The sequence below is a fragment of the Cavia porcellus genome, unplaced genomic scaffold (assembly GCF_034190915.1).
Source record: "Cavia porcellus strain 051 isolate PalLab524CR breed Dunkin Hartley unplaced genomic scaffold, mCavPor4.1 scaffold_6, whole genome shotgun sequence".
Classification (NCBI taxonomy): domain Eukaryota; kingdom Metazoa; phylum Chordata; class Mammalia; order Rodentia; family Caviidae; genus Cavia; species Cavia porcellus.
The window spans coordinates 18,427,494-19,580,926 of record NW_026947489.1 but is presented as its reverse complement, the minus strand read 5'-3'; the positions used below and the strand labels follow the sequence as shown (position 1 = coordinate 19,580,926).

General features: G+C 37.5%; 1 protein-coding gene across 3 annotated transcripts; it reads right to left on the bottom strand.

The window, feature by feature from the left end:
* Window positions 1–342,505: 342,505 nt before the first annotated feature.
* On the bottom strand, window positions 342,506–1,118,280 carry Agbl1 (AGBL carboxypeptidase 1). Of its 3 annotated transcripts, none has more exons than XM_063250014.1 (23): window positions 1,118,196–1,118,280; window positions 1,065,322–1,065,385; window positions 1,063,589–1,063,735; window positions 1,059,428–1,059,559; window positions 1,055,773–1,055,866; window positions 1,001,087–1,001,124; window positions 980,854–981,062; window positions 972,755–972,920; window positions 971,730–971,797; window positions 966,085–966,201; window positions 964,525–965,096; window positions 962,945–963,028; window positions 962,649–962,735; window positions 960,140–960,288; window positions 958,828–958,915; window positions 950,213–950,357; window positions 930,098–930,251; window positions 819,336–819,516; window positions 701,011–701,140; window positions 686,407–686,538; window positions 677,388–677,564; window positions 559,677–559,840; window positions 342,506–343,163 (listed from the first exon to the last, which is right to left on the bottom strand). In XM_063250014.1, the coding sequence occupies exons 3-23, from the start codon at window positions 1,063,710–1,063,712 to the stop codon at window positions 342,968–342,970; spliced, it is 3,207 nt and encodes a 1,068-aa protein (XP_063106084.1). In that variant the 5' UTR covers window positions 1,063,713–1,063,735; window positions 1,065,322–1,065,385; window positions 1,118,196–1,118,280; the 3' UTR covers window positions 342,506–342,967. The 3 variants fall into 3 exon arrangements, with proteins under 3 accessions (XP_063106084.1, XP_063106083.1, XP_063106085.1); XM_063250013.1 differs by lacking the exon at window positions 1,118,196–1,118,280 and adding an exon at window positions 1,117,869–1,118,185; XM_063250015.1 differs by lacking the exons at window positions 342,506–343,163; window positions 559,677–559,840; window positions 677,388–677,564; window positions 686,407–686,538; window positions 1,118,196–1,118,280 and adding exons at window positions 784,496–784,684; window positions 1,117,869–1,118,185.
* Window positions 1,118,281–1,153,433: the final 35,153 nt, after the last annotated feature.

The following is a 1,153,433-nucleotide window of genomic DNA, read 5'->3' as shown; positions in this document are numbered from 1 at the left end:
ATCATCTACTTTCTGTTTGTCCTCTAATCAATAGCCCATAATTCAGAAGAATTTTTTAGAGGTTTGTTATTCATATCATCTTTTAAAAATTATTTATAGTTTTATTTGTTTACTTAGTAAACAATAATTAAATTATTAAAATTGAGAGAACTGATTGTTTTCAATTCTTTATATGTTTTAGATACAAGTCCTTTGTCTGAGGTACAACTTGATAACATTTTTTTTCCCATTTTATCAATTGACTTTTCCCTCGTTGGTGATTTCTTTTGCTGTACAGAAACTTTTTAATAGGATGAGATTCCACTTATTGATTTTTGGTACTGTTTCCTATGCAATTTGTGTTTTGTTCATAAAATCCTTGTCTGTATCTATGTCTTCAAGTGTTCTTTCTATTTACACTTTAATGTTTCTGTTTTAATATTTGAATCTTTGATCCATTTTGATTTTAGTTTAGCGAATGGTGATAGACATGTGTCTAATTTTAGACTAGTAATCCAAAATTTTTCCAGAATCATTTATTAAAGAGGCTATCATTCTTCCAGTGAAGATGTTTAGCTCCTTTGTGAAAGGAGCTAAAAGGTGGCTGAGTCTATTTGGAGTCTATTCTACATCTTCCAGTCTGTTTCACTTATCCTCAAAATTGGGCATCTGAGATGAATTCACACTTCTCAGATGAAGAAACACTAATTACAAATAGATATATGAAAAATGATCAACATTCTCACTGGTCATTCAACAAAAGATGCAAATTAAAACAATGCTGAAATTCCATTTCACTCTAGAAAGAATGGCTATCATCAAGAATAAACCAATAACAAACACTAGAGGGGCTATGGGGCTAAAGAAACTCTTCTTCACTGTTGGTGGGACTGTAGATAGGTGAAACCACTGTGGAAATCAGTGTGGAGAGTCCTAAAAAAGGGCTAGAGTTCCCAGTTATACTATACTTTTGGATAACTTCCCAAAAGAATAAAAAAACCACATACCACAGTGATATATGTGTACTCATGTTCACCGCTGTGCAGTTTGTAATAGTCAAATCTTGGAAACAACCCAAGTGTCCTTCAACAAATGAATGGATTAAAAAAGATACGATTTTTCTATATAATGGAGCACTACTCAGTCATAAAGAAACAAAAATTTGATACATTTCTAGATAAATGGATGCAATTTGAGAACACAATCTCATGTGAAATAAATCAGACTCACAAGTATAAACATCACATTATCTGTCTGTTACAAGAAAATGAAAGCATAAATGAACAAATATACAATGGATGTTGTGAAATGGGAAGAAATTGTTCAAGAAGAAAGAGGAACTAGGGAAGGAGGAAGGGGAAAGGAAGGAAGGGAAAAGGGTAAAAAGACAGTAGAAAAGGATAAAATGGAAACAAAGCTTTGTAATAGGGAAAGGCAAAACACTGGAAAGGAGGAGAGGGAATAGGAAAAAAAAAAGAAGAATCAAAATATATCATGTACACGTACAAATTTCCTATGGTGAGTTTGATTATTATGTGTACCTAAAATGTACCAATAAACTTAATAGAAAAAATATTGAGTAAGAAAGCTTGGTTGTAAATCAGATGTACACAGAATGTAACTATGAAATTTTGACACAACACTGTATGTTTATTTTATTACAATGATTATTGCATAGTCATTAAACAAATTAATGCATCTCATCATGGCTTTTCCATGTGCCCTTATAAAAGTGTAGCATGCTCTGATTATACCACCTTTCCTGCTGCCCCTGTTTACCTTCCATTTCCTCCCTCACCCTTCCCTTTCTTCTCTTCCCCTTAGATCTCCTACTTATATGTTATCTTAGTTTTTCTAGATTGAACATGAGAAAAACTGAGATTGGCTTATTTCTTTTACCATGATGATCTCTACTTCCATCCCTTTTCCTGAAAATGACATGATTTTGTTTTTCCTTATGACTGTAAGTAGTTCATTGTCTATAAATCTCATATTCTCTTTATCCATTCATCCATTTTCAGGCATCTAGGTTGATTCTGTTATTGACCACTGTGAAAAGAGTCATGGTGAACAGGAATGCACTAGGCTATCTTTGGTTTTCTGGCTTTGATCTTTTCTGTGAACACCAAGGGAATGTATTGCTGGATTTTATTCATTTCTAATGAACATAATTCAGCCCTTATATGAACAGGTCATAAAAGAATTCCTCAGGTCAAACATTCATTCCCTAATTTCTTGCAAGAAACAGACTCTATAGGTAAAACTTCTCAACTTTGGGTATTTGAAGGAAGCAGGGATAGAGATCATTGCTGGAAAGCAGTTATTAGAGTTATTCCTTAGTATCTGCTGAAGCCTGGTTCTAGGGCTTACCTCCTTCCTACATGATGTTTAGACCTGAAGGTTCTCAAAATTCTTATACTTCAAATTATCTCTAGATTACTTTTAACGCTGAATATAACAGTAAAGATTTCCATACTATATTATTTAGGTAATAACAGCAAGAAAAGTTATGTTTAATACAGGAACAGTTTAAAAATGCATTAGTATATGTATGCAATGCATAATGAATTTGTTTGAGGAATTGTTCTATATGTCATATCTTGACCATTTTTGAAAAGTCTTATAATATTTTCCATCTGTGTTTGGCTGAATCTGCAACCTGTAGATAGAGAAGTCAGCTGTACAATGCTTTTCAAACTTCAGGGTGCAGAAGAGTCTGGTAAGTCTGTCCTCTGGTCACATTCCGAGTTTCTGATTTAATGGTTGTGAATTGGGGTTGAGAACTTGGATCTCTTAGAAGCTCTCGGGAGACATTGGCTGTTTCTGGATGACCATGTTTTCAATGTTATTGGTTATGTTAACCTATTTGCAGCACAAACATTACCCTTCTGGGTTGTTCTCAATTTACTGTGCACCAATTTGTCTGGTCCCCTGGACCAACTTGTCCAATTTCAGGTACAGATTAGTGTTTCCTCACAAAATTCAAGACATTTCATTACATTAAATTTCCATAATATACAGTAACAAAATTACTTATTTATCTAAAATCCAAGCTCAACCAGTTGTACTATGTTTTTATTCACTAAACCTGATGACTCCAGGAGGCATTATTGAGCTCAGTGGTTACAAATCTTTAATGAGAATCAGAATCTTTCATCAGACTAAAACAGACTGAAATATCTAATACTGTTAGTCTCTGATTCAGTTTGTTTTTGATGAGTCTCTAGGGTTTGAGTTTCTCACAATTTTCCAAATAATGCTGATGCTGCTGGTCTGGTCCCAAATTATGAGAATGATTAGCTTATCCCAAAGCAATGTTTGATGATAAGCAAGAGAAATCTTATTTCTTGTCTTCCATTAAAGCCAGAGATTTTTTTCCTTTTTTGTGTCTTCTATACACCTCTTGGATTCTTCAATACATGTTTTGGGATACATAGCCAAAAGTTGTGATACTTCAGTGTCTTGGTAGGAACTGTTACCATATCTACAGTGCTTTTTTTCATAACCTGCCTTGAGAAAAATGGATTCCGGCTGATCAGCATCAAGATTTTCTAAAAAGTGTATACATTACTTTATGTAAGTCAACCAGGAATAACTACATCACAGGAACAGCATAATTGAGAGGCATATTTAAATGCCTGGAATTGGTGCGTGGTATGTATTTGCAGTTTTTGTTGGGTGTCTCCCCTTCAGTTTTCCTTTCTTCTATGTCCTGCTGTGGGTACAGAAATTTATCTCTATGTGATAAGTTTCATTTGCTCTCTGGCTTCTGATGTTTTCATACAGGAAGAAAGAAAAAAAGGAAAGGAAAGGAGAGGAGAGGGGAGGAGAGGAGAGGAGAGCAGAGGAGAGGAGAGGAGAAGAGAGGAGAGCAGAGGAGAGGAGAGCAGAGGAGAGGAGAGCAGAGGAGAGGGGAAGAGAGGAGAGCAGAGGAGAGGAGAGGAGAAGAGAGGAGAGCAGAGGAGAGGAGAGGAGAGCAGAGGAGAGGAGAGGAGAGGAGAGCAGAGCAGAGGAGAGGAGAGGAGAGCAGAGCAGAGGAGAGGAGAGGAGAGCAGAGGAGAGGAGAGGAGAGCAGAGGAGAGGAGAGCAGAGCAGAGGAGAGGAGAGGAGAGCAGAGGAGAGGAGAGCAGAGGAGAGGAGAGGAGAGGAGAAGAGAGGAGAGCAGAGGAGAGGAGAGGAGAGCAGAGGAGAGGAGAGCAGAGGAGAGGAGAGGAGAAGAGAGGAGAGCAGAGGAGAGGAGAGCAGATGAGAGGAGAGGAGAAGAGAGGAGAGCAGAGGAGAGGAGAGGAGAAGAGAGGAGAGGAGAGGAGAGGAGAGGAGAGCAGAGGAGAGGAGAGGAGAAGAGAGGAGAGCAGAGGAGAGGAGAAGAGAGGAGAGCAGAGGAGAGGAGAGGAGAGCAGAGGAGAGGAGAGCAGAGGAGAGGAGAGGAGAAGAGAGGAGAGCAGAGGAGAGGAGAGGAGAGGAGAAGAGAGGAGAGCAGAGGAGAGGAGAGGAGAGGAGAAGAGAGGAGAGCAGAGGAGAGGAGAGGAGAGCAGAGGAGAGGAGAGGAGAAGAGAGGAGAGCAGAGGAGAGGAGAGGAGAGCAGAGGAGAGGAGAGCAGAGGAGAGGAGAGGAGAGCAGAGGAGAGGAGATGAGAGGAGAGGAGAGCAGAGGAGAGGAGAGGAGAGGAGAGGAGAGCAGAGGAGAGGAGAGGAGAGGAGAGGAGAGGAGAAGAGAGGAGAGCAGAGGAGAGGAGAGGAGAGCAGAGGAGAGGAGAGGAGAGGAGAGGAGAAGAGAGGAGAGCAGAGGAGAGGAGAGCAGAGGAGAGGAGAGGAGAGCAGAAGAGAGGAGAGGAGAGGAGAGCAGAGGAGAGGAGAGGAGAGGAGAGGAGAGCAGAGGAGAGGAGAGGAGAAGAGAGGAGAGCAGAGGAGAGGAGAGTAGAGGAGAGGAGAGGAGAGCAGAGGAGAGGAGAGGAGAGGAGAGCAGAGGAGAGGAGAGGAGAGGAGAAGAGAGTAGAGCAGAGGAGAGGAGAGGAGAGCAGAGGAGAGGAGAGCAGAGGAGAGGAGAGGAGAAGAGAGGAGAGCAGAGGAGAGGAGAGGAGAGGAGAAGAGAGGAGAGCAGAGGAGAGGAGAGGAGAGCAGAGGAGAGGAGAGGAGAAGAGAGGAGAGCAGAGGAGAGGAGAGGAGAGCAGAGGAGAGGAGAGGAGAAGAGAGGAGAGCAGAGGAGAGGAGAGCAGAGGAGAGGAGAGGAGAGCAGAGGAGAGGAGATGAGAGGAGAGGAGAGCAGAGGAGAGGAGAGGAGAGGAGAGGAGAGCAGAGGAGAGGAGAGGAGAGGAGAGGAGAGGAGAAGAGAGGAGAGCAGAGGAGAGGAGAGGAGAGCAGAGGAGAGGAGAGGAGAGGAGAGGAGAAGAGAGGAGAGCAGAGGAGAGGAGAGCAGAGGAGAGGAGAGGAGAGCAGAGGAGAGGAGAGGAGAGGAGAGCAGAGGAGAGGAGAGGAGAGGAGAGGAGAGCAGAGGAGAGGAGAGGAGAGGAGAAGAGAGGAGAGCAGAGGAGAGGAGAGCAGAGGAGAGGAGAGGAGAGCAGAGGAGAGGAGAGGAGAGGAGAGCAGAGGAGAGGAGAGGAGAGGAGAAGAGAGGAGAGCAGAGGAGAGGAGAGGAGAGCAGAGGAGAGGAGAGCAGAGGAGAGGAGAGGAGAATAGAGCAGAGGAGAGGAGAGCAGAGGAGAGGAGAGGAGAGGAGAGCAGAGGAGAGGAGAGGAGAGGAGAGGAGAGGAGAGGAGAGGAGAGCAGAGGAGAGGAGAGGAGAGGAGAGCAGAGCAGAGGAGAGGAGAGGAGAGCAGAGGAGAGGAGAGCAGAGGAGAGGAGAGGAGAGGAGAGGAGAAGAGAGGAGAGCAGAGGAGAGGAGAGGAGAGCAGAGGAGAGGAGAGCAGAGGAGAGGAGAGGAGAAGAGAGGAGAGCAGAGGAGAGGAGAGCAGAGGAGAGGAGAGGAGAAGAGAGGAGAGCAGAGGAGAGGAGAGCAGAGGAGAGGAGAGGAGAGCAGAGGAGAGGAGAGGAGAGGAGAGGAGAGCAGAGGAGAGGAGACGAGAGGAGAGGAGAGCAGAGGAGAGGAGAGGAGAGGAGAGGAGAGGAGAAGAGAGGAGAGCAGAGGAGAGGAGAGGAGAGGAGAGGAGAGGAGAGCAGAGGAGAGGAGAGGAGAGGAGAGCAGAGGAGAGGAGAGGAGAGGAGAGCAGAGGAGAGGAGAGGAGAGGAGAGGAGAGCAGAGGAGAGGAGAGGAGAGGAGAGCAGAGGAGAGGAGAGGAGAGGAGAGCAGAGCAGAGGAGAGGAGAGGAGAGCAGAGGAGAGGATAGCAGAGGAGAGGAGAGGAGAGCAGAGGAGAGGAGAGGAGAGGAGAGGAGAGCAGAGGAGAGGAGAGGAGAGGAGAAGAGAGGAGAGCAGAGGAGAGGAGAGGAGAGCAGAGGAGAGGAGAGCAGAGGAGAGGAGAGGAGAGGAGAGGAGAGCAGAGGAGAGGAAAGGAGAGCAGAGGAGAGGAGAGGAGAGGAGAGCAGAGGAGAGGAGAGGAGAGGAGAGGAGAGGAGAGCAGAGGAGAGGAGAGGAGAGGAGAGCAGAGGAGAGGAGAGGAGAGCAGAGCAGAGGAGAGGAGAGGAGAGCAGAGGAGAGGAGAGGAGAGGAGAGCAGAGGAGAGCAGAGGAGAGGAGAGGAGAGGAGAGCAGAGGAGAGGAGAGGAGAGGAGAAGAGAGGAGAGCAGAGGAGAGGAGAGGAGAGCAGAGGAGAGGAGAGCAGAGGAGAGGAGAGGAGAGGAGAGCAGAGGAGAGGAGAGGAGAGCAGAGGAGAGGAGAGCAGAGGAGAGGAGAGGAGAGGAGAGCAGAGAAGAGGAGAGGAGAGGAGAGCAGAGGAGAGGAGAGGAGAGGAGAGGAGAGCAGAGCAGAGGAGAGGAGAATAGAGCAGAGGAGAGGAGAGCAGAGGAGAGGAGAGGAGAGGAGAGCAGAGGAGAGGAGAGGAGAGGAGAGGAGAGCAGAGGAGAGGAGAGGATAGGAGAGCAGAGCAGAGGAGAGGAGAGGAGAGCAGAGGAGAGGAGAGCAGAGGAGAGGAGAGGAGAGGAGAGGAGAGGAGAGGAGAAGAGAGGAGAGCAGAGGAGAGGAGAGGAGAGCAGAGGAGAGGAGAGCAGAGGAGAGGAGAGGAGAGGAGAGCAGAGGAGAGGAGAGGAGAGGAGAGCAGAGGAGAGGAGAGGAGAGCAGAGCAGAGGAGAGGAGAGGAGAGCAGAGGAGAGGAGAGCAGAGGAGAGGAGAGGAGAGGAGAGGAGAAGAGAGGAGAGCAGAGGAGAGGAGAGGAGAGGAGAAGAGAGGAGAGCAGAGGAGAGGAGAGGAGAGCAGAGGAGAGCAGAGGAGAGGAGAGGAGAGCAGAGGAGAGGAGAGGAGAGCAGAGGAGAGGAGAGGAGAAGAGAGGAGAGCAGAGGAGAGGAGAGCAGAGGAGAGGAGAGGAGAGCAGAGGAGAGGAGAGGAGAGGAGAGGAGAGCAGAGGAGAGGAGAGGAGAGGAGAGCAGAGGAGAGGAGAGGAGAGGAGAGCAGAGGAGAGGAGAGGAGAGCAGAGGAGAGGAGAGGAGAGGGGAGGGGAGGGGAGGGGAGGGAAGGAAAAGAAAGGAAAGGAAAGGAAAGGAAAGGAAAGGAAAGGAAAGGAAAGGAGGAAAGGTCACCAGGATACATAACTGAGCTTCTGACCACTTGGTTAAAAGTGACATCATTTGCTAATGTTGCCCTCTTGATACAGCAGTTCTGCTCCCAGATTCTAGTTACCTTATTCACCTTATCTCTCTTTGGGTTTAGAGGCAGTAGTTGCATTGATGACTCTCATCCCAGGATAGTCTATTCTTAGTGGCCTGGTAGCAGGGTCTGTGGAGGAAAGTGTTCATGTCGTGGTGGCCCAGAAGCATAGAGGGAAATATTCAGCCAGGGAGACAGTGATACTTTTACAGGTCATGTACTCAGTGATACCAGGCTTTGACCAATCTCCACCTCCAAACAGCAAATTCAAAAACTTGTTTAAATTTTACAGTAAGTCTCCAAGATTGGTGAATTGATAGATGTCAAAAAAAAATCATACTTGGAAAATAACTGTATACTCTGATAGTTAGCCCATGAAAGATCTGTGATCTTGTTTTATCTGCTTACAGTATGAGTTAGTTTAGATGGCTGTGAAGGAGGATAGTTGTGCTTCAGTGAACCCTGTGCAGGTAGTTTGAGCTGTGGTGCATAATGCGTGCAAACTGAAATTCTTGGTTATCCAGGATGCAAGTGGAAGACAAGGAAAGGAATGTGCAAAAATTTGACTGTGTCAGAATTTGTATTATTTCAATTCAGCTGAGTAAAACACTTTTAGATTATCTCCATTTATTTGAGAAATTTCTATTTATTTTATGTTTTGAGAGAGTTAAAATGATAAATAATCATTAATTTTACAAAGCAATATACCCATTGGACATTATATATTAGAAAGCTATGCTTGACTCAACTAATTCCCATTTTAGAAGTACTGATATCCATTTATTTTATTATGACTCAAGTCCTGTGGAGTGCCCACTGAAATTTTAGACAAAAACTTAACAAGAATTAATAGCTATACTTTAGTACTCTAGCCTCCAGAATTCAGTAAATACTCCTAAGATACAAAATATGATCCTAGAGAGAAAGGTGCTAGAAGAAATACTGGAAATTCATTTATTTCCATTTATTTGTAATATCATCATTTATAATTTTTATTTCTGGTTTCATTCCATAACATCAAAAATATTGGTAAAAATGATAGCAACAGTATGACTTTATATATTAATATATCTATACATGGGAGGTGTATACTCTCACATTTTTTATTTAATGCAATAGACACTGAAATAATTTCAGAGATGATGGCTCTAAAGCATTGCTTCGCTAACTAGGACCTGCCAGCCCACCAGCTCCAGCATCTCCTGAATCTGAAATGCAGAATCTCAGGCTCAAATCTGGATGCACAGTATCAGATTGTGCCTTTTAAACTGATCTTTAATTGATTACTTTGCCCAGTAAAGTTTGAAAAGCTCAGAGATCTGACATTTTATATCTTTTCAAATTAAACCCTAGAGATCTCTTAAAAGAAAGAGTGTATTGAAGCTCTTTATTGCTCTATTAGGAGAGTAGAAGTGTTTCTTTTTCCTCTCCTAACTTTTAGTGTGGAACAGCCAAAGGCGAAGGGTGGTCTGTTTTCCCTGCACATGGCACTTTCCCCCATATTTTTGTTTTGTTTACTTATTATTTTTATTTGGGGTTAAATTATTTCTTTAAATTAAGATTCCCTGTGGACATACAACTCTACTCAGGAATATTTTTCTGTAGTGAACACAGGGAGACATCCACTTGCTTTCCTGAGATCTGCTTCGACTCCTGACTCCAAAATCAGAATAGGTTTCTTTTCTTCCTTCCTCCTATGTGCTCTCTATAACATAATTAGCTGCCTTTCTAAAATTAGACTTCAAATTATTTCTTTAGTTGAATTTTAAAGAAACAATTGCCCAGTAAAATTTGGAAAGCTCAGAGTCATATTTTTCAACTATATTGCCATTAAACATTATTGCTCTGATTTACTCATGTATCTCACTATTATATTTTTATATTAATACTATGAAATATGTGCATGAATTAAAATATACAATAATTAATATGTTACTGAGCTGTTTAATAATTTATCATATAAAATCATGTGAGTAGTGTTAGATGAGTAGTTTTTTAATATATTCTGCTAATCACGCTGAATTTGCAGCTTTATTAACTGAGAGCTTATCACAAAATTTATGCCTTGGACAAACAATAGTAAATGTCCGATCACTTTCTGGATTATTTCAAGTCTTTTCACTTGTCAGAACTGATTGCACTGCTATTATTTCTTGTTTCAGTGCTACCAGAAAGTTAAGAAAAAATGTCAGCTTTGCTATTTTTGAGCTCCTCACTTTTGTTTGCATGACCAGTATCATCTTTATTCTGTGTCTCTTGGAGAAAAAAATGTTTGAAGACCAGTCATCTATTTTATGATAGTTTAAAATCAAACAATTTAATACACAAATCCATTCATGCTGGCCCACAGAAACTGCTAGTGCAGTGCACTAGAAGTAAACAGAGAACACCTGCCCCTTTCCTGGACCCCTGGGATCTCCACACAGTGACCTTCCACAACCAGTGACACTTGGAACCAGGTTTCCCATGACCAAATGATCGGTCCAGTGACAGACTGTGTAGAAATACCAGGAAAGCTCATGTTCTTATTTTATTAGCTTAACATTATAAGTAGAAATTTTAATAATTTTCCTCTGTCTCTCCATGAGTTGTTGTGTACCCTGAAAAGATACTGGCCTTGACAAAAAAATTCAAGTTCTTCTGCCATGTGTATTAGATTAGACCACTCAGGATTACATAAACTTTCTTGACTGGAAAAAGATTCATTCACTTCCTCAACCACAAATCTTTATTTAGAATTTTCCAATTTGCTTAATAGCAATAATGCAATGATGCATTTTTATTTTTGTCAAAAGGACCTAAATTCGTTTTACTGATTTCAAGAATCTTGAAATCATATTAAATAATTTTCTTAATTCAAGCATTAGTCATACATTTATTTGCACATTATCATGTTACAGAGCAGGAAAGAGGTCTTCAATAGGGTGAATCACTGAGAATTCAGTAATCATTTACTTATTTATTACCATTTAATAACCTATAAACTCTTCCCAGACTTATAAAGTTATGGAGGTTTATGGGTTTCCTCCATCTATAATATCAATCGCTTACGTACTTACTTTTTTTCCTTATTTCCAATAAAAATAATTTGTGATCTGCAGAAAAATAATTTCGCTGGATATGAGATCATTGCACAATCCCACCAGGAGAGAAAGGATTTCCTCTCCTCATTCTGTCAGATGTGCTTGCAATTTCTCTGATAAATGAGTGGTAAGTGAACAAAATTCTGAATTCCAGACTAATTCTTACAATCTTCCTCTGGAAGGAAACTGAGTTAAGACGGAGATTGCCAATAGCTCTTTGGACCATCTGTGAGTTTGGCTTAGAGTTCTGTGGTTGTAGAAGGAAATCCTACACTGAAAACTGAAGGGCTCTACCTTTGAATAGGCACAAGCACAAAGCCTTAATCCAACTCTCCTCGGAATTGAATGTGTGGTTTCCTGATGCCTGCAGAAGACGTACCTCATATATAAATTCCTAAACTAGACCCTTAGGCATAGTTCTTTGCCTAAGCGCTCCTACAGTGCTGTGCTGAAGACAGTGCTGTTACTAACCTGTCTTTTGAAGGAGTTTCTCTGACTAAAATAACCTTTTAATTTCATGTTTACTCCTTTATTTTCTCTCTCTGTCTCTGTCTCTGTCTCTATTTACCCTTCTCTCCCTTCTTTTTGCCTACTTCACTTCTTCCTATCTCTTATTTGTTTCTCTCTCACCTTCCCCTTTTTCTCTGTTCCTTTCTGCCTCCTCTTTAACTAAAAGAAAAAACATTCATGCAGGTACCCACTCAACACACGCATATGCACACATGCATTTTTGTCCTTTAGCTTCTATATTGCGTCATTCACAAACTATGAAAATGACTTCAATACTTGAATAATTAGGGTGGGGATATAGCTGAGTGGCACAGAACCAGCCTGGCAAGTACAAGGTCCTGAGCTCAATCCCAGTACCAAACAAACAAACAACAACAACAAAATTAATGTTTGGCAATTAATACATTATTCTATAGATAAATGATCTGAAGTTTAGACCAAATACAAGTCAGTTTTATGTTCTTCAGAATAAAGTTCCATTTCCCACAGTAGGTAGTGAGTAATATTTATTGAGAGCATTCTGAATGCCAAACCGTAGTAGGTACTGGAGATGTCAACATCTAACGTCATCTATGCCTTCTGAGATGTTCACAGACTAATTTGAGACACAAATCTATGAGTAGATAAATTTTAGTACAATGTTTTTCTGGAACAATATTCATTCATTTTTTAAAAAATTCTTTTTGGCTTTCTAGCCTAGGTGCTTTGCATTTTGTTTTCATATGATTTTTCTCTTTCTTTCTTTCTTTCTTTCTTTCTTTCTTTCTTCCTTCCTTCCTTCCTTCCTTCCTTCCTTCCTTCCATCCTTTCTTTCTTTAAATTTTATTAAATTTGTAGGTACAATTTACATATTCACAATGATCAAATTCATTGTAGGAATTTGTACCTGTGCAAGATATTCCTTGATTTGCCCTTTTTTCTCCCCATTCCCTCCTTTCCCTTCAAATTTCCCTTTATTTACAAAGCTTTGTTTCCCTTTTACCCTTTTTTTCTTTTTCTGTCATTTCTTTCCCCCTCCTTCCTCCCTAGTTCATTTCCTTTTGTCCTTTGAGAATCTTTCGAATGATTTCTTTGGGCTCTGTCCAGATTTACCATCAGAACAATTTCTTTTGGTAGACTCTTTTACTTCTGTTTCTCTGCATATATTTTTTTCTTTCTTTTTCTTTTTTTCTCTTTTTTTGACTGGACATTTGAATGTTATAACATGATAACTTGGTTATTCTGGAAATCAGCTTATTCCCTATCTCTAGATTTTGATGTTTTTAGTTTTTGTCTTTTGGTCATTGTAGGATGTCTCTGTGCCACACATCAGCCTGAAGTATACACTTCTCAAAACTTTCTGATCTTGCACCTGTACCTAACACTGGACACACACAGTGTGTCCAACTTTCCTTTCTACATGCAATTGATTTTCATTAAAGTGGCTTTTAATATCTGGATCCCAAAGTGGGAAAAGATGAACAGTCAGGGATGTGAGTTGTGCCTTACAATGCCCTGTAAGTCACACCAGCCAGAAGGACATGGATTTGCAACACTGGGGGAAGAAAATTAAAACCATGATGGCCATCCACCTCTTTGTCTGCACCTCTGTTGTCAGAAATGGTAACTTATGCTGGTATATGGATCCCCAGTACTTGGAAAACAGGGTCCCTTTCCCCCATCCTGTCTTCTGGAGGCTTTGCACAGCTCCAAAGACACAGATACAACTGCCTGTTGGTGAATAGGAGAAAGGAACCTACTGCTAAGCTAAAATCTAACAAGGACTAAAGTTAACCGTAATTTACCGTTTGTGATTTCCTGTGGAAACTTCAAACCTTCACTAAACTGCAGAGTTCTAGTTGTGTCAGAACTATTTTGCCACTGCAATCATTCTTGATGTGGGAAGGCAGATTCCTGGTGCATCCCAGGATCTTCTTTCATGTGTAACTTCTGTAGCCTTCAAAGTTTTGCATAATTTTAGTTAAACACCTGCTTTTAAGAACCTATTTATGCTACCAAACACCTTTCCATCATTGTGTGAGTGTCATATCTTCCTAACTTCCTTTATCTCTCTGATCTGTTAAAATGACAGCTTTAGGTTCAATTTACTGCCTTCGGTTTTATACCAAATTATACTTCTTGTTGACTTTGACAAAAAAAAGTAAGCATGTACACCAATAACATATTTGGTTTTTCAGATTTGCTGCAGGTATTTGGTCCATAGTAAATTGTGGTGACAGAGAGTGACTACCTCTCAGAATACTGCTGATCATTACTGTGTTGGCCTGCTCAGCTTCCCTCCCTCATTTGGCTTCTTTAAGTTCTCCTTTCATTTGTAGGTTCATTGTTTCAATTTGTGACCTACCTCATGGCCAGAGCCACTTCAAAAAGGCAGTCTGGATCCCAAATTAGTTTTCTATTTCCATTACAAAGAATTATTACAAATTTGGAGACTTACACAGCACAAGTACAGTATTCTATTGTTCTGTAAGTTGTATGTTAGACATAGTTTTGGGGGTAGCTAAAATCAAGGTATCAGCAGCCAACATTCTGTAGTTACTAGTTGAATATTCATTTTCCTGATATTTTCAGTTTAACATGTTTATTATAGATAGATAGATATGATCCGGCCCGCAGATCAATCCGTGGGGTGTACCTGGAGGGGGAACGGGGATGAAATAGAAACAGGGGGGAGACAAAGAGGGATGGAAGCAAGTTGAGGAGTCCAATCAAGCCTCATTTATTCAGGAAGTGATCACATCTTTTATAGGCAAGGGCAGGCTGGTGGGACAGGAAGAGGCTACGGGGATGAATACAACAGGGTCATCATCATGTCTGGGTATGTGACGTAAGCAGGAGAGGATTATGGTTAATGTAGGGAGGTGCATCATATGCCCATAGGAGAGAGGCGGGGAGGCAGCAATGGGGCGGTCATGCCGCTCCCTACATAGATAGATAGATAGATAGATAGATAGATAGATAGATAATTTTTAAATGTACTTTTTTTGTCATTCATTGGTGGATGAGCATTTGGGTAGTTTCCAAAATTTAGCTATTACAAATTGTAGCACTATAAGCATGGGTGCACATATACTGCTTTGATATGATGATTTCAATTCTTTTGGGGAAACACCAAAATTAGGAATAACTGGGTCAAATGGGATCTCTGGTCCCAATTTTTTGAGGAATTTCTACACTGATTTCCACAGTGGTTGCAGCAATCTTACTCACACCAACATTGGAGAAATGTTCGTTTTCCACACAGCCCTACCAACATTTGTTATTGATTTGTATTTCGGGAGTAACCATTCTTTCTAGAGTGAGATGGAGTCTCAGCATTGTTTTAATTTACATCTTTCGAATGATCAGTGATGTAGAACATTGAAATTATAAAGATCAAAGCAGAAATTAATGCAGCTGAAGCTAAGAAAACAATTAAAAGAATCAATGAATCAAAGAGTTGTTCTTTGAAAGAGTAAATAAAATTGATAAACCATTAGCCAATCTTATCAAAAAGTGAAAGAAAAGATTCAAATTCATGCAATTAAGAATGAAAAGAGTGAAATCATTATGGATCCTATAGCAGCTGAGAAGGTCATCAATACCTATTTTAAGAATCTTTAACAACATGGAAAATACACAAAAAATGGACACATTTCTATATGTCTGCAAATTTACAAAATTGAATCAAGAAGATACAAAAATTCTAAATTAACCCAAAATCAGTTAATGAAATTGAAAATGTAGTTAAAAACTTACCAACAGACAAAAAAAAAAAATCAAAAAAGGGGCTGGGAATTTAGCTCAGCGGCATAAGTGCCTGCCTTGCAAGCAAGCAGTCGTGAGTTGGATCCCTGGTACCGATAAAAAGGAAAAAGACAAAACAAAACAAAACAAAACAAACAAACAAAAAAACTTACCAACAAAGAAAATCCCAGGTTCTGATGGATTCTGTTTTTCATATTTAAGGTCCATTTGAATCTACCCAAATAATTCAAGTTAGCTTCCCTATTTGAAAGTCATCTTATTATAAGCAAATTTCACTTCTATGAAACCTTATTTCCATATCATTATATAGCAATATGTTAATAATTTCCAGATATTAAGAAAGTGATAATTTTGAGGCATGAAGTCCTACCTCATCATTATTTTTATTAAATCCATATGCTCTAATTATGTGATACTTTCTTTTACCTTGGGATTTTAAATCTTCTTGGAGGGTCCACTCTATAAATAAATAAACTGTTTTGAGCCCTGTCACAATGTGCGAGTTTCATTTCATTCTCAGGAGATCTGAAAATGCTTTAGAGACTTAGGCTCTCTCACTTTCCTATCACATTGAGTTTTTCTCTCTTCATCTCACATAGCCCTTCTGTTCCCATTCTGCCAAACTCTAGTACTCTAATGTGGCATGACTGATCCACCGTGATGTGTGATTTTTATTTGGTTTGGTTTTGCTTTGTTGTGTTTTTGTATTCCCACAAGCATTGCTACCAATACATTAGTATTGAGATAACCGTGCAATAGATGCTATGGTGGCCCCAGGTCCTTTTTTTACAAAGAAAGGACCACTCCCTGGTGATGAGAGGGATCATATAGGATGGCAGCTGTGATGATCTCAGTTAAGCAACACTCATCTCACCCAGGAAGCAAATTTCATCGGGTGACCTACAAGAATGGGTTACATAAGGCTGCCACACTTTTCCCAATTTGGGACAACTTTAAGGGTCCTTTCAGGTTCCAGAATCTCCTGTAGGTTGGCTGGAACCTTTGTTGAGATTACAGCACTGTTCACCATTTCCTTATGTCTAATTTTCTTTTTCTCCTCCATCCGATAGGTGTTATTTATGTAATCGCTCTATACATGGATTCCTACCTCAGAGATGGCATCTCCAGGAACCCAAATTGTGACAGGTGAATTGCATTTGAACATCTCTCTTAAAGCCAATAATTTGGGGTTTGAAACATCACAGAAAATCTCCAGTGAGATTTTTATAAGTTTTATAAGAAAATCTCCAGTGAGATTTTTATAAGTTTTATAAGATTTTTATACATACTTTTTTCTCCCTTGATTATATTTGAAGGTTTCCAAAATTTTATATCCTTACTTGGGTGGAAAGATTAAAATATTGTTTCCTTTTTTATGATTTTAAACACATTTTAAATAGATTTACATGAGAGTTTCAAAACTAACACAAGATTCTTGTACATCCTTTACTAATATTTCGCTAACAAAAGCATCTTATATAATCATTGTATTTTTAATCAAAATCAACAAATTGAATGACCTTATTCATCCTACAAGTTTTCTCACTAGTGTTCTTTTTTCTTTTCAGGATCCCACACTGCATTTGTTTGGCATGTTTCATTACTCTCCAAAAAGCTCTGAAAGTTTCACTACTTTTCCCCATCTCACATGGCCCTAAAGAATCCAACCTAGGTGTTTTGTAGGCTGTCTCTCAATTTGGGTTTGTCTGAACTTTTATCATGGCTGAGTTAAGGCTTTTGAGTTTTGAGAAGAATACCAGCAAGGGGACGTGACTTTCACAGCATGTCCTACCCAGGGTACATGAATCAATATGTCTTATTAGTAGTGACATGATTGATTTCTTACTTAATATGGTTTCTGCCAGGTTTCTGCACTGTGAAGTTATTATACTTCCCTTTGCAATTGATAAATGTTTGAGGAATATAGTTTGATTTATTACTGCCATGTTTTGCATTTATTATTTGGAAGGGAGATCTGCCCATTTTCCCCACTTATTTACTTATTGTATCATTTACTATATATTATGGATTTGTGGAAGTTTATCTAATACTTTGATTTATGATCCAACACTATTGTTATTTACTTTTGTTTCTTCAGATTGTCCCATCTTTGGGAGGTCCTGAAGACTGACTCCTGTGTTCCTCGGATGCACCCTACTTTTATGTAATTAAATTTTAAGCAACTCTACTTTCTGGCATCACAATATGCTCTCGAGTCTTTTTTTTTTTTTTTTTTTTTTTTCTGTATCAGCCCTGAAATCACCAACTCTCCAAACAGCCCTATGCCCATCGCTTGCTTGCTTGATTGACTGAAGAAGAATTCTTAGCAACTAAGTTATGGGCAATATGTGTGCACATTGCCACTGAGGAGTCACCACTTCCAACCCCACTCTTCAGGCAGAACTGGGAACTGTGTTTTTATATATGAATTCATACATTATGTGTATGCACGTATCATAGTTATGTCTGCATGGATTTCTCTTTATTGATGTATCTATAAAATGATTTCATATAGTTTCTTTTTCTGATACTGGGAATGAAACCAAGGCCTTCACACTGAACTACCTACCCAGTCTTTTTTTAAGTTATATTTTGAGACAAAATCTCACTAAGTAGCTAAATTGGCCAAACTGAACTCTAGCTTGTAGTCTTCCTGCTATGCCAGGATTGTAAGTATGAACCACCATGTGTGGCTCATATTGGTAGTTTTGATTCTAAATCAACCCTCAAACTATCCATGCTAGCATTCTCCAATTATTTGTAATTTCTGTTCTCCAGTGGTAAAAGTTCACTGTCTATAATATACTCTTTTATTTGTTAAACTGAGGTCACTGGGAAAATAGTTTCAGAATTACGAATTCAGTACCATTTCAAAAAATTTATAAACTAGGAACATTTCATTTGCTTTTCTATAAGCAGGTTTGGAATCTGAATGAAAGTGCAGCTAGATTAAATACTTTTACTTTTCCACTCACTTGGTTTTTCTTATTCCTAATCAAAGGAGCTGGGAACTGGTCATGTACGATGTTGTCTGAGATATAATCTACTCAATTCTTCCAGTAGCACACAGTTCTGTGCTTAAAACCAAGATACACATCTACTCCCATTTAGTGCCCAAAATGAAAGCTTTCAGACTAATTTTGATACTGACTTGAAGTGAATTTCATGCATTTATAGGCAACAAAATGTTTTTCTCGAATAAGTGTTGAGATTTTGCAGATGGTTTATTTGTATTTTCTTTTGCAATAGCAAATTTTGAGGTTCAGAATTTTTCTCTGAAATGATTTACCGAAGTTATCTCCTTTTGTTAAACAGAAAATTTATCTTTCTGCTTCTTAGAGATAACTTACATGAGCACCAAAAAGGCCAAATATAAGTCTTTATTTCCTGAGATTTAACTATGAAGCCTGAACAATTTCTTTTATCTTTTTTAACCTTCTTTTTTTAATTAGGTACATAATGTCAATTTTTAGAAACCCTTGACTTGACAGTATTTGGTAAATAATAAAAGAACAAATAATTAATTTATAAGGTTTCTCTGTATATAGTACAGGTGAATTATTTTTTATTGGAAACCATCTATAAACATTTAGTATATACTATTATAGAGATATGATAAGATATAGGTCCATACAAGAAATATAATCATGGTACAATGAATCACTAATGCTGAATAATTAAGCTCAAGCCACTATAACTAACTTGTGCTACCATATTATAACTTACCAATGTAGTATAAATTTTAGCTTTCCCATGACTGGAGCATAATAATTGATACCTACAATGTAAAGAAAGAGACAATTACTTGGCTTATGTCAGAGGGTGCCAACACAGACCTGAGACTCATGCTTACCATGTTTTCAATGACATCTCTAAACTGACCTCAGGCAGGTGACTTAGTCTCTTCTTGACTCTTAGTTTCCTTAGCTTCAAAATGAGGTAATAACATTTGCATTCTGAAGTTACTATAGAACTCGAAAGAGCTGAAGTTCATGGAGAATGTTGCATATTTCCCAGGCCATAATAAAAACCCAAAGACAAGTATTATTTTAATATTTTTCCAAGTATTTGCTGAAAATTTCACAGGTAAAAATTCTGTACATTACAAAAATAATATTTTTTCTATTTGCTTAATACCCTACATAATGAGTAAATCAGTGTAATTCCAATACAGGATGTTTGACCTCAAGGTATTCTTTTTTAAATTTTTTTGTACCCAGGATCAAACTCATGACCTTGTGCTTGCCAGAAAGGCACTTATGCCACTGAGCTATATCCCCTGTCATGACCTCAGGGTACTGTTGTAACTTTCATGTTACAATATAAATGTTTTGCAAAGGAGGGGACCAAGAGTTGAAGGGAGGAAGGGGAGGGGAAGAAGAAGGCAAAATAAACAAAATAAAAATGTGATTTGCACATGCACCAACTCTCCATGACAAATGTGATCATTATGTACTACAAACATGTACTAATTTAATTTTAAAAAAATCTAAAGAAAAAAGTAGCCTTTTTCCTCTTCCTTCTCGTCCTCCCCCAGCTTTCACATTCTGCTCCAAATTTTCTCCACCTGCTCTTTCTCCACTTCACTTCCCCTCTCCTTTTCCTTCTTCCTCTTTCATTCCCCCTCATCTTCCTTTCTCATATTGCTATATCTCGTCCTTTTTTCCCTTCTCTTCGCCTCTTTTTTTCTTTGTCTTCCTTTTGTTCCTTTGATTTTATGTCTTAGTTACCCAGAAACCTGATTCCTTCATTTATGCTCCAATAAGCACTGCTGTATTTAAAATAGAAGAAGAACACTGGACAGGAGTAACATAAATTAACTGTTAGATAAGCTGCACCAACGCTAACAAATTTATATTGGGGACCCCTGCAGGGAATCCCCAATTTATTGCGAGGTGTCACAGCATACAGTGGAAAGAAAGAACAAGAGAAAAATGACAAAGCAACAAGGATTTTGGGAGTGACCAGTGACCAGTTGTTCATGGGGAACAAAAGGCCACAGGGCAGCCAGAATCTTGATAATTACCGATCAGATTTACATCAAAGATGATGGTGAGGGGATTTTCCCATGACTCAGAAGGTGGTGTTGGTCTAATCGAATGAGGATCTTATGTTAGATGAGGACAGTGTGGAGAGATGGCAGGTTAATAAAAAGTTTGTCATCTTCCCAAGGTGAAACCCTTTATTTTAAATTATTATCCAACTCTCAAGGAACCAGGATGCCTTCAGCTGTTGCAAATTTGCCGAGAGCATAACAGCATCACTGGTCTACTGAGACCTCATCCGTGATCAGAGTCATATGGAGTTGTTTCCACATATCATAGCCAGCTGGCTTAGCAAGATCCTAGGCCTGGAAGAAGCCCCAGTTGTGAAATGATTTTCCCCAAAATTATATAGAATAGCCCTCAAAAATTAAATATACACATTTTTAAAAAATATATCCATGCAGACTAATATTACTGTACTTGTTCTCATTGAAATTCTCACCTAGCCAGAGATCTTTGACATGTACAAAGAAAAAAAGGAACTTTTCCCATTTATTATCCATGAGGTTGAAAAAAAAATTTCCATTTTTAAAGAAATAAATGATGTTCTATTAGCTTTTTTGTTGTGTGTGACAGAAAGAACTTTCTTTGGCAGATGAGATCAGTGGAAATTATAGGACAACAATAGCATAGACACCAACTAACACTAGTGCTGTTTACTGGATCTCTGTGTTTTATTTGATGGATTTAGTGAAACAAACAAAATCATCCAGACACAAAGAAAAGAGTGGCATTCATTTCATATGGCTAAAGTCTCGATAAAGCTGTTGAAGACGAATTTTATTTCTCATACTTGATCTCCAGTTCTTGGGAGTAAAGCAGTAAATAAGAGACCTCAGGCCACAGCGTGTCTCCCATTGTCCACAACTGATAACCATGGTTGAGCTCTCCATGCTATGCCCAGGAAGAGACCAATTTCTTAGTCTGCTGGTATGCCCCGTGTTCACAAAGTATTTTCTTCCACTTACTCTTCAGGATGGAAATATACAGAGTGAATATAGCACCTACTTAGATTCGCTTGTGTTAGCAGCAAAGCCCTATGCTCCTATCACATATAAAGAGCCATGCATTTGGAGCTGGCAAGAACATACAGATATGACTTTCGACTCTTTTTTTTTTTTTTTTTTTTTTTCTTTTTCCTTTTTATCAGTACCAGGGATCGAACTCACGACTGCCTGCTTGCAAGGCAGGCACTTACGCCACTGAGCTAAATCCTCAGCCCCATCGACTCATTTTTTTTTTTAAAGACATAGATTCAAAGTTAGATAATGAGAAAGATCTGCATAATCTCAACCAAGGAATGTTGGAGTTAGACAGAAGTCCCCATTTTCTTGCTCCTAGGTGTGAGCTTGCTCTAAAAGGCCACTGCTGGCCTCTGCTTGGGTCAAAGGCAAGGGTGCAGCTGGAGCAGAGTGTGGCTGACTGAGGTCAGAGTCCTAATGTCAATGGGATTTCTTTGAATGACAACCCTTAACTTACCTAGCTCTGCTGAAGGTGTCTCGTCTCTGTTTTCTTATCTGATCTTTCTCCTGCTTTGCAAGAGTAAATATAATTATTTCTTTCTTGTTTTTTTTTTTTATTTTTGATGAAGCACTCGATGTTCAATTACTTTCTCAAGTATTTTGCAGGATTGGTACATTTTTTATTTTTTATTTTTTCTGAGTTTTAGAAGATAAGTAAAAACTTTTATTTGATATGTTAGTAAGATTCATTATAGTACATACAGAGAGGCTTAATTAAATTCTAAATCTTATTTAGATTATTCCATGCTAAAACCATAACAGGGATGTCCTGAGCCCAAATTTACAGGAAAAATTCCTGCAGAGCTTTGTGGATTTTCATTAGAAACATCTATTCTAACACTCAATAAACATGCGATTCTAGCTTCAGTGTATTTCTGCTAACATCCCTCAGGCCTAGAATTTTAAAAAGATTGTGCTTAGATCTCATTTTCCATTCTGACACTCAAGGGAGTGATTGCTACAGAAAACAAGAAGGACCACGACCACTCATTTCATTTGTACTCATTAAAAAGACTGGAAAACTAAATGGGAAACTATGAACCATAGGCACTGAATTTAAAAGATGCTGTAAAGAAAAATAAAGTCTCTTAAAATCAAATTCTAAATAGTTTTAATGCACTCGTCACACACTGTGGCTTGAAAGTCAGCAACTATATTGTTGTGCCCCAAGTGTGCTACATTGTGTGTTCTGCTAATCAAATAAGTGTGAGGCCCCTATTATGTACCAGGCACCAGTGTGAATTCTAAAGAAATGGCAGTGAGTTAAACATAGTCTTGCTCTTAGTTGAATATTAATTCTTTCTGACATCTGTGGTTATTAAGCAAGTGAAATGATCATACAATTTCACATACAATTTAGTTTGAATGCTAGAAATAAAAAATGTGTAGTGATGAGTGCAGAGAAGGTGGAAATGAAGATTATTCCAGAAGGTGGCATCTAAACAGAAAGCATCTGATATAAGTATCCTGAATTCAGAACCTTTTGAGGAACAGAATCTGGGAGATTGAATCAGGAGCTATAAAAATCCACAGGGAAGAAGGAGCTGGTATTGTTGGAAGTATGCTAGGACCCAAGCCATGTACGGACAACATCGTAGATGCAGCTGAAGGGTTTTGATTTTGTTCAAAATCAGGTTTGGAGATGGGTGTGGGATGAGGAGAAGATGGAAGGGAGGCAGATGAGGGAAAGAGATTGAAAAGGAGCAAGACAGATATACACATGTGCCAATCCCCCAAATGAATGCAACTATTATGGGCTGTAAATATACACAATGAAGCAATATATTTATTTTAAAAATCCCAGTAAGAGGATTTTTAAAGGTGATCTGATTTCCTCTTTGGACAGAGCTTTATGGCTGCTTCATTTGGATAAGCCATTGTGAAGAGTGCACACTGATGTATGACAAGCCCAAAAGCAAAGAACTCAGAGATCTTTGTGACAGTCTAGGAGAGAAATGATTAGGATTGACGATAAGCTATCAGAAGAGGTGGTAAGAATTGATTAAGTTCACAGTGCAGTAGAGCTCTAATATAGCGTTGACAGGACTTGCTAAATGAGTTACATAAGGGATATTAGAGTGATTAGGAATTGACTTAGGTGCCTAGACTTTTGGATTGAGCAACTGGGTGAAGGGCAATGCCGCTTAACTAGATGGAGAAGTTCTGGGCTGAAAAGACTGGGCTGGAAGAGAGAATTCAAGAATTTTATTTTAGCTGTGTTTAATTTTGGAAGTCTGTAGTATATTTAAGTGTAGTTGGTAGTTAAATACATTACTCAGGGGCTCCAGTAAAGAGGCTGAGTGTGCAAAACACACACTGAGAAAGCACCAGTACAGAGAAGTGAAGGAAGATAAAGACTGCACCCCAAGAATTGGACTTTTTGAGGTACATCCTCCACTTCTGTCTTCTGTTTCTCCCATCTATGGCATTAGCTCAGCCACCCCAGAAATGAAACCCTCACTGATATACAAGCCACCAACCCGTAGGCCAAAGCAAAGGAAAAGGGATACATTTGGGGTGTTGTGCCTGAATTATTATTTCTTGTTCTTTTCTCACTATTCTGTACTGTGTGGTTTCAACATCGCTACTAGGTTTTCATGGAAAGAGGTCGACTCCCGCCTTCACAGGTACCTGAGGCCTGTCCATGTACTCACAGAGGACATTGCCTGGCTATTCACAGCTTCAGGTGCACTGGTCAGACTCTGTTTCAAGTTCACATCCATGTCACAAAAATTACCTAGGAAACAATGGGTTTGGGAGGCAGTGAAATTACATGGAAGACAAATTGCAGAAACAAAATGGGTACCTGCTTTTTGCTTCTGGGGAAACTGTATCATTTGGTAATTTCAAGGTTTGTCATATCTCAGAATTTCTCTTCATGGCCAAATGGGAGTTTACTGAAGCTACCTCCTGACAACAGAGGAGGCCTGAGTGAATGGGGGCATTAAATTCTCATTCAATACAAACTGGCTTTTGAGAACTTTATAAACCCAGTGCCATGAATGTAGGCAGTTGTCTATTTTTAAATCTTAGTAGTGAGGCAATTATTTCCAGCCAGATTCAAAGGGAGACTGGCAGGTGACAAATAAAGATGGACACGCTTGGGACAAGTGAGGTTATCTAGCATGAAGTATTATGCTGTGACTCACATAAATTAATTTTATGCATTTAAATGCACAAACATGGATAGTCAGTGTGCTCATACATCAAAACAAAATACACAGCTCAGAGTATGTTTATGTATAATAGCATGTTGTATAAATCAGTAATGAAAGGCATATTCTTCTGGGCAAATAAAAATGTTGAAAATGACCGTGACAAAGAAAGACTGACCAGGGACTTGGAACTTTTAAAGAAAAATGGCCAAAGATCATCATCATATCATGAAGCCTAAAGTAACCACTTTTAAAAACCCAATAATTCAAGTCCAAAGTCAACTGTGTTTGGGGCGTAAGATACAGTGTCTTTAAAGCATGTTGCCATATAACAAAATGTGCTGCCTTGTACTCCCTTATTTTGCTTTATATCTAACTGGCCTAACGATGCCCCAAAGCAGGCATAAAATGAACTCCTTTATGCAGGTGTTTGTAGGAGTCGTGTTCTTAGAACCCTATTATCTCAGTGTTATTTGGGCGCATATAAGCATTTCTTCTCCTATGAGCAGTACTTAGAATTTTACTTTCCTGTCCAAAATAAAACCTTGTTATTCCATAGATTTAAAATATTTAAGTATGTCATTCAGGACTGTTTATTATTATAGTAGTAGCAGATACTTTTATAAAGCTATAAAATTAAACCATACACTTTTAGCATGAAGATACTATTTCCATTCCCTCTGATTCCCACCCTTCCAATGTTATTTTACCAACTATTCATCCCTTCACCTCTCAACAACCCAGTTTCTCAGTCCATTTCTTTTCCCTACATTTTCTCATGCTTCCCTACCTCAGTGAGTCCTCTTCCTTCTGAGTGAGAAATGTTTCCTGCTCGAACAACTTATGGACGTGTGAAACCTCCTCAGTAAGTGTTCAGCATGATGAATCCGTGAGTAAGGATATGAACAAAGGCTGTTTCTGGCTCGAATTCCTGCCTACTTACTGAAACGTAATTTGTCTTCAAAGACCACGTAAAATGATGTCACCTCATGAATTTTCTCTTGATTGTGTGATTTAAATTAAATTTATCTCCATGTTTTTCTTTCTGCCTAAAGCTCTGTAGTTTAATTACAGGGCTTTCCACCCTCCTCATTACATTTAAGAGTTATGTGTTCCAATAGTGCTTTACAAACTTCTCGAGGTCAAAATTTTTTCTTCTTCTTTTCATAGGATTGACAGTGATGACCTCAATTCTTAGCATACAGTAGGTCAAGATCCATGTGCATCTCAAGGGTGCATATTATCTTTAGAATTCTATATACAGGATGATTTTAACTAATTCTCAAAGAGTTCATCCCTACATGAACTAGACATATTTTGTATTTTCCATCATATATATATATATATATATATATATATATATATATTTCCATACTCCAGTAACTATATATAGTTATATATATAATTACTTGAGTATGGTATTATATAATCATTATATACTAATATATAATTATATGGTAACATTATATATTTATTACGTATAGTAATTTTATAGTAATATTACATAAATACTGTATTATATATACAATTACTAGAGCATGGAAATTGGCAAGCAATATTAAAAAAAAAACTCATTCAAAAGCAAAAATTAAAATGCTGTATTTTTAATATATGATACTTAATTGCACTAATATGAAAATTTCCACATAAAATTAATGAATTGAAGTTTTTTTTGAGGAAAAACTAACAGAGGTATTTTCTCAGGGTCCTTAGCTCCAGAGTTTTTGAAGCTAGAATATTCATTCACGAGTCCAGGTCGGCAGAAATGGAACATGCTAACAGATTTGTGATTTATATTTCTGTCATTCTAGTGTTGACTGGTGTTTCATGGGCCAAATTTAGTTTGAAATTTTGAGAGCTCTATTTTTTTGAAGCAAACCCTTTTCATTAGAAAACTCACTATCTACCTACTGTTTCTGTTTCACTTTATAAGAATTTCCTTTGGAAAAAATAAATTATGTTTATTTTTCAATGAGTAGAAAATGCGGCCATTGGTTCTATGGAAACTGTTCTGAGTTCAAAGAAGAGCAAGCTCTTGAGGTGTTGATGGACAGCAGGCTGTGGCACAGCAGGTTCAGCAGGGAAAGCAGGTGATTGGGCCATGGCGAGTGAGGAGAAGTTGAAGGTAAGCAGGTCACAGAAGCAGTGAAGTTTTTGTGTGATCTGAAAGGTCAACATAAAGAGTTTTCATTTATGTTTGCAAAATGGAAAAACACTGATGGATTTTGAAAGAGTCAAAATATGATATAACTTGAATTTTGAAAAGATAGTATTGGATGTTTTTGTTAGAAATTCACTTAAGGTGAGCAAAATTGAGAGCATAAAACCCTTAAGAGAATATGGTTATTATTCAGGGAGGAGATGAGGGCGTGTTGATCACGGGTATAGTGTGGATGTACTGGTAAGTGCTGGCCTCTGGTTATGTTTAGAAAATAGAGCTAGCAGGCTTTGCTGGTAGATAGTGTGTGCAGTATGAAAAATGGAAAAAAGAATCAAAGATTAACCTCAGTGTTTTGGTTAGAAGCAAACAGAACTGTAAAGTACACTTAAGTAAGATGAGAAAAAATATAGGATGATCAGGAAAGAGAAAAAATCAGACATTTAGTTTTAGGCATAGTAAGTATAAAATATGTATTAGTTACCCATAAGGAGATTTAAGTATGTACTTGTATATCAGAGCCTGGACATCAGGGGATATGAGTATCTTATATCTAGGTCGAGATATGAATCTTATAGCTTTCAGTGAGAAATGGAATTTGAAGGCATAAGATTAGATGAAGTCATGTTAGAACTCATTAAAGATATATAGAAGTGCAAATACTGAGGCTAACAGAAAGGGAGAAATCATCAACTGAGACCCTAAGGGTGTGAGCAATGCAGCATTTGGAAATGAGTGTGTTGTTCCAGCAACTAGAGGCAGGAAGTGTTTCAAACTCAAATCTATCAATGTTTTCAACAAAAATAACCTCTCTCCTCCTTTTGGTTCAGTAAAGAAGTAAGTGAGACTATAATGTACCATGGCAGATGTTAAGCAAAATTGAGACTTTTAAGATAATCTCTTTCAAAATAAACCCTTGAGGAGGTTAAGTACTTGTAAAAATAATATTTCTGTTATTCAAGTCATATGCAGAACATTGTTTTGGGGAACCACCATAATTTGCTCTCGGATATACAATGGGAGCACAAAATTATCTTCTGAAAGATGATTTTGTTTGAGGATTAGGATTAGATTTGAGGGCTCTCAGGTCAGACACTGCTATCCTTGGTCCTAGAAATATGTAAATATAAGGAACAAGATTGATTTGCCCCTCTACAAACTTTTCTAAAGTAATATTTGCCTTTTTATTTGAGAGGTCATATATGTCCAGTAATTTCAAATTAATAACTAGAAAATATGCAGACAGGATAAAAGAACACCTGCAATCTTACTTTTAATTTGCAAATATTTTGCATCATTTAAAAAATTTACTTGCTTCTAATTTCACTTATTGAGCATAAGAGTTCTTATGAAACTCCCAGAATGACCTTTAAATTGGCTCTCAAAATAAGAGGTACATATGGTTTCAGAAAGACACCCAGGGACTCTCCATGCGATATAAAATATAAATGCACAGACAGAACTTCAGGCTATGTGTTTTGTCTCCTCTGTTTTATTTTTTCCCACTTCATACCTTGCTTTTCCCTTTCAACTTCCAATTGGTCAACTGATGATTTAAAAACAAATCATGGAATCTGGAGTCAGGCGGACTTGGATTTTTACATTGCTGTTCTATGACTGGGAAGTTATTTATTCTGTCTGAGCCTCATTTCCTTCATAAATAAAATGATACTGTTAACAGCAAATTTTCCTTAATTAATTAAAAACATGTATAATGCATAATGTACTTAGCAACTCATAGGTACCCATCAAAATTTAATGGAAATGAAAATACATGGGTTTAATACTCTGAAAAATAATGTTTAAATTTTTTAATCTCTATATGAATACTGCATCTTTCACATTTTTTTAATAAAGATTAAGCAAAATCATGCGTATAGCATGCAGCACAGAGGCTAGAATTTATAGGGGTCCCCTGTGTGTTTCATGGTTTATACCTGTTCCAATGTTTTGCATATAGCAAGGTAAAGAATGATTTCTTCAAAAATTAAAATGAATGTCAATGCGTTATATTCGCATATTTTCACTTCTTGTGCTCCAGTGATATGTGCTATACTATTTTGCTTGAAAATATGCAGGAAATCCTTGGGGTGCTCTTTTCAATAGGAGGAAGACTAATAGAGTAAATAAGTAAACAGACATTAATCAGAAGGAAAATTTAAAACACTGATGAGAACAAAGTAGCATTCTAAATACATTAATGGAGATCCTGTGATTCTTTTCTAACTGTATTTTTCTCTAAAATCGAAAGAGATGAAACAGTGTTGTCCATTTCAGTTGAAAGCACCAACAGTCACAGTGGAATGGCAGCTCAAGTTCTCTGAGGTTCACTCTCCATGGAATCTCTTGTATACATATATAACCTTGCAATTGAGAATGTACAATTCTGTTTCTTACCTCTGTAGCTGGGGCTTTTTGAAACCACTTAAGCCATCCTCTACTCCTATACCCATGCCCATGGCTGTGATTCTTCAAGTAAGCTTCCTTTTATACCACTTTTGTTTACCTCTAGTGGAAATACTTAATAATAGCCCATTAGTGCTATGAAAGTTTCATTTCAGATGCTCTGGTCCATCACAACTGTACTGTAATATATTCTATACTGTAATATATGTTTGGGATAAAATCTTCCCTGAGAGAATAAAATACGTGACAAACAAGCTTTATTATGTTTCTCACCCTACCTTCCCTTTTCCCCTCCCCTCATTCCATAGTGTCACAAAACTATAGCGATATGAAAAAGCCAATCATCATACATGAAATCTCAAGTAGACAGTAATTTCAGTGTTCCATCCAGTGGATGGTGTGATGGCTAGATCTTTACTTAGATAATTTGTCTCACAAACACACCTCTTATGCCTTCTCTTTCTGTATCGATCTCTGTTTCTGTGTCTGTCTCTTCTTTTTAACTCTTAAGACCACCTGTTGCCTTACTACTCATCCCCTTTATTGTCAAGAAAAGTGTGTAGCTATCAGAAACTACAATCTAGACAATTTTAGCATATATACCTATGCTCAAACAAACAACTTTCCCAAGGTGAAGGGTAAATTCTGGGAAGATGTGGTACATGGACAAGGTTTTGTTCATGATTGTAGACTGTATGTCAATTCCATCTGTTTATACACAGATGACATTCAACTGATGAAAATCTTTATTCCACATCACAGATGAGACCTGGAGGTTTGTAGATCCATGTTGTGCAGCCCCAGTGATATCCTAATGTCACCCTGGAACTTCTTTAAAATGCCAGCACCACACTTTACCCTAATTGTACTTTTGTTAGTGTGAGACCCTCAGGACTTTGACAAGCTTAAGTGACTTAAAAATGTCCCATAAAAGCGAGCCACTGATTCCTCTGTCCTTTTGAATTTCCTCGCCACCATAAGGATGCCTCCATTTGCTCCTAGAAGACCAGAGTACCTTTAGCAAAAGGATCTAGAGGGAAGAGAAAATTCTGAAATTCTTAGAGAAAACAGAAAATCAAACTCTAAAAAGAAAATAATCTATTGAAAGAAAGCGCTAGATAAAATATATTGAGCTGAAAATATAAGATAAAATTTTAAAAACATAGTAAGTAGATGAAACAGAATGGAAGACAGTTGGAGAACAAAGCAGACCATGGATATTAGCCAGGACTGGACTGTTTACTTGCTTGTGTCTATTTCAAATTAGCTTAGAGACACCTTACTTGGTCAAGAAATTTCCAATGACTTAAAACACATGCTTCCATTTGTGAGTACAAAGAACGTAGCCTCGCTAAGAGTGTCTGCCTATATTCCAGTCACAGCAGCCATGTCACGGTCTCTCCATGCATAGGAAAAAGAAAAATCCAAATGCTGATGCTCTCTGGGTCTGGCTGGAAGTGACAACTGACATTAACAGTTGACAGTGTCTGCCTTTGTTTCACTGAAGTCTGCCTCCCTCATTTTTTTATGCAGTACACTGTGTCCTCAGGTGAGATTGTGGCAAATAACTCTCCTGCTCCTGTGATTACGAAGTCCTAGAGCCAGAAAATTTCTGCCACTGATGAAGTTCTTCACCATGAATAATCACAGATGAGGCAGGCAATCATTTCTATCATGGTTCATCGGCCCATCAGAGGGAAACAAAGACATTTTTCATTCCCTTGCGTCCACCATATGTACTATTAAAATGGCTTTGTAGATTACTGTGAATAATTCAAATGTTTATTAAAAGCTCTGTAGGAAGATCAAGAAATCATAGATAATAAGACAGACTACTATCCAATTTATTTTTTATATGGCATTCTCCATCTATCTTATCACAAAGTGCTTAAAGGGAAAAGAGAAGAGGAGACAGATATTTAGGCAACACTCAAAGAGGAAGTCATTGCCAATGATCTCAGAAGTGTTAACAAAATATTGCTCTGCTTTACAGGGCTTTGGTTTTCTTGTGGTATCAAGCCATTTTCTAATTTAACTCCAATATTTAGTTATTTTAACTGTTATTCCAGTGGATAAAGTTGATTTATAATAAGAATTAAAGGAAAGCATATTGTCCAACCTCTGCAAGTAGCTTGTCTTCTGTGTCCTGTTTTGTTTGTTTGTATTGTTTTGTTTTTATATGTACAAAGGGAAAAGATGCAAAGGGCCTGAAGCCTACCTTAAGGCAGGGCTTTGAGGGTCAGAAGCCCTGTCACACTACATGCAGCTGCCAAGCTGGTCCAGTGAGAGATTCAGTATTGGAGCCCAGTCATAGTTGGCATCCTCACCTGAGTGCTGATGTTCTTTGTTGACTGTGGTGAACGCCCTCAGCCCAAGTGATCCTTTAAATTACTAATAGTAACGCATTATGGTTTAGATCCAAAATATACCCCAGAAGTTTCAGAAGTGTGGAAGATGATTGGATCATGGCAACCTGTACTCATCGGTGTATTCATTGACTGATGAGTTTATTGCTGATTTTTCTGTGAAGAAGCAGAGCCCAGTTGGAAGTGAGTTACTTACAGGTGTGACCAGGAAGGCTGTACCCTTGATCCTGGCTCCTCCTTCTTTCTGTCCTTTTTGGTTGCCATGGATATATTTCCTCTCCCCTGCCCCTTTACAATGCTGTTTCTGCCTTGGATTTAGTCCTCTAAAAACCAAAATAAAAACCAAAACAGACCTTTTCTTTTTTAAGTGATAAGTATTAGGTGTTTTGTCCTAGTATGGGAAAATTGAGTGACATCAGGTAATAATATGTAGGATTCATTAGTCCTTGTTATGTGCTATGTCCTACATTAGGCGGCCTTTAACTCAATGAGGATGATATTATTTTAATGATGACTAAATTGTTGACTTGGAAGTCAGATTGCAGAGTTTGGGGCAGTGACATCAAACTGACTAATTCAATGATGCAAGCAAGTTTTGTACTTTCTCCAAGTCTTAGATTCTGCACCTATAAAATGCAAAAAAACATCTGCAACATTCCATATGAAGAAGCATTAGCTCATGAATCACTCTGCAAGTACTCAAGAAAAGTTACTGATTATTAAACTCACTTAATTCTTAATATTAGTACCTAATGTGCCATATTGAAGAATGACTCCAATATAATAAATATCTCTAACATTACAATAATATTATTATCTCCATTTTACAGAAAAGGACAGTGAAGATACGAGATTTTAATAGCTTATGTATGATCTATCTGACATTTGAGTCTAAGCTTATGAGAGTCCATGGCTTATTTCAACTGCAGTCATCAAAACTGCTTCTCTTTACTTACCATACAAATAGAATTTTATAACTATACATACTTACTTTGGAAAATATAACAAAACCTTAGCATTAAAAACTGGATACCCAAGGAACTCTGTATTATTTTTTGTTCTTTGGTTTCTGCAGGAATCTGACTTTTGAAAGTTTGTTTGTACATTTGTGGTATGGTAATCCCATCTAAGGATGCCCAAATAATCCACAAAGTCATTGATTACAACAAAGAGGTGGATTTGGTCTAATTATGCCAGTCAGGGTCCTGTTATCTTCTCCAGGTACTTTGAACAGAGAGAATTTAATTTAATTTAAGAAATCAGTTATAATGGATTTGAGAGACTACAAGAGTCAGAAGGGGATCACTATGACTGAGAGAATGAAATGAATACTAATCAGAGACTGGAAGCTGCTTGTGTTCTGGGTACATCCATGAGAAGGCACTTGCCTGAAAGGTTGATGCACTCACTGTTCATTGTTCTTCTGTGGCCACTTCCACTGAAGATATGCCACCTGGAGGGCTGGAACTTACAAAAATGCGTTTCCCCTGCTTGGACTGCTAGAGTCTGAAGCCTCCTCATCTCTGTTACCCTTAAATCAAACGCCAAACTGCCAGACCTGGAGCAGGAAAAGTCTCCCTTCTCTTGCTGTTGGTTTTCCATTGCAGTAACACATTATCTAAGATGAACACTTATAAAGAGGAAATTTTTTTTTTGGTTCATGGTTTCAGAGGTTTTAGTACAGGCACACTTTGGTCTTGTGGTGAGACAGAGCATCATGACCAGGAGTGTGTGATGGAATAAATTTCCTCACCTCATGGTAGCCAGGAAGTACGAGAGAAGGGGCTGGGGTTCTAATATTCTATTCAAGGATACAGCCCAAATGACCTAGGTTCCGTATATTAGACCCCACTTTTTAAAAGTTTGACGACTTCCCAACAGTATATAAGCTTTTGGGGGATTTTTAACATCCAACCCAAAACATCTGCCTTCTGATTTCCCATCAGAAAGACAGATAAATCAGGAGGGTGTAAAGTACTTCACTCTGCAAATTTCCGGCCCTAGTAGTGCAGTGCTAGTCTAGAAGGGGCGATGTGTAACTGAAAGACAACGGACAAATACAGGGTACAGTAAATGACAATCTAATCCAACCCCATCCTTTTGGTCTGAAATTCTATTTCAGTGCATAGCATCGTGGTTTTGCCCATAACAAGCAATTGCTAGATTTACACTATTGTTAAAAGGATTGCCATATGTTCTTTTAATGGGAATGAACTGCAAGGGAAAATTATTCTCTGATAAGAATAAATCATTGAATCATGTGAGATATTTTTGAAATTTTCCCAGAGCTACGGGGAATGAAATGTCAGTAATCTCCAAGTGAATTCAGTTATTCAGGCAACCAACTCTATATAATTTAATGATTTCAAACATTTAAGACTCAAAAAAGTCTTCTATTATTTTCTTTTACATATTTCAATTTGTCTTGGATCATGTAAATTTTGGATGCAACTATGGACATGGCAAAGTGACCCCTGTTTCTTTTAATGCATCCATGTGATACAAAGAATTATTGTGAATGCAATACATGAGCCAGTAGCAAAATAAGAAAACACCATCAGTACCGAGCTTGTGGATGGGCAGATGTGTTTCTATTTCCCACACTCTGCAATTGGTCGAGGTCACGGGGCTACATGGACTGTGAGCACATTCAGGCCATGGAAATATCACGCATGACATCCAAACTCCTCCTTCACACTGGTGACAACACAGGTGGAAAAGGCCTCTCTTGGTTTGTATGAGAGCAGAATAGGCCTCAGCTTAGTGAACATTTCCTGTCAGACAAATGTTTTTGTGATTTTCACTTTTCCAATTGATGCTTTTATTATTTGCAGTAGGTAAAACATTCCTTACAATGTACATTCAAACTTTTCAGATCTTATATGTCTGTTTGTTTTTTTCTGAGACAGAGTCTCACTATGAATTCAGGAATTTTTTTTTTTATTGTGGTAGGAATCAAACTCGTAATCTCATGCTTGCTTGGCAGGCATTGTGCCACTGAGCTGTGTCTCCAGCGTTCAGGCTGGACTTGAAGGCACCCAATAGCCAAGACTCATGGAGACCCTCCTACCTAAGCCCTCTGAGTACGAGGATTACAGACGTATCACCCTGCACCCACCTGCAGTCATTTTTAAACCTTTATTTTAACTCACTGTGTACTGTCACTTTTGTAATCGTGTTCTTTGTCCACTCTAGCTCTCCTGTCTACTTCTATATACTTCGGACCCTGGGCTTGTCGACAATTACCCAGACAACTTGAATAGCCTTCTAAATAGCTCCTTGACTCAGAACTTTTCTGCTTCAGTATCTAAACATAATATTTATCCTCAAAGTCCTGTCCCTTACAGAGCAATTTCTGATGGCTTTCCAGTGCTGAAACAATGAAGTGTATATGTTTTAGCCTGTCAATCTTCATTTGCCCTGCTCTGGCCAGGGCACTGATACCTTCCTAAGCCTATGTTTTGTGACTATTGGAAATGCAGTGTAGAAATTCATATGTGGCCCTCCCCTTTTTTCAGTTCTAGCTACATATACTTCTGTTAGTCAGGCCCCTGATAAAGCAAAAAAGGAGATATGGTTAATGTAGGCTTGACTTGGCTGTGATAAACAATAAGCCCAAGATCTCAGTGGAATATGTTATGGTTTCATTCAGAAATGCTCAAAAAAGTTTGCTCCATATTGAAATGTTTCCAAACCTCTCTAAATCCTGTTTAGTGATGCAGTGACCGAATATGCATTGCTCTTATGAATGCATTGCTTCTGCACTCACCATGAAGGGGAAGAAATGGGTGGAAGGTTAGGAAGAAATTTTCCTTGCCTGGCCTAGGAGGTATAGTAATCACTCTCGCTTATAATCTTTTAAACAAATAGTGAAAGGGCCATGATATAGCCAAGTGGTCCTCCAAGGGACTAGGAATTGAAATACGTTTATGCGTCACATAACACCAATGATATACTCTGAAAAATGTATCACTGGGGGATTTTGTGAGCATTGTAGAGTTAGATTCAAAAGCCTAGATAGCACGCCCATCACTCCACTTGCTTTTTTGATACAATCAATAGACGCAACAATCACGGAATACACCAAGCTGCCATTGGCATATTAGGGGATAATGTTTCAAGATGCATTTGCTTTATTTTGTTTTGCAGTGCAGGTGACTGAGCCCAACCCATTCTTACTCTTTTTATCACTTAGTCACAAAATTGCCAAGGCTGACCTTGAAACTGCAATCATCCTGTCTCAGCCACCTACAGTGCTGAGTTTATAGATATGCCCCATTTGTATGAGTCACATTTTTATAGAAATAAAAAGGCAGGATGCCTGTTTACATCAGCATTACCACAAATGCATGAGTATACATTGTAAGACAATGTTAACAGAGGGTACTTATGGAACCATTATGATATATGCAGCTTTTCATTGCCAAAAAATGTTATTTTATGCCCAAGAAATCTTGTAAAACTTTCTCACTACCCACAAAATAAAAGAGACACAAATATGGGTAGCAATAGTAATGTCTATTTCTCTCATTTTCCTCGATAATCTGCTGTTCGTTGCTATGATAAAATAGATACTTTTATAATAAAATTGATATATCATACAAAAGAATATATTTTATTAATATAAAAATTAAGAAGATTTGAAAGGAATTCTGCTTTGTGGCAATTACTGTAAATCCATGCCCTCAAACTCTGCCATAATTATTTTACTTTCCTCACTGTTGAAGAGGATTTAAGAAGCGCTGCATATACAATTATTCATGCTATGCAATTTCATTGATCCCATAACTTTGTACTCACATTTCTATTGTTATCTTATGTTGTACTGACAATCTCTTGCTTTGGCCATCTCATACATGACTTTGTCTTATATAATCTTAAAATATATACAAGGTTTTAATATTAAAAGTTTGGATGAAGAATTTGTAGCACGTATTATTATATTATTGTAAGGTCTCTGCAGAGGGCAATTCAAGAACTCCAGCTTCAATCATAATGTTACATCTCCCAAGCCAATGACAACACAGTCAGATGTTCAGAGAAAGTTGATAGAAGGATCTTATAGTTAAGTGTTATAATTGTCTTTTAGACTGGTCGATTTTACCTTCATCCCCACCTCAACTTGAGGAATACTGGCCTTACTCTGTTTCCTTCAAAAGAATCACACCTTATTTCATTTAGTTTCTTAATCCATGTAAGGATCCAAGAAAAGGGATGCCTTGACTAACTCAAACATAGGGAAGTTGAGAATAGAAAGAGAAAATTGGAAGGGCAAACTCAGATCCATAAATTCTTGAAAATGTTTCATTTGATGATATTTACCTGTTAATTAGGATCAAAGGAGAAAATTCATATGATATGGTTCATAAAAGCATGAGGGCTGAATATTAATGAATTCAGTGATGGGCTTCTGTATCTAGGCAACCAAACATTCCCCGGGAGTATCAATGTTGGTTGTAAAATAACACCAGGCCAAAGTGCTTATGATTATTGAATAATAGCTTATGATCCTCCAGGTCGAGTTCCCACTCTCCCTGGCTTGCAGATTATGATTGCTTCAAAGACCTCTCTTCTTGTTGTCTCTGTCATATCTGACCCCAACAGGAGCTCTACATACCAAATTCAATGGTGATCTGGTCAAATATAGATTTTAGCATCTCTAACAGATATAGTGAACTGAGAGACTGTCTACATAGTATCAAGGAACATAGCAAAAGAAATTCACATTTTAATCCTCACTTTATAACGAGTGGGTTGCCGTTTATGATTTTTTCCAAACCATCTACCCAAAGAAGTGAGACCAAGAGGTCAAGCAAGGACAGAATGGCGGGGGGGGGGGGGGAGGAAGAAAGAAAGAAAAAGAAAGAGGAGAGAGAGAGAAAGAAAGTTAGTGGGCTAGTTAAGACTGTTACAGTTTTGGAAATCTGTGATATTTTCTGTTTCCTGTGATTAAAAAGGATAAAAAGAAACATTACTCAAATTCACATAGGGGTATTAGTTGAGACAACTCAGAAATAAGCCAGCATTTTGCAAAGATGCATTTGAGTTCAAAGTCAAGGTCGGATAAACCACAGCTCAAGCTTAAGTTCAGAGAATGCAAGTGGAGGTCATCAGTTGTGGATGATGGTCCATCTCTAGACTTCACTGGGCCCAGCATCCACCCCTCCCCACCCCAAGTCACAACTGCACCTCAGTTCTCTCCTGACAAAATCAGGTTACAGAGCACAAATGGTGCTCTCACCAGCAGCAATCTTCCCATCCGATCTATGCAGCACAGCAGTCAGAAGAGTTAGTCCACAGAGAGTTGGCATCTCTGTCGGTCTCTGTCTCTGTCTGTGTCTGTTTGTCTGTCTGTCTCTTTCTTCTCTCCCTCTCCCTGTTCAGCAGCAATCAGTTTAAAATGAGACTATAGTTTCTTTTTGTTTGTTTGTTTTTCTTTTTTGTTTTTTATTGGTACCAGGGATCGAACTCACAACTGCCTGCTTGCAAAGCAGGCGCTTATGCTGCTGAGCTAAATCCCCAGCCCCTTAAAATAAAACTATACTTTATACTCTGTGAACAGGAGTACTGGACAGATTTCACACTGTATCTACACATTCAGCACCACAGATCAGTTCCAGAGCAATGGCTAGGTTGCTTTGTCTGTTCTGAGCTAGAAAATTCCTACATTGGCAAGAGTGTGTCTTCATTTGCTGAACCATTACAGGCAGCCGCCAGATTGTACATTATTTTCACTTTGTATCTTACACTGCTCCTTTCACATTAAAAGTATATTTCATATTTTATAGCCTAAACTGGAAAAAGGCTTTCCCCAACAGAAACCGGTCCTGTGATTTCCCAGAAGGAAAACTAACATGAGAAAAGGGGCAGTGGTTATGAACAATGAGTCAGGCAAACCTTCCTGCGCTGACAGCTCAGCCTCTTTAAAGAACTGTGAACTCAGGACCAGTTTCTTGAGTTCCCTGAGCTTGTTTGTCTTTGACATATGGATGGTATTGAGTATTACACAGGTTGTTTGGTAAATTAAATTAGTTCCTCTTAAAACATCTTACACTCGCTCCAGCAATTTCCATCACTCAATAAATGACAGCTATTATGATGATGATCATCATCCCCATGATCATGGTCATTATTATGGAAATACGCAAAGAGCAAACATCTTCAATTTGAGATGGCTACAACTAGTTCCAGAAGGAAAAACATCATAAAAGTGATGAAAATTGGTTATTGAAAATCGCTCTTGATTTTGTAGAAAATAGGATTTGAAAGAAAAAAATAAATAAAAATCTAGAACTTTTAAAAAATCTGCAGAGTGAAGCCATTCTAGCAGTGTGCTTCCTTCTGAAACAGGGCATAGATAAATTACTTAAAACATTTAATTACTAATCATTTTTGCATGTAACACAGAGTTTGTATTATTAGTGGCACTGGGCTATGGGATAGCCCAGTGCCACTAATAATACAATAGGCATTATTAATACTAATAATACAATAATACAATAGGCATTATTAATACTAATAATAAGGCATAAGAAATGTGAACTATTTGATACATTGTGAAATGTTATATTGAAAGATGATGCTGTCTTTGAACATTACCTTCTGCCTCTTCTTTTTCTTCACTAATTATGAGTTACAACACCTCCCTTTATTGGCCTGAGTTAGTGCCCTTTATATGAGACTCCTTGTGTAGACAACCTTGCAACATTAAATACTCTGCATTTGTGTCAGGTGCTCTCTGTTCAGTTCTCTCTTCTCACCTGCAGACAAATAGTGCTCCTCAGGGAGATTCGCACTTCAAAGTCAGTCTACATTGATGGACTCAACATTTCTTCCTAATAAAATATAAAATTCCAAATTCAAAACAGATAGTATTACAGGTAGTTGTTGCTGGGCTTTCATGTCCATGTAATCCTGGGAGAATTATAGAACAATACAATCACATTCTCATTTACTCACTTCTAAGAACCTTTATTTTAGAAAAACATTACAGATCTCTCTGGGAAATTCTGTGAGCAGGAATGTCAGATCGAAGCTGGAATAGTGTGTGCGTGTGTGTGTGTGTGTGTGTGTGTGTGTGTGTGTGTGTGTGTGTCTGTATGTGTGTAGGGTTAGAGAAAAGCCCTAACCTCACAACGTAAGGTACTGCCTAACTTCCCCAGGGGTGTATCTATGCCTCTTTCTGCTGAATTATAGCACCAGGCTATGCCTTCCTTCCAATCTCTTGATTAATCAGTTTGCTGAGACCACCCTAAAATAAAATTGGGGTCCATTTTATTTCAGCTACTTCGACAATCTGTATCTTTTTCTCCCAACCTCCGATAAATATACCTCTTCTTCCTCTGCCTTTCTTTGTCAAGAAGGTGTTATGTATTATGTCTAGATGTTCTCCTAAAACCTCACATAGCTATAGGTGGAATTTTTCCATAGGTGACTGGATCTAGAGTGTGTGATGCTGGAACTGATTCATGTTGCAATGCTAGGATCAAGGATACTAGGATTAAGGGTGTGAGTGCTATCTACCCTAAGTAGCCTGGATAAGATATAAGGGATAGAGAGAGCTGTGGTCATCCCTTGTTACTTTGTTATCTTCTGCCTGCCATGAACTCTTTCTCCTCTGTGATGTCTATCTGCTGTGCCCAGTGACTCTGAGCCAGCTATGAACAGAAACCTCTACAAATTGTGAGCTAAATAAACTTTTGCTTCCTTAATTTGCAGAGTATTTTGTCTCAGCAATGGGAAAGTAATTAAGAAAACAGTACTGTGCGATCTACAGATCATCTGTTCCCAGAAATGTATCCTGAAACGCTTAGGCAAAGTTAACTTTTTTTTTTTTCTTTCCCATGATTCATTGCACTTTTAAGAAGCAGATTGAGATTATCATTTGCTTACTTCCCCTTTCATGAGACTGAATTCTTGGATGACACTGATGGTACTTTATGCATTTCAGTACCCACAGAGTCTCTAGATCTACAAGTATGCGCTAGTCTACCCTGGGTGTTCTTTGCATAACAATTTCTCTTGTCTTTGCTCAATGGGAAAACTGAGTATGGATCTCTCCACTCCACCATTCCTGGAGCCTCCTTCCTTTCCATTCCTGTACTAAGTGGCATTTGGAAGTCTGGAGTCAAAATCAAGGCTGAGTGGAGAAGTTAGGAGTGGAGTAAAAATTAAAGAGCCTCTATGTTCAGATGTTTTATTATTATTCGCTTGGGCCGCAGAGAAGAATAAGAAGGTTGAAGTTTTCTTTTAAAAAGATTAACATTTCTGCTAGCACCAAGAAGCTCATGAAAATTAAAACACAAGTGATCACAGATGTCAAATATAGATCATGTCTGAACAAAAAGAAAAGAGCACTGTTTTTTTTTTTTTTTTTCTTTGTGACAATGGCAGTCACCCTTAGATTAATTAGTGATCATCTTTGAAGGACATCTCTAGTCCCCTGAGGGCCTATTTATTTATGCATTTTTAGATGACAGTCCTGAATCTCTGCCTCTATCCTATTTGCCTAAGGGATCCCCAAACCCTGCTCACCTTTCTGTTATGACTACTGACAAAGCATTGTGATTGTCTCCCCTGATGTAAATAGATAATGTCAAGACCTTGAGGACAGGATTCATGGCTCTGATTTAATAGTGCTAATGAGGTAAAGTAGTACCCTCTCCTAATTGAGAGAGAGGGTGAAACCCACTGCATGGGTCTGTTCTCGCATATACACTGTAAGGGAGCAAAGATTGCTTTCAAATCTGATTGTCAGAAGCCCCCATTATGGAGAAAAAGGGGCCTGGCTTGTAATTCTTGGCTTTCATTTTCTTTCTGAAAGAGAAATAATGGTGATCACTTAGATTCCTGGCTTGAGCTTGATGGTTGGACCAAATGAACAGTCCACATCTGTCCAAAAAGAAATTCTCTCATTTATTTGGGTCCAACAATAAGCGCCAAGACATTTTCCAATTGTTTGGTATGTGTTTTTCCCCCACACTGTTTACAATATAATGAGCATGGATGGATGCATCTCAGGAACTTCAGAGGTCTGGTTAGGACCAGAGTTTTAAAATCCAGATGGCTAGATGCTTATCAGAATCTTTTGTGTAGCATCCAAACTTGTCGCACGTGAGGAACTGAAGAGACCACTTTCCTCGTGGGCTTTCAAGCATTTCCAGTCAGACCCTGACTAACATGAGAAGTTTTTCTCTGAGTTTTGGCTCTTATCCACCAAAACTTTGTAACACCTGCCTATAAAGACATCTTCCACAAACCCTATACGCAATTTATTTCCATAGGCCTTGGGAGAGGATATGTCTCAAATCTCCATGTTCAGACAAAGAAGTCGACCATGTAATGAAAGACAGAATTGTGATCTCTGGTGTGGTTAATAACTAAGGTGATACGTTTTTTCTTTATCTTCTCTCTTCATCCTTTGTGATAAATATTGATGTCACACTGTGGACTTGGGTTTTAAGATTAAGATATTTTATTTTGCATCTTTATTTCTGTCTTAAAAAAACATAGTTTTTATAATTTATATGACTCCTGTTATTTTTTTTTCTGCATACCTAATATTAAGCTTGTTCTGCTCAATTAAATGACAAGATTTCTAGGAAAACTGACATTTGAAAATTGTAACATAAATGCTCTAGAATAAGCTAATGAAGTAACATTGAATAAAAACATATGCAGTACAATTGCACACTAAATCTATATTAGACATTTACTAGTTACCGACTGACATGTACTAAAAGATTCAACTTACAGCAATGCATAAATAAATGAAAACACATATAACAAGAAAGATTTTTCTTCATGCAACTGTAATTATAGACTATCACTACCTAATCAAATATTTTTGCATGATGAATAAAATTAAATATCACTTTATGTGTTTACTCTTATTCATAAGGTTAGAAAGAGAAAGTTCAGAACTACTCACAAGGCCATTACCAAAATGAAGATAATTAATAAAGACTTCAGTTTCATTTTTGTTTCATAGTCACAGTATTGGATTAAGACTTCTAGAGTCATATTTATTCATTTTTGCGGTTCTTTTTCATATGTAAGATAACCCCTTTTATTTTAAAAACTGTTTTAAACTTAAAAAAGTTATTGTGAAGATTGCAGACATTTGTCTTATAGCCCCACCATTCCCCTTATTATTGTCAGCTTACAAAACTATGGCACATTCACTATTACGTTGCAATGGTGAATTATGAAATAAATTCTGTGCTGTATTTGAGTTTCTTCAGCATTTCCTGATGTCCTTCTTCCTGTTCCAGGACTCTGTCCAGCTTGTCACATTGCATTCGATAGTCGCGACTGCTTAGACTCAGCTGTGACAGTTTCCTCATTCATTTTGCAAAATGTTCAGTATATTTGACAGTGTTTTAGGTTTAAAACTAGGTAAGGTTAGGCAAACAAGTTATGTTAGATAAAAGGTTGCATTAAATCTGTGCTGTGAATCTGCATCTCTGTCTTATAGAGTAGGAACATGTACTAGGGGAGATGCCTTCGCCTTGAGGAACATGGAACATAGCACTGTACAGGCCCACTTGTTGATTTCCTCCACCATAACTAAGACAGAGGTGAAGCAGAAATGATCATCCTTCACTTTCAGGATATATTTAGGAGGCTAATACCATACAAGCATAAAATTTCAACAACAATCATAACATCTCATTTATTCATCTGAATATCCACTGGGCTGGGCTCTAAGATAAAGGATAAAGATAAAACCAAACATGAATTCTAGACCATAATGAAGGATTGAAATATGAACTATGAACAATGATATTTCCAGAAAAAGAGATTGTACAGGAAAAAAATCATTGTGGAATGATAGGCAAGAAGTTTGTACATACAGGTGTGACTGTGTTTTTTTAAAATTATATGGTCTAGACATAGAATTATGGTAAGTCAGAAAGAAAGAAATGGGCATTGAACCTTAGCTGGTCACATTAGCAATAGGGGCCAAGTTGAACACCACTAATCTGAAAATCTGAATTCTGAAGTTTTTGGAACACTGAAATGGTGACCCAAAAGGGAAAAGTCTACACCTAAACTCATGTGATGGGTCACAATCAAAATACAGATACACTCAAAGAAATGTATAAAAGTAACTTCAGCCCATGTGCATAAAATACATCAGAAACAAATTAATTTTGTGCTTTGACTTGGATCCCATCCTCAGATCTGCTCTATCTAATTCACAAATATTCCAAAATGTGAAAAAATTCAAAATATAAACTATTTGGTGTTCTATGAATTGCAGACATAGACCATTCATCTGCTATATTTGAATTTTAAAGGCATGAGGACAAGGATATACTATTTGGCAAAAAACCCAAATATTTTAATAATTTGGTCCTTCTTTGCCCTCTTAAATATTAAGTCAGTACTTACCTACCATTACTATGTGAATGGCCAATATATGAATTTTCAGGTCTTGGTGTGATCATTAGTTTGGTGCCAATAATTAATGCATTGATAGTATCTTTAAGCTAAGCATAAGTTTGTCATATGTTTCTGTCTTATTCAAAGTATAATAGTCTTCAAAACTGCTTTGTGAGTGCAACTTGTAGGTTCAATTTTATGACTTCAAAGTCACACTGTGGTGCTCTCTCTGGGAATGCCAAGTGAGAAAGTAGGGGAAGAAAATTAATATATTCACAGAAGTAACTCTGTGCCAGGCTCTAGGCTAGCTGCTTTTCAAACATATCTTGCTTATCCTCATAATGATTTGCCAAAGCATGTTGCAAACTTGAAATATTACCAGAGAAAAACTCATGCATATTTTGTGCCTCCTTTTTAGTAATTCCAGAAAGATTTAGGATGTTGGATGCTTCAACAATCTGATTTGTACAATAGAGTGCTATATTAGAGATAAAAAATATCTCTCAAAGATGTCCATACTCTAATCCCTTGATCCTGTAAATAGGTTACTATACAAGGTAAAAAAAAGTTCTCTGCAGATAAAATGAAGGTTACTGGTCTTAAAATAGACAGATTATCCTGGATTATCTGAGTGGGTTCAAGCCAAAAACATGGGCTTCTGATTGGAGACTACAAAGAGAAGAGACATTGCCAAAGGGAAAACAGGGCAGACAGGATGATCAGAGAGATTTGAAGCACCAGAAGTATTTGGCCATACGTTGCTGGCTGGGAGATAAATAGGGGGCAGTTAACTAGGAAATCAGGCCAACTCCAGGACCTGAGGATAACTCCTGACAAGTATCTAGTAAGGAACAAGAGCTGTAGATCTATAACCACATGGAACTGAACCCTCTACCAACAAGCTTAATGAATCTGGAAGCATTCATTCCCATATTCTCCAATAAGGAGAACAGCTATGCTGATGCTTCATTTTGGCCTAGTGAGTCACCTTTTGCTCTCTAACACTATCGTAGAGCCATAGAATAATAAGCAAGTGCTAGTTTACACTACTAAAATGTATGGTAATTCATTGCAGCACATGGAAATATAACACAGGGTCCCGCTACTAATGCATGTGAAGCAGAAGCTATATAGAGTAAGGCCCTGACTAGAAGAAAGGAACATATCATTGCAAGGCAAAATCAGGTGAGAGCAATTGGAAAGTGTTAGCAAGGTACAACTAGTGCAGAAACTATTGAAAAGCAGGGCTGGTTTCCATATGAATAATGCTATGAGTGTCATCTCCCAAACTATAGCCAACCAGCGTTCACAGTGTTCAAGCACACTTTATCAATGAGCATCCCTGAGTTAGCTGAAGATTTTCTTAGGCCGCTTCACCTCACACAGGGCAACAGGAGGCACTGGCCTCTGTCAGTTTCCTATCACTGGGACAAAATATCTGACACCAACACTTAAAGATGTAGAAGTCTGGTTTCTCTCCTGATTTCAGTCCAAGGTGCGAACTGTGATAGAAATGTCTGGGTGGATGACAGATGCTCAAAGTATGATGGCAAGAAAGCAGGATGAGAAAGGAGAAAATGGGGGAAAGAGCACACACTTTAAGGCTACACCCCAGTGACCTACCTCCAACCAAGCCCGAACTTCCAACCACATATAAACTATGAACTCATTAATGGATAAACCAGCTTATGAGGACAGTATCCCATGATCTAGTCACCTTACACACACACAAAACTTTTGCAAGACATTTAACAAATAATAATTTATTAGTACACATTTGCAGTGGACTGTTTACATTTGTCTTGGAGAGTAGGCACGGGTACATAACACAGCTCTTTTCCTTTTTAAATCTGTTTCCCACTAATCTCCTTCCCTGTCTCTAAATTTCTTTTCCCCATTTTCATTCTTTTCGTTATTTATATTGTTAGCACCTGTTTATGACATATAATGCTTAAACCATAACAGTATTTTTCCTCATAATACAGGGTTGAGCAGAAACACACCCAAGTCTGCATTTTTCTCTTTCCTAGTTGTAAAGACAGTGTGCAGGAAACCGTATAACTGAGGAAAAACAAAGCTCTCACTCGGGCTCTGATGGATTCCTTGCTATATGAAGGATGAAGCACAGGCATTACTGGACAATCTGAAGCAACAAAAGAGACACACATAAAAGGGAAATATTTTCCCTATTATTCATGTGCCTGTGTCTGTTCCTATTCAGCGCTCTGTTTGCTCAAAACTTCCACCATAATGCTTCCTAACCCTCTAACATGTCCATTAACCTCTTGCCTCTTGCTTTTCTGCATCAGAGACATTAGTGCACTACAGAATAATTATGCTTCTATACTCTACCTAGCTAATCCAGAGTGGCTAGAGACAATTCTTGACTATCAGTACATCCCAGCTTCTTAAGCTTTGTTTGACACATCATACCACAACTGTTCCTACCTACTTTGTAATTAATTTTTTTCTTATTTAGGTTGTAATTTTTTTGCAATTTAGTAGTGAAATGAACCCAAAGTCCTCACCTTGGGCTATATCACAGGCCTTTTTTTATTTTGGGGGGATAAAATGTATTAGCTTACTTAAGCTAAGCATGAACTTGCAATCCTCATGCCTCAACCTCCCAGAGTGCTGGAATTACAGAAACATGCCACTGTCCCCAGCTGTGATGCGATCTTGACCATCAGATTTTCCAGTTATAGGAGCAGACTATTGGTGAAACTACCATATAAGCATTCCAGGTCAGTTTAGATCTGGTTCAGTTTTCAGAGGCTATAGAGTCTAGGTTGGATTTTGTAACTATCACTTTTTATGTTAAAGTAAACAGGTTAACTTGGAAAGCAAGTGAATATATTACTGTTAGGGGAAATAAAAATCTAAACTTGTGCAATGATATTTACTCCAAAAACCATAAAGAACACAGATTATAGAGACAAGGCAGCTCATGTTAACATATATCCATAATTTGTATGTTATTTGCTTAGCTGTGTGCTTCATGTACCCTTCCACCTGAATTAGCAGCTGAAAATACCTAATATATGTGACTCTAAGCTCTTGTTCCTATGTCATCTACTTGACAATGATATAATCAAGCCCTTGAGTGTGAAACCAGGTATCAGCGATCACTTAGCATTCTGGAACTCTGGGCTCCTCTATTTCTACAGCACTGGTACCAGCTCTGCACTAATTGTTCACTATGAATAGAGAATGTATGGACACTAAATGCTGAGGTTGAAAATATGTTTTTCCTTTCATTTCAAGGCTTTTCCTTAAAATTGGAGGGATTCTAAATATTGCTTCCTTTCTTAAGGAAAAAAATACATGAGGAGAAAAGTCCAACATGCTAGGAGATGGAACAGTAAAGCAAAACAAAATAGATGTCCTTCTTACCTGGTGCTTTTAATTGTGTATTCATTGAAAGGCACAGTGAGCTAGAAGCTGGCTCCAGGGCACACGAAAGAAAAATAAATATCAATTTATTTTCCAAAATATGGAGGGGGAAAACTCCATTTTCCAGTGATTGCAGCCAAGAAATGCACCAATTAGTTGGAGCTAAAAGAAGAGAGGGGCAGAGAGGTACTCTTTTCTGATTCAAAGCCCCAGTCTGACAACATGTGTTTTTGCACAAGTGTAACTCATAGCTGAGCTTGAAGCTGAGATCTGGTGCCTCCCTTTCTCTCCATTGCCACTCAGCAGCAAGAGATGTACAATAAGAAGTCACCTCTATCTCTGCAGCAGATTAAAGCGGAAATGGATACAAATGAATCTTGAGTTTATTTTCTTGCACCACAGGTTGTGCAGAACCCACTGCACACAAATGTCAGATGCCTAGGACATTGACAGAACGTCCTCTTTTTGGATAAATCACTTTAAAATACCACCACTGTCTTGGTACTTAAGGGAAGATAAAATTTAAAGATAGAGAAGAAAATCCATTAAGAGCATTTCTCTGAAGCTATATGAACTCCAGTACAGCTTAGGGGTCAAGAGAAACTATGTGAATGGTCAGACAGGACCTTTTAAGAAAAGTTACTGGTTTTTGTGCTGAAATCCAGAAAACTCATACAATTCTGTTGAGCACCACTGTAATATATATGAAAATTCCCTCCAAGGTTCTGTCCTTCTGAAATCTCACCCCTGTGAAAATAAGAAAAGCAACCCAGGTAAAATCGATGGCTTCCCTGGTTTTCTCAAGACTGGCACTCTTGGTGCTAAATTTTCCTCTAAGTCTTCAATAGTGACGAATTCTGTTCTCATTTTGTCTTTGTCCATATCATCCTGAGGCCGCTAAACTGGATCTTAATCTGGTGAAAGGTTCACAAAATCTATTTACTGTTTTGCATGGATCAGTGGGACAGAAACATACATCCTTAAGCATTGATGCGATATTCAGTACGTTCCTCACTGAAAGCGAGAAGAATTAGTTGGTTGTGGTTACTGTTTAACTGGCCATAAAATTCCTGGGACTAGTAGAAACTAAATAAATATGTGTTGCATTATGGAATCTGTTTGTCATCTAATGCTGTGTAAAAATTATTCCAAAATATGATGGCCTGAAACAACAATTTATGTCACACAGACTTTAGAGAGCAGCTCAGTTGGGTGATTTGGCTATAGGTCTCTCATAAAGCTCCAGGTAAGAAGTTGACCTTTGTTGTCCCATCAGACTGCTGTCCTGTTCTGTGAGATCCTTTCAAACCCCCATGAAGCTGTTGTCAGGAAGCCTGACTTTCTCTCCTCTCTGGATATTTCCTGGAGGCCTCAGGTCCTTGTGATGGAGGTTACTCCACAGTGCAGTTCATGGCATGGCAACGGGTTTCCTTTCAAACAAATGATGAAGAAAGGACACACACACACACACACACACACACACACACACACACACACTCAAAACATGTACAAACAGAGATATAACAGAGAGAGAGAAACTATAGGTCTTTTCTACCTTAGCCTGGGAAGTGAATACCATCCCTCCTTCACGTTCTGTTAGGCATACAGACTAACCATGGTACAATGTGGGAGGGCTCACACAAGGGTACCTCAGAAATTTCTGAGGCCATCTTGGAGACTACCTGCCATAGGATTGACTTATAAAAACAATCAATCAAAATAGAGTCAGACATTGCTTTGTAATAGGAATACTTTTAGAGAAATGCAATCTTTTTTATTGTGGTAACATCAGCAAGTGCACTTATGTAAACTAGATGGTCCAGCCTGCTGTATAGCTATGTAATATGCCATTGGCTGTTGCTCCTAGCAATTGTAACACAATGCATGGGAATATTTAAGCGCATGTAATATGAAAAATTACAGTAAACATAGTAAAAGGTAAAGTTTAGAAGAGTTATGATGTTATGAGACCACAGGATTCATTGTTGAATGAAACAGTGTAATAGGACTCATGATTATAATTTCAATAAAAGTAATACGACCTAGAAGGGGTGAGGAATGTGATCTTATGATGTCCTCACTCCTGAGTTTGGTCCCCAGCACTGAAAAAGAAAGTTGTTGCAGTTGTTAATGGTCTTCTGTCTGTCTGTGTCTTGGCAGGTATACAATAAAGACACATCTTCAAGAAAGAAAGAAGTGACAAGCCAAAGTTACCCTGAAGCCAGCTTCAAACAGAAGTAGAGAGACATATCCTACAACTTAGAGCCACTGAGTAATTTAGACAGCTGACAAAATCAGAACTTATAGTAAAATATTGAAGCAAATGTTTCTGTAGCTTTGTAAATGAAAGTCATGTGAAGCCTTTAATATTAATCCTTGACATTTTCCTGAAGCTCTTAGGTTTGCTTCCCAGTCCCATGCTCTAAAGCCCCACCCACCCTGCTTCATCTGATTGGTCTTTTGGTACAAAGGGGTTTTATCTGTTTGTAGTTCTCACTATATTTTCCCAATCTCAGGCTAGCATGGGAAAAATTCCATGAAGTATATGGTTAAGAACATTATGAAATATATTTCCTTATCAGAAGCATTAGTAGATTCAACTCAGAGACCCAGGACTCAGTGAGAATACAGGAGGTATAGTCAAATTAAAATCCCAGATACTAGTGAGACTCAGTGGACTTTTCAGACTATGGTGCAAAACCGAGTCTTCTCTTTTGGCATATATACATTGTTTTATCATAAATTGAGGAAAAATTTCCACCTCTATCTGGGCTGTTCAACATTAGGAACTGGATGAAGTGACTAATCTAGTACTGGGCATATGTAAGTATATGGAACAGACTCATCTAATTACTTCAATATCTGTTTTCTCACAGACAATTGGAAGCCTCTGGAAAATATACAGCAGAAAGTATCAACTGTATCAATCAGAAGTTCAAACATCTATGACCTAGAGGCAACTTCTGTGCCCTTCTACAGTTAGTGACCTCCGGTTTCTGCTGTCAGAAAGAACAATATCTGGCTGATGGCCTTCGTTGGGCAGGATCAGAGACAATATCCTTCCTACTAATATGTTGTATAAATTTTTTGGTTTTATTTTTGTATCTAGGACATTGAGATGAAGAAAAAGTTGATACAGACAATCTAGTGAGTCTTTGGTCTAATGGGGAAGTGAGTATAGGTTTTTAATGGATTATTATCTTTCGGAGCTGCAAAAGTCTCATGCAGGGAGGCAAGTGTGTCATACTAAGATCTCTCTCCCTAGGTAGAGGATATTGCACAAATTACACATTCTCCTTTGACACTCTCTAGACAGTTGGTGTTGAAGAAAAATAATAACATTTGTTCTATGATTTTTTTTTGTCTACTATTAGCTGATTTTCATGCTGCAGCTTGGGTAAAAATTGAGGTTGAATACCTAAGAATGAGGCAAAAGAGTGCAACACAGAGGCAGGATGGAGACCATTTTCCTGCACCTGCAAGAAGGTCAGTTGCATCTGTGTTCGGTGGTGTAGGACTCAATCTTGGAGGTTTTAAGGTTCTTAAAGTCTGGGTCTAGGCGTCACAGCCAAGGAAACAATGAGCTTGAATGAACAATTCTTCCACTGCAGTGATTATTTTCAAACTCACAAATGACTTCTTCACTATATTTCAAGGAAGCAATCCATATTTCTTCTCCATTTCTATGTCTACATTTATATGAATACATGTTTATGTCTATTTCTCACTCTATTTATGTATATGTGTGTGTGCGTGTTATATGTCTATCTATAAGTATATGGATGTAAGTGTATATATATATATATATATATATATATATGTGTGTATACATGTGTATAAGTTTGGATTAGTGTTGGACTAAAATAATGGTTATTTTAATAGTACAAAAGTTTACTTCTTCATGTAGAATGATTCTGTAGAAGACAGGAAACATTCTAGACACTGCCTAGCTTTCCAGGGTTTTCCCTCCTCACCTCACTCACTATGAGCTTTATCCTAATGCCCTAAGAAGGTGGAGAGCTACAAGCATTGTATCTACATTCTAGATAATAGAATAAAGAAGGCTGACAAAGGGAATTTCCTCACTTAATGAGAATTGTTGGAAGTTCCGAACTCTTCCTTTACGTATCTTAGTTTAGTTTACCCCAGAATCAGATCCTGAAGCAAGGGCCCAAGTGTTTCTAATAGTTTATTTGGAAAGTGTGGGTAAAGAAATTGCATTAAAAGCATAAAGTAGTCAAAAGATGGTTTCCCAGACATTGAAGTGAAGAATGGAGACTTAATTGGTAAAGGACTTCCAAGCAAAGGCATAAAATATGCAGTATTACATTACCCCAACCAAAGGGCAAGAAAGTAAGAGCATTTGTACACCAATGCCAGTGAGGTACTGACTAAGAGTTGTTTTGAATGTTTTAAATGATTCATTTTGCCACATGCAGGAAACAGCCATTCACACTTACAGGCAAAAATGTCCCAGGTACAGTGAGGCAAATCCTTGATTATGAAACCATTGAAGAGTTCAAATGAATGTGGAGGAGCACTGCCAGCTGTGACTAAATATATTGGCTTACATGTACCTGTAAATGGTTGGGAAATTTGGTCTTTACGTGGTTTCATCACTCCCATCAAATAGGAAGTTCTGCCTTTATAGCAGACAGTGAAAATGGATTTGTATTTGGCAACTTGCACTCTGTAAAAAGTTGATTTAGAAAACCATTTCTTGATTGCACTTTCTAAAATCTATTAGTGAATTAATTAGATTTGCATTTCAGAGTAGATTGAATTTATCAAAGTTTCCTTCTTATATCTAGGAATAAAAACATTCTACCTTTGCCATAGGAATATCTATGATCAATGGACAAGATAGCTATTCCTTCAATGAATATTAACCTCTTGATTTGGAGTTTAACATTTAAGTACTATAATTGTTAGCATTTTTTATATCTAGGACCGACACATATTGCTGAGCCTGTCTTGCTTGTGATTCCTGTGATTTACGAGAAATTCCTCTGATTTCTTGAGTGTGATTCCCAAAGGACTGCTATATCAATCAGGACCCAGTTCCTATTTTCACAGGTTTTGGGGAGGAATTCAGATGTAACCCTTACAAAAGAACATAAATTATGAAGAGACAAAAATGGTCCATTCTGGCTGTGATTGATTAACAACGATGAGAAGTAATGTCAGGTAGCCGAGGAAATAGGGTGTAAATTGACTCAGATAGATGTAGATTGTATCTCATAGCAAGAAAGTAGGAACTAGCTAAGACTAGGATACAGGTTTAGCCATCAAATGAGGAGAAACCAGCCAGAATTAAAAGAGTATATCTTTCCAGAGAGGATACAGCAGCTCAAATCACTTTGTCTCTGGAAGTACAAGATGAATTCTATTAATCTAGGCCAGAGTTGACACCTAATAGCATTTAGCTGAAAATATAGGGCAGGTTGTGATAATGGGATAATCATAGATCAAGAAGAATCATGAGCAAGTGAAATTTCTTACACATTTTTTAATCGCTAATGTCTTACATAGGACTTAGCATAGAAATCGATAAATATCTGTTGAAGAACAAATGAATGAATGCTGAATTTCTCTCTTGTGGCTCACGGTCTGGGAAGCCCTGTTTGGAAAGTGACCAGGTAAAGGTAGGCACAAAGCCATGTTTTACCTGGGGTTTTTCTTCATACAAATGTTAATTAAAAGATAAAAATAAATGTAACAAAACCAAAACTTCCAAATACCCTTCAAAGTTTTCTCCTTGTGATAGGCATTAGTATAATTCATTCAAAATTTTTATCTCTCCTCCTGCAGGCATATGGGAAGAAAAATGTCTCTCAGATTTTCTGAAATCAGATGGGACCCCGTGAGCAGGTGCAGCCAGTAGGCTTGGTACAGAAGGAGCATTTGACTCTGACCTGGACAGTGTGAAGCCCTCTGGAGCTTTCTTTCCTCTCTGCCACAGCTACACACAGCCTTGCAAAGTAGCTGTGCTCTTGTTGACCTTGGTCTTGAGTAAAGTTTGTGTAGATCATGGGCCCCAGCCAACACATGAAGCTTAATAACACAGCAGAAAATAAATGTTGTTTTAAGCCATACTATTTTAGAGTTGTTTGTTAGTCCAGAATTATCTAACTTGTCCTGACCAATTCCACCCTGGGGACTGTTTATCAAACTCTCAACATACATTCTCTGTGGTTCTCTGCAAATTCCATTTATTTTTCCCACAACCGTTTGGTTTCTTTGGCTTCTTTTTAAATAAGTAATTCCTTTATTTCTATAAGGAAAACCTTTATTTGTATATGAAAACTTTTTCTCTGACAATACCACCAGAAAAAAATCTTACCCAGGATACTGATCTTTCTTTAAATTTCCTGAGATAAGAAAAAAGGCTTCTAGCAGAGATAAAAGCACCTGTGTCAATTTCTTTTCTTTTCTTCTTTTTTTTTTTTTTTTTTTTTTTTTTTTTTTTTTTTTTTTTTTTTTTTGTTCTTCCTGACCGCCAACAGGTAGATTGATTAAAGTCAGGTGGAAACTTCATCTAACTACTAGGACCTATTCCTACCTGTATGTGTAGATCACATAAACCCAGGAAAACTACAAAAGGATGTTTCTGTCTGTGCTAGGAGGGAGGTAAGGTTCATCTTCCTTGCCACCAAAGGGTTTATAACAATGAGGTCAACAATCACAATTATAACCAACAAATTACATAGGATGGCATAGAGTCACGGAGTGGAACGGTGGTTTAGAAAATGAGAGATGAATCTTTAACAAGGCTGCACAGAAGAAATGCCATGTATCATAACTAGTCCTGCTGAAAGTTAAGATAGTATTGGAAATATAGCTGTGTGGGATTAGACAGATGGATACTGCCCAGGCCACTTCAGAGTTTGACTTGCACGATAAGATCCTGATCCCCTGGTACTTGAGAGGATGTAAAGGGCCGTGACTGATGGAAGGACAGGGATTCCTGCCTTTCGGGCAGAACCTTCAATACTGCTTCACAAGCACTTGGCACTGTGCCCAGCCAGGTTTTAAACACTGCAAGAGACAGATTTTCCTAGCAGCAAGCTTGCTTTCAGCTTTAGTTTAATTCTATTTCAGCACTGACGTGACTGTACGCTTATAGGTGAAGAGACGGAAAGAAGCTCCCTGTGCCCAACACATTGTACCGTCTCTGCTTTCTGTAGCTGGCTCTTCCCTGCTTCTACCTTCTTGCTGTATTTCAAACCTTCCTTACCACCCAGAACCCAAAATTACTGGGGAAAGTTTTCTTCTCTCCACCTTACTAAACTCAGTGTATTGTTGAGCTTATGTAAATGTTTTTTTTTTTTTCTTGTTGATATTTTCCAAACTGCATTTTGAGAGTTTTATTATTATTTCTTTTTATACTCTAATGTGGTTCCTGGGACACAATGAAATGATATTGCCAGAAAAATTGATGGGTTTGAGGATGAGGTTGCCATGGAAACCACTTAGGTTTGATGATGGATATGATGGCGCATCTTCTAGAAAGAACTTGAAACTGTAAGGACACTTGATCTGTTTTCATGGCAGAAATAGCAAAGAGCCTGGAATTGAATTTCCAAACAGAGGACAATGGGACAACCTCTTATACTTCTTTTTTGCAATATGCCCACACTTACCTTTTCTTAAAGAAGCAGAGACTCTTCCATATTACCACATAGAAGTGTAGTGCTTACGAACACTAGTGGTTGAAAGAAATGAAAAATTTCCAAAACTTGATCTAAGAGCTAAGGAGGTTGTAAATAGGGTAAATTTAGATGATAAAAGATTGTTTTATGCCTCATTCTCTCTCCCTCTTTGATCAGTCACTGTTACGGAACAATAAGCTAGCTTTTTGTTCAAGTAAAAATAAACAAAGAAATGACCAGTGGTTGAAAAAATAAAGGAACTAATCTTACACGATTCTCACAAAAGCAGTGTGGTACTTCCTTATTTCTTATGCTTTTTTTGGAGTAGTGCTTGAAAAACAAAAATAGTTTATTCTTGCACAAAAGGTCTTGAAGTTTCATAAGACTTGCTAGATATATATAATGACTGAATATTAGAAGTTGTAACAGAAATTGAGTCTTTTTCCTTGACTCTGACATTAAATTGTTTGACTTTGGATAAAGCATCTCACCTTCAGGGTTTCAAAAGATCCTAAATGAACTGAAATTACAGACATTTTTTTTTTCAAAGGAATAAGCTTATAAAATAAAACTCAGTTTTGTAAATTATGCTTGTAAACTGTGTGTAACACTTTCATTAAACTAATTCTTGGGTTATATTTTCCTCCTTTTTAGTCATCCCACTGGTGATTTTCAACAAAGACTAGCTCCTTTTTGGCTCTGCATAGGTAATCATGTAGAAAATCAATCAATGAGAAACACTAATTGTTTGAGAGCTGAAAACACACCAGAGTGAAATTTTGTTTAAAAGATTTACAGAGATATTTAGACCAGCCGGACCATCACAAAATGAGAAACTGACTCCTAGGATTGAGGTATAGATCCCCAAAATGGCTTAGTTTCTTATTGTCTGCCTTATAAAAAAACTGAGACATTCTGGTTGATTATTTTGCTTTTGCTAGCTTTAAGGAACTTTTTGCCACATTTGGCTGGTTGAGACACCTGCAGGTATACAAAATCTTCCCCGGAGTGGCATTATCTCACCCCATATACAGCAATACAACTGATCTAGTCATAAGAAAGATTGACATGTATTTAGTGCAGGCTGCCACACAGCCAGTCCTATAGTTTTTCATTGCTATTATTCCTAAGTAGAGTCAGTTTTGCTGTGACACGTATTTTGAGAATGTGAATTTCTTCCAATGCAATCAGTGTATTAGTGAGCAACTTTAACAGAGTTTGAATTTGACATTTGCTTGTGTATGAACATGGAAAAACAGGCACCTAAGAATAACTAACACGCACACACACACACACACACACACACACACACACAATCATGCTTTAGACATATATCAGGGGCCTAAATTCATTTGTTTTAGGAGCTATATTCATTCACATTTGTTGCTAAAATTTCTTGTCAGATTCCAGAATACCTTCTTCCAGCCATTACATATAATGAATGAGCTAGAAACCTTCTAGTTCTCATTTCCACAAGCTAACTTCAGGACCTTTTCCAGGTAAAGGGCTGTGTTTATTACAACATTTGTGCAGACCTTACTTGTTTTGCCTGTGTGAAGCCATGCTATCACTTTTGTTGGATTTATTCTTGTCTCATTATATATGTCACAATCAAGTTTTATTGTGCTTTGTTCTTAATCCTTATAGCTTTAGTGTAACCTTTGTGCACTGGAATGTACTATTTTTCTATTGCTGCTGTAATAATTTCAAACCTGCTGCTTGATATAATATAAATTCATCTCACAGTTCCTGTGAGGCAAATGTTTATTCACAAGGAGGCTCAGCTTGGTTCTTTGCTTAAAGTCTCACAAAGCCAAAATGTATCACTGGGTCATATTGAGGTCTTAACTGGGAGACAGTCTGCTTCTAGGATAACTATGCTATTAGAATTAAGTTCTGAGTGATTATGAGTCTGTGGTTTCTCTTTCCTGTGATATCATCCATAAGTTCACCTTAGTCTTTAATGACCACCTTTGGCTTTGGTTCACAGTTCCATTCATCTGTAAAGTCAGCCAGAATAAACAAAATCCTTCTTTGCTTTGACTATCTCTGCCTCTATCTCTGATATATCTCCTGGACTTCTGTGCTGATCATGGAGAAAGTTTAAGAGCCATATGAGTACATTGGGTCCTACTAGAAAACTAAGAGAATTTCCCTATTTTGAAGTTAACTGATTGATAATCTAAATTGCATTTGCAAAATCCTGTTTACCATGTATCACAATATGTGTAATTCAGAGGATCGAATCATGAAGGACCCATTTCTGCCTGTCTTACACAATGATGTGTCTCATACAGCTCATGGTTTCAGAGGTCTCAGTCCATGGTTACATTGCTCCATTGTTTTTGAACCTGTGACAGACAGTGACATCATGGTGAAATAGTGCGGTAAATGAAAGCTTCTGGCTTCAGGACTGCCAGGAACCAGAGTAATGGAGGAAGTATCAAATGAGAAGGGCTTGGAGAATATAGTCCTTGCAATCACACTCCCATGATCCACTGTCTTAACTAGGGCCCACCTCCAGTTTCCATCATATCTCAATAATATCATAAAATTATGATCTCATCAATGAGTTAATCCACTAATGAACTTAAAATCCTCATGAGCTCCTCATCTTCTAAACATCTTGCTTACAAACACAGGAGCTTTAGCAAGGACATTTTAAATCTAAACCATAGCACCGTTTTCCCATTTCCATCTGCAATAAATAAAACTTGTTCTAATGCTTTTCTCTACCTTTAAAAATATTTTCTCAATCATCAGACATTTGCTACTAACTGACTCCTATGGCAAACTTCTATGTAGCCTAAAACAAACAGAGATTATGTCTGTATTTTGAGAAGTTTCTCAGGTCATGTCATGGAGAAGCACCAGTGCCCTATATTTTTAAAATATCCCTATTAAAATCTGCCTACCATGGCACCTACTCATGACATTGTAGTTACTTGTATTTATCAGAAACCTGATACCAAGCAAGTATTTTCACTAATAAAAAGTCAATTGTTTGATTATCATGGCTTCATTCTGTTTTAGATCATTGTCTAAAATATGGTGTGAGCTTAGTAAATGCCTGTTAATTGTAACTGAATTGAGTTATATTAAAGTAGTAACTGAGGAAGTTTGAGATTCGAATGGGAAATATTTGATTTTTTGTCAGTAAGTGGATCTTCACATACCATTCTAATTAAAAGTATGAGACAGAAAAACTAAAACTAGATTGATTAATAGATTTAATCTAATTTAGGGAATGAACTTTCATTCTAAATGAAGTTTTCTAACTAAATAGCTTGATATTTGTGTCATCCTGGGAGGAAAATAGAATCCTCTAGTTCTCTGCCAATTTCAAAGAGCTGGCTTGTTTTCTTTATTGATATTCTATAGCAGTTAATGTGAATATGGGGAACCAGTGAGCCAAGCTAGTGGGCATAATACTGAGCACACATTGTATCACCTTTGCAGATGGTTCTAATTTTCTAAGGGTCAATGTGATGTCATTGCTGTCTCTAATATTTTATTTTTGTCTCATAAACTTAACTCAATTTGAAACTTTAAATAGGGACCTACAAAACTGTCTCCCTGTCCTTTAAAAGTGGAAAGTATTTGAATATCACTCCAGTGTTACGACAGATGATGCCTACAGCCCAAATCAGGTCTACTATCTCCCTAACACCAAAGAATGTGTGCAATTCAATGCCAGAAACAAACATTTTCAAAACAGTACTGTGCTTTTACAAGTATTGGATACTTTAATCTACTTTGTCAGTACTCAAAATAATATAAATAAGAGCAGATTTGTAGATTTTTTTATTATTTTTCTTTTATGCTGAACTGGAAATTAAACTCAAGGGTATTTCAGTACTGAGGATACCCACAGCCTTTTTTCAATTTTGAATTTGTTTGTTTGTTTGTCTGAGACAAGATCTCTCAGGCTGACCTCAAACCATGATTCTCCTGCTTCAGTCTCACAAAAGCTGGAATTACAGGCATGCATCATCAAAGCCACTGGTGTTTGTTTTGTTTTGCTGTTTTGTCTTTTTTGAGTTAGGGTCTCCAGACATTTCTCTGGATTCCAACTTATGGTCTTCCTGCCTCAGACTCTATATGCTGAGTCTGGTGTGCACCACTATCCCAGCTAAAAGATGATTTTCGTGCTTTCCATTTCTAGGGGAAATTTTTTTAATTTTTTATTTTGAAAAGACTGAGATAAAAGAGCACATAACAAAGCAGAACAGAAGAAAGTATATCAAAACAAAGCAGAACAATTAAACAATTGCTCTGATCAATTTAAGTAACAACTTAAGTAACATAGTATTTCACCACAAGACAACCCAATATAACAGTAGCTACCATAATGTCTCTTTCCTTGAAATAGTTGAGCATACCTTCATAGACAATATTATCAAACAAGACAGTATAAAAACATTAAAGAGAATGAAAATATTAGAGGACATTCAGAACCCAATAACACATAACAAACAATGGTTACTATATTATCTCATTGTCCATAAAAATATGTTTATACTACCACAGATAATAAAATCCAATAAGATACAATATGATAGAACCAATGGAAACAGAGGAACAGAAGCATGGTAGGACTTCAAAACAAGATGATATTAAATCAGCACTGGCTATTATATTTTGTTTTCTTCAAAACAGCTGTTCATACCATCACAGACAAAATCAAACAACTCAGCATAAAATCATTCCAACTAATAAATGGAAACATAAGGCTTCAAAGCAATGTAATGGGGAAACATGATTACCATAAATTTTATGTACTCTTACCATTTCTTACACTAGGGAGACTATACAGTATTTATATGTGTGAGTTTGATTTATTTTGCTTATGAGTATAGGCTCAAGTTGCATCCATTTATTTATAAATATCTCAATCTGATCATTCTTTGAAGCTGAGTAGTACTCCACTGTATAAAAATACAATTTTTTAAATCTATTCCTCAGTTGATGGACACTTAGGTTCTTTCCAAGATCTTGCTATTACAAGTTGTGCTACTATAAATGTGGATACAAATATATTACTGTGGTATGATGTTTTCAGTTCTTCTGGGAATATGCCTAGAAGTGGAATAGCTGGATTAAATGGGACTTCCAATCCCAGCTTTTGAGAAATCTCCAGACTGACCTTCACAATGGTTGCACCAGTCTACACTCCCACCAACAGTGTAGGATAATTCCTTTTTCCCCAGTCTCTCCAGCATTTGTTGTTGGTAGTTTTCTTAATCCTGGCCATTCTTTCAGGAATGAAATGGAATCTCAGTATGGTTTTAATTTGCATTTCTCTAATGACTAATGATGCTGAACATTTTTTCATGTATTTAGTTACCATTTGTATTTCTTTATCTGAAAACTGTGTATTCATCTCAGATACCCATTTTTGGTTTGGGTCTTTGTAATTCAGGGGGCTAATTTTTTTCAATTCTTTATATGTTTTAGACAGAAGTCCTCTGTCTGAGGGACAGTTCACTAAGATTTTTCCCATTTTGTGGGTTTCCTTTTTCACTATGATGTAGATTTCTTTTGACATGCAGAAACTCTTTAATAAGAAGTGATCCCAGTTATTGATTCTGGGAAGTATTTCCCATGTGATTTGATTCCTGTTCATGAATTCTCTACCTACCCCTATGTCTTCAACATTTTTATCTAATTTGTCTTCCAACAAATTTAGTGCTCCTGTTTTAATACTCAGAATTTTTATCCATTTAGATTTTAATTTAGTACATAGTGATAAGTGTGGGTCTAGTTTTAGTTTTCAGCATATGGAGAGCCAGTCTTTCCAGCACCATTTATTAAAGAAACATTCTTCCAGTCAACATGTTTGGCCCCTTTATCAAAGATAAGGTAGTTGAGTGTGTTTGTAGCTGTGCTTGTATCATCTAATCTATTTCATTCATTTTCAGATATTTTTATTCCTACTATAATAAAATCATGTTGATTTGTAGTATAACTTCATATCAGGGATTGGCGATGCCTCCTGCCTTGCTTTTGCTGCTCAGAATTGCCATTGATCTTCTACATCTCTTCTGGTTCAGATGAAATTTAGGATTGATTTCTCTAGATCTATGAGGTATGTTGATGTTATTTTCATTGGGATTGCATTGAATCTGTATAACAGTTTTGGGAGACTGGCCATTTTCACAATATTTATTCTTCCTATTCATGAACAAGGGATGTTTTTCCATTTTCTGAGATTGTCTTCAATTTCTTTTTTCAGTGTATTATAATTTTCCCTGTATAGATATTTTACTTCTTTCATGAGACTAATTCCTAAATATTTCATTTTTTTGAAGCTAGTGTGAAGGGTGTGGCTTCTCTTATTTCTCTTTCAGTGGTTGTGTTGTTAGTTTATAGGAATGCTATTGATTTTTGAGTATTTATTTTGTATCCAGCTATATTCCTCAATTTATTTACTATATCTAGGAGACTTTCAATGGCATTTTGGGTGTCTTCTATATAGAGTACCATATCATCTGCTAATAAGATAATTTAACTTCATCGTTTCCTATCTTTACCCCTTTTATTTTTCTCTCTTGTCTAATTGCTCTGGCTAGTATTTCCAGTACTGTGTTGAATAGCAGTGGTGATAAGGGGCATCCTTGTCTTGTGCCTGATTTTAAGGTAAAGGTCTTCGGTTTTTGGCCAGTTAGTATGATACTGGCTGTTGGTTTGTCATAGATGGCCTTTATCATATAGAGGTAAAGACCATCTATTCCAATTTTCTTTAAGTTTTTTTTTTATCATGAATGAATGTTGGACCTTATCAAAAGCTTCTTCTACATCTATAGAAATGAGCATGTGATTCTTTTGGCTTTATTGATATGGTGGATTACATTTATTGATTTACATATGTTGAACCATCCCTGCGTGCCAAGGATGAATGCCTTGGTCATGGTGTATAATCTTGATGATTTGCTGCCTCCTATTTGCCAATATTTTATTGACGATGTTTGCTTTTGTGTTCATTAGGGAGTTTGGCATGTTCTCTTTTTTAGTTGGCTCTTTCTCAGGTTTTGGTACTAGAGTAATCTTTGATTCCAGGAATGACTTAGGTAGGATTGCTTCCCTTTCAGTTTCATTGAAGAATTTGAATATTTTCAGCATTAAATCTTCTTTGTATTTCTTGTAGAATTCCACAGTGAATCCTTCTGGGCCTGGGCTCTTTTTATAGGTATTTACATTTTCAATTCTTTTTCTTTTTTATCAGTACTTGGGGTTGAACTCACAACCACACACTTGCAAGACAAGTGTTTATGCTGATGAGCCTAAACCCCAGTCCCTTCAATTCCATTAATAGTTTTACATCTTCTTGTCCTAGCTTTTGTACTTCATGTGTTTCTAGGAATCTATTTCTTCTCTGTTATCAAACTTATAAGAGTAGAGGTTTTCAAAATAGGTGTTTATGACCTTCTGTATTTTACAGAGTCTGTAATGATTGCACCTTTTTCATTCATTATTGTATGAATTTGAGCTTTTTCTTCCCTTTTTTAATAAGGTTGGTTAGGGGATTATCAATTTCATTTATTCTTTCAAAGAACCAACTCTTTGATTCACTGATTCTTTCGATTGTTTTCTTAGTCTCTGTTACATTAATTTCTGCTCTGATTTTTATAATTTCCTCCCTTCCTTTGGCTTTGGGCTTGACTTGCTCTTCTTTTTCTAGATGTTTAAGGTGTAGCATTTGGTTATTTATTTGTATGCATTTAGTTTTCCAGATGTGGGAACTCAGTGCAGTAAATTTTCCTGTGAAAACAACTTTCACAGCATTCCACAGATTCTGTTAAGTTGTATTTGTATTTTCATTTGCTTGTAGGTATTGTTTAATTTCTTTTTTAATTTCCTCTGTGTCACACTGATTGCTCAAGAGTGTGTTATTCAATTTCAATGTGTTTGTCAAGTTTTTGCAGTTTCTTTTATCATTAATTTCTAGTTTCATGGTGCTATGATCTGATAACATGCATGGGATAATTTCAACTCTTTTGAATTTATTTAAATATGTTCTGTGGGCTAGTATATGGTCTGTTTTAGAGAATGTTCCATGTACTGCAGAGAAGAATGTGCATTCTGATGTTGTTCAATGGAACATTCTGTTTATGTCTATCAAGTCCATTTGTTCACAGGTGTGATTCAGTTCTGTTATTTCTTTGCTAATTTTCTGTCTGGTTGATTTGTCCCTTGGTGTCAACAGTATGTTATGGTCTCCTGTTATAATTGTGTTATTGCCTATTTGATTTTTCATTTCTATTAATGCTTGCTTTGTATATATGGGTGCTCTGGAATTTGGTGCATATATATTTAAGACTGTTATCTCATATTCTTGAAATTTTCCCCTAACCAGTATGTAATGACCTTCTCTGTTTCTTCTGATCATTCTTGGTTTGAAGGTTACATTGTCTGCAAACAGAATAGCTACCCCCACTTTTTGGGGGGGTTCCTGTTCCATGAAGTATTGTTTTCCATCCTTTGACTTTCAGTCTGTAAGTATTCTTTTGGTTTAGATGGGTTTCCTGTAAACAGCATGTGGTTGGATGTTGTTTCTTGATCCATTTTGCCAGTCTCTTTTAATTGATGAATTAAGAACATTTACAATAATGGTTATAACTGTATTGGCTATGTATTGGTTTATTGTTGACATGTTATCTTTCTGCTGTTGTATCTTTATCTTTCCATTCTGTTTAACTGTCTGCTTTGCTTAGTGGTTTTTTCCTAAGTATATCTAAACTGGCTTCAGTATTCCTTGCAGAGTTGACTTGGTGATCATGAAGTTCTTCAGCTGTTCTTTGTGTTGAAAGTATTTTATTTGTCCATCAATTTTGAAGGAGAGTTTTGCAGGGTACATCAGTCTAGATTGGAAATCATTTTCCTTTAGTATCTGAAATGCTTCACTCCATGAATTTTTGACTTTATTGTTTGTGCTGTGAAGTGTGCTGTGATTCTGATAGGTTTTCCTTTATGGATGATCTGTCTTTTCTCTCTGACAGCTTTTAATACTGTATTCTTATGTTGGATTTCTGGGATGTTGATTATTATATGTCTGAGTGTAGTTTTATTTTGTTTATGTCTATTTGGAGTTCTATATGCTTCACTGATCCTGATGTTAGTTTCCATTATCATGTTTGGGAAATATTCAATTATTACTTCTCCAAATATCCTCCTGACATCCTTTATATTGTCCCCTTCTTTTTCATTTATCCCTATCAATCATATGTTGTTTTCTTTGCATAATCTTGCAGCTGTTTATTTCCTGATGCCTTATTATTTTAAAAGATCTTTCCTGTTCACTAGCTGCAATCTTGTCTTCAAGGTCTGAAATTCTATCTTCACTTTAATTGAGGTGATTTTGACAACTTTCAATGTAATTTCTCATTTTCTGTATATCTCTTTGAATCTGCTTCATGTATTCTGTTTGTTTCTTCTATTGTTCATCCAGAGAGTCTATCTTTTTGTTTTGTTCCTGTAATTTTTTAACTGTGTTTTTTTAGATGTGTTCAGCATCTCTTTCATTTCTTTTATCATTTCTTCATTTATCTTGGAGAGTATTTCTAGTTTGATTTCCTTTAAAGCTTAGCAGAGTTACTTCTTTATTTTAGTTGCTATTATCTCAGGTATTTCAGGTGTATGGCATATATTTTCTTCTATGTACATAGCTCTTAAGGTTCCTTAGGATGTGCTGGAGGTTTGAGATAGTATTTTGCTTTTTCGTTTTGACAATTTCCTATATTTCCATGTTTCAAGTTTTATTTCAAGGCTTCCCCAGGGCCTTTTGGAAATCATCTTCTATGCCCTCAGCTCCTGGCACTCTGGCTGTACAGTTCCCAAATTGAGAGAGAGTCACTGTGAGTGGAGCAGGCAGGCCCCAGACCTGAGAGTGTGGCAGGAAGCTGTGAGGTTCCTTGGCCAGTAGGAGCAATGATCTTAAACTCCCAGGGCTTGGAATGGTGTGGGAACACCCACCTCCATCTGACCAGTTTCCAAAACTGAAGGCGCAAGCAGGCCCAAGATCCCCAGAGCTGGCCGAGCATGGTAGTAAGCTGGAATATATTGTCTTCTATGTATGTAGCTCCTAGGCTTTTTTGGGATGGGCTGGAGGTTTAAGATTGCATTTTGATCTTTCATATTTGTCATTTTCGTATATTTCCATGTTTTAAGTGTTGTTCCAAGGCTTCACCTGGGTGTATTGGAAATCATCTCCTGTGCTGTAGGTTCCTAGGACTGAATGGAAGTTGCTGAGCTTGGTCCAATCAGGCCCACAGGACCTCCTGTGCTACCTCCAGTATTCCAGGAATTTGGACAGGCACCTAACCACTGTGGATGATAATCCAAACCTCTCCCTAGGCAAGGACCAATGTGTTAGAACTCACTTCAAGTTTCCTCAACTCCCCTGACTGAAGAAGGTAGCTGGGCATAATCTAGTTGAGCTGCAAAACCTCCCAAGCCTAGTCTAGTGTGGCTGGAACCTGGGAAGGTCCTTGGCCACTGGGAGTGATGATCTTAGACTCCCCTAGGGCTCAGGATAGTATGCAGGAACTCACTTCTTCTGGCATCCCAGGTCCCTGGATTGAAAGAAGGTCACTGAGTATGGCCCAGGCAGGCCTGAAACCTGCAGAGCCCAGTCTAGTGTGGCTGGAAGATGGGTGGGTCCTTGACCAACGGAGCAATGATCTTAGACTCTCCTGGGGCTTGGGATGGTGTGAAGGAACTAATCTCTGGCAGCCAAATTCCCTGGATTGAAAGAAGGTCACTGTGTGTGGCCCAGGCAGGCTTGAAACCTGGAGAGCCCAGTCTAGTGTGGCTGCAAGCTGGGAAGGTCCTTGACTCCTGAGAGTGATGGTCTTAAACTCTCCTGGGGTTTGTGAGATGAGCAGGAACTCCTAGGGGAAAAAATTAATTCAGTGAGTTAATGAGTAACTTACCTAGGTACCATCACTGGATAATTTGAACCTGGGCCTGTCTTATCCAAAGTTCTTGTTAATTTGGTTTATGCTCAGTGCTGAACAAGACAATTAGAATTCTGAAGCCAGTGAGTTTGCTGGTGGATTCAGGATCCATCTGCTCCATATCCCCTGCAGTTTCTGTGGGAGTAGCTTCACATGTGAACAAGGAGATATCCATCTGGGACTCCAGAATTGGGTATTTTCCGATTTTCCCTATTGAACTGATGAAGGTTTGGGCAGATGGTGATTTTTGTGCCTCTGCTATAGGTAATTGCATGACCATGTGCTCTCACAGAGCTTTGCCAAACAGACACCAGGCTGTAACCATATGCAGAGTCTGGTATGCAGAGTCTGGATCTTTAGCTCAGTGCTCATTAACTTCTTTCTCCAAAGAGCCATTTGGAGGACAAACCCAGAGAGGATGTTGGAGCTCCAAATAAATGCACTGCAGTTACAGGTCTATCTTCCACCTGTGAGTTTGCATTCAGACAAGGAGATCATATGATTAGGTGAATTGGGAATTTTCAAGCTTCACTCACCTTCTCTATTTCCACATTACAGACAGGTCTAGCAAATCCTGGTAACCAGCAAAGCACATGTAGAGTGAACCATTTAATCCCCCAGGTGCCATTTAACTTCTCAGATTGAAAGTTTAATCCTCAATTTCTCCTCACTGGTTAAATCAGCATAAATCTCTTTTGATGTGTGCCCTCTGCTGACCTAGGGAAAATCTCCTTCAAATCCCCTATTATTAGCATTGATCTTGTATGATCCAGGTCTTTCATTAATTCTTAGGGTGACAGATGCAAGTCACTCAGTCTCTAAGAATACACACCAAAGTCCAGAAAGAAAATAAGGAAATATATGAAGTATTTAGACAAGGAAGTCCAATCTTTTGAGGTTCTCAAAGAAGGGGAATTCTCTTATTTTCTCAAACATGAGTCTTAGCACTGCCTTCAAATCCAGAATGCAATTTAGGATGCACCTTATCCATTAGGACAACAAAAAAGTTAAAAATCATTGCACCAATGTTTAAGCAGTCATGAGGGCATCATCAGCATGCCACAGATATTGACTCTGCTGGAAAGCAGAAAGAAAATATAGAAAGAGAGACCAGGGTCCGGTAGGTGAGGTATACCCCTGACCTCTGAGTAGATTCTATTTCCTAAAGGTTTCAAAACTTCCACACAGTCTGGCCTCATGTTACAGTAGCAAGATGGCTGCTGGCAGTGACAGACTTCTACTATTCCCCAACCCCAACGCTTCTCACCTTAGCCATTCTTTGAATCTGAATGTGTTGGATTAGTTAGTCCATCTGTGAACAAATACCAAAAAAAAAACATTAGGCTCTAATTGGCCACAAGAAGCTGGTGGGCCACGTTTTTACCCATGAGATAGTGAAACTAGAACAACAAAGTAGGGAAACTGATCACTGTCTCCCCGAAGAGAATTAGGAAATGGGTATAAATAGAAGGATAAATAGAAGCTGGAAAAGCAGTGGGGCTGCCTAACACATACATTTTGCTCTATATTATCTATTTAAGACATGGTAGATCCCAGGTGGGTTATACCAATAAAAAGAATACTCAGCCAAAAAAAGGAGTAAAAGAAGAGAGAGAGCATGAGATTTCTCTTTAGAGTGTGTCTCTATGTTCTTTTAGTTAATATTTTTAAACCAAAAGGTTAGAGTTACTAGATCTGGAAGGGAAGGAATCAGATCAAGGATCCACCATGAATAGTGTTTGAAATACAACAATATTCTACTTTTATTCCATCATAACATGAACTACACCCCTAGGACAATCGTGTGTCTGGCAGAGTTCTAGATATTTTATACACACACTATTAATCTTGATAGTCGCTAAGAATATATCTTCGATATATTAGGATACTGAATAATATGACCTTCAAAAAAGTTAATTAAATCCAAGGTCACTTAATTCCTATGTAAAAGAATCAGTAATTGAACTTCCAGACTGGTACTTTTGTTACTTATTAGGCTATTTCTAGAGTACTTTTGTTTATTCTAAGAGTGAGATATTTTGTTTGTCTGCATTTGGTTGGAAATGATAGAAAAAATCTCCTAGAATATCTTTGTAGCACACAGTACTCTTATTCCTGGCCTAAGGTTTTACCAACAAAGGGAAAAAAAAAAACTTATCTCCCAAATAAGCAGTGATCTTACTAGATTGGTTTTATTGAGGCATGATTTTGCTAGACAGCATCATATTAAGTTAATATGATAGACATGCTGCTTTTGTAGGCCTTGCTGTGGCAGAAACAGGGGCCAGCACATTCTGAAATTTTCCACGGAAGATAATTTCTCCATGCTGTATCTGACTTCCTGGAAAAACGTTGGTGCAAATTTAATCTGCTTTAGAAATCTTAGTAAAAATTTCTGGTTTTCTGTGGCATTTTATGTTTTATTCAGCAAATTTAAATGGATTAGTGTAGTATTAAAAGAGATTTGGAGAAAGGAGGGAGTCAGTCTTTATGTTTCCAAGCAATTCTAGCAAGAAATAATTTAAAACTACTATAGTGAACCTGAAGAAATAACACGACTTCTAGTCTTGCGTGCAGCAATAGTTGTTCTCAGGTCCTATCACCTGCCCAACTCAGGGATGGGATGCCATTATCCTGGCAGAGATATTTTAATGAAGGGCTCACCAGTCTGCAGCATAGGACCCTTCCATGGCAAAGAGGCAGACTAATTCACTGATGGAGTCCACAGTCAATCCTTCTGGAGAAACAAACTTTCACAGTGGAAATGAGCATTGAAGGTGTTAGTGTCTGAATAACAAGGCAACATGAGGGCCATTAACTGTGCAATAGAAGAGATGACTTGGGGTTGGGGATGGTGGTGAGCGGTGCACTCCTCTGGGGAACTTTGAAGGTCATATGAAGACAGCATCGCTTGAAAGACTGTACTTTCCCGTAAAGCAGATTTAAAATCATCTTCTCGAAAATGCTCACCTGCTACATCTCCAGGGAACTGTGTGAGGTGTGATACTACAGAGTGGATATGTGAGGGTCGAGAGAGGGGCAGAAAACCCTTCCACCTTACTCCTTTCAACAGCCAAGTCCCACGGGGACAGATGCCTTGAATCTTAACTAAGGAACTTTTATTTCAACTTTTAATACATGATTGTGAGTTAATCTGTGATTGTCAGATTAAGCAGAATATCCATAAAACTAGACTCCCCCCTACAAAAAAGAGAGACTAACATAGTCAGTAGGAAACAGATGATTTCATCTAATGTGTTGTAGTGAACACTGGGAGGAGAAATAAGCTAAGTATGGATATTTCTACTTAAATCAGGTCTCTTAATGCATTTTTATTGGCACTTATATCTTTTCTCTTTACAATGATGCTAATCAGAATGCTCTGAGAGCTGTTCAAGGAATTTCTCATGAATAATAATGAAAAATAGAGTCAACACAGTCAAGGAAGATTTTATGCTCTGTCTCGATTTGTTTCTCTTCTCATGTCAAAGTTTACTTTCTGGTCATGGATACATTAGGATTTGAGAAGAGAATGGCCCATGGCCATCAGGCTTACCTGTAAAACTTATGAAAAAAATCCATATAGTAGACTACAAAGATAAGATTAGTTTGTTTAAATCATGCAAATTACATACAAGACTGTAATAAAAGAAAAAGGTATGTAAAGGGACTGTGGATGTAACTCCCCAGTAACATGGGTGGTTAGCATATGTCTTACCTTCCCAATCCTGGGATGAAACAGTTGACACTCATAATTTACACGTCTCAGAGGATTCCTTCCATGATTGGCTAGCTCTAAGACAGAAACAACATAGCAGAAGGACATGGTGGAGAATACGGGAAAGGAGGAGCTGGATCTAAACTATAACTTTCCATGTCATGCCACCAGGGCTCTACTTCCTCCAAAGACGCTCCATTTCCCCAAAACACATTAATTCACTGATAAGTACAGGAGCCCTGTATCTAATCATCTTCCAAAAAACCAACCGCTGGACACACAAGACTTTTCACAGACAATTTAAATTTAAATCTAAACCATAACAGTATAATGTGAGGCACTGGCTTTAGTCCCTAGTTCCAAGAAAGAAAGACAGACACACCAACATACACCTATCATACAATGCCAAAAGTTAATCCTAATACCAACTATGGATTTTGGTGACAATTACACGTCACCAGATACTCATGGATTGTAAAATATACCAGCATGAGAGCACACCTCTATAATCCCAGCATTTAGAGGGCTGAGATAGGATTGTCACACCCTTAAGGCCATTCTAGGCTATGTAGAGAGCTCAAGCTAGCCTGAACTACATAGGGAGACTCTGTTTTGAAGAAAGTGTCAAAAAATGTACCACCTGAGACTGAGATATGCATAAAGGGGTCAAGAGATTCTACATGTGGAGGACTCATAGAGAACTTAGAGGATTTTGATCCTTTTGTTCAGTTTTGTCTAAATGTAAACAACATTCAGCTAATTTTTAATTTATTAGACATACATAGGAAAGCAAGATCTACAACTGTTAAAAATTAAGAGTGTAACAACAAAACCATTACATATTAAAATGTGCAGGATGGGCTAGGGATTGAGCTCATGGCTCAAGCACTGGCCTGATAAGTGCAATGCCATAAGTTAGCTCCCTGGTACCAAAATAAAATAAAATAAAATAAAATAAAATAAAATAAAATAAACAGGATTCAATTAGCTCACATATATAGGTAGATTTATAGCTTCGCAGATTTTATATTATTATATAGTGACTTAACTTAAATCATTTCTACATATTCAAATTAGAAAAATAAAAGATACCCAAAGAGTTGATTAAAAAATTCAGACAGATAGAAAATCAGTGAAATAGAAAAGGAAAAGTAATGCAAATAATTAATAAATATTTCCTTTACTAATATAAATTAGAACCAATAAAGTACTACACCACTGAGTTGATATTTCTGGTTCATTTCATAGCTGACTGATGTACTTCCAATGGAAAATATTTTCAGTATAAACTACTTTCTGGTCCCATACATATCTGAAAAATAACTTGTAATTATGAATAATAAATAGTTGAATAGAGAATTCTTGTGTAGCAGCAACTGTATTCCTAGGTTTTAGTAGAAATTTATTAGTAATTGACAATGCTATAAACAAGAAAACAAATAATAGTTTTGTTTTCCTCTGATTAAAATTACATTGACTTATTTTATTTTTACAGGTTTTTAATTAATGTATTAAATTTTCTTATTTTGTTAGTAGGCTGGGTTAGGAAAGTTTACTTTTTAAAATTTAAGAATGTTTTCTTCTGGCATATTTTTAATGATTATTTTTTTCTTATTATTTTGGACCTCTCCTAGTGAGATCATTTACTGATATATGAATTTTCATTTTCTGTTTTTCTTAATAGTCCTTAAAAATGAGTGATTAAGTGCTAAACTAACAACAGTGAACAACACATAAATAGCCCTTAGTATATAAAGCTTATAATTTAAGAGTAAAAACATCTGAATAAATTAAATAAAATATATACCCATTTGTTCTTTATCAACTTATTTTCTCATATATTTTTAGCTTGTAACCTTTTCTCCATTCAGTCTTCAATCTTTACTTTACCATTAACATGATTGCTTTAATATTCTACTGTGTTAATTTTATACTTACTGTTTCTATACTATTGTTGTCAGTTTAATTATATCACAAATTTTCCTCACTACTTAAAATCTCTCTATATACTTTTTACTCACTGCAGATTGTATCTTAACCAAATTCACTTCATCTCTAACATACAATCCATGATTTTTGGCTTTAATTACAGGCACCAATGAACATATTCTAAAGCAACCCAGCAGAAACTCCTTTTATTTGCTCATGATTTCTTTTAATGCACTTACTTATACTTTACATTTTTCACAGCATGAGTTTTCATGCTATTAAAGAATAAATGCCTAAATTTCATTTGGTTCAATTTACTTGTTCTTCATTGAGGAGAGTTCTTTTTTATTCATTGGGATCCATTTATTCCTGTCAATCAAGGGATGCCTTCATATACATGAAGAGGGAAAAATGGAGGTCACCAAAACACACATCCAGATTCTCATAAATACTGATTTAATGCAGTTTTACAGGAGCAAGGAAGGACTATTTGAAGCCTCTTGCATCAGATTTTTTATAAGAAAAGGTGTATAAAATTATATCCCTGAACTGCCACTCCAGTTCTGCCTTCTTCTTTTCTGACACATTCAGACTAATGCACCTTGAATGGGGTGCACACGCTGCACCCTTCATATCCCCTGGATTCAGAGGTAGACGTGATAATGGTACTAATGTACAGAGTCCTATGATGTGACCCTCAGAGACCTTTTTTTAAAAAAAATATTTATTTAAAGAAAGACAAAACAAAACAGAAAATGGGTAGAAATTGTACATACTTTCAAAGGGAAAAAAAGTAATAAATCACTAATTGATGTTTACATATTGTCCTTTTACAAACAATTGTTCAAGATACAAAAGTGGAACATACAAATGGGAATTCAAACAGGGAGACTGCTAATAGTTCTGTTCAACTATCCAACAAAAACTTGGTAATATGGTTATCAATCTTATACACTTAAACATACACACATTTATCCATATCTTCATTTATGTTGAGATTAAACAAACCAAAGCAGACTAAAATTACTCTGAACAAAGAATAATAATATTGCTGGATTTCACATCATGACACTCCGGAATCAGCATTGGGTATTGTAGTGCATTTTTTCCTTCAAAGTATTTGTTCATTTCATCATGTGTCATAAGATCAGTTCTTGTAAACTCTTTATAGTTTTTATGCAAGTATGAAACTTAGCATGTATTTCTATCTTTTCTGTGTTAGAGGAGAAACAGAATAAAGCAGGACAGAACAAAGTATATTAATATAGACACATAAAACTAAAAAGAAATATAAAACTGCTGTACAAGAAGTTCTACCATAGTTACTGTGTTGTTTGTTTCTTGTTATCATCAATAGAATTGTCTATATCATCAGATAACGTATAATCGAATACATCAGTACATAACAGTATTAATAGAAATACAATTTTGTATATAGCGTAGAACTACAAAAACAGGTAGTAATCAAACCAGAATGGGTATCATAGAGAATCATTCTCATTTTCAGTATAGTTGTATATACTCTCTGACTTCATACTATCAACCTTAACAGTTTTGAATAAAACCTGTCAGTAACAAACAGCAATGAAACAAATCAGATTTAACTAAGTTCAGTCATGTTTTAACAGTATAAGTTATACAGAGATAGAGATTAAGTTAATAGGAAATTAAAGATGATTACTGTGCTATATTCTGATATTATTGGGATAGCTGTCTGTGTCCTCACAGAGAGTAATATGGGTTTTAATTCCTAATACACTATTAACAATATCTTCTGCTGTATTTTTTAAGACTATTCCTCTCCTTTCACTTCCCAGAGTATACTGTGCATTTTTGAGTCTCCTTAGCACCCTCGGTTATATACTGGAGGGGCAACCTACTATTTACCTAAGTGTTTCTGAACTTTCTCACTCTTGGGCTTGAACTCTAGTTGTATTTCTTTATCTATTAAAGCCTGTCTTTCCAACCTATCCCTAAATACTGGTCCAGTTGCCCCTATTACTCTCTGGTTCCCTATCACATAGAGCTCTATTTTCTTATATTTAATTTTCGGTCCTTATACCCTTCTTCAGGTTAATTATATTTCCTATAAAGAGCATCTCGGTGGACCCTACCTCTTGATACACTCTGCCTGCGATTCTCTTTTTTTCCTGAATTTATTGTATCTAGGCCATCTGTATTAGAAATTGTATCCAACCTTCTCTGCCTCATTTCTGTTGTGTTCTTTCCATCACTAGCTGTCTGTTTGTCTTCTTTGTTTCAGTTTTTGCTCCATTCATGGGGGCCTCTTTGCCACTGATCCTGAAAGCCTGGTGCTTTTCTCTCTCTTGAGAATGTCCTGTAGTATTCTCTGTAAAGTTGGATTGGTGGTTGCGAATTCCCCCAATTCTTCTTTATCTTGGAAGCATCTTTTTTCTCCATTAATTTATAGGGACAATTTTTCAGGATACATCAATCTGGGCTGGCGGTTATTTTCTTTCAGGGCTTGGAACACTTTGCTCCATGCTCTTCTCAATTTGATGGTTTGTGCCAAGAAGACTGCCATAATTCTCATGGGCTTTCCCTTGTAAGTAATCTGTTTCTTGTCTCAAACAGCTTTTACTATTCTGTTCTTATATTGGATTTCTGGGATCTTGATTATTTTATGCCTGGGTGTAGTTCTGTTTTGGTTGTACGTGGCTGGCGTTCTGTATGCCTCATACATCTGGATATCTTTTCTTTTTCCTATGTTTGGGAATTAATTATTTCTGTGAATAGCCTTTTTACTTCCTTTGTTTGTACCTGTTTCTTCATTCACATTCTTTATTCTTAAGTTATAGATTGTCTTGTCATCTTCTAGCCTTTGCTACTGCTTATTTCCTTGTTATTTTTAAGAAATTTTTCCTTTCATGATGCCACATTGCAATCCTGTCCTCCAGTTCAGGTAATCTATCCTTAGTTTCTTTCAAGCAGTTTTGATAGCTTTCAATGAAGTTTTTAATTTCCTGGTAATCTCTTTGAACCTGCTTCATGTATTCTATATTTTCTCTATTTTCACCATCAAACAATTCTCCCCCTTTTTTATGTTCTTCCATTCTTTTTTTTCTTGAGAGGTGCTTATCATTTCTTTTATTATTTTATTTATATCTTGCTTTACTTCATTAAATACTTCACTTTGAACTCATCTATGAGGTCTTGAAGATATTACTTTATGTCCACTGGTGCCGTGTCTGATATTGCATGTTTGCCATCCTCAATCTCCTTTGCATTTACCTTTCCTGTATCAATGTTCTCAGGGTTGGCAGCTAGGGACCCTTTCTTGCTGCTTCCTCTTCTCATATTTTTTGTTCCTTCCATACAGGTGTATATAGGAGGCCCCAGTTTCTTTCTTTGTTGGTAACAGTTCATCTGAAGTGTGCTGGCTAGGTGCCCTGCCAACTGCAGTGTACTATGGAGGTACAGACTGGGACAGCCTATGCTGGGCCTCCCCTCTGGATCAGTCAACCTGCTGAGGGCTTCACTGCATTAGGGTGCACTGCCAAGCATAGGGACATAGTTTGGACTAGCCTATTGAGTCTCAGCCCAGGGCATGACCCAGGTTGAGGACTCCCCATCAATCCTGTTTGAGATGGAAGCAGCTGACTGAAGTCACTACAGCTCCTTGTTCTCGCCAGTATGCCTGGTCCCAGAATGTTGTCTGTTGGAGCCGCTTTTCCTACAGAAGGGTTTCATTCCTGTCACTCAATGCAGGTCGATGCACGCTCCCCACCAGCTCAGCTCCCCGTTCAGTTCACCGACTTCTGTCCTCAGTGTGAGTGCCTCTCCAGTGAGTTGAAGCAGCAGCGGGCTTTCAGTAAGTCTTGGATGCACGAGTTCAAGTGTTGCAGCAGGAGCACCGAGACTTTACCTGTTCCAATAGTAGCCCCAGGACTCTATATTTAATTGGTTTTTCTCAGCTTAGTTTGTTCCTGGGTTGGGAGGACCTATCTCCCTCTGTTTGGGACTCCCCATGCTGTATTATTTTTGGAATATAAATTGACTATCTCAGGAAGCCTTTGTAGCCTGCTGTTATCTATTTGACATCTTTTCTCTGTCTCCAACCCTCAGGGTTTTTGTTTGGTGGTCCACACACCAAGTATCTGATACTAAAATAGTGAAAACCTAGGCTTCCCTCCTGTCTTACTGGCACTGTTGTTTCTTAAGTGACTGAATTTTTAAGTGGCCTGAGTGAGCAGAAGTGTCTTTTAACCAATACATTTTCTGATAGATAGACAAGACAATTTCTCTTGTAGGTTGGCAAAAGTGCTGATTCGCTATCTGCCTTAGTTCTGGCTGTTGGGACCACATGTTTAACTTTACTGATTTTGAAGGGAAGGTAAGAAGAAACAAACTCTATGCCATAATGAGCATCTAAATACTAGACTTTTAAAGATATTTTTCTTACATGCTCTATTTTCAAATTCTTGATGATTTCTTTTATTTGTCATTCATCTTGGATACTTGAGGAGAAGTATTTGCCACACATGAACTAAATGCCTTATGGTGATCTCAAGGACTGTGCTCTCTTTACAACTGTGGTTAACAAATGGAACAATGATACGTAATAAGACTCTGAAAACCAATAAGCATTACTGAGGAATTGTCAGGGATGCTACCACATAAGATATAAATGTACAGATACACCTTAGAGTGGAGGGTTCCTATGGGGAGCAACTTCAGTATTTTTAGAGAATTGTTAGAAAAATACTCTAGCCCTGTCCAGATCTAAGGAACTAGATCTTCTCGGCCAACATCTAGAAGTTTGCTTTTACGAGTATTCCAGGTGATTCTGCTTCATGCTAAAGCTTGCGAGTCACTGTCTTTGTTGAATAAATCAGGTCAGTGCTCCATGAGTATGAAATGTGCATGTAGCATTTATTTCACTGCCACAGAAATTGAGTTGACAAAAAATTAAAATAATATGTAGTTTCATCGTTTATTTAGTCATTTGTTCTACTTGTGTGTCCAGTTAAATAAACACATTCTGTACCAGAAAAAGAACAAAACATCTTCATTTGGTGATAGATGGAAATATATAAAGACTCCTAAATTACAATGCATTTTGATAAGCATGGACAATGAAACAGAGTCATGAGAACAGTTAAACTGACTATGAGGAAATATGAAAGACCTCTTAAGAAAATATTTGGGAAAGGAGATATTTGTTTTAAAAAATTTCAAGGGTTACGCATGTTAAGATGAAGTGAAAAACATATGAAGTTAAATGAAATTTCCAGGAAAATATGAAAAGCTGATACAAGTGCCAAGAAATATCACATTACTATGATCAATAGGGCTGAGAGTCAAGGAGTGGGGCTGGATTGCATCCAAAGTGAAGGGTGAGTCATGTGCTCCCATTGGGTACAGAGAATGAGCCAGGTCAGCAGTCCTGACAGGTGGTTCCAGTACAATCAGCACATGTCATGTGCTCTTCAAATGACAGTGATGAGCTACTGTCTATAACATCATATAAGAACCCATCACAAGATTTCATTCCATGTATTCTTACCCAACTCTGAAGTGCCCCAAAGGAGAAATCTTCTCTAGAAACGGAGAAGTTATGAACAATTGCAACCAAATTGGTAATATAAACCATACCCTCCCTACATTTGATATAATGTGTCCTTGGATATTCTAAAGTAGGAAATTAGAGATCAAACTATTCTGGATAAAAGGGTCTTGCAGAGCTTGAAGTGTAGATTAACCATTTCCCTATGCCAAAACCCTTAGAGCTCTTTGAGTAATAGACTTGAACTTGTGATACACATTGTGATTTTTTTTTTGCATATGGGTATCTAGGATTCAAGGAAATGAAAGCTCCATATCTGAAGTTTTGGACCAGAAGAGAGTTTCCAGGTGTTTTTGTGGCTCTAGAAAATCAAATATAACAACTGAGAAATATCAGGAGACAGTAAATCTGTCTTGAATGCCAGCATTATTCCGGAAATTTTCCATCAGCCAGGCCATTTAACATTCGCTCAACAAGTACCATCACCACATCCAGACAAGCAAATGAATGCTCAAAAAGATTTGGTAAAGTATCCAAAATCTCACATGGCTAACAGGTGGCAGAATCAGGTTTAAAACTGAGAAACACAATGTCAGTGGCTGCCTCATGTAAACCACCCAAACCAAGCCCCATGACTCCAGTCTGCTGAAGAATCCCTATGTGTCCTTCTTGATGTGGTTTAGAAACCAGAGAAGCAGCCTTCAGCAGTTTCACGAAATACATTTGGATCAGGTTTCAGTGATGCAGTGAGGCCAGATTTGCAGTTACAAAACATTAAATCCTTCCTTCCTTGGGATTCAGAAAGAAGAGAAACTTTCTTACTGCCAACCAAAAAACAAAGTGTTTTCTCATTTCTCCAAGGCTGCATTTGGAAGCTCAGGTTTATAAGCTATAGCAAACATAGACAAGCAAAATTTCAAAGTCCTCACCCTATGGTGAGAACAAACTCAACAGGCATCCAGGGTCCAACTCACTGGGAATGGGGCATTTCCCAGGCACTTTGTGTCATCTGAAATTTGACACATGGGCTCAGGAAAGGGCCTTATCAGGGGAAGGGGCATTTGTTCAATCATGTTGCTGGTTCATTCAACCCATATTTATTTGTCAGTTTAGTAAAGGAGACCTAAAAGCAGCCAAATTCTGTTCTCTTGCAAGTTCAGAAGTTCCATAAAGGTGCGCAGGGGCTAACACCAAACGACTGATGATATGTGTAGGTTTAGGTGGATGAAAAGGGGAGTAGGTCAGTAGGAAGGAAAGTCTGTCCAGCCAGCTGCAAGGATTCAGAAGCTGATAGAGGACTGCAGGGGAATCAGGACTACCATTAAGCCACCATGATCAAGGGCAGAATGACGCACATAGTGCTGAAGAACAAAGGTAAGGGAGGTCTGCACTGAGCTAGTTGATTATGTATTTCCAGTTCTGGGCCCACATGATTCTTAGCATAGACGGAAATCAGACCCCATACATGAAGACAAAAACATTGCCTGAAAGAAGCTGAGTTGGGAAGAGGTGATAAAAGCAGTCAGTTTGGGTAGCTCTGATTTGAATTTCAGAAGGGGTGAACTTATTGTTCTGTGACAGAGCAATGCAGATTTACTATCTCACAGCATCTGAACACTCCAGAGTTTTGTAAAATCTGACCTAATTCACACTAAGCACATATGAAGAGTAACTATTTTGTGCTGCACGAAGTAACACAGAACAGTCATGTACGCTAGCATAACCTGACATAAGCACTGCCTGCTTCCTGAAAAGGTAAATTAAAATGAGGGAGCACTGTCCATTTTTCTAAATGACAAAATGTTGGAAGTTCAAAGTAAACCAAACCTTGAACATTTGTCTTTGAAACATTCCAGTCTAGCATCACTTTTTCTTTCTTTCTTTCTTTTTTTTTTTTTTTTTTTTTTTTTTTTTTTTTGGTACCGGGGATCAAACTTATGACCTAGCTCTCACCAGGCTGGTGCTTATTCCGCTGAGCTAAATCCTCAGCTAGAATCACCATTTTAAGGAGGAACACTAGGACATTTTTTCCTTACAGTTTATAATTTAAAAATTTTACCATGTTCTAAGTTTTACAAAAAAGAGTTTCAGACTTAACACAGGTAAATGAATAGAAGTACGTAACTCTTCAAAGTGAGATAATTGGGGTGGGAGCTGCTTCTGCAGTTGCTTGAATAGAACTGATCAAGGGGGAAACCATGAGATATATGGCTCAGGCAAACTTTAGTTGATATCAATGACTCACCAATACTGAATACCCACCATGAGCCCCATGGAGTATTATGCCTGCATACGTTTAAGCCTTCCTTCCTCTCCGTCTTCATTTCCTTTGGTTTCCTTTCCACCTCCCTTCTCTGATTAAGATGCTTTTAAATATACTCATTTATATTTATATATAAGAGGTTTCTATCCCCAGCCAAACCTTCCTGGCCTCTTCTATCTCACAACACATACTTTCAGGCCATGTTCAAAAAAGTGTATTAAAGGAGCTCAGAGGAGTCAGGTTCAGGGCTCCGTGGGAATCAGAGTCTTACAATTCTTAGTGCTGCAGAAGCCAATTTGTTCAGCACGCACTCAGCAACAATTGAACATGACAAGATGATGCTTCACACAATATCTACCATTTGTCTGGCTCTCCTGTCCCTGTCTGTCCAAGCACCTGGGGATACCCCACCATGAGCAGATCCTATTTCGAAGCCTTCTCTCCCAGTGCCTTTCTAATTCCCCCATCTCCTGGGACAGAAACAAGTCCAGAAAACAGTGACATAGAAGTTACAATAAGGATTCACTCTCATCACTGATTGCCTGCTTTCTGGCTCGAGCCTCATCTAGTGCTTAGGAGAACACAGATTGCTGAGTCACCTGGTAAATTGTTTCAAATGAGTCTTTCTTTGCTTTTAATGTACCACAGAAGAAGGATGTGGCTAGGGAAACGCTGTTGAGCAGAGCTAGGGCTGGGAGGAAAGGGCTCAAGGGACCTGGAGGGAGGGAGGATAAATGGATCAGATTTAGATGCCTGCTTGGTCACAGCAATCAATTTCAGCCATAATAATAAAATAACACAGAGGAAGAAAAAGCAGACGTGACAGCAGTGATAAAATGGCAATGAATCCTCATTATTTTGCTGATGAGAAGGCCACAGCTGCTCCACCTCTGATCATATGGTAGGGGGCCTCTCATCCCAGAGTTGGTCATGTGGGTCCCAGAGCAGAAGCAAAAAAAGAGAAATGCGCACTGTATGGGTCCAAAGGATAAAGCAAGAAAAGAGAAATGTGCACCGTAGTGTTGAGCTGCAGAACAGTGACAAACAGCTATGTGCTAATGACAGGGGACATCAGAAACACTGAAGAGTCACTTCTTCCCCCACTCATCTTCCCAAGCCCCCAATTCTAAAGATAGGGAAGAGTACCTGGACCACTCAAGCAAATCACATGAGCCCTCGGAGTTTCCCTGGGCTTCCGGATTTCTAGCAGTTTCCACATAACCCTCAAAATCCCCAGGTTATATGCATGCTGTTAGGGTGCTGCAGGCAATGGACAATTCAGAAAACTTGCTACACAGTGATGCTATATCTGGAATGATGTGGCAAATTGGAAGGCTCCTTCATGTCTCACAGACCTCATTGCCCAGCAGGGTTTAGGGCAGCAAGGTTTGGCACTGACACTCATTAGCTTGTCCTTCAAATCTCTCCATTAACTGGTCCCAACCAGTTGCATTGACTTGATTACCTTCTCTTTATTGAGACTCTGGTTTTGTCTGACTACCAAACAATCTAGCAATATGTTTTGTACTTCCTCCAAGTCTGGGTTTCCACATATTCTCCAGTCTATTATGCCCATTTTTCTAACTTTAGTTGTCCAAATGTTATCATCCTCAGAAGTACGTGGCCAGTGTTAGGAACGACTTCTCCCCTATATAAGTCTCTTTTATAGCTTCTCTCTATTGTTTTATTAACTGTATTACTTTACATCATGAACCATATTTACTGTACAGCTATCGTTTACTGAGCCATAGGACTTTGGAGACCCAAGCATAGTGTGATGGCTCACAAAAAGCTATCCATGCAGAAGGTGCTCAATAGCTTGTTTTCTTTTATTTGGTGTTAATAAATAAACGCAAAGAGGAAAGAGAGAGGTTAATGTTTTTTTTTTCTCTCTTTTTCTTTTTTTGTAGCCAGTGGGTGGGTGAGTTTCTCATCATCTAACTCCAACTCTCTGTGAATTCTTGGAATTTTAGCTGTTGTTGATCCCAGGTCTGATGACAGACTCAGTCTGAGATCTTTCTAGTTCCAGCTGGTGCTTCTTTCTAAGGTGTCCTGACTGCAGCACGCACTGGTGGGGCATTTTGTTGTCCTGACATTCAAAATCATATCTTAAGCCAGACAATAAACTGCTTGCATGTATTTTTGAGCAGGTGAGTCTCTTTAGAGCAGACCCACTCTCCTGCTGACAATGACCTCTAGAAGTATCCATACTGACAGATAAGGCTTCTCCCCTGCCCACAACATTTCCTCCGCTTTTAGCAGAACCACCTCCTATGTGAATCTGGGACAAAAAATGGAATAAAATCTATGCCTAAAATGCCATCCCTACTTTTTGGAATATGTGATGCAGAATAAATATCCAGCAATTTTCAAGGTCTTTTGGGATGGAGATGTGACAACGACAATTTTATCTCAGAAGCAGAAATTGGACTAGTGAATAGACAAGGGAGCTATTACATACTGAATGTGTCTCCATCAAAATCCATACATTAAAACTCCGTTCCCCCATTTCAGGTGTGGGGTTCCTTTGAATGTAACAATGTCATTGGTTGGAAGCCTCATGAAAAGGGTTAGTGTTTGAATAAAAACAGACATCATAGGTCTTTCCTGATTATACTAATATGAGGGTACAGCAATAAGAAGGCTACCTATAAGCCACAAATGCAGCCATCCTCAGAATCCAGGGATGCTAATATGATTACCCTTGACTTCTCAGCCTTCAGAACTCTGTGAAGTAGGTGGCTATTAACTCACCTTGGCTATTTTGTTATGAGATCCTGGACTAAGATAGCCTAATTCCCTCTGTACATCATAGCATAACACCATATGTCTTTTTAAATATGTATGTCATATAAAGCGTCCAGAACTTTAGTTTTAGATGATGCCTTTATAGCAAATTAAATACCACTGAATCACACACAAAAATGACTTTCCTTTTAGTGACCTCTAGTCTTTGTTATTGTAACAAAGAGAAAGATTCTATTTGATGCTGGTTTTTAATCAGTCTTGGAAATTCACCAATATTTCCTTCTAACAACGAAAACAGTAACCTGAGATCTGTACCCTTCATGGTCAGAAGGCTACTTTGCCAAAATTTAATGAGAATGGCTATTTTCATAATACTGACCCACACAGTTACTTTTGGTTTCTAGATGATGCTTTCAGTTTTCTACTTATTATTAGGGTAGGTAACAGTTGTTGAATGTTTATTCTGTAAAGGGCACTGTTGCATTTTCCATGTTTTAATCTAGTCTCTATGGTAACCATGTCAGTTGAGTGCTTCTATTATTCTTTTTATAGTTGACAAAACTGAGTCAAAGAGAGGTAAAGTCAATTATCAGGGATCACACAGTTAACAAGTGGCAGAAATGGGATTTGAACTAACTGTGTGTTCTTAATAATCACATAAATAAAATAAGTAATATTTTGCTACTGTTACTGTTAATAATATAAAATGCCTTTGAGGAATAAACATTTAAAAATTTAAAATTAAGTGCTGAAAGTGATGAATAATTGTGAAGTTGGGACATAAATATCTTAAAAAGCAAGAATTACTCATTCCCTTATGGTCTGCATGGTGCTTCTCTGGCATCCAAAAACCCAGATAATGGAAAGAGTTGAGTAGAGATTGGGTAAGCAGTTTTCTAGACCACTGTTATAAAGCAGTATGACATAGAAGGCTTTTCTGAGCTCCATCTAGGGTGGTAGAAACTTACAGGCTTTGAAATAAACCAAACTTGAATATAAACCCCAGTTTTTCATTGTTGTTATTGTTGTGTGTTTGTTTTTACCTTGGATTTGTGCAAGGTGTTTTTACCTTGGATTTCATTTTGATATTCTGCAAGTCTGAAAAAAAGCTATTCACATCAGAAGGCTGGTGTGATAGATGAGGAGATACATATAAAACCACTAGGAAAAGGTTTGACATAAACTACATATCTAACAAAGATCTTTTTCCTCTAATGTCAGACTTTTTATTGTGACAGATGGTGAAATATTGCTCAGAGATACTGGTTTGTCTGGATACAGAGAGTAAAAAAATATTTCTGAGAAGAACCTAAAGGGGGATAGCTGAATCAAATGGAATTTCTATTTTTAATTTATTGAGGAATTTCCACACTGATTTCCCTAGTGATTGTACTAGCTTGTATTCCTACCAACAATGGAGACACATTTCCTTTTTGTAAACATTCTCACCAACATTTGTCACTACTCAATTTTATAACGATGGCCAGTCTTGCTGAGGTAACATACTGTTTTGGTTGCTTTTCTCTCCTTGTTGAGACAAGATATCTGACATTCAACATTAATGGGTGAAAAGTTTATTTAACTCACAGTTTGTGAGGTTTTCAGTCCGTAATTGGCTGGCTCCAAGGCAACGTGGCAGAAGACAGCAAAAGGGGCAACAGTTCAAAGGGGCAGAAGACAACAAAAACAAGAACAACAAGGGGAGAGAGTCAGACTCTTTCCTTCTCTTATGTTGTAAGCAGATTTCGACACCCAGGATGAATATAGCACTCACATCATCTCCCTGCGCTTCTCTTGCATATGATGAGGATGTTTACAAAGAGAGGACCCGAGACCCCTGCTAGTTCCTCAATTAAACTTCTAGAACTCTCAAGTTGAAATAATGCATCAACCATTACAATCCATCCCATGTCAACTTGGCAACCAAACACATTTCTTTAAACTTGGTTCCAGATATAAAGACATGCTTATTCTAATCATTTCACAACTTGAACATTATAACATAGGTTTAACAATCCTTCAGACTATTGTTGTCTATCAATATTCTATTACATTAGAGCCACAACAATTCATCCTTGGGCCCCACAGAACTCAAGTGCATCCCTTTATGCAAAATGCATTTAGTCAATCTCCAAGAGTTACAAAGTCCTAACAGTTTCAACACTGCTGAAAAGTCTAAGTCCCGAGTCTCCTCCAAGATGTAAGGCAAACTCTTAGCTGTTAAGCCCTGTACAAATGAAAAATTATATACTTCCAACATTAAATGGCATGAAATAAGCATTTTCATTCTGAAAGTTACAAACAGAGGAAGACAAAGGATTAGGAACAAAGCAAGTTCAAAATATAGCAGGGCAAGCATTAAGTCCTGTATTTTCATGTCCAGCAGATGAAGAATTCTGTGGCAAAGTATGCCATTCAAAGTGTTCAAGTGACTGGATTTCTTCAAGATCCTTTGTGATTTCATTGTTTCTATTCATAATTGCCTTGATTTCAGTCTTTTCTTTCCTATTACATATAAGGTTGACTAGGGATTTGTCAGTTTCATCTAATCATTCAAAGAAACAGCTTTTCATTCATTAATTCTTTGTGTTGTTTTGTTAATCTGTCGTAGTTTTTTCATTGCTGAGACAAAATACTCTACACCCAAAGTTAAAGACAGAAATATTTATATAGCTCATAATTTACAGAGGCTTCAGTCCATAATCAGCTGACTCCAAGGCAGAATGACACATGGCAAAAGGGTAACAGTTCATGTTGGTGAAAGACAAAAAAAAGGGGGGGGGGAATAAGCCTATTCCTGCCCTTTATATCTTATCCAGACTTCTGGGACTAGAGTGGTGCCATCCAATCAGCGGAGTGATCCAACAATCACACAATCTTAATCCCAGCACCTTTAATCCCAACACTGAACTATGAATTAGTCACAAAATCTTTATTTGCCTGCCTCCAGAAGAATCTACCCCACATGACTGCATGAGGGACTGTTGGACATTTAGACATAAACCATAACAATCCATTGTATTAATTTCTGCTCTGATCTTTATAATTGCCTCCCTTGTACAAACTTTGGGTTTGGTTCCCTCATATTTTTTAGAAACTTGGGATTCAACATTAAGTTGTTTACCTGAGCTCACTCTGTTTTCTTGATATAGTTATTTACTGCTATGTATTTCCCTCATAGGACGGATTTCATTGTGTCACATAAGTACTGGTATGTTGTATGACATTAATATTTAATTATATAAACTGTCTAAATTCTGTAATTTCATCTCTGACCCATTGGTTGTTGAAGGGTGTGTTATTTAATTTCAATGTAGAGTATTATGTTATCTGCCAATAATGATAATTTAACTTCCTTCTTGATCATTATTCCTTTCATTTATTTCTCTTGTCTAATTGCTCTGAACTATACAGAATAAGAGTTGTGACAGAATTATATTGTATAAAAGTTTGACAGTGGAAATCCTTGTCTTGCTCCTGATTTTAGAGTAAAAGATTTCAGCTTTTGCCCATTTAGTTGTTGGTTTGTCATAGATGGCTTTTATCAGACTGAGATAAAGAACATAATTCCAATTTTCTGTAGGGTTTTTATTATGAATGGCTTTTGGACTTTGTTAAACACTTTTTCTGCATTTGTTGAAACAATCATAAAATTTTTGTTCTTAGCTCTGTTCCTTAAGTGTATTATATTTATTGTTTAATTATTATATTTGTTTAATCATACTTGGTCATAGAGTATAGTCTTCTTCATGATATGCTGCTTTCTGTTTGTATATTATTGAGTATTTTAATTGAGAATTTCCTCATCTATGTTCACTTGGGAGATTGGCCTGTAGTTCTCTTTTTTGGTTGGGTCTTTCTGTGGTTTTACTATCAGGGTAAATACTTGACCTCAGGAATGATTTAGGGAGCATTGCTTCCCTTTCCATTTCATTAAGGAGTTTGAGTAATTTTTCTCTAAATTTCTTGTAAATTTCAGCAGCGAATCCTTGAGGTCCTGGACTTTTATCTGTTGGCAAGAATTTTTAATCCTCTTTTTTCTTAATCTCTTTAAAATAAAAAAAAAGATTTTTAAATTTTCTTTTCAATTTCATTCATTGATATTGGGTTATTTAGAATTGTTATGCATTTGTGATTCAGCTTTGGTCATTCATATGTATTGAGGAATCTATCCATTTCTTCTGTATTTTTTGTCCTATGAGAACAAGGATTCTCTTACTTTGTTTTCAAAGAACAACGTAAGTATTGATGATTTTCTGAATTTCCACAGGATATCTAGTGATTTCACTCTTTTCACCACTAATTGCATAAATTTCAATCTTTTCTTTCGTGTGATAAGATTGACTAAGGATTTATTAATTTTATTTCATCTTTCAAAGAATCAACTCTTTGCCACACATGGTGCTGCATATCTGTAATTCCAGCACTCTGGAGGCTGAGGTGAAGAGGATCACCATGGTTCAAGGCTACCTGAGCTACATAAGTAAATTCAAGGCCAGTTTGGACTACATGGTGATACCTCATCTCAAAATAAAATTCCTTGACTGATTGATTCATTCATTTTTTGTATTGTTTTCTCAGACTCAATTGCATTAATTTGGGCTTTATAATTTCCTCCTTTTAAGGGGCTTTGGGTTTGACTTGCTCTCCTTTTTCTAGAACTTCAGGTGTAATATTTGGTTATTTATTTAAGCTCATTTTGTTTTACTGGTGTGAGAATTTACTGCTATAAATTTCTCCCTTAGGACTGTTTCACCACATTCCACAGATTCCAATATGTTTTACTGGAATTTTTTTAAATTGTAAATATTGTTTACTTTTTTCTTTAATTTAATCTGTGATACACTTGTTGATGCTGGTGCTATTTAATTTCCATGTGTTTATGAAGTTTTTGTGGTTTCTTTTGCCTACTGATTTCCAGTTTCATTGCATTATGTTTAATTCATATGCATGGGATAATTTCAGTTCCTTTGCATTTACATAAGCATGCTCTATGCACTAGTTTATAGTCTACTTTAGAGATCATCTTATGTGACACTGAGAAAAAATTTTATTCTGGTATTGTTTTGTGAAACACTCTGGAAACATCTACTAAATTCATTTGTTCACCGATTTGGTTAAGTTCTAACTTTTTGCTGATGTTTTGTCTGATTGATCTATGTATTTGTGACAGTAGGGTATTAAGGTCCCCAACTACAACTGTGTTAGTATTTATTTGATTTTCACATTCATTAATATTTGTTTTATATAGTTGAGTACTCGCATATTTATGATTGTTATGTCTTATTCTTGAAGTTTCCCCTAAAAAGTATGTAGGGACATTATTTATTTCTTTTGATAATTTTTGGTTTGAAATTCACATTATCTGGAATCAGAACAGCTACTCTTGCTTTGCTATGGGCTCCTGTTGCATGGAGTATTGTTTTCATCCCTTGACTTTCAGTCTATGAATTTCCTTCTGAGTTACATATGTTTCTTGTGTATGGCATATTGCTGGATCTTGTTTCTTGATTCTTCCTGCTAGTTTGTTTCTTTTGATTGGAGAATTTAGATCATTTAGATTGGTGGTTATAATTGATATGTATTTTTAAATCCTTGTCATGTAATTTTTCTGCTGTTGATTTACTCCATTTCTCCTCTGCTTAATCCCTTGTCTTTACTTATGGCTTCTTTATACTGGTGTTCTCAGAATCATCGTCATTTTTATCTGTGTCTAGACCATCTTTCAGTATTCTTTGTAGTGTTGGGTTGGTGGTTATGAATTTCTTTAGTTGTTCTTTGCCATGGGAGTATCTTGTTTCTTCCTTGATTTTGAAAGATGATTTTTCCATGTATATCAATGTGGGAGAGAAGTTGTTTACTTCCAGGACTTGAAATACTTCACTCCAAGGTCTTTTTGACTCCAGCATTTGTGTGGAGAAGTCTGCCATGATTCTGATGGCCTTTCCTTTATAGGTGATGTCTTTCTTTTCTCACACAATTTTAATATTTTGTTCTTCTGTTGAATTTTAGGGGTCTTGATTATTATGTGTCTGAGTGTAGATTAATTCTGTTTATGGTTGTTTGAAGTCCTACATGCTTCACTTAACTGTATGTCAGATTCTTTTTCCACAGTTGTGAAATTTTCTGCCATTACTTCTGCAAATACTTTATCTTATTTTTGTTACTCCTGCTTTTTTTCATTGATGCCAATCAATATTATATTGTTTTTCTTTGCATTTTTTTGTAGCTGATGAAGTTTTTTTTTTTCCAGTCTCTTGCTATTTTTAAGAGCTCTTTCTTTTCATGATTGGTAGCCATGATCTTGTGTTGTTCATATGGTTTTATAAGGTTTCAATGGAATTTTTAATTTCCTAGATATCTGTTTGAGTACGTTCCATGAATTCTATTTCTTTTTTATCTTGGGGATTTGTAGTTTCCATAATTTTCCTATGCTCCTCTGTTTTTGTTGGCTTGTTTGCATTTTTTCTTTTCTTTCTTTATTTTGTGTGTGTGTGTGTGTGTGTGTGTGTGTGTGTGTGTGTGTGTATGTGTGTGTATGCGTGTGTGTTTGAGACAGGGTCTCACTATGAAGTTCAGGCTGGCCTTGAACTCACTTAGTAGCTCAGGCTGGTCTCAAGCTTGCAGTGATCCTCCTGCCTCAGCCTCCCAAGTGCTGGAATTACAGGTATGTGTCATCACACCCAGCTTTGCTCCTCTATTTTTACATTTAAGTCTATTCTAATTGCTGCTCATTTTCCTCATTATAACCATCATTTCTTTTACCTGAGAGGTTACTTTTGATCTGATTTCCTCTATGGCATCATGGATGTGTTTCTTTACTACAATGTCAGAAGTTTTTCATGTGCGTCTTCCATTTTCCTCTCTTTCATTTCTCCTGGACTTGTTTTTGGTGACACAGAAGCCTGATATTGAACTTTGTTTCTGTGTCTTGTCTTCTTCTATTTTACAATTTTTTATTTTGTTTTCTGTGTTGATTCTTGCAAGTTTTTACAGTAGGTAGCTTTATCACTAATATCAGGCCTCCCTAGAAAATGTCTGTTTTTCAAGGGTATCTTCTGCATGCAGGAGGTGCTTGCTTTTCAGTCTGTCCCAATATTCTACATTCCCAATCTATTGAGGATGAGATATTGGTATCTATTTGACTCATTTGCTAGTTCTTTGGTGCTGGGCTGTAGTGAGGTTATTACCCTGAAACTTCCCGGTGCTGTTACAGAAGGAGGAACAAATGATTACAACAAATGTGACATTCTAGCTGAAGTAGTACAATTAACAATAACAATAAAGTCAAACACAGCTTAAAAATTTTTAAAACTTTTGTAAATTCTAATTTGGTACCTTTGACCATAGGAGCAATATCTACAGTAATGTAATAGAACCCATAATAAATTAGGAGCTTCTGTGTAATGTGTTTATTTTTGGTAGAGTTTTTTCACCATGTGGTAGAGAAATTTAAGAGGGACAGTAGATAAGACAGAGATAACTGAAGAGATACATAGGAGAAGCAAGGCTGGAGGACAAAGATGGTCACTCAAGCTTTGGGAGCTATTGAAGAGTGCAGAAGATATTGAATGAAGCAGTAAGCAAGGAATTATCAAAATCAACCAGCAAGATTACAGAGAATATTCACTCATATGAAAATAAGATTAAATCAGAAGCGATAATTAGGGAAAGGGAGAAAGATGAATAGATTAAAACAAAATTATAAATAAAAATACTAGAAGAAGAGGAAGAGAAGAAGAAGAAGAAGAAGAAGAAGAAGAAGAAGAAGAAGAAGAAGAAGAAGAAGAAGAGAAGACAATCAAATAAAGACAGAAGAAAAATAAATAATAAAAAACAAAATTTCTCTGGTGACTACTGAGGGCCCAAAATTACCAGGGAACTCTGCTGAGATTGCAGTAGAGTTTGTGCTAGATGTGTGGCTGCACTTGGCTTCCAGGTGTGGGGGCCTGGGTCCAGAGTCTTTCAGCCTGTACTTTCTGTATGTCCCTTAGTGGCTTGCCCACTCCTCACACTGTTTGTCTCTGTGTCTCTCTCCCAGTTTCTGTGATACACTCAGAGAGAGACAAGGGGACTTCTCCCAGTCCCATGTATAGTTGGGTTTTCCTGTTCCTTGCCCAATTCCCTTCCACTGGCAAGTCTATGTCCTCGCAATTCATTTGTTCCTGGGTGGGAACTGTGATGTGGTTCTCACAGTCTCCTCCTGCAGGTAATATCAAAGGCTTTTCAGTCTCAATTTTCACTTGTCTTCTGAGGGAGGAGTGCTAACCTCACACTTGTTGCTTCATGAGGTCCATTGCCACTACCAACCCCTCTGCTGTAGCCTGCAGATTCTTTTTGTCTGGCAAGGTGGGGTGGAGTGCTGTGGAACACTCTTCTAATCCTGCCCTTGGCATGGGAGAGCTCTGGGCTGCTCAGTCCCTCAGCACAAAGTTATTTAATTCCCACGTGTCTTTAGCCACATGTCAGGGGGAGGGATTAGCTGTTCCATTAACTATGTGTCCTGTAATCTTTAATTGTGTCCCCAGAGGTTCCAGTTATTTCTCTGGTACACAGAAGGGAAGAAAAGAAAAACAAAAAGGAAAGAAAGAAAACTAGCCAATCATCAGTTCACTCACTCCTGCACGTACCAACAGAATTTACTGCTGGTCTTTTGCCTTCCTCTATTTGAAGGAAGGCAAAGGAGAAAGGGACATTACATCCCAAGTCCATCCTGTGTAGCTTGATTTAGCTACAATATTTTAGTCTATCCATTTTTCCTTTTCTTGTTTAAAGCTTCCTTGTATAATGGACCCTCATCTGTTATCTGGCAACCTGTCAGCAGCTGAGTGGGCTAGCTGACCATTTTGTTAAGTCCTATGTCTATGTTTTGCTTTATCTACAAGTCTTTTGTTTCAGGTTGATCTTAGTTTCATGATGTACATCTCTCTCCTTTCTGCCAGTCACCTGTATTTTTAGTTGAATTTCTCTGAGTAACTCTAAAAGAGGTTCTCTTCTGTTCAGCCATCTTGAATCTCTGTATTTTGTTTTTAATCTAGTCTGATCCATTCTTTTGACTGGTGAATGTAGTCCACTAACACTGATGGTTATAAATGACATTTATTTAATTACCCTGGTCATGATATTTTCCTATTGTTGGCTCCTTTTACTTCCTCCTCTGTTTATGTGTTTGCCTTGACTGTTGGATTCATTAATCTGGGGTTCATGGCTTACAGTCCTTGTTATTTCCTTATAGAATGTCTTCACTACATTTTTTTAAAGAGAATAAAACAAAACAAAGCAAGACAAAACAAATCAGAACAAAGTAGAGCAGAGTAAAACCATGCAAATAACACAGGATTTCAGAAAAAGACAGCAGGAAATCAACAGTGGCTATTATAATATCTCTTGTTTTCTTCAACATCACAGTATTTTGTAGTGCTGGTTTGGAATCCTATGAATTTACTCAGATGTTCTGTCAATAAAATACCATATTTCTCCATCAATTTTGAAAGAGTATTCTGTGGGGGCACATCAATCTGGGTTCGAGGATTTTTCTTTTCACGCTTGTAATAACCCACTCCCAACTCTCCTTGACTTGAGGGATTGTGTCAGAAGTGAGCTGCAAGTCTGTTGGGCTTCTCTTTGTGCTTTGTTTCTTTTTAACACCTGTTAATACTCTGTTCTTGTGTTGAGTTTCTGGAATCCTGATTATTATATGCGTTGCTGTAGTTTTTGTTTGTTTTTTTTAAATCCTGGCTAATTAGAGTTCTATATGCGGTACTTATGTGTATGATAAATTCTTTTTCATTGCTAAGGAAATTTTTCTGCCCTGAGTCTGTAAACAGGTTTTTGTATCATTTGTGCCATTTCCTGCTTTTTTATTTCATAAATCTTATGTTAACTTTCTTTGTGTCATGATGAAGCTGCTGGATTATCTCTCATGGTCCCTTGTTATTTTTAAGAAGATTTTCTTTTCATAATCACTAACTGGAAGCCTATTTTCTGTATCTGAGATCCTGTCCTCACATTGGTTTATTCTGCTGTGAACACTTGCAATGAAAGTTTTAGGCTTCTGGATATCTTATTTAACCTGTTTAATGGATTGCATTTCTTTTCTATGTTGGACATTCATAGTTTCCATCATTTTCTTAAGCTTCTGTATTTTTTTAAATCTATCTTTAGAGTCACTAAGCATGTTTTTCCATTGTGGTATCCAGCTCCATAGATGACAAATTATTTTTTTCTTGATATTTTCTATTGTTTATTTGCTTTGTTGTTACCACTTCAACGAATCCATGTGGGTGGCTTTTGGATTGTCCCACTTCATTGGCTTCTAGGTTTACCTTTGATGAACTGGATGACTACGGATGCATCTTATTTGAGTTCTCATTTTCTTCTTTGTCTTCCTTTTTTTTTTTTTTTTTTAGTTTAATTCTTGGGTTCCTGCTTATAAATTGCCTACAATGAGCAGCTTTATTGATGGTATTTAGAATCCTTAGTAGATACACACTTCTCAGAGGTGTCTTCCAGGTGTAGTTGGCTTGTGGGTTTTGAGTCCATTGCAAGATCCTACTTTTTCAATTTGTTGGGAATGAGAAGTTCCTGTCTGCTTTGCCCAGCCTCTGGTTCTTTGGTACTGGCCTATAGTATTTTCTATGGACCTCAGACAATCTCAGTCTTGGTATACCAGGAAGAACAACAGGTTAGAAGAATTGTATCACTTTGGTTAGGGAAGTATAGCCAGTAATAATAATAACAACATGAAGCACAGCCTAAAAAATGACCACCTGAGGTAATGACCAACTTGCTATCTTTAATTGTATGAATGAGATGATTGTATAACAAATTCTAAAATAAACCAGAAAATTGTATGCAGTAAGTAAGCCTGCAGTATGCCAATTTTATGCTTCAGGGCAAAAAAAAAACATGTAAAAGGGGTTGGGGTGGGGGGAACACAGAAAAAGAGGTAGAAATTACAAGCAAGTGAGGAAAAAGAAGAATCACACAAATTTGGGAAACTGGTGCAGAAGACAGTAGGGAAATAAAGAAGGAAGAAATGAAGAAAGGAACAAAACAGCAACCATAAAAAAAAAAAAAAAACTAGAAACTATGTTCAGACCCATATAAAAATATCAAACAATTACAAACAAAAAGAAAAAAGAAGGGGATGAGAGGGGGGAAAAGTCTACTTCAAGGTGGACTCAAGGTCTTGAGTCCAGATCCATGTTTTTCTCAGCAAGCTGCGGTAGCTTTACCAGGTGCGGGTGGGAGGCAGTGGATAATCTCAGTGAGACTGCACCTTTGTTTACCCTGAAGTTCAGGCTGGCTTATGGCCATGAAACCAGGACCAGACCCATTCAGCCTGCAGCAGTCAGCACAGCTTCTGTGGGCTTGAACTCAGCTGGGGGCTCCTCAATGGTGTCAACAGTTGTTTTGAGTTCTCAACTCAGTTGGTCCCTCTCCAAAATAGATACCTGTCAATCACCCTCTCCCACAGGACCACCAAACCTGTTCCACTCGTCAGTCAGTGAAGTCCACAGCAGCCACTCCTCTGCTGCACTGCTGCATCTCCCAGTGGAAGCCTCTGCCAGCAACCCTCCATGTGACCGCAGGTTTGAACCTTCCCCCTGCCTAGTGAGTCCTGACTCAGACACAAGGTGCTGCTCTCCACCTTCTTCTTTGTTGAAATTTTTCTTGTTGCTTTACCCATGGGCTTTGATTCTCGCTTCAGATCTTTCCTGGGTCCAGGGGCCTATTTCTTTCCTCTTCCTTGCATTGCTATATTCCTGTGTCTGGACAGCAAATCTCAGAAAGGCTCTTTCTCTTTTGCTTTCAGGAAGTCAAATGTTTATGTTTTAACATTTACACTTTTGACCTGTATTGATTTAGTATGTGGTGAATTTTGTTTAGTATGAGACATATGGGTCTAGACTCAATCTTCTGCATGTTGATGTAGAATTTTTCCAGCACCATTTATTAAAGAGGCTATATTTTTTCCAATGTGTGCCTTTTGCTCTTTTGTCAAAATCCAATATCTGAATGTGCCTGGGGTTGTTTCTGCTTCCTCTACTCTGTTTCACTGGTCCACATGCCTGTTAGTGTCATCATATTACAGAGATGTGTGCGTACCCCTGTTTATAGCAGCACAATTTATGACAGCTAAATCCTGGAAAGAACGTATATGTCTATCAACAGATGAATGGATAAAGAAAATGTAGTTTTTATACACAATGGCATGTGAGTACTATTCTGCCATCAGGAAACATAAATTTTAGATGTTTATAGGCAAATAGATACTTGAGAGCATAATGTTATGTGAAGTCAGTATTTCTTTCTTTCTCTTTAGAAATTGTGTCTCAATGTATATAATGTATACACAGAGAGACAGAAAGAGACAGAGAGAGAGACATAGAGAGAGAGAGAGAGAGAGAGAGAGAGAGAGAGAGAGAGATCAGAGATGAGAGAGTTTTCAGTAGAAAGTTAATAAATAGGAAACAGGGAATACAAATAACTCTTCATCTATTTTGATGTTCCCAAAATATCTCAAGATAAAAGCCAGTCTGTTTTACTTTTACTGCTAGTTTCTTTCATGCATTGAAAAGAACATTTTGTCCTTTTGTTTGTTATTTGTTAAAGAAAATCTTTTTATTTATGACTTGTACTCTGAGTGACATACTGGCTATTCTTTTAAGATCATGATAAGCAGTATATTAACTATTCATAATCCCTAATTATTTTATTATAGTCTTTTTTTAGATAAGTAAGAATTTTATTTTTTTTGTATTTTCTTTATTATTATCTGTTAGTATTGCATTAAAATAAAAAGGAAATATTTCTTAACTGAGAATTTAAAATGCATATGAATATTCTTATTCGCAACTGTAAACTTCAAATGAAGTCCCGGATTCTACCCAACACACACTATTTCTCATGGCAGACTAAACATATTTGGCAGGAAGATTTGGGCAGAAGCCTACATATTAGACATATACAGAAGTTATATTCCTTGTAGTAGAGCACTAGCAATGGCTTGCCTACCTTAGGAGCAAGATCCCCTGAAGGTTCAATGATCATCAAAGACATATTCTTTCACTACCTTGAGAGTGTTATAGCTTGGCATAACTGATGCTATCTTGTGCCCTGTATTCAATCTAGAAGAGGGAAAAATTACTCAAGGTACAATTCCCATGAGAAAAGCAGAATGAGCTGCACCCACAAGAAAAAATTAACCTGCTCAATAAATAAGCAGGATATAGGTGTCAACAAAAATTAATGTAAGATTGTAGCTAAATTTTCCCTAAAAGGATGTCTTGCTTTGCAGTTTTCTGCTTTAAAAGCTCTGTAACCCTCCAGTTCAGGGCCACTTTATCTGACTCTAAAACAGGGATCTTTGCAGGTGGTTGCTGAGATCAGCTAATAAAATCCCAAAATTTGTCAATTTGGCTACTTGGAGTCCTATATTGATCTTCACAGAACTTATTTGTTTTGTCTTCTAACAAAACCAGTTTGTTAGAATTGATCTTACACTTTTTCAGTAAATATTGAATGATAAAAATAATATTTTATTGTTGTAAAAACAGAAACAGACTCTGTTCTCCAGAAATTTTCTTTAGCTGGGGAGGAAGAAAAACAAACACATAATGAGTCAATTTAATGGAGAAAAGATTAGGGTCCTATTGTTAAATGCTCATCACTATCCATGCTGTATAGTGGAAACATAGTATTTACTGACTGAATGAATGAACCTTAAATTTAAACGATTCACTTCTTACTGGAATGTAAGTATCAGTCTTTTTCTCCTAATTGCTGTTTTGTGTTTCTTTAGTGTGCTATACTTTAGCCATTCAGTGTGCTAACAAGGTTTTCCCCCCAATGCATTGAAGGCCTCTTCAAAAGGAACACATTTATAATGTTTGTACTCTCAGAGTCTAGCAGAAAATAAACACAATAAAGTTTAAATGCATTTTGAGATGAGCCTCATTTCCTGGGGTAACATTTTTTCTAAATCTGCTACACGTCACATTAGAAACATGGGGTGTAACTCCTTCATGCTCACAGAGGCTATAGAAGTGGCTATTTGTCCAGCATAGATATCAGATAAAATGATAGAGGTCACTTTAATAAAACTTCAATTTTATCCTCTGGTCATTTTGCAACCAGGTCTTATGGTTACATTATTCATTATCAATTTGTAAATCAGTTTCAGGAAGTTCATAAATTTTGTATTATGTGGCCCAAGAATTTGGTCTTGCTTTGAAAACCCTGGCTTTGCTGATTAAAACCCATGTAAGGGTTCCTGCCAAGTTTGAACCCATCTTTCTTATGACATTCTTAGTTTTGTATGATTTTTTTAAAAAAATTAAACAATGCTTCTTATAAAGGAATCATGGATTTACACTCAACCAAATTTGTACCTGAGGAATAAAATCTGATATTCTGATCTTATTATCATCTTGTAGAAATACACCCACGAAGAAGGAAAATAGGAAAAGATGAAAGCCAACTACAGGAAATGAACCTGAGTTCTGTCTGTATGTCTCTGGTGGGGGCTTTATGTATGTTGAAGCTTAATATCTTGAAGCTATGAGGCCTGTGTTAGTGACGCTTTTCTTACATGAGAAAATTGTGTTTCAAAATAGATTTAGATCAGCTCAGGTTATACAAAAACCATAGTGTGCAGGATTTAAGAATACTGCAGAATTTTTAAAGCTAAAGGTCTTCTTTCCACAGGGAAAAGAAGAAAAACAGTTGAGAGAATCACACTGATTTGGCTGTCTCTGTAGCAAATGGATTATGAAGAGAATATTTTCCAGGACTAGCCATGGAAATAACTGTCGTTATTATGGGACCCCACTGGGTATGTCAGTCTTCATCAGTGTACTGTGATGAGGTCACGGAATGGTCTGAAATGAAGCCTCAAACTGGTTATGGTGTTCACAGTGTAGCTGAAGACAGGCAGTTTATTATTGTTCAATTTGGCTAGCCTGAAGGAATTTTGATTTTAAAAAAGGATATAAAAATCAACAGAAATGAAAGGAAAGGGAAAAAAAAGGAAAAATGGAAACAAAGCTTTTAAAATGATGGGAAGAGGGGTTGAAGGGAGGATACAGGTACGGAAAAAAAATCAGGTTGTTTCATGTACTGGAACAAATTCTTTACGATGAATGTGAACATTATGTATACCTAAAATGTAGCAATAAACATAATTAACTAAAAAGGAGAAGACAAGAAAAGCATGAGTTAACTTTACAGAAACACATATACTCATTTTTCAATGCCCAGGGATTTAGAAATAAGCACAAATTCCTTATTGTTCTTGTTTTCATTGATTTGAAACAGGGTCTTGCTGTAGAGTTCAGGCTGACCTTAAACTCACTCTGTAGCCAAAGTGACTTGTAACTCACAGTGATCCTCTACCTCGGTCTCCCAGTTCTGAGATTACAGGCGTTCACCACCATGTTCAGCTCAGGGTAAGCACAAATTCTTCCTTAGAGCCTAGGAGGCCTTTTTTTTTTTTTTCTGGCCCCAGTTCGTTTTGAACTCTTCTCTGCAACCCATTAGCATGGTCTACACTGCTGCCATCCTGAAGAGAAGGGCTTCAGTCATACAATTTGCATTCCCTCCAATCAGCTTTGTTGAGGTATAACTTACCTCAAATTATTCAATAAAGTATAACTACTTAGAATTGCAGAATATGTGATTTGATACATTTTCATATAAGTATAACCCTCTGAAACTATCACAAGTAGGGAACACATGCATTATTTTGAAAAGTTTTCTCTTGCTCTTTGTTGTTAGCTCCTGACCACTTTTTCAGGTGCACATTGAGAAACTATTTCTCTCCTTTTTGTCCCCAAAGAATGGTTTGAATTTTCCAGAGTTTTATATAAATGCTGCATTTACAGTTTGTGCTTTTTGCTGGACTCTTTTCACTCAGTGTAGTTACTTATTATTTCATGCATGTGGTTGTATATATGAGTATTTCACTCCATTTTTTATTACTGACATTATTTGATTGTTGGAATACACCATAATTTTACATTAATTCCTTGGTTGTTTCTAATTTTCTATATTAACAATTAAACTGTGAAAATTTGTTTGGAAATTTTTGGACAGATGATCTTACTTCTCTTGGTTTAACAATTGTAAGTGGAATGACTGGATCCTACATCAGCTGTTTATTGACTTTATGTTCAATACTTTTTTGGTACTGAACAACATAAATGTAGTATCATAGTTCTGGAAACCAGAAGTTTGAAGATCAAGAATGATAAATCCCTTCTGAAGACCCTGAAAGAGAATCTGTTCCACACTTTTCTTCCAGTTCTGGAGGTTTGCTGGGAACTTTTGGATATTATCACCATTATCTTTGATTTCATCTTTCCATTGCATACCCAAATATGTGTGCAAGATAATGTTTTTGTACCAAGGCACCATTCCCATTCACCCTACTTCAATAGGATCTCATTTTATGTACTCGATATTTATTTTCTAATTTATTTGTTTTTTTTTTTTTTTTTTTTTTTTTGAGATAGGGTCTCATAATACAGTCCAAGATGGTTTTGAATTCATGGTGATCCTCTTATCTCAGACTCCCAGGATCACAGAAATGCATCACCATGCCCAGCTTGTGTTCAACTTTTAAATAATGTAGCAAGCTGTTTTCTGAAGTGGTTGAACCATTTTACATTCTCATCACCAATGTAAGAGTTCCAGTTCCTCCACATCCTTGCCCATTAACATTTGATATAGCCAATATTTTAAATTTTACATCTTCTAATGGCAGTGTGGATCTCATTTGAATTTTCCTAACAATGAAATATTTGAGCATCTTATATATTTTATTTGCCATATCATATCTTTTCTCTGTGAAATATCTTTTCAAATATCTTGTCTATTTTTCATTGTTATTTCTCTTATTGAGTAGTAAGAATTCTTAATATGGTGCTCTATATACTTCTTTATCATTGTTATGGATTAAAAACTGGTGGTCAACACCAGCTGAATTAAATCAGCATGGTGCTGAGCATAGATGTTCTACCTGAGAAAAGTTATCAGCATAAATAGAGACCTGGAGAAGAAGAGCAAAGTATTATGGGTTTTTCTAAGTTTTGCTGTTTTGAGCTGTTGGTTCTCCTGGAGGAGCTCATCATAACTAGCTTCTGCAGTATGAGTTGAACCATTGTTATCAGAGGAGCTCGGGACCTTGTTGATGAGAGCAGCTGTGGTTCATTTTGGGGGAGCTCTGGTCCTTACATCAAGCATCACTTCCTGGCTCAGGAGGGGAAGATGTGTTCTATTTAACCTCCAGAAGAAACTTGTCATGTTGGATTTCTGGCATGTGCTCAACTGTGCTTATTGTTGGAGGAGCTTTGGACATCCATGTAGCTGAGGATGACTGTGGTACTTTTCAGGGCAGCCCTGGTTCTTATTTCCGTACTGCTCAGTTCCAGCAGAGAACGCTCAACCTACAAGCACAGCTCCTTCACCCTACTGGCATAGAGTTTCTAGCTTCCACCACTGATTTATAGGCCTTCCCAGCATGGGTAAGTGTAGCAGACTGGTGTGAGTCCTTGTGGACTCTAGACTTCCAGTTGGATTTGTAGGAGGCATTGTCTTGGGCTCTAGGTTTTCATTTGAACTCACCCAGAACATTGCTGTGGAATCCAGGCCTTTGGCTGAATATTCTGAGTCTTCAGTGTTGTGATCAAATTTATTGCAATGTTTTGTGTTTCACTCTGGGTGACCATCATAAAATAGTATTATAAATGCTGTGGCCTGATTATAATTGTTCTTCTCACAACCCCTGACTACAACAATCATATATGTGATCAGATTAAATTTTCTGATTTTATGATAAGTCATTCATTTCATTAACTGAGGTTTTGTGAGGAGCAGAAATTGTTAATTTTGATAAAGTTCAATTTATCCATTATTTTGGTCTGTTTGGACTGCTGTTATTAAGAGTTCCAGATTGAGTGGCTGATACACATTTGTTTTCTCATAGATTTGGAGATTGGAAGTTCAGGTTCAAGGTGGTGCCACCAGGTTTGGTATCTGGTGAGGGCCTTCCTCTTGAGTTTACTTATTGGCTGGTCACATGGTTTGTCCCTAATAAGTACATTCAGTCGGGAGAGAGAGAGCAGGTACTCTCTCCCGTCTCTTCCTATCAGGACACTGATTTTATTGGATCAGGACTTTATTCTTACAGTCTCATTTAGCTATAATTACTAGTTCATTGCTGTTTAACCACAGAAGTTCCTTCTGCCAATACAATTCTTTTGGCGTTTAAGGATTCAGCATGTGAATTTTGGGGTGATACAAACTTTCACTTCATAACACAGATTATTTAAATTTTATGGATTATAGTTATGATGTCCTATTTAAGAAATCATTGATGACAATTCTGATTCACCACTATTATATATGAGAATTACTATAGTTGGAAAATAACTAGTGTTCCCAAATTTCCAAATGTTAGCCTAGAATGGTACGCACCTTTAAAAGGTGGGATTTACTGAGAGGTGCTTAAGTCACTGGGGGCATGCCCTAGAAAGGGATTGTGAAGGCAAGGTTTTTCAGTCTTTACTTTTGGGTTTAAGATGTGGGAGCTTTGGGGCTGGGGATTTAGCTCAGCGACATAAGCGCCTGCCTTGCAAGCAGGCAGTCGTGAGTTCGATCCCTGGTACCGATAAAAAGGAAAAAAAAAAGACAAAAAAAAAAAAAAAAAGAAAAAGATGTGGGAGCTTCCCTGGTACAGGCTTGTTACCTTGCCATCCAGCAGCACCCTCACCAAAAGCACAGACAAAATGTTTTTGGATCATTGAACACAGCTGTTTGCAGTCTCTCTGTTTGAATGTCTACTTTGTATTCTTTGATACTGTGATTTGAGTAACTATTTCCAAGATGATAATATGTAATCTATTAACAGGTGATTTCTTACTGTTATGTTTTTTTTTTTTTTGTAGTTCTGTATTATGTGTAACCTTACACTGCTTTGTTTTGTTTTGTGTTTTTCTCTTTTTCCTCTTAAATTAAAAAAAAAAAAAAAAAAAAAGCACAGACAATAACTGATTGCCTGGTATTGGATTTGAATGTTTTCATATCTGGGTTAAATAAATATTTCCTCCTTATAAATTCATTACCTTGAATATTTCATTGTAGTAAATTGAAGTCAACTAATAGTGAACTAAGATATTCTTTTAATTTCCCTCAGCAAGATCTCGCAATTTTAGTTTTATAGATTTTTAGCATTTTGGTCAGATTCATCCCTGAGTATGCCATGTTTTCAGTATATTGCAGTATTTTTAAAATTACAAGTTCATATTTTTTGTTTTATATCAAAACAATTGACTGATGCATATTGTTTTTTTACCATTCAAACTTCCCAAGCCAAAAATGATTTATAATAGTGATTTTGAAGATGCTGCCAGATTTTCTGCAGAGACAAACATTATCTCTGAATGAAATAATATATTTTTTACTTTCCCATCTTGACACTTTTATTTTTCTTAGTTATTGTCCTATTATTATGTCTAATAAAATGCTGTGTAGAAAGGGGAAGGACAGTCTTGACTTGTTCCTGATCTCAGGAGAAACAATCCAGTCTTTCACTAATTTAAGTGATGTTAGTTGTAGGCACTGTTTGTTTGATAAATTTCCATAATCAGACTGAGACAGTTTTCTTCTACTAATGATTTTCTAAGAGGTGTGTTATGTTTAAATGTTTTTAAAATCAGAAATGTGTTGATTTTGTTGAAATGTTTTTTTCTTCTAGGTTTACAGAGATGATCATTTGTTTTCCTTTTCTAATTCATCAATATAACATATAACAATATTTTTTTATTGAGAGTCTTACTTTCCTAGAAATTAAATCCACTTGGTCATGGTATTATAATTTGTGTATCGTATTGCTTTAGTTGCTTAAATTTTACTTAGAAAACTTCTTTGGTATATATGAGAAACATTGATCTCTCTTATTTTCTCTTGTAATGTCTTTGATTAATTTGCGTATAATAACAGTAATGCTGGCCTCACAAAAATAGTTATCAATGATTCCTTTCTGTTTGGTTTATTGAAGAGATTGTGCAGCCTGAGTAACATTTCACCTTTAAATATTCATTAAATTTACCACTGATGCCAAAGAAATTCAGGGTGCTCTTTTCAGGTGGTAAAGAAGGAAGACACTAGATATTTACCTACACATTGAATTTCTTTAAATAATATGGTGCTATTCATGTTTTCCATTTCTTTTCAAGGGTGCCTAGGTAGATTGTACTTTTTCAGCAATTTCTTAATGACATCCAAGTTATCAAATGCATTTTTATTTGCATTATTGCATTATATAATATTTGCATTATATAATTTGCATTATATAATATTATAAAGTACTGCTTCAATATTATTTTGATAACTGTAGAGACTGTAGTGAGACTGTCCTTCTCATTCATAATACTGATATGAGCTGTTGCTAATAAGTAGGGCTACAATTGTATCAATTTATTTACCTATCCCTTTTTATTTTTGATTCTATATGAATTTTGTTTTCTATTTCACTCATATTCTCTTTTTCTATTGCTTCATTTCTTGTCTTTTTTTGAAATTAATTTGATCTTATATTTCTTATTTATTTATAAAGGCTTGAACTTCTTTTGTTTTTTCCTGATGAAGTCAGAAATGTTTTCCAAGTAGTACTGTGTTTTTAGTTTTATTCAGATGAAAATATTCTTCTTTTTATTATTTTGCTATCTTTAAGCTAACAGTTATTCAGGAGTATTTTATTCAATTTCTATAAATTTTAAGATTTCTCAGAAAGCTTTTTATTAGTTGTGCCTCAATAAATTCCATTGTGTTTTTGCAAATTAAATTCTCTTATAGGTATTGAGACTTGTTTTGCAGCACAGAATATGTTTTATGTTTATAAATACTCTGTTTGTTTCAAAAAACATATTTTGCTGTTTATAAAGTGTTCTACAAATGTTGATTAAATTAATTAGTTGACAGTGTTATTTGAATGTTTAATAAGCTTACTGAGTTTTCTGTCAATTGTTCTACTAATTATTGAGAGGTGCTGAAATTTGTCACTGTAGCAGTAGATTTGCCTATTTTTCCTTCATGTTCTAAAAATACTTAGGATGGTTATGCCCTCTTGATGAACTGACAATCTTATCTTTATTAAATTACTGACCGTTAAGGTCTGTGGGCATTTCCTTTCTATGAAATCCTTTAGACCTGTTATTATTATAAAAGTTCTACTTTTCTTAGCATAGAATTATTTATCATTTTCATCCTTTCATTTATTTGTAAGTTTATATTTAAAATGATTTTTTCTACAGAACATTTCTAAGGTACAAATAAGTTTTAAAATTCATTATGTTTAATAAATTCAGATAATTCCCACCTTTTGTTTGAGGAGCTTTCTGGATTAAAGCGTAATCTTCTTATTGATAAAATCAGATTTAAATTTTACCATTTTGCAGTTTTTATGCCACTTATCCCACATGTTCCTTGTTATATTTTTGACTTTTGATATTGGCTTTTTCATTATTATTTTTACTTCTTTGGTTCATTTATTGGCTATACTACTTTTATTTTAACTAGTATTTTAGGGTTGAAGTAACTTCAATTTGTGGCTATCTAATTTTAAGTGGTATTATGCCACCTAATGCCCAGCAAAATCACTTCATAAGAGTTCATCTTAATTTTTTGCTTCCTGAAATTGAGGCATTATTTTCACACATTTTAAGCACACACATACACAATTCCCCCACTACATTGCAATTTTTATTTAAACCTTCAGTTTTCTTTTAAAATATTGCATTATTTAAAACCACATGTGTATCTACCATTTGAGAAATTTTCACTAATTTTATTCAAACATTTTTCTCTTTACCTCAGTGATTACATATATATGTATTTTACAAATATTTGTAATATATTTGTTATATATTATATATAATATGTCTAACATATATATAATATATAACATATAATATAATAACATATATGTTACAAATATATTACAAATATTTGTTATATATATTTGTTAAATAAATATATATTTGCAATATATATATTATGTAGTATATATTATATATTATATATAATATATTATATAATTATATATACAATATACAATTGCATATTACAACTGTAATATATATATAATTATATAACATAATATATATTACAAATATATATATATATATATTGCAAATATATATTTTACTAATATATATTTTACAAATATGTATATATTTTACAAATATATATATATATATATATATTTCAAATATATATATTTTACACACACACACACACATATATATATATATATATATATATATATATATATATATATATAAACCTGGAGTCTAATAATCTCTTCTATGAAATTTTATCTTGTGTCTGCTACTGATATTAGCCAAAATATTTTTTATTCAATTTAGTTTTCATGCAAGGAGTTTGATTTGGGCCCTTTATAAAACTATCTTTCATTTGCATTTTCAATTTTAGAAACTTGGATCATATGGGCTACAGCTATCTAAACGCATTGTTCTAACCCTAACAATTGTGCTTGTTCTGCATCAGATTCAGCTGGTTGGTTTTTCTCCCTGATATGAGTCATGTTTTTCTGAATTGTGCTTGGTTAATATTTTATTGGATACATGATATTTTGAACTTTGTCAAATTGGTTTTGTGATATGCTTTATGGTTCTATAATTTTTTAAACACTTTTTGTGGAATGCAGTATAGTTACCTAGACAGTTTTACCTTTTAACATATTATTTTTATCATGTTAGGAGTGATGATAGTGGGATTTATTGTAGAGCTTGTTATTTTCCATGACTGAATATATTGGATAATGTGTATTCTAGTGAATGCCCCAGGAAAAATCATTCTTTTCCATTTGTCTTTTGGGAACCAGTAAAATGTATCACCTTGGATGAGTTCTGGACATGATTCCCTCATGTATCATTATCCCTTAGTATTCCAGCGCATATCTAGGACCTCATAGTACTCATGCGATTTCAGGGGACACTAAAAGGAAATCTCCAATCCGTTGTTTAGACAGAGGTAGTGTTACAGTTTGTGTATAGATGCCCTCCAACAGCCTCATGCAGTTGCACATAGGGATTTTTCAGGCGTAGCTGGATCTAGAGTATGTGACACTGGCATTGATTCATGGTGCAATGCAAGGCTCCAGAGCACTAAGTTTAAGCACTAAGTTTAAGTATAAGTGCTACCAGCCATAAGCAGATAAAAATAAAAGGTCCAGAAAGGTGCTGTTAAAGTCCTTTGTTGCTTTTGCAACCTTCTGGTTACCAGAAATTGTTCTTCTCTTTTAGGACCTTTCAGCATACCCCACTCTGCCTTGGAGACACCCGATGATAGACTCAAAACTCTAAAAAAGCTAAATACATCTTTCCTCCTCTAGCTTCATATCTTCAACGAGAGAAAAGTAATTAAGACAAGCTGTATTTACATATAACCAAACACATCTTCCTGTAGATTATAAATACTCTTGAAATTATTTTAAATGCATATAATAATATAAATTATGTAAATATTTATACTGCATTATCTTTTGAGTGACGACAAAGGAAAAGTCTGTACGTATGCAGCACTGATGCAATTTATTTTTAATGTTTTTCATGCATAGTTTATTAAATTCACAGTTGTGGAACCTGGAAAAATAAATGGATAGATATATTCAAAACAGTTTTCTCTTCATTGTTTTGCTGTTTCTGTTGTCTGTTTTGTATTAAGGCATGTTCTGTTTTGTTTCATTTTTCGTTGTTTAGTTTTCTTCTGACTAACTAGTTTCTTCATCACTATACTAACCAGTGCTGCATATTTAAGAAAAACTGTCTATTTCTCTAAAATTTCCCCTCCTCGGGTCTCCTTGGAATTAGACTCTCCCATTGAATTTACTCATATCATTTGCTCTAGATTTATCTCTTTTCTTAACCTATATTATATTTCTCTCTACATTTTTCTGTATTATTTTGTTGACATTCTTTTCAGGTCATAAGCTGGGGCTGTTTCTCATGGGTTATTGCCCTCTGCTTCTTGAGATCCAATGATTTGGAAACTTGAATTTCTCATTTCCAGGCTTTGGGATTGTTTCAGGTTCGAAGGTAAATCCAGCACCTTGTGAGATATAGAATTATCTAATTCTTTCTAATTCCATATTTTTACAAAATCTATTGACTTTGCCTATATTATTCTTTCCTTACTTGCTTGGAATTTTTACATACATTTTGGATCTTTATTTAGTCATTTTTTTCTTGTGAGTAACCTCTCTGACAGATTTACTATATTATCCCTAGAACACCTCAGGCTTAAAGTTGGTTGACGCTTATAAAACTGTATATGATGGTCTCTCCTGTTTATCTTCCATTCTCCTAGAGTAGGAACATCTTAAAAGCATCATAGCAACAAGAGTTGCTTTCTGCTCCTTATTGCACCCCTTGGTCCTTGTATGTATTCTTCAGTATCTTTTAAAGTGAAAATGAGAGGGCTCGGGATATAGCTCAGTGGCATAGCACCTGCCTGGCAAGTGTGAGGTTGTGAGTTTGATTCCTGGTACCAAATGAAAAAATAAAGAAAGTGAAAATGAATAAATAGACCAAAGTTTGACTGATTTAAACACAAATAGGCAGGTAGATTGGAAAATAAAGGAAGTATATTTTGTCAAGGCTATTTTATTCATAAAAATTTAGATAAACATTAAAATATTTGTATTGTTAGCATAATCATGCAATTGATCCTTGATATCCATTGAGAATTGGTTCCAGAGTCTCCTCATGGAAACCAAAAATCTATAGATGCTCAAGTCTCTTATGCAAAATAGTGTAGTTTCACACAACCTAAAAATATCTTCCTGTATAACTTCTAACACAATTTAAATGCTGCATATATGTTTGTTACATTGTTTTGGATACAATAGCAAGAAAAACTTAGGCACATATTAAATAGATTCCATTTTTCTAAATATTTTTAGTCTGTTACAAGGTAAATCTGTATGAGCAAAAACCAACACTACAGGAAACCTTCTCTCTAGCATATTTCCCTACCTTCCAAGGCCACATCAAAGTACAAGAATCAGTGTGTGCTCAAGAGATTGCCTCCTACATTGATGAAAGCAGTAGAAACTCAAGGATTCTATAGAGAGCTCTTTAGAAGAATGGACTGGTCCATTGTTGGCTGTAGTACTTTTGCATAATCACAGAAATCAGCAAATCATAAAACCAGCACAATGCCCATCAGAAATTGTGAGGAACTCTGCCAGTTTGCCCTTGCTTTGTTCCTTGACAAGATGACAAATAGAATAAGGGATGTGGGAAGACACAGCCTGAAAGATACTAAAGACAAGAAAAAAAGGAAGCATGAAAATATAATGGAGATGTCACTTGCATCAAAATGAATTGAATGTAATTCTTACTGAGATCTCAGGTATTAAGGGTTGATATAGCACCATTGACAAACAAAAGGTTTCACAAGGACCAAGGATTATAACTTTACTCCAAGATAAGGTGGGAGATTTGGTATTAATGCCTCTAGAGAACACACAAATCATTACGGTTTATTACCTACATAATACAGATTACCTCCAAAATACCTGTAGATAATAACCAGTAATACCTATAATGATACTTAGTTGATGGTTCCCTGGAAATGAGGAACTTGTATACTCAAATTAAGTATATTCCTAATCTGAGAAGTTGTTATTAAACAGATCCAAGAACTCATTTCTCTATAATTTCCAACTATGGGTACTCTATGTTTGCTGCTTTCTTTAAATGCCTAATTTCTGTGTTATACTAGTGTCAGCTTACACACATGTGCATGCACCAGTATTCCCAGAGCTGTTTTCAATTCTTTTGTATTAGTAACTTGCAATTATCTATAATGGGATTATTTATATTAAAGAAAGAACTTCTCTCCAAAGGTTCCAGTTGTTAAAAATCTGCCAATACACCATTGGTTACACTTTCAATGATTGTAAGCAGTGACATTGACCTTACAATGGGCTGTCCATATTGAGCCTAGCTTTGTTACAGGCAGCTGATCGTTGGGCTTATTGCTTTCTAGGCTTGTATGACTCTAGGTTCTGTCCTGGTTTGGCATTTGTAGGCACTGAGGAGAAGTTGGACATGGGTTGAAAGAAAAAGGTCAGGATCCTTCCCTCTCAGCTACATTAGGTCTCTTGCCGTGGTTGTAGCTAATTTTGTTTTTGGCTTTGGTTTTGGTTTTGGTTTCACCAAATATCACAAAGTTCTGCCATGTGTCGGATTCTGGAAGATGCTCGCAGTCTTTAAGCTGTCATCTCTCGCTTTGTCCTGTCTGTTCATAGAGCAGAGCTTATTGCTGTTGGTGCTGTCTATGTTGCTGATTAGCCTCTGAGTCTCCTAATCCCTCTTCTCAGCTGTGCATATCTGGAATTAAATTTCTTTGGCTTAAATACTCACATAGTGTTTGAATGCCAGTTAGATCCTGACTGATACAGTGTTTAGTAACTGACCAAGTCTCTCACAGTAATTAGTCAAGCTTGGATTTGAATGCTTATGTCAGAGTGTGGGAACTATGTCATATCCCATATTCTAACACTTCTTTCACATCTTCCAGTTTTCAAATCTTTATTTGGGACGCTCCTCATGACCCACTTAGAAGGTGTAACTCCCAACGTCAGGTCATGTCAGTACGGGAAACCCTAAAGAAATCTCTTCACTGCTCCCTAAATGGAAAGCTGCTGCCTGTGCATGGGGCTTGGGACTGAAAAATGAAGTAGATGTGATAAGCTTTTCAGTATTATTTTGCTGGAAAAGTGTATGATCCTGCTTTGATAAGGGCAGTGCTATTTCATACTTTCAGATATCATGGAGACTTACTGTGGCCTAACCATCAAATAATACTTGACCCATTAAAGGCCCACACTCTGCATTTGAACTTGGCATATCATTACACAGAGATTAGGAAAAGATTGCAGCGCACACATTTGGTCTTTATTACCTCGTGTGGTGTTAGAGTGGATCAGTACCTTGACTGTCTTTGGAAATTTACTTCTAGGGGATAGGTAGAGCACTTTCCCGGGGCGGGGGGGACTGGGTAGATACTAGAGTTATGAGGTTAGGGTGTTTGTGTGGTCCTTTATTCTCTCTTCTTTGGCACTGTTATTCTACCCAGCTTCCTGCTGCCAGGAACTAAGCATCTTTGGTTCACCTCAGCTTTCCATGATTATGTTCCTCCCTTGAAGCCAACTGTTCGTGGTCTGAATTCCCAGAGGCCATCAACCAAATTAAGTCTCACCTCCCTTAATTTGTGAATGGTGCTATTTTGTTCCAGAGTTGAGAAAGTTGACTAATATCCGCCAATTTTTGATCCTTTTAATGGACCATTCATAACTTTTTCTAATACAATGTTACTCACATTTTGCCTCCTTATCTAGCTTGTTCATACACGCAGAATCTGTCACTGTTCCCTAATATACACAGTCTGTGGCATTTATTGTTTTTGCCTTTGTCTCATTCTTTCTAGTGCTCAGATGATTAACATAAAAATAACCCCAACAGCAACCAGAGCTTAAAATTCTTGTACAGTACTCCAGTGCTTATCACTGAGATCAGGTATGGTTTATTGAAACATACCTTTGATCTATGATGTTTCATTTGAAGCATCCTTTGGTCTGGGGCTTTTCTAAGCTTGATAAAGTATTGCTGCAGATGATCCAGTGAGGTTAATGACCATGTCTCATAGTTCTCCATGAGCAGATAACTTAATCTACCATTACAACAATATCATTGATCACATAAATGTCATACTTCAAAATTTCAACTCTCAGAGAGGCAAGAAGACACGAGTCTAACTCAATTGTGTTGAGTTGTGTCTCTTATAGTGTTCCAGCTGTTTAATACTTGGCTCACCACTAACACATCTGTCTTACTCCACCTATGTGTTGGAAGGTTTCATAGATAAAACAGATTGATATTATTTTCTCTTTCACAATACTTGCCAAAGAGTCAGTCTTTTAGACATATTAAATTTGTTTTTTCTCTCCTTCCACAGTGTAAACTCCAGAAGATCAGAGCTTCTTTTTTCTACTTCTGTACACAGAAAAAGTTCTAGCATAGAGGGAAGGCCAAAAATATTTGCTGCCTGAAAACAGTCAAATTCATGAGTGGGGTGGATAGATGGCTGCGTGACCAACAATATATAGCTCAGCCTCTTCTCTGGTAACTCTTGGATCTTTCTCCTGTCCTCAGACAAGAGTGAGGAGCCCAGTCAGTCCAGACTGTAATTTAACCATAACTTAATCTCTGTCACATTGAGACATATTGTTTCTGACTTTCCTTCTTAAAAGATTATGACCTATGGATAAAACTAAGTCTGGTGAAAGAAAATTGCCTCTATGTTTTAGAGGTAGAACAAACCAAAAGAAAAAAAAAACATATTTTATTTGAAATAAGTATCACCATCATCACCACTGCTAGCCTGGATTTAAATCAGTCATCACCACTGAAGGTCTAAAAAGCTCCTTTAAGTAGCTGAGTTCGCTAAGGAAAGATACTGAGCTTCTCTGAATTCCAACTCATTTTGTCATGTAAATGAGGAAGAATCATTATAAAAGCATCAGTAATCTGTAAAATGTTAGTAACGATTGTACCTTTTTTTACTGTTTCATGAACTGTTGAGAGATTTGCAGATCATGTTCTCAGGCAGTGTTCTTGTTCCCAAGTGAGCTCCTTTTTCACCACTCTTTTTTCTTTTCCAATTCTTCAATACTTTGCTCTTATCCAAATTTCATGAAGAAATTCTCTCAAGTATCATCAGTCCTAAGAATGATGAGAATGACTGATAATTGATTAATGCACTTTTCAGAATAATTGATTGATTAATTGACTTAGATTGAGACGAACTCTCACTCAGTTGTCAAGGTTGTTCTCAGACTGCTGAGTTCAAGCAATCCTCTTGTCTCAGTCTCCTGGGTAGCTGGAGAAACAGACTCATGTCATCTCTGATGGGAACTTGTATTTTCTAGTATGATATTTCTCTGGTCAAAGAAATTTAACTTCTAATGATAGAAATTCAGGCTGAGTTATACATTTATTGGGAAGGTATTTGGTTTCAAGGACAATTCTTAACATCTCTCAAAATTAAAGCACAAATAACTGCCTCTCTCATCTACACTTAAAACTAGGTCTACTCAGTTCATCAACCTGTGGATATTTTATATGTTAACACTCATCAGGATTACCACTAGTACAGTCTGATGTACATTGAAAATGTTTCCCAGAGTGAAAAGTAGAGCACATATCAGTGTTCATTAGACAGTAAACCTCCCTGGCCTTCATGGGACAGAGTCTGGCTGCTAGAGAAGGTGAAAAAAGTTGTAACCAATGAGTAGAGAAAAGTAATCTAAGTTTGGATCCTGGGCCTCAGATCCCATCTAAAAGCAGAACTGTTCCCGGAAAGGATTTTTTCATGAATTAATAGTACTTTGCAAATTCTCACTGTGATATCTCAGATCATTTATTTAGGTTCATATTCTTCAAGGCCTAGAAAGATCTTTATCAATTGTCTTCATTGTAGTTTAGATTTTGTCACAGGATCACATTTTTCTTACCTTAATAAGTTATATGTATTACCATGCTTTATTGGTGTTGGATTGGCAAAGTCTCTGTTCAATGCAGACACCTAGACACATACACTAAACTTTGCTTTTAGTGACAGGTGTCACTTGTGTTGATGTATTTCCAAAATTAATTATATGGCTTTGTCTAAGTACAAGGGATGGGAAGCAGTCCAGTATTTGGAAAGAGAGTTGAGACAGCTGTCTATTGTAATAGCCACCATAAATATCATCTATCCAGTGGTTCTTAACATATTTTGGATCATGAACTCACCAAAGGTCTAATGAAAATCAGACTAGCCACCTTGTACAACCGGTATGGTTATATATTGAATTTTTACACTCAGTTACATAGCTTAATATATACTACATACTTCACACAGGTGGCACCTACAAGAAGTATGCTGGAACTGGCTTGTAGGTACAGCACAAGTGCCAGCAAGAGTATAATTTCTACTTTCCTAAAACAATGCTTTTATTATTCTGATGGACATATTAAGGCCTAATGAGACGGAGTAAAATGTTTTGCTTAAATTTGAATAATATTCCCAGTAACTCTGAATTCCTATAGTGTCCAACCATGTCTCTGATTGCGGACCAAATTAGCAAGTATCTATGAGTGCCTAACCCAGGCATATACCACTCAGCAGACAGTGATTCAGGGTGGTTACAGCTCGCTTCTGATTTCATCATTTTGGCTTTTGAAGGCCATAATTCTTCTGTGGATGTGCTCTTTCAGTAGTATCATGGAGTGAGAGGCCTTGAGGCAAACCTTATTCCTGTGTTTGATATAATCCAGGGCATCTGACATCTTCTTTGGTAGTGGAAATTCAACATAGATATCAAAGCATAAAGTTAGAGTCTCCTTTGAATTAGTGAACCCCTGTTGACATCATCCTTTCTTAGCATTCACCAACAAACTAGCTGCTACTCTTTTTATCACTTGTAAAATACTACATCAATTAAGTAACTTAACCTTGATTGCATATACTTTCTCCTGCACATTTAAAAACCCTACACAACGAGATTAAAAGCATAAGAAGAAAATATGTTACAGAGCTGGTTAAGGCATTAGACAGTATGTGGCTAGTAGATGGTCCAAAATGAAGCAATTGTGAAACTTTCTAGGGAATAGCACCATGATTCCAAAAGTAGTTAACTCACCAGTAGACATAAGCCCATCATAAGGTGGATGCAATTATGTCAACTGTTCTGGAGGGCCAACTTGTTATGCTCCCAATTGATCAGTGATCACCAGAATATGTAATAAAGAGTCAAAAAAGCTTGGTTGCAATGTTTAGTAGTGCTTAGTGATAAAGGCTGACGGACTGTCAAAATATTACTGTTTGAAAACATGGAAACCAGGATCTCCCTTCCAGCATCTCATAATCAGTGGATGATATTTCTTGTTTTATGAGCAAAGCGATGTGTAGATCATGCTCTTTTCTTGAGCTCAGAATTATTATCAGACTCTCTGCAGAAGATAACTTCATGTCCTAGACAAAGACGGTCTTGTTTTCCCTGTTATTTTACATACTAAAGTTGAAAGACAAGGAAAACTTAAGGGATGATCTAGAAAAATCATATCCACAGCAATGTGAACTGTCAAGGACGAATACACTTTAAAAAAAAAAAAACAATATAAGGACCCAGTGATAATTTCTAGTCCAGTGTGCTAATCAGTAGCATTTTAAATAAGTTGAAATCTTTCAAAGTATTATTCAAAAATGGCACAATTATGTCAAGTTTTATACTACTCAGTTACAATCAAATAATCACCTTGTTTACAAGAAGTAATTTTTCCTGATTATTTCTAGTTTTTTTTTTTTTTTAACTGATCTGGATTTCTGTTTCTGACTTGGCTGCTGTCTTCCTTAATAATCTGGTTTCTATAGTCATCACTATGGGAGAAATTAGGACAGAGACTGAAAAAAATAATTAACTGCAAGCATATATTTATGCATATGGTGTGTTTATTTAAAAAAAAATTCCCCTTTCATTACTAGTTCATTCTCAAAGCAACTTTGTGAGGGAAATTGATCTGACCTGTTTCAGGATTGATTTACCCTGGCAAAGGAAAGCTAAGTAATAGTCATGACACCACATAAGCATTTAGTGACATCTGAGGACTAGGATTGGTTTTGATGACTTGTAGTCTGATGTTCTCTCCTGAATATTAAAGTAAAGAATCATGTCCAGTGTGTTATATACAACTAACAGGCTGTCACTGAAGGTTTAAATGCCCTTAAAAGTCAGTAAAAGTGCCCTCATCATCATCATTATCATCATCATCATCATCATCATCATCATCACTATTTAATAATATCCTTAGGTTATTTAAACATATCATTTTATCTCAACATGATTTGCCGCTTACTTGGAAATCTGCTAACTTTGGACTGTAAAGCAAACACGAAAAAATACATATTACACTATTTCTTTAAAAATCATATTTATTTAGTCACAGAATTTTCTCTCAAGATATCAGCCATTAATAAAAAGCTAGAAAAAATTTGTACACAATTCCAATCAATTGTCCAAGCTAGAGCAGATTAGAAGAATTTGAATGGAGAAGGAGATTGGGTAGGGAATGGAACACCATGATTACATCACTAAAGTTACTTCAGGATGACAAATGAAACCAAGCATGTGACACTGTTAGTTCGATATTCCATCACTGGGACATGATACCTGATACACACAGTTTAAATGAGACGTTTAATTTTGCTCATCACTTTGGTGATTGGGTTTGTGATCGACTGGCTCCAAGGCAGGAACAACATGGTGAACAGACATGGCAGAAGAAACCTGCTGTCTACATGGCTGTCAGGAAACTGAAAGAAAAAAAAAAGTGGAGGAACCAAGGAGGGAAAGGCACAACTCAGTGACATGGCTTTTATAGCAGAGCCACACCTCTAAATAGCACATTTAACCATGAACTCATCAATGGTCTGATCCACTGATGATTACATCACCTTCATGACTCAGTCTCCTTCCAAGAGCTGCACCCTGCAACACAGGAGACTTTTGGGAGATTTGTAGATCTGAACTACAAGGAAGACAGTAAAATTGGAGAACCAAAAGAAACAAAGTAATAAGTAGATTTTTCTCTCCAACTACCCAGTATCCTGGATTCCTATTTACCTTGTAGTAAAGCTTCTAATGTTAAAGACAGTCCTGTACCATTGAGAGTAATTTAACTTTTTAGTATTGGAAAGGTAAGGAGGCAGATTGCCTCTGTTTATAGGAGTGTTTCTGTCTCACATGGTTGTAGGTAAATCATCACATGCGCACATGTAGGTGCGCGCACACACACACAAACATACACACCTTATAGGGTGTAAACAGTTAACTAAGCATGTGTTTTGCTGTTATTATGGCATTGTTGGCATTTAAGCAAAATGTTAATTTTCTGTTACCAGGAAAAGTCCCACATGAAAAATGCACAATGCCTGAAATAACATGAATAAGCATTAAGATTTCTTCTCTTCTGGAATCTCAAATACCAACTCAGCTGAAAAGATCTGAGAAGGAATCGGAGTTCCTGGGAACTCTCCCCATGTGTCAGAACTGAACTGTCCACTGTCACAGCCACATCTGATGCACTAGTGATGCCTGTGATTTCTCAGGGCAATTAATATCTGTAGCAGCTGGCATTGAAGGAGTACAGTGATAGGAGCTAGGTGTATGCAAAAAGTCACTGCCTGCCAGCACAGACCCTTTGGAAGCTGGCAGCTCTGGGAACAATTCAAATATTACCATCCTAAGGCTGTCACAGATCCTACTTTTCTTCGTGGCCTTGCTCAAAAAAGAACTGGCTGGGTATTTTTGTTATTCTAATTACCAGTTATGGTTCCATCAGTCTGAGTATGTCCGTCTGCAGCATTCATGTCCCTGGGAGAATTAACTGCCTCAGCTGAGTCCAACCATTTTGGGCAACTATATAAATCTCAATCACTGAAGATTTTGGCACAAGTGTTTTTCTTGGCCTTCCAGGTTGAGGTCCTACATCATTTCTCAAAGGGCTGAGCCAGAAGATACCCCTCATACTGGCTCTGTCTCTGCCCTACTCAATGTCATGAGGACTTGAAGTCTTATTTGGAAACTTTCATAATATCATCTGGAGTTATCTTATTGCTTGTGCATTTGTTTTCTGTTCCTCTTTTCTTGGTCGTACTGTTCTTTGCATTTTATTATTAGAACAGTCACTGTTACAAGGGTGAGTATTTAATAAACACTATGAATAATGGATAGATGTATAAATGGGTATATTAGGTTTAGTCGCCTTTACTCATGAAGTTTCTTTTAAATTAATACAAATTATGAAGTGCTATGCTGGATTTTCACAATGGTGTCATTGATGTAGTGAAATAAGTACCAGTCTAAGTCTCAGGGAATCTGAAGGATTCTCAGGCCTTATAGCTCCATTGCTATGAGTGGTTCCTTTTGGGGAACACAAAAGCAACTCATACGTAGAGTAAGTTCTGATAACTTCAGTGACATACAAGAGCAACTCCTGCCACAGTGAACATTCTTTATATTTTACCACCTAGACACAGGTTTTGGATGAGAATGACAGAAAGGCCAGGGTTTTGTCTGACTGATCAAAGGGTCTGAGCAATCCAGAACTCATCTTTAGATCTCACCTGCATGAACAACAAGAGAAGAACAAAATGTAAGAAGTCAGCTCTACTGACCCGAAGGATCATCTGACTCTGAAAGCTGGATCTCTAAGCATACTGGAATCACCTGCTACATTAAGGAACAGGATAAGGTGTCCAAAATGTAGATTTCATCTATTCCCTTAGACTTTCTTTCAGTTATTCTTATAACTGAAGCCAAAATCACTTTTCTTCTTGTAATTGTAGGTGCCTACATCAGTCATAATAAAATCTAAATTTTCTTCCATTATTTCAGTGATCCCATGGCATCTCCCTGATTCTATACCTTCTGAATCATCTCTTTCTATGTCAGATAGCTTTCCCATCACTAGGTACCTGACACCTGCAAGGTAAAAGAGGAAGATAAGGCTTAATTTACATACTGTTTTAGTCAAAGATTTGTGGCACTAAGGCAGAGACATCGTGGCACAAGAATGTTTCAGAACAAAGCTGTTTAGTTCATACTGGCTAGGAAACAGAACATAAGGAGGTTGCCAGAGAGAACTGGATGAGGAACCAAATGTAGGACTTAAGGCCACAACTCCATGGCCCGCACAACACACACAGGAGTGTGCTTTACTAATTGGCAGGCATTTCTTAATCCAACAAAGTTGACATATCAGAATTAACAATCACATTTGTCCTTTTATTTCACTCGAATTTTGTTCTAACCTTCTGATTCTTTTGACAAAACAGTGCTGCTTCCTGAGAGCTGCCTGATTAGCTTCTTCTCTTGTTTCTCATTTTGCTCAAATATTATCTTATCAGAGAGGGGAACCTACTGCAATTTGTGCTAATTTTCTGTGTCAACTTGACTTAGCAAAGGAAGGCCCAGAGAGCTGGTAACACCTGACTTCTGAGTTTTTCTGGGAGAGTGATTCTAGAAGACACTGAATAGACACAGCAGGCATCATCCCATCTGTTGAGGGTCCAAAAGAACAAAAACAAGGAGGAAAGGCGAATTTTGTCTCTCCTGTTCAAGTAAGACATCTCTCCCTTCTCAGCAGTTTTCACAAAGGTAGTCCCGCTCCTATTATAGGGACTGATAAGATTTACAGCCATGATCCAAACTGGGATATAAATATAATTTTGGTGGCTAGGTTTCATTTCAATCAAAAAAGAGCAATCTGATGCTATATCTCATTCAAAATAAATCCAGGTAACAAATTCCTTACAATCTGGGAAATAAGAAAGGAGCAGAAATATACCAGACTCTAAAAGACTCGATTACTTGGAGTTGAGAGCTAAGTATAAAGTAGGGTTGTTGTCCTGTCTCCATCAGCCTGATATTTGATCCTTTTGGGTTCTAAATGGATTGAGATGGATTCACTTGAATCAGTGGCCACCTTTGGTTTTTCCCTTATATCTATAACATTAGTGTGATTAACTATGACAGAAAACTAATCTACAATCGATGGTATATTTGTCCCATCTTCATGCTCAGCAGAAAAATCTGGGATACTTCAGTCTATCTCCTTCCATCTCATTGAGATAAGACTTGAACTTTATTTGAGGGCTTCCATCACCACAGAAGGTATTCAAGACCGACTTTGCTTTTCTGTGTGAGTGCAAGTAAGTCTCAATCGTCCATACTGTTGTACTTTTGACTGTCTATGGAAGAAGAGTTGTTGGCAGTAGCAGCTAGCTACATTCTATGGGTCACAGGTGAACATCATTTCAACAAGGACATATTATGAGTAATAAGCTGTATGATGGTGGCTGATCCCCTTCCAGGGAATTGTTGGAGATGGGGGATGAGTATCTGCATAGAGGCAATGTTTTGGTTCTTGTCACCTTTCCCCTCAAGATGGAGGTTTAATTTGTGCTCATAATGTTTTCCATTCAGTCACTCAGAATATATGTGTCCTTCCTTGACAGCTATCATTTATGGGTCTCTGCAAACAGGGATCTGAGTCTTACTATCTAAAACCATTTTCAGCATATTTCTCATTGTTTTTGGGGTGATTCACTGTCTATAGTCTATTCCAAGAAAAGGAGGAATGGACCCTCAGGGTGTAACTGCACCTATTTAGTAGGAGTGAGCAGGAGATGAACCATTTGGTTCTAGAAAACACTATCCTATCTTTATAGATAATTCCAGTGGGGGGAGATTGTTTTGTATTTTCAGAATTAAAATTAGATTGCCATGGTAGGGTCTTGCGAGCATGACAAAATGACACTAGCATGAAGGCCTGTCCAGAGGGGTAAGGTCTGGTATAACGCTTAATACCTGGGAAACTCTCAACAGATTCACTTGAGGGCAGCACATCAGTTGGCCAACCCAAGGAGAACATCATCTGAAGAATCACTGTTTGCTTATAATTCTTTCTGTTAGGAGAGATGACTTAAAAAGATAGAAGGAAACCAGTTGTCTGGAGGAAAGGAGACTTTAGCACTCTTTGGAATTTTTCTCTGTACATTCATCCTCCCAGCTACCTCTCATCCTCAGCGATGCTATCCTCTCTTGTGGAAATGTCTAAAGAAAGGAAGTTCAACAATCGCCCCTGTGGGAGAATGCTAGGATGCTGGATTTGGAGGAAATGATAGTACACAGACTGTGCCATGTTTAGGTGACCACAGGAGGCTGGTTGTTTGTCACCCGCAAGTGAGAAATTGCTGAGGTTATGTAAAACAGAAATGTTGTGGGACTGCTCATTGGTCTCCTGACCAAGTAGTAAGATGTGCTTCTCAAAGAGATTGTAACAGGTATTATGTCGAGGAATCTTGCTGGGTTTTACCTACAATCTTCTGTTCCAAGGGCTATAGGGAAGCGGAATGCTGATATTATACTGGCAACCATCAAATCACCAGCAGAAAGTAAACTGAGCAAGACTAAAAAATCTTTGCAATGGCCTTCTCCATTCACCATCTCTAGTGCTAGAAGACAGAAATCTGTAATGGCAAAAGAAATGACTATAACTCAGCCATAAAACTTTGTGTTAGATTTTATACATCCTCACTCAGCTAAGGAAATTTCTACAACTAGGAGCCCAGCTAATGTGTCAACATGCAGGGGTAAGTATGGCAAGCACAAATGTGGGTCAAAACCTTGATACTGAGATTACAAAATGATAGCAACCATGATATTTCTAACTCCAGTGATCTTTGACTTAATTAGACTGTGCTGCATTTATATCAAATGGAGAAAGAAAAAAAGCACAAAGAAATCACAATATATTGTTTCAGTGTCACACAAAGTAGGCATACAAGCCCAAGAGCAACATAATTATATGTTTGTATGTACAGGTTTGAATACAAACCCCTCATGAAACCATCAAGGGACATGATGGTGTTGAACTCCTTCAACACCCCTTATCCAGTGTTACAGAGAAGATCAGGGGAATCAACTTCATTTTCACCTCAGGGAAATCATTTCCTTGAGGGAGATGCACACATGTTCATTTTGATAATAAATTGGAAGATTTCATTTCCTCCTGGGAAGACAAGAGATTTCAAACGTATCTTACTATATTAAAATGCAGACTATTTCTTAATTAATTATACAACAAGGTCAGATAATTTTAACAGAATCACATTATTTTTTCCAACAGTGACAATGCAAATTTTATAAAGTTTCGAGAAAACCGTGCTTCATGAATTGTGGAAGCACTGACCACATGCAAAGTGCTGTGTGTATTAGGGTTGGCACAAGTGGAAAGATTATTAAGAGTGAGACAACTTTATTCTTTGAATATGAGAGAAACAGAAAAAAGCTACTAAGAGTGAGAAATGAGGAAAAGAATTTTACCTCACAAGGGAAATTCAACGACTGAAGCATTGTGCCCTAAGCGACAGAAAAGTTAGCTCTTGAGGCTGAGGTGATGGAAAATTTATGTATTTCAGATTCAGAGATAAAGTGGACATGGACAGAGACCAAGCCCCTATGAATTTTGAGCTAACAGACACTACTGCAAAGAATTGGTATATCAGAAAAAAATTCCTTCATTGACAGTAATGTTCTGAATAGATGCAGAGACTCAGAATCCTTCAAGGGGAAGAGGAACCAATAACAGCTTGGTTAGGTCTGGTGAATCCTAAATATAGGGTGCACATCCCAAAGATCAAATGAGTGCCTACAACAAACCATGAACTCTCCCATTACTTGTTCCAAATGTTTCTGTGACTTGGGAACAGGGCTTTTGGCTTCTTTCCTGATAAATGAACCTAGTAGTTTCAGCGACAGAGCAGAGCAAATTGGAATTATCAGATTGTCTAAGAATTATTAAAGAATTGTTAAAGATTAGGAGGTGAGGAACTTGGGGAAAGCCATGATCTCTTAAGGAGTTTGCAGATAGTGGAGATGAGCCATTGCAATTACCCAGCTTGACCTGTAAGCAAACAGTAGACAGATGCCCTCAGGTGGAGAAAGAATGCAACAGAGAACTCAAAGTGAGATATGTGAGGATAAAAGACAGCAGCAGAGCCTCCAGAGCCTCTAATATGAGGCGCATGAAGTTGACAGGAAAGGTGATCATCAAGAAACAGTGGATTGTCCCTGTTCCTACTTTCCTATAACATCCCTCTTGGCGTCTACATGATTTTACTTCTTATTGAAGCCAGTGACTGTTGGGAGCTGCTGAGGCCTGTGGGAAAGAGCGAAGCCTGAGCTAAATTACCCCTCCCATCGAGTGAGCCAAGATGGCGCCTGCTTCCTGCCCCCTGATTGCCCTGGCGACGTAAACAACCCGCTCTGTAAGATAGTCTGCCTAGCAACAACTGATGTTAGCCAATCAGCCCGCATCGCGCGCTTTGAACTGATTGGCCACTGTTACCCTATAAAAGTAAATGCCTCTCCCGCCACAAGAGAGAAGCACGAGAGAGATAGAGAAAGTCCACCGGCAAGAAAGGGCTGGGGCAGAGCAGAGGCCTCGCGGGGCCCACACGGAGACAAATAAAGACAAGGTTGCACACCGTCAGAATCTGTCGTGTGTTTTTCCTGCCGGCCGGGAGCGACACCGACAAGTGACCAGGTAAAAAGTTCACCACATGGAATGAATGAATGAATGAATGAATGAATGCAATCATGAAGAGTGTAAGAGACTGTGATAATAAAGGTCACAGAAGCCCCCAAACTGCATGCTTCATCTGAGAAAAGACTATTCTCCTGCGAAAGTCGTCTTTTGACTCTAGATTTAGGAGAGTCTTCACTGTGGATTGCTAAATCACTAAATTAACTAGCAAAGCTGAACTTTATGTTCTTCTTGCCTGAGCCTCCCAAGGTGCTGAAGTCACAGACCTGTGCCATCATGCACAGCTAACACAGTACATCAATCTAAGGTACATCATTACCTTAGATTATTAAAAATTCATACACCTAATCTATCCCTTCTGAAAAACATTTACAGCCATCAATAAAGAAAGCCTTGTGACTTAAAAGTAAAGAAAATGATCTATGATGCAAGGTGTTAAAGGGTAAGAAATCGAAAAGGTAATTAAATCCTTACCTACAGAGAAGAGTCCAGGCCCAGACGGATTCACTGCAGAATTCTACAAGAAATACAAAGAAGACCTAATGCCAACACTCCTCAAACTATTCAATGAAATTGAAAGGGAAGTAATCCTTCCTAAGTCATTGCTGGAAGCAAATATTACTCTAGTACCAAAACCTGAGAAAGACCCAACTAAAAAAGAGAACTACAGACCAATCTCCCTAATGAACACAGATGCAAAAATCCTCAATAAAATATTGGCAAATAGGATGCAGCAAATCATCAAGAAGATCATGCACCATGACCAAGCGGGATTCATCCCAGGCATGCAGGGATGGTTCAATATACATAAATCAATAAATGTAATACACCATATCAATAGAGCCAAAAGTAAGAACCACATGATCATTTCCATAGATGCAGAAAAAGCTTTTGATAAGGTCCAACATTCATTCATGATAAGAACCCTGCAGAAAATCAGAATAGATGGTCTTTACCTCAATATAATAAAGGCCATCTATGACAAACCAACAGCCAATATCATACTAAATGGCCAAAAATTGAAGGCCTTTACTTTAAAATCAGGCACAAGACAAGAATGTCCCTTATCACCACTCCTATTTAATATAGTACTGGAAATACTAGCCGGAGCAATTAGACAAGAGAGAGAAATAAAAGGAATAAAGATAGGAAAAGAAGAAGTTAAGCTATCATTATTTGCAGATGACATGATACTCTATATAGAAGATCCCAAAACTCCATTGAAAGACTGCTAGATATAATAAATAAATTTAGTAATGTAGCTGGCTATAAAATCAATATTCAAAAATCAATAGCATTCCTATACACTAACAACAAAGTCACAGAAAAAGAAATGAGAGAAGCCACACCCTTCACACTAGCAACCAAAAAAAATGAAATATCTATGAATTACTCTCACGAAAGAAGTGAAAGACCTGTACAGGGAAAATTATATTACACTGAAAAATGAAATTGAAGATGATCTCAGAAAATGTAAAAACATCCTTTGCTCATGCATAGGGAGAATAAATATTGTGAAAATGGCCATTCTCCCAAAACTTTTATATAGATTCGATGCAATCCCGATAAAAATACCATCAATATACCTCATAGAACTCGAGAAATCACTCCTAAAATTCATCCGGAGTGAGAAGAGACCTAGAATAGCAAGGACAGTTCTAAGCAGCAAAGGCAAGGCAGGAGGTATCACAATCCCTGAGTTGAAACTATACTACAAAGCAACCGTAGTAAAATCAACATGGTACTAGAACCAAAACAGAGCTGAAGATCAGTGGAATAGATTAGAAGATACAATCACAACTGCAAACACACTCAACCACCTTATCTTTGATAAAGGGGCCAACCAGGTTCACTGGGAGTATGACAGTCTCTTTAATAAATGGTGCTGGAAAAACTGGCTCTCCATATGTTGAAAGCTAAAACTAGACCCATGCCTATCACCATGTACTAAAATAAAATCTAAATGGATCAAAGATCTGAGTATTAAAAGAGAAACACTAAATCTATTGGAAGACAAATTGGGTAAAAACTTAAAGATATAGGAGTAGGTAGAGAATTCATGAACAGGATTCAAACCGCATGGGAAATACTTCCCAGAATCAATAACTGGGATCACCTCTTATTAAAAAGTTTCTACACATCAAAAGAAGTCTCCAATGTGGTGAGAAGAAAACCCAAAAACTGGGAAAAAATCTTAGTGAACTGTACCTCAGACAAAGGACTTCTGTCTAAAACATATAAAGAATTAAAAAAAAAAAAATCAGACCCCCAAAATTCAAAGACCCAATCCAAAAATGGGCATCTGAGATGAATAAACAATTCTCAGATGAAGAAATACAAGTGGCAAATAAATATATGAAAAAATGTTCATCATCATTGGTCATTAGAGAAATGCAAATCAAAACCACACTAGTAACTCCTGAAAGAATGGCCAAGATCAAGAAAACCAACAACAACAAACACTGGAGAGGCTGTGGAGAAAAAGGAACTCTTCTGCACTGTTGGGAGTGTAGACTAGTGCAACCATTGTGGAGGTCAGTCTGGAGATTTCTCAGAAAACGAGAACTGGAAACCCCATATGACCCAGCTATACCACTTCTAGGCATATTCCCAGAAGAACTGAAAGCATCATACCACAGTGATATATGTGCACCCATGTTTATAGCAGCACAATTTGTAATAGCCAGATCTTGGAAACAACCTAAATGTCCATCAGCTGAAGAATGGATTAAAAAGTTGTGGTATTTTTATACAATGGAGTACTACTCAGCTATAAAGAATGACCGCATTGAGATATTTATAAATAAATGGACACAGCTTGAGACCATACACATAAGTGAAATAAATCAAACTCACATGTATAAATACCGAATAGTTTCCCTAGTGTAAGAAATGATAAGAATACATAGAAGTATGTGGTAATCATGATTCCCAATCATATTGGTTTGAAGCCATATAATGTTTTCACTCATTAACTACAATGATTTTAACCTAGGTTGTTCAATTTTAGTATCTATGATAGAACAAATAGCTATTTTGAAGAAAGCAACACAACATAAAAGCTAGTACTGATTTAATATCGTCTTGTTTTAAAGTCCCATCAAGCTGTTGTAGATCTGTTTCCACTGGTTTTAACATGTTGTATCTTACTATATTTCACTATATGCTATAGTATAAACAAAATTCTTTATAGGCAAAGAGATAATATAGAAACCATTGTTTGTTTTCTATTAGCAGGTTCTAAATACCCTGTAATTCTTGCATTCTCTTGAAAGGCTTCACACTGCCTAGATACGCTTGATATTATAGCACGCAAAGTTACACTCAAATAATTTAAGGAAAGAAGCACTATGGTGACTACTATTATGTTAGATTATCTGGGAATGAAACACAGTGATGCTTGAATTGCTCGGTTCTGCCCTGCATTGTTCTATTACAATATCCTCTCTTATTTCAATATTCCCCCTATTTTTAAATTAATCTACTTTCTCTCATTTTTTAATTAAGGGAAAACTAAATTAAAGAATAGCAGGACATATTATAGTAACTTTTTTGTTGTCCTATTAACCTGAGTTGAACCCCAGTATTGCTCTCCCCATCTTGTTCTGTCTGATTATTATATATTATATTTTGTTTGATAGTATCAAGTTTGAGGGTATAGGCAATCACTTTGAAGGCAATAAGATATACTATGATGCCCAATATGGATTGACTATCATCCTTTTTTTTTTTTTTTTGATGTCCTGTAAGGTCCTCAGTGTAGATTTTATTGGTTTTGTTCCGTATTGTTTTGATCAATTCTATTATACTTGATGATATAGACAACTCAGTTTGAAAATAGCAAGAGGCACAATGGTAACCACTTTTGATCACCTGGTATTCAATTTTTGCATCACGTGCTATGCCCACCCTTCTGTTCTAACCGACTCTGTTTTGCTTAGTCACATTTGTTTTTAGTCTCTTCAAAAAAGTAATAAGAACTGTGAGAGTAATAAAACCCTAAAAGTCTGTTACCGTAAAAAAGAGAGGAAAATAAGGTTGACTAAGGGATATAACCACAGGAATGTTCCAGAGTGTAGGACTGAAAACCATAAAACTGAGCTTTTGTTGGATCATTGAACGGAACTGTCTCCAATTCCACTGTATGAATGTTCACTTTATATGCTTTAATTTAGTGATATGGACAACTGTTTCTGGGAAGATAATGTGTAGCCTGTTAACTGGTGATTTCGTACTGTATATATTTTTTTCTAGAAATTCTGTATTATTTGTAACCTTTTACTGCATTGTTTTTTTTATGTCCTTTCTTTTTTCTTCTTCTTCTCTCTTTAAATAAATAAAAAAGGGTATCTACCTGTCTTTGTTAGCAAATTTCAAAACCTCTCTATAATGAATGCTATTAAGCTATATTCTTTTTTAATGTCATGATATTTGTCTATATTATTTGTTGATTTATAGCACAGTTTGGCAGATCTTTCTCATTACTATTTTTAACTTTTGGGAAGTGAGGCTTTGATGATGATGGAGACACTGCTTTTTTCATTAGTAATATTTCCTGTCCCATGACAGTCCTATCTTCCCCCTCATCCCAGTGGAGCACCAATCCTGCCTGTGGACTTTTATTATGAACCACCACTAGGCTGCATCTTTAAATTGTTTCTTTCCTTTTATGCTAGCAGTTGGTAGGTCAAGAGGGTTTTGAAGCACAGCTTTGGAGAAGCACAAATATTATGGTAAGGGAAAAGTTCATAAATGTTGAGCTCGTAGAAGCTATCAGAAGTGGAAGAGTTAAGTAACATACAGGTCTACAAGGAAAATAGCATCCGTATTGTAAACAATGAACTCAATGGAAAATTGGAAGAGTTTGAAGGTGGCAGCCCTGTTAGAGGGCTGTGGTCCAGGTAAGATGATGAAATATTACCTATGCTGTTGACATTGCAGTGGAAAGAAGAGTACGTCACAGAATCTCTAGTTCATCACAACCTCAACATTAATACTGTAAGAAATAGTCAGACTCTCTACACCACCGCTGGCAGTATAACTAATTGTGTTATCATTAATCAAAATAATACCTAGAAATATCCAAGTTCTTACTATGCATCTGACAGTATACACCATGCTTTTCATTCATGAACTCATGTACTGGCTACATTGACTGTTCAAATCAGACCTGTTATCATCCTGTTTTTGTGTGTCAGGATATGGGTCCTTCAAGATGCTAAGGGACTTGCTCAAGTTCTTGCAGAACACTTGGAGAAAAGCTAGAATCTGAACCCAAATGCCATTGACTCTGTAGCCCATGTGCTTTATAAAGTGTTGCCCCTCCTCTGCTGTGTGAGGTACTCATTGGTTGTCTGGGAAAATGATAGGAAGTGTGCTTATTCCAGTGCTACAACTGATGTTCACTTGGGGGAAGGGGAAGTAAAAATGAGATTTTAGGTGTGAATTAGGCTTGTAACAGGGAAAAACAGAAAAATTACCTGTTCAGACAGAAACAAAAATCTTAACTTCTGCGTGGTGAAAATGAGAATGAAAATGGGCAATGCTTGCTGTGATGAAGGAATATCTGTGTCAAAGGGAGAAATATTAAAGGGAGAAACACAAGAACTTCAAAACCAGCTTTTCAGTGTACTGTTTTTTGAATCATAATGTAAGGAACACAGTTTTATCAAAGTAGTCACGATAGCCAAATGAGATGGCTGGGTTTCTAAAGCTTGTGCATCAGAATGTTTTGATACGGACACAGGACAAGAGACTGACATCAAGTATGAGGGATTTGCCAACTGATAAGAAGAACGGTTCAAAAGTGATGTTTCAGGGTAGAACTAGATGTTTGGACAGTTAAATGCAAATGGTGGCTTCACTAGCTGATTTTACTAAATTGAAGTGTTTTAAAAGTGCCCCAATAACAGGCTTCTATGTAAACAAAACAGTGACCAGCTGGGGTCAGTTCAGGTTGGTGTCTACAGTTGGGTGACCTGCTTTCTGGATCACAGAACTCTTTGGAAGATGGGAATGAAGACCCTGGAGTTTTTGATGAGGGATGTCTCATATTAAGTGCACACTTGAAAATTCCTCCTTTGCCTAGAAGATGATTTGTGATGCGTATTTCCTTACAGGAATTAGGAATTATTCACCAGAAGTTTGCTATGAATAGGAGCTTTTATTATATCGAGGTTCGTCCTTTTCAGAGTAAAACTGCTCACTGCAGTGCATGAAATTGAATTCAAAGCATCCTCATTAACACAGCCAATCTGGTAAATAATGTCTCTTAGGGAAATTGTCTTATTAATTAATAATTAGGGCATTTGCTCAACAGAATGTTGGACTCTTGATTTCATAAATGAGACCCTCCCTGACATCTATTCTTTTATTTATTTCTCTGTTTGCTTGTAAACTAGCACCATGAGAGATTAAAAATGAACTTCAGGGTGAATTGAGCTCTTCTCTGTCCTGAGCTGTCCTCTAGTGTCATCTCCAGGGTTTGAGTTGCTTCAATGACATAGAAAAGCCAAAGCTTCTTCTATTATTTTCCGTACTGCTAGAGACCCATGGTTTCTTTTAGATAACATGATTTTAGATACTATTTAATTCAGCTTCCCATTGATGCAAGTCTACATATACATCTCAAATTCACAACCATGAAATTTCTAGTTGCTTGAATTCCTTATGCCCCTGTCATAATATTGTGTTGTTTGGGGGGATGGAAAACTGGTCAGATAACAGAGAATCCCTCCTAATTTTGTGCTCTAATCAGGCCCCTAAATTCTAACTAATGATTACAAATGCACATTTGAATTAATTTCTGTGTTATATTACCCTTTGCTTCCCATCATGGTTTACCACACAATTCTAGGACACTGCTGTGGTCCTTTAGTCCAGCTTAAATTTACCCACTTGCCTTGTTCATTCTTTACAGAATTCATTTTCAAACATACTTGCTCTGAGCACATCCATGTGATGGGTCCAAGGAGAAGCAAAGTAACCAGATTCTTTCTCTCATCCTTCTATTATTAGTGGAAATTAGAAATTTTTCCAATTCAACTTTTCCATGCAAAATGCAGAAGGCAAAATATTATAGTTAAAAGGGGCAGAAGGCATACTTGTACTAAAGAGAAATGGCATAAATGTAGTTAAATGTCTGGGGTCAATTGTGTTCTCCTCGTGACCAATTATGTCTGTTTTGCATTCCTCCTAAAAATGATGCTTAGAACCTTAGAACTCAATGCAGTGGATTAGGCTTCCTCTGCAGACTGCAGACGGCTCTGTGTTGCTATCACACAGACCTTCGTTTGATGACCTTCAACAACGTTGATCTCCTGGCAGCTCTGACTCCTAGAATTCACAGGAGGAATCACCTCTGAGTCAGCTGCATTCAGAAAATCAATCTCTTGCAGTGTAAACATAAGAATTCTTACATTTTAAAACTTATCCATATTTTGGGGGTTGACCATTATAAGGCATTTTGAATTTTATTTTTGTAATGATAAACTTTTGAACATACTTACATGCTTCTGTCCAGCTCTTAGATGAAAATGGTGATCAAAATATGGCTGAAGATTCAGCCCACATCTGTCCTTCAGAACCTTTCTTTCTTCCATATTCACAACCAGTCAGTATGCTTTAATAGGGATGCTTGATTAATTTTATTTTCAGAAAAATATTGCTAGGTCTCAGTCTTCACTATTTTTGTGAATATGTCATGAGAGATTGTTTCCAGTGCATTCATCCAATTGAGATAAAATGGCTTTAGCGTTCTTTTTAAATTTTTTCTACATACCACAATAAACTCAAAGGAAGAAAGAAAAAGGAAGGGAGGAAGAAAGGGAAAAGGAAAGAGGCATGAAGATAGGAAAGGAGGGAAGAATAAAGGAGGGAAAAATGGAAGAAAAGGAAGAATTTAGCATAGCTTTTTTTCAAGATACCTGTATTGTTTTTCTACAATCTTTTTTCAATGCTCCCACCTACTTCATAGAACACTGCAGAATTTTGATTTAGCTGACTTTGATTTGCCTGTGTATGGTAAGGTGCCATAATGATATTCTAATCCCCGACCTTTGTATAACTAGTTCATTTTCACCCTGCAGGATTCCATGTTGACCTCACCTTCTCTAACAGGACACATTTGATTGGTCTATCTGTCAAAACACCTTAGTGGATTCCATTAATATGTATAGTTCATGCATATTAATCAAAACTACAATGAAAAAATATATACTCCTAACTAATCTACTCAAAGCAACTTATTTCATCATATTATTTGGTTTCCTTATAGGACTTCCCACAATTAATAATTAATTCTGTTAGTTTATTTTATGTTGACTCTCCTGCCAGAGAATGATGGGGGCATACCAAATTTGCCAAGCTCACTCTGTTGGGAAGCATGGTTGATTGAATGGATGAAGGAGCACATGAATGCTTGAAGAAGATATCAATGAAAATTCATGAGTGTTATAAGTAGACAGATTTGCTAAAAAGCTAGCATAACTCTTTGTTTGCTGTGTTCCTTCAGGCAAGTCACTTAGACTCACTGATCCTCAGATGCCTCCTCCTAAAAAAGGACTGATCTGAGATCAAGAATGTGGAAACAACTGTGCTGCTGTAGGTGCCTAATGAATGCCACCTCTCTCCCTTGCTACACATTTCTGTCATCTGTGACACTGCCCATACTTCCTGAGCACTCAGAGTTTACCTTGATTGCTCTGATACTGCTGCAGGCTTTTAATCAGTGGTGTTGAATGCACCTTATTCTTTAGCTTAGATTTTCAGCTCTCCATATGGCTCTCACTCATCCTTTTGGATTGTTTGCCTTCTGTGTTCACTTTGGAGACCCATTTCTCCTCCTTGAAGAATCTTTACTTTCCCTTCTTTTATTTAGGGGTATATTTTTTTTTTCATTTTATTTTTAATTAATATGCATGAATCACACACATTATTGGAGCCCAGTAAGGTATTTTGGCACATACACAGTGTAATGATCAAATCTAGCCTTCTTTACTCCACCCTACCAGCCTCTACAATCACTCATCTATGTTCAGCATGGCGTAAACAAGAGAGGACATCCAGGACTTATTTTGTGATTCTGCATTATTTCTCTTAATTCCCTACACTATCATCCATTCTACTGCAAATGACAGAATTTCATTTCTTTTTAGACTGAATATATTCCACGTTGTGTATTTACCAACTTTTTATCTATTCATCCATTCTTTATCCAGCGTCTTGATCTGCTAGGTGAGTAATACAAGTACTTACAGCATACTTGTTTATTAGATGTTAAATTGACCAGCTTTTCTTTTACTGTAACAAAATACCAGTCATTCTCAATTTAAAGTTAGAAGGTTTATTTTGGCTGGAAGTTTCAGAGGTTCCAGTGCATGATGAGCTCGTTCTAAGGCAAGAAGAGTACTTGGGAGGTCATGGAGAGAAAAGCTTCTCATTACGTGGCAGCCCTCAAGGCAGAACACCAGAGAGGAAAGAAACAGGAAATAGATATGGTCCTCAAGGTCACACCCCCAAGACCCTATCAGATACAGTCTCAGCCGGAAGTGTACTTTACTAACCCCCAAGGCGATTCTCAAAGCAATCAAGTTTACAATGAAGATTACCTCACAGTTGCCAAATATATATTTGTTGTTTAGTTAAAATACCTTAACAAAGCACTGCTTCATTTCATCCACTTTAGTGACAGAAGAAAGATGAAGTCAGGAAAACATAACCTCCACTGGATCACTTTTGCCTCGCTCGGTTCTAAGAGACAGGAATTGGCAATAGGTTTCAAAAAGCCCTAAAGAACAGTTCTACAGCTGAGAACAGTCTACGTTTCTATATTCCTGGAATATTACAAATGGAGCAAAAGTCAAAAATCACAGGGTATTTAATGAAGGTGGGCTGTTTGGTGAAGCTCAGCATCAAAACAGTGCTTCCACAGTAGCTTTGTGGGAGTCTGCCTAATGACAAACCAGCATTATAAATGTTACCCTTGCTTACCAATCCTTAGAAGTAAAAGTAAATGTCCTAAAATTAAGAATCCTATTATTAAACTTCCACGCCCATAGAACTACTTTACCATATTGTAAGAAAACCACAGCTGTGGAGGTCCAAAATTCTGTGTAATATATAAGTATCCTCGAAAGGAAAAGTTGACCTAGCTGCACAAGTTAATATAGGTACATTTATGATAGCTATCACTATTGAAATGCGCGCTCTGCTAGATAAGATATAGAGTAAAGTCATGGATCACTGAACAACTGGTATAAGTTTTGAGAGATGTATATAAGATGATTTCATCATTGTGTGAACCTCATACAATGTACTCACACAAACCGAGGTGGTCCAGGCCAATCACTCCAGATGATCTCTTAGTGAAAGATGTATGGGAGTGCTTCTAGAAGTACACAACATCCTATTTTATAATAAATGTTTTTAATAAGTGGAAAAAGTATGTTTTAAAATGAGCACAAAAAGTAATTATTAAGCCAAAGATATAGCTCAGCAGTACAACACCTGCCTGGCAAGCATGAGGTTGTGAGTTTGATTCCCAGTTTAAAAAAAAAAAGGTAATTATGAAAGCAATGTCATGGTTGTTTGTTATCTTTTAAGTATAGTGGTACCTTGGATCATAAACAATTATTTTTCATGATTCTTGTTGCAAATCAAATTGAATGAGAACTAAATGAGTATCAAAATTTTCTGTAAGGTCAACATAGAACCTAACCATTGAATTTGATTAGGTTCTCATCCAACTCAGTTTGCAACCAGAATCCTAGAAAGAACTAAGTTTGTGAACCGAGGTGCCACTGTATTACATGCTGTACATAATTGATGTGCTAGATTTTTAAATGACTAGCACTGTGCTAGGTTTGTTTACTTCGGCATCACCAAAAACAGCAGCAACACGCTCCACTGCAGTGTTGAGATGGCTGTGACGTCAGTAGGTGATAGGAACTTTTCAGATTCATTATAATTTTAGTGGACTACCTCAAATACAGTCTGTCCTTGATCAAGATGTATTATGAGTGGTATTCATGTACTTCATATATACTAACTTTATTCCATGCACCATACTATAAGGGGTTATTATTCACATGTTGCTAGTAATGAAAGTGTCTCAAAGAAATACACTCACTGCCAAGGCCATGTGGCAAAGCCAAGGTTCAAGATCCCTAATTCTGAAATTCCTTCCACTGTACCTTTTATACCTGGCTTCAGAATAATTGATGTTAGCAAATTCCTCATAGCACAAAATTAATTAAGGCCTTGAGAGGGAATGTACACCCATGGATAGAGCTGTGACTGGGCATCCAGTAGTATCCTTAGGAAGTGACACAGCGAAGTTTAGAGGAAGGGGTACAAAAGGTGGAAGGTTAGGATGCTGGCAGCCTTCAAATGCCAATTTCCTTCTCATGTTACAAGCTTTCTGTTTCTGTGTACCCTTCCCTGCAAACCACAAGATATCTGAAAACTTCAACCAGGGATCTCTATGAACATGAAAAGGAATAACATTGCCTCTTCTGAGCATAGTGGCTGAAACAGAATTACTGACTAAATTTCAAAGTGATAGGCAAGCCTATCTTGGCAATGCTTTTGAAATCTCCCTTTCATCTTAGGACACCAGAGCTGGGCATTATCTATTCCCAGTGGTTTTCTTCTGTCTCCTGTAAGTCTCAGGGAAGCACGCAGGACAAAACTGGAGACCAAAGGGCAATCCTTAGGGAATCATGCCACCTATGCATCCAGCAGACCAGTTTCTAATTTACATTTACCTAAAAATTGGAAAAATAGTTCTTCTATTTAGAAAAAAATGAAAATTGTTCCTGTATTTTAAAAGAGATCAGTCCTAGGCTTAAGGTGTAAGTAAGCGAAGCTCATGCATTTGGTATGATTATCAGAGTAAAGCTTATATTATAAATACCTTTGCCAAAACAGGGTTAATTCCACACAGTCTAAATCTAATGCAATTATTTAGTTTTGCATGAAATACTAAAATTGGCTCCCTATAGCATCTCTAAGCAATACTATAAATCAACAGATGCTGTATTTGACCAACTAAAGTTAGCTATTTGGAAAAGATTTGAAGCTATAGTATTTTGACTTTAATGAATTCAGTCTGTACTGATACTGAGAGAATTTTTAAAATTCCCTCATTTTAAGATGACTACTAAAGACATCCTTCCTTCCCTTGGTCATTGTTTTTGGTATGGAGTGTACTTGTTTCATGTATGATCCCACACAGAGACACAAGTTGCTGCAAGAGCATTGAAGTTCAAGGCCAGCCTTGGGCCACATGGTGAGACTCTGTGTCAAATTTTTAAAAAATTATGAAGTTCAGGTTGTGCAGTTTGGTGGTAGAGCATTTGACTAGCATGAGTAAAACTCTGGGTTCAGTCCTCAGTACCACTAAAACTTTCAGTTTCTTCAGATCCATTTCTAATAGTGTTTTTTTTTTCTCATATAGTTTTGATATACCTTCCCTTAATGAGTAATGATTTGAGATCATCTATATACACTTAAAGACCATTTGGATACTTTCTTGTGCTAATTTCCTGCTAAATTATTTTTCTATTTTTTTGATAGAGCGTTTTGTCTTTTCCATAAGATTATTTTTCTTTTTTCTTTTCATTGTGATTTTTAGTTTCTTATTTATTCTTTATTTAAGTCCTTTCTGGAATATATGTGCACAAAAATTATAGCCTACTTTGTAGAACACCTATTTATATTTATAATAATGTCTTCTTATAATCAGACATTAATATTATTTAACTGAAATTAATCAATTATTTACAATCAATGCTTCTCTTATGATTAAGATTTACTAATCATGACACAAGGAGAGTATTTTATGTTTTCTTCAATATTCAGATCTATAATTTATCTCAAAAAGCTGAGTATTAACTTTCTCTCCTGCATATGTAGGGTTTAATTTCATTATTCTTCCCATATGAGTATGTAATTGTTCCAGCTTATTTATTTAAAAGGCAATTATTTATGTACAAAATTTTATCAGCACATCTATTGTGAGGGACATAACTAAATAGGGTAAGTTTATCTCCAGATACTCTGTTCCATCATGATACTATACCTGTCTTTACTTATACCAATACATATCTGTTAATAATTGTAGCATATATAAAAATTTAATAATATAAAATATTACCTTTGGTTTCTTCTTCAAAATTGACTATCTATTCTAGGTCATTTACATATTCACATACCTTTTAAGTCATTTTGTCAATTACACATGCACAATCTGAGATTGTGGTTGAAATTATATTAATTCTAGGAATTCATTTGGGAAGAATAGAAATCTTAACACTAATTCTTCTAATACCTATAAATGATTTTTCTCTTTTAGTCTTTTTAATCTTTTATGAAAGCCCTCAAATTTCAACAAAATATCTTGCCTGTATTTTGTTAGATTTACTTGGAGATATTTGAGTTTATTCTGTTGTAAATGATTTTAAAATGTTTCTTATGGTTTGCTGCTTTGACTACATTATCATTGATATTAGTATTCATCAGTGTGATATACCTTCGCGTGATTTTCTTTTTGTTTTTATCTTGCCTGATGTTCATCGATCTACAGTGTATATGTATAGGAGTTTGATAACTTTGAAAACTCACAATCATCCCTTCCAGTTGAACTTGTCCATTATTTCTTTCCTTCCATTCCGAGACTTTAAAACACACATATTCAGATCGTTTCCATGTGTCCTATGCATTTTTTTCTTTTCTATCTTATTTATGCTTTGATTCTTGTTTTCCTGTGATGCAGTTTTAACATTTTCAGTTGACCATCTTTCCAGTCCACTGATGCTGTCTTCTAGTTTGTCTGTCTGTCAGTCTGTCTGTAAACTTTTCTGGGGTAATACAGTCTCCTTCCCATGAAAGTTTGCATACCTACTACTCTTTCATTGTATCTCTAACCTGACCACTTCTGAGTGTGCAGAAATGTATCCCTGAGTTTAGGCCTTCTTCTTATTTCAGTAGAAGTTCCAATTTAATTTACAGTTTTATCAATTTTATTTCATGGTGGGATCATTTTAAGTCTGAAACACTTTGTCTCTTAATTTCCAGTTTCAGAGCTTTAAAACCGCTTGGTGAAGCCTGTAAATACTTTTGCATAGATATATCTAGGAATGTGACACATATTCATGTCCTAATATGATCCTGAAGGATAAGAAAGTGACCTTTACTTACAGATAGGATATGGAAAGTCATAGCCAACCAACATTCCCTGTTAATAGATTAGGGGAATAAGACCCAATGAAGGGTTTGAAATAGTATTCCACTGGTAATTGCATTTTTATAAAGAGATTGTTGATGCATAATTTTATTTTTAAGCCACAGAAATCATGTACCAAAAAATAGTCACCCCAGTAGACAAGGGCCAGAATCAAAATTTAAAAACCAGACTACATGATCCTGAATCCTTCCTCTGTTAGGCTAGCAGAAACTTTATAGCAATGGAGAGGCAGAACCAGGTTTCAGTGGCACAAAGTTCGTGCTCCTCTCTCCATCTTATACTGTCTTCTGAGACATAAAGCATCTCACTATTCATAGATGACAAACTTTCCAGGTGCCATAAGAAGCAGAAGATTGAAAAAGAACTGAAGGAGATGACTGGTGATTAACTATATTTCTGATGTCTGTGAATTATCTATTATCTATTACGTGAGGGGGAAACCTGTCACCTGGCTTAGCACTTGAGTTAATAATCATGCAGAAAAGCAGTACTGTCTGACATCATGCGAACTCATTTCACCTGCATAGTGTTTGGATAGCCATGGAAAGGAGAGGAAGCATAGGCGGTGGTCTCTCCCACAGTGGTGAGCGCTCTGGTGAAGTCATTTTTGAACCATGGGTGCTGTTGTTGGACTAACCTGAAGGATTGATTCCAGAGTTTGCTTTTCACAAGGCTTTATCCCAGTCATGCTATCTTATTTTAAAAGTCACATATAGGGGAAGAAGGTGAGAGAAAGAGAATAATAAAAGACATGTCCTCAGGGCTGGGGATTTAGCTCAGCAGCATAAGCGCCTGCCTTGCAACTGTGGGGTTGTGAGTTTGACCCCTGATACTGGTAAAAATGAAAAAAAAAATGTTCTGAAGGCCCAGAGAAAATTAGAAGTAGTCATGTTTTTTACACAGTACCAAATTAGCATCACAAGCAACTTCTACAATTTTTTTTTAAATAGCCTCAGAGAAAGATACAAGTCCAAACCCTGAGGGGGCTCCCCACTTTAGGAAGAAATGGACAAAACTACCCTACAATGTGTATCCCAGATCAATATTTCATTATTAACTTGTCATTGTTTGTGGGAATTTCTACTCCAGACTTCAGACAGTGTTTGGGAAATCTTGCTGATCAGTACAGTATTCAAAATCAGACCAATTTTTCACCAATCATGTTTCTCAGATTTGGTTAAAATGGGCAGCAATTCATGTTCCTTTCAAATTCTCAGCCTATAAGTGAGCCGGCTACTTTCGATTATCAGGGATCGCACTACCTTGGGGCCTTTTCTAGAAAGTCCCTCAGCTGTGTTACTCAGACACCATGACAGGAGGCTTCCTTTAAGTTAAAAAAAAAATAAATAGTGCTTAGTTTATCAGGATGTCAAGAAATCTAAAGGTAGAAGGCATAAGGAAGGTAACATGACCTATTTCTTAAACTGACCCATTTGATCGACCATGAAACACCTGGTTGTAGTTTTCTGCTATACGTCTTGCTTGAGTTAGTCACTGGAGAATCAGTAGCAAATGAGAAATATTATGTGGGTAATTTCTATTAAAATACAGAGTGAAGAGCTAAGTAGTGATTGGAATATGAATCAAATGGGTGTCACATCAAGCACTAACTTTCTTGGAAGAGATTACACTTAAGGGAGACCCTGCATGAACAGGAGACCAGCAGGCAAAATGGCTAGGGACATATTCTAAATAGAAGCAAATGCAAAGGTAAAAACTCAAAAACCAGAAAGAGCCTGGTTTTCTCACGGACTGATAAAAGATCATTTGCCTGGAAATGTTCATGATATGAAGATTTTTATTTTTATTCATCATAGAAACAGAATAAAACACGGTTACCAAGACAGGAATTCAAAACTAGGAATATCTCATAAATAATGACAAATATTTGTTAGGAACTTGATGGATAAAAGTGAAGATTTTCAGAAGACCATCACACTCTGAAATCACCTGCCTTCCTTGGTGACCTACATGAGTCAGCATGGAAATTCCTGTCAAAACCACGGACTCCACAGAGTGATGGTGGGTGCACTTTGGATTCTGCATGAATAAGGGAAAAGTGTGAATGCATTCTCTTATTATTCAATCTGAAAGTACTGATTGAATACCTGCCATGTGCCAGATCCTATTAACATCTGAAGATACAGTGATGATTAAAACAGTCAGGGCATGGTAAGACTCACTTCAATCAGATCTATCTAAACTGCACTGCAGATAATTTTGGAATTGGGAGGAAGGTTCTTTCATTTTGATGAACACCTTTAGTATTACTGGTTCATAGCAAAGCCCTAAGAAGAAAATCGGAAAGCATTATCAAGAAGTTATCCACTGGATAATTAGGTACTCTGGTAAAAGAAGCCAAAGCCTCACAGAGAGAATAATTTTCATGGTTAGAATTATTCCTTAGGCTCCAAAGCCAACAAATGACAACTAGCACATTAGTTTGTTTTACATGATTGCTTAATGAAAATACCTGAGATTGGATAACTTTAAAAAGAAAAGTTTTATTTAGCTCTCTGTTCTGGAGGTTCAAGGGTGTAGCAATGGCGGCTGGTCTGGTGAGGATCAGATGGTAGATGGCACCATGGCAGGGGGTAGTTTCATCATGGTGGCACATCTGAGAGGGGAGATCACATGATAAAATGGGAAGCCAGACAAGAGGATGAGCCAGGAATGGACTCCCATCTCTTAAAAGTATCACTCCTTGTCATCAACAAACCTGTCATGAATGAACCTGTTGGGTGTAAACCACAGCCAGAATACAGCAGCCAGCTTTGCAACATGTACAAATGTAACAAAGACATTTTTATGACCATTCCCAAAAGAAGAAAGTCAAAGGGATACAAAGGTCACCATCCCTGGTCACCAATTTCTAATACTTCAGGATTCTTTGCAGTACACACACTTGCACTGGTTATTTTGTGATAATTTCCCAAATATCTCATTAAGAAAATCTTTGTGGTCTCTGCTGTTGGTGGAATCAATATAGAAGAAAAAGAAAAAAAATCAATTTTTAACAATCATGCGCTGCTGATGAAATCCTATTGTTCAAGAAGTTTCACAACATTGATATTGTAAATGGATAGCCAAAATGTTTATAGTGGTTTGTAATATTATTGACATTTTTACATTGTTTGGTTTTCATTATGCTTTCACAGTGATAGTAAAAACTGTTTGCTCTTCTAAAAGATTTTATATTATAGTTAATCACAAATGGATTGACATTTCATTTGAGTTTGAAATTTTTAGGCATTAGAATTATGAGGATTTTTTAAACTAGCATCATACTGGCTTATAATGAAAAACAGATAGTTATTTCATGAATGAATGAATTGCTGGATGCATCAATGCATATGGTGATCCAAACTTCAAAGTCTGTTACTACTATTGACTAGTTTTAATGGAAATTTTGTAACAAGCACACCAGTTCAAAAATCCTTTGTAAATCATTGAAAAACAATAACAAAATAAAACAAACTAAAAACACAATGGAGATAGGGATTTTAAGTGAAGCCATATTTCAGATCACACTGTTTTAAGCCTTATAGGTCTCTTTTTATAAACACTAATCATGTTTAAATTTCCCAGATAGAAATAGAAAAGGGACAAGTGGAAATCCAAATCAACACTCGGGCTTGTAAAGGAAAGAGGACTGTGGTTTGTATATTGTTTCAATTCTTTGATGAGAAACTTCTAAATACTGCTCAAAATAGCAGTTCAGAACTAAATTTGATTTCCACCAGCACCCAGAACAAGGCTTTCTTGAAGAAGACAACACCACAGCCATACATGGAAGCATTTGGATTGGAGAAAGAGCAAGCCAGCAAGGGCTGGGGATTTAGCTCAGTGGCAGAAGTCCATGCCTGGCAAGCATAAGGTTGTGAGTTCAATCCCTGGTTCAAAAAAACAAAACAAAAAAATCACTGTAATTGCTCAGTTGAAGGAAGCTTCATCAGACACACTACTGCTTTCTGTGTGCTAGATACTTCTTTTGTTTGCAACCAATCAAAAGAATTAAGAGGATTGAAATGCAGAACAGAACTCAGTGATTTCATGCATCAAATTATGGGAAACATTGAACAGAACCATTTCTGGACAAACCAACTGCATAAAACTAAGTTCTGCAACACAGACCAAGGGGAAGAACTATCTCAAGCTTGTCTCTTCTCCTCTCCTCTTTTCCAACACAATAAAAGACCAGGGTTACGTCTCAGGATAAAAGTGCCAAAGATTTGGAGGTCAAATCCACATAAGTTTGATCAGCTGCTACAAAGGTGCTAAGATATGCATTTCTGGTATGCATGATACTCGGGACAACACTTCTGGAAAGCTTTTTGGCCATATAATACATTAAAACTCCTTTGATCCATTAATTCCACTTCTGGAAAGCAATCCTAAAGAATTAGCTCACAATTCACATAAAAGCTCATGAACATAAATGGAGATCAAAGCTGTACATAATACAAAAATATTGAAAATAATCTAAACATTTGCCAAGTAAGGAAGTACTTAGAAATGCTGTTGGAATAATATACGACCTTTTAGATTATGATGGCATAAAAATGGTAATGAACCGTGCAAAATATATGTGAAATTTAAGGATGGCCTGTAAAATGTGATTTGTTCCTTAAATCATAGGTACACTATACTCTAATGGAAATCATCAAGTACTTTAATGTTAAATATGTTCAGTCTTCCATATCAGGGGGCTCCTTATCTACAGATTCTAACAAACACAAATAGAAAATATTTTTAAAAATTCATCTAATACTGAATATATGTAGACTTTCTTTTGTCATTACTTGCTAAATAATACAGGGTAACAAGCATGTAAACAGCATTTACAATGTGTTAGCTATTATAAGTAATGTAGAGATGATTTAAAATACATGAAAAGTTATGCATACATTATGAGCAAATATTATGTAGTTTTATATAAAAGATTTTCATATCCTCAGGTTTGAGAATTTACAGGAGGTTAGCAAAACTTATTCCTCAATTCCTCAGTAATTACAGTGAGTTATTGAATGCTGTTTCATTATGTTAAAATATAGTTAAAGTCAAATTAAATTGGGCATGATTTTGCTCTAAGGGCATGTTTTAAAAATGTGCAAGATAGGACTTTGAAATTGGGAATAGATGTTAAAAAGAGGACATGGATTCAGGTCCCATCCCATTGTGCTACAAAGGTGCTAAGGTGCTATGTGTGCAGATGCATATACATGTGTGTGAATCTCTATGTATTTTATCTGAATATGTTAGATGACATTAAACATTTGATAAAAAATAAAAAAAAAATAAAAAAGTCCAAAGAATCCTAATATGCAACAATTCTCTTCTGCATTTTGCTAATGTGTAACTGTGGGCAGCCTGTGGTGGCAAACCACCAGCCATGGTGCAAATCACTGGAGACTGGACTCTCCCACTTTCTGGAAGATTTTGGAATAAGATTCGTAAGTCTTTAACTCTGTTTGCCTCTATTTAAACAAGGGCTAATAATGTCTTCCATGCATGACCAATTCATTGAGTGACTATCCAAAATATATGTGGAAGAAATGCATAAATTTAATAAACATAGGCTGACAAAAATATTTTTCATGTAAGCACCAGAAATAAGGAAGCTTTCAAAAGTAGTAGCACCAGGATTCAGTAAAATAAGAAATTGATAATGTCAACATAAAAATCCATGTTCAATTCCATTAGTTACACCATCCATTGCCTTATAAGTCTGTTTTTCATGACTAAAACATGAAAACACTGTAAGGCTACTTCACAATACGAAGAGGCTTGTTTTGGCTCATGATTCTGAACGCACAGGCCACATAGATTGTGTGTAGCCTTCTTGCTGGCAGAGTGCTGAGGCCCATGGTAAGAAAAAGGGTCACACGTTTGTATGTCTGTCTGATCTTCTTATCAAACCACCATAATTGAACTATGAGGGCTCAGCCCTAATGACCTTAACTAACCCTAATCACTAAATTGTTTCTGCTCTCTTAATTTTTCATATTGGGACAAAATTTTAGCACATTAAGCTTTGGTGTACACTCAAACCAGGGCAATTCTCTATCTGTCTCTGTCTCTGGCTCTGCCTCTGCCTCTGTCTCTGTCTGTCTGTCTTCCCCTCTCTCCCTGTCTCACTTCCCTTCCCACCTTTCCTCTTTCTCCTCGCTCTGGATCCATGTTCACCCACTTCCTCTCCCTACCTTCCAGCACTTATTATTTGAGAAAGAATTTTATTTTCATGTCATTTATTTACCTTTGAAAAACCAGGCTCCTCCTGTTATGTTTTCATATTTGGAATAGGCTACATGGTGTCATTTAGCATGTTCTTTCCTCTGTAAATGTCAAGTGTTCATCAGGTTCATGTTTGGTTTTTTCCTTCATAAATTCTTGTTTATACTTAATACCTCAAGAGCCACATAATGTCTTGTTGACTTCTTGCTAATAATTGATGTTAATATTTACCAGTGGGTTTGGGGTTTTCATTTCAACTCACCCACTGTAAATTTCTCTCTCATTGTTAATAGTCACACATGATCACTATGTAGATTTATTATAACATTAGGAAATGGCAAAATTGTAGTGTCTACAATTTCTTTTTTCTCTAATTAACTGTGGTATTCTTTAAAGAATTTTGTAGTGATCAAATATTAAATTAGCCTAATCAGTAGAATAAACACAGAATAAATCCTTAAACTCCCCTTCCTCATTTTTTTTTCTTTTTGCTATGTTTTCATAAAGCCCTAACAATTGCTTAAAGTGATCAGTGAGACTTATTTTTGTGTTATTATAAATTTAAGAGTGAAAGTTCTAATGTTTTATAGCCAAATTTCCCTTAATGTTGTAATCATTCTCTCTTTTGTCAGTGAGAAATTATATTCATAAATCATATTCATAAAAATAAAACAAAACATAATAAAAAAGCAGAATTAAACAAACCAAGGGTGCCAATTTCTGTCTCCAATATAACTCAATAGGCTTTAAAAGTTTTCTTGTGTTTTGGTAAATATAATGTAATATGTTTACTTATTTTATGTTTTGCATATAGAATAAATTTCATATTATTGGTTTGAATTAACAAAAGTGTTTAGTAGTCATAAAAGTTTTGAAGCCAAAAGTAACTATATTGCTATTAAATTTTGTTATATTTGAAGATCATTTCACTGGATAAAGGTAGGATAAAAATAATTTTATTTTTGTAAAGACAAAATGCATCTTTTCATATTTTAAATTTAAGATAAAGGATATTACTTCATTTGATTATTAATTTATTTTTAATGCCTTGTTGTAGTCAGGGTTTGCAAGGAGAACAATTACATACAAGACACAGAGTTTATAATATTTTATGATGGTCACCCAGAGTTAAATACAAAAAAGTGCAGGAAATCTTTCCTCAACACTAAAGACCCAGAATATTTATCCAAGGATCTGAATCCCACAGCAATGTCCTGCATGAGTCTAATTGAAGACCTAGAGCCCATGATAAGAAGTTGTACAAGTCTGTTTTATGGATTTGTGCTAGAAAGGGCCAAAGGACAGTAGTACAAACTAGAAAGTCTGTTCCAGTGGGATGAAGGTTTGTGGTAGTAGGCTGAGAGTTCTACACTGAAGCCAAGAAGTGACCATCAAATTAAGGACCAGGGCTCCCCTGAAAAGTACCATAGCCATCCTTCATGACAATGAGGTCCCAAGCTCTTCTGATGAGAACAGTTGAGTACCAGGAGCCAGCGTGGCAAGCTTCTCTTGGAGATTAAACAGCACAGATCTTCCCATCTTCCCCTCCAGAGCTAGAAAATGATGCTCAATGTAAGGAACAAAACTCTCCCAAATGTCAACTGCAGCCATTTTCAGCGTCAAGATCTGAGCTCCTCTGATGATAATGGCCAAATTCATGTCGGGGATACCAGCAGGACAAGTTCCTCCAGGAGAACCAATGAATCAAAACAGCAACACAGGAGAACCCAAAATGCCCTCCTCTTCCTCTCTGCATCTCCTTTTATACTGGCAACTTTCCTCAGGTGGGCCATCTACACTCAGCACCATGTTGATTTAATTCTGTTGGTGTTAAGTTGATCATCAGTTTTTAATCCATAACATGCATTAAAACATTAAACTGGAAAAAGCCTTTAAATAATAACATAGTTCCTTTATCTTTTTCTCTTTCTCTTTATGTTTTATGTACAAGCATATTAGCAATAACATTATTATGAACAATACTAGCTATGGTTTTATAATTAGTATTTACTCATTAATAAATTTAATATTCATACTAAGCCCCATTAACAGCTTTGTTTATATGCAGTTACTTTTGCTTTTACAATATATCTCACAAATCTCCCAAATTCCATTGTCAAATAATGCTTTTAAGCCAGCAAATTTATATACAATTAGAATTCTTTGCTTTGTTTTTTTTTTATTTTTAGATAATACATAACATTTTTATGTAGCTTTATGCTTAAGAGATCATTTGTAGATGTCAAAGAAAATCTGTCAGATTCTGGATGTTATTTCATCTTCCTTATTCTTCCATGTATTTCCTCACTGATAAATTTTTATTAAGTTATGTTTGCATAGCTAAGGATTTGGCTCAGAGTTATATGTACCTGCCTGACAAGCTCAAGGTTGTGAGTTCAATCCCCAGTAAGAACAACAACAAAAAGTTATGTTTACATCTATTTATATATAGTCAAGTCCATGCAGTTTAAGAAGGATTAATAAACTAGAAAAGAAACCTGAGAAACTCAAATGCATCACAGAGGTAATAAATATTACATATATGTATATAAGAAAATTTGAAGATTGAGAATTAGTGAGCTTAGAATTCTATTCAAGAAGGTGGATTGTAAAACCAGTGTAAACACAAAGAAAATAAAGTACAGGGTATTAGAAAGTTAAAAAGCAGAGATTTACAGAGAGTAAAATACGGAGAAGCAGAAAAGAAAATTTATGAAACCAGAAGTTGTAAAGAATAACAAAACAAATTAGTACTTCTTGGAAAACAAAGAAAATTGAAGAACTGTTTGAGGGGCAAAGAGGACTAAGTGGATATGTCAACAAAACTTAGAGCACCCCTGGTAGGATGTTGAACCAGAAAAAGGACATTAGGGGAAAACTAATGAAATTTAAATGAATTGTAAATTCCAGTTGAATAATGTGTTAAAGTTTGTTCATTTTTGTGGTTTAAATATCATGGTAATAACAACATGGAAAACTGGGTAAAGATATTTAAGATTATTTTCTACTATATCTGACCATTTTCTGTATATCTAAAACTACTTGAATATCTGAAGTATATATAGAGGATTCTTATTTGACAAAAATGAATATATTCTCAATTTGATAGATATGACAGAAGTCCCCAGGATCACTTTCTTGTTCTTGGTTGCTCATATCCAAGTTCAAAGCCTTAAGAGATGAGACGGAGTTGTTGCACTTACTTAAGCGGAAGGAATTCAGCCTTTGTGCTCCCTTTGACTCATGTCAGGTACCTGGAAATCCAACCTATCAGCTTGTTCTGCAAATTTCAGACTTGCTACTCGACCATTGTGTGAGCCCGTTTCAACGCTGTTTACTCCCCTTCTCTTTCTTTCTCCACCTCCACCTGGTCATTTTGACTGTCAACTTGTCTGATACCTACAGAACTGGAAACGTGTGTTTCTGTGTGTCTACAAGGGTATTTCCAGGGAAGATCGGTATGTGGGTCCTTAAGCTAAGTGGGGAAGATCCGCTCTAACATGGCCTGGAGGCCTGGGTGAAAGGAAACAGCTGAAGGAAGAAACACACAGCCACACACACCTGACTGTATTCAAGTGGGTGTGTCATTCCTACCCATCAACGTCAGACTCCAGGCTGCTCAAGTTTTCAATGTAGACTTGAACATGGCCTCCAAAGAGCTCTCAAGGCTTCGGCCTCAGGCCAAGCTGCATCACTGACTTCTTTTTCCCTTGCTCTTAGATTTCTAGATTCTTGAACTGAGAAGCTACCCATTTCTTTGAATCTTCAACCTGCAGGTGACTATTATGAGACTCTCCTCCAATCATGTAAGCTTATCTAGTAAAATACTTTCATAGAACTGCATATATTTAATCAGTTCCATTTCTCTGGAGAACTCTAATAAATTCACTTACCCCTTCTGTCTCTCTGAGTCTGTGTCCGTCTCTTGTCTGTGCCCCTATCTCTGTCTTTGCCTCCCTTTCCCTCTCTCTCTCTCTCTCTCTCTCTCTCTCTCTCTATTTTTATATTACATATGTGAATGTGTGTATATGATTTTAACTTTTAAAAAATTTGCTTCCAACTTCTTTCTGTGAAGATACCATGGTTTATTTTCCAAGTTCCACTAATGAGAGTTCGGAAAGTTTTCAGTACAATCATTTGCTATGTCTCAGAATTTCATCACATAGTCTTATGAACACATTATTTTGCATTATAATCAGTATATTTTGAATGGATTCATAAAAGTTAGAGTACTGGGTGGTATACATTTTTTTCAAAGTATTTTACCATCCACTCTGAAAATCACTTCAGTGAGTGACCTTCACTCACTTCTGATTGGGCATAATTTATCCTTCAAATCATTCCTTGAAACTGAAACAGAAGGCATTTTGTTTATTTTCAGTGCACCTCTGCATACATTAAGATTTCAGACACAGAAATGCCAGAACACAAAATCAAAGATAAATTGTATTTAGAAGAGCAGGAGCAAAAAGAGAATAGTTTGAAATACAAGTTATGTGCATAGAGAATCAGTGAAATGAGAGCTCTGCGAGTTCATTTGCAGGTAGCAGTGCAGATCTGTGAAAAGAAACCTCACTTCTTACCGAAATGAGGTGGAAGAAAGTTAAGCTGAGAAAATTTAAAACAACCACTCAAAAATAAATGAATTCATCTTCTGTTTCCAATTAACGTGTGGGTTCACGATAACTCAGTTTGTGTCTAGACGGAAGAACTAAAATGTAATTGGATTTTAGATATACTATATTATATGCTAATTCATTCACCAAGAAGATAAGTAGGCCAAGAACTGCAGAAATGAACACTGTGTCCCCTTGATGCCTTGATGACTTTCTACCGAAGGATCAGAAAGGAAAGAACACACATCTTTGGGAAATTGCAGGTTTGTGAATGTTTTAGTTTCTCCTCGCTGGGACAAAATACCTGAGATAATCGATTTATGAAGAGCAAAACTATTTTGGCTGACAGTTTCAGACACTTCAGTGGGTGGTTGACTGGCCCTTCTGCTCAGGGCCTGTGGTAACCTAGCACAACATATCAAGGGTGTGTGGTAGCGGAAGCCTGGTTTACCTCTTGGTGGCCAGAAGCACAGAGAGAGACAGAGAGAGGGCGGGGTTCTGAAATCTTCAAGGACAGATATCCAGTGGCCCATCTCCTTTCCTCTGGCCCTACCTTTAGAAGATTGCTTCACTTACCAAGAGCACTGCAGGTTGGCAACCAAACCTTTACCATGTGGGTCTTTCAGAGACATTTTTCAGCCATAACAGCAGACAGAAAACATTAGGAAATGGGAAACACAGAGACTAGCTCTGCTAGACCCTTGCTTTAGGGAAAGATGATTTAGTTCAGAAATATCTTGTGGAATGTATTCAGGAGAGTTCAGGATATCAGCAGATCTCCAAGAGTGCACTGCAAAGGATTTTAAGCTGCAACGCTGAGATGAATCCAGACACTCACTGCAAAGAAATCTCCTAAAAAGCCAGAGTAAAAATGTTACCAAGCTAAATCGTGAAGTTAAGAGCCATGTACAATATTGCTCACAGTTATATTCACAGTACCTGAACCATAAGAGACATTCAGTAAAATTGTGATAAATGAACAAAAATACACATGGCCACTATAAAACACACCAGAAAGTGAAACTATATTCTAAGAGCCCAACCACTAGGTTAACCTCCTGCTGAGTAATCTATAAATGTGGCACATATTAGGCACTCAAAAAACAAACACTCATGAATATTCACCCCGTATCAGTTTTCTCCTAGGATCCAGTGACTCTGGCACGAAATTATGGGCTCACTAAACTTAGTCTCATTTTATAGAGGTTACCACTTACATTCTTCAGTAGTTTTTAGTTTCCACATTGGAAGTATTTTGGTGAACAAATTTTTGCTACTCCAGAGTCCATCTTCTTTAGCTGATTTCAGTTTTCTTTGGCCTTAGGGTTTAATTTTTAACCACTAAACAATTTACTTCACTCAGGCAGTGCATTTGTTTACATATTATTTCCCAATATCCTCATTTTAACTTGATTCTTATTGGCAAAAAATATGCTTCTATGTCTGTTTATTTGTGGTTTAGTACTACTTCTGCATACTTTTTATTTAAAATGTATTCACCTTTGATGTTTGTTTCTAGTGAAATCTAATAATAAGTTCTCATCATTTTCTTTTACTAATTTACGCCTTATTTTATTTGTGAATAATAACCTATTATTTTGTGCTACAGTCTATAAAATTCCTTTTCATAAGTATATTAGATTTAATTTTTATACTTCTGTAGAACTCAGTGTTACTCTTTTGCAAATACAAAGTAGATGTATCTGAACACAGACTGAATAGGAAAGAAGGACCAAAAGATCTGCAGAAAAAAAAAAAATGAAAAGGAGAAAATATTAGCATAGCAGAGAGGAAAAGTTTGTGTTATGAAATCGAAACACAAAAAAATTCCCTTTTGTCAATTATTAATAATACAGAAATTGTAGAACTTGAAAGAAGAAATGAAACTTTACAAATTCCAATAGTGGTTAGTGATCATAATAATTCTCTGATAGTGCTGACAGAGTTAACCAACCTCTAACAAGCTATACTGTAATTAAGAAGCAAGGAAAAGAGATTATTATAAGGTATTTATGCACCATGTGGGGTCAAGCAATATGGAGCTTGTTTGTCAGTAATTTAAACAAGAGGTTCACAAAGTCACTTATAATTTAGATTAGGTCTAATAAACAAAATAATTGTAAAATACAGGGTATGGAAAAAACCAACCAGTATGTCTATCACCATTATATTTAGTAGGTAGATATTTTATTGAAATTATACCACCTACAGAAAAAAAATGGAGAGGCCAAAATGAGAGTGTAATGTGTGTTATTCAAAGAAAGACTATAATGGAAAAAGAATTCAGAAACAGACTAGATACTACTGTCCATATCATAACATTGTGCTGTGTATTGAGTGTTTTAAAATAAAGTCTACACAGGAAAAATATTCAATACATTTGGTAAATTTATAGTTTTTATATATCCCATTATCTTATAAAAGTTAACTTAAAATAAGCAATGTTTGCTCATCCATATTTATATAATTAGACTGGTTATTGATTAAATATTATGGAGAATCAAAGGAACCAATAACAGACACATGCAGACAGGAATGTTGTACACTGTCTCTTCTTTCTAGTGTTGGTTCCCACATTTTTTTCAATCTCTTTCTCAAATGTTATCTCAATTTTTCAGTGGCTTCCTTTACCTTATATTTAAGTGTGGCTTTCAGCAAGCCTCCACTCTTTTGAGACCTCGTTCTATTCTTTATGACTTCAAATCAAGCTTATTTAGAAAAATTCCCTTTATCAGGTTATTATTAGCAGCACCAGGTGCAGAGGTACAGTTGGAATGAAATAGCAGGTGGGTGCATTCATTAAGTTCATTTAGCCTATACGTGTATTTTGCATCTGTGGAGGTCTCCTGGAAGTATAATCTTCATTTTCTGACTCCCAAGCCATTTTTCCATCTCTGCAAGAGTGTTTTCTGCCATTAATAAAGAGTGTCTTTGAGAAGCTAAAATTCTTAAAACTATCTTCAATTACCTGCCTAAAAATAGCTAGTGCCTGATTTCTCCTCCCGTTAATAGTCATTTTAATATGCTAAGTCATCGCCTTGGAATTTATACATTAAAATCAAGAGCATACTCTTTAAGAACCAGATGAAAGTAAATGGTCCATTCATTAATTCTTCCTTTCTTACTTTCATGCTTGTTTTCTGGCTTTCCTTCCAATATTTCCACTATTACACTTGAGCATTTGTTCCAGCCTCTATTTTTCTCATGCCTGCCTTATTCTTAGGCATTTTCTCCACCTCATTCTTCCACAACGGTTACATGTCGGTGACAGGCAAACGTTCCCCTGAAGCCTGGACTGCCTCTACAAGCTCCTGGCTTATAATTTTGTATGCACAGATGCTGCGAGAGTTTCAACTTTGTGTCTGAAATATTCACCCTTCCACCATGATGTTGTGAATGATAGCAAGTCAGAAATCTAAGTCAACCTCGTCAATTTATTTTCCTGTCCTCTAATCTCATAAAAAAATCCTGCAATTTAGTTATAACACAAAAATATCCCTTGAAATTGTCCAATTTTTACCTTTGGCTTTTAGGATGCGGTGCCAAGCTATGATTATCCCCTACCTGGGTGGTGGCAACGCCTCCTAAGTGTTCCATCCATGAACATTGTACTTCAGTCTGTACCATTCCTTCTAGCACAGGTTGTTTTAAGTTCCATCTTTGACTGCATTTTTTGAAATGAAATTTCAATAGATTTTGTTTTCATAATTTTAAGGTTAACGCCACGGCATATTCTGGCCTTGCCTCTTTCTCTGAATTCCCTTGATCACTTGTTCTACCCACTGCCCTCTTTCCATAATGCTTTATTCATATTATTTGCTTGTTAGATTTTAGCTCTTATTTTTGACCCATTCATTCTTGCCACTAGACCTTTGCACATTATTTCTTTTAGGCTGAAATTCCCTCCATGTTTTATTGACCTAGTTTAACTCAAGATCTTGCTTAGTAACTTGCTGCTTGCAAATGATGAAATGATTTAATGTGCAAAATAATTATCTGTATATTATTAAAAACGAATCTCATTTCAGCACTATTTTGCATATTGAAAATTGAAAACATGAATATTCACTAATGTTGAATAATTTTGTTATAATCCACATTGAAATGTTATTCATACATTTAACATTTTACAAAATTCTAATAAATTTTAATTCAATTTTATGGTTTCCATTTCTGCTTTATACTGTGATGTCACAGGATACATACTGATAATAATGTAACAGTGGCTATGACGTCACATAGTTATTTTTTTGACAAGAAGAGCTAAAATCTTATTTAACAGAAATATTGGATATAATGTGATTTTAGTAACTATGGTCTTTATGCATACCACTAGCTCTCTAGACTTGTTGATTATATATTACATATCTGCTTTTTTGCATTATTTTATCTACATGTCTCCATCTTATCTCCTGTTAGGTCCTATGTCAACTTGTGATGGATGCTCTTTTATTTGCTTTATATATTTGACCCTTCTTTGGTTTTGCTATGTTGCTTGGGCTTTTTAATTGTTTTTAAATTTCCAAATATAAATGAGACCATGCAACATTTTCTGTGTGTCTGAATTAATTCACTTAGCATAAATATGCTTACAAAATGCGATGGAAAAATAATAATACCCATTATATTTTCTGGGAAATTTGAATTCTTTTATAAGCATAAAATGTCTATTCTTATATTTATTTGTGCATCTATAATATGCAGAAAGAAAATGCCTGTACACATCTCCACAAATATTTAAACAACAATGTCATCGAGGTGAAATCATAGTAGATCTTCATCATCTCCATTCCACTTTTGATTTTCTCTGTTTTACTCATCAGATATACTGATGATACATTTTCATACTAATAACCTCAAAACTAAAAAGTTGTAAAAATAAAAACATGTCAGTGGTATAGATAGTGAATGACAAAGGAATGCAAGACAGACTCTAAACAGCACAGGACAGGACAGGCAAGTGTGGCTGTGTGAGAGAGATTTGGCTATTATCCTTACCTCTAGCTATCACACATTTTGGTGATGACATTAGGAGACATTCCCTTGATGTATTCTGAGCATTTCTGATCCTAAAGGCAAAACAATTGACAGGAAGTGTGATAAATGTCAATGGTCATTTTACTGTTTTGGGGCAAACTAAATATAAGTATTTGATTCTCTTAAATGCTTAGTCATTCAAATGCAAGTGTTTTTATCCTTTGAAATTGGATTAAACCAGACTAGGTCTAGTATTACACTGAGGTTTGAACAGGGAATGTTAGTTTAGGAAGAGTGATCCTCAATTTATGAGAAAACTACAAATTAATCCTAAAAGTATGATACAAATATTTTGTTTATTTATTTATTTAAAGAGAAAAAAGAAAGGACATAAAAAAACAAAGCAGTAAAAGGGTACAAATAATACAGAATTTCAAGAAAAAAAATACAGTAAGGTATCACTAGTTAATAGGTTACATATTGTCTTCCTAGATACAAATATTTTAATGGAGATTAGTAGTTAAAATATTCAGACACATGTAAATATTTGCCAAAAATTTAGTCAAGATGGATCCTGTTCATTGACTTGATACTATGCATTAAGCAATTGACATGTGGTTTTACTGACCTACACAGTCAAAGGGACACAAGTTTGAATTCTGACCACTCTCTAACTTTGAACTTGGGCACAGTCATTTTGCATGCCTAAGTTTCTACCCTTGAGAAGTTGCTACAAATCTTAGAATGTTGCATGTGAAATATCAACAGACAATAAACACTTACTCATAATTTTCAACTAAAGATTTTTACCTTAGTCCAAATGTAACTAGTGCTTAAGAATGGATTTTGTTAGGAATAATGGTAGTTTGGTACCCATTAGATATTATAACCTTGAACCACTTTTGAACCACCAAAAATTCAAAGTATTTACTGAGCTTAGGAGAGAGACTGAGTCTCTGAGTGAATGGAGACATGTCTGAAGATGGAAAATTGACATAGTCCTCCAGTTACTGAATACCCACTGTTTGGTTAGGCAGTACAAAAAGAGAGCCTTATATCTATTCCTCTCCATGATGTCTTGACTCCCCACAATTCATCCTTGCTAAATTGTATATCTATAAATGAAGCAGTGTTTGACATCATGACCAAAGCTACCTGGAGAAATACAAAAATTTCCAAAGCTAGCGTTACATATTCTGTAAACGTTGGTTGAAAATAATTTCTAAAACATCCATGGTCTTCTTTCATTTTTCTTCGGTCTCAGTACCAGAGTGGATATATTTCTCCTGATCAATGAGTTTTGAACTTGTAGACGTATTGAAATTTTTCCTTATTTTTCTTCCCATCCTTGCCATTATGAAATAGCACAATAGTCTAAAAAGAGTGGCAGTGATTTGCTAAGCATTTTGTGCACTGACAGCTCTGTAATGTATATGTAGTCATGTGCTGCCTAATATTTCAGTGACAAACGGTACACCCAATAATAATCTTGTAAGATTATATTGCCAAGTAACATCATAGCTGTCAAAGAATGTGTAGATGCACTTTAAAATGTTTACACATCAGTGAAATCACCTAATGATATCATTTCTCAATATATCTTTATCATTAAATGACACATAACTGTACTTTATTACTATATTCCTAATATACTTTGTTTTTCAGATGTTCTGTTTTAGCTCTGTTGGATATTTGAACTCACCCAAATTCTCTTTTTGACTCAATTTCTTTATTTAAATTTCTTTGTTATTTTTTGCTTTCTTTTACCGTCTGACGTCATTTTTGGAGAATATACAGTGAAAAAAGGAATAAAGAAAAAATAAAAGTAAGAAAATAATGAAGCAAGCAATGAAGGAAACATGAAATAAATATCCTTTGGAAACTTAAGTGTCATGAGAAACAGTTTTTACTAAAAGTACCTTTGGAGCTAAACGGCAATGAGAAAAAATTTATATGATAGATCATGAATTTGGATTGCTTAAGAAAGATACAAAATAAATATTTGTGGAGCATATGGGTCACCCTTTTGGTAAAATGGGTGTCTAACAAGGCTATGAGCTTTTCCTAAATGAGGGATTAGAAAGGTTTAAACCAGGGTTTGTGCCATTCAGTAGCTCATAGGTAAGACTGCAGGCTCAGACAAAGGAAATTTGAATATTGTAGCCTGTTGAGGTATCAGAGCAGATGAGTACAGAACCCCTTCCCTCAAACATGAGTAAGTGCGAGGAGCAGAAAGTTAGGTTGCTGTGACAATCTGCAGGATCTTTCGCTGTCCTGAAAGACTTCCTAAGTTTTGATGCTCTAACAGAGGAAAAAAAGTCTGCAGACAAGCAAGCAAATAAAAGATACTAGATCAAAAAGATCTGTTTAAAGACAGTACATTCAGCAGCCCTAGGGTACTTCAAATATTTATAATTCTCTACATATTTAATCTTTAAGAGTTCTTGAGATGCTGTGTTCAGAATCTGATGCTAACGTACTTGGCTCAGCGCTCATGCTTAGTCATTGAAGGAACAGAGAAGGAGAGAGATAAAGGAAACATGAAAAAAAATAATAAAGACACCTAATGCAGTCCACATGACTAGATGCACAGAATGACAGAATTGAAAGGGATTTTGGAAATCACCTCTCTTTGATTCACATAGGGAATCTTTAGGCATAGCCAGATTTCCCTGCATGTCCAAATTATGCATAATTGGGTATCTTGGAAGGTAGAACATTGATATTTTTAAAAGAGATAAGTAAACAATAGATTACTAGAACTGTAGAATGTTAATAATAATATAAAATGCCAGGAATTTGACAATCATGAGTAAGCTGGACTGACATGAATCTTTATCTATTAGTGGGGAAAATATTAGCTACATAAATTAATGTAGCCAGATATCAATTACTACATAGTTCTTATCGGTTTCATCTTTGAGCCACACTTCATGAATGACAAAGAAATTAGACAAAGTACATAGTGAGGTTTCTGGCATTGTAGTGATTCCACTTTAAGTAGAAAGATGAGATAATCATTGAAAAATATAACCAATGATTCAGGATTTCCCAACAGCATCTAATAAGTAGTACGAGTGAGGATGGTATGGCATGCATATTCATGCTATATCTCGTCATGCACAGCCCTGATTCACTGAAGGTGTAAATCTCCTCTGTAAAACTCAACAGGTACTCACCCAGCCTTTGCTCAATTTCTTGATTGACAGCTCACTTTTTATCATGCAGTTTATTTAATTTACGCATATGCTTAGCCATGCATATGCTTCACAATGCACATCTATTTTAAAACAACATATTACCTATGATAAATATGTACAAGTTTCATGTGTCAATAATAATGTTTTAAATAGAATATATGAAGTAGTTACCTGTCCCCTATATAATGGTCTTAGACTCTCTTCCATTTTTCCTGGATAGAATTGCATGGGAAAACTCTGATTCTCCTCCAATACAGGAATCATTTGTGTGTTTTAAAATACTCATCAAACCTTCTTCTATCTGAATTTTTTATTCCTTGCATCACTCTTTCTATAACATAGATCCAGGTCTGTGTACCACCTGAGTGACTCCAGTAACCCAAATGAATGTGCCAGGTATGATTTCACTGATGCAGAATGGAGGGAAGTAATTGCCTTTTGTTCTTAAAAATTCATTCCACTTCTATGCTTACTGAAGACTGCATTAATATTTTGGCAACCACCTCATGCAGTTGACTCATACGGAGATTCAAGTCAATTAAAACCCTTGTGTGTTTTTCACATGTGCTATTGATAAATCCCTTCAAATTATTCATGTGTGCAATTGTTAGTTTTATTTTTAAAGTTGCATTGGTGCCCATTCAATTTCATCACGTTATGCTCAGAATGTGGTTGCCGGCTTTGGAACAATTCTTAAATTCCTTCTTAGTTCTCCTTCTCAGCTCCTTGTCATGCACAGGTTGATTTGACTATTTGTGTTCTCATGCAAGTTGGGATAAAAATGTGTTGATTAGCCTTAGGCCAATGCCATGATTTGAGTGATATTCTTTCAAAGTAGAATGTAGGCATTAGTTATAAGTCTTAGTATCATATTAAGGAAAGAGTAGACTTGGACATGGGCCTCTTGGGAAATTATGCCATCTATCCTATTTATAGACATAGATATACAGGTTGTATTTTAAGAGAATATAATCTAGAGGTCAGGTCATATCTTTTTGGAAAATAGTAATTGGCAAGAATTATAAGGAGGCTGACCTGTTCAGCAAATTAGACTTGATGAAGAATTCCAGGCATTGGTGGAAAACTGAGTCAAATAAATAGATTATAAGAAAAGAGGTATAACAAGAGGACACATGGGAACAGCTGAAGCATCACCATGACACTCAGGATTACCTACTGGTGTTTTGGCTCCTGGAATGCAGGACAGTGCCAGTTGCCACCAGATGCTGCTGCTGAATATATACCTTGGCCTTAGGGATGACAATGCAGTTTGACCCATAATTAGTACCCATGAGACCCAGATATAGATAGCTGGGGCAGCCACCAAAAAGGTAGTTCAATCAGGAGCAAATACTCGAAGCTTAATCAGTACTTCAGCCTATATTTTTGTAAGTTTTAGAACCTTCTATTAACTACCTAGAAAAATTCAGATATGCTATACTTAAATTAAGCATAGGTGAGACCAACACGTAGGTATTATATCAAGAGGGAAAAGAAGATGATATGACATTGGATTTGCCTTAATTATTTTTTTCTGAACTTTGTTTTGTGCTGGCCTGAATGACTGGAAGAATAGATTAAAAATACATAAAAAGAAGTATTTTCAAAAGCCTCAAACAGCCAAACTTTGACCAGTCGCCAATCTATAATAGTAAGCTCCTAAAAATGATATTTATGTTATTTCCCAAAGGACTCTTTTGGCATCACTTTATTAGCTATAATTATTTACTCTATACACATGAACAAATTATTGTTGATTTCTTCAAGAATATTCTGAATTTGAGCTCACCTACTTAGACCTTCATGTCTTCATTTCCAATAGATAATGCATGCTGTGTTCAAAGCATCACACTTTGTCTTTCATTTTGCACACTAAAGGAGAGTGTGCACACTAGGGAGAGTGTTAACAAAGTCCCGTGTGGTCCCTGAACAAATAGGAGGGTGTGACACGATGAAGATATCTTAGGGTTGTTCCCTGGTAATTTTTCCTCATTTTCTCTAGCATCTTGGGGTCTGCATGATAAAATATGCAGGGTGTGTGACCTGTACCCTTTGCTCCTTTCCTAATGCTCAGTAGCCTGGCACAGATTAATATTTAAAATGTACTGACAAATAATTCATAAAATGAGAGGAGGCACTAGGGAAAAGTTCAGTTGTATTGAGGAAGGAAAAGAAGGAAACAAGCAAGCAAACTCCCCATTGTTCCAAAAGCCGGCATTGACATTTCCCTCCCATCGTGGTTTCTTTTTCCTTTTCTAACACAGGAGCAGAACTACACCATCTCCACTCCAGTGTTACCCTGTTTTTGTTCCTGCATATCCTCCTTTATACTTAAAATGAAGTTAAGAACTCTGTTACCAGCAACCCCTCCATTGTACTTTAAGCACTTGGCACTTGTGCTGTTGCTGAAAATCTCCTGCTAATGCCTTACAAAGGCACATGAATTAGTGAAGACTGTGTGCTTTAAAGTCTTGTGGTCCTCCAGGCTTGCTTGTTGTTCAGTCCACTGGAGGAAAGGCCCCTTTTATGCTGCTGCCTTTCTGTGCCAGAATCCTTCATGCAGCCTAAAATGATGATTTGTCAGGCAAGAGTTGCTGGCTGATAACTCAACTGAGTGTCCAGGTCACAGGCAAAACAATGTTCACTAGGAAATGTGTCTGCAAGTGTGAGCTTGGATCCCCAGAAAAAAAAAAGGCAGCATGAGATGAATAGAGTTCTTTTCTCCAGATTTGAAGGATCTGCCCATCTCCTTTCTGTGGTATTTGGAATGCCAGCCATGGCTAAAGGGAAAGAGCTTGAGGATGGCAATGGAGTCATGACTTGGCCTAGCTTCAGCAGGTCTCCTGTGCTGCCATCCCTCTAAGCCTCAGCCACTGAAGAGAAAATCATTAGGAGGCTTTCCCGGGAGTGCAAGGGCTGCAGCATCCGTTTTATCCCTATTTCCCATTCACTCCTTGCCAGTGTTCCCAGAGACAGCCAACTGGAGCAGCCCACTTCACTGAACCCACTCATTTGACTTATTAGCAAGATACTAATTATGATGGGAAGGGATAAAAAGGCAACGAGGAGGAGGCAAAGGAAGTAATTTGTGGGCCCTGACAACTCTTGCCCAAGAGAGGCGGAGAGAGCTGAGAGGCAGAGAGGGAAGGTGGACTGTAATCTGCAATAGAGGCTGAACACTGTGTTAGCCTATTTGGGATCTGTTTAAGGGGAGTGGCTTCTATAACCAAGCCACCCACCCACTTATCACAGTCCTTTATAAAATAGTCACCCACAGCAAGACCCTTTTAATCAGGAGAATACACTTACTTAATGATGCTTTTAGAGAAAGTTATGTTTACTTATGTTTTTTAATCTAACATAGTGGTGTCTCCTTGAAGGGAGTTAAAGAGAGTTTGCACTGAATTTAGCCAAGCTAAAAGGAAGCCTTGTCTAGTAGCAGAGGAAAGTATTCAAAATGAAAAACTTCCTTTATGGGGTCATTCAAGAATATTTGCCAAAGATCACTTATGTCTTAGGAAGTATCCCAGATGTTCAGGAGACAGGAGTAAATCAGACAGACACAGCTTGGCTTACAGTTTTGTATTGGACCAGAAAATAAATGTGAATACATAAATACTTTCAAATGGTTAAAAAAATTGTGACTAGGAATTGGAGGTGGAGGTGCCCTGGGGGTGTAACTCAGTAGTAGAGCCCTTGGTTAGCATGTGTAAGGTCCTGGGCTCAATCCACAGCACTGCCTAAACAAATAAAAAAAGGAATAGATGGGTAATTCAGACCTTGAGGTGAATGCATAGTACTGTAGATAGACAGTATTTGCTGAGAGTTAGTTAGAGAAAGACCTGGAGGTAACTGGTGGGAGGTAAAACAGGATTCAATTCCTATGGTAGAAAAGAGTGGTATTTTGAATACCAGAAGCTGGGCAGAAGAAGGGCTCAATGCCACATAAGCCAAGATGAGGAGGACAGAGACGGCAAAAGGTGACAGGCAAGAAACAGATCACAGGTCATGAGATATTTAACTTTTATTCCAAGTATATGAGAAAATATTTGTTATGGTTTGTATCTAGATGCTCCCCCAAAGCCTGATGTAGTCACTAGTGCGGCTTTAGAGAGGTGGCTCTAGAGTGTGTGATGCTAAATTACGGGTGTGTGCTACTGAATTAATCCATTGATTGATTTGGCATAGTTCTGGGGGTAGGTGCTATCCAATGCATGGAGGGTAGGTATCCTAGACAGAATATAAAGACACAGAAACAAACTGCTATTGCCCCTTGTCCCTTGTCCTTTGTCACTTGTAGCTTATTGCTGGCTGCTGGCTGTCTTCTGCCTGCCCTGATTTTCCATAAACGGCTTCTCTTCTGTGATGAGTCTTCCATCCCTCTCTGCCTTGGTTCCAGCCAGCACCGAACTGGAAACCTCTATAAAATGTGAGTCAAATCAGCCTATTCTTCTTTACCTTTGGGTGCTGTGTATTTTGTCTCAGCAATGAGAACAAGTTAAACAGTATCGAAGGATTGTAATGAAAAGTGGTGGAATTAAATTCATATTTTCAAAATATCCCTCTAAAGGCTGAAATAAACAAAGGAAGCAATAATTACAGGGAAGTTGTCTAGAGTCTGCATCTATTAGGTGTATGGTCTCCCTAAATTCAATCATAGAAGCAATCAAGTAAGGATCATATGAAAGGGTAACTTATTAAGTGCCTAAATATAAGCACCAGGCAAATAAAAATCCTGGTGAGTTTGTTAAAGATCAGTTGTATTGGTGACTCTGACTGTTCTAACCCTAACCCTAGCCTGCCTATGAAGAAGAAAAAGAAGTACAAAATTTACTTGTATTTCTAAATTTGCTAAAATTAGACATATACTTGAAAGACATATCTTGAACACTTCCTTTAGTATGCTTTAATCTGTAGAAATTAATGTTACATTTATTAGTTCAGCAAACATTTTAAAATAATCATGCAAGTTAACTGATTTTGGGTCAACTCCTTGGGGACACACAGTACAGAAGTGAAGATTCCAAAGGTTACACATCCACAAAATTCTTTGATGGTGCAAAATATTGTATAGTGAAAGAAAAACCCTGAAGGAAGAAGAACAGTGAAGGAAATGAGCATAACGTGGAAAATCTTCCTTGATGTTTAGTTGTTAATATGCGGTGATCACTGCCCAAAATCTAGGGTGTCAGAGAGGAAACTGCCCAGGTGGCCCCACTAAGGATAAAAGCTTCTAATCAATTCTCTTACTATTCTTTATCATATGAATGTCTCTCCAGATTTATTAGTTCTATAGTAAAAGTAGGTCTTCTTCTTGTATTCACCCCTGACTCTCAGTTAAATCTTTGCTGATATATAACCTATATGGAAACGAGGATTCCACTTATGCCTAAAATTTGAGGGATGTTGGTATGCAATTGCATTTACACACCCTGCTGTAATTCAAGCCCATCCATACCATGGTTTTGTTTGTACTTCTGGAAGGCATATGTTGGGTCTTGCCTGCTTGCTAAGCCATACTGATTTCTTCAGTATGTCATATTGTTTTGAACAAGAACATTCAGCCCTTACTAATTCCCCACAAACAACATCTGACTAAACTATGAAATATATAAGATTCTGGGAGACTTTACAAGACAGTTTTAAAAAAAAAGAGTTCAGAGACACAGAGAGAATGTATTTGCCTAAGACTAATATTTGATTATTACTCTTTTCTCCCAAAGTCCTTTCTGTTCTCTCTGGTACTTGCTCATCTGTTGTTGACCCTTTTCCCTTGAGTCTGTTGCTAGCAGCCACTGGTCTTTCCCTCCTGCTCTTCTCTCTTCTTCCACACCATTGCCAGACCAATAAACTGATTTATTCTCTGCATTTTGCTTAGTAATTTAACTGCCTTTCTGAGACTCTTGCAGTGTCCAACATATAAACTCCTGCAGTTGTTTTCTATACTAAGTGTTAATCAGGATGTATTCCAGCAAAAGTGATTTGTCTTCCCTGTAGGATTCCAGGTGTTAGCTATTAATGTACTTGCTGGACCTCAACACCATGAAGTCCCTCAGGGATTGTTGCAGTGACCCTTTTCATCTTGAGCTGTGTTCCTGATCCTTTCTTTTCCAGCCATAGTGAATTCTTTGTAGCCAGGGCTCATTGCAAATTCTGTGTTTTTGCATATTTTGTTCCAAGAGCTGGGAATATCAACATTCACTTTGCAAAAATAAAATCTAGTGAATTTTTAAATTGCATTAGAAGTGGCCTCCTTTAAATCATTTTCCCCCATCATTGAATAGTCAAACCTGTTCCTGATAAAACTGAAATGTTCTTGTCACAAAACTGAAGAGCTAATTTTTACAATCAGCTTTATCATTCGGATTTTAGCAGTCTGGTCATTGTGTTGTCATTTCTGTATCCTCTTTTACAGATATTATGTATAATTCATGAGTGACACTAACTAGCTGAATGAGAATAAATAAATGAACCAACAAGCAAATGAATGATATTGTCAGTGACTATCCATTTTACTGTCTTTAATAACAAGACCTCTGTTTTAAAAAGAAGTAAAAATGAGGACACAAGACATATAATATAATCTTTGTTTTTCTTGTCTCTCTCTCTTTTAAAAATTACCACAGCTTTGACAGCAACTGGATCAGTTGGTTGCAAACACTGTGATGTGTTTTGGCCCTTGAATCCTATACATTATGGCATATGCAAAAAAGTCATCATTTCAAGATGATAATTTGAATGGAAACAGATGGTATTTCAGTAGTGGTAAACATAGATTTTTGCATCTTTCAGGTCATACCTCTGCTCCCTTTGGGAAAATATTACATTTGCCATATTTCTTTCTCCACCTCGCTATCCACACCCCTCTGGCCATATGTTTCATAATGAGGGCACTTAAAATATCATAGAATTGGCCTGTCCTCATGATATTTAAAATATGAGATGTGACAATATCTAAAACATACTTCAAACACATGGCTGCATAGGAGGAGGAAAGAAAGCAGTGGAAGAAAGTTCACGCCAAGTTATTTTGAGGGAAGGTCGGCTAGAAGGGAGGGGGCATCATGTTAGGAATCTCAGATAACAGAAAAACTGGCTGCTCTGGCATAATGCAGGAAAGATGGTGTTTGACAAATGTGCGATTGGTGTTTTTGAGAAACAGACTATCAGTTGGAAAATACATATTTTAATTTATGGAAGCAAAAATCCTGGGCCACCCAAAGAGTTTGAGTATCTGTTCTGTAGTCTGGAGAGCATGCAAGAGGAAGGTCACCCTCTGCCTCCCCAGGGGTGGTTCTCTTTTGCTGGAATCCTGTGCCTCTGGGCTAGCCTCAGGGGAAATTTGGCTGGGCTGTGCTCTGTTGACAGCAGGTGAAATATTAAGTAGAAAAAAAAAAAGATAAATAATGAATGAGCCCATTTTTTATATTTGGATAGAGAGAAATGTGAGTGGAGTTAGGGAAAGTTTGAGTCTCTTGTTTCAAACCAGAAAACTTTGATTATTTTGAGATTGACCAGCTGGTCTCCAAAGGCCTTGGTATTTCTTGACACTAAAATGTAGAGAACAGATTGTATTATAGAGTCCGTATACCTCAGTTCCTGTTAGTGGTCCAGAATGTATACGTTTAGCTGGAATGCGAATTCCCACTTTTCCTCAGGTTGAGCTTGGTACGTACGTGTCAGATCTGATCTCCTTCCATATAGCCTGCCTCTGAAAAAATATATCCTGCTCAGGCTCATATACGGAGGTATGGATGCCCTAGGGACATACACTGTTCTACAGTGAACACAGACTTAAAGAGAAGACAAACGGTCACAATCCTTCCAGAAATAAAACATCAGTCTATAAAGAACTGTCATTGCTTCCAGCAAGCCTTTCTGTCCACACCCTCAGACCACTGGGACTGTCATCTCGTTCCTTTCCCATCAATTCCACTTGGGGATGCTGGGGAAAAATGCAGGAGAAGCATTTTTCTACCAAATCAGCAACTTGGTCTGGCAGCTTTAGAAAAGCAGTTTGAAAAGCAAATAACTTTTCACATTGCATCTCATGATTTTACTTTGAAGCATCTACAGAACAAAAGTCATGTGATTCTTCTTGTGTTGGAGCCACTGATGCTCACTGAGAGCTGGAATTCTGCAATGAGGAGTTCAGATCCCACTTAGAACAAAAGAAGTCTCTCATGAACATCCTAATAGTTTGAAGAATCTGTGCTGGCTACTGGCCCAGAGATGGGCTCTTTTGGAGGCAATGGATATATTCAGTGAGATATGTTGCAATTATTCATTATCACTGATTTTAAATGTAGACAGATGGGGAAAAGCTGTATATATAGCTCCTCTGTAACTCCATTAATGCTTCTCAGTTGAAAATTAGTTGGGGAAAAATTAGCTGGGACTGATGATCAACCAGGTGTCGGGCTGCAGGACCCATGCGCAGATGTTCTCTTTTCCTGTGTAGTCTAAATGCTCCTCAGCTTCTATTTCTGGTGACAGCAGCACAATCAGTCCAGGCTTCCAGGTCCAAAATCCCCCTTTTAAAACCTTTTTGTCTTCCTTATGTACATATTTTTCTTTTCCAATCCCACCGTCCACATATTGTGCTTAATTCAGGCTCTCACCTTACAATATATATTGGCAACCTTCAAATCCTTCGCGTCTGTTTTTCACTTTGATGCCAGAATAACTTTCACAACTACCACTCTGACTGTGGCACTTTTATGATCACAAATGGCAGTTTTTCAGAGCCTCCTCACTGCTTTCTGCATAAAGTTGAAACTCTTGTGCTCTGCGTTCACAGTCTGTGTAATGTGGCCTTCTTTCCACAACTCTACCAGAGCAGCTGCACGTTTTGTCTTCCAAAATTCTCATCAGAATTTGTGAGCTGCAGTTCCATTAACTCCTCGTAAAGCACTATCTTCCTTTGGTCCCACTTACCAGGATTCTCGAAATCTCTAGAGATGAAGGTGACCACCAAGAGCCTTTTCAGACTCATCGAAGCCACCAATGGCCTGGTGTTCTTAGGAAGTTTACAGTGTTGTACAATTAACCACCACATGGTACCATGAGTTAGAAACATTTGGTCAATTTCTTTTTTGTTTCTTCAGCAATATTAAAAATGCTAGAGTTTTAACTTTGAGAGATCCCAGTGTTCCTTGGATTGTTTTGAATATAGTCAGTGCTCAACAAATATTTATCAAATGAATAAGTTTGGATTTTCTAAAGGAGCAAATGTAACATAAACTTCTAAGATTGTTGCTGCAATCTATTTCACTCTTTCTGTAGTTTCAGTTACCCGCAGTCAACCACCACCAAAAATATTAAATGGAAATTTCCGGAAACACACAATTTATAGGTCTTAAATTACACATGGAGTAGTGTGATAAAATTGTGTTCAGTACCACCTCATCCTGCCAAGCATGTGAATTAGGACTCTGTCCAGGGTATCCACACAGCAAGGGCTCCCTGCCTGTTCATCACTAGGTTATCAGGTGATTACCGTTGTATCTCTGCTTATGCTTCAGTCATCCTTACTATTACAGCCTAAGATAATGTCACAATAATGGCATAGGAATGCCTACCTATGTCACTCATCTCATTTCAACTCATAGTAAGTATTTTATCACCACACCATACTGTGTAAAGATGAAAGGTGAGTACAGAATAATAAGATATGACAGACAATGTGTTCATTTAACATTACAATATATTGCTATAATTGTCCTACTTTATTTTTAGTTTTTGTTAGTCTACTACTGTGCCTAGATTATGAATTAGAGTTTATCATAGGCATGCATGCAGGGGATAAAATACAGTTTGGTACTATCTATAAATCCAGTTATCCACAGGGATCTTAAGATGTATGCTCCATGGATAAGGGAGGGTTTGTGTATTAATATTCCAAGCAACATGCTATCACAGAATGAATTGTTTGCTTTAAATGCTCCCTGGAAAGGAGATTAATTGCTCTCGTTAAATTAACCTACATAGCTGAGAGGTAAGTCTCCAAACACAGGAGGGAAAACCAGTAGGAGCCCAGAAATTAAAATCTGAAGAAGAAATTCTGCATTGTGGAGTAGATACACTATGTTATAACCAGGTTCAAGTCCTGTTAGAATCCTGAAGATCTGCCAAGGGTAGCCTCATTTTCACCAGGACAGCTGCAGGTCTCCATTCCGACATCAAACTAAGGGCTGATTTCCATAAGGCATCAACTCCATCTACACTGTGGAATTCAACCGGCGTGTTAATAGGCTTTGTTTTCCTGTATGATACATAGTGTTGGGGAAAGATGCTTAAAGTACTGACAGTCTCATTTCCAGTGTTGAAAAGCCGCAGAATGTGGACTAAGGTAACTCACAGCTGATAATACATCTAAGGGAGTGAACATGGTAAGTAGAAACTCAGTCACAGTGTGACCAAAAGAGTTTAAAAAGTTAACTAAGTTTCATACACTTATTCAGATTTTTGCCTCGCCCCCTATTCCTACCTAACCAGGACAACCCCAAGACACTCTGTCATGTCTCCTTAGGATCCTCTTTGTTCTGACAGTTTCCTAGACATTCCTTGTTTTTGATGCACTTAACAGTTCCAAGGACTAGTGGGCACATATTTGTAGAATGTCCCTCACTTGAGATTTTTGTCTGGTATTTGGGCTGCCGACTTATGTTTTAGGAAAAAGAGTACAGAGGTAAGCTGCCATTCCCATCTCCTCATCTGCAGTGTGCACACTAACCACTATTGACACTGACACTAATCATGGGGTAAGGTGAGGCTTGTCTGTTTCTCCACTGCCATTTCTCTGTATTACTCTTTTCTACTTGGTGGTTTTGGAAGGAAATCAATGTGCACAATCAACACTTGAGGAATGAGAAGCTATGTTACACATCCTTGAAGTGGAAATATCTACATGAACTGTTTAGAATCCTTCTACATGGGAGAGGCGTCTGCTCTCCACTACTACTGACTATTTAATCCTTTATGTATCCATTTATTTCATCACTCATTTACATAAGTGTAGACACACTCACAATATTTATTTTTCTTTGGGTTTTAATCTAGTACTACATAACTGTGGTGCTCAAATTGTTCCAGCTTCGGGCCTGGAATCTCTTTAAGTTTTCTTCTGTACTAATTTGACCTCTTGCCATTTGTGTGTGTGTGTGTGTGTGTGTGTGTGTGTGTGTGTGTGTAATTAGTTTTTTAAGTAGTATTTTACCTCCTATTGCAATAAGATGCTCCAGGTTCATCTTGTATAGTACCAGTTCTAATCCCCAACTCAGCTGTTTCTCCAAGGAGCCCTCCTTCTCTTACTGAAGAGCAGCATTTGCTGCTCCTGGGTGAGGCTCCCTCAGTAGGCAGACGTTGGAAATAGAGATGTGGATGCTAAGTGTGTTTACTTACATATTTGCAAATATTTAATACTGAACTATCTCTATTATACTAATCTAAGAGTGCGCTTATACCTACATTACCAACTCTGATGCAGTTCAATTACATAGTTTATTCTAGCTTCATCTATATCTGTAAATTACTCCAGTACTGAGAAATCTGTTTTCTGCTCCCCAACTTATTTTTACTTTAATGCCAGCAATATATTTATGAGTTTCTGAATTATTAACCTATATTTCCACGGGAAATAATTTTATCAGGTAGAGTGCCTCGTTACTGATATAGGGGAATGAAATTCCTGATCTACTATATGTCTTATAGGAGTTCATGTTCTCTAAAATCGAAGAATGAATTTTAGGAACAACAGAGGTTAAGAGTAGAAATATTTATTGAGAGAAGGAAAGTTTCTGTCTGAGAGAGAGAGACAGAAGTGGTCTCAAGTGGGCCAAAGACTCTGTCTTTTCTAAGGATTTTTATAAATAAAACCACGAGGTGAGGAGGGTCTAAAGTGGGAAAACTGGGAACTCGGAAGGCAGACAGAATTATGGTCAAGCAATACATTTAATTGCTCAGGTAAAATTGACCAAATCAGAAACTAATGGGGAAGTGAGTCTCATAGCTAGCAAGCAAGTATTCTTTTGGATCAGTGACTCCTCCTGAAAGGGTTTGGGGTGACTCCTGGCTTCTCAAACTGATCCATACCTAATCCCTACTGCTTATAATAGGATGTAGTTACATTTGTTTTTCCTTCTGTCTTGAGATCTGGCACACAGCAAGAGGTCTTCTTTGAGGTTACAAGACATTTGGTCCTCTGTGCCGGGACTACCTATAATGTTTCTAACTAGCTCAGCTGCCTGTAACACTATGTCAAAGTCTCCTTACTGTTAGCCTTACAGGATCCACTAGTTTCCAAAGCTACTCAGGCTAACCCTCCCTCCAGTCAGGTTATTGCATATATTTGTAACAAAATTTGATTCTTCTTATGTGCTCTGACTTCCATCCTGGCATCTGCAAATTCCTTATTGTTTTTTGTTGTTATTGTTGTTTTTTTTTTTTTTTTTTTTTTTTGCATACATTATGTTCACTCATCTCGTTGTATCCTTTGTAACTATTTATTGCTTTGTGTTTTACTTGATGTCATATAACTGGAATCATATAACAAGCCCGACAGGGTACTGTTCTTCCCCTATAAATATGCATACATTTATGACAGCCTTATTTTCCGTGGCTTTGCTCTCTCGTGTTATTGACTAGTTTTCCTGGCTAGGGATGTTTTGTAGTTTATTTTATCCATCCGCCAATTGAAGGACACCTTTGTTGCATCCAACTCCTTGTCATTATGAATATAGATTTTATTCATGTATAGCTATTTTAAGAATATAAATTTTGAAGTTAACTGAGTAAATAGGTGCACAATAGCAAGGTAGTAAGATAAACCTATGTTTAGCTTTGTAAGAAACTGATATCCAAAATGGCAGTATCATTTTCCTTTCCAACCAGTAGTGAACAAGTCCCTGGTGTTTTGCCCTAACCCAGTAGGTGATACTGCAAATTGTTGAGTTGTAGCATGTCTACTAAATGTATAGGGATTTTATTGTTTTAATTTGCATTTCCCAATGGACCAATGATGTTGAACTATTTTTTTTTTTTGCACATGTAACTAGATCTTTTTGCCTATTTAAAAAAAAATCGAAATCTTTTGTTTCCTTAGCATTTTAAGAGGTTTTTATTTTAAATTTCAGATTTTATTTTATTTTTTCCACTACTGGGATTAAACCCAGTGCCTTGGCACTAAGCTGCATCATCAGCCACCTTCCCCCAATCTCTTCTGTTGTTTGTTTGTTTGTTTGTTTTATGAAATAGGGTTTAACTAAATCAGTAAATGGCTATTTTCTGGCTTCAGGCTGCTAGATTCCATGCTGAAATGACTGCTGTATGCAACCACACCCCGGCTAGGAGGTATTTTTGGTTTTGTTTTGGATGGAAGTCACTTAAAAATGTGTATTTTATAAATATCTCTTCCCATTCTGTGCTTTTTGTTTCCATTCTTTTGACTGCCTTTCCCAGAGCAGAGCTCATAATATAAATAAAGTACCACTAATTTTTCTTTTGTGATTCAGAATATTTCTGTTGTCCCAGAACACATATCACTGAACTCAGTATCATTTTTCTTCTGTATTTTCTTAAGCAAATTTTATATGTTTGCATGTTACTTTAAGTCTATGCTCCAGTTTTAATTAAGTTTTTGTAAGTTGTAAGATGTAATGGTGTTCTTTTTTTTTTTTTCTTTTTACATATGAATATACAATTGCTCCTGTACATTTCTTTAGAAAGACTACCCTTTCATCAGTGGCTTTTTGACTTTTCTCTATTCCGTTATTGAGGCAATGTGGACTATTTTAAGTGATTGCATTTCTGGGCTCTCTCTTCTGTTTGGCTGAACCAGTGCCTGGTTCTTCCCAGTATTGTACTGTCCATCACCATGGTTCTGGGCTGTTTTTAAATTAGGTAGCAAGAATCCTGTGACTTTATAACTTTTCAGCATTATAGGTCTTCTGTATTTCCATGTAATTTTAGAGGTACTGACACACACAGAGTAGCTGGTTGAGACCTTAGTGTTGCACTGCAACTATGGAACACCTAGGGATAGTTAATATTTTAACACTGTCTCCTAACCTAATAGAGTCTCTTTCAATTTATTTATTTTTAATTAGTATTTCACTTTATGTTCACACATCTTTAAACATAAATGTTTTAGACTTTTATCTAAGTATTTCTTTTCCAAGTGAAGTGTGGTATTGTAAATATGTCTCATTCACAGCCCAAATGTGCCTGGATAGTGGAGTAGTTTGTGAAGAGATTCAAGAAAAGACTTAGAAACAGCTTGTGAAGGGTAAGATTTATTAAGGTATTAGCTGGGTAGGATAGGGTTAATTGAGACTTACTGGCAGAAAAGTGGTGGCAGGCTGGATTAATTGACCATCAGAAGGTCTGGCTGGCAGGCCAGGCTGGAAATCAAAGCTCGGGCAGAGTTCAGTGGTGATCTGCTGGAGCGAGCCCACTACATTCTCGCTTACTGTGGAGACAGGGTTTGTAAAGCAACCTCCATAGAAGGGACAACACGAGATTGCTTTATTCCACTGTATGGCCCGGGTTCCAACAAAGAGCTGGCTTAGTTTGTGGACTGGAAGGCCGTTTCTTCAGGCAGTAATGATTTCCCCAGTTTCTAATGTCCTTCAATGCTACTAACCTGAAATTCCTTTTTACTTACTAATTCCAAGAGTATTAATACAGAATTTTTTGGATTTTCTGAAGTGGTTATTAAAATCCTTCTACTTATTCTGTCTCATTCTATATATGTTTTACAATTCACTTTTTCTATCTAACTAAAATGTTCCAATAATTTTAAACACATTAAGTAAAAATGAGCTTAGATGCAGGATTTCCTCCATGATGAAGAAACTTCATGTATTCCCAGTGAACTGCTTTGATCATTAATGAGTACTGAATTGTTTCAAATGCTTTTTCAGTATCAATTGATTTGGTCATATGATTATTCTTTTTTAATCTATTAAAATGTTAATTTTTTGATATATTTTTTACTGTTGGACCAATTGGCATACCTAGAGTAAATCCCAGAGCACCATCTTGAACAATTTTCTCCAAACATTGTTGGAGTTTTTTGCTATTTTTTAAATAATTGTTGTGTCTCTCTTTATTAAAGAGATGGGTAGTCTGTGATTTTTATTTTTATTTTCATGTTTTGGTAGTATTACGGTAATGCTAGCCTCATAAAACGTATTAGAAATTTTCTTTAGCTCTTATTTTTTTTGCAAGATATTATGAGGGTTGTCATCATTTGTTTCCTAAGTATTGTAGAATACACCAAAGTATATTTACTTTTGAAGTATTAATTACTAATTCAGTTTCTTTACTAGATATAGTGTCATTAAATCAACCTATTTCTCGTTCAGTGCATTTCTGTAGCTTCCATCCTTCAGGGAATTGGTGCATTCCACCTGAGTTGTCAAATTCGTGTTTGCAGACTTAGTCATGGTATTTCTATATTATCCTTTAAATATCCATGAAATCAGGATTTATAACTTTTCATTAATTTATGATACTGACACTTTGTATCTCCTCTTTCTTCATTAGTTAGCCCAAAGGTTTCTCAGTTTTATTCATCTGTTCAAAAAATAGCTGACAGTGTTTTTGATTTTATCTGCAATCTTTTTAAGTTTTTTTTTTTAATCAGTGTTCTAGCTTTTCTTCTGCTGCTTGCTTTACATCTAAATTTTTATTCTCTCTCTAGTTTCCTAATACAGCAGGTTAAAGTTGCTGAATTTAGATCTCTGTGTTCTAAAGCATATAATTGATGCTATAATTTCTTTTCAAACACTCTTTTTGCTGTGGCCCACAAATTTTAAAAAGTTTAATTTTCATTTTCACTCTGTTCAAAATATTTTTTAATTTCTCATGGCAACAGTTCTTGTTTTTTAATTTTTGGCCTTTATGTACTTTAGAAATATGTTCTTTATTTCTGAAATAGTTGATATATTTCCAGTTTTCTTTCTGTTACTGATTTTTAGTTTAATACCAGTGTGGTCTGAGAACATATTTGGATGATTTCTATTTTTTACATCTGTTCTGCTGTGTCTTATGATCCAGAATGTGCTTTATTTTGCTGAATGTTCAATGTAAGCTTGATAAAATGTGAATGCTGGTAAGGTTGGATAAAGTGGTCTTTAAATGTCAATTAGATCTAGTTGATTGATAGCGCTACCCAGTCATCTGTATCGTTATTTTCTGCCTGTTGACATATCAATTACTAACAAACTGTGCAGAAGTCATTAACTATAAAAGTGGATTCATTTATTTTTCAGTTCTATCAGTAAAAACCTCACGTATATTGCTTCATGTATTTTGAAGTTCTGTTATTAGGTGCGCATACTTCTGGAGTGCCCTGTGTTATTGAAGAATTGACCACTTTATCATTGTACAGTTTTCATTGCTGTGAAAAACACTTGAGAAAGCAATTCAAAAGGAAGAGAGATTTATCATGGCTCTTGATTTCAGTTTTCAGTCATTGATCAGCTATCTTTATTGCCTTTAGTGTTATGTTGAGACAAAATCGTCTTGCTGAGAAAGGGTGACGAAGGACAGATTTACATCTATGGCAGCAGGAAGACAGTGAGACAGAGCAAGAGTCAGAGAGGAAGAGGCTGAGGAGGAGACAGAGTCGCCAAGACCACGCTCCCAGTACCTGCTCTCTTGAGGCAGATGCCACTTCCTGAGTTTCTGTCACTAGACAATAATGCCATCAAATCGGACTATCAATGGATTGAATGGCTGAGGAAGATAGGGCCCTTCTCAGCCAATCACTTTCAAGAAGCTCCACCTCTGATCACAGAAGCCACTGGGGGACATTTTTAGATCTAAATGACTCTTAGATATAATAAATAAATTCAGTAATGTAGCTGGATACAAAATCACTACTCAAAAACAATAGCATTCCTATACACTAACAACAAAATCACTGACAGAGAAATAAGAGAAACCACACTCTTCACACTAGCAACCAAACAAATGAAATATTTAGGAATTACTCTCAAGAAAGGAGTGAAAGACTTGTACAGGGAAAAATATAATATACTGAAAAAAGAAATTGAAGACAATCTCAAAAAATGGAAAGATATCCCTTGCTCTTGGAGAGGAAGAATAAATATTGTGAAAATGGCCATTCTCCCAAAACTCTTATACAGATTCAATGCAATCCCAATAAAAATACCATCAGCGTAATTCATAGATCTCAATAAATCACTCCTAAAATTCATCTGGAGTGAGAAGAGACCTAGAATAGCAAAGACAGTTCTACGCAGCAAAGGCAAGGCAGGAGGCATCACAATCCCTGACTTGAAGTTATATTACAAAGTAACCTTAGTAAAATCAACATGGTATTGGAATCAAAACAGAACTGAAGATCAATGGAATTGATTAGAAGATACAACCACAACTACAAACACACTCAACCACCTTATCTTTGATAAAGGAGCCAACCAGGTTCACTGGTAGAACGACAGTCTCTTTAATAAATGGTGCTGGAAAAACTGGCTCTCCATTTGCCAAAAACTAAAACTAGACCCATGCCCATCACCATGTACTAAATTAAAATCTAAATGAATCAAAGATCTGAATATTAAAACAGAAACACTAAATCTATTGGAAGACAAATTGGGTAAAAACCTTGAAGACATAGGGGTAGGTAGAGAATTCATGAATAGGACTGAAACCACATGGGAAATACTTCCCAGAATCAATAAATGGGATCACCTCTTATTAAAAAGTTTCTGCATGTCAAAAGAAATCTCCAGCATAGTGAAAAGAAAACCCACAAACTGGGCAAAAATCTTAGTGAACTGTTCCTGAGACAAAGGACTTCTGTCTAAAACATATAAAGAATTAAAAAAAATCAGACCCCCAAAATGTAAAGACCCAATCCAAAAATGGGCATCTGAGATGAATACAGATGAAGAAATACAAATGGCAAATAAATACATGAAAAAATGTTTCTTATCATTACTCATTAGAGAAATGCAAATTAAAACCACACTGAGATTCCATCTCACTCCTGAAAGAATGGCCAGGATCAAGAAAACCAACAACAACAAATGCCGGAGAGGCTGTGGGCAAAATGGAACTCTCCTGCACTGTTGGTGGGAGTGTAGACTGGTACAACCATTGTGGAGGTCAGTCTGGAGATTTCTCAAAAAACTGGGACTGGAAGCCCCGTTTGTTTCAGCTATTCCACTTCTAGGCATATTCCTAGAAGAAATGAAAGCATCATATACCACAGTAATATATGTGCACCCATGTTTATAGCAGCACAATTTGTAATAGCCAGATCTTGGAAACAGCCTAAGTGTCCATCAACTGAGAAATGAATAAAAAAAGTTGTGGTATTTTTATACAATGGAGTATTACTCAGCTATAAAGAAGGATCACATTGAGATATTTATAAATAAGTGGGTGCAGCTTGAGACCATACTTATAAGTGAAATAAATCAAACTCACATGTATGTATACTGAAATTTCCCTAGTGTAAGAAATGATATAAATACACTTAAATGATCTAAATACATATAAATATATTTATAGGCAAAGAGATAATATAGAAACCATTGTCCATTTTTTGTTCGCTGGTTCTAAATACTTTGTCATACTTTCATTCTCTTGAATGGTTTCACACTATCCTGATATGTTTGATGCTAGAGTATATGAAGTTATACTCAAATATTTTAAGGAAAGAGACACTATGTAACTACTCTTAAGTCAAGTTATCTTGTGGTGAAACACTATGTTGCTTGAATTGTTCTGTTCTGAACTGTATTGTTATGTCCTCTTTTATCTCAATCCCCCCCTTTTTTAAATTAATTTTAAAAAAAATTTAATTAAGGGAAAAATCTAAAAAATATTAGTAGGATATATTATAGTAACTTTTTTATTTCCTATTAACTTGATTTGAAGCCCTGTATTGCTCTCACCATCTTCTTTTGACTGATTTTACTCTAGTCTGTTTTGTTTGATAGTATCAAGTTTGAGGGTATAGGCAACTACTTTGAAGGCAATAAGATTCACTATGATGCCCATTCTGATTTGACTATTATCTTCTTTTGAAGTCCTGTAATGTCTCCAAAGTTTAGGTTTTGTTCTGTACTGTTTTGTTCAATTTTATTATACCTGATGATATAGGCAATTCCTTTTAGGTAGCAAGAGGCATTATGGTAACCACTGTTGATTACCTTGTATTCTGCTTTTACATCATGTACTATGTCCATCCTTTGTTTTGACTGACTGCTTTGTTTTGTCACATTTGGTTTATTCTCTTCCAAAAAAAAAAAAAGTAATAAGAACTTTGGGAGTAATAAAACCCAAAGTGTGTAACTGTTATTGTAAACAAGAGAGGAAAAGAAAGTGCTCTAAAGGATACAACTGCAAGTGTGTTTAGGTGTGTAAGATAGATGACCATATTACTAAGTTTTTGTTGGATCATTGAACACAACTGTTTGCAGTCTCAATGTTTGAATGCCCACTTTGTATGCTTTAATTTTGTAACTTGAAAAACTATTTCTAAGGTAACAATATGTAATCTATTAACTAGTGATTTCTTACTGTTTATTTTTTAAAATTCTGTATTACTTGTACCCTTTTACTGTTTTGGTTTTTTTCTTTCTTTAAATAAAATTTTAAAAAAAGATCTAAACCATAATATACCCTGGTCCTTCATTACCCCCAAAACATCCTTTCTTTGAAGTCAGCTTTTTCTGTAGCTAACACAGCCACCTCTACATCTTTCTTCTGATTAGCATCAGTGTGCCATGTCACTCTCCGCCATGTCACTCTTTATTTAACTTGCATTAGTCTTTATGAATTTTTTGTAGACAGTAAGAGTTGGGTTTTAATTCTCATCCATTTGGAGAGGTCTCTCCTTAAATCAGTATATTTACATTATTCATTTTTAAAGTGATAACCCTAGAATTATTTTGTATTCACTGCATTTTTATTTCTATTTTTCCCTTTATGTGCTTTCTTTAGTAATATTTGAGCATTTTATATGATTCCATTTTAATTCATATCAGGTCAGTTATATTTGCCTGCAAATGTTAGTGATTGTTCCAGCGTTTCTGGTGCACATCTATATTAAATATAAGCCTACTTCAAACAGTACTACATTGCATCATGTGTCATGTGTTGTTCACAAACGCTCCTTCCCACACTCGTGGTACCATCACTTACTTTACTTGTATGTCATAATCCCCTAGCAGATTGATACTATTATTATTTTACACAATAGTCTTTTTGATCAATGAATAATAAGAAAAATAAAAATTTCTTTAACTTCCTTTTATTTCTTTTTCATGTTCTTCCATTCTTTATGGAGATACAGGTATTTGAATTGTGTCACTTTTTTCTCTGACAAAAATACTATATTTTTGCAAGGAAGATCAATCTATGAAGACTTTGGCCAACTTTTACTTTTCTGAACATTTATTTATACTTTATATAACTCTGTACTTTATATAACACTGCACTCCACTCTCTTTTTGCATAGATGAGTTCTGATGAGAAGTCTGCAACAATATCTATTCTCACTATGCTACAACTACACTCTCCTAACACATCTCACTACTAGAATTTTTCTTTCATCCCTGTCTTTTAATCATGGTATATGGCATGGATGTGGATTTTTCCTGCGATTCTTGATCTTCATCTTGATAGATACCTCATTCATTTTGGAAATTTCTCAAACATTATTATTTCAAATACTCTTTCAGCTCCATGGTATATTTTTTCATTCTTTCATTCAAATATACATGTGCCACTTCTTATGAAATTGTTCCAGGAGTCTTGAAATGCCTATTCTGTTTTCCTTACTTGTTTTCTTTACCTTTTAGCTTGTGAAAATTTTAATCACTATATTTGAGCTCTGATTCTTCCCTAGTTGCCTATTGATGAGCACATCAAAACATTGCTTTTTGTCTGCTACTGTGTTTTTTTAATTTTTAGCAATTCAATTCTTTTTCAGCATTTCAGCATTTCTATCTTTATATTGCTTATTTTTCTTGCATATTTATACTTTTTTCTATTATAGTGTTTAACAATTCAATCATGGTGATTTAAAAGTAATTGACTAATAAATTTAGCACTGTGTGATATCTAAATCTAGTTCTGGTGATTACTTTGACTCTTTAGATAAGTTTGGCTTGTAACAATAACTAAATTAAATAAGACTATCATGGGAAGATATTTGTTAACTTGTTTAAGAGCTGGGCTAGGTTTCATATTGAGCTTAGCTATAGGTATCAGAGATTACATGATCTTATAGTATCCTTACTTCCCTTTCCTTGGGTTCTTCTAAGTAATTATTACAGTTTTAATTTTGTGGTGATTTGGTTATATAATCCTTTGTATTTATAAGATAGACATCCTTGTGTGGTGGTCATGTTGGAAGATTGAGGGCATTCAATAACTTGCTATTGATTGATAGTCTTTAAGTGGGCTCTGTCTTGGGACTGTGTTCTCCAGAATTATCTCACTAATATATTTCCCTCCTTCCCACACTCCTCCTGTGGTGGCACTATTTTTAACCCATTTCCTAGGACTTCAGTTCAAGTCTCTTTAACTTATTTCCCTCCTACAGGAGAAACAGAAAGGCTGCATTGGTCTTAACTTGAGGAATGTTCTTCCTGACGGAGGTCTCTTGAAAATACTTCCCCCAGGGGAAAGGGATTTTGTTAGACAGAAGACTCTGAGTATATTGCACAGTGATCATTCTCTCTCGCTGTAGCACACCATGGAGACTGTCTTTCTCAAGACTTCACTATGAGAACTGGGTGAGTTACCTTCATCAAGCCCATGAAACTGTGGAACTTCTGCTAAAGCAATGGCTTTCAAAAGTATCTCATTCTTTAGACTTATGCATAATCAACCTTCTACATTTCAAATTTACTATTAAATAGCTTCTTTTGGTGGGGTGTAGGGTGATTCCTCCATACACTAATTTTCAGAGTTTAGTAGAAAGACCCGTGAGAAGATATTTGTTAATTTGTTAAAGAACTGGGCTGGGTTTCACATTGAGCTTAGCTGTAGGTATCAGAGGTTACATGATCTTACAGTATCTTTACATCCATTCCTTTTTGACCTTGGGTTCCTCTAAGTAACAGAGTTTGAATTTCATACAGATTCAGTTATAGTCCTTTATATTTATAAGGTAGACATCCTTATAAATAAATCAATGTACTATCCTCATATATATAATTTTTACAGCAAAATGATAGAAAGTATAATTTGTAAGGGTAAAAAATGTATGGAAATGTGTTCTGATAGAAAGCAGGCTCTAACTCCTCAGAGTGAAACATGGCATGCTCTTAATTCCTATAATAGTGAGTCATAAGAATAATTATTAAATGTTATCTCACCAGAGAATATTAAGTTCCTATGAATTAGAGTTTTGATTGGGGGTGCCCTCTGAATAGCACATACTTAAATTCCAGACTCCTGAAAAAAAGACAGATGTTCAGACTACTCCATGTGGTTTGTAAAAACCAAAGAGTTTGAGGACATTGACTCATGCTATCCATTAGGAACATGGTGGGAACACTCTCCTAAATCCAAAATCGCAAATGCATAAGCCAACTTGCAAACAGGTGGTAGCACTGGAAAGGTCAGGCCTGCTGTGTGGACTTCTGATCACAATGATCCTTCCAGCATTTGACTCTCAGAACTGCTGCTTTAGGAAAGCAATTCTCAGTGGCTTTCAGAATTTTCCCATCTCTTTACCCTCTAGAATGGTGACTTATCCTATAGCTTCAATTCTCTGAAAAATCCAAGAGGGGATATTGCCTTTAGATATGCCAGGTTTTTCATAATAAAATAATGGGTGTGATGACTGCTTAAACCTTCACTCATGAGAGATAAAACCAGAATCCCCAAGGAGCAAATTTAGTAACACAAACTTTACTTTATTAAAAAATTGTATGCATACAGTTTGTATTGTTCTGATTAATAATAAACAGGTCTTAGTCTCCTTCTGGGAGGGAGAAGAAAACTACAGAAAATATTTAAAGGACATGTGTGTGCATGATTGTGTGAGTGTGTGTGTGTGTGTGTGTGTGTGTGTGTGTCTGTTTGTGTGATAAGTGTAATAACATCCATCAAATCTCTGCAAAATCTTTAGAGTTTACAGCAATGATTCTACATTTTAAACATCCACATATTAAAAATTCTGCGACAGGATTTTTGTAAAATGCTATTGTTTGAATTCAACACGAGGCTAATTAAGTAAAAATTTTTGTGGCACATTGGAGGCCTTGGCATGATATAAAGTTTCTTATATTTGTAAATGTGCAGCTGGATTAAAAACAACACTTTCCAGTAGTTTCTTAAGATACTGTCTAAATCTTACTTCTCCAAAAATATTTTTATTAAAAATGACAATATGTGGATACCTCCTTATATAATTAAACCAATATTTTGACAATAGGGATAAAGAATTAAATTAAACCTTTTAAAGACACATCCAGGATATCACCATGCATGTTAAAGTTTGATATCATTGATCTAGAAGTCTTATGGCATATAGAAAAAATCAGGATTACCATTTATTCCTTCCTTCAACTGGCTTATCCATTTAAAGTCCACTCATACTCAGTAAAAATGAAAACATGTGATTAATTATAAAACTGACAAATAATTAGGAAAACTAGGACTAATAGGTGAGAATGAAACTGTTTGTCTCAGGTCGGTCTTCTTCCAGCTCAAAGTCATGAACCAGGAAGTTCTGTCCATTCTGCCAGGCTGCAGAGAGGCTGCTGGCAATGTCTTTCCTCAAGGCAATGCTGCTTAACTGCTGAAAGGCAAATGGCAAGCACATGTCCCAATTAGTAGTGATAATGTTCACTAAAGAGGCAAAGCAAGGATCTCTGAGGTAATTAAACAAGAGAGCCAGAGGAAAGATAAAAACTGAGATGGAACACCACCACACAGATGAAGAATCAGGGCCACACAAGAATGTATTTGCCAGCCAGTAATTGCCTGTATTAACTTCTTAATTCACTTGGAATTTAGCTGTATTGTATATTCCTACACTGGAGAGTGTGTGACATGGGTGGATTAGAAGCATTTATTTGGGCCAGTGAAAGGCGATGATCCATCATACTTGCAGAAAGTAATCTTAAAAAAAAAAAAAAAAACACCACTGAGAAAGAGACACACACAAAGCTATATCCTCAAGAATGCTCATTTTCGGGTGACAGATGGCTTTCTTGCTCTAAACCCCCCCCCACATTATTCAAGTTTTTTACTTTCTTAGAATTTCTCTTTACAAAGTTGGAGTGTACTGGGAGATTGGTTATGTGATTCAGTCTGGGAAATTGTTTAGAGGTAGATGTAGTGATAAAAAGGTTTGGAATCTGTTTGCAAAGTGAAGCTTGTCATACTGTTGCTATAGAAATAGTGTTCTCCCAAGTAGCCTAGTAGTCAAGGGAGATGAGGATCACATGGAGAAAACCCTGAATTGCATACCTGCTCGAAGCATATGAGGTTCCATGGCTAAACATTAAGTCAAGGAAAGCAAAGATGATTATTTTAAGCCACTAGCTTTTATATGGTATGTTAACCAGAATAACTTTAATCAAAGCTGACTGATATACCAGTATGGTTTACAACATCAAAAAATTCAAGCCAAGCTTGTAATCGGTACACTGAGAATCACAAATGAGCCTTACTTGGAGACTTAGCTAGAACATAGAATATAGAGTACAGAATATAGAATATATAGAATATATTCTATAGAATTCTATATATTATAGAATTCTATATTCTACTATATATTATAGAATTCTATATTCTATTCTATATATTCTATATATTATCTATATATTCTAAGTATATGTGGGGAGAGAGAGAGAGAGAGAGAGAGAGAGAGAGAGAGAGAGAGAGAGAGCGAGCCTCTCTTCTTGGGCTCCAGAGCATATACCTTGACTCTGTCCTAGAGTCTGAGCATAGAACAGGGGGAACAGCTATGAGGGCAGGGACAGCTCAGGGCTCTGTCCCAGGCCTCATCCTCCCCTTCTGTTGTAGACCACAGAACCAGAGGCCCTTTCCAGGGAATTTGGAGTCAGGATACCTAGATTCAAGTCCTACTCTGAGTGCCCCCAGCTGTGTAGCAGCCACTGTTCTGAGGCTCTGCTCCTTCCACAAAAGCAGTAACTGCCTGCTAGTGCCTTGCAGAAGCAAAGCAGATGAGATTTCACCTGGTTTGTGTAATTTATCTGCCTCAAGCCTTGGAAAATCAGATGTGGGCTTAAGCAGTTCTGATTCAGGAGCCAGCACTAAAGCTGCTATATATAGATATATCCTATATATATTCTCTCTCTCTCTCTCTCTCTCTCTCTCTCTCTCTCTCTCTCTCTCTGTCTGTCTGTCTCTCTCATATATATATGTATATATAAATATTTATATATGTATTCTATATATTCTCTCTCTATATATATATTCTATATATATTCTCTCTACATATATATATAGAGAGAATACATTCTGTATATATTCTATACATTGTATATATATGTATATATATATATATATTCTCTATATGCTCTCTCTATATATTTTATATATAAACACACACACACACACACACACACACACACACACACATATATATATATATATATATATATATATATATATATATATACTGTATAGGGATTATAGCTCAGTATAAAGACTCTGGGTTCAATCTTAAATGCACCAAAAATAAAAACAAAATATAGTAACAGCATATTCATGCTAATAAAAACCACGTTATGAAAGAACATTCAATTCATGAAAGTGACATAATTACTGAATGAATATGTGGATATATAATATTGTACATGATGTGCTTTTTGGTAGGAAAACACGCACATATATACATAGTCATACACATAATATTCATATATTTCTGTTTCTATGTATTTTATATAAGACTAAAGACTGAAAAGCTAAAGATCAAAATAACAAAAGTACTAACCTCAGAATTTTAAATAACGGGTTCCTTTTCACTATCTTTGTTTTTTGCTATGATTCTAATTTTTGAAGTGTAAATCAAAAGAGGGAGATTTAACATAACAAATATTCTAGACACACATTGTATTTTTCCCTCGTGGTCTGAAGCTGAAGTCAGTCCCCTCGCATGCTAACATGATTAGGAATTTCTGAGAGAGGCTCTGCACTTCTCAGTGTTGTGCGTTCAGAATCAATGAACATCTGAATGAGGCTGTGTGGTTTACTGATGTCAATGAGTGTTTTCATCATCACAATGTGTCATTTGTAATTTTTATCCACTCTTTCTTCTTGATTCATGGTGAAACTTTCTGCAAAACAGTTTTTGTGACACAATAGACACTCAGTGTCTATTTGGTGAGTGGATGAATGAGTGGTTGAAAGACCGAGACAATGATAGAATGAATGTCGCATGGGTGAGGGATTGTCAAGCAAAACAATGGCTCTTGTCCAACCCACTTGTCTGGCAAGAGGATGAGGTGGGAGGCAGGATCAGCTGCAAGTGGAGTTGAATCTATGTTCCACTGTACAAGGATGACTCTAGAAGATGTTTCTATATTAATGTAACCAAATTAATGCTCCTCTTTATAATCACCCAGGATATTCCCTAAGCTCCGTAAGTCTTGTGTCTCTGTAACACATTAAACGTGGGTAAAGGTCTCCAATAACATTGGTGAGATTCTCTAAATCTTTGTACCACCAGAGAAAAATTGCTTTAGCAATAGACGCTGCCTTCTTTACATAGATGCCTGCCTGGGTAAATCAGGTTGATATATAGCTCTGAAAATGCATCAGTGTTTGTATCTCATACAAGATAAACCAAATAACCCAGAAATTGACAATAAAATCTCCCCATCTCCAGAGCTTTGCTTCAATCTTACTAGGAGTAGCCTGCGACTGAACGCCATAGTCAGCTTGATGCAGGATCTTAAACAGTCACAATCATGGATTGCTAGTAACCAAAAGATTAGTTAATTCTGATTTTAAAAACATCCTGTTTCACAAGGACTGTGATCCACAACTCCCAATGGATGCCAGTAACTGTGGATAACATCAAACCCTACACACAGACACACACATGGACAAACAGATACACACACATAAACATACACACATAGTTTCCTCATATATACATATATATATAATTTAAAGTTATGTAAGAAAGAGATTAACAATAGCAAATGAAATATAACTTGTGTCACAATATTCTGTGATCTGTCTCTCTTTGCTCTTCCCTCCCTCACTTCCCCATTACTTTTTGAACTGTCAGCCCTCCAAAGCAACATGTTCTGCATCCACAGATTCAGCCCATCACAAATTGAAACTATTAAAAGTTGAGCCTGTACTGGACACATATGCATTTGTCATCTTTTAAAAGAACATTTACATTGCATGAAACCTAAGTAATGAAAAGATGATTTAAAGTACACAGGGAGATGTGCATAGGTTAAAAGCAAACACTGTGTCCCATTACGGAAAGGGGTTAAATATCTGAAGATTATGATGATGGCATGCGTCTGAGAATGATTCCCTATGGACTAGAGGGAAGGCTGTATTGTACTCTGTCCCCATTTTTGGTGATACAAGGTGAAGTGATGCCCACATGATGAGATAAAGAGAAGTAAACGAGGTAGGTTCTGCAGTGAGATGTGAGGCTACTACCTAACAGTGATTTAAACACAAGCACTGCAAGGCAGGACAGCCAATTTAACGTGGAGAAGACCACTAAGTGACAATGGGCAGGTAGCACATACAGCATGGATACATTGCAAAGGGGTGATTCACATATGCAGGACAGGATTTAAGAAAATTTTCATCATGTAACTCAAAATACTTTATATGTAAAATTCATGAACTGTTTATTTCCGGAATTTTCCGTTTATTATTTTCAGACTATATTTGACAGTGGGTAACTGAAACTGTTGAAAGCAGAACCATGAATAAGTGAAGAGGACTGTATATTTAAGTTCAAAACCATATTTCAGTTCTTTCTTCCTGCATGATTTAGGAAGGCTGTCTCTTTTAGTCTGTTTGTACGGCTTTAAGAAAAATATCACAGACTGAGTAATTTATAAAAGCAGAAATGTATTTCTCACACAGTTCCAGAAGCTTAGAAGTAAAAGATCAGAGCACCAGTAAGATTGGGGTATAAGGAGGGCCTAGTCTTTACTTTTAAAATGGCATTTTGTGACTGCAGCACTAGAATCAAGAAGAATGGGGACAAATGTTAAACCTTCATGTGATAGGATGGACAGAAGAACAAAGAGGACCTAAGATTAGTCCCTGAAGCAAACTGCTCATGGGATCAGGGCCCTAAATGTTTAATCATGTTCTGGAAGCCTCCTCCTTTTAATATCAGAATCATGAGAATACATTTCACCATGCATTTTGGAGAGTACTTCCATTTAAACCTTAGCACAATCTTATACTTCTGAGGTGTCCTGGGCAGTGTTACAGAAAACTGTATAAGATACAGCAGAAAACTCTAGCCATGCACCATAAAAGACAGACTACACCCGTTGATCTGGCAAGTCAAAGCATTTAAGGAAATTCTATAAATATGACTGAGTAGCTAGTCACTATAATAAATAAAGTTAGCCATTACAGTGCCTAGCATGGGTACCTGATACACATCAATCACAAATAATTTTTGGCATCTTCCATACTTTGCTATACTATAATCTTTTTTCTCTTTTACTCTTCTTATCTTCCTATTGCCTTCCTTTTTTTATATCTCATGTACTAGGAACTGCTGATTCAGGGCAGATGTTCAGGAAAAGGTAGCAATGTATGCAAAATTCTGTCTAATAACTATCTCCTTTCAGACTTCGCTGTCTCTACTATTGAATCACTCTTTATTTTATGGATTATTTCCCTTTACAAGAACAAAACTGCATTGACCATGCTAAGATGACTTTACAAAGTACCCACCCGATTTCCCATCCATTGAACCCCATTGCCCTTCAGAGGTTGCTGACACACAAGTGGAATGCCTTTGAGGAGGTGAGTGCCTGATCCACAAAGTGCTGTCTCCCTGCTTGCAGTCTCATGACTCATTTCCTCTAAAATATAGGGATAAAATCTTCACGAAATTTCCTGCAAGCCTTATCTTTTACTTCTGCTGGCTTAGTTACTTTTCTCATTGCAGAGCCAAAATGCCCAACACCTAAAGTTAGCGGGTAAAACGTTTATTTAGCCCATAGTTTGTAGAGATTTAAGTCCATGATGGGTAGGCTCCAAGGCAGGATGGTACATGGCAAATGGGCAATAGTTCACGCTAGTGGAAGGCAGCAAAAGTAACAAGCCAGAGAACCACACATGCCTCTTTCTGTGCCTTAGAATGTATCCAGTCTACCAGGATTAAAACAGTTCAAATTCAATCTGTGGATTGAGCTGGCAATCTCCTGTCATTAGTCCCAGCACCCTTAATCTCAGCATTGCACACTGAATAAATCATATACTCTTGACTCACCCAAGTATGCATAGATCTGTCAATGACCATGATTTTGACTAGAGAAAGCCACAACCATACATCAGAACAAAGAAGAGACCATGTTCATGTTTGTGCAAGGAAGATGGCTACATTCATGTTCATCACCCCAGTGTGGAGCTGGTGAACAGACGCAAATTATTGCTGAATGCTTCTATTCACAAATTGAATTGTTCATGAACAGATGCATTTTAAGCCAAGGTATGGCTGTATAAACATGGACGTGCATGGATCACTGTAATATGATTGTCTTTCAGGAAGGATGTTTCAGGAAGATAACTAGAAGAATAGTCAGGACAAATGGAATTTCTAGTTTTAGTTTCTTAAAGAATCTTCACACTCATTTTCACAGTAGTTGCAACAGTTTACAAATCCCACCAACAATTTAGAAGAATTCTTTTTATTCCCCACTGCTTTTGCTAGCATTTGTTATTACTTGATTTCTCGATTGTAGCCATTATTTCCATAATGAAATGGAATCTTGGTGCCCTTTGAATTTTAATCTCTGATGGTAGCAATGTTGAATATTTTCTCATGTATGTGTTGGTCATCTGTACTTCTTTCATGAAATGTCTATTCATTTCAGCAGCTCAAATTTTGAATGGGTCTTTCATTTTGATGGGTCTAAGTTTTTGGAGTTATTTATGTATTCTACATATTAGTCCTCTGCCTCTGAAACAACTGGCCATTTTTCACTATTTTCCAGGTTGTGTCTTCACTCTGTTGATTGTTTCATTCGCTGTGCATAGGTTTTTAATCTGATACAATCCTATTTGTTGATTTTTGGTACTATTTCTTGTGCCATTGGGTTCTATACAGAAAGTCATTGCCTATGTTTTTGTTCGCAAGTGTTTTACCAAATTTATGTCCTAACAGATCAGTGTTTCTCTTTTAGTTAAGTACATGATGAAATATAGGCTTAGTTTTAATCTTCTGCATATAAACAACCAGTTTTTTCACTATTTATTAAAAAGCCTTCTTTTCTCTTGGCTTTTTTTTTTTTTCAGAAGGGTGCAACTATGTAGTTCAGACTGGCTTTGGACTCACTAAGTAGCCAATACTGGCCTCAAAGTCACAGTGATCCTCCTGCCTCAGCTCCCAAAGTGCTGGAATTACAGGCATATGCTACCATGCACAGCTTTCCTCCTATGTATATTTTGACCCTTTGTCAAAGATCAAAATTATGAATTTGTCTGGGATTGTTTCTGTATGCTGTATACTATTTCATTGATTTGCACATCCATTTTTGTGACAGTGCCATGCTGCTTTTATCATTGTAGCTTTGTAATATAACTTCAAATCTGGGAGGACAACGTCTCCTGTTTTTCTCTTGTTACCCAAGATTGCTTTTGTTCTTCTGGTCTCTTCTTGTTCCATAAAAATTTTAGGAATTTTTTTTCCCTCTAGTTCTGTGAGAAATGCTATTCATAATTCAGTTAGGATTGCATTAAATCTGTATAACAGCCTTTGCTACTGCAAATTATCATACTTGATAATTTTCACTATATTAATTCTACTGCCCAAGAACAAAAGATATCTTTCAATATTCAGGTGTTCTGTTGGATCTCTTTTTTTGTCATGTCATAGTTTTCATTGTAGCATTCTTTCACCCCCTTGGTTGCATTAGTTCCTTGACTTGATTCTATTACGAATGGTATTGTTTTAATTTCTCAATGCGTTCATTATTGGTGTATGGATACTACATTTTTATATGTTGATTTTGTATTCTGCTACATTTCTGAGTTTGGTTGTTATTTATTAAAATCTTTTGGAAGAGTTTTTTGGGCCTTTGGAATAGAGAATCAGGTCATCTGCAAATAGTGATAATTTGACTACTTTCTTTCCTATGCATGTCCCTTTTATTTCTCTCTCTTACCCAATTGTTCTGGATAATGTTTAGAACACTATGTTGAACAGAAGTGAGGATAGTGGACTTCTTTTCTTTTCCTGATTTTAGAGGGAAAGCTTATAGATTTTCCCAGTTAATATGATGTTGGCAGAAGTTTTGTCATAACTGGCTTTTATCAGATTGAGATAAGAACCTGCTACATATATCCTCTTCAGAGTTTTTATCATGAATGGATGTTGGAGTTTGTCAAAAGCTGTTTCTGAAGCTATTGAGATGTTCATGTGATTTTGTCCTTGCTTCTGTTTGTGATATTTGCATGTGTTGAAGTATCCTTGTATCACTGAGATGAAGCTTAATTAGTCATGATATATGATCTTTTTGATAATATTTTGCATTCTGTTTGACAATATCTTGTTAAGGGTTTTTGAATCTATGTTCACTCAAAAGATTGGTCCACAATTTGCTTTTTTGAGTGAATCCTCATCTGGATATGGAATAAGGATCCTAGCTTTCAAAAACGACTTTAGGAGTTCCCCTTCCTTTCCAATTTACAAGCTCTCCTCCTGAAATTCAACGAAAGTCACAGCAGCCTTTGACCTCTTTGCACTTTCAGATCAGATGAAATGGAGCAGCATTTTCCTTAAGAATCTGGCTAAAATCTAATGGTATTTTATGTGTTCTGTTTGAGTCAAAATTTTATCGCATCAGGGTGAATGTGCTGCATGGAACTGATTGGCTGAAATGTGGGTCATGTGCTACAGTCCTGGGTGACAGGGCCACACCTGAACCACAGCTGCAAGTGGGTTGAATAGATACTGAGATCTTAAATGAATGAATTTAGCTCATACAATTTCATTTTATTGCCAGCTTTAGATACTACTATACAGGCAGCCACAGAAATGGCATGAACTGAATTAAACAGCAAAACTTTACAAAAATATTTTGCTCACGATATCAATCCAAAAAGTTTTTATTTCCCTAATCAGGGGCAAAAATTTTACAAAACTTATACAAGAAACACTATTCAACAGTGCAATATTTTACCCAATGTCTTCCTAGTTTAACTCTTTCTTAGTAGTCAAATGACTGCATTTACATAATTATAAAGCTGGCCAGAAAACAGATTTCTGATGTTTTATTTAATCTGTGCTTCATCTTCTTTTGTGACACTGTATTATCTAAAATATCACCAACCTGAGCCTAAATCTTGAACTATTGAAGAATACGTGATGCCAATGTGCCAATTATAATAATTTTATATATTCAAATATATTCCAAGTGCCTCTGAGCAGCCACGCAACATTCAGGCCACACGGTTTATTCCAGCAAAAAGATCTACAATCCTATAGAAAAGTAATATTGAAGATTCACATATATATATATATTATCATGTATACCGAGAGACAGTGACTCCTTGGGAATGGCGGTACCTCCTACAGATTCCTAAAAAATGCAGAGAAAAACAAGAGCGAATAGCACTATGCTCTGACTTCATTAGTCCTTTAATATCAACAAGATGTTTCTCCAAATACTATGACATAATAGACCTATCAGAGTTGTTCAGATGTAACAGCTAAGTCCAAAAACATTGAGTATCTTTCTCAACAGATTTCAAAGGGAACTCAGCAGACTTGATACGTATTTGTTTTCCAGGTAAACATCAGCCTTGAAAAATACACACATACAGGTTTGTGGATCTTAAGAAGAGTGAAGCCAGTTATCCCTTCCCATGAGTGGGTAGAAGCCATGCTAGGTCTGCAAGAGTACAACAAGAACCCAATTCATCCATCCCATAAGCTCCACAAGCCCTGCAGGGCCAAAGAGGAAGAAGTCACCCATCCTGTGAGCCAACTGGCATGTAGGCTAAGAATCAAGAACTACCACTCCACCTCCCTTAAGCAACTGGCTGGCTCAGAGGACAGGTTGAGTTGATAGCAACTGAGGTACAAAATCAGCTAAATGCTTATATTGTTTGATTGATTTTGCAGGCCAAAGGCCAGTAGTCTAGCATCTATCAGGAGGATGACAACATGCAATATAGCAAATATGGGGTATTTCCTTCTGTCTTGTTTTTGAGATCCAATATTGTTCTCACTGATTTGTTTTGTTATGATTTATTATTTTGTTTTATTTAATGTTCTGTTTTGATTGGTTTGGTTTTGTTTCGTTTCATTTGATTTTACTCTGTCTGATGGTTCGAGCAACTATTGTGAAGATAACGATATATATTATGGTAGCTATTGTTGATTTTCTATTATCTTGTTTAGAAATTTTGTACCACTTTCATTGTTTTGTTTTGATTGGCTTTATTCTGTTTTATTTTGTTAGGTTTTATTCTCTTTAAAATAATAAAAAAATAAAAAACGTACACACACAAAATAGATTCACTTGTGTGAAATTATAATATTTTATAGTGTTGTTGATTCTACTAATTCAATCTTTAAACCCATAAATTTTGTTAAAAATAAACCATGAAATTCACTGAGTCTTTTGCACCTGCATTGATCTGATCAGTAGGTACATGAAGCAGGTTCATACACAGTATAGGATTCTAAGTAGCCTAATTGATAAATTTGGAATTTTACTATTTGAATTCAGTGACCACTCATAGACTCCTGTTTCAGAGTCCAAATGAGTGGTGCTGAACTGAAGTGTCACAGGACATTTAAAACAAAAAAACTGCTAAGCAAGACATCCTGTTGGAAACAATTTAGCTCGAATCTTACATTAATTTCGGTTGATATTCGTATCCCGCTTCTTTGTTGAGCAGGTTAATTTTTCTTTCTTGTGAATGCAGCTCATTCTGCTTTTCTCATGGGTCTTGTACCCTGAGTAATCTTCACTCTTCTGGATGAAACACAGAGCATGAGTTAAATACAGGGCACAAAAGACGGCATCAGTTATGCTAAGCTACAACAGTATACAATGTGAATACACCTGTAAACATATTCCTATGTGGTCTCAGAGATAACAAGCTTACAAGAAACACCAAACAGAGATGGAAAAGAAAAGCAAAAAGTAGAAGAAAGAAGATTCTGAAGAGTAAGAAGTGGAACAGAGAAGAGTGTTGGTATACAAAGGACACAAACTATTGAGCAAGTGGATTACAGATGTATTAAGATGAGGACCATAGAGCATTCGAGGGAACAGCTGACACTCTGAGAGATCTTGTTATGAGCCAAAGACTGTTTTAAGTCAAATGCTTATGCTAACTTACTTAACTCTCCCCAAGCCTAGTGAATCAGTAATGATGATTATTAGCCTGTTCCTAGAGTTGAGGCAACTGAGGTCATTTATTATTCATTGCCTAAAGTTATAAAATAATAAGAGATGACAGGGGTCTGTAACTGCAGACAGCAATGTTCCAATGGCTGGGCAAGCACTGAGAAGGGGCATGGCAGACACAGGTCAGCAAGTGAACCTGGGTGAGAGCGATGTTTACTGCAAGGCACGCGGTGGTGCCCGCTATATAATTCACAGGTACTAAGGAGATTCATGTGGTAGGGAGTGGGGAAGGAAAAGGTAAAGGTAAACAGACAAAGAGGCTGATGGGAAAGTGCAGGACAGGGGTGGGGAGCAGGGAAGTCAAGAAGAGAGGAAAGAAAGAAATGAGAATTTGGGTAACCAAACACTCTCCAGTCTTCCGGGGGGCAGAGCCAGTCTCCCCTTATTAGGACTGTCCTGATAAGAAGCCACCATCTAATAGACAAGTCCCCTACATTCTGGGGATGGATCATGTACATTAGGAGTTTGGCTATGTCTGTACTGAGCTGAGCACAGTGATGAGCAAGGAGTAGACCCTTGATAAACGTCAGTCCTTTACTCAGTGTAATTTTGACTTTTACGTACTGTTCACCTACTCTGGGTAAAGTGATTCCTGTGATACAGACACAGGGTGTTTACACCAGGTTTTGGAGCCAGGTCTTTCTAAATTCAAATTCCATTTCTTTATTATTAACCGACTCTGGCAAATGTTTTGCTTTCTTTGGTTGCCTTTTTCTCTTTTCATAAATATGCCTCATAGATGTTAGCAACAGTACCCGTAGCATCATGATGGCTCCAAATCTGTTAAGTGTTCCAGATATTTTGCCATTATTATCAGCTAAAGTATTAATGCACAGCCTTCGCAGCTGATGGAACTCAGTGTTTACCAAGAGTGAAAAACATATAATCACAGTAGCACATGCCAAATACCCTGGGGAACACAGGTGTGATCTTGGGTGGTAAGATGTTGATCCTCATCCTATAAATTAGCATCTCTGTCTCCTCATTTTCAGGAGGCTGCACTCAGGGGTATCAACAAGGTAAAGGTGGCAATATAGTTGGCTCAAGAAAGTGTGAGGAATTAAAAAAAGATTTCACTGGAGAGATTAAACCTGACTAAAATGCCCAGAGAGATGTAAGGTTTTATTGTATGTTTAAACATAAATTTCATCAGAAGCCTTGGAAATATTTCTAAGATTCAGGATTTAGGCTGCACACTCAAAAGCCACCCTTTGTCAAACCAAGAACTCCCTCACAAAACAATTCTTCACACTATTTGGCATTTATTTGTCACCTGGTAATTATCCTAATAATCGAAATTAAAACCTTATCACCAGCCCTTCATCTAAGGCATGAATACAACAATTACTGGGAGGTTTAAAAAGAGAAGTATTTCAGAACCATGCCTTGTCATGAGAAAAGATGTCACTTTTTGGCAGCAGAAAGAAGTAGAACAGTAACATATATGAACTAAGATGCATGGATCTACCTAAGGAATATGTTAAGTCATAAACTGAAGGTTTTTAAATGTCTTCAAAATTTACTAGTGATCATCACATAGGATCTTAAAAGGCAGGTGGATTTGGTTATTGGGTCCCCAGATCCTCTGACGTCACAGTACAGAGAATCCTTTTATGTAGCTGACAATCCTTATACAAGTCTGTCACATAATACAAGCTTCACTGGCATAGATCTAAAAGCATGGCTGCAGTGAGAGCTCACTTCTACCAAGGTGTGGTGTGTGGTTGCTCTGTAATGTTGCCCTGAGACCCTGTGAAAGCCGATTCTTGAAGCCACTTTGTGTGGTTCTATTCCACATGTCTGGAATGTAGTTTTGAGGTTCCTAGGTCTTTCCAACTTATCTCAGTGATACTGAAGCTCAGAGTGGGAAATTAATTACAAATGAAAATGAAAACCTTCCCTGACAATGAGAATTATCTAGGTTGTTATATGAAAATGCAGACTTCCACACCATACCACAGATGTCTGGCATCTGAATATGCGAGTTCTCGGTCCAGATGTTCTATTTTAACTTTGCAAGGGTCACTCCCAGCTGCCAGCCCAGTGTGAATTTAAATTCATGAGATTTACAAATCCATTCTCTGACAGTATCAGTCAGTTGAAATCTGGATACAGCTCTGAGCTGCTTTTTACCTCTATTACTTAGAAGACTTGTGTCTCTGGAGAAGTTCCATATCCAAGAAGATTCTCGAGTGACTTATCTGTAATTACAGGTTGTCATGAAGGCTAAAACATAGCCAGTTCAAATTCTAGTAAATTATCTGAAGAGAGAGAGTACTAAATATTCATTTTTACCTGTCAAGATTTTATTTATCTGTTACTAAAAATATAAATTAAGATTTGAGTAAGTTTACAATAGAGCATTTTGATCGCAGAATTATGATCAAAACAAAAATAAGGTCCACTTACTGCTGGTAACCAGTTAATTACCAATTATTAAGAAGTAGAAATGAAAAATAAAAGCTATGCCAATGTTCCATGAGGTCACAATGAAGCTAATACACGTGTACGTTGCTATACTAAGTACCGTAGCAAAGTCTTTAGAAAATTTGACGTTCTTTGAAAATTACAAAAATACTTAGATTTTTTGAATTGATTTCTTCCTCAGCAATTTCTTAAGAAAATTGTCCCAAAAGATAAAAAAAAAAAAGATGTGTTTTTAGAAAAATATTCACTTATTATTCCAAAACTGGTGAATTTTAAAATAGCCTGAATGTGCAAGATATTTAGACAGGAACATCCATTTAGATGTAAGATTACTGCTGTAGCTCAGCTACATCTTTGAATATTCAAGTATTGGAAACTTAATTCCTAATGTAACCATGCTAAGAGGTAAGACCTCAAGATGTGATTAAGCCCTGAGGAATCTGTCTCATGAATGGTAGGAGTTACTCTTTCTGTTTTCTCTCTCTCTCCTGCTCTCTTTCTCTACCACTTTTCTCCCTCTCTTCCTCTTCTACCTTCCATTTTTTGCCATGGCAAAATAAGATCAGAAAGTTCCTATCATACTTCGACCCCAACCTTGAAATTTCCAGCCTTCAAAACTTTACAAAGTAAATTTCTGGGTTCTTTTGTAAAAAAAAAAAAAAAAAAAAAAAAAAAAAAAAAAAAAAAAAAACCTCATCTTGTGGTACTCTACAAGAGGAGCAGGAAAAAAAAAAGACTGTGATAACTAAGAAAATGTTAAAAGTAAGAGTTAAAATAGACATCAACAAAGAATTTGTATTATGATGTGAGAAAAGCATAGCATAAAATTCCCTCTATTCCAGGATTACAAACTAAAGCTATGTACAGAAGACTTGGAAAATGAATAATCAACTTGCTGTGGGACTAAAATTGTGGTTTTCTTCTTTTTTATTTAACATTGCTATTATTTTTATAATATTACTTCATGTCCCCTGACTAGTTTAAAATATTGCCCACTCTTTCTTTATTTAAAAGGGAAAGACAGCTCTTCAGCACTGTTACATCCAGAGGGCCCTGATGGAAGCCACCTTGAATATCTCTGACAATTACAGAAGAATTTAATTGCTGTTATAGGGCTGCCCTTGTTGTTCCCCAAGATCTCAGCAAAAGGATTTCAGAATTCCTTGACAGAAAACCAAAAGTGGCAAATTCACAAGGGGAAAGTAAAGTTGGTTGTGCGGAATTGAGATAACCCAGAACTGATGTCTAAATGTAATGACTTATTTAAAGATCTTATTTCTGAATACAGTTACAGATAGCGAGGTTGCAACATCAACGTGTGAGTTTGGAGAGCCAAAAAAGCAGTGAACAGCAGCTGCCCTGCTTAGCTCAGAACTGACAGCCTTGAACTAGCAGGTCAAAAGCCTGAGGCATGATGCATGCCTGGGCAAAAACTCTGTGGGTTGGCAAGCATTTTGGGATTGCCTGCCCTAATCTATTAGAAAAGGTAATGAGGCTTGGGCGAATGAAGTAGGTTTCCCTGGACCACAGCTAACATATACATTGCTGTTCTCTTGAACTACCTTGTTGCCACCATATGCAAGACATCACTTCTTTATCTCCTCCTCTTCAGCTTGGACTTTCTCTCTTTCTGATAACTGCACCCCAAACACTACTCTACACTGACATTGGTCTCAGTTATGGAAGAGTTATGAGTAAGGGTCAAAGGCCAAGAGTCTCCCCCTATTCTTCCTGAGATGTGGCTTCACAGGTCCACAGCTGGACAGGGTAAAAAGGCTCAGTCACAGTCCAGCTGAGTCTCTTGTTCTGCAGAATCTTAGCACAGGTAAAGTAGGATGACGGTTCTCAGCAGAGGACTCTACTTCCCCAGCTTGAAGCATAAAATCCCAGGCCTACGTGGTCCCCTGTCATGGAAAATCAGGTTGTGGGTCTGCCTCTGCGCCTCTCTCTCTTTTGGACCACTGCCCCACTTTAAATCAGCTCCAGCACTCTAGTCTCCTCATTTTTGCTCTGCCTGAGGACATGTACCATGGACTCTCTTCTGTCTACAATGCTCTTTCTTCAAATATGCACATGGCAAACACCATCACATTTTCTCACTGAAGGCTACCTGATTGTCCTGTTTTAACTGCAAGACTTTACAAATTCCAACCTTAGTTTCTTACCACATAGACTTATGTTTTTCGATAGTAATTGTGACCTTCTAATATATGCCAATAATTCAGCACCTACTATTTGTTTATTGTCCGCAACCTCTCACTAAAACATACACAAGTCAATATGGCCTTTATTGAATTTGTCGAAAATAAGTTTAAGTAACAAAGCCAACATTCAAAAAAAGGTGCTTGAATGAATGATTATCTACTAGGGTGCAACATGGAACAACTGAGCTCTTTATTATGAGGCAGCCTAAGTTCTCTAAGAAAGAAGTATATGTGTATGTATATTTTATTTCTATGTACATTATCTATTAGACAGTGAGCTATTCTTTTTGTGTATTGGACTGGTTTGGAGGAACATAAAAGTTTAAGTGTAATTATATAATAATAGTAGAAGAATCTAACGTTTAATGAAAAATTTTCAGAACCAAAAAGTTGTGTTCAGAAAAAGCGAGGTCACTGGTACAAGATTACATAGAAAGTAAGAGGATCAACTCAGCAACCAAACCCCAGTCAGCCTTGATCCACTCATGCATTCAAAGAGCCAGCACTTCAGCCCTTCATTTAGTGACACACCAGGATGCTAACAATCTTTCTCTTTCTGGAAGACAGACAAAATTTTGAGTGAGAAAAAGTTTTCTAAAGATGCTGAGTGAGTCGTGATCTGGTCTCAACTTTATGATGATCTGAATATTAAGTAAATGTCTCCTCTGGCCCAATGGATCCCTATTTCGGTATGAGAATATATGTGTGCTTTGATGAATTTTGGGGTGTGTTCTCTAGAATGTGATACTAATAAATGTTAACAAAATACATCTGCATGATGAAGGAATTTTAAAGTTTAGAAGATGCAATATTAGCTTCCTAATAACATCACTCAGCCTATTTTATTTCACTGCATTCTCTTAGGAGGGTTAAAACTGGAAATAGTTATAACTGACCTGCCGAGAATGCAGGAAGCACAGGAGTGAGTCACCCATGTACAGTCGTGTTGTGAGAGTTCTGCTTGGCAGAGCACTGATCGCATAGATTTGCAGGCAGGGCTGGCCCTGGTTTCGCTTTCCAGGCACACATGTCCACACCAGTAATGCTCATGTCAGATAACTAGTGGAAAAGAGTATCTTGTTTTTCTTCTAAAGTAGAACTTATGTTCCCGTTTTGATAGACATAAACATTTAATGCAATAGGTTTATCAGTACTTAATATGATAGGGTTATGGACATTTAATAGATCTTTGTTGTCTTCATGAACTGGGTCACGTCTTACTTACTGTGTAAGAGCAGTTGTCAGAGGTCAGATTTTGTGCAGAGGGTGGAGGTCTATCATCAGTGCAGGCAGTAAGATGAAATCACAGTATTGTTTGGATTTTTTCTCAAGTGGTCAAAGTTGCTATTTCCGTGTTTCCATGTAACTGCTGGTTATTTGTACTTCTCTTTCCGAGAAATATCCATTCATCCGAAAAACATGTCTGTTTTTGAGTGAGTCTGGGGATGTTTCTTGAAGACATGAGCATTAGAATTGGTGGACTCAGTCAAGGTGATACACCTTCACCGGTGTGGGAGGGCCCCAACTAATCTAGAGAAAGTCAGAGAAAGGGCAAATTTGTTCTCTGCTTAATCAGTGTATCCATCTTCACCTACATGTGATCATCGGAGTTCTCTGTTTTCAGGTCTGTGAACTTGGATGAAGGCAAATGCTGTAAGCTTCCTATGTTCTGTGATTTTTGAGCTTCAACAAGCTTTCTTGGGCCTCCAGAGTATAGGTAACAGATCGTTGGCTCTATACTCACATGAACCAATTCATCATTTTATTCTAATCCACCATAGATAGTTGAAGTTTATGGTTCTGATTCATTGTACCTCAGGATTTTGAAGATTAAAGCTTATATTCGGCAAATCCCAAAACATATTTCTTCAAAATCTATCTAAAAACTCAAAATCTTAGAATTGATTTACTTTGTGGATTCTGCTGTTATATCTCTACTCTGAGGCTAAGGATCCTTCCAAGACTATTTTATTTTATTTTTAACTTTTTTGTGTTTGAATCTTCAATTTTCAATAACTAAAAGCGAGAAAATTGAAATTATTTATGGGGAGCTAATACTTCTTAAGGGAGATAATGAATAATGAGGGAGCAATAAAATACTGAGTGTATTTATTTTTAATTACTCTTTACTAAGAGTGGAAGTAGTATTTTGTAGGAAAGAAATATTCTTAAATTTTATTTTAAAGAGAAAAAAGAAACTAAAACTTCAAAGCAAGATAATAGAAGAGTAGTGATGGCTATTACACTACCATTGTTATTTTCAAAGTAGTAACTTGGAGTGCAAAATATAGGCATGAAAAATTGTCCAAAAAATTTAGCATAAACCTATCTTTTCAATGAACTAAGAGAAACTAGTAGCATAACTATTTTAACTATTTTGCCTATATATATACATATATATATATATATATATATATATATTTCTTTTCCCTTCCATTTTTTTCCTTTCCCCAATCCCAGTATCTTTCCTTTTGAACAATTTCATCCTTTTTCATATTATTAATATGAAATTAATAAATTAACACATTAATAATGTGTTGTATCTTACCTATTTTTGACTTCTAACACTTGGATGAAAATATGATCTTTACACACATGAGTCTAATTTATTTTACTTATCAGTATGTTCTCGAGTTGTACCAATTTACCTATAAATGTCTCAAATTTATCCTTCTTTATGGCTAAGTAGTGTCACATTCTATAGAAAGACCACATCAAACTACACCTATGTCTATCACCGTGCACTAAAATAAAGTCCAAATGGGTCAAAAATCTAAATATTAAAACATAAACACTAAATCTACTGGAAGATAAAATAGGTAGAAATCTTGAAGATATATGTATAGACAGAGACTTCATGAACAAAGCCCAAACCACACAGGAAATACTACAAAGATTCAACAAATGGTATCTCACCTTATTAAAAAGCTTTTGCACAGTAAAAGATATCACTTATAAAGTGAAAAGACAACTCCCAGAATGAGAAAAAGTATTGCTAGCTATCCTTCAAAGGACTTGTATCTAAAACATAAAGAATTAAAAAGATTAGGACCCTAAAATTTAAAGACCTAACCCATAAAATGGGCATATAAAATAAATACACATAAATACACACTTCTCAGATGAAGAAATATAAAATGGCAAATAAATATATGAAAATAAATTTCAATTTCCTTGGGCACTCAAGAAGTGCAAATTAAAACAATGTTGAGATTTCATCTCACTCCAAAAAGAACATCTGCTATCAATAAATCATCCAATAACGAATGTTGGAAGGACCGTAGGGAAAAAGGAATCCTTCTCCATTGTTGGTAGGAATAGACTGGTGCAACCATCATGGAAATCAGTGTGGAGATTCAAAAAAAAAAAAAAAAAAAAACCTAGGATTAGCAGTCCTATTCAACCCAGCTATCACCATTCTGGATATTTTCCCAGGAGAATTAAAAACATCATACCACAGCAATATATGTACATCCATGTTTATAGAAAAACAATTTGTAATAATTAGATCTTGGAAACAACTCAAATGTCTGTCAACCAGTTCATCAAAGTCTATTTTACATGGCAACAAGATATGAATTTTAAAAAATATCAGAAGTAAAAATGTACCATCAAAATGATGCTCTACAGAATACTTTAACCAATGAGGAAACATGGTGATACTCATCTAAAACCATGACACTTCTGCCCACGTGAGCTGTTAAGCACAATCTCTGTTGTGGGGATCATAGAAGGGGACAGAAATCTGAAGACGCAATTATATATCTTATTGCATCCTGGCAGGTTTGTATCTCTCAGTGGTCAAAAACTATATTTATATTTTTCTTTTTATTTTCATCATTTTCCAGCTGAACTGTAATTTACTGTATGCTGTGGACCGGTGTGTCTCAAATTCTAATATACTTGCAAATCACATAGGGTCTGGTAACAAGGCAGCTTCAGGCTGAGTAGATCTGGGGTGAACCTCTGAGTCCACATTTCCAAAGTACCCACAAGGCTGGTGAAAGTGCTAATGAAGATGCTGCCCAGGAAGCAGCCTGGGAGTACAATACATGAACTTGAATTTGTCTCTTACAGCCCCAGATGAATCTAGCACCAGGCACGCAGAATATTTCTAATTATAAATTTTTATGTTTTGTCTGTGCTGTTTGTCATCAGCTTGTTCGTATTTTTGCTTCCTTCAATTATCATATTAAAATTTTCTGATGTCTTATTTGATCTGTCTTCTGCCAAGGTAATTTTTTTTTAATAATTTCCGTGACATAGTGCATTGTAGTGCGCTGTATTTTTTTCTCTTATGCATTATATTGCGATTATATTATGAGTTCATTAAATAACGAGATTATTTGTCTCATTCCTAATTGCCTAATGGCCTAAATAAGACAGTAATGATTATCTTAAATGAATGCATAAATGAAAATTAAGGTTTGACAGGTGGGCAAAGACACTAACTACATGATCTATGTACACATATGCACATAGTGGGAAAATAATCTCCCAACCTCACATCTTGATAGGAACAGCTAGAGCTTTGTGTCTGTTGAAAAGCCTATGGCACTAGATGTGGTGAGAATTTTGAGTTTGCTCTGTCACTAATGAGATGAATTAATCCATGTAAAGTGATTCACCTTGTACCTCCAACACTCTGGGGGGAATGAGAAAGAGGTGAAGATGGAGACTTTCCCTGCCCCCCCCAAATCTCCAGGGAGAATTGCCACATGATGCAGATCACAAAGGGAGGCCCATGGTGATTATCACCTTTTGAAGATGGTGGATTCATTTCTGCAAAAACCAGTTCCAGGTTTGTTCCCATTAGTTCCCTGCTTGAGGAGACCAGCAGGGTGTATTCCTAATGGTTTCTGGTTGCTTTGGGGCTGATGTGAAATGCATGTGATAATTAGCTAACTAAATTAGTTCTCTTCTCATTATTTTTTATATAAAACAGTTTTGTTGGGATGGCTTTTTACAATGATTTCTGGTCTAATTTCTCATTATCACCATTGAAAAGTAAGCCAATAACATTTTTCTCATTTTATGGGATATAATTTCCAATCACTTCTCCTTGGTTTCCTTCAAAAGTGTCTCACTTATGAGACAATTAAATATAAATTATATATTTAATATATATTATATACTTATTTATATACATTATATATAATATATATTTGTTTATATATTTTATGTATATGTTTAATATATTATATATTTATTAAACACATAAATCCTGGGGTTTTATTCATCCTATCTTCTCTTTTGATCACAAGATGGTGCTTGTTGTAGAATTTCCTCGTGAACATTCAGATTAGTGGTCTACTGGTATTTTTCCCCAGGATATATTCATCCTATCTTCTCTTTTGATCACAAGATGGTGCTTGTTGTAGAATTTCCTCGTGAACATTCAGATTAGTGGTCTACTGGTATTTTTCCCCATGGTTCTCAGTGCAGACAAAAGAGCGTAAGATTTACACCGAGCTTTCTGCTACTATAAGCACAGGACTTTCCACTCCCAATGTGTTAATGTCCCAGATGTGTGACACGAGCTACTCTCTGGGACTTGCCCATCTGTTCTTCATCTCAGCCACCTGGTGACTGTATAGAAAGAGCAGAATGCAGCTTTCTGTCCTGCCATGGCCATTAGGCTTTAGCGCCTTACAAATCCCTGCATATGAAACTTGTTCTACAGAGCTCCCTACAGAATTTTTGACAGTATTTTGTGTTGAATAGTTTCAGATCGGTTGATTTTACTCTCCTTTCATACAAGGTTCTTTTTTTTTTTTGAACAAATCACCACGCAACAGCCTTCTGAATTGGAAAATTCCTGGATGTTGTAAATTGAATTGCATGAACTAACTGGGACTTTTTTGCTACTTCATCAGCAAGATAAGATGTCATTCAGAACTCATTTACCTGAAAGGTGATATAATGAAGGCTGCTGTATGGACTAGCAAGATGTAATCATCATATAAACTGGGCTACTATATGTGTACTGTTCGTTTGTTTTGAGACAAGGTCTTGCTATGTAGTTCAGGCTGACCTTGAGCTCATGGCAATCCTCCTGACTCCAACTCCCAAGGGCTGAGATTACAGGTGTGCACCGCCATAGCACACCTTGCTATACGTGAATTTTTAAAATATTACCATAGAGCTTTTAATATTCTTTCCAATGATAGATGAGATCTAATTAATTTACTCTTTTTTATATGGACTGGATTTCATGAACTGATGTACCCACAGACCTAAGGTACCCAGAATTTCTAGAGCAAGATATAGGAAACTTGCAGTTCAGGTCTCTTGGACTAGGGGTTGCCAGCCACCACAAAATATCTGACTGCAACCCTGCTGCCCTAGTATGAGGGAGACCAGGCTCTGCAAGTGAACAGTAGAGTTGGGGAGAGAGACAGAGAGACAAAGGCAGGAAGAGAAATCCAACCAGGCCCCCGGTTAGGCCACCTCATTCAGACATCACATGTGTTTATAATGTCACCAATTGAATGTCCAGATCCAAGGAAACTTCAGATGACTGCAACCCAGCTACCTAGAAAGAAAGCCCAAACAAAATCAATAAGCTGAGCCAGTTCAATATAGAAGGCAATGAGAGATCACAGAAAAATATGTTTTTTTTTTATTTAGAGAAAAGTAGCAAAAAGAAATAATACAGAATTTAAAAAAAAGTAAGAAATCATTAGTTGATAAATTGCATATTGTTATCTTAGAAGTGGTTGTTCAAGTTACAAAATCAAAGCATAAAAAGTGGACAATCCGACAAGACAGTGCAAACTATTCTATTTGATGAACTAACAAAAACTTAGTAATACGATTATCTAAAGCAGTTAAAATTGCAAAATATTTTTGAACCATTAAATTTGTTTCAGTAATAGTTAGAATACAAGAGTATTCTTTTTTGAACACTGAAGAGATTTAAAAATAAACAATCCTTTAAGAAATAATTTTTAATGTTTCTTACTTCTAGTCCTGGAGGGTGGAATTTATGGCTGTAAATGCCCACCTCAGAAGCAGTTAGCCCAAATAAATAACTTCAGAATGCAACTCAAGATTCTAGAAAAACAAGAACAAGCCATATTCTAAGCTAGTACAAAGGAGGAAATTATCAAGATCAAAGAAAGAAAATCAATGAAATGGAGACAAAAATAAATCATTAATTGAAGAGCTAATTCTTTAAAAATAAATAAAGTAGACAAACACTTGGCTAACTTTACCAAAATAAGGAAACAAAGGACTCAAATCAAGGCACTTAGAAATGAAAAAGATGAAAACACAACAGACTCTGTCAAAATCCAGAATATTGCTGATAACTGATTTTTAAACCTGTATGCCAATAAATAGGGGAATTTATAAGAAATACATAAAACTCTCAGATACACAAAAGTTACCAAGCTTTGAATAATAAAATAACAGGAAATGAATTAAAGCAGAAAACAAAAACAAAACAAAACAAAGCAAACAATCAAAAAAGAAAATCACCAAATAAAGAAAAGCCCAATAGCAAGGACAAAAATCAAGTGATCATCTCAATAGATTGAGAGAAAGCCTTTAACAAATACAACATCCATTCATGATTAAAAAAAAAAAACACTGAAGAAAGTAAGTATACCTTATCTCTACCTGATAAAAGTCAAATTCAGGGATGTAGCAGGCTACAAAATCAACAAACAAAAAGCAATAGTGTTTCTGTACACCAATAATGAACTCACTGAGAAAAAATTAGGAAGACAATACTGTTCACAACTGTATCAAGAAAAATTAAATTCTAGAAAGTAAAGACCTCTGCAACAAAACTAAAGTGTGCTTTTTTAAAAAAAGGAGATCAAAGAGAACGTGGAAATATGTTACCAGATAGAAAGAACCAATATAGTCAAAATGACAATGTTTCCAAAACTGATGTATAGATTTAATACAATCCCACTTGAAATAGCAACAATATTCTTCACAAAACAATCCTAAAAGTCACACATAACCAGGAAAGACACAGAATACCAATAACAATCCTGAGAAATATGAGCAAAGCAGAACATATCACAATCTTATGTTGGAAGTTACATAACAATGCTACAGTGATAAAACAAACAAACAAACAAACAAAAAAAAAAAACCAGCATGTCCTTGGCACAGAGATATGTAAAATAATGGAGCAAAGTAGAGGAAACAGAAGTAATCCCAGGAACATGCAGCTATTTGGTCTTTGACAAAAGGATCAAAAAAGTATACTAGGGGAAAGACAGTCTCTTTCATAAACAGGGCTGAAAAAAACGGTGTATCTACCTGTACAAAATTGAATCTAGACTTTATGGTTAACCATGTACTGATCTAAAATCAAAATGGGTCAAAGATTTAAATGTTAAAATAGAAACATTTAATGTGCAGGATGATAAATAAGTAAAATTCTTTAAGACATAGGCATAAGCAAGAACTTTCTGAACGAAATCACAGTGGCACAAGAACTAGTACCAAGAATCAACAAATGGGACCACATTAAATTAAAAAGCTTCTGCATAGCAGAGAAAACAAGAAACTAGGTGAAGAAGCAAATTACAGAATAGGAAAAGCACTTGCCAGCTGCTCTTCAGGCTGAGTATTAATGTCTAAGATGCATAAAGAACTCAAAAATTAGATCTCACAAAATAAAATAATCAAAAACTGGCAACTTAAACAAATAGACATTTCTCAAAAAGATACAAATAGTCAATAAAACACATGAAAATATGTTCAATGTCACTAAGCACTAGATAAATACAAACTAAAACAACAGTGAGTCCACAAAGAATGGTTATCATCAGGAAATCAAGTTAAAACAAATGCAGGAGAGGCTTCAGGGACAAAAAAAGAATCCTTCTGCAGGGTTGGCAAGAATGTAAAAGATGCAACCACTATGGAGATTTCTAACAAAACCAAAACTAGAAATTGCATTTGACTCAGCTATTCCCCATCTAGATATCTTCCCGAAAGACTTAAAGACCTTTTAATACAGTGATGAATGCATATTATGTTTACAACAACACAATTCATAATAGATAAGTCTTGAGGTCCATCTATATGTCTGCCAATAGATGAATGGATAAAGAAGATACAGTATTTTTTTAAAATATGAAGAGAGATTCAGAGATTGAAAGAAAATGGAGAAAAGGGTGAAAAAAGAACCAAAGTGTGTTTTGTATACCTTAAAACTCCTCACAATGACTGTAATTATTATATAATACTAATGTTCTAATAAAAATTTTTAAAATTCTCATTTTTTTCTTTCTTTGCTTTTCTAACAATTTATTAACAACCAATTGCATCAGTATTTGGTTTCTTAAGTTTACCTCTGAAGTGTCATCAGAAAAAGTAGACTCTTAAAATCATTCATATATTTTACTGTCACTGTTTTATATAAAAGCTACAAATATCTTAGCCATACTGAAATATAGAAAAATACTTTGGAGTGTTAAGTTTTATAGAGTACATCATATATTGTGTAATTATCATTTATTTTTAAAAGAACATGAATTTAGATATAATTCCTATAAATACAGTTTACCGCTTTTTCAAAATATGGGGACATAATAGGGTGAACACGATGGAAATGTTTACTTATCTCCCAGTTACTGGTGGAAACACTAGTTACTATTTCTCATAAACTTATTACTCAAGCATCCATCTGTACCCTGCAGATCCCTGGTTGCTGTCTTTCTTAGATATTTACAATTCCATGCATGTCTTTCTGCTAATAGGTTAGCTGTCACTTATCAAAACTGGCAGAATAGTATATTTTGGATTCATTTCTGGCAATACCTGGCATGATAGGATTCTGGGCCTGACACTGCATTATGACTGACTTCATGTGAGAAGTTCATTCACTGTCCTGCCAACAGTGGTAAGCTTGCCAGTGTGATATAAAACAAAGGTCTTTTGGGGAGGAATTCTACAGAGACAGCAGGATGGGACTTTGAATGCCCTGGGACGCAAGTCCTAATATCTAGCTTGCCTGAGGATTAATGGAAATCTATCTGCTCTCTAGTGATTTGTATCTTGTGCCAATTAATCTAAATGCCAACTTGGGTGAATGAAAAGACTCTTGGAAAATTGATTGTATCTGTTGGTGATTAATTCACTGATGTTCACACGTGTACATGCCGGTAGGAAGTGTGGCCCAGTTGGGAGTGGGCCACCATGGGCATAACTTGGAAGCTCATATTTCTGCCATAGCTTTTCCTGTACTCTGCTCCTCAGCCCATATAAAGAGGCTACATCAAGCTCATTTGTCATGATATTTCTCTTTTGCAGCCAGACAATTATGGACTGAACCCTTGAAACTGTGAGTCAAATTATATTCCTCATCCTTAAATTTTAACTGTTGGGTATTTTGTCCCATGACACGAATGCTAACTAATGCACAGCCTTTCCCACTGCGACAGCTCTTTGTTTGTATATTCAACCAACCTGTAGAACCTACTGTCTTGATTTCTTGCTTGTTTCTCCAGATGGGATAGGGACTCTTTCTAAAACCTCAGTCCATTAGGTTAAGGTCTTGACAGTATTCTTGACAGTATCCAGTCTTGACAATACTGGACAGTATCCAGTATTCAAGGTCTTGACTCTTCCCAATCCTAGCCATTTCTCTTTAGGATCTGGACTCATTCAACTAGGGTCTATAACCCTAAGTCACATAAGAAACAGTGCCTAGAAACAAAATGTCATCATAATGAGTGTCACCACTCCCTACAGAAGAATAAGCGAACAACAAAACCAAACCTTGAGGAGCAGTGCAGCTGACAATGAACCAAACATAGGAATCTCCCCCTATACAGTACTGTACATGTATTCACATCACACCAGTAAGTTCATGATTGCTAATATTCTGAGAGCAACTATATACCCCATACTACTAAAAGTATTTTACTTAATCTTATGAGCTAGATGTTATTATTACATATGTTCTATATGAAAAACTGGTAGGCACAGTCCTTGAGAGAATTTCCCAGTGCTACACAGTAAGGAAGAAGAGTCAGGTGTCAAACTCATGCAGGATTCTAACAGACTTTGCACCCCTGAGCACTGCACCACAGTGCCTCCCACAGTGCTAACGCTAGCGATTTTACAGCCTTTTTCTCTATCTTTGCAAATCGATGATGCCTGCCCAGAATGTACCATAGCCTGTCACATTTTCTAGAGACCATTTTGGAGCTATTTGGATCATTGTCAGTATGATGGGAGAAGCAGTGAAGACTCACTGAAAAAATTAGCAATTCTGTCCCCTCCATGAGATTTCCATTTCTCTCATCCAGTGATAGCTTGTTTACAGGATTTCCAACTCTCCTATGCCTTAAAGCATTGCAATTTTAAAAACATAGCTCAAAATTTCCACATTGCTTAACTATTTTTCTGTTTCTGTCCTACTTTTAATTCCTGGTGGGAAATAGTGCAATTATTTGTGAGAATTACCTGGAAACATGACATTGTTTCTTCATCCTTCTCAGCTTTCATCTTCCTTAAACTGAAGCAGAAATTATTTTACAAATTAGGAAATTCCACAAATGTCACTCAAATATATTATTTCTTATGGTGAATTTATATTTAACTTTTGTTTACCTATTTTTTTAACAACAACTGCTTGCCAAGGTCTTAATTAAGATTCAGTTGTTTAAATGTCTATGTGTTCTCTTATTTGTAGAGGAGTTAAAAATTCTCCTAGACATTTTATCTTTAGATGCAGTGGATCCTTCATTTAAATAATTGACAGAACAACTAACCTGTATTTCTAATTCACCCTTTTTTATATTTGGTAGTTGAGATCCTCCGGGAGTTTAAATAGATCTCCATGGGAATTCATTCTGAGATGTAGTTTCACATATGCCATTCTTAGAAACTGTGATCATGTAACTTTATTATACAAGCAAACATAGGAAGGCCCAAATGTAGACTTTAACATGTGAGTTCAGAGCTAGGATGTTCTTAATTTTTTTGTGTAATTTCCTAAAAGCAATGAGAAATACTGACTTTCATTTTAAACTTCAAACCTCTTATTGAGGTCATCAAAAACCATCTTTGAAACCAACAAATGTACTACGTGAAAACTAAAGAGATCGCAGAAGTAAAGTTATGTTTATTTTTTTCTCATATCTCCATTATCCAAAGAAAATAATAAATAGCATCTACAATGAGAAACAAGGATTTGAACAGAGAAGAAAATTTAGGTATATAATATTTTAATTTGTGCCCTTAAAAATTAGATATGATTGAGGTATTACAAATATAAACTTTTTCCTAGAGCCTGGAGGCAAGTAAGAATATTTCTCATAGAATTCTTGAACTAAAACATTCTGAAAGGCAATCCATTTTAGCATGAGTGCAGTCAAGATTCTATGTCTCTCATTTTAGCCTGGTCTGATGGATTTCAAACCTGAACCATTAGCTTTGGTTGCTGTATCCTAACCAGCTAGGAGCTCTAATTTTGCTCATATAGCTATTTACATTTTCTGTACTTTGTAGATGATTTTACTTAATATTACTGATAAGTGTTTAAAGTCAGACTACCCTTCCTCTATGTAAATCCATTCTAACTGACCACAATGAACTCAGAATCCTGTCTAATGAGGCCCTTTTGCACTGATCAATTATCTTTTCTCTAGTTCTTTTGTGAGAGGTGTTATCTGGTTCCTCCCATTTCTTTTGATCTTATCAAGTGCATTCTATACAATTTCTGTAGGCTTCAACGTCACTCTAATGACATCTTGGTTTCCATAAGCCATGAAGAGACAAATGTTATTTTTTAACCTTAGTGATTCTTCTGTACTTAGTACTTGGTCTTGATCAACTGGATTAGCTTAGGTTTACAAAGGTTAGACCAATTCACAGCAGTCATCTCCTGTAACCCACCTTCCCAAGGGTTTTAAAGTATACTATGAGGATCAGAAACATATTCATAAAGAACAAAAACATTATTTTTTCAATAAATGGAAAAAAATTCAACAATGCAAATATTTTTTTTTCCTGAGAAACATAGTCAACATTTTAGGAAAAGAAGAGAAACATAATAAGTGGTGAAAAATTGAGCATTTTCCTTCTAAGATGGCCAGAAACAAAAGCTGTCTCACCATTCCTATTTCACATTGTTTCCGGAAGTCTAGCCACGGTAATCATGTAATAAAAAGCAATAAAGGCATACCAACTGGAAAAGAAGAGGTAAAGTTATTACTATTTACAGTTCACAGGATGATAAGTATCATTTGAGCTCAAGAGTTTGAATCAACATAGGGGAGAGAGAGAAAAAGTATAACACTTTCTCCCCGCCCTGGGGCAATCTTAGACAATAATAATTCAAGTAATCCATCAGAAAGCATGGAAATCATATGTGCAGACCTGTCTTTTAAACATTATATAGGTGCCCAGGATGTTTATCTCACTAAAACTCCAGAGTATAAGAGGCATAGTCCTACAACCTCAGGGAAATGAATTCTGCCAACAAGTTGAATGAAAGCTGAGTAAGCTTTATTCCCCAAAACTCCAGATCAGAGCTTACGCTCAATTTTAGAGTTGTGAAACCCTGAGCAGAGAACTCACCTGATCCCATCCAAACTTCTGATCTACAAACCTGTGAAACAATAAGAAGATATTGTTTAAAGTTATACAACAGAGAAATTTCTTATAACAATAGAAAACCTAGATTCTACATAGAGAGATTGAGAGAGAGAGAGAGAGAGAGAGAGAGAGAGAGAGAGAGAGAGGAAACTTCCCTCAATCTATATCCTTATCAACACTTTCTCATAGAAAACATTTGCTGAAGAATGTTTCCTTATCTTGCGTTCCCTTCTTCCCCTCTGACCTGACTCTGCCTCTAACCTTCACATGAATAGGTGTCTGTGGTCTCTCCCAGGACCTCCCTGTTGTGAAATCCAGCCAACAACGTTAAGTTGAGTGTCTTTCCTGACCTGAGCAGCACTTGATTCAACTGATCCTTCCTCCTTCCTAAAACTCCTGCTGTGGCTTCTAGGATTCTTGCACTTCTTTTCCATTCCTATGTGCACAATTAGCCTCTTCTACTCCGAAATCAAGTGTTAATGGATTGCCAAAATTTGACCTCATTCATACATGCGTCTCTTTCTGTTCTTTCTCTTAAAGGAGCTAGCAAAAGTCAGATTGTTTTAACCCTCTACATGCTTAACTCATTTCATGGCCTTAGTAACACTGTGAATGCTGGGTTCAGGCAAAGCTTAATCATGTTGAGTGCATGTGTGAATGTGTGGGGTCTCTAATCAAAAGGGCCTAGAGCCATGTGAAACCATGAATTATCCCTAGGCAATTCTATGTGAACATAGAACCCATGCACTGGTAATCTCAATGCCTTACCGGCAACTCTTTCCTCTGAATTTGAAACCCGTCGTCTCAGTAGGTTTCACGGACACACAAGCTCCCTGTTATTTCCGTAGTCTCCCATGTCACCGAGCAATAGTACGTCCATCAACTGTGCAAAATCCCAAGAGTGACCTTTCTGACATTCTGTCTTTACCTTGGTTATCTCTGAGACAACTCCACAGTAAGGAGGCTTTGTCAGTTTGCAGTGTCAGGTTGACTGGATTAAGAGGTTCCCAGAAGCATGAGTAGATTATGGGGCTGCTCTAATCATCAATGGATTTCCTGACTCTTCCTTCTTAGTGAATTCAGTCATTTTCCATCAACTGTACAAAAAAGTAAGCAGCTGTAAGCTTTAAGAACATCTCTTTCTTACACACACATTGAATTACCTTCTAAGCCTTGACGATCACACCCAAATGTCTTTCTTCCAATCTGAATGTCCATTTACCTCATCCAAACTACTATCATCATTCCTTGTTATACTGAAATAAACTGTATTTTTTGTTTGTCCCTCTTGTTTGCCCTGTATTGCTGCTACCTACATGAAAACATGTTCATGATGTCATCATATATCAATCTGATACTTACAATTCTCTGATTGTGCATAAAATCATCACCAGAGTCTTATTTGATCTGAAAGGAAAAATATAATTTCTCTTCCTTTAACTCCCCTGGCCTCTTTAAACCCAGGGCATTTGCACATACTATTTCATCCAAATGGTATGTTTATTTTCTCCTTTTCACTTGGATAATCTCTATCAATAATCATATTTTATCTCAAATATTACTTCTTTTTCATGTCTCCCAGACTAGATAACTTCCAAATATATTTCCTAATATTATTCACAATGCATGCCAGGGTTATTTTATTAGTATAATTTACTCACTTGATTAATAACTACACTTCCATGCAAGATTGTAATTCCACAAGGTAAGGAAGAGTCATATTCCTTAAGTCATGTACAGAACAAATTGAACATGGGATCATAATGTGTTAAATGACTGAATATGTGTGAATAACCAGAGCCACACAGAGCTGTTTATATCTTAGTTCTCTATTCTGCAATGTGACTTCAAGCAAATAAATTATCTTCCCATGCTAACATTGCTTATCTATAAAATGGAAGGGATAATATCTCTACCCATTCAGGGTTTCTGGATGAATTAAATGAGATGATAATGACATATTTTAAAGGCTTCTAACACAGTGCCTGGAATATAGTAACTGTTTAGTGTTCTGGAAACATGTAGCTTGGGAGCTTCTTCTTAAAACAAGACCTAGAGGAGGACGTGGTTTCTCCTCATCACATAACTTGCGATTGAGTCTGAATTGCATTTTAATCACAACTAAGACTTCATTACCTTGTTACTCATCTGTGTGACATGCTCAAATTTCTGCTTGACCAGATCGCTTGCCCGCAATGCGTGTGTGAGTGTGTGTGTGTGTGTGTGTGTGTGTGTGTGTGTACATGTAAGTGCTGGATGTCACCTTTCTTTCACTGAGCAGCCCTTCAGCAGTATTTTTTTTTTTTTTTTTAGTGCAGTTGGAAGTCCTCACAAACCCGTGACCCCAGAATGCACCACAGGAGGAATCACACAAATCAAACAAAATCCATTTACAAAGTATGGGCCATTATAATTCGAAATTCACCATTGCTCCTTAAATTGGATTACATGTTCATTTGCTTTTACATTGCATGCAAGACTCTGTGTTATTATTACTATTCTACCAAGAGAATTAAGCATGACTGTACCTCAAAAGTGCCTTAGGGTACATGCTCTTTCGTAGGAGGCATCACTTGTGCACTGAAGCTTTATGCAGAGCTTACTCACCTGTTTGCTTTCTCTCCATTCACAATGAGAGCTTCTGATCTCAGGGTGCTTAGCAGGAGTATAAAATAATCGGAAAGCAACAGGAGGAAGGCCCATGCAGGGCAAACTTGGCTGGAAGGCATGGAATCTATCAGTCACAGTTTCTCCTCTCTGTGACAAAAGCAGCCACATGACACCCTGGCAAGGGAGACTTGGTCCTCTGACTCATCCCCTGGAATCTAAGCCTTGCCCACCTTTTCTTTGTATCCTCTGCCTCGATTAGAGTGTCGGATGGAGTTTGCAGAAGCTTTTCTACCCAGTGCTGAAAGTAGCCCACAATAACAATCATCAATCAGCAGACCCTTTTCATCTGGGAAAATTCAGAGAGTAAATTTTAAATTCTTTGTTCATAGGATTTGCATTCCAGATCAGGCTTTCTTTCTCTCTTATTCTGCTTTTAAAGGAGGAAACTTTACCTAATTGAATCAAGTTAGTGGTATAGACACTGTCCCCACATATTCATTTATCCTCCGATTTGTACCTGAAGCCTTAATTTCCCGGGTAGCCATACTTAGAGGTGGGGTCTGAAAAGTAAGTGGGACTGGATGGTGCAGGGTGCAGCCTCCGGATGGGATTAGTGACTGCAACAAAAGGAAGCAAGAGAGAGTTTGAGTTTGTTCTGTCCCTGTCTCTGCCTCTTTCTGTCTCTGCCTGTCTCTGTTTCTGTCTCTGTCTCTGTCTCTCTCTCTCTCTGTCTGTCTCTCTCTCTCTCCCTCCCTCCTTGAATCCCTCTCTCCTCCTCCTTTTCTTTCTGCCTTTCCCTCTTCTACCTGCTCCTCTGCCTCTCTCTCCCTCAGAATGAACTAGTAAAGGCCACATGAGGACTTAGCAAGAGGGCTGTCTGCCAGTCAAGAGGAAGACCCTCTCCCTGAAAAGTGCTCTAAATGACATCTTAATGAATCTTGGGCTTCTTAGCCTATGAGATGGTGAGAAATAAATTCCTGTTGTTTATAAACCACCCAGTTAATGGTGCTTTGTTATGGCAGATGGGAGATGACCAAAGAGTTAGCTAGAAGCCACCACCTAAAGAAGTGTAAAAGGGTTTCACACCTGCAAACGCACAAGAAGATAAGACAACTTGAATCCAGTTTAAGTATCTCAGGATTACAGAAACATTTTAGAAATGCCTACAAGGTGTCCAGGGTGAGGGTCAGGTATGCTTCAGTCACATTTCTCTCATGGATCTGCTGCACATGCCATGACTGGGGGATTCAGAGCAGCTGGCCTTGGTATGAGCACCAGCTCCTGCTACAGCTGGTGCACCTCAGAGTTGATCTTGCCATTTTTAACCCACTGTGAATGGTAGCTCTTGTTATTATTACTACGAGTCTCATTGTCATTCAGGTCACCCTGAGAATGGAAGCAGAAGGCTTGAGGACACATGGACTGAGTACTTCTTTGGTTCCCTGGGCTTAATTTCTAGCTCATTCCTCAGTTCATCTCTTTAAGAATATGCAGTCCAAAAGAACTTCAAAATCCCCTTGATGCACTTTCTGTAAAGATTTGTTTTCTTTCTTTCAGAAATGATTAAAGAATTCTATTTTTTCTTAGACTTGAGACTTTGAGAAAGCCTGAGGGGCTAAAACCTTCCCAGCAATGAGAATGAAAATCCACATCAAAACTCAAAATAGACAAATAACTCAGCCCTCATTCAACCACTGCAGAACTTCAGGCTCCCTGTCTGCAAAATGAAATTATTAAACAGCTTTATACTTAATATATTTATGCTGTCTTTGAGAAAAGTAGACTATACATGTTTCTCATACTCTCTGTGGTTTGGGGAAAGATTTTGGATATTTCTTGCAAATTCCAGAACCAGTACAAAATTTTTTAACTTTCCTCAAAATTTGTTAAAGATGAAGAGCTTCATGCCTTACCCAAGTACACTGGACAGCAAATTCTGAAAGAAACCCAGCAATCTGCACTTGACCAAGCCTTCCAGGAGAACAGGGTGCATATTTCATTTAGAGAATCACTGATGCACAGTTTTCTTCACCAATCCTACTTTTAAGAACCCTTACGATATTGAAACCGAAAAGCCATGTAGTGTGATATATTTCCCTATACCAGGGCTGTTAATTCAGATCAATTCAATTGTCGCAAAGCTTGTGATTTCTGATCCTTAGTTGGTGAACAAGATATCTTTTCCCACTTCCTAGAAGTATGAGAAAAGAGGTTTTGGTTGTTGCTGGTGCTCATCACACTCCAGGAGAAAAGTCAGATGGTGGACAAGTTTGACTAGAAGACTGTGGAATGAATGAATTGCTTCCTGATACAATCATGCCAGGAGTCTGGACTGTTACTAAATCTTTAAACAAAGCAACACAACAAATTCTCTTCATCTTTAGCTAGTTAGAGCAAGACTGCCACATTATTACCCTACAGCATCCAGACCTTGATAAAAGAAAGTCCAGTTGGGAGGCCACTGCAGAACCCAAGAAAAACATAATGGTGGCTCTGGTTTCAGTGATGATAGACTAGGCCATAAAAGCAAGTGAAAAGTGTCTGCTTACTTGAAAAAAAAAACAATTATAAGGTTTAATTTTCATTTGGAAAGGGAGTGGAAATTATTATAAGAATCAACAGCATGTAAGTCTTTGATTTGAAGACATCTTACTACGTTTGATACTATTTTTATCCTACTGTCATATACACACACTGGTAATCTGTGGTAATCACTTTTTTGTTTTCAATCTCTTCTTCATATCCCAACCAACCTTTTATCTATTTCTGGCATCTTGTTTTTGCTTAGCCTTCTCAGATCTCCCACATGCTCCTTCTTCCGTGAAAACTAGGTGTGTAAATATGTAAGTAATGACATAAGTACATAAAGATGCAATAATCTTTACTGAAACTTGAATGGATATTGTTTTTGCTGGTTCAATAACACAAAAATTGTGTTTGAACAAAGTCTGAGTATGTCGAGAAAGAAGCAGCTTGCCCTCAATATTTGACAGTCAAGAACAAGATTGAGTAACTCTTTTTCCAAAGGGTCAGATAGTAAATGTTGCCGGTTTTGTAAACCTTACAAATTAGCCAACTCTGAACACAGTGTGAAAGTAACCACAAGCAATATGTCAATGAATGAGTGTGGCTGTGTTTCCAAGAAACCTCATTTACAAAAACAAGTACTAGAATGTGCTTGGCCCATAGACCTTTATTTGCTAAGGCTTGGTCTAGTTAGACATCTAAAAAGACAATGGCAATACAGTGTAGTGAATCTGTTAACAAATTGACACCAAAATGAGCTGAGTGCTTATACAAGGCTTGAAGGTACTATTTATGAGCTAATTAAATATTTCCATACTTATTATTTCTGGGTTTTCCCAAAGGCATGCTGTGTTTTATGACAAGGGCTCCTTCCACAAGACTGACCCTAAAAAGTAAACTTGCTATGATTTCCTAAGGAATTAGCCTAGCTAGCTGAATAAAAATATGAACTTAAAATATATAAGAATGTCAGGGTATTTCTTACGACACCCAGCAGGGAAATAATGGGGCCAATCATGACCATCACTCCCTGCTGTATCTGCTCCTTCCATTCTTCTTGTTCAGGGGCCTCAGGACTTTCCATGTCCTTGTAATATCTGAAATTGTCAGTGCATATCATCACACTACTGAATCTTTTTACACATAAGAAATGCGTCTTTTCCATTTCTTCAAATCTTTTATGTCTCTCAGAAGAGTGTCAGCACTTTCTTCCAACAGACTGAGCATTTTTCTATTTTATTCTTAGACAGTTTATCTTTTTTGTTGCTCTTGTATATGGGATCTTTCCTGCATTTGATTTTCTGACTTTACTGTTTCTGTCTAGAAAACTATTGATTTTTATATATTACTTTTTAATCAGTTAATGTATAAAATTCTCTTAATATTAAAATATCTTTTAGCTGATTATCTTTCAAAGTGTATAAGCATCTCATCTGCAAATAATAAATTTGCCTTCTTTTTAATACTTGATATTTCAATTTATTTTCTAATCATATTCATTATTTTCTAAATAATTTAAGTAAAAGAATAGTTTACATATTTTGACATAATGGTAACACTTATATTTCACTTATTAATCTTATTTATGTTTGATTTTATTTGTATGTATTATACTAAAGATTTACAGATAGATTTGTGTTTCAGTATTTTAAATTTACTGGTTTAACATTTCTTGCATTTTTTGATGAAATTAAATAAATTCACATATGTGTATGTAAACACATTCACATACATAAAATTGATTCATCAAATTGGGGTAAAGGCTTAATTATTTAATAAACAGTAGTACTGAAGTATACTAGCTACCAGAAGAAAATCTATTTGAACTTTTATTTTGTAGCATTTTTCAAAGGAATTTCCAGTGAAATAAACATTCTATTGTAAATATAAATCAATGATACAGTAGATGATATCACAAAGTCAAAAAATGTAAAAATCAATTGTTCCTAATTTATTTTTATACAAATACTAGATTATGGTTAGCCAATATTTATAATAGTGAAAGAAAACTTATAAATTCACCAGAAAAATATACAGAAACCAACACAAAAGTTGGATGAAAGCACAAACTCACAAAGTCCTATATTCAAATGCTTGAGAAACATGAGGGAATGAAATGCACTTGCTGAACAAAATGCAAATTTAAATCATAAGAAGATGTCCTGTTAAAAGTATCACACTGACGAAACTTGGAGTAACAGCATCAAGTATTGTGCAGGAAGCATATAAAAGTTCTTGTGCTCATTGTGGAGATGTGAATCATTACAACTTTGACTTATTTTTAAATATATGTGTTCTTCTATCCAGCCATCTGTATTGTGGTGATCAGTTCCACTGCAATTAATCTCTGTTTTTGTAGAGGGCCCTATAGTGCACAGCTAGATGTCACATCCAGGACATAATGGCTCATTCTCCAAATGTCAAGGGCATTGTATCATTGTGTTTAATTAAAGAAACAGATGTGCTATAGGTGTTATATAATAAGTGATACAGGAATCAGAACTATCATAATGGGCTAGGTAGTGTCTGTGTTGTTTCTGTACTTCTGGTGCTGGGTCTGAAGTCCAGATAGCTGAGGCGTATCAGCAGACAGAAGGCAAAGCCAGGCATGCACCAGGGAAAGACACAGTGGAACTGAAACCATGCTGTATGGCCCATGAGTCTATGAAGACACATTAGAGTCCAGATCTCCCACCATCCACCTTTTAGTTCCACGAGGGACCTGGAGAAGAAACTGGTGTCCATGTTCATGAAGCTGCACAGTCACTTGTATAAGATTTACAGGCACCACCACAGTAGATGAGTTGCGAGTAGGGGATATTACAGACACAATTCACTAATAAATCTGGTGAGTCAGTAGAATAGAACAAAGAGGCACAAGTTTCCAGTGCCTGGCTTCCTATACTGATTTTCAGATATAAGAAAACATCTCATTCTCTTCTGACTCATTCACTTCTGACGTTCAAGTCTCCTGCTGCTTTGCTGTTCATTCAACATTAAAGAAGAGAGTTCAATACAGGGAAGGCAATTCTGGGAAATACAGTTCCATCTCAGCTAAGTTCATAAGGGGCAAAACTGCAAGGTCTCCCAGACAAGTCACTTTCCAGGAAATAGAAGCTAGCTATCCAAGTGATGGTCCCTCTTTAGGGACAGCATTCCCAATGGAGCACACAGCCTTATGTGTTCCTACCTGGCTTCATTCATGAAAACTCTGAGCAATCAGCCATCTGTGTATCTGCCCCAACTATTGCTGGTGTGAGTATGCCTGCAATGTAGTGCAGTCTCCCTCTGCCCAATTCTGGTTGTTTTATTCCTCACAATTTTTGTCTCCAGGAACATTGCTCAAAGCTCAATAAGACTCTTGTAGATACTGTCAGGCAATCAGAATTTGATTCCCAGAAAATTTTCTACATGTTTACATATAGATAATTTATACGTTTAGAGGTATTTTGCTTGTATACAGTTATTTCATGGTGGCAAAATGAGAAACTAATGTGAAATCAATTAAAGACTAAATATATTATGGATTATCTGTACTATAGACTATTTTATGAAGAATAAAAGGAATCTCCACTAAGTAATTTGTTGGTGAGGTAATATATTAAAACGTTCTATAGAGTATAAAACATAATTATGAATGTCAATTTTGCATATATGGATTTATGTATATGTATGATTTTATGAGTATATATTGGTTGAATGTATATAATTATACAGCCATAAACAAAAATATGTAAGTACATATGCTAATTTGATGTGTGGGTTACTTGATAGAGAGGATAAAGTAGAAGGAGTAGGAAGAGAGAAAAGAGTAACGAAATAGACTAAAAATTGCTCACCATTATATTTACAAAGTATTATATATTTATATATCTATACATCTGTGTGTATAGAGGTACTATAAATGCATACATATGCACATTTAAAATACACAAATGAAATTATTTACTTATTTACAAGGCATGATAAAAATATGATGCTTAATTTTAAAACAATTTATGACAGTAAAAATATTCTTCAATTAATCCATGTCAAAATACTCCCTCTTTCTTTGAACACACTAATGCCATTGTTATTGACACTTTTTGAAATAGTTCTAGAAAATGACTACATTTGTGTACGTGTTCAATTTTAATAATAATATCGTAGTCATTTTAGTCAGCTTTCTTATTGTGCGGACATCATATGACACCCACAATTTTAAAAGAGATTTGCCTCATGATCCAATCACTTTCAGTAAGCCTCATCTTTGAACATATGAGACTTTTGGGGAAACATTTTAGATCTAATCCTTAACAGTGATCATGAATAATTTAGGCAGTACAATTCCTGGTAATGACATATCCACTCTTACCTGGTAGTGTGGGTTATTTTATTTATGCATTATAGGATCCAACTGAGTAATCATTTATGCATGTTGGTCTGCTATTCTTCAGGAGATTCATTTTTAACTGCATTTATGGGAATAATTTTTTATCTTCTGACTGGCTATTAATTCTGGAGCACGGACCTAGAAAGACCAGAAAAGAAAAGATTGGAACATGTAGAAGACAGGCAGAAGTTATAAAAATAGAGGCATGAAATTGAGGACAACAGCATGAGGAATATCATAGAAAGAGTAAAGAAATGACTTGTTACTGAGGAATTGAGGTTATGAAAAAATGGTAAAATTACTCTCGAGTTTCAGTGTTTGCAAACCGGGTGCACAATAATTCTGTTTATTGATATGTAGAAGCCGAGAATAGTTGGGGTTAGGGTGGAGGAGAGAAGGAATTAAAAAGAAACATTAGAAATAGACACACACAAGACCATTGGGAAATTATAAACTGCTTTGCAAACCCTAGTTTTGCTATAATGAGACATTATGGGAAAAAATTTTTACCATAATAAGAAACATTAATTTAAAAGTTAAATTGATTTTCCTTTTCTAGACTGTGAGACAGTGTCCATTTCTGCTGTATGCAGTGGTACAGCCTACAAATTTAATAACATTCCCAACATTGTTGACTGCTGTTTATAAGACATGGGCTAAGAGAGTTGGAGAAGAGTTTCCCTGGGGCTTCAGCCATGTGAATCATGAGGATGGAGTTTTAGGGTTTTAGTTTGCTGGAGACAGTCCTGTGTGTTGTATCCCAGGAGACAGAATTTTCCATGTGTTCGTTTTTAAATTTACTTTTCCAATAAGTATATTATGCTCCTCCAAAGTGTGTGTGTGGTCCAGAGACCACATTCTCTCAATTCCAATTGACACAAAAGATCAAGATGGTGACAGAAAAATGAATGTCCTCCTCGGAAGCCAGTTTTTAATTTGGACAGGATGTTGGTGAGTACATCCTAGAACATGGAGACTATAGAGCCCATTACAATCCCAAGTTGGAATTTCCAGAGTATCTAGTAGAAGGATTTGAGTTGGGCATGCATAGGAATTTGGATCAGACAAGAAAGAAAGCTCTCATCATCATAAAAGATCAGGGAAAGCTGGGTGGGGAATTTGTATAGAACAAGTTTCTGCTCTGGCCTCCATTGCTTCCTGGATGGTTTATCTCTTTAAGAATGACTACAGCTCGGATTTATCCTGGTCCTGTGGTGGAGATGTGTTCAGGTGTCCCTTGTTGAAGCTGCACAGACTGCAATTCCTCAGCCTTAGCTCTGAGCACCACCAGGCTGCAGAGCAAGCTGAGTCTACCTGAATCTAGTGTCTGCCAGTTTCCTTGAGGCTGCTGTGATCCGGGCCAAAAATGCCCTCAGGCTGCCTGTCTGTGGTTGTCACCTCAAGTCACTTCTAGTTTGAGGTATTTGTGCTTTTTTAAATTCTCATGTTCTATCTTTAACAATATGACTTACAGTTTCTACTGTTTTTAATGCTTTCCTTTAAATTCTCCTGACTCATCTCCATTTGTTTTCTTACCCATTCATTTCATTTATTATTTCCATTCATGTTTAGTAAAAGAAGTGCTTTTCGGGAAAGAGGGAAACATTCAGGTGAGTCCACTGACTTCCTAATGAAACAGTTACTTCATGATTCTCCCATATAGTAGGAAATATGATTTCCTTTTAGCAAGAAGATTCTTTATACACAGTATCTATTACACACATTCTTTAAGTTTTAAAATGTGATGTTCCATTTTTGCATTCTATTTGGGGAATAATTAATGATTTCTCTGTAAATTAGAGAATATTGTTCAAGTAGTTTTTTATGGATGAATTTACAAAGGGTATGAATTTATTGACTTTTTATGTATGAGCTTTCTAAAAATGGTTTAATACCTGCTCAATGTTCATAAATGTTCCTTAGGCACTTACAAGTTCTCTCAGGTATACAGTACCATTTTTCTGTTCGTTCTCCTTTCATTGCCTGAAATTATTGGTTATACATTCTGATGTTTTATTCTGTGTTGCTGAAGATGCAGCAGCACCCAATTTTCTCTGACTCTACCTTTATTATTTTCATAATTTAATTATTGCCATGGTTATAACATATTGTGATATTACTATTACAATCTCTGATTTATCATTTCATCATAGCCTGGTGTGGTTTTGCTTTTTTTTTATTTTCAAAGCTTTTGAGTCAGGGTCAGATATAGCTTATACATGTTGTGAGTGGTTAGGTTTTATTTTTTATATCATCCAAGTCTTTTTTCTTTTAATAGGTTAGTTTATCCCACTGACATTTGTTGCTATAACAGATATTGTTGTTCTGAATTTTGTCATTTATGTTTTTCTATTTGTTCTTAATGCTTCTTACAGTATCTTCTATATTGTGAGTCATGGTTTCTTTGTGTGTAAGACTGGGGTTGTTGTTTTGATAGTCTTCACTGTTTAGAGACTCCATTTATTTGTATTATTGCCAGTGCTTTTATAATATGCATAAAAACCCTTAATAATCTATTAATTTCAATTTCTATCAAATAAAAAATATGAAAGCAATAATATCATGTTATCCCCTAAACATTTTCCCATCTATAACAACCCAACAAAAAATTAAGTTATATTTTGGATTTTAAATTGCAAAGACTAAAGCATTTACACTTTGGTGTTAATGTTGTTACATTTGTTCAAACACAGTGCCAGATAAATGGATTTAGATGCATGTGACCAAGTATTTTTCCGCACAGTTTCCAAAATCCTAAACTTTGAATTTTAACTCTGCCTGGTGGAATGTCACTGTGGTTGTAAAACTCAGTTCCTATGGGGCTGGGGATGTAGCTCAGTTACATAAGTGCCTGCCTTGCGAGCATGCAGTCATGAGTTCGATCCCCGGCACTGATGGAAAAAAAAAAAAAAAAAAAAAAAAAAACCCACCTCAGTTCCAGGCCTCCCCTTCTCCTTTCTCTCCAAACCCTTCCACTGCCCATTTCCTAAGCTGACATTCACAGTATTGCAGGAGTATTCAAGTCCCTCTCTGTGCCCGTTTTTGCCTCCTTCATTTCCATCAATTCCTACCACAACATTTGTATTTCATTTGTGGGGCTGCTTACTGTTTGCATATGCACTATTTAATTTATTGCTCCCAGAGCTATTCTCACAATGCCAAGTATAATTCTCTATGTCTTAATTTTTTGATAATTCTGTTATTTGTATGTCAAGTAAAATTTTACTGCTAAATTTACTGTTAAATTGTCAATAAAGATAAAAAATATTGAGTATTTAGTTTAATGCATTTTTATACATACATACACAATTAAACACACACACACACACACACACACACACACACACACACACACCCATAATTCCCTATCCCAAAGAAGGAATAGAAACTACCAAAAGCATCCTTTAACACTACCAATCACTGACTTCCTTCTCAAAGTTCATAACTATCTTGACTTGTCAACTTTAATTATTCTTTAAAATTTATAAAATTATAATTTCATGATATGAAATTCAAGCACAAAAATATCACAGAAAAGACAATACATGTATTGTCTTCCTTGGGTATTTTCTTGGTCCCAGTCGGTTCATTGCTCACAACCTCAGCCACCTCCAGAGCTCTGGGTGTCTCTTAGCCCCACAAAATCAGCCAGCCCAGCATAATCTTCAGCCCTGAAACTCTCCTCAGTCAGGAGTCCCTGATGACTTCACTGAAAAGAAGACAGTAATAACTGAAGAGAAGTAGAAGACAAGGAAAAGGAAAGTTAAAGGATCTATTATACTAGAAGACAAAATCAGGAGAAAAAAAATCAATGGTGATATCTATAATATTCTTATTTTTAGGTATTGATATTTTCAAGCTATTCATACACATATACATTTATTTCCCAAATAATACATAAATATATGCTTTCTAGTGAAATTTTTGTAATCTGTGATCCAGTTTTAAGCACTTTAAATTTATTTTAAATCCATGCCTGGTGACTTAATGCTTCCATCACCCATGAATATATTGATACTTTAGTATCAATAATATATTGATATTTAGTTTTTTCCTTAGTTCTTTGTTGGACACTCTGGTTATTTTCAAAAGAATGGTAGATATTGTATATCCAATAAATGTTGTGTACCATGTATACTGTATCTTTTGATGATAAACTCTTATTTTAGAGACTTTATCCTTTAAATTATTATTTGTAGTTAGACTAGTGATGGACCATCAATCTGGGATTGAACCAACTGGAGACTGACTTTTAGACTTTGTAAGATATAATGTACATTCAGGGAGACTCATTTTTCAGGGTGCTCTATATAAAACCATAATCTGGTTTCCAAAGCTCTTCACCTTAAACTTCTCTTGGCTACATTTATATTTCATATATCATAATGAAACTGATAACTCTTCTTCTTTTAGGCCTTTTTACCTATTTCATTTTTTGCTTTTTATTTCTTTTGTATTTTGAAATAATATAAATGTATTAAGTGGTAGGTGGAGTGATAAAATCTATAATAGATATTAAGGAAGGAAAAGAAATAGCTCAAATGTACAGAACAACTGGGATGGGCGAAAGGATAAAAAAATGAGGGGGAAATGAATATATATATATATATATATATATATATATATATATACACACACACACACATACTGTTGATTTCTCATAGTTCATTGGAAAAAATGGTTTGTGATTATATTGTTTGATCAATTTTGCATGCCTATAACTTGTAATCTGTGCAACTATTGTGAAGGTAATATGCAATATATTAACCATTGTCAATTTCCTATTACCTTGTTTTTGAAACTGTATCTTTGTTTTTATTGGTTTTTCTCTTTTTAAAAAAAAAACTCTGCTACTATCACAAAGTTTGAAAAAAATAAAATATGTATCTGAATTAATTGTATTCTCTTCATTAAAATCTACCCTCTTTTGGTATACTTCCAGACTTATCTAAGGTAATTTTATTATGATTTTTATGTTCACAATGTATTTGCACTTTCCATATGTAGTAAATGTTTACATCCCTCTAAATATTTTTCAAATATTCTATAATTTTAGAGACTGTGGTGCTACATTTTTCCTAAATAGTTTTCCAAAGGTTCAGTGATTTTTATAATCTGACTGGTATGAGATACCATATTACTGTCATGTTAATGCACCTTTTATTTGAACCTTGGTGTCATCACAAACAGTTTTGTTTCACTTAAATAAATACATAAATAATACTATAAAATTTAATAGCTACAGTTTCTGTTTTCCAGTCAGCAATTCCATGTGAACATTTATCCCTTATAGTTATTAATTTTAAAATACTTTATACGATGACAGTGAACTCCTTCAAAAATTTATAATCTTATTATCTTTGGCAAAAGCTTATGATTTTTATATGCTTAGTTTAGGATATCCAAAGTTTAAAAGAGCAGAATTTCATCCACGTAAAACAATGACAATATTGGGTATTCTGAAAATCCTTAGCTTTTCTTGAGTCATTCAGAGAAAGGAAAAGGGTTGTATTTGAGAAAGAAAATTCACATGCACCCTTATATCTTACGTCTCCTATTGAACAAAAGTCTTAAATTCTATGCTTTTGTCTTTTGAACATCAGTGAAAATCTATTTCCACTGAAAGAAGAGAACAAAGCAAAAAAAAAAAAAATCTACTGAAAAACACTTTTTCCAATACTAGCAATTTGCTCTTTTGTTTCAAGGGCATATGAAACTTTTGTCAAGAAGAATGTATCCTAGGCCAAAACTCAGTGCTTTTATAACTGAAATTAATTGACATTTGAGTAGGTATGTTCTTGAACCATCATAGGATGGAACTAAATGAATATTAAATAACAATTTAAAACATCTCTAAATATTTAGAGAATAAACTGAATATCCTATGGGTAAAATAGAAATAATACTGGAGAAATTCATAAACATTTTCAACTGATTGAAAATGAAGATTCAAGTTAATAAAAAGTTTGGGATGCAGGTAAGTTAGTGCTAGAAGTACAGCTGGTAACCCTGAAAGCTTCCATTAGAAAACAGTTAATGCTTCACAATAATGAAGTAAGCTTCCGCTTAAACTAGAAAAAAATTAAAACCAGAGAAACCAGAGTTAATAAAATATTAAATAATAGTTTTAAATAATTAAGAAATGGAGCAAAAAGAAAGATGAATTCAAGTAAAAGCCATTTTTTCCAAAGAATTATAAATGCAAGTCATGCCATATTGTCTAAAATGAAAACACAATTATTATAATTATCAAGAATGAAATAAATAACATCACTACAGATACTATGTGTTTTAAATAGATAATAAAGAAATTATAAAACTTCAGATATGCTCATAAACTTGACATTCTCAGTGAAATGAATCAGTTCCTTTAAATCCACATAAAATTCCTAGAACATTCATAATGATAAACTAAATAGACCTGTGTCAATTCAATAAATTGAATTTGAAACTGAAATGTTTCAGCAATGGTAATATCTGCCCTAGATACCTCCACTGATAAAGTGCACCATACTTAATACCAATTGTAATCTTATTCTTCCGGAAAATAGAAAAGCTGGAAAATCTTCCAAATATACATTTATCACAAAAATTGTAAAACATTTTCCTTCTTGAACCTCGTTGTTTGATATCTAGAAGTAAATAAAGCACAAATTTCCCTAGGAAGGTGGGGGTGGTTAAACATATGAAAATGAAAACAGTGTTAACGTACAAGTTGTTCATGCAAAGTATGTTTATTCATTAAGTTTTGAGACCAAAAAAGATTTTAAAGAGACACAGAGTCCAGGCAAGAAAGAATACAGTTTTTTTCCAACTAAAATTTTTATCCAACATATATATATATATATATTTGTTCTTAAAACTCACTTAAAAGGCAATTGTCATTTTTAAAGGCCATTCATAAACAGGTCAAAAAAAAAACTTTAGAATATTGCATGTATAGAAAAAAGACATAAAGTAACATTTATGAAAATTTGTCTTACCAGGTACTTTTAAAATATTTAAATAATAATTTTCAATTAGGTGCAAGACAAAGACTGTTAAAATCATGGAACTCCATCAGTTGTTCGAAACTCTACTTTGAGTTTCTTGGCACTTGATTTGTGACATTCATATTTGACTTTTTCTTTGCAGATAATTTATTATTCTTTTTGTTGTCATGATTCTGGTGATAGTGGTTAATAGATACGATATGTAATTTTCATTGTAGCTTTTTGAAATTTAACTGCTTCAAACTACTTTCAAATTAGTGCTAGAGCATATTTTCAAAGCTTTTATTATAAAAAGTTAAATCTTTCAGTAGACAGATATGTTGAAACAAATTTAAACATTAAAAAATACATGTGTGTTTCAAACTAAAACATTATTGTGTACTTTTTGTTTTTATGTATCAGATTTAAATTAATTGAATTTTAAAATAATAACCAAACAAATGAAATAAATTCATTTTTAGGAGAGATATTTCCATGCCAATTTCATTTTCTCACTTAGGTTGGACTAATTTTTATTTTTTGAATATTTGAAGCCTTGTGATTTATTTCCATTACACTCTAATAAAAGTCCATCATGTTTTCCAAATTGTGATTTTTCCCAATTTACTTCCTAAGATTTTCTTGTATTCTTTCAAGTTTTGATAAAATATATTTCACGGTATTATGAATAAGTATATGAAAATCTTTTTTAAGTTCTTGCATGTTTGAACATATTTTACATTTGCATTCATATTCAATTTGTACTTCGCATAGATGTTGAATTCTAAGTTCAAAATTGTTTTCCCTTTAAACTTTGAAGATTTTACTTCCTTGTCTTCAGGCGTAGAGTGATTTTGAAGCGACGGCTCCAGCTTTTGATATTTTTCTCTGTGGGGAAAATGTTTTGCTTCTTGTTTGCTGGGTTATTACTCTCTGACACTTCAGAGATACTTTTTTCTCTCTTTATATAGTTGTTGACTCTTTCATTCATTTGATTTAGTTCTTGTTGATTTTTTGCAATCCAAAATATCTTTCTTGAACTCTGGATATAATTATTATTTTAGTTTATTTACTACATTTGTGTGTTGCTCAAGGTTCCCCAGAGAAAGATTTAGATGCAGATACAGATGTGAATAGATGTAGAGACACATGTACATGTATGTATGGATAAAGAGAAATAAAGATATAAATAAAGGTATATAATTGTAGACGAAGTGATTTATTGCAGAATTGGCTTATATATGCATTATATATGCAAAGAAGTCCCTGAATATATCATTTGTAAGGTAGAGAACAGGCAATCCCATGGTGTAATTTAGTTGAGTTCAAAGTCCTACAATTCAAGAGGACTGGTGGTGTAAACCTCAGACCTCAGAAGTGCTGAGGATTGGAGGGTCAAGGTGCCGTAAACCCTGCAGTCCAGGCACTGGAGAGCCAGTGTCTCTGATGTCTAAGATTAGAAAGAGATAGATGTCTGAGCCTTAGCTAGCAGGGTCAATCGTTTTCTTTCCTTTCTGTTCTACATGAATCTCTCTTGCCTGTGTACAAGGGTTTGTTCAGTCTGTTTATTCAACTACTAATGTTTTCCCTGAAACATTCTCACAGGAATACCCAGAAACATTACTTGGTCTAATAGCTGAATAAACACTGTGACACCTAAAATTAACAATCATGTTTCTCTAGTCACTTTTTAAAATTTTTCGTTCTGAAAAGCTCTTCCTGTGTGGATGTTATACACCTGGATTAGTTGTCAGCTTTAGCTGCATTCTCAAGTATTTTTGTCTCTTGCCCAAAATTATGAAAACAAAAAGAATACCCATTTTCCCAATTAACTTTTAATTATAATGATTACATTAAAATTATTCTGTGATTATTAATTTTGCATCACATTAAAATATTAAATCATAGTTTTCTATAATTTGTTCTTTGGTCCTTAAAATTTTTCTTCTGGCAAGTGCAAGGTCCTAGGATCTACTTCTAGTACAAAAAAATTTTTTAAATAATTTTTTCTATTACTTGAATGATTTATTTCACTTTCATATTCTAGTAGTATGTTTCTTTAAAAAAAATTCATTTTTCAGAGAATAAAACCAAACAAAATGAAACAGAGGAAAACCAATTAAAACAGAACAACAAAAGCACTCCAGTATTTCAAAACAATGGTGAATTGTGCGTTTGTGTGTGTGTGTGTGTGGCTTTTAAGTATCTGATGACGTTGATCTGATAATTACTCTTAATGTTATAAAGAGATGAAATTTAACTTTATATGTTTACTGTGTATGTATAAATTTTCACTGCTTATAATAGTTTTCTTCTTTTTTCTTTAAGTAAAATTTATTGTCTATAGATACATTTTTAAAAATGTCTCCTATTTGACGTCAAATTATTTTTGAGGTCTTTTGAGACTATGCTCACTGTAAATTGCAGAAAAAATAGATTTCAATAATTTTACGAAAACACAATGTAGACAGTATATAGTACATGTTATGCATTATAAATATATTGTAAACTTTAATTATATTGATATCAGGTAGCTGATTTAAAATCTAAATCATATAAAGTTAGTATATTTCCACTTTCAGGTTGTTTAAATTTATTTTTTATATTATTAAATTAAGAGAGTTGATATAAATTTTTTAAAAATTATTTTTGGTATCTATTTATATATTCACTGTTTATTAAAGGGATATATTATTTTAATATATATGCTGTTGGATGAGCTTCATATTTGTGGATAAGTTTTATTTAATTGTGCACTATTTTTTAGCATGCTGGTTTAGATTACTAATGTATTATTAATACATTTTGCATTTATATTCATAAAAAAATTAGCCTTTGAGATTTCTTGAGTAATCTTCATGATTTATTATGAGAATTATATTTGATTTATGAATTTAATTGAGAAGAATAACTTCCCATAATACAGAAATATTTAGAATGCTTGAACATTATCTGATCCTTAATCATTTTATACAAACTGTAGTTTTATGAATTGAGAATTTTAAGAGAAATCTTTAATAACATGCTCAAATTCTTCCACTTTAATAAATTTATTAACTTTTCTATGCAGAGAAACGCACAGAAAAATAAATTATTACAGGTAGTTTTCAATGTGATTCATATAATTATATAGTATTAATCTGTTAAGTTTCTCTCACATTTGTGTCCCACTGCAGGTACATTAATTTAGGTACTTTTAATTTCTTTAATTTTGCTTCATTTTTTTTTGAAAAAGCTTGTTTCCTGCTAACGTGTACTATAAAACCTGAGTATTTGCATTTATCTTTTCTTCACATTTGTAAGATTAGTATTGATTTTGAGTGCTAGCTTTGCTATTTATAACATCTTTATCAAAATTTTTGGAGGAAGATTTATTATTTGAAAAGTTTATTTTCATTTTTCCAGCTCAATAACTAAATTATTTGAGGCTTTGAGTACGATCCCTAGACCATATTTTTCTTGTGCATCCCTTAAATTTTCATTTGTGTGTGTTATTCTTATCAGCATTAATGCTTCAGACTGTAATATAACTTGTCTTTAGTCCTACAATCTTTTAGTATTTTATTTCCATGCTCTTCCCTTGCAATTTCTGTGTATAGTTTTCTGGGTACATATTTTGTAAACACCCTAGAGTCACTTTATTTTTATCTTCATAATTATTTTTAATATTGCATATTGTTATCTTCTAAATAGTTGTTCAGATTATAAAATATAGATCAATTGAACAATGAAGGCACAAACATCTTTTTGATGTAAAAACAGATTAGTAGTCTATTTATTATACATGTGTGTGTGTAAATATACATACAGATATATCATCATTTCACTTTTTTATTTTCTCCTTTTCCCTAGCCGAGTGGTTCTAGCTTTTTGAACAGATTGTTTCCTTTCCTTTTCACTATATGTATTGTACATTTTGGATCTTAAATACACTTTCAGTTTTTTGCACTAGGGAGACAACATAGTATTCACACATGTGAGTTTGATTTATTTTTAAAATTGCTGTATGTCTTTCTAACTTTTAAACATTTCTATCTTCTGATTTGCTATTATTGGAACATAAACTTAACTGCTTTTAAGATGTTTAAACAAGCAGAGTCACATACCCAGTCTTTAAAAATTATTTTTAATAGACTATAATCTGAGAAGTCAGATATTCAATTTATGATATTAATATCTAAATCAAGAAACTCGAGAAAATTTAGAGTTTTTCATTATTTTTTTTTTAATTTGGAAGCTAAACTCTTACTAAGATTCCATAAGGTCTCATTTATTTAAAAAAAATAACTTTTTCACACTTAATGCATAGATAAACCACAATCCTACCAAATTTCAAACATTAAACCATTTGGGCTAGAATTAGTTATGTGACATCATCAAGAAAAACTACTTCTGACAAGAGTTCTTCCTTAATGTTTCAAAATGATTAATCATAAGGGGTAAAATATGCCTTAGCAAAAGCTGATAGAACTTTTTCTAACACATCAGAAAGATAGGGACCCTCTCTTCTGTTTCAAGTTACTTTGTATTGATTTCTCTTTTGACCTTTCAGCACAAGCAGGCTCATGGTTATCGTGATACGCTCTGGCCTGGGAGTAGAGTGTCCATGACAGCTGCTGTCAGGAATCTTGCGGGTGTGTCAGAAGATATCCCATTTCCTTTGAAACTGCACATTCTAAAGAGAAGCTGCTGTTGTTTTTGATACGAAAAGCACAAGTAAAAAGCGGTCCAAATTTCCTAGCTCTGTGCTGATGCGGGAGGGTATGTTTGCAGGGTACATCTCAAAGCATAACTTTGACCACCGAACATTACTTCAGTACTTATCAGATAAACATTGGAAACTGAGATGCTGAATCCTTATCCTTGGATTCTAAAAATCCATATAATGTCTTATATTTGTTTCAAAATAGCCACATCTGACCTTTCCACTTGCCTTATAGCATGCAGTCTGTTCTTGTATATTTTTCCCTACTGTGTTTGTATTTATATTAAATACCTGTTCCGTATGTGAATAACACTTTTTATTTTTGAATGCATCTCCTTATATCTAGAGTCAGTTCTTACTCTTGGCTCTCTCTCATAACAATTACCATATTCATGAATAACTACTTCTTTTTGCAGTAGCATCAAGGAACACAGTTAACAATTTAGGATTACAGTAAATCTTTATTTATAGAACTAAGGGAACATTACTTTGCCTGCTATTTTACAGGTAAAACATAGGAGAAGGACATTGTCTATAAAAGATATAAGACTGAAATCCAATTTAGTCTGGCATGCTTTCTTCCCCAGCATATAATCCCTTAGATTCTTTATTTGATATTGTTTGTATTTTATGAGGTCAAACAGTATAAAAACCATAAAAGAGAAGCTAAGTTAAAATACACAGTAGAGAAGTGGACCTCATCTGTTTAACCTCCCCATCCCTTCCTCTGCAAAGGACCTGGATGCAACACTGCAAGCCACATCACTGGAGAACTGCTGCAGAGAGAGAGAGAGAGAGAGAGAGAGAGAGAGAGAGAGAGAGAGAGAGAGACAGAGACAGAGACAGAGACAAAGACAGACATTCAGAGACAGAGACAGAGAGACAGAGAGAGAAAAGGGTATCTGGGAATCTCAGAACCCAAAAGAAGATTCCATGAGGCAGTGATGGAGGGAAATTGTTTTCTTCTTTAGAAAGCATGGTCCAGTTAAACCTTGTTGAGATGAAAACAAATGAAGAAGGACATCAGGCAAAGAACATATCTGCTGGAGGTAAGAACCACTTCAAACTCCTGGCTATATCCAAGGCATCATCAAAAAATAAATTGGGAAATATGTAAGAGGAAGTTGTCCTCTGCTGACCAGTCAAGTGAAATCAGAGAGTGCTTCTGAGCCTTGTTGTGGCAAGCGTTACAGCTGGATCACTCTTGATATCATCTTTATTGATATGCCAGTCACTCCCAACCTTCACTTTTTACAGACCTTACCAACTTTCTGTTCCATAAATGTGTGTTGTTCAAAATACGCATTAAACATATAGAATATATTTTCAAGAAAGGTCACCAGTGAGCATGTACTAGATGACATCATTGATTGCTACTGTTTGTAGATATCTTAATACATGTTTAATTAGTGTACCTATCAATTGGGATCATGATGCTACCTGGGCATAACATACATCCACCTGGGATATGTCATAATCAGATTTAGCTGTAGAAGAAGCTTTGTATTTTTGTGAATTGTCAGGAGAAGCAAGGCAGTTCCTATGACCAAAAATTCGGAGAATCCTTTCCTTTTATACTGATGAAGAACTGGGCTTTGTCAAATGCTTCAGTGTTCCCCAAAGCACCATGTCCCAGGCCACTTGTCTAAGGTTCTTTGAAAGCACATTCCCTTTCTGGGTTTGGTCAGCTAGGATGCTGTTTTTCTGGACTTTCTATTCATCCTCCAAGATCTAGTTCACATTTTAGCTCTTTTGCCAAAGGAAACACATGTGGCTTCTTTCTCTTTGTTCCTCCAACGTTCTTAGCTGCTTCCTCTAGGCACACATGGCATTGTCCTGGTGCTGTATGTATTTACACGTCTTTATCTTGTACCAGATTGTGAGATTTTGGATATACATAGCAACAATAAATTCATTTCTGCATCCACAGAGTAAACTCAATGACTGGTGCACAGTAGGCTCTTAATCAATATATATTTCTCTTCAACAAATATGTGAATAAAATACACTGGTTCAATCTTGTTAAGCAGGTGCATGCTGTATGAACAGGCAGAATATATTGGCAGACATGAGGTGGATTTGCACTGAACCACTTTTTTATTATATTAGTCATAAAGACTAGAATGATAATTTTCATTCAGAAGATGAGATTTCTATATCACAGAACTAGAGGCCCTTACCAAAGATGCACATATTTGTTTACTTTTTTCCACTTGTTTATTGAGCTGCAGGCACCGTGGTAGATACCAAGATTTGTCTGGAAAATACAAATGCAAGACGGTACATACAGAGTTTGTATGTCATCAGTAGTTAGCAGAACATAATTCACTGATATTTTTAATGGAGTAGAAAAAAGAATGTAGATAATACAAGACATTCAGGAGCAAATTTTAATATTAATAATGTGGTCTGGTTGGGCCAGGTGAAGAAGTGCTTTTTTCACAGAGATTTCTAAGAGCAAAGGCTTTACAAGAGATCTCAATTCTGCAGGATTTCCTATGAACTGGAACTTTTTAGAGGAAAGAACTCAGGAAAGTTACTAACGTAGCTGAGGAAAGAAAGAAAATATTCCTGGAGCCATGTATTAAGTCCTTCGGGTACCAATAGCCTGCAGAAATGGCTTGCGTAAAATATTCTAATAGCACAGCCATCACAAGATGAATCTGTTCTATGCATGAATTTTAAAGACAACAAAAGGTTTGTATCACTGCAGTTCATTGCAAATAATTTTAAAGATCAAGGAAATTGGCCAATTTGGAAATGCAACAGTTTTCTATCACTTTATATATTATCTACCCTTCAGCAATACATTTTGTGCCTATATCAGGGTTAAAAGTATGCCCCTACCACCTCATGGTATGAACAAGCTGAGTAAATACTGGTGGTAAAAGGCCCAGCAATGATAGATTCATGACAAGTTCCCTGAAGGTTGCTGTGCTTAAGATAGCTGATGTTCCCTTACTTTGCCAGGTCCTATCAGATGTTGCCACTTGTAGAAAATTGACTTGGGCAGAGCTATCATTATTATTATTATTTTATTCTTGCCAGAAACTGCCATTTCAAAGTGTGTTCCTTTCTGGATTGAAAAACAAAATAATGAGCCTGTATTTTTATTTCCTGGGAGGCCACATTCATTTACATTCACTTACTGTTTAGACTCCCTAGGTGCTACAATTTGCACAGTGCTTCTAGAAGCAGGAATATAATCACAGCAGGAGAAAAGTGAGTCCCCAAAGCCTGGATACTGCAGACTGCTTGGGTTGTGCTTATGTCGGCTCAAGGGTCCTAGTGTCTTATGCACTGTAATTATACATATGTGCTGAGACATTTGATATGGAGAAACTGTGTCCTTGCTTACTGTGCTAAATCTCTCATGGTCTATGCCTGTCTGCCTGTGAGCCTGTATGTAGAGACAAAGCACATTAAGTGATCTCTACTGGATGAATCAGTCAGAGGTCTGTGACCTGTGTTTTTATTTTTCTTTTGTGCTATGTTTAGCAACACGAATGTACACATATATGGCACTATTGTACGAGTAGCTCCACCCCCAGGCTAAATCTGATTGGTGCAAAACAGTGATTCAATAAAAGGCAGTATTTCTAGTCTTTGACCCCATCTATATTAAATATCCAAACCTTCAGCCCACCCACTTCTGGGAATCCACAAAGAAATCTCATAGATGTTTCCAATCCTCCAGCTGCTAGCTCTGTATGATTCTTTTCTCTGCCATCCCCATGACATTTTATGTCAGCTGCTTAAGCCATCAGAGCATCCAAAGCAGTCAAGAATCATTTCTGTTCTGGTTCTGTATTGCTGCCTAACACACATACTAAAACTCAGTGGCTTAAACAGCTACCATTTTATTTGCCCATGACTCTAATTTGTGTGCTTGGCTCAGCTGGTCTCACCAGTGATAACTCCTGTGGCTGCCATCAGCTGGCAGGTCAGTTGGGAGCTAGGCTCAGCTGGAATGCTGGTGGGAATGGGCATCTTTTCCTGTCCTGTGGTCTCTGGGCCTCGCTCATTCCATTTGAAGAGCATACTTTGTCTCGTCATGTGTGGTTGACAGTAGTATGACTGCACCCTTTGCACAGAGGTCCAAAGCTCCCAAAATAACAAAAGCAACAGCTCTCAGACATTCACAAAGCCTGGGTGTGGAATAGACTAGTATTATTCTAGCACATTCTATTTGATAAAGCAAGTCACCAGCTGAGACTAGAGTTCTGGGGAGGGTCAGGACTGGGGAGAGGCTAGTAAGGGGACTTGGGTGAAAACTGCGAGTGAGGGCATCCATGAATTTCATGCTCTAGGGGCCAGTTTTGCTTCACTCTAGTCTAAGTTCTGTTGAAGAAAAGAGTACAGAGGCATAAATATCAGCAGCATGCATGATTGGCTAAGGATGAACCAAGGAACAGAGAACTACAGTGTGTCCTTCTGGTTCATAACAACTCACACTTTCTTCACATATAAAGTAGACTCCCTCTCCATCTCATGGAAGCCAAATATCTTGAACTTGAGGGTCAAGACATTGCCTTTTAAATCAGACCCAATCATTTCTTTAAATACGAAAAGCAGCCTAAGTTCTACGTAATTGGTCGTCCAAAACTGTTTTCTGGGTATAGGTCAGAGGTCACTTTGAAGTGTCTTGGTCCCTTTTAGTCCAAGTTGCTAGTGCCTTCGTCAATGTCACCAAATTAAAAGCTCTATAGGTTTTCTATGAATCATATCAATATTTACTACATCCTACAAAACTCCCTCAGCTCTCTTCCAGGCAACTTACACTCCACTTTGAGCTGCTGTGATACAGTGCCCTTAAGATTCTTAGAAGCCCTTTGGCTTATGTAAGTCTACAAGAGACATTAAATAATTCTGAACTCTTAACAAAGGCTTTGTACATGTATTTATGATTTTTTTTCTTGACCCTGAGGCCACTTTCTACTACAAAGTCCTGGATTTGGACCTTGCCCTAAGGTTGTTACTTACTTTGAGAATGTTGGTTTTTGTTTTTTTTTGTTTTTGTTTTTGTTTTTTTTTTTTTTTTTGATTTTTTGGTTTGGATTTTTCACCTTCACTCCTACTTGAAAATGAAACAGTTTCTTCTTCAATCCTTCTTCTTCCCTCTGTACATATCAAATGCAGCTAGAGAAAGTCAGTTGGCAGAATATTTAACCTGGAAATCGTCTTAGATACATCCATAATTTGATGGAAATTTTCTATCTTCTAAATTACCAAGGATCAAAACATTGTCAAATGTTCTAACACATTCATCATGAGTCACCTTTCTCCCAATCTCTATTTACCATCTTTTCATGGCATTCTAACACCAAGTTACAGGCTTCCTGTTATCCTTGGGTACTGAAACTCCACTACAACCAAAACCAGTGTCACATACATTACAAATTTATTACGATGGCACCTTGTTTGTAAGTAACAATTTCAACTTTAGACAGTTTTGACTGGAAAACAAGGAATTCCAAAAACAGTGATTTACAACAACATTTTATTTTCTCATACCACTGTAGGTGAGGAATTTGGAGAACTTGGTAGTTCTCTTCCAGATGGCTTTGGCTTGAGTCATTTGCTTGGCTACATTCTACTAGTGTCTGGGCTGATTGGGAGATAGAAGAAAGAAGTCTCTTTGTATATCTAGCTATCATGCACCGCTCTTTCTGGATGGTTTGAGCTGTCTCATGGCATGATAGTTTTGGAAACCCATATCTTCTACACATTGTGTTACTTCAAAGAATCAGGATCCAGAAATGAAAACGAAACCTGGTTAACTCTATTGACTCAGCCTTGGAAATTGTCCTGAACTGCTTTTGTTGTATTTGGTTAGTAAAACAGGTCAGAGGTCCTGCACGGATTCACAAGGAAGTGGTGCCCAGTAAGTCACTGATGCAACACATTATGGGTTACTACATACTTCCCTAGTCTTTCTTCTCTCTAACAGGAAGACTGATCTGTTTTCTTTCTGATCTGTCTGCTGGCCCTACTTTGACTTACAGTGTGCACCAATGTCTTCCTGCTTACTGTCTTGATAAGAAAAAATATCCTTCTCTTGTCGTAGGTGATCTGTCACACAGGCTGCAAAATCTACATTGTAGTTTAAAGGCTTTATAGAGATGTTACCAAACCAGCTTTCTAATCTTCTTAATTACATTTCATTTATGTGATCTCCTATCCCCAGTCTCAGGGGCCCATGCAAGCTAGTCTTAGTTGATTTGAGCAAAATAAAGCTAGCTCATTTTAACATTCCTAAACATCTACTTTATCTTTATAATTTCCATTGATTTCATTGAAGTGTATTTTACATAAAATAAAATTTTATATGTGTAGTTTAATTAGGTTTGACAAATGTATGCACAAAGTTATTTACCATCACAATTAATATAAATAACAGTTACAACACTCTTTCACAAACCTTCCTTCATGCCTGCTTGTATTATCTTCTCCTGACAAACAACTCCCAGCCCAGGTGAGTTTTGATCTTTTATACTTCTGATAAATTAGTTTTGTTTGCTATAGACTTTTATATAAATTATATTATAGAGCATGTTCACTGTGGGGTCTGGCTTTTTTGAAAATGTAGTCATTTAAGATTCATACATGTTTTTCCATATATTGGCAGTTAATTTTTTTTTATTGTAAGAAGCACTTGACTACACAAATAGACCACAACTTGTTTATTTTCGTACCTGTTGATGTACATTTGTTGAATTGTTTCTTTTTTTGCCTATTGTGAATAAAGTTGCTATGAATATTCATGTGCAAAACTTGTTATCTTATGTTTTCATTTATTCTTGGTAAAAACCTAGAAGTAAAAGAATCTTTCAGTGAGATGGCAGTTGCTGTACCATTTTGTATTTCTACCAGCAGTATTTGATAGTTATAGTTGCTCCATATTCTTGGCACATTGTACATTAAGTTCTTTTAATTTTAGGTATTTTAGTGGGTTGTAGTGGTAAAACATTATAGTTTAATTTGCATGTTTATAATGATTAACTGTTGGGAGCCGCAGCCCCGAGCCCGGTCGCCTTACTTGGCGGACGTGAGGCCTGTAGGAAAGAGCAAAGCCTGAGCTAGATTACCCCTCCCATCGAGTGTGCTAAGATGGCGCTTATCTCCTGCTTGGTAAACAACCCGCCCTGTAAGATCTCCTGCTTCACAACCCGCCCTGTAAGATAGTCTGCCTAGCAACAACTGATGTTAGCCAATCAGCCCGCATCGCGCGCTTTGAACTGATTGGCCACTGTAACCCTATAAAAGTGAGTGCCTCTCCCGCCACGAAAGAAGAAGAAGAAGAAGAAGAAGCAAAAGAAGCAGAAGAAGCACGCAAGGAGCTGCGGAGAGCGGACCGGTAGAGGCTTCGGGACAGACTGTAGGGAGAAGCACGCAAGGAGCCGCGGAGAGCGGACTGGTAGAGGCTTCGGAGCGAAGCACGGAAGGAGCCGTGGGGAGCGGACCAGAGGAGGCTTCGGCTGGGAGCGATCCCAGGGCAGGCTGTACGGAGAAGGAAAATAAAAGAAAAGGTTGTCCACTGCCAGACTTTGTCGTGTGTCCTTCCTGCCGGCCGGGAGCAACATCGACATTTGGTGGCCCGCACGGGGACTGATCACCCCCGAGACGTGGCAGTGGACAACGCTCCAACGCAGAGCTGCAAGACAGGTGAGTAGAGGATAAACCTGGGCCCTGGGTGGCGCGCACCTACAGGGTTTGTAGACTCCTCTCAGGCTCACGCGTAAGTGGCGGATTCCTTGGGCCTCACGCGGTGAGTAACATATTAAAAAATGGGAAACATGCTAGGTAGCGGCACTAAGAGTGAGGGTGGTTGCGGGGAAAGCTCTCAAGAGCTTACAAAAGTACGCAGGGTATTTGAGCAGGCCCAGTCAGGGAGCTCCCGAGAGGGGTCTGTCAAGGGGAACAAAGATGCTAAGGAGGAGGACGGGGCTCAAGCCTCGGAGTCGTCTGACTCCGAGGACGAGGGAAGGTTGAATGGTGAGGAGGCCAAAGAGACCAGCTGTCAGGGGCCTAAGTCGCTTGATGGGGAGACGCAAGGCTCTTTCGCTGCATTGCACCGCGAATTGCGCTCCGCTCAGCTAGGCTTACGAAAAAGCAGAGAGCTTCTGAGCGCCCCCTGGCAGGGGAGGGAGACAGAACCTTCTGCTCCGCCCTGGAACTCGTTCCCGGAAGCGGTCCCTCGCCGCGAGGCCGCCGCATGGGAACTCCCCCCTCTTCCGTCAGTACAGGAAATAACGCACAGGCCGCCATTTTCTGTTCAGCCACGGCCGCCATCTTACGATGCTCCGCCACCGGCGGGACGTTATTTCCACAGACAGCTGTGGCGTGGGGGTCGTGTGTCTAATGAAGACCACCCGTTCCCAGGGATAGATAGCGGCCCCTATGGGATATATCCTGTACAGATGGCCATGGCTCAGGGACGTAATGTGTGGGAACCCTTTGAAATAAAGCAGATTAGAGAACTTAAAAATGCAGTTACAACCTTTGGGCCGACTGCGCCTTACACCATTGCCATGCTGGAGAACCTGTCTTCTGGGCCCCTCACCCCCGCGGACTGGACTCAGCTGGCAAAGGCGTGTCTGCCCTCGGGTAGTTACCTGGATTGGCGAGCCTGGTACGCCGAGTTCGCTGCCGAACAGGCGGAAAGAAACGCTAACCGAGGGAACCGGGGGTGGAATAGAGACATGCTTATGGGGGAAGGCCAACACGCTGATAATCAGACTCAGTTCCCTGGTGCAGTTTATGAGCAGATCAATACCATTGGGCTTCGCGCCTGGAAGCAGGTGAGTGGTGCCGGAACGGCATCCTTGTGCCTTTCTAAAATAGTCCAGGGCACAACAGAGCCATTCGTTGATTTTGTGGCTCGGATGCAAGATGCCGCCGATAAGATCTTTTCCGAAAGGGAAGTGGCTCAACCGCTGGTTAGGCAGTTGATTTTCAAACAATGCACAAAGGAATGTAAGGCAGCAATAGCCCCACATAAGAATAAGGCAGGTGAAAAAGTGTCTAATGTGATCAATCATTGCCTGGCGGCTTGGGCCGCATGGGGCAAACCAAAAATATTAAAAACTGATAATGGACCAGCCTATATAGGCAAAGCCTTCAATGAGTTCTGCAAAATGATGGAGGTTCAATTAAAACATGGTATCCCATACAATCCCCAAGGTCAAGGAATCATTGAGAGGGCTCATAGAAGCCTCAAAGAAATTTTACAAAAACAAAAAGGGGGAGTAGGCCAAGGCCTGGCCCCAAAGGCACGATTATCCATGGCACTATTCACACACAATTTTTTAAATTTAAATAATGATAATTGCTCCCCAGCTATGGAGCACTGCAACCCTTCCCCCAACCATAAAGGGTGGGTTAAATGGAAAGATGTCCTAACAGGACAATGGATGGGCCCGGATCCGGTAATCAGCTGGAGCCGAGGCGCGGTTTGTGTTTTCCCACAGGAACCGGGACGAGAACCACTGTGGGTACCGGAGAGACTGACACGGGCGACAAAGCCCTCGACTGAAGATCAGACCTGCCCTACCGGAGATCCATCACAGACCAACCAACAAGATGAATAGAAATAGCGGTAGCCCGAAATGGACAAGAAGATCCTCAGGCATATGCATGGCTCGCTCGCCTAGCCTACGACCGAGTCTAGGGACGGTGAGCTTCCCACACTCCTCCTCTAAAAAATTATGACATAGCTGGGTAGGAGAGTCAATGACGGGTAAGAGCATACTCCCCCGGTGCGACTCAACCTAAGCCAGGCCCTACCCCATCCTGCACGTAAGCCGCTGGACTGTTAGATGCTGCCCAGGTCTAAATTTCTCTCCGAGGGGATTTCTTTACGGAGAGGAAATGAGTGCAAGCTTGTGTGCATCCAGGTTCCGTCCAGTTTGTGCCTGGCCCTAGAAAAAGGACGAGGGCCTCAGGGCCTTGGCAGACCATGGGACGGCCGACCAGGGTCTAAGCCAAGGACCTACGGTGGGCCTACGCATAGGGCATAAGCCTCTGCACCCAGTCCAGGAAGGGCTACGATGCGCACATTCATAAAAAATAAAAAAGGGGGAGATGTTGGGAGCCGCAGCCCCGAGCCCGGTCGCCTTACTTGGCGGACGTGAGGCCTGTAGGAAAGAGCAAAGCCTGAGCTAGATTACCCCTCCCATCGAGTGTGCTAAGATGGCGCTTATCTCCTGCTTGGTAAACAACCCGCCCTGTAAGATCTCCTGCTTCACAACCCGCCCTGTAAGATAGTCTGCCTAGCAACAACTGATGTTAGCCAATCAGCCCGCATTGCGCGCTTTGAACTGATTGGCCACTGTAACCCTATAAAAGTGAGTGCCTCTCCCGCCACGAAAGAAGAAGAAGAAGAAGAAGAAGCAAAAGAAGCAGAAGAAGCACGCAAGGAGCCGCGGAGAGCGGACCGGTAGAGGCTTCGGGACAGACTGTAGGGAGAAGCACGCAAGGAGCCGCGGAGAGCGGACTGGTAGAGGCTTCGGAGCGAAGCACGGAAGGAGCCGTGGGGAGCGGACCAGAGGAGGCTTCGGCTGGGAGCGATCCCAGGGCAGGCTGTACGGAGAAGGAAAATAAAAGAAAAGGTTGTCCACTGCCAGACTTTGTCGTGTGTCCTTCCTGCCGGCTGGGAGCGACACCGACAATTAACAATGCTGATCATATTTGTGATAGTCAGCTTTCCACTACTGTGACAAAATGCATGAGATAATCAACTTCTAAGGAAGAGAGAAATGTTTGATTCATGGTTTCAAAGCTTTCAATCCATGGTCCCCTTGAACCTGCTATTTTGTGTCTGTGGCAGCACAGAACATCACAGTGTGAACTCATGGCAGAGAAGGCCTTTTCCATTGGTGGTGGTTGGGAAGCAAAGAGAGACAGAGGGGAGAGTTGGAGTCTCAGTAGTTCCTCCAGTCATATCTCAGTTTACTCAAATCCCTGCTGGTGGATTTGACCTCTTAAAGGGTTCAACACTTTCCAGTATCACAGCAATCTGGGAATCAAGCCTTCAGCACTCAGGCTTGCAATCTGCTTTACTGAAACAGAAGTTCAAATTTTTGATCATCTAATATTTTTCTCTTATATTCAATGTTTTCTTTTAATTTGGATAGAAATCCTTTGTAAAACACAGATATTTCAGTCTTTCTCATTTTATGACTTTTTATCTCTAGCTGGCATATTTCAAAAGAGGAAAGATTTCAGTTTGGGTATGGTTCAATTCACTAATTTTATTTGTTGTAATTAATCTTTTATTGACTGCTGGCTAAGAAAACAATCTTTTTATTGACTGCTGGCTAAGAAATCTTTGAAATTTTTAAATTAATTTTATAATTTAGATTTTCCATTTAGGACTCTGATTCATGTTTTGAGGGTACATGGGCATACCTGTAAGTATGGTGTGAAGTAAGAATTTGTATTTTGTTGGCTTTTATTTACATAAGTAACTAATATGTTCAACATCATGTTAAAAATTGCCTATTCCTCTGTAAATTGCTTTCGTGATTTTGTCACAACTTTACTCATCCATGCTTGTTCTTTCTCTTCTGTTCTGTATATATCTATGTGTCTCTTTCTGACCAGTTTCATGCAGTTAACGTTGTTTTCTTATTGATAGAATTATAGATGTGTCTTTTTAAGTCTAGAATGATAATCTCAGTATCTGAATGAAATAACAAACAGTTAATTTAAATGCTAACATAGCATTTAAATTTATTATCCAACTATTTATTTTCTTATTATTCTAGAAATAATTTATTCCTTTCCTCAACTTTTACTGAGTTTTAGAGCTATCTGACTATATTTTGATATCTCATCTTATCCCCACTGTTATTAGAGTTGCCTAATTATAGACTAAATTTTTAGTGGTTTCTTTTTTTGTTTAAAGTATTAATTTTGAGGCTGGAGATGTAGCTCTGTGGTGTAAGTGCTGATGTACATTTGTTGAGTTTTCCTTTATTTGCCTAATGTGAATAAAGTTGTTCTGAATGTTCATGTGCAAAATTTGTTATCTTATGTTTTCACTTATTCTTGGTAGATACCTAAAGGTAGAAAAGTTGTTCAGTGAGATGGCAACTACTGTACAATTTTACATTTCTACCAGTAATATTTGATAGTTCTAGTTGCTCCATTTCCTTGGCAACAATTTGTACACTAGATACTTTTAATTTTAGACATTTTAGTGGATGTGTAGTGGTAAAACATTATCCTTTAATTTGGCAAGACACAAGGTCATGAGTTTGATTCCTGGTACCAAAATCAATCAATCAATCAATCAATCAATCAATCTTTATGTTGTATCATCTTTTATTCAAATATTTCTATATATAACTTGATACTGATTGCAAGGAATTTAAAGCATCCTCTTTCTTATTCTTTAACTGTGTTTTGGGCTGTTATAAAGTTTTATGTTACTTAATGTTATTATATTTGTTATAAATCTCACAATACAATACCTATTTTTCTTCAAATATTAATATATTATTCAAAGAATATTTACGCCCAACACAACAGACTGGCAGTTATCCATATACTTGTCCTCTCCAGGCCTCTGCAATTTTCTGTATATCCACGTTTTCATATGCACAATTTTTGGGGGGGGGGTATGAAAAATCTCTAAACATTTCTCACACTGCTGGAATCCTTCTGGCTATGTTTCCTTTCTGTTGACATGAAAAGTGACCATTTCATCTTCATCTCCTGATACACAGAAGTTGTGCTTAAAGTATAAACAGAATCAGTTTACTCATTAGTGGTATGTGCCAACATAATAGTACATTCACGACCTTATTGAACTTATATTTTACTTGGGGAGGATGTTTCAAGTACAAAAACAATACACATTTTAAAAATGTATTATGCAATGTGCAACTAAGTAGAGTAACAAAACTAAGTAGAATAGGAGGAGCAGGTTTGAGTAGCAGTGCCAGCAGGAGGGCCTGCAATTTGAAGAGAATGGTTAGGGTAGACCTAACTCCGAGGGGGCTTTGGGCAATGTGAATAGGATGAAGAAAGTCAGCAAATGTTTGCTCAGGCAACGGTTCAGTCAGTGCAAAGACTTCCAAGTGGGCACATGTTTGGCATAGGTGAGGCAAAATAAACAGTCCTGTGTGGAGTCAACAAGAATAGGAGTTGGAGATGATGCCCAAGATCAGTTTAGATGCCAGATAATGACATAATGACTTTGACTTTTATTGTGAGTGACATCTCACTTAAAAAACAGTTGCATATTTAGGGCGAGCACTATGATTTGATTTGCATTGCAAAAGAATCATTGGGTCTGGTCTGTTAAGAATAAACTACAGGACAAAAAAGATAAATACAGATTTCATTTATTCCCTTCCAACAAGATTATCATCCTGCTTTCTTGGTCTGTTGCCCTTTCTGGGGTTTCTAAAGTGAAATTACATACCGTGATAAAGCATTCCTCATGCTTTGTATCCATGTTCCCTAAATTTTGATCAATAAAATTTGTCAGTCTAGGTCTCAAAGAAGTGAACTTGAATGTTATTTTATGGTCTGTTGCCATTCCATTCCAGCACTGGCAAGATTTATTGTCCTTTTCAAGGACTCAATTAGATTCACATTTTCTCCTTTCTTGGTGTACCGGTTGTCTTTACTATTTAAGATTCTTTCCATTACAAACAACTCAGTACAATGAAGATTTCTTTAATTTGTTGCTATATTTCAGTAGATCCGACTAACGAAGCCAAACTGCAGAATGTCCTGAAATTAGGATTGGAAAAGCCAAAGGGAATGCACCAAATCTTTCAGAAAGTGAACAGGATTGGCCCAGTCTGGATCAAATTCATCATAACCTAATGAGTGATATCCAAATGGATAATCACATTCTATACATTTAGCCATAGTAAACTCCCATGTGGATGGAGGAAAGATGGCTCATTGATTCTAGTTTCACACTTACATAATATAGAGACAACTTGTTTTAAGTAGATCACATTATTTTTCCTGAATGTACTCCTTGTTAAAAGTTTAAAAATTACTTCAAAAAAGAATATCTAAAACTGTATTGCTCAATGCAATAACCCCAAAACACATTTGGCTTATGGAACACTTAAAATTATAATAAGCCGAGATGTGTGATATGTACAAATTACACATTAGAATTTTAAAATGAAGCACAAAATAGAATTCAAAATATCTCATTAATTTATCAATTATATGTCTGGCTATCTTGCACCAAATAAAATGTTGACATCAATTTCACCCTGTTTAGCTTTTAAACATAGCTATTAGAATATTTCAAATTATATACTTTGCTCACATTATCTTTTTCAGACAGTACTGAAACAGACTCATAGGACGTAGTACATTCTATTGTGACATAGAGCAAACAACATAGAAATTGCATTTATTATAATGAGACACTAGATGTGATATAAAAGCCAGTATTCCTCCAACTTTGCCTTGGATTCCCTTTATCGTATCTACCCATTTATCTCCAAGTTTTATAAACCTGCCTTTTGTAGCTTGCACCTGCAGTCCTTTGTAAACACTGTCCTTTGGCTACTATAGCCTGGTTTCTGTACAAGCCTGAAACCTGGCCATCCGCAGGATAGCCTTTATATGTTCAAGAACACCCAATTCCTGGGCTATGGGTTTTGATAAACTGTGACATCAAACCACATTTGCATTTCACCACAGTATGAGGAGATTAAACTCTGCCTAAAGTCATACCCTAAATTAACATCTTCCCCTTCTCTCTCTTAAATCTGCCATTCTTATACCAAGTTATCCTGTGAACATTCCTTTCATAAACTACTTGCAAGTGAATCCTCATCTAGTTCCATTTCTGGAGAACTTGCCTTGGCACGTGGTAATTTGCACACATTTTTGTAAAAATCCATGACTTCTGCTGAGCCACACTCTCTTTTGTTGTAGACACTTGTCTGGCGATATGGAGTCTATAGATACCTGCAATTGCAAAATCTAAATCAATACTTCTTCCATGAGGTTTTGAAAAGAGACAAAAACAGTGAGTGAATGTTGCAAGGATGCTGTCAAATTGTGGAAAGTCCATTCTCTAGCAACTATGAAAAATAACTTTCTTCTAATAAGACCAGTTTCATCCAAAAAATCTTCTCTGAATTACAAGACACCGTTTTCAGATTACCCTCTTTAAACGTCATGTATAGACTGCTCCAGGTCGTGTGTGGCAGGAAGTGGTAGATCTGACTAGCTGCCCTCATGTCTTCGGACTTACAGACATTTCTCATTAAATGTGGGACAATTCTAAACTTCGAATCTGGTAAGACCAGAGCAAAGCATCAACACAACAACTGCAATGATGTCAAAACAATGTCATAAATCGTGCTAAATTAATCACAACAAAATGCAAGTTTTTGAAAAAAGTAGAACTTTGAGTAAGAACCAGGAGTGCAAAAAATGAGACAAAATAAAAATTGATTCCTTCATGTTTAAAAACTAGTACTTGAAATCAAGACTTTATTTTCATGTAAGGCTGTTCTCTATTCTCTCAGCACAATGAAGGAGCCATTTATTTCTCTTAGGTACAAATACATATTTTCCACGAGAATTATCCCTACCCTATTTGCTCTCAGTTTGCTCTCAGTTTATCACTAATTCTCTGGTTTGTAATTATGGTTGCATCAGAGAAAAGATGTTGGTCAAAAAAGAGAGAGAAGAAGAGTGAGAGAGAGGCAAATGAGACAAAATTTCAGGAATATTAGAAAATGTCTGGAAAGTTGCTTGCTTACAAATACAAAGCTGGTACCAGAAGATGCGGGAAAGCTGAGTTTGTTTTGATTTACAGAAAGCCCAAGCTATTATAGCAGAGACCAAAGAAGTGAGCAAATATGTTTGCCTGAAAATTTAAAACACTCTTTTTGGTCTTTAAATAACACCAAATATTTTCCAGTAGTCGAAAACAAATCGCTGTCACCCTCCTCTGAAGTAGTGCCAATTGTATCAAAAAGTGAGACCCTGTCCACCCTCCTTTTTGTGGTTACAGGAGACAGAGGAGAGCTGCTCACCCACTGAGAGCTACATGTAGTGGATGCAGAAGTCAAAGACACTGATAACTGGGAAAAATACAACCCGTGAAGGAACCAGGCAGGTTTTGCAAGGGAACAAGTAGATTTCATTCATGAGGAGATGTAAATTAGCTAGTTTATCCAATATAGTAATATAATTTCATACGTGATTGTTTTAGAAAAGGGGGGGCTAGGGGTGTAAGACAAAGGTAGAGCACTTAGCATATATGAGGTTGGGGGCCCTACGCCTAGCACTGAAAATATAAAAACAAAAAAGATATAGAAGAAAATTAAGATGCTTGAAGAAGTTGGGTTTCTGTCTGTAAATCACCAGGAGTCATTTTCTGGGCTTCCTTAAATGCATTGCTCTCTCTGTACTTTCTTGTTATTTGTTATGGTGGCAAAACTGATTTTGATTATTCTGGTGTGTTGAAGTTCAGAGATTTTGTGAGTGTTCTGATCTATATTCAGTCACAGAATGAAGGAAGAGACAGTATCTACGTTTATCACTAATGCTCAGTCGGGAATAATTATCTGTTTGTGTTGCCTCTGTGGAAACAAAATTAAAAACCAGAAATTTTGTTCTTAAAACCACTGTGCATTTATTCATTGGCACTCAACATTGAAATTGGCTCATCTCTAAGGACGGAATCAGCTTTTCTTTATTATTTTTATGGACTGAGATAAACTTCTTATATATCTAACATAAGATTTCCAAATTCTTATGTATTGTGCTAAAAAATATTGTCAAAGGTATATAATGGGTGAATTCTGTTACAGTGATAATTGTGACATGAGTTACAGCTACACATTAGTTATGCAAAGTAAGCAGGTTTTCTAGAACTATACTTTGTGTTAGATACTCAAACTTTTGTTCTTAATAAATACATCCCTTACCTAGATGTATTTTTAGATGTATTGTTAAAACTATATAAATACATCTTCCATTTTACCCTTGGCAAAAAAAATCAATGGATTTTAATTTATTTATTCAAAACTATCTTTATATTTTAATTAGTTTACCATCTTAGCAGTCATTGAGGGATATAAGATTGCTTGTTTATATAACTTCAGAACAGCTATGCATTGTGAATCTTTGTGTGACATGTGTGTACTATGTGTATATATATCTGGGTGGACAAAAGTATTTGTGTGTCTTTTTTATGCCTCGGTCCACTTATTAGCTTTGTTAGGAAATATGGTATTTGAGTGCAGAGTTAAATTAGAGAGGGAAATATAGATGATAACATTTTTCTATCTCCCTTGATTGACAACAACAAAAAAATAGAGTGTAAATCTCAGTTTCCACTTTATAAATTAGGTGTGATGAGAACACACTCATCCACTAGGGTTTGTAAGAAGATCAAACAAGGTATTATAGTAGCATTAACAAGGTGTGGCTGCCTTCTTCTGGTTGTTGCTGTTGTTAGTATTACTGTTATTATTCTCATCATTATACAAAATGCAAGTTCTCTGAAGGAGAGTCTAAAAGTAATGCAAAGTTTGAAGCCTTCCCACATCAAAGTATACAGAAAATATGAGCATCTCTTTGGGCTGCTTGAATTCACTGAACTCTGGGTTTCTGGTTTTGGTCTATGTTGAGATTAACAGGTGCTCCTGGGACGTGACCTGTAGAAAAAGTAAGTTGTTTCATGAGTATGTAAAGGACACATAGCCTCCAAGTTCAGGAAAACCACTCACAGCTCTTTGAGCAAAGGAGAATGTCATATTTCAAGTTGCCCCAGAAAGAGACATTCATAATATATGTATAGGAATTGCCTAAGTTGAAGGCTTTTATGATACTTTAATGTATTTGTTGAGTATTTATTAAATATTGTTAATTCTGTCTCATCATTGTTCTAGATTCTGAAAATTAAAGGATATAATTTTAGGAAGTTTGTGTTTATATTTTTTAAATTTTTTGTGTGTTTTATATTTTCTTATGTAGGGTGGTATACTAGACAGGGCAGTAGAGAAAAATGGAAATAAAGTTTTTCTAAAGATATGAACAGGATTGTAAATGTTTTACACATATTTTCATAGACCTAGCCAGAACTGGACACACACAACGTCAACAAATTTGAAGGAAGACTTAGAAAGTACTAAGTTTTTCAAATAGTATGTAATCACTGTGAGACTTCTGTTTTGTGCCAGAAATTTGGATATATTAGTACCTTTATGAAGATATAAAATTTATTTTTCTTATTTATTAGTTGTAGCAAGTTATCCATGAATTTAGCTACAAGAATTATGCAATAAGTGATTGAGTTTGATTAATTTCTTTTTCTCAATGCCTAGAACAACCTCAAGCACCCAGAAAATGCCTAATAAATATTTGTGTATGAAGGGCTGATTTAAAAACCAGAAGAAATCAGGTAAGTTCTAACATTAATATTACCAAATCCATCATCCTTATAGTTAAAATATTATTCATTTTATGCATATAATTAGTCTTTAAATCTTTTTGTAAAGGTGAGCAGTTAAATAAATTTAATGGAACTCACTTAGCAATCACCATAGTGATTATATACAAACCAGTACCCTGGAATGCAATACAGATACAAAAGCGAACAAGAAATATAATGTCCTATCTCAGTGAGCTATATTGTAATGGAGCTTCCAATATGTTTCCATTTTTCAATAAAAAGTTATCATAAAATCCCACAAGTTACTGACTGAATAGTTTATGGTGGCTCAATATGTAAAAATACAAACCAAAACCACTGAAATTTCTCATTCTCCCAAGTTATGGAAACTTGGTATCAAGAGCAGGAAGAGTCTTTTTTTCTGATGTTTTCACTTCACAGGTGAGAAGACAGTCTGGAGAGATAAGGATTTCATTGAGATGCTCTTTCCTGGGAATCTATTTCCAGCTGCTCTTGGCTGTCGCAGGCCCCGATTCATTGCTCAAGGCACAGTCCCAACGCCCCCTTTTCTGAGCGGACAGCTCTGCCTTTTCTAAGCTGATCCGCTCACTAAGCCTGTACTTAATTTTTGTCTCCACCATAGAAATTAGAGAAGTTATCTGAAATTTACCTCAAAATATTAAGTACCTGGAGCATTTATCAGCAGTCAAAGGGCAAGAAACTTCCCAAAAGGAAAGAATAACTGAGGTGGGGAAAGAAAAAAAGACAACAGGGACACTTTATATGTCTGTGTATATATTTATATGAATATTCATATGTATATATTCATATGCATATATATATGATCGATAACTATACTGCTAATCTCTTAAAGTTCATCAAAAAGAACAGTTTATTCTTTCATAATTTGATCATTTTTTCATGTCTAGATTTTATAATCTGAACAACTACTTTAAAAATAACAATACACAGTAAATTATCCAGTGTTAATCTCCTCTTACTTTGTTCTGAAACTCTGTATCCCTTTACTTATTTTGTTTTGAAATGAGCTCCCTCATAATTGCCACTGGTCAGAATCTCTGGCGAGGTTACTAGAGTGTCTGTGTTTGAAATAGGAATCTGGGCTCCTTTTTTGGTCATAAAGATGTGGGAAGCATCAATTTAAGCCAGTGTTTAGCTTGAGATAGTATAGGATGCAAATCAGTGAAGTTTAGTTTGCAATATGCTAAGCAATAAATAATTTATTATCTCCCATAAAATGAAGTCAAGGAGGCAGAAAAAGAAAACTTTGATCCAACTCACACTTCTGTTTAATTATGTTATTCAGCACAGTTTCCTGCCCTTTCACACTGTGACTATTGGCTTTACCATCATTCTAAGGCTGGTTCATCTCATGGATGTGAGGATGTTCTCTGAAGACTAATATGCTTTTTTCCCCCTTTAATTTGTTTGTTTACTCTAGAAGGCTCTTAAAAAGTCACTTCTACTATTTCAATATTCCAAATTGGCTTAGACCACAATATCATCCCTGAACCCATCAGTAGCAGTGGAGGAGGGGTGATTGAATATAATTGAATAAGAATAATCCATGGTAGGAAATCAGTCATAGAATGCTTTAGGAGATTAGTAAATATACTTGTACGTAATTCCTCATCTTTGCCACCAGACCATTTTAACATAGGCTGACAATCTTATTCCATTTGTTTTTCTGTCTATAATATCTCACAGAATGTGCTCAATGTTTGCTGAATGGGTGTCGTAGAATTACATAGCTTAGCAGGAGCTGACCCAAGGGATTTCATTCCCCTATCAATGCTCTTACTTGTGCACTGGTATGGCAAGTGAAAGTCCTTTAGGGCAGGCTTTCTTAGAGCTTACAGACTTCCTTTCTGAGCCCAGCAATTCAAGTGATAAAAGAACTTCATTGCCTAAAATGTTCACCAGTGAAAGGCACTGAGATATTAGTGTATTCTTCTGTATTTCTTACCTTCTCTACATCCTTCCTCTGACTGAGCCTTTGTAATGGACTTTATAATCACATATCTGTTAATCCGAACGTTTCTTAAGAGGTAATCATAATAAGTTGCCTAGATCTAATGTTGTAGAGAAACATTTTATAGCTCTAGGATACATTTTCATCCAAGTTATTAAAGTCCAATTACATCATGTTTTCTTCCAAGGAATGCCAAGTACTTAAGAAACAATATTGCACTCACTCTCACTTGTCTCTTGGAAATAATTACACAGACACAGCCTTGATTTTGCAGATAAAGCCCTCTGCTCTTTCTCCCCATAGAAATGGAAAAATGTACTGGCTCGCCTTCTATCACACAGAAGAATTGGGGAAAATTGGGATAAGAATGCAAATTGTCTCTTTCCCATTAGCTAATACACATCTAATAGCTTTGTTTTGAAGCTATCAGACGTGTATATAATACTTTGCTGAAGAAAATCTGTTGCATGGAATGATTAAATAAAAGCAATAAAATTAAACCTTTTCTGAACCTGGCTGTACTTGTATCACACGTGGTGGCACTGAACAAACCAGTGTTCTGGAAATACTGATGTGACAATAAACATAATATACTGATCTGCTATTATTATTGGCTGTATTTTGAATACATTAAAAGTGATCTTTATACCCATAACAACCCTGTAAGTCTGACTTTCTTTTGGTTTAAGGGACTTGAATCTCAGTTGTTATCAATCTGTAGAAAGTGGCTAGCAAGAGCTGGCTCCCAGAATCCATGAGCGTCTATGTCTAGAGCCCAGGACATCTCTGCTAGCCCAGGAGGCCCTGGAATAGTTGAGCTAGATATTCAGGAGGACTCTGTTTTATTCAACTTGAACAAGTCCCTTAATATCTTAAATGAAGATAATGTTCTCTATTCTAAATTCTACAGCCCTACGAAGACGAAAGAACTCTTACAATGAGAAACAAGACATTTTGATGAAACAGACCTACATAAAATGTCTAATTTTCATGACAATATCACCTGCATGGATTTTGGGATCTTGCTTGCCTCTGTGTTCCACTAGAATCAATCCTCAAAAACCCGTGGAAAACGCATTGAAGACAAAAGAAAAATTAGTTTACTGCTTTGCAGTGAGTAGATTAGCTATTATCAATGTTGTCAGAAATATTTAAGCCATCTTTAAATAAGAGCAATTTCTGCTGTATCTGTTTCAAATAAACTAAGGCCCCAGTGGGCATGAAGTGGAAAACCACCACAAGGTTCATGATGTATGATGTACTTGAATGTGAATGGAAAACCCACTAAAAAAAAAAAAAAAATCCAGAAAGACCATGCATTTGGTTTACTTTCATCCAGCCTCTGCATCCTGCCAGACCTTTCAGATAACAGAACATGAATATTTAAATTCAGAAGGTTTTTATGATTATTTAATAAAATGAGGATGAAGTAAGCAAATAACTGTTGAGAAGTAACATTTAATTTCCAAGAGTGCCCTGAGAGACATAGCATGGAGTGAAGCCATTTCAATTACTTAGAAATTCATTGTCAGAAACATTAAACTAATTCAGGCTACAAGAAAGTACCCAACAGTATTATGAAGTAGGTGTAAGCAGCCCTGGTTAGAAAATAAGAATTGTAAAATTCAGGAAACGGTGACGGGTTAAAATTTCAAATCAAAGGCAAAATATTCAGTCAGTTATTTCCCAGCTCAGAATCTTATAGCATCAAAGTTCAGAGGTGGAAAGAGATTTGAGATGCCCTCAAGGGCAATTGTCTCCCTCAAGATAAGAATATACTTCAGCCATACTGAACTGATGAATTTTGACGGGTTTTTAATTTCAGGTTTCTAGCTCCCCATCTGGTCTGCTTACAGCTCCAAATGCCAAAAATATTTTTCCTCCACTGACCATACTGGACATGTTTAGGGTAAGATTTACAAGTGGCTCCTCCCACTTAATTCCAATAGTATACTATGGGAAATGGCAGAAGCAGCCTAGGTCACTCCCAACATTACTTCCCTGTGCCCACTCATTAGCTTCTGTAACACAGTACATATGTCCCTCTCACTAGCTGAGTGTGAACAGTTTCCTTCAAGTTAAATTGTTATTTTTCCCACCATTTAATTTCAATGAAGAAAGGAAGAAGAAGAAGAAGGAGAAGGAGAAGGAGAAGAAGAAGAAGAAGAAGAAGAAGAAGAAGAAGAAGAAGAAGAAGAAGAAGAAGAAGAAAAAGAATGAGAGAGAGAGAGAGAGAGAGGGAGAGAGAGAGAGAGAGACTAACAGAAACTGATATGAAAGGTCACCTTGATTTAAAACTGTATTTCTGAGCCTGTTCTCCTTCTCAGCATTTATATTTCTAAATAGAGCTATCTCTATTAAAATTAGAGATAGTTCCTTCGGCTGGGTCTTTCATAAACCTCAACAGAAGAAAATTAAATTGGCTATTGTTTTTTTAAGTTTCATGGGCAGATAGCCCTATGGAAAATAAATGAATATGTACCAGTTAGTTCTCATCTTGAAAACTTTGATGACTCTTTTATAGATTCTATGCAAAGTAATTAAAGTCAAATTAATTGGAAAAATATACACAATGGGTATTCTGAATATTATATCTCCAACAGAAGCCACTTTTATTACTTCACATTAGTGGCTAAGCCAATGCTGCAAGTTTAAATTTTGAGCTACCAAGCAAATATCTCTGAAAATACCCTCTTGCACTTTGTTGACTCCAAAATAAATTGCTCTCCAGTCAAGACGCATCTCATATCCTCTGGGGATCCATTACAGTGGAGTTCATTTGGGCAGCATGCAGCAGCTCCTTTCATATATAATGACTCTAACATGACGTTATGTTTAAATGTAATACTTTTTTTTAATGGAGAGAAGCTGACCACTGATATGGATAAAAAGGAAATATTTTTGAGACATAAAGAATTATCAAGTAGCTTATCTGTTCTCTGAATTTCAACTTAAACATCATACATAAATTCATTCATTGTTTACATAATGTCCTCATTTTCTCTCATTTATATCATACTTACAATAGCTGCTATTACAATTTCAAACTCTCAGACTGTAAAGTTTGAATCTCTTTACTATCCATGCCTCAGTCTAATACAGATAAGGCTGACCTCGGCTCCACATAACCATTCAAGGATTCTTCTCCTATTACATGATGGCTTTCCTTCCACACAGGTGAGGACTGCCCTGAGATAGCATATTTTTGTGCAATCTGTCACTGAACTTCAATGACAAATCACTGTCATTAGCTACCTATATGCATGAAGTGTTCACATAGCCTTTTATGCATGCAAGGTATCCATAACACATAGTTGTAGTTGATTTGTGCTTACAGGAAGCGGGAAGGGGTTGGATAAGCATTTGCCAGACTGCTACACATTTGATCTTCCTTATGCCCTAGCGATAAGAGTAAGGATTCTCCACAGAAGCACAGGAATAGAATAGGATGGGATTGGACAGATAGTGATAGATAGATAGACATAGAGGTCTGGGGAGGGGGACAGTAGGTAGGAAAGGGAGATGGAATTTATTAGGAAAACTAGCTCCTGTATTTATGGAAGTTAGAAAGTTCCACAGTGGACCATTTACATGCTGGAGAAGCCAAATGTATAACTTCCAGTCCAAAACCAAAGACCTGACAACCTAGCGTGTGGGAGTCAGGTGAGAAGAGGACTAGTATAGGCTGGATCTTAAATGCCACCCAAATGCTCATGTGTTGAAATATTGGTCCTCAAGGGATGGTGATACTGAGAAGTGGGATAGGTGAAAACTCTAAGAGGTGGTGCCTGTGGAAAGTTGTTGTTGGGGGTGTGACTTTGAAGGACAAATTTTGTTGCTGGTGCATATTCTCCCTCTCTGCTTTTGGTCCTGTATGCCATGAACCAAGATGCTTTACTGTAAACCACTGTAACCACCGCCTGCTGTCTGTGTGACGTTCCACCTTATCTTGGGATTAGCCTCAGCAGAATCAAGTGAACACAGGCTGAAGACTCTGACACTGGGAGCTGATTAATTTTTGTGTTTAAATTTTATTTTCCAGTGTGTTGTCATAAAGATGAAAAGCTAACATAAACCTGAGGCCAGTTATGGAGTCCAAGAATGAAATATACAAAGGTTTGATGGCCAAGGGCAGACGAGGTTGTCCCCACCCCAGAGAGAGTGAAATTCACCCCTCCACTGCTATTTGGTCACATTTGAGCCCTTAAATGATTAGAAGGTGCTAACTGAAATAAAAATAATTGTATCATCATCTATCTGTCTATCCCTTCTTCTGGTCAAATTAATACCTAAAATTAACCTTTACACTTTCTCTCACTAGAGAAATCTAGTTGAAAAAAAGGATAATTCAAATATTTTTGTTTCTGACTTCCAATTTTTTCTTCTAAAACGATTACATAGATTCAGCTTTATATTCAACAAACATCATTAAGAGTCTAGCGCCACGGCAGTGAAGTGGTAAGGAGTTGCACATATGTTAGGATATACATTAGGAGATTTAAAGTGGAAACGTACATTGTTATCTCAGTTTTAAAATGAGAAATCAGAGACTCAGGAAGTGACTAAGCATACACACAGGCAATTTGAAGATTTCACAGTCTTACTTGTCTTGTGATGGATTCAGTTATACATTTGAGCTGATTCTGCTACCAGTAAGAATTGTATGTCTTTTGATACTCAGTTATTTTCTTAGTTCTGTTGTTGTGTTTTCCTTTCCAACTTCTTATCCAGTGATTTCAAAGTAAAATTTGTAAGGACCCTTTCTTGTTACCTATTCTCTGTTATGAATAGAACTAGTGCCATCAATATATTCCTTTTAATAAAAAAAAAAAGTAAGACATTTGGTGGTAGAACTATAAATATCATTATAACACCATGAAATCACTTTTAAAGGTCTTACCAAATTCTGGAATCCTCAGGAAATTTCCATTAAAGCTTATATTCCTGAAAAAATATTTTTGTTAAGCAATTTCTGTTTCTACACTATTGGATTCATTTTGTCATTATAACTAATGTGTATCAGTTTAAGCATCAGGTATGCTGTTATTTTCATCACAAATGTGTAGTATTTCAGCTGCACCACTGTTACCTATATTTGTGGCTAATTTAAGAACTTTATAGCCATGCAAAGCATTGTTTTCCTGGGGAAAATATGCCATATACTTCAACTGGCCAGCAAAACCTTTAATACTTTAAACTTCTGTGGCTTGGTTTATAATCTTTTGTGTAATCTCATTCATTGATTTTTCTTAAGAGAGTTTAAAATGATTTTGTACCTCCCGTGATCTATTTGAATAGATCACGGCTTATTTATTCCATGCATTATTTCTGTTCCTATTGTATTAAGGAAACCTTTCTGTGTTATTTGTGTACTATATTATGGAACCCTTCTTATGGAGAGCTCGATCCTCTGTGTCATCCCTAACCCATGAAAATCCATGTTTTACCTCATTTTATTTTCCATAGGTTATATTCCATGTTTAGAATGTTTTCTCTATGCAGCTTTGGACAGATGAGCTGATCTCCTTGAACATTTTCCCTTTGAAATTTACTATTTAGAGTCATTCCTACATCCAAGCCAAGTCTTCTCTTTGCAGAAAGATCGATAAATCCAGAGACTATGTACCTGTGGTTGTCCTTTCCATTGCTAAGTTTTGAGTGTGTACTTCACAAAAGTGCACTTACATTGTATCTATAGTTACTTCCAAATTACAAGAAACTCACACAGCCCATAACCTGCAAAGATTGTTGGACTGGTAACCTCAGGTCTAGATGCTTCTGGTCACAGCCCACCAGTGTCTTTCCTCTAAGATACCCTCAAGAAAACAGTTTGCTTTATTAAAGTGTGCAAGGGAGAATGTCAGTGGGGAGAATCTAGTAAAATTATATTTATTACTGAAAAGAAAATCATTAAGACGGGCCATGCTCAAGGGTAAAGGATTAAATAGAGCATGCATACCAAGAGGGGGAATCCTTGGGAGCTGTTGGCCACAAATTTCAAAAAATCTTGCCCTAAGATTTTACACGTGTTTGATCTCGCTCTCTCTGTCTCTCTCTCTCTCTCTCTCTCTCTCTCTCTCTCTCTCTCTCTCTGGTCTCTTGTCTTGGTGTTTCTCTTTCCATACATGCACAGAGTTATGTATAAAAAATATGCATATATTTAAATATATATGTTCTTAACGTATGTACAAATGTTGCTTTTGTAAATAGAGAATGATTTGTGTATCTATATATAATGATAACATATATTAAATACAAACTACCACTTTTATATAAAAAACATATGCATGAAAACATAGAGGGGAAGGGACTTCTGCTAAGTATTTGCCAATATATTGGGCTTTTCATGTATTAAGAGATACGAAATGTGGCTTTTTTGCCATTAAAGAACACCTAGTTCAGAGGTTATATTGGTTTTTCCATTGTCTCATATAAAAGAAGCATAAATATTACAAACAAGCTTAATGTTTCTTTCTGTGAAACATAATAATTATATATTGAGAACCCATGAGGAAAAAAATGTAGCAAGTGATTTAATCATAAAATCTCAGGCTTAGCCTAGAGGAGACAGTCTATCAACTGATCAATCAATATCTGGGCTTCTTTTTGTATTTCCAAATCCCTTGCTAGTTACAAAAGTCCAAAGCCTGAAAAGGATATAAAAAGTCACAAGAATTGAAAAGGAACTTGGTAAATTGAAGCTGAGAATTAATTTAGTCTTCAATTATTTTGATATATAAACAAATGTTGAAGCAGCCTCCTCAGGGGCAGGGGGAGTTAAAAGAGAGGATACTTCAGGGAGAGGGATGGGGGGAAAAACAGAAACACAAAATTGAAATGAGAGGAGGAAAAGAGGGCACTGCCAGGAGACCACAGGGACCTGGTGGCTCTAATTAGGGAAGCTGGACTTGCACTAGTTATCTCTGAGTTACAATGTATGGAAATAGAGAAAGAGATATGCATAGTTGGATTTCACAGTGCCTTGGGACCCAGAAATATGATTAGATCACATACAAATCATTTCAATTCAGAAGGTTAGTGGATGCAGAATTAACTTTATTCAGAGAAACATAATTGAATAAATGTGAATCGAAACAATAAGAAAGAAAAATATTGAGTTTTTTTCCTTTTTCTTATTTTGAATTTTTTTCTTTTCAATTACAACTTTTGACGCTGATTAAGTTCCAGATTCTACAAAAACAAGTTTAACAATGGATATTTTCTGTATACAGCTTTCTTTGGTTTAAAATGAAATATACACTGGAGTATTAAAAGGGAATAATAGAAAATCTTCTGTGCTTACAAATTCTATTGTTGTTATTAGTGATGTACTCAAAAGCTTCATGATTCTCAATCAATCAGAAATTTTACACATGTGAAAATATCATTAATATTGAATGTAGTTGACTCTTTTCAGGCAAAATCACACATTAGGCTTTCATGCAGACTGTAGTGTATTTAATTTTGTGCAGTCTTAAACCTATTAAAATTAAGACAAATATTTAATAATAAGCAAAATCAAAACCAGTAATTCTGTTCTTAGTCCTGTGTTTAATCAAACACATACATATGTTCATATATTACATAGATAATAGTATAGTGATCATAACCTTAATTATAAAAATACTAAATTTAACATTATCTTAATTTCCAGTGAAGATAGAAATTCAGGCAATAGTCATATAATGGGTTTCTATGAACCAATGAGAACAAATAAAATACAGCTACATGCAACAACACAAGTGAAACTACACGACTGAGATGGAATGTAAAATCATAGACACAAAATGTATAGACTATAGAATCCCATTTACATAAAATATAAAACAGGCAAAATTACTATGGGATTAGAAACCAAGGTAAGATACGCTCCATCCTTGAGGGAGAAGTTAATATTAGGAAAAGTGCAGACAGTTGGTAGCTGCAGTATCTGGTAATGCTCTACTTATTGATCTGGCTAAACAAGTGTACAGTTTACCAAAATTCATCGTGTTCTTTCCCTATATGTTCACATATTTATGCACATACATGTTAATGAAAGTTAGATTGGTGAATAAATAAACAAAAACTACACAGCAATGTTGGGAAGGTGGGAGGGACTCTATCAGTCCTTGTGATTATCATTAAATTTATAGACGGTATAAACCTTCTATAAGTAGGTTTCTATATAGTAGAAGCCATTTAATAGATAATAAAATTAAATAAAATTGATAAAATTGCAAACCTACAGATGGATGAGAGGATATCTAAATGATGTTTTTCCCCCATGACATTTTAAATAAATTCAAAATGATAGATAGTAGTATTATAAAATCAGAACCAGGGAGGTAAAGAAAATACACTCTTTCTACCAAGTTGAACAAGTACATATCATCTTACATAGCTAAGAATCCCAAAATGCTTGAGTCATTCTATCCTTCTGAGAAACAAGTACCAAAAATTCAAATCCACAAGGAAAATTGTTAAAATGAGAACAGGAAATCTTGATTATGCAAAGTATACTTGCATAATCATACTTGGAGACACTCCTGGCAAAGTGCCCTCACTCAGGTCAGAGTAATTTTCTTTTATTGTGCCTTCAAATATTTTCTTCTCTCTCTTCTGTGCCATCCTCGTTTTGTTTTGTTTTGTTTTGTTTTGTTTTGTGGCCTGGAATTAAACTCAGGACCTTGTGCTTGCCAGGTAGGCACTTCTGCCTACATCTTTGTATATCTTTGTATATATGGCTATCTGGTCTTTCATGGCAGGCAACACTAAACGAGGAGGGTGACATTTAAGTTGAATGTACTGCCAGGAACTCTGCATTTTGGCTGGTGAACAAGAAGGAACTTCAATTCTAGCAGGTGGCCGTCACTTGGAAATAAGTCTAATGATATGTCCAGTTCTGTATTCAACATAACAGGTCAAATTATGTGGCTTACTGGAAAAAGGTAGTAGAATGTAAAAAAAAATAAAGTGCAATGAGAATCTATTCTTCTATAAACCAAATATTTGCTGAATATCTAATATGTACTTGGTACTGGAAAGACACAGAAAAATGACACGGTTAATGGTTATTGGTTTGCTCAGAGATAGTGCAATAGGAACTTCTCAGTAAAGTCGATTCTGACTCCCTGAAACAAGTAAATCTGAGATTGAGATTGTGGGTGTCCCTGAGGATTATAAAGGGAACAGTTATTGGCCAGAATAAATGGGGGACCCATAAGTAGCCCAAACAGGACTGCATCCTTGCCCAGCTCTGTCTGTGTAGAACACATGCAATATTCATACTCAAGCACAAATTCCAGTTGCTCTTCAAAGCCTTCCCTGGCCTTGCATTAACCAGTCATTTTTCTTTCCTTCATTGAAATCGTCTTATTGCTTCAATCATCCTCATGGAATCCGTTCTACTTTGCTTTCATTTGTCATTTTGTATAGGCCTCTTACCATGCTAACTGTAATGTAAACTCTTGCTGAACAAGGGACTTTTATTATAACACTATTTACCCCACAGCACAGCACCTGACATAGTTCCCCCCCCACCAGGTGTTTCATAGGTATTTATTTCTATACCTGCTCTACATTCTCACCTAGTACTTTCAAACCATTTAGATTTTATTTTTCACCCACCACTCATATCTTCTTGAGTATGAAAATCATAATTACACACTAAGACTTAGAGATAGGACTCTCCATGGCTTTGAAAAATCCTATTATTTGTGTATGACAATATTATCTCAACATAAGTACACATGCAACCTCACAAAATGTATAGTATTATATAATTATATACCATAAATATCAATTATATAACACAAATTGAAATATGTAATTCAAATATATGTGTGTACTATAAACTGGTTTTTTAAGAGTTCTGAAAGCTAATTTTAAAATACAGAATATAAACGTGAAATAAACATGCATGTCTAAGGAACCAGAAGGACTTATCTCCAGAGGACTGGGTGGAAACGCTCAAGCTTGTTCCAGATGCTGCAGGAGCCTGGGCATCACATGACTGACAGTTTCTGGCAAAGTATAATAACTCGGTCTTCTGAGCATTGTTAAAATAAAAGTATCCAGAAAAATGATGACAACAACAAAGACGTGAAGAAAAAGACTTTTCTACCATCTAAGATTTCAAAGGTCACATGGAGCTTTTAAATATTAAGGACTGATCATTCGGTATCAGCATGGTAAGAGTATGCTTAGGAACCCAGGCACTTTCATCCTTTCTCTATCTGTTCTGTGCATCTCAGACTCAGAAACAACAGATACCCCTTTCAGAATGTAGTGGTAACAGAATAAATTATATGATTCTCTTCTTTCTGCAGTACTAGAGAGGGTGATTTCACACTCGAAAAGACAACCTGAAGCTACCTGTGTTTTAAGTCTCTCTTTCCATAAGCTAAAGAACTTTTGTGCGCCTGTTCCTGGGGTCTCATATCCCTACCCATGATCATCTTGCAGACAGATCTTTTTGCTTCCAGTTCACTACTGGGTGTTTCCCTTTTTTCCCTTCAATTTCTCCACATTAATGAATGCAATAACAATGTCCGTCTTCTGAGATGCTGGAACTGGGGGAATGAGTAGATATTTATAGAACACTTGGAAGAGGGTTTGAACAACTAGCAAATACAGAAATATTTGTTGTCAAATATAAACTGTAGGTCCAGAATTCAAAGATGTCCTTGTTAATCATTCTGTCTCATTTTCAGATTTTTTAAGAACCTTCTAATTGGTTGGTTGCTTGTTTTTACTGTTTTATTTTCTTTTTTGTGAACAAGTCAGAGAATCCTCATGGTTAATGTCACCAAGGTTCTAGCTTTTTTAGAAGAAAAGCAAAGTCCTGTAATGGAGCATCTCGTTATTCAGGACCTGTATAATCAGGCATGTTGTCTCTTTGACTTTATTACCATTCCCACTGTCCACCAAGGCTTCCAAGTAGTTCTATCCATTTATTCTTCATGTTTCTACTTCAGAACTTTTGCATGTGCCATTTCCTTTGCCTAAAAAGCTCTTCTTGTATATATCCACAAAATTTACTTTCTCATTTTTTCCAACCTTTTATTAAATGCTATGTAATCATTTAGAACATTCTCAAACTTGGGACCCACCAAACTTTTTATTTTTAATCTAAAGCAATCCTTTTATTTTGAATCAAGACTTATATTTTCATATGCTGCATCGTATGTACATATTTGCTTAGTGTGTGTGTATATATATATATATATATATATATATATAAATTGAAGAGTGAGTCCTTATTCTTACTTTGTTAATTACTATGTTCTTATCACTACATAATAGCAAAATATCTAGGTAAGCAATTAAATATATGTTAATTAAAGAAGAAATTCAATATGGGATTAATTTTTAAAAAATAATAGTTTCCCACATACACATATTAAACGAGAAAACTGTATTCTATTCAAGAGAAAGGAAAAATCATTTGTAAAAATTAGCATCTACTTTTAACAATAATAAAATGCTCATTTTATGTAGGCTAGACGATAACTACCTAAACTAATAAAGATTATGCCCCAAAAACTGATCAGAGCTTAGAAGTGCTGCTTTGAAAAAACATAAACAAGAAAATATTTGTACCAAGTTTTAAAATGTTTTGTTGTAAGTTCTATTTGGTAGAGTAAGAAAAAAATACCAATAAACACCTGTCATAAATGAAGCCACCCCAAAAAACTATTAACTTGAGGTTAGTATTAATATATGCATAAAAAGCATGGGACTCCACAGTCAAATTATTAAATTTATCCTTTAAAAAGTTATTATAAGGCCATTGCACATAAGACCAAAATATAAAATAAGATGCATTCTTGCACATGTCCAATACACAGCATAATATTAATGTACCATGTGCACTGCCAAAATACTGAAAACTGAATAATCTTCAAAGGAATCTAACAACAGATATGTATATAAAATGATAAATCTTTATTTAATGGCATTAAATAAGGGAAAGTGTTTTTAATAAGCTTACTTGCTATTGCAAAAATGTAAATCTCCCCAAATTAATCTATAAAATTAAATGTCATTGCATTCTGCATCAAATAGATATGAAGACTTATTTCAAGGCAGAGAAACAAAAATCACAAATAGGCAGAAATTATTAAGTAATGGTCATGTTTACTTACCAATCAATAAACTCACAAAACTAGGACATATTGTCTTAGTCATTTTTCCCATCACTGCACACAGTACCTGACATCGATCTCTGAAAGGAGGAGAGATTTATTTTGACTCACCGAATGTTGCACGATTCAGTCCATAGTCAGTAGGTTTCAAAGTAAGGAAGGCATAGTGAGGAAACATGCAGGAAGATGGCTGCCCAATATGGCAACCAGGAAGCAGAGAGAGAAGACAGGAGCCTGGAACTAGAATATGCCCTTCCAGGTCACAGCCCCAGTGATCTGCCCCTTCAATCTGGACTTCACCTCTTAACAGCACACTGAGGTCTTAACTCTTCAGTAGACTAATCCGCTGATAAGTATAGTACCCCCAGGGTCCGATCACATTCTAAAAGCCCCACCTCTCAACATATGAAGCTTTTTGACAGACATTCTACATATAAACCATAACAGACACTAGTTTGTAGCACCAAATTGATAAAAACAATAAAAAGGCAGAAAGGTAGTACTAAGACTTGTGGCCATAAGAACAACCATAAATCTAATTTATTTGTGTGGCTATAATAAATTGGTAGATTCACTTTAGAAAAAAAGTTGATCTTGTCTTGCACAATCAATGAGGAATCTTTATTATTATGTAGTCTTTGATTTATTTCCTGTCCCCTTGCTCATCAAATTTAGCCATATACAGGGTATTTTATCTAGTTATCCCACTCTTAGGAATATAAAATCATAAAACTCTTTCATATGTGAAAAAGATTTGCCTAAGAATATTCATAATGAATTTTGTAATAATACAAAAAAATAATAACCAAAGCAAATATACTTTGCAGAAGATTAGATCCTTTAATCCTAATTTTCACATCAATGAATGGTACCTTAAAAACATACTTTGAGTGAGAAAAAGAAATTTTGATAGGAAATATATGACAGGTTATTAGTAACATAAGATAATAAATGTATAATCGTACACAGTAAATACAGCATAAGGTAAAAGTTCTTAAGATTCAAAAATATTACAATCTTACATATTTAAATAATGATTATCATTTGGAGTAATGAATACCACCATGTTCACTGAATAAAGGAGAAAAATCAAGACCATTCAATGGTTGCAGAAAATGTAGTTAATACATTTCAGGATCTACTAATGATTAAAACTCTTAACAAAGATTAGAAGGGAAATTTCCTTAATCTTACATAATAGCTAGTATGAAAAAAAAAATCTAATCCTGCAAGTTCTATTAAATAACACACATAGAGTTACTTAGTGTAATAAATCAGTCAACAAAATAAAAGCCATACAATTTTAAAAGAATTTAAACAGTCTTATTTGTAGATGATAGAATCCTAGAAATCTATAAAAATTTGTTAGAACACATACATTTATCAGGTGTGTAGTTTTAAAAATCTGTATGGAAAAATCACTTTTTATTTTATATATTAGCATTAACAGTTATAAATGTCATAAAAGTCATACTGTTGATGACTAATGACAGCATCATGAATCAAACATAAAACACTTAAGGACCATGTTAACCAAAAAGTATAAGACTTGGACAGGGATATTTTCCAAACATTTCTAAAATTAACTGAATAAAACACAAATAAAATGTTGGAGATACACAATGTTCATTCATTGAAAGACTTGATATAATTAACATATCTATTGTTTCAAACTGACCTAGGAACAACACAATACCAGCATGAAATTTTACCAGGTATTTTCCTCCTCTATCTCCTTTCTTTCTATTTTTTTCTTGCCTTCTTATCACAAAAGATAAAAATTCTAACTAGGTGTGAACATGCAGTGGCCATACAAAAGCCAAAATAATTTTGAAATAGAGAAGCATTGGAAACTGTTATGGTTTGTTCCCCCAAAGGCTCAACTGGGCGTAGGGACATTTTAGAGGTGGCTGAATCTAGAGAGCAATGGTAGGCCTGAGGGCACTGGGATGAAGAATGTGAGTGCTACCTGCCCTCAGTAGTCTAAGTAAGATATAAATGACAAAAAGCTTATCTTCCCCTCTATTGTTTTTGCTACTTTCTGTCCACCATGAACTGTGCCCTTTTGCCATGTGCCACCCCGCCTTAGAGCCAGCTGATTCGTGACTGAACCCTCTACAAACTAAGTAAAGAAATCTTTCCCTCTTGAACACTGGGTGTTAAATATTTTGTCCCAGCAATGAGAAAATTAACTAAAACAGAAACTACTTGATTTCAAACTTATTTTAAAAATCAAAAAATATAAATGTTTTTATACACATGTATCCCTCAGTGCAATGAGGAAACGGAAGTTTTGGGGTTTTTGTACCAGAAATTGAACTCACGACTTCATGCTTTCCAGGCAGACACTGTGCAGGTTGAGCTATATCACCAGTCCTGAAATGGAAGATTTTTACTCATGCTTTTAACATAAGATGCTAGAACAATCAATATCCATATGGAAAACATGAACATAAATATTTAACTCACATTACATACAAAAATGAACTGGAGATATGAGTTTAAGTGAAAAAATCAAAGCTATGGAACATCTAGGGAAATATTTGCAGTTTACATACAACATAAATGGTAAAGGAAAGAGTTGATAGATTGGATTTCATTAAATTTGGAATATTATTCCTTTTTGAAAGACACTATTAGTTTATTGAAAAGACAAGCCACAGAATGGAGTAAATGTTGGAAAACATTAATTTGGTAAAAATTGTAACTCCTCCCACAAAAAAACCTTACAAATGCAAAATGATCACACACACACACACACACACACAAACACACACACACACACACACACACACACACACAGAGAAAATGAGAACACAAACAACTTGCTATGAAGTGAGCAAAATCTTGAAGAGAAACATTGTCACAGAAGTTTGAGAGATGGCAAATAAGCATATGAAAAGTTACTTTGCAGCATTAGTCATTAGGGAAAGAAAATTAAAACCATAATAAGTTGTCATTCCATACACATTAGCTTGCTAAAATTAAAAAAGGCTGATGGGCCAACTGCTAGTGAAATGTTGAACAACTGAAATTCTCACATATAATGGTAGGAGTGTAAAATGATACAATATGAGGAAATCATTAGGCAATTTCTGATTATGTTTAACTTAACGTAGCATATGAACCAGCTATTCCATTAGTAGCTATTTACCCAAGAGGAATGAAAATAGATGCCCACACATAGACTTGTACAGTACTGTTTATAGCAGCCTTTCCACAATAAGCAAAAACCAGATGTAACCCAAATGCTCAACTGTAATAGAATGGATAAAAACAACACAGCGTATCCATGCACTGGTATTTTAGTTTACAGCAAAAATCTGTACACTACTAAAACATTCAACAGCATGGATGAATCTTGATGAGTGAATTTTTATGCTATATAAAAGAAATTCGAAATAAAACTGCATGTTTCTGATTATATAACAAAAAGAAAATGCAAAATATTCTTAGGTACCCAAGAGCAGTTAGGAAAGGTAGAAGCATTCCATGTAATTTTAGGTGTCATGGCATGGTTTTATAAATACATTCATATATCGAAAGTCACTGAATGATGCATTTTAAATTGTGCTCCTTAGTGTATGTATATAAATTATCTCTCAATACATTTGGAAAAATTAGCATCATTAGAAAACAATATAATTAGAAAAATGAATAAAATATGTTAATGGATGCATGGCAAAGAATATATATGAATGGCTGATAAACAAATAAAAGATGTTCAGTATAATTAGTCTTCAAAGAATGCAAATAAAAATTACAACAGTTAGAAGTAATAGAAAACAAAGCATTGAACTAAACTTACCTGATAAATATGGATTGTCTGGAGCTTGCATACATTTCTCATGGGAATGAAATATGTGTATGAACTTGTTGAAAATACTCTGAAGTTAAATATAGACTTAATAATTCAGACCAACAATTTCTTTCCAAGCTATCTATCCAAAATAAATGAAGGCATATGGACACACAAAGTAGATGTGTGTACTTATATATGAATAAAGCACAGAAAAGTTCACCTTTCCAGTAACAAAAATGGAATTATGCATATTTTTAATACAATGGAATATTACTCAGAACTAAAAAGACTCTACTCATAGATAAACCTTATAAATAGTATGTTGCTCAAAAGAAGCCAGACACTTAAATATTTGCATATAATGTATATCTATATAAAACTAAAGCACTTGTTTGAGGATAAGGGTTAGCAATAGGTCTACTTATTGCAAAAGAACACACAGGAACACTTACCTGATAATGTGTGGGCAATGCACATGTCCTGTATTTTTAATAGTTTGTAGTGGATTGGCGACTGGTAGTCAATTTAAACACCAGCTGAACTGGATAAGCATAGTGCTGAGCATGGATGGCCCACATGAGGACTGTTGCCAGAGTAAAAAGGAGACCTGGAGAAGAAGAGTGGAGTTGTAGATTCTCTTAAGTGTTGATGTTTAGAGCCACTGATTCTCCTGGAAGAGCTTGTCATGCTGGCTCCCTTGATGATGAACTCTGCTGTTATCATCGGAGGAGCTCGGGATCTTGTTGCTGAGAGTGGCTGCAGTTCACTTTGGAGTAACTTTGGTCCTTACTTAGATTATTGCTTCCTGTCTTTAGAGGGGAAGATGTACATTATTCAATCTCCAGAAATCAGCTACACTAGCTTCCGGATATATAGTCAGCTGTTCTCATTGTGAAAGGAGCTCAGGGCCTCCTTGTCACTGAGAATGGCTGTGGTAATTTTCAGAGGAGCCCTAGTCCTTATTTTCAGCATTGCTTTTTGGCTCGTTAGAACCTTCAACCTACTGGCACAGATCCTTTACCCTGATGGCACAGAATTTCCAGATCCATTGCTGACCTTTGGGATTTCCCAGCACAGATCTGTGGGACAGATTTGCATGGATCATTGTCATGGGCTCTAGGTTCTCAATTTAACTCATACAGGATATTGCCATGGGATTTAGGTCCTTGGCTGGATCTTCTGGGTCTTTAGTGTGATGGACAGATTTCCCGCACTTTCTTTGTATTTGACTATTTGGGTGACCATTATAAACAATAATATAAAATGTGTCTTGTATGTACTTACTCTCCTTGCAACCCCTGACTACAACAGATGTTCCTCGACAGGATGGGGCTACACCTTGGTAAGCTAAATTTTTCAGTATCCAAATTTAAATGCATTTAATATACTTAACCAACTGAACACCATATCTCAGTCTATCCTGCCTTCAGGTGTTCAGAACATTTACATTGGCCTAACATTGTGAAAGCCCAACCTACCACAAAATCTAGTTTATAGTGAAATGAATATTTTGTGTTGTTTATTGAATTCTGTAGTGAAGCTAAAAGCCAGAATGACCATGTGGGTACATATGTGCAACACCATAAAACTGAAAAATCTTTAGCCAAATCATCATATATTGGGAGCCATCTGTACATACTTATGGTTTCTCATAGAAACACACAATTATAAACTGAATGCAAAAAAGAAGATAGACAATAGGGTAATAAGATATATCTTTAGCATGTAGGAAAGGAATCAAGAAAAACAGGGAGAGGGGACAGAGGGGAAGGAAGTGAGTTTAAAAAGGAGAAAATTGTAACATGTTGTGTACAAACCATTATGTACATATGTATATATGTATATGCAAGAGACAGGGTCCAAGAGACACAAGGAGGAAAGAGAGGGAGGAAGAAAAAGCTAAAAATCCAAATTAAAATGTATCATGTAAATGTACCAACTCTCCAAGAATAATGTATTCGTTAAGTACTACAAACCTATATCAATTAAAAATAGGAAAAAACTATGCATTTAATTCTGTATACTAATGTTGCAACTCAAACAAAGTTGAGTTTTAGAAAACTCAAAAGAGTGGTTAACGAAGTTTGGAAACATGAAAGGAAAGCTAGAGGACATCAAAAGCATTGATGGTATTTACTACAAGCAGATGTAATTTGCTATAGTTTCTTATGTATACTTAAAATATAGGCTACGACATAAAGACTACTTTGCAATGAAAAACAGAACTACCGGGATATCTCAGCAAGCAGGGGAGGATCACAGGTTCCAGAGGCACCATGGCCTGTGGTGAGTGCTCAGTGCACTCTGCCCAAAGCCAAGACTGTTCGGGACCCTCCAGGCTTTCGGGTGCAGTGAAGTGGAGAAGTGTGTTTGAGGCCTCTACATCCACCTCCCCATCCCGGCTGCACTTGGAGAACTGTGGAGCTTCCAACAGGTGGGTGGGCCAATGCTATCCCCAGAGCCCAGCCTGTTTGGGACTGCCACACCTCGCCATTGGTGTGCAGAGGAGGGACTGGGTGGATCTGGGGCACCTGCATCAGTCTCCCCGTGTGTCTGGAGGACTGTGGATGTCTCAGCGGGCAGTGGAGCATCGCAGGTTCCAGAGGCCCTGCAGCCTGTGGTGAGTGCTCAGCACACTCTGCCCAAAGCCCAGACTGTTTGGGTCCTCCAGTCTTCTGGGTGCAGTGAAGTGGAGAAGTGGGTTTGAGGCGTCTACATCCGCCTCCACATCCCAGCTGCTCTTGGAAACCTGTGGAGCTTCCAATGGGCAGGTGGGCGCACAGTGTCCCTGAGGCTCAGCTTATCTGGAACTGCAGAGTTCTGAACAGGCAGAGGAGGGCCATTGGTTCTGCAGGCCCAGTGGCTTGGGGTAAAGGGTTCCAGAGTCTCAGGAGCTGCAAACATAGAAGGGGATTTCCAACAGACCCTGAGGAAGCTTTCAAATAACACTTGAAACACAGAAATATAGGAAAATGACAAAACGAAACACCAAATTACAACCTCAAAGCTCCAGCCCATCTCAAGAAACCCTAGAAGCAATGTATATAGAAGAAAATACATGCAATTCACCTCAAATACCGGACACAATAGCTACTGAAACTAACAAGCAACTCCAGGAAGCTTTAAAGAATTCAAACTCGAAATAATCTCCCAGGTAAAACAAGAAATGATAAAAGAAAAGAAAGAGATTCTGAATATATCTAAAGAAAACACAGATAAAAAATTGGAGGAACTAAACAAAAAGATAGAATCCCTAGACGAGCAATATAAGAAACAAACAGAATACATAATGCAGATGCACAGAGATATACAGGAAATAAAAAACTCCACTGAAAGTTTTAAAAACCGCCTTAATGAAAGTGAAGATAGAATTTCAAACCTAGAAGACAGGATTGCAGCTAGTGAACAGGAAAGGAAAGATCTTTTAAAAATAACAAGGAATCAGGAAACAACAATTTGACTGCAAGACTATGCAAAGAAAAATAACATAAGAATGATAGAAATTAATGAAAAAGAAGGAGACAACATAAAGGATGTTAAGAGGATATTTAGAGAAGTAATAGCTGAAAATTTCCCAAACATGAGATCAGAAACCAACATCAGGATCAGTGAAGCATATAGAACTCCAAATAGTCATAACCAAAATAAAAGTACACCCAGACATATAATAATCATCATCCCAGAAATCCAACACAAGAATAGATTATTAAAAGCTGTCAGACAGAAAAGACAGATCACTTATAAAGGAAAACCTATCAGAATCACAGCAGACTTCTCAGCACAAACAATAAAGTCAAGAAGAGCATGGAGTGAAATAAAGCAAAATGATTTCCAACCTAGACTGATGTATCCTGCAAAACTATCATTCAAAATTGATGGTGAAATACGACACTTCCATGACAAAGAACGGCTGAAGAACTTCATGAACACCAATCCAACCCTGCAAAAAATATTGAAAGACAGTTTAGATACACAAAGGAAAAAACCACTAAGCAAAGTAGATAATTAAACAGAACAGAAAGATAAAGATGCAACAGCAGAGAGATAACATGTCAACAATAAACCAGCATTTAACAGTAATAACCATTAATGTAAATGGTCTCAATGCACCAATCAAAAGAAACAGACTAGCAGAATGGATCAAGAAACAAAATCCAACCATATGCTGTTTACAGGAAACCCATCTAACCCAGAAGGATACTCACAGACTGAAAGTCAAAAGATGGAAAACAATACTTCATGCAGCAGGAATCCAAAAAAAAAAAAAAAGGCAGGAGTAGCCATTCTGTTTGCAGACAACGTGAACTTTAAACCAACAATGACCATAAAGGGCAGAGAAGGTCAATACATACTCGTAAGGGGAAAACTCCAAGAGGAAGAGATAACTCTCTTAAACACATATGCACCAAACTCCAGAGAATCCAGTTATATAAAACAACTATTAACAGAAATGAAAACTCAAACTATCGGTAACACAATTGTAACAGGAGACCTTAATACACCATTGACACCAAGGGACAGATCAACCAGACAGAAAATGAGCAAAGAAATAACAGAACTGAATCACACCTGCGAACAAATGGATTTGATAGACATATACAGAATGTTCCACCCAACAACATCAGAATACACATTCTTCTCAGCAGTACATGGATCATTCTCTACAATAGACCATATATTAGCTCACAGAACATATTTACACAAATGCAAAAGAGTTGAAATCATCCCTTGCATGTTATCGGATCATAGCGCTCTGAAATTAGAAATTAATGATAAAAGATACTGCAAAAATCCCTCAAACACATGGAAACTGAATAACACACTCTTGAGTAATCAGTGGGTCACAGAAGAAATTAAAGAAGAAATTAAACAATACCTAAAAGAAAATGAAAATGCAGATACAACTTACCGGAATTTGTGGGATGCAATGAAAGCCGTACTGAGAGGAAAATTTATTGCACTGAGTTTCCACATCAGGAAAACAGAACAAATACAAATAAATAACTTGATGCTACACCTCAAACAGCTAGAAAAAGAAGAGCAAGTCAAGCCCAAAGCCAAAAGAAGAGAGGAAATTATAAAAATCAGAGCAGAAATCAATGCAATAGAGACTAAGAAAACAATCCAAAGAATCAATAAATCAAAGAGATGGTTCTTTGAAGAATAAATAAAATCGATAAGCCCCTAGCCAACCTTATTTTAAAAAGGGAAGAAAAAGCTCAAATTCATTCAATAAGAAATGAAAAAGGTGAAATCACTACAGACCCAATAGAAATACAGAAGATCATCAACACCTATTTTGAAAACCTCTACTCTCAAAAGCTTGATAACACAGAAGAAATAGACAGATTCTTAGAAACATATGGAATATCAAAGCTAGATCAAGAGGATGTAAAACTGTTGAATAACCCAATCTCTCTTAGTGAAATTGAAAATGTAATTAAGTCCTTACCCACCAAGAAGAGCCCAGGCCCAGATGGATTCACTGCAGAATTCTACAAGAAATACAAAGAAGACCTAATGCCGACACTCATCAAACTATTCAATGAAATTGAAAGGGAAGCAATCCTTCCTAAGTCATTCCTGGAAGCAAATATTACTCTAGTACCAAAACCTGAGAAAGACCCAACTAAAAAAGAGAACTATAGACCGATCTCCCTAATGAACACAGATGCAACAATCCTCAATAAAATATTGGCAAATAGGATCCAGCAAATCATCAAGAAGATTATACACCATGACCAAGTGGGATTCATCCCAGGAATGCAAGGATGGTTCAACATATGCAAATAAATAAATGTAATCCACCATATCAATAAAGCCAAAAATAAGAATCACATGATCATTTCTATAGATGCAGAAAAAGCCTTCGATAAGGTCCAACATTTATTCATGACAAAAACTTTACAGAAAATTGGAATATATGGTCTTTTCCTCAATATAATAAAGGCCATTTATGACAAACCAACAGCCAGCATCATACTAAATGGCCAAAAATTGAAAGCCTTTACTTTAAAATCAGGCACAAGACAAGGAAGTCCTTTATCACCACTCCTATTTAATATAGTACTGGAAGTACTAGCCAGAGCAATTAGGCAAGAAAGAGAAATAAAAGGGGTAAAGATAGGAAAAGAAGAAGTTAAGTTATCATTGTTTGCAGATGACATGATACTCTACATAGAAGACCCCCTAAACTCCATTGAAAGACTCTTAGATACAATAAATAAATTCAGTAATGTGGCTGGATACAAAATCAATACTCAGAAATCAATAGCATTCCTATACACAAACAACAAAATCACAGAGAGGGAAATAAGAGAAACTGGACTATTCACATTAGCAAGCAAAAAAAATGAAATATTTAGGAATTACTCTTACGAAAGAAGTGAAAGACTTATACAGTGAAAACTATAATACACTGAAAAAGGAAATTGAAGATGATCTCAGAAAATGGAAAGACATTCCTTGCTCATGGATAGGAAGAACAAACATTGTGAAGATGCCCATTCTCCCAAAACTCTTATACAGATTCAATGCAATCCCAATAGAAATACCATCAACATACCTTATAGATCTAGAGAAATCACTCTTAAATTTCATCTGGAACCAGAAGAGACCTAGAATCGCAAAGGCAATTCTAAGCAGCAAAGACAAAGCAGGAGGCATCACAATCCCTGACTTGAAATTATACTACAAAGCAGCAGTAGTAAAATCAACATGGTATTGGAATCAAAACAGAACTGAAGATCAGTGGAATAGATTAGAAGATACAACCACAACTACGAACACACTCAACCACCTTATTTTTGATAAAGGAGCCAAGCAGGTTCACTGGAAGAACGACAGTCTCTTTAATAAATGGTGCTGGAAAAACTGGCTCTCCATTTGCCAAAAACTAAAGCTGGACCCATGTCTATCACCATGTACTTAATTAAAATCTAAATGAGTCAAAGATCTGATTATTAAAACAGAAACACTAAATCTATTGGAAGACAAATTGGGTAGAAACCTTGGAGACATAGGAGTAGGTAGAGAATTCATGAACAGTACTCAAACCACACGGGAAATACTTCCCAGAATCAATACCTGGGACCACTTCTTATTAAAAAGTTTCTGCATGTCAAAAGAAATTTCCAGCATAGTGAAAAGAAAACCCACAAACTGGGAAATGATTTTAGTGAACTCTCTCTCAGACAAGGGCCTCTTGTCTAAAACATATAAAGAATTAAAGAAACTCAGACCCCCAAAATTCAAAGATCCAATCCAAAAATGGGCATCTGAGATGAATACGCACTTCTCAGATGAAGAAATGCAAATGGCAAATAAATACATGAAAAAATGTTCATCATTATTGGTCATTAGAGAAATGCAAATTAAAATCACACTGAGATACCATCTCACTCCTGAAAAAATGGCCAGGGTCAAGATAACCAACAACAACAAATACTGGAGAGGCTGTGGGGAAAAAGGAACTCTCCTACACTGTTGGTGGGAGTGTAGACTGGTGTAGCCTTTGTGGAGGTCAGTCTGGAGATTTCTCAAAAAGCTGGGATTGGAAGTCCCATTTATTCCAGCTATTCCACTTCTAGGCATATTCCCAGAAGAACTGAAAGTATCATACCACAGTGATATATGTGCACCTATGTTTATAGCAGCACAATTTGTAATCGCCAGATCTTGGAAACAACCCAAGTGTCCATCAACTGAAGAATGAATAAAAAAGTGTGATATTTCTATACAATGGAGTATTGTTCAGCTATAAAGAAGGATCACATTGAGATATTTATCAATAAATGGGCACAGCTTGAGACCATACTCATAAGTGAAGTAAATCAATCTCGCATGTGTGAATACAGAATAGTTTCCCTAATGTAAGTAATGTAAGTAAGTTCCCTAATGTAAGTAATGATTCAAATATATAAAAATATGTGGTAATCATGATTCCCCATTATGTGGCCTTGAAGCCTTATAAAGTTTTCACTTATTAATTGGAAAGGCTTTATTCTGGGCTTCTTGATATGGAAATATTTGAAACTATAGTATATGAAGTTTTATTCAAATATTTCAAGGAAAAAGACAGACACTATGGTAACTACTATTAAGTCGGGTTATTTGGTGGTGAAGCACTAGGTTGCTGAAACAGTCATGCTTTGACCTGCATTGTTATATTGTTTTGTCCTGTTTTATCTCAATCTCTCCCTTATTCATTAAAAAATTATTTTGTTATTACTTATGTTTTTTAATTAAGGGGAAAATTTTAAAAAATTAGCAGGATATATAATAGTAACTTTTTTGATTTCCTATTAACTTGTTTTGAAGTCCTGTAATACTTCCACGATCTTGTTTTGACTGATTAGACTCTGTTCCATTCTGTATGATAGTATCAAGTTTGAGGGTATAGGCAACTACTTTGAAGGCAGTAAGATTCACTAAGATGCCCATCCTGGTTTGACTATTGTCTCCTTTGGAAGCCCTGTAATGTTTACAATGCTTAAGTTTTATTGGTCTTGTTCTCTACTGTTTTGTTCAAATTTATAATATCTAATGAGATAGACAATTCTCTTTAAGGAAACAAGAGACATCGTTCATAACCATTGTTGATAACCTTGTACTCTGTTTTACATCATGTGCTATGTCTATCCTTGGTTTTGACTGACATCTTTGTTTTGCCATATTTGACTTTATTCTCTCCCAAAAAAACGTAATAAGAACTAAGGAGTAATAAAACCCAAAATGTGTAAATTTTGTTGTAAAAAAGAGAGGGAAAAAAAGAGCTCTAAAGGATACAACAGCAAGTGTGGTTAGGGGTGTTGAATAGCTGACCATATTAATGTTTTTGGTTGGATCATCGAACATAACTGTTTACAGTTTCACTGTTTGAATGTCCACTTTGTATGCTTTGATAATGTGATTTGAGCAACTATCTCTAAGATGATAATATGTAATCTATTAACTGGTGATTTCTTACTGTTTTTTTTTTCTGTAGTCCTGTATTACTTGTACCCTTACACTGCTTTGTTTTGTTTTGTTTTTTCTCTTTTTCCTCTTAAATAAAATTAAAAAAAAAAAGAAAAATAGAACTACCAAAGTGAGGGAGATAAATGCTATGTGTATAGCTGCCAAAGATTGAAATATTAATTAATTTAAAAGGCTGCAGATTATAAGAAAAGATAAATAACTTAGTAAAAATTGGGCAAGATGTAGTTATAAGTAAATACATTAAAGAGAGGGAAATATAAAGAAAATATGCCTACAAAAATGTTTGATTCAATAATAATCCTGAAAAATATTAACTCAAAACCATAAAATGGTACTGACTATTATAATCATAAAATCACTAATAGAAAGACATGATAATAGCAAATGACGGACAGTAATTTCAATTTGTAGACACACTTTGAAAAGCTATTTCATTAAAGTAAAAAATGGACATATTCTGATACAGATAATTACAGAGATACTGAAAGATATATATATATATATATTATATACAAATATTTCCATAAGTAATATAATATTTTTAAAAAATAGAAGTGAACAAAGAAATTATAAGCTAAATATACAATAGAATATTCTTCAGCAGTAATATGAACATTAACATGAATGAATTTCAGAATATAATCATATATTAAAATCTATGTTGTATATCTAATGAAGTTCAAAATAAGCACATTGAAAAAAATTAAAGGTATCTATGTATTGCATAGGATTATAAAGCTATATAATTACATTTTAAAAAGCTCTTAGCAATGATAAACTTTTTCTGAGGGCAATATTTTTTCCACTTGGCTACAGCATTAAGAAGAATGAGATTAACATGAGATTCAAATAGCCCTTCAATCTTTGGTGATAAGTATTTCTCAAGTTGATTACTTGAGTGTTGATTATATTCTTACATATTTGGTCTGTCTTGAATATTTCATCTTATACTTTAAAACTAATTACTCCTACAAAATAATAAAGGAAACAGGAAGTGGACAATCAGGGGATTTTTCTAGTCTCACTAACTGGCTTTATTTTATTTTATTTATTTAGTTATTTGTATGGGGATCGAACTTACAACCTTGCGCTTGCCACACAGGTGCTTGTACTGCTGAGCTAAATCCCAATCCTGTAAGTGGTATTCTTTCTGATGAATGAAAATTTACATTTTTCTCACAAATTTGTAAATGCTGAACGTATGCCACCTCTGACAAATCTCAGTTCACAAGACTAAAGGTTTAGACTCCCAATAGATACTCTCTTGTCTTCAACAACTTTTGTGTTACTTAGGGTTATCCAGAGGATGAGAATGAATATAAAATATATGTGTAATTATACAAGCAATTTATTAATTAGGTTTACAGGTTTAGAAATAGAATACAAAATAGCCAACTGTGGGATCATAGGCAGAAAAATCCAAAATGGTGGTCTGCATTGAGCAGGTAATTCATTGAAGGTTGCAGACCTGGAAGCTTATTATAGATTCACTGCTTTGAGACTGTGTTAGAAGGTTTAAGATTCTGCATTGAATGGTTGAAGAACCAGAACTGGATAAGATCAAAGTTCCTCCGGAAAAGGGAATACTTCCTTTTGCTTTCCCTTTTTTTTCTGTCCAGTCTATAACCTTATTGGTTGGTGCCACTCACATCTGGGTGGGACTTCCCCCTATTTCTTAGCCTGTATGTCAGTCATCCACAGACACAGCCAGAATTTTACTGATCTGATAGGTGACTTTTACTTGAGTCAAGTTGAAATATCACAATTAATGACAGCAACTTTGAGGTTTTGTTGACTTAGGAGTCAATTCAATAGACCTTATAGTTTTAAAGACTTAAAAGCGAAACTGTTGATTCAAGCAAGGACTATCATTTCAAACTCACAGAAAGTGTGACTATTCTGAAAGTTTCAAAATTTTCCACATCCATACACCTAATGACAAGGAATCAAAAGCCATGAAAATCTTTAGACTATATCTATACAAAAATTATTATGAGAAAAGCAGCATTATCAATATCATGGATAAAGAATGTGAACAACACATTCATAAAATGGAAACATAAAGATATTTCTTATAAGTAACTAATGAAATGCAAATTAATGAAAAAAGCAACTTTTCAGTTCATCAACTGGACAAACAGTAAAACAAAACAATGATGATAATGTACAGAATATAGAAAGAGTGACATTCTCTAATACACTTAATGAGATGAAACTTGTTACAGTCTTTTTGGAAACAATGTTATAAAATACACTCACATATTTCAGATATATATGTTTCAACCAAGTAAATAATATTGTGTATTATATACTAAGGAGACAGCAGCAGATGTAAACAAAGATTTACTTACAGGGAAACTTTTGAAACATTGTTTGTAATAGTTCATATTTTGAAAAAACTTAAATACTCATTAATTAAATAAATTTCATTAAGTCCCAACTTATGAACATTCTAGCTGCAAACTTTCACAGGTGTACTGCATGTCTTACTTTGTCAACTTTAGAATGTGTGGGAAGCCCTGTAATTGGCTTATATCTGCAGGCAGCACCACCTTAACCCCCTCTAGGAGTTAAGTTTGGTAGTTAAGCAATTCCTTGGCTAGCCTGTTTGGCCATTCAAGGATTATGTTAATCAGCCCACACACAGGAAATTTGAAAATCTGAATTAACCTATAACCCTTGGTTTGCCACTGTTGCTAAGTTACCTGCTGACGTCTCAGAACCCAACTCCCTCCTCCCCCAATACCCTATATATTTGTTACTCGTTCTTTGAATAAATGAGACTTAATCAGAATTCTGTCTTGTCTCCATTCTTCGCACCTCTTGTCCCTCCTCATCCCCGCTCCTCTGTCTACCTTGACTTACCCCTGGGCCAGGATAAGAATGAATCCGATTTATAAACAATTCTCCCAGAATGGAACTCATTCCTAAGTCAGCGACTTGTAGTTATATAATACCAGCATTTTGAATGGAATATGATATAATTCTTAATTTTAAATAATATGACTAGCACAGACAACAAATAAGAATTCAGTATTTAATGGAAAAGCACAAGATGCTAGGCTTTATTTAGAACAGTGCTAATATTGCTTTATGTCTGACTGGTAGAAATATATTTCTGTCCATCTGAGAAAAATAAAGGAGGCTTATCTTTCGAAACAAAGCATTTTCGTATTTCTGTTTTATCTCACAACTTAGAAATTTATGACCTAAGAAAAATAGATGTTACGTTTTAAATATCATTGTCAGAGGATTCGATTTCAGAGGCAAACTACTTTAACAAGATTTTCTGGGTCATTTCCCCCTCATAAGTTTTGCAACTCCTTTCCAGTGCGAAACTGACACTGACATTCATACACAGCAGCATTCAGTTGTTTTTGGAATGCTTTCCAGGTGAAAAAAAATTTCAAATAGTGCATTAAATACAGTTTAAAACAACAGTAGCCCACCTGCTTGTGAGCACTAACACTAGCAATCCACTAGAAGCTCTAACTCTTGGATACAAAACATAAAATAAGAAGTTAAATTCTCATACCAACCAGTTCTTCAAAGGATATTGTCTAAACTCCATGGCTTAACATGAACTCCTGGTTGAAGGCAAGGATCTAATTTCTGAGCTGAACTGCTCTAGAAGAGTGGTGAATTGGGGACTGGGAGTCAAACAAGTGATATATTAAAGATTTCTTTCCTCATAGACATGTCTTCCTAGATTTCATTCCAATATTTTCTCAAATCATGTTTGAGGTTAAAGGCATCAGAGAAGAGAAAGGGAAAAGTACTTAGAAATCACTGTCGGCTTTGAAAAAAGTTTCTCAATGAACCTCAGCAAAAAAGCAAGCAAACAAACAAACAAAAAACATGATTTTCCTCTCATAGTAGGGAATGGCAGAAGTGAAAAGAGAGATTGCTGGTAGGCCAGAGGTCTAAGGTTAACAACCTGTATTTGTGAGAAACAACCTGCTGCCTCTTGTGCAGACTGTTAAGATTCCATCCGGTTGTAATGTCCTCCAAAGAAAACCACAGCCACCCAACCTCACTTGTAGGTGACCTAGAGTAAACTCTGCTCATTATAACCTCACTGTAATTCTAAATTCACGACTCCAGATGAGGGCCCATCTGCCATTCTTAAACATGCAATGTATGGAAATGCATGATCTCAAATTATGCGTGTGTAGGAATACACCTCCCTCTCCCCAAGATGATACATTTCTCTAGAAAAATATATTTATCTCTCTTGTTAAAATTCCTTTGCTTTCTTATTCATGCAGACACTGCTTTGGAAGTCATCCTTGGTGCTCTTCTTACTTGTTACAACTAATAAACCTTTTTTTCTCTCTTATCTATTGGTCATGCTTATTGGCTTTGCCCTCACCATTGTAAACCTAGTGTATTCAGTGACAAGAGATGCATAACATGGAATCAAAATGAGTGCCTCACTCTAATAGTTTTCCAAGTTTTAAAAAATGGTGTCACTATATTATTTTTAATTATTGGCTTACTCACCTGCATTTTCAAATAATTATGAGCAAACAATGACTCTAAAATTGCATTTTATATTAAACAGCAAGATAACTTTGTGACTTGAAGAAATTTAGGGAAACACAATTTATAATTATAGATGCTCATTATATTAGAAATAAATTGCATTTGAATTATGTTCATATTGCTCTATATTTCCCTTACTACCACAATGGATTTTCTTAAAGAAAGGCTTATCCATTTTTTATAATATAATTGCTCAGATTGATATACCTTTAGCATTTTAATAGTTCAAGGCACAGTGACCAAAATTTATAGAAATGACTGGTTTTAATGGTAGGTTAGATGGGAGCAACACTAAGCATTACAAATAGGCTGTAATACATAATTCCATGCTAATGAGCACAATAAAGATTTTCTGAAGCTGTCATCTTTACATGTTCTGGACTAGTGCATACAAACATACCATCTTACTTCAGCTTGAGTGCGAATTTGAAAAGCAAGAACTCAATAGATTATTTTTGTCAGTTTTCTGCCTCAATCCTCCCCATGTCGTGGGTTTTCTCTTACTGAATTCATTGTGTTGTCTATTTGCAAAGAGAAAAGGAACAGCGTGAAAGCTGGAAGTGCTCAGGGCTGATGTCTCTGCCGGTCTGAGAGGCATAATTCATTTGTGTCTTCCACTGATTGACAAACAGCTGGCAAATAGTGATCTAGAACCACACTGAGCCTTTCTTTGATATCTGACTCATAGTTTGACCCCAGAAGTGCTGGTATGATGTTGATGTCAGTGATTCTGTATCTATTTCTTCCCCTGGGATCCTTTTTTTGGAGCTAGATTTCTGCTGAGATCCACATATTTGTCCCACATCAGTAATTTTTCTGAGCTATCAGTGATAATTTTGACCTAAAGTTGCCCCAAGATATGTTTAGTTTGCCCTAAAGCTTTGTTCTTAGAAACATGTAATCTAATTTGATGTATAAACAGACGACAACATACTCTTCTAACATATACATGGGTTTCAGCCAATCATAAACAGCCAATAGCACAAACAACAATAATACAAAGGCAAGCTGTAACCCACCAATCAGGCTGACACTGTACCTTGCTTCCAGTGTCTGTATGTCACTTCCTTTTTTCTGGTTCAAACATGTCCACCTTGTGTAGCGGAATGGGGTATTCTGAATTATTTTTGATACAGCTACTGCCTGATTTGTGAGGTACAAAAATAGACAGGGTCTGCAAAGCATGTAGTGTACACTTAATCCCATCTCCTTAGGAGGCTGAAGAAGGAGGATCAATTGAACCCAGGTCAGCCTAGACAACTCAATGACTCCCTAATGAAAAAAGACTCATAAAGCTAGAGTTTTTGTAATTTTTTTCTTTCAAACACTGGTCTTCCTTTAATGAGTCTTGCTTGTATTACCTTGCTCTGGAGACTTGACCTGGTTTTTAGACCTCAATCTAATAAATCTCTCTCTCTCTTGCTCATAGACATCACCTAGAAGTTATCTATTTGTCTGAATATTACTTATTGCTAAATATAATTTCTCTCCCACCTTAAGACTATTCCTCTTAGGACTTAAGACTATTCATTATCAGTGTTAATGTTTGTCCATTGCTGAAACTGACAGTCCCTCTGTCAACATAATTTACCTACACCATAAAGAGGTTCTACCTCTATTCACAAAGCCTTGGTTCCTTTTCTTACCTTTCTTCCAAGTCTGCCTATAGCATTTCAGCTATAAAAATGTTCTTCTATTAACATATAAAGCAAGCACTCAAGAAAGTTTGATAATATACTGAATTTGGCCAGTAGAATTATTAATGGACATTTATAAATTAACCAAAAAGTTAACATAAATTTTGCAATAATACTGCATTTCTGCAGAAAATTTGTTTTGTAGAGCAAACTGCCATGATAATATTGAAAACACGATGATGTAAAAAATAATTTTGATGATATTTAGCCAATATTTCTTATTTTAAATGTTTTTGTACATTGAGAATAGACTGCTTCATCCAAATCGTAACAAAGAAAATTTAGTATATAGTAAAAAGGCATCACTTTTATCTTCAAAAATTAAAACTCATTTTTTCACTAACATTGATATGAAAATTCTTATATAAGCAAAATGATGAGAAAATAGCATTAGGAATAACTGCACAGAAACGTAACACAAGGGTCTGTTGTTTAACTGCTGTAACAGAAAGAAAAGAGATACAAATTCATAACCTATTTACAATAAAATAAGTTCTAGAAATTAATAATTACATAATGAATTCATAAAATCCAATCATTTTTTTCTATTTTTACATTAGAAATATGTATTGTGAAGAAAGATATTTATAATTGTAAGAATGGAGATTGAATATTCAGGAATAAACTTGACAAATAATGTGTAGGGGTTAAGAAGGAAAATTAAAAGCTTTCTGTAAACAGAGAAAAGAAGATTCGAATAAAGGAACCAATCTAATCTCTAATGTAAAAATGCAATGACAAGTGCAATGAAACCTGATGGATTCTTTTTATCTATAAAAATAAATGTATTACAATAGCAACAGAAATAATAGCTTTAATTAAAAAAGCAATAATGAACTTACCTCATTATAGCACATAATGAAATTACACTAATAAAGGTACTTTTCTGACAGAATAATACATAATAGAAGTCAAAAATATATAATAATCACAATGAGTTAACTGTAGCATATAAAGGAAAGAATAGATTTTTGTAAAAGTGAAATTTGATGGAACTGAAAATTTACTTAGCCAAAAAACTGAACAAAATCTTACCTCATATAAGACGATATATATATATATATATATATATATATATATATATATATATATGTCATTGTACAACAAAGTAATAATTCAAAATAAAAAGGCACCACACTTTTAAAAAATATTCACTGCAAATTCATTCTCAGAATGTTGAAATGTATGTAAAGATACACACACACACACACATAATATATATATATATGAATGTATGTATTACTAAGAAAAAACATAAAACACCTCAATTGAAAAGAGCAACAGGCATATATGTAATATGACTTATTTGTAAAATGGTAAATATATATATATATATATATATATATATATATATACACACACACACATATGTATGTACATGCTCATGTGTAACGTCAATTCGGCTTAAAATAAAGCAGATATAAATTGAAACAAAATATAAACTTTGTTTATGAACTTGGCAGAGTTTGAAAGAATAGAAATAATATGTTAACAATGCATATAACTAGATCTTCATACTAGTGTGAGACAGTGCTAAGGATGGAACCCAGGACGTTAAGCATGCTGGCAAGCACTCATCTCTGAGATAAATCCTTAGTCCCAAATTGTATAATTAGTTATTATTGCTCACATCCTCTTTGTTCTGATCACTTTATAATTAAAACAATTGTTGCAGAAAAGTGATATATAGATTCGCATGGCATGTTACAGAAGTTTGCAAAGCTTAAGGATGCTATGAGGAGGCAAATTTTATAAGTTTGCTTTTTAGTGAGGAGACAAACCACTGAAGAACAAATATGGTATGAAGCTAGTTCTCTCAACATTTGAGAGTACATTTTTGCCAAAACATACCATTTCGCATGAAACACAAAGTTTCCTTTCTTTTCTCCCAGGTGCATAGACGGTACTATCTTACTGGAGCTCCGACTGTGGGATTCACTTTGCACAGTACTCAGTACTACATTATGCCCTTTTAGGCTCCTAGTGAAAGCTTTTGAATGATTGATAGCAAATTCGTACTTTTTCCTGATTGTACGAGGCCAACCTGACATGAGATGTCTTTGGAAGACAACGAAAAGTGGGTTGTCTGACACTGACTTTGAAATGACATTAAGTCAGCTGAAATTGTTACCATGTTTAAAATGTCCTTTTAAGTAATTATATGTGAAGCAGATGTCTCACCATGGAGTAGCTTTCACTGTTGATGGCAGAGCAACTGGCAACAGTTAAGTCACAAAAGTGAGTTTAGGTCTCATGGGCATAAAATCATTAGGGATATGATGCTGTTCACATGTCATCATATTCTCCATGTAGGGATTTAATGCCATGAGAATTATAAAAAGTCACAATGACAGCAGCTAATACACACTTAGTGTTAACTAATGGAACCCCTAAGCACATCTATTCATCATAATGGCATTATTAATACAAACTTTTACTACTGCATCTCAAGCAAGATCTTGAGTCTGATCAAAGTTTTGAGGTTCACCAAAGGTCACATACCAGAAAGTTGCAGAATTTCATTTTTCTGACAAAAATTCTTTTTATTAAGCGTTCAGCTTAAATTTAGATTATAGGAAAAGGAATTGGTGGTATTACGGTTTTGATTTAAAATGAATCCCAAAAGTCTCATGTCATCTGCAGTGAGACTTTCAGAAGGGTTCTAACTTCATCAATAGTTTACTCCAGTCATGGATTCACAATCTGATGATGTTTTTGAGAGGTGATGGAAACAGAGATGCAAGCCCTATTTTGAAAGAGGGGACCTTAGGACCTTGGCTTGGGGACCATGCCTCTGTTCTCTGGCTCTGTCATCTGCTCTTCTCACCTCCTGCCATGAAGCAGGCAGCTTTCCTTTTCTTGCCTCTCTCCTCTCAGGCCCACAGTAATGAAACCAGTTGAAAACCACCGAAACCGCTGAAACCGTAAAACAAAATAAGCGTTTCCTCCTCTAAGCTGGGTCTTTTGGATATTTGGCCACAGTGATGAAACCTCACTAATACAGGTCGCTACGCTGGAAAGATGACTCTGAGTGGTGTTTATTGAATCCCTAGCTCTGCCATAGTCAGAGAAAAATTAGTATGAGGTAATATTTTGCAGAATTTTGCAAAACTATAGTTTTAATTATATCATGGTTTAAATCTAAAATGCCTCCCCAACTTCTCATAAGTCGGGGGGTGACTGGATCATGGAGTGCTATTCTCCTCAGGAAATCCACTGGAGTTCAGTAACTGAATGTACTATTAGAGGCTGGTGTAGGCTGGAGGTGGTCACAGGGCTGTGACCTGGATGGATGTTTTCTTGTCCCCAAGTCTCTCTTTGCTCTCTGCTTCCTAGATATCACATGGGAAATCCTTCCTTTTACCATGTCCCTCTGTGATCCTGTCTATGCCTTGGAGTTAGACGAATAGCGACTGAAATTGTGAGCCAAAATAAATTTCCCCTCCTTTGAGTCATGGGTACTGTGACCCAGCAAAGAGGAAGTGACTGAGATAAATGAATTAAAGAAAGTAAAACTGCAATAGATTAATGTAGACTCAAACCATGAAATCTACCTTCTGTAAAACATAACACTCAATAGCACTATCAGTAAAAGCAGGAAAACAACCAAATACACAACAATATAATGATCATGGAATTACAGCAGTGGAAATGAGTTTCATAACTCAAATATTTAAGGGTGTCTGATTAAACACTTGGAGCACCCATGTATAAAATGATGATACCCTTGATAATAACATGCATGTGGAAGAGTTGCAAATGGCAAGATTCCTTTTTCAACTTAGAGTTTATAAGTGTAATATGCTGGATAAATAAAAAAGTTTCATTTGAAACATATTTTTCTAGAATAAGCCATTTGTAATCTAAGCTCTGCTGCTGTCTATTGCTTTGTCTGGAATTACTTCCAAGACACCTCCACCTCCTTGGTGCTGCCAGGGCTTTACCTTTGGGTCACATATTGAGTCAGCTCAGTCTATTTCAAATGTGCCAAATATTGTATATGCAAAACTTCTCTTCATGTCAGTGATCAATAACAGATTTGGCAAGAAAGTTTTATGAAGTAGTAATTATTATCAGTGGCTTCCTGATATTACTGTGAAAGGAAGAATTCTGGGGACTCATCTAAGGGATGAAAAAATATCACAATTAGTTAATACTGGTGAGACTGAGATAGCTGCAATTCCTCTTTTTATTTTATTTTTCTTATTCAGTTCATATTTTCTTTTATTTTTCCACATTCACACACTCAAGTTAGGAGAAATAAGCTGTTTGAGACCAGCCTTAGAAGGAATGTTAATTGGTGACTTTGATGACCACACCATTTCCTGTTACCCTGTGATAGTTCGAGCCAAAGCTAAGGGGACATCTACATGGGAGTCATCATCTCACCACAGGTCATGAAAAGTAAAACTATATTCAGGAAAGAGCATAAAAATTACTTTCCCCAAGACTGAGGATAGCGGGCATTCTGTGTTCCCTCTGCATTAAAGATGAATTATCTAGTTGCCCAAAATCATGGCAATGATGATAAACCTGACAGATAAATTGAGCCATGCTCATTTTTTGGTATATGAACATCTTACTGGATTAGAACTATCCTGAAGTATAATGCTCTGTAGTTTAGGTTTTCTGTTAGAAATATTTTAAGTAATCTCCATCCAATGTGCATGTGAAGATGAAATACAGTGAGAAAATGTAGAATTTTGTAGATCGTTTTGTGATTCCCCTTCTACCAGGCATACCTGCCTGATTCAATTGTTTCTGTTACCCAATCAAACCAAAGTAGCAGAATAGGACTTGAAGATTAAACCCTGAAATAAAATCACTTTAAATATAACACCCTGAATTCACCGTGACCTGGTCATGTTGCTCGCTCAACATCTTTGAACCTGAGTTCCTGCCTCAATTAAATATACTAATTAATATAGACTTTAGATGCTACAGTTCCTCATTTAGGGATTATATTATTAATGGACAAAGTAATATGTCTTAAATAAAACTAGAATCTGGGCATGGTGATGCATGCCTGTAACCCCAGCACTTGGGAGGCAGAGGCAGGGGATTGTTACAAGTTCAAGACCAGCCTGGGCCTCAAAGTGAGCTCAAGGCCAGCCTGAACTGCATAGCGAGGCCCTGACTCAACAAGATAAAAAATATATATAATATAATATAATATAATACAATACAATACAATATAATATAATATAGGAGAAATATAAATAATAAATATAATTCTGGAACACTTCAAATGGTACTGGCTCACAGTAAATGCCTATAAAGTTTTGCTACTATTATCATTGTGAATTTGGGCCAGATTTTCTTACTTTTTTCTGCATTCCAACAGGTTGGGATTTCATTCTGAAATTGTTATGATGGCTGGAGAGAAGAGCTGCTTTATAGTCTGGTGCTGAGTGTCCCCAAAAGGCCCATGTAATAAAGGCTTGGTGTCCAGGAGAGTACTTCTGGGAGGTGTTGTGGACTCTTAGAAAGAATGTCCTTTGGGAGCACCTTAGATCTTGGGGGCTCTTCCCTTAGAGATTTTGGGTCCATTGCCTCATCTTTGTTCTTTCTGCTTCTTGGTTCTTGATGCAAGTGGTTTTCTGACAAGCACTCTCTGCCAATGCCATCTGATCCTTCACCTGATGCCTAAATCAATGATGCCATGCAATCTTGAACATTCTGAATCATCAGCCAAATAAATCTTTTTTCTGTGTATAAGTTCATTGCCTCAGGAAGTTCACTGTAAAAGTGTAAAACTGACTAACAGAGACTGTATCTACATTGTGAATTTGGACCAGTATTTCTGATGTTGCCTTTGCATCAGAGCCACTTGCTCCAGTCAGTAGAATGAAACACCAAATTTATCAGGTAGACTTTCATGTTCTCTTATGGCTTTACCTTTCCATCTTATTTTATTTTTCTGGGTAACAAGTCAAGTGTGAAGAGTTCCAACATATGGAGAGAAGATTCAACATAAAAACCAAAGTGTGAATAGTTGTTTATTTTTGTGTTTCTCAAACTTAATTTCCATTGTATTCTTTCCAAATTCCTCAAAAAGAGAATTATAAATCAGCTTCTTAGTTGGGAAATAGCATCGTGCTTTATTAAATTTCAGTCGCAAGTTCAATAAGAGCATATTATTGTCCTTCACACTTTTCCCTTTATGACATATTTATAAATCTATGCATATGCAACCAAGTAATGAATGCTCATGGATACACATGCATCTGTCTTCATATCAACAATCTCATCATCTGCACATATAATGTCCCTCAGAAGAATCATGTGTTGAATGCTTGATTTTCAATGAGGTTATGTTCAACAATGAAGCCTGCAGAGGAGACTGAGGACTTTGACCTCTTCAAATCAGTTGCTCGATAAATTGGTATATTTAAATGAGTTATTTGGAAGTGGGGTCTGATAGAAGGTGGTAAGTTGGGGACATGAGCTTGGTGACTATATCTCGTCATCAATCCTTTCCCCCCTGTTTCTTTCTTTTCTCTCTGCTTCCTGGCCATTATGAGCTCAGCAGCTTTTCTTTTATGCCTGTTGGTTATGACACTGTCTTGTCGTAAGCCCTAGCCTATAATCTCTGAAACTCTGAGACAAAATAAACCTTTCTTCTTTAAAGTTGTTTGTCATAGCTGACTAACACATATGCAGAAATATTCACATATAGATGGGTAAAGATACTTACATGTGTGTGGGCTTACTGGTGAACACCGAAGTACAAATGTATGTGTCATTACTGCTCTGGGCTGGCACATGGCAGGCAATTTTCACACTAAGAAAAAAGGCTACACAGCCATGGACAGAGCATTAGGGGCAATTCTGAGAGGACTTAGGAGAAGAGAGTCAAAGACAGCCTCTATCTATTCAAAGATTACCTTAGAGGGTGTGAATAGGGTATAGGTAGAAATCTTAATAGTAAGGCCACTTTGATGCAATCTGACACAAAAATTAAAGAACTGCTGTTGAAAAAAGAAATAAAGGTAATTCTGTAACCCATCACAATGAGTTCACTGCTTGCTGAGTTCAAAGCCAATAACCACAATCTAAGGATAATAGAGAAGTAAAATTTACTGTCCAGGCAAGGAAAGCACTAGCAATACCTCTCAAAGTGGGTCTCTCCACAGAAGGCAAGGAGTTTTAATGGAAAAGCTCATGAACATTCATGTGGAGAAATTGATATCACATGTAGAGGCAGGCACATTCCTAAGAATGCCCAGCTAGGATCTTGTATCACATGCTCAAAACTGGCCAATAGGAACAACTCTTGGTGGGGAAATTTAACATTATAATAAGAGGGGAGGGAACCAAATTGCTATAGGTCCAAGTGATACACTGATTCTGGCTGGTTGCTTTTGCCTCTATGTGGATGCCTTAGGTGAGACAAAAGAATAGCTTAAAAGAATGTTAACAGTCATTTAAAAAGGGCAGAAGCCTCTTTCTTCACATGCACATGGTGACTTACCCTAAAAATTCCCGCCTAGCCCTTAATGTCCTTTTCAACAAAAGCCAGAATCATGGCTTCATTAGCTTTGTGTCCTAGAGTTTTTTACAAGATACAGATTTTGAGCAAAGAAATGGGATTTTTAGCAGACAAAAAAGCAGTGTCAAGGGTGCATATGGCTTTTCTTGTCTGCCTTGGAGTAAAATGTGAGAAGAGAAAAAAATGAATTAAAGATGGGATTTATAATCAAAAGGAAAGCAAAACTTAAACATTTGGGAAATTTCTCATCTTTGGCATGCAGTGAAGAATGGAAAAGAGCATGTTCAAGATGTGCTGAGCCACTTATGCTAAGCGGATTAGTATGGCTAGAAGGCCTCCAGATGCTACACAACAAGAATGACCCCAGTATCAGAACTGAGATCATATGGCCTGACAGTCCCCTCTCAGGTCCACAGCAGGCCTAGCAAAGAGAAGACCCTCAAAAGAGGGCTGCTGGTACCTGAGGACACTCAATGGTTTTTTTTTTTTTTTTTTTCCCCAATATTTCCTCAAATGTCGTATCCTTACATTCTAGGACAGCACCTTTCTGTAACTACAGGTGTGAAGGACAGAACAAGCAAGCCTGCCACCTCCACTGGGCTGCAGGACTGAACACACTGTAAGTCCATGGCTACCTATACTTAGATTTTGAACGGTTCTGGAGAGACAAGGGACCCATCAGAGATATGCCCCATAGGCAGGGCCATAGTAAAGACTCCCCATGAAGGCAAACTTAGCAGAGCCATGCCAATGGGACCACCCCACCAGCACAGACTTGTAAAGTCACCAGAATGCAACTGCAGCTTGGGAGAGATACAAGTATTAGTCACCAGTCCAGTAATGATGGAGCCTGGGTTCCACTCATCGAAGCCATTAAAACAAGGCTTCCCAGAGCCCTGGAGTCGCAAGCCTTTTTCCAGAGTCACTGGAAGGCACAACAGCAAGAAACAGATTATTCTACAACCAAAACACTTACCATTACAGGGCCTGTTGAGTTTGGGGCTTGAGATCTACCATGCTTTTGATCTTTGCTATTTCTCTATTTTGGAATCAAAATATCTATCCCAACTGTCCCATCATTGTTATTTTTGAAGCATGAAACTTACTTGACTTCACAAACTCATAATGGCTTGTGCCTTAAGTTTCACTCATACCTGACTGATGTTAGGCATGGAACTTTCAAATTTTGAATTGGTGTTGGAGTGAGTTAAGACTCTGGGACTATGGAGATGGTCTGGAGATGAATGCATTTTGCAACCGAGAAGAACATTAAGAGGGGCAGGGCAGGTAGAATGATTTGAAAATTTCTACCCCTTCAAAATTCATACATTGAAATACCTTCACCTCAAGGTGAAGGTGCTAAGCAGGTGAAACCTTGAAAAGGTGACTAGGCCACAAGAACTCTGACATCATGAATGGCACTGGTGTCCCAGCGGAGCTTGTTTGGCTCTTTTGCCAGGTAAGGAAGCAGAAAGAAATTCCTGTTTATGCAGAACGCACCCTCATTAAACCGTCAGTTCTGCTGGCAGCTTGAACTTATATTTCCTAGCTTCCAACACTGTGAGAAATAAATTTTGGAGCTTATACATTATCCGGTCAATTGAATCCATTATAGAACCCTGAATGGACAAAGATAGTCACAGAAATATTTAAGCCATTACTATAATGCAGGAGAAGAATAAAGGCCGGAAAGTTGAATGGATCTACTTTTCCTCATTTCTATGGCAAGGCTTACCTAGAACTCAGACTAAACTTTGTCAGATGGTAAAGGAATGGAGATAAGATTACCTGTTACTTTGCTCCCAAAATTTTGAATTCAACAGAAAAATTCCAAGGGAACATTTTACTGCATGCATTTTGCCATAGGATAATCACCTTTGCTCATTTCTATGTATTACACAGTACCATTTATGCAATTGTGTATTTGCTTTGGATCAGTCAACTTGCTACTTGAAGCATATGGTTGCTCCATTTTAAATATTGAATATTGCACATAAAATTGGCATTAATTTAATGAGACATACAGGCCTATTACTACTATTATACATATCAGGTCCCCAATCATGAAGTTTAGAGATTAATGGACTATGAGATTAAAGGACTTTGAGGGTCAAAGAGACAGAAATGATTTAAAGATGCTGAGAACCTGTGCCTTCTTTCTGACTCCATATCTCATGACGTTGTCACTCTGCTAAGCTTTCTCAGCTTATTCATTCCCTATATGTTCACGAAGGGATTCTCTCACTTTCCAGTGTGAGCAAGATCAACTAGCCAGAGCTTTGCAAAAATGAGAGAAAGCAATATTTTTCCACAAATGCTCCCATTTCTTGCTGAAATTAAGACTTGGCCTGAAACTTCCTTTCAATTGCTTTGTTTTTGTTTTATATTACAAAATAATGCAGAGTGGCTGTTACCTTAGCAATTTATTACTATTCTGTTGGGAATGACATTTTGTTTTGATAATTGGAAAAACAAAAGCCCAATAAGCAAAATACAAGGCTTTTACTTAATACAGGTAACCTTAAACACAATTTGCTTAGGATAACTTTTCCACTCTTCCTGCTTCCAGCTCACATGGAAAAGCACCTCTAGTCATGTTATTATTCCCACTGTATGAATCCACTGTATTGGTAGATCCCAATAGAAAAATCAGATCCATATGGTCTAAAATAACAAGATAATCTGGATGGATTTGCTTAAAGGACAAGTGGTCTCCTTCTCCTTTTAAAAAAAAACTTCTCCACCCAACTTAAATGACGCTTCTCTGTTTCCACCACAGGGTCAAATGACAGAAGGGCTTTAGGTAAATGGCAGTTTCAAACTGGCTTTTATGTCTCACAGAAAGGAATCCATGAAAGGACTTATTTAAGAAGATAAAGAAGAGAAAGTGGAAGGCATGGGAAGGAATAAAGTAGAGGCAAGCAGAAATGTGATTTTTATGAAATTGCTCTGGACTCTTGAATTGAGGATCACAAACAAAAGGACCTTCCTGTTTTTCTTGTTCCTCCTAGTTTTGTTTAAACTTCCTGTCTTCCTCCTCCTCTCTTTTTTTCTTCCTTTGTCCTCCTTTCAAATCATGCTTTTGGTTCTAGGAAAACTTTACATTAGTGTTTCTGGTGTCAAAGGTTTAATCTTCATTCCTGATCAGCTCAACTATTATGATTTCCTTTCTCCTCCAACTAATGGAACTGCAGCACCTAAAAGTAATATTGAGCTTTCTGCCATGAATCATAACCTACTTTAACAAGACAGTGCAATCAGTTTCCTGGTTTGTTTGTTTGTTTTTGGGTGTGTGTGTGTGCGTGTGCGTGTGTGTGTGTGTGTGTGTGTGTGTGTGTGTGTGTGTGTGTTCTGAGTACTTTTCTGGTTTTCTAGCATCAAAATTATTTCCAAAGTAGAAGTCATTATAACCCCATAAAATTAACATACGGGTCTATTTGCTATCCCACAAATCCTTAAAGCTATCTCCCCAGTGCACTCCTGTAACCATCTTATATTCACTCTGTGGACTTTGACTTCAAAGAAGGTTTTTCCTCTATGTCCTAGGATTCTGTTATTTCCAGCGTACATCAATATTATGACTTTTCCCTCCTACTGCTTTTTCATCATGGAAAGAACCTGACTTCTATCTTTGTCACCCTCTGGGCTCATTGGCCACTTTTCTTCATGGTTCTTCTTTTTATAGATTATATTTTCTTTCATTAAAACATACCACAAGTTAAACTATCTAAGTAAGCCTGCTCTCATGTTTTGGATAGACCTATTATGGATAACAATCGTTCAATAATACTCTGGAGACCTCTGTATGTCTTTATTAGATAATATTTGAAAATAGAAAATGGTGAACTCTTCTCTGATTTTTCATTCCCAGATGTTTTAAGGTGGAGCTAGATATAGCATTTGAGAATGGGAAGAGATGACATTTTTAAGATCATGAATTTCAGAAACCTTCTCTTTTAAATTCTGCTATCTGGAATTAAGGGGTTGCAAATGACAGAAGGCACACTTAAAACCAGCTTAAATAGAAAATCAGTTTTACTTGAAAAATCATTGAGTTGACAACATAATTAAGGTGGTTTTAAGCAACCAAACTTACTTATATTAAGAATAGGGGCATTTCTGGAAATTTTAAATACGGAAACCGTTTAATATTACTTCTACTCAGTATAATTTTTCTTTAGAAAACTTCCTATGGGTTGATCCTTAGTGTGCTGCCCAACTATCTTCACCTCAGAAAGAAAGAATCCAGCAAAAACTGCATTCTCTTGATTTAGAATATAGTTCTATCCCTGATGGCTGGAAATAGAAGATACAATTATCTATCACTCCAAGATTAAAAATTAGAGCAAAACAATTTCCTAAAAGAAGTCTGCATAGAAGAGGTGATTACAGACAAACCCATTAAGCCATTTACATTAATGTGTTTGTATCAGTAGCTTATATTCAGGAGATGACTTACTTTTACATGCTCACATTAAGGATCTTAGGACTTACTATAAATAGAATAGCAGTTTCCCATCAGGGATGATTTTTCCCCAGAGGACATTTGCTTATTTCTCAATAGATATTTGGGTACCACAATTTGAGATAAGGCAGATGTCCTACTGTCACCTAGAGGAAAGAGGTCAAGGATGCTCCTAAATATCCCAAACTGCATAGGGTGAATCCCCAACAGTGAAGAATATCACTCCCCAAGGCAATAATGCAGAAGTTAAGAAACCACAGATAGAATGGTGGAATCATAGCTTTATAATCAGAGCCAGGTATGACTGCTAATTCTGTTATTGACTAGATGTGAACATAACCCTTTTAGGTATAAATTTCTTCGACTGTAAAATTATCATTACACTAAGTCAAAATTTTTTGAAATAGTATAAAGGACATATGTGCAGACACGCATCTACAATGATTTTTTGCTAACACTTTCCATTAGTTTGACTGTTTGCAAAGCTACCCTTTTATTCTTAAATTATGCCAATATTTTACCTCTGAGTCACCCTTAATACTTCCTCCAAAATCTTTTACAAGTATGAATTCTGATCCCAGTTCTCCTCTAGATAGTGCTGGGAAAAATCAGACATTCATCTATGAGGAAGCTACTGTCTTCAGGAAGTCCTTCTTCATAAAGAGAATCATCTGGAAACAGACAAGAGAAAGAAATAAAAAAGAATAAAGATAGGAAAAGAATGAGTTAAACTATCACTACTTGCAGATGACATGATACTCTACATAGAAGACCCTAAAAACTCAATCAAAAGAGTACTACAGTTAATAAACAAATTCAGCAGAGTAGCTGGATACAAAGTCAATACTCAAAAATCAATAGCATTCCCATACACAAACAACAAACTCACCGAGAGAGAAATTATGAAAATATTGCCTTTCACAATAGCATCCAAAAAATGAAATACTTAGGAATAAACCTAACAAAAAATGTAAAAGGCCTATATGTTGAAAGTTGCAGTACTCTCAAAAAGGAGATTGTCTTAGTTACTTTATGCTCATCGCTGAGACAAAATACCTGATGCCCAAGTTGGGAAAGGAAAGGTTTATTTCTTACAGCATTTGGAGGTTTCAGTCCACACTCAGTTGGCTCCAAGACAGGCGGGCATGGCTGGGCTGCAGTTCATGGCAGCAACAAACAGCAAACAGGAACTAGCAAAGACAGAGACACCTTCTTCCTGCCATTACATCACATCCTTGCTCCACCCCTATATGGGTGGAGCACTGACACCATCAATCCAAGCACTATACAATGAACCATCACAAATGAACAATGCAAACTCATGAGGCCTGGGGGACACAAACATAAACCACGGCATTCCACCCCTGGTCCCCAGGACTCATGTACATCCTTTATACAAAAGACATTTAGTCCACCTCCAAGAGTTGCCAAAGTCCTAACAGCTTCAACATTGCTGAAAAATCCAAGTCCCAAGTCTCCTCCAAGATCTATGGCAAACTCTTAACTGTAAGGCCCTGTACAAAAGAAACAAGGTTAAACATTTCTGAAATGCAAAGGCACAAGATAAACATTACCATTCCGAAAGTTACAAACAGGAAAATAGAAAGCATTCGAAACAAAGCAATTCCAACATCCAGCAGGGCAAACATTAAGTCCTAGAGTTCCACACTCAGCATCTGAAGCAATCTGGTTGCAAGTTCCAAAAGCCTTGGGTGATTCCAACCCCAGGGTACTTCCAGCGATTTCAACTCCTGCAGCTTTTCTCTTAAGTCTTCTCTGCTTGCTTTTTGCAGCTTCCCTTGGATCACCCTCATTTCTGGCTTTTCCAAACTTCTGGAGTCTCCACTGTACCTTCGGCTTCATACTTACATCTTCACAAATTGCCCTCTCAGGGGCACACTGCTTGGCCTCCCAGGCCCTTTGCAATCGAGGTGGAAGCCATCTTACCCTCAGAATTCGTGCATTTTCCTTGCACCTAAAATCAGCACCTTGTGGATGCCGCCAAGGTTTGCTGCTAGCTGAAGCAGTAGCCAGGCTTTTCTCTCTCTTGGCCGTAGGGGTCAGTTGCCTGGATCGCAGGGCTCTGTTTACCTGATTGTGATGAAAAGCTTCTCTATGTTGCCACCATTCTGGAAACTCACTTGGCCTCTGTCGCCATTCTGGAACCTCACTTGGCCTCTGTCGCCATTCTGGAGAATAGCACTCTGTACCTTTTTCCTCTGAGCAAAATTTTTCATCTTTGCTGTGAGGCTGCACAGGATGGGGACCTGCTTGCTGGGATGCCCCGGGGCCATCTTTCTTATTTCTCTGTTTCTCCTCAGGAATCAAAATCTCAACTCTGTCTTTACAATCCACACCCTTCCTGGAATCTTCTTTCGGGCCAAATTCACAGCATTGTACAATATCCTCCTGGGCTCTTTGCTCCTGATTTGAAACATAAAGCTGGCTAAATGCTCCCAACAATAGCCATGCCACAGCCTCAATGTTCGATTGCTTTTTAATTTCTTTTTCAAGATTGATCAGTCCATTGCCCTTTGTCTCAATCTCAGGCAAAGTCTCTGGGCAGGAGCAAAATGTAGACAAACTTTCTGCCAAGCCATAACACACATCATGTGGAGTCCAACAACCAATTCAGTCCTTCCCAGCAGAAACCTCCCAAGCCTGGTCTTTACCATCAGGCTTTCTATCAGCTTTCTGGTCTCCTGAGCTCTGACAAGAATCTCCTCTACAGAACAGCCTAAGCTGCTCTAGCTCTATGCATCCAGGCAACATGTCCAAACCCTTCCAAACTCCACCCACAAGCCATTTCCAAAGCCTCTTGAAAAACATGGCCAGGTATAGTCACAGCAAACGACCCCACTCTCGGTACCTGCTGTCTTAGTTACTTTATGCTCATCACTGAGACAAAATACCTGATGCCCAAGTTGGGAAAGGAAAGGTTTATTTCTTACAGCTTTTGGAGGTTTCAGTCCACACTCAGTTGGCTCCAAGACAGGCGGGCATGGCTGGGCTGCAGTTCATGGCAGCCGCAAACAGCAAACAGAAACTAGCAAAGACAGAGACACACCTTCTTCCTGCCATTGTATCACATCCTTGCTCCACCCCTATGTGGGTGGAGCAGTGACACCATCAATCCAAGCACTATACAATGAACCATCACAAATGAACAATGCAAACTCATGAGGCCTGGGGGACACAAACATAAGCCATGACAGAGATTAAAGAGAATCCTAGAAGATGGAAAGATATTCATTGCTCTTGGTTAGGAAGAACCAACATTTGAAAATGGCCATACTCCCAAACTGCTGTGCAAATTTAATGCAATCCCAATCAAAATACCATTAATGTATCTTACAGATCTAGAAAAAAACACTCCTAAAATTCATTTGGAAACAGAAGAAGCCTAAAATAGCAAAGGCATTTCTGGGCAACAAAGGCAAGGCAGGAGGCATCTGTATTCCTGACTTGAAATTATACTACAAAGATATAAACTAAATTAAAAATAATGGGACATATTATAGTAACTTTTTTGTTGTCCTATTAACCTGACTTGAACCCCAGTATTGCTCTCCCCATCTTGTTCTGATTATTATATATTCTATTTTATTTGATAGTATCAAGTTTGAGGGTATAGGCAACCACTTTGAAAGCAATAAGATATACTATGATGCCCAATATGGATTGACTATTATCCTTTTTTTGAAGTCCTGTAAGGTCCTCAGTGTAGGTTTTATTGGTTTTGTTCTGTACTATTTTGATCAATTCTATTATACCTGATGATATAGAAAACTCAATTTAAAAACAGCAAGAGGCACAATGGTAATCACTTTTGATCACCTGGTATTCTATTTTTGCATCACGTGCTATGCCCACCCTTCTATTCTAACTGACTCTGTTTTGCTTAGACACATTTGGTTTTATTCTCTTCAAAACAGTAATAAGAACCATGAGAGTAATAAAACTCTAAAAGTCTAAATGTTACTGTAAAAAAGAGAGGAAAGTAAGGTGGACTAAGGGATATAACCGCAGGTATGTTCGAGTGTGTAGGATGGAAAACCTTATAACTGAGCTTTTGTCAGATCATTGAATGGAACTGTCTCCAATTTCACTGTATAAATGTCCACTTTACATGCTTTAATTTAGTAATATGGGCAAATGTTCCTGGGAAGATAATATGTAACCTATTAACTGGTGATTTCGTACTGTATATATTTTTTTCTTGAAATACTGTATTATTTGTACCCATTTACTGCATTGTTTTTTATGTCCTTTCTTTTTTTTTCTTTTTTCTTTTCTCTTTAAATACAAAAAAAAAAAAAAAAAAGAAAGAAAGAAATAGCCAGGGCTGATTTAACATCATCTTACTTTGAAGTCCTATCATGTGTTTGTTCTTCTGTTTCCATTGGTTCTATCATATTTTATCTGATTGGATTTTATTATGTATGATAGTATAAAGAAATTTTCTATGGAAAATGAGATAATATAGTAACCATTGTTCATTCTTGTTATTTGGTCCTGAAGAACCTGTAATACTTTCATTCTCTTGAATGGTTTTATACTATTTTGTTATGTTTGATACTATTGTATATGAAATTATGCTCAACCATTTGGAAGAAAGAGATATTATGGTAGTTACTGTTAATTACAGGTTGTCTTGTGGTGAAATACTGTGTTGCTTATATTGTTCTCTTCTGATCTATTTTGTTATGTCCTGTTTTGTCTTAATCTCTTTAAAATAAAAAAATGGCTACTAACAAAAAAAGATATAATAATAAAAATCAGCAAGGCAAAGAAATACACCTGAGGGACAATGGAACCGATTAGAAGATGCAAACAGAACTACAAAGACACTCAACCATCTTATATTTGGCAAAGGGCATAAACATGTTCTTTGGAAAAAGGATAGCTTCTTTAATAAATGGTACTGGCAAAATTGGATTTTCATAAGCCAAAGACTGAAATTAGACCCATGTCTATCACCATGCACTAAATTGAAGTCCAAATGAATCAGATATCTAAATATTAAAATAGAAACACTAAATCTACTGGAAGACAAGGTAGGTAGAAACCTTAAAGGTATAGGGGTAGAAAAGGAGTTCATGGACAAAACACAAACTTCAGGGGAAGTACTTCAAAGAATCAACAACTGGGGTCTCATTAAAAAAAAAAGTTTTTGTACTTCAAAATAAACCATCAACAAAGTGCAAAGAAAGCCCACAGAAAGGGAAAGAATTTTAGTTAGCAGTCCCTTGGATAAAGGACTTAAATCCAGAACATACAAAGAATTGAAAAACAGCAAGCCCCCAAATTCAATAACCCACACCAAAATGGGCATCTGAGATGAACACACAGTTCTCAGAGGAAGATATACAAATGGAAAATAAATACATGAACAGCTATTCACTATCACTGGTCATTCAAGAAATGCAAGTTAAAACAGCATTGAGATTCCATCTCATTCCAGAAAGAATCTGCCATCAAAAAAAATCAACAAATGCTGGCTGGGCTGTGTAAAAAAGGAACACTGCTCCAATGTTGGTGGGAGTGTAGACTGAATGCAGCCACTGTGGAAATCAGTATGGAGAATCCCGAAAACACTAGTTTTGGAAGTCCCATTCAATCCAGCTATTTCCCTTCTGGATATTTTCCCAGAAAAATTGAAACTATGATGTCACAACAGTGTATGTGCACCCATGTTTATAGCACTATAATTTGTAATAGCTAAACCTTGGAAACAACCGAAATGTTCCTCAACCACAGAACTGATGAAAAAGATGTGATATTTTTATACAATGGAATATTACTCAGCTATAAGAAGGATGATCTCGAGGCATTTGTAGGTAAATGTTAGCAATCTGAAAGTATATTCATAAGTGAAATAAATCAGACTTTCATTTGTAAATATCATATTGTCTCTCTAGAGTAAATAATAAAATAATAATAATGGTAATAATAATAAACTGAAGGAGTAATACAAAGTACAATATGTACAAAATGTACAATAGACATTGTAATAATTAAAGGGAAAGAAGTGCTCAAAAGGAAAGAAAAACATGTAGGTATAACTATTTATATTTAATTGTGAAAGATGGAAAATCATAACTCTTTATTAGTTCATCAAAAAGAATAGTTTGTGCTGTCATTTCATTGTTCATTTTTTATGGTTTGATCTTGTAACTTGAACAACTAACTGTAAGATAACACTATGTAGTATATTAACTGGTGTTGATTTTTCTGAAGTTCTGTATCATTTCTACCCTTTTGTCAAAAACAAAAACAAAAAGAAAACATTTAAGAGTGAGCCAGTGCGCTCAAGACAGTAACTCAAAAGACTAATACAGGAACTTTGGGATAAAGTCTCTTACTCTCTCTTTCTTACTCTCTAAGCTAAACACTGACTAATTCTCTATTACCACTTAGTCAAATGAGGATTTTCCATATTCTTAGTCATATGCTGGTAACTAATATTTGTCATACATACAGAGCATTCTATATTTATTGCATTCCTTGTCAGAACTTTGAACTGTTTGTTTTCAATGTGACAGGCTTTCTAGAGTCATTTAATTACTAAATTTTATGCTCCTTAATTGAAAAGTGTATATGCTACTCTTCAGTGATAGCAACAATACAAATTAACCATGTTAAAGTGATTTAAATGTTATTGAATGAATAAATGTTAAGATACAAATTTTCAAACTATTATTGACATTTTCCTTCTTACAAAAGCATGAATGAAATGAAGATCCTGTATATATCAATATATGCATTTTCCTTTTCATCAAAAAATTGTTTTTTTTCCTGTGAGAAATTCAAAGTAGAAATGAATTAAAGAACAAAATAAATGACAGAAAAGAGGGAGAGAGATCTTTTGTAATGAAAAGGTGCCCTGGTGATGGAAAGATATTTTGGAAGGAGGAAGTGGAGTGAAGGGAACATACAATGAATGAAAATGTGTCATGTATGTATATCAGCTGCCCACAGTGGATATAATCACTATGCAACACAAACATGTGCTAATAAATCTTAGAGAGAGAGGGAGACAGGCAAACAGACAGACTGACTGAGACAGAGAGATAGACAGACAGACAGAGAAAGACAAGTTAAATTTGTTTTAGTTTTGTTCATGTCTTTTTCATTCTCCTGATTTCTGACGTATGTTGACTCTGCTTTTTTGTCCTCATTTGATGTTGGTGTGTGCTAGTATAAACTGAGCACCAATTCAAGACTCATATTATCTTTTAATATAACTTTTACACATTGTAGTTAATTGTCTGATGCTCACATTAGTAAAAAATGGCATCATTACTAATGATAAATGTTTTAATATATATTTTTCCAATTTGCATACAGAAATTCATAAAATTCATATACTTCGAAATATAAGTCTTATGAAACAGTTTTTAGCAATGATATTTCCATAGAAATCAACCAGAGATCATGGGAATGATGCAGGATTCTCATTCAGTGGCTCTTGGATGAAACCAATTCCCCCATTTCTAAGAAGTTCCAAGAGGATAATGGCATTGCTGTTCTAAGCGCCGTATGTTAAATAGCAAGAGCCTAAACAGATTTCCCTCAAAAATGTCTTGTGAACATCTGGGAGTTTTCAAGGAAAGAGAGTATCTTGAGATATGGGTTTTATTTTCAATGATATGTAATTCACAACTTGATACCTATTCCCTTTGCATCACTGTTTTTGAAAGCGGTCTCTGTGAACAAATGTTCTAAGAATTGCTAATAAGGACTTCTAAGGAAAGTCTTTCATGGTGAAATGAATATGGCAAATGCAGGGTAAACAAGGTAAAATGAAAATGAAGGCGTTTTAGAGTCTCAGATGTGTTAATAATGACCATAAAGATCTCGTCTCACACAATATGATGCTGGAATTCTGTCCCTATTATACATGACTGGGAGTCTCATTGTGCCTCACCACCAAAATATTCACCCCAACTAATCCCGGTCTGGAGATAGAAACAGTCTTATTTTATATAAAAAATACTGACGCTTACATTTATTGATATCTATGTGTTTATAAATAGGGCAACCTGTCTTTCTTTTGAAACACTGTTAAGCTTATTGGTTAGTTTCAGAATAATCGAATCTGAGAATTTAATTTACAGTTTGGAAAAGAAAACGGTGATGTCATCTGACTGTAAATAAGGACACACCAACAAATCACTAGAGACCTGCTTAGTGTTCTACGGTAAGAAGCAAAGCAAGGGGTGATTTACCCTCACATCAGTTCTTTTCAGGCCGTGCACTATCATACTGGCTTCTGGTCCTTTTAAATAGTCATGGTTGTTCATTGCTTCCCTGCCCTCACTAGGAATACTCACCAGAGACGACTTTAGTCTCATGGTGATAGGGGCACTATTCTATGACCCAGGTTTTTAGGATCTGCATTGAGAAGCTTCATTGTGAACTTCCATGATTTTCTTCAGAGTGGGGAGGACTCACTCCCTAGATAGATTTTTAAGTACTCATTAGAGAGGTCATGATAATGTCTCTGTCACTTTCTCTGCCTCTGTGTCTCTGTCTGTCTCTGTCTCTCTCTCTCTCTCTTTCTCTCTCTCTCTCTCTCTCCAGCTTTAGTAAGGCATGATGATAAGATTAACAAATAAAAAATGTTGTATTTAAGGTGTACAATATGATAGTTTTATATGCATCTTCAAGTGCAAAACTGGCAAGAATTCCCTCTTTGTTAGACTGAATAATATTCTGTCTATGTCTCTTTATCTTTCTGTCTCACATTTTCTTTTATCCTCATTCATTGATGATGATTCAGCTGTTTTTTCTTGTTGGCTCATGTGAAGAATATGGTCACACAACTTCCATTCTCATCAAGTATGTTAGTAATCTACTTTCTTCATATCCTCAACAATACTTTTTACTTTTGACTCTTTGACAATGACTCTTGTTTCAACTCCAACTCAGACTTCACTTGGGTCATGTAGAAATAAACTAAGACCTATGGATTTTGTTCATTTCACCAAGATGAAATGTATATATACATGAAAAAATATACATCTAAGTAATACTGAATTGCCAATAATTTACAAATCTCAATGGTAATGTGACATAAGGTAAAAGAAACAATGAAACAGTGATAAGAGCTTGAAAGGGTATCAGGTATAGAAGTGGCTTCTTCTTAGAAAAACGAAACACCAACCCAGTCTTACATCTGTACTTAAAAGATGACTAGGACAATATTGAGCCCAACTGTGTAAAAAGCAAGATAAATATTACTGAATTTTAGTTTGCTTTCAGTTTAACATAGAAAATCTTTAAAGGAGAGTTTCAGTTGAATTATTTAAAAAATTGAGATATTGGGGCTGGGGATTTAGCTCAGCGGCATAAGTGCCTGCTTTGCAAGCAGGCAGTCGTGAGTTCGATCCCTGGTACCAATAAAAACGAAAAAGACAAAAAAAAAAAAAATTGAGATATTATTCACTCTATATTTTGCCCAAATGAAGAGTTCTTGTGCATCTTGACATGACATAATTAAATAAGAGCTAAACCCATTCCCCCTGAACAAGACAAATGAACAGAGAAATAAAGATCTAGCCCGGCTGTGTAAACATCCAATCAATGATCTACTAGTTAAGCTAAATCCATTCTGGAAATACAGAAGTGAGGAAAGACTCAGATAAGAATACTGTGTGTCATTATGTTGGCTTGGGAAGAAAATGATACGGCTGGTGAAAGGTCATTACAGCAAATGAGAACAGAGATGAATGTGTAGAGGCGAGAAAAAGAACAAAAGTGTATGGAAGAAAAAGAGAAAAGCTGATTTATAAGCAAAGCGAAATACAGTTAGATTCATCAGTTACCTGAAATATAGAACTTACATTTTAATTCATCCGTGGTAAAAGTTACAGAGAAAAATAGAAATGACTGTGAGTGTGTCTTTTGATCCCATCAGCAACAACTCTTCAAAGTAAAAACGAAGCCTGGTGTGGTGGTGAGAACCTATAACCCTAGAGCACTGGGATGCTAAAAGAGGACTTTGCAAGTTTGAGTCCAGTCCAAGGACTGAGCGAAAATTAAAATTAAAAATACAAAAGAGGTTCGGGGGTGTAAAACAGTGAGAAGCTCCTGAGTTCAATTCTTAGTAACACACACACACACACACACACACACACACACACACACACACACACTAAGAAAGAGAAAATTCATGGTATTAGTCCATATCAGGAATGTAGACATTCAGACCTTGACTCCTAAAATCAAAGACCTGTCTTCCCACATGGGGAAACTTCTGCAGGGAAAAAATGCAAATGGAAAACATGCATTAAAATTCCTGGGAAATAAGTATTTTTGTGTTTAGAAATATGACGAATTTTGTGCCCAAACATTAAAAATATACTTAATTAAAGGGACAGACACATAACCAACAATGTCTTGCAGTTTAAGTAATAATACATTTCAAAATATAAAATACAGAGTGAAATAACATTTTATGCTTGATCGAATATCTTGCAACATTAAGAGTTTTGTCATGTTTGCATCAAGTTTTTGGCAAAGATTAATAAGTTAGATGTATTTATAATTAAAATTTCACACCATTGCTTTGGTCCTTGGCCCTTCTTATGTAAAAATTTACATTTGGCTTGTTCTTGATATTTACTGCATAGGCAACTATAAACAATATACTATATATTTTTTTTAATTTTTTTTCATTTTAAATATCTGATGTCTTACTGTAAGCATATATAGCAACTTGTTTTGTTCACTTTCTATTATACTTTTGAGACATATATTTTATATCGTTAATCAAAATTAATAAGTACTTTAAGTCAAAAATAAAATTTGTCTTAATGATAGTAAAATAGTACATTTTTATTACTACAATGACAAATTAATATCTTTTTAAATATTGCAGTGTATTTGCGAAGATTTTCCAGGATGGATGCATTATACTTTGTTTTAATTTTATAATCAGGTCATTTCATTTAGTTCTTTAATCAATTAGAGATTTATTCTCTATAAGCTTAGAAATCTATTTTGCTTGTCATTTTATATAAATAGTTCATCTAAGTAAACGTAGTCTGGAAAGCAGTGCTATGCGCATGCCTGCCGGAATGGAACAACCAGACCCCAGCCTCTGCCCTTGAGTCAGCGCCATTTGCGCACTGTGGGTGGAGAGAACAAAGACAAATCAGCCAGCAGGCAGACCCAGTCTGGGAAGCAGCGCCATGAGTGCACCCTTGCTGGACTGGAACAGCCAGACCTCAGCCTTCCCTGTGTGGGCTGGTTAAGAAGCAGCAGCAAATCTATACACACCTCCGCCATAAGGGACAGTCTTATCCGGAGAAGCTGCGCTGATAGCTTGGAGGTGAATTGCAATTGGAAGCCTGTGTTACTGTGGTGCTTCGCTAACACTGCTGGTCTAGGGCCAGTGGTCTGACCATGGGTTCCAGGACAATGGGTTAGGGTTAGACACAGTGTGGCATCTGGAGGGAATCTTCTTGTGAAGTTGCAGCCATTGTTGATTCCCTATGGTCTTGTTTTGAAGTCCCATATCATTTCCATTGTTTTGTTGAATTGGGTTTTACTCTCTTTTATTTTTCTTGATTGTGTCAAATCAGATGGCAGGAGCAGCTATTTCAAAGATATATATTATGGTAGTATTTTGGATTTACTATAGGTTTGTTTTAAAGTCCTTTATTGCATTCATGGCTTTGTTTTTATTGTATCTATTCTGTTCTGTTTGATTTTTTTTTATTATGTCCAAAGTTATCTGCAGCTATTTTGAAGACATCAGAAGGCATTATGGTAACTATTGTTGATTTTGTAATGTTTTAGGCCTATATCTCTTACATTCGTTTGTTTTGATTGATTTTACTCTGTTTTATCCTCTTTAAAATAAAAAAAAAAATCCAGCTAATTGATACAGGCCTATTAAACTTTTCTCCAATAACTTAAGCTACCCTCTCTGCATATGTCCAAGTCCCATGAATTTAGATCCTTTTCTTGCTTTATTCTTTTTTGCAATTAGTGTATTAGTTTATATCTTTGTCAACATCAAATAGTTTTGATTATTTAACTCGATGGCTCTTAGGAGATGTTTGACAGCCTAATCCTTTTAACATAAAGGTAGAAATCAGATACACTGCCAAACATTCTACAAGGTAGAGGAAAGTCCCTTTCTACATTTTTCCCCAGAATTAAATTGGATTTGCTTGACATTTTACTCTTTCATATCAATTTTAGGACTAGATTCTTAAATTCTAGGAAAACCTCTTTTAACAATTTTCTTCAGTTTACATTTAACTTATGGATTCATATGTCAAGAATCAGGAGTTCATTATATTGACTCTTTCTCCCTACTGTTACATTTACATTCATTTTGTTCTTTTTAAAGGCCCTTAATTAAATTTTGTATTTTTCCTCTGAAAGAGCATTCACATTTCTGTGAAATACAGGATTATTATCTGATTTGGGTTTTTTTTGTTTTAAAGGCAATCTTTCCAATGATCTATTTTATTGTTTGCCATTGCTATATATGAATGTGAACCTGTGGATATTTTACTTTATATTGTACATTTATCCAACAATTTTACTGAAATACATACATATATAAATATATACAGTAATTTTTTTTTCTATAGATGCCTTTAGATTATTTTGTGCAGGTATACTTCTGTCATCTTAGAATACTAATTTCTTTATTCAAAACATTATGCTTTGCAATTACATTCTTCAGCATTAATGACTGTGATTCCACTTCAATGTGAGAACAGTAAAACAGTTGGCTCCACTTAAAGGAGTTATATTTTCTGGAGGCTTTTAGTAGACATATTTATCACATTCAATGCTCTTCACTTCTGGGGTACATATAATAAATAACATCTATGTATTTTATTTTTATTATTACAATTACATATTTGCAGGACACAATGACTACACCTATCGTGAGAGTTGGTACATATAAGTAACACATTTTATTTCTTTTCTTTGCTCCCTACCACTCCCATCCTTCCCTACTCCAATTCTTGGTCTCCTTTCCATTTACAAAACTCTATTTCCATTTTTTCTTCCTTTTTTGCTTTTACTAAATAGGGAAAATTGAATCTTTTTTCTGTAATACTGAGAGCTTATTCTCTAAAATCAGGAACAAGACAAAAATGTCCATTTGAAAGATATTTTTTCAACACAGTCTTTGAAATACTAGCCAGAGCAATCAGGCAAGAAAAAGAAATAAAAAAGGATACACATAGGAAAGGAAGAAGTCAAAGTATCATTATTTGCAAATGGTATGGTCGTCTACTAACAAGACAAAATATCTACCAGAAGACTTCTCAAATTAGTAATCAAATTCAGCAATACAGTAGGATGCAATATCAACACACATACATCAGTAGCATTCCTATACACTAACAGTGAGCTCATTAAGAAAAAATAGAAAACAAATATCATTCACAATAGCCTCAAGAAAACCCAAATGCTTAGGTATTACCCTAATCTTGGAAGTGAAAATTTCTACAATGAAAATTGCATCACTTTGAAAAGAAGTGATTATATTCTCTCTGGCAATGTGGCAGATACTATACATGATTTCCTCTCAAATTCTATGTTGCCACAAAGAATTCACTCTCTGGGTAAAACTGGATCCTGTTGTTTTGTTTTGTTTTGGTTTGGTTTGGTTTGGTTTGGTTTGTTTTGGTTTGGTTTGGTTTGGTTTGGGTAAGCCTAAACAAGCTTGGGATTTTCTTTGAACCAGGAGTGCTGGCCCATCATTATCTCTCCTTAAAACAGCAAACTTTTCCAGGCTTACCTCTTTTCCAGCAAGTTGGGCTTGTTTGTGATCGGGTCTGTTCTTTGATAGTCACTTCTATGATGAAGGGAACCAAGGTTCAGAATCAGCTCTTGGTGCATTATTCTGTGAAAATTGTGCTCATTACTTATGATTGCACAATAGCATTGTTCATCAGGTAATGTGCTAGTACCACGTGACAATTTAACTAGACAATAGTGGTCAGATGCTTGGTCAAACACTGATCTAGATACTGCTATCAAAATTTTATTAGTTGTAATTAGTGCTTAAAATCAATTGACTTTCAGTGAAATAAATTATCCTACCTGATATGGACATAAACAAGATTCATTCAGTCAGCTGACAAACAAGATTCAGGTTTCCTAAGGAAGAATAAACTGTCTCCAGGCTGAATGATAAATCTGCCTCAATTTCCAGGCTTTGTGCTCAAGACTGTAGCACTAACGCACCCCTGAATCACCAGGCTGCTGGCTTGCCCAAATTATTGCAGAGATTTAGACTTTCACTTTCTCTTTCTTCTTTATCCTGTTATTTATCCTCCTTTTCCTCCAATCTCTCTTTGCCATCAGTTTGGGGAACAATCTTTGTCTTAGATGCAGATTGTGAATGACCTCTGCCTGTCTTCACCAAGAGGTGACACTTGGGGAGCCAGAGGTTTCATTCCCACCAGCTGTACATGAATGTAACTGCTTCTCCATGACCTCAAAAACTTGTATGCTAACAAATTTTGAATTGCTTTTTGTATTTTGGATATACTGTTTTCTGAAACTTTATTGATATAAAGAAAAGGCTTGGAATTCCATTTCAATAGATTAAAATATAGCTTAATTGATTTTTAATTTTTTGTCCCTCAAATCTGGTAGTTAATATATATTCATAAATTCATTCATTCCCTATAATTTTATTTATTTAATTGTGTGCACATCATAGAACATTTTCAGCACTTTAAAATGTGTTAATTTAATGATTATACCTGCTTTTCATTCAGTATTTATTTTAAGGTTGCTTTTCCTTAATTGTATCTGTCAAAAATGTCCTTCCCTTGTCTTTAAAGGTCAAGCTTTAAGATTTTGATTTTTTTAAAAATTTCCCCATTTGTTTTCAATTTCCTCACATACATTATGCTGTCTCTGTACTGTGTTTGGATTTGCTCATTTGCATGTTTCATCCTTGGATTCCTAGCTTATTTCAGAATTTGTATTCCGATAAGGCTAGTGTCATGGCTTTGATCTGAAATGCCACCCTAGGGCTGTGTTCTGAAGGCTTGGTTCTCAGCTTAGGTGCTTTGGAGGTGGCATAACCTTAAGAGAAATGGCACCTAGTGGGAGAAGGCTATGCTATTGGAGATGCACCACTTGAAAAGTTATTAGCGCCCCATCCCCTTTTTTCTCTCGTTGCTTCTGGTTGCTATAGAGGGACCTGGCTTCCTCTGTTGTGCTTTCCACTTTAATGTGCAGCAGGGTCACAAGTCTACAGCAATAGGGCCAAGAGACCAGGGACTGGAGCCTCGGAAGCCATGAGCTAAAAGAAACCTTTCTTCCATGAAAGTTTTGCTTTTAGATATTTTATCATAGCAACAAAGAGCTGACTGATGGAGAGTTGTAGATCTCTGTATTAGTACAGTTTTGGTAATGACCCATTTGTTTTAAAGTCCTTGAGTGTAAGAAATGTAACAGAGTGTGATACAAAGCATGCGCATACATTTAGCAGACCATGTCGAAGTGTTTTCTAAGGAGGCAGTGCCAGGCAGCACTTCTGTTAGCTCAGAGTCTTCATCAATGCTCAACACAGTCCGGGAGCCTGTGTGACAACTAAGGGAAGGGGGACAGACAAGGAAGGCAGGTGCCCAGGCTCAGGGGCTCCTGCACTGCTGTGAACTCCCCCGGGGACGTGTCCTTCAGAGTGAGATGGCCAGGGCACAAAAGTTCACTTTCAGGGTTGTGCAGAGCTCTGCACTTGGTCACTGTGAGTAACTGCCTCCCTCAGTTTTCCCCGACAGACACCTTACCAACTTCTCAACACTGTTCAGTCACATTTTCTTCACCATTTGTAGCGCTCTGGAATTGTGTTTTTTATTTACATTTCACTGAGGGTTAATGATATGGAATACATTTTCATATGCTTGTTAGTTTCATATCCTCTTTTGTGAATTTCCCCTCCCCGGCTATTGCCCAACTTTAATTGGATTACCGATGTCCTTCTTATTAATTATGGGAAGTCCTCTTTATGTATTTGTCAGGAGTCTTTTGTTAGATTTTTGTATTGCAAATAGTTTCTTCTACTCAGACTTTCCCTTGTTATAATTGAATGGTTTCTTGTAATAAATTAACTTTTTAAAAAAATTTTAGGCAGACTTAACCTGAAATACTTTTTCTTTATAGTTATCTTTCCTTTCTCATTTACAGTGCCTTTCTCCTTTCATCTTCTGTTTATAAAATTTATGAAGTGTTATTTTACTACTCTTGATATTAGTATTTGTTTATCTTTTGGCTTAGTTCTAAAAATCAAATTAGTCTTTCACAAATACAAATTTGAAATTATTTATGTTCACTTTTCTATTCGATTAGTAGTTCCTAGCTTTCTACTTTCTTAACTATTTTGTGTTTAATTGGATATTCTTTGCTTACCATTCTCTTCTAAATTCACCATCCAGGTTTTGAAAGAAAGTATTTTATTATTATTCTATTGGTAATATTTTCTAATTCCCGTGAGATTTCTCTGTCTCCAGTCTAACACAAAGTACAGAGAATTTGGTTTCTGTTATTGATCTATAACTTGATTCCACTATGATTAGAAGAACATTTTACTTATAATCATTCTGCCAGAATTTGCTAAACTTGCTTTAAGGCTAAATTTAAGATTATTTTATTTGACAAATACCTTGTATCTGGCAGAAGAAATATGTATTTTACTATCATTTGCTAAAAGTAGGATTTTATATGTGTCAAATAAGCCAGGTTCATAAAGTTTGTTTAGTTTCTTTTTGCTTTTTTTTTAAATTTTATTTAAGGAGAGAAGAAAAAAAAACAGTGAAAGGGTACAAGTTATACAGATTTACAGAAGAAAAAAATGAACAGTAGGAAATCACTAGGTTAATGGATTACATATTGCCATCTTAGAAATAATTGTTCAAGTCACAAAATTAAAGCTTGTAGAGTGGACATTCCAACAATGATACTGCAAACAGTTCTGTATGATCCAATGATCCAATAAAACTCTGTGATATCATTTTCTATCTTATACACTTAAATATACATGTAGTTATATAGTTTAGAGCACTTTCTTTTCCTCTCTTTTGTATAATGACTATTACACATTTTGGGTTTCGTTGCTCCCACGGTTCTTATTGCTTTTTTGGAAGAGAGTAAAACCAAATGAGACATAACAGGACAGAATCGGTCAAGTCAAAAGGGAGGACATAATAGATAATGTAAAAACATAATACAAGGTGATCAGATTTTTTTTATCTTTTTCTGTCAATTACCGAGTACAGTGTTAATATCTTCAAACTAATGCTGATTTTGCTTATTTTTCATTATGCTCCTTTCAGCATTTGCTATACATATTTCAAAACATTATTATAAAAAGTTTAGTGGTTGGTTAGCCTTTTTAATCACACTATTTTTCTTTTTATTCAGCAGTATCTTTCCTCTTAGACCCTGTTGTACATGTAGTGTACTTAACTTTCTTTTCACTATTTGAATGCCTACAACACCTGTGATTGCTCTTCTACACCAGTGAGTTGCAAATGTTTTCCTAGTTTCTTTATGTCTCAGTAGGGTCCTTCTACCTGAATTGGCTCCATACATATGACAGCATTTTGGAAGCGAAGAACACAGACATACCATAGCTCCGTAATTTCTTCCTTTCTGGACTCTTGGCCCGTTGTTATTTGTGCCTTTTCCACTTTTAATCTTGTCCTATAATTTTTCTCCAACAGGAATGTTGTGCTGTTCTAATGTATGCAAAAATGAAATAAACTTCACAAACTCATCTTTTTTGTAAGAAAATTTCTTGCCATTAGTCTACAATATTTCTCTTCCTTTTACTCTAATTATCATTTGTTGATTGGAACTTTTACAAGACTTTTAAATATTTATTATCTGTATTATTTCTTAATTGTAGAGTTCAGACTCTACAATAGTGAGAGTTACTAAGCATTTTCTTACAGAGACAGACTTAACAGGCTTTGAGGAGCCTTCAGTCTGTCCCTACTATTTACCTCTCCTCTGCAGGCTCAAAAAGTTGTTGTGGACATTATGGAAATGAAGGCTGTGGCTTTCCTCACAAAGACATTCTATTTACAAAAATATGGATCTTATTTTAAACAAACTAATCTTAGTGATGAGACATCACAGACTAATTTAATTTATGCCTTTTTCATAGTACATATTATTTTTAATTCATCAGAGTAATTCTGTCTGCTGCAGACAGGATCCTAAGTGATACTGTTGACCTTCAAAGAGAAAAGAATACCCTGGTAATGAAAGGTTTAATTTGCAAGAAATACCATCACTGCCCACTGACTGGGACTAATCACATGATCCCACCCACTCTTAAAGCAGCCCTAAAATGCATCCTTGTACATTCATGCCCGTACATGCCACAGTGGTTGTCAAAGACAGAAGTATGTCAGGAGTGCCTTCCTTTGTGAATTGTAGCTTTTATTTTGTATTTTCTCAAAATTAAAATTCCTAGCTTTGTCTTTTAATTTAATTCTGACCTCAGATACATCTTCATTTTAAAAATCACCATTAAAGTTTAAATTTAATAGCTAGTTTTGACATCTAAAAGGACTGTGTCTTAGATATTTTTTCTCAATGCTCAGACAACATTCAACACCCAAGGTTAAAGGTTTATTTGGCTAACAGTTTATAGAGGTTTCAGTTCATATTTGGCTGGCGTTAAGGTGGGGTGTTATAACAGTGTCATTAGAGAGGAAAAATGGTTCATGTTGGGAAGAAGGCAACACACCTGTGAAGAAGCAAAGCAACAAATAGTGTGGGGAAAGTGACAGGCAGTGACCTTTCTGTCACTTGTATTTTATGCAGGCTACCCACCCTTAGGGTGGTTACCACTCACACTGAACGGGAGGCAGTCTTAATCCTAGCATTGCCCCATGAATCAATCTCACAAAGACCTTTTTGATCCCAGCAGTACACAGCCAAGAGCCAGCCACCCCTGAAACGACCTACTTAGGACTGAATGAGGCTTTGATGGGACAAACAGAGACAAGGTATAACATACTGGGATTATTTTGTTTGTTTTTCTGGTTTCAAATCTGCCATTTAAAAGTACTGTTCTATGTTGGGTCTGGTGGTTCACATCTGTAATGCCAGAACTCAGGGGGTTGAAGCAGGAGTATTCCTATGAGTGCAAGGTCAACATGAGCTACATAGTGAGTTCAAGGCCAGCCTGGACCATATAGTGAGACTCTGTCTCTAAAAACAACGGCAACAACAAATGTGTTGTCTTGCACTTTTTTCGATGTTTTATAAATTTCATTTATTTATTTAACTTCCGTAGTCGTTTTTAACATGATTCATCGTTGTCTATTTAGCCTAAATCCCCTCCAGTTTCCCATTCAAGGTGTTTCATTGTCACAGCATGCGTTTACTGTTCCAGCTATTCTTTCTCCTCTTGCTCTTCTGACACTGAGTGTTTTGGAGACCCTATATCCCACCATGTTACAAATAAGAAAGCCCTTTCACCATTTTTGTTTTGCTTTAGTTTTTTTGAGACAGAATTTCACTGTGTAGTTCAAGCTGCAGTTGAACTCACTTTGTAGCCCAGCTGCCTCAAATTCACAGCAATCCTCTGGCTTCAGCATCCTGAGTGTTGGGATTAAGGTAAGGTATGTGTTACACATCAATCTTATTTCATTTTTTAAAGTCAGTAACAAAATTAACATCATATTATTAGGAAGAAAAATCATGTGGATAATTTAGAAAGGGAAAATTTTCATTTAAAGTAAATAATTGTTTCCCTTAAAATCTATCATCACAATCTATAGTATATTCAACTCTAGATCTTAATGTAAAATGTGGTGTTTGGTCTTTTGAGACACTTTTACATTATTCAATATAATACTCAAAATTTCACATTTTAAGTATTTTTAAAATGAATATAATAAAAATATTAGACTAACTTGACCTAAGTTATTCATTTGTTACATGGTGCAGCTAGGATTAATACCCTGAATTTAACTCAATGTAGTTATTCATAAAGGTATTTTATAAGCTTTCTTAAGTTTCATATATTAAAGTTTAATTTTATTTATTTACTATTTGGTAAAAAATACAGCAAATTTTTTAAGTTTTCAAATAAATATATAAAAAAAATTCCTGGAATTAGTTAATCAATTCTCATCCCATCCAGCTTTATGTCATGTAAACTTTTTTATATTTTGCAGTTTATCTGCAAATGATCAAGTGTAAAAGCAACATAAAATACCAACTGTCTGACATGACATTTACCTAAACAATTTATGCAACACCTAATGTATATTTTAAAGGAATTATAAATATTAAACATCCACAATATAAATTTAGGTCAGGCAAATGAGACAAGATTCTCAGACTTTAGAACTAGAAATTATGCTCGTGTAACTACCCCTCAGTTCTGTAATTATTCAAGGCAAGTGATAAAATATTAAATGCTGTAAGTGCTCAAATCTAAAGGTATGCTTAGTCACCAGGACTCGGGCAGCTTTCTGTTTAGTTGTATAAGTAAATATTTGCTATGACTCTTCCCATATTTAGCATTTAATTTCCAAAGAAACAAGAGTGGGTGAGGTTTGTATTTTTAGAGGAATAATTTGGTTGTCTGGTTGACTTAGAGGTCATCTCAGTGGGTACTCCAAAGAACTAAAAGACAGTGAGAACATCCACATTAACAAGGATATGCTGAGGTTCAAATGATAACTAACTTCCTTCACTTCCCATAACCTTCATTAGCATCGGCAGGATATGTTAATATTAATAATAATAGCCCACTAATAAATGTATGAAAGGCAATGGTTTTACATTTTGATGTGTGAAAGGAAAGAAAACAAATATTATAAACTTTATAAACTAATATTTAGAATGAATTCTACTAACAAAAAGGGAAACCCTAAGTGTCTCATCTATTAAACCTAGTATTCAATTCATAAGAAAGGAGTCTGGATTTTTACTAATTTCAGTGTTGTTTTAATTTTCTAGACATAACCAACCAATACCCAGTATGCTAAGTATATCACTTGTATATATAAATCTTCAAGGCACATTCCCAATGGCTTCTTCCAACCAAATATCATCTCTTTACTATTGCCCATAATGAAATTTTGGATCACAATGTACTGATACAGTATGACCTTAGGAAACTACCTTTGAAAGAAAATTGAACTTGGAGTTGGGAGACATGAATAGTAATTCCAACTCTACCTCAGATATTTGTTTGACTTTAGATAATTAAGTTAATCTTTCAGAAATTCTGATTCTGAAACTGTAAAATGAGAATTATAATTACATGTACTATAGAGTAGATCAAATCAAATAATACACAAAATAGCATTTTAATTGAAAGTGCTATACATTTCAGAAGAATTATTCTGTTTTGACTGAGAGCTGTCCTTCAGCTGAATGCACTTGTAAAAATCTTAAGGCACCCAAAAGTGACATTTAAAAGTATAGACTTGGGGCCAGGGATTTAGCTCAGTGGCATAGACACCTGCCTTGCAAGTGTGTGGTCATGAGTTCGATCCCCGATACCAAAAAATAAATAAATAAATAAAAGTACAATCTCCTCAGACTTCTAACTAATAAAGAATCAGGCTAGAACATATGACTAGAAGAATAGGAGGGGGAGGAAAGAGAAGGAGACAAAAAGGAATGCTTGTGTTCTACCAAAACATGAAAGAACCTCATTTCCATATGGAATTAATAAAAGGCAGAGGTCTTGGGAAATGTTTATATCTTAAAGACTTCATCCTCGTGAATGAGATTTGTGCTTTCTATAATATTTTGAAAGAAGCTGCCTTTCCTCCTTCTGCCATGTGAGGGAAGCTCATTTATCCCTTCCACTATGTGAGGAAACACACAATGAGGCATGGACAGAGCTGCCTTCCTTACTTTTCTCTCATTGCTGGGACAAAATACTCAATGTCCAATATTAAGCAAGGAAAGGTTTATTTAACTCACAGTTTGTGGACGTGTCAATCCATAATTAGCTTGGCCCAAAGCAGGGTGGCATTGCAAAGGGGCAACAGTTCAAGGTGGAAGAAGACAGAAAAGCCAGAAAGTACAAAAAAAAAAAAAAAAAAAAAAAAAGGAAAAAGAGAAAGTCTTTTCCACCCTTGTATTGTGAGCAGGCTACCCCCACACACCCAGGATGGGCATAGCACTCACACTGTCTCCACATCCTCCTCTTGCACTGGCTGAGGGTGTTTACAAGGAAAAGGCCCTGGCTCCCTGATGAGTCATGTTAACTTCTAAACTTTTCAAGTTGAAATCAGGTATTGACTATTACAATCCACCCCTTTGTCAACTTGGAAATCAGACATATTTCTTTACATTAGTCTCCAGATAAAAAGTCATGGTTATTCATTTGATTTTACAATTTGAACATTATAACTCAGATTTAAAAATCCTTAAGAACCAGTATTAAGTGTAACAATAGTATACTACATTCTTCCTCAAGTCCCACAAAAACTTATGCACATCCTTTTATGTAAAATATAGTTCATCTGCAAGAGTGGCGTAAAGTCCTAAGTTTCAGCACTGCTGAAAAGTCCAAATCCCAAGTCTCCTTTGAGATGTAAGGCAAACCCTTAAATGCAAGCCCCTGTACAAATGATATGTTAAACACTTCAAACAAACATTCAGTGGCACAAGATAAACATTTTCATTCCAAAAGTTACAAATAGGGAAATACAAAGTATTGGTACTAAGACAAGTCCAAAATCCAGTAGGGCAAACATTAAATCCTTTGTTTCATGTACACCATTTGAGGCAATCTGTGGCAAACTGATAACTCCAAAGGGCTTGAGTGGCCCCACCTCTAAAGTACTTTTGGTGGTTACAGCTCCCACAGCTTCTATTTTAGGCCCCCATTTCTTCCTCCTTGCAGCTTTCCTCAGATGATCCATGTTCTTGGTTTTTCTAAACTTCTGAGCTCTCCACTGCACCTTTGGCTTCACCCTCACAGTTTCACACACTGCCCTCTCAGAGGTGCACTTACTGGCCTTCTAAGGCTTCTGAAATTGAGGTGTAAGACTTTTTATCCCCAAAAGTCTTGCATTCTGAATACACCTAAAAACAACACCATGTGGATGATGCCAAGGTCTGCTGCCAGCTGGAGCAGTAGTCAGGCTTTCCTCTCTCTTGGCTGTAGTGGCTGAGTATCTGGATCCCTTGGCACTGTTAATTCAATTCAGAGGAGCAAATTTTCCATTCCACCACCACTCTGAAACATGGTGCTCTGTGGCTTTCTACGCAAAACAAAGTCTTTCACTTTTTCAGTTTTGAGGCTACAAATGGTGAAGACTTGCTGCTTTTTGTGATACCATTGGGCCATCTTTTTTTTTTTTTTTTGTCCCATTCCTTCTTAGAAATGGAGACTTTAAGTCTATCTTTCAGTCCACAGACCATCTGAAGCATCCATGCTGGCCAAACTCACAGCATTTTAAGCCATCCTGATTGGCCCTGTGCTCTTGTTCTTAACACAAATCTGGTTAAATGCCCACAACAATAGCCATGCCACAGCCTCAACATTTGACTGCCTTGAAATTTTTATTCCAGATTAGTTAGTTCACCACCCTTAATATTAATGTCAGGCAAAGTTTTTGGACATGAGCACAATGCAGATAAATTTTTTGCCAACCCATCATTTGAAATCCAAAGGCAATGCAGTCTTTCCTCCCAGCAGAAATTTTCCAAGCCTGCTCTTTATCAGCATGATTTCTATCAATCTTTTGGCCTTCTGAGCTCTGACCAGAATCTCCTATACAGAACACCTAAGGCTTTACAGATTCACTCTTTCAGGTGACATCTCTGAACCTTTCCAAACACTTCCTATAAGCCATTCCCAAAGACTCTTGAACCACATGATCAGATATAATCACAGCAATGACCTCACTTCTGGTACCAGTTTCTGTCTTGGTTACTTTAGTATTATTGCTGGGACAAAATACTCAATACCTAAAATTAAGCAAGGAAAGGTTTATTAAATTCATAGTTTGTGGGGATTTCTGTCCATAATCTTCTGGCTCCAAAGCAAGGTAGCAGGGCAGAGGGGCAACAGCTCAGTGCAGCAGACAGACAGAAAAAGCAGCCAGTGCAAAGTGGGGGGAGGGGAGCAAGTTCCTTTTCCTTCCTGTAAGCAGCCTATCCTTTCCTTGTGGTGAATGTAGCACTCATGCTATCTCCATGCCCTCCTTCTGCACAGGATGAGGGTGTTTACAAAGAAAGGACCCTGAGTCCCTTCTGAGTTATTTAATAAAACTTCTAAACTTCTCAAATTGATACAATTTACCATCCATTACAGGAATTAAATTGGAATGAAATGGAGAACAATCAGCAAGCCAGAACCTTGAAGGTTTGGAAAACTTCTCTGAACCCTTAATAGTTAAAAGCAGGATTGAAAGAGGCTTTGAATGAAAAATTCCCAGTAGGATAAAGTGATTCAGGGCAAAGATCAGACTAAGAGTTAAGATGTCTTTAAGTAAGCTGAGAGGGAGGTGTGAGAGCAACAGTGAAAGTAATATAAAGTAATGGCTCTAACACCTAAACCCCTTAGAATATCTGAGTGCAGTTACTAGCACACAGAACTGCAAGCAAATTAATCAGAATTCAAATGTTTAAAAGAAGGAAATAGCTAAGAAGTTCCAAGCTTAGAACTTAGCTCTTGACTCTTAGCTCCAAATTCATCATCTTCCCTGGGAAAATGAATCTGGACTCAACAAGTTTTCCTTCTTTGATGGTGCAGCAACAGGCACTGGAGAAAGATTCTGAAAGAAACAGGATTTCACGGCCTGCTCTTGGTGTGCTTCCTGAACGTGCTGTTGTATAATATGCAGCTTCTTTTGCATCAGGCCAAGGCAGGCAGCAGCTCCCATCCTCTAGAAGCTTGCCCAACATCCACTCCAAATATTTTGTTCTAGAGTATCTCCAGTAACATATCTCCTTGTTAGTGGCTTTACTTGAGGACAATCTCCAGTAAATTCCAGAGGGCACATATGCAGTAAGATCTGTGAACAGGGAGCCTTAGATGAGTCAGTTATTTCTATAGTTTCCATCATTCTTTTGTTAGATATTATACTACCCAATCCTTGGTTCCTACAATCTCTCATTACAATTAATAGTTTATTGTATTACAGCTTCCCTGTTCAAATCACTGTGTGGTTTCTTTTTTTTCTGAAATGACCAGACAATATCATGCACCAACTTGGTTGAATATTCAGTTTTGGAACTGGAAAAGAATAAGTATCTGATCTACATGGAAGGAAAGATAATTATGACATTTACTCACCAAAGGACTTATCATAACAAAGAGTATGGGCTTCCTAAATGTATCTTCTAATCTTGCATATTTCTTATTTTCTTTGCAAAGAGAGTACATATTACTTAGCGCCTTTCTTTTAAATCCAAATAATAGAACATATAACACCAAAAATGTGGCTTATCTACTGATTTTCTCTTATACATATTATAAGATCCTTGAAGTCAGGGACAATGGTTAGTGAGCAGCTCTGTATTCCAGATGCCCAGCATAAACAATATGGAGTACTTGTTGATAAAGCAACCATCTGCTCATCACTGCAACAGGTTGGGTTTCTTGAATACTCATTACATACTTCAAAATGCTTTGATGAATCATACATCTAAAATGAAAGCTCTACGAGGTCTGTATTATTACTATCTGCATTTTACAGATTAATAAGTTAAACAGCTCAGAATATATAAGTTTCTGAAAAAGAAAAATAAGTTTTAAAGAAAGGCAGAGCTAAAGTCCTCCATTAAGAACTCTGTACTCTGTTCTCTCTGGTGACCATTAGAAATCTGCCCAAATGATGAGTATCATTTTCTGGCTTTCCGGGCCTCCACTAGTTTCCAGTCAGACCCTCCCTTAGAAAGCAGAAAAGCAGGCTGATGGAGGAAGCAGTTGTGACCAAAGCCTCATAAACTGAAATATCTGCAGGAGATGTCACGTCAGACCTCACAGTGAGGTAAGTAAACAGATCGACTGCACAGGGGTGTGAAGGAAAGAAGCAATATCAGGATTAGATACTGCAAAAAGCAATGGCAGAATGCAAACACAGAGGCATGAGGCACAAAGCAGGGAATACGAGTCACAATGAGGGCTTCTCGTGGGCAGACAACACCGGAGTTTCTCTTTTGCAGTGTCCTTGGGAAGACAAATATTTGTTTGCTTTAGCTCAATTCTCCAGCGAAAACACAGAGCTCAATTTTTCTCTTTGGGCCAGTAAACCTTTATCAGCACCCAAATTTCATTTTATATATCCTCAACTACACTGTCAGATCAAAAGGCTTTCTGGATGCTTCAATTTTGATGACTACCCATCCTGAGAGCTCTGTCTGATGCATCAAAGGATCATGCCTTTTCCTCCCCAATCCCAATAATGATACTGACTTGGGGTCAGTCTTGATCTTGTTAAGAATTGTCTTCTAGGGGTTTGGAACAGCTGCATCTCCTTCAGGGGAGAGGAGCAGCCTTATCCCCATCTTTATATCAGATAAATAGTATATTGAGCTTTCTATAACAGAAACCTGGGAGAAAAAGATTTGTTTTTTTTCTCCCAGAGCAAAGCTAGGAAGTAACTATGTCATTTAAGTGGCTCAAACATATTAAGATTTTGCAATTTTCTGTCTTTGTCTTTTGGTCAAAGGAGGCTGTCACAGCTCCCACCATCATCATAAATATGAATAAGACAGAAGACTGTGGAAGAGGCAGCCCCATCATTTTTTTTCTTTAATTAGGAAGGCGGACACCTTCACAGCTCATCTCTTCCCACATCATTCTCCACAGATTTCCATAGATTCTAAGTCTCTCCAGCGATGTAAGAGAGACTGAGAAGTTAGGAATCAAACTTATGAGAATTAACTTTGAGCAGTCATGTGTTGGAATGGGTATGTTATTGCATTCTTGACCTATCAGCAATGAGACACCAAATGGGCAACCCGTTATATTGGCCATATCTCTAATACAGTACTTTAGCCTCACTCTTCTCTTAGGTCTATCTACCTTACTTCTTGACATTTGGTCTGAAGGTCCATGAGTGCCTTGCCTTTTGTCCAGGGACCACACTGTAGAAGAAAGGGAGTTCTCAGGCATATCCAAGGTGTGGCATATAATACTTCCAAGGTTGACATATAAGTTGCGATTTTCCTGCTGACCTTGCCCCATACTGTATGCAAGTGCTCACTGTATCTCCTGTTTGGGGTAGAGTTCTTACTCCTTTTCAGGAGGATCAGAGAGCTCCGTAGCACCAAAAGATAACATCTCATTGGCCACGGTATACCAAGCCCAGCGTTTCCACAACCAGATGCTGTCCTTGACACAAACTGCATACTTAATTTTTTCTCTTATTCTTTTGTCTCTCTCTCTCTCTCTCTCTCTCTCTCTCTCTCTCACTCTCTCTCTCCTCCCCTTCTTTGTTTTCTGGGTGTGTACACAAACATGCACACACACACACACACACACACACACACACACAAATTTCTCTATCTATAGTTTCCTGATTACTGTCTTTCAGTGGCAAGGGTGGGATCCAGGAATGGTGTCTGAGATGTCTCAAATTAAATGGCACATCAGAGACCCAAAACAGGGTCAGCAGACACAGGGCTTTACATGCCCAGCAGAGCAGCCTGCCTACCAAACCACACTCCACCGTCTCTGCCTGTACAGCTGGCTCCCGCTGCCTTCCCTGCTGGTGGTGGCCAGGGCACTTCAGATGGTGCAAAGGACAGGGCTTAATGTTGTTTTATTCTATACTTTTGCTGAACCTCCCACATCTGCTGTTGGGAATCTTTTGTTTATATTTGTAAACTAAGTGAATTTGACATGCAAGTCACCAGAGGGAATGCATTTGGAACACTGAAATGCCATTTTTACAGTCACACTTCTAATCATATCTTCCCTTTAAAATCCACATAAAATTGTCACTTCAAGTTGCCCTGCTCTTGAGCCTCAGTGTGGTTTCCTCTGCAATCCCACAGCATGACAAGATCACGATTTCATTTTGAGTCAGACTTGACATTGACTAAACATGAACATGGGCTCCTTATGATTCTGTAAACTTTTTCCTTGACAGGCTGCAAGTGGAGCATGGAAAACAGAGCAGCAGTTCCGAACCAGAGACCACTCAGTCGAACTGCTTGGGGTGGCCTGGTAGGCAGTGTCTTTTATTATTTCATTTACTTTGTTGTTGTTTTGTTTCATTTTTTTAATAACTGAGCTTATTCGTGCAGATTAGATCTGAACAATGATCACATTTATGATAGGAAATTTGGACCTGTCCAGGATATATCTTAGTTCTGTTTTTGTTTTTGTTTTGTTTTAAGTCAAGAACCAGTGGGAAAGATTGAGGCCACCACGCACACAGCTCACCTCCACCTCTAGGGAGTTTCACCTCTAAGGCAGTGGCCCTAGAGACTTTGCCCATTAGCCACGTGGCCTCCAGGACTAGAAATCACTCTTTTTTCTGCTTCTTCTCCTCTCATGGTTTTCTCCCAGCAAATCCCATGCCTTATAGCAAGGCTCATGGGTAAAATTAGTTTTAATTGTCAAATGAACAACCACATCTTCAGAGGTGATTTCCAGAAAATTAGTAAGTGATAAAGCATCTAAAGTTTAACCATGAAGAGAAAAGCAAAAGACAGAGACCTAAGAGCAGAGTCAATGTAAGCTTCTTCATATTCCTCTCCAGGCCACACACAGGGAAGTGACTGACAATTCACATGCTCTGGTCTATTGTTCCAGATGGATGATCCTACACATGTGTTTATTCCTAGTCATTAAGAAACCATTAAAACTCTTCTTGTTTTAACAATTTTCTGGACACCAAGAGATGCCATAAGGAATATATCATTTTACGCTCTGATTTAGCCACTGGAAACATTTGGTGAACAGAATTCTCAGCCTGCATGGCAAGTACCCTTATCGAGATGAACTCAGTTATTGTCACCAGTTCACGGCTTCTACTTATCATAATTCTGAATGTTGAGCACAGGTTTGAAGAGTTAATAGATTAAAAAATACTCTATTAAAAATATGGCCTATCAAACCAGCCTGATGACTGTGTTAACACAACTGTGTTATTTTGTGTCTATAACTGAATTTCGTCATAGGTTCTTTTGATGAAGGATATTGGAGAAAGATTTTGTCCAACTTGTTCACTCTTCATGTGAAAAAAATGGAAGTTCAAGAAATTTAAAGCCCTAGAACTGCTTTTGGTAGACTAAGAAATTTCTTCCAAGATTTACCTCCAAACAAAATTTCTTCCCATGGTAGCAATTCCTAGAGGAAAGAAATGTGCATAAATACCAATTGTGTAAAACACTGGAGATTGTGAAGAGCTATATTAAGAAGGTACTAAAGACAGGAGGCACATAGCCCCTCAAAGGAAGGAAACATGCAGTGAGTGGCAGAATAAAAGAAAACAAACCTACAGAAAAGCAGGCAGATCAAACATGTTAGGAGAGACCATTAAGGTCACAGAGAACAGTCTAAAGTTCAGTTAGAGACTAATTTATGCATAGTGTCAAATGTCAGAATTAAAGATAATCTATATCGTTGATAATTCTATTATTGTGTACTCAATTGCATGCTCACAAGTTAAACCTCAGTACTTAGAAGATTGATTTAAACTTGTCCTTAATCACCATGGAGACCATATCTGCCTAACAATTCTGCTTCCATCAGGCTGGCTTTCATATATAGTCAAGCACTGAACATTTTTATAAGCATTTAAATGTTGACTAAAAATCTTCTCATCAGAAAGAAATCAGTCTGGATTCATGTAACTAGACTTAATGGAAAGAAATTTATTTAAAAGATTAATTTCTGCCTTCAGCAAAACCTTCATAATGGGCTATTATATGGCATAGAGTAGAGCAGGAGAATGAGGAATGTTCAGTGGTTGATGTCACTGTGAAGTAATTTTGGGAAAAATACAACACTCAGGACCAAGCCACAAGGAGCAATCCTGCCCTTGTCCCATGGGGCTGACTGGATGTGACCTAACTGATTGTTTTCTTCTAGAGACTCATGATTTGATTTGTTCTCAGCAGTTCTTTTTCCTAACAATTTTCTGGCTTCTACTCCAGGGCAAATCCCCGTACTAAGAAGATAAGGAAATTGTTTCCATGCATTCTTTTCACGTAGGACCTATAGACAATCAAATTAGATCCTTCCCCACACAGAAATCCATTCCAGAAACCTAAAGGTCTGGACTCTCCATATTAATCGAATACCTTCAGTAATGCCTGAATAAATACTCCCTCTCCACCTTTCAAGAGGTTCAGAGAGCCTAAACAGTGTTGAGGTTTGTGGTAATGTAACATTTGGAAATTATTTCATTGCTTCTACACATGCCAGGGCATTTATTTTCCATTGGATGCTTACAGTAGTTGATGTAATAAAACTCTTCAAGGTAAGGGTATTGGGAGGAGCCTAGGGCTAGATATTAGGGAACCTGGATTGGACCCTGTCTCTAGCTAGCTGACTACTACCCCCAGGATCTTTTAACTTTAGTTCCTCCATCAATAGAGGAATGAGTTAGATAAGATATTTTTTAATTCCTTCCAGCTTTATAATTCTGTGAGTCCACAATTACACTGATCTTGTCCTTTAGAATACCAAATGGAACAACAAATAGGCATTTAATAAATACTGCTAGATAGCATCACATTTCTTTTCCTGCATGTCTCCCTCTAAAATATCCCAGCGTTTTAAAGTACTCAATTTAAGATCTGTAAATTGTACATTTCATTTTGTTTATATATTTAGGCAACCATGATGCCTTCAGGGTTATGGTTATAAATGATATTGGCTTGTTTCAAGAACCAAATAATTCTAGGAAAATGAGTCCCAATAGAATTCAATGTGTTTCTACACAAAGTCCTACCCCTCCCCCCCAACACTTTTAAGTTGCAGAATAGAGCAGATGAAAAATTTCCCTTAGTATGGAAGTGATCAATATAACAAAAAGAGCAACAGAAATACACCAGTAATCATTTGTTGCTATATTTTTAATGACAAAACTTAACAAGTTTTTATGTTGTTGCTTATGAAAATACTTGTGAAACCATCTTGGGCAAATCTTTTGTTATTTCTGTTTTCATAGATGCCCAATATCTTGAACTGGAAAACTAACATACAATACACAAATGTGGTTTTTTGTTTTCATAAAAATAATTATTTGTTGAAAATAATTATTTAGTTTTTGAAAGGACTTCCATACAAAAAGAGGAAATATTTACTAAGCACAGGGATCGAGGTGAAACAATTGCCTCTGAATAAGTATCTCTGAGGCTACTCTTGCTTTGTTGTAATTATAGAATAAACAGCTCTCCCAAAACACCGCCACCGGGAGCATGGAATCCTGTCTCTCTAGATGTTACCAACCATCTTGCTTTCCTCTCCCTCACAGTCTGATCTATTGCCTTTAGAAGGTGATGTTCAATAGACCGCCACCTCCAGCACATTTGCCTGCTTAGTTCTGCCCTGTGTGGAACATAGGACAAGGTTCTACTTTCAACTCAGAAAGCTTTTCGGGGATGTGCAATTTCCCTGTGGTCACACGGTCAGCAGTTGAGCGGGACCATCTTCTCCCTCCGGATCCACGGCTGTGTGTTATATTCTGGGGAGTGGGGAGGAGTGAGCCACTGGCTATACTCTCTTTGCCTTCATTTGTGCATTTTATTAGGCCTTGGGCAAGACAAATAGCAAGATTTATGCTATGTTTTCTTGGTCCAGCAAGCATGATCGAGAAGAGAAATGGCAAAAGAAATCTGGAACATGGATTTCTGAGATTCACAAGAGCCATACACCTTTGCCTACCCAAACATTAGTACATTACAGAAAGGAGGCAGAAAACTAGATAGGTGATCCTGGGGAGAGACGTCTTCTGGTTTCTAAATTCCGGAGAGCATGCTCCATGTATCTGTGAATATGATATACAAAGTGTGATGGAAACCTACGATGAATATTTTAATTTTAAAAATTCAGTGGAGTAAGGACACATGGCCCGTATTTCCCCCTAAAATATTCCCTCTGGCTTCAAACATACACGTTTGTTCTTTCCACTTTCTAAAGCAGATTGAGAAGCCCTCATCCCTGAATGTCTTTAGTTGTGCTGTCCTGGCTGCCTCAATGTTCCAAATCAATTCAAAATCTAGTTTTATGGTCATTTTTGACTTTGTGGAAGCTCCCGTTCTAATGAGTAAGGATGGTGAGGACACACCATAATGCTGTCACCAGCCTGCCTCTTCTTTGGATGACACTCAGCAGAAAGAATTACCACTTTTTTAAAAATTGCATTTCATAAAAGTTGCTCATGAAAGAAGATTTCCAAAGATGTTTCAAAAAATGACAAGAATGATGGGATAAGAAAAGTTTGAAGTGAGGTGCAGTAGTTTGAGAGAGATTAATGGCAATGTGTCTTCTGTTGTTATAGAGTTTTAATTCAAATATTCACCATATACTTTGATTACAGCTCCTCTCAGACTCCAGGTGGACCACAGAGTTGAATGTTATTGCTACACTAAAGGCAACTGGTAGTTTACCAGTTGTGTTCAAACCTGAAACATGCTTACTCTCTAGAGATTCCTCTAAAGATCACTGGGTTTAATGGTAATGACACTTTAAAGACTGAAACCACCTTACCTGAGTGCTGCTATTACCTATATGCTTTCCTCAGAGAAGGTCCTGCCTGGTTACGTAGCAAAAGTGACGGAAATTGAAGAGGTCATCAGATCTCTGGGTTGGTAACTGGGGAACGTGGTAAGTTTTTAAGATGGTGACACGTAAGTAGCCTAACTTGTGCATCAACAAGAAGCCTACAAAAAACAGCATAACTTAATTCCTTGGCAATCGTGTCTAAAACCACAAAGGAGAGGTCTTGCCAAGATGACTCTGCCTCTACCTTTGTTCTTCCTGACCTAGAACATCTAGATCAAGTTTTATTACTGCTATTCTTTATAGCAGATGTCATATTAAGAGAATAATTCACAACCTGAGATGAAGAGACTGAACAGTGGCCCATAAAATTTCAATAAATATAGAATAAGTGAATAGTGGAATTGGAAAGAAGAGTAGACTTGGAAGAAATTGTGAAGAAATCATACATTGATACAGCTTAAATAACTATCTTGCAACTTCTCATATAAATATAAGCACACAAAATATAAGTGAAAACTTTGACTCATTTATATAAATGAAACATCTGATTGCCAGAAATTATGCAATCAGAAGACTAATTAGAATAGGCAGAAGGGCGCATTATACATTATTAAGAGAATGATATAAGTGACAAGCACATGCACAAAACAATAGAAAAGAGAAGGCAGGCATGCGTGACAGAGCACATTGCCATCTTCCTCCACATTGGTCACAGTTTTGGAACATGTTCTAGTACAGTGGAAAGAGTCGAAGGGGTGAAGCAAGCCCACCATGAACTCAAAGAACTGCTCCCCTCTGGATTAGCTCAGGAATCTCATGCAAAGGGTTTTTCATCACCAAGCCACAAAACTGAGTTCATTGTCAGGTTTCAGATGGTCTCAGACTGGCCCAGAAAATCTTCCTGCAGTAAAGCATCCCTGGAGCCAGGTCCTTCCTGGTCCACACCCGCAGAGCCCTTGTTCTCAGTCTTTGCATCCCTTTATGCCTCTTCTCTAAGCTGCCTCCTGCTCTTGCTCCACTCTCTTTCCTATCCATGGTAGATTCTGCCAGTACCGCAGCTTGCTGTCTTTAGAACTTTGGTTAAATAGCATCCTCCATGGTATCAAATGGCTTTTGAACAAGGAACGGCCATTGAGCTACATGAATCAATATCTTGATGTGCTTAGTATAAAAGGTCTTTACTGGGATCTGACTGATTAGCTTTTCCTTCTTTGTTTTATTTACTTGCGTTTTCTCATTAGCCACTATATAGAGTAAAATACACACATTTAAATGTTGAAATAACAGATATATATATATATATATATATATATATATATATATGTAATTGACCCAGTACTCACCAGAAATTAGTTCTAGAACCCCTCTCAGACACCAAAATCTATAGATGCTCAAATTCCTTTTCAAAATAGATGCATATAATATATGCAAATATATGTCTTAATAGATGCATATAATATATGCAAATCCTCATATACTTTAAATCACCTCTGATTTCCTCATGATGTCTAATTCCTTGTAAATAGTTGCTTACTAGGATTTTTAGGAAATAATGGTAAGAAAACTTTCTGTATATGTTCAGTAAAGATGTAAATTTTTTTGCCTGAATACTTTCGATTGATGGTTGAACTTAAGGTTTACTATTTACACAAACACACATATACATACACACACACACACACATACACATACATGCACACAACACACATATTAGACTGCAAATCTACTCTCTCTGACACATGTTTAGTCTAATGATGAAGGTTAAATGCTGAGGCCATGTAATACACACAATTATTACTCAGTTTGTCCTTCTACCAGTAGTTGTGAGAGGAGGAATAACCCTACAGGTCTTTGCTAGGCAGATAGGTACAGCACTTTTATGTCTAGTGCATTAACATACAAAACTTTTTCAGTGACTGCTACCATCATAATTACTAATATGTCTAAAATAACTTTATTATGTATAAATTAAGCTACTTTGATATATAAGGGACAGAGATCCTTAGTTTACCTCAAATAGTTTATTGTAAAAATATAAAAGCAAGCTTTCTAGTGACCTGTTTTGTTTCAGTCAATACTCTAGTTCTAAAAGTTCAACTGCTGTTCTTATAATGTAAGGAAATTCTGGTGGTGGTTGACTTGTAGCATGTAGTCTTCAGAAAATTGCTTTAATGACATAAAGAATTATGCCTCTAATTCTCTTGTTATGACTGATTTTCCATAATTATTCCATTATTCCTCAAATTTAAACTCTTCACTTGGTTGGAAAGTGACAATGCAGTATTTGGCATTCCCGTTAGAGCTCTCACAATGAATTGCTTCACAAGTGTAAGAAATGCCTATGAATTGACTAGCTCCTTTTTAAGTCAGAGGTCAGATTCATGCACTCATGGTCACAAGATCACGGCCACCATAGTGACTCCTTTATACTGAAACCTTTACAAAGAGGGTTGGGTACATGGTAGAGGTGGGGGAAGAATTCAGAAGAAGTCAATGCCACTCTTAGGTATCTTGCAAACCAACATATGTTAGGATCAGCACAATAGAATTCATTTTGTTCAGAAAAGATCTGTGTACTGAGGATAATGTAAGAAGAAACAAACTTGGAGATGAGAGTTGCTAATGTGGACCGTACCTTTCTGCACTGAGTTCTTTTCCATGGGTAGGAGAAAGGAGGAAATTAAAAGATGCACAGAGGTCTAAAGATAAGGAAAAGGGAATAAAGTAACCGGGAGGAAATATGAGAGGAAAGTAAAAGAGAAATTTAAAGAAATAGAAAGATGGAAAGATAAAACAAGGATTTATGTTTTCCTTGCATCCTACTTTAGAATTTTTCTATTTTCTATGGTCTCTGCACAATCAACTTTAAAGAGAGAAAGTTCTAGGAATCAGCACTAGTTAGCAGATAGCTACTTAACCTGCAATGAATGTAAAGAAGTTCTCTGCATTCTTGTGGGAGTATTACAAGTATGAAGGGAGTATTACAGGTGAACTGGAAGTGAGTATTTAGGATTCATTCCTAATTATAATGCATCATCTTAAAGGAGCCCAGTGTTTCTGCGGCCTATGATCACACATGTCAATGATTAGGACAGTGATTCCCAAAGTGTGACCCCTCATCCAGGAACATCAACATCACCAAGGAAACCTGCTACAAGGGAAACATATCAGACTTCATCACCAGCTGCTGAATCAACCTTCATGTTTGATTCAGGATGAGCCATGTTTTAAGAAGCCCCCCAGGTACTGCTTAGTGGCTGATACTTGAGTGACACTATAGACTCAAGCACATGGAGAGCATCTGGTGCCAAGAAGTAAAGCTGCCTGGGTAAGCCAAGAATGCTGTGAGTCGGGTTTTCCTTTCACCAGTTGCCTGCCTTTCTAGGCCTCTTTAAGTTTCTTTCTTTCTTTTTTTTTTTTTTTTTTTTTTTTTTTTTTTGTACCAGGGATCGAAATCAAACTCACAACCTCTCACTTGCCAGGCAGGCACTTATGCCACTGAGCTAAATCCCCAGGCCCTCTTTAAGTTTCTTAATAATTTCAGGGCTGTCATGCATCTCTGTGCTGAATAACGACCAAGCCTAGCACCTAAACAAACAGTATGCCTGCCAGCAGCCTTTTCATCCTTTGTGCTTTCCAGAATCAGGATTAACAGAGGAATTGACATTTAGCTTTTCAGTAGAGGAGCTCTTCAAAGCTAATATTACAACCAACAGGACCCTACCTCAATGTCATATGCAGACCATACACCTGATCAATGGGATCTGGGCAGCCTTGTAATACAATTGAGCCTTGAAGCATCCTGTGAAAATGCACATATTTCTCCCCTAAATGGGATTAAAATTTGCATGCGTCTTGTCAATGAAGGCCACTCACTGCACCACTGAAATAGCTGTGTCCTTTCAGGTAGGAAGCAGGGCAGCACCCACCAGCTGACCACTGTGGTGTGAACATATGCATGAGTGTGCACGTGTGAACAAGTGGTGTACATGTGAGCGCTTGTGAATATGCATTCTACCCAGGCCTTCAATTTAATTTGGAAATTGTATTGTAACATGAAACTTGTACATAAATGAAGTAATATAACCGGAACATACTTATTGGAGAGTCTTTTTGTATGTGTATGTGTTACCAGCATTTTATTTTGGTGTATTATCTGCAATGATGACTACAGAGTACATAATGACAGTGCAGCCTCATAGAACATAGAGGACTGTGTCTAACACACACGATGCCAAGCCTTGACATATATAAAGGTAAATTTCTGTTATCTTCTCTAGACGATGTCTGTATAACGATGAATATAATACTTCACATGAAGTTCAATAGGGAGCGTTTTGTGAGATAATAATATGAATAAACATGCTGAATTTAGAAGGTGCAAAATATTCAATAATTACAAAAATATTATAAAAGTAACCCTTCTTTCAGGGACTAAATTGAGCTTGCATGAATACAATGGATACATGTGAACTACTAAATCACAATAAAAGAGATAAATAGCCAATTAATGAGTGTGAATGGCTGTTAATTGCATAATAAATGCTTTAAGATGGAAAGCCAGAGATGGCAGAAGTTGGAGAAGATATTCAGATCGGGAAAATCTTTGAGATTCAAACCGTTCTTTAAAGGAAGGAAAGAAGATCAAAAAAATCTGAGGTGGTGAGAGCCTACATAAACCTTTGGAGATAGCAAAGAGGCAGCTCAGGCTGAGAAGCAGGCTCCAGACCCTGAGATTTTGCAGTCTAAACAAGCAGGGAGGGTAAGCAGCACCACTGAGGCCCCCGAATGTCAAACTAATGCATCAAGTGGACACCTGAAGGAGACTGTGTTTTCAGTTCACTTTAATCTGTCCCCAGCTCTGGTTAGCCCTTCTGCTACCCACCATGTTCTCAGAGTTCTCTGGTGTCAGGGAGGGTAGGAACCCGGGATAAGTCCCATCATTCCCAGGCCTCCACCTGGATCCCAGAGGCTCTGCTTCTGGCTCCCCTGTGGCACTGCCAGGTCAGGGATTTTGCATCTCTTGTTTCCTCTTTTTTCTTTTAATGTGCTTCCCCAGGCATATTGACAGCATCCTCCTGCTCAAGCTTTTTACTGCAGCTTTGATAATAAACTGATTAATGTTTCTCACGGTCCCTACGCCTTCCCTGCCTTCTATCTCAGTCATTTATTCTGGACCTCAGATTTTGCATTTTAATTCTTTCTCAGCACTTGCTGTGTAAAACTCTTCTCTCATTTCCTCTTTTCCACCTAGATTGTTTCATTACAAAATCTTTTCACATACTTTTGGGCAGTGAATGAAAAATACTTTTAGATTCCCTTTTTGATCATGCTTGATATCGTGTCATTTAGTGATGTAATATAGAACAAATTTATAGCTACAAGTATTAAATATTGTCAGTTTTTTGCTTTCTGTTTAGTGGCTTTTTTATTTATAAATTTTTGTTTTAGGTTATGCTTTTTGAACTATATTTCTCACTGTGGTTTCATTGGTAGATTTCTTATATTGATATTATTATTAATGATATTATGGCACTATAAAATAATATTATTGAAATAAACTTGGTTTCATATTTTCATATTTATTGGCTTTTTTTTATTTAAAGAAAAGGAAACAAAAGAATACATGGAGATTTTTTAAAAGGGTAGAAATGATACAAACTTGGTTTTTTTTTGCTGTTTTTCTAGTTCTAAATTAGTTACCTCTTCAAAGGTGTATTTTGGTCTCCTGCCTAAATTAATGTAATTTCATCCAGGCTATAGAAGGTTGAAAAATGGAAGAAACAAGGAGAGGAAAACACATCACACATGACCTTAAGATTAAGGCCTGGCCACAAGTTGTCTGCACCTCGCAGGCTGTGCCACTGTCTGCCTGCACAGATCTAAGCCCCAAGCTTATTTCCTAGTTTGGATAGAAAGAAGGGAAACACTAAATCAAAGACAGAACAAAGACAGAACTTTTTTTTTTTTTTTTTTTTTTTTTTTTTTTTTTGTGGTACTGAGGATTTGACCCAGGACCTTTGCACTGAGCTACATCCCCAATCATGTTTTTTTTTGTTTGTTTGTTTTGTTTTTTGGTTTTTTTTTTTCACTTTTTACTTTGAGACAGGGTCTCACTAGGTCATTAAGTGAAATTTGGAATTGTCCTGCATCAGCCACCTAGAGACCTGATATTATGGGCATGTGTCATGATGCCTGGCAAGAGCATGTTTACAGACAGATGTACTGAATTGTGGTTAAGAAATCTAGCACAAACCTGATTCAGATCCCAATCCAACCATTAACTATCTGTGTCCTATCCATCAACACTCTGTGTCCCAATTTCATCAAATATAAAATAAGAACAATAATAGTATCCGTCTTCTATAGTTGTTGTGAGGATTAAGTGAGTTAATGACACAAAGCCCCAAAACTATGTTGGACTCTTTGTCCATCTGAAAATATTATGTAATATTTGCTAATATTATTATGTTTGGTAAAATTATAAAAACAACCCAATAAACTGTTCTTATGTAATCCCCTCCTCTTTTGACCACAGATGGAATCTATGGTAATTATGATAAGATTTCACTCTGTGAAGATGCCATGTTATATGACAGAAGCGAAATTACCATTGTGGGTCTAACCTAACCATACTGCCCTATTAAAACAGAGTATTTTCCCTGAAGAAGACAGATTCAGAGACTGTGGGGCGGGGTAGGTGCTTCAGCAGGATGCTCCTGGCTTTGAGATGCCAAGGAATTTGGGTAACTGCTAGTTGCTGAGAACAGTCTTCAAGGGATAGAGGGGCTCAGTCCTACACACACAAGAAACAGAGTTCAGTTAAGAGCTCTCCTCAGCTTGGAAGTAGATTCTCACCTGAAATTCCAAAAGGGAACTCAAGCAGGTAGATACTTTCATTTCACTTTTAAGGCACTTTAAACAGAGAGGTCCTCTGCACTTCTCACTTACAGAACTTCAAGAAAATAAGTGGGTATTGCTTTCTGATGCTAAATGTGTGTTAATTTGTTTTGCATCAATATAAAGCAAAGGTGCATGCACTGCTACAGCCCATGGGCACTGCTACAGGCCTTCACTCCTGAGGCCTGGCCGCAGATCCACTGCCCCCCGGCCTACAGACATCTGGCTATAACTTCTTCCCATACTGTGGTTCAAGGCATTATGACACCAATTTAACGTACCATGAGCGGGCTTACTACTATCATTTCCATTTATAATCCTCGTCTCACAAAATCTCTGGTCTTAACAATGATCACCAGCTTAGTTTCCTCAAAGACTTCATATATTTTTCATTCGTACAGGAAATTTAGGAGTGAGAGAAAGTGGGCGGAGAGAGTGGGAGGAGGAAAACAGAGAAAAAGAGAGAGGTATGGAGAAAGAGAGAGAAATGAAAACAGGAAACGGACAGCATGTTACTGGCAGTTCCCAAGGGTTTGAATGTTGACATCAATCGGTTTCCCCATATATTTTTCTTCGTAATGTCAAATGTCTCTGATACTGTCACCTTATAGATACTTCACACGAGAAGCAAACAAATGTGCAAACAATTAAAAACCCAAAGGGAGAAGAAGCAGGTTCAGAAAAAGAGAAGCAGTACTTATAGAATATTAATGCCTCATGGCAAAATTCATGGACAAAAGATGTGTAGAGAAGGTTTGAGGCAGTCTTGTTTTCCCTGTTTCTCTTTGCTGAGTGGCCTTTCTGAAATGACAGACTCACTACGAGCACTGATTTTTAAGCAGAAGTTAAGCAAAATAGAAAGGCAGTGATTTTTAAGACTTTGAAATAAGAAACCCCAGCCTCATAAACTAAATTGAGTATCATTTGAAGCTAAGCAACAATGTGTCCGTTTACAGATCTCTGGGTGTAAGGATGCAATGAATCCCTCTCATCCCTATGTCAGGGAAGCTGCAAAACAGGGCACTGACAGAATTACACGCACCAGGGAAATGCATGAGATTGTTCAGCACACTCAGGGACATGATAAATAGACACCTAGGAAAAATAATTTCTGATCCACAGCAGACACCCTAAGGAAACTCTGCTGTCCCAGGCCACTTGGATTTTATCAGGGGCCATTCTCTCCTGTGATATTTGCTTAACCTCTGTTTGACATTCACCTTTAAAATATTGCTCTGAACATTTGTTTTTTGGGGGTGTGCAGCCTGCCTCTCGCATTCCCCATGCACATCACCATGTACCACCTTCAACCCATTGGGAGATTTCTTCAAAAGGTCACTCAGCGTTTTCCTCCAGAAATACGGAAGGAAGGCTGAGCAAACTTAAGATTAATAGGTACATGGGGAAGAATGGTTTTTGACTAAACTTGAAAATAGGACGCTGAAAATTACAGGTTCATTTGTAACTGGGTTTCAAGAAGAAAACAGAAGGCAAGTTTGCTTCAAGAAACACATACACACAGATACATACCGAAGAGATCTCTGTATCTCTCTAAAGATCACATCCTTTTCAGAAGACTTACAGAGTAAGAAAGTGGCACAAACAGACACACTCAGTACAGATCCTAACTTGGCCTCTCTCCCAGCCACTTGGTTTGCACCAATTTCCTGAACAGTTCTCAGACACTTTTTCCTCATCAATAAAATGTGGATGGTAATAGTGACTTACCAAACAGGAGCTTAGAGAAAAAGAAACACTTAATCCTAGGAGTGGTTGATAGTAAGTGCTCATGGTAAATTGCTTTTATTAGTATCAACATTTTTCATAAAATGTTCAAATAAAATGAAACTTCCAGAAAGGAATTTTTCAAAAGGAATTTTTCTCTTTATATTTTTATCCAAAATAAACAACCTCATATTCCATTTATTAAAAATACTACTATAACCCTGCCATTTGGAGGTAGTAGTTCATTTTAATTTCTTTGTATCTTATTTCATTTTCCAGGCGTGGAGATCCAGGAACCCATGCATACTCAGCAAAAGCTCCAATCCTGAGCTACAACCTCAGCCGAGGCACTACATTTTTACTGAAAATTTCAGGAGCTAGAATGAGATGAGAATCCAAAGACCAGTAAACAAAATTAAATAATCACTGCCACTTTTTTAGAACTCGAAATTTCTCAGATGCCCTTTGCTTCTTGATGTCAGGCCTCTAGTCATAGGAGGAGTTCTCCTTTCTCTCTACCCTTGTCCTCTTCTTCCAGCATGCACCCCAAATTCTCTGATTGTCTAAGGCACAACAGAGCATTAATTCCCCACCCCACCCCAACAATGTTCACATTTGCATAAGCACAAGGCTCTTGAAACTGCCTTGTTAAACAGTCTCAATCTGATTTGGATTTGTACCTGGGAATTTAGGAGACATTGAAGTGGCTGAGCAGGGCTCCAAATGGTGATCACTACCTTTTCCTGTCCTATGGATGCTTCCTGATGCCCGTCTCCTGCGTGCTGTCTGACAGCACACACTGGGGAGAGAATTACCCGTGTTTAATAACTGTGAGCTCCCTTTTCCTGACCCTCTTGTACACATCCTCTCCCGAAGAGCCAGATCTGAAAGGCTTTTGGATCGAAATCCTGGGCTTGTGCAAAGAGACAGAGAGGAAGCGAGGCCCCAAATGCTAAGACACAAGGTCGATGAGGGCAGCTGGCACTGGCCCAGGAGGAGGCCAGGGACAGGAGCAGGACTGTGTAAGAGCTCTCTCTTTGAACAACCAACAAAGAGTCAGCAAAGAGGCAGGGGCAAGCGCACAGCACAGAGGAGCCACGGAGGGTGAGAAACCTCACCTCTCTCCTATCCTCTCCCAGGACAGCAGCAGACTCCCATCTTACTGCCTCCAGTTCCTGAGTCCAGCAATCCATCTATAAATGCAAATGAAAATAAATTACAGTCTTCCCCACCTTATCCCCAAGTTTGCTGACTCAATTCATCCCCCTCTCTTTAGGCTTCCTGTTTATGTTGTCACTTCATTTTATTATTTATTTTTAGCCCTGATTTCGGGAGCTTTTATTCTGCTGGGCATTGGCAGAGTGTCAACGGCATGGCTCTCCTCTGAAATGATCATTGTGCTGGCCTGGCCTCAAGCCCTGCAGAGACAGAGCGCCAGTATAGCCACCTCATGCTGCCTCTTCCCCAGCCTGGCCATCCTGGGCTGTGGCTTTTGGGGTGGGCTGTCCAGTGCAGTGCGATGGCTATGGGAAATAAAAATGACTTACATTTCTTCAGATCCAAGCTCTCCCTCCCAAATGGAGAAACTGATACTCAGAAGTGTAGGGTCACACCAAAGTCATTCATTAAAGCAACAGAACTGGATCCTAAACCTTGAACAGCCCTGGTCTAATTCTCCTTCTGTATATTAGCCAACAACATGCAGAACAAAATAATTTCTTAAATTTCACCAGTGTCTGCTCCATTTTTATTATTTATGTATTTTATTTCTGACTCTGAAAGCGCTTACAGAAAGACTAGAACATCAGTAGAAGCTCTTCTGACTGTGCCCGCATGCTCTTTAATATGTTGTTTAAAAAAAAAAAAAAAAGAAATGCATGTTTTCATTTTATTTATCTTCTGCAGTAAGTCAGGAGCAGCGAGCTGGTGCCTCTGGCCTCCTCAGACTGGCTGCAGCAGCAATGAAGGGACGGGCTTCAGCTCCCAGGACAATGCTGTCTTTGACAGGGACTATACCAAAGCAGCATTACAAGTGTGCAAGAATAAACAAGGCTGGAGTCAATCTAAAGTTGTTTTACACTCCGTTTTATTAAAGTCAATGCATTTCCGTTCCTATGTGCCCAGCCTAGGCTTGCTTAATTATACACACCCGGGGCGAATGCTAATGATGGCAGAGGACAGTTGGTGATTGGAAACCAAGGCCCTTTTCTGACCTCTACAGGCCATTTGGAGGAAAAAGGAAGCTGATTCTGGAAAATTACAGACCAGGAGGCACCGCAGTGTAGGGCTGAGGGAGGTTTTTCCTAGATGCTTCCTGACTACTCTGAGTCACCCGGACACACACGTGCCCTAATTTGCAGCATCACCATTATCCATATTTAATAGATTATTGAGGCAGCGGATGGGAGGTCATTTTTAGGAGACTTTGCAGTGGAAATTAAAATCTCAGTCATTCATCACATATTTAATGAAGGCCCAGTATGTCCTGGGCAAGGTGCTAGGTTCTCAGGATGTGGCACTGAACAACATCATCTTTGTTCTCCAAAATACTATTCTGGCGGGAGGAGAGAAGAGCTTTCAGCAAACACCACGCAACAGAAACTGAGAGCATTTGTTTCAGACGTTGTGGGGTCTTAGAAACAAACCTTGTTACTGGAGGAGAATGCATGTAAGAATATGATGCAGGGAAGTGTGTTAAGAAAAGGGAACAGAAAGATAAATCAGGAAGGGTCCAGGTCCAGAGTCTGTCCACATTTATTTATCCTAGGTCCATCAGAAGCCACTGACAGATATAGAAGTCCTGTCTCATTCCAGATGCCATTATACTACTCAAACAGTTGAAGAGGAAGGAAAAAAAAAGTCAGAAAAATTAAAGGAAACTATTGCTAAAATCTAGAGGAAAATTTTCCCAAAGAGAGAAAGTCATGGATTGATCCAAACAAAATCTAAGGGTCAGACCCGACCACATATGTAGATTCATCCCTTTAGTTAAATGCCAAGTATTTATTCTGGATGTAGGCTGGGCATCAGGGAACACAGACTCCCACTGACATGGTCAAGTTCAGGAACCTAAAGGAAGATTTTAGTGAGGGTGGGTAGAGATGGTGAAAATGCCTGAGCCTGCTGAGATGTTGAGAACAAGTTAGTTATTATTTGAGTTAAACATTGAAAATAACAAGCAATAATATATTTTCCTAGAGACAAGGAGTTGTTCTGTGGCCTTAAATGGTTCCTTAGGGGTCTTGGAAGACAGGTGTTTTTCCTTGATCTGTTTAGGAAACAGCATCTGTAGTAAAGCCAAAGTCTATTACTTACTAATTGTATGTAGTATTATTCTCTAGAGGAACAGAATAAAGGGACATTGTAGGTTGTCTGCACACAGAGGAGCCAAAGGTTTAAGTAGCTGCTCATTCCAAGAAACAAGAAACCTTAGAACAACAGGGATTGAGGATGCATTGCCAATCTGAGACTGAAGGTGTGGAAGGTGCCTGGAGAGCCCTGGCATGAATCTTCAGTGAAATGCTGAAGACACTAGAGTCTGATATCCACAGGTAATGACAAAATCAAAAGAGACAATCATAATTGAGCTTGTAAGTACAGGATGACTTCCTCCTGCTTCCTCTTTTTCTTCCATCTAGGTCCTCAGCCTTTTGGATGGTGCTACACACAATCAGGTGTGAATATTTCCTCATTGTACTTGGCCCACAAGCCAATTATCTCTGGAAACACCCCTGAAGACACATGAAAATTATGTTTTAATAATCTCCTAGATGTCTCTTAATCCATTCAAGTTGATAATCATGATAATCAATACTTTCACATATGCAATGATCACAAGAAGAGGGCTCACCTCATATGAAGGTCTGGGTTGTGAGTGATAAAAATGGCAACATACACAGTCATCTAAGGCACCAATAGAAATATTCATATTCACAATTGTTACCTGCATTCGCCCATTGCTGTGGTACTATTTATGTCAACTACTCTGAGGAAATTGAACAACCATGCATAGGGAAGTCAGACTTCTCGGGGGGAAAATTCCACTTCCATGGAAGTAGAGCTGAGCTTCATGCTGAAGGCAGCAATCAGTCTGTCTCACAGTTGGGAGTGATGCTTACTTAAGTGAGTGACTGTGTAATTGCCTGAGCAGAGCAGGGACCCAGGCAGATATTTCCTGTCATGATCCCTTCTAAAGTAACACTTATTTAGATTGCACTGAGGCTGGGACCTATTGATATTCTCTGTTTATTTATGTAACCTTCATACACTACACACTTGAATGACAGAACTGATGGCTTCTTGGCTTCCTCACATTTCTGCACGGGCCCTACAGAACTGACCTCGGTGTCGTGTCTTATTTTGCCCTCAAAGATCACAGTCACACTCCAAAACTTTGGAGCTCGATTGCTCCCAAGAATCATGCTTAAATTTTATTATTTTGTCAGGGGGAGGGTCATAAAACTTGTTTGCTACCAAGAAACCATTTTAACCCCTGAAGGACTCACTAACCATAAAAGATCATGGAATCTCTTCCACTGTAGAAGATTCAGCTTGTGTCAGGCATATTTATAGTCCATTGCTCTCCTTTGTGTGGCTTCTTGTCACAGACCTAGATGTAGTTAATTCAGGAATTTTCTCACAAAATGTGCTCTCTTCCAAGGGGTCTGAACTCATTTTAGTTTGTTACCCAAAGGAATCTAAAATATACAAAATATTTGAAGATCAGTGTATGTCATAATGATGACAGATGAACCTTTCTTTATACCTTGAGGATCTCTGTTTCTATATGAGAAGATAACCTAAAATCATCCCTACCTACCTCCTGTCCTTGTAAGTACATGACTGATGATAAAACTTCACTCACCCTTTGTTCTCTTGCTTAAACCCTCTCCAAATCAATCTCTGTCTCTCTTTCTGTGTGTGTGTGTGTGCACGCGTGCGTGCATGCACATGTGTGCTTGTGTGTGCATGTGTGTGCATGTGTGTGTGTTGCAGCTGTGTGTGGTAGGGAATAAAACTCAATTTCAGCTTCACTGTTCTGGCATGGCATGGTATGTAGTAGATGTTTTTAAATTGTTAGTCATCGTTATTTTGTTATTAGCCACTGAAAGGATTCAAACCAACCCATTTATATTTTAAGAGTACTCGATTACAACTCATTTTTCTCTAAATAACACTTTTTTAAAAAAAATTGAGAGTCAAGGAAGCATGCATGAAGTCAATTTGCCACACAAACAGAAGAGAACATCTGTTGGGCAGACAGCAGAAGCTCCAGACCTCACGAGTTATTGTTACCCAAAAAACTCTTGTGGTGAGGAGCGTACTACTGTCTGTGTGTCTAAAATGGAAGCTTTTGGGAGTTGGGGTGAGACATAGCAGCTGGGAAAGTAAATGTATCACTTTAATGCTAATGAAAATTTTCAGATCCATCATTTGCATCACTGTGCTGATTTCTTGTTATGGTTTGTGTCTAGGTAGCCCCCCAAGTTTCATGTAGTCATGGAGGTGGCTGAATCCAGCGTTTGTGATTGGTTTGTTGTCTAGTTCTGGGATTGGTGGTGTGAGTGCTGCACCTGCCAAGGGGCAGAGCCAACACACAATGTAAGGAAGAAAAGAAGGCATGTTTTTCCCTCTTTTTGCCCTGTTTGCTCTTGCATCTTGCAACCACCATGAACAGCTGCTCCTCAGTTATGCCACAATGTCTTGGAGCCAGCTGAGTATAGACTGAAACCTCCAAAAACTGTGAGGAATAAAACTTCCTTGATTTTCGGCATCAGATATTTCATCTCAACAACCAATTAAAATTAACCATGAAATTTCCTAGCGAGAATGACTTGGGTCAGGCATTTCATAGAAGCCACTTCTCTTAACATAGGGCAGAAGCTCCTTTTGGAATATGAAATCAACTTTACAGCTACGTTTTCCAGGCTGATAAATGGAAGCTACACATGAGAATTTCTCCTCTCATCAAGGATTTAGTGTGACCTTACTGGTGATGGCAGCTTTCAGTGAAAGGTTGTAACTCAGGGATTAGGTTAGTCTCAAATGTTCTTTGTGTTCAAATGTTTTTTCTGGAGGCTTAGAAAGAACTTAGCCAGTGGATGGAATTCTTGGATGCTGATACTCACTGAAAGGATTGCAAGAATTGCCCAAACAGCCAAGTTGGTCCAAGACAAATGGACGTGCACAGCCAGTTCCTACCAAAGTAAGCACTTGGTCCAGCGCACCTGGATGAATGCTGCGGCCAGTAGGGAAATGTAGAGATACTGCCTTTCCATTGTCACTGCTCTGCCTAAATTTTTGTTTTATACAGGTGAAGACAAGGTCACTGGGCTCCTTCTCAAGCATGCCTCACCCTGGAAATAGCCTTCCATGGCAACCACCCGCTGGAGAGACTCTGTACCTTTGTAAAATGCCCTTTTAGTGAAACTATTTTGTATAACACGGTGGAAAATTGGAGAAATTCGAGGGAATATATGTGATTTCATTAAGATATTAAGTGTCTGGTTTGGAAGCTGGAGTTCAAGCAGGGGACATATTTTTTGTGAAAACATTCAACATGTCAAAAAAATCTGCTGGGTGCAATTAGAGATGCCAAAATCATAGCAGGTTAATGCATTTCAGAGCTCACTACTCAATACTACCTGGGGTGAGGGTATACAAACCACATAAGTCAAGTCAGAAATGGAAAATGTGCCGCAAAGTACATATATGAACAGTACAATGGTGCACAGAAGACAGGTTACATAATGTGGCTTAGATGTAGAGGGTACTGCAGGAGAAAGGTGAATCTGAACTGGTTTTGATTGTTCCAAATAGGGTCATGGGAAAAGAGAAGCTCATCAGAGATGAGACACATGTGTGAGATGGTTTAAAAAATCAAGGGGGATATACTTAGGGTGTTCTTTGGCTCAACAAGTAGTCATGTGTGTGGAGGGTCCAATAAGAGGGCGTGTCCAAGTATACTTCTCCCCCACTTCCATTTCCTGATGTACTGTGGCTTGTAGGGGTCCTTTCCAACTCAATATCTTGTTGGTCTCCAGCAGTCAGCGTGGCCCCAAATGGCACCTGCCATCATGACCTAGCCTCACACTAGTGAACATCAGCCTGACAAAGGTACCAAACTATAGGCCATGAGCAGGTTGGCACTATGGTACCGACACATGCACTCCAGTGCCTCTGCTGAAATGTCCTGTTGCTCTCCTCTGTCACATTCAGAATTAAGTTGAACCTCTTGATCAGGGCACAACAAACATTGTTAAAACTGATCGTGGTCTCATTTTCCTATTTATCCTCCTTTCTCAAAATACAAGTATATCCTTTAAACTAGTAACACTGAACATTTTAGTCCACATTCAAACCTCATCACAGTTCTCTATTTCTTAGCAGCTATTTACTCCATATTTTTCCTGCAAATTTCATGAGTCCTCTAGATTTTCATCTTCTAGGAGACTTTTACCACTGAAATCTTAAGCATTTTCCATATCCTTTACATGGCACCATATTTTCCATTACATAACTATATGTCCCTGTATTAAAATCAAATATTTACTATTCTTATCAAGTTACAGTAACTTGAGTTCACAATAAATCTTCCTATGAATTAATAAAGTGCAAGACACACAGTGCCAATGAATTTAGTTTTCTTGCACAGATAGACCAATAATGTAACAATAATATTAATAATCATAAAAAGTTCCTGATTTTTCTAAAAGTTTCCTCATTGAAACTTGCCTGTTATCACCCCTTTTTCTCATAAATGTGTACAAATTAATTTGGGCTGAGGTATTAATTGCTGATGATGAGTTAATATTGCTCCAACCTCCTTATTTATATTTCAATAATATTATTTTTTTGATTTTTCAAAGCAATGGAGAAACAGGATCATTATATATTCCTCTGTTTAACATTGGCAAAATGTAAATGGGAAACATTAAGGGATGCTATTAGTTTGGAATTCTAATTCAGTGTCTGTTATTTCCTCAAACTTCTTACATATGCCATGGAAATCTAAACGTATTTATATAAAGGATGGGTGTGAAATTTCTGAGCCACAGTAAGAAAATTTGAAAAAGACTTGGAAATGGAAGAAATTATCAATAATGCTATCAGTTCCCTAAATCACAACACGTCTTTTTCTTATGCCTGATGTTCAAATTGTCACAAAATTTTCCTCTGTATCTTTATGCTGATCAAGAGGAACAGAACACTATAAATTTTCTCTCGAATTATTTTAATGTTTCCAAACCCATCTGGGTGGTGAATTGTATATCAGGAAAACTCTCTTTTTAAAATATGTGATCACTCAATATGCACTATTTTATTTCCCTTTCCCTTAGTTTTAAAACTTTAACTTTCTGCTGGGCTTATCTATATTTCTCCTATGGTTACCTCTGGTCATAGAACCACTTTCTTGCTGGTCGAATCAAGGACAAATACCATGTATAGTTTTTTGAAAAATAAGAAACTTGTACTCTTTCGAGTGTTCTATTGCTTGTCTCTGGGATAAAGAGAGAAAAGCTGATGCTTTTTCCGCAATTGTAGGTCAAGAGTAGAACCAACACACAGTAAAAGAGGACTAGAAATTGGGTTTCTCTCATCATGCAGCCATGATAACTGTTCTGGCCTCTGGACGTATGAAATTGTACATGAAATAAAACTTGCACCTTGCCAAAGCTACTAGTATTTTGAATTTTCCATCTCTCATAGCCAAACATAATTCTGATTAAATACATATGGCATGAATAAACTCATATTTGACTTACAATATGCTCCTCATCTTAATCTCACTTTCTATCTGCCTCCCTGACCTCACCAGTAATGCCTCTTAGCTGCTTCCTCTGCACCCAGAAAGACTCTTAAGGCACTCACTCTCTCAGGCTCTTCTGTGTGTAATTTCCTTTACAGATCCCTTCCACTAAGAATATTTCTCAATCATGTGGCTCCAGAGAATGTTATTTTTTTTGTAACTGTTGGAACACTTACATCAAATTCTTAGTGTTGCAGGGGTAAAAAGCCAACACTGTTGTGTAGCTTGTGCCAAGTTGCACACTTTTATATTTCATCTTTAGGATAACTTCATGGTGTATACACACTCATTCTTCTTGAGTATATAAAAATCCCGAATTTTGGAGAAATCTAATTACTTGCATACGTTTTCATAATATGCAATGCCAGATCCAGGATATGAGCCTCATCTGTCTGTCTGATTCTGAAGTGAATGCATTTTTCAGTGTGTTATGCTGTCTTTCAGGACAGGTTTAATGGACTTAATATGCAGGATTTTAAAATTTGTGAGGACCAGTGACCATTTTTTATTTCATAGTATCGATTCTGGCCTCTACCAAATCCATAAAACATATACTATTACAGACCCAAAGGATGACACTCACAATTGCTTGACTGCACAACCTTTTATGTTCAATCATACAATACCTTCTGACCCTTCCAGGACACTCAGAGTTTCAGTGGGGCTCATGTTGGTGCTGGAAAGCTCAGATGCTATAGTCGATATAACTCTAATATATGGAACAACTTAAAGTCAAGAAGCCAGGAAGTTAAGCCCCACTTCTTTGCTTCCAGTTGACGTCAGCTTCAAGCACAGAAATTCAGGAGAGCTCAGTGCTGTCTGAAAAGGCCTCGAGGCCATCTCATACCATAGGATCCCATTCTAATTGCAGTGGCAGCATGCACAGGCTCCAAGGGCAGTTAAGCAGTGTAGAAAACTTCTATAATCATGAAGTACCCAGACTCTATGCATAGTGGAGCTACAAGGAAATCAGGACCTCACACAGGCCAGCTGTTTCACACTGTGTGTCCGAGTCTAGTGGTTGAAAACAGAGTTTCGATGAACTTCAGGACTACAGGATTGTGTTTCTGCCCTGCCCTGTCCCGTCCTCTTCTTCTCCTTCATCTTGACTGAAGGCGCACTCCTGGATCTGCCGGTCTAGCTCAGCGATGCTCCCATCCTGATCTGAGTTGCCCTCTGAGTTGTAGTCAATCTCTTCCATGCAGGCTGGCTCGTCATCTAGGTCTGAGGTGTTGCTCCTGTTGCACCTGCCATGGGTTCCCAATGTGCGGAGAAAAATAGGAGAAGGAAGGGAAGGGAAGGTACCGAGGGGAAGGAAATTAGGAAGAGGGGGATGGAGGAAAAAAAAAAGAGGAAATTAAAAGAGAAATTGTCCAGAAGGAACAATAATTACAGTTACCTGTAACAAGAGGATGAAATTTCTCTCCCTGAGTTGTAATCTCAAGACTTGTTGTTCTGTTAAATGAGTTACATATAGACACTGCTGTATTCTCAACCATTGCCTTGGTATTGAGCAAGAAGTCTTGGGAGACCTATGGGTTTCTCTGCTTGACAGTAGACTGCATTTTTAGGCCTATCAGATTTCCAATTACAAGATCTGGACAGGCTCATGTATTTAGGGTCCCCACAGTTAGTAAACAAGCTCAAAAGGCTGTCACCAAGTGTCTAAAAATGCCGTGCCATCTACTCCCAGGAAAGAGCAAAAATGGATTCAGGGTGCATAAAACTCAAAGTCCTCATGCTTCCCATTTTCACAAATAGCACTGTGAGACATAACACATAGCTCTCCTTTCTCGTGATGAATGGTATGCTGAAATTTAAAAATTAATGCAAGTTGAAATTAAAATATGAACGCATAAGAAAGGACACAGCATTCTGAGTCTGCTCTGTTTGTGCATCCCCATGCTGCACCCCTCTCCCCACCATGTAAAAAATAGAAGAGCAGTGAGGACTGATCAGTAAGAGATAGAAGGGGGCAATAGGAATCACCCAAAGACTGCTACATATTCCACACAGGGGGGATTTCCTCCTGAGGATATATATCTCCCTCATTTGCATAAGATACCTTTTTTCCCTAAGACTTCCTAATCGCTCCCTACTTAGGACTTAACCAATTAGGATTAGCAGCATGCTGAGTTTCTACTCTGTGATTTATAGAAAGCAAGCACTTCATAAATCAGGGAGAGCTGTTCATCCACCTGCCTCGCCATAAACAATGAAAATGGGTAATCAGCGGCATGGTTACATGGTAGCTTGGGAAATGAATCAGAGGCCAGTTTCTTAATTGTCTACTGACAGATGGGAGCTGTTTCCATGCTCTCCAGACCCTCTGTGTCCCACACTGGAGGTCTGGTGGGACACAGCTAGAATGGAAAAGAAGGGGAAGAAATACGAACCTTGTTTCCACAGCACTACAGCATTAAATTGATATCATATTTTACAGGCTGAGTTGTGGATAATAAAGTAGTTGGGTAAAGGAAGGTAAGAGCTGCCCCAGCTGTAACACAATTTCAAATCTGCAGGACCTTGAGTGTTAGAAACTCACTTGCCACCATGCTAAACATAGAAGTGTGTTGCTATACACCATCAAGAGCCTGGCTTTAAACTGTAGCTGTGAGAGTTTGGGGGGAAAAAACCTTGATCTCGTAGAATGGCAATAATAAATGCCTCAAGAGTTTAGGTGAATACTAAGTGAGAAAACACATGGATGCTGTCTGGTAGAGTGCTCTGTGAAATGAAAGCAATCAACAAATTTTAATTCCATGGCTCTGCTGCAGATGCTAAAGCTGGTACAACATGGTGTGAAAGGAGAGTATGCATTTAAATTTGTTGTTTCACACCTGGGTTACTGCAGTGCCTACTGAAATCATTCAAACTGGCACTGCTGATGTCTCTAAAATGTGGTTTGTATTATGTCATTTCCAAATTCAGGAACTGCAATGGCTCTTTGCTGCTTCCTAACGCAGTATGAGTATCTGGTGGATGGGACTTCCCTGGTGGATGGCACATCCCTGCAGGGTCCAGTTGACAGAAGCCTACCAGTAAAACCCAACAGTCCTACCTGTCAGGTCCTGTCTTTCTTCCATGTACAGTCTAGTCCACTCACCCACATACCTGGAATCTCTCCCTACAGCCAACTTGATATTTGTTTTTGTTGCAATATTTCAAAAATACAAAATCAATATTTTCCCACCTTAACACATGCAATCAGCTTTGCAGATATAGATATGTAGATATTCCAGTTTCTCAATATGCAACCACATATGGTGTACCTTTTTTTAAAAGTTCATCTAAATGTCTATCAAATGACTTTTCTTTTCTCTTGGATATGGTGTCCCCCTGTGTAGTCTAAATTGTCCTTTAACTCACAGAAATTCTCCTGTCTTAGCCTCTTGAATGCTGGGATGATGGGCTGTGCCACCATGCCTGGTCCAAAGACTTTAAAAATAAACTTCTTTCTTACTGCAGACTTCTAAATATTGACCTTTACATATCTGCTTAATTAAGTTTGATAGAGAGTTTGGCAATAGTCAGACAGTGAATAGAGTCCATGACTTGGCTGCATTCACTTCTTGTTTATTCTATAGACTGCCTAGGGCATTTTGAGAGCACAGTAGACATACACTAAAAGGTGGTCAAATTGAAAATGCAACAGAGAAATATGTTAAAAAATCATATTGTGGGTCATCTTTGGGGGAATTATGTTTTTTCTTAATTTCTTTGTCAGAAGCTTTTGTCCAGAGGTCTTACTTTTCGAAGATTTTATGCAGGAATTATACCATATTCAGTGTACTACTTCACTTTGAAGATGTAAGCAAAGATGGTTTCTTTTGTCACATGGGGAGATGTAGGTAAGAGTACAAACCATAGATATGCAAGATGAGTTAATCTATGGATCTAATGAACAATATGAAAATGGAAGTCCCTTTTGTGTATCACCCATGCTGTCCTGGCTGCAGTCATTTTGACCATGGGGAAGAGGCAGAAGCCACATGGTGGCAGTTGGTGAATAAGGTGGCTGAAGACACCTCGAGTTGTTTTTACTGACAAAAATTGCTGCAAGTTGAAAATATAAACTGCTTCAGAAAATGGCAAGAATTACAGGAAGAGTGTGTTCCATGGGGGGAGAAATATTTTGAGGGGAATTAATGACCATGTGTCTTTTACTATAATTTTTTAAATTAAACATTTAGCACTATCATTGATCATAACTTGTAGCTCAGACTTCCATGCCAAAAACAATAAGCAGCTGATCATAAAAAAAACTTACATAAATGGCAAAACATACACGGTCTAGAAGATTGAACATAGTAAAGATGACCTCTATCCTAAAATCAGCATTCAAGTTTAACACAATTCTAAACACAATCTCAAAAGTAATTTAATTTATTTACATAGGATAGCTCTAATCTGAAATTTACATGTAAAGGAAATGGATCTGGAAGTAGCTAAATCAACTGTGAGAAGAACAAAGTAGGAGAAATTCTCCTCAATTTTAAGACTTACCTAGTGGTAGGAATCAAAGATAGGATGTTGCTAGGAACATGACAGACACACATCAACAGAGGCGGGAAACACAGAGACAAATCCATACAAGTAAAGCCAACTGATTGTTGACAAAAATGTGGAAGCAATTCAATGGGGGAAAAGATCATCTTCAACAAAGATAATGGAGAAGCTGGATATTAGGGAAGGGGAGATTTTAAAAAACGGAGAGGGTAAAAGAAGAATGAGAACTTATTATGTCCCACAAGGGATGTAGACATTATGTACTGCAAACATGCCCTGATAAAAATCAATTTAAAAGACAGAAGATACCCTTCCTCAAAATCTCACACTTCATACAAAGGTAAAGCTAAATGGATAAGTTCTGAAACAAAACATAAAACCATACACCTTTTAGGAAAATATTGTTCAAGTCTAGGGCTACACAAAGATATCTAAGAAATGGCATTATAAACATGATCCATAGGAGAAAAAAATATATACTAGGTTTCATCCAAAAGAAACTTTTGTTTTGCAAAGCTTCATTAAGAAAAAAAAAATAGACTACCATGAAAAAAATAGTGTAAAAAATACTTATCTGATAAAAGACTCATATCTGGAATTTGTAAACAACTCTTAAAATAACTATGAAAATCTGTTTAGAAAACATGAAAGTGACAAAAAGAAAATATTTCCATGAAGAAGACATACAGAGGTCAATTGGGAACATGAGAAGCTATTTTTCCATGCTAGCCATTACAGAAATTTAAAGTAATATTATTAGTATCAGTACACTTGTATAAATAGAGAGAAAATAGAATGAATCACAATATAAAATGCTGGAGATCTGTAGAAGAACTAGATTTCTAATACATGTTTGGTGTAAATTTGCTGCCATTCTGGAAAATAGGATGTAAAGTATTAAACATGAAAATACAAATTTTATAAGATTTAACAATTGCACTTTTTGGCATTTATCCCAGGGAAATAAATAGTTATATCCAAGCTAAAACCAGTTCATAATTGTTTGTTGCAGATTTACCTGAAATAAATCTCAAAACAATCAAAATGTTCTAAAACTGGTGAATGGTTCAACCTATGAGGTAGATGAATTTTATACTACTTGACCATCAAACAGAATTAACTACTGGTTAATGAGTCAATCTTGGATTATAGAACATGGATGTCTCTTAAGGGCATAATGCTCAAAGAAGAAAAAGTGGATTTCAAAAACTGATGTGCTGTTTGAGTCCATTTACAGAATTCTCAAAATGACACAATTATGGGGTAGAGAACCAGTCAGCTGCCAACAGGGCTCACGGACGAGGTGAAAGAACTTTGTGGTGATGGACCACTTTTGTGTCTGTGGTAGTTACATGAGCCTAAACTGGGAGGTGGGAGGTGACACTTACGAAAGTACACACATATTCAATGCCAAGGTGGGGTTCCAGCTTCTACACAGCTCTAAGTGTCATAGTGTGTTACCACTGGAAGAAACTGCCTGAAATACATGCAGGCCACTATCATGTCTTTGCACATTTCTCAAAGGCTAAATTAATCTCAAAAGCTAAAAATTTCCCAGAGCTAACAAGTCAAAATTAAAAATATAAAATGTTGGGAGAGGAAAAGAAGGGAAAGAAAGAAGAGAAAGAATCCTGTGTTGTTTTTCATGTATACCTATTCCCCACGAGGAATGAAATCATTATTCACTGCAAAAATGTACTAATAAAATTCTAATTTTAAAATAAAAATCCATGACGACTATTCCCATTAATATATTTAGGATCTATAATGATATTTAAAATAAACAGGCAACTCAAAACTCTCAAGCCCTTTTCTTACCACACTATGTTGGCCATTAGATTATATTGTTTATCTCATTTTCTCTTGAGAATGTTCTTTCCATTTGCTTTTTTATTTGAAATGTTTAATGTTTCAACCCAAAATCTGTTTTTCATGTTTCATGCTATTTGCCCATGGCTACCATATCTTCTTTAGTTCACGTACAACTTTATTATGCATGAGCATACAGGACCCTTCCTGCTCTTGGCCTCTTGAATCTTCAGCTTCAGCCCTTTCCAGCTGTCCTTGCACCCAACATGTTTGAGACCTGATTTCCTACATGCATATACTGAACCTGCTACTCTGCTTGTCTTTTTTGTGGCTTTCCAGGCTATGGGAAGAGTTCTCATCCATCTACCCTACTCACCCTGAGAATCAAGGGGAGTCTTCTCTGGCTCTTCTTTCCTGTACATACTTGAACTCATCCATCCTATGTCTTCTCCCCTGCCCCAGTATGTTCTGGTTTTGATGTTAACATTAACAGTGATCTTTGCCTGACTGTCTCCTCCTTTAAGCAGGTATTATGGTCTGCAGGCTCAGTGCCTGGCATGGAGTATAACCTTGAAAGTTATTTTCAGACAAATGAGCTAAAGAATAAATGAATGCATCGCAGTTCATTAAGACAGAAACCTTCTACGCATAGGAAGAGGATACCAATTAGGAATCCAAGTTATTTGATCCATATTTTCCATGTCAGCTTCACTTAGGATTTTCTATTACTTTGTCAATATCTAAAACTTAAATAAATAAAGGGTCTTTGACAAAGATAACTGCTGAGGAGAACTGATTTTGCTATGCACAGAAATGAAATACTTAAATAATGTGTGCATTTGAACAGTCAGGAGCTCCCTTTCAGCCTACACAGAAATAATATCAAAATGTTAACTAAAATGAAGAAAATATTCAAAGTAAAATTTTAAAAATAATACTACGTCTTAAATAAAACTGGTAATATTAGAATGCTTACAATTCTGTTGATTTCAGAATCTTACATTGATTCAAGATGGTAGGAACTGTTTGCTTTAGTCAGAATTGACTAAGTTAAAGCAATGCAAATTTTGGCAGAAGTTATACCCTGTATTACTACTTTTTGGTTCCTTCCTGGAGATGTGGTTTCCATCTAAAGAGTTGGCAATCTTCAGTAACAACAATCTTCTCTAGATGAAGTTACATATGATAGTGGAAAATATTCATTGTGTGAGTCCTAAATAGTGACTGTCACTAAACAGCTTACAGCAATGGGCAAAGTTCCTAACTCACCAAAGACTTCCCTCTCAGTGTTCAGAACAAGTTCTAGATATTTCAGATGAAAATCATATTAAGTCATCCCTTGGTATTCATGGGCAGTACTTTCCAGGATCCCCACAGATATTAAAATCAAGATGCTCAAATACCTTATATGAAAGTTTTCTAATTTTATACAATCTATACATATTCTTCTATATACTATAAATCATCTCTGGATTACTTATAATGCCTAAAAATGTCAATGCTATGTAAATAGTTTATACTATATTGTTTAGGTAACTAATTAGGAAAAAAAAAAAACCTCTGCACATATTCAGCAGAGATGTAATTAAAATATGTATATATCTGAATTGAAGTTAGTTCAATCCAGGATGTAGATATCCATAAATATGGAGGACCAACTGTTTTTAACCATGAAGAGTGATTTAAGGTTTAAGTAAGGGAATGGTATTAAATTGTCTTACAAATTTCTTAACTATACTACGAGAGCGGAGACCTTTATTCTCAAGCTGGGCCTCTTCAGATTTTCTTGGAAAATGCCGGAATTATCTGAGTTCCCCTCGAAGGCCCTTCAGAACACTAAAATTCTTTGATATTTAACCTTATAGTATCATTCATCTTATCATTTCATGTATAGTTCTTTAGATAATATTGTGCTTTCTATTGGCATGTCCTTCTCATGCCTGTGTCCAGCATTTTTCCTTTCCTATCAATAAAAATCCAAAGTATTATTTAAAGTCTAACTTGGACATTTCTTAATTGCTCTATCTGATTTCTCTTGCATCTAAGAATCGGAGCTATCACATAACATTTGGTTGTCCACCTTGTATTTATCTCTGCGCAGTTCATCACAGCACCAGTCTAAATACAGGACAACAGACACTGAACTCAGTGCCTGCAATTACTCCCAGCCCGGGCTCTCAACCTCAGCCCTAGTGCCCTTTGGAGCAAGTTCCTTCTTTGCCATGGGGCTGCCCTGTGCACAGTAGGATGGCTACAGATTCATTAGCCTCTAGAAGCTGGCAGCACTAACTATAATAACCAAAACATCTTCAGATGTTTGTGAAATGTGCCATTGGAGGGCACAGGAATATTCAGATTGTGGAATAAAATAAAAACATTAAGAACCAATGATTAAAGAGCCTAAGAGTTGAGGAAGTTAGGATGATTGGAAAGAAGCAAAATGAAGTAAATTTTGAGACATAAAGATAATGTGAAATAAAAGAAAATAGAAAGAGAAAATACTCATTAAAGATTATTGTGATAAAGAAAGGAAATATCTAGGAATGAGATTCCTTCCCCACACCCCACAAAGATGATGGAAAGCTTCAATGACAATAAAAAGCCAATGTTGTGAAGCTGTCAGTTTTCTACAATTAAATTAGACATTTAATTCAATAAAAGTACCAATGATATAATCATCCAGAAACATCAAAGCACTCATTTTAAATCCAATACCAAGATTCCCCTGTCAAGTAAGAGTAGTATTATCTTTTTTCTGGACATTCAATCCAATAAAATTTGTCAAGGAAACCCCAGGATATTAAATATCAAAAGAAAAGAATAATATTATTAAGTTATTGATGCTACTACTGTGTACCTGGGAAACAGAAGAGAATCAATTATTAGCACATTTCAGAAACAGTAAGTATTGATTTAGGTGAAAAATTGAAGACAGATATAAATGTTAGAGGAGTTTTGTTATTCAAGTGTAAACTAGTTAAAAATTTGATTTTAGAAAATTTCATTCACAATAGAATCAAGGTAATGTTTGTAAAATATTTACTCACAAAACTAATAAGAAATTGTAGGCCACATGGAAAAAACAACAAATATCACTGTTAAAATGATATTTTAATATTTTACATGTTAAAATGATAAAATTCTATAGAAAGAGAGGTATATTGAAGTGAATATTTTATCCAACTGTGTGAATTTGTGAAATTGTTATACAATTAAAAGATCAATCACTCATAAAATATATAATTCAATTGAAAGTATTCAAAGAAATCATAATGACATTAAACTATTTTAATAACTTGTTAGGGCAGCTAATAAAGTGTAAGATAATGAAATGCAGTATTTTGTTGAGGAATATTCAGATAGTGCAATAAAATAAAATTTTGAAATGAAGATTCTGTTGTACATACAAGTTATCATGTTGTAAAAGGTTCTTTTACATGATTCTTCCACCAGAAACCCTGCCCTGATTTTGGCATGGAATCATGTCACACCCCTGCCATATAGCACAGTAAAAATATTCTATGTAGCTTAAATGTGCTAAAAGAACACTTATAAAATATGAAAAGACAATACCATTATTTATATTTTATGAACATAGAATCCTTACGTTTGACACTAAGGGCAATTGAACTCCTTAAAAGAATATTTATAAAGCAATGTGGAAATCTAAAACCTGAGTAAAATATTTCAAAGAATGTAAGAGCAGAGAAAATTTTGTAAATGTGCAAAACTGTCAAATGGTGTTATCTCTATATATTTAAAGAGCTTTTATAGCACAGTGGAACGAAATCCTCACTGGTGGGAAAAGATTGATGATATGAGAAGTGATATACTAAGATTATAGAGACAGAAATATAAGTAGAAATTAAGGTGAAAAATAAAATGAAGACCTAAAGTAAAATAAGCATAAATCAAATTATAGAATGTTATTTTTTACATATGAAGTTGATACATGAAATATAAGAGGATTAGGAATCTCGCTAGAAAGGGTTTAGGTAAGTAGTAAATTTGAAAAGCGATGTCTTTTAGAGAATAATGTGACAAATACACTTCAAAAGCTTTAGAAAAAATGCAGTCTTTTGCTCATTTATACAACATCAATTAGAGAAACAGAGGGAGTTATTTTATGTACCAGGAAGCTAATTTCAGCCTTTTTTGTTAAGGGAGAAATATGGAAGCAGAATAGCCTGATATTTCTTACCTGAATGTTCCAAACAAAACAAAATGAAAGCAAAAAAGAATTATTTCAGATATACTACAGCTGAGAGGTGACTGTAATCTCCAACTCAAGGGACTATGTAAACTATATGATAAATGTATGAAATTTTAAACAAAAAATATTAGTGATAAACAATTATTTAGTAGTAAATGTTAGTAGCAAAGGTAAAGAAGCCAAATCAATCTTCTGAAGGGAAAATTGAAATATGTGGAAGTGTAGCTTTTGGAGGAAACATTTTGAAGTGAGAAACATAGCCATCAGGAAATAATTTATTACAGAAACAGCGTGGTCTGTCTAACGGGAAGTAAACAGATGATCTTTTCTCTGTGACAAACAGATAAATCAGACTTGTCTTTGCTTTGTGTTAAAATTGAAGAGAACAAATTAAGAGTTGACACAACTCATTTATTTATATATAATTTTTACTTATGCATTTTTAAAAATTAAAGATTTCAAGCGACATTTTACTTAGCATAGAGTAGAGAAAAAGTAGTATATTTGAGGTAACAGAAATTTAAGTTGGAGCCTTAATAGACGTGGCCACAGTTGTTTCTTGGTATTTTGTTCATCATTCATTTAATCACTTGCATCATAATTTATTCAGCATCTAGTAGGAGACCAAAGGTAAAAGATGAAAGAGTAAATTTCATAAATCAAGAAATTGAGGAAATCATAATCATATTTGAAGCAACATGAATTAAGATAGAAACTACCAGGAAAGAAACTAATGAAATTCACAGAGAACACATTGGATAAATCTAAAAGATCAAAGAAGATAACAGATAAAGAGAATCCAATTCACCTTATAAAATTATAACTTAAAAATAAACTATATGTGAAAGAAGATAAGAGGTACGAAAATAAAACATGGAAAGAAAAATGTAATGGTAAAATTCATAGGTCAAAGATATAATAGAAAAATCCTCAAATACAGAAAGATTTAAATTTGAAGATCAAAGACACACATAATACACAAGAAATAAGACAGAATGAATTATTCACAGCAAGATGTTTATAATACTTTAGCCAATCACACAACTCTGAGCACCTTCTTTTTGTGTTAACCAGTGTGCTTAGATTCAGGAAATGTAGAAGTTTGAACTTTAAGATGAAAAAATATGTTAGAAAGGAAGCATAAAAATATGCCTTCTAAATGCTTGATTTTAAATGTTCTTTGCTGTGGAAAGGCAGAGTTCAATTCTAGACTACATAACAACAATTAATCATTGTATAACTTTATAAAGGCCAGATTGCTTATCAAAATAAGATGTTGTCAGAAAGGTGAGACCTCAGAAAATACACCAGCTATTTGCTTTTTCATGAGGAAAGTGGAGGCAAGAGATGGGCAAAAATTTCAGAAAGTCCAGACAACCTAGAAAGGATCAAAATGGAGAAGAAAGCATAGAAAAAGTGTCCATGAGCACAGCATTATGTTTAATACGTAGGTCATATAATATGGAAATAATCTTTCCGTCACATAAAGTAATGCTACAAAGCCAGTCACTGTAAATACACTGATAGACTGATAGACTCAGTTCAGAAATGAAGCTAGCAATAGATGTTTAAACATACATAGAAAAGAGAGAGAGAAGAGAGAGAAAGAAACAAAGAAGAAAGGGAAGAAAGAAAAGAAAGTGCAGATTATATAGAAGACGGGGTTTAAAATTACATTGTGTATCTAGAATAGCATATTTAGATGGTAAGAAAATGATGATTGAAGACATTTATTTACTTATCAATATTTCCTAAGTTGTCCTTAATGCTAAAATGATTATCTAATGGGATAAAAAGGAGATTAAAAAGTTTTTAATCTAAAAATGGTAAATGTAGAAATAAAAAAAGGGGGAATAAGTAGAGAAAGAAAGCATCAATAAAGGAATGAGAAAGCGAATGAGGAAGGAAAAGACAGAGACAGAAAGGGAAAAACGGATGAACAAAATGATAAAATACGGTTGGCAGGTGTCCCTGGCACGGGCTCAGATGTTTATCCACATCCTACCACCACTCAGCCCATTATTCTATATTATTTGAGCAAAATTACAAAAGTCCAGCAAAATGCAATGAAAACGTCATCCACACTTCAGCCAGTTCGGGTCTTGCAGGCAAAGCTTGCATCCACCTCTGTTTTGAAATCTTCCCTGAGAACCTTAGCAAACCTGGCCCGTTGTCATTAGTTCAGACAACTTAGCTTGACCACTCTCTGCAACATGTTACTTGCATCGTGTCTAATATGACTGCGCATGGGAAGAAATGATTCTATCTGCCTTGACCTTGGGGTGGTTGCAAGGGTACTAGTTGCCCTGTCTTGTGCCCAGGATAGTGGGGAGCAGTGAGGTGGTACAAGACAGACCCATGTCATTACCTGTTTGCTCAGTCCAAAGTGCCTCTCACCCTGATCTCAGTTTAGCAGACCAAAACATCTGTGCAGATGGAAACTAAGGCCAACATTCCACATAGCAGAGACCACAGCACAGTTTCTATAAGGGAGCTGCTAACCTCCATGGGAACAGCTTTCTCTGTCTCGCATAGAGTCAGCTCCTGCTGAATGATATGCATGGTAAGGGTGGGTTACAGTAATTTGAGAAAAATCAGGAGGTTCTCTGTTTCCGACTTTGTTCCCCTTTTCTTCCCTTTCTATTTCCTCTCCTCCATCCTCTTCCTCCTCCTCCTCTGTACCTCCTATTTTTGAAGATGACAAGTTCAACGAGAAGGATCACCAATTCAAATTGAAATCATATAATGAAAAGAAACCAAACCGAGTCTATCCATAGGATGGACCTTTACACTCGGAATCCAGATAACTTGTCAATGGCTCTCATTCATCTTTTTCACCTGATTTCCTCGGGAGAAAGGCACATTGGGCAGAGCTGGAACTGGGGCAGGCAGAGTAAATCAGAAACAAAACAAAAACTTAAAACCAGGCAAGGAGAGCTGGGGGTTAAGCTCAGTGGCATAAGCACTTTCCTGGCAAGTGCAAGGTCATGAGTTTGATCTCCAGACAAGGAACTGTGTGTTTGAATCCTGGATTAACATACCAAGTAAAAAGAAGAATTTGCTTTCTCTGAGTCTCATTGTCCTTCAGCTGTAAAATAGGAGTCTCACCAACTTTCTTCTTACAATAATAAAATAGAAGCAATTTCTTAACACAAAATCTCACACATAAGTACTCAAATGAAATTTTATGCCTCTTTTCCTTTTCATGGCAATGGGAAGGAAAACATGAAATATTCTTAACTTGGCAAGATCATCATCTTCATCCTCAAACATAAACCTATAAGCGCAGCTCTCCAACAGGCTCTAAGCCGAGCCATTAAAAACTCTGTATCCCTGGCAATTCTTCCCAGCCAGCCTGTAGAGCAATTTGCAACTTTATGATGTGATAAATAGAATTTCTTTGTTTTGATTTTTCATTTGCATATTTATTGAGATATGACGATCTTAATTAGTTCTGCTTTTTTTGTTTTGTTTGTTTTCTTGGTTGGGGAAAGACAGTTTTCTCCAGCACAAGATAATTTTGCATGCTAACGGGGTGAACAGAACCAAGCCTGTGGCATTTGCTTGATGTTGAGGCTGCTTAAATGCAGCTTCCTGAATTCTTTCTGCACTTGTTTCTCTTGAAATGCTGAGGTAATGCTCAAGACTTGGACAGATGCCAGACCTCAAGAGGCAGCCACCTACTGAGAAGCCAGAGGAGAACACTTTTAAAATTCCAGAGGCTCATATTTATCCAACAGGCTCTCCCCAGCTGCCTATCACCCATCTCCTTCTTTAAAAAACCAAACACCACCAAATGCCTTTTTCCAAAGATATTGCAACTCTGTCTGCATCTCAGCCTGCGAAGGCTGGAAAAGAGCAGCTCTGATGTCCCTAGGGGCTGTCTCAGAAGGAAGACAGTATTTGGACTTGCAGCCCATCACAGCCTTTTCCTCCTTGATCCTGTTTTTGTTTTTGTTTTTTTTCTTCAGAAGTGGAGCTGTGTCAATGCCTTGCCCCTGCAAAGCAGCACTAGTAGTTTATTAGACAACTTGTAAACAACTGAAGACATACTGATTGTGCCCACTAAGAAAATCCCAGCGTCATCACCCAGAACAATTAACATTAGGTTCCCCAGGGTTTTGTGTTTGTCAGGTTCTTCACACTATCACAAACTCTGTCACTGATTCAACACTTTTAAGAGGAAGGGCATAATTTATTATTTCCCTATGTTTTTACTTAACTGGAATAATGAAACACTTGGGAAAGGACAGAAAGTACACTCTGCTAATCTACTGAATGCTAAGCGCTTTGCTTCTGTTCTCACCTCACTTAGAAGCCAACAGACAAATCTACAGGGTAAATTTTTACCATCCCTAATTTGCAGTTGGCAAAAGAAAGACTATAGAGGATTAGGCAATTTTTTCAATATCTAAAGCTGTCTGTGGCATAGTGTAATCGAATAAAGCCAAAGATTCCTGTATTCTACAATTTAATCAGCAAATATTTATGCATGCAGTTTGTCTTGTGTCACTGGAAGAACTGGATGTGGCATTAATTCAGCCAGAATCAAAGTCATGGGCTCTGTCACGTGACCTAGAGGTCTAGCAAAAGCCCACTGTCATTTTTACAAGAGTTAGGAAAATAAGTTTGACTTTTCATTGAATAAGATACTGAGGATAGCCTAGAGAGTTGTGGTACAGACCTCCATCAGAGTAGAAATAGAGGAGAAAAAGGGAGAAGAGCAGAAGACCAGAAGATAGTAGGTTACAAAGAATGGGAACCAAAGAGAGACTGTGGGGAGATGTTTAAAATGAAACCTAATCAACCAATTCAGTAGCACAAACTTCTGTCTTACATCCTTGCAATGGATGTGCAAAGTATATTGACTGAATAATCCCAAAGGAAAGATATGTATAATGCTGACTCATTGTAGATGGAAGTCCATAGCTAAAATATTAACGACTGTCTGTGAGACCTTTCAATATGGAATTGCCCACTGATGTTTCAGATATGCACTTTATTTATCTAATAAAGTTGAAGCTCTATCAAGCCGGACCACATCCATTTGCCCAGGCTTTTTTCTTTAAACTCACTCAGCGTTACAACAGAGCTGAGGTCTGGTGTGCCTGGTTGGTTATACTCTGTACCTAAAGAACTAAAAGTTGACTAATGCATTTAGGTATCCACATCTTATGTCGCACAAGTATCCAAATAATGTGAGATGGCCCAAAACCACTTGAGTAGGAGCAGTGTTTATAGGTAAATCGGGCTGTCAATTTAGAAATGAATGACACACGGATACTGTTAGTGTCCAAAAGGTGCTAATTTCCATCTCTATTTTTGTATTGGTTCTACATACATGATACTAGATAGGCATGGGTACTGTTACAAAGCTGATACAGATAAGGTATTTTGTCATTTGATACATCCTCCCAGCACTGGAACATTTGGTACAATATAAATTTTCAGTCAAAACAACAACAAAACAACTTAGAAGGTCATGGGATTATCGAATTGTGATTGTACATACCTCAACTAAACTCCTGTGAAACTCATCACCATCACTACCTCCTCGCAAAATAGCATTTCTTTCTGCTGGAGACAAACTCAGAAAATCTAGAAAGAAGAATGTATTTCCTGAAACTACTTAGATTTGTGTTTAATTTGTGGTACAGCCTCCTCTGCTAAGTGGTATCACCACTGCAATTTTATATTAGAAAGATTTTTCTTTTCTTATATGCTTTGAAGCCACAAAGATATAAACTTGGCTATGGGATAAAAATTAAGCAACATAAACATGAGCTACTCAATGGGAAAGATTGAGTCATTTCTCAGAGAAGAGGAAACAAATGAAATTTTAATAAGCACAGGTTCTGAGATTAGGGAAAGTTAGAAATATAATTAATCTCTACATTTATTTTCTGACGCACGATCTTACAGACATTCCTCTTAACTACTGTTCTGCACTTATCTGCTATGAAACCCTTAATGTTATAAATACTTCTATATTGTTAGTTTTAAAACAGAAATGAACACCGTCTATTGTGCCCAGCCAATGAATGTGGAATGCCATTCTGCAATTTTCTTATTTCAAAAGTGCTCATTTTTAACTCCTCCACAGTTTTCTCTTTTTGACACTATTTTATGTTCTGATTAACAGCTTTGACTCATAATTGCTCACAAAAGATATGCAAATAATAGTGTTAGAGATGCCAAGACAGTGAATGATAGCTTTAAAGCGGCTTAAGGCCATGAGTATTGAAGGAAATAAAGGGTAAGGGAATAAAGGATAAATGTCCAGAGTCAACTGAGAGCCCGTTGAGATGACTGGGAAATTCTATGATGCTAGAATTTAGAACCACTCCACTGCCTTTCCTCTCCTAAGAATATCATCTGATACCATTTGGTTACTATTCTCTCCCTTCAAAACGTTGAATTTCATAAATCTTATATATAATTCTGTCTCATGAAACTTACAGAAAATAAATCTTTTCAATGTCAACACCATTGCTCTATTTAAAATGGAGACATATGATTATTTTTTAGATCTAGGTTTGCATATATTAGTGAGGTTCGTTCGCTGTTTGCTTTTTTGTTTTTCAGGCAAGCTCCATCCAGTCTCTTATTCATTTCCTGTGTGCAACCCAAACGTGTTTTATAAGAGTCCTAAAGTCCATGATCGCTGGTCAGGTCATTTCTGACAAAATCTGATGCAGTGACCTGGCTCGTAAATATGAATATTGCTTAGAAGTCTCTCTAGGAAAGCCTGAGATAACAGAGTGGTTCATGCACAAACCATATTGTTCTTTCTCCTCTCTTGGGCCTAAGAACTCAAGTCATTTATCTCCTTGGTTCCCCGAACAAAAGGAATCCATCTTTCAAAATATTTGATAGTCCCACAAGATGCACCCCTCTTCCTTAGCCTTGGCATGTAGCGGCAGGGTGAGAAGCTACAACTCTAACTCCCTCATCTATGTTTCTTTTTCTTCCATCCTGCCTCAAAGAGTTTGGAATAAGCAGAAAATAAATCATATCTTGCTGACATATAAAAGCATCATTATAAATGCCTCTATGTGTCAATCTCTTTATCCAGAGGATGCTGAGGGCAGATATCTGTCTCTCTCCCTCGCCCTCATTCTCTTCTTTCTTCTTTCCTTCCCTCCTCTATTTAAACTCTTTCCCCTCCCTCTCTCCTTCCTTCCCTCCATCTCTTTCTCTCCTTCCTTCTCTCTTTCCTTCATCTAGTGACACTAACTCCACTGGAGAATTTGGTAGGCCTTGTGATATTATAAGGAGTTTCACAAACTTCACTGTACACTGTGAGATACCTCTGGTTGGATGATCTGTAGCTAAAAAGAAATCTTTCTGCATACTTAGAACAATGTGTGGAATTCAGAGCTGTCTCTAAGGCCTTGAAATGCTTTGACTCAAATGCAAATCCTGCTTTCCCAAATACCTCCTCCTCTTCACTAAACTCGAAGTGCCTATATAATTAGCAACTAAAAACATAACATGAGTACACACTGAAATATAACTTGAGGTAGATGCTGAAGCCATACTGTAGGAGCAAGTGTTGACTAGACAGCAGCACTGATGAGCATGAAGCTTGACGTCACACAGGTGTATCTACAGGTAGGTAGGTGTTAAACAATGAGGTTCTCATCTGGAAAGATGAATTCCATAATTCAAATAATGGAACAGACTCAAGACACATAATGCAGCCAAGAATATAGCTCAGTGGCACAGTGCCTGCCTGGTAAGTGCAAAATTGTGAAATCAATTCCCAGTTTAAAAAAAAAAAAAAAAAAAAAAAAAAAAAACATAATGCAAGAGGTTGGATGTGGGATGTGCCCACAGCCCACATTTTAAAGGTTTGTTCCCCATCCTGGAGCATTTATCAGTGTAGATACTGGACCCTTTCAGAGATGGGACCCAATGGAAGGAAGTTGGGTCTCCAAGGGCTTACTCTTGAAAGAATATTGGAACTCTGGTCCCTTCTCTCTTTTCAGCTTCTAGATTATTATAAGGTGAACTGCATTCTCTGCCATGTGTGCCCAATGTGATGTGATGCCAATTCACAGCTTCAAAATAATGGGACAAACAACCATGTATGAGCCTTCTGAAACCTTTTCCTCCTTAACTTGATTGTCTCAAGCTTTTTGTCACAGTGATGTAAAGCTGAGTGACAGAGATTGAAAGATAGAAAGAGACATAGAATGATAGGTAGATACAATGATAGATTGGTAGATAAGATAGATAAAACTAGAGATACATACATCTTTAAATATTTGCATCTTATCATTTCTGTTTTCTTTAATAAATCACTTTTGTGAAACAGAATCTCTACAGAAATAGTTGAAATTTTCCTTAGGATCAAAAATTGAAATATCAGTTGCAGGCAAAGCCTCTAAGTAACCCTAATCTCCTGCTCTACCTTCTCAGAGAATTTCGGTTTTCAATCTTCTGTTTTAGGTTTTCTCAACATGCACCTGGTGAGAAAAAGGAGCTCCCACGATTTGATCTGTACATATTTCTTTCTCCAAGTGTTCAATCCTACTTTCCCACCTAATCCCTCCATTAAAATTAGCCTGTGCTCTCACCTTTCCTCAAAAGCACCTGGACCTTGCTGTTTTTCTGACTTTGTTCACATGGGCTCCACCCAGAATGCTGTGCTTCCCACCATGGCTAACTGCTGTATTTTGAAATAAACTCCAAGTTGTATTCACTACTTATAAATGTCAATGACTTTGTGGGTTAGAAATAATGACTCGTTTGACTTTGGTGCACTTATTTACTTCATGTCCTCTAGAGATCTGAAACACGTTCTGTATTTTTAACCTTTCACAGTTTTATCCCTTTCTGTCTATACACAGAAGGTGTTCAAACAAATAAAGGATATCAAAGAAAACTCCTTTTAAAAGAAAACTCATGAAACATAGACTCTGCTCATAGGTTATTGGTAACCAAGTATCTCTGCTAATTTTTAGTTGCTCTACACAGAAATTTAAATGGTAAGATTGAAGTTTGACTTATTAAAACTGAAAAAAATGCTAAAATGGTCCATTTCTTTATAAGGTTATTTGCTAAAACTTTAAGTTAATTGGAAATTTTATATGAGATGTTTCAGTTGACACAGGAAGACATTTGTGTTCTATTCTACTTCCTCTTCTCTTTTATTTCTATTTTACTTCCTACTTCATAAGAAATACAACACAAGCTATTTACACTGTAGTTGAAGAAATCTTCAGGATGGGGTAGATGTTTGAAAGCCAGTATGAAAAAAGGAACAAAAAGGGAGAAAACCCCCACAAAATCAGCAACACTATTTTAAAACTCTATTTTGCTATCTTGGGAACTGTCTTCCAAATTCTATGTTTCTATCAGGCTCTCAGGTTTCAGATAAAAGCATTCAGCGTTGCTATTGTTACAGACTAAAATAATTCTTTACACAGGCCTTTTTGTTGTAAGAACAAAATCAAATCTCCTTGCCTTCCCAAACACCCGGGGATTCTGAGTAGTTTACAGAGCAATGAATTTTGATCTCAGTTGTAGGAAGGAAAACTAGAAGACTCCTTGTTTCCGAGCACAGAGCAGAGCCAGTTACGCTTGCTCCTCCATTGACTCTGGACCACAAATTTGTGGTTGTCATATTCTACTTTAGTTAGTAGTAATACGTTCACTGTTATCTCTTGGTCATCTGCTTTATCACATGCATTTTTCCTGACGGTGACGTTAGGTGTTCATCAGGCAGTATCCATGGCACTGAGTCCATAAATCATCACTTGGAGAAATCGCTAGGTAAGTGAAGCAAGGTTGAAGTAGACATGCTGATGAGATATTATGTGATATGGAAGGTAGTATTCCTGTGTGCTGTATAGGCAAATAATCAACACATGATCCTTCAGGGGATGGAAAGTGTTTGGAATCGACTCCCATGCTGTCTAACCCAATTTTTGTGATGCCTAGTCTTTTCACAAACTGTATCAAGGAAACTAACAGCATCTTCTTGGAAAAGTTCTCTTAACTCTGATAAAACAGTTTTAATTTATTCCACATTCAGTGCTAAGGTAGTTCAATTAATGGAGAATTAACTGAAAAAAAATCAATTTTACTATAATTGTGACTATTGACCTTCAAGGAAGCATTTTGATTTGAATAGTTAAAAAAGCACATCTGAAATTAGACTGGCATAAAATGTTATAATGTTAAAGGATTATTATGGGTTTTGCTTAGGTATCAAAATATTAACCCAGTAAAATATAGTCCCTGAGGATAATAACCGTGACAGGACATTAGAAAACATGAGTAACCTATGAGAAGCAAGTCAGAGAAAGTTTGTCATAGGTAGTAGAAGGAGCTGTGACAATTTATTACAGATGTAATAAAATATGTTATGTAATATAATAAAATTTAATGTGATTTATAATATATTAGAGTAATCTGGCATTGAATAAGTAAATTAATATCATTTTTAAAAACCATAATATTCTATTATTAAGAGTTGTTACAAACATCATGAATATATATAGTTATTTTATGCATTATATATAATTAAACTGTTATAATTTATTCGAAAATCTTCTTTAACACAAATGGAAGTAGAACAGTTAGATAGATGTTTTAGTACTATCTGGTAGCATATGTTCTATTAGGTAGCTTTTTTCATTTACTAATTACTCAGCAACACAACAATAACAGTAAGAAGCACAATAAAACACATCTACTGTATTTGAAAGCTTCAGAAAGGCATCTACTAGATACTTTAAATAAATTACCTCACTTAACTCAGTGGCATTGCTTTGTAATATGCTTTTAACTCTTGATTTTATCATACAAGTAGTCTGATTCTGATTTATTATGCTACATGTCTAGCCATGTAAATATAAAACTAGTTAAAACCCTTACAGTTACTAATAATTTAATCTGTCCATTGGTCCAACAAACATTGATTATTTGTCTATAATGTTTCTTTGGTGTAGTTACGCATTGGTTAATTTAGAAAGAAGAAAGGAAACAGAAACAACTCTTTGTGTACATATATATGGTGAGGGCTGCAGGTGGACAGACAATTCTGAGAATCTAGATGTGGGGCAGGGAATGGATGGGCTCAGAGATTAGTTACTGCACAGTCCAGTGAACACTGTGGCAGACCGATGGGCAGTGAACCCCCGCAAAGCTCAGATGGTGGAGCGAGTGAATTCCTTAGCTCAGTAATGGGAGGGGAAATGGTTTCCCAGAGAGGAACGTGCGAGCTCTTTATTAAAGAAGTGATGTTCAGAGATTGTGTGTGTGTGTGTGTGTGTGTGTGTGTGTTTATGTGTGTATGTGTGTGTATAGAGGGGAAGAAGAATATGTAGAGTTCTGGCACTGTGGGAAACAAAAGCTCTACATCGTTCCTGGTGAGACCAGAAGCCAAAGAGGAGGAGGGAAGTGGCTGAGGGGCTGCTTCAGTAAAGCAAAGGAAATCAGACTTGATTTTTATAGGCCATTTTATTTTGCATTTATACTGAGGATGCTGGAGTACACTCTATTTCATTAGCATTAGATTTAATAATTTAAGTATAACTTAGAAATTAGATGTTTAACTTAAAAACATAATTAATTAGAGCAATGCATTAACTGATAATATTTGGCATCTATTAATGAGGCTATAATTACATGTGCTATTTAAAAACAGTGCAATACTAATATTTTCTCATAAAATGAAGTAAAGAAGACTAACTGTAAAAAACCCTCAACAACTTGATTAAAGTCAGATTGAAATCCACATTTCTGATAAACATTCAAACTTAGGGAATTTATTTAAAAGTTTCCCAAACTTGGTAACACATTGAGAGGAAGTCCATAAAAATACAGTATAAAAAGGGAGTGATTACCAGTAATCTCTTATAAATTGTTTCTTTTGTTTCCTTTTAAAAAATATTAATACATGCTTTCAGTGTATAGTAACTAAACTCACTGTGAGGCACTGGTACATGTGTATTACACATCTCAATTCTGCTTTTTTCTCATCCCCTCAACCTCCTCTTCTGTTTGGTCAGCCTTTTGTTAACTTATTTATAAATTCTTATCACTAATTGTTATAGATTTTAAAAGTAGCCATTCTCTTTTCAAACTCAGGAGAATTTGGAGAAAATGACTCCAGAGAGTTGAGTTTTAGCTAAACCAAAAATGACAGTGGAGATTGAGCCTAGAAGAGTTACTCTTGTGTTGTTCCAGAGAGATAATTTGAATTCAGCTGTAGGAACCACTTAGTAAGTTCTAGTTATTGTATTTAACAGTTTTTATGAGGCTTAATTTAATTTTCAGACAAGCCCATTCACTGAGGGTTCCCTACTATTCATGTTCTCAATTTGTATATGAAAAAACTAAGCTTGAAAACATGGGTGGTTTGTTCAAGGTCAGTTGGTAAATAGCGCCAGGAAAAACTCTGAGATTTTATGGGCAGTTCTATACTGGAGAGAACTGTGCACTGACTTCGGAGAGAAAATAATTCAATCAATAATGTATTTACACAGTCATATTTTACTACTTGATTTAAATACTGCATCCCAGTGTGTGTACCTGCTCTTTACTGTCTGTTATCTAGCAAATAACTTCTGGGAGAAATAAAACTCTGCAGCACCCCTCTGTGCTTACAGTGTGGATACAAAATGTCCCCCAAAGGTATAAAGGTCTTGTCCTCAGATCACTGTGCTGCTGGGAGGAGGTGGAACCTCTAGGAGATGGAACCTAGGGGAAGGAGCTGAGGGACTGGGGCTTCCTCAAGGGCTCCCCCTGAAGGGGACTGTGGGTCCCTTCCTCTTCCTTTCTTCCTTTCCTGGCTGTTATAGTGAACTGGCCTTCTCTGCTATGGTTCAGCCCTTATGCACCCCCCATCACAGGCCCAAGCAAGAGGCCAAGCCTTCAGAGACCGAAACCATGAGCCTCAAAATACTTCTTTTCCTTAATTTGAATATCCCAGGCATTTTGTCACAGTAACAGAAAGGAAATTAACACAATATTCTTATCTGATTTTAGAGAAGTGACTAAGAAATGGAGTTCAACCTGCTTCCCTCACAAACTGTTGTCATAGAATGTCACATAGATGTGTGAGTCACAGAGTGGTGCCAGGGTGAACTGCCAGGCTTTTTAGGTCAGTAGGCTTTGGATATTGTCAGTTTCCTGTGTTTTGACATCATAGAAATTTTGACTGAAATATATAGTGAACATTTAAATTAAAAATTTATTGCAGTAGAAGACCCATTGCCATTAATCCTCCTCAAAATATCCCCTACACACTCTCTCTCTCTCTCTCTCTCTTTCTCTCTCTCTCTCTCTCTCTCTCTCTCTCTCTCTGAACACATTTTATCATCATTCTTGCCATTTTCTGAAGCAGTTCGGTAAGTTTTCTTTAACCAGTGTCTTTATGAAGCTTCCCCCCACCAAAAAAATGATGCATACTCTTTCTGATGCTATCTGATAGGAAGACAGATGCATAAAGATATTATAATGCTTCCGTGTCTACCTTATACACCTGATCTGGCTTTGAATGGATTCAGGATATCAAGGTAGCCATGGAAACATGACCAAAGACTCTTAGGAAAGAGGACTCCCAGATCTGCTTAAAAAAGTACCAAGAATAGGGGGGCTGGGGATTTAGCTCAGCGGCATAAGCGCCTGCCTTGCAAGCAAGGAGTCTTGAGTTCGATCCCCGGTTCCGATAAAAAGGAAAAAGACAAAAAAATAAAAATAAAAAAAGTACCAAGAAGGACAGGGTGTGTATGTGTGTGTGTGTGTGTGTGTGTGTGTGCGTGTGTGTTGGGTGCATTATGAGGAGGATTAGTGGCAAAGTATCTTTTACTGTAACAATTTTATTAATTGAAACATTCACTGTGTTTGTCCATCATAGCCGGTACAAGTCACTCTCTACTAAAAGGTCATTTTGACCAAGCATGTAGCAGGAAGTGGGAGGGGGGGAGAAGGGAAATAAGGTAGAATTTTCTCATAATGATACAGGCAAGTAAGCATGACTGTTTTCATAAAGCAGCGGCTGGGAAAGAAGTTGACTATGTTCCTGAATCATTTCCACAGCTAAAATAATGGATAACCAAGTGAATATAAGGGGTGAGAAAGTGAGAATCATCGGGGAGATGCTGAGATTTTCAGGAAAGAAACAGAACATTCCATGGGGTGAGGTTTCTTCCAAAATAAAAACTTTTGAAATAATTTCTTCACATTTCTATAGGGTGTATTTTATATCTCATGTTGGATTCCACATTAAATCAAGAAATGTACTCCTGCTTTAAAAACAAACATACAAAGAAAAGAATGACAAAACTCAGAATCCTGAATTCATGAAACGCAATGAAGTACTCCTAGTGAAGGAGGAAGATGAGAATTGTCTCCATACACATCACCCTCCAGGACTCATCAGTACAGTGCAGCTTCTACATGTCACAGATTTTTAATGTTGAGCCACATTCAGAGGCAGATGTTGTGTGTGTAAGGGAAACACAAACTGCCTTCCCAGGCCACTGCCTTCTGGCAGTGCAGGCAATCAGTTTGATGGGCACCCACAGTAACAACAGTTGGCCTGAAACAGGGAAGCAGAACTGGAGACTGGAGAACTATATTGGGGCATGATCTAACATGTGTGCACACATATGCATACAAAGGAGAAGGTACCGAAATACCTATGTATATACCCCTATACATATGAAATATGCCCATGGTTTCCCTACGATCACAAATGCACACATGTACACATATAGGCACACATATATACCCTCACATGTTTGCATACATACACACATCTATATCCACCTGCAAAATACAAAAGCACACTCAAATAGAGAGGCACTTGCACACACATTGGCATATGGGCAGATGTGCAACATCATATATATGTATATACATATCATCATACACAAACACACATGCGCACTCACATCTACACACATAGGCAGGCTGCCTAAAATGTACTCAAGTACATAGAGGCACATGTAAATAAACAGATTCTTATATACTTGTGTGCAAACCCATATGTAACTACCCATACACTCATCTAAACACATACAAATAAACATACATATGTGTCAATATAACTGTACAAATATGTAAATGCAAACCCACAGGCATATGTGTGCTAGCATACCATCACTATATACACACATACCAATTAATACCCATGTATGCACAAATATAGGCATGCATACATACATATTAATTCATAATTATACCCACATCCACATAAACTAATGCACACAAATGGACATGATTTATTTCACACACACACACACGCAAACTCATGGGTACACATGTATTTGAACATACCGCTAAAGACATATTCCGTCTGTGCACACATACACACACAAGAAGACCACCACCCCACTCAAGCTAAACCCCATGGCAACCTTTCCATCCCTGTCGAGATTCAAAGACACTTTTTCCTTCTTTCAGCCATGCTTGGTTCCCTGATACACCCAAATTATTTCTAAATTTCTCCATTCTCTGACTCCATGTTTGAAATGTTTACAAGTTTGCGTCTCTGTTTCTCCTTTAGTCCTGATAATTAACAGTTTTGTATAACACTTCACAGGAAAGGCAACTCCAGGTGAAGGCTCTTCAACTCTGAGAACACCAGTTCTGTAAAAGAGCTAATTTCCTGCTCTATTATTGATATAATGTGAGAGTCTGCTTTCCAAATTTACTTATATTAAGGAACATCTTTATGGGTACTTAAAGCAGAGACTCAGCAAGCTCAGAGATTCTGTACCTGCTGGTAACTGGGGTGGTTTTTTATTTCCTTTTCCTTTGAAAGATGCTCTCAGAATTCCTCATCTTTTACCAGCTCCACTAGCTCCACACCTAGAAAAATGAGTTGCTTCTCTTTCCCTTCTCTCACCTGCATCCGCCATTTGCTCTCCATTGTCTGCTCCCTAGATATTCTCCAAGTAAACTTAAGTTTCTCTTTGTGGTAAAATGATATGACGGAGCCACATGCATATTTTGGTAACTTCCTCCAAAGTGGTAAAGCATGATGTGGCTGTCACCAGGACATTGGCATTGTGTCTGTGGCCACCTCTGAAAAACACCCACAAACTCACAGAAAAGCCAAAGAGCAGCTCCATGACCATCCCTAGCAGGGCTGAGCTACACTTTCAGCCTCCTCAGAACACAGTTTTCTAGAACAGCACAAAGGTGTGATTTATTGAGAGAATTGTTGGTTAATTCGTTTTCGGGAGTTCCTTGGGTAATTGCAATCTGTAACATTTGTAATTGATTTGGGCAGATTAGAAATGGATGTTTTGGTGTATCAGTGAAATTAGCAACAGGTCAAGGAGATACAGATGAGGAACAAGGAGACCAAGAGCCAGCTGGGCTTGGGCCAGGCCCACTAGGAGACCCTTTCTGGAGCCTAGTTCACAGCAGGCATCTAAGATTGCCCATGCAAGCAGCAGGTAAATTCTTTCCCCAGTAAAAGACCACGCAGAGTGGCCAATTGTCGCCTGCAAGGCTCTTTAGTAATTAGAACCACTGCTGCCTCAGGAGACCTTTGAACTCAGCCATTACCTCAGCCCTGCATTGACAATGGCAGCCAGTAAGACCAAATTCAACTGAAAGTTAATCATTCTACAAAACCGGAAGAAGGAGCTCTTTTCCTGGAAGACACTAGAGCGGAAGACAGGAGAACCCATGGAAAAAGAAGATACTTCCTGCCAGACACACCCTTAAGTGGAACGCCTCTGTCCAGTGCCCTCCTGAAAGGCGTTTTACCTTTCTGTGCCAAGGAAGGGACTGGCAGCCATTGGCTGTGGAAGGTCCTTGGACTGAGCCGCTGTCCCTCCAGCGCTGCAAGGCCCCAACACAGAGGCAATGAGTTCCTGAGACATCGCTGCTGAGGAGGTTGTGGGTGGAATCAATTCACAAAACAGAATAAGATACCCCAATTTAATGAGTTCCTGGCTGACACTGACGGAGCACCTGTATGGTTGTCATCGTAGGAAAAATTTCACTGATTCTTAAAAAATAGAGCCTTAAAGCAGTCAGCAGCAAACAGATTTGCAGTGCAATTCGGGGAGCAAATGCTGTACTTTTTTTTTTAATGAATACAAATAAAATGAAATTGATGTGTCACGTACATGGACCAAATGCCTACTATGAATCCAAAGGTTATACACCATAAATATGAATGTAAAATAATGTTAACAAAAATAATGAAAAGGGGATCTTGAGAAGGAGGGAGGGATGAAGGTGGGGACAAATAAAATAACAACAAGATATGCTATATACTTGCACTTCCTTCCTAAAGTGGATGTAAAATTCATGCAACGCTAATATGTACTGACATAATTTTTTAAAATAAAATTAAAAGAGGAAATAAAAGATAAGAAAAAGGCGTGCAAAATAGAAAGGAGGCATAATCGTGAGGGATACCAGCATTGGCCCATGTATAAGAGGTCTGGTGGAAGGAAGAGATGATCTTGTAGAACAAAAAAGTGATTTATTCTAGCATAGGTATCAACCAACTCTTGTCTGCAGAAGAAATGTGATTTTTTGATGAAGCATTTTTGAAATACTATATTCATGCTCTCTGATTCACGTATTTTCTGTGGTTGACTTTGTATTACCAGGATATCATAGTTGATTACAACAGAGACCATAGCCTAAAAAGCTGGAAACCCTTGCTATTTACAAAAATTTGTCTTATCCTTCTCTAGGACAAAACTTCAATTACAAGTCATGCTCTATGCCCAAAACATGAGTGCATCCTCTTCCCTAAGCCCCAGGACAAGCTGTGCCTTTGCACTCAGCTTTACCCAGCAACTGCATACCATGTAGAAATCAGTTCTCCTGTAGAGAATATTTTTCCTCAGGATGGAAACAATTTACACTTCCCATGTTCTTTGTTGTTCCTCAACATCAACACAGAATAGAGACCAAAGGAATGCCACAATGACTTCATTTTAAAATATAGAAACATGTGTTCTTATAAGTGAATCAGACCAGCTGTTGGGAAAGAGGGAATGAGAGGAGCAGGGCATTAGACAGGGAGTTTTGCACGTTTGAACTCAAACATATTTGAAATTTGATGATTGGCCTATATACCTAATCTGCTATGTGCTTGAGCAGTAAGATGCCTGGATAGAATTATTCCTTGATTGCCCCGTCCCAGTCCATGAATGAAAAATTAAAGCTAATAGGGAGAACAATGTTGCTACAGTTACATTACAACTGTTGTTACTATGGTCCAGGCATAATACTACATGGCTAGAGTACACCTACTCATTCAAACTTCTGCATCCAACCCTATAGGTTGGAGTCATTATTTCATTTTAGAAATGAGGAGGCTGTCAAGGAGCCCCACATCCATGTGTTCATATATAGGAGGTGCCAGCTGGTCAGCCACAGATTTAACATCTCTCTTCCTGACCCACAACAGGTGGCAACTCTTTGGTGGTAGTACTCTCTCTGATAGAAAAGGAGGTCACTTGGGAGTAGGTTTTCTCACAACTGGAGCATCTGGCCAGTGCACATTTCTGGAAGCCCATAGCAGCTTCATATCCAGGCTCCCAGCTTTCCTATTCGGAGCGGTCCATTGGTGCGGCTTGGCTTATTCCTGCCCTGGCCTGCTCAGATCCCCGGTTAGGCCTGGAGTCAGAACCTGAATGGTGAGTCAGGCTGCAGGATATGAATTTCCTATTTGCCTCAGCCTTGCCTTGTGGATAAGCCCTGCATTCCTCCATTCTCTTAGCTGTACATATGGGCCTCCTGCATGGTACCTTGATAATCACTGCCATCCTTGGAAACAGTTTCCTAGGAAATAAATCTAAATACACAATACTTCAGTATCTTGAGTAAAAATGCTGGTCTAGATTAAAAAGCAGTTGACTACACTGTCTTATACTTAGTGATAAAAGGACCCTGAGCCTTCATGACAAATACAGTGCTGCATTTTGTTTGACAATGCTGCTAAGATGTTTAACCGTCAAGGGACCACTTAGTTTTCATGATCCGTATGTATTGTCTGATGGTTGGAGATTGAGGGATGATGAACAGGAAGTCAGATCTCCCGCTGTAATAAGGAGATATCTCAGCCTTCATTTCTACCCAATTCTTAACTGTAACCCCCTTGGGAGTCCCTTGCTGAGCTCTTCCTTTAATCCAGTCTTTGAACATGGAGACCAGAAAGTTGGAAGGAAGCCACGGGTTCAATATACTGTGCAATCGTTAATTTCTTTCTCATAGAAAACAAATCTAGATGTCAGGGCTGTGCTAACACTGCATCTTTAACATCGTGGCAGTAGCTTTAGGCCAGTAAGCATTAATAAAACAAAACCCAGTTGAACAGATGCACGTCAGACACTGAAGAGAAAGCTATGTGGCTCAGTGCTGATCCCAACTGCTCACTCATCTGCTCCTCTTCTAGGGACTCTTCTTATGAAAACAAAAATTAAAACCTCCAAATACCCTGCAGCAAAGAACACTCTGTGTCTTAGGAAAACAGACACATTTGTCAATCACGTGTTGGATTTGGAAGATGTGATTTAGCTCTGGGCTCCTCCTAGGTAGCAGGAATTTTGTAAGACCTGGATCTTATTTATGGTGACAGTGCCTGATGAAGTGATTGCCTTGAGTAGGGCATGGGGAGGCCTGAGATGAATCTCACCTTTTTATTGCTCTTAAAGGATCCTAAATATTTACAATGAAAAGAAACTGTAGTGCTTTTCCTCTTGGGGACATGAGGAATAACAAGTTTCATTTAATTTTTTGACTCTATATTTTTAAATCTCTCTCTCTCTTTTTTTTTAATTGGTACCGGGGATCGAACTCATGACCACCTGCTTGCAAGGCAGGTGCTTATACCACTGAGCTAAATCCCCAGCCCCTTTTAAATCTCTTTTAATCCCACCATCTTGGTTATGATCTTCTGTGTGACTTTTTGTTTTCTGAACTGCAAAACAATAAAGGTAGGCTTTGTCACTTACTAGACAGGGACAATTTAGGGAGTGGCTAATGAACCTGTGGGCAGAGACCCTTTGTAGTAACATTTTTAAATTGTTGGACTGCTAACAATTGGTGTTTCATAAAATCGCATTTCTACAGATAGTAGAATGAGTTTACAAAGCAGCATATATTGCCAATAATAAAAGCAGATTGTGTGTGATTATATATGAGCACATTTGTACATATAGGGTCACTGCATCAAATGTATTTCAATACACAAATATACACAAATATTCTGTCCAAAGGTTTAACCTTAGGTCAATGAGAGTTCAAAAACTATTCCTGCTCCTTCTCCCTGTGGCACCACACAGAGTAATACATGTGGCCTTGCGTAATCTGGCACTAGAATGGCAGCTATTAGTTTCCTGCTTCTGTGACAAGGACTCAAGCACTCGCTGCACTAGTCCTTCAGTAATGACAGGATTTTATTTTCTCTAAACAGGAGAAAGGCAGATTAAATGAGGTGCTGAGCTATGTGAAGCTGACATTAATTTAGTACTTTTGTGTTGGCTACCATCTCCAGGGTATCTACAGATAGCTATAAAATACATATGTACATAAACTTTAAACAAGTCCTGGGCAGGAATTTGTACTATATTTTTGACATAAGGGAATATAAGATGAGAAACATAGTATCATGATTTTCTTAAAGGCCTTTTTGTATAAATTGAGTTTTCAAGTTTCTTTTCAGTTGAGTAATTCTTAGAAGAGTAACCGTGCTTTCCTGTAAAGGGTTGAGAAAATCTTAGAAAACTGTACTAATGGGGAATTTTAAAGAATAATGTGTGAAGTTATATTGGATTTTATGATTGACAAATACTTTCATATTATTCTCTCACATGACCCTTATCCTATGTTGTCAGGTGGTTAAGGAAGTATTGTCCCCACTGCAGAAAACTGAAAACAAGAGAACAAATGATTCTCAGGCTTATCAGGTGACAGGGTCAAATCTCAAGCCTAGCTGTTACTCCCAACTCCTGTACTTTCTCCTAGAACTACTGTTGTTATAAGACCATAAGGATCATTGCGATTTGAATTGTATTTGGTAGCTTTTATTATACTGGTGGCAAAATCAAAAGAAAGTAGACATAGAAAAGGGTAGTACCTCAGTGCACAGAGGTTTATACTACAAAATGACATATAAATTGAGTCATCTAGAAGCAATGGAAACTTATTGCACGCAGTACTGGAGACCGAGAAGTCCAAGATGAATTTGTCAGCAGACTTATTTTCTGTGGAAGGTGTGTTTCATGATTCACATATGACAACTTCTTTCTATGTTCCCTTTTGAACAAAGGGTAAGGAATTCCTCTTTCATAAAAGCGCTAATTACACTCATGAGGGCTCTTCTCTCATGATTTAATCACCACCCGAATGTCTAATGCCTTTTCAAACACCCAGTAAAAGAAGGAAGGAAGGAACAAAGGAAAGAAGGAAAGGGAAGGAGAAAGACAGAAGGACAAGGTGGAGAGAATAGAGATAGTGGAAAGAGAGACAGATTATTAATACGGGGAGTGGGAGACACATTTAAATCATAGCAAGGAGGAAATTGGACATTTGCACATTATTAACACTGTGTAACTGAGACTTCAAAAATCTTTGAAAGCACTGAACAAAAAGGAATTTTTAAAATTTTTATTTTCGTTATTAATATCTTGTGACATTCTATAGTAACTAAGCAGATTCCTAACTTCTTCATAGAATACCAAGAATTTCATTCAGCAGGGAAACAGGAAAGATCAACAAGCCTTTGCTCCCACACTGTCGTCCCTGAGCTCTTAAAATGAAATGCAAAGATAAGGGTTTTCTCTGTCATTTTAAACAGGTAAAATTAATTGCTCCTGCAGAGATGAAAACTTTGTTTGAAAAGAAACTCTTGCAAAATACTTCTTTCTTCGGTTCCTATCTGTGGAGACCTGGGGTTTGGCAGCAAATCTGGGCTTAAAGAATGTATCCAAGAAGATAAATGCCAGATCCCTCTCTAATTAGAAATGGCCTGTCTGGTATTCACGATGGCTGTGGGCTGATGATAGGTGGAGGGGAAATGAAGTATGGTGTATAATCCCTGCAGGTTTGAGAATGAGGGTCCTCACGTCAGCTGTACATATAGGACTCATGTGCAGACTGAGCTGCTGATTAAGTAGAGGAAAGTAAATAAGACTTGGCGATTAGCTATTTGTAACTGACAAAATAAGTCTATACAGCTTCCTACTTCATCTACGGTAATAGTTAACAGTCTTGCAGTGTGATTAGCAACAGAATATATTTTAATCAACGAATGAGGAAACTTTTACCTATGACTCAGAAATTGAAACAACTACATACATATCTACAATGGAGTTGTTTTAGTCATACCAACCCACAATCATTTATGTATCCTTTTTAATCTGCAAAGATGGAAATTCTGCCTATTTTGACACCTTAAAATTTTATGAAGAAGAAAAGTGCAAAGGGATTTTGTGGGAATTCACAGACACTGTTTGTGATTCAAGCAAGCAATCCTTCTCTCCCAGCAATCTAAGTATTGCATTTGTCTTGATAGAGTGCCCACAAGTACATTGAACTGCATGATGGCTTTGGAACCCACTCTTTAAATTTTAGATATGTGTCTGTTGATCAACATACATTTGAGAAATTCATTTCAACATCACTAAAACCATTTTCTCATCTGAATGAAGAAAATGGAGATATACATAGTACAATGCAGTTAGCTGTGTCAAATGTGAAAATATGTACTGATGTATTGTCTAAGTGGAGTTGTATGGTAAAGCTAAGTGTACCATATGGCAAGCCTTCAAATAAACAATCTGACTAATTATTATTTCACTTGAGACTGTGCAAGAGTCAGACCTGTCTTTTGGCAGAAGAGCAGGTATGACTTTCCCTGGGAAAAGAGCTGTGTGAGCCTGGGTCATAGGGATGGAAAGAGGTCAGAGCTGGTTGTAATTCTGAAGAACATAAGGCAAAGATTAACCAAAACTCCAGGTATAATACCAGAATAAAGCCAGAATATATGGCAAATAACTCAACCATTAGAAGAGGCTCAGTAGCTCTAATTTTGTGACACTGAGGCAGTTAGACACCCTAAAATTTAGTAAATGAGGAGAGGAAAAGAAGAGAGTGAGTAGAAGCATGGTGACCCCGGGGAGCCAGATAGCCGGAAAGGGATATTTGTCCCCAGAACCACTAGGAAGGAAGAAAGAAATGAAGACACACACACACACACACACACACACACACACACACACACAGAGAGAGAGAGAGAGAGAGAGACAGAGAGAGAGAGACAGAGAGAGAGAGAGACAGAGACAGAGACAGAGAGACAGACAGAGAGAGACAGAGAGAGAGAGAGAGACAGAGACACACACACACACACACACACACACACACACACACACAGAGAGAGAGAGAGAGAGAGAGAGAGTCGGTTCAGTCTACAGAAGTCTGACACCACCACCACATGTGCCAAAGTGAGGAGTTCTTTGGGACCCATTTGATGAATACACCTGAGTGTCCAACTGGAGCAGCTGTGAGGCTGCCAGGTGGAGGCTATTTTCTTCTATTACTTTCTGAGTGTCTTGGCAAAAAGATTCTTCCCTTGACACACGGGCTCCTCTAGCTGAGAGTGAGAGGAGAAGGATGTCCCTAGGGACCTTGGGTACAGAGACATTTCCTGTTCTGTCCTCAATCTCTGCCCACAGATCAACCAGAAGAAACAGAAGGTGGGAAAGGATGAGAAAGGCAGCAAATTGACAGCGGTGTCCCCATTTTCGTGTCTCAAGCTGGCTTTCCATCTAAGTCACTCAAGCAGGTTTGTCTAACTTAATGAAAAACATAAAGAAGAAAGAAACAGAGGCTGAGAAAGGTGGTAGGGCTACGTCTAAATTACTGTTCCTAACCAGCTGGACCTATCCAGTATCTCTGTCAACCAGCAACGTGTAAGAGAATTAGTGTCTGAGATCTTCACTTAAGTTATAGCAAAACAAAACAAAACAAAACAAAAAAACCAAAAAGCTACATTTAGAAACTTCAGTGTTGTTTCTGCAGCCAACTGGCCAAATTGAAAGATCAGATCCAATATCATTTTTGATGAAATCCTAATCTCAGTAGATCTGATATTTCCCGTAAGTACAGACAACAGCAGCACGCTGGTTTATCCCAGAAGGAATCACGGCTATGATTACACAGCAACTTCTTTCTTCCTGGTTTCTCCCACTGGCTTATTCATCACTGCTTTTTTCCTCTTCTCCTCTCTTGCTTTCCATACATCTATTTGAAATACGTGTGAAATAAAACCCAAGGCCTCCGGACATATTTTTGCTCATGTAAGCATGTGTACAGTTTCCATTCTCATGTTTTCACATAGCAGTGTTTAAATGTCAGAGTGAAAGGGCTTTTGATGTATTTGGTTTCCCTTTTCCTTTTTGAAGATATGCTTTCCTTTTTTCTTGCACAGTCAGATGCAGAGTTTGGATTCTTCTTTAAATAGTCTTTCTGAGGCATAGAGAAATAATGGAAAAGCTTAAACTCTGACTCCACCACTCACTCATGATCTGACTTTCTACATGTGACTTAAATTCTATAAGCATCGGATTACTTCTTTGTAAGCTGTGGATAAAAAATAAGACAGAGAAAGAGTATTGGGCTTATTCTCTAGAAAGCATTGGATATGAATGTCTCTAAATTGGATCGCTTTTCCTTCCTTTCCTGTTAAAGACAATTTATCCACATAGGTCATATTGTTTGATTATAAACACAAGTCTTTTACTAGACAAGACATCTGTATACTAGGACAGGAGTTCTCTGACCAAGAGTGCAGGAATGCAGGAGAAAGAGCGGGAAAATGTGACTGTGTCACAGCTGTCTCCACGCAGGTGCTCATGGGCAGAGTGGGATGGCCTGTCTTGCTGGTCTATTGGACATGAGCCCAGATAATCAGCCAGGCACTGTCAAGTCACAAAATGATGCTTATATTTTCATGAACTCTCTGGGAAAGCAAGAAATCAATTTAATATTGCTGTAGAGCTAAGACAGTTCTGAAGAAATGACTAAGCTTAGATCTTGGCCAACTGAGACCAGGTACGCAAAGTGTTTAGAATAGATTCTAGTACTTGGCAATCCTTGTAATGCTAGCAGTCATAGGGGTGGTCATTATTATTGTTATTATTATTACCATTATTTTTATTATTACTATTATTAAGAAAAATGTGTCTAGGATCAAGTATGATAAGTTTTGAGAGTGTCTTTTTTTTTTCTGCTATCCTCAGGCTCTGTCCACATATCAAACTTATAAAAAATACCCATCCAACAAAGCGTGCCTCTCCTGATGTTTGCACTAAATTCAGAGCCCTTTTCAAAAAAACTCGAACCCGAGAGTCTCATTCTGCCCTGCTATACCTTAGACTAAAATGTCTTCGCACCCATTTACATGAAGGAAGCACAGCCCTGAAAGGGGCCATGATTACTAAGCCAAGGACATTCAAGGACTCTGGAGGGAAGAGGGGAGGCCGGAGTCTGCAGTGTCTGCTGAACATGTATGGCCACACCACCCTGCACTCAGGGGACAATCAGCTCACTGATCACTGGGAAGACAAAGATAGATGTATTCCAGGCTTCAGCTCTGTGCCTGCGTCTTTCCGGACACACTTCTACGGTTTCGCCAATGAAGAACTGGAGAATTGACTATGAGCGCCGTAGTCGTTTGAGTGTGATTTCATAGAGTTTAGTCAGCTTAACTCAAATGCAGAAGCATTTATCACCCTGCCACCAAGGTAGTTGATAGCTTGGATAAAAATGCTCTAAAAATTCTTTCAAAATGATGCCTTTGCTTGGTCCTTGAAATTGTGTGATTTAGAGGCCTGGAGCCTGGAGTTTCCGAAACTCTGAGCCAAGGTAGAGATGTATGTCCCTGCCTTCCATTATGTTCCACAAAAAGCATGGGCAGTTTAATTAATATAGACTTTTGCTGCTCTTTTCTCTCTACCTGAAATTGCATTTTCTTTTCTTGTCTTGTCTTTTTTTTCTTTTTTTTTTTTTTTTTTTTTTTTTTCTTTTGTACCGGGGATCAAACTCACGACCTTGTACTTGCCAGGCAAACGCTTACGCTACTGAGGTAAATTCCTGGCTGCATTTTATTTTCTAAATGTTCATTTCCTGTTCCCAATCTATTCATCTGGATCACCCCACCCATATCGATTAATGATTCTCAGTCCCTGATTTTAGTAGTTTTGTTGGACATAAGCCCAGATACAGACAGGCACTGTAAAGGCACAGAATAGAGCTTGTCTCTCTTTAATAAACTCCCAGAATGAGTGGGAATTAATTTCAGTATGATTCTGAATAGTTATCGATCCTTGCAATGCCCTCATTTTGATTCCTTCACATATATGTAGTTTTTATAATTATTTTACTAGTGTATACTTATTATACGGAGTAATGAGCTTTATTGTCACGTTTTTGTTCATACATAGGACATATGTAGACTATTTCCGCTCCCCATTACCTTATCTTACCTTCCTGTCTCCATTTTTCCCTGTTCTCAATCATGTCCTTTGCCAGGTTTCTCTGACATATGGCTGTCATATTATACTTACACACCCCCATTGGGAAAATATTAGTGTCCACCAGGTTTTAAAATACTTTGAGTTCTATGACAGCTGAGCATGTATCACATATAACACGCTCTTGGGGAAGGCCTCTCTCAGATCTCTGGGATTAAAACTGAAAAGATTCCTTTGATTCAGTGCTATGGAGATAAGTCATAAAGTGTTTGTTAATTGTATTACAAACAAAACTTGTGATGCTGAAAGGCCCAGGTGGCTGCAGTCTTGTGTGGCGTGATTAGCTGGTGCCATTCAATTACTTCGGATATGAAGAGTCCACAGTGTCTAAAGCGTTTTAGTGCTGACTCATTAAACATATTTACTGCTTTATGTTTATACTTGTTCATTTGATTATTAAATATCTATTACCTCAGTTTTACTTATTGCTTGATATTCTTTAACCTGACTCGATGTTTTGTTCCAAATTTCCCCCTTGACCATTTACAAGATTAGCTACATTTGTTTTTATTTTGACAAATTATGAAACATATACCATCTTGTATTTCCTGTACAATATTCCAAGTAGAATAATTTTCATTCCTCAGACTTTCATGAAATATCAAGATAAGTGCTCATCTTTTCTGTAATGTTTACCATTTTCTTTCTTTCCTATTATAAAAAAAAAATCTGTATTCCCAGGGATCGGTATATTTGGCAGTCATGCAAAATGCAGAAATTTGCATCTAAGGAGGTAAATTAATGCATCAAATCTTTAAACTCAATTCATTTCCTACTTTAAATTACATCTAATTTATTTTCCTTTGTGCTTACACTAATGCATATCCTTACGCTATTTATTTTTGTTCAATCCCATAAATAATAAAATTGAATTTCAACTATATCTCACCAAGAGTTTCCCCAGACCAAATCCATTTTGCAATTTTATTCTGGCTTTCTTATCCTAACCCCTTTCATGAGTTTCCTTAGAGACGTTCCTACTTCAAGATAAATACATTTGACTTTACACAAAAATATCAAAGCCCATTACCGTAAATAAATTTTAAAATGACAAAGGAATATGGCACATAAATCCAGGTTTTAAATTGTTTTCACATTTTTCCATCAACAACAGCAACAAAAACACCTCCCCTATCTTTGGAATGGTCAGTAATTTAAAATATATACCACAAAAATCCAGAAAATTCTTCGATATTCACCTACAATATGGGTGAGTTGACTTGTAAAACACAGTTAGCATAATGCCAACTCTTCACAAGAGGGAAAAATAAATGCCAGAATTTTTAGCATAGTCTAAAAGACAGTGCTGTGTTGGAACCAAGATGGGCAAAAAATAATGCAAGCCAATGATACCTGGAATGAATTCTATAATACAATTACTGTTGGAAACTGTGAGGCAGAACTTCTCTATCCCACCAACACACTGATATAGCTTAATACTCCCAGCATGAGATGCCAGTGTTTGTATAACAGCAAACTTACCTCCCTCACCACTTATCCCACTCACAAACTCTATGTCACAGGCATAATGAAATGGAAGATGTCCCCAAGAGCACCTTCCCCGCTCATCCCATAGACGATTTCAAGTGAGAGATATGTTCTCTATCTCATTTAACTTTTATCCAGTCTTGCAAATGTTCTTCTAATATCTTGTTATCTTTTATTCTGGGAAGTCTTCCTGATCTCAGCAGTCTGTGTTGCACAGAGAAACAGTAGACCAAGCAGAGTTCTTTTACTGCATTTACTGTATTATGAGTTCTCTCTCTCTCTCCCTGTCTCTCTCTCTATCTCTCTCTTTCTCTGTCTCTGTCTCTGTTTCTCTATCTCTGTCATTCTCTCTCTCCTTCTATCTCTATTTCCTGTACGCATGTATGTTTCCAAAATAAATCTTTGTCTGCTATAAATTGCTTGAAATCAGAGATAGCATCTTAGCAAAAATCTGGCAAACAACCAGTGTTTGATAATTATTTTCCAAAAGAAACATTCAAGAAGAGGATCACTAGTAAATTAAACATCATTCTGCCACTTGGTTATGTCTGCTCAAATAAGATGTTAGCTTGTACAAATTTTCAAAATATGTGATTGATTTCATATTGACATGAAGTAAATACTGCTGGTGGCATGGGTGGATAGCGTACGGGGTACAGGTCAAACTGACAATTTAAGAATAATACATGAGAAAGTGATACAGAGTTAATACCATAAAAATATGCTGCCCTCCCCATGCCAGGACAATTCTTTCAGTGGAATATTTATTGTTATATTCTAGTCATGAGAAAGGAAATGGTCTTGCTTTCATATTTAGAGTTATAATAAGCAAAAATTACAGTTGGAGAACTCAGAAATGAACTAAAAGGATGGTAGGGCAGATGAAAGCTATGTCTCTCACAGTAAAACCACGGGGGAAGGAAAGATGCCTGAGACAATCATTTGGATATTAGAATATGTATTAACAAGGAAATTGATAATCAAAACTCCAGGAGTTACTAAACAATTATAGATCCAAGTTACAGTTAACACTTCACATACATTAATACATTTAATGTCCTCGTTGGTCTCTGAAGGGCTGAAAGAGTGTAAGTAACTTACCGCAAAGTGCCACAGTAGATATAAACCCAGGGTTTGAAGCTAGGTAGGCTAAAAACAGACTCTTTATTTCAGATGGAGGAACCAGGGAGAAGGAGGTGCAGATGAAACAGAACATGTTGTGACAAGGTTTTAGCGGGTAAGCTAAAGTTGTGTTTTGGGAAGGAAATGTAACGATTTTCTCTAGATACATGGGACTTTTTCTTAGTTATACTGAGCTTTAAAAAATGAGAAACCCTCAATGCATTTTATCTAAACTTGCCATCTGCCTCAACCACTCACAGTTTGAAATTTCTTTAGGAGCATCACAGAACTTAGGAGATAGAAATTGATTCTTTCTATCCATGTTAATCTCTAATCCTTTTATACATTGGTCTATGCTTCTGATGTGCTCAGTGTAGTTAAGGGTTACCTCCACATGTTATCATAAATTCATTTGCAATGTGTTATGATGTAAAATATGGGACTTTGTTTCAAAGGGATTGGAATCATATATATCTGACTGCGAATAATTCAATAAGTCCTTTGATTTTCTGATTCCTCTTCTTTAAAATGAGGAGCACAGTTTCACTCTCTCTTGGGGATGTTAATAAATATGAAATGGAATATTATAACTGCAAGCATTTTTTAAACTTCAAAGAGAAGATAGAAAATATTATTGTAGTGTTCCTTGTTGCTGTGTTCATTTAACAGCTATTTATGTAACTTTCAGAGTGTACCCACGCTGTCAAGGATACAGAAGATTCCACAATAAACATGTAAACGAGACTCTTGCTCTAGGGACAGTAAATATTTCTGTTGCCTGGAAAAGGAGAAGAAGGCAAATTCAAGAACAAAAATGTAATGCTTTCAGAGTCTGCCAAGTGAGGCAAAAATATGATGGGACTTTATGACTTTTTTTTTTTCTTACATTATATCCAACCACAAGCCCTGAGCATTGCAGAACAGGTGGCCTACAAACTAGGCCTTCAATCACTCAAACACAGTGATGGGAAATCCAGGATGGCCATAAGTACTGTCACGTGCCAACCACCTGGAAGGTACTTTGAACACTTTTGTTTGAATGCTCCACTAAGCATATGTCAGTGACTATTTCCTGATGTATTCTTCCATTGAAATATTCATTTAAGTAGCCAACAAATTTAAGATAAAATGGGCACTTAAGGCTTCAGTGATTTCAAGACGTTCATTCTGGTAGAGCAGGTTTGCACAGTAGGATGGCAGCAGGTCTGGGGTAGTAGTTGGTTAAACTGCAAATCCATCTTCTCACCTAAAACATGTGGGTTGTAAAAGTATCTTAATCTATAGAATTGTTAGCAGTGTGATGTGCACCATGAAGGCAGTACTAAGAAAGGTGTCACACTGTAATAAGCCTTCAACACATTTTTTCTTTTCCTTTCTTTTATTTTAATAAAAGGGAAAGCTAAAGCCCTCTAGCTGCTTTACATGAATCAAAGTAGAATAGTTCAAAAATAACTAGAAATCAGGTATTGCATTGGAGTTGGTGTTGGTATTGGTATCGGTACTGGTATCAGTGTTGGTACTACTGTTTGATATAGCCTTCTATGCAGTTCACAGTTGTAGGCTCAGGTGACCTTCTGTGCCTGGACTATTTTTTTCAAGTTGCTCAGGCTGACACAGAGAGAAAGTTCTTTTCTATATACGATTAAAGATGAAGGAGCATCTAGCTGCAGTCTACGTCAAGGGGGACTTGGCTTGCCTTCCTGCAAACCTGCGTCTCCTGCAGAGGGAGAGGTACAGCCCACATTATAATTCCCACATAGGAGGGAGGGTGCCAGAACTCTACTCCTTTATTATTCTGTTTTCTGTGCATAAAAATAGATATTACTTTTTGTTCTACCATATGCTAAGAGCTAAGTTATATATATATATATATATATATATATATATATATATATATATATGTAATTTCTCAGAACAAACCTATGAAATATTCATTATCTTCCATTTTTAAGCTGAAAAAAATCAAGGATGTGACTCGTTCATAAGTATACAATAAGTTGCTGGTCCATCTCATGAGAAAATTCTTGTGTTTTCCTTGAGAAAACATTGCATAGATAAGTCTCTACTGTTATTCTGACATTCTCTTGACCCTATGGAGCTTCCTAAAGTTCAAGGTATGAAATTCTGGTCCTTCCTATAGGAAATCTTGTCTAATAAGCAACACACAAGCCAAAGCCCTGCCCTCAGGTAGGAGGAGGTGAATTCCCTTTCTTACCACAGCAAGGGACAACGTGGCATTCTTTTCCTTGGTAACATGTTTTCCGTACACGCAGTTTAGTTATCCTGGAGAGTGGGCACATGTACATAGTAGAGTTCCATTCCCTGTTTATACCCTTCCCCTTCCCTCCTGCCTCCTCTCTCCTCCAAGTCCCTTCTCCATATTTTCCATCTTCTTGGTGTTATTGGGCATTTCAAACTGAGCTGAGTCACAAGCACTGTTGCTGGGCTTTTCCATGCAGCTATTAACTGTAGTTTCCTGGGCACGTCTTCAGTGAGACACCATCAGGCCCCAAGCGCTCAGAGCTAGAGCCCGAGTAACGGTTGCACTGTTAACATGGTGTGAATGTTTAAAGCTCTAATCAGACATCTACTGACTGGCTTCACAGCACTTTTGCTTTTGATGAGGAAATATGCAATTCCTTTGGGGTGAATGTCAAATGTTCATAAATAGAGAAGCATCTGAAATATCTGTGAGCAATACTTATTTATAGGAATAATTTATCTACAGTCTTTATGTGCCTTTCGAGCTCCAGTATTTATCTATGGCATTATCTATCACTGCACAGCGCCCATATATCCACATATGCCTTCTATTTATATGCCTGGAATCTATCTCCCTAATTGTTTTCAAATCTCTAGCTAGTGGGTACAGTAACTCACCTCCTGCCAAGAGGCAGCACATGCTTCTCCTTGACTGTTAATTCTGCCCACCGTAAGCGTGTTGGCAAATCATTTGTCTGTCCATCCACGCTTTTCCATCCTATGTGTATCAACAACTACTGATCTTTCTATCTGCAATGTCAGGGCCAGTCACTGTGGGGCTGTTTTCCTTATGTAGTATTTTTTCATATCCATCTTTTCTCTCTTCTCTCAACTACAATGCAAATATCCTCACATGTGTACACGCTCAACAAACCCATAACTACTCTTATCTTACAGTTATATGTGGTCAAATGGTGAAAAACCATTCACTTTGAATTAGAAATGCTAAGGTCATTCCTTATTATCAATTTTACTGGTATGTCCCTGTTGGTTAATTTTCTAAACTAAGTCACTCCATTTATAAGGTATGATTAATAATGTAGTACTAATCTTAGAGTCTTGATATTCTTTTAGAGTGTTTCGTATTTTACCTGTTAGTGCTAATTCCCTGTGCAATTTCTACGGGACTTATTTACATAAATTCTGAAACACTTATTCTATGTAAATATTGTGATTTGTATTTTATGTTTCACTTAATTCTAAAATATTTCTAATAAGTTAATATTATTGTCATTGTAATTTCATAAAATGAGAAAATTAATAGCATACAGGTTGTTAACTTGGGCAAGAACACACAAGCAAGAGAGGCTGAAAATAAGACTCTAAACTTAGTTGCTGTATCCAAAGTGCTATATAAGTCCCAGTGCTGTATCCTTAATATCCAGAACAGTGCCTGGAAGTTTAGAGTGACCTGATAGCTAAGAGCTACAGCTGTTTCTCAAGTTACATTCCATTTATTTTTGTGTATAATAGCTATTTAGCTATTTTGACTTTGCTGGTTATTCTAATATTTAACCTAAAAGTGTAAAATAATGTTTTAAGAGTTGGTCATTGCAAACATATCTTTTTATCCCAAGAGTAAGGATGCTACATGAAAGTCACTGATGAAGCTATAATAAAAAATAACTAACATTTCCGGCACACTTACTGTGTACTATCACATGATACTAAATATCTGCTATATGCTATCTTCTTTGACCCTTAAAGCAAATTTCACAAGCAGCCAGCATCATTAGTCAACTGTACAAAAAAAGGAAACTAAATAACACAGAAGTTTAACCTTGACTTGATTGTCTTAAGTGCAGTTGGTTCAGGAGATTAGTAAAGCACATTTCTAGGTATGCCTGGGTGGATCATGCAGAAGTAACCAGAGGATCTGTGCCTGGAACTTTGGCTTTTCTTTTTTGGCCCTCTTTCCCTGATCTGCTTCCTAGTCTCCATGAACAAAGCAGTTTCATTCCTCCCTGATATTACTGCATTGGAGCCAGGTGGCACGGACTGAATCCCCTTTGACAATGAGCCTAATTGAACCTTTTCTCCTTTAGATTGTGGGAATTGAGTAACATGTCATGGTAGCAGGAAAGCTAGCTAATGCAAGTGTTTTGGTATGAACATAATGGAAACATATTACCTGTCTCCGAACTTTATGAGAATTACTTGAGAAACTGATCTTGAGATAATTCCTGGCACATCAAACTGTGTGTTCAATACAGGACAATCATCATCACTCACAGATGTTTAACTTTAAGCTCCCTGAGAGGATGAATTATATCTAGTTCTTTTTGATTAGTCCAATTGTACCCAGACAGTTTGTTACTGTCTATCGTTGGTGAACCATAGACAGTGTTGAATGGAATGGAGTGGGAAATGTATACCTTCAGTGGGGATCAAAATTCCCTAGAGGAAATTTAGCAGCAGTGCCCTTAAGGACCACCTAAATCTTACAGAACTGTAGGTTTCCTTTCCATCCACTCTCTCATCCACCCAATAAAATAAATGGACCCCAGTCCACTCCTAAGAATTCCTGTCTTTTAGAAACCATTGATTTCTCTAAGGGCAGAAGAAGACTGACACATGTCCCAATTTCCCCACTCATGGTATGGGCTGGCTGGGAGGACAAGAAAGGCAGACAGTCAAGGAATAAGAAAAAGAGGAGCTCCTTGAACAACCTCTGCTGCTGCCTCTTTGTCACCCACAAGAGACACAAGCAGGCTCAGATGTTTTTCCCTGTTATAGGGATGGACCAGTAAAACTTTTCAGATGCATAAAAGAGTGTACTCATGCAAAACACATGTGTGTCTGCATATTCTCTCTTTCTTCCTCCATCTCTCTCCCTTTCTCTTTCCTTCTCACTCTCCTTCTCTCTCCCTCTCTCTCTCCTCTCTCTCTCTGCCCCCCTCTCTCTGCCCTGCCCCATGCTCTTCCTTCTCTTCCCACATAGACGACAAGAAAGAAAGAATAGTGATGGTATAAAATACCAAATATTAAGCTTCTTGAGATCAGTTGTTGAACAGCAACCTCTGTTACGATACACAAGTACCAAAGCATAATTTATACTCCTAGAGTGCCAACATGTCTCATGTTGTTCCCAATCATTCATTCCTCCATCAGGCTCTGATGAATGGATTTTGTGTTTTATGACTGGATTTAACTCCTTCCCACTTCTCAGCCAGTAGAACAAGAGGAGATATCACATTTTATTTATATATATGCATAGAAGCATGTGTATAGTGTAAAGTTATGAATATTAAATGCAAAGCTATTCTTTAGATGATGTTATTAAAAATATGCTGCAAGAGACAGAAACAAAACTGTAGCACTAACTGAAAAGGAATAAATGAGAGATGATTCTCTCTTGATGTGGCTTTGATAATTAATGATAATGGCCACTGTGCATTGAAAACTCACTGTGCTCTGAATAGTGAGCTCAGAGTTGCTTGTGTCGCCATTAGCCCTAGACAGATGACACAAGAATGGACTTCATATACCCTTTACAGATACAAAATTGAGACCCAGAAAGGCTTAGTAACTGGTTTCACAGTTGGTGAATTACTAAGGTAGGTTTGTAAGATTTGTAATACTCAGCCTCCAAATCAATCAAGAAAGTACAGCAAAAAGATATTTGGGGTTCAGAACAGATATAGGCAATAATAAGTAGCTGATATTTGAGCACGTTCAACTAATTTCTACTTCATATTTAATTTTTTGCTGATAGTCCTTAGTGGAAAGTCTCAGCACTCCATACAATGCATAGCAAAACTGAACTCAGAAAATGTCTTTAACTTTTCTAAGTTCACACAGTCAGTAATCACCGGAGATGGAAGCTGGAATCTAGTGTGTCTAACTGTAAATCAGTTTATTCTTCATAGAACAGCAAGATGATGAAGCTGTATTTGCCTTCCATATTTAAATCCTTGCCTCAAACATCTTCTCTCACACAAGGATCCTTCTTTTAAACTTTCTGCTAAGTTCTGTATCCTTTCAAGGTCTCAGTGAAAACCCACAAATGTGGTATGGATGGTGAGCTTCTCCTCTCAAACTCTGACCTGTTGCACCCCAAAAGGATGGACTGTTTAGATAGCAGAGCATTTTACCAGAATTCATAAGATTGGGTAGTAGTGTAGTTTGAACCCAAAGGATTGATTCTCAAGTAGCACAGATCTATAAACAGTGATTCTTCATGGAAGATGAGTTTTAGTGGAAAGGGCTAAAGGTCATACACAGCATCTCTGTGAGGACTCTCTCCTAAAAAGAGAGACTTGCCTGTTTCTGAACGGTTTAGGTTTGCACCCTACTTCTTGGTGCATTAGGCTCGTGAATATTGTTTGTGCAAATATGAATGTCTGCTACCATTCCCCGAGGGAGGACTTGCCCAGGGTGTGGCTGGGGCTGCTTCTGACATCCAGAAGTACCAGTCATGCAGCCATCCAGTGATTCATCCAAGCCAGCCCCAGTATCAGCTCTTATGTGAAACATTCTACAATAAAATATTTAGGGTCAGCCTTCCCTGGTCCATATGTCTGAGAGCTTGCTTTCATTAATCATAGGGCAGCACACCAAATAGGAAAATGGCAGGCATGGGCTTAGCTTGGGCTGGAGTCTGTTTTGCCACCTGGAAGAAACATGAAGATTCTGATTCTTTTCTGTAAGTTTTCATTTGTTACTTAAAGTTTAAAATATTACAATTGAGTAGCTGGTATTGTAAGGGAGACACACAGGCCTGGCTTCTACATGAAATCATATTTAAAGCATGTCCTGACAATCATTGCATAACACACACACACACACACACACACACACACACACACACGTGCACAAGCACACTGAAGACTGTAATATGGGGACTCTCTTGACTCCTAATCTGTTTCCTATTTTTCTCCAGCTCCAGGATTCAGCATGGAGTCTGACACAGTCTTACAGGAGCAGTGATTTGAGCTAGAGAACATCTTCAAAGCATGTTCCCCAGGGCCCCATCATACATGAACTCTTAAGAGGCTTTCTGCTAAGCCTGATTGTTTTTAAATTCTTTTCTTCACTACCTCCTTTTGAGCAATTACTTCTCCATTTTCACTGTGGGCTGTTGCTCTTTTTCTTGTTATTTCATATCCTACTAAGTAACATGTACCCTTCCTGGGGTTTAGTTTGAAATCTGTGCTATAGATATTGCATCATAAGCAAGGGCCTAGATATAATCTGTCAGAGTGGGTTGGGGTCTCAGCTGGTGCACTGTGACTATAAGGTGTTATTGGGCAAAGAGAAGAAAAGAACTGGAAAGAATTCTGGAAAGAAGGAGCATTCTTGGCAAGGACTTACAATAAAGACAAGAACTCAAGAGTGCAGTTCTCAGAAAACGTTTGTGAAATAAGAGGGTCAGTTGTGGACTGTGGTAAAGAAATACGGAATAAGAAAAAGCTGGATATAAATAAATGAGGACATGAACTCTAGACTGGATTGATTGATACATCAGGGGAGCATCACTGGGGTCTCTTCTAGGAGCCACTGCCACACTGGAGCCTGGATATGCTGGTAAATGAGATGGATACCATATTTTCCTGGTCTAAGATCACTCTGTTTAATATGTAAGGACTCGATAGGAGAAACAGGATAACCAATTAGGTAGTAATTTTTGCAATACAATTAAGTAGTTTGAACAGTGTGCTGGCCATGATGGAAAGGGGAAGAAAAGTGCATTATAGAAGTCCTCAATATATTAAGTGTATGAGGACTGGTGATAGGTTAAGCAACAGGTGAAAGAAGTTTCCAGAATGATGGCTGGATTCCTAAGTTGTCCCACAGGATGACCGGGAGTGGGCATTGAGAAGTATAGGGTCCACAGATGAGTAGGAGGGGGACATAGAGAAAACCAAGAGCAGTTTGGTGTCCAAAACTTACTTTTGACCCTCTCATTGTGCGAACCTCTGCCATTTGGGGTTTTCATTTTTCTTCTTTGCAAGGTTTGGATAATAATATCCATATCATACTGTTGTTGTAAGAGCAAGATGAAACAAAATACCTAACCTGTAGAGTACACTGTCTAACTCTGAGTTTGGTTTTCACAAGAACTACTGATCATCCCACTGATAATATGATCTCAGAACAGGTGACTTTCTGCCCTGAATATCAGTTTTCTGTTCTAGCAAATGGAAACAAGAGTGGTGGGCACCGACCCTTTTCTATGAGGCACAAGATAGGAACAAAGTGAATGCTCAAAGCACATTTCTTAGAATCTATGTGTATGATATCCATAAATGTGTCTATTTTCTTTTTGGCAGAAAAACAAGAAGAGGGTGAGTGAGCAAGTGACCTAAGAAAGGGAGTGTCCAGCTCCCAGTGATTGAGAGTATTTATACTGTCACAGCTCTGCTTTTATCTAAGCTCAGAGAAAGAGGGCATTCCCTTCAAAAATTCAAATAGAGCATCTCACGTGGCCTGGATAAGGAAAGAAGGAGATAACGGAGAAGAGAAGGAAGCAGGCAAAGCAGGGGCTAACTGTGAAAGGGAGTCTGCCTGTCTGCTGTCCACCCCTCTGCAGCAATGTCAAGTGGGTCCCATCCACAGTGATGAGAAATCAGATATAGAGACTGTAAGCGGGTACATTCCAAGAGGTAATTTATCTCTGGAGGCTGAACCTCTGTAATGTCCTTCCTAATCTTGAGCTTCTGGGTTACGAAGCCTGCCATCAGGGATGAGTTATATTCCCAATAACTCATTGGAGCTAATCAGTCCCTCATCACGAGCCCTTGGAGAAGAGGACAGGGTGAACAGCTCTGCAGGTCCTGAGCCAGAGTCGTACATGATGAGAGACTACTTGGTAAGGGTCGCTGCCCTAAATTGATTCCTCCATCTCCCTTCATTTTAGAATCGGCCCAGAGGCAAACGCAGAATGCACAAGCACGGGAAAATGAAGGGATCTGTGTTTGATAAGGTTATGATTAAATCAAGGTTTTTCCTCTAATTACACTGCATTTAAATAAATGCAGCCTTGTAAGTAATTGTAATTGATGTGCAATTAAACATGTATTTATATCACCACTGCCTTTCCCCGTGCAGCTGTCTAGTCCTGCTTCTCATTGTGATGGGGGACAGTGAGATCTGCCCGCTGCTAGGAAGGAGGAAGCTGCACTTGTCCCACTCAATCACTGGCTCTTGTGAGCCAGCAGGACCTGGGAACAGAGGGAGCTACAGCTCCGTGGACTTAGCCCTCTACCTCTTTGATGAAAAGACTTACATCTGGGAATAAAGAAGCATACTTAGAAACGCCTTTTTACTCAGGAATATATACTCTTCTAACTCCCCTTAGCTTAAAAGTAAGCTCCTTGAGTCTTTTATCAGAAACCTTGGTACCCTTAGTGCCTGGACCTGTGTTCCATACTTATATAATATTCAGCAAACAAACAGTTGTGGAAACAGGTTTAAGTGTAATGGTGAAATCTTCCACTGAAAATTACATAATTCATTCTTCTAAATTGTTACTAAGACAGCTACAATACGAAGACACGAATTATGCTGTGTATTGAATGTCAAAGTTAGACCTTGAGCCTTTATCAGGCAAATGGTGAATATGAGGTAAGTAAAACACCATGGTAAGATATCAGGTCTTCCTTCCCGCATTTCTCCCTGCCTCTGTGTGCCCTTCACCTTTGAATAAAAGACGAGTCTCTCATCTTTTTGTGCCAGATGGCCCATTAAATTAGGACACAGTTACAAGGCAGATTAGCAAATCACAGCTACATAAGATACCATGAAAGGCATAAAAAAACTGGAGATAAAAATCAGGGACAATTAGGGATGCAAATCAATATAACATTGCATGGAGCGATCAAGAAGTAAGTATTTCAGTGAGATGCTGGGTAAAATGTCTGAGAATTTCTAGGTGTTTTAGCCATGTGGGAGATAAGAGGCAAATAATGGAAAAATGAGGTACAGGTAAGAAATTACATGGAGATTTAGACTCTATTTGTATCCCACTGAATATTTATTGAAGTTCTTAAATCATAATGCCCAAGAAAGTATGGTCTTAAAATGTTCCTACTTCAGAATCTGTGAATGTGCAAAACTGGCTCAGCCAAAGACTAAAACAATGGAAATAAAAAGCAATTTGGATGCATGCGATGCTGGGCTTAGAGCTATTTATTTGGGACCTAGAGAAACGTGGTAATCTTTTGGCCTGGCCCCTCTCTGGCTGTGATGGAACACATTCAGTTGGGTCTCCTGTCACCCATCAGAGTTCTAATTAAGGAGCCAGAGAAATACCATGGTCCACCTCATTCATTTGTGTTCTCCCTCTGAAAGGACACCATGCATCTCCCTGAAAGCTAATCATTATGGGAGCATATGAGGCTTCTGACAGGGATGGTGCAATCCTAAGAACCCAAGCAGAGCTCTGAGTCACACTGAGTTGAATACGAACTACCACTCCAGGGCTCAGAAGGAGAGGCACAATATCACCAGCTAAGGTGGCTGGTACGTGTTGGGGACTCCAAAATGAATGTGGTCAGAAAAGCCTCAATGGAGTAAATCAACAAGGGGGGAGGGACAGCTAGACTTGCGTCATGGCAGCTTTCTGACTTCCATTTCAGTCCAAAGCACTCAAAAAATACAAAATGATTTCCAACAGCTTCAGAAATGCAGTACTTTTCACTTTTATAGCTTTTAGTTGTTGAGAACTTGCCTGTGCAATACTTTATTTGACCTTTATCCTCTGAGAAGGGTTATTATCTCTAAGTGACTAATTAAAAAAAAAAGACTAGAGAGGTTCAGAAATGCTTCAAGCTCAGAGCACTATATAAATGACAGGGTTGGGAATAAAATCTAGGTTTCCATATTTTTACCCCACTGTTCTTTAAATGCAAGTCAAATAAATGGGCACAGGCATCTTTTAGAAATGATTGAAATGTTTTAAAATGAGATACAGTGGTGGTTGTACTTGTATGTAACATTTCTACAAACCATTGGATCCTTTAAACAGGTGAACTTCATGGTATATGAATTATATTTCAATACAGCTTTTATAAAATTAAGGAAGTCAAGTGTAGTAAATAGAGCTTGGGCTTCTATGTTATTATATTATAGCTCAGATACTGAGCTATAGCTCAGATATTTACAACTCTTATGCCCCAGACAACCTTTGACAAGCTCCATAATTTCTTTAAGTATTAACTTTTTCATATCTAAAATTAGAACAATGTTATCTACTTCTCAAGGTTGCTGTGAGAATTTGGCACTAAAGCAATAGTAGCTAATTTTATTTTTGTTATTTCTGAAGCCTAGGAATCATGATAATTAGCTCTCCACTGCTCCTGTAACTACTGATGCTTCTTCATGTCAAAGCTGGACCTTGTTTGAGCAAAAGGCTCTAAATCAGTGATTTTAATTAGCATTTGACTAGCAAATAGCAGTGGTTCAGCACAACAAAGGCATACACACCCTCACCTTCACCTCAAATATGAGTTTTCAAACTTGGGTGTTCATTAGCATCAGCTAGGTGGTTATAAGAACGTCAGTGTCTTGCTTCCACTCCCAGAGATTCTGACTTGTTATAGGGTGCAATCTAAGCTTTTGTTTTTTTTTTTTTTTTTTTTTTTTTTTTTTTTTTTTTAGTATTTCAACATGATCCTAATTGTATCAAAGTTACAGAACTATAAATCATTGGCTTCCAAGTGTGAACAATATGATCTATCTGGGAACTTTAAAAATGACTAAATCCGAGCCTCGGATCCATGGATTCTGATTTAATTGGTCCTGATTGTGGTCCTTGTCCATTGACAGTTCTCCAGGTGATTCTAATGTGCACCTAGGCCAGCGAACCAGTAATTCAAAACTCAATAGGGAAGCTGCTTTATAGGTGTGGAACTGACCCCATAGCGTCCAGCGCTTCCAGAAAATGGGTTTACGGGATGTTATGGGGGTACCACATTGGATGCTAACCTGACTTCTGCTCTGAAGCAAGCCCTTGGAGGATATTTTTAATGAGGATAATTGAGAGAGAGAGAGAGAGAGAGAGAGAGAGAGAGAGACTATATGTTCTTCAAGTCACATGGTCCTCATGGCACACAGCAGGTTGGATGTGGGACAGAATTTCCAGGTAGTGTAGGGAATGTAAGGTGTTTAGGAGACTCTGAGGAAATAATCAACCATCGATTTTTCCATTCAACAGTGTTCATGGAGTAGCCTCTTGGAGTAAGTTTTGCAGCAATCATAAACAAAACAGGCAGAGCAGCCTTTGCAGAGCTTGGTAACAAAACACAAAACCTATCACTGCTGCAGGCAAGCCATTCACTCAAATGACTCGACACTTCCTGGCCCTCCCTGTTTCTTTCTTTATTTTTTAATTTTAAAAAGAACCAAAAAACCCTTAGCATTTTCAAACAAGATAATAGGAGAGTAACAATAATTAATACATTGCATACTGTATTTCTATGTGAAGCCCAAATCTCTGCTAACCATTGCAGGAACGCTTCTGGAATGGTTCCTACATCCTCCATGCCTGAGCGCTGGTCACAGACCTCACTGTTCACCATCCCCATCTCTTCCCAGTCCAGGCTCAAGCTGATGCCCTGGCTTTCTTTCCTACTACTTCCTTGAGCATACCCTCTAGTTATTTATCCAGCTTATTAGCATTGCAGAGACCCTGAGGATGGGAGGATTGGATGCATCCATGAATCAGGTAGAAATACCTCTAGCAGATTCGGTCAGAGCAAGTTGCTCATATTTAAAAGAGTTTTAAAGAAATTCTAGCAAGATAGCAAGTTGTACTTTCTCTCTTTCCAGACAGGTCCAGTTATTCCTTCAATATATCTCCAGTTTATGATGCCTTTGGCAAGATACTGATGCTGTGTCCTTGACCAGATGATGAATGCTCTTGTTACCCCCATCAGATTTGTCCTCAGCCCCTTTTTACAGAGTTAAGTGGACAGCAGGAGTCATTATAGCTGACTTACATTTCAGATACAATCAGCAACTGCCCCATATTCTGAAAACTGAAAGTCTCAGGAGCCAGAAGACCCAGAGGTTCAATTCCCGATTTCCCCCCAGGGATTTATATCCTGAGTTCCTTTCCTCTACTTCTTGCCCTCATTCCCAGAATAGTACAGAACGGTGATGCTATCAGGAAAGCAGGGAAAAGGGATAAAGAGTAGATGCACTTTCCATTGCTCCAATGCGTGACACCAGTCACCTTTAATTACATGATCCAGAGAACTAAATCCCTTCAAATACATTTTAGATGATATCAAGAAACTACTGCTAGTTTTCTTCAGTACAGTTTCCTTATCAATAGCAACAATACTAAGTAATGAGATGTTTCACACAGTGTCCAGCTAATGTAAATATTACCTGTTATTAAAATTATTGCCTAGAAAAAGACTTTTGCTTTTCCTTTTTAATTCTTGGAATAATTGCATGGTAATGGAGTAATTGATGAGTGCTTACTGGGTAGAAGGTATCATTTTACAAACTTCACATTTAAAACTTTATAACAATGTATCAGACACACTTCCCTTCCATTTTATAGTTAAGTGAAATGAACACAGAGAATATAAGTAACCATATTAATAATATTTCTAGTTAATTAATAATTAATTATAATTAAGATAATATAATTATTATTAATAATAATAAATAATTTTAATAAATACATTTAGCAGAGCATAGAGGAAAAGAAAGAGAGAGGATGGATCTTAATTGAGAATGAATGATCTTAACAGATTCCTACAACAAACAGAGATAACATAGCTGGTAGGGAATTTGGCATGAGAACATTTAGGTCCTTGTTTCTTCCGTAGAGTTTAATTAAGATCTGTTCACAGTAGTGGCATATGATGGGTGCTGAGGACATGGGTGAGAAAGCTAGAGAGGACAGAAGTGACAGAGATAAAACAGGGAAGTCAAAGCAATGCACCAGCCCTCTGCATATTGATCATTCCTCTAACATTTAATCCAGGCCATGTCCGACACTATTTAATAAAATAATGGAGGAGAGAATGAATAAGTAATGTTCCTGGCCGTAGGCAACAAGATCAGTGACACCCTGTTACTTCTTAAACCTCCCAAAGGCTGCCCCTTTGGAAACTAGCTACCAGTGCAACTCACCCGGCATTTCACACTTGCACAGCTGAGCAGAGCTCTCCTGTCCTTTGTGTCCAGCACACTGGGTTGATTGAGATTGAACATTACACCAGCACAGAGAAAGGTAAATTTAGGATATGGAAACTACAGAGCAATGGCATTACTCTGGAGCAATGGCTCCCAGGCCATCATGATTAGAAGGAAACAAATAACATATTCTTCTTCCTTTTCAAAACTGGACAACTTGAGATTGAAATATATTTAATATATATAAAAACCTTATGATAATAAAAGACACGTTTCCAAAGACAATGATGTAAGAATATTTGAAGCAAGGGAAAGTATTTTGATGGGAATGAGTGTTAATGTGTCTTTTACTGTAATACACTGAAAATTTAAATAGTTGTCATAGTTTTTTACTATCTCTAATGGAGCCACCATTTATGAAAATTTCAAAAACTTAACTATGCATCCTCATTCACTTATTTGTGGTATCTGAAACTGTGCAACTTCTGACTCTTCCCTGAAGTCAAATGATCATGACATTAAATGTTTAATTGAGTGAGGATGTTGGCGCAACCACAACAGTGCAAACAGACATTCGTGGAACAAGACTGCCAGGACTGCTTCAAAAGGTGGCAAGAACAGTGGGATACATATGTTCAAAATGGGGCGGGGTTTGAAGGAGATAAATAGCAGGTTGCCTTTTATTGCAACAGAAAATGTTTAAGTTTCAACATTCGCTGTATTTACTGATAACACAGTGTCAAAAGATCATGCAGAGGAATTGATTCTATGTTTTTTCAATGAAATAGTCTTTTCATTCATCAGTTACTCAATTTACCATGTAATTACTCCAAAAATTAAAAAGGACAAAGTGAAAGTCTTCTTCTAGGCAATAATATGAATACCAGATACTCTTTCCATAGAACAGGCAGAAGACCACTCTGAGACAAGCATGGTGCTGCTGAGGCAGGAGAAGCCACACAGCCCTTTATGCTAGGAGCACACACTGCCCAAACTGAGGCCCTAGACTCAGCAGGTAATAGAAAGGGCTCCCAGAGGTCACAGCCATAAAGCCTGCATGACCTGTGCCATGTCTGCCACTTATAGAACTTAGGGATGAAATTGCAAAGAGCTGCTACATTTTTTTTCTTCCAATCTAATTCCATTTTCATCTGAAATGAGGTCTATCCAGATTTGTGCAATTTTATTCTCACATTAAATAACTTGCTATTCTGATACTTTCCTTGTAATTTGCATAAGATTGTCCCCAAAGTATTGGAGGCTGCCACCTTATTTTCATAACCTCTTGTTCTCCTCAGCAAATGTCCTCAGATTCAGTGGCTGTGAGCAGTTCTGATTTGAATTCTCCAGCCCCACACCCATTTGGGTGCAACTGTTCTAGTGCAGGGAGTGGCTACTTATTATGCCGAATGTACTCCCGTTGTGGATAGCAGCCTGGCTGCTTCCACAGCCAGAGAAACTGCTTCTTAGGGACTCTTCGCAGAGACTAGCAATTTGCTAAGGCAAAGCAGAGAAATCTATGTAAACTGGAACCATGCAACACTAAAATGTGCTGTAAACGGCAGTCATTTGAAATTTTACACCAGTAATCTTTGTTCAGTCTCCTTCAGACCTGGCAATGGAAACGAGGGAGTCTCAGCTTATCTTCCAGGGAGAAGACTGGATAATGAGCAGCGCTGTGTTTCCAATAGGATGTCGCTCTGAATCCAGAGCATCCACATTGCAACTCCAGCTCCCTTTTTCACTGGCTCTGCAATTTCAGGCAGGCTGTTCTCTGCAGCTGATCTCAGGTGTGATGGTCAAAGGAGTGGCTATTTAGAAAGCAGCAAAATAGCGTCTAGAACATGGAAAATACTGAAGAAATGTTCATTTTTTAGTATTATAATTGCCTCTTTCCCGGTGGATAATCTACTACTACTATCAAAAATTAAGGGCAAATATATTTCTATTAATCCCAAATTAGTCCCATGGACATCTACTTGAGTGGCTTTTCTCAGTGTTTTTCTGCTATGGACCTCAGTCTGTGTCTTGAGAGCTGGTTGTCTATTTAATACAGAATGACTTAGTCTCCATTTTACAGCAGTAATTTAAAACTACTTAAAAGAAGAAGGCAATATCTGTATACTGTCTTCAAATCAGAAGACTACATTTTATTATTTTACTTATTTTTTAAAATCATTAGAATGCATCTGTGACACATAATGCAGAAATTCACAGTGGGGATTTGGCACATAAATATTTCACACCTTGATCCTTTTCACTTCTCCTCCTCTGCTCGCCCTCTTCCCTCATTCCTAGATCCTCCAACAACTCCACAGAATCTGTCTCACTGTGTGTCTCTTATTTTGCTTTTTAAATTATTTATACTTTATATTTAGCTTATATGAGGAGCCATGTGATATATAACCATCTGTGTATGGTTTATTAAACTTAGCTTTATTAACTAAAGCATGCATCCACTTTCCTACAAAGTACTCACATCTATCCTTCATTAAGGTGAAGTATTATGGCACTGTGTTTTGATGCATTCATCTGTTGATGGGCATGTAGGCAACTTTGGTGACTACATTTTAAAAGACATGTTAGTGACCAAAGATAGATCAGGATGATGAAGAGCCTTGCTGTATGACAATAGATCATGGGACATCATGTTGGAACTACAAAGGAGTTTCCCAGCATACATACAGATCCATTGGTGGAGCGTAGAGTTGTTAGATTGAAACGTTTGAGCACAACTCTCAAACATCCTTTGACACTGAGCTATGCAGAACAGTGTCTCACACAGAAAGTCATGCATAGTATAAAACAAAGACATAAAAATGGAGTAGAAACAGCAGCAGTTAAGTACGAGCAGTGGAAAGAGATTCTATGAATTAGCCAAAGCAAGCCTCAAACAATGGTTACTAAAGTTACTAAACATAAAGCAAAGTCAGTAAAAACACAAACCTTTGGACAAAGTATCAAAAGTAAGAGAGAACAATACATTATCTAAAATTTTCTAACTTCCTGAAATTATGAGACAAGCAAAGGAGCTATGATTCACTGACATAAAATTTAAAAGTTAGACAACAGTGAACAGAAATTGTCTTTGAGTGAACTGATAGGTTGGACATTTTATCCAAGAACTAAAGGTAATTATGTTGAAACAAAGGAAAATATGATGACAGTGACTCTGCTTGTAGAAAATTTCTACAAAGTTATCAAAATTGTAAAAAGACTCATATGTAAATCCTGAAGTGGAAAAATATAAGAACTAAAATAAAAATTTCACTACAAAAACTCAATAGCTAAGTTGCTCTGTCAGAAGAAAATATGAGTAAATTTAAAGTTATAACAATAAAAATTATACAATCTGAAGAACAAATAAGCAAAAGAATTGTAAATAATTGTAACAAATGAAGTCAGTCAGTATATACATCAAGGTACCACCAGAAGAAGAGAAGCCAAAAAATTTAGATGAAAAAATAATAAAAATTTGTCAAATTAAAATTCCAAGTAAGATTAAAGTGAATTGCCATCTAGACATAATGTAATGGAATCGTTCATAACTAACCCAAAAATAATTTGTCCTATGCACAGGGAAAAGACGATCGAACTATTGGTTGACTTCCTGTCAGAAACAGCGGAAGCCACAGTACAGCAAAATGATGTGATCACAGCAGTGAGAGCAAAGCGAACCGGTGAAAAGCTGTCAGCCATTCAACAAAGTTACTCTTTGAAAATAAAGATAAAATGCAGAGCCGATCAAAACCCAAAATAGCCTTTTCTAGCTGGTATTGGTTTGCCATAGGGAAAAATCGTTTACATTGTTAGGAAATGACACCAGATGGTAACTCAAATCCAAAGGAAGAAATAAAGAGGAGAAAAGCTAAGGATACGTGTAGATATAAAAGAACATAGACACGCATTTAGACACCTGGTTCTATTTTCTTCCCTTAACTTTAAAGGGTGAAAAAAAAATAAAGTAGGAGGTTGAATAAAACAGTTACAGCACAATTTGGATTTTTAACATATAGGTGAAACATAAATAACACTAACAGAACAAAAGCAGATAGGAAATTTTGTAGCAAGTTTTTATATTTTACCAATATTCAATCTAAATTAGGTAATTGTGATTTAAAATCTGTATCCTAATTGTAACTTTATACCAGCCACTAATATAATAACTTTTAACATAGCAAGCCAGCAAAGACATTAAAATATATAACTATGTAAAACAAAGATAGCAAAAGAACAATGAAAAAACAGTAACAATGACAACACAGCTGGAGACTAGTCAGAAACAAAGAGCAAATTGCTAGATGTAATTCCAAAGTAAAAAAAAAAAAAAAAAAAAAAAAAAAACTACAATAAAAGTCAATAGATAATAATACATTGCAATCAAGGTCAGAAATTTCAGACTGGATAAGAAAAAGTTAAAATCACACTATAGATTTTCTACAGGAGATACTTCAAATTCCAAAAAAAAAAACAAAAAAAAAAAAGAGGGGATAAATAAAAAGTAGAAAAAATACAGTAACCATAAGAGACTGGAGGAGCTATTTTAACGTACAATATAAAAATAAAAAGTATATATATATATATATATATATATATATATAATATATGATTATGTTAACATCAATCATATTGAAGACAATATTAGAGAAATGAGGAATATTTAATATCAATAAAAATATTAGCTCACTGAAAAGATATAATTACATATATACCATATGAACACAACATAGCTCCAAAACAAATGAAACAAAATTTCAAAAATGAAAAGAAAAATAGGCAAGTCACAATAACATTTGAAGACATCAAATTTCATTCCCACCGAGAGACAGACCACATAAACTGAAAATAAGCAAAGATACAGAAAGCCTAAGCAACACTGTCCAACAACCACTGTAATTAGCATACATGCAGAGCACCATCCTCCCAATTATGGCAAAACACACGTGTGTGTGTGTGTGTGTGTGTGTGTGTGTGTGTGTGTGTATGATAAGAGTACGCAACTCCTGGAAGTCCAGTAAGAGAATTCTAGGAAAGATCATGTGCTAGAATCATAAAACAAGTTTTAACAACACATAGTAGAAAAGAAAAAAGACTAGAACAGTAATCTTAATGACTGCAAAAGAAAGGGTTGAATAGAGCCCAATACCGCTATTCATAGATTAGAACATTCATTGTTAATACAAGGTAATTTTCTTCAAACTTTATATATATATATGTATACTCTAAATGATCTGCATCACAGTTCTAGGGAACACTGTAAAAATTGACAAGGGAAATTTTAGTGTATATGGCAATGAAAAGAATTCAGAATAATCAAAACTATTAAGAAGAAAAGAGTTATGTGAGTCTCATTCTAAAATACACTTCAGGACAGGGCAGCAGCTCAGTGGCACAGTGCCTGCCTGGCAAGTGGGAGGTCATGAGTTTGATTGTTGGTACCAAAATTAATTAATTAATTAATTAAAATGTAAAAGAATGAAGTTTACTTCAAATCTAGAATAATTGGAACAGTGAGTATAAGCATAATATTTTCGGTCAAACAAATAGGACTAAAAGTCCAGAATAAACCATTATACTGATGATTAATTGATTTTTGATGAAAGTGTGATTTAACCAGGGGCAGACTGTCAACAAGTCATTCTATAACAATTGATATACGTGTCTCAAATAAATAAATAAAAATTAACTTAAACTTTTAATCTCATTCCATACACATAAGTTAATACACATTTCTAAATATAAGAATCAAAACCTTCATAATCTTAGAAGACAATACAAAGGAATTTTTAAAAATATTTAGACAGGAAAACATCCCTTAGCTGTAATACCAATATATGATCCATTATGTTGGATACCTTCCAAGTAAAAAGTTTGGTACATCAAAAGATGTCATAAAGAAAATAAATATACAAGCTACAGACTGGAATCAATATTTGAAAATTATGGAGAACTCTTAAAAATCACCAGGAAGTGATTAAAAAAACTTTAAAAATGAGGCACATATTTGAAAAGACATTTCACCAAAGAAATCTATGAACTACTAAGTTATGCAAGAAGAGATCCTCACACCATTAGACATTAGGGAAACTCAAACCTAAAGCAGCCAGATTAGACAGGCCATGACAAACCTTGCTGACGATGGAGGAAAACCAGGACCCTCACATATTGTTTATGGAACTGTAAAATCTACAACCATTTGAACATTTGTGGAGTTACTTAAAAATTAACATTATTACTGCTGGATGTAGTGATTCATGCCTGGGATTCAGCATTCTGCGATGAGATGCAGGATGGCCATAGGTTACAGGCTAACTGGGGCCCGTTAGCAATTTAGTGAGACCTTGTCTCAAAATTTTATAAAGGGCTAAGTATGTACTTTAGTACAAAGTCCCTGGGTTTAATCCTCAGTACTGCACAAGCTGGCATGTATACCCATACACACACACACACACACACACACACACACACACACACAAATTATAAACTTTCTTACCATACTTAGGAATTATATACTTAGTTTTGAACATATCCATAGCAACATTATATACACAACACCTACAAAATTGAAACAGTTCATTTATCTGTCAACTGTAAATGAATAAATGAAATGTGACACTGCATATCTACACAGGAGAAGACTACTGAGCCATCTAAAATGAACCAGATGCTGATACATGCTACAAAATATATAAATCTTGCAAATAGGTTGGGAGGAAAAAGCTAGGTGCAAAAGATTGCTTATTATGTGATTCTATTTATACAAATCTTCTAGGAAAAAAGTCTGTAGTACAAGAGTTTCATCCTTGTCTGGGCTGGGGCTGGGGCTGGGTAGAGGTGAACAGGACTGAATTCTGTTGCACACAGGGAAAACAGAGACAATGATCATAATCTAAAACTGGATTGTGGTGACAATTTCACAATTCCATACCTTTGCTGAAAACCGTGGAACTTTACACTTACCGTGGGTGGACAATTGTAGCATGTAAGTCATAGCTTAAGAAAGCTGCTAAAAAAATACCTTCAACTCGTGTGTAAACATTACATTGTATCCCTGGCGTGAGAAATTGAAAGATTAAATAAAATTCAAAGTGACCAATTAAAAAACAGTAATCTTCAGTGTATGGTTCTTGAGGTGAAAGGCTTGCAGTAGAATTTATTTAGGAGATATTAATGCAGTCAAGAAATTGTCATTGTTTGAATGCCCACTATTTATGCTTTGATTTTGTGACTTGAGCAACTACTTCTAAGATAATAATATGGAATTTATCAACTAGTTATTTCTTACTATTTTTTGAAATTCTGTACTATTTCTACCCTTTTCTCTGTTTTGCTTTTTTTTTCTCTAAAAAAAAAAAAAGAAAGAAAGTTAAAAGAAAAGATAAATATTTCATCATTTTCAGTTGTCTTGTTCACCACCTTGGGAGACAATGTTTGGAATATCTTTTTCTGAATAATATGATAAGACCAATCAAAAAAAATGTCCTAAATTTTTTACTTGATTAATTTTCCAGCATTAAATGCTCATAAAATATATCTACCATGGAAGGTATCATCAAATTAAGTTTCTACCACTTTTTTTCACCCTCATGCTTACCCTTCCTCCATTCCTTAAGATCCTGACACTTCACCAATTGCAAGTCATTGCAAAAAGCAACAAAAAATGTGCCCTGGCTCCAGTGCTCTCTGTACTTAAACAATATTGCTCTTGCTGCTGGGACATCTGTCATTCTCTCCAAAACAGAACCATCAAACTGCCAGAGCTATTGTGAGGTTTGGCTGATCCAATGTGCTCCTCCTTTGGAGATCTGTCAGGAGTGCTGGGCTGTAGTGAATACAGATGTACACTCTTTAGACCTCTTGCTTTCTTTCCCTATTGTCCATTAAGGATACTGTTATTTTTACTCCTCTGTACTTTTGAGTCAGCAGCAGTCAATATCTGTTGCTCTTTGCTCAGAAAACCACTCCCAACTCTGTGCGTCCTACCACAAGGGTGATATCTGACATGTTAGCAGGAGCCCTAAGCCCTATCTTGGGTACAATTACACAGGCTGAGAGACTTGCAAACATTTTCCAGATCAGATTCATTGTTTAGTGAGTTCATTAAGGAAGCAAAGGGGAGGGAGTACAGCTCCCTAAGGGCAACTGAATGCTGGCAAAGAAATATATACATCTGACCAAATCACAAGCATCACTAATTCAGTGGCACTAATCAATAGACCTCATAGCGAAAGTGAATTCTCTGCTTTTGGTTGGAAGGAAAGAACGTGTTCTCCCAGAGTACTTGGATAATTGGAAGAATTACAGAAAAATACGCTATCCCTTTTGGATCCAATACTAACTAGAACGAGCCAAATAATCAGCTCACCAGCAAGAAGCACAGTCCTTACCTTTCTGGTGCAGAGAGGAAGATTTTCCTACATAATGAGCCCCTCTGGCCTCCTCATCAATGGTTAGATTGCCTAATCCTCTGGAGCACCCTATGGGATGTTCCTGCACCATTTCTTCTGCCAGCCAGTTTTTGACTTAGAGAAAGACAGACTCCTAATTACACTGAAACGGAAAAGCATCAGCCCCATACCTTGGCTGGATTTTTCCTGGCCACAGAACTCAGGAAGAGTTGCCTGCATTATCACAGAGAAGCTTTCAAAGGATTGATTCATTAGTGTGAAATCAGTCTATCTCAGAAGAGCAGAATCCAGAACAAAGTTCTTAAGCGATTTCTGTGCCATCACTTCAATAAAGCCTTCCACTTCCTACGAAACCAAACACTCAAAAAAGTGAGAGTTGCATTCATTTTGTCAATATTAATAGCTGAGATCACATGCTTTTCCTGGAGAGTGAACACTTAAATCCTTCACACCGTCAATGAGAGACAAAAAAAAAAAAAAATTTCCTCCAGGTAAGAATTCAAATTATATTTGTTTTTTTTTTTTTCTCATAGATTCAGAGTCCTCATTTAAACAAAAGGCCAAAGCATTAGCCAAAGAAGCATCTCTTCAATGGTAGAGGCAGAATTCGGTAACATCGTAGAGAGTATTTTTTGCTCTACAACAATACAACGTGGCTTCGACCAGCAGCAAGTGAAAAGCTAAACAGACTGAAAAACCAACATCTCCTCAGAGATCTGTAAGACAGGCAAAGACATTGGGCAAACCATAGTCTCTAAGGTTGAGCAGATCAAAAAATTGACCTAAAGGATGAGAGTCTCAGTGTAGAAGATCAGAGACTCTCAGGTAGAATGCACTGCAGACCATTTCCAGGTATGGCAGGGAAACTAAAGTGCAACGATGACATGTTACAAGCTCACAGGGCACAACTCAGAGGGTTAAAAAAAAAAAAACTTTAGGGAAACCCATTTGTACAGGGACCCCACAATTTTGTTAGATGTACCTCCAAAACCTCACCAAGCTCTCCTAACACATATAAGAGGAAAATTCCCTTCTAGTAGGGGAAGAGGGAAGGGAATCATTACAAAATATGTGAGCACACTCAGGTCTTCTTAAGAAGGCCTGTCCTCAGGGAAGCTAGTTAACCAGAGGCCAACCTTTTGGTGTTTTTTTTTTTTTTATAAGAGTCTGACAGACTTGAGAGAGAGAGAGAAAAACATTCAAACCTAAGCATTTATGGAATAAATTGCATCAATTCGCTATAATTTATTTTAGAGATGAAAGCAGAATCTTCCTAATATATTCTACGAGCCTATCATGAGCCTAATTCAAAAATTACACAAAAACATTATAAATAAGGACTACAGATCAATAACTCTTATTAACAAAGAGATGCAAAAATTCTCAACAGAATATTGGCAGTTGAAGTCTAACAATATACAAAAAGAATTATACACAATAATCATGTGAGATTTGCCCTAAATGCATCAGACTGGTTGACATTTGAAAATCAATCATTGCAACACAGCCCAAAAAACAGGAGAAAAAAGAAAAAGTCACATAATCATACGAGCAAATGCAGAAAGAGTATTTTTTTTTTTAAATCCAGTACCATTCACAATTAAATAACAAAACTCTTGGCAAGGTATGAATATAGGATAACTTCTGTAATTTGATTAAATACTATAAAAACTACAATTAATTATGAGAACCCGAATCTTTTCCACTAACATCAAGTACAACTCAAGGATCATCACTCCTTTTTATTATTATAGTAAAAATTACAACTCTTGCAGTAACACAAACAATGAATTAAAACATAGAGAGAATGGGAAGGAAGGCATAACACTATCTTTATTGTTAGATGCCATGATTACCCATATATAATATCTGAATGGACAGAAAGCTCTGAAACTAATAAGTGGTTATAGCAAAGCTTTATAACATTCAAGATCAATGTACAAAAGTCACTCACTTACTGCTTTCTAGCAAATGAACAAGTAGAACCTGAAATTAAATTATATTAGCATAAAACATCTAGTGAAATATGCACAAGAACTACATGATGGTTATAGCTCAATGAGAAGTCCTCGGTTAAAATCCCAGTACAGGAAAAAAAAAATTCCTTGATGAAAAAATTCAAAGAAGGAATGAAAAAATGTAAAAGTATTCTGATATTCTGTATTCATGGATAGGATGACTCATCATTTCCAAGATATTAGTTCTTCCAAACTCGGTTTACAGATTTAATGCAATCTAAACCAAAGTCACAGCAACATTATTTTGGAGATACTCAAAAACTGATTCTAAAATTTATGCGAGGATACCCAAAAAACTCTATATATTCAAAGCAATGTTGAAAGAAAAATAAAGTTTTTAGAGGACTGAGGTTGTCCCAAAAAATACTATAAAGCTACAGTAATCAAGGTTATATGAAAGAACAGATAATTAGATCAACTAAACAAAATAGAGAACCCACAAACATACTCATGTAAACACAATCAAATGATTTTTTGACAATTCACATTTATTGGATAACTGGTGTGTTACATCCTGGAGTTGCAAATAAATAAATTAAATGCTTTGCACATTGGCTCTGTTGCTTCTTAGCACTACCAGACTCGGCCACAGACTGATGCTGCCCTGACAGTGGACTGACAACTCCTCGCTCAGTGCTTCTGTTACTCTCCCAGGGATTGGTCTGCTGCCCTCCTTTCTGCACAATCCAGGCAAACTGACTGGTGATGGCAAGGGTAGTGACAATGCAGCGGTCCACACAGCTAGAGAGATGATTCAGTGCGAGAGTCTAGGCGATTGTCAGACTTTTCCACACATTCGTCCCCACACCACCATGAAGCGATGCACCTTGGAAGTAATCACAAAACACTGGAACACTGATTCTACCAAAATTAGTGCGGATGCACAGAAGCAAGGACCCTCGTTCACTGCTGGTGGCAATACAAAATGGCACAACCACTTTGGAAGACACTTGGCTGCCTCTTATAAATTAAATATATTTTACCATCGAACTCAACAATCACACTAATGGCAACCCAAAAGAAATTGAAAACACACAAAACCTAAATATGGGTGTTTTAATAGCTACTTCATTCATAGTTGATGAAAGCTGAGGAAAATGTTACCTCTTACATGAGTTTACTCAGCTTTTCTACAACAATTAATTATGCCTTTGAAAACAATATGATAATTTAATGGAGCAAGGAGAAATTGAAGTAAATATGAGTAAAGAAAAATATTAGCATCTGAGTATTGATTTGGGCTAGGTCCCGGGCTATGCTATAACAAGATGTGAATGGCATGTTCTGTTCCCTTGGACAAATAACATGGCAAGAGAAGAATGTTGGGTCTTCTCTTGAAAAACATCCATGTGATGGAGTATAAATGCAGGGTACTGTAGGTGCAGAGTAGGGACCAAAACAAACTGTCTATTTCGAACTAGAAGGGTTACAAGGAGACAGCCATGTAGATAATCTCCCAATACATATAGTCTTTGTCTTTTAGATTACAGTTATTTCTATTTTTGAGAGTCTACTTCTTGTCTGTATTGGACTTCCAAGGGAAATACTTCTTATATGACACAACAGGAAAAATAAGAGATGGCAAAGTGTAGCCTCTAAGGTAGGCAATTTTGTGAGATACCACATTTGAATTTTGCTCTCTCTATAACTCACCTCCTCTCATGCCAGCGTTTCAAGTCCTAAGGACTGTAATGAGGAACCCAAAAAGATGCATGGCCCCCAGAAATTGAAATGCAATAATAGCATAGTTAAGTCAGTCATGTATATGATATCATTATACAGACTTCAAATTTTGAAACATTTTTCTGTCCCACTAACAATATGATGTTCTGTAGAACTGAGCAAAATCCTTTAGATATTCTAAACCTTCTTTCCCCAAGATATTAAAAAAAAATGGTGACTCTCTAGGATAGATAGCTTTGTTAATTATTTTTGAATCTTTGTGGGAAAATATTTGATGTAATCAGTTAAATGGGGGAAAGATTTATTTTGACTCGTAGTTTGTAAGGTTCCAGTCCTTTATCACCTGGCTCTGTTCCATTGGGTCTGAGGCAGCACAATGCATCATGGTGGGAATACGTTCCATAGGAGGTCTGTTCAACTCATGAGAAGCAGAGGTGGGAGTGAGGCAGGGTCCTCCCTTCAGGGAGACACCACCAAGTTAACTTTCCACCACTGTCCCATGGCATCACAGATTTAAAACCAATCTTCAACACATGGACCTTTGGGGAAAATTTAATCCAAACTGCAGCAATATTTAAGCATATTTGTTTCATGAGAAGAAATCTGAGCTGTGATTGATTTTATAAACACATTTACTTTAAGGAGAGCTTGTAGGAAAAATGTAGAGTGGTCAGATGGCCCAAAGCTGGGATCCAGTGTGACATGTGAATGATTTTTTGCCCTAAATCTTGACAAGAATCAGGATCTTCTCTTTGTACACAGAACTATCCTATATTAGAGAATTTCAAACAAGAGGCAATGTTGACTCCTAAAAGATATTTTGCAGTGGCAAGAAAGATATTTACATGTCATAACTATGAGGGGAGAGTAGAGGGGTTGCTATTAACTTAAAATGGGTAGAGCTGGGAACACTGCTAACCATGTTATGAGCCACACGATGAAATATTAGCATATAATCCACATAACAAAATAATATCTGGTCCCAAATATCAGTAATGCCAAGGTTTAGAAATCCTGCTTCATACTGAGTACATAAGACAGCAGTGAGTTACTGCAGAGCTTTGAGAGTTAAACTAATAAATTTAACATGCAGTGGATCAAACAAGATGAAGAAATCACCTTCTGAGGATACGTCCCTCTGGAAGAGAACAGAAGCAGTAAGACTTGATGGAATGACTGATCGTATGACAATAACTGAAGCAGAAATATTTCAACTAGAGTGTGTGTAGAAAGTCAGCATCAGAGAGGCTGGCATTGGAAGCACTCCTGTGGGACTTTTCAGAGGATGTGTTTCTCTGATGCACAGTGTAGTTCTCCTGTTCTTTGATGATATAATCCTTAACGGGAGATGGATGCATTACAGTAATGCACTGTTCTAACCAGACCTCTCCCTCCTCTACCTAAATTCTACTCCCTCCAAACAAACTTTGGATTATAATTTGTCTTCTCACATATATAGTTCTGGTTGTCATAGTTACCATGATTTATATTTTAGTTTCTTGACCAAATGAAACTCTGTGAATTTGATGCAAAGCAGTGAGTGGTCAAAAACCTAAAGACCTGGGCATTGACTATGATGAACTTTCTAGAATAATGCCAGCATAGCTAGCTAACCAAGTACTGTGACAAGGTGATGTCTCTCACAGCCTAAAAAATAAAGTACCAGAAAGAAAAAAAAAAGGAATTTTAATAAGTGAAGTCTAATGTCTAGCTCTTCTATACATTTTTCTTATTGATCTAGGGGGAGACTATGACAAAGAATGAAGGTTTACTGTGAAACCCTTCTATAGCTTCTTACAGAAGAAACTCAGTGTGTAAAACACTAAATCAAAGATCAGTGATTTGGCCTTTTATGTGGAGAACACTATGATCCACACAGGAAAACAGTCGACATAGTTCAAAGGAAAAACAGGAAAATAATTATTTTTATGTTTGAACAGGGAAATTAAAGCTAAATTGGTTAATGAGCCAAAAAAATTCCCAGATAGCAAGGTAGGAACTTACTGGAATGCCTTGGGGGAAAGCCAATTCAATTAGTTTCCACAGTGTAACTGTCAGGACCCCAAAACGAGGTGGAATAATGAACGGATTAAACCTGTAATTGTAATTCAATGGAGGAAACAATTCATCTTGAAGATGGCAATGTTCCCTACACTTCAGACTGCACAGACAAGACTCGAACAGAGGCAGAAGTAGGGACTCCCACGTAAAGTGGAAGAGAACTGTATGTCTCATAACAAAGAAAATACAGAACTAGCCTTCAGGGAAATTTATTCTTCAGCCATTAGATTTTTGATTTTTGACCTGCTCCCTGCAATGTGAGTTTCTCTTTCATGCTTCAATCTTAACACCATTTGAATATATACTTCTAATATGACCACTGTTAAATTTCCTGGATTTTACCCAAAGAAAACATTAGTCGACTTTCTCATTTCCTCTTGATATTTTTCAGCATTTTTCTCATATAGTTTGCATCTTTGTATATATATTGCCTTGTACCAAGGCTAGAAAACTTTTTTTCTATAAGGAATCTAGTGGTAAATATTTTCAGCATTGAGTCACACAGATTCTGCCACAGTTTGGGGCCACAAATGTTTTCATACAAAACATGTAAATAAATGAGCAGGACTGTGTTACAATAAAAATTATTTATAAAAGCATGAGGTGAGCCTATTCTGCTCTTGGGGCTGTAGTTTGATAATTCTTGTTTTATATGCATGATGACAATTATTTGATCAGTGTATAGGGTATGCCTGCATTAAAATATCTATCTATCTTCTTAACGTGCACATTCTATTAATAAAATAAAACTTAAAACAATATGTAAGTTAATAAATTACACTAGTTACTTGTGCAAAACAAATATTCAACCAGAATGTTCTCAGTTCTTTGGAAGAAATAGTGGTCATTTTGTACAACTTGGAATTGAAAACTTTTGGCTCAGTATTTAATGAAATCAGTAGTCAAGGAAAAGATGTTGAAAGTGCGGAGAGTGTGGAATTCATGCGAGTATTTACTTTGCCTTATTTAGTCCATTTATTCAATCGTTTAATAATATTTGCTTGGAGAAGGGGCATGGGCAGCCTTCTGTTCCAAGCACTTTTCCAGGTGCACCGCTAGATGTAACAATGAACATGATAGAACTTGTCCTTGCTGTTTTTGGCAGTCATAAGTAGCATAAAAAAAGAAGAAGATGAACAGATAAAGATTTAAGCTAAATAGACTTAGATGATAAAAATTACAGTACAGGAAATAAAGCAGGTTTGTAGGAAGAAGACACAGATGAAATGGCTATGGCTATTTTGAAAGTCAGAGAGAGAGAGTTCTTCTGAGGTAAATCCCGTAGCAGAGACCTATTTATGAGGAAGCTTCTTCAAATACTTACAAAAAAAAGAGAGAGAGAAAGAACACTATTATGGTTGGAGGATACGGTTAGATCAATATGGAGAGATGCAGACTAGAGACAGGTCATCAAGACAGGGCTAGAGAGTCAATTTTCTTCCTAATGTGAAGGGAAGAAATTCCATATTTTGAAGGAGGTGATACAATCTAATTGGGATTTTTAAAAGCTACTCTTGTTACTAAGTGAGAGTGGACTTAGAGCTATTAGTGGCAGGTGACAGAAGAACAGAATGAGATTCTGCTGCATACTGCTGGCTTGCCTAGAGGACTTTTTTTTTTTTTAATCCATCGCTATTGTGGTATTTGGAACTGAATATTACTACCAATTGGTATTTTAAATGCTACGTCTCTTGAAGTACTGAAATGACCAGAATCTGGCTCTCCTAGGAACTGGTTCTTTGTTTACACAATTCTTAAATCAGATTTTCTCTAAAATCTTTCTTTACTGATTACATCAGTTTCTACTTTGACAGTGAACCAGAAGTCTGTTTCGACAAATTGGATCATTAAACTTCAGAACACAGTACCCGAAATTTAAAACTCAGTGAACATTCTTTTAAATTCAGTACTACTTGCCAGATTTTGAAACACAGAAATCTTCTGCTTAGAAGTATATAATTGAGCTTTACCTCTCACATTTCTAAGGATATGATTTTTTTGATAGGCTGTAATATAGAAATTAGATAAGAGCAGCACATTCTTGCTCAATAGCATACCTAATTCAATATTAAATAGAAAAAAATCAATTCTTAAATTCACTTCTTTGTGTGGGATCTCGCCCATAGAGTTGTAGGAAAGAAGATGGACTTTCCTTGACACGAATTGTTAGAGACTGAGCATGCACACTCCTGCTCCTGAATTCAGATCCAGCTTCCACTGTCTGTGCTACCCCTGTGGCCCGGAAAGCTACGGGATTCACACCCTTTGCTCCCTCTCTAGGTCCCATTATAGTCTTCTGTATCCCAGTTCTTACCAACTTTCGGTTCACATGCCCTTCTATCCACAACTCATATCCAGCCAAGTATTTCACCAACTAATGTTTCAGAGAAATTCCTTCACCCTGTGGCCATGTCTTAATATTTTTTTTTCTTAAGCCAGAAATGTAGCTCAGAGCCACAGTGCCTGCCTGGCAAGTGGGAGGTCGTGTGTTTGATTCCTGGTTCAAAAAAAATATTTTTTCTTTTCTTCTACTCCTCTCTCTCTCGTCCTAAACTTTTTAAAATCTCACCAAAGACTCCTCACACATTTCTCACATAATCTTTCACTGCACTGCAGAATACTTTACCTGCACTGGTCTATTCCACACAAAAAGCAATTACTCATGAAATAGCAACTCACATCTCATGATCATACTTCAATGTTTGTATCATTCAAACCATCAGTGCACAGGATTCATTTTTACCAGGCCAGCTGTTTTCAGCAAATAGATCATGGATGTCATCTATTAAGTACATTAATTAAGAACTGGATCATAAGCCAGACAAACCTAGATGTGAAGGACATAGATACGTGACCTTTAGCAAATAGTTTAACTTATTTTATTCCTCTCCAATGGAAATGAAGACAGTATACACTTTCTTAATCTGGACTACCCAGAATTAAGACCCTGAGGCTACTAATTAACAGGAAAGTGGTAATTCTGGGGAAGCAAGAAGGTCAGGCAAAGAGAGAGTTTAAAAAGGAGGATGAGCAAATAATTCTTAGGGCTCTGTATTGAGCAAATCATTGCTTTGTGGAAAGCTCAAGACACTGATCAATACCATGGGATTGTATTCAGAAGGGTCATAAGAAGTACTATCTCCCAAATTTTTCATAATAAAGGAAAGAGACAGAATTTATCATGAATTTCATATCCTATATGTTTTTACCTAAACAGAATTAACTTTCACACAAGTCCCAGGGCCTCTCATGCCTTAGTGCAAATACAGATGATACAGGGTGAAAGGCAATGGAATGGACATGAGGCAAGGGCTACTGAATTGCATCCATGTGTGGAGAGAAGGTCACAGTCCATGCCGAGTTGGGTACCTCATTGTGTAAAATAAGCATTGGAACTGTGTAGAACAGAGATAGCTCAAAGAATCTGAGATGACATGTAACAGGCATCTTATGCCATACTCCAGCTTTATGCATGCCCATTTCTTGCACTTGTCCTTCACAATACAGAGGTGCTTCAATTTTATGATAAAATACTAATTGTATTCCTTACAGAGCTACCAAAATTTTAATAATTCATAGAGATACCTTTAGCTTATGGTAGGTATTAACTCTTGAGAGCCTTAAGAAAAAAAAGTTCATGAAATGAGAAATTCCCTGATGACATAGGTAGTCCTAAGACTGACATTGATGATCTCTTCTCTCTCCCTCCCCTCTTAATTTTGTTCATATTAGATCAGCACTTGAGCTAGTCTTGGCTGCTTGCCTGATACTATGACCTAACTTCATCCTAAAATGGTCTGAGGGTTAATGGTCTTGCATCCATTCTTGGAATGCCATCATTGCTACAAACACTTCACCTTTGTCAGGTAAAGATGTACAAAGAGATGATCCAGTGAATCTTCTGGGATCCATAACGAGATCTTCCTTTCCCAAGTGGTGTTTGGAAGTATCCATTCAACTCCCAGTGATCAAAATCAATCACCACTTCCACTATATAAGCCCTTTTTCTTTCATCATTTAAAAAAAAATTATTGGTTGGGGGGTGTTCTCGTCTTAACAAGTGTAAAGGATTCAAAATGAGCCTCTAAGACTTTTAGCTCTAAAATCATTGGAAAATTAAATGTGCCCCCTCCCCCATAACAACACTTCTTCCTTGGAAACTAGGGCCTTTATAAATAGAGGTTGAGTATGCCCAGGGCAAAAGCATAAATTCAATAGCTGGCCACAGGTATAAACTCTGCTTTCACACATTGATTCCTATATTCATGTACCTGGAAACATGGCTTGTTCATTCTGAACATGATCAACCAGAAAATAATGTGTTTTTATGGTTTGGATCAGGACTGTCCTTGAATAGCTAATGTGTAGAGGGCTTAGATCTCAATGCTAGAGTATTGAGAGGTCAAGCTTTTGGAAGGTGATTGGATCATGACTGCTCTAAATTCTCACCAATGACAGCTACTACTTCAAATATCAAGTAACTAGCATAGCTAGCTACCAAGGAAGTGTACGCCAATGATACTTTCAGAATCCAAAACGATAGCCACAAGCTACATTAATATACCCATTGACTCATCTTGAATTAAGCTTAAACCAAAGACTTTATACATCTGATTTCCCTGGATCTCAATGATTACTGGAGAACTTTGAAAACATTTCAAGTCACTCAGTACTAGTGTTAGGTAAGAATACTCATCCAACAGCACTCAAATAGTCCAGTATTTCCTAATTATCATGCATAGTAAAACCCTGACCCAGTTTCCCTTGGGAGAGACCAAATCCTTACCATATCTACTTAGGAGGAATTTGCAGGGCTTTTTCTCATGTGGGAAGCCTTCACCTTTCACCAAAAGGTACTCTGATCTCAGAATGGTTGCAGACTGGTGGAGACAATCAAGATATCTGGGTTGCCACACCAGACCTCTGCCTGTGACAGTAATTAATAATTAACCCCAGTTAGGTATCTTCCTCTCCTCTGACGGTTAAGTGGCATCATACCCTCAGCCCTCTAGAGTTCATCATTGACATTTACATTAAGAAGACAATATCTCCCCTGCTCAAACCACATCTTCAAGGTGCACCCACCATGGAACTCCGGGATGCTGGTGCTGCCTCCTCCCGTACGCATTTCTGATTGATTAGTGCAGAGTTCTCTCCATACCTGAAAGCTTTTTAGAAATACAAATTTTGGAACTCTGAATTTTAGGCCTCACAAAATGAAGTTTCGGGGACTGGGATTAGAAACTTGGAGACCAGGATCAGATTTGAGAATTACTAGAAGTGGTATTGTCTGGAAACTCTAGAAGATTGTTTGTCTTAGACATTTAGTAATAATCCATTCTAATATTCCCATTGTTTTTGAGTCCACTGATTCACTCTTAATACTCTACAAAGGAGTGGGAGATTTAGTTCAGCAGCACAGCACTTGCCTAGAAAGTGCAGTCCTGAGTTCTATTCTCGGTGCCAAAAATAATAATAATAATAATAATAATAATAATAATAATAATTCTACAAAGGGATCTAATCTCATTGGTATAGGGCTTTACTATGTAGACACTTTATGGAGATAACCTGAGAATTTTTAGTTTTCTTTTGTACACTTACACACATTCATACACACACAAATAATGGAAATAAAGTTGGAAAAATCTGGTAAAATCAGTGGATTGTACCAATGTGAATATTCTGTATGCAATATATTACCTGTGTAGAAAACTGGGTAAGTGTACTAAAATCTCTCTGTATTATTTCTTATCACTATCTGTGAATCTATCATTATCTTATTTATTGATCGATCTATCCATCCATTCATCACATTTCTATCAGAAATAGGTAATCAGTTCATGGCTAATTTAGCTTCTTTGAAGCCCCCTCAACATTTGGTGTGATCCTTGCTTATTAAATAATTTCTCTAATGGCTTATAATGCTAAAGATTTTTATGTGCTTCCTTGCCATTTCTATACCCTCTTTGTAAAATGTCTTTTGTGTATTTTGTCAGATTTAATAATTAGATTGTTGTTTTTTTAATGTTGAACTGTGGGAGTTTATGCATGTGGGACTTTATGGTGTGAGGGCTCACACAGACACACACATACACACACACAGACCTTCATCTTTATCAGGAATTATAAAAACTTCAGTGAATTCTGCTGCTGAGGGCCATCCAGGAGAAAAGCAGGTTTATAAAAACATTACAGTGTGTCCTCTTTCACCTTTTTCATTGATTCTAGCACTACGTGACTTACGACTCTTCTCCAAACTCAAAATGACCAAGAAACATAAATGTTTTGGATCGATTCAGGACATCAAGGCAGCCATGACAGCACAACTAAAGATAAGAAAGAGGACTTCCAGATCCGCTTCCGAAAATGGCAAGCATGATGGCATAACCAAGTTCAAAGCAAGGGAAAGTATTTTAAGGAAGATTAACAGCAATGTAATTTTTACTACAACAAACTATTTTTAACATTCACCATATTTTTATCACAGCATATATATAGTATATAATGTATAGCATATATGCTATATATAACATATATCAGACACTATTTTTGCTAGATATGTGGTGTGCAAACATTTTCCCCTTTCCCCCAGACTTGTGTTTCAATCCTTTTGAAAGTCTCCACAAAGCAAAAGTGTTCAAATTTGAAGAAGTTCCATTTATGAATCTTTCATATGTGGATCATGCTTTTAAAACCTCAATTAATTTTTGAATAAAGTGTGAGATACAGGCCACTGATTTTTTTTTTCCTTTTTTGTTTATGGCCATTCCATTGGTTAAAAAAGCTTCTGTCATTCAGTTGCTTTCATATCTTTTTCAAAATCCGTTGAGTGCATTTATGTGACTCTTTTTCTGGGTTCATTGTTCTGTTCCATTGATCTATGTATCAATCACTCTACCAGTATCACACTGTCCTTATTACTACAGCTATAAAGTAAGCCTAAGTATTGGACAGAATGATGCTCTCACTTTATTCCTTTGTCAAGATTGTTTTCACTATTCTACGACGTGCTTTTTATATATAATTTAGAATAAGTTTATCTATACCCACAAAAAATCTTGCTAGGATTTTGACAGGATTTTGATAGAAATTCTGATAGATCGAGTGATACATAACTGTCAACTTTACTATATGGACTTATCTAATCCATGAACACTATTTCTCAATTCATTTAGAACTGCGATTTTTGTCATCAATATTTTGACATTTCCAGCATTATGTTGTTGTATTTTGTTAAATATTTGTCTATGTGTTTATCTCCTTTAGAGCAATTATACATAATATTATATTTTAGATTTCATGTTTAGTATATTCATTTCTAGTGCATAGAGTTCTGTGAGGAGATATTATATTGTGTAATTCAGTTATTATTTTTGAGATTTTTTGGGGGGGTTGGATAAGATAAATTTCATGGAATTTTCTATGTAGACAATCATGCCATATTCAGATAAAAACAGTTTCATTTCTTTCTTCCTAATCCATTACTTTTATATCTGTTTCTCATCTTATTATGATTCTTGGAGTTTCCCTCCTATTTGAATTGAAATGGTGAGAGTAGATATCCTTGTCTTGTTCTCAGGCATTCAGACATGCACTAGCTATATCCTCTTTTAGATGACTGTTATTGCTAAGGTAATTCAATTCCATTCCTAATTTTTAAGATATTTTATCATTAGTGGACATTGAGTTTATCAAAAAGGTTTTTTATTGCCTCAGTTATATTGTCACATGATTTTTTTCCTTTAACCTGTTGTTAGGGGCACCCAGAGTGTGCCTTCAAATGATTGCTCTTAAGTTAAATAATTTTCTATGTCCATTCTTATATTTGCCTGTTCCTATCCCAATTCACCTACTAAAATGTACTCTTGTACAGATGCTCCTATTTCCTACCCAAATATATTATCAAGGTCTGAAAACCTTTCACACGTAGACTCCAGTGCCTTGGAGCAAGCCTGCACTTCCTTTATCTGTCTATGTCAAAATATAATCTGTTGGGGGCTGGGGATTTAGCTCAGCGGCATAAGCGCCTGCCTTGCAAGCAGGCAGTCGTGAGTTCGATCCCCGGTACCGATAAAAAGGAAAAAGCCAAAAAAATATACATAATCTGTTGGCCTGGAGATAATGTAGGATTTCAGAGAGAATAAGCATTGTCTTGCAAGCCTCTCTCTGCAAGTCAAGATCCTGCAGTGTTCTACTTTGCAGCAAGTAGAAAGGGTTACTTTTGTTGGCCTGTGGAATTGAGACTTTTGTATTTAAAAAGTCACAGGTGTATTTAATAATGTCCCTTTCTAGGTTAATGTCCCATGCTTTTACTATCAAGGACCCAGTTTTTAAAGAGCACTTATTGAAGGAACATTTAGGTTCATTTGAAGTTCTTTTTACCCTTCCATTAGACTCCATACCTGATTTTTGCGGTACTGTATGCCTTATAGTTCCAGGAGATAAAACTTTCATTAAAGCTTGTTATAAAGGCAATCCCAGTTTCACAGCATGACTTAGGCTAGCAGCTGAATATCCAGATCCTATCATTTCCTGTTGTAAAGGCTAACAGTGTTGGGCACAAACACTAGCCTTCACCATAGTTCTCATACTTGTCCTGTGTCCACTGTGTTCCACTGCTACAACCACACATATCTCATGTTTTACCTTGTACCTATGTCTCATCCTAACTGTGGACAAGAGAAGGCCATAAATATGGTGCTGCCAGTGCAAAACAGACATTCTCAATGACCTGGCAGCATTGTCTAAGTCTAGGTTCTCCAGTAACTCCTTATTAATAACTCAGTTAGAAAAGCAATAGCAAAGAATATTTAGGGGAAAGAGTAAAGGGAGCAGATAAAGAGAAAGGATAAAACGGTAGAAAACTAATGCCTATCCTTATGAGCAAGGAAAAACCAGTTACTTTAATTTAGCAAATTCTCCACTGAGAAGTCTGATGAAGCTACTGCATCACAGGAAAATCAGTCCAGGGTTAGGTATATATATATATATATATATATATATATATATATATATATGGGTAGGGATTATATATATATATTAATATTAACTATATTAATTATCATGGGTTCATCACAAATGACATTCAGTTCCCTGTAATTCAGAGCTCTTCACATACGGTCACTGAAGAGGTTCTGTAAGGTTGAACCTCAGGGAGTACAGGAAGCTCAGGATTGGAGCTGAATGGTGAGAAGCACAGGCAAGAGCTACAGTGTCTCTAGGTTATGCTCACGTGATGTTGATTAGAGTCTATGCATAATAAGAGGCTGAAGATGCACGTGGAATAGGACAAATAGCCAGAGCTTCCAGAGAGGAGTGAAGCCAAGCACTGTAGACATGTGTGCAAGCCTACCTCAGAGGGTAGATTTAGCTATTATGCAAAATAATGCCCACAACACCCTTTATACTGCTATCGGAAAGTGGTCAGTGTTTAAAACTAACCATATTGTCATGAACACTGACATTATTGACTCCATTACACCACTCATTGGTATAGACAGATATCACATAAAAAGACACAAACTCATGACTTTAATGTGCTGTTCTGTTACACAAATGAATCATTTTGAGTGCTTTCTTTCAACATTTACTGTTTTTATCTACTAGCTTTCTTACATTCAATCTTATAGTTCATTGTTGGGAGCCGCAGCCCCGAGCCCGGTCGCCTCACTTGGCGGACGTGAGGCCTGTAGTAAAGAGTAAAGCCTGAGGTAGATTACCCCTCCCATCGAGCACGTTAGTTTCCTGCTTATCGCGTAAGCAACCCGCTCAACAATATAGTCTGCCTGGCAACTGATGATGTTAGCCAGTCAGCTTGCCTTGCTTACTTTAACATGATTGGACACTGTATCCGTATATATACTGGTGCCACCCCTGGGGGGGAAGAAGAAGCCCGGAAGTAGAAGCCCAGAAGGAGCCGCGGGGAGCGGACCAGAGGAGGCTTCGGCTGGGAGCGATCCCAGGGCAGGCTGTACGGAGAAGGAAAATAAAAGAAAAGGTTGTCCACTGCCAGACTTTGTCGTGTGTCCTTCCTGCCGGCCGGGAGCGGACATCGACATTTGGAGGCCCGCACGGGGACTGATCACCCCCGAGACGTGACAGCGGACAACGCTCCAGTACAGAGCTGCGAGACAGGTGAGTTGGGGATAAGCCTGGGCTCTGGGTGGCGCGCACCTACAGGGCTTTTAGACTCCCCTCAGGCTCACGCGTAAGTGGCGGATTCCTTGGGCCTCACGCGGTGAGTAACATATTAAAAGATGGGAAACATGCTAGGTAGCAACACTAAGAGCGAGGGTGGTTGTGGAGAAAGCTCTCAAGAGCTTACAAAAGTACGCAGGGTATTTGAGCAGGCCCAGTCGGGGAGCTCCCGAGAGGGGCCCGTCAAGGGGAACAAAGATGCTAAGGAGAAGGACGGGGCTCTAGCCTCGGAGTCGTCTGACTCCGAGGACGAGGGAAAGTTGAATGGCAAGGAGGCCAAAGAGACCAGCTGTCAGGAGCCTAAGTCGCTCGATAAGGAGTCGCAGGGTTCTTTCCCAGTAATTCAGGGTACCACAGAGCCATTTGTTGACTTTGTGGCCCGAATGCAAGATGCTGCCGATAAGATATTTTCTGATCCGGGAGTGGCTCGACCGCTGGTAAGGCAGCTGATTTTCGAGCAATGTACAAAGGAGTGCAAGGCAGCGATAGCTCCTCATAAGAACAAGGACCTCAACGCCTGGATTAGGATATGCAGAGAGATAGGGGGGCCGCTCTCCAACTCGGGAGTGGCTGCTCTCCTGGCCGCGGCTGTACAGCAGAGGGGACCTCGCGGGTTAGAAGGGGAATGTAAGGCTAAAGGGTGTTTTGCCTGCGGGGAGCCAGGACACATTAAACGTCATTGCCCAAACAATGCAGATGCTAGGCCTCGCCCTAGGAATGAAGAACCATATGTTTGTGGGCGATGCAAGAGGGGATCACACAAAGCTGAGGAGTGTAAGTCGGTCTTTGATGCTCAGGGCAACCGTATTTGTGGACGAGATGTTAGAGGGCCAAAAAACGGCCAGAGGGGGCCCCCTTCACAGGCGGGCCCCCGCCCCAGAGACAGGACAGCTCAGGATGGCAGCCTTCAACAAGGGCCACCCCTGGGTCAGCAGGTGTGGACCTCAGTGTCGCCTCCAGACTTATATTAGTGTTCCTGTCTATCCAGACATTGCTTCAGAACAGACACCATAAGGTCTTCACCACCCACATAAGAGCACATACATCCCTGCCAGGGCCTATGGCACAGGGGAATGCAGCTGCTGATACTGCCACTCGCCCGTTATGGATTTTTACCTTACTAACACCAATCGAGCGAGCCCGTGCCTTCCATGATAAGTTTCATGTCAATGCCAGGACACTAGCAAACCATTTCCATGTTTCCAGAGCAGATGCACGAGATATCGTGCGACTATGTGGCTCCTGTGCCACATACAAACCTGCCATACCGATGGGAGTAAACCCTCGAGGTTTGATCCCTGGTGATGTTTGGCAGATGGACATCACACATATACAGGAGTTTGGGACTCTTAAATATGTTCATGTTTCCACAGACACCTGTTCTCACGTCATATTCGCAACAGCAGAAACAGGTGAAAAAGTGTCTAATGTGATCAATCATTGCCTGGCGGCTTGGGCCGCATGGGGCAAACCAAAAATATTAAAAACTGATAATGGACCAGCCTATATAGGCAAAGCCTTCAATGAGTTCTGCAAAATGATGGAGGTTCAATTAAAACATGGTATCCCATACAATCCCCAAGGTCAAGGAATCATTGAGAGGGCTCATAGAAGCCTCAAAGAAATTTTACAAAAACAAAAAGGGGGAGTAGGCCAAGGCCTGGCCCCAAAGGCACGATTATCCATGGCACTATTCACACACAATTTTTTAAATTTAAATAATGATAATTGCTCCCCAGCCGTGGAGCACTGCAACCCTTCCCCCAACCATAAAGGGTGGGTGAAGTGGAAAGATGCCCTGACAGGACAATGGATGGGCCCGGATCCAGTGGTCAGCTGGAACCGAGGCGCGGTTTGTGTTTTCCCACAGGAATCGGGACGAGAACCACTGTGGGTACCGGAGAGACTGACACGGGCGACAAAGCCCTCGACTGAAGATCAGACCTGCCCTACCGGAGATCCATCACAGACCAACCAACAAGATGAATAGAAATAGCGGTAGCCCGAAATGGACAAGAAGATCCTCAGGTATATGCATGGCTCGCTCGCCTAGCCTACGACCGAGTCTAGGGGTGGTGAGCTTCCCACACTCCTCCTCTAAAAAATTATGACATAGCTGGGTAGGAGAGTCAATGACGGGTAAGAGCGTACTCCCCCGGTGCGACTCAACCTAAGCCAGGCCCTACCCCATCCTGCACGTAAGCCGCTGGACTGTTAGATGCTGCCCAGGTCTAAATTTCTCTCCGAGGGGATTTCTTTACGGAGAGGAAATGAGTGCAAGCTTGTGTGCATCCAGGTTCCGTCCAGTTTGTGCCTGGCCCTAGAAAAAGGACGAGGGCCTCAGGGCCTTGGCAGACCATGGGACGGCCGACCAGGGTCTAAGCCAAGGACCTACGGTGGGCCTACGCATAGGGCATAAGCCTCTGCACCCAGTCCAGGAAGGGCTACGATGCGCACATTCATAAAAAATAAAAAAGGGGGAGATGTTGGGAGCCGCAGCCCCGAGCCCGGTCGCCTCACTTGGCGGACGTGAGGCCTGTAGTAAAGAGTAAAGCCTGAGGTAGATTACCCCTCCCATCGAGCACGTTAGTTTCCTGCTTATCGCGTAAGCAACCCGCTCAACAATATAGTCTGCCTGGCAACTGATGATGTTAGCCAATCAGCTTGCCTTGCTTACTTTAACATGATTGGACACTGTATCCGTATATATACTGGTGCCACCCCTGGGGGGGAAGAAGAAGCCCGGAAGTAGAAGCCCAGAAGGAGCCGCGGGGAGCGGACCAGAGGAGGCTTCGGCTGGGAGCGATCCCAGGGCAGGCTGTACGGAGAAGGAAAATAAAAGAAAAGGTTGTCCACTGCCAGACTTTGTCGTGTGTCCTTCCTGCCGGCCAGGAGCGGACATCGACAGTTCATGTCCTCTTACCTAAAATTACTTTAAGTTTTGAGATCAAAATATTGTCCTTTGTCTCAGCTGAGTTTTTTCTCACCCTTAGATTCCAAATCCAGTATTAGTATTCAATACATTTCACATTTCTATTAATACTCAAAGCACACGGAAAAATTCAAGAATATAACCATTACTTAATAAAATTATACATCCTCTTCTTTCTCATTTGTTTCTTTCTTCTTCTATTACAACTACTACAATAGTACTATTAAAACACTCTCTTAGTGTCGTGGCACTCTTGACATGAAAAACCTCCATATTGATTTTGCTTCCATCATTTTGTTTTTCTCTTCCTTTCATTTCAGACAAAAACAGTGCTATCAGAAGGCACATAATAGGAAGAGCAAAAGCAAAAATTGTAACTATTACACAACTACCAACTCACCTAAATTTATTGAGCACTAAAAGCACTGTCGTGATGAACACTTTGCATGTCTTACGCCATTTAATCTTAATAATAGTCCCTTGAGATAGGAATTATTACATCCATTTTGCAAATAACTAAACATAGCCTTAAAATCCTTACATAAATGTCTAAGTATATCCCAGCCTAAAAGAAGGACAATGGTTTGATCTCGTTTTATAGAACCAAAATTATTGTGGTTAGCTACAAGATTAGTTTACTATTACTATTACTATTACCAATAGTTTACTGCACATACTCCAGGACCATCTTTCCTGTGAATTCCAGCATTAACCATCTGTGTTGGTCATTTATATCTTCTAATTTCCGCTTATGTTTTCATCAAACTCATCTGGATAATTTCCTTCCATATTAGCACATTTACAATTTTTAGGACTTCTATAACAAGATGTCACAAATTACTGATCTGAAACAACAGAGATGTTTCATCTAATATTTTAAGAGGTAGAAGTCTGAAATCAAGGCATCAGCAGAGTCATGTTCCCTCTGATCCTGTAAAACTGGGAGAATTGTTTCCCGAGTGGCCTGACAGTGCTTGACACTATTGGTATCCACAAACATCACACTGATCTTGGTCTTCATCATCAGAGATGATTTTTTTTCTCCTGTCTGTCTGTCTTAGTTTAATTCTATCTTAGTTATTTCTCTTACTGAGACAAAATACAGTATGTAGCAGTTTCACTCATGATAGGCTGACTCCAAAGCAGGATGGCACAGCAGAGGAGTATCACAGATGAGAAGCAGTTCATGCCATGGAAGATAGGAAGTCAGTGAAGCAGCCAGCAGCAAGCAACAAGAAGCCCTCTTTCTGTCCATTAAAATCTATGTAGACTTCCCAGGAAGTAGGATCATAACCAGAGCATGCAATGAATCAATCCCAGCATCACACAGCCTAAATGCAGTCACCTCTGAAAAGCTTCAGCTACGACCACATAAGGCTTTAGGGTACAACTAGACACAAACCATAACAATGTCTGTCTCTGTGTCTAAGAATATAGTTAAAATTAGATTAAGCTTCTTGTACTAAAGTATGACTTGAGTATGTTAACTAACATCTTAATTAATTTACCTTGATTGCATTTGCTAAGATCCTGTGTTTTTTTTCAAATAAGCTTTTATTCACAGGTAGCAGATTAGGGTTTCAATGTTATCTTTTTTTTTTTTTTTTTTTAATCGGTACCAGGGATCAAACTCACGACCGCCTGCTTGCAAGGCAGGCACTTATGCCGCTGAGCTAAATCCCCTAATGTTATCTTTTGAAGGATCACATTTCTATCTATAACATCCATACATATAAGTTCACACACTCACCATATTCAAAGCCTAACACCATCCAATTATCTCACTCTCATCTTCGAGTCACATTTCAACATGAGTGTAGACAAATATGATCACATGCAGAAGGCTTGAGCACTGCTTCTTCTTTTAGAGTGTGGTGATTTGAGATCTTGACACACTTCTATCTCTCCCTAGAATAGAATCTGGAATAATTTGGTTACCTGTTTTGATACTTTATTTATATAATGTAAGCTAGAGATAATAAGGTAATTAAAGACTGTCTGCAAAGGTTTAATGACCTAAGAACAAAATGCTTAACTGAAAAAGCTGTATTTATAGTACCTAGAAATGTGAGAGTTTTTCAGAGGTAAGAGATATGTTGCCACTTAGCCCTACCTTTCTCTTCTCAGAGAGGGGGCAAGGTTTTCCAGAGTCCAGCCTCTGTTTCCGGAGAGATTTATACTGCCTTAACATATAAGGACTGGATTTTTCATATTTACAGACTCTCCCTCTCAACAGACTTTCCTTCAAATGCAGTATATTTTCCTCTGATCCCAAAACGATTTTAAAATGACCCTACTCCCTAGTTTTACTTGTCACCTTCTCTTCACAGCCAAACTTCCAGATAAATGTTCTATAGCTATGCTTCTGTTTCCTTTTAACCTATCCTCCTGCTATTCCTTTGGTGTCTATGTCACCTGTCAACTAACCTGCTTTTTGAAAGCCACAATGGCATTAAAGAATCTAGGCATTCAAAGCAAATAGCTGGGTGCCAACCTGTCTTTCCTGATCCCCCACACTTTTAGTTTATTCTGTTGTGGATTCCAGCTGCCCAACCTGCTTCTTGACTATTTGCTTTTGTCTTGGCTTCTGTAATGTGACAGCAGACTCTCTTGATCCTTTTAGCTTTGTGGATAAGATCTTTCCATCTATTTATTACAACACAATTTCTTTCTCTCTGTCCTGTGGGTGGGAGTATCCAGTCCACAGGTTTTAATGTCTCTTCTCTTTAACTGTGTTGGGAGGAATCATCCCTTTGGTGGCTGTGACTGACACCTGATATTTTTCTTCTTTTCTTATCTTCCTACCGTGTGCCCACCCCACATGACTGGCTCAAAGTGGAAACTACTCACCACCACTTCAAATCAATTTATACCGCCTCCTCTCCTACTTCACTCTCTGTGGGTATAAATGCTAAAGTTCCTTTCTGCTCCATCACCATTCCCTTCACCAAAGCATTCTTTGCAGAATTTCCCATTGCTATAAATATTCCTGTAGCCTCAGAACTCTGGGCTTACTCTCAAGCATGCTATGCATTTCACTTTTTGTTCCAAGTCTTGATCAAAGTTTTTAGATGTATCATCTTCTTAGTCCAAAACAATACATCCAAATGCGAATCCTGCTCATATTTCCTGGGTGCTTATTTCTGTTTTGTTCCAGTTAATCTGCTGAAAACTGCTCTTAGGTATCTTCCCATTTCCATAACCTTTGATAATTTGGATTTTTTATCAGTGGGGATCCTGATGGACTGCTTCAATTTCCTTCATTTTCTTAATATGACAAGTTTGCCAGTAATGATTTACCTATATAATCTCTCTTACACATTTGTACACACAATTCTTGCAGTAGAAATGAATTTTGGAGTATTCTGGAGTAAACATACCAACACCACACAAGAAATTAGGAGTAGACTATGTCACCCAATTCCTGGTCACTGATTTAGCTCAGCTCTCCAAATGCTGGCAAATTCACTTGCTTTTAATATGCCCAAATTTTAAATTAAAGCTGTAAGAGATGCATATATACTCTAAATCCCCCAATCGATAAAATGCCCCTAAGTCTCTGCTGAGTGCTAGTTATTTCCAACGTTATTGTAGAGATAATGAAGTATAAAGCAGTTTCTCTGTCAATTACCTCACAAATAAATGTCATTTATTTACCAGCACACAAAATATTATATTACGCTGTTCTATAATTTTTCTTCAGAGATACATTCGTTGTCAGCTGCCATCCTGATTCTCTATTTATTCTGCATAAATTACATAGGGGACACAATAGGAAAAGAAAGAATGTTGACCCTTATTTGCAAAATACTACTACTACTAACAAACTAAGTAGCTTGTTAGGAACATGAGTACCTTTAAACATCATGAAGGAATCTTCATAAGAACATAGTAATTTTCTACTTTCACTTTATAGTAGAGAAGTATAAGTCTGAAAGAAAATAAAATATTCTAAGAATTCACTTTTTAAAGACATCAGCAAGAATTTGCTGTGTGTTTTCCGTGGTAGGTGCTGGGATATTTGAATGATTAAACAAACACAGGTCTTGTCCCAGTGAGATTTAGATACTAACAGTGACGCCATGATTACGCTTGAAACCGTTCACCCAAACTCCAGAGACCTAACAGTTACCGTAACTAATACTGTATCCTCTTCCACTGTTCTTCTGCCTCCTAGAGTTTGGGGAACATTCTTTCTGAGCTACAGAGCAAGTTTCCATGATCTGCACATTTCTATGGATGAGCGCCTGTGTGTACCAGGGACATTGTTGCTGCTCACTGCATTCCTCCTTTTACTTGGCAGCATCAGATTCCCAGGCGTGGGGCCAAGACAAAGGAGGGAAACCGGCAGGTTAGACAGCACCTCGATTCAGTTTCCTAAGTGTGGTTTCTATCTCCAGTTAAGGCACAGGAGCAGCTGCAGGTCCCTCTATCTGTTACATCAGCAACAGAGTTCATAGGATTTACAGGATGATGCTTGTATCTATGCTTGAATCTTCAGTTGGCTCTGAAAGTTCTGCTCATTTATAACAAGTTCTCACTGTGTCTCCGTCTCTGTCTCTGTCTCTCTCGGTCTCTGCCTCTCTATCTCTCTCTTTCGTTGTTCCTTCTGCGACAAATGACCGAGAACTTGTGTCCCTATTAATAGATTTCCTCAAAACGATCAAGCTCCTGCCCACAAGAAATGCGAGCCAGGTTGGGACTCCGGAGGATCTCTGTTGGTATGAGAGGCCTGGAGAGCAGATGAAGCATGAGAATAAGAGCAGTTCGTGTTACCTGCTTTGGAAGAGAGCAAGGACTGGGCATAGTTATCTGCTTTGTGTGACAGCAGAGCAAAATGTTCCAGAAAACACATGTGACTACTTCACAAAGGAGACAGAAAGGAATGTGGCAGAACCATATTCATCAGAACATTTCTGTGGCTCAGATGTTATTAGGAATCTCATTACTTGGGTTTGTGTATTTTTTTTTAATATCACTAGAAAAAAAATGAGGATAGGGACCTGTGCTGTATATTGAGAATGACACAGTAGAGCTGGGTAGCTGTGTCCTGAAGCCCTAGACTGGCCCCGCCCAGCTCTCTGTCCCAACCACTCAGACCCTCACCTCCTCATCTTCGCTTCATCTTTAATTCCATGAGGCAGGAGGGCTCCTGTGCTCCACGGCGGGTCTGATTCTCCACACACACTCCTTTCACTGGAATACCCTCCTTCCTTCTCTCACCTCCTGCCATTTCTCCACTCTCAGTTTCCACCCGCTTTTTCCTCTTAGACAATTCTCAGTCATTCATCAAATCCTGCTCAGAGATCAGCTCCCTTACAACGATTTTATTTCCTACCCACCTCCAACAAAATGCTACATATTTTTAATAGTTCTGGGCTTTCATACATGTATTTCACTGCAAATGTCACACCTTCAGCAGGCTTGCCTCTTCTCATTCCCCATGTGCCCCTGGAATGTCTTGTGGGGAGGCAGGGCAATGTATTCACTTTAGTATCCAGCATGGGTGTAATATAATTTGAGAGATAACTGTGGATTTGGAAGGGTTTCCATGTTACGCGTTGCCAACGGTAAATGGAATCTTCCTTGTAAGGAAGGAGGTAGGGATGGGGGAAGATTTTTAGATGTTACACAATTATCATTGACTGTGATCTTTGAATGTGTAACATGGAAACTGTGAGGATCAAGTGCTAATCATAAGCGTATAACAGAATTAGCTATCAATTTACCTTAATTCATGTGACTTTAATTATTTAAAAAAACTAATGACATCCTAAAAATAGAGGTATGTGACAAAACTGGGACATGAAACTTTTTAAGATTTAAATCTTTCATACATTTTGACTTTAGTTCAGCACATAGCAACAAGTATCCATATTACATATATATATATATATATATATATATATATATATATAGCCATGTTTATAAAAGCACAATTCCTAATTGCTGAATCCTGAAATCAGTCCATGTATGCCTGTCAACAAATGAGTGAGTAAATAAAATGTGGTTTTCATACACAATGTATATTACCCTGTCAAAGAAGGATAAGAGTCATTCTTAGGAAAAATGAATGCACCTTGAGACTACAAACTTAAGTGAAATAAATCAGACATACCAGCTTAAATACTGCATGATTTCTTATAATAAAACCCCAAGATATAAATAATATATAGATTAAAATAAAAGATATTAAAAACAGGGAGATAGATCCATTGCAAAAGGAGAAGAAACCAAGAGACAGAGGGAGGAAGGAGAGGAGAAGGGAACAAAAACTAAAGAAATAAGACGTGCTATGCACACATCAACTCACCGTGGTGAATGTAATCACTGTACCCTGCAAACATACTCTAATAAAATTTTTTAAATACCTTTTTGAGAACTCCGTGATTCCTTTAGGCATTTTGAAGACATAGTCTAACAAAGCCTTTTTTTTTTCTTTGTAGATTCTTCTAAAGTAAATTTCATCAAACTGCCTGACCAAAGTATTTTAAATATCACATGTAGGAATCAGAGTTACAAAGCAGTATGCTATTTTACACATATGAAATTTAGTTATAGAAAAAGAAAATATTCAGAATCAGCCCTTTTTGAAAACAAGTAATGCATATACAGAGAAATACACACACACACACACACACACACACACACACACACACACAGCGTAAGTAAACACATTGTTCTATTTGGGTAGGTTGGGCTTCAGAGGACTCATAAAAACTAACTCTGTTTGCTTTAATTCCATTACTAAGTGGTTTACTTTCTTTTCTTAGGCATTACAATCAAAGTCATTTTCATGTGAGTCATTTAAAGTTCACTGTTCTCTCATATACTGCTCAGTCTGAGAGGTAAGGGAGACAGATATGCTCCTCTGCTTTTCCAGGTTAAACAGACTGAGCTTTAATGCGCGCTTGCACATGATTCTGATCAATTAATATGGACTTTGTGTACATGGTAGAGATGAAATGGGCTGAAAATCACCTGTATTTCTACAATCCTCAGGTTCAGTGACAGGAGGTAGTGTGTTCATTTTAACACATTCTAAAATCACTGTCATTTTTACCAACCTATAATATTCTGTTTGCTTATGTGTTCCCAGTGGTATAACATCATGGAAATTGAGACTAAAGTCTCTAAAGTCCTAGAGGACTAAGAAGATCCTGTGATCGTTAATTAACAGAAAAGCTGTGGACTTAAATATTCAACTGCAATTAAGAAAACAGAAATAAAATTAGAGGATCTCTGTAACATGGCCATGGAAAGCAAGAGAAGATGACAGAATGCAGGGAATATATTTGTTCATCACTGGGAATTGTTTTTACCTTTAAATTAAAGGTAATGTTATGGGGCGAGGAGATAGAAGTGTGTCTGCAGACAGATCCACAGTTGGAACTGCAGGCTCATATTCTGCTGCTGCGTTTACTTTTATGGCTGCAGTTTTCCAGGAGTTTCCTGACTATTGTCCCTTCTTCTATCCATTTTGAGTTTCACCATTTATTTCATTACAGTGAACTTTTTTAAAATCTCAGCTTTGATAAAATATTTTGCATGGTTTCACACTCCCTGTGGCGCATTGGTCAAGCTCCCCAGAACATGGCTCATGATTTTAATTCTTATTTAGCTGTTTCTAATGTTTATTTACTACTACTCACCTGACCCTCAAACACAAATACACACTGAACTCCTTCAGCTCCCATTAATGTTATAAGAATTACCCATATAACTGCATATTGTCTTTCTCCTCCAGTAATTTTCTGATTGGTGAGCAATAATCAACCCCTCATCTGTCGCATCCTCTGGAATGGGTAAAAGGATGTACTTTCTCCTTGTGTGCACATGAGGCACCATGGAGAACACTTTGTGTTCAAAACTGCAAGCTGCTTAAAGTGACACTCAAGTCTACCTGCCCCATCCACCATGCTCAGTACACTCTAGAACTGTAATCACATTTGAGCAAATAAACATTTCAGAAACAAATCTAGAGTCTAAGAATACACCAATAGCAAACAAAAAACAGCATCAAGGGAGAAGATGTTGTGATGACCACTTACAAACTTAAGGACAGAGAGAAATCTAAACCCAAGAATTCTGAACCACAAGGTTAATTAATCAAAGAAACCAAGATAACTTTAGGTCATTTAGTGGTGCCAGGACTATAATATCCTCCACAGCATATTTCCTAGTGTATTATCCTGTCACACTTTGAATATTCTCAGTAATAGGGCCTTTCAGAAGTGTGATTATTAGGGGTTAGAGAAAGACATTAAGAGGAATGAAGAGAGCTGCAGCTCCAGGAAAAGACAGAGAGAGAGAGAGAGACAGACAGACAGACAGAGACAGAGACAGAGAGACAGACCGACACACACACACACACACACACACACACACACACACACACAGAGAGAGAGAGAGAGAGAGAGAGAGAGAGAGAGAGAGAGAGAGAGAGAGTTGGTTCATGTGTTTGCAGCTAGAAGGTAAAGAATCATTTCCTGTGAGTCATGTGTTAGAGAAAAAAGAAAATCATCTTTGGTCATACTGCAGCTAAATGACAAATGAGAAGATCCTCTAATCATTCAAGAGAACAATTACAACATCACGACTCAAACACCTAGGAAGATTATATTACCATGAGGTGGATGCTTGATTTTCTCTTTCACCCACTGCAGCAAAAAATCTACATATATTTTATTCTTTCATTGAAAAATTGAAAATCCATATAGTCCTGAGAAAATGAAAAATTTATGAGGTCCCCTCTCTCTCCTCTCTCCTTCCCACCCTCTCTTTCTATCTCAAAACTCTTCCATCTTTGAATTCATTTGAGACATACTGACCCGATGATGACTGCCAACTCTCTAGCTTGAAGAGGGAGTGAACCCAAGAATGAATTAATGTGGAGTCTTAACGGACTTAAAAATAATGCTTTTCATTCCAAACATTTTGTGTCAGAGGTAATAATTTAATCATCTTGTTAAAAGCTAATGATCCAACAGAGCTTTTCCCAGCCAAACAACACACAAAACACATACCAAGGAAACACCAGATCAGCTCCATAGCTATTTGGCTTCTTTGAAATTTTCTGACCTTTCCTGGGTGGCCTAAACGTTCACATGGCAAAGGAAATTTGTAGTCTATCAAGCTGCTGTAGGTTAATGAGTCTATTAAATACCATTCACTGAAGTCAATCAGATCTAAATATTTCTAGAAGACAGCCCAATATGATTGGACGGTCCCCAAGTTTACACAATCTTCTCATAATTCCTAGAGACTTCCAGAGTTTCTCTAGCATTGATCTTGAGGTTAAGACAAAGGTTTCAGGATGTTCTAGCCAGAATGAAGTAGCACTGACACTAAAAATGCTCACAAGCTAGCACACAAAGTGATATATACCATATTAGCTAGTTTCAGAGAACAAAGATTAAAGAAAATGAGATAAGGACTGATAGTTTGATAGACAAAAAAAAAATAATCCTGGCTATAGAATGGCTCAGAATGGGCATATGTGAAGGTTAGGGTGAGGGGCTGGGGGGGGGGGAACTGCAGTTCCCTTTTAGAATGCTAAGCTTTTAGGACAGGGTCTACTTTGATCACAAAGAGTCAACAAAGTGAAACACCCCCGACCTCATACTTTATCTTAGTAGTAAAAACTTTTAAGTAACCACTTTATGAAGAATAGAAATGCACACCCAAATTACAATGACCCATTTCACTTCAGTGAAACAGGTCTTAGATTGAATCATGAGTCTGTCACTTTCCGGCTAGTGACCTTGGGCAACTTAATTACTTTCTCTAATCTGTACATGGATGAGAATGAAATGAGACAGGATATGCAGAAAATCCTCTTTTCTTTAGATAATCATATATAATTTTGAATAAAAGCAATGTTTTCTGAAAGAAATAATCAGGTTGAACCTTTTTTCCTTTCATAATTACCTCACAAAGTATCTGACACGGTATGATCAATAAATAGTTACTGAGTACCCAATTGAATGAATTATGCAAGGAGGCTATCTATAATTACTGATGATAAGGTCAGAGACAACTACATTGAATCAAGAAGAATTAAAAGTAGCAAAGAGTCTGTGCTGTAAATGAGAACACAAACTATAAACAATGGAAAGTTAGAAAGAAAGGGAAAGAGAGGTGGTGAGAGAGAAGAAAAAATGAAGGAAGGAAAGAAGGGAGGAATGGGAGAAGAGGAAAGGAAGGAAGGAGAGAGGAAGAGAAGTAAGAAGGGATGGAGGGGGAGGAATCATAAAATTGAGTATAAAAATCAGTTTTTCATCTAATCAAATGTGAAGGAGGTTTGTAGCCATCTTTTTATTCCTCCTCTCGCTCCTATGGGGCATTATTAAGGATGAAGGAGATTAATGGGGTTTAGAAAGAAGCACTTACCTGCCATGTCAGGTCAATGAGATGCTAATGAAATCCCGGCCAGCTCTTTGATGTCTGTGAGAACTGTGTTGGGGATCTTCCACAGATGCCACAGAGAAAACCCCACCCTCCCCATGGACAGGGTATGGGCCATATGGAAGATCATCACCCCTGAAATTCCCCAAATGCAGAAATATTGATAATACCACGGTTCTACCCAAAGCTGGAAGCTTTATTTCTCAGGACGCTCATTCTATATAAAATGTATGGATTAAAACTCACTGGAAGAAATGAATGAAAGCAGAAATACAAGGGGGGCCAATAATCCAAGAATTGTTGGAATAATACTAGAGTGAGTTTGTGTTGAAATTTAACCTCTCACTCATCAAAGGTATTATTCTGATTTTATGAATGATGAAATTGAAGCTGTAACATTTTCTGTGGTTTGCCTGTGTTTACATAGATACCATTCTGATGACTCCACTTGGGGTGGGAGGGGTAGAGCAGGACAGGTGTAACATTTGCATTTTGTATGCATTTCATATAGTTCTCTGTATGATAAAAAACAACTAGAAGTTGGGCTTTGTCTTTCTCACTTCACAATAGAAAAGTGTGATTCAGAAACATCAAATCATACAGACAAAGCGAGGATTCTCTTAAAAGCATAGATTTCTTATACCCTGGAGAGCTCTCATTTTTTAGCACAGTAGGACAACTGGTCATGCTAGTTTCTATGGCTCCAAAATCAACACCCTCCCAGCAGTATCAGGAATTCCAGAGTATACGGGCAACACTTGTAAGCCACATGATTGCTTGTCTCAAAGTAATCAGATTATTACCAGCTCCAATGTCACTTGTATACAAAATAAAATAACCAAAGAGAAAGAATGGTTGTAACTTTCTTTCTTATTCTGCCCTCTGAACTAAGAAATGAACATTTGTGTTTCACTTGCCCTGTACCTGATCTAGTACCCAGGGATTTGGGTGCAAGGTCTTTCCTAGTTTTGCATAACAAGATTTTTGAACTCAGAGGAAATGGTAATATTTTTAGGATACATTGGTGTAAAAAGAGCCTTGTCAGAGAGAATCAGACAAGTTACCCTAGATTTTATTCATTGCAAGGCCTTTGACATTCACTTTTTGACCCCCTTGTAACTCAGGCACAGCACACTCATTGTGCAGACCTGCCCTATCTTAGATAAATTTTTACTTAGCCCTATTTTCAACACAAAGAAACTAGAACTTCAGGTTGTTTATTTTAGTCCCATAGCTAAGATATGATAGGGCCAGATATGTGAATTTTTCTCAGAAAATGTAGAAAACAATTCAAATTTTGTTGAAAAATTCTAGATATAAAACAAATTTATCTTCAGAGATGCTGTGCAGACATTTCTCCTAATAAAAACTACTATTCAATAAGTAAAGATATAATTGATCAATTAGAAAACATGTTACAATTTAGTAGAATATTATAGGTGGTAAAATACATAGTTCTTAATTATAATTTTATATATAATAAAACATTCTATATAATTAAATATTATTTTGAGTTTTATATAATAAATAAAACCCAACAGTGAATACTTACATATTACTTTTATATGTAGCAGTATTGCTGTAAGTGCTTTATGTAAATTTCTTCTCAATTCATTTTCAGTAGTCATCTGAGACTGGTGCTACTGTTATTCTTATTTTGCAAAAACGGAAGACAACTCACAGGAGATTTTAGAAGTGCATTCAGGTCTCAAAAGAAGTAAGTGTTAGAATTGGAATTCAGACCCAGCAGCTCCAACTTGTTGCTTTTAAAGACCACCCCACCATGGAACGTGAAGCTAAGGTGAAGTCCGTCGGTTGACATTTCCAGGCTCAGAACACACATTCAAACCTTCACAGTTTGATTCATCTTTTCGGAGCTTCAGTTATCCTAAGACACTTTTAATACAAAGTTCTACTTTACTTCTCCTATTCTAAGTCTTGCTTCTTCTTGTTCAGAGGTTGTTCCTTCCCAGTCTCCTTGTGATTGATTTGCTGGAATCAACTTGGGGAAGTGAGATGGGAGTCATTCCAATTCCAGTTCAGCTTCACTGACTCTTCCCTTCCATGTTCTCATCATATGAATCATGGACTAGCAAATGCTATGGCAACGGATCATCCCCAGAGGAGCAATTCATTCCAAGTCTCTGGAATACATCTTTATGCTCTAAAGACTTCTCACCCTCCTGTCCTTTTCTTCCTCCCTTCCTCTCTCCCTCTATCCCTTCCTCCCTGCTTCCTTCCTTCCTTCCTTCCTTCCTTCCTTCCTTCCTTCCTTCCCTCCTTCCTTCCTTCTTTCCTTCCTTCCTTCATTCCCTTCTTCCTTCCTTCTCTCATCCCTGACAGGACTCCAGGCTTTGGGAAGAATATTTCAGGCCTTTTGTGCTGGTGTGCTCCTAGCACAAAGAATTCTTTATACACTGAGACCAATATAAACCCTTCTGGTATGTTATGGAGTTTAGGCTGCTGCAACACACACATTTCAGTATTATAGTGTGTTGTGTTTTTTGTTTTTGCTTCTTTTTCTGTTTCTATGATCTGTCATGAACTAATTAGGACTTATTTATACTAGGAATGGACTTTGGGGGATTGCAACTGGGTTATAAAAGCAACAATGTGTTATATTTGGTTATAAAAAGGCTACCAATGACAACTTTCTTGTGAATTTAGAGCAAAATTAGCATTTATTTTGAAAGAACATAGTTCTTACAAGTAAAAAATCATGGTCTAGGCATTCAGCGAGCAGTGAGGAAAATCAATGAACATGTTTCAGCAACCCCAAGGGGAAGGATTAGATCCACATATCTTCATAACAACTGAAAGTTATTTCAGGCAAATCCTAATCTTATCTTCTCTGAGGTACATTTCCAGCCCTTCTCCTAATGAGCACATGCCTGCACCACAATGTCCCACAGATTTTTAAGCAGCTCCCTTTTTGCAGGCTCAGCAGTGGGGTCAGACACTGACTGGCCCTTGGCACTCAGGAACTCTCTCCTCACATTAAGAGATAATGTTAGGCAAGGGGTGGTGTGGGCTCTTGTAGACAGTCTGAGACACATTGAAGGATTTTGTAAAGGAAACTCTAACACTGCATTTGCTCAGCTAAATCACTACTCTGTGAGTTAACAGAAAACTTCAACCTCCAGGGTCTATTTGTCAAATAGCTCCTTACAGGCATAAAATTCATTTTGTGCAAAAGAAAAAAAATCTTCTCTTAAAAAAATAATGGATTGTTATAATTTGTCATCAGCCTATGGGTTAGACAGCTCTGCTCTGCTCTCCAATTATCTCTTGGGGCCAAAAAAGATCACTAGAATGTTTTGCAATTATTTTATCTCATATGATCTGGAAGTCCAGTGTTGGAAGCCCCTGGACCCTCCTATGAGGTCCTGCTTTTTCCCTGGTGGATCTATCTAAACAGTACTGTCTTTGCTGGAAAATCTTCTCTGTCTCAGCTTTGAACTCTTGGCTTAATGCTATGGTTTCCAGTGTTAATCCCTCTTTGCTTTATGGAGAGTGAGCTTCAGAAACAATTCTTCCAAAGCAGTTTTTGCACTTACATACTAAGATCCTCTGAAGACTTTCCTTACATGCAAACATAAAATCTTAGAACCTTGTCCTCCACCAATTTCTTCACGTGTTCATTCCTGCCCTGTGTTACATATTCCTCAAGAACAGTAGGCCAGGTATTTCTGTGCAAAAGAACATAGCATGCCGCAGGTTGTGTGATGTATGCGTTGGGTTGGAGCCCAGAGAACTAGTGTTGCTTCTTCAGCTTAAGATCATATTAAATCGCAATCAAGGCACAGGCAGAGCATAAGCATCTGGCTTTGCTTCCTGCAGTTTTGCATCTTTCTGAAGCCAGACTTTTGTTTTTGTAGCTGTTATTATTTCTGATTTTGTCTTAAATTTTGCTTCCATTTCCTCCAGTGGATTAAAACAGAAATCCAGCTAACAGAGAAAACTGGTGACTTTTGAATGGATCAGCGAGCTCTGTACCAAGTTCTGATACTGTCAATAGCAATTTGCATATTTAAGAACATAAATTTTACAAAGCAAATAATGCTACTTACATGAAGTTGTTTATTACGACTAATGTGAAATATCTAAAGATTTCACAGAACATGAGTTTAATAGATCAAAGTGTGCTTCACTCTTTCTCAGATTCACTAATATATAAATGGCACCTAGTGGAGATTATGCAGCTTTTTCCATATCCTTAATATTTCTTTTCAACTGTAAATATGGAGTGCTGAACTTTCTGTCCTTCCCCACAGCCCCTGTGTCCTTTAGTCTGTATTTATCATTGATTTCCTAGGGGCTTGTCTTTCATGTTTCTTTCTCTATAATCTACTTGTCAAACCATTGGAAGGTTGACATGTTATAAACACCACACCTGTGTTTTCAACACCTTTTGCTGTACCACCTTTTCCTCAGCTGTGGAACTAATGTCATACTGAATCTAGTAATTTTTCTTTGTGAAGGCCTGCTCTATGCATTAGAAGTTGTTTCACAAGATCCTTGACTTTTACCCACAAGATATCAGAAACACTACCCATTTACACATGTGACATCCCCAAATATTTATAGACATGTTAAAATGTGACTCAGAGGAAACAGTCATGCCTGGTTGATGACACCAATTTAAGTCCTTTCATTATTATCCATTCAAGACTTTAAAAATAAGATTTCTCCTTATCAAAAGCTCACCTAGCCAAAAAAAAAAAAAAAAAAAAAAGAAAAACAGAAAAACTTCATCTTCATTGTGGGTGAAAGTGTAAAAAGGTACAAACACTGTGGAAATCATTATAGAGATTCTTTTAAAAAAATAAAATTAAACTAGAATTTCCACTTGAACCAGATATTCTTCTACTAGGTACCTTCCCAAAAGAGATAAAAACATATTACAGTGATACATGCATACTCATGTTTATAGAAGCACAACTTAAATCTTGGAAGCATACATCAAAGGATAGATAAAGGAAATATGGCATTTATACACATGGAGTACTACTCTGTCATTTTGAAGGATAAGCCTAAGTTATTCATAGGGAAATGGATGCATTTTGAGACCATAATGTTAAATGAAGTAAATTAGACACATAAGCAAAAATATCACACTTTCTCTCTCTTATATAAATAAGGTGTAAACAAAAGAACACACGGTATGAGATGATGAGGTGTATCTCTGGAATATAGACAGGGAATAGAAAAACAGAAGGAGGGAGTGAAAAGAAATTTAAAGAGGGAAGTATAAACTGCTATGTGTATGTACCAATTCCCTACCATGAATGTGATTATCATGTACTATAAGCAAAACCATGAGGAAGGATCCAAGCAGTGCAGCGAGAGAGTTAAAAGAAATTGAGACATGTCACATACGTGTACCAACTCCCCATGATGGATATAATCATGATGTACTACAAACCTGAATCAAAATATAATAAAAAAGCAGCAATACTACCATACTACTTAGTAGATTCTGAGTAGTCATAAGATCAAAGACAACTCAAAAGGAAGGTGGAAATAAATTGACAGGTTCAAAAGGATCCCCCATGATGTGCTAGAGATCCCACTAACCTAAGACAGACTAACTACTATTGATGTTCATAGTGGTGCTATCTATGAGCTTTCTTTCTTTTTTTTTTTTTTAACTTTTTATCAGTACCAGGGATCAAACTCACGACTGCCTGCTTGCAAGGCAGGTGCTTATGCCGCTGAGCTAAATCCCCAGACCTTATCTATGAGCTTTAACACTCAACAAATCTGAAGTCTTCATTGTATTATTGCCTACTAATTTGTAGGTAGCTCCCTATGAAGCAAAACACTGAAGAGTCATTTCCTTCCAAGGCTGTCCTTGGTTTCAGAATAGTTAATATGCATCCAAATAATGGGACAAATGCTGTTATAAGCTTTTTACACAACATATGTCCTCAAAACTTTGTAACAGATCTAGACTAAGTGCTTAACTGCTTTATTTTTATAAATGAAGACACTGAAGTACAAAAAGCTTGAGGAACAAAATTAAGTGTTATAATTAGTGAATTATAAATTCACTAATTTATTATTTTTGCTAATTAGTGAATTATAAGTGTTATAATTAGTGAATTATAAATAGTGAATTAGTGAATTACTGAGCCACAATTTAAACCTACATCTGTCTAGTGTTAATTTCCACTCTACTTCCATTTCCCATGGTTCGTATTTCTAGAACAGCACTGACATTATCTGTTTATTAATTTGTCTTAGACATTTGACTATGTAGACCTTGAGTCATAAACAATGATATGTGTATTTCCAATGTCTACTTTAGATAAAATGGAATCTCTTCATCTATTCAATGTACTAACTTAAATTATTGAGTACTAAGTATATGCTAGATTTAAAATAAAATGGGTAAAATTGTATTATCACATCGGGGTCTTCAAAATTGAAATGTGGCTCCATTTTATGATTGGAAGAATAAATGTCATTGGCATTTATCCACTGAAAGTGCATCAGAAAAAAAAATAAATATCAGGCCCCTGCCAAGTACAAGTCTTTATGCTGGGATCCAAGATACAGAGGCGAATCATGTACCCATATCCCCCAACCAAATAAATGCTACAAATCTCTTTAGTGAAAAGTGAACGATTTGAAATGCTCATTAAACCTATGACTGGTTTACTTGAGGCTGAGAACAGTGATCACAAGTATGAAAAGTATACGATTCACAGTTGAGAGCTGATGAGTTAAACTTGAAAAGAAAATGCTGACCTTTGGTTCTGTAAATGGAACTGTACAAGAAGACTCATAAAAGTGGTCTCCACTTTCACAAAAAGAATGTGGCAAACTTAAATTCTTCACTATCAAATATGTTTTCAGGATTTATTCTTACCATCTAGGGAGCTGTTTAATCTCCAAAGGAAGTACAGTTTAATTCTTCCAAATTTTAATAACTTCCCTGAGTTGTTGTCAGGGCATAAATATTTCTCACTGTTAGCACAAAATGACCAGATTGTGAGTATCACTCCTTTCATGCCTCTAAGATCTGAAGATTCCTCTGTGGCTGTCTTCAGAGAACATGTGAAATAACTAGAGCCAATCTTTCCTAGTTCTTTATTTTGATCTAGAGTATTTCAAGCAGTTTAATCGTAAGTCCATCAAGTATTCATATAAAATGAATTATTAGAAACTTTAAATCTTTTCTGTGATGGAGATATCTCCACAGAAAAGGTTAAAATATCTAGACACAGACAGAGGAATATCTAGAAATAGATATAGAGAAAGATATAGAGACTTGTTATAAATTGATACAGAGACAGCCATAGTTACAGATTTCAATATGGAGATACACACATATAGCTGTAGTCATGGGAATAGATAATAGGTAGATAATACAGACAAAGTAGGTATGGAGATAATATACAACTGAGATGGACAGAGAATGGGGATGCAACATTGCCCATTATGAAGAAGGAAATATTTTACAAAGAAAAATACTGCGTGATCTATTGTGAATGAAGACATGGTGTGCAGGCAGATTGAACAAGGTAGCAAAGACTTATCATGAAGTGACACAACAGCAGGTTAGAAAAGGAAAGCATGGGTGAATTTGTGAGACTTTTATAAGCTTTTGTGCATATCGATGTATCGAAGGGAAATTATCCATTCTTTGAAGCTAAGAAAAATATGCTCATTTCCTTTCTCTTCTGCTTCTCCCCAAAATTCTTTCAAGAAAGTGTTTGGTTCCTAAGTAGAATTTAGAAAAGGAATATAAAGCCTTCTTGCCGCTAGAAGAAGCAGCAGGAATCTTCAGAGATGTGAGATGGTGAAGGTGAGGATCATTTTGCCATTAAACCTAAACAAACCGTTTCATTGCAAGGTAATGATTAGTTTTATATGCAGTACTCTAGCACTTATTAGCTAAGACTTGAAGAATGGCTTACACGCTCGTGATGATAATGTTAGAATATCATTTTTGCATTTGAAATTTCAACTTTTTGTCTGTGGAGAGGCATGTTTAAGAAAAGACACTTTTTCACTCTCAATGGCACTTCATTGGAGAAATTTCCTTTCAAAAACGAAAGTCTCCAACACTAATCTTTACTTCCTATTTAATTTACTTCACTCTTAAAATGTCACCCGATACAAGCAACTCAGCAATTTCTCATTCTGATGTGACTGTCTCCCACGAGACAACTCAGCTCTCATTTTCTGGTCAGTCTTCCTCCATTTTCTTATTCTGCACTTTGCTCTTTGTAAATGACCTTTTTTTCAATCAGGTAAGAATTTGCACAACAAATATTTTCAAATAGGGTAGACACCATGCCAAAATTGTTCTGAAACAAACTTGCCAGGTGGTGGTTGGTTGCTAGCATATGGCTCCTGCTTGAATCTGACACAGCTTGCCAATTTCAATTTTTAAATTATGTCTCACTTTTTTAAAAATGCCCTAAAACATAAAAGACCAACTTTCTAAGCCAAAGTATGTGACGTGAAGAAGGTGTACTTGGAAATACTCGAGGAAATATGTTGCAGATTGAATATACTTCTTTAGTGGGTTCCTGAGGTCCAGATTTCAGGTTTCCCTACATTCAAAAATACTCAGTGGGAACGCTGGGAACTTGTCATCACTTGCTGCTAAGACATAGTATTTGTAAAGTAGTGGAAAGGTTGGAAAGATAAAGTTCAAACATTCCGTTCATATGGTACATTAAAAAATTCAAATCTCTTTACATTTTGTAGCTTTGTGTCATTCATTTTGTTATACATGCCCCATAAAATGCCCCAAAATAATATGCATGAATAACATGTTAATTGCTGGAATCCATGACAAATATAATAGCTTAACAAATAATATGACTTCAAGCGTTTCATGGTGGGTGCAGGTGTTTGGTAAAGCAGAAGAGGCCATCAGATACAGATTAGTAAACAAGCATAATACTGGCTCCTCTTAGAGGATAAATGAGAAAATGAAAAATTGCCTGATGCTCTAAAAAGAAATATGCTGTTTTTAGAAGCTCAGATTCCAGAATGTATTAAGCAGCATTTTATACCTAGGTAATTATATAGATATTTTCTGTTCTTCAGTGGAACCATAATTTTCTGATCTAAACACTGCCAGTTTCATGGTAATTAATCTTTGAACTTTTTGATGACTTCAAGTATTATTAAGCAGTAATTTGCAGAACCATTTCATTACAAGGTAATGATTAGTTTTATATGCAATTCCCTAGCACTTTGTAGCTAAGACTTGAAAAATGGCTTACATACTCATGATGATAATGTTGGAGTATCATTTTTGGTCTTAAGTCAACAAAAAACAGAAGTGAGGTTCAAAGTTCTTATTGTGTTTCCCCAACTTCATGGAGCCTGCTAGACTCCTCTAATGAAAGAATACTAAAATTTAGCTAATTCAATCACATTGCATGCCACTTTTTCTGAAAACAACTAAGGCAATTTAAAAAATAAATTCGTATATCCTTACAAGGTAGTGATTTCATCACTTTTGTGTATCTCTCCAGAAGAGAGATTTCTAGGTCACATGATAGTTCCACTTTTACTTTCTTTAGAAATTTCCATACTATTTTCCATATTGGTTGTACCAATCTATAGTTGCTACAGTTTAGATCTGGAAGGCTCCCCAAAGGTTTGGTCCCATAAGTGGTGTTATAAAAAGGTTGTAGAAGCTTTATCAGATGAAACCACATCTTGGAAGAGAACTGTGGAACCTCTCTACTCTCACTACTCCACTTGTTGGCCATTGAGGTAAGTGGCTTTGTTCCACTGTATGCTACTATGATATACTCCATCATGACAATCCTAAGACAATGGAGCCAGCTGATGATGGACTGAAACTCAGGAAACAAAGAATTAAACTACACCTTTTCTTTTCGTAAGTTTGTTATGAAGTGTACAGATTTAAAATATAAAGCATAAGTTTCCTGGAAAGGAGAGGAAATGGGGAACTGAAGGTCAAAGCACATAAAGCAGAAGATACATAGGATGAAGGAGCCCAGAGATATAACATGCAACACGAGGAATGTAATAAAACATGAAAAAGCAATGTTGGTATAATAACTGAGTTCATGAATTATTTCAATGCAATGAAAAAAGAATGTGTACCTTCTGGCACTTTCTTTGGCTGAGGTAGTATGTTAACCCTCTATTTGCATGTATTTTGGAATGGCCCTTTTTTATATGCTCCTGCTTTTTAAATATATGATAAATTTTTTTTTCAGATGGGGGAGAAAAACTACTTAATTCTGCCTAGAACAAGAGACCTTGGAAAGTCATAATTACATGCAGACACCAGCAAAAGAAGCCAAAGAGAATACCCAACATAGGGAGGATTCTGAACCAGGGAATCTGGATTATAGGCACTGAGTTCTACTAAGGCACCTAAAGATAAGGTGATGAAGTCATCTCAAGTGAAAACCATAACTGCTAGTTTTATTTTCCCCCAAGATGTCAAATGAAAATTATCAAACAAACCAGTTTTCATTCAAATTCTCATAACCAAAGTCTTCCGATTCCTAAAGTTTGCTTACAAAAAAAGCAAAACAAAAGCACATCAGTGAAAAGAAGAGAAGTGAGTTTAGTGGCAAACATTTGTATTCCTAGCAGCCGTGGAAACTGAGGCAGGAAGATGGCAAGTTGGAGGTTAGCCTGTAACTTAGAAAGACCCTATGTACAGGCCCTAGCCCATGCATACTTACTGATTATTCTTATTCACACTCTGCCATTTGTCCACAGGAATATTTAAATGAGGCCTCTTTGTCCTGATCCATCACTGGTGATTAGCTGGAAAGATCACTCAGTAATCTGAGATGTTTGAGCCAAATGGAGAGATCAATAGGGAGGCAGCTAACAGCAATTAGCATTTGCCTGGTACCTTTTTTATTTATCAGAGCAGGTGAGTTGAGATGCCTGTACGATAACTGGTCCTGGCATGAGAAATACAAATGAGGAAAGGGAGAGAAGAGATTGTTCTAATCCTGTTTTGAAAGGACTTTTTCTATTTCATTCTGAGAGCATCAAGGCACAGCCTGCTGTGCCATTCACCACAGGGTAGAAAACACCGACCTGCCATCCTGGCACAGCCTGGGCTCGGTGAGGTTTCATTCGTGCCTCATAAATGCCAGTTTAACTGAAGCCTTCATGTTCTTCAGATGCAACCCTTTGCAAATCACATAAGAAATATCATTTTATGAGACCAATATGTGCCTGACATTAGGCGAAGCCTACAAGTACCCCATCTAATTTGAACATCAAACAATTCTTCAAGGTAAGAATGCCATATGCATGTCACAGATGAGGGAAGCCAGGGTAGATGAGTAATTTCCATTAGCGTGCACACCCAGGTAGTTGTTAAAATTTGAACTCAGAGTTATTTGATGTCTTAAGTCTATGTTCTGAACCCCTATCCTGTCTCTTAGAGGTACCTAGACTAGCTCAATCACACAGAGTTCATCATAATTGCTCCTGGGAAATAAGCTGTGTGGTGAGAAAGCCATACTAGGCCCTTTCTGCCTGACTCATAAAACAGGACTTGAAAAACTTTCTCTACAAAAAACTAGATAGTAATATTTGTGATATGTGGACCATAGTCTCTGATGCAACCATTGAACTATTGTTATAATGTGAACAGTTACCATGTAAATGAACACATCTAAATCTGTTTCAACAAAAATGTATATGGAGTTGGTGCAGTGGTATAAGCCTGTAACTCCAGCACTCCAGGAGGATGAGCTAGGAAGATGGGAAATTTGAGCCTGAGTAACTTAGTAAGATGCTATCTCAAAAAAAAAAATAAATAAATAAATAAAAAATAAAAAGCCTGGAGATATACCTCAGTGTGAAGTCCCTGAATTAAATTCTCGTGCCAGTAAAAAAAAAAAAAAAAAAAAAAAAGAATGCATTTACAAAAAATCAGCTAGAAGACTAGGTTTTGTCCTTGAGTTACTTTGCTGACACTCGCTCTAAAGCTAGGTGGTCATTTCAGCAGTGCATGAGCACCTAAGTGACATAAGCCGCAATGACTGTAGAACTCTAAAGCTGTAACTAAATCTTTGTCCATTATAAAGATACTTGCCATGTCCTGTGTATAGGATGCTTTGGTGAGAAGCATTTTGGACAGTGGTGCACAAAAGACAAGAGATACAGTTTTCATCTTTGACTCTGGCATGAAGGATAGATTGAGGCCAACAACTTCAGATTTGAGAGCAAGCACTTGTGTGCTTTGGGGGTTTAGGGATGATCTTTTATAACAGAAGTGAAAGAATAGAGTGTATTATCTTCAAGGTCCAGTGGCATTTACTTTTGTGACAGAACAAATGAGCAGTAAGTCATCATGTGCCTTCACTTTCTGCAGTATGAAGTGGAGCGGATGTGGCATTTGGGACCAGGAAGAATAGGTGAATGCTGATACTGTAGTAAAACCTTTTATGTACAACTGTGAGAAATTCTTGCATTCTTCTGAGCATGAGTTTATACATCTTATCCTGGAGATAGTAATACCAGTAGATTTTTTATACAGTTGTTGTGAACTTCTATGTCAGTTTTCATATGTAAAAGGACTACAACACAGGATTATAGTAGATAAATGATCATTTCTTCATCCAAAATAAGATGGGAGTATCCTCAGGAAGTAGGTCAAGTCCTTTTTCCTTTGTGACACTGGGCAACACTTCTGAGCCAGAAGACTGCTTACCAGTTAGAGACCTATGCTATGGTACCCTTTGGCTGGAAAAGTTGAGCTTCCTAAATGAGTTTCCATCATGCTGGAGATATATTTCACACAAGTAATTGCAGATTCATGAACCCCATCCCATTTAACTAGAGCCGCAGGGAATGTAGAGAATTCCATCGTTTAAAGAAGTGGCATTTCTGAGAGTGCCAGAATACTCCAGCTCCTCTGCTCAAGCCCAGAAGGTTTTATAAAAGTTTGGCTATCAGATACCACAAGAGGGTTCCACCAATGAGCCTTTAGCCAAGCAATAATGGGTCTTCCTCCATTTCTCCTTGTCATCACATAGGAATTCATGGAAGAATAGACAGTCAATGGCAATTCGTGATCTGGCAATTAAACTCGGGCTTTTGATAGCACCTGGAATACCAGAACTGGATCTCATAGCTATCAGCATCATACAGAATAAACTTCAAATTTTGGGAGCCATCCTCTTGATGTCATCATTACCAGCTTATCTTTCACTCTGGAGCCTTAAAATGCTAAATTGGTTGTCCTCCATTTGTGGAGTCTACCCTTGCTCACTTTGGCAAGTTTCTTCTCTTTTGAAGGTGTGACCCATGGGTGTGCTTCTAATTAGAGTCCATCTGTGATGTGATCATGTGGTTAATTCATTCTATCCACTCTGTACAGTTTGTACACAACTAGAGAAACTGCAGAACTCTGCTCAGTTGTATTTTCAGACAGACCTGTGCTCATGACTGAATGACTCTACAGCTTTGCCCATTCAGCTAATCAAATATAAGCCAAGCCTCTCCTTTATGGGAAGTCACACGGTACAGGTCTAAGGGTTGTCCTGCTTTAGGAAATCATTGAACACAAGGGTGGAGAAATAGTGCACTGCCATAAAAAAGTAAACATGAAGCTCCATATGCTTTTCCGCCATTGAGGTAGAATTATAACATTTTCCCTTAAACTAGGTTTAAATTCAGTAGCTTTTTATTATGTTCTCAATGTCATGCAATTGCCCACCATTATCTAGCTCTATTGCACTGTCATGCACCCACACTAAATATCCACTCTCATCAACAGTATTCTTCATTATCTCCTGTACTCATCCTCTGGCAACCACCAGTCTTTTTCTCACTACCAATGGTCCTATTTTGGACATTCCATAAAGATAAAGTCTTACAATATATGGTCTTTTATGGCTGGTTTCGTTCTCTTAGCATATTGTTTATAACATTCACACATGCTGCATCGTATATCAGTACCACATGCCTTTTAAGGACTGAATCATGGTCTATTTCATGAGGATATTACACTATCTTTATCTAATATCAATTGATGAGTATTTGGGTTGCTTTCATCATTTGACTATGGCAAATGGTGCTGATAGAGACATTCATGTGCAAGGTTTTATTTGGACATATGTTTGGAATTCTCTGTATATTCCTTGAGAATCACTGTGCCTCATGAGTTTTATGAACATAAAACCATTTCAATAACCACAAAAATTCTTTGCATAGCAGATACACCATTTTACATTCACATCAGCAAAGTATGAATGTTCCAATTTCCTGTAACCTCACAATACAGGCACCTTTACTTATTTTTATTACAGTCACTTCATACATGTAGACTGATATTTCACTAGATTTAATTTGCATGTGTCTAGTGACAAATGATTTTAAATCTCTTTTAAGCCATATGTGTGTCTTACCTGTCATTGCCATATGTGTCTTTTTAAAGTACCATATATTCAAGTATTTCATCCATTTTCTCCAATTTTTATTAAGAAATACTGAGTTTTACATACTAACAGCATTCGATGTGATTTTTTTTTTCAACACATGCAAGCAGAAGGCATGACCCAGTATAATAATTAGGTTTTTTCTCTCCTTGATTTTTATGTTTAAAATCTTCAAGCTCCTCTTTTCTTGATCTTTGCAAAATATGTAATAAGTCACTGTGAACTATGGCGACCCCACTGTGCTGTGGGATAAGGGGATTTATCCTTCAATCTTGTTCTGATGTTTATTATCGCCTCCTTTTATTCACCCTCATCCCCTCCTGGCCTTGGAGTCACTATTCTACATTCAGATCTACATTTATTCTAGTTTCCACAAATGAGAGATAATGCCCTATATTTGCCTTTTTGTTTGGCTTATTTAATTCAGCAGAATGTCCTGCAGATAGCTCCATCCGTTTCACATTAAATGACAGGGCTTAATTCTTCTTTATGATTGAAGAATATTCCATTTGTATGGATGTTATTTTTTTCATCCACTCATTCATTGATGGACATGTTCATTATTATCTTAGCTATTGTGAATAATGCTGCAATAAATATGGGAGTAAAGATATATCTTCGATATGTGGAATTCATTTTCTTGGGGCATCTATGCAATAATAGGATGCTGGATCATTCGGCATATCTATTACTAGTTTTCTAAGAAACATTTATACTATCTCAATTTTTATATTAAATTGTATTTTTGTTGTTGAGTTGTTATATATTCACTAGACCATTGTCAATTATATGATTTAAAAATATTTTTGCCCACTATTGGTTATTTTACTTTCTTGCTAGCGCCCTTTGATACACAAAAGTTTTCAGTGCTGATGACACCCAAACTTTTTTTTTGTTTGTGTGGTTTCAGTGCCATATTTAAGAAATCATCACCAAAACTAAAGTCACAAAAATTTACACCTATGTTCTCTTTTAGGAACTTTTTAGTTTTAGCGCCTAAATTTAGGGCTATAATTATTTTTTGTTAATTCTTGTAAATAGGCAGCACTAAAAGCTCCAAGTTCATTTCTGTTATATATAGATACGTACTTTTTCTAGCAGCTTGTTGAAAATATTTCTTTCCCCACTTAATAGTCTTGCCACTCCCAAGAAAAATCAATTGGCTATAGGTGGATGGGCTTATTACTGGATCCTCACTTCTGTTCCATTGATTTATGTGTCTAGAGCTATGTCAGTCTTTTCCAAATGATTTTTTGTCAACTTAATCCATTCTTTGAGTCTCAGATTTCCCGTATCTAAAGTTTATGTGTGAGGGCTGGGCCAAGTTCATGAATAACACTCTACAGGGATGTCCTAATGCTCATAATATATTCTGTATCATGTAATTTTCATAACTATTAAAACTCTTATAAAGAATGGAAAGTGCTATAAACTTTCTATTCCTTGGGGATAAAATTAAATAAAAATACTAAGTATGGTTACTGTCTTAATGTTTTTAGTTAAAAAGTGACACAAAAGTTCAAATACCGGTATAGTTACAAATCACATGTACATATGGGGCTGGTTTAAAGATGGAATAAACAAATATCTATATTTTACTGATAATATTCCTCACAATCATGAAAATATACCTTTGAATTCTCTAAATTTATGCAGTGTATTCACTGGATATTGTAAAATGTTACTATGAGAATTATTACAAAGGTCTAGAACTGGTAGCTTTAGGTAGGCTAGGGAATGATTTCAAAGCCTATTCAACTTCTTTATTTGTCTAATAATTACTGCAAAGTCTGGACCCATATCATACTTAGCACTCTTGTGATATTCCCCATAAAAATGTTTTAGGACACCCCTGGTACCTTCTTCTCTAATCAGACCAAGATCATTCCTTGCCTAACATCTTTATTCCTATTACTGCTCTAACCATCTGGACAGTTTCCTTTCCAGAATTATGTGTTCCAAGTACTAGACAACATACAGTTACATCAGGATAACCTAGGTGCTCATTGCTAATAAATAATATTTTTGAATCTGCTCAGATCAATTGAAACACTATGAAGTAGGAGAGGATTGTAAAGGAAAGGACCTGAACACACATTCTTTATAATTCTGAGACCAAAAAAAGGTAAGACAATTTCTGATCTATAGCAGACAAGTTGTGAATGTATACAGCATTCAATGTTAGGATATGCCTATTTCAGACTGAGTATGATCAGAGCCAGATGTGGCATCACACAAGTCTATAAAACATACAAGTCTATAAAATCAAATTCAATTTAGGGCAAGAAAGCAGTCAGAAACTAAGAAAGACTGGTTCAGAATTTAGCCAATGCTAAGACAAAGTTTAGAGAAAATAATACAATGACTGCTGGTTGGATTAAAGACTCAAGGGAGGAATGGAGTGGTCAAACCATCTCCAATAATACTAGTTAGTGAATAACTGATAAAGTAGAGACACCCTCTCCATCTGGCTTTACTCCTTCAGGGAAAGATGAGTTTGAAATACAGCCAAAGCCATTATGGTCACCTCTCCTGTCTAAGGCTAGAGGTTATCATTTACTGAGCACCTAATATGAGTAAGTTCTGTATCATGAGTTACTTATTTTAATTCTAATTTAATTCTGCTATTCTTAATCAATAACTGGCAGCAGTGGAAAGTTAGGAAGTTTGAATACTTACCAATGCTGTACAAATAGTACATGGAGGGATTAAGATGCATATAGTTACTACATTTGGCATTGCATTCTGCACAAAGTTTAACTGACCTTTCCTTGGTACTTCTTCAGATTCATGTGCTTTTCAGACAAAGGACAAAGAGACAGCCTAATGAGACTTGTCTTCATCTCTTTCCAGTTACAATTTTCTCATCTTGCATTGCTAATATTTTTTTTCCTTGTTCTCCCCTTTCTTTAAAAGCTCTAAGCCTTTAAGTGACAGTTTGTAGAGACAGAGCCTTTAGAGAAGTAAAAGATTAAATAATTCACAAGACTGAGAATTTAATCCAAATGATTGGTGTCTTATAAGAAAAGAGCAGCACCTCAGATGTGAGGACATACAGATTAGACCATGTGGGGACATAAGTAGATGCCCATCTGCAAACCACCGCAAGAGGTCTGAAGAAAAACAGAAGGGTGTGTAGCTTAATCTAGGAGTTTTGAAGGTGCAGACAGAAGTTGATAATTCTCCTTCCTGTCATTTACAACACAGGTAACTTGCCTATGAATTTTACAATTTACTTATTCTTTTTTTGGTTCTTGGGATTTATTATAATTGTTTTCATTAAATTGTTTCCTATGAGAATCCATATAGTATATTGTAAGAGTGGCTATTACATAATAGTAACAGATATTTCCTAAATACTTATTGAATTAAATTGAAAGCATATTGAATCTTTATGACAGAATGGACTTCACACTCTACACGATTAAGATGGAGCAGTAATAAATAATAAACTACTAAATCTCTAGGCTTTTACATATCCATTGCTATGCTGCCCCTTGGTATCTAATGGAAAGTGTGTTCTTGAGAAGATATTACATAACAATCTCTAAGAGAAAGAGCCTGAATAGTCATTTTGGTGACTTCCTATACTTAAATGAATGTACTATTCCTTTGTTCTGAGTGACAATGTCAGCTGAACGCTTTGATGGGACCACCTCTGCAGTATCTTTCTTGTGAAGAAGTAGAGTGCTTTCCCAACTTTAAGTATCTGTAAGCTTTGTGATTGGAAAATGATTGCCAAGTGAAGAATGCGGCTCTGTGTACTCTCTTCAGAAGATTCTGCCATCACTAGGATGAGAATTAAGTAATGACAATTTATCATCAGTACTGAAAGTAACAGCAGAAACTCCCTTATTTTACAGTCATGCTGAACTTTAAGAAATGAGATAAGAAACAGAGATTGGAAAAATCAATAATAATAGTGTATTACTGATTAAAAGGTGCGGTGACTTCCAGTTTCCTGGTGACTATTTTCATCACTGGAAACTATTCAAATGATTGAAGTCATTTAAGAAGAATGAATAGCTACACTGATCGAATTAAGAAGATGACTTGTCAGTGCTACTGCCAGCATTTTATACCCCCCACCATCACCTAGTGGGTGAATAGCTTTCTAGTGAATAGCTGTACTCTCAAAGACAGAGGGAGGGCTCAAAGTCTTACAAACTGTTAGAATCCACATGTGCTGAAAACCACCCATTAGAGCGGATAATGTTTGAAAGTTTACTGAGTCACTGAAATGGGTACAGTGACAACGCAGCTTCGTAGGACTGGATGGCAGTTTTACTGAGGCCTGGGACACTGGCTTGCGGGTATAATTTAAAAGCTCATTTTTAGCTTTCCTCATAGCTTTCTGAGAGAACACTATCAGGTTCATTTTTATTCTGCTTTTTTGTGTCTCACATTTGTATTATCTAACAACTTGTATGAAATACCTGGGAAAGAAAGTTTAAAGAACCTAGAAATCACTACCAAAGGCAAAGTGGAAGCTTCAGTGATGGGAAATGGGGCTGAAATTGGCTTCTTAAACAATCCCCACCTCACCATTTTACTCCTCCTTGACAATCAGCGTCTGCACTCTGTTCCATCCACGTCCTGCTGTGCTAGATCATATGATTCCTTGCCTGAAACAGAACTTCTGAAGGTTCTGGACACAAGTGCACAAGGAGCTGGGCTGAGTCCAGGCATTATGCAGAGCTGCAGGGCATGGCCTTGTAGACTTTGTTTCTTACTCTGTAATTGCTGGACTGATGAACTTAAAAGCCAAGAGTTTTACCTGCACTGTATTCTCTCCCAATCTTTGTGTTAATTCCTCTAGCTGCTGTGTTCTCTAGCTCAGTCTCTGTCCTTTTGAATTTTGCCCACAGGACATCCTCTGCAGAGCTCTCCTCATCCTTGACTCCTGCTGCTGGCCAGCAGACCCAATCCTTCCTTCTCCAGGAATTCCTGCTCGTCTGTGAATGCCAATCCATGTGTGCCTTGGAGTCTGACACTTGATATTTCTTTTACCTGGAATATTTTTCCAGATTTCATATTTCTGGCTCCCTCTTATCACAGACAGCTCAGCTCAAATGAGGAGCCTCTGAGAGGCCTCCTCTGGCCACACCAACTGGGAGACTGCTACTCTTCCACACTTTCCCTCACAGTATGCATTACAAAATACGTTCAGCCCATCAATTATCAGTGTTTGAATTAATTTGCTTATGAATTCATTCATTTGATGATTACTAATTCATGAAAGAGTTTTTACATAATTAGTAACTGATTAATTATGACTATTTCAAATCCTTAAAAATGTATGTTCTAGGTGGTTTTGCTTCTCTTGTTCACTGACATATCCCTAATCCCCATCACAGATGCTCAATAACAATTTCACAAGCAAAAAGATTAATGGCTCAAATATTATTCCGTAGCTAGCTCAGTTAAAGATCTTATCACACTGTCTTACAACAGCTTTTTTAGAGATGGATCTTAAGGCAGCCCAGAGGACCCCGAGGATGGATTTCTGTGTCATATTCATGATTGTAACAGTGAAAACTTGGTGTACACTCTGGAATATAGTATGTGTTCACTAAAGAACAACCTAGTCATTTATTCTTTAATTTATGCTTATGGGTTTTTCCCCTGGCAAGAGTGTCTGAGCTTACAAGCAACACAACAAGGAAAGCATGTAGGTCCTTTCAAAGGAAAAGCTACTGCTTTAAAATCCATGTACCTCTAGATCCTGTTCTTTACCTTCTGGTCCTAGCAACTGGTCTGCATCTCCAATTTTCTTATCCTGCTATTTCCCAGAAATTTGAGAAGCGTGATTTTGCTCCATTAATTAGTCTTTCACATGTAAGAAGGCGATCATCGAGAAAGACACTACAGTTTGAAGAAGTACAATTTTATTACAATTAAAGCAGAAGAATTGTTACATATATTATATAAAGAATTCCTTGAAATCAACATTGAAGAGAGGAAATTACAAATAAAATATATTATGTTGGTAGGAAATTTTTGGAAAAGGTAACCTAATTGGTTAAACCACATTAGTAGTTAAGAAAATGCAAACAATCAAATTACTGTATAACCCAGAAATATCTCTGCTAGCTATTTACTTCAAAGAATTAAATCAGGATATGGATATTTCCCTCTATACTCACTATAGTCTGATTTGTAATAACCAAGATATAGTGGCAGGATAGATAAACCTACAGGACACTATGCTCTGTGAAGTAAACCAGGCACAGAAAGGTGAATATCACAGGATTTTATTTATGTGGAGAATATTTTTAAAAATTAAATATAAGTTGGATATGGTGGTGAACCTGTAATCCCAGTACTTTGGATGCTGAGGCAGGAAGACTGAAAGTTTGAGTCCAGCCTGGGCAACTTAGTGAATTAGACCCTGATTGAAAGGAGAGAGAGAGAGAGAGAGAAAGAGAGAGAGAGAGAGAGAGAGAGAGAGAGAGAGAGCAACACACACACAGGAAGAAAGGCAGGCTGAGTGTAGCTCGGTGTGAAAGTTCTGATTAATTGTGCAGTAATACAAAAAAGTCAAACAGAAAGAGGTTCAAACAGTGGTTACCAGTGGTAATAATGGAGAGGTTATAGGGAGAGTGAATTGAAAATTTCAAAGTTACAGTTATAGCATATGAATAAATCTAGAGATCTAATGTACAACCTGGAGAATATCATTAATTATATTCTATTTTATTCTGAAAACCTGCTAAAAGAAAAGATTTTAGGTGAAGTTGTCAGACAAAATTAGAAATATGGAAAATAGTGGATATGCTGTGTTACAATAATAATTTGCTATGCTTATGTATCAAAAACTTATGTTGTTCGCCTTGAATATAGATGATAAAATAAATTTTAAAACCACGATTAAAAGAGCTCCAACAATTCAATTAGTTCAATTTTCAACTTCTACAATTCAATAGTAGAAGTGGAAAAGACAAACAGCACAAATTATTGATAAGGGGTCGGAGTATTAAGAAGTACTACAGATGGCTGGTGGGAGTGTAAGTGGGTACTAACGCTCGGAGACCATTTGGCACTTTCTAAATGATGGCAGATCCCACGGCCCAGCAGCTTCTGTTCAGGAATAAAGAACAGGACAAGGAGGTATATGCAAGCATGTTCAATTCAGCACAGTGTTTATCAACGAGTAAATAAATTGTTATGTGTTTACACTACAAGAATATTAAATGAAAGGGCTGAGGCTATTTATGATACTTGTATATCAGTGTAGGTAAACACATAACTAAAAAAGAAGGCAGAAAGACGCATAAAGCATGTTCAGAAATAAATGAGTTAAAATGAGGTTAAAAACCTCATTTGTGGACCCTAAACCAAAGCATGAGCTCTTACCATGTTCACTGCCCTGAGAAAAGCTCTCAGGTGGCTTGTGACTTAGTTCTCCTGGGCCCTGAATAATTTTTTGTGTTTGTCCCTTAGTTTTTGGTTGATAATTGCTATGTGTGGTTTCAAAAACTGACTGATTATCTTGACTATGACTGACTTTAAAACACACAGACTCCTGTGTCTAACTCCAGGCTGAATGAGTCAAAAAACGTTCCAAGAAGACTGGGGATTTAGCTCAGTAATGTAAGTGCCTGCCTGGCAAGTGAGGTGGTGAGTTAGATCCCCAGTACAAAAAAAAAAAAAAATGTTTTTCAAAAGATTCTGAGGTCAGCCGGGTTTTTGAAACACTGATAAATTATGCTTCCTCCTAATTCTCTCCCTCCCACTCAGCCACCTAATCTTGCTAAAAACAGCCTTGCCAAGATGGGCCCTGGCTCTCCTGCCTCTGAATCTTTAGCATAAAGAAAAGGTAATAGAGTCCCCTGTGAAATGAGTTTCTACTTGGAATCACAAGTTACTCAGTCACTCGTGCTATGAAACTTTACTTTCCCTTTAATGTATGGTGATAAGCATTACTAGTATTTGTAATACTGCGACTTGAAAAGGCTCTTGGTAAGGTAAAAAGAATTGGAACCTGATTTGTTAATACTTTTTTTTTTCTTTTTTCACTTTTTATCAGTACCGAAGATCGAACTCATGACCGCCTGCTTGCAAGGCAGATGCTTATGCCGCTGAGTTAAATCCCCATTCTGTTAATAATCTTTTTACAAAGAATAATTCTATTTACATGAAAGCTGCAAAGACAGTAAAAAGAGTACCTGTTTGAATATTAGAGTTTGTTTGGTCACTGTGAAGGATCCTTGAAGGAAGCCTCCTGCTAGATTTTCTGAAAACTAGAGCATTCCAGAATACTCTGTATCCCAAGGCAGACTGCCTCACTTGACTATGGGTATTTATAAAGCGCAAAATGCCACAGTTATATATCTTTGCCCTGGAGCTCTCACAGTGACCAGAAAGTATAAGACAGTACGTTCTGTCAGGCACTACAGTCAGCTCAAATCCAACTTTCTTTAGTGTATGTACAATGGAAACACCAAGGTACCTACAAAGCAGCTTCCTGGACTTTAGGGAAGGTAAAGTCTCCTAGGATGGGACCTTTATCCCTGCATTGGTGAAAAGCTCTCAAATGACTTTTATTCACAGCAAAATCTAAAAGCCAGTGGGGCAATGAATATTGTCTGGCAAGCTGAAATAAATGTTAGCTATTATTCCTGGAATTTGCATAACCACATCTCCAGTTTTCAGTCAACCAGTTCACAAAGCAAATTAACAACTTTCTGGTTCTGTTTTTCCTGAATTCCATCACTTGGTGGCCCCTGAAGGGAACAGTATTATCTCTGCTCCAACATTATTAATATTATTATTAATATTTAAAATGGCATTAAGAGCTTCCAATGTACCAGCTCTATGCTAAGCACTTTATATACATCATGTCACTTTAAATTAACAGTATCTCTTTATGGCAAAGACCATCAGCATGATTACTTTATTATTAGTCACATGTTACAGGTGGGGGCCTGGGGTTAAGACGGTGAAAAGTTTCACAGGAAGTAAATATTCAGGCAGAGATTTAATCTGCCTTCACTGAAACCTCAAAATCCATGTGCTCACCTTTATTTTGATTGGTCCTTTGCAAACAAGAAGTTTAATTTTCTTAGGGAAGTAGGATAGAGTCTTACAGATGGTTATAGTAGGTTCCTCTAACTAGATTTTATGACAGAGATACTAAGAAAGTCTATATTGGAGACAAAACCAGGCCTCCATGTGTTGGACACACACTGTCATACACAGAAATCAAATACATCTGCTATTATGCTATGAAGTATGATAGAAAATTTTTACTCCTAAGGAGAAAGAAAAACCACATTTAAAATGAAAAGCTTGACTCAAACAACGACCTTTCTTTCCAGAGAGCTTCAGATGTTTTTAAAAAAATAGTATCTGATCCACTTTGACCATAGAAAAATCACGTATCTTTATCAAAGATGAGAAAGAGAACAGCAAACAGAACATATAGTATTAAGACTCAAAGAAGAAGAATGGACACACAGTAGATAGATACCAGTAGAGACGTGGGCAGAAGACAATTACTAAATCAGCAGTTTCATTCAGTGGAATAATGTCTTAATAACAGCTGGAAAGCATAAACAATTTAGAAGGAAGGAAGCAATTTCATGATTTGGATTCCTCCAGGTCCTAGATTTTTTTTCTTTCTCTAAACTAATTATAAATGTCTGAGATGGTATGGACAGCTATTTTGCAGAAAACAAGACATTGTAATAGCTAGTGCTGACTTAGTATCATCTTGTTTTGAAGTCCCATCAAGCTTTGGTTCTTCTGTCTCCATCGTCTTAACATGTTGTATATTATTGGATTTTATTATATGTGATAATATAAACAAAAACTTTTATAGACAAGGAGATTATACAGAAACCATTGTTCATTTTCTGTTAGTTGGTTCTAAATACCCTGTAATACTGTCATTCTCTTGAACTGGTTTTACATTGTCTTGATATGTTTGATGCTACAGTATACGAAGTTATACTCAGATATTTCAAGGAAAGAGACACTATGGTAACTACTTTTATGTCGCGATATCTTGTGGTGAAACACTATGTTGCATAAGTTGTTATGTTCTGACCTGTGCTGTTTTGTTGTTATATCCTCTTTTATCTCAATCTCCTTTTTTTTATTGTTTACTTTTTTATTTTTATCTTTTTAATTAAGGGAAAAATAAATAAAAATATCAGGATATATTATATAACCCACTTTGATTTCCTATTAACTTGAATTGAAACCCTGTATTGCTCTCACCATCTTGCTTTGACTGATTTTACTCTATTCTGTTTTTGCTTGATAGTACCAAGTTTGAGAGTATAAGCAACAACTTTGAGGACAAGAAGATTCACTATGATGTCCAGTCTGGTTTGACTATTATCTTCTTTTGAAGTCCTGTGATGTCTCCAATGTTTTGGTTTTATTGGTTTGGTTCTTTACTGTTTTGTACAATTTTATTATAACTCATAATATAGGCAATTCTTTTTAAGATAGCAAGAGGCATTATGGTAACCATTGTTGATCAGCTTGTATTCTGTTTTTATATTATGTACTATACCCATCCTTTTGATTTGACTGACTCTGTTTTGTTATGTCACATTTGGTTTTATTCTCTTCAAAAATAAGTAATAAGAACTGTGGGAGTAATAAAACCCAAAATGAGTAATTGTCATAGTAACAGAGGAGAAGAAAGTGCTCTAAAGGATATAACTGCATATATATTTAAGTGTATAAGATAGATAACCATATTGCTAAGTTTTTGTTGCATCATTGAACAGAACTGTTTGTGGTCTCACTGTTTGAATGTCCACTTTATATGCTTTAATTTTGAAACTTGAAAAACTATTTGTAAGATGACAGTATGTAATCTATTAACTAGCGATTTCCTACTGTTTATATTTTTTGAAATTCTGTATAACTTGTACCTTTTTTCTGTTTTTTTTCTTTTTCTCCTTAAACAAAATTTTAAAAAACTAATTATAAATGTCAATGGATGAATGACACTCACTTAAAACAAGTAAATAAACACATGGCCAAAGCGTTTGTAAACTACACATTAACACTAATTCATTTCAATCAAAAATTGACATGGAGTAAGATGAAATCTTAGCGTTGTTTAATTTGCATTTTTCTAATGACCAAGGATGTTAATCATTTTATCATGTATGATTATCATCAAAATATCAAGTAGTAACATATCAAATATTTCTATACTGCTGGTGGAAGCGTTAATAAGTAAAGCCACTACTGAAAACAGTGTGCAGATTACTTTAAGAACTAAAACTAGAAATTCCATTTCATCCTGCTATTCACTTTGTAAGTATATTCCTTAAAGAATTAAAGGCATATTGTTACATGCATGCCCATGTTTACAGCAGTAAAACTTGTAACAGCTAAATCTTGAAAGTAGCCTATATGCTGATAAACAGACAAATATATAAAAAATGCTTTATTTATACAAAATGTATTACTACTTTATGATAAAAGAGGATACATTTGGGTCATTTCTAGGAAAACGGATGGACCTTGAGATAATGTTAAGTGAAATAAATCAGACACATAAGAGTAAATACTGCATGCTTTCTCTTATATGAGAAACCCAGTACATAAATAAAGAAGAAAATAAAAGACAGATAATAGGAAGTATGGTGATAGATGTATTGCAAAAGAGAAAAGACCAACAGATAGAGGAGGGGAGTAGGGAAGAAAAGAGATGCAAAAGGAAATAAATCATGTTATGCATAAGTACCAACTGCCATGAAGGAATGTAATCATCATGTATAGAAAACATGTACTAATAAAAATAAATAAAACTTGAAAATTAAAACAGATATAAGAAGTAGTAAAATTTGGGGCTTGTCAAAGTTGACAAAGATTTCCCCACTGTCTTTCTGTTTTAAAATATTTCACTGTTAACCTTCACAAGGATGAAATGTTTGTTTGCCCACTGGGAAGCAAAGTTTCAGTGATCTCAATATTTACAAAATGTGTTTGAGGGTTACATTGGTTTTTCTTTCTATCTACTGCCACTTGTGCCCACCATTTTGAAACTTGAATTTGACTGATAAACTGTGATGTCAAGAGCAAGTGTAGATTGTTTTAATAGTTGAATTCTGATCCAAGATTATCTCCATTCACAAATAGTTTATAACCACAAGTATCATCAGATCTTTCAAACACCACCATCAAGGTAGAAATAGTATTATTTTTCCATCAGGCTTCCAATTTCAGAGGAGACATATAGCATTTCACACAAATGTTTTTTTTGTAATTAGATGTAATGAAATCTTATGGTCTCTCTTATAGGTTCTATACTTGAATTATCCTATCTTCACAGGAGAAAAAAAAAACATATTTTCAAAAAAGTGATCACATCTACCAGCCATAACACAGTTCAATAACACAATTTTATTCAAATTAAAGAGTATTCAAATTTTTAAAAAAGCATAAGGAGTTTGAAATGAATCAAGGCCCATTGAGAGTCAAAGTTGTGAAGCTGTGAATCATTTAAAAGAGATACAAAATGTAAAACACAATTAACAAATGAATATACTTTAATCCTCAGATTATATTAAGAGAGGTGTGAATGGCGGTGTTTGAGTCATAATTTTTATATATTAAAAATAGCAGAAATGAGATTCATAACTGAGCCTCAGAGACAGAAAATCTATGATCTGTGATTGAAAGAAGGAAACAAACATCTGGAAAAAACTTGCAATGGAAACTGAAAAGCACAACTCTGTTAATACCTAAGCAATTCTAATTTTTAAAAGTAAAATATTTTGCTTTGTGTTTGTTCAGAAACAAGCAGAAATCTGAGAGCATCACCATAATCAACTTTTGCTAGATTCCATTTAGGCACAGTGAAAAAGTGTGTTTCGCCCTTTAGTCTGACAAACTTGGAGGTAAGTTGTCACTATGTCTGGAAGTCAGTCTGGGTAAAGCTGTCCCTAGTGTTCTCAGTGACTCAATTTTGATCTTATGATGAGATAACTCAGATACCAAAAGGATCTTTAAGATAGGCTCGATGCTACTGCTCATTCTTAGCCAGATATAGAGAAACATAAAGCAAGGGATTGAGGAAAGATGATGGAGTTTGTGTTTGGGTAATATATCTAAAGGCTCTGGAAATACTTACAGTTACTCTTCTCTGAGCATCTATCATAATCCCTGCACTCAGAGTACTTTGCTTCATTACTTTTTCTTTAATATCCTTTTTTTTTTTAAATCAGTACCAGGGATCGAACTCACGACTGCCTGCTTGCAAGGCAGGCGCTTATGCCGCTGAGCTAAATCCCCAGCCGTTCATTACTGTTTTTTACATTACTAAATTTTCATTTTAATTCCCACAAAAGAGATACTACATTGAAATGTTAAGGAAAACCTATAAATTAATAGAAGAAAAATGTGTGCTTTTCAAAGCAGTAGAGTTGGAAGTGAGAATAAATAAAATTGATTAATCCCCTGGAAAACAGAAAATACAGAGATAAAAGCAAAAATAATATATGACAAGTTGAAAATTCAAAATAAGGTGAGAGAAAATAAATTAACACATATCAGTAATGTAAGTAGATGAAATACATAAGGTAAAGACAGAGATGATCAGCCTGGAAAGCATCCCTACGCTATCTGAAAGACATATGAAACAATACAGAATTAACAATTAGATATAAAAATTTGTAAAGATATTATTTGTAGGAGTTTCATAAAATTTCATATATGTATGAGTATCTTAATAAATATTGTGCAAGGTTTCTAAACTGGACAATTCTAAATATTATTAAAAGAAGTGAAGCATATTTAACTAACTGGGAAGAAATCTGTTAATGGAATGAAATATTTCATATTGTCATGTTTCAAATCCTTCCCAAGTTTATGTATTGTTTCAATGCACTGAGAGTGACATGGAACCAAACCCTCAGCAGACACCAAATCTGCTAGTGCCTTGATGTTAGACAACTAGAAATGTGAGAACAAGTTTCTTGTTGCTTATAAGTCACTATGTTTATGATATTTGTTATAGCAGCCTGAATTGACTAAGATACTGATCTACTGTATTGGTTCATGCACTAAATTTATTTATCCACTGGACTAGTTTATCTGTTGGGTTATTTATTCATTTGGATAGTTTCTGGGAATGAGCTGTTAGAGCACTACTTTTGGAAACCTCATTTGATTTTGATGAACATTTGTATGATATTATCTGAGTATAAATTTAGACATGGGTTTAATCAGTCAAACGTTACATATATATTTAATTTATAGTAAATCTTGAAAAATGTGCTTTAAAACTATTTGGAGAATTCTTGTGTTCCTCATTACCGCCTCTTGGTTTTGCTTTTCATTTTCATTTTCATTTTCATTGCTTTATTCTTATAAGAGAATAGAGAGATTTCATTCTGGTTTAATTTGTATTTTTCAGATAATTAATGAAATAGAGCATTTCATCTTTATATTTTATTATTCATGTGGGTATAGTCTTTTGTGAAGAGTGTCTTCAAATGTTCGTTCACTGTTCCATTGAGTTGATTGTGGTTTTTTGATTGATTTAAAGTAGTGTATGTGTTTGGACTAATAATGAAAATGTGAAATTTTCTCTCTGTCAGTGACCAGGAACATCACATATAAAAAAATAACACATGGGTATCACAAGTTTTAGTGAGGATGCAGCCCAACAATTCCGTCTCCCAGTCACTGACAGAGAGAAAATTTCATACAGGGAGGATACAGGGAAGTTATTATTTCTCAGTGGAGCAAATGAATTATGCATGGAGATCACTCGTACAATGGGTTCTATATAGCTGTTGGAATGAATGAACTGAATCTCTTTTATTATCATGGAAGTCTCAGGAGTAACATGTTGAATAAAGAAGACATGTTGGAAAATTACCAAGTAATATGCAATTTAGGTCGTCTTTATTTATTTTCCTTATTTCTCCTCTCCCTCCTTTTCTCCATTCACTTTCTTATACTTCTATCTCAGCCCCTATGTCTCAAGCAATAATGAGCTAGTAATGTAACAAACATGCCCCGTGAGTCTCCTGTCCTTGATGTATGCTGTTAGCACTTCATAGAATGCCATCCTTACCACTTTTTTCAACATGAATCTTAAGTTTGCTGACATCTTGAACCCTTCTATCTACTTTCATGACCTTTGAAAGACCAGACTGTCTTACTATTTCCCAGGGCTTTCACATTTATTAATATCAATTATTGCAGTGGTTAAGTTATCTCTCTCAATAAAAATCCCACAGATTTTAAATTTCTAAGGTGCATAATGTTTTGTTCAATATTTTGTCTCCAGTGTACAAAAGAATGCTAAATAAGCATTACATCTATGAATGAATGAAACAAAAATTAAACCAATAAGAGATATCAGTGTCCTTTTTCTATGTCCTATCTAACCTGCAATAATGTCCAACTGTGTTTCAGTAACCTTATTGGAATCTGGTAGTTTCATCGTTGGTAGTCATATGCAAAGTGAAAAGGCCACACAGAGGTGTCAAATTAACAAGAGGAGGTTGGGTACCTGTTGGGGTGCCAGACACTACTGATTTCTCTGAAGAAAAACAGGGTGTAGACACAAATAAATCAAGCTTTGCTTCATAGTTTTCTCTTGCTATCCACCACTTTAACATGAAGTTCTTTTCCTCAGGCTGAAGTTGCAGATGCTCTTGGTTACAGTTGCTAAGCAAAGCCTTCTGGGATGGTACCACCTGCCCTAATTAATAGGCAAATATTTCTGAATGTGGGTCATTGGCGCTCGCCAACACCCACATTTCTGAGAATAGATTTCCATAGCTGTGCTGCCCTTCTGGAGCCAATCTACTCATTTTGTATGGTTTGTTAAATCGGCTCCCATCTGTCAGAGACTTCCCTGTGGAGATGGTACATTTCATTCTGAAGCTCCACAGAGATAAGAAGTCTAGGGGAGATTCTTTTCTACACATCTACATGCTCTATCTTTAACTTTTGCAGTAGACGCAGAGGCAGTTAGGGGCACTTACTCCTCATCAGGAGCCCAGTGAGACTGGCTTCTGGTTTTCCCTAGCAGTCAATTGGGTGTGTGCAGACTAATTGTACTGACACTCATTTTTTCTCTCTTCATCTTTATTTTTTTTATTTTAAAACAAAACAAAGGAAAAAGACAGGAATGGTGCAGAATTTCAAGAAATAGTAGGAAATTAACACTAGCTAACATATTGCATATCGTTATTTTAAAAGTAGTTGCTCAGGTTACAAGATTTAGGCAGGAAAAATTATCAAACAATTAAACAATGAAAGCACAAACTGTTCTTTCTCATGAACTTACAGAGATTAATAGTATAGTTCTCTATCTTGTATTTATATATATGCACACACACACACACACACACACACACACACACATATATATATGTATACTCATATACATAAAATCTTTTCCTTTCTTCCTTTTTCTCCTTCCCCCATCCCAGTTGTTCTTTCCTTTTAATTTTCACAATACTTTTTGTATACTTTGGATCTTATTATTATTTCAGTTTTTTGTTTGTTTTTTCACACTGGGGAGACAATTCGATATTTATACAGGTGACTTCGATTTATTCCACTTGTGAGTATGGTCTCAAGTTGCATCCATTTACCTATAAAAGCATCAAGTTTATCCTTCTTTATAACTGAGTAATATTTCATTGCATAAAATATCATGTCTTTTGTTTTACTCCTTCCCATGGTCAATGGGCATTTGGGTTGTTTCTAAGATTTAGCTATTACAAATTGTGTTGCTATAAATATGGTTCACACTGACATCCATTTCTCAATGTTGTTTCCATGTAAAGAATAGATTTTCTAAGAAAATGATTTAAGTTAAATATCCATTAAGACTAGGTTGAGCTATCATTTCTGCAGGTAGACTTTCTCTGCTCTTCTCACGAGGTCCTCTTCCACATCCATCTCTGCATTTCTTTTCTAGTCTTTGTTCCTATTTAGTTGATTAGTTTCTCAGGGCCAAGAACCAACTTCTTTTTAACTCTGCAACTCAGGGTCTGATTTAAGGATATATGTTCAATATACGTTGGTTAAATAGAGCTAAACTTGGACAAAAAACCAAGCATAATTCTACTCTTCATTCTGAGAAACACAGCCACATCTAACCCTACACTTCTATTTGTCAAGCATATTTCTGGCTGCCAGTGGTTCATTTCTGTACATTAAAGACATACTTATTTAAAAGGGCTGTTTATGAGAACTCATCTCCGTTTCCTCCCTCGTCACTGATTTCTCAACTCGCACCATCTGGTTTTCGCTCTGATCACACTATTAAGAGTGACTAAGGTCAGCAATGGCATGCATATTACTCAACGTGAAACCATTTTTCAGTTCTCGGCTAATTGGAGCTGTCAACAGCAGTTAGTATTGCTGACTATCATATCCTGAAACACTTTCCTCTTGCCTCAGTTGACACAAAAACCTCTTCGACCTCCTCCCACCTCTCTGTTTGCCCTTTCTTTATCATCATTTTCTAATTCTTCTTTTCTACCTAATCTGTGAATACTGGGGTTACTCAAAGCACAACTCAAGCCCTATTCTCATCTCACCTTTAAACATTTACTCTGGGATTTTATCCATCCCCATGAATTAAATTATCACCACGCACATGCACTTTCAAATGTACAACTCCTATGCTGAGCACTTTTCTGAAATCCAGACCCAGTTCTCCAGCTGCCTAATAAAAATTTTTAAAAGAAGACATTGCAAATAGAAGACATTCTATAAGTGAACTTATGATCATTAAAATCTCTGTAAACGTGTTGTTTTTCTAGATTTCTCTATTTTTCCTTGAATTAGTCCTCAATGAAGCTATTTTCCCAAGCCAAAATTTAGGACTGATCCTTACTGACATCTTGTTTCTCATTTCTCCATTCCTAATTCATTAACACACTTGATATCCATTATACCTTAGGTATCTCTTTATCTTATATTATTTGGTTTATTCTTGTCTTTAGCATCAAACCATGATCTTAGCTACCTAGACTGCCAGAACAACACCTCTGCTATTCTACTCACACTGTTTCTCAACTTCCATACTATATTCTCTTACCTGACACAGGTCTTATTTCTGAGACAGAAACTTGCATGTATCTCTCCCTTATCTAAATCCTTCAATAACTTCTTAATGATCCTAAATGAAGTGGTTCAAACTTATCACATGACCCAGAAGAACATGAACTATTTATATATCTTTGCATTACAAATGAAGAAAATCAAACTGTATCTTAGACAACATAAGAAAATGCATGTCTCCAATAGTCAAATATCTCTGCCATCACAGAGGACTTTCCCCTGGTAGCACTGCTATCATGCTAGGAATCACTGACCAACAGGCAGAGGTAACATGCCCATTTCTATAATAGCCATGGTGGCTGGAGTCTGTGGTGAGAGGTGAGGATAGGATGAAGTGATGGATCCAGGACAGTTTATGTGTCCCATCCTGGAAAAAGAAGGTGGTGCACTGCCCCGACTTAACTGAAGGCCTAGAAATGGAGAAGAGGTGGTTTCCCAAAAGATGTCAAAACCAGCTGAAATCTCAAAGCCACCACAGTGTCCACCAACCCTCACGTCTTTAACTCTGAGATTCATCAGCACTGATTGGTCTTCCTCTCATTTTTCCAATGTGCCTCATCAAATATGTGTACACTTCTCCCTCCAATCTCTCACTCACCTAGACTCCTGTCATGGTTTATGTCTGTGTCCCCCAGGCCTCATGAGTTTGCATTGTGTATTTGTGATTGGTTCACTGTCTAGTGGTTGGATTGATGGTATCAGTGCTCCACCCACATAGGGGTGGAGCCAGGATGTGATGTAATGGCAGGAAGAAGGTGTGTCTTGCTCTCTTTGCTGGTTTCTGGCTTGCTATTTGCAGCTGCCATGAACTGCGGCCCAGCCATGCCCGCCTGCCTTGGAGCCAACTGAGTGTTGACAGAAACCTCCAAAAAACTGTAAGAAATAAACCTTTCCTTTCCCAACTTTGGGCTTCAGGTATTTTGTCTTAGCGACGAATAAAAAGTAACTAAGACAGAATTTGGTACCGAGGAGTGGGGTCGCTTGCTGTGACTATACCTGGCAATGTTTTTCAAGAGGCTTTGAAAAATGGCTTGTGGGCAGAATTTGGAAATGTTTGGACATGTCGCCTGGATGCATAGAGCTGGAGCAGCTTAGGCTGCTCTGTAGAGGAGATACTGGTCAGAGCTCAGGAGACCAGAAGGCTGATAGAAAGCCTCAATGTAAAGACCAGGCTTGGGAGGTTTCTGCTGGGAAGAAGGACTGGATTGGTTGTTGGACTCCATATGATGTGTGTTATGGCTTGGCAGAAAGTTTGTCTACATTTTGCTCCTGCCCAGAGACTTTGCTTGAGACTGAGACAAAGGGCAATGGACTGATTAATCTTGAAAAAGAAATTAAAAAGCAATCAAACCTTGAGGCTGTGGCATAGCTATTGTTGGGGGCTTTCAGCCAGCTTTATGTTTCGAATCAAGAGCAAAGAGCCCAGCAGGATAATTTCCAATACTGTGAGTTTGGCCAGAAGGAAAATTCCAGGAAGGCTGTGGATTGTGAAGACAGAGTTGAGATTTTGATTCCTGAAGAGAAACAGAGAGATAAGAAAGATGGCTCCAGGGCATCCCAGGAAGTGGGTCCCCACCCTTTGCAGCCTCATGCAAAGGTGAAAGAATTTGTTCAGAGGAGAAAGCTACAGAGTGCTATGCTCCTGAATGGCGACAGAGTCCAAGTGAGGTTCCAGAATGGCGACAGAGGCCATGTGAGGTTCCAGAATGGCAGCAACACAGAGAAGTTTTCGTTACAATCAGGTAAACAGAGCCCTGCAATCCAGGCAACTGACTCCTACAGTCAAGAAAGGGAAAAGCCTGGCTACTGCTTCAGCTAGCAGCAGACCCTGGCAGTATCCACAAGGTGCTGATTTTAGGTGCAAGGAAAATGCATGAATTCTGAGGGTAGAGATGGCTTCAACCTCGATTGCAAAGGGCTTGGGAGGCCAAACAGTGTGCCCTGGGAGGGCAATTTGTGAAGATGTTAATGTGAAGCCCAAGGTGCAGTAGAGACCACAGAAGTTTTGAAAAGCCAGGAATGTGGATGATCCAAGGAAAGCTGCAAAAAGTGAGCAGAGAGGATTTAAGAGAAAAGCTGCGGGAGTTGAAATCACTAGAAGTGCCCTGGGGGTGGAATCACCAAAGCCTTTTGGAGCTTGCAACCAGACTGCCTCAGATGCTGAGCATGGAACTCCAGGACTTAATGTTTGTCCTGCTGGATGTTGGACTTGCTATGTTTCCAATGCTTTATATTCCCCTGTTTGTAACTTTTGGAGTGGTAATGTTTATCTTGTGCCTTTCCACTTCAGAAATGTTTAACCTGTTTCATTTGTACAGGGGGTTACAGTTAAGAGTTTTCCATACATCTTGGAGGAGACTTGGGACTTGGACTATTCAGCAGTGCTGAAACTTAGGACTTTGGCAACTCTTGGAGGTGGACTAAATGTCTTTTGTATAAAGGATGTACATGAGTCCTGGGGGCCAGGGGTGGAATGTCATGGTTTATGTCTGTGTCCCCTAGGCCTCATGAGTTTGCATTGTGTATTTGTGATTGCTTCATTGTCTAGTGCTTGGATTGATGGTGTCAGTGCTCCACCCACATAGGGGTGGAGCCAGTATGTGATGTAATGGCAGGAAGAAGGTATGTCTTGATCTCTTTGCTGGTTCCTGCTTGCTGTTTGCAGCTTCCATGAACTGCAGCCCAGCCATGCCCACCTGCCTTGGAGCCAACTGAGTGTGGACTGAAACCTCCAAAAAACTGTAAGAAATAAACCTTTCCTTTCCCAACTTTGGGCTTCAGGTATTTTGTCTCAGCGATGAGTAAAAAGTAACTAAGACAACTCCCACTCATCATTATACAGATTTTGTCTAGCTACCGGCAATCATCACCTCCAGCAATGGTGACCAATCAACTGTCTGAATGGGAAATGAAATGTGAATTCCAGCAGCTGAGAGATGCAGAATGGTCCTTTGCTTCACGTACATCCTCAGTTCACTGAAGAAAACAAAAAGCAAGGAAAACAAGTTTTCTTTTTCTGCATCTCAGGTGTCTGTCAAGAAAGATACCTCTTATGTATCTCAATTTCTATGTACTGACCACGCTATCTCTTTCTGTACACCAGGCTAAATGTTTAGGTGATGAGAGTGCTGCACTGGCATACTAACTCAGGCATGAAAAAAATGAGAGAAAAGCCATTTCCTCCTCCTTCCCAAACCAGAAGGAATTTAGAATGTAAATCTTCATAAAGAAGTCCTGCCACAGTAACTCAAAACTGCCAAAGAGAAAGAAGCACATAGCTTTCCAATATGGAAAAGAGCACAGATTTGATTTTCTTTTTCTTTTTCTTTTTCTTTTTTTTGAAAGAGAAAGAAAAATGTCTTATTTACAAAAACTTGTTCCTAAAAGTTCAACTTTATGGTAGTTTTCTCCTTTTTCTTATTTTCTTATTTCATTTTTAAGAGAAAAAAAGGATAAACAAAGGAACTTAATTACAAAGTAGGCTAGTAGGACAGTTACCATACCTGATACATTGCATATTCTTGGTTTCACAGTAATTATTCAGAGTACAGGATATATGGATGATATACACAATATCAGCACAAAACATTCTTTTCAAGGAACATACACAAGCTAGCTATATAGCTCTCTTAACTATCCAGTGTATACATATATATTTTCCCTTTTTTCTTTTTCCCTTAAATATATGAAAAAATGTTCAACATCATTGATCATTCTAAAATGCAATTGCAACGACACTGAAATTCCATCTGACCCCAGAAGGAACTGCTATCACCAATAAATCGGCCAATAACAAATGCTGGTGGAGCAGTAGGGAAAAAGGAATCATTCTCTACTGTGCGTGGGAGTACAGACTGGAAAAGCCACTGCGGAAATCAGTGTGGAGATTCCTCAAAACACTAGGATTGGAGGTCCCATTTGACCCAGCTATTCTTCTGGATATTTTCCCAGAAGAATTAAAAACATCATAGCAATGTATATGTACCTATTTTTATAGCAGCACAATTTATAATAGCTAAATCTTGGAAGCAACCAGGTGGCCATCAACCAAGGAATAGATTTTAAAAAGGTGTGTTTTTTCATAAAATGGAGTACTATTCGGCTACAAAGAGGAATAAACTTGAGACTTTTATACATAAACGGATGCAATCGAGACCTTACTCATAAGCGAATAAATCAGATGTATCTGTTTAAAAATTTTATTGTCTCACTGGTGTGAGAAATTAAACAAGTAAATAACATTCAGAATGTACAGTAGATATTGTGAATTGGAAAGAAACTATTTAAAAGGAAAGACACAGCTGATTCTTCATCCTCTCCACTTACTACTGTAAGTTCCTTGGCCTCTTTGAGTCCTTTTTCCTTATGTTTAAAATATGGAGCATGATACCTGTATTGAAAGACTATTGAGAAGTTGGGGGATATTGTTGGTAAAGTGTCATCTCCATTATTCGTGGGAGTATGTGCTATGAGAGCTGGAGAATTCAGATATGTCAGGGGCTGAATACCATAAAACTGTGATTTTTTGCTCAGAAGGAACCCTTGTGCAGTGTTTCCTTTCCCTCGTGGCACTCCCTTCAGGATCTCAGTGTTCTCTGACTTCAGACAGTGGATAAGAAAGGACAGCGAGGTCCCCACCAGAAGCTCAAACGAGCAAGTCCTGTGGGGTGCACTGTATTTCTGCAACATTTCACCTCCACATGCAGGCACATGTCTCCACCTGACTCCAAGTGTAATTCAGATACACAGTGCAGCTGCATATATAATAAGACAATGCAGGCTTCAAAGATACAGTTCCTCTCCTTGTCCCGGAACACAGCAGGTATGTGAACATGGTAGGCATGTTATTACTCAGAGCAAACACATGTTCTCACCAGATATAAGACCAACTACTCTCCAAAGCCTCAAAAGACAACAGATTCTTGGCCTCATTGTGATTTCTATGAACTGTTTCTCAGTCATTCCCAGGATTCTTGAGGGAAAGGCACTCCTCTGGCAGATAATCAATGCTTTGTGTCTCAATCTTTTTGGGTTCTTGGTACTGAAGTGCCCACCATGTCTACTTAGAGAACATCTAATTACCTTTCAGAGCTGGCTCCTTAAGGTTTCTATACCAATCCAGCTATCATTCAATAAGTTATTAAACCCTTTATCTGTGCAGTAAGCACCCCTCTTGCTTTCTTGCGTATGCTTGTTACTATTTTAGGGAGTGGCTTTGAATCTCAGCAATAATGACATTTTAGATTGGCTAATTCAAAATGTATAGGAGCTGTCCAGTACATTATAAGAGGATAAGCAGCATTCCAATCCTCTTTCTAGTGTATACGAATAACAAACCCCTCCTTCTCCAATCATAGCAATGAAAAACTTGTCCAACATCGCCAATGTCTCTCCTGATGGTTGGAAATGCATACATCAACCCAAGATAAGAAGCACTGCCTCTTACATTTATTTATTTCTACATGTTTCCATGAGACAGTGAGCTTCACAAGACAATTTCTTAACTTATCCCCAGTGCCAGACACTTGATGGCTATTCTGCCAATTTCTTTGTTTTATTTTATTTAATCACTCAAAATAAATAGAGCCTGAAGAAACAATTGGGGTCTAAAAGAAAAAAGGCACGTGAGTGACAAATGTGACTATTTTTAATCCTGTTGCAGAAGTAAGCAGTCAACGTTCAGTATGATAGGATGGAAATGAAAGCCTTTAATTTGGGTTAAAAAGTTCAGCGGAATCTCCTTAAGGCTTTCTGCAAAATTTGTCACTTGTTCTGGGATGCACACATCTTTCTTGGAAGTTCTACACAGACGTGCATTAGTAATCTAAGAGTGGCATTGAGAGGATGAGAAGGAAGGCAACTTACGCACCCTGAGTGCCTCTCTAAAGGATCTTGGTGTTCCACACTTCACTACTCGGGCTGGACCTTGCTCGTGAAGTCCAAGGAATGCTATCGACACAGTGGGAATTGTGGATAAAGAAGCATCCTTGGACCCGGATACCTGGTGTCCAAGCTCCTCTGTGTTTGGCTGGATTAGGACAGCAATCAAACTGGAGAGTGTGAAGTTGTCAGAGTTTCTCATCAGGATGGTTCAAAGAAAGTCAAAGCAAATGTGACTGAGACTTAGTATGAAATGTGTGTGTTCAGAGATAATTCTCTATGAATATTTCATGCTTATACAGAGACTTTGGACCTCTGAGCAAAAGGAACTGTAGTCAAATGTAGGGTGTTTATGTAAGAAGACAAGACATTATAAGAGAGAATAAAGATTTGCAACTTCCCAGAGATGCTCCAGAGTCAACCCTCCTTCCTTTACCAGGGACCCCTTTTATATTCCACACTGAAAAGGAAGTCTTTCCCCAGTTTCTCTCTGTCTCCATCTCTGTCTCTGCATCAGTCTCTCTCTCTCTCTCTCTCTCTCTCTCTCTCTCTCTCTCTCTCTGCCTCTCTCTCTCTTTCTCTCTCTCTGTCTCTCTCTCTCTCTTTCTTTCTCTCTCTGTCTCTCTCTCTCTCTTCTCTCTCTCTCTCTCTCGCCCATCTCTCTCTCTCCTCTCTCTCTTCTCTCTCTCCCATCTCTCTCTCTCTCCTCTCTCTCTTCTCTCTCTCCCCCATCTCTTTCTCTCTCTAGATAACCCACAAGCAGCTCTAATTCCAGGTTCTTCTCCTGTAATGGATCTTGCAGCATGTACAGGTCATACATGTACCCTTGAGCCCAGGGATTGGACAGGGAATTGATGCAAGATACTGCCCCGGACACTTGTTCTGGGGTGAGTAATAAATAATCTTCCTCTGATTCATATATCTCATATTAACTGGAAAGAAATTTAAAACCTCCACACTCTTCATGTTTGAACTAAGACCATGTCCTAAAATTTTAAATCTTCAAACATTCAGATATTCAACAGTCAGTACTGCTTGAATTTTAACTTTGTGGAGTACCTATTTATGATAAAGTGGTAATTTAAATTTTAAGAATGTACTACAGTAAAAGACATTCCCATTAACTCACTCAAAACACTTCCCTTGCTCTGAAGACCCTTATCCCATCATTGTGACATTTTCTGAAGCAGTTCCTGAAATCCTCTTTCGTGAGAGTCCTCGGTTACACTGTCTGTCATGGATAACTTGATGTCTTAAATCAATTAAAAATGTTTATCCTTCATAACTGTTTTGACTTTGGGAAAAGCTAAAAGCTGCATGGTGCCAAATTCAGTGAATGAGGTAGATTAAGGCACACCAGAATGTTTCTACTTCCCAGAAATTGCAAATAATTTGAATTGAGACAACCATCAAAGAGGACTTGCAGAACTGCCTTGGACTGTGGCAAGAGTGATAGGATAAATATGTTCGAAGTGACAAGGAGTATTTTAAGGAGGTTTATTTGCAATGTGTCTCTTAATATAATAAGTTTTCAATGTAGATATTCACCATATTGTTTGATCAAATCTTATACTTCAGAGAACCCTCTCTGAAGTAATTACTTGGCCCATAGCAAAAAGTTAGCTAGAAGAGATTCCTGGTTTGATGGAAATTACATTCTAGAGGCTGAGAAAATGATAAATAACTACAAAATTTAAAAATCTGTTTGTATGTGATGACAACTTCTGTGAAAAAATTCCCAGAGTATGTTGCAGTGCAGAGAGACATTGGGAGAGGCAGGCGCTAGCTGAGAGGAAGCCATCACATAAGGGCTCTGTACATTGGTGTCTACGGACCTCATCTTAATGGAGGCATTTGAAGGTCACCAGGAAGAGCATTTGCAGGACAAACAAGAGCAAACTGGAAATGTCTGAAAATTTTTCAACAAAGACAATTCAGCTAGAGGAAGTAGAAAAAGGAAAGATTGGTGGAAGATAAGAAAGATAATTAAAGTTTGGGTTCACAGAGCAAACTACCATAGTAGTAGCTTGATGCTATTTTATTTCATTTAACTTTATTATTTTATTTTTTTATTTTAAAGGGAAAAATAACAAAATTTCAACACATGATAGTTGGAGAGTAACAATGGCTATATATTGTGTATTGTTATCTTTAAATTAGTTACACAAAAATATGTAGTTAATTGCCCAAACAATATTAGTACAAGCCATTCTTTTCAATAAACTAAGAGAAATTAGTAGTTTAGCTATCTTAACTACCATATATATGTATATATATATATATATATATATATACACACACACACACACACACACACACACACACACACACACACACTTTTTTTCTTTAAGCTTCTCACACTAGGGATACAATACAATGTTTACACATGAAAGTGTTATTTCTTTCACTCATGAGTATGGTTTGGAGTTGCATTCATTTATCTATAAAAGTCTCAAGTTTATCATTCTTTATGGCTGAGTACTACCCCATTGCATAAAAATATCACATCTTTTTTTATCCATTCCTCAGTTGATGGACATTTCAATTGTTTCCAAGATCTGGTTATAACAAATTGTGCTGCTATAAACATGGGTGCACATATATAACTGTGGTACAATGTTTTTAATGCTTATGAAAAGAGTAATAGCTGGGTCAAATGGTTTTCTGAGGAATCTCTGTACAGATTTCCAGAATGGTTGAATCAGTGTACACTCCCACCAATAATGGATAAATGTTCCTTTTTCCACACATCCCCTCCCGCATTCGTTGTTTGTTGATTTCCTGATAATGTCCATTTTTGGGGGGTGTGGTGGGCTGTTGTTTTGATTTGAATCTCTCAAATGAGCAGTGATGTTGAACATTTTTCATATATACTTATTTGCCCTTTGTATTTCTCCATCTGAGAAGTATGTATTATCTCAGATGCTCATGTTTGGATTGGATTTTAAATTTGGGAAATTGGATTTTTTTTTTAATGTTCTCAGTAGTAATCGTTTGTCTGAGGAACATCTGGAAAACATTTTTTCCCACATTGTGGGTTGTCTCTTCACTCTGTTGGTAGTATCACTGTTCATGATTTTGCTTTTTAATAAGATGAGACCCCAGTTGTTGAGTCTTTGTAATCGTTCCTGTGTCATCATAGGACTTCACTCACACTTTTTGCCTACACCAATGTCTTCAAGTGTTTTACCTGTTCTATCTTCCAGAAGATTCAATGTATCTATTTTAATATTTAAATATTTCATCCATTCAAAATTTTGCTTAGTGCATGGTGAAATATATGTACCAAATTTTAATCTTCAGCATGTGTAGAGCCAATTTTTCCAATGGCATTTATTAAAGAAGCTATCATTCTTCCAGTGAATGTGTCTGGCACTTTTTTCAAAGATAAGATGGCATAGTATGTTTGGAGTTGTTTCTGCATTTTCTAATCTGTTCCACTGATCTTAAGGTCTGTGTTTGTAAGTAATTCATTACTTTTTATCACAGTAGCTTTAGAGTATAATTTAGGTCAGGGATTGTGATGCCTCCTGCCTTGCCTTTATTGCCCAAAATTGCATTTGCTAGTCTAGGTCTCTTCTGGTTTCAGATGAATTTTAGAATTGTCTTATTTTTCTGTGAATATACTATTGGAATTTTGATCTGAATTGAATTAAATCTGTATAAGAGTTTTTGAAGTATGGCCATTTTCAGCATATTGGTTCTTCCTACCCAAGAACAAAGAATGGCTTTCCAGTTTGCAATATCTTCTTTGATCTCTATTTTCAGAGTTCTGTAGTTTTCAATGTAGAGGTCTTTAAAAACTTTCATTAGAATGATTTCTAAGTATTTCATTTTCTAGATGCTATTGTGAAAGATGGTACTTCCCTGATTTCTCTCTCAGTGAGTTTATTTGTATACAAGAAGGCTATTAATTGTTGGGTGTTGACTTTGGATCAAGCTATACTACTGAATTTTTTGGCTAAATCTATTGGCTTTTTAGAGGAGTTTTTGTGGTCTTCTACTTAGAGTAACAAGTTATATGCAAATAATAATAATTTAACTTCTTTTTTTCCAAACTTTATTACTTCTATTTCTTTCTGTTGTCTAAGGTTCTCTTGTCTAGAGCTCTTGCTCTAAGGTTTCCAGAGCTACATTGAATAAGAGTGGAAACAGTGGATATCCTTGTCTCGTTTATGATTTTAGCGATAAAGTTTTCAGGGTTTTGTCCCTTTAGTATGATTTTGGCTGTTGGTTTGTCATAGATGGCCTTTATCACATTGAGATAAAGACCATCTATTACAGTTTTGTGTATGTTTTTTATCATGAATGAGTGCTGGTCTTTGTCCAAAGATTTTTCTGCATGTATTGAGATGATTATATGATTGTTGTCCTTGGCTTTGTAAGCATGGTGTATTGTATTTATTTATTTGCATACTTTGAGCCATCGATGCATCCCTGGGATGAATTGCACTTTGCCATGGTATATAATCTTGATGATTTGCTGTATTGTTTTTACCAGTATCTTACTAAGGATTTCTGCATCTATGTACATTAGGGAGATTGCCTTATAATTCTCTTTCTTAGTTGGTTCTTTCCTGGTTTGGGTAACAGGATAATGCTTGTTTCTAGGACTGAATTTGGAAGTATTGCTTCAATTTCAATTTCATTAAACAGACTGAGAAATACTGCTTGTGGTCTTCACTAAATTTCTTGTAGAATTGAGCAATGAATGCATCAGGGCCTGGGAGTTCCTTTGTCAGCAGGTTTTTTTATATCTTTGATTTCATTGGTTGATATTGGTTTATTTAGTATTTTTATATCTTCTTGGTATAATTTAGTATTTTTATATCTTCTTGGTTCAGCTTTGGTAATTCACACGTATCTAGGAATGTGTCCATTTCTTCTACATTTTCCATAGGATTAGAATAAAAGTTTTGAAAGTAGGCATAGATGATCTTCTGGATTTCTGCAGGGTTCACTGTGATTTCACCCTTTTCGTTTATAATTGTATGGATTTGAATCTTTCTCTTTTTTCTGATAAGGTTTTGTCAATTTTATTTAATCTTTCAAAGAACCAACTCTGCAATTCATTACTTCTTTGTGTTTTTAGATTCCAACACATTAATTTTTGCTCTGATCTTTATCATTTCCTCTCTATGGCTTACTCTGCTCTTATTTTTCTAAAAGTTTGAAGTTCGTCATTAAGTTATTTATGTGCACTCACTCTGTTTTCTTGATATGAATATTTACTGCCATAAATTTCTCTCTTAGGATTGCTTTCATTGTGTCCCATCAATTCTAGTATCTTGTATTGTCATCATTCAACTGTAGAAACTGTCTAAATTATTCTTTAATTTCATCTATGATTCATTGATTGTTTAGGAGGGTGTTATTTAATTTACATGTATTTTTTAGGTTCTTGTGATGTCTTTTGCCATGGATTTCCAATTTTATTGCACTATGGCCTTGTAATATGCAAGGGACAATTTCATTTTTTTTTTTTTTTGCATTTACTTAAGTATGTCTGTGAACTAGTACGTGGTTTGTTTTGGAAACCATCCCATGTGCAGTTGAGAAGAATGTATATTCTGATGTGGGGTGGAACACTGTAGAAATCTACTAAGCCCATTCCTTCAAAAGTTTGGGTTAGTTTGATATTTCATTGTTGATTTTTTTGTCTAGTTTATCTCTCTTTTTGTGACAGTGAGGTATTGAGAAGATCCCCCAATACAATTGTATTAGGGCTTATTTTATTTGTAATGCCCAATAGTGTTTGTTCTACATAGTTGGGTGCACTATATATATATATATATATATATATATATATATATATAGTATGTATATATGATTGTTATCTCTTACTGATGAAGTGCTCCCTTTACAAGGATGTAGCAATCTTTCTTAAGATAACTCTTAGTCAGCCTTGTCTTGAAATTCAATTTGTCTGAAAATAGAGATGCTACCCCTAGTATTCCTGTTGCATGGAGTACTGTTTTCCATCCTTTGACTTTCTTTTTAAATTAAATGTGTTTCTGGTATGTAGTATATTGTTGGATCTTTCTTTATCCATTCTGCCAATCTGTGTCCTTTTGATTGGTGAATTGAGACCGTTAACATTGATGATTATAATGATATATACTGACTTATCCTTGTCATATTATTTTCCTGTTGTTGGCTTTCCCTCTTTTTTCTCTATTTGTTTAATTCTTGTTAGATTACTTCTTTTGGGGTTCATGGAGATGTAGTCCTTGTTATCTTTCTCTAGAATGTCCTTCAAAACATTTTGGTGTGCTGGTTTGGTGATTACAAATTTCCTCAGATGTTCTTGTCATGGAAGTACCTTATTTCTCTGTTAGTTCTGAAAAATGGTTTTGTGGGACACATCAATCTTGGTTGAAGGCTGCTTCCTTCAAAACTTGAGATACTTCATTCCAAACTCTGCTTGACTTAAGAGTTTGTGTTAAGAAGTCAGCTGTGATAGTGATGGGCTTTCCTTTATAAGCTATTTATTTCTTTTCCCTAACAGCTTTTATGATTCTATTCTTGTGTTGAATTCTGGAATACTGGCTGTGGAATTTTTTTTTATTTTTTGGCTAACTGGAGCCCAATGTGCCTCACTTATCTTATATCAAATTCCTTTTCTCTACCAGGGAAGTTTTCTGCTGTGATTCCGTGAATAGCTTTTTAATGTCACTTTTTTATTGCTTGCTTTTTTCGTCAACTCCAATCAATTCTTCAAGTTATTCTTCTTTGTCTCTTCTAGCAGCTAATGAATTGATTTCTCATGATCGCTTGCTATTTTTGAGAACTCTTTCTTTTCACAATTGCTAACTGCAAGCCTGTCTTCCAGACATGAAATTCTGCCCTCACACTGGCTTAATCTGCTTCCAGTGCTTTCAGTGGAATTTTTATTCTCCTCTTTTATTAGAAAAATTCCTATAAAGCTCTCTATCTTTCCATATACATTTTGATTCTTTCATAATTGATAGGCCTAGGATGAAATTTAAAATATTAAAGGAAATAACTCCCTTATCAATATATTTCATGAAAACGTCAATTAAATTGTATAGGACACAGGGTTAGGCTCACAAAAATTTCAGCTTATACTATGAATAGTTTTCTATTCTTATTTGTATATTTTCTTTCTTACTTTTGTTTGCCCCAAACTCACTCTGCAGCGCTTATTCCTTTTGCTACATTTAATAAATATAAAACCTCACTATCTTAAAAAAAAAAAAAAAAGAACAAGAAAAAGAAAAGAAGAATGGCTTTGAAAATGGAGCCATTGGGGCTGGGAATTTAGCTCAGCAGCATAAGCGCCTGCCTTGCAAGCAGGCAGTCATGAGTTCAATCCCCGGTACCCATAAAAAGGAAAAAGACAAAAAAAAAAAAAAAAAAAAAAAAAAAAAGAAAGAAAATGGAGCCATAAAGTAGTCTTAACCTAGGAGGCAGCTAAAGGAACTCCAGGAGCTGATATCTGGGTCTGAATCCTGGCTCCATTCCTCCCACATTGCCAGCTGTGTGACCTTGGAAAATTATTTAAGAACTCTATTGTTTACCTGTAAAATGAGACAACAACTACAACCTATCACACTGGGGATAATGTGAGAGGTAAGTGGGTGAATACAGGTGAGTTCTCAGAGCAATATCTGACCCAGAGCAAATATTCAGTAAGTATTGATATTTGTTGTTATGCAAAATTACAACAAATATGATCGGTAAAGAACTAAAAATCCTTTAAAGCAAATAATTGCTCACTCAGCTAGATTCAGCTACTCTTTTCCTAGAATAGCCTAGAGACTCTTTCTAGCTCAGTTGCTGAGAACCACATGTATCATGTCACATCCCAAAAATCCCGGTCATACTTTCTCTCTCCTTTGCTATAAATTATTTCCCAGACACAGATAGCTTTTAGATAAGGCAACATCTACATGGCCAGCTGATGGATTAAGGGAAAAAACACTAGACATGTAGTCATTTCCCACTTCAACATACTTCAATAGCATGCCAGGACTGGAAGAGTTTTCCTATCTTGTCTCATCCCTTTAACTTCCCAAGGATTTGTAAATACTGCTCTGCCATTGTGGAGTACACTTCCAGTCTGTTTAAGTTAACTAAAAGCTATAAAAAGATATTCCTCTGCAGGTCATAGTCTCTCTAAAATATCTCCTTGGACCCAGAAGGTGTGATGTTGGGTGTCCCTACCTGCCCGACTGCGGTACAATGACTGTAACCACAGGACTCTAACTCAGGAGTTAGGTTCAGAGCAGTCTGCTGAGCTGCTTCTCTTTCTCATTAGACCATGAGGCCCTTCATAAATGTACCTGAATATTGAATATCTCATTGTTTCTAGTGTCCGTCCTAGTGCATGGCACTTTTTAGGAACATTTAGGAAGATTATTTGTTGGAAAATACATTTCCATTGCAGGGGAAAAGGCCAAAAGAACAGGCTTCAAGGAATTGCCACCGTTGGAAATACCCACTCAAATTCTTTCCTGCTTCAGTGTCTGTTTCATCTTTAAACATGGAAACTCATACACACAATCCTAAGCATCGCAATATGAGGTACAACTAACAAAGCTTCATTCCAATCATAAAACACACTTCATTCTCATCATAAAATACACTCGGTTTGTCCTCCCAAGACTTTTAGTTCTCAGTTGTCTTCCAGTAACACAAATATACCACTGATTCCATTTTCCTTGTCAATGGGGAATCAAAGGCATCTTTCTTCAGGAGTCAAAGGCATCCTGGAGCACACTGATTAGAGGTAATTAATATTCTTTATCACTGTCTAGAAATAAACATTAAAGTAGAGATTAATCGAGTGTTTTATGTATAATGTACATTTGCCTACTAAAAGGTGGCACCTATTAGCATTAAGAAATCATCTTAATCTTCACCTGCAAGATTGTAAAAAGCTTCATGGTCATAAAATGGCTGGATCATGACATCTACTAGTGACATCTACCTCAACACCTGATGAGGTAGAGTTGCCTTAAAAAATGTAAACACTAGAGTGAAATCTTTGCAGAGTTCATTGCAAATTCATGACACTGTTAATACCATTCTTACAAACATGCATTTAGGTATAATTTTATCATAAAATAAACAAAAAATATGTAGAGGATTTATAACTGGCATCCATGTGCCCACGATAGAGGTTTAATCCTTATAAAAAGTTTACATCTTTGCCTCACATCCTTTTCCACACATGGGGGGCATTTTATTATTTAATACTTCTGCTAATTATGCCATCCCATTTTTGCCTGGCTTTCCTTGTAATCCTACCTGACAAAAATATGTCTCTTTCTTATTACTTTTACACTTTTACTGCTTATGGTTGCCACCCCAACCAGCTCCCCCTTTTATCTACTTGTATTTACTCTCAGAGTTGACTGAACTATCTTGCTTATTTCTCCTTTTGTCTCCTCTCCTCTGCCATATCTGCTTTTTCCCTGGAAGCATGTAGAAAGCTCAGTAGCATCAAGTAGAAATAGTAGGACTAACTTTTTAATCCATCATCCCTTCTTACTCCCCAGAGAGATCATAAAACACACGCCAACTTTAATCACTCCATTTATTTCCTTATCCTCTTTAAATATATATATATATATATATATATATATATATATATATATATATATTCATTTTTCATTAAAATGAAAATAATTTTGTATTTTTTTCTTATTTATGGCATAAAAATGATCAACATTAGCAATATTTCTCACTTCAGTGTATCAAGGATAAGATGTTCTCAGTTACATTGTGAGTTAAGTAGCTCTTCATTGATCCTAAGAACCTGAAAATAATCTGAACATTTTTCTTATGGAAACATATTTGGGAGATTGCCTAAGTAATCTACTTTTGGACTGTCTATGGACACAAAATCAAATATTGTAGCCCATACCTACATAAATACTGTTATAGTTGTCATTACTACTGTCATTGTGGATGGAGACCAAGCAAAGGAATGAGACTTTGAACAAATATGCACCAGCAGTATGAGAATTCAAACAACATAGAATCAATGACTGGTCCCATTTTCTACTGTTGATCCTAGCTTTCCGTTCACACACAACCACATGACCTGGGATTTCATATGATTATATATTAGGTCCAAATTTAATACTGTGATATTTTTATGTGCCCTTTTTCTGACCTTATTCTCTCTAAACCAAACAATCTTTCCTTTTCTCTCTACATTTCGCTTGGATCCATTCTTTTAAAAACATACTCAACTCTTCCATAAATGTTCAACAAGAAAGAACTTCAAACATATGAGGAAATTAATACATTCTTCAGTAAAAGCACAAAATTCGAAAGCTGCAGTTAAGCTATTTTTATAGCTAAATAAATAAAATGTTGCTTCCCTAAAGTTACACAGCTCATAAGTAAGAGAACAAAAGCTAAAACTCAGATTCTCATTTTCCATCTCCTCTTAAAGGACTTAGCTCTCTTATAAACTGTCCAGGATTCACCAGTTACAATGCCTTCCCCAGAACTTTATAGGAACCAGGAATAATGCCTGTCCTGAGCCAGAGAAATATCTCAGGATTCATTTTTCTTCCTCCTTTAAGCCTTCCAAAACTCTTTCCTTCAAAACCATTGAGATATTAAAGTCATACTTTTCTGTCTCACATTTGCATTCAAATTGTCAGGAAAACCTGGATCAGACTGGCTTCTTGCACCAGTAGGTGAACAGGGCAGCTATACTAGGAAGCTAAAGAGGCTCGATCTATAATATCCTCACTTTCACATTCTTCTTCAGCAGCTCTAATCCTAAATTTGTCGTCTTTCTATTTATTTTTCAAGACAGGTTTTCCCTAAGTTGCTAGGTTGTCATGGCTGGGCTCAAACCTGTAATCCTCTTGTTTCAGCCTCCCAAAGTGCTAGAATTCTAATCATTTGCCACCGTACTCAGCTAATCCTGTGTTTGTTAAAAGACTCTTCCAACCATAAGATTTTCAGACCCCTTGGAACTTGGATCTTATCATACCTAAGGGCCATGGACGTAGAAAACCATTATCTGTCACAAAGAGTTTTCATCAGTACCATGAGAATCATAATCCTTCATTTCTTTAGTGTGTGTCAGGAGCTTTATTATAGTACAGGGCATATAGTAAGTCCTCCATAAACTCCCCGTTACTAGCTGTCTTTCATTGCCTGTAAGACTATAAATGAGAATGGAAAGTTACTAAGCTCCACGACCAAATATAATTTTAAAAAACGAGAAGCAAATATTTGAGATATTTGCCTACAAACGTCCCTTAAAAGCTCCTTGTGTGCATGCCTTAGTAACAAAAAGTGTATTTCAGGAGAGAAAACTACAATGCTTCTTCCTTCTCTAAATTTCTGAACCCAGACGTCTGTTTACACACTACCTTTGGATCAATCTTTTGAAGGTGTCTGTCCATCTGTGTGGACAATGAATCTGTTCAATTTTACCAAACTGCCTACTTCATTCTCCAGCAGATGCTACACAGTCCCGACTTGTGGCTTTCTGTCTGTAGAACTGGAGAGGGCATAACTCAATTAATTTCCTGATGTTGATAGCTCTCCATTAACCACCCAACCTTCTCCTTTTCCTTGTCCATTGTGAGTTTTTGATAACGAAGAAAGAGCAGTCTCTCACATTGCCTAAGGAAAGATATCCAGGAAGAGATCAGGTTATTTATTTTTGCACAGGGAGGCAAAGACATTCCTAGTTTGTGCGGCAGCAGTCAGCTGGTCTGATGATCGATAGTCCTGTTCTGATGTTTGTCCATTTAGATTCACAGGAGCAGGAGCAAGTGGAAGAGACTCTCCTGGCTGTGTGCTTCTGTAACATCCCCCCATCCTTCACCCCCTGGGTGGCTTTTCTCTGCGTTTAGAAAGTTGTTGAGAAATGTTAATGGTCTAGGGGAAAACTAGCATTTGGCAAATGACAAATGGGCGAGTGGCAGAATGAGGGTGTGCAGCTAATGATTTCCTACAAGTGATGATTAAACATCATTCCTCCACCTCTCAGCACCTCATTCTCCCCAGGGCTGATTTATGAAAGACACTCCAACGTACAGTTCCCGCAGTTTTGTTAGCTGGGAACAATTTAGCCACGAGAGGTACTCTGCCTCTGCTTCTCATTTTCTTCTAGCCAAGAAGAAAGAAATGACAAAATGCAGAGAACAACCAGGGCCTCATTGTGTTAATACTCAAAAGACAAAATAGCACAATACAAAGCCCACTAAAGAGCCATGTAATCATCACGGGGGTAAAGTTTATGATGGCAAAGTCATTATTTCATAGAAGTCATTACCTTGTCCCAGACATAGGAGAAGGTTCCTACAGTTCCTATAAATGGAAACCTGCTGCTGCTATTTCAGCCTGTCTAAAAATAACCGCACACCTCATTTTTCCAAATGCCAGAGTGCCTGCCTGTTCTCTTCTCTGCTAGAGGTTATAAGGTTACCATAGTACCCAAAAATAATGTGGGCATGTTTGTGACCGAAAAAAAAAAAAAAAAAAAAAAAAACATTATGCTAAGTGTTTCCACTGTGTGCAAAGAGAAATTAGGATCTTGTGGAGATCATAGAGAAAAATGTAGAGTCATCATAATTTGCCCTTCCCTGATGGAATCTACTTGCTTATTTCCTGTCAAAGACTTTACTATCTGTCAGTATCCCATATCCAGATAGTCCAGTAAATGTGTGGATGTCATCTCAAATCACGACATTCTGACAAAGCCTGTCTTACCACGTGAAAACTGATGTTGTCATTTCGAGTGGAAAGCTAAAACAAATAAATCAATATTTATTAATTCTTTATTTTTTTAATACTTTATGCATTTTTTATCTAAAGAAAAGCACAGAAAAAGGGTAGAATAATACTTAATTTCAAAAAATAAACAGAAATCACTAGTTGATAATTATATATTGTCCTCTTACAAATAGTTGTTCAAGTTACAAAAGTGAAGCATACAAAGTGGACATTCAAAAAGCAAACAGTTATATTCAATGATCCAACAAAAAGTAATATGGTCTTCAATCCTATACACTTAAACATACATGCAGTTATATCCTTTATAGCACCTTCTTTTCCTTTCTTTTTTACAATAGCAATTACACATTTGGGGTTTTATTACTCCTGCATTACTTATTACTTTTTACACTAGAGACACAATGTGATATTTGTAAGTATGATTCTTATTTATTTCACTAATGAAGATAGCCTCAAGTTGTCTCCATTTGTCTATGAAGGCCTCAAACCCATACTTTTTTATAGCAGAATGATATTGAATTTTATAAAAATACACATCTTTTTCATTCACTCTTCAGTTAATGGGCATCTTGGTTGTTTCCAAGATTTAGCTATTATGCATTGTGCCGCTATAAATGTGAGTGCACATATATCACTGTGATATGACCTTTTCAGTTTTTCTGGGAAAATACCCAGGAAGGGGATAGCTGGCTTGAATGGAACGTCCAATCCTAGTCTTCTGACAAATCTCAATACTGATTTCCATAGTGGCTGCACCAGTCTACACTCCTTCCAACAGTGGAGCAGTGCTCCTTTTTCCCTGCAGCCTTGCCAAATTCTTTATCAATTGATTTCTTCATGGCAGCCATTCTTTCTGGTGTGAGATGAAATCTCAATGCTATTTTAATTTGCATTTCTCGAATGATCAGTGATGGTGAACATTTCTTCATGTATTTATTTACCATTTGTATATCTTCATCTGAAAACTGTGTGTTCATCTTAGATGCCCACTTTTGGAGAGGGTCTTTGAATTTTGGGGGAGCTTGATGTTTTTCAATTCTTTATATGTTCTGGATATAAATCCTTTGTCTGAGGGGTTGCTGGCTATAATTCTTTCTCATTCTGTTGGTTTTCTTTTCACTATGTTGGTGTTTTCTTCTGAAGTGCAGAAATTTTTCAATAACATGAGATCCCAGTTGTTGATTCCTTGAAGTGTTTCCCATGCAGTTTGCATCTTGTTCATGAATTCTCTGCCTACCACTGTGTCTCCAAGACTTCTACCTACATTGTTTTCCAGTAGATTTAGTGTTTCTGTTTTAATATTTATATTTAGAACTTTCATCCATTTAGACTTTAGTTTTGTGCATGCCGATATGCATGGTTCTAGTTTCAGTCTTCAGCATGTGGAGAGCCAATTTTTCCAGCACCATTTATAAAGAGGCTATCCTTCCAGTGAACATGTTTAGCCCCTTTATCAAATATCAAGAGTCTGAGTGTCTTTGTAGTCATACTTGCATCTTCTGATCTGTTCCTTTGTTGCTTAGGGCTATTTCTTTGGCAGTACCATGCTGATTTTATCACTGTAGTTCTGTAGTATAGTTTCAAGTCAGGAATTGAGATGCCTCCTGCCTTGCCTTTGTTGCCCAGAATTGCCTTCACTATTCTTGGTTTCTTCTGTTTCCAAATGATTTTTACAAGTGTTTTCTCTAGATATGTGAGGTATGTTAATGGTATATTGATTGGGATTATGTTAAATCTGTATAACAGTTTTGAGAGTAGCCATTTTCACAATGTTGGTTCTTCCTAGCCAAGAGCAAGGAATATTCTTCCATTTTCTAATATTCTTTTCAATCTCCTTTTTTAGTGTAGCATCATTGCCAGCATATAGGTCTTTTACATTCTTGATTAGATTGGTTCCTAAGTATTTCATTTTTCAGATGCTATTGTTAAGGGTGATATTTCCATAATTTCTCTCTTAGTGAGTTTTTATTTGTGTACAGGAATGCTATTGATTTTTGAGCATTGACTTGGTATCCAGCTCCACTGCTGAATTTGTTTATTACATCTAGTGGTCTTTTAATGGAGTTTTTTTGGGTCTTCTATATATAGTATCATGTCATCTGCAAATAGTGATAGTTTAACTTCTTCCTTTCCTATGTTTACTTCTTTTATTTCTCTCTGGTCTGATTGCCCTGGCTAGTGTTTCGAGAACTATATTGAAGAGGAATTATAATAGTAGACATCCTTGTCTTGTTCCTAATTTTAAATTGAAACTAATCTAGTATAATGTTGGCTTTTGGTTTGTCATAGATGGCCTTTATAAGATTGAGGTAGACATCGTGTATTCCAAGTTTCTGAAGGGTTTTTATTATGAACATGTGTTGGACTTTATTGAAAGCTTTTTCTACATCTATGGAGATGACCATATGGTTTTTATTTTTGGCTGTTTTGATGTGATGGATTACATTTATTGATCTGCATATGATAAACCATCCCTACATTCCAGGAAAAAATCCCACTTGGTCATGATGTATAATCTTCTTGATGATTTGCTACATTCTATTTGCCAGCATTTTATTGAGAATCTTTGCATCAATGTTCATTAGTGAGATTGTCATTTGCATTTACTCCTGCATCTTCACTGATGCCTATTAGTCTTATATTGTTGCTCTTGGCATCATCCTGAAGCTGCTGGATTGTCATTTTATGCTGCTTTGTTATTTTTTAAAGTTCTATCCTTTCATGATCACTAATTGCGATCTTGTCCTCCAGGCCCAAAATCCTATCCTCAGCTTCATTTAAACAATTTTGCCAGCTCTGGATAGAATTTTTTGTTTCTTGGATGTCTTCTTGAGTTTGTTTCATGAATTCTGCTTGTTTTCTATATTGTTCATTCAAGATTTCAATCAGTTTCCCATGCTCCTGTACTTTTTTCTCTATTTCTTCTTTTCTTCTTTAGCTATGCTCAGCTACTCCTTTCCTGAGGTTGTTATTTCTATCTTTACATGGGAGAGTACTCTTAATTTGATTCCCTCTATAGCCTCATGGAGTTGTTTTTTTTTTTGTTTTGTTTTGTTTTGTTTTGTTTTGTTTTTTTCACTCGCTATCTTTTCAGAGATTTCCGGTGTGATACTTTGAAGTCCTCTATGTCAGTGTCTCCTGTACTTGCTCCTGGTAGACAAGATATTTGAGATTGCATTTTGCTTTTTCACTTTGCCATTTTCCCCTTTTGAGTTAATATTTGGTCTTTCAATCCCGCTAGTGTCAACTGTTGGTCGTGTGTATCTTGGGGTCCTAATGTAAGGTTGATATTTGTCCGATTGCTGGGTCCTTCAATGAAGAGGTGGGCCAGTCACCTGACTTCCCACTGCAGGGCCTGTTGGGTGAGTATTATACTCTTCCTGGACTGACAAGCCTAGGAGTATTGATGTAGGTCAACTTTTATTTCCTGCTATTACTTTATCTTCAGGTTATTCTAGGTCACCAAATCTCCTTGTCTATAGCTTTTGTGTTGGCTGAGGCCCTACTGTGTCCCTATTGTGTGCCTCTGTGTGTCATGAGCCCTTTCAATTTTCTCCAAGTTGAGGGAGTCTTTATTGGCACACTCTTCGCCCTGCCTGATGTTCTCTGTGTGCAGGAAGGAATCATCCATACTCTTGCCAGACTCACCAAGGACTTACAGTTAGTTGGAGGGAACTTTACTACTGGCCCTATTTACCCACTGCACACCTCTATTTTAGGGGAATACTCACCACACTTACTGGAGCCTGTTGATATCTCTCTTTGGGTGAGGCAGTTACTGAATCTTCCTTCAAGCTAGCACAGTTAATCTGCTGCATTCTGGGAATATAAGGTTCTGGGGAAAAGGATGGGAGCTGAAGATCAACCGCAGTATTAGGTCCAGGAGGTAAGGAGTGTCCCCGAGGGGCCAGCAGATGTCCTCGGTCCGGGTGTCCACTGGGCATGGGCCAAGGACCCAGGGCCGCATGGCGTTCCTCAGTGCGGGCCAGAGTCGCAGGTGTTTCAGGGTTTTGAGCGATGTTTCAAATCTTCCTCGATGCACTGGGAGTCACCTGGTCTACTTTTGGCTCCCAGGGCAGAGTGCTGGCAACTGCTCACCACTTGGAACTCACTGAGTGTGGGCCAGTTGGGCCCATGGGGACTCTGTGTGTTCTTTGGTGATTTCAGACATAATGCATGGTCTTACTGCCTGGGAGCAAAGTTCTAAGGCTTCATATGCACTGGAATTCAACCTGCACACCTGATCCGTGCCCAGGACTGGATTCTGGGCCCTGCCTGCTGCTTGGAGTTGTCTGGGAGTGGCCTATTAATTCTTTATTAATTTAATAATAATAATCCCTTATGTTTGTAACTGCTAATATTTATTTGACATTAATTTGATGCCCCATGATAAGCTATACACTTTGCTTACATTTTCTTATTTAATTATCAATCTTTTGGAAATCATTATTATAATTTTGATTACACAAGTGAAGAAACACGCTTATAGAGAAACTAAATTATTCATAAAAGTTCATATACCTACTAAACGGTATTGGATTGGCCACTCTGGTGTTAGTGCTGAGCTCGTAACCATGATTGTATGCAATTCCTTGAATATTTTCTCTTACATTTACCCTTTATAGGCTAACCACCATAGTAAACAAAAATAAATCCCATTACAGTTAGGAGTTTAGAATTAAACATGAATCCTACAATATTTTGAAAGCCTTGTGAACTTGTTATGGTTACATTGTACCAACTTGAGAAGTTTAGAAGTTTAACTAAAAGACTCATCAGGGAGCCAGGGTCCTTACCTTGTAAGAGCCTGTGTAAGAGGCTGGGCACAGATGTGGTGTGAGTGTTGCACTGCCCTGGCGGATGAGTAGCCTGCTTATGATATAAGGGAGGAGAAATGGTTGTTCTCCCCTCTTTTGCTCTGGCTGCTTTTGCTGGATGCTGCCTTAAAGATTTGCCCCTATGCCAGGCCACCTTGCTATAGAGCCAGCTGATTATGGACTGAAGTCTCCACAAACAGTGAGATAAATAAACCTTTCCTTCATTTTGGGTGTCAGGTATTTTGTTCCAGCAATGTGAGAAAAGTAACCAAGACAAAACTGATCCGAATACCTGAGTTTGTAAGAGTTCATTAAGACAATATAAATTAAAATTCCTTTCATTCACAAAAGTTCCTATTAGACAAGAGAATATCCCTCTCCCCTGTGCGATATTTATTGAAAGTCTAACCACTGATCACTGAGAACAACTCAAATGGCGATCATCTGTAACATAATCCAGAAGATCCACCCAAACTTTCAACAGGTGCCCACCCTGCAACCAGGTGCCAGCCACTGGGATCACTACAATGATTGCAAGAAGATTTAGTCTCTATCATTATATATCTTATTATCCAATAAATTATATAGATATCAATCAAATAAAGACAACAAATAGAAATAACTGTTTACAGGATATGATACATGGTACTATGAGATTCATGTGTACAGTGCACGTACAATAGTGTACTAGAGGCTAGAAAATACTTTTTTCAGAGAGTAATCATAAATTAGGATAAGAATGAATAAGGGTTGGTAGGAGGTTTCCTGGCAAAGAAACCTATGACAGGAAGGACACTGAAAAGCTAGGGAAGTAAAAGGCAGGCTGGATGAAGTGGAGCACGAGAAACAATGTTTATCTTGGTATGGAAGAGTCTAGGGAGGCCAGGGGAGCGGACTTGGTGAGCTTTGATGGCTATCACAGAACTTTTGGGGTTTTCCCAGAATTGGAAAGCAACAAGGTTTACTAGTTTGGATTGAAGCTAAATATATACATAGCACTTCCAAAGTCCTGATGATTGCTGGCCTTGAAATCTACCCTAGTTTGAAAGGAACAATCATTAATTCATGCATCAGGTACAGGACCACAAAAGGCTCCCTATGGTAGAAGGAAGTGCCCAGAACCCTCGTCTTAAACTTCAGTTTCAGAGTGAGAAAGAGAAACTAGGTGTGTGACATTATAATCTTCATGTATTTCCTTCTGGAATATGGTAAGAGAACAAGATCTGTCCATGGCAGAAGTAATCATGGTTCAAGTCTTAAAACCATAAATCAGCTTAGAGAAAGGTATAATGGGCCAGATACAAGAACTCTGCAGAGAGACACAGAAAAAAATTTAGAAAGAAAGACAGACAGACAGACAGAAAATAGAAGCCCAAAGGATTGAGAGGACATAGCTAAGAAAACATCACAAAAGAGAGACAATGACAAATGTGGAAAGTCCAGACCATTTGTCATTTAAACCAAACATATCCACTTTCTTTTCTGTTTCTCATGGGCCCTCCAGAGCTGTGTAATTCTTGGACAAGTCACTTAACCCTGCTGAGCCTTGGTATTCCCTTCTGTAAATTTAGAAGTAATAAATCCTTCCCAGCAGTGCCATTGGAAAGATCAAAAGAAATGGCGACATTAAGTACTTTTCATGTTAGCAGATGCTCAGTAAAAAGTAGGTCACACTTCTCATTCACAGCAAGACATTGGGACTGATACCTACAGAAGGGAACCAGATCCTTCTGTGTGAGAACTACGCCAAAGTACTCTCTGGGTGCTTAGATTAAGCGAGAATAACAGAACCAAGCTTGCACAAGAAATATGCAAGAAAGATCAGGCCTTTTCCTTGTAGCTTGAAAAGACAACCTCTAAGAAAGCTTATGAATAAAAGTAGCCTAAGCATCCAGAGATTACCTGAGTTTATAGATGCAGGGAAAATATTATAGATAAGGTCTCTGTCTAATGAACAATTTTTACAAAACCAATTTATGGCACTCTATTTATGGCAGCTATTGCAAAATTAGTTACAACTATAAAAAGCAGAGAGGATGGAAAGAGAGAGAAAAAGACATATCTAACTGGATTCAGATTTGGTCAATACCTTCAGTCAAAGTACAGCCAGAAGCACACAACTAAGTGCCAGAATTACTTAGTAGATTACTAAGTGCAAGCAGACTTGCATAATCTTTAAGTGTCTACCAATTACCTCCTTGATAAAGTCTAAATTCCTTACCATTACTTATAAAATGGATTTTGTCTACCTTTCTAACCTGAGCAAGCTCTCCTGTCCACACTTCAAGAATCAGCTCTCTTTAACACCCTTCCCACGAGGCACTGCGGGATCATCAGCTCCATATCATTCTGCACATCATTCCCCTCTCGACCTCTCCTAGAGGCTGCTGCTTTCTGACACATTCCCTGTGTCTTCTGCCTCTCATCTTCAGAACTGTCCTTCATCCTTAACACAGTTGGGAGTCACTTCCTGTGGGAAACCTTTTCTGGTTCTCTTAAGCTGCTCATCATAAGACAGGCAAGTGTATCTCTCCAATACTGATGCATCCTAGCAGCCAGCATATAGTAATTTCTTTAGGAAGTCCAAATGTGAAAATGGATTTGAAACTTCTGAGCAAATCTCATCTACAGCCTGCAGATTTTGTGAGAAAATGGATATGTAGTTTTGATTCTTTCTTCTGTTTTTAAAGAGTGTAGTACTAGAATTCTGTGGGGACACACCATTCTGTGAGAATCTTCTCACTGTAATATACGATGTTTTCAGGCCTGGTTTCCAGCATTAAATACCAATGTCGCCTATGTCATCTTCAAGTCATCATGACAAACTTACAGTCAACCATTACTGTATTTTGTGATGCACATGGGGGTGTAATTCTACCAATGGACAGCTAATGGGAGAGCCGCAGATCTGGGGTCTTGGGTAAAATGTATAGAAAGATCCCAGCTCTGTGCATTTCCTTTCCTTGTTACTCTGGTGATATCTCGTAGGATTCAGCTCTTAGGAATCAATTCAGTTGCTTTAGGTCCAGGCAATGGCCCTGGAAGGGACTTCTCCTTCAAGCTGGCACATGTTTAACCCTTCCTTACTAAGGGAAGCAAGAAGGTCTGCGCCAAAGTGAGGTCAGCTAACAACAGCGAGGAGCTTCTCCATGCAACAGCCAGTCAAGCAGTAGCATGGAAGGGATGAGAGCTGGAAGTGAAGGACTCAGCACCTACTCTCAACACACAAGCAAACTGTGTCCCAGGAACTGTGTGGGATGCCTGCTCCTTATGCTTCCAAAGTAACACAAGGGGGCAAACACACATGGATGTGTACAGGGGACAGGCAGGCAGGGAAATCCTCAGAGGAGGGAATTCTGAGGCAAAAGGATAAGAAAGGATACTTGAACTCTAAAAAAATAAAAAAGGCCCTTAAGGAGCAGCATTTGTGCACAATGACCCAGGGAGAAGACAGATGATCTTATTTCTACCCAGGTTTTTATTTTTCCTGTGTTTTTGGGCCACTCTAAATGCAATAACTGAGAAGGTTTCCCCTGGCTTGGACCCTCGGTGCTCCTCGGTTCTCTTCTACTCAGTGATAAACCTTAACCATGACTGCAAATGAAACATAGGGCAGAATTTCCCACACTTTCCCTTCTACAGTGTGTTGAATATTTTGTTTTCATCTGGAACAGGCACAGGGTGAACTCCATATTTTCTAGAGAGGCAGCCAAAAGCAATAGGTCATCCAGTCCCACTTTTATTTACCTTCCTTTATTTTTTTCCTTCCTTTTGTGTTTCATTTTTGTCTTTTCTGTATAGCATGCAGAAGTATAAAATTCCATCATTTTTTAAAATATTTTTCCCATTTGGTGATATATATATATATATATATATATATATATATATATATATATAAACTTTCCCATGTCATTATTTTTCAATGAAATTTTCTGATAAACCTCAAACTGCACATCATACGTCCCTCATTCCCTTTGGCTCCTGAGGCCCCAAATGTGCTACAGGGAAGAAAATGAAATCAAAAAGCTAGAAAACGAAAAGAAGGACATTAGAGACAAGGAAAAAAGAGAGAGGAATGGAAAAGAGCCACAGTAGCCAGGTAAAAGAAAGGGCTGATTGAGTTTTCTCTCAAGCTTGGCAAAGCATGCAAGCTAAAAGGTCAGTGGTCTGAAGGGAAAATACAAAAGGATAAAGGGACCGGAACAAAGAAACCATTTTATGCAGAAGTATTAGCTATCAGGAGCAATAAAATTGCACAGCCACAACTGACTCTCAGAATGAAAAATGTCCGCAAAGAGAGGCTGGACTGATGCTTTTAGGGTGTGCACAGCACTTGGTCAGATGTGGGGGCAAAGGGAATGAGCATCAAAGTCTGCAGGAAACTCTGCCAGGGACCTGTGGGGTCAGAGTCCTGTTGAACCCCAGAACAGATAGAGAACTGAAATGCATGCTCTCTTCTTGCCAAGAGCATCACCGGTGCACAAATCCCTCAATCCTGTCAAATGTGGAAAACTCCAGGTAGCAGAGCCCAGCTGTGATGGCACCATCCACCAGTCAGTACTGCTGGAGCATCACCTGAAGATCCTGGGGTTTGGGAGTTTCAAAAATCGTACGAGTCACAGGACCAGTCGTCAAGTATCTTGCAATTTTGCTGGGCAAGCAAGACATACACACAAAACGATGAGTGGCATAGTAATTAAGGCTCTGTGTCTCAAACATAGAGTAAGCACAGATCCCTTTAAATCTGTTGACTTAAATTTAAAAATAACCGTTTAAATCTGCATGATCATGAACTAGGATATTATATTTAGGGCTCTTATACTAGAAAACTAATAAAATTTGAATTAATCACTGCAATTTAGTGCAACAGATGCTGTTATTTTACTGAAACTAAATCCTCAGTTTTAGTTTTCCTAATTTACATCTCCTTTCCACCGAACAGAAGAACAGCAGTGAAAACCTGGAGTTTACAGTAAGAGCCTCAATGTGACTCCCCTAAGATGTGCTTGATTTGGGCTCAGGAAATGTGGACAGACTGCAGTTCTTGATCTCAAGTTGCTGATGTGTAGCTTCAAGGAGCAAGAGGTCCTGAGAGGATATTGGGGTACTGGAGACCCGCATCTAAGGGAGGGAGAGACCTGTGTTGCAGGTGGTCAGAGCACAAGTTCCTGATGCTGAGAGCTGCACATTGTCAGCTGTGGGAGCGAAGAAGCCAGCATCATTTGTCTGCTCTGTTTAGGTCTAGAGGTGCTTCACAGAGAGACGGACAGCCTTGGTTTCTGCCTCAGATTTCTCCTTGGTGTCTTTAAGCAGTCTTCTGAAAAGGAAACTCCAAACACACTTGAAAATGGATCTGGTACCTCAGCCCTGGCTTCAGTCCTCAGCAAACACAGGCAGATGAAAGACAGAGAAAGAAGAGGCCCAGATCTAAGGCTGGCCAGGGTCAGACTGAGACCATGTAGTATGGTAATATGCACAATAAAGGATCTAGGCATCATAAATATACATGCTTTAAATGAATTTAGTCTCTGTTCTTAAGGGAGGGATGTAGAAAGGAAGTAAGTTTACAGAGAATGTGATGTTCAAAAGAGAATATGGGGAGAGAATGTGGAGAGTTTGATCAGTGGGTACTGAGTTGCATTTAAAAGCAAGAAGTTCTCATGTGCTTTTGATAGGAGGGTGACTGGAGGTAGCAATAATGCACTATGTGTTTCAAGAAGCTCCATGCAAGGTTGTTGAATGCTTTTACCACAAAGAAATGGCAAATATTTGAAAAGATAGTTATGACTACTCTGCTTTGATCATTACATAATATACACATGTATCAAGACATCACATGGAACCCCAAAAATGTGTACCATATTTAGGATTATATGTATGTATGTATATATATATATATATGTATGTATAATCAGATCAATATAATATATAAAATATATTATATATAATATAATAAAAATATAATATCAGTTCAAAATAAAAAGGCAGAGTTGTCATGGAAGAGCAAATACAACATTCCATTTTATAAGAAACACTGCCATATTTTTGGAAGGATTTATTGAAAAGGATGGAAGGAAAGAAAGCTAAATTGTCATTAAATACTTAAGACATTTCCATACAACTATTTTAATATTCTGTTCCAATAGCTGTCCCCCACCTAATCACATACCCTTGGTTTTTTATTTAAATCTATACTCATTAAGTAAAATCTTAAATATAATAATTCTTTTTATTAGTGAAAAATAACAAAGGGTGGGGACTACAGAGTTTCAATTCTCCTTTTTTATTTTGCCAAAAAAAAAAAAAAGATTCCCAAGGTATTTATTCCTTTGAGGGTAAGACAAGGCTTTCACGCTTAAAGTCAGATTGCCAGTCAGGGGAGGGGGAAGGAGGAAGGGAAGAAAGGAGGAAGAGAGACAGACAGACAGAAAGACAGAGACAGAGACAGAGACAGAAACACAGAGATAGATCAGTGAAGAAGGCACTTGCCTAGCCCCTTGCTCCTAGAAATGGGCCAAATGAAATAGGGCTGAGTTCTGAATTTTTGTTTTCTTGCTAGAGTGTCAGATCCTGGAAGGTGGTGGTAGCCAGGAAATGCACCTGCCTGCCTCTACCTCTGTTATTACCGAATCATTTGAATCAAATTCATAGCTCAGGGAAGTGGCCTGAAATTTCCTTTTGTACTACCCAAAAAGATGAATAGCTTTGTCCTACAAACCTGGATGGATTAAGACACACTGCAGAAACACATATGTTTTGCTTTAGCATCCAGAATACCACAGACCCACAGCCTATAAATGCTGCTTCCAAAGAGACTAGGAAGATGGATAAGCAGAAAATCAGCAAAATTAAAATAGATGGTGGGAGGCACAGAGCTCCAACCTAACAGAACAACCACTGCATAATCTGAGGGCTTCAGTGATCCTCTGGTCCTCATCCTGCCGGTACTGCATGCAAAGAAATTAGCAGAAGTTTCTAGAACATCTGCCTGTGGCACTGGATGGGCCATTGGGACAGGCCTGAGATTACAGAATGGCATGAGGTAAAAGTTAATTTATTCCATATACTGGACAAATTGAACAAGGTAATAAAGTGCTGCTAGTAAAGATCATTACAGAACAACTTAGGCAAATATGGGAAAGTCATTTGCAAATAATGTATCAGACCTTAATGTGGTATGAGTATCACTAAAATTCTAGGATCACTGATGAAAATATATTCGTTCTCTAAAAGGATTTTTTCATATTCTGTGCAAACCTGTGTGAGTTTGGACTTTGTTCATAAATAAATAGTCATCATTTCTTGTTGATAAACACACACCCTCCCCCCAAAATAGGTATCAATAAATAGTCAAAAATGTGCAGTTTCATGCATAAAGATACTTAAATAAAACATGATATAAAAATTGTCACCTACCATCATAGCATTGCTAAACCATCTGCAGAAAATGGGTCTGCTCCCATACTGACCAATTTGACTTGAAGAGCAATCTAATAAAATTTAACAAATGTAAAATATCCCTCCACCTTACCAGCAATTCCATTGCTTAACACACATTTTACAGTTACACTAGAAGCAGAATGCCTATGAACGTTCCTGCCAGTTTTATTCTTCAAAGCAAAAACAAAGAACAGCTACTGCCACAGAAACATAAACTGGTATCTAAAAAGCACTATTGGCAACTCATTAACTAAACAAAAGTCTAGCCATACAGCAGGACACTACACAACTACGGAAAACAACAAGGTAGTTTTCTGTGTGTTGTCCAAAAGAAATTACAGAATCTACAGTTCAGTAAAAAATAAATATAAAGTAGCACATATTGCATAGCTTCTCTTTGTCTAAGAGGTCGAGCATTTCTTATGCAAAATGCTTAGGGTTAAAAGTGTTTTGGATTTGGATTTTTTCAAATTTTTGGAATATTTGCATATATATAATTAGATATCCTGGGGACCCAAATCCAAACACGAAATTCATTTTGGATTTACTTTATACACATAGATCAAACTTAATAGTACAGAATATTTTTTGTGCTTCTGCATATGAATTATAACCTATCATATGAAGGCAGGTGTGGAATTGCTCACTTATAGCTTTGTGTTAGTGCACAAGAACTTTCAGACTTGAAACTTTTTACAGTTTATATTTTGAGGTCCATGATTCTCAACTGTTAATAATTACATATACATCCATCACTGGAAACCATCACTGGAAAGACCTTAAAAGTGTATTAAGAATAAGTACCTTTAGAATAAAATCCTGCTTTATGTTCTTTGTACTTTTTACCCTTTTAGCACATTTTGTAATTTTTACACATTTTATAAATGTCCTGGGTATTATTTTTATGTACCATTTAAATTGTCTAAAGGCACATGGGTATTGCTTTAATCTACACAGTGTCACTGGAAATTCTGTAGAAAATGGAGACATGAACCATTTTCTTCTCCTTTTAAATCTATTTAGAAAATATTCATTAGATTTTTTTCAAGTTAGAAAAATACTTCTGCATTCCCCCCTTGATCTCCTGGACTTTCTAGACTGTTTCCGAGGATACTGGGAACATCACAAGTATATAAATGCACACACATGTACAGTATAACTGCAAACTCCGGTAATTTCTCTATGGAAAAAAATCAAAATACCTCATTACATGGTGACCCAATTGTGTTTGATCACAGATCACTTTCTGATACTGTATAGATATTAGTGCGTAGATGAGATCACGTGAAAATTTAAAGTTTAGTAACTCAGCAATCAATGTCATATTCATTAGCATAATGGAAGTTGGAAGTGGTGGGTATGGCACTGCCAGTGTCCAAGCTGCGGTAGCCTTTGCAAGCAAGGAAGCCCAGGACTCCATAAGGAGAATTTTGATCCTTCACTTCTAGGAGGTCATGGGTCCCATATATACATCATGATTTCTGCCTGATTTCCCTTGGAGTCCATGTTTGTGCACAGAGAATACAGAAGTATTTTCCAACTAATCCCCAACTCCCAACACAGTAGCTGGCGTCAAGCCTACTTTAGAGAAAAGACAAGATTCACTGACAGAGCAGCCACTAAGTGCTTCTCTGTTTACCTTGTAATTCTTGGTGCTGCTTTGTGTTGGGTCGTGGTCTAACCACTGGGAATGTATATCACAGCCTAAATCAAACAAACATGGATCCTTGCTTATGAGCTCATAGCCTATTGGTGGAGGGTATGTGCACATTTAGGAAATTACAATACAAGAAGATAATCTTGGCCTGAGGTATGTAATGGGCATATAACAAAACACAAGGGTGAGTTCTTAAGAGAAGTGATGCTTATATTGAGACACTGACAGTGGCAAGGACTTGGTCAGACTTACAAAAAATATTTAAGCAAGAAGAATAGCAAGTTAGTGGTCCAGAGGCAAGAGATGCTATGCCATGCTTGAGGATTTAAGATCATTTCAAAGTGGATGGATTTATAGACCACAAAAGATCCATATTTCCCAGGGTCTGCATAAGTTTTTCTAAGGGTATACAATAAAATTTATCATCACCTTTCCATTGGAAATGGAACATAGGCAGGTATACTCAGAAAAGTGTCTTTGGCTAGAGTATAATAAACTAACTGCTGGAAAGAAAGTTAAGACTTGGAGGCATGCTCTTTAATGGCATAAAGGACTGAGAGAGAAGCCATGGGCAGGTTCATCCGTGGCAGTCCCTGTCCTGCACTGCCTTGGCTTGTTAGCATCACAACAGAGATTGGGAGCCCTATATTCCAATTCAGAAAGAAACATCAAGTTATCCTGGAGCAGAATAAAGAGACACATTCTGATGCCCCTGGGAGCATAAAATTATGGGTTCCTGTCCCAAATTCATTGCTGACTGCTGGCATGAGACAAAGTACCCAGAATTCTCCAAGCATCATGGGAAAGATGCACTAAATGGATCTTACTATCTTAAACAAAGGGCTCCACTTCCTCCAAAATGAAATATGTCTGACTTTAACAGTTATAGGAAAGACTTATACAGATCACAGACTAGAGGAACAACTTGGCTCATCTTGAACAAGCCACTTCCTTCTTTAGATTTTCTTCCACAGGAGTAAAATGAAGGGGAGGACAGGGTTTACATGTGCTGTACTGGTGCTTGTCTATAATCCTAGGATCCTGAGAGGCTAAAGTAAGAGATTTTCTGAGTCCAAGTCCAGACTAGACAACTTAGTGACTTAGCGAGATCCTGTCTCAGAATTAAAAAAAAAATTGTTATTGTTATTGTTTTGTTTTGTTCTGTTTAAGGCTGGGGATATGGTTCTGTGAGAAAATCCTGGTTTAAATTCTCACAGTACACAATATTGAAAAAGGGGGAATGTTTGAAATCTTAAATCTGACATGTAACTATGCTCAGTATCATCTAGTCTTTTAAAATGCTAAGATCTCTATCTTGTCTCATACTAGACAAGATTTTAGTTCAAAAAGATGCTTCCTCTACAAGATCCTGAAATCTGAGCAGCAGTTCCCATGTCTCCCCAGCTCCTTTGCAGATGATTTACAGGTATCCTTCAGGTGGCACCCAAATACTCTTACAAGAATGAACCTACATAAAATATGCCTCATTTAATATTTTTCACACTTGTGTGCTCACTGAAACTGATGGCTTCTAATGTCCGTCTTTAACATGGGAATACTAAAGTCCCTCCTTAAAGGTCGATATATTTAGAAAGATGTAGCCCAATGCCCAACATATAGCAAGATCCCGTAAATAGCAGTCATTGTTGTCAAAATGCTGTACATGCTTGCGCTTCATACACTGAATTAAACAAACTCCCACCTTTGCTATTGATGTAGTTTCATGATGCACAAGAATGGGCCAGAAAATCAAGAATAGGTCTACGACAAGAAATGCCATGTGTTGTCTTTACCCCGTGGTCTTCCAGGCCCCTGACTCTTGCTGATCCCATTTAGTCCCAGCCTTAGCAGGTGTCTTTCAGAGAAAGCAATATTTTCAAATGAGAACCAAAGCAGGACAGACTCATTCTGCAGGTCAAGAGCAGTTTGAAGAATAACATCCATGTGGCTCCTGTATTTTGCACTAATTTCACAGAAAAAAGCTTATAATGAGCTAAAGACAAACACAAGCACTTGTCAAAAGTAGACTAACTCAAATGATAGAAAAATCTAAGTAGTGAGACATCTTATAAAGGTGTGATTTCCCCCGAAATGAGTCCTAGAGCTCAGTGGAAGACATGGGCTTGGGGGCAATTTGAAGTCATTATTTTAGCCCTTTCTCCTTGGAGGTGACTGTCCCCTTCTCATCTTCTTCTAATGTTGATTTCTAGAGAAAGTCGCCTCTGCCCTTTACTTCAGAATTGATGGTCCTGGACTCCACCTTTATTGCCCCAGTTTCCTGAAAGATCCTGTGATTTATCCCCTTTATATTAGAAAGCCATATCTGCTCATTATCTAGGAAGGTCACTGGGAGGGAGATATTTCTTCTGGCTTCAACAGCAGATCACTGGGCCTTTTTGCATATCTCTCTTGGCACAGCAGGAGCTCTGTGAGGACAGTGGAGGCCAGGACTAACAACAAAGGCAAATTTATTCCTGAGCAGGAAGCACAATGCAGGGACCTGGCAGAAAATAAAAATATGTAAAGTGGGCTCTTCAGCTAGTGTCCTTAGTTCCTATTTCAACTTTTATTTCCAAAGCTAATTATGCCTATCAATAGGAAGTCCTGCCTTAACTAAGCTGGCTGGAGACCATGAGTCATTGGAAATGTTTTCTTGTGTTTTTACATTAGACTCAGACCTCCATTCCATTCACAGCAAGGACATAAGCCCTTTGGGTATATATATATATATATATATATATATATATATATATATATATTCCAAATTATACCACCTAATTAATATTAGCTTGGGGAGGGGTTTGTGAAAACCTGTGTGTGTGTGCATGTGTGTATGTGTTTTCCTGTGTCCAAATTAGGCAAATAAAACCAGAACTAGTTAGATCAGCACAGCCTACATTATGGAGCTATAGCCATTTAGATGTTGCTATATGTTCAACCAGAGTCATTTATGTTTCAGGGACCATCTACTTCACAATCTGCTAGGGAACCCATTTAAAAAACATAAATTTGCTGGCACATTCTTGAACTAGGCTTTTTGGAGACACATCCTAGGAACCTATGCTTTGGACTTAGTCCTATAGTTGATGTCCTTTGGGTCAACAGGATAAGAGCTCTCCAGGGTCTGGAGGTGGAGAGCCAACAGACAGATGAAGTCTGTCCTTCAACTCATGACCTGACGCTAGAGGGAGCACTCCTGCCAGCTGCCCAGGATTGTAAAGTGAGGAACAGGCCAGGTGGTTCTAAACACTTCCAAGGAATCAGAGTAGTGGATGGATTGGCAGGAAAGCGATGTTCTAGGACCCTAGTGGAGCTCAGTTTTATTGGTAATGTTTAACTTCCCCTATGTCATCAATCAGAGTCTTTTTTTCTTCTTTTCATTACGACAAATTTGTCTCAAAAATAAATATACCAATAATAATATATTTAAATGGGTGCGTTTTATGATTTGTAAATTATATATTAATAAAGCTGTTCAAATGAATAAAACTTTACTTTTTCAAAGAAAGCGCTATAACAATGTATTTGGAAGAGCTAAAGTATTTAAATCTTTAACATGCTCCATGATAAAGTTCCTTGGGACTCCTCGAAATGCCTCCATTCATCCAGGCAATTATTAATGGGTCTTGCTCTATGCACAGCTGAAGACTGGGTGTTAGAAAATAAAATAAAAATTTCTCAAATACATTTTATGTGCTATTATTTTCCCCAGAGCATCTGTGGAATTTATCCATATAACAAGCATCAAAGTATGTTGATTTTCAGTTTGGTTTCCTCATTATTTCTTGAACAGAGCTACCTGTAGGCTTTTGGCTCTTTCAGATGCAGAATTTAATTTGGAGGCTAACGGACCAAAGCAGAGAGAGCAGCAGGAACCATTTAATCCGCATAAAAAGATTCATACCGTGATGTCATCAGAGGATGAAGACAGCACTGTAAGAAAAGCCTGCCCCCTCTCTGTGATAAGAGGGGCAAATGTTTGGAAAAGCTATGGGGCAAGAAAGGACTAGAGAGGAAGAACCCAAATTACAGGCAAGCAAAAGATGAGGGACAGATAACTGCTTGCTCCTACAAATCCCACCTCAGGTGCCGTAATGTTTTAAGTCCAGGGGAACAATGGCAAAGAAAGGCTCACCGGCAAACAGGATGAGATCTGACTACCAGCACAACTTCTGCAGAAGTGAGCTGGAAGGGCCTTGTCACTCCTATCATTTATTTTTTTACAAGGGGACTCCGCAAAAGCAGAGGGCATTGCTTCATCTGTGACTAACTTTAATCAGTCTTCCCCTTCAAAATGTCTAGAAAGGCCACACAGTCTGATTCCATTTGTGGGGGCTCATAAAAGTACAAAATGGAAATCTTTGAGGAAAGAAGCCCTAGCACCATTGGTGCTTTGCAGTTTGGGACATTTCTCTTAATTTCTGTTCAATAAAAGGTATGTCTTTATTGTCAGTACGGGTAAGACAGCTTGCTGCCTGGGTGCTGACTCACAGTGACAGCCCTCTTCTCCATCCCCTTTCATCATGGTTAGCCCAACATGGGTAATAAAGCATCCACAGTTTAATAACATCTCAGCGGGTAAACTAAAAACTAAGTGGATAATTAATATGAATCTAGATCCAAAGAAAGGGGAAATAGAGTTAGCATTTGTGAAACATCTACCACCTACTAGGCACTACATTAGGCACATTGCTTGAATCTTTAAAATCTCTCTTTGTTGTAAGCACTTCAGCCTTTGTTTTTCAGATTAAATAACTAAAGCTAGGAAAGATGAGAAAAATACCCCTAGCCGATATGAAGGCCAACTTTGAACTTAGGTCTAGGCTCTTTTCCATTAAGGAATGCTGAAAAAGAAACCAGTTCTTCCCTTGAAGGTCAATTAGAACACCATATACAGTTTGTTTTACATTAGTTGATTGGCTGGTTATATAAAAGTTTATGGGACTCCATGCATATGTTGAATGGTTTACCACCATTTTAGATGCAAACATTGTTGCCACCATCCATATTTAACAGTTTCTCATCCTGTATATTAACTTCTTCAGTGTTCCTTGTAATCAGTCATCAGTTGCTTGAAATTCAAGGTGATGACTTAACTGGCTGAATTTTTCCTTTCTGGCTTTGCCACCCTGTCCACTCTAGGTAGGCAATTCTCCTTATGCCCTCAATCCCCTGACCATCATTTCCCTACCCTACAATGACATATCTTACAAATGTCCTCCCTCCATGGCCTGCAGTACAGTGTTCTCCATACTGCATGACCCCACTTCTGGGTGTAGCTGAAAAACCTCAGTGGGAGCTAAACAAAAAGGAAGCAATCAAGAATCTGGCTAGTGTAAACTGATACGTTGGGCTCTATCCACATTCAGAGGAGTTTTTTCCAGTACAAGATGAAGATGCCATTTAGAGGGGTGTCATGCAAGAAAAAGAATGAGTAATCGGAATATTATCAGTTCTCCGGGGAAGCATGTCCGTTATCTGTCTTCCAAGATGGAGGAGGTTGAGCAGGTATGTTAGGGAATGTACAATCAGTTGTGTACATTCTGATTCCTGGGTGAGACATCACTTCTGTATTCTGAGATCTTCTAGCTCTGTGTCTATTTGCCTAAAATTGTCTTGGATTGTCTCTCCTATTTGAAACTCTCAAAATAACCATATCTTTGCATTAAAACTTGATTTTCACTTGGGTAATTTGAGCCAAGTCCTTGCATGTGCAAGAAAGGGATCCTGCATGAAACATCTTTTCTTCATCCGGCTGATATTTACTCACTCAGCTTCCCATAAAGCCATTTCCAAATTGGTGTAGTCTACCCCTAACAGCCTAGAAACAGTTGTTGGTGTGTGCCATCATTACCACTTACCTGCACAATGACTGTTTCCTATTTTGGTCAAGTCCCTGAATAGACATAAATCTTCTTAACATCAGAGACATTTGAATCTACTTGGATGGCAGCAGGTTTCCCAATCTTACTCTTTCCAACAAACCCCTAGACAATTGCATGGGGTTTACCTAGCAGCAGCTTTATTCCAAGTGACTGGGTGAGCCATAGTAATAAATATATTAATCTTTCCAATTTGTATTTGCAGAATCTCAGACAGTGGTTGCTCAGCTAATAAGACTCTGCATGAGCTCTCATATCTAAGAGGTCTAGGGCAATCACTATACAGAGAATTTTACTCTTTAAACTTTATAATGAAAGAGACAAAATTATCCAGCTTTTCACTGAAGGAAAACCATTTGGGTCATAGTGAATGAAACACACTGACTGGGAGTCTATTCTCTAAATTACTAAGGTGCTAGCCTGGGCACTTTTATTTCTTTTCTTCAAAAAAATTGTATTGCCTCTTTAAAGCAGGTTATTTTTATAGCAATAGAACTCCTGGAACAGTAAACAGGAGGTGAATGTATCAGGCTTTAAAGGTGAAAGAGGTTATTTAAGAGTGTTATCAGAACTAGCCAGCTGCAAACACACACAGAATCAGAAAACCATAAAGCTTTCCCTTCCTAGCAGGACTCAATTATTCATTAGGCCACCCTGCTGCAAGGGGAGGGTGCTTATAAACTTGGTGTCACAAAAACCTTGAGAAGTCCAGCCCTCCCTACCATTCTGTGGTAGAAATGAGCAGTTTAGGGAGTGGCAATTATCTCTCCATCCTCCCTTCATCCCGAGTCCACTAGCGTTTTGAGAGTGATAATAATAATGATGATGATAATGATTGCCATTTTCTGGTACTTTCTAAGTTCCAGGCTAAGTCTGCATCCTAAGAATGGCGAAGTGATTTGTGAGAAATGACAGAGTAGGTTAATACAAGAGCTGGAATTTGAACCTGTATATTTTGGAGACTGAAAATTATGATTTTCATCTGTTACTCTAACATATCTAAGCCCTCTTATGAGAGGAATGCTAATCTTGATTAATCATTTGGGAAAATCTTTTAAAGGTAAGGAGTCATTGCTTCATTTGAAAATCATCTGCCCACCTACAGCTCCTACCTTTTGGCACTTCAGAATACATACTGCCTTATAAATGGCTGAGAAGGTTTGCAGAAGAGACGATTATTTCCCTGTATAACCCAGATTTGACAAATTCATTTTGTCTTCAGAACCCTTTCCTATCACATAAGATAAGGTTTTACAGCTTGATATATGTGAGAAGTAGTATGTTCTAGATCAGGAAAGCCAAGAAATCCCATGTAGTTGAAAATGAGATTATGTTTTCCTTAGAGTCTCTCCAGATCATCTCTTGAGTCTACTTTGAATTATAACCCTCTTTGCTCTGTGTCAATTCTTTTTGCTAGTTATAGAGGAAAGACCTTGGCTCCCACGTCTCACTCCTGCTCTCTCAAGCTGAGATAAAAACCATTCTACAAGGTGTATGCAACCCAAGTTTGTTATCTGTGAAGTCATGGCTTAGAAAAGCAAAGTTTTATTTTGTAGAGATATTGTGATAATTAGAAATAATGTGTTATGTACATCACACAGTGAATAATGGCACAAAAGTAAAGTGAATCTTGAGTTTTGATCTTCTTTTTCTTTTTCTTTCTTGTCTTTCTGGGACAGAGTTTCACTATGCAGTTCAGGCTGGCCTTGAACTCACTTTATACCAAGGCTGGCCTCAGACTCGCAGTAATCCTGCTGCCTCTGACTCCCAAATGCTGAGATTACAGGTGTGCACTACTACACCCGGCCCCTGATCTTCTTTTTCTACAGAGCATGAATCTGAGAACAACTGAAAGCTGGAGCAGCAGCCTTGTTTAGCCCCGATCTGGAATCAGAGTTGTCTACGCCCCATTTCCCCTGCAGTCACTTCTCTGGTTCATTACAATCAAGAAGCAAAGAAATCAAGACCGACTCTACAGCAAAGGCACAGGCTGGTTGTACCTCTGAGCAGGCAGACGAGCCAACATCCCAGACGTGGCACCCATTCTTATACAGTTTTCCCTCCATTCCTCAAATTCTACTTTCTGCAGATCCAATGCACAGCTGGGCCCCTTCTCCTGACTGAAATCTCCTTCCTCCTCACCTCCTTTTCATATAAATCTTCATCTCGGAATCTGCATCTTCCATGACTGAAGATCTTGTCAGTCGCTGACATAAACTGCATAAAACTCATCATGCCATACTTCTTCCTAGCTTGAATTATGATTTCATTACCATTCTAGCCATCTTTCTTTCTGGAACACCCCACTCAGGGTCATATTACATCAGAAATATATGTTAGAGTCACACAAGTCTGCTTTTCAATCTTGACTGTACTTATAGATATCGATGTGACCTTGAGTCAGTTTCAGAAACTCTAAGAACCTAAGTTTCTCTTGGGTTTAAATGAATGTACCTGTCAGTATGCATCAAGGTTCATAATAACTTGAGCAATTAAAAAATGGTATGCCAACTTTTAGAGGAATGTCTAGCACAAAGTGTAAAAGCAAATTTCCTTCTCATTAGGATATCATTGGAGATCAAACTCCTCAAACCATGTAAGGGGTCATTGGTGAAGTCATAGTCCTAGAGCAGGCAGAAGAAGTTTAATTATAGAATGGTGAGGATTTTGGGTCTATGCAACAGTAGTACATGCATAGAGAGGACTATATACATAAGAAACTTTTCCCTTCTCAAATTAGGTTTTGTGGAAGATAAAGATAGTTACAACCAGGTAAAAATAATAAACCTGCCAATTACTGACTGTAAGATTCAGGGAAATATGCTTGTACTTTATCTCACTGTCTTTATAAAGAATTGGTTAAAGATAGCACACTATAATATTAGTGAGAATGCATACAGAATTATTATACTGTGACCTCCACACAGTAAATACTCAATGTGTGTTACTCATATTGCTAGACAATCTTTCAGATTTCAAATAATAACACTTAATGTTTATACGGTAGTTACTACATGCAAGGTTATATTCTAAATGCTGCTTGAATATTTCCATTTATGATGGTTAACCTTACACGTCAACTTGACAGAGCTAAAGGGTGTTCAGATAGCTAGAAATGCCTCATTTCTGGGTGTGGGAGAAAGCGCGGCTGGAAGACAGCAGCATGTGAGTCGCTGGAGTGAATGCATGACCTGCATTGTGGTAGCTGGGCAACTTCCACTCTGTTGGGGCCCAGGTAGGACAAACAGGAGAGGAAGCCTGAATTCACTCTCAGGCATTCTGTCTGAGTCGGAGCATACACCTCACACCTTCAGGGAGCAGCACTCCAGAGTCTCTGACATACAGACTCAGTCCTGGAACATGGTCTGCTGCCACCTCGTCAGCTATGATCAGACTGCTTTGTACCATGTGCTTTCCTGGTTCTCCAGCTTGTACATGGTAGATGTTAGAATTTCCTTGCTTCCATAATTATGTAATCCAATCACCATAATGTCTATCTATCTATCCATCTGCCTATTAATCTATGTTATGCAATCTGTTTCTCTGGAGAACCTTAATATACCATTGAGTGCTCAGAGATGAGGCTGCTGGCAGCAGCTGTATCACCTAAATCAAACAACAAATCAGTGGAAGATCTTGAAATCAAGGTCTTACATTAAATACCCTAAAATTGGTATAGTAAGCACTATCCTGGCTCCAAAATTCAGAAAAATAAATGTTTTTCCACATACCTTCTATTTAAAAGCTTAATTTTCAGAAAAATATTACCTGTCTTAATTTCTATAATATTTCATATCAGTCATAGTTTTAAGTTCGAGGAAACAAAACTGGATCTCCCAGGTTTAGGAATACATGAAAAGAGTATTTGATAGCTCACAGAGTGGGGAGGAGAGCTGGAAATCCGGGCTCAGAAAAGAGTTATTAACAGTGGCAGCAACACAGCTAAACATACTCGTGAAACTGCTTCACCAGAAATTTCTAGGTCGATGAAGTAGATTCTTTTAGATACATTCCCACTAAGAACAGCTATGACTAGGGAAAAATATCACACGCGCACACACACACACACACTGATATTCACATGTCTGTATAGACACACAGACCTCTATTATTCACCAGAAGATATTAAATAGAATGCATAGATGTGGAGTCTCATTGCCTGCTTTTCAAATGGGGCTCTACTTGGTCTTGGACAACAAATTAACTTTTCTCCATTTCAGTTATTGCATTTGAAAAATGGAAATAGTAAGATTTGCCTCATAAGAATGTCATGCAAACCTGCCATCCAGTCTTCATAATCAGGCAAATGAGGGGACAAGAGCTCAGTGTCTTGAAGAACGATGAGCAAATGTGGAAAGGGTAGGCGGGCTGGAAAGCAGATTCTCACTGAAAGACTGCCTTCCTTTCCTTACTCAGTGGTCAGGACAGTGCCCCGGGATGCATTCCAAGGCTCCTACCCCCTGTGACTCCCAATCCCCAGCTTCCAAAACTACTGCCTTTCTTACAAGCAACCTTTAAAGGAATCCAGAATAATGCAGGCTACTCTGGATCGCCTCAGCTCAATGAATCCCTCTGCAATTGGGAAGTCAGTGTACCTTTTGGGAAAAGCATCCCTGTGAAAACGATACCATGTTTCTCTCTGTATTTTTACTTCCTGCTGATTTTCAAGTCTCAACTTCCAGCACTAGAGAAGGACAAAAGAAAACCAACAAGACATCCTTCCTTTTAGCCTTGAAGTGTCTGAAAGAATCTCAGAAAAACAAAGCTGGAGACATCCTTGCCCAGGAAATTGTCTTCCAAGCTATCAGCTAAACCCCCAATGTAGTGTGTATTGTGGGTTATTAATGTGAGAGGCAGAAAGACCACAGCATGATTTGGGTCAGGTTCTGTTTGTAAGGACAGTGACTAAATCTCTGATCTTAGGGTCTGAGCACGCTGGATATGGATATGAGACTAAAGAGAATAGGACAAGCTGTCCCCTACCCCAACCTGATGAACTTATTCCCAAGAGAGGTCTTTTTGTACAGTAATCTTCTTTTTTGAGCACCGTAGAAAGAAGAGCCCCAAAGAGTTCATTATCAGTCCAGAAAGGCTACAAAGGTAATTCAATAATTTAGGATATATAATTATACGTTTCTGACTCTGGATTTTATTTCTATACAAGTATGCATCAGAAGTTTTTGCTTTGCATGGAATTAGTAATTATACTCTTAAACTGGTCTCCTCCTTACTACAGGAAAAACTCATTCCTATGCATCCTTATTTAATCTTTCTGAGATGTTTGTAGTAACTGTTACTATTGCCAGACAATAAATAAAGAAATTTATTAGAGAAACATAATCAAACCTAGGCAACCTTGAATTGTGTCTAAAAACGAGGGTGTGAGGGTGAAAGAGAAAAAAAAAAGGCATAGACACAAAATTAAACGTTCTGGAGCTTAATAATGATTATGGAGGGAAGATTTCTGAAAATATTTATGCTATTCATCCATTAGACCTAACATTAATAGTGGCTTGTTTGAAATGCTATTTTTTTTATCTACTTATAATTCTCTAGAGGCCAGCCAACACAGAAACTTTTTTTTTTTTTTTTACAAGAAATTGGTTACGGCAGTGAGAAACTGTTTCAAAGGAGTTTTATATAAAATGTTAGCAGTTCAGAAACAAAAAATGTGGAGTTTTGTGCAATTATTTATTTGAACAAGGGATATTAATTGTCCATGTGCAATGTAAATTTACTAAACTCTGCATACATCAAAGAGCAAAGTTCTTGAAAAATCCTACATGTGTGAACAACCATGAGTCTATTGCCTAGTTCAAACTGACTCCCCACATACAGATTAGATACATCAAGAAAATGGGTGCAATATGGTGATAGAAACCTATAATCCAGGACTCAGGAGGCTGAAGCAATACAATTGGAAATTCCAGGCCAACCAGAGCTGCATCAAGAATTCAAGCTTTCCCTGGACCTTTGTTAAAAAACAAGAGCAAAGGGGTAAAATGGGTAGGCTGTATCCACTTTAAAATCTGAATACCTACATAGGCTGAAATAGGTCAAGAAAAGCATAAATTCTATCAAATCTAGGACTCATGGTAAAAACTTGAGGAGGTAGAAAGAAAACAACAATCAATACCTGAACTCAATATTCTTAAAATTGATGCAAAACACATTAATCATATAAAAATTAGAAATGAATGGCAAGATCTGTCCTTCAGCTTTGTGCTCAGCATGTCTCCACGTGGCTGTGAGTGACAAGTCAGCTGGAGCGGCTGGAGGAGAGCGAGCGGGCTCTGCTAATACCTAGGGGACCACCTGTCTGAGGGAGGACTGCAAGTTCACTTTCCTATCAGAACGCTTGGCAGTTCTCGACAAGCTGCTGAAAAACCCATATTGATGTTTGAGAAGAAAGTGTCTTTAGAAGTTCAACTTCTTGTGAAAATGGAAAGGCACTAATTTTTCTGACTCTAGTTTGAATCTATGTAAATTATCTCACATGATAGAATTGAAAAAAAAAAAAAAAAAAAACAGCCACAGAAGGAATCCAAAGGTCCCAGGGACTCCCCCGCCCTTCAATCCCTGTGTAACTTTGGTGCAGTTACTTAGCTCCTCTGGCCCTCAATCATCCCATCTGTGAAACAGGTCGATCATTTCAAGGTCAGTGCTTGTCAGATGCTTTCCCAAGCTGAGGTTTCCAGATGGGGAGGAATATCCTCTTGGCTTTTGTCTTTGAAACCCAGGACAGAGTTACCATCGCATACAGTCAATGTTTGAAGTAAAGTCTAAGCAAAATATTCCTATATTTGTCATACAGGAGAGTCATAAAAAACTTCCTTATTGCAAAAGCTTTGCTTTAGGAGTATAGGGCAATGCTGTGTAGGAGTTTTATATAGATATAGGTTTTGTCATCCTATAAGTGCATTTGTTCTGCTGTTTCCTGGTAGGCTCAGTGAGTAATCTTCATTCTAAATCTCAGTCCTTTCATCTATAAGATATAGGCAAAGGCTTCATCTCTCTCTCTCTCTCTCTCTCTCTCTCTCTCTCTGTCTCTGTCTCTCTCTCTCTCTCTCTCTCTCTGTTTCTCTCTCTCTCTGTTTCTCTCTCTCTCTGTTTCTCTCTCTCTCTCTCTCTCTCTCTCTCTGTTTCTCTCTCTCTCTGTTTCTCTCTCTCTCTCTCTCTCTCTGTTTCTCTCTCTCTCTCTCTCTGTTTCTCTCTCTCTCTCTCTCTGTTTCTCTCTCTCTCTCTCTCTCTCTCTCTCTCTCTCTCTCTCTCTCTCTCTCTCTTTTGTCTTTTTCTTTTTTATCGGTACCGGGGATCAAACTCACAACTGCCTGCTTGCAAGGCAGGTGCTTATGCCGCTGAGCTAAATCCCCAGCCCAAGGCTTCATCTCTTGAGCCTTAGTACTTTAACCTTCAATGTTTCTCTGAATGTGAAATTGATTTCTCCATGTGTTCTTAAGTTGGGAAACCAGAATAAAGTTTATTCCCCATACAAAACATCTCATTTGTATTAGTCAAATTTTGTTTTATTTTTCTAGCTTCAATTGCACTTATCAATGATGATTTTTTTCAGCTTTTAATTTGGCGATATACTGAATCTGAACACAATTAGCTTCTTTATAATTGGAAATGAGAACAGGATCCCGGGGATGTTCTATATCCATGCTGCTCTTCTCTCCCATAAGAAACAGTCTCCTTAACTGATGCTCTGTTGTCAGGGCCGTAACAATGGGAATGAAATGGAAATGGAAACTTTTTAAATGGTATCTCCTTCTCAAAACACCTCCGTCAGAGCAAAATAGTCCTTCCTGCCTCTGTCTGAGTATCTGACACCTGCACCTGACACTTCTGTATTCACACAGTCACCAGTCTTGGGGTTGTGGGAATCTTCCTAACTTTTAATTTAGAGTCATCGTTGTGGCATGAGGGGTCCCTGAGGCTGGCACCATGCCTCACCCCTTCCCTCTCCACCTCAACATTTTAACAGTGCAAGAAGTTTCCTTTGGGGTCACCGCTCCATCAGTTTTGCTCCCTCTGGCTTAGTGTCATTATCATTAGTGTCCCCATCATCCCAAATACTGTCTTGTCACCTTCTTTCCTTTCCTAACACAATTCAGAAGCAAAATGTGCTCTACAGATTGTATCTTTTTCCCCAAGTGTATTCTCTATATTTTATTTTTAATAGCATATATTAATGTTATGCATTAATGTGATTCACCATATTTCAGCCCATACATAGAGCATGCACTGATTAACTCCAGCCTCTCTTTATCCACTCTATACTCAATCACCTTCACAACCTCTAATAATTTCTATTCTACATTTTGACACTCAGATGAACATGTTTTAGCTTCCACACATGAAAGAGAACATGTGATATTGATTGTTGTTTTATATCTTGTAGCTAACCTGTCCTTCAGTTCCATTCAGTTTGCTGCAAAGGACAGAATTTCAACCTTTTTATGGCTGAATAATATTCATGTGCATGTATGTGTATATATGTGTTTGTGTGTGTGCATGGCCTTTCCGCCAACTCATCTGTTGATAGACACCTAGGCTGATATCACATCTTTGCTATTGTGATTAATGTTGCAATAAACATAGCTGGGTTTTTTAATGCCAATTTCATTTATTTTGACTATACATTCAGAAGTGGAATTGTCAGTTCAAATGGTAGCTGTATTTTTAGTTATTTTAAGAACTCAATACTGTTCTTCTTGGATCCCTTTATAAAAATCAACTCAAAATTAGTCAAAGACCTCAGTATTAGACTCAAAACTGTGAAACAATTAGAAGAAAACATAAGGAAGCACTTCAAAGTGTTGAGATTGGCAGTGATTTTTGTTTTTGGATATGACTCAAACCTCACGAAACAAAAGTAAATCTAGATTTTAAATGAGACTACATCAAAGTCAAAAGCTTCTGCACACAAATACCATGTCACTCCTGCCAAGGTGTAAAGAGTAGAGTGGTCCACTCATCTTCAGCCATGAGAAAAATGCTACCACCACTTCGTGGTGAGGGCACGTCACCAACTGAGCTAGGGCTTATGTTATGCCAAATACTATATACATGTTCATGCCTTGGTTATAGTCTCCCTCCTGATACAGATAGAAAAATGGATTATTATAGAGCATGGTAAGTTTCCTACACTTATAATTCAAATAACCAGAGCTGATCTTTTGCCCTTGTTTTGCTTGATTCCACGGTCCCCTCTCACTGTCTTATACTGTCAATAGAGCTCTACTGAAGCTCAGATAAACCCCTACCTTCTTCCTCCCAAAACACAACGTCTTTTCAAGATATTAGTTCTAGCACTGAAGGACAAACCAGAAAAGAAAGGAGTTAGGCCTTACGTGGCCAATTTTATCTTGTGGCTTTGACTATATCATTTAGTAATTTATCTTTCTTTCTTTCTTGCTTGCTTGCTTGCTTTCTTATTGGTGTTTTTAAGAATCAAAAAGTAGAGTTACTTTCTCTAGGTGAAAGAAGATGATAGGCAGTCAACATAACTCAATGACTTATGGAATATAATAAATCATGGTATGATCAGAAGTCTTTAAATCTACAAATCAGTTGAATGAATACTTGACAACACTGATATATTCAAAATCAATAGGTTCAGTAAGATATAATTTGAGATAGATATAAGAGAAAATAAAAATAATTGAAGAGAATCTATCAAAGATATAACAAGATTTTGGGTTTTGTAATTTGCTGGATAGGATGTTAATTACCCAGGTGAAAACGAACAGATAAATGACTGGAAGATAAACAAAATCACCAAGTTAAGTCTGATTTATCTAAAGGAACCAGTCCCAGAGGTAACTGCCTGTGTAAATATGGAACTCAGGGAAGAAGTCAACACTAGCCACAATGATTTGATAATCTGCAGTCACTAGACTCTAAAGTTGGGTTGCTTCAGGGATAGATCCCAAGACCTCAGCTTTTGATACTTACACCTAATATGATCATTTAGGGATGTAAGATAGACAAACAAGAGATATGATATGCCAAAGAGACTGAAAGCAGCATGATCAATTGGTCATGGTATGACACCTCCAAATCTTTGAGCCAAAAATAAACCTCTCCTCTTTCTAAGTTGATTACTCAAATAATTTTAAAGTAAATGAAACATGACTAATGTGACATTACAAAAGAACTTGGCTGATTTCAAATTCTTATACTTTCCATTATACTTTAATCTTGTCACTGATCGTAAAAATAAATGAGGTGGGCAGATAGGACAAGGGTAGCCTGGGAGGAGAGATGCATAAGTGAATGAATTCAAGTGATTTGAGGAACATTTTCCACATAGTGCGTGGTTTTACTGAGAAGTTGACAACACTCTGTATGCCCAGAAAATAATGCAAAGAAGACTTTATTCCTGATGAAAAATTTCAACCATCACTCTAAGAATGCTTTGCACCCCATTTTCAGCACACATGCCTACTCAGAACTAATACTAATTAACTTGTTCTATGTAAAGCACTTAGAAGGTAGCAGAGACCCGTGGCAATGTAGATCCAGAGTAAATAAAGCTGCTTTCTGTCTATCTGTTGCTGACTTTCCCAACTGCTGTTCTGATTTGACTGGGGAAAGAAAGACTTGTCAAGCAAGTAAGGCATGATTTCTCCTTTACAGATACGAATTTGTCTTGCTGATCATTAATCCTGTGTTCTCAAATGCTTACGGAGTTCTTTTTATTGTTTTTGTCCCATCACTTGCTAAATACGGATGCTGTTTGTCAGCAGGTCATTCCCGTGAAGTTTTGTTTTGTTTTGTTTTGTTTTGTTTCTCTTTGGAGGAAAAAAGGAAAACTACTGATAGGAAAAAGGGGTGCGAGGGTATAGATGGTTTATTTCATTAGGCAGCCAGCCTACAAGCCAAGTCTTTTAAGAGTATTGGATGCAGGGATTTGAAGTGGAGCAAAGGAATGTGAAAAATAGAAATAATTATTTTAGTGGGCTAACAATTATTCACTTGTTTCTACCAAAAGATCTTGCATCATTTGCTTTCGTGTTTAAGATACAGATTTACAAAAAACAATTTACAAAAATAATGCAGTCTCTCATTTCCTGGCCTCCTATAGTTACATGGCTTCCTGTCCCCTCTCTGACCATTAACTTTGCCTCAGATTTTTCAAGCTGTTTTCCCCCACAAGTCTAATGAGGCACAGTCTTTTTCATCTAATGTGTCTATTTCCCTGCAGTCTTGGGTATAGTTTGTTCTTCTGACCGTCCTTTTGTAAGTCGCACTGTTTGCCCATGTTTGATCGGAGGACAGTTTGCTGTGAGCACTCCTTACTCCGATTTCCATGACTATATCCCTAGCTTCTTTGTTCACACATACAGAATGTAATACATATTTTCCTGTCTTTATAATGAGTTGGATTTTTAATTATTCCAATAATACTATCTTCAAGGTGGCTGCTATACTGCATCCTCCCCCTCTGAGGGATACTCATAGGTGAGAGGAGAAAGATCTCTACAGCAAGAACTGATCAGGGGAAACACAAATCCATTTGGAACAAGATTATAAAAACATGAATAAGCTCAAAACAACAGGTTCAGAGAACTAAGTGTATTCATTATGTTCATGGAGACCCACAATGCCATCATGTCTGTTCTTGTTGGAGTAATTCCTTGTGGGGTCATGTGGGCCTTTGCTTATTAGCCTACCAATCTGCTTGCTGGGGTCTTCTTCCCTGGATTTAGTAGGCTAAACAAAAGAATCTGACAAGTTTCAGGTTGACTATATGCACCCATTGTTGGTGGCCTTGACATACAAACATTTATTTTTCAGAAATGAAGGTTATGAAATAGAAACTAGAACTTTTCATTAGGAAGACCCAATCGCTCTTTCCCATGTCTCCCAGCTCTTATCATACTTAACCCTCCTGCTAAGCCTTTCTGGAGCCTCTCTGGTGATTTCTTCCATCTTTATCTCTGAACTCTTTTGTCATTCTGGATATTTATCCATTGTGGGTGTTTCTCCATCTTAATACTAACATTTAATAATTGTCTAATTACCATATGCCAGACAATTTCCTAAGGCATTTTATATGTATTAATTCATCAAATAGTCTTTGAATTAGGTTATATTATCATATCTCTGCCTTACAGGTAAAAACAAAAAAAAACTCTGAAACATGGAGTGATAAAATAAATTGTTCCATATCATACCTAACAAATGTCAGGACAAGGATTTTAACTCAAGCTTTAGTTCCAATATTAATTTCCAAGTTCTTAATATATTCAGTATATTTAGATAAATTCCCCCATTTTACCAGTGAAATCTTGATGCTTTATCTAAAATTTAACAATTTTAAACTGAAAAATTGACTATGAATTTATTTTAAATATTAGAAATAATAGCTTTCTGTGGTTGAATTCATGTTACAAGCTTGTAAATCACATGTCTTCCTGGCTTCATATTGAGGAGTCCTTTATCTTCTTGAATTTGAATGCTGAGCTTTAGCGGGAGGGATCAGTGAGTCTTTTTCTCTCCTTTTCTCTTCTTTCTTTATATTTTTGGTCACCTGTTCCATCTACTTTCTTCTTTCCAAGTGTTTTTGTTTATCTTTAATAATTCTCTGGCATTTTATGAGTTATATACTTAAAGCTGTAATGTTTTTTCAATGATACATTCTGCTCAGCTATAAATCGAAGTGTAAAGGCTGTCACATGAAATAAAGGTGACGGGGCTGGGGATTTAGCTCAGCGGCATAAGCGCCTGCCTTAAAAGCAGGCAGTCGTGAGTTCGATCCCCAGTACCAATAAAAAGGAAAAAGACAAAAAAAAAAGAAAGAAAAAGAAATAAAGGTGACATATACCACACTAGACCTGGGAGAGATGCTATCTACACACTACAAAATGAAGCCCTTTGTGAGATCCTGCCACACTTCAGTGGCCCTTCAGCTTTTCCTAGTATAGCAATGTTAACTTAAAAATGAATTGGATCAAGTGCTTGACAATCCTTGTGGAATGCCACTGAAATCCTGTTGAGAAAGACCTGAGCTGGAAATGGCAGGGAGGTTCCAGAAATGGAGGGAAAATATTTCACAGATCTGTACAGAGGAAACACAACTATAGGTACCTCCTATGTCTCTGTATAGAAGACAGTACAGGCTTCATTAACAATATACACAAGCACATCAAAGTAGGAGACAATCTTTAAAAAGAAAGTACTTCAGAAGACATAGGAATATGTAAAAATTATTTTTAAACTGTATATAAGTCATATATGGTTCAAAATATAATTATCACTGCTAACAAATTAGTACACTAGAATGCAACAGAGAAAAAAGAACTAATTTCTACTTATAGAATCACAAACTAATCATTTAAAACGTATGAAACAATTCATTTCTGTACTTTGCCTTTCTGTTCTCCTAAAGTCTTGTGAACATTTGTATGTAGTATCACAATAGGTCTATCAAGCTATCTTTCTCCCACAAAGGCTTCAGAGAATAACAATAATGTCACTTTCGTTTTTAAATCTTAGCTTCATAGCAACCAGTAACTACTCTGTGCTGAAGACCCAAAGAAAGCAAAATAAATACAAATCATCAAGAGAATGATATCAGTGAATTGTAAGTTAAAGAATTGTGACTTGACACTTATCAGAATTAAAGACTGGTTTACAGTCTTCTATAGGAGAGATGGTGGCTGTGAGCGGTGTTCCATTTGCAACACTGAAGACCAGTCTGGGGAGAGCCAGTTTCTGTGTGGCTTCTCTGTCATGTGTGTGATAAGGTTAATTGCCATTCTAAGAATAGTGAGCAGCAGCAATACCAGGTGCACAGGTCTCTGACACTCACAATACAGAAGTTAGATCATCCCCTCCCACTTCTGTCTGAATTCAGAACCAGCAGGACAAGTCCATTGTGCATATTAAGTGTTACAAGCTTAAATCAGTCAAGTTTTTGAGTCAGTACAACTTCCCTCAACTCCCCTTCTTGAAAGCAGATTACGTTGCCAAGTCTGTAAGTGGACATGCTAGGGGTGTAGAGATGTATGGTGGAGTGTGGAAGCAAGATCATAGAAAAGATCATCAGACTACTTAACTTTATTCAAGGGAGACCCTAAATTTCAATAATCCAAAAATTTAAAGTGGTGAGCACTGCTGAAAACATTCAGAATGCAGCCTGAGTGCATGCAGGCAGGAGAGACAGAGCAGGGGTCTGTCACACAAGACTCCTGCTATTTCCCCTGAGTAGATCATTCATGCTCTGGAAGACATGGACATGGCAAAGCCTAGAGGCATCTATAAGAGGTTTTTCACATTGTGTAAGCGCTCAGAGGACTGTTGGCAACAAGGCCATGACTTTTTCTACAGCAGAGAACCTTACTGTGAGAACTGACTCATGCCTGTTCTCTTCTGGGTACTTGGCGGTTACAAGCTGGTTTTGAGCACTTGAATCTTAGTAGTTTCTTTTAGAGATCATCACTCCCTCGGGCCTCACTTCACTCGGGTCCTTGGCTATCTATACACACTGACAACTTTGATAAAGGCAAGCACTGCCCCAGCTGCCCACTGCTGCAATGCCATACGTGTCCTACATTATTACTGGGTGAATTCACTGCTGTGATTCCTGTCTCCATCTTCTATTCAACACTGCTCATCCTCTTCATCTCACCCACTCACATCTAACTGTGCTTGGCTTTCAAGTTCTGATTCCAATATCACGCAAGCCTTGAACCCCTTTATCTCCTTCACAAAGAAATGCGTCTTTATCCTCAGTGGAGCCCAATGGCTCATGAGCTGTATTTATTGAGTTCCTGCCCATTGCCTCATAACTAATTCTGTATTTATATACATCCCTCCGCCCCAACATGCTGTTTCTCAGAAGACGTGGTCATGGCAATCGTATTTATAACTCCTGTGCCTCATAGCCAGTGTTCAGTGGAAATCTGTTGACGAGAAAGAGTGAAAGTTCAGCTATGTATCAACATGGTTATCCTCTCCTGTTGCCCCTGGCTTCAGCTTTATGTGTGAGTTTAAGGAAAGACACTCCGAACGCATTGCATAATTTTGCTCTAATGAGTGCATGCTAAACACTGGCTAGTGCTAATTAATTAGTAAACTCACCAGTAATTTACATCTACTTTATAGCTCTGTCATGATTAATTTCATTCTCATGAATTTCTTTTAGTTATTGCCATGGTGGAGGGAAGGAAGGGAGGAAAACAAAGAAGGAAAAAAGGAGGAGGGAGAAACAATCTCTGGTCTATGTGTTTCAGCTTTGCATCTAGACAGAAGGAGCTCATGGCTCATCTCTTGGTGACGTTTATGCTCTGAATGTGTCATTCTTGGCTCCTACACAAATTTATTAGGTTAACCCAAAACACTTTGAAGAGTGAAGCCCAGCTCGGTCTTCCATCAGGTAACTCTCGCTTGCACCATTTAGATATTTTCATTCTTGTTCATTCATTTATTCAAAGCATACTTTAACAGTCACAATTTGTCTAGCACTGTATGGACACCAGGAACACTAGTATAATTCTAACACTGTAAGTCTAGCATTATAATTATAACATTATAGTTCAAAGACCATGTGGTCTGCATAAAGAGTAGGTTATGTTTTTTTTTTTTAAAATACACTTCATTGGCAATAATTGATTAAAGATCAACTTAAATATGTACTGTAAATGGTTTAGAAATTAAGCTGGCCTCACTCCTAGTCTACTGTGGTGTTTTGTAATTTTCCCTTTCCTCTAATTTCAGTGTTCTCTTCTCCTCCCTGAGCATTCTTGCCTCTGTAAAAAGTCCTTATAAACACACTGCCTGAATTTTCTATCTCCGTCCTTTCCTTATCTCTTCCATAATTAATGACAAGCTATACTTAGCCTCTCTTCTTCCAGAGAAGGAAAAGGAGAATGTAAAGGGCAGAAATAGCATTCTTTACAGCAGAAACAGAGGTGGTGGATCCAGCAATGCCTGTGTAATCAGGATAGGGACCCCAAATTCAACCAGCTTGGCTTCCAGTGGGGAAAGACACGTGAGAACAGCTGTACCCTCTGCATGGATGGGCTGTAATATGAACATTGTTATGGAGGAGGGTGGCACTTGTGAGAATCTGGCCACACAAACAGGGCTGAGTCCTTCAGATGATCACAGAGCTATGGCCCAGGAGGGGTGGGAGACAGACACCATGGAATGAGGTTGGGGGTGGCAGAGCCTTATCCCACTCCTCCTGTAAGCCTCTTTTTCAGAACTGGTGTCAGTGCCAGCTCTTGCTGCTGTCTTCCCTAAATGAACAGTCCTCATACTCTTGGCAGTCATTTCTAGCTCCTGGAAATAGACTTCCCATCTTTTTTGTTACTTAATGAGTCCAAAATTGGACCAGATGCCTTGGTGTATTCTAATCACCACCTCAAAAAGGCACACATCCCAGTACTGATGGAATGGCTCTCTGCACACAGCTGAAGGTACTAGCACTCACCATCAGGGCAGCACACTGAACCTGAAACGTAAACATTCTTTTCTGAAGAGGAACAGATCTTTTTTCTCTGCCATATTAACTAATTAAGCACCATTGAAACTGTACTTAGCTGGAGCATTATTTCTACCCAGTGCATCAATTAGGCACATTAAATTTCATGTTTTCATATTGAAGCCCAATTGCCTAATCTTTTGGAATTTCTCCTGTGAAATATTTCTCAGTTTTCTGTATTTTAATATTAGTAGGAAATACCAAAAAAAAAAAAAAAAAATTCACATGGCCCCCTGTGGCCCCTTTCTCTAAAAATAAAGAAATCAAGAAAGAAGTATAACAGAAAGTAAAGATTCACAGTAAATAAATTCACAAAATTAGGGAAAGTTTTAGTTTTCCCTTTTGTTTTTGAAATTAGTCCTCCTCTACACCCATAAAAGACAAAGATATGGAAACAAGGACAAGTCAGATGACTTTCTTATGTCCACTAGCCATGCCAATAGTAAAAATGCTCATAGCTTCCATTAGTATAAAGATCAAAATGCTTTGGAATCAGAAAGAGAAAAGACAGAGGGCAGGGGGTACTCTCAGCACAGACGCTCAGCTCTCTGTCCTTGTGGAAGTGACTTCTCTGGGTGTCAGCTTCTGCAAGACAGCAGTAATAAGACCCATCTTGCAAAAGTTAGTAGTAGAGGAAATAAAAGTGCCTATTATATCATCTGGTCTCTGTAAGACATTTGACGACAATGACAACGAGGGTAATGATGATACGGTGTCACATTAATTGATACCTATCTTTTAAACAGGAGTGCACCGTCTTTTTCAGGAGGTGCCAGTTGGTCAATATTTAGACTTTGTGGCTCTTGAGGCCACATTCTCTGTCAGTACAGCAGGGAAGCAATCACAGTAAATAGATAAGTAAATGATCATGACTGTATTTGTGGATGACAAATACATATTTCAGGGTCGACTTGAACAGCAGGCTCTAGTTTGTGGACCTCTGTCTCTATAACTCCACAAGTTATTAATTCATTTAACCTATAGTTATTTGGGTGCCCACAAGGAGCTAACAACTTTAAATGAACTAGCAACAGTGAGAGCTAACAACTCTGGGATATAGCAATAAACAAGATAAAAAAGAAAAAATGTACATTGTAATGTCTATCTATATTTGTTTTTGTAAAGATAGTAAAAGTGTAAGAACATTAAGGAAGTAAACAAGGAAAACGTGACATAGTGACAGGACGATGCTTAGAAACAGAGCGGAAAAGGATGACAGGCAGACAGTAAGTGTGAAACTTCTAGCTGTAGTAGAATGTAGAATATCACAGCAGTCATTTCCTATCAGGCTTTCATTGATCTTATTGGACTTTTTATCTTGGGATTTTGGTCAAAATTTCTCAAGATTCTTGTTTCCAGAGAACTAAGGCGAGCTTTACAGTACTGATCTCATGATCAAGTGTTTCCAGACGGAAACCCTTGAGACACACACAAGGTGCCAAAGTCAAGCAAATACAGCAGAACTTGTTCCTCAGCATTACCTGGAGCTGTGACAGGCTATTGAGACACTCCCTTCTGGAAACGTACTAGAGTCCTATGTGAGTAGAGGGAGTCATTCTATAGTAAAGAGTCTCTCAAATAGTGAGAAAAATCACATAGATATCTGCAATTGATCAAGCCAGGAGACACAGTTTTTAAAATCCACATAGTTTGCTCTGTCAAAAGCTCTAGAAAGAAAACATTATAATCTTTATTTCATATATGAAGTTTGGAAAGTTGTTACTTGTCACAGAGTTATTTGATTTTAAATCTGTCTGGCTCTAAAGCTGTCCACTCATTCTTGGCATTTCCACAAAGAATTCCAAAGGATTGCTGTATTTCTTTCTACACTTTCTATTCTGGTGTCCACTGTCTATTACTGGTTGACTACTGATTCCTAAGCTTACCTGAAATTTATCCATGGGCATAATGCTAGTAAAGAATGTTGCCAGACGACTGGACTCAAAAATCCAGCTCTATTGAATTTACTTGTTTCCTTTTCCAGCTAGACCAATAGGAATTTAATTTTAAAATAATCAAATGTGTTTGACATGATTTATTTTCACAAATCTATGCTGCCTCACAGCAATTAAATTGCACTCATCCAAATGTAATGCTGAGCAGCACCTTAAGTATCAGCTTAAATTATCCTCCTGTTGAAAATAATAGAACTTCCTTGGTCCACATTCACTCATGCTTTATTTAAAAAATAATGGGATTTTACTTCCAGTTTTATAATCTCTATTATATCTCTTGCTTAAAAAGACTCAAAATAGGTTTAATATGTGTTACTAAGTGAAATGATGGCATCGCTAATCAAGTGTACCACTCCAAGATCTAACTATCAATACCTGATGTTTCATCTAATTATATCCTTTCCAAATCATTATAATGCATCTGTAGGACTGGCTGTCTCATTTTTCTCTTGAAGTTTAACAATATAACCATAGGAGATGATGAGTATGATGAGAAGTGATTACATATACATTTCTATTCATGAAAACTTTTGTTCTAGCAAAGTTCCTCCAACCTTTTTATCCTTCTTTTCCTCATTCATACCTAGGCTAGGAATCTGGCTGTGCTTTAGAACCAATTACATATATTTCTCATCTTTAAAGCAGTGAAAAGTTGAGGCAGAGGCAGGAATAGATGTTGAAAGTCTAAGAGTAAAGGGATAAGAAGATTCTCAAATAATAATTTCCAATGCTTACAAATAGCAATGAGGAAACCAAACTGAGTTTTTAAACATTTATTATGAATCAGACTCTGTAGTGAGAGTTATACATAGGGAAATTATGGCTTGGGAAAATTAAGTAACTTCCTGAGGGAACAAAATGAAGAAAGGGATGGAGATAAAGTTTATTTTAAAAATAAAATTTTCAATAAAGTTTTATTCAGCATCCATGTGGATTTTTCACCCAACTTATCTTCCTAGGCATTAAATAACTGCTCAAGTAATGATTCCCTCTTTATGAGGAAAGTTATTGTGTAAGATATTCTTTTCTCTTTGAGCACATAGCAGCAATACCCCTGTCTTAGTTTTTATTCATCACTGAGACAAAATACCTGGCACCCAAATTTAGGGAAGGAAAACTTTATTTCTTACAGTTCTTGGAGGTTTCAGTCCATACTCAGTTGCCTCCAAGGCAGAGTGGCATGGCAGGGCTGCAGTTCAAGGCTGGTTGCAAACATCAAAGCACAGGAAAAAGAGAGAGACACACCTTCCTTCCACTATTACACAGTATGTTGGCTCCTCCCCTAGGCGGGTGAAGCACTCACACCACCAATCTGAGGGCTACACAATGAACCAATCACAAATGCTAAATTTGTTTGAGTGCATAATTCATGAGGTTTGGGGGTCACTGACATAAATCTCTTTGCATTTCAGTCGTTTCACTTTTTATTGTCTTTGAATGATTGTACTTAACTAAAGAACACACTCAAGAATATCCAATTTCTATTTTTTAAAGCAAAGATCACAGTGTTTAGCAAATATTTATTGATTGCTAAGTCTGTTTGTTGGTTATTTGGTTGGATATTTGAACATGTGTCTGAGAGTTTTCCTTTTTCCACTTTATTTTATCATGTTTTGTTTTATTTTATTTTATTTTATTATTGGAAATCTTTCTAAGCATAACACAACTAGGAAATAATACAAAATCAAATCATAAAAAAGAATCAAATAATTTTGTGCTAGATTTCAGTAAGCCCTCATAAAAGCCCATAAAATAATACAAAATCAAATCATAAAGAAAAATTAATAAACTTCAAAAATACGGAAAAATGCTAAGTATGGGATCACTATATGCTGCCCTAAGAAAGTTTTATGTAATGTGCCTGTATTGAGTTTGGTCTCATATGCATAAAATTTCTTAGTATATATGGAAAAGGAAACTTTTTCCAAGACAAGAAATATCAAAGATAAAACTACAAAGATAAAAATGTAGTAGACTCTTATAGTGAACTAAAAATTGGACATTTGCAACTGGAGAATAGTAATGAAACTGAATTAACTAGGTTCTGAGTTTGAACACCATTGAAAGACAGGTTAAGAATTTGGGCCATTTTCTGGGGACCTGTTATGGTTTATATCTGTGGCCCCCAGGCCTCATGAGTTTGCATTGTGCATTTGTGTTTGGTTTATTGTCTAGTGCTTGGGTTGATGGTGTCAGTGCTACACCCACATAAGGATGGAGCCAGGATGTAATGTAATGGCAGGAAGAAGGTGTGTCCTGTTCTCTCTTGCACGTTTCCTCATTGTTTGCAGCCACCATAAACTGCAGCCCAGCCGTGTCACCCTGCCTTGGAGCCAACTGAGTATGGACTGAAACCTCCAAAAATTGTAAGAAATAAACCTTTCCTTTCCCAACTTTGTGCTTCAGGTATTTTGTCTCAGCAACGAGTAAAAAGTAACTAAGACAGGACCTTTGGAGGTGCATTCAATGAGAGTGAGCAAAGCAAATGAAATAAAAAACTGGATTTACTGGGACTTGGCAGAGTATAAAGTTAACAGAGGTAACAAGAGTGCTGAATAGTTGTAATAGAGGTGTTACAAACCAAGTATGGCATTGAGCAAGGGGACTGACGGAGGGAAATAATTTCAGGAGTACCATGAAGAATGCACACATTTAAAACAGACTCTAGTTCTGGCATCTTTGGCTCTAAGTGCTTGAAGGAAATAATTTAACTTCTTAGAACCTCAAAGTCTTCATTTATAATACAATTCCACTCATAGGGCTTTTATGAGGGCTTACTGAAATCTAGCACAAAACATAACAGAATTGATCCGGGAATACTGTAGTTGGGGTTATCTTGGATGGATTAAGCTACCATAACAAAACAATAGTCTGGGTGGTTGTAACAGTGGAAATTTATTTTCTCACAGTTCTGGGGCCTGAAGACACTAATCCTAACAGATCAGAGTCCTATGCTTAGGACTTCATTTATACATTAATTATGTCCATAATAGTCCTGTTTCCAAATACAGACTTACTGAAAGTTAAGACACCAACACAGGAATGGTGAAGCACGGTTAAGTCCATAGCAGTTCACACATGCTATTGCCTATGCCATCGAAAGATTAACATTAAAAATATTAAGAATGGAAACAGGCAACTCTTGACTACTGACTAGAAAAAGAAAAGCAAGACATGAATAAGTTATGTGACTAAATTAAATGAAATGTCAAAGTCTTGAACATGAGTAATAGAAGAACTGTGATTTATGTTAGACTTTTCACTTCTTTTTACTGCCTACCACTTTTAACCTTGACTTCCAAAGGAAGAGGCACCCAAGATCCAATATATGGCCCCTTACACATGTTTCTACATATGTATACCTCCTTATGTCCATTAAAAATAAAAAGTTCAGTTTTGACATCTACTGGAAGAAGGATCTCATGATAGCCTTTGAAGAAACAGATTTTTTAGATGTAAAAAAAATAATGCATTCTTTATTCAATATTGCTTCAAATTTTATACAAAAAAACCAGAAGAGACTTTCATAAAACTTCTCATGCTTCCTTTTTTTTTTTTTTTTTTTTTTTTTTTTTTTTTTTTTTTTTTTTTTTTTTTGGTGAGGTTTCTATGAATTCTACTCATTTGTTTTGACTTTATTTCCAAGTTACAGAAATTAAAGAAAGGCATGGTATGCAGGTGTGGTATAGAGGTGTCTTGCCTCATATTTTCTTTTTCAGAGATGATTTAAAAAAAACAAAAAGAAGAGCAAAGCTCGGTGGTATATGGAGATATATTGTTTTCTTTATCCTACTAGAAGGGAATAAATACTTCCAGAGATAGCTCCAATTCAGTGAGAAGAAGTCATTTCTATGACTTTGTTGAGAAAAAAATAACCATCTATCCAGATTTATTTTGTTCTCATTTCCCAAGTAATTTGTGGGATAAGAATTTTGGACCTTGTTATGGTGTCATGCATAGATACTAATGGGGTATTTTATTATAAATATATAAATAGAGCTGAAGAAAGGAAAGGAATTCCCACATGTTGCATTCATACTTCTGTAACATTTCCTGTAGTACAAAGCCAGTGAAGACAGAAATGTGCAGACTGACCTTCAGTTTAAGGAGAGGTTCGAGTTAAAGATTCCTTGGCTTATGGCAAGGAATAATCATCAGAGCATACAGGGACTCTTTCTTGCTATACAAATCATTTATCCCACTTGACAACATTTTTTTCTCTTACCCTCTTTTTTGATCTCCATAGCAAAAGTTATTTTGTATATCAAGTAATTAAGATGAAGTTAAGTAGTATTTTTCCAATGTTGTGTGCCACTGAACATATTCTGTGGAGTCTTTAAAGACAGATGATAGTAAACACACTGGAAATTTTTGCAACTAACAATAGATGTGCTTGTTTCCTAAGGAGATCACTATGTTAGGATAAGAAGTAGGGAGGCGGCAAGTGTATGTGTGTTCACTGGCTACATGGACCATATATTAAAGTTTAAGTATATTATTATAGAATAAATTATGAGCCCTATGGAACTTGGGTAGAATTCTATAGCAAATTTCACAAAACAAACAAGACTTTCTTAATGATGTTGCCTGGGGTTAGAAAAGAGAGTTAACAGTGATTATTGTAATTAAGTACTATTCTCAAACTTGAAAGGCTTACATTCTAAATTTTCCCCCAGAATTAATAACCTATGTCTAAGACTGAGTTCTGTCTCTGTGACTTTTGGTTAAATAAAATTTCAACCAGCCCTTTTTCTAGGAGCCCATTTTATACTCTCACAATTTTGAAAAGGCAATTGACCATCTTTCAAAATATACTATGATAATTTCATTGTGATAAGAAAAGGGGATTGAGGTAAAGCATTTTATCCTTAATCAGTAAGGCATCACATATTTAATATATAGTTAATATAACATAATCTTCAATACTTACATCTAGATATATAGATTTATGATTTTTCATTTAATAATTGGCACAAGTTACTTAAAATATGATTTCAAGCTGAACTTAAATCTTCACTATTCATCTCCCTTTCTTGCCAGAAGTTAAGGTAGGAGCAATGGTATCTGTATTCCAATTGTAAGCACTTCTTCACATAAAATACATAATGTTGCCCAAAATGAAAATCAAGTTGAATGCAATGATCACAGAATTTTACATTTTAATATGGGTTTTCAAAATACGAGAGACATCTTATTATGCTCTGAGAGAATTTTGATCCAATGAATGCATCTTAAAGATCTCATGCTCAATGCATCATTGCATTCATGTTCCATACATATCTTGTCATCAACCAACAGCATATTGCGATTATAAAATTTAACAATATATGACTTGGAATAAAAGACTTTAAAGCTACATGGTGCTTATAGTCCCATAATCACTAGCAGTGCTCTATTGAGGGATAAACTAAGTGGCTGGGTTGTTTAACTTCATTATAAAATGATAAAGATACCTCACAGTAATTCACTCAACTGAGGAAAGTTCACTAAGCACAGAGCACTTATATGGACACTTAAGTTTGATTTTCACAGTAATTCTATGAGTTTGGAAATATTTATGATTCCCATTGCATGAGGAGGGAAACATAAGGTTATAGAGTAATAGTCATTCATATTTCCTTACTTTATAGTAGAGTTCAAAGCTTCTTAAATATATTCTCAGTTAATTATTACAAGAGCTATATGAAGAAGTACTATTGTTTTATTATGCCCATTTTATGTATTACTTGTCTATAACTGCACAATCTGTTTAAAAGATAATCACAGTTAAGAACAGATCATGCAAAATCAGGTTAAACTTAGCACCATATTATGTTTATAAGGAGCAGAAACAGTATTAAAACTCAGAATAAACAACTTGTTTACTTAAGATGTATCTGCTTATCTGTGCAGAGAATAAAAGACAAAAATGAAGCAGACATGTGTTACCACTATGAATTTAGAAACATTGATTTACTATCACTTTTCTGTCCAACAGGTAAGAGTCTTTCAACATTGTTTCTAGAACCACTTCTTTCTAACCTATTCCTATGTGTACCTGTAGCCATCTGATCTTTGCTAAAGAGGCAAAAACACACATTGAGAAAATACAGCCACTATAACAAATAGTGCTGGGCAAAGTGGCTATCCAAATGCAGAAGGTTACAACTTGATCCTTGTCTCTCGTCCTGTACTAAAAGCAAAACAAAATAGATCTTAGATATAAAAATGGAAACTTTGATACCACTGGAAGATAACATAGGGAAGACAATATCTGAAGCCATAGGTATAAGTAAAGGCATCCTGAATACAACTCTGATAGCACAGAAAATGAAAAGCCTCCACACAGCACACAAACAATCAAGGAAGTGATGAGACGATCTGAAGAATGTGAAAAAAAATTCCAGCTACTCTCCTGATAAAGGACTAATATGTAGAACATACAAAGAATTAAAAAAAAAACTTAAATGATTCAATAAAAATAGGAAAATTAACTAATAGACATCTTTGAAATGAAGTTGATAAGTTTATAATAAGTACAAATTATCAATAAATACATAAAAATGTTCATCATCTTTATCCATTAGCAAAATAAACCATTTTACCATAGTTAGAATAACTTTTATCCTAAACACAAAAAGCAACAACTTTTGACAAGGATGTGAGGAAAAACAGAAGCCTCCTACATTGTTGCTAGGAACTAGTACAACCACATAGAAATCATAGAGATTCCCCAAAACCTAAAAAGAATTAAAGACATCATACTATAGTGAAACATATATATATATATATATATATATATATATATATATATATATGTCTGTATGCAATACAATTCATAACAGCAAATCTCTGGAAACAGCCAGATAACTGGGTAGAGAAAATTGGCTCGTGTAGACCATGGAATAGTCTTTAGCCATAAAGAAAAATGAAATCAAATCATTCACAGGGAAATGAATGGGACTTGAGACATAATGGTAAATGAAATAGAGTCAGACACAGAAACTGAAGCATCAAATGGTTTCTCTGATATGAGAAAGCTACATCAAAGCTAAAAGAGTAACATAGAGGAGCAGTGGTAAGAAGCATAAAGGCAGACTTCTTAGAGCTGTGGAAGGTGATAAAGGGAAAAGGAGTGGGGAAGGATGAAAGTAAGGGGATTGAAAATGATCAAGATATGCTTGTAAATGCATGTAGCAATTCCCCGAAATAAATATAACCATTGTGTACTGCAAATTTACACAAATCAATAAACAAGCTGTATCTCACATACATTTGTAAACACACATACATTTATACATATATATTTCATACCCACGAGAAAAAAATCACTTTTTCTTTAGGCTTCTGATACAATAATACCATCATCTGATTTTCTTCCAACATCTCTGCCTATATATTATCAATCATTTTGGGATTCATCCTCCTTTCCCAGACTATGAAAAGGTGAACTGTCCTAGGACCCAGTCTTTGGATATTATTTCTTTTCCGTGTACATTTATTTTCTTGAAGATCTTTTAGGCACGAAGATCAGAGTCCACGTCCTGGAGCTTGCTGTGATCATGCAAGAAAATGGGGGTGGGGGAAGCAGACAAGGAAGGAAGCAAAGGAGCTCCTGAAAACAGCGCAGGAAGACAACAAAGTGATTGAAGGCGCCGAGCATACAGGTTGCTGCAAGAAAAGTGTGGCAGGAAAATAAAGCAAAAAGACTTAATAGGACCCCAAAATGTGCAATAGATATTGTGAAAATGAAAGGGAAAGAAAATGCTCAAAAGGAAGGAACAACTGGGATAGACAGATGACTATATGACTAATCTCTGTAAATTCATTGTAAAGAACAGTTTATGTTCTCATTGTTTGATCATTTTTGCATGCCTAGATCTTGTCATCTGAGCAACCACTTCTAAGATAACATGAAATAATATGCACTATATAACTACATTAATTTTCTACTACTTTTAAAATTCTGTATCATTTTTATCCAATTTTGTTTTGTTTTATAAAATAAAAAAAAAACTCAGAAAGTGATGAAATGCTTGTTGTAAAGAAGAAAGAAAAATAAGGATTTAAGAAGGAAGTGGCTGTGTCCCTGGTGACCCTGCTGAAAGTGTGGTGCAGTGTGTGAGAACTGAGTGAAAACAGAAAGAAATGGGATCCATTTAACTTTGTAAAGGAGAAAACAGGGAGAGAGATGATGTATAGCATGCAAACAACTTGATTTGTTTATCGTTTTGGTATTTAGTGAGCACCTCCTATATAGACACTGGGCCTGCATCTCCCCACAAAACAGATGAACACAGCTTTCCTGGAACTCTAGCAACTTGTAAAAGTCAACAGTTTTATTAGTCTGTGGGGGACGATTACATGTACAACATTTATATTCCCTGTCAGTTCTCTCTTGTATTATATGAAACGCATATCCAAGGTTGTTTATTTACTAGATTTAAGTTTTTAAAACTAAAATCACCTCACGTAACTCAACTCTATGTCTCATTCCAATACACTTTGTTATTTGGATTTGCTTAATATTAACTATGGATCAGAAGAAAAAAGGTTGACAGGACCTGGACCTGATTTGTTGCACTCAGTCAAAACAAGGGACAGGAAAAGGCAGTGTGGAAAGAGAAGAGACTGTGTGCCACCACTGTGTTTGCTTCTTTTCCTCTGTCCTTTCTCCCCATCTCTTCTTCGGGCCACTCAGAAACCAAGCAAACGTCCAGTAATGAGTTTAAGCTTCCTGTTGTTTCACACCTAGACTTGATTTACCCAAACATCTGATGACAAGTTCCTCAACACACAGCACAATTCCCCTTGGATGTTCTTAATACTGATGCAGATTCTTGCACCTATTTAACAGGGATTTTCATAATTATTGATGTCCTAGGCTCAGAATTAGGAACTCATCCAACCAGATAAATTATCTGTTTTCATCTTCTACCTCCCCTCCCCAACATAGTCTCCCAACATGCACAGTTTGCTGCGAGAAAAGTGTGGCTGGAAAACACACACACACACACACACACACACACACACACACACACACACACACGTGCACACACACACACACACCAAACTTTATAAAGCCTCAAATGTGAAAAATATATCTTCTTCTTTCCCTTTCTCAGCAATAATCACTCTGCTTCTTTATAAAGAGTGCACAGACAGAAATCCTTCTAACAGAATGTCATCATGTGCTTTTCAAAGTATGCACAAAGTTAAAAGGTATTGTGGGTAATGGAATGCAAATGAGGTGAGCTGACACTTTCTATACAAAGTTAAACTGTTACTGTGCACCTGAAATCCATCCTGGAAGTGAATATGGCACCTTGTTTTGGAGCTGCTCTCCTCCTACTTCATTGCATTGGTGTGGTTGGGAAGGACACCCAGCTCCAGGCTCCCATGCTGTTCTGGAGTCTGCTGACCCTCTCCTCTCTTGGAACTGGGCAGCAAGGCCACATGAACACAACCTCAAGTGTTAATGTGTTCATTTGGATAAAACCACTGAAGGGAGCCTAAACCTGCCTGAATACTGAGGACATCAAACTTCTTGGTGCTGAATTAGATCCTATGTGGAACTTTCCTTGAAAATAACGAAGCAGATGAGAAGAAAATTAAACATCATCAAGACAAAATGGAATACACGGGAGCAGAATTCTTGCCCATACCCTGGGTCACCATTTGTTTTTCTTGGCCCAGTTCTCCCCAGCTAAAGACTACAGTTTCTGATGAGGAAAGAGTGTTCATATCAAATGATCACTTTTCCAAGGAAAGCACAACATTGGTGTTTAAATCACCCTTACCAACACACAGACAATTTAAATAAAGGATGTGTGTGTTACTCCAGTCTGCTGAAAAAGTCACAGGCACATCTAAAACCATCTCCACTCCATGAACCAAAAGTCTTCAGAAATATGAGTGTTTCCAGAGATGTGTCAGGGAAAGTGCAAGGTAAGTCTGCATCAGAAATAAAAATTTGCTTGAGGAATGAAGAGGATGTGTCAAAAAAAATTATGGGAGTCACATGAAGTAATTGTCCACATCCAAATGAGCACCAAAATAACAAACATAGTAATACATTCTAATTCACTGAAAAACTAGTATTCTATGAATCCACAGAGATAAATAAGTGCATAATTAAATAGAGGATAGCTTCTTTCAGTAGATTCCAACCAACAAATGTGAAGAAAATAATAAAAGTGAAAAATAATCACTTGACATTCACCATAATAATGTTTTCAGGCAAAAAGTCAGTGAATGTTAAAACTTGTAAGTGAATAATTCATGAAAAATTGAGCATTTACAGAGTTTCAGGGTATCTTTCCACAAGATACTTGTTAATCACAATAGAAAATAGCAGTGCTATAAGGGTGATACTGAACATGCTCCACTTTAAACATATCTGTAATAGGAAATATATACATCATGTATATTTGAGACAGAAACACTGAGAGATCAAACACCATTCCTGAAGTACTCTAGTTAAAAGCCTGTAACTTGAATTTACTCATGAAGAAAACAGTAAAGCTACAAATGACAGACATTGTTCAGAATAACTGCTCTGAATATTTTTTAGAAAAAAAAAATGTTAATGAAAGGCCAAATAAGATCAAGGAAACACTCTAGATTAAAGGAGGCTCAAGACTTGACAGCTAAATAAGTCTTATAACTTTTGCTGTATCCTACACCAAAGATTTTTTTCTCTTTCATCATTATTGCAACAATTGAAAATTAACAAGGCTTGGATGTTATTTTTATAGTATCAGTTACCATTGATTTGTATAATTATGCTTAGCTTACATATGAAAACATCTTTGTTTTCGATTAAGAGGTCAAGTTGCATTATATCTACAACCCATTCTTGAAATACTCAAAAACACAGTGTGAGTGCATGCTGTGACTGTGTGTGCTTACATTAAAAGAAAAAGTACAAATATAAGAGGTGAATGTATGAGAAGCCTCAGTGAAAATATATAGGTGTTTGGTCAATTTTAAAGGCTGAAATTATTTAAAGATAAAAGGTAAAAATAAAAGAGTAAAAATAATAAAGGAACATCACTTAAAGTTGGTTTTATTTTTTGTCTTTTTGAGAGAGGGTCTCACTATATACTGCAAATTGGTCTTGAACTCATTTTATATCACCAGTTGGCCTCAAGCTCAAAGCAATCCTTCTGCCTCCGCCTCCTGAGTGCAGGGATTACAAACATGCACTACCAAACCAGCTTAATTTTTATCTCCCTGCTTCTTATGATTCAATTCCTTGAATGCTCAATTTTATTATTTTAAAAGAAAGTTGTGAAGTCCAAAAGAAGTCTAAATTGCACAGACAAAAATGAATATATTAAGAATTCTACTTATTTTATATTCCAGCAGATTTAGGGTTTCTGCGTTAATAATTCGATCTCTGATCCATTTTGATTTTGGTTTAGTGCATGGTACGAGACATGGGTACAGTTTTAATCTTCATCATGTGGAAAGTCAGTTTTCCAGCACCTCGTATTACACAGGCTTTCTTTGAGTGAAGGTGCTTGGTTCCCCTTTGTCAAATGCAAGGTGGCTAATTGAGTTTAGAGTTGTTTCTTTACTTTATAATCTGTTCCACTCATCTTTGGTTCTTCTTTCTTTCTTTCTTTCTTTCTTTCTTTCTTTCTTTCTTTCTTTTCCAGTACCATACTGTTTTGGTAGCTTTTGTTATAGAGTTTTGGGTCAGAGATTCTGATGCTCCCTGCCCTGGCTTTGTTGCTCAGAACTGCATTTGCTATTTTAGATCTCTCCTATTTCCAAATGAATTTTAAGATTGTTTTCTCTAATTTTATGAGGTATGTTATTGTTATTTTGATCAGAATTGCATTAAATTTGTGTAACAATTTTGGGAGCATGGCCATTTTTAGAGTATTGGTTCTTTCTACCCAAAGTAAGGGGTATCTATTTTCTGATGTTCTTTTTTATCTCTTTTTTCAGAGTTCAATAGATTTAAATGTCTTTTACTTTCTTTCTTACACGGATTCTTTACGGATTTATTTTTTTATGCTAGTGTGACAATTTCCCTAATTTCTCTTTTAGTGATTTTGTAATTTTTGTACAGCAATGCTATTGATTTTTGAGTGTCAACTTGTTATCCAACAACACTACTGGATTTGGTTATTAAGTATAGAAGTTTTTTCATGGAGTTTTGGGATCTCTACGCAGCATATTATGTCATCTACAAATAATGATAATTTAACTCATTCCTTGTGTCCTTCATTCCTTTTCTTTCTTCCGTTGTCTAATTGCTCTGGTTAATGTTTCCAAAACTATATTGAATAAGAGTGGTGATAGGGAACTTCCATGTCTTGCTCTTGACTTTAAAGTAAAAAGTCTCAACTTTTGACCATTTAGTTTGATGTTGGCTGTCAGTTTCCAATAGATGGCTTTAATCAGATTGAGATAAAGACCATCTATTCTTATTTTCTGTAGTTTCTTTTATCACAAATGAGTGTTGGACTTTGTCAAATGCTTTTTCTGCATGTATTGAGAAGAACGTGATTTTTGTTATCGGTTCTGTGTTTTGCTGTTGTTGTTATTTGCTCTTGTTTTTTTTGTTTGTTTTGTTTTTTTTTTTAATTAAGAATTGAACTCAGGACTTCATTCTGGCCAGGCAGGCAACATGCTGCTGAGCTAGATCTCCGGCCCTTATTTCTGTTGATACAGTGGATTGCATTTATTGATTTGTGTATGCTGAACTACCCCTGCATCCCTGAGATGAATCCTACTGGATCCAGGTGTATAATCTTCTTGTTGATTTGTTGCATTTTGGTTTTTTTTTGGTATTTTATTGAGGATTTTTGCATCAATATTGTCTTGGTCACATTTTTTCCTGTTGCTGAGACAAAATACTCAACACCTAAAATTAAGGAAGAAAAGGTTTGTTTTAGCTCATAGCTTGTGGGTGGCATGGGACAGAGACAAGAGTTCAAGGTGATAGAAGACAGAAAAATTAACAAGAGCAAATGGGGTAGGGGAGCAAGCCTCTCTTCCTCCCTTATATTGTAAGCAGGCTACCACTCCTAGGGCAGGTATATGTAGCACTCACACTATCTCTGTGCCCTCCTCTTGCACAAGATGAGGATGTTTACAAAGCAAGGAATCTGGTGCACTGTGGAGGCACTTAGTTAAACTTTTAAACTTCTTAGTTGACACAATGAATTAACCATTACAGATACCCATTAAGGAGATTGGACCGTAGTTCACTTTTACAGTTGTATCCTTCTCTCATTTTGGTATCAAGGTAATGCTTGCTTCCAGGAATGGCTTGAGTAGTCCCTTCTCTTTCAATTTCATTAAACAGTTTGAAGAGCAGTGCAGTTAGATCTTCTCTAATTTTCTTGTAGAATTCAGCAGTCAATTCACAAAGACCTGGGCTTTTCTTTGTTAGTGGTGGTGTTCAGTTTTTAATTACATCTTCAATTTCATTGTCTGATAATGGGATATTTAGATTCTTATATCTTATGGATTAAGCTTTGGTAATTCATATGTATCCAGGAATCTGTCCATTTCTGTCCAGGAATCTGTTTTTTCCATCTTAGTTGAGTAAAGTTTTTCAAAGTAGGTATTGATGACTTCCTGGATTTCTGCAGAATCTGTTGTCATTCTTAATTATATGGATTTGAGTCTTTTATTGTTTTTTACTTTTTTCTGGTAAGATTGATTAGGGGTTTGTTAATTGTATTTAATCTTTCAAATGACAAATTCTTATTGTTTTCTTAATCTTAGTTGCATTAATTTCTGTTCTGGTTTTTGTAATTTTTTTCCCTCATGTGAGCTTTGGGCTTGACTTGTTCTTTTTCTAGAAGCTCAAAACCTTTAGGTTGTTTATTTGGGCTTTTTCTGTTTTCCTGATGTAAAATTCCCCTCATAGGACTAATTTCCTTGCATCACATAAATTCAGATATGTTATTTGGCATTACCATTTAATTATGGAAATTGTATGATTTCTTCTTTAATTTCATCTATGAACCAGTAACAAATGCTGGCAAAGGAATGAGGAATAAGGAACGCTTCTCCACTGTTGAAGGGAATGTAGGCTAGTGCAACCACTGTGGAAATCAATGTGGAGATTCCTCCAAAATCTAAAACTAATGGTTTTAGACCCAGTTCTTCTCTTTGATATCTTCCTAATAAAATTCAAAGCATCATATGTCAGCAATACATCCACACCCATATTTATAGAATCACAGTTTACAATAACTACATTTTAGAAAGAGCACAAGTGCCCATCAATGAATCAGAAAAGAACATGTGATATTTTTTACACAATAGAGTACTACTCTGCCATAGAAAAGGCTAAAACTTGAGATGTTTCTAGGTAAATGAATGCACTTTAAGACCATACTATTAAGTGAAATACATCAAACACGCATGTTCAAATATTGCAGTTTCTCTGGCATGAGCAATCATAAATAGCGAAATAGTAAGAAAATCTTTAAATGGAAGGGGAACTAATGAGGTGAGGAAGGAAGGAAGGGAAAAGAAAAGGAGAGAAAAGAAGGAAAAATAGAAACAAAACTTTTGTAAGTAAGGAGGGGCAAAAAGGTAGAAGAGAGGAAAAGTAATGGGTGAACAAAGAAGAATCAATATATATCATGCACAGGTTACAAATGTCCTATGAGGAATGCGATCATTAAGTATATCTAAAATGTAACCATAAAATTAATTTTTAAATATTAATATGTTACATAAATCTGCAAGTGTTCTGTCACAATCCATCTATAACTTTCAGCATATACATCCAAAATCCATTTTTCTGATGACAGTGTGATCCCAAAATGGCACTGCAGAGTTTTCCCAGAGCCTGTGACTCTAATCTGATTCTCTTTTTAGGCATCCTAGAGCCGTGGTTGCAAACCTCTGGCATGCATGTTATCACTGATAGCTCTAAATGAGTTGCTATCACTGTCCTTGAGGAACGACAGCAATAGATAGAGGGTAGGGGAGAGACCAAGAGACCTGACCTCCCTGGTCTGAGCAGTTGTGGTTTCTTCCTTATGTTCAACCTACTTATCCCTGTTTTGAAATAAAAACTGGCACTAAACACCTAGTAGTATTCTGGGAAGGATGCAATTAGATCGAACATACCTTTTCTCTTTCCATGGATTTCTCCCCTAACCATCATCACTGGAAACACTTTGGGGCAGAAGCAGTCACATGCGCTTCATGTGGCATGCGGGTAGAAATATTAGGAAAAGAACATGGAGTCTTAAGTCAAAACCATTTTTGTTAAATTGGGGGAAATTGTTTCACCATTTGAAACTCCTTCCTTCTAAAATGAAAGCTAACTATTTTAGGTCCTGTGTCAAAGAACAAATGAGCTAAGGTGGAACGTGCTGATAGTCTCCATTTGCCTCCCTCCACCTCCATTTCTTTGGTTCTTATCATCTTTCTAAACCCAGTTCTAACCAGCCAAATCCAAGGACCACTGCAAACATTCTGCCTTGCTTTGAGTTACCAGCTGGGTTCAGTCAAACTGCAACGTAGTTAGAAGGTAAACCTTAACAAGAGAAAGAGATGTGGAATTAATTCTCCAGCCTCCCAACTTAGCCTTCATTGTTTGGAAATGGCTAGCTAAATTATTTTACTAAAGCTCCAGTTTACAGAGGTCAGTGTTTCTTGTGCAGAAAAAGTTATCACAGGTCAAAACCACTCTTCTTGGTTGCATGCACTTCTGCCTCACTGAAGGTGAGACTTCCCACTGTTGCTATTCTGAGAACCCCATCATCTCTTACTGCTTTCCTTCATCTTGACTTTGTAAATAGTCCCTTCATGGACTATTTCCAGTTCCCCTTCCCTTGTGTTTATCACTTTGGTGCTATGTCAACGGCTGACTCAGGAGCAATCACTGAACTCAGAGGAAGCAACTCAGACTTCATCTGACTTTGCTGTAGTCAAACTTCAGAGACCTCACAGCAAGAGAAGGACACAGCCACCAAATGCTCTTTGAAATCAGAAGATTGTAATTATAATTCTTCAACTTCTGAATGACAAAAAGCTTACAAGGAATCACCCTGGATGTTGGTATTGAGATGAGTTGGGCCAATCTGAATTTTAGTTACATACAAGTCTGTGGCCCTTATCTGGGAAAGATGAGTGGTTCATAGGCAACATGCCCATTTACTATGAATTATTCCTTAATATTTCTTACAATCACCTCGGGCAAAGGGTGGAAAGAAAAGGAGTAAATTGGCTTAATACAGTAAGACTTTATCATGATGGAACTTCCGGAGGAATCTCACGTTTATGACAGTTTCCTTAAGTATTACATGAATAGATTCTGCAGTGTCTGAACCTCACCTCCATTTGCTCCTTGTTCCTGGCATTTTCCCTCTCTCTCAGAAAACATCTGGGAGCATTTTACAAGGCTTTCCTGTAATCTGCCAAACTATGCACACATGTGCCTTTCAGGAGTCCAATTTTCTACACCCAGTAATTGGCCAATGCAGAGAAACAAAGTATCATTTTATTTTACATAATGGCACCATGTAAAATGATTCACTAATTCAGTACTGAAAAATAATAATCACAAGTTGGAAGATTTAAAAGACAAGTGAGAGTATAGCACCCAAGGAAATCTAGGCTCTGGGAGCTACACAAGCTCTCTCTTGCCCCCTGCAGTTTGCTAAGGGACAAAAGAGTGTTTTGCAATTAGCCTTGCGTTTTGCTTACAAACTTTAGCTGAAATGTTCTTTTGCCTAATAAGGAGCCATCAGTACTTCTGGGACTATAGAACACAACCATATTATTTAGAAACGGTTTTGCTTCCTCATCACGTAACAAATATGTCTTTGTTCTTCCCTTGTCTCTCTTCTTGTTAACAGAGAATTATCCAAAAAAAAATTCAAACTTCTACTTAATATGGATTACTCTGTTTTCTGTCTCTTACAATTTGAATTAAATGGCTCTATAAAAAGGATATAGCAATAGCTAATGCTTTTCTCTGAGAATAATACAATGTTAAAAAATAGAATTTCTAAGTAAATAAACTGGGCATGCTTATTTTATCACCTGCAGTCTCATTGTACAAATAGGATTGCTGAGAAGACTTCAAGAGTCTTACAGTTCAGCACTCATGCTGATGGACAGTGCCCACTCAGCAAGCATCTACATAAACCACCAGAGGGAATGGAAATTGAGAACAATGAATAATTTTCTGTAGTGACTAAGACTCTAATAAACCAGTTCCACAAACATGAGTTCCCAGCACCCTACCATAAGCTACTGTTCTGTGGTTTTAAAAAATTCTCTTTACCACCCCAATGCTACAAGATAAATTTTCAAACAAATACCAACTCCTAAATCTCTCCAACACTACAACTGCAGTGGGATACTTGTATCAGTATGAATTTTGGTAATAACAGAGTTCCACCTGTTTTGAAAGATAAATGGGCTAAATCTCACCCCCAACGAGTTAAATAAAACTGAAGGGATTTCTCAGTGAACATTATGATTTATGATATGTTTCAATCTACAGTTCAGAGGTGGTACAGACCTGAAATATGTAATCCTACAAGTAGCAATTCACATTTTAAGTTTGTTATACAAAGACTTTTATATATGCTGCATGTGCCTAAAGCCAGAAAGAGATCACTCTGTATTAGGGTACCGACCTTTATTCATTAAAAATGTAGTAATAAATATTAATTATTTGCTCATAGTCAGGGTTACTTTTGACTGCTTTCCATTAGGGAGCCATTTGAGGATAACCAATGAAAGGATACTATCTGCCCTCCCACTCCTTACATACTGTTCTTTCTTTACTATTATGTATGCAGTCCACTGAACTTTTTTTTTACATTTTTGTAGCTCAGGAGTGAACTACCACATTCATTTTTGTGTCAACTAAAAAAGCAAACAAAGCATAAGGGAATATTTTCTTACTTTTAAATTTATATCATAATTTATTCCACCATCCCTTTCTCTCCTTTTTTCTCCTCCTCTTTCTTTTCTTTTCTGAGACAGATTCTCAGTATCTTTCCCAGACTGACCTTGAACTCCTAAGCTCAAGAGATTTCTCTGCCTCAACCTCCCAAGATGCCTACTAACATGCTGAGCTTAAATCATTCCCTATTTCTTTTTGAATTTTTTAATTCCACCAAAGCCTCTGAGTTTTCAGTAGGACATCAGGAGGTTTAGCACTTATGCCTAATGAAGCTCACGGCTAGTCATAATTTCCACAAAAGTAACTGTGTGTTTTGCAAAGTGCCATACTTTTGGCTCAGAGCTCTTTAAGACAAAGTTTATTTTAGTTCAGTTTCATCTGCCATTTCAATATGTAAATTCATTTTAGAATATCAATAACATTATTATGTAATATAGTATCTTGTTATACAGAAATGGATAAACATTGATTCTATAGTTATAGTTGTTTTTCTTTTTAATATGTACAGATTGTTCAGTGAGATGGGACTTAAATTTGTGGATATAAATCCCCATCCAGGCTTATAAATACCCATTACTCTGCATACTTTCAAGATATTTCCTCAACCAATAATAATTGTACTGAAGTATGTTATTTTTAAGTCTTTAACTCTTCCTATTTTTTCATTAACATATGATGAGAATTTTGGCAAAGACTTATTTATTCCAGTATTGACTAATGCCCTTGTATGCACTAAACATTGTTCCACATGTAATGGATTCAGTTATAAGCAAAGAAGATATTATTTTATTTTTTCTTTTATGAGTTGCATATTCTGCCAGGGAGAGACAGATAATACCAAATTAGAGCTGTGATAGAGATGAAGAATGCTACTGTAGGCAATGTGGTCATGAAACTTTTGCTGAGGTGGTGAAACTTAAACTGAGATTATGATATCTATACTGAGAGTTAAATGTCAAAGAGGAGCCAGCTCTGTGACCTCCTACAGGAACTGCAGACCAGGCAGAGGGAACAAATAAGGAGGAAAATTAACTCAGGAATATACCATCTAGATTGTTTAAGAAATAGAATATCAATTGAATCTACATAGAAATTTTTTCTACATTTCTTCAACCTTCTGGTTAGTAATTTATGAAACCAATCATATCAGAATACTATCATGCTCAATGAAAAAGAAAATACTAAAGTAGAAAAAATGAGTGCCTATTGTAAGACTCCATTTACATAAAATTCTAAAATGCAGACTAATGTCAAAGGCTAGAAGGCCATCAGTGGTTTCCTGAGGCTACTGGAACTGGTTGAGGAATGGATAACAAATGAATATGAGGATATTTATGGGAATATGGTCGTAGTTTTGATTACAGCAGTGGTTTCACAGGCACATGAATGCATGTCAAAACTTACCAAAATATTATTTTAATTATGTGATGTTTATTATATATCAATTGTATCTCAGTGACTCTACAATAAAATCAAGTTCATTTGAGCATTTTCTTTTACAAGGAATAGTTGGAAGCTTCTTCTGGTGCCCAGTGTTTAAGAACTTTATAAAACTCCTTTGATAATTCACACAGCACTGTCCTGATATCTGCATTACACTCACGTGTCTCTATTTGATATACTATACTGCTTCATGAGTTGTTTGTTGGTTGGTTTTGGCTTAATGGGTTTTGGACAGTAAAATAATATCTGCTCAACCTTAGTTTGGAAACACATTTTCTCAAAGATCTCAGAAAACTTAGAGACAAAAAAATGGTATATTCAGAATTGCATTTAAATTTACTACTTCTGAAAACTCTAAATTTCTTTAGGTAAGTTTAGCTTCTCTTGATCTTTTTTCTTTAGGGGAAGGTTGTTCTATTTTCCTTATCCCTGGTCTTTTAGTCCTTCTCCTTTCTCCTTTTCCAGATCTGTTCTTCCTCTTCCTCCTCTATTTCCTTCTGCTCAATATGAATGTCACTCCCTATTCAATAAAGAAAGAAGCACCCCTGGGTCATGGAGGCCTCCTTCTTACACCATCAATTATGTGCAACATTGACTGTGTCTTCTCTTCAACCACATTTACACATGAAACATACCAGCTATGTGTTATTTCTGAAAACCTTAGTTTCATATATTACAATTTTGGGTGAAATTCAATATTTCTGACTTCATACTCATTTCTGAAACAAAGCTGGAGTCTTGGGGAAGACAAACTCTGTGCTGCCACAGAATTAGTAACAACTATTCTGTGAGAGCTAGGAGAATTGTGCATACCTGGATGCCCATGCATCTACATGGTTTTCTCGCTCATCATCCTAGTTTTTATTGAATGACCTTTAAAGAGTTGCTATCAGTAGAAATAGAAGCACTCAAAAGTATTTCAATTGTGAAAATTTAAAACTATTATAGTAATTATCTATTTACTAGGAACTCCAAAAAATGTGCAGATTTAAGAATTGCTCTGTTGTACATCACAGTAGCTTTTGAAATAAATTTAGCCAAATCCTTATCCATACTGCACTCATACCTCTGTTTGGAAGTCATAAATTTGTCTACTTGCATGCCGCAATTTGTCAAAATCATTCATGACTAATTTAAAATATTTCATAGGATACAGCCATATAGCTTCTGCATCATTTCTCTGGCTGCTTATAATTCCTAGTTACAATCTGTCTACCCATCAGATTTGGAGACCTTATTTCTGGAGAATTTTGTGGTAAATATCAGGTGGGCTGATATGAATGTGCAAGTCTCATTAGCTTTTAGACCCCTGCTGACAAGTCACCATCCTCCTAACTGTACGACATAAACAAAACTGACCATAGTTCCATCAGAAGCTCTCCAAGAGACCCTAACGATGGGCGATTTGGCAGGAATACCTTGGAAGTTCCTGAAATCCACATCAGCTCTGGACTCGCTCTTGAAAAATGTGCTATATTTGCACTAAAGCATAACTGACCACAGAGTCCTAATAATTTTTAACATGGCTTAGTAGGTCTCTCCTCTCATTGTTATATCATTCATACTTGGAATTCATAAAGATCAGTTCATTTTCCTGTCATAAACCTGAATGACACTGTGCAAATCTGTTAGTTCAAGATTAAGTAATTTTACAGAACCACACTCACTGCTGAAATTATCTTAGTGACTAAGCACTCTGGTCCTAGATACTGACTGCTAATGTTTCAAAGCCCAACTTCATTACTTGGTATTACGAGACCTTAGATTAGGTGTGTAAACTCTCACTACCTCAGTTTTATTTCTGTAAAATAGATGCAATGATATTTATATCCTAGAACAATGTTGGGAGTGCTAAAATTGTCATATGGATACAAATTTAAGATAGTGTTCAGTATATGCTAAGTGAAAAATTTTTATTGGTACAATGAACTAATTCTTGCTTATCCAATGAGTATATCCAATTCCCAGATGTCTATTTCTTCACTCCAATAGTGATTGGGTGGTTAATCTAAGGCTAGTATTGGAAATCAAATCAGCTCTAGGTCCTGCACACATCATGCATAGGGTCAGTTCAACTCTCCCTTCTCAAAAGATCACTCTTTCCTAACAATATTCCATAGCTAATATTAGTTGGCCTCAGGGATAATTGCACATCCTTTGATTACAGTGGGAAATGAAATCAAAGAAATTTCCAGCTTTCTTTAGGCTACTCTAAGTCATTAAGGATGTGAAAAAGAGCAACCACAAAGGCAGCTAATTTTGATTCAGGATCTAGACTGTTTAGGGGGTGAAATATTTAGAAAGTTTTGACTTATTTGCACATATGATTCCCTACCATGAGACATGCTATAATGAACTTGGTCTTGGTACTAAACTCAGAGGATCCAGTTCTTTGCTGAAGAACACTGACTTTATATAGCTTGTTAACCTAAATTTTGTAGTTCATATTAGAAAATGTCTTATAAATATAATTTTAGGAAAACTTGAAATGTTTCAGAGAAAAAGAGAAGCAATATGCATTCACTGACCTGTATTTGAATTACTGACCAGTCACACAAGAGCAGCTTGACCCATATCATTTAACAACCTAGATTTCCTTTATTTCATCCATGCAATAAAAATATAAGAAGAAGAAAAAGAAAAAGAAGGAGAAGAGTTACTACATCAGCCTTGCTTGAAGCAACACATCAACTTTTTATCTCACTTTAAGGAACACGTATTTTTTTTATTATTTTTCTCTCTCTTTGTTGTGTTTCTTTTGTAACTCACTAGTAAAGCTCAGGGCAGTAGGCAGCTTCCCTGATTCAAAGCCACGTAACAAAATGATTAATGCCAAGTCATCAAAAACATATTGGCTCTAGTTCGGTTTCCATTCCCATTGCACTGAAACAATATTGGCGTATGCTAAGTTATCTCCTTTCTAATAAGCTAATCTCTTACCACAAATAGAATCAGTAAGTCTATGATGAGCTAGCATATGGCTCAAGAGTTTTTTTTCTCACTAGGAAATATTTGAGGTCTGAGTTGGACAGATCTAAAAAATACTAAATGATCAGGCAGAAGTAAAACACACCTCCTTTCTTCTGGAAGTATTCATTTCCAGGAACAGAGCATAGTACATACTGAGATTCCAGTTGGGAACGTTTAAGCCCCTTCATAATAATCCTACGATAATGCTGTCTCACTGCATTCTCCTTTTTATGTATGATGTTGGTTTGGCATCCTTCCCCCAACATACTGTTTCCCGAAAGTCTAGGTCATCTAGTTCTAAACATATCTCTTTATTTTCCTCTCTTTCCCTCATTTGTTTATAAAGCCTTTCTGTAAACTACATACTGCTAAGCTTCTGTGTCTTCATTACATTCTTACAAAGATCAAGACAAAATCTAATTTTTATTCCACCAAATAGAAGTCTTGTGCCATGTGATGTAATTCAATTGCCTGAGTTCATATGTTGAATTCAGGATTGCAAATTTACTGCCCATGCTGGAATGTGAACATCAGTGCCTATAGCTTTAAAATTAAATGTAGGATATTAGAGCCAAGAGGAATTAAGAGATATTGATTTCAAAGCTAAGAAATCTGAGGATAGACAAGATAAGCCTCTTCCCCAGAGTCACAGAGCCTGTTGTTAGTAGAAATAAGCTAAACAGGAATCTTAGGCCCACAACCATGTTCAACATTATCTGGGTACTAAAGGAAGGTGTTTGTGCAAAATTTAGGGCACAGTAAAAGCCATGACAGAATATTCCCTATCTATTTGCTTTCCTTCTGAAAGGAGAACTTGGCAACTGGCTAGGATAAAGGAATCAGACAAAAAACAAAAACAAAAACAGAAGTGTCCCCAGAAACTTAAGAGTCATCTCTTCCTTCTGCCTCAGAGACATCCAGCACTGGGGTCATGTAAATGAAAAGTGTAAGTTTTCTGTGATTCTTTTTATTACCATAAGGATCTAGTTTTAGTACCACGGCCTTTCTTCTGAGCAATGGATTCTGTCTCTCCTTCCCTCCCTTCCTCACTCCTCCCTTCCTCCCTTCCTCCCTTCCCCTCCCTTGCCTTCCTTCCTTCCTTCCCCCACCTGTGATACTGTATCCACGTTTAGTTTTCCTTTATCTCATGTCGATTTACTCTCATAGATTAAATGACTTTAAATCCTAGTGATAAAGGGGCTAGTTCTTTGGAAGGGTTAAAGGGGTCATGGAGTACTTAGCAAAGAGAAAATATAAATATATGAGTATAAAGAGGAAAGGATCAATGTTTTAAAAACTGATGAAACCTCATTGAATTAACTTGACCAGGCATGTCAGGTCATTTGGGATCTCAACTAAAAACACCCTCTCCTGTTTGGGAAAGCTTCAAAGATTTGATTTGTCTTCCAGTTTTAGAATTAACAATAATAAGAGACAAAAGCTGCAGAAGCTGTAGTTGACACAGAGTGGGAAGAGCGAGTTTCTTGATTAAATGCTTTTCCAGAGGCTGGTAGCCTGTTCTATTTTCAGGTATTTCTACTTTCATAGGCAGGAGACCAGCTTTCATTTGGCTGAGCCCGAGGCAGAGGCAAATGAGATCCTCAGCCTAGGCTGGCAATGAGTAAATCACTTAAGTACACCTAGAGAATCACTTAGACTCCCAGGGCTCCCATGGACTCACTTGTGAAATAGGAATTCATTTAGACAAACTCTCATGATTGTTATGAGGTACAAACATTTTGCAAATAGCAAATGCAACAAGAAGAAAGTACTTTTTCACTCTTCTCTGTCTATAATCTTTTTCTCCTTTCAATTGTTACTTCCATAAGTCAACGACAACCAACAGCGGTTGTCATTGATCTTCTCTAATTTGTATTAAAACAATAAAGAGACACTTGTGACCCCAAAAGATTCCAAGTCATCCCAGTTTTAAAACTTGCATGCAGGAATATGAAATTTAGAAGCATCCAACTTATACTTTTATGAACTATTTGGAGTAAAAAAATGAATAAGATTAAATTAATTTAAATATACATTTAGTATCTGCCTCATTTATGTCAGTGTTTCTGCATCTTGCTAAATTCATAATCAGCAGCTGCCTGCCAGTAATTATCCTGCTTTTGTTTTATTTATCACTTGAAAAACAGAATACAATAATGATACCTTGAGTTAGGGAGTAGTATACTCAAAATCCAGCAGTCTCTCACTAGATTAATGACACTTGATAAATGTCTTGACACCCATAAAAATGTCCTTGTTTATAAAAGAGAATGGTAATAATTGCAGCTACTACATTGGATCATTTATATGATTAAGTAAGATAACACTATACACTGCTTTTCAGAGCATCTATTCATGCAAAGGCTCTATAGAATGCTTCACATCCTTATTGTTTGACCTATATATGGACATATTCTTTATTTTTATTGTCTTATATGTTCTGGAAAATTAATCAGCAACAGGTCTTATTTTTGTTTTCAGTATACTAAGAATTTGCATTATTCGAAATTATCTGGGATATATGCATTATTTATCTAAATATCTACATATTAAAAATTATTTTCAGCTATGTTTATTTTCTTGAGAGATATTTTCCAAGCTGGAAACTCAATATCAAATGAAAGATTTTACAGACCCCTTGCAAATTGCTGAACTACTCTCCAGAGGAAAGTAAACCAATTTACAGATAGCTGTGTGATGTTATTAAACATCTTTCATCTCAGACACACTAACATTAGGTTTTCATTATTTTGTTTGTTATTAAAGAATCTGCATAAAATTTTATTTAAAACATTCGATTGTTGCCTTTCACTCACAGTTAATGGGACAGGAAGTTGTTGCCCTTTCTACAATCTAAAATTAGCACTTATTCATGGGTGATTGGTTCATTTTTTTGTGCAGAGAGTGGGAGATACTTAACATGTTAAGGCATCATCCAATACAATCACAAACCATTTCCCTTTTCATTCCAATGTTTTGATTTATAGCAGATTTTCCCTGCAACTACAAAATGAAATTAAGAATATTTTTAGGTATTACATATTATAGGTCACTGAAAAAAATCTGTATAGAATTAGTTTGACAGAAGACGTTAGAGAGAACTATCACCAGAATTACCACATTATTTCAATTAACTTGCAATTGGTGCAAATAGTATTAATTTGAAATCTATTGAATACAGGAAGCTTCTGTCATGGTTTATGTCGGTAGCCCCAAAGCCTCTTGCAATTATGCGTTTGTAGTTGGTTCATTGTCTAACACTTGGACTGGTGGTGTGAATGCTACACCTGCCTGGGGTGGAGCCAGGATATGATGTAATGGTTGGAAGAAAGTGTCTATCTCTCTTGCCAGATTCTCCTTGCAGCAACCATGAATGGCTGTTCCACCATGCCACCCTGCCTTGGAGCCAACTGAGCATGGATGGAAACCTCCAAGAACTGTAAGAAATAAACCTTTCCTTCCCTAACTTTGGGCATCAGGTATTGTGTCTCAGCGATGAGTAAAAAGTAACTAAAACAGCATCCATCCATTGCTTTACCTCATTTTAGGGAACCATTTTCTCAATCTCACTTTTCTCATTTTGGCACTGTTCCATCATTTTCCATCCTCTTTTAGTTTTCCATGCCCTTTGTCTTTAATTCTTGTCAAGACATGAATTCTTGTCTTGAACCATCTCCCCAATTTTTTTTTCTCTAACGCAAAAGTCAAAATGCATGAATCCTTGAAGGAAAAAACCACCTCAGTCAGATCACTCCCTATTAAAACAAGAGAAACTCTCTATACTCAGCCAAACAAGAAGGGTTTTTAAGATCATCTAGAATCTTGATTATTGAGCAACTACAAGGCTTGATAGGCTCCATGATTCAAAAATGAATAGACAAAATGTGATGAAAATGAAGTTGGAAGAGAATAAATGGAAAATAATCATAATGATCAAGAACTGGAAAAGATTCTAAATTGGACAAATAAATGAGCCTCGCTCAACAGCAGGGATATAGTGCACCTTGGAAGATAACCAGCCACTGAGACACAGGACAAAACAAAATAGCTCATGTTAAGTTAGTGGGGAAATATGAACAATGCAGTAATTGAAAAGATAATATCCAAATGAAAGAGAACTAGCAGTACATTCAAACATGAACAAATGAAGCTGATCAGAAGTTAAAGAAACAGGTCCAACAAGAGCTACATGTAGAAGCGGTGAAATTGAAATTCCTTATCAGCAAGAAGAAGAATCCATAATGCACAGTTGGATTTGTGACCGAGCTTTAGATAAACTTCCAGAATTTGATTAATCTGAGGAAAAGGCAAAAATGAGGAAAGGAGAAAAGCAGACACAGGTGTTAGAAAGCAGATTACAAGTTCTTCCAAGGAAGAAAAATGAACTTGAGGTGGAATCACTGTTACCTTCTAAGTAAGATCTGCCCAAAGGGTTAAGGAACTCAAATTCAAAATCAATTAAAAGACCTGAACAGGTGGGAATGGGGGCAGACACAAAATGCATATTTTTCATATTGTAGAAAAGAAATTTGTATTAATGAACAAAAAGAAACTCCTAAAACCATTAAGGCAGAAAAAAACTAGGAAAAACATACACACAAAAAAACTAATCTGCAAGATTAAATACAGACTAAATATAATCATGGATATAGTGTTTTAAAGTCACCCAAGAAATCTAAGTAGGAAAGGTAAGTTCCTAAGGAAAGGGAAAAGAATGACATTTATATACATATTAATTATACATATAAATTATATGTTTTTAAAATGCCATGGATTTTCTTTCTCCAAAACAGAGAAAATCTTTTGTTAAGTTGTTCTCAAATGAAATTTGAGATGAAGAAATGCTGTTAAATAAGAATAAGGACCTGATTGTGTAGAATGGCTAGAATGAGAAAAATAAATAATTAACCATTAAACTGAATTTTAATAGATCTGAATATGATTATCAGATAATCCAAATGTCATGTATAATTCAGAGAGACAAAAAAAAGTGAGAAATCATATTTTTGCTTCAAATAAGTGGGACATATATGATTTTGAGAATTTAGAGTTTTCCATCCAGATCACAAAATGCTACAGATCAAGTGCAGACCTCTCTCACTTGCAATTACAGACATAAAACTCCTCAGCCCACAGTAAGTTACTTTAACCTCTATGTTGAAGTAGTCTTTTACATCATAGCCAAATTATTTTTCTTTCAAAATTCATATACAGCTGAGTATCAGGAAATCTACAACCAAAATTTAAGTCTTCTGAAAAGAAAGAAATAATCATTTTTCTAGATGTCCATTTTTGCAATAAAAAACATTCAATCCTAAGACAAAAAATAATGAGCAAAGGAGATATTGAATATGAATATCAAACCAGCAGCCATTTCATTTGATTGGCAAGCACTCACAGTCATTTTATTTTGAAGCTAGTTTCTTGGAAAGACCTGTCACAGAATAAGTGTCCTTAAATATTGTTCTCAAAATCCTAGGCAAACCCATAAATATGGTAAGAAAAAAGTAACAAAAGTTACTTTTCAAAAATTTTAATTGTATTTAAAGGAAAAAATTATATAGGAAAAATTCATAGAAACAATGTCTGGAAACAAAGAATTCAGTGAAGTTACTAATAAATGTAACATAAACTCAGAAATTTCCTATAAAACTAAGAAAATAATTTAAAGTATATGATGGGGTGACTTTAAAAACATCTCTTCTGAGTTCAAGGACCCTCCCAGAGTCCAGCCACACTAGGCTGTGCTTGGAAGGTTTCAGACCTGCCCAGGACACACCCAGTGACCTTCTCCCAAACCAGGAAATTCAGTGGCAGCTGAGGTAAATTTGTGCAACCCTGAGCCCCCTGGAGACTTTAAGACCTTCTCTTCTGGAGCTCAAGGACCCATCCAGAGCCCAGGCACACTAGACTAGCCTTGGGAGGTTTTGTGGACAAACTATATTACACCCAGTGACCTTCTTCAATTACAGGATTTGAGAGTAGGTGAAGTGAGCTCCAGGTCACTGGTCTTTCCCTGGGGAGAGCTTCAACCCGTCATCCACAGTGGTTAGGTGCCTGCCCAACTACCTGAAACACTGAAGGTAGCACAGGAGGGTCTGAGGGGCTAAGTGGACCGGGCTCAGCAACTTCCATTCAGTCCCAGGAGCCTAGGGCATGAGAGACGATTTCCAACACATCCAGGGGAAGCCTTGGAACAACACTTGAAGCATAAAAATACAGGAAAATGAAAAAGTGAAAGACCAAAATGCAATCTCAAACCTGCAGCCCATCCCAAGAAACCTTAGAAGCTATGTATATAGAAGAAAATATATGCCATACACCTGAAATATCTGAAATAATAGCAACTAAAATAAAGAAGCAACTCCAGGAAGCTTTAAAGGAATTCAAACTAGAAATAATCTCCCAAGTAAAAGAAGAAATGATAAAAGTAATAAAAGAGATGTTGAACATACCTAAAGAAGACACAGTTATAAACTTGGAGGACAAAACAAAAAGGTAGAATCCCTGGATGAACAATGTAAGAAACAAACAGAATACATAAAGCAGATGCAAAGAGATATACAGGACATCAAAAATTCCATTGAAAGCTGTAAAATCTGCCTCAATGAAAGCGAAGATAGAATTTTAGTCCTCAAGGACAGGATTGCAGCCAGTGAACAAGAAAGGAAAGATCTTTTAAAAATAACAAGGAATAAGGAAATAATTCAACAGTTGCAAGATGATGCAAAGAAAAACAACATACGATTGATAAGGATAAATGAAAAAGAAGTGGACAACATAAAAAATGTCAAGAAGATATTTAGAGAAGTAATAGCCAAAAATTTCCCAAACATGAGAACGGAAAACGACATCAGGATCAGTGAAGCATATAGAACTCCAAATAGTAATAACCAACATAAAACTACACCCAGAATATGACAATCACCATCCCAGAAATCCAACATAACAATACAATATTAAAAGCTATCAGAGAGAAAAGACAGATCACCTATAAAGGAAAACCTATCAGAATCACAGCACACTTCTCAGCACAAACAATAACGTTAAGAAGAGCATGGAGTGAAGTATTTCATATCCTAAAGGAAAATGATTTCCAACCTAGACTGATGTACCCTGAAAAACTGCCCTTCAAAATCAATGGAGAAATAAGAGACTTCCATGACAAAGAACAGCTGAAGAACTTTGTGATCACCAAGACAACCCTGCAAAGAACACTGAAAGACATTTTAGATGCACTTAGTAAAAAAAAAAAAAAAAAAAAACAAAAAAAAAAAACACGAAGCAAAGCAGACAATTAAACAGAACAGAAGGATAAAGATTCAACAGCAGAAAGATAACATGTCAATGATAAACCAACATATAACAGTTATAACCATTAATGAAAAGGTCTCAATGCACTGATTAAAAGAAACAGACTGGCAGAATGGATCAAGAAACAACACCCAACCATATGCTGTCTACAAGAAATGCATCTAACCCAAAAGGATACTGATAAACTTAAAGTCAAAGGATGGAAAACAATACTTCATGCAATAGGAACCAAAAAAAAAAAAAAAAAAAAAGCAGGGGTAGCTATTCTATTTGCAGACAACGTGAACTTGAAACCAATAATGATCAGAAGAGATAAGGAAGGTCATTAAATACTGGTTAGGGGAAAACTTCAAGAAGAAATAACAGTCTTAAATATATATGCATCAAGTTCCAGAGCACCCAGTTATACAAAACAAGTATTAACAGAAATTAAAAACCGAATTAGCAGTAACACAATTATAACAGGAGACCTTAACACACCATTGACACCAAGGAACAGATCAACCCGACAGAAAATCAGCAAAAAAATAACAGAATGGAATCACACATGTGAACAAATAGACTTGATAGACATATATAGAGTGTTCTATTCAACATCAGAATACACATTCTTCTCAGTGGTACATGGATAATTCTCTAAAATAGACCACATATTAGCTCACAGAACATACTTAAATAAATGCAAAAGAGTTGAAACTATCCCTTGCATGTTATAGGATCATAGCTCTTTGAAATTAGAAATTAATGATAAAAGATACTGCAAAAATCCCACAAACACATGGAAACTGAATAACACATTCTGGAGTAACCAGTGGGTCACAATGGAAATTAAAGAAGAAATTAAACAATAAGAAGCGACTTAGAATAGCAAAGACTGTTCTAAGCAGCAAAGGCAGGACAGGAGGCATCACAATCCCTGACTTGAAGTTATATTACAAAGCAACTATAGTAAAATCAACATGGTACTGGAATAAGAACAGAGCTGAAGATCAATGGAATAGACTAGAAGATACAACCACAACCACAAACACACTCAACCACCTTATTTTTGAAAAAGGGGCCAAACATGTTCACTGGAAGAACGACAGCATCTTTAATAAATGGTGTTGGAAAACCAGGCTCTCCATATGCCAAAAACTAAAACTAGACCCATGCCTATCACCATATACTAAATTAAAATCTAAATGGATCAAAGGTCTTAATATTAAAACAGAAACACTAAATCTATTAGAAGATAAATTGGGTAAAAACCTTGAAGACATAGGGGTAGGTAGAAAATTCATGAACAGGACTCAAACCGCATGGGAAATACTTCCCAGAATCAATAACTAGGATCACCTGTGATTAAAAAGTTTCTGCACGTCAAAAGAAATCTCCAGCATAGTGAAAAGAAAACCCACAAACTCAGAAAAATATCTTAGTGAACTGTCCCTCAAACAAAGGACTTCTGTCTAAAACATATAAAGAATTTTTAAAAATCAGACCCCCAAAATTCAATGATCCAATCCAAAAATGGGCATCTGAGATGAATGCACACCTCTCAGATGAAGAAATACAAATGGCAAATAAATACATGAAAAAATGTTCATCATTACTCATTAGAGAAATGTAGATTAAAACCACATTGAGATTCCATCTCACTCCAGAAAGAATGGCCATGATTAAGAAAACCAACAACAACAAATGCTGGAGAGGCTGTGGGGAAAAAGGAACTCTCCTGTACTGTTGGTAGGGATGTAGACTGGTATAACCATTGTGGAGGTCAGTCTGAAGATTTCTCAAAACTGGGATTGGAAGTCCCATTTGTTCCAGCTATTACATTTCTGGGCATATTCCCAGAAAAACTGAAAACATCATACCATAGTGAAATATGTGCACCCATGTTTATAGCAGCACAGTTTGTAATACCGGATCTTGGAAACAACCTAAGTGTCCATCAACTGAGGAATGGATTAAAAAGTTGTGGTATTTTTATATAATGGAGTACTATTCAGCTGTAAAAAAAATGATCACACTGAGATATTTATAAATAAATGGGTATGGCTTGAGACCATACTCATAAGCAAAATAAATCAAACTCACATGTATAAATACCAAATAGTTTCCCTACTATAAGAAATGGTAAGAATACATAAAATTATGCAGCAAATATGATTCCCCATTATATTGCTTTGAAGCCTCATAATGTTTTCATTAATTGGAATGGTTCTATTCTGGGTTGTTTGATTTTATTGTCTGTGATGGTATGAATAGTTATTTTGGAGAAAACAAGAAAATATAATAGCTAGTGCTGATATAATGTCATCTTATTTTGAAGCCCCTTGAAGCTTTTTTCTTCTGTCTCCATCGGTTTATCATGTTGTATCTTACTGGATTTTATTATATGTGATAGTATAAACAAAGTTTTTTATAGACAAGGAGATAATATAGAAACCATTGTTCATATTCAATTAGTTGTTTTTAAATACCCTGTAATACTTTCATTCTCTTGAATGGTTTTACACTGTCATGTTGTGTTTGATGCTATAATACACAAAGTTCTACTCAAATATTTCAAGGAAAGAGACACTATGGTAGCTACTGTTATGTTGGGTTATCTTGTGGTGAAACACTATGTTGATTAAATTGTTCTGTTCTGACCTGTGTTATTATGTTATTATGTCCTCTTTATCTTAATCTCCTTCTTTCTCTTAATTTTTTAATAAAAAGTAGGAAAAAATAATAAAGTATATGATCAAAAGGACATTTTTCAAAAAGACATTCACTACATAAAGCTAAAAAGTTTTTGATAGGCTATCAAGAACAGGTGCAAAAAGAATTCCTACAATCTCTTATCGATAAATATCAAAGATTTGAATAAGTTAATAAAAATAAGTTTTGACAAGTAGTATGAGTAAATGGTCAGTAGGCCAAAGAATATATCGTTTTAATATAGCTAGCATATTAAAAAGTGCAGTGGGTCTTGATTGGCACTTTACAACTCATTATAGAAGTCATCAGTGAAAATAAAGGAAAAAATATAGGAAAGCATATTTTTAAACAAATAGTAGTGAGATAATACTTACAATATCATGTATTTAGGTAAAAAAAGATATAATATTAAAAATTATACATGCCTAAAAGGCAGAAAATGGATTAGAATATAAAAGTAAAAATATACCGAGGAACACACCTGTGTATATACTATTGATATAGTGGCATCACACTATGTGACAAATACTAAGCAATGATAAGGGATGCATTACTCTAAAATACAAAATCAGGGCAGGATGTAGCTCAGAAGCACAGCACCTGCCTGGTAAGTGTGAGAACCTGAGTTCAACTCCCAATACCAAAACAATTAAAATAAAATAAAGTCACTGAATAGTAAATAGTATGCAACAAATTAAATTATGTAAATAAAAGCTTCATAAATCTTGACAGTAGTTACCTAGATGCTTAGAATACAGGTACATTTTTGTGTGTGTTTTCCAAAAGCTATTTATTCATTTGAACAAATAAAACTGTGTTTTTCTAAAGTTAAAATCAATCATATTTTCAATTTAAAAATTGCACTATTTTCTGTAAGGTTTATGCCAATTTATTTTTGTATTTTTAGTGTTGTCCCATCAAACCAAAGAAACAAGCAAACACACTATCTTAAGCAGGTGTTGGGAGGATCACAGGCTAAAGCTCCTTGTTAGTAGAGAAAACACAGGAGAGGCCAAGCTTTTACTGCAGCATAGTGCTGAGATCCTAACTTGGCCCTACTATTAACAGTGGGACAAATGCAGAGAGAGCTGCTTGGCTGAGAAGCCCAGGAGGCAATGGAGGGACACACAAGTCAAGATGAGCGGGGGCTGACTCTGCAAAACTGCTAACTGACTTTGCAAAAGACCTGCCATACTGGATAAAAGGAGCTCCCAGAAGCAGCAGCTTAGCATTCCTGCAGTGCACACACAATTATTCCAGGGATACCACTGAGAGGAAGGAGAAAAGAGGAAAGGAAAGGAGATCACAAGAGGCAGAGTCTGCAAACACTTCTTAAATGAGCAGCTGGTAAGAAGTCCACACACATAAACCCAGAGCAGAGAGCATTTCACTGGGTAAACATCCACCAGTTGTGCTCACAAAAGACGGTAAGTTCCTCTGTGGATGGTGACTATGCTCTAATTGTTTTTATGGCAAATGAAGCGTGAAACCTATTGTCAGAAAACATGATGTCCCCAGTGTACACTCTGTCTTCCCAGAAGGTCACTCCTGGGGTTGATGCTGTCTGGGGAGCCTGGGAAACTCAAATATGTACCACACCTCTGCATTTCTGTAAGGCAGGCCTTTAGAAAGGAATCCCTAACCCCCACCCACCAAACACACACACCTTTTCACTAGTAATTCCTTCAGTGCAACATAGAAGACTCTTTCTGAAGGAGAATACATACCCTGTTATAATGAAGAGAGAGTCAGGAGAAAAGGGAGGAAAGCAAAGACCTCTTTCAAACGTGGGGAATTATGTTCACTAACATTTATTACACTATTTTACTAAGAATACTGATGCTCATTAAATTCCTAAGATCTGATCTGCTGATTATTGTACTTCTGGATTTAATCCTACTCATTGGAAAATAAATCTAAACAGCTTGCTGTTGATTTGAAATTAGCATATTTTTATTTTTATTAATTTCCTCTCTGTTCTCCTTTAATGAGTATAAGTTTATTGGGTAGGATATTTTCTTTCTTTCTTTCTTTCTTTCTTTCTTTCTTTCTTTCACTTTTGATGCAGGGTCTCACTATACAGCTCAGGTTGGCCTCAAACTTGCAGCAATCCTCCTGCCTCAGCCTAATGAGTACTGGGATTACAGGATTACGTGACCATGCCCAGATTCTTTTTTGGAGTATTTTCTAATTCAGCAATTTTTAGGGTGATCTTTCTTCTCAGCCATGTAGTCTTCAGGTCTTCTAATCAGGAAGCAAAACTTGTTTTGGTCAATTGCTTCCTAATGATTAAGAAAATATATTGATACAAATGCACGTAAAATAATTTCTACACCAAATTCCATACATTCTAAATATCATTTACATCTATTCAAAACAAACACATCAGTGACATTCTATTTACAGACATACTGCCCTTAAGTGGTTGAATCAGCCTAAGAAGTGTTAGAGGTTGTGATAGGATCTCCAGTCTCAGCTTTCTTAATCTGGTTGTACCTAAAAAATTTACAGTTGAGTGGGAAGCCTGGGTAGGTACAGATAAAACTATCTTCTTATGATAACCTGCAAAGCAGCCACTGTATTTGAAGCCTGACACTTAATTCTTTAGACTTGAATTAGAAAAGGCATTTCTTTGATAGATTCCTTCTTGTTCCAGTTTACAGGCAACTAATCCTCACTGCATAGGATCAAACAGACGGCCACAATCAATTTAAGGAAAGCAAGAGACGCCAGTTCTGTTCAATCTTCCCTCAATGAACAGTGGAGGAGAGAGTAGAAAAAAGCAAAGAGTGAGAATTCAGACTTGCCAGCACCCAAGGTAGCTTAGAAAAGGCACAGATGAGAAGACATACTGAAATATAAATCCTGGCAGGTGGAACCACTCACTGTCAGAGAGAGTCTGAAAACACCACGACAATGCCAAGCACACCAAGCCTCAGACAGTGAGGGGCGTTGAAAGGAGCAGGAGCAGATGGAAGAGGTTGTGTTATCAAAGTTAAAGAAATCACCTAAACGTCACAGCGCACATTAAAATCTCAGCCACTAAAATAAAAAGAAATAAAATCTCGGCTACTCAGGAAACTGAGGCAGGAGAATCACAAATCCATGCTCAGCCTGGGCAACTTATTGACTTAGTGAAAACCTGTCTCAAAATAAAAAGAAAATTGTGAAGGGCTGGAGAGGTAGCTGAGGCGAGTATCCCTGGGTTCAATCTTCAGCATTGGGGGGGGGGCGGAGCAGACATCAACAAAGAAATCAGCAACAGCGTCTCTAGGTCTCTAGAGAGGAAGGAGGTCCGGATTTACATGTCTCCATAGTCCATGATCTCTAGCCCACTGTGAGGAGCAAATTGATTACTACACTTGAGTAATTAATCCTGAGACAAACCAGCCCCATCCAAAGCAGTATTAGCATAACTGTTAGACCCTCCTAGCCTGACTGCCCATTTGCTGGGAAGTCAAATGAATAGCAGCTTAACAGTGGCAGGAGAAAAATTAATGAAAATGAACCAGAAATAAAGTGGCCTTGGTGTCGAAGGTGCACTCTGTCTACTTTTGAATGTGCAGTGCATGATAAGCTGCCTCCTTAGTTACCAGAGGCACTTAATCCTCCTCCATGCTGGTGATTCTTGCAGTTCTTCCTGATCTGCTCTCCCCACACAGGGCCTTTATTTCCTCCCTTTTTACCCCTTCCTTTTGAATTTATTTTGGGCAAACCTAAAATACTTATAGGCGGTAAAGGAATCGCCAGAGGGTTCATCTGGAGAATGGCTCTCGTTGGCTCGGCTCATCAGTGAGCCTCAGCCTTTCCCTGCCATGCAGTCAGCTTCCCGAGCTAAAGATGAATCCTCCCCAGGTGGTTCTCCTCAGTTTTTGAGCAGGAGCTGTACATTTCTGTTTGAGAAAGGGATGATGATCAAAACATTTCTTATCCTCAAATGCCTACATATTTGCAGTAACATTGCCATTTTTAACTGAATAGTAGCTCAAAATCCTCTCTGTACATATATAAACACATAACTTGCAAATATATACATATATGTATAAATGTATGTCTGTGTGCCCACAAGGTGCATGTTCTTTGTAATACTATCTATAAATAACACATTATTTAAAAATACACGGCTAGCTATTTTCACATATATGTGTACAAGCAGGCAGTATCACTTGTCTTCAGCAGAAAGTGGAGGGTGTGCTGATCTACTTTACCAAGGAGCTTACCTGAACCTACCTACATTCCACAGCTCTTCCATATTTGCTGTCTGGCAAAGATCTCCTTAAACCACCCATGCTGCATTGTCAAGAAATGCTACAATAGTAATACAAAGGTTCAAAAGTTGCTCACACCCTCGTGAGCGCCTTACCGTTGGAGGTGGTGGTTCAGAGCATCTTCCTCAGCATTCAGCAGAGCCGCAGCTCGAGCCAGGAGCCGATGGCTGCAGTTTCCAGATTTGAGTTCCAAAATGAGGAGGCCCAAGCAGAACATAGCTCCCATCTCCTCCAGTTCGCTGGTTCCGAACTGCAGACCCTGCCAGTCAAACAAAGCGGTCATCAGTGGGCTGTGGAATGGACTGAAAGGAGACAGAGATCCAAAGGAGAAGCGAGACACATGCCCATCATGGAAGTTGAGAATTAACAGGACTTGTCTCTCACTGCCCAACGTGTATTGTTGAGCATTTGTTGACTGGTGACTTTCAGCCTGTGTCGTGTAGTCATCCAAAGTCCTCCAGGATAATAAGAGTTAGGAGTGGGTGTGGGGCCAGGAATCAGTCTCCATACCGTCGAGTGCAGTGAAAGCAGGGCTGTATCTACTGACATTGCTAAGAAACATTTTGCTGCTGAAACAAAGACTATAAACCATCTTTCTAAGATGCACTCTGTATGTTGCCTAAATTTATCAGTCAGTGGACAACAATAGGGAACATAATTCAAGTACAAGTGCTGAAGAAGAAAAATAAAAGCAAAATAAAGCATTTATTTAAAACTACTTTTTCATCTACACTGAGATAATGAATGAAACAAAACCAAGACATCTCTCTGGTATGATCCATGAATAACAGCTAATAAAGTCAATTAACACAATTTCATTGAACACTTCTTATGGGCCCAGCACTGCCCTAAGCCATTTCCCATGCACTAAGTCAGTGATTCCTTATTAAAATTTTATGAGGGAAAGATTTTTATTTTCTCCATTCTACAGAATAGGAAATTCAGACACATAAAACTAAGTAAAGTTCCCAAGTCCTAGAATCTACCAATTTTTTAAATTTTATTTTTAAACAGGGTAAAATTAAACAGAACAAAACAGATCATAAGATAACAATGTTAGAGACACAGATTTCAAAGCAAGACAGATCTTCACTGTCTATCATATTGTCTCTTGTTTTCTTCCATATAGTTGTCCATATCTTTAATTTTAGAGGCTAGTAAGTAAATTCTGGCTAGATTACCTCACCATAAAATTCTACACACCATCAGCCAGGCATGATGGTGCATGCCTGTAATTCTAGCACCCTGGAGGCAGAGACAGGAAGCATCCTGCAAGTTTGAGGCCAGCCTGGGCTACACAGTGAGTTCAAGGCCAATATGATCTACATAGCAAGACTCTGTCTCAAAACAAAAAAGAGAGAGATTATACACATGGTCTTGAGAATAATGTTAGTTTTTTAGCGATACAGAATAATACATGATATATTTAATAATATTATTTAGCCATAATATATGTTATATTTAGCAATATTGAATAATATATTGCTTTTTAGAAATATAAAATAATATATGGCAAAGCAGAAATTGGATCACAATTGGCTTTTAAACACGGTTTCGCTATTTTCTATTTGCAGGATCATGAATTTACTGAACTTTATTAGTCTTGATTTCCTCATCTGTAAAGTGGGATAATAATTCTCTCCTGCAGTCACATAAGCATTTAATCATAAGAAATGTTTCAAAGTAACCATAATATTAATGCAAATTAGCTCAATTTCTCATTTTCTCTTCCTAATAAAAATGTTTACCATGAAAGAATTCAGTATGGTCCTGAATTCTTTATGTTTACAAATTACTTTTCATGGAAATAAAACTAATCAATAGTAGATTATTATTTTTAAAAATAACATACTATATTGTACAGTATATTTCAATAATATAGTTTCAAATTCATTATATCTTTAAAATGGCTAAAAGAAAGGATTTTGAATTTTCCCAATACAAACAAATGATAAATACTTGATGCAATGGATAGAGTTATATTACTTTGACTATTGTACATATGTATCAAAATACGTACTATGTTGTAGCCAGGGTTTGCAAGGAAAGCAATTTAACACAGGACACAATTTATGGAATTACATTATAATAACCACTCAAAGAGTCACACACAAAAAATACAGGAAATCTCTCCACACACTAAAGGCCTCCCAGAATCCACCTGAGGACCTGCATTCCATGGCAATGTCCTGCATGAGTATAGCTGAAAACCTACAGCCCATGAGAATGTCCCCCACAAGTCCAACTCGATGCTTAAAGCCTACGACAATGATTCATGCAAGTCTGTTTCATGGATCTGAGCTGAGAAGGCCCAAAGGTCTGCAGTGGAACATAGAAAGTCTATGCCAGTGGGATGAAGGAGCTGTAAGCCAGTAAGCTGAGGGTTCTGCACCGGAGCCAAGAACCTATCATCAAAGTAGGGACCAGAGTTTTCCCGAAAAGTACCACAGCCACTCTCGCAGTGAGGTCCTAAGCTCCTCTGATGATGATAACAGCCAAGTTCATACCAGGAAGCCAGTGTGACGAGCTTCTGGAGATTGATCTGCATTACCATCTTCCCCTATGGAGCTGGGAAGTGGTAAAGACCAGCGCTCTCTCAAAATGACCCACGGACATTCTCAGCAACAAATTCCCAGGCTCCTCTGACAATGAGAACAGCCAAGTTCCTATCAGGAAAGAAGCTTGACAAGCTTCTTTACTCATTTCTTTACTGGTTCTCCTGGAGGAGAACAACAGGAGAACCAAGGACAGCAGGGGAACCAGCAACACTACTTCTTCCTCTCTGTTCTCCTTTTTATCTTGACAACAATCCCCAGGGGGACCATTCACACCCAGAAAGCAGGCTGGTTCAGCTTAGGTGGGTGTTACAAGTTGCCCACAAGTTGTCAGTTCACCACATAGTACATTGTGGCCCATAAACATGTACAACTAGGCAGGGCAGGAAGGCAAACACAGCTAATTCCAGCACTTAGGAGGTTGAGGCATAAGAATCACTGCAAGTTCAAGGCCAGCCTGGGCTACATAGCGAGCTCAAGGCAAGCCTGAACTAGATAGTAAGGCTTTATCTCAAAATAAAGAAATAAATGTACATCTATTGTGTGTCAATTTAAAAAACAGATGGCCACATTTAAATGATATTGATATAAAGGACAAAGGTAGGACAGTAAGAATTTTGAGAGTGGCCGTAAGTATCCCAAGGAAAAACCAAATTCCAAAATCATAAGCCTCATAAAAGAATTTCTAGGTAAAATCACAAAAATAAGTGGAAAATCCTCAAGTTCGTGTCAGCTGTTTGAAAATTTGATTTGCTGCATTCCTTGACACCTGGTTTCCAGGAAAAGAGCCATTATATCAGAAAAAAAAGAAGCCTGTTTCTCTGTAAACAGCCTCAGTTCAAGGGGAAAGCTAGATGGTGAACAAATTGTTCTCTTAAGTAAACAGAGAAGATTATTTTTTTTTAAATTTTATTTAAGGAGAAAAAAAAAAAGAAGCAGAGAAAGGGTACAAGTTAGAGAAGATTATTTCTTAAAGGGCAAGAGAAACCTGGAATCACTTAGCCTGTGCTGAAGCTGTAAGCTCATCCCACCCTGTTTTAACTAAGGCTTCTCTTCTTGGCTCAGAAGAAGGAATAGAAAGAAGGTCCTACCCTCCTGCTCTGTCACTACCTTCTTCCTGGTGGCAAAAGTGATTCAACAAGAATTGCATGAGGAAGACCTCACCTGATAGACCCAAACAGCCCCTCATTCACATCTGAAATCCCAACACCAGCAAAGGACACAAGGAGCCCTGCATGTTGGTCAACAAGGGGCGAGTCCTGGGAGAAACCTTCTCATAGCGTGCCTCACACTGACATTCCTTCATACCGGTCCATTGGGGCATCACAACAGCTAAAGTGGTAGCACTTTATGATGCTAAAATATCTTTGTATTGCTAGTGTTGGCACAGTTATTTCAGGCAAAGATTACTAAATAATAATATAATAATAACTCAGAAAAAACCTTTAAGAGAATATACATCACTTTATGGACAGGATAGTCCATTTTACTATTATTATTTTCTGTTTACTAATCTATTATTTTTACTCTCACACACAGTCAAAAATATTGATTTGGTTTATGCAAATAACCTCTTCCCACTGAAAACCCCTGATGTGGAAATAAAATGCTCTTAGACATGGACTGAGAGAATTTGTTTCTTTTCAAATGTTGTGTTTATGGCTTGGAGCACAAGCCTGTTACACGACACACATTCTACGTATGATAAATTCATAAATAATGGCTATCTATGGGTGAATATGGAGATGCATGGATAGATTGTATATTTCATTTATCAAATAGAACTTGACTTTTCTGGGAAGAGAGTTCACGAGCACCTTATATTCCCCTATTGTCAAATTCCATGAGAATTAATTTTTTAAATTTTATTTTTGCTCCAGTAGATTCATTCCTATCACTTCATAGGATGTAGCAAATGAGCAAGTAACATTTAGGAACTTTGACTTCTCTGTTGGTCACTTATCTCAGACTCATGGTACAGAGGTTATAAATAAAGCTGGCTTGGGGTTAGTTTAAAAGTAAGTCTAATAAAATAAAGATCCAGTTTCTACCTCACACAAAACTAATGAGTTAGCTAGGGTGAGTTGTGTTTGTTTATTTTTTGCGGTTTTTCTTGAACTGAAAATGAGACTATAGTGACTTCAATAAATGGGATTATATTTTGCACTCATAATAATTTCTAGGGAGACATAGCATGATTCCAGCAAATTAAAATCAGGGCATCACATCTGATATTCTCCTGATTTTCTTACCATTTGGAAAGTGGTTACTTTAGCTCCAATCATCACTTCACCCATCAAAAGAAGAAAAACAAAAAAATAGGGCAATAGGTACCAGCATATTTCTGCTTACATTACACTGGCCAGAACTATGTATAACAGTCACTTCCAGCTTTATGGTAGTCTTGTACCTGAGAACTTCAGCTTGTTTGACTCTTTAAAAATAGGAAAGCAAGATAAAAGAATTTAAAGATACATTTCCTGGTCAGTCAGCAGAATCTGCTGCAACAGCATTCTGGTACCAGTGCTGCTAGAAAATGTAAGTCCTTATCTATGCATGGTAGTAATAAATGGAAATTACTGGCACGTTTTTTAAAGTTCTCTTGAAGATCTCCCTCAAAAAAAGAAAGTTTCCTACATATTTATAAGATCTCATGTCTGAAAAAAATAAGTTTAAATAGACTAAGTACTGATAGTGAGAAAAAGAGAAAAACAATTAATGAAATAAAATGTGGGAAATTATTTAAGTATTTAAATAAAAATGTTCTTTTACATTCAGCAAATTGGTAAATATATATTCAAATTTGTAATAGTTAGTGCTGACTTTCTTTAGCCCCAAAGCTGCAGATGTTGAAATGCCGGGTAGAAGTTTAAATTGGCTCATACCTTTTGGGAAATTGTTCAGTAACATTTGACATGGTAATGCCACTTCAGGGATCTATTCCTAATGAACTGATTGAAAAATAAAAATGAAGTTATATACATAAAAATGTAAATTATGTCAGTGTGATAAATAATAATCAAAATTTGAGTGAAATAAAACTCTAAATGATTAATAAAGAAGGAATGACTAAGGAAATTATAATGGAATAAATCTGATGTGATATAATGAAGCCATTAAATGGCAATTACAACAACCATTTTTCACAATATGGAAAACGCTAATGCTTTAGAGATAGTTAAACAAGATTAAATCATATAATTCTGTGATTTACGATGAAGAGTTATCAATGAAATCAGAGGTGGCTATACCCAAATCTCCAAACAAATCTCCCCAAACAAATACCATTGGTAAGGTTTGTGAATAAAATTAAAACATTGAGGGAGAGAGAAATCTTATTAACAAGAATATCTTTTAGGAAATTACAGCCACCTACACAAGTGTTTGAATGTGTACCAATAAATTGATGGTAAAATTTCCTTGAGCCATTGTAAGATTTTCCATTTGTCTTTGACTTTTGTGGAAAATTTAGATTTATTTTTATTTCTTTGGAATTTAGTGATACTATCACTGGTGTTTTCTGCAATTCTAAAAAGGTACAATTCATTATCATTTGGAGTGCTCATTTTCTGACAAGGAAATCAAAGGTGAACTACTTTTGAAGCTATGTAGTCTATTTTTCAATGCATCCTTTATATCTCTTAACTTTATTTTCATGTTCTCTGCTTCCTCCTTTCATTACAATAAATGCACTGAAATATTTTTTCCTATCAATGTTCCTCTGCAGTAATTGTCTATCCAATTGCATTGAATCTGTTCATTAACTCATCCAACTCAAAACCGCTTCTGAGGTTGGGGATATAGCTCAGCAACACAGCACCAGCCTGGCAAGTGCAAGGTCATGAGTTTGATTCCTGCTACAAAAAAAAAAATTAAAGTAAAATAAAAAATCTGCTTCTGAAATGATTGCAAACATGATTATTCCCTCACACGCAGTTCTCTGGGAATCACGCATTAGTTTCACTATTAAATACAGTGTTAATAATGTAGACTTCCTTGCTCAATTATTTTATATTTTTAAAATTTCTACACTCATTGTTTTAACTTGGAAGAAAGTTACTAGAATTGAATTTTAAGCTGTCCTTCCAGTCCGATGTGTTTTCCTTCCTCGGGTATTTAGGGACAGTGTCGATTAGTGAGCACTGCTCACTAAAATTTTGACTTGAGGGCTTATAAACTATATTTTACTTTTTAATTTCAACGCCCACCCTGCTTGAAAGAGGGCTGTTTTCCATGAAGACTTTGGCGTTTTTTCTGATGTATCCAAAACTATTGTCAAAATGGCTAAGTACGCCTACTTTATTCAGAAGAATTTGATTTTATTAATCCAGTGACTGTTTCTGTCATCTCTGGGGGTCCTAGCTCTGTGTGATGGTCTTCAACAATTCTCAAACCTTGCATAGTGTTCTACCTTTATCACAAAACTCAGTTACTAAGTAAACAGGGATCAGTGTCAGCCCCCAAAGACCTACAGTCATCCACGGAAAAGGCTATTTCTTTTTCTAAAAACCAGTAATATTGAACATCCTCTGAAAATACACACATGGGGAAGACCGTAACCTATGAAAAATAGGTGCAGTTAAAAATACTGCTGTTAAAAGGAAGACATTCTGAAGATACCAAATCAATATCTTTTTACAAAATAGATTTACTGTCAGAAATGGGAGACTATCTGGGGAATTTCTTGTTTTTATTCTCAAAAAACAGCAAGAGTATATTGTACTCATGAAAGTATAACAAAACGCATGCAAAGGGAACAGAGTTTAGAAGATACTGCCCTATTGAGATGAAAAATACAATTGCTAAATTAAAAGAAAACAGACTATTAACAGACTGTTCAAGGTAGAAAATAAAATCCACTACATAGAAGACAACTTAGAGACATTTTCCAATATCACAGGGAAAATAGATTAAAATAATGAGACAAATATATAAATAAGAACTCTGGGATAGATTAAGATAAAGAAATGTAGCCCCATTTCAAACTCTATATGCAGCGTGATTATCATAACAGAAGCCAAGAAGAATAAAAGGATGGACAGAAGGATGAAGAAGAGGAGAGAGCTCTTACCTTCATTATGGAAAATATCTGAGTCTATAGATCAGACAGGCTTACCAAATACATGACATATAATCCAGAAAAAAGTATCAGGATAACTACAAAATAATGAAATTAATTAACCAAATATTTGTCCACACTATTAAACCTAAAGGCAATGAAGCAAATGTTCAGAATATTAAAGAAAAATATTTTTGCCCCTGAAATGCTATTTCTGTGTGAAATAAACAAGAGAAAGCATCACAGGCAAACCACACATAGATAAGAAAAGTTTTAATTTCTTTTAAAATACTTCTATAATATAAAAATATTTTAGTGGAGGAATAAAACAGCAGCCTCATTGGATAGAGAGATGGTAAATTACCAGACACAGATGTAGCTACATATACTAAAGAATGTGTTGCTTATGTTCAGAAAAACAAATATATGAAAGGGATTATTCAATATGATCCAGATAACATTTTGCTTAAGAATGGCATGGAAGCAGTGCGATTAGAAATTCCACTATAGATGATAATACCCTAAGAAATCAAACAGATAAAAAGTAACCTCTGAGTGATGCACACATATCTCACTTAAGTCTCAATATATAGACCACAGGAACACTGTGTAACCTCAAGGGACAATGTGCATGGTGAGTCTAAACACAGCTCTAGAGCTCAGATTGCTGGGGTTCCTAGTGCTACCATTTCGACCATAAGATCTTAAGGAAATCACTTGCCCTTTCACTGATTCCATGTCTCATCTGTATAATGGAAATAAAATAACTATATGCAGCTTATGGAGCTACTTAGATAATTCAGTGAGTATATATATATATATATATATATATATATATATATATATATACTCTCTCTCTCTCTATATATATATATATATATATATATATATACTAGAGAGTATATATATATACTCTCTCTCTATATATATATACTCTCTCTCTCTCTCTATATATATATATATATATATAGAGAGAGAGAGAGAGAGTGCATTATACTTTTTCCCATCACACACTATAAAAGTATTCATTGTCATCACTAATAATACCATGTGCTTACATAAAATCAATAATTAAATTCATACTTGACTACAACTGCTATGGCCTAATATATAGCCAACTCTCGCTGTTATTATTTACCATTATTTGGAAAATTTTAGACCATTCAATGAGAAAAACTGACTCATACATATTAGAAAGGAAGCAATCACATCATTGTTGTTTGAAGACTGATTACACTAAAACAAAGCTATAGAATCAACTAAAACACAGTATCTATTAAACATAATGCAAGAGTTAAGGAATCAGGCAAGCTTACAAATTAAACACATAAAAATCAATTTTTCTATAAACCAGCAAAATATATTATGAAGCATAATAAAAATCCCATTTGCAAGAGAACTCTGACTATAAAATATCAAGAATGGAATTAGCAATAAATATCCAGTGGTTATATGATATATCCAAGGGTTTTACCAAGAAATAATGAAGAAAATTTAGGCAAATGAAGAAAGTCTATATCTTGGAGATCAAGCCCAATACCATACAACACCAGTTCTCCTTGGGTCAGTCCATGACAGCATATGCCATCACTGGAAAACACTAATGGCAATTTTCAGGGCTGCAAACTAACTATACTTTAGAAGACAATATGGAAAAATGTTGTAAAAATGGGTTTCCCCCTTACAGATAGAAAAAAAAAAAAACCTGTTACACACTTAAATGTAGGAATATGTCTTTTTTGTTCTTTCTTTATTGTTCTTCACAAATACTACATTTTTACAAATTTAAGGGTCATGAGGATTTGCATTCAGTAACTGTACTGGCAGCATTTGTTCAGCAGCTCAGATAATCATTAGCAATTTTAGCAATAAAGCATTTTTAATTAAAGTATGCACTCAATTAGAAATAACACTATTGCATACTTAATAGACTAAACCATAGTGTAATTTTCTATGCACTAGAAAACCAAAACATTTGTGTGATTCACATCATTGAAATAACTGTTTTATTTCAGTGGTCTAGGACCAAACTTGTAACACCTCTGAGATACATCTTTAATTATGTTTCATCATATTGATGCAAAACATGGTGGACTCATTGAAGGAAGATTACAAAAGGCAAAAAAGATCTTAAAAACTGTAAAAGATTGCAAGTGATAAATCTGACTTTGGTGTTAACAGGACATGTTTTATGACAAAGATAAAGCTAAAGCAATAGATTAATATTTAGGCAAAAATATTAACAGAGATATAAAAATTACCTCTTTTTATTAAAAGGCTTAATGTTCAAAAACTTGAATAATTCAATAATGTAGATTTATTCATTTTATCATCTCCAAGTAAGAGAAGTTCTATCAATGCATATCTCAAAGGAAAAAACACAAAGGAAAATAGTGATGATCAAAGGAATAAAGTGATAAGATGTTTGAATAACCTGAAATATCAGAAACTAAAATAGAAACAAAATATACATAATTGCAATGAAGAAAAAATTAACGTCTTTTGACATAACAGGAAAATCAACAGTACAATACAATAGCATGAATTACTTCTCAACCCAGGCTCACCCTCACCCTCCAAATTCTGTGCCCTGCTGGAAAAAGCTGGAAAGCAGCACTGTCCCTTCCCTTACTGGAGGAAGTACATATCACCACAGTGTCTCCAAAGAACAACTGGGAAATACATTGCAAAAGCCTCAATATTTTACATTTCAGAAATCAGTTTTAAGAAAATAATCATAAGGGGGCTGGGGATTTAGCTCAGCGGCATAAGGCCTGCCTTCAAGCAGGCAGTGGTGAGTTCGATCTCTGGTACCGATAAAAAGAAAAGAAAATAATCATAAGATGATCAAAAGAGAAAATCCTAAATGTGTACCAGAACATCATTAATCACATAAGTTTGAATGTAGTCGTATCACAAAATATTAAAATCATGATATGTTTCAATAAGCAACACTATAGGAATATTGTTATGTAATAGTGGTGTTAAAACTCAAATGCACACAAGGACAGTGCATCCATTTTGGTTTCCTGTTTATTTAAAATTTTAAACTGATATGTATGTACTAAAATGTTATCTGAGGTTAGCAATGCAAGGCAAAGTTACAAGGTAAAAGTATTTCCATTGGGGCTGGGGATTTAGCTCAGCGGCATAAGCGCCTGCCTTGCAAGCAGGCAGTCATGAGTCTGATCCCCGGTACCGATAAAAAGGAAAAAAAAACAACAACAAAAAAAGTATTTCCATTGTATATTTTCGTCATTGTTTTTAATCATAACTGTTTTTCCCATTCATATTCTTTATAAATGCATATAAGGATGAAAAAGTAGTACATTGAAATTAATGTTATTTTATAATGCTGCAACGTGTGATTTCAAAGTTATAAGAAAATTAAAATTAATATTTGCACTTGCTAAATTTAAATTATTTCAGGTAGGTGGTGATGACCCAGGTGGGTGCATATCGCTTTCCCTCACATGCTCTACCTGTGAACCCTAGATTCCTTTAATTTTTCTGAGATCACTAGGTCTGTACTATTTTCCTTTTGACACAACCATGTTTTAAATTAAGGTTTAGTAAAGAAATAGCAATGAAACGTTTATTCCCTTAATGCTGTCCTTACAGACATACTCAGAAGTTTTGTGAAGTGCCAGTCTCAGTAAAGAGACAGTGAGTTCTGGGTTTTAAACAAGGCATGGAGAGGCTCTGAACTTGAATTAAGTTTGTACATCCCCTGTCCGGACATGCACCCAGCAGAGAAGTTAAAACTGAGCCAATCCAGCCAAGCAGATCTGAAAACTCTAATAGGTGGCAGAGAATAAAGAGGGTTGGTGGATGGACGCTGCGGCGTCCCCACTTATCGACCCCATCAAAAGCACTCTAATGCTTTCATGCTGGGGACCGAATCAATCACAGAGCGTGTTGGTGTCTCTGTCAGACTCCATCTGATGGGCTCCTCTGTACAAAGCACCCTCTGTGTCTATCCTTTTAGCCCAAGCTTCCTCATCCATTACTGACAATTGTTTCCCTAGTAACTGCAAAAAGGCCATGGATTCATTGAACCACCAAAGCTGAGGATATAAGTTGGATTTCAAATGTGTCCTTCATTTCCATGCTGGACCCTCCGGTGCTTTTATAAGTTAAATTATCCCAGTCCCATGAATGACCATATAGTAGACAGTGAGGTTCTCTCTGCTTACCTTTCCATAGCTTTATGAAGCACAGATACGAGGGTAAATGTGAATATGAGACTCTGTTGTTAGCCTACACAGTGAATAAGCCTATATCCATTGTAGTTGCATAAACTGGCAATGCTATGGGCAAGGTTATATTGTTAGTATCTGTAGATCTGGGTTCATAAAACTAGTCCCCTGAGTCTAACACATATCCATTTCAATACACAAGGTTTTCAACTTAACAGTTTTGTTTCCCAAAAGCTCTTTAAGATCTGGAAGCCATTCTTTCTCGGAGGTTGTGTGTCTGAAAATTCCCACTTGGCAGATTCCCCTTCCCTTTCTCATGCATCTGCTAAGCAGTCATAAGGCTCTCCAGCATGGCACAGGACAGGCACAAGCACAGTGTGACTTCACTCTTTTACCACTCCTGGGTCCTCCGCTCCCTCTCTCTGTTCTTTCATTCTCTTAGCTCTAGCCACTGGCTTCGGAAAACCTGCCTAAGGCTATTTATCTGATGAGAAAGGAGTAATCTCTCTAGTTTTCCTCCTTGGTGAGCTCCCACAAACCTAATTTTGAACTTTATGTCTCATATACAAGTTGGAGAAGAAGGGGCAAGTGGCTGTTCTCCCCATAAAGCTCACAGCTTATAGCCAGCTATCTTTTGAAAAACTCAACTGAAAATTGACCAAATAAAGCAAATATTGGTCATAGCAATGTAGCTCAATTCTGTTTTGCTATGCTGTTAACTGTTTAGTTTTCGAATCTCTTTGTCTGTCAGGCTCATGGAGGAGGATGGGGGAGAACAGGGTGGTAGGGCTTCACTTGGTGGCTGTAAACAATGTCTGTTGACCCACAGGTTTAAAGCTTTATAGTTTATTAGCAACTAGAATCGGCTTAGTCATGCAAACCAATGCCATGTCACTTGAATCCTTACGCAGGATTTCAGACCTCACATCATCTCATTCAAAGGATCTCAGACTCCTTGGCAGACAAGGGGGGGTATGACACAAAGCAAAACCATTTCCAAAGGGTGGAATAGCATTGACGTGAAACCACAGTTCCCTGTTTCCCATATCTATGATGTACGCCCAGTAAGTTGTCTCCTATACAACCCTCCACAGGTCATACCAAATGACTACTAGATTCTTTATGGTGAGAGTATCATGATAGTTGGGACCATGGCTTCCCAAGACTTCCCATAAAAGTCGTATGTGTGGCGTGCAGATTACCTTTTACCTCTTAAATATTTCTGAAATAAATATTTATGAATGTATATCTTTCATGAAATAAGAGGCTTAAACTAGAATGTAAATCAATCATGTAATTAACCACTATTTTTTTTTTTAGTTTAACTGATTTTATCAGTGAGAAAAGCATTGTACCTGTGTTCGTTTATATTCTGTTGCAAGCTCCTGCTACTATAGCAGCAACCAATGGATAGAGAGCTAATGATGAATGGGTCAATAGACATTTTGATCAACATGGTTCCTGAGTATACTCTCAAACACAACCTCTACTTTGCATAAAGAAAGAAAATGTGTTTATACCCAGGTCTCTAAGATGTCAGCCTCAGCTCTGCCACTTATAACCACAATCAGATATATAACCCCTTCAAGTTCAATGTCTTCCTTTAGAAGGGGGAAAATATTCTCTACTATCAAAGCACATCTACGAAGATTAAATGAGACAAAAAGTACACATATCCTGCACTGATGCACATAGCATGCATCCTACAAATGTGACTTATTTCAGAAACTTTGTAATACATGCAGTATCACATTCAGAAGACAGCAGGATAAGTACAGATCACAAATATGTGTGCATGTCTCTGTACTTAGACATACCTATATCTGCCACTCATCTCTGCTTAGTTTTGATATCCTTTCTTCCCAGGGAAATCTTTACTTTACTCTGATTTTTTCCTGATCAACTTGACATTCAAGGGAAGCTAAAGATTTTATCTCTCTACATAATTCAAGTTGTTGAGCAAGCCAAGATAAAAGAATAGTACTCCTGGCATGTATAATTTATATGGAAAATAGAAGTCAAATTGAAGAAATAAATTCAAAACTCAAAGTACAGAGAATTTGACTTGAAAGAAAAAAATTCATTTCACTCATCAATGGAGTTGGTCAAGAAGTGAGACGGAGATGTCAAAGGTGACCATCAAAAGGTCCAGGGGACTACTTGGGGAGTCCTGTACCCCAATGAGACTCAGTAATATCACCCAGAACTCCACCTCATGAATATTTATGGCATGTTTTCTTGCCCTCACATAAAGTTTCAATTCGGGACTTCACTTATCAGTAATAACCTGTGGACAATTAATAGTTATTTTCAAATTTCATGTAACTTTGTCCATAGCCATCTCTTTTGGAGATGTAATTGATTTTAAGAAGTTTACAAGGTTTTGTGAAGGTTGGTAGTCAGGCTGGCTCAGCATTATCATCACCAATAAATAGTTATGAGAATCAGAGACTATTGTTCACTCATTAAACTCAATGTGTGTGTGTGTGTGTGTGTGTGTGCTTGTGCATGCATGCACATGCACACATGTGTGTGTATTAATATCCTTGTTCTATGGCTTGAGCTGAGAGTGCAGAGTCCCAACTCCTAAGGATGATTTGTGTCTACCATTCACAGAAGACCGCCTTCATTTTCATGCCTATGGCACAATGTTTGGCAGAGTGTGGATTTAGAGCAAGTATTTAAAGCATCATCAAAAGAGATAAGAAATGTCCATCCTCAGGGTCTTACATCTGGTTAAGGAAGAGAGGACTTTAATAAACTTGGAAACATTTTGGATGTCCATTAGTCAACTTTCTCATCACTGAGATGTAATTCCTGACACCCATAACTTAAAGAAGGTAAGTTGGCTCACATCTCCAAACGTTTAGTCTATGTTTATCTGGCTCCATCATAGTGTAAGCATGTCACAGAGCCAAGTTGTGTAGTTCATGGCAATAAGGAAGTAAGGTTTGGGGACAATGTCAGAGGGAAGACCATCATGCCTTTGTGATGCCCCCAAACCAGAAGTATGCTTCCCTAATCTGTGAGGCATTTCTAATGCAATCAAATTGATACAGCTACCCACAATTAATAGTCAAAGATGATCAAAGCAAAAAATAACTTCTGCATCCAAGGCTGGATTTTGTAACATGTGTTCCTATAGACATATTTTGGCTAGCCACTTGGCTTGCCCTTTGACAGGTGTAACTCTGTAAGTAGCTCAATACTACTGTTTTACACTTTCTCCATCTCCTGTGTTTATGTGACCTCCCAGGTCCCTGTACACAGTCAACTGATGAGCATCTTTTGGCATTAGAATTCTCCATTTTTATTTTTATTGTATTTCTTCAAATTTTGCTTGATTCATTACTTGGAGAGGGACAGAACAGAAAGAAGATAACATAAACAGGAAGAAGATGTAATGTGCATTACGGTTTGCAGATTTCTGTCTGCCCAGGTTATGTTATTATGATTCAAAAGATAATATTTGACCAAAAGCAATGTAACAAGTTTATATTCAGTAAATGAGGCCTGACCAAGTGCAGAGAAAAATCATAATTTAAAACTTAACAGCAATAATATTGCTATGTAAAAGTCTTATGTTGAGCCAATAAGTAAATTAAGAAATAATGGTTATTTTATAAACGTTTGAACTAAAAAAATCAATAAGAAATTATTATCGATATCATTGGTTTGCTAATATAATTTATCCTTTTTAAAATATCTAATCTTTCTAAAACTTTGCTACTTAAGCCAATGGCATCCCTTCAATTGCAAAAATATTTGAAAAGATGATGATTTGCATAAATGCACATAATAAGAATGCAAAGTAGTCTGTATTGATGGGAAAATATATTTGTTTCATAAATTTAGCTATGAAAATTCTTACTGGTGTGTGCAAAGTGATGGCAGAATCCACTGTTTAGGTTTCAAGTCTGTGCTGCAGACAGTTCTGCACTGAAAATGCATTTCAGCTCAGATGCAACAAGGAAGGCCTGGTCCAATAATATGGGTGGTCAATCTTCTCAAAGAAAATATAGTCCACTCCCAGCAGCATGCTCCTTCCTAGTATAGAAAAATCTAACATTTTTCTGCAGGAAATCCTTTTTTTGTGGTTCTAAAAGTCTAAATATATTTGATTCTGCTTACCAGCCAAAATGAGTATGCTAAATTCAAATCAACTCAAGAATGGCTACAAAAACTGTGCCGTGGCTTTGTGATTACTCAGGGTTTGGTCTATTTGGAGGTCTTAAGAATCCATGAGAAAAAAAGTAAATACAGTAATTAAAAACAGTAACAGACCTTAGTATTGCTAGGCTGCAATTGCTCTGGCAACAGAGCAAACAGTCCTAATGCAGGCCTATATGGCTGGCTTTGACACCAAAATGCTCAGGAGGAAACAGCTGGACACCCCACAAACTACACTATTTGCTAGCTGACTTTGTTCCCTTCATATAAGGAGATATGTTTTATTTTTTTGATGAACCCTTCCCATCAAGTCTTGTCTTTTGCTGTCTGCCTCCAACCTCATTTAACTGTCTCATTTTTATGTTAGCAATTGTGTTCAGCTTAGAGCAAAGTGTAGGCATAGAACTGGGATTCACTGTCAAAGAAAGAAGTGCACCAGTAGGTAGCAGAAGATTAGAGCATGCCACTAAAATTCTGCAGAGAAGGCAGCTGATAGTATCTGTGCACAGGAGAGAAAACCTTGCTTTAGAATATGGAGACGAGGCTACGGCAGACCCACCTACAGGTCGAGATGCAGCCTTTTACCTTCAGAGTCCTAGTGTTATTTGAAAGAAACCAAAGATACTCCCGCTTCAAATCATCTCATCCACCAATGTGACAATGACTAAGATTCCTCTTATTAATGAGTCCTTAAATGATACCTATTAACAAATGAAATAGCACCGATTTTCAAATGCTTATTAATAGATTCTGCTATAACCATTCACTTTGGAGCTGGAAGGAATGGGACATAGTATAAGTGAGTTCTGGAGAAAAGAAAATAGAAATCTGAAAATAAACTTCTTAAGATTATGGTTAGGAGGTGAAGCAGGAAATAAATTTGGGACAGAATTTTCCTAATTAAAAAGTTCTGGCTTACTTCTGTCTTTGTAAGCATTTAGTTTTGCTTTCTGCATAGTATAAACAGCCAGCCAACATGTGTCCTGCTTGTATGAAGTAATAATATCATAACTGCCCTTGAACATTTATGGTGCTTGGGGTTATGTTCCAACTATATTTCCTCCAGATTTCCTTATTGGAAATAGACTTCCTAATGCTCCTGGAAGAACCCATAGGCAGCTTTAACAACTGCTAACACTTATGTAATAGAATATAAAAGTAGAAAAACTCTAGGAAATATGTAGATCATTGCAATCTCTCCTGAGGCAAAGCTTCTCCTCATCAGTGTTGGAAATGAAAAGGCAATTTCAGTGGAAAGGGAGTTTGGAGTGGGAGGTCTGAGGCATTAACTCTTTCCAACTTATTTACTAACTCTTCTAGATCCTTCCATGTCCCAAGAACAGCCCATAAAGGAATAAAATTCCACTCTCACATTCAGCTACTTTCTGACTTAAATTGGCTATGGTTTGTAATTTCATATTGTTTTCTCATCTCTATTTTTCTTGACCTGGCTAAATGAAATTCTATTTTGCATGATTGTTTGACACTCTGCTGGAGAGCAATTTCTCTCCTATGTTATGATTGTTGTTCTTTTAGTATGCTAGGTGATGCCTTTGGTGCAGCACCATTTCCTGTCTCCCTATTTCACAAGTCACACACCTCTGGTACTCAGGGAAACATATATGCATACTCTGTCCAGAAAACTGTGCGCCATATTAACTGAAACAAGTCCACAAGTAAAAATATACTGATTATAAGACATGGCATTTGGGGGAAAACGATAAACTGCTACCTCGAGACAGGGATTCTTTTGGTAACACCAACTCTTTCTCTGATATCTTCTTATTCTAACATTAGTCTCTTTTCCAAACCTCAGGACAAAGGATGTGCACTTTAAATATCACCTCCAGGCAATATGTATACACACAAAGCATTTTCTGCTTCTCAATAGGTTTACACATGCTCAAGTGAATCTACCTTGAGGCTGGGTATAAATAAATGGACAGTATGATTTTCTCCTAATGCCATCAGAGAATGGTACTTCAGCATACTAATCAGAAACTATCATGAAGCAGGACAACTCATGACAAAAAGCAAGAGGAAACCAACCTTTACTGGAGCTAGACAAGGAACTCAAGTAGGCATTAGAGTTTGCGCAAATGAGCTTTGTTACAGATCAGCTTTTCCTTCTTGAAATACTTATGGGAAACATCAAGTTTCTTAGGGATTAGTGAAAATTGTGGAATGAGTAGTGAGCAAAGGAAATCAATTAATAAATGAGAAGAGTGAGGATTTTGCAAGTAGCAATGAATTGGCATGAAAGAAATCAGTAACCTTCAAAATGAATCAATTAGGCCCTGAGAATTAACATAGCTGAGGCTAGGTAGAAGTCTGGAAAAGCAGGTGAAAGCAAGGGAAAATAATAATAACAATAAATAATAATAATAAAATTTCACAAAGGAAGGGAGAAGAGAAACCTAAACTTGGTCACAAATATTCCTCAGTTTACATTTCAAAATTTTTTAGAGATGGACTTTTTCCACTTCTTTCTTTCCTACTCTGTCCTTGAGATAGGGTTTCCCAGAAACAAAAGCCCTTTATAATGTTGGCCAAAATGGGAAAGTGTCTAAAAAATCATTCAGTTACTAAAAGGAGATATAAAGGCATAAAGCTAAATTTTGGACTACAAAGATCAGTTACCTCTCCTTTATTTCCACCCTTCTGTATAATTGGCCACTTATTTCTAGCCTTCTACAGGGTGAGTTAAACATTCAGAATACCAGGCTCAGGGACTAGTGAAGCAATATTCCCACAAAAGCTGTTCCAAGAGGAGTTCAAAAATGGCGGCTTGCTAGGGGATTGGGTGGAGAGTCTCTCCAGAGAAATCATATTAGATGCTAGAATATGACAACATGGAGAGGGCAGACAAATGGATAATGATTCTTATTAACCAAGACAGTGTGGCTGGAGGATTTAAAGTCATGCTGAGATTGCGATGGCTGATAACCGGAGTCTGCAAATCCCACACCTTTATTGCAGCACACTGACCAGTGGATCCAAGAGGAAAAGCTGTATTGGCTTTTGGCGACTGCTGGAAATTGAGACCCAGGACCCTGTGAAGCAGCCAGGGCTGCCTGGCTGCACTGGAGAAGATTGTGAGAAGCTCTGGAGCCCCAAAACCGGGCACCGTGCAGTTTTCTGACCATTTTGCACTGTGTCGGGAACGCAGTGAAGGCAAGCAGCATAGTGTGCAATAGACTCAAGAGGAAGACCTGCACTGAGTCCTGGTGAGTACTAGGGGCTGGGTCCTGTGGCTGCTGTGGCTGGCTAGAGAACATCTTGGAATTGGGCAGAGCCCATGGCTCAGTGACATCAGACAGTCACCCCTGGCAGAGAGAGGTCGGGTGGAGAATATCTTGAAATTGGGCAGAGCCTGGTGCCGTGTCGGCATCAGTGACATAGAGAGAACTAGTGGAGGACATCTTGGAATTGGGCAGACCTGCTGTCTCGGTAACATTAGATAGTCCCTCCTGGCACAGAGAGGTCTGGAAGAGGACAGATGGGATTTGGGCAGAGCCCTGTGCCATGGTAACATAAGTCAGCTGCTTCTGACACAGAGAGAACTGGCAGGATCTGCTGGGGCTGAACCAAGCCTCTGGTTGGGATGCAATAAGCAGACACAAAATAGTCGCGTCTCTGTGACATCCACAAAGTACAGCCTAATTTGCAGATTGACTGGCACAGAGGCTGGAGGCTAGACTGCACCATCCCTGCATCCCTGCCTACCCCAGAAAACAGGAAATTGGGGATGACAGCAAAAACTCAAGTCAACACACTTCTGAAAGGCCCTAAGCAATACAGAGAGGGCCAGAGACCCCAGGACACTCCAGTCAGAAAGAAACCAGAAACATGACAAGAGATAGAAATAAAAAAAAAAAATCTCCAGCTACCCAACATGAGAAAATAAGCCCAGGAGAAGTAAACACTGAAGAGAACAAGCACAGTAACCATCAAATACTGGGCACAGCATCAGCCGAAATAAAAAAATACCTCCATGACTGTAAAGAGCGGCGCGACAGCTCCATTGCTGCCTCCCTGCCTCTCACTCCTATGGGCACATAATGCACCTGCCTACATTAATGCACCTTCCTACATTAACCATAATCCTCTCCTGCTTACGTCACATACCCGGACATGATGATGACCCATCAGAAACCACCCTGTAGCCTCTTCCTGTCCCACCAGCCTGCCCTTGGCCCATAAAGGATCCAACCACTTCCTGAATAAACAAGACTTGATTGGACTCCTCAACTTGTCTCAATCCCTCTTTGTCTCCCACCCTGTTGTATTCATCCTCGTTCCCCCTCCAGGTATGTACCCCATGGATTGATCCACGGGCCGGATCACATGACCATATAGATGAATTTAAAGCTGTACTCCTGATCCAAGTGAGGCAAGATATAAAGAGATTAATTAAAGAAATGACAAGCCCTGCCCAAGAGAACACAGATGGAAGAACTGAGGAAATCAGAAAAGAAAGAGAAACTTCTGAAGAAGAATTTAAACATAACTTAGAATACATGAAACAGATCCAAAGAGATTACCAGGAAACTAAAACTCCATTGAAAACTGGCAAAATGCCTTGACAGAAACTAAAGTCAGCCTTTTGAAACTTGAAGAGAGATTTATGATATATGATCGTGAAAGAAAAGACCTCTTAAAAATAACAAGGAACCAGAAAGAAACAATTTAAAGGCTAGAAGATGACAAAAGGATACATAACTTAAGAATAAAGAATGTGAGTGAGGAAGCAGGAGCAACCAAAAATGAAATACAAAGAATATTCACAGATATATTAAAGCAAAATTTCCCATGTATAGCAAAAAGAAATGATATTTAGATAAAAGAAGCATACAGAACACCAGCTACCTACAACCAAAACAGATCTACACCCTGACATATAAAAATCAAGATTCCAGAAATCCACCAAAAGAACAGAATATTAAAAGCAGCCAGAGAAAAGAAGCAGATTACCTACAATGGGAAAATTATCAAAATAACAACAGACTTATCAACACAAACTCTTAAATCAAGAAGGGAATGGGGAGAAATATTACAAGTCCTGAAAGAAAATAATATGCAAGCAAGACCCAGAAACCCATCCAAACTCTCTCTCAAAATTAATGGAGAAATAAGATGCTTCCAAGACAAGGAGGAACTGTGGGAGTTCGTGGCCACCAACTCAACCCTACAGAGAGTGCTGAAGGACATTCCAGAGAAAGAGAGGAAGGAACGCCAGGATTCCAGCAACAGTGGTAGAGAGGCCTCAATGAACGGGGCAGACAGAGGAATGGGGGAGTAATGTGGACAAATTACAGCAGTAAAGTGGAGTAGCAGACATGAGGCAGAGACAGTAAACTATAGTCTTTAGTATAGATAGCTTTGATACACTATAAAAATGCAGAGATCATTGTTAATAGTGTATCAGAATTTAAAAGACACAGTAGTCTTTTCGCCCTGTTTAGTTTGAATTTAATTTGTTCTGGTCTGTCCACTCATATTAGATTTGAGGGCACAGACATTGGACCCAAAAATAGCAGGTTATACCATGGTAACTATCCTTAATTTCCTATTAACGTAAACTGAAATCCTGTATTACTTACATTGTCTTACTATGAACTGATCTTATTTGAATCCGATTCATAAGACCGCAGTTTTGCCTTAGCTGATTTTATTTGAATTTGGTATGCTTGATAGTATCAACCCTAAAAGTAGAGGCAACTACTCTGAAGATTACAAGATGTAAAAGATATCCATACCAGTATTAATTATTAACAGCTCTCAAGTCCTACAATGTTTTCAAAGTTGTGCTGTTATAAAAATAGCTAGGTAATACTATGTTTAACTATATTAAGCCCAATGATGTGGATAAGTCTATTGAAAATAACAAGAGAAAGCATAGTAACTATGGTAGATCACCTAATATTGTGGTCTCATGTGTCTTATTCCTTATATGTTTTTCTACAAATTTGTTTTGCTGTCTTGTTATGATTTGTTTTTCCCTATAATACAGAGAGGATGGATATACATGTAGAAATTCACACATGAGAAGATTTTTTTAAAAACTATTTACAGGAACAGATTATATATATATATAATGCAAGATGTAATGAACAGATACTCTGAAGAAGAAGAGATACTAAGAAATCCAATGCTAATTTTGTAGCATTATGATATAAAATCTAGCAATACTATTATTTACTGATCAGAGTGATATTAGTCTAGTCTCAAGTTCAATTTCAGCATATGCAAAGATAAGGACAGCTACTACAAAGAGAATGAGAGATGTGACGGTAGTTATTATTGACCTCCTCAATGTCAGAGAGATGTGATGGTAGTTATTATTGACCTCCCCAATGTTAGATCTTGAAGACCTAAAAAGCCTTCATCATTCTGTAATGATTTGATTAGTTCTATAATATGCAGTATGTATTTAATGTGTGTGAAGATGGGGACAACTATTTGGAAGAAACTAAAGACAATTAGATAAACAGTGAAGATCTCCAATGGACTTGCTTTGAAATCTATATTTATTTAAATTTTTTAACTATTTTGTTCTGTTTTGATATGTTTAATCTTACCATCTTTAAGATATAAAACAAATGTGTAGTACTGATAACCATATTATTAAGTTTTTATTAGATTATTGAGCAGAACTGTTTGCAGTGTCACTATTTGAATGTCATTTTACATACTTTAATTTTGTAACCTGAACAGCTATTTCTAAGATGACAATATGTAACTTATCAAGTGGTGATTTCTTACCGTTTATTTTTCTGTAATTCTGTATTATGTCTACCCTTTTTTATCTCCATGTATTTTTTTGTTTCTTTCTCTTTAAATTTAAGAAAAAAGGAGAGATTTTTCAATAAGCAAACAACAAATATGGGAAGGAAAAAATACATGTTACAAGGATCAATGATCACATCAGAACTTGTCATGTTTTAAGAGATATTTTTCATGCACAAACTATTTACAAATTTATTGCTAATGCATGAGCATACTGAGATCAAATAGATATTTTCTCTGATAAACAAACAGGCATGATTTGTAATTAGCATCTCAGTAAGTGCTGGATTACTTCTTTTGGAATAGTACAACTCTATGTTAGTTGTAAAACCATTGCAGAACATACAAACATTCCCCTCAAAGCCTCAGGATGATCCCTATGAACTTTTAAAATAGTATTCAATTTGTTAGCGTACTGTTGCTTTCTAGTAATGCATAGCATTCTCAAATTAAAAGAAATTTCAAATAATTAAAGTAAAATTTAATAATTATACAGTTTTTCTACCTCTTGTAAAATGGTTGAAGAGTTTATGGGATTTAGCATGGTGTGAGAAGTTCTTATAAATCACAGATTTCACCATCAAAGGCCAGTGGGAAAATGTCTTATCACAGACCTCTATGACTTGTTGTATTACACTGAGGATGCAAACAGTGCCTGGTGCGAACTTCTTTCTTCTACAATACAGTATAACTTATTAAATTTGATTAAGAATCATTACCCCAATTTTATGGGTGCAGAGGTTGAACAATCCAAACTGTGCCATGTTTGAACTGTCTTTCAGTCTTATTGTTAAATCACATTTGACATTTAAAAATCATTTGCACAAGCCAAACTACTATCACTATGCCCACAGCCAAATGTTCCTCATAAAGTCTATTCCTAATCCCTTGGATAAATCCCTGCCCAATTATTTCTCATCCAATGGTATCTAAATTATATAACTTCTTGAAGTATTTTTTGACCACAACATAGTAAAAATAATTTCCTTGTCAAAAACAATCGTATCAATAACACTCATTGGACATTAAATGAAACAGACATGCCATTGCAATTTTCTAAACTGTGTACAAGGGATGATCAAAATATAGGTGAATGCATACATTTAAAAATGTGTTAGAGTAAAAGAAATATTGTCATTAACCTCCCTTAAAATACTCCCCTCACTTTGAATATATTTATGCCGTTGTTCTCACCACTTTCTGAAGCAATTCTGGAAGTCCTCTTTCATGAGTGTCTTTACAAGGTATGATCACAAATAATGAATGCCAAGGGCCACCTAATGGAAAAGAAGGCTCCCAACAACATTATGGAGAATCTTCCTCAACCTTAACCTTAGGCACTGTACAACTTCTGACCCTCCCCCAACTCAAAAATGATTATAAAATGTAAACAATATGAATAGAGTCAGAACATTGAGGAAGCGACAACAGCACAGTCAAAGATGCTTATAATTAAAAATACTCTCAGAGCTTTGCCAGAACTGCTTCAGAAAGTGGGAAAAGTGATATAGTAAGTGTGTCTGAAGAAACAAGGATTATTCATGGAAATGTGTCTTTTACTATAGTATTTTTTCATCAAATATTCACCCTATTTTTCACCACAGTTCAATGTTTTTTTTTTTATTTTGATGGTGAAGAATCTAATTCCTAGGAATTAGGTATGAACATAATTATGCACACTATAAGATGATTGACAAATATTCAAGGAAGAGGGAGACAAAACAAAGGAAAATAACAGGGAGATATTTACGTACTGTACAAGGTTAGTTTGGAGATACTTAAACACTGTTATTTATGTGTTTATATTTTTTCATGAAATACTGGTGAGGACATCAGTTCAAAAGTGGTAGCTGAGTACAACCCAGAGTCAACTGACTAGTCATTTCTGTACTCTGACTACACAGTCAGTAATGTTCCAACTACGATACAGTAGGAAAAGCAGAGAGTTAATACATGTTCATAATCCAAAGAGAAATGTAAGGAAGATTAGTTTGCTTTCCCTGTGCTCCTGTGCATCCTTTTTAATAATTTTCCCAAGCAGCAGTGTGTTTCTATGGGTTGGAGTAAGTCTCAGAATTGTCCCCTTGGATGTACCTGAAGTGATCATGTCAATTGGTCCGATAAGTTCCTCCTGTAACTCCTTTTTGGATGGGTGCACCCTTTCCCAGAAGGCCTTCAGTATGAGTTCTTGGTTAACATAAACCATTAAACTGCTTTTCTGCAACACTGCTCTGAGAAGTAGGTTGAGCTGTTGAGATGTTACATTCAACAGACCAAAACCCTGCTGACATTTCAGATCTGGGGGCAATCTCTTGGTGCCTGGAGCTGTATGAAGCTCTCATCTGATTTTGATGATTACCAAAATCCTTAGTCAAAGAAAGGCTGTGTGTAATCTTTGTTGCTCCATGGCTGGCTGGTGAAGCAGAGCACAGTCATCACGAAAGTCTTACCATGAAGGAACTAGGAGGTCAATGTTCATGTGGTTCCCCAAAGAAGCACTTGAGTGATGTCTACAAGTTAAGTGCTTGAAGAGAAAGGGGATGCTAACAGTGCCAGGAAAGCTGCCATCCTCTCTCTTGTGGTACAAGTGGGTTCTGAAAAAGAAAACTAAAAACCACTATAATGCATACTAGAAAAACTTGATTAGGATACTAGAAGGAGTAGATTTTTTTAAGTGCTTTTTTTTAAAGAAGGGTACATTGAATACAGAGCCGTGCACAAAGAGCAGGTAGCCCATACACAGATCTAGCCCACTGAGAGACTGTCGGCCCTCTGTATTCTGTATCTGTGGTTTCGACACCAGTAAATTCAACTAAGCTGGACTGGCAATATTGGTGTGTGTAAGGGTGTTTCCGTCCAGACTGTTTTGCATTATCCCCCAAACAGTGCAACAATTGTTTTTACCATGTTTACATTGCTTTAGGCCTTATAAGTAATCTAGAGATAATTAAAGGTCACAGAATGTATGTAGGTTAAATGTTATTACTACACCATTTTACACAGTGGATCTGATTTTGGAGTCCTCTGCAGACATCAAAACACAACTGCATATCCAGGTGGTCAAAGACCCCTCCATTCCTTTTCCCCTCTGTCTCCTCTTTTTTACACTCATTTATGTAATCTGCGTGGCCCATACCGACATCTGAGCTTGTGTCTCAGAATAAAGTGTTAGTATTTTGACTATCTGCCAAATTCTGCAGTCATCCGGCCAAAGATAAACCTATGAAGAGACTCACCTTCTGACTGTGGTTTTCTTTTACCTCTGCTTTGGGGCAAGCTTTTTTTCAAGCAATTCACATTCATCTGCTCTAATCTGTTTTCATTTATAGCATAGGCTAATTGTAGCTCCTCATAAAGTTAAGCACCGGGAAATAACAGCTGCAAGAAGAGGAGTTCCAGGATTTTTGCGTTCTGTGTTTTGTTCCAGGGGTATCAGACATTGGTTAGTTTAGGCTCAAGGTGATGACGGCATTTGTTTGTCTGTAGCTATGGAGCACCAAAGTGGAAAGTCATGATTAAAGACATAGCTGAAATTAGTTTCTCTTTCTTTGCCCTGGGTCTGCCCACTTGTTTCCCCTCTGTCTGAGGGAGAAGACAGTCTGTGGTCACTCAGGGAGCAGCACAGGTAAGGTGAATCAACCCATTAGGAACAATAAGGGTAAAACCTTGACGCTTTTATTAGCATTGATTTGTGTTGCTTTCAGGGCTCAAGTGCAGGGTTTATAAAAAAGAAGCAAGCAGTTATAGATTGTGTACTGTTCGTTGCTATGGTTTATATCCAATGTCTGTAAGGTTTTATTGGGTTATTGGTAGCATGTTTACTTGCCTGAACACAAAAGTCCTGGTAGGCCTTGAGAAGATTACAGAGAGAAGGGGCTTTGCAGTACTGCGGGATTTGTGAGGAAGCCTGGACCCTGCACTCCAGGTGCCAGGCAAAGGGGAAAGGAGCAGGAACTGAAGAGCATGGTATAGAGATGAGAATTTAAGGAGAGATTATTGAATAGGTGTGGAGGGAGCCTGCCAAGCCAGAGTTAATAGATCCCCTGGCTATTTTTGTAGATTTAATTCATTTTGGTTCACAGTTGAAGAGGTTATGGAAAGACAATGCTAAAGCCTACTTATCAATGTGCTAAGTGGGAGAGGGGATAACTTTTCATGCCAATTAAATGAACATGCATTATCATGAATGGATAATTACTTATGCTAAATTCTATACTAGGTATCTTCTATACCAGTACTTGGACCAGAAACACCTCTGCTTTAGGAACTGTCCTATGGATGGGAGAATATGCAGCAAAAACATGCATCATCTTTCCCCATGGACACCAGTTACATTCATAGCCATCTGAGTGAGTCCCATCTCCAGATATTATCAAATACGCATGAGAGAGAGAGAGAGAGTTAGGAGGAATCGGGGAAAATTTGCTCTTGTTCACAATCACTGCTTTACACCAAGTAAAGTGCACATGTTTATGTTATACCTGTGCTGGAGAGACTTAGTTACTCATGAGATTTTTACAGAAAGTGCCAAACACAATAATTTTAACTAACGTCACCACTTTGAAGTGTCACATATGGGTTGCAGAAATTAAAGTTATGAGATTTATAGAAAGGAGAACAAATGGGAAGTCAGTGAAACATCTGTGCCAGGCAAGCCTTATCCTAACAATGCTTGAATCTGAAGCCTGAGTTTGGAATATGTGTACTTGTGAAGTCTGGAGCATTGAAGATATATCTCGGTGTGCTAATATTGATCCTTGGACAACACCTTTCTAGAAGTTGCGAACCAGGAAGATAAAAAACAAAACAAAACAAAAACTCCAGCATCTTGAAAAACAGTCTTTTTTTTATTCTGGTCTCCAACATTAAAGCCTGGTTCTTATCTTTGGATTTTCAACAATACCAACAACAAAATTAAGAGGCAGAGAGCCCCATGCTCCTCTGTATGAACCAAGGAAATGGACATTGATTTCACTAAGTAGGAGTCAAGTCACAGCTGCTGATATTCCCCATGTTGTCTGAGTTGAAGCAGACACACAAGTGGAACTGGTTTGCCTGCAAATCTTCTCTCCCAATTTTTTGGATCCCAAATTGACATATAATTGTAGGTGCACTTGAGGTAAGTGCAGGTGGCAGAATTACTATTTAGGTAGATACTTTTGTTTTATTATATTGCAGGTAAGATTAAGGATCCTGTAGGTTACCAATTTAAGACTGTCTCAGACAATGAATTATTTGAAATACTCATAGTGCAGTTGGCTTGAAGAAAAATAAAAACTATCCTGACTTTTTAATTTTACTCTTTTATTTTCAGTCCAAGGTACAAAATCTATAGCCTCAGAAAATTAAGCAAGGGCTCTAACACCGAGCTACACCCCTGGTCAGTCCAGTACACTCATCTTAATGTTGCTAGAGATAGAGCCACTATATGAGCACTACAACTTAAGAGACAGGGTCTCAGACACAGAAAACTGACTTGACTAGCAGGGAGGGGACTAAGGAAAACAGTATTTTATCAGACATTCGGGAAGTCAACTGAACTCGGTTTTAAGAGCTGGCATATTCACTGGCAGGTTTAGTGAGATATCAAAACTCTTGGGAAGTTCAATACATGGAATTGATTAACAATAAACTGAGGTGTCAAGAGGTGTCAGATAACTAAGGAAATCAGAAGAAAGAGAGGGAAGGAAGACAGGAACAGCATCATTTACTAATTAATGCCAGTGTGTTAGAAGCCAGGCAATGCATTTCAGTAACAACCTTCCACAATGTAGTGTGACGGAGAAGGAGGTGAGTTTTGTCCAAATCACTTAGCGGATAAGTAGGAGTGTTAGGAACATAATAAGATCTATATAAGTTCAAATTCACACAGCAAGAGAAAAACATGTCACTTTCTCATGATTTCTTCAGTAAGAGAAATTATAACCAGAATCTCATATCCTTCAAATTATCTCTGAAAAAATAAATGATATTTTCATTCTGAATGAGCCTTCTAAATGCTGGTAAATTATATGATATTATTTAAAGCAAGACCCACAAAGGTATCTGCACAAGTTCTTAAAGTGTGAACACTGCATTGCTCATCTAAGGGTCACAAGGTGACATTCTTAGTAATGAATACCTGGGCCTCTTTAGCGGTACCAACTCAGCCCTGCAAAATCTACAGTCACATGAGTGCATTTATATCAAGATTTTGTGCCTATTAAAATTTGAGAACTACTTAAATTATATGTGGGAGAGAAACAAGAAATAGATGGAGTCTAACAGACATTTTTATATCAAGATTTTGTACCTATTAAAATTTGAGAACAACTTAAATTGTATGTTGGAGAGATACAAAACACAGATGGATTCTTACAGATTATTTTGTTGAGTGGTATCAGATTTCCCTTCCCAGAAGCCAGTCAATTTGAGGAACTGAACCAAGAATTGCTAATGGATTCCCTGACTACAGAATTTTTCAAGAATCACTGCTTTGCCAATGAACTGCGAAGTCAATGAAATCCCCAAATCAGACCAATTTGGGATTTGACCTTGCCAGAGAGCAGCAGGTGAGACTTGCTGCAGGCTACAGAAAATTACACTTGTATTCAGAATCCATAGGCCTGAGACATGAGGGAACTTGGGAAAGAAGAATCTACATAGTGCCCTGGTGCTGTGTGTTTTCCAACCCAGGATTCACTGGCAGGTATTGGGTACTTTAGTACCCAATGTTCATTTACACTTATTAAAGGGTATTTTGTTTCTCTGTTTTAAAAATAATACACCTTTATTTTTATCTTATCTTCAGATAGTCTTGTAATGGACCCAAACAACAAAATAAAACAAGAAATAAGACATTTAATTAAGAATAAAATAATGTTGGAGTTTGTGTTATGACATGGCTGTATTTTATCTGTAAGTCCTAAAAAACACACATGGACTTATTAAAGAAGTTATCTCTCTTGCATAAACTTTCTAGCCAGCAGTGTAACCACATGACATCAGTGAGCCAGGGTCCTTCTACAACATAAATTTACATGGCTTCTGTTGTCAGAAGCTATGGTCTCCAATGACTGACAGCCCACCTCTGCTTTCCTCTGATGGGCCAAGATTGTCACATGGCCCTATAAAGAAGATGGCAAACATAACTTTCTTCTAGGTCACTGTGTAAAGCTAAAAATGAGGAAAGGGATTCTATTAGTATTTAAAAATGACAGATGATAGTATTTGAAGAAGCATAGCAGTCTTTTTCACAAAACTAAATGCCCCTTAAAAGACATAGGTATATACACACTTGCCTCCTGGAAAACTCAAGTAGGGTAAAACTCATGGTGGAATGTTGAATGAAAGGGGGCAATCCATAGCCATTGTTATTATGAAAGAAAAATCCAGTTTAGCCAGAGCATAAAAAATTAAAGGAAACGCAATATAATGTTAATCATGAGTATCTCTGATTTTCTTTACTCTGTTTAAATGCTACAATCCATCACTACAATAACACTCTTACAGATTTTCTTGGGCCCCATTTCCTTACCACCTATAGTACACTTGGGTCCAAATTCTTTAAGTCAAATGAAGACAAACACACCACTGTGCTGACCATCTCATTTCCCAGTCCAGCTCAAAAGTTTCTAGCGAACTCTTGACTGCCAAATTATCAGAGTAGGTTTGTCTTGCTCATTGATGTTCCTAATTTCCCAATGAATTGCTTATTTTTTCCTCCTTTCATCTGAAATGTTCAGCAATTCTTTCCTTGTCCTTATACTCATCCGATATCACTGACAAAACTGAAGCAATTAAAGGTCTTCCAAAAACTCTCAGGAGCCCTCTACCTGTCTTCTAGAACCTGTTTCCACATATTCTGCCTTCCTCCTGTTGCTATGAATGAATTACTTGTGAATCCTTGTGTCAATCCCTCCATATATATCCAATTCATTCTCGTTGTTACCAAGCAAAAACATTCATCCAACAGTTTTTGTCTTCCTTCTTTATTAGTGTTTCCCTTCTAGACCATTCCCCTCTACATATGAACATGGTATCACTTACTCATCTTTTGGGGAAACAGGAAGCCTTTTGAAATCACCCTTCCTTCCGTCTATGGCCCCATTTCTGTTTCTCTTCACACCAAATCACAAAGTCCCCTTTGACACAATCACATCGGTCACACTAAAATATCTTATGGCAGAGCCACCAGTGGCTCCATTTTAGGCTATTCAATACTTTATTTTACTTGTGACAAATAATCACTCGTTTTTATTCAGTAATTCTTCCAGGCTTGCAGGACACTATACTCTGTTTATCTCATGGATTGTCTTCTGCTTCATCCTTCAGTCTTGTCTATTGGTTCCTCCACTACAACTACTAAGGATAAACTGCCCCAGTCTTATGTTACATTTATATCTACTTTTCTTTGAATTCCTGACTCATTATATACCTACTTGACATCATTGTTTAGATGATTAATCAAAATTTCAAACTAATAATTTAACTAAAATGAATTGTTCATACTGTCTCAACATGCTCTGATCTGTTATAACTACAGTTTACCCCCATCTTAGGGATGTCATCTCCATCAATGGCTTTGAGTCAAAATCTAGGTGTCCTTCATGCTTTTTTTTTATGTTCCTCATATCTAATTCATCACAAAATGTTATTGTCTGTACCTTGAAAATATATCTAGGATCTAACTGACACAACTCTCAGGTTGGCCCCTGTGATACCAGTAACACCACTGGGATAATTGTGACAGTTTCCTGCACATCCTTTCGGGTCCGACATTCCCTCTCTCCTCCTACCCTCTCTCCAAAATCATAAACAGTATTCACCAAACGGCAGGAAGTCCGAGAGCTTCAAAATGTGAGTCAGATGATGTTGCCAGATTCTTATTTCTCTAGGACAAAAATCTAAAGTCTTTGTCTTTGGCCTAAGAGGCACTACTTTGATCTAGTCCTTGACCAATGCTCCAGCTACTTCCTAATGTTCTGCTTCTCACAATGGTCTGTCACACCAGCCACCTTGTGGTCCCAAACAAATGCCAGCGTCTGCCTATTTTTGCACTGATGCATCCTGTCTCTGAACTATTCTCCTGTCAGATAACTGCATCTTTTGCTTTCTCACATTTTCAAATTACCACTTATATATCACCTTATCACTGATGCCCCCAACTTCACTTCAGGCAATTTCAAACACTCCTTCCCTTCAGCCCTTCTTATAAAACTTGCCAAATTCTGGTCTGTCAATAAGGTTCATGTGTTTATTATGTATTATATATTTAAAATTATACACAGTACAAGATGCATGAAAGCAAGAATTTTTATCTATTTTTCTTGCCCTTAAAAGTGATTGACCCCATTATGTGGCCTTGAAGCCTTATAAAGTTTTCACTCATTAATTAGAAAGGCTTTATTCTGGGCTTCCTGATATGGAAATATTTGAAGCTATAGTATATGAAGTTTTATCCAAATATTTCAAGGAAAAAGACAAACACTATGGGAACTACTATTAAGTCGGGTTATTTGGTGGTGAAGTACTAGGTTGCTGAAACAGTCATGCTTTGACCTCTATTGTTATATTGTTATATCCTGTTTTATCTCAATCTCCCCCTTATTCTTTAAAAAAATTATTAGTTATTTCTAATGTTTGTTTTAATTAAGGGGAAAAATTAAAAAAATTAGGATACATAATAGTAACTCTTTTTGATTTCCTATTAACTTGTTTTGAAGTCCTGTAATACTCCCACTATCTTGTTTTGACTGATTAGACTCTGTTCTATTCTGTATGATGGTATCAAGTTTGAGGGTATAGGCAACTACTTTGAAGGCAATAAGATTCACTAAGATGCCCATTCTGGTTTGACTATTGTCTCCTTTGGAAGTCCTGTAATGTTTACAATGCCTAAGTTTTACTGGTCTTGTTCTCTACTGTTTTGTCCAACTTTATAATATCTAATGAGATAGACAATTCTTTTTAAGGAAACAAGAGACAACACTGATAACCATTGTTGATAACCTTGTACTCTGTTCTACACCATGTGTTATGTCTATCCTTGGTTTTGACTGACAGCTTTGTTTTGCCATATTTGACTGTATTCTCTCCCCCGCCAAAAAAGTAATAAGAACTAAGGAGTAATAAAATCCAAAATGTGTAAATTTTGTTGTAAAAAAGAGAGGGGGAAAAAAAGAGCTCTAACGGACATAACAGCAAGTGTGTTTAGGGGTGTTAAATAGCTGACTATATTAATGTTTTTGGATCATTGAACACAGCTGTTTGCAGTCTCCCTGTTTGAATGTCCACTTTGTATTCTTTGATACTGTGATTTGAGCAACTATTTTCAAGATGATAATATGTAATCTATTAACAGGTGATTTCTTACTGTTATGTTTTTTTTTTTTGTAGTTCTGTATTACGTGTACCCTTACACCGCTTTGTTTTGTTTTGTGTTTTTCTCTTTTTCCTCTTAAATAAAATTTTTTAAAAAAGTGATTGACATGTAATAAACATATTTGATGACTAATATAGATATAGAAGATACAGATATAGAAGGCAGGTGCAGTGGTGCTCACCTGTAATCACAGCACTCTGTGCAATGAGACAGGAGGATAACAAGTTGTTGCCCAGCCTGAGCAATTTAGGAACTTAACCAGACTCTGTTTCAAAATATAAAAATGTAAAGGATGGAGATTGGGGATTTAGCTCAGTACCAAAACCCAGGATGCACTACCTAACAAAAAAGCATAATTATATGCAGCCCTAGATCTAGATACAGATACAAATCTAGGTAGAGAGACTTCATATATAATATAAATACATGGCTAATATTTTGGTGATTGCTTTTATGCTTTGAATATTTCTTACTATACAAAGTAAATTTAATTCATCATTTTGCTACCCATGTAGTAAAATCTTGTTTTGAAACTAGGACTTTTTTTAAGCTCTTAATTCTATTTCTAGAACAACAAAATACTAAACACTTAATACTAAATGATTCAATTCATTTGTGAGAATTTCATATTTGTCTTTTAAAAACAGGGTTTAAAAGGTTAGTCTCGGTTGTTTGAGCTGAAAGAGATTTCATAAGAGACGAGACTGCTTAAATACAGAAAGTCATACATATCAGCAAAAGGAAATTATTTTTTAATTGGGATGACAACTATTCTTGGATAATTAAGCACTGAATTTTCAAATATTTCTTTCAAAATAGTTTTATTTTTGAGACAGAGTCTAACTTTGTAGTTCTTACTAGGCTAGTAGGCTGGTCTTAAACTTACTATGTAATCCAGGCTGGTCTCAAATAGCGATCCTCCTGCCTCAGTCTCCCACATGCTAGGATTACAGTAAAATATATTTTTGTATTTAGTCTTAGAATAAACAAATAAAACTGACCTATTTACCACTTACTCGACACATATGAATGCAGAAAACTGTAATTTATCAGCATTCTTCATTTAGAGGTAGAAACAAGGCCAAGCACTAACTAGCAGCAAAACTGAGACTGTGTCTTACTGAGTACCAACCCAGAGCTCCTTGTGAAACATCACACAGGATTCTGCAGGAAAGAAAGAGAGTACTCTTGCAGAAGGATGCTCATTAACTTCAAAAATGAATGAATGAACCGAAAAAACCAAATGAATGAATTATTAATAAATCCATAAATGCCTGATCTAATACTGAGGTGCAAAGCTTTAATTGTGGAAAAGGAACACTAGAAGCACCCCTTTCCTCTTGAGGTAGACAAGGAACCAAGCAAAAGTAAACAGAAACATCGGGATAATACAAACAAACAAATTGAAAACAAAACCTTCCCTAGGAGAGGAAACCAAATGGAAATAGAAAGTACACTTAAGTTCAAGAGAACTGTCTAGGGTCCAACATACCTATTTCCAGGAAGCCTGCTAATGGACATTTAAATGAAATTAAGAAAATCAGACATAAGGAAGGGTTCGGTTTGGGGTTTTTATTGCTTCCATGTAAGTCAGCGTGAGTCTCAGCAGAACACTTTTGGCTGAATAACTCATAATGCTTGACACCACGATAATTCCCTCCTGCACAGACGCACATTCTACTAAAGGCACTGAAACTCTGTCAAAGGGAAAAAAATAAATGATTCAGCAAACTGTTGATGTAAGTCAGAGAAGTAAACACTCCAAAATGGTGCTCTGTGCCAAGTTACAGCTCCCAACCCTGCCAGGAAAGACAATGAGAATATTACGCATACAGAAGAGTTACATAAAATGTTCCCAATAAAAGAGAAACAATGCTTGACTGACTTGTGGTCCGAAGTTAAACACAAACTTGAAAAGTAGACTGAGGAATTGGAGGGCTGTATGTTGTTGACTGTTTGTTTTGTTCTGGGGTTTTGTTTTCTTTTGTTTTTTTAACTGTGTTGTTCCAATGCTCTATGGCCCTGAATTCTTCTTGCTCAGACTTTCAGATCTTTAGGGAGGCACTAAAAATATATTGATTTAAAAATCAGAAAACTAAAATTGCAATGCAGACTCTGACATCTCTTACTTCATGACCTTGTAGGGAATACTGGACCCCTTTTGACATTTTTAAGATTACAGTATGTGATTAGCTCATCACTCGAGACAATATCCACTACACAATTCTAGCAGGTCTTGTAGCTTTCACCTTATTTAACACCGTCCTAGTGACTCTCCTGGAAGAGGCACAGGAGATGACCAGAGGGCTTGAAACCTGGAATTACCAGGGTCACAGTGGGCAATTTACCAAGTTCCTGGTAGCCCTGGTGCTCACACATGCTAAATAAAATCACAACAGAAAATGTACTTCTCAGATATTGAACAACAAGTATTAAATCACAATGCATAATTATTTTCCCTCATCTTTTTTAATTAAAAAATCTTCATCTTCACAGAAAACTAAGATATACATGCAATATATCCCTATAGATCCTTCACCAACTTGCCACACATTTTCCTTTTGACACATTTTCCTTTCTTCTTTGCACACACACACACCACACACACACACACACACACACACACACACACACACACCTATGTGTATGACCTTAACTATTTTAAACAACTTTCAGCTTGCACTTAACCTTCAAAGCCATCGTGCCATTTTCTGACAACAAGAGCTTCTTCTATACAACCACAGCATGATTTCCAGCTCAGTGATCTATAGCACTACTATCCCTGTGTTAACCAATTCACAGTTCCTATTCAAATATTTCCACTTTAATTGTGCACTTGGTTTTTGTAGCTTCTCCCTTAATCTAGATTAGTCTATCAGTTTTTTGTTTGTATGCTTTTATGGTCCTTCATGATTTCAGGAATTTTTAGAGTGCAGGCAAGTTGTCTCATAAAATGTCCCACATAAAAATTGGGCAAATCTCGTAAATATAATTTTGATGAAATATTCCAGACACTGAATCTTACAAAGACAGACAAAACTTATGTGTGCTATTAGCATTAGGACATGCATAAGCTGTGGGGGTGGCTGACTGATAGAAATATGACAATGACTCTACCTACATGCTGAATCCATGAGTATGTGCTTATATATTACTTATGATATTATTTAATCGAGCAGTCATTTAAACTAACATGAATTTACAAACTAAGATAAATACAATTAAAATTGCATTAATCCTCTACCTTCATTGTTAAATACATGCATATGGATATCAATGTTTGAGTTAATTAACAAAAGTGTGTGAATAGATATATATTTATCTTCATATACAAAAACTGAAAATTACTCTTTTGCAGTACTGGAGACTGAACTCATGCTACAACTAAAGTAGATCCCCAATCTTCTCTTTAAATATTATTTTGAGACATGATTTTGATAAATTGCCCAAACTGGCCTTGAATTTACTATCTTGCTGCCTCATCCTCCTGAGAAGTTGTGATTATAGGCGTGGAATAGATACAAATTACAAATGAATTAAATAAGAGTTAAAGAACTGAGCTAGGTCAACAAACACGAAAAGCAATTATATCCAAACACAGTGGAATACCAATTGGTTTTGGAAGTCCAACTGATTTTAAAAGTGAATATTTTTGATAGTTTAATCATTATATTTAATACTGAGGTTGACTAATCAAGAATCTATCTATCCCTTTCCCACTCTCAGTAGCTCTGGGAACTGGTCCTTCTATTGTGTTCAAAATGAAGCTCTGGGTTTTTTTTTTAATAATTAGTACAACAGTTCTTTTATTGTTGTGATTGGATTAGGTTACCTACTAACAAGCAATTCATTATCTATTTAAAAAGTGCATATGGCTCAATTTAAAACAATAGAACATAAGTGGAGATTTTCTATAAACCTTCATCTTATTAGAGGTTCTAAGAAACCAATTCTTTCTTTCTCAATAATATGCTATAAAGTGTGATGCCCAGAATTGCCACACATATTTTGATCTCATTCAGGAAGCCTGCCAGAAAATTCTGTGACATCAGAAGATAAAATGGAGATGCCATAGAAACCAAATCATTAATGCCATATCTCCATGGAATCAAAGCAAATTATAAAGCCAAATCTCTTCAACATTCTGACATATGAGCACATAAATACATAAAGAAAAAAATGACTTAGTTTTCCTACGGTGTACCATGTAAAAATTTTAAAAATGAGATCACTCTCTTACAGCCCTGCAAAAGAAGCTAGCAACTCAACACTTTTGGATAAGGTGTTATAACCCTATCATAAAACTGAACAAACGGAGCGGTATACATATACATTGAAACTCCAAGTTAAAGTTTACTAAATGGAATGCAAATGATAATTCACCATTGCTAAACATTATTTATACTAGGATTATGAAGGTGGTTTAATTTTAACTATTTGAAATATAAATGAATTTCATAACAACAAATGAAATTTAAAATAGAATCACCACACTAAATTTAAAAGACAGAAATCTTATAAACTAAAAATAATAGCACTTTTCAGTTTGATAAAAATAGTCCATTTTTAAACTTTAATAGCCAATGTCAGCATTGCTGATAAAATACTGAAAGAAGAAAACAACTCTCAATATAATCACAATTACCATATTTTAACAGTTCTTAACTGTTTTAATTTTAAAGCCATGAAATATCAGCTCTCAACTATTAGCCCTAAAAATTGGATCCATAACTAAATGTAGACATTGAGAAAGATATACATTTTGCTTTAGGAAGCATGGCATATCTCATTATTGCTCCAAATTTTTCACTGACCTAGACATAGATTTATACAGCATATTTGCACACTTTTTCCCACGTGATTTTATAGCTCCACTAGAAGTCAAATTTATTTCCCTACTTTATGAGGGTTGAGCTGTAAGATTTACTTTGGCCAAGGGGACATTATTAGAGATCAGGCAACCTGAATCTTTGAAACACTTCTGTATGGTGTGACCAGCTCATTCTTTCATTTCACCATTGCCACTAAAACAAGAACCAAAGCCCCATCGCAATGGGAGACACATGAAAGTGGCTTGAAGTCAACTCACATCCCAAAGCAAAACTGTCCAGCCAAGCCTATAACACAACAGACCAGCAGATCCACGAGCTTAGGAATACATATTTGTTTTTTAAGTCACTTGAGTAATAGAATGATTTGTTACACAGCATCACTGCAAAAAAATAGTTGATGATACCATGTGTGTTCTTTTAAATCTTAGCATTGAAATGCTATCTTTAAAATATTGCTTGAATATTTTTGCATAATGCAATAAGGCAAGACATAAAACTATGAGATAGCTTTCAGAGAGAAGAAATAAAATGACTGACTTTACACATATATGCATATAAATATCTCTATATTGTTTTAAGTAAAATATGTGAGACAGAAAGTCTCATTCTAAATATTAATTTTGTCCCTGACAATTTCTTCACCTGGATAGGGAAGAAAATAATGTACCAACCGTCTAAACCTATTAAGAGGAATGAACACATTAATATTTGTAAAAGACTTAGAATAATGTCAAGCAAATAAGCAGTATGAAAGGGTTATTGAAAGCTAATATATTTTAACTGTATGGCCAAACTAATATATTGAAAAATTTAGTTGCTAGTAACAGGGTTCAGAAATTGGGCATATGTGATTTCAATTCAAGTTTCAATTTGGAAAATGAAACATTATAAACTAATTTGAAATATATTTTAAAATGCAAATTGCATGCAAATTGTTTAAGGAGACAATCAGGATGGAGTACAGGACCACCAGATGTCAAGGTTAATTATTAAGGTATTTGATAGTTATGTCATAGTACTAGTCACATGTAACTCTTGTGTACTTAATCTGTGGCCAAGTCCAAGTTGAGATTTTCTGTGAATGCAGAATAATATGAAGTATAAGATAGTTTGAAGGCATAGTATAAAAGTATAATAAGAATTTTACATTGAATACATGTTAAAATATAATTTTAATATAATGCATAAAGTTAAATTAATTTATTTCTTCATTATACTTTTTAATAATAGCTATAATTTTAACTATTAAAAATTTATTGACACATAGTAATTGTACATATTTATGGTAAGTACATGCATAAAATGTAAAATCATCAGATAAAGGTAATTAGTGTATCCATTAGCTCAGTCACTTGTCACTGAGCCAGTCACTTTGTGCTGGAAGTGTTCAGAAACCCCTGTACTGGCTATTTTGAAATATTCAATCAAATGTTGTCACCTATAATTATCTTATTGTGATGCATAAAACACTAGAAGTTAAAGTAATATAGATGTCATTTGTATCGACATATTTCTATTGGTTAGTAGTTGTTAAGACAATTGGCAGGGTATATGACAATCACATGAAAAGCAAAGAATAGAGAACAGAAGAAAAAAGATACAAACTGATAAAGGAACATGCTTTCTTATCAAACAGACATTCTGATCTTTGTAGAACAATATGCACTTCTGATACAACTACTTATCCATATGGATAAGGAAATAAAATCAAATCCTTCCCCGTTATCTTAAAGAGGAATTAATTGTGCTTTAAATGTTAGAGTTCAAACCATAAAAGATAATGAAGGTTTTTTTTTTAAAAATAAGGCACAAAAAGAACAGATCATAAAGCCAAGGATACTTAAATCTGCATATGAAAGTTTAATAACTTCAGTTCATCAATCCAAATAGACTACAAAGTACAAGAGTAAAAAATCAAGCCATAAACAAGACTGTCTGTTTAACAATTATTAAAATATAAAAATAGAAATACAACACTGGGGTTCAATTACAAAAAAAATGTTTTGACTAAAAGAAAGAAAAGAAAAATAGGAAAAGAATCTGAATAAACATTTCTCAGAAAAATATTGATGCTTTAAATAACTGCAATGTACTTAATCTCCTTTGAAGGGAGAAAAGTTATCATTAGAATCACATTGAAGGGCCAGCCTTAGCTCAGCAGCACAGCACCTGCCTGGTAAGCATGAGGTCCTGAGTTCAGTTCCTTGTATCCCCAAAAATAATGAAATAACAACAATCACATTAAAATAATACCTCATATCCACCATTCAAACTTAAAGTCAGTAATGCTGAATATTATTTTTTAAAAAGTGGGACGTTTTCTCTTTTACCAGAAGAAAGGAAAGCCAGGATAATTACTTTTAGAAACAACTTTGCATTTATCCAGGACAGTAATATACACAAATATATATGCTAGAACTCAACAATTACAATCTTCAATGAATATGGATATAACTTTGCAGTTTTGCACACAGATATTTCACATACAAGAATTTCAAACTGGGCTGGGGATATAGCTCAGTGGCACAAACACCTGCCTAGCAAGTGCAAGGTTGAGAGTTTGATCCCCGTATAAAAAATCCCCGTATAAAAAAAAAAATAGTTCAACCAACATTATCTGTAACTAGAGAAAAAACAAGAACCTGAAAGCAACCCAAACACCCATTAAGAATGGATGAATAACTGTGGCATATTTATTCTATTGCAGTGAAAACAAATGCAGTGACATTTATCAACATGAGTGATTCAATATCGTATGTTGTTAGGTGAAAAAAATAAATGACAAAAGTGTGACTGTGTGGTTACATTTACATAAAATCCAAAAGCAGGAAAAAGGAAGTGATACATTCATTAGATATCGAAAATGCATAGATGTTGAATATTTATGAAGTAAACAATTGTTTTGGAAGTCAGAGGGGCGCTGCTGCTGGGAAGGCAGGGAGAGTTCCACAGCGGGGGGCACACAGGTGAACTGACAGGTGCTGGAACCGACTCGTTAGGATCCCAAAGGTTTATTTTATCATGAAACAGCACACATACGTTCTGCATGCTCATTGTATATATATTTTCTATTTTGTCCATTCTTGTGTGTGTAAGAAATATTTACAATAAGGATACATGAATGATAATAGTTAAAAACTGTGTAAAAATAGTTGAATATAGTATCTAGACCTAACAAATACTACACAAGATGCTAACATATGTAAATGTTAAGAATATCATACACAAAATCTAATGCTAAACAAAAGCTAGGACATGATTTTAATGTGATAAACAAAATAAGAAAATACTTTACTATATACATAAAGAAGGAAAATGCTTAAGATCCACACAAAATGAAGTCAGGAAAAATGATAAATACATCATTCACAGGACAAACACAAATGAGTTAAAAAATGGAAAAATCATCTTCAGTTAATAAAAAGTAGAAACAAAAACCAAATACATTTCTTTCAAATCATCAGAAATTTTAAAGTGACACTAAGTGATACAGAAGGGGTAAGAGAAGAGAGGTAGTCTTTTAGAGTCATGGAAGAATGCAAGCTGGCAAATTTTTCTTGGAAATATGCTTTGCAAATTTGTAAAATAGTTTCCCAATAATTCAAATGTTAGCATTCTTATGGAGACAACGAGGCAATATAGACAATTATTACACAATGTTTTTTGGCACATCATTCGTGTAAGGCAAGAGGTAAAAGGCCAAAATTAAGAGAAATAGTTAAGCTTGTTATTGCATATATTTAAAAGAATTATGTCACCAATGAAATATTTCTGATTGACTTAATGACATAGGAAATTGCTCATGATAGACTATGAAGGAAGATATAAAATTTTTATTCATATAACTATTCACAGATACCTGTGTGTATGCATGTCTACATACATAAGACTAAAAATATAGCAAATCATCAAGTTTTCTTGTAATTTATAATCTCAGTTCTATTGTCCAATTTTATACAAACCTCACTGATTTTATAATCAGAAATAAATGTATCATTTAGAAACACAAATGCTGTAACATGTGAGAGCCTCATGTTTATAACTCTGGATTTTAAAGGCAGAGGAATGATGCCTAAGTGTACTTTTGGGAAAGCTCTTTTTTTTTTTTTTTTTACTGAGTTCAAATCCTAATGGTCTAGATGGAGCACCTACCTAGGAAATGACTATTTTTGCAGATAGAGCATAAAAGATGTGGTAGTGATGAGGATTATAATGGTAATCACAACAGTAATAGCAATGACATGTATAGACAATGCTACAATTTGCATAGCACTTTCAGACATACTGTCTCTCTCAACCACACCAGTCCAGTGGCAGAAATGTCACAGTCCAGCATACCCCATCCCTTCATCCTTCCCCAGCCCAGCATACTCTGTTGGGCAATACGGGAAACAGAAGGTAAGAAAGTGCATCCAAGAAGCTCACAGTCTGGTTAAAGTGATAAAGCCTGAATCCAACAAATGTTACGTAATCAGAGTGAAATATTAATATATGTGTGTTTTCCAGCCTTCCCTGTTCTCTGCCTACTAAAAGTAAACTGCTTTGCTTGTTCAGTTTACTTCCCCTTCCACTTTCAAAGAAGAATAAGCAATCCCTGGAGTATCTCTGCAGTACAGCCAGAGTTTTCTCTAGAGTTTTGTCATCTGGAGCTGGAAGAAAGGCTGAGAGTTCTGGAAGTGGGGAGACCGAAGGCAAACAGTTTTGAAACCACCATGGAACGGAGTAGGAATTAAGTAGCTGGGGGAAATGAGATGTTCAGAATAGATAGAATGTAGAAGATACATGTTCTCCATGATGTTCTGGAAACAGTATTAAGAAACTAGAGTCAAGGAAAAGTCTCATTTGGTTACCAGATATTTTGTGAGCACACTAGTCTCAACCTAGAGCAGAGTTTAATGCCAGGATAATATTTTGTTTCTATTTGGAGAGAAAACACCACCCGAAGAGACTTATCATTGAAGCTCCTGCTTTTCCTTAACTGTGCCACAACAGTTGCAAATTTGCAACTGGATCTGAGCCAAGGTCTTTGGGGTAGACCTCTAGCATGATTCTCAACGTTCTCCATCTCCTGTATGTGTGCCCAGGTTTAATGCCTCCTTCTTGAGAGTGCAATAAAACTAGTGATGTTTAAAACCAGTGATGTTTCTAACCAGCGGAACACAGCAGAGCTGTGAGATGTCAATTCCGTGTGTGAGTGCAAACAAATGTGGCTTCTACCCGCTTTTCCCTCCCTCCATTGCCTTTTACATTTGCTAGACAGATGAAATGAGCTGCCACAGCAGCGAATCAGGAAACACACTTGACAAGGAATAGAGAATGGCTTCCAGTCAACAGCCAGTAAGGAACACAGTCCTGCTGTCAGCCAAAATGAGCGTAGACCTGTGTCCTGACCATACTGAGCCTTGACAGGACCACAGACAAGGTAATACTTTAGTGACAATTTGTGAGAGATCCTGAAAGCAAAACCCAGCTAAGCCCATTCCTGACTGACCCACAGAAACTATGAGATGATAGGTATGTTGCCTTTTACACCTCTAAATTTTGGCTGTAGTTTGTTCCTCAACCATATGACTAATGGAGTCATACACCTACCTCTTTAATTTCATTCTTTTGTGTCTTCCCCATCATTCTGGTTTTCTCCTAACACAACTATTCACTTCTTAAGCACTGAGGCTGAGTGTGAAAAACAAATTCCAGAGCTAAAATTGGTCTATGAGTAGAGGAAATGCTGCTTCTCCCATGGTCAGCCCAAGTCCATTAGCCATGCCAGAGCAACACCATGGTCCTCCACATTCATTACCCAGCCTGCTTCACCCAAAGCTAGAGAAATTAAATGATCACCACCGTAACACAGCCCTCCTGTCCCTGAAATGGGCCAGGTGATGCAGAGCACCACTTCTGTAGATCATTAAAATACAACAGATGTGGTTCTCACTGAAATGCTTATGGAAAAGTTCAAGATGCATTTTAGGACATTTTAAAGTCATATGTATCTGAAAATTGGACAAAACCTTGGCAGTGGAAGCTGCATGACAGTATATCTTCAGCTCATTCAAGACAACAGGAAGAATTCTGCCTCTCTAGACTGTGTTTTGCTGAAAGATAATTTTAACAGATAGGCAGTAGCCATTACCCAGTCAGACATGATGCAGCAGCAGCCATGCATGTTAGTCTCTGACCAATTCTATGTCCATGGATTCTATATGCTGGCCACAACCATCTACCACATCCAAGCAGGCCCTCTGTTTTACATTCTCTTAGTATGAGGCAACAGAGGTACCAGCTAATCCACTTACTCATGGACAAGGCCAACACCTGGGGAGAGAAAGGCAGCCAGGAAAATGAGGAGACCCAGGAGGAAAACACAGATCTAACCAGTAGTGCTAGCCCCCAAGAAAAGCCCACAGCTACTCTAAAACACAAAAGTAGCATGGGATTTTGCTCTCAAAGTGACTCCTTCACTAAAGGGTAAAGTTAAAGAAGAAACACGGTGTAGTGCTTGCCATATTGCAGAGACAATTTGGTCAGATTTCCTTTTTAGAAGTGGTTGTTCAAGACTGAGCCACAGAACAATTCCCCTCCAGGATTACCAGTCTTAGCCTTCCACAGTGACTGGGTGAAAGAATTCCAGGAGAGAAAGCTGCAGAAAGAGTATAGGTTAGAAATAGAGTCCTTGAGAAATTTAAACTAGATTAGGAAGTACATGTGCCCCAGTTCTGGTAATAAGAAACCAGACTCAGTGAGTGTGACTTTCTAAAGAGACTGGATCTGAAACTGATGGCATTAAATCCAGCTGTCTGCTTGAAGCCAACCTCATGGCCTACATCCAGCAGTGACCAGGGGGCTGATTGCTTTTCCTATCAACCAATATGAACAAGGACACCTTGGTTTGGATGGCTGGAACAGTCTGGCTCAAACAGACAGATGGACTCTAGAGCTGGGAGGGCACAGCACAAACTCACAGGTAACAAAACTAGCTGGAGAAAATTGTGACTTGCTGGATTCTAAGGTTGCAGAGCCTAGAAAGAAATCATTCAAACACACAGAGAAATTTTTCTTTATCCATTTTCTCTGTCTGTGTCTCTCTGTGTGTCTACCTTTCTTTCTGTCTCTGTCTGTCTGTCTCTTTCCTTCATTTATTTCGAGGGGTTGGATTCTTTCTTTTTTCTCCTTTTAAAATTTTCTTCCTTTTTATTTTTATTCCTACTTTTTCCTGTCAGTTTTCTTTTGTTTTTTTTTCTTTCTCTTGCTCAATTCTTTGCTGTTACAGCCATTTAAAACTATTCATTTTCCTTTAGTCCTTAATAAGTTTGCATCTTTTTATCTCACTTTCCTCTCTTCCTCATTCCACTGATTAACTTTTCAAATTTTACTTGTTTATTCTCCAATTTCCCACCTCTCCGACCTTAGGAGTATAACCATTAAGCCATATGAATCTTTAGGTAGGTGTTGGTTAATTCTGTGCAATTATTGTTGAATATCATTATATGTTTAGTAGAAGTAAAGTTCCATTCAATAGACATTTAATGTGCATCAATAATTGGTTTTTAGTGCTTATGCTATAATTATAGATCTTTTTTAATGGTTAAGGTGCATACATTATTGGCTGTTAAGCGAATTCAATATCCAATTTGTCTTTGATGTTATTACTGTTGCTAATTTTACTATTATAGCCAAGCTGACACAGTTGTTGCTATTAATTGGTTTCTTTTGTGTGTTGATCAGTGGTACCTTGGTTCACAAAGTTAATTCATTCTAGGATTCTGGCAAATACGGCCACATTCATGTTTGTGCAGTCAGTATGGCTGTGTTCATCATCTGATGCAGAATTTCTACAAAGAAAAAAATTGCCAAATGCTTCTGCTTGCAAACCAAATTGTTCAAAAACAAAATCATTTATTAATCAAGGTATCACAGTATCTGCATTGTCTTTCTGTCATTAAAAACTCTCAGAGACAAATAATGAACTATTTATAAAGGCAAACCAGTTAGAAATATACCAGACTTCTCAACCCAAATATTATAGGCCAGGACAGTTTGGAGTGCAATGTTTCAAGCCTTAAAAGAAAACATCTTCCAAATCAAGCTGATACATACTGCAGGATTAAATCTTTTAAAATGGAAAACACTATTCCTTGCAATGGGAACCTGAAAACAAGGAGGAATAGCTACCTGTTTTCAGTTTTGGACTTTAAAGCAAAATTGATCAAAGAGGTCAAATCATTATATATTGGTAAGGGTGCAGTTTGGCAGGAACAGATAACAATTACAAACACACATGCACTATGCCCTGTCACACCCAACCTGCTAAAACAAATACCACTGAATAAAAAGATCAGATAAACACAAACACAATCATAATAGAGATCTCAATATTTCACTGTCACAGATAATTCAAGTAGACAAAAAATCAAAGAAATACCAGAATCAAATCAAACCTTTAATCAAATGGATTTAATTGATATGTGTGTTCTACCCAACAAGAACAGAATATACATACTTCTCGACCACACATGGAACTTTCTCCAAAATAGACCACATACTAGCCAGTAAGCATGCTTAAATAAATCCAAAGGATGACAATTATACTGTGCATATTATCAGAACATAATGCAATCAAACTAGAAATCAATGGCAAAAGAATCCACAAAAATTATTAAAACACATGGAAAATGAACATATTTACAATAGAGAAGGGTCATAAAATCAAGGAAAAGATTAGATAGTTGCTAGAATTGAACTGCAAGGTCAGTACAAACTACCAAAATTTATGAGGCACAATGAAAACATCCTTAAAATGGAAATTCATAGCTGTGAACACCCACATCTGGAAAACACCATGAGCCCAAATAAATAACTTCATAACGCACTTCAAGATCATAGAAAAACAAGAAAATTCCAAATCCAAGTCTAAGAAAGTAAATAATATTATAAAGATCAGAGTAGAAATCAGTGAAGTTGAGACTAAAAAAAAGTTTAAAAATCAAAAAATTGAAAAGCTGAGTCTTCAAAAGAGTAAACAAAATGAACAAACCTTTTGCCAATTTTACAAAAAAAGAACACAAACTGATGTAATTAGAAATCTAAAAGGTGAAATCTCAACTGACACTGTCAAATGCCAGTTATTATCAATTACTCTGACAAGAAGTACACCACTAAAGTGAAAAATGTATTGAAAAATTCAGAAGAAATGGATTTCTAGGTGCCTATGAACTATTTAAACTAAATTAAAAAGATATAATTCAATATAATCAATGAACTTGAAGCAGCAATAAAAAAAAATCTGCAAAATGAGAAAATTCCAGGTCCTAATGGATTCTTTTCTTACTAACACTAAAACATTTTAATGAAATTGGGAGGGAAGGAATATTCCCAAAGATATTCCTGAAAGGTAGAATTGTATTAATTCTGAACCACACAATGATCCAACCAAAAAAAGAGAACTACATGTAAATCTGTTTAATGAACATAAATGCAAACTTCCTGAGAAACACTGGCAAACAGAATGTAAGAAATCATCAAAAAGATCAAGTTGGATGCCTTGCAATATGGAAATCACTAAATGTAACACATCACATAAATAGAAGCAAAAACAGAAACTCACATGATCATCTAACTAGATGCAGAAAATGCTTTTGAGAAAAATCTAATATATATTCATGATAAAATCTGCAAAATGGGTCTAGAAGGACCTTACATCAATTCAGTAAAAACTATTTACAACAACCTACTGCCAACATGATATTACGTGAGAGGGAAAAGAAAGCTTCCCTTCATGATGTTCACTATCAACAGTCCTGTTCAACACAGTACTCAAAATACTAGCCAGAGTAATCATGAAAAAGTAAGAAATGAAAGGAATTTAAATAAGTATGGAACAAATCAAATTATGATTTGCAGATAACATAATCTTCCACATAGAAGACCCAAGAAATTCCACCAAAAGCCTCCTAAAATTAGTAACCAATTTCAGCAATGTAGCAGCAAACAAACAAAAAAAAATGCAAAGTATCAGGAGCATTCTTGTTCAATAATAATGAACTCACTCAGAGAGAAATCACCAAAGCAATACCATTAATAATAGCATCAAGAAAAATTAAATGCTTAGGAATTAATCTAACCTAAAAAAGCTAACGGCCTGTGCAATAACTAAAATACTCTGAAAAAAAGAGATTGAAAAGGACCTCAGAAAATGGAAAGATATTTCATGGTACTGGACAGGTAGAACCAATCCTGTCAAAATAACCATACTTCCAAACCTGCTACACAGATTTAACGCAATCCCAATCAAAATACCAATTGCATTATTTAAAGAACTAGATAAAACAGTCCTAAAATGCATTTGGAACTAGAAGAGACCCAAAAAAGCAAAAGTAACCTTGAGTAACAAAAAGCAAACCAGGAGGTATCACAATCCCAGATTTGAAGTTGCATTTAAAAGCCACAAGGATAAAAGTAGTAGGTACTGGCGGAAAGACCAATGAATAACAACAAAAAAATGTGGATCAATGGAACAGAATAGAGGATTCAAAAACAACCCCAGGCACATGCAGCTATCTGATCTTTGGCAAATAGACCAAAAATATACCCTAAAGGAAAGATAGCCTCTTTAATAAACGATCCTGGGAAAAATGCCTATCCATATGTATAAGATTGAGTCTATGACCATATATCTCACGATATACTAACCTGAAATAAAAATAGGCAAAAGATCTAAATATTAAAACATAAACATTTAACATGCTGAACGACAAAATAGATAAAACTCTGGAAGACATAGATGTAGGCAAGTACTTTCCAAAAAAGAACCAGTGACACAAGACATTGTATCAAGAACAAACAACTCAGACCACGGCAAATTTAAAAGCTTCTGCATAGTGGAGAAAACAACCAACAGAGTGAAGATACAGCCTACAGAACTGGAAAACCATTTGTCAGTTTTTCCTCAGGTAGAACACTAATATTCAGAATATATAAAGAACTCAAACAACTGCACTCTCAAAAAATAAAAGACTCAGTTAAACACTAATATTCAGAATATATAAAGAACTCAAACAATTGCACTCCCAAAAAATAAAAGACTCAGTTAAAAAATGGGCAAATTGTATGAATAGATATTTCTCAAAATAAGAATCATAGATGACCACTAAATACCTATACATGAAAAAATGTTCAACATCCCTATTAGAGAACTGTAGACTAAAATTTTATTGAGATTACATCTCATCCCAGAAAAAAATGTTCATGATATAAAAATAAAATTACAACAAATGCTGGTGAGCTATAGGGTAAAAGAAACTTTTCTACATTGCTGATGGGAATATAAATTATTACAACCACTGTGGAAATAAGTATTGGAATTCATCAGAAAACTAAAACCAAAATTCTATTTGACCCAGACTTTCTCCTTCTAGGTATTTTCTCAAAAGTTAAAGACGCAGTGGTACATCGGTTTACGAACTTAATTTTTCTAGGATTTTGGCAAAGATGGCCATGTTTGTGTTTATCAGCCAAGGCAGAGACTTTAAACAAAAACAAAATTTTGCCAAATGCTACTGTTTGCAAACCAAATCATTTGCAAACAAACCCATTCATGGATTAAGGTAACATTGTATCACATTACAATGAAACATAGCTACCCATGTTTACAGCAACACATTTCATAATAGCTACACCTTGAAAGCAGCCTATATGTACATCAACAGATAAGTGGATAAAGAAAATGTAATATTTATATGCAATTATCCTGCCATAAAAAGGGTAAACAAATGACATTTGTAGGAAAATGTGTATATCATGAGATCACACTATTAAGTAAAACAAATCAGACACAAAAGCTTAAGTATCACATAATTTCTGTCATATGAGAAGCCCAAATATATATCTAAGAAACAAGATTTTTAAAAAGATAATAAAAAAGTAGGGAGATATCTCAGATGGCCAGGGGATCAAGAGATGGAAGGAGGGCTGAGGGAGGGGATAGAAAGATGAAAAAGGAATTAAGATGTGTTATGAATATGCACCAACTCTCCCAAAGGATGGTAATCATTATCTACTGCAAACACGTACTAATTAAAAATGAAAACAGAAAGAATATTAAGTAGTCCTTACTGGCAAGGTATGATGGATGTATTTTCCTGGTTTTCCTCTGAAGTTTTGACTCGGAAGCAAATGTACATAATAAAGAAAAACAAACAAAAAAGACCGAGGACACCTGAGGAGTTGGATTTCTTCTACATAGTACCCCAAATTGTAAGTCAGTATTTCCTAGCCAGCTTCTGCATCTTTATGCTGAAAAAGACACAGACCAAGTAGAAAGCCCAGCCAGTACTTCAGAGATGTTACAGTCTTACAACATTATAAACTGAAAACAAGCAGGCTGACATGCTCCCTATTGTTAAGTCTTCCCACTAATCTATATCCAAGTTCTGCCTATGCTACATGAGAAATCTGATCACTTCTTACTCCTGACCTTCTTTGTTTTGGTTCTAGCCCAATTCACTATCACTTCTATTCCCTGATGACCCCAATAACTTCTTGCAAGTACAGTATTCCATATCCAAATTGCTTAGGACCAGATGAGTTTTGGATTTCAGGCTTTTTAGTATGTGCATACACATGGTATGACTTTTTGGGAATGGTATTCAAGTCTAAATACAAAATTCACTTATGTTTTATGTATATCTACTACATATAGCCTGAAGGTAATTTCATATACATTTTTAATGTGCCTACATTTTTACCAATGTTTTTACATGACGTCAAGTGTGAAATTTTCCACTGTGGCATCACACGGGACCCTCAAAAAATTCCAGACTTGGGAGCCATTTAAATTTTGGGTTTTCCAACTAGGGATGCTTGACCTGTATTGTTTACATTCTATTGTGTTTATCATACAAAAGTGCTACTTCTCTTTTTTGCTTTGGGGATTTCACTCAGTGATAGAACCACCCTAGGTTAGACCTCCAGTTTGCATCAAAAGGAAAGCGTATTTTTGTAGCTGCAAAGGATTCCCACAGCATAGAATTCAACTTGCCGCTAAGTAGTTCTTTCAAGATGTATCATCTTCCCAGCTCTATGAACAGCTCCGGCCATCCTTTGTCCCTACTGTCCAGCCACCTTCACCTTCCTTTGCCCTCAGCTGTGTCCTGCTGCACACCCCTTCTCTCTTGTTTCCTCCCACCCCACATATTAAACGCCATCACCCATATCCTAAAGTCCCTACTACTCAGTACTCAGTTTTACCTTCCATGTCACCTCTCAGACTTTCCATGACTCTCCAGTCTTAACCAGCACCCTCATGAATGCCTCTTGGATCTAACTTCCTTTAGCACACCACAATTTATAATTATATATTCATGTATGTCTTGAATTATTTGATGTGGTTCTCATAAACCCAAGTGCATTTTGTTTCCTCTTCTATTTCCTAATAAATATCTGTGTGGTCATCCCATTCTTTGGAATTTTCCCAGCACTATGTATATACCCACTATTTTTATTATAGTTACTTGTGTATATACCTGATAATGCTTAACATTCTTAGATCCTAGAGGACAAATTTTGTGTCTTATAAATCTCTCAACCTTCCTTAGGTCCAACAAGATCCCTAAATATAACTGGCACTAATAAATAAATATTGAATGGATGAAGGAACAAGATTGTGCCTTGCAGGTCATCAGAGACGGTCCCGCAGGATTTCAGCTAAATATATTGCACAATTTGGTCTTTCTTGCCTCTGTAGATTTATACTAGTGATAATATAAGTTTACTATAAGCTAGTATGAAAAGATTTAAAGCTTCTGACACAGTGATTCAGTGATCTAATAATACTCTCACAGCGAGGACATTACAATGAATTTGTTTCAAAAATATATTTTATGAGGGGGAAAACTTTTCATCTCTTTCCTATTAATAGGAATTTTTAAAAGGTGGCAGATATTCTAAGAAAAATATCTTGATAAATTAAAGAATACCTTTCTCTCAGATTGCCTCTCTTCTGTTTTAAATTGGAATGTTTCAAAATATTCTGCAGCCTTATTATTTTTATATTACTTATCTAAATGAAATTGACAAAATGGATTCGTTTGAATAAGCATGTATAAAATGACCTTCACAAGAGAAGTCAGTGGAGATATATTTATCTTAAAAATGGGAAGCTTCACTTCAGGGCCCCTTTCTAACATACGCTTTTTAGGGCTCTATTATTGGAAAATTTGCAGATATGGGCATTTTTTTCTTTAGTATAAGTTTAAGTGTTATATATGAGATGTGATCACAAAATACAGAAAAATTTTCAAAGTTAAATTTAAAAAGTATTACAGTAAGAGATACATAACTATTGGTCTCACTTCAAATGCTTCCCCTCGCTTCAAACACATTATCCCATCATTCCAGCCCCCTTCTAGAGTAGATGGAGAGGTCTTTTTTCCTGAGTGTCCAGATGTCTTGTAACTATCTGAAAATCTGAAATTGATTCAAATCTTCTAAGGCACTTTTCACCAAATAAATAATTATGCTTTGACTCATTCATGTTGAGGTGGAACTGCTTTCAATTCGTCCCCAGAGTAAAAAACGCAAGAAAGGTAAATATTTTGAGCTGATCCCAGACACCGAGGGAAGCAAGACAGTATAACTAAAGACATGCATGAAAGGGAACTTCCAGAACTGCTTCAGAAAGTGACAAAAATAATGGATAATTGTGTTTGAAGTGAGAGGGGAGTATTTTGAGGGTAGTTAATGGCAATGCATCCTTTGCTCTGATGTAGTTGTTTTTTTTTTTTTAACATTGAACATCACCATATTCTTTGATCATAGATTTAAAATCATAGAAATCGAATGCATGGCATACTAAGTACTCTTTAGAAATTAATCTTTTATAAGCAATGGACTAATATGGCAAATTTTCACCTCTGATATTGCAAATTTCCCATTATCACTATTGAAGTTTCCCCAGGTGGTGTGGTCCAGTGATATTACAACTGTTTTGACATCACAGGCAGGAGAAATTGTGTTGGGGATGTACTTAGTCTCCGTTAGTTGCACCATGTATGCGGTTCATAGTGATTTACATGTAAAGTCATTATTACCATTCCAACATAGGAAGAGCTTCTAATATTTCCTCTAATTAATAACAATCCTACTAATAAACCAAACTATGCTGCATCTTTCAATGTTGTGGTACAAAATTTAGGGGAAAGAGTTCTGTCTGGTTTCAAGTACATCCAATAGCACTTGTCACTGAGACAGAAAGAAATGAGACCTAATATCTGAAATAAGTTATGTTTTTGGCAATCAGATCATAATTTGGTAGCACTTTTACCTGTGTGATTTCTTATGCCTTTTTGCCATTCTAAATGAATATTCATTATTCATATATTTGAAATATATAACGTTTTCAATGAAAGAACCATAAAATTTACTCCTATCCGCAGTACACCTAATTTTCCTAGAATAAGAACTCAGAGCAACTCACACACACACTTGAGATTCCTTAAGGGACCTGAATGGCAGTAACATCATTTATTAGACTGAGTCTGTCACATTAACCTTCAATCAGTGGGTGGCAACAATGCCATCTACTAGGTTACCTGCACAGCAACCTCAATAACAAACCTACCTGACTTTGCCCTTGATAATTAATCACAGATAAAAGGGGGAAGCTATATTTGCTGCTAACAAAAATAGGACCAGAAAAGGAATTGTGGGTAATCTGCGGGCATTTGAGGCTTAAATAAAAGAAAACATGAAACCACATATTATTGTCTCTTCTCCACAGTCACTTAAATAAGAACATATCATTGAAACTCCAAAAAAATTTGCTTTCCTACAAATTAAAGCATTTTCATTCGTTTTTGAAGCATGTCCTAATTTCTAAATATACACTAAGTAGCATTCCTTTTAAACCAACATGATAGAATGCAAAATGGAGCATGTCATCTTTTATTACACCGATGCTTATGGAGATAATTTAAAGAAAATCATCTTTTAGAAACCAGGTCACTTAAAAGAAAGAAAGAACAAAAACTATGGCAACTTAGTAAAAGTGAAACTGAACATTTTTATTGCTGTGGTCTTCTCGGTTATATTGACTACAACCAACTTGTGTGAATTTATCTAAAACAGTTGTTTTCAAACATATTGTTTGTTTTTATAGTAGTTTTAAGGGGAAATAATGCACATATTATAAAATTCATCTTTTGAAAATGTACAAGTAAGTGATTTTATTATACTCACTTCGTCGAATTTTTGAACATTTTCATCCTCTCACAAAGCAATGCCACACCCATGAGCAGCAGCTTGTCATTTTTTGTTTGCTGAACTCAAGGAATAACTATTTTCTATCTCTATATACTTGCCTTTTCCAGAAATTTCCTGTAAGTGGAATTATTTCAAATGGACTTACATCTCTGTTTTCTTTCACTTAGCATGATATTTTCAAATTCTTCCATCTTGTAGCATGCATTAGTACCTCACTCTTTTTCATGAAGTCTATTCCATGGACATATCATGTTTCATTTATTATTGCAGCAGTTTGGAGGTACTGAGCTTGTTTCTATATTTTCAGCTGTTAAGACAGTGCCACAGTGCCTCTGTGCAGCCCTTCCAGGGGGAGAACAAGCAGCAGCTCCTGAGATCCGAGCCATGTTGGAACTTAGGGCACTGGGAAGCCAAGCCAGCAGCTCTCCTTCCTGGTAAGCGGTGGCGCTGTGGCAGACTGTGGCCCTTCCAGGGGGAGAACCAGCATCAGCTCCTGAGGTCCGCGGCATGTTAGAACTTAGGACGCTTGAAACCAAACAACCAGCCTGCCTCCCTGCTAAGCAATAGTGAACACACTGATGCACGGCCTAGAGTCAAACATCCCACTGCCCCTACCCCTCTTCTCCTGGGTCGTCCCCCACCCCCATTAGCAAATGGGAACCAGAAAGCTGAGCGTCTCCTGGGAGGTTGACCACATAAGGGAAAATTCCTTCTACCATCACTTTGAAGGCAAATACTTTTATTACTGTTTTGCTCTATTCTGATTAATGGTACTGCTCTATTCAATATTCTGTTTTGATAAGTTCTATAATGTTCTGTATTTCATCTCATTTTGATATACGTGGTTGAAAGAACAACTGTTATAAAGATAATGAAATATACTGTGATACCTACTACTGTTATCCTGGTAATCTGCTGTGAAGTTCTGTACCAATTTCACTGTACGATCTTAGTTGGCTTTATTCTGTCTTGTTCTGTTTTATTTTACCACTTTCAAAATAAAATAAAAAAAAAAAAGACAGTGCCTCTGTCAATATATACTTACCAGTTCTTGTACTAATGTTTTCATTATCTGGCATATATATGCCCATAAATGGAACTCTTGGGTCACATGATAACTCTGCTTTCAACAGTTTTCAGAACTGCCACGTTGTTTTTCAAAGTGACTCCATCAGCTTTCATTCTCACCAGCAGAGTATGAGGGCACCAATTTTTATCTATATCTGCAATACTGATTATTGTCAGTGTTTGTATTATAGCCATTGTAGTTCATGTAAAGTAGTATCTTTAATGGTTTTGATTTTGATTTGCATTCTAAGCACAATTGACTTTACATTTGGTCATTCACTTCACTTATGTGTTCTGGATTATTTATAAATCATACAGACATATATACACTACATATGCATATGTAAATATACATATATATTATAGACAGTAAAAATATAGGGTCTATGACATGGAAATCCAGAAAAATGCAATATATGAAGCATTCTACTAAGTACTTGCCAGTACATGAAACACCCAAAAGACAGTACTGATGCAAGATGTCACAGTTTACATTATTACATAAATAGATTCTCTTGATACAGATATTTTTCTTTTAAACTGAAAAGATGACCACATTCCATAAAAAATCATGATACAAACAGAAAATTGATTACATATATCTTAATGATATACTCAGTAATTAATGTGCATGGGAAGCCATGATGTTTTCTCAATCTTTATTAGGCATTTTTTGCTCCAATATATCTAACATAAAGTGCTCCTGCATCTACCTAACGTCTCACCATGTTCATCACATTTAAAACCTTTTATACATTTTTTTCTTCAGATAATGCTTTCAAGCTTATTGTAGGATTTTTGGTTAATAACTGAAACATTCAAGTGAGCCAAGCATGGTAATTTCAAAGCAAAATTTCTTTATGATAGGAATGAAGCTTTTTGATATATTAGTGAAGCTTTTTGCAAACTACCTGGATAAAACATCCTTAGAGAAGACATCTCCACTGCCTTGCATGCATCTTAAGAGCAGTGGTTAGTGTATTTATTCAGATTCTTTTACTTCTAGGCAATCACACTTAAAGAATATCACATGCAAGTTGAGAACATAAAGCAGGATGCTCTTGTATGAATGAGTATCATGAGATGGTCATGCCTATGGGTATAGAAGTAGAAGAATATTGCAAATGTCCAGAAGCTGACTCTGAGCAACTTGAATGGTTGGGCCTACATACCTAAGAATTTCCTTTTGTCAAGAGTGAAATTATAAATTTTAAATGCACCTGATTGCATAATTTTTAAAACAACTAGGAAAACAGGGAACCCTGAAAAGGAGGATTTGTAGCTCATGCAAATGTCAGCAAGGTGGGATGGAGAGATTAGCAATAGAAGGAAACTCTCAGCTCCACCTTCAAAGATCCAGAACCAGCAGTGCAACTTACACAAGCCACTAGGCCCTCCAGCTTCCCAAAGCCTCAGGAACTATTTGTTAAACCAGGAAACCTGCGATTAAGAAGTATGCTTCCCTGCCTAGGAGGGTCAAGATGCTTCAAACCATTCCTGGGAAATGATCTGAGAAATACATAAAGGATGCTAGTAGACCTAAAGTCAAATAACCAGCAGATCTCAGAGAATTAGAAATTAGAAACAAAGTTTTTATTAAAAAAAAAAAAAAGGAATCTAGATTCTTCTTCTTCTTGATAAACTTGACTCTGGGCAAATCACTAAATCCAAATCTCTCACAATCCCTACGAGTTTCTTAATTTTTAATTTATGATATTAATGATTCCTTAACTGTCACTAAAACTAAAACATGAAGGTGTTTTTTTATTTCTGTTTTTTAAGGTCAGTATAAAGAATGCTTGATGATTCTGACCCTTTTATTCTTCCCAGATCTAGATCTTTCCCTACTTCTTCCTAGGAACCTGTAACATAGGAATCCATCTCTAAAATTTAATAACTAAGTATATTAGTCAGTTTCACATTTCTGGGACAAACACTTGATGCTCAATTTAAGGAGGAAAGATTCATTTTGGTTAAAGGTTTCAGAAGGTTAGTCCAATGTCAGCTGAATGAGAAAATCACTTATGGGTGTGATTTTAGCATCACTGTCATTTCATCTGCATATCCAGAATGTGTGATATAAAGGGCAAGTATCCAACACAGTGTCCCTTCCATCAAATATATGCAAGGGATGGAGAAAGAAAAACACAGGTACAATGATATTTCAGAGAGTTATAAGCATACAGAGTTGGTAATGGGGTGGTGATATCTAAGTCTTATTGACCCCCTCTGTCTTTCCAAACAATTGTAAGAGACAGACAGAAGGTAGCTCTGTGCTGGTGATGTTCTTCTCAACCAGCTTGCTTCAGCAGCATCTTGGACTTGTTATGAAGATTGTGGGTCCCATGCCTAGAGTTTCTGACTCTAGGTTGGAAGTGAGGGTCCCCCATATTTCATTCCAAGTTCCCGGATGGTACTGATGCTGCTGGTCCATATCAATACTTTCAGAATTTCTGAAATAATAAAATATCTGGGGATATTTAGTTCAAAGACATAGATGGAATCCCAACTATTACTCTTAGTGGGTCTTGTAGTTTAGGTTTCATAGGGCTTTTGGAGTGTGAAGTGAGATCTGTCTCATGGTAGTCACCTAAAACATGTTTGTTGATTGCAAATATCTTTTTCTTGAACTTTTCTTAATTTTATTTATTTGTAATATTTTCAGATTTGTTGATGTATAATTGACAAAAAACCATCTTATACTGTTTATTCGAGGTGTACAGTGTGAACATTGTAGACCTAAACTACGATGCTGAGATTAGAATAAACAGTGTGGAAAACATCGCACCACTACACAATATTTACTAGTTCAGTCTCTTTCTGACATCTACATTTTGGGCGAACATATTGAGGATTTTCTCTATATGATTTCAACACTGCAGATTAATTTTCTTTTAGTTTCGAAGAAAAGATATGTGGTCCACTGGAGCTATCTTTGCAAAGCTCCAGGTGTCCTCGCCTTTGAAGACAGAACTCAGTGGAAGAAACAGAGCTTATCACTGGTCAAAGCAAGAAAAGGGAGCAACTCAAAGTGTGACTCATGGACCACAGCCTCTTATCCATGGGAGGTTGTTAAATCACAATTTGCTTTTGAACAAAATTCCCACCTAATTCCTGCACACATTAATATTTGAGAAACACAGCATTCCCTCTCCTCTACCTCAGCACTACATCTCTCCTCCAAGTCTGACATGGAGCCCAGCAAGCCTTACTCTGTACTCTAAGTCTCCAGTACATTCCACTGTCAGTGGAAAAGTCATCTAGGATTCCCTGGTAGTTCTGTGATACGGCTGATTACAGCTGAGTTCCCCCAAAACTGTTATGGGGCTGGGTTCTCTTTGTCTGCTGGGGTCACAGTCTTGCCACAGGCAAGAGGAACACAAGATTAGGATGCAAAGGATCTAGATTTGTGGTACATGAAAGAATCAAGAAGGCATAGTCACGGTTCTTACATATAAAGGCACCTACATGGAAATACCCACTCCCACTCATCCTGTTACTGCATCATGACCAAATAGAAGGATGATTCCTACAAAAAGAGCTTGGTTGTCCTCCTTAAAAAGTCAAATTGTAGAATTAATGATACTGGTTTGAACCAACAAATGGAAGCAAGGCTTATGCAGCTGCAATATCATCTTCTCTGGTTGTTGCATCTATTTCTGTATTTATTAACATAATGTAAATCAGTTTTCCTAATGAAAGTTATAACAGAAAAATAAAGACAAGAAGACCCATAGAAATCGTTCCTTTTTATCTGCTTGCTTTACTCCCTTAGTAATGAATTGATTAGGACCCAAAAGGAAAGCAGTGCAATATTCGTCAACTCACCATAAATATGGATGGGAAATTCTGACTTGCTTATTGTTTCTGTTCCTTTGGCATTTGTTTCAATGCTGCATGGATTTATTCAGAAATGAGCTGGGAATTCAGTACTATAAAAATGACTAAATGCAAACATAAGGAAAATTAAACCTTTGTACCCTGGGCCAAGCCAATGGTTATCTAGCTGCAGGCTCATCTCCATTTTTATTGGAATCAAATTATGCATCTATGTCAGATCAAGAATGCTTCATTTTACTCTTCTTCTCAATGTGTGGGTTTGAGTGCTACGGTTAACTTTATAAAAGCTGAATGATAGAGCTGGCCTTTAGATTGTGCGTGTCTGTTCATATACACAGGCTGACTGAAAGACAGGTATGTAGTCACAAGACTCACCAACTCAGAAAAAAAATCTTGCTTTTCAGACAGATTAGTAGATTGAGAATTACTCACAGATCTATTTCTTAAATAATCAAGATGAAAATATTTTCTCCTTCCTCCACCCTTTCAAGTTGCAACCAATCTTCTCTCTTAATAAAAATATTTACTGGAAGCCAGGCTGGGGATACTGGCAGGAAGAGGCAGGAGGATCGTGAGTTAGAGGCTACCATGCACTACTAAGTGAGATCCTGTCCTGGATTTTTTTTTTAAAATGGAAATAAAAATAATCAAGTTCCTAGAAATTAAAAAGAATGACAGTTACTAGGAATTAGAGGTGGAAGAAATAGACTGATGTTGGTCAAAAGGTACGAACGCACAGTTCTAAAATCAATCAAGTTCTACAGACCCATACTGCAGCCTGATGACCACAGTTCATGCTCTGTGCGACAGAAATTCACCAAGAATTGACTTTGAGCGTTGGCATAATAGGAATCCATCCATCAATCAATGGCTTCTTCAGGGAGGCTATGAATATGTTAACTAGTGTGGTTGTGTGAACTACTTCACCATGTATTCATCAGAACCTCATACTGTACACCTCGAATAAACAGTATAGGATGTTTTTGTCAATTATACATCAACAAATCTGAAAAAATTACAAATAAATAAAATTAAGAAAAGTTCAAGAAAAAGATATTTGCAATCAACGAACATGTTTTAGGTGACTACCATGAGACAGATCTCACTTCACACTCCAAAAGCTCTATGAAACCTAAACTACAAGACCCACTAAGAGTAGTAGTTGGGATTCCACCTATGTCTTTGAACTAAATATCCCCAGATATTTTATTATTTCAGAAATTCTCAAAGTATTGATATGGACCAGCAGCATCAATACCATCCGGGAACTTGGAATGAAATATGGGGGACCCTCACTTCCAACCTAGAGTCAGAAACTCTAGGCATGGGACCAACAATCTTCATAACAAGTCCAAGATGCTGCTGAAGCAAGCTCCTGGTCGAGAAGAACATCACCAGCACAGAGCTACCTTCTGTCTGTCTCTTACAACTGTTTGGAAAGACAGAGCAGGTCAATAAGATCTAGATATCACCACCCCATTACCAACTCTGTATGCTTGTAACTCTCTGAAATATCATTGTACCTGTGTTTTTCTTTCTCCATTCCTTGCATATATTTGATGGAAGGGACACTGTGTTGGATACTTGCCCTTTATATCACACATTCTGGATACGCAGATGAAATGACAGTGATGCTAAAATCACACCCATGAGTGATTTGCTCATGAGCACCATGGAAAGGATTGATTCAGCCCTCCTTAATCCTGGAAAGAGTCTAAAGCTAAGGATCCTGCTTTTTCCTTTTAGAAATTTGATTCCTTTGCAACTCTATGCTTCAGCATGTGGTTTTAGCTCTATACTCTCACTTTCTCTGTCAAATAAATCCCCCCCCCAATGTTTCATTTCTTTTCTCTTTATACCCCTCTCCTGTTAATTATTTTCTTGAATGTTGCCACTACTTTTAAATGCTTTTCTTTGTTTACCTGAGTGGTATTTCGTTTTCCTACTGAGGCTCTAAACCTCAGCCAACTCTTTGGCTTTCACCAAAACCCCAGAATTAGTATTTAAATAGTGGCCACGTCTTTGAGTTTATATCTCAGTGTTACTACCATCCCACTTTCATTCCTGCGGTCACCAAATTAGTTCAAAACTCCCTCATTTCCCACCAAACAAAGAGCTGCCTTTAATTAGGAAGGCTTTCTAAAATATAACTAGAAATAAACTTTCCCAGGTACATCTCTTTTACACACTCCATGAATTTCAACATAACAGACCTCCCTATTTTCAAGCTCTTTCTTTATTTCTGTTCCTGTCATACCCTTCCAGCTGGCTTATCCTTTGTCTAATTACCTGTTGGTATCACTGTATTCTTTAAGACCAATTGAAATAAAACTTTCTCCATGGTACTTCTCTAACTCCACCCATGGGATGTCATTCCCTCTACTGAATCTGGGCTGTATTTTGTTCTTTCCTGGCCTTTTCTCACTGCTTGTAGGTGGATATTGATACGGCTAGATTAGCACTTGTCTCAAGGTTTGGATGTCTTTTGCTGCTCTAATCAGTAACTTTCACCAGAGAAAAACTCAATAAATATTGGTTGAATGTAATTGAAATTTGTTTTTCTTCTTTTGTTAATCCTTCATCTATCATACTTAATCCCATCTTGTGGCTAACATTTGATCCACAGATAATCCTTCTTATCTTTTATCACAGAAAGATCCAGAATCTACCTTGCCTGAGTCTTATTCAAATATATTCTCTGTGTCTTTCATCTTAGCATGTTTTAAATGGCTTACAGGAGTCTGTGTAAGGTTTATAAATTAACACCCTAATTACATGGATTGAATCTAGGCAATTTGAAATTAAATTATTTTTGGTATTGCCATGTCATTATCCTTTCCTAGTCTTATAAAGGTTTAGTTTCTGTGTCTACTAGAAAGGGTTAATACCTCCTATCTTGTACACTAGTTATCAGGGCCAAATAAGAAAATACAATTGAAATGTCTAGCAAAATAAGACATGGAACAGTCCTTCTTTAATATCTTGAAATTGAAGAATCCACTTTTATTTTTAAGTGGAGAAACCAAAACTCAGCTTGTTAGATGTAGATTTAGCATTTGAAGGTAACCAACTTATAGAACCAGAATTAATACCAAAATCATTCTCTCAAGACTCCTTATCTCCCTATAGCTTCTCCGAATAAATGATGCAAAATCTTCATCCACTCACAAAGTTAATCCTGTCCCTAGAGGCTATGAAGGAGCCAGTCTGGAGCAAATGCAAAGTCCTGCCTGGGCCCTCATGGCACTCATGGGACCTTCAGAATCTAGATCACCTCGCAACTCATGAGAAGCCAAGAGACACAAAGTGAGCAGTTCTGGATGACAGTGAGCCTTTGATGACAGTGACATCTGGGTGACTTCTGCAGCAGCTGGCCTGATTCAGGGCACCCTCCCATGGCGATGCGGGCAGAACAGGTGGCTAAAACTGCTGGTGTCTGACTCTTAGGACCTTGTCTACCAGGTATGTCAAGGAGTCTCTGGGGTAGTTGTGACACCCTGTGGCCAGGTGAGACTGTCACAGCAAAGTATCCCCCAAGGAAAGAGAGTGCAGAGCCCAAGGGAAGAGAGGCTAGCTGCCCATCTGAGTCTGGGGATTTCCATCCTCCGGGCTGCAGCTCATGCTTGCTGCTCTTCTAACATCTGACCCCATCTCTACCTTAATTAGATTTACTCGTAGCCTTTTGGACCTTGATTAATTCAGAGCAACCCTGAGAGAGATCAGATAGAATTGAAGAAGCAAAGGCCACAGTAAGTGAATCTGAATCAATACTGAACACTTCTAGAGGACAGAGGCCAAGTCTTCCTCCCTGCACAGGTCCGCCCAAGTCATCAAGAGCACTGCATACTGTAGGTGCTCAGCAAACATTATTGAATAGTGACCAAAGTGTCATATGCTGCGTTATTACATTTGATCCATCAATATTAGTTAAAATTGTACTTTCCACAGAAAAATTCAGATTTGACCTGCTCTTGGCTGTTGCTTGCCAACAGTGAAAACTAAATTCCATTCCTTCTCACGTCAGTCTAGAGATATTTAGAGCACAGATTTTAACACACACGCACCTGACACGCAGAAATTCGTGGTGGAACAATTATACACTGTTATTCACATGCTTGTGCTTTCTTTGACTTTACAGGGCTTTGTTCAGCATCCCTTGCTCCGCTTCTCTTCTTCTAGGACCCTCAATCATCATCGTTGTCTTTTGGAACTACCTCCACTTTATGTATTCAGGCTTGCTTTTATCCTTTGGGAAACAACATTTTAATAAAATAATTTGGTGGAACAGTTCCTGAGTCTGTGGTGAGATTATATCTATGTTCTGTCTTCTAAGTGAGCTTCCCAACAAAGCACACCAGAGTTTAGTTTCCAGTGAATGGGAAATAGAAACAATAGTTAGTTTGCACTTGAACATTGTGCAGCATAGGCACAAAGGTGTCCCTCTGCATAAGCACACTCACTTAACAGGATGCGGGACTTCGTAAACTATTCAGAAAAGTGCTATCATGTACCCATGTACCGTACGCAGAGGAAATTGACAGACTGATGGGCCTTTTGTCACTTCTTGAACCTAGATATAAACTTGGGTGCTACCTTCTACTTCTAACAGATAATAAAAATAAAACAGAGAGAAAAAAGAAGCATCCAGAGATAGTCATAGCCTGTGGTCAAACAACAACTTGGAAAAGAGAGTAAAAGAGGGCAAAGAGAGCGGCTGTAGACAGCTTAGAACTGGAAAGAGAGAGAATGTCCTGTGTACCCCAGACAAGTGCCCCAGCAGCCGGAGGATCAGCCACGGTGATCTCAGCCCACAGCGCTCTGTGCTTTACAGACAAATGTAGCCAGTGTTCTTGGACACTCTGTTCTGCCAGCCAAAAGTGAATCCCACCCAGGACTCATGGTGGCCAGTATCAATCCTGGCTTAGCAGGCTCACCATGATCTGGCTTTTGCCACCTTCTTCGAAGGTTATCTCACCTGCCCCTGGAAATAGATCTGCTTGTCCTGCTTTTCCTCCTTCTGCCACAGAGCCTTTGTGTGTATTATCTCTTCTACTTAGAATGTGTGTTCCCCAGCCAGTCCCTTGCATAGTGTGACCCTTACTTCCTTGGCAACTAAATATGCACACTCAAAATGCCACTGCTCCAAGAGACCACAGAAGACCACAAGTTCAAGCCCATCCTAGGCAGCTGAACAAGTTAGAAAGATCTGGTCTCAAAATAAATTTAATTTAATTTAATTCCTAATACAATGACAATTAAAAAGTGAATAACTCACCTCACCTTGATATTATTCCAAAGCTCACAATTTACATCATCTTTCAATATTTTTATTTTATTCATAGATATCTGGAATTATATTACATACAAACCATACTATTGTCACTAGTATAAGTATGATACTTACAAAAACTGTTTTAGTTTTGTTGTTGTTATTTTGCTTTGGTTGATTCTGTTTTGGTACTCTGGTCAGTGTTTACGTGTTAGATGCCCATTAAGTATTTATTGATTGAAAAAATTAGGACTATTGGGGTTTTGTCTAAATTTTTTCTGAAACTTCTAACTTCATCTTGCAGAAACAGTATAGGACAGAAATATTTCTAAATTTCATATAGTAATACAGCACTAGATGATTGAAACCAATGTTCAAATGCAAACTAAAATCGGATCTGTTTTCTAGTGTTGCACCAAAGGAAAAATCTTAGACAGGAAAATTTAAATGTTCTGAACACTTACTATGTACCCACCATGATGATAGATGCTTTGCAAACATCTTATAATTTCTTTCTCTCAATGGCTATTCTGGCCAGTAACATTAATTCTAATTTACAGATAAGAACACAAAGTCTCAGTGACAACAAATAACATTACTAAAGTAGTAGTGGCTTGAATAGTATTCCCAAAAGACAGGCCAAAATCCTAACTCCCAGGACTTGTGAATGGAACTACCTGTCAAAAAATCCTCTCTGTAACTAAGGATTTTGAAAGGATTTTGCCCTTGATGGGAAGCTACATGGTGGGAGACTGGGAGGCAAAACCAAGAGGCTCTATCTTGAGGTCATCTTCCCCGCCCCTAAGCAATTTACCTGTGGTGAAAACTGAATTCCAATGGGCTACCTGTGCATCAGTAATGCCCCTTAGGCTCCGCCCCCAACCTAAGCTACATGTATGCCCCACACCACGTGTTGGCAGAGAGAATGCCAGACCCCGGAGGTCATGGAGTCTCTCTCCACATTCTTAAAATAAAGGCCACTTTTACTTCACACTTCTTATCTTTTTAGCCATGTTGAAAATTCTATCATATTTCAAAATTATAATGCACTGGTTTTGAGTGAGCCTGAAATATAATTAGAGCCTCTTACAACAATAGGAGATATGAGAAATGGAGCCAGGTTGGCGGGGTGCATATAAGCCGATATATGTTATGGCGCGTTGGCAACCATCAGAGGCTAGGAAAGAAACACAATGAGCCTTTGGTCTCTAATAATTTGTTACAATAACCCTATTTAGTACAAAATCTTGGACTGTGTGACAGTTAATCTTTTTTTTCCAGTACTTTGCATTGAACCAGAGCCTTTACATGAGCTACATCTCCAGTCCTTTTTATCCTTCTTCTACTTCATATTATTATTATTAGTTGTTGTTGTTGTTGTTGTTATTTTGACTCAGTGTCTTGCTGAGTCACTAATTTCCCAGGCTAGGCTGAAACCTCCAGTCCTCATCCTACCACAGTGCTGTGACCACAAGTGTGCTCCACTGCACGCAGGATGAAAGTTAATCTTGATTGTTAATTTAACTGGAATGAAACACACCTAAAGGCTATTAAAGCACATGCTTAGGAGTCTGCAGTGGTGTTTCCAGAGAAGCCTGGCATCGAGGGAAGAGCTTTCTTGTTTGTGGGTAGATAAGTCCTACGCTTGCATCCTGAACGGAGTGAAAACCCAAAGAAGGAAGAAGTCAGCCTGCACTTGCAAGCTTGACTTGCTTAAGCAGGTTCATCTTTTGCTGCTACTAACACCTGTGAACATAAGAGTCTGGATTCAGCTTTGCAACACAGATGAAAAGAGAGCTTCCAGATCTTCAGCCTGGGCATGGCACTGCCAGCTACTTGGACTCAGTATCTACTGTGTCCTCTGGCTCTCCAGTGCACTTATGGCCACTGCAGACTAGCTAGCCTCTGATCCTATAAGCCAGTCTTACAAACCCCCGTCACTGCTCTTCCTCTAGAGAAGCTAAGCAATGCAACCTGGTAAATGCCAGAACAAGGAATTGAACATGGATCCACTGAGTTGAAAGTCTGCGCTCATTCCACTATGACAGCCAGCCAAGTATTCTGAATTTACACCAAGCGGGGAGGCCATCCATCAGCAACACATATAACAACAGAGAAAGATTTAAAAGCAGAGACTCATAACCAGAAGAAATCTGCAAACATATTTATAACTTTCAGTAATATTATCAACTATATTCATAGCTAATGTGCAAAAAAACTCACACTAAGGAAACTCTCAGGTGATTCTAAATTGAAAGAGTTTCGAATGCCAGGAAAGAAAGCAAAGAGATGCAGAGGAATTTAGCAGCAGTAACAACAAGAGCAGAAAATAATAAAACGATTTAACTGCAGGGAAAGAACAGCGGCTCCCTTTGAAGAGAAATATTCAAAGCATAGAGCAGACTTGAAAAAGAGTCCTGAAGAAAGACATACAGGAAGCAAGTCAGATTTAGGCCAGTTGTGCAAAACTCTAGAAAAAAAAATAGGACCCAATATCATTTCGAAGTTCAGATTCAGAGGTGGTAAAATGACAGCTGGCAGGTTGCAAAGTCCCTTTTATGAGGTTCTAACGAGAGGATAGATTATTTCTAAGTCACTTCAAACCAAAAGTGCAAATGTACCATAACAAGGCAGGGGACTGATGAAAGGGTTAAACAAAAACTGGGCTTATAGAGGATGGATTGATTTCTGGGGACAGATTAAAAGCACTAAATACGTATACTTGACGAGGTGATAATTAAGGTCACTGGGGAAGCCATGGGAGCTGCTTGGGAGAAGAGGCCGTCCCCAAAGCAGCAAGCCTGGAATAGCTTGGAGAATCTGCACACATGCAAACGTGTAAGTGGGAGTGACGGCGTGAAATTCACCAAGGAGCGTTCGCGGAGTCTCAGTGCAAACTTCCTGACAGGGTGAAGTTTATTGCATCTCTGTGTAACTCAAATTTCAAGTGACCTTTCGCCGTTCCGTGAGTGAAGTCATTTCCTCTGAGGAAAGATGCTATACAAATGTAAACATGTAAGTCTGAGCCGGATAGAGTGCTAGAAAATAAATATATCCCGGAATCCTCTTGCTCTGGTCCTCTAGAGACAGACTTGATGTGACCTCAGAGATCTTTCTTTTCATCTTCTATTTATGGCAGTTGTACCTGACACTGTCAATTTGGTATACTTTTTCCACCTGGGAAACTCACAAATAATTGATATTACTAGAGATCACACTGTTTTAATAAAAAACACGCTGGGGTCAAGCCTGACCTGGCTAGTCTGGAAGAATAGTTACAGGGCTAATATTGGTGAGTCAGGAAAACGTTGCCCAGGAAAGACTGAATTCTGAGAGCAGAATCGAACTCTAACACCACAGAAGTAGACCTTTGTAGGAATCAGCAGCTTGCTGATTTCTATGCATGTGTCTCTACATCTCACTTACTTTGTCTATGCTGTATTCACTCTCAAAAATAGCTTCCTTTCTCCATGCTCTTAAAGTCTGATCATGTAATATTGAGGCTCAGGCTGAGCCTGAATACTTTCCCCTTCAGGGAGCCTCTAGGTCATCAGTGAGCATCAGCATCAGAGATGTTGATCTCTATTTTAGTGTTTATCATAATCTAAAATGCTGCTTACTGATTTTGCTTTATTCTCCAGCTTCCGTACTCAGGGTCTGGGTGTGAGAGGTCAATGACAGCTATATTCTGCCTCTGTTCATCCCCACCGGACAGCCCACTCAACAGGACCATGCCGACAAGCAAGTCAAATTACCTATAAATAGAAAAGGTAGTAAAGATGATTTTCTTTCAGCTGCGAATTAACTAAAAAGGTCACCCAAAAATGTGATTTCTGTCCCCAAGGAACAGTGACATCAAAAGCTAATGAAATCTGAACTTTATCATTTTCCACTGAACTTTCCGTTTTGTTTTAGGATATTAAAAAGAGAGAGAAACCTGGAGAGAGGGAAGAATGGGAAGTCAGGAGGTGGATGCTAAGAGGCCATTCATTAGTAGGTCATCTTTGATCTAAAGCCACACACCAAGGGCAGCTGTTACTGGTAAATCTGCAGACATCACAGGCTTCAGGAAGATAGGTGTCCTTTAAAAGTTACACATTGAGTACCTGTAAGTTGCTTGGTGCTATATTGACAATTAAGTATCTCTTGAATTGAATATGGTGCCTCCTATATACTAGACATTTAATACATATTAGCTCTTAAGTGAATCAGTGAGTGAATGAAGGAATGAATGGACTTGAATTACTTCAATGCTATCCTTGACCATAGATCCCATAATTATAGTGGTATTCACAAAAGTTTCGGACACTGAAAATGTCAGTTTAAAAATTTTTTAAGGAACTAAGCTAAGTGATCTGCAATGACACTGTTGACATTTGTTCCAGAGCATGACTTTTAGTGCAAGGGAAGGGTGTGTGTCATGGGGTCCAGCAAAGGAGGGAAGTGCCTGGTACAGCAGGAGCTACACAGGATCTGTTAGCGGAACAAACAGAGCTCTTAACTCCAGTCCTCTTTCCCAGAGATTTCAGACAACCAATCCACTCTAATAAACCTGCCTGTCTCCTTTTTAACCACACTACTGGCTTAGAGGTTCTCAAACTTGAAGTGCCTAAGATTTGCAGGCAATACTCATTTTTTATTATTTATTTATTTATTTAGGTACTGGGGATCGAACTCACAACTTTGCACTTACCAGGCAAGTGCTTGAGTCACGGAGCTAAATACTCATGTTACAGTACTAACACGCATTTATGCAGCACTAACTAAATGCTAGCCTTTTAAACAACTAGTTAATGTGCAGATCCCTAGGTCCATCCCTAAGGATTTTCATTCAGTAGCTATAGGGTTGGGTGAAGGACCCCCTGGATGGATCACCTGGAGGGCTCTCCTTGAGAAGAAGGGCATTTGGCCCTACTGCCATGTATTGATATGTACAGAGCTGGCTAGGACATTTCCTTATCCCCGCAGTTGGCTTTAGCCATGCAAATGGGTCTAGCTGAGGTGCTGGTGTCTTTGAAGCAGTGATGACCCAAGTTGTATGCTTGAACTAGGCCAAGTGACATCACGCTGTTGGCTGAGATTGAACTTTGAGAAGAGGCAGTGACATCTCAGGGCATGACAATTACACATCAAAACTTAAGCACCAACCCTAAACACTAGCTAGCGCCCAATCTGTGATAATGCAGATTATTCTCTCAGATTACTCACATACTTCCCGCCTTTCTCTCAGTCACGCATCCCTGAGCCACTCCCTTCTTCAAAAATTAATAAAACCCAGGTTATGCCCTGGATCAAGGTCTTTGCTCCAGTTAGGCATCACTCTCGCTGGACTTAGGAACCCCTTGGCTCCCCATAACTACAAATATGCCTTAGGGTCTTTATTCTCACCTTGGATTGCACTGGAAGTGGTAGATTGGAATTACTTATTCAAATTCCAATAACTGTTTCCTGGGATTACATGGGTGAACTCCTCTGGAACATGATGAGGTCCAAAAGGGCTTCATATAGGGATAGAGCCAGAAATCTATATTTCAATAAAATCCTAAGGTGAGTATAAGAGGGGTGATCTAGAACCAAGCATGGAGAAAAATGTTTTAATACCATTTCTGTGTTACCTTAATAGATGTGCCTTTGTCATCACAAATATAATGAGCCAGATACAGACAGGGAAGGGTTCCTTAAATTATATTATATTAATCCAAACAGTTTGCAAATTGGAAAACTATGGCACAAAGAAATTCATAAGTCTTAACCAAAGTCGCAGATGCTTAAATTTGGCAAGACTAGGCAAACATGTTTTTATATTTCCTGTTTCATCATTTGAATTCCCTTGTCTGACAACAAACTCAGCATCCTTCACACTGGCATTAAAAGATAGTTCCATTTGTTGTTAATGATCAGCCCACTGTAGTGAATTTTTTTTTATTCCTAAAATATGCAATATGAGACGGTAGGTCTTATAGATGCATAACATAGTGGTCAATTTCTGTATCACAGCAGTATTCTGCTTAAATAAAATATTTAAAATTCCCACAGGAAATCTCTATCAAAGTTCTATTGTCAAGCACTTGCATTTAGGGATAACCTCTCAAAACAGGGGTATAAAGTTGAACCAGAAACAATTGGCATCATCAACCTTAATAGCAAATCCTACAGTTTCAACCAATGCATAAACTATGCCTGCAGTTGTGATGTTGCAAATACTACATTCTCATCAACTGAATGACAATTTAACAATATTACTTTTGGTTCCAATTCTCAGAGCTTATTGATATCTACATACACAAAATTAATCAACACCTTGGGGAGAATTTCATGCTCAGCTCTCTTAGAGAATTCTATATTTTTAATGTAAACTCTTTCTCACTTTAGTCATAGGCATCATTTACCACACTGTCAAAGCTGGTTTGGGCAATCCTTTCAAATCTCATGTGTCTTAAAGCAAAAGAAAACAGTGGCTCTAAAAGGTCACCGGAATATTATTGTTGACTATCAACCCCGAAATTCAAACAGCCATCAGACTGCAGAAAACATCAATTCTGTCAAATGACACAAACCCAAATTTCCATTATAGGGTCAATAAATTGGGTAAAAGCAGGACCCCTTGTGGAATGCAATTAGAAATCATAGACCAAAGGTGAGGTCAGGATAAAGGTAGCCTGCCAAAACCAAAAAGAGACTGAGAGGCTTTTTTCCTCTGAGCAGAGAATTATGACTAAAAAAGGCAACCTTTAAACTGGAAAGGTGACTACAGTGTTTGTTAATAGTGAAGGATTACAACACAAGTCTGACCCTACCAATAAGCTATTGCTCTTGGTGACAAAAGAGGCAGAAGAGATAGACCAAGTAGTAAAGGTCTTTTTTCACAACATTTACTATGAGCTAAGGCTCCATGACTAGCCTGCTGCAGATGTCTTTCCTTTATTTGCCTTCTTTTAAAATAAACTTTATTAACAAATAATTGACAAATGTATGGGCAAATTGAGAGACAAAGGAAGGACATGTGCATGTCTAAAATGTTACAAATTTAGGAATGGTGCATAAAAACTCATATGAAGCAAAACAGGAAAATGTTTCAAATATATGACTTTTGAGAAATATTGAATGACTTGTCTTTATGTAGACTTTCAATATAGTTTTATCAGGGCCAAATCAATAAGGAAGTACAACAGAATATTTAGTTTTATGTTTACTCATTGGTCAAGCATTTTTACTGGCTCACTCCTTCATTTTCCATTGATCATTCAAACCTCGGCCATGCCTTCAGTCCCATCTGCTACAGAATAGTATCTATCACTGATCATCAGTGAATACAATAACCATTTTTCATCTTCATTTCACTATCGTGTTAATTTTTATTCTAACCAGGTTAATCCCTCCACCTTACCTTCCAACATTCTTTTTCTTCTGTTGTATACCTGCTACTATCCTGAAAGTATTTTCTCTTTCTTGTTGATACTTTTTCTGTATTGAACACTCCTTCATATATACTGTATGCTCCCCTAATTTTATCTGTATTAATTAAGCTGTCATTATATAAACATCTTTCCTTGAGTGCTTCCTGCTTCCAGCACTTTTATCCATATTATTCATATGTAAACTTATTTCTTTGCTTCGACCCCTCTCCTCCACAAGAAACTCGTATTTCTAACTCAGGGAGTTGGTGAGCTTTGTAACAGACCAGGGTGCATCGTGACTTCCACCCCCGCTGTCCAGATGTCAACCAAAGTTTCATCATCTTAATAGTCCAGATAGTGTTGCATCAAAGTCTAGGTTATATTCACCACCTTCCCACTATGGCCTTTTTACCTGGGTGGCATACCTCATCTTACTTATGAGATCCTTCCTTAACTATCCATCTAGTTCTGCAATTTGTGTTGCCTACCTTAGTTAAAGCCAGAGTAGTAATCACAACACACTACAAAGTTCATAAACATCTTACCTTCTTTCTTCGTCCTCCATGTTGACATCACATGACACATGACACATGACATCTGTGTCACATGTACTGCTAAGCAGCTTTCAAATGTACTTCCATAGCACTGCTGCTGCTGGTTAACTGGTCTTGTTTTTAATCTCTCTGGCCCTCCACTCCACTTTCAATGCTAAAAGTAATCACCCATTTTCTAGAGAAATTCTTCTAGAATGCAAGTCTGCTAATGATATCCTCAATTTTAGATTTCTTCAGTGGCTATCCATCCACTTTAACATCCTGCTTAATGTGTGAATCAAAGCATTTGATGTTCCAGTCAAACTAAAAATCCCTCCCGGAACATTGACTCTCGGTAACCTAATTATTTTACTCAAATTGACAGGCCTTAAACTCTCAACAGTCATCTATAAACTACCTTCACTGTCTGGCCAACTCCATACTCAGCTGGCCTGTTATCTTCAGAAAGAACTCTCAGTAGGACTTTGAAGCTATAATTAATCATTTTCCCTCTTTGTCTACAAAACACCTTTTTACTCTCACTAGAGGACAGGGCTTCATTTCCCTACTGATTAAGTAAACTTTAAAATATATTTTTGAGCACATTAAAAAGCTTGGCATTGTTCTAGGTGCTATGGAGCACCTAGAAGAAACCTGTTTGAACCAGTTCAGAAAAGTCTATGGTGCACATCATTCCAAATGCTGTATTCAGGACACCACAACAGAAGTCTGAAATTCACCGTCATGTGAGTATTTATGTGCACGTAACGGAAATAGGCAAGCACTTGCAATAGGTGAGGACAAATTTCCTACCCTTAGAATTGTTTGCTCACACTCCAATCAGGTAAACAGAGACCCCCAAAAAATTGCAGTAATGAAACACAAATTATAGCGTGGAATAAAGGCAAATTCCACCAAAAAAAAAAAAAACTAAGCAAAAAACATATTTTTATATTTGAAGGGACCATTAACTATTGGGAAAAAGGTACAGAAAGATAGAGTAACTTGTAATATTTCAGGCATCGCCATGAATTAGAAAAGGCATGGGGATAGAGAGCTAAATTCATCCAGGAGAAAGAAAGAAAACTCCAGGGTCAAAATCTGATTTTGACCATTAAGAGCAAAATGCACCATAGCATAATACAGAAACCTCAATCCATAAGTTATTGATTTTGTTGTATTCCTAATGCTTGGTAGACCCCTGAAAGATGCCTAATTGAGGTTAAAATATATTGGAATCTTCTATTTGGAGCCAGGTAACTCTTTCTGTGGTGAACATTATTCTGTCCTTCAGTTACATTTTGATTAAAACCAACCATTCAGAAAGAGCAATTGTTTCCCTACTATACTGCATCCACTTACCTAGTAATTCCTTATATTTTTTTTATTAACAATCAGAACACATCAGACTTTAACATAGGTATGAATCATCTAGTAATCTTTTATGGTATATTGTATGTTAATAGGTCATGAAAGGGCTCTGAGGGTTGACATTTCTAATGAGCTCCTTCAGGATGGAGATGCTGCTGATGCATAGCAGAAAAGTTCTCAAAATTTGTTCACAACCCTCAGGATGAAATTCACTCCTGAGAAATGTCATGCCTTCTTTAGGTAGCTGTGTTCTATTGCAAAGTGCTTATTTCCTGTGATCTGAAGCTTGGCTTCTGGTAATTTTTTCCTCTCTAATTCCTAGTCCTAGATACTGTAAACACAAAGAATAATTCTAATCTCTCCTACACAGGACAGCCCATAAGTACTTCGCAGCCAGTCTTCTCCATCTGAGCTCAGTGTTCCCGGCTCCTCCTCCTATTCATCAAGCTAAGTAGCTTTGAGTCTTCTGGAAACACTCTCTCGCCTTCCAGATGTCAGTCAGAGTTTCATGGCTCTATTAGATCCAGCTATAATCGCCTCCAAGTTTGTGAATCCTGGCAATTTTCATCATGGTGCAACTCTGAAATGGTTTTTAATCACCTCTCATTCAGTCTTTTTCCTTAACTGTTCAAATTGAGATATTTTTCCCTCATTTCCATCCTGACAATAGCCAAAGCATGGTACACAGCACATTTCATGATTTCCAGAGAGACATACAGACAGACAGACAGACAGAGACAGAGACAGAGAGAGATTCTTGCAGTTCATTATACTCTTTATCCCATTCACCAGCCAGCCTTTGTCTTTTCCTACTACTGACGTAGAAAAAGAATTCTTTTCATTTCATTTTTCAAGTTTTGTTTTCCAATAAATACTTAGAATTGCAATGTTAGAAGTTACTACACATCAAAAATTGCTGTAGGATAAAATAGAGCAGTGCACACATCATTTAAATCCTCGCCTGGTTGAAAAGATACAGAAAAAATAGATATAATACATGTTGGCAGGTACCATGGCATATTAGGAAGAAGAATAAAGCCTAGTGAAGGACTAAAGGGAGGAGGAGGGTGCATTGGCTTTTCTGCTGCTGAGATGAAACACCTGACATGGACAATGTAGAGGAAGAAGGATTTACTTTGGCTCATGGTTTTGAAAGTTTCAGTTCATATTTAGCTGACTTCAAAGCAGCAGTGGCATGAGAGAGGGTCCTGGTAGAGGGCAGCTGCTCAACCCATGGCAGCTGGGCACCGTGGAGAGCTCGAAGAGCCAGAATAAGGTATGCCCTCAACAGAAAACCCCCACTGGCCCACATCCTAACCCCACACTCAGCCATGAAGTCATCCATGAACTAAACCACTGATAAAGACGGCATTCTCACAATTCAATTACCTCCCAAAAGGTTCAGCTCAGACACAGGAGGCCTTGGGGCACATTTTAGACTTCAACCATAATCAAATTCTCTTTAAAATTAGAAGGTCAGGAGAGACCTCTTGGGTAGAGATATTTGGGCAGTTACTTGGAGCAAAGAATATTTCAAGTCTCTCACTCACACTGAGATTTAGAGGTGTTATGGAGGCAAGATTTTACCTCCAGTTTCAGTTAACCTGTAAATTAAATTGACAGAAGACAGATTAACAGCAGAAAAGCACACACATTTATTTAATGCAAGTTTTACCAGGCATGGAAGCCCTTCTAGAGAAAGGAAGACCTAAAGAAGTGGCAAAACCTAAATGCTTTTAAATTAGGTGGAACAAAGATAGATAATCATGGAAAAATTACTGAACTCTAAAGTGAAGCTAAAGGAAGATAAAAATTATTTAACAGGGTCTGTTTGTGTAGAATTCTCTCAGTCTCAACTCTTTGTCTTTAGGCTAAGAGTGTCACTTTCCTTCAGGTACAGGGAAGGCATCTCCACATGGGTTTATCTGCTTTCAGGAAGAGAATGGGAAGGGTCAGAGTCTCTTTCTACTACCTGCTGACCTTTAAAAAGAAAAACTTTAGCTCAAAATAATCCTTATGCTGATGTGGCTTAATTGGGATTGGAATACTCCACCATCATTCATGAGCTTTTTTTCCATATTTAGATTCATGGAGGTGAATAATTCTGCTATAAGTTCAAAAGTATGATCGCTTAGAGCCTTACCCTTCTTCTCTAGTACACCTTTTCCAGAAGTAGAAAACTATGGAGATTTTACTGCTTACTGACCATCATAGTTGTCCATGTCCATTGAATTTACTAAATAAAGAAACTACAGAGAGTCTCATGTGAGTTGGAAATGTGGGGGTTCCTTATTACAGTCCTTTAAAGAACAGGACATGAAATGAGAAAGCAATGCTTCAGGTGCATCCTGACTGTAGCTGAGAGATCACTCTCACTCTGTCCCTGGTTTTAAATATTAGCAAAGTAGGCACGCAGCACAAGATCAAATTAACTTTCTTGGCAGTCTTGGCCTGCTGTTGACTCACCCTGAGTTTACAGTAAACTTCCTCCTCCTGAGGTTTTCTCATGTAGCTGTTACTTGCACTACCTTACAAATGGGATTGCTCTCCTAAAGAAGAACAACTTTCTCTGGCTGCCCGTTGCCTGCTGAATATCATGTTTAAAAAAATAATACAATGATAATAAGAATCCCACTGAAATGTAAATTGACTTTCTGATTAGATTACCAAGAAGACAGAAAAAGACATCTTGGTAGAAAAAGCTGTATAAAATCAGCAAAGATTTCCACGTCCTGTTGTAAATTGTCCTAAAAATCTTTTACAGGAATATTTCATATTCTTTACATCGAAAACTCTTCCAACAGGACTGATGGTGGAATGTTCGCTAACTTAGTAGAGACGCATATCACAAATAGGCAAATATGATGGTGGAAATCTTTGAATAATAAAAAGACAGTGAATATAGAGGCTTATAGAAATTCTGAAATATTGATTTTGATTTTATACCCCTTTTTTTCCTCACATACTCTGTGCGTACCTGTATCATGGTACTTTTCATAAACCAATAATTTAATGTGATTTCCATGACCACATGTGGGCATGTGTCAGTACCACTTGGACAGCTTGCTAAGACACAGATTGTTGAGCCAAGCTCTGGCTTTCTGATTCTGCATAACAGAAGTAGACCTGAAAGTCTTCCTTTTTAACAACCTGTTAAGTAATCCTGAGGCTACTAGACCAAGACCACACTTGGAAAATCACTAGTGTAGAGCTTTGAAAAATGTCTGGTTTGTATCAGGACCTATACAAGTATTTAATAAAATGCAAAAAGCCAGAGAATGGAAGGAAGAAAAGAAAATGTGATCAGGAGAGTGGAATCAGAGCTGATTTTAAACTTCGGCCTATCTTGGAATAGCTCAAGAGTGGGAAGCAGTGCTTTACAGTCAAATTTTACAGATAAGATCCTTTCTGTCTCTCACTGATAGTCTGCTAATGGTATAAATTTCCCACTCTGAATACTGACTAATAGTATGGGAAGCAAAACTAAGATGCTGCTCTGGTGGCTGAGAATTTAATGATCTAAAAAATCCAGTTAGTCTAGGAAAATTTGTCCCGGGGCAGACCAGTGACCAACCACGTGCTAGCTTCCTTAGCTATCATGATGAACCATGCTCCATTTATGCTCAAGAAAATGTCTTCAGAACCCAGGTCCAAGGCAGACATGTCAAACCCATCTGTTTTAAGCATTTTGCCTCAAGACTTCAATGTTGTTTCATCTTAAATTTTTATTTAGTATCATGTGGATCAAAAATACCAGTGGGTTGACTAACCTTTCCTTTTTCTCCCAGCTGTATTCAGAATGGTCCAAAATGAACCCAACAGCATGACACTCTGAAACCTGGTTAAACATGAATGACAGCCACAATTGTATCATGGCCAAAGAGATGTAATGACTATTTTCAACTTAACTCAATGTGCTACAAAAAAGTAGAGATCACATAGTTATTAGCCCAGTGTTCTAATTTCATTCCTAACCGAAAATGACATTTTGTGTTCCAAAATGTTTTGTGCCCTGAAACTTTAAAACATAGTTATACCGTAAGACAAGAGGCTGTTTGCATTTATAGCCACGTATTTGTTCTGTGAACTTGTACTTGTGATATGCTTGTCTATAAAATGGCCTAATCTATAAAATGAGTATAGCCAAATCAATAGGATTTGAAGTTGAGTTTGGTAAAAAGAATGGAAATACCAAGAAAATGGTTGGTATTTAAAAATTAGTGGCAGGATAAGTTCCTGGATATTTTGTTTTGCATTATCATATTTTTAAGCATATGTCATTTATAAATTTATATTCCTTCAATCTGTCTTTGAAAGTGCTTTCACTGTTCATATGACTATTGTGGTAACAATAGTCATACAAATCCCTTTTTACTGTGTCAAGGCATTTATCAGAATAAATTTTCTTGTTTAATTGAGAATATTTGCATGAGGATGAGGTATTGGGGAGAGAAAATAAAATATGCTCCATATTGTATTCTATTTCAAAGCCACCAAGTTAGTATCAAGACCAAAAAAAGGTACAATAGTTCTTTTTCACTGATGGGGAGTATGTTGAGGCCATGCAGTTGATGTTGGAAACTGCAGATAGTAGCCAGCCTGTCTCTACTGCTTTCCCCGTACATGTATACCTCTAATAAAGCTTAACTTACAAATTCAGTACAGTTAGAGATTAACAACAATTATAATAATCACTAATAATTATGAATAGGATAATTACTGATTATTCCATTGAACAATTAGAAAAATAAGCAATAATAAAAAGTATGCAAATGTAGCCTCTCAATAGTCAAAATAAATATTAATACTAGTGGACTTTTATTGGCATTGACTGTGGGCAACAAAAACTGTAGAGAGTAAAACAGGATGAAGAGGTGAAGAGTACTATAAGCACATCAGCTTTTAGAACTCCTCACAGCCTATCCTTTGACACATACACTCCCTGCGATCACTATTTTTAGCTGGTATGTAATGCAGTAAGAGTCCAACACCACATTTCTCTGCTTCCAGCAGTGTTTCTCAGGTGCTGCACTGATCTAGCATGGAGCTTTGGATACCTAAGATTTCTGCTGAGAGGTTTTCCTCTATTCTGGTCTCTTGGCGGGCACCTTCCTTTCATCTCTGCCTGCTTCAGAGAGTTGAAGATCTAGTACCCTGTTAGGGGAAGGCCAGTGCTACAAATATTTAACAACATAAAGGCAGCACAAGAATAAATCTTTCTCTCTGTGTCTGTCTCTGTCTGCCTGTCTCTCTGTCTGTCTCTAAGTTCCTGTGGTGGATCACCCAACATATAGAATGGAAGTGTGACCTTGTGAGGAGGTGTTGACCTAAATTTATGTGAAAATAAAAATATTACTTGCTTACAAAGTTAAACTAAGGGTGCTTGCTGTGTTGTTTTCTGCATAGTTATCTTGTAGTCAAAGTACAATTTCATATCAGCAAATTGAAAGCAAAGTGAACACACACAGAGAAAAAACCACCAACTGGAGTTCCCAAGCCAGGCTACATCTCCACAGTTATAATTTATGAAGCTCATAGAGGATTTTGTGGGGTTTTTTTTTGTATTGTCCTGTCTTGTTTTGTTTTGAAGACAGAAATTCAGTGCCAACCTTTGGAAGCTGGGACCATATCAAAATCATATTCTCAGATTCCCTTAGAAAACAAGATCTGACCTGACTCCACACTGCAGAAAACAACAGCAGACAGGAGCAGGGGCACGCTGCTCTTTTCAAAGGGCATTTTGGGCCCCATTTGCTGCTGCCATCCTAAGGGGTTCCTGCTGGGCCCTGCACCTGGTAAACCCTGTGCTCAGCGTCAGCCATGCACAGTGGTCCATCGCCGTTAGCACAAGGCCTCTGTGTCCTTCCACCCCTTCCTTACACTTCTCAGAAACCACGTACCTTAATGCTCAAGCACAAGTTGAAGATTATATGGTCTGAGCTACATTGGAAGCTAGAGTATTATCAATAAAGGTTTTTAAGGGATGTGCTTAGCTAAATGCTCTTCTTCTTTTTTTATTTCCCTTCTTTAATAACATGAGATTGGATAAAGAGAATGTGATATTTTCATACAGTGGAGTCCTACTCTGTCATAAAAAAGACACCTGAGTTATTTGTAGGAAAATGGAAGCCTTCTGAAGCCATAAAGTTAAGCGAAATAAATCAGACACAGAAGCTTAGATATCACATGACTTCTGTTACATGAGAAACTCAAAGGACAAATAAACAGCAAACTAAAAGATCACAGGAAGCAGGGAGATAGATTTTTTTCTCAAATGAGAAGGGGATCAAATGATGAAGGGAAGGCAGAAGAAAGTGAGGTAAAGAACATGAAAATAAATTAAGATGCATCATGTACATGTACAGACTCCACACAAGAAATGTAAACATTGTCCTGGAAACATGTCCTAGTGAAGGTTTTAAAAACTAGAGATTGAAAAATGAATTAGGAGAAGGCAACAGCCTTTTCACTCTGCTTCCATCCTAACCTAAGGCCCTATCCAGCCCAAACTTCTCTTCTGACAGTACAGGTGGTTAGACTCTGAAATCAAATATTTGAAGCTATATTTCTGCTGTTTCTCATCTATGATCAGAGTAATAAAATCTCCTAGACCCCAAGTGACATATCTACATATTAGCAGGAGTCTTTTGACTTTGGTTTTTCAAATATTGCATTAAAAATAAATCACATGTTATTAAATACCAATAGAAATGCAGATAAAGAACCTAGACGATAGTATTTGGTTATAAAGTGGCCCTGTGCTAATTCAGTGCATGATTTTCATCAGACGTATACACATAATCTCAAAGAGCAATTATTTTTAAACCTCTGACAATTTGTTCATGCACTGCCTACATTTAGCTTACTTCACTTTTAGAAACATGAAAGTTTTATAATTGTTTCCATGTAAGGTAATCCTGTTGAGGTGTAAGAAATCAAAAAAGCAAAGCACATCTTAAAAGTCAGCAGTGAGAACACAAACCAATATTTAAAAAGGGAAAAGACCTGAGAAGACATCTTTCCAAATAATATGCACAGTTGGGAAATGAGCATACAAAAAGACATTCAAGAGTATATGTCGGTTGGAATTCAGCTGTTTCCGCGGAGGCAATGGAGAGTTGTCACTCCTCAAGAACACCACGTCTCCTACACAGAACCATGATAGGCAGTTCTCAGGCCTTAGTCTTATCATTGAGACTGCCTAACACAGTAATGAGCCACTCTTTTCACTTACACTGCTGAGCATCTTCCAGCCCCAGCTACACACACACCCATACCATTCATGTACGAACTAGGACAATATTAACTCTCTGCCACATTCTGCAAAGTCAAAATGCATTGGCCTTCAACTGGAGACCAATATTGGGATAGCAAAATTGATATCATAATCTGTAAGGGCAATCTTTATAGTCCACGTGATGTTAAGAATGGGTCAGGTACATCAAAGATTTGAAAATGAAAGGGCCTTGAAATAGAAAGTCCCACTGACTTCCTATCCCTACCTTGCCACATCCCTCTCCACAGCAGGCTCTCTCATGCACAGGAAGCTCACAGGAGCTTAGAGCCTGCATTGAATCAAAGGACAACTTTTCAGCTTCTGCCCAGACTTGTGGAATAAGAGAGCCCTCAGAAATCATGAAGCATAGTATGCTGACTTCACAGAAAACTTAAAGATAGGAGCTTCTCCTGCTATTTAAAAAGTCACCAATATGGCGGAAAACTTACACTGTCCCATTCATAATGAAAAGGCTTACTTAGCAAGAAATGGCTTATTGCCAAAAGCTGAAAGATAATTAAATTTATTTTGTTAATATTTAATACTTTTATGAATGATTTGCATTGGGCCAGGGATTTAGCTCAGTGGCTTAGGCACCTGCCTGGCAATCATGAGGTCATGAGTTTGATTCCCTGGTACCACAAAAAATTAAAAGAATATGAAACACATAATGAATGATTTGTATCCATTTTATTGCTTTAAAGCAATACTGTTTATGAAAATTATTGATATCCAAATTTCTTCTCTGAAATAAAGCTTTTTTTCATATGCTACCAGTTTTAACAGCTTGAAATGAAAGGGAGAAAATACCAATTATTGAAATTCAAAATTATTTCACACAGTTTTAATTGTTACATTGATTTGCCTATCAACTCAAACTAATAATACGTGGTGAATTTTGTTTTCTCTTCCTTTTTAGGTTGGCAGATGCTAGTTCAAGTGTACAGGCATTATTAAAAATTAAAACACAAAGTCTAGGCATGTTGATGCATAACTGTAATCCCAGTACTTGAGAAGGCTGAGGCAAAAGAGCTTTAAGTTTGAGCTCCGCGTGGGGAACATAATGTCTTATTAGATCCTGTCTCCAAATATAAAAAGGGCTAGAGATGCAGCCTAAGCAAATACGCCATGCGAAGAGAAAGGGCAGATAAAATGTAGGCGATCCACAAGCTTGTTCAGTCCTATGTAATTGAAAGTCAACTCAGGAGTAAACACTGCAATATTGCCTGGCCTTTGGCTTAGAAGACACAAACTAAAATTTTAGTTCTTCTCTTTATTCGTTGGGTGATATTATCCAAGTCCCATAATCATGATGAAAATGCAGCTTTCTCTGAACCTATTAAATAGGAACGCTACTTCTTACTGGGTTGTCATGAGAAATAGTTAAAATGAGGCACAGAACTATCTGTGCAGCTGACAAATTAGTATTTGGTAACTGTTGTTCAGTGAGAATGTTGCCATCTAATTGCCTACAGTTCATATTATGATTTTCCAGTGTTTGTTTCTTTGCTTATTCACTGAGTTTTCATTTCCTCTCTACTCCAAAAAGAAAAACATCTCCCATTTTATTGTTTACTGTGGGAACCTTCAATGATTTAGTCAAAGATGGAGGTCATTTAATATAATTTCTGTGGGCAGATGGCTGGCCTGGTGAGCTAATGGTGTAAGTAATGCTTGCCCCAAGTTTCAGATTGTATGTCTTTTCATGCGAAGTACTCAGGGAAAGCTCAACAGTTCTATCTCCAGTGGCAGACTCTGCAACACCCTTTGGACTCTCCAAGGGACAATCTGTCCTCATTCTTCTTGGAAACGAAAAGTGGAAATCTGCTACTCAGGGGCTAAAGAAGAAAAGAAAAGAAATAAAAATGGCAACCAGACTCCTGAAAATGTCCAGAGGGCCCTCTGGGTTCCATCCACTAAAGGATATGCTTTCACATTTTTTGGCACTTTCAGTAGAAGTAATTAAACTTTGGCAACTTCCATATTTGTCTGGATCTCTTCTATTCCAGATGGAAGGGATAGGAAGAGAAAGAAGAGGTCTGAATCCACTATATTTCTCTGAAAAATGACTCAATTTCTGCTAGGTTCTGTGCCAGTTTTACCCCATTCTTAGGCAGAATGCCTGCTTTGGAACCAAAACGAATGGGTATTAGGAAGTAGTTGCCTCAGGGAGACAGGAAGCGTGCATCTTTGCAGCATTATGGCAAACCTTTAGCTAAGTGCCCAGATGCCACAGACAGAGAGGAAAATAACAGTGTTAAGCAACATCTTAAATGGATTTTATATCCCTTTTCCTAAGTCAGCTTCCAACTGTTTCCCTAACAGCATAATTAATACATAAAAGTGAGATATTAGAATAAAGACACAACAGAAAATGGATTTCTTAGAGCTAAGTAGTCTGCTATAACTGAGGAAATCTATTTGGAGGCAAGAGTCAAGGAAGTCAAGAGAAGAGGAGGACAAGAATGGATGAGCGTAGAAGTATTGTATCTTCCAGTTCTGAGAAGAAACATAAACCTTCTCCTCTGGTTGTAGGACACCAGGGAGTGACACACATTCCAAATGTCCCTTGACAGTCCTTCCTTCATTCTGCCTTTGCTGGTACTTTACTGTAATTGAACTGTCTGGTCTGGGACCTCATCTTCAATTATAAAGCAGGTCTACACCCAATACCACGTCAGCAGCCAAGGTGAGAAGGTTGATTTAAATCACGTCACTTCTGTGAAGGCAGCCTTCACTGAGCCACCGGTAGAGGAGCCAGCATCCGAAAATTCAACAAGGAAGGAAAGCTTTTGATGTCAAATCCAAGAGACCAAAGCAATAACTGAAGTTCCTCTTACCTCAGGGCCTGACTTCTTTATCTACACATACACTTAACTTCAAAATTCTCACTTTTTGTTTCTGATAGCATTCCTCCTGCCAAGGTTGAAGCTATTAAAAAAATTTCCACTTTGTTGATATTATAAAGCCCATCCATTTCAGTACATTTTGATTATAAGTCCACAAACATAATGGTACATAGAGCATCCACACTCTAGTTATATTTTTCAATCTATTAAAAATATTTTCCATGTCTGGGAAGATATTAGAATTGACTAAGATTTGCCTAGAAATAGCCCAAAATAAACGACAGACTATGGGTTTGATTTCAAATAAGGGCTGCATTTATGTGAGTCTAATCCTATCCTTTTGAAGTGAGGTTAGATTTTTGTATTTTTAAAACTACAATTCCATAGTTACTTGGCGAGCAAAGCAGCAATGCAAACAGTAGTAGCTGCCAAGGGCATTTCACATAGTGAACATGTTTAATCCTCAGAATAGCTGTTTTATTCAGCCACATAGCCAGCTATGTGACTTTTAGGGTATTATTTATCCCACAAGCCTCCATTTCTGTGTCTACTAGACAGAGAAGTAGTATCATTTTGCCAAACCAACTCAAAATAAAATGACAGAGTAAATGTGAAGACTTAGGGAATTAAAACTACTATTCTTTGTAGTAAGTCATGGTTAATGATTTTGCCTAAAACATCATTTAACATGTCTCCCTTTCTTTTCTTTTATTCCTACAACACAGTATTTGTACCTTATTCTTCAGTATTAATCATCTGGGCAGAAATGTGTGTTCCTTTCCAGAGACAAAAAACATCTTTCTCCATTTTTCAATAAAAAGGTGCATATTTGTTCATTTGCTGAATTAATTGGTTTACGTATGATCAAATGAAGCACAAATTTACAGCCACATATTTGTCATGCTTTCAGGCCCTGAATTCTACCTCGAAGATTTGCTAAGACATTAAAATTAATTGTGTTAGCATAAGTAATGCATATATAGAAAGGTAGACACACTAAAATAAAAAATCAAATATTATTTAGCACAGTTCACTTCCACAACTACTGGCTTAAGTACTTAGTAGTGCTTAGCTGAATTCTAGCTCTCTATCAAAAAATTTAATAATCTTTAATCAAATCTGTGTAACCTCTGGTAACGGGATGGCTTTCAACAAGCTGAATTCTTTCCCATATGATCCCCACATTCTCCTTTGATGGTGGACCATCCTATCAGGCTGTTCACTCTGTGGGGTTTGGCTGAAGGTCAAGGAAAATAAACAGATAAGAAAGAATGGATTTGGTTACTATCAATCCTCAGGTATTTTAATATCCAAGAGATAGTCACAAAAGAAGTCTGCCAAGATTACAAATGAAGTCAAACTGGCTCAATAGCTTTGGAGAATGTGAGAGCTCATAGGGAATATTGTATAGACTTCCTCCTCTGCCTTGATTAAGTTAACATTAGGTCTCCTACAGGAATGTCCAGATTGCTTAACTGATTGATTGCTTGATTGATTGATTGATTGATTGATTGATACAGTACGCAAGATCAAGCCCAGGTCCTCCACTGAGCTGCATGCCCAACTTCTTTTCATTTTCAGATAGAGTCAGGCTAATTCGCCAAATTTCCCAGGCTTGCTATCCTACTTCCTAAACCTCCTAGAGTGCTGGGATTAAAGTGTGTGCCACCATCCCCAACAGTTCAGAATGTCTAGGATGTAACCTTCCTTGGAAAATGTGCCACTGGAAGTAACTCAGCCCTATTTGTCTCTCTCCTACGTCCTCTGATGATGACACTGCTGAGAAATTCTGAGCAGTTACTCAGGTATTGCTTTGGGAGTGATGGCAAAGATAATCACAGCAGTGCTCCCCGCCACACACTGTTTGATGCAGCTTCCTTTCCTCAGATCCTGGATCCCAGACGATAAGTGTCTTTTCCACAGTCCTCACCTAAAATGACTCCAGTAGGAAAACAAACTATTTGAGTGACAGAGTAAACCCATCCCTCTATTGCCACAGGGTGACTTTTCCCAGAATACAAACTGAGAAATGTATTCAGAGATGTCTTGAAAGATGGATTGACATAAGCCAAATGGCAAAAACCACATCCCAAGTGGGCCATTAGAAAGATCCTTTAGATTGTTTGAAGTACTTCATGAGGCATATTTTAGTACAATAATCATGCCACCTGACTGAGTATATTTGCATTTCTGGAAGACCCCATGTGTGTATGAGATTTAGTGCACTGTGAACAAATTCGAGTATCATATTTGAAAAGAATAAGAATGGAAATTTAGAGTAATCACTTTTCCATAGAACTATTTTATAGTTCTATTAGTGGCATGCAATGTACTTAAGCTTTCAAAACTCCTTATCAATTTGTGAATTCCCTCTGAACTCATATAAATCTGTGGGTATTCTTCCCCCCAGAGTTGTCCCAAACTAGACACAGAATTGTACACATCTTTAAATCAGTTAATATTTAGGAAAGAAGCAATCCATGTATTTCATCATGGATGAAATACAAAACTAAATATAACAAAAATGGCAAATCACTATTTTGGTACTCAAAGTATTTCTCATTTAAATAAACAACTGTAATTCACTTGACTTTTTTTTTTTTTTTTTGTCTTTTTCCTTTTCATCGGTCCCAGGGATCGAATTCACGACTGTTTGCTTGCAAGGCAGGCGCTTATGCTGCTGAGCTAAATCCCCAGCCCCCCACTTGACATTTTATGAAGGTTTTACTTTCAACATGGTGTGAGACCTCTACCATGAAAAACATTGTCATAAATATATGCAGCAATAGTGAATGCTGCTTATGAAGTGTAGAGAATTTCTATCATCCAACTTACCAATAACTAACTGGGTTTCATTGCTTCCCACAGTATTGGACTGGGCTGCTCATTGTCAATAGGGACTCCAGCTGAAGAAGAAGTACTTGGACATTAGGTGAGGTTATAGGCAATTATACAATTTGATAGTTTACTCGGTCATCTTGAAACATGAAGATATCACTACTTGTATTACCAAATTTACCAAGGGGAATACCAGTTTACCAAATTATACATTTACCCAGTTATGAATCCATTTATCCATTTCTTATCTCATTTCCCAAAGGATTTGAGATTTTCAGATGAATGATAATAAGTCACCTGCAAATGTGAAAATATAGCTATGGGCAATATCACTTAGAACAGGAGATTAAGACTAGGAAGAAAAAGCAGGGCCGGGAACTTAGCTCAGTGGCATAAGCACCTGCCTGGCAAGCATGAGGTCACAAGTTCAATCTCTAGTACCAAAAAAAAATATAAAAGCATAAGGCTAAGGAATCAAATTATCAGAGGAAGAACATAAGACTACAGTATATTTTATGTGGCAGATGAAGCATCATGAGGCTAGTAAGTGTCCTTTTTTATTCTATGTCCTCCTGGCTCAGAAATCAAACTATTGCATCAAGTGTGAAACCAATCTCTATTTATTTCAAAGGATTATCTTAAGATATTCTATATTTTAAAGCTGTCATTAATCAACATCTCTCAAGAACCACCCTGAGTCATAAACTCTTTGCTTTGAAAAACACATTAATCTCTTTCATCCTCTCACTCAAAGCTCAAATATTATATGCCAAACCAAAGTCATTTGAACAATGGCTGACCCCTCTGAAATGCACCTGATAGCAAGAAGCTCTCTACTTTCTCAAGGTGGTTTGCTCCATTTGCAAAGGTCTTACTAATATCACATGCAACCTTATCCTGACAATTCAACAACTGATCTTAGTTCTACTGCCTAAAATGCAACAAAATATAAGTTGAATTTTATATTAAAATACTACTAGTATGTTGCTAAAGAATTATGTCACTATAATAGCCACAGTACAGTTCTAAATTAGCCCACTGTTGATGAGAATAATCAGAATACTGTTTACAACAATGAGATGCAGACACAGAAATAAAAACTCTAAAAAAATTTACCACTAACCCACATGAGTCGTTACAGATACTACTTCACTTTTATTTTTTATTTTAAAAACAAAAAAGGATTAAAATGATACAGAATTTCAAATCAAAATGATAAGAAATTAATACATTATGCATTACATATTATTATCTTTAAAGTAGTTGTTCAGATTACAATATTTAGGTATGAAAAAATGATCAAAAAATTAAAATAATAAGAACTATGGGAGTAATAAAACCCAAAATGTGTAAATGTTATTGTAAAAAGAGAGGAAAAAAAGTGCTCTAAAGGATACAACTGCAAGTGTGTTTAGGTGTGTTAAGATAGATGACCATGTTACTAAGTTTTTGTTGGATCATTGAACACAGCTGTTTGCAGTCTCACTGTTTGAATGTCCACTTTGTATGCTTTAATCCTGTAACTTGAACAACTATTTCTAAGATGACAATATGTAATCTATTAACTAGTGATTTCTTACTTTTTTTTTGAAATTCTACATTACTTGTGCCCTTTTACTATTTTGGTTTTTTTCTCCTTTAAATAAAATTTTTTTAAAAAGATCAAAAAATCAAACAATGAAAACACAAAGTGTTCTTTTTGATAAACTAACAGAGATTAGTATAGTTATCTATCTTGTATATGTATATATACTTACACATCTATGTATGTATGTATGTAAACATATGTACAGGAGTAATGATGAGCAAATTCATCGCTGTACATTTCTTTTGTATTTAGCATGGCTGTGTCTTCATCCTGGCTAACACTTTCTGTTTATGTAGATTAAACAGGTGAAGTAAAACAGGCTGCAACTTGCATTAAGAAAAAAAAAATACTTAGATCCCTAAAATGGATCTCCATAGCTTCTAGAACTTGTGCTTTGGCAATTGAGGCCCTTGAATCCAGAGCACCTTACAATGACTGTTAATTTGTGTTTTCATCAGAGTGGTCCACAGTGTTTAATTCAGAGTTTTGAATGTTTCTGCACAGCTTCTTTGTAGATCACAATGATGATACAATGACAAAAAGGTCAAGATCTCACAGTGTATGTATGATGACAATCCTTGAGCAGACAAGGTGTGGAATTACCTTCCTCTGAGTATAAAAAAAGAGACCTGATACACTGAACATACAAACTAAAAATGGCCAGAAAATATGTCAATAGAACACTGATCCTAATAAGAAGTCCAGAAATCTGTGTAACAAGTTCTGAAGCAGTCATCCTGGGGTTGGCAGGACTGGGTTAACAGTAGCCAAGTTTTCTATCTTTCTGCCTTTCCCCATGTAACTCAGGTAAACTAGAGAAAGCCAAATATTCATGCAAATCTATCATACAAGTGGTTCCATTTCTATTTATCCCACTTCTCCAGCCAACAATCTCTAATCAGAGTACCTGAAGCTTTCTCCTTTTTTCTGAAACACTCTAATTATCTGACTGCCCATGAGACCCTGTCGAACATACACAATGAGAGCTGAAATTCTTGCTGTAACAAGCTCTGAATAATTAGGCTTGCCTGTCCTAATTTGGACATTCTTCATTGTTTAAGTAAAATATAAATACTGAAACAAGCCTACCCTAATTGTCATATTGAGTTCTATTACATACTATGTTTAAAAGTTTAACTGCATAATGACATGCTTTCTGTTTCCAATGATGTACTAGTACATTGGCTTTGATATCAGAGATGATACAGGGTGAAAAATCCTGATTTGTATCATTTACCAATTTGTATGGTGTAAATAATCTTACCATGGCCAATTTCAAGCTACCATACTTTAACAATCAATTGGTCAAATTTGTACATATTTAAGAGCCAGTTTTTCAAACTTGTTTAGGTGCCTCCCACATATCACCATAAATTTCCTTTTAAAATTATTTTTGCTAATGTGGAGTAAGTGCTCGAAGATATACAGATAGAAGGCAACAGGGAAGGGGCAGGGGATAAGCATCTGACTGGCAAATGCAAGGTCACAAGTTCGAACCCTGGTATAAAAAAACAAAAATGAAGACAGTAAGTAGGTAGACATTTCTCTATGATAGATTGGGGGATGGATAACAAATGAATGAAGAATAGATGGCTATATAATACACTGTAGTAGAAATGCAAGTTCATATCTTTCAGTAGAAATAGGGAACAAGCTATCTAAGTAATTCAATAAATATCAATTTGTTGTACATCCAGCATGTGTTCATTCCAACTTTAAATATATGGTATACTTGTAATCATAAAAAGAAAACAGATTTCTACTGTTGAAGAGTAAATTATAGCAGGAATAAATAATAGATATAAATAAACTTTATTGCATTAGAAGTTGATGAGCAATGTGGGAAAAAGAAAACCCCATATGCTAATTTTCTCATCAGTGAGACAAAATACTCAATACCCACAAGATAAAGGGAAAGAGGTTTACCTGGTCATGGTTTTAGTCCTTGATTGCCTGGCCTGGAAGCAAAGACATTATAGTGTAGGGGCACTGAGGAGCAGAGTCATTTCATTTATGGTGCCCTGGAGAGCAGAGGAAGAGCGCCAAAGGGAAATGGGTGAGGAACCAAAAACAGACCTCGAGACTACGCTTTTAACCACACAAACCTACAAAGAAGTGTGCTCCACCAATCACAGGGTCAGATTCCAACGTCAGTCAAATTGCAACCCAGTAACAACTGCCAAATCCTTCCCCTTTTTCAACTTCCTACCCAAATATAAATCACACCTAATCTCCAAATAAAAACAAAACCAAGTTCATAAGCAAATGTAATAATCGCTTTCACAAAATCTCAGTAGCTTCAGTGTTTTTTCAAAAAGTCCAAGTTCAAAGCTCTAGGCAAACTTTTAGCTATGAAAGTCTCTAAAAATAAAAAGTTTTCAAAAATCACATAATCTTGAGGTACAATGGCACAGGGTAAACATTCTCATTCTAAAAGAGAGGAACAGATGCAAAAGAATCAGACCAAAGCAAGACCAAAACTCAGACTAGTTGGGGTGGTGCAAACTTGCATTCCAAGCATCAGAAAGGCTAAAGCAGGAGGCTCACTCTGGAGTTGAGATCAGACCATAGTGGTTCAAGGGCAGCCTAAATTACATAGCAATACCTAGTCGACACACATACACACACACACACGCACACAACAGGGCACATATTGAAGACTGCTGTGCTGTATTTGGCATCCAGGAAACAAGGTATTAAAATATCAGTTCTAAAGTGCTTGTGATGACCCGACCATATGGCCTTGCTGGTTGCAACCTACATAGCCTCTCCCTTCGTCTAGCTTCATTCACAGCCTGCAGCTTTCCTCAGCAGACATTCCACACTCCGGGCAACTCACTCTTCCTAGGGTATCCACTGATCTCTGGCTTCACTCCCAAACATTCACACAGGCCCCTGGCATAGGCTTCTTGCTGGTCTTCTAGGCCTTCCTTTGAAATCTAGCTTGAAGTTTGCTTATTCCCAAAAATACTGCATTAGGTAAGTCAGTAAAGCCAGCATTACATGGATAATTATTCTGCTCTTCCTTTTACGCTTGATTCTCATTAAATCTAGGTAAGACAGCCTTTAATCTCCATGCCCCAGAATGTTAGGTTGTCTTGCAATTTGCTCCACCACATTAGTCAGATATCTTTACTCTCAGTTTCCTAAAAAACCTGAGCAAAATGTACACAAGTTTTATGAAGAGCATAATACATATGACCACTTGACCAATTACCAGTGAAGTGCTTTTCCCACCTGAAGCCTTCTGACCCAGCACTTCACTGTCTGCATTTCTACCAGAATTATTCTTGTCTTCTGAGCTTTCACCAAAAGCATCTCTTAGATGCTGCTTATAGCATTCTAGGACTTCTCTAGCCTGCATCTCCAAACTCCTTCCACAAATCAGTACACAGGCTATGAAACTATCTGGTCAGAAACTGTCATAGCAGTAACCACCCTTCTTCAGAAGCAGATCTGTGTATTAATCAGTTTTCTCATTACTGAGACACAATGCCTAATACCAACAATTTAAAGGAAGAAAGATTTAATTTGCTCATAGTTTCATTCCATTGTTAGTTGGCTCCAAAGTAAGAACATCAGAAGAAAAAAAGCATGAAGAGCATGGTTGAGCAAAGCTACTTAGTTCCTAGTATCTGGAAAGCAGAGCAAGGAAAGAGTGCTAGAAAAGAAAAGATAAAGAACAAAAAATAGGCTCCAATGCATGCCTTTATGACCCATCCTGACACACATAGGAATGCGCTCCTTTAATCTCTGGGATAGAGAGATTGAAGTCAACTTGAAACTCCTTTGGCACAAGTAATATAATCATTAAGGGATCAAGGTATGCTTCTGGGACAGATGAGTTCAGTGATGAGTGGAAGGTATTAGTTAGCCAACTGTATCTCTGGAAAAAGGAAGAGTGGTTAGGACAGAACCCTAAGGAGTGCACCAGGTATTGCAATAAAACCATGCAGTGGTTGGAACAGTGAATGAAGAGAAGAAGCACTAAACATGGCAGACCATGTAGGACATTGCACTAGCATAAGAATTTTGGATTGCAATCTGAATAAACTGTTGAAAAACTTCAGTACTTTGAAAAACTTCAGGAATAAAACTTGTAACTTAGGTTTCAAAAACTTAAGTTATCATTCATGAGTAGAAAATAGATTTAGTGTTGGAAATGTTTTACAATAATCCAGGACATAGATTATAGCAACTTTAAGTAAGACAGGTATGAGAGTTGGAGGTAATAGTGATACTAGCTGATGACATAATATCATGATACAAAGTGGTAACACTCTTAGTTTACTAGGAATGGCAAGTCAAATGTAAAAGAGAAAGGAAATCAGTTGATTCTAAGGAGTTTGGGCTGGATAACTGAAAAGGTAGGATTGAAATCAAGTGAAATTAGAAAGCCTATTGGAGAGAGACATATTGGAAAGTGCAGTGTGGGACATGGTGAGTTTGAGATATCTGTCATAGTACTTAATCAGGGAGTAGAGCAAAGATCTGAGCTGGAAACATAAATTTGGAAAAATCAAGTTAGAAGTGCTACTGAAACTTATAAGACAGGTTAAGGGTACCACATAACTGAGGGTATAAAGAGGTCCAAGAACAGAGATCTAGGTCTTTGTAGCATTAAGAGCTAAAGAGTAAAAAAAGTAGAATTGGCAAAAGACATCAATAAGTAATAGTGAGAGAGATAAAGGAAAAATAACAGAATATGGTGTCTTGGACACCAATTGAGAAAAGCAGCAGAAAGTGATCAGTTTAGTCAAATACTGCTGATGAATCAAATGAAGGAAGAAGAAATGACTGTCTTTTAGATTTTCAAAGTCATCCATTTGGTCAAAGTGGCATTAGCTAATGAAATTGACCATGTCAATGTCCTAGCAGTAGAGATAAAGGCTCCAACAGAGTGGATCTATAGAAATAAACATGAGTACACAGGTGTAAAAATAAATTGCCATAAAGTATAAAATAAAATGCACTCCATCATCCATTTATTAATGCAGATATATGTTCAAATATATGTTTGATTTTAAAGAAACATTTTAATTTATTCTACTGCTGTTAATGAAGGAACTAACCCCTTACACTAACCCCTTACAATTAACAATAATTTAATACTGGAATAAATTATGTAAATGCATAAAAATAAAAGTACCTGAAAGCACTGAAGAGCAATTAAAAGCTACATTCCATCCTTATCAAAGGAATTTCCATTTTAAAAAATCCTAGGTACAGATGATTTCATTGGATAAATTCATCAAAGATTTGAAGAATAAATTGGACTGATACCCTCCAAACTGTTTAATAAAATATAAGGGAAAAATTTTCCCTTATATTTTCTAAAACCAATTTTACCTTAAGTACAATGACTGGCAAAGATCATAAGAAAAAAATACAGCCAAATATAACTCTGTAGCAAAAATACACTTGCCTAGAGTATCAGGAACCCGACCAAGAGTCCTGACAATCAATACTGGGAACCCAGCCAAGAGCTCCAATTGTCTGTCTTTAGAATGCCACAAGAAAAATTAAAAAACAGAGAAAAGTGTTATATTCCAACAATGGCTGGGAAGCCAATGTCTCTGGAACTGACCTCTCCCACTCCCCAAGCAGCCACTATTTGTTCGATGTATAAAGTGATAGGTGGGATTAGCAAAGGATTACAATTCATCTGAAGACTCTGACTCTTGCGGGTGTAGATAATCTAATGTTTAGAAGTATCTTTATCTGGAGTATAATCCTGTGATGATTTAAGAAAGTGTAGATGATCTTATGCTTAGAAGAGTCAATGGGAAATCTCAGTTGGGTAGTGCCAAGAATCCTAATACTCCCTTTATTCCATAGGGAAATATGCAAATTTAGCCATTGTGAATTTGTGCTCTCCAACATAGAGGAAAGGAGGTGAGGTGTTCCTGGGGATTAAGCATGTGTGGCAAGTGCTGTACCACTGAGTTATTATCCCAACTCCATGCACAACTGTTTAAGACAGTATTTACAAAATGATTCTGGAAACATATGGAAATATGCTGCATCCCAGGCAGCTTTCAGTGTCCCCAGGGAAAGAGCAGTGAGAAAATGGAGAAAAAGGACAATAAGGGGAACACAGAAAATTGAAGCACAATGGAGCCCTTTCTTCTGATGGGAAGGACAAAGAAGAAAGATGAGACGGAGAAGGAGCAAGGGAAGGAACAAGAGAGCTCCAATGACTGAGACACATTTACACACTTGGGACATTGAGTATCACGTGAAACCTTTCTGCCTAACAGCTTATTCATGTGGCTTGTCTCAGACACCCAGTGTTCTTAAGAGTCTTGTTTGGGCCCCCACATGTGATCAATCTTCAACTTCAATCACTCCCCATAAAAATAAAGCAAATCATGAAAAAAAAATGTCATGTCAGAAAGCAAGTTTGGGTTATCATTGGAAAATAAGAACCAAGCAAATGAAGAATTTCAAAAGCATCATACTGAGCAAAGGAGGTAGAGACACAAGTGCATATTTCATGACTCTACTTGAATGAAATTCTTGAAAGAGAAATAACATCTCCAGTGGTGAAAAAGGAGATCAATGATTGCTCAGAGTTGCATGTGGAGAACTGACTACAAAGTAGAGGAGGAAAATCTTGTGAATGTTGAAAATATTTTATGTTCTGATCATAGTTGTTTCAATGGTATATACATTGACACATTTGACACTTAATACAGGTAAAGCTGGTACATTTTAAAAATCAATAAAGATGATTTCAATATTAGCCAATGTAACTCATCCCTTAAATGAACAGTGCAGAGACATAATGTTCAGTGATTATCTCTTCAGGATTTTCACTTGTCAATATTGGAAAACACAGTTATAATATGAAAAAAGAATATAAGGATGCAGGATTAGTGTTAGATTGGAGGTACACATATGTTCTTATGACTACATATGTATTAACACACCTCCTACTCTAAGATCTTTTAATAAGGCAAGTGAGCAGCAATAAGCACACTTAGTACACATCTTGATTATTAAATAACTGTCTCCAATAAAAAGAACCAAAGGTTTCTGGAGTAAAAGTTGACTCCACAGATAGAACTGAGAAACTACAAATAAGTAAGGCATATTTTGTGGTATTAGAAACTAAAGAAGACATCAGAGAGTGATGCGCACATGTCAAAAGGAAAAGCAAGTTCTCTTTGGGTGCATATGGGGCCTCTTGAGAAAATAAGTGACACTGATAGACTATAATCCATTGAATAATTCATGGTTCCATGCTGATGACAGATTGACAGGAAAAGAGAAAGAGGAAAGGGGGCTGGGAGGGGGGAGACAAAAGTCTTTGTCATAGAATGTTAAGTAATAAACATGAAGTGATGATACAGTTAAAAAAATTCTAAAGAAATGTTAATCTAGTGTTTTGATAAGAAATAGGACATTTACATGATTGCAAAGTATTTCCCTAGAGGAAAATCATTCATTGCAATGTAATACAATAGTAACTTTACAGTTCAGAGACCTAGCATTCAACAGCATAGCAAACTTAGAACCTCTATTATTGAGATAAATCCTTGATTAGATGCATCAGGAAGAACCAACATTACCTTAGTGGCATATCTGTCACAGACATATGAACTCAGTCTAACAATGAGAAAACTACCAGAGAGATCTAAACTGAGGGAAATTTTTTAAAATGTCAAAGTCAAGAAAAATTGGCAGAAGAGAAATTATTCTAGTTTAAAGTCAGCTAAAGAAAATGTGATAAGTGATATTGGATTAGATTCAAAACAAAGGAAATTTAGTTGCAACATATGTTGCTGGGATAATTGATAAAATTTCATTATGGACTCCAGGTTAGGTGATAATATTGTGATAATACTTATTTTATCCTTTAATAATTATAATGTAGTAAAATAATATTTTACTATTATACAAGACAATGTTTTTTATTTTAGAAAATGCACATTTACATACACACCAAAATGACATGATGTACATAAATTACTCTCATATGATTTGAAAAAATAGGCAGACACTTGCAAAAAAATAGACTGAAAAAAGGAAGATTGACCCTATATAGATCTAGAAAGAAAGCATTTATAAAGCAATAGGTGCAAAGTGAGAACTATTTGCAAATTCAGGGAATCAGCAATTCCTTCCACTATAAAAAGTTACCAAAAATGGTAGACTTCAAGAGCAATAAAAAGTATTCATATTTTTAAAAACGTGTCCTTATATGCCTATGTATTTAGTAATTGTACATATATATGTCTATAATATAGTATATATAATTTTATATGATTTGGGAAAAATATGAAAATCATAAAAGTAGATATAGGTAGACAAAATTTGATGTTTTCTATAGCTTTTCTTGATAGCACACTCTCAGTTTTCTCAGTGAACACTGGTAACACATATTTGCAGTCAAAGAACTGACAAAGGTTTCACTTAAAGTGAAAGCCACTTGCTTCCCTGGGGGAAGACTCACTATGAACAAATATGGGTCTTTGTTCAGTTCTTGTGGCTTCCTCACAAGCTCAGGATTAACACTTGCCTGAGAGAAGGAACTGAAAGGCAAGCTTAGTTGGAGTGCACAAAGATCGCAGAATTTAGCTCTGCAAGGGAGTGAAGACTGCTGTGCACATCTCAGAAGGCCTGGCATGCACTCCAGGGGAGTCATTTGATCAGGTTGTGATTGATGTGGTGTTTGACCCCAGGCAAATGAGTTCTGTGTGTATGTGAGCTTTAGGCTTATTAAAAATGTTGGAAAGTCCAATCTGACAAATCCTAGCACTCCCTGCGGTAATTTTTCTCCTGTAGTCCCAGCAAGCAGGACTGTTTGTATGGCTGCTGCTGCCAATTTTCTACTGGTGGAGGGTAGGGGAGAGCTAGGCACTTTTTTTTGAGCCTGGAAGATTCCTATTGGCTGGAACCTCTGTGTAAGTGATAATTGGTGGAGACCAACTGCATCAGAGATCCTTTGATAACACCTTCAAGTAGCAGGAGCCCCCAAGTTCAGACTCTTCTCCACCATCAGAGAGACTATATTCCCTGTCAATAAAGCAACCAACCAAGATCACTCTGATTTCAATTATCATGCTGTATTAATGAAGATGTAACCCAGAATTTTAAAATACTCTTCATGACCTGCTGCCATCGGAGGGCTTACCTTCTGTGGGCATCCAGAACAGGGAGGGAGAAACAGCCAGACTTGCCCCTGTGCATGTGCTGCCATGTGGAGGTAACCAGTATGGACAGAGAGAAACAGTTAGATACATCCTGTGTACCCACAGGTCACTGGAAGCACTTACTTCCCATGAGCAACCAGCACAGGTTGGGATAACCACACAGACAATAACCTGTGTCCTTGTCACAACTGGAGGGGGTCCCCTTATAGCCACACAGGCTGAGAGAAGAAGCAGCCCCACCACCATGCACCAATGGCCATAGGGGAAGCCTCGGTGCAGTCACACAGGTCTGGAGAAGCTTGCCCATGCCCCACTGCCTCACTGGGAGCCTGGTTCACCAAAACCCAGGGGCTTGGCCCATTCCCTCACACTGTGGAGTGACAGCCAACATGGGAAGTGCCTGGGAACTGGCTTGTTGAGAGGAAAATACAAAGGAGCAAAAGGAAATCTCAGACCTTCAGCCCACAAAGAACAAATCTGAGAGACAGTAATGGAATAAAATGGAAGTCACACACCTAAAAATCTCTTAAAGGACAGCCACAGAATTAAAGAAACAACTTCATGATGCTGTAAAGGTAACCAAACCAGAAATAATGTCCCAGGCGAAAGAAGAAATCATAATGAAAGAATTGCTGAGCATATCTAAAGAAGACATAGATTTTAAAAAAAGAACATAGGAAAATGATGGAAACCTTGAATGAACAATATAGGAAGGAATTACAAAATATTAAACAGATTCAAAGAGAGATCCAGGAAATTAAAAACTCCCTCAGAAGCTGGCAAACTGCTTGAAAGAGACTGAAGATAAACTTTCAGACCTTGAAGACAGGATTTCAGCTAACAATCATGAAAGAAAAAATCTCTTAAAAATAATGAGGAACAGAAAGTAACAATTCAACAGCTGCAAGATGTCACAAAGAAAAATAATTGAAGAATGATAGGTATCAGCAAAAAAGCAATCAACACAAATGACATAAGGAGACTATTTATAAAAGTAATACCAAAGAACTTCACAAGCATGGGAAAAGGATCTGACTTACAAGATAAGGGAGGCACAAAGAGCTCCAAGCAGCCGTAACCAAAATAAATCTATACCTAGACATATAATAATCTAAACTCCAGAAATTAAGCACAAGAACAGAATATTAAAGGCTAGTGGAGAAAAGAAACCAGGTCACTTATAAAGAAAAACCCTCAGAATCATGGCAAACTTCTCACACAACCCAAGTCAAGAGTAACTTGGAGTAAAGTGTTTCAAATCCTAAAAGAAAACAACTTCTAATCAATATTGGTGAATTTTTCAAAATTGATAGAAAAATAAGACACTTCCATATAAAGAACTGAAGGAATTCATGACCACCAAACCAATCCTACAGAGAGTGCTGAAAGATATTCTAGAGAGATAAAGATGACCGTGGTTCCAGAAATAGCAGCAGAGGAGGATTGCCAAACAGGGAAGCCAGTTGAACGAAGGGGAAAGTGGGGGTCCAACAGCAAGAAGATAAGCATTGCAGAGATGAGCCAATGCATGCCAGTTGTAAACATTAGTGTAGATGGCCTCAAATCACAAATAAAAAGAAACACAGGAAGAGTGCATCAAGAAACAAGATCTACCAATATGATGCATACAAGAAATGCATTTAACTTAAAAGGAAATTAATAGACCAAAAGTCAATGGAGAGAAAACACTATTCCATGCAACAGTACACCAGAAAAAGGCAGGGGTAGCTTGCCCATCAACCACAGAATAGATAAGAATGATATGGTATTTTCATATAATGGAAAGTTACTCAGCTATAAAGAAGGATTCTCTCAAGGGTCTTGTAGGTAAATGGATGCAACTTAAGATCATGCTCATGAGTGAAATTGTTCAGACTCATATTAGTGAACACTGTGTTATCTCCTACTGCAAAAAATTAAAGAAGTTAGTGGAATCCAAAATGTACAATAGATATTATGAAAGTTATAGGGGAGGAAACATCTAAAAAAAGAAGGTAGTAACCATTGTTAACTTCCTATTCATTTGTTTTAAATTCTTGGGGGGTTTTTTCATGGTTTTGCTGGGTTTGGTCTTATTTTGTCTTTTTTATGTTTGACCTTACTGTATCTAATGGTATGGGCAGCTATTTTGAAGATAACAGAATGTATTATGGTAGCCATTGTTGATTTCTTGTTATCTTGTTTTGAAATCCTATAATACTTTCATTCTTTTGTTTTGATTGGTTTTGCTCTGTTTTGTTGTGGTTTTATTATGTCTGATGCTATGGGAAGCTACTTTGAAGAAAATCAGAGACATTGTGGTACCTATTGTTGATTTTCCATTTTGTGTTGAAGTCTTGTATCACTTTCATTGTTCTGTCCTCATTAGTTTTACTCTGTTTTGTTTGGTTTGGTTTAGTTTTATTCTCTGTAAAGTAAAATAAAATAAAATTCTCTTCATGAACTTTATTATTTATAAATGTAATTAAGTGGTAATTAAACATACTTTTGGTAGATACATTTATATTTATAATCACAAAGATTTGTGCTCATAGAAATATATAGACAGTCAATTAAAGTATGATGTCAAAAGAGCAGCAGCCATAGAGTTCTACAGAAGAATTACGTATTTCTAACTGACTTTCAATTCTTAGTAATTCAATGGATCTCCACTTTTCCCAACTCAGCTACGGCATGATTACCATGTAGGTTCTAATGGCAGCACCTTCCCTTTCTTGCTCACTTTTGAGGCTGTCCATGACTACAGCCTTTAGCTAATATACTCATGTCCCTTTCTGTCCCAAACACATACTTCTGATTTTTGAGTTTTCCTGAGTTTGTGCTTCCAAGGAAATCCTCAGCTAAGAATTGGGACATCTATTATAGAAAAGGATACCCCTTCATGGCCCTAAATTTAATGATCTTCTGAGCATAGCAATCCCAGCAGTACATCTTGCCCTGCTGGATTCTGTGCTTTTACTGATGTTGTTCCCTCTTCCCAGAAGTCTCCACTTTCTGCCTGTAAAATTAGTCTTGTATTTGATATCCCATGAAACCAAATCATCTCTTTCTTCTCCAAGCAAAGAAATCATGCTGTCATATGTGTGACTCTAATTCTATCCATCTCACAGGGTCATTGCCTAGTTCATCACATTTGTGTAGCTCTGCACAAATAGGCAAAAGAGACCAGGAAGGAACAAAGTTGGAAGCAAAAATATAGTCTGAATCCTTGATTTTTTCATTTGATTTCTATATGACTTAAGATAAATTATTTTACCTCTCCATACCTCAATTTTCTCACTTTTAGCATTAAGGTAAAACTAATGTCTATATTACTAAGGTGTTGGTGAGAGTGAGCTGAGACCCCACACCTACTGTGCTCAATGAAGTTGAATGATAAAGAGGTAAAGGACCAGGACAGGAGTACAGGCATGAGTCTGGCTGGGTACAAATCTTGCCTCTTTCATGTGATTCTCTGTGTGATTTGGAGCACATTATGCCACTGTCCTCTGCCATAATTTCCTTTCCTAAAACATTGATAGTAAAAAGTAGAAATGTTCACAGATACAAATGCTTACTACATAACCATTAGAAACTGATCTGCTGTGCATTATAGGTTAGGAAAATAAAGAAAAGACATAATGAAAAAGTTGAGAGGAAAGCGAGAAGGAGTGGAAGACACTTCATAGCCTTTCCTCTTCTTTCTGTGTACAAGCCAAGACACAGAGTAAGATAACACTTTATCCACAGTTATGACAGCCGAATACAGAGCATGGCTTGCTATTCTTTACCACCTTCTTCATGTCACACCCTCATAGTCAGCCTAGAATTTCTGAGCCCCAGTATCTCACCACTGATCAGATGTGGTCATCATTCCTTTGAATCTACTCTGAAAGCAGTTCATGGTTTTCATGCTTGGTTTTCAGTATTTACAAATGTATGTACCCAGCAGGTGAAAGAAGGCTTGTAAAACATTTCTTCCATGCTTTTAATATCTATACATGTTTTATCACATTAGAGTTGTATGTATTTACAGACTTGAAATCTATTTGTTTGGTCATTGTTTTTATCTTACTCAGCTTTGCCCAGCTTTCTCCTAAATTCATTTCCATCATGACTTTAGTCTGCCTCCAATCTTCAAACTTTGGGATATAAGCATGAATCAAATTTCCAGTTTAGATCTCTATTTTTTTCCTCTCTCAAAGAAAGTGATACCCTAACATGTTTACATTTCCAACTGCAATATCATGGAACTTTTAAAAAATATTTTCAAAACACTAATTTTTTAAAGTTTCAAACCTACAATAGCTTAGGATGTGAAAGATTATGTACAGTATTATATAGTTTATGAAACAAGGTGAAGTATATTAAAATACCTTTAGAGTTAGAAAGTAGGCATTATCCAATTCAATCTTCTGATTTTTCACATATGGAAATCAAGACTGAAAATGAGGACCTGAGAAGCAATGGTTCTCAACGGTGATTTTGACTGGCAAGGGACAACTGGTGTTACCTACCTACATATAGTTTTAAGTCACAACTATGGGGTGTTACCGCGACTCCGTGGGAACAGTTTAGGGATGCTGCTAAGCATCCTAAGATATGCAGGTCAACTCGCTTTTTTCCAGGTGATCTTGAAAATGTTACTCAACTCTTCTCTGCCAATATTTGATAATACAGCCAATAACAAAAAAATTATCAGCCCAAAATATAAACAGTACTGATATTGCCAAATTCCAAGCTGCAGAGATCACCTGGTTTCTGTAATCGTTTTAGTAACTTATGCAGACAGATAGCCAGTTATTTGATAAGAATTTTATTATCCAAATAAAATTCATTGCTTGTGTCCTTGATGAAGAGAGGAAGCTAGTTGTTTTCTATTTCACCACTTTCCTTGATAATCTCCATAATATTTCATGATCAGGATTAGAAGTGGTCTTATTTCTGTGCCTGTGAGGCCAGTGATGAAGTAGATATTTCAGGGAGATTTGTGGAAGAACAAGACTCTGTTCCTGGATTTTATGTGGGGTTTGATCATGACAGCTGTACTCAACTCATCCGTGGGTGACTGAAGAGTGTCTGAGGAATGTTGGGATGTACAAATTGATTTGTTATGGTCACTGGCGATGGATGCCTGTGGTAAATGAGATTTCAAATGACTGCTAAAATGACAAGGCAGTTTGGAAGTCAGTCTGATTGTGGTAGCAATGGCCTCTTCAGAATACTATTTCATAAGAGCTAAAACCAAATCACATCTATCAGATACATCTAAATGTGGAAACATGTAAGAAATGCTGATATTAGAGCTTTACACTAGCTGATCTGGGTGTGCAGAGTAAAAATGGAACTTATTACAGAAGAAAAATGATAGAACTTAAGAAAAAAGTTTAAAATAAAAGTGGCCATTCCAGTTCTATTCCACCCCTCTTCTTCTCTGTACTGAGTTGCCTGGTGCTTCAGTTTAGTGTGCTGTATAGGTGTTTGTCAGCTTCCCATGGCTGCACAAAATATCTGAGAAAAATACATTTGAAGGAGGACAGGCTTATTTTGGCTCATGTTTTCAGCAATTTCAGGACATAGTCAAGTGACTCCATTTTTGCAGGCCTGTGGTGAGGCAGAGGGCATGGTAGAGGAAACTCATTCATCTCATGGTACATCTCATTGCTCATTTCAGATATAAACCATAACAATGGATAAACTGAAGAGTCCAAGTGGAAATCCAACATCTCACACCAACAATGAGCAAGAAGCCAAACACAAGCCAGGTGTGATTGGATAAATAATATTTTTCATTTTGGTTCCCATCATTTTTCTAAAACATTGACCTGGCAATTCCCCTTTCACAACTCTATCTCATTAATTGAAAATATTGCTGGTGAGTGGAGAAACGTTTACACATAAAGATCTTCCTCCTAAGGATGCAAAGTACAGAGCAAGTCTTTATGTAACCAAAATGTCAACAATTGCAAGGAAAATATAGTCACTGTAATGTTTGACCAAAATGCAATCATTGTGAGCATGAAATCTTCAGAGCTATGTGGAGAATTCTCATGACAAGTGCTAGTGAAAATTTTAATAATCTTCAGATGTATGTGTATATTGGTGACCAATCTTAAGTGCACATGTATGTTCAAAGTCCAGAAAAAAATCCAAATAACAAAATAAGTTAATTATAGGCCATATTACTTGTCAAATATATGGAGGGAGGTGGGTTCAATTTGGCTGAGATTTCTTTTTCTATGCAAAATAGTGCCAAAAGTACACACTTGCATTTCTAGGAAGCTCCTGGTAACAAGGAAACCTATAACATGAATTTTGGAGTGCACAGAAGAATAAGCATTAGAATTTAAATTAGGCTGCAGCAAAGATAAGGTCAGTTGTGTTCCTGCAGTAATGAGCGTGTCTTAAAAAGTCTCTCTAAGGTTAACTCAGCAATTTTAACTTCTCTTCCATTCATGGTTTGATTGCAGCTTCCAGAATAACTCAGAAGGACTTGGCCACAGAGTTTATCTATCAGGCCAAGTTTTAGTGTTTTAGTTTTTTCTTAACATTTGAAGTTGACAGTTTGCCTATGAACGAATACTTCACTTCCTGATACATATGATGAACTAAATATGCCCTTAAGACAGCTCACCTTACAATTCCAATATCAGATGCACCCCAGGAATCTGAATGTCACTGCGCATGTGTAATCTTCATACATTTTTATCCTTGACAAGCTCAAATGGCTCATTAACACACCCAGGCAATGCTACCTCTTGAATAGCTCTTGAATGTGTTGCTCCTGTTTTCTCCCCTTCTTCTGCAATGAGCTGTACAATAGCCTCCTGACTGGATTTCCTGCACCTGACCCATTCACCACATAGATGTCTAAAAGTCAGTTATGATGCTTGTGATCCTCTTCTCTTTAATGATATCAGTGGACTCTTATTATCTTTGAAATAGGTTCCATACCCTTTAAGATGACTCAAGGCTTTTTTTAAAAAAATCTAACTGTTGCTTACTTCTACTACAATTTTTCCACACGTATCTGAAAATTGAGTCACATTATCAGACAGATGACATTTTTCTCAGTGCAATTATACTAAACTGGAGAAAGCAGAAATAAAGGTTTCTCATTTGGGGCATTATGATAATTTTAATGTAATCTAATGTCACATTCACACTGGTAAGTCACAGGTCATATTCAACTCACATTAAAATAAAAATAAGTAAAAATCTTCAAATAGTTTTAGAAACTTTCTTGCAGTTAAATGACTGTGTTTTAAACAAAATAAGGTGTCCTCAATTATCCATAGTAAGTTCTGCGGAGGACCACTTGGATGACTCTCCTTGAATAAAAAGCAGTCACGTCCATTTTGACTAAACCTGGCCTTGTCTCCATGTGCTGGTATGCACAGAGCTGGCTGGGCCATTTCCTTATCCCTTCAATTGTCTTTAAGCAATGTACATAGGGCTGGCTGAGGTGCTGATGTGATATCTTTAAAGCTAGGGGATTTGCTGTTTCCCCACCGCATGGCTCCCCCAAAAAACATGGTTGAGCAGGGCAAGATAAAGAGCAGTCATCCACCTGCCAAATGGGATGGAGCCTTGAGATAAGAGGCTATGATCTCCCAGGATAGAAAAGTTTGCACATCAGACCCCAAGCACCAACCTCAAAACATTAGCTATTACCTCAATTGTGTTATGCAGATTAGCCTTTCTGCAAATCCTTCTCTCTACACATTGCAGAGGCAATTTCAGGCCTCCTACTTACCCCAGCTCACAGTACTCATGTATTTCCTGCCACTCGCAAAATCACTCATTCCCAAGCCACTTCTCTGGTTGAAAATTAATAAATTCAAGGCTAGGTCCTGCATCAAGGTCTTTGTTCCAGTGAACCACCATCTTGGCTGGACTTAGGACCCCACTGGCTACCCTTAACTATAAATATGTTTTAGTGTCTTTATTCTCACTGTGGGTGGCACTGAAGTGGTAGATTGGAATTAAAATTGAAATTCCAACAATTTTTCAATGGGATTTAAAATACAAACATTCTGGACCAATATGAGAACTGGGAGAGGCTCTCTATAAATTTCTTCTTCTTGAAATTTTATTCAGCATTCCATTTTGCTAAAATTGTTTTAGATATAAATTTTGCCATTTAATGAAACAACTACTTACCATAGCTATGGAACATCTGAAAATTTCATCATTGAGAAACAAAGTGGTAAACTTAAGGATATCACTAACTAGTTGTGGAGGATCAGGAATGTCATTAGAATTTTCACATCTCCAGTTTCACGTTAGTAGACTGAGTATAATAATGTATGAGAGAATGGTAGATAGGGATAACAGCAAAGATGAAGTTTAGATACTCTTTTGTGTCAGATCCTATAAGTGCTTTACACATGTTGGAGGGAAATACAATCATTATCTCTTTTTCCTCATAACTATATTAAAGGCTAAAGGAGAATACACTCAAAGTAAATGTCAATAAATAACTCAATAAACTACAAAGCTAATGAGTAGAAACATTAATCTCATGTGTATATTAATTACTTTCCTCATTTTTTACTATCTGTATCATTCATTTTTCAGACTGACATTGAATTATTTCACTAATCCTCTGTTGGTGGGAATTTGACATTGTTTCCATGTTTTCACTAATAAGAAGTAATAACAACCATGTACATGTATTCTTTTTTAAGGGAGGTATATCGAGGATGAAATTTTTGGGAGTAGAACTTCAGGGTCAAAAATCACATACATTTTCATTGGTTATTGTCAATATTTTATATCTTTAAAAAAGCAAAACATAAAAAGGGTGTATACTACCAATTTTTGCTATTACTTTTATAACTAAAATGTTGAGGTTTTATTGAAAATTATAGAGAATATATTTAGGAGCCTCCTCAGATTCCCTCAGTGGCATCAGCTCTTGGGTCCCTGGTGGGGAGATTTGCTAGAGGTGCCAGCAAGTCCGGTCAGACCTCAGAGTTCCGGGCTGGGTTACCAGTGACAAGCTATTAGGGTTCCTTGTTTGCTGCTACTGTGTAACCAGCACAAACAGCCTTACAAGACTGGCTGGCTTCTCCAGGACTCTCAGCTAGGAAAAGGAGCAGTAGGACAGGATGGATGGTACAAACTGAACAAGTCATTTCAATCCTCTGAGTACACTGCTTGTCTACAGGAACCAGAAAGATGAGGTGTCATACAGAACAGGAGTGACTGCTTCCTCCTTCCTTCTTCCCCACAAGCAACTTTCCAGGAGCCTCCTGTACAGCTGGGCAGACCCCCGACAGCTGCATCCAGGGCAGCAATGTCACACTCTACATTGCTTTTCATTCCGCATCCCTGATTTATTTTGCTCACCCCAATTTCCATTTTCTGCCATGTTTGGTCAGTGACAGTTGGCCAGCTCATTTGGGGTAGCGAAGTTTATGAAACTGTTTTGTAAATTATACAACAATTTTAAAAGGGAAGGGGCCATAAAGATGGTGATTTCTGTCATTTTCAGGAACATTGGGGGTTATTTAATCAAGGTTCCATTTGGAACATGATAATTAATAACTAGTTTTGTTAAAATTTCACTATTATTTATCAGCCTAAGAAGGATTTCAAAACATTTTTGAATTTCTGATTCTGTTTGCCTTCAGGGAAGCACAGCTAACTCTCTGCTCCACAGAAATACAGAAATCCCTGCAGTGCATGGGGTCGGATCCCATGCAGAGTACGCTGGACCAAGGAGCAGCGTGAGGTGTCCTGGGATTTCAGGCCACTGGGCTCCAGTGGGATTTGTACTCCCAGCATGACTTTTCACTGTGAGATTTAGAAATATAAAATGAGACAGAAGAAAGATGAAAGAAAACCAGGACCAAAGGAAAAGCAAAGACTTCCTTACCCTGTCCTACTTCCAAAAAATTATCTTCTGTGTTATCAGATGTTACCTTTCCAATTTTACACACACACGCACACACACACATACATATGCACACCTTGTAGATAATTTGTATTCAAATAAACCAACATTTACCAAAATCCGAAATAATCATCTCCTTCTTCTGTGCTTTTTCATAGTACCCATATTTTTTTCCATAAAATTCTCTTCTGTTTTTGTTTATTTAATTCTCTGCCTTTCTGGCTGAACTATAAATTCTGGAGCTTGGGAAACTGTCAGTTCCACTCTGGGTCATGTTCTTACTCTTAACATAATATGAATTTTAAAAACCTAGGGTTTTTCTTTTGTTTGCTTGTTTATTTTGTTTGTTTTTCATCTTTTCAAAACAGGGCCTTACTATGCAATAAGGCTGGCCTTGAGTTCATGTTATAGCCCAGGCTCATCTCAAACTCACAGTGATCCTCTTGCCTCTGCCTCCTGAATGCTGGTATTACAGGAGTCCACCACCATGCCTGGCTAAAAACCTGCTTCATGAATGATGATGAGTAAAGATGCTATGACCACATATCTGGCCATGGTTAAGTGCTTTTAGCTTTCTATATATCTTCAGTGTTAATTTCAGATCAAAGTAGATACCTAATACATATATGTTGATTGATTAAACCATTATGAATTTATATAAAATAACCGATGCCTACCTTCTAACAATAGAGTTCAAAGTCTTCTAAAATGTTTGTATTCATTTATATTCAGGGAAAATGGGCATGTGAAAAGAATTACTTCTTTTAAAAATAGAAAGCATTAACATTGTTCTATCGAAATGAAGACATGGTGGAGAATGTCAAAGGAATGGCTTGAGGGCTTGAATCATAACCTGCCTCTCCTAGTCCAAGAAGTAAGGTGGGTTAGGGTTCACCTCATTTACTAGAGACCACCCCATGGGTAACTCTTGCTGATCCACACTCTCCCTTTCTCAGCACAGCTGTATGGCAACGGTCCTCCAAGGGGTCAGTCATGCACCACAGACCAATGAAAAGCATTCAGAGTTAGACCAATCCTATTTCCCTATGCTACAAGCTAAATAAACCCTGGCTTAAATCAGAGCTTTCTTTGGTTTTAGATTTCTGATCCTTACGGGTATCTAGCTTATTGCATTTACACTAATCACACAGGGAAAGCAAGATTTGCAGAGATAAAATATCTTGCTTCTTCTTGGGCATTGGAAGCCAAATTATTTTTAAAGAAGCAGAAATCATTTGAGGCTTATGGGATTATTCCAAGTGTCAGATTCCCTCTTTGTTTTTGATAAAGGAGTCATTTTCTACAATGAGCATTTAAAATTCAAGGCTGCTGGGGCCTCAGTAATCCTAGGAAAGGCCCCTGCTGTCAACCTTATTAACAATACTGCCTTTTGATTTTTACTTAATTTCTTTTAGTACTCTATTAAAGTGCTGACAGATATTATGAAACTGAGCGCTGCAGAACGAGGATAGTATTTCTCTACATAATCAAGCCTTTAGTGGACTAATAAACTACTGTGATGTGCTTTGAGATCATAAAGAAAGTGAATTTCAAAAAATAAAATAAAGAACAAGACAACGCTTGTTGAAGCACAGTTAAGAAGAGAGCATTGACGTGAACAGTTCAAATAATCTTCAACCAAAATGATGGGTCAGCATCTGAATTGCATGTTTGATATCTACAAAGGAATAAAGTGACATCCTAATGGCAGAATGAGCATTGGAAAAACTGTCCTCAGTGTTAAGCTTTAGAGACAGGAAGGCTATTAGAGAATATGGGTGAAAAAATAAAAACCCATGAAACATTAAAACACTAGCACAGATCAACAAAATGTCTCATATTTGGGGCTACTTTTAACTCTTAAATCATGTTACTTTAGATGGCATCTCATTTTAGGTGAAAAAAGAATGTTCTGGGACTAACAAGTAGTTTCGTTTGAACTAACAAAAAAAAAAAAACCTCTCCAATTTCCTTTCCTTGACCTCTTGAGTCTTCACAATCTTCTGTGCATCCCTAATGATCAGGGATACTCTAAATCAGTAGCTATCCAAAGTTACTGGGGTAGAGAGGAAATCCCATGGCAAAGATCCGTAAAATGCAGATTCAGATCCAGCAGGTGGGAACTAAGTTTCTTCTTTTTTTAACAAATGTGAGGACTAAACCACCACCTGTGAGCAAGACCATCTTGGGAATATTAGGGTCCTATGTCATCACAGAAGATTTAGATGTTGACCCAATAAACACGGAATGAGACGTGTCAGTGCTCTTGCACTAATTGATACATAGGAGGAAATACTCAGCAGTTTATACAGTCTGGCTGATTTTCACAAAATCAAACCAAGCACTTCTAGAACTGATCAAAAACTAAGAAGCTGTGAAGAGCCTTTAAGAGATCTTGGATACTATAAACATGAGCTCTGAAACTCTTTTGTGTCACACATCCTTTTAAGAATATCTTTCACCACAGGTCCTCTCCCCAGGAAAACGCACACTTAGCCAAACAAACAATCCGTATGACTCTGTCTCTTTCTAGGCTCTTGAAAGTTCACACAAGAAAAATTTTCAAAGACACCAATTTAATGAATCCTGAGCTGGGTGTCATAGGAGCTAGGAAACATGAACAAAGAAACAAAAACATTTGTAAATTTTCACTGGGAAATTTTAAGAACTAACCGAGTTACTTAATAACACAGACAAAGGGGAAAAGGTGGAGACAGGAAAATTTGAGACATTATGAAAAATTTTCTCCACAGCATAAAGAGAATGAGAACTAAATGAACAAAAACAGAAGCTAGTTTCAAAATCAAATTGCAGTTTACATCTGATCTTGGCATCTTGGTCACTCTCTGAATGATGAGGCCCTGGATCATCAAGTTCTGATCGTCTGGGTAGACTTGATAAAATCCAGATTCCTGGGTCTTATCCCAAACTAAAAAATCTCTAGACACACATCTTAGAAATCTTCACTGTTTAAGTTTCTTGGGTGACTCTAATCTACACTAAAGCTGGGTGAGGTTTTCAAATTTTTTTCAGATTAGGTTACTGGATACTATTTCTCAGATTACATTAAAAATAAATAAAATACCTCTTGTCTTGAAGGCCAAAATGAGCTAAGTCAATTCATATGAGGAGAGTTTGTGAGCCTCCTGCTAGGAAAAGAGAAAGGAAGCAGCGAAGAATGAGAAAACAGACGGGAACAGGTTTAAATTTCTCCAGATTGCTGCATATGAAAGCTTATTGCAATCATGACCACAACACAAGAGTATCTTCTGAATTACTATTCTCAAATCTCTTCCTGAAGCTTAGGATATGTTAGAAGAGGAAGTGATCAGTCCAGGCTGTGCAAATCCAAAAGGCTATGAGAGTACAGTGGGTTTCTGACTGGACAAGGACATGAAATGAATATATTAAGCAACATAAAAACACTGTGTGTTACAAGCTTAAATTGGTTGTTTTAATAAAGATCCTACTCCCCTCATATCTTCTGCTTGTAAAATCTGATGCTTCATATGAGTTACAACCCCCTCCCATCCCTTTTGTTTTACGCTGCAGGTGGGGAGGCAGGACAACCAGGAGGGGACAGAATGGAGGAAAGAGAGAATGGTGAATAAACAGCCACAGTCACCTAAAACTTAGCAAATTGGTAGTTGAAGGAGTGATTTTTTTCTCTGTTAAAAAAATGTCATAACAAGTTGTAGAAGATTTTCAGGGGTTTTCCATCATGCACAGTCACCTGGGTATAAGGTGAATCTAAAAATCTCTTAGGTATCAAATAACGTTAGCCCTTGTCATGCATAGTTTGATAGGAATCATATGCATCCATTAGTTTTAATTATGTCATTCTGTTAATATTAAAAAACAACCTCTGGCCCAGAGAGACACAGTCATTGCCACAGATCTACCAGATATGATCCAAAAATTCAGTGAGTAGGATAAAAGTTATTGCCATTAACTCACCTCAAAATCCTCCCTTTCACTTCTACCGCACTTAACCCATCACTTTGCCACTTTCTGAAACAGTTCTGAAAGTTCTCTTTCTTGAGTGTCTCTAGTCGCACTATTGTGGCTGCCTTACAGCCCTGAATTAGTTCAAAACATTTATCTTTCATGGGCATTTTCACTTAGGGAAGAACCATACGTCTCACGAAACCAGGTCCAATGGATAAGATGGATGAGTACACAGCGCAATGTTCAATTTGACAGAAAATGTTGGAAATGATGTGAATCAATTCAAGACACCGAGCCTGCCACAAAATGACATTCACAAAGATTTTTAGAACTGCTTCAGAAAGTGACAAAAGATAGACCTCAGATACTCCTCTGCAGTACAGCACCTGCCTGGCGAGAATAAGGTCCCAGGTTCAATTCCCAGTACCAAACAAACATACAAATAGACAAACAACAACACGAAACAACCAGAAAGTGGCAAGGATGAGGGCGTAAATGTATTTGAAGACAAGGAAAGTGTAGTATTTTAGGAAGCATTGAGGGCAATACGTCGTGTACTATAATGTATTTTTAGTTAACCATCCACACTTTTTGTGATCAAGTCTTGTACTTAATGGTGGCCAAATGCAGAAGCTGGGTTTCCTGTTGCTGCAGTTCAGGATTCCTTTTCCCAGTCACACACTACTGGTCAGAAAGCAAAGATTCCAATGTCAAATCTGCTTGGCTTCCAAAGCCTGACTCTAAAGCTTGCTAGCTTAGTTAATGTAAGCAAGTGATTTGACCTCTTAAACTATGTTAGCTCTTTTGATAAATGGGCTTCCAAGGGTAATAAAACTGACTGTAATGTTCTGTTATGCAGCATCAGATACGGAGCAATGTAAGGATTATTGCATATGGAATACTATGTATGCATTTGCTAATCCTTCCTCCTACTTAAATATTGGATATTATAGAAAAGACATTAATCAGCCACCACCATACATGTCATGACTGTCGACCACATTTTCTAAGAAGCTCCAAGAAGACTCATTTTCCTGATCATAAGATAGAAAGAATATAAGAACATGTGGAGTTTCATGGTACAGCACTATAAAGACAGGAATGCAATTTCTCCCCTTATTTCTTAGATCTAGATGTTTGGAAATTGTGTTTTGTCCCATATGTACATTGAATAGCGCCTCTTCCAAATTCATCTCTTTCACAGAACTGCAGAAATGTGATCCACTCAGAAATAGGGTTGCCCTATTTATTTCACTTAAGAGACTATCCTCAAGTACAAGAAACCGAAAGTGTAAATAAAGACCAAACTGTGTAACAGATATTGTGAAATAGAAAGAAAATGTGAAATTGAAGGAAAATGGAAGAGGAACTAAGAAGCGGAAAAGCAAAGAAAGGAAAAGAAAACAGTGATGAGAAAAGAAAGAAAAATGGAAACACAAACTCTTATAAATAAAGAGGAATTGAGAAGAGGACAGGGGAATGGGGAAAAAAGAGTTGAGTTATATTATGTACACATACAAATTCCTTATCATGAATTATCATTATCTATACTTAAAATGTAGAATAAACTTAATTAATAAAAAATGCTGTGGTACACATAATTAGGTGAGGTCATACTACAGTAAGGTAGAGCCTTGCAGCAGCATGACTTGTGTCCTGAGAAGAAGGGAAGAAGACATGGATAAGGAGAAAGAGGCACATAGTGGTGAAGTCTGCATGAGAACAAAGGCAGAGGCTACAGCTGTGCAACCACATCCCCACAGAGATCAAGAACCCTTGGTAACATCGGCAGTTAAGAAAAGCATGGAACAGCGTTTCCCTGGAGCCTTTAGAGAGAGCCCAGCCCTGCTCATACCTGGATTTCAGCCTTCCAGCCTCCATAACTGTGAGAAAATAAGTTTATGTTGTTTTAAGCCACCCAGATTGTGTTCATTTGTGGTCAGTATGCCAGAAACCCTTCCCCAAGCGGTGCACTCTAGTCATGTAGGGGTCTCATGCCATCAAAAATGAACGCAAGCAGAGTTTAAATGAACAAACATTTGGACACTTGCATGTTGAGTTCAGATGACTTAATTTTTTGCATGAAATTCATCCCTGTCAAACCACCTTCAGCACTTTAAGTACCAAATTCCAACATTCAGGTCCTTTAATCTAAGCCTTTGTGAAATATTGTTACAAGGTGTTTTCCCCAGGAAGCATCCTTTGAGGCTCTGAGATTTGCATGTGGAAGGACTTTTGGGAATTGCTCATGGAACATCTGCGAGTGGCAGGAAAACAGAATTGAGGAGAAGAGAAGTTGAACAACAGTGTAATTGCAGCTGATCCTGCAGGGAGCTTGAGCCTTGGAAAGATCCTTTAGAGTTGTCCCAATTGAAGCAAAGAGGCAAGACCTTTGCATCCCACCCAGATCAGCCACTGGATGCAAGCTGTCCTGCAGGAGGACCTCATCATTGGGCAGGCCACATCTGTCAACTACAGACAATGCCTGATTGTGGACACAGCTGTGAGCATCCAGGGACAATGCGTGTCTGGATCCTAAAGGTGGATCTAGAGGGTGAATGGCAGTATCTACCACATGTACAGATGAAGTTTTTCTGCCTAGTCATTATCTGTTATTAGAATGCAGCCATGAGAGATTCCACATCTGGGTTAGAAAAACGGAAAGCACCATACTCTGGGAAACAATATATTAAATTTTCTCAAAATATATACACAATCACAGGTCTGATAGGTTATTGAGAACCACAAATTCACAATGGCTCATTTTGCATACTTTCCTAAGGGATAAATGGAGGCTTGAGAATATCATTATCATCCATTTGAGACTGCCTATTAACTCTTTAGAGATGGGTCATCCTCTCCCACCCACTAATGCTAAAACTAAAACCAGTAAATTAAGAAAATCACTCCAGGGAAAGCTCCTTCTTAGCATAAGATCATCTCCACCCTCATGAGTCACAGACCTCTCAGTCTTCTGCCAATTTTGAATCTTTTGCTAGCCCCACCTATAACTGTACACACCCAATAAATAGTGGCTGTCTTGGAAAGTCACTCTCTTGGTCCATCTGGAGACATCAAATTCCCAGTCACTCATCAAGCATTACTAAATTTGTCTCTGTTTCTTATTTTACCTTCTTGTCGTATTTTTGATACAGGTAATCAGGGATCTTGACCAGGTCCTCAGTAAGAGGTCTCAGCATTGCATTCCACATCTTCCCTCTCTAACTCATGCATTGTCTACACAGTCCAACCACAATTAAAATCTCTTCTTTGGAGTGGCTCCTAGTTACACTTGGACCACAGCGATCCTTTCTTCTCTTCGAGTCACCCACAGCCATAAGAGGATGATCATTTTACTGTCTGGAAAGTCATTCATTTGTTCACTTACTGATTCATTTATCATCCAGAACACGTTTCTAATACCACTCAATGCTACACTAAGCATCAAGTGTTTAAAAAGTAAAGAGATTGTAAAGGGCTTTAACGTCATAATAATGGATTTTAGCTAGACATAATAAAGACATTTGGGTGGATTATGGGAAATAAAACTTGAGCAGATTTAGGTTACGTAAAGGACCCTCTATGGACGTTGAGGAAGATAGATCACCTGTGGGACCACAACAGAAAAATGTCATTTGCAGGTAGAGCATTTAAACAGCGGTTGAGTCACTCTTCAAACCTCATAGGAGTCACCCATCTTCCACCCTTCCTCTAAGTCCACTTTGCTATCCCACAAGTTAGTTGCATTGCCAAGAAGCGAGTCAACAGACTGCTTGGGTGGGAGTACTAGCATTACCCTCCTAAGCCACTAGCAGCCCACGGGGCCCAATTCTATGCCTTTGTATGTGCAAACACACCCTGTATATGGCCCCAGGTCACAAATACTCAGTGTGAAACACACAGCTGTCCACATAGACTGGAGCCTCTAAAAAATGAGCCTCTAGAGGACGCATCATTCCATTTTGGTTTTCCCCTGAACAGCTTCAATAACTTTAAGCCAGTCACTAATAGGTAAAGTAAATCTTTCAGTGGGTGGGACTTCCACATTAAATACAAATTACAGATCTAAGTGTATGCCTAACAGCACAGACTGTATCTCAAAGAAATAAAAAGCAGGAGAATTTTTTTTAAATTAGCCAGTTATGGACTGAAAAATAGAAGAGAAAATATCATATTAATAATAATTATTTGAAGGTAATAGCTTATGTTCTTTAATGTAGTTCCAACATAAATGTCACTGCAAGAAATGATACTTCATTTCACTACTAACAAATCAGGTACTTAGGGTGCTGGGGGAGAAACGATTGGAACTGCTTTAAAGTCATGTTAACCAGAGAAACTGCAAAAATATTTATATTCTTATGAAGGAAGGAAGGAATGCCCCTCGTGGGTGTATTTAAGAATCCTCCATCTTTTGGATAAATGTTAATGCTAAACAAAAACTAGAAAGATGACCTTAGAATAATAACCTCAAGACCCAAATGGGACATAGCTTCCCAATGTACAAAAATCATTTGCAATATGTACAGGATGGAAATTTCTATACTGCTTTAAAGCTCATAGACTTTATTATATACCTCAAACAAAAATCACCAAAACACCCAACTCTGGGCTGGCTTCTTTCCCTTGTAGGTTGGGCACTCTCACATGTAAAATTACTCACCACTCTTTTTTCACTGCTCATCTACTCAACAGTTTGTAAGGACAGGAAAACAAAGAGAAAGGAAAAACCAATCCATTTTTAGAGAGGTGTTTCATATGCAGAATGGAATTTTTTAGAACAAAACCTGGTCTGGCACTGTTAGGATTTTCTCTAGCCAGATCTCTCCCCATTCGTTCTTCTAGAGACCTCATACAAAAACCATGTGTAAAATTTCATGAGATAAATGCAGCCTAGATATCTGAAAGCCATCTCATTGGGGGGATCTCTTTCATTCTTAGTCATTTCTAATAGGCATTATGTGTGTCATATGGAAAATGGAGAGCTGATGAGGGCCTGACCTATGAGCCATTTAGTGTTCAAAACAACTAACAGGATTTACATGAATGGCAATGACACTTACATGACTAGAAACTGTTAGTCTGAATTGGTGCTTGGAGAAACAAAATGAGTGTAAGTCACCAATCTGATAAATCCCATGGAAGGTTGTATAAAATGTCATTTAAATAAAGGACTAGCCCTTTCCATATAGAAGCATGTAAGTAGAGAGACACAATCTATAACCTTAAAATCTTAAAATTATAATATTCCAGGCTTAGTTTCTTCCCACCTATTAGATTTTGAATGTCAATAATGAACAGGCTCCTGATAGAATAACCTCCAAGTACTTTCAAGTAAATATTTGCAAAAATTTGCGGTACAGAGGAAATGAACCCGTATAGGCCCCTGCATGTCAAATTCATTGGTTCAAAGAGGGGAAGATACTTCCAGCATTACTGTAAGAGGAAAAATGAAGTCTTTTAATATTTATCCAATGATTTCAACTTTTTTGTGTGTCTACATTACTACGAATATATAAGATTAATTCAGTCTAATAACATTCATCCAGGAACAAAATAATTCTCAGAAACAAATCTTTGGGTGCTTTTGACAGAGTTAAGGGGTTACACTGAGCAGTTTAGTGGCCTACTGTCAAAAATCTCTGACTAGGTGGGAAGTTAGATAATGTTCTCTGCCTGTCACTCCCACACTCCCTTTGATAGCTAACAGACTCCTACAAGCTCAGGACTGCAGAAATGCCAAATGCTTCCTGGCTGCTCTGTGAGAATATCAAAGCCAAAACAAGGAGCTTGAATGCTGGTGAGGTGCAGGTATTCATAGAGTTGAATGGAAACTACCAGTGAGTACACTGTCAGCTTGCCTAAGAAATTTAAAGAGTCTATTACCCTGGCACTGTCACGGTGTCCCTTATTTATGTTTCTCTATGGGGGAGCATGAAGAGCAGCCAGAACAGCTTGCTCCAGCAGCTATCCAGCTGCTCATGCAGTTAATATAGCTGTAGAAAGAACATGATTTATACGAGAGCATTTTCCTTGACACCAGTATATGAGTTCCAGACCCACTCATTCTGGGAGACCACACCATATATACATTCCTGGTGACAATAGGGTAACACAAAGAGCTGTTGATTTAGATTGACATATAAAACCAATATAGCACATAAATGTATTGACCATATCTATAAATGATCTATGCCCTTTATGTTGCATATGGGACTAATCCACATGTTACAAAAGACAATAGTTTTCCATGTATAATGCAGAGCCAGACAAGAAGAACTTTGCAAAAGCAGGTGATACAGGTCAGAAGGAGGCTCCTTGGTTCTTACTAGTTAGGCCCATCTGATGGAAGAACTAAATTGGAAAGCATTCACACACTGCTTCTAGGGTACACAGAGAAGGTGCCATCAAGGAATCAGCTCTTCAAGGCAAAGGGGCAAGACTTCCTCTACGTGGAGCCTTCTTATCTTTCAAAGTGAGAACACAGGGATAAACTGTTATTGCTCTCCATGTCTGTGTATGTCTGCTGGGCAGGAAGCATTGGGGGTGGCACGCAGCCTCACATACCTTATAGGGGCCCTGGTTGCAACCACAGTAGCTGCTCTCCATGGTGTAGCTTCTAGACACGCCCATCTCTCTCCACACCACCACCCGGGCAGTGGAGGCTCGAGATTTCTCCACAAGAAAGCTGCAGCTGCTCATTGTGAATGCAGGTGCCAGCTTATCAAGAATTTTGGGAAGAGTCTATGATAAAAAGAAAAATTAAACTATGATGAGCTGCAGATGATTAGGAATTTTCATCATAAAAATAGGTTCTTGGCATTTACTAAGCATCTCTATATATCAAATATTTAATATATGTGACAGGGAATAATTTATTAATCATAAGAAATAAATACATTTTTATCATTTTGAATATAAAGAAATAGAGGCTTAGAAAAGTTAGGAATAAATAGTTTGAGTATCATCACTGCAAAGTGGCTAGTGTAAGATTCAAATGCCAACTTGGACAACTCAAAAGGCCGTCATCTTTGACTCCACTTTTCCATATCACTATGGCCCTCTGCTGCATACATACATTTGGATCCATGTATTGCTGAGTTGCGCATATGCAAAATCTCAAAGACACAGAAGCCTTAAATTTATAGTGACTCCATCGAGCTCCACTGCTTCCTAGCAGGGTCAGACTAAGAGCTGTTCGTTCAGCTCAGAGGGCCGTAGGGGCCACTGAAGATTCTTGAGCGAGAGCCCACATGAAGTTCTCTTGTTTCCTATGAGCGTATGATTGCCAAAATGAACTTTTCAGTCACATCTTCTAAGCCATAAATCTGAGGCTGGATCAATTATAAAACTCCTAAAACTCCATCCTCTCTGGATTCATATATCCCACCTTTTCTTGGAGTAAAAATGCTTTATTTATGATCACTTAATCTCCATGTAGAAGGTATCTGTAGACTCTTGGCACTGTGATTGACAGAGACAGGGCTTGCAGCCACTGGATCTGGCCCCAGGGGGACCATGACTCAGAGTCGATAGGACATGTGGTCCTTGGATCAGCAGCAATACGGAGCTTAGGCAGACCCAGAACTTCTGTGATATTAACAAGAGGTCTCTAGCTTCAATAGTGACAGCGTATGTTCAACATAGCACATAACAGAAAATTATGTACATTAGAAGATTATAAACTGTGAAACTTCAGGCTTTTGAAAAATTTATAAGAAAAAGGGAGAGGGGGCTGGGGATTTAGCTCAATGGCATAAGCGCCTGCCTTGCAAGCAGGCAGTCGTGAGTTCCATCCCTGGTACCGATAAAAGTGAAAAAGACCAAAAAAAAAAAAAAAAAAGAAAAAGGGAGAGAAGCATATTGAGCGGATAAGAATATGAACTGAATTATTTTTAAAACAATAAAGTTTTGTTAATTTCTACAATGCAAAGCAAATGTCTTAATCTCTCTGGTACTTATCTTCATGTTAATATAATTTAACATTATATAATCATTATCATATAGCACATTATTTAGAAGCATATACTAACATAATTGTTAATACAATTTGCTGTGATCTCTAGATTCCAAATAGCACCCAGACGTATAGATCATTTTAAAAACTTAAAATGCTACTGTCATTCTCATTTCATCTTTTAAAACTATCTACAAATTGATTTCATTATAGCCAATATTGTCATTCCTTGTAATCCTTCACCCTGTTTTACCTTCAAAGCATTCCAACATAATCACAAATTATTATGTATTTATCAGTTGTTTAGTATCTTCACTTCAGCCTGGACATTTCAGAAACCCATATCTGTGTCTCATTGATAAGAAAATCTCTGCCCATTGAGAACAGGTTGTTTACAGAGAGTACTCTATAATTATTCAATGAAATAAATAGAATCTGCTAGTCCCAATCCTTAGGGAACTATTTACATAAACATAAATATATCATTTATTGATCTTATAGAAGTGATTGAGAATACCAGGAAATGGTTTTAATCGCTATTTTACCTATTATAAAAAGTTTACTCATATCATTTAGATGAACTCTCCTTTTCTATCTGCTAATATCCTGTATTTCTATCTTTTGTGGTTTCTATATTTTAAACAAAGATTTCATTTTCTAAGGACTGCTCTGGATTCAGAGCAAACCTGAGAGGAAGGTACAGGGATATCTCATATGCTCCATGATCCTGTGTGGGGACTTTCCCAGAATCCATGCCTGACAGTAACACGTTCCCTTGTGATAATATAGGAACCTGCATAACACATCACTGTCACTCAAAGCCCCGAGTCCAATTACGGTGTGTACATTCTCTGGGCTTGGGCAAAAGGATAGTGCCATCAATATATTACAGCATCACGCAGAATAGTTTTGCTGCCTGAAAATCCCTGTACTCCACATCCAGTCCCCTACCTGCCCCATTCCTTCCTTTCCCTCAAACCCATGGAAATCATTGATCTTCCATGAATTTGTCTTTTCCGGAATGTCATATAGTTGAAATCACACTACTTTTTAGATTGTCACATAGTTGAGATCATACTACTTTTCAGATTGCCTCCTGTCACTTACATCTTTTAGGTTACTTCAGTCTTTTCATTTCTTGATACCATATTTATTTTTTAGCGCTAAATAGTATCGATGGTCTTGATGTGTCCCAAATTACTTACCCATTCACATACTGAAGGTCATCTAAGATTTAGCATTTGTGAATGAAATTGTTATTAATATCTCTGCAGGTTCGTGTGGACAAAAGTTTTCAAACCCTTAGGTAAAAACCAAGGAGTATAACCATTCCTTGATAAGAATAAGTCTAGCTATCCAAGAAAACACCAAACTGTCTTCCAAAGTGGTTGAACCATCTTGCATTCCCTTCATCAATGGGTAAGTTTCTGCTGTTCCATATGCTGGTCTGAATTTACTATTGTCAGTGTTTCAAATTTTAATGGATACATAGTGATACCACATTGTTTTAATCTGTGCTTCTTTTTGGTAAATGATGTGGGCATCTTTTCGTATGTTTGTCTGTCATCTGTCTATCATCTTTAGTAAAGTGTCTTTTAGGATTTTTAGACCATTTTTAAATCAGGTTGCTCATTTTCTATTTGTTGAGTTTTTAAAGTTCACTACATAAACTCTGAGTTCTAGGTAACAATCCTTTAGTATGTCTCTTGCAAATATTTTTTTCTGTGTGTGACTAGTCTTTGAATTTTCCTGACAATATGTTTTGCAAAGAAAAAATGATTTTAATAAATTTCAACTAATCAATTATTTCTTTTATAAATTATGACTGCAATACCATATCTAAAAAGTCATTGACAAGCCAAGCCAAAATCACCTAGATTGTCTCTTATGTTTCTTCTAGGAATTTTATAGTTTTTTGATTGAACATTTAGATCTGAGATCTACTATGAGTTAATCATTATGAAAGTGTGAGATCTGTATCTAGTTTTATTATTTTGTTGTTGTTTCATGTGGATGTTTTACCCCATATCATTTGTTAAAGAGACCAAATTTGCTTAGCATTATTGCTTTTTATACTTTCTCAAAGATCAGTGGAATATACTTAGTAGGTGTGATCCAAAAGTATGGTGAAGGATTATTTTTTTCAGAATATCATAGTAAAAGATACATTGCCTCTTAATACCTCTCAAAATGGTTTCTCTCAGTTCAGAGACAATTATTATCTCATTTTTGCCATTTTCTGAAGGAATTCTTATAGCCATCCAGTGCACTGTGGTGGCTGCCTTGATGTCCCGAGTCCATTCAAAGCATTCTACTTGAATGATCATTTTGATGTGAGGAAGAGCCAGAGGAGCACAGCAGCAGAAGACATTGTGAATAAGTAAGTGGTAAGGACACACTGTAATGTATTTGCTTGACAGAAATTCCCATAACTGGTTTAGTATGATAAGATAAAAATATAGTGAATTTTCATATAAAAGAATTTACTACAGTAAATGACACATTGTTATTAATCTCTCAAAAACTTAAATGTCCCCTACTCCATTCTTGAACACATGTATCTCATTGTTCTTGGCAATGTGTCCTTTATTGTAAAACATTTTCATTTTAAAAATCATAATGTGTTTCAATCATCCCTTATTCCAGGGTCCTTTCTTGGTTCCCTTTTATGTTCCACTGGCTTATTCATTTGTTCTTAACACCAGTGCGCACCGCACTGCACATTTCAGTAAGTCTTGAAGTCAGACCCAGTCAGTCCTTCAAATTTCTATTTTCTCCTTTATGTTGTATTCACTATTGTGGGTCTTCTGTCTCTGTATAATCTGTTTATTGATACCCATAAGATAACTTGATGTGGTTTTTAATGGGATTCATTAAAAGTAAAATTCAAGTATTCAAGCATAGAATCTATAGATCAAGCTGTGAAGAATTGACATTTTGACAGTTCTGTAAGAGTGAATACCTCTAGCTTTTCTTTGATTTTGTTGATCAAAGTTTCATAATTTTTCTCAATTAGGTCTTACAAATACTTTGATTCATAATGAAATATTGTAATTTAGGGTATACTAAAGTAAATAGTATTGCATTTTTAATTTCAAATTCTATTATTTCATTGTTGGTGTGTAGGAAGGCGATTTAATTATACATTAATTTATATTTTATCCTTGAATTATATATTAACTTTATATTATCCTACTGTGCTGCAACCTTTTCATTATTGTTAATTCAGCATTCCATGAAACAAAACAAAGCCAATTTTATTTTTCTCTTTATAATCAGTATGTTTTTATTTTTTTCCTTGTCTTACTTTGCTGCAGTTTCTAGCATGATTTTGAAAAAATGATGGAGAGATATCTTTTTCTTTGTTCTTAATGAGAAAGCTTTTGGCCTCTGACCATTAAGTATGATGTAGGATTTTATAGATATTATTTATCAAGTTGAGAGAAATCTATTCCCCCTTTTCGAGAGTTTGCGCTAAAGATAGGTATTGAAATTTGTCAAATGCTTTTGATATGATCATGCAATTTTTCTTGTTTAGCTTGTTGATATAATAGATTATATTAATCAATTTTCAAATGCTAATAACATCCATGAATATATATATCAGGATATATAATTAGGTCATAATATATAATTCTTTATTATACAATGTTGGAACTAACTGGCTATTTCCTTGAAAGTTTTTGCATCTATTTTCATGAGAGATATTAATTGTTGTTTTCTTTTCTTCTAATGTCTTTTTGTCTTCTTACATCTGGTCTTCACATTGGGCTAGTGCTGGCCTCATAAAATGAGTTAGAAAGTATTCCTTCAATTTCAATACGCCAAGACTGTAAAGAAGTGGTATAATTTCTTCCTTAAATGTTTTTAAAATTCAACACAGTTCATTTGACCCTAGGATTTTCTGTTTATCAAAAGTATTAATTAGTAATTTATTGATCTAACTCCTTTAGTAAATAAAGGCCTATTCCAATGACCTATTTCTTCTTGTATGAGCTTTAGTAGTTTATGTCTTTAAGAAATTGGTCCGCTTCATCTAGTTAATCAAATTTGTGGCTATGAAGTTATTCATAGTATCCCTTTATTATCCAGTGAGTGCCTATGAAATCTGTAGTGATGTACCACTTTTCATTTCTCAAACTACTAATTTCTATCTTCTCCCCCTCTCTATTTTACCCCAACTAATCTTAATATATTTTCAATATTCTTCCTGATTTTTGTAAAAACTAACTTTTGGTCACACTAAATTTGTCTTTTGATTTCCTGTTTTCCATTTCATTGATTTATACTCCAATATCTTTGACAAATAAAAATTGCACATATTTAATACACACAATATGATGCTTAGATTTGGCTTAATTTTTAAGAATTCCTTTTTTCTGCTTACTTGAATTTTACTTAGTTCTTCCTTTTCTAATTTCTTAAGGTACAAACACAGATAACTAGTTTTAAGCATTATATCCTAACATAAGCATTCAATTCTCTAAATTTCCTCAATTTTGATAAACTACATTTTCATTCAGACAATATTTTTTAATTTAGAGATTTATTTCATTCAAACAATATTTTTTAATTTAGAGATTTCTCCCTGACTTGTGTGTTATTTAGAAGTGTGTTGTTTAATCTCTGTGTATTTTGGAATTTTTAGTTATTCTGTTAATATCTAGCTTAATTCTACTGTTTTGGAGAACATGGTTTCTTTTAAGTTTAGGGCCCATAATATGATCTAATACAGTGAATGTTTCATGTGAGCTGGAGAAGACTGTATTCTGTTGTTGGATGATATCATACATAAAATAATGGCCAGATATAGTTGATGGTATTTGTTGAACTTAGATATATCCTGATTTTCTTCCTGCTGAATTTGTCCTTTTCTGACAAGGAGGCTTTGACGTTTCCAGTGATAATAGTGGATTCACTTATTTCTCTTTGCAGGTCTTTTATTTATTTTTTTTTTTTTGCCTCATGTATTTTGATGCTGTTAAGCATACTCCAGCTAAGGATTGTTATGTCTTCTTAGAGGACTGACCTTGTTGTCATTACTCTCCTTCTCTATCTTTGATAATTTGCCTGCTGCTCTCTGCATTAATATAACTGTCCTGACTTTGTTTTGATCAGTGCTAGCATCACATGTCTTTTTCCATCTAGTTGATTTTAATGTGTATGACTTTGTATTTCAGACAAGTTTCTTCCACACATCGTATAGTTGAGTCTTACTTTTTTATTCACTTTGACAATTCATTTTCAACTTAATGTATGTAGATCATTGAGGTTCAAAGTGATTATTGATATTGTTGGATTCATATCTATCATATGTGTTGCTACTTTCAATATGCTGTCCTTGTTTTTTGTTCCAACTTCTATCTTGCCCTCTTTTCCTGATATTTGTAGGTTACATTGAAAATTTTATGATGCTATTGTCTTTTTGAGAAACTCTATTTTCATATTGTTTGTAATTGTCCTAAGTTTTCATTATATACGTGCAGCTAATTTCAAATGCTAGTGTATTCAGTCACAGAGGGTGTATCTTACAATTAATAAAATAAACAGAATTCCTCCTTCTTGATTTTTATATCCCTAATGTCATTCACTCCACCAACACATAATCATCTGCGTATATATGTGGATAATAAAATACAGTGTTGATATTATTACACAAGTAATGTGTCTATAGCATGATCTTCACTTACATAAACACCTTCCCTGGGACTCAGTTTCTTCATTAATAAACTAAGCGAGTCCTCTCTATTCTGCAAAAATTCATTTGCACCATGATAAAATGTTTTAGGGAAATCACTGTAATCGCAGTCATGATATACAGGTCACTGTGCCTAGATTTTGAATAACAGCAATAAAAAGGAGATACACATATGCAGGACACCAAAGCAATGTTGAGTTGAAAGTGAGAGACGAAGCTTAAATCTAATCTTCTTTGCTTCTTCCACACATCTCATATAACCCACAAACTATCCCTGAAGAGCCCTAGAGCATCAATGAACTCTGTTTAATAAAATACACATAAAATTTGACTGCTTCGTTTCATAAAGGAAAAAAAAATGGGGTTTAATCAAATGGTCTACCTCAAATAATGGATCAAATAGGGCAATATCAGTGTCCAGACTGATTAAACTTTTAACATTTCTATTAACTACTCCTGTGCTTATTTTCACAGCTAGAGTGTATAATGTGTACACTTCTGTCATGATATCCCTTTCATTTACCTGATGCTAAATTGGGCTTCAAAATATTTGTTGAATTTATTAGTGAAATAGCATAAGTAATATACTAAAATAGAAATACATGGGATAAGAATGCATTTTATAATTGACTGTGATGGTTAGGCTCTGCCCTACTCCATGCAGGCTTTGTAAGGAGATTTCTTAAGGTTTTGTTTCTTCTAAGCTCCATGAGGCTATAGAACTATCCATGAATATTGCTACTTTCTGTTAAGAAAGAGCAGTAAAGGACACATATTTAAGATTAAATAATCTTAAAGGAGCAGTAGAGACATCATAATTAAGACAAGTAGGATTTTTAAAATTCAAGTTATACATAAATAATTTAATAGAGGTCAGCATGAACTTCCCAGATCAATATTTGGGTTTATTTAACCAGTTTCCTAAGAAAAGGCAATTAAGTTTTCTGAAATATATTATTATTACTCTGACTAAGCCTTAGAGCAAATAGGTCATTGAGGATAAGCTGTTAATTCTATTTTAATAGTCTCTGGGTAGCTGTACCAATCACACAGCAGGCTATTTCCAACGACATGGGTGAAGGAGATTGGAGAGAGACGCAGGAAACAGGAGCAGTACTTACAGGGTGAAGAGTAGTTTGATGGATTTTTACTTCTTTTAGTACTACAGTATTACTAACCTTGGAAATAGTTATTTTGTATCCAGTAAAATGATAAGCTCAAAATGATAGATTTAGAAGAGGGAGGTGGCATCTGAATTTGTCCCATTTCTATATAAATTTGTAGCAAAGACCAGTTTTCATATTGTGTTTAGACAAACTATTCTACCTCTTCTTTATGTTCAGTAAGCAAGAACTTGCTTTGTCTGTTCTGACAACAAAAACATCCTCCCTTTTTCACTCTTCCTTAACTTCCTACCTGTTTCCAGAAGCAATAGGGGAGCTCGAATGACTGGAATCCATCGAAAAATAGAATTAGGCTCAGAGGATTACTGTTCTGCTTTTATGGAACACTCACATAGAAGGATACGGGTAGTCTAAGGCCTTAAATCTGTTTATTTCCTCATACTTACCTAAAGTTCTTTTGCATTCAGTATTACTATGCTCCTTCCAGTATTTTAAATTTCTTAATGAGAAATTGGTAGCTAAGAGATGTAATGCTAGTGACTCATAATGACTCGTACTAATTGTAAAGCTTCACACTAATCCTGCCTGTCTCCAGTTTTCATGCCCTTTTATTCATACAGAAAGTAAAGGTGAAACAACTGGGAAATAAGCCAATATGGGAAAAGGTTATACAAGTATTTATCCTGCTTGTATTACTATCATACAGTTAAAATCATTAACATGCTTATTTAGAAAGGAATGGCTGGCGATCTCAAAGTTCGGATTATGGTCACAAAATGCTTCATGTCGTTCACCCTCATGACTTGCCCTGTAACTGATGTCCTCCAAGACAGCAGATGTACCCACGGCACAGTTTGCTTGCCACAAGGTTTCCTTGATGCTGCAGCCATAAATGAACACGTTCTTCTTTTGGGAGTGACCATGAAAATCACAGAAGACCTAGAGCAGCAAAGAAAGGAGAAAATAAATCCAGATCAAGTTTTCTGTTTTTGTTAAACGTTTGAAATCTAAATTTTCTAAGATGGATTCTGTTTTACTCAGAAGAACTGGCTACATGAGGATGGGAGGTGACTTTGGTAAGAGTTGTAATGGAACAGTCATCAGGGAAGACTAGAGTTAGGGATCATAAACGGACTAAAGAATCTGAGACATGAATATCCTTTTTTTTTTTTTTGAGAAATTTACTATGACTGAGAAGAGACAGGGTCAAAACTGAAAGAGAAAATAGGAACAAGGACATTTTAAAATATATATGAGGGCTCTGAATAATTTAAAAAGTCAACAGGAAAACGCATTTTAAAGCAATAGATTAAATATGTAAAAGAGAAATAAATAAATCACTATATGTCCCCCCTAGATTTTGGTGTGGTAAAGAATGACCACTAAAATTCAATGGATTGTCATTCAAAGGCTTATTTTTTATTCATGTTATAGATCAGCTGCGACAATGCGGGATATGACTTCATTCTACAGTCCAACTATACAAAGAACATGGAACATGCCATTTTTCTGGCAAAGAAAAAAAAATGTCAAAGGTAAAAATATGTGGTGAGTGTGAGGCTTCTTCAGAAGTAAAGTAAATCTCAGGTCTGTTCATTGCCCATGACCCAAAGAAAGGCAAATGGCCAATCTTATCAGTGGAGAGAGTCTGCTCCTTCTACAGTTTGCTATGTCAATCCCATGATAAAGGACAATGATAGACAATCTTATTACTACAATAAATCTTCTCTAATTTAAAAGGCAACCACAATTTTTGTAGTTTATTAGTATGTGTGTAGCGTGTAATATTTACATTCCTTTTGGGAAGCTGGTACCTGGACATAACACACCTTAATTCCTTTTTTATTCCTTTTCCCTTCCCTCCTGCCTCGTTCCTCCCATCCCTCAATCTCTTTCCTTTTTAACTTTGGACATGTTTACAACACATGAGGTTTACGTTCCTTGTGTGGAGTTGAGCATGTATATAACACTCCCCAGTTCCTTTCTGTCACCCCTTTTCCCTTCCTGTTGCCACTCCTCACTCAGCTCTTGATCCCCTTTACCTCCAAGAAATATCTATCTCCTCACTTCCTGTTATCTATCTTTTATTTTGTTCTTTATTTTTACTCTGAGTTTTTAAGAGAAACAATTTGATATTCAAGCTTGTGTGTCTGATTAATTTCAGTTAATGTTATGGTTTCAAGGTGCATCCATGTCCTACAAATGACCACAAATTCTTAATATCCCCATGAAGCCTATGCTTCATTACTATCAAGAGGGGGAGTTCATTTCTTCATACTTTGAATCTGAACTTAGCTCTGTGACCTTTTCGTCGGTGAGAACAGACATAACGTAAGCTGAGGTTAATAAAGCACTTGCACTTGGATTTGCTGTTGTGATGTCCCTGAGAACCCTGAAACAATTGCCATGGGAACAAGCACAGACCAGCCTGCTGCAGGATGGCCCCACTAACTTGGCTGATGTCAGACACATCTTCCGACACACAGCTGGCCAACCTGACACAACAGAGGAATCACCCAGAATCAGTAGACATAGTACACAGTTTTATGTCACGGTGGCTTATTATCCAACAAAATCTATGTAATAAAATTATGTGCCCCTTTTAGGCTAAATAGATATGCTTTCCCCTGTCCCACATGTAACTCACACCAGCCTCCTCCCCAAGAAAGATATACCAGGATCCTATCCTGTCACATTATCAGGCTTTTTGACAAGTATCTCATTAAAGTTTCTGTATTCTGTGAGCCTTTGCCTGATCCCTGAACAAAACAGGAGAGCCTTCTGTCTTGTGCATAACTGCATTCAAGGCTTTAAAAAAGGAAAAAAAAATTCCCAATAAAACTCATGCTTAGCAGGGATAAACAGGAGGATCAATGAACTTATTTGCTGACTACAATACTGAAGTGGTAACAGATCTGAGATGTTCCTACATCCTCTGGGTAGGGCCAGTTCGTTGATTAGGTCCCAGTTTTGCTCCCTATCAAAAGCTTTTGATGTTATTTTTCTCTATCACTCTTGCTCTTCCTTGAGAGGGGTGTACTTTTCCATTGTCCTTCTAGCCACACATGAAAAATAGGTCTTAGAGATTGAAAATGCAGGCCTATTTTAAGGCCAAACATCTCTACTTGCTGATTCCTTGACGTAGATCCTTGAAAGCCCCATGATTGATTTGATTTCAAAACATCACCCTCTCTTTGAATCACTGCACTGAAAAATACATGAACACATAAACACAGGAATACATAAAACACATGAAAGTAAAAGGAAATCATTTTTTCCTGATCTCAATTTCTCTAAGCTGTAATTGACAGAATAAGCAAAATAGTAGCTACATAGGATATAGTGATAGCATAATGAAAAATGTACCAACGTAATAGCACAAAACATGGAAGAAATAAATCGGTACTACTGTGGTAAGGCCTTTAAAGTACACATAAACAAATCAGAAAAATCTATGAACAGATGAAATGAATGTAAAATAGCTAGAAAAAAATGATAGATTTCAACTGAAACTCATTAAATATGAATAGTCAAAATGCAAGATAAATATACAAGATCCCATATATACTGCCCATAAGAAATTCAAAAACATAGAATTAAAGTAAAAGTTTGTGAAAATATTTGTGACTCAAACACTAAACAAAAGAAAGGTGGCATAGTTCTCTTATCAGATAAAGTCAACATCAGAACAAAAGTATGATCTGGGACATAGAAAGATGTGAAGGTTAATGGCATAGGCTCGTCTTTGGTGGCTGTGTTAGTTGGTTTTACTATTCCTTTTTCTTGACACCCACATCTTAAAGGAGAGGTTTTTTGGCTTATGTTTTAGAGTTTTCAGTCCGTGGTAGGGTGGCACCAAGAGGGAAATAGCGTTGTAGGAGAGCCAGAGTTTGAAGACTGCTCCCCCATAGCAACCAGGAGATGCAGAACAGAAGAGCCAGGGAAAATAAAACTCTCTTCCATACTATAATTCTCTGTTAGTTCATCAAAAAGAATAGTTCGTGCTGTCATTGCTTGATTGTTCGTTTTTTATGCTTTGATTTTGGAACTTGAGCACTTACTTCTAAGACAACAATGTGCAGTATATTAATGACTATTGATTTTGTACTGTTGTTTTTTGAAATTCTGTATTATTTGTACCATTTTCTGTTTTCCTTTTTTAAAATAAAAAATAAGAAAAATACTCTCTTCTAGGCCACAGCCACAGTGACCCACCTCTTCATAGCAGGCCCCATTTCCAAGCACAAGAGATTTCAAGGCAACATTTTAAAAACGAAAACACAGCAGAAGTGAAGTACTAACCCTTGGCCTCTGCTACTCCATAATCTCTATGAAAATAAAAAGCTGCAACTCAGTGGTGGTACAAACTGTTTCTCACTAAGGTATTTCTCATTGCCTTACTGGAGAGTGGGTCTTTAGAGCTCTCTCTTGGATAGTACACATTCCCATCTTTCTGAGATTTTCCATACTCCCCTCATCTTATGACAAGGAACCTGTCACATCTCAACCTGACTACATATAAGCCACTGTTAACAACAGAGGTTCAGGAAAACAATCAATTAAGTTATTAGATAACCTCCAGGTGTTCAAACTGAAGAATTAACTTTAGTTTGCATATTCTTATCAACAAAATCAGTTAAGATCCAGCGGTATGTTTTGTCCTTATTAGTAAAACACCCTTGGTATATATTCCTAAATATGTTGTCCAGGTTTCTGATTATATGCATTGTCAAAAGGCTCTTATTGCTTTAATGTACAAGATATTTCCTCTAGGGCACAATCTGTACTTCTTGTATTATGTTGTTATTTGATCCCAGTTATCCAAGGAAGGGAGCAACATGGGCATTTATGGAAGATCTTAAAATAAGCATATTTTCTATGTTTTTCTCTCAAGGCTTGTGTTTCAGGTGAGGTTCTCTCATGATTTTCCAACTGAGGAAACTTAGTTTCTCTTCTCCCATTTCTTCAGATTAATAAATGGATTCATAAGCTTAAGGGATGTTCTAATAGAAACCCTAGAGAAATTTATCTTAAATATTCGTGGGCATCAGAAGCTGAGATTCAAGTAAATCTGAGTCAGGCTCAAGAATTTGCATCTCCAACAGGTTCCCAGGACTATTCTGTGAAAGCCTCCCGTCTAGAGGACCTAATAAAGTAGCTGTTTGAAGTTTAATCCTTTACCATCATGAACTTTCCACCTACCTTAATCTCTTACACCTAGGTTTCTCTAGGTGAATAAACACCCATCATTGCTATGAAAAGTGTGCAAACAAATTAAAGCTGTGTCTTAGCAACAGATTTCTCAATAAAGCAAGAAACGATGTCTACTTGGTGACAGGTGCTGCTTAAATGCAGAATTCAGCCAGAGAAAAAGAGAATTTATTTCCTCTTGATCCTTACAGACTCTGAAAGCTGAGGTAAATGACAAATTACAGACCTAGTCACCTGTGGGAATGAGTGCTGTAAGCCTTAGGACTTTTAGTGGCCTCTGAGGATTCAGAAAGAAGGAGATGAAGACATTGTTCTGCCTGTGGCTCAGATGATGTCCCTAAAAATAAATGCCTGCTAATTATCAGAAACATGTGTTTCTTCAAATTGCAGGGGGCAATTACAAGTCAAATTTTGAAGTTATTTCAGTTGAGGAAGCCTTTTCTTTTCTACTTGATGATTTAATATTGATATTTTCTTCCAATAAAACCCTGTACCAAGTTAGTAGAAAATGTACCCAGTCAGGATGCTCCAGTGTTCACAGGTTAAATAACCTTATCTTGCTTATTCATCAATTGATTCACCAAATATTGCTTGCTACGTGACTGGAAAAATTACAAACTTAATGTGACACAGTACTGTTCTCCATAACAGCAAGAAAAGTTTTATATATATATATATGCATTATATAATATATATAACAAATTATACAATTACAGAAGTGTGTGATAACTTGCATTACATATAATAGCATAGATTTTGTCGCTGTGAAGTAGGTTTTATTATCATACCCATTTTGTACTTAGTAATCTCACGTTTCAGATAAAACAAGTAACTTGCATGAGTTTGCTCTTCCATAAAGTATGGGAGGATATATTTGCACACTAACTTGTCCTAATCTAGTGCCAATATTTCAAAACATTTTTTTTTTCATTTCTGAATTTCCTCATCTAGGAACTGTTTTGCTGGAATGATCCCACCAGCCCAAGGGACACCATAATACATTAAGGGGAGAGGCAAAGTGGAGATAAGCACAGAGTCTCTAGGGTCATGTTGCACACTTCTGGAGGGAAGTGTCCACACTGTGCTCCAAATCATTAGTACCCAGAAAACATGCAATGTTGTAGTCCTTGGATGCATCAGAAGGGTTAAACCTAATATGAATCTCACCAAATAAATGGCAAATGAAGAACAAACTATGTGTCACCATTACTGCAACAATTCAAAATAAAAACACAGATTGTAAGAACAAAGGAGTTTAATACCTATAGAAGTAGGCAGCGAGCAGATTATTAATGCACCTGTATGCCATGCCAGGATGTGCACCATTTTCCTGCTAGTGATGAAGGAATCATCACAGTATTTGAGCAAGGAGGAGCAGAAACATAATCAGATCATTAGATCAGGAACGTTAAGAAAGGATTGGAGAGACTGAGACCAGACAAGAGAGACCACAAAGGCCTAGTTGAAGGCAGAAAATGGAAATCTATAGAGACGGGCAGATTTACAGTCTAGGTGGCTTAGAGAGGAAGAGGTTAAGAAGGATTTTGGAAGCAAGTGAATAAGCAATGATTATTTTTTTCCCAAAGGAAAGCAACAGAGGAGTAAATGCAGATTTGAAGGTTTTGTATCGTGCCATTTCGTTTTGCTGGAAATGGAGTGTTTAATTTTGAACTGTTAACCCTTGGCAAAACTGAGTCGCAGTTTCTTCATTAGCCAAGTATATGGCATAGATTGAATCCCATTTTGAAATCAAGCACTTATGCATCTCTTTTGGAACTTTTCCAGTGAATTCTTGTCTGTGCTCTGTTGCAAAGCTAATTTAATTCATGCAGACGTGAGTTCTATCATTCTCGCTCAGCAAAGAAGCTGGTCAGGGTCACATTGCTATGCTCCTCTGCTATCTTTTCCATCTTTCCTCTAGCTTCCTTGGTCCCATTCTAGCTCCTCTGTAAGTTAATTGGTTCCTTGTTCAAGAGGTTACCCCCTATTTCAATCACGTCTCTCTCCATTCCCCAGTTCCTCAAGGCTCGTCTTTTCCCGATTCTGTTTACCACTCTGCTTTGCCAGTTTTGAGTTGCTGTGTTTTCTATTCCTGACATCTGGGTCTCATTCTTCCTTCCCAGCAGTGAGACCGCTACATTATTTATAGGATTGTCACAGGAAAATGAAGGCAAAGCTAGAGCTGGGAGGAGGGAAATTTTGGAGAATGTGACAGAAACCCAAAAGAGTGACACTTGCAATTACACCAACCAAGGCTCACAAAAACTCTGGAGACTCCACTTGTGCACAAAGATTGTGCAGACAGCATTCAGCCTAAGTTTCTGAGTGTAGCAAATATCTATATAAAGGAAATGATACTGATGGCATGTTGTTATAAGAGTACGTGACTGCATTTCCCAGTTATTTCACTGACCACCATAGGGTCATCCTTTTTCATTTACAAAAGATTGGGTCTGGGACCACCTATGGGTACCAAAACCCATGAATATTGAAGTCCCTGATTTAAAAATGGTGTTATGGTTTGTATATAGCATATGCTCATCCTTCCAAATACTCTACATCATCTCTGGGTTTCTTATAATATTTAATACAATGCAGATGGTTTTTGTAAATAGCTATTCTACAGAATCATATAGGGAATAATGACACAGAAGGGCTGTACATGTTCAGTACAAATGAATTATTCTGAAATAGTCCTTATCTTTAGCTGAGTCTATGGAGGCGAACCCCACAGATATTGAGGGCCAACCATACTTTCACAATAGTAAGCATTTTATCTAATTTATGAGCAACATCTAGTTGTGGCTGAGCTTAACCACAGGGAACCTGTACAGAATTTATACTTGTGACTACGTGAAAGGCATTTTAGCACTATCTTTCCTTTCCAACGAAAAGAGATTCTCACTTAAATTGGGTCATCATGGGCGAGGGTCCCACTGGGACCTTAGAAACCAGCTTTCACATAGAGATGAGTTTTGAACTCCCCCAACAGCAAATGTGTGGTGACATTGTTTCAGATTAAACTCAGCCAATAATTAACTGTTTATGAGACTGCTCATAGAGAAACGTTTACATGTGTGCTGTAAAGAGCTAGAGGAGGTTTTCTGCTATCCTGATATCATGTATCATAAGATCGCTCTTTCTAAAATATTTCAATAAAAAAACATGTAAATTAACACAAAAATGCACAGACTAACATGTGGCATTGTTTTGTATCTAATACTCTTCTGGTGGGTCACAATATTTATAATGTCTGCTATTTATTCAAATGGCTGATATGTGCCAGTCTCCATGCTAAAATTTCACACACACATATCTATAATCAGTGTAAATGTCCTGAAAGAAGAAGAGTCCAAATTTTATGGATGATATTTAAATTCTATTAACGTTAAAGGAGGTTAAGCAACTTGTCCTTGGCTACTGATTCAAAAAATCACATGATTACCTCTCAACATGTTTGGTTTAATTGGTCTGGTTCCATAAGTTTTCCAGAAAACACATTTAAAAATCCACTAGTGAAGATTAATACAATAAGACTAGCAATTAGTAGAATTGAGAGTGAACTACTGGGCTCAGCCTGAGGTCTTGAGTCCTTGACTAGTCATCTTCTCCAGTCAGCAAGCTATGAGAAGTAAGGTTAACAACCTAAGAGACAATTTGATAGTGAGTTCCTACAGGTGCCTCGGGAGGAATGATGGTCCCCTTTCCTATTTATGGGCACTGAAGGGAAGAAGCAGCCTCTTGATGTCATCTGAAGATACCAGCCCTGCAAACTGCCTGCCTGGAAGATGCCTTTGCCATTTGTCCCATTCAGCAGCAGGTACAAATGCTCTCAAGAAAAGTGTAACTATATGCATTTTGTGTGACAAGTCTTCTCGGGACAGATAGACAATTGGGACCTCTCCTTTCACAGAAGGTGGGAACAAAACTACTCCTTTGTCTTACACCAGATTTCTAAACTGTCTGAGTAACAATTTGGGATTGGAGAATGTGAACATCCACCATGGCTTACCTGTGTGGTAGGAGACACGTCTCAGCTTTGCCTCAGTTTCCAGATGTGCATCCCCAACTTTGAGGAACACTGTTAGCCTCAAAAGCTGCTTTGCTCTGGTAGCCCTTACTTTATGGCTTTAGAACACAGGGCTGTGTGTAATTCCTTTGGCCGTGCTCATGCTACCCTGCCTCCCTCCCTAGATTGGTTCTCATTAAATGTACATCCTGGACAGATGAAGCAGCTACAGGTCCCTTCTGGATCCTTAAGCGCCTACTTTGACTTCTGAGCCTCCTTTGCAAAGCACAGCCTCACAGCAAAACCAGGTCAATTGGTCCTGCCTCCCTGCTTCTTGGTTCCTCCTTCCCTATCCTTCCATCCATCTCTGTCATTTATACTAGCTCTTCACAGAGGTACCATGCAGACTCTAAAAGAAAGTGCTGAGCCAGGTAACGGCTCTCGCACTTTTCCCTGCACACTATCTTCTCACCTCACTCTATCCCACAAAAATTAAAAATAAGGGATTTGCTTAGATCTCTTTAACAAATCAGACTAGCCCTCCCTGTGGCATGCAGAGGGCTCCAGATCTCTAGCACAGTCTGAAGACAGCAGCAAGAGAAAACAAACCATGCCCTTTGCTTTTCTGCAGGAATTTAGCAAGGAAAATGTAAGCATTTACTTAAAAGTAGATTATCCATATCAGTAAAAGTATATACCCAAACATAGTTTTGATATATTAGAGAATCACTGTTTAATCTCGGTTCACCAAAGGAACAATTGTAAATAACACAGAATGAAGAAAAATTTTTTTTTCATCTAGGCCTCCATGGGCATTCTACTCTTTCCACTGAGATGGCAGCAAAGTTATGGATTGTTTTTGTCGTACTAACCATGTACAAAAGAAGAAAGTCGTAGCTTTAGTACCTTAGCACAAGTCAATGAAAATAAGAAAAAGTAACACTTGTTCTTTGGCCACTGTTGAGGAATGTGGCACAGATAAAATAAACCAGGTGTGTAAAGCATGCTCACAGGAGGTACCAGGAGACAAAAATTTAGAAAGGGACGCGTCATCTTCTTTTCCTCAATCCTTCTGTGCTTTTAAAATAAACTGATTAACTAAAAACATATGCTAGAGGGACAGAATGAGTCGAGAAAAAACATTTAAGCAGCTAAAAATTCTGTTCCATTGGGCCCCTGAGAAAATAAAGAAAGGTGGGGGAGAAGCAAAATTTGCTCACCCTGTCCCCTGGCAGAGGCCAGCCCTGTGTGTGAGAGCTGTGAGTGGAAATCAATGAGCTCTTCAAAGCACACTGAATCCCTTTACCAACATGCACTCCCATAGCAAGAGCCAAGAGGATGGGAATCGATAGCTCTCCTAATTCCGAGGCCTCAGGTCTTCAGAGAAGCCCAAGAGCCAGGCCAGCTGCAACCCGGCAGCTCAGAGGAGGCTGCCACTGTCTCCCCAGATCCTGCTCCAGAGTTCTCTTCCTCCGCAGCACTGTTCTCCAGTGCCCCCTTGGCTTCTGGCCCTTCCACAGGAGCTGCAATAACCCAAGTCAGTGCAGCCACAACCTGAGTGCACAGCCTGTCTGTTAGTTTGGGTGCTCCTGCTGCCTGGACTTCTCCCTTCCCCATTCTGATTCCTCCACACTTTCTGCTCCATTCTGGTAAAGATGTCCTCCTCCTCTTGACTCTCATATCTCTGAGCTGGCAGTCTTATTTTAAGCAACTTCCTTTGTTTCTTGCTTGCATGTTAAAGCTTTATAGACTTGCTTATTTATTTTTAATTTTGTGTATTTAGATAAATGTGTACTTATAATAAAAATGCTTGGATCCTAGTTATACAGATCAGTGAGCTTTGCTGTGACTAACTCTTCAATCAAGATGCAAAATATGGCTATCAAGGTGGTGCTCCTTTAAAATCCCAGGACTCTGGGAGCTGAGCCAGCAGGATCACAAGTCAGAGTCTAATCAGAGGAAACTAGTGATGGCCTGTCTCAATATGAAATACAAAATAGGGTAGGGATGGAGTTCATTACAAAAGACCTGGATTCATTCCCAACTACTATAAATAAAAAGGATAAAATATTTCCACTAACCTAAAAAAGTACCTTCTTGATTCTTATTAATGATTCACCTTCCTAGAGGCAAATACTGTTCTAATTTCTCTATTGTCATAAATTACCTCTACTAATTTGAACTTTCATAAATATAAGCATGGAGTATGCCCAATTTCTCTCACTCAGCATTATTCTGAAATTCATTTATGCTATTGAGGGTTTATGTAGTTTATTGGAGTTTTTTGTTTGTTTGTTTGTTTGCTTGATTTTTGGATTTAGTTACTGGTATACCAGGGTATGAATATACTAACATCTCCTGTCTGAGCTTTTGTAACCTACATTTGGATTCTCTGACAAACAAGATCTAGTTTAAGAAAATGGAATAAGGATCAGAGGAAGATGTGTGACAACAGATAAGTCTCTGATGCTAGTTAAAAGAAAATATTCCTTTTCTTAGTGCAAGCAGAGACTCCAAGCATAGTAATTTTATTGGATCTCCAGTTTCGCAATGCAGAAGACTCAAGAGATCATCATCATGTCTGTAGACCCTTAGAAAGAATATTTACTTGACTTACTAGAATAAAAAGCAAAGGACATTCTAACTCATCTTTCATGCTGAAATGGTACCTCCAGGCACCAACCTTTCCACAATCCTGAAAGAAAAATCTCAGTTCATCATTGTGTTTCAGTAAAAACCGTTTGTGTTCTTCATAAGCTTTTGTTACATCTTTTACTAGTGTATATCCTCCTGATTTCTTTGTAGAACTGATTCTAATTTCTACCAAAATAAAGTGAGGTTGTCCTCAAAGAAAAAGACAATCTTTTTTTTTTTTTAAGTTGGATTAGCATCTCTAGCCTCCAGTACTCTGATTACGCCCAAATCTTGAAGATGAATGGGCAAGTAGATAACCGTCCTCATGGCTGGGTGGGTGGATGAATGGATGGATGAAAGGATGCGTGGAACAATGGGAAATATTGCCAGGTTGCCTAAACGTAGAACAACTTGCATGATCTGTAAGAGTCTCAAGCAGTACCAGAGTACTATTTGCTTTCTCTATCACACATTCCCCTTAGCCTTGGAGTTCCTGTTGATCTATGTACCAACAGGTAAAAGTCTGAGTAACATCTAGAGCAGGAGAAACTTCCCTGCCATCATCAGTTGGCTTCCCTGTACTTTAGCAAACATTTTCCTAAGAGTTGAAGGATGGGAAAAGTTGCTGTTAATCTCCAACCATATAGCCCAGAAGTCAATCTGGACCCAGTGGAAATTTCCCCAGTATAGGACAGCCCTGCGTGTGGAGTGAGTGGCAGTGATTCTGCTGTAGCAGGAGGCTGGTTAAACATAGCTTTGTGGATAACTGAAAGGTGATGTAGAGCCCATTAGAAAGCTTTGTAACACTGTGAATTGCATTTAGTACTCAGCTGTTTCTCACCCACCTCTCAGATGGTCCCAGCAGGAAACAAGTCTGTGCCTGTCATGTTTACAGCTAATTAATGTTTATTTATATTTTTACACAAGCCTTTCACCTGTCAGGCTTTAACATAAATGTTCCGCTCTTCAATTAGAGATTGTCAGAGCAGAAAGGAATCCTGTCTTGTTATGAGCTTAATGTATGTGTGTATAAATGTGTAGCAGATTAGTGAGATATTCCCTTCTAAATCTTTCCCTTTCACTCTGGGAAGCTAAAGCTTCCTGCTCAGAGATATCCTTTCTCTAGGTTTCAAACATAAGATTGGTCAGGAGCTTGCTCCCAGAGGATCAACAGCAGAAGCTATGGTGCTTCCTAGAATGAAAGGCATAGCAGTCTGCAGAGCAATATTGCACACTTTAGCCAGTACAAAGTCAGGATTTTAAAGGAGAAATTTTTGTTTTTCCTTTGTAAAATGAAGTCAATTCAGTATGTCTGCAATATGCAAACCTTGCATATTTCAAAAAATACTTTGCCCCTTGACTGGCTCCTGGGAGATATACACCTTTGGAATAATTTGTTTGGTATGTGTGTCTTTTTTAGCTAGGCACTTGGACCATGCCACATATTTCATGTCCATAATGTGATTTCTAGTGAAGGTCTTGGGTGATGAGATGGAAGTTTGACTCCCACAGAAACCTAGAGTCTGCATAACTAGAATAGTCCTGTGAGGTATTCACTGACCCCCAGTAAAATCCCCGGACTTATTGATAGGATACAGTATAATGTTTCAATTACATGGTGACATTGTGTTGTGATCAAATCAGAACAATTAATATTTCCATCTCTTTATATTTACACTGTGTTTAGAGAAATGAAGTTCTTTTCTAGTTATTCATAAAATATATAATGTTATTATGAACTTCAGTCACTCTTCTAAAGATGAATACTAGAATTAGGCACTTCTATGTTACAGTGTCTCAGTACCCATAACTCAGGCTCCTCCCGTCCCTCATCCCTTCAAACATTGCCAGCCTCCATTAATCACTATCAGATAGTCTTTTCTGAAATCCAATGAGAGTAAACACGCAAGGTTTGTCTTTTGGTGTCTATGTTATTATCAAACAAGTATTTTCATAAACATTTCAGGAGGTGGGAATGCTAACCACGCTGATTTGATCCTCATACACATTATGTATATAGATCAAATTACTAATTGTGCCACAAAGTACATAGGCACAAGTAAAATGATAATAATTTAAAAGGACATCAAGACTCAGATGAGATTCCTGGTTGGCAGCTACAAGGCTACCAGAGACGAAGCACTGCCCCACAGCTCCTCCAGAAAGGGAATTCACAGCTGGCCCCACCTACACACCATACTGTACCTCTGCTGCCTGCAGTATGCATTTCTCCACTGAAATCACTATAGTTATGTATATCATTATGTCCTTCTGGAGAATCGCTGAAGCTAAGAATGGTCCTGGAAACACCAATGCAGTCTTTTCATTGAGTAAGTAATAAGAGAGGTTGGGTTGCAGGGAGAAGAGCACAGCAGAATCAGTTCCCAACTCTGCCCTATACTTCAGGGGACTCAGCAAAATCACTGGGCCTGTTGCCCTCTGTTGAGATATAAATGTGAGTCTACGCTGTAAACTCACCCACGTGTCAACAAACACTCATTAAAGTGCTCCAATTTGTTCACATACATGTTGCTTACAAAGAGATGACTGAACTGGCCAATTTGAAAGTTTCTCCATTCACACTGATTTTGTTGAGTTAGAAAAGGACTCTAAATTTGGACATGCGTGCCTCTACATCTTTGCACGCAGGTATTTTCAGTTTGTAGTTAATGAATAAACATTTCCACATGACTGCTTGACTGTCACATCCTCTTTCTTATCTTGGGCTAGCACCTCTGGCTCCAAATAGTCTGTTTTGCCCTAACCTAGAGGCACCAGAGGAAATCCTAGCTATAAGAGCACCTAGAAAAGTGCCAGCGTAATCTTTGGAATTTGATAAATATTAGTTCAACACGAACAGGAATACTGAGATGGTTTGTTTTTCAAACACTAATGCTATGTACATTTTCCTTCTTGTTCAAAACAAAACAAAAAGAACTGAACAAAATTTAAGGCTTAGGAAATGGAAGCAATATTGAAACAATAGTTTGGTCACACTGTAGGATGAATTATGTCCCCAAAAGAGTTACACTGAAGTTCTAATCCTCCAGCCCTATTTAGAAACAGGTCTCTGCAAATGTATAAAGTTAAGAAGCCATGGTGAATTAGACTGGGCCTTATCCAATGGCAGCATTCTTAAAAGAAGAAGAAAATCTGAAAACTACCACATGGGCACATGGCCTTGTGAAGTCAGAAGCAGAGATTTTTGTTACGTCTCCACAAACCAAAGAACACTAACGATGTTGGCAGCTATCACAAGCAAAAAGGCAAACAGTGGTTCTCTTCTCTAGAGCCATTGGTATGAAAATAGCCTTGCAACGCCTTGCTTTTGGACTTCTAGCCTCTAGAAATGAGAGATAACAAGTTTCTATTGTTTTAAGTCACCAGTTTGTGGTAGTTTAAAATGGTACAGTGAGAAACAAATGCAACCCACATTACAACTTATGAGATATCGATACTCTTTAGCTTTTGTCTGGTATTCTTGTCTTAACAGAAGATAATTTCCTCTCTGAGATAGAGAAGCCAGGAAGGAATGGAAATAAAAGCAAGCCACTCACCACAGGCCCCCGGCCAATGCTGCTCAGGTACTGGAGGAGTCCTTTGGCATGGTAAATTGTTGGCTGGAGATGGGCTTTGGGAGCCAGCCACTGTCTGTTCAAATCCTCCCCTCTCAGTGAGCATCTGTGACTGCAGGCAGAGACAATAAGCAAGTAAATACACACTTAGAGGAAGATAACTTGAGAAAATAAAATTTGACAAGAGAAACAATTAAACTAATGAATGCAACTCTCCTCTGACTTCTGCCCAGTTGGCACTGATTCCAGATGTCCAGAAAGCTGCAGATTTGTCCTTTAAGTTCCCAAAGTGACATGATCATTTACAGCTCCAAAAAGAACTAGAAACCATATTTGATATGATATTGAGTGGTCAGAGCTTTACAACAAACTTTATGAAATGTAGTTCTCTACTATACACATCCATGAAGATCAAACTCAGTGTATTATTCTATTGGCCCTTCAGTTCTACAACCAATTCAGGTGGCTTCTATCCATCAGAAGTACACTATTTATGATTATTTCCATCTGTCCCGATAACTCTTCATGATGGGTATTATTATTGCATCTCAGTGAAGAGACTGAAACTTAGAAACAAATAATTATTCCAAGATCACATAACTAAAGTCCTCACCCACATTTGTTTGTGTCTAACTCTTATACTTTTTCCTTCTGTGTTCCTCCCTAGCCATACAGATGACACTAACACCTTGACAATTTACTCAGAGTGTCAGAGTATCTTTATCAAAGACACTATCATGGTATAGCACAATTAGAATGAGCTAAAAGTATGCATTCCCTCATTTGGATAGTGATTTTTTAAATTCAAAAGTGCTAAGTTACTTTGCAAAGGTAATACAGCTGCTTAAGGATAGCACTGATTTGCCAGTTTCCAGGTAGAGTCATTGTATAACCCTTTACTCAGACCATAGATGATCAAATTCAGTCCATACACCACAAAGGTTCCTGACTGTACTCCTAAGGTTGTATTTATTCAAAAGAGTTAGCCAGAAAGATGTCAAAGATTTAGACAAGACAACCAGCCCAACTTTTCCATCACTGGGCATTGACAGCACACCACCTCCTACCACCCATGGCCTTCTATATTCTAGCACAATAGAATCATTCCGTTTTCTCTGTGCAATTTTGAATGCTGCCTATTTATCAAGACTCCGTCTCCCTCCATTTCCATTTATTCAACTTGTGGGACATCACAGTTCCCCTAAACACTCTTGAGTCACCAGGATACTACACTGCATGTGTCTGTTTGCTGTAGTACCATTCTGAGTTTCCCTTAATAAAAGCCTTATTAAAGATGTTGGATTTTTTAAAATTTTTACTTCTTTATCTTCCACATTAAACAGTGAGGACATGGAGCTTTCTGAGGACCAGGACAGCTCACTGGTTAACGTCAAAACTCTAACATAGAAACTATGTCAAATTTGCTATTCAGTCAATGATTTGGAATAAATAAATGCATCAACATTTAAATGTAGAATCAGATAATGTTTCCTGTTAGCAAACCACTGTATTTTCAATAAATCTTGGAGAGGGAAGAGAGAAGGTTCAGCCTCCTCCTATCATCAGTTTTTCATTTCCATGTTCTGAAATGATCTTTAAATATTAGCTTCCTGCTGCTTATTAGCCCCCTCCTAGGGCTCCTGAGAAATGGAAAATCTTTAATCTTTTATCTTTATTTTTTCATTAAAATATTTTGAGTAGAGAGACGGGAGGTTCTGTGGCTTTTTTTCTGTGCCTTTTTGCTCCTTTCCTATTTTTAATAGAAATTACATTTGGACATAGGCTTTTTTCTATTTTGCCTAGAGACCAAGGATGGAGGTAAAATATGAAGCAGGTCTTTAATGTCAACAGAAGTAGAAAGGCGCATCCCAGACTTGCTCCTACGTCTTTTCACTGTGCTTAAATTGATTAATTAATTTCTTTTCTCAGATCAAGGTATGTTTCAGGCACAATATCTGAAAGCTTCAGAATTTTCTTTAACTACCCTATGATTCTCTTTGCCTTGACCTGGAATTTCATCAGCACTGGAGTTATTTTTTTTTAAATATTGACTGTCATGGAATGATTTGATGTTCTTTAAAAGCATTTATATTTATGTAAATGAAAATTAAATCATTATATGTGTCCAGCAGCCAGCAGTTCTGTATCAACTCTCCTACCTCTTATTTCCCTGTTCTCCATGGAGACCAAGTTAAAGGGCAATACCTCCATAGAGAAGACCCAAAGGTCAAGATGCAGGAGAAAAACATTTCTATATTACAGTTCCTCAGAACAGTACAAAAATTATGCTGTAACCACAACCCTAAGTTTTTGTCAAGAAGACTTTTATTTCCAACCTTCAGCTGTATCATGAGGTATAGAATTTGGGGATCCCTTTGACAGTCAGTATTCTCATATGGACAGATCTTACGTATGCTTAGCCTATTTTATAGAATAATTTTGAAGATCAAGTAATATGATATCTGCTTTACTTATAAATATGTTTATAGCTCTATATCCACCTATGTCTATGTTCATGACCAGAGCCATATCTATATCCACATTCTCATCTGTATCTATGTCTATGTCTTCACCTATATTTATAATGTGTGAGGTACCCAGCACAATTTCAGTCCTGTTCATCATTTCCTTATCTCATTACAATCTTTTTCTTATGAAGAACAATCAGGTAACTATGCACAGGTTAAACAGAATAAAGAAGATGCCTGACTAGGGAACCCAGAAAAGAGGTTGTGGTCTGTGTTAAGCACCAGCTGATTTCAGCATGCTTAATGTTGCAGGCAGTAGGACTGAGCAGGAAAGAATTCATCTAAGAAAATATTTCAAGTGAATAATAAATAGAAGTTGCTGACTGGAATTTATTCAATTAAACTGCCAAAGAGAGGATAGCATTTAAGATTACCCAAATATATAGTTTTGGAGAAAAACTGGGCCAATGAAGCATATTCAGGAGTTAGGAAAGCTGTTAGCCTTGGGAAACTAGTTTTATTTGGTGGAGGCAATGCATCACTCCTTTGGCAAACATGGCTTCCATGGATTTTCAAAGCCCCACAGTCCCATCTGTATTAAAGTGTCAAAAGGTGGCTGTGATTTTGAGATGTGTTCCTATGGCTTAGGTCGTCTCTGTATCAGTACAATTGCAGATTACTACAATATGTACTACCCTAACTTGGTAAGTTTTCTTTTCAAAGAAAATCCATTTGCTTCCAATCTTCAAATTCACTTGGCATTTTGTGTTAATAATATCAGAGATTCATGTAGTCTGAAGAACTGCTGTTGCTCTTTCCAGGGATTTGTTTTACAGATTTGAAGATGAAACACACCCCATCTTAGTATCTACTGTAGCATTTCTGCAGTGACAGCTGCTCCTTCGATGTGGAGAGAATTAGCAGATGGACAGCGACAAGCGGCTGGCAATAAATTTAGTGCCTATAATTTCTGGAAAAGCGTCATTCCTCAAATGGAGTTTGAAGTTCTGTTTTGCTCTAAGAAGAAGAAAGTAGTGATCATCATTATTTTCCTCCACCGAAAATTGCAAACTTACAAGGAAAAAAGGGTGCACTTCCTTTTTTCCACAGGTAAAGTCATTTGATCAACTAATCCTCTTCCCTTTTTAAAACTTTAGTTAAAATGTAGTCTCATTTAAGATAAAGCTGATATGCACAAAGTGTGCTAGACATAGAGTGCCCAACCAATCATGTCGTCCAGAGATGTTGCAATTTTAGCCTTGAAACTCAATGTCTGTTTCCCTTGTCTAGATCCTTAATTCTGGGAGGTTCCACAGAGGCAGGATCCCTAACCAAAAGTGAGCCGAATTCTTTTGCACTGGGTTTGAGTGTCTTTAGGTGAGACTTGTGCAGTCTGCTCAGGCTTAGGCATCTTCGCTGTCTAATTTTATTTTGATCATTTCATTTACACAGTTTGTTAGGCATTTACAGCCTATGACTAACAAGCTTGAGACCCTCAAATCCAAAGTTTCAGTAAGACATATTTTCCCTTTAAGGATGATGCCCCTCAGTCCCCCAAAATATGGTTGTTTTATGACCAAACAAGAGTATCACAACTGAAACTGAAAAATCGACTCAGTTGTGTCCATTCTAGGAAATCACCAAATAAGCTTGAACACCTGATATTTTACTTAAAAAAAAATAAAAGTCATAATGGCACAGAAAAACATTATTCTTTTAACATTACTTATAGAATTATTTATCTGCTAAGAACACAGATCACCCAGAGAAAGGGAGCTAAGTATTCAAACCAAGGACATCAGCAAGCGGACCCTGGCTACCAGCAAGAGCCCTGATTATCAGGGCTCTTGAAAGAATGTCCCATCAGGAAGAGAAAGAGAAGAAAACTGAGTAACTTCCTGTAGGAGAATTTAGAAATCTGCAGCCAGAAAAAAAAAAAGAATAATTCAAAAATCCTCTGTCTATTCACAACTGCAAAATGGAGAAATGGGGCCATCAAACCAAATGGATGATGTCAGGCTTGATAATATTAGAGCTCCCAGCACAGCAAGCTCTAGTGCCTGAAGAGAAGCAATGTGTTTGAGATTTAGCAAGCATTCAATGCACATCCCCAGAACCAGAGGCAGCCCGGGTGCAGGAGAATATCTATAAAGGCAGAGGCACTCACGAAAGCTTCATGAACACGACAGCTCAGCATGGGGCACTGTTGGCTGCACACTGCACCCAGAGCTTTCCAAATAAGCACTGCTCAGAAGGCCAAAGGAAAGCAACTGAAAACAAAAGACAGTTTCATTTTAAGGCCACTTTAATGTTCACACAACCAGTGTTGGCAAGGTCATATTATTATATTCAAAGTACTTTTGTCACCCAAAATACTCAGAGTCAAAATTCAAGAGCAGAGAAATAGACCAAACTCAGATATTCCTTAATACCTCCAGAAATTTGGAAATAAGTTTCCAGAAGCCTGATTACCCCAAAGCCCAGGAACAGGACAACTGAAATCTGTAAAAGATGGGATAAAAGAATTGACTACAGCTTGTAAAGGCATCATTATTGAAGAAATAACCAGAGGTTGACACATGAACCCAGGTCAGGCTAAATCTAAACCAGTTTCTTTTTATACCTTTGTTCCTGTGAATGTTACTCTGGAACAGAGCCACCATAAGTACTTGAAGCACACACACACACACACACACACACACACACACACCACGCACACATCTCCTCCCCATTATTCTCAGTATTACTTTTGTCTCTTGTGTATTTTACCTTGAAAACCAGTAGGGTTAAGATTAAAATGTATTTTCTTCATTATTTTTGCAAGTCTTATTTCATAGCATCAGTTCTATATCCAATTCCTACATGCAATGAGACAATTCTAAAAATCACAAGATGAGGACAATTTCAGATGAAATCAACTCAAGAAAGATTAAGGGGTGGGCCAGCCTGCTGCAATAGAGAAGCCCTCCATAGCAGCTGCATCAATCAAGAATGTATAACCAGTCAATTCACATTTTCACACTGCATCTGATCCCTTATGAAATGCGAGTAGACGTGTTTTCGTTGAAACTGTCAGTATTCTGAGGTAGAAATTTCTAAAGATCTGTCTTGAAACCAACAACTATCTGTAAAGAGTTTGCCAAACACACAGGTATGTGAACAATGGAACAGAACGCTATAGCAACAATTCTGTAGCTACCCTGCCAATCAACTGACAATACACAACATTTACTATTACTTATCCGACATGAGTGAGAGTCTTATGTGATTACTGGTACTTTAAATCTTTTATTAAACCTCACCAAAAGTAGTCAGAAGGAGAAATTATAGAAGAAACATTTTAAAAATCAGAGACAAATTATTTCCTGAGCAGATAAAATAGCTGATAAAGACATTCTTAATAAAGACAATGAAAAAAGTAAGTTGATGGATATCCTATTTATAACACACACAGACTCACACACGCGCACTCCTAGAGACAGGAGTTCTATAAGTTTTACAGAAGCTTTCCGCTCAGTGGACAATTACCAGTGGAATTTCCAAAGGATCAACAACAGGGTAAACAGGGTCATTATCTTCATAATTATGCAACATGCAACTTAAAGCCTGATTTAATAAACAGAAATGAGATATCAAGTAAATGCATATAAATTGCTAAAAACAAGATCAGGCTTGCTTATTTGTAGGTAGTGTTACAATGTACCTAGAAAACCCTAGAAAATTGGTGATTAACTCAAATAGTAAGAGAATTTGCTAAGTTAACATGATATAACATTAGATATAAAATAAAATTTCCATATGGTAAATTGGCTGAAAATTGCAGTGCATTCACAAAACAAGTATCATGAAACAACTTTTTTTAAAAGTAAAAGATTTTTTTAAAAAAGTAACATGGGGCTGGGGATTTAGCTCAGTGGTGTAAGTGCCTGCCTGGCAAGCACACGGTCTTAAGTTCGATCCCCAGTATCACAAAAATATAAATAAATAAATAAATAATAAAAGTAAAATATCTCTATCACCCAGTATAAAATGGTTATTTTATTTTTGTTTGTTTGTTTAGTATCAAACTCATGGAACTCATGACCTCGCATTTGCCAAGCAGGCTCTTATGCCACTGAGCTAAGACCTCGGCCCTAAAGTGTTTATCTTCAAGATATAATGTCAGATGATTTCTTAAAAACCTATGTCAAAATGAAAAGATAGGAAATATGCATGCATCTATCCATTGTACAAAAATGCAAGATAAGAAAAACAATATCAGAAATAAAATTAATTATAAGAGTGAGTGAAAATAAAGCATAAAGAAGAGATGGATGGGATGGGGCAGGAAGCAAGAGGGTAAAGCACACTTCTCACAGCAGCCCTCTTTACATAGTTCCAGTTTCTAAAGCTTTGTTAATGTACCACATATTTATATGAATAAACAAACACGATCAAACATTAGAGAACCATGAATACAACACAAATCGATTACACATATTTACAAATAAAAACCAACTCTATGATCAATAAACAACAGTGAGAAGGTGTGAAAAATTGACCTAATTAACAATAGAAACAAAATTTTAGCTCCAAACTGTAAAGCTAAAGACAACAATACATAGATGTGTTTTTCATGGCCGTATGCAATTCTGAGCTAGCAAATCTATAACTATATTATTCTATGTGTATTCTATGATTGAGAAAATAACTAAATCAATCATGAATAATAATAACCTGGTTTCTCACTGTTCTAGACAGTATTTACAGATAAAACATTAACTCTGTGAAATTGTACTATAATCAAGAGTATCAGTACAATCTCACATTTATGTATACAAGAATAGTTAGAGAAATAAGAGGATGTGTATGTACATGCACACCTAATTCCTATTTCTATCTATTGGAAAGACCTAAAAGAAGTAACACCTTAGTACCAAATAATGTATACAATCAATGGAGTCAAGGCTTCCTTGACAAATAGTTCTAGAGGTAGGGCAGGGAGAAAAGAAAATCAAAGTTTGCTTCCAGAAAGTAAGAAAGCACTCAAATATGAGAACGTGTTGAAATGTCACAAAGAAGCATATGAACAAATAGGGTAACAATTTGACAATAAACAGGAATATAATCCACAGAATAAATTAAATTTTCCAAAATTTATCTTGATATAAATAAGTAGAGAAAATGAACAGTTATTCATTTCAGTGTAATTTCAATTACAAAATATAGAAGGAATGAGGAAAACCAAAAAAATACAATTTGGCAAATATCTCAATAAATATTGTCACACACGTGTATCATCAGTGGTTGCAAAAATTAGTGGGTGAGTCTATGACAAGTGATATAACATTAACATTAACATTAACTCAGATCTTTGACCCATTTAGATTTTAATTTAGTACATGGTGATAGACATGGGTCTAGCTTTAGTTTTTGGCAAATGGAGAGCCAGTTTTTCCAGCACCATTTATTAAAGAGACTGTCGTTCTTCCAGTGAACCTGCTTGGCTCCTTTATCGAAGATAAGGTGGTTGAGTGTGTTTGTAGTTGTGGTTGTATCTTCTAATCTATTCCATTGATCTTCAGCTCTGTTTTGATTCCAATACCATGTTGATTTTACTACTGTTGCTTTGTAGTATAATTTCAAGTCAGGGATTGTGATGCCTCCTGCTTTGTCTTTGCTGCTTAGAATTGCTTTTGCGATTCTAGGTCTCTTCTGGTTCCAGATGAAATTTAGGAGTGATTTCTCTAGATCTATAAGGTATGTTGATGGTATTTCTATTGGGATTGCATTGAATCTGTATAAGAGTTTTGGGAGAATGGCCATCTTCACAATGTTTGTTCTTCCTATCCATGAGCAAGGGATGTCTTTCCATTTTCTGAGATCATCTTCAATTTCCTTTTTCAGTGTAATATAGTTTTCACTGTATAAGTCTTTCACTTCTTTCGTAAGAGTAATATCTAAATGGGTCAAAGATCTGAATATTAAAACAGAAACGCTAAATCTATTGGAAGACAAATTGGGTAGAAACCTTGGAGACATAGGAGTAGGTAGAGAGTTCATGAATAGGACTCAAACTGCACGGGAAATACTTCCCAGAATCAATAACTGGGACCACTTCTTATTAAAAAGTTTTTGCATGTCAAAAGAAATCTCCAGCATAGTGAAAAGAAAACCCACAAACTGGGAAAAGATTTTAGTGAACTCTCTCTCAGACAAGGGACTCTTGTCTAAAACATATAAAGAATTAAAAAAACTCAGACCTTCAAAATTCAAAGATCCAATCCAAAAATGGGCATCTGAGATGAATACGCAATTCTCAGATGAAGAAATGCAAATGGCAAATAAATACATGAAAAAATGCTCATCATCATTGGTCATTAGAGAAATGCAAATTAAAACCACACTGAGATACCATCTCACTCCTGAAAGAATGGCCAGGATCAAGAAAACCAACAACAACAAATGCTGGAGAGGCTGTGGGGAAAAAGGAACTCTCCTGCACTGTTGGTGGGAGTGTAGACTGGTACAGCCTTTGTGGAGATCTGTCTGGAGGTTTCTCAAAAAGTTGGGATTGGAAATCCCATTTATTCCAGCTATTCCACTTCTAGGCATATTCCCAGAAGAACTGAAAGCATCATACCACAGGGATATATGTGCACCTATGTTTATAGCAGCACAATTTGTAATCGCCAGATCTTGGAAACAACCCAAGTGTCCATCAACTGAGGAATGGATAAAAAAGTTGTGGTATTTCTATACAATGGAGTATTATTCAGCTATAAAGAAGGATCGCATTGAGATATTTATCAATAAATGGGCGCAGCTTGAGACCATACTCATAAGTGTAATAAATCAATCTCGCATGTATGAATACCGAATAGTTTCCCTAATGTAAGTAATGATTCAAATATATAAAAATATGTGATAATCATGATTCCCCATTATGTGGCCTTGAAGCCTTATAAAATTTTCACTTATTAATTAGAAAGGCTTTACTCTGGGCTTTTTGATATGGAAATATTTGAAGCTATAGTATATGAAGTTTTATCCAAATATTTTAAGGAAAAAGACAGACACTATGGTAACTACTATTCTTTAAAAAAAATTATTTAGCTATTTCTTATGTTTATTTTAATTAAGGGAAAAACTTAAAAAATTAGGATATATAGTAGTAACTCTTTTTGATCTCCTATTAACTTGTTTTGAAGTCCTGTAATACTCCCAAGATCTTGTTTTGACTGATTAGACTCTGTTCCATTCTGTGCGATAGTAGCAAGTTTGAAGGTATAGGCAACTAATTTGAAGGCAATAAGATTCACAAAGATGCCCATTCTGGTTTGACTATTGTCTCCTTTGGAAGTCCTGTAATGTTCACAATGCCTAAGTTTTATTGGTCTTGTTCTCCACTGTTTTGTCCGGCTTTATAATATCTAATGGGATGGACAATTCCTTTTAAGGAAACAAGAGACAATGTTGATAACCATTGTTGATGACCTTGTACTCTGTTCTACATCATGTGCTATGTCTATCCTTGGTTTGGACTTACAGCTTTGTTTTGCCATATTTGACTTTATTCTCTCCCCCCCAAGAGAGTAATGAGAACTGAGGAGTAATAAAATCCAAAATGTATAAATTTTGTTATAAAAAAGAGAGGGAGGGGAAAAAAAAAAAGAGCTCTAACGGATATAACAACAAGTGTGTTTAGGGATGTTAAATAGCTGACTATATTAATGTTTTTGGATCATTGAACACAGCTGTTTGCAGTCTCTCCGTTTGAATGTCTACTTTGTATTCTTTGATACTGTGATTTGAGCAACTATTTCCAAGATGATATTATGTAATCTATTAACAGGTGATTTCTTACTGTTATGTTTTTTTTTTGTAGTTATGTATTATGTGTAACCTTACACTGCTTTGTTCTGTTTTGTGTTTTTCTCTTTTTCCTCTTAAATAAAAAAAAAAAAAAACATTAACTCAGAGTATTTCCCACAACATACTTCAGGGTGAGAGGCTTTGAAGACCCCATTCTAACCAAGCACTCCAAGTTAACATCATCTTTTGTAAGACAGGTGCATATGCACTGCCTTAAAATAATGTACAGAGAACAACACATCGTCAGGGTAGATGGTAAGCTTGCTCAAAGCACAGAATCACTACCTTATCATGAGGAAACACCAGGAAGCCCCCAAATCAATGAATACTCTACATATAACTGAGCTTCAATTATTTCACAACTGAGAAAAGGTTTTAAAAAGGGGTAAGGGGAGGGATAAAAAGACACAAGGGTTCATGCAAATACTGTGATCGTAGGAGACAACAACATTGGGATAATTACAGATACATGGATAATGTATGTAGGATAATTAATATTATTGTTTTGGTGTCAATTTCCTGGTTTAAATCACTGTTCTATGGATATTTAAAATGATAGTATTTAAGGAAACTAAGAGAAAGATACATATTTATCTTTTTCACATTATGTCTATAACATTTGGTAAAAGCATAAATTACTTTAAAATCCATATTAAATAGTTCCAAGTGATATAAATTGAAAAAAGGAAACAATTCAAGAATCTGTGACATGCAAGGTATAGGCAAAATCATGATGAGTTCTTTTTTAAAAATGTGTTACAATATAAGACACATTGCCATTATCCTTCCCTCCTCCCTTGCCAGGGTTGATTGAGAAGTTTAGAAGTCTAACTATGGGACTCAGCAGGGAGCCAGGGGTCTCATTTTGTAAATATCATTGTCCAGTGCAAGAGGAGTGCAAGGGGGCACTGTGAGTGCTACCTGCACCCTAGAGGTGGGGGATGGTGATGGCCTATGAACAATATAAGGGAGGAAAAAAGACTCGCTTCCCTCTTTTGCTCTGGCTGCTTTTGCTGGCTGTTACCTAGAAGTGCTGTCCCTATGCCATGTCACCTTGCCTTGATGCCAGCTGACTATGGACTGAAACCTCCACAAACAGTGAGCTAAATAAAACTTTGCTTCCTTAATTTTGAGCATCAGGTATATTGTCCCATCAACGAGAGAAAAGTAACCACTCTCCCCACAAAAAATTACTCCCTCTGGATTGAGCACACTTACCCTATCTTTCTTACCACTTTCTGTAAACACTCCTGTGACCATCTTTTTGTGGATGTTACAATATCCTGAATCGATTGAAATATTTATGACTAATTCTGTCAAACAAAACATTGCAGGTTGTCTTCATCCCCATTACTCATGGGAACTGGCACTGTGTGATTTATGGCTCTTCTCCAAAGTGACCATAGAAGGCAAATGACCATAAAAGGCAAATCAAATCATGACATCAAGGCAGCCAGACAGTGCAACTGAAAACACTCACAGAAGAGGACTTTCATAAGGACTTCAGACAGTGGCAAAAATGATGAGACATCTGTGCTCAAATTCAGGGTGGAATATTTTGAGGAGGATTAATGACAATCTGTCTCTTATTGTAAATAACTGTTTTAAATTTATACATTTATCACAGTGTTTGATTAAATTTCATCTCATAAGTAGGCAGTAGGAAAACTCAGTAGGGAGGTGACAAACAATAAACAGAAAAAGGAAATAATACTTTATAAACTTGATCTTGAAAGAATACATGAATGAATAAACAAGACAAACAATCCCTAAGAGAAAACTAACATGAGACTAAAGACATTTTTTACAAAGAAAATTAACAGAGAAAGAATTCAAGACAAAGTGACAAATGTCAAAATTAGGCAAAGAATTTCCAACATATAAGTGGTAATTCTCCATTAAGAAAAGTAAAACCAAGGACCAGAAGAAACTAAAATCTATGCTAAGGATACTCTCATTATAAAATTGTAAAATTCACAACTGTTCGTAAAAGAGTTTTGTATCTGAGAATATTTACCCAGAATAAACTTATCCAGCAATGTGACAGATTGACTAGTGGCCAGTTTGTAACATCCAGTTGAACTGAGTGAGCACGGTTCTGGGCGTAGAAGGCCCACTTCGATATTGTTACTAATAGCGTAAGAAGAACTGGAGCAGAAGATAGTGAGCTGTTGATTCTCCTGGAGAAGCTTGTCAAGCTGGTTTTCCTGACATGAACTCAGCATTTCACATTATCAGAGAAGCTCTGGTGCTTGCTGTTGCTGATGATGGCTGCAGTTCTTTATAGGGGAGCTCTGGTCACTTTGGAGTCACTTTGGGTCCAGTGCAGATCTCTCAGCCTGCTGGCACAGATCATACCGCTGGCATAGACTTTCTAGTGTCAACCACTGGTCTTTGGGCTTTCCCAGTGCAGATTCTGGATACAGACTTTCTGACACATTGTGCTGGGCTCCAGGCCTCCAGCTGGACACATGGAGTACACTGCAATGTGCTCTAGGTCTTCAGATGAACTTGTGCAGGACATTGCTGTGGAATTCAGACCTTCAGCTGGATTCTTTCAGTCTCTAGTATGTGGACAGATGGATCTCTTGAACCTTTGCATTTGACTCTTTGGGTGAATATTATAAAACAATCCTATAAATCATGTCCTGCATTAAATCTATTCCCTTGCAACCGTGACTACAACAAGTAACATTACTGGATTTTAACAAAAATAAATTCATTGAAAATACAGATAACAAGAGAATGCAAGGCACAAAGGAAAACTTAGATTAGTTATTTTTTTAAGAAAATGCTTCAGAAGAAAATTGAATACAGATATTCAAAGTATTAAGCAAGTTACTTTTTAAAAGTATGAGATAAAGATTTTATACATAGCAAAATTTGTCTTCAACACAGGGTAAAATTTTTTAATCAACCTTTAAGAGTGCAAGAAAATCTATTCCTCTATGAACTTGACCTTAGAATTATATTAGGCAAAAATCTCAGCCAACCAAAAAGTTTAGAGGTACGGACATTTTCAATTTTTTATAAAAGTAGTCTGAGAATACCTCTGCCACAGAATTATTTCACAGTATTGTCATTGATTCTTGCTCCAAACTTTAGTCCTCTGAAGATAAAATAGTGGTTCATTCTTTTCTGACTCTCAGAGCCTGAAAGAGCACCTGGCCCTCAGAAATTACAGAATAAATGTATATTATCGTGCATAAGATGGCATTTAATTGTGCACTTTTAAATATCCTAAATAGATTGTGCTCAATAAGTTTTTGCTAAAACCAACTGAAAAGCCAAATAAATGTTTTCCGAAGCCACAAAAATGTATCACTCTCAGTGTTTATCATTTTAGGTGTCATTTTGTGATATAAAATAAAGTAGAGAATTATCTTTTCTATTAATAGTGAAAGTTTCTGCACCATGTGAAAAATGAGTAAGATTTACTTCATTCTTTGGTTTCAGGCCACACAGAAAAAGGCCTTCCTCCTTGTTTACCATGGCCATCCTCATCTCCCACTACCAGAGCTCCCATGCACTGAGCTCTCTTCGAGGTGTTGTTCATGTGCATTACCTCCGTTACACATCTGGATTTATAATTCCCGGTTTTTCAAGTGAGGAGATAGAAATTTAGGGAGGTTAAGTAACTTGCTCCAGGTAGCACAGCAGATTACCTAATGACTTCAAGTAAACTCTGTAACACAGAAGAGAGTAACTTATTCATCACCTTACCAGTATGATCAATCCCATGCCCACAAGTGAGGAAAGATATGAAAACTCAGCCTCTCACATCCATGGAAACCAGTGCAACCAGCTTTTATCTGATGTGTCTAATTCTTGGAGTCAAATTTTATTTGTAGAAAGAACTTTACTGCTTGGTAGTTTAAAAATTGATGGACTGTGAGTCCAATTCTGTGGCAAGACCACGAGCCTTAGAAATTTTTTGACATCTGGGTCTACAGTTTGCTTATATGTAAAATTAATAGTTCCCTTGATATTTGATGAGCTGATGTAAAGTATAAAATGATATTCAAAAGACAAAAGTGTCATATAAAAGCACATAATATTCACTAGCCCATTAAAGTATTATCATTCAACAAAACACCTACTATGGTCAGATACTATTCTTATCCTGAGGACCACAATAGGGAACAGACCTTCCTATAAACTTATACTCTGAGGATTATTACAAAGAGGAAGCTCAAGGCAGAAAGAACATCTGTCTTCTCTGTTCATTTCTCAGCAGTGATCACCATGTGGCAGGCAACTAATTCATCTTTATCTAAAGAATGAATAAAATTCAACTCCCCATTCTACTGCTGCCAGAATATTTTTCCTGTGGACAGTCAATATCTAAATTAAAACTGTGCTGTTTTTTTCTACTGTCAATTCAACAGTTTAATTGTGGAATATTGATTATTCCACATCATTTTCCTCCCAGCTGGAACCCACTCCGTGTTGCTGTACTCTGCTCTAGATTAGACTTCATCATATTTTTCCTTGCAGGAGAGACAACTTTAAAAGAAAATTTTAATGGAAAGCACAAAAGTATTAATACCAAGAAAAATAAAAATTTTGTATAAAGTTGTATACAGAGTTCTGTCCTAGCTATACATTGCAATGCAAACATTGACAGTTTATAGCTGAGAAAAAAGCTCAGAAATCAGGGTTCTTTAGTGATCCATGAGACCCCATATTTCTTTTCCTTAGGAAAAAGAATTCAAAGATCTTTACTTGTTCTCATTTTCTATGCCTTTGAGGCTTCTATTCTGTTAAGATAATGTTTCCTTATGGGCCAGAAAGTACATTGGACATTTATACCTCCCTGCTGAGTTCATCAAGCTAAAGAATATCTCTAAAGAATAACAATACTTCCCTTCTATGCTACCTACCAAGGTATGAAGCTGATTCTTCTGCTTTCTTCACTGTGTTTAACTCCAGGGCATAATAAAATTTCTCTGTGTCTGTTTGGGCAATGAGTATCGCAGAAAATAATTTCTGATGATTGGGGTTTTTAGTAGCTGACAAACATTCACCATCTCCCTAAAAGCAATGCTGAGTGTCAACACCATTTAAGGCAAAGGAATGGAAGTAGTCATTCTAGAAGGCTGAAGCTCCTTTTCTTTGAAGTCACAGCAGGGGAAATAGGAAGGAGATACTGACAGCTGGAGTGCCATCACATGTTAGCATATCATACAGCACTGCAGAGAAGTCAGAAAACAAAGTGAGGTGGAGTCTCGAATTGAAACCTTGCCTCCATATAATCTCACGAAAGTTCCTTAATTTGGCTTGGCTCACAGTTAACATTTGTTTAAAGAAAAATAATATTAGAATGCTTGATTTCTATGAAAAGAGGATTTCTTATTCAAAATCCCATAGTTCTAAGTGAAGACAAGCTAACAAGACACGGAATGGGGGAGAAGGAGAGGAGGTAGGGAAAGGGTGAAGTAGGGGGAGAGCAATAGAGAGAGAGACAAGAGGGGGGCAGAAGGAGAAGGGGGAAATGGAGGAGAGGAGGAGGGAGGGAGAGGGAGAGAGATAAGGTAAAGGAGTCAGGCTAGAAGGTTTATCCTTTGAAACACAAATTTCTAAGGAAAAAATTATCCAAGCTTTGTCACCTCATTTCTCGATTGCATCTATCACCTCACATTACTGGGTTTTATTTTTAAATCTCCTAACTCCCATAAGATTTCTCCTCCACCAGTATGACATAATCCCAAACCAATTTTCAAATTCTTTCCAAAGCTTCCCATCATCTAAGGAGAATGTGTAAAGTAATGTGATTCACCTTAAAGCTTTTCTAAAACTAGTCTAGAGTCACCATTTTCAACTTAGTTTTTACTACTGACCAAAACAAATCCAGTCCTGCAAGCCAGACAGATTTCTCTCTTGTTCCTAGGACATTCTGTGATCTCTCAATCCTCAAATCTTCTCAACCGATCATGGAGCCATGTTTAAAGTTCCAGTTCATTTCTGCTCTCTTTCTTTCCTAGCCTTTCAGGAAAATTTTCAAGCCCTGACCCTTGCTTGAGTTGTCTTTGGCCAAATTAATGCAAAGAAACTTCTCCAACATCTAAACTCCTTCGGAAAACAAAATGGCAGAGAGTCATACGTGTGCAACTAACTTTCTACCACATGTTGTATAAATTTGGCCAATTACATAGATTTGCTAGTGTTCAGTTTCTAACTAAGGGTAATATTAATATCTGACTCATGGGAAATGCTTGTTTATTTCTTAGAATTAATTCACGTAAGACACCTAAAGCACTTACAAAGTGTCATATCATCAGTAATCAACAAATGTTTGCATTTTTAAAAAATTTATTTAAGGAGAAAAAAGAAAAAAAACAGAGAAAAGAGTTGCATTTTTTAAAAGCAATTCTTCTTAACACTCACATTTGCATCACCATCAAAAACTGTCCTTAGGTTTTAATTAGCTACACTGCAGATTTAGGTTATAAATCAATTGAGAATAGTATTGCACTTAACATGTTTCTTAAGTCTGCTTCAGTTACTTATTACCATGCCCTCTCTTTAATGGATCTCAATAAATATTTGTCATATATAAGCTTAGAGACAAATTAGAACATCAGTATTGGATTTTCTTGAGACTGTCATGAGAACAAAATGAAAATAAGGGAAAAAAGGTTGTATTTATAATTTGGACCTCAAAACAATCTCCATTTCATATTTAAAGAAACTTCAAATATGTTCAGAAGGTTTATGTAACTGTTTATAGTTGTGTTTTAAACAAGAATTTGAACCCAGATCTTTCATCAAATGACAATCAGTAGCCCAGTGAGTGTGGAAATTTCTGTATATAAAGCATCATTTTCTTCCAATTCCTTGTTCTTTCTCATCATTTTCACCCTATCACTCTTGACATAGTCAATACAACTCTATTGCAGGAAAACCTTTGTACTGTCTTGAACCTAATCCATTGTGCTGCTTGGGAAAATCTCATATTAATATGTAATTCCAGGAATTTAGAAACTAAATAACTATTTTTAGGCTTCCTAAACAGAGAAAGAATAAGCAGGAACTATCTTTTGTTTGTTCCTAGTAAATGGCTCCCACATCCAATTGGTTGCCTAGGTCAAAAACCTTGCTTCTTTGATATATCGTTAATTTGCATACCTAACCCAGTCAAAAGCAAACACTGCAGACTCTCTAAAATGTACTTAAAAATCAACTACAGCTCTGTAAGTTTGCACTACTAGCCTGTCCAAGCCACCATCATCTCTTACTGGATCACTACAAGAGACTTAACTGTTTGCATTCCCACCTATCCCTAACCATTTTTACTCTGGTCCAGTCTGGACAGATTACTCTGATACCATCATTTCTCTGATCAAACCCTATCTAGAATAGGGCACATTCTACAAAGTCCTATATGAACTGACCCAAACCATCTCGATAAAATCATGAACTATTGTTTTTCCCTTCCCTGTGTCTCTTCACTCAATCTTCACTAGGTCTTTTGTGTTCCAAGCAGCCTCCACTCCAGGTCATTACCATCCTCCTAGTAATCTCTTCCCCCAGATATCCATGATACTGCTGAACTTCATGTTAAAAGGGAGGTTCTTGCCCTCCCTCCTCTTACTGATTACCCTCTATTCTCTTGGTTGTATGATTTTTTGTATTTCGTGTAACAGTATTTATCTTTGCAGTACGTATCTATTCTTACCTTATGTTTTTTCATCCCCAAGAATGTTACAGGCTCAACGATAACTACAAAATCAGTTTATGGCTCATAGCACTGATTTATCAATAAGGAATGAATGAATTCTCTAATCTTTAATTTCTGAGAAGCACATTGTCATGGTCAGAACTTTACTTTTAGAACACGTGGTTGAGTACAGGATGGTATTAATACTTCTCTCTTAAATGACCAGATCCAAACCTTTCTCACTGATGCAATCATGTTGTGATCAAAAATCCAGTGAATGTTTAAATTTAAAAACAATTTTTACAATAAAACACACATTGTCAAAATCCCCCTGAGATTTCCTTCTTGGCTTGAACACAGTTATTCCTGCTTTCTTTCCACCTCCTGAAACAGTCCCAGAAGTTCTCTTTTCTGAGAGTCTTCAGTTGTACTGTTGTAATTGCTTTGATATCCTAAGTCAATGCAAAATTTTACCTTTCATGGTCATTTTGACTGAAGAAAAGCCAGAAGCTGAAGAGTGCTAGATGCAATGAATAATGTGAGCGAGGAAACATTGAAATGTTTTTCGTTTGACAGAAATCACCAGAAATATTTTGAAATTTAGGACATCAAGGCAGCCACAAGAAGATACTCATGAAAGAGGACTTTCAGAAATGTTCCAAAACAACGTTGTGATAGTTGCGTTCAAAGCAAGGGGAATCATTTTGAGAGAGTAATAAAGGCAGTGTGGCTTTTCATGTATTTTAATTTAAAGATTTATTGTATATTTTACTACACACTTGACCACTTCAATCTCTTTTCATTGGTCTAACTTCCTCAAAGATACTGCATTAGAAAAATTTAAGATGCTTCGTTTTCATTTATTTCTACTAAGTTCCAAGAAGAAAATCAGGTTTTATCATGCTTAGCTTGGTTGCACTCTTGAATTCAGGGAGTCATTTTAATAATATGAGAAATCCAAACATCTTGATAGTGAGGTCTAATGAATCAGAAAAAAGTTATCTTCAACTTGCTGAATTAAATTTAAACTTAGACATATACTTAATCTAAGCATATTTTATATAAATTTTATGTCTCCTTATCAAAGAGGATATTTTTCATAATAATACCCCATAGGTAAAACTACCCTTTATGAGATAATGCTTGCTTTCTTCCTCTTTCCAAGATGAGAAAATAAAAACTAAATCTTCATTGAAATAAAATATACACAGTTGATACTTTTAGCCCAATTCTGATCCTTTTAGTCTAAGAAAAGAAATAATCCTCTAGATGCTATTTTCCCCTCCCCTTAATGGCTCCAGATTGGGTAACTATAATTATCAGGAAAGTTGTTTTTCTTTCCTCCTTTTGCTCTGTCATCTATTCTGAATTTAAATTTTACTGGGCTCTGTCAGGTATTGTGTACCAGATGGCAAGTGAAATCCAATTAGTGGTGTCTTGCAACTTGTGTCAAGACACTTCAATTAAGGTTGTTTTGTTGAGGAGTCATTGAATGAGTGTTAGCTCTTTTCCCAGGCAAAAAGACCCAGCAACACTGATCTTTATTTGACCTGACCCAAAGTTTCCTGAGTGAAAACAGACTTTATTCCAGGAAATGCTTTCAAAAAATAAAATCCAAGGCAATTGTTGAACATCATGGCCGAGGCAGTGGATAATATTTAGGCAAATAATGGGAATGCCACAAAACTTAAAACTAAAAGTTGAACAAATAAATATCTACCAGACACTGCTCACATAGTTCTAGGACTATGCACATATCATGGCTGGAAAAGATGTGAAAAGGCATTGAGTTCTCACCTATTGCTTACTTCAAAGCTATGCACAAGCAGGAAGTAGCAATTAAGAGTTACAAACTCCCTGACTCAATGTTAAATTTCTCAGATACACATAAAGGGGCCAACAAAAGCTACCTGACTAATTAGCTCCAGTCAACTAAGAACACTTCTGTGGGAGCAATAGCAGAATACTGCTAGTCAAACAGAAATATCAAGGGTCACACATGACAAATAATATAGAATTTATAGAATTTGTTTTAAACAAATTTGTCATAAACAAATGACAAAGAATGCTGAAGGGTAAAAAGTGATTTCCAAGACTGCAATATTATGTATTTAAAATTTTAACTATTCATCAAAAAAAAAGAAATAAAAAAATACAGCCTATACATAGGAAATAAAGCAGTTAACAGATGCATCCCTGTGCATACCAAAATGTTGAATCTAATGAACCTAGTGAAACACATATTTATGTACATATATTCATTTTGTATATATTATATATATAATAATATATATTTAGGCTTATATATAGACATAAATAAAACAGGCATAAAAATATAAAGAATGAGAATGATGTGCCAACAAATAAGAGATTATCATGGAAGAGAATTATGTAAAATAACCCTATAAAAACTATGAACTTGAAAAATGTAAGTATTTAAAATGAGCAGTTCACTGGAGATCCTTATAATGGTTGATACGCTGTCAATTTGAGAAATTTAGAAGCTTAAATAAGTGACATACTTCTACATCCTAGGGTGTAGAAGACATGCCCCAGGACAGCTGTTTACACTCTAGGATATTGTAATGGCTGATTCATTCTGTCAATTTGAGAAGATTAGAAGTTTCACTAAGTGCTCATCAGGGAGCCAGGGTCCTCACTTCATAAATGTCCTCAACCTGTGCAAAAGGAGGGCACATAAGTGGTGTATTACACACATCTTAGAGTTGGTAGCCTGGCTATAAGGTAAGGGAGGAAAAGAGGCTTGTCCTACCCCTTTTGCTCTTATTGCTTTTGTTATTTTCTGCCACCTTAGACTGTTGTCCCTCTACTGTGCCACCCTTACATGGAACCAGGTTATTATGGACTGAAACCTCCACAAACTGTGAGCTAAATAAACCCTTTCTCTCTTAATTTTGTCCATCAGGTATTTTGTCACAGCAATAAGAGAAAAGAACTAAGACATTCCTCAACCAAAAAGATAAGCAGAAAGGGAAAAAAATGATGTTAAAAAAGCTTGACTGATATTCCCAGCTTCATGAACAGAAATAGAAGAAATTAAAAACATTAAGCCAGAAACTACTGGAATATTATCAAGCATATCTATATGAGTGTACATATATACCCATATATACACATACAATATATATATGTATGGATATATAATAGGAATTTCAGGAGAGGAAAAGAAGAGAAAGAAAAAGAGACAAAATGAAGTTAGAAGATATAATGCCTAAAAACTTTCTAAGTTTAATGAAAAATTTTAATCTGTCAATCCAAGAAATTCAAATTCCAGTACAATACTCACGTAACTACATCATAATCAAAATGCAAAAGACAGACGAATTTTTAAAACTGCTTTGATTCATTCTGTCAATGAAACTGAAATTCTCTTTAACAACTGACTAATGCTATATTACACAGATTTTTTAAATTGATGTTAAACTTTATTTTTTCACCAGAAATAATGGAGACCAGAGATAATGCCATGATATGTTCAACATACTGGTGAGAAAAGACCACAAACCAGGAATTCTATGTCTACAATAATTCTTTAAAATAGGAAGGAGAAATCTAGATAATATCAAAAAACAAGCAAAACAATGCATACCATTCTGTACAACAAATACTATAAGGAGGTTTTCAGGTAGAAATGAAAGAACATCAGAGAGTAATAAGAATACACATAAAAAGAAACTATTCATAAAAGTAACTACATAAGTAAGTGTAATAGACAATATAAGTGTATTTTGTTGTAACTTTTTCCTTATGTTTTAAAAGAGAACCGCAAATCAATAATTATAAACTGTGTTGATATGTGTATAATATATAAATATGCATTTTTATAATACATAAATATTGTGTACAGAATGAATCTAAGAAAAGGTAAATTATTATGCCATTGTAATTGTGCAATTTGAAGTAGATTGTTATACAAAATTTATTCATTGAAACCTCCAGGCTAATCAGAAAAGAACTAAAATTTTATTGTAAAATTAGTGAAAATGAATTGAAATAGTACACAAGATTATATTTATTTACACAAAATACAACAGAAACAAAAGAATGAACAACAAAAAAGATGTAGAAATATAGTAAAAATATAAAATGACATACCAAATTCTTTATCAGTAATTACAGAAAAAATGGATTAAAAATTCAATTTAAAGATTCAAATTCGGGTGGGTCTGGGGCACCTGCATCTGCCTCCCTGTTCCCGGCTGTGCTTGGAGGACTGTGGAGTTCTAAGCAAGCAGGCGGCACCACCGGTTCCAAAGGCCTGGAAGCCTGCCATAGGTGCCCTGGGCACTTTCCCCCGAGTCCAGTTTGTTTGGGACCCTCATGATTTCCAGGTGGACTGGAGCAGCTTGGGGTCTGGGGCGCTGGCATCGGCCTCCCTGTTCTCAACTGTGCTTGGTGGACTGTGGAGTTCTAAGCAAGCAGACAGGCCCCATCGGTTCCAGAGGCTGGGCTTGAGCTGGCCTGCTCCACCCACAGTGACCCTCTATCAATTCAGGGAACTGGGTGCCAAAGTCCCAGGAGTAGAAGGCATAGAAGACAATTTCCAACAGACTCTGAGGAAGCCTTAGAATAACACTCAAAACACTTGAAACACAGAAATACAGGAAAATGACAAAACAAAAGACCAAATTACAATCTGAAACCTCGAGCCCAACCAAAGAAACCTTAGGAGCAATGTATATAGAAGAAAATATATGTCATACATCTCAAATATCGGACATAATAGCAACTGAAATAAACAAGCAACTCCAGGAAGCTTTAAAGGAATTCAAATTAGAAATAATCTCTGAGGTAAAAGAAGAAATGATAAAAGAAATGAAAGAGATGCTGAATATATCTAAAGAAAACACAGTTTAAAAATTGGAGGAACAGGGCTGAGGATTTAGCTCAGCAGCATAAGCACCCGCCTTGCAAGCAGGCAGTGGTGAGTTCAATCCCCGGTACCGATAAAAAGAAAAAAAAAGTGGAAAATTGGAGGAACTAAACAGAAAGATAGAATTTCTAGATGAGCAACATAAGAAACAAACAGAATACATAAACCAGATGCACAGAGATATACGGGAAAACAAAAATTCCACTGAAAGCTGTAAAAACCGCCTCAGTGAAAGTGAACATAGAATCTCAGACCTTGAAGACAAGATTGCAGCTAGTGAACAGGAAAAGAAAGATCTTTCAAAAATAACAAGGAATCAGGAAGTAACAATTCAACAACTGCAAGATGACACAAAGAAAAACAATATAAGATTAATAGGGATTAATGAAAAAGAAGGGGATGACATAAAGGATGTCAAGAGGATAGTTAGAAAAGTAATAGCTGAAAATTTCCCAAACATGAGATCAGAAACCGACATCAAGATCAGTGAAGCATATAGAACTCTAAATAGTCATAACCAAAATAAAACTACACCCAGACATATAATAATCACCATCTCAGAAATCCAACATAAGAATAGAATATTAAAAGCTGTAAGAGAGAAAAGGCAGATCACTTATAAAGGAAAACCTATCAGAATGACAGCACACTTCTCAGCACAAATAATAAAGTCAAGAAGAGCATGGAGTGAAGTATTTCAGATCCTAAAGGAAAATGATTTCCAACCTAGACTGATGTACCCTGCAAAACTGTCTGTCAAAATCAATAGTGAAATAGGATACTTCCATGACAAAGAACAGCTGAAGAACTTCATGATCACCAAGCAAACACTGCAAAAAATATTGAAAGACAGTTTAGATACACTAGGAAAAATCCACTGAGCAAAGCAGATAATTAAACAGAACAGAAAGATAAAGATGCAACATCAGAAAGATAACATGTCAACAATAAACCAACATATAACAGTTATAACCATTAATATAAATGGTCTCAATGCACCAGTTACAAGAAACAGACTGGCAGAATGGATCAAGAAAAAAATCCAACCAAAGGCTGTTTACAAGAAACTCATCTAACCCAAAAGGATACTCACAGACTGAAAGTCAAAGGATGGAAAACAATACTTCATGCAACAGGAACCCCCCCAAAAAACAGGAGTAGTCATTCTGTTTGCAGACAATGTGAGCTTTAAACCAATAATGATCAGAAGAGACAAAGAAGGTCACTACATACTTGTTAGAGGAAAACTTCAAGAGGAAGAGATAACTATCTTAAATATGTATACACCAAATTCCAGAGCACCCAGTTACATAAAACAAGTATTAACCAAAATAAAAAGTCAAATTATCAATAAAACAATTGTAACAGGAGACCTTAACACACCATTGACCCCAAGGGACAGATCAACCAGACAGAAAACCAGCAAACAAATAACAGAACAGAATCACACATGTGAACAAATGGACTTGATAGACATATACAGAATGTTCCATCCAGCCACATCAGAATACACATTCTTCTCAGCAGTACATAGGTCATTCTCTAAAACAGACCATATATTAGCTCACAGAACATACTTAAATTAATGCAAAATAGTTGAAATTATCCCTTGCATGTTATTGGATCATATAGCACTTTGAAATTATAAATTAATGATAAAAGATACTGCAAAAAAATCTCACAAACACATGGAAACTGAATAACACACTCTTGAGTACCTAGTGGGTCAAAGGGGAAATTAAAGAAGAAATTAAACAATACCTACAAGAAAATGAAACTACAAATACAACTTACCAGAATCTGTGGGATGCAATGAAAGCATTCCTCAGAGGAAAATGTATTGCACTGAGTTCCCACATCAGGAAAACAGAAATACAAATAAATAACCTGATTCTAAACCTCATACATCTAGAAAAAGAAAAGTAAGTCAAGCCCAAAGCCAAAAGAAAAGAGGAAATTATAAAAATCAGAGCAGAAGTCAATGCAATAGAGACTAAGAAAACAATCCAATGAATCAAAGAGTTGGTTCTTTGAAAGAAGAAATAAAACTGATAAGCCTCTAGCCAACCTTATTTTAAAAAAGGGAAGAAAAAGCTCAAATTCATGCAATAAGAAATGAAAACGGTGAAATCACTACAGACCCTATAGAAATACAGAAGATCTTCAACACCTATTTCGAAAACCTCTACTCTCAAAAGTTTGATAACACAGAAGAAATAGACAAAATCCTGGAAACATATGAAGAACCAAAGCTAGGTCAAGAGGATGTAAAACTGCTAATAACCCAATCTCTATTAATGAAACTGAAAATGTAATTAAGTCCTTACCTACAAAGATGAGCCCAGGCCCAGACACATTCACTGCAGAATTCTACAAGAAATACAAAGAAGACCTAATGCCAATACTCCTCAAACTCTTCAATGAAATTGAAAGGGAAGCAATCCTTCCTAATTCATTCCTGGAAGCAAATATTACTCTAGTACCAAGACCTGAAAAAGAGAACTATAGACCAATCTCCCTAATAAACACAGATGCAAAAATCCTCGATAAAATATTGGCAAATAGGATGCAGCAAATCATCAAGAAGATTATACACCATGACCAAGTGGGATTCATCCCAGGCAAGCAGGGATGGTTCAACACATGTAAATGAATAAATGTAATCCATCATATCGATAAAGCCAAATTAAGAATCACATGATCATTTCTACAGATGCAGAAAAAGCTTTTGATAAGGTCCAACATTCATTCATGATAAGAAATTTACAGAAAATTGGAATAGATTGTCTTTAGCTCAATATAATAAGGCCATCTATGACAAACCAACAGCCAGTATCACAATAAATTGCCAAAAATTGAAGGCCTTTACTTTAAAATCAGGCACAAGACAAGGATGTCCTTTATCACCACTCCCATTTAATATAGTACTGGAAATACTAGCCAGAGCAATTAGACAAGAGAGAAAAGTAAAAGGGGTAAAGATAGGAAAAGAAGAAGTTAAATTATCATTGTTTGCCGATGACATGATACTCTACATAGAAGACCCCCTAAACGCCATTGAAAGACTCTTAGATATAATAAATAAATTCAGTAATGTAGCTGGATTCAAAATCAATACTCACAAATCAATAGCTATCACTAACAACAAAACCACAGAGAGACAAATAAGAGAAGCCACACCCTTCACACTAGCAACCAAAAAACTGAAATATCTAGGAATTACTCTCACGAAAGAAGTGAAAGACCTGTAGAGGGAAAATTATAATACACTGAAAAAAATTGAAGATGATCTCAGAAAATGGAAACATCCCTTGCTCATGCATAGGAAGAATAAATATTGTGAAAATGGTGATTCTCCTAAAACTCTTATATAGATTCAATGTAATCCCAATAAAAATACCATCAACATACCTCATAGATCTAGAGAAATCACTCCTCAAATTCATCTGGAATGAGAAGAGACCTAGAATAGCAAAGACAGTTCTAAGCAACAAAGGCAAACCAGGAGGCATCACAGTTCCTGACTTGAAGTTGTACTACAAAAGAACCATAGTAAAATCAACATGGTACTAGAATCAAAACAGAGCCAAAGATCAGTGGAATAGATTAGAAGACACAGTCACAACTACAAACACACTCAACCACCTTATCTTTGATAAAGGAGGCCGAACAGGGTCACTGGAAGAATGACAGTCTCTTTAAGAAATGATGTTGGAAAAGCTGGCTCTCCGTATGCCAAAAACTAAAACTAGACCCATGCCTATCGCCATGTAATAAATTAAAATCTAAATGGATCAAAGATATAAATATTAAAACAGAAACACTAAATCTATTGGAAGACAAATTGGGTAGAAACCTTGAAGACAAAGGGGTAGGTAGAGAATTCATGAACAGGACTTAAAACTGTACGGGAAATACTTCCCAGAATCAATAACTGGGACTGCCTCTTATTAAAAAGTTTCTGCATGTCAAAAGAAATCTCCAGCATAGTGAAAAGAAAACCCATAAACTGGGAAAAAATCTTAGTGAACTCTCCATCAGACAAAGGACCTCTGTCTAAAACATATAAAGAATTTAAAAAAAATCAGACCCCCAAAATTCAAAGATCCAACCCAAAAATGGGCATCTGAGATGAATGAACACTTCTCAGATGAAGAAATACAAATGGCAAATAAATACATGAAAAACTATACTTCATCATTACTCATTAGAGAAATGCAAATTGAAACCACACTGAGATTCCATCTCACTCCTGAAAGAATGGCAACGATCAAGAAAACCATCAGTAAAAAATGCTGGAGAGGCTGTGGGGAAAAAGGAACTCTCCTGCACTGTTGGTAGGAGTGTAGACTGGTGCAATCATTGTGGAGGTCAGTCTGAAGATTTCTCAAAAAGCTAAGATTGGAAGTCCCATTTGTTCCAGCTATCCCACTTCTAGGCATATTCCCAGAAGAACTGAAAGCATCATACCACAAGTGATATCTGTGCACCCATGTTTATAGCAGCACAATTTGTAATTGCCCCATCTTGGAAACAACCTAAGTGTCTATAAACTGAGTAATGGATAAAAAAGTTGTGGTATTTTTATACTCCATTTTATACAATGGAGTACTACTCAGCTATAAAGAAGGATTGCATTGAGATATTTATAAATAAATGGATGCAGTTTTAGACCATACTCATAAGTGAAATAAATCAAACTCACATGTACGAATACTGAAAAGTTTCCCTATTGTAAGAAATGATCCAAATCTATAAAAGTATGTGGTAATCATGATTTCTCATTATGTGGCTTTGAAGCCTTATAATTCATTAATTCACTCATTAATTGCAATGAGTGGCTTTATTCTGGGCTGTTTGATATTATTGCTTGTGATGATATGAACAGCTTTTTTGAAGAAAACAAGACATAGTCCCACTAAACTGTTGTTCTTCTGTCTCCATTGGTTTTATCATGTTGTATCTTACTGGATTTTATTATATGTGATAGTATAAACAAAAAATTTTATAGGCAAAAAAATAATATTGAAATCATTGTTTATTTTCCGTTAGCTGGTTCTAAATACCCTGTAATACTTTCATCCTCTTGAATGGTTTCACACTGCCCGGATATGTTTGAAGCCATAGTATACGAAGTCATACTCAAATATTTCAATGAAAGAGACATATGGTAATTACTATTAAGTCAGATTATCTTGTGGTGAAGCACTAGGTTGCTGAAATTGTTATGCTTTGATGTGTAGTGTTGTGTTGTTATGTCCTCTTTTATCTCAATCTCCCGCTTTTTAAAAAAAAATATTTATTTATTTTTTCATTATTATTTTTTAATTAAGGGAAAAAATCGAAAAAATTAGCAGGTTATATTATAGTAACTTTTTGATTTCCTATTAACTTGATTTGAAGCCCTGTATTGCTCCCACCATCTTGTTTTGACTGATTTCACTCTTTTCTGTTTTGTTTCATAGTATCAAGTTTGAGGGTATAGGCAACTACCTAGAAGGCAATAAGATTCACTAAGAAGCCCATTCTGGTTTGACTATTATCTTCTTTTGAAATCCTGTAATGTCTCCAATGTTTAGGTTTTATTGGTCTTGTTCTGTACTGTTTTGTTCAATTTTATTATACCTGATGATATAGGCAATTCTTTTTAAGGTAGCAAGAGGCATTATGGTAACCACTGTTGATTACCTTGTATTCTGATTTACATCATGTACTATGTCCATCCTTTGTTTTGACTGACTGCTTTGTTTTGTCATATTTGGTTTTATTCTTTTTCAAAAAAAAAGTAATAAGAACTATGGGAATAATAAAACCCAGAAGTGTAAATGTTGTTGTAAAAAAGAGAGGAAAAAAGTGCTCTAAAGGATACAACTGCAAGGGTGTGTAGGTGTGTTAAGATACATGACCATGTTACTACGTTTTTGTTGGATCACTGAACACAACTGTTTGCAGTCTCACTGTTTGAATGTCCACTTTGTATGCTTTAATCCTGTAACTTGAACAACTATTTCTAAGATGACAATATGTAATCTATTAACTAGTGATTTCTTACTCTTTTTTTTAGAAATTCTGTATTACTTGTACCCTTATACTGTTTTGTTTTTTCTCATTTAAATAAAATAAAATAAAAAATAAAGATCCACATTAGAAGAATGAAAGTAATTTATGTCTCAATTATAAAGGTAGTTAAAAGTAACATACTATGCATTCAGAGCATAATTAATTAAATAGAAAAAGATAGGGAAAGATACACAAGTAAATGGTATGTGTGTGTGTGTGTGTGTGTGCATGTACTGAAAAGAGGGGTGCTATTATATTATCATTAAAAACACACTTTAATTAAAAAACTGTTGCAAAAAAAAAACAATGAAAAACACATACAGATAAAAGGTCAATTCAAGAAGTAGTTTTAACAATTGGAAACATATGTGGACCTAATAACACTACAGAATAACATGTGGAGGAAAGCCCCCAGACAGAAGTAAATCAAGAAATATGTAGTTCAACAAAAACAGTTCGAGATTTCAATTTTGCAACTTTCTGTAATGAGTAGTGTTCTTAAACAGAAGATCAAAAAGGAAACACAAGACTCACATGACACTATGAACCAACTTGATTAGTAGGCATCTGTAGAATCATTGGCCCAACAATGGTAGGCTAGATATATTCTTCTCAAATCCATATACAGCATTTTTCAGAATAGATCACATGATAAGTCATAAAACAAGTAGTGATACTTTTAAAAATTTAATTTATGCAAAGCATTTCTTTAATGAGGAATGAATGAAATTAGGAATAAATAGCAGAAGGAAATCCATAAACACAAGAAATTAAATAAGATTCGTAAGTAGTTAATGGGCCAAAGAACAAATCAAAAGAAAACCTAAAAATTCTTTCACATGAACAAAAATGAATGCAGTTTATCAAAACTCACAGAATATAGTGAAGCAAAACACATATTCTCAAGTGACTAGATTTAAAAAGAAGAAAACTTTCAAATCAGTAACCTGAAATTCTACCTCAGGAAACTGGAAATTAGGAGAAAATTAAACCCAAAGCAAGCAAAGAGAGGAAGAAGTAAAGATTAGCAAAGGAAAAAGTAAAATAAAGAGTAGAAAAACAATAGCAAAGTCAGTGGCTGTTCATGGAGCCAAACAGTAAAAACAAGCCAAACGTCTGTGACTGATGGGTGGATTAGCAGAGGCTGCACACCCATGCAGTGTACTTACTATTACTGAGCCGCAGGAGAGAATACAGCACTGACACATTCAACAAGACGAACTTAAAAATATTATGCTAAGTGAAAGAAGGCAGGCATAAAAGGGCATAGACTTTGTGACAGTATTTATATAAAATGTTCAGAATAGGAAAATCCAGAGACAGAACACATTAACAATTGCCAGGGGCTAAGAGGAGGGGAAATGGGCACTGACTGCTAATGGCTTTCGTTTGGGGTAATGAAAATGCACTGAATTAGATTGTGGGAATGATCGTGCCACTTTGTGACTATATTAAAGACCACTTAATTTTACATTTGAAATGCCACAGTTAGGTGAATTATATCCCTATTTTTATATCACAGAAATTGTGAAAAATAGATTCCATATTCTAGAATGTTATATTAATTATCCTTTTAATTGCTGAGATGCCACTCTTGCAATATGTGTAAGTACTGGCAAATGGAATAATGGGTTTCTTATCTTTCCTATCCTTTGTGTGACCTTCCAATTGTCACTTTCAGAAGTCTGCCAGACTTTGTTAGTAAATTCTCTGAAAACTAGCATTCTTCATTCTTCGGGAAGCCTTGAGACAATGACAGATGCCCACTCCCAACCTCCAAACTTAAAAGAAGTCTCCAGGCTCACTCAGAAAGTCTCAAGTCCCACCTTTGTGAAGGATAATTTCCTCTTTACTCTTAAGGAAATGGTACCCACTTCTTTTCTGCTGTCCTTTTCATCTTTGCCATTCAGCAACATTCCTCTGCTCGCTCACATCATAATATAAAATAGCTCAGACTGGATACTGACAAGCTCTATCCATAACCAAAGAGTCACACCTGAAGCCCTACTAAGTTTTCACAGGTGTCATCTCTGGTGTTATGACAGGATAATTAATTGGATTTCTCTGAAGAGGGAGGAATTTTCTGCTGCTTCCTTCCATTTACATCATAATAGACTGTTCCTGCTGCAGATTTAAAATTTGTGTCTGCAATCTGCCAATCAGGCCACTACTTTAAGATGGCAGAATGATTTATTTAAACTTTAACTTCTTTTTAATGCATTTAAAACGCTCACCTCTTGCTACCTCAGTCCATGTCTGTGAGGTCATTCAGTGGGACAGGCTTAGAACTGAACTGTAATACCAATGAAAGTAGGGTGCCTTCTATGTTGACATTTGCAATAAATAATTTCCACCCAATATGCAGTTCAGCCTTTTCAGTCTGAATCAGCACTTCCAAATTTCCTACCAGGCACTCTGTAGTAATCCTTTGCATAGATAAGATTCTTGCTCTGGGATATTTTTCTCACCTTCAAAAACAGTTACTTGTTTAAGCTGAGATTTCCTTCTTTTATTTCATTTTGATCTAAATTTTATAGACAATGAGCCAATCCTTTTCAAGCTGTTACCATTCCACTCTTCTGGAAACCCAAGCAGCCAAAATCCTTAGACTTCCTGCTTCTTTGAGGAGAGACTAAATTTTTACAATTTAACAATAGCAAGGCAAAAATTAATAATAGCTCCTTCTGCTAGATAACTTATTTGTCAAATATCTGTATAGGTATAAAATTCTAAGCAACTCATAATTGTACTCAGCCATTTTTAATAAATAAGAACTTTCTGATATATACTGAGAGACCCCTTTATCACTTAACTTTTTAGAGAAGATAAGTTTAACGATGAAGTCATTTTCTGATGAATTGCATGGAAGCTGTCTCTCTGTGTGTAGGCAGTAGGTTGAGCACACTTGCCATTCCTGAAGACAATATGATGGCCCAGGCCCTTCTTATTTCTATTCTGTAGTCAGAGATGTGTCAACTACCTCAAGGTGGTACTCCTTGGGGACAAAAAAATGTGGAAAATTCAAGCCCATACTTTGACAACTGGCAAGGACCCATGCATGCTTTCCTGTTCCTGAAAGAAGCCGTTTCCAGGTTCTAGTCTTTGACCCTTATACTTTGACAAGAAATATTATTTTATTTTCCAAAATTAATGATTCTCCCTCCCAGTCTTTCTTTAAAAGAATAAACAAAATAGAAATAAATCTTACCTTTTTTAAAACTATGGTTATAGAAGCACCTTAACCAATAAAAGAATTACATAAATGCAAAATGACAGTGTTATTTTATCATTACTTGAAGTTTTAATCTTCTTACAACCAGTTTTCTGAGCTCAGAAAACCATCAAACCATGTGATAAATCTGGGAGAAAAGTTGGGCAACATAGTGAACATCTGGCTAAATTTCTCACCAAGAGTTGAAAAATGCTTTTGTCAGGGCTGAAAATTTCTATGTAAATTCAGGTTCTAAACTATTTAATTTTTTAAGAAGGATTTATTTATTCAATTCTTTGTACCAGGCACTGTGACAGGTACTAAATATTCTCAAATGTAAAAGTGCCTAGGACACAACCCAGATTAATCCATTCTAGTTACTGAAGTCTGACAACAAAAACTCATAAAGATGTGAAGAAGATAAAGAAGGGATATGGAAGCAATTAATTCTGAATTGGGGGTCAATTATAAAAAGGAAAGTGTAACAGCCATTTATAATTACAAGTTAATGTGCTATGTCTCCCTGGAATATCCCCAATCATGAAATGAAAGTCTCTAAATCTATTAATAGAATTTCCAATGTCTATAAAATCTTAATAGAACAGATTTTTGTTTAAGCACAGATTAACTATATGTATCTATCCGTTAAACCTCCAGGGATGCCCCTAAAAATTACTGTAAAGTATTTTTAAAATATTTGTAAACCTTAAAACACACACAAAAAAAAGTTGGGAAGGAGATGACAACAGAGATGAAATATCTAAATATTCAAGAACTGAATGCAGAAAGTCTACTGATATGTGCATTTAATAGATCAGATACCTCCCTCAGAAACTTACATACCAAAAGGAAATAAGATAATTTAAATAAGAATATGTCAGAAATTGGGTACACAAGGAATGTGAGATGAAAAGAAAGTTTCCAGACACAGAAGGATTTGCTGCAAGTTTGTATGTGGAGCAATCAGACTCTGATTTCATTCTTGATCTTATAAAACTGAACATGGTCCTTCTGCTCCCAGTGCTAGCCAATGAAGTATATTCTCCAATTCATATTCCAAACAGGGGCATCAGGTACATCTAGGATAAGGGTGAGGAGTCATACTGAAAATAAGAGGAAACACTGCAATGAAAAATAAAAGAAATGGTCTTGAAAATCATCAAGTAGGAAATACATATGCTGTAGTCAGAATTTGAAAGGAAAATAATTTAATACAGGACACATAAGTTACAGAATTATTTTATAATAGTCACCCATAGAGTCAAACAAAAAACTATAGGAAATCTGTCCAAACACTAAAGACACCAAAAATTCCAGTTGAGAGCCTAGATCCTACAGCAATGTTCTATCTGAGATCAGCTGAAGACCTAGAGACCATGACAATGTTTCATGCATATTTGTTTCATGAATCTGTGCTTGGAAGATCACAGGTGGATGCCAGAAAGTCTGTGCCAGTGGGATGAAGGATCTGTGCCAGGAAGTTGAGAGTTCTGCACTGGATCCAGGAAGTTATACTCAAAATAGGAACCAGGGCTCCCCTGAAAAGTACCACAGACATCCTCAGTAACAATGAGGCCCCAAGCTGCTCTAATGATGAGAAGAGCCAAGTTTGTATCAGGAAGCCAGCATGACAGTCTTTTCCTAGAGATTTAACAGCACACCATCTTCCCCTCTGAAGCCAAGAAGTGGTAAAGTGAAAACCAGAGCTCTCCCAAAGTGAACTGTAGACATTCTGAGCAACGACAAGATCCTGACCTCCTCTGACAATGAGAACAGCCAAGTTCATATCAGGAATGGAGCTCAACAAGCTCCACCAAGAGAACCAATGGCAACAGGAAAACAAACAATACCTAAGAGAACCAACAACACTTGTGTCATAGTTTATGTCAGTGGCCCCCAGGTTTCATGCATTTGCATTGTACATTTGTGATTGGTTCATTGTCTAGCTTGGATTGATGGTGCCAGTGCTACACCCACATAGGGGTGGAGCCAGCATGTAATGTAATGGCAGGAAGAAGGTGTGTCTCACTCTCTTGCTGGTTTCTGCCTTGCTGTTTGCAGCCGCCAGCAGCCCTGCCATACCACCCTGCCTTGGAGCCAACTGAGTAGGGACTGAAACCTCCAAAAACTGTAAGAAATAAACCTTTCCTTTCCCAATTTTGGGCATCAGGTATTTTGTCTCAGTGACCAGGAAAAAGTAACTAAGGCAACTAGCTAGAAGCAAAAATACTACTTCTTCCTCTCCAGATCTCCCTTTTATGTTGGCAACAATCCTCAGGCAGGCCATCCACATTCAGCACCACACTGAGTCAGTTCAACTGCTTCTTACAAGTTGACCAGAAGTTGTCAATCCACCATAACATATTTCCTTAACTGAATAGATTTAACATTAAGGAAAAAACCCCGAAAGTAATGGGAAAAAAATTCAAGACTGAGTAAAACAATTGGTATATTAGAAAATATATCATTCAAATGAATGTGAAGTAAAAATAAATTTAGTGTTTATTTCTCATAAATTGGTAATAAAAATTACAAAAAGATGTACTTTAGTAATAAAAAAGAAGGGAGATGCAATTGCTAAGTTTATATAACTATTGAAAACAAAATTGTTTCAAATATATGATATTAAAATTAAAAATAATATTAAGGAAAATCAGTAAGATGGTTAATTTTGTATTTTACACATTCTCGTTTCATTTAGGAAAATATAGAGGTGTTGCATGACTTTAGCTAATATAAGAAACAAAACTAAAGATTCATTTTACATTTGATAATTATCTCACTATATATTGCTGTATGCCATTTTATTTTTTAAAAAATTATCTATGCCTCAATAAAGATAGAGGTAAATGTGTTTTTGAATGCATTTAAGCTCTGTACTTCTGAAATACCAGAAATGTCTTATTTTTGTATGAAAGGTACATTAATGTTCATTTTGTGATGATCTATTTCTGTCCTGTGCTCTTTTCTATATGTATGTTTGTAATCACTGTGTGCCACTTTGAATAAGAAACACCTAGTAGATTAGTTCAGCACAGTTCTGGGTATGTTTGGATGACTGGCTTATTGAAGATGGAAGACATAATGTGGATGTGGCTAGCACGGGCCAATAGGCTTAGATAGAATAGAAATGGAAGGGAAGAAGTAAGCTGCATCCTTTACTTCTTTGGAGGAACTCCAAACTTCTCCATCTCTTATGGACATGTCTCTACACTTCCAACACAAAGTCTTCAGCCTTGCAGCTCAAATCCTCTGACTATCCCAAACAGACACCCACAACATTACACAATGATTTCCAGGCCCTCAACATATCACTGGATCCTCTTACTCTCCAGCACACACCTGGTCCTTTTGCATTCTCTCACTACTGATACTCCTGCAGATGGTAAGCTGACTTTGGAAATTCTTTGTATGTCATTAATATAACACATATCCTCTATATATCTGTATCTAACCGTATCTCTCTGTATCTACATATAAAATCTTTTCTACTAGTAAACCATAACTGAGACAGATTTTTGTGTTAAAGAAGTGGTAATGTTCTGGGCCAATACCTAACCAGGTGGTGTGGAATCCTTTAGAATTGCCTTGTACGTGGAATTTGGAAAGGTTTGGAGATGCCAGATGGAGGAACAACCCTAGAATACTGTGAGCTGAGACTGATGGAAGATTCTTCCTGAGAGCTCGAAAGACCAGAATATTGACAGAAATGTAATCAGAAAAGACAAGGCTTAAGAGATTTCAATAGCAATTAAGGATATCACTGTCAGTTGCATTTCAGGGCATGTAGTTGCAACAGCTATTTTGGCAGAAAATTTGTCTGCATTTTGCATTTTCCTTAGGCTTTGCAGGAGATTAACAGAAACATACTAATTGATCCAGGAGAGGAATTTTGAAACAGTCTAATACTGAGGTCATGTCATGGGTATTATTAGAAGATTTTAGACATCTCTACATAGAGAATTAAGAGCCAGTGGCACAGCTGATACGATTTTAGAAGTTTCAAGTTTGTATGGAAAGGAAATTCCAGTAAATCTAGAGCCTGCAAAGATGGAGCTAGGTTTCTAAAATGATTAGCATTAAAAAGAAACCAAGTACTTTGGATCTTAACAATATAAAGGATGCCTTGAGGACATGAGAAGAATAAAAATGATTCCACTCTTCACAAATTCTAGGGTGAAATAGTAAAGATGGACTGCTTTGTGGAGAGCACAATATCTCAGGGTACTGTGCTCCAGAATGGTTACAGACATGGAAATGGGAATGGATTCTCCAAAACTCAGTTCACTGTGTCCAGCCATCCAGCTACTCAAGAGGCCTGTGCAACTACCAGCATGATGCAAAAGGGCTCAGCTACTACTCAAGCTGGTGACAGATGTTGTCATTATTTACTTGGTACTGGTTTAACTTGCACACAGAATGCAAAAGTTGTGGGGTCAGGGAGGCTTCCATCCAGATTTTACAGGAAACACTGGACCACCAGGCAATGTGTCTCTGAAAGGCAGTATGTGACTCTATGAGTGTGATAAGTGTGAAGCAGAAAATACAATGGAGACCTCAGAAAGTTGGAGTAGCCAAGAACACGGAATATCTGAGGAAAGCTATAAGGAGTGAGCAAAGCTCAGTAGAGAGACTATGAGGGTTACAACCACCACCTGTGCCATAGTGTCAGGACCACTTAAACCTATTGAAGTTCAAGTCTTGCCACAGATTGCCCAGGGTACTGAACATGGAAGTACAGGATTTAATATTTGCCCTACTGGATTTTGGTCTTATTTTGGTTTCTATTCCTATTTCTCCCAATATTTCTCCCCTTTGAAATGAGACTGTTTACCCTGTGCCTTTGTATGTGGGCAGTATTTAATTTTCTTTTTTTTACTTTTATAGGCACTTACAGAAAAGATTTTGTCTTAAATCTCAGAGGAGGATACTTTGGACATAAACTGTTTGACAGTGCTAAAACTGTTAGGACTTTGGCAACTATTAGAGATGAACTAAATGCATTTTGCATACAGGAATGCTCATGAGTCTTTTGTGGGTTGGGGTAGAATGTTATGGTTTATATCTAGATTTCTCCAAAGCCTCTTGTGCTTCTAGGTGGGACTGTTGGAAGACGACTGGATCATGGGAAAGAAATACATGTAAATGTGATTTTGGAGAGTAAAGCTAGTGTGAGGAGAAGGGTCAGTGGGAGTGTGACCTACAAGGGTTTATCTCCTTTCCTCCTCCCTTGATCACTCTCTGCTTCTCTGCTCCTTCCCATGAGCTCATTCTTCTCATGAAGGGTGAAAGACTGCCAAGCTTCCCAGCAAACTAAGGCACAGATTGAAATCACTACAAACTGAACCAAAATATGCCTCTCCTCAGTAGAGTTATGGGGGCCAGGTACTGTGTCTTAGGGGTGAGAAAGCAATCAAAATATACTGTAATTCAATATTTTTAAAGGAAAATTTTTAAAAAGAAAATTTGTAGCTTTCAAATTGGTGGAGAAAAACAAACAGCTTTTAAACTATTTATACTCCAAGGAGGTAAGAGATGAAAGGTTAAAAAAGGAAGTAATAGAAAATAATGTCAAATAAATAACACAAAAACAGACCAGAGTTCAAAATAAATATTAATCTATTAAAAGATGTTAATATATATTGGATTTGATTTTTTAAAATAGTTACACATAATCTTTGCAAGTTATAGGCTTAAATTATGGGAGACAGTTTGAACCTAAAAATTTAAAAAATAGTATAAGAGCTTGCATGGAAAGTGTGAGGTCATGAGTTCGATCCCAGAACCAAAAAAAAAAAAAAAAAAAAAAAAAAAGAAAAGAAAAGAAAAGAAAGAAAACAAAGATTTTTACCAGGTGGAACAATGTAAATATTTGAGAAAAAATATATTTTGGACAAAAATACTGTACAGGATAAAACTCTTATGAAGAAATTCAGTAAGGTAGTAGTTGTATTTTGTGATAAACTTCCTTCAGCAACTTAAAAGTGAAAGAGTAAGAAAAAAAAAACCCTTAGGTAGCATAATCAAAAGCTTGAACTTAAGGAAATGTTTCCCAAGTAAGAAAATGCTTGTCTTGATACTATATATTGAATAGTCACAGAAATTTGTAAAATACTATGCCCTAAATGTACAAGTTAAAGAATTATTTCTATGGAATACAACTTCTCTGATCACAGTGTAATTAGATTAGAGATTAAGATTTTCTCAGTGTTTATAAGAAATATTATTTAAACAATAAAAAACATCTTCTACCACCAACGTCTGGCATCTAAAAACACAATCCAACAATGTATGGATTAAAGAAATACTGATGAAAATTATAAATCATAGAAATATTGAGCAATGCTTATCAAATTTCAACTTTTGCTAAAGTAAAATGAGCTCTGTTCAAATAAAGGACTTAAAGAAAAAAATGAAGCAAATCTAAAGAAGGAAAAATAAACAAAATTCACAAAAAAAGAAGACCAAACAGGAATAAAGATAGAAAATAATACTGAAAGAAAAGACTAATAAATTAGTAAACCTCTCACAACTACTAGGAAAAATTTATTCATGGCAACTAATTTACTAGACTGGCTCATTCATGTGTTCAGCCTGGAGGTTACTTCTGTCAAGGAAGTCTTTAAAGGAGCAATGCAATAAAAATACCATAACCATGAATATACAATATAAGAACAAAAATACAAAAGCAGAAGTAATTATATGAGAAATTTACAAAATCACAATAAAGTGGAAGAGTTCTGCTTTGTTTTATAAACAATTTCATAAACACTTATAAATCAAGCAGGAAGTAATAGCATTAAACTTTTTTTGGTTTTTAAGTTCATAGTTTTCTTACAGAAGGATGCACTGGTTTATGTGTATTTTGTGTTTGTTTTTAATTGAAGGAGAACTTTAATGACCACTTTCTATTTTAAAAGTATGCCATATATATATATACCAAAAATAAAAAAAGGAAATTCAAAAGCAAAAACAAAAAGATAGGTAGATGGATATACAGATTAATAAGTAGACATAAAAGTAGAAGGTAAAGATATAGAGGGATAAATAGACAGATGTAAGCTTCAAAATAGTTGTTTAAAGATAAAGTATAAAAATTTGATTCTGTCCAGATTAAAATAGAGCTTCAATCTGTATCTACATTTTTTTCTTTTATTTAAAAATAAACCTCTGGCTGGCAGTGGTGACTTATACCTGTGATGCCAGGACTTGGCAAGAGTAACACCATGAGTTTGAGGCCAGCCTGGACCCTACCTCAAAAAGCTACAAAAAAAATCAAATTAAATAAATTTTTAAAATCCCTAAAACATATATATATATATAACTGAAAATGTATAAATACTAGCATAAAGTTTAAGTGTGTTACTTCTCATTGAGCACTCTTTATTACTATATGTTTAAATTATTTTTAAATAAATGAACATGAGTAGTCACTGCTACCATGCAGCAGCAGCTATTCAGGACTGACCATCATGGCCAGGTAGCTTTCGTAGCACTTCAGAGTCTGTGAAAAGTGTCATTACTGGAACCCAATCAATAACTTGGGGAAATAGAGTTTTCCCCTAGTTTATTGAAGCTGAGCAGGGAGTAAGGACAGGTGCCCTACCTCTATAACAACTATGTCATGCTTAGCTAGAAACTAAACATCAAATGTATATCAGGTGAACAATTATTTACATGGGGTGAGGGATTTAGCCTAGTGGCATAAGCACCTGTCTTGCAAGCAGGCAGTCGTGAGTTCGATCCCTGGTACCGATAAAAACGAAAGAGACAAAAAAAAATTATTTACTTGTCCATACTCAACCCTAGGACTTCTTCAGCAGAAGCTCACCAGGCATTCAACCTTAAGGCTGAACACATGACCTAGCCAATCAGGGTGCCACCTTTCCTCACATGTTATTAATGGTTCCTGATTGTTCACATGGCTAAAACTGAGCCTATTGTTCTGAAGCCTTATAATGTTTTCATTTATTAATTGGAATAGTTTTATTCTGGGATGTTTGATTTTATTGTCTGTGATGGTATGAACAGTTATTTTGAAGAAAACAAGACATTATAATAGCTAGTGCTGATTTAATATCAGCTTGTTTTGAAGCCCCATCAAGCTTTTGATCTTCTGTCTCCATCAGTTTTAGCATGTTGTATCTTATTGGATTTTATTATATGTGATAGTATAAACAAAATTTTTTATAGTCAAGGAGATAATATAGAAACCATTGTTCATGTTCTGTTAGTTGGTTCTAAATACCATGTAATACTTTTAGCCTCTTGAATGGTTTTACATTGTCTTGTTATGTTTGATAGTATACGAAAACATACTCAAATATTTCAAGGAAAGAGACACTACAGTAGCTACTGTTGTGTTGGGTTATCCTGTGGTGAAACACTATGTTGCTTAAATTGTTCTGTTCTGACCTGTGTTGTTATGTCCTCTTTCATCTTAAACCCCCATATATATATATATTTAAATAAAAAATGTTAAAAAATGAAAATCCCTTCAAGAACTTCACTGAAAATATCCCAGAAGAATTAATCTCTCCTAAAATTATGTACATTAAAAGCTATGGAAAGCTAAAGTTTCTGAAGATTGTCTTTTCTTTTGGCTACTTTTTGTTTTGTGGATACTATAATGTCTCTTGTTTTCTTCAAAATACTTGTCCACACCTTCACACACAATAATATCAAACATAACAAAATAGTATAAAACCAATCAAAAGAATGAAAGCATTACAGGACTTCAAAACCAGGTAACAGGAAATGAACAATAGTTACTATAATGTCTCATTTTCTTTGTAACCAGTTATCTATACCATTACACATAGTAAAATGAAATAAAACACAACAAAATACAATTAATCAAACTCAAACACTGAATTTCCCTATCCGTTTCTCCCCTTCCACCTCTCCTATTTCTCTTTTCTAGATATGCTTTCCAGACAGTAGAAAAGATAATCTTCAATCAATCCAAAAGATTAGCACAAAGCATTCAGAGATGAAAAAGCAATGCCTACAAGAGGAGAGATTTGGTGGGACCAATCTGTGACTCTAAATACAAGGAACGAATGGTATGGAATGCCAAAGGAGAAATCAAGCGTGGATGCAAAGCCAAATTCAGCAGGGGAAGCAGAAGACAGAGGGAATTTTTGAGCACAAGTCTACAAAAGAAGTAGCTTTTGACCTTTCTTTTGTGGTGTTCAAATGACAATGAACTCTTTGCTGGAGTCTGCAATGTTCTCAAATATTTCTATGGGTGTCTCAGAGGAGTTAGTGAAGGAAACAGTTTCACGTGTGGATAAATACTATGCAAAACTCCACAACATTACAGAAGCAAGTGTGTGCACATAAGAGACCATGAGAATATAAGCCTTAGGAGATCTTGGAAAAGGCTTTACGCTCCCCTGTGAAGTACGGGTTCAAGATGTTTACTTCTCTGTCATGGGACTGTAATTTAACAAAAGCTCATTTTGCTCTGTAAGTGATGCTTTCCTCCTTTGGCATGATCAAGACATTCTTTGTTTCCTTCTCTCCCTCACCACTGACATTCTCTCCCACTTTATCTACTTACTCCTGTCTCCGGAATATCTCTCCATTCTCATTCCTCAAACTCTTTCCCTGCCAACCATCCCACTTCCTACAGTCTCTTTGTTTGAGTTTAGTATCTACCCACCCACTAACAACAAAGTGAGAGACATTTGTACTCGGCTCTCACTCTCCGTCTCTCCCCAAAATGTTCTTCCTGCTTCATCTCCATTTCTACCATCTCAGACCTAAAAATTGTCTTCTCCTAATCTCTTCATCCTTTCTCATAGCACCTACCATCAAAATGGTAGGTGTGCACATTTTATTCTAACACATACTTGCTTGAAACCCATCAATGGCTTTCTGTTTCCACTAAGAGAAGACTCAGTCTTAGCATATTCTCCAGCTTCCTTCTCAGCTGCTCCTCTTCTGCTTCACCAGCCACGCTGAAGCAGGTGCTGTTCGCAGCACATAATCCTTCACATTGTTGACTTATGTTTCCTTTGCTTGATCCCTCTTGCCTCACAGACAATCCCTGCACACCTTCCAGGTACTCACATGCTGAAAATTTTCCCAAATGCAAGTCAATTCTTTTCTTCTACACACTTGTGCCATTCCCTGTTGATCTTAACCGTAGTGTTTTCACAGTGAGTTACAAATTCATTGCTACAAATTTTCCCTGTGACCCAAGGGCACTTTGAGTGCAGATAATTTGTCTTCTCTCAGCCTCTACCACTCTTCCAAAAATGAATCTAAAGTATAACTCAAATGGCTGTTGTAAGAATCAAGAGAAGTCATAAACATGCACCATGTGGCCAGTAACCAGGATAAAATCATTTTTTAAAATACGTATGATTTCTCTGCTGTTTTCAATATCCCCCCAACACACACACACACACACACACACACACACACACACACACACACACACACGGGGAGAGGGGAGAGAGAATTTAGATGTCCTCATGAAATAGATTTCACTAACTAAAAAACTTTATCTCTCATGCTTCAGAGTTTGCACAATATTAGTTTAATCATATACATTTTTTCACACACTACATCCAATCTCTCTACTCTTAATAATTTATCTACTATTTCTACAAAGTATTTCCTTTTTCCCTGTCTCTGTTATCACAGATATGATCTTTTTATAGCTTTTCCAAAAAGCTGAAAGAGTGCTCTTAGCTTTAAAACTTGACCTTCTTGGACTACTGGCTGAATTTGCCGTACAGTAACCACAGGGTTTAAGCAAAACTGCACTGTGATTGCTGTTTTACGTCCCTGCCAAAAGCTTCATGGGATCCACAGAGATCTCTGGCTAACATCAGACTTATGAGGCTCTGAATGACTTGGTCCCTACATGCATCCTCAGCCACATACGATGCCAGTGCCTACATTTCTATGATGAAATATTGTTAAATCTTTTCAAATTTCTCACATGCATCACATGTGGTTTTTTACCTTCTTGCTTTTTCTAATACTATGACCATCATTTAAATAATCGTTCTCTTCATGTTAGACTTGTTCTCAAATACTGGAAAAAGTATCTGCTTGTAGAAAAATCCATCACAAATTATCACCGTAAAAACTCATCCAATGCAACAACAACCCCATTGATAACCAGCTATCTCCTGACTTCCTAGTCCTATGAATGACCTTTCAGAGGCTGAGGGAAAAAAAATGAGGAATACTTTGTTTCAGCTGAGCAGAGGGTTACAAATGGATTCATCAGAAGAAATTGCCAAAATGCCTACAGGTATGAGAGGTTCCATATGTTCTGTCTCCTCAGGAATCCATTGGGAAAAAATTAAATTCTCAGCAAAGGCAGCCTGTACCCACTTCCCAGATGATGGAAGAGTGGTAGCAGGCACCCATTCCTAATTGTTTCCTTGAAGCAGAGTTGCACTAGAGTGCCTTATGTGTGAAGCTAACAGAAAGCATGAGACAAGGAGAGAGGCTGGGGTGAAACTGTGGGATGTCACAGCTGGCGCCTCCCTGAGCAAAAGATGCTTGGAAGTGCCTCCTGCTGATCTTTCTGAGGCAACACAAGGAAACCCCTGGGCGTTCCAGTGGTCCTCATCCATGGACACCCTGGAGAGGATGATGCTGTGTTGGACTGTATTTACTTTTTCACTTTACTCTTGATCTTTCTTTTTAAATTGGTGTTGCTTAGATCACTGATCAGAAAATATCATCCAGCTGTCAAGAAGGGTTCCAAGGCAGACAGAATTTTCCTAGTTTCTCTGACATCCTAAAAAGTGCTTTGTAACCATTACTGAATGAATGTTGCTTAACAATGTATACCAGAGTCAATGAACTTATTCTGTTACAGGCCAGATAGTATCTATGGCTTTGCATGTGTGATCATCTCTCTTGACTACTCACATTTGCAGCTATAACGCACAGGTTGCTGTGGACAAGGTGCAGTTTATTGTGGCACAATAAATTTGATTTAGTAAAACAGAGCATAGATCAGATCTGAAGGTACACTGTGATTTACTGCATCATGATCCCTCTCATCTAGATCCCAAAAGGTCAAATGGAAGTGACATACCCATTGTCTATACCATTGCTCCTTCTAGTTAAACTCTTAACTTCAAATTAGTTGTTTATTTCATGCTTTCGGGCTCATCAATGAAAGTGCAGGAGAAAATGACAACTCACTAATAGTCAAGTCAAGTAAGACTATATTTGTGGAAACACTTTGGAAAACCTGAGAAATATAATATCATGAGAAAACCAAATACAACCAAATTTTACTAGAGTGCATTCATTCATGTGGTTCATTATCCAAGCACATTATTGTTATTATTGTTATTGTCACTATTAACAATACAGAGGACTGAACCCAAGGCCTTTGCACTGAGCTATATCTCTAGAATACAGAGATACAGACAGAGACTGATAGACAGAGACAGAGACAGAGAAGAGAGAGCCTTGGTAAGTACCCCAGGCTGGGCCTGAACATACAATCCTCTTGCCTCAACCTCCAAGTGCACTGTGATTGCAGGTATGCATCTCTATACCAAACTTTCTCCAAGTACTTTTAACCTGTGAATCAAACTGATAGTGTCTCTGGAGACATGAATAGGTCCTTTCTCATAAGGAGGACTCAATATAGTACAAAATAGCCATTGAGCCAGGGCAGTGTAACACCATGGATCTAGCCTTGAACCCAGATGATGTCTAATTCCACCCCAGATGTTTCTTTGTGTGGTCTCTTTTAGCACACATCATCTTCCTCAGGTCCTGCAGCCTCCTCTACTTTTAAGATTAATTAGTCCAAGAAAGTAAAAACAATACTCCCAGGAATAAGAAAGCAAAGAGATCCATTGCTCAAATTTGTAAATCTATAGTACAGTGATAAATCTTTCTTGAAAGCCAGATTTCAAGAAGAAAAACAACTATTAGGGTTTTATCCCACGATCAAAACTAATGCTTGGAGGATGAACTGTAGAGACAAAAGGATGGGTGTCTGACATAAAGGAAATTTCTGCAACAAAGAGGGGCCTGTCAAGTTTGGGAGAGAAATAACTAGTAAGTGCAAGAGGCCCTGCAGAGATTTGGGATATTGTAGCAGTTTTCTGAAGAAAAGAAGGAACATATATAAGGAGGAAAGAAAAGTTAAAAGGAGGGAAGGGAAGTAGGAAATGGAGAGGAACATGTCAGAAAGCCAAAGAGAATAAGCAAGGGTCTCTGGCCCAAATCGTGAACATGGTGCTGTAGATGGTGTGATATTGGGAAGCTGCCTTTGTGACCTCACAGATCTTATTTTAAACCTGCATCTGAGTCTTATTTCCCAATATTACTTTATCATCATGTCCTCCTCAAACTTTAACTGATGTATCTCCCTGCCTCAATCCCCGGCTGGATTTACAAGACTGGAATTGGGTCAGCTCCTAATGAGAAGCGGACGGTTTGGGAGCTGGAATAAGACCTTGTGTTTTGGCAGCAGGCTTAGGGGTGGGAAGGAAGGGAAATGTTTTCAGTTGGGGTAAAGTGCATGATTGTTGGATTACAACACAGAATATATATCTTCGGGTGACTTCCCAGCTGCAGGATCCTGGCTGCAATTAGAAACCTATACGTCTAGTCATTTCATCATTTTTATACATTTAGGAGCTCAAGTGTTTGTGCTAGCAGGCTGCAGCTGGGTTGCTGTCAACTCCCAGCTGTTGTTTAGCTGAAACACCACAACTAAAATTTGCGCGCCAATATGACCGGAAACCAAATTGGGGACTGAGTAAAAAAGTTCAGGATGAGTTAATGATGTTTTGTGTTTGACTGTTTGCTCTAGACAGGTGAAATCTGAAAGGAGAGGAAATCTTAAAGTACATCCAGACACTGTAGAGTTCCCTTTATGCGAAACAGACTGCAAACCAGTATTACCTCAGTGAATATTTAGGTCTAACTGTGGTATTCATCATGCATGCCTCTGGTCTTTCTTCCTTTCCAAAGGTCACCAATTCAGAGAGTTTCAAATAAATAGATTTGGCTGCTTAAAGAAAGGGTGAATTCAATATTCAACACTTGGGGTGGCGTTTTTGGACAAATGCAGGAGAAATAATATTAGTCATACAGTTGGAGCCTTTATAGATAAAATTGAGGGGCTACTTAAATGCATCAGGCTTGCTGTCTGGCACGAGCCTAGGCCTCCTTGCCAACTGAGATTTCATTTCTCTTTAGATTGAAGCCACTTTCCTTTAAAAAGAAATAAATTATGAGGCTTTTCAAATTTGTAGCTCATTTCATTACCAAGAGCATCTGGGTTTTAAGAAGTACCTTTATGAAACCCGTATTGTCCCTTCAGCCCAGTATAAGGATGCTCCTGATGGGTCTGTAACTTCATGGCATTTGTTTATGATTCTCACCATTATTCTGCACACAGGAAATGCTGCCAGCTGTACTACCAGCACCTCCAAATCTGTGCTCTATTTCCTTTTCTGTGTCACTGACGACCAGATTCCCTTAGAGAAAGAATCTTTATCTAGCAGGGAGCTTTAGTAAGCAAAGAGAGGTAAGGTTCAGTCAATGTGTTTGTGGATAAATGTTGCATCTGAGTGGTTCCCTGTTCCCTAACCTCTCTACCTTTTCTTCTATTGTCAGGTCTGGATGGTCAGGAACCATTGAATATCAAAGCAAACTAAAGCTGGAAGGTCTAAGAACTGGCAGAGTGGTTAGAGCCAAAACCACTAAAAGATTGTGGATCTGGCTCACTTCATAGCAAAGGGCGTTCAGAACCATTCAGTCCTGAACTGAAGTGAAGATACGTATCAAAGAGCTTTTGGAAATAGAGTATGGAAAGTATGAAGGTAGGATTGGCATTCAAGACTCCAGATGAGAAGCAGGCCACGCAGGAAGGTATGGCCAAAGATCAGCAAGAGTTTATGTACAGAGATGCAAACAGGAATATAAAGTGCACGGACAAGAGTGGGGCAAATACAGGCAGTCAGAACCAAAAGCCAACAGTCCACAAGCAAGAAGACATGGGGGAGGAAAATATTTGGATCCCACAAGACACATGGAGATAACGGTACAATCAGCTCACTGTATCCAGTTTCCAAACCCAAACCACAAACATTTTAAAACTTCCCAAAAAAGTTCCCAAAAGCAAAATGTGAATTCTCCATACACCAAACACTATGCTAAATTCATGCAAACACAGTGATGTGTGAGCACACCTGCTCTCACCTCCTGCTTTTTTTCTGGCCATCGGACTCTCCAGCATTTGTTGAGGTTCTGTTCTCCTCACTCATTTTTGTCCTATATAGTCATGCCTAGCATGGTGGCATCTGCATTGAATATGAATATTCTTTCTTTTTCCTGTCATTACTCCCCTACATCATACAGTACAGCATTGCAATAGATGTTACAAGCAATCTAAAAATGAAGGAAAGTGTGCCAAAAGAGATGCATAGGTTATATCCAAGTACTATGTCTCCTATATAAAGTATTTTGAACATCCAGAGACTTTCTTTCCGGTGAGCAGTGTATGGGGGGAGTTTGTCCTGGAGAAATCTCCCAGGGATTCTGAGAGCTGACCTTTGACAAATGTCTCACTTATAGAAATCAGGTCGAGAAAATAAAATTTGTGAATGGATGTTGGTAACACTGTTATTCCTAATAGCAGAAAGGCAGAAATATATCAAATGTTTAACAACTGATGAATGGACAAAAAATATGGTATACCCATAAAAGGGAATGTTATTTATTATAAAAAGGAATGAAACACTGAGGTGTGTTATGCTATGGATGAATTTTGAGGCTACTGTGTTAACTGAAAGAAGCCAGATTTATATTCAGATTATGCAATTTCATCTGTATGCAAACATCTGAAAAGACACAGAGATAAAAAGTAGACTGGTGCTTACTCCAGGACTGGGGAACAGGGAGTCGATAGTTAAAGTGTACAGTTTTCTTTGGAGCTAATAAATGTTTTAAAATATTGACCTCTCAAATGGTGTCATACATATTTGAGAACACTATTGAATAGCACTGATTTAAATAGGGCCATTTAATTGCAAATACATAATTATAATTAAAAGTCTATGTAACAACATTGGTATTCACATAGTGACACTCAAGTTCCTCACCCATCATACCTCCTGTGTTTCTCTCTTGCAGTCTTGCACCAAGCAGCTGTCACAGGCTACTTTGGGAACTAGACTCTGCCTGCTGCATGGGCTCCAAAGCTGCATGAGATAGCTCTCACCCTCCTGCCACTGAGGCCAATGCACACATGATCACAATAAAATGTGACAATAGTTATGATGATGTGATTAACAAAGCACAGGTAGAGAAGAATGTTTTTTGCCTCAGGGTGGTTTGGTAGGGTGTGAGGAGTTAGAAAAGAGGCTCAGAAAAGGACTGCATTCTAACCTGAACAGAGGAGATATGGAAGTAGAAGGAATATGCAAACTGGGCAAAATGACAGTATAAACAAAGAAATGGAGAATAAACATGAGCGGCACAGAGCGGGAGTCATGACCAGCAATAAGTGCCCTCATGGGAGCCTTACAATATGCCAGACCTTGCACCATGAACTTTACATGCTTTATCATCATTTAGTATAAAATTGTCAGATGGCCTTTATATAATTACCTCCAAACTAAGCTGAAGGGACTAAAGTACACAAAACAAGCACCTTGACTAAGGTTCACATACGAGTAGATGAAAGACCTGAAATTTTAACCCAGGTATTGGTCGTGCCAATGCTCAGCTTGCATAGCTGCTGCACAGCTCCAGCCTCCAGAAGGTCTAATACAGGGGAATAAAAGAGGGAGAAGGGAAGGAAAATGAAGTCATTTGTGTAAAGAGCTGTGTTATAGCTCTAGAGCTTAGACCTCCAGGATTTATCCAAGGTGGCTCTACAGACCACCTGCATTAGGTGCATTAGGTGCATTAGGGGCTGGGGATTTAGCTCAGTGGCATAAGCACCTTCCTTACAAGCAGGCGGTCATGAGTTCTATCCCCGGTAAAGATAAAAAAAAAATTTAAATTTTTTAAAGTTTTAAAAAGAGAATTTCTGGGGAAGGGATTTGTATGCTGATTCTCTTGTTCCTTTAGATCTCTCAAATCCAAATTGTTGGCAAAAGGATTATGCATGTATATTTGAACAAACAGGAGGGAAAGTTTGAGAAACACTGGCTTCCTTTGGCAAAATTGCTCTGATTTGGATTTATAAATAACCACATTAAATTGAGTTGCCGAGCACTAAATAAACAATAATATATTCATATCTGCTTTAGATCAAAAGAAAAGTTCATGGTAGCAATGCCAAATGTAAAACCAGAGGCAAAACAAACAAACAAGAAAAACAGTTGGTTAGTAGGTTAGTATTATACTCCAAGCAGATATGGTGAAAATTTGGACTAATGAAGAGTGGAAATGTAAGAAGAGTATTATAGAGGCAACATCACTGTGTTTGATAATTGCTTATATAGAGATAATGGATAGACATAGTTCAGAGTGGCTCTCTTGTTTACAGTTTGTATTCATGGATACAGGTTAACACCATCAGCAGAAGGGTATTCATTTATTCACTAGTGAGCAGGAGGTTTGAAACATTTTGCAGATGCTCCCTTGTGTTTTGCAAATACAATTCTTATCTCAGTACTTACCATTAATTTCTTCTGGAACTCTTGATGAGTGCTAGAATTGACAAATGTGATACAAATTTTACCCATAAGAAATAATTCCTGAAAGTGGACCCAAATTTTCACATTTTACTGGGCTAATAAATAAGCCTTTTAGGCTTAGTGATATCTTAACCTTTTTGGACGTATGGTTAACACAACAGTTCAAGATAGTAACAGGGAATATGTAGGGATTCAGCACTGTTCACAAGCTGTATAACACTGACATAAGTGTTGAGTGCAGAAACATTGTTTCTGGTCAAAATGCAATGAGTTTCAGATTTGAAGACTTCAGAAGACAGCAAGTACTGAGGTACAACTGTATTTATTTTAAGCTGGGCAGTGTGGGACATGCCTGTGTTTCCAACTACTCAGGAGACTGATGGGCTGAAGCAGGAAGATCACCTGAGCCCACGAACTTGAGGCCAGTCTGTGCAACATAGTGAGATGTTGTCTCATTAAATGCATATTATTAACCAAGAATAAGACCACGGCTTGACTATAAGAGGATGAATCACATAGTCCTCTTCCATGAAGATTTTACTGTTTGGCAGGATAAAGACTGATAAAAGAAGTAAAAATGATATATGCACAGCATAGTGAGAGCAGAGAAAAAGAGACTGTGCCAGGCTTGAGGTGCCGGAGGACTTTCTAGAGAACAAGATCTGTAATCTCGTTCCAGGATCCTAAAGATTTAGTAATCTACTCTGACTGCCCCCAAATTCAAGATTAGACTTACAGAAGCTGCACAAGAGATTCAGATTCCCACAATTTTTCTGGGAAAAGAACAGTTACTGCTGCTGTACAGAAAAGAAGAAATGGAGGCCATGGCACTTACTCAATGTCAACTGAATTGTATGGAGTACTTTCTGTCCCCAAGGGCCGTGCTCTCACAGGAAGAAAAAGAATCAGTACTGGATATTTTGAGCAATGGCTGGAAGACACCAGGTTGAAATGAAAAGTCAGTTAGAAATATATATATATATATATATATATATATATATATATATGCTAAGACATAAGACTCAAACCCTGCCCAATAAAAAGATGAGAAATCTTAATTACCATCAATGAATTTTCAATATTGGATACCGGCCTCCAGAATTTCCTTGTACAAAAATTTTGGATATATGCATTTTTCTGTGGAGAAACCAATCATTTCCTCTTATTTCTTCAAAAATTCCTAGTCAAAATGAAGGCAAAGCTGGGCATGGTGGCAAATATCTGTAATATCAGCACTCAGGAGGCTGAGTCAGGAGGAGGCCAGCCTGGGTTACATAGAGTTCAGGCCAGTCTGAAGTACATAGTGAGATCCTGTCTCAAAAAAAAAAAAAAAAAACCACACAGACTTAAGCCATGGAAATATAAAAACTAATAAATATTTCTTGTCACTCATTATAATACACTTTAAAATGATGTAAATATTTGTAAGTTGTTTGAAAATGACTATCAAAGATTAATATCACAATCTCTGACTTTATTAGCATTGCTCAAGGGACACCGTATCACCTTGAATACTGCCCAAGGACACATTCTTGCAGTTTTGGACAAATCTAAGAGCTGTATTTTCAGAAGAAATATAAACTCTTTATGACGAAATGATGAAGAACAGAGAAGCAAAAAGAGGAATGCTATAATCAGTAGAAATAGAAATATGATTATACAAAGAATACAGTGTGATGGAAATTTTACGGACCATATTCTGAAGGACAGAATAAACTTCCCGGAATATAAAATTTTGAACTTAATGATCAGATATTATAAGCAATTGCAGAATAAGAAAGTAATAGATCTCTTTATACTTGTTGCTCACATACTGTCATGGTTTATGTCAGCGGCCTCCCAGAAACCTCATGCAATTAGGGACACAGCCAAATCTAGCATTTGTGATTGGTTCATTGTCTTGCACTCAGATTATGGTATGAGTGCTACACCCACACAAGGTGGAGCCAGCATACAATGTAATGACAGGAAGGTTTGTTTCTCTCTCTTGCTTGTTCATATGTCTTGCTGTTTACAGCAGCCATGAACAGCTGCCCCCCAGCCATGCCATCTTGCCTTACAACCAACTGAGTATAGAATTAAATCTCCAAGAATTGTAAGAAATAAACCTGTCCTTACATAATTTTGGGCATCAGGTATTTCTTCTCAATATCAACAGAAAGGTAGCTGAAACAGGTATCCAATAGTTAATAATGATTAAGGATTCCTTATGTGCCAGGTCTGTTACTACCAATTTACATGGATTTTACACTTTTAATCCTCACAAATATGGTATGAGATAAGGACTTAATTTTTTCAATGCTCCCCCAAAGAACTAATGAACAAATAGTTCAAAAGAATGTGTTCAAATTCACCTAGAGGGAAAGTGGTAGAGCCCAGATGCACATCTCACATCATCTTTGCTATCACATCACTGCACTATGAGGTCTGGAGTAATAACAGCATAGACAAAAGCAGCAGCAGGTCTGAAGAGTTCCGAATACGGGTCTGGGATTTAGCTCAGCGACATAAGCACCTCCTTGCAAGCAGGTGGTCATGAGTTCAATCCCCAATACCGGTAAAATAAAAATAAAAATAAAAAAGAGTTCAGAATACTCCAGAATAAGAGGAGCTAAACATTTCTTAAGCTATGGCTACTCAAAACATTGTCTTTGGGGCAGTAGCATCAGCATCACATAGAGCTGGTTATAAATGCACAATCTCAGAACTCACGCCAGACCAACTAAAGTCACATCTGCATTTCAACAAAACCCTCAATGATATTTGTGAAAAATTTGAGGAGTTCTGCTGGAAGCCACATCAGAATTTAAAAAGACAGTAATAGCCAATATTAGAATGCTTCAACTATATATATATATATATATATATATATATATATATGCACAACTATATAGCAGGTCAAACTCTTTTTGTCAAGAGTGAGAGAGCAAACATTTTAAGGTTTGTATGCTATGTAATCAGCTCTGCATTACAGTACTAAAGCATTCACATAAAATTAGTCAACAATAAGCATGTCTATGTCCTGATAAAACTATAATAATAAACACTGATGTTTGAATGGTCCGTGTGTTACTGAGGCTGTCCTTGAACTCACTATGTAGCCCAGGCTGGTCTTAAACTCATGGTGATCATCCTGCTTAGGCCTCCTGAATATTGGTATTGCAAGCATGTGCCACTACACCCAGCTCTGAATTTTATATGTCATAAAAATATTCCTTTTCCAGGTTTTGTTCAATAGTGTAGAATATAAAATCTATCCTCAGCTCACAGGACACACAAACACACATGTGCTTCCTAGTGTGTGCTCAACATGTGACTCACAAGATGTCATTTTCCAATCTCTGATATGTATTCCACTGTATTTAGTTTTTACTCTATGATGTACATTCATTCATTCAAAACTAATTCATAACCCACTTATATAGCCAATAGTTCAAGAATCCTCTCAAGTAGTTTTACAGAGCACAAAGCACATATGCTAAGAGCTACCTATGCGAAAGAACTCCTTTATTGAAAATGGACAAAAAGGACCTCCATTTGATCTGTCCTTTTTTAGAAAGGTCAATTGTTATTTTCACTCTGTGATGGAAAAGAGAGGCTACAGCCTAGAATTCTTTGCTATTGGCTAAAACTTTCTTTCTCCTAAAACCCTTTACCAACCCCAATGGAAAATCAATCCAAACTTTGAAACTCAAGGACACTAGTCAATAGAGATAGTCCTTGGGATATGGACTAACGAAGGAAGGATTTCAAAGCTCTGAGCATGATACCACTCTTTGCCTGAAGCTCTGCCCTCCCGTGTTCCTGCTAATTTGTTACCAGAAATGTTAGCACTCTCTTGTAGATTAGATGTGCGATTTCCTAGGGTGTGCTCATCATTAAACCAGAGAGACAGAGGAGAGGGAGATGTAGGGAAGGAAAAATGAAGAAGAGAGAGAGAGACAGAGGCAGAGACAGGGACACAAGACACAGAGAGAGACAGAGACAGAGAGAAAGGAAGAGAGACAGATAGGAAAAAGCCTATATATGCTGCATAGTTTTATTGAGTACATTTCAGTTGGCTATGTTGCAAAAATTTTAAATGTTGAATCCAAAAAGACTTGAAATGAAATGTTTCTTCCACAAATGTATTAACTATGAAAACAGGACAAATATAATCCTTAGAAGGCTTATTTTTCTATTCTCTAAATGAGTATATGATGTGATCTCCCTTTCCCTGTGTGTTTATCTCTTCTGTGAAAATATCAAAGGAGAACACACTGGCAAGTCGCACTGAATCAGTGAAACTCTGTTCAAACCCCTTCCAATGCCTCTTCATTGCCTTTCAATAAAACCCAAACCCCTCAGCATGGCCCACAAGCTCTTGCACATCAGGGCTCATCCCACTCCTCAGCCTCAGATCATGCTGATTTCTGGGTCCTTCCCCTCAATGGACATTGTCATAAGTCACTGAGACTTTCCTCTTTAGTATCGAGACACTCATTCCCAGCTACCAAGAGGGTTGATGGCAAAAGTTCTTATTTAAAATCTTCAATGGAAAACACTTTCATCCCCCAAACCTGCCCTACCCAAGTTCAAGCTTCCTTCTTATGAGCAACTGATGCAGTCTGGTATGCAGGCATATAAAGGTCCAGCCCCACGCCGCCAGGCTCTGAAGTGTATCTCAGCTGTAAAGCAACTGAGGAATCCATTGCTAATTTCTTAGAGGAACTCCTGCTTCTGCCTAATTCTTTCTTCACTCTTCACAGGAGCCCAAGAACACACCAGGAGGCTTTCTGCTTACAAATCTCTGCTCAGAGTCTACTTCAGAGATGACGCAATTCAAGGCACCTACTAATATTTGGGTCCAGTCTTGTTTTCCTTGGTCCTTTAACCATGTCAAATGACTTGCCACCTTAGGGTCCTCGCACATGCTGAACAGAGCACATGTTCCTGAACATGCCTTCTTGTTATCCTTCATGAATTAGCTCATATGTTTCTTCCTGAATGAGCAATTATTCTCCATCAGAAACTCCTCCTATGAACTTCAGGACATTTACTGTGTTTTCCCCCAGAAGTATGTTTCCCTTGATCACTGTTATAGCCCTATTTCCTAAAGAAGGGCCGACACTCAGTAAATGCTAGTTGAAAGAAAAGATACTGTTATACTATCAATGATGTATCATGAAATACTAATGTGAAGTCTCACTTTTTCAGAATAACACTCTTTTTTTGTGCTTAGCCCAAGCATGTTATCATTAAACTTATGCAAGAATTTAATAGGATTTTCAATATTTGAGTGAACACCATGCTGAAGGTGCTCTGGCTGTGACATGGAAGGACAGTCCTCTTTTCCTCTTGTTTTGTAGTTGACATTCCATGTGTGCTGCTCTTCTCCACAAGAAGTTCTTCGAGAAGACTTGAGCTTCAGCTTTAGACTCTCAACAGCTTTACAAATGATTATCAGGTAGAAGATCACAATGCAATAACACTAAATAAGGTGAGGATTGCAGAGGAGATAAAGCAAATTAGAGCAATACAGGAAACTTTGTCAAAGGTCTTCAGTCACTTAAAATAATCTGGCCTTACCCAAAACTTCAGTCTAAGAGCAACTCTATAGAATTCATCTTGGCTAGGTAGCACAGCTGCAGAATTGGGAGTAAATGGATCCAAAGAGAAAAGAATGAAGGTAGAACTCTTCTGAATATGTGGAATGAATGGGTAGTCATTGTCAATCCCAATCCCATTAATAAATCCCCAACTTAGTCCACAGCATTTCAGAGTGCAAAGCATACAGTGGTGCTCAGGCTCAGGGTAAACCACATGCATCAAAATGTAGAATAAGTAGCCCAGGTTTATATCTTAGGGCAGCACATCCTCCTTCAGAAAGATATTTGGGTCCAGAGAGGCTTAGTTTTATAATAAAACCAGTGCATTTCAGATTCCTAAATACACTCACACATTCATTTTGCAGAAATAGTAAGGTTTACTTATTTACTTTTCCTCTCTTTTGTCTAATTAAAAAAAAAAGTGACACAGGTCCTTGTGGACACATGCTACAACTCTCTCTGCAGATGCACACATGAAAATGTTCTTGTGCTGTCTCCTGCACAATTCTTTCCACCTCTTCAAACTCCTTCCAAAGTCATAAAGAACCTGCCCTGCTTCCTTCCTGCACTTTCTTGGCTTCCCCTCACTGTTTCTGCCACGGTTTGCGCATTCTTGCAATTACGGGTTCTCAATTACACACACTTGTTACTTGCTGGAGGGGACAGAAAAATGTGCTTCCTCTCCTGGCAGCTGCTCAAGCCAGATGTTGTGCTGGCAGGCTGTGATTGGCTGGCAGATGAAAGAGAATGGCTCTTCCTGGATAGACACAAGGAGAGATGTAAACAAACCCATTTCAGCACTGAATCAGCAGGTCCTAGTTAACCTGATTGGAAATGTCCTTCAAACACAGACTGGAAAACAGGGAGGATTTTGTCACAGCATCATTTAGCTCAATACCCACTGATCCTTCCCTGGCTGAAATAGCAAGAAGCCTCATTTGGAGAGTTCATAACAGCATTCAAGATGAGCTGGGATTCATTTGAGCCACATCTGCATTGACAAGCCATAATTGTAGGGATGCAGAAGTTTGTTTACTTTAACAGCTAAATGTTTGTATCTCAAAAACCAATAAAACTTTTCTGTAATCACTGTTGGGATGCACTTGAACCATTCCATCTGCCCAAATCTTTCCATTGTGCTTCTCAGCCAATGACAATAGGCAATGATTGGAGAAGAGTGAAGCAGTCATAAACTTTTCCCCCTGCCACCTCTGGGGTACATGAAAAAGAAAAAAGAAAAGAAATACCTAGACTTGGCTGATGAAGCTTTGCTGGAATAGTTAAGGCTGTAGGAAATAAAGTAAGTGAGAAAACTGTGGTTCATCATGATTATGTAGAGAGACAGTGTTCACATTTCAGGTGGCAAGACCATATCCATAAGATACAAGGTAGGCAAGGTATGCATTGGAGAAGGCAAAACTATATTTCTCCCTTTTCCTCTTTTTATACATAGGTGATACAAAGCTATGAAAAGTTTATCTGCTTTGCTACTCACTATAAAACACAAAGGTAGCTAAGCACCATATTGCATGCTTATGATGCCACACTCTGGCAGGCTGAGGCAGGAAACTTGAAAGTTCAAGCCCAGCTCGGACAACTTGGCAAGACTCAGTCTTAAAATAATGAATGAACGAACGAACGAATGAATGAATGAATGAATGAATGAATGAAAAAATGGGCTGAGAATGTAGAACAGGGCAAAGGTCCTAGGTTTAAATCCTAAAAAAAGCAAACTAGAAAAAGAAAAATGGATCTCATTCAGAATACATTGTAGGAAATCATCTTTTTTATCCAATGTAGAGCTAATCCTTCTAAGGAATTAGATATTAATTGTGCACTGGCCTGGCACCTGTGGCTACACTCCTGGGAATAAAGCACAGCAGAAGCCATCAATCTCTACAGCTCTGGGCAAGAGTCGATATTAACAATAATTAATAACAATTTGCACTCTTGAGTTCTCTTCAGCTGGGATCTTGAAATATTTCACTAACACAAATTCATTCATTAAGCCTCAAGCCACATCTCGGCATTCAGAAAGTGCTTGAAGGTTAGCTTGTTATTATTTTATATTCATTTTGGTTCTTTCCTCCAAAGAGCCCAAAGGATTATAAATAGATCACCAAAGTAGGTTAAATCATCACAGTTATGGGTCAGGAATACATTGCTTCTCCCACTTTAGCACAGAAGTTCCTAATCTATGAAGATGAGTATGGCTGCAAACAACAGGACAGATGGCTGGATTTATCTCTCAGAGCGTCTATACATGTTTTCTACTCAATGATGAGCCTCTCCAGAGGCAAAGATGACTTTCCCTCTTTCACGCCACTTCTCAGCTATATTAAATTCAAGTCTAATGTAGCCCCACTACATCAGTAAAGTTGGAAGTGGAAAGTATATATCAGAAATATTGCATGGGGCTCTCAAGAGTATAAACAGTGAAGTGTCTGACCTCTGAAGTTCTGTCTAGCTCTAGGATAGTGGTTAATAGAATCTGCAGAAAATAAAGTGCAGAATAGGTAATGATGCTGAGAATTCACTGTATATGTCAACCCAAGCTCAATATGCATCGGGGCTTAGACATATGGCTTAATAAGAAAGTCCTCTTAATTAGAAAGCCCTCTTCATACGGTTCACAGAGTCAGCAAAGAGGAATAGTAAAACATGGAATCTGGAATCAAACTGATCTCAGGCTTAATAACAAAAACTTAATGAGAACTTAAAAAATCAAAAAACTTAGCAGAACTTGACATCTTTATTCACAAACCTTGGTTTAAAATACCTAGCTAAATCAGTCATAAAGGGTAGAGAAAACATTAACATATTAAGAAAAATTCAGAAAACTTCCCAGCATGCCATGGGTACCCAGTGAGTGCTGATTGTCTTATTGGTGCAAAATCATAACGAAGTCCTCTAAATATGTCAAAGACCAAGACAGATGGATGATTTTTGCTTTGTCTTCTCTGTCCTTTAGATGTTATGTTCAAGTTCCATTTCATAGATATTGTTTTATTCCATTTTCTTCTTTCATCATGCAGCCTCTCTTTCAACGGATAAATCCTACTACAAAAGTTAGGCATTAGCATTAAATGGGAGGACAAAAACAAAACAGGAGCATCCACTAGAATATACTTCAAAGTTCTTATCATAAAAGCTAAAATCATTCACATACTTCCCAGGCTTTGACCACATTAGATTGCTTACCACTACCTTAATAGTCCTAGCATCTTGGATCTCAAATGGTTCATACCCATCCTATGACCTTCTACTCTCCATCTGTAAAATTCCTTCCTAACCTTGTATGCTAGTCTTTTATGTTACACCTTCCTAGAAAATATGAGCTGATCCTCCCCTCTGTTTGAGTCTCTGCCCTTTCTTCTGTATGTGTGTTTCTTCATTAGTCTATATAGGCTTTCCTCATCTGTAATACTGTGTAATTTTTTAAAGGATCTCATCACATTCATCTTTGCATACGATTAGATACAAATATCCCCATGCTCACAACTACTGCCCAACAAATGTTTATAAAATAGAATCTAAATGAATTATTTATAGCACACATTTTTGTAATAAGATTTTCACCATAAATTGCCATTAGCATAATAAAAACCACAAACCTGAACTCTTGTATAAGCACTGAATGAGGAAAAATTATTGAATGTTGGCTATGTATACTCTTTTAGATTTTAAAGAAGACACTGTATATTTAAGATATAGAATATGATATAGAATTCATATGGGTAACAAAAATGGTTATGATAGTGAAACAAATTAAAATACCTGTTATCTCACATGGTTACTGTGCCAAGTAAACTTAATTGTCAACTTAACTGAAGAGACTCCTGGAGAGATGACTGGTTCTTAAGGGTGCTGTGCTCATCAGTGGGTGAATGCACTGGTCCTCATGTGGACGTCCCTAGGACTCATGCTCTGGCTGGAAGTGGTCATAGGGAGCCATGCCTTTTGTGAGTCTGTCTCTCTCTGGCACTCTGTGCTGCTTCCCTGTACTCTGCTTCTAGGTTCCAGTGAAAGGAACAACTTTGCTCCGCCATATTCCTATGCATGAGGCTCAACTTCACCTCAGAGCCACAGGAATGGAACCACCCAACCCATGGAGTGGAACCTTTGCAATTATGAGCCAAATAAACCATTCTCCTTTAAATTGTGTATGACAGGGCTTGCATCTCAGCAAAGACAGAAAAACAGTTACCCTTTGTGTAAGTTGGGAGCCAAGAGAGGGGCATAAACATCTAAATCTCACTTACTACAAATCCCAGTTATAGTTCAATGTCATTACCTACAGTCTAACAACAAATATCCTTCTTTATGAAATTCAGATCAGTCATCTAGGACATGGGCATCCTAGCAAGCTTGTATAGAGGTACAAATCAAAACAATATTCCAAAGGGAATTCTGGCACAAACTATCAAAAGCAAGGAACATTTCCGGAGACTTGATCGAACAATTCTAATGTAGGAATTTATACTGAAGTAATAATCATGTGTGTCATTTTGGTCACAGTTGTGTTCATGGCACTGTTGTAAAATTTAAGAAACTAGAAGCAACAGAAATTTCAACAACAGGGCCAGGTATATAGCTTAGTGGCATAAGCAGCTGCCTTAGGGTTAGGGTTAGGGTTAGGGTTAGGGTTAGGGTTAGGGTTAGGGTTAGGGTTAGTTTGATCACAAAACAAGAAGAAGGAAAGAAAGAAAGAGAGAGAGAGAGAGAGAGAAAGAAAGAAATTCCAACAACATAATCATGCCACAAACATATACATCATAATTCAGTCAACTGCTTTAATCAAATAACTTTTCTATTCTTAGGTTAAAATGCTTATTATATCACCATGATATCTCATAAGAATAGTGTTGATATAAGGAAAAATAGATTAACATGAAGTGTGTATGATACGTTCTGTAAAAGAAAAGACATAGCATCACATACATATACTATGTATGGTGACACATGCTTGTAATCCCAGCACCATGGAAAGCTTAGCCAAGAGGAACACAAGTCCAAACCCACCCTGGACAATTCAGCAACTTAGTAAGACCTTTTCTTATGAAAGAAAGAAAGAAAGAAAGAAAGAAAGAAAGAAAGAAAGAAAGAAAGAAAGAAAAGAGTGCAGATGCAGCTCAGCATAAAGGCCTTAGGTTCAGCCCCCAGTATTGGAAATAGCCAGATGATGAAATTCTATAAATAAGTAACAGTAATTGATTCACAAAAGTAAAACTACAGGCAACCTGGTTCTGCCTTCTACATATTTTTTAGTTTAATTTTTTTTCAAAATCAAGGCTAGTAAATAGGTGATGATGGTAATAAAAATAGATAGATCTGTAGAAATTTTTGCCTGGATATTCCTGGACAATAAAATTATCCCGTGAGAGGCCTCATCCTCATTTCATTCATTGTTTCCCTCACAAACTACATTGGATGAGCCTTCAACTGGGCTTCCACAATAAACACCCTGGTTGCAAATCTATTTAATGTATGTAAAAAGTTTAAATGAAACTCAAGTACTACAATACTAGAGAAAAGTGTTCTCCAAAAAGGGCTTGTGAAAACTGTTTCGAATAGTATTCTAAAGTATTTCATTTTGTAGGGAAACAATGAAATATTAGAGGAGTCATATACATTATTCAAATTTTCTTACATGTACAACTCTGTATAAAGTTGGTGAAAGGAAATTCATTACAATATTAACTGCACTAAAACCATGGTATTGGGATTGTGGGTTGTATTTTTTATTATTTTTATCCATGTTTTCTAAGTGTTCACCAATTAGCATTTTATTCAATTAGAATATTTATAGTGAGATAAAATTTAACAAACATACTGTAATATTCTGCTTCCATTAGCTGTGAAACTGTTTAATGTTAGGAAATGCATCCACTTTATCACAATTATTTAATGTTAAGAAATTCATCTGCCTATCAGAGGCTACGACACAGAAGGAAGCGAGCAAGGAGTATTTTAATAAATTACTGAGTAACCAGTAAGTAAAGCGATCACTGTCTTGGTCGATTTCCTCATAACTGGTCAATATTTTGGTCATCTGGCTTCAAAGAAAAATCAACAAAGCAGAGGAGGATAACAGAGAAAAACGGTTCCTGTCATGGCGGCCAGGAAGCCAAGAGAGAACACCACCCTGGAAGAGAAAGCCATCCACATCATGCCCCAAATGACTGCTTCTTCCAGCTAGACTCCTCCTCTTAACAGCAAGTCAGCAACTGCTCCCATGATTCAGTTATCTTCCAAAACCCAGAGTTACAAGCCCTTGAGATCCTCAAGGAGCCACTGGCAATCTAAACAAGCACACTAACCAATCATATAACAGAAGAGATGTTTTAACCTAGGCCATAGATGCTAGTAATAAAAGACCCCAAGCTTTAACTAGGTCTTTAATCACCAGTGTCCAGAACTCTACCCTTTTCCATTCCAGACATGAATCTTCTAGTCAACTGTGCTAGTGTCCTAGGGCTGCCAGGACAAACTACCAGAAATTTGGTGACTTAAACAACAAATATATTCTCTCACAGTTCTGATGCCCTAAATCTGAAATCAAAGTGTTAGTATCTGTGTTCTCTCCAGAGGTTCCAGGGGAGATCCCTTTGGCCCTCACCCAGTGTCTGATGGCCTCAGGCATTTCTTGGCTCATGGCTTAATTTCTCTGTCTCTACCTCTGTTTCTACTGGACTTTTCTATGTGTCTTCTCTTTTGTCACTCAGCTAACCCATAATAATCATGTCTTCAGCATTTAATCACAACTGCAAAGACTCTGTCAAAACAAAGTCACAAGTCTTTAGGGTTGAGACATAAACCTACATGTATCTTTCGAGGGATCGTAATCCAATTGACTACATCACCAATAAAATGCCCCTCCCGGTTTCTCCTGTATATTACCATGGTACATGTCCTCATTTGAATACAAACAAAGGGCTGCCTTAAAGAGGGGAGAATCTACAAAGAGAAGCCACCTCACCAGTGTAATTGTCTCTCCTCACCAAATATATGATTTAAAATATCACTCATGCTGGGCACTGTGTTATACAACTATAGTCCTAGCTGCTTGAGAGACTAGGGAGAAGGACTGCAAGTTTAACTCAGGCAGCTTAGTGACACCTTATCCCCAAATACAGATTTGAAAAGGCCTATCACTCCCAGATCTTGATCCCCAGTGCTACAAAAAATAAATAAGTTAATTAATTAATTAAAAACTTGTCAGAAAATAAAGAGGAGGGAATACTTCCAAATTCATCTAACAAGGACAACATTGCTCTGATACCAAAGCCACATATGACACTTCAAGGAAAGAAAACTACAGACCAACATGCCTGATTAGTGTACATACAGAAAACCTCAACAAATACAAAACTAACAGCATGTTAAAAGTCTCAAATATCATGAGGCTGTGGGACTTATTCCTGGGATTTGAGGATTGCTTGTCATGAACCAATCAGTAAATGTGGTGTACCATATTAAAGGATGGAAGGATAAAATCACATGGCCATCTCAACAGATGCAGAAAAGGCAGTTAAGACATTTAGCATTCTTTCATGAAAAAAAAAAAAACTCAATGTGCCCTCTTTGCAGCCATGTTGGTCCCTGCCCCATGCCACCCTCAGTCAGTTCAGCAGCCCTGCCTCCTTATGCTGGGGTTTATGGGAGAAGCTAGTTCCTCTCTCTCCATGGAACGGTATGGCTATCTCTCCATATAATACATGGCCAACTCTCCTGTAACATCTTCCTTTGACAAGAAGAAAATCTGAAGTTCACAGAGCATTTTTGAATAGTGTTTGTTCATTGCCAAGAGACTCAGTGTGGAATTTTTAATCACCTTATTTAAGTGGTTTATTCTAGGAAAAATTGACCCCTGCCACAAATGGATCCCCTGGCCAGGGATATGTAAGTGAGGAAGTACTTGAGCTGTCTGGGGTTTGCTGTGTATTTGATCTATACCATGTAACTGCCCCTAATTCCTGATGGGACATAACCAGATCTGGGAACTTTAAAGTCTTAAAGCCTTAAGGATCTGCATTAAATTATTAAATGCCTGGAAAATGTTACATACTTTTTTCAATTATTACCTGTTTTCAGACTTAAGTGCTATGGATTGTTCTGTGGGAGTAAGTGCGTATACTTAGGAACAGCATTAACCAAAAATAAATGGTCTCCAGGAAGTAAAAAAAAAAAAAAAAAAAAACAAATAAAAAACTCAATAGATCAGTTATAAAAGGAATTATCCTCAACATAATAAAGACCATGTGTGAAGAGCTTACAGCTAACATCATACCAATAGTAAAAGGCAGAAAGATTTTCCTCTCAGATCAGAGACAACACATAGACTGTCACTCTCACTACTTCTTTTCAAAATTTACTGGCAGTCCAAATCAGAGTAATTGGCAAGAAAAAAGTAAAAGGCATTCAAATACAAAAGACAGAAATAATAATTTCTCTGTTAGACTATAGCTTGTTCTTATATACATAAAATCCTAAAGACTCCAACAAAAAAAAAAGTGTTAGTACTTATAAACTGAATAAAGTTGCAGAAAACAAAATAGAAATACATAGATTAGGAATACCAATGAAAAGGAAAACAACCCCACTTGCAATAACATTTAAGAAAAGAATTTAAGTGGGGGCGGTCAGGTGGGACAAAAAAAGAATTTAAGAGGAAATTCAACTAAAAGCTAAAGTATCTGTACACTGGAAACTACAAAAATTGATGAAAGAAATTGAAGACACAAATGAGTGAAAATATTTCCTCTGTTCAAATATTAGAGTAATTAGTATTACTAACATGTCTGTACTACCCAAAGTGACCTACAGATCCAGAATAATCTATCAAAATCCCAATGGCATTTTGCAGCAAAATAGAGGAAGAAGGTCTAAAATGCAAACGGAAACACTAAAAACCCCAAGTGGCCTAAATAACGTTGAGCATAAAGAACAAAGCTGGAAACACCACACCTCACTGCAAATCTACATTAGTCAAAACTGCATGCTAATACGTTTCTGATATGAATACAGGATAAACAGACAGACAGGCAAACTAAAGAGAGAACTCAGAAATAAAGCCACGTAGTTACGGTCAATCAAGGTTCAACAAAAGTATAAAATAAATATAAAAAGGGGAAAGAACAGTCTGTTCAATAAACACTAGGGAAACTGGATATCCACATGCAAAAGAATGAAACTCGACCCTTATCTCCTTCAGCATTTAAAAAACTGCCTTAAAATGGATTAAAGGAATAAAGATTGAAACTGTAATATTCTAGAAGCTTCTTAATATTCTGTAATATTCTAGAAGCTTCTTAATATTGCTCCAGATGACAGAAAAATTGCTTACAGACTAGAACATAAATGTTCCTACCAGGAAAATAAATAACCACGTGAAGTGATGGATATGTATGTAATTAGCCTACTATGGATCTCATTTAACAAAGAAAATACGTATTATATCATTGTCAGGGAAATTACACACATATATCAAGACATCGCATTGTACACCATAAATACAATGCGACATTTATTTGTCAATTAGACATCATTAAAGGAAAAATGGATCGCAGTCCACTCTGCCTTTCTTTCTCACTTCATTTAGCCGAAGTAGATTCAAGGACAGGAGACAAAAAGATCTGTTTCTATTCAGTCTCAGTTTGATAATTCATCTTTCCTAATTCCTCCACACACCACCCTATCTACTGCACAAAGTACTCTTTTATTACTATAATCACTGTATTATTAGCTAAGGAATTTACAAACCCTTCTCATTATTCCTTGGTGATGAAATAAAATGTCATAAATATGAACACCGCAACTTGAAAGAAGCATGAAAGGCTTACTACTGATCACTTATCCCAAATCAGATCTGATCAGAATGGAAGCCCCATTAATATTATCGGTCAACAAGGGCTGATAATGAGATAGTTGAATACTCGTCACGAGACATGAAATGATTATTTCTTCAGAAAATAAATAAGTAAACTTGGAGGCATGTGCACAGCAGAGGTTTGAAGACCCTCTCTGAGGAAAGTGACACACTCTTGTAATTAACCTGAGCCAAAACAAGACAGTGTGCCATGAAAATTCCAGCAGTGTAGGCTACGAAAATGCATGATGCTTATTAACTAAGATGCTTATTGGGACTCAATAATCTGAGTTCAGCATGAAGAAATTCGGTGCCATAGAATTGGTTTTCTAGATCTCCATTCTGAATACCAATGTTGCCGGGTTGCTAAAAAAAAAAAAAAAAAAAAAAAAGATACAATTTAAGGCCAGTAGAATAAGGGAGCTCCAGCCCTGGATACCTTATCCAGTACTGTCTTCTAACGGGTCAAGTGGGGAAATTCAGTGTTTGTCTAAGACCTCAGCACTAATTATTCGAGTATTGCTAGGTAGTGATTTCCTGAAATGCCCCATGTTTTTATAAAATACTTGCATGTCTAGCAATGGAGACACAGGGATTCAAGTCACATCTCCATCTTGCAGAATTCATAGTCTAGGGGTTAGAAAAATGCTAATAAACAGGAGTAAGGGGATATTTGCACAGGAGATACAAACAAGCAGAAATGATGTGGTAAAGGAACAGTCTTGAAGCCTACCTGTAGGACTCAGGAAAGAATTTAGAAAGGAGGAAAGCTTGGGCTGAGATTTGCAGGTATGCTGCAGCCAGGCAGACTGCTGACAGTGAAATAGCAGCATTTATTGATCACTTAGGCCCCAGCTGATGCCCACCACATAGGCATGTTTAGCTTAATTAATCCCTACAACGTCTGAGCAACAGAGGCTCGGAAAGTTCATATATTTAGGAAGTGCAGAATTGGAATCCGGATCTGTCCGTTCCCAGGTATCCATTCTCGGTGCCTGCATGATGCTGCCTTGGGAAATAGATGCAGAGAGGCAAGGCTGTCATTGTCTACTGCTGAAGTGCTAGGGGTCTGTGATGATTATAAGTGACTGTCAAGGGAAAGGAAGATCACAGAATGAAGACTTTGTATGGCCTGGGTAAAGAGGGCAGAGGCTGCATCACAGGCATTATAGAATCACTGCAGCAGTCTGAAGCAACTATCACTGTAAGCATGTTGAGAAATAAACAAGCATGCCAAACAAACAAACCAAAAGTACAGCCATGGGAATTTCTGCAATAAACAGAGATGAATATTTTTTGCAAAGGGGAGGAAGAAGAAAAAAATAAAGCAGTAAAGAGTGGGTATTGAAAGAGATACTGATAAATGTAAGCACATTTGGATGTATTTTATGTTACAGATATTTTTATGTACTTTATATATGCTCATATATATATATATATATATATATATATACCTATATACATAAATGTTTATTGGATAAAAATATTAAGCTAGAAAATCCTATGGCATATATATTTTTTAAATAATGTTTTCAGCAGCAATTATATATTAGTATGATAATGTTGGGAAATCTTAAATAAAAAGTTGGTGAAGACTAATGAAATCTTAAAGCAGAACTTCATGGTCCATGTCCTCCAGGGAAACAAGTACTACATAAATATATTATAACATGCTCTTTTCAGATAGTGTTTGGGAAGAATGGTGGCTAGACATAAAAGACTTTGATTGAAAATTCTTTTTTCCAGGAAAAGAGAGTTTGGGTGAGCAATATATGACTTTGATTGGTTACTTCAAAGATGGCTCAGAGCAAAGCTTATAAACCCAGTCCTGCTTTCCTAAAGACTGCTACAGTGCAATTGCACAACTTCTTTGAGCTGTGCTTCTCACACCTGGGAGCACAACAGAGGCACCTGGGGTCTTTATAGTTCATGATTCCCAGGACACATCTCAGATCAATTACATCAGTATTACCAGGGCTGGTTTATAAGGTTCCCTAGAGGATTCCAGCCAAGGCTTGCTAAAATACATTCGCTTAGGATTCAGTGCAAATAAGAATGTAACAACATACACATCATCTTTAATTTCTGGGCTAGAAATGATCCTGTCTGACTACCAAACTGCCAATTCTCTCATAGGAATTCACCAGAACGCATCAAAATGCAAGGTTAGTTGGAGGAACTGCTGAGTGACAATGACACAAGAGGCAGGACGGTGAACAGAAAAGGACTGGGGAAGCTTGAGGCTGAGGTAGTACATGGCCAAGAATCAGTGTTGCAGAATTAGCAACACAGAGCAAAATTGTCAGACACAACCATGCATGGAAAAGTTGAAAGAAGTGTAATGTGATCTACCAGTGACATATTTTGTCTTCACAAAGCACCTCAGATTTCCCTGAGGTTAAGTATTTTCTGGAATACTTTTTAAACAAGCCAATTCCCAAGTATCTTCCAAGCGATCCTAGTCTTCAAGGAGACACTTAGGGAGCTCTATGTTTAAGAAGCACCCCTTCACAGGGTAGCACATTTTTGCCCCTTGATGTCTAAGCAGCTGCAACTAACACCTAAGTGTGGGAGACTGAATTGAATTGAATGTCAAATAAACACTCCTCTGTCCTGAGTCCGACTGACTTGAACCTGACCCAAAAATGGCCCAACTTTTGAGCTCTTTTCCTACTGCTAAAGCAGGAAGATTTTTGTCATTTTTTATGTTAAACCCTTGATCCTAAATCTCTTCTTCATTTTAAAATTCTCTAAGGTTTACATTACGGAGGCAGTCACTGTGCACTGCAGCTTCATAAGCTGATTCCACTTAAGAATTTCTGTCTAAAGAAAGAAAGAAGATTACATAACAGAATGAAGACTTACACTTGACAAAATTCCACCAGATCTCAAATTTTATCCCCAAATCTTTTTCCCTTTTCCAAACTACATATGGCAAGGAGAATTGACAAATTTATTTTCAATGTCTGACAAAAGCATATTAAATAATGATTTCATTGCCACATGTTTTGAGGCAAGCTGAAGTCACAGAAAGTGACACTATTATGACAGTCTCAATCTTGAAGACAAATGAACATTTTTCACTGGTTGTGGTTTCTGTTTCCCTCAAATATGAGAGCGCATATTCTCAGGTTGAAGTGAAATGAGACCAAAGAAAAAGCGGAAGTGTAATTGTACTCATCTTACAAAATCAGCACATGCTCCATAAATATAAATGATGCTGAAAATGATAATATAGCTTCAGAACTTGAGGCAGGCATTATATTCAAGGGACGCAGTTACTCACACAGGCTAGGAGGACAAAAGCCACACACAAAAACAAGTGAACACTAGTAAATCCAAGAAGGCAGATGAAGCTAGAGAGTAGTGAATATTGCAGTTCTCTAAGATCAAACCATATTTTTCAATCAAGTATACATAGGAGCACTGGTTCATTTGAGAATATGTATGAGACTTTACTAATCTTTTAAGGCAAAAGGTGAATACAGTTATACATTAGTAATTAACTAATCATATTATGTGAAATTAATTCACAAATACTTCGACTGAGCCATGCTCAAAGGGACCTTGATACATGTACTTCTCTGTACTCCAAATCAGATGCAATTTTTTATGAACGTTAGTTCTAACTGACTTTCCTCTTGTATCTTACAGTGCCTGTACACGTGACAGCTTGATACAAAACTAAAAGTTCTATCCATGGTCTACAGCCTAAGATCCTCACTCTGCAAAAGGCACTGCAGGACAGTGTGGTCTTGGAGAGATGCATGACCTCTCTCTGCTTCGATGTTCTTGTCTCTTAAAAGAGACAACAGGGATAATGTTCTATGCAGTTGGTGAAAGAATTATAAACTAGAAAACATGCAAAATGGTTATTTTAATAATTAGTACATAAAAAATAATTGGTACATGAATGCTAATTATTGTACCCCATCATAGTACTACACGTGATATAGTATATTCACTATAATTTCATGTTTCATATACTACAAATTATAAATATTTTTATTTTATGGTATATTTCTCAGTTTCTATGGAAAAAAATCTTGCCCCAAATGCTGGAAAAACCTGGCTGGATTTCCACACATTTCTTCAGATTGTTGTGCAGCCACCTTGAACTCATTTAGACTATAACTTCTAAGCTTGGTCAGTAGGTGTACTTAGCCTATTGTACACCTATTGCGAAAGAAGGGGCAATCTATTAATCTATTTTTCAAAAAAGAAAGCAGGATATGTTTTCTCCTTGTCTAATTCTTATTGTTCCCACTTCTATTCCATCCTTTTATTTCCTTGACATGACTGTTCCTCCTACAGGAGCTCTAAATTGTGAAGGAGGCTGAGGACCTCACATGGAAGCATGCAGGCACCACAAGTTCCAGTCCTGAGAAAATCTCCAAGGAATGATGAGGAGCAATGGCTCCAGCATGTGTTTCTAATGTTCTTTTTTCTGCTGACAGAATGTGAACCTCTATTTTGAACTCTACTTTCAAAGTGAACAATTCATAAAATCTTTTGACATCCTCTGAGCCAATAAACCTGCATCATCCTTCACAATACAACTATTAGGAAGATACATCCTGGACGTGTTCCCCAGAACACTTTTAATCTTTTGATTTCAGGATCACTTGGCCTTAAATCTTTCTACAAGGGATGAAGTTTGAAGTGGGGTGGGGGGTGCTTTCCTGTACAGACAGACACTCATCACATTTTCCTTATAATGATCATTGTGATGTTGAGTATCCCCTGGATTTCTTGCTTTCTTCAGAAAGCAGAGACACATTTAAGCTGTTAGTATCATTATTGGCAATGTCTTAGGACAGGGGGCTGCCAGAAATCTATTGAGCACTCCTCTACTTTCCCTGATGGAAAGACCTTAGAGTGTCAACTACAGCCTATGTGTTAATTAGCTTTATGTTATGTAACAACCTGAGATAAGCACCTTACAAAGAGAAAAGACTGAGTCCCAGTTTTGAAAGTTTTGGTCTCCTGGTTGTTGTACTTATTACTGTGGACCTGGTGCAAGGTAACACATCATGGCGGAAGGGCATGGTGAAGCAAAACTGCTTGCATTGTGGCTGAGGGAAGATAAGGAAGAGGAGGAGGGGCTTTGGTTCCACTGATCCCTTCAAGGACAGCCTCCAAGGATCTGGAGACTTCCCACTGGGCTGGCCTCTTAAAGGCTCCACTGGCTCCCAGCAGTGCCAAGCTCCTCATCTCTTCAATGAGACAGGATGACACTGCTCACACACCATGTTGGGATAAAGGTAATAGAGAAAATTGATGCAAAATGGGTACCTTAAGGCTCTCGTATGTGAGCCTCTGGAAGACATTCCAAATCCAAACTATTGAATCCCAACGTCTAATAAAAGGATTTTAATAAATGCCCACAAAAATTAGTTTGCTACCTAGCTAACACAACAAATGATTTTGCTGGGGTTCAGCCTTTAATGAATGAGTTACTTTCATAATGGGAACTATAGGAAAATACATTTTTAAAAAACAGAGATATAGAATGAAGAATAATTTTCTCTTTGTTTCCTTTGTATATCATTCTAGCAAATAAAAGAAATATAATGGGCTCCATGATTAAAGAGATTTTATCCATTTAATTTATTAATAAGATAAACTATAGTGTGTGATATCATTGTCACATATATTGCTATATAGCTTTTATACATTCATTACTATATACATATATAGTATATAGACTAGTAAATATATGAATTTTCAGAGCACAAAGAGTCCTTTGACATCCATGTTGGCCATTCCTCCTATTTTGTACAGTGGCAAAGTTTAAGAATTCTACACATGAAAGTGTTACAGGCATATTGTTTTATAAAACCAATCAAGTAAAACCAAAACATATATATATATATATATATATATATGTGTGTGTGTGTGTGTGTGTGTGTGTGTGTGTGTGTGTGTGTGTAACTATTCCCTTCTTACCAAACTGTCCATAGGATACATTGCATTTTATTTGCTCTAAAGGAATGTATAATTATACCAAGTTATAGTTTTGACCAGATCCTTCTTTGAACTTATTCTCATCCAAGAGCCTCTACCCAGTTGTGAGATCCAACTTGCAGACATGCATGTCAATCCAAAGAAGAGACCACTTTGAACTTTTGAAACCTTTACCCCTAATGTCATACTACTCGGTGGTTCATAGCAGCTCGCAAAAGCACCATAATTACTCTGCCACCACTGCTTGTTCCTGGGGAAGAACCAGTAATGAACTTCTGGGCATAAACCCTTTAACCATTGAATTGAATGGTCAAAGTACAGTAATTCCCTGCTTGACTTGGCCCATAAATTTCAATAGGAGAGAAAACATTATAGATAAAATATCTTTGAGAAGATAGCACTTTATGTTTTTTTAAGTTAATCAGATTAATGTGATAAAACTTACTAATGACAAATCTAACTCAATTTAGCAAAAGTAAACTATAATTAATGCCATTGTTTTGTTTGTTGCTTTTATCTAGAGCAACAATTGTTATACTGAGTTACAAATAAGTTAAAATTTCAACTGACTCAGAAAATTTTGCATAACTTGCAGTACATTAATCTGTATGGTCCATCAACATGAGTTATAATGAGTTGAGGGTGCCTTAACACTGTTTATCATAGGTGTTATAAGGAAAAGTTCTGAAAACTATAGCTCTGAAGAAGGATGGCATATGGATGGATGGATGGATGGATGGATGCATGGATGGATGAATGGATGGATAGATGGATGGATGCATGCATGCATGTATGGATGGACGGACGGACGGATGGATGGATGGATGGAAAAGGGTACTGCTTATGAGGGTTTTTAATCTAGATAACCTGGTTCTACCTCTATGACTCTGGGAAAATCTTCTTGGACTTCCATCCTCACCTAAAGATGGAGATGAAGAAGAAAGAGATGACAGTAATGGTGATAATGATGGCTACCTCAGATTCTTGAGAGAATTAAGTGACATAATATCTCACTTAAAACAGTGTGATGGGGAGGCCAACTGTATAGCTCAGTGGTAGAGTTAATGCTTAGTACTCACTAGGTCTGGGTTCGTTCCACAGTGCTACACAAAAAAGCAAATTATTAGCTCTTCTTATGACAGAAAAAAGAAGGTAAAATACTACACTGAATCACGTTACTGTTTTTTATATTTCTGCAAAGCTGAAGAGTCTACAAAGAATATCCATGTATTTTAAATTATTTGATTATTTATACAGGCATATGATTTAGATACAAGCATAATAATTCTACATAAGAGCAACCAATTGAAAAGCAGGATATCTTATATTAAATCACATTTTAATTTAATGAAAAATCTAATGCTAGTAACCTGGACCTGAAATCTGGTTTTGGTAATTATTAGCTCAGAGATTCTGAAACCTCAGTGAACTTCTCTGACCTCAGCCTTCTTATCTACAAAATGGTGATAAAATGATATATTTGTAACTTTAGTATTAGGTTTGTTCTGTTCAATAAATATTTATGAGGTGTCTCATGCACCAGGAGTGTGCTAAGAACTCACCTGCCAGGTATTTCAAGCATCAATAAATCTTCATCATGTTCATTAACTTAATCATTTGTTGCTCTTGTTGAGACCTTTGGGGAAAAGCCTAACAGAACTGGATCTTGAACTCCCAGCTTGTCCTTCATACTAATTTAAAAAGTTTTCTAAATTCTCCAGAGGTAGAAGATCAACAGAATTTGTGGGGGACAAGATTTCCTTTTAGACAGAGTGTTTGACATGTAATGAATATCGATGGAAACAGACTTTAAACAAGACTTTATTTTTGTTTTTATTTTATATCAAAGCTATTGAACTTTAATTTACATAGAATAATCTGTTAAAGGGTACAGTTTAATGCATTTTACACGTATACATCCAACTAATCACCATCACAATCAAGACATAGAATATGTTCATCACTCAAATTTTCCCTCACACCTCTTTGTGGTCAATATCCCCATTTTTGAGAAAAACACCAACCTAGCATACATGAGTTTTGCCATTCAGTTTTATAAAATAGGACCACTTAGTATTTAGTCTCTGCCGTGTTTCACTATGCACAATGTATTTGAGATTCATCCATGTTGCACCATGTGTCACTGTCTTGTTTCTTTTTGTTGGTATTCCATCATAATTTGCTATCTATGCACTTGTCAAGAAATATTTGGGTAGTTTCCAGGTTGGATGTGGCTTCTGAAAAAAACTCATATGTTGACAGTGGAATAGGAGTGGGGTTATTGAATATCTAACAAATGTTTTCTTTTTACTTACAAGAATTTTAAAACTGCTTTCCAGAATTGCTGAACCTTATTACACTCAGTAGCAGTGAGAGTTTCAGCCCTGCCAACAGTGCAGCTCATCTTAAAGGGTAGCCATGCTGCCCACCAGGATGAGGAGTCTTCAGGCAGGCAGGCGCCAGACTCTCAGGAGCCATCAAGTCCCTGATCTCTGTGCGTCTGTCAGGGAACTTTTCCAAGACTTTCTGCACAGATTCAGAAATCAGAAAAAAATGCCCTCGATATTGAATGGAGAAAACAAGAAATAAAAAAGATACACATATGTATGAGGGAAACAGCAGAATATAAGGAAGTAAAAATAGGGAATTGTCCTCAAAAAGGCAAGTTAAATCTGTCAACAACTAAAGTGGAGCAAAATAGAGAAACTCCAAAGTAAAATTATGTAAGTATTTTAATTAATTATCTAATAAAAAATCAATAGCTAGTTTGAAAGATATTACACAAAAATGATTTTTCTTGTGAGTTCGACTGTTTTGGGATTAGTTGTTAATGATGTTGTTTTTGTGCTTACTTGGTTTTGCTCACATATCCAGGGTTCAGCTATAACTGCTGAAGCCTCTTCATTAGCTCACCTTTAAGAATATAAACACTGAAATCAGTTATTTTAGGGTCAGACATTGGAAAAGATACTAATAAAATAAATTGACCAGCTTTCTACGGATGAAAAACCGCTAAATCCTGACACCTTTTTGCTGATAGCTTCAGCAGTAAATTCAACCAATCCTGGGCAAATGTCAGGCTGTTTTCTTGGATAAAATGCCTCAATCAAGTTACCAAAAATATTACTAAGTGGGATATGGGACTGCTGTTGGGAAAAGTGCTCAGCCCCTCTTCTCTCCCAATGTCCTTCACCAAATGATGCCACATATGATGTATTTTGTAGTATTAATAGCATTATGCCTTTCCTGGATTTGAAAATTCAGGCAGCTGCATCATAGTGTCTGTGTGAAGAAGAGCATATGAATGGCTGTGACAATACTTACCTATATTCCATATATAGGCATTTATGGTTGTGTTCTCTTACATCCTTTTATTTCTTTAGCGCATATGCATTCCTGTAACAGGTAGTGATTGCGTGCTACACTGTGTTCTAGAGGCTGAGATGAGGGCAAGAGAAGACAAAGTTCCTGTCCTCCTGTACTACCTTAGAAAGTGATGAGGAAGTACAAACACCACTGGAAATAGATCTGGTCAGACAGGACTAAGCTATTGAAATTAGTAGCAAGCATAAGTGGTTCAGGGAGTGCTGTGTGGGGAGCACATTATAATATCAGATGATCAGAAAAGTCTCTTTAACAAGGTGACATTTGAGCAGAGTGAGCTGTGCAGACCACACACAAAGGGAGCAGCCTCTAAAAAGAGAGGGTTTAGGACATGGATGGCATAGGCCAGAGATATCAGGCTGTTTAGACACAGTGTGGGTGGATGAGTGAGAGCAGAGATCAGGGCAGAAGGAAGTGAAAATAGGGAATGAGGTCACATCTTATATAGCCTTTTAATCTTTCAGTGAGAAATACTGAAGTGAGGCCACTGGAGGATTTGTTTCCTGAGTGCCTCTTTGTACCTGACTTTACTCTGCATGCTAGGCTGTGGGAAGGTGTAAGCAGGTAAGATGGCTGCCTTCCATGGGCTTCACATTGAGGAAGTATGTACCATGTACAGGAGATAAAGGCTTAGAGGGCCTGATTCTGCCATGAAAGAGCTCTGGTGTTAATTAAACCAAAGACAGGAGGATCTTTAAATGCATCTTTACATTACAGTGTCATATGGAAATGCATACAAATGAAAGGCATCGTATAGCCACCAAGAGAGGTCAGGGAGAGTGTCCCTGAGGCAGTTGTGCAAATGACAGACTCACATCTTAAACAGAGTCTGTGGAAAGACACTCTTGGAGGGTAACAGAGTACACAGATGAAGATGAGTGTAGTCACTTGGATTTCCCAGAAATAGGTTAGTCAGTTTTTCAAAATGACGGGCATATAGAGCACACCCATCATAAGAGGTGGTGAGAATTCCAGAAATTATAGGAGATAAGTCTGAAGAGTATGTGCAGATCATTTCTAAATTACTAATGAATCTATAGGATGTATTCACAAGAAGCCACTCTGGCCAGGATAGGATTTCTCCACCAGTCCGAGGAGGCTGACTTGAGGATGTAAGCTCCAATCCCCTGAGAAACTAGTTCAAGTAGAGATTTTCTAATAACAAAATCACGAATGTCAGTAAAAGATAAATGTAAGGCTCTGAATGGCAGACAGAGGATTTCAAACTTTAGCCAGTTGTGATCGTTACACTTGATTGGCAACTAATTTGGACTAACAGACTCCTATAGAGGGGATTGGAGTGTGAGAGCACTAACCTTATCAATGCATGATTCCACTGATGAGTTCAAAACTGAATGGACTACCAAGAGGCAGGACCTACTTGGAAGGAAAGAATCATGGTGGGGGGGCCTGAATCTGGGGACTCATTTGGTCCCTGTCCCCTTCCTTTCTGGTTCTTCCTCTTCCCTCTGCTTCCAGGCTTTCATGACTTTTTGCCATGATGTCTCTGCCTTGGAGCCAGCCATCTATGAACTGAAACCTTAGAAATTATGAACTGAAGTAAATATCACCACCTCTAAATTGATGTTCTCAGGTATTTGGCCACATTAATGAAAGCTAACACATCTAGTAAAGGTTTAAAGTCACTGAAGGTTTTAAAATATAGTAAATACGCTTTGTAGGGCATTTAATCTTACAGACACGTGCAAAATGCTAGACTGAAAGAAAGGGAAAGCCACAAGAACAGTAGTCAAAACCTGCGTGTAGTCTTTGACAGGTAATGAACTATGGGGCATGGGCTGTGTTAGCCTTGTACTATGTATTTCTCCTCCTCCTAGCAAAAAGGATTTTCCTTTGGAGGAGTTAACTACTCCCCCAATAGTATATAGATTTATAATAGCTCTTACTCAGTACCTATCTAACCAAAGGTTAGACAAGTAACCACATATGTGACCAAGTATTACCTAAATAAGAATTCAGATACCTAATCAGGCTGTTTTTGAGAAACCAGTTGAAAGGGAATACAAACTGGTGCCTATTTCAAACAACTATGGTGGGTAGACATGAATGGAAAGGACGCAGTTTCTATCCTTGAACATCTGAGATGTCACAAAGGCCTTTCTCCTTCTCTGCTCTCATGTGTCACCTTTGTCTTCTTAGCATGCATTACTAGCAATGAAAAAAAAAAAACAAAGAAATGGAAGATGCTAAAAATGTGCTGAGAAAATCACATACTCTAAAATTTTAGTAGGTGGACACAGAAGAATCCAACCAGTTGAGTCATAGTAAAAATGTGATTTGAAAGCATTGCAAAATTTGGTGATGAACCTCTGAATAGGATACATCAATAACTATGTCTAATGTCATTGTGTATAAACTATAAACTAATGTCTTTGCGTATATCTATTTATATATGTGGGTGTCTATAAACTGACATTTCCAATAAATGATGAACATTCACTGAAACATACCTTAATAGGTCTAACGTTTTTCACAACAATCCTCAGGGAAAAATACTAATCTTGACTTATAAATATTATAAGTGTAGAACAATAAGAAAATCTATGGGTTAATCAGTAGCTAAAATACATATAATTCAATAATCATTAATAATAGATACCATTTAAAGTACATTCCATGTCCAGGTAGTAAGGCAAGGAAATCTATATGCAGTATCCCTTTTCTGTATACAGTAAGCCTAACCATAGACATGTGTCACGGGCATCATAAGCATGTTCCACATGATGCTAAAAGAGCATAAATAGGACCCTGAAAGACAACTTAGCTAGAATCTGAATGTAGGCATTCATTCCTGATACAAAATCTACTATTTGACTCTATTCTCAAATAAAGATAGCAATAATAATTTAGGCTTTAATATATGCAAGAGGCATCCCTCTAGTCTAAACAAACAGGATGAATAATGTTTAAATGTTTTGTATGTTTAATCTAAAATGACAAACAGTGGCCCCCAAATAAATGAAAAGCAAGTCCCTTTCAACTTTTTGAAGACTTCTCTCCTTAATTTTGTGATTTTTTTGATCACTGACTTTATACCATAATCATCCTTAAAAAGCTTAACAAAATATACATTTCCTCTCATCCACAGAAACTGTAATGCCCCATACCTGGGGCAGAGATATAATAAACAGAGAAAACTGCAGAAAAAGAGAGAATCTTCTGGCAGCAGCCCCTGCATAACCAAGGATGAGCACGCCTGCCTTAGATCGCCAAGAGTCAGATGCATCATGAAATGGTCCATGTGTCTTGGGAAATGACTGAACAATCCATTTATCTAGACGTGAAGAGACCTGATTTTCATCATGCTGACATTCACAGAGTCAAAAGTCACTGAGCGCTGATGGCATGATCATTTGTGAGCTGCTGGAATAAGCTGATACGGAGGACTGTGGGTCGATGAGTAGATGACATGCAGAAGGATATGCTGAAATGCCACAATTTCCTCCTTGATTTTTAAAAATAGGACAGTGAAAGAGGGAGGGGATCCAGTCAGAACTTAATGCTCTGAATAAAGAGCTACAGATGTCACTGATGGTAACGGCAAACTCGGATGTGGTTTTTCTGTGTATACAGATTGAATGTGCCATTTCTCCGCAGCTCTGTTCACAAACACATGCACAATATGCCAGCATCCATCTCAGAGATACCAGGTATCACTCCAGGCTTATGGCAGAGTCTTGATGTCTATGTCAGCTGGGATCTCCTACCTTTTCCATGCTCTACACATCTTACATCAAACACTATATGGGTGGACGCCTGGATATTTTATATACTCTCCATTGTTTAATCCTCCTAATGTGGTGATATGATAAGTAAGTGAGCTCCACATTGCCAGTGGGAAAAGTGGACAGCTTGACCAAAAACGCACAACTAGAGACTGTGGAGGTGGGGTTCAACTCCAGACTTCCTAGCACCATAGCATAGGTTTTCAAATGTGTTGAATATGTTTCTCAAGAACACCATTAAACAACCAGTTTAAGGTCTCACATTCATGTCAAACACAACCAGATCAGTTGCCTCATTTGTTCAATAATTATCTCTGCTTTCTGATCCTTTCTTCTTTGCTTAGATAAAAAATGCCCTTCGTCTTTCCAAGACATATTTGTGTAAAGTCCGTGGCATAATGTCTATCACTTAGTTACTTAGTTATTATCACTGTTGCTTATTTCTGTTGCTGTTACTATTATTACTTCCTTGACTAAGCAACATTTCGTTTTTAGTAGCATTTCTCTTCTTCACCCCAGAAATCTACTCTATCGGGATTTTTAAATCTATTCCTCATAGTTTTAATTTTCTAAGTTAACCCCTGATCTGCAGCATAAATTTCACTTTGGTATAGCATACACTACATTCTCATGTACATACCAGAGCTATCAACTCACCTATGCCATGCAAGTCAGTTTAATTCAAAATATTTTAAATTTAAAGAGTAATATGTCTTCTCCCACAATTTGCTTTTTCTGTAGAGTTAAATATTAATGGCATAACACATCTGCATCTCTCCTCTCTTTTTATTCTCCATGACCAACTTCCAAATAACCTTGATTAACTGGCCTCAAGCCCCTTCTTATCAGTCTGAGAAGCCCCACACTTAGACTGAGGTGGTTTTAATCTGGGAAATTGAGAGGTCATCCATTCTTTAATCCACCTTTCTCTAATGCACTACAAATGCAATAGTCACTTTAATGTTCCCAGATAAGACACTGTTAAAAATTCAGTTGTTCTTTGACTAACAAAGAATGGGAAGTCATATCATCAAATTCAGTAACTTCACATCAATAATTTAATCAGTCTCCTCTTTGTACCGGTATGTTACACATGGTTGTCTGTTCAATGGCATCAGTTTGTTTAACTCATGAGCAACTGATGGACATCAAAGAGACATGATCTCTTTCCTATCTTCTTATTGGTCATAGGAGTTGTTCAGTAACCCAAGACTGCATGTAGGAGCCCATTTTAGTAAATAATGATAAATAGATGACTCGGAACCCAAGAGAAACAAATTCAAGTGCTATCTCTTCTAGGTAGTTTTGATTTCTCTGGCTTATCATAAGGTTGGCCTCTTCCCTTTTCTGATCACTTCGTTTACTGAGTATATTTATTCTTTCTTTGATATTTTATTCTGTCTTTTATACATTTAGGTTCATTGTAAGGTTCCTTGCCTTCTCCCTCAATAAGCTCTTTGAAGATAATAAATCTCAGTAATTCTCAAAAGCTAATATTCCATGCTGGCCCTTAAGTAGTATTTGGCCCTGGAAGGTACTGAATAAGTAGTATTAGTATCTAGTATGTAATTGGTGCTAATTTTTTTTTGTTTTCTAATTACTTAGAAGGAGATTTAAAGTAGTTTCCTAACTTTGGCTATTTGTATCAAATGGAGCTCTTTTGGTTTTGAGTGATTTAAAACCCAAGTAATGTTGGCTTAAACACAATGACTGTTACTGAAATATTGAGACATAGATTTCAAGTCAGACAAGACTGATCAAGAAGCTCAGTCGGTTCATCACAGATCCAGATTCTCTTTGTCTGTCCACTTGCTTACCCATGGTGTCAGCTTCCCTGAGGCTACAGATAGTAGCTCCCAATGGCTCGAAGCTTTTCTCAACTATAGCTAACATAATGTCCACTGTTATTGTAGTGCTCACATCTCAAGAGTCTTTTGCAGTAGTTCTAGTTAATAATATATAGTCATTTCTATTGAATGATATAATGTGGAAAAGGAACAAGTATTAAATACAGAGAGGGACACTAGGGTACTGGAGGCAAGAATAAATTAATGCTGAGGTTGAAACCAATGATACACCAATACGTTCACTAATTATCATAATCATCAGATGAACTATTTTTAAAATCAAATCCATGACCCCCATCTCAAAACTTCTGAATCAGACTCTTTCTCTAGAGTTTGTGATCTGCCTCTGTGTGTGTGCGTGTGTGTGTGTGTGTGTGTGTGTGTGTGTGTGTGTGTGTGTGTTTCAAGACAGATTATACAATTCAGGCTGGCCTGAGGTCACTTGGTAGCCCAGGATGATCTCAAACTCACCAAGATCCTTCTGCCTCAGCCTCTTGAGTGGTGGGATTATAGGCATGCACCACCACTACTGGCTGTTCTCTGCATTTTATAAGACCTATTTAAGTGATACAAGTTGGAAAATTAAAGCATCTTACCACTTTACATCCCTATTTATACTTCTATAACAGAAAAATAAAATAAAACAGATATACTGTATTAAGATATAAAATAATATTTAGAAATATGAGCACCAAGGAAAGTGACTATAAATATGAAAGGGAAATTATTTCCAATAAGTATTTCTTCTGCCAACTTCGTCTGAAATAAAAGCATCTGAACTCCAGGGACATCTGATTCTGATCTTTCAGGCTCACTAATACAGATTTATTCTCTAAGCATGATGGGCAGTTGCATGTTTGAGGAGAGTAGGAATCTATTTATCCTCCTGGGTTCTCCAGTCCCAACCTGAAAGAGTTGCATATATCATTAAAAAAAACGATACACACAGAAGCTTCTTCCAGTGACGAAAAACAGCTATTTTGCACTTAGACAGGGAAGACAGGTATTTGCATAACTATGATAGGAACATTAGACAGATGAAATGCTAAGAAATCCAAAATGAAAGCTCCTTCCTGGCACAAAACCTGCTCTCAAACACGGGCTTCAGAACATTCATCTGGGCAATTCTAACACAGCTTGCCGTAGCAGGAAACTTGCAGAAAGTTCAACTCAGTTTTCCTGGCCCTAGAGAAGTCTTCCCCAACTCCACAGTGCTTAAGTAGAAAATAAAGGAAAGAGCCAGTTCCAGTCCTCACTTGCCTACATGAAGGTTTAATATGCTCAACTGATTAAATTAAAAAGACAAACACAAAGGAGAAGAGAGATGAAAGGAACAGGAGAGCAGCAGGATGCTGAAGGGCTCACGATGGCTGACCTCCCTGAGTCGTTCTTGCTTTCCCAAGTGTAGCAGGGCCATGCTTTACTTTCTCCCTCCGTGTGTGGCCTTGTGCCCTCAATCACCTTGTAACCCCACTCTGTCAGTGTCTCCTCCTCTCTTCCTTCTACCTCTCCCTCCTCCTCTGCCTCTTCTTTCACACGCTCTTCCTCTTCCTCTTCACTCCTCCTCTTCCATTTTTTCCTCCTCCTCCTCCTCATCACCCTCCTCAGACTCCTTTTTTCCTCCATCTCTCCCTTCATCTCCTTTTTTTCTCTTTTTCCTTCCCTCCTTCCCCTCCCCAAGAATTCTGAGAAAGCCAGTATGATGAATAACAGATGTTCTTCAACATACTGTGTCATTTATCACACAACAGCCCAATCCTGCTAACCGACCCTTTCCCATATGTCACTGTCGGCTTTTACACAGCCCCAATGTATCAAAAAGAAATAGTTTAATACAATGTGCTGTAGTTCATGAGTCACAGCTCAATGGAGGGTTTTAGGATGCTGAGTTCTTCTCCTTTACAGCTTATTTATTTGTTACAGCTGGCTCCTGTTCCTAATACGTGGATGAATGAACTCATCTGAGGTCAAGTAAAGGGAAAAGTTAACCACTGAATTGTGCCCCATATTGGAAGAAAATGGGAGGGCAGGTCTAGAGGAGAAGGTAGAAGAACGCAGACTGCACTGTATTACCACACTTCCTGGCAGATGCTAGCTTATCTTCCTTGGAGTACTACGTCTGCCATGTTTGACAATGAGGTCCATTCAGTGGTGAAGTTCTATAAATCCAAACTGACACAGGAGTGCCTTGCTGTGACCTCAAAGGGAGGAAGAGATCACAGCATCAGCTGGAATAAAGTCCTTCAGACCAAGCCTTCACTATGGCTGCCCCTGCTTTAACAGAAGCAACAGAGTTTCAAAGTATTTTTATTACAATCCATCATTCCAGAAGCATCACCATAGCAACAAGTCACAGCTTTGTGAGCACCTAAGGATATCAGAAGTTCAATGGTATGGATTTGTTTCTCTCTATATTCACTGATGGACTTCTACTGTCAGCTGGACAGAAGGTCACTCTCTCTCGAGGGTGATGAATTCCAGGTCAGGCTGAGTACCAATGAAATTGTCCTTGATTTTCATGGTCATTGGTTCAAACAACACCTACTCCAGTGGAAGCAAATACGTTGATATAGTAATGATACAGATTGAGTATCTGAAATATTTAGGGCCAGAAGTGTTTCAGATTTTGTATTGCTTTTCTGATATTGAAATATTTACTTACACATAATGAGATACCTTGGCAATGGGACCCATGCCTAAACACAAAATCATTATGTGTTATTTATACCCTATATCCAGGAGATAATTCTGATCAAACATTTTTAGTGCACCTCTCTTTCACCTATGACTCACTCAGGTATGGAATTTTCACCTCAGGCATCATGTTCATGCTCAAAAAGTTTTGGATTTAAGAGTATTTTTAATTTTTAAAAAAAGGTATTTCGTTAACCTACAATAACACTCACAAAGCAGACTTATATATATTTTTGACAGTACAACTCACACATGCCAAGACAATGTGGCTTTTATACATGAATTCCTATTCCAATTAAGAAAAAATCTTAGATTTTCAATTTCAGGCATCTCAATTTCTTTTAGTTTAAATTGCTTTGAGGGATTAAAACAATTTGGCTGGGGGAAAAATTGAATCAGTTCATAATTTAACTTTCTACTAGACATCTTTCCCCCCCCTCTCTCTTTTTCCCCAGAGGGTGTCTGGCTGTAGAGGAACCATGAAGAGTGGTCTTGCACTGGTCCCACTTACCTGGCTCTCTTTACTAGATCCGTAATGAAGATACCTTGAATGAAGGAAAGTGGCTTACCAACAATGAAAGCTCTAAAATGGTCTTCTCTCCTCTTGCTTCTTCCTTCTCACCGCCTCCTTCCCCTTCTCTTTCTCCTTCACTTTCTTTCTCCTCCTCCTCCTTCTTCTTGTTGTTAAAAACCTTACTGAAAATGTGTCTTGAGTCCGGCTCTGTATTTTACACCACCATTTAATTTTTTGAAAATCACTGTGAAGTAAATACAATTGTATGCATTTATAAATGATGTCTAGGCAGGATACATAGATGCCCAAAGTTGCATAGTAGCAAGTACTACAATCCGAAAATTACACCTGCTCTGTCTGATTCCATAGATCATGCTCATTCAGTTATAGTGCAGGCCTAGATATATTTTGAGATGGAAGAAAATGTCATCTCCTCCATTCTCAGCCTGCTCCAGCAGATCTGAAACCAGCAATTGTTTTTATGATGATGTGCCTTAAACCTCGATGAGCACAATAAACTCTGTGGTTGATAGCCAGTGAAAACAGCCCAGCCTCCTGGTTACACACAACAGCTTTGGCCCAGGCTCTGGTCCTATCTTGGATCTTTGTTCCTTCTCAGTCACTGCACCAAATACATGCTCCAAATGCACCAAAACTGCTTTGTTGTGTCACCATCTGTCCTTGTCCTTGTAGATATAACTGCTTTCCTCTTGACATTCTTGAACTCTTCGAAGTATGACTTGACATTTCCTTAACTTGTTATGATCCTGACCTGTCCTGTCCTTGGCACTCGTCCCCCAGTGCCTAGGAAATGGGCACCGAGCTTCTGGTTAGTGCTTTTGCCAGTCTTCTCTCTTTGCTTTGGTCATCACAGATAGAAGACTGGCTTCACTGCCTTTGCCCATTCCATCCTTACTGTATTCATGCCAGTGAACTGATCCTTTGGTTGGCAACAGCTCCTGAGAAGGAAAGCTACTCAACTTCTTTCAATGACATGGGTACAAAATCCACGTGTTCAAGTATGAATCACTTAGTCTCTGTAGAGTATATAAGGACGTGTTGGAGGGCCTTTTGGCACAGATCCCTGATAGACTCCTAAAAGCACAGCCACACTGTTGGCATACCTCCCCTTACATCATTTTCTATCATTCTCAGAGTCACTTATTAAACAGAATTAACCTTTAGAAGCCATCTACTGTGTGTATGTTCTTTCCTGTTCAAAAGGCCATAAGCCTGTGGGAGCTGAAATTTTGGATAGAGACACTAGAGACTTGTTTTTCTTTCCATAGTATGGGATGTTTACAATTTAGCTTCAAAAGTGAAAGACAGGGTCAGTGTGAGAAGTCAGAAGCAGACTCCACTAGTATAAAAGACTCTTCAGTGATCAATGGCAATCATATCTAGACGTCCAAATTTGCCATATGAACAGCCAACACTCTCAGGGCTACTTCAAACAGAGTCATATGACAAGCAGCAACACTAAATGGCCCTTCAAAAAACAGTCCTTTGCCAGGAAGCCTTCATCTGCTAGACTGAGCGGTTATCTGTCTTGAGTCCACATAGATGGATGGTTGCTGACCTTGTTCGTCAACTGTACATCTAACTCCAAAGGTGAGATCTTAATTCCATCTGTCCTGACTCTCACACTAATTTATGAATTTGACCTGCATGTCCATTCCTGCCACTTTGTTTGATCTTAGCATTTTCTGATCTTCTTCTCCATACCTGATACTGGCTCTGATGTCTGTTTCACTTATCTCTGGGCATCTCATGTCCTGATAAAAGGCATTTTACTCTGACTATGCCCCTTTGGTTCAAGCTCTCACTTAAGAGAAGCTTTTGGAGTTGACTGCTGCTGCTCCTGGGCTCCCACAGCTATTCCACCCACACCATAGTTGTATAGCAGCCGTATGTGTTAAATCCCCTGAGGGTCAGTGATGCATCTTGGGATGGTGCATAAATGATGCCATTTTCTAGCTGTGTATGTTGGGGAAAATATTGGAACCACTTTCTTGTCTAATATGCAAATCAGCTTCATGGAATGTTATGAAGAGTAATTGAAATCACATCTATAAAATGCTTAGAACAGTGCCTGAAATAAATTAAGTGGTTAACTATTAAGATTCCAGTTATAATTACTATGCCATTCCACGGCAGGGGTAGGAAAACCATGCATACCAATCCATTTCTTGCTAAGAGGCCCTTGGTAATTAGCTCCATGTTTTCTATGATTTAGAAAATTTTTACAAAAATACCTATTTCTAAGCACAACCAAATAATACACAAACAAATCATGGACATGTTATATACTCTTCAGCATTTCTCCAGTTAGGAGGATTCCCTTGTTATATTTTAAAATTATTGCACGCATCTTCCATGAAAATAGCATTAAGTTCCTACCCCAAAAAGACTCAGCTCCCATTGAATGATTTTCAAAGTATCGTTTGCTCTTTTATTATCATTATTATGCAGGCTATGAACACAGTGTTTCCATTTCATAAAAATATAATATGGCTGCACAGGAATCACAGGCAAATTATGGGAGAAAATTAGTCAATAAACTTTTATTATACCAGTCTTTAATGTTGTTATTAATATTGAGGAACTTAAAATTAATTTTTACCAAGAGCAAGATTTACTATTGAAACTCCAGAGATAAAGTGGCTGAGACACCCACTAAGGTCCCTCAGGGATCTGCCAGAATGTGTGTGCTGACATAAGGGTCCTTTCTTAGTAAACTTGGCCTGCTTCCGCTTAGTAAACTTGACAGCTTCTGTGCTGTCAGATGCTTGAGTGAATGAGGCCTGAGGAAGGGGAGTTGTTGGATGAGAAGGAATTCTCCCATTTTGTGAAACCTAAGGAAAGTACACAAGAAGGAGAATCATAGGAAAATATCATGGTAAGATGAAGCTTTGCTGCCTGGTCATGGTTTGAAAAAGTAGAGAATTTGTGTTTTGCTTAATATTGTCCTTTTCTTACTTCTACGCTATTTTTCAAAGATGGGATGCAATTACTCATTTATGCATTCATTCTTTCAACTGACAATGTGTTAAATACTGAGAGTCTAAATGACAAATGTTATCCCTACTTAATAGTCTACATGGAAAAAAATCAAGAGTTACCATACAAGATATCAGTGTTACACCATAAGAATGGAGAATCACGACCTCACTCTTGCAAAGATGCCATCTCTAGCATGAGAAAGTCATATATAGGAGACATTTAATCATTCGGGTCAAAGTTTTCAAATTGTAACCCATGGATTATTTTTAAAATACTTGACTAGTTTCAACCTTTAAATTTGGCATGTAATGCATACCTAATATTCCAAATTTATAATTACTCCTGAAGTCTGGAAACATCTAAGAACGTGAAACTCACAAAAGCAGATAGAAATAGCAAACTGTGACCACACTATGGCCACTGCTCACTTGTGGCACCCTCACAGGAACTCTCACACTAGTATGTCCACTTTGGCTGATGTAGATATTTGAGTCTGCCACCCCTTTAAACTGTAGAGAAAGTTTGGTAAGCAAAAGAACACACAAGAAAGAGAACTGGCTAGACAAAATACACACCGTCTGTTAAGTCTTAGCCTTAGATAAACAATAAATAAACTGTTGGCATAAGCATATTCCATTACATATTACATGCGACATACTTACACTAACAAATTATCTGTTATTTACCCAAAATTCAAATTTAACTCAGTGGCCTGAGTTGTTCATTAAGTCCAGTAAGCTTGAATGGTGAAGAAAGGAGGGGTAGAAGAATCATTCTTGATAAAATGAATGATTAAAAAAAAGAAAAAGAGAGAGAAAATTCCTAAGCAAAAGACTATTCTAATTTGCTCAGAACCTGCACACAGGGAATACTCCAAGACAATGAAATAAAAACATGGCTGCATTGAGATTTTATGCAAAACAAGTTATCTGGGTTAGCTTACTTTTTTCTCATAAACCATCTATTGTATTTTCCAATTTCTGAGGAAGAAACACAAGGTTTGGTTGAATTGTGCGTGTGCTCTAATGCCACGTGATTGGCAGTTCGGAGAGGCTGGATTTCATCTCATTCACACAGCTGCCCACACTACAGACACAAGGGGGAGACCAACAGATGCAGAGCTGGGAGCTCCTGGAAGGAGGATTCCTACTTTTTGACTTTTTATCATTAGACCCCTAAGCTCCACCCTCAAAGTGTTCAGTTGGTATGAGCTGACGTTGTAAGTGCTCTTGTAAAACAGGCAGGCACATTAGCCACTAACCAGCATTAGGATCAGCTCAGCTCATGACCAAGTGGATAGCAGGAGTCAGCTGAGTTGGAGAGACGACATGAACATGGGGAGAAACATGAATAACAAGGACAGGATTCCTTAGTACCCTAAGATCACTGGGTTTTGAAAAACAGAGTGCATCTCCCTCTGATTTGTGAAATCAGGGTGCTCATGATCATAATCATAATCATCATCATGTCTCATAATGACAGGAGGGAAGACCCAGAGCAAAAGCAATGCCTCCCCTTGGATTTACAGCCTTCAATCCTTTCTTTGTTGGGAGAGAAACTAGCATATCACTGGCTGAATGCTCCTCCAAAATCCAAAATTATTTCTATAAATAGTAGGCCTTAGGGGGAAGAGTTTTGGTCAAAACATCAAAATACTTAAGACTGTATCCAAGACTTGACAACAGCATATATTAACAATGTGTTTCATTCAGTGTCTCAAATGCATACCTTAATACATGCACTCAGTGTTCTCAAATTGAAATACTACATTAAATTATTTTTAAAATACCCTCAATAATCATCTCAGTGCTAGTCTCTCTGGTAATAGTCACCAGGAGAAAGGCTATTCTAAATATGGTTTCAATAAAAAGTTCCTGAGAAATGCAGAGTCACTTGGTATTAAAAAGAATCTCATTTGGACCTTCCACAAAATGATGCTTTGATAAGATTTGGCAGGGCAAATTTGCTTTATTTTTATAAGCTGTAGAGTCTCAAAAAATATTAGAAGTCCTAACTTTGTGAATATTTATTTTTTATTCCCCCACAGCCATTTCCCAGAGTGACAAGCAGGGCCTCAGGCATTCTCCGAGAAACTATTTGTGCATTTTTTTCTAGTCCTTCCTTAGCTGATCTATTAAACTAATTAACTTTGGATACCTATACCTTATTAGGAGCTGCTTCTCTGCTTATTTATAAAATGATAACTTTGAGATCACGGTTGTCAGCTAATATTAATTACTGCTGGTATAATTCTTCCCATTAACAGTATAACTGCCATTGCAGTCCAGGTCATGGTTTAGTCTTCGTCACTCTTTACACAACACCCAGTGCAGTGCTTGTCACGCAGCAGGAACTCGTTAACTATCCACTGGAAGATTGAAAATAGAGAGAATTTCCCCAAACTCTGCTGTGCACATGAAGTTAATCCTGGACAGCACTATCATTCTCAATAAAAGCACTGTCCCCACACACTTCTCTCTTGTTACCTTTACTTTCTCCTACACTTAATTTTATCTTTTCCCAGATTTACCTCTTCCAGCTGCTTATTTTGAATCCTTTCTTTGGTACATCATTTAGAGGAGCCCTTCTCAGCTTCATCAAGCCCTCTGGTGCCAGTGCTGAGTAGTTTGGGCAAGAGACACAACTGCACTAAGCTTAGTCCCAATAGAATGCTCTAGAACCTTCCCTAAACCCCTTCTCTCTGCTGCCACTAAGAGTGCCGATAACCCAATAGTGGTCCTTAAGGACCCAAGGCTTGGAATTAAGGAATTTAGAAAGAAACGGGGCAACAAGGACAACAAAGGAAGGCACTTAAAAGTTATGTTCCATTGCTCTCATTCCAAAATACCATTTTAGTGTAAGGACACCCCATCTCAATGTTTCTTAGGTTGATGAGAACCAATTTTTTTTTTTTTAATCGGTACTGGGAATTGAACTCAAGACCGCCTGTCTGCAAGGCAGGTGCTTAGGCCACTGAGCTAAATCCCCAGCCCTGAGAACAATCTTAGTTAAAATCAGAAACCAATATATTGTTAATCATTATTATTATATTGCTATGATATTGATAATTCATTATAACAATAGTTTTAAATTTGGTGACCATCTATTATTATATACTAGGCGGAGTGTTAGCTGTTTACTTGACTGTATCGTTTAGTTGATAGATTCCAGTGATTTCACATCTTTACTAGAAAGGAATCTGAGCCCTAAAGAGTTTAACAAATATGCCCAAGTTTGCCACCAGTGGGGATTTTCAGAATTCTGGCTTCAAAGCCCATTTCATTTGCCTACTACCTACACTAGGTTAGTGATTAGCTTGACATTTAACTTCCGAAAGAAGCCAATGAGTCTGCATAAAATGACACAGACCCATATATCTATAATGAGATTTAACTTCTGATTCACATAAAAATGATTCATTTAAAAAAAAAAAACATGGGACAGCTCATGAATTAAAATTTAGGGTTTAAATTAGGATTAAAATTTAAATGTGTTTAAAAATATAAATTTACCAAAAGTTCTTTTAAAGTAAAAATGCTAACTCATTCTGTAATATGTCTGGTTCCCACAGTACTTAGCAGGAAATCTTCAGGATTCACAACTGATCCGTTTGCCTGGGTTCTATAGCCCCCAACTGCCCTAGCACAGTCTCAATTCAGAGAGCTAAAACCATGACAAAAAAAAAAAAAAAAAAAAAAAAAAACGAGAACATAAATAGAAAAGAAATAAAAATGATTGCCTTGGACATATTTTTAATGCGGGACTTACATGTGTTTATACAGAGATTTACTTGGATGCGTTAAGGACTGAAAAACAAATTTCTTTCCCTTGCAATTCTTTATCTCCTACAAATTATGAAAAGAACCATCTGAGTTGTCCAATCAGTTTTTTTCTCTGCTCTGTCTATGCTTCAACTGAATGGATTTAGAATGACACGAGGATCTGTGGGCATTTATATTCAATCAGGAAAGCTTCCTATTGGATGTACACCCTAATTTATAAGGTTTGGTAATTGCTGTGGCTGTGTGAACAATAGGACATATAAACCCTGAATGCTATGTGTTCATTTCTTTTGCATGAATTATAGCTGTCTTCAAACCTCTTCTGGCAAGAAGCCATGTTTAAATCAATCAAGTTTTGCAAACCACCTTGCATGAGCCCAGAAATACACTGGATATTAATTGCTGCGATGATAATGGTATAGTTCCCCTGATCAATTTTGTCATTCTCTTGTGCCGGATATTTTGGTAGCAGGTAGCAAAGCAGAGGAGAGGGGACCAACTAATGGATTCTATTTAAGGCCATTTGATGAAAATGTTGACTGTCCCATGACCGATTTTATTCTTAGCGCTTAAATGTTAGTTAGCTAGTCAATTTGAATGTTAATTAGCCATAATGACAAGGAGTGTCTCTTTTTATGATCCACTTAAAATGTATCCAGGGGCTAATAAGCAATGGGTGCATCCCATAAATATAATAAGTAAATAAATTAGCATCAGTTAATTGAAATGTAAGCACACTGCTCTATAAGGCTCTTCCTCTGCTCTCACTGCATTTCTGTTATTTTCCTCTCAGCATCTCTTCTCTTCGCCTCATCAATTTCACGATCCAAACAATGTACTCTACAGCTGAAGAGCAAGGTCAGATATTATTGAATTTGGTGTAAAGCAAGTAGACCTTTTTCACTTTTTAGACACATGTTGTCCAATAAATGTGTGGTTAGACTAAAGGTCGAAGGAAATGTGACTCATAAAACTCGGCTTATACGGACAGCTGGTTTCACCATGGTGATTAACCCAGATAGTGCAGCCAACAGAGAGGATAGTTTGGTCAAATAACTAACATATTCCATTTTCTTAGAGCCAAAATTACTAGGTAAGTGAAGGATCCAATGCTTCAGCCACAATAAAAGACAGTTTGTAGTTGTAGACAGGTTTTAAGGTTCTTGTAACTCCTTCCCTGGCATGATCACCTAGAGTTCGCATGCAGGGGCTCTACTTTTAATGATGGAATGAATGTATTCAAGCAAGTCTTCCATACTGGGTCCTACTAACATGCGTTTCTGTAGATCATTGCTTTTCAGAGGAAAGTACACCCGGTGCACATCCCTATGAGCAGACTGAAGAAAGAAGAGTTATCCAAGGAAGACATATTTATCACCCCAACTTACATTTCCTTATTCACTTGATTTTAGATTCTGTATTGTATTACTGGATAAATTGATAAATTTTCCAAATCTAACCAAAAAACAGGCTGAGGATTGGTGAATATTAGGTATTTTCACTAACAGATTAGGATGAGACATATTCTCTCTGGCAGTGACAGTTACCAAGCAGTATGCACCAGAATATTCAGGGGACACATTCACATTGATATAAGGGAATGAAACCCCCAACCTACTAGATGTCTGTTCTCTAAAACTGAAGAATGAATTTTAGGAACAACAGAGGTTAAGAGCAGGATATATTTATTGAGAGAAATAAAGCTTATGTCTAAGAGACGGATATAGAAGGAGTCCTGAGTGGGTTGCCAAGACTGTTTTTTCCAGGGACTTTATAGAGCAAAACCACAAGGTGGGAAAAGTCCAAGGTGGGGAAAAATGGGAACCCGCAAGGTAGGCATAAGATGGAACAACTGTGGTCACCTGATAAGATTAATTGTCCAGGTAAAATTGACTAAACTAGGGACAAATGGGGAAGCAAGTCATGTAGCAAGGTGGCCTGCTTAAAGAGCAGAGACTCTTCCACAGGGGGTTGGGATGGTAACTCCCAGCTTCCTCAGACTGATGGAGACCTATTGTCATGGTTTATGCCTGTGGCCCCCAGGCCTCATGAGTTTGCATTATGCATTTGTGCATTTGCATTGTCTAGTGCTTGGATTGATGGTGTCAGTGCTACACCCACAAAGGAGTGGAGCCAGGATGTGATGTAATGGCAGGAAGAAAGTATGTCTTGCTCTTTGCTGGTTCCTGCTTTCTGTTGGCAGCCGCCATTAACTGTGGTCCAGCCATGCTCACCTGCCTTGGAGCCTACTGAGTGTGGACTAAAACCTCTAAAAACTATAAGAAATAAACCTTTCCTTTCCCAACTTTGGGCTTCAGGTATTTTGTCTCAGCAACAAGTAAAAAGTAACTAAGACACCTATGTAAAATATCAGTCCTTAGGATGTGGATATATTTGATTTATCTTTTGTCTTGAGGCCTGACCCACAGCAGGAGGTGTCAGTCTCCTCCAAGGTTGCAAGATATATGGCCTTCTGCTCTGGCTCTTCAGAGGGCTAACCCTGTCTGACCTCCTATAATATTTCTGTCTAACTCAGTTGCCTGTAACAATATGAGGTGTTAGATGTAGAGGCTCTGACAATTAAATTTCTTTCTCCAAAAATGTGAATCACACTCACAGTTGCTGATCAGTTGAGTCAGGGAGGAGAATGCATGAGCAACTAATTTCTTCAAATGGATATATTTCATTCTGTATTTTATTCTGTTCTTCCACAAATTTAGTATCCAGGACACAGCCCTGAACAGGAGCCACTGTCTTCTCCTTATACAAAAAGCTAAACAAGCTCATTTAGAAAGATGTCATCTACCCTGATTCTTCTAATCTTCTCCACTCATTCTTTAAACAGGTGGACAAGGGTCAAAAAGGAATGAAAGGAGTTTCATCTTCTATGAAGAAATTCACCAAGAATCCTCAACTCTGAGGCCAACTGGGCAGTACCTCCACCATCCTGCCATGGTGCTGGCCACTGTCCTTGGCCTGGCAGATGGCTCTGACTGTGCACAGTTGAGTCATCCTTGGCCACTCTGATCCCAGAATATCAAACATGAAAGCTATCCCTTACACCATCATCTAGAGTGTATCTCTGACATAGTTGCCACAATTCTGCAGAATCTGGGGGTAGGGACTGCTCCAGCCAATGTGACTACCCCTGTGCTGGTATACTGCCCCCCACTCACCTGCCAGGGGCTGCTCCTCCAGGTGAAGAAAACTCCCCACCATGTTACATGCCACTAAACCCAGGAGGGAAAAAAAACTAAACTCAAAGCAGAATATCTTCCGGTTTTAGGTCTCCCTACCTGCTTTGGAATTTTGTCTAAGCTCCTTTTTATCTCTAATAGCTTTGAGGTGACCTGATATTATTTAACTGAGAAAAACTGGTCAGAAAGGATAGAGTACAAAACAGGCAGGAAAAGAGTAAATTTATAGTGAAGAAAATTGCAAAGCACTCAGTAAGGCCAACATCAACAGTGACAAGTCACATGGATATCTGTACCTTTCATAGAATATGGAGAAAGTGTCACATGGGACCTGTGGTTCTCTCCATAAGAAAACACAAATATCTAGTCTAATTAAGAGAGAGAGATTAGATAATGCTCATTTAAGGGAAATTCTGAAGGAGTTCTTTCAGGATACCTCAAAAATGTCAAGGTGATCAAAAACAAAGTCCACCAATCTGCTACAGCCCAAAGGAGACTAAGAAAACCTAATAACTAAATGAAGTCATAGTCATAGGTAGGAACCTGGAGCAGAAAAATGAAATGTACTAAGTAAAACTAAAAATATCTACATAAAGAGTAACTTTGGTTAATAAGAATGTATCAACACTGGCTTATATCAATTGCAATGTGACATGCACATGGCAGTTTGTTTGGAAGCTGGATTCTGGCCCAAGCTGGACTCAAACCTATGAGCCCTGTCTTCAGGAAATAGATTCCTCAGGTTCAAGGGTGAAGCATGGTTCAAGAAACTGGCAGGCTGAATCTCTGAAGGGCCTGGCAAGAGAGAAGGATGGGAAGATGGGAAGTGAGTACCTTGATTTTAGGACTCACTGATGGGAGGAGTTTCAGAGCCATCTTAGTATGTGGCCCAAGAGTCTTGGGAGGTTCTGTTCTACCAGAGAGGAGAAATCATTTGATGTTATTTATAACTGCCTGCCCTGTAAGAGCAAGGAATCTCAACTGAAGGGGAGTCATGGAAAGTAGGGTTGGGGAAGTCAGAGGGAGAATAACTCCACCAGCACTCTAGGAAGGTTCTTATAAAATGACCAGCATGTAGTCCAAACAGCAATAAGTCTATCGAGTAATCCTTCACATTTTAAAGCACATGTGGAATCCTATGGCTTGTTAGTCATTTCATAAACACTTAGTAATAAAGCAAAATAAAACCTTACTAAGACTAATTAGGATGAAGGTCAGTGTGAGTTACAGAAATATTTAACGTAGAATTCTTTCCATTTTTCCTACAGAAACAACAGCAGATATTATAAATAGATTTATGCAAAATTGAGATACTTTGAATTTTTCTATCACAAACTACTGAGAAATTTATATAATAATTTATACTCTCATTGGTACCATATTACGTATGTTTCTTGTATTGTGCTATGCTGTTCAGCCACATGTATCATTTCCCTTCACTCAGCTAAATTCTTCAGTGTGGAGGGTTGGTTGTGTTTATTTACAGATGACAAAGGCTATTTGATTTTATGCCACTTATCCATGATCACTTGAGTAGCGAAGCTAACACTGAAATACAGCCGAGTCCCCAGATGACAAGAGTGGCACTATCTCTCCTCTAATGGGATCAGCTTCAGGTCTGGACAGTAAGATTCATTGTGGGAACTCTACTAGACTTAGATAATTGATAAGGACACTGATTAAAAGCAAAAAGGCACTTTAAAATATTGAGGTCCCAGAGCCAGGGAGACTAAGTTCAAATCTTAGCTCTACCACTTTGAAAACTGTGAAAACTTGAATAAGTTTCTTAGCCTCTCTGAGTCCCAGGTCCCTTATCTATATAAGACACTTTAATATTGCCTCTTCTAGAGGTTGTTACAAAGAATTACATAGAATTTTGTGATATCAAATGCTTGGTACCACTCCTGTTACATAGTAAACACCCAGATTAACAATCCTGTCAGTTATGTGTGTGTGTGTGTGTGTGTGTAGATGTGTGTGTCACAGTTAAACTGTAATACAACTTTATTCTTTGAAAGTTCTGTGAAGTCCTTATTCTTTCAAAACTGTACTTAATTACTATGCAGTTATCACCTGCAAATTGTGATACTGATGTTGTTCCTCCAAAGCAAATTTAATTCTGTTTCTCTGCTGCCACACAAATTACCGATGCCTCTATTAAAAGACATGTCCAATGTGTTCCAGTTAGCTCTACTGGGTCTGTCTCTCAATTTGTGCTTTTGAAGACAAAACTATGTCTTTGCCTCCATAAGACTTAGAAGTGTCTAACATGTGGGAACACACATGAGTGTGCACGTGAACATATATGTTCATTTGTTTCATCACTGAACTCTGCTTCAGGGTGCCGAGCAAATCCTATGCATCCTATAAATCACAACTGAAGTGTAGGTACCAAAGTAATGAGAAAAGATCAATATTATACTTTAATTTGTAGTGTCTAAGCAATTCAAAGTTTGGCTAAGTCAAAGAGAAATTCCACGTCCAAAACACTGCCGTTGACATATGCTAAATTTCATTTTTCTGATCCCTCAGAAGAACACCTCAATCTCAATCATTGAAGGGTAAGGAGCCAGCTGAACTCCAGGCCATTGTGAACCAAGGTAAGGAATATTCATCAAAGTCAATATATTGTTATTTGCTGCAACCATGGATTTTTTCCTGTGTTCCTTTTATTTATGTCTGTTGCTATCTTGACATTTAAGCGGCAAACCTCAAAGGCAAAGGCAGGAAGAATGCCTGATTTCACAAACAACATGTCCTGCGAGGAATTCATCTTCTTGAAATAAAATGAAAAATGCAGACATAGTTCAAGGTTGTATTCACCCTTATGGTGAGAACAGAGCCTCCAATTACAAAGCCATGCATATCTGTGAGAACAGACCTTTCCTGGTGATTCCTCAGAGATGAATTGAAGTTATGATCCTCAGCGCCATTTGTGGGGCACTTGGATGTTGCCCTATCTGTCAAATTTACATTGTGAGTCTGCTGGGCCCCGCTATAATTTTGAAGTTTGATAACATATTTGACAGTCTATTATGCTCAAAGCATTTTTTAAACTTTTATTTTCAAAGAAAACTCACAGCTTTGCTGTTCTTTGCTATTCATCAGACATGTATGTAGCCAGGGCAAAATCTTGGTGTTTTCTCAACCTCCAATGTGGTAGAATATGCCCACCCCATGTAACCTGGCCACAAGCTTGGGCCTGGAGAAGAGCAGACAGAAATTTCCTACATTTGACAAGGTTTAAAGTGACACTTAGAGGTACAAGTGCATATGTAACTTCCCACCACTCAGAAAATAACAGCAACTTTCCAGCAGATAGACATTTCTTTCTATTCCAGATTTAAAGGTCTCAATGGATTTAGGAAAGGGTTCCCTTTGGATTATTTTTGTTGTGGGGCAGAGAATGGAAGGGCAATGTCTCCATGTTTGTGTATATTCTCTCTGAAATTAGCAGCCACATTTTCCCTCTTGTGTCTATCCTGTTCACTTGTCTATAGTCTTGGTCTCAAACAAATGGCCTCTTCAGGAATTCATCATAGAATTAGGAACTCGTGGGAGATGAACCTTTCAACTGTTATTATTTTCTCTCTGTAAAAGATGAGATCACAGATCTCAAAAGGCAATATTATTCAGTCACAGGTCAAGAAATTTCACATATCTCTATGCATTCAGGAAGACTTAAGTCATCTCTAATTCATTCTAGGAAGTTAGGAATACACATTGCTGCTAATGCTCTTCTAATACTATTCTGTGAACTCTGTTATTCCATCCTCCCAATAGTCAATGTATTGATTCTCTCATTTCAGTCATAATCTTTCCTATTACAGATTTTTTTCTTACTTAGAAAAAGTAGAATTCACATAAACTCTTAAAATAAAAATAAGCACATATAAAAACATAAACTGTAATGTCTAGATTCCATCCAATAGACAATTGGATTACTAAGAAGTAGATTATTTCCCAGTGCAGCATTTAAAAACTCATTGTGTGTAGACTAGAAAATGAAAAGCAAAACTGAGACTATCAAAGGGAAGATTTGCATATAGCTGATCTTTCTTTAATATATTTCTCCTTCCTTTGAGTGCCTAATTGTGCTATTGTGGGAATGGCAGTTCAATCTAAGGTAATGCAGGTAACACTAAAAAAAGCAGCATGCATTCTTTCTGATTTACAGTCTTGCTACCAAAGCTATCCTTGATGAGGGTTCCAAATGCTCACAGCGCCATTTGGGTCTGTGTAAAATTCCAACTTCATATCAGCTTAGTTTCCCAGGTTCCTCCCTTTTACAGGGTCTTTTAAAATACTAATCAAACAAGAAAGCATATGATCTAAGAAGCAAGCCATCCCTTGCCTATGAGCAGAGAATCTGTTTTACCGTTTACTAAATGGAGGTGCAGAGATACCCGAAGGACTATTTAAATTATATGCCATGTTTTGTTATTTCACTCTAAATGGTTAATAATATGAAAAAAAAGAGTACTCATTCTTATGTTTTTATCACTTCCATTACTATGTTTAGAACCTAAGAATAGTTAGGGAGCATAAGTTTTAATTCCTAAAGAAACAACTGGGAAGAACACACCCAAACGAACACAAAAACTACAATATTGAAGTCAAATAACTGCATTAGCCATATTACACATTGCCACATAGTATATTATCTAGGGTTTAGAAATTAAACCAAATTGTTACACCAGGAAAACAAATGTAAACTACGATTTCCATGAGAAAATTGGTATGAATGTTCAAAACCTCATGAATGGTTATTCTAGCTAACTGCAAAGAGGAAGCTTTTCAGGGAGAAACAAAAACACATTCTAAAATTGAAGAACATCTTTTATTATAAACTATGGTCTTAATGTTTATAACAGGCTGAAAAAATAAGGCAACATAAAAGAAACCGAATGGCAGCATAAAGCTGGAAATGTCATTTAAGACTCTGGAGACGTCCTCGTTTTTAAACTCATACAAATATTGCCTAATTAATGATACCCCATATATACTAAAACACCTTATGAAACACTCTAACAGTCATACTTGGACAATTTCTATTTCCTGGTTACAGATATTACAAAAGGTCTAGCACATTTGTCATCACTCTTATAAAATGAAGTTTTTATAATTTTATTCCATAAACTGTCCTTTTTCTCTCTTTGTGCCTATGAAAAATATTTTTTATCCAATGCATACCACAGTTAATTTAGCCACAAAATCACTCAATGATGCGAAAGCATATCAAGCAAATACATTTCCTTGAGCGATCACCATTTGACCCAAAGTAAAAATACACAGAAAATACATAACAAAGCAGCCATGATAAATAGCTTGGAAGCCCCAGGTGGGAGGCATTGGTAGATGATCCACAGCGCTCTGTGTTGACACTGTGTTTCCTTCTCGGAGCAGACAGGCTTCCTTAGGCTGCATATAGCACAGGCACAGTTCAGTCCCACATTTACTCTGGCCACCTTGCTTCAGGTTTGGTTCCATCCGGCTCAGAGTGTTACTAACTGGAGAAATGCTTTTAGTTAGGAACAAAGGAATTAGACAGTGCTGCTAATATGTGAACAATCCCACACTGTGGCACCATATTATACTTCCTTTAAGGCTCACTTAAGCTGATGGTACAAACCATACATATGCCATACATACTATAATATAATGCTCATATTGGGATGACCTTCCATGTTGACTCACAAATAAATAGGTAATTTGGCAGAGCTGATTAAGACTATTTTCTCTGTCCTAGACCTCTCAAAATCACCTGTTTGGTAAAGTTAGTTCTAGGTGAACCACTAACTTTGTACTCTTGCCTGTGACAACTCCCTCCTTTGCATGAGGGCTTTTGCATTAACTTCAGAGAATTTTCAGCCTATTAAAAATCTGTAATACTCAAGTTCCAAATACAGAGCCTTAGCCAAAGTTATTTCTATCTTCATTCTTATTTTCTCTACATGTATTCTGCTACATATGCCCTACTGCACAACACAAATGCACAAAAATCATCTCTACTCTAGTTGATGGTTTGAAAAGAATGTTTTCTGTCTCTCACATGGGAAAGTGTCTTTTGATGAGTTTACTCCTTATATACACACAATCTCTCTCCTTATCTCTCTGTTCTATACACATAAACAATTATATATGTGTATATAAGTTATATATATATATATATATAATATGTATATACACATGGACAATGCTTCACAATATCTAATAAAAGATTATGTAGATAAATAGTGTCCATCTGGCCTACTTTAAAAATTACATAGTATGTTAATAATCCGAACTTTTGGGTCCCGTAATACATTCATGAATAAACTATAAAGACGTGAGCCCTTGACTTGTGCTTTCCAACCAGTCATAGAGCATTATAATGATTAACCATATTTGAAAATCATTAATATAAATTATCACTATTTAGTTGGAGAAGGAAACAATACTAGTTAAAAATGTCTCCTGCACTAGACAGGAATCATTGACTCTTAAGTTTCTTCCTAGGTTATCTAAATAGTCAAACATGTTACTGTTTAAGATTTTCACATTACCACATGTGGACACATTTTCACATTAAAAAGTACCTGGGATATGCAGGGCATATTTTTCATATATCATGCTGTCAAAACTATTATACTATATAATCTACTCATAATCAAGAGGGAACTCTGTTGATATTACACAGCATTAAGTCAATGGAAACAAAATGACTTGTTTAATGTCATAAAGAAATTTCTAGATTAAAATACTTAAGCTATGATGAGTTTTACCCATGTATAACATAATCACTTCAGTGAACTAAGGTCAGGAAAATTGCATTTCTCACACCCCCAAACCAAGTCATCCTGACAAACATGAATGAATACTACTGGCTACAAGCTCTCCATTATGACAGGTGCGTCTAAGAGTCTGAATTAGCCCAAGTCAGGAGCTGGAGTCTACTTTCCAACTTCTCAAGACTTTAGCTGAGCATATACTTAGTTTAAGATGATACCAGTCATTTATGCAAAATCCTGAAAGTTAGAGATAGGCAACTTCCCTCTCTTTCAGAGAGAGAGAGATAGAGAGAGAGAAAGAGAGAGAGACAGAGACAGAGAGACAAAGAGAGACAGAGAATGAAAGATGAACTAATGAGCTCGACATGGATCTTCAGCAAAATTCTAGAACATATTAACAGAATTTCAGGATCCCCTAGAAAAAGAAACAGAAAGCATAGAAACCAGTGCCTATCATCAAGATTAACATAGTGAATTTTTCCACCCATGCCAGCCTGACTTCATTTTGCATTCTGACAGGTTATTATATAAAGAGACATGGTCTAATGGGCCTTCAGCGAAGAATTTGCAAAAGTCTCACAAGATATACTTGCAAGCTATATTTGGAAAGATGGGCTCAATGGAAGCACTAAAGTACAATTGAAAATGAGTGAATGACTGACTATACCTAAATACCTTTGGAGATATGTCTTCTAGTGTATTGTCCTTGGATCACTCAAATTCAATGGATATATTAATGACATGGTAAAAAAAGGTAAAAAGAAATGCATGTCAGTTGTGAAGATTCCGTGTAAATTAGAAGACAGTTAAATGAAATGGGTGGCAGATTCAAGATTCAAAGTCATTTCCAGGAAAGGAATATAATGAGATGAAATTGGGATAAGTATCAATTCAAGGCCTAGATCCACACAAATCAACCGCATGGTCATATAGCAGGAAATGCTGAAGTTAATGACAATATAAAAATGGTTGTACGGACTTTATTTGACAATAAATGAAAAATGAGTCTGCAGTACGATTAGGCCATCAAAATAGCTGAAGAAAGCACAACTTCAGGCTTCAGGAATAGCATTTGCATTTTCAGAATGATAATTATGGGGCTCATCTGGGGATTTGGAGTCCCATAGAGCCTGGATATTCCTGCACCTCTGAAGCAGTTAGCATCTCCTAAAGAAGACTCCTACACATCTCTGCCTCCATTACCTCCATACACTGCTGCTGGCTGTCTCTTCCTTCACTTGCAGTGTAGACACCTTGGGAAGTCATCTTGAACCTCAGAATTAATTAAGTATGCTTTCTTTAAGCTTGTCTACAGTCAAGAGCCATCGAATCACTTATAAGAGTGGTATTACACTGTTTTCAGTAGTCTGTTTACAACATTGTTCTGTGAACAGCTTCGTCTATTCACCATTGCATCCACAGGTTTACCTATGTCTCTTACTCAGAAGATTGTCTACTAATACTTATTGAACCAATGAGTGAGGCAATTTAGATAATAAACAGCACAACAAAGACATCAAAACATACCTCATGGTAAGTAGTTGAAGATGCTTATCCTGGAGAAAGAAAATTCATGAGGGTAACAGGAAGGCGTTCTTGAATTACATAAAAGTCTGAAAAGGAGTGATTCAACTTACCCTATATGGCAACGAGGGTAGAAGCTTGAAGGACAGATGTTTAACATGGTTCAAGAGACGACTACTTAATAGCACTTTCAGTAACAAAAAAGAGTTCTTGTGAGAAGAATTAAGTCCCCACACTAGGGATACACTGTTTAGGCTGTTTGGTTTCCTGGAATACGTGGCACAGGATAAGAAGTTGGACTAACTGCTAAGTTCTCTAAATGTATTAGTCAGCTTTTCATTGCTGTGACCTAATTCCTGAGAACAACAACTTAAAGCAAGAGAGGTATTTTGAGTTCACTGTTTCAGAGACTTCAGTCCATGGCTGGCAAATTCCAGACAGAAACATCAAGGGGCAAGAGCCTGGTGGAAAAAGAATGCTTGTCTCAGGGGAACCAGGAAATGGAGAAAGAGAAAGATCCTGGAAAAGATATACCCCTCAAAGGCACCCCTAGTGACTTACTTGCTCCAAGTAGGTCCCATCTCCCATCTCCAAGTATCCCATTCAGTCTTAAACTCATCAAAGTGTTACTTCACTGATGAGGTTAACACCCTCACAAGACAATCACCTATCTAAGCATCTCTTAATGCAATCAAGTTAGAGATCAAGCAGAAATATACTCATCTATATAACTCACACTCTTTTTCTCTCTGGAATGATAGGGATATATTTCGTGTCCAAGAGAAACAGTATGCATGGAAATATTAGCAGGGTGGAAAGTCAATCATCTTTTGACTTGATTTCATCTATTCTAGGAAACTAGGTAATTTTCTATGAGTAGCATCAAATTTCTAGGCCTTTTTTTCCATACAATGAAAGACAAGGTTGACTAAAATGATTCTGAATTTTTTGAATATGTAATCTATTTTATGCTATTCAATGCCTTTAAATTACCTATCCAAGCAGAATACATTGTTTTTCTGAGAATATCCATTGCATTACATGCATTAGACTAGGTCTCTCGGTGGCCAAATTTACTGAATTAGAACATCCAATAATTCAGTGTCAAGATGGCTAGATTAATAGATAGAAGCTAAGTTACATTTTTAAGTCTTCCCCACATTAAATTGGGTGAACTACAATGACCTTGATTATTGTTGAAGGGAGTCTTGCTGTCTAAGTTTCCAGAGCTACTAGAACAAATGATGAGCATTAAAGCCTCATTTTCTTTCTGGAAAGAGGCTCAGCCTAATCAGGACCCACAAAAACTGAAAATCTTTGTCCTGACATTGGAAAGTACAGTCCAGTGGGCATCTTAACATTGCACTTAGGGAAAAATCTGATGTCAATTGTACTAGCATCAAATCTTCTTATGTCATATTAACATAGCCCATCTCTCCCACAAATCTAGTTCCTTTTTTATCAAGCTGAAATCACAAGGACCTTCTTAGGAACTTGTCAATATCTATAGTCTTTATTCAAGACTGGATTGAATTTTCTCTACTTGTTTTAAGAAATGCGTGAATTGTTTGAGGAAGCATCTTTTAAAAGCAGTGGGCCACTTTCATCACAGACATTTACATTATTAAGAAAAAAAATGTAGTAGTATCAGAAAATGTAGTAGTATCTTCTTCATCCAAGCCTAAGTAAAGGCTATGTTGAGTCCTACCAGGTAAAAATATAGTAATATATAGACTTTAAAATTATTTTTGATTCACTAGGAATAAAGGACATATTTTCTTTGTTCTTTTAGTTTTCATTGTCCTATGAATTCCATGACTAATGTCTAATCTCCATCTCAATATTTTTATCTTAATTAATCAATTATGAGGCACTACTAAATATCAAACATATTGTATAATAACTCATTTAACTTATAATAACCCTAAAAGAAGTTAATATTATCATCCTCATTTTACAGATAAGGAAACTGAAGCAAAGAAAATGTTGTGCTATATCCATCAAAGCACCACAGTAGGATCAAATAACTCACATCTTATCTTCTATTGGCTAATCAGAATCGTCACAGAATCCTACACTAACAAATGCCATCAGCCAGAGATCTTCCTTGCAATGAATACACATTTTCCTAGGAGTCCATATTCAAGGACTGATTACTGATACAAGGTGCAAATGACAGGCTCAGTCCTCTTGCTTTAACTTTAAGAGGACATTGATAGGACATCTTGTCTGCAGAGTCTCCATGGATCATCTGAGGCCTCTGTAATGACACTACATCACAAACGAACCATACCCTATGTGGTTTCTGTCATTCCCCAGAAGGATCATTATCAAGAACACAATTAATTAATATCTGGCAGCAGAGTCCATTTTCCAAATAATTCAACCCATGGAAAGTTTCTTGTATAAAGATTCCTGGCTGTCAAGTGGCAAACCCCACAGATTCTGCCCCAGTCTATGTTCTTAGGCACTGTGCCAATGTGCTTCTTGAGGAGTAGCTTCATTCTATGTCTGCACCTCAGTTAAAATCCTGGAACAGTAGTTCCCAAATTAAGGGGTCACTAAGGCTCCTGACATCTTACACATACACCTACCAAAGTAAACCTGTTCAAATAAGTTTAGGAAATCCCACATATTTTAATGCATTTTGGAAAGCCTTCATGCATTGTGGTAGTTTGATTGCATTGTCATATTCTGCAATTTCTTTTTTTTTTAAAGTCTGCTTACCCAAAATTTTCTGACCCTTTCCAACAATACACCCTCTAATGTGAAATACTTATTAGCACCATTTGTTAGTCTAAATCAGTTTGCAAGACACTGGCCTGAAGGGACTGTTGTTCTTCTTCCGATAATCTTCTGCTTTGCCTTTTAAAAATTCATCTGACTTTGACCCTCTCTGTGAAGCTATCTTGGACAGGCTCAGAGGTCTCTAACATTCTATCCATTTCATGCGGAGTTCTTTGCATCTTCTGCCTTAATGAAGTAGTTATCTTTGTTTTATGGGCCCAAATGTCATCACATTATGCATAAGAGCATACATAAATGTCTGCAGAGATTGCAAATATGTTATCCTTGTGTGTATAGCCATTCAGCAGGGGCATTTTGGGCTTGACTCCTAAATTCAAGTGCGACATTGCAGAGATTTAAGAAGTTACTGTTCTTTTACTGGGCTTTTTCCCCCCAAAATGTAAGAGCAGAGCCATATTTGTGGAAATAAAAGATATTTTTCAACACAAACATTCTAAGATTCTGTAACTTCTAGTTTGACATATAACATAGTGCAGTACGTGGCAGGTACTAGAATCACATACACATTCAAAAAGAAAACTGGATTCAATAACTTCTTTATTCATTTATTGTCTGTATTCTGTATGTACTTGAATACTCAACTTGAATACTCAACCAGCTTTCGCATTAATGTCAGGATAATATTAACATCATAGAGAGCTGCTATGAGGATTAAAGATAATATATGTAAATTTTAGTACTTCCAGGCATGAGAATCCTCAACTAAGACTTGTCACTTTTTTTGTAGTTGATTGTGGTGATGGGGGAAGATGTTTTATAATATCTGTATGTACACTGTATTTTTCCTAAATTTCAAATGTGTAGATTGAGAGCACTTGCCTAAAACAACTGAAAAGAGCACAAGGTCACATAACAAATTAGTAAGTGTGCTTGGGGTTAAACTGATGCTGAAGAAAAACACTAAGAGGCCAAATGAAGTGATTCTGCCATGGTTTGTCTGCCATCCACACTCAAAAGCAACTTGGAGAGGTTAAGCGAGCCAAATAATTACAATTATACTATAGTTAAAATACCATGTGTAAGACCAAACAGAGACCATGTATGATTTCAGATCACAAAAAAGAAAAGCAAATACCAAAAGGACTTAAATGACTGCTGTATATAGGGTAACAATTATTTACAAAGAAAATTCAGGACAGAAAAATATTTTAACCCTAAGATTGATCCATACTGCCTACTTTAGGGTAGGGTGCACTCCAAGCTGCACTTGGAGAACCACAGATGAAGGGCTGACTTCACATCTGCACAGAGCAGTGGAAGGGAAGTTTATCTGCAGACAGAGGGAAGAGTGCCAAGCAATCCTTTACAGTTCCCAGGCTTTGAGGATGATCCAACTTAACACAATAAATGCCGCTGTTCCCCACCTAGAGCTGCTGATAAGGAGATTTCTCCAGGGATCCCTGGGCCAATTTTCCCCTTTAAATACCCACAGCATAAGTCAGCCAGGGATGAGCATCTTCAAAGCTCAATAACAACGACTTTCTAATTAGACAGCCTCCTAAGCGGAGCATCAACAGAGCAGCAGAGACAGGCGCTAGTAAATTAAATTTTTAAAACCCTGCTGCAATCACTCCCCTTCCTTAAACTCAACTCTGTTATTTTTTTATCTATTATAATTACTTTAGCAATAAGATTTGTTTCCTTGTTATTTTATATATATATATGTATATATATTACTGTGCAGAGTAACAAAAAATAATAGGCAGAAAGAGTTACACTTGTTATTTATTTCCTTGGCCATTACTGAGCCAGGGAGAAGGGTGGGGAGCAGAAAGAAGCTGTAAATAGAGAAGAAAGCGTTTCCTGTGGATTGAAGATGTATGAGAGCATATTTGCAAGAAGGAAACAGGGCAGCGAGGAATAAGCCTAATAATTCAAAAGGGTTAGGTGGCACTGAGAGATAAATAGCCAAGGAAAAGCCAACCCAGAAGTCAGGGCAAGGAGGATGGCTCTGCCTTACCAAAGTTTATGTGCTGCGACTGGCTTTTCTGCCTATAAACTCTGGCTGCTAGGCAGAAGAAAGACCCAACGCTAGAAAGTGTTAAGGCCCTCTGACAGTTCCGATGTCAGGACCAAGAGGCGCAATTCCTTTTGGCTCCTGAGGTGGTGCACTTTCTAGTCATCTGGGCTTCTGCCCCAGCTGAGGCTTGGGTATGTACCTGGGAGCCAGTCTCCAGGCTGGGAAGACAGATTTACATCGACTACAGCTGTAACTCGTTACCAACACCTTGGAAGCTCTTGCAGATGCTTTGGCAGAGAGGACTGGCTTCTAAAGGCCGAAGGCCTGGTTTTTAGTACGTTTCAGTGGCCAACTACTGTAAATTTATTTAAAGAGTAAGCATGAAGAGGAAAAAAGGCATCAGCTGAACTTCCCAGACTAAGCTTTTTCTATTGCTGCATTTTTAGTACAATTTATTCAGTCCTACTTCTACTCAAGGGTTTGTCTGTTTTGTCAGGATGTATTTACAACACATAATGTTTACATTTCTTGCAGGGAGCTAGTACCTGTACATAACACATTTTACCTCATTTGTTTATCCCCTTCCCTTCTTCCCTTTCCCTTCCAGCTGTCTCTTGACCCTCTTCTCTTTTTTGTGCATCTTGTAGGACATGACACCTACATTCCTTTTGGGAGTCGGTAATATGTGCACAACACATCCCAAACTCTTTTCTATCCCCTTTCTTATGCCCTTTGACCCCATCCTCCTTTCTGCAGAAATTTTATCCATTGCAATGGGCTTTCCTGGGTCTTTACGAGAAACTGAGAAGTGTGAAGCAAAAAAGATCATTAAACTGCCTTGGCCTGGCGATTGAGAAGATCATTGATGGTCTACCTCTGAAATTCAGGGATCTGAACACAATTGAAGGAGTCCTTACATTGAGCAGTGGCTAGTAGTTTCAAAGTGCTATGTTATTTGATAACGATACTAATCTAGTATAGTACGGTGGTTGGAACTTATGGCCTCCTCACAAAGATAAAGAAAGAGCAGTAGTTTAGGTTAAGTAACTTGCCCAAAGCCACACAGCTGGAAAGAAACCATTATGACATAAAAATCAGGATCTTCTAATCACCTGGTCAGGATCCTTTGTGCTATACCTCCATCATAACCATCACTGACAAAAAGAAAGCAAGAGCCAGAAAAATGAAAGAGGAGTACAAATTGTTCCCCTTGAGAAAGGAAATAAGATCTTATTACAGCTTTAGTAACAAAGGAAAGGCTTTCTCTCTGTCACAAGAACAGAGCACCCCTGAGATGAAGTGACAACAAAAAAGACATCCTCAGTTCTGGCAGGGGTTGTCAGGGCTGTGCCTCCCATTTTCCAGTTGCAGTTTTATGTATTTTAGAGAGCCATGTAACATACATCATTAAATGCATGGTAGATGTGATGAGAGCTGAGAAATAGCAAATCTATATTGCACCCAAGGGTTTCCTTTATAAAGACTTCTAAGTGTATGTTGAAAGAAAGTGTTAGGAATGGGAACACTAAGAAGAGAAACATCTAAGAAAAAATTGGAAAGATGAATACATTTGCATGTTTTTCCCCCAGCCCTGCATACCTGCCCCCATTTCTTCCTCTTCTAGCAGGGCGGGAGAACAGCAAAGAGACGGAGGACTACTGGAATACAGTCAGACATCAGAAGTTGCCCAGCCAATAAAGGAGCAAAGCACTTAACAAAACAAACGCATTTCTCCAAGAGCCTCAGCCCCAACTTGATCGATGATTCTGCAACACTGAATCATTTTTAATTTAATGCTTCTGGGAAATGAGGGGGGAACCCATCAACCACGGCACAGTTGGCAAGAGCTGGGTATTAGCATTTGGCAGCATTTATTATTGCTGTTTATGACGGCATAAATTAGGTTTATACTGATATAATTAATAACCCTAAATTTGGGAATAATAAATAGTAATATTTATTAGGAACTGCAATATCTGAGGAAGGAAAATGGAGTCCTCCAGCTACGGACTCGTCTCTGCATGCAAGCAGTGATGGGAATGGGGGATGAGCGATGAAGCTTTGGGGAATGCTCCCCCAGAATCCAGCCCCAGCTCCAAGCATCAGTAGCACTATGTTAATGACTTAGCAGCAGGACTTCGAGAGTTCCCAGAGCAAAATATTTCCACTTGGCTATCCATGAACAAGTTCATCAGCAAGACTGAATGAGTCACATTTTCTTCCAGAACCAGAGGACCCTCAACTGTCTCAGCACCCACGCTTTCCTGTCATTTCCATGCAAAGATGTGGACATTGCATCAAACGCCATGTTCTCTCTCTTTCCACCTGTCAGAGGAGTAGCACATATACCATGAAAATTTCCTCAGCACCATTACTGGAAAATTACTGACATATATCACAAAGAAAGGAAAGCAGGGAAGTTATGTCTGCATCTTTTTCCTTTAATTTAAATATATCTCTGTATTTCATTTTATAAAGTTGTAAACAAAAGATACAAGATTGAAATGTTCCTATAAATGGTCACTTTTTGTCTAGGAAAATATCTTAGATTCAAAACTGACTGCTATTTCCATCCCCATTTATTTTCCACAGAGGACGAGAATTCGACGGAGAAAATTATAGTTCCTCCAACTGGATCAGAATAACAATTTTTCCCACTTTTAAATACAAAGAAAGTAAAGCAAAATGAAATACATTGCATAATCTTTGCCCACATCCCTTTGGAGCTCATTAACAGAGATAAACAAACAGCGTAGCATCAGAATTCAGAATGACATTTTCATCCAAACGTTCAACCTTTTGCCACATGTCGAAAATACCTTATTCTTTTTCCTAAAAACAATTAAAAATTTCCATGTAATGATAATTCTACTCTGTTCCACACAGCAAAAACAGCAAAAAGCAATCTAAATAAAAAGTACATGATTGTGCATTTTGGTACTTCCTGCTTCCAGGAAGGGCAGTTGAGTCTTACATGGAAGGAGCAGTTGATGGGGACAGGCTCAGCCTTGCTGGCTCAGAGACTGCCATCTGTCTGTAGCAGAGGTCACAATGGGATCTTTGAATTGTCCTCGATTCCTCTGCAAGAAGACATTTGTGGCAGAACCTTGAGAAGGGAGGACAATTCTCACGTCACGTCCCCAGCATCACCAGCATCATTTCTACAGAAAATATGTATTCAATCACGTCTCTCCAGAGGCCACAGAACATGTAAACCATTGTTCTGCAGGCTCTTTAGATGGTAAGTAAGCCTTCTTGCTGAGTTACAGAAAGAGGAAAAAAGAAATAGGAGATAGAGACCTATAAATAGAGGAGGACAGCAACAGAGAGCCACCTTTTATGAGGTTGACCATAGGACAGCCTCTCTGGCCTGCTTCTTCCTGCCCCACCACTCCCTCCTGCAAAGAACCCCGGTTCTATCTTTGGGTTTTTACGGGGTGGAGAGGCTACATAACTCATGCCCACAGGCACAGGGTAGCAGGCATACAGAGGCCAAACATGGACCGGCAAATTGATGGTATTACTGCCCACATAAATCTTCCCTGCTTCAAAGTATCTGCAGAATTCAAGTTTATTAAGCCTGTTGGACAATACCCAGGTACAAACCAGGGTCTCTGATGCATTTGCTATAATTCTTTCAATAATATAAATGATGACTGAAAGGAAGAGGAAGAAATAGAGAATGTTAAGTAATTATAATATGCACAGGTGCAATAAAGATTGTACCTCTAGTGGGAGGGATATAAATTTTCTCCCCAAGTTGAACATAAATAAAATATTATTGAAAGTGTATCAATAAATTTGTTCATACAAATATTTTTTAAAATTATGAATGTATGATTCAATGAAGCAAATGAATGGGTAGATGAATATACTCTGTTATTTCTAACAGAGATTCTCACAAAGCCTTTTAGAGTTCTTCCTCTAACTTGCAAGGACCTTAACTGGTGACCACATTTTACCAGACTTCAAAAATGATCAGGTGTACCCAGAGCTAGACGTAGCAAACAGATACTGAGTGTTTTCCAATTCCCATGTTCTATGCTAAAGCTTTCCAAGAATGACCCTGAGAATGGGCACATTGGGTTTAATTCCTGACTCTAAAACTTGTAAGATATGTGACAGACTTTGAGTTCATCATTCATCTTTCTTTTGTTTTAGTTTTGTTTTGTTTCTTACTGCAATGTTAAGCAAAACATATACCTTTACCCATAGTTGTAACAATCAGAAGTTATAAGTATAAAAATGTTAATTCATGATTATCCTATCAGAATATCAAAAAAATAAAATGACAGTGATGTGCAATGTTAACAAGGGCGCAGGGAGCCAGCACTCTCACCCACTGGTTGGAGGAATATAAATCTATAAATTTTCCAAAGAGGAAAGTCTGGCAATAGCATGTATCAAACACAATCTATGGTGTCTTTAATTTACTGGGGGAATACATCAGAAGATAGCTGGGCCAAATGGGATTTGTATTTTTAGATTTGGGGCAAGTCTGTGTAGTAATTTCCATGGAGGTCAGATCAGTTTACATGTACAACAATGATGCAGAAAAGTTCCTTTCCCCAACAATCTCTGCAGCATTTTTTAGACATACAAATACTCATGTTCATAGCACTGTAACTCATAACAGCTAAACCTTGGAAACAGCCTATAGGCCCATCAGGAGATGAATGGATAAAGGAAATGTAGCTTGGATACACAGTGGAATATTATTCAGCCATAAAGAAAGATTAATTTGAGTCATTTGTAGGAAGGCAGATGCTCCTTGAGACCATAATGCTCAGTGATACACAGAGGTTAAATATCACATGCTTTCTCTTAGGTGAGGAACCCAAAATATCAAAAATTTAAAGAGCAAAACAAAGCATAGATGTTAGGAAATAGGGAGGTAGATTTTGTGAAGATGGGAAGGGATGTGGAGAGGAAGGGATATGGAAGGGTAGGGGAGAGGATATAAAAATGTTTAAGATGTGATAGATGCATAGACCAATTCATCAAGATGAATCATATCAGGTATCATAACCATACACTAATAAAAATATTTCTCTTTCAAAAGAACCCAGAAAGGTACAAAAACCAATAAATATTATACCTAGATTTATATAGTTGATTGAACTGACTATCCTTGGAAATTTGTCTCAAGGAAAGAACCAGAAAAATTCACTAAGAATATCACAATAATGTTCATCTGTTTATTGCTTAGAATGAAGAATTATTTAAATTATAGCACATAAGTAATATAAGATTGCAATATTAAAGATTTATGATATCATTTACATTCTTTGCCATAGGAAGATGTTGGATGTTTTTAAAAATTACACCAAAAAACATATTATCCTTTGAAAAATTCTGATGTGGATATACAGCCATATCCAAAAAACATAGCTAATAGTCCTGAAGCTCTCAATTTACAGAAAAATGGTTTAAAAAATTCCTCTCCAAATTGCTAAAAATGTTTTTCTCTAGAACTCAAGATGATGTTAAGGTTAGCAAAATTCTTGAAGCATTATGCAATGATAATAGATTACAATGTGAAGGGCCTCTTGGAATTATGTGATGCTGTAGTCCTAAATTTGAATGATTTAAATTTCTTCTTTAAGCTTTTTCTAAAAGTATACATGCTGAATTTTCTACCTTAAGTATATAACATTTTTCCACTGGAAAAAATAAAACTACTTTGTTTTTTAAAAAAAACAAATCACCACAGTACACACATTGGACATTAAAAAAGAGACACCTTATGCTTATTTTCACCTATTGTCAAAATCAGCCAATCATAGTGCTCAGAATCCCTGATGGTTGCTTCTCAGTAAGTTCTACCAATAAGAGGCATTACAGAAAGACAGGAAGGCTGGAGAAGGGAAAAAGGCCACTCTGTCTAGTTCCATTTCCATTAACATGACTGGAACAGCTCAGAGGAAAGACCAGAGGATCCCCTTGCCCTCTGAGGCCAATCACTGTAGACTCCCTCATTCTCCAGGCAGTGCCCCTCATCAACAGAAGCCCAAGACAGATCAGTCCCCTTCTCAGAGTTCCAAGCACCTCGCTTTAGATGCCTCCATGACCTAGGTTCTGGGAACCCCATCTCTTCTGTTCACTTCCTGCCTCCTTAGAGGTAGAAGCCACTTCTTCAACACTTTATTACTTGAGCATGGCCCTTCGCAATTATCAGACTCCTCCCATCCGTGACTGTTAACTCTCCTGAGTTTTTTAACATTCATCTTTCAAAACACCTGGTATCCTGAATGCATTATTTCTTATCGTTAGAAAATGATAAATATTTTGCTTTTTAATGCACCAATTTTATTGAGCTCAACTCTTTAGACATGTCAGACATTTCACTAATTACTCAGTGTTCTCTTAGGACACTTAAGTGTTCACTTAGTATGACTTCTCCCCTTCACCAATCACGGGCATTGGCACTTTCTTCAAATCTTAATAGCGTAACTGAAACAAGACTAGAAGGTTCGTTAACACTTACCATCAAATTATATAATAGAAGATAACTTCTCCAGGAAAATTTAAGCCTGATGTTCAGTACAGCTGTGCTTATTCTCAAGTGCCCAATTAAGGGACTGTCTCCTTTGGTCTCTTCCACCTGACACCAGCCATCTATCTACTGTAGCCCATGTGGAGCCTCTGGTTAGAACAGAGTCTTCCTAATTTACAACTTAGGAGAATCCTCTCTTTCCCTGAAGGGCCCATTTACCAGCATCTTTTCCTGTTCTCTGATTTTCCCTGTTGAAGATGGTTGACAATAGGAATAACCAGCCTGCTGGATGACTAGATACTGCTCCCTCTTCACAGAAGTCTATATGGCCATCACCACCATGTATAATAGTGCAAAGTGCAAACAGCACAGTAGGTTCAGTGCCATGATCAAGTATCACATTCCCCTGGTTTCTTGTACTGTTCTATGTGAGCAGAAAGGAAGCCTATGCAAAAACTGAGGTTGAATTTATCACCAATCTGTTGTTTGGTTGCTCAGAAACTATCTTCATTTCTTATACTTGTTTGAATGAAAAAACACTGCATACATATTAATCAATCCTCTGCCTATTTAAATGTAACTAATCTGTGAAATTTCAAAATTTGAGACTTCCTACTGCATTTTATTATATTGTAGTGATTAAATACTAGAATTCAGATCAAAATGGGAAGGTAGAGAGATGATCCAGCCTAAAGGTAAAGGGAGCTCAATGGGATGACCTAAGTTCTCTATGATTCTGAAGATCTGGGTGAAAATAGTAATCATGGTCAATGGAAGGTGATCTCAATGACAATAAATGTTCAAGATCAGCTGGATAGTGTGTACAGCCAAAATCTGGCAGAAACAGGAAAGGATATGTTCTCTAACAGAAAAAACTGGCAGGACCAGGTTGAGTGTCAAGGCCACAGCCAAGCTAGGAATTCAAATTTCATGAAGGAGAACCCAGGATGAACTAGTTCATTTATTTTCATCCAATATGGCAGAAAAGTGGGGATGAGTATGCCTTGGCTCATCCTGAACATCCTGAATATAAAGGTCTGGGTCAACAACACTAATTTCAGAGTCTATCTACTGATGGGGCCAAAATACTATTTGCATATTTATTTAAGGTAGGGAAAAGTTGACAGACTAAAATGAGCAAGCATTCTGGAATTAGAGTGGATATAAATGTCAGCTAAGTCACAAGCTAGCCCTAGCCCTGGGCACAGCTGTGCATGTATGCATACTCATGTCTACGTGTATGTTTTAATTATCTAAACAATTTCTCATGACAATTCTGCCTTGAACTAGTGATGCCATCTTAAATAACTTATTTTATCTCTTTGATCTCCATTTTCTTATCCTTTGAAGGACTAGAACTAAATAAGTATGAGCCCTTCTCCCTCTAGAATATTTGAAGGTTATTTTGGTCAAATTTCTTTAAATCTCTACACAAAGAAGTATAGAAGAGACACAGGTTCTTGTCCCAGATCTGGAATAGCAACTCTTTAAACCATACCCAGAAATTAATCCCTGTGTGCTCAAGATTTCTTATTAGAAATTGCACAGAAGAAATGCTATATTTGTTAGGTCATAGTGACAATTAAATAAGACTACATTTGTAAAAGGAGCAGGTTATTTCTCAGCCCATCAAAGCTGTTGAATAATTTTTAACTTATTTTGCCTGTAGACTTTTTTCTTATAGTAATGTAAAGTCTTCACAACCCACAGCAAAGTAAAAGACAATTGGCATTAAATTTAAATAGTCCCGGATTGTTAAGCTTGTCAAGATTTTCTTATCACATTTTTATAGTTTGATTTGTTCCCCCTAGTGAATTCAGCTATTACTTCTTAATACCTTGATGTGTTTACTTAGAGTAAGTCCTTTATTCTTTACTGTTGTTTCTGTCTGTTCATGCTGGCCTTCGAAGGAGATAATCAAGTTTGCAGAGTTGTATATACTCTAAGAATCAATATGTTCTGATTCTCCTGTGAAGAAAATGTTGGGCTGCGTGTTGACTTTATAAAAATTATGTTGTCACTACCATCTAATCAAAGAGTTGCAAATGGGAATTATGTTTGACTGTTCCTCTCCTTCTCTTGTCCCCATTTACACTTGATGTCTACATTATAAGCTGCTCAGACATCACCTGGCTTCCCTTCACTTCTCACTCTGATTGAGCCAACAGCATCGTCTATTTTATAATCAATTTGCTAACTCCTCATTCTATATCACTCCACCTTGGGAAGAATTGTAACTGTCAAGGAAACACTACATTGGTTCTGATTCACTAAGAAATCAGCCCAATTCCATACAAGCTACAGATCAGTAAGTCACAATCTGTTTCTTTTGGAATCCAACATAGCCATCCATCTTTGTATTTTGTTTTCCTGTTCAGACGTGTGTTGCTAAGAGATCCTGAGCTTGGCCAGAGCCACTATATTTTTTGCTAGAAGATCCTAGCTTTGTCTCCCTGACTGATACACACACACACACACACACACACACACACACACACACACACACACAGTGTAGTCAGTGAAGTGCCAAGTTTAGCTTTAAGTTTTCTGATCTTTATGCAATGAATGTCTCCTCACTGATCAGAAAGTATACAGGGCAATTCTGTCACTTTTAAAAAGCCTGTTAATTATATTATGTCTTGAGAAAATCAGTGATGTCAAAAACGTCAGAAACAACATCCAATTAATAACATGTAGGTGAGTTACATCAATCCTGGGAAAAGATTTCACAGGAGAAAGCTTAGATCTTTACGGGGGTAATGTGATTTTACCCTTGGGGTGTGTGCCCTATGAGAAGACTGCCTAAAATATTGAGGCTCACAGGACAATGATTAAAGCACAGTACAACACAAGGCCACCTGGAATGGGCATCCCTAACATGGAATGCCAATCACAAAAATACTTCCAGTGGAAGTTAGATGAACCATGTTAAGTATCTTCTAAGAAAGGTTCAGGAGTTACTTTTCTTATAGAATGTAACAGACCCATGTTCCCTCAAGTCTTTTCCAAATAATGTTCTATGACCTGCAAATGTTCCTATCAGTGGAAAAAGGCTATGATTTCCAGGTCCCTTTCAGCCAAAACTGTTTGGACAACCCCAGCGATCTACAAGGTGCCTTGAGCTTCGTGATGAAAGATGCTATATAAATGAAAAGGGTAATTTGAGTCATAATAAATAATAGTAATGATGATGAATGCCAGTGTCACTGAGAAGAAGCTGGCCTGCCATTTGGGAGCACAAAGCAACCAGCTGTGAGCTGGAAATAATGTGTCCCAGCCAAAAGGAGCCTCAGTGACTGAGACCACATTAACCTTTAAACCAAAGACCTGGAGCAAGCTCCTGACCTGGAGGTGTGAGCATTTAGAATGGAAGAAACTTTAGTACTTAATCCCTGAGCTTTAAAATTGTCTTGGGCTTAGGAGACCTTTTCCCAGAAAGGTCAACAGGGAGCACACTATCTCTCTCTTCCAAAAGAGGAGAAAACTGAGAAGGTCAGGGGAACAGCCAGATTTCTCAATTAGAGTTATACCTCCAAGTGCAGCACTCTCCACTCCCTGATATACTCCAGACAATTCAGTGGAAAGATGGGCTTCAGTTAGGGGCCAACCTGGGTAAGAAAATGTCGAAATGGGATCGTGCCCCTTGAGATACGATCTTGCTTAGTTGTTTTTAGATGGGGAAAGCTTGCTCTAGGAAAATCTTTGGCTGCTTATGGAGGGAGAGGCCACTGCATATCTCAGATCAGTTCTCCAGAGTTAAAGGAGCGCACAGCAGGGATCAGAAGAGTTCTGTGCAATCAGAAAGGACAGTGCTGTAGGGTTCTGTGCAGCCTGAGATCACAAAAGTGTAACTGCTACCAGAGGCCTGTTTGATGCTCTGTAGGGACAAATTTGGCTTCTCCCTACACTCGTTCGAAGATCAGTCACCAAAAAGAGGCCCTGTTCCCTTTCCCATGACCCTGCATTCAATTTCCATCAAAAATAAAAACATAAAATAAATTAAATTAAAATATACAGGATTTGCTAAGTTGGAAGAATCTGAAGAACCTGACCTGCTAAGATCAGATAAAAGCTTTGTTTATCTTTTGCTCTTACATTTTTAATATTATAATTTTATTTCTGTAGTCTGCAGCCTTGTACTTGGCATAATTGAACATATTATAGCGTTTAGGATTTATGCTGCTCCTTGTTTTATATTTTATCATCTTTATGTTTTTAACCTTTCTTATCTAATTTTACTTTGTGCTTATCCTCTGAAACAAGTCTATTCTGAATTGTTAAACATTTAATTTCTTTTTTAATTAAAGGAAGTAACTATTTCATCTTTCTTAAACCATTCTCGTGCCATTTCATCATTTTGAAGTTTTGGGTTTCTTTTTAGCATTTCTTAATTGTTCTCATTTTATATCTTCCGTTTCATCATTTTAATGACGCTCTATTTTCTCAACCTTCTAAACTTGTGATTGTGCTTATTTACTATGTTTTAAATTATATAGTTTGTAACTTTTAGATTTTGAAATTAGTTTTTCAATGAATATTTTTTGTGTAACCTGTGGTCTGAAGTTACATAGGTTACAATGTCCATTTTTACAGTATGAAGAAGCTTCTTTCACCACAGGCATGTCCTGGACTCTGGTCGCAGGTCTGAGACAGCACTGGTCAGTGTTAATCCTGTCACCCCCATTCACTGACCATTTGATTCTGGGGCCCTCATTTGAGCCTTACCTTCCAAACTCTGAGAAGGCTGATCCTTTCTATCAGACCCCCTGGGACAAAGCAATCACCTCTCCCATCGTACATTCCAAAGGCATGCAGAGAAGAATAAGGAGAATAAAGACTTCAACCTTTTCTTCAACCAATATTCTTTTAGCTATTGTGGCACCCTGATTTTTGATGTCTCCAGAATCCAGTAAAATACAATTGAGAATAAAGATTTCTCTGCAGTACACATTAAAAAGTAAATATGAAAGTATTGGTCTTACCTGTGGGAAAAAAGTCATAGTTTGAGCCCTAAATTTGCCACTAATCCACCATGTGACTTGGACAGTGATTTGATTATCCTCAACCCCAATTCTCCCCTTCTGGAAAATAGTGTTGGACTAGCTCTTATCCCCTGGCACTAATTGCCAGAATAGATATATCTTTCTATTCAAAGAAACTAAAAAACAGCATAAATATGTATGGAGAATATAGTGTCATTTCTACTAAAGATGAAAAAATATTTGTACCAAATATCAAAAAAAAAATATTCTTGCAGGTAGCAAGACCTCTCCAGCCATACCTCGTGGGTGAAAGAACAGTGCAATACTATGGTAACATAAATGCTGGTGGTGTCCAGCCCACTACAGGACGTACTTGCCATTGATGACTCCATCTGGATTTAGCATAGGGATGATCTTGAAAATGAAGCTTTCCCTCAAGAGCCTTGCCACAGGGTCATTGCTGATGAGGAACTCCAAGGTGCCCTTCATCACCCAACTGGCATTGCTCTCTCCAGGGTGAGCTCGGGCAGTGATCACCTGATATGGACGATGTCCTGCAGAAAAGGAGACAAAGAAGACAAAACCTAAATACGATTTCCATTTCTATCAAAATAGTCTCCAAAGGCCAGAATTATACCTGATGGGCATGAAGTTCTAAATAGGTTGATTGTTGCTAATACATATCTGATCTGCATTTATCCGTTTTCTATCTGCCTTCATTGTCTGAAAGACTCAAGAGAGTTTAAATTTAAAGCTCAAGGCTTCTATCAAAAGTACAAGTACTTAGTGTCATTTTAAAAAGGCAAAAAGTTGATTTTAAACTAATTAACTTTCCAGAGTCTATGAGCGTGATGTTGGATGTCACAGATCTGAGACTGAAGCTTACCCTCATCAATTACCTGCTGTGAGATTTTGGGCAAATGACTTAATTTCTCTGAAGCTATTTCTGTATCTGTAAAATGGGGACAATAATGATGTCCTCAAGCAATTTTTAGAAAAACAAAATGATGTAGCTATAAAGTGCTCACTCTATTTATTTGCCATTCAGTACATGGTAGCTTCTTCATCTTCAAATACAGTCTGTGGGAAAGATTCTCATTCTTTAGGCAAGTACAGAGGTGTTATGTTAGGGGCTTCATGATGATAAAACATAGAACCCACTTCTCACCAGATACTTGAAGAGTGAGATACAGTACCTGAAAACTATGCCTCAGATCACAATATTTTCTTCACTTCATGAAGGGAGCCATCACAGAAACAATACTGACCTGAATAGAGCTTGGGGGACATGCACTGATAACTGACGGATATGCTCATCTTCCTGCCTCTGTTGAAACAACAAACCTGGAGCATCACGGTATTGAGATGCATTCTGAAACTATGCCTGGGCTCAGGAATAAAATGTGTTTTGATTGAGTAATGATGTCTGCCCCTCCTACACTCAGGAAAGAAGCAGGGAGAAGGGCAGCATCGTGGCAGGAATGCACCATGTTAACAATAACCCCTTGTCCAATTCTGTGTTTGCAACTGACCGTCCTTGCCTTCTGCATCCTCATCCAGTTCTTCATTGTTCCTAAGCTTGCTCTAATGACACTTACTAAATCTGTGGCATGTATAATATTGCAGCCACTAAAACAACCGAAATGTCAGTAAATAATCATTTTCTCATATAGTTCAACTTTTCTAGTTAAATTTGTCTTTTCTATTCTGAATAAATAGATTTCTGAGGACACAAACTCTGTATCAAATTGTATAAAGAGAAAAATAGAGTAACTATGGATAAGAGAGCTAAAGATAATGTTAGATACAAACAATGAACATTTAAATTACTGAATTACATTATCACTAAGACCAAAGGAGAAATTCTATCTGTCTCTTCCATGTTTCTGCTGACAGTTATTAATTCCCTGATGTTGAGATTTAAGAGAGACAGGTCAATGATTTTTTTTACTATGGTGAGAGTAGTTTGCTTCAATTCCTTGTAGGTTATCTGTGTACCAGAGATAATATGCAGTTGTATTTTACGTAAGCAGGTGCCTTGAATATATTCCAGGAATTTCAGGAGGCATTGGATAGAAAGAAGTTGAATAAATTATAGTCCTTGTTCTTTAAGAGGCGATAGCATTTGTCAGAAATGACATATATGCAAGCAAATAAGGACAAGTAAGCTAAGGGAGGTGTACACACAGCCAAAAATAAACCTGATGGAGAAAGATAAGGACATTTCCAGAGCTGTGGTGGTATTCTGGGCATTGCAGGGTACATATCATCTTACCTGATAGAGAAGGTGAAATGGATCATTTAAGCAGAGATAAAGGCACATGCAAAAAATACAGAAAAAATCAATGCACTCAAAAAATGGTAAATTATGCGTGACTAGAGCAAAGGGCCTGAAATGGGAAAACTGGAATTTACCAAAGTAGGCTGTTGTCAAACTGGTGAGAAGCCTCCCTTTATATATTTTATTTAGGGATTTAGATGTTTCCCGTAGTTCAGATGTCCTCAACAATGGAGTCAGCATCTTACCCGTATCCTATGATCAATAGTGGAATCCACTTAAAAATCATCAATGACCAATGAAAATGCAAGTTGTGGCTTATATTACATTGAGCACAAGCTTCTGGATGTCTGCCCATTACTCTTTTACTCCTTCAAACTACCAGATCCCTGAACTGGTGGGGAATTTGTTCAGATTAGAATGCTCAGCTTCACTGAATCTCTTGAAAGTAGACACAGCCATGTAACACAGTTGTGGCCAGTGAGACGTAAATGGTAAACAAGGTGAGTCTCTATGTTAACCTTATTAAATGAGATGGGCTTACTTTAAAAATACCTACTTGGTTTTAATTTTTGTCCTTTCCTTTATTTCTGCCTCCTGTCTTGGTCATAGATGTGATATCTTCAGGTGAGGGAGCCACTTTAAGAATAAAAGTCTCAACCAGAAAGGTAGAAAGATAATGGAGTTCTTGAAAAATTTCTTAAGCAATTACATAAACTTCTATTGGCTTTTACAATACTTCTGGAGATTTGAATACAGTAATTTGGTATGTTAATAGGCTACTGTAGTCATGTTTCTGTTACATGTTATAAAACTCTAGCATATGAATATAAGGTCAGATTTAAAATCATCTCTGTGATAACATTATATTGCATGATATGCAACTGGATACATTTTCTGGACTGGCGAGAAAAGCATGAAACAAAGAGTTGAAAGGGAATGACATTTGCCATGGATGTTCCAGAAAAGAGAAGTTCAGGACCACTGCTTAAAGAAAGGTGAGTTGATGAAGGTTTTCATTAGGAAAAAGGCAATCCAACAACTGTGCTATATAAAAATAATTCTGACATTATTATCCATAACATATTCTCCTAATCAGAGACAGTTTGGCACAATGATTCGAGAATAACTTTTACCGTGACATTTTCAAGGTTCAAACTCCAGCCCCACTATTTTCCACTTCAGATGAATTATGTAAGTTTCTGAAGAAATTAAGCAAGCATTGGATTTTCTTACTATTTCCAAGTTGCTGTAATGGAATATCACAGACTAGATGACTTTCAAACAACAGAATCTTATTGTTTATAGTTCTGGAGACTGGGAAGTCCATGGTCAAAATACAGAGAGATTCAGTGTTTGGTGAGAGCCTTCTTTGTGACTCCCATTTGCCTATTTCCTAACATGGCACAGGTGACAAGGTAGGGCTTTCTGGTCTATTAAATGGACACTAATCTCACTCATGAGACCTAGTTACTTGTGAAACACTCCACCTCACACCATCACTTTAGAGTTTACATTTCAGCATAGGATCTTAGAGAAATACAAATATTCTTTCCATAGAAGATTAAGTGTTCTTCTTGAAAGATGAATGATTCACTAACTGAAGTTTATGAGTATTCATCTTGGGGTAGGGCAGACAGACACTTAGCTAACTGAGCAGAAGTGAAATCCGCAGAGGTCAACTTTCCCACTATGTCATTACTCACAATCACTTTGATTCCTCCCAAAGAAAGCTGCTTTGGCATCCAACAAAAGCTTATTGAGAAATAAAGAAGCTTGATGAATTTGTACCCAATCAGTAGCCCATTTTCAGTTCTATAATTCCATGTCACTCCCTTTGTGCTTTTTTGAACTATGTACATTTGCAACATATTGGACAATAATAGTAAATGCTTCTGGCCCAGTAACAAGAAATAAAAAATAGCTTAAGCTCTTGTAAGTTTTTGACACCCACTGAACGCTGTTATTGTCTGGGCCACTTGGCTTCTATTGCCTTATATAACCACAACAATGCAGTGGATTGGTCAAGAAGCCAAATACAAGCTCTTACAGAGACATCAACAATGTGTTTCTTTCTTTTGGAGACTCAGTTTGATATTATGCTGTATTGTAACACACTATAAGACCAGTAAGCTGTTTTAGCACCCTGAAGAAACAAATGGGAAAACTGGTGGGATCTAATGAAGACATAAGCAGCATTTCAGCCCTTTTTAGCTGGTTTTCTTCTGTTTCCCCTCTGTGACTTAAGACAATTTTGTGGTCATATCGATGAATTAAACTTCAGTTGTATTAGCAAATAGCACTCCAGAGAACTTATAACAGATAACAGCTGAAAATAGTGTGCAATACACATATCGTGCGGCTTTTCATTTTGTAATTGACAATTTCAGTCTTAGTAACACATTTCTGCTGAGGTTTTGGCAAATACTTTTAGGTACTTGCATTTAGATTATTTCTCTGTAATTCAAAAAATTCATTCCAAAGACCACCACAAGCAATGAGGAAGTCAAGATTTGATCATGTTCTAAATATTAAAATTGTATATTAAATATATGTCAATGGTAATAACATCTACAAAGAGAAATTTGAAAGAAGCAGGTAATTCAGTAATGCCTAAGAGATATCAAGGTATGGGCCAGTGAAAATTTGAGCAAAACCTGAAAACCTGTGTGATGATTTACATGTGGACCCAGTTATATCAACATATATTCATTTATTCCTCCTTTCTTTCAACAATATAGATTGAACTCCTGCTGAATCTCTGCAGGATATTGAACATTCCAAAAGAAATAATTACTTCTTCCCTCCAGGTCCTAGTAATTGTCTTGTGACAAAGACAGGCACATGGATAATTACCATCCAATGAGATCAGAGACATTTGTCAAGACATTTTCAAATCACAGTGGAGTACTCACTGTGGAATTATTTATCATAGTGCACACAACAAGAAATGACTTAAATGTACATCTCCAGAAAGCTAGCTAAGGAAGCGATACACAAGAAAGAATATGACTCAGGTGTTCAAAATGACACACACATCTTTTTTGGTGACACAAGAAAATCTGTCTGTGACAAGATAGTGAACTCTCAAAGCTCTGCACTCAAGGGTAGAGTTGGTAAATGGTGATTGAATTATGGAGGAACTGTAACTTAATGTGATGATAGGAGGTGTGGCCTGGTGGGAAGAAGCAGATCACTGGGCGCACAGTCTGATAGGGTGTATCTCCTTTCTTGGTGTGAGCAGGTTTCCTCCATAGCAGGATTTTCCCACATCTAGCTTCTGATCTAGAGCCAGCCAACTGCAGAATGAAATTCTAAAAAGTGTGAGCCAAAATAAACCTCTCCTTCTCTAACTTGTTGGCTTCAGGTATTTTTTTTTTTTTTTTTTGCCTTTTTCCTTTTTGTCGGTACCGAGGATCAAACTCACAACTGCCTGCTTTAAAGGCAGGCACTTATGCCACTGAGCTAAATCCCCAGCCCCTGGCTTCAGGTATTGAATCACAGTGAAGAGAAAGTGATTGAGACAAAGCAGACTGTGATTTCAAGAGATACCAGCTAATATGAATTCCAGAAAAGTATTATATAAACAACATGACTAAAGATGTGTAGAATGAAGAAAGAAAATAGGAAATAAAATGAAAAACAATCTCCTAGAAAACAAAATAGTAAAACTCTTGAAGTCAAAGGCCTAGGGTTTCTGAGTGGAACCCTAATGGTACAGGAAATAACATCAAGAATCAACAAATGGGATCACATCAAATTAAAATTCTCTTACACAGCAAATAAAAGAACCAATCTGATGGGGCGGATCCGGAGTGCCTGCAGAAGCCCCTTCCTTTGTCTGAAGGACTGAATATTTCTGCAAGCAGGGAGGGATCACAGGTTCCTGAGGCACCTCAGCCTGTGGTGAGTGCCCAGCACAGTCTGCCCAAATCTCAGACTGTTCCGGACCCCCCAGGCTTCTGGGTGCAGTGAAGTGGAGCAGTGGGTTAGAGGCCACTACAGCCGCCTCCCCATCACTCCCGGCTACACTTGGAAGTCTGCTGAGCTCCTGACGGATGGGCGGGCCTACACTATCCCCCAAGCCCAGCCGCGCCTAGCCATCTGCATGCAGAGGAGGAGCTGGGCAGATCTGGAGTGCCTGCAGAAGTCCCTTCCTTTGTCTGGAGGACTGTGGATATCTCTGCAAGCAGGGAGGGATCACAGGCTCCTGAGGCACTGCGGCCTGTGGTGTACACCCTAACCCGGCTGCGATTGAAGAGCTGTGGATCTTCCAAGGGGCAGGTGGGCGTACAGTGTCCCTGAGGCCCAGCTTGTCTGGAACTGCGGAGTTCTGAGCAGGCAGAGGAGGGCCACTGGTTCTGTAGGCCCAATGGCTTGAGGTAGCGCGGTGCCAGAATCTCAGTAGCTCCAAACATAGAAGGGGATTTTCAACAGATCCGGAGGAAGCTTTCAAATAACAATTGAAACACAGAAATATAGAAAATGACAAAACGAAAGACCAACTTACAACCTCAAACATCCAGCCCATCTCAGGAAACCCTAGGAGCGATGTATATAGAAGAAAATATATCCCATCCACCTCATATATCGGACATAATAGCTACTGAAGTTGACAAGCAACTCCAGGAAGCTTTAAAGAAATTCAAACTCGAAATAATCTCCCAGATAAAAGAAGAAATGATAAAAGAAATGAAAGAGATTCTAAATATATCTAAAGAAAACACAGATAAAAAATTGGAGGAATTAAACAAAAAGATAGAATCCCTAGACGAGCAATATAAGAAACAAACAGAATACATAATGCAGATGCACAGAGATATACAGGAAATAAAAAACTCCACTGAAAGTTGTAAAAACCACCTTAATGAAAGTGAAGATAGAATTTCAGACCTTGAAGACATGATTGCAGCTAGTGAACAGGAAAGGAAAGATCTTTTGAAAATAACAAGGAATAAGGAAACAACAATTCAACAACTGCAAGACGATGCAAAGAAGAATAACATAAGAATGATAGGGATTAATGAAAGAGAGGGAGACAACATAAAGGATGTCAAGAGGATATTTAGAGAAGTAATAGCTGAAAATTTCCCAAGCATAAGATCAGAAACTGACATCAGGATCAGTGAAGCATATAGAACTCCAAACAGTCATAACCAAAATAAAACTACACCCAGACATATAATAATCACCATCCCAGAAATCCAACATAAGAATAGACTATTAAAAGCTGTCACAGAGAAAAGACAGATCACTTATAAAGGAAAACCTATCAGAATCACAGCAGACTTCTCAGCACAAACGACAAAGTCAAGAAGAGCATGGAGTGAAGTATTCCAGATCCTAAAGCAAAATGATTTCCAACCAAGACTGATATATCCTGCAAAACTATCATTCAAAATAGATGGTGCAATATGATACTTCCATGACAAAGAACAGCTGAAGAACTTCATGAACACCAAACCGACCCTGCAAAAAATATTGAAAGACAGTTTAGATACACAAAGGAAAAAACCACTAAGCAAAGCAAATAATTAAACAGAACAGAAAGATAAAGATGCAACAGCAGAGAGATAACATTCCTACAATTAACCAGCATTTAACAGTCATAACCATTAATGTAAATGGTCTCAATGCACCAATCAAAAGAAACAGACTAGCAGAATGGATCAAGAAACAAAATCCAACCATATGCTGTTTACAGGAAACCCATCTAACCCAGAAGGATACTCACAGACTGAAAGTCAAAGGATGGAAAACAATTCTTCATGCAGCAGGAATCCAAAAAAAGGCAGGAGTAGCCATTCTGTTTGCAGACAACGTGAACTTTAAACCAACAATTACCATAAAGGACAAAGGTCACTACATACTCATAAGGGGAAAACTCCAAGAGGAAGAGATAACTATCTTAAATATATACGCACCAAACTCCAGAGCACCCAGTTATATAAAACAATTATTAACAGAAATGAAAACTCAAATTATCAGTAACACAATTGTAACAGGAGACCTTAATACGCCACTGACACCAAGGGACAGATCAACCAGACAGAAAATGAGCAAAGAAATAACAGAACTGAATCACACCTGTGAACAAATGGGTTTGATAGACATATACAGAATGTTCCACCCAACAACATCAGAATACACATTCTTCTCAGCAGTACATGGATCATTTTCTAAAATAGACCATATATTAGCTCACAGAACATATTTAAACAAGTGCAAAAGAGCTGAAATCATCCCTTGCATGTTATCAGATCATAGCGCTCTGAAATTAGAAAATAATGATAAAAGATACTGCAAAAATCCCGCAAACACATGGAAACTGAATAACACACTCTTGAGTAATCAGTGGGTCACAGAAGAAATTAAAGAAGAAATCAAACAATACCTAAAAGAAAATGAAAATACAGATACAACTTACCGGAATCTGTGGGATGCAATGAAAGCCATCCTGAGAGGAAAATTTATTGCACTGAGTTCCCACATCAGGAAAACAGAACGAATACAAATAAATAACTTGATGCTACACCTCAAACAGCTAGAAAAAGAAGAGCAAGTCAAGCCCAAAGCCAAAAGAAGAGAGGAAATTATAATAATCAGAGCAGAAATCAATGCAATAGAGACTAAGAAAACAATCCAAAGAATCAACAAATCAAAGAGTTGGTTCTTTGAAAGAATAAATAAAATCGATAAGCCCCTAGCCAACCTTATTAAAAAAAAGGGAAGAAAAAGCTCAAATTCATGCAATAAGAAATGAAAAAGGAAAAATCACTACAGACCCAATAGAAATACAGAAGATCATCAACACCTATTTCGAAAACCTCTACTCTCAAAAGTTTGATAACACAGAAGAAATAGACAGATTCTTAGAAGCATATGAAGTGCCAAAGCTAGATCAAGAGGATGTAAAACTGTTGAATAACCCAATCTCTGTTACTGAAATTGAAAATGTAATTAAGTCCTTACCCACCAAGAAGAGCCCAGGCCCAGATGGATTCACTGCAGAATTCTACAAGAAATACAAAGAAGACATAATGCCGACACTCCTCAAACTATTCAATGAAATTGAAAGGAAAGCAATACTTCCTAAGTCATTCCTGGAAGCAAATATTACTCTAGTACCAAAACCTGAGAAAGACCCAACTAAAAAAGAGAACTATAGACCGATCTCCCTAATGAACACAGATGCAAAAATCCTCAATAAAATATTGGCAAATAGGATCCAGTAAATCATCAAGAAGATTATACACTATGACCAAGTGGGATTCATCCCAGGAATGCAAGGATGGTTCAACATACGCAAATCAATAAATGTAATCCACCATATCAATAAAGCCAAAAATAAGAATCACATGATCATTTCTATAGATGCAGAAAAAGCCTTTGATAAGGTCCAACATTTATTCATGATAAAAACTCTACAGAAAATTGGAATAGATGGTCTTTACCTCAATATAATAAAGGCCATTTATGACAAACCAACAGCCAGCATCATACTAAATGGCCAAAAATTGAAAGCCTTTACTTTAAAATCAGGCACAAGACAAGGATGTCCTTTATCACCACTCCTATTTAATATAGTACTGGAAGTACTAGCCAGAGCAATTAGGCAGGAAAGAGAAATAAAAGGGGTAAAGATAGGAAAAGAAGAAGCTAAGTTGTCATTGTTTGCAGATGACATGATACTCTACATAGAAGACCCCCTAAGCTCCATTGAAAGACTCTTAGATACAATAAATAAATTCAGTAATGTGGCTGGATACAAAATCAATACTCAGAAATCAATAGCATTCCTATACTCAAACAACAAAATCACAGAGAGGGAAATAAGAGAAACTGGACTATTCACATTAGCAAGCAAAAAAATGAAATATTTAGGAATTACTCTTACAAAAGAAGTGAAAGACTTATACAGTGAAAACTATAATACACTGAAAAAGGAAATTGAAGATGATCTCAGAAAATGGAAAGACATCCCTTGCTCATGGATAGGAAGAACAAACATTGTGAAGATGGCCATTCTCCCAAAACTGTTATACAGATTCAATGCAATCCCAATAGAAATACCATCAACATACCTTATAGATCTAGAGAAATCACTCCTAAATTTCATCTGGAACCAGAAGAGACCTAGAATCGCAAAGGCAATTCTAAGCAGCAAAGGCAGAGCAGGAGGCATCACAATCCCTGACTTGAAATTATACTACAAAGCAACAGTAGTAAAATCAACATGGTATTGGAATCAAAACAGAGGCGAAGATCAATGGAATAGATTAGAAGATACAACCACAACTACAAACACACTCAACCACCTTATCTTTGATAAAGGAGCCAAGCAGGTTCACTGGAAGAACGACAGTCTCTTTAATAAATGGTGCTGGAAAAATTGGCTCTCCATTTGCCGAAAACTAAAGCTAGACCCATGTCTATCACCATGTACTAAATTAAAATCTAAATGGGTCAAAGATCTGAATATTAAAACAGAAACACTAAATCTATTGGAAGACAAAATAGGTAGAAACCTTGGAGACATAGGAGTAGGTAAAGAATTCATGAACAGGACTCAAACCGCATGGGAAATACTTCCCAGAATCAATAACTGGGACCACTTCTTATTAAAAAGTTTCTGCATGTCAAAAGAAATCTCCAGCATAGTGAAAAGAAAACCCACAAACTGGGAAAAGATTTTAGTGAACTCTCTCTCAGACAAGGGCCTCTTGTCTAAAACATATAAAGAATTAAAGAAACTCAGACCTCCGAAATTCAAAGATCCAATCCAAAAATGGGCATCTGAGATGAATACGCAATTCTCAGATGAAGAAATGCAAATGGCAAATAAATACATGAAAAAATGCTCATCATCATTGGTCATTAGAGAAATGCAAATTAAAACCACACTGAGATACCATCTCATTCCTGAAAGAATGACCAGGATCAAGAAAACCAACAACGACAAATGCTGGAGAGGCTGTGGGGAAAAAGGAACTCTCCTGCACTGTTGGTGGGAGTGTAGACTGGTACAGCCTTTGTGGAGGTCTGTCTGGAGGTTTCTCAAAAAGTTGGGATTGGAAATCCCATTTATTCCAGCTATTCCACTTCTAGGCATATTCCCAGAAGAACTGAAAGCATCATACCACAGTGATTTATGTGCACCTATGTTTATAGCAGCACAATTTGTAATCGCCAGATCTTGGAAACAACCCAAGTGTCCATCAACTGAGGAATGGATAAAAAAGTTGTGGTATTTCTATACAATGGAGTATTATTCAGCTATAAAGAAGGATCACATTGAGATATTTATCAATAAATGGGCGCAGCTTGAGACCATACTCATAAGTGAAATAAATCAATCTCGCATGTATGAATACTGAATAGTGTCCCTAATGTAAGTAATGATTCAAATATATAAAAATATGTGGCAATCATGATTCCCCATTATGTGGCCTTGAAGCCTTATAAAATTTTCACTTATTAATTAGAAAGGCTTTATTCTGGGCTTCTTGATATGGAAATATTTGAAGCTATAGTATATGAAGTTTTATCCAAATATTTCAAGGAAAAAGACAGACACTATGGTAACTACTATTCTTTAAAAAAATTATTTAGTTATTTCTTCTGTTTATTTTAATTAAGGGAAAAATTTTAAAAATTAGGATATATAATAGTAACTCTTTTCGATTTCCTATTAACTTGTTTTGAAGTCCTGTAGTACTCCCACGATCTTGTTTTGACTGATTATACTCTGTTCCATTCTGTGCGATAGTAGCAAGTCTGAGGGTATAGGCAACTACTTTGAAGGCAATAAGATTCACAAAGATGCCATTCTGGTTTGACTATTGTCTCCTTTGGAAGTCCTGTAATGTTTACAATGCCTAAGTTTTATTGGTCTTGTTTTCTACTGTTTTGTCCAACTTTATAATATCTAATGAGATAGACAAATCTTTTTAAGGAAACAAGAGACAACGTTGATAACCATTGTTGATAACCTTGTACTCTGTTCTACATCATGTGCTATGTCTATCCTTGGTTTTGACTGACAGCTTTGTTTTGCCATATTTGACTTTATTCTCTCCCCCCCCAAAAAAAAGTAATAAGAACTAAAGAGTATTAAAATCCAAAATGTGTAAATTTTGTTGTAAAAAAGAGAGGAAGGGAAAAAAAAGAGCTCTAACGGATATAACAGCAAGTGTGTATAGGGGTGTTAAATAGCTGACTATATTAATGTTTTTGGATCATTGAACACAGCTGTTTGCAGTCTCTCTGTTTGAATGTCTACTTTGTATTCTTTGATACTGTGATTTGAGCAACTATTTCCAAGATGATAATATGTAATCTATTAACAGGTGATTTCTTACTGTTATGGTTTTTTTTTTTTGTAGTTCTGTATTATGTGTAACCTTACACTGCTTTGTTTTGTTTGTGTTTTTCTCTTTTCCCTCTTAAATAAAAAAAAGAACCAATATGATGAAGAGACAACCAATGAATGGGGAAAAATGCAAGCTATTCTTCCTATAAAAGGCTAATATCTAGAATACATAAAACACTCAAAGAATCAGACCCTCCAAAAATAAAAGACACAATGAAAAGCTGAGCATGTGACATGAATACACACTTCTCAGAAGTACAAGTGACTAATTAACCATAAAAGATTGCTCAACATCACTGGCCATTAGAGAAATACCAATTAATACAATTCTGAAGTCCATTTTATTCCAGAAATAACGACCAACAGGAAATCAAATAATAACAAATGTTGCTAAACATGTAGGAAAAAAGGGAAGCCTTCCATATTATTGGTGGGAACTAGTGTAAGTGCACACTATGGGAATCACCATGAAGATTTCTCAAAGTACTAAAGCTATAAATTCCACTTAACCCAGCTGTACTCCTTCCTGATATCTTCTCAAAAGAGTTACACACATCGTATAACAGTCGTATAAGCATCTCCATATTCATAGCAGCACAATTGGTAATATCTAAATCTTGGAAATAATCTATATGCCCATCAGCAAATAAATGGATTTTTAAAATGTGGCATTTATACACAACGGAGTACTATTCTGCCATGAAGAAAGACAAACGAATCATCTGTAGAAAAATTAATTCGCCTTGAGACCATAATGTTAAGCAAAATAAACCAGACACAAAAGCCTAAATATTGCATGCTCTCTCTTACATTAAAAACCCAAAATATGCATAAATGGTAAAATAAAAGATAACAGGAAATAGGGAGATAGATGTGATAGATCTTTAGCAAATGGGGAGGGAGCCAAGAGCTATAAGGAGGGGGCAAGAGGAGAGGAAAAAGAGTGAAAACATAATTACTGACTTCTGCCTTCCGGTTGCCGCCATTAGAAGGCTGCTTCCTCTGGGCAGCCAGTGTGGGAAGAGAGAGCCAGCAGATCGCCTCCATTTACCAGCCACTGCCTCCAGAAGGCTGCTCTCTGCAGGCAGCCAGCAGGAGCAGGGACACACAGTCAAGTAAGCCCTGTGCACCCCACCACAGAGGGGCACCAGTGTGGGAAGTATCTGGGGTCCCACAGCCAGCTTGTTGGGAGGAATCTAGAAAATGTCAAGACAAAGGAGCCTCCAGCCCACACAGAACAAGTCTTGGAGATAAAGTCATGGAAGAAAAAGGAAACCACATACCTGAATTTCTGAGAGGATAGCAACTGAAGTAAAGAAACAACTTCACGAGATTATAACAAATCAGAAATAATGTCTCAAATAAAGAAGTAATCATAGGGGTCAGGGATATAGCTCAATGGCATAAGCACCTGCCTGGCAAGCGTGAGATCATGAGTTTGATCTCTGATACCAAAAAGAAGAAGAAGGAGAAGGAGGAAAATGTGACATCACAAACAAAATGAAAGAAATGCTCAGCATATTTAAAGAAGACATAGTTTTAAAAAAAGGAACACAGGAAAATGATGGAAACCTTGAATGAACAATATATAAAGGAATTACAATACATGCAACAGATTCAAAGAGATATCCAGGAAACTAAAAAAGTCAATCAAAAGCTGGCAAAACCACTTGAAAGAGACTGAAGACAAACTTTCAGACCTTGATGATAGGATTGCAGCTAGCAATCGTGAAAAGAAAGATCTCTTAAAGATAACAAGGAAACAGGAAATAACAATTCAGTGCCTACAAGATGATGCAAAGAAGCACAATCTAAGAGTGATAGGTATTAGTGAAGAAGCAGAAATCAACACAAATGAAATTAAATGGCTATTTACAGAAGTAATAACAGAAAACTTCCTAAACATGGGAAATGGATCTGGCATGCAGATAAGCAAGGCATATAGAACTACAACTAGCCATAACCAAAGTAAATCTACACCCAGACATATTGTAATCAAGATTCCAGAAATTCAGCAAAAGAACAGAATATTAAAAGCTGTTAGAGGAAAGACACAGACCACCTATAAAGGAAAATCAATCAGAATCACAGCAAACTGGACAACACAAACCACAGTTTGGAGTGAGGTGTTTCAAATCCTCAAAGAAAACAACTTGCAGCCCAGATTGATCTCTCCTGAAAAATTATCTTTCAAAATTAATGGAAAAATAAGATACTTCCATAGTAAAGAACAGCTGAAGGAATTCATTACCACCAAACCAACCCTACAGAGAATGCTAACGGATATGCTAGAAAGAGATAAAAATGACCAGGGTTCCAGGAACAAAGTTGCAAGAACAGAGAAGGATGACCAAACAAGACAATTGAATAAAAGGGAAAAGTGGAGGGCCAACAGCAGGAGGATAGCAGTGCAAAAACAAACCAATATATGCTGGTTGTTACCATTAATGTACATGGCCTGAGGTCAGCAATAAAAAAAAAAAAAAAACACAGGGAAAGTGAATCAAGAAACAAGATCCATCAATGTATAGTATACAAGAAACACATTTAACTGGAAAGGAAATTCATAGACTGAAAATCAAAGGAGAGAAAACAGTTGCTCCATGTGACAGGAGACCAGAAAAAAAGCAAGAGTAACTTTTCCATCAACTGCAGGATGGGAAAGATAAGGTATTTCCATGCAGTAGAAAGCTACCCAGCTATAAAGTAAAATAATCTTGATGCTCTTGTAGGTAAATGGATGCAACTGGAGAGCATGCTCATGGGCAAAACAGTTTGAAACAATATGAGTGAACCCTAGCATAAAAACAGAAATTTAATGGGACCCACAAAGCAAAATAGTTATTTTAAAAATGATAAGGGAGGAAATACCGGGGAGGGAAAGGTGGTATCTACTGTTAATTTTTTCTTGTCTTAGCTTGAACTCTTACACTGTTTTTAAAATTTCATTAGGTTTGGCTTTGTTGTGTCTTATTTTGTTAAATTTTACTTATCTGATGGTATCACCAGCTGTTTTAAACGTAATGGCACATATTATGGTAATCATGGTTGGTTTCCTATTATCTTGTTTTGAAGTCTTCTAGTGCTTTTATTCATTTGTTTAATTGGTTTTGTGTTTTGTTTTGTTTGATTTTATATATGTGATGTTATGAACAGCTATTCTGAAGAAAATAAGACATTATTGTAGCCATTGCTCATTTCTATCATTTTGTTTTGAAGTCCTATCATGTTCTTATTCTTTGGTTTTTACTGATTCTATCCTGCTGCATTTTATATGATTTTATTATATATGATATAATGGACAACTGTTTTGGGAAAAAATGAGATATTATAGTAACAATTGTTCATTTCCTATTATCTGGCTTTGAAGTCCTGTAATGCTTTCATTCTCTTGATTAATTTTGTACTATTTTGTTATGATTGATATTATTGTGTGTGAAGGTATGGTCCACTATTTAGAAGAAAATAAGAGACATTATGATAGCCACTCTTGATATCCTGTTGTCTTGATTTGAAGTCCTGTGTTACTTGCATTGTTCTATTCTGACTTTCTTTGTTCTGTTTTGTTTTGTTTTGCTTTGCTTTGTTTTATTCTCCTTAAAATAAAAAAATCTATAAAAAGATAATGACCATGAGTTATGTACATGTACCAACTCTGCACAATAAATTTAATTATCACATGCTACAAACATGTTCTAATATGGCAAAATTTTTAAAAAGAGAATTCTAACTGATCTATACATTGACTAATCTTTTATCTCATCTGTACTTTTTAATTTAGGTATCCTAGTAGCTAAATAGTAGCATCTAATTATTTTGTTTCTGTTTAATGATTAATAATGACATGAACATTTTAGTGTGCTTTTTACTCATTTATGTACCTTCATGTTTGTTCACATCTTTTGCCCATTTTTAAATGAACTTTTTTCCTTTTAACATGTTTTAGTAAATTAAAAGAGCTTTTTAAAATTTCTAAATAAAGTTCTTTAACAAATATGAATTTAGCAAGTTCTCAAATTCTGTAAATGGGTATTTCATTTTGAAGCAAAAAAGTTTTTTTAATGTCAAATGTATTTAACCTCTTTTTATGAGTATGGATATTTTCATCCCATTTAAAAATGTCTACCTAACTCAATTTGTCAAGAGTTTTCATCTATAATAGCCAAGTCCTTTAGATTACTTACATTAGATCTTTCAGATATGGTATTACATAAAAGGGTGGAATTCATATCTCCCCACCGAGCCATGATATCCTTTAGGAATTTCTAATGCATGCGGTTTTCTATGAATAATAAGTTTCATTTCTTCTTTCCAAATCTTAAAGCATTCATTTGTCTTTCTTGGTTCTTAGTGGTAGACGAGAATTTAACCCCAGGCAAGTAAAATATGGCACTGGTTGTCACACTAAGGGGCAGAATGCTGCTGTCCTCTACTGAGCAGAACCAGGGAGGCTACCAAACACCCTACTGATGTGGCAGTCTCCCAGAGAATAACCTTTGGAGCCCCAAATATGAAAGTAGTAATGATGAAAGACGCTGACTTGTTACCCAAACTAAACTCCAATCCAATACTGAAGAAAAATGTCAGTAATGCAATCCTTGTCTTGGTCCCAGAACAGAAGAAAAACTTTCATCATTTCACCATTAAGACTTTGAAGAAAGTTGCCTTGTATCACTCTTTCCTCAAAGGATATTGCCCCAGTGCTGGAGACAAAGGGCAGGGTTTCATGCATGCTCTACCACAGAACCTAGCCCCAGAGCCTTCTTAAGAGTGCAAAATTTAAATTCCATCAGATTATTTCAAGGAATATTCTTCAGCATCTATTGACATGATTACAAAGGTTTCTCTTTTATCTGCTAATATAGTTAGATAATGAAATCAGATCCATTGATTTACTTTTTAAATGCAATACCTAAATTTTGAATATATACAAATCTATTTATCACTCAGCTTCAGAAAAACACAGTTATTAATTCATAATCATTCTGTCTCCTTTGTATTCCTACTCACCACTTTTCAAAAGGTTATTTTGAAATAAATTTTTGCATAATTTTGTTTTAACATTGTCTGATTTTTTTCTTCAATTTAAGTCAACATTATTTTCCTGGAATAAGATCAATTAGATTTTGATATATTATCTTTTTTAAAAGATTTTATTTAAAGAAAGACTAAACAAAACAGAAAACAGGTAGAAATAATACATACATTCAGAGAAAAAATTAAGCAGTAAGAAATAACTAGTTGATGTTTACATATTGTCGTTTTACAAATAGTTGTTCAAGGTACAAGAGTGGAACATGTAAAGTGGGAATGCAAACAGTGAGACTGCAAACAGTTCTGTTCAACTGTCCAACAAAAACTTAGTAACATGGTTGTCAGTCCTATACACTTAAACCTGCATGCAGTTATCCATATCTTCATTTATGTTTAGATGAAAAAACTAAAGCAGGTTAAAATCATTCTGAACAAAGAATAATATTATTGCTGGATTTCACATTATGACACTCCGTGATCAGCACTGGGTACTGTAGTGTCTTTTTTTTAATTTAATTTAAAGAAAGACTAAACAAAACAGAAAACAGGTACAAATAATACATAATTTCAAAGAAATAAACAAACAGTAAAAAATCACTAGTTGATAATTACAGATTATCTTCTTATAAATAGTTATTCAAGATACTAAAGTGGAACTTATACAGTGGGGATTCAAACAGTGAGACTGCAACCAGTACTGTTCAAGTATCCAACAAAAACTTAGAAATATGGTTATCAATCCTGTACACTTAAACATACATGCAGTTATCCATATCTTCAATTATGTTGAGAATGAATAAACCCAAGCAGGCTAATATCACTCTAAACAAAGAATAATACTTTTGCTGGGTTTTACATTATGAAGCACTGGGTATTTTAGTGTCTCTTTTTCTTCAGAGTATCTGTTCATTTCATCGTGTGTCATAAGATCAGTTCTCATAAACTGTTTATAGATTCTACACACGCATGAGTCTTAACAGGTATTTCTATCCTTTTTATATTAGAGGGAGAAACAAAACAAAGCAAGGCAAAACAAATTATGTTCCTATAAACACATGAAATGAAATAAACATGTAAGACCATTGTACAAATCGTTCTACCATAGTTCCTGTGTTGTCTCTTGTTATCTCCAATAGAATTGGCTATATCATCAGACATAGTATAATTGAATATCTCAGTACATAGCAGTATTAATAAAAACACAACTTTGTATATAGTATAGAACTTCAAAAAACCAGCAGTTATCAAACCAGAATGTGTACTGTAGAGTCTTGTCATCTTCATTGTAGTTGCCTATACTCTCAGACTTGATACTATCAATCATATCAGTTTTGAATAAAATCTTCTCTGCCTCATTTCTATTATGCTCTTTTTTTCCCAGCAGTTGTCTGCTTATCTTCTTCATTCTGTTTTCTGCTCCATTCATTGAGACCTCTCTGCCACTGTTCCTGGAATCCACATACCTTTCTCTCTCTCTAAAATGCCCTGCAGTATTCTCTGTATAGTTGGATTGGTGGTTGCGAATTTCCCAAGTTTCTCTTTGTCTTAGAAGCATCTTCTTTCTCCATTAATTTCTAGAGACAGTTTAGCAGGATATATCAATCTGGGCTGGAGTTTATTTTCTTTCAGGGGTTGGAATATTTCACTCCAGGCTCTTCTTGACTTGATGGTTTGTGTCGAGAAGTCCGCTGTTATTCTGATGGGCTTTCCTCTGTAGATTATTTGTTTCTTGTCTTTAACAGTTTTTAATATTCTGTTCCTATATTGAATTTCTGGAATCTTGATTATTATATGCCTAGGTGTAGCCCTGTTTTGGTTGTAGGTGGCTGGAGTTCTATATATCTTATATATCAGAATATCATTTCCTTTTCCTATGTTTGGGAAGTTTTCCTTAATTATTTCTGTGAATAGCCTTTGTAGTTCCTTTGTTTGTAACTCTGCTTCTTCATTCACATTCTTTATTCTCATTATAGATGTTTTGTCATCTTCTAGCCTTTGTATTGTTACTGCTTGTTTCCTTGTTATTTTTAAAAAGTTTTCCCTTTCATACTCCCACATTGCAAAGTTGTTCTCCAGTTTGGTTAATCTATCCTTAGTTTCTTTCAAGCTGATTTGCCATCTTTCCATAGAGTTTTTAATTTCCTGGTGATCTCTCTGAATCTGTTTCATGTATTCTATATTTTATTATATTCTTCATCAAATGGTTCTCTCCTTTGTTTGAGTTCCTCCCTTCTTCCATCTGTGTCTGCTTGAGGGTTGCTTAATATCTCTTTCATTAATCTTATTATATCTTGCTTTATTTGGCTAAATATTTCACTTTTCAACTCACCAATGAGGTCCTGAATATATCTCTTTATGTCCACGGGCGCTGTGTCTGACATTGCATGTTTGCTGTTCTCATTCTCCTTTGTATTTACCTGTCCTGGATCAGTGTTCTCAGGGTTGGGACCTGGGGACTTTTTGTTGTTGCTTCCTCTTTCCATCTTTTCTGCCTCTTCCAGGAGGCCTTAGTTTCTTTGTTGGTTACAATTCTTCTGAAGTGCGTTGGCTAGATGACCCTTCCCACTGCACTGTGTGCTAGTGAGTTGCATACAGGGACAGTGTATGCTGACTCCTCCCCTCCAGATCAGTCAAGCTGCTGTGGCCTGCACTGTATTACTTTGTGCCACCTCCCCTCTGGATCGGCGGCAGTGGCAGCAATGGGGGCAGGGGTGGGGGCAGCTGGTGGGCGCCGAGTCGCTCCACTCCTCCAGCCTCCAGTGGGCCCTCATATATTATATTTTTATATAATTCTGGATTCAGTTGTTTCTTTAGAATGCCTACACCTAAGTCTCAAAAGAGTGCTAAGCCTACAATTTTTCTTTTTTTCAATATGCTTGTCAGGGCTAGATATCAATGTTATGATAAGTTGGAAAACATTATTTCTTTTAGGTTTCATTGAAAGATTTTTCAAGATTGGAAATGTTTCTTCCTTAAATATAAAGTAAAATTCCCTGGTGAGGTCACCTGGGCCTAGAATTTTGCCAGATAATTTAACATAGTTATATAATAAAAATTTCAAATTATTTTAAAACATGTTCAAATGATGTACTAATAAATTGAAAGTTTTAAATTTTCCATTTCCACTTTTGTCAGTTTGATAATTATTATACTCTATGAATGAGCATTTTCATCACTATTTTCAAATTTCTTCACACAGAGTTATCTTTAAACTTGCCTTATTCTATTTAAAATTCTCCGGTGATGGTCTTTATTTTTATTCCTGACACAGATTTTTTTTTCTTGATCAGTTTTAAAAAGTTTTTATAATTATTTTCTCTTTCATTAAATTTTGTTACTAATCTGTATTTTTCCTTCCTCGTACTTTTCTTTGTTTTACTATTCTTGTTCTTTTATATGAAAGAACTTAGAACTGAGATGGTTGGTCCAGCATATATCTTGTGTGTCTTATTTACTTTAATCTTTGCTGAGACAAAATACCTGAAGCCCAAAGCTACAGGAGGAAATCTTTGTTTAGCTCACAGTCTGTAGAGATTTTAGCCCACCATCGGCTGGCTCCAGGTAGAGTGGCACAATGAAGAGGGTCAACTACTTATGGCAGTGGAAGACAGAAAAATCAACAAGAGAAAGATGAGCATCTTTCTGTCCCTTTTATCTAATCCAGACTTCTAGGATTAGAGTGATGCCTAACCAATCAGTGGACTAATTTACTAATCACACACCCTGAATCCCAGCATCTTAACATTCTGGATTCAGCCACCTCTGAAAAAGTCCTATGACCACATGAGGTTTGGGGGAGACATGTGGATACAAACCATAACAATATGTTTAACAAAATGTCATTGGATACAACATTCCATTAACACAGGTTAAGTTGTTTAGTTATAATGTTCTGTTTTCTCTATGCTTACTGATACTATTTCTACTTTTTCTGAGAAAGATATGTGAAAAATCCCCCAAGAATATTGTACATTTGTCTATATCTTCCTCGATTGTTGTCAGCTCTTTATTTTAAGACTTTGTGATTAACTGCATGCAGACTTAGAGTTTTTGTTTCCCTAATTAGCTGAACTTTCTACCACTATAAAGTCTATTTCTCCTAAGGCATTTTGCCTTGATGTCTCTTTTGTCTGTAATGATACAGCTGGGCTGGCTTTCATTTGATTAGTATTTGCAGTGTATATCTTCTTTCACTCCTTTACTTTCAACTTTTCTCCAACCTTTTAGCAGGTACAGTATTTGTCATTCAACATACCATATAGTAGGGTATTGTATTTTATTCCATCTGACATTCTTTTGTTTTCTTTCAATTGAAACATTCTGTCAATTTTTCTTTTTTGTAATTGATAACATATGTGAGTGTAACATTACCATTTTATTGTTTGCTCTCCATTTATCCTAACTATTGCATCATCGATTTTCTTTCCTTTGTTACCTTCACTTGGATTAATTGGGTAGTTTTTAATCCCATTGTTCCTTTGTCTCCTCAGTTAGCTTACTAGTTATACATCTTTTTGTTCTTCCATAGTTGGTTACTTTAGAGATTATAAAATGAATCTTTGACATAGTATAATATCTCATGTTTCCACCATGTATCTTAAAATCCACAAAATATTAATACCTATTTTGTTATAAAGTCAATAATAATTTAGATTACATCACACATTTATCCTAATTCTTCACTCCTTATTATACCTGCAGACTTCTATCAGGTTTCATTTTCTTTTTGTCTGAAAATAACTCGAGGTCTGCTACCAATGAATACTCCCACTTTTTGCTAGTCTAAAAATGAACTCATTCTATGTTTAATTTTGAAAAATATTTTTTCAGGACATAGAATTGCATTGTTCTACCAATACATTTCCATTTTCCATTTCCTCCAGGTTCCCTCCACTGGGAACCTGCATTTGACAGATCTTAAAAGTTGGCTGCATTTAACAGGCTTTTAAAAATACTTAGAAATGCGTGTTGTTAAATCCCAAAACTAGTGAAGTGTTCTTATTTGTTTTTTGTTGTATGTGTTTTTTATACTTGTTTTCCAGAAGAAAGGAAAACAGGTTTTCATCAGAATTTCTAAGTTCTGAATTTTGCTATGCTCTTAAAAACTATTTTATATTGATTCTCAGGGAGAAAATCCTACTTCATTATTTGGATGTTAGGATTTCCTTCTCTCCAAGGGTGTCACTCCTAATACATGTCTAATTTTCAGACTAAATTTCTTCAATACCAGAAAATAAAGAGTCTTTTAAATCCACGCTATATTTTCACAACTGGTGATTATCTGATAGTTTAACAAAAAACTTTTGCTACTCAGTTGAAATGTATGGGATTACACATCAACACATTCATGACATCTCCATTGCACATTGCAACCACAAAGCCTCTTTCACCTACATTATTTCTTTAGTACTTAGAGAAAAATTGTGAAGTAGGCAAGGCAGATATTATTCCCTTCTTATTTAGAGTCTAGGAAGGAGAGAAAGCAAGAAAAAAGCTCAGGCATTGTGATTCAAAATCCAATGTTCTTTTTATTTCATCACGTATAATTCTGTGTGTGTATATTTAAAAGGTAGGTCAAACTGAATACTACTGAAACAAAACATGACATGTTGAGATAGAAACAAGTATCACATAAAATATGAATCTGGAGAAGGGTTTAAGGTCTGGTTCTGCCTGTTACTAATTGAATGGATTTGAGAAAATTAGTATCTTTTGAAGTCTCTATAAATAAAGGCTCTCTTTGGTCTTCGCAGGACTAAATTCATGATTTTCCATGGCAATGTGAAATACAGTAGATGAAAATTAAGCTTTTTAGTCAAATGCTTCATCCTCTTTAATTCTGCTATAATCTTTTCTACTGCTTCCACAGAGCTGCAAACAGGAATCAAAATGACATCTCCCTTTTCTTTTTCTAATATTTAGATGTAAATGCTAATGAGTAAAGAACTTATTAAAGGTCAAGTGGTAGAAGAAAAATTAAAAATAAAGATAATTCTTGCTAACCAATCAACTTCAAATCAATCAGAGGTAGGGCTGGACCTGTTTGTACCTAACCTCTGGGCCATGTTTCCTTCCCAGGAGAGCAGAGTCCTGCTCACAGGGCCTCTTACACAAACTCTTAAGCATGATCTTTCTCACCCATACACTATTGGAATAAGAAATTGGGGGGGGAGAGAATCTTGGATCATTGAACACAGCTGTTTGCAGTCTCCCTGTTTGAATGTCCACTTTGTATTCTTTGATACTGTGATTTGAGCAACTATTTTCAAGATGATAATATGTAATCTATTAACAGGTGATTTCTTACTGTTATGTTTTTTTTTTGTAGTTCTGTATTACGTGTACCCTTACACCGCTTTGTTTTGTTTTGTGTTTTTCTCTTTTTCCTCTTAAATAAAATTAAAAAAAAAAAAAAGAAATTGACCAATTTGTGGCTTCCACAACATATCTCTATGGTTGCTGCTAATGCTGAAGTAAAATGTTATCTTTGTGCCAAATTCCTTATCTTTATCTCTAATCTCCTCCAGTGACAAGCAGCCCTGGACTCCACCCCTCCCAACATTTTGAGTTCTGATTTTCTCCTAAAGGGTGAGAAGTGACTTCTGTTTCCCCTCAGGTATCATGGAGTCTAAGGAAGTCTAAATTCTTCTGTGAGGAATCATCCTCATACAGAGATGTGAGATTTACACACAACAGAGGAGGAGGAAGGGAAATTCTCATTCCCCGCTACCCTCACTGGGAGGAGACCACAGAGGCAAAGGCTGACCACAGGCCCTGTGTAGCTGATAAGTTGTGAAAACTGAATAAGAAATCGTGAACATCTTATAGAAGTCCCTAAGCCTGTTTCTTAGGTTTTCTAAACTTCTTCACAGGTTAAAAGTAATACACCCAGCCAGAAAGAAAAGCTTGAAGTAATGCTCATTTATCACCAAAACCAAGGAACTCCAGTGCCTGCCTCCCTTTCATTTCTGTTCTCTTAAACATGTATGTACCTCTCCATCTTCTCTACTTCCTGCCCACAACCTCTTCCTCACACCAGTTCAGCTGCATAGAAATCTAGATGATTTTTTTAAATTAATGAAAACTCAAACTTGATTGCATGACCTTCTGCATAGAAAACTGTAGTGAAATCTACACCTCTTCTAGTGAGCTCCTTGAAAATCCACACTGACTAACCTTAGCCCGAATGTCTACAGTCACATTTCCTGTCTCTCAAGTCTAATCTTCTTCACTCTGCCTTTTATTGTTCCTGAAACAATCCGTGTCCACTCCCTTTCATCACACTTTTCTTCATGGGAAACTCTTACACCCTTCATTGTGAAGCTTTCCTCAACTCTTCCAGACTGGGAGAACAGTTCCTTACCCCTTGATCCCATGCGTGATCCACACTGCTGTATGTAACTCATTATGGTCTTAAAATCCATAGTCACATTTGGTCTCCTCCAGTTCTACAGCTGTTTTTTGCACTTTATTTCTCTGCTCCTGAAGCTGGGCATGAATGCATCATTCAGGAAATGATTGCTGATTAGATGGGCATACTTAGCTGAATTAGCTATTGTACTTAATGTTTCCATGCCCAGTTTTGTCAGAAAACATTGACTCATTCATGCACCCAAAGGAGATTTATTGATCTCTTGTGGTTCAACAGAAGTATAATTGGAATTGTACAGTGATGGAGTTAAAGTCTCAACCTATATGATGTTTACCTTCTAGTAAAGAAGACAATCAGTAACATTACATAAGACTTATGAAAAAAATAAAAGAAGGGTGAAGACTGACAGAGGAGGGTTGGAGTCATCACTTTAGAAAAGAGGGTTCTATGAAGAGTTGATATCTAAGCAGAAATCTTTCTGGTTTGGTAGGAAAAAAAAGAATAAAGGCCTTAAGAAATGTCTCTCAGCTAGCACAATATTTCTCACAGTGCAGTGTGCATGTACACTCTCTGCAAGTCTTATTAAAAGCAAACTCTGTTCCTACAAATCTCAGGCAGTCCAAGATTCTGTATGTCTATCTAGTTCCCAGATGGTGGTAACATCATTGGTCTGAGAGGCAACACTTTTGAGAAAAAAAAAAAACTTCTCCCTGCCCAACAGAGATAGAATGCAAGCCACCTGGGTGTATGTTTTTGCAGGCACATTTTAAAAAATTAAAAAGTAGAAATTAATTTCAATGATGATTTGTTCAAGACCACTATGAAGCAGCTCTGAGCAGGACTTAAATATTACTAATTGGCTTTCTACGTTAATCTGTGAGTCTGTCCTAGGCCTGGCCCCTTGCCTGGCGATGGGGGCTGATTCATAGTAAGTGAACCTTCATGAATCACTGGTCCTGGCTGAGGCCCGTAGTGGCCTGTGAGGTCAGAGACACCGCAGGGGGCAAGATAAGGTCACAGCTGAGGACACTTGACTCCAACCCCAATTAACAAATAGAGATTGCAGCTTCAGAAATTACTCCTACAGTCTCACTTCTACCATGTCTTCATGATAAGACAGTGCTGCTGAATTGACTTGATTCATGACTTGGAGACGTCCTTGAAGTAACTCCCAAGGTCCTGCTCATTCCTGTGCTTTCCCCAGTTTCCCGGCTCCTTCTTGTTGGACTTCATAAATAAAGTGGACGGTCCAGAGAAGCTTTTGTCTTAGCCCTCAGAGTTGCGAGCTTAATTAAAGGATTTTGACCCTCCCGGAGCCCTAAAAACTCATACAATTTGTCTCTTTTTATTTAACTGCCGTAGTACACTGTAGTCGTTTGGGAGCTGGGGATCTAGCTTAGGACCCGATAACAAAGTATCATTTCGTATTCTAACAAAACATCATTTCAATATGCAATCATTATGCAAAATTATGAAAAATAATCTGCACTTTTTCATACCCAAGATATCAGAAGTCAGGTATTTATTTTACATTTGCAGCACACGTCAATTTAGACTAATCACCTGCAATTAATTGCTTAGTTAACTTTATGAAATTCATGGCTACTTATCTTAGTCATTTTCCTTTGTGCTGGGATATAACTCAGTACAACTTACAGGAAGAGAAGGCTGCTTTGGCTCAGTTTCAGTCTGTGGTTGACTAGCTCCAAAGCAGGAGGGACATTTTGTGGCAACCAGGAGGCAAGGACAGAAAGAAGGAGCCAGGGAAGGAGATGATCTGTCTCTAAACAGAACTTGACTCTAACAACACACAGGAGCCAATCACCTTCCAAAAGATCTGCCTCTTAATGTATGAGAAGCTGGGGTGATAGTCTAGATAACTAAACCATAACACTAGTACATATGTCTAGCAATGAGAACCTAGACCTTCTGCCATGTCTGTAACTGAAACCTTTAACCACATTTAATAGTAAATTTATTATATACAATGGTATGTAGTTGAGATATTAAGAAAATAGATAAAAGAACAAGCAAAATATTCTGTTATATTGTTTCACGTCTCATAAAACAATCCAATTTCCAAATACTGCACATTCACATTTCTCTGCAAAGGGTAATTCTGCCTTCTTATTTTGCATCCTTCTGTCTGAACTATAAGAAACTGGGCTTACATAATGGGTATAAATGAAAAGAAAATCAGCAAATCTATTCCAAGGCAATTTCCAGATAACCAAGAGGAAGTGGTGTAATTGAGGCTGAGATAACAATTTTAGAAATTCATCTGCATTTCTTCATCTGCATCAAACTATACAGATTTTTCTGGAGATTGTGTTATAATATGCTAGAAATAAAAAAATAATACATCTGTGCTATAATGATACATAACACATACAGCATAATACAGTATTTGGATTTGGTTTGAGGAATTTACTATAGACAGAAACTATAGTCACTTGTGAGAAGCGTGTAATCACATCAGGGAAATTGCAGATAGATGCTGTGCACCCACCCTCCCCAGTCTACAAGATGATCTCAGGGATGTTTGCAACTGTGCCTCAGACCTGCTGACTCACTGTGTTCCACACACACTGCTGGCTCCTCTGCACCCACAGCTGCCTGTAGAGGTAGTGCTGCCAGAGGAAAGCATTCACTGGATTCCTCCAAGAGATCTCAGGAAGGCTCAAGGACCTAATGGGTTCCTTGAGAAGACATGGCCAAGACTCATATGATCTGCTTGAAGAGCTCCTGATCTGAGCATTCTGTCAACAGAGTCCATGCATCATAGCAACTGCTAGAAATAAAATCAGTACAAGCTTAGAAGAAACCTTTGAATGGTCCCAGCACATCTCATTCCATTACATTCTATGACACTTTGCCAGATTTTAGCACATTATAAGGCACCAAAAGATGAAAAGATTAAAGAAACAGAAAGCTACTGACATCATTCAGAGAACTTTGAAATCAATCCTAGTTAATAATTCTGCTCTCTGGCCACATGTAGTTTATTGATCTGCTCTTTCTCAAACTATCTAGTCAAAAAAAAATATTTGAACACAAAAAGCAAAGTCAGTTTCTTCCAGTAGCAAAGTTTCTGACCCTGTAGTGCCACAGCAGCCACACAGGCAATTCTGTTGCAGGATTTTATTATGCAAATAAGAAGCAGGTAGTCATAGTTTATGGTTAGACGTCCCCCAAGAGCCTTATGAGCTCAGAGGTGGGGCCTTTTGATTATGGGAGCGTTACAACTAACTTGCTTTTAGGAAATAGGGTCTGGTCAAAAGAGGTGGAGTACCAGGGGCACAACCTAGAAAGGTATGCCTGCCTTTCCCACTCCTCCGTGCACTCTCCCTGATTCCTGGCTGCATGAGGTGAGCACCTTTCCTCCTCCAGGAATTCCACAACACATTCATGACTTGGAACCCTCCAACTATGAACTGAAACATGAGCACAATTAACCTCCCCTCCTTTAAACTGCAGGTATAAAGTATTTTGTCTCAGAGATTAGGAAAGTGACTAAGACAAGGGTGTAAGGAAGGTAAGACAAGAGACTCATGAACTCACATGCAAGGTATTGCTTTGAACAAGCAAATAGGATGATTTTTTCTCTTCCTAAAGTACAGCACCTTTCAGGGATCTAAGTCCCTGAACCCTGTCCAACCCAGCTATTTCACACAGCTAAAGTCTAGATCTAAATAACAGCAAAACTCCAAGTGAGAACAGTACAAAGAACAAATTATAGTCCTGAGCCATAAGGACCTATAAGGTAGGAGGAGAAAATTTAAGAATCTAAAGCCCAGAAACATATGTCACTTCCTGACACTGGAGCAGAACAGTTTAAAGCTGAAACTGAGCCAGGAAATTTCAATAGCTCCATCACTTGCTCTGGGTTGTGCAAAGTTTTACTCTTACAAGGGTTGACAAACTACATGCTATTTGAGGGGGAAGCACAGAGGTGTTTAAGAAATGAAAGAAAGTCATTTGCTACTTATTTACTCTACAAACTAGAACCAAGAGCAGTGATGGGCATAGGCTTCTTTAAACTGAGTCGTTATGTCTTAAAATAAGGCTGAGATGCTAGTTATAATAAGAGACACAGGGAGCAAGCAAAGAAGTGAGTGAACAAAATTTAAGTAGAATAAGGATTATTATGACTGCTGGTACTGCAATCAAAATGACTCCAGTGGTGGCCACCAGTTCTTGACTTACATAACCTGACAAGGGTATTTCTGATTCTCAGTTGCTTGGCAACCTACCTTTTATGTTTAAGTCATTTAAATATATCCACCCTCGGAATTAGGTATATTCACAGATGACTGGGCAACAAGAAAGAGCCCCTGGCAGGTGGAAAAGTTCCTAGGATGTGGGGAACCAGCAAAGTACAAGGATGGTCGGTCTAGTTCAAGAGTCTGGTGGATAATATAGTGACACATTTAGGTCTGACAATAGGAAATTGAGACCCACAGGAAACGTATTTCATTGCATCCAAACTAGATTCCTTCCAGGATGAAAGGAGAAATGGAAGAAAGGAAAAGACTATACGTAAGTATACACATATAACTATGTATGTATACTTGTGAAAGATAGCTATACTACTAATTCTTTGTTAGTTCATCAAAAGAACAGTTTGTGCTGTCAGTGTTTGACGATTTTTATGCCTAGATTTGGTAACCTAAACAACTACTTCTAAGATGACAATATGCAATATATTAACTAGTGTTGATTTCTTACTGTTTTTTTTAATTCTGCATTATTTCTATCCTTGTTTCTGTTTCATCTTTTAAAATAAAAAATCTGTATCTTCAAACTAAAAAAGACTTTTTCCTGTGACCCTCATTTCAATGTTTTTCTTGTCTTTTATAGGTCTGAGGAGTATCAGCAGCAGTGGCCTGAGACACCAGGGCAAAGGTGTGTTCCCCTGCACATGGACAGATCCTCCTGTGCCCAAGTGCCCTGACACAGGGAAGGTGCCAAGCGTCACCAGCTCTCCGGTCAAATCATCCAGAAACGAGGAAGTCTCACATCTCATTGGCACACTACATGCCCAGAGTTGGCAAGTCCTGTCATGTCTGCCTCCCAAACACCTTTCTAATGTTAACCATCTGTTCTTTCAAAATATTTAGTGTCTCTCAGCTGAGCCAAGATATGACTAAAACTTCTTATTGGAGCATAAGGCTCTTCATTATCTGCTTTCCTAATGGGGTCTTTCTCCCTATGCCACAACCCATAAGCATCCCACTTGGGTCCATACAATACAATGTCCCCAGCCCCAGGTCCATGGGTTTACATGCCATAATTTCAAATAGCTATAATCAACCATAGTACAAAACCACTAAATGGAAAATTCCAGAAATAACTCACCAATTGTAAATAACTTTTATTATAGTAGATTGCTATAGTTTTCTTATTAGTTATTGCTGTTAGTCTCTTACTATGCATAATCTATATTTTAAAATTCATCACACATATATGCACATAGGAAAAAATATTCTACATAGTTTATCACATCTATAGTTTCAAGCACGCACTAAGGGTCTTGGAACATATTTCCCACAGATAAGAAAAAGTTATACTATGTGGTCTCTTGTGGTCCTCTAACTCCTTGCCCTCACAGGAGACTCCATCACTGCCAGATTTATCACTCACTGACTGATCTGCTCAGACTTGCCGCTGAAGATTGATGGGGCTTGGGATCCACAGCCCCCATTAAGGTATCATTCTCAGAGCCCCAAGGCTCACTGAAGGTCTCAGATAAGACACTATCTGTATGTGTAGATGTTGGGGGGGGGGCTTATAGTGTACTTTATGAGTTTTCAGGTCCTTGTATTAAGTCTTCAGTTTCTGTGGTGGGTGTTGAAAGCCAGCCTATTCAGCCTTTGCAGACAGGGCCTATTCCATGTAGATTCCAGACTCTCTTCTTTACCCATAGCTTCCTAGTCATTCCAACATGCCCCACACTCATTTTAGGTAGAGATCACCTCCAAAAGCTTAACTTCTCCTTTACCTTCTCCCTCCCCACAGCTCTACTCATCCATCCTCACAGTATGCTGCAAAGTCATCCCCTCCCCTTCCTTCTTCTCTGGTCAATCCCATAGTTTGGGATACTTCCAATCCCACTCACGCTACCCATGCCATGCCTATTTTAATTCATCTCAGGGATCCTTCAATTTTTCCTTGTGTTCCCCAATATCCCATAGCTCCCAAACATTTACAGGGATTTACACCTATAATTAAGCACCTTTTAGACAATGGTTTTCTTAAACCTACTCATTCACCCTATAATACTCTCTTTCTCGTGGTACTCAAGCTTGATGGGTCTTATTGCTTAGCACAGGACCTTAGGGTAATCAATAGTGTTGTTACCCCAATCCACCCAGTGGTGCCAAACCCTTATACCATGCTCTCTCATATCCATCCCTCCACCACTCACTTTACAGTTGCAGATCTTAAAGATGCCTTTTTACCATTTCCCTATACCCTGATTGTCAGGATTTCTTTGCATTTAAATGGGATGATCCAGACACTCTCAAGTCTCAACAACTTATTTGGACAGTGCTCCCCCAAGGGTTCAGGGATAGACCCCACTTCTTTATCCAAGCTCTTGCTGCTGACCTTGTAGAACTTGATCTCAAACCTAGCACTCTCTTTCAGTACATAGACGACCTTCTCTTATGTTCTCCATCCCATATATTAGCCATACGGCATTCAGCTAGTCTCCTTAATTTTCTTGCCAGTCATGGATACAGGGTCTCTTCTGCTAAAGCCTAGATCGCTTCTCCAAAAGTGAAAAGTCAAATATCAAATATCTAGGTTTCTTTCACCCCCCACCATTCATTCCATCACTACAGATCGTAAGGCTATTCTTTGAGACCTCCAGATGCCCACAACTAAACAACAGGTTACATCTTTCCTAGGTTTAGCTAATTTCTTTCGCCTCTGGATTCCTAACTTTGCAGCTCTAGCTTAACCCCTCTACAAGGCTTCTAAGCATCCCCTATCAGTACCCCTAGACCCCATTATGCCCATACATGCCTCCTTTCATAAATTAAAAGAGCAGGCCTTAAAAATCATCACTGAATTACATAACTATTTCCATATAGGATTGCAGGCCCTATACAAACTCTTAGTCCCAGTAGTCACACATCCTTCTCTAAAGGCTATCATTCTTCAGATGACTCACACCTGTTATCTAGTCCCTCTCCTCAGAGACATATAGCACCCTCTTCCTTTCCTACTCATCAATTTTGAGGACACACCCCTGGTCAGGACTGGCAGATAAATTTTACACATATGCCCCACCACAAAACTCTCAAATATCTTCTCACCTTTGTTTGTACTTTTTCAGGATGGATAGAAGCCTTTTGCACAACCAGTGAGACTACTGATGTAGTTACTAAAGTCCTATTACAGGAAATCATCCCAAGGTTTGGTCTACCTCAGAGTATTCAGTCAGATAATGGTCCAGTCTTTATTTCTCAGATCACTCAACAGATATCCTCAAGCTTACACACTACCTGGCACCTATACATTCCACACCATCCACAATCCTCAAGAAAAGGAGAAAAGGCAAATGGCCTCATAAAAACACCTCACAAAGCTCATTTTAGAACTACAGCAACCTTGGCCTCAACTTCTGCCCTTAGCCTTAGCCAAGCTCAGGGCACTTCCCTGGGCTGCTACATTTTTAAGTCCTTTTGAACTTATATATGGCAGGCCATTCTTACCCCACAATCTTCCTACTCCCCAAAGTCTCCCTCCTCTTGCTGATTATATCCCAATCCTCTCCTTCCTCCAACAGCTGTTATGATAACATATTGATCTCTGCCTTCCATAACCCTCTGAAGGGAACAAACCAAATCCTCCCATATCCCAAGGAGATGTAATTTATGTCAAATGTTCTAAATCCACAGGACTACAACCAAGGTGCAGCGGCCCTTACTTCATCTTCTTGGCATCCCCAACATCAGTAAAAGTTGCTGGACTCCTATCCTGGCTTCACATCACTCAGGCTAAGTGGTGCCCTCCCTACCCTAAATATAACCATCTTGAGTGGTCATCTCATGTTCTGTCACCCATCCGTCTCTGTCTCACCAAGGCCTCGCAGCTACAACTCTCAGGCCAAGCCCTGTTTATTATCTAATTTGGTTCCTAATTCCTTACATTCTATTATCTTTTTTACAGCAGGACTCTTAATAGTCTTTCCTAAAGACTCCCACATCATACATAAGATCATCTTCATGTTATTCTACGTGACAACTATCTTAGTTCTCTCTACTCTCAGCTGTTTAGTAAAACATAAGATCCCTGAAGGCCTAGGCTTGTTTCTCCCTTATAGTGGTACAGCCATGGTCATCGCTACCCATCTTATTCTTTCCAGCTCAACTCCTGGGCCAGAGAAAAGCCCTACTTACCTACATTATTAACTTTTGCCCTCTCACATGGGGGAATAATCACCTCTCATAGCTTCACTCCTCCTAACTCCACACTTATTTTTCAGAATTCTACCTCACCTTCGTAATGATTCTACCTCACCGTGGTCCTGATAAAATGACATATCTAAATCAAAGGCACCTTTCCTTCTACCTCACCTGGGTTCATAAATATGATAATGGCCTGCATCCTCATAGCACCTTGTCTCTTTGTTTTTCCAGTCTAACATAAGGGCATTCACCAATGATAAAGTTGTCCTGGCTGAAACACCTGGCACCAGCTTCTGCATGGGCATCAACCGTCATCCCATCAACCTTCCTGAACCCCAATACGCACCTCCCTTTCAGCAGTAAGTAGTAAGAGAGAGACTTCACCCTTTTCCTAACAATAAAAAGATAACTACTATTAAGTCAGGTTATTTGGTGGTGAAGCACTAGGTTGCTGAAAGTATCATGCTTTAACCTGTATTGTTATGTTGTTATGCCCCCTTTTATCTCATCCTCTCCCTTATTCATTAAAAAATTATTTAATTTTAAAAAAATCAACCAATAAAAAATGCTGCTGGATCTGTAGGGAAAAAGAAACCCTTTACAACTGTTAGTTAGAGAGTAGACTAGTATAAACACTGTGGAAATCAGTGTGGAGATTCCTCAAAAAATTAGGATTAGAGGTCCCATTCAACCCAGGTATTCCCCTTCTGTGTGTCTTCCCAGAAGGATTGAAAAACATCACACCACAGTGACATATGTGAAACCATAAGGTTCAAAATATACAATAGTCACTGTGAAATGGGAGGAAACTGTTCAATAAAAAGAAGAAACTAAGATAGGGGAAAAGAGAAAGGATAGAAGGGAAAAGAAAAAAATGCAAGTTAGTTATACCATTAGTGTCACTTAGTTCACTGAATAGGAAAGGTTGTGCTAATATTGATTGAAGAAATTTTTATGCCCATATTTTGTACTTGAGCGACTAAAGATAATGATGTGTAATTTATCAATTGTTACTTTTTCATTATTTTATTGTGAAAATTTGTTTTACCTTTTTATTAACAAATAAAGTAATTTTTTAAAAAAGATGGTAATGAAAGGATTTTGCCCCAGATAGTATATTACAGCAATGGGAGTGGGACCAGGGGATGTTTACCTTGAGGTCACTTTCTCCTCCCCTATGACAACTTACCTGTGGTGCGAAAAGAGTCCCAATCAGCTACTCACACATCAACATTACCACCTATAAACACCATCCCAGTAGGAAACTATATGTATGCCCCACACACCACATTTCCAGCAGAGAAAGCCAGACCCCTAGTGGTCATGGGATTCTCTTTGCATTCTCAGAATAAAGTTCATTTTTACTTTACACTCTCTCTCTTTTACCGCACCAAAAATCCTATCAGTTATTATATCCTGGCCTCCTTCTACTCCTGACCAGGTTGGGTAAACTTCAGGTTCAATTTGAGGTCCATTCATTTCAAGGTAGACTCTTACCTCCTTCAAAATTTGATTTAAGTATTCCCAAACCCTTCTTCTATATTTTCCATCTGGCTCATACTTTTGCTTTGGCCTAGATCTTTGTAGGCCATTAAAGATATGCCTTGTGCTTCCTGATTTTCTTATCTGTCATAACCAGAACAAATCTCAAGACAGAAAGAAAATACCAGCTTCATTACCTCAAATCACAACACCTAGAGTCAGCATGATTTAGAAGAGTCTGAAAAATATTTTATACCTCAAGAAAAGGTATGCAAAATACTAAATATTAAATTGAAATAAATGTTTAATTATCCAAAAAATAGAAAATTATGTCAACTTCATTAATTGTTAAATTTAGTATTCATAAAAATTTCATTGCCTTTGAAAGCAATTTGTGAGGAACATTTCTTTACTTCACAAGAGCACCTGATTACAATGATAGTTAGAGTCATAGCCACCCATAAATTCAGAAAATACGAAACTAATTCAAATTCAAAGAATTTTAAAAAGTCATTCAAAGTGAGATTGAGTGCATATTATTGTGTTTAATCTGACATATAATATGTGACCAAATATACAGCGAATGTTTAAGTTTTATTAATTTATTGCAGTGGTATTCTGTCATTAATTCCCTCACAAACTACTCCCCCTCACTTTTGAACATGCTTATCCCTTGATCTTGCCACTTTCTTAAGCAGTTTTGGAAGTTGTCTTTCCTTAGTATCTTTAGTTGCACTACCATGGCTGCCTCAATCAATTCAAAACATTTAGTTTTCATTTTGATTTTAGGGGTCACCCAGAAGTTTCACAGTGCTAGTTCCAGTGAATAAAGTAGATGAAGATGCATCTTAGATTTTTACAAGCCTGATTTTCCATTTTAGGGCATCATGTGGTTTCATCCATTGTTATGGTTTGTGTCTGGATGTCTCCCCAAAGTCTCATGTAGCCATGGGGCCAGCTTCTCGAGTTTGCTATTGATTCATGGTCCAATGCCGGGATTATGGGTGTGAGTGCCACACCTATCTTAGGGTGGGTATCCTACATACAGTATGAGGGACACAAAGAGTCTTCTCTGGCTCCTCCCTTTTTGCTCCCTTTTTGTTGCTTTACTGTCTTCCACCACCATGAATTAATTGTTGGCCCTGTACCATGTCACCTTGCCTTGAAACAAGCAGATTAAGAAACCTCCACAAAATGTGAATAAACCTTGCCTACCTTAATTCGGGGTGTTGGATATTTTATTTCAGCAATGAGAGAAAAGTAACCAAGATATCCACCATATTTTATATCACACCTTATAATAACAGGAAAGAGGACTTCTAGGGCTGCTTTAGAAGTTGCTAGAACAATGGTATAAGTATGTTCAAAGGGAGGGAGATTAATGGTACAATGTCTTTTCTGTAGTAATTTTAAAAATTAAAACATCCACTATATATTTTGACCTCATTGATGAGGCTTCCAATTCTTAATGTGCCCCAGACTTAAAAAGATTTAAAGTAACCCTGAGTATATACCTTTCATTTAATTTTGTCTCCAAAGAAATTAAGAACCAGAACAGTGACTGTTTCAACACACACATTATAAGTAATGTGGCTTAGAAGAACAAGACACGAATAAAGGAGATATCACCTAGTCTGAGAATCAGGCCAGAAACAAATGCAAGAATTTTAAAAGTTCCCTTATGCAGCTATTTAGAGACATGGCTCCATAGTGGATTCACATGAGTATATGAAACTTTTAAGACAATTTCAAAGTTGGAGCCAAATAAAGTAGACTTCTAAACCATGTTTGTGTATGGCTGGCCTTGTAAATTAAGAGGAAGTTAATGAAGCACTTCTTTTCTTTTTCAAGGGTTATAGATAGAAAGACAACCAACTCCAAAGAAACAGAGTAAAATGCAGACAAGTAGATGAATAGAAGACAAGGAGGGAGGGAGAGGACTGTATTGTAAAGATTCCATCATGGGAGCTTCTTCAGTCATCTGTTTCTTTCTGGAGCAGTATAAAGATTTAAAAGTCCCCAGGAAGCCATTTAATACAGGCTAAGTGACATCCTACTAGCACATTGGTTTCAAACAATCCCCTAGGCCGTGCCAGACGATTGTGCTAGAGGTAGACCTTACAGATTGAATGAAAATGGGCATTTTATCAATCAAGTCATCATTTAAATTTACTTTGAGAGCTCTCAATTTTGAAGCACTGTTATGAATCTTTTCAAAAAGTTAGAATCCTTGCAGTTGTTTCTCAAGACAGACACATCTATAGGGGTAAGTCTGTATGGTCTTGCTGCAAAGCATTTGAACGTAGCTCTGACATTTTGTACAACAGGGCAAAGTATGTGTTCCAATCAATATGTCCTGTGTCAGTGATGTCTCTGGCTTCAGACTTGGATTAGAACCTTAGCTCTTTGCTGTCTTAAGGTTAATCACTAGAACACAGCTCCAGCCTCACACACATATACACACACACACACTCACACACACACACACACACACACACACACACACACACACACACACCATCCAAGGCTTTGCTCCCCATTGTTTCAATGACAGTGGTATGAAAATATTTATTTTGACTATTGCAAAAGAAAGAAACCACATTTGCATAATTTCTATTGCAGTATATTGCTATAATTATCCTATGCTGTTACTGTTGTTAACCTCTTACTATGCCTAATTTATAAACTGAACTTGATAAATTAGACATAGGTATGCATGTATTGGAAGAAATATATGTAAGTATATATGATATTCAGTATTGTCCATGCTTTCAAGAATTAGTAGGTATCTTGGAATATATCCTGTATGGATAAGGGAGAATTACCATACTAGGTTCAAGGCCTTGTTAAAAATTGGGGATAAAAATATGGTACCTATCTCATTATTGAAATTAAATATGGTAATGCATGTCAGGCCTTTTGCAAAAATATATAACCCACATTACTCAATAAATGTAATTAAGTTAATAGTTATTGACATTATTATTAAGAATTATATTATTATTCAGACTATAATAAATCCAGTGAATTAATTAATGGTACAGCCAAATCTAGTTTGAAGGAGAATCATTCAAATTCAACTTTTAAAATTTCTCTAAAACAGAAATAGACAAAGATAAAATTTGAGAAGAGTATCTATCATTGTGGCCACTTTAATCGATGCGATAATAATCTTACAGTGATTCTCTCTATTTTGGTGAAACTGTATCCTTGCTGGTTAAGAATAAGGGTTTTCAGGAGCTCAAATGTTGTGAGAAGTAAAGGAGATGACCTAAGGAGCTTAACCTGGACCAGACACATAGTAAGTGCTCCATAAATGATAAATATTTGTAAGGCTGTATGAAATCAGCATTGCTCTCAAAATAACCCAGTGTCCAGTTTAATCTATTCAGCACTTATGTAAAATTCCAAGTTTGCCAGGTGGTTGCATTTTCTGCTGTTCTGAGGAGTCGAGGGGTTCTTTAGAAGACTGCTGAGAACAAACCCCGAAAAGAACTAGGCAAGAGGAGGCCAATGGGAGGGAAAAGAATTTCCACTGACACAGAAATATCTTTCATGGTAATCAACACTGATGGGAAAAGGATATAAGGGGAATTTATGTGACAGTTTAATACAGTTTTATGAAATAAGATTATTTTAAAATTTGTCTGGGTGAGGCAGACAGCACATAAGGTGACTCCAGATCTAAAATGATGACAATACTATATTTTAAACTCTGAAGTTTGCCCTTCTTCTTATTGTATTATGTAGAGAGTTATGTATTTGTATCATGCAAACACACACACACACACACACACACACTACTCTGTGATCTAAAGATGCAAAGTTGGTCTATAGGCAAAGAGGACCATGAAGCCTCGGACTGTAATGCCTGCATAACATAATTTAAACTCCCCACCCAGAAACAACAACTTATTTTTTGGCATAGTCTCTGTCCTACCACGGAAAGGAGAGGGCAGTATTGGGAGATATGTTTATGAGAGTTTCTCCTCCAGGAAATCACACCTAAAAACATAACCATGGAAAATGAGGATCAAGTTCTCAGAGGTGGCTCCCAAATGCCCAGGCCCTTGAATCATGGCACAGGGTGAGAGGGAACCACTAGCTCGAAGGACATAGGAAGCATGGCAGACACCCCTCCCCTCAAGGACAGGGCACCACTAAACCCCCTCTACATGATGGTTTACTGCCAGCTTATCAGTGAGATTAACATTCCGGGAACCAGTTATGCTGAGAAGTCACTTACACAAAACAAGCTTGTAAATGGTAATATAAAATAATGTAATGAGACAAGCCTTTGGGACCTGATAAAAAATAATGAAAACAGAGTGTTGCAAAAGCAGGAGTTGTCAGCACTAACCAGGAAAAACAATACTCTCATTTTTGGAATCTGATATAGTTATTTTAGACCAGAAATATTAGGCAAGGCCAGTGCATCAAGCCACAAGAATAACATTACCTTTAACATGAATCTCCCTTTGCTCATTCTGTGCTGACCAAGCTGGCTTCTGAAATCTACTCTGGTGTTCTGAATAGATCGCCCAACTATACTAGGAAGATCCCTTAGTAAAAACATGCATCTATGTGAGTGTATATATTTCATCATATACTAATAGATTTGATTGTGGTTTAATTTTTTTTTTTACTTTGGTTCACATAATCCTGTCCACCCAGATCAGTGCATAAGGTTAGAGTCCTAGAGACTAAGAAATAAGGGCTAAGGCCAGCTCCACAGCAGCTCTGCTCATTAGGTTAAACCAGAAAAACCAAGTCAATAGTATTCTGGCCACTCTGCCTGACTTTCTCATATGGAAAAGCTCGCAAGTTAATGTGTTCTAGATCTGTGTCATCTCCATGTTCCGCCATTCAGTGAATAATTTTAGAAAGGAAAGATTCAAGAATTAATGACTGTGTAGTAAAGAATTAAAGCTTCCCAAAGAAAAGCACAGCTTTTGTGTTTGGATGCTTTCAGGTGATCCTGAGTCCCTAGAATATTCCATCTGCTAGGAGTATATTTGCTTAAAGGCTTTGTCACCAGATTGTTAGGACTGTAATTTAAAATTAGAGTCTGAGCAGTGTTCCATCAGGTTTCATCTGCAGAGGAACTGGAGACTAGGTATTAGCTCAACCTCTGAAAGGGGCTGGAAACTCAAAGTAAGCCCCACAGACAGTATATAGCTGAAGCTCTGTAAAATCTCTGAATGCAGAGGTCTTGGGTGAGCTCCCCCTGGTTACCAGTTCTCTGTACCTGTTGCATCTATGCATCATAGCAGACAAGAGGTAAAGCTATCTAGGACCTCACAGAAAAAACACAAGAAGAATCTTCGTATTTCAACCCCTCCTGCACTATGCCCTAAGTCTCTTCTTTTGCCTGGTCCTCATTTGCATGCTTCCCTATAATCAATTATTACAGTGAATACAATTAATTTCCATGAGTTTTGTAGTCTTCCAAAAAATTATTGAAACTAAATAGGGAAACCGTAATAGGGTTAGGGAAACCTGACCTGCAGGTGGTGTCAGGGTGAAGACAGCCTTGAAGCTATTCCTCCAGACTTTGAAGTTTAGTTTCCTAGGTGATAAATTTCCCTAGCATTGATCCAGCTCTCATCTGGTTGCCAATCTTCCCTGATTCTTATATCAGGACCTCCTTCTGATAAGATTTCAGCATTTGTCTCATGAGGCCCTCACTTAGCAGTCAGGGTTAAAACGCCTACCACATCCTCGCCTGAAATGTTGGCACCTCCCCATTATACCTCTGTTCTTCATTTGCCCACACTGTCACAAGCCACTCTAGAAAACTGCCAGCCCAGACTCAACTTCCTCAGGACCTGCTTCTCTATTTGCAATAGTGTGGTCACCTGGTTTAGTTACACTCTCAGCAACTAAGGGAGAAACTAAGACTCCACCTGTCCATTCCCGACATGCTCCGTGCCTTGCCACTGGGAAGACAAAAAAGTTCCCTGCTGCTTATAACATTGTCCTACTTCTCTTTCATCTACGGCTCCCATACTGAATCCTTCTACACTTGCCTACTGCCAAATAAACTATCAATTAGAAGACTAACACAGGGAAAGAATAACACAGAGTTCTGAATAATCAGTTTTAGGGTCGCCTCAAGGCAGTTTCACAGACAGCATCTTCACTGCAGAGCAAGACATACCTACTCATTTATGTGGTCAGCACATATTAAGCATAATCTTTGTCAGACACTGTTCAAGGCACTCTGCACAGACTGAACAAAAGATCAGAAAGGCATAAGAAAAGTAGAGTTCAAGGAATTGAAAGTAATGCTACAAATCAAGATCATAAATTCTGTATCTTTTGAGGTAAACGTATGCCCACACATGATTTCACAGGGACAAAATTACAAGAACAGGGTGCTGTGTGTTTGGCCAAAACACAAAGGAAAGGTTGAATTCCAAGTGACAGAAGAGGAAAATGATATGGCAAATTTCACAGAGAAGCCAAGAATCAGCAGCTTCTGGACCAGACAGCCCTCAGGCAGCATCTGCTATGTGTCCTCTGTTAACCAACTATTCTTGTTTTAACACGAATTATCCTAAAACCACCTCAGGATAAAGGTGCTCCTACCACTACCATTTCACAGATCAGAAACCTGAAACTTAGAATAGTTAAGTCATTGGCCCCAGGTCATACAGAAAGTAAGTACTAAGGGCCATATTCTAATGCAGGCATGCTGGCTATCAGACACTATGTGCTTAATTTAGCTCAGTTATATTTCCAAATGGAAAGGTCCATGAGGCAAAGTAACATAGGAGCAAGTAGGCAGCTGAAAGGTCTCCAAGGGTCTCCTTTCACCTTCCAGATGCATGAGGCAAATGTGTGATGGGTGATCTTCAGCTTACAGTTTAAGTCAGACAACCTAGCTCACTCCATCCCACAACTTCCTTTCTAGGTTCAATCACTGTGGCCATTGCCAGAGGCAGAAGCATAGAAAAGTGGATAAATCAAAGTGATCCATCCCTTCCATTATATAAACACAGCAAGCCACATGCCCTGAAGAAGGGGCTGTCTGCCTCTCTTCATCTCCTTCCATGTTCTATTACTTTTATGATATTTATATAAATGTAATCATTAAAGTCAAACATCCAGACCTCTAGGGCATCCATAAAAATGTATCTATGAAACATAAAATTACACTTATCTTCATTGGACCTGTCATAAATTAACAGATGCTTCCTCACCAAGATACATGCCTTATTTCCCTTAAAATACCAATTGACTTTGCTATTTACTTGCTTAATTGGCAAGAACTATGGATTTGAATATAGAAGATCTGAGTTATATTTCTGGTTTTGCTTCTAAAAATTTCCGGGAGCTTCACCAAGCCAAAGAAGTACTCTCGATTTAATTTGTCTGTACTTGAAACCAAGTCAGACTGGGACAGGAGACCCATAGGAATTGCACACCTGCTAGTCTCTGCTGAGAATCAGTTCCATTCCTACAGTTCATGCTACAGGACCTCACTGAGTCCAGAAAGGAGTTAATTATCAGTTATTAACAGCATCCCTGTACTAGAAATTTATACATAGAATTTCACTTAATTATCACCATAACAAAGGTATTTACTGATTCTACTTTAAGCAAAATAAGTTGCAGATGTGTTAATTATGCTCCTGGAAGCTAGGCTTGGTGGCCTACACTTTTAATCCCAGCATTCTGGGAGGCTGAAGCAGGAGAAGCACAAGTTTCAGGTCAGCCTAGACCACTTAGAGGTTTTGCAATACTTTATCTCAAAATTAAACATTGAGAAAACAATCAGACAATGATAGTACAAACTGTTCTTTTTGATGAACTAATAGAGATTATTAGTATAGTTATCTATCTTGCAAACATATACATACATACAGTTATATGTGTATACTTATATACATATAATTTTTCCTGGTTGTTTGATCATTTTTATGCCTAGATCTTGTAACCTGCACAACTGCTACTAAGATAACAATATGTAGTACATTAACTAGTGTTGATTTCTCACTGTTTCTTTTAAATTCTGTATTATTTTTATCCTTATTTCTGTTTTTGCTTTTTAAAATTACAAAAATGAGGAAACTAACTCAGTCCAAAGCCCCTAGGTTCAATCCTCAGTACTGAAATAAAATTATGCTCATGAAGAAACTCGTTCTAAATAACAACAAATGTGAACCCTGCTCCTGCTCTTCCCTGGATGATACACCTGGGTTACAGCTCTTCCGTAACCTCAACCTCTGTTCAGGGCCCTTGACCATGTTATTATCAGAATCTCGACCTGAGACTTCATTTGCCATTGCCTAGTCTTCTGGCCCGTGGTGCTGTCTGTTCTTCTTGAACTCCTACCCACCTGCCTGCCTACTGCTCCTTCTCCTTCTCAGATCTGCCATACAGTACTACCAACACACCCAAGGCAGCCAAACTGCTGGTACTGGCCCAGTACCATTCCTATCCCTCTCCTCCTCTTTGCCATTCAAGTCTATTACTGCTCAGAGGGCCCCAGCATGTCAAGGTTACACATCTGCCCCAAGAAAAGGAGCTGAATGTTGGCAGTGTGCCAAGGCCTCTCTGCAGAAGTAATTAATCACAATATAAGAAGCACACGCTCTTACAGCAAATTGCACATAAAAATTCAGCCTGGAGAATTTCAAACTGAATATCACCAAACTTTTCCTAAGGATGTGTTGATTGAACCACAATGAGTTAGTTAAGTGAGGGTCGATGAAGTGTATTTATAAAGGTAATGGCCCATTAGACCACATGCTATTTGAAAGAGATGTGTGACCAGTTTCAAAATTTCAGATTGCTTTGACCATTTCATTACATGTCAGAAAGGATATGAAAGAAAGAAAGAAAGAAAGAAAGAAAGAAAGAAAGAAAGAAAGAAAGAAAGGAAGGAAGAGGAAAGAGAAAGGAAGAAAGATGGAAGAAGAAAAAGAAGAGGCTACAAGATTAGATCAGTTCTATCCATTGCTTCAACTAAAATTTACTTTTTTCGAAACCAAATCCTACCTTCATTACGCCGTAGCAGCTGGATCCCGCAGGATCTGAGGGCAGCAAGGGCAGGAGAGATCCCTGCCTCATAGTGACTAGCATGATTCCTTGTGCTCAGAGGCCATGAGCCCTGGTCCTTGGATTTTAAATTTCTCCAGATAAATCTTTGCAGGGGCAAAGTTCCAGCCAGGCAGGCTGAAGGTTGGGGTACTAGGAAAGCATCCTCCTCCTCCAAAGAGATGATTTCTCAGATATTGGTTCCTGCTTGACGATCCAAGAGAAAATGTACAACCATGAGAGAAAGAGCCAAAAGTCTGGATTCCAAATCCGAATGCACAGAAAACCATATATTTACATTTACACCAAAATGTGGGCATATGTGAAAGGGAGACAGAGAGGCTGAATGGGAGAAAGAGCAAGACAGGCAAAAGGACAGAAAGGGAGACAGTTACTAACAGAAGGCACGGAGGGAGAAAAGAATGGATAAAATAAATGATAAAGAGGACTAGGGAAAGAAGGAAGAAGAAACACTACACCAACCCTAATTAGTTTGAGGCCAAGAAGCAGACTAATTGGATGGATGCTCTTCTTAATTGAATTGGGACCTTGTCATCCCAAATTCTAGACAAACACAATACGGAGTCCATACAGAACTCACTCCACATGATACCCAGGTGTAGTGGATGGTCAAGACCTGCACCATCAGCCATCCCTGCCCAAACCCAGGCCACTGATGACCAGAATAAAAATACTGTAGAAATGCCCCAGTTATGGCCCCAATCATGCTGCTCCTTGCTGAGAGATTTCAGTGGAGCTTTAATAATATCCTAAAGATGCCTGGCATCCTCTCCAGGTGGACATAGTTATGGTCAGAGGCAAAAGTTTAAAAGTCGGATGAACCTCTGCACCCCTTCCTCTTGCTGACCCCTCAGACACACAGCCCCTCTTTGCTTTTCTATCACAACTGAATGAGCCACACAAAAACAGATCCACTCGCTGAGACAAGGGAAGGGTGAAAAAAAAAAAGCAGTACCAAGTGGTCTTCGCCAGTCCTTTCACCACACCGCCTCCCTTCTGCCACCCCCACGTGGCAAGAACACTTGCTTATTTGAGGGAAAATAACATATGTCTGCATATTTGGGAACCTAGTTCCTAAAGGTGGGAGGGGAGACCTTAGCCTGGAAACCTCAAAATTCTGACCATGGCAGATATGGAGGTCAACAAATAAATAATTGTTATGTATTGTAACATATTGTGTGTAGTAAAAATCCATATATGTGTGTGTTTTATATATATATGCCTTGTGCACAGTGTATGCCATGTGATAGATTTTACATCTGAAGAGTGACTCTCAGTATATGGAGAAAGACAGGACGGATTGTGTCAACCCCTGCCTGGGGATAAATCGAAGGCATTGGTGGAGCAGTCTTCTGGGTGTGTCTGGGTAGGTCACTGAGTTGAGGTACTGAGGTTTTATGTCTGATCCCTCACCCCTTCATCTTTGTCCCCCTGCTCGGCTTCCCCGATCCTTTAGCTAAGTAGCTTTGCTCCACCACACATTTCCACCATCATGTTTATGCTTTGGAGCCAGTCAATCATGCACTGAAACCCTTCAAACCATGAAGCAAATTAAACTTTTCCATATTTTATTTTTTATGTATTTTTTGATACCAGAAGTTGAACTCAAGCCACTAAGCTCTATCCCTGGCCCAACTTCTTCTTTAAATTTTGAATATTGGGTATTATGCTCAGCAACAAGAAAAGTGATATATACAGTGGTGCTTTGGTTCATGAATTTAATTCATTCCACAACTCTTGGGAAAATGGCCACATTTATGTTCATGCAAAAAAAGATGACCACGTTCGTGTTCATCTCCTGATGCAGAGTTTGCAAAAACAAAAAAATTTTGCCAAACACTTCTTTTAGTAAACTGTGCTGATTACTTTTCTTTCGTAGCTGAGACAAAATAGTTAACACCAAAAATAAAGGGGAAAAATGTTTATTTAGCTTGCACTTTGTGGAGGTTTCAGTCCATACTCAGCTGGCTCCAAGGCACAGTGGTATGACTCAGGGACAATTGTCCATGGCAGCTATGGCAGATACCAAAAGTGACAAGAGGAAAAGGACAAAAAGAGGGAAGAGCTCCTCTTTCCTTCCCTTATATGGTAAGCAGGCTATGACCCTTGGGTGAGTGTAGCACTCACACCATATCCATGCTCTCCTCTTGCTCATGCAGAGGATGTTTGCAAAGCAAAGACGCTGAACCCCTGGGGAATCAAACTTCTGACCTTCTCATATTGACACAATGGACAATATCCTAGAGAGGTAAGGGCATGCTCTTTATACCCCAGGATGGAGAGCTTCTGAGTTAGTTAAATTCTTCTCAAGTTGACACAATGTGTCAACCATAACATGAACCAAATTGTTAATAAATGGAAATGTTCGTGAACCAAGTTATCACTATATTCTGAAATACATGCAGAGTACAGGTTACTGTGGGCCAGGAATTCAGGATAGAGAGAAAGACCTTACAGATACTGGAGACTCATGTACAAGGTACAATACACACAGCTCACTGCAATGTAGTATCTGACCACTTCCTTGAAACTGATCCTGCTTTTATCCACAGTGGTTGCTATTTCTTTTTGTTTAGTAGACTCCAGGCTGATCTCATTATACTTTGCCTGCCAGCTGTATGGGGCACAATTTATTTCTTCTTAAAACACACCTTTCTCCATATTTGCAGACAGCCACAGTGCTCATGCCCTGTAGCTCTTCAGGTCCTTCCCCTCAAAAATCCCTAGTACCTTCTCCGAACCCTGCACACCATTCATTTGCAGTTTTCACTGGTCAGTGCCTAAAGGATCTTCCCAAACTACTAAGCTTTAAAGACCATTTGATTATCAATGACTCTTAAGGTCAGTTCTCCAGCCTTGAGATATCCTGAATTCCAGACCCATAGACCCAACAGCCTATGCAGAGGGAAAATGCATATGTGCCCTCTGTGATCAATTTGATACTCAATGCCTATTGTACAACTATACACAGTCTCTGGCATAGCATAGAGGATAGAAAGACCTATCCCTTAAAAGACTTTATTGCCAATGAAAAGAGGAGAAGCAATTAGACAAGGTCAGCATTAGATGCATGGGAAGGCAGATGGAGCAGTGCTGTGAACAGAGAGGCAAGGATAAAATACCATAAGTCAGATCATGTTGGGGATCAGAAGATGGATTATGGGCAAATATCACTTACCCCACTATTCAAGAATGGGAATACTGCAGGGAAGAGAATCAGTCTAAGAAATGGCACAATAGTCATGAGGCCACCCAGGTTGCTGTTAACGTGAATCCCCAACTCAAGCCACATGAGAAATTATCCATGATAACCAATACCAGCCTAATGTGCATGAAAATTGTTCTAATCACCAATGTAGCTACACTCCATATGTTTTCAAAGGCAGTATTTTTATTGTCCTTTAGTTCATGACATTTTGAAACTTCAAGGAGATTTAAGTTTCCAAGGATTTTTATGATTGATATGAAATTAAATTGTCTTCTGCTCATAAAACCTATTATTGTTTCTTTAGAAATTGCTTAAAAGATAATCAGCTCAGGTCCAAGAGGCAGCGGCCAGCCCTTCCCCCCCCCCCACACACACACACACCAGCCACCATTGGGGACACTTCCTGCCACCAATGGACAGAGCAGCCTGAGCAAAGCAGCAGACAGTCCTGAACTAGTGCATCCCATGGCCACCACTGGATACCCATAGCCCACACAGGCCAGGAGAGCCAAGCAGTCATGCTCAAGAGAAAGTGTAGCTAACTGGGGAAGTGCCAGGGACCCTCAATACCCACTTATCTGGAAGAATCCAGGAAAATGTCAAGACGAAGATGCAAAATACATTCTCTGGCCTCCAACCTATGCAGAGCAAGTGCAGGAAATGTAAACACAGAAGAGACGGGGAGTCACACATCTGAAGTTTCTTAAGTGATGGCAACTGAAGTAAAATAAAACAACTTCATGAGGCTGTAAAAGAAATTAGAACATAAACACTATCTTAGGTAAAAGAAGAAATGAAAAAATAATAAAAGAATTGCTAATCATCTCTAGAGAAGACACACTTAAACAAACAGAGAAGCAGGAAAATGAGGAAAACCTTGAATGAACAGTATAAGGAAGATTTAGAATGCATGAAACAGATGCAAAGAGATGTCCAGGAAATTTAAAACTCCATTGAAATATGGTAAAACCACTTGAAAGAAACAAGATAGATTTCAGACTTTGAAGATAGATTTGCAGCTAGTGATCATGAGAGGAAAGATCTCTTAAAAGTAGCAAGGAACCAGGAAATAACAATTCAATGGCTATGTGATGGCACAAAGAAAAATAATTTAAGAGTAATAGGTGTCAGCAAGAAAGAAAGGGGTCAACATAAATGACATAAAAGTCAATGTACAGAAATAATAGCAGGAAACTTCCCAACTATGGAGAAAGCACGTGACATACAAATAAGTGAGTCATACAGAACTCCAGCTAGCCATAACCAAAATAAATCCCAGATATATAATAACCTACATCCCAGAAATTCAGCACAAGAACAGAATATTAAAAGCTTTTAGAGAAAAGAAAAAGATCACTTATAAAGGAAAACCCATCAGAATCATGACAGACTTCTCAACACAAACCATAAAGTCAAGAAGAGCTTGCAGTGAAGTATTTCACGTTCTCAAAGAAAACAGCTTCCAACTCAGATTGATGTACTCTGCAAAACTATCTTTCAAAATTAATGGAAGAACAAGATACTTCCATGACAAAGAACAACTGAAGGAATTCATGACCACCAAACCAGCTCTACAAAGAATACTGAAAGTCATTCTAGAGAGATAAAAATGACCAGGCTTCCAGGAACAGCAACAGAGTGGGATCAACTAGCAGAGCAGATAACTGAATGGAGGGGAAAGGTAGTCAGGCAATGGCAGGAAAATAGCATGGCAGAGATGAGGCAGTGCATGTTCGCTATAACCACTAATGTAGATGGCCTCAATTCAGCAATGAAAAAAAAAAAAAAACACAGGCAGAGTGGATCAGGATATAGGCTCCATCAATATGCTTTATACAAGAAACACATTTAACTTGAAAGAAAATTCGTAGACTGAAAGTCAAAGGAGGGTAACAATGCTCTATGTGACAGGGAACCACAAAAAAGTAGGGGTAACTTGCCCATCAACTTCAGAATAGATAAGAAAGACATAAAACTTTTATACAGTGGAAAGCTACCCAGCTATAAAGAAAGATAACCTTGAGGGTCTTGTAGGTAAATGGATGCAACTTGAGATCATGCTCATGGGTGAATTGGTTCACTCACATGAGTGAACACAGTGTGGTCTCCTTAGTATAAAAAAAACTAAAGGAGCTAGTGGGATGCACAATAGATATTGTGAAAGGGAAAGAAAGGAAATATCTAAAAAGGGAAGGCAGTGACCACTGTTAATTTATTATCATGTATTGTTTTCATTGTTTTGTTTAGTTTGGTTTTATTCTGTTTTATTTCACTTCATTATATTGCATTTGATGGCATAGGAAGCTATTTCAAAGATAACAAAATATATTATGGTAGCCATTATTGATTTCCTATTATGTTGTTTTGAAGCCCTATTTTGCTTTCATTGTTTTGTTTTGATTGATTTTATTCTGTTATGCTTTGTTGGATTTTATCATGTATCATGGTGTGGGCAGTTATTTTGAAGATAGCAAGTGGTATTGTGGTGGGTATTACTGATTTCCTTTTATCTAGTTTTCCTTTTATCTATTTATTGTTTTGCTTTGATTGACTATTCTGTTTTATTCTGCTTGGTTTTATCCTCTTCAAAATAAAAAAAAATTAAATTAAAAAAGGAAAGAAATTGCCTAAAGAGTCCTCTTTCCTGACCTAAGGCAGTGATGACAAACCTTTTAGAGCTTCCAGTGACACAAACAGCACACTGAGGCACATATGCCAAAGGTTCATCATCACTGACCTAGACTATGGCTAAATTTTACACAGCTATTTTTAACTGTAGATTCTATATGTTCCAATATGATACATTTATTTAATCATGCACTATATAGGTATGTCTATTTTACTTCATAATTGACCCTTTGTTCTATAATATATAGAGCTATAGTTCTTGGTATGCAATAGCCTATTTATCCTTATTAATATGTTTTTCTTTAAACTCATTTCATACTGTTATTAGTGCACAAGATTGCTTTAGGTAATATTTAAAACTTTTTCCTAATGGTTGTCTTAAAGCTTTTCTCTTATTAGCATCTTAAGGTTCTGTCCTATAGATTTCATTAAAACCCTCATAATGCCATACAAAAACAGTTTACTTTAACCCAATTATACTTATTGCTTTACTGATAATTACATATACTCTCAAACATAATTATTTTTTGTTTACTCAAAACTTTTCTCCTTGCCCCTAGTTTCTGATCTAAAATTAAATTGGAGCATGTTGATATATTCTGCTTTCTTTCTCTATTAATATCAAAACAATAGATTTTCATGTCTGTTTCAGTGATCACCTTTAGTCTACCGTTTCAATAGTGTTTCTATGTGTGAGTTCATCTTTATTTCTCCTGTTTGTAATTCAGAGTGCACTTTGCAAAGACTTTAGTCTCCTTTTACCTGTAGAAAATCTCAGCTATTATTTCTTCTTTTTGCTCTACCACTCCCTCCATTCTGGCTGGAAGTCCTCGTGGACAAATGTTTCCAATAATATCTTCCCCATCTCAAACTTTTCTTACAGAGAGATATTTCCTCTTTCTTGTGCTGTTTTATGGAGAGCTTTCTTCCAATTCATTAATTTTCCCTCCAAATGCATCTAGGACTCAATTTCTCCCATTCACTTTTTAAAAATACACGTATTAATTATTCTCACAGCCACCTGGTCTTGTTACATCTCTACCATTCCGTGTGTTCTTGTATCCTTTCTTGGCATTACTCCTTTATCACTTTGAGCATGATGGCTTTATTACTGGTTTTGGTGGCTATCTTTCTTGCCATATATTTCACTGTTTATATTTGTAGACTCATTTTGAATGAGAGTTTATCTTGGTGTTTCTGTGTGTTCTCTCTTTCTCTTCCTCTGTGCTTGACTGTCTATTGTTTGTTTCCCTTCACCTCTGGATCCCCAGTTCAGACACATCTGAGGGTCCTGGATGCATGAAGCTACCAGCACTATGCAGTCTCTGCTTCATTCCTGGTAGTATCATTATGTTCCTGGCATCCTAAGCCCATAGATCACAGAAAATCTAAATCCCCAATCACTGGCTCAGCAGTGATTTTCTTTTTAGTGTACTTTCATTTGTGGGAGGCGAAGAGAATACAACTCTATCCTTTGATGTCAAGCGGTGAGCCTGGCTGTAGACCCCAATTCATGTGACGCAGTCTCAGTAGAATCAGCCTGAAGTCTCCTCCATCCTCAGAGCCTAGCAGGTACTGATGCAGCTCTATCCTGTGCTTTAAATGTCTAACCTTGTGTTATATTGTTCTTTTGCTGCTGCTTTTTCCTCTTTACCTATCATGATGTGTCATTTGTTTGAAGGCTGAAAAAGTGTTCTAAAAGCCTTTTCTTAGACAGTCCATATAAATATGGGGAGAGGACATTGGACATAACATCCCATGAATGATGTACCTTGACTTTTGTTCGAGCCTCCTTGTCTATCCTCTTTCTTCTGTTAATAGAAATGTGACTTTCTTAGCTGAAACAGCGCCTCCTTACTTCCAGTCCACATACTCCAAGGACTGACTGCTGAGATTCACACTTAGCAAAGCTGCGGGGTTCTATCACCACCCTTTCCCACCAGAGCGATTGAATAAAAACTGATTTTTTAAACACTTTCCCAAAGGCAGCTCTAGGATTTGTCTCAACCTACTGGCAAACACGTTCTCTCAAACACTGGAATTGCTCGTTGGTAAAACATGAACCTGGTTCTCTACTGAAGAGAAAGTTTCTATGTACAGATTTCCTGCCTAAAAAGCTCAGTAAACAGTGGGGCACAGGTGACCTAGTAAAAGGTGGAGTTCTAAAGAATGTGTTTCAGGCCTTGGACTGAAGAGGTCATTCACACCTGAAGTTCCTGTCCTGGGACTTTCAGTTTTGATGAATCCACATATTTCCTACTCTCACTAATACGGGGAATGCCATGGTAGGTAAACACCTGAAAAACTTGATGCACAGGCAGCACGGTGCCTTGCTGCAGAGCACAGATCCGGTTACCTGTGTGCATTTTTATGCTAACATTACCACTTGTTAGTAACTTTAGTCAGATTGATTAACCTCACCCTGACTCAGTTTCCCCAACTGTGAATGAGTGTAAAAACAGATTTGACATCATAGGACTATTATAGTTAACCCTGAAGATTCATTAGAACATTGCTTTACTCGGAGTAAGTCATTTTCGGAGCATTTCTTAAAGAATTACTGCTTTGTCCCTCTCCAATCTTACCCAAATTCCACTGAGTTACTTTAAAAATTAATTTTTAGAATCATCACAACCTAAGCACTCCCTAATTTAAGAAATGGGGCTGAATATGGAAGGCAAAGGAGAAAATGTGTCACTGTGTCTACTAGATGCATTTTTTGAGGACACCCAGAGATAAAAGCATGAAAACAACATATTAAATCAAGAACCTGAGCAAATTTATGGAAACACTTGCTGCCAGGTCTGGGGACACAAAGGGTTGAAGAAATATAAGGAAACTTTCTGCACAATGTGCATAGAATTTCTTCCGCTTTGATTCAAGTTTCTTGGGAGAAAATAAAAAAAGGATTTTTTTTAAATTATGAAAAGGCACTGCAATCAGAGTCTTCCATTATCACAGGGATAAAATATCAATTTTTGTCAGGATAAAATGTAGCACAGATTGGCCCTGATAGGGAAAATTAAATTTCTAGCCTTTACTTGATTTGATATTTATCACTCCTTTGCCCCAGAAATGTTCTGTCACAAAACATTAAAAGAATTTATTTGCTGCACACCAAACAAACTTAAAGGCTCTTAGAAAACACAGCTGACAAATAAGAAGGATGACTGAGAGAAAAGCAAAGGGCTGAGCGAGAAAAGAGGATAAAGAACAAATCAGAAATGTGAATAATCTCAGTCAGCTTTGCAAAGCCAAATATGGATGCAGACAGAGTGAATTCAAGAAGTCCCATTCAAGAGAGGGAACTCATATCACCCACCCTCTAAAACAAGGCAATCCAGTCAGCTTCCTTTCATTGCTGCAGATAAGGACTGAGTAACTGCATCCCTGCATGTCGAGTAACGGAGACATGGAGAGCTACAATAAGTAACCAAGTTCTCATCACCTCCTTACAGCCTGTGTTCCCCTCCCAACATTTAAGGATCAACAGAATTTAAAAAACAAAAAACAACCCCCCAAAACAACAACTCATTTCTTGAAAACAATCTTCCATACAGGAAAAGCTCAACTATTATAGATGAACTTGAATAGAAATGAATCACTTCTGTCTGATTTAGGAGATCAAAAATAGGCTACTACGTTTAATTAACCAATTTTTAAAAGGCTTTTCCATACTTGTATAACACTTCTTTTAGTTATCACTCATCTCTCCTAGAAATGAGACTCTTTCTCCCTCTCACTTATAATGGCAGTTTTTGAAATGTAAGTAAATTGATGACATGCGGATGTCCCATTAAAATCTAATGCACTATTGGAGAAGTTTTATAGATATGACTGGGTCATGGGGATACTCATGAGTGGATTGGTCCACTGATGAAGTTATAACTAATTGTGATTTGGGAGGGAAGCCTGGTCCGAGTAGATAGGTCACTGGGGGCGTGGTCTGGAAGGGTGTAAATATCTCCTTCTCCCTTGTGCTCTCTCTGCTGCGCTGCCATATCAGAAGCAAACTTCCTCTGCTGTGCTGCCCTCCTTTGAAGCCAGCTAACTATGGAGTGAAACCTCTACAAACTGTGACCCAAAATAACCCTTTCCTCCTTTACTAAATTATGGGTATTGGATATTGTGTCACAAGAAAGTAAGACAAATTCCATTGAGGTTCTTTACACTCTAGTGCTTGAAGGAATCAGCTTAAAAGCATGAAAAGTACTCTGTACTGAGTTAGAACATAATATTATATCTAGATAATATGTGAGCAATCAATTTAATTTAAAGGAATATATAACCATGTTTTAGGCAAGGTAGTCTTCTAAGTAACTTAAGGAAAAGATTACTAACAAATGATCCCCATCTTTAAGGAGAAAATCAGTATCAGAACTAGAAAGTTAGACATACACATTGTGATAAAATATTTTAATGAAGTGATATATAAAAGTACAAAGTAAATAATTTGGAATTTCAGATTAGAGGAGGGAGTAAGAGAGTCTGTAGGAGAGAAAGAAATTTCTAAAATACAAAATATAGAGGAAGAAAGCAGCTGTCGACAGAAGATGCATTAAAATTCTTTATTAAAACTGTGTACAAGTAGTCTGTAAGTCAACAGGACATCAAAGGATTATGAATTGAGGAGCCACTGGATGTAGGTTCAAATGTTTACTAACTCTGAGACTTTGGTACATCATAAATATTATAATCATTAAATTATAATAATAGCATCTATTTCATAGGTTTATTAAAGTGACTTAGTACAATGGGAAAACAAAACAGTCACCCATGTTAAGTAATGTTATTAATGGTACTCGAGATTTGTAGATCTGGGTCCTATACTATGGAAGACCTTGAATTTCAAATGATACTTGATTTCTTTAGGGAGAGAAATCAGTGATAGTGTTCACTAAAGAGAATGATCATTTCTGAGAAAGTAGCTTATGAATGAAGAGAATTGCATCTGTAGACACAGACACTATGGATCAGGGTTCTGTAAACCTCACATGGAAACCTAACACAGAGATGAGACAGTAAGAAGGAAAAAAAGACGCTTATGTGAAAGAACTCTTAAGTAGGATATAAAGGTTGGGCACTGATTATGGAATAAGACAAAGAATCAACTCATTATGAAATTTTGAGTCGGAAGCGTATGAATAATGATGATATCATGAGGAGCAATTAAAGAAGGAGTGGGGAGCTGATTAGAGGTGGGAGAGGACAGCTATCAATCGTGTTTTCACCATGCTGACTCTGAGCTACAAATCTGAGGTACTCACGGGAACCAAGGAGAGCTCTTCAACAGACATTTGGAAATATGAATCAGTAACTTGGAAGGGAAGCTATGGCTTAAATTAATAAATCTGAGAGCCATTTGCATACAGGTCTATGAAATGTGAGGGAACAGGGAGAGAACAGAAGGAGCCTGCCATAGAAATCAAGGCAGACAAGGAAGAGCATCACCTGCAGGATAGGCTCCTAAAGAATACAAAGAGAAGAAAGGTTGTTATGTAATGACCAACGGGTGAACTCAACAGAAAGATATAATAATGATACTTATATATGCACCCAGCATGGAATATCAAAATATATAAAGCAAACATTCACAAATATGAAGAAGGAAACAGATACTAGTTTAATAATAGGAGACTTTTACACTGTACACTCTACTGAATAGATATCCCAAAAAGAATATCAATACAGAAAAAAGGTAGAACTAAACAACACTGCAGACCAAAAGAATCTCACAGAACACTAGGTCAGAAGAGCATGTGGCCTTCCCAATGGTACATGGAATGTTCTCTAAGTAGACCACATACAAGTATGAGATCAAAATAATCAAGCTTAACAGACTCACTTGTCTTTTCTGAATACAATGAGACTAGAAATCAACAACAATAATAAAATTATGGATTACTAGTGCATGTGAACCCTGAACAGTACACGTTAGAGATGCTGACCTCCATACAGTTGGAAATCTATGTATAAACCTGAATATCTAGTAACCTGCTGTTATCAGAAGTCTTACCAATAAGATAAATAGCACATTAACACAGATTTTGTATGTAATATGAATCATATGCAGCTAAAATTATTCAAGAATTTCAGAAATCATTTTTTCCTGCACTGCACAATTTCCCAAGATGAACAGTTCATGGGGAGATGATTAGCATCATATGATGTTTTAAACAGACACTCACAACACTTGAGTTCACCTTAAGAGCAGCAGGAGGTAGGAATGAAAATATTAAAATAGTTTAATATGGATTACAGTTAGTTTTATATAGACATGATTTAATATAGCAACTTTGTACTTATTTACATCTCTCTTGATTATGAATGGCACATGGCAGGTCTTTAAATGTCTATGTGTTTAGAAATTTTTTTAACATTTTAAAGAGATTTATGTATACTTTATATTAGTAATTTATGAAATAGACCACTACCTACTTTAGGTATGCATGACATCCAAAGATTTAAATTGGGGAGTGGAGTTATTAGTTATTTCTAGGCTATGTGATATACCTGAGAGATTTGCTCACAAATTCCAAAAAGTAAAAATAAAAAAAAACCTGTGTGTAAGTAAACCTATAAGTTCAAATCTATATTATTGTTTGTGAATGTAAACATAACACTCTTTCAAACGACAATCATATCAAACAGCAAATAAATTTTAAAGTATCTGAGACAAATGAAAATGAGACTACAGGATAAGAGAACTTAATGGTTTTTTTTAAAAAAGCAATCATGATGGAAGTTTATAACAATAAATATTTACATTCAAAAAGATTCTCTTAAACAATCCAACTGCAAGGAATAGGGAAAGAACAATCTATGTTCAAAATTAGCAGAACAAAAAGAATAATAAATATTAGAGTAAAAATTAATTCTATAGAAAATACAAAAAAACACAAAGTTCAAAAAGGGCAAAATTGGATTATTTAAAAATAAAGTTGATAGATTTAGCTGGGTTAAAAAATTATGGAAGATTCAAATAAATGAAATCAGAAAAGTAAAAGGAAATATTATACAGTAATTTATATGTCAAAAACATAAGTTCATGAGGGCTTATTATAAGCAATTACATGCCAGATAGTTGGATAATACAGAGGAAAGGGATGTTGTAGGCAGGGTCCTGGGTTCAATTCTAAGCACTCAAAAAAAAATCACAAAAATTTGGATATCTTAAATACATCATATTCAATTTTTTATTACGGATACCCAAAAAATACTAGAGAAAAAAGAGATGTATATTGAGTTTAAGGGACGAGATAAATTAGAGAAGTGGAAAAAGCAAGACTCAAAAATTTGCATTGCATGCAGTGATTCAGAAGGGAAACCCAGGAAGTAGTCTGTCCCCGTCTAGGATTGAAGTAAAACAAGAAGGCAGAGTGATCCTTCCCATAACTGCTTCATTACATTCTTATGTTCAGAATGTTTGAAAAGGAAGCAACAGAAGCTGTTTTTCCTCTGGGAAAATTCAGGGGTGAGCTTTCAAAACATGGGACACACCTGCAAGAGATGTCACTGTGGGATCAAGACCAGTTCAGTGTGAAGAGAAACCAACTCCTCACATCATTCACCTGCTGTGCTCCCGTCCACCAGAAGTGGAGAGCTCAGTGTTAACACTACCAGGGCCAATTTTCAGTTTTATTTTTAATACATTGACTATTGCTTAAAAATGATAATTACACGTCTTCATTTGTATACACCATACATAAATAAATATACATGCATGCATTTATACTGGAAAGATTTGGCAAATTCATAAAAAGTGTGAGTGAAAGATGAAACTGAGATTGAATTTCCGACAGTTTTTATGAGTCAACTCCCCATGGGGCTCTCCTCTCTATTTTACATTGTACAAGTTAAAAATGGTCTAAGTACAGATGAAACAGCAGATCATTTGACCATAAAGATACACATATCTGGCCCTTGAATGCTCTGCTTTCTCTAATATCATTTATATATTAAATGATACTATTCTTGAGATACCTGCATGTAAACACATAGTTTTTAAAATACAGATACTTACATCTATGCAAACATGGATGAATGAATGCATTAATTTTGCATTACTGTCACTACCAATTAGCATATGCTTAGAAGTTTAAAATAACACCCTTTATACCACACTTCTATGGCTTTGAAATCAAACACAGGTCTCACCCAGAAAAACAAACAAACAAACAAAACACTGCCACCTCTTCAAGGCTCTAATTTGAAGGCTCCAAGGGAGTCTCCTTCCAGTCTTACCCAGCCAGTTGGGAGACTTCAATTGCTTGCTAGGCTGGGGCTGAGGTGCCATTGTCTTGCCTTCTGTCATCCAAGACCCTCTTGGTTTCCTTCCTCCATGCTCAGGTCAGCAACTGTAGGTTCTGGTCTTTCTGGATTTTCCTCCACTACACCTCTTCTGAATCCTTTTCCACCACATCTGATTTAGTCACAAAGATGTCTCTGGTTTTCAGAGCTCAGGTGATTAGATGGACCCACTTTACCAGTCAAGGAGAACCTCCCTATTGTAAGGTTTATAACCTACTCAGCGACATACTGTTATTACCCATTCCAAAAATCAAGGGTCTAGAACAAGAACACCACTGACCTCCTTGGTGAAACCATCACCTGAATTTCTTTACATACTAAACTTCAACTGATATGTCATGAATATTCTCTTGACTCTCCTCAGTTATACACAACAATCTGTGTCTCCTCTTTTTTCCACCTTTCACATCCTTGTTAACTTTATATGATACAATCATCAGCTAAATTTCCCATGGTGTCATGATCCAAATTCCACCCCGACCCATTTCTGACAGTAGCAAAGACAAAAGACCAATGGTGTAATTCAACCAACATGAGTGGACAATGCTCATTTGTCCATCTCTTACCCAAGGAGTAAAAAAATATGTCTATGTATATGAGCCATCTAACATTAGACACAAGATTATCATATTATCAATCATCACACAGTGCTGGTCTGCCATGGAGTTCTCCTCATGCCTCTTTAACGTCCAAATCATCAAATAAACCTCCCTGTTACTACACCTCTCTGAAGCCCATGTGTGAACAACTTTATCTTAACAGTCTACTTGGCTGCTCCTTATGGAGCAACTTACGGGAAAAAGGTCCGGTTCTATTTCCCAAGTGGCAGGTCTGGGCATGTTCCCTGCTCAAACAGAGGAAAGTCATGACAGCTATGCTTTTTAGTGCCTGCATCTTATCATGCAGCACAACACAGAAGTTGGGTACAAATCATCTGCCTTATTAGTGCCCTGCACACAACTACATTACCTAGAATTAAAGAACTGTTCTGTGATATATCAGTACACTCTGTGTTGAGCTATGCAGAAAGAAGAAAGGAAGGAAGGAAGGAAGGAAGGAAGGAAGGAAGGAAGGAAAGAAGGAAGGAAAAGAAAGAAAGAAAGAAAGAAAGAAAGAAAACACAAGCAATCAGCTGCTTTATCAAGAAGAGTACATTAAGTTCATCACAACAACCATTGCTATAGTTGCTTATCATCCAATACAATTCCATGGTCTGGTTCTCATATGACTCTCATCTCTCAAATGTTTGTTCAGACATCTGGTCCCAAGTTCTAATTAAACTTCCACACTGTTTTCAAAGTCTGGATTCAATTGTTGAATATTCTTTCCTCTCAAACCCTTCCTCTGTGGCTGTTTACACATTTCACCCTCCTTTTCAGAATCAGATTCCAACGTCTTTCATCCGGATGATCAGATTTTTAATTTCCAAGATAAACATCTTTTATACCTGCATTTCCCTGCCACTTACATTATTTCCCTTATCCATCAAATGATGGATTTTACCATAAAAACACACAATGCAAAATAATTGGTAAAGTTTTCTAAATGTGAGGAAATAAGAATGGCATTTATTTCATTCTTTTGGCAAGGAAAGACCTTCTACTTTGGAATTGTGATGGGTTTTGTAAATGTTCTCTACAGTCTTCCCTTTCATTAGTAAATGAAGCTTAACCTAAAGCTGACCTGCATGGCTACTGATAAGATATGTTCTCACAATTAAGAACACTTCCTTGTATTGATGTTCCTTGTTTATAGCCATAAAACCATATCAAAGCTGCAAGGCTGTCCTGATCCTTGCCAATTTATTTTCGCAAATAGAATTTTATGAAACTCTGTAGTATTCTTTTTCTGGCATAGTCTGAGTATTTTCAGATAGCCTATTGCCAAACAAAACAAATTCCCCTACTCAGAAAAAGCATGGTGAACAAGCTACAATAGATAACATATTGGTGAACAAAGGAGAAACAATCACAACTGAATTTTTTGATTAACAATTTCCCATCCCCAAGTTTCTTTCAACTTGTATATACTTCAGCAGATACTTCATGAAAATAACGTATTTCCTCAGAGTTGTTAACATCTCTCTGTTAATGTTTTATAAAAAGGAAAAAATTTTACATGTTTATAGTATGCTAATAGAATAGAATCCAATGACCATCTTAAAACCATTTTTTTTCCATTTTAAAAGATTGCCTTTGGCAGAGGTCTTTAGTAAATATAGCTTCACATAAGAATTAAAATGTAATACTTTAAAAGTTGCCTTCCATGGGTCTAAAAAAATAGTAAAAGGAGGCAAGGAAAAATGCTAAGCAATGACAATACTACTTTATTATGTTGGCTCCTGGTCTTCCAAGAATAAATCAGTGAATATGTTGATATTCTAGAAACAAGGTACAAAGATCAACCATATATTTCCAAGTAGTCAACAAGAAGGAGAAATGGTAAATAGTTTCTTGAACTCTTCTTCCTGTATATTGTCTCCAGTTGGTCAGTATTGACTTCCCAGCATGTTAAAACTTTCTCTAATCTTTGATTTGGTTATTTAAGATGCCACAATCCACACCTCCATGGCGTCATTTCATTTGTGTCCAGGAATAACTCTGAGAAACAGAAACTCAAGTCTTCCTGCTGGTCAGCCTACCTCCTCAAGAACAGTTTAAAAGGGAAGAACTGGCTTCTTGGGGCAAGTGATTGGTCAGCTACCAAAGGTTGCAACATTGTCCAGGAAGTGGGCAACAGCTTTCGTAGGAAATAGGCGGGGCAGGCGTCTGAACAGGTCTGTAAATCACGTGTCTGATAGAATGGAATTCACTTTCAGTATGGAGTAGAGACTCAAGCCACACATTTCTTGCACATTTTATTAAAACTAGATTAACCAAAAAGAAAGTATGAAAACAGTTTTGATGTCACAAATGGGCTCAGCTTACAGATAAGGTAGAGAAGGCAGGAAAAGCATAATGAAGTCCCCCACAGTCACTTGTACCTTGCATTTCACTAAACTTCATATGAAATGTCTTATGTTTAATTTGTGTCCATATAAATTTACTAAGTCCAAAACTGTGACACTTTTAAATGAGGTATTAGAATCTAAATAACTATTAATTTGATAACATAGTAGGAAGCTAAACTTTATTCCTCTAATGGTCAAATATCTGCTCTTACATAACCTTGCCAAAAGAAAAACACTTAAGAGGCCCTCGGTGATGATCATCAATAAGATGAGATTCTATTTTACCAAGCCTTTATAAAGTGTACAAGTGGTATCCTCAGTGTACACACATGATCAGATTTATAGTTGCCACACAAGCTGAGGGATAAAATCCAGGTCTTCCAAAAGTAAGTCTTCTTTATTATGTGTCTTAAAATGACCTTCGACCTTCAGTGATATCTGGTCCTCCAACAGTGTTGGATGAAGACCTTGATTTGTCTACACATGGGCTGTCAAATAAATTCTCTGAGGGGCAGGTCCAGCATAGCTATAAAGACCATGCTTCACTCAAGGAAACTATAACCCTGGCTTTTTCTTGCTCAAATTCTAGTCGTGGGTACAAAGAATTATTCACTTGAATATCACATAAATGCATTTAATGTTTGATTTTTCTCTTTCCTTAAAATATTCTACTGAAAACTTGCTTGTGTATCAGTATATTTTTCTATCAGAGCATAAACTACAAGGACATGAACAATCCACATAGAACCTAACCGAGTATAAATGTCTAATGCAAGCACAAAAGAGCGTTTGAGATCTTCTGGATGACAGTTTGATATCTCAATGTATTTCCCATTTAATTTAACATGATCATGCTCTAGCTTCAAGAGTCATATTTCCAATTAACTCAGCTTCCTGTGAAAATCTTGACACCATGCTCATCACCTTCTTTCTATTCTATGGCTGTAGATATCACTGGTAACTCCTACATATTTCTGGTACATGCTAGGGCTAAGCAGTACATGATCATAGCTTACTACTTTTTGAGGAAAACCAAGGTAGACATATGGCATAACAAGACTGTGTGATAATTTTATGAAACAGGAGAAGATGCTTATCCCTATATTTGTATGAAAAAAGTGAAATTTTTCATAGTACCTTTGTCAGACTCTATGCTGTAACCTGCTTGACCTTCACAACAGCTCTATATCACTATTCCCATTTTATAAAAGAGAAGCTAGAATTTCAAAATAAAAATATGAGCCACTCAAAGAAATGAAAATTAAACCATCCTTCCACCTTCCAGTCCAGGGCTCTTTCAAATAGACCTTACTTTCTCTCCATCTCAATCACATCAGGCCTTCTTTGCAGGTTAACAGGTTCCACAAAGACATCTCAAACTTTGGGTGCATCAATCACAGCTCAGGAAAATACAACCTCCAGACTTCAGAATACACTCCAGAGTCTTCAGTGGGGATAGGTGTGCTATAAGCGACCTTCAGTCTTCAAGGGCACCACTGGTTCTCCAGCAGTGCGGAGAGGTTTATCCATTTTTTCCAACAGTATGTGTTGAGTTCTTAGTGTATTCACACAGATTATCTTAGAAGACTCAAAGAAGCCTTTGTGTTCCTTGTCTTCTCAAAGGCAACCAGTTAGTTGATGTAGCAACTCCAAACAGCCCAAAAAAGAATCATGTGAAAGATTGCAAACATATGCTCGTATATATACTGAACACCTAAGCTCTACACAACAGTTTCTCAAAATAATATCATCGGCAGTTTGCCTGGTGTAATTCTTTATTGTAAGTGACTGTCTGTGCACTGTACATGGTAAGAAGTATCCCTATCTTATTTACCTATGACATCATTTTTTGAGAGATTTATTTCCACATACATCAAGAGTTTAAAATAATGAAAATGTATTTTCTCACAGTTTTGGAGACTAAAGTCATAAAAGCAAGGTATCAGCAAGCCACGCTCCCTCCAAAGGCTCTAAGGAAACAGCCTTTCCTTGCCTCTTCCAACTTCAGATGATTCCTGCCAGTCTCTGGCTCTCACAGGCTTGCAGCATCACAGCTCCAGTCTCTGCCTGTGTCTCCTCATGGCCATCTTTCCTTCACCTGTCTCTTCTCATAGAAGATGACACCAATTCCCCTCTTCCACTAAGGACACCAGTCACGGGACTAGGGACCAACCAAATCCAGTACGATCTCGTTTAACTTTATTACGTCTGCAAAGACCCTGTTTTCAAATAAGGTGACATCACACGTTTTGAGAGGAAGTAAATTTGGTGGGGTATTATTCAGGATATTTGGCCTCCACACAATACATCATCTCCCTTACCTCCACTTCCACCACAAGTGGTGATCATCAAAACTGTCCCAGACGTTGGTAAAAGTTCCCTGGAAGGGACAAATTATCCATAATGGACAACCAGCACTCTACATATGCCAGAAAAGGGGCTCATTAGTATGGGCTGTCTATTAAGCAAAGATATAGGTAGTGGCCAAGGAGGAATGGCTTCTCTGGCTTTTCAAGCTGCAATTTGTTCATCTTTCTTCCTTAAAGGCATTTTGTAGCTACCACTGACAGGACAGTTACTGAGAAAAGCATCACATTCCAGAAGACAAGTTAAAGATCAGATTCCAGTTGATGGCTGAGATGCATAGAGCTGAGCTAAACAAGAAGTGGACACTACAAGCTTCCTTGTCACCTTCTGAAGAATGGCTCTTACCTGGTCTTTTCTCTTTTAAGAATTTATTAAATTCATCCAGTGAGGAGGAAAAAGAAGAAATGTAAAAGGAATTATGAACTCTTGAGGAAAATTACCTTTTTTAAGGTTAAGTAGCATGACAATGGCAGCTGATAGAGCAAATTAAATTCTAACTGCACCAGTGGCTTGATAGAGATCGTTTTGCTAAGTGTTACTGAGAAAATGCCTTCTTGGGGATATGAAGCTCAAATTCAGAATGAACACTTGTCAATTGTGGCATTCAATTCAATTAGGTGAAATCCATTAATATAAAGAAGAAAGGGGTCAGATGGAAAATTGAAATTTGTAAAACAGGTCCAGAATATTTTTCTAGGAAATATACATGCAACATCTTTAGGAAAGCATGCATTTGTTTAATCCAAGACCAGAAAACTATTTTACCTTTGCATCAGTAAGCAAAATTATAGTTGTAGTTAGAATTAGTTCATTTCTTGTGACATTTGAGAAACATGCATAAAATATGTTTTGTCTCTGTAACCCCAAAAAGCTTGCTGGTGAAAAACTCACCCCAAGACAGCATTCCCAGTCACTATTGCCCTATGCAGGAAGACAAAGCTTGTAATGATTGCAATCACTTTTACCAAACCTGCACATTAAGAACTGAATGAACACCAAAGGTAACCACCAGCTGGGACTTTCTAGTAATCATCTAGCTATCCTTCTAAAAAATTAGTAAAATGGGTACTATAAAATATTCTCCATGAAATGTTTATCACTTATTTAGTAGATCACTTTTCCTAAGGCACTCACGTAGGGCTGGCTAAAAGAGTTTCAAAATCTTATTTTGCCCAGATGCAAGCAAGTCTGTCTCATTAGTGATCAATTGCCAGCCAGGTTAGCCCTAATAAGTCATTAATATGTACCTTATACTGTCAAATCCAGTAATTGGATACCACATGTCCAATAAACTATCAGATGCTATTATTAATAAAACCCTCAAAACTCCACCAAGATCCATATGGTGTAAACGAGGCAGCAAATGGGGTAATTCTTCATTCCCTTCCAACTTGGCCTAAGATAGATCAACAAAACACAACCAGAACTCGGACTTAAAGCACTGATTCTCAAATTTTCAGAGAGAGGCAATGTTTGCTCAGGCTTCTTGTGGGGTGTTAAGTGATAGGCAATTTAAGCACCTTTTTCAGAAGTTTCTAACTCCTTTCCTTCCATCTGAGAGATTTCCAGGTTGGCAATTTTGCTGGACCATAAAGAATAATATAAATACTCTGCATCATTTAAGTGATTTTTACAAGGAAGAGCTATTTGTCCCCAGGGTGCAGAGGAAAGACGTTCTAGCAGCCAAAGCTCAAGAAAAAGACACCTATGGAATCAAAACAGTGGCTAATACCCTTCCTCAACCAATCAGGATGCCAGTTATCCTGATCCAGAGCATCTTTCTAGTTCAGGACTTTATTCATTCATTCAGTGAAAATGGATCATCTATCTATACACTCATCCTGTGACTCAGCAAGCATTTCTAGACCAACCTGCCCCTTAATTGGAAAGAGTGCTCATCTCTATCTCTGCAGAAAGGTTATAATTATCAGAAGCTGCTGTCTTTTCTCCTGCCCTCCATCTGTAACTCCTGATAGGTCTCAGTCCTATTTCAGTCCCCCAGAAAGGTTTCCCTCAACTGCTTCTCCCTAGTTATAAGCACCAAATAACTCTGTGCTGATTTGTACATTTGCTTTGAGTAATTACTCTCGATCTTCCTTAATTTTTTCTTCATTGTTAAACTATAAATGTCTGCTGTGTTCATTATGATATATCTGTTGTGCCTTACATAGTACATGGATTATAGTTAAGTGGATAATAAGTTGTTATTCTTTTGTTGATTGATTGTTGGAGGCACAAACTGTAGGAGATAAACACCAATGGGGATGACTGAGCAGGAGCAGAATCTCCACAAAAGGAGCAAAGTTTCAAACTGTAAAATAATTTGTAAGTGTTCCCTCTTTGCTTCCCTCCTCCCTCTTTTCTGTCCCTTTCTTCTTCTTCCTCTCCTAATCATACATTCTTGTAAGTAAAACTAGTGATGCTCAAGCAGGCAGGTAGGGACCATGCAAAGGTCTTCAGATATGATGACATGTTTATTATCTGTTCACTGCTACTTCACAGAGCATAAAACAGCATCTGAGAACGAGAACATGTTTAATTAACGTACTTGGAATAAATGAATGAATTGATCAGATCTTCGTGAGCAAGTTAATTTCTTCTATGTGCACTGAAGTTATGTCACTGAAGATGGAAAATGAGTCCAGTATGAACTGAGAACCAAGTCATGACAGCTTGGGCTCCCTTCCAAACCCTCCCAGCAACACCGTTGTCTCTGGCATTATTGGGGTCTATGCCTCCCTGAAGAGATTACCTTTGAAATAATAAAAGCAGTAAGAGGCAGTGTTTGGAAACTGTTCATCACAGTGTGCAAAGTGCCTTGTTTGTACTATCTGATTTCTTAAGCAAAATCACACATAAAAGTATTGTTATTATCACTATTTTTAAAATGAGTACCCAGAGAGACTCAGAAAAATTAAAAGATGTGGAAAAGGTCATAAAGCTAGCAACCAGAAGATCTGTGATTCAACTGGAGTCTATCAAATCGCAGAGCACTCGCTCTAAAGCAATAGCCTAGTCCTGCCCCTTCCAGACCTGCTGTGATGAAACTCAGGGCTGTCCTCTGCAGCTGGGGAAGCACACACCCTGCACAACTTTAGGGGACGCCATTCAGACAGACAAGGGAAAGGTTCCCACTGGTTTGGGGCAGTATGGCAAATGATGTGCATAACTGAAGTGATACAGGCTCATGACACTGAGCTATCAGCTCCAGCCTTAACAGGACATCAATATTCACCTCCCAAAGGAAGTCTGGGAAATGAATGCCACTGTCATTTTCCCATCCCACCACTCCAGTGATCACTGAGCATGACAATAACAGTGATCCTAAGATCAATGATACAATTCTTTTTTTGTCCAAATCACCCTGGCCCAAAAGCCTTTGCCCCCACCCCGTGCAATGCCCATCAACACATTTACAATAGATCTCACTCAACTCCAATGGTCCTCTGGTTAATTTACACAGTGCCAATCTGACCTTTGCAAATGTGTCCCACAGCACAGTGAGAGTGAGGGAAATTTATTGTCAGGAACCAAAAATATGCTACCTTGTGAAATACGGGTTTTTCCATGGCTTGATTTGAACTTCGTATCAGAAACTGTGGAGCGGTTCAATGATTATTCACCATTTGAGGAAGGGAAAAGACAGCTTGGAGGCCTTCAGGGGCCATATTTCATAGCCCTATCAAACATTCACACAGGTGATTAAAAGCCCTGCAAGCAGGAGCAACTGCAGGGCCTACTGGTCACATCTGAGAAAAGGAGACAGAATTCTCTGAAAGGGAAGAAACTAAAAAATCCACAGGCACTGGAAAAGTTGGTGCAGATTTTCCTAGTGGATTCATTCAAGAAAAAAAAGTTCCCAAGCCTTCCCCTTTCTCTTCTGTTCTTTTCTCCCTCTGTGAGAATCTACCAATTCTCCTTTAATTTACACTTTACTGAGCATCACCATGACCTCCACAGTGTTCGGACTGGCCAACTCTACCACAAGACACACACACTCTGTGAAAAGACAGAAAAATCATTTCTGAGCACCCCAGAGTATCACAGCACTGTCGGGAAACAGCACCTGAAACTGGAGGAATAGGTAAGGAAGGGCACAGCACCCTGGAGCTAGCTGCAACCACCAATCCTCTGAAGCTGAGAAAGCAAAGTCATTACTGGAGCCTAGAGAGGGCAGTGATAAGAAGAAGAAAAGAGCTTGTCAAAAGCAAAAGCCAAGACCTCCGCTGAAGCGTGTAAGCAGCCCAGAGCCAAGGAGGACATAAATTACCTGATCTCACCTCTTCTCTTCATCCAGCTTTTTACATCACCTTCAAATGACCAACCCAACCAAACCACTTCAGTCCATTGATACAAACCATAGCGATTTGCCTCTCCAAAAAAAGACACTCTCCACAGCTAGAGTGTAGATTAATTACACACTGGAGTGTGTAATTTTAAAATGTCCAGCATAGCAAACAATTCTTAAAATGTATCTTTAACCTTCAAGTCTGCCTCTGATTTTGTTTAAGGCCATTTGCCTGTGCTAAGGAAGCTGATGAGCAGGTGACAGTACAACTAAATTTAAATTATACAGTCCCTTGCAAGTTGGACGTAAGCTTCCCCTTTGAACTCATAAAATGTCACTCTAATAGGAAATTGTAAAGGTCTTCTATTTACTGAGAATGTATGTATCCTTTTATAATATTGAGGCAGAAGAACATGACTTGTGTATCTACTTTAGACAATCAATACATTTGTATTTCACTTATCATAAAACATGAAGATGATAAAATCGAAACTCAAGAAGCTAAGTTTCACAAAGTAACACGGTCAATATTAGAGGGGCATATAAATTCAGATTTTTCTAATCCTGAAGTTTAAACTTCAACCACCAGGTCACTTTGTCTCTTATTTAACTTTGAAATCTCTACTATGTTCAGTAACATACCAAGCACGCAGCACATTTGTATGTGTTAGTTGAATGGAGAGATAAGTGGGCAGATGGACAGATACAGCCTAATATAATAAAACCTCATTCCCAATCTCTGTTACTATTCCTTGGGCCCAATTTTGTTGACCTCCTCTTAATTAAGTGCACAAACCTCTGCATTTTTTCAGTGATCCTGAAAGGAGAAAACAAACAGGACATACTATTTCTGGGGGAAGCTGTGCCAACATGCACAAGTCCAGGAATATAACTGAGATCTGAATCAAACAACTATGTGTAGTGCACACAGCAATGATCATAAAGCCAGCCAACTCCCAAATGATCATTCTGTGAAAAGCTGAGACAATGCTCATGAGGACAGTGGGTGCTGAGCAGACCAAAAAGTGGAAGTACAGAAAGGATGTTAGATGACAAGGCAAGAAACACAGCCAGTGAAGAACAAACCTGGCCTTATGGGACACAGTAGCTTTCATTAGCATGAGAAAGGCTGAGAAAAGGAGGGTCCCACCCCACTGCTCAAGACAGTGTTTCAGCAATAATTACTTATTTTAACGTCTGAGCTCACAAAATCATTCATGTAAGTTGAATAATGTCTTATTCAGACTGGAAGTGCTGGGCTCTTTGATAAATTCTATAGCTAAAAAATTCTAAAATAGATGTTATCTTTTCAAATAAACATTAGTAATAATATTCCTTCATCCTGAAAGACTGGCCTACTCAAAAGTAAATGAGAAGCACAAAGGAAATTTCTGATCATAATTCCACTAAAGTACATGGCCTTGTTGAGTTCGGGGGATTTAAGTGGTTTACAGCTCATAATGAGAGGTCTGACCTAACAGGATTCCCTAAATCTCTGTGGGACCTGAGGATGATGTGCTCTACAACATTATAACAAGAAGAAAGTTATGAGCAAATTTTAAAAGACAGCTAAAGGTTTCCACTTCTGAGGATATATAGTTGTTGTACACTCCCTTGTTCCTCTAAGTACAGGTCAGATCTCTGGTCCATATGCATCTGATGTTTCTAAAGACTACAAAGAAGTAGATAAACAAATTAGGGATCTCAGGACCCAAGGAAGGACACAAGATTTTCTTTCTGAGTCTTACTTTCCAAACTTGGAACTGAGCAAGTCAAAAATCTGAAAACATCAATGGTCTCAGATAAAGGAAACACTAACAGAAGCCTGCCACATCGATCAAAGAACCAGGTATGAGACAGCCTCACAAAAGAAAAACTATTACAAAAAACTCTTACATAATAATGCTCTAAAGAAGCATCACCAGTAGTGCTAACATTAACAACAATGACAATAAAATTGAGGAGCCCAGATTTCTACTCAGGTCCGGCCCCAATGCATAGAACACCTCAGCTGGTCCCGTCCCACAGTGTCTGGTCACAGAGGCCAGCTAGGACAGCCACTGCACTGGGAGACCATGAAAGAAGCCTGGATTCCTATCATTCCCACCCTCCCACACCCCCGCAGTGAAAAGGTCCTGCATTTGTTTACCCTCACTACCACCAGTGGGGGTATGGGAGGTGAGAGGGGTCCTAGTGAGATCAGGACTACTACCTCCCAGAGGTATCAAGGCCATTCATGATCATGGAGCCAACCACAATAAATTTCTAACAATTTGGTGACTTTAGTAAGCAGAAATTTGTCTTTTCAGACTGCCAGGTATCTCAATCAAGATGCAGGCAGAACCTTGCTTATTCTGAAGTTCCCAGAGAAAATCCATCCTTGCTTTATCCAGCATCTGGTGTCTCCGGGTGTTCTCTGGCCTGTGATAACACAGCTCCTACCCAGAACTCTGTTTTCAGAAAGCCTCCTCTGTGTGTCTCTCTGTAGCTTGTTCTCGATGTATTCATATATGTCACTGAATGTAGGATCCAACTTAAACCTAGGATGATTTTATCTCAAGACCCGTAGCTGACTACCTCTGGAAAGAATTTTTCCAAATAAAGTTATATTCTGAGGTCCCAGGTGGACAAAAATTGGGGGGAACATGTACAACCCACTATACTACTTAAAAGTGAAGATTTAAATAACATCGACACTCATACAAAAAAGCTCAAAACATCTATATTTGAATAAAAAAACTACTCATTACACAAAAAGCCAGAAAGTCCTGAAAAAGGATAGTCAGTAAGAGCTAACAGAAAAAATAGAGATGTCTGACAAAACTTTTTATACAGTCAGTATGAAAATACATTAGTGAGCAATTCTGTGCACACTTAAAGCAAGTGAAAAGTAAAAAGCCTCAACAAATAGAAAATGTAAAGAGGAGACCAAATAGAAATGGCAGAACTAAAAAATCAATTTATAGAAATAAAAAAGTAATTGGTAATCTGTTGTGGTTTATACATTGTGTCAAATGGGAAATCTAGAAGCTTAATTAAGTGACTGAATAACTTTGTATCCTGGGGAGTAGAGGACAGGACCTTAGTTCTAGGATGTTGTTCATTGTGTCCATTTGAGGATGTCAGTTTAACTAAGTGATTCAGCAGGGTGCCAGAGCCTTTAGTTTGTAACATCCTCAGCCTGTGCAAGCCCAGGGCAGCAGGCTAGTTTGAGTGCTATACCCACCCCATGGGAGCAGCCTGTATACAATAAAAGGCAAATCGGGAAGGACTGATGGCTGGTTCTTCCGAGGAGTTCCATTCTTCACCCTCAGCTTGGATGTCACCTCCTGGCTTCCGGCGCACTGTTCGGCTTCCCCTGGGATGCTTCAGCTTTCATCATAGACTTTTCAACTTTTTTCACAGACTCTTCAGCCTTCCATTGTCAATGTTTCAGTGTTCCATTGCAGACCCATTGGCCTCCTGACATGGACTTGCATGGGACACTGCAGTGAGCTCCAGCACTCTGGGCTAGACCCTTCAACCTCCAGCGTGCAGATGTCCTCTGCATCTCACTAGGACTGATCTCACTAGGACTCTTCTCACCTCCCATACCCCCACTGGTAGTGAGGATAAACAAATACAAATCCTCATCTGACTTTGTGGCTGACCACTGTAAGCCAACCTTGTAATTTCTTATCCATTTGCATATCTTGTATTTTATCTGTTTCTCTAGTAAACCCTGACACATAATCAAAATAGCAATATGAAGCATATAGAGAAAAGAATCAGTTAGCTTGGTGGTAGAAAAAAAATAGAAATTATCCAATCTGGATAATATACACAAAAATATGCTATAAACACGTGATGAGATACAGTCTAACAATCTTATAATCAGCGTCCCAAAATTAAAGCAGAATCAATGCAGGGCTGAAAAAGGCCTTATAAAAGATAACTGAAATCTTCCCAAAGTTGACCAGAGACACCAACCTACAAAATTAAGGAGCTGAGCAAATTCCAAATAGGACAAATACAATGAGGCATACTGTACAACACACATAGATTTTTGAAAACAAAGGAAAAGATTTCTTCAAAGCAACAAACATCTTAGCTATAGAGAAAACAAAATGAATTAAGTGGATCTCAAACAAAAGAGATGAAAACACACAACATAGTATTTTCTAAGTGCTGAAAGAGAATCTTTTAACTCAGAATCCTGTATTTATTGAAAATATGCTTCAAGGATAAAGTATCAAGCACAAAGTAATCCACTACATTAGCAGCTCAAGAAGAAAAATCACATGATCATATTAATTAATGCAGCAAAAGCATTTTTTTTTTTTTGTACTGAGGATCAAACTCACAACCTTGTGCTTGCCAAGCAGGTGCTTATGCCACTGAACTAAATCTTTGGCCCCACCAACAAAAGCATTTAATGAAATTAAATACTCATTGAAGATATAAGTGTGCTCAGAAAATAGGAATACAAGATGGCATTGTCAACTTAATAATTATTATCCACAAACAAACATAAGACTAACATCATACATAATGACTGTTTTAGTCTTTGAGTTACATCAGAATATCACAGACTGGGTGTTTTATAAAGAAGAGAAATATGTTTTCTCATTTCCGAATACTAAGAAATTCAAGAGTAAGGCATCAACAGATTTTGTTATCTCATGAAGGATCTCTAGAAGGACACCTTCTAGATTGTGATTCCTTTCACAAGAGAGAAACTCTCATGTCCTAATCATCTCTTAAGCCCCCACCCTTAACATTACCACATTGGCAATACCTGAATTTTAACCAGATCACATTGAAACCACAGCAGTGGAGAAGGACTCCATGCTCTCCTCCTAAAACTGGGAATAAGGCAGGGATGCTTGCTCTCAACAGTTTACAGGCTGGAAGCTCTAGGTGTACAGATGACTCCAGTCTTGGAAGTCCACGGAAACTGTTATCCCAAAAGGCATCCTTGATGACTTGCCTTGTTGCACATTTTTATCCAATCCAACCCAAAAATCTGTCATTCTGCCTTCAAAATTAGTTCAAAATACCTCCCTACCTCTACTGTTCTGCTCAAACTATTTCCTGCTTATATTTACACAATGGATTCCTCTGAGCTCCTTTGCTTTAGGGATATTGCTGGAGAGTTTTGTGTACAGCATCAAGGACCCTCAAAGTACATCATCAAGGGCTTGCTGTTCTCATCTTGGCATAAGCCATGGACCAAAACACTGTCCTGGACAGTGTCCAGCCAGTCCAGCAGCCTTGCACTGACTAAAGCCCTTGTCCTCTTTCCATGCAGCAAATACCAGATAGTTGTTATTCCACACAAGTGCCTTATCCCTGCTGCCCAAGAAATAGGAAAGATTATTCATTTAGCTCTAAATGCAATTTATTTTCTGAACTTGTTTCAGTTGGATTCTCTCATGCTTTATACCTCATAATAAGTTTATATTCTGTTCTACTTGAATCAGCAAAACCTCTGGGGTGTCTCTTGCAAGTTACAGAGAGTGATGATTAGCAACTCACAACAGAAGTATGTTTAAAATTTCCAGAAACAGACTCATAGAGCAAAATGTCACTTTGAGAAAGGAGTTAGGAGAAACTGCACTAAGAACCAGAGGCTTGAGAGATGACCGGACATTTCTAACCCCTGCAAACCACTCCTGAGCTGATGTTAAAGTTTTCACCATGCCCCAAACACTTCGGATGTTCTGAAATGACAACGAAGGCATCTTCTTAACTTCCTTCTAGATTTCTGGACCTCTCCACCCTTCCTCTCTGCCAAATAGCAAGCTGACCTTATGTCTCTGTCCTTTATGTGTCACTACTTCCATAACCCAGGCACACAGGGCTCTGGTGGTTGAAAATAAGAGCTGTTACGCAGGATGAGTGAGTGGTTGCAATCCCAGAATTCTGGGAGGCTGAGGCAGGAGGGAGTTCCTGTTCAAGTACTATCTAGGAAACTTAACAAGACACTGTCTGTAAATAAAAAACAAAAGTCTGAAGATATAGCAAAAAGAAAAAAAGAGCTAATGACTGATGGTGGAGGCTTCTTAAAACAAAAACAAAGCCTGAAAGTATGTCATATATGTTCTTAATTAGAGAAAGTATTTAACTTAGCTAAGTCTCACAGATAGTGATAAACTCAGAAGCAGGGTCTCCTGGACTTAAATCTGTGACACTACACCACCATCCCACACTGAAGACCGTTATAATTTCCATTTCTTACATTTTTCCTTTCTCCTTTTCCTCTGGTAGCTTTTTCTAATTTAACATCTGCTCTTTTGATTTTGAGAAAACAACAAGTACGATGTCATTTTCTCTGTGGTTGCTTCTAAGAATTTCCTTCTCTGTTTGGTGTTCCACAGTTTCAATCTAGTGTGTCCAAAGGCAAAGTAATTCGTATCTTCAATTTAAGGATTCATTTCTTTCATAATTAAGGAAAATTCTCTATCAGCATATTTAAGATGTTTCTTCTATTCTTCTACTGAAGCTGTTTAGACAGTCTCCTTGTGTCTTCCATATCTTAGTCTCTCTCCTGGTATCTGGTTCCTTCTTATGACTATCAATTTTTGTAATTTCTTGTTGTCTTTATAATTTTATTCCTTTTTGTCATTTTGTAGGTTGTTTGTTTATTTGTTTGCTTGAAACAGGGTCTAGTCATGTAGTACAGGCTGGCCTTGAACCTACTTATGATGTCTAGGCTGGCCTTGAACTCAAGGCAATCCTCCTGTCTCAGCCCTCCAAGTGCTGGGATTACAAGCATGGCATGTGCCACCACACCGTGGCATGTGCTTGTTGGTAATTTTGAGAGTGCAGAATTTGAAGCATCTCTTAGATTGCTCTACCATCTCCTTCTATAGAGGGTAATATTCCTGGTTTTGGTGCCTTGTGATTTTCTTTCATGGTGCACTACTTCCTTATACTAAGTTTACATTTTTATTCAGCAATCAGATCCCAGGGTGCCCGGGTCATGAAAGCATAGCTGAAGAAGGGTCGTACTGCACCTTCTTCAGAGTAGAAGATGAGTTAAATCCAGAGCCTACCTTTAAGTTAATTCATGCAGGACTGGCCTTATGCACTTGCAGAGGATCTCTTCAATATCTTTCAGCAGAGGTTCCCCCACCCAACCCCCATCTGAGCTCTGGGCAGGAAGAATCTTCCATTTGGCTTCTCTAAACTAGACAACAAATTCTTCTACTTGTGCTGTCACTGGAGGACACACTTGCGCCAGCCCCACAGCCTCTGACCTTGACCTTGCCACCAAATATGAGGTACACTGCCTGCTCCCACCAGCTCCCCATGTTTGACCATACTTATTCTCCCCTCTCCTCATCCCCTCCCTCACACCGTCCTTCTCTTCAATCTATGTACAATTGTTAAATTGCAATAGTTTGCTTTTGTTGTGAGAGAAAAATCACAATAAGTATTAATGTTTTCTCCCATATTCAGGAGCCCAAAGCTCTGTGGGTGAGGTAGGATTAGGAGAACGAATAGGAAACGTTATGGAAAACTAGGGGAAATCTTTACATTTCAAAGAATTTATTACAATGAAGATACATCAGTATTAGTCCCCTCAAAATACTCTCCCTCGCTTCAAATACACTTACCCTCTCATTTTTACCAATTCCTGAAACAGGTTGAGTACTCTCTCATGGGTGTCTTTACGAGGTGCCATACAAACTATGGTGGATGCTGCTGCTGAATGGCAACCAGCAGAAAGGCAAACTCATAAAAACATTAGTGTGTCCTCCTCCACCTTATCCACTAATCTGGCACTGTGCACTTCTAGCTCCTCCCCAAAGTCAAAATGGTAATGAATGATAAACTTTGAATCAGTCAGAACATCAAGACAACCCCAATGGTGCGATTAAAACTCATGGAAGAGAACTCTCGGAACTGCTGCAGAAGGTCACAAGAATGCCAGAATAAGGGTATCTGAAGTGAGGCGGAATGTTTTGAGGAGGAGTAAGGCAATATGTCTTCTGCTGTGCTATTGCTATAACTTAAACATTCACCATATATTTCAAACACAGCTCATACGTCTAGGACCAGGATTTAAGTTCAATGCTTTAAATTGTAGACTCATTCGGTCTTTAAAAGAATAGAAATTCATGAATGATGAGCCTTGTTTTTACAAAAAAAAAACAGCTGAAGTTTAACAACAAGGACTCACTTGAGCTCACGTAGTTATGCAACCCACATAACTATGGCAGCAGTATATTAAACCACATCCTTCCCTTTAAACACACACAGGCATGGATCCCCAGGACCACACACCACACCCGCTATCTGACCGCTGTTGAGCTCCTTGTATCACAAGAGAGGAATGTAAATAAATCAGAATGTCAGTGCTCTTTCTATGAGCAAGTTATCAGGCGAGTCACACCTGTCTAAGGTTCATTGTAGATACATTCCAGCTCCTTTCTGCATTTTATACCCGTCTCCTTTGGCAATTAATAGACTCAGGTGAATTTTCTGGGACTCACCTCAAAATGCCATATGCTCTCAATAGTTCATGTATAGAAATTCAGTTGATACCTCAAGGAAAACATAAGCAAACACTAACTATACAAACACTTCTGGGCACATATGCTAAAGATTTATTGTCTCTTATGTGCTTCCATCACTTTTTAACATAAGTAAGCAAAACCAAACTCTCAGTGACATTTGCTTTCAAACTAGTACTTCTGTATCCTAAGAATAAACACTATTGTCAGAGAATAGTAATGATTCCAAGGTGCTGTACCCTTCAGCATTCAAATAATAGCATGTCTAACTACCACATGGTAAGAGTAAGACCATTATTTAGTGTTTGGAATACCACAAAGTTTTGTCTTGAATGCTGTAATACACAGAATTTGTGGTTTTAAGCTTTCTTCTATTCATTTGGGATAGAAGAACACTGACCAGTCCATTCAGTTAGCCAGCCCAAATCTATCAAGGTTGAGTATAGAGGATTCTGGAGAACTGGATGAAACTAAAAAGTTTCTAAGAAAAGGATTAATCCTGCAGGGTACTATTCTTTTCAAGATTTAAGTCTACACAATATTAACTATGAGGAAGCAAGAGAGAAACCAAGCCAAATAAACCAATAGCACCTGCTCCCTTTCCATCTTACACACACACACACACACACACACACACACACACACACACACACACTGCACCTCCCTTGAGATCAGTGAAACCTATCAGGAAAAGAATAAGTTATATTTCCATTTGAGTGCGTAACCTAGTGAAAACAAACCAAGAGTAATTTAGGAAAGGAATATTAACTGTTCCTGCTCATCATGCCAGAAGGCTGGGAGATGACAATGGCCAGTTTAGTGGCACAGCAGTGCCAATCTGGCAGCACAGACGAGAACTTCCCAGGTGTGAATCTGAGTCCCCAAAGCATAGGTTAGCAAATTGTAGAGAAAGAGAGGCTGTAACAAACATGAATCCATCTCTAATTCCAGTGTCCTGACTACATCACACGCAAGCTCCAAAAAGAACCAGTTGTCCACCTCCAGGCTCTTCTACACACTCTCCAGACTACCAAGGTTGCCCATTTCAGAGCAATCCATTTGCCTCCCCCTGCAAACTTGCTCCTTCTTATGAGTTAAGATATTCAAAGTGGTAACATCATTTACATACTGCCCATGTGATCCGCAAACATTCCTCTTTTCTTGCTCAAACGTTTCTCATTTCTTCCTCTCTATGCTAATGTGTACTCATTATTTCCTGTTTACAATATTATAAAATCACTTTCTGATCTCTTTGCCTCCTTCTAGCCTTCTAGCAGTGTACTGTACCCTGCCCATTGACAGCAAGGTAGCATTATTAAAACACTAACACTCAATAACATTTTTGAAAGCCTCAAATCCTTTACAAGTTATCCGTTGGTTATAGAATAAAACCAAAACAAATACTTAGCCTAATCTACAGTGCCTTCAAAGTCTGTCTTCTGCCTACATCTCCACTATCCTCTACTGCTACTCTCCGTCATTCATTCCGTCACCTGATTCCTTTTCCTCCTTGGAACACACCACATCCATCCCTGCTAGGCGCTCTGCCCTGTTATCCTCACACCCTGTTCTCCCACACTGCACTCCACTCCACCCCTTCTCAGATGGCAAATTCTAATTGTTGGGGTAGTCATTTAAATGTTATCATTTCAAAGAAGTCATTTTAAACATGATTGTCATCATCCCCTCACCTTATTTTTCATCACTAACATTTACTCCTTTATAGCTATAATCATTTTAAGTATCCACTGACTGAACCATTTATTTCTTGGGTGACTGTATACTTTTAGCCTGAATGTACCTAAAAAAGACAAAAATCCAGAAGCTGCACATACACACACTCACACACACACATACCCCTGCCTGATATAGTTACCCATCACCTAGTAAACATCAACCCCAATTGAATCACTGAGTGAGTCAACATCGTATGAATTAATGATTGTAGTCTGTGAAAAGTTCGCAGCTACCTCACACTAATGGACTTTGGCTCACTCTGCTCTCTCGGTTTCTCTGAAGAACTTCTGTCCCTCTGAACACAGTAGGGGACATCCACACAACTTCTATGCTATATTGCCATCATCTTTAGCCCTTTCGAGTCTTGTCTGACTTTCTCCCTTCATCCCCAGGTATAGTTTTCGCTTCCTGCCTTTATGTTTCACCTCTAGTTTGCATAAACTTCCACCACAGTTTATCCTAGTAACTTAAACACACTGCTGCACATTTCTTCAGAAAACTCATTAATTTTTTAAGCGCAGGAAGTGTAAGTTAAGCATCACTGTATCCTTAGCACCAAACCAAGTGCCTAACACTAAATGTGAATTAGCAAATGAATGATTCGATCAGACATGCTTATGATTTTGTTTGTAGAGCACATGAAACACGTGCTTGTGGAAATTATGAGACAATATTCTCTGTGCACATCGCAGGCATTAAATGTAGTACTGGGAAGCAAAACAGTACAGCATAGAGCTGAATCCCTAAGTTACCTCACTCCAAAATGCAAGATATGTCAGACTTGCCAGGCAAAAAGAGAAAGAGGAGGAAGAGAGGTCAGTAGTGAATCCAATGAGTTTGAGAAATACTGTGCAAAACTGAGCACCAATAACACATAACTATCATAGTGTCAAAGGAATACTTTCTGAGGTCGTATTTCTGATGTTAAATATAAGGCCTGCCAAGAAAAAGTCTGAGGAATTAGCCACATAAAGACTAGTTATACCTAGATATGAGGACTGTCACAATAAATCCCAAAGCCCTAAACACATTCAGCACAAAGGTCCACACACGGTTTTGTACTAGAAGCTAACTTGTAGTCCTCTTGCCTCTATGCAGACCATCTTTAGCATCATCTGTAGATCAAATGATTATTTGTCGTGACAGTGAATAGAATTTTAACATATCGTTCTTTAACACAACTATGGGTAACCTTAAGGTTCATAAAGCCATCTTAGAATGAAGTGAGTTGATTTGATTTTTTTCCAGCGTGACATGGTATGCTTACCTGATATGCTTCACATCAGTTTCTAATGTTATTCAGGTGTTTGTGTAAACATGGAAAAGACTAGCCCTTCACTGATGCTAGCGCTCTTTGTCATAAATTTCTTTTCTGATTCCCACAACCACTCTGAGAATAAGCATGAAGAATATTCTTCAATTTCTTCTATTTCTGGCAATTTAATAAATGGGATACCCACATTCAACCTCCCCCCAGAAGCAACTGAAATAACAAATAAAATCCAAGGCAATCTCTGAGAAAGTGAGAAAGAAAACATCTTGTACCTCAAAGCAAATTACAAGTAGTAAACTTTGAGAATAAGTGAATATTGTATTCATTGGTCCTGAGATATTTTTTGCCACTCCTTAGAGAACCTAAGTAGCTTTATAATAGTATGAATCCAAAGAGATAAAAGCATGAAGTCCAGCCAAAACAGGAAATTTTATAGAATACCACTAAAACATTGGTACCCCAAAGGGTGACACAGGACAAAAGTGAATCAGAAACACCAGTCTTTCACAAAGGTGACACCAGAAAAGGCTGATTTGACCTTGGCACTGCTCTAGGAACGTACCCATGTAACATCCTCAAGTTGATTTTCAAGCCAAATGCACTCTGCCAAAGCAGGTACACAGCCAGCAAGTCAAGAATTTATCTTAAAGTATACCCGTGCTAAGCATGCTGTTGGGTGGCTGGTGGAAGAAATTCTCTCAAGAGGAACCTTAATCCAAGGTACAAAGTGCTCCCCCAAAAATGTCAATCAAATTGGCAACTTCAAAAAGTATACTAATAACAAAACAGTGCCAGAAAATGTGCAGAGACTAACATTTTTTTAAAAGTAAGAATAACTGAAAAATATGGTGCATATTATTTTTTTTATTTTGTAAAAGATACATTGTAATTAATCCCCCAAATAGTCTGCTTTATATCATACACACACACTAACACACACTCATGCCATCATTTCAAGCACCATCTGATGCAGTTCTGAAAGTCCACTTCCACGTGTATCTTTGTCAGGTGTCACCAGAAATCCAGTGAATGCTGCTGCCGAGTGCTATGCAATGGAAAAGCAGGCTTGTAAAAACGTTACAGCGTGCCCTCATCCCCCTTATTCACCAGATTTAACACTGTGCAACTTCTAGATCTTCCCAAAGTCAAAATGACCACAAAATGTAAACATTTTCATTGATTCGGAACAGGAAAGCAGCCACAACAGCACAACTAAAGACACACCAACAAGGACCTCCAGAAGTGCTTCAGAAAATGCCAGGAATGACAGGAGAATTGCATTTGAAGCAAGGGGGAGCATTTTAAAGGGAATTGATAGCAATGTATCTTTCACGGTAATAAATTTTAGAAAATTTAAACATACTGTCTCTTCCTCTCATACCTTACAGGTTTTCAAAGATAACACACTATTAAAATTGATATACCAGGAAAATAGTGGTATCTCAAAGGTTAAAATAGAAATCTTATTATCACACAAAGTATCTTTTAAGAGACGTGAGATGAAGATCACTGCAAATGACCAGTGTTTAAATTAATCAAGATATATAAGAATTCTATATGAAAAAGCTAACAACAGTTTAGACAAGCAAATTTTAACTAAATAAACAAAACTTAAATCATTGTAACAAAGAATTTAACATAGTTCTCTCAAATGTTAGATTAAGCAGTCAAAAAGAAATCAAAGACATAAGAGATTCAAACAGCACAAAATCATGTTTGGTCTGAAACATATGTGGAGAACAATACAACCAATATTTAAAGAATTCATGCTCCTTCCACGCACACAAGATGTTTACAAAACTCAATCATGCATCCAGCCCTTAAAAACAGGATGAACGGTATCAAAAGATAAGTAATAAGCAGATAACATTCTTTGTTAATAAAATTAACTTACAACAGACATTAAATATGAAAAATTTTTTGTTAGAAAGTTTTCACATAATTGAAAGATTTAAAAGAAGATATTGAATAATTCATGGGTTGAAAAATGAACTATAATGAATATTGGGAGAAAAGCTATATTTAAATGAAATTAAAATCTCACATAGAAAAGCCTTTGGCAAAAGGCTAAAGGGAAATGAATTGTGTTTAATGCTTATATCAGAAAAAAGAATATTCACTGATACGCTTTCATGGATACCATCATTGTGTCACATCATCATACACTCTGAAGAATTTAAACAGATTAGGTGAAATAAATCAGACACACTAGCTTAAATATCATATGGCTTCTCTTGTACCAGAAAACCGAAATATGAATAAAGAGGAAAATAAAAGACAATAAGAAATATGCAAGTAGGTATTTTGCCAGTGAGAGGAGGATGAAAAAATGGAGGAAGGGGAGAGGAGTGGCAAAAATTACGACGTGTTATGGACATGTACTGACTCCTACCAGGAATGTAATCATTGTGCACACTACAAACATGCACTAATAGAGCCTAAACACTGAAAGACTCAAATTAATGAAAAGGAATAAAGAAAATGTTATTTTATTCCAGCAATTTTAAAACTTTGATGATTTAAAAACATTACAAAGGGGAAAGACAATTTGATACGTTTCTCTCAGGAATATGTATGAAAACTATAAAAGATAATAAAGAGTGGAATCAGTGTTAAAAACTCACAGAAAAAACACAAGAATCAAAGAACTACACAGGAAATTTCTCCCCAAAATAGAGAGAGAAATCATTATAAAGTAGCATAAACTTTTGCAGAGATAGTCCTTCAACCTCATTTTAAGGTATAAACATACTCTTGATATTCAGAGCAGACAGAAAAGACAAAAAGAAAAAAGAAAAACTACAAGCTTCTTATAACCATGAATATACATGTGTATATACAAATCCTAAACAAATAGCCACAAATTTAATCAAGCATTTTCTAAAAAGACAATATATTATAACAAGTAGGTTTATTCCAAGAGTGTGAGTTTAATTTAATATTAGAAATCAATTAATGTGATTTATCTCAATAATAGATTAAAGAACAAAACCTATCTGATAATCATAATAGACACAGAAGAAATATCTAATAAAATTCAGCAACCATTTATGCTAAAATATTTTAGCAAATGGGAACTAGAAAGACACCTCCTTAACCTCAAAAATGAATACACACATGTGCATACACACACACCTTCAGTAAATGTCGTATTTAATAATATTAAAAGCATTTAAGATCATACTCAGTACAAAGATACTCTCTGCACTATTTCTCTACTAAATATTGTTCCAGATGCATTAAAATTAGAGATAATATAGAATATAACACTTACACACAAAGGGGAAGAGTTTGTCATTTATAGGTGATAATAATATCCACATGGAAAGCACAAAATAATGTGCAGGAAAATTATTTAAATTTTAAAAGTACTGTACTTCATTTTCTAAATATAAAATGGTATAGAAAAGTCGATACCATTTTTCTACAAATTACTAGCTACCATTTTCAAGAAGACTTCTAAAAGAATATATTATTTGTATAGGCCCACAAGCATGTAAATTATCCAAGAATAAAATTATGATGTGTAAGCAGGTATTTATGCAAAAATCATAAAGCATACAACTTTATGAAAACTGTTGAGATACCACACCTAAATATGAATATACAACATGTCTTTGGCACTTTCTTAGGCAGAAGTATTGCATGTCATTGAAACATCATTTTTTCCTGATGTATATATAATTTCAATAAATAAATCCCAGTATGTGTTTTATATTTTTTACTTTGAATCCCTGATAGTAAAATTCATTTGGAGGTTAAAAAAATATTCAGGTGTGATCAGGTGTGATGGAGGTGCCTGCAATCCCAGCATTTGAGAGGCTGAGGCAGGAGGATCACTATGAGGTCAAGGCCAACCTAGGCTACATAGTAAATCAAGGTCAGCATGAACTAGATAGTGAGACCCTGTCTCAAAAAGTAAAATAAAAAATCAACAGAAGTGAAAATGTCCAAGAATAGTTAGGAATATTTCAAAGCAAGCAAAATAAACACAAGATTTTACCATTCGATTCCTAAAACATATTTAAGATGATAAAAAATTAAATTAGTGTAACATGGGCACAAAAATAGACAACTAAAACAACAAATCAAGATACCATAAATGGACCCACAGGCCTATAAAAATGACTTTCAAGGTGTGACCAAAATATACACTAATTTTTTAAATGATTACAGTAAAAGAGATACTGCCTTTAACTCTGCTCCAAATAACCCCTCACTGTGAACACCCTCCTCCCATTGTTCTAAACACTTTCTGAACCAGTCCTGGACGTCCTCTTTCCTGAGCCTCTCCACAAGGGGTGACCAAAATATAAGAATATTTCTAAGAACCATTCATTGAAAAGGCAGGCTTGTAAAAACATTACAGCGTGAGTTCCTTCACCCAGCTCACCAGATCTGGCACTGAGCAACTTCCAGCTCTTTCCAAAGTCAAAAAGTAAGCATGCAAGGTAAACATTTTGACTCAGATCGGGGCATCAAAGCAGCTATCACGGCACAATCAAGGATGCAAAAGAGATCTTCCAGAACTACTTCAGAAAGTGGCAAGAATGACAGGATGGGAAAAGTGTCTTCAATGGAAAGAGAGTATATTTTGAGAAGTAATGGTAGTGTGTGTTATTGTAATGTTTTTTTAAAAATTAAACATTCTTCATATTTTAAAGTCACACCAAAGACTGACCAGACTGGCAAAATTTATAAACCTGGTGAATTACAAAGTTCACCAGCACGTGAAGTTACTCTGACCCATAACTGGTGGGAAACAACTTGTATAGCTGTTCTAGAATTGGCTGGATTTTTCTAGTAATTCTAAGTATCTGTCTACTCCTAGCTTCTATCATTCCCTTCTAGGTATATACCTGGCCTAGAGAAATGTTTAATCACAGCAGAGCACCATCTGTTATAACATCAAATATTCGTATATTATTGACAAAAGAATGAATTAGTAATGTGATATTAATATAATGGACTACTATATAGCAATGAAAACAAACTATTATTTGTTTGTTTTAATGTCCTTTCTTACACTAATGCATAAGGAATCAATCTATAATTTAAGAACCTATAAAATGCACCACTTAAAATGCACTCTAACTCACAAGAAAAACTTCAGCCAGCTGAGCCACCATATGCATCATCAATCACCATCTGAGCTCAGACTCCTTTAATATCACTTTATCCAGATTCATATATTCCAAGATAAAACTACCATCAGATCTGACCAAATCTCTAAATTGACTCATTTTTTGTGAAGATAAGATCATCACCCTGGCTTATCAATTATGACCAGTCCTTACCAAGACAATCTATGACCTACTGCACCTTCCATAACCTATAAGTGCCCTCTGTAACTCTTCTTTGGAAGAACCCAATGATTTTCCATTATTTTGTGCTGCAGCCAGTTAAGAAATCTCATAACACTTGACTTCAGACTTGGCCCTGGTGGTCTTTCGTCTCAGATTCTATCAATAGCTGCATACATTTCCATTAATGAATGGCAAGAAAACATTGAATGGAAGATGCATGTCAGAAGAGATTATCACTTAAATTATTTTAAAAATCAAGGAGGTAAGATTATGTTATATGTATGTATATATTTTAATTAAATTAGTAATTGTGGTTAATTCACAGGAAACATTATTATGAGGCTGTCCTTGGGTAGACACATGTGGAACTTCTTAGTACTGGTGATATATTTTTCTTAATATGAGGGACAGGCAAATGGGTATTTATTTCCATATCTTACATATAAATGTTATAGATTATCATGCACAATTAATATGGCTTGTGATTAAAAATAAGGTCTCCAAAAGAGAAAATAGGGCTGCTTCTGGATAGTTGTTTGTCCCAGATAGCACAGTTAATGAGAACACAAAATTTTGAATGACAGAGATTTGTTCACAGCTGTACTCCAAAATTCCAGAACAGACTATTTCACAAAGCAGATGTACAATGAATGTCTACTGAATAAACGAAAAAGCTGCAACTTTAGGACACATCTAATCTTTTCAATCATGACAGAATAATAGAAGAGCCAGTAAATCGCAAGCTAGGTCTAGCATCAATTCGATCATCAAGGGCTTTTCTATTTAAATGTAAAGTATATTTTATAATCCTCTGTTTTAAGGATGTTTTGGATTCAATCTAGTCCATCCCTACTTTAATAAATAAACCATTATTAGAACATTGTACCTCTCTTTGTTTATAGATTGTCTTTGACTGTGTCAGTGTGATAAAATCAGAGTTGATTAGTAGAGTCAGAGACCATTTGACTCACAAAGCCTAAAATATTTACTATTTCAGCTTTCACCAAAAAAAAAGTTTACCACTGCCTGTTCTATTGCATTATTAATAGCAACTGAATCATCGTCTCACAACGTGCCAGGCTTGCTATACAGCTCCTGGCAAGTTCCTTAACCTCTCCAAGTTTTAATTTCCTCATCGTGCACATTGCTTATTATCCCAAGAGAACTGTGCAGATTCATCATTCATAGAGCTTGAAAGGAAATAAACACTGCTCCCAAGTGTTGCTAATCCCCATCTCTAATTTCTGTGTTTGGCAGTGATTCTCATTACTGCTTCAGTTATCTCTCCATCTTTCTTTTTTACCAAGGAGATCTCTGTTTAGAAAGAACATTGTCTTTCTTTCCTTCTCCTCCCAAAAGTCTCTCTGTTCACTTGCCCCCCCCGATTCCCACTTCAAATCATCACCCTCTGTTGGTGACATCATAGTGGATTGTTATGGAAACAGATGAGTTGATTTAAAGTCTTTTTCTGACACCTTGAATTCATTCAAATCTTTAAAAGAATGAAGAAAGAAGCAAGAAACAGATGAGAGACTGGAGGTAGCAAAGTGCATATTTACAAATGTCATGAATTATACAACAGCACTGAATGATGTTGGAGAGGCTGGTATCTGTTTGTCCACCGGACAGCTCATATCCCTCACAGTCCCAGTACAGCATTCACTACCATCCTACACAAGAGAGCTTCCCACTGGGCTGCTTCTCCCCAACAAGGTTATCTCCATGCTTGAAGGAAGAACAAGGAACCAAGCATGAAGACCAACTATCTAACGGAAGCTATGCACTGGGGTACACAGTGAGGATACAAAGCCAAGATTCACGAAGTAGAACTCAGATGGCCCCATCAGCACAATTAAGAAACACAAGAAGTAGGGTCCAATGAAAGCCATGATGTTTCATCTGGAAATTTTCTGACCTGCTTTGTTCTTTCCAGAAATACGCACAGAAAAAACCTATTCAGACAGCGCCCCCTTCAGAAAGTCATGGAAGCCAGCAATACTCCCCCCCAAATTTTTTTTTTTTAAAGATTAAAAGAGGACATAACAAAACAGGTCAGAACAGAACAATTTAAGCAACATAGTGTTTCACCTCTAGACAACTCGACATAACAGTAGCTACCATAGTGTATCTTTCCTTCAAGTATTTGAATATACTTTCATACACTATAGTATCAAACATAACAAAGCAGTATAAAACCATTCAAGAGAATGAAAGTATTACAGGGTGTGCAGAAACAACTAACAGAAAACGAACAATGGTTACTATATTATTTCCTTGTCCCTAAAAAAACTTTTATACTATTACATATAATAAAATCCAATAAAATCCAACATGATAAAACTGATGGAGACAGAACAAAAGCTTGATAGGACTTCAGAACAAGATGATATTAAATCAGCACCAGCTATTATAATGTCTTGTTTTCTTCAATATAGCTGTTCATACCATCATAGACAATAAAATCAAACAACCCAGATTAAAACCATTCCAACTAATGAATGAAAACATTATAAGGCTTCAAAGCTACATGATGAGGAATCATAATTACCCCATACTTTTATGTATTCTTACCATTTCTTACACTAAGGAGAGTATTGGGTATTTATAATGTGAGCTTGATTTATTTCACTTATGAGTATGGTCTCAAGCTGTGTTCATTTATTTATAAAAATCTCAATATGATCATTCTTTATAGCTTAGTAGTATCCCATTGTAGAAAAATACCACAACTTTTTTATCCATTCCTCAGTTGATGGACACTTAGGTTGTTTCCAATATCTGGATATTACAAATTGTGCTGCTATAAACATGGGTGCACATATATCACTGTGGTATGATGTTTTCAGTTCTTCTGGGAATTTGCCTAGAAGTGGAATAGCTGGAACAAATGGGACTTCCGATCCCAGCTTTTTGAGAAATCTCCAGACTGACCTCCACAATGGTTACACCAGTGTACACCCCCACCAACAATGCAGGAGAGTTCCTTTTTCCCCAAAACCTCTCCAGCATTTGTTGTTGGTAGTTTTCTTGATCCTGGTCATTCTGGAGTAAGATGGAATCTCAGTGTGGTTTTAATTTGCATTTCTCTAATGAGTAGTGATGATGAACATTTTTTCATGTATTTATTTGCCATTTGTATTTCTTCATCTGAGAAGTGTGTATTCATCTCAGATGCCAATTTTTGGATTGCATAGTTGAATCTTGGGGGTCTGATTTTTTTAATTCTTTATATGTTTTAGACAGAAGTGCTTAGACTGAGGGACAGTTCACTAAGATTTTTTCCCAATTTGTGGGTTTTCTTTTCACTATGCTGGAGATTTCTTTTGACATGCATAAACTTTTCAATAAGACATGACCCCAGTTATTGATTCTGGGAAGTATTTCCCGTGCAGTTTGATTCCTGTTCATGAATTCTGTACCTACCCCTATGTCTTCAAGGTTTTTACCCAATTTGTCTTCCAATAGATTTAGTGTTTCTGTTTTAATATTCAGATCTTTGATCCATTTAGATTTTAATTTAGTACATGGTGATAGGCATAATACCCAAATCTTATGCAACAGGATCATCTCTGCTCTGGCCAGTCTCCACATTTCTCAGAGGAGGAACCAAGTTCCTAAGGGAAGAGCTGCTGAGTCAGAAGAGTCAGGCTTCCTAATGCTGTCTCCTCCTTACCTGCAGCTGCTTATGCCTCTACATTATGGCACAGATGAGTGTGGATCCTGTGAGAGCAATTTGGAAAAGCTAGCAAAAAATAAATCAAGCATAACCCAAATAAATCAAGTTGTCAAATAAATCCTAAAATAATATTCTGGGAATTAGGTGGAGTCTCAGGAGGAGCCCTTCACTCCAGGATGAGTTGGGGTTTATTTCAATCCAGAGATAGCAGTCAAATCTATTAAAAGTTGCTTTTCCAATCTCTTTGTACTCTCAGGACACTTATAATTTCATCTAAACTCTTTATACTGCTACAGTGGGCCCCTCTAAGGCACGCTTCATAAACACGTCCTTTGAAGTAGAGATGCTAGGTATAAAGAAATACGTAAGGGATAGAGGGAAATCCATTGCCCAAGCTAAAATTATATACGCTTGGGTTTCAGCATGCAGAGGAGCTAACCTGGCTGGAGAAGGAGGGAAGTATTCTTCCACCAAAGGCTCTTCCCTGAATAGTACCCAATCCACACCTACCCAGGAGCTGGGGATTTAGTTTAGCAGTGTAAATGCCTGCCTGGCAAGGGCAAGGTCATGAGTTCAGTTTCCCAAACCATGGTGGTGGGGGGGGGAATATATATATATGTGTGTGTGTATATATATATATATCAGGAGAAGTCCCGTGCTCTGCTAGAATTCCTAAATGCCAGTGGGCACACAGTCAAAGCCCAAAGACATACACACTAGAAGAATCTGGATGTCAAGAATGATGTCTATATACTCTGTTCCTGGTTCCAATAATAGCACATACTAAATGGCTTTTCTTGGAATAACTCTATATTTCTCTTTAAGGACTCAGGATCATCTTTCACATGGCCAATTCCATTTCCCTTTCTGAGAAGCTACATCTTCCTTGAAAACTGACTATAAAATCACCCTCTCTTTCAGGAAAGATGCGATCCTCACTGGTCCTGCTTAATAATTTCAATAAAGCAAATCCACTAACAGCTGAGAGTTGAAGGCTTACTACTAACATCACCCATCTCATTTATTAGGGCCCACCATTGAATTCCAGCCTCATCTTTTAATTCTTTGAGCCTCAATTAAAAAGAAAAGCTGAATGCCTGCACCCTCTTAATGAACAATACAGGATTGAGAAAGTCTTGCACATTCTGACTGGCTCTGAACTAAAGATAATCTTGCTTCATTAAAAAACCAATCAGCTTTATCTCTAAAGTTATTCCAAGAAAAGTGCTTGAGGATTTCATAATTAACATGTGGCAGCAGGTGCTATGAACAAAGCAGGAACAATTATAATAACTTGAAGTCAATAATTCATAAATGATAATGTATTATTAATCAATTATTGGGGCCTGAACAACATTTAATGAGATTAAGCTTATTGCCAGACTGAACTGTCGGGTACCTATTGATTTAATCAAGCTTCTTAATTAAACTATGTAAGCTGCCCACCAAATCATTACATCACAGCTTCCTTCAAAGCGGGACAGTTTGCATTCTGCTCTGCTCTTCCTTGTGAATTAGGAACTGCTATTGATTGAAGTGAAATTAAGATAAGGATTCTTGCTTTTCTCATAACAACTCAGGAAACTGCCATGACACCTGGTGACATTTCTTTTCAATCATAAGGGATAAAAAAGCTGTTTGCATAAAGAGCTCTCAGAAGCAATTTGGTATGTTACGAGTTCTTTGCTTTTGTTAAGAGTTCAAAATCATAATAGACAGTGGCTACATTATAGCCTTAAACAAAGTAAAATGTTACTTACAATCCTCCACTTTAAAAGACAGAGAAACTGACCCACAAAAAAATGAAAAGCCAAAAAATACTGAGATAAACCATGATTCAAATTTGGGAGAACACTACTGCTTTCTCAGCCCAAAATGTTTTCAAAACCTCAAATTAAGCTTCAGAATGAAAATCAGAGATGCACGCCCCTTCAACTCTGGGAGTTGCCAATAATATCTTCCAGAGTTAAAGCTGCTTCTCCAGCAGCTGAAACTTTTCAGAATTACTCATCATTTACGACACATAAATCCCTATCTTTTGACATTTAGATTCTCCTTTGACTTGTCACATTGCTAATGATGGAGTTATTTATGTTGAACATGGAACAAGATGTTTTTGCTCAGTGTCCCAGTCTCATGATCCTGACTGAGGGGAGACAGTGACAGCTCTATGGAAACATCCTGGGTACAGGGAGCCCTGCTGGCCTTTCTAATTACAGATCTGCCCTGTCAATTTCGCCAGTAAAAAGTTTTAAATGTGATTTGTGCATCACTACACGTTAAGGATGCCCTTGCCCTACAAAATTCTGAAATGTCAAAATCTCAGAGCTGCCACCTGGACTCGAAGTGCACCGAACCATGAAGAGTCACAAGACACAGTCAATGCAATGCACATGGATTCCCTCTGAGCTGCGGCATTTGAGTTTTCAATGTGATCACCTAGTGACCAGAAAAGGAAATATTTGCCTATAACTAGTCGAGGTAGAATTTGATCACTCAATCGTTAGCAAAGTGACCATGGCCATGCATTTTAATAATCACAGTTTGGGCAGTTAATCTGCTGATGACTCAATCTGTGTTCCTGAATCTCTCTTCTAAAACCAATGGTATGAGCTCCCAGCTGTAGTCTCAAGAGACTCCTGTTTATAAAAGCTCATTTGGTCAAATAACTTCCTCTCTACAACTTCATTTGAAAGAACAGCAATGGTTGTGTGCTTTGATCCTGTGACCTGAAACACCGTTTCTAAGATGATAGCGATAACAATAACTGGTGATAGCATCCGGTTTTTGGTTTTTTGCTTTTCTGTAGTTCTGAATTACTTGTACCCTTACACTGTTTTGTTTTGTTCTGCTTTTTTTTCTCTTTTTCCTTTTAAATAAAATATTTTTAAAAATAAATAAATAAAAGTTTAAAAAAATTAAAAAAAGAACAGCAATGGGAAACCACCCCAAACCAACTGATACGTACCATTTCAGTCATATCCAGTTCCTTCTACTGTGTCCAATCCCTATTTGAAAACAGATATGAAAGTCTAATGCTATCTCAGAAGCTTATAAATTAAGATTACAATAGGACTGCCTGTGTGTGTGTGTGTGTGTGTGTGTGTGTAGTGAGAGGAAGTCGCTGTTATAGTCACTCACCAGTGACCCACTGACCTCTCACAGGACAGAATGATGGGAGTGACTCAAGCAAGCCTCACAGAGCAGAACGATGTTGAGGGAGGTTAATAATGTGTCTTTTGAGGCTTCTGGTTGGTGACGTTGGAAACAGGTGACTGAAACCAGACAGAAGAGGTGCTTCAGTCATATTCCACACCAAAAAGAAAACAAAACAGAATCACATAGTTCTAGTGTCCCTAGAAAATCTAGAAGTAAAGAAAATCTAATCCCAGCATTATCTTAAGGCTGAAATTGCAAACTACTTCTTCACTACAATTCTTACTGTTTGCAAAGGGAAAAAAAAAGAATTGTTTCAAAAATCATGAGAAAGCATTTTATTTTCAGCAGGAACAATGTAATTTCTAAATATAGAATAGTTTCAAGCTGCAAACAAAATTTCAATTCATATTATCCATTACAATAAATTTTTAAAATAGACTTGTCTTTTCTTTTCTTTTCTTTTCTTTTCTTTTCTTTTCTTATAGAATGAAGCAGCATGTGAAGTGAGATCAAGAAGTAAGAAATTCCATTTCATGAAGAATAATACAGGATATAGCCTGAATAATCCTTTGAATAAAACAAAAAGATTACCAAAGTAATTTTTAATTATTCTAATGCACTGCTGAATTGATCTTTTAAAAAAAAATTGTAGATGCCAAAAACAAAGTAAACCTAAGCAACTTTGGAAATCACAGCATAGTTTTCTCCTGAGGGTTTCAACAAAATGTTGGAAACCTTGTGCTTCTGCTTTGAAGGTTTCTTCTAGGGACACAAGGACCAAGGGGGGAAGGATGGGGCTTGTCCATTTCAAGGCATCCAGTAGAAGTCCTGTTGTATGCAGCTGAGACCCCAAAGGTTCTTCTGTCTCAAATCATAGAAGGGGAAGCAAAAAAATAACTTTTCATCTCAGTCCCAACAAATTTACAATATGCCAGTCTCCACATATATTTTAATTCACCAACCAAATGTGGTGAATTAAAATCCAAGATAGAGACTGTTCTCACCCCAGTATAATAGCACTCTCAGATGTTCAACAAGAGAAAGTATAGATGCCTTTCCAGATCGACTCTGTGGCCTCAAGCTCCAGACCAGTACGCACAACACTAGGCTTCATGAGACTCAAGGTTTAGGCCAGGATGGAGAAACTTTCAGAGACCTAGTGCCCAAAAGGCAACCAAAACTCGACTTATTTATGACAAAGTGACAACCCTAAAATTGAGCCTGAGTACTGAACTTTTACTTTAGATAAAAACAACTATTATCTGTGGCTCAGCTGCTGGGGAAACTTGGCTCGCATGCCAAGAGAGGGCTCTGTGTGCTCACTGCAGCACACATCCCATAGGTTTGCCACTCTGGTCTAGGCCTTTCTCAGGAGTCCTAGCCCACTGATATCCAATCTTTTAGAGCTTTCAATGGCAGAAATAGCACACTGTGACCCACGTGTCATTGACTTGCCACCACTGACATGGATAATGAGCCTGCCCCCATAGACTGAGTCTGCAGTCCCTGAGATTCAGTGGACAGGTAAATTATGAGATCCCAACACCAAGCCAGCCACCGTACACTTAAGATATATACCAGCAACCTCCAAGCGGCTAGCAGGGGTCTGAATTCAATTCCAGGAGCCAAAAGTATGTGAGTTGAATGCCAGGACATGGGGAGGGGAAGCTTTGCAATGTCACTCCAAAGTGGTTAGAACATGCCCAGTGTCCCAGATCATTGGAGGATGCACAGGAAGTCCCTGCAGCCTAACTGGGGCATGCGCAGTGACCTCCAGGCAGCTAGCAGGGGCCTGAATTCAGTCCCAGGAGCCAAATTTGCATGAGTTGATTCCCAGCGCACAGGGGAAGTTTTGGAACATCACTCAAAACCTGGAAATATAGGAAAATGACAAAATGAAAAAGCAAAATGTAATCTCAAACTTCCAGCCCAACCCAAGCAAGCCTATGAGATATGGACACAGAAGAAAATATGTCATACACCTGAAATTCTTGAAATGATAACAACTGAAGTAAAGAAACAACTCCAGGAAGCTATAAAAGAACTCAGATCAGAAATAATATCCCAGGTAAAAGAAGAAATGATAAAAGTAATGAAAGAAATGCTGAACACAGCTAAAGAAGACAGTTAGAAAATTAAAAGAACAATGCAAAAATATGGAAACCCTGAATGAGCAATATAAGAAACAAAAAGAATACATGAAGCAGATTCCAAGAGATATATAGGAAATCAAATATTCCATTGAAAGTTAGCAAAATCACCTCAATAAAAGTGAAAATAGAATTTCAAACCTCAAGGACAAGATTGTACCTACTAACTAGGAAAGGAAAGGTCTTTTAAAAATAACAAGAAAACAGGAAATAATTCAACAGCTGCAAGATGATGCAAAGAAAAACAATATAAGATTGATAGATATAAACCAAAAAGATGGTGACAACACAAATGATTTAAAGAGGCTATTTACAGAGGTAATAGCTGAAAATTTCCCAAATATAAGAATGGAAATTGACATACAGATCAGTGAAGCATATAGAACTACACATAGCCATAACCAAAATAAAACTACACCCAGACATATAACAATCAACATCCCAGAAATCCAACATAAAAACAGAATATTAAAAGCTGGTAGAGAGAAGAGACAGATCACCTATAAAGCAAAGCCTATCAGAATCACGGCAGACTTCTCAACACAATGAAGTTAAGAAGAGCATGGAGTGAAGTATTTCAGATCCGAAAGGAAAACAGCTTCCAACCCAGACTGATGTACCCTGCAAAACTGTCCTTCAAAATGGATAAAGAAATAAAATACTTCTATGACAAAAAACAGCTGAAGAATTTCATGACCACCAAACCAACCCTGCAAAGAATACTGAAAGACATTCTAGACAGGCATAGAAAAAATCACTAAGCAAGGCAAACAATTAAACAGTGGAAAGGTAAAGAATCAACAGCATAAATATAACATATCAAGAGTAAACCAATATATATCAGTTATAACCATTAATGTAAATGATCTTCATCAATTTAAAGATACAGACTGGCAGAATGGATCAAGAAAAAACATCCAACCATATGTTGTATAAAAGAAACCTATCTAAACCAAAAGGAAACTCAGACTGAAAGTCAAAGGATGGAAAACAATACTCCGTGCAACAGGATCCCCCCAAAAAACATGGGGAGCCATTTTGTTTGCAAACAATGTGAACTTCAAACCAAGAATGATCCAAAAAGATAAATATGGTTACTACATACTAATTAGGGGAAAACTTCAAAAGGAAGAGATAACAATCTTAAATATATATGCACCAAATTCAGAAGCACCCATCTATACAAAGCAAATAATAACAGAAAAGAAAATCAAGTAAGCAATAACACATTTAAAACAGGAGACATTAACACACCATTGACACAAAGGGACAGATCAACTAGACAGAAAATCAGCAAAGAAATAACAGAACTCTTTCACACCTGTGAAGAAATGGACTTAGTGGACATTATATAGTGTTCCACCCAACAACATCAGAATATAGATTCTTCTCAGCAGCACATGGAATGTTCTTTAAAATAGGCCATGTACTAGCCCACAGAACATGCCTGAGTAAATGCAAAAGGACTGAAATTATTCCATGCATGTTATCAGATCACATCGCCATGAAACTAGAAATTAATGACAAAAGACACTGCAAAAACCCCACAAACACATGGAAATTGAATAATACACTCCTGAGCAATTAGAGGTCACACAAGAAATTAAAGAAGAAATTAAACAATACCTACAAACAAATGAAAATACAAATACATCTTACTGGAATCTGTGCAATGCAATGAAAGCAGTCCTTAGAGGAAAACTTATTGTGGTGAATTCCCACATCAAGAAAACAAAACAAACACAAATAAAAAACCTATGTCTCAAACATCTAGAAAAAGAAGAGCAAGTCAAGCCCAAAGCCAAAACACGGGAGAAAATTATAAAGATCAGAGCAGAAATCAATGCAATAGAGATGAAGAAAACAATACAAAGAATCAATGAATCAAAGAATTGGTTCTTTGAAAGAATAAATAAAATTGATAATCTCCTAGCCAACCTTATTTTAAAAATGAAAGAAAAAACTCAAATTCATGCAATAATTAATTAAAAGGGTGAAATCGCTACAGAACCTGTGGAAATAAAGAAGATCATCAATAGCTATTTCCAAAACCTCTACTCTCATAGGCTTGATAACACCAAAGAAATGGATAGATTCCTAGAAACATGTGAATTACCAAAACTGGGTTAAGAAGATGAAAATCTGCTGAATAACCCAATTTCAATTAACAAAATTAAATCCTTACAACAAATAAAAGCCCAGGTTCAGATGGATTCACTGCAGAATTCTGTAAGAAATTCAAAAAAGATTTAATGCTGACATTCCTCAAGCTCTTCAATGAAACTGAAAGGGAAGCAATTCTCCCTAACATTCCTGGAAGCAAATATTACTCTAATACCAAAACCTGAGAAAGACCCAACCAAAAATGAGAACTATAGGCCAATCTCCCTAATGAACATAGAAGCAAAAATTCTCAATAAAATATTAGCAAACAGAATGCAGTAAATCATCAAGAAGATTATACACCATAAACAAGTGGGATTCATCCCAGGCATGCAGGGATGGTTCAACATATGCAAATCAATAAATGTAATCCACCATATCAACAAAGCCAAAAATAAGAACCACGTGACCATTTCTGTAGATGAAGGAAATGTTTTTCATAAGGTCCAACACTTATTCATGATAAGAACTTCACAGAAAATTGGAATAGATGGTCTTTACCTCAATATGAAAAAAGCCATCTAGGACAAACAGCCAGCTTCATATGAAATGACCAAAAACAGAAAGACTTTACACTAAAATCAGGCACAAGACAAAGATGTCCATTATCACCACTCTTATTCAATATAATGCTGGAAATACCGGCCAGAGCAATTAGACAAGAGAGAGAAATAAAAGGAGTAAGAATAAGAAAAGAAGTTAAATTATCATTATTTGCAGATGATATGATACTCTACATAGAAGACCCCCAAAACTCCATTGAAAGACTCCTGGCATAATAAATAAATTCAGTAATATAACTGGATACAAAGTTAACACTTAAAAATTAATAGCATTCCTACACACTAAAAACAAAGTCACTGAAAAAAAAATAAGAGAAGCCACACCCTTCACAATAGCATCCAAAAAATGAAATACTTAGGAATCAATCTAAAAAAAGAAGTAAAAGATCTATTCAGGGAAAATTATAATAGCCTGAAAAAAGAAATTGAAGAGGACCTCAGAAAATGGAAAAATATCTCTTGTTCACGGGTAGGAAGAACAAACATTGTGAAAATGGCCATTCTCCCAAAATTATTATGCAGATTTAATGCATTCCCAATCAAAATATCAGTAACATACCTCACAGATCTAGAGAAATAATTCCTAAAATTCATCTGGATAGCAAACGCAATTCTAGGCCACAAGGCAAGGCAGGCAGCATCACAATCCATGACTTTATACTACAAAGCTACTGTAATAAAATCAGCATGATATTAGAATAAAAAAAAACAGACCTGAAGATCAGTGGAATAGATTAGAAGACACAACTACAACTACAAACAAACTCAGCCACCTTATCTCAGATAAAGGGGCCAAGCATGCCCATTGGAATAAACATAGTCTCTTTAATAAATGGTACTGGAAAAATTGGCTCTCCTTATGCTAAAAACTAAAACTGGATCCATGCCTGTCACAATGTATTAAATAAAAGTCTAAATGGGTCAAAGATTTAATATTAAAACAGAAACGCTAAATCTGTTGGAAGACAAAGTAGGTAGAAATCTTGAAGACCTAGGGATAGGTAGAGAATTCATGAACAAGCATCAAACCGCCTGCAAAATACTTCACAGAATCAATAACTGGGATCACATCTTATTAAAGAGTTTTTGCGTGTCTAAAGAAATCTCCAGCACAGTGAAAAGAAAACCAACAAATTGGGAAAAAATATTAGTCAACTGTCCCTCAGACAGAGGACTTTTTCTAGAACATACAAAGAATTTTTAAAAATCAGATCCCTAAAATCAAAGACTCATTCCAAAAATGGGCATCTGAAAGGAATAAATAGTTCTCAGATGAAGAAATACAAATGGCAAATAAATACATGAAAAAATGTTCAGCATCATTGGTCATTAGAGAAATGCAAATTAAAACCCCACTGAGATTCCATCTCACTCCTGAAAGAATGGCCAAGATAAAGAAATCTACCAACAACAAATTCTGGAGATGCTGTGGGGAAAAAGGAACTCTCCTGCACTGTTGGTGGGAGTGCAGACTGGTGCAGCCACTGTGGAGGTCAGTCTGGAGGTTCCTCAAAAAGCTGCAATTGGAGGTCCCACTTGATCTAGCTCTTCCACTTCTGGGCATATTCCCAGAAGAACTGAAAACACCATACAACAGTGATATATGTGCATCTATGTTTATATCAGCACAATTTTAATAGCCAGATCTTGGAATCAATCTAAATGTCCATCAACTGAGGAATGGATAAAAAAAAAGATGTGGTATTTTTCTACAATGGAGTACTACTCAGCTATAAAGAATGATCACATTGAGATATTTATAAGTAAATGGATGCAACTCATGAGCATACTCATAAGTGAAATAAATCAACTCACATGTGTAAATACTGTACAGTCTCCCTAGTGTAAGAAATGGTAAGAGTACATAAGATACAAAATACTCAACAAATACAGTGAAAGGATAGGAATCTGCTTAAAGGGGAAAAAATATCTCAGGTAAAATTAGGAAAAGAAAAAGTATCAAAAATTATATAAACGCACAGGATAGCGAAGATGATTGTGCTACAAATTCTATAAGTTCTTGGAACAAAATAGTTAATGTTCATAGGTTTGGAACAATTGTACATATTATTGTATGGTGGTCTGAGGAACTCTTGAAGATCATTATGTAAAATAACAACCCTAGTTATGCTCCTACCACCTTGTTTTGTCTTTTTTATTCATCTTTTTTGTTTCATGTTTTTCTATGCATGTGTTTTGTTTTGTTTTTCCCTCTAGTATAGAAAGGATAGGTATACATGTAGAGACTTATACATGAGTAGGACTTCTCCTAAACAGTTTATGAGAATGCATTATATAACGCATGGTGCAGTGAACAGCTACTTTGAAGGAAAAGAGACAGTATGGTGATACCCAGTGCTGATCCCATAGCATCATGCTCTAAAATCCAACAATAGTATTATTCTTGGTTCAGAGTGATTTTAGTCTGTTTTGTACTGTTTAATTTCAACATACATGAAGGTATGGAAAGCTATTTTGAAGAGAATGAGAGACATTACGACAGCCATTGTTGACTTCCCTATTGTCTGGTCTTGAAGACCTAAAATGCCTTCATCATCCTGTTCTGATCAGTTTAATACTATTTTGTTTTGTACGAATTCATTATGTATGAAGATATGGGCAACTATTTAGAAGAAAACAAGAGACAATATAATAGACAGTGATGATCTCCTGTTGTCTTGCATTAAAATCTGTGTCTCTTACATAGTTTTCTTCTGATCTGCTTTGTTCTATTTTGTTATGTTTAGTTTTACCCTCTTTAAAATAAAATTTAGATGAAGATATAGGCCTGTCCCACCAAGCCCTACCTTCAAATGTGCACCCAAAAACACAATCTCCAGAGGCATACACCAGCTGTCCACATACCAGGCACCTGCCCAGGACTTCATCAAGAAGCCTACCCACATCAGACAGCCCACCAAAAATCTCTGAATTCATGCAACTAAGAGTTGTTTTTTCGAAATGTGAAATTGATAGATTCTTATCAGTTAAAATAAGAACCCCATAAAATTATAAGTGAAACAAGCAGCACTACAACTGATATCATAGAAATTCAGGAATCTTAAGAAACTTTCTGAACAATTATACCATAACATACTGGTTAATTTAGAAAAAACAGATGCATTCCTAGAAACAAGCAACCTAGTAAGACTAAATAGTATAATAAAATATCTAAACAGACCAGTAGCAATGACTCAGTAATTTAAAATCTCTCAGTGAATAGAAGCTCAAGAACTAAAGCCTTCACTAGAGAACTCTACCAAATATTTAAAGAAGAATTAACTTTATAGTCTTTATCAAATTCTCCTAGCATTACCTTGATATCAAATTTAGACAACAATTCTACAAAGCAAAAAAATAATAGTAATAATAACTTCAGCCCAATTTCCCAATTTACATGGATGCAAATATTCTGAACAAAATACTAGCAAATGGAATTCATCATTGGAAAGATTATTTATCATGTTCAAGTGGGATTCAATGTGATACTATAAATGTAATACACAACATTAGGTGTAGCATACCACACACATCAATAAATATGACACCGACATTAAAAGAATGAGGAACAAAAATCTTATTATAATGAATGCAAGAAGTGCAACTGACAAAATCCAACATCCGTTCATGACCAAAATTAGGTACAGAAAGAATGTGCATCAACCTAACAAAGGCCATATAGAACAGGCCCCTAGCTGACATCACGCTCAAAACAGAAAAGCTAAAAGATTTTCAACACAGTACTGGAAGTCCTATCCAGAGCAATCGTGCAAGAAAAAGAAATAAAAGGCATGAAAATTGGAAAAGGAGAAATAAAGCTGTCTCTGGTTATAAATCATTTGTTCATCAACATAGAAAACCATAAAGATTCCACCAAAAAAGTGTTAGAATTAATAACCTCAATAAAGCCACAAGATATAAAATCAATACCATTTCCATACACCAACAACTGTTTGAAAAATTCAATTTGCAATAACATAAGAAAATTAAGAATAAATTTAATAAAGAAGATGAGAGATCCATACACTCGAAACTATAAAATGTGAATGAAGAAATTGAGGAAGACTCAAATAAATTAATAGGTATGCCATATTCATTAATTTAAAAATTACTGTTAAAAATACATACTATCCCAAACAATCAATAGACTTGGTAAAATCGCTAACGAAGTTCTAATGACATTTCAAACAGAAATGGAAAATATGTCCAAAATTCATACAGAATCACAGAAGATTTGGAATTGTCAAAGGAAATCTTGACTAAGAAAATGAAGGCCTCAAAATACTTGATTTCAAAATACATAACTATACCAGTCAAACGCATGATATTGACATAATAGAATTAGAAGTGAAAGCCCATAAATAAATCTATGCATTTATAATCAACTTTGATTTTTAACAAAATTTCCAGGAACACAGAATGGGAAAGGAACAGTCAATAAATGATACTGACAAAACTAGATATTCACATTAAGAGAATGAAATTGAACCCTTATTTCACACTATATGCAAACATTAGCTCAAAGTAGATTAAAGACTGATGATAAAATTCCTAGGAGAAATACATTCCATAGGCAGGGAAGCTTAAACAACAAATACGTTCTTTTGCAGTTCTGGAGGATGGCAGTCTAAAATCAGTGTGCCAACATGATCGGGTATTAGAGGGCCTCTTCTTGCTTGAAAAATTCACTTTATATCCTCATTCTCACAGACAGAGAAAGTGAACTCTCTCCTGTTCCTTCTTATAAGGATAATAATCCTATCAAGATCCCACCCTCATGAACTCATTTAAACTTAATTTCCTCCATACTCAAAATATATTCATACTGGGCCTAGGTCTTCAAAATAGGAATTATGAGAAGGGAAACTGACTTAAATTCATGCATAAAATTGTAAAGCAATGGAAAACAAGTGAGTGGAAGTCAGCTCAAACATGTCAATATGTTTGAAACAAAAATACTGTTGAAAAAATAAGCAATTTATTTAAATAGTTATATACTATGTTTCTATTCATATACATTTCTAAAAAGGCAAACTCAAACAGTAAAGTGTCTGAGATATTTAAGTATGTAATTTAAATATATAAAAAAAGCTAGAGATCATTTAACTCAGAATTCAGGATGGTCATTATTTTGAGGCAGTTATTGTAGACACCACTGAGAAACACCTGTAGAATTCTGAAATATATTTATAGGTGATATATTCCTTAACATAGGTACCAGCTACATGGATGTCCATTTTGTTGCTGCTGCTCCTGTATCTAAACTTTTACCTTATATGGATTTTGGTATTGCATTCAATATAGTTCTCTAGATCTGATTTGAGAATATGTGAATTCTCATTCTGACTCTACTTTCTATAGCTACACAACCATGAGCAAATCACTGTCATCTACTCTTACTTCAATTGATTTGGAATAAGAACGTGTCCTTTACCACGTTACTCTCTCAGGCATAAAGAAAAAGAAAGTTATATTAGACTCCACGAAAATTAAGTCCCCCAAAATGACCGACAAAAATAAGTTACTGACTAGAAGAAAATATCCTCTATGCTTAGTACAGTGATCAATACTCAACAAATATTGGCTAAATGAGTGAATTAATGTTCAGCAGAGAAGGTTTTCCATATGCAAAGAGCTCCTTATAAAACCATTACAAAAATACAAGACTCATCTAATAAGTCAATAGACAGCTAAATTTTTAAATAACCAATTGAAAAGGAGATCTATAAATAAAAAAATATTGTAAATTATGGAACACTTGAATCATGCCCAAAGAAATACAGATTAAAATAACTCTGAAATGGTGAGGAGTTGGAGGGAGGTGAGTTAAGATATTTTTTAAAAATTCTAGTGGGGACAAAAAATGCAGAATATTGGCAGATTCCTGGTTGATCAGAGCATTGCAAAACAATCTCCCGTACTCTTTAAGAGGAGTGAATTGGTAACACAGAAACTGGTGAAGGTGTCAATTCTCAGAATTCATGGGGGAAGAGATTTAGACCTCTGCAGAAAAAAAACTGTCAAGAAAGGTAATTTAAGTCCACATTATCTAACTTTCAAGGCTATATTTGTATGCGTGCACACGTTTGGAAGTGACTAAGTTGTGTGTATATGCACTAAAGCATAACATAAAACATTAACAATAGTCTGAGGAGCAATAATAGGAGCAATAATATGGAATTATTTTCACTTATTTTACTTTAATTTATCCACTTTTAAAACAAAAATATGTTGGCACTTTTAGTTTAATTTTTAAATCCTAGATATTAAATATTCATAGTGTTAGAGATACTCAGAAAATAATACAACAGACACTTGTGTACTTACATCTGGATTTAAAAATTATTATCATTTTACCATATTTTCTTTTGAGTTCTTTTTGTTCATGGAAGGCACATTCCCTTTTCTCTTTCTGTTTCTTCCTTATTCAGATCAGATTGCTGTCATGAATTGGGCTACCAGTTTTTCAGCTCAGTGTTATGGCTTTTCTACACAAGTAAATACCCATTAACAAAAAATTGCTTTATTAAGTAAAAACTACATAGTTTAATGATGATTTTAAGAACAAACTCACGGTCATATTGTGAATCTTCCAAGAAATACATTAGTTCCATCTGCTTAGCACAGCCCTGTATTCTGAGTTTGCCTACCTGGGGTACTGGAAGGTTGGTGGGGACCCCCCCCCCCAGGGCATTCGATGATGAAAAGAGAAGACAAATGCAAAATTTAGGTTAGGTTTTTGTTTGTTGGTTATGGAGACTGAGAGAGCAAGCCATCCAGAGCATGGAAGGATGGACTGTCCTGTGGGTGGTACTTAGCCTGTGAAGAAGAGCTGTTTGCACCTTAGCCGTGGGGAGCCTCTAGTATCAGGCTGAGACTCTGTTAGCTTTGAAGGACTGTATTCCCACTTTTACCTGGAACCCAGAGATTCTCTGAACAGCTAACAATGGCCACAGAAAGACTCCTTTTCCTAAACCACATAGAGCACATGCAGTTTTTCTACCTGAAAACAGTCCATCTGTCTCTCTGAACATAAAAATCTGACTTCAAAATGCAGGTCCAATGGCATTTGCACTAAATTTGTCATGTGAGCATGATAACTATTTTCTCCCTTTCACAAAGCAACTATGAGGACCAAATGATATGCAAAACTTAGTAAGACTAAAATATTTATATGACATATCATACATCATACTACATGACAGAGTAACTATTAAATTGTTAGGTTTACAATTTCAGTACACCACCACCATCCATGGGAGGAAAAATTCTTGGCCTTTCATTCACATGAGTCACAAGCCAAAACGTGAAGCAGAAAGGAGATAGGTAAACTGTCTCAGCAACTTGGAGTTGCTCATACTAAATCAGCGATACTGTTGAGAATCACCAGGACATATTTACAGATCCAGGACAGTAAAAAGTGTGAGGGAAAACAAATTTAAGATAGTTTGGATGTGCTTTATAGTCTTTTCATGAAGAAAATTTCAGCTTGTTCTTCAAATAAGTTTTAGATTCTCAACTGAGGTTCCCTTGAAAACAAAACTTTATTAATATGAGAACACCATGCAAGTGAGATTGATGCAGGTTCCCCTCAGGGGTATAAATCCTCCTTTGATTTCACCATGCAGTTAAACCCTCTCTTCTCTAGCCCTTCACGATGGGTTTTCAGATCCCTGTCTTAGTATAAGGTGCTGTATTATAATAAGCTGTTTGCATGAGACACACACACAATGTAGATCCTGAGTGCTTTGTTGACAGGATTCAATAGGATTCAGTGATATCTATCTTTTTACTCCTAATTCCTACTGTGGGATCTTGCCCTAGTTGCCTAAAAGGATGGAAATCACAAGGCAAGAAAAGCATACAGTTCAGTTTCTCTAACTCCTTTCACTGAAGATTTCCATGAAGAGATGATATTATCCTCTTACACTTAATTTTTCAGCTCAAATATTTGTCAGTAATAGTGCTGTATAGCAAAAAATAAAAAGAAAAAATAAAGATGGCTTACCCAGGAGACCATAGGCTTGAGATCTAACGCTACCTCTACCACCAGCAGTCTAGCTAACCCACACAGGTCAGCTTCTGTGCCGGAGCTAGGTCCCCCACTAGTACAGAACTGAACTTAATAGATTTCATGATTTTTAAGGACTAAAACTCCGTGATCCCATAGCATTATTCGGCCCTCCATGTCTTTGGCAGAAGTTTCCAAGAGTGAGAGGTTATCACTTCACCTGAGTTTCTGTTTTACCTGGACCACTGTTGTCACTTACTAAACTCTCCCCAGTGGAAAACTCTGTTCTTCGTACCTGATCAGGTGTCTCAAAAAGAGACAAAGGCCAGAGAGGATGGAAAATGATTTGCAAAGAAGCCAAAAGGGGAATTCTGTAACTGTATATTTTTCCACTCCATCCTAATTTAATACCACTTACAAGTGACAACTCCCAACCGCAGGCAGGTGCCTGTGTGGTAGCTCATTACACCCTGGGGACCTCATGTAAATCTTTTTCTGAGAACAGCTATTGTCTTCTAAGGAAAAGCTTTTAGCATAATGGCAGGCTGAATAGAACACTGCTTTTGTAAGAATATTTTTAAGAAAAAGAAAAAAGAAAGGTATTCTTTAACAACTGGCAAGGCAGCCTTAGCTCCCCCCACCACGGAACCCTGGAAAGAACAGTGCCTGAGCCATGGGAGATTCTGGCAGCAGAGTGAGATTATCTCACCTCCAGAGACATAGAAAGGTTATGCTCTGCTCTTAGGTTGTAATAAACACAGGATGGAAGTGTCTCAAATTGTAAAAATAGCAAATCCACCCCCTCCCATCCACCTTTGTTGTTTCATCACTGTGAGCAAGTAGTGACTATTCACTTCAAAAATAAGTGAGTTTCCAACAGGAGGATGACATTTCCCTCAGAACAGTTTCCCAAATTCGTTCCTCCTCTCAGATCACTGCTAAGGACAGTTAAGGCAATATGGCTGTCGGGGTTGAGGACATAGATGTCCAATTTGGCAGAACAAAAACCCAAACTCCGAAGAAGAAAGAAGCATCCATCACAGAGATGTAGGTCTTCCAGCTCAAAACAGGACTCTCCTATCTCTGGGAAGAAATGGTCCCTAAGAATATAAAGTTTTACAGGAAATGTGGAGAAAATGGGAAAGTAAACAAAATATGCAGTCTTCAACATTGTGGAGGTTTGTTGGTTGGTTGGTTGGTTGGTTGGTTGTTTTTGTCTTTTTGAGAGAGTCTCACTGTTCAGTTCAGGCTGGTCTTGAGCTCACTTTGTAGCCCATGATGGTTTTGAACTCACAATGATCCTCTTGCTTCACCCTCCTGAGTGCTGGGATTACAGGCATGTGCCACTACACCCGGTTTAATCGTTGTGTTCTGAGTGTGTGTATTTCAGGGAAATTTTTCAATGAAGGCACAACCTGAAGTACAGGATAAATGGGAACGCGGGGTAGAGACCTGCAGACTCCTTCCTGGATCACCACTTACTCCACCAAGGATGGTAATGCACCTCGAGTGGCCATCTATAAAATGGAGATCTACACAAGTAGTTTAGGGAGATCTAAAGATTTTAAGATTAATTTCCACACAAAGGCTTGCAACAAGAGACAGCAAACAAGAATGATTTGGGGAATAGTGAGCCTAGAAAAATGCAGAACCACTCTCCTCTCCAGATGAGTAAATAATGACCTTCAAGATTTCTCTCTACTTTCATTAGGATTCAGGTGAGCAATGACCCGCCAGGACTTTCTTTATTCTAAACTGTCTTCTCATTTTGCTTATAAATTTAGCATCATCTCTCAGTTCAAATCCAAAAAAACCAGACACACACACACACACACACACACACACACACACACACACTGTTCCTCTGTTCCAGAAGAGTGGACTTCAGATAACATCTCCACTTTCTACCTAGAAATTGTATATTCAAAGGACATGCTAATCAAAATATCTAATACCATGTAATGCGCTAATTAATTTAAATATGCTGCTGAGGTAATTATGCCAGACTATTATTAACCTCTGAAGAATAGTCCCAGCACTGGAAACAATTTCCCAGGACAATCTTGTCAACCAAATCTGTTCCCAAACTTGCTCATTAAATGTCTTCTGTCTAGTATAGCTAAGCCTTGCCCCATTGCCTTTAGATTCTGTTCACTTCTCCTCACTCTGTTGTGCAAATCTCAGAAGTCTTAGGCTCCTTTTCCGTGTCAACTCTCACCAGTTAGGAAAGACCTGCACTTCCTGACTCCCCAGAACCTCTTCCATCACGAAGGGTGTTGGGGGAGGCTAAGATGCTTTTTTCTTTTATTTATATTTATATTTATATTTTTTAATACTAAGGATTGAACCTAGGGCCTTCACATTAAGCTACACCCTCAGGGCTTATTTATCTATTTACTTTGGGTACAGGGTCCTACTGAGTCATTAAATTACATAGGCTGGGTTCTAACCTGAGATCCTCTGGTTTGAACTTCCTAGGGTACTGAGATTATAGGCCTCCAACACCACACTGCTGGTAACTACTCTTTTTTGTCCCTTTCCCCTCAAGTCTGTCTCTTTCTTTATGGCTTCAGTAACACGTTTCCAGTGAATGTCCTCTTCCTCATTCCAGGGCAAGGACAGTGTGACTCCTGAAAGTTGGCCACCATCTTGGCCATGAGGGCTCAAACCTCCAGGCGTGAAGTAGTGAGTTCTCTCTCTCTCCGGGAGCATTGCACACAAGGCTCATTCTGTCCCTCAAGCAGAGATGAAGTATAGAGCCCACAAATCTGTTGACGACTGAACTGAAAACATATTTATCATCAAAGTAAAGCTAAAATATTTTCAGGAAAATAACTTCTTAAAATGAAAATGGTTTTAAAAAGTAAATCAAACCAAATAAACACTTCCAGGAGACTCTCTGGAGCCCAGACCTTGGGAAGAACCAAAAGTAATCAGTGAATGATCCTCTGTAATCTCCAAATCTGAGGTTTTAGAAAAACCACCAGAGTGAGGCTTGGGATTTAGCTCAGTGGCATAAGTGCCTGCCCTGGTACCAATAAAAAAATGAAAAAGACAAAAAAAAAAAAAAAAGGAAAACCACCAGGGAAAGCAGCCTTGATTAGGGGCATTGTCCTTCAGCCCCCATGGCCATACTTTTATCTCTTGAGTTTCTAAATTAAGGTTCACGTGATAATCCAATAAGGTGGGAGGAAAGGCTTTCCTCTTTCTGAGTGACAGCCAGTGACGCAGAAAGTAGCCAATCACAGCTCAGCATCCCACACATGACCCGTTAAGTCCGTCCCTAGGTGGAAGATGTTGGTAAGACAATTTAAACTCACAGAGGGCAGCTGGAGATGGAACAATCTTGAGCTGCTAGTTCATGTACCACATTCTCTTCCTAAATCAACATACCACATTCTGTGGCTCAAAGGAAGTTAATGGTTTTACCTCTGAATTATAGGCATGGTTAATTGCACTTTGGAGAGTAGGTAGTGTTTATATTTTCTGGGTTCTTTATTTTAGAAACACAGCAATGGCATGTACTCAGGCATATATTGCAAGCTACCCTATAAATTTTTTACTATGTAGCAGATGAGACTGTGCCCCATGATGTCAAGCTCTGTGCAAGGCTTTGAGAGTCTTAGAAAAAGACCATTGGGCCAGAAGAATTTTCTCTCTGCCCCTAACCCTGCCCCAGAGCCTGAAATGACCACCATGAAAATGCTGCTGACATATAAAGGAGAATAAAATTCATTGTGAGCAACAAGAGAACAAGACATTTGTGGTCCATTTAACATGCACTACTCTAACAACTAAGCTACTAGAGAAGTTCTGGCTCACAGAGTAAAGCCAGAATGTTGATGCTGAACAGGCTGATGGAGTCAGCACATTTCCGTGTGCATAGACTCTGAAATTAGAATAACAGGGCCTAGAATCTGGTACCACCATCAATCATGGTATTTAACCTCTCTCAGCCACACTTACCCCATCCTTCAAATGAAGTATATTAGTCATTTTCCCATTGCTGGGATAAAATATCCAACACTCACAACTTAAAGGAAGAGAGGTTTAATTTGGCTTACAGTTTTGCAGTTTTAGCTCACAGTCAGCTAGATCTAAGGGAGAAATAGCGTGGCACAAAAGCCTGACAGAGGAAAGCTGCTTGTGTCATGGTGGCCAGGAAACAGAGAGACAGGGGAGGAGCCCCAGAGCAAGACACACCGTCCAAAGGCATGCCTCCAGTGACACACTTCTTCCAAACAGGCCCATTCCTACCAGCACATTTACGGATGAATGTATCAGTGATTCAATCCATTGATGACCGTGGTGCCCCTGACCATCTACAAACATGAGACTTATGGGAGACATTCTAGACCTAACCCATAATACAAGCATTCCTAAAATGAACCTCCAAGGTAAAAGATACCTTCAGCCCCATGGCCCACACAAATAAGATTTTCAGCGAATGGGTCAATAAGTTAGAAGTATTCTTTTATGATGGAGAAAGAGAGGATGGCGGTAAGGAAGGGTGCCAGTCTGGCTGTATAAAACTTTAAGTGCTCTCAGGACCAGCTACACAACTGGTTACACCCAGTGCAAAATGAAAATCTAAGGTCTCTTTTAAAAACTTATTTTTTCTTCAAGTCCTTTATTCTTTAATTTAAAAATACAAATTTTAACAGAAACATAATTTATAGGGTTCAGTCCAAGATTCCAATGCATGTATTCAGTGTGCAAAGATCAGATCAGTAACTGACATATCCTTTGCCTCTGACATTTATCGTGGACTATTCCCCAAACTCCCCTACTGGCTATTACAAATCATACAATTAATTGTCAATTACTCTTAATAATAATTATTAATTCTCAAGTTTACTGTGCTATAGAACATCAGATGTTACTCCTCTCACACAACTGTACCCCAGGGGTCACTAGACCTCCTCTCCCTGTCTCTCCACCCACCCCCCAGCCCTGCCATTATTCTAGTCTCTATTTCTATTAGATCCACTTCTTAGTTTCTCACAGTCAGAGCAATTGTGCAGTATTTATCTTTCTGTGCCTGACTTATCTGGCATAAGTTAACATAATGTCCCATTAACATAATGTCCTCCAGTTCCATCCACGTTGCCATAAATACCTAGTAAAAACTTTTTTGAAAGAATTTTAGTTGGTTATGAAAGAGCCTTAAATGAAGTGCTTGCTTTTCGAAGTAAGGGGCCAGTGAAACTGTACAAGTGACCCAATCATGAAGGCAGCTCTTAAAGGTCCTTTAACCTGGGCCATAGTCCTGGTTTCTTCAGGGTCTAGCTCAGTGATTAACACTTGCAAATGCCAAGAAAAATGATGACTGTAGGTCCCTGCTCCTGCCTTAATACTTCCAGAGATGAATAGTGGCTGACATATTAGCACACGTTTAAGAGAAAAGATAAAGAAAGAAACCACAAACTCTAATTGTGTATGTAAGTGTAGATTTTTTATAACTAAGCATGCAGACAGCAAGCAGAAAATGACCTCCTTTGATTTATATAAAGGGTTACTAACAGATCTCTCCTGTCTGTCTGTCTGTCTCTCTCTCTCTTTTCCTACCTGAACTGCTTGCAGGAACACCAAATTATGTAGCGGCCTTCTCTGTGTTTCAAGTCCTCTTCTCAAAGTAAGAATGGCCTCTACAAATGTGCTACCCACAAAAGCACCAATATCAAAAATGCAAAAGCACAGGTACTTCCACATCAAAATTATACTTTGGGGTTCTTCTCTCCTCCTTAGATGTAAAACATGCAAAACAAATTTATAAGTATCCACTTTGTAAAATAAATAATTGTTCAAGGAAGATACCCCTGGAAGGATCACTATCTCAAACTCCCAAGCAGTTTTTTATCTGCTGGGTGGAGAACACAATGACTGTTAGAGAAACTGCTTTTAAATGCATAAGACACATAAGAGAATTTTTGAAAAATCCCTTATTATTCATTAAGGCATTTTAGGGCCTCATTAATTCAGATGGGATAATCAGTTGTGGATTAGCCAGGTTGTTAAGCATCCATTGTCAGATGTGATGGGGTGTAAGAAATTACATTTTGTATCACCAAAGAGTCACCTGAATGCCATTAACACCTCATCAAGGTAGGCAGTATCTTCTGGGAATAAATTAGCTGGGTTTTATTTTCCAGCCGTCCATTTTCCAAACTTTCCTTGTACTGAAAAGCATTCTTCACTGGCTTTAGTTTCTCTTATCTATCTAAGGTCTACATCTGTGTCCAGAGCCATTTCTAAAAGTTCATAGATGACAAGGTAGTCATACGTGTGTGTGTGTGTGTGTGTGTGTGTGTGCACATGTGGGCATTTAATTTGGCTTTGGTTTCACAGTTCATAACTAGAGCTTCCTTCACATCATCAGCCCTTTAGATCCTAGTAGTTGGATCATCAAGGGAAGTCTTCAGCCAAGGCTCAAGGGGTCTACTTCCTTCCTTTCCAAATCTTGACTTACTGAGCGTAATTTAACAGCAATAAGTATAGTGAGAAAACTCTTTGGATTAGAGGTTGGAAAAAAGTGATTCGGAGTCCTGGTTCTGTTTTCAGAAAGGAAGTGAGTGTCACTAGTAACCTGCTTTCTATAAAAGCACATCATTTCATCTCCCTATTTGCAATTCATTTTCTAACAATAAAGCAACATTAATATTTACCCTTGCTATCATAAAAAATTATGAATATATTCCTATAAAAATAGGTAATTCCCCCAACTCTCGATGGAGTTTTGATCTCAAAGGGACAGAGGACTCCCAAGACTGTAAAGGACCTTACCCCAACCAAATCTTCCAAGAGAGGGGGCCTGTTTTACTCACGGAACTGCTCCAGATCATCGGTGCTATTAGACTCAGGCATGGCTGTGATGGTCACCAGAGGACATGGATTTCCACCCAGTGTCTGGCAGAGAGTTTCCTGCCGGAAGTAGATTTTCTTGGGATTGATGCTTTTTTCCAGGATCTCGAGGTGAGTCTAGAGCAAAAAAGAAAGCAAGAATATATTATTATTAATATCTTATGTATAATAATAATAATAGCAAGCAGTAATAATAATTCACATTGGCTAAATCTTTATGGTTTATAAGTATTTTTACTGTGATATCTATGAGGCATTAAGTGATTAAAAAGAAGCTTTTGATAGCCAGGCTTGGCAGCACATTCCTGTAATCACAGCACTCCTTAAGGCTGAGGCAGAAAGATCCCAAATCAAGCCCATCCTATGCAAGTTAAGGACTTAGCAAAATCTTGTTTCAAAATTTATAAATAAAAAGGAAGAAAGAAAAAGACTGGAGATGTAGCTCATTGTGAAGGCCCTGTATTCAACTCCCAATATCACAAAATGTAAATTAATGAAAACCCTGTCCATTCCTACTGCCTGGAAGTTTAGCAAGGTTTAACAGGCAGCATCATTCCTGCCTGTATGTGCATAATAAAAGATCTGTTTACAGCTGCACTGAAAGTAAGAAGCCAGGATACCACGCACACTTCCTATGACCCAGACACAAAAAGTGTGTGGCGTTTACCTTGAAGACAGAGCATAAACCAAAGCCCTGGGGAGCTGAGACAAGGCTTTAGCAGCCTAAGAGAGCTGTGAACACATGGAGGACATAAAAAGTGACTGGCCGTGGGGTATGGTTGAATGAACACAGTAACTAACTACCAACTACTCTGCCATACTTCCTCATTTAAAAACTCACTAAAAACACAGAATAATGCAAAAACAATGGAATCTCCATTAAAATCAGGACATCTGCTATACAATCCTTCAGACCTCTTAAGTTGTCTTCCCCAACCAGAACACAGGAACTACTCCTAAACAAGCGAGATACTTCCCTGCATCCGCTCTGCAGGCGCAGTCAGCTAGCTGGCTGCTTACAACAGCCTTGGTAACCAGAAAGGGTGAACCCTCCTTCTGCAGCAGGAAACATCAGAGCACAGAGATTATCCTGTCTGCTCAGGATCTGAAGTTTTCAACGAGGTATTAATGTGGCCAAGGAGAAACAATTCATCTTGTTCCTCCACAATTAACAAGCCTGCTACATAAATGTGACAACCAAAAACAGATACAAATCTTATGAAATATTTATAAAACACTCATAATTATCTTATGAAAAAGTGAGTAGTGCCCTCAAAAGGCAGAGGAAGTGTTTACATGTGGGAAAGATTTATTACAGATGTGGTGGGCAGAACTGTGACCCCTGAAGGTGTACATGTTCTCAATTTCATAACCAGAGAATATGTTATCTTATTTGATCACAAACACTTTCAGATAAAGGTCATAGGGAGAACATCCTGCATTCTCTAGTGAGGGCCAGTCTAAGTACAAGTGATTAAAAGCAGAGACCTCTGCCTGGCTGCAAAGGACCAAAGGTGACAGCAAGAAGATTCACCCTACAGAGCTGGCTTTGAAGATGAAGAGAGACATAGACAATGAAGATATTCAAGGGGCTTCTAGAAGCTGGAAATGATCAGGAAGTAGATACACACACACACACACACACACACACACACACACACACACACAGCCTACAGAAGGAACACAGCCCAAAACCTGGGCCTTTGCCCACTGAGATCTGTGCCAAACTTCTAACCTAAGAAGCTGTAAAATGAGACAAGGAAAGAAGATACTTGATCAGGCCACTAAATTTGTGATATATTACAGCAGAGAACAAGCAAAAAGATATCCCACATAAAAACCCAGTACTTAGGTAGGAATACACTAAATCTTATTTCCAATAAGATATTTAAGTTCCAGGGAAAAAAGAAAAGTGCCACAGAAACAAAAAAGTTCCAGATGGTTCTGTGACCTTTACTGCAGTCTTAGGGACACTTGAAAATTTGACCTAGAGTCATGTACTTTTGCAATTGCAAACCAAGATAATCTATACCCATACAGCTTCCTGTCCACGTTAGCATGTCTTATTACGACCCTGCTCAACAGCACAACTTGACTGTTTTGGAAAACTCTCACCCAAGAAAGCAAAAATTAAAAATAAATACTCACCACAAGAATACCCCTATCAAACCTTCAAGCATCCATCCTTGATGCAAGACTCTTTGAACTTCCCTCCTCAACATCTATGCCTTTCAGTGTGCACCAACCTTAAACCATTACCTACACAAGCCTCTGCCTTAAAACACCTGCCTTTAGGGGGAATCACAATCCCTGATTTGAAATTATATTACAAAGCTACTATGATAAAAACAATATGGCACTGGCAAAAAAAAAAAGAACTCAGGATCAGCAGATTAGAGGATTCAGAAACAATTCCAAATGCACTCAGTCATCTTATCTTTGACAAAGGAGCCAAACACCTTCACTGGAAGACACTCTGTTTAATGAATGGTTCTAGAAAACTATCTTTCCATATGCCAAAGACTAAAACTAGACCATGGCTATCACCATGCACTAAACTAAAGTCAAAATGGATCAAAGACTAAAATATTAAAACAAAACTACTAAAGCTTCTTCTAGACCAGAGAATAGCCAAAACTGTTGAAGACATAGGCATAGGCAAAGATGTCATGAATGCAAGCCTGATCAGACAGGAAATACTACAAACAATAAGCAATTGGGATATCGTCCTATTAAAAGGCTTTGCATAGCAAAAGAAATCATCAACAGAGTGAAAAGACAACCCACAGAGTGGGAAAAAAACTTTAGCCAGTTGTTCCTCAGGCAGAAGACTAATATCTAGAACATATAAAGAGCTGAAAAAATCAAACTCCCTAGATTTAAAGACAGAATCCAAAAATGGGCATCTGGAATGAATATGCACTTCTCAGATGAAGAAGTAGAAATGCCAAGTAAATACATGAAAAAATGTTCAACATTTTGGTGATTTGAGAGATGCAAATTAAAACAGTGTTGAGGTTCCATCTCCAGAAAGAATGGTTGTCATCAAGAAATCAAACAATAACAAATGCTGGCCGGGCAGTCAGGGAAAGTAACCCTTCTAAGCTGTTGGTGAGAAGAAACTGTGCAACCACTGTGGAAATCAATGTGGAGATTCCTCAAACACTAGGATTGGAGGTCCCGTTTGACCCAGCTATTCCTCTTCTGGGTATCTTCCAAGAAGAATCAAAAAAATTATACCACAGCAATATATGCACACCTATGTGTATAGCAGCATATAGGTTTGTAATAGCTAAATCTTGGAAACAACTCAAATGCCCATCAATGGAAGAATGAATGCCATATATATATATATATATATATATATATATATATCAATTTAAAAAATATAATAGAGTACTACCACTGCTCAGCCATGAAGAAGAACGGGCTTGAGACACTTCTAGGTAAACAGACGCACCTTGAGAAAATACTCTTGTGAAATAAATCACACACATACACATATAAATATCTAATTTTCTCCCTTGTGTGAGAAACTGAAAAAAATAAATAAGGACCCCAATGTATAATACATATAGTACAATAGAAAGACATGGTTCAAAAGGAAAGAGAAATTAGGGAGTGAGAAGGAGGAAAGGAAAAGAAAAAATGATAAAAGAAGGATACAATGGAAACAAATTTTTGTAAATAAGGAGGGAAAGAAGAGTTAAAGGAAGTGGAGAGGATTGTGGGGAAAAGTAATTAAGACATATCATGCACAGGTAAAAAGTCCCTATCATGAATATGATCACTATGTAAATCTAAATTGTACCAATAAATTTAAAAAGATGCCTGCCTTTGAATCAGACTATAAAGTTTCAATAAGTCTCCCAATGTTACCCAGGAGTGGGGACACATGCCCGTAATCCCAGCACTTGAGGGGCTGAGGCAGGAGGACCGCCGTGAATTTGAGGCTGGCTTGGGCTACATGATGAGTTCAAGCCCTGCCTGTATCACACAGCAAGGCTTTATCTAAGAAAGAAAAAAATCCCAGTTGTGTTCTTCCGTCTTTGAGATATTTATCAAACACTCTTACAATTCCATCATTTTTCAAGATATTCATCAAGCACATATCAATATTCTGTTGCAGTCTTTGCTATTTATTGGTGTTTTAGTTTCCTGTTGCTGCTATAACAAATCACCACAAATTTAATAGGCTAAAAACCAAATTCTGGCCGTCAGAAGTCCAAAGTGGATTCCCCAAAGTAAAATCAAGGTGTCTCCGAGGCTCTGTTCCTATCTTTGGATGGCCATTATGCTGTCTACCACACCAACATAAACAATAAACTGCCTTAGAAACTGGTCTGGTGATATTTCGGGTACCTGGCTTTTGAAACATTACTAGGTTCAAGATAGATGAGAATTTAGTTGATGCCTACATATGTGATCCCTGTGCTGCATTGTTATGATTATTCTCCAAGTAACAAGTCCCAAGTATTGCCAAGATGCACCAATGCGAGAGACTAAGAGGTGGCCACATACCTATGAGAAGACCCTGCAGATAAGTTGAATATAGGCAAACACACATCGAAGAGGGTTCTAGCAGATATGGCTGAAGGAAACTCAGGGTTGATAGCTTTCCTGGGTTCCACATTCAGACTATCTCTCATGACCACACAACTCCATCAAGAAACGAGGCTGGAACAAAGACGCTGTACTTGGGAGTCCAGTGATCCTGACAAAGCCTTCATGCATGCTGTGCTCCACGGCTCCTGCTATCCCTCTATTCTTTCTACAGTCTTTAGGCTCGTGCAGCTGACTCATTCCAAACCCAGCACCACTGTTCTTTGAGCAGAACAGGCCTTGCATCTTTCCATGGGTGAGGCCTTTCAAGTGAGTTTGTAAATCCACCTATTTTAAGTATATCTGTACACAAAAATAAGCCATTCTTGACTCACACTTGCTTCTGCAACACAAGATGCCAGAGGAAAGTTAAGTAACGCCTAGGGCCTGAAAGCAGCAAAGATTATACCCTCTACACCCATACTAGCCGAGGTTTTATTCACAAACAAATGCAGCACACATGCTCAGATATGCAAGAGCTCAGAAAACATATATTTTCTCTACTGAAAATAGTGACTTGGACACATTAAATCAAGCTAAAGAACAATATAAGAGAGTTATAATAAAAATTCGGTTACGCAAGGTTTAAGCCTAAATGAATATTAAAAATAGGATTACTGAATAATACAAAGATAAAAATATTTCAGGAATAAAGTACATATTGTCAAAATGTGATATCATCACAGAGTTTAAAAGTGAAATTAAAGATATGTGAGGGAGATAAATTGAAACAAAATGTAAACTGCTTCAACTTGCAGGAATCCAATAATATTAATTCTTGAAAATGTAAAGGCAGGATAGCAGGAAGGCAGATGTTAAGTCAAACTCCCTGTTCTGGGAAGGCCATGGAAATTCTTTACTTAAACTCTGTGACTCAGTTTTCTCATCTTTAAAATGTGTATAAACATTGCATTACTTAACTCTATGCAGTAGTTGTACAATTTTGTCAAATAATACATGCAAAAAGTATCTGACATGCAAGAAACACTCAGTGATAGCTGCTATTATTGCTGGATAAATATAAGTTCAAGTATGCTATTTTTAAGGACTAAAAGGGAAGTACCAGTAGAATTATAAACATTGTAGAGAAGACCTCAAAAAAAAAAAATTATGGACCATGCTGCATAAGAAAATGAAAGAAATAAAGAAAAGACATCAGTGAAGCATCAGAAAAAGCATAAAAGCAAAAGAATAGGTGTGATAAAAGTGGCAAAAATTATAAGTGGGTTGATAAGTCTTATTAAATGACAAAAATCTGCAATTTTTTAAAATTACAGTGCCTGTTGCATGTAAGAAGTAACACTGGAGAGTCATATTGACTATACGAATCACTTCCATGTTATTTATTTTGCTTCCCTCTACTCAAACATTTTAAGGGAGAAATATTGAAACGAAAAGGATAAGCAAACAAATTAAAGCAGGCATCGCATCAGTAATATAGGACAGACTTGTATTCAAGATCAAGTGCATTAAATAGGATTTTACAATCTTATTTAGATAAAGGGCACAATTCACAATGAACACATAAAACTCATAAATCTTAAGAATCAAATAACATGGGATTGAAATATATAACACAAAACAGCAGAAGGTGAAAAATCATACTAGGGATGGAAAGCTTTAAGAAAGCACCACAGTACTCAAAAAAATGATACACTGCATTGTAATGCTGTTTTTTAGATAATGTGTCAAAATTTGTCTTTAAAAAGAACATCTTTTATTATATTTTCCTCAAAAGTTCATAAAAGTGTAACAAAGATTCATTATATATGATCATTAAAAACTCACTATATGTTTTTTGAAAAATGGAAATTGTACAAACCATATTTTCTGACAATAAAAGAAAGGAGACAAGTAGCAAATGGTTTTCTGAAGAAATTCACAGCTCGAAGAGAAAATCAATGTTAAATTATTCATTAAAACCCTGATGTAAAAGGTAGACCTCTGGATGTCCCAGAATGGTGTCTCCATCTTGCTAGCTTTGTCTCTAAGGCAGCCTGGGGAAAAAAATCTCAGTAACTAAGTTACAGATAATGGATAATACTATATTAAGATTATACTCATGATTATGCACAAATTACATTTTATACCTTTCATATATTTCTGGGTAAAATCTGCTCTTGTGAATCTTTTTATGGAAATCTAGACTGAGTTGATCTTGCCTCATAACTCCTATGAAGATTCTGGGCTCCAAAATTAAGAAAGGAAAGTGATGTAGCCTTCTTCAAAGGGAGATAAAGGAGGCAAGAAGTCTATACTAAAGCACTTGGAACATGGGAAATCAACAGAAAGAGTATATAATGATTTTAAGATTTCTCTGATTCTTTAATATACCAATGTGCATTGTAAATCCTCAGGAGAAAAACTAGCAGACAATGCCTCATGGATTTATATGATCACTAAACTCCTTTTTCTAAAGACCTCAGGACATGGGTGCTACATAACTTGCTTTGGAAAACACTACCTTAGAAATTTGTATTTAGGGCTGGGGATTTAGCTCAGTGGCATAAGCGCCTGCCTTGCAAGCAGGCAGTCGTGAATTCAATCCCTTGTACCGATAAAAACAAAAAAGGCCAAAAAAAAAAAAAGAAAGAAAGAAATTTGTATTTACGAGCTTGATCTCTCTGTCTCTCTTTCTCCTCCCCGACTATCGCCCCCTCATCACTGCTATTTATTTCACATTTTCCTGTGGCCACAAGAGTGCTTACTGAGGAACTAGTGTGGTGGTGGGCAGCCTGCTGAAGAGCTGAGCCTTCTCAAGAAGAAGTCAATATTCCGTGATGTTTCAAATAGGCCACAACTCTGGTACCTGATATGAATCAATACCAAGAAAGAGAAAACCCTGCAGCATGTCCGCCTATGGATGTTACCAAGTGCCATTAATTAAAAGAAGAAAAAGGTCAAAATAGCTTCACTGTGCCCACGAAAACTGTGCAACCCAGCAGGTTCCTTAACGTGCTGCCTCGCCACCTATTCGAGAACAAGTGGTTTGAAAGCCTTCTTCCCTCACAAATTCTGTTAATGTTTTATTGCTACACTTATGATAATAGCATTAGAACTCGCTGGCCACAGGTCTGCAGAGGAGGAGCTGGGCAGATCTGGGGTGCCCTCACTGGCCTCTCTGCGTGTCTGGAGGACTCTGGATTTCTGCGCCCAGACTGCTGGAGTTCCCTCAGGCTTCCAGGTGCAGTGAAGGTGAGAGGTGGGTTTGAGGCTTCCACATTAGCCTCCCCATTCCAGGCTTCATTTGGAGACCTGCTGAGCTCCCGATAGGTGGGCTGGCCCACACAACCAGTCTAGCCCAGCCTGTTTAGCAGCCGCGCCTGGCCATAGGTCTGCAGAGGAGGAGCTGGGCAGATCTGGGGTGCCCTCACTGGCCTCTCTGCGTGTCTGGAGGACTCTGGATTTCTGCGCCCAGACTGCTGGAGTTCCCTCAGGCTTCCAGGTGCAGTGAAGGAGAGAGGTGGGTTTAAGGCTTCCACATCAGCCTCCCCATTCCCGGCTTCATTTGGAGACCTGCTGAGCTCCCGATAGGTGGGCTGGCCCACACTACCAGCCTAGCCCAGCCTGTTTAGCTGCCGCGCCTGGCCACAGGTCTGCAGAGGAGGAGCTGGGCAGATCTGGGGTGCCCTCACTGGCCTCTCTGCGTGTCTGGAGGACTCTGGATTTCTGCGCCCAGACTGCTGGAGTTCCCTCAGGCTTCCAGGTGCAGTGAAGGAGAGAGGTGGGTTTCAGGCTTCCACATCAGCCTCCCCATTCCCGGCTTCATTTGGAGACCTGCTGAGCTCCCAATAGGTGGGCTGGCCCACACTACCAGCCTAGCCCAGCCTGTTTAGCTGCCGCGCCTGGCCACAGGTCTGCAGAGGAGGAGCTGGGCAGATCTGGGGTGCCCTCACTGGCCTCTCTGCGTGTCTGGAGGACTGTGGATATCTCTGCAACCAGGGAGGGTCCACAGGTTCCTGAAGCACTGCGGCCTGTGGTGAGTACCCTAACCCGGCTGCGATTGAAGAACTGTGGAGCTTCCAAGGGGCAGGTGGGCGCACAGTGTCCCTGAGGCCCAGCTTGTCTGGAACTGCGGAGTTCTGAGCAGGCAGAGGAGGGCCACTGGTTCTGTAGGCCTAATGGCTTGGAGTAGCGCGGCGCCAGAGTCCCAGTAGCTCCAAACATAGAAGGGGATTTTCAACAGATCCTGAGGAAGCTTTCAAGTAACACTTGAAACACAGAAATATAGGAAAATGACAAAACGAAAGACCAAATTACAACCTCAAACCTCCAGCCCATCTCAAGAAACCCTAGGAGCGATGTATATAGAAGAAAATATATCCCATCCACCTCATATATCGGACACAATAGCCACTGAAATTGACAAGCAACTCCAGGAAGCTTTAAAGAAATTCAAACTCGAAATAATCTCCCAGATAAAAGAAGAAATGATAAAAGAAATGAAAGAGATTCTAAATATATCTAAAGAAAACACAGATAAAAAATTGGAGGAACTAAACAAAAAGATAGAATCCCTAGACGAGCAATATAAGAAACAAACAGAATACATAATGCAGATGCACAGAGATATACAGGAAATAAAAAACTCCACTGAAAGTTGTAAAAACCGCCTTAATGAAAGTGAAGATAGAATTTCAGACCTTGAAGACAGGATTGCAGCTAGTGAACAGGAAAGGAAAGATCTTTTGAAAATAACAAGGAACCAGGAAACAACAATTCAACAACTGCAAGACGATGCAAAGAAGAATAACATAAGAATGATAGGGATTAATGAAAGAGAGGGAGACAACATGAAGGATGTCAGGAGGATATTTAGAGAAGTAATAGCTGAAAATTTCCCAAGCATGAGATCAGAAACTGACATCAGGATCAGTGAAGCATATAGAACTCCAAACAGTCATAACCAAAATAAAACTACACCCAGACATATAATAGTCACCATCCCAGAAATCCAACACAAGAATAGATTATTAAAAGCTGTCAGAGAGAAAAGACAAATCACTTATAAAGGAAAACCTATCAGAATCACAGCAGACTTCTCAGCACAAACGATAAAGTCAAGAAGAGCATGGAGTGAAGTATTCCAGATCCTAAAGCAAAATGATTTCCAACCAAGACTGATATATCCTGCAAAACTATCATTCAAAATAGATGGTGCAATACGATACTTCCATGACAAAGAACAGCTGAAGAACTTCATGAACACCAAACCAACCCTGCAAAAAATATTGAAAGACAGTTTAGATACACAAAGGAAAAAACCACTAAGCAAAGCAAATAATTAAACAGAACAGAAAGATAAAGATGCAACAGCAGAGAGATAACATTCCTACAATTAACCAGCATTTAACAGTAATAACCATTAATGTAAATGGTCTCAATGCACCAATCAAAAGAAACAGACTAGCAGAATGGATCAAGAAACAAAATCCAACCATATGCTGTTTACAGGAAACCCATCTAACCCAGAAAGATACTCACAGACTGAAAGTCAAAGGATGGAAAACAATTCTTCATGCAGCAGGAATCCAAAAAAAGGCAGGAGTAGCCATTCTGTTTGCAGACAACGTGAACTTTAAACCAACAATGACCATAAAGGACAAAGAAGGTCACTACATACTCGTAAGGGGAAAACTCCAAGAGGAAGAGATAACTATCTTAAATATATACGCACCAAACTCCAGAGCACCCAGTTATATAAAACAATTATTAACAGAAATGAAAACTCAAATTATCAGTAACACAATTGTAACAGGAGACCTTAATACACCACTGACACCAAGGGACAGATCAATCAGACAGAAAATGAGCAAAGAAATAACAGAACTGAATCACACCTGTGAACAAATGGGTTTGATAGACATATACAGAATGTTCCACCCAACAACATCAGAATACACATTCTTCTCAGCAGTACATGGATCATTTTCTAAAATAGACCATATATTAGCTCACAGAACATATTTAAGCAAATGCAAAAGAGTTGAAATCATCCCTTGCATATTATCGGATCATAGCGCTCTGAAATTAGAAATTAATGACAATGGATACTGCAAAAATTCCGCAAACACATGGAAACTAAATAACACGCTCTTGAGTAATCAGTGGGTCACAGAAGAAATTAAAGAAGAAATTAAACAATACCTAAAAGAAAATGAAAATGCAGATACAACTTACCGGAATCTGTGGGATGCAATGAAAGCCGTTCTGAGAGGAAAATTTATTGCACTGAGTTCCCACATCAGGAAAACAGAACGAATACAAGTAAATAACTTGATGCTACACCTCAAACAGCTAGAAAAAGAAGAGCAAGTCAAGCCCAAAGCCAAAAGAAGAGAGGAAATTATAAGAATCAGAGCAGAAATCAATGCAATAGAGACTAAGAAAACAATCCAAAGAATCAACGAATCAAAGAGTTGGTTCTTTGAAAGAATAAATAAAATCGATAAGCCCCTAGCCAACCTTATTAAAAAAAGGAAAGAAAAAGCTCAAATTCATGCAATAAGAAATGAAAAAGGAGAAATCACTACAGACCCAATAGAAATACAGAGGATCATCAACACCTATTTCGAAAACCTCTACTCTCAAAAGTTTGATAACACAGAAGAAATAGACAGATTCTTAGAAGCATATGAAGTACCAAAGCTAGATCAAGAGGATATAAAACTGTTGAATAACCCAATCTCTGCTAATGAAATTGAGAATGTAATTGGGTCCTTGCCCACCAAGAAGAGCCCAGGCCCAGATGGATTCACTGCAGAATTCTACAAGAAATATAAAGAAGACCTAATGCCGACACTCCTCAAACTATTCAATGAAATTGAAAGGGAAGCAATCCTTCCTAAGTCATTCCTGGAAGCAAATATTACTCTAGTACCAAAACCTGAGAAAGACCCAACTATAAAAGAGAACTATAGACCGATCTCCCTAATGAACACAGATGCAAAAATCCTCAATAAAATATTGGCAAATAGGATCCAGCAAATCATCAAGAAGATTATACACCATGACCAGGTGGGATTCATCCCAGGAATGCAAGGATGGTTCAACATACGCAAATCAATAAATGTAATCCACCATATCAATAAAGCCAAAAATAAGAATCACATGATCATCTCTATAGATGCAGAAAAAGCCTTCGATAAGGTCCAACACTTATTCATGATAAGAACTTTACAGAAAATTGGAATAAATGGTCTTTACCTCAATATAATAAAGGCCATTTATGACAAACCAACAGCCAGCATCATACTAAATGGCCAAAAATTGAAAGCCTTTACTTTAAAATCAGGCACAAGACAAGGATGTCCTTTATCACCACTCCTATTTAATATAGTACTGGAAGTACTAGCCAGAGCAATTAGGCAAGAAAGAGAAATAAAAGGGGTAAAGATAGGAAAAGAAGAAGTTAAATTATCATTGTTTGCAGATGACATGATACTCTACATAGAAGACCCCCTAAACTCCATTGAAATACTCTTAGATACAATAAATAAATTCAGTAATGTGGCTGGATACAAAATCAATACTCAGAAATCAATAGCATTCCTATACATGAACAACAAAATTACAGAGAGGGAAATAAGAGAAACTGGACTATTCACATTAGCAAGCAAAAAAATGAAATATTTAGGAATTACTCTTACGAAAGAAGTGAAAGACTTATACAGTGAAAATTATAATACACTGAAAAAGGAAATTGAAGATGATCTCAGAAAATGGAAAGACATCCCTTGCTCATGGATAGGAAGAACAAACATTGTGAAAATGGCCATTCTCCCAAAACTGTTATACAGATTCAATGCAATCCCAATAGAAATACCATCAACATACCTTATAGATCTAGAGAAATCACTCCTAAATTTCATCTGGAACCAGAAGAGACCTAGAATCGCAAAGGCAATTCTAAGCAGCAAAGACAAAGCAGGAGGCATCACAATCCCTGACTTGAAGTTATACTACAAAGCAACAGTAGTAAAATCAACATGGTATTGGAATCAAAACAGAGCTGAAGATCAGTGGAATAGATTAGAAGATACAACCACAACTACGAACACACTCAACCACCTTATTTTTGATAAAGGAGCCAAGCAGGTTCACTGGAAGAACGACAGTCTCTTTAATAAATGGTGCTGGAAAAACTGGCTCTCCATTTGCCGAAAACTAAAGCTAGACCCATGTCTATCACCATGTACTAAATTAAAATGTAAATGGGTCAAAGATCTGAATATTAAAACAGAAACACTAAATCTATTGGAAGACAAAATAGGTAGAAACCTTGGAGACATAGGAGTAGGTAAGAATTCATGAACAGGACTCAAACCGCACGGGAAATACTTCCCAGAATCAATAACTGGGACCACTTCTTATTAAAAAGTTTCTGCATGTCAAAAGAAATCTCCAGCATAGTGAAAAGAAAACCCACAAACTGGGAAAAGATTTTAGTGAACTCTCTCTCAGACAAGGGCCTCTTGTCTAAAACATATAAAGAATTAAAGAAACTCAGACCTCCGAAATTCAAAGATCCAATCCAAAAATGGGCATCTGAGATGAATATGCAATTCTCAGATGAAGAAATGCAAATGGCAAATAAATACATGAAAAAATGCTCATCATCATTGGTCATTAGAGAAATGCAAATTAAAACCACACTGAGATACCATCTCACTCCTGAAAGAATGGCCAGGATCAAGTAAACCGACAACAAATGCTGGAGAGGCTGTGGGGAAAAAGGAACTCTCCTGCACTGCTGGTGGGAGTGTAGACTGGTACAGCCTTTGTGGAGATCTGTCTGGAGATTTCTCAAAAAGTTGGGACTGGAAATCCCATTTATTCCAGCTATTCCACTTCTAGGCATATTCCCAGAAGAACTGAAAACATCATACCACAGTGATATATGTGCACCTATGTTTATAGCAGCACAATTTGTAATCGCCAGATCTTGGAAATAACCCAAGTGCCCATCAACTGAGGAATGGATAAAAAAGTTGTGGTATTTCTATACAATGGAGTATTATTCAGCTATAAAGAAGGATCACATTGAGATATTTATCAATAAATGGGCACAGCTTGAGACCATACTCATAAGTGAAATAAATCAATCTCGCATGTGTGAATACCGAATAGTTTCCCTAATGTAAGTAATGATTCAAATATATAAAAATATGTGGTAATCATGATTCCCCATTAGGTGGCCTTGAAGCCTTATAAAGTTTTCACTCATTAATTAGAAAGGCTTTATTCTGGGCTTCTTGATATGAAAATATTTGAAGCTAGAGTATATGAAGTTTTACCCAAATATTTCAAGGAAAAAGACACTATGGTAACTACTATTAAGTCAGGTTATAAGGTGGTGAAGTACTAGGTTATTGAAACAGTCATGCTGTGACCTCTATTATTATATTGTTATGTCCTGTTTTATCTCAATCTCCCCCTTATTGTTTCAAAAAAAATTATTTAGTCATTTCTTATGTTTGTCTTAATTAAAGAAAAAATTCAAAAAAATTAGGAAATATAAATAGTAACTCTTTTCGATTTCCTATTAACTTGTTTTGAAGTCCTGTAGTACTCCCACGATCTTGTTTTGACTGATTAGACTCTGTTCCATTCTATATGATAGTATCAAGTTTGAAGACATAGGCAACTACTTTGAAGACAATAAGATTCACTAAGATACCCATTCTGGTTTGACTATTGTCTTCTTTGAAAGTCCTGTAATGTTTACAATGCCTAAGTTTTATTGGTCTTGTTCTCTACTGTTTTGTCCAACTTTATAATATCTAATAAGATAGATAATTCTTTTTAAGGAAACAAGGGACAACGTTGATAACCATTGTTGATAAACTTGTACTCCGTTCTACACCATGTGCTACGTCTATCCTTGGTATTGACTGACAGCTTTGTTTTGCCATATTTGACTGTATTCTTCCCCCCCCCCCAAAGAAAGTAATAAGCACTAAGAAGTAATAAAATCCAAAATGTGTAAATTTTGTTGTAAAAAAGAGAGGGAAAAAAAAAAAAGAAAAGGAGCTCTAACGGATATAACAGCAAGTGTGTTTGGGGGTGTTAAATAGCTGACTTTATCAATGTTTTTGGAACATTGAACACAGCTGTTTGCAGTCTCCCTGTTTGAATGTCCACCTTGTGTTCTTTGATACTGTGATTTGAGGAACTATTTTCAAGAAAATAGTGTGTAATCTACTAGCAGGTAATTTCTTACTGTTATGGTTTTTTGTTTTGTTTTGTTTTGTTTTGTTTTGTAGTTCTGTATTGCGTGTACCCTTACGCCGCTTTGGTTTGTTTTGTGTTTTTCTCTTTTTCCTCTTAAATTAAAAAAAAAAAAATAGCATTAGAACTCAACAAATGCCTAATATCTTTTAGCTTAAACTCATTTTCAGCAAAGTGTGGTTTTCCCCGTAGTATCTCCCTGAGCCTTCCATTGAAATCTCACTTATATTGGACTTGCCACCAAAAAACTGTAAATGTGGAACACTTCCATATTGAGGGCACTATCTGTGCTCCAGTCACACTGCTAGAAGTAAACCAATTATACATTGCTGTTGGATTTCCTGTGTAAAAATGACTCTATCTTATTTTCCTCGGAATGATCTCCAGGTGAAATGCTCCCACCTCGGGTCCGGAAAGGCTCTGCCTAATTGGGTATTATTAGGACCGGTAATGGAAGAAGCAGGATCTCTGCATGCATATAGCAACTGACTGTAATTAAAGCCCTGTGGAAGACACAGGGGTGGGTTTCTTTATAAAACTGGAAATGAGTTCCAAGCAAATGTGGAGAAGTTGACTTCTTCAAAGAAAATCTTGTGTGTGAAAGATATCCAGCTGATAACCTTAGCCTGCAGCCTCACCGTGGTGGCTCCATGGGAGTCCTCTGTCTCCCTATCCTTTATCAGCTACTTCCTTTAAAACTTTCATAAAAGACTTACCCAGACCTCAGCAGGTTACCCTGGTAAAGTGCTATACACTTGAAAATCATTCATTTCTTATTATTATCGCCTAAAGTACTGCACTCTCTGTTCCCCTAATTTAAAAGAAAGCCCACCCCTAAGGAGATGGCCTATTTTATTTGTATAGTACCTAGGTCTCAGTTGTCAAATAAATTCTCTAATCAGACAATCAAAGACTTCACAGAAGAATAAATAAGAACAAAAACACTTTTAAGTGCAATAAAAGCTACAGAACATGCAGTAGGCATCTTCCAATGAATTTTCTCTAACTGTCCCAGTCTGATGACAATATCATTCTCCCTAAAAAGGGGATAACATTGTTTTATTGGGTTTTCTCTTTCTTTCTGGCAGTGCTGAGGATGGGACCAGCACCGAGAACATCCCAGGGAAGGGCAGTGACACTCAGCCACATGTTACAACACCCGTGACTTATTTTAAGAATGTGACAAACAGCAAGTCTCTAAGTGTCCTCTTACAGATTTGTCAATCATAAAGAAAAAGGAGCTTGATTATCCTTTTTCTTTTAAAAATAAAGTTTCATTACTGATTATTTAAAAAAGCACATAAAGAAACAATCATAATCAATCACCCTATGGAATTATCAGTAGTTCTTATGTTTTAGTCTTTTATTTGGATTTTTATATACTATTAATTTTAGCATGAATTATTGGAATACGTATCCGATCAGTCCAACAGAGAAAATAATCATACGTCATTTTAAAAGGAAGAGTAAATGCTCTCGTGTTTATCATCTATTGCTTAGTAGATGTAGGCACAGATGAAGGCACATTACTAATACTTTCTATGTATTCATCATTCAATCTTTAGAGAAGCTGGTTCCATTCTATAGGTTAGAATCAAGGCTGCAAGGCCAGGCATATATCTCAACAGCACAGCAGCTGTCTGGCAAACATGAGATCATGAGTTCGATTCCCATTACCAAAAACAAAACAAGAACTAAGGTGGAGAGAAATTAAATAGTTCCCCTATGACCACAGATCAAACAAACACAGAGCCAGGACTCCATCCCAGACTGTTGACTGCAGAGCTTGTTCTTATATTGTACTCAAAACCCTGGAATGCAGGTGTTTTTGTGGCAGAACATTTCACCATTCACCCTCATCATGGCTCCTTCAGGATGGACCTTCAAGTTCAGCTCCTCAATATCAAGGCCTTCTGTTTTCACCCATACAAGAATGGGTCTCTGTCTATTGATTACCTGACAGCAATGATTTATGGTTCATCTTTGATCTAACATGCATAAGTCAACATTTCCCATCTGACACTTCTTCAACTCTTCGTTTGGGGCCAAGCTTATGACATTCATCCTCCCTCCTTTCCCTCCTGCTCACCCTTCCTTTCTCTCCCTACACCACACCCACTCCATTTCTCATCTCAGAAGATAACAGTGCTAACAAGTTCCACAGCGGGTCTGATGAAAAGCCCCACTCTACCCATTAAGAGCTTTAAGTTCTCCGAACCCAACTTATAATCACTTTTCTTGTGTCTTGCATAATATCCATCAAAAGATGTATTGGGGCCTCATTTTAAAAGACTACTACAGGCTACCCAGGGACAATCCAAAACATAATCCCAACCCTTAGCAAGAAAAACAAATAACACTTTAACACCCATTACAATTACTGATATTCTGATATGGCTGATTGAGACAGAACTACTTTTGTTTGCTTCAGAATTATAATAGTATTACATCTCTTTTAGCCTTATTTTAATGCTCTAATTTGGACAATTATTCAGCAGAATTGCTGGCAAGCATCTGGAAGATATCAATTTGAAAGAACCAAATAATAATTCTCTTCTTGTAAGAGAATAATAAAATTTTTAAAGTTTCAAAATCGCATTCATGGTGAAAAATATACAGCATAGAAGTCTTCTGCTGTAAAAATGTCTAAAATTATTAAACATAATCCATATTACAAGAGATTTAAAAATTGTGAATTCCACCTAGAAGTGTATTTTCCACCCCTCAGCATAACCCTCAAGTAACATGCAGTTAATTCTGTCCTTGGGGTATCATTCGCATTTAATTTATCACTGATTCGTTGGAAGGAAAACTATTTCTCCTTAAGATGTGTCCAAAATGTAAAAATGACTACTGTGTATTATAGAATGTACTCATTCTATCCATGGTGGAGAAGGGTATTTCAAGCAAAGTCACAGAATCAATTATTGTTTTAAAACTAGGGAGAACTGAGACCATGAGTTATCAGAAAAGCAAAATCTAAAATAGAGGATATATATATTCTTCACTTTCAAATGACAAATTGTCTTTCTAACCCTGTTCTGCTCACTCAGGAGAAATAAGAAGGTGTCTCTTTTCCTGCCTCTCTTTCTCATTACCTCTACTCAAACTTTCATAGTCAATTGGCTAAGGAACAAGGCAACAAAGATAAACTAACAAGGCCTCTCTCACTCCTCAGTGAGATCAAGTAACTGAGAGGGTCCACTTTCCTTGTGTTTTGTCTTCCTTCAGGGGGAAATTTTTTCCCATCAATTCCAATGAATCAACTGATTACAACATTATTCATCAATTTTAAATTTTGTTCCCTGTGCTCCATCTAAGACTTCAAAAATTCAGTGGACTTCCAAGTGTGGCTGAGGCCAGGTTGTAAGAGTTACAGACTTTGAACCAGCATGTAGCCACCTAGCAAGAACCCATCAGAGTATCCGGAATAAGAGTTGGCCGTGTTTGAAAGGAAATTTTACCCTTCAGCTGAAACACCCATAACATTCAGCATTTCACATAAAAACCATGCATGGGTGATAATTTTAACTAAAATCAGAGATGTCTGTATCATCATGTAACTCCACGGCTACACTGACTACTTTTAGTAGCTATTGCATGTTGTAATAAGCAAGGACACTGAGATGACCTCAGAGAAGAAATCCATCTGAATTTGTTCTACACTACTGCAGTAAGTAAAAAGGCCACAAGCGTTGACCTCAGAGGCCAGCAAGCTTTTACCTGCTTGGCTGCTAGCCAGAAGTACAACTGCTGGGCTTCATATTTTGCATCCATAAATGAGAAGGATGACTTAAACAATTTCCCAAACCTTTTGAATTCTCTTTTATATTAGCTTCCATCAAGAATATTAGCAAAGCCCAAAGTATTCTAGTGAATGAAAAGAATGCTTTCCTGAACCCATGGTCCCTTCCTCCTATGCAAAAGACAAACACATATTCAAAACAGGACCTCCCCATCCCCAATGCTTTCATGTGCAGCATTTTACAACAGAGACTTGGAAAAACAGCTGTGGATGGACATCAAGAGTCGTTCCTATCCTACACCCTGAAAGGTTAAAAAAAAAAAAAAACATTTTATAACAAACATGGCTTGTTTCAGAGTAGATACGACACACATTTCTTGGATTAACTTCTTGAGCTTTGTATGTGTGATACACAAATAATCCTCGTTGTTTGTCTTTTACAATCTGGAAGCCAATAAAAGGCTCTCTTTAGGCAAGACAACATATGGAGAGAAGGACAGATGCACTTTCAAGGAGTGGTTAGCCAAGTGGTTTAAGATGCGCTTGCTCAATGAGAAAAATTTCCACTTATACCTGAGCTTTCCTTTGAAGAGAAAGATGTTCTCATAGTTATTATTCTCCCAACTCCTTCTGACAGTCTTAAAATGAAAATGCTCATCCTTCAAGCTCAACAATACAATCATATACCCACATATTATTATAAATATGCTAATAATGTTTTACATTAACACAGAGGACAAAAGCACTTTGGAGAAGATACTGTAGCTCATTAGTTTTTGAGATACCCATGAAACAGGGAAAATCAATGGTTTGCTAACTTTTTCAAGTGATAGAAAACTGCATGGTTTAAGCAGTCTGTTGACTGAAAGTTTTCTCCTGAATTTTTCAGAGAATACAGCAATGCTGACTGTGAGTATGGAATGGATTCCGCCACACTGGCACCAAAAATAGTAATAATAATAATAATCATATGTGATCAGTAATTCAGAGTTTTGCTTGTCTTCTCTGCTTGTCCTTTCTAGATCCTTTTAACAGTCTTCTCTGTCCGAGAAAAGCACCAAAAGCTGGGACGGCTGCTTGCTCACAGACCAGGTAGTTTTCCAGCCATGTCCTTGCTGCCTCTACAAGGAGCCCGTCCATGTGCAATGCACTTTATGTGTGTGGTTTAATCCAAGTTCAGTGTCAATCTGATTGCTTCATGCTTAACTTAAGGACTTCTTCATGACAGGTCTTCTAAGAAAAGCCTCTGCCTCCCACATTCAACCTGTACACAGGGCCTTCAGAAGGATGGTGGACATGACTCAGGTCCCTCCTCAATCCAGGGAAGGGGACAGAAAGCCACCAGTCATTGACAACAAAACCTGGATCCCTTAGGAAGAAAATAGTTCCCCTCCACCTACCCAACCAGAATGCCAAGGACTCTGGAATAGTCTCGGGGAAACCTCCAAGAGCCCCCCACCCTCACCTGTCCAGCTAGGGTAATAGTGCTAGAGGAAGTTACCATGAGGGCTGTGTATGTGTAGGGATAGTGGTAGGCCAGGTAGCAGACATCCTCACTGTGTGGGAAGGTGACAGTGAAGGTGAGGGTGTAATAGCACTTCCCAGATGCTCCGCCCGTGGCAGCTGCACTCTGGCGATAATGATTTCTAAAGAAAGAAGAGAGAAGAAGAGAATGAGGGAGGGATGGTGAAAAGTCACACAGTGTCCTGCATGCTATACAGCCTATGCGTTGCACACTAGCAAATAAGGCTTAATTTAAAACACCTTTGCATGTGAAATTCAGGAAACAGAGAAATGTGTAAGTGAACTCACATCCAGGTCACAAGTTGGCTCAGCAGTGTATAAGCCTGACCCATCAGCCTCCCAACCTATGCCATGGGCCCTTCCTTGCTGTGTCTGAAAATGGAGTTATTGAGCTAGAAAATAGAAGAAAATGTAAATAATTATGTGTGTCCTGGGATTCCACTGCAGACATCCCTTCATTATCCAGATTTGGGTTCTTGGAAACCCTGTCTGCCCCAGGCCACACAAGGTGCAACTCCTTCCTTTCCCCTCCAGCTGCCAAGTGGATTTTATTAGTGGTCACTATGAAACACTGAGCTCCAACTCCATCCTTAATATGTGTCATTTTATGTTATTATTGAAACAACCCACTCTGTGGATAGAGAAATGAAAACTTAGAAAAGTTAATTTACCAAAAGTCTCAAGGCGAATAACTGATGTACACAGGACTCAAACCCAGATCTCTCTGACAGCAAATCTTTTGTTCTTTCCACTACATAATACTTTCTTCCCAGGGGAATGTATTTGTCACTCCAAATATAGTTCACCATCTTAAAGCTTGATAATGCACTGTTTCTTTTGTCAAAGATGAAAAACCAGTCTTGATACTTCAGAGAACAGTATCAAAAGGAAACTGCACCCAGAAGAATGTTCCAAGCAATATTCTCCCAACATGCTGCCAGTTGTGTTCCTGCCCTGCCCGTTGACTCTGAGACAGCTGTGCAAACTTTCCCCAGAAATGTTAGCAATAAGGCTGCATTTTAATGCAAAATACATTTAGACACCAAGAGATGCAATTCCACCTTTGAAACACCACAGAGTTGGCTCACTAGCTTATTGTGCTTTTGGCTTTGTTACAGAGAAACAGGGAGTAAGAGAGGAAGATGCATCTTGCAAAATTAAAATTTATAGACTATTCTTTTTTGCCTTTTTGCTACCTTCATGTTATCTCTTACCAAAGAAACAAAAAACGAACAAAAAGCATGCAAGAAGGGAGCCAACAGAAAATCTATAATCTTATTTCTTATAGTTTCATTAGGCTTTTAATTTTTACACAACCAGGACAAAAAAAAAAAGAAAAGCCAATGATCCCACCAAGTGTGGCTTGATATGTTTTCATGCCTCAGTCTCGGTCAACATGGCAACCTGAAATTATGGTCATTCTAGGAGAAAGAGGACATCCCAACACAGCCAAGACCCTAAGTGACTGTCCCACCAACTTTTCAACATCACATTAATAGAAACCATTTCTTTGTGCTTATAAACAAAAATTTTTAAATGGGGAATGTTTAAGTTTTTATAAATTTATTACAGCAAAAGACACATTGATATTAATACCCCTTAAAACACTGTCCCTCGCTTCCAATGCACCTGTTGCATAGCTCTTGCAATTTTCTCAAGCAGTTCTGGAATTCCAGTCTCATGAGTGTTTTTATTTGCATTGCCATGGCTGTCTTGATGTCCTGAACTGATTTAAAATGTTTATCCTTCATCTTCATTTTGACTTTGGGGGAGAACCGGAAGTCACACAATGCCCAACTCAGTGAATTAAGTGGATGAGGTCACACCATAATTTTCTACAAGCACATCTCTGATGGGTATAACTTGGTAATCACTGTATTTTTGATCATCCCTCATTGAAGACACACATGAAAGGATCTCCAGAGCTGATTTACAAAATGACAAAAATAATGGGATATGCATTAGAAGCCAGGGCAAATATTTTGAGGGAGGTTACAAGCAATGTATCTTTTTTAATGTAGTAATTTTTTAAAGAAATTTGAATTCACTGTATTTTCCAACTGCCCCTTGAATATCTTGATACATAATTGATATACTTTTCACAGATTTCTTCAAAGTTATGAAGTTCTTCAAAAACTAAGACTATGGTTATTAGAAAATATGCCAAAAAAGCACATGACAGCTTATAAATCATGTAAGACACATATACTCCATCTTTTATTTGTTTTCTGGCTTCACATGTAAAGGCTGCATTGCCAAGGCATTTTCAATTTATTCCTAGGTAAACAACACGTTTTAGTCAATTATAGCTCCTTAAAGTGGAAGAACCAATGAAATACAGTGACCCAGGGACAGCCAACCAAAGCATGGAAACGTGCTTCACTTGTGAACATATACATTTGAGTGTATACACACACATATGCACACATAACTATTTGTGGATATAAAGGCTGGTGAAAAACACACATCTAGTACCTCACTACTGCCAGCTTCTCATCTACAAATGGTGGCAAAAGAATCTGTATCTTGACTCAGAAATAGTAAAGACCTGTTATGGTTTGAGTCTAGATGTTCCCCTAAAGCCTCATACAGTCACACACAGGGGTTTTTCAAGGGTGGCTGAATCCAGAGTGTGTGATGCAGGGATTAAGGGGGTGTGATTATGAAATCAGCCCACTGACTGATTTGGCACTTCTCTAATCCCAGTAGCCTAGATACAATTTAGGAGACAGAAAGAGACTTGTCTGTTCCCTGGCTTATTTTGCTACCTTCTGCCTTCGATGAACTGTTTCTTCTCTGCAATGCCTGTTTTCCATGACACCCACTCTTGGATCCAGCCAACGATGGACTGAAACCTCTAAAAACTGTGAGATAAATAAATTTTCCCCCTTTAAGTTTGGGTGTCAGATATTCTGTCTCAACAAGGGGAGAAAAGTAACAAAGACAAGGCCCCTACAGAACAGTGACAGTGACGGTGATCTCACTGATATGGTCTTTGTTTCTTTATAGTCTTCCCTCTGCATTATTAAGGACACCATTAAGCAGATTTGCCCTGTACAAACTCAGCCATGGAAAGGAGCAAGAAAAGAAACTGAAGCAATGAAATCTCTGAATTTATCCTGATCCTCCCTCCACATTCAAACCAAACCTGGAGTCTGAGACATGAGCTACAGTGAAACAGAAAGAGAAAAACACAGGCTAATTCTTATCTCTTGACCTTCTGTGGTCCCACGGACTGAAGGTATGTGTGGAAGTGTGAACGTCTATGTGAAATCTGCTTCCTCACACCCCAGCACACCCACATGCCTACTCTGTTACTCCTTGTAACTTAATGGCCAAACTTAAGAAACTGAATGTCACCTCATTTAGAGTGAGTTTTGATTACAGCTTAGGGTCTAACTCTGGCTGAACCCTAGGAGACACTAGGTTTCTCCAAGTGGAGTCTCTTTGTGGCCACACTGCAGTAGGTGCTGTGCACAAGAAGGCTCTATCCCCAGCAAAACCATCTTCTTTGGAGACTTTTAACCTTTCCCAATATCATCCTGTTCAAGGTGAAACATTTGCTAAGTCTCTAAAGGGAAACACATGGCTTATGACAACTCAGATGGTCTGCGACAGAGCGAGATCCATCGACAGATTATTTTTGCGTTCTCAGTTATAATGGGAACACACAGCGGAATGTCGACAAAGAAGAAACATTCACCCTCCATATTCTAGATGAGTCCCATGTTCTCCTTTTGCATGGAAAGTGCTTTCCCTCTTCTTCATTTAGCTGAGTCCTCTTATTTGTTCAACAATTAAATGTTTCCTCCTTCAGGAAGCCTTTCTTGATAACCCCCTGTTCTTACAACCTGTGTGGCCAACACTTTCTAGCAAGGAGCAGACTTAATCATTTGTGTGTCTTTATGCTTGGCTTTTTTGTATCTTGCTTGGACATAACAGCATTCAGTTAAAGTTTGTAGAAGAAATGAACCTAGGACTCCAGGAATAATAATTAGGATGTTTAACATATTTTACATCTAATCTTAATGGCATTCTTTCAAGGTAAATGCAGTATTGCTATATGTGGTCTCTAGACAGACAGGACCATTACAACATTAATGTTAGGTGCCATGAGCAATTGCAGGCAAGTATAGTAAACAGGATTTAATCGTAGGTCTGAGGTGAATTAAGAAATTAACAGATTTTTTAGTATACCACTTGCTTTCTAGAAATGGAAATCAAAGTGCAAGATATCTAATTCAGCATGTAAGAAAGTGAAATTCTGGTCCTCATAAATCAAGGCTACCTATAAACTTAGATTCTAAAATAATAGAAGCAATGTGAAATAATCCAGATGAAAGATAGTGAAATTGATAGACTACTGTTCTCTCTATCATGATTTGGTGCTAATTATTGCTTATAATTAGTAGCATTCATTGGATATGCACAGACACCATTCTGAGCTTCCCAATGCATCATCTCCTGCCTTTGATCTTCAGAACAGCTCTCTTAGGCAGACACATCATTACTGTGTCCATTTTACAGAGAAAGCATCTAAGGTCAAGAGAGGTTGGAATTATTTGCCCAAAGTCATACCATGAATGAGGGGAACAAATTTGATTCCAAAAGCTTTTACTCCTCCATCTACTTTTCCATATGAAAAAGAAACCTGGTCAAAAAGAAAAGAACTAGTTTGCTCCCTGATTGGCTGGATGAATATCTCATCTGGATCACAGATAACTTGGCTGACTACAGCATAGTTAAAAAGCTCCCTATGGCTTCCCCTTCCATGAACCATTTATCTCTGGAAAGATCTTCAAGGAAGCAAGGAGCAAAGTATACAAATGTATGGTTATGAACTCAATCTATTTCCATTTTTACTTTAAAATATGCTGAGAAATCTTTTTCTTTCTGTGTGTGTGTGCGCGCGTGCACGCGCGTGCCCGCCTGCAATTAGCAAATGTCAAGGCAGAGAGTGAATTAGAGAATCTCGCAGTGAGGACAGTCTGTTTAACAAGGGTGCATCATTCCACTTCACAGGACCAAATAAGGCATCCCCAGGCTTTCCTGTGTCGCAGCGTCTCTGATATTCCATACAGCACCAAATCTTTCTCCCGAGATCCTGTGGAAGGATGCATGATGGCTGAGCTCTTGTATGACATTCATCTTCATGAGTGAGCTGTTCCGTCTCCTCTCACGAGCAGAGATAAATGTCAGAAGAGATCAGCCGCTGTGTATTACATGGCCACTCACTGCGCGGCTTCCCTCCCTCTGCCCTTCAACACCAAAATTACTTCAGACCAGAGCCAGGAAAGAATTCAGAAAGGTGTGAGGCTGCGTCTGTTGGAGGGAGAAGCAGGCCAGGGGAAAGCAAATGAAACAGAAATGAAAATTGCCCCCCCCCCTTACTTTCACAAGGGGGATGGATAAATGGGCCTGTTCATTTATGCTCCTCCAGTTGAGGGTCGTTTATCATTTCCTGGACCACTTGTGGTGAGTGGAGGTGGGCCGAAGAAAAGAGGTAGAAGGTCCTCCAAAAGAGATGCAGGATGGTCAGGTGTGCACAGGGAGAACATACTAATGTTTTATTTTAAATTTGGAATTATTCAAGTAATAAGAAAAAGCTAAATTGTGTCATAATTTATATTAAGATTGACACAACTGCCTTCACGCTATCCATGTCAACTTTGCATGATGAATAATGACAAAACAAATGAGGTTATAGGCAATGATTGTATCCATTCTTCCCTGTTGTGTTCCAGGGGTGAGTTACGCAAAATGCAATAAATAATGTAGTACTATTTTCATATGTTAGACAGTTAAGTATCAGTAAGTGCTGGGGAGGTTTCCTGTGAGCAGGAATAGCTTATTCCTCCTTCTCTCTCTTACTTTTAGCTTCTGCGAAGCCCGTTGAGTTTACAGCAGCTTATTTTGCTGGATTTACAGATCGAATTATCTAAATTAAACTAAATATAGTAACATAGACAACTAGTGTTTAAACATTTTATTTAGAAGTCACCAATTAATAAGGATACTAATTTTAAACACAAGTGACCAAGAAGAAAGAGTACCATGCTGTACCCTACTGTGCCCCATGTTCAGTACTAGTTTTTTCTCAGTAACATTCACTTGTATAAAAATAACCTAGTTAGACCTGGGGAGTTCATTATAATTTTTTTAAATTATCCACAAAACTCATTACAAACACATTTTTAATGGTGAGCTCCACTGTAAAGTCAAGGTGTGATCTAAGCTACAAAAACTATTATTTGTTTCATATTTTTTATCATTTAAAATCCATTTTTGGCATGTTTTCTCATGTATATAATTTTAATATACTCATGGATGTATCATTTGTTTTTAAAAATTCACAAGCAAATCTATAATAGTAAGTCACAACCATATCTTGTTCACAACTAGTAGCACACTATCAAAATAACCTGCAGATAGCTTCTAACTGATGATAGTTGGCCCCATAATTGTCTTCATCACAGGCAATTCCCAATCCCTTTCCTTCTGGGTGCCATCTTCTCTGTCACCTTTGTGTATGAATATCTAGGTGCCATCATTCACATCCAACCCACAGTGAGCACCAATCCCTCCCTTCACCTGTAACATAAAGCCTGGGACTTGGACAGCATAATGGCAAAACAACTGAATTCCTACTGACAGGATACCAGGAAATAAGGAGCTAACGTTCTTCCGAATTAAGATGAAAACGGGAATAAAGCAAAGAAATTGTCTAAAGCAATCCAATGGTTGTGATGAGTAAGCATGTAGCAAGAAAGTTATTTTATAATAAAAGGCATTTTATAATTGTAAGAGGTGTTTTGATTTGTGGGTGAAGAGAGATTACACATATCTATCCTTTTGTTACATCACATTATTGGGAATATGTTAACATAATGTGGTGAAGTATTGTAAAACAAACTACATTACAATGGAGTGATCTTATCCATTCATCTTGGTTGTATTCATTGCTAGGATGTGAAAAATGAATTTACATTATACATGCATAGTTTTCAGCTTACCCCTCTGTTGCTCTTTCATCACAGAACAATTGTCTTGTTAATGAATCTAAAAGCTATTAACATGGGCTTCCCTCAGATTGGACTGTGGGATGTGTGGTTTTTTCCTTCCCTTCTTGACAGGCACCCAGTCCCCTAGAGGTCGCTCCTTCCTGCCCAATTCCAAGAAGAGCATCATCCAAGGAAAGCAGTGTCATTACTAAGTTCCAGATCCAAGTGGGATTTAAAGCTGGGTCTTTCACATTTATTAACAATAACTACTTTCAGGGGAAACAAAAAGTTAAAATCCTTAACTCACCCAGGATCATGTTTAGGTTTTCATATTTTCTTCTCCTATAATTGTGAATTTTGCAACCTTGTAATGATTTTAATCTAAAGCTCTTTGGACCATAAAGGGAGCCCTAAAAGTTTTGAAATAAGAAGCCCACACAGTAACTGTTATTTAGGTAAATGGAAAGCCCACAAAATTGTCCTTTTTTGCCCTGACTAAAGAATATATGAAAATGGTATAAAATTCATATCTTAATGCATCAAAGACTAAAGACTGCCAACTCCTTTGTCACAGAGTGTTAGTCAACCCAACTTTTCATTTGGTGGACTGTCATTACCTCTATGGTGATTTCTGTTTTTATCTAACAGAGTAACAAGATTCCTGACCTTTTCTATGTATATCAGAACCATCCTCACAGTCTCAAAAGCCAAGAGGCATTAAATATATATCTTCCTTCTTTTTGATAGTGCTAATAATCCCAAACTCAAGAATGTCTGATAACAGATTTTTAGGGGCTTTTTGTAATCTTAGAAAGAAATAACAACTACTTTATCGAAGAAAATAAGTACTAGCCTATCAATTTGTTTAAGAAACTAGCAATGAGCTAGTAATGAATTACATGCATTCCTACCTGTCCTAACAATTCCTATCCTTTTTCTTATGTATTTGAATTTTATTTTCCACCTAAACAAAATGTACATGCAAACAATTTATGCCTCTGAAATCCACTTGTTTCATAAAAAAAATGAATAATTTAAATTTCATCACAAATTTGCAGGATAAAGTGATGAAATTGGCCACTGATCAAACAAAGATTGAAGATGGATACTGAAACAATTCCTTCCTATATGTCATTTCCACAAAACTCTCTTCCTGTGGAAGCAGGGTTACTCAAGTGTATTTGTCACATGTTCACTCCCTTATACTTTAGAAAAGGGAAGCATAGGTGAATACGAATAGGCCAGATTATCTCAGAGCTCTTGTTCACTGTTCCCAATGGAAACAGGTTAAAAATAAGACGATACACAAAACAAAGATTGAGCCTATACAGCTTCTAATGTATAACAAGGTCTAACAGTTTTAATGTGCATAAATAAAGAGAAGCCATTTTCCAGAAAAGCAAAAGCAATTTCTTAAAGCTTACCATCAGTTCTGTTTAACATTTAGACTCTGAAGAGAAGACATTTACCATTGGGAGAGAGTGACAAGTATGGTGGTCAAACATAGACTGCTTATTTTTAATATGGAAAAGCGAGACATTGAGTAGGGATGACAGGCAGAGCAAAAGAAACCAACAAGACTCTAGCTTACTTGTAATAGCAGATGTCATGGCCTGTTCGTGTCCATGTGGATCTGCCAAGAAGGGCCTCCTTCACGGAATACAGGGTCAGCTGCATCCCTACATTTAAAAAACCAAAGCAGAACTTAATCTATAAAGGAAACAGAAACTGGAAAGGGAGTTATCATAGGCCAAATAATGGTTCCCAAATATGCCCAAGTCTTAATCTTTGGCAAGTGTGAAGATTAACTGAGTGTGACCAAAAAGACTTTGCAGATATGATTAACTTCAGAATTTTGAGATGGGAAGATTATCGTATTGACCTTAACTGTAATTATATTTTAAAAAGTAGAGGCAAAGGGGGATTGAATACAGTGGATCCATGTGACTGAAACAGAGAGAGATATGAACATGCTATATTATGGGCTGCAAGGATGGAGGAAGGAACCAGGAGTCAAAGATTGTCATCGCTTGTGCAACTAGAAAAGAAAAAAAAAATTAATTTTCCCCTGGATTCTCTAGGAAACCAAACACTGCTAATGCCTTAACTGTATCCCACTGAAACTTATTTAGACCTCTAAGCCCCAGCACTGTAAAAGAATAAATTTGTCTTATTTTAAATCACAGTTTGTGACAGCAAAGCCACACACAGTGAGTACAAGAATCAAGGTTCACATTTTCTCTTCCCACCGAAACAAGAATTTCCTTAATATGAAATAGAAGTAGTATCTCATGCTTTGGCCTAGATATGTGGGAATACTTATTCCTTATTCAAAACCACCCAATAAATTACTACATGAGTTAATGATAGCAAAAAATTTCCCAGGAATAGAAATAGTCAGAGTAAATATGGCTGACGTTCAGCCTATCCCTTGAATGTCTCCTTCAAAATGGATCACAGGTCAGGTACTTAGGAGAATTTAAAATTTTCCCAGCGTTTTCTGAGCATGTAAAGCAGTGGTGTCCAATTGGATTTTATTATTATCCTATCTTATAACAAATCAACCAATATATTTGCTTCTGTTGGATTTAGCACATGGAGAAAAAAAATTTTTTTTAATTATAGTGCTCAACATCCTCAATAGTTCAAGGTGGAAAAAGGGAATGAGAACCTAGTAGATGTCATGTGTGTTATTAACATTCTGTGGCAAGAGTGAAGGCCCTCAACCCCGCCTCTGATGGCAATAGGGTATGGGTTGGTCACTCTTGCCACTGTGAACATCAATGTGTCAGTTTAACTTTAAATTTTTGGGAACCCAGGCAAAGATTCTTATAATAAGATAGTCAAAAAGTGGTAACACCCCATGATTGTTCAGAAAGCCCTTAATCCCCACGAGCTCATACCATAGTTGAACTGACTGTTGGGCTTCTCACAGTTGATGATGTTGAAGCGGTAAGGGATGGCAGCCCTCATGCCGCTCACCTTGAAGTAGAACCACTGCTGGTGCTGGGCACTGTTCACATCAGCATTGATCAGCAGGTCATACTCAAACCTGCAAAGCCAGAAGCAAGGAGGAGGGTTATCTGGACAGTCTTTAGGGCCAGTGAGAATTTATGGGTTCCAAATTCTGGATTACAGATGAAGACGCAGGATCTCTGGTAGATGACAAAGAACAGTAATTGTTGTCATCTCCCAATATGGGACACAGGGTTGGAAATTTGGGAAGAGAGAGTGGTCCTGTTTTAGAAGAACCACTGACATTATGGATGTGTTTGTAAAGATTAAGTAGTACAAGAAATTTAATTCCTCCAACTAAGCAAAATACATGAAGTAGGCTAGCAATGGAAGGATTGTGGGTTTTTTTTTTTTTTTCACTTTAAGTAAGACACAACTAACATGCAGTAAAGTACATGGATCGTATATGTATAACTCACCTAATTTATTTGCACCTGGATGCACCTCTGTGATCACTATTCAGTGGGGGACAATTACAGCACCCAAGAGGTTCTTGTCTGTCCCTTCTCTGTTGTTATGTTTCTAAAGGTGGTTAATTTTCTGAACTCTAGCAACACATTTTTAAGGCAGTTTTGACATAAACATAGTTATCAGGAAACTTCATTTTCAAATACTATTGTTCCACCTTCTTGGTATTCTCTTTGAATTCTTCTCCTGAAAGAGGCAATTTGTTCACTCTAATCCATTTACACTCTCCACTAAAAATCCCTGATAAATGACCCTAATAGTCTGTGTGGTCATTTATTATGGAAAGATAGAGGTTGGTATAAGACTAATAAGAGAAGAACAGAGCTGACTGATGGATTCCCAAGCTTCACATTGTGGCTATAAGGACCTTACTCCAACCATTTAGCTCATTGTGCAATGAATAAATCATAACTCAATAAGTAGCACTTGTAAGAACAATTCTGGAAAATCTGTGACCCTCAAATTATCAACTATTGCCACAATACACTCTCTAAAAAGTGAGCAAACGTTTTTTATTCTTTCTTTTTTTTAATTTTATTTTTTAGCAATAAGTGGGTCTGTCTTCTGTCATTTGATTCTGTTACCCTGATCACATTTGATTACTTTAGATTTTTATTTTCTGTTCATATGCAGATGTAGAGTGAAAGACAAACAGGTCAGCAGCTTAGAAATATGCTGAACTGATCAGTAAACTTTTAAGTGAGTATTGTCTCTCAGATCCTCTGAACATTACTCTAGATAGAAGGAATAATGAAAATAGGATCCAGGGGGAAAAGAAGATGAACTGACAAAGAGAAGTAATTTTGATGTGATTGTCTTTCCTTTCTTTACCCCAAGAAGTTTGATTTGTCTATGTCTTACATGCTGGGATTCCTTGAAATGTTTCATGTGCAAAAAAAACCCCAAAAAATCACTTTTGACCTCCCTGAAAAAAAGAAAACAAAAATCCTTATGTAGATGTTAAACAGGTCTGTGTTTTACCAAGTTCTATGCTCTAGACATGGAAAAATATGTAGACCTGAAAAGAGTTCATGCTGATTGGGTGCTTACCATGTGCCAGATACTACTCTAAGAGCTCACTATATAGTATTTAGCTCTTATAATACACTTATGAAGGAGGAACTAAGATTATCCTCACATTATGCATGAAAAAATAAAGGTATTGAGTTAGCTGGGCTCCTTGCTCAGTCTTCCTGGTTGCAAAGAGGTGGCCGCTCTCCCATTAACTGTTTGCAGCCATGTTTCTCAGAAGTTCACTCATAAAAGATGGTTAAATATCTTGCCTTTGGTGTATGATAAATATCATTCACTGTGTAATAAGCAAACAAATCATGTACAACTTCATGAGAACTTCTGGCACTGGAAAACTTATTTCCTTCCCTTTAGTTTGTGTATTATGAGTCTTTTTGTACCTATGAAATCCTTTTTTATTAATAAGTCATTAGTAGGTTTTTCCAGAGACACATGGCACTGAGCATTCCCTGGAATGAAAGATGGAAGCCCTGAAATTATTTCAACCACTGGACACAGCTATGGCATCAAGAGACACGGGGAGGTGCTGCTGTGCCAACAGAACCAACCTTGGTATCAATGGAAGTGTCACTGTCCCAATCACAGAGCTCTTGCATCCAAATGGGGACTCATTATTAGTAATATAATAATTATTACTATTCTTTCTAATGAACCGTTCACACTGCTATGGAATGGGCCACTGTGCTCCCTCGTAGTTTGCTGACAAATGCTTACCAACTGACTGTTGAGAGAAAACTCTTCATTGATGGCACTCACCATTTTTATGATGCATATACTGTATTCATGGCTGATCTTAAGCTACCAGTGTGAGTTCACAGAATAAAAAATGAGGAAGAGTTTACTACAACCTGCTTTGTAGAGCTGCCAGTACGACCCACTGTGGCTTTCCTTACTTACTCACGCACTTGGATGGCTTTGCGAAGATTTCCTGACTCAAACTTAGAGAAGAATCTTAGGCAATTGGAAGCAGGATCTTGTAAAGGCCTATAATAAAATAAAGGAGGTGTAACCATGTCTTCTTGTTATTCTTCCATACCATTTGATATTTCTTAAATTTTCTTAAAAATCTTTAACCTGAGTAGTCATCATGCTGTTTTTAGGTATAGGAGGGAGTTACTGGATGAAACACTCCCACCCATGAACTATTAACAGAATTCTCTGCACCTGCCTTTCCATGGATGACCACCACTTACCAAGGCTCATCTAAACTAAAGACAACTCTGTTTATAACATCCCTTGGCTGGATGAGCCTCCGGACATCCTCAGATATCTTGATCCTGAAAAAGAAAATTGGAAAAATTTTAAGTGTTGTCCTCACTGTTTATGAAACACTTTCGAGTATCATCTTCATACTAATCCTACAGTATCCTGAAAAGGAAGGAAGTCACCAGCAAGATACCAGAGAGGGAGAGAGACAAACAGAGAGAGAGAAAGAGAGAGAGAGAGAGAGAGAGAGAGAGAGAGAGACTTAACAATGTCTCAATCTTGGGCTCAGAGGATGTAAGCAACATTGGCCTTCTTCCTTCTCTTCTTGATTAAGAAATAAAACTACTCTGTGTAGTAGGGATAGAGAAAACAAAGATCTTATATTTTTAGTTAGAGTCTTATTGGCTTGGACAAGTATTTTCAGAGTATTTTACCTAAGGTACTGTAACTTTTCTAGTTGTATTAATTTCAGAGCCCTTTGCATTAAGGCAGTTTTGAGGGAGACATTAAGACTACTGACTATTTGTATCTTCAAGGTTTGGGTTTTACTCTTCATATCCATTGCTAGGCCTTTTTATTCTTGTGCCATTCATAGTCCTTCAGCTGTACCTCCTCCAGCAAGCTGAGGTCAGTTTCCTGTCTAAGCAATGATACCTAAGATATTTAAACAAGACAGAGGTAGGAAGCTCAATAGATCTGTGAATGAATTCTCTGCTTGAATTTCCAATCAAGCACATGAGGGTGGGATAGGAGAACAATGTCAGTGAAGTGGATAGGGAGGAAGGATGTTCTATGCAGGGGTAAAATTGTGCTAGGTCAGTCCTCAAGGTACTATATGTTTCTCAGGAATTTGAGCATGGTTGCTAATGTACAGAGGATGACGAAAGAGACGTCAGTCAAATACCCATGCTGGAGCAGATCACGAGACTTATTACCTGTAGTGAGAGAACAATTTGCTGTGATATGAAATAAGTTAGTGAAACTTTATGGTCTGCGTGCTCTCTTCTATTGATTCAGTATATGCACTCTGGTTTTGTTCTTCAGGGAAAATTCTTCCTGTCCTTCATTAATTTTTATTTGAATCTCACTACACTGAGTCAAAGACAAGGCTATTTCCTTCTTGCATTCTGGAAATAACCTATCACTCAGTGTTTCTGCCCTGGGGAATGTATTTTATTTTTCTCAGCCCTTTCTTACCATGCAGTAAAATCATTTTGTAAAACAACCCAGGGTCTAGAAGACTGGAGCTGTGGAATGGAAGTGTACCACCTCCTTTGTGTTATCAAAGATCCAGATAGAAACTGGACACATACAAGAAATTCTCAAATAGTTCTTACTAATTCTGAAAACCTTCCTTTGTGGAAAGATCTTAGTATTTGTAAAAACTGCATTAACCCACTTTGTTGTATTTGCAATGCATATGAGGCAAGTGGTTTTATCAGAATCATCCAAAAAGCTCTTCACTGGAAAACAAATGCCTTTTACCACTCCACCCTCGATTCTGAAAGATCCCAGGAAGAAGCTAACTTTATAGTTTCAGTAGCATTGAAATCAGCAGCATTGTTACCTTTGAATTCCACGTTTGCGTTCCAACATGGACTGGGAAAAGGGAGGTGGATGGTGTCCCCAGAGATCAGGAAATGCTACCATCTTGAAATCCACCACAGATCTGGTTCTTCTGGCTTTGGCCATGTAGAGATAGGGGTCATGGAAAGGAATATGCTTGGGACGTGCATGCAGAAGCTTATCTATTACTCCAACAGTTTCTCTGGGCCTCACGGAACTGGAAAAGGAGGCATTCATCCCTGGGCAAGAAATGACTTCTATGTCCTCTTCCAGAAAATCCTGAATACCAGAGATATCACTTCCAAGAGTATCTACCCCAGTGCCACTGGGGGACACATTTTGGTATGTGTTCACGTCAAGTCTTTTTTTGGAGGACAGATGTGCAGTGGATCTCCCCATCTTCACCATGCTCAGAAGAGAAGTCTGGACTGTGTGTTCTCCTTCTTTCCTACGGGAGCTTTGGTCCTCATTCAAACGATGCTGCTGTAGGGGGGCAGCAGTTGGAATGTGATGGTGATTGGCAGACTGAACATCTTCAAAGTTCAAGTCATTTCTAAGTTTTGACTGCAGTTCCTTTGGATTTAATGTGGAAAAGAATACGTCAGTGTTTCCTTTCCAGACAGAGAATACAATTTGATCCCGGTCCTCACTCTCAGGATACAGAGCTAAGCGTAAATCCTATGAACTGGGCAGCTTTTTGCAGGATCAGCTAAAGAAAGATTAACTAACCTTCAAGAGTCTAATAAATGGCAGAATCGTGGAAACTCACATTTTGAAGGGGAGCTGAGTGGACCTAATATAATTCTGTAAGTACATGAATGTTTTCTGAATCTCCCCTACCAAGTTACTATTTGGTTCAATCTACATTTATTTAGGCTGCATTGAAATCCCTACTCTTCACTGTGCCCTGAAATATTTCTGTTGTTTAGGATAACTTGGGTTTTTTTTTTAAGTCTACACTGAACTGAATTTTTTCTTCACAGAAACTGTTACTATACTTGTCAACTCCTTCCTACACACGGTTACCTTTTGAAGTGTCTGAACTCATTTCTTAGTAAGGGTAATAAGGAAATAATGGAGATCGAAAAGCCAGTCTAAAATCTTATTATTAGAAGCAAGCAACAATTAAGCATTGGAATACTATTACTGGGTCTAAGGTCCCAGTTTGTTTGTACTAAGAAAGAAAGCCCAGAAAATGAGAAAGACCAACTTTAGAAATTCATGGATGATGACTTTCCCATTTGAGTAAAAAAACAATTGAATCATAAAATTTTTCCCTTGTTTTCAGCTCATGGATCCAGGACACTTTGCCTAACAGCCCATACATGCACCTGCCTTTTAATTCCACCCTATGTGTCCCACAGCAGGGCCCTTGAATACATCCTAGATTGGCCATTTTCTCACATTTTTCCTTGGCATTCTGCTTTTCCTTCAGAAGGGTCCCAGAAGCATGCTACTAATGATGCAATGCTGTCCACCTGGATACCTCTGTTCGGCTTCATAGGTTCTGCAAAGAACCCACCATGCATTAGCATGTAGCAAACCACAGCCTACATCCTACCTCAAAGCCATAGGAGAGCTCAAGACACATGGCCTCATATTGCTTCAATTCCTCTTCAGGTCGGTCAAGGCCAGGTTTGAAGGTCAGCTTTTCAACATCAGTTTCCAAGTCATCATCCTACAATAAAGTATTCAAGCAACAGGTGACAATCACAAAATCCTTACTGGAGGGCATCAAAATCCCTACTCATGTGTGGTCTTCAGAATTACAGAACATGGTTTCCTAGACCTTAGATTGTAGTGCTGGAGCCACTGGAGATTTTATTAGGTTGTATTTTTAAAATATAAAGAAGTTATATGACTTGTCAGCATTTATGTCACTATTTATCAGCTCTCATCAGAAATAAGTAGTAAGGGAAATTTGCAACTACCAATTTAACTCTACAGAGAATACTGCAGGATATTCTAAAAAAGAAAAATTCCAAGATTCCAGAAACAGTGGCAGAGAGGCCACAATGAATGGAGCAGAAAGCGAAATGAAGAAGACAAACTGACAACTAATGACAGAAAAAGAGCTCAACAGAAATGAGGCAGAGAAGGTTGGATGGTAGGAACAGCTATTTTGGAGAAAACAAGACATCGTAATAGCTAGTGCTGATTTAATATCATCTTGTTTTGAAGTCCCATCAAGCTTTTGTTCATCTGTCTCCATCGGTCTTAACATGTTGTATCTTATTGCATTTTATTATATGTGATAATATAAACAAAAACTTTTATAGACAAGGAGATTATACAGAAACCATTGTTCATTTTCTGTTAGTTCATTCTAAATACCCTGTAATACTGTCATTCTCTTGGTTTTACATTGTCTTGATATGTCTGATGTTACAGTATACAAAGTTATACTCAAAGATTTCAAGGAAAGAGACACTATGGTAACTACTTTTATGTCGGGATTATCTTGTGGTGAAACACTGTTTTGCTTAAATGGTTATGTTTTGACCTGCGCTGTTTTGTTGTTATGCCCTCTTTTATCTCAATCTCCTTTTTTTATTATCTACTTTTTAATTTTTATCCTTTTAATTAAGGGAAAAATAAATTAAAAAATAGCAGGATATATTATAGTAACCAACTTTGATTTCCTATTAACTTGATTTGAAACCCTGTATTTCTCTCACCATGTTGTTTTGACTGATTTTCCTCTATTCTGTTTTGCTTGACAGTACCAAGTTCGAAAGTATAGGCAACAACTGTGAAGACAATAAGATTCATTATGACGCCCATTCTGGTTGACTATTATCTTCTTTTGAAGTCCTGTAATGTCTCCAGTGTTTTGGTTTTATTGGTTTTGTTCTTTACTGTTTTGTTCAATTTTACTATAATTGATGATATAGGCAATTCTTTTTAAGATAGCAAGAGGCATTATGGTAACCATTGTTGATCACCTTGTATTTTGTTTTTACATTATGTATTATGTCCATCCTTTTGATTTGACTGACTCTGTCCTGTTATGTCACATTTGGTTTACTCTCTTCAAAAAAAAGTAATAAAAACAGTGGGAGTAATAAAATCCAAAATGTGTAATTTTCATTGTACAAAAGAGAGGAAAAGAAAGTGCTCTAAAGGATATAACTGCATGTATATTTAAGCGTATAAGATAGATAACCATATTACTGAGTTTTTGTTGGATCACTGAACAGAACTGTTTGCAGTCTCACTCATCCACTCTATATGCTTTAATTTTGTAACTTGCACAACTATTTCTAAGATGACAATATGTAATGTATTAACTACTGATTTCCTGTTTATTTTTTCTGAAATTCTGTATAACTTGTACCCCTTTTCTGTTTTTTCTCCTTAAATAAAATTTAAAAAAATAGAAATAAGTAATAAGTTATATGAAATGAGATAAACCATGTTAATAGTAAAGTATGATAAAAGAAATTCTTACTCACTACGGCCCTTAACTTCCTGGTAATTATCACCCTTGTCCACCTATTTTCCTTTGCTGCTTAGTTCCTTCACTGTTTTCAGAAACATTTAATAAACAACTATGAATAAATATTCTTTAGATACTGAAGAATCAGTGATAACAGAAAAGGCAAAGATTCATGCTCCTGGGAAATATGCCTTCTAGTGAGAAAAGGAAGAGAGTTAAACAAACAATAAGGCCATTTCCAACAGTAAAAAATAGTCCAGAAAAGTTGAAACAGGATGTGTCATTGTGACTACGATTGAGAGCCAACTATGAAGCAAGGAATCAGCAAAAGGAACAGTTTAAATTTTCTTACAGAAAGGTGAGTGAAGCATACAGCATAAGAGGAAGACTGTAAAATATGAGATTTGAGAAATTATAACCAGATCCCAGGGAGTAGTTTGTGTTCTGCTATACTTTTATCTCTTTGTACATTAAAAAATTTATCAAGCCCCACCAGTCCTTTTTTCCATTTAATTGAATAACCCAAGTCATTTTATTTTTTCCTCTAGATCATCACCATGTAATAGTTCAATGATGCTGGTGACCTCTTCTGAGCACATGTATGTTTTTTAAGCGTTCTGAAGTATTACAGAAAAGACAACCAGAATTAAACAGTAAAATCTATTCATCTTTCCACACCCTAGATAAATTTCCCTTGCTAAAATAAGGAGGAAAAATCTACTTTATATCTTAGAAGTGTATTTGGTTAGATAAAGAAAAGTCTGGTAGTCCTGAACCTAAATCAAATAAATGTGGGAAATAAAGGTTTCTATTTCTGATCCAAGGGGGGAAAAAGTGTAATATTCTATCCATCTTATGCAATGTTCTTCCAAATTTCAAACTAAAACTAAAGTAAATCCCATGGGCTTGAGTTAATGAGATTTTCAGGTTTAATGTCCTCCAGGCCCAAACTCCATAGCTACCAATCTTGTCCTCTCCAGCTTCATCTACCAGCTCCTGCTTTCCTCCAGCCACAGACCAAAGTGGTCACAGTGGACATGCATTGTGGTTAACTACTGTAAGAGTGTCCCCAGCTGAGAGCAAAGAGCTATTTAAATCAGTATGTCTGGGAGTAACCCATGAGCTACAGCCTACTTAACTCTCCATGTGGCTAGGTGACCCATTTAGCAAGGGTTAGCAAACTATGTCTCCACGCTTGCTTGTTTTCTGGTGGTTTTTTTGTTTGCTTGCTTGTTTTAACTTTTTTTTTTCCAGATAGGGTCTTGCTATGTAGCCCAGACTGACATCGAACTTACAGCGATCGTCCTGTCTCAGTTTCCCCAAGTGCTGGGATAACAGGTATGAGCCACCGTTTTTTTGCTATTCTTCTTTTGGTAAATAAAAGTTTTGTTGAAACACCATCAGATCCAGTCATTTACAGATTCTTGGTGACTGCTTTCTTGGTACAAGGTAAAGTAGAGCAGTGGAACAGACTTGTTTCTGGTCTCCAAAGGTCTGAAGTGTGGTTTCTGTATTTCTAGGTACTCAGCTGAGTTCTCGCCTCTTGGTGTATTTATTATAAGTACGTGTATACTTGTCTGTAGATGGACCTGCTTCTGTGTTCTTACAGCAACGCAGGCACTCCTTCCCCATCTAGGATTCTGATACCCGTCCCCCAATTCTGGATAATCCCTCTGGTTCTTACTTGTTAGTTTGGACCCCTTGGTTATTATCTTTTCCTTTCCTCAGAGTTGAGTTCAAGTCTAAAGCTGCTAAGTTGAACTTTAATAGTGACAGTCCCTGGATTCACTAGACTGTGAACTCTTTGATGATAAAAACTATGTCTTATTTATTTTGTATCATATTAGAGAACTTAAGAGTATTGTGCATGCATAATACACAATAAAGTACCTGATAGAAAAAGTAAATGTAAAAAGAAAGAAAGGAGGACAAGGAGAGGTAGAACAAAGGAAGGAATTCACTCTGTGTGTAAACTTCTTCTTCAGTTTGCCCAAATCTACTATTTGTGTACATGAAGAAAAACTATAGTTAGCACTTTGTCTCTATTTGTTGAGAATTTCTTTTCTTATGTTGACCTTGACAGTTTTCAATCAAATCATCACATCAACATTCCATTCTGAAGACTCTTTTCAGATAAAAATTCCTTTAATCATTCATGCTAAAAGGCTGGTCCCCATTACTAGCTGAAATTTTCAAATGAAAATGCCACGGGTCAAAGGCCTGGGTTGATTTTGTGAATATAAAAAATACATATGCCTGACGAAAAGATCTACATCCCTGGAATCAAAGCGCCTGAGTTCACCAAGGGAAAACTAGGTTCTGCAGGACCCATTCCCCTGTTCTAACCATACCCGAGAGTCAAGCCATGGTTCCGATGTTTCCTAAGTCTTTCTACAAATCAGGCCTCACACTGACTTCTCATCCTCCACCTGGCTTGAAGGCTTTTGATGAGCCATTCTCAGCCCCTTACCAGTTTGTCTTGTGCTTCTCTGCCAGCTAAGTTCATATATTTGTTGAGGTTACACTGCACCCTACCCCACCATCCTCTGTGGAGAGGGCACCAAGAATTGTATGAGAGAGCCCTCCTTCCCGTGCTGTGTGAAGTCACGCACTGCCATACACTTTGTCCCTCTGCATCAGATACAAGAGGTGCCTGACACTACATCAGGCAGTCAGTTATCAAAGAGCAAGCAAGAGGGAGGGGAAAGTGGCAGTGATGAATGGCTGCAGCAGACAGTATTATTCAAATAATTCCGCATGTACTCACAGAGCTGTGTCACCCAGCCACTGCAAAGAACCAATTTGCTACTGATGACTTCAGAAATGATTCTATTTATCAATAAAACCCAGAGAGTACCAGCCTGTCAATAGCAGTCTAAGCTGAGAGATATGACTGAGAGATAGTCTTTAAAAGTCTGCCACACCATCAGCAAGGTGAGTGATTATCACACCAGAGAATTCAAAAGCCTCTCTCTAAGGAGGGAGGAATGAAAGTAGGTGAAGGAAAGGAGGGAAGGAAAGAAGAGGAAGGTGGTTTTTAAATTTGGGTTTTATCCCACGCTAAGTAATAAAAGTAAGGTTTACTTTTTGGTTCTATCTAACAGAAGACAAAATCAGGGAACTATAATTTGAACACATTTGTCCAAATCCAAGTATACCAACAAAAATGAAGACAAAATTATAAACTCATAGGCAAATTAGCATAAGGCAGTGGTTCTCAACTGGGGGTGATTTTGGTAATTCCTGGAGATGTTTTTAGCTCATGAATTAAGGATAAACAGGTGGATGCTAGTATTATCCAGTGGATAGAGGTCAGGGGTGCTGGTGAATATCCTACAGGGCACAGGACAGCCCCCTGTAAACAAGAAATATCCAGTCAAAATGCTCCTAGTGTCAATAATTAGCCTTCTCATTGTTGAAAAGCAGTGAGTTTTAGGAAAAATTTTCTAGAAAATCTTTTCATGGCTTCAAATGCATTAATTAAGTATACCAACCTGTCTATGTAGAGCTCATCCTGGGAGAATATTAGGATCTTAATAACAGATAGCTCTGACTTTACAGAGAGACAAGGTACTAGATCTACCAAGACGAAAACAGCAACTGGGAGATCAGTGACAGTAGTTGCGTTTCTTAGTCATGTCTAGTGTGACAATGCTAAAGAAAATCTTTAAAAATTTACTCTGGAATTTGGCAAACACAGGAAGTGCCACGCTGCTTTGCGTGCTGTGAATATGGAGGTCCCTGCAAGCAAGATCTAGTGCACCTACTTGCTCTTTCACATCTTCCAAGTCTGAGTCTTTGTCCATCTCTTCATCGCCATCATCCTCAAAATCCTCTGGATGGGAAGAAAAGAGATTAAATAAATGAGGGTTCCCTATGCCTGGGACTTAGAGTCTTATCAATCAGGGGTGAGTATTTCTTCTCACAAATAAGAGGCACATTAAGTGCACAGTATTCCAACACACACACACACACACACACACACACACACACACACACACACACACACTGATGCCTAATGGTATGTGTAAATAGGGTATACACAGGATGGGCACTGTACCGTGAAGTTCCAAAGAGTTCCACATTGAATGCAAATGCCACTCTGGATTTTCTCCCACAGAATGTAGAGATATTTATGCAACTAACATTGCCAAAGTTTAGAGATCATATGTGTGCAAAATTTGTTATAACTCAGATAACACCTTCACTGAGTCCCTGATTTTTAAATGAAGGAATGTATTTGGAACAAAAGCCATCCAGTGTCTCTATAAAGCACCCAGAGCTTTTGTGCAAAAATTATGCCTGTAGAAAATCTGTTCCATGGTAGAAAGATTATTTCAGGGGCTGACAAGCACTAGAATCTTTAGACTATTAAATCTTCCTGGAGGTTAAACAGTCATAGTTTCAAATATTCCAATATGAGAAGCATGGGATTGTAAATAGCAAAAGTTTTATTTCTGCTTCATCTCTAGGGTAAATTAATTCCACCACCAGTAAGTAGAGATGCTCGCTCACAGGATCGTGAGTAGATTTTTTTAATTGACTGAGATGACTGTACAGGCATTCGATAGCTACCAGGCAAAATGGCAATAGTTAATAATTAAGTACAAAATAAGTAATCTTGGTGTTTATTCATCCTGTTTATTAAAAACTGCTTTTTCATATGTGTCGAATTAGCTTATTAGATCATCATGATTGACCTGTAAAACAACTGATTCTACCTTTGCATGCGTTCCTCTGAACTATTTTTAAAATGCAAAATGCAAAGCTCATTGCTATCTATTTATTTTACCTTCAGCCGCAGCACAGCAGGGCTCAGAGTGGATGCTCTCAGTGCCCAGGAAGGCATAGGCGCTGCAGGTTGTGACCAAGGGAAGGGGACTCTTGGGGTAGCATTGCCTCAGGATCTGAAGCACGGCTGAGATGACAGGTTCCATGCTTTCATTGTCCAGGCAGTTCTGAGCAACAGGAAAACATTATCAATCACCTACATCTGTATACAGATCCTTGGCTGCAAATTATTTCAGGTAATGAAGTGAACACATCCTAAATGGACAGTAAACAGCATTAATGTGGACTGTCCAGTTTGAACATAGTCTAACGTAGAATTTACATTTTTATTTCTCTTTCATTGTTTATATGGCATTAAAATAAAATTTAGTCTGAAATTAGAATTAAAAATACTTCAAGAGATGCACCTCAGGAAAGATGCTGTCCTGAACATCTGGGGAAGGGGAAGAGGGACACATTTCTGCACCCATCTATATGTCATTGTGAATTAATGCCTAAGTTAGGGAGTGAGTAGCTAAATTGATGGAAGTCTTGCTTTTCTCTTTCAGATCTATTTGAAGAGAAACATATAAAGGAAAAAGATGAAGCACAAAACCAGAAGCAAAGACAGTGAATCCCATGTACCTAAATTAAACAGCATGGCTCGTCTCAAAAGCCCACAGTGTCAATCCCTCTTGGTATCTGCCCAAAGCAAGGAAAAATTGGGTTTGCAGATGTAACATTTTGATACTGATGGAACATGACAAGATCCTTCTTTTCAGACACTGTGAAAAATGTAAGAACAAGTTTACTAAATTGAGAAAAAGGAGTTGAGTATAGTTCAGTATCTCTTTGGCAAAAAGACTACCATTGTCTTCAGTTTCTTAATAAATGTTTTATGTACTGAGATGGTAGAAGTTTGACTAGTGTAAGCCTCTGGTTTGTTACTGCTAATAGGTGCAGCAAGCTCAGAAGTCAAAAAATAAAAATACCTGCAGATAAAGCAGGAGCTAGGTATACACCACAAGGCACAACCTTGTGACAGCATCACAGACTATGGTACCTTCAGGCTCATATTCTATGCATCTCTACATTAACATTAAAAAAAACTTTAATTAAAATGTAACCATGAATGCAAGTCACCTAAATGACTCCCAAATATACATAAGACAACTTTTAATACATAATTTTCTTAGCACAGTTATAAATGGAGCTTCCCTTCAGTACTCAGTGGTACCAATCAGGCATCTCAGATCACACAGCAAGACACTCCCAGAAGACAATGAATTAGTTGAGGCTGTTTCATCTCTTGGCCTTGTCAAATAGCCTCAAAGCTTTAGTGAAAAGTTATCAATATTGGAGAAGTAGAAGAGGAAGAGGGAATTTGAAATAGATGGCTGATCAGAATAATATCATGAGCTTCAATGCTGGGAGAATAAAAGCCAAGCCTCAGCCAAGAAACTTGGGCAAGATGCCAACATTCTGGAACCCAGGTCCATCTGTTCTTGTCACTGATGATGATAAATAAAGTCCTGTTTTTACCTTAGGTAGGTGGTCCAAATGAAAAATGAGTAGAAGGATCAAGGCTGGGGCTGGGCCACACCACGAGCTGAATTTGGGGCATTGGAGTAATATTAAAATCTGTAGAAAGCATTAAGGATAGAGCTACATTTGATGTCTGCTACACTCTGGCAGAAAACTTGTGAATTTAATGACGACCCATGATATTCTGATTGGGATTTCAAATGTCCCCAAAGGCTATGTATTAAAGATTCATTTATCAGCTCTTATCTCTGCTGGGAGTTGGAACCTTTAAGAGGCAGATCCTAATGGAAAAGAGTTGGATCATTAGAGAAGTGCTCTTGAACGGGAAGCTGGGGATCCTGGCCTCCACTTCCTTTCTCTCCTTTTTGCCTCCCAACCATCATAGGTGAGCAGTCTCCTCTGCAATGCGCTGCCATCTTGGTACTCTACCTTTCCAAAACCCCAAAAGCAACAGGGTCAAGTGACTACAGGTGAAAACCTCTGACACCAGATTAAAACCCTGCACCAAGATGAAACTTTTTCCCTTTTAAGGTGATTGTCTCTGGTATTCTGTAACAACAATGGAAAGAAAGCTAAGTAGCACACAAGGCTTGCCAGTTAATCTTGATTGTCAATCTGATTGGATTAGGGGACTCAAGGAGAGATCAAGGAACTATGAGGGCACTAACCTCATCAGTGAGTTAACCCATTGGTGAGTTCATGGCAGAATGAGCTATTAGAAGTGGATCATGACAGCACAATGGTGGGATCAGGTCCCAGTCTCTTCCCTTCTGTCTCTTGCCCTTCTCTCTGATTCCTGGTTCCATGAATTGAGAATCTTTTCACCACCAAGCCAGTCAAACATATTGATTCTACCTGTAGCCATTTGACCATGGACAGAAACCTCTGGAACCCTGAGTGAAAAGCAAACCTTTTCTCTTCAAATTGTGGGTGACAGATAGATTGCTCCAGTGACAGAAAACGAGACTAATGCATAAAGTAGTAGAAATTCCTAAGTCCACTGGTTCTCATTCCCTCACTGCTAATGCATAGGGGCTGTGCATGACAGAAGAGTAATGAGGTAAAAATCAGGAGCCCAGCATGCAAAATTTAAGGGGGGATTTGCTTTTAATCTCCTATTACTTCAGGTTTGATATTGTTGTAAATATCTTAACATGACAAACCTCCAATCAATAGAATCCTGGTGGGCAAATGTCTCCGAATTGGAGCAAAGATAAGATTTTTAAGTTCCTTTTTCCCATTACTCCCAATCATATACCTGTTACTTAGAAAAGATGATAGAATATGAAGGTTATTAAAACAGTGTTTACCATCCTTAAATTAGTTTTGGGATAATAAATACTCTACTTCTGTACTGCATAGGTGGGACCAAAGTAACAGACAATACTTCAGAACTGAGAGCCTGCCCCCTAGGAATCAAATCATGGGCAGAAGGTAACTAACTGCATAACCCCATGCCCTAGTTTCCTCCTCTTCAAAATGCAGATAATAGACCCTCTCTAATAAAGCTAAATGTAAATTAAAATGTGTTAAAGTGAGCAACATGTCTAACAGGCCTCAGTAAGCGTTAACTAGTAAGATATCGCAGGCAAAATTGGGTTGGTAAAATATAAGAATGTGGGAACCTATCCACTGCCACTTGGGGGCAGGGTCCAAGTGATGATCCTCATGATGATAAAGTGAGGCACTGTAGTGGAAAAGGATTCCAACTTAGAGTCATAGGTCAGAAGTCCTGGTTTCCGTCTCTATTTCAAACTAGCTAATACTATCAGCATCTCCCACCCAAATAACTACAAATAGTCAAACTCTTTCCCTTACTCTCTTAATAAGCTCTCTTTCTCCTCATGCCCTTTGATCATCTCCTCTTCAAGAAAGGTCTTTTAAAAACATAAATCAGTTTAATGAGGAAAGAGTTTCAATTTTGCAATATAAGAAGAGTTCTGGAGATGGTTAAGTGGTAATGATGGTCATACAATAATGTACTTAACTATTGAACTGTACAATTAAACACAGTTAAGAGATGACTTTTATGCAATATGTATCTTACTGTAATTTAAAAATGCCTTAATTGAAAAATGAAAAACATATATCTTATCAGGACATTCCTTTCCTTCAAATCTAGAAATAAAATCCACAATTACTATCATGACCTAGAAAACTCATGGCAATTTGTCCTTCCCTTTCTCCCTCTCCTCCTTTTTGTGCCCGTGTAGAAATATGATGGGAATAAAACATGACGCCTTGTGGTGTTTCAGGGAGTTCTAAGTGGCCTCTCCCCGCTTCCACTTTCAATTCCACTTCATGATCTTTCCCTTTATCCATCCAGCTTCTGCCATACCAGCTTGCTGTTTCTTGAGTTTGCACTATCCTGATTCGCCCACCTCCACCCAATAGCCTTTGTATTTGTGTATTTCTCTTTCCCTAGAGCACTTATCTCCAGCCCTTCACTGGTTCTTTTCTATCATTCAGGTCTCAGGCCAGAAGAATCATGCTCTGACCCCATCCTGGGGCAAACCTTCTTTTAGGTCTCTCTGAACACAGCTGGAGAAGCTCTAAGGCTCGGAGCAGAAGTGGTACAGCCACAATGTAGCAATATCTCCCATGGAAATGCTCTTGTCAGGGACCTTCAGATTCACTCTCCCTGTTGTCTTAATGGCTCCAGTATGTCTACACTGCCTCTCTCTTCCCCTGTGCTGAAAGACCACTTCTTTTTGCTTTCCTGAACAGTGCACACTCAAAAAGGTGCTCTTCTGGCTTCACTGAAATAGGAAGTTTCTAGAAACTTCTCCATTCAGCCAAGACTAAGCAGGGCTCTCATTCCACTGTGCACGGTTTTGCCAGTTCTACACGAAACAGTCCACTCATTATCCTAATCTGCTTTTCCTTATAGGATGGTAAAATCCCCTGAGGGGAGGGGCGCTTCCTCTGTCATTTTCATCCGTAAACCATCTGTATAACCTTAGCCCCAACACCTTCACAAAGCAGGACTCCAAAATCATTTGCTGAGTAAATAAATGATCTCAGTTCCTGATTCCAAGTTGGTGGCATCCCCACTGTAGAGACTACTTTTTCTGGGCAAAGAGGACCCAAACAAATGAGAATTAAGGCTTGGCCTGAAGCACCTCTTTCTGAGCAAATAGTGGCTGTTGTGACTTACACTAATGGTTTTCAAGGTACCTACAATAGTAGCATTAGTATCACCTAAGTTCTTATGAGAAATAAAGAATCCTGTGCCTCACCTCTGACTGACCATATTAGATCCTGGAAAAGAGGGTAGAAATCTATTTTAACTTTTTAGTGATTCTGATGCATGCTCAAGATTGAAAACCATCAATTTTAGCAACTTTTTTTGGTCTTCTGAGCTATGTTAGCTCTAAAGAGAGGTCCTTTGTCTGATTATTTTATATAATTACATTCTTTCTATGATTATCTATTTCTCCAAATGGATAACTACCTTATATTATTTCAGGGAATCTTTGTAAGCTTTTTTCCTTCTAATTCTTCCCTTGTTATCACCCTTTCTTCTGTTTCATGTAAAATGCCAACAAGATTCCATTATAGCACACAGCAGCCTCACTGTCTTATGAACAGTATTAGCCTTTGGATGTTTAGGGAATGCTCAGAGCATCTCTACAAGAATTGTGATCCAGGGAGCAAAGAGGTGGGCTCATAAAGAGAGAAGTGCTGGATGCAGTGGCCTCAGCAGAAAGTCAAGGAACAACAGGATGGGCTAAAGCTACAGGATGGACAAAAACAATATGTTTTGCTCTGTTACATTCCCAGTAGGCTTATAATTATATCCAAAGGGTCAACAGAAGTAGCTCTATAGTAGGTATAGTAGGTAGTTTGCAAAGTGTGATTTCCAACCAGCCTCAACAACATCACTAAGGAACTTGTTAGACCTGCAAACTCTCACAGGCCACCCTACACCCTGAGACAGAAACTCTGAGGATGTGGGTCAGCAAGCTTGTTTGAGGGAGGCTTACAGGTGACTCTGACATGTGCTCAGCTTGGGAAACTTCTAGTGCGGTCAGAAGAAGCATGGACGCTCACATAAGACCACTAGATTCAAAGCCTGCCTTTGTGAAGTAAACAAATTACTAAACATTTTTGTGTCTCAGTTGCTTCATCTCAAAATAAGGATAATGAGACAGCCTACCTTGAAGGCTTTTTAGAATGTCAAAACTGGACAGTGTATAAAGCCCTAAGTTAGCCATGTAAGAGCTTAACATAAAGCAATTATCTTTTGTTCCTCTTTTCCTTCCTCCTCTTCCTCTGTCTCGTTATTATTACTATCATCACCATCATCACTAGCAGCAGCAGCCTTGCAATGAGACTGAAACAGCATCACCAGATCCAAGGTTCTCGGTGGAGCAATCAATGGCCCCGTGTTTTTCTTAGCAGAAGAGGGTGGAGGAAGGATGGATAGCTGAGACTCCAGAGCAGCTGCTAGGACTTCTGGGCTCATAGCAGCCTGCCCAGGCCTGGAAGGCTACTCAGTGATTCTGCCAGGAGATAGGAATGGGCTATTTGGTTTCTAAGCCAAAGTAGTGCATCTTGCACCTGAAAGGAACATTTTCAAAAAAAAAAAAAAAACAGGAATGGCAAAAATCAGACTTTGCTCATGAACTTGATAGCATCTCCTCTGGGAGAAGATATTAATTTAAAGACTAAAAGCAAAAGGGAGGAGGGGTGAAGGTGAGACACTCAGCCCTTGAAGTCCTCACCCACACTTTCCTCACACTCCTCCACGGAACAGCACTAGTGTATTATAGCCAATTTACTCAGCAGATCCTCCTGGACTTGTGTTTCATGTAACAACAGAGATTAGAATACAAGCTGCAGAAGCCTTACTAGAAAATGAAGATTCTGCCGCCAATTGTATCTAAATTCCATTCCTAACAGTAATTGGACTTCGGGAGCTTATTGTAAATTTGCTTAATTTAATAGTTTGAGGTCTTTGTTGATCTGCTGAGGAATTGCTTCTGAACCCTGCACATAGGCTTGCAGCCCCTCAAAGCCTGGACTTCACTTAGTATGTTCTTCATTATATTTGTACACCCCTCGGGATCACCAACTTCTTCCTTTATTGTCTCTTTAATTGTCTTTTATCAGAGAGAAGAAAAACAGCCAATAATGCAGAGGGCAGAGGCACTGGCTGAAGCAGACAGGCCAAACAGGGGTGGTTCAATGTTAGCAATATAAGGGAGTATTTCACAAGGACCGAAAGAGATTAGAGACATGCAAGACCACATGCTTACAAAGCATGCGGGAGCTTGGAAAAATTTAAAGCATTGCTTCATCCAGAAATACAGAATGTAAAATGCAGCTGACTGAGAAGCTCTGAAAGCTGTAATGACACCGAGAAACCCAGAGGTGATAGCAGACAGAAAATTAGATATTGGTTTTCAGTGCAGTATTATGCTATTGTTCAGGAGGGAAAACAGCCATTTTTAAATGAAAAAAAAGTCCTCAGACACCATGATTGAAAACAGCATTCTGGTTGGCTGCTTCATTACCTGTGGATGTATTCAGAGAAAAGCTACAGCGTATCCAGAGAGGGAGGAGCAGTGTGAACAGAGACTGGCAAGCAGGAAACATGACATGGGTTAAAGTGAGCAGATGATGAGAACTGAGTCACTCCTGTCACCAACAGAGGATATATGTGGCCTTCAATGATGCTGTTTAAATAAGCAACAGTTAAGTGTAATTACCTGAGCTGGAATCCTGATAATCCTGGACCACACATGTTTTACTGGTGGCAGGTAAGTAGCAGCCCTTGCAGGTCCTGCCCGCTTTGTCTGGATTGTTCTTTCTCTTATACTTGGCATGACAATCTCTTCAGTAATCCAGATCCTAGCTCATATGTTACCTGCTCAGAGAGAATTTGACCTCTCTAAAAAATCATTTTCTCCCTCTGCCTAGGGGAGCCAGCCTTAGCTTATTAGATCATCTCATGGTGTCAAACGAAATTATCTTCTTCATCAGATTCTTTGTTAACTTAATACCTCTCACTTACCTGCTAGGATGTTTGCTCCATAAGATCAAGCATCTCATCTACCGCATCCAGCACTAAATTCCCAGTACTAATTATCCCAATGACTGCTGATGCACAAAAAGTAGTTACAGTATGCCAGAAGCTCTTCTGAGCATATTAACTTATTTAGTTCACACAACAAGCTAGATGTTTTATCTCTACTTTTTTGGAAGAAGCAACTTCAAGCTTAGGGAAGTTGGATGGCTTCTCCACAAAGTTTCATAGCTGGGGCCACTGAGGCTGGAAACTGAATCCAGGTTGCCTAACTCTGGGGCCCACACTTACAATCAACACACCGTTCTGCACTTCTAGGAGTGTCTGTTCAATAAGTATACATGGGATAAATGAAGAATTGATTCACAAGCAAATGAATGAATGAATGAATGAATGAGGATTTGAATCCAGAACACCTCCCATCACTAGCAGCAAGAAATGTATTGATGTGTTGCCAGCTTTGTTCACAAAATTCCTGAGCACCAGCCTTCAGGAATCATCCAGCAGTCATGACCCAGCTGCAGAAGGAATCCAGTGCTGACTACCTGTATGATGCTGAAGAGGCTCTCCATGCCCTGGGCTGCCAGGAAGGCCTCCCTGCCAGATGAGAGGGTGGTGATGCGCTTGAGGCAGAGCAGAAGACCCCGGCGGATCAGCACGTAGGTGTTGGCTGTGTCATGGCTGTGCCAGTCCTGATGCAGCCTCAGTAAGCTGATGACATAGCCTCTGTTCACTGCCCTTCGGCTGTTTGACCCTGAAGACAAAGAGAACAATCCATGTCAATCACAGGCTCCCTAGGGCACACCTATCTCAGAGTGGCTCTTACAAAGTGTTCATGAATTATAAAGACAATAGTTATGCTTCTGTATATAATACCAGCAGATGTCTCCTTGACCTCTGGATCGAGGTCAACATCACCAGCAATGGGACAGTTGTAATGTGTCCCCAAAAAGATATGCTGAGAAAGACACAAACTCACTTTCATGGTATTCCTGCCAAAATGCATAATCTGAGTCAAATCATAAGGCAAGTCAGCAAACCAAAATGAGGGGCATGCTGTAAAATATCTGACCTATATTCTTTACAAATGTCAAGATTATAAAAGGCAAGGGGAAAAAAAGACTGAGGTTGAAGGGGACTAAAAAGGTATGACACCTAAGTACAATATATAATTATAACTTAGTGTCATGCCAGAAAACGGATTTTCCTTTTGCTATAAAAGTTATTAGCAGGATAACTGGTAAAATGTGAATAAGATCTATACGTTAGCTACTAATATTCTGCCAACATTTATCTTCAGATTTCAATAAGCTGTGGTTACATAAAAGACTCTGTCTTGAGAAAAGTCAAAAGAGAAGTCTATGAATGTGTGTAAATTATTCTCAGGGAAAAATAGTGCTGGGAAGGAGATAGGGAGACAGACAAAGAAATAGAGAGATTTGCCTTAGATTTCTATTCTTCTTCCCTAAATCTCTCTCTTTCTTTGTTTTTTTCCCCTGAATCTCAATAGATCTAGATATTCACTGAGTAAACAAGGTCAGCTAGGGAAGAAGATTGAATGAGATGTAATATCTGAAAAGCTGTTATATGCAGATGCATTGCTGCCTTTGAGTACTTCACGGCACTTAAATGGGTCACTGTTGGCCCAGGTTAACTCATGTTAAATCCAGGGATCTACAGTCTTTTTTTTTTTCCTTTTTCTTTTTTATCGGTACCGGGGATCAAACTCACGACCACACACTTGCAAGGCAAGCGCTTATGCTGCTGAGCTAAATCCCCAGCCCCACTAAAGTCTTGAAGACAGGATGCTTGCCAGTTCAAGCAGAGATGGGCCTTTCAGGGAAGCCCTCAAGGGGGACAATCAGATTTAAAGTTAGTTATTCAGCCAAACCGTCACCATGCCTTGCTTGTCTCTGCCTGGCTACCTAAAACAAACGTCTCCATTCAGCAGAACTATGCCTTTGCTGTTCTTCAATAAATCTAGGGGTGTGAGTCAGCTCAGGGCTTCACTCCATTCCAGTGAAGACCCTTGCTCACTGCTACACACAAAGATACTCTCTGTCCCTCGAGCCTCCATTCATCTAACTGGATTCACTGGCCTACACCTGGCAGATGCCATCATTTTGTCCAGTATACTTTCTGCTTTGGTGCCCACTTTTCTCACATCAGTTGCTTGAAATTCCATTGTACACCATTGTTTTTGGCCTCATGGAAACTTCTGCACTCCAGGTATTGCTGAACTTGGCCCACTTGCTCCTCAACCCACAGACTGAAGTCCAACTCTCTACAGCTGCCAGCCAGGATGGAATCCAATGGTCAACATCAGAATCATTAAGTTAATTATCACTTTGTGAATGTTTATTTAAACTAGCCAATCCACAACCATGGCAGGAAAACTGAAGGACTGTAACAAAGGCCTAGTCTCACATGATCACTTTCTCTACACCTTTGGTTAAATTCCCTCCAAAATTTTCATGAGATCTTGTGGGAACCTCGCTTCTCTCCAGAATCTGTGACTATAAAGCACTTTGGCTCTGTAGCCTGTTCTGTTGTGCTGTCCTCTCTGAGTCTCACCTGCCATCACCTTGGTCAGCACTATCCTACAGAGACCAAATTAGAAAAAACAAAATCAGAACAGAATGGATTGGCTCGGGCCAGGAAAGGAATTCTCCATAGATAATGCTACTCAATAAGAGGAGAGACTACACTGAGAATATCTGGGGAGAGATCATGAGTCCATTCATTAAGATCTCATATGAAACTGCTTTTTATCTGATGAAAAATCTTAACCAAGAGATTTCAGGTTCCCTGGACACCTTCAAAACTCTGATTTCCTTGTGCCTCATTTATACCCTAGTGCAGATCTCCCATGAGAGCCTATCTTATGGATTTAATTTTTTAAAGATATGATTTAAATTATCTTTGAAAAAACATAAGAGCAAGAACTGTCCAAGATACCTACTTTTCAGATTCACCTCCCTGAATGATTAGATATCATGTCAGTTTATACCTATCTGGCAGCTGCCTGGTTATTTGAGTTCCTACAAACTGGGTGTACTTCAGGGCTCTGACCAGCTTAGTCCTGGCCGTGAATCATAATGTTTCAGCTCTGCTTTCTCAACACATCCAAACCATTCAGAATGATTTAAAAGACAATTTGTGCTTCTGCTCCTATGTATGTGAGAGAGTAGCACTGAGCTGTAATCAGAAAAGCAAAATTTCACTTCAAAGTCAGATTTGCCCTTAGGACCATGTAGGTATACGTGAAGGGGTGGGGGGAGACATAGAAATTCGATGCTTTATTCCAGAGATATTTTCTCATAATAGCAATGGAAATTTTTTTGCTTGTTTATAAAATTCTAAGTTGTCAGGCTTCACTGAGCTCTGCTGAGATCTGACTCATTTGTGCAGTTGATTTGATATACCTTTTTCTTCTTACAACCTTCTATTCAGCCATGAGCCTAGACTGAGAGTGAGGAGCTTTATGTACACCGGGATGTGTCTGTGCAAGGCTTAAATGGCCTTCATTAACTCTTTTAATGAATTATTCTTCTGTATCAAAAATATTCCTCTTCTTGGCTGGTCTAGCCACTAAGCTCTAGAATTCTTTATTGCCTAAGTGATGCTCCAACCTACCCCATACTTGATGCTCAAAAGAAAATTAAGGATTAAGTAGGCAGCATTAAAGGAAAGCATCCCTTGCTGAAAAGGCACCATGATGGTGTGCGGGGCCCGGTGGACATTGCAAGGTTAAGGACTTATGTCTTTTATCTATTTTAAGGATATGAGACTGATAATGTGTTATCCTAATGACCTTGTCCATTACTCTTTTTGTGGTGAGGAAGAGGGATAATGAAAAAATAATCTTTAATTGTCTGAGAGCAAAATCCCTTATCAACTCCCAATGATTTTATTCATGATGTTCCTGTTAATCCCCACCAAGCTGTCATGTTTACTAACATCTGAAATTGCTAAACCTCCATGCTCCCTGACCCTACATCAGTCAATCCTTCTCTGAGAATGGCTCAGGAAGTTTTGCAAAAGTCAATATATATCTAACACCCGCCGAGAAGAGATGCATCAAACTGAGGAAGAGCAAACACAGAGAATGAAATGAGAGTTGCTACAATCAGCAACTTAGAGAAGTTCTGGAAGACTTTAGAGGAAAGGACTGCTGCTCAGAGCAAGGAAAATATCAAGGAGAAAAAAATGTGAGTTTTCTTTAATGCCCTTGTGGGCAAGCTAAGAGTTTGGAAGTGGATAGGGAGCTCCAGGTTCCCCGCCCCCTCAGAACAGGCCTGCTCCTTACATTTGGGTGATGAATGGCTTTTTGCTAAGACTTTCTTGGGGAAATTTCTTGGGGAAAGTAAATTGACTTTTTCTAACCTGTTTGAAAGCTGGAGTGGGATGGATTGCCAGAGAAGAGTTCCAAGGACCTGTAATTTTAGCCACTCATCCCTAACACCTACCCCACCCCATAGGCATTTTCTCTGCTTCCTGGGGACCCATAGGCCCCACCTACCACACCCTGCCAGCCTCCTACCTAAGGTCTCCTTGGACCTGTTTCCTCTGCCAAATCCATGAATAATAGGAATTTTTTTTTTTTTTTGCCTCATCTCCAATTCAACCTTTTCTATTTGTCCTCTCTCCCCTCAGCTAATTCTCAGTCTGAACTGTGGTGTAGTGATAGCCTCATTCTCACAGCAACTATTTCCTTTTTTCAAATATTTTTTACTTTAAAGAGAATAAAAACCATATAGCACTTCAAAACAAGATGATAGGAAATTAACAATGGTTATTATATTGTATATTGCTGTCTTCAAAATAGTTGCTCAGATCACCAGATATAACCACAAGTATTTCTAACTGAAATTCAAATGTTCTGCTTTCATGCATTCCCCATAGATGCAGATCTTTATACTTAGGTAAAAAGAAAAACAAATTTTTAAAATAACTTGAAGGGAATGCACCAAGATATCAATAGCATTTAACAGAGGAGGTTGGTATTGATTCTGTTTGTTTACATTTCTACAGTTTTTATTTCCAACAGATTCTATAATAAATTTTAATAATCAAGCAAAGGCTTTGAGGAATGTGATTCTATGACTATAGGTACAAATCAGTGGCCCACAGACTTGTGGCCCACGAACTTGTGGTCCATAGACTTGTGGCCATGATATGTTTTAAGTGTTTATGCACAGGGAGCTATTGCTCAGGCCTGCAGGTTGCCATAGCAACCAACTCTCCCCCCCCCCCATCTCCATCAAAAGTGAATTACCTGCCTAGCCCCTAAAGGCACTGGGGAGCAGAACCATCTTTATAAAGACATTTGTCTTCCAAACAGGAGAGCCAGAAATGCTTCAAGACTCAAAGGACTGAACAACTTCTGGGGAACCTGGGCTCAATGACAACTAGTGAGGAGAAAAGCTTGTTGTCATACCTTATTATACCAGGAGGCAGCCACTACTCTGCCCACCTTGTTTGGCAAAAACCAAAGAAATACTTATTATTTCCCATACCTGGGAATTGCATTATTCCTTTGGGATGACACGATGAACTATGGGCTCCCGCAGCAGAGGAATGGGCCACACTCCAGGCACAAGGGATACACGTTAGTATGAACCTCTGCATTTGCCTTCACCAACCACATGTTCGCTCCCTACTCTGCTGGTCCTGATCCGTGGGCAGACCCCATAGCTTTCTGCCAGCTGCTTTTCAGGAATCTTTGCCCAGGGCCAGGGGCTTCACCACATTCCAACTGTGTGACCTTGAACATGGTACTTCATAGCTCTATTACTCTTACCTTTGCCTAGAAATATAAAATTAATATCTTCTTTATGGGCCTCTAGAGAATTAAATGAGATAATGCATAGAAAGCTCAATGCATAGTACACAATTAGTACTCAGTACCTATTGCAGACGGAAATTATCATCTTTTAAGTCAGCACCATGTGCATATGATTCTGCACAACAAAGTGCCTAATGCTTAGGATACGAACAAAGGCCTTTTGCAGCCTCATGCAAGAACAGGAACAGCAGGATTCTATTGATTTGAAGTTTCGCTATACCATTTACTTGCTATATAACCTTGATGAACTTACTCAGAGATACAGTTTGAATAAGGTCCCTCCAAAACTCAAGTGCTACCAATGTGATAGCATTAACAAACTGGGCCTGGGAGAGGTGATTAGGCCACAAACAATCCTCTTCACCAGTAGGATTAAGGCCTTTATAGAAGAGGTTTCAGCTAGCTTGTCCTTTTGCCTTCTGCCATATAAAGGTGGAGGTGTCTCTCCACAGACATGAATTCCAACACCTTGATTTTGGACCTCCTGGTCACCAAAACTATGAAAAAATAAAATTTCTGCTCTTTATGTATTACCCAGTTTTGAGCATTCTGTTATAGCAACGGCGCTGTATTCCCACTCCAAACTGTATTCATATCTGTTACAAACACCACAGCAACATAAAAAGATACATTTGCTTTACAAGTTCACTGTAAAAGTCAAATGTGTACAGCGCAGCATCTGATAGAAACCATATGCTCAATAAATGGCAATTCCCCTCCCTACAAAGATAACATCCAAACATCGAAGTGAGAAGAGCCCAGGGAAAGGTTTCTAGAGTTGACTTTTCACCCCAAAATAAGCAATGCCACTCAGTGCTACCCATCTCTCCTGAGATGTCCCATACAGAGATGGAGGATCACACCTGATTACATGACAGGTTCCCTTACAGGCCAGGGTTACACTGTTGGTCCCTATACTTCTTGGAAAATGTACTGGGCTCCTTTATCCTAAAGCTTTTTAATCATCCTACTTAATCCTCTAAGATCCATTTGATTGATAAAGGTAACACATTAATCACCCTTATCTTGGGGAAGGCATATTTGTGTAAGAATAAATATAAGGATTTGAGGTCTTCTGTTAGTCCTGAGGACAAAAATCATCTTCAGCTACACAGCATATTGTGACATACACTACTCTGGGAAATTTTTGCCTGGGAAGATAAAATAACTTTATCACTTGTTAGGAACTTCCTAAAAATCCATTTGTCTACACTTGTGATAATTCTGCTTATCTTTTTCAAGATAGAACCCCTCTTCCTGGTACCTAACATCACTCAGCTGGGCTATCAAACTCCCAGTATTCTTCAAAGTTTGCTTCAAAACCCTCTCCCCACCATGTCCACAAACCTGAGCAATTACATCATAAGATCAGCCCAGTCCCCACCAGAACCTCACATGGGAAGATGTGCTTTGAATCACAGCACTTAAATGCTGTCATATCCTACCCTAGGACTCCTCATTCCAAGGCATTACTATGACTCAGGGTAAGGATATCCCTAACTATAACATACAGGATAATTGCCTTTCTAGGTGTGATTGCAAAGAATATTATTGTGGTAATCTTATCCGGGAATCTAGCCTACATTATAAGAAAAAGGAGCTGCTGTAGTAACTAGTGTTCCTTTCTCATCATTAGTTACTATAACTGTGAGTGTTTATGTACTGAATGCTTCCTATGTACTTAGCACTAGGCTGTATCATATTACATGGATCATCTCATTTGTTTCACAGAAGTGCTTTGAGACAAGCAATATTTTCCTCCTTTCACAAATGAAGATGCAGAGACTGAGAGGAGTTAACAGCTTATTTAAGTCCACAGAGCTTATAAATGACATCTAGAGGATTCAGATGGAATCCCCCATCTGACTCCAAAGCTTACATCCCATCGCATCCCCAAAGCCCTTCAAGGTGGTTATCACAGCTCGCATTTGTCTACATCCAGATGCAGACACTTAACTCTTACCACTGAAACCAGCTTGCAAAAGGTTTCTGAAACACTTATGGACGTAAAACCAGCAAAACAAAGCCTAAGGGTCCTAGAAGGAGTGCCTTTTAACCAACCTCCCCCTTCCTCTCTTCTGTATCTTCCCAGGGCCTTAAATTTTGGTGAGAGGTGGATCTTTAGTAGAAAATTCCAAAGGTTTAATGACTCAAATAAATAGCCTATTGTCTTTCAGATCACCCCAGGCTACATGTGGGGCCTTGCAAACATCCAGCCAGTGACCGCAAGGCTAGCCCAGAAGACAGGCCCAGAGAGAGAGGACACAGTGAGTCACTTGTCACCTCTCTGCCACCTCTGTTCCCCTAGCAGATGCTGTAGTGACTCCTGCTCAGAAAAGGAGCACAAGATACATACTAAAACATAACTAATCTTAATGTCACCCGTAATGGAAATTATGCCCATTTATCATTAGCTTGAATAAGAATAACGATACTGAATTCATTTATAGGTATTTCTTTCTCTTTGTAAAGCAGATACAATTTTAGTAAACTTGGCTGTAAAGTAAATGTTGGTTTTGAGCAAATCTTGTTTTCTCATTGACTACCTTTATAAAAATAAAGATGCTTTTCCCCAAGCTCCAGCAATAATGCCTGAGATGGGTAACGGATTACACGTCATAGTACAGTTTTAAATCTAGACTCACGTACTTGTTTTTAAATGAGCAGCATCTAGTAACTTCCCACTGACATATTCCCAAGCCCGAGGAATTTCTCCGCTCTCACGAAAGCCTTAGAATCCACATCTTCCCCGCCCTTCCCCCTGTACACTGTCTAGTGAAAGGTCTGAGACAGCAATGCTGCATTTATTACGGGATTGGCTCAAACCTCCTGCAGCTCTGCATTCTGCAGCCTATGTGGTGAATCAATCAGTTTCGTATTTTATTCACCCTAAGGCAAATTTACCCCAAAATTAAGGTGGTCTTACCAATGGTGGTGTTTCCATTGCAAATGGAAAGGGTTTTTAGTCTTAGTGGAACACTGAAATCATATCTGGCACCATAGGTACAAACACACATGATTAGTTTTTCAATACTATGACTTTGAAAATCCCCTAAAATGAATTGATTTTCAACAACAGGTATCCTCTTAGAAGGTCTGTGCCACATATGAAAATAAAGAAAAGCCTTTGTCCTGAAAGTCAGGTTTTACTACAGCTGACAGTATATTATAGACAAAAAATTACGCTCACACACCAAAACCCAAGGTGCCACCATTCACCCATTTAACAACAGATATTTTCTCAGAATCTCTGATGTACCACGTATGCCAGGCACAGTCACAGACACTAAATATACAGCAAAACATAAAATGCAAAGTCTCAGCACTTATGCAACTTATGTACTCATGAAGATGTTGGGAGATATGGATTGTAAGTGGGCTCACCATTAAGAAAAAAAAAATAAGGTGATTTCAGGTAGGGAGAAGTTAAAATACAACAGTGGTGCTGGAGTGACTAAGTGGATGGCTGGCTCAGACTAAGTGATCAAGGAACACCTTTGCCAAAGGGGCATTTGAGCTGAAAGCTGAAAAACCAAAAGCAGAAAACTAGAGACAGGAAATTCTCGAAATCACAAGGGCACACCAAACAGAGACATCAAAAGTTAGAGAGTGCAAACAATAAAAACCCCAGAAGTGAAACCCTGGTCTCATAAGTGAGGTCAAAGCAGTACAAGACAACTGGAAAAGGAGTTCAGGACGCGCACCTCAGCTCTTTGAGATCTACCCCAGAGGGGAAACCGTACAAAGTGAGGGGCTCGTCAGGCCCAGATTTTGTCACTCTCTTCTTGTTATTTGTTTTGGCACTTGCGCTAGAAACTCCTTTGGAATGACTGTTCTTCGCCTGGAAACGTGTAGTTTTCCCTTATTTAGAGCCTATACGCTTGGTAAGGAAAGAAGCCCTGTTTAGGACCCAAGAAAAGTCACTATTTCTTTTGGATCCCTGAAAAAAGCCTTCTGGATTTTACTCTGCGGTTTCCACTGTCAACTCATCAGAGAATGACACTTAACGGAGAAAGCCAGGATTTACACAGGGAAGGAGAAACACAGAGGCGTCCCCACCTGCCTTTCTCTGTCAAGTGATACGTGAGGCACCTGTCTGTCACGGCACCACCTGATGGGGGCCAGAATGTAGGCAGGCAATATGGACTGCAGGCAAACAAATCTGTACGATGTTGCAAACACTGCATCTGAGTTAGTTCCTACTACGCACTGCCTCTAAGCCTGGAGGGTTTCAGGAGGAAGCCAGGAGCAAAGCTTCTGAACCTTAGCCTGCTGGCCTCGGCCGTACGTCAGCCAACAGCACAACATTAGGAAATCCCAGAACCTCATGCAAACTCCTCTTGTCTCCCTCCTATCACACTTGATTTTTTTATGCTCTTTCCTATCACCTGGACAACACTGATGAGAGCCTGCTCCTTACAGCTTGGAAGCTTTGTTGCTATTCAAAAATTAAATGTCTCTCGGGAAGTCTGGAAAGCCTAGGTAAGAGGGATCTCTCAGTACATAGAAAGGGGTTGCAATCCTGCGTGCCCTGGGATTAGGAGAAAGGGCTGAGGAAGAGGTTGAGAGGGGTCTCCAGCACCCAACATCACCAGAGTGGGTTCACAACCATCCGTGTGTACGTAGAAGCCCTGCAAAGGACTTTATTCAAAATGTAAGCAATTTAATTTAAAAAAACAAAAAGGTCTGGAATGACCTGAAGAGATGGATTTTTGTCTCAGTATACCAAGTGCAAATTATACAGCGCTGTGCAGGTGATGCAGCCATTCTGAACCTTACTGGCCTCTCTCTTCTCCACTGTTTCTTCGGCCTCACACTGCAGACATTTGGGGCCAGATATAATTTATTGTGAGACCGTCCTGGGCATTTTTGGATGTTTAACGACAGCCTGGTGTCTACTCAACAGATGCCAGGAGCACCTCTTCCACAGATGGGACAACCCAGATCTTGCTAAATAATCCCTTAAGAGCAAAACCACTCGTGATGAGAAAGAAACACAGAAATAGAACAGTTAAATATTTACCTGTATTATAGGACTATGTTGGGGATTAAATGAGGCAATATATGGAAAAGGGCTTTGTAACCTGCTATTTTTAGAAGTCTTCAGGAAACACCTGATGTACATCTTGACATAAGTAAATAATTGTCCAATCAATCCTGAATGTGATGAGGAAGCCACCATGTACCTTCAGAGCCATGAGATGTTTATCTTTTTGCCTAGCTCTTTAAATCTTTCTGATGCTTTATCTTTGTCAATCCATAAGCAGTCATCAATTATGTCAGGATGATACAAATTCTAAAATGTAAGGTTTACAGCTCAGCAGCTCTAGAAGTTAACCCCTGGCTCCCTAGAACTGAAACAAAGTATGAGCATGTGGATCAACTGAACAGAGCTGACTTGTCCATGCAATCACTTATTTATTCTTTTGTTCATTCAGCTAACTTCCTTGGAGTGCCCACTGCATAAAACACATTAGAGTTAATGGTTTAAAAAATAAGGATTAATGGGACAGAGTCTCTGGGGCTACGGTTCACACAGTGTAAAACAGGGCTTCAGAAAACTGCCCACAGCCTGTTTTTATAAAGTTTTATGGCAACACAGCCATAGGTGCTCCTTTATGTATTGTGTATAGCTGCTTTTGCCCTCTCCAGACAAAGAGAATAGCTGTAATGGGAATTGTGTGGTCCATAAACCCTAAAATATTTACTATCTGGCCCTTTCTTAGAAAACCTTCTAGGAAAAAGGCACTGAAAACAGCCAGGCATCATTCAACACACAGAGGAGATCTTGGGAGCCTAATTTAAATTTCAACAGGCTTGTGTCCTTGTGTCACAAATCTCTAATCCATCCAGGATTTTCCAAATGGTGGCAATAGTAAGTTAAGTATAGATCTTTCTAGAGATTAAGATCTAGCACAATACTCCCACTCCATTCACATCATCTTGATTAGATGTTACTGATTATCCTCAAAACGGACAATTTTCCTTGATTACAGACAAGGCAGGTGCAGCCCGGAGTCACTAAGGAATGTGCCCATGGTGGCCACAATTTGATCCCATGCAGTTTGACGAGAGCCATCACAGTTACCACTTTGCAAACACTGCTCTTTACTATGTCTTTCCATTTCAGAGTTTGCACTTGCAGCAAATACACACCACTTTCATACATAGGCTTAAGCCTCTTTGGACACAAAGGAGCATCACTGTCTTGACCTACAGACAGATAATCAGACCACAGGAAAGACTGAAGACACAATTAGGGCTCAACAGCATCACCTATATGAAAGAGAGCATCCTGTATGATTGTAAGAACCAGCACCGATTATGATCACAAGAGAATCATGTATTTTTATAGCCATAGTTTTGTGTGAAGCAGGAAACATTCACCACCACAATGCACAGATCATTTAGACACAGTGTGTGCACCTTGGAACACCTTGACCAGCTTGTGAAGGTGATTTACCACTCTACCAGACTACTCACCAATATAATCCTAGAATCTGACACTCAGCATTTAATTAAATTCATTTCAGTTGTATAAATAGGTTCATTAGTCTTGAGAGCCCCCAGAATTACTCCCCCTCAGGCTTAAGAATGAACATAGCATTCTGGATCTTCCTTTAGGTCAAACTCCACTAGTACCTTCTTGATTCTACTACATCATAAAATATGGCACATACAGCGCTTCAAACTTCCCAATGGGAGTGTCAATCTATTTTTTATTGTAATACCAAACAACAGACCGAGCTTAGGAAGGATCCTAAGAGAATATTCATTTCAGAAGTTTTTCAAATTCGATTTCTTCTGACATGTCAGGAACTTTGCTGAGAGTTTCTCAGCGTCTATTCAGAGCCAGGAGAAGAGAGAGAGAGCAAGGGAAAGGCTAAGATTTCATTAATTAGGATCTACCTCCTCTGCCTCTGTTGTTTCTGCCTGACATAGGTGTATCCATATAGGATTTCATGATTTTAAAAAAAAACTCTGCTGGCCATGGCAAAACATGCCTATAATCCCAGCATTTGGAACGCTGAAGCATTAGGATTCTGGCTGGGTTACATAGTGAATTCAGGTATATCCTAGATTATATAAAAAGATCTTACCTTAAAAAAAAAAAAACATTTCTGCTACTAATGATTGCTCAGATCCCTTGTACAAATAACTCTCTCATTTATGGAAAACATAAGCACTAGGGCAAAAAGACTGGCTTAAAGTCAGTCAATCAATGGCTGAACTCAGAGTTCAGGTTTTGGACTTCTGTAGGCTGGGGATCAGCTTTGACATATGAAGATTTCCAGCATGGATTTGACCAGAACTGAACTCAAACTTCAGCTTTCCATTTATCATTTGTGGGTAGTTGGAAGTCATTAGCTTCCACCAAACTACATCTTTCTGGTATGTAAAATGGGGATAATAATACCATTACTATATAAACATGTTTAATGAGAATTCAATGAAATATTGCATGCAGAATGGCCAGCAAGTGCGGTGCTCCATAATTATTAGCTATGATCATTATTTATTGCAGGTACTCTAGTAAACAGTGATTCTCTGCCGCTGTCCGCCCTCCTCCCCATTTCCTGTAAAGGTTCATGAACATACTATTGAATGGGATGAGGGATGCTCAGGACCTAAGTAGTGTCGTCTGGACCAGGTGAGAAAGATAACGCATTATCACAGGATGAGAGTGAGATGAAGACAGGGAACTATAAGATCTGCCTCTGTTAACCACAGCCAGCTCTCAGAAAGCTACCCCGGATGCTCGCAGCCCTCTGTAAATCCTGCTCTGTCATCCTAACATCAGTCAGAATGCAACAAATTCCATGAGCATTTCTAACCCCAGGCTCCACTCACCCTGCCTCCTCCCAATTCCCTTAAATAACAGCCAAGCAAGTGCCTCTGAGACCATCTTTAGTTAATTTCCTTCAAGAAATGCAAGCTGATAATGCTTGGAAGCATAGATAGCGTAGAATAGCAAGTATGGCCAAAATTAGATTAAAATAACCTCCCGATAAACAAATTACTCACCGAAAATAAATATTGAACTATAGGAGCCAGAATAACTAAAAGAACAGCACCACCACATGGCAGAAAGAAAAACTACACGTGCTGCTGTCTGCAACTCAGCCCTACTCAGCCCCCTAAACCTACTGGGTCAGACAGAGCCTGAGAAGCAGGGAAGCCGTGAGATATAGGTTGCATTCTTTTAGTCCACAGTTTTTTAAATGGCTTCTGTACTTAAGAAGAAGACATAAATATTTGGCATAGAGGACTGATCTCTGAGCCAAGAATAAAAAAGAAATGTGCCAAGGTGAATGTGGCATGACATAATGGGAGTCTGTAATCTTTCCTGTTCCTGCTCCTTCCTCTCTCACCCAGTCATCCATCAGCCTGGCCTGATGCTCGGCGTCACCGCAGACACTGGCCCTCACAGAGCCATCACGGTGTCAGGGCAACTCTTGCTGTGTTCCTCTCAAGTCTGCTACAGAGTGGACTGTGAAATGCTCCTTTCTAACCTAAATGACAGATAACCCTTTCCAAAACAATCCTCCTTATGCTTAGACGGTATTTATTTAGCTTCCTTGCAATGTTTTGCCCTATATTCTTTCAGTTAAATCAACATAGTCCTTGTTGGTACAGCACAGGGCTGAGTCCCAAGGATCGAGGGGCTGGCATGTAAGCCCTGTAGCCTGCTAACAGTGTGAAGTACTTAATGTTTCCAAACTCTTCCACCTGTGAAGTAGGGGTTATGAAACCTCCTTGATGGACAATCCATATGTACAGTGCCTGATATACTAAGAACTCAATAAATGCTAGGTATTTGTGCTGTCATTTCAAACCAGCAGTGTGATGAATGTAGCTTGTTATGCTACATTCATACAAAGTCGATCACAGCAGTCCATCCCACTGTGACAAATGCAAAAATCTATCAATATTATTTGAAGCAGATTTTTGGTTCATCACTGAAACATATTGCAAGCTTCTGCAGAAGTTACAAGGGAAGAAGAGACATCAGATCTAATTGTACCACAATTTGATTCTTTCCAGGCATGGAATTTAGGCTGCTTCTTTACTAAGGCGCAGTGAAAGTAAGTGTGACAGGTTTAAGTCAGAAAACCATGATCCTTCTTTAGTCAACATTAACCTGTTAGTAGCTTCTCACAGGCCAGTGTGAGGTATCAAGAATACAGTAGGATAATATTGAAACCATTGATCATTTTTTCTGTTAGCTGGTTCTAAATACTGTACATTGCTTTCATCCACTTGAATGGGGTTATACAGTCTTGATATGTTTGATGCTATAGCATATGAAGTTATATTCAAATATTTCAAAGAAAAAGACACTATGGTAACTACTATTAAGTCGGGATATTTGGTGGTGAAGCACTAGGTTGCTGAAAGTGTCATTTTTTAACCTGTATTGTTATGTTGTTATGCCCCCTTTTATCTCATCCTCTCCCTTATTCATTAAAAAATTATTTAATTTTTTTTAAAAATATCAACCAATAAAAAATGCTGCTGGATCTGTAGGGAAAAAGAAACCCTTTACAACTGTTGGTTAGAGAGTAGACTAGTACAAACACTGTGGAAATTAGTGTGGATATTCCTCAAAAAATTAGGATTAGAGGTCCCATTCAACCCAGGTATTCCCCTTCTGTGTGTCTTCCCAGAAGAACTGAAAAACATCACACCACAGTGACATATGTGAAACCATAAGGTTCAAAATATACAATAGTCACTGTGAAATGGGAGGAAACTGTTCAATAAAAAGAAGAAACTAAGATAGGGGAAAAGAGAAAGGATAGAAGGGAAAAGAAAAAAATGCAAGTTAGCTATACCATTAGTGTCACTTAGTTCACTGAATAGGAAATTTTTATGCCCATATTTTGTACTTGAGTGACTAAAGATAATGATATGTAATTTATCAACAATTGTTACTTTTTCATTATTTTGTTGTGAAAATTTGTTTTACCTTTTCTTCTTAATATTAACAAATAAAATAAAAAAAATAAAGAATACAGTAGGGATCCCAGCAACTATTGAGATATGCTCAGCAAGAAAAAAATATGCATATATATGCAAAAATGCATGATCATTGATTATAGCATGGTTAATTCTTTGAGTCATAAATGTTGACTCTTAAAAAAAAGATTCGACAGGGCAGAGGTAGAGCTGGGAGACACTCAGCAAATTTCCTGACAAGAGGTATTTTTGCTGAGATCTAAGATTTTACACCAGCCAGACACAAAACATTCAGTTTCAGAGATCTGAGTAGGTCATTTCCTCTCTCTGGTCCTCAGTTTCCTCCCTTGAAAACTGTTAAGCAAAAGCAATGCTTTTCTTGCTTCTCAGAAGTCCTTTATTTCTGTGAATGTGTCTCTCAGGCCACCTGAGAAAAAATCACAGGGGCTAGGTGGACATAGCTCAACACTCTCTACTCAAGAAATGCACATGCCAATTAGCTTGATTTAGCTGTTCTATAAAGTGAGCATATTTCAAAACATCCTATTGTACACTGTAAATATGTCCATTTTCTTTTATAAATTAAAAGTAAGGAAGTATAAAAAAGTGTTTGAATACCACCACAGTAGGCAATCTCAAGATCCATTGTAGTCTGACTTGCAATCCTCATTTGGGAACTAATGAATGAAATGCACTATCTGGGCAGAACGCAGGAGGGCACCACCTTGACAAAGCAGGTTAAAGCCCCTGTGGTTAAGAGGGCAGGTAACAGCTGGGAGGAACATGGAACGTATAAGAAAGTCCAATGAAGGCTGTGCAGATCCACTATAGCCACAAGGTCAGAATCACAAAGCCAACCACCCACAAACACATATGGCCATTCCAAGAAATGCTGAGAGCTCCCAGGATGCCTATAAAGATTTTGCTTAAGTGTGTTTCAAAAGTGGCCCTTTTGACATTTTGCAGGAGAGCAATCATCTGGTAATCACATCCTGCAGTATGAACTACTGATTGCCAGGCTGCAGTCAATGACCATGGAAAGCACAAGGCTGTCTGCTCCTGATCATAGCTCCTGATATGGTAAAGGCCTTCTCTCTTGCTGGGTGTCCATGCGAGCCAGCCAGACAGAGCATTAACTAGGAAGATCTGTGAGAAGTCTCATCTTCCTGACAAGATTCCGCATTAACTTTCCTATACCTCTCTCTTCCTCCTTTCTTCTTCACCTCCCTTCCTTTGCTAACTTACCTTCCTTTCCCCACTCCCCTCCTCTTGCCCTAACTTCTGCAAAATACAAAATTTATTTCAATGCTAATCCTTAAATTTGAGAGTGATCTGAAGTAGACTCATCATTCCTTGTTGAGATTTAGGGCCCAAATTAAAGGTGCTTTTTCATCACAAAACTATGACTTTAAAGCAACAAGGTGTATGCCACAACACTATTTGAAGATTCACTCCTGGGGCCAGCACAAATCAGGAACAATCCTTTTGCTGCACCTCATTTAAGTGCCATTTCTAGGGCTCTGGATTCTTAAAAATGAATCTCTACCTAGTGCTCGTGAAAGGAGTTAAGGAGCAAGAACAAAGAGAAAGAGGTGGAGGGACGGTGGAAAAAGAAGAGGATGAAGAAGAAAAAGGCAGAAAAATACTGACAGAGCTGAGAGAAACAAAACAAAGTAGGGGAAGGAAGCTAGAGAGACAGAGACAAAGGACAACAGACTTCTTTGGCTCAATGAAGAAAAAGATTACCTGCAATAGAAGTAGCACTATTTTTTAATCAAAGTTTTATTATATTTTGGTAATAAAAAGTTAAGTGGTTTTGGATAGAAAGAAGCACAAAAGGGCCAAGCTGTCAGTCCAGGGACATTTAGGCTAGGATTTATGCATGTGTAAGTGGAGAGCACAGGGGCTGATCCGAGGAAAGGCGTGGGATTAGACTGTTCTAATCCAAAACAGATTCACAAAAGATCCTTGAATGAGCAATGATGTTTTAATTTGTAGAGTCTCGAATTGCTGAGGCAATTGGAAAAGAGGCCTAGAAGATCCAAGCTAATCCTTGCTTCTGTGCCCAGGAAAGAAAACAGACAGGATGTGTCTTTTGGTTCATCTCGTGCTTTCCACCATCCGTATCTCCACTGTTTATACAGTCACTCTCGGTAGAATAGACAGGTAAGCAAACTGAAGAGACCTTCCTTACACCATCCAGGGCTCTTTGCCTTTCTTTTTCTTGTTGCTGTGGGCCAGCTCCCGTTTTTTATGTCACTAATAGGGATTGACTCCAGCCAGTCACCAATCGATAGGATTTTGTTGACCTCAGCTTTGCAACTCCATCCTAGTGCTTATTGCCAAGGAACACTGCCTGCCCCAGGTAGTAGATGCTTTGTTCCAGCTTTATTTACCCTGGGGAATGCTCTCACCTTGCAATGCAGCTACAGATTTACCATAAGAGCAGACTTCTGTACTAAGGGACAAGCAAATATCAAGGCCAGAATAACCACCAGGTAAAAGAAGTGTGCCTTCAGGAGCTAAAGGTTCACATACGCATGCCAGATGGTGAGGTTTTGAATATTAGACAGAAATTGATTTTCTCCATTTATGTTCAGCTCATCTGAACTCACTGCGAGATCCAAATTGAAAGATATTCCATGTCAGGTCTTAACCATGCATGTCATGCAGACACTATAAAGCAGCTAGAAACCTTCATGACATTCTTACCCCTACAGCAATTCTAGCTACCTGGAGCGTTGCTCTCTGTACCCAGAACTACCTGCCAGGCAGGACTGTGGATAGGCTGGTAGCTCAAAGATGGCAACTCCATTACTGCTCTTCCCAAATCTATGGCAGATTTTGTAATCTAAACCCCAAAATAGTTACTTCAATATAATAGAATCAAGGCTAAAATGGGAATGCTTGTGGAAGAGTAGATGAGGCTCATCAGGCAATGTCTGAGCTAAGCTTTATAGGAATAGCAGAAGCTGGAAACTCTAAATGCTGAGTGCCCCACACAACATGTTCATCCTGCCAGTGCATTGGAAACCTGGCCAGGTGGCTGAAGTCTGAGTCAATCCATGTGTACACTGGCTATTGTTTTCCTCTGGGCCAGCACATCATGAAGTTAAGTGGCAGTAGAATTAAGTGGCATGTGACTACTTTCAGAGTTTTACATGTCCTAAGTACCTCCAAGGCAGGACCCTCAATTCTAAGCTTAAGGCCAAAGAAAAATGTATATACAGAAGGTGCTATGGTTTGTATCCAGATGTCCTCCAAAGATGGGCTTTTTTGGAGGCAGCTGAATCTAGAGTTTGTGATTGATTCGTGATTCAATGCTAGAATTAAGGGTGCAGGGATTAAGACTAGGTGATTGCTGGATCAGTCCACTGATTGGATTGACAGGCTTGTCTTTCCCTTCCTTGGCTTGTTTTTGCTTTCTTCTGCTGCCATGAACTCTTTCCCCTCTGAGATGGACTTCTAACAAGCCGCTCTGCTTGGAGCCAGCCAATTATGGACTGAAACCTCTACAAACTGTGAGCTAAATAAACCTTTCCTCCTTTAACTTTGGTTGTCAGGTATTTTGTCTCAGTAAGGAGAGAAAAGTAACTAAGACAGAGGGTAAGTTGGCCTCACCTAGCTCTCAAGGCTGTCTCCCCGTGAGACATCAAGTTTTCCACTGTCAAGGCCTGGCTGGGATGACTCAGAAGAAAGCTATTTCCCCAAGGCGTGATATTCACAGGCTGGTCTGCCAAGATACTCCCATCTCCTCCAAGTCTTGCAACCCAACACTTCCTCACCTTGCTGCACTAAATACCAGGCATTATGATTAGGAGCAACTCAGTGAGAAGATTAATAATGAGAACCAAGGTGTCAAAACTTCAAAATAAGCTCACGGTAAAGAATGAGCACTTCCTTCCCGGAACCCACGATAACTCTTTTCCACCTTATCCTTCATAACTTCCAACTCTCCATGCCCTCCGTCTACTCACTGTCCATTCTACCTGTAGGTTGTAGAGCTATGGACAGAGCTGTGTATTGTATCAAGTTCCAACAAATCAAATGGATTCAAGTTTCGACTTTTTCTTTGTTCTATAAAGGGAGGCATATATGATTTGATTTTTTTGTGCTTTCTCTGTTGACAGAGATATGCCTGGGGAGTGTTTTTATTTTTATTTGTTTATATATTTATAAATTTGATTAAAGTTCACCTATTACCTATAAGCCTCGGGCTTCCAAAAGAGAAAAAAATATCACTACTGAAGCAGCTCATTTCCAAGGTGCCAAATTAAAACAGATGAAGAAATGGGGAGAGTGGAAAAATAAAACCATTAAGATAACATATTTTCACTCCCAAGTGCATCATGCCTTTTATTGTATTGTATAGGTGAAATTGACTCCCAACATAATTAAGGGCAGGGCTGCCCACCAAAATCCTCACAACTGCACCAACCCCCAGAGCTATTCTTTTACAATCACTCTAGTAATGAGAAAAAAGTCAACTTTTTAATATAAATTTGTTATCGACATCCACATTGTCCAGCAATTCCCGGCACTCTACCAGCCCAAGAATGTATGAACTGAGATGGGAACCAAATGCAAAAATCTGCTACTTACCCAGACATAACCTTTTCTGTTCTGTGGAACACTCCCACAGGAACCTCGAACCTATTTCAGCAGTTCTTAAGTTCTGCTCTCTAGTTAGCAGCAGCTGGGATATCCCCAGCCCCTCAATAGACAACATTCACCCTTTACGGTCAATTGTCTTGGTGGCTTTGTATACGGACATGTCCACATGGAGAGATGTTTGCTCTCTCCTTACAGTCATGCACGTGGAGCAGCCATAATATTCTCCATCTCATCCCAAAGCTCCAGCACATGGCTTTGCTTCCTTATAGGTCTGAAACAAGCCATGGAAACAAAAAAGCACCTTTCATTAAGATCACAGGGGAAAGAAATAACCCCTCTTCAAGAGAGATGCTTACTGGATTTCAGCAACACTGCCAAAACTTCAGTGGCTGTCCTGGGGAAAAAAAGAGAAAAGTGAAAAGTCAGTGTTCAATGGTCTTTTTTATCAGCCTATGGATCCCACAGCCAAGGCACTCACCTGTGGCATGTAACAGGCCCATTATTAACCAGGTTACAGTCATTCTATTGATCCCAGCACTGGCCATTAAAGAGGCAGATATGCAGACACTGCAGAGAGTGAAGTGTCCATCTTGCAAATGGGTCTCAGAGGTCCACTCTGCTGCTGCTCCTCCTCTCCCATTGCCTCCCACCTTCCACCAACTTTCCAGCAGAGCAGACTTGTTTGTCTGCTGCTCATATTGGCCACAGAAAGCTCTTGTCAGGTTCCTGATTTGTACCTAGGTGGGGACTCTGGTGGCTAGTTCAGAGGCAACAGGGCTTAGAAATTCAGAGAATGCAGCAGAGCAGTGCAAGCTCTCAAAACATTCGTGCCCCCAGTGACACTGGAAAACATGCAATATTAGAGAGAGGGGCTATTCCCTTACAGTGGTTATGTAGGAGATTTTCTTCCAAATGCATTGTTTTTCCTCATGAAGGAACTTCATAATTTGCAACATCAACAGGCAAATGAGAATGAAAATACCTTCTGGCCCACTTCCAAATGATCTGCTAGTTCATTTCATAAAGGACACACAAAAACCTACTGCTTTGGTTGGAATGTGTGTCACAAAAGTTCATGTGTAGGAAACTTATAGTCAGGGGTTGTGAAGAGAACAACTAGAATCAGGATATGGAGTTTATAATACTGTTTTATGATGGACACCCAGAGTTAACACAAGAAAATGCAGGAAATCTATCTGCAACACCAAAGACATAGAATATTTAGTCAAGGGCCTAAATCCCACAGCAATGTCCCACATGAGTCCAGATGAAAACCCAGAGCTCATGACAATACCTCCTACGAGTCCAACTGGAGGTCCAGAGCCCACAAGAAGGACTCACACCAGTCTCTTTTATGGATCCATTCTGGGAAGGCCCAAGGTCAGCAGTGAAAGCCAGGAAGTCTATGCCAGCAGGAGCTGTGAAGGAGCTATGCTGGTCTACGCTGGAACCCAGAAGTCACACTCACAACAAAACACTACAGCCTGAAACACCTGAAAACACCACAGCCATCCTCAGCAACATGGAAGCCCCAAGTTTTTCCAAGGTCAAGCACAGTCAAGTACATGCCAGGAAGCTAGCATGGCAAGTTCATCCTGGACACCAAGCGACAAACGTCATCCTCTCCGGAGCTAGGAAGCAATGATTGATGTGAGGACCAGAGCTTCTCCAGAAGAACTAGCGGCTCAAACAGCACCTCGTAGGAGAACCCACAATTCCTCAACTCCTCAATGCAATAGCTTCTCCTTCTCCACTTCTTTATTTATACTGGCAACTTTCCTCAGGTGGGACATCTACACTCAGCACCATGCTGATGTAATACAAAAGACGTTAAATTGACCACCAGTTTTTAATCCATAACAGACACTGAAATATGAAATTCATAAGCTAGTCATACTCAGAGGTTGGATTTTTCTGAGTTCAATGAGATTAGATGAAGTCATGAAGGGACGGGCCACTATGAAAGCATTAATGGTTGCAATAAGAAGAGAAAGAGAAACTTGAGCTAGGCTCAGGTTTACTCTGTCTTGCTATGCAATATATTTTGCCATTTTATGATTCAGAAACAAAGCTATTATCCAATGATGGGAAGATGCCAGTCCCATACTGCTAGACTTTCCAGCCTCTAGTCCCATGAATTAAGTATACCTCTACTATTTATAAATTACTCATTCTAAAGTATTTTGTTATAGCAGCAGAAAACAAAGACACCTACATGGAGGAAAGAGGAAAATTTCACTACCTTTGAGAGAAATTTGGTGTGATTCTAGAATTCTGTTTAAGATTTTTAAAAAAAAATAGGTACCTTATGTATGACCTTTATAACTTATCCGTAAAGTTTATTTAACAGTAATTTCTCCTACTACCCCCTGAGGGTTGGAGAAACAGGTAAAGGGGGTTGGATCACTCCTCCAAGGAAATACAGACATGTGAGCAGAACTGGGTCATCACTATTCTCAGGACCTCTAACTTCACTGCTCTTACCTCTGGTTAGGTAACTATACCTCTGTTTGTGTTGCTGTATTTCTTAAACATAGATCCAACAGTAAAAAGAAGAATCAATAAACAAAAAGAAAATAGAAATACAGCAGTTGGACACCATTGTTTCCTGTACTCTATGAAAATCCCATTGCAGTGAATGCCTGCAGTTGTCAGGCCCCAATACAAACTCACAACGTGAGCAACACCCCAGACCAGGGAGAGCTGACACAAGCTGTCATAATGGAGGTCAAGTCAGCTTCAACTGAGGACCACCTCAATGATAACTCATAACCAAGATTTTCTCTAAACAACTTGCTGCTTCTACAGCCCTAACTCTTATAATCCCATCAATATTTTACATCAGTGGATTGTGTCTCTTTAGGAAAAAATTCAGTCCCAACATTGACGGGAATCTACCAGTCTGAGCAATCCAGGTGCCACAGTATACAGGGCCTAGGTGGGGCTAGAGCTGGGACAAAAAGAAAATCAGTACTTTGGGGAAAAGTAGAACAGCCTAATTAATTTTACCACATGAGATACACAGAAAAGAAAACTCCTATGAAAACAGAAAAGAATGAGGATGCTCCAAGCAAAGCATCTACTCCAGTCTTGGATCACGAGCCAGATGAGAAATGGTAGTGACCTAGCATTTCTAATTTGTGGAGACCTTCACCTTGGAGAGCTAACAGATGAGGTACCAATTCACTAGCCAGTAGAACAGTAAATGTAGGGCTCATGAGAGATACATGCATGACGAGATTCATAGGCAGCAGGCAGACCAGTTAGAAGAGTGGGAGATGCTACAAGCTCAAACTCAGAGAGCAGCAGGGAGAAGAGATACATGAAAGGGAAGGTTAGAGCCCTGCTACTCAAAGTGTGTCTCCAACCAGGAGGCTCACATTTCCTGGGAACCAAGTAGAGATGCAACATCTCAAGCCCCATCTTGACAGTGCAGACTGAGAATTCTTATACCATTGTATCATTCATATGTATGTTAACGTTTGGGAATAAGTGGTTTAGATCAGGGATTCCCAATCCCCACCCACAGACCGTGCTTGTCCAAGGCCTGTTAGAAACTGGGCTGCTGAGCACAAGGTGAGCCACAGACAAGCAGGGAAAGCTTCACCTATATTTACAGCTGCTCCTCTGCCAAGTATTATTGCCTGAGCTCCACCTCCTGTCAGATCAGCAGCAGCATTAGATTTTCAGAGGAGCACAAACCCCACCGTGAACTGCATATGAGAGGGATCTAGGTTGAGGCTCCTTATAAGAATCGAAGGTAAGGGCCAGGGATATAGCTCAGCAACACTGCACATGCCCGGCAAAGACAAGGTTGTGAGTTCAATTCCCAGCACCATAAAATAACAATACATTCAAGAATCTAATGTAATAATAGCAGTAATAAAGTACATGGTGTAATAACAGAAAATCCACAATAAATGCAATGCAATCAAATCATCCCCAAATCATCCTCCTGACCCCCATCTTCCAGGAAACCCTTGCCTGCTACCAAAAATGTTGGGGACCACTAGTTTAGAGGATAACATCAACATGGCTGGGTACTCTTTGGTGGTTGAAAGGGACTCTCAAGGTGACTCCTATATCTTCAACCTCTAGAAAGTACCAAATAACATGACAATATAACAAATAAATAAAATCCAGTAGCACTATATGATATGGTCAGTGTTTAGTCACATAACAGAATTTGACTCCTAAGACATTAGGAAAAAAGTATCTCTTCATATGTCATAATTGGAAGATCAATTTTTAGTAATAGCATTTAGTGCAATGACGGAGGCAAGGTTTGAAGTCAAAGTCTTGTATTCGAAAGAGTTCAGATTTGCAGGTATAAATGAAAAGACATCATTATTTTTTAACCAAGATGATATAATTCAAAGGAGGAAAGCTAAAAGGAAAGTTATGAGTAAAGAATTAACAACATTAGATGAAATATTAATTATGGAGAGTGAAGAGAAAGGAATCAGTGATGAGCTAAAATATTCAGATTAAATAAATATAATAAGAAAACCATAAATAGACAAAGGAGGAAAGTTGCATTGCCTAGAGAAAACAAGATTTTTCTTTGGTATATGCTGAGTTTGAGATGATAATCCCCCTCAATGAAATCCATGTAAAATTTTTCAGGATGCTATTGGAAACACTGGTGCAGAATTCTGGAGGACACCCAAACTTGGGGATACATATCTATAAATTACTACAGTAGCAATAGTCATTGTAGCCATGGGAATAGATGATACCTGTACATAAATTCAATCAAGAGCAAGAGATCGGGCTGACTTAGGAAAGCGTCACCACCAGAGAAGAGGAAACCCTAAAGGAGCCAGAATATACAGTGAAAAAAGGAGCTTCAGGGGCTGTCTAACTTTGAAAAGTGAAAGTCCCTACATTTTCTAGACCTTCTGTTTTTCAAATTCCAAATTTCTAACCATAATGGATTGTAAAATCAATTTCACAAGTCTTGGCTATCTCTAAAAGTAAAATGAAATAAATTAAAGTACAAAATAAAATAAATAGAATCAAATATACCAGTCATCTCATGTCACAAAAACTAGTAGTGATGTAAGAAACTTATGTCAACATGCATGCATGCATATTTATATGTGCTTACTTGGGAATGTGCTATGAATGTTTTCTTTTAGGAAAAAACTTTTGTAAAGTTGTTAGGATACAGTATACATACAAAATCAAAGCAAGAACAAATATCTGGAATCAATAAGCAAATTGAAAACAGGGAGACCCCTATCTATAAATGCCAAGACTCCTGTATATATCATTGTATATCACATTATATGTAGGAATAACAGAGGATAAAATTATTAGTTCTGTTTTATAAATGGCAACAGTGAAATTCACAAAGAATAAATAACCTACCCAAGGTCCAGCAGCAGCCAAGAGGAACACTGGGTTAGAAGTCTACTACCTCTCTCTAATGCTCTTAACTTCCTCTCACTTTCAACGGAATTCCAGAGGCATCTAAAGTACTCTCAATGCAATTTCTTTACTCTTAAAATTAATTTCACACAGTTCAAGGTTAGGTGCTTAGCACATGGGATTAACACATCACAGAGCCATAGAAACAAATTTGGGCATCTTGAGTTCACTGTCTAACTCTGGATTTGATGTGGGGTAACCTGGTTGTGATTTGAATGAATGTAGACCTGCAATAGAGGCAGATGGAGATAGGTGCAGAGAGCTGTGTTAGCAGAAATTCACAGAAGTCTTTGAATACCAAATTAGAGTTGTCAAGTTAGGAAGAAGATGGCTTAAGTTTCAAGCCTGGAGCAGCCTCTTTTGTGGTGCTGGGCTCCAGATTTACTTAATCTCTATAAATCTCATAAGTTCTTTCTCTAGAAAGTGGATATAAGGTGATGGATGGTGTGGGGTGAGATAAAACAAAAATTAAAAACCTAACCACTCTCTGAAACAAAGCAGTAGCTTGAACAGTATCACCAGGTCATTGAGGGCAGAACACGGACTAAGTGAAGGAGAAGGCTCATCTCTGGAGACGTGGTTGCAAGCATTAATCTACAGCCATCATTTGCCGTTCTAGAGGAGTCCCTGGGGAAAGCTGGGTTCCTATCCCTGGATACACTGGATAAGCAAAATGACCACACTGTATTATGAGATTTAAATATCGTATTGCTCAGATGTCCAAAATATAACAATAGTCACCAATATTAGTTATCCACTGCAGGGTTCTCACCTTCTCCTAAAAATCCTAATGGCCCTTCCCAAAGAATGGAGCTAGTACTTTTCCAGAGAATGGGTCTTCCACCTTACTTGCCCCTACTACCTTGACATTAGCTTCCACACAAACACCCCTATTTTAACTTCAGGGAGTTATTAAGGTGTCCGTCCTTTGTGACCTCTATCATCATCACCTAAGTATGTCTGGTATTTGACTGAAAAAACAAAACGTGATTTCTAGAGTTACTGTTCCTTTGTCGAAATGTACATTTTAATTTCCTGTATAACAGATACATATGAACTACAGAATCATTTCAGGTATTTAAAAAATATAGTTAGGCAAAAAAAACTAGAATAAAGACACTCAAATATCCCTCACCTAACTGCTCCCATAGCCATATAACAAATCCATGCATAACAATTCTAGGTCCTTTTTAAACTGTACCTCACACTGCAGCTGGAATGATCATCTCAAGAAGGATGAAGATACCTCCACATTGCTACCCTTATATTCATTTGTACTCTTAGATAAAAAATCCAAATCTGAAGCACAGACCGATAGGTCCTTTCAAGTCTGTCAGATGTTCTCCTCTCCAGCCTCATGTCAAACTGCTCACCTTTGATTTCTAACCTGCTCCTCTGTCTTCTGCCAAGCTCTAGAACATTTTCCCTTCATTTATTCTTGGTCGCGCTAACATTGCAGCCTCAAATGTTCTAGACACCCTTCCCCTTCTACTTTACACCTCGGCCTTTCCATCTTAACGTGGTTGTCATCGCTTCAGACAAGCCTTTCTGATCCCTAGTCCTTTGTCAGTTGTGTGTATCCCTTTAGTTCCACTTTTCCTCATTGTACTACTCAGTTCATAATTTTCCATTCAGTTTGTGTGATTGTATCTCTTCTTGTAACCTGCAATTCCTAGAATAACAGCAAATATGTTTTGCTTTGTATTATTATATTCCCACCAGTTACAGATATTTGAGCACAGAACACCCTCAAATATTTGCTGAACCTTTTTCAAAACCTAAGAGATTGAGTAAGAGGTTTGCATATGTGATTTGTTAATGCAATAAATACTTATTAAGCAGTGACTACCTTAAAGGGCAAAGGGATGACTAACAGCTTTTGTATTCGAAGGGCTATTTATTTTCAGTATTTTGGATGAATAAAATAGTTAATGGGCAATAGCATTTTTGAAAAATACACTAGATTATTATTCTAAAGTGTGGTAAATGATAAGATAAAAAGTAAAAACGAGGTGAGGAGATGATCTGTGTAGAGGGAGTCTGCAAGTTCTCAAGGTTGGTCGGACTGGGCTGCATTGAGAAGGCAGTATCTGAGCAGAAATGTCAGGAGGGAACTGCCGTGTAGGTATTAGGAAGAAGCACATGCTGAGCTGTGATGACTGCATTACAGACACTATAAGTTGACAGTGGCCTGACCTAGGCAAATAATATCTATTTGGACAGGGATGCTCAACCCACAAAGAGGGCAAGCACGGCAGTAAAATCTCAGATGGAGAGTCCAAGGTGTCATTCAATAGAACCTGGTAAGATTGTGAGGACTCTTCTTCATGCTAAGCAAATGACTCACTACAGGGTTGTGAGAAATTATCTGATATCTGTGGTGATCTCTCTAGCTACAATACTGTTTTTAAAAGACTCTAGGATGACAAGAATAGAAGCTGGAAATCAGTAACAAGTTATGTGGTGATGTGGACCAAACCAAAAACACAGGGCACATGCAGAGGATTCTATGCAATGACCAAATGGAATTTAGTCCAATAATGCAAAGTTCGTTTGGCACCTGAAAATCAACCAGTGTAATAACCCACCATAACAATTGAACAAAGAACTTTTTAAAACTTCATACGATGAACTCACTAAATACAGAAAAATGACAAAATATATCACACTTCCATTAAAGAATCATTTTGCAAGCTGAACCAAAAGGACACTTTCTGAACAGTGGTTACAAAAGATTCCCATCTAACATGGCACTTCATGAAGAAGGGTAGAATGCTTTTTCCCTAAGGTCAGGAACAAGGTAAAGACATCCATTCTACCACCTCTGATCAACACTGTACTGCAGGCTCTTACCAAGGCATTTAAACATGCATGATACATACATGCACACATGACATTCAGATCAGAAAAGCAGTAAAATTATTTGCAGAGAGTATGATCTTAGAGAAAAATTTTAAAAGATTGTTTAAAACTTTTAGAAATAATAAAGACTTGTAAGATAGCAATAACAAAAGATAAATACACGAAATCAGCTATAGTTTTATATATTAGCAAGGAACAGTTCAAAATGTATTTTTTAAGAATTCCATTCTCACAATAGCAAAACAGAGAGAGAGAGAGAGAGAGAGATCTTAGCAATGAATTTGAAAAAAACAAAGAAATCCAGGGGTTGTACAGTGAAAACGAGAAAACATTAATGTTAAAAATTAAATAAATAGAAGTCACCCAAAACTCATCTCTCACCTAATCAATTTTTCACCTAATCAATAGCCCTGATGCTAAGACATCCCTGTCTGCTTGAGACTCCCTTCAAACTATTTTTTAGGATTCAGCTAGAATAATCTTCACAAGAATATGGACATATTTTCCATGTGGAGCCTACAGGACTTTGTGACAGATTAGTAATAATTTAAGCATAGTAATTTTAGCTCAACCACTTCTCATGAAAAGCAAGTTAACATGCCTGACATAGTCACATTAGGAAGCAGCAGGGCTGAAACCTGTCTAGCACCAGACTGTACCCAAGTTATATACTGGACCCTTGCTATCCAGGCCACATTGGGCACTGACCATCTGAACCATGGTTCAGAAGATCAGAGAACTTCTTCAGGGAGTTTTCAAAATAAGCTAAATAGCAGATGGACAAAGAAAGACTTTTACAAGGGATTAGACATGTTGCCCACAAACAAAAATGCACAGAATACCATTTGGTACAGTCTCAGCCTCCTACCTGACTTGAGAGAGAATAGAAGAATGGATAAAGTTACATGCATGCGCACACACACACACACACACACAAACACACACACAGTTGGCCAAGGGAAATGGGTAACATAAATTTTGCTAATCACCATTTTCAAGGGAGAGAGGAGAAAACAGAGGTGGAAACTGAGACAGCTCCTGCATGGTAGTGAAAGGAAAAAAAAACCAGGAACATGTGATAGAAAGGCTCAACCAGATCCTCTGCCCATTTCTCTCTGGAAGGGAAAATAAAGAGAATGGAATCTGTCCATTTCTCTCTAGAAGGGAAAATAAAGAGAAACACATACACACACCCAACTTTATCCAGATGCTGTCAAGCACAGCTTGTGGGAGCCATCACCAATCACAGCAATTGTTGTAAGAGAAACTGAAGCCACACCTCAGGCTGGCTTGGTTAGGGAAGTCCAGGAGGGAGAGAGTATGGCTACTGCCCGCGGAAGGGACTAGGAGCAGATCCCTCTCATCAAGGCTAGGACCCAGACCCATCCTCTCTGGCTTGCCTTATGCAGCAACTCTGTAAAGTGGGAAATGGTTTCGAATTGCTTCCAGATCCACAGGCAACACCAGCAGGACGACTTGGGCTTAAGCTTTTGAGAGTCCCCAGCAACAGAAAAAACACTACGGTCTGCAAAGAAATGAACAGATTGGGATTTCAATAAGTTCTCACCAACAGGAGAGCCTGGGCTTGGAGGTGCGTCTTTGAAATTAACACTTAAGATAAACATTACTTTTGAACTTCCTTACATTATTCATAAAATTATATATAAATGAATGACTATAATCCTACACTAGCGTATATACTAATGTATAAGTAAAGTATGTAATTAAGCATGTACATGCAAAACAAAATTGACCAGAATGTTTGCTAGGTGACTACAGTAGAATAATTACTGTATCACACATTGTTGGATATATGTACCATACCATCCTCTCTTGAAATATCTGAGAGCACAAAAGGAAAGATATGTCACCCAGAATCAATACACAGACCAAACGGACACCCAGGAGACATTTTTCAGTTCAGTGACTGAATACAAATGTATCTGATTTTGCTCCAGCTAAAGGCAGAGCAAAAAAGAGCCTGACTCTGTTTGATGTAGAAGTAATAGGGCCCCTGTATTATACCAACACTTACACTTTCTGGCTGGAGCCCAGTGAGCATGCCAAAATGTTGTGATTCACAGAGGCAAAGACAGACAGGAAGTGGATTCGAGGTTACCAGAGGTGAGGGGGAAGGAAAGTGAGGAATCACTGTTTAATTTTAAAGTTTTGTTGGTGTAATAATAAATTTTAGAAATACTGACAGTCGTTCTAGAACATTGTGAATTACTTGTGTGCTTAAAAATGGTTCAGATGGTCAACAAGGAAAGTGTTATGGATTAAGAACTGGTGGTCAACTTAATGCCAGCTGGATTACATCAGCATGGCACTGAGCATAGATGCTCTACCTGCGGAAAGTTGCCAGCATAAATACAGACGTGGAGAAAGAGAGATTATTGCATTGAAGCATTGAGGCATCCTGGGTTCTCCTACATGTTGCTGTGTGAGCCGCTAGTTCTCCTGAAAAGGTCTGGTCTTCACATCAAGCATTGCTTCCTGGCTCCGGAGGGGAAGATATGTGCTGCTTGGTCTCCAGGATGAACTCGTCATGCTGGCCTCCTGGCAGGTACTCTACTATCCTTATTGTTGGAAGAGCTGGAGTCTCTGTGTCACTGAGGATGGCTGTGGTGCTTTCAGGACAGCCCTGGTCTTCATTTTGAGCATGACTTCTCAGCTCCAGTGTAGAACCCTCAACCTACCAGCACAGTTCCTTCACCCTGCTGGCATAGACTTCCTGGCTTTCACTGCTGACCTTGGGCCTTCCCAGCATGGATCCGCAAAAGAGACTGGTGTGAGTCCTTCTTATGGGCTCTGGACCTCCAGTTGGACTCGTGGGAGGCATTGTCATGAGCTCTGGGTAATTGTTGTGGGATTTAGGCCCTTGACTAAACATTCTATGTCTTTGGTGTTGCAGATAGATTTCCTTCAGTTTCTTGTGTTAATTTCCAGATGACCATCATAAAATAGTATTATAAACTCCATGTCCTGATTCTAATTGTTCTCTGCACAGCCCCTGACTATAACAGAAAGCTTGTCACTGGTGTTATGATTGATTACTCATTCCTCTTCAAAAAAGTTGCACAAGTGTCTAGAGAAAACGTGGCAAATCTGTGCTCCTTCACGTGGCAGCATATAGCATAGCACCACCAGTTCACCACCAGTCACAGACCAGAGAGTGTGCACAGAATTTCCCGAAGCTCATTAAAATGCAGTGCTGGTCCCTATCCGCAGGGTGTCTGACTCAGGAGGTCAGGGTGGGTGCCTGAGAAAGTATACTTCTAGCAGCTTCCAGGTGCCGTCAGTCCAGGACTTAGACTTGCAAAACCCTGACCTAGGCTCCAGTACTCCCAAGATTTGACTGAGGGGCTTTCTACTGAAGAAATAACAGAAGGTCCCCAGGCCATTATTCTTTTAGGACAAATGCCAAGACTCTCAGTGATGCTTCTCAATGGTTCCATGACTGCTGAAATTCCACGCAAAGATTTCATAAAGATCCTCCTTTCTTAATCAACATTTTAAAAAATGCTCATGTTCTGGGGCACTCTCCAATCTGGAACCTGAGGTCCCAGACAAGCAAGAATGGTTACTTATCTCTGTCCATCTCAGAGGCTCACAGTGACTTGCTACTCATTCCTAGATTGACAGAATTTGTGTCTACAATTTCCAGAATCCTTGGACAGTTCATCTCTTGGGAAGTAAGATCTTGTTAAATTCAAGTGACAAGGGGGCTTGAGAAAAAAATACCAATTCCACTCACTTAAAGGGTGAGATTTATTTCTAATGAAGTCCAACATTGGCCATAAGCTGTAGATACACTATGCTACCTAACTCCACCATCACAAAATACACATGCACACACACACACACACACACACACACACACACACACACACATACAATGTATGGTCTTGCACTACTCTGCCAGCTTCAACAGGAAGCTCTCTGGATCTCCTCACTTTGTTCTTTCCATCTAGCAAACTCCTACTTGCCCAAATATGACCCTGTTTCCTGGGTTCCCAGAAACATGGTAGAGAATAAGAACAATGAACTTTCGCTATTTTAAAGATGGTAGAATGTTATTCCCAACATAACAGAAGACTCTGTCCTGTTTTGACAGTGGGTTGAGAGTCTGTCGCATTCATTAAGTATTCACAAGTGTAGCAGAACAGGATGTGCATTAAAACTCTTAAGTCTTGGGTATATTTACTGCCTCTATGTGTATATACTGTCACTTAAAATGAATCCAAACCAAAACAAGCTTTTAAAAATGAAGAAATAAAAATCAAATTGTTTTCATTTTTAAAGCATTGAATTGGCATATCTTCTAAAATACTTCATCTAGACATTCAAACAACTGAGTCAACAAACTTGAGATACATGTGTGACAATTAACAACATTTTTATGGGATTTAGATTTACAAAAATAATCTTTCTGTTGGAAATCTATCCAATCCTCAAATGAAAGCCATCACTTGTCTATGATAAACACAACAATATCTTGGCTCTTGCAAATGGGAAAGTTGTATAAACTCCCAAGCATGTCAGAATCACTCATGTTTATTTTAACAATGCCATTGATACGATTAAATGGAATTAAAGATTAAATTGGCTTTGCAATGGTGAGTTTTGAACATTTACAGAGTGTTGGTTGATAAACAAAATTAGATTCAAATAACATAAATTATGAGAAGTAATTTTCCTTGTAAACACTAGACAAATTTTTAAATTTTCCTAGGGAGAGCAAGAACCTTCTGTGTCGCCAAAATCCTGCCTGTAAATTCATTAGTTAGATTTATACTATTCACACCACGTTAGTAGCTAAAAGAAGAGTTCCCCAAAATGCACTAAGTCATTTGTTGCACAGTGTCACAATACCCATAACACTACAATGTCATAAGCAAAGAACAAAGAGCCTGGTTCCCTACAGAGTGAGAAGTCAGGTTGCTGCATGCACAGCACCAGATGATGACTGTCCAGAGTATGGTTATTAATAATGCCCTACATTATCATGTACTTTGGGAACCATCAGCCAGATATACAATGCTGTGATCAAAGCCTCAATTATGAAAGCTGCAAGAAGTTACATCTTGTTTTAGGACAAAAAGTAGACACAGAGAACATCAGTTCTGGGTTAGCAGGTCCAAAAGAGTATTCTGGTGGAAACAAATCCCAAGACATGGTCCTTTCAGACCACTTCACACAACATCATCCCATATTACAATGGCTGAAAAAAATCATAATATATCTGCATGATAGAGCTACACAAAAGGAATGACACAGGTCTCTATATTTTATTAAATAGAAAGAAACAACTATCTTGAAGTGAAACATTGGTACAAAAATTCTAAAGTAAACAACAAAAAGGTGTGCATGTACAATTTTATACACACTCAGAAACATATGCATATATTTGGTAAATATTTAAAAAGACTAGAAATATGTACTGTAAGTTTTTTAAACAGCATCTTTAGGGCTGGAATTGGCAGAGGATATAAATGCATCTTTTTATTCTAGAAATTTCTGTCTTATTTTAAATTTTTATCACATTGATGTAGCTGTCTGCTTGTGTAATCACCATAAGAAAACCCAGACAGCAGAGGTGGCTCGCCCTTATATACCAAAGTGAAAGAAGGCTGAAGTCCATATTTGTGTCAATAATTCCTTCACTGCATGATAGGTTTTTTAAGCATTCATCTCCAAAGTCCTCCAGCTTCCTCCTATCACCTGCATCCAAAGATGCTTCTATATGTTTGGTATTTGTTACACTACCATCCTCTTCTCAGCACCAAAACTTGTACTGGTTTGCTCAGGCTGCCAAAATAAAATATCAAAGACTGCATGATTTAAACAGCAAAAATTGATTTACTCTCAATTTTAGTGGCTGGAAGGTCTACATGGTTGATTTCTAGTGAGAATTGACTTCCTAGCTTTCAAACCTGTCATCTAGCTACATCCTCATCTGGTTTTTCCTTAGTGTGAATGGGGAGATCTCTTCCTCTCTATAAGGTCGCCAGTTTTACAGGATTAGTGCCTCACTTTTGTAACTGTAGTTAAATGTAATAATCTATGACCCTCTCTACAAACATAATAATACTGGGGTCAAAATTCCAACATATGAATTTTGGAGGGACCTAATTCTATCCATAACAATGTGTTTCTTTAGAGAATATTGTTAGCAGCCTGACTACCTTATTGCACAAACTCCTTCTAAGCAGGATCTCAATTTTGTGCTGGTATATATACATCCCATGCTTTTCACCTAGATGCTTAACATCCACTTACTTTGTTACAATTAATTTAGAGATAGAGTTAATACTCAATTCGGCCTAGAGATACATGAGACACAACCTATTAAAAGATTTTAGAATAAGTCTCTCCTTACCCCCCCTCAAAAAAGTAAAAAATAAAAAGAATAAAGCCTTCCAGGAAGAAACAGTCACCTCTCTTCTTAAGGATATTGCCATTTTAGACTTGATGGTTGGACCGACTGCAGCCATCCTTCCGGCAACCACAATATGAAGTCAACACTGTTCACAGCAGGGGAAGAGATGGAAAAAACCTGGGCCCATCACCAAAGTTACTAAATCAACCATCTCAGAAGTTCATCCCACTATGAACTCGACCATATAAAATAAGAAGATCTGGGAAGGGGGCTTGGTTGCAGTCCACTGGTAGAGAACTTGCATGTGCAATACCCTGAGTTTTATTTTCAGGGGATAAAAAGAGGGGGACAAATAAAAAAGAATTCTTGTTCAAATCTTTTAAGTCAGAGTGTATACGATGGTAGCTAATCACAAATAGTATATCTGAGAAATATATCTTATAGACCATTTTACAGATTTTTTTTAAATCACCAGTTTAGAAATTTCCAACATGTATTAAAGAATCTGATACATTCTATGGTTGAAAAAGAATGCTATTAAATTTGGACCAGAGTTCCTAAAATTTATTTGATCATGAAATCCTTTTATCTTTTCCTTCGTTAGTTCTATTATCTCTAACAAGGGGAGAGATGTTGAAAGACATCTCCAGGGGCGATCTGGGATAGTCTTAGAAATACTGGCAAATAACAGCCTGAGTTGAAAGAAAAACACCAAAAAATCCCTACGGGAAGAAATGATTGAGAATTTTTTCGAGTCTTGAATATCCAACACCAATTTTTTTTCTCTATATAACTCTTTTCTATGTTGTAATTACCATCACAATTGCTTTTTGCCCCAGCTCTTTACTAAAACTTGCCATGGGAACATGAATTAGTGAACACTGAAAGTGAAGGGGTGCCAAGCTTCCCATCACGTTTAGAGTCAAATTTCACTTTAATCTGAACATGTGGGATCCTAGCAAGTCCGAAGATTGAGATAGACAGATAGGCACATAGATAGATGGAGGAAGATGGGGAGATAGAGATATACATACAATTTTCAAAAGTCTTTCTAAATATCATTTTTGTAGAGAGATTGTTTACAGGCTAATATTGTTTGAATAATTTTCCCAAAATGTACATATAAGAATTCTTGGGCCCCAGGGTGGCAGTATTAAGGATTGTTGATCTTTAAGAAATGAGGTCTTCTAGGTCACTAGGAGTGTACCTTCAAAAAGTGGTTCTGGGACCCAACTCATCTTCTCACTCTCCTGCTTCCTGGTTTGTGACACAAGCACTCACACTTGACCTACACTCTGCCACCCTCGTCTAAGGCACAAGCCAACTGGGCCATCGGATCTCAAACTTGATCCCTCAAACCGTAAACTAAATAAATCTTTTCTCTCCTACTTCCCTCTAGTATTTCTTTGTGGTAATGCAAAGTTGAATAACATAATGATTTTCCAAGTCCTAATTCTAACAAAACTAAAGTGTTAAATATATGTTAAAACTGAGGAATGTATAAAAGATGTGATTTTTTAATATAACTCAGCCATAAAGAAGGATAAACTTGAGAATATTATAGGTAAATGGATATAATTCATGACCACACTCATAAATGAAATAAGTCTGATCCACATGTGTAAATATCATATTGCTCCACCAGTGTGAGAAACTGAACAAGTAAATAAGATCCAAAACATACACTAGATATTGTAAGTTGGGAAAAAAACTATTCAAAAGAAAAGATAAGCTGTTATGGGGAAAGGGGAAGGAAGAAAATCAAAAGGAAAAGTATATATACACAAGATAGTTGAGACAGTTACATAGCTAGTTTCTCTTAGTTCATTGAAAAGAAAGGCTTGTGCTAATATTGTTTGGACAATATTTCATGCCTATATCTTGCACTTTGAATAACTACTATGAAGTAACAATATGCAATGTATTAATTATTGTTAGTCTCCTATTAACCTGTTTTGAAACTCTGTTCCATTGTTTTTTTCTCTTTAAAATATAAATAAATATGTATTAAGTGCAAAAAAAACTACCAGTCCTATGAAAAATAAACACCACACATCACAAGATCTTACAAGGTACACACACATATGTTGTCCCAAATGACTGCAAGTAAACTCATCCGGACTCCAAAACATCCTAACCCCACGCCCTCCACCATGATACCTTTCAGTCAGAAGTTACCAACATTGCGGATCTACAAATATTTGTGGGGTGTGATGATTAACATGTCTCTCTGAAATCTATAAAAACCATGAAGACAGAGACCTTACCTATTTTTAGGTGGCACATCATTCCTAGTGACCACATGGTACCCAGCCTACAGTAAGCTGTCAATAAATTCATGATAAAAGAATGAATATATGAACAAGCTAAGCATTCAAAAATGCCCATAGATCAATTGAAGAAGTGAATCACTCATGCTGAGTGACTATAATAAAAGAATAAATTTATGCTCATCATAAAATACTGTCTACAAGTGGAAAAGAACATGTCAAAAGACAATATATTTATATCAGGTTCTGTAGAAAGACCTGAATGACAAATTGTAGAAATATATATCTTTCCTTGTATGTGTCTTTTACCTAAGACCTTGATAGCTTGTTCCTTTCATGTTGATTTTGATAGGGTTGGAACCACGATTCAATCACCATGCTGTAAATTTTCACTCTCTGACACTCTCGTTGGAACAGTTTGCCTGTTGGGTGCCTGAATGCCAGCATATCTTCCCTTCACACTAAGAATTCACACCATGATTAATCTTGTCTATTGAGCACTACTAAAGTTACCATGGATTAATTAGTTATAAAACTGCTGCATGATTCAGGAATATAAGTTTTCCAACACACAAGGTCACAGACACAGAAAGCATCTATTTCCAGAACACCCTGCTTCTAAAACCATCACCACAGAAATCTAAAAGCACATCAAATTGAATGATCTTCTGAATCAGATGCTGAAGGCAATGTTATGATCTGGCAGGGCTGTGAATGTGGATCAAAAGGGAAAATACAGGAGAATAAAATCCCAAGACTACAGTCAAGCAGACTTTGGATTCCTTGGGTATGTACCACGCTTTCTTTGCAAATGCTGCAGCCCATATCCAGACAACTTGACAAATGTGTAGGACCATGGAGGACACTAAGGAAGATGATTAAAGGAATAGGATAATTGATATATGAGGAGAGAGGTTTTCGAAAAATCTAATTATGAAGAGGCTCAGCCAAACGATGAGTTTTCTGAGAAAGTGCAGATGTACTTCTGATTTGCATTTATCAGCAACCCCAGGGCAGGATAAGAACAAAATAAGTTGTTCCAACAGGATATGAGTAGGAGTGAAAGGAAGAAATAAAATAGTAAAATCAAGAGCCCGTGTCAGGACAGAATTCTTCACAAGGAAATGTGTAACTCTGAAAGGTCCCACCCCTGGCCTGACAGACTGGTTCTGAGAGGACTTGGAAGCTGAACCCAGGGACCCTCCCCACGCCTCTCCTTTGACCTCACAGGCTGGCCAGATAGGCTGTGTCACTTCCAATTAGTGTTTAAGGCAAACAGCTTTTGTGTTTATGGTAGGAGAACGGTTAGAATAAACACAGAAAATATTCTGAAGTTAAAAGGTTTGGGAGAGCTTTTGAAATCTGGCTGAAATTGTCTGATATCAGGGAACCTTAGGAAACTGCTTCAGGCACCCCCGTCTACACACTGAGTTCCTCCACACTGTTAGAAACTGGGGTTCTTACTCCAGGGTGTACCCATTTCTCCATCTTCAGGTCTTGCACAGCCCACATGAGAAACCCAGGGAAGTCACTCTCCCACTCTGTCCCTGCATGGAAACCTCAGGATCATCAAGCTTGGTATTAAGTAAAAGCTTCTCGGAATAGATAAAAAGGGTCATTCTGTGCCATCTATTCAGAAAAAAAAAGCCTAAGTGGATTGTTTTGCATCAATCTGATCTCCAGAAAAATGAAAATCTTTTGATCCAACAGGCCACAGTCTCCGATTCTCGTAATTGCATTGTTTGGCCTCCAGTTTTGTGCTTGTTCTTTATTAGGCCTATTAGCATTTTAGCTGGGGATTCCTCTCTTATGAGAAGAATGCTGGGCGAAGTTCCGCAACAATAAGGCACCGAGCCATCTTCCTCTCAGAGACACTTTTTTTTGGGCTTTTTTAATTTTCTTGTTTGTTTTATTTTGTTTTTGTATTTGTTTTTCTTTTTGTGGTGCTGGGAATAAAGCTTAGGTCCTTGTGCATGCAAGATAAGAATCCTACCACAGAGTCACATCCCCAGACCTCAGGGACATTTCTAAATAGAAGCAGGGAGATTAGTCCCACACAGGGTGAGAAGAGGACCCAAAGTGTCCACCACACTCACCACCTTGGCTAATATACTCATGATACTAATGAATCAAGATATTATCTCCACATTCATAATTTTGTTTCTAAAACTACTGTACTAGAATTAAGACTAAAAATTCTTAACTAAAGAAAATGTGAAAAAAAATCAAAGTTAAAAATCCATTTTTTGGTATCTATTATGATAGTTTTCAATAGATGACTGGGATGAATGTTTAACAGATGGACTGCTAAGATTATATACATAATTTATATATAATTTTTCATAATTTTTATAGTTTTTATAATTAGCTTATCTGATTAGTGTGAAAGTGGATTTCACAGGTAGATAATAGTGCTGCTCATAAATGATCATTTTCTCCTCAATTCTAATAATTTTTTATTAGACAAAATTTCATTTTCAATGTTCAGTATCAAAGGTTATATAAGAATATATATACAGAGTAGATTCCTATGATGTCCATACATATGAAAAATGTGTAATTCAATTTTTGAGCAGAACTATCCTTATGTCACTTTTATTTTAATTTTAGTAGTTCTATAATTCCAGTCTTCTTTTGAAATAACATTTGTGTCTGTCTAATTTCTTGCATTTTAAAACAGGTCTGCTGAAATAACCATAGTCTTCTGGTTAGACTACTAACGTAGCCTTAGCTATATTGCAGCTATGTCATAATGGGTTGCAAGTTTAATAACTACTGTAGTTGGCATATTTTATTTTTATTGTAAAGTATCCCTTGCCCCTTTAAAGCTTTTTGCCTTGATTCCTGTTTTATCTGATGTTGACGCCATTTCCTCCAATTTTGGTGGATTTTGTGGGTGGTGCTGTTGTTATTACTTTGGTCATCAGAACTTCCTTGATTACCTGTTTGCAAGTTGGTTTGGGGGCTTCTGTTATGAGCTTCTCTCCAAAATGTCTATCTCTACCAGATGGCATATACTTGACTTTTTAAAAATACTCTCTGCTGCAATTGCTAAATTTGACCAAATCATACTTACTATATTGTGGTATGTATAAACTTCAGCTCTGATTTTCTGTTTTCTACTTCTAGTGATTTTTTTTCTATTTAAGTCACTTTTTTCTTTCTTGTTTTTGTTTTAACTGAGAATTTTTTATTGGTATCTGTCTGTGATACACAATTACATTCAGCTTGGAAAACTGGTTCACATTTTAAACATTTTTACTTTTCCTTCCTACACTCTCAACTCCCCTGTCCCCAGAATGTTACAATTTGATTAATTAAAATTTATTTTTATTTTTTAGTGGTTATCTTAAATTTTAAAGTACATACAGCTAAGTCTAATAATGTATTCACCTAGAATTTTACTTTTAGAAACATTTTTTCTTTTCAATCTTTATGTATCTGTCAGGTTTCAATCACTGGCACAAAATACCTGAGATACACAATTTAAGAGAGAAAAAATGTATTTTGGCTCACGCTTTCAGAGATTGCAGCTCATGGTCAGCTGGCTCCAAAGCAGAAATATCACATGGCAGAGGAGAGGAGAAAGAGTTGAGGTGGAAAGCGTCAGAGAGAGAGAGAAGGAGGGGTCAGGACAGGAACATACTTTTCCAGATCACACCTCTGTGAAATTCCCTTGTTGTTACTTTTTATTAAATATAAGTAGTATATATTTAGTTCTATTTATATCCTTTAAATTTATGTACCCTAAAATACAAATTAACTGAGACAACACATATATAGTATAACTTAACATCCAGCAGTTTTAAACCAGAGGGGCTTGGTTACTGGAAGTAGCTCACTAGGGGCTGCTATTCGGTTTAAGTTGAGACTGTCTCACCAAAGCAGCTTGTGCTTCATGGAGGATGATGCTGGATCATGAGTTTGTGGAAGATGATTAGATCATGGGGCTATGCACTCATCCATGGTGAGTTCTGCAGCTGAGGAAGTTGTTGGAAAGTGGGGCTTTCTCACTGACACATAGTACACAACACTCAAGAATTAAAGAAGCAGAGGTTTAATTTGGCTCATAATTCAGTGCACAGTCTGCTGGCTCCAAGGCAGAGGGACATTTCAGGCAAAGTATCATATGTCATGGCAGCTAGGAAGCAGGGAAAGAAGGGGTAGGAAAGGAGATACATCCTTTCAAGTCATGTCCAGAGTGACCCATCTCTTCAAGCCAGGACCTACCTCCCAAAAGCACACTCAGCTACAAACTCACCAGTGGATGCGTACAATGCCCTGTGATCCAGTCATCTTCTACAAGCCCCACCTGCCAGCACAAGCTACACTGGGACATGCTCAACCTAAAAACCACAGTGGCCCTTAGTGAACTACTTTCACCAACCAAGGCCCAATTTTTTAAAACTCTTGGATATTAGTTATATTATATATGTACTATCCCATATTAATATATATTTTAGGATACATAAAATAAAAAAGAATATAAATAGAGCTAAATGTATACTACCCATATTTAATAAAAAATAACAATAAGGAAATTTCAGTCCTATGATACAGTGTGTCAATTTTAATACTTCTGTTTATTTCTCTAAAGTACCTGCATCACATAGGGTACCCTTCTTTTCTTTCATGTTGGGACAAAGCTGAATATGACCTATTCTAAAATTCTAGTGGTCTTGCAGTTCTGTTTTCGTCAAGCCTTCCTTATACTTATTCCTGGTTTTGGAGCAACATGGTAATGTCAAGGTGATGTGTATCCTCTCCACAGAAGTATCTGATCACAGCGTACTTAATGTTTAATTTACTTATAACATCAGATCTTTCATATGTAGGAATTAGCTTTCATTCAAAAACGCCTATCTAAATAGACATGTGAGATGGTGGCTTGATAGGTAGCAGGGTAGAGAGCCTCTCTGAGAAAAACAACTCAGACGCTAGAATTTAACAACATGGAGAAGACCAGACGAAAGGAGAGGGATTCTCACAACCCAGGAAGAAACTGAGGGAAAAAAAAAAAAAAAAAAGAAAGGAAGGAAGGAAAAACGTGGATGATAGGCTGGAACCAGACACACCCCCTGGGACCAGTCCTGCGCTGTGCTGTGCATGCCATGGAGTCAGACGATTCACAGTCACACTGAAGCCATGGCCACTGAAAATGGGAGTTGGTGAGTGCGGGGCCCTTGGTGGGAGGACGTGGTGCAGCGCAGAGTGTAGCCAACGTGGAGAGCTGCATTAATTTGTGGCGAGTGCTGGAAATTGGGTCCCGTGGGGGGTGTAGCCAGCTTGAGGACTTATTGGAGTTAGGCAGAACAAGGCCTGAACCCAGAACTGAAGAGGCATCAATCAGCCACCCCTGGCCCCAAAGAGGACTCGTGGGATCAGCTGGGGCTGAGTTACGCTCCTGGTCGGGATACAATAGGCAGGGACAAAACTGTCCCGAACCTGTGATGTCCACACAGCACAGATTACTGTGATGAAGGCACTCACTAGCTCAGAGAAGAGGGGCCAGCCCACATCGTCCCTGCATGCACCTCAGATAACAGCAAACTGGAGAAGGCAGCAAGCCCCCAGACAACACGCTTCAGAAAAACCATAAACAACATGGAGAGGGACTGAGACCTCCACATAGACCTGTCTGAAAGAATCCAGAAACATGACAAGAGAAAGAAATAAGAAATAAGAAAATCCTCCAGCCACCGACCCTGGGAAAAATAAATCCAGGAGAGGTATATACAGAAGAGATCCATGGCAGCAATCATGCAATATTGGCTACAGCATCAGTGGACATAAAGAAATAACTTCATGACCTCATAGACAAAATTAAAACTGAAATTCTAATCCAAGTGAGGCAAGATATGAAAAGATTAATAAAAGAAATGCTAAGCCCCTCTCAAGAAGACACAGATGGAAGAATGGAGGAACCCAGAAAAAGAAGAGAAACCTTTGATGAAGAATATAAACAAAATCTAGAATACATGAAACAGATCTAAAAAGATTACCAGGAAATTAAAAACTTCACTGAAAGCTGGCAAAATGCCTTGACAGAAACTAAAATTGGCCTTTCAGAATTTGAAGATAGATTTGCAATGTGTGATTGTGAAAGAAAAGACCTCTTAAAAATAACAAGGAACCAGGAAGTAACAATACAAAGGCTAGAAGACGACAAGAGGATCTGTAACTTAAGAATAAAATATGTGAGTGAAGAAACAGGAGTAAGCACAAATGAATTACAAAAGCTATTCACAGAAATAATTAAGGAAAACTTCCCAAGCATAGGAAAAATAAATGATATCCAGATAAATGAGGCATAAAGAACTCCAGCCAACTACAACCAAAACAGATCTACACCCAGACATATAATAATCAAGATCCCAGAAATTCACCACAAAAACAGTATTAAAAGTGGTCAGAGAAAAGAAACAGATTACCTATAAAGGAAGACCCAAAATAATGATAGACTTCTCAACACAAACTATCAAATCAAGAAGAGCTTGGAGTCCAAGCCCAGAAAAAAAAAAAAAAAATAACCTCCATGCAGATTGATGTACACTGAAAAATCTCTCTCAAAATTAATAGAGAAACAAGATGTTTCCATGACAAGGAGGAACTGTGGGAGTTCATGACCACCAATCCAACTCTACACAAAATACTGAAGGACATTCTAGAGAGAGATAGAAAAAAAAAAAAATACCAGGATTCCAGCAACAGTGGCAAAGAGGCCTCTATGAACAGGGAAGACAGTGGAATGAAGGAGAAAAGTGGACAAATAATAGCAGAAAAATAGAATAGCAGAGATGAGGCAGAGAAGGTGGGTTATAATCTCCAATATAGATGGCCTTGACACACTAACAAAAAGAAACATAGGCAGAGTATATCATGAGATAGGATCCATTGAGATACTTTGAATAGGAAATATATTCAACCTGAAAGAGTGTTAATAAACTGAAAGTCAAAGATGAGAAAACAATTCTCTATGTGACAGGGAGCCAGAGAGAAATAGGCACAACTCGTCCAGCAGCTGCAGATGAGTTGAAAAGTTATGACACTTTTGTGCAGTGGAGAATTACTCAGCTACAAGGAAGGAAAACCTTGAGGCTTTAGTTGGTAAAGGAATACAGCTCAAGATCAAGCTCAGGGATAAAAAGGTTCAGCACCACTTAGGTAGATAATGGGTTGCTCCCCTAATCTAAAAACTAAAGGAGTTAGTGGGACCCAAAATATACAAAGCACCCTGAGAAAGGGAAAGGGGAGGAATTGTCTTAAAAAGGAAAGCAGAAGACATTGTTAAGAGTGTATCAGGATTTAAAAGCCACAGTAGTCTTATCACTCTGTTTAGTTTGACTTTATTTTGTTCCAGTCTGTCTACTCATACTAGATTTGAGGGCACAGACAGCTATCCCAAAAATAGCAAGATATACTACGGTAACTATCATTAATTTCCTATTAACTTAAACTGAAGCCCTTTGTAGTACTTACATTGTCTTACTATGACTGATCTTATTTGAATCTGGTTTTTTAGACTGCTGTTTTCTCTTGACTGATTTTATTTGAATTTGGTATGATTGATAGTATCAAGTCTAAGAGGCAACTACTCTGAAGATGACAAGATGCAATAAGATACCCCTTCCAGTTTGATTATTAACTGCTTTTGAAGTACTACAATGTCTCCAATGTTGTTTTTATTAAAATTGCTATGTAATGCTATGTTCAATTATATTATGCCTGATGCTGTAGACAAGTCTATCGAAAATAACAAGAGACAGCACAGCAACTACTGTAGATCAGCTAGTATTGTGGTTTTATATGTCTTTTTGTTTCATGTTTTTCTAGGAATTTGTTTTGTTGTCTTGTTTTGATCTGTTTTTCCCTGTAATACAGAAAGGATAGATATACATGTAGAGATTCACACATGTGTAGAATTTCTAAACAGTTTACAGGAACAGATTATATAATGCATGCTGTAATGAACAGATAATCCGAATAAGAAGAGACACTAAGGTATCCAGTGCTAATTCTGTAGCATTATGATATAAAATCTAGCAATACTATTTATTATTCACTGTCAGAGTAATATCATTATAGTCTCTTATTTTTTCAACATATGTAAAGATACGGACAGCTATTTCAAAGAGAATGAGAGACATTATGGCAGCCATTGTTGACTTCCTTATTATCTGCTCTTAAAGACCTAAAAAGCCTTCATCATCCTGTTCTGATTAGTTTAGTACTATAAGGTTCAGTATGTATTCACTGTGTGTGAAGATGTGGACAACTATTTGGAAGAAAACAAGAGACAATACAATAGACAGTGAAGATCTCCAGTGGTCTTGCTTTGAAATCCACGTTCCTTAAAATTGTTTCCTTATGATCCGTTTTGTTTTATTTAATTTTACCCTCTTTAAAATAAAAAATAATGCCTATCCACTCTTTATCCTCAAGCTTATTGTGGTGGACCAGTGAGCTGTGCATCCATCAAGTCCTTTGCATTTTTAAATTCATATATAAGCTCTACATGTATAAAATGGCCATGATTTTAAACATTCCAAAGGTAAACCTCTCTCAAAAATGGTTTTAAAGCACAAAAATGATCTGAACTTGTGAAACCCAAGTTGAATTCCAAACAAGTAACCTGAAGTGAAAAAAACTAAGTAAAATCTTGGTTAATTTGACTGTACTTTCCTATTAACGTTTTTGGATTTTTAAGCAAACTCACATTCAAGATGAGAGGATTTTCTAAATCTTTGTTTTGGTTTGTTTTACTTTGTTTTGTTTTCCATACAAGCATCATGGCCTAAAATGACTAAAACACAGTTCATTCATCTTTTTCTTGAATGTCTTTGACAAAAGTGCATATAAATCTCTGCTTTACCGTAATCTTTTTCCTAATTCCAACTTTCAATGGAGTCTAAAATTAGAAGAGATTCTTACATTAGCACACTTTAAAAATTTTTTACAGCAGATCAATTTTTTAATATATTTTCTAAGAACAGCAACATCATCAAGTTGTAGTATCTTACAGGCACAAAGACATCACATAAGGAAAGATCTTTTAAAAATAACAAGAGATCATGAAATAATAATTCAACATCTAGAAGATGATGCAAAGAAAAACAATATAAGACTGGTGAGTGTCAATAAAAATGCACAAGTCAACACAAATGACATAAATACACTATTTTCAGAAGTAATAGCTGAAAATTTCTCAAGCATGGGAAAAGTACCTGACATGCAGATAACTGAGGCATATAGAACTCCAACTAGCCAGTATCAAAGCAAATCTAAACCCAAATGTATATAATAATCATGATCCCAGAAATTAAAAGCTGATAGAGAAAAGAAACAGATCACCTATAAAGGAAAGTCCATTAGAATCAAGGCAGACTTGATTCTAATAGACATGAAAAATCAAATAAGCAATAACACAATTATAATAGAGGACCTTAACACCCCATTGTCACCAGAGATAGATCAACTAGACAAAAAGTTGGCAAAGGAATAACAGAACCAAATGAAACTTGTGAACAGATGGATTTAGTAGACTTTTATAGTCTTCCACCACATCAGAATACACATTCTTCTCAGATACATGTAGGAAGGTTCTCTAAAATAGACTATATACTAGCCCACAGAACATCCTTCAGAAAATTCAAAAGAGTCAGATTTATCCCATGAATATTTTCTGACCATAGTGCAATAAAATTGGAAATTAATGACAAAAGAAACCAAAAAATTCCATAAACACATGGAAAATAAATAATACCTTCCTAAACAACCAATGGGTCATGGATGAAATTAAAGAAGAAATTAAACAATATCTACAATTAAACTAGAATTCAAATACAACATAGAACCTATGAGGCACAAGGAAAGCAGTCCTTAAAGGGAAATTTATAGTGGTGAATTCTTACATCAGGGAAACAGAACAAGCAAAAATAAACAACCTAATGCTACACCTCAAACTTGTAGAAAAAGAGCAAGTTGAGTCAAAAGCCAAAAGAAGAGAAAAACTAATAAAGATCAGAGCAGAAATTAATGCAATTGAGGCTAAGAAAACAGTACAAAAAATTAGTTATTCTAAGATTTGGTTCTTTTAAAGAATAAATAGGTAAGTCTCTAGCCAACCTTACCAAAAAGAGAAAAGAAAAAACTTCAAATTTATGCAATAAGAAACAAAAAGGGTGAAATCACTACAGATCCTGTAGAAATTCAAAAGATCATGAATATCTGCTTCACAAATCTTTACTCTCATAGAATGGAAAACACAGAAGAAATGGACAGATCCCTAGAAACATGAATTACCAAATCTGAATCAAGTAGATTTAAAAATTCTGAATGACTCAGTATGAGTAATTGATAACTAAAAACATATCAACAAAGAAAACCCCAAATCCAGATGGATTCACAGCTGAATTCTACAAGAAATTTAGAGAATACTTAATGTCAATATTCCTCAAACTTTTTAATGAAATTGAACAGGAAGCAATTCTCCCTAACTCATTCCAGGAGGCAAGTATTATCTGTATATCAAAATCAGAGAAAGACCCAATCAAAATACATAACTATAGACCAATCTCCCTAAATGAATATATATGCAAAAATCTTCAACAAAATACTAGTAAACAGAATGCAACAAATTATCAAGAAGATTATACACCATGACCAAATGGGATTCATCCCAGGAATGCAGCAATGGTTCAGTGTACATGAATCAATAAATGTAATACACTATACAATCAGAACCAAAGACAAAAATCATCTCAGTAGACACAGAAAAAGCTTCTGATAAATTCCAACACTTATCCATGGTAAAAACCTTTCAGAAACTTAAAATACACAGTATCTACCTCAAGCTAATGAAAACCATACATGACAACCAACAGAGATCACACTAATTGGACAAAAATGCAAAGTTTTCACTCTAAAATCAAGAATAAGACAAGGATATTTACTATCACCACTCCTATTCAATGTAGGAAAAATTAACCAAAGAAATTAGATGAGAGAAATAAAAATAATAAGGATAATAAAGGAAGAAGTAAAATTATCATTATTTGTAGGTGACATGATACTCTACATAGAACACCCCAGAAACTTCACCAAAAGATTTCTATATTTAATAATCATATTGGGTAAAATGGCTGAATACAAAGTCAGCACTCAAAAACCAATAGCATTCCTGTACACAAACAGCAAACTCACTGAGAATGAAATTAGGAAAACCACAACTTTCACAATAGCATCCAAAAAGTGAAATACTTAGGAATCAATCTAACAAAGAAAGTAAGACTTACACATTGAAAGTTATACTACTCTGAAAAAAGAAATCAAAGAGGATTTTAGAAAATGGGAAGATAACCTTTGCTCATGGTTAGAGGATCAACATTGTCAAAATGATCATTCTACCAAAATTATACAGATTTAATGTAGTCTTGATCAACATACCATTAGCATACTTCATAGATATATAGAAAACATTCCCAAAATTCTTCTGGAACCAGAAGAGGCCAAGAATAGTAAAGACAATCCTGGGCAACAAAGGCAAGCCGAAGGCATCACAATCCCTGATTGAAATTATACTACAAAGCCACTGTAAAAAAAAAAATCAACATGGTACTGGTAAAAAAAAAAAAAACAGACCTGAGGATCAGTGGAACAGAACAAAACATACAGACACAACTACAAACAGACTCAGCCACATTATCTTTGACAAAGGAGTCAAATATATTTGCTGGAAGAAAAACAGCCTCTTTAATAAGTGGTGTTGAAAAAAATGGCTTTCCACATGCTGAAAAGTTAAACTAGCCACATGTCTATCCCCATGCACTAAACTAAAATCAAAATGGATCAAAGATATAAATGTTAAAACAAAAATATTAAATCTACAGGAAGAGAAAGTCGTTACAAATCTTGAAGCCATTGGGGTACGCAGAGAGGTCATAAACAAAAACTGAACTGCACAGGAAGTATTTCAAAGAATCACCAAATGGAATGTCATCCTATTAAAGTTTTTTACACATCAAAAGAAATCACCAACAGAGTGAAAATAAAACCCATGAATTGGAAAAAAATCTTAGCCAATTGTCCCTCAAACAAAAGACATATCTAGAACATATAAAAAATTGTAAAAAAAAAAAAAACAGTTCCCAGTCCAAACAATTGACATCTGAGATGAATACACCCTTCTCATATAAAGAAATAGAAATGGCAAAAAAATATACACAATGATGTTCAACATCATTGGTCATTCAAGAAATGAAAATTAAAACACTGAGATTTCATCTTACAACAACAAATCAACTTACCAACAAAAAAATCAAGGGGATGTGGGGAAAAAGAAGCCAGAGAACACTGGTGCAATCACTGTGGAAATTAGTGTGGACATTCCTCAGAAACTAGCACTGGAGGCCCATTCCTCCAACTGGGTATTTTTCCAGAAGAATTAAAAACATCATACCACAGAAATATGTGTGCACCTATGTTGATAGCAGTACAATTTGTAAAAATTAGGCCTTGGAAATGACCCAAATGCCCATCAACCAAGGAATGGATAAAAATGTGGTATTTTATACAATGGAGTACTACTCAGCTATAAAAAAGACAAACTTCAGGCTTTTATAGGTAAATGGATGCAATGAGAGACCATACTCATGAATGAAATAAATCAGGTGTCAGGCTTGCATGTGTAAACATTGTATTGTTTCCCTAGTGTAACAAAATGAAAGAGTAAATAAGATTCAAAATGTACAATAGATATGGTGAAAGATGAAGATGCTGCTCAAAGGGAAACAACAACTAGGACGAGGAAAAGGAGAAAAGAAGGAAGGGGAAAATATACACACATGTACAAGATAGTTAAGATCACTGCACTACTAATTCCAACGGTTCATGGAAAGGAACAGTTAGTGCTTACTGTTTGATTAATTTTGCATGCCTATGTCTGGTAATCTGAGCAACTGTTTTGAAAAGTAGCAATATGCAAACTACAATAACCATCATTAATTTCCTACCATCTTGCTTTCAAGTCCTATATTGTCTTTTGGGGACTGTATTTTTATTCTCTTTAAAATAAAAAAATATATAGACTAAAATTTGTCAAAACTTACATTCATTTTATACGCCAAAGTTACACAAATGAGCAAAGTCCAGTTTATATTTGGGTGAAATTATCAAAAATCTTTTGTTTTAGGCTTTTTTTAGCTTCATTAAAATCTTTGTAGCAATCAAGCTGGCTTGAAGATCTTTTTCCCAAATCTAAAAGGTAGAGGAGACTTTATTCCCACCACGTTACTCAATATTGCAGGAAGTGTGGTTACTAAAAAGAACCAATAGAATTGGCTCTACAGTGTGAGAGACTCACAAGTCAATTAACAAATATTTTCTCAAATGCTGGATATTTAAATTACAACCTCTGAATCAGGAAATGTAACTTTTCTTAGTTTTTCAGAATATTCCAAGAAATAATCTGATCAAAGTGTGTTCATTCATGCAGTGCCCTCCTGCAGTTGAGCAGCCACTGTGTCCCAGCAAGCACTGATATCCCTAGGGAGATGAAAAACCTTAAATTATTTTGCAAATGCTTTCCTGTCTCATCCCAGACCTGTGAGATTCAGTTTCACATGCTTTCTCATGCTTTCTCCAGCATCCCCACGACCCAGTTCTTTTCTGCAAAGTGTGCAGTACATTTGGTTTTTGTGTACCTCTCTATTACTGTAGTAGTCTGTGTCCTTCCATCCATTGTTAAAATTGCACAGCCACTGAGTCTTCTTTTTGAGTGATATCTGAATCATGCTAGCATTGGTATTGTGATCACTCTCATTTTTATAATCTGAACTCACAGAAAGACTGTTCATAATATTCATGATGTTTAAAACTAAACTTTGAAAGGTAGACTGTTAATGTTCACATTTACTATGTACTTAAGTTGCACATTTAAATCACATCACAAGGAGTGATGCAATGATGAATGACCTATTGTGTGGACCACAAATCACGTGGCCAACATCAGCAATCAGAAGGCACAGTGGAAACCTCAGGCACTTCCACTCACCCATGAATCCATCTATGTCTTAGTCCCTTGATACTGAAAGCAATATTTCTTTCAGCCCCTGTTTTGAGGTTTACAAATATTGTATTTTGTACTCTCCACACCCCAGACTTCCTACTTACATTTGTAGAAATCAAAGCTATTAACATCTCCTGAAAGAGTTTCCTAAGACCCAAGATTTTCAGTGCCAAAACCAGGACTGTCGTAGTCAAAATGGGATAGTTAGTCACCTATACTTTGGGGATTTACTTTAAAACTCTGGTGACAAAGCTCATTTCACCCGAGAAAGAGGATATACTGGTCACATGAGAAAAACTTACCTTGAGATCATGGCTTTTTTAGAAGATGGAACCAGACAGAAATCATCAACCTTGGGAGTTGATTTTCCCCCTCCACTAACCTGTCCCCAGCAGTTACGTGTAATGGCTTCCCACTCAGGGAAAGAAAAATATTAGGTAACATTGATAAGTCTGTGGCACAGAATTATTATTCTGCAAAGTCATGGGAAGCCCTAGGGCTTCTCAGGGAATCTTGGCTTATTTCCTCATGGTGTAAAACATTTGCTGCTTATGCTCCCAGTATAAATCTCTCTTTCCCATGGAAACAAAGGCTTGATTTTAGACTAGAATACAAATACACTGAATACTGCACACCCATTTTAAAGAGACAGGATCAATAATAAAAAGACAAATAACATAATTACATACAAATGGGCAAAGAAATTGAATGGACCTTTTTCCAAAAAATGACAGTATACAAAGACCTGAAAGCACATAAGAGCTGCTCAACTATTATTAGTCATAACGGAAATGTACTTTACATAGACTAGACTGTTACAGACAGCCAAGTAAGGTAAAGATATTATAGGCAGCCAGACAGGGCTGAACCCTAGCGGGAATCAGTGAAGAAGATGAGGATGCATTACAACTATGCCTGCAGGTGCATCAGTTATAGGCCAGGTCTCAAGATAAAGATGAATGACCAGCCATAGATACCTCCCCAAGTGATAAGCAATATACTATGATTGGAATCACCTGATCCAATAAAGTCTAGATAGACATCAGTCACCCAGGTTTGTGACCACCACCTCATGTCTTTCAAAAAAAAAAAGTCCTTGAAACCTTTGCCTGGCAAGCTCAAGGTCTTGAGTTTGATTCCTGCTACAAAAAAAAAAAAAAAAAGTCCTTGCTCTTTCCATGATTACTTGCTACATGACTTGATTCCCTGTGAAATCAACATTACCTAAGTGGTTATACTTGAAATCTTATTGGTTGATCATACTTTTGCCCACATTGTATAGATTTTGCTCTATAAAGCTTCCTTTGAGGAGTGGGCTCATTAGCAACCCATTTTAAGGTGCCTCCTTCCTGTCTCTCAGAAGCTATTTCTCCCAGCGAAGTTTTCCTACTCTTAACCTCTCTTGTTCCTTAGAATTTATTTGATTTTGGGGAACACAGACACATTGTATCTGATATCTAGCAGGATGGGAGTTATAATCTTTCCCTTATATTATTTGGAGGTCCTATATCATTAGGACTAAAATTAAAAAGGGTCACACAGCTAGTGTTTCAAGAATGTGGACAAACCAGTGGAACTCTCCCAGAGTACTGGAGAGAACTATAACAGTGTACAAATACTGTGGGAAAGAGTTAGGTGGTTCCTCAGAAAGTTAGCCCCACAACTCCACTCCTAGGTATATACCCGAAAGTATTGGCCTCGGGTTGTCAAACAAATCCGTGTTCACTATATTCATAGCTGTACTACTCACATTGCCAAAAGGTAAAAATAGCCCATGTTCATCAACTCAACTGCTGAAAAGACACACAAAATGTTATATTCATACAAGGAAACATATTCTTCAGTTGTAAGAAGAAATAAAGCATTATTACATGCAACAATATGGATGAATCTTGAAAACAGTATGTTGGTTGAGAAAAGCTAGACACAAAGAGGCCACATCTTAATTTTTATCTATATAAAACACCCAGCATAAAAGCAGATTTGTGCCAGGGGACAGGCAAGTTTTGGTGGGAGTAACTGTTTAATGAATGTGATTTTTTCTTTCTGAAGTGATGAAAACATTCCAGAACTAGATAGTGGTGGTGGTTACACAGCTTTGTGAATTAGTAAATGCCAAGAAATTATACATTTTAAAATGATTAATTTTATGTTATGCTTATTTTAACTCAAATTTTTTAAAAAGGCAGATGTTTATTATCTCATTGTTGAAGTATTCATAATGTATCATTAAATAAATGTGCAGTAGAATAGCACTAGTTTTAGCTGTTTTGTGAAACAATATATATTACAAATATGTGCATGTCAGTGTATGCAAAAAATAATTTGAACACGTTACAAATAACTATTCAGAGAAGTTATCTCAGGAGAATGGAATTACAGAAATATTCATTATGTATACATATTACTTTTTAAAAAATAAAATAGGAAATTTGTAATAGACTTTTAAAATGTAATTATTGATTTCTCCCTCAGCTAAGATGAGTTTATTATCACCCATTTCCATCCTACTGATCTATCTCAGTTCCCTAGTTTTGGGTGACTTTTAAATTCCACCATTAATAATTTTTTAAAACTTTTTCATCTCCATCTGTCCTTTATTTCCTTCATTTTATCAGCTCTCCTCCCAAATTAGTGGATTGAAGATGAGAAGAACCTTCTGCTCTTCCCTCAGTCTGGAGTGAACAGTATTCTAGTAGAAATGCCTTGAGGCTTTATTTCCCCTTTATTTCCAGTTAAAGTGACAGGGAGATGGTGAGACCTAACATGCAGTGGCTTTTGGAGCAAATGGGGAAATGGGGAATAATAATGGCAATCTTATTATAGCTCAGTGGTAGAGTGTCTAGTACACGGGAGATCCTGGGTCCGATCCCATCACTGGATAAAACAGCAATAAAGATGCATTTGGTTGAGCGGTCAAAGTTTTGGTCACATATGAACTGCATGTAACTCTGACAACTTTAAAGAAGGACTTTTAAGGAACTTAGAATGAGGAATGAAGTGTAATGTTATTTATTGAGACTGACTAAATTTAATCCACTGCTCTGGGCTCATATGAGGCCTCACCCCATGCAAATCTTACAACAGCCCCATAAGACAAGCACTGTTGTACTTATTTTTGGAAAGTGGAAATTAAGGCTCCGCATTATCAAGAAACCATCTTAAGATCAATAAAAGAAGGGACCTCACCTCATGAATCCAAATTCGTGACTTTTAATGTAATGTTATGTTTAACAAATCAGAGGATTTTCAATAATGTTCATTCAAGCTTTAGAGCTCCAGAGAATATGATTGTGTAGACATCTCAGCAGGAAGGCAATGCAGAATTCTGGATTGTCAACCACTGCTTCTAACAAGGTAGATCTGATCTATGTTGTCTTCTGGAAATCTATCTAAGGATTCATTCACAAAAAAGAAATGGGGATCTCCCAATTTTTTTAAAAGGCGTTAAAGAAATTAGGGTCTGTTTTGTTTTGTTTTATTCTGTTTTGTTTTGTTTTATTCTCTTTAAAATTAAAAAAGAAATCAGACTTCAAACATGTAAAGCAATGTCTTCCAAGTCCTCCATACCCTTTTTAATTGTTAATCCTATACAAGATCTTGCTGAGTAATTTATAGATGTGTATGTGTGTTAGTTTTCATGGGGATGTGTGAGTTTGTAGCAGTTTGGATGCCTTGACTTAGAAGCACAACACAAGATGCAGATACAAATTTTTTAGCTTTGTAAGAATTTGAAATAGCAATAGTGTTAGTAACAGATTAGTGATACTCAAATTAGATACACGTAAGTACAACTTGTATGCATTGTACAATACAAATAGTGTAGTACTTAGACACTAATTTAAATCTTCATTCTGGTCTGACCTTAAACATTTTGCCAAATATCCCTCAGGTTCTATATTCTCATTTGTAAAATGTAGGCACAAATGCCAACCTCACAGTGATACTGTAACAATTAAATAAGATAATGCACATGAAAAATTCTGGCATGTCTTGGGAATCCAACCAATGTTCCACTTTTCTTAAGACTGATGATTCAAATTTTTCAAAGTGTATACTCTGATACTCACTGTGTGATATTATTGATACTGTCTGTGAGATATTTTTATGTATGACCTTTGTAGTGACCACATCATTCCATGTCAGATGGGCCTTTGGGGATAACATGCCATTCTCACACAAACATTTTGACAGTCCCAAGGAGGGCTTGCACAGACACTTCACACTTGAAATGGTTGGTTGGAAAGCAAGGAGGATCAATAGCAAATAGATTAATCTTTATAGTGTTACTAATTTCCCCCATTTTTCCCTTTAACTGAGCATAGCCTAAAGGCAAGAGATTTACATTGGAATGTCTGATACTTTTAAACTCATCTCAGCACACAATAATGTACCATCTTCTAAATATCTAACTAAATTCAATTTTTCAAGGCCAAGACACTAATAAACTAGTTCTTTCCATAAGGCATCACTCTACAGCCATTCCTTACAAGTTAAGTTTCATAGTTAAAACATATTTTTTTTAATTTAGAAGCACCTTTTTGAGAAACTAGACATGATTTTGGAACTCCATTTTGTTAGTTGCATCCCCTTTTGAAACAAATTTTTAAAATACAAGATCAGAATGTGTATAATATTACATGGAAAATCAAAAGTCTATGAACAGCAGCCTTCCAAAGTTTCTGCCTTATAAAAACAGTCAGATGGTCTATGTGATTAAGTCAGAGGACTACAAGTATTGGAGGACTGCCTTGCTCCAGCTCATCAGTCCCATGAATGATGAGCAAACATCTGCATCAGAAGACCTAGGTATGGGTAGATAAATAGACCGAGGGGCGTGTGCTCTGTGAAACGGCAGTGAAGACCAGCCAGTGACTCATGAGTGAGGGGCTGGAGGTCCCAGAACCCTGTACCACCACCTGTGCCACAGGGACTCTGCACTTTGTAGGCATTAACAGGTATTGTGTCAAATACAGCACAATATTCAAGGTTCCTTAACTGCAAAGCCAGAACAGTAACTTGGGGGAGAGGAGGGTCACATGAACTTACACATCCTGAAGAAGCAGGAAAGATGCCTTTCCTCCCTGGGACATGGCCACTGTGCAACCTGTCACCAGGTGGGATACACGGCTAAGGAAGGTGGAGCCTTGCAAAGCCGGAGCTGGCACTTCCCCAGGGATGTCACCTATTGGCCCACCCTGCAGGGGGAGGAGGCCCATGCAAGTGCAGACCTGTGGTTATTTGCTCCACCAGCACACGATTCATGTCTCTGATGGCCCAACCTGTGAAGGAGGAACCAGTGCAATTCATGCTTTGATTGGATGGAGATGCACTTACAAAGCAGCCTGGGAAGGACTTGGTGTGATGGATGACAACTGCAATGCTCATGGCTCCTCCCTCCTCCCACTAAGGGAAAAGAGACAGGATTTCTTTGATTTTTTCCCTCTGGTCACTTGAGCACATCTAAGATCACTCATTAAGTTTTATGTGGGACCAACAGTTGACTTTGGGATCGATCATTTTGTGTATCTGACTCCTGATGCACGCCTTGTTACCGATCCTGTCTCTCTTCTGGTTCTCAACATCGAGAAGTTCAAATCAGTCACCTGTTTGAGCTCCTGTGGAACTGTTTTTTTACTAGTCTCCCTAGTACCACTCACCAGCTTTCCTCACACACATGTGCGCACACACACACAATTTTAACTTGGTTTCTCTTTTCTTTTTTTCTTTTTGTACATATTCTCAATTTTTATTTAAAGAAATGTGCTTCAGGAAAAAAAAAAAGGAAAGTCATTACCAACCCTATGACTAATTGATCAAGGAACTCACTTCAGAATTTTCTAGAAATTCTGATCAGAAAAAGAACAGGGATAGAATACTACTTGGAGTGAATATTTCTCCTTATCAAAAAGTCAATATTTGAACTATGCAGACAATAGAATGAAAAAATAGCAGGTTGAAATTTTAAGAGTTATTTTGTTTGAGTTTCTTGGAAAGAGCATGTCTATAAACAAAATGTGATAACATTTTATCTTAAGAAAATGCGCCAGCTTGTGGGTGTGGCAATCTGGAGCTATGATACCCAAGAGATGGTGGTGACTCACACATAGTCCGTATTAATGGGTTGGTGCCATCTGGATGGCCTTTCACATCTATCTGCCTCACTGACCCTTGGTATTGCTTCATAAACACTGTTTTCTCCATTGCTATTGTATGATCATCTTCTGCTTTCCTTCTTCCTCCTTTGAATTTCAACTCGGAAACTGTATTATTTAACTCCATAATGGCATCATACAATTGGGAGGCCTTGATATTAACTCTGAAAAGTATTTCATTTGTCACTGAAACTAAGACTTTATTATGTGTGATGATGATTATTGTGATTAGGGTGGGTGATTTTCAAAGACAAATTATCTCAGCTTCAACAATACAGAGGCTTGAGGCTGCCTTTCTCCTATTTAGAGCCCTTGGGCTCTAGTGAAACTGTTCGTTACACATGCTTTATTTATTTATCCTAGCCATGTAATCATTTTTGTTTTTAAACAGTACTGAGAAAAAAGTCATCATGTTGTAACACACTGTGTAAAAATGAACTTGCCTGGAAGTCAGGAGACCTGCAATCTTACTTGAGCTCTTTGATCTACTTCTAATGTAGTAAAAAATTAAACCCTTTTGGAGTCACCATCTCCATTTATCAAGGGAGATTTGGACTGAGCATCCCATATTCTGCCATCTGCATAAAACATTTGAAGAGCAATAATTTTAAAACTTATTGGTGTGCCATGGCATCTAAAATAGTTTACACCAAAGTCTTGTAGAAATAGTCAAACACCAAAAGTGTTAGGAGCACCAAGAAACAAAATGGGATATCTCAAAGCAAAACGTTTAGAAGAATCTCTGGCTGCAGAGGCAGAGCAGAGCCCCTAGTAAACACTTGGACAAACGTTTACCTCAGAAAAATGAGAATTCAATGATATGTGTGAGAAGCTCAGGACAAGCATAAATTGGAGCACCTTCCTCCTTCACACACCTGCATCGAGCCATCCTCTAGGTCTGACCACAGACATCTGAGAATTAGTCCTGATGGGGAGCACTGCATCTGGGATGCTGAAAATTAACAAATCTGTTGCTATGGCTATATTCACTCCTGTTTCACTGTGCTTCTTCTCCAGGTTGCCAGATGCAAGCTGCTAAAATAGTAACTATGAGGATCTCCTTTTGTCTTCCTTTAATTTGATCCTGAAGATCCCGCTATGAAATATCTAAGCAGAAATACGTTCCAATGTTTAACATAATCCAACAGAACTGTTTCTAATTACCAACTAATAGTGGAAGGAAAGAGTTGTCTCTGTGAGACCGAAATAGCAAAGAGGAGGTGATCGATTTTCTAACACTTAATGGGTAACTGCCAGTGAAGCGCAGTAAATGTAACTTAGAAAAAGGAGATTAATTACCACAATGCCTAATTTGCATGCTTTGTAATATTTTGGAGGACATTTATGCTAATGACATGAGAGCAAACTGTCATGAGGCCATAGATCTAATAACATAAAAATTGGATGTATATGTGAAATACACAGTTATGGGTCTGAAACTTTGTTGAAGGCAGTCAACAGCAGAAAGGATGGAGCAGCAAATGGAATTGCTCAGGTCAAAACCAACACAAAGAAATTGTCATCAGTGTGAAACAAAACAAAAGAAAAAAACTAAGATGAAAAAGAGAAGAGACAAGAAGGTGAGGAAATTAAAAGAGAAAGAAGAGAACACACAAGATACGGATTGGTTCATGATCTCTCTCCCACCAGCCCCACCACTAGCCTTGCCTTATATTAACACCCAACTGTTTATTTTCCCAACGCGAGCCAGTCTGTTTCTTGCTTCTGTGCATATTCTAATGCTTTGCTTTTTTCACCTGTTCAAAAGACACTCATCTGTTGCAATCCCTTCATTCTTCATCCTTAACACTAATGAGTTTAAATCCTTTTCATCTGTCCACACTCCTCTTCCATTCCTTTGTGAATGAACAACTGCATGGTCCGATTATCAACGACAGTGTTTCAGTTTCAATGCATGTGTCTGTAGCCAAATAAATTCTAGCATACCTAACGCATCAATCATTTCCACTTGGTTTTAATTTTCATATTATTTAAGAAATTATTATGCTGATCATATTTATATGCAGTGTGTATATCTTCTGTAGTGACATATCTATTCAACTCTGCAAGTGAATTTTTCATTTTGTCATTATTTTAAATGTATATATATATATGATAAAGTTCCTTTATGAGATACATGATTGACAGATTGTCCCCCAGCGTATGGCCTGTATCTTCGTTGCTTTAGTAGTATCTTTTATGCTTCAGAAGTTTTTAACATTGACAAAGCATAATTTAAAAATTTCTTGCTCTTTATATTGTGCTTCACATGTTTTTAACTAACCAGAGTCACAAAGGTTTTCCCTTACATTTTCTTCCAGAAATTTTGTAACTATAGGGTGTACATTTATGTTCATTATCCATTTCAGGTTAGTCTTTGTTAATATAAAATACAAGCTAAAATTCATCTTTTGCACATAAATTTTCAGTTTTCCAAGTACTATTTATTGAACAATTGTTTCTCTATTGAACTGATCTATGCAAAAATTCATCATCCACATATGTGCGGGTGTATTCTGAACTGTCTGTTGTGATCCATTAATCTATTAGTCAGCATTGATATAAATGCCATACTGTCTTGATTACTGTAGCTTTAAAATACATCTCTAAATTAGGTATTGTCATGCCTCAAACTTTGATCTTTTGCAAAACTGCATCAGTTATTCTAAATACTTTCCATTTCCAAATTAAATTTATTTTTGTGTTATTGTTGCTGTAACCTAACACATTATACCTCATTACTGTGTCTGAAGCATTAAGAATAAGGTCATATTTGGAAAGATCGATGCTGCTAAACACATAAAATACTAATAAACAGAAAGCACATATTAAAATGTTGGTATTGATGCATGGTAAGATAGAGATCAAAAAAGAATTGAGACTTCAGAAATAGTCCTAAATACTATTTAGTATAAGACAAAAGTAATAGTTCCAATTGAGAGAAAACGAATGAGGGACAGTTGGCTGGCAATATCGAAAAACATTAAACTGGAATTTCTACCTCACTATTTATCTAAAAATACAATCCAAGAGCCAGGCTTGATGGCTTACACGTGTGGCCCCAGCTATATGGTGAAGCTGAGGCAGGAAGATCATTCAGACTTTGAAATCCAAATGAATTTCTAAACCAGCTTGTAAGTTCTACTCCCCCCAAAAATCTCTCATAATTTTGACTGGAAATGCACTGAAACATTAAATCTATAGATCAACTTTAGAGAATCTGACATTTTAGCAATATTAAGTTTTCTCAGCCATGAACTCTAACTCTGTTTCAGCACTGTTCCATAATTTTCAGCATACAGATCTTTTCCAACTTTCGTCAGACTTACACCTAAGTATTCATACATTTCGTGATTTTTACCAAGTGCATTTTTAATTTTTAATTTTTATTTTCCAATAGTTTGTTGCACTATGTGAAAATATGATTTTCTTTGGTATATTAATCCTGCATCCTGGAACTTTGGTACATGAACTTACTTCTTGTCACCTTTGTGTATGTGGATTCCATCAGCATTTCTACATAGACAATCATCGACAGAGTTTTACATCTTTTTACCCATCTGGATGTCTTTTATTTCTTTTTCCCACCTTATATCTGTGTGCAGATTCTCTAGTATTAGGGAGAGAATTAGAGAACATGGACATTCTTAGCTTGCTTCAATCTGGGTGAAGAACAATCCAGTCTTTCACATTGGTGCATGATTTAACTTTGTAGTTTTCATAGATGTGATTTACTGAGAAATTTCCCTTCTATTTCAAATGTATTAAGAATTCATCAGAATATCAAGTTTGAGGGTATAGGCAACTACTTTGAAGGCAATAAGATTCACTAAGATGCCCATTCTGGTTTGACTATTGTCTCCTTTGGAAGCCCTGTAATGTTTACAATGCTTAAGTTTTATTGGTCTTGTTCTCTACTGTTTTGTTCAACTTTATAATATCTAATGAGATAGACAATTCTTTTTAAGGAAACAAGAGACATTGTTGATAACCATTGTTGATAACCTTGTACTCTGTTTTACATCATGTGCTATGTCTATTCTTGGTTTTGACTGACAGCTTTCTTTTGCCATATTTTACTTTACTCTCTCCAAAAAAAAAAGTAATAAGAACTAAGGAGTAATAAAACCCAAAATGTGTAAATTTTGTTGTAAAAAAGAGAGGGGAAAAAAAGTGCTCTAAAGGATACAACAGCAAGTGTGTTTAGGGGTGTTAAATAGCTGACCATATTAATGTTTTTGGTTGGATCATTGAACACAACTGTTTGCAGTCTCACTGTTTGAATGTCCACTTTGTATGCTTTGATCCTGTGATTTGAGCAACTATCTCTAAGATGATAATATGTAATCTATTAACAGGTGATTTCTTACTTTTTTTTTTGTAGTTCTGTATTACTTGTACCCTTATACCGCTTTGTTTTGTTTTGTTTTTTCTCTTTTTCCTTTTAAATAAAATTTTAAAAAAAAAGAATTCATCAGAAAACAGTAAATTTTATCAAATGTTTTTTCTGGGTTACTGAGATAATCCTATATTGCTGATTTTTTAAAATTTTATTTTCTTAGTACATAGTTGCCAAGTAAATCATGAATACATTCATTGTGGGCAGTTGGTACATGTATGTGACACATTTTATTTATTTTTATATCCCTTTGTCATATCCCTTCGACCTCCCTCCATGTCTTAGTTACCCTCTCCTCTGCTAAAGATCTATCTTTTGTCTCCTAATGTCTATTTTTTTCTCAATTATTTATTTGTACTTTGGGTTTTTCCTATAAAAGAAACCATATTTTAAGCTTGTGTGTCTGATTTGTTTCACTTAGAATTATGGATTTAAGGTGTATCCATTTTCCTACAAATTATTCAAGTTTATTTCTTATGGCAGAGCAGTACTCCATTGTGTATAAATACATTCTCTTTATCCATTCATCTGTTGATGAATACATGAATTTTTGTAATAAATCATATTTAAGAATTTTTCATGTTAAACAAATCTTTTGCTCCTATTTGGTCTTTATCTTTGAATGTATTGTGGGTATCAATTTGCTAAAATTGGGTTAAGAATATTTACAATTCTATTCATAAGAGATTTTAGCTGGTAGTTTCCTTCCTACTAAAATCTTTGCCTGCTCTTAGTATCAGGATAATACTGGCTTCCTAAAATAAGTTGGAGACTTTATTTTTAATTTTTTGCAAGAGTTTATATAATTACTATGACTTAGTTTTTAAATATTTGATAGAATTTGCCAGTGAAGCCATCTAATCCTGGACTTTCCTAGACGTGTTATTCAGGTTACTTTTTTTTCCCTGAGTGAACTCTGACAGCGAGGTCTGTCAAGGAATTTTTCACTTCATCTAAGGTGTCAAATTTATTGACACAAAGCTGTTAATGCTGTTTCATAATTATTCTTTGAATGTCTATAGGACTTTAGCAATTTTATCTCCCTTTCCTTGTAATTTATGCCTTCTCTTTATTCCTTGTAAGTGAAGACAAAGCTTTGAACAGTTTTGTTGATCTCAAAGAGTTTTTATTCTTGTTGATCGTGGTCCTGGGGTGGAAGCTAAGTCTTCACACATGATGGGCAAGCATGCCCATCGCTTTTTATATTCTCACTTAATTGTCCAAGTTCACCTTAAACTGAGATCCTTCTCATGCCCCCAAGTAGCTAGAACAACCACGTCAGGCAGTATCAGCTTTCAATTAAATTTATTTTTCTCTTATTTTGTTGGTTAGGGATTTAATTTCCAAAATTTGAGGGTTCTTTCAGAAGTCCTTCTGTTGTTGATTTACAGTTTAATTCCACTATGGTCACTTTATATTGCTTGAAGTCTTGAAATTTATATTGACTGCCCCATAATGTTGTTTATCTTGGCAAGTATTCTATGTGCTCTTGAAAAAATGTATGTTCTGTTGGCGGAAGATAAAAGTCATGATGCTTGATGATGTTAGTTAAATCTTTTATATCCTTACTGATTTTCCTTCTGATTATTCTATCAATTATTGAGAAGGGATTATTTAAAATCATAGGGATGTCTATTTCTCCTTGCCGTTCTATCAGTTTTTACTTCAATTATTTTGAAGCTCTGTTATTAGATGTATATACAGAGTTCTGTATTCTGGATGAAGTGACCCTGTCTCATTATAAAATTACTGTATTCTTGGTAATATCCTTTGCTAATATTAGTAAAAAAAACTCTACCTTTTTTTATTAATATTGGCTTGGCATATCCTTTTACTTTTGACCAACTTGTATCTTTCTATTTAAACTGTGTTTCCTGCACGCACCATATAGATGAGTGTTGGCTGTTTATTGTTATGGTAATCACTGTCATTTAAATGGTGTGCTTAAACTGTTAACATCTGATGGACCCAGGTAAAGTTTATTGTCTCATCTATTTACTGTATATTGTAATTTCTGTTCCTGGATCATCTTTTCTTCTTTCCTAAATTTATTTTTTGAAAGAACTGCATGTTTTTTATTGTACCTATAGTGTTGACTTACAAGCTATAACTTTTCACTTACCCATTTTAGTGGTTCCTTCAGTATACATTTTAATTCATCACAACCTGCCTTTGAGGGTTACACCTTCTCATATATGAGACAATTACAACAGAAAACTTTCACTTCATTCTTCCTGATCTAGGTGCCATTACTATCCTATATTTTCACTTCACAAATAAGAGAATGTATCTTTTAGGCTAAATTGTGATTGTACTTAAACACAACTACCTTTTAAAGAGGCTAACATAATAAACTAAAATTAAAATATATTTATTCATGTATGTAATTTTTCTAGCACTATTTGGGCTTTTGAGCAAATACATCTTTCTGTTTGGTGCATTTTTCTTTTCTGAAAGTTTTCTTTTAGCACTTACGAATTTATAGCACATAGGATTTTAGCACTTATTATGAATCTTTGTTAATACACTCTTTTAACATTTTATGTTTGAAAAGTCTACATTCCGTCAGCATTGAGGATGGGATGCTGTACTTTAATGCTGCTCTACCATTTTTTCCCTTTCATTGTTTCCAAACAGAAATCTGTTGGATTCTTATCTTGGTTCCTGTAAACAAAGATACTTTCCTTGTCTCCACCTCTGTCTCCTGACTCTCTTGTCTCCAGATATGTGCGCACTGTGATGCTTCAGATTGTCTTATATTCTCTCTTCTCTTTCTTTTCCTTCATTTCTTCCTCCTTCTCCTCTTCCTCTGTGTTTCATTTTGGAAGTTTTCTTTTGCTTTATTCCACACTTTTCTTTGTTCTTCTCCCATGTCTAATATATCTGAATTCAATCCAGTGTACTTATCTGTTGGCACCCTGTAGGCTTTATTTCTAGAAGTTCAATTTGGGTCTTTTTTTTCTGTATCTTTATTAATTTTTTACCATATTGAATATGATTAGAATAAATTTTAATATTCTTATCTGATAATACTAATATCTATATCAGTTCTGTACTGGTTTTCACTGAATAACCTATGAGTAGTATTTTCCTCTTATTTGCATGCCTAATAATTTTTTGTTGGATTCTAGGCAATGTGACTTTTATCATGATCACTGGAATATTTTTGCATTACTGTAAATATTTAGAGACTTTGGCTGGTTACTTGACAACAATTCATGCTCCCAGGTCTTGCTTTTTTAACAGTTCTTACAATGAACAGAGTAGAGCTAAATAGTGTTCACTATTGGGTAAAGACCTTTTTATGCATTATACCCAGTTCCCCAGGAATCAAGAGGCTTTCCAGTCTCCCTTTCAGTATCAAGGATTGTTCCCTGTGTGTGCAAGACACAGTTCCCTCCATTCCCTTAAGGTGGTCTTTACCTGATAGTTTCCCCATCATTACGCACTGGTTATAAGCTTGAGGGAGAATCTCTGAAATTCTCCACACATCATCATTTTGAGACTCCTTCCCCTCCTCTCCCTTCCTTTCCTCTTCCCTCTCCTCTCTTCTGTTCAGCTCTCTTATTTCCAATACTGTGTTCTCTATACATTCTATACCTCTCCAGACCTTACAATTGTATCCTTAACTCTGTTTCCTTAACTCACACAATCTTTTTGGCCACACCTGGGTCCTTTCCCACCCCACTACAACCTGGAAATTCTCAAGACAGTAAACTGGAATAACTTAAGGGTTCATCTTTAAAGGATCACTATCCATTATTGCTAGATATATTTTAAAGTATTTTTTGTGTATTGCATCTCTAGCCTGTCTTTTTGAAGTGAAAAGACAAATGTAACATCAATTTTTCCATGCTGGCCTGAAGATGAATTTTGAACCTTATTTTTTCCAGTCAATATTTTAACACAGGTATTTCCCATGATAGGCATCATTCCTAGTATATTCTTGGTGTGTGGCTATATAACATCATGTATAAATATAACACTTTGGCCAAGAATTCCTTGTTATTGAAATTTGTCTGGTTATAATTTCAATTATAAATAACACTGATTGATACTTTTGCATGCAAATCTTCATCCACCTTTCACAATGATTCTTTAGGACAGATTCAAAAAGCGAAAAAGTTGAGTTAAGAAATGGGAACTTTTTCTAATCTTGGTATACCTCACTCTACTGGTTTTGGAAGGTTTTATCCATCTACATTCCCAGCAGCATATAAGTGCCCATCTTATTGAAGCCTCACTAACAATAAATATTATCATCTTTCAAAATCCTTCATACACTGATTTGTGAAATTGGTGTCTCAATCTAAATTGGTTTTCTCCTGATCACTGGAAGGTTGAATATTTTTATGAGTTTATCCGTTTTTTATTTCCTTTGAATTTTATATTTCTACACTTTTATTGTCTACTAAAATATTAGAGTGTTCCAAATCAATTTGGATGAGCTTCCTGCCTTCTTAGCAATATATTCCCACCATACATTAAATTACATGCGTGTGTGTCTCCACACCTGCTCTGCCTCTGACTAGAAGATCCTCCCTTTAGAACCTTAGCATCTAGGAAAGCTTTCCCTATTTCAAACTAAACATTTCCCACCCAGAGACTTCCTCTCTGCTAGTTCCTGAGTAGACTGAGAAGCTGTATTCTAAATATGGCACCATGATAGGAGTTATTTTATTCATTTACATTCTAATAGTGTGTGTGTGTGTGTGTGTGTGTGTGTGTGTGTGTGTGTGTAGTAAGCTCTTTTAGGACAAAGACTATCTTTTCATCTCAAAGACAGTACATTTCCACTAATAATAAAAGACACAGAATATTATAGAGTGAATAAATGAGTAATTAAAATTGTGAACCTCAGGCAAATAAAAATAATGTTTATTAATCTAACTGGCACTTATGACAACCTACTATGTATATCCGAAAGAAAATTCTACCTAATTCAATAATAACCCACTGTATTTCATTGACCACTACAGTTCTTTCACTATTTTTCTCATTAACTCTGTTGAATATAACCAATAATCACACAGAGATCTAATATTAAAATAGCACTGCAGTGAACTTAATACAGAAAGCTTTCAGTCTCTCCTCTTCCTGAAATCTCTGCCCATGTTCTTAAAAAGCAGCTAGCTTTCACTGACTCTACCTATGCATTTCCTGGGGCCCCTTTCCTTTCCAACTAATTGAGCTGGCTTTTCTTTGCTAAACAAGCACATGTCCAGAAATTGCACCCACTCACAGCCCCACAGGGAAGGTGCTTCCCCCAGTTGCTTTACAGTTTGTTGTTGCTAAGTGAGGAATCAATCCTTAAAAAATTTAGTCCACTTCCTGCTGGAAAGATCATTTCCCTCCCAGGAAAGGACAAAGGTCAGGAGAGTGTCTCCTGATAAGCGTTTCTGTGCCTCCCTCCAATTCTTCACACCCTCTTTAAGGTTATCTGTGAATGTTTACAATAGTGCAAGGAACGTGTGATTTAAAAGAAGGTCAAAATTTCTTTGTAAAACCTCCTGGCTGAGTCAGGCTGTACTCAGAGATTAACTTCTATGCCAAGGGAAAACTGCTAAGAACCTGCCTCTTTTCTAGAGGAAAATGGGATGGTTTGGGGTAAGGGACTCAACAAGACAATTCTGATTTCAGTAGATAAAGACAGAAATAGTTTCTGTAAGGGACCCTCACCAGGGGGAAGTGGTGCGTGGCAAGACAGCCAACATATGTACAATCCAGGAAGATTTGATTTGCTTTTGCTAGAATCCCATCTACGTAAACAATTTCATTGGTCCAATATCGGCACATTACCCCTTATTTCACCGCCCTACCACATGTTATCCTCAGAGGGAAACACCATTCCAGCCATGAGAAAGATCTGCTTGCCAGGCCAACATACCACTTAGTGGTGGGACAGCGGTCTTCTAAGTCTCTGGCCTTCTAAACTTTCTTTTCTGGACACAGAACCTCCATGATATAAATAGGGCCGTGAGTTGAACATGGCTCCTGTACTTTCATATTATGTTTTGGGTTTTTGTTTGTTTGTTTGTTTGTTTGTCTGTTTTCTGGCTTTTTGGTCATGCTGAGTTATGAACTGAAGGCCTCAGGCATGCTGGACAAGTAGTGCTCTACCACAGAGCTATCTCCTCAGCCTCATGCTCCCAAACTTTCAGTATATCAGGCCCCAGTTACAGCTTTGACACCACAAGTGAAACAAGCAGAAAAGGGGATCCTCTGCCTCTGGGGTTCAAGAATTCAGCCTCTTTAACATGTAGTGGGGAGACAGAATAAGAAATGCTAATATGCCAACCCTCTGAGAAAGATGCTGTTCCCTTTTGGAGCTCAGCCTGGAGGGAGTCCTATGTTCTTGACTTCACCTGTTTGCACTGAAGATTGGTCAAAACATCTAAGGACCTGTGAGTTCTAGAGCTCTTCCTCCTCATAATATCTGGTCCATGTCATTCAGGAGACTAAGTATCACAGAGCACCCCAAATAGAAGAAACAGGAACTAAGTCCCTTATCTGGATGGTAATGCCAGACCAAGACCTCCTCAGGTACTAAAGGAGTAGTTTGTACATTTTAAGGAAGATTTTCAAGCACACATCGTGCCTGTACAGCTCTGAAAGCATTTCTGAAAATGGCATATGAGAACATTTCTGCAGGACAGAAAACTGGCCCATTTTATAAGCCCAAGATTGGATCAGAGTGGAGGATCTTCCAACCACACTGCATGGTTATTGTTACAAAGATTGTTGGAAACGTGAGCATAAGATCTACCTTTTGTTGTTTTAAACTCTCCGGTTCCTATTACTGACCCAGCACATTGGATATTGTCAGACAAGTCTTAATCCAAGGCATGTGTGTTCTGCATTATGCAGTAGGGCATTTTATTGTAGTAGATGATAGAGAGCTTGGTTATACTTTAGATCAAGAATGTACTCCAAAAGCCTCATGAACTTACAGGCAGGGCTTTTAGGTGACTGAATCATAGGGCAAGACAGCTGACTTGCTGAAAGGAGATGGGATCTAGTTGGAAGAGGCAGGTCCTTCAGGATGTGATCTGCAAGGAGTTATATGTCCCTTCCCAGGTCTTCACATCTCTCTCCACTTCTTCCTGGCCACCATTACATGAGCAGCTTTCTTCTGCCTAGACAATTCCACTGTGCAACTTCTGTGTCTTAGCTTGTCAAACATGGCCTGAGCCTTCTGAAACTGAACCAAAATAAACCTTCCCTCCCTTAAGCTGTGAACATTGGGCATTTTCTCCCAGTGATAAGGAGAGAGACTAAAGACATGTGGGTTTCAGTGACCTCCACTTTAAGATGAAAGAGATGAACAAGAAGACTCCTTGAAAGCTTCCAACTTTAGCTCTTATGTTTTTAATAAACATAAGTGGCCTTAATCAAGGACAGAGCCTTGGCTTCTCAAGAAGATAAAGGGGATTTCAACCATTAAGCCTAGTTGCCTATATTTAAATCACATAGGAAACTGTTCATTCAACTATCAGCTACAGGCTTAGAGTCAAGTTTCAAATGCCATAATCACTCTGTCGGTTGACTTGAGTTCAAGGTGTACAGCCCCAGTATCTCCACTTGTGGGGCTAGGTTGGAATTTTTGTTAGTGTTGTTCCTCTTCCAGGTATTTTATTCCAGATGCTCTGGAGCACACTGCTTCTGAGCCCCCAGTGCAGGCCCACACTTTGGAAGACCACAGAGTCCAGCTAAAGGAAGATCACAGCCATTCTTAATGGGGATTGGGAGAAAATTACACTCAAGGAGGGATCCAGTAACTATTTTAAGAAACAGAAAATTCTGATTCTTGTAACTTGGATGGCCACTGTCATGGTGATAAAGTAGCTAAGTTACCCAGTTTCTGATGATCACAGAGAATCGATTAGCTCTGACCAAGTCTCCACTACCAGCTACCATGATCAAATAAAGTGAAATGGTATAACGGTTGGAGAAATCCCAGAAGCCCTAGTTTTGAAAAGGAACACTCATTTGGGGAGAGAGGACATTTTTTCCAGCTCATAAATTGAAGATAAAATCACCACAAATAGCTGCCAAGGAAGCAATGCTCAGCAATCTTCACTCAGGGAAAGCTCAAATGCCAGAGAAGCCCGACAGGTCAGACCTCTGAAGGCAGATGATCACCTAACACTATTCCAAGTACAAGAGCTGGTAGGACAGCCAGAGGGAGACTGAGCTAAAGAATTTGCTCGTGACACTTGTTGGCGACGAATTTCATCCACTTCCTTCTATTGCCACAGTGGTTAAACCCAGATTCTCTGGAGCACACAGCCTCTGTTGTTTGTGGTTCCACCATAGTTTAAAACTCAGGGATCCCAGATCCTGAATAAATAAATCATACCATGAAAATCATGCTGGAAACCTGAGAAGACACAGAAGGTGGGGACTACAAATGCCATCTCCTATCAGAATGAGACCAGTGTGGCCCTCAATTAACCTACACTTCCTGACTTTCTGTGTCCCTGGAGATGCTCCACAGCTAATGCAGGTGAGGACAGAGGAACCATTGCTTCCTGTGGAAAGCCCTGAGTCTATTTCTAAAAATGTAATGCAATGATCAGAAAATACAATGAGCTTCAACAAAGAGCTTTTTCTAGGAAATACCAAACCATTGCTGATTGACTTTGATATTTATGAGGCAAGGCAAGCTTGCACTGAAAACATGAGGCAAGGCAAAAGAGAAAGATCCATGCTGGATACAAAGGAACATGGGGACAGCTCCTAGCAGAGAGTGTTGAAAACAAGCTCTTCTAAGGTCACAAGCTAAGCCACTCACAGTCAAGTCACCTGTCTTTGCCTCAATAAATTTTCCTACTTAGTGAGTTTGGACAGCTCAAAGACAGCTTCGTGCAGATAAACAAGCTTGTCCTCAGCTAGCAAGAGGTAGCACACTTTGACCTAGTGTCATTTCCTCCTCCCTATTGCTATAAAAAAACACCCCCAGAAAAGTCTAAAGCCTCAGCTGAACCAATTAACAACCCAGATACAGGCAGCCAATTTCAAATTGAAGCCAAAGTTTTAATGTGAATGCTTCCCCCACATTCCCTTCACATTCAAATCTTTCCTTTCTGCCAATCTTGGTCGGTTCCCCAGACAACTCTAAATAAGACAAAAGACCCTGAAATTTTCTTTCCCTCCAGGAAGTACAACTTTGCTCCCTTTCAAAGGAGGGTTGCTACTTCTCTGTCTCCTGAATGACTTTTATACCAGGGGCACCTGAGTCCCTCACTCCACAGAGGTCTTCCTGGAACTGCAACATGACATTTCAAACACATTTAGACATGGCACTACCCCACATGTGGAGCCATCTTAGGATCAAGACAAAAAGAGATAATAAATACGAAGTGCCTCACACAATACCTTCTCAGTAAGTACTGGATTTTATTAATCAGTATATAAGTAATTTACCAAAAACACTTTAATTAAAACAAGTAATTTTGTGCACACTTTGGTAACATGCACAATAACATTAGAAAAATATAGAGAAAACTAGCAATGGCTCCTGCAGAAGAATGACACATGAAACAAAGTTCATGAAATGTTCTGGTTTTAGTAAATGGAAATGCCAATTACCCGGACTTGATCATGACACATTGTGGGCAAGTATCTAATTATCACACTGAAACCCATAAGTATCCACAACTATCATGTGTCAATTTTTTAAAAATGTTTCCTTTGAATTTAATTAAGAGTCTACCCTATTCTAGGCACTTGGTCCTATGGGAACAGCAAGATGAATGCAGTCTGATTTCTGCATTTTAGAATCGTAGTATTGAGGGAGAAGAGGAGACAACAGGCCCACATTGCACAGGGTCAGGCAAGTGAGGAGGAAAAATAGAGTCAAGTTCTAGAGAAGCGTTGAGGACAGAACTCTGCATCTGCCATATACTCTTGATAGCTTTGAAGTCAGGAGAGACGGGTTAGACAATGGCACTGAAGGAAGGGAACAGGCAAAGCCCACATGAGTGCATGATAGTACACGTATGCCAACATGGAAGGCACCCTGGAAATGAAGGAGGCCTAACATTGCTGCCCTCCTTGCTGGTGAGGGTTTGCACAGAGCCTCCGAGTACAAGGGGGCATGGTGCCACATGCCCCTTCTTTCTGATAGGCGCGGAGTTGGACCTTCTGTCATAAATCTTACTCAGTACTATCTGGAGATTGGAGGACAGCTGCAAATCTAATTTTAGATTCATGATAGAGAAATAGAGTAGGTTTAATCTCCATGGGGGGGAAGAGTCATAGTGATACCACATTGGTCATTTACTCCTTCAGAGATATCTTAGAGTAACTTTCCCATAGCTTGGGAGTATTTGGAGGCTGATACTCAGTAAGGCTATTTTAGCCCCTTTCTAGAAGACCCCTCAAGCCCACAGGTTCTGACATCCCAGTGGGGCTGAGCACAATCCACTTGGGTACATCTTTGTTACTCTTTGGAGGATGGGGCTCATAAGAAGAGAGACAGGCAGAAGGGGAAGTTCCCATTCCCATTTTCTGCTGCAGCCTCTGATCTGGGTCAGGGAGCCAGATATTCAACATCTCTGTGAATAATTACTGACAATATTCTATCATATCAACGCTAACAAAGCCTTATACGTTATTTCTTATTGCCCACAACAAACCAAACAGGTAACTCGATGCTCATGCTTTGAGAAATGTTAAAATTTGGTTTAAAAGTGTTAAAAATGAGAGACCAAAGAATAGGCTAGAGAGAGGGCCCCAACAGGAGTCACATTCAGCAACTTTGTTCTTATCTTTCTGTTGGGAGGTAGGGGAAAGGTAAAAGACAGTAGCTTTGGGAAGCAATTCAAAAGCTGAGGGAGTAGATGTTTAGCCTTTGAGAGGAAATAGCCATTCAACTGAGGAGAAAGATTCCTTATCATTAAGCAAATTGTTCCATGGGTATGAACCATTTAGGCAGTAAAGGAAATTTAAGCAAACTTTAACTGCTTATGATTGTCTTACATATGCTGATTTTAGAAATAAAATGCTGGAAATAGACTATGTAAAAAAACTCTAGTGGTGCTTTAAAAGCTGAGGTTCCTGTGTCAGGCAGGGTTTAAATCCTAGCTCCTTCACTTACATCGCAGCAGGTTACTTAAAGTTCTTTTGGCTTTGATTTTTTTTCTTGTAAATTTGGGGACAATAGTATCACTTGCCTCATGGAGGAGAGGAGAAGAGAGGAGAGAAGAGGAGAGGAGAGGAGAGGACAGGAGAGGACAGGAGAGGACAGGAGAGGACAGGAGAGGCTTAAATGAGGAAACACATGCTAAGCGCTTAGCACAGTTCTGGGTATCTAATAAATACCATGGTGATGATAGTTCTGTTGTCGTTAGTTAAAACTCCTCTCCTCTTGGAGGTCTGGTTTTAATCTGGCATTTAGCTAAAGAAGGAGAATCATCTTGCCCGAAGTTTACAAGGCAAACTGGACATGCAAAAATACATCTATCTGAGGGCTTTGAGAGGTTCCTTTTTTTGTGGGAAGCATTCTGTCCCTGAGATTCTTAGCATTACTTTCCCATTTTTCTGTACCACATTGATTACATCTGTGCCTAAATTTGACTCCCTTTGTAGGGAGAAAATAATGGCAATAACAACTTTTGTGAGTCTCTGAGAAGGAAGCCCCTGTGGTTTGTTGCTTTGTTCCTGCATGCTCATCCTGAAAGAGGAAAATAACAAACCTTATCAGGATCCAAGAAAGAAGGGACCTGGTACCTTGATATCCAAGATGAGCCAGGCCAGTCAAACAGCATGGTACCCAAGAAATAACAAGGAGATAGCTGATGGACACTCACATATGAGTGAGCACAGTAAACATCACATAGATTTTCACAAAATGTAAGAAAAAAGCAGATATTTGCGAACATCTGAGCATCTGCATTATGACAGCCTCAGATTAGAAGAAGCCTTATGAATAGGGCAGAAATGTGAATTTCATTGAGTTGCCCCCAAAGGACATGTTAAGACTGACGATGTCAGCAACCAAAACCTGGACACCACGATGAAAAGCAGACATGTCCAAATCCTATCCAAATGGATGTGAGATGATCCAGGACAAGATGTGCCTTTCCATAAGACTTGGAACTACCATAAGCTTCTTACAACATAAGCACGCTCTGTGAAGCGGGGTAGAACAGGGAAAACCCAGAAAAAAATAAAGAATCATCAATCTGACTCATACCCTGAGACAGCATTAATTTATATTTTTGGTATAAGAGTAAAAGTAAGACAAAAATAAAGTATAACTACAGAAAAATAAAGATTTGAGAATTTTTTGTCCTTTTATTTGTGACTTTGAGGTTTTATGCCAGGTAAATGAGGTCTTTGGTGGGATTTAGCTGAAGCCTATTTTGTAATAAATTTATATCTTAGAGGAGAGATTTCCAAAATGAAACCTTTGGACTTCTCAAAAAAAGGTGGTCTCTAAAATAAGTGTGTCTTTGGGCAAAATATTTGGCCCATGATCATCTTTGATATTCTTAATATGTGTTAGCCTCATAAAATGTTCTGCAGAGTTTGATGGTAAAGAAACCTACCTAACTTTATTCTAGGACTTCTCAATTTTTTTTTCTTGAGATGTCGTGTATTTCACCCCAGGAAACTCTGTGTAGAAAGCTGCAGGTGAGAATGGATGATAATGGCCTAACTGCAATGACCCAAGAGAAAAATAGGTGGAATATAAGCCTAAGATGGATACTGGGATGCTGAGAATATCAGGGCTGGGCACAGAAATGCTACTTGCTAAATTATCCCATTTAGCTTGGAAATTGGCTGAATTTCTTATAATATTCTTTCAAGGTTCTTGCTGAGTCACTCCCACAAATGATGGATCTTAATGGCTCCAAATATCTCTAAAGCCTTTATGTGTAACCATCTCCCTTTTTAACCTGGTGATTCACTCTATTCTCCAAACAGAGGCAGAGAGAATAGACTGAGTTTCATTTTCCAGTCATAAAAAAAACACGTATCAAGACCTGCATTCAAACCATGATGGACCATTATAAGGCCCAGAACACATATGAGAAGTTTAACTGGCTGGTTCTTTTGTGACATTTTCACTTCTAGACTGTCTCATTTATTGTTTTAAGTAAAAGGCTATACCTAAAGGTTCCAAGTAAAACAAACAAAAAGCCATGGGATATCGAATCTGAAAGATCTGGATTCAAATCTCAACTCTGCCATTTTCAGGCAGTGTGAACTTGGATAAACTCTCACCATATTTTAGCTTCCTCATCTGAAAAGGAGGATCACAATACACTCATTCAGGTTTCTTACGAAGATGAGAGGGAAGGACTTATGGGTGGGTATGGATGTAAGTAGAGATGAGATGCAGTCACTGTAGGGTATCAACAAGTGGGAATTCATCACCAAACTGGACTGGAAATAGCATGAAAACATGTGAACCCACCTCATCCCATTTGTTACAAAGAGGCAGACGCACTATGAATGTGTCTGTACCTGATCGTTCGTGTGCGCTTCCGGGTATAAGGAGTAATGACCTTGAAAAGCAGTTCCATTGCTCCATTAATCCCCAGCATGGCTCCTGTTGTGACTGAGAAAGATAAAAACACAGTAGTTGCAGTTGTCACAAGTGGATGGGTTAATACAAGTTAGGACAATGTCTTTAAACTTTAAGAGAATTATCATGTACACTAAAAATAAAACATCAACACAAACATAAGGTGTAACCTAAGAAGTACTTGCCTTTCATTTCTACCTTTGATGCAAATTCCCTCCAAATTTAGTGTATGGATCTTCCATGACCAAGGTGATGAATTGACTTTGCCTCTATTAGAAGGCCAAAGGGACAATCAGCTGCCCCACTCCGAGGTAACTCATCTGCGAAATTTCCTATTTTTGCCCACTTGGATGTTTATAAAATAAAGCCATAGTGCATGCTTGTAATCCCAGCACTTGGGAGATTGAGGCAGGAGGATCACCATGAGTATGAGGTCAGCCAGGGCTATACAAGTGAGTTTAAGGCCAGCCTGAACTACACAGTGAGGTCCTGACTCCACAATAAATAAACAAACAAACAAATAAATAAAAGTATAGATCTGGATGATAGAAAAAAGAAACTCTGGAATATCTGACCAGATAAATAAAGCCTGCAGGTCCACCGTATCTCCTAGAATGCCCTTGCCTCTTTTCAGTATCCCCAAAACAGCAGTTGGGTCAGATGATTTTCAGAAAAGCTCAGGTCACATTGAGAAGTAAGGGGAAACCACAGTCTAGTGTGGCGAAAACATTCAGTGAAAGAAAGGTGTGTTATCTTCCAAAGTGACTTTCTTTGTCTCTTCCACAGTGCTGAAGTTTTTGAGACAGAAAACCAAGGAATTCTCCGTGCTTTGGGCCAGCCTTGTTCTGGGAAAAGTAAGTGGGCACAAGAGGTCTTAAATAAGCAAAGAGAGAGGAACAAGGGTGGCTTATACTGGCCTGCTCTGAACCCTAGAAAAGGAAGTTAAATGGAAATGTGGAGACTGTAGCATAGTCTATCCCAGGACAGTCCTCCAGATAGCCTGAGGCTGAAGTCTCAGGCATTACAAAGAACACGTGTTCCTGGAACAGCCTCTATGCATATGTCCCTCCTGAGGAGAGTACACACAGAAATTGCCTGGATCAAACTGCGGGGATTTGGCATCCTAGGCATGCCCATCAATCTTCCACTCTTATGGCAACTGACTCAGTTCTTATTTCTAAATTGGGAAAACATGCTAGAGCAAACTCTTGGCAGATAATTTAACAAAATTTTGATATTAAGGAGGCAATAGTTTTAAGAGCAATGATTCTAACATGGAAGACTTTAGATTTGGAATTGGCAGAAGATGTCAATACGGTATCCTCACTGAGCTCACTTTTGCTGGATGGCTGTCCAACATTGGGTTGCTGGCACTCTGTAAACATCCCTATCGGCCATCTGTGCACTGCTAAAGAAGGACTCATTGGTTATCTTAAGCCCCTACAGTTCCAGCCAACTCCTCTGAAGATAGAAGCTGTTCAGAAAGTTTACTAGAACAGTCAGCAGTGACTTACAATTTACCAAAGAGACAACAATCTACAGGCTCCTTAATCTCTGCCTCTGATCAGTGAAGCCCAGGTATAGAGAGTGATGTTACATGTTTTTAAAATCACTTATGAAATAGTTAGTTGGTAATAAATGTAGATCTAAAATATAAGCCAAATGATCACCTCCTCATAGTCACAGGCAATTCTCAGGATTCCTCAGAGCTCCAGCTGAAGATATTTTTCAAGATAACTATAATCATTCCATAGTAAGGAAAGCAAGTTGTTAGCCTCATTATTGTTTAGGAAACCATGAGACTTTAAATCTTGTGCTATTGGCAACTCTAAACGTGACTGGCATATCTTTTGAGTACTCTTTAATGAGAGCTGTCCTTTACACAAAGCAGTTTCTCTTTTATTTTATTTTTATTCTTTTATATTTGTACAGATCATTCAGATTATCTAATTCTTTGACCCTATGGCTTCTATACATGAGGTGAGTGAAAAGAGGCTTTGATGAAAACAAGGAATCAAGAATTGATCTCATTATTCTCTAGAAAGACTTCCTCTTTCTAGAGGTCTCCATGCTTATAAATAGAGTACACTAATGAAAATCAGGTTATTTTAGTAAACTTCAGGATAGGTAGAAAAAGTCGCATATTTACTCTGCTAATGTGCATGCTTCATGTTATTACAAAAGACTAGAAGAAAAAGCAGAACTGGAAAAAAATAGCACTGAATAGCTGCAAAATGACAGTCAGCGCAGGAACACTGCCCTATTTACTCCTTCAATCAACTCTGTGAGATTTCCAGTGGACTGAATTGTGCCTCGCCCAGTTTCCTAAGGACCTATGGATGTAATTAAGCCAAAATGAGGCCATTGTGGCAGGCCATAACCTAATCTGACTCATGCCCTCATAAAAAAGGGATATTTAAAGTGCAGAGACACCAAGATACACACACACAATGAAAAGATTACATGAAAGGAAAGACAACCATCTTCCTGAGACCAAGCCAGAAGCCTCAGAAGAAACCAAATCTACTAAAATCTTGATCTCAGATACTCAGCCTTCAGAACTGTAAGAAAATCAATTTCTGTTGTTCAAACCACAGATGGTAGTGTTTTGTTATGGAATGCCTAGCAGGTTAACAGTAATAATTATTACCACTATAATTTTACAAAGGAAAAAACTGAGGTTAAACAGATTAAGTACCCATTTTACATGACTCATAGCAAATAGAATCAGAGTCAAACTCAGGTCTTCTCAGACTCCTTTTCCTACAGAGTATATTAGATCTAAATAATTGTCACTTTCATTCTACCATAAGGGAGCCCAAGAAGGGGAAATGAAAGTCTGTGCTTATTGCATGTGAGGTAGGAGGTATAGAATCTAATCTATTAATAAAATGTCTCAATATGGAGTAAAATTAACATGAGTTTTAGAGTTAGAAATTCAGCTTTCATGACTCTTTATCTGTATGAATTCAAGCAATTACTTGACTCTTCTAAGGAGCTTTTCCCCCTTAGCTATAAAATTATGGCTCTAAGTACAACATTGGCATGTTCATTAAAAATAATCCAAATCAGGAGATGGCAAGTATCAACCTATGTGCCACTATGTACCCCAACAGTCACCTGAAGGATTCTTTTGAGAAGGATAGTGAGATAGAAACAAGTGAAAAACTTAGTGAAGGTTATTTTCTCAGTGAGTGGCTTCAGGGCTCTCATAAGATTTATGGCATGAGGATTATTCTTGCCAGATGTAACACACAGCAACACTGTGCCTTCGCTGCCATAAGGAATGAAGAAAATCTTCCTTTCCCCTGCTGTAGGTCTTCCTCACTTGGTGGTACTAACAGAGAAACCCAGAATGTGGTATAGGTGAGCTATAAGGAAAACCATCTCCAGGAAATGACTGAAGCACTTTACCCAGTTAAGGAAATGGGAAAATAACTTCTCATCCCCATAGCCTCTGAATTGTCAAGCTCCGTCATTTATCTCCCTGGAAGCACAATTCCCCTCCAGCACTCCCATTCCCATCAGATCACCACATGGTTTCCAGCATCCCAGATCTGGAAGCCACCCCAGAGCCACAATAGAGCCACTTACCACTGGAGGCAAACACGCGCAGAGCCCAGAGACAATGCAGGAGTTTGTGGCTGTGAGACAGGTTTTTTCTGGCCAGGATCAGTGTCACATCAAGGGCTTCCAATTCCAGTGCCTTCTGTCCAAACTTTTTATCTAGGAACACAAAGTCACCTCTCTTAGTTAGATTTCACATTGATTCTGATGACTGGAGCGTGTTCGGGGTAGAGAAAGGGAAGGTGGTAGAGGGAGTAATTACAGCCAAAGCCCTACTAAAAAAATACTGCAATGCATGTTCCCAGGGAACAAATGAATCAGAAGAACTCATTCCGTGCACATCTATCTTACATGAAGACTTGTGCACTGTATGACTTTTGAATCCTTACATCTATGGAAGTTTCTGATTGTCTGTATACATGAATTCCAGTCTAAATGGGTATCTATTTCTTCCTACACAATAATTATACAATGAAGAATATGCAAACAAATAACATTCAAATGCAATGCACGAACGTTGATTAGAACTTTGACTTGAGTGTCTGGGAAAGACTGCAGGGAACACTGGGAGAAACTGGAATAAGCACACAGTAAGTACTGTTAATTTTATTAAATCTATGATAATGCCTTATGCTTGCAAAGGAAAATAGCTCTTTTCAAAGAAGTGCATGCAAAAGGATTTGGAAGCAAACTATTATCTGTAATTTTCCTTAAAATATTTCAAATAAAAATAAATAGGTGAAGAAAATTCAGCAGAATAGCTTTTGCCTTTCTTTTCCTAGTGATAAGGATCAAATTTAGGGCCTTACGCCTGCTAGGCAAGTTCTCCACAACTGAGTTAGTCCTCAATCCAAGGTAAAATGTTAACAATAGCTATAGAAGTTTTAGGCAGACAAGGGCTCATTCTTCTATATGACACAGAATTTCCATAATAAAAGCAAAACATATTGTAAGAAAATAAAAATCTTTCCTCAAATATCTCTAAATTATTGCTACAAACCTGACATTGAGAATCGCATATTAATCACCATTATTTAATAATTTAAAAATAAGCATTAAAAACAATAGGAAAGCATCTTTTGGTTTATGTTCCTTGCTCCCACTTATAATGACTATGTATCCAGTCCGATTTGTTTGTATCCTTTCCAAAGTGTGACTAAACACATTGCTATCTTTCAGTGCAATACTTCTCTTTCTGTGTTTTATTTATTTCATTTAGAACAATATCCTATAGGTCCCAAATGATGGTATTTCATTTTTTTTATAATTGAATACTGTATTTTTAAAAATTGATTATATATGTTCTGTCTATCCTTTCATCCACCACTCAATACTTAACGTTGTTAAAGAACATGGGAATGTTTATATCTTTACAAATTGCTAATTGATGATTTCATCTCCTTTGTGTATGTATTCTACCTGGAACAAAGGTTGCTGGGTCATATGGTAGTTCTATTTCTAATTTCTTTGGGACTTTCTATGCTCTTTTCCATAGTGGCTATAACAGTCACCAATCTGCCTTTCCAATAATAATGTGCAAGGGGTCACTTACTATTACACCTTCACCAACATTTTTTCTATATTGAAGATTGAACTCAAAGAGCTCTCAGTTATATCTCCAGCTTGTCTGTCTGTCTGTCCGTCTGTCTTTATTTTGAGGAACACACCCCCTAAATTATCCAGACTGGCCTGAAATTTACAATCCTCCCACCTTGGACTTCAAAGTAGCTGAGTTAGGGCTCCTCGCCAACATTTGCTACATCTTGTGTTTTTGGTAATAGCCATCCACAACCTTATGAGATAATAACAAATACACTAAGGGAGAGAATTAAATAACACTTACTGCAAGAGAGAGGACTGGAGTGGAAAATGGGGAGAGTAGATCAAAGGTATAAAAAAATATGTCGGAGTATAGACAAATAGTATACAACATGAAGACAAAGTTGATAAAACTGTATTGTGATATTTGTTAAATATGTAGATTTTAGCTGTTCTTGTCACCAAACCACTTTAAGTGTGTAGATATGTCAATCTGCTTCACAATAGCAATGATTTTGCTATCTACATCATCCCAAAATATCACATTGTAAACCTCTACATTACCCCAAAATTTCATGCTGTTACAATTTCCGGTTGCAATGTCATGTTGTAAATGCCCAGTTTTGAGGGTTTTTTTTTTAATTAAAAATTCACAGCAAGAGTTAATATCCTAAACATGATTTTACCAATTTTACCTCTGGGGCCCAAGCACACCACTAACAAGGTAATAAATAATCTTATATGGCCCATTCCATCCTGAGAAAAAAAAATAACTACCCTACTGTACTCATGAGCATCCAAACATATTTATCTTCTGCTCAGGTCAGCCCTCAGCAGTTTGAATGCCAATATCAAGAACCATGACCTCTTGATGGCAGAGACTGGTGTGACCTGATTACTACATAAGTAATGTCAAGAATGACAGCTTGGAAATCACTGCCCAGATGTATCTCCCATTACTCTCCTGTATCACCTAAATGACTTTTGTTAGGTCTCTGGTCCTACAGGCTCAGCACATAATATGTAATATGCATGTAATTTCACAGCAAACCTACAAGTAGAACTATACTTCTCTTTTATACATAGAACCATAATGGTTCCAAAAATTTAGGAAATTTGCCAACATCACACAGTTGGTCAGTGTCAGAGCCAGAGTTGAAACACAGCTCTGACTTCCCAGCTTATACGGTTTATGACCAAAGCATATATCAGGTCTCTACTGTCTCTTCCTAGAGCTCTTTGGCCCACCGTTAATTTTGCTGATTTCCTCTCTCATTCTTCAAGATTCAGCTCAAATGTCACCTGTCCCTGAACACGTCATCTTAGTGCAGCCTCACTCCTTCTCTTCCTTATGCCACCCATCATGGTCTGTTACCATTCAGTTAATTATCTGCTGACTTGTTAGCTGCACCACTTGGAATGGGACCTCTGTAGGAGAAGGATTCTTAACTCTCTTGTTCACTGTCGTGTTCCCAGTGCCCACGACAGCACCTGGCCCTGGAAGATGTCCAGTGAGTACCTGGTGAATATTCACAAAACGAACTGTATTGGTTTTGTCTGGGGCATCCTCATGCATGTGTAAGCTGATGCTCAGGTCTCAGTCAATGTCTTTTGAATACTGAATGGATTCAAAGTAGAGATATAAAAACTAAAAGGAAAGGATGGCTCTGAGCCTTGGAACTCTTGGCTGCCGCTACTGACAGTGAATATCAGAGGTCTGCTTTTCAGAGGGTCTGTGTTGCCCTCTGGAGATTCAATACACAATGTAAGCTTAACTGCCACAATGAGTTTGCATGAGCTGAATGCCCAGGATTTTTAGCTGTACTCCAGGAAGTTCCAGGGCTTTTGAGAGGTGTTTGGAGTTTTCCACAGAGAAAGAGAAATACCCATGCAACCTTACTGGAAAAAACTCTAAACATCCCCCACACACACCAACCACAATTTTTCTTCTGCTAGGGAAGCTCTACTTCTATGTGACTTTTACAGTAGGGTGAGTGGATAGTGATCCCTTAAATGTATGTCTACCAAGAGCCTCCAAATCTTATCTTAATTGGAAATGGGATCTTTGTATATTTAATGCATTAAGATGAGGTTCCACAGAATAGAATGGACCCTAAATCTAACTTCCAATGTTCCTGCATAACTAGGAGAGAACATGCACCGACACACAGAGAGCACCCTGTGAAAGTGGAAGCAGAGGCTAGAGGGATGCATCTGCAACACAAGAAGCTTTATAGATTCTGGCCACAACCGGAAGTTGGAAGAGAAGCATGGAACAGACATAATCCCATAGAGCCTCCAGAAAAGCAATGACTAAGCTCGTACCTTGATTCTGAACTTCTGCCTTCCAGAACAATAAGAAAATATATATAATTCACATAAGATGCCATTGTAAATGTTTTACTTATTTTCTATGTGATCCATTCCCATCTAGCCCATGTCAGCTCTGACTTCTGAACTAGGTTACATTCCTTGGAGAAGCTGACATCTCTATCAAAATATTTACTTCTCTATGGGGCTGCTCTACCCATCATCACCATGGTACCAGGGTCTCCCTAATGCTTCCTACAAGACCTTCCCAAATAATTCTCACACTAGTGGCCCCCAAAATACCCTTTCAGTCCTATTTGGGTCTCAGAGTCTGGATACCTCTGAGGCCAACTTTGGCCAGCAGCCTGAAGAGAGGCAGAAGAATGTCATAGTCAGGAGACGTTGTCCTTGCAGTATCCACGAGGGTCTGCAGGAGGGCTTCACTGCCACCCTTGCTGATCATGTAGTGAATCCTCCGGTCTGTGCCTGGGGAAAACCAGAAGACAGATGAACCACAAGTGATAACCCTTATTTTCCTTAGAGCAGACCTCAGAGCTAATAGCACAAGTTTGAGCTAAGATTGGTTCATTTCACCCTAGAAACCAAACTTGTTTAGTTCATGAGGCAACCTATGTTTAAAATATGGTATGAAGTAGTGGGAGAGAAATGTGACCTTGAGAAATAGTGAAATATATAAGAACTTAGGTGTTTTCACCAGAGGCCATTGTAAGAAGTGCAGCCTAGAATCCATTTCCTGGAGAACTTCTTGTAACATGTGTACACATGTATGTACATGTGTATGGATAGGCATACAGGCCTGCATATCACCATGGGCCTAATGTCTTCCTGCTGTAGGTTTGAATCAGTAGTAGAAGGCATTGGAATGACAGCTTATCTAGAATAATTTTATTGATGGTATAGTGATTTTTTCATGCTGACCTTCAACAACTGCTGAAAAGCAAATACAGAAACCACTGGAGTAATACTTTGAGGGACAAACGTCTGATCATTCAATCTAACAAATTTTGAAGGGCTTCTGGACAAAGGTTGAAATAGTTATCTTTCTACCTAAGAATAGTTTTGAACCAGGACTTTTGCCATTTTACTCAAGGACAAGCTGCAAAGAGGTGATCATACTGCAATCTAGGAAGAGTTTTAGTTGACTTAACCAAGGTAGGCAACAAAGTGGAACCTTATCAAAGAAGGCCCTCTGATTTTTTTCCATCCTAATGAAAAGTAGTATCCAAGAAACAAAAGGAGGAAAAAGGGGTAAAAGGGAGGGAAGGAGGAAGGGAAATAAAGAAAGAGGAAGGAAGAAAGGAAGAGAGGAAGGAAGGAAAGATGGGTTAATCACTAGTATCAGAGGGAAAACTACAAGGTTTAATTCTAATAATTTCAGATACTTTTGGAAAAACTGTAAACAGCATTACATCATAAGATAAGTGACTTCACCTCCAGAAAGGATTCACTCAAAAACTCTGCAGGGAAGTTTCCTGCCAAAAAAACTCCAATAAAATGGGACCCTTGAGGCCCTAGCTTTGGTGTGTCATTCATTCTCTCTATGGCATATTTGTGCAAATATTTCTAGTTCTAGCTAACTCAATTGATTCCAAAGTACTTGCTTCTGTCATCTTACAACTTACCAAACTTCACAGTCCATTTTCTGCCTCATATTCCTATCTCCACTTGACATATTCAAGGATGATGTCAATCCCTGGCCCCCCACTGAAGGGAACCAAAGAAGATATGGGACAGAACAAGTCAGGGGCAGCCCTCTATCAGGAGTGCTGAGAGGTAAGTACAGGCCCCTGGAGAACCTTGGTCTTATAGATGAGAAACTGCAGAATAACCACCCAGCTACTAATTTCATCCTACATTTCAGTCAGTGTAGTATAAATGACAAGATTGAAGAGCTAAGATGTATTCCATGCCTCATCATTTTAATGTAAAAGCACAGGCTGGCGATTCTATCTTTCATCAGGAACTTGAACTACAGCAATCCCAGCTGTACAGGCTCTGGGACAGACCACAGGCTCCATACAGACAGAGGAGACCACAGCCTACTTACTCACCAACAGAGAGCAGATCTCCAAGGAGCTGCAGGATGGTCAGGATGGCTGCCTTGTCTGAGGAGCCCTGCAATGAGAACACAGATAATGATCTTAAGAAAGGACTCAAGAGGAAGGAAGTGGTGTGATCAGGGATGTCCAATGAGGAGGCAGGGCTATGTTTCTCTCACTGAGAAAGGCTCCCTAAGTGAAAGTATGGACCAAGGAGGCTCTCCTTAAGTAATAACAGAGAGTGGGCTGCCTGAGATAAGAGTCCCAGGGGCTATACCTTCTCAGTTAGCCTTTAGGAGCCCTTTGAGGATTGCTCTTGTACTTACATCAGCAAGATTCACAAGAAGTATCAATGACTAACATGGAAATAGCAAGAAAGGGGGTTTTGTGGGACAAGGTGGTATGGATCTCAGTTACTACCGTAGGCATGGACTGACTTTAAATTCAGGGAACAGGGTAAAAACTGAAATCAATCAAAATGTTCTGATGCAAATACTTTCTTGGCAGAATGAATGGAATTTTATTTTCTCAAATGAATGAGAGAAAAGTTGTTCCAGCAGCGCTGCAGCCCTTCATCCTCAGAGGTAGACGTAACAGAACATAGTGATCCTGGGGGATGAATCTGCATGCCATATGACTGGACTGAATCAAGCAGGTAGGGAAAGGAATTGGATGTTTCTGTCTACAAGAACTAGATCGTATTCATCTCTACATTGCTATCTCTCTTAAGATAAAACAATCTGTATGTTTTATTCAATTAATTTCTCCAGCTAAGGAATTGGTGCTTTATCATAATTCCCACTAATATTCTCTGAGAACAGTATTGTCTTCCATGATTCTCTTGTATCTACCAGCAGGATTTGGAAGCAGCCATATGGTATCCAATAAATCACCAGCCCTTAGTGTGACCAGTGGCCAGCAATACAGGTTGCACACACATTAACCTTTCCTCTGTAGTTGCTTCCATTTGTTTAAAATACTGATAGCCCAGTGCTGATGGAGAGTGCAATCCCTTTCCACTGCCTAGGAAATATGCCAAAGTCCATCTCCATCTGGTTTTTGCATGATTATTTTAGAGGTGTATGAATCTGTATCAGGAAAAGAAAACTAAGTGGAAGTGTGCCAGGGAATTCTGACAATAATTTGTATCCTTGATCAATACACACACACACACACACACACACACACACACACACACACACACACACAAAGCAAAAACAACAACAAAAAAGCAACTTCTTTTTTGGACACTGCTGCATGATGACATGATCCTGGGTCCCATGTGACAATGTTAAGCCAACAGATCAACTATGGAATCACTTATATGTGGACTTTCAGGCAGGTGAAATAATAAATATTCCCATTTTTTTAAAGCTACGTTTAGTTGGGTAGTTTGTTACTGAGCTTAGGTGTGACAAATTCTTAACAAGGGAATTTGACACCAATGTGTACCCTCTTCCAAAGCATTATGGTCTTAATAGAAAAGAAATTGATTTTGCAAACTATACAGCCGAAGTCCACCAAGATAAGCCTGTCAGCTCAAAGAAAAGATGAGATAGTATCTTTGTACAGATGTTGAGTTCATAATGTTCACACTCTGTCATGAGCCAGAACACATCAGCACAATAATGTTTTTCTTTAAGTGAAAATTATAGCAATCAGTGGAGACAAAAATGCCCTACAAAGTCTCAACAACTGGCATTAATTTATACACTGCTATATTTCCATAAATATTTTACCTATTTAGAAAAATAACACAAAGCCTGTACCTCACTCACAATTAAAGCAATTAAAGAAGACAGGATGTGATGTGCCTCAATTTTTCTTTAACAATTCTTTTAAATGAATCATTGACTAATCCCCTGTTGTTTAAGACTTTCTTATAAAAAATGGATCTGCCATGCTTTCAGGGAGAGGCAAGCAGTTGAAAGAGCAAACAATGTCTTTCACAGATGGTGGGCTTTGAATTGCAATTTTCTCATTCTGTTTCAAATTTGTCACTCCTTTGTTTTTAAATCTTCTGTTTTCCTATTGGCTTCCTCCTGACCCTTGACATGGGATGTAAATAAGATCCTTCACATCACTCTGCTTTGGAGTGATTTGGAGTTTGCACCTCTATCCCCTCCTCCCATCCCAGCGCTAAACTTGCCAACTACACAAGACCAGGTACTGTGTCTAAGAGTATCACGGATATCTGGAAAGATATTTTGCACATTTACATTGTTTATGTATAATTTCTCCTCCTTTTTAAAGGCATATTTCAATACCTAGTTCCAATTCTCCCTCTCTAGTTTTGCAGCTAACTTGCCTCCTAGCATACTACTCAATAGCTACATACATCTGCAGACCCTGGGGACATACATCCCCAAGGAGTACCATTCACAAAGACTATGGCATGATGGGACCCACGCAAGTGGCACAATGCCTGGCCTCTCCACACACAGAATTCTTTGCTTTACATTTATTTTCCAACAACACTTTATACTTACCTTTTAATAGAATTTTTACTAGATTCTGGTTACTATCTTCTCTCCTTGTTCTGGTTGTTTAGTGGTAACAAATTGCCCTAAAACTTAATAGCTTAATATAATATCCTTTTCATTATCTTTCTTGATTTTGTGGGTAGGGATTTGGGGCATTGCATGTCCTTCTGCTTTGCATGGTATCAAGTGAGGTAAAAAAAAAAAAATGGTACCAACCAGCAAAGGCATTGGTCTAGAGTGTCTACCATGGTTCCACTCACGTCTTGTAATGTGGCAGAGATGGCCAGAGGACTGGGACCACTTCATACTATTAACCAATATGCCCACACATGTCCTTTCCAATCTGAAATTCTTAAGGTACTTGAATTTATTGTGTAGCAGCTGGCTTCCCCCATGGTAAGCATTCTAAAAGAACTAAATGAAGTTGCAAGACTTCGTTTGATTTCATTCATGCTGCATATTATTGATTAATCAAGTTACTGGTGCCATCTACATTCAAGTGGAGAGGAGTTAGACTCCACCAAACTGAAGTAGAAAAGAACTTGCAGCCATATTTAATTTTCCACATTCCTTTTAAATTGCATGCTTCTTTAGATTAAGAATTTTGACTTGGTATCCCAGAATCTAGCATGGGGCTTGCACAGAATATGAGTTCAAGAGACAATAGTATGGGATGGATAGAATGGGACAGGATGGGATGGGATGGGATGGGATGGGATGGGATGGGATGGGATGGGATGAGATGCCATACAATGCAACGCAGTGGGGTAAAATGGAATGGAATAGATGGAGTGGAATGGAAATTTAATAGGAAATCTGTCAGAGCACTGCTATCCTGTTCTCCTTGATACCACAATTTACCTTAAAGTATGTACCACTGAGAATATTTCATACAAATTTATAAGGACCCAGTTCAATATTTTGTCAGTCTAGTAATTAAGCAAGCAAAAAATGAATGCCTACTATGTGCCATCCACTGTGTTTATTAATAGAGACACTATATCATCTCGGTCTTCAAATGAAGGGAAAAGAAACATCTTCTGCCTTTTTCCTCAGTTTCCTCCGCAAGTTTAGCCCCTGCTTTACCCAGTTTTACCGGACTTGGAAAAGACAGTCCACTCCCATCCCATTTGGAGTAGCACTCCTGATATCACAAAAATAGATAGCTCTGTTCCCACGGATTGAAAGTACGAGCCCATGAATTTTGAATTCTCTGTTTCTAAAGAAGAACAGAACCTTTCCAAATACACAAGCCAAGAGTACAACACACAGTTCATAGCCCAAGAAAACCAATTTATTTTGCCAAAATAAATTTGTTCTTCCAGTCATGCAGTTTGGATATTCACTCACTGCTTAAATAAAAGACATTATTAAATTTGGAGTTAGTAATGAACGACTAAAGGGAGCACTAATCACAAGTTTCAATTACTAGAAATGATGATAATCCTAAAAAATGGTGACCAGCCATACTCTTTACACAAGAGGAATCAGGCAGTAACTACATTATTAGAAACTTAGTTTAGGCAGAAGGAAAAAATTTCCAGTCAAGGGTGAAGTTAGTAAGAAAGAGGTGTTTAAAACAATATAAACTGAGATATCCAAGAATAAAATGAAATGATATCTGTCTCAGCATGATGTGGTTGAGTAGTAATAGTGAAGGATTAAAAAAAGCTTTCCATGCCACAATTACAGAAACTTGGTGATAATGTAGTTATACAACTAAAATGTTTAAAAATAAAACAAATGATATGTAATGTTTTCAGGCTGGTGTTTTAGAGGGTCATCTCACTGGGTATAATTTTTTAACATTCTCATGTCCCAGAATTTCACAAATGTCCTGAGTTTATCATGGTTCTTAAATAATTCACTGTTAAGGACACTCAAAGTCCTCCTTCCAGTTGTAAAGTGTGTCCATGGTCCAGCATGAGGGAAAGATGGAATGTGGTCCACTTCTTACTTAGCAGGTATGTGTTTAACAGTGCAGTCACTGTGCTAAGTGCTGGGACTGCCTCAACTTGCTTAAATAATAGGTTTTATTCTCACAGAGCTTCCAAAGTTAAATGGGGTAACAAATGTAGTCTCTCAAACACATGTACATTCGCATCTGGTGGTAAATGCCTAGGTTTATTGCAACACATGCACAAAAAAATTATAGTTATATATTTGATATGAATGGGAAAGGGTCTTTCAAGGCGTAACCAACTGAGAGCTGAAAGATAAGCAAGAACCAACTAGCAAAGGATGAGAAGGAAGATGCTCAGAACAAAAGGAGGGGAGTGTACAAAGTCTTATGTCTGGAAAAAACCATGGCAAAATTGAAGGACTTGGAGAAGGCCAGTGAGGCTGAGACAGAGAGTGATTAAAAAAGAAACAAGAGAACAAGGAGAGGAGATAAAGGCAAGAGGTCATAAAGGAAGTACTTTTAATTCAGATAGTCATAAAGTTACTTTCTGTAAGACTCAGCTCCTTACAGTATTGGATTAATAAATGTAACTGACTCATGCATACTATATCAGCTTTCCTGTCACTAGAACAAAAAAACCTGATACTCACAACATAAAAGAGAGGTTTATTTGATTCATAGATTCAGAGGGTGTAGTCCATGGTTGGCTGATTTTTTTTAAACAGACACAGCAGAGCAGAAAGCCTGGTACATGGCAATAAAGTCCATGGCTGTCAAGAAACAGAAAGAGAAAGACAGGAAGAAGCCAGGGAAAAGAGTGTCCCTTTCCAGGTCACGCCCCTAGTGATACACCTCCTCCAACCAAGCCCTCTCTCCTAATAGCAGGTTTAGATGTGAACTCATCAATAGAATAATCCATGATAAAATCACTTACAGCAGCTCCACCTCCAAACACATGAGACTTTTGGGAGCCACTTTAGATCTCAACCGTAATAAATATACTTGAGTTAGACACACCATGATAGATGCAGAAGCACTTGCTTCAATCCCTGAGTCAGAATAAATGTCCAACAAGACACTAGGAAATAAGTACAACCACCTAGGATCAAAGGTGAATATGATAAAAATAGGTCTGGACGCCCTTAGAGATACACTTTCTTGGATTAATTTTCCATTCAGATCACAATGTTTCCAATTTAGAAGCATACTCTTTAAAGAGAGGGGCGAAAACTAAATCAACATAAAGAGGGTGAGATGGCATCCTCTGGCAGAAGCAATTTGGAATTCGATGCTTTGTAAACAATGCCCAACACACTTGTCACCCAATAAAATCTCTCAATCATAATAGTCATAATGACAGGAATCAACAGTACCCTATCCCTGCTAGGTTCTCTGATTTCTTTTAAATAATATTCTTTGGAAAGTAGACTCCATCTCTATTCTATGAAGGCTGTGATGTCTCTCCAATGTACAGCTGACACAAAACTTGCAGGTTACAATTAAGGACAACTGAAAGGAAGTGCCAAATAGATTTCATCTTTTCTCAATAGATTGTAAACACAACAAATAGATAACACTGTCAAGTGACTGCCACCCAAGGCTCAGCACCAACATTAGAGTGAGTTGCCTCCTTCCCGCATCAGCCAACAGTGGCTACTCATTGCTCCAACCCTCTCTGCAGCCAACACCTCTAAAACAGAATGACCACTGAAAAGCTCACCCTGGGAGGCTCCACCATGCCTGGCCAAGGCCACTGAGCCAACCACTTTCCAGCACCTTCATTCCAAGAATACTGAGAGATACCCTTTTCCATATTCTCTATCCAGCTTTTTCTTAGGAACGCTGATCTAAAGCAGAATTATGATGCAAACAATGTCTAAACCTTTAATCTCTATGAAAAAGTCCAATTTCAGGGATTCCTGCATTCTTATGGATATTCTTCCATTTGGGTAGCACCACGAGGTTATGAACTAATGGCCTTCTTTAACACCATCTGAAAAGTGGTTTTTCAGCAATATTCTAAATGATTTGAGTGTTAAAAAATTGACATCAGGACATGAATTGTCAGCCCACATAGTCAACAATATTATAATTGTTAGCATTTCCATGCCTATACTGTTTCAGACATGACGTACTACTTACTGCACAAAACAAAATCCTCACCTTACAATTTAGATATAATTATTCCTATGATGTTAATAAGGAAACTGAAAACAACAGAAGTCTAATAACTTCCTTATGAGCAAGAGTAACCATTCTTTGTACTTTATGAATTGAGTTTTGAAACCTGGCAGATTTGGAAAACATTAGGAAATTCTAAAAATAACCAAATTAATATTTCTTTTATGGTGATATCTTTCACATGGAATCCAAAGTTTATAATTTTATGCCACATCTATGAATACTTTGTCATGCCTACCACCAAGAGGTGGGACCTATGCTCCTTACCCTTGACTCTTGGCCTATCTTAGTAACCCTCTAACTACTGAGTCCAACACAACAGAATTAACATGGCTTTACTTTCAAAGTTAGATCATCAAAAGTTAGACGATTTAAGGGGAGAGTTTGAGGAGTAAGTAATAGGCACAGGGCCACTGGCATCTGAAGCCTTGAGTGTCCATACAAGAGAACTGATGAAGCTGAGGCAGCCATGCCACAAGGAATCCCAAATCCCATGGAAAGACTGTCAGACAGCAAGACTAGCCATCAGCTGAAATGGGGTCCATTCACACTGAGCGTTAGCCATGAGAAAGAACAACCAGAATATGCAGCCCAGCAGAGGCCGAATAGCAATTTTTGACAGCAACCACACATAGACAAGACAAAACCAAAACTAGACAAGACTTGCTTTGCTGAGTTCATTCCAAATGCATGACCTATAAAACTGTGCAAAAACTTAAATAGTTTCATTAAACCTCTGAGTCTGAGATAACTTCTTAAACAGCAATAATGAGTAGGATACAAACCAATCTCAACAACAGATAAATAAAAAGCTTTAAAACTTTTATTTAAAAAAACTGAATTTAGAACACATGATAACACATGCATAGGGTATAACTGAAAAGCCAGGGGTTTAGCTTAGTGGTACAGCACCTGCCGGCAAGCATGAGGTCCTGAGTTCAATTCCTGGTACTCACCACCCCCCCTCCAAAAAAGAAAGAAACAAAGAAAGATAAAATATGTGACTAAAAAATATAGTAACTATTTTTAATTATTACAATAAAAGACACACTGCTATTTTCCCACTCAAAATCCTCCCCCCTTGCTTTGAAAACATTTCTGAGGCAGTTCCAGACGTCACCTTTCATAAATGTCTTCACTTGCAATGTTGTGACTACTTCAGTGTCCTAAGTCAATTCAAGACGTTTACCTTTCAAGGTCTTTTTGACTTTGGGAGAGAGGAAGAAGTTGCATGGTGCCAAATCCAGTAAATAAGTTGAATAAAAATAAACCATAATAGTTTTAGTGGGAGTGTACCTTTCCATTGGGTGGCACTCAGCATTGGCATTCACTGTGTTTTTTATCGTGCTTCTATAGTTATTCACAAACAATATATTCCAATCACGAAAAGAGTATTTTTTCTAATTCCTATGGTTTACCAACTGAATTTGTTTTGTGACTTTGGGGAAGATGGGAACATCTGTGTTCGCAGGAGAAAAATGGCCGTGGTCATGTTTGTCACCTGATACAGAGTTAGCAAACAGTAGCAAAATTTTGCTGAATGCTTTTGGTTTTGAACCAAATTGCTTGCAAACAGAAGCATTCATGAACAGAGGTATTGCTTGTTGATTTGTTGGCCTCACTTCTACAAGTAGTTATTTAAGGACCCATGTCCTTCCTGTCTTATGGCTCTTCTTTTCCCATGTACCCTCCAAGGTCAAGTTCATCTGCCGCAAGTAAACAGAAAACACAAAACATCTCTTGCAAGAGGTTTTTCAGGTTGGGCCTGGAAATGACATACATCTCTAACCTCACTTAACTGACCAAAATCTTCATATCATATGTAACAATGAGAGGCTAGAACATGTAGCCTGATTATTTTGTCAAGAAGAGAAAATTCATTAGGAAGATAACTGGTTTGGCTCTGACATAGTAGAATTTCCTCACTTCCCATGTTGAGTTTCACAAGAAGTATGACTTCCCACCTGCCCTTGTCCAGCCACTTTCTGGTAAAGGCCATCCTTTCCTTGCCACCCAGGGTCACCTTCCTTTGGGTCTAAACTCATCAATTTATAGATCAACCCAAGCAAGATTAGGAGACACTGAATCTCCTATCCCCACCCATTAAGATAATTTTCCACATATAATAAAATCCAATAAGATACAACCTGATAAAAGCAATGGAGACAGAAGAACAACAGTTTGATGGGACTTCAAAACAAGCTGATATCAAATCAGCACTAGCTATTATGATGTCTTGTTGTCTTCAAAATAGCTGTTCATATCATCACAGACAATAATGTCAAACAGCCCAGAATAAATCCATTCCAATAGTATAAACAAAACTTTTTTATAGGCAAAGAGATAATATAGAAACCATTGTTCGTTTTCTGTTAGCTGGTCCTAAGTACCTTGTAATACTTTCATCCTCTTGAATGGTTTCACATTGTCTTGATATGTTTGATGCTATAGTATACGAAGTTATACTCAAATATTTCAAGGAAAGGGACATTATGGTAAATACTATTAAGTTGGGTTATCCTGTGGTGAAACACTATGTTGCTTAAATTGTTCTCTTCTGACCTGTATTGCTATGTTGTTATGTCCTCTTTTATCTCAATCTCCCCCTTTTTAAATTTATTTATTTATTATTATTATTTTTTAATTAAGGGAAAATTTTTTTTAAATTAGCAAGAGATATTATGGTAACTTTTTTTATTTCCTACTAATTCGATTTGAAGCTCTGTATTGCTCTCACCATCTTGTTTGGACTGATTTTACTATATTCTGTTCTGTTTGATATTATCAATTTTGAGGGTATAGGCAACTACTTTGAAGGCATTAAGATTCACTATGATGCCCATTCTGGTTTGACTATTATCTTCTTTTGAAGTTCAGTAATGTCTCCAATGTTTAAGTTTTATTGGTTTTGTTCTGTACTGTTTTGTTCAATTTTATTATACCTGATAATATAGGCAATTCTTTTTAAGGTAGCAAGAGCATTATGGTAACCACTGTTGATTACCTTGTATTCTGTTTTTACATCATGTACTATGTCCATCTTTTGTTTTGACTGACTGCTTTGTTTTGTCACATTTGGTTTTATTCTCTTCCAAAAAAAATGTAATAAGAACTGTTGGAGTAATAAAACCAAAATGTGTAAATGTTATTGTAAAAAAGAGAGGAAAAGAAAGTGCTCTAAAGGACACAACTGCAAGTATGTTTAGGTGTGTAAGATAGATGACCATATTACTAAGTTTTTGTTGGATCATTGGACACAAGTATTTGCAGTCTCACTGTTTGAATGTCCACTTTGTATGCTTAATTTTGTAACTTGATCAACTATTTCTAAGATGACAATATGTAATCTATTAACTAGTGATTTTTTATTGTTTATTTTTTTTGAAATTCTGTATTACTTGTACCCTTTTACTGTTTTGTTTTCTTTTTTCTTTAAAAAAAAAAGATAATTTCCCACTTTGTTTCCTACATGAGGAAGCTCTTGGTTCATGAGAGATTGTTTCTACTATTGGTCACACTTTTCAAGAAGAACAAAGCCCTCAATATCAATAAAAAGCAAAATATTATGTATAAAACCTCAAATAGTAGCAGGAAAGCATCAGCTTATCAAACAATTTATGACCACCATTGAAAACACAAAGCATTTCTATTCTTGTGAGTTCTTTCATAAACACTATCTAAATTGCTAAGGTCAAATATGCCAAGCTGAGGAGGCAGCTCAGTGGAATCTCAGTGCTGTGTGGCCAGCTTCAGTGACAATTGTTGCAAGATTTGTTATATTAATTATACCTATGGTAAAATAGCTGAATGGAAAATGGTTTGTGAAATAAACATCTAATCATCTTTCTAAATGCCTTATACCTTTACATCAAAATCATCCAAGCACCAAAAAATTAGATATATTTCTCATCTGTATATTTATTATAGGTCTCAATGATTCTTTCTTTAGTGAATGAAGTGTTCAAAATTTAACATGAGTAGGTAACCTGTATGGATGAGAATGTTTTATAAAACAGTGTCCCAGAGAAGTCTTGTCTTTCACCAAAACCCTCACATAGACTCTACCATCTATTTATGAATATGCCAGATAACACTTTGATAATGTGAACATTATATCTAGAACTCTATCAGGGACACCATTAGATTTCTCTTGGTTGTAGACAGTTTCATACCATGTTATTCAAACACACAGACTATATTTCATGAAGGAGGGAGAGCAGATAAGAGTAAGCTCTTCTTATATACAGATAATACTAAGTAAAAACTACTGTATTTTGTCTTCTCTATAGACTACACCCCCAAAAGAGAGAATTCCACAAAATCAACGTCATCAGGCTGGGTTATAAAATAAATGAGAATTATGGGGTGAAATAAATGATAATCATGACAGAAAGAAAGAGGGTCACAGGGCCTAAGCAGTAGTTTCACAGTGAATCAAGTCTTCAGGGTCACAGGTTGTAACAGGACTCAGGAAGGAAAGTAGTCTATTAAAAGATTCAGCAACTAAGCCCTGAATGTTTGGCAATTAGCCAGTTAAACCACAATTTTAATAGTCCAGAAAAGTGTCTGCAATGGTGTAGGATCACCTAACCCATAAAGAGGACATCAGGCAACTCTCATCTCATTGTCAGGGATGAAGTCCAAGGACTAAGCAGGTATTCAATAAGCTCTCAGTTCAGTGCTCCCACTGAAGGAGACAAATTTGTTTCATTTCTCCTTTCTGCAATTCAGCTTTATCTTATCAAGTACATTTCTAGATGCTAGAAGTTGCTTTTGACTTTGGTCTTTTCAATTAATCTCAAGATATGGATGCAACACCAATACTTGGTGGCATTTATTTGCCTAAATAGAAGAAGGATGAGGTGAGAAATTTACCAAAGAGCATAATCATGGAGAGTCACAACTGCTTGACAGCAGTTTTTTTTATTTGACCTTTTACCCATGCATTTAGTTGTTTGTTTAAATTATTTGATAATCATTAATACACTGAGCCATATATCAGGGGGACTTTAAAGATGCCATCTGTATGGGAATTCTCAACACAGCCACAGAATAAGCCAAAAGGGACACTAACATATTGACAAGTTATCACAGTCAGTCCAAACTTATTCAGTATAAGAGGATGGTTAATGGGCATTCAAGGAGAGGTGTGAAAGGAAATTAAAATCTAATTTGAAAGACTTCATTATAGGAATACAGTTAATAGAGATAGACAGTGAGGAAGTAAGAGGTTCTTTTCACGTAGAAGAAACAGTTCTTTTGGTAAACCATGGTTATAGCAATTTCAGGGTGAAAACCTCTTTCAAAAATTTTATGAATTATTTCTGGCTCTGTCTTAAGTTTTGATTCTCAGCTTCTTTACAACAGTCAACCAACCATGTAAATACAACACAGATTCATCATGACTGAAAACCAAAATTCCCTCTCATCTGCCAAATATGAGTTGGCCAGATAAGCAGAAGCAGAGAGCCATCAATCAGAGACATACAAAGGCTGCATTGCACTTTGAGGGATGCTTGGCAAAGTTAGTTCTAAAGCACCTTTTATTAATTCTTCCACAAAGTAAAGTCTACCATTTTAGCATCAATCAATTTTACGCCCATCTACCATGAGTAATTATTTTGCCATGCCATTATATAGACTCTTATAAGTAACTTTATACATAACTAGGTTAAGCATTATGATCCTCTTCTGATTTTGTCACCATGGTCAATTGTCAAGTATTTGATGACAAATGACCATTTACTCTGAAGAAATATATTCAAAAACCCGGTTTCCTTGAAATCATCTGATGGGTCCATATTAGAGGCATGGTCCAAGTCCATTTAAGAAAGTAGAAGATAAATTTGCAGAGAAAAAAGAGTCATTGAAATTTTGGAGTGAATTTTTACATTTCAATTTGACAGAAAAGTTGCAATGATAGCACAGAAAGTTTCTATACATCCATCACCCTATTTTCCCATTGATAAATCTTTCAATAGCCTGGTGCATTTGTTAAAGTTAGGAAGCTAGAGCTGGAGTTGTAGCTCAGTGGCAGAATGCTTGCATGAAATCCTGGCTCCAACTCCTAGTACTGAAAAAACAAATTGCTTAAGAAGCTGAGAAACTGGCATTGCTGCATTATGGTTAACTAAGCTCCAGACTAGACTTCCTTAGGCTTCACCGGCTTTTCAGCTACTGTCCTCATTCTATCCCAGTGTCCCATCCAGGTACCTATTGCATGCAGTTCTTATGTCTCCTTAGTCTCCTCTGGTCTGTGACAGTTTCTTACTCATTTTCTTTTCGTGGCCTTCATAGTTTTGAAGATATCCTATAAAATAGCTCCCACTCTGAGTTTATCTGATCTTGTTTCCCATATTATTTAGGATTATGGGTTTTAAGAAATGTTGAATTCTTGCTATCATGTGCCACAGGTACACAATAACCATATGTTTTCAGTGATGCTCTCACCTGGTTTATTTTTTGGGTTAAGCGATGTTTCCTATGTTTCTTCAGTGTGAACTACCTATTTTTTCCTATCTTACTGTTTTCTAGAAGCAAGTCACTAAATCTAGCCTGCCCCTAGAAAGAAAGAATAGAAATACGCTCTACCTCTTCATGGAAGTTATATCTATGTATATTTTTTATATTCTTGAAAGCAATTTTTGAACCATCAGAGTTTGAGAGAGAAATATGTTCATTGCATTCAGCTTTCATGAGAGTATCTATGGTCTCTTCCATTCTATTTTTCACAATGATTTGCCCATTTCTTTGCTTGGGACAGGAGGCTGTACAAAACTCAATCTGTCAGTACCTCCTGCAACCATGTCAGGAAATGGACAATATCATATCATTCCAATGACTGTTTTGCCAGCAGCAGTGGATTCTGGCTGCTGAGTGGTGAAGGGGAAGGAACTTGGAAACAGTTCCTTGGAAGAAGAGAATGCATTCTAACACAAATGTATGCACTAATTGGGTGTGATGGGTTGTAATTTTCCAACTTCCTTTTGCAAAGCAAGTTGCTTTTTGAGTTGAAATGTTCTTTGGCTTTCTTCCCCTCAAGTTTGGCCTTGTATGAATGTCCTCATTTTCAAAAAGCCAAATTTGCTTCATTTTATCCCATAACTAATTTAATGCTAATTGCACAATGACTACATTAGGCATCATTTAACTGTAACACATTGTGGAATGAAAACTCATCTGTCAACCTGAAAAGTGTAAGTCTAAGAGTGCATCCAAAGATTAATCTCTGAGAAGATGCCACTGAGTTTCAGGCTCCATGAAGGACCGAAAAACACCTCAGATTCCTGAACATAGCAGATGCATTTGCAAACAAGGGCTCCCTCAGAATTCATGAGAATTCCCCAAATGGATCAGAATTTCAGACTTTAATTCTCTAATCTGACTATGTCATATGCAAAATCCACCCATATAACCTGCAAATAAGGAATCTTGTAATCGTTTTATTAATATATCCATAGAACTCAGTATCTCCCAGAGCGGCTCGCATCACTGTTTGAAACTCTAATCTTAAACAATGTTCTTTTTAATCCCAGCTATTTCTTCATAATTTATAAATGTATATACTTGCCTAACCACTATCTAAGAAGAAATCAAATTTGCTTTTAAAATAACCCACATAAACGTACATTTTTTGCATACAAAATATCTGGCCAAGTACATGTTACTAGTTGTCACTCCTGAGAAGTGGGATTACAAGTTATTTTTACTTATTTAATTTTCTAATTTTTCCAAAATGGCCATAGATGTCTATAACAAAAACTCATAAAATCAAATAAGAACGTAAGTGTAGGGTGGATAGTGGGAAATACATCAGCTCAAAAGCTTCTAACGTCCTTCGTGTAGGAACGCATGTATACACAAGTTATATCTACAGAAATTAACATTCTTGCCATGTATTTCCCTCATTTTTTATTGCTCCAACAACCATTTATTGACAACCAAAAATGTAACGAGAGTCCTACTAAACAGTAAGAAAGCACAATTAGCAAGATAGAATTCGTTCTTATAACTTAAAGGCAGCTATACAGACAGATGCCGGCTCTGTCATAGAGCACTGCACACATTAACTAAGTTTGTGTTCTGTTCAGGACGCCAGGTGTAAGAGGGTGCATCCATCATTACAGAAAGTGTAGATATGCATACTTCCATTTTTCCAGCATTTCCAAAGTGCCTCTAGGAGGGACACCTTTTCCTCACTGACACATTAGGTACCCTGTAAGTTAATGGCCATCTTGAAAATAGACTCCCTGAGGTCGATGGGGACATCAGGGAAGAGTCATTTATGTTTGCTCTGGGGACAAGGAGGGAGTTACACAAAAGAAGTTGGGAACAGAATACTGAAACTTTGCTTTAAATCCAGAAAATGTTTTTAAATCTGCTGGAAAGGGGATTTAGCTCAGCAGCATAAACACCTGCCTGGCGAGTGCTAGGTTGTAAGTTCAATACCCATTCAAAAAAAAAAAAAAAAAAAAAAAAAAAAAAAAAAATATATATATATATATATATATATATACTGGTAGATAGAATAAGTAAAAGATACTGGCATAAGCGAAGACTTTCTGAACAAAACCCCAATGACACAGGAACTATCACAAAGACTCAACAATTGGGATCTCACCTTATTAAAAAGGTTTTGCACAGCGACAGCAAGAGAAACCACCAACAGGGTGAAGAGAAAATCCATAATGTGGGGGGAAAAATGTCTGCCAGTTGTTCTTCGGACAAAAGATTACTATCAAGAACATTTAAAGAAACTCAAAAAAAATCTGACCTCTCAAATTTAAAGACCCAATCCAAAGATGGGCATCTGAGATGAATACACATTTCTCAGATGCAGAAATACAAGCAGCAAATAAGTATGTGAAAAAAAAATGTTCAACATCACTGGTCATTGGAGAAATACAAATTAAAACAACACTGTGATTCTACCTCACCCCAGAAAGACTATTTTCAAGAAATCAATCAAATGCTAGAGGGAGAATGGAGGAAAAAGGAACTCTTCTCCAAAACTGGTCGGAGTACAGACTGGTACAACCACTCTGGAAAACAATGTGGAGATTCCTCAATAAACTAGGATTGGAGGTCCCATTTGACCCAGCTATTCCCCTTCTGGGTACCTTCTCAAAAAGAATTTAAAACATCATACTGTTTCAGGCAGCTGAGCTAGTTAAAAATATTATAGGCAGTCAGACAGGGCTAGGCACTTCAAGGAAGCCAGCACAGAAAACCGAACGTCTTGTGATCTTGGAGGAGACACACACCTGTTGCTGTAGGCCAGATCTCAAGACAGAAGGCAAAACAAATGTAACCACATCCTAAATATAAACATTAGAGATTAGGTATGGATCAATTTGAGAAGCCAGGAGTCACCATTCCAACCCCCTACACGAAGAGTCACTGCATAAGAATACCCACTTACTACATGACTCGCTTCCCCATTTACCACTAATTTGGTCAGTTCAACCTGAAAATTAATCTGATTGGCTGATCATAGTTCTGTCCCGCCTCATGCCCATATGCTTTGCTAGTTCCCAATTTTCCCCACCTTAGACCCACCTCACTTCATCATCTTACTCTATAAAAATCCCTAGAAAAGACAGAATCTTTGGTAACCTACTCAGGACCCCATCTGTCTGTCTCTCTTTCTCAGACAGAAGCTTTCTTTTTCTCAATAAATATTTCTGCTCTCAACCTCCATTGTTCCTAAAATTTATTCTTCAATTTTAGACAACACAAACTCATACCAGACATATAGTAGTTCTTGAATTTAATTCCCTTATATCAATACTAGAGTGATATATGTGTTTACAGTAGCATAATTTCCAATAGCTAAATCTTGGAAATAACCTAACTGCCCATCAACTGAAGAATGAATAAAAAAGATGTGGTATTTTTATGCAGTGGGACATCACTCAACCAGAAAGAAAGATAAACTTGAGACTTTTATAAGTAAATGGATATAACTAGAGACCATGCTTATAAGTGAAATAAATCACATTCACATGTATAAACATCATATTTCCCCTAGTTTGAGAAGCTGAAAGAAATAATGTATGTATATATTATTATTTATATATAAAAGATAGTTAAGATAATTATACTACTGACTTCTCATCATTCATTGGAAAAGAAAGATTTGTGCTAATATTGTTTGGACAATTAAATGCAGGTATCTTATACTCTGAGTAACTAATTTAAAGATAACAAAATACAATGTATTAACCATTGTTATGCTCTAATTATCATGCTTCGAATTTTTCTCTTTAAAAGAAAATTTTAGATTCAAAATAGAAGAAATCAACTACCCAGACTTCCTGGTAAGCCATCCTAGCTTGCATGGGTTCCAGGGAGAGGAAAGTCAGCATCTCCCAAGAATCAACCATGCCGGGATTTGGGGTACCGACCAAGAAATCAACTAGCCAGCCTTCCTGGTAAGCTGTGCAAGCCGCATGGGTTCCAGGGAGAGAAAAGTCATATAGCACATCAGAGAGCCTACCAGCACGCAGGCTGAGAATCAAACACCATCCATATGTCCCCACCCCTGTCTTCCCACCCCATAAGCAACCTGATGGTTCGGAGGACAGGATGAGTTGGTAGCAACTAAGGTTCATAAAGCAAATAAATGCCTAAGTTGTTTTCATTGTTTTGCTTTGTTCTGATTAACTGTTTTATTTTATTCAACATTCTGTTTTGATTGGTTTTACAGTGTTCTGTTTTTGGTTTGATTTTGCTATACCTGATGGAATGGACAACTATTGTGAAGGTAACAAGGTATGCTATGATAACGATTGTTGTTTTCCTGGTATCCTGCTTTGAAGTTCTGTAGCAGTTTTGTTGCATTGTTTTGATTGACTTTGTTCTGTCTTGTTTTGTTGGATTTTACTATCTTTAAAATAAAAAAATAAACATAAAAAAATCTATAAAAATCTAGGAAATGTTCATTCATCAAATAAACAAGGTGAAGAAGCATCACAGGTTTCCAAGAGTCCCAAGGATATGCAGAGGAAGCAAAAGATAATCCTGATAGGGAATTTAAACTTACTTTGTAAGTAATAGGAAGGACTCTATATTTAAGGCCTAATACCTTCTGCTCAGTATGCTGAATGAAAAATAAGTAACTGAATGGATACATGGATGAATGAAAAAATATATACATGAATGAAAGAAAGTCTAGTTGAGTTGACAATAATTAATGGATGTTTAGAACTGATGCTGAGAATAGGCTGTGGATAAAGTCTTCTCTAACCTGGCCACTGTGGGTGGGTGCAGCCATATAACTGCTCCATGGCTCCCACTGATGCATACAGAGATGGAAAGCTTGTTTAAGCTGTGTCTTCACTTCTTAGGATTGTTGAAGCTAGTGTCTCTCTCTAAGTGCCTGACTGCATCATACTAAACCGAGAAACACATGTTGCACTATACGGGGAGAGTTGACAGAGGGAGCAAAAGAAACTCCTCTGTAGCAAGAAGAAAAAGTGAACCGAGATAAACAGGAAAGCAATGATAAAATCTCCATCAGTCCTACCTGCACGTCACTTAATTTAGGAGATACAGACCCACTTTATGGTGTAGCAAGAAGCATCTCTACCTCCATAATAAGATCTTTTTTATGTGTAAACTCGGGTTGAGTTACATTAATTTTATTGAATCCAGAATGTGGTCTAAATTGGGTTTTCTGGAATCCAGGAATGAGCTTCTGTTACTTTCAGTCAAATGAACCTTTATCAAAGATGTGGTGACAGCTAGAGACAGGGATAAGAGCAAGGACCCTGGACCACGTAAGTTCAGTTCTTGGTTCTGTCACTTACTGGCTTTGTAACTTTTATACACTTTTTCAGACAGTCTTCGATTGTTACACCATATTCATCTCATAATCTCCCTGTGAAACCCAGATGCCATGACTAAAATGTCACAGTATCTTGCCTGGCAAATATAGAGGGTGCTAAAACTTGTAGTTGCTATTATGCCAACACTAAGAGACTCACCATTTTTGTAGCACAGTTGCTTAATACTAAGTACACAAGACCTTAAGGGGTCACAGTTAGTAAACATTTGCTTTCTATCCACCCCCAACCAAAAGCTTTAGTTAGGCCTCCATACCCCTGCTTCACTGCACTGTGAGCAGAATCCAAGAGAAATCTCATTTCCTGCCCTATCACCATGTTTAATGTCCAGCCCTCCAGGGATGCATCTCATTCATAATGGATATGACAAAAATTAAATGCTGGGCTTTAGGTTGTGATGGATATATTTTTATACGTATTTGTTGGAGAGCATCTATTCTTCAATGCTGAATTCAAAACAGTTCTCCTAGAGCAACCAAATAAAGCATATTTAAGATGCAACTTCTCATTGCCTTTGTTTCTGAAGCATAATTATAATGTTGTCATTAGTGCTGATTTGCAGAGGGGCAACAGTGTACGCGGAGCCACGGAGTTCTTGCAAAGAGAGCCTTTTGTGAGCACAAACATAGAGGAGTTACGCCTGGAATATTATTTTTGTTCTTTGAAATCCAACCTGCTGGTTTGGGCTCTTTTGTTTTCCTCTTCATTCTCCCCATCAGCTTTATAAAAGGCAAAATAACCATAACTTCTTAGCACCCCTAGGAAGAGCTGGTCCTACAAGTCCCAGTGATACCTTAAAAATGCAACTGAGCCCACCCAGAAAAAGGTGAGAGCCAGATCCTGAGAAAGTTCTTAAGAATTTTTCAGAATAATAATTATCTTAGCATTCCCCGGGGAGAGTAATAACAATGTCACTGTTACAAAAAATTCAGAGATGGCTGTTTAGTATGACAGCGTAAACACAGACATAGACTTTTCAATCCAAAAAGAAGATACTAGATTAAGAACAGCAGAGTATTTCTAAAAAGCTATTCTTGTGCCAGAAGTTGACCCATGGAGACCACACATCAACTTTCCAAATTACAAATGCCTAGGCCCTTCCAGACCCACCAAATCAAAGGGTTCTTGGGATGAATTTGAATGTTGTGTATAACTTTTTAATGCCCTATGCCATTCTCCTATCATCTCTGATCTCATGAAGCTTGTATTGTCTGTGAAAACTTTGGTAAAGGAAAAAAATGCAATACTATGTATCTCATGTGAAAGGAAGGAAATTTTGAATTAAAATAAAATCAATTTTTAAAAATGTGAAAGAGTAATAAGATCCAAAATGTACAACAGATGTTGTGATAATGAAAGGGAAAGAAAGTGCTCAAAAGGAAAGAACTGGCAAAGGGGGAAGGAGAAAATAAGGGAAAACATTATCTGTATACAGGTATACATGTATGTATGTATGTATGTATGTATGTATGTATGGATGGATGTACAAGATACATAGCTATACTATTAATCTCCATTAGTTCATCCAAAAGAACAGTTTGTGCTTTCACTGTCTGAGTGATCATTTTTGTGCCTAAATCTTATCACCTGAGCAATTACCTCTAAGATAACAATACGCAATATATTAATTACTGTTAATTTCCTATTTTTTTGAAATTCTGAACCATTTCTATCCTTTCTTGTTTTTCTTTTTTAAAAAAACAAATAAAAAGTAAGCAAATAAAAACAAAAGTTCTAACATCTCTGTGGGCCATGTTGTTTAATCATTATATAGTACACATCGTTTGATATGTATTAAAACGTATTCTGACTCTTAGCTTTCCCACTGGTAAAATAGAAATAATGTCTACATTGGGGGCAAAGCAGAGAGATTCAAGGGAAATGATTGTGCAAAGTATCTAGCTCATCGCTCAACAAAGTTCATCACAGATAAAACTGGAAATTATAACTATGTATATGTGATGCCAAGTCAGTCTTATTCTATGCCTCATTCTTTATATATTCAAACTCCCACTAGAACAAAAATACTCAAATAATAGAAAATAAAGGAAAACAAAGCCGGTCACTACAGTAAAGACTGCTGCTTGCTCTCCTTCCTCAGCAACGATCAGCTTTTGTAGATTCCTAGACGCTGTGTTGGAACAAACAGTGATATTCTAAAAGGCAACTGTGCATCACAGCATCAGACCTGACGGACGGCCAGACCCCAACTGTGGGATCCTAGGATGATGTACCTCCAGATTTCTTCAAGTGAGAAACAATTCACTTTCCATTGCCACATAATTCTAATCAGTATAGTCACAGGGACTGTCTTCAGTAAGACTGTAATGATGACAATTGACAACTCATTAAGCAAATGATCCAAGTAACACAAAAACCTACAAGAAAGTGTTGCTGACATTAAAGGAAGAAGGATCACATGTTGCCAACTATTAGGGTTCTCCAGAGAATCAAAACCAACATCTGAACATCTGCATCTATATATCTAGATCTATACATCTATCTATATATAGACATAGATAGATATATACAGATAGATGGCTAGATATCTATACATCTAGATAGATAGATAGATACATAGATACATAGATACATAGATAGATGTATAAATATATATATAGAAAGAGACAGACAAAGAATTATGTGATTGTGGGAATTGGCTCGTGATCTTTAAAGACCAAGAAGTTCCACGATTTGCCACATGCAACCTAGAGAAAAAAGGAATCCAGCAGCCCAACTCGATCTAGGTGTGGAGGTCCAAGAGCCATGAGAACTGATGGCATATTTTCTGGTTGAATATGAAAGCTTGAGAACAGAGGGCATGGGTTGGAGGAGCTGCACAGCTATCATTCCCAGAGTCCAAAAGCCAAACCAGAAGCTCAGTGTCCCAGATGGAGAAGAAGAATGAACTCACCTTCCTCTGACTTTTTGTTCAGTTTAGGGCCTGAGCAGGTTGCACAATGTCCACTCACATTGGAGAAGGTGAATCTGCCTTCCTCAGCCTACTGAGTAATCCAAATGTTAATCTCGTTCAGAGAGACACTCTCAACAATGTACTTAGAAACTGTGCTTAACCAGCTTCTGAGTGTCTCTTAAATTGACACATAAATTAACCATCACACCAACAAAATGACTAGGGAAAACAAACATTTAGTGAGATTTAGTGCTAGAGAAAATTAAGATTCAAATCAAATTCTAACACTAGCTTCACAAGCAAAGTACTTTCATTTTTATGAGCCTTGCTTTTTTGTTGTTGTTTGTTGGTCACTGGTTTTTGTTTTGTTTGAGTTGGAATAATGTAGAATACTACTCATAAGACAGAAGTGAAGTTTAAATTAAATGAGAGAACCTATGAAAGTAACAGCACAATGACACTCAATAAATTTAGGTTCTTTGTTCATTTTAGTAGTATAGCTAATTCTATTATTGTTCTCAAATATTTGCTTTCCCGTCAGTAAGAGGATTTCAGGTACAAAAGAGAGAAGATCTGATTTAAGTAACAACCTGATTACTATATACAGAGAGGAAATTTTAAAGATATATTCAAATAAAAGATGATTGTGGCTTGGACTAGGATTGTAGTAGAAAACATAAAATTAGGTAGATTTGAAATGTATTTTAAATATAGAGCCCCCAAGATTTATTAATTGACAACTAAGAGAAATAAAATAATATAAAATCAATTCCTGAATAAGTGCATTATATAACGTGGATGTTGATGCTTTTAACTGGGAAGAAAGAAAAGAAACAGGTAGCAAATCAAGAGCTTAATTTCCAGTTGGAATTCCTCAAATACATTCAACTGAAGCTGTCAAATTGTCCGAGGCATATTGACCAAACTAAAACCTTTCAAAAGAGAAATGAGATGTTATTAAAATGACAATAAGACAGCAGGTATAAATCAGAATGGTTCCACAACGCAGGAATATTTGGTCATCCTGAATAAATGAGTTTAGAGTTTTGTGGAAGAAAAATAGGGTTAGAGATAACAGATGGGGCATCACTGCTCCATGGTATGTAAAAAGTATGCAACAGAGAAAGATGCCTAGGAAGAGTGTCCAGAGAAGAAATGAGACAGGAATCCAAGCTATAGCCTCAAGCTGTTCAGGATCGAAAGGCAGAAACTGAGGAGCTGGAGAGGGAAGCAGTGATCGTCACTCCAGGGACTGAATGTTGGGAGGTGACTAAGTGTTATCTAAGCAGAAGTATAAATAATTTTCAGTTTATCACTGCTTCAGGTCTTTTACAAAATCACAATAGTGTCACTCAAAGGTCCTTTGCCTCAAAGAACAGTGATCCCTGTGATGTTTCTGATATATCCTTCCAAGCCACAGAGAAATGATTTATGGTTTTAAAAATAAGAAAGAATGAAAGAAATAGCCAATAAAGTGAAAATTTACCAGGAGATGCATATCTGTGCTATGTTTATACTCTAGCACAACCTAGTGGCACTATGTCTAACAGGCAGATCTACACTGCCAGGTGTAGAAACCACTGTGAAAAGTACATCTTCACAATCTCGATTTGCCACTGTGACTTCATGGCGCCCACCTGGATCAAGGGGTCAGCAGCAAGACGGATGGCACACGACCAGTCACACAATGGCTTCAGCATCCTTCAAGAAAGCTTCCTTTAGGAAAACCGAAGAACTCTCACTATGTCATTTTGAGATAGCAGTAGCTATTTTTTAGCAATTGAGATGTGACATCAGGTCTTTCTTGTCTGATGTGCAGGGACCATTTATCTGTCACCCAATGGTGAACAAGTAGTTCCAAACAATCACAGTTTTCCTACTCTTGTCACATTAAGGCATATCATGAAAATCAATAAAAAATATTCCAACAAAAGACCCAAATTAATTGAAAGCTCAAGTCATAGTTGTAGCTCGCATTAGAATTAGGTTCCAAGTAAATGTGTAACTGGCATGACACAATGAAAGTTATCTATATTTTAGAAACAAACAGTTTTTCTGAACTTCCATGCTTTGAGCACAAATGCCATCCTGTCCTCTCCTCAGGCGAGATGAAAGGGACAGAAAACACATCTGATGGTCCCAGGAGACTGGAGCACAATTTTCTTTCCACACACAAGGCTGGGCAGAAAGAGCTAAAGCAATCCCAGAGATGTCTATTATCTCATTGGAATTCCCCATTCCTCATCCTCCTTGCTATAAAAATAGACCCTTGCCTCCCTGGAAATGGTAAAATGATGATCTGAGTCAAATGAAACTCTCCATCTCCTTAGAACTCGATTTAAATAAAGTTGTGTTTTTGTTTCCTTTTCACCAAAGTAAATAGTTTGCCCAGTTGTAAGCAAACAAATCCCAAATGTGTAGACTTGAGTTTCTGGTAATAAATTTACTGTGAAATAGACATGCTTAAGGGTCTCAGCAATGGTATGCATAAGTGACAGAACAAGAGTTGGCATGTATTTAAACAGTTCTGATGTGACTGCGTATGGTGTGAGTTGTCATTTGTAACAAACTCAGCTAGCACAAAAGTTGTTTAGCTAGCTGGCCATGCTCCATAACATGGAATGACTAACCCAGCAATGTGTACAGCTTCAACAAGATTCAGGGGCGTGAAGCTCACTGTGGCAGTGATGAAAAGAAAAAGCCTTTCCAGAATCCCCCAGACTTCTCTATGTTTCACAGGTTAAGCTTTGGAATGGAACTCCCATAGGGAAGAAAGATGTCTAAGTCATCTGGGGTCGTCAACATTAGGGCCATAAGAAATTAAATTTCTATTACTTTTCACAAATGCAGGGCTCTAGTTACACTGAATCGGCATCAGAAGTGTCCCCTGCTGACAATACACCCAAGCTGCATGGGGTGAAAGACTGAGACTACAGTCTACCAATTTTGTTGAAAATGGTACCTTCAAGCTCCTTCTTCCGGACCCCTTCCAAGGCATAGTACAAAGCCACTACCCCAATGAGCTCAAAGCTAAAGACATGGATCCATCATCACACAGCCAGTTGAAGATTTAAAACAGCATCATTGTAATATTTCAAGAGGGAAAATGGCAAACATATTATATATAAAGAATTCCTTAATTGGATTGTTCAAGACTAGAAATAGTTATTAGATTTCTATTCCAACCAAGTTGTAAATAATTTCAGTTTGTGAAGCCTCAGTTATTAGCAAATATAGTTCTTGAAATGTCAGCGTAACTCACACATTTTTCTTTTAAATGTAGTTAATGACATATAGAGAATGCTCTTAATTGTTTCTTGGCTCTTCAATTATTCTCTAAATTTTCAAAGAGCCAGTGTGACAAGCAGTACCTTATAAACAGATACGATTTTTCTTTGGGGCATGGAAAATGAGGACTGAAAAGTTCAGTCATTTTTCTTAGACTAGCTAGCAAGCCTGGACAGGGTAAAAGACTCAAAATTATCTCGTAACACAATGGCATGTCTGGGAAGTGACAATGACATTACTTCTGTGTCCACTGATATGGACAAAATACATGTCAGGTACACAGGATGTTAAAAAGCTGAGAAAGAAACTCTCTTTGCCTCTTAAAGATTAAAACATGGGATAGGACATTAAAATATAGGTTCTTCAATATCAGATCTATAATGCAACCTTCGGTAAACTTTGTACAAAAAAGTACTATAAAGTACTCGAGAGCCTTTAACAAAAACTGAGAAGCCTCAGGGGCAACTCTAAGACCAAAACTAGGACTTGAGGCAAGAAGCCTAAAATCTGCCCCTGCCCTCCTGCGGATACATTACCTTTTGCTAACATAATACTGTTCTCTCCTTTTAGATTGCTTCTAAATTTGGCCAACAGAAGACATGTTTTTGAAGGATAAAAACAAAAAGAATATTTGAAAATCTGATCCTAGCATGTTCCAGGAAAATTTCCTAAATATTCCCTTGCCCAAAATAAATGAATAGGCAAAAAAAGAAGAAATGAATAGGCAATTTATAAAAACATAAGTGTAAATGGGTAATAGGCTTATAAAAAATGTTCAAGCACATTAGTAATCAAATAAGTGCAAGTTATAATGAATTACCACCTTTCCTCTGTTAAATGGGCAAAGATTTCAAATCACGATAAAATTCAGCCCTGGGGAAAATAAGAGGAAATGTGCATTCTCCTACACCGGTGAAGAGAGCATAAATTGCTGCAACTTTTCTGGATGGGCAATTTAGAAATACTTAATCAAAAGCCTTTAAAATGTACAGACCCTTTGACACAGCAATTCTACAGCAATTATTCCCTAGAGATGGAGACAAACATCTCTTTGCAAGGATCTTTATCACTTCATCACTGTTGCTAATTGTGAGAAATTGAAAACACTCTAAATGTCTAAGATTAAACAAATTGCTGTAACACAATGGAGTAATATTCAATCATCAGTGATGATGATGTTGTAGAACATTTTTATTAATGTAAATAGATATTCATAACGTATTATTAAATGTACAAAATGCATTTCTCACATGCCCATTTTGTGTTTGTTTGCTTGCTTGCTTAAGCATGCATCTATATGGGTAAATGCAAAGAACATGATCTGGAATGGTATAAACACCCATACCTTGCTGTCAGTCTTTACAGCCTACACACATGGAGAGCATGACTTCTGCCCTGAACACAGGGCCTTGCCCAACTTGATCTCCCAGAAACTTCTGGGTTTTGAAAATAATTCAAATGTTTATTTCTTTCCGTGTACTTCTATCTCACCCATACTAAAAAAAAAAAAAAAAAAAAAAAAAAAACTCTGGCCACAGCCAGTCACCATGAGGCTCTGAATTTAACAATGCTTGTTCCTCACCTGTGTGTCAGCCTCTGGGCTCAGAAATAAAAAAGGTTTCCACATCTTTATCTTGACTGCCACATCCAAAAATGCCCATAAATCCTCAGAAGACATTTGCTCTCTAGAAACTGTCCCAGAAGATTCATTTATTCTTGGTTGCATATGCAGCATATCTATGTACACATATACAAACACACACACACTCATAGACATGCACACACGCACACCCCAGAACTTTGAATTTCCCCAGGATTTTCCCAGCGTAGGAGTCAAAGCGCAAGTACCCAGGAACAATCAGTCTCTATCTACCTTTTGTGCACTTCCAGTGTATGCAGTGAAGGAAAAGAATTACATAAAGACCAAAAGATGCAGAGGGAATTCTCCTAAATACACATGCTGATTTGTCTCCTTGGGGTTCTCAAAAATGGGAGTCAAGGCCTATTCAGGACCAGCTAGGGAGTCTATCTGAGCTCTGCTGCCCCTAAAGCAACTCTCCACTTGGCCTGATCGTTTTCATAAGAAGAATGTCTGGGTAAGTCACTCAGACAGCTCGGCTCACTGCTCAGTCTCGCTCCTGGGAAAATAAAAGACAGGCCTGTCACAGTCTGCAGCTATAGCAATACTCAGTGTGCAGTTTTCACAGGTTGGCTCTGTTGGGAAAACGCAGTTTGTTTTCTTAGCAATCCTCTCCTGGATAAGGGACAGTCCCTGATGGGATAATGACTGGTTTTCCTGCCTTTCCCCATCAACACTGACCAGTTCTTGAAACCACACACTGCTGTAGGTAACAAGAGAACCTCACACATTCCCAAGTTCAAACTTCTGAAGATGAGAAATACAGTTCCACAAAAAAATAAATGGCTAACCTTAGGTCAAACTGCTGGTTCCTGAACAAATGACTAACCCAAACCTACTAATTCTCCCCTCAGTGTTATCTGTTACCATTGGAAGTAGAGGCTCCATTCATCTCAAGTATCTTAAATAAGGCTCGAAGCCCCTCAATCCTATGGGTTTTCTTTTTAAAAACACGTTTACATAACATATGGTTTTATATAACTTGCAAGAGGAACGTGTTTTAACCATACCTAAGACTCCTGTTTGGGTGACATTAGAGTTGAGTGGAAGATTTATTTAACCTGAATTGAGCAAAATTTGTTTCTATAACTTGCAGGAAGTTTAGTGCAGAAGAACACTTGCTCCTCATCATTTGCAACAGTGGCTACCAGGAGTATTTGCACCTGTGGGGATCTGCCCTGCCCCCCGCCCCAGAATCCTAACATGGAGGTTCTGTTCTGTGAACATATCTACAGGTTCCAGCATGAGACATGGGCAAACAAAAAAACCCTAAGCCTGATCAAGGAAATGTTCTTCCAAAGTTCTTTTAAAACCAAGCAGATTGAAGTTTTCTCAAATTTGACAATCATTCTAAATGTTTACCTGACATTACTCAAAAATAAGTTATAAAGATGGAAGGAATTTTCATTTAATTACCAATAGCAAACAACAAATTTTGACCAACTATGCTGCAGGCGAGGTTGAATTATCCTTACAGTCTCTATAGAAAATGGCATTATAAAATGTCACATGAATAGGATAATCAAAGAATATTCAACTAAAGTAGATATGAAAAAAAGCCTTATAAAGAAATGCCAGGAAGTCAATTTAAAAATACATCATTTTTTCTGATTTTGTGAAGTTTGTGGTATTTGTTAGCTTTTAAGAAACCATGACTTTTCAAAGGTTTCTTACGCTAGATAAATTTGTACTTAAGGCTTTTGTTTGTTTGTTCATTTTTTGTTCTGTGTTCTCTTCCTGAAAGACTATTCTGAGGTATATAAGCTTCAGGCACTAAAAAACCCAGGTCCACCTCTGGCTATCATTTTTACAATCTCATATATCAATAGTAACATTAAATGGATACCTACTAAGTGTACTGGTAAGCTGTAAACGACCCCTTTTCATTTTATTTTATTCTCTCATGCAATCCTATTATAGCCAGAATATCTTTAATCAAAAAAGATGGACCCCCAACTATGGTATTCTCACTTCAACATGTTCCTGCTTTTTGTTAGCAAAAGAGCTCTGAGCACTTCAAATCATCTCTCTTAAACTCCATGAATTTTCATTTTACCAGAAGGGAAATGGATGCACATACATGTATCAACATAAAGCAAGTTAATAAGCATCAGAGCCCTGGTTTCCTAGGTTAAGGATACATAGATGGGATCACTCACCTCTTCTACATGCTGGAGCACTAAATCATTCCTCAAAGATGAGCCTAGCTGATGTTCTCGAGCAATAAAACTATCTTTAAGTATACAGATGTAGATAGATAGAAATAGATAGATAGATAATAGTTTTTAAGAGAAACTTCCACATCACCTTAAAAAAAAGAATCAAAATCATTCACCATCCTTAGAAAGAATGAGTGCTTATCATTATGAACAATAACATTATGGCCAATGTTTAAATTTAAGGCCTTTGCTCAGGCAGAGTTGCCAGTCCTTGCTTTTGTTAAAGGAGTTATATCTAGTGTTTACCCAGGACTTTAACCTTCTGATCCCAGTGAGATAACTGGCTTGAAAATTAGATTTAAAGCCTGTTTAATTACATACCACTATCCTGGTTCTGTAGTGCAGGGCTCTCTTTAACACTACTACATATTTTACAGCACAGCAACAGTTTGGGCTCTTCCCATGCTTCTCAACTCTACTTCAAGACAACTGATCTTCCTAAAGAAATGAGTTACACAGGATGAGGTGCTACTATATTGGACCCACAAGGCTTTGAAGTGTCCCAAGACAGGAAAAAAGCAGCCAGTCTGATCCTAGAGATTCTTGATCTCAACCCACAGAATAGAATTATATCAAGTGTTTGCCATCCTCTGTCTTCCCATTTCTCCACTCACTGAGACTACCAATGAAGAAAAAGGACAGAATGTGCAAAATGTGAGAGGTCAAAAGCCCATCATCAATGAATTTCAGAGTACAGCTTGCAATCTGAAGAACTTTCACAATGCTTCTAAGAAAGCTGTTCTGAAAAGTTCAGCGCTTCAGTAGCTTGGGGAGATTTGACTTTGCTCCAGCCACGGTGAGGGAAAGGGACAGGCAAACAGGTGTCAAGCTTCCAGTATGTGCCAAGGCTGCGCCACCACATTCACAACTGCACAACAGGTAAATGCCATTTCTTCATTTTGCAAATGAGGTCACAGAAATTAACAGAAGCTAAGCAATTTTTCCAAAAGCATGTAGTTTGTATGTGGTAGAAGCAGGACTGGAATCTCTCTCTGGGGTTAAAGCCAAAGTTTAGCCACTGCAAAATAAAATTAAACTCTACCGTCATTAGCTGTGTGGCAGAAATAATAAGAGCAAGATAGAATTATAGAGAAGCATACTTGTTTGTAAAACTCTCCTCTTTCACCTTGCTCTCTGATCCCCCATGCTCTTGTAAAAGACAGGCTGTTGGGTCCATCTTCATTTTTGGCATTTCTGGATCCCAGTGTGCATGCATCAGCTTGCTGATTGATTTGGGGCCCCGAATGCTTCCCACAGTGTTTTGTTTTTAATCAACTCTAATTGGTCTCCTTCTCCCCTTTGTGAATTATAATACTCTTTGCCTCCAGGCATGTGTCACTCACATAGTTCCAAAATTCCTCTAGTTTCAGGAATACATCAAAGCAAATCACATTGATCACTGTCAATTGGTTCTCAGGGCTCAACAGCACACTGCCAGCAGGGAGTGAGAAAAGACTGCTCTGGAGAGACAATGTTTGTCCTGAGAGCCTGGAGAGTGACTCTCCTACGACCAGCTCCAGGAATTAGCAAGTAAAGCATCTCTGTCTTTCTCAGAGAAACTGTTACAGTATTTGGACAAAATTATACCCCGCTATCATGTATCATGCCATTTAAATGCAATCCAGGATAGCAAAATAGAGAAAGAGTTGACTGAGTGGAACAGGTATCTTAGTTCATTTTTTATTGCTATAACAAAATAAGATTAGGAACTTTGTAAGGAAAAGTGGTTTATTTAATTCACAGTTTTGGAAATCCAAGATCATAGCACCAGAATTGCTTTCTGGTAGGACCTCATGATGGACACCATGACCTAGTGGGAGTGTGTTTAAGAGAGGCCAACTGGAAAGAGAAAATTCAACACAGTCAAAAGCACCAAGGTCTTATTCAACAGCCTACTGTCTCAGAACTCATTCACTTCCGTGAGACCTACCCCAGCTCCTGAAATAAAAGGATGACAAGCTCCAGTCACCTCCTTGTAGACTCCACCATTCACAGGTCTCCCCATACTTCAATACCACTACACTGCAGACCAGTTCCAGCTTGTGAACCCTTAGGGACAAATAAGACTCAAACTGTAGCAGCAGCAGAGCTCTCCACCTTGAGCCTACTGACCTTTTAGACTGGCTAATTCCTTACTGAGGGAAAGTGGTCTTGATACTGTAGAACATTTAGCAGCATAAGAGTGTCAAGCAGTAGAACAGTTAGGCAATTGAATACTCTAAAACTGAGATAATCAAAGTCATCTCTGGATATTGGCAAATGCCCCTTAAGAGACAGACTTGCCTCCGGTTGACTACCATTGGACTGAAGTGAAAGAGAATGTATTATTCCAGAATCAGATGCAGGTTTCCTATATATGATCAGGTGCCAGGTAGGTTCAAAGATCTGCATTATACTAGAACCTTTTATCATACATTTTCAGCATACCGTATATGGAAACTGCTCTGACCATAGGCACCATGGTACATATAAATGCATTCCTGTTATGAATGATGAGGGAATTTAACTTTCTTTACAACCATTTTATGAATCAAATCTTACAAGAACAAGCACAGGTAACATAAGCACCAATTTCACTGGATGTTGACCCATCCTATTTTCTCTGCATATCCAAGCTCTTGACAAATGGAACTGAACACTGGTTCCATCCAATGGAACACACATTAATTGGAACATTATTGTTCATATAAATTCTGTCTCTGTGCCATTTACAGAATTAAACAATAGTATGAGGAGCAGACATTTAGATGCAAAGAGAAAAGTGATTCTCAGGTACGTTATGATCAGACGGAGACCTGGAACAGCAGCCACTCTATAAATGCTAGCACAGCAGTAGATAGTCCGTGTGATTTTAAGGACACCAAATAAAACTATACTTGCAACACTAACTTGTTTTCAGACTTGTTGACTTGACCTCAAAAACTGTACACTAAGAAAAGATGCAAGAGCCACAGAGAAGAACTGAAGCTGGATGAGTAAAGAAGAAAATAAGAGACGCTAACTTTTAATTCCACCCGAGCTTTAAACCTGAGGATCCACTCATCACATAGATTAACCTTGGCCCTGTGAAAAGCTGCATAGGACTGAGAACATGGCAAACACTCAATAAAGAGCTGTTCCTCCTCCTGCCCTCCCTTTTCCCCTCCTCTCTCTGTACATCCTCTTTCTTCTCATCCTTTTCTTTCTCTGTTACTAAATTGACATTATCATCACTTTGTGTATACTAACAGAAGTCAGTTTTATGATAGTGGGTTTTGCCCCAGGACACAAATTCCTCAGGAATATCCAAATTACAGACATAACTGAATTAAGGGTGGTAGTCCAATGTAGGTGACAGCACATATTTGCCCTGCACAAGGACAGCAATTTGTATGTGTCATTCTAATTACTAATGGAGGTAAGTTGGTACTGACGTAGAATTCCAGTCATTTTCTGCTTACTTAGATTAAGTGAACTTAGCAGGAAATGCCATGCTAATAAGAGTCCTAACACTGGAGGATTCAAAGATGCTGAGACCGGTTTGCAGTATCTGTTATTGTTGCTGAACAATGAATCAGAAATAATAACCCTACTGAAGTTTGAAATGGAGCTGAAGTTCTAGAGAAGACACAAAACTCCCCTCACAGATTTAACAAGGGGTTAATATCTAAACTATGTAACAAACTCAAACAACAGCAAAACAAAATTGAAAATAGACAAGGCTTCAATGGACATTTCTCAAAAGAATATACGCACATGGCCAACAAAATATGAAAAATTCTTACTGTCACTAACCAAACCAAATTAGATGTCACCTTGTCCCTATTGCGATAGTTACTCTTAGTTGTCAATTTCATTGGCTTGAGAGATCAGTAAAGCACAATTCTGAGTATGTCTGGGTATATCTGGGGAGCATGATCCTGGGAAGTGCATCTGCTATCTGAGGTCCTTCCTGCCTGCTGTTCTGTTCCCAAACACTATGAAATGAATTGCTTTGTTCACCATGTCCTTCTGCTATGATGACTCTGCCATGGAGCCAGCCAACCACATACTGAGATCTCTGAAGCTTTGAGTTAACATAAGCCCCTCTTCCTTTAAATCGTGGGTGTCAGATACGTTGTCCCGACCACATAAAAACTAATCAGTGCAACTATCCAAAATATAAAAGATAATGAAATTGTAAGAGAATGAGGAGAAAAAGGAAATGCACACACTACTGATGGAAGAGTAAATTAGTAAGACCACTATCAAAAACAACACGGAACTTTCTCAAGAAGTTTTATGTAGAATTACTTTATAGTCCAACAATATCACACCTGAGTACATATCAAAGAAATTAAATCAGATATCAAAGAGACATAAGCATTTCCAAGTCCATTTCATTATTCACAATAGCCAAGATACAGAATCAAAGTGAGGGTTCACTAATGAATGAATAAATGGATTTCAAAAATGTGATATATATGAATATTATCTGGCCATAAAAAGTGAAGTTCTGTCATTTGTAGAAACATGGGTGAAACTGAAAGACATTATTTCAATAAATAATTCTGGCACAGAAAAGCAAGCAATACAGTTCCACTTACATATGGAATCTAAAATATGTTGACCTCAAACAAGCAGAGATTGTAATGATATTTATCAAAGACTGAGGTAGTTGGGTCTGAGTAGATTGATAGATCAGAGAATACACAATTACAATTAGACAGGAGGAGGCTAGGGATTTAGCTCAGTGGTGTAAGCACCTGCCTGGCGAGTGCAAGGTCATGAGTTCGATCCCCCATATGCAAAAAAAAAAAAAAAAATAGGACAAGTAAACTTCAGAATATCTAGTGTACAACCAGAAGACTTTAAAGAACAATAACACTGTATTCTTGTCACATGATAAGGCACAACAATAACACTGTGCTTTTGTCATAAAAATAACTGTGAGGTGACACATTTGTTAATTAGTTATATCAACTGTTCCACAGTGTCGGTATACTTGAAGATATCATGTTGTAAATGTTATCTGTTCATTTCTTTAAATAACAAAACAGAAAGGAAGGGAATAAAGCTCTGTTCCTGATTATGACCCACATACAGAGAGAAAGGCAATAGAATAAAGCCAATAGGTTCAGATGAATCAGAACAGGGTCTAATGTCCCTAGGAAGAGCACAGGAAGAAAGGAGAATTTTCTAGATCCCTCCTATTAATGCTGGATGTCTCAGGATTCATGCATTAATCTCTTTTCAGCAAGGAAAAGACATCTGACAGGACACTGGTGGACTTGCACTGATGAGATCATAGAGCAGTGGTGGTTGACCTACAACACGGGTGCCACAGTGGGCACACAAAGCCCGCTTTGTCAGCACATGAGCCAAGTGTTTGAGGTTTTTTTTCCTAAACTAAAACCTCAGTATTCAGGTTTAATTGCAGTGATGGCATTTTGCAGTAAGTAAGTGGGTTGGGGTTGCAGTTTGGGCGCTCAAGTCTCTAAGTTTCACCCATCACCGTCATAGAGCATGCTGTTTGGACCAGCCAAGACCATGACCTCTGGTCCATGCCCTTTGGACCAGACTGAATGTTTGCCTGCTGTGAAATGCTCCATCCTCCAGGGAGATTGAGAGAATTAAAATGCTGGATTCTCTTTGTTAGTCATCATGACTTATTTCAAATATGAAACCCTGTTGCAGTTAGGGGTTTTGTGGCAAACAATTAGAATCAGGACATGGAGTTTATAATATTATTTTTATAATGGCCACTGGGAGTTAACACAAGGAAATGTAGGAAATCTATCCGCAACACCAAAGACATAGAATATTTAGTCAAGGGCCTAAATCCCACAGCAGCGTCCCACATGAGTCCCAATAAAAACCCAGAGCTCATAACAATGCCTCCCGCGAGTCCAACTGGAGGTATAGAGCCCTTGAGAAGGACTCACACCAGTCTCTTTTGTGGATCCGTGCCAGGAAGGCCCAAAGGTCAGTGGTGGAAGCCAGAAAGTCCATGCCAGAGGGGTGAAAGAGCTGTGCTGGTGGGATGAGGATTCTATGCTGGAGCCGAGAAGTCACACTCACAACAAAGACCAGGGCTGTCCTGAAAGGCACCACAGCCATCCTCAGCAACACAGAGGCCCCAGCTCCTCCCAAGACAAGCACAGTCGGGTACGTGTCCGGAAGCCAGAGTGACAAGCCCATCCTGGAGACCAAACAGCACACGTCTTCCCCTCCAGAGCCAGGAAGCAATGCTTGATGTGTGAACCAAAGATTCTCCAGGAGAACCAACGGCTCAAACAGCAACTCAGGAGAACCCACAATGCCTCAATGCGACAATGCATTAATGCCTCAACGTCTCAACAACCTCCATCTCCTTCTCCTTCTCCACCTATTTATGCTGGCAACTTTCCTCAAGTAGAGCATCTTCGCTCAGTGCCATGCTGATGTAATCCAGCTGGAGTTAAGTTGACCACCAGTTCTTAATCCATAACAAACCCCATCTGATAAATTTAGATCCTCACTTTTCTGACTAATACTCAAACTAATAGGTACATGACCAAATACGTATCTTATATGTAGATAAATATCATACCATATCTTCTCCCCAACACTTCTGTTACATAAGGACAGAATCATGGAATCATAGCATTTTACCCTCAAGATTACATAATCCAATCTTTTCTTGAAAGGTCAGAACCTTCTTCAGAGACTATATGACCTGGATTTAGATGCCACAGGAAACACAACATTAAATATCACTGGATCACATAGAGAAAAATGTTTATTGTCAGTAAAATGTTTATTCTTCTCTTGAGAAATGACTGTTCAAGTTTTTATTATTATTATATTTTCTATATCATACTTCCATAATATTTGCTAATCTTTTTAGAAAACAGAGTAGGCTCAAGGCTCAGAGACTCTATAAGCCACAGTATCTAGCTAGATATTAATAACATTACATTTTTTACATTACATGTATTTTTGTTGCTACTTCCTATTTGTGCTAAATGCTATTGCTATACCTACATCTTTACAAAGTTCCACCTCAAAAAAATTAAAATAAATAAGTTTACTAAAAAAATATTAAATAACAGTAGTATAGTTGATCTAAAAAGACAAAAAAAAACATGCAAATGACTAACATTTAGGAAAAAATTGATCTCATTCCTATCCATTATGTATCAGCTTTCCGAAGCAAAATACCCAACACCCAGAACTTAAAGGAGGAGAGGTTTAATTTGGTTCATGGGTTTGGAAAATTCAGCCCCTGGGCAGCTGTCTCCCAAAACAGAACTAGCATTGTAGAAGGACATGTTAGAAAAAGTTGTCCAAGTGATGGCAGCCAGAAAACTAAGTAAAGGAAGAAACTGAGGATATACCCTCCAAAGGCACACCCCAGGGGTGTATCTCTTCCTACCAGTACCCACCTCCTGACAGCATATTCAGCTATGAGCTCATCAGTGGATTGTCCTGTGGATGAATGTAGTGCCCTTTGATCCACCCTCCTTCCCACACCTCCATGTCTGAACAAATGAGACTTCTGGGGGACGTTCTAGATCTAAACTACAACACCTATTTCAATAAGCAAACCATAACAAAGAGAGTTGTATAGTTTGACCAACATCTCATCTTCAATTCAGTGAAGCCAGGATTTGCACCACATTCTCAGGATGCTCAGACTTATCACTAAACCTGTGTAGTGCAAGCTACTCTGTGCCTCCATGGCCTTCCCTTCAGAAAAGAGGCATTTCCGTACCAACAAAAAATAGAAGAGTGACTCACAGCTCTCAACAGTATCCTCTCTAAAGAATTGCTGGCATGTAAAGGAAGTCTCCAAGGTCACGTGATACAGTGATATAACAGTATATACATAACTGGTGTTCATCCCAAATTTCTAGCAGATATCTTCTAAGCCCTTGTAATTTCCTGAGCCATAAGGAAATAAGATCTTTGGGTGCAGTTGGTCTTTTCTCTGGCTCCTGACACAAGGGCCCCTAAGACCCTTGGAAATTAATGGAATAATTGGTGGCCCCCCAAGAGCTTCAAGGTGGAGGCTGGTCACCAGAAATGTTAAAGAGTAAAGCATGATTAGAGGACTGACACTTTTCAGTCTGATCTTCCAACTACCAGGGAGAAGCAAGGTGCTAGAGACTGAGCTAATCACCAGTGGCCAGTGATTTAATCAGCCTTGTCTATATGATGGCCTTACATTAAAAACCCTAAATGATGGGATTCTGAGAGATTCCAGCTGGTGAGCACAGCCACGTGCTGCAAGTGTAGTGCATCATAACTCCCCAGGACAGATGTGCCTGCCCTCAGGACCCTTCCAGACCTCACCTTGTGTACCTCCTATCTGGCTTTTTGTTGAGATTCTCTATAATAAATTGGAAAATGCAAATAAAATGCTCTCCTGAGTTCTGTGAGCCACTCCAGCAAATTTATCAAACCTGAAAGGAAAGGGTTGTGGTAGCCCCTGCATTTACAGGCAATCTGTCCAGAATTCTTGTAGTCTGGAACTTCTAAGTGGCATCTGAAATGGGAGTAGGCTTGTGGAATTTACCCTTTAACTTATGGGCTCTGGTATTAACTCCAGGTAGTCAGCATCAGAGTTGAATTAAACCGTACAATATCTGGTTGCTATCTGGAGAGCTGGGGAGTTGATATCGTGGGAAACCCCTCACCCATTGGGTGTCAGAAATATAGGGGCAGTCTGATATTTTTTAAGTTCTTTATACATTTTAGACAGAAATCCTTTGTCTGAGGGACAGTTCACTAAGAATTTTTCCCAGTTTGTGGTTTTTCTTTTCATTATGCTGGAGATTTCTTTGGCCATGTAGAAACTTTTTAATAAGATGTGATCCCAGCTATTGATTCTGGGAAGAATTTCCTGTGCAGTTTGATTCCTGTTCATGAATTCTCTACCTACCCCTTAAAAAAAAAATCAGACCCCCGAAATTCAAAGACCCAATCCAAAAATGGGCATCTGAGATGAATACACACTTCTCAGATGAAATACAAATGGCAAATAAATACACAAAAAATGTTCATCATCATTACTTATTAGAGAAATGCAAATTAAAACACACTGAGATTCCATCTCCCTCCTGAAAGAATGGCGAGGATCAAGAAAACTACCAACAACAAATGCTGGAGAGGCTGTGGGGAAAAGGGAACTTTCGTGCACTGTTGGTGGGAGTGTAGAGGGGTGCAGCCATTGTGGAAGTCAGTCTGGAGATTTCTCAAAAAGCTGGGATTGGAAGTCCCATTTGTTCCAGCTATTTCACCTCTAGGCATATTCCCAAAAGAACTGAAAACACCATATCACAGTGATATGTGTGCACCCATGTTTATAGCAGCACAATATGTAATAGCCAGATCTTGGAAACAACGTAAGTATCTATCAACTGAAGCATGGATAAAAAAAGCTGTGGTGCTTTTATACAATGGAGTACTGCTCAGCTATAAAGAATGATCACATTGATATATTTGTAAATAAATGGACACAACTTGAGGCCATACTCATAAGCAAAATAAATCAAACTCACATGTATAAATACCGTATAGTCTCCCCAGTGTAAGAAATGGTTAAGAGTACATAAGAGTTTATAGTAATCATGATTCCCCATTACATTGCTCTGAAGCCTTACAATGTCTGCATTCAATAGTTGGAATGGTTTTATCCTAGTTTGTTTGATTTTATTATCTGTGATAGTATAAACAGCTATTTTACAGAAAAGAAGACATTAGAATAGCCAGTGCTGATTTAGTATCATCTTACTCTGAAGTCCTACTATGTTTTTGTTTTTCTGTTGCTTTTGGTTCTATCCTGTTATATCTTATTGGATATTATTATGCGTGATAGTATAAACAAATTTTCTATGGAAAATGAGATAATATAGTAGCCATTGTTCATTCTCTGCTGTTTGGTTGTGAAAGCCCTGCAATGCTTTCATTCTCTTGAATGGTTTTATACTGTTTTGTTATGTTTGATACTATCGTATAGGCAGCAATGCTCAACTATTTCAAATAAAGAGACATTATGGTAGTTACTGTTAATTACGGGTTGTCTTGTGGTAAAATGCTGTGTTACTTGCATTGTTCTGATTTGATCTGCTTTGTTATGACCTCTTTTGTCTTAATCTCTTTAAAATGAAAAAAAAAATTTTTTAAAAGAAGAAAGAAATGTAGGGGCAGAACAGATCACAGTGGTGATGCCCTGTATCTGAATGCAGTCCTGATTGCATAAAGATCATCAGTGTCACAGGGAGAAAGTACATCACTTAAACTCCCTTGCTCAGGGTGAGCTCTTGCTAAAGGACAACCCTCAGGGGTCAGCTAGAACTTTTGTTATCATTTCCTTTCAGATCAGCCCTCCCTGTACCTGATCCTGGCTTTTCCATTCCCCGTACATGAATTCAGTGTTCCTCATTAACTCTCTACTAAATTCCCTGTATGTTTGTCTTAGAATCTGTTTCTAAGGGAACCTGCAAAACATCGCATTTCCTTTCTGTTTCAAAGGAAAACGAAATGTCACTTACCAGGATAACACATCATAAATAAGATGGAGCAAATGCAAATAAATATCAACATTTTAATTTTCAGTGACCAGCTTAGAATTTTCTAAGTCACTGTTAAAAGGTGCGATAAAACTTTTCACATCAAGAAACAAAATTGAGTGTAATCTAAGTAACACATAAGAGTTTCAGGAGATGTATTTTTATCAAAACTGAATAATCAGATTATAAAGGAGGACTTAAACTTCTACCACAGAGTCAACTGTAGATTCAGATCTAATTTTTAAAATGATAGCTGCAAATACAGAGATTCAGATATTTGAATGTAAAACCACATCTATAGAACTTCACATCTCTTAGATTATTTTAAATTCTAAAAGAACTCTGACAAAAGTGCAAAATAGAACATAATGGGGAAGTTTCCCCACCTAACAAATTCGACAGACACTTCACCATGTCTTGCTAGATAGCTCTGGAATGCAGACTTGAGTAAGAAATTTTGGCACTACCGTGGAATTACCAATGTACTGAAGGGCTGGGGCTCTCTTATTACTTTAAATAGTTTTGCTGCTTCTTTCTTTCCTTTCACAACTCCAGGTAAACACAGTGAGACCTCACTCTGTCCTCTGTGGCAGGAGCTTTTAGTGTGTTCAATACCTTTTAACTTTATCTGCTTCATTCTGGATAGCTTCGCATAACCTGATTTTTCCAGTATTTCTTTAGCCATGTCTAATCTGCCATTAAACTTATCCACTGCGTTGCTAATTTTGGTTATTTAATTTTTCAGTCCAAAAACTCCCATTTAGTTCCTTTGCAAATCTACTGTACCACTTTTTAGAGATTATAACTCACTGTTAAATATTCAAATTTGGCTTTTATCTTTTCAACTATATTAATCAAAGCTCTTATATTCTGTGACTCGTAGTTAACTCTAGTTTCTGGAGTACCAGTGCATCTAATTCCATCATGTCTATCATTTGGTATTTACCTAGAGGAATTCATTTCCCAAGTTGCCTGGTTTTCACAGTATTTGCAGAATTAATGTAGGACCTAGTGTGATATTGTCTTCCATCAATGTGAATTCTAGCTTGGTACTACCAGATACTTAGTATCGTGGGAAAATGAGACCGCCAATTCAAGTCTTAAAATTTGGCAGACTACTCCATTGAAGAACAGCTCCAGGAGAAGAACAGCCTACGTCTGGTTCACCTTTACATCTACACAGCACATCTGAACCTCAGCCCAAGAACAGGGATTAGCAGAATTCCCATTCTTGGGACCCAAGTCTTGTATTGTAACTCTTGCTCTCCTAGATGTGCAAAGGCCAACAAATACAAAAATCAAACTTTCCGGCCCACATTCCAAAACAGTAAATGCCTCCAAAAGCATGCATTAGAAACTTCATCCCCAAGGGTGTCTCTGAGAGGTGATTAGGCCATGAGGGCTTTGACTTCATGACTGGCTTAACACCATCATCATTGGGGGAGTGAATTCCCTATAAAAAGATATATTCCCTTCCCTTCCCTTCCCTTCTTCCTCTTCCCCTCTCCCATCCCCCCCTCACATGATGCCTTCCAGCATATTACAAGAAAGAGAGAGAGAGAGAGAGAGAGAGAGAGAGAGAGAGAGAGAGAGAGAGAGAGAAAGGAAAGAAGGAAGGAAGGAAGGAAGGAAGGAAGGAAGGAAGGAAGGAAGGAAGGAAGGAAGGAAGGAAGGATTGCCACATGCTGGCCCCTCAGTTTTCAACCTCCTACCCTCCAGAAATGAGAGTCAATAAATTTCTGTTCACTGCAAATTACTCATGCTCTAATGTTGTTACAGCCACAAAAAAATGGACTAAGACAAAGGCAAATGTGCCAGATTTTTGCTATTTTCCTGTGTCTCTTCCCTCTTCTGACCTCAAGCCACTACAAGCTCATTATCTCATTAGAACACTGATGCTTTTAGAAAAATTATTTATACTTTATCTGTATTTTTAAATTATCTCCAGTGCAAAAGTCACTCTGAATTATCTAATCAGTCACCATTCAGGAGCAGAAGTTCATGAAAGGTTACAGATTGTGATCTCTCTTTTTCCAAAAATATGCTCAGTTTTTTGTTATCTTTTCACTTATAATAATGCTTCAAAATTATTTGTTCAGATATTTAACCAAATAATCATATGATACAAATTCTTAAGCTATAGACAAATCTTAAATTAGAAATTGAAATACTTGTGTGTATACAAACGCTTATCTAGGAAAGAGTCTACAATTTTTAGGAGACTTTTTAAAAATATATCTGATCCCTCTCATCTGTGGGAGGAAAAGTCATGTCTTTTTGGGGATTCTCGATGCCTAAAAACAGTTCAAATAGATAAAGAACAACTACATGTATAAACAAGCAAGGTACAGATGAGAGGAATACATACTTGGGTGCTACTTGGAGAAGAGATTTGCCATTTACTTGGATTATCAGAAAAGGTTTTTTATGAAATGTAATGTTTCAGTTGATTAGCCCAAGCTATTTTTGATTTTCATGTAAGTATAAACCAAATCTGAAAGCTATTCAAGCCCAAGTTGAGATATAGAAATAAGAATGGTGTGTACTGTTTAGAGGCATAAGGAATTTATCGTATTTGAACACAATAGTAGGATTTACCTTACTTGAACAGAACATTAACCTGGAATAGTCTCATTCCATGACACAAAACCTAAGTAAAGACCAGGAGAAAGTAAAATCCTATTGTCCTGAAATTTTTCACATTTGAGTGTGTACTTTTCTGAAGTGTCTTTAGCTTTCCAAAAAGATCTGTGATACTCCTCCCCATAGGGGCAGGTAAGAATTAAAAGACTACACTCCACTTTTTTGCAGTTAAAATAAAAAGACCATGTAAGAACTGACATAAGTGGGTAAGTTAAGCTGGAATGTTACAGCTGCTGGAGCTTCAAATTTTCCCCATAGATGTGGAGTAATGACCATTCTATGTCCTCAGCTGGTCACCACGGTGGATACTGTCCATGGATCAGAAGATACCAGGAGTGACCACAGAATTCTATGTCTCTTTCTTCCTGATGCCATACATTTACACTGGGAAGAATTTTAGTAGAAATTTGAGTATCTAGCTAATATCATGCTGAGAAACCTACTACCCTCTATCTAATACAGCATCTGATACAAGGAGGCATTTATATGAATAAACAATAACAAGAGATTCACAGGATATCAAGGAAATAGATGATACCACTGAACAAATCTCCTAGAACTGAAAAAGTCTGAAAACCATCAGTTCACAGAGGAGGCTGACCTAGAAGATTTAAGTCAAACAGAAAGTCAATGACAGCATCCAAAATCAGCTCTGGCTTCCTGAAACTCAGCCAAACAACCTTCATATGTTCACTTTAAATAAACAGTTACATCAGATGTCAAACTTCAAAATGTTATCAAGCAGCAGGAACAGTAATGACACCTTCCAACAAAAAAGAATTGTAAGGCGATAAAGTTGTCACTGTTGGTATATCAGAGCTCTGTGAAAGCAACAAGGCTTGAGAAAATGAGAGCGAGATGATATGAAATTTAAACATCGTTAAGTAGAAGAGTTAGATCACAGGGAAAACCTTTGCAACCAAAAATTATCCATGAAAGAAATAGCTGATAAAATTGACTACTAAAATGTAACACATAACATCCAAAAATAAGAAGCATAAGCAAAATCAAGTGACACCCTGAAGAAAATATACTTGTATTTATTAAAATATAGTACATTCATATACTAAAACTACAATGTAACCGAAGATTGAACTGAGTCTATATGTGATGGCTTAAAAATGTTCAATTACATGATATGTAGGAAAAGTTCATTGTACAATAGCCCTTTGAAATGATAGCAACGTAAGAATAAGTTACTGAATGCATGTATATGGACATGTAAAGGGATATTCAACACATCTTATAAAGTTAGTTTAGGAAGTGCAGTTTAGAGAGAACAATCTTTAATTCCTACAATTGATAATCACATAATTTTTAACAATGGGCTTATGTGACTTTTATTTGACAAATAGGATTGTGGAGAAAGGACAGATTAATGAAAAATGGATGCTACAGCTTAATATGTAGAGCCTAATAAAACCCAAAATCAGATTGTGCTAGAGTTCAGACCTTAACACCGCTCCTTAAAGGCTGCGTCACCTTGGTCAAATACTGTGTGCTCCCCATCTGTAAAATGGAGATTGAAGTTGTCCCTACCTCCAGATTGCTATGTGAAATACATGAGAAAAGATGCAAGGGAAATACTTAGAATATTTTCTGGCACATAGTAAGTGCTCAGCAAATATGATGGGCTCCTGGCAGAAACCTTCTCTGAATCTTAATGACCATCTTAACTCTCATATTGTCATTATAGCCCTTTTCCTCCAAAAATTTAGCCACCATTTGGAGCACTCTTTTCCTTTAGGACATATAATATATATTTTAATGACTGAATAATGAATGTCAAGGAGAAAATGAGGTTTGCTTATAGCCTTTATCTAGCTATTGTGAAAGGTAAAAGATACCTGCACTGTCCTTCCAGGAGCGGCCAATGGATTAATTCTGCCCTCAGATGGCCGAGACAAGGATGCTCCAGGGTCGAAAATCTGGGGCACTGAGTTCACATTGGTTGATGAGATCTGGAGATTAGAGATGTGGACACACAGTGTTTTGAGGATGCTGAGGGTGGGGAATGGTGAGGGAGAATTCATGACTGACCATTTATTGACAACGCTGCTTCTCTCCAAGTCCCCTGGGACAAGTTCCATCAGATACCCTGCCTCTGAAATCCGACCCTGCCTTTCATCTGAAACCCAGAGCTAAATCTGTACTCATCACCATATGGCTTCCTGATCAAAATCAGAGTGTCCCTCTTAAGCCTCTAGGAAGACTCTTGTGCTAAACCTCCACATCTGTTGCTTACATTTTCTCTCCCAGTTGAGTAAGGCCAAGAACTCGAGGTCTAGGGAGTCATCAGCTGGTAGAATTTACTGCACAGAGGAAAGACCCTATAGCTTTCCAATAGGCTGGTTTCAAACTGACTCACGTTGGAACAGTGCCAACATTCCCAGGGCTCACTTCCAGCCCAAGAAAAAGGCAGTCCTTGCAAACTAACACAGATAAAGCATGTGTCTGTCTAAAGTCATTGTTTGCTAAATCTGTTTCATAGATTCCTAGTGCCCTGAGTGTTTGCCCCTAAATGTATCCCACTTCCAGAGTGATTTACAAACACTATAAAGTATATCCCCAACTTATTAATCTATTATACTTCTTATTGTTCAATCAACAAACATTTATTAAACACCTACTATATACCCTAGGCAGGGTCTTAGATAGTGAGAATAAAGTCTGAACAAGATAGATAAGCTTCTGACCCCAGTGAGGGGGGGTGGCTCAAAAATAAATATTAGGGAATATTCAGGGGTAGATGAGACAACTAATCATGCTATCAGAGATGTCTGCCTGAGTAAAATACAAGCTGAAAGCTGAAAGGTACAAATGTCCAAAGATTTTAAAAGCTTGAGGATCCTTCAGTAAAGAAACTGAATGAATCCACCTACCTTGACATTTCAAATCTAGCCATCCCTTCTACTTTTTCTTGAGTGAATTGCCTCCACCGGCATCCCAGGAAATGCTAGAGTTCCTCAGAACCCTGAGAAGTGCTGGCTCGAGCATATTCTTATGCTGGTGATGCTGCTGCCTGGAGACTAGCGTACCTGCAGACCAGCTGCCCACCAGCTAGTAGATGATGCTGAAACTCCCAGAATGCCCACACCAGGGAGCTGACAGGTGCAGGACCATCTCTACTGATACCCAGGCCAGCAGGGGCAGCAGGAGACCCCACTGACACAGCTGTGTATTCCAGGACCTCCAAGACTTGGTCTCAGAAGGCCCAGGATATACCAGAGGCATGGCGTGGCCTATTCCTTTGCAAGAAAGGCATCCTGGGATGGAGAAGGACACTCTCAGCAGTTTCCACTTGGCAGTTTGAAGCAGCACTGGCCCCTGAGAATCCATCCCTCCCCCAGCCTTACACCAGGCTGTAAGCCTGGTGCTCCGGGGGAGGATCAGCAAACCATAGCCCACAGATCAAGTCCAACCCACTGCCTGTTTTTATCAATAAAGTTTTAAAGGGATACAGCTATCCCCACCTATCTGCATGTTGTCCAAAGATTGCAGTGACAAGATCTAGTTGCAACAGAGATCCTGTGGCCCACACAGTCTAAAAATCTTGCTAACCGGTCCCTTACACAGAGTTTGCCTGTCCGTGCTGTAGGCACCTCTTCTTTACCCTGTGGGCCAGTTCTCCCAGCCTATGGGGGCAGTGCTGGCCTCCCCAGGTCTGCCAAGTGGGAGGCACCATCCGCCCCAACAGGTACCTGCAGCTGGGGCAATCTATTCAGAATCTTCTCCATGCCCCTGTGTTTCCTTGAAGAGTTAATATACCTGCTGCCAAGGGCACTTCCGCTGGCATTGGGTTCCTGCTGCTCACACATTCCAGGTATGCCACTCTGTGCTCGCTCTGTGCCTGCAGGAAATTCATTAACCACTCCAATCTCCCCATTTTAAAACTTTAAAATGAAGATGATAATATTACCTGCCTCGTAGGAATACTGAGGAGATTAAATGAGCTGATGCCTGGAGAGAACTTTGCACAGTTCCTGACTTGCAGAAACTGTTTAATAAATGTGAGTTGTTGTTTTAACCATGAATATAAAAAAAAAAAAAAACAGAATGTGAGGAACTGAACACATAAGACACAAAACCCGCGGAGTCCCTCCAGGCAAAGCACCTCAAAACCACGTCCAAACAACAAACATGTATTAAGCAAATGTTGGAAAGATGTAAACCATCCAGATCTTTTTGCAAGCTAATTATATGTATGTGGCAAGTAGGTATTTGTTTTAGACCAATAGCTTTCAAAAGCTTCTTGTTATTATCTACTAAAACTGAATGAATAAATGTCCTATGACTCTGAAATTCACTACTAGCTACATACTCAAAAGATATGCTCACATGTATTGATAAAGATGTGCCCTGAGATGTTCACTACAGTGTGGTTTTGTGATAGCCCCACTTTCCAAGATGGAAACCACCCAAATATCATCAACTCTAGAATGGATACAGAAATCATGGCACAATCACACAACGGTCTGCTACTTGGTGATGAGGATGAACATCTTCAACCACATTCAGAATCTTGGAGAAATCTCACAATGTTGAGCAAAAGAACTAGATACAAAAGAAGACTAACTGCATTTATATGAAATACAGAACACGCAGACCTGGATTGTGGTGTTAGAAACAAGATTAGGGGTAATACTGGGGAAGTCAGAACTGGGAGTGGACATGACAGAGTCCTTAGGGGTGCTGAGACTTCACTGTTACTTCCTCAGGGTGCTGGACTTATGGATGTAGTCCATGCATGAAAAGCTATCCAAAAAAGGGTAGAGAATGAAGAAAGGGGGAGAGAAGAGAAGACGACACATTGAGCACTATGATATCGTCCACATCTTCTATTACATTTATTCTTTCATCGCTGACATCTCTACTGCTAACACCTTTTTCTTGTCCCACTATACTTATATCTGAAAAGCACGTGGTTTTCAGATCCTGTTGCTTTGAAGGAACCAGGCAGCATTTACTCAGTGAAAATGCACCAATCCCACAAACCCTCTACTTCCTTCAGTTCAGATCTGGCAGAAGGACACAGAGGTCACACCCAAGAGGAGGTATTCCCATGCACTCATTTCTGAAACATGACCAAGTGCCCAGTCTTTGATTCACACTGCCTGTGCACTGATTGCAGATACAGTAACAGGTAACCTGGACCGAGTTTTCTTCCTGGTGACTATGTGCTCCCAACTCCCAGGGCTCAGATTGAAACTGTCTTTGGCTCTGCTATGATCACTTCCACTTTTAGAAACTTGATAAATTGTGGAGTAAACGCTGTCAGGTTATGATTTCTGCTGGTGGCCATTTGCCTCAGCACATCACCAACACTACAAATTTCCAGTCACCTCAGAGCAGAGCTGGACCCCCGTGCTTCCCCCTTTGCCCTGTGGAGCTGGCATTCATGGAGACAGTCAGATGCAGGACACAGAAATACCAACTGCTCTGTGCTTATACGAGGATGGGACATTTTGACCCAATTCTGGTCATTTTAATTCAGCCATTCTGTCAAAACTCCTTTGATACAAGAACATATGAATCTTACCCATAAAATAATTTGCATTGCTTTCAGTTGAAAACAACTAAAAGAAAACTTTCCAGGACTCTCCTCTCCTAACCCCTAACTTCAACTCAGCCCAGCCCTCCCCACTTCTGACCTTTGCTTTTACCACATCGTGTGCAAACTTGCTTTTACAAATATTTTTATCTTCTTACCTTTGGTGCAAAATGATGATCACTGCTGCTTTTTTTTTAAGCATGCACTTCCTTTTGTCCTAAGCTCAGGAGTGTTACAATTTTCAGTTTGCAGATAAAGAGATTTCAGTAAATATTCAACTGCGTGTCCTGAGTCACACAAGTTTTGAGAGACTGTCCCAAAGACTTTGCTCTTTCTAGCATATCTTACACACTAGTCCTCTCAATGTCTGCTAGGGCATAGAAAACTGGAATGGATGGATGGATGGATGGATGATGAGCAAATATTGAGAACATCCAATAGACACAAATCAAGTCTTTTTCCTTTGACAGAAGTTATTTACTCACATGCACAATTATGACCTGGAAAACCATGTAAGTTCTAAATGAGCTTCCCTCTATTGTGAAGAGTTCATATTAGAGGAATTCATATTCCTCTAATCCTCAAGTTCAGTCAGATCAAGGTAATGCCTTCAAAACAAAAAGTAAACAGATTTATTTTAGGTTACTTAAGGAACACAGACTTTTGGGAAAGTTTTTGAAGGGCAAAACATGCTTTCCAGCCTCTGCCTAGGGCCTTACTAGTTCAGTCATAGAACCTTGAGCAGCTCAGCCTTCCCTTGCCCATCAGCCTCCTCACCAGTAAGACAGCTGGCCATCCCTTGCCCACAAGTGGCAGACAGAGCAACACGAGGTAATGGAGGTGAGAGTTTGGCCAAAAGTGCACCCATTGTCACTTTCTCCAATCACTGATTCCAATGAATTTAAGACACTGTGAAAGCAACGGAGCCTTAGAAAAGGTACTCGGTGAAGACTTCTCTCCACTTCCAGCTTAGGGTAACCCTAAGCACCACCATCACCCCTTCACCATCCAGTTTGACTAGCACAATCATTCCTTAGGCACCGATGGATTTTGTTTCATTTTGTTTTGTTGTACTAGAGATTGAATCCGGGGCCTTCACGCACATTACAAACTGTTGTTTTGTATTGTTTTGTTTTGCTTTTGTTTGAGACTTTCTCAAACTGACCTCAAACTTGCAATCATCCTGCCTCAGCCTCCCAAGTAGTTGTATATACCATAATAGTCAGTTCACATGTTATTTCTTTCTATTTTTTTTTTCTTTTTCCATTTGGTGTTTGTCCTTTTGGGGTTTTCTTTTTCTTTGCTTCTGCTGATGCTCAAAATTCAAAAAGATTTTTGGTCTACTTCTGTTATGGTTTGAATAAAAACCACAACCCCCAAAGTCTCCTGTGTTCAAAGAGGGAGCTACTGGGAGGCAACTGGATCATGAGGGCACTAACCTCATTAGTGGGTAAGTTCACAGCTGCATGTACGACCAGGCAGTGGTGCCTGATTGGAGCAGTTGGGTCACCGAGGGTGTGGCCTAGAAAGATGCATTTTTCCCCTGGCCCCTTGCTGTCTCTCTGGTTTTTTCCCATCCTTTCATTCAGCTTCCTGGCTGCCATCGATGGAGCAGCTTTCCTCTACTATGCCCATCTGCCATGTCATTTTTTGCCTTGGAGCCAGCTAACTATGTATGGATTGGAACTTCGGACTCTATGAGCCAAAATAAACCTTTCGTGGTTTAAACTGAATGTGTCTAGTATTTGGTCCCAGTGACAGAAAGCTGACTAATATAGATGACATGTTTGTGTTAGGAGATAGGAGTCTCCAACAAACCCAGCAAGCCTCAAACTTTACCAGAGAGGAATCGTAGTGAACTTTGGACAGTCTGTAAAATATTTTCTACCTAAAAGGAAAATTCTTCCCTTCATTTGTCCAAGGGGAAAGCTCAGTTTCCGCTCCACCTGGCCTATGGATACATACAATAGATGGATATTCCCACATCCTCCATGGAGAGTTTTACAAGGGAAATTATCAAGCACATGTTTTGGAAATAAAACTCCTAAGTGCTATGAATGAAACATATCAGTCATCATTTTTCTACCCATCCCCTTGTTGCAGCCCAGGGGTCAAAATCACTTCTTGTCTTGAAAATAATCTTCCAAGGATCAAGTCCAAAAGAATAAGTGAACTGGTTGCCACGGGCCAGGTTTTCTATTATCTAAGGTCGATGCTAACTTGAGACAGGAAATCCCACATCCTGAAGTCTTATTTGCAATCCATAATAGATGATGATCTTGGAACCCAAGCTCAGAAAAGGAGTCAGCTATGCACATTTTGGCAAATATGCAGACCTGGGATTCAGTTTGAACAGTTACATAAAATAATAAAGCATGAAAGCAAATAGCAAAACTGTGCCCATACTCAGCCCAGAGAGTGCCAAAGCTGACCTAATAATTATGCATTTTTCATGTTTCAATAAGGAATTTAATTGGCATTTTGTGGGACCCTGCTGGAAGAGGGTTCACAGAGTCAGAGCTGGCATGGAGCCCATATCCTGCTCCCCTGGCAGCTCCCCATCTTCCCCATTAGCTTGAACCACATGGAGAAATGAGAGCAGGACAGAATGAGACACCTTCCTTTTTTCCAAGTATATTGGAGTCCACCCAGGAAAAAGCAGGGCAAGCTGACGAAAAGTTTAGGCAAGTGTTTCCAGGCCCTCTCTGTGTGCTCAACCAGGGGAAGTATGAAAACCAGTCATTTAAGCAGCCACTTATAGTGTACAAGTGCTTTTCAGATGTATTTCTTAATCCTCATACAAAGTGCTTGGGAACCTGCTTTTATGGTCCCATTTTCACAAATATTTAAAGGGAAGCTCAGGGAAGTGGAGGGACTGTCCCCAGGATGAACATCTGGTAAGTGCCAGAAATGGGGCTAAATCTAGTCCTTCTGTTTCTCACACTTACACTGGCTGCCACCTCTTCACCCAGGGATCTGTGAATTGATCTGATTTTCTGCCTGGAATCCATGCTGTCAAGGCCAGAAACTTGGAAAATGCCTTGGTGGAAAATTTATGTAACGTTCAGGCCAAATAGAAGGCTGTTTTTGTTAAAGTAAGAAGTGCCACTTCTCCTTCTCCACTGTGCTGGGAAAGGTATTGGGCATAAAGCTGATATTCCCCAATGGCTCTCAAAGACACAGAAATGATGACATTGTCATCATTTAACAATGACATCCCAAGGAGGGAGACCTCCATGATCATGTCAGAGAGACATTTATCACACTGAGCTTGTTCCTTCTGGCCCTCCATTCTCTCCCATTCCTACCTGGGCTACACAGTGTAGGGTATTTAGAAGACTGCATTCTGTTTGAAATTTTCTTCTATCTTCCCCCTGGGGTTTGGGAACCAACACAAAGCGTTCTGTTTGTCGCCTTCATGCACAAGAAATGAGCAACTGGTCAGAATCGGTGACATCTTTGAGACTTCCCAATTAAAAGTATTTCAACCAGTGCCCTCTTACCTCTGTGGGCTCCCCAGTAAGTCCATGGGGAATGAGAGTGGGCAAAGACATCAACCCATCATGCAAGATTATTCCACAGAATATAAACTCTGGGTTGTTTTTTGAAAGGTTTCAGAGTTCTGATTTTTATGGAGCAGGAAACAGGATTCAAGGAGGCCCTTGGCCCAGACCAGGCTAGAAATCTAAGTCAATTCTACAACCAAACAGATAAAATGGAGTCCACGCAGGAAGTATATTGGTGCTATTTTAATATTCTGGTTAATTGGGAACTAAGTAGCACCTGGAGAACATAATTAAATCTTTCTTTGATAATTGAGAAATTTGCAGTACCCCGGAGTGATCATTCTAAATATCAGTTCTACATCTCCTCTTGTGGGAAGCGACTTCCAGGCCAAATGCAAGATATTCATATTCATTGAGCCCCTACTGCCAACTCACTGCTGTCCTCTTTCTAAACAGCTAGTTCAAAGGAAATTCTGTTTATTACAAGCTTCCAACTGCTTCATCACAATTAATCAGAATTTCCACACAACTGTTCAGAAATTAGAAAGACACTCAGAGTGTTGACTTGCTATCCCTATTAAATCTTCCACTTAGAAGACATATCTTAAAAATTGGTTTGAGGACCAGTCTTACCTTCAACACCCGCCCCCTGCTCAGATGCATTCTTTCTTTGCATGCATCAAAAGAGCCAGAAGACTCTAAGTGAATTAGATTTTGAAGTTCTTGATTGCTAGCCCCAGTTACTCTATTAAACAGGTCACACCGAGGAATCTACTTCCCTTGTAAAGCTTGGTTTCCTTGTCTCTATACCTGTACACCTAAAATTCGGGTTTATGAGCTCTGAAGCTTTTTGTAAAAAAATAAAATAAAATAGGTCTTTTTAGAATCACAGGAAAATTAAAGAAGCTTTTCAGAACAGAGTAAAAAATGAGCATAAGTACAGAAAATTTACATTCTCAATTGGGGCATGGATTCATGAAGCCTTGTGATCCCTGTGCACAAACTTCAGGTTTGGAAATCCTGGAGTAGGAGATCTGTTGGGCCTCTTTGAGTTCTGACATCCTATGAATTCAGCTAAGCATTTTCTCAAGTCTGTAGGGCAGGGGTCCTCAACTTTAGCCACATATTAAGATGCTTTCAGGATATTCAAACTTCCAGTGCTCTAGTTGTTACCTAGACCAATAAAAGCCAGATCTCTGGGCCCACGCATCAGTGATTATAGCATTCTCAAGATGATTCCACTGTGCAGACAAGATTGCAAAACATGCCTCTAGAACAAAGATTCTCAAAATCAGCAGTGAATAGAATCACCATGGAAAGGCAGATTCCCAGGCTTTTCTCCCTAGCGATTCAGATGCTTTCTGGTTAGATCCTGACTGACAATATGCACTCCTGGGCCATTCTGACCCAGAATACAATTTGGAAGTGCCCATAATAGAGCCATGTAGCAGGAGAAGCCCAGAGGAGTCCCCTCCCCAGCTGCCCGTTCCTCCCACATAGTTCTACAAGTGCCCAGCAATTCTCTTGACTTGTCCAGGGATGATTGCAATACGTCTCCATCATTTTCCACTAAGCTTTTTTATCTTCATCTTTTCCACCTCTAGAAAACCTCGATCTTTTAACCAGAGCCTCTGATCCCACCAGGTTTAATAATTTAAGCAGAGCAATCATCAACATTGCTATGCTTAATATTTAAACAGCATAGCATCACTTGGGTCGGCCTCAAGGTGAGAGCTGACTCCTATTCTGTTGCCTGGTTAGCAAACCCAGCCCGTGACTGCCAGAGGCCAGTGAGTATACATGACTCCAACACAAGCCAGCCAGGCAAAGACCCAGTCCGCCAAGTCCTGCGCCCTCTCTACCCCTTCCTACCTGAAGCGTACTCAGCAGGACCTGCAGCCCACTGCCTTCTTCTTCTGCCATTGCTTTCTTGGTCGGGGGTACCGTCTGCCTGAGGCCAAATCCGGGCTGAAGAGGGAGCGGCTGCCAAGCTGACCTCGCTGCCTGCCTCAGCTGCACAGAGGCCTCAGCTGCACATGCTGCGGAGTGTGAAGTCTCCACCGTGCAACCCTAGACCTCGGCACAGGCGTGGATGCCCCCCGACTCCCACTGTGGGGATTAGGTGAGCCCCAGCCCTGGGGAAAGCTGAGCATTTGGACACCGGGGTGGGGACAGAGCCCGTGTGAGTCACTCACTCACCTCAGGCCCACGCAGGAGCCAGGCAGAGGAGAAGCCACCTTGGAAGGCTGACAGGCATTCCCAGCTGACCTGGTCAGACTCCCTCCAGAGGCCCGCTGTGCCCTCCCCACTGCCTCCCCCCTTTATTTTGGTCTGTTGCCGGCTCCCAGTGTAACAGGAGATTCAAGAGCGCTTGCACAACTGTGACAGTTCAGAGCACAGGAGCCCAGGGCCCCCTGAGGTTCTAGGCTTAGGGACAGGAGCAGTGGCTGAGAAGGAAAATAACTACTGTGGGCACTTTGTTAAGGACCATGCCCCTTACACAATCTTTTCATTTTCACAGGACCCACAGAAGTAGGTTTTATTATGAGCACAGTCACTTTCCAAAGAAGAAAACCAATGAACACAAAGTCTAAGAGCATATGGCAGGCTGTAAACAGGCACCAATACACAAACCCTAACCATTACAACCACCCTGCAAACATACTGGGCAAAATAACAGAAAACTCAAGAGCTTCTGCCGCCAGGGAACTCAGCTCCTAGGCAAGACCCGCTGCAGAGCTGGGAGCCTTCCTGGTATTCAAATACCAGGCCGATGACCACTCAAGCTGAGTTATGGCACCACTGAGGAAAGAGAATTTGCATTTCCAGATCTTATGGAGCTTAAGTGTCCTGAATCTCTGAGTCAGGGGTCAGGGGTGGCCAGTGTCTCAATTCAAGGACACATTCCTGTGATTCCGGACTTTAAGATGCTTTCATTCTTGTGGCTTTAAATGTGAAGATCACAGATTTGGGATCTGATGGCACTTGTGTCACTACACCTTCTAACACCTGATCCCCTCGAGGAACTCCTCAGCCTTCTGTCAAAGGGTGGGTGGGATTTTTCAGGGCATGTGTTCTGCAGTCTTCTGAAGGTGTGGGAAGAGGGAAGACTGAACTGCCCCATGTCGTTATCTTAAGGTCTGATCACCCCTTGTCCTCAAGTGCAGGATGAAGAAAAAGCAGAGACCAAAGTAAAAATAAAACCTTCTTCCCAATATATACCTAAAAATGATTTAAAGATAAAAAACACCGTTAGAGCATCACAAAAACGACCTTGGAGGAGAGAACCAAAGGCACTGCAGTCCTCCTTACTGAAGTAAAATTGTCTCCACTTTTTAAGATGTCTTGGTTCAGCTCACAGGAATTACATAGGACAGAGGTGAAATGAAACCTTATCCAGCAGGATCATGCTCTTCTACTTAAGGACGCCTTTCCCCTTGCAGGGCCAAGAAGCTGATTTTCCGTAAACCCTTGTGAAACAAAGCAGGCAATGAGCGCCATCTTTATCTGTGGACTCACCTGCCTCACATGCTCAACTCGGTGGCCCTTCCCCTCCACCCTAGGAGAATCTCCATCCTCTGGAATGTCACTGCCCCCTTGACCCATGAACAACAGACAAGGAATAAAATGCTTGTCATCATTCTCTGATGTCCTAACAAAATCAGGGTCAGCTCAGTCTTTTTGTCAGCTCTTCATCAAACCTTCAACACTGCCCCCCTCACACCGTAAGAGATTCTTGCTCCCCAGCCTGGAACACCTACTTCACCCTTCCTTACGCATAGGAAAAGCCTCAGCAGTTCCCTCACCCAAACCTCTCTCTCTGCACACTGTTGACAGCCTGGTTCTGTTACTGGATTGATTCACTTAGGTGGAAGCATAAATGGATGATAGCAGGGTAGGACACTCTTCCTCAGGTAACACTTCAGTTTTAACAAACACTTCATTAAAACACAGGAGCTGAAACCCAAGCTTGGAATTCTCCTGGATAATATGATATTTTACCCAAAAGCAGGCTAAAATGAGTACTCACTAAACCACATGCGTGGCCAAGGGGGAAGGGGAGTCCCTTAGGAAGGCCAGGCAGGAGGCTGCTTCTTGAAGCACAGAAAGGTCTATTTGTTTCATACACGTTTTTCAGGAGATGTTAAAGGAAACCAAAGAGCAACAACTCAGAGGGTCCTGTACTCTGGTTTCAAAGAAAGACATTTAACGTAACCCAGAGATTCTTGTTGCAGCTCAGTAGTCCCAAGAACGACCTTCTGGTTCACTGATATGCTGGAGTGACTCCCAGAACTCCAAAAAGCCCCTAACACTCACAGTTAAGGCAGTTAACAGCAGAAGGATATGAGATAACAGTGGAGGGAAGAGATGGATGGGACAGGGTCCAAGAGGACCAAGCGTGAGTTCCTGGTTGTCCTTTCCTGGTGGAATTGTGGGGACAGCACTTACATCTTCAGCAATGATGTGTATGATACAGTCAGAGCATCAGTGAGCAGGTGAGCTCACCTGAAGCTGCCATCCAGTGTTTATATTGGTGAGGATCACGTAGATATGATAAACCCCAACATGGCTGACCTTAGTCTCCAGCCTCTCCAGGGTCAAGCTGATACCACATGGCCCAAGAAACCCATGTCTTCTGTCCTCTGTTAGAAGAGCTTGTTGGCATGCCCCAAGGCTCAGGAAAACAGATTCTTAATGGGCCAAAGATTCCACAAGCCTAAGAGTACTTACAGAGATGGGAGCAAGGGACAATCTTTTTCTGGACAAGTTTAATACTTTAAAGCATATCAGACTCAAGATTTTCATATCTTCTGAATAAGGTAGAGAGACAAGCGTAAGCCTATATACTTAGGAGGATTTAATAGCTGGTAGGATGTACCACCCAGTGGCTTAGCTTGACTTCATGCAGCTCAATCTGTCCTTCAATTTACCACCTGCCAACATACCTGAATACTATATGTCAACGTATTTAAATAGAAAATTAAAACGGCATAGAGAGAAAAATGTGCTGCCCAGGGCAGACTGTCACATCCCTCCAATTACAGCATGGCCACTACCCAAAGAATGATCCTAATGTAAAGAGTGTTTTCTAGTAGCATCAGAGGTATTCAGTTCCGACTCTTTCTTATTCATCATTTATATCAATGACTTGGATAAAAAATAAAGGCTACACGTTTATCAGGTTTTCTGATGACATTAGTTGAGAAAGGATGAAGTATGCAAGATGACATGGATGGAATCCAAAAGCGTTTCAGCAGCTTGAGTAATAGACCAGATCCTTTATGATGAATTACAACAAAGCCAAGTGGACGTTCCACCTCCAGCGCCACCCCACCAGGTCCTCAGCACAAACTGTGGGAAAATAAGGTGAGAAGTCTGAAAGAGCAGGATTAAATGTGAATAAAGCTCGGGGCATTAGCTTAAGGTGAGATTTATGAGTCTTCCACATGACCCTGTATCCGCAAACTCTCATTCCAAACCCCACATTTAAAGAAGAGATAAACACTGTCTCTGTAACCAAGAAGGCTACAAAGCTGAACAAAGATCTCATCTATGAAGGGCCACAGAGGACAGGCCTGTCACTGAGACGTCTGACACCATTACAATGGACATCACTCATAGAAGGATCAGAGCTGCCACAGAGGAAAACCCCACCCTGCCCAAGAGTACTCAGCATCTAGAGGCCACTGGAGCTGTCCCCATTGCAGGCCAGGCATGTAAAGGATGGAGATGCTAACGTCCTAACCAGGTCCCATGGGAAGACCAGTGAAAGGGCCCCATCTAGGCCAGGTGCCAACGTGCACGGAGCTTAGGCTGCCACAGCGCTACTTCCCATCCCTAATGGTGCCCAGCAGGGAGTGAAAACCCACGATCGCAGAGGGTTTTACAAGGTGAGTAATTCTGGCAGACCCTGAGTTCTGCAAATTCACAAGGTGCACAGAAAGAGAGAGGTACTCACTTACTCCAGGCCACACGGCCAAGAGACAGAAAAGCTGGAACAAAGTCTCCCTTCCCACTGTAAAATTTGAATAGATAGGTTTTATTTCAATGTATGTTAGAAAAAATATATAACTAGCACCCACAAATCATTTTCCTGGGATGAGTGTGATGGCACATGCCTATAATCCCAGCACTTGGGAGGCTGAGGCAGGAGGATCACCAGGAGTTTGTAGCCAGCTTGGGCTACACAGTGAGTTCTGGGCTACCGGCCTGAACCAGGTGATGAGACCCTGCCTCAAAAAACAAAAATACAAAAAAAAAAAACTTTTCCTAGATGTTAATCCTCATGATGGACCACAAAGTTCAGAAATGAGTTAATGTTAAGAAATGATTAAGAGACTTTTCATATACATGGCACCCAGACACAGCAAAAATTCCAAAGGATGGAGGTTAATAGCTAAATTTATGGACGGTTTGCAGTACACCAAGCTTCCTGTATAACATTTGGGTCAGATAATCTCCCTAATCTTCTTGTGAGACCAAATCTCACTTAATAATAACCAACACCTTCCCCAAGACACATTTCAAGTTGATTAGTATAAAGATTTATCCAAGCACATTCATGTGGCCAGCCTACCTATAACCTTTCCATTTTCTGCTCCAGCTCTTTCATTGTTTTTGTCTTCTCCTTGCCCATCTCTAGCAACACAGATGCATACCTGTTGGAGGAAGCACACAGACAAACATTCCACCACCTCCTACCGCGCACAATGGAGCTGCCTTTCCTGTGACATCAGAGCTGACTGTCTCTTTGCCCCAAAGAGTCCCTCTACCCTTCCCTAAGCCACGAAGTTCCTCAGGAGATAAAAAGTAGAGCAGAACAGTAGAGGAAAAGTACAGGAACTACTGTTTTGTGTACATTGTCTACCTTGTCCTTGTTCTAGATCTGTGGGCCAGACATGATTCCAGGTGACAATGCAAAGGTTAATTTACACGAAGCAGTCATCAAGAATTTAATCTTGGATTCATCACCGCTTTAGCCTGTGCTCTTCACCCACAGAAAAGGCTGAAGTTGTCAATGGCCATCGCATGGAAATTCTCAATGGATTTAGATTCATAAATACCAAATGGGGTTTCTTTCCTGGGCTGAAAAACTTCACAGATCCCAGGGCAGTGACTAGGGGCATGCAGCCTCCAGAGGTCGAGTGGTTTTCAAGAATTTAGAGACTTCATGCTCACAAATGCAGGTATGTTTGGCAGAAGGAGACGTGTGAAAGCAGAGAGCTTCTCCAGCGCTAATACTGGCACCAGCCCACCTGGCATGCCTTCTCTTCTCTTAGATTCAAAGACTTTTTCCTCTCTTACACGGAGGTAGTAACACCTACCTGAACATCCTCAGGGAAGACTATTAAAGTAACGCAGTGCTCTTAGCGATATGGGGACACCTGGTAAGCTCTTACTCTACAGGTGTTACTGATATTATTATGCCATTATTACTGACACTGTCACAAATTGACTAATATCTACCTCTAATAAGTGGTGCAAGGTTTAAAGAAACAAATACAGACCTTCCTTTACATTCTAGGGAAGCTGGTTTGAGGGTTCCCTGTAGATATCAAAATCAAAGAAGCTGAAGTACTTCTTATATAAAATAATACAGTATTTGCAAGAGAACCTATACACATCCTCCTTCATACTTCAAATTATATTCAGATGACTTATAGTACTATTTAATAAAAAACAGTTATTCTATATTGTTTGAGGAATAACGTCAAGGGGAAGCTCTGTAGAGCAGCTTTTCATTAAAAATAGCAGTCTATGTTTCATTGTTCAATTATTTGATCATTATTTTCATGCCTAACTCTTATAATCTGAACAACTGCTTTAAAGATAACAATATGCAATATATTAGCCAGGGTTCATCTCTTATTATTTTGCTTTGAAATTCTGTCATTGTTTTTATTCTTTTATTGTTTTTAAATTTTTTTTACAAAAGATAAAAAAATCAATCTGCAGTTAATTGAATCCTCTGATAAGAGAGCTGACCATAGATGTGAGAGGGGCTTATATAAGGAGATGAACAAGTGGGAAATACTGGATAGTGTTAGAGGGCACTGTGAGGGAGATATGATCTGACATCATATTTCTGCCCAACAAGGACAACCCGTGGAGTTCTGGTCTCCGCCAAGTATCTCTGGAACAAATGCCTGTGACCAGTCTGTTAACCAAGGCTCTGGTGATAACTTATTCTCCTGCACTGACTTGGAATATTCCTCCTCCTCCTGGGTGATGTGAAGCAAGATTCAGATCCTTCAGGATCTACAGAGAATCCTGGGGTGCCAAGTCATAGAAGAGGGATACAGCTTCCCAGACCAGTGATGAGGGTTTGGGGCCAGCTGATAGTTCTTCCTTCCCTTAGTCCTGATTACTCTACTCTTGTCGCAGACAATGGCACCACCCAATTTCCCACCTCTTTGTGTTTATATAACCCTTTCGTTATATAACGACCCATCTGGAACTCAGCTGTCTGCGAACCCTAGTTCACAGAGGGCCTGATTGGACCTGAACTCCCAGCTCCTTGATCTTGGATTTCCAGCCTCCAGGGCTACGAGAAACAAGCATTTATTGAGCTCCGCCAGTCCCTGGTATTTGGTTTTATCAGTCTGAATGGACTAAAACAGGTGTTACATACAGTCTGATTTTGTATTTATGTCTCTCCCATTAGTTCTGTCCATTTCTGTTTCAGGTTTTTTAGGCTCTGTTGTTAGGCACATACTCATTTATGATTGCTATGTGCTTTCAATGAACTGCTCTTTTGTGGTAACACTTTTGTTTTAAAGTCTATTTTGCCTGATACCAATGTAGCCACTACAGTTTTATAATTTTGCTTTTCATTATGCTTGTGCTTTACATGGTACATCTTCTTTCATCTTTCCTTGCAGCCCATCTGTGTCTTACACATCATCATTTCTTATGCAAGGAATTTAATGATGATTTATGTTTTCATCCAGTCTGTCAGTCTCTGCCATTTAATTTCAGTGTTCAATTTATTTACATTTAAGGTGATGGCTGATATAGCTGGTTTTAGGTTTATCATTTTTGCATTGATTCCCTGTTTGTCTTATTGGCTTTGAGAGATCTCCTCCTTCTCTGCCTTATTTAAAGTCAATCGGATTTTGTTATAGTATTCCATTTTAATTTTGGTCCCTTGAATCAAACTTAAGACCTCGCACTTTTCAGGCAGACACTATGCACCTCCATTTTAATTTTGTATGACTTTTCAGCTCTACCTCTATGCTATATTTTAGTCCTCTCAAAAGATTGCATTGCGTATCCCTCACTTACAGTCTAGTTGGAGGTTATGTGGTACCGCTTCAGGTATAACATAATCACACAACAAAATAGCTTCATTTGCCTTCCTCTGTCTGTCTTTTTGATGATGCTGATTATTTATATATGTATATATATATATATATATATATATATATATATATATATATATGCCACACAATATTAAGACACTCATGTGCCTATAGAAATGAGGAGAAAAAATACATAGTTTTTTACATCTCCTCTTATAGTTACCACCCTCAAGTACCTATCACCCTTCCTAAACTCTGTTTCCACTGGAATCATCTTCCTTCAGTCTAAAAAAAATATTTTTTAAGCATCCTGAAGTCATAATCTACCGGCAACAAATATTCTCAATTTTTATTTCTTGACAAATGGGTTCATTTGGCCATTGCTTTTGCAGACTACAGAATTCTGGGTTGACCGTCTCTCAGCACCTTATAGATGATTGCCTCCTCCCCTGCCTTCTCTCTCTCCCCCTGACTTTCTCTCTCCCCTCATTGGTCTTTCCCTCTCTCCACCTCTCTCACCTTGCACTGAGGCTCAAGCCCAGATCCTTGAGCATGTTAGGTAAGTGCTCTGTCACTGAGCTACATTCTCAACACCTTATCTCCATTGTTCTTAAACAGAAGTCAGATGTCATATTTATTAATGTTCCCAATATGTGATGTGTCAGTTTTCTCTAGCTACTTTTAATTTTATCTTTGACTTTTGGCAGATTCAGTGAGTTTCTTGTTCTGTAAACCTGTGTTTACACCCAATTTTGGATACATCTAGCTGTTATTTTTTCAAATATATAATTTCTTCCCCATTTCATCCTCTTCTTTTTGGATAACAATTGATATGATTCTTCAGGTTCTATTTATTTAGTGAGATTTTTTTTTCTGTTTTTCAGATTTGATTTTATTTTCCAAATTCACTTATTTGCCATCTCCATACACATTTAATAATTTTTTAAATTCCATATATTTTAATTTTAGTTATATAATATGCATCATATTCCTTTGTTTTTATTGTCCATTGCTTATTCATTATGTCTATTTTGAACATATTTAAAATACATATTATAAATCCATGGTCCATTGACTCCAGTATCTCAGAGTTGGTTTTTATTAACTGCTTTTTCTCTTGACTCTGTAATTTTTCCATTTATACATGTCTGATAACTCTATACTCATTGCAAGAGATTATGAATGGGATGTGGCAGAGATTGAAGATTCCATTATTAGAAAGGCATTTGGATACCAAGTAGTTCATACTTCTTCATATAGTTAGTACAACTTATCATAACCAAACCTCCTCTAAGCTCAGTGTCTCCCCAACTCTCCAACTTCCTGGGGGTTTTTTTGATGCTTTTCCTAAACTAATTCCTTGGGAATATTACCTTGGCCTTTTAAGTACTGAGCTCTTCCCTGATTCTGGGCCCAAAGATCTCTCATTCATTCCATTAGGTGTAGGTACATGACTGCTGTTGCTGATCATGATGACACCTGATCACAATAACATCTGATCACTGAATGCCTACCGTGTGCCAAATGCTATTTTTACACTACTGTATGTCAGCTACTGTGCAAGAGTTATATTTATTCTACTTCACACAAAATCATGTCTTCTTCTTTTGGCAGCTTACTCTAATTCCACTCTATCTACTGGCAAAATTAAATATACCTTTTATATGTCTCTGGAATATACTCATGTATAAAAACTAGTGGTTATAAGATAGTATAGTCATTAGTCTATGTGGACACCTCTGCATTAGGCTCTAAGTCTTTCAAGGCCCAGTGGGACTCTCTAGCACTATAATATAATACCCAGCACAGTTCTAAGCACATATATTGGGTTCCAGTGGCCTCCAGTGAAAGGGTAAAATCTCATCTCTGGGCTAGCATGTGGGCCAGTGTTCCCAGCTTCCTCAGCAAAAGACAGCTCAAAGGTCACCATACCCTTGGCCCTAGGAGGCAAAGGGCCAGCTCTACTCAGCATCTCCTTAAGACTTTGCAGTCATGGATACCTGACAAAGTTCCTTAGGGAAAGCCAAGACAAACCAGCCCTTCCCAGCCTGGCCTCATCAGTGGCCTGAGCTATCGTGCTGACAGGTGTGGGATGTCCATCAGACCTTTGCAATAAAGCCAGCCCAGATGCTCATGACTTCTGGGCTCCAAAGCTAAGTATCAGATCACAAACAAGTTGGACCCAAGGGCTCCTCGGGTCAGGCTCTCCACAGTGGGATGGAGGAGCAATAGAGATATCAGCCATCAGGGTCATCCATCTAGGTGCTTCCTTCTGTTCCCATGAGGGTGGACAGACTGCAAGCCAGGACTACATGAACCAAATGCCAAACTGGACAAGGGCGTGGCTTCGGTGGTGAGGTGCTACAAAGGAAAGGCCACATTCCAGCTTGTGACACATTCACTCAGTCATTTGCTCCATGTACGTGTATTAATGTCAGTGCTATACTAGGAAATACGCATAATACAATAGCATAGTAGTTAAGAGCAAAATCTCAGGTGATTTAGGCTCGTAACCAGGTCCTGCCAATTTTAGGTGGGTAACTTTTCACAATTTACATAAAGTATCTACCTCAGTTTCATCAACTGGAATAGCAATACAAAGAGTTTCAAAGATTAAATGAGTAATGCATAAAATGTGCATCTCAGTGTCTGGTACACGAGATGTGCTCCACAAATGTTAGTGATTACTATGCTTGGGTCCTGAGACGGCATATAAGAAATTAAAGCAAAAAATGACAGTCTCTGCAGGAGCTCTTAGCCTGATGGCAGAAATCCACCTGCCTATCACCTTTTGCAGTGTGATTTGATTCTGAAACTGCAGTATGGAAGTCCCCAGAAGGAAGAAACTATCTGAATAAATAAGGAAAAGTTGCCCAAAGAATATGGTCCTCACACTGGACCTTCCAAGAATTTCAAATGGAATAAGTAGTAACATTCTCGGTAGGAGGAAAAGTATGTGAAACAGAGTTTGGAGCAGTTGGTGTAAGGAGTTTGTGTCCTCATGATAGAGCACTCATAGTGAAGCTAGAATGGTAACTCAGGCCAGATAAAACTGTCTGATTTTCTACAATGTGGATTGGGAACTCAACAGAAGTTTGTAAGTAGAGAGGGAACATAGGAAAAGTTCACTTCCAAAATTTCATCTTTCTCCATAGAAACATGAGCTTATCCCAGAATCTGTGCAGTGGAGGATATGGCAAATTCATTTTCTTCTTCCTTCATTCATGTTGAGCTGTGAATGACTAACAAAGGATAATGCACTGCTTAACCAGGAGAATTTATAGTTCTCTGGGAGACAACCATAAAATTGAGGGCATCATCCAGAGAAAAAGGAAGTATTTTGAGATTCAGGGGACCTCCCCAAATTGATTATTTTTTTCCAAGTGAATGTCTAAGAAGTTCATTACAATACAAATTATTTACCAATTAAATAATTGTTTAACAGCATGTGTTAGCACTATCTTGTGATACCCAGTACTTGGCAAATATACCAGAGATCTGTATTTGCCTTCTAGGGCATTATGACCAATACTTTCACTGAGCCATCTGCTCTTTCAATTGTTAAGATGTGAATCATCACTGTTTGGCTGCCAGATAGCTAAAGGGCAAAATCTATGGAAAAAACAAAGCCCTAGTCCCCTTGTAGGGATGTAGGGATGTGGGATTAGCACTTTGTTCAGTGAGAGATTTTCTTCTGTCCACTCCCATCTCCACCCCAACTGGTCTGATGTTAGCCATGAATAATGACAAGACCAGTTCAAATAACTAAATTCAGCCAAGAGTAATCCCAGAGAAACATGTGAAATTGAAGTGTCTGTCTCCTATTAACATATCTCCACCAAAGACAGCAGCTCATTTTAGAGCTATGCAACGTCTGAAAACAGGTGGATGTCTGAAAGGTAAAAAGGATCAATGCTCAGCAACCTCAATATTCCTCATCTTTCAAGGTGACTTGAAAGTTGACACTGTTCAACTGTTTTAATAAACTCGTAAGAAATGGTTTAATACACAGCTCCCCCTCTCCCATGATCCCCATCTCCTGGTGTCTATACCTTTGTCTAATTCCCAGTTGAAGTACGAACTGCTTCTAACCGATACAACATGGCAACAAGGATCAGATGTCACTCCAGCGATCACATTACACTGTGTAAAACACTATCTGGGGAGCAGATGCACAGCAGAGCCTGTCCCTGCTGAATGGAAGAAGCAGCCCATGATACAAAGAACTGAAGGTGGCCCCTCCAGGGTACCCAGCAAGAAGCCAACAGCCCCCGGCACACAGCCACAGCCCAATTCCAGCCTCTGTGCTCTTCACCATGAAGTTGCAGCCAGCGGATCAAACTGAAAAATGTGGAAGAAGCCTCAGCCACGAATGGGTCATGGAGCCCAGCTGTTCTCCCTTCTGGCACCCTCCTGTCCTTCTCCTTCTCCCCACCCCCTAGCAATCCAGCCATCCACACAGGAATCCCGAGGAGATCATCCACATGCCTGTTCGTCTCTCACACCTACAAATAAGGAAGCAAGAAGAGAAACACTGCAAATCTCATCTGGCTGGTTGAAACCAATTCTCATTATGGTGATTTACATGAAGAGGGGTTCAAATTTGCATACCATTAAGTGTTTAAGATTAAATTGTGCACATTTTATTTCAATTCAGCCTTAAAGTCTTCGTGGAAGCTGAGCCTCCATGGTTTTCTTTGCCAAGTAATAGAGTTGTAAAGCAAAAATGGAAAGATCTGCTATGTCCGGTGGATTTCTTCATATTCACCCATTCACTCTGCAGGACAGCAGGTCAGATGTCACTTGGGATGCTCTTGCAATACAGAAACTGCAGTCACTGGTGCAGAGATCAATACTCACATAGAAGTTTCTATAGCAAATAGAATTTTAACAGTAAGCTCTGCAGAACTCCAAGCAAGAGTTTGCATAATATTTTAAGCCCCTGCCAGCAGAATGATAATTGTAGAATCTGTCATTTTTCACAAGCAGAAAAAATTTAAGGTGCCCTTAATCCCTGCACATCAGTCCACTCACTGGAGCTAAAGTGCCAAAACCTGCATGCATGTTTCTCCCTGGGCAAGCCCCATAAAATCTAATACCAGACACCAAATATCTCCTCATCCTGGAAAATGATCGGGGAAAACAGGTTTTATGAGCTGCGCTAACACACTGTGTCTCAGCGTGATTAATCCATCTCAGGAAAATGACTTTAAGAGCCAATTAAAGGAAGTTGTAGAGAAGCTATTTTGCATCGTCTCTTTATTCTGTTTCTAGTGACAATTGTACCTGTCAGTAAAGCTGCGAAAAACTATCAATTTTGGCAGTATGGATTTTTAGAAGAAAATAAGAACCACTGCCCTGAGAGAGACTGGTTATCCATCTCCAAGTGCAAATCCTGAGGTTGAAATGGAGACCTTGCCCGCTGTGTGGCTCCCAGCTCCAGGTGATTGGTTCCCGGGTCCTCCCTACTCAGAAACATGGGAGCATAATCACCATCACCTCTAAGTAATGCAGCAAAGACATTCACTCTGAAGAAGTCTCTGATCACAATGGGCAAGGGAGAGCCAGAGAAAGAAAAGAAAAAGGAGGAAAGATGCTTTCTATAAACTAAAACAAAAATTACTTTCCTGGCTTAAATTGGCAAACAAGATCCAGGCATGATGGCACACACCTGTAATTCTGCCATTCTATGAAGCTGAGGCAGGCACACTGTGAAGCTGAGCACAGCCTGAGCAATTCAGTGACTTAGGGAGTCCCTGTCTCAAAGAATTTTAAAAAGGGTTGGGGATGTCGTTCAATCACTACTAATGCAAAATAAATTTTAAAAGGTTTAATTAAATGGCAAGCAAGGAGATTAGGAGTTTCCTTCAGGGCAGTGACTTTGCCTCCTTTTAATCAACTCTTTTGCATCTCAGCAATTAATAATGCATATTAATAGGAGAAAAATATATTCTGTAACCTTTCCATTTGTGTCTTCTGCAAAACAGGCATCACCTCCACTGTAAGAAAAGATGAAGCCCCCACTCCTGGACCACACCTCATGGCCCACTGCGGAGCGGGGAGGGATAAAAGCTCACAGGCTGGGCTCGTCCAGGTGGACCCTCTGGGCTCCTTGGGTCACTACTCCATGGAGAGCTGTGGCTGCAGAGCTCAGATGTCACACTAAAATGAAAGGGCTGGCTCAGCTCGTGGCTCAGGTTCTGTCACTCTGCTCGGGTAGGGTTACAGGTTTGTTATGATGCTTGTCAACCTCCGTCAGGACAAACATTCAACGGTTCACCTTTCTCAAAGCTCAAGGCCATACCAGGGAGCCAGGGTCACACAGAGGCAAGGCAGGCAGCCAAGAGGCTAGTTCTGTCAGCCCCCAAACTGTCCTTCTGGGAATGACATTTTGCAAATATGGCTCCAGGGACGTCACAGTCTACTTCAGCACTCTAGGGATCTCTGCAACCCCAGAGGGCTCACCAGGATGGAAGACTGATCCCCAACATTGTGGATCTGTGACTCTCCCCAGGAAATGTGCTCAATTTAATGGGGCCTGTCTCAGTTATTTTTTATTGGTTGGTGAGACAAAATATCTGATGCCCAAAGTTGGGAAAGGAAAGGTGTATTTCTTACAGGTTTTGGAGGTTTCAGTCCATACTCAGTTGGCTCCAAGGCAGGATGGTATGGTGGGACCTCAATTCATGAGGGCTACAAACAGCCAGGCGGAAACTAACAAGAAGGAAAGACACACCTTCTTCCTGCCATTACATTACATCCTGACTCCACCCCTAGGCCGGTGTAGCACTCACTCCCCCAATCCAAGCACTAGACAATGAACCAATCTCAAGTGCACAATGCAAAAGCATGAGGCCTGGGGGCCACCAACATAAACCATGTCAGGGCCTAAAGAAGGTGATGCCATAAACCCATCCTGCCCATGCCAGGCTTCCCCTGCAAAGCTCTGGTCTCAGGAAGACATCCCTGGGTTCATCCCCCAAAGTCCTTTTGCTCAAAGCCATGTCACACTGTACTCTGCTTCTGCAAAGCTCTGTCAGGACCCAATTACAACAATGAATCCTTCACAAAGCATTCCAGAAGCCTCCTGTAGCAAACTTAGCCTCCCAAATTCATCTCTAGCTCGCGCCTAATTCTGGGCTTGGAACACCAGACATGTTCAAGGAACATTATGTAGACAAAAGGAAGAAGAGGGTGAGTATGGTGGCGTTTGCTTGTTATCCTAACACTTAAGGAGGCTGAGGTAGAAGGAACACATGTCCAAGCTCAGCCCATGCAACCTAGCAATCTAAAAATACCCTGTCTCAAAGTAAAAAATGAAGAGTTGGTAGTGTAGCTCAGTGCAAAGGCCCTGAGATCAGTCCCCAACATCAAAAAAAGGCAGGAAAGGACTTACTATGCAGGAAGATTAGTTGGCTTCCTTAGGTTGCTAGTGATAAAGGAAAAAAATAAAGGAGCCAATACATGCCAAATGCATATATGTATCTGGCGCTATTCTAAGACTTGCTTTCATTATGAGCACTTTTATTTCACATGTTATATTTTATATATGAAAAAAACCTGAGGCTCACAGTAATTAAATAACTTTCCCAGTTGTCTATAACTGGTAAATCTCAAAGCTGGATTTCTGAAGCCTGGCCCATCTGACTGTGGAACATACACTCTTTTTCTCTTACATCCTTGTCTTCTTAGACTCATAAAATATTTGGATCAAGACAGACCTTAGCGATAATGTAGCCTGAAGTTTCTGAGGCCCGGAGAGTTTAAGTCAGTTGTCACAGGTCACCCAGCCGGTGCCTGGCAGAGCCAAGAACCTATTTCTCCTAACTCCAACAGTTTTTCAGCACCACCCTCAGCATCCCACAGGGGCTGTAACTAAGTGTGATATTAATCTATCAAATCAGATCACTAATAAATAGTACAAATATCTAGGAAATAAAGTTAGCACCTTCTGTCTTTCCAGAGGAGCTACAGATCTGGGCTGGAACCACGGGGAATATGGGAAGGAGGCAATCAGGGCCAAAAGACACCCAGTGCCCCTTGAAGAGATCTGTATCCAGGAGGAGCAGAGAGTTTCTGTTGAACCTGTCAAAACCTCTCTCTAGACAAGAAGTAAAGGACTTCCACTGTGAAGTCATCCATCCAATGGTTTTGATTTTGAAATCTTTACACATCAGTGACTTTACTGCCCATAAACATTCCTCTCTCGCCCTGTGAGGGTTGCTTTGCTGTCAGCATTTTCACAATGGCAAGCAGACACTCCGAGAAGATGAGGTACTTGCTTGGTTAATGAGAGAGCTTGGACCATGAGGTGGGGTCTCCCAGCACAGCCTCCGCACCACCAGGCTGGGTCAGGAACAGGCTGCATGGCTCAGGTCCAGGCTGCATGGCTCAGGTCTTTCTCCTGCCTGGAATTTCCCTCTGTCTCTCCCTTGTCTTTGTCTACATTCCTCTTGACTCTTATGTCCCCTCTGTTCAGCAGCATTCCCCTGTTCTTCCAATTCCTTCTCCAGGGAGTGAGTGGTTTTATCTGACGAGAGTGGCTTTAGTTTCCTGCCCGCTGGTTTTCCCCAATGGAAAACTAGGATGACAGTTAGGGCCTCCCCCAACCATGACACTGTGATTTACTCCAGGCCGCTATGACTCATCCACTTTCTGACCTCTAATACTTTGCAGCATTGCTGCACAATTTAGCCATTCATTCCATGCAGTCACCTTTCCCAATAATTGCTTCCCATACACCGTCTCATTTCTCTAATAAATGTGCAACTACTTAAAGACAGGCGCCAAGGCTAATGTTTCTGGTTTCTTCTCTGCAGCCATTCATATAATGATGGAGAGACACTAGGCACTAGAAGATGTCTGTAGAATAATAAATGAGTGGGTGGGGTTCAGGCAGGTCCAAATTCCGTGGAGATAATGACCACCTCCTTGCAGAACAGAAGAAGAGTAAGGCGTGGAACAGGAAAACTCAAGCTTGCTGTCTCTGAATCTATCACTTGCTTTTAAAAATAAATTGGGCTTCCTGCCTGCAAAGCAAACTCTCTGAGATACAATTGAGCCTTCACCAGATGTTTTTCTCTTACAGTTTATCTCACCTTTAGATGAGAGGAAAATTAATTTAAAGTCATTTCCTTCTGCAAATGACTTCTGCTTGTGTTAATGGCTTGAGAACTGTACTGAGCTTACAAATAAAGTCAAGTCCTCAGCCCTGATGCATTAGTGCTCTGGGAAAGACAGGCACATGACAAAATAACACAGTATATCACATGCTCAAACACAGTTTGGTCATTAATTGTGATGTGTCAACTTGAGTTGAGTAAGAACTACCTAGCAAATGACTAAACCTCTGGATCAAAAACTCTTAAGCCAAAAGCTGAGGAAGAAAGACTCAACACTGATGAGGTTGGCACCAACCATTAGACTTTTAGCCTGCAGGAAGTAAAAGGGAAAGAAGGAGGAAGCTGCTCTTTTTCTTTGGAGGAGCCCTGGTCTTTGTCATTGCCTTTGGATTTTCATCTCCAGGTCCTTTTGGCTTCCAGGTCACTCTTCGGCCTTTCAATGCAGACTCTGCTTTCCAGCAGAAAGCAGACTCACACTGGACTCTGCAACAGGTTTCTAGGCTTTCAACATTCGGTTGCCACTAGAGCTTCCAGCTCTTTAGCATGCAGATGGCCATTTTAGGTTCTCCTATCTCTGATTCCCCAGGCAGCTGCAGAGACTCCTCCCTTTCTGATCCTGAAAGCCTGCCTCACAAAGCCTTTGTTTGATTGTACATGTATTTCATATTCTATTCCCCTAGTGGACCCTAACACAAATAGCTGCAAAGTATTATGGGTACCACAGAAAGGAGGAGAACCTTGCCTGCATAAGACTGATACCAACTTGTTGCAAGAAACAAAACCCAACTCATTCTAACTGGAGTAAAAGGAATTTCTTTTGAAAATACTGTGTATCTTGCAAACAATAAAGGCAAAGAGTCAAACATACTCTTTCAACAAATGTTTATTGGGGCCTATTGGGCGTACAGCAGTACAGTGGAGGTTCAGGAACCCAAGTAATTTCAACTCCCAGGTCATCTGGGTCCTCTGCAGATAGTTTGCAGATGAGAAGGAAGAGCTTTCAAAACAAAGCTAGGCAAGCATTACCTCCACCCCTCATCACTGGTTCTGATGTGATTATATCTGGATATAAGAGGTTCTAGAAATGTAATCCCAGACCAGGCTGCTGCTCGCATCCTCAGAGGGCTACTTTCAGGGATAACCTCATTTTTAAAGAGTGTAACTGAGCTTGGTGCACATGCCTGTAATCCCTACACTCTGGGAGGCGGAGGCAAAAGGATCATGAGCTCTGCTTTAGCCTGAGCAACTTAGTGACTTAGCAAGACTCTATCTAAAGATTAAAAAAAGGATGAGGAGTACCAATCAGTCTGAAGGATCTGAGTCCAATCACCAGTACTATGCAGAAAAACAAAAGCATCTCCATCAGGGCAGTCTGCGTGGGATCTGGCAAAGTTTCAAGACACTTGTCTGTGCCTATGGTAGGACAACATATAAGCAGCATACAGTTAAGTGTTGATAGAAAAATCACACCATACTATACATTAAAGAAACAAAAAGTTAAATTAGCCCTTTATTCCAGGTGAGAGACACTGTTCCTTTGATATTCCCTTGAGTGATGACAGTATTATATATAATTACTCTGGTTTTTTTGGAGGGTAGGAGGTGCTATGGATTGAGTCCAAGCCCTCATGCATGCTAAGCGTGTACTCTACTAACAAGCTATATTCCCAGGCTTTGATTGTTTCCTTCATGTTGATTTGGTAACACACAAAAATCAAATGAAAAAAATGCAGTTTAGTTCATGCATACTTAATCTGATTTTTTGTGTTAATCTGATTTTTTTGTCAACAAACTCAATGGACTTGGTAACAAAGTTTGAACAAGAACTGAAATCTAGCATCCACATTGCTTCTTGCTGTATGTCTACCCTTAGTGGATACTTACCGGCACCCTTTTGAGTCTCTGCCACGCTCTCCTCTTCCCCCAGACTCAGCTCTCTCCCAAAAAGTTTTGCTTACTTTGTGCCATGATGGGCTTCAAAGACGGTGAGTAGTCAGTTAATTTCTACAACTACTAGTCTTTGCAGCCCATATGGCAGCTTCTGGGATTTACCTGTGGCACATGGGGATATAGGACAGTTGAGGTAAGCTCTGGACACACTGGGCCCAGTGCACCTATTTACAGGGTCAGGCTGTGAAATTGGGAGGTAACATCCTCGCAGACACCCAGGTGAGAGGTATAGCCCATCCTTTGCCCTCAGAACCCCTCTCTTGAATAAGCACATACTTCATATGCAGTAGGATAAAAAAAGTACAATAAATAAAATTTCTAAATTTATTACAATAAAAGACATTGCCATTAATCTTCCCAAAATACTTTCCCTTGCTTCAAACATAATTAGCCCATCATTCCTACAGCTTTTTGAAGCAGTTCGGAAAATTCTCTTTAGAAGGTGATTTTTGTGACTGCCTCTATACCTGAATCAATTCAAAATGTTTATGGTAATTACTGTCAAATAAAAATTTTGCAGTGTGTTCTCATCTATCTTACTCACTGGTCTGGTACCAAGTGACTTCCCCAAAGTCAAAATGATCATGAAAGGTAAACATTTTTAACCTATCTGGGACATTAAGGTGGTCACAACAGCACAACTAAAGACCCCCATGAAAGAGGAATTCAGAACTGCTTCAGAGAGTCGCAGGAAAATTGGAGTCAGTGTATCTGAAGTGAGGGATGTATTCTGAGGGAGATTCGTGGAAATGGGCATTTACCATAGTTCATCAGACCTTACCCAGGCTCCTACAATCTGGTTTCTTCTACAGCCTGCTCTCCTTTCACAGAGCTTTGGACAACAAAATTTCATCAGACTTCTTCTCCAAACTGGCCATGATCCCTCCTTTGTGTAGCTCATTACGACAGGTACTAACGCTTGCTAGTTAAGACTGCCAGGAGTGTGGCCCTGGGCTGCAGTCCATTTTCTTTATTCTTAATAAAACAGAAATCTAATTTGGCAGTTGAAGGTAAGCAAATATTTCATTCTCTATGGGTTACTCGCCCTCCTCTGAAGCATTGAAACCTGTTGCTTCCAAGTTGCAAAGCCCCAAGGGCAGAAAGATTTGCAGGCAATGGAAATCCAGATAAAAAGTCTTCAAATATGTTTTTCCTCCTACAGAGATAGTACAAAATTAATAGAGTCAATGATCTGTTGTTGGTGGACTAGTGGAAGGAAGAGTTGGTTAAAAATGGGGAAGACAAATTATGACAAACCAAAATGCTAAGATAGGGACATCAGACTTAATTCTATAGACACATAAGGCTTGGAGTTGGGGAAATCTCATATATTCTACATACCAGCTAGTAAAAATTATTCACCCTTTGTGAGTCTCTGGCTATCCAATTTACCCCTGAGATAATTAGGATAACCTTCCTTACAGAGCTGTAGGCTCAAATTTATACAAAGTAATACTCTGTTGCTTCAAATAAAATACAACATAAACTCTTCATTTATTAATATGAAAGCCTACTACTTAAGTGGATAAAAGCAAGATGTAATGTAATGTATATATTAGTTTGCTAGGGCAATCATAACAAAGACTGCAGAAATTTATCTCCTCAGTTCTGGAGGCTGGTAGTCAAAGGTCAGTGTTTGACAGCTCTGGCTTCTTTTGAGAGCTCTCTCCTTGACTTGCAAATGGATGCCTCCCCTCTTTGTCCCCACATGGTCACCTGGCTATGGTTATTGCCTATACCATAATCTCATACAGAGACACAAATCATATCAAATGAAGCCATCCATATCATTTCACATTTTCTAAAGTAAACCTTTAAGGGTTCTATCTCCATACACAGTCAATAATCTGAAATACTAGGTTCTACAATTACCACCACCACTCCCCAAAAAAAGTTCATATGCTGAAACCCTAACACCCAGGGCAATAATAGTAGGTAGCAGGGCCTTTGGGAGGTGATTAGATCATAAAGGGAATCCCCTGTGATAAGATTAAGGCGCTGATAAAAGAGCTGTGTTCCCCTTTCTTTGCCCAAGGACACAGGATGAAGGTAGTATCTATGAATCAGCCGTGAGCTCTCACCAGACATCAAATGTGCCAGTGCCGTGAGCTTGGACTTCTTTGCCCCCAGAACTGTGAGAAATGAATTTCTATTGCTGATATGCTACAAATTCTATGTTATTTCGTGATAGCAGCCCAGTCGGATTAAGATATGGGGGTTAGAACTTTAACATCTGAACTTTGAAGAACACAATTTCAGCCTATAACAGCGTTTATGGAAAATGCATGTCCACATAAAGACTTGGATTCAAATGTTCATAGCAGCTTTGCTCATTGTATTAGAGTCCTCAAGGCAATAGAACCAATCAAATTATATAATTCTAAAAGGAGATTTATTAAACCAGGTGACAGGATCAGAGCCTAGATAGCCTCTGCAGCCTAGAAAGCCAGAGAATTCTAATAACTGCTCAATCCAAGCTAGAAGCCTCAGAACAACAGGGATATTATGGTCTGCATCTAGATGTCCCCTCAAAGTCTTATGCAGTCATGGAGACAGGTTTCTGGAGTGTGTGACTGATTCATGGTCTGATGCTGGGATTGAGGGTGTGAAATGCTACCCCACAGTAGGGCAGGTAGCCTGCATACAATATGAGGAACCAAAAAGAGGCCTCGCTCTGTTCCTTTCTCTCTTTCCCTCTATCTCCTCTCTCCTCTCTCTCTCTCCCCCCATCCCTTCCTGTTGTAGATTTTGCTGTCTTCTGCCACACTATGAACTGTTGCCCCTCTGCCATGTGCCGCCCTGTCTTGGAGCCAGCCAATTACACCTGAAACCTCTACAAAGTGTGAGCTAAACAAACCTTTCCCCTATTATCTTTGGGTGTTGAGTATTTTGTCTCAACAATAAAAGAAAAGTAAGTAGAACAAAGAACAAAGGATGCAGCCCCTGCTTGAGGCTGAACACTCCCTACAGAGTTGCTGTCAATTGGTGAAGAAGCTAGAGTCTGATGTCCACGGGCAGCGGCAGCAGCAAAAGATGCACCTGCTCAAAAAAAAACCAGGCTTGCACATTCTAACACGGATTCTTCTCTCTTCTGCTTTCTTCCACTACAGCCCTCCCCATCTATCTGAAAATACCACCCACATTCAGGGTAGATCTTCCCCCTCAGTTTGCTGACCCGCATGCCAAGCTTATCTGGAAACACTCTCACTGACACACCCAGAAGTGGGCTTTACTAATTTTCTAAGCATCTCTCAATCAAATCAAGTTGACAGCCTAGATTAATCAGGACACTCATAATCACCACTAACTGAGAATATACAAGTATCTGCCCAGTGAATGGTGGTGCTTTCACTCATTCAATACAAAGGGAACGGCACAGAGACTATTTTAAATTTAAAACATTTGGACAAACCATAGCTGCGAAGAGAAGTTTCTTATGTAATAGTTTTTAATCTGACATTTAGCAATTGTACATATTTATGGGGAATACTGCAGCATTTCAACATGTCATACAATATATAATAAATGATCAGAACAGGCAATTGATATGTCCAGCACTTCAGACATAGACCATTTCATTTTTTAGAAATGTTTAAAATCCTCTCTACTATTCTCAGAAAGAAGTGTTATCTAAACTTCCCTTTAATAATTAAAGCAAAATTTTCTCAAGAATTTAGCTGCCATAAATGTCCTTCCAGAAGATTTTCTCTAAGAGAGAAAACTGATTTTTAGCCCTGGGTCATCGTACAAAATTGTGTAAACAAACCTAAACAGAATTTTCCATCTTTTACCATTAAAGCCCCAAGTTGCTAATTCAATAAGCTAATATGTAAACCTTCACCTCTAGCTGTTGTATCATTCTTTATAAAATATTTATGTGCAAAAAAAAGCCACCTTTTCTCCCGTTACTCCCTATGTATCAATTAACGCACTTAAACTTGTTCAATATTCTACTTGCTGGGAGGAAAAGCTTTTTCCTCTACCAACTTAGTTCATGTGGTCAAGGGACTAAGTTGGTAGAGGAAAAAGCTTTTCCTCCCAACAAGTAGAATATTAAACACTGAAAATAAATGAACTTAGACACGCCTTAAAAATATTATGGCAATTCAAGGAAGTCAAGCAAAAAAAAAAAGACTACATGGAATATGATTCCATTTATATGGGGCTATAGAAAAGGCAGCACTAAAAGAGAAGAAAAACAAATGGTTACTAGGTACAGGGATGAAGAAAGAGATATGCATGCAAAGAGCGGGTAGGAGAAAATAGTTGGGAGATGCTGCTCTGTATCAGGACTGCAGCCAAGATTACCTGACAGAATACACTGCCAAAACTTACTGAGTTATACACTGTAAAAGCATGCATTTTGTTTTGTGTAAATTATATTTCAATCAATCTCATTCTGTAAACCTTTTTCTTTTCCATTAAAAAAAAATTGGGATTGAGACGCTTGTTGCATTTTCTTACAAATGAAGTCTGTACAGAAACCATTTTACAGACCATAGCTTCTTGGAAGGAGGGAAGAAAGGAATCTGAGCATATGGAGGACAAGAAGGAGGAGAGAGAGATTTTTACTGGACATCTACTTTTTCTGATTTTTGAACCTGGACAATATAGAACCCATTCAACAACAAAAAAGTAAACAATCAAGTAATCATTTTAATGAGTTAATGAATGCAGAATGCAGTAAGCTCTGGATTATACAAAAGTTATATTGTACTTAGAAGAGGAAAATCTTTTTTGAAACCTATGAACATAGGACCAGATTTTTTAAAAATAAATATTTCATTACTGTATAATATTGGCCAGGTCCGCATTTCTCAAAGTGGAACCCACTCCTCCACACGCTGCATGAAAACAATGTGCAATGGTTCAGCAAATTTGGGAAACATTTTGCATGTGTGAAGTACTGGAAACTGAACCCAAGGCCTCACACATACCAGGTGAGTGCTCTATCCTGAGCTACACCCCAGCCTGGTAAATATTTTTGCAGTATCACGTATTTTGGAGTTTTCAAATGCAAAGTTAAGCTTATTAACTATTTCAGAAAGTTCACCAGAAGTATTCAACCATGCAATGTTTTTGTTGGTTTTTGTGCTCTTACAGCACATTCTTCTGGGCTATTTGTACACAGAACACAGAGAAGGGAGCTGTTTGCCTCGGTTGGTAATCCTTTGAGTAGGAAGCTCAGGCCCAGGATCTACCTTCAAGGTCACAACTGGCAGCAGCCCAAGTTCTATGAGTCAGAGGTTAGTGGGAGAACAATATGTGTGCCAGTGGGGTCACTCCAGCCCCTGTGATGCATCCTATCTCGTGTAACTTGTTATCCATAAAACACTTGACTAGTTTTCCCTTCCACCAAGGACCAAACAAAAGGACACCAGGATTCCTACTTTGCAAATACTACAGGTGGAGTAATCCAAGTGGCACTTCTACTGTTAACTTGCCTAGCAAGGATGGTATGTGGGAAAGGAACAGGAGAAAGCTCTTGGGTTTTTACAAATAGAAGTTGGAATGGAAGATTTTTGTAATAGAGCAGAAGCCAGGAAAAGTCTAATGGAGGGAACAGCCTTGATTTTAAGTAAAATTCTCTCTCAGTGAAGACTGACAGTTCCCATTTTTTGGCCTCTCTCCATGTTCAGAGTTGTTCTGAGCCTGGTGGCAGAAGCAACATAGCCTGATGGAAAGAAACCATCAGAGGGAGTCATTAAAAAACTCACCAGTGTCTGCTCTCCCCCAGGCACAGATGGGAAAAAGTACTTCTGTGTACCTTGCAGTTAGGTGGACGAGCAGATTCTAATAGAAGTGATGTGTAATCTCCGCACTCAGGCAGGGCAATGCCTCTAAAATTTCCAGATTCTCTCTGCCCCTGCCACGGTGAACTCTTCACACTGAGATGGCAAAGCAATGGGAAGGAACAAAGTGGCCTGAATTTCCTGAAATACCCATGAATGACAACTGCTCTGAAATCACCTGACTTACCTGGGATTTAGCATGAGTAAGATGTAAATGTTGAGCCTCTAAAATATCCGTGCAAATTGCTACTGCAGCAGAGCCCAGCCTAGCCTGACTAATAAGCCAGAATTGGAATCTGACAGAATAGGCTCAAAGACCTGTTCCATCCCTTACTAGCTGTGTGGACTTAAATACATTTCTTAACCTCTTTGAGTTTCATTAGCCCTCTTTAGTCAGGATAGACTACATTTGGCTACAGCAATAAACAACACTCATCTGTGGTTGTTAAATCACAAATGCCTAGTTCTTGTTTGCATAGTTTTGCACTATAGCCAACCCTTACTAGGTTTTGTTTACTTATGGTTTCTTTTAAAAATCCTTCAAAAATATTCCTAACTGAAAAAAAACCAGTAATTTCTCAATGAAAAAAAGTCTTCATACACTATCTTAGCCAAATTATTGAGGTTAACATCAACAGTGAGATGACACAGATATTGGATATTCCTGATATGACCAGATATAAAAAGATACTTCACCTCTGCAGCACTGTCTCCAAAAGTTCCTAACCCCAAGCTAGCAGGGAGATGAGTCAAAACTCATGAAAAACAAAGGAAGACTATAAAACCATCAGACTACGAAAGATTGCAGACACATGAGGACTAGATGCAATATAACACCCAGATGAGCTCCTGAAAGGCAAAAAAGTCAGCAGTGAAAAAACAGGTAAGATCCAAATAAAGCCTAGAATTTAGCTTAATAATAACTGTCTGTAGTTTTTCTAAACAACAACCAATTTGCCAATAGCAATATAGGCATTCTTCAGTTTAGTTCTGACTCTAACATCCCAGGGTTAGCCAAGAGCTACAAGGTTCAAGGCTCAGTCTCAAAAGACAGACCCCACTCCTGGACGGCAGGCACATGTGGGGTATCCAAGCTATGCACTTCTGTCCAGCTCACTGAAAATTCAAGGCTCTACAAAAACTTTCCTCGGGTTGATAATTCAGTAGAATGGCTAGAGGAACTTAGAAATGACCTCTGCTTTTCATTGTCAGTTTTTTATACAGCTTGTGTGATCCAGAACAGCCAGGCAAAAGAGATGCATGGGGCAGAGTACAGGGGCAGGATTAGGGGAAATAGTGCAGAGCTTCCATGGCTTCTGGGTGCACTATCCACCCAGTACACCAACCAGGAATCCCTCTGAATTTTGCTGTTTAAAAATGTGTTGCTCTGTATCTTATTCAAAACTGGCCGCATGATTGACGAAAACGGTGGCCACTGGTCACTGATTCCAATCTCCCCTCCTCTTCCCAGAGGTCAGTTCATGCGGCTAAAAGTTCCAACCTCTAGTCATATGCTTAAGCTTTCTGGCAACCAAGCCCCATCCTGAAGCCCTAAGGGCCCTTCCCAACAGGCTTCAAGAGTCACCTCATTAACTTAAACTCAGGAATCATCAGAAAGGGGATTCCATTAAAAAGGAAACAAAACAGCTTATTTTTAAGAAATTCCAGGGGTTTAGGAGTTCCATGCAAATATATATATATATGACTTTTTATTTAGCTATAGTAAAGGTTTCTTAGGTTTAAGAAATGAACCATGGTAATATAAGATATTCACATTAAGAGAAAGTGGGTAAAAGGTATATATGTAAACTCTACACCATCTTTGCAACTCTAAAATTACTCCAAAATAAACACACATATATATATATTTCCACTTTCACCTTCTATCCAAAGCCTGGGCACTGCAGCAAATGATACCTTCGCTTTCTTGAATGTGGCACATTTCAGGGATCCAAGAAACACAACCTGACCTTCTGTGTCACACCCGCTCTACATGCTCACTCTTCATGAGTGATAACTATATCAAGCTCTAGATCCTTCTTCCTTTTCTCCTACTCCCGGGGAGCTAGAGCTGAAAGATCTGAAACAGAAATCTCTAAGCTATGACCTGTAGGCAAACTATGACCCACTTTTGCTTATAAAGTTTCTGTGAAACACGATCACACTCCTTCACTTACTGCTTCAATTCCGTCAATCTCCGCTTCACACCAGAATGGCACAGTTGATTCAAGTGTTTGCAAGAGAAATCAACAGGAGGCAAGCAATGCCTAAAACACTGTCTTCCCTGCCCTTCACAGAAAGTTCACTCCGCACCGCTGCAAACATTGACCCTCCCTCCCCACTGAGCATTACCCTAGGAAGCTAAACTCTGTTGTTATCTCTGGTTGCAGGAGAAGCTGCATGAGAAGGAAAGATTGGTAACCCTCTTTTACACTCACACAAATGTGTATCACTTTATAAAGCTAGCAAATCAGTGTGATTTTCCTGAGCATCCACTTAGCATTAAAGGGTGCATCTGAGCAACAGGAGAGCTCTCACCAGTGGTCACAGTTTGAAAACACCTTAATGAAACAAGCTTCTAAACACACCCATGTTGGTGCCTGCTTCCTTGCAGGACTGTCTCACCCAGCCTGTCAGGTGCCTCCTGTCTCCAAGGCAGATGCTTGCCAATGGATGGGAGGAATAGGGAGTGGGGGAGGGTGTCCTATAAGGCACACTGCTGGTTTGTGTTTTGTTTTTTTTTTTCCTTCAGAATGCTTTTCCTCAAAAAGGCATTAAGGCAGTCTCTCTGCCAGTTTTTGGCAGCTATCTGAACAGAAAAAAAAAAAAAAAGGTATAAAATCACTTTTAGCCAAAAGCTCCGTGAGAAAAAGTGTAGTTTATTCTGTATCTTGGATTCCTGTAATAATTAGAAAAGAGTAGGTGTCAAGTATGAGTTTGTTGGATTGGATTGGATTTCAATGAATTATTGAATTGTATGTCAACCCACATGGCCCCTGTGAACATTAATCATGATTAATGGAATAAGAATAGAGTAAGAAATGTCTAGTGGATTATTTAGGTACACCTCAGGGTGTGTCTCTGTGAGCCACGGAGGCGTGACACTAGGTACTGTATCTGCTCCCTGGCCTCTGCTTCTCTGGCACTGTTCCCTTGTTTTCGCTTCCCAGCTGCCGTGAACCAAGTAGCTTTACCTCCCCATGCTATTCTACCATGTTGTTCTGTGTTGGAGCCAATCAACCATGGACTGAATCTTACGAAACTGCAAGCCAAACTAAACCTCTCCCTCTGTAAACTGAGGTGTCAGGTACTCTGCCCAACAACAACAAACCTGGCGAATACAACTCTGTTCGTCAACTTCAAGGACAGATCTGGCTATGTTTATTTTACTCACCCATCATTGCTTTAAACTCTGGCTCAAATCTGGCTAGATTTGAAGGCTGCTGCAAAAATTTAGCAGCTGTGTGACCTTGAGCTATTTAACCTCTCAGTAACTCCATTTTCTAAACTGATAAATGGGAATAAGGAAAACGATACTGCACTTAAAGAGCTGTGGTTAAGAATTATATGTAGAGTACACAAATATGTCTCACAAATACTAACAATAAAGTCAATATCTTGTCACACACTGCACCGCTGCCAAGAAACATCCAATAAATTGAGGACTCTTTTGGTCCAGAGAGGTCAGTTAGTTCTCATCCAAATACGAAGCACAGAGGTAAGCAGTCATGTTGCCAGACCCAAGTACGTCTACTTAGTGCTTAGAAGCCAAAATTCAGGAGATGAGCATCAGTGGAAGGAAACCAGGTGTATTCAAAGGCTAGCGTCCTGACAAGATGGCACGATGGAGCTACACACCCACCCCCCAAAAAAGATTTTATAGCAAGGAAGAGGATACAGAAGGGGCAACACACTAGGTTGGGTGTTTATTATTTGGGGTCTGGGCCTTTTTCTTGTTTTGTTGTTTGTTTATTTGTTTGTTTTTCCTAGTTGGGACATTGCAGTTGTCTGTGACCTCCTGGGTCTAGTTCCTATAATTCTTTTGACTAATGTATCACTTTTCCGCAAGCTAGACCCCACAGCACTTTACATGCTCCATGTTAGCTGATGCACAGAGCTAAAGAATAAGAAGGGTCATTACCCATTTTCAAGTGATCAGAAGGTCACCAGATGGTTAATGGTCCATAAATCCAAGAGAAGACTATTTAACAGGTTAACATCTTAATCATCTAGATACAGCTTTTCTTTAGAATTTAAAATTCTGGGCAAAGAGAGGAAAGGCAATTCTGCAAAAGAGGATTCCCACTGTTACACTCAGTGAACTATAAGGTATTGATTTCTGACCATTTTTTCTATGTTTTATGGACAGTTTCACAGTTGAAAACTGATTCTGTCCAGGAAAGGATGTCTTTATTCACTTTTCCAATGATGTCCTCACTGGTTTTGGTCCTTCCAGAGATTCTGTTCCAGACCTGTGTATTAGGATTATAGCTTTTCAGTTACATACTCAGCCATTACATTAAAGCAACATCGCTCATCAGGGTGGCTGAGTCCTGAAAAGCTTCGGGTCTCAGTGACTCACCCTTCTGTAGTAAACATCTAGATCCTAGTGTTGAGATGATCAGGCCAGAGTCGTCCTTTTCATTACAAATACGCTATGTGAACTCTAGAGTCTTGTGGTTCTGAAAATCTTTGTAGAAACACCTTCAAGCCATAGAGAGGGGCATTATAATGGAACGTCAGAAATAGTCACATCTGATGGCCTCTTGTTTCTACAGACCCAGGGTTCCATACACATCTGCCCATCCTCCCTAGTAACAGACACTTACCAAAGCTATTAGAAGAAGTAGCTTTTATCAGGCCATGAAGCAGTATCATTTGCCACCCTTGCAGGACTACTTAAAGCTTCAGGTTGGAAGTCAAGAAGAGACATTTGATCTGAAAAGTGACTCAAACTGTCCCTAGAATGTATCTGTTTCTTCACTTGAATTTTTTTTTTTCATACTGGGATTTAACCCAGGGTCTTTGCACTGAGCTACATCCTCAGTAACCTCTAACATGTGAATCTCTTGTCTTGGTCTCCCAAAGTACTAGGATTAGAGGTGTGCCTCAACATCCCCTACTCAAATTATTTTTTAATTCTGCTTCACCAATCATTAGTTACTCTTAAGGTATTTCTGAAAAGTAATACATTTCTTATGGAGCTAGGATGCTTCTGCCACTTATAACATCCTGAATGTGAACTTCTGCAGAGTGACAGGGCCATACCAACTTGGTCTGTCTAATTCTACCCTTAGTATTCTACCTGCATGCCATTTGAATTAAATTTAATCGCATTGTCCAATCTCTTAAGATGTATCCTCTATTCCTGGCATTCCTAAAACCTCTCAGGTTTCTTTTAAGCAATTTGTATCACCTATTATATTCAAGAGTACATAAACACATATATAGAATATATACATGTTTATTCAGAAATTCATGTGTTTATGGTTAGAGCCCTGTGAAATGCACAATCCATTTTCTACTTCTTCAGAAAACTTGCATTCACTCATTTAACCTGTGTTGGGTACCAGCAGTAAACATACAAGCATAGATATTGCTATAAGAAGCTCTGAGTTCTAGTGGGGAAGAATAAACAAGCCAACAATGACAAGCATGGTGATAAGAACTAAGGAAGAGTGAATTCTCAACAGCCTATTCTGAAGGTGGAAGAGAAGCCTAATTTTGCAAGGAGTGGGGAGTGAGGACCAGAAAGTTGATCTAGAGAGGGGAGATCGTGGGGTACATTCTGAGAATGAAGGTTTAGACCAAGAGGAAAAGCATAAATGAATGGAATGGGCTCACCACACAGTGAGTCTAAAGTCAATAAGCACATTGCAGCAATAACAGAGTGGAAAGAGGTTTATAACTTGCAGTAAGGATGGAGTGCACTGAAAATAATTCTCAAGCAGAGTTTCTTTAAACAAAGACAGCATGGGGGATCCTAATCATATTCACACAACTAAGATTCATTGCAACATGTAGAGAGGCAGGCTCACCTTGAGCACACTCAGTTTGAAGTCATAAATCACATGTTCTAAAAAAAAAGATAAAGAATGTCCATGGGTGGAGAATTCAGTATTACAATGAGCAAAATTTACTCTAGATCACCTAAAATGAATGAGCCAGTGACTTGGCCAATTTGGGCTGGTTCCTAGTAAGTTTTAGATGAAAGAAGCAAAAACCACCTTTGAAGTCCTCGCAATGATCTTTTAAAGGGACAACTGCTTTTCTCTCTGAAAGTATAGGAATTTGCCCCTAAAAGTGCCTGGTTAGCCAATAGCAGAAGGACATTCCAGACAGATGCTACAACAGCTGCAGGCACCTGAAAGGTCCCTGCCGTGTGGAGCAACTGCAAGAATGATACAGCTAGCACAGTGCTGACGGCGGGAAACTGAACTTCATGGCTAGGAAAGTGCTCAGCAGGTCCGGATAAGAAAACTGGACTTCATTCGGCAGAACACACGGCTGAAAATTGATGACTCACATATCTATGGTGTTAGTGTTCACCGCATTTCTGAAATAACTTTTCACTAGTAGATGTGTTGGTAGCTTAGGTTAAGTGATATACAATAACACACGACCCACAAACCTATGGCACTCAACAGCACTGCGATTCCCTCCTTGCCAGGCCTCCATTCATGTCTGCAGCGGATGGACCCCAGCTTTTCTCCATGCTCTGCTCATTCTGACATAAAGGCTCAAACAGCAAGTACTGTCTGGGATTTCAGTGAAGGAACAGGAACAGGTATGTGAAAGGATTTTGCCCCAGTTGGGACACTGTAACCGGTAAAGCTGGGAGGCAGAACCAAGGGACTCTATTTTGAAGTCATCTTCCCCGCCCCTAGGAATTCACCTGCGGTGTGAAATGAATACCAAGGGCTACCTGTGCATCACTAATTCCCCTTAGGCACCACCCCAAACCTTAGCTACATGTATGCCCCCACACCATGTGTCTGCCCGAGAGAATGCCAGACCCTAGAAGGTCAGGGGGTCTCTCCCCACATTCTTAAAGTAAAGGTCCATTTTAATTTTATACTTCTTATCTTTTCAGCCACCCCAAAATCCTATCAAATGGTTTCCTCCCGTGCCGAAAAATTCTATCAGTATGGAGATATTTTAAATTAATAACATGTTATAGAAAGTAGCCACAGAAAGAATCATCATCCAAACTTGAGCAGAACATCCCAAAATTTATGGTGGACACAGTTGTATACACTGTAATCCCAGCTATTCAAGAGGCTAAATAAAACAGGAGGATCCTAAATTTGAGGTTAGCCTGAGCAACCTAGTGAATAAAATAGTGTCACAAAATAAAAAATAAAAAAGACTAAAGATGTAGCTCAGTAGCAGAAGTGTTGTGGTTTGATTTTAAATACCGCAAAAGGAAAACATTCCTGAAAATTTAGCTGCTGTTGACTCCTAAGAATTTTTCAGTTTGAGCAAGATTGACCCTTATCCCCAACAAGTACAAATCCAGCTTCGTACAGCCAGCATGACAGACTAGCAATTATCACTAGTATCAAAAATCCCAATAGAACATTCTATTCTCTTACATTAAAGCCCCCAAAACCTCCCTTTTGTTAAATTGCACACATCAGTCTTTACTTGGGGCTCTTCCTTGAGTTTCCCATTAATGGAAGCTTATGTGTACACGGGAAAATAAACCCTTCCTTTCCTGCTGTCAATTTGACTCTTTCAGTTCATTTGTCATGCCCCTGACCATTTCAGATCTAAGTTGGGGAAAGAAAACTCTTTCCTCGAATCACCTTTCCATAACAGAGGAAGAAGGATGCAGAGCAGAGCCATGCAGTGGCCTTGAAGCTGCACCCTGCAGGATGTACCCATCAATGCGACTTGCATGCATCAGGCAGAATAGTCACAGGGCCACGACAATGGGCTAGGTAATATAAACCTGCCCCCACATTAGAGCTGGTAAGGAAGGATAGTGAAGAGTATAATCCAATTATTTTATCTACCTCTAACTAATATTTAAAGCTTGACACCCATAGAAAAGCCAGGATTTTCAGGTTTTCCTGAGGGGGAAAATGAATGCATACTGGCAACATGGAGCTATTTCATCATGACAGCATGACAGCATGATGCAGTCATAGCATGAGGAAGGGAACGGGCAAAATCCCAGGCTCTTACTGCCACTCAGTCAGCACGATTTGTGTTTTCCTTTGGGACAGTAATGGATTTTTTGCTATGAACCATAATAATTTACTGAGGACTAGAAATGCTCAACATTGATATCTAAAAGCAGAACAAAGATTGACCTTCATTTTCTATCCTTTGTCACTGTGAATCTTGGGTCAAATCTCTTCTCAAATCTGCACAGGAGTGGGTTGATCATTTAGGAAGTGTTTGTCTCAGAGCTGGCCAGGCAAGGCTGATTAGCCCTAGATGTATAGTACCTAGTTCCCCTTTAAGATTGAGGACTTCAAGGGAAGAGGTTTTCAGGGGACATTTAGCTCCACCCAAAAGCTTGGAGCCATTGTCCTAACCCTGTGATCCCCTGGAATCCAGGAAAGGGAGCATCCTGTCATGGCTACCTGACTCCCTCCCCAAAGACAGGGACAACACTTTTCTGGGAACAGCCTTGAGGATTTCAGAACTGTAACACTGGGAAGAGGCCCACCAGCTAATCCTTAAAAGCTGGCCTCTCGATTTGCAGGCCCGCTATGAGCCTGAATGAAGTTTTGCAAGGCTGTATGCTGATTTTTGCTGAAGAGCATTGAATTCAATAAAACATAACTATTGATTTAATTAAAACAATTGCTCTGTGAGAGCCAAAGCATTTTTAATAGCTGGCAGAGATGGAAGCGCCTTCATTCATTTCCGGTGTAGCTCCTGAAACAAATTGGGCTGCTGTTTTTAATAGGCCAATTCTAAAAGCAGCTTTGAAATGGATCCTCCAGCCATTCACATGCAGTAATTCAACCAGTGAAGAAAGGGTCTTTCTCATTGGCTATCTTTCAGGATGGAAAAGAGGAGACGCTGTGAGCCTGCAGCCCAGACTAGGAGATGAATAATTCATGACTCTTCTTTCTGGGGCCCCTGTGTGTTCCTTTCTGCTTCCTTGTGCTTACATTTGAAAGGAAGGAAGACAGGACTGTCAAGCTGTGGTCTACACATCCTCTCTTGATCTCCCAGGAGAGGTGAGGAGCTGCCTGAAGGGAACCCGCAGCCTTCCAAGGGCATGCTCGCCTTCCAGAGGGTAGATACCCATGGCGAGGGCTGAGCATGAAGCACAGAAAAGAAACAGGAACAGGGCTATGGAGGGAAAGTGGGACCTCCAGGACCCCTCTCCCCACCACACCACCCTCCTTCTGCACCTGCCACTGCAGGCTGGCGAGCCTCTGCTCCCACACCGCCTCTATTAGCGGAAAAAGAATAATGATGTATCCTCAGAGAAGACTGTAATGAGATGATGACATATTTTTAATTAAATGCCTTATGTAGATTATTAATCCATTGTTCCTGGAGGGACAGAGCCATACTATAAACTGAAGACAAGTTTATCTGAATGCACTGCACACACCAATGCATGGGCACATGCGCGCACACACACACACACACACACACACACACACACACACACACACGACCTGGTAAAGGCTTTTTAGCACCAGCCTCAACCCTGAAACAAGAGCTAAAGCTGCCTTTTCTTATAGTCTGAGTGCTTGTCTTATAATCTGTTAACTCTCGGCTTCATTAGAGAAAAATATAATGACATTTGTTAAAACATAGTAACAAAGACTATTCAGAACCACCTGACAGGCATGAGGACCAACCCAATACAAGAGGGAGACTGAACTCAGCTCTGAATACAACAGGATCAAATGAAAATTTACAGTCAAGGAGCAGATGAGGTCAGTGCACAAAAAATTACTAAAATGAAATATCTGGTGTAAGAAGGACTAAATTGATCTAACGGGATTCCTGCTGCAGACAGGTCAGGGTCACAAAGACATCTGGCAGTGTTGTAGGATGAGGAACTTGATCACACATAAGTCGGGGGAGTTTTGCAGGGATCTTTGGTAACACTGGATTCTATAAGAACCACACAGATGGGTTTGGAGAAGGTTCCAGAGTCTAACAAAAGTCAGGTCAAGCAAAGAATATTTATCAGCCTCAACCTCATACTTGGGTCACAGTTTATTTAGCTTTATTCAAGATAGGCCACCAAACAGGAGTTCTACAGTAAGGACAAGAGATTGGGGTCAACTGCTCACAGACAAGTGTCACTAGAGTTTGGGGGAAAGCTTCACTCCGTGGGTACCCACAGATCAGATTGTGCCATGAAATCTCAAAATACCAATCACTGAGACAGGTAGTGGTGAAGGGCTGAAAAAGAGCTTTAATCAGTGTGGCCACATAAAGAATTTAAAGATTTGTCCTGGAAAGACTAACGGAACTTTGAGGTTTAATAGCAAAGGAGAACAAAGGCAGGGTTTGAGGTTTTCATAGCTGGGGTGGAGAGGGCAGAGCTGGCCACACAGTTTTCCTGGTCACATTGCAGTCTGGTTGATCATTATCTCAGGACTCTGCTTTTTCTGGAATAGCAAGTGACAAAGGGCTTAAGACAATGATTAGAGACTTGAGGCAGGGGATTTGGAGTAGAACTGTATAAAAACTGAAATTAAACGTCCCTGCAAATCTTATTAAATGTCTCAGTTATTGTTATTTTGGTCCTTGGTTTTGAAGGAGCATGAGGTAGATGAGGTACGTCTAGGGCTAATAAATTGTATTGCCATTTTCAGACGGATGCTCTTTAAGTGACTGACATGCCTATGGGCAGAGCTGAGGAGATATCTGACCCAAAGTTTTAAGAGTGGGGGATTTTCACTGAGCTGACTCAGTTAAGATTCTTGCCAAAACTGAAATGAGCAGGCCAGAGACAGTACCCAAGGTCAATGTTTAGTAGGGCTAAGGACTCAGAGTAACTAGACTCAAGTTGTCATCAGTGGGACTTAAGAACATGCCTGAGTTCCCACATGGAACTTCCTGAGAGAAGCCAGTGATCAACTAATGGTCCAAGTCACCAGTGGGGAGTTAGCACACACATGCAACCCATTTGTAGATAGTCAAGGGTCACTGTCCAACAGAAATTTGCTCTCTCTGGTTTTGCAATTGTCTCTGTCCTCCCTGGTGGCCTGCAGTAGCTCTTACAATTCACTGAAGCCAGAAGTACCTCCTCTACTGGACTCCCTGTAATAGCCCTCCTGG

What these genes read in the sequence shown, in the direction of transcription:
- Agbl1 (XM_063250013.1), bottom strand. Translation starts at nt 1,117,919, where the DNA reads ATGGCAGAAGAAGAAGGCAGTGGGCTGCAGGTCCTGCTGAGTACGCTT. An exon ending in TCCTGCTGAGTACGCTTCAG is followed by an intron (nt 1,065,386 to 1,117,868) that starts GTAGGAAGGGGT and finishes TTCTCATTGCAG; the next exon opens with GGCTCCTCAGACAAGGCAGC. An exon ending in AAGCGCACACGAACGATCAG is followed by an intron (nt 1,001,125 to 1,055,772) that starts GTACAGACACAT and finishes TTTTTTCCCCAG; the next exon opens with GACAGCCACTGAAGTTTTGG.